At 36.0% G+C, this 1,153,433-nt stretch overlaps 2 protein-coding genes and 1 long non-coding RNA gene across 7 annotated transcripts; 1 reads left to right on the forward strand and 2 right to left on the reverse strand.

Moving 5' to 3' along the window:
* Window positions 1-2,771: 2,771 nt before the first annotated feature.
* Window positions 2,772-938,420, forward strand: LOC138714997 (uncharacterized). Its single transcript, XR_011336146.1, has 5 exons — window positions 2,772-3,895; window positions 255,897-255,921; window positions 504,766-504,912; window positions 824,320-824,382; window positions 938,371-938,420. It is a non-coding gene; the product is annotated as an uncharacterized lncRNA (long non-coding RNA).
* Window positions 59,451-98,061, reverse strand: LOC138714992 (uncharacterized). 5 transcript variants are annotated; one of them, XM_069847343.1, is made up of 4 exons: window positions 97,727-98,001; window positions 91,296-91,425; window positions 79,978-80,844; window positions 71,524-71,662 (listed from the first exon to the last, which is right to left on the reverse strand). In XM_069847343.1, the coding sequence occupies exons 2-3, from the start codon at window positions 91,421-91,423 to the stop codon at window positions 79,992-79,994; spliced, it is 981 nt and encodes a 326-aa protein (XP_069703444.1). In that variant the 5' UTR covers window positions 91,424-91,425; window positions 97,727-98,001; the 3' UTR covers window positions 71,524-71,662; window positions 79,978-79,991. The 5 variants fall into 5 exon arrangements, with proteins under 5 accessions (XP_069703446.1, XP_069703447.1, XP_069703444.1 ...); XM_069847345.1 differs by lacking the exons at window positions 71,524-71,662; window positions 79,978-80,844 and adding an exon at window positions 59,451-62,227 and having other exon boundaries at window positions 97,727-98,061; XM_069847346.1 differs by lacking the exon at window positions 79,978-80,844 and having other exon boundaries at window positions 69,931-71,662; window positions 97,727-98,012.
* On the reverse strand, window positions 105,108-131,132 carry LOC138715634 (uncharacterized). Its single transcript, XM_069848708.1, has 3 exons — window positions 131,083-131,132; window positions 119,497-119,626; window positions 105,108-106,070 (listed from the first exon to the last, which is right to left on the reverse strand). Exons 2-3 carry the CDS (start codon window positions 119,622-119,624, stop codon window positions 105,257-105,259), a joined length of 942 nt encoding a protein of 313 aa, XP_069704809.1. The 5' UTR covers window positions 119,625-119,626; window positions 131,083-131,132; the 3' UTR covers window positions 105,108-105,256.
* Window positions 938,421-1,153,433: the final 215,013 nt, after the last annotated feature.

Here is a 1,153,433-nt window from a genome sequence, read left to right on the forward strand (position 1 = left end):
TTTTAAGATTTACATATTCCGAATTTCCATTAAATTTTACGTATGAATGTGTAGAAATTTTACCCATTTCGTTTCTTTTAACTATGTACAGTATTTATTAAACTTGAGAGAAATAAGTATGTAGGCCTAAAGATTTTCACTCAAGAATGAAAACTGTTCATTTTTGATTAATGTTAAAGTATTTTGTTTAATTTCATGGCTTACTGTACATGATTGTAGATATGTGATGGAACAGATAAGTCATGTAACTGTAAGAAAGACAATAGACTGATTTTATGATGGAATGGGACATTGGCTGTGAATGATTCTCATTTTGAGCATCTGTTGTCAAGTTTGGTTAGTGATAGTGTTTTGTTTAGTTTTATGATTTTACACACTTATTTGGCTCAAGTTTGAAGACCATGATACAAATTAGTAAATAGTTAAAAGACACGAAATGTGTGAATTGGTAAAATTTCTAAGCATTCATACATAGAATTTAATGAAGATTCGGAATATTTAAATATTAAAATAGGGTGCAATTAAAAAAAAGTTTACTGTCACACACTGTATGTCTGAATAAGTTTTTTCGAACACTAGTATTGTATGGCATGGTTTATCTCAAACAGCTTTTACATAAAACTTTTTTTTTTGTAAAATTAAAATATAAGCTGTTATGAGTAATAATCCATATTTAATTAACACTTTGTATATGTTAGTGACTGTTTTCCATTTTATTTAATGGAGTCTGCTTGCTTTTCGGATGGGCTTGCAGGGAATGGTACTGGTCTCTTGACTTAGGTGAGTTATATTAAAGAAAGGTGTTTGTTATGCATTTCATGGTAAATAAATTAGGTAATTATATCCCTTGGTTGTAAAATCCTAAATTGATCAATTTTGGAGTGTGTTCCAGCTGAATAATAGTTTTTGTCTTAAATTTATTTATACCTTCATTCTGATTATGTGGCATTAGTGTGATTTGAGCACCAAAAAATTTGCAGTCAGGGATACATTATTTACTAGAAGGCATTAGAGCAAAGTTTTTGAGTCGGTCATTTAGATTATCATACTACAGTTTATTCGAAATGAATACCTGAGTTATTTCTTTCAGGGTAAAGACAGCAAGCAAGTAGGACTCACATCCCTACTGCTACTAATGTCGATTGTCTGTTTAGGTGGGAGTCTTAACATTCTGCTGCCCTCTGGGATTCCATGGCATGTAATATAATAAACAGGTAGCCACCTGTATGAAAGTTCGGAATAGAAAACCTCTACAATCATATCCTGGAATAAGATATTTTATATTCTTCCTACATGGTTAAACACCTTTGCATGAAAGAAAATATGTTAAGCTTTTCGAAATAACAGACAAGAAAATGTGTACATTTGTGAGTAACTGACATTTTTGTTTTAATTCCTTCATGGTTTTTGTTATAGAGAAGTTTCATTCAGTATTTTAATTTGTCTGCAATTAACAACACAGGGGACACACAATCGTGGCAAGGACAGCTAGAATTCATGTCTCTTAAGAACATAAAATGTCACAAGTCACAATCCCTTTCTCTATTTTGACAAGTTGTAAAAATAAGTTTTTGACTTATGTCTACACAGACCAAAATAAAACGATAATATAGACTCAATGATTTGGTGTTAATTTTTCCTTATGAACTCTTTCCAATTTTTCCATCTTTACCCACTCATTGCTCTATTACAGTATTCATTAAGAGTTCTGCTAGACACTGTTATAAAATAATCCATTGTGTAACATTTTTTAAGACCTACACATTTAAATAAAGGTTTCTTTATTTTGAAAGTATGAATTTCAAAGCTTTTCAAGGAAGATGTTAAACAATGGCTCAATTAGTAGATAACTGGAAGGTGATGAGTCCAGTTCTGGGCATAGAAAATAATTTTTTCTTCTATCATAACTTCCAGAATAGCTCTGGAGCCAAAAATAAGTAGAGCAATTCCTTTGTTTTTTAGTGCATTAGTCTATTTTATCTCATTACATGTATACTAGTTCATTCATGCTTGTCACTGTACAAACAGTCTTCCTTATTCATTATTATATATTGTTTTTGAATCTCAAGTTAAACTAACAAAGAAAGGTTTGGTGTGTTTTGTTATTAGAAACTATGATCCGTAAAATAATTGCATGCTGAGCATAATTAGTTTAAATACATAGCTGAGAGTGCTTGTCTCAATTATTGTATCCTCCCAAGCTCTTTGAGTACGTATTATACATATTCCTTGGCAGCAAGAGTTAACAGTACTGTAATATATTACCAGTAATAGTAGTTTCAGTATAATATAATCTAAATCGGTTGAATTTCTCATAAAATCGCTCGTCTTTTGTCTTTTATTTTATACTTTAAAACAATTATCCACATATATTTACCATTCAAGGCAACTGTTTGGTTAACTGGCAGGCTGTAGAGAAAGGTGCGTAGGCCTACATTAGAAGCAAGATTTGTTTTTGTAAGAACGTTTTCATAGATATGTGGAATTAGGGGCGTATTTTGCGGGCTACCAGTGGTAGCCCTAGGAAATTACAAAAGAAAAAGTTTATAATATAACATAATGTAATAATTTTGTATTATTAGTTTTACCATAGTAATTAAAATTAAAGTAATTGTTAGATATATTTTGTGTAATAATAGGGTCAGCGGTAGCCCAAACCCTTTAACCAGTATACGCCACTGTGTGGAATGTAGTTGGCAGTGAAGTAGAGAACGTCTTTTCATTGGGACTTGTGGTAGCCCTATTTTATTCTTTGTTATAATTTCTATTTATGTGAAAGTACAATAAACTATGTTAGAAAGGATTTATCATTGACAAATCTAGTTCTGTACATTAATTTAAATTTTTGGCATCCATATAGCTTATTGGTAGGCCTACTATTACTACGACAGCAACCACTTGATTTCTGAAACTGAACGTGTCCTCTGATTGTGCTGTGTTGTTCCAATCTTGCGCCGTTCTTACCACATGTTGCTTCATGGAGGAAAAAGGCAGACAGTTCTGTCATCGAAAGATGTTGACAGTGGTAATGAAAAGTTCAATGTGTTGATGACATCCGAATGAATGTGAGGAAAGAAAGGAAAGATTATTAATAAAGGTTACTGTCTTAATATATGAGTAATCGAAGTGGAAAATAAAAGAGGCATTTTTCTTAGAATATATTTGTTATTTTTCGTTATGTTTATCCAAAAATCTCACATTCCACCGAGTCTGTGAGGTTTTCAGAGGATTCGTTGTAAGTTACAGTCCTTTGTTGTATGAATTTCTCATACATTTCACCTATATCTTGGAAGAGAGTATTGGGTGTCTTGCGGATATTGATTGTAATAATCACTTTCACTTGATTTGTAAAATTCTCATAGCTCTCATCTTTGCTACGACAAAAGAAGATGAGTATTATATTGATTGCATTTAGTTATTGGATATTTGTGCGTGGATCTACTTGCAAAACTGTAAATGAGAATATATTACGCAACATACAGACGCGATTTTGCAAGAGTTCCTCTTTGATGTATTTAACACCACCATCGAGAAGAATCCAGAGAGTGTATGAATTATTATTTCAGAGATTCGACGAGAGATGTCACCACTCATTACGTCTGAAAATACTTTGAAATCGGACGTTCTTATTTGATTATATTTGCCGGCTGTTTTACTGTCACTTTATAAGCGCCTAATATAACTATATAAAAACTACTAACATTTCGATTTTTAGTATCTCTGCATTATTTTATGTTGTAATTCTAGTAAAATAACAGAGTTTGACGTACAGTTCGTACGTTCAACGCCATATTGGGTTGTGCCAGACCACTTGTTGTGTTGGTGGCAACGTGAGAAGTGAAATTGGGATTTGAAGAAGTGTTTGTGCCGTGAAAAATTCCTTCATGATGAACGGGTAAGGATTATATTTGTTGTAAAACGAATATATAAAGATATAATACTATAGGGTGGAGCAGCGGGAGTTTGCATGAAACGCCATGCAAGGTTGAATTTGACAGTTCTCAGCTGACAGTGATGATGATGCCTGTCCAACACTAATTTTGATGTTTATCTTTCCATAACATTTGCTTATGGACCACAGTAAAAATGAATATTAGTATGCGTACTGTATAATTACACAGATGACATCATATGGTATATGGATACTAACAAAGTAATTTATGTAGTTTGTTGAGGTTAAGTGTAAATGGCTAGCGGTGTGTGGTTCAAAGTTTGTAGTTCTTCAAAGTAGCTGCATTTTCAGAAGGGAAAAGAGGAATTTAAGATTAGCGGCTCATCCATAGAGTTACGAAATGCAGTCGTTGCAATTTCGTATGAAATGCTAATAATTGGCACGGATTTCTGTGTTCTGACATTGGACTTCCATTCGTGTCTCTGAAAATAATACGTACCGGTACGTAAGTTCTTAAGCTGTAGCATATGCCAACGTAACATAATTCCTTGTTTCAAATGTCGAACAGCGAAACGGGATACATGAGTTTTTTGATTAACTTTATCTAATTGACGTTAACAGGTAGGCTACTTGCCTACCGGAGGAAAAATTATATCAAACTTCTACATATTCGAATATAACTTATAAATGCATATGAAAATGTTGAAGACAGTGAAATTATTTGTCTTAGTAGTATTTTAGCAAGATAAAATAAATGTAGTTACGACAAAACACGTAGTTAATTGTAACCTTATCACTTATGAGTTATTGTTACAATATTATACATAGTGTTGACTTTACACAGTATATGAAAGCTATTCATGACTCACTTCGGCCTTTCAGGAGGAATGCTGTGTTCAAGATATAATATGTTACATGGCGGTTACTGAATAATGAATCCCATAACCACATTAGATAGGCTATTCATTATGTTTATATTATTTTATGAAGTCCTGTCAGTGGAGTACAAGTAAGTTTGCTTTTTTAAACATTCTAGATTTTTATTCTTCAATGAGAATTTTAGTAAAAGAAATATTAGATATAAAGATAAGATTTCCAATAAAACATTAAAAATCTGGCACTTGGTTAAAGTTTGTTCGATTAGTTTTGAAATCTATAATGGTCGGGCAGAAGTCCAGAACCAGTAGGCTAATTGCCACAGACTAATATATGAACACATGTACAAGTCACACAGAGAAAACTAATTCAGGAATACTCGAATGGAAACATAGTTCAGTTTTTCTCGTCTCCTTTTACTACATATTGATTCTGTAAGACAGATTTAACAAAATGTGATATTGTCAACTCTGGGTATGGGTGGATTTTAATACTATAAATTTGGTAAATGTTGTACAGCTCTCACATGGTGCTCTGTGCTGTCATTATATTGATCTGTAGATTCACAGTTGTATAAAAATTAAGAACAAGGTAGAGTATCCATCGGCCACCACTGAATGAATATTGAACACTTATCACTACCAATGTAGCGTTATAAACCAATTTTAAATACTTTTATCACAGCCACAACACATTTCAGTTCTTATTGTACTACATAATATATGGCCTTATCACTACATTAACACATTTAATATATCACAAAACATACACTGAACGAATTAAATATAATTATTATGAAAGTTGCCATATTTTCTTCTTGGAATTACGATCCACTTACACTAGATGGCTACCGACACAAAAGGCAGGGTCGGCAATAAATGCAAACGAAATGATACTAAACGTGAGGAATGTTACTACAGGTGTGTAGTATTATGTGACAGGTTAGGTTAGTTTAGATTAGATTAGGTGTGTATTAAGTGACAGGTTAAGTTAGGTTTGAATAGGCGTGTAGTATTATGAGAGAGGTTAGGTTAGGTGTGTAGTATTATTACTATGTTGGCGACACTGAAACCCACTGTTACATTAACGAAATATGGCCGTATTCTTCATTCACGCACGACGATTTCCGTACACAAGTAAGGTACATATTTAAGGCGGATTGGATAGGCATATAACTCTCCCAGTGATCACATCAATTTCTACTAATCAATACTATAAATCCAAGACATTTTCAAGGTTTTTTTTTTTTTTTAAGTTCTTATATGGCTGGGACATAAGTAACCTTCACCCGATGGAATTTCTCTGTGTGTATGTCTGTTTCCTTTTGTTAGTCATGTACCAGTACTAGTAGAAGTACAATGCTGACCACACAGCCAATGATTCTCAGCATTTTGTGAGTGGTAATATGAATTCATCATCATTACAGAAAAGTAGGAGCACACTGGGCAAATATTAAAGTCCCTGTATGCTTAAGAGTTGAGACATGTGAATCGAAACGCATGGCTTGCAGTATTTTACTTGACAGTCAAGAAAACATTGCCATAGGGATAATCAATTCTGATTGGTTGGACCAAAAAGCCATTACTTAGGCCTATAAGTATTATACCGGTACTAAATTTTCAGATAAATTAACAAATGGATTTTCCTTTGCTCAGGGCCACCCATAAGAAGAGACGGACACCACTTGAGTGGTGGATCTGGAAGCCAGGGTGTGCCTGGACCGATTTTTAAGCTTAGATATTTTTGAGGGAGAGTAAGACAAAATATTCACAAAACTTCTTTTTTACATGAAGAAAAAAGTTATATTAAGTCACATATTACTGAAACAGTAATTATGATGTTTTCAATAAGTTTTAAGAAAAATGCTACTAATAAAGGGTTAAGATTAAAATAGCCTTCTTTTCAAGAACTTCTATAAATATGATGTTTCAGTTAGGGCGCTACTGTACAATAATTAAATAGGATACATTATAATGATTTAGTTATATCTTCGTATAGCTAACTTTTTTTCAATTCATTCTTAGTTTTCTGCCCATTGATAGGTCTTTCACTGCAAATCCACCTTCTGCAGTCGTCCCTCTTTTCCACCTTTTAGTCTCCACATGTGATCCATTATAATATCGTAATGTTATCTGTCTTCTGATATCTTCTTCTGCCCCGAACTTTTCTCCTGTTCAGCATTCCTTCTAGTGCATCGTTGAGTAGGCAGTTTCTGTGTAGCCTGTCATTCATTCATAGTGTTCTACCCAAGGGCAAGTCTTTCATTAAATCCAGTATCCTCCAGTCTTTCCTATTTTCTTCCTTCCTCTTTGTCTCCGTATGTATGCTATCTATCATCTGATATCTTCTTCTGCCCCAAACTCTTCTCCCATTCACCATTGCTTCCAATGCATTCTTCAGAAGGTAGTTTCTTCTCAACCAGTGACCCAGCCAATTCCTTTTCCTCTTCCTGATTAGTTTCAGCATAATTCTTTCTTCGTTTACAGTTTTTCTTGTGAAGGGTAAATGCGATGGCTTCTCCCACTCTTTCTAGCACAGCTTCATTTCTAATTCTGTTCTTTGTTTGTTTCATATGCATTATTCTTTTTCCGATCCACGTTTGTCGTAATGACCATGTTTCTGCCACATACAATGCAACACTCCACAATAAACACTTCACTAGTCTTTCCTTAATTCTTTTTTCATAGGTCTGCAGGGAATGATCCCTTTTCTGTTAAAAGCTCCATTTGCCATTGTATCCTTGTATATTTAAATATTTTCTTTAAAATATATGCCTGCATTTGTTTTCAAAATATATCTTATTTTTTTTTTTACTCAGATTATTACTTAAATAATTATGTTTATAAAGTGAGGGGTTTTTATTTGTTTTCAATTTCAGTAAAAGCAAGGTTAACAAACATTGTAATAAAATTTTCATAGCTTATTGTCTTAGTACTGTATTTAAGGGGTTAGGTACAGTTTACAGCAGTAAAATTTTTGGAATATTCAACATTTTCCTCCATTACTATGTCTTGTACAATAATGAAAATTGGTATATCTAAAACACTATCCTTCCGCTATATGAAAAAAAAAAAAACATTTTTATGACTAAAAAAAATTATTTATATGTATCTTTTTCAAAATGCAAAATGGTCGCAGTTAACTGTGCAGTGGTGAAGCGTTTCCCTCATACCTCATAAACTTGTTAACTTTTTCATGTTCTCTCTCTCTTTTATTTTATAGCTGAAACTCATGTTTACAACATCATGCTCTTTCAACTATATTCCTTAATAAATAATATTTTTTTTTTATTTTGTGTTAGAAGAAAATACTGATATTTAACCGTTTTTTTAAATGAATTTATTTTTTATCAGACAATCTATCAAAGATAGAGAAGTGATCTTGCATCATATTGTAGATATGACATGCATAAATACACACAAAAAATTTCATCACAGAATGTTTGATAGTTTTTGAGTTATATGGGAAACACTTCACCACTGCACAGTGAACTGAATTTTGGGGGGGGGGGGAAATTGTAAACAATTTTTTTAAATCGTAACAATATTTTTTTCGTATAGCAGAAGGACTGTGTTTTACACATACTAATTTTACAAGATACAGTAATGGAGGAAAAAAATGTTGAATATTTCCAAAATTTTACTGCTATAAGCTGTACCTAACCCCTTAAATTATAGAAGGGGAGGGAGAGAGGGGAGGGCTCTAACAAATGTTTGTGAGGGAGATGGCCACAATTCCTATGGACAGTCCTGCTTTGTTGTTTATTGCAGAACAGAAAAAAATGCTTTCTTATGTTATTCTTCTGTTTTATAATACAAACACAGTAAAAGCCATTTATTAATTAGTTCTATGATTAGACTAAATATGGCATGGTTAGGTAAGAAATGACTTTTTATTCAAGAAGAATAGGTAAACTATATGTCTAAAGTCTAAATTCTCAGCGTCTAGGCTAGTATATAGGAACTCCATGAAACATCAATTAAAGTGAAAAGATAGAAGGCAGAAGAAAGAAAATTTAACTATTCCCCCTTTTTTTTATATACAAAAGGACCAAATGTAATCCAGCCTACACGGCCTTGATAAACATACAGTGCATAGCACAATTCATTGCTTAGAAACTAATGAAATATTTATTAGTTTTCAGAAGTCAGAACTTTCCTAGCAAAGCATCTTCAACACAGCATAATTTCCTTGGTCGGCTGGATTGTTTCGGGTTTCTATGTAGGCATACAAGACTGTTGCGAGATTTCACGAAGGAGAAAAGGAGCACATGTATCGACGTTGAACTTTTGACACCACAGTGAATCAGCAGCTCTGTAATTTTATTGACTTACTGTTGGTTACCTTCTCTACTTCCATATTGGGACATATTCCTATATCATTTATTAGTACAATGATTGATATATTTTATTTTTAAATCTGGGATGGCTTTGATATCGTACATCATGTTTGTTTTGTTTGTTTAGTCAACTGTTCGAAGACAGGTCTGAACCTCATAAGTGATACCAATAAGGAATGTCATGAGGCAACTAGGCTAGGAGATAATGTTTGAATTCAGTTTGATTTATCGTGTGTGAAACTGCAGTGTATAAACGATCACAATATTGCCACAGACTAATATATACAGTCACGAAGCTCAATACGTAGTAAATATGCATCCATAGATAGTTGCTCACCACTAGGATCGCTATTATCGCCTCATTACAGACAATGCGAAATAGTACCGGCATAGTCTATTGTACCTAGCACCCTCACAACTCAAGCTTCGTGACTGTATATACTAAACTGTGATATTACATTGATTAAATTGTACATGAATTAAAATGTAAAATGAAACGGTTACTCTCATAAAAAATGTTAGTTACACTATCGGTGACGGCTTTACGTATTATTATTACGGTTAGGAACTACTAATGGCGTACGGACAGGACAGGAGGACAGGTTAGGGTTAAACCACCCAGAACCAAAAAAACAAAGGAGGAAAAAAAAGAAGAAAGATATTAGGTTCAGTCATCTTCATCACGGGAAAATGATGCAAAACATGATTACTTAAATCTGACATTCGTGATATTCTGTTATATTTAGTTATTGTTCTATTTTTTTACAATTTAAGATTTTGTAGTTAAGTTCTTGTTCCGGGGAACGCCTAACTATTGTATTTAGTGACCCGGATGGTGCAGTCGGTAGAATGCTGGCCTTCTGTGCTCGAGGTTGCGGATTCGATCCTGGGCCAGGTCGATGGCATTTAAGTGTGCTTAAATGCGATAGGCTCATGATAGTAGATTTGCTGGCATGTAAAAGAACTCCTGCGTGACAAAATTCCGGCACACCGGCGACGCTGATATTATAACCTCGGCAGTTGCGAGCGTCGTTAAATATAACATAATTTAATTTAATTATTGTATTTGCAGCTGCGTTTTGTATCTGTTAAAGAAAGTTATTTGTTTTGTTCATAGATGACAGAGTAACATATTCCTTTGAAATAATAGGCCTAATAGGCAAGTTTAGAAATAAACCTAGAATTAGAGCCCATTTCAACACATTGTTAATGGTAAATTAAAATACCGCAATAGCCACCTTATCTCATTATCTCCTGGCTAGTTGTCTCATAAGTGGTGCCTTCTTGGTATCATTTGTGAGGTTCAGACCTGTCTTCGAACAGTTGACTAAACAAACAAAACAAAAAATTCAAGTTTGGTGGAAATTAATACACAGGGCTCCTACAAAAGACCTTTCCGGTTTCGAACACATGTAATTTACGTTCTTTGAATCTGAGGTACATGAAAATAGCAGCAATGGAAAGAGAAACTAAAAAAGTTTAGTTGTGGCAACATTATCTTCCTAGTTGGTAACGCTGCCTCATAACAGCGCATATAAACAAATTTGTTCATTGTATAGGCGAAATGGCAGCTATAGAGGACTGAAAAGCTTGATTTTTCATGTGAACCGGTCGTTATTAATGCGCAACGGCATTACTGAACAAAATTTGGTGCAGTTTCACCCAGTGGGCCTACAATCCTTAAATGGTACACTGATTTTAAGGTAAGCTTCTTCGCAAGCAGTTGCGATTTCATCCGTACCGACTACAGTTGCTGCAAGCCCTAAAACCAAAGGACAAAGTGCTACGAAGAAATTTCTGCATAAGTATGCAGACTTCAATTGAAAACGATGATGAATTTATACTTTCCGAAGTGTTTTCTGACGAAGCCACTTTTCATCTTTCTGGTAAAGTGAACAGACATAACTTTAAATCTGGGGGTCGGAAAATCCGAGTACCTACGTGGAACTTGACTATAGGCTTGATGTGTGCCGTGTTACCAAGGGAGGACAGATTGAACATTTTTAAGGCAAGGAACTAAATTTTTTGAGTTTCTCTTTTCATTGGTACGATTTTCATGCACCTCGGATTCATAGAACTTAAATTACATGTGTTCAAAACCGGAAAAGTCGTTTGTAGGAGCCCTGTACTTGCACAAATATCAAATGTGTTTTGTGTGAAAGCTTCGAGTTTGCAGTTTAAGAAGACATACTTTTCTTTTTCAGGTAAGTCGTTGGTGGCTACTGTTAACTGCATTTGCTGAGATTCGCCGCATAGACAGTACGTTTGTATTTTGCTAATACTTACTCATTGATTTTCTTGTCGGTTTTACTTATAAATATGATGTATGTTGAAGGGAAAAAGGAATGTTACTGGAAAGTTTTAAAATAAAATTCCACAGGAGGCACCGCGAGGCAAATCAAGTGACTTTCTTTCCACCAAAATGTGGACAGTTAGATCTCCTGTAGATTTTCAGAACATATACTGTATCAAATTTTATTCACTTGTTCCGTTGTTAGCAGTCATACTATCGCCAGTGTATATTTTGTGTATAATTATGACTAGAAGCAATCAACTAACCGAATGCCAGTAAATAAACTCTCAAAATTTTCATTCCAGCACATGCAATATTTATGTGATAAAACAGGTGATGTGGAGAAATTATTTAATGAAACCTCTGCCGCGTAATTTTGCCAATATTTGAACTCAGTATGCTCGTCGTGAAAAAGTCCTCAGTTAACGTTTGAGACGTGAACAAATTAATTTGCTATTTGAAAGTAACCTACTCAGCAATGCACGCAGAAGGTTGGGTGATGGGCAACTCATGTGGAGTATGCTTGAAATGTGATTAGCTGAAAATCAGCAATGTAAACATTGTGGGTGCTATTCATAGACTTTCGATAGTCCGCGCTACGAGGGTGCTAAACTAGCCCCGGCTATCGACTTGTTACTTGTACAGGATTCATATTAGATCATATCGCTAACACTGGTTTATGAATACGAAACACGTTAGTTCGCTGATCATCCACCGCGCTAAGAATGTCTGTGAATACGGCCCTGTAAGACTTACGGTACTAGGAGGATCACCTTTCTCCTCCCATCTGTACTTTCGTGTAAAAAGATTAAGCCTACACAATTACAAAAATTCTTAGTCGCCGTTTCGTATCGACAGACGAATTTAGGACCTTTTTTTCGGTCCCAATCGCCAAGCCAGCATTTTTCTTCGAGGCACTCGACCATGATAATACTTTTGTATTCGTACATTGAGAATTGATACCATTACGCTACGATTCTCAACATTTATGGCTACTTCTGAACATTCGTTTTCGCATTTCGTTTGATTTGGCACACATTAAATCACTTCTAGGAATTTATAATGCAGCCCTTACATGGTCAGTAATATTGACCAGTAATAATGGACAAATCTACTGTTCTCCAACCAGATGAACCGTGAAAGAAATGTGCTTACTATTGCGTCATCTATTGGAGCGAAGTAGATAGATAATATTACCGTTATAACGTCAGTTTAAAAAACATGCGCTCTCCTGCATATGTTATTTCCTGTATGGAGGGATTAAAAGACCAGGAGATTAATAGTGATCTAATTTTGTAACTAGGGTAGTATAAATATGTGTGTATCAATATTATCATTTGTGCTGTGAGAGCCAGCCAATAGAGATACGAGTACCCACGTGTGTGACCTTATGACATCAACATTCATTCACAGCATTACCCCGCTTCGTCTCATTCCTCAGTCTTTCTCGTGGTTGGAGTAGTATGTATTGTGGGTTCCTATCACCACGGCGCAGCATGGCGCGTCCTCAGATTGCGGATAGAGGAGACGGAGGATAGCTGCGAATATATTGAATAAACAGTCGCGGATTGCCGATAAGGAATGGTCCTCCAGCTTGGGGGTTGGGCGAAGGGCTAACAACCCATCACCGTAAAAAATAGCTTGTTACGAAACTCCAACATAAGCCTCGGAATGGACTGATTCTTTGGCGCGACCACATCAGAGAAATAAGATTATGAATAGAATCCTGCATTTGGTTACCGAAAGCCTTCAAGCAACCCGCAACAGTGTAGATATGTATGGAGTATACAGTAGCTTGGCGGCATCCAAAGCTACTTAGTTCCGGTTTGCTGCTCAGTAAACACAACTAAGCGGTTGGAAATGAGTGCTACAATAGAATAATTTGGTAGCGAGCACATTATTAGGAAAGAACGTGTATTTTATCAGAAAGAAGGAGACATTTTTTATTTGAAACACTTAAAATGTTCATAATCTTTGATTGTAAGGCACGCACTCATAATGTGTTTTATTTGAAGTTTGTGCTGAAATTTATATTTTTTCATATTTTGTTACAGTCCGCGTCACCGTTTTTGGCGTGTGAAATAAGTAATGGAAACGTTAAGTGCGAGTGTTTTACATTTGCCGCAGTCAGTCTGACAACTGTGTTCGGCAAATGGCTGATGTGACGTGTATAGGAAGTGGTATCATTCTCAGCTGCACTAGCAACATGCTCACAAACTGGGCATTATATATCTAGGACACAGGCCAAAAACGCTGGCGCCAGCTGTAATTCCAAACTTTAATTAGATCTAAAGTAACTAGATTCGTTTTACTTATTGTAAAAATCAGGGGTAGACATATTCCGAGCGCCAGGTAGCCATGGTGATTAAAAATTGTATGTGGTGCTTGAATTGTTTATTGAATTTAAGACTCCTATTTCTTTTATGTCACTAGTACTAATACATAATGTTAACAAATTCGGTTATAGGAAGAAATTCGAATGTGCTTTTTGAATTAACATCGTTACCTTTGTTACGCATCTCAAGATACTGTCCTACATAGCTTCAGAGCGTCTCTGAGAGTGTGTTTGCAATACATAGATATTTAATATTGTTTAATATATTTCAGTAAATCTATGTTTATCTTAGCTCGAATGGTTTCCTCATTGTGTGGACGAAATGTTATGGCTCCTGAAAGTAAAGAGGTTGGCTCCTGTTTTTTTTTTTTTTTAGTCCATTCCTAGTAAAAATTATCTTTATTGCCTATAAGCTTCCTTTAAATATATAATTATTTAGTTATGAAATTCAAGTGTTGTTCCTGTTGTTAACCGACTTAGACACATAGATACACGAATAACCAGCTGTAGATACACTGTACCGGTGCATGAGGGACAACTCCCTGGTTCACTGAAGCGTCACTCATTGACTTGCAACTACCTCTCCATACGAATCTATATGATCGATGTACACCTAACTTGCATTCAAAGTAACCAAATGCAGGACTCTAGTTATGATACGTTCTTTGATAAAAGTAAGCTCAACTTAACATTTTTTTATTACTTCTTGCCGGAGAATTATTTGTATGGTACTACAGGCTTAAATTACCGCCATTCACCGCCGATTCGGTTTCCTCCTGTGCGAGAGAGCGGTCGGATCTCCCCACTAAACACTCGCGCTCTGACCGTTTATAATGGCTGGAAGTCGTATATGCCGCGCCCTGTATAAGTAATTCTGTATATTATAATTAGGTTAAGGGATAGCATGTTTTTTTTTTTTCTGTACTAACTATTCCCTTTCATTTGTTTGTTGATACAAAAATCGCGAAGAAAATTGTATGGTTTAGCTCAAATCGTTGAATAGGTTTTGTAAATATATGAGTCGTATATTTTCAAAAGCAGCTACATCACAATTACAGTACATATTTTTTCAAGAAACACAAAAACATTAAAACCTTAATGTATGATTAATTTGAAAAAAGTGGAACTGTTGTAACGACATTTATTTATTTATTTATTTATTTATTTATTTTTACCTGGTAGAGATAAGGCCATCAGGCCTTCTCTTCCCCTCTACCAGAGGGTTAGAACTACAATATTAAGAATACAACTACAATTAATATTAAAATTTGAATTTAGGGACACAGTGCCCGGTTTATTCAATGATGTATCTGATTTTGAAACTGAAATAGTAATCTGTCTGGTTTTGAAAGTAACCCCCCAACTTCACTTGCTTAAAACAATGCGATGTAGATGGAATTGAAGTGGAATATTCTTACAGACTTCTGTGGACTTACATGGAATATGGACATAGTGAAACCAATGAAAACACAGTTTCATAAAAAGGTGATGTAGCTGCTTTTGAAAATACACGACCCCTATACAAAACCTATTCAATAGTTCAGGAAAAATCGCTATACACTTAAACAGAAGGCATGCAAAAAAAAATATTTTCTCGAATGCTTACAAGGCGTATTTTCGTAAAAATTTCTTAGTTTCGAAATGATTTTGCTGCGTCTGATTACTTTCGTGTAATAAGAAAGCAAAAAAAAAATTGTATTGTGCCAATACTTTTTGCACTTACTGTAACTTGTCTTTCTTCTAAACAGATAATTTACGAACGTACATCAGCTGTGCCTGCGTTCTGCATTCAAGCCGTTCCGAATTGAGGATAGTCATTGTGACTAAAACTGATATGAATTCTTATACTGAAATAAAACAATCTGTGACATTTAAAATCACCCTTTTTTTTAAACCGAGCTGTTTTATGGTCGTATTAGAAAAATGAAAAGAGAATACAGTATTGGAACTAGAAATTACCCTGTGTAATAATTGTTCCTGCACGAAAGTCCAATTTCATAATTGTCGATTCGTTGGGAACTCGATCAAAATTAAAAGGCGCATTTTCAGCGGAGTGCCACCTGAGGACGGGTTTAATTCGAACTGTTTACGATCTTCATTTGCATTAAATCATAGAGCATCTGATCTGCCTCTCGATCAATAACCAATTAAAATTTAAGTTGCACCCATTGCAACCACTCTCATCAACTTAAACAGTGCTAGGCCCTGTGCTTCTGCTTTCCATACCCTGCGTCACACTGGTCACGTGATCAGTTAACTGGTTTGATACTTTCGTACATAGGCCTAACTGTTGAAACATAATAATAATAATAATAATAATAATAATAATAATAATAATAATAATAATAATAATAATAATAAATTATTTATTATTCATATTTGTGTGCTGAACAACAGCCAGAGGCCAATTATAGTTCAGCACAATACACAAACAGAAGATACAAAGGTGCAAAAATAATTAAATAATATCTTAAATCAAGAAAACCATACATAAATAAAATTGAGAACAAGAATAGTAAATACTAATAATCAAAACAAATCTATACCTTAAAAGGATCTAAATTGTGCCCATGCAAATTCGCATATTTTATGCATCTACAGACTGGAGAAAGTGTTTTTGAATTTCTGTTATAAAATTTTTTTTGAAATCTTAAACCTTTTGTAGGAATACGAAGGCTGATATTGTTTATGATAGACTCACAATCAATATCACCCTTGATCACTTTGCAAAAAAATTGATAATCAAGATTTTGACGTCTAGAATAAAGGCTACAACAGTTAAAATATTTACAGGTAATCTCATAATTGAAGTCAGAGGAATTGAGTATAAATCGAAAAGCACATACCGTAAGGAAATAAATTTTCTTTGAATATTTTCCAATTTAACCGAATCAGTTGAAGTAATGGAAATTCCAGGCTACAGATGCATATTCAAGTTTAGATCGAACCAAAGTAAAGTATAGAATTAATAGAGACTCTGGAGTAGAAAAAGAATATCTTATAGATCTTATTAAACCAAGCATTCTTATTGAGTGATTTTATATATATATATATATATATATATATATTGAACATGATCATGATAATATAATTTAGAATCGAGTAATACACGAGATCTTTAATAGAATTTTTCCTAATAATACAGACGTAATTAAATTTTATGGAAGTAGTACGAAATGACAAAAGTTTTTGTTTCATTAATTTTCATTCCATTATCGTCAGACCAAAGTTCATTAGAGTTAATATCATTTTGAAGAGTTTGGCAATCGGCAGAACTATTTATTGAGCGAAATATTTTGAGATCGTCAGCAAATAACAAGTAGTTTGAACTTATTCTTTTACATATGTCATCTATAAATAATAAAATAATAGAGGGCCCAATAATAATAATAATAATAATAATAATAATAATAATAATAATAATAATAATACAGATACTGTCTCATAAGTAATGTCGGTTTGGAGCAGAATTTTACTTGGAGCTTATTGTGACAAGAAATCTCCATTAAGTAAAGGCCATTAGATTCTATGCTCGAACCACTTTTCAGCGAGATTTGTTATCCCGCAACGGTACGTTTCTGGTTTTTGATGCGAAGAATTCGGTGATGTCCATTTCAATGTCTTCAACATTTTGGGAAATTTTTCCACGCAGGAAGTGGCCCATGAATTTGGGGGTAATCTGAAGACGCGAGATGAGGGCTAATGCCGCGTGTGGTAGCAATTCCTCCTAATTCCATTGTTCGAGCGGAATGGGTTTATTTCCATTAGTCCCCCCCCCCCTTGTGGCTGCGCCACTGGATAAGGCAATATAAACAAGATACACTCATTGGAGTAAATTGTTCAGCTGCTGCTAAGCTAATCCTCCCAATGAGTTACATGTTGTAATTTTTTAATTGTTTAGCTGTACCTGCTAATCCTTCTCGTGTCCCTACCCATCGCGATGTCCGTGCAGTGGACGTATACACAACACTAGCGCCATTGCGATCAGAGACAAACGGAATGGGGTCTCGCAAACAAATGATGAATTACTTACATTAAATATTCTTTCGATTCACCTGTCATTTCCTTCGTAAAAATATTGGAAGTTCTGACTCTCTCTGTAAAAGATGTCTGGCATATATTATGTATGAGATTGTAGGCTGTGACAGACGGTCTTGCACTCGATAGATAGTTTGCGCATCACCGTACTCTATAATGTAACCCCGGATGAGGTAGTCTCGAGAATTCAGAATGGATGACGTTGCAGGCTATATTTTGCGGACCGTGTATGAGTATCCATCGCTGTCTACATTTTGCATTAATGCAGGGCTGCGCCGTCATGCTGAAACCACATTTGTTGTACGTCAAACGCCATGTCCTTTAACAATGATCCCATAAACACAAACAATATCGATCGCATCGTGCTTACGTTATTACGAAAAAAAAAATCCTGTCCATAGTCGCCTCCTCCGCCGTTAGGGGATCTTATCCCACAGGAAAATTAAAAATCCAATCATTTCTGTTATCAAGTATTTTTGATCTATCAATGAGCGTGATTAATTCTCACGTCCCTTGAGTTCACTCCACATTCCCTATTATGAAATATTTGGAGGGAATAATTTCGTGTGCATTACGTAGGTATGTAAAGTGGGGTTCATATAAGATTAGTTCCTATACAGCTAATATGGTTGTCCTTTTAATATTGCCAACATTTAGACTACCAAATATCACCAAAGAAGTTAAAATCACAATGCTATGTACTGGAGCAATAATACCATAATATTTGTTTATAATTGAGGACCGTTTTTGCAAAACTTGCTAACTGCAAAATTTGGAAAATTGAGATTTTGATGGATTCGTTGACATAAGGCAGGCCTCTACATGATGTTCAAAGCGTCTTAGTAAAATTGGGTTTGTTCTCTTCATTATAGTGTGTCAAAGTGTGATCGTTTTTTCAAAACTTGCTTTCTGCTATAAGTGAGAGATACAGCAAAACTTGCTTACTATAGTGTTTTGTCTCTCTGTAAAATTTAGTTTTTTCAGTTAGCAAGTTTTGCAAATACGGTCCTCAATTACTCTAATATTAAAATATGTTTTGTTTAGCAACATAAAATTAATTGGTTTGACTAAACAGTTTATGATTCATGAGACCTACCTACAAATATGTTTCACCGCATGAAATGGTTAGTACGGACTCCGTAAACAATATCAATTTAGAATGTAGGCTATACTGTTTGTTTAATATTACTGTATTATTTTAGAAAAGATTGGAGAATGTTGGGTTTGCAGTGAAAGATCTTTCCTTGGGCAGAAAACTATGAATAAGTGAAAGAAGGCTAAAATCTGCTCTGAATGATGCATTGTATTTTCATAAGGCTACAATTAATAGAAAATAAACAGTACTATAACGAATAAATTGACCTATCCACACACAGAATTGAAAGAATAGTAAAAAAATGTAAAAATAAGTATATGCTGTCATTTAAGAAAACTTTTTTGCACACCCTGTATGCACGAGGATAATAAATTTTCTAAATTATGTGCAAAATATTAAGCGATATAGGCATACATATAATGAATATAGTATTTAATACTTTTAAGAAACATTCACATTATAAAGTTGTTAGTAATATTCCATACTTATTGTTCACCTAGTAAGTATAATAAAGGAGTCTGCGAAAGAGTACAGCCTTATCTTATTCCTTGATTTATTTCGGCCATTTCATATTTACTGCCAGGAATTTAGTTTGTATTTTATTTGTATTTTGTATATCTGTGTAATAAGAAGCAAAGAAATTAATATATTAATTAATATTTCTCGCAGTATCGGTCGCTTTACTCTATCAAACGCTTTTTCATAATCTACAAAAACAAAGAAAGTAAGCAAATTAAATTCACGATGCGCTTCAACGAGTTGAGTTGTTTGTTGTGTACCTTTCGGAGCTTTGTATCTGCTCTGTCATCATGGAAGATGTGGAAAAGGGGAATTATTGAATCAGGTGGTAAGAGCTCTTCATCCTTTACAGGATTAGGAGATATGTTCTCTCTCTCTCCCCCCTGCTTTTCCTGATGATGTTATTGAAGATAGCTCAGAATCGTTGGATGTCTATTTCTGTTACATAGTACAAATAGTTTTGTAGATGTAGACAACATTTCGGAGCTTGGCAACTGCTATGTCTTCGTGGAAGACGGGGAAAAGGGAGATCTTTGGATCAGCTAGCAAGAGCTCTCCATATTTTTCAGAAGATAGGTTCTCCCTTCCCCTGCCTCCCTTTTTTTAATTTATTTAAAATGTATTACAAATATAACAACTAATACATCTTTTGGTCAGTTTTATCATGATTTGTAAACAAACTGTATCCTCTGTTAATTTATCAATATCTAAACCGACCACTTTTGTGAAAAATAAAAATCATATATACTTTTGAGACACATGTTTTGATAAAATTAGAGTGCAATGGTAAACAGAATACACTTTCTTAACATATTACAACTCCTCTTTGAGAGTGTATTCGTCATCTCATAAGTTACAATAATATCAATTTGTTGTCAGTATGTGAAAGTATACATATATTTATTATACACATTCACACATAGGCTTTTCACTCTTTCTAGATCAAAGTCTTTGAAGCAACCAAATTTAGCATATATGTTTACACTTCTCCAATATAGGCCTACCATAGATATGAACCAAGACCTGTATTCCTAGACATCACAAAACGAGTAAATGCTTGATCCTTTCCTTGTCTTGTCTGACGAGACCTTACTTATTCAATCATCCCAATATATACACTTACACTAAAAGGAACTAAAATAATAGGAACAACGTATGACACACTCATGCAATGCCCTTAAGACCGGCGTTCACATATGGGGACTGAGTCGTGTCCTCGTGGATGGATTAGCAGTACTCTCAATTTGATTTATATTTATTGACAAGCTGTTCGGTTTTCACATAGGAGACTGTGCTCGAACTGTACTATCTGGAATCACTTGACGAAGCGATTTCGATCCCGTAATCTCTGAAAATCCACAAACGATTAGGGAAAATACTGGAATTTTACTTGAAGCAAGTAAAGAGATAGGTTTGGAATTAAATCCCGAAAAGACGAAGTATATGATTATGTCTCGTCACGAGAATATTGTACGAAATGGAAATATAAAAATTGGAAATTTATCCTTTGAAGAGGTTGAAAAATTCAAATACCTGGGAGCAACAGTAACAAATATAGATGATACTCGGGAGGAAATTAAACACAGAATAAATATGGGAAATGCCTGTTATTATTCGGTTGAGAAGCTTTTATCATCCAGTCTGCTGTCAAAAAATCTGAAAGTTAGAATTTCTAAAACAGTTATATTACCGGTTGTTCTTTATGGTTGTGAAACTTGGACTCTCACTTTGAGAGAGGAACATAGGTTAAGGGTGTTTGAGAATAAGGTGCTTAGGAAATATTTGGGGCTAAGAGGGATGAAGTTACAGGAGAATGGAGAAAGTTACACAACACAGAACTGCACGCATTGTATTCTTCACCTGACATAATTAGGAACATTAAATCCAGACGTTTGAGATGGGTAGGGAATGATGGGCGAATCCAGAAATGCATATAGAGTGTTAGTTGGGAAGCTGGAGGGAAAAAGACCTTTGAGGAGGCCGAGACGTAGATGGGAAGATAATATTAAAATGGATTTGAGGGAAGTGGGATGTGATGATAGAGACTGGATTAATCTTGCTCAGGATAGGGACCAATGGCGGGCTTATGTGAGGGAGGCAATGAACCTCCTGGTTCCTTAAAAGCCAGTAAGTAACACAAGGTAGGACGCACAAGCTATGACGTTTTCCTCGACTGTACCCATAATTACAACTAGCCAAGAAGAAGAAGAAGAAGAAGAAGAAGAAGAAGAAGAAGAAGAAGAGACATATGAGAAAAAAATTTTCCACGTACAGTCTCCGTACTTGTCCCTCAAGTGAAGACCGGCGACACACGACACAGTCCTCGAATATTCTCCGTAGAGGCACCGCAACCTTTGTGAAAACCGACCTTTATTATGTTACCGATAATTTGGGTGTGTGTGCAGCTACGACGCGGTGCAAGCACCCAAATATATAGTACCACGTTGAACACCGTGTAAGTTTCAGATCGTAAGAATAAAATCAGATTGCACCTATGACATTCTGTACCGTGGTTGCGCCGGGACTGTATCCTGGAAAACTCGGAAAGCTAAATATGTCCGATAGCCGGCAATCCGCTACACAAAAGTGGGTAGGATTAACGAGTTGACAATATCAAGAAGTCCACAACGCGCGTTGTTGAACTCTGCATTGCTTGCAGTTGACTGCACCTTGTGGGGGCTCTCGTGCCGTCGAGAGTCTCGTTTCACAATTCTGTGTATTGCAAAAGCCATTCAAGTGCTGGACTTTGCCTTTTGTGAGCGGCTGAAACAGTTGGTGCGTGTGTCTGCGACCCCTGCTTGACAATATTTTCCAATTAACGCAATTTTTAAGCGCCATTTATTCAAGCCGCTGACTTCGTGTTAACTTACGCCTTATGAGCACAGCCTGGATATGTGTGATAAAGCAAGTATTGAAATGTGCACTACAAATATGAAACTACAATTAAAATTAATTGTAATGGTGCATAATAGTACTGTGCTGCAGCTCTAGCATTAGCCCTTTCAGCTGCAAATATAGCAATCTGGGTTCTGTTCTTTCTGTAGCTCTTGCTCTCATGGGGACTGAGCTTGTATAGCCTTGTGCTATGCAGACGCATGAGCAGAAAGTTCCGCTACTTATGGATGATGGGTAGAGATCACAGAATTAGTTTAGGAAAAAAAATCTTGATAACATTATATTTCGCTTTTTATTGCTAGTTAGTTGCAAAATTATTTAGAGGTTTTGATTTATCTAGAGAAAACCAAACTCGAATGGGATTTACAGTAGCGTGCAAATTAATCCGAACACGACATATTTTTACATTATCTGTCATTGTTGGCCTCACAGCTGCTCATACCGCTTTAATTGACATCTGTAGTACGAGAAATTCCATTGTTGAAGGTCTGTCATTATTTTTTTTATAATATGTGACATTTTGCCTGTCGTTTTGTACTTATAAGCATTTCAGTTGTGTTGAAGACTTAATACTGCAATCCTGTGTGCATTCTGTCGTCTTCACAAATGGATACAACTCCACGAAAACGGTCTAAAATTATAACATTAGCAGAGCATTCTTCTATGACACAGAGGTAAATTGCTGCAGAATGTCACATCGGTTTGGCTACTGTTAATTCGATCATAAAACGATACAGGGAGTCTGGATCCATCACACCCCAGGAAAAAGGAAACTGTGGCCGGAAAAGGAAGACTTCACCTGCAGATGATCGTTTAATTGTCAGGAAAAGTAAATTAAATCCTAGACTAACTGCTGTCGACTTAACCCGCGGGTTAATGGCTACCACTGGGGCGAATATTCACGTCACAACAATGAGTCGTAGGCTTTTGGAAGCTGGACGAAGGGCTCGTAAGCCTATTAAGAAGCAACTGCTAACCCCTGTTATGCGCAAAAAACGCTTAATGTGGGCAAAATTACATCAACACTGGACAGTGAATGATTGGAAGAATGTACTTTTTTCCGATGAGTCTCATTTCGAGGTCCACGGCCACCGTGTTTCTTACGTACGGAAAGGATCCGAAAAAGTAACAGCAGCTCATCTCCAACAAGCACTCAAATACCCCCCTAAAGTAATGTTTTGGGGTTGTTTTACACATGAAGGGCCTGGAGCATTAATACCTATCAAGGGAATGATGAATTCTGACAAATATATTCACTTATTGGAAATCAGAATCGTACCCCAGCTGCAAAAATCATTTCCGGATGGCAGAGGTGTGTTCCAACAAGACCTGGCACCATGCCATACGTCTCGAAAAAGTACAGAATTCTTCAACAAGAAGAATATTCAGGTACTCCCCTGGCCAGGCAACTCACCCGACATCAACCCCATTGAGAACTTGTGGTCAATTTGCAATAGAAGAATGCAAAAAATGGATTGTTCTACAAAGGAGAAGATGATTTCTGCCCTCATTGGTGTATGGTTTCGCGATGAAGAAATGAATAATATTTGTGGGAAATTAGTGGAATCCATGCCAAATCGTCTCAGTGCTGTTATTAGGAACAAGGGAGGCCACATAGATTACTGAGGTATGTCTTAGATCCTTTTTTTTTTATCCCGTTTGAGTGTTTTTGCATAAGTAATTACGTTCGGATTAATTTGCACGCTACTGTAATTGATTATTACACGGTTAGAAGAAAATTTACAGGGTGTAAGGGATATAAGTGCTATTATTTTAACTGATGATTATTCATGTCATAAAGAAGAAAAAATGTCTTTACAATTTTTTTTCTAATTGCAATATTTAACTAATTATTTAAGTTTACAATATTAGATGTTTTTCAACGTTGCTGGATGGGAAGGAGTGGGTATATAAGTACACAGTACAGCTCAAGCGGGTACAGACATACCCATGGATGGGCAACTCGTGCTCTCAAAGTGTCAACACAATATCAGTGCATGTAGAACGGACTCTCTACTAGCTGTACTGTCTGTGTGCGGTTCTTTCAAGACACAAGTTCGATCGCGCCTGCCGGAAGTGGCGGCTCGTTTTAAGTGAAAAACAATATAATTCCCAGAGCATTTCCCTTTAGTTACGAGTAAAAAGAAATTTTTTTTTTATTAAGAAGAGAGGTAAAGCTTGTATTCTATTACACTTTCTTACGCATGACATTTTATGTTACAAATAAACAGTGAAGGTTTTAGTAAAGAAATACTGTCTGCATCTGCTTTAGAACAGCTAAAGGTAAAAATGAGATATGAACAAGGTGCGTACGAGTTACAGAATTGCAAGACTTATAATCTACTAGCTAAGAACATTTATAGATAAATTTGAAATGTGGTAGTATCATGTAGAACATAGATAACTTCACTTGCTTTGACTATAAACTATCTTGAAGAGTGATAAGAAAATCTTCTTATCAAATATAAGTCCCTACTTCAAGACCTACAGCAGAATTGGAGAAACAGTGATAATTGACAAGGAATCGAAATTTTTCTGAAATCTTTTTAGCTTACGTCGATAGAAAATCCTGAAAATTTATAGTTTGAATTAATAAATCTACAGAACAGCACGCCACTCAGAGTCCAGCAAAATCAGGAATCGAACTGTTCGTAATGTTGCCTAAGTCAGAATTTTCAAATATTCTCTTTGCTTCCATATATATTATATGTGCTTGAGGCAGAGTTTAATACAAGAAAGAAGTGTAAAAGCTGTCAAAGTAAAGAAAGAGCTCAGAAATAAGCTTATTTCATCTGCCGTGACATGTAAAAAATACTTCCTTGAATTTGTTATTGTTTACGAATACAGACTATTACCTTTCTGAGAACAGAGGAATACTCTTTAATGTATAAACACTTGTAAATTCTCGGGTTCTATGTTTCAAATGAGACATATACTGTAATAAGAAATATTAACAAATAGTGTAATAATAAATAAGTGTTGCAGCTATATTTTTTGTATCTTGAAAAGGTTGTATTCAGTTTGTGTTTCCAGTACTAAACTAATTTACAAAGCTAGGAAATAATATAATTTTGTTATGTGTTTAGGTACAGTGTGTCTAAAATTACTGTAATTATTGTACCATGCGTCATTCTGAAATTCAAATCATGGAATAGATACTACGATCACCTGCATGAGCCGCCAGAGCGCACCGTGGCATTTGCAGCGAAACTACAAACAACTTGTAACTGCTGCGGCTGGTTCCGTCTGCCTTTCTCTCTTTCAAGGTTTTTTAGCACTTTGGGAGCACGAGTTGCCCAACCCTGGACATACCGGTACAGATGCTCTGTTCTAATGCAGGAGCGGACCATGATAATACTGTTGTTTACATAAAACGAGCAGCAAATACAAACTTTCAATCTCTTTAATAGAGCATTATGCTAAATTTACATTTTATTTAACAATATTGCTCCATGTTTATTGTAAGTCTAAAAATAAACAATAATGGTTTTCTGCACAAAATCACACGAACTTTTTTCTAATGCAAAATTTCAATCTCTCCCGCTTCCGTAAAGCAGTATAATTTTTAAACAAATTTCTGGTTATGTGATCTTTCGAAACGGAGTAAGAGACTCGTAGTTTCTAAAAATCGTTGAGAAACCGCTACAAAAGTTCGCCGATTAGGTAATCTTTGAGGAACATCCTTCTTGTCTCACTTGAATTATGACAACTTTCTCCATAAATGAATAACATATGATATTCCTAAACTGTAAATGACATTGTAAGTTGTTTATTGAATACCCTGTACTGAACGGTCATCGGCAGTATACCTATTGACAGGGAGCTGACTCGTACTTACGTCTGTGCAGAGTACTGCCTGCTGAACACGTTGCCACGTCTCTCACGCCAGAATATTAACGAATTTAAGCATGCAATTTTATTTAATTTCACGAAAACGTAATAGAACACACAAATATTTATTTAAACTAATATTAACTCTTTGCTAGATGTACCTACTGCTGTAATTGTTTTCGTAATTTTACTAAGCAGTATAACGGAAATAAAAAAAAAATATGAAGAGTCCACTGCAAGAATGATGGATGTAATTTGGAATACATTTTGCAGGAGAAGCAATTGAAAGTTTGAAATGCTTAGCGCTCAAAGCTTAACTGTGATTTTCCGATCATTACTGGACAATGACTATCAGTGTTAATGCCATATAACTCTCTATGTACATTCTATATTATGTCTTAAGCTATGCATTGACAGTCTTGGTTCGTTTTCGACAAGAAAGTGTCATCCATCATTCTTGCAGTGGATTCTTCATATATATATATATATATATATATATATATATATATATATATATATATATATATATATATTTCTGAGAAAACTATCAAGTTTTGACTCTATGTTGTATGGACATTTTTTGATCCCGTAGACCAGGGCTGGGCAGCAAGAGCGGATTCTACTCTCTCACGGGGAACCAAATGATTTCTCTTCATCCCCGCCGCACACCGCGTAGCGTTGATTCAGTGACGGATGAATATCAAGCATCCCCGTTTAGAGAATGGTTCCGCTCCCGATGCCCAGCCCTGCCGTAGACCGTCCCCGACGACTGTGAAAAGATCGGCACTTATATCCCTTATACTCTGCATAAAGATTGGAAGAAATAAAGTAGCTATTGTGATAAAATAAAATATTGACTTACTAAACTGTCTTGAAAATGTATTCTTGTACCATCTCATCATTATAAATATTCCGCTAGATGGGACTAGTGTGTTATAATCAGCTGTTCTCTTGTTGCCAGTTGTGCCAACTATACAATCCACATTGAACACTATGTACGATTACCAGTCACGAAGGCTTTGTTAATTCAGTTTCATTTGTATTAAAACAGTTGCATTCAGCTTCAATTATTTATCAATATATGTTAAACAATCTCTGATACATGGCTATCCATAATCTTATACAGCAGAAGCTATAACATAACCTAAATAATATAAACAAGGTAATTAAGGATGATGAAATAAACATGAATAATTTTAAAAGGTACAATTATTGAAAATGCAATGTGACAAACAAAGAAGCAAATGCTAGAGAGGTGATAAACACTAATGCTAGGGAGGTGACAAAAATTGTAGGATAAGCAGCCATGATTGGTTGAAACACGTCGTTCTGTGCCGTTTTATTGGTCAAAAGTAGTATGGCATAGTAAATATGTAATAGTCGCAATAATTCCGTCCAATTCTCGGACCCGTTTTCGAGATGAAAGTTGAAAATGTACAAGAATTGCTCGTTTAATTGTATTAGAGTACTACCGAACATAGAGGAGTAATGGTTATAATACTCACCTTGTATTCAGGAGTTCCTAGGTTCGATTCCATTGGCCGGGTTCCTGAATTGAGTTTTTTGTGGGTCCTGAAGTGTCTCCAGGCGAATGCTGGGGTAGTACCAATTTCGAAGAGTCACGTCCATACCATCTTCCGCGGTAGACCTGCCAATTATCCTAAAATATCGTCCGGGAAAATGTGCATTCTAGCGGATATGACAGAACTTCGAAGTGTGGAGAAATCTGTAAATAATAATAATAATAATAATAATAATAATAATAATAATAATAATAATAATATAATTAAGAGTTTCGGGTAATTCTGTTCTACAATTTGTCTGCTGGGGGGGTGCAATTTACATTTTACAGAGTTGTATGAAATATCAAATTATCTGTAAATTGAAGTGTTTTATACACGTGTTCACGAAAGATTAAAAAAATCCTTACCGAAATATTTATTTTGAAATAGTTTTAATTGGTTATTTGACGACGCTGTATCAATTACGAGATTTTGGTGTCGACGGAATTGGTAATAGTGAGATGAGGTATGGAATTATTTGGCATTCGCCATACAGTTGAAGAAAACCTCGGGGAAGAAATCAGCGGGATTCAATCCCACGCTCAAGCGCAGCCTCTGATCGGCAGACAAACGCTCTACCGCCTGAGCTGAACTTGCTGCTCTTTCCAGGTAAGTTTATAACTGGTTGTGTGCAGTTTGCATTGCATCTTTTCAGGTGATTATATTAGAACAAATCTCTTGCGTCTATGTATTACTCGTAGAAAGTCGAATAAGAAATATTGCTACACGACACAAAAACGGAAAAAGGCATGGTTTTAAAATTTACGAAAGTGTTGCTAAAGTAATAATGATTTTTATTTTTGCGTTAGCTATGTACCGTATACCACTTTCTTGATAACTTTTATTTGAAAGAAAAAACAAATTACAATAAAACTATGCATTCTTTTTGTGGAATAGGAAAATATCGATTATTTTTTTTTTTACCTCTATTGCAGTTTTCATTTTTGTGCAGAATCAAATGCACGTAAAATCTCGCCCACTTCATGGTATTGAAATGACATTCTACTGCATATTTTTCAGTGTTATGTGCGGCATGCAGTTTGCATATAAATAGTGCCCCTACTCTTATGAGATGTGTATACAGTGAAACCTCGGTAATACGCTCTTCAAGGCACCGCATAAAAAATAGCGTATTAAACGGGACCGCGTAGGCTATTAGCGAGAGTGGGTCATTTTTGGATTTTTTAAATTTTAACACAAAGGTATGAATCAGCATAAACATTTTTGTTGAAGAAATTTAAGAATTAAATACTGTAATTATGCAGGATGAAAGGTTATTTTATTTTCTTTCCTTTCAGAAAATGTCAGAACAAATACATTGTCTTATCAATTAAAGTACCCCTTTATTAAAAAAGTAAAACATTGTTTTCTGTCTTGCACTTGATCCAGTACTATGAATAAATTTCATTTTCCACGCGATTTAAATCGAAAGTGATATCAGTAATTTGACTACTAGAAACATTAATGACTCTACGAATCACAGACACCTCGGCAAGGGCTTCGTTGCGAGAAGGATTGGAATGTCTGCCGCTTCCACTTCCTCTTCGTCGAGTCTTCACTGACAATGTGATTTAAAACTGCCAGCAAGAAAGACAGGCTCTGAATACAGTAGTCTTGCAGGTACTCAAGGGTCGCATTCTGTTGTATTCACTAAACAAAGACTCCTACAAATCCTTGAATATGCGGGAGCTAGCCGTAAATATAGAAGTCCAGGAAAATTTTCTCAATATCCTTTTAAAGTACGATATTTTAGAATTTTCAGCAGATGAAAGAGTCTAATAAACGGGATGATGAGCGTATTAAGCGGTGGATTTTACATGGTTTTATGTAGAGATGTCAAGAGACCGGACGAAAAGAGCGTATAATCCGGGATAGCGTAACAAACGGGCGTGTATTATCGAGGTTTCACTGTATTTACATACAAATTCTACGTCATGTGCCTGAAGTAACTCTCATAATGACGAGATATTCTTGTAATATTCAAATTTTTGGAAACAGAAGAAAAAAATCGGTGTCGACGAAGATGATACATACGCCCTCAACGTTATTTTTTTTACGCGTTTTGCGATAATTCACTGGCATGATATGGTAGCAGTCTTAATAGTAATTGGACTACGCGCGAGCGTGGGTTGAAATCCCGCTTGGACCAATCTGTTTTTTTTTTCTCTCCAGTGGTTTGCTTCAGCAAACGTAAGATGAATTAAGGCGAATTCTCTGATTCATTTCGCCGAAATACCATCTCGCTATTACCAATTCATCGATGTCAGGTAACCTCGAAGTTGATACAGCGTCGTTAAATAATCGCTTGAAACAATGCAGTCCTTATCGGTTGCGAATGACATTAGTACAGTTTGTAATCTTTTAATGTCATTCGGAAGAGACATAGAAATGAAATAATTTTTGGTACTCATACAACTAACAAGAGAAACTTTCCGAAAATGAAGAACATTTACTTTTATAAATTATTTATGTAGTTTAAGTAGATGTAATGAAGTTAGTACACATTCGCATAAAATATCTCTTTGCATATTATGATTTCTAATTCCATGGAGTGGCCTCCTTTATTTTAAAAACTATGGTAATTATGATTGAATGCTTGATATGGACACATACCTGATGGTTAAAAGGTTCAGAACATCTATATGGAGATTGTCATAGTCGTAGCCAGGGGCGGATGTAAAGGGGGGAATTAAGGGGATATATCCCCTCCCGAAATTTTGAGAAAAATACGAAACAAGAAACAAAAATAATATTAATTTTAATTCGTGAATGTACATAGGAATTAGAGAGTTTTCCACGTAAATTCTCTTTGCTAAAATGTTAAATTCAAAGTACTACAGGAAGACAAACACAGCGTTCTTACTTCAAGACAGAGAGTCATGAAGAGTATTTTAGGCTTTTAATTTTCCTTCTCGTCTTAGGCTATTTCATTAGTCAGCTCAAGGACAGGTTTTTAAATCATAAGGGAATCCTAAAGTCCATACAAACTTTGCTGCCTAAAAACATAGTGCGAGCATCAGTTGAAGATTTAGAAACTGCTGTTGAGGCTATAGTAAATCAGTGGCCCAATGATGTTGATGCATCACCGGAGTCTTTCTTCAATGAATTGAAGATGTGGAGAAGGATTTCCTTGATCAGAAAAACCTTCACCTAATACCTATTGATTTTATATCATCTTTGAACAGGTGCAATTAAATTATTTTTTCCTGCACTCGCAAGGCGCTGAAACTTTTCTGCACATTGCCTGTAACTACAGCAACACCAGAACGGTCGTTCTCAACTTTGCGGTATTTGAAGACTTACTTGAGGAGCACGATGGGAGCAGACAGATTAATGGGACTGGCCTTGATGTATAGGGTAAACATTGGTAATTTCGTGGCAGTGGTTATTTCGTGATACTTTTTCTTTGCTCTTTTGTGAACTAACCAATGGTGTTACGAGATCCAAATTTGCGCCAAGGGATTGCATATGTTGTCCATTTTCTAGAAACATACAGCTAAGCTTTGTGTGACTATTGTAGTTGCTTCAGTGAGCTTTTATGTTTGAAGAGAGCAAGTTTGCGTCGACTTCTCAGGCATACAAATTTTGTGGATGTTTGTAATTACATTACAGGCTTATTACTAAAGGTAAGCATATGATATTTGGTACAAAGATTTATTGTATCTTCATGAAATTTTAGGAAATGTTTTTGGAATTTTAGATACATCTGTAGTCGCCATATAGGCTTAGCTTTACTGATAGAAATCTTAGCTGTTTGAGGCGAAATTTTGTTGAGCATTAAGTATTACAATTTTTAAAATAGTATAAAATGTATTACAATAGGAATTTTAGAAATCTGAAGACAAAATGTGATAACAAAAAAGAAAACGGAGACGCAATGGGTTCAGTGTAGCTTCTGTTTGATTTGTTATCGTGCTAAGTATCAATGATAAGTGCTAGATGACTTGCAAGAATTGTGACAGAAGATGGAACATGGCTCCACCATTTTGGACCGGAGACAGAGGCAGACAATGGAGTGGCATCATGCAAATTCACCAAAGAAATAGAAATTCAAAAGTACACCTTCGGCAGGAAACGTTATGGCTACTGTGTTTTTCGATTCAGAAGGACTCTTGCTTGCGGACATCACGCCACACGGAACCACCATTAATTCTGACGGGTATGTTGCAACTCTCAAGAAACTTCAAGTTCGACTGAGTCGTGTTCGACGACATCGGGTGAAGCAGGATGTTCTGCTATTGCACGACAACGCACAGCCATATGTCAGTCACAAGACCACAGACCAGATCAGAAAATTCGGATAGACAACACTGAAACACCCGCCTTACAGTCCTGAACTGGCACAGTCCTATTACCATCTCTTTGGTAAACTGAAGGATCCCTTCGCGGAACGAGGTTAGAAGATGACTCCCTTGTGCACGCTGTTCAAGAGTGGCTCAGACGTGTTGGTCCAGACTTTTACCGTGCTGGTCTACAGGGTCTCGTTCCTAGGTTACGTAGGGCAGTTGAAAGGGATGGGGATTATGTGGAAAAGTTACATTTTGTTCCTTAAGGATGCATCTACATTCTGTGAAAATAGCAAAGCTGTAGGATAAAAAAAATAATTTTTAAACAAACTTTATGCTTTACTTTTGGAGTTACGCTAGTAATATATGCTATAGTAAAGTCCGTAATAAAAGTGTTCACCCTTTCAGGGCAAAGAAGATCCCTTTTCAAGTTCAATTTTTACTTTGATTTCATTCTTATTATGTGTTGATATGTATTTCTATGTTTTCTTGCTATGAATATTAGACGTCCACACCTGTGGAGTACCGGTCAGAGCGTCTGGCCGCGAAACCAGGTGGCCCGGGTTCGATTCCCGGTCGGGGCAAGTTACCTGGTTGAGGTTTTTTCCGGGGGTTTCCCTCAACCCAAGATGAGCAAATGCTGGGTAACTTTCGGTGCTGAACCCCGGACTCATTTCACCGGCATTATCGCCTTCATCTCATTCAGACGCTAAATAACCTAAGCTGTTGATAAAGCGTCGTAAAATAACCTACTAATATATATATATATATATATATATATATATATATATATATATATACATATTAGACGGAATTACTATGTTTGAAGTCTTGTAACAATAAATGAGAATTTCATTTCACTTTAATGAATTTTTCCACAATTCTTCTACCTCTCACGAAATTATCAATGCAATATCACGAAATTACCAAGGTTATCACGAAATAACCAACCTTTCAGCTTAAGTTGTAAAAGTGGTTTTCGGCACATATTCAAGAACGTATCCAATGTTTTATGTCTCCAGATTTGTACAACAAGTTATCGTCTTTTAGATGAAAAAATCGGAATAAGGATATATTTACACATTTGCATTTTAAATTAGTTTTCATGAAATTATCACGAAATTACCAATGTTTACCCTACACATAAAAATGTAGAAATAAAAGCTCATGAAGTACTGGATGAAATGTCTAAGAAACCTCGTCGCCTTCTTCTGTAAATGTCATTCTGTCATTGTTTTTGTATTGCAGTCATTGTAAATGTTCAAATTAAAAAATTATGGTTTATTCAACAACGCTCGCAATTGCCGAGGTTATATCAGCGTCGCCGGTGTGCCGGAATTTTTTCCCTCAGGACTTCTTTTACATGCCAGTAAATCGACTGATATGAGGCCTGTCGCATTTAAACATCGAGCCATCGAGCTGGTTGGGGTAGAACCCGCAACTTCGAGCACAGAAGGCTGTACCGACTACGCTACTCAGGCCAACTTGTAAATGTTTGTGACTCAGAAACAAATTGTGAGTATATAAACTTATTTCTCATTACTCCATTTTTACTATCTCCTCAAATCCCTCCCCGAAAAAAATCCTGCGTCCGCCCCTGGTCGTAGCCTTGTTCAGGCAGATGTTTTGTGGAGATAATCCGGAATCTCATGCGTGCGTAGAGGCATCTTCCACAGCTGCTCGTAATTCTTCAGTTGTGCGGTACCGGTTATTAGTCCCACTGGGTGGTTACCAAGGTTACCAACAGGTGAACATAGATGCGGGATGACTACTCGAAATAAAGGGGTACACGGCCTCTTCTCGACCTCTCTATACGTAAGAATTAAGTTCTCTTACGAAATTACTTTTCCTTCGCTTTGAACTACATCATTTTATTTGTCAGTTTACTTAATACAAATATTACGCCGTTGATGTCAAATACAAGCTTGCTAATTTTATCTTACTCCTCGTAAAAATTGTCATGTGTATCTTTCCTGAAAGAATTGTGTTGTGGGTGATAACTGAAACTCGGAAGTTCTGACCTTCCATCCCGTACGCTTGGCCCACCAACTTATTACTAGACAGTGGATGCGGGATGACTTATCGTTGAATGTAGGTGCACATTTACTGTATGTTACATTTTTTTTTCATTCAGACCATTGGCTCGACAGGTTTTAAACGTAAACAGACGACGTCAACATGCTACTGTATCTCCGTACAGTCAGAAGGAAAAGAAAAATAACGTATTGTAGTTCTGTAGTACATACCTTGCAAGTTCAGTCCTCGTCATCATTGATGCAATTACCAGCGTTGCAGTAAACGACGATATATTCTCGTAAGTTGTCGAAGATGAACCGTCTTCGCTTATCGCTTAAACAGTTTTTGTATCGAGAGAATTTCTTAAGAAAACCTCTAAAATGGGAATCACTCAATTTCTTTAGAGGAATATTTGCACTGAGCATCATGTTGCAAGTGTCGTTTAGACCCGCACAACTAGATGATGATGATGATGGTTCCTCAAATTTCATTTCAATGCGTTTCCTGTGCGATGTACTGTTGCAATGTTTCTCTATAGCCTAAGTTGTTCTGGTTTTTATTTAAATTTTACATACATTACACATGATATTGTCTTCGTTAGTACATAAAATGTCACTCTTATACTTTTTAATTGTATTTCGTATCTCTACGCGAATTTAACGTTTTGCCATTATGAATGGATCAGCACAACATATTCAACGCGTACTAAATACTTGAGCAGGATAACACAACTGCACACATTGCGTTGCAATCTTACTACTCGTATGAACGGACCGGGGTTCCTTCGTTTTGTACGCTCCTGTAATCGCCAGGTACATAAAAGACGGACGACGCGGCACGTGCCATATATTCTGATACGAAACAACTTCACTTTTCCTTAAGTCATCCCGCATCCACTGTATACTTATTACCGATTGAAGATGAGGTCGCTGCTATCGCTACAAATAGGAAACATGCAACGAACTCAGTAGTTCGGATTCCTGCCGTCGGTATATTGAATTGTGCCGGATGTAACCATCTCATGCTTCGCGTTCACTTTACATTTAGTACATACCCAACCAAGACAAAGTCCAAGAGAGCTTAAGTACTATCACAAGAAGACCGAGGGACGAGTTAAAAGTTATGTCGAACACTAGATTCAGAAAAATTAAATGTAAATGTTTTGTTGGGGGAATCCGAATAGGTAGGCTATAAACTTCACGAAAAGAAATCAGAATATTAACTTGTTTACTGCTCTTGTTCGTAATATCTTATACATTGCTTATTTGACTCAGTATTGATATCAGTAAGGTGTTTAGGCAGAGACCACATTTTCAGTAGATCCGACTGTTATTTCGTGTCGGAAGAGCGTATTTGCTTTACTGAATTCGTGTCCCTATCTACGTGTATGGGACAGACGGTGGGAACTTCCGAGCTTTAGTGATGACTGATGATTAGGGCCAGGAAGTTCATTCCCTAAAAATCTACTAAATATGCATGCAAGTATGCCTTTAAAAACCTTAAAATATGCCAATAAATATGCACTAATGAAATTCTGTATTTCTTGACATCACTAATAAATAAGTAATAATAATAATAATAATAATAATAATAATAATAATAATAATACTTACTCACAAATAGCTTTTAAGGAACCCGTAGGTTCATTGCCGCCCTCACATAAGCCCGCCATCGATCCCTATCCTGTGCAACATTAATCCAGTCTCTATCATCATATCCCACCTCCCTCAAATCCATTTTAATATTATCCTCCCATCTACGTCTCGGCCTCCCCAAAGCTCTTTTTCCCTCCGGCCTCCCAACTAACACTCTATATGCATTTCTGGATTCGCCCATACGTGCTACATACCCTGCCCATCTCGAACGTCTGGATTTAATGTTTCTCATTATGTCAGGTGAATAATAATAATAATAATAATAATAATAGTAATAATAATAATAATAATAATAATAATAAATGTAATAACATTAATATTACATTTATTGTTGAGAGTGGCAAACTACTGTGCCTTAACATTCGCTAGGTGTGCCGAGAAACTTTCAATACCTTTCAATACCTTTCTGATAAAAATAATTATAATTTCACTTAATACCAATTTTCAGAAATCGAATATGATAAAAATCCAAACTATACACTTTTATACTACATAAAATCAGCTTTAATGAGCTTAAAACACGAATACAGTAGCTATATCGTCGTTGTTCCTGCAATAACTCCTATGTGACATATTTATCGATTTTCAGATTTTTGCTCTATTAAATAACTTAAATAGTGATACAGCAAATAATAAAATCTCCTATATGTAATTATATATCTTTGTTTCGAAAATGTAAGAATTTACGGTCTCCTGTGTAGGGCTGCCATAGGATGAATAAATGTTTTTCCTTCCTCCTGAAAGATTTTATATTTTGCACATAGGAGTTATTGCAGAAACAATGACAATATGCCACAATAGTACGAGTAGAGAAGACTCGTCTAATTTGACAATACTTTATATTTTGACACAGTTTGTAGTTACATATACTGAAATTAAATATTCCTCCATTATGGAATGTGTTTAAAAATTGAATCGCAATAAACCTCTGAAAGAAAATTTTACAAATCTAAATTACTTTACACATAACACACTAATAAATAACAAGTTACATGTTTCCAGACTTGGTACTTCATCAGGATAATTTGGCAATAGTACAGGAGTAATTTGGCAATACGATTAAAAAATAAATTTTTCAACAGTAATCTCACTAGAGGTTTTGATTTATCTAGAGAAAATCAAACCTCGAGTGGGATTTAATTGACTATTACACGATTAGAAGAAAGTATATAAAGATTAGAAGTAACGAAGTACTCCAATACAATAAAATATTAATTGACTTACGAAAATACAACTGTCTTCAAAATGTATTATTGTACCATCTCAACATTACAAATATTACGCTAATGATTAGTAGCAATGCCTTCTCGTCGAGAAGTTGTCGATCTATATCATGATGGCAGTGTTATTAGTCAAGAAGGCTTTGTTGATTCAGTTTCATTTTTATTAAAACAGTTGCATTCCACTTCAATTATCCGAATCCCAGTAATCAACGTCACTTGACAGATGATTTGCAATAAATCTTAATATTAAACAATCTCTGATACGTGACTATCCATAATATCATATAGCAGAAGCTATAACATAACCTAAATAATAGTTTTAATTAACGACAATGACATAAAAAAATAAACATGAATAATTTTAAGAGGAATAATTATTGCATGTACAATTTTCAAATTTGAATGTGGTTGGTGGTTCAATTAATGTTATATTGGACGTGTGCGTAATAGAAGTAGAACTCATTGATGTAGGCCTACATGGTGTATTCAATTGATTCAGCATTTCCGAATGGTGCTCTTCATTTATTTGAAAATAGGATTTCAGAAGATGCATAGGTATGATCAGTGATTTTTATTAATTCGTGTTCTTGAATGCCAATGCGAGTCATATTTGAAACTCCTGTGCATCGACTGGAGTGGTTTGTAATTTTCTATATATATATATATATATATATATATATATATATATATATATATATATATATATATATTTTTGACGTCCAGACCAGCGCAGTTTAAAATGTTGGCAAACAAAGAAACAAATGCTAGGGACGTGATAAAATTAAACAAATGCTAGGGACGCGATAAAATTAAACAAATGCTAGGGACGCGATAACATTGTGCGATAAGCAGCCATGATTGGTTTAAATAAGTCCTTTCGTACCGTTTTATTGGTCAAAAGTAGTATGACGTAGTAAAAGTGTAATAGTCAAAATAAAACAGTGGTACAAGGTTTATAATACTTAGTTTACTGGGACAAGAAATCACTAAATACCATGAACACAAAACAAAAGCAAGAAAAAAAAATTGAATGGATTTTTCCGACCACTCTTATTAATTATATTGAAGGGTTGTCTTCTAATTTCTGTTGCCGATAGCCCAAACCCAAGTTCTTGCATTTTGATTACATATGTCACCAGTTTTTGCTCTTCCTCAACGGTTAGAGCTAGGGGTCTTCCTTTCTTGGGAAAGACAACGTCGTCGGGTCCTGAGGATGCATACAGAAACCTCTTTAAGTTGTTAAAGGGCACATTGTACTTCTTAGAAGCCCTATAAGTCGACCATCTAACTTTCAAAACACTCCCAACCGCAGCCCGCATATCGATCATCTTTGGAATATTTTTCAGAATAATGTCCTCGTTCCCTTGATATATCTGCAACACACCAAAAAGATCCCTCATACGTCCCTACTCTTAAATTTTACCGCCGAGTACACATTCTTGTTCAAAGATAGCAGCAATATATCACTATAAAGGAAAATGGCTAATTCACACTACCCTGTAGAAGACATTTTTTGCTAAGAAGAACATAAAACGAGCTAAGGCCTGATGAGTTATTAACAGAAAATATTAATTATATAAATGGCTTACCTTATAATATGGAATCTTAGCTTTTGATATGTAATGCACAAACAAACGTAGGTAATGAACAACACTTTCTTTCCATCTTTGTATACACACGTCCACACAACCACCACGTCAACAGGAAGTATTCAACCCTTCTTTCTATTAGTAACAATATCTGCCACTATAATGCGCGGATTCGAATGAAACGAAAACTAAAATTACACTCAGATGTTGCACTCTACGATCGTGTCATTGAATTTCTTAAAACTCTGGAGGAAATTTGGCAATAGAAGAAATACAAGAATATTGCCAAATTTCCCATATTGCCAAATTTTCCGAGTTTCCCTTATAAATGTCATGAAATATTATACATTTTATTTAAAAAAACAAAATATGCAACATAAAATTTGTTTTGAAAAGCTTAAATGTTGATGTTCGTGAAGATTATTAATTAGCAATTAATTACAGCCAATGGAAAAATATATTCAAATGCAAGAAACTTCCTGGCCCTACTGATGATTACAAAGAAATGCGTGTAGCAGTTAAGGAGACTGGTTCCCATATTATTTGCAGATGACACAAGTATAGTAATTACAGCCAATAACTCCAACATATACCAATCTTCAACAGAGGAAATTCTCTTCAAAATATGTGACTGGTTCTCTGTCAGTAAATTAGTATTAAATTGTAACAAAACTAACATGATTCAATTTGAATCCTGTCCAAATTCAACGTCGCAAATTTCTAGCGCAATAATTAATAATAGATTCCTATTAGAAACAACAACCACCAAATTTCTTGGCTTAAAAATCGATAATGTGTTAAATTGGAAAAATCACAGCTTGTTTTGCTATTAGATCTATGCAAAAGATAGTAAATATCAGTACCTTAAAAACAATATACTTTGCATACTTCCACTCGGTAATGAGTTTTGGAATAATATTCTGGGGAAATTCCACAGATAGTAACAATATATTTCTATTACAAAAAAGAGTAATTAGAATAATAGTAGGTGCCAAATCTAGGGAATCGTGTAAGACTATTTTAAAAAAACTACAAATAATGCCCATGGCTTGTCAGTATATCTTTTCATTAATAATCTTCCTCGTATGTAATCGTGAAAACTTTGTAACTAATTCAACAGTTCATAGCATAAATACACGTCAAAAAATGACTTCCATACTCCATCGGCAAGTCTATCGTGCTATCAAAAAGGAGTGCGTTATATGACAGTAAAATTTTTTAATAGCCTCCCTATCGATATAAAAAATGAAACTCAAAACATAAAATTATTTAGGGCCAAATTAAAGAAGTACCTAATTTCTCACGCCTTCTATTCTGTAGGTGAATTCATGACATTCAATAACACTTCATGAAATTGATACTAAAACTTTGTGTTGTACTAGTAGACTATATTGTAAATCTCGTCTATATATATTCCAACTAGACTGTGACTATAAATTAAGATTTTATAATAGTATTAAGTTTTTTGACTTGTTCCATATTCTAGCTGTAAGCAATGCACGAATACCATGGAATGTTAATAAATACAATACAACACTTCTTCGATATTAGAGTTACTGAATGCTTGCATTTTGTGAAAATCGAACCGGTTTCTTGCACCAACGGATTATTTCCTCTGTTGCCTTCGAGGAAGTAAACATTATTGCAAAATCGTGAGACACATTGCAAGACGGGTCATGGTGTTACTGCTGCGTTTTCCATGCGAGTGACAAGAATGACCCCGTTAATATTTTGCACGTGGGAGGAGCCTGATGGCAGACTTACGACTTGTTTTCTGTATCAGGGATGCTGAATCTCTAAATCGATATTTTGTGGCATCAAATTACAGACGCGAAATGTGTGAATCGAGTTGTTATACGGGTCGCTTCGTCAAAGACCTGAGATAGCGTCGTTAAACAGAACTATCAATCAAACTGCAGCGCTGGACAGATCGGGGTGTATTTTAATGCATTCTGTATTGAAATATGTTTCTATTATCGGCTCTTTAGTTGAATAGTGAATTAATGGCGATGCTGCTGCTATCTGGTGGTGCGATCACGCATCAATCATTAGGGCCATTGAAACTCTGGGAATCGGTACAGTGGGAGCGGTAAATTGCCTTCAGTGCGGAGCGACGTTTGAATAATTAACCTTATTTTGCTATTCGATGCACGTTTTGAATCCGCAGGTGAATATGTTAGGCGTGCGCTTACTTGACCCAGACGAAATATTCCAGCAGCGAGCGGTGAGAAAAAGACTGAACCATCTGTCGCAAGAGTCCGGGGATGTGTCCTCGAAACCACCTGTCATATGAGCCGTTCAGAGCAAAAGTGGTGAAAGTCAAAATTGGGCATTGAGGTTTAAAGTAAAAATTCTGTAAAATTAGCGCAAAGTAGCAGTTAATATGTCCTTCGTGCTATCCACTGACTACTAATAGTTTAAATAAATTGAATATTAATTGCTACTTTGCGCTGTATTTTACAGAATGTTCACTTTAACCTTCATTACTCATTTTTGACTTACACCACTTTTGCTCTGAACGGCTCATATATTAATTACTTTTGTCTTTGTGTATAGTCGCAGTCGTCTTTAGTGGTCTAGTGGTTAGTATGCTTGCCATTAGATCGTAGTCTGAGGGTTCAATCTCCACAGAGAATAATTGATATTTTAAGATGACACGAAAAGGTGGTAGAAAGGATAGTAGAGTCGCGAGTTTCACACCGTAGATTTATAGTACATAAAACAGCGAATTCAATGTTGATACCGGCCGTTTTGGAGAGTTTCCAGCCTTGCTGACAGCTATGTATGTCTGCGGGTCATAATTTCTGTTCAGATTACAGGTGTGTTTGAGAACGTCTTCTGAAACCCCATAGGCCTCAGACAGACAAAGCAGGAAATGAAGTAAAACTCTGAGGGCGGACAAAGTAATTAAATAGACTGTCATATATGCTATGTTCAGTAACTCCTTCATAGCCGATGGTAAAGTTGAAAAATAAATCATGAAATTACATTTGGAGCAAGCTGTACGAAGCACACTTCATAACAAAAATTAAATAGTGAGCTATTCGAAGAAGCAAGTGCTTGTAAAACAGATGCAGGATCCTATCAGTTCACGATAGGAACTGTGCTAGGACCAGTGCGATTATCGCTGAGAAACCCTGGATATTCAACGCTTGTCGGTGTTTGCCATGTACTGAAAGAAAATTCCACTATAAAAATACGCCTTGATTACACCCTCTGACGTGGAAAGTATTTTTGTGCCTACCAGCATATTCTGTCTAACCAGCGGCAAACAATGACCCCGAAAAACATTGAAATGTATTTAAACACATTGTATCGAGCAGCAAAGTGCAACTAATCAATCAGTATCTGTATCATCGCACTGTAAACGGAGGCATAATAAATTTTACTTAATAAAATATTTAGTTTACCTATGTAATATTCTATTTATGAATTTACGTGGTATTTAACTACATATTTCACTGTATTAAGTAGTAACAAACTTCTTCCGAGAAGTCAAGGGAAAAATATCAGTGGCAAAGGAAGTTTTTTAATAGGAAAAGAGCATTTTCTGCGGACCTCTGGAAAAATAACTAAGGAAAAGATTGGTGAAGTACTTTGCGTGGAGTGTGACATTGTATGGGACAATAACTTGGACATTACGACCGGAAGCATTTCAAATATGGATATGGAGAAGAATGGTGAGTGTGAAATGTACAAACAAAATAAGAAATGTGGCTGTGCTAGAAAGAATGGGTGAAGAAAAAATAATGCTGAAACTGATCAGGAAGGGAAAAATAAATTGGTTGGTCACTGGCTGAGAAGAAACTGCCTACCGAAAGACGCAGTGGAAGGAATGGCGAACGAGAGAAAAGTTCGGGGCAGAAAAATGTATAGGCTAAGTTGATAGACAACATTAAGATATGTAGATCATATTCGGAGACAAAGAGGAAGGCGGAAAATAAGGAAGATTGGAGATTGTTGCGTTTGCAGTGAATGAATTAGGCATGCTACATATTTTTATACGCATATTTTACTTTATGTTAATACATAAAAATTCCAGCTGTTGTCATTATTTAGATTCTTATACAAGTAGAATTCGGCTTGTTTCTGCATGCTCATGTGGCGCTCTAAGAACGTACGAAACATTGCATTGTTAAACTTTTATATAATAGCATGGAAATTTTTACCTAAAATTTTTCTTGGAAAAAAAGAAACCGGAAATATCAGCCGTCTGTTGTTAACAAAAATGAACTGACATGAATCTCCGGCATATCATGTGAGATTTGGAACACGTTTTATTTCAGAGCGTCGATTTCTCACGATATTGTAATTCCAGAATTTAATTCGTGGTTATGTCCTCATTAATGGAGTGTAGTTCAGAACGAGCTTCGATAAAAAAAAATTGACCATTCTCTGCAGATTAATTCAAGAATACACTCTTTACTACCATTTCCTGTTTTCGATGGGCCTGCAATTGATGTAAAAGTGAACGGCTGGAAGCCACATAGCTTTTTTTTTTGTGAACCTGCTGCTTTTTATCCTGTCTGCAAAAGTTTTCGACCGTGTGCAATTATAAAGTTGTTTGTATCGAATTTGCGTGCAACGCACTTTTATATTTTGCAAACGATTACTATGTGAAAGTTTATATCAAATTTGGAAGCAATCGCTAGAGTGTTGTCTGTCAGTATCATTGAATGACATTAAAAAGTTGTTTGTAGTGCAGATAGGATGCAGCTCTACTTGCGGAGCGCCTGTGGTGATTCAAGAACTGATGCGGCTTTGCATCGTTGAAGTACGGGTATAAAAGAGCGTTGCTCTTGTGTTAGACGTGTGAGATATTCCTTTTGACGTAAAATATTCGTATTGCTAACTATATTATCAATACTCTATGACCCGGTTTCTTCAAGCTTTGTTAAAATGCACCTAACATAGCGTTAATTAACTGTAAGTTAAAAGTATGAATTGCTGTTAAAAGTATTGCGTTTCTTCAACTTTACATTTCACATTTTAACATTCTGTTTGTTAACTCTCTGTTAGGACAGAGATTCTAAAGTTTAACCATAACCTATAACCAAGCATAGGCTCACTTCTGTTTTCTGAACTCTGACAATTGCGATTCTCGCTTGTTTCCGTTGTTTGATTCAGAGAGGATAGAATTCTTTCTATTCTCTCAGATTTGATTTCTGCTTCTTTCCTCGTCTGTACCACATTAGCGTGGAGCGGCGTATTGGTATTGCTGTTATGAAATGGAAAACACTGGGACAAAAAGAAATCGTGGGACTAATTGCTCTTCGTTCGAAAGAAACCTTCAGCTGGAAATTATTTCGCAGTATAAACCAATTAATGAGAATAAACAAACAAACGGATCTATGTTGAAAGCGAAAAGTGAGGCTTGGCAGAAAATAGCCTATACCTTTATATGAACTTCTGTTCTGTCAAATCACAGAAATCATCCGCTGTGTTTATATATTTATGGATATCATTTTCTAAATAATCCAGTTATATAAGTTCAGCATTTAACGCATCAGCCATATGGATATTTCTATGCTAACAGAGAGTTAAATGATTTAACTGCATGAAATTGGGCAGTTAAATTAACATAGGTTTTAACAGCCTGTTAGTACTAACAGTAGTTGAAGAAATGCTTCAACTGTTAAGTTTACAGTTAAAATGGAATAACACACTGTTATGATTTAACAAAGGTTGAAGAAACCGGGCCTATATGTATACAGGATACAGGATGTAACGAAAAGGTATGTCAAAACTTTAGGAGACATTCCTTACGTGTAGAGCAGGGGTGCTCACGGGAGCGCCCTGAAGCCTCCCCCGGGGCGAGAGGGTGCAGACTGGGCAGGTATAAGTAGACCAGGCAACCAGTAGAACTCTTTGCTATGGAACTTGGCGGAGCCAGCGGTGCAAGGAGATGAGGATGTAGGATCGTCTTTCAAACAAAATAATCAATATAAATCAATTTATTGCATTTACATTGACAAAAGAAATTCTAAACAGAAACAGTGTTTTAGGAACAGACGTAAACTTAAAATGCCAGGCATTAATGTGTGTTTGTGCCATCAGACGAGTAATATCTGTAACAATCGATCTACTCGAATGCAGCCGAATCATAGAGTCAAATATTTATCGCTTAGCTGTGATCTGTGGCTGGTTTAACCCATTTTTAGAACAGAGAAAACTCCTCATATACTGTAAGTAGGGTAAAGTTGCCTAATTCCGTGACATATTTAATAAAGTCTATATTTATGCCAAACTTGTACTAAAAATTTTCAAATAACACCTAAATGACGTCATTTGGACCTTTAGCTACAGTTTTTACAACATTCAGTGTCAACAGTTTCACAAGTTTGATATATATATATGATTCTTCAATGTTATACAGTACCTCCTAAATCCGTGACAGGGATCAAAATTCCGTGATAGTGGTTTCCTAATTCTGTGATACTAAAATAATCATCATTAACTGCTCACAAAAGAAACGTGTATTTGGAAAAACACTTCAAAGTCATGGTATATTGTTTTAATATGGATTAAGCAGGAAAGTACACCATAGCAAAGGGCCTAAGTGACAAATTTCATAGAAAATACTTGTGTAACTACAGGAATACATATTTCGTATTAATATATTATAAAAAAATTAACTGAAAGTTAAATTCAATATAAAATTAAATTTGAATAAATTGAATTATAACAATTATTTCTCATTATTTATTTTCCTAACAACAGCAGGAATTAAGTTAAATATATGCCCTATTATTTTATTATAATTATAATAATTGATGTTTTCTATAACTTATTTCTATTATTATTTCCACGAACTATTTTCTTTCATAGACATTAATTTTCACAATTTAGTATTGGCATCACTGATCGAGTGAGCCAGGAAGGAGAAGTATGAAAGTAAATCTGAAAATGGGAAAGCTCCTGTAGCATTGTTATTGTCTCAATGTTTAAATAATCCTACACATTGATTCAGCTGACTATAATCTACAGTGATATATCATTTTTATAATGCTATATTAATTCTTACCTCAAGTAAGAAATGTTTCTTCAGGAGCCGTCACAAGAGAAAGAAAAACTTACTGGTCAACCACCTTTCACTGAACAAAAGCTTCTGCAGTCGACTGCTTCTATTCATAAGCGGGTAGTCAATAGAATTGAAAAGAAGACATCTCCTGGCATCTGTTAGGTATTTCAAAACTTAAAAGTCAGAGAATACAACTCCATGGCAGTCAATTGAAATTTTATCACGGGATTGGGAGTGTCACGGAATTAGGCACCTTTACCCTGCACCGTACCAAACATAGGCTACTCATTTTTGCTACATGCCTGTGCAAACGTGGAAAACGATCAGATGAGATATAATGATAGAATGTAGTTATCTCTTCAGTTATTTGAACTTCACCTCAAGAAAGCTGTCACATTTGAGATCTACAATTCCATTTTAAGCATGGAAGGAACTGTGGATATCAACGGAAAATAGAAACATGAATATTTGAAAATTCTACTGAAGGGATTCTATTTCACTGAATCGTTCCTCAAATGATTTAATGTTATTGAACAAATAAATAATCAGGAGATCTTTACCTTGCAGGGAAATATTTAGGTCATTTAAATGATTCGTCACATCTGTCAGGAAAGCGAAGTGTACAAACCAAGAAGGGTCGATCAGCTGGGGAAAAGCTCGAGCTAGCGCGCTGTTACGTCATCACAGCATAATACACCTTACCCCTGCCCTAGCTCCATTTATATGCACTGAGTGCAGGTTGCCCTATGTGAACACGACTGATGTAGAATTGTAGAGGATGAAAATATGTTAATATGTGCATGGATCCGGAAACGCTCTATTTCCTTGTTAGAGCTCTTTTTCCAATCTCTGCTTACACTGTGTGATGCGCAAGTATCAACTGCACGGTTATGTAACGTCGACGAAGTTTCTTAAAGCGAAATTGTATTTGGCGAAGGAGTTCTAGGAGATCCCATGACATTACCCGACATTCGCTCCTACAACTGAAAAAAAAGAAAAAAAAACGAATCCAAGTAATCATTATAATCGGGATTCGAACCCTTTTCCAAGCGCAACGCCAAAGCACGAAGCTTGTTTCCTAGCCCTTATTCTTACGTCTATGGTGTTATAAAGACTTATTTTTTTAAAGGCTGATCGTCTATGCCAGCGTTTCTCAAACTATGGTCCGCGGACCACCTGTGATCCTCGAGGTCTGTCCTTGTGGTCTTTCAAAAAAGATAGAAGAAAAAATAAAATTCAAACGAACATTATAGCTTAAAGTGTCAGAGTTTGGAAATGACATATGGCAATCGAATTTCACTTTTTCTCCCAGTACTGCATTTTATGAAATTTATTACCCTACCCATCTATCGACTTCCCACTCTACTCTCAGCAACAAAAGAGGGATTTAAAGCACTATATAGTGGTGTTTCTCGATATCTTTTCCCTGCACATCTGGCGCCGCACCTGTAACCCAGCCATTCATTACATTGGACCAAAGTACCGAACCTTAATTCAATTTTAAAATATAAATATAGGCCTGTTGGTATTAAAATATGCTACGAAAATGATAAATTTGCTTTTCGAAGGGAACAAGAGTAAGGTGGTCCGCGGAACTGTTCTGACTTTAAAAAGTGGTCCCCACTTCAAGAAAGTTTGAGAAACGCTGGTCTATGCTAACTTGGGTGTTTTGACACCCATTTTTTTGAATGCTAGTACAGTATTAGGCCTACAGATTGTCTCGTCATAAGTAATGTCGGTTTTGGTATGCTATAACAAGAAATTAATCTAATCTTCAAAGTAAAGGCCATTGGATTCTATCTTAAGCCACCTTTCAGTGAGGTTTGTTACCCCGCGACGGTACCAGTTTCTGGTTTTTGATGCGAAGAATTTGTTGGTACCCATTTCAACGGCTTTCAAGTTTTGGAAAGTTCTTCCACACAGGAAGTGGACTAAGGAGGGTAACAAATGGTAATCTGAAGGCGCAAGATCAGGGCTATATATCGGATGTGGTAGTAGTTTGATTCCTCCCAATTCCTGGATTTTTTCCTTGATTCGAGCGGTTTTGGGTTTCATATTGCATATTGTCTTTTTGCAAGAGCATTATATTTAGATTAACTCTTTCTGGGTAACTCTCTCTCAAAACTTCATAAACTCGTTCTAGCTGTTAAGAATAAAAAAGATCGCATGGACATGCTGAAACGAACTCCCAGTGAAGCAAGAACACCTTCAAAATTCCACGCGATACATAACATTACCGAATTTATATTCTTATATGAAGTCTCGCCACCCTCATTGAATAACCAATGACTATAAGTAGCCATACTGTAAATATTTATTAATTTGAGAAAAATTCGTTCCGGCACCGGAAATCGAATCCGGGACCTATCAGCGCACACAGCTGAAAGGTCCCGGGTTCGATTCCCGATTCAAATTAATAGATTACCGAATTTGTTTAACGATGACTTTGGCAGGCTGGCGAAGATCGAGCCACTCTTTTGAAGTGTCAGGGTTACGGTAATGTAATATACCCATTTTTCATCACATGTGATAATTCCCCCGATAAATCTGTCACCCATGGGATTAGCAATGAGCTGACGACAGATATCCACTCTGCGTTGAGCCTGTTCAGGTGTCAGTTCATTAGACACAGACCTAAAACTTCTGTATGATTTTCTAAGCGTTTTAATGTTATAGCGTGTTGTATTTTTTGAAGCACCGAGTTTTTCTGACAACCTACGAATACTTTATTGTGGATTTCCTTCTAAAACTCTTCGTGTATTCTCAATTCTGTACCTTAGAACTTCCAGGACATTATAAATCTTTAATGCCTTCTTCATTATTGAAATGCTGGACACCTTCATCACCATCTTGTTTCTAGTAGTGCTATAGAAGAACTTTTGAAGCTTCATCTCTATTTCATGTTCTTTGTATTAACAATTGGCGATTGCCAGACAGAGTGAGAAATGGAGCTGTGTTGGAAAGAATGGGTAAAGAAAGAATAATGCTGAAACTGATCAGGAAGAGGAAAAGTAATTGATTGGGCCACTGCCTGAGGAGAAACCGCCTACTGAAGGATGCACTGGAAGAAATGGTGAATGGAAGAAGAGTTCGGGATAGAAGAAGATATCAGATGATAGACACTTAAGATATATGAATCACATGCGGAGACTAAGATGAAGGCAGAAAATAGGAAAGATTGGAGAATGCTATGTTTGCAGTGAAAGACCTGCCCTTGGGCAGAAAACTATGAATGAAAACATGCTCACAATACGTATTAATGACTATAGCGTCCTGTTTTGCACTGCCAACTAAGGGTAATCATTAAAATCTTACAAAACACCAAACTTAAAAAAGCGACAGTACTTGAGAGACAGCCTAATAAAATGCCGAGCTCCCATTTCTCACTTTCTCTTTGTCATTATTCTGCTTTTAAAATGGGCAGTCCGGAAATAAAATTCATTCATACAATGTTTGTCATTGTACGTTTGTTATAGCACTACACAGTTTACACATTTCATTAAAATGGAACATTTTCACTGTCGTCTTGGAGCATTGGAATCCATACGTGAAACATACAATGATATTGCAAAATAATAACACTCGTCTGTTCAAGTCTTGTTTATTACTGGATTTAGCTTAATTGTTCTGCGCACGGGTGAGTGCTGGAATCCGCGTTTGAGCTGTTTTGTTTTGTCGAGTAAATTAGTAAATTAGAGCCGGTCGGTATGTCCTGTTATTATCTGGGATTTTAGGATTGGCTTTAAATCTGCAAGTCTACTTTTTCACAAAAGGAAATGCGATGCGGCGTTCGTTTGTCATGTCGTCATGGCAACGCTATATCCTGTCATTGGGAGTTGCATTAATTTCTGTCGGTTCTATTCATAATTTGTCCCGTCGTCATAAGATGTGATGCCTGGTTCAGCCACTGTTGCGTTGGTTTGCCGATAGTCGTGTTTTCATTTAATATTTTTCCTAACACGTTGAAACTTACGAAATGTGAGAAATGCAAAATAACGACCATACTGAAGAATGAAATTTGAGTTATTAAACAAATCTACATCTTCTAGTAAGAGGTCTCAGAATTCGAGTGTGTAGAAAAACTGTTAAAATAGATTCTGGTAATCTAGTGCTAAATATGTTTGGCATAACGTTGGACGTTTACAAGTTCAGATCCTTCCAAGAGTATACATTTTTAAATTCAATAAAAATGTACTTCTCATGACTTGTTTTGCAAGATAAATTTGATTTATTTATTTATTTTACATATATCCCCTGAGCAAAAACTTATAATTGGGGTAATAGGTCTGTTATTATGTATGAAATATGTGGCGGTAAAATGTAATATTGATACATGCAAATTTATGTTAGTGTTAATTTCGCTATTTTATAATTCACACTACTGAGGAACATGTAAAAAATTAAGAGCACCAAGCGTTCCCCTCAGAACGAACTTATAGAGGAGTTCGGAAAGGAATATGTTCTTATGAAAGGAAAAAAAAATACTGAATTTTGCATATTATTAACCCTTAAATAATTTAAGGGCAAAGCTTCATATCTCACACTAGTTTATTAAACCTTGTCGGACCGTAAAGAAAACAACTATCGCAATGTCCATATTTTGTATGTTGTACAGTATTATAGTATTGTGAAATTTTAATTTGTGCGAGATAGTGCGTATTTGCTTGGTTTCCGCACAAAACTAATCCGCGGTAAGTCTAAAATTCCACATTCAATATTCTCAACCTAACACACATAACAATTTCCCTCTTCTTACCGCTTAAGTGACATATTGATTTTACTGCTTTAGGCTTCTAACATATTATTTTTAGAGACGTTCAATATAGTAATAATTATAAATTGGAAACTTACCACTGCAATTTCACCTAAATTGCACTGTTAATTATTGTTTTTAAATATTTGCAAAAATTAAGTAAACTCTACAACTCCACTAAAGTTACTGCATTCGCGATGCAAGTAACATTAAGGAAGCCGTGAAAAAATCAACAAGATTCCAGATGCCGATGTTATTACTGTAACATGTTATATAAATAATATTGTTAAAATATTAAAATGAAAAATAAATCATTACATAACCTTGCCGTTTGTTTTAAGTTCACATTTATGGATTGGGGGGGGGGAAGACAGACGTATATCACGGCCTGCTGGAGTATACTAAACACAGAAAACATTTTAAAGCAACAATGTTGAAGATAGATATTTTTGTTTTGCAAATTTGCCGTCATTGAACAGAAACCAAGATGGAGATTTCATTGCAACTAATTAGAAATTCCTCTTTCAGGTATGTAATAAACGATCTTCGCACAAAATAATGTACGATACACGAGCGGTATGCTTTCTTTCAATTCTCGGAAATTAAAAAAGCTCAACTACGTTTCGCTTTTTCAAACTTTTCTTCGAACATGAAAACTTCAACATACCGCTCTTGTAACGCATATTACTATTTCCTACCAATTTTTTTCTATTCTTTTAAAAATTATAGCATATAGCCTATTAACCTGTTGTATCCTATAGGATACTTCGTCAATTTAAGGGTTAAAAAAGTATAAAGACAGAACTCGATTCTTTCAAAAGCAGTGCAGTAGCAAAAGTACATGGAAAATATTTAAGCGTTCCTTAAAAAGAAAAAAAAAATTGATACGTTGCGAATGTACCTTGTAATTCAGTGCATTGAATTGTGAGGAAATGCATTTTATGTAAGTAATATATATATTTTTTTCTCTTTTGCTTACAGACAAATTATTATTTTATATTGTTAAAACTTGTACAGTATATTGTAAATTGAAACATGTAATGTTAGGCAATTATTTTTTGTACTGGAACTGCACCTTATGTATTATATTTGTAAACGTGAACATTTATTTTGTGTCCTATTGTGACTGAATGTTTACATGTTGAAGCAAGGAGTAACTGCACTCTCACTCTCCCATTCCCCTCGATCTATGCAACACAGTGGTCAGTGCATTCGTAACTTCATGCGTTCTGTACCCTGCCCCGCAGTCTTCTGGTAACTCTCAGGAGCCCTTCGTGTAGCAGCATCGGAAACCCAGACTTCACTCCAGCCTCTTTTTACTGTTACAGATGATAGACAAAATTTGGATAAGATAGAGAGTGTCGGTGGAATGATAGAGGGAGTACCCCAAGAAAAACTCTGTGCAACGTCTACTTTGTCCACTACAAATTCCATCGGGGATCGAACCTAGACCGTCTGGATGGAAGACCAGTGCGCTAGGACTTAGAACCACAGTCGCGGCTTTGACCAATGCAATTGCTTCTATTAAACCTAGGGTTACCATGTGAAGAAATTCTATAGGAGGACATGGAATCTAAAATAAGAGGACATTGCTGAAAAATGGAGGAATTTTTAAAAATTGGTATGGACATAATTGAAGATAAAAACAATGGCTCACCTTAGTTCTCTCCCTAGTTGCTGGATCAGTATTACAGCTGTACCCCACTTATCGGTGGAGCCCACTCTGTGCACAAGAACCTGAAGGGACCAACTTGTATCTTATAACAAATAACTATGGAACTGTTCACAGGACATGTCCTTGAAATTATATTTTACCATGATGATACCTCTGACTGTCTCCGTTAGCAAGCGATTTCGTTCTTTTGTTCATTGAGCAGATATAGGGGAAAATACTTTCTCAACACTTCCATTGTGACTTGGGATAAATACAATTTAATAGAATTGACATATTTTTAAGAGTTCTGAGAAAGTTTCAGTGTTCGCAGAACTATTGGAATTTAAGAATTTGCACCATTGTTTATCTGAAGTTAAATCTTTGTCCAAATTAACTTGATTGGCATATTTTTGTACATTGCAGAATAAAATTGATAAAATAGCTTAGAATCATGAATAGTGACATTTTTAGAGTGTAAGATTCAATGTATATCAATAGGTTATCATATTTTATGTTTTTTTATGTGCTCCAGCTTCAACCATTGAAAGCAGTTAAATTCTTTCATAGGTTTTCACCATTTTTTTTTTTTAGATATTCTATGCATAATATCGCACATTATGCAATATTCATATTAATATTCTAGTTGAAATGCGAAATGCCAGACATTTCAAAATTTTTTTAAATGCCTGCCGGACGGGATAAAATTGTTAAAAAAGAGGACATGTCCTCCTTGTGCCGAATTAAACCTGACTCTAAATTTTATTCTACCATGAACTCCGCTTGTTACACTAATGTAAACTGCATTTCTCTGCTATCTGCTTCTACAGCTTTGCGAGACTGAACTTTTCAAGGGCTATAAGATGCTGGACTCAGAAAGTAGTACAAACCATTCCCAGCAAAGATTCTGAAGACTTGTAAAAGGTCGTTAAATTCTACAGTTTGAGAGGAACTGGGTTGAAATGTTACGTATGAAGAGGGTGGCACAAAATGTCAATATACATATCGACGCACGTAGAATATTATCTGTTATCCCAAATGGCGACTCTTGTAAGATTTAGAGCCCATTTAGATTGAATGAGATGTACTGGAGATAACAGGGAGATGAGTAAGAATGACTAAAGTATTCGGGGGAAACCTGCTCCAACCGCAAAACCCCGGGCCGCGTTAGTAGCTGTTGAAGTGGCTCAGCTTTGACTGGCGATGCGAGTCGTCTCCAATGAACTGTGACAAACAGCGCGCGGCCATTAGAATTGTGTGCATTTAGATGGAATCGAGGGTGCTGCACAATCAGTGGCTTTATTTTTAATTGGAGCGCATTGTGTGTTCGATTCCTGGCGATGGAAATGGAGACTTATTTTCATGTATTTCCATGTATTGTATACTTCTGTGCTCTATGAAAACGTAACACGAGTAATGCTTGACTACATGACCAGTATCGTGAACTGATTATGTGGTATATGGAAAAACGCACTGTTTAGCGAAAGATGGAAAGAGTCAATGGATCTAATTGTTGAAGAGTATCGATTATTATTATTATTATTATTATTATTATTATTATTATTATTATTATTATTATTTCAGGGACAGACAAAAGTCCAAAGTTTTCAGGAGGTAGCCCATTTTTTTCAAGAGCCAGCACATTTTACCCACATACAATGAGAAATTTGTTAAATCTTTTAAAATTTTGTTTTTATAACATTAAATATGCATCATTATTGTTCACGATCTCTAGAATATTCCATTGAAATGGGAGTGTAGAAATATTTCTTAATCTTATCCATCTAGTTTGAAAGACTCTTGTCTTATTGCCTGTGTTTTCTCAACGTTTAATTAAAATTAGGTTATGGAGTTTATTTTAAATTGTCCAACATTTTGTTTAACTTGAAAGCAGTGTTCATTTTCCGTTACCTAACACAAAAATTATCGCTTTTTTTCTTACGAGTTTAAATGCAATGTACAGCAGTGGCAAAAAAACCGGACCGACCCATGTAACTGATTTCAGAGTCACAGATGCAAATTTTGCTAGTCACAAAACACATCCATCGTGTATAATTAATTGTAACAATTAAATTTATTGTATTTATTCGATTTTTACCGTCTTTTGTTTCCTTCAGTGCCTCAAACTTACAGACAAAAGAGCTTTGAGAGTTTTATTTTCATCTGGCATCAGGATTACATTTCTACCTCTATTCTGCAAAGATAACTGCGTATTTTTACATTAAATAGCAGTACATACCTCTGGCTTTACTATCCATATTGAAATTACCACAGTTTGACACAATACACAGCACAGAATTCTTATCAGCTACAAGGGTCGGTCCGGTTTTTTTGCCACTACTGTACATGGCATGATGACGTTGACCTTCAACAACCCAGGTGGAGGGGTTTGTTCAGAGCAACACAACTTAATGTGTTACAACTCGCAGCTGGTTGAAGGGCTCAGCGTTGCAAGTTCTCATAATTAATGTATTTTAAAATCACGTTTTTTGGAAAACTATTCCAAATATAGCAAAATGGTATTTGACTTTTTTGTTGCTCTTTTCTCAAGGAAACACTCACCAGATTTACTGACATTACTTACGGTCCATTCTGTATATACAGGATGCAAGTAATATAGCTGCTCATATTTTAACATTATTCCTTTGATGGAGTACAACAAAAAATTATAATACCATATTAATCCAAAATGAATACTTTCCTTAGAAGAAAAAATTATTAATTATTAACACTGCTTTTCTCGATAAATACTATCCGCACGACTCTTTTTTTTTTTAACTCTTATCAGTAAGTATACAGGTGAGGAATGATTTATCCCTTTACTTACGGCTTTTAAGGAACCCGGAGGTTCATTGCCGCCCTCACATAAGCCCGCCATCGGTTCCTATCCTGTGCAAGATTAATCCAGTCCCTAACATCATATTCCACCTCCCTCAAATCCATTTTAATATTATCCTCCTATCTACGTCTCGGCCTCCCCAAAGGTTCTTTTCCCTCCGGCTTCCAATTAACACTCTATATGCATTTCTGGATTCGCCCATGATTTATCCTTTTACAGTTTTTAAATAAAATGGATTGTTTTATTGCAAATTAAATAAAAGATTAACACGAATCTTCGGCTTGGTTGGCACAATTGGTGTAGCGCTGGCCTTCTATGCCCGAGGTTGCGAGTTCGATCCCGAGCGAGGTCGATGGCATTTAAGTGTGCTTAAATGTGACAGGCTCATATCTGTAGATTTACTAGCATGTAAAAGAACTCCTGCGGGAGAAAATTCCGGCACACCGGCGACGCTGATAGAACCTCAGCAGTTGCGAGTGTCGTTAAGTAAAACGAAACATTTTTTTAAATATGAATCATTATTTTCTGCTATTAGAAAGTCTGGTAAGCCTACTGCAGTGCCTTAAAAGGAGTTTACTGCATGGTTTATAGCAACTCTAGATATTAATACGACAATTGAGTCACTGTCAACTACTCCTTAACTCCCCATTCCACCTTCCCCGACTGAGACGGTAATGTTTTGTTTCGATACGAGTAGATAGTAAAGTAACAATTGCTCAGTGGCGGGGGCTCATTATGGAAATTCAATCGCTCTACAATTTCCACAAGGAAAATGAACTAAAATAATTTTTACGTTCAGGAAGGATATGATATCGCCAGATATGTGACATATAGACTGAGTATATAACAAATTCAAACATATTAGGACATTTTATGCTTCTCGTATGAATAATATACAATAGTAATTATGAACATAATTATCGTTATGAAAGACGCGAATAACGAAGCTAGAAGAGCCGAAACATGAATGATGATACGCTTCCCTACGTAAATATTCAAAACATTGTAAGATAATTAGTTGTCGAATTTGGTACAGATTTTAACAAATATGAAACCCTAATGTGAGCGACGAGTTTAATAAAAAATGCTTAACCAAAGCCACAGTTTCTGGCGCGTGAAATAAGTGATGGAAACTTTGACAGCGAGTATCTTATCTTTCCCATAGTTGTGGGCGAAAAAGCTGACAACTGTGATTGGCAGATTGCTGACATCACATCTGTTTACGAGGTGGTACTACTCTTAGCCAAAGTAGCAACAGATGCCACTGATTGGATAGTGTTCCCAAGGACACACCTCAGAAACGCAAAGTGCGAGTGTCTTGCCTTTGACGCAGTCAGTAGGCAATAAGACTGAAAACTGTGATTGGCAGATTCCTGACGTGACGTGTATTTGGGCGGTACCGTTCTCAGCTGCACTGGCAACAAGTGCTCATTGACTGGCTTTTTACTTAAGGATACGCGCCAAAAACGCTGGCACTGGCGTAGCAGCTGACGAAATACGCCCTGTCTTTCTCGACATACAATGGCAAATAGAACAGAAGAAATGGAGTTTTATATTGAAAGTCAATCAGGAGTGAAAATAAAAATGTTCTCTGTGGTTTTTGTTTCTATTAGATGAAAGCATTGATGTCAATCATAATATTCATTAGGGGAGTTGATTCTAATTCTAACATCCATTAAGAATTGTTGAATCTTTTGATACTCGTTCAAGTCTAACAGATTTTCATCTAGTATGGCTTCTCAGACTTTCACTAAGTTATAAATAAACCAAGCAGACAAATAAACAAGCATAAAATGCTGTCAATTTTCATGTAAGCTTGAGTAAAATTGAATAATATTGTATTTATATAGGGCTGAACAAGAAAGTATTTTTAGTTTCAGTGGTCCCCGAGTTGCTAGCTTTAGTTTAAGTGAAAAATTATTTTGTTATTTCTTTTGTTTAGTTTTTATTCAAATGGGATAAAGAGCTCCCACTTAAAAATCTTATACACTGTTTATTTTGTAGTCACATTTTCTTCCAGGAAATATGGATAGAGTTGCGATTTATTAAAGGTATCAGCCATTGATGAAACTGCAAATAGGTTACAGTGATGTAACACGATTTTCTCGTAAAATGAGAGAAGAAAAGGGGAAACTTTTCTCGACTCGTTAGTCTCCAGGGCTGTTCAAGAGAGTGATCTATGCCAGAAATGCATAAAATAAAGGAAAGACAATTTAAGAGACGTGTGCCAAGTACCGTATAGTTATAGAAATAATTATTATATCAAGTGCCATTACATGATGATACTATTGTCGTAGATTTTACTAACTTTCACCTCTTGCTGGCTGTCTGATATTCACCACTGACGCAGAGTGCCTTACTGTGCGTTCGTTTGTAAGACGGTGTAAGCAGAGAGGAATATGGAAGGGGAGTTTCTCCGTTTCCCTGCACTACCTCTTTGCGTCCAGGGCTGGTATTAGTGACAAGTACCTGGGCACTACTTATACACCTTGCGACACTTGCGGAATATCGGGTCGTAGATCTCTCTTTTCGAACATATACTTTTCTTCAGTCTCTTCCAGTCAAGCAGCAGCGACAACGATGGAAGAGGTCTCGATGGAGGACCGTAAGCGAATTTCGAGCAGTCGTGTGGGTACCGAAATCCGTTGCAAATGAAGCAGTGAGGATTGCGGTACGTCTCCCAACCGCAGGTCTCCAAGGGGTGTACGCATGGCATAAGTGCTCTGTGTTAGGGTCCGTCCAGTCGTCAGCACAGTCGTTAACACCATTTACATCGCAAGTTCTAAGGAAATTGTATTTCATGCCTGGTGATATGTAGTCCAGCTTACAAGTCCTCGATAGTTCTGCGTTGATAATTAGCGTCCACTGCTTCGTGGCCATGTCGTACGACATGTGCCGCACGATGTCGTCGTCAGAGACGTTGACCGGTGGTTTGGGGCCGCAGTTAAACTGTGCGTTCCAGATCACGGCAGTTGTTTCGTCCGTGTCGCGGTGACAGGCGGCGCAGTGCCAGTTCCTGTACGTGATGTTGGTGGTGACGGGCGCGTCGAGCAGTGGGTCGCTGGGTTCGGCGTCGGGGTGCTCGCAGCGCTGTCGAGTGTCGTCGTCTGGCCAGTCTTCCGGACAGCTCGCCATGACATAGAAGCCATATTTTCAGGTGAACGGAAAGCCCTCCAGGCTCTGTTCCTCCGGCCGAAAATACAGGGAGCTTCGGCAGCAGTCTCTGTATTGTGTGCAGAGGGCATCGCATGCGCATATCCCTGGTTGGGGTTGTTCTGTCAAGCAATCTGGCCTGGGGAGAAAGTGAACACTTTGTTATAGTTCTTTAACAGTTTTATTCTTTGTCGCTCCACTATCCTTTTACTTTAACCTCTATATCATCGTTGATTTTATGAAACCTCCTATTTATTTATTATTTATTTATTTATTTAACCTGGTAGAGATAAGGCCATCAGGCTTTCTCTTCCCGTCTACCAGGGGATTACAACTACAATATTAAGAATACAATTACAATTATAATTAGAAATAATATTAAATTTACAAATACAATAAAAATCAAAGTACTAAAGGATTAACCGATTAATAAAAGCTAGACAGTTTATTGTAAAAGTTAAGAAGAGAGAAACATTTTTTCTATTAATTAAGTAAAAATTAAACCTACTCTACGCAGTAAGAAAATGCTTATTAAGCTTGCTTTTGAACGCTACTAAATTCCGACAGTCCCTGATGTCACTGGGTAGGGTATTCCACAAGCGCGAGAGCGAGATTGTGTATGATGATGACTACGATGATGCCTTATCTGTTAGTATGGCTAGTATGCGGCTATTTTGCGTGCGTGTGAAGAGATTATGGTATGACAGGTAACTGAAACGGGAGGCAAGGTAGGTAGGTGTAGAAGTGTGAAGGACTTTGAAAAGGAGAACAAGAGAATGAAAATTTCTACGTTCGTTAAGCCGTAGCCAGTTTAGAGTTTGGAAGGATGGGGTAATGTGGTCAGCGCGACGGACATCGCAGACGAAGCGAACACAAGAATTATGAACACGTAATTTTTGCGACTGGTTGACATTGAGGTCAGTCAGTAGAAAATCACAATAATCAAAGTGGGGCGTTACTAGTGTTTCCACTAGTATTTTCTTGAGTGATAGCGGAAGGAATTTTCGAATGCTATTTAAGGAATGTAGTATGGAAAGCACTTTTTTTGTAATATGGGTTACTTGGTTATTCCAGTTTAAATGCGTATCAAAGTAAACTCCAAGGTTTTTAACACAGGAAGCAAAAGGGATTATTGTGTCGTTTAACTTGACTGGAAGAGCAGGAGTATTGTTGCATAATAGACGTTGATGTCCCACTAGGATTGCTTGTGATTTTGTTGCATTGAGGGTCAAACCAAACTTTCTGGCCCATGCTGATATAGACTGAAGATCCTCGTTAAGATTTTGTATTGCGTCATTGAGTGAGTCAGGGGTTGTATGGATATATATTTGTAAATCGTCTGCGTGAAGGTGATGCTTACAGTGCTGTAGAGTCGAGGGGATGTCATTTACGTAAATAGTGAATAGTAGTGATGATTGAATAGATCCCTGTGGGATTCCAGAATCATCGATACGCCATGAGGAAGTTCGACTTCCAATGCAAACACACGGCTGACGTTCGCTGAGATAAGAGGAGAACCTAGAAACTGTGCTTCCTGATAGTTGGAGTGATCGTAATAATCCTGTCTGACAGTAGAGAGCATAATTTTTTCAGGAGGAAGAAAAGAATTAATTAAACATTAATAGGCCTACACTGATCCTCTATGATGTCATATTCACCAACGTTTTCTACCGAATTATCTAATTTTCTTCTATAGGCCTGTTGATATTTAATTACTTTTTCCTTTCTCCAGAAAAAATTATGATATGTACTGTCACATAGGTTTCGTAAAACCAACGATGATATATTTCTGTGCTAATTTTGTTTGAGAAGAAAATATTAAGAGTAGAACTTCATGTTTTTTTTATTTACTGCACATGTAGATTGATTATAAAAAAATAATACGGTATCTCAGTTCAGAGGGAAGTGGAATAGGGCGAGGAGTACGACAAGGATGCCCTCTGTCACCTTACCTGTTCAATATCTACCTGGAGGATTTAGTGAAAAACTGTTTTCAGGCCATGGGACGGTGATAGTAGGACGAAGAAGAATAAAGTGCATAAGATTTGCTAATGATATCACGTTGCTATTGGGACAGGAGATGATACTAAAGGTTATGCTACTGGAGCTTAATGACACCTGTGAACAGTATAGGATAAAGATAAATGAAAACAAGATGAAGACCAGGGTTATCGGAAGAAAAATAAAGATGAACTTGCGAATTCTAAAGGAGGCAGTAGAGCAAGTTGAGAGCTTCAAATATGACAGCTCATACATCGGGTATTGGCCTACTACAAGTAGTAACATGAGCTGCTGGCAGAAGGTGAGAAAAAGGGGAGCAATGGCAAAGAAGACTTTTAATAGAAAAAGGAGCATCATCTGCAGACCTTTGGAAAAAGAATCAAGGAAGAAACTAGTGAAGTGCTTCGTGTAGAGTGTGACACTGTACGGGATAGAAATATGGACATTACGACGGAATGAATAGAAACGACTAAAAACATTTGAAATGTGGATTATGGAGAAGAATGGAGCGTGTGATATTGACAGACAGAATAAGAAATGAAATTGTACTAGAAAAATGGGTGAAGAAATAATGATGAAATTGATGAGGAAGAGAAAAATAAATCAGCTGTGTCAATAGAATACTGAAGGATGCACTTGAAAGAATGGTGAACAAGAGAAAATTTCGGGGCGGAAGAAGATATCAGATGATACACAACATTAGATATATGGCTCATATGCAGAGACTAAGAGGAAGGCGGCAAATAGGGAACATTGGAGAAAGTTGGATTTGCAGTGAAATACATGGCGGTTGACAGAGAAATGTGAATGAATGAATGAATGAATAAATACCCTAAGAGTGTAAATAATTTTTGGAAGCTCACATGTTGAACATTTGAATGAATGAATGAATGAATGAATGAATGAATGAATGAATATGACTTTATTAACTAAAAAATGTGTCTTGACCCGATGGTAGTTATAGGAAAAATATCGATATAACGTAAAAACTAAAGAAATACACAGTAGGAATATAAACAAAACAAGTCAGCGACAGCAAATAGCAAGAGAATATACAATCTAAGATCTATAAAGAGATACATTATACTACTTACTATAGGTCTATATATTCTTGAGTATTGTCATTTGGGACATGCCCTGTTACATTCTCTAATCATTGAATATTAATCGTACTCATTAAGCCTTGGTTTTTCTGAAGCGACGTGCAAGGTGCGAGACCCGCCTTGTACAAATCCGGACTACACGAGAGATAGTGAGTGGTTTCTATAACTGTGAGATAATAAAGGAAAGATAATTTAAGAGACGTGGATCAAGTACCGGACAGTTATAGAAATAGTTATTATATCAAGTGCCATTACATGATTATACTATTGTCATAGATTTTACTAACTTTCAGCTCTTGCTGGCCGTCTGAAATTCATCACTGACGCAGAGTGCCTTACAGTGCGTTTATTTGTAACGCTGTGTAAGCAAAGAAGAACATGGTAGGGGGTTTCTCCGTTTCCCTACACTACCTCTTTGCGTCCAGGGCTGGTATTAGTGACTGGGCACTATGTATACATCTTGCGACACTTGTGGGATATCGGGTCGTAGATCTCTCTTTTCGAACATATACTTTTCTTCAGTCTCTTCCAGTCAAGCAGCAGCGACAACGATGGAAGAGGTTGCGGTGGATGAGCGTGAAATACTTTCGAGCAGTCATGTGGGTACCGAAATCCGTTGCAAATGAAACAGTGAGGATTGCGGTACGTGTCCCAACCGCAGGTCTCCAAGGCGGTGTACGCATGGCATAAGTGCTCTGTGTTAGGGTCCGTCCAGTTGTGAGCACAGTCGCTCACAACATTTACTTTGCAAGTTCTGAGGACATTGTATTTCGTGTCTGGTTGTATGTGGTGCAGCTTGCAAGTCCTCGATAGTTCTGCGTTGATATTTAGCGTCCACTGCTTCGTGGCCATGTCGTACGACATGTGCCGCACGATGTCGGCGTTAGAGACGGTGACAGGTGGTTTGGGGCCGCAGTTAAACTGTGCGTTCCAGATCACGGCAGTTGTTTCGTCCGTGTCGCGGTGACAGGCGGCGCAGTGCCAGTTCCTGTACGTGATGTTGGTGGTGACGGGCGCGTCGAGCAGTGGGTCGCTGGGTTCGGCGTCGGGGTGCTCGCAGCGACGTCGAGTGTCGTCGTCCGGCCAGTCTTCCGGACAGCTCGCCATTACATAGAAGCCATATTTGCAGGTGAACGGAAAGCCCTCCAGGCTCTGTTCCTCCGGACGAAAATACGGGGAGCTTCGGCAGCAATCTTTGTATTGTGTGCAGAGGGCATCGCATTCACATACCCATGGGTGCGGTTCTGTCAAGCAGTCTAGCCTGGGGAGGAAGTGAACACTTTGTTATAGTTTTTTAACAGTTTTGTTCTTTGTCGCTCCACTTCCCTTTTGCTTTAACCTCTATATCGTCGTTGATTTTATGAAATATCCTATGTGATAGTAGATAGCATAATTTTTAAGGAGGAAGAAAAGAATTAATTAAACATTAATAGGCCTACACTGATCCTCGATGATGTCATATTCACCAACGTTTTCTACCGAATTGTCTAATATTTTTCTGTAGGCCTATTGATATTTAATTACTGTTTCCTTTCCCCTGAAAAAATTATGATCTGTACTGTCACATAGGAGGTTTCGTAAAATCAACGATGGTATATTTCTGTGCTAATTATGTTTGAGAAGAAAATATTAAGAGTAAAAACTTCATACTCTTTTATTTACTACACATGTAGATTGATTATAAAAATTTAATACGGTACCTCATTTCAGAGGGAAGTGGAATAGGGAGAGGAGTACGACAAGAATGCCCTCTATCACCTTACGTGTTCAACATCTACTTCGAGGATTTAGTGAAAAACTGTTTTCAGTCCGTGGGAGGGGTGATAGTAGGACGAAGAAGAATAAAGTGCGTAAGATTTGCTGATATCACGTTGCTATTGGAAGAGGAGATGATACTAAAGGTTATGCAACTGGAGCTTAATGACACCTATGAGCAATATGGGATAAAGATAAATGAAAACAAGATGAAGACCAGGATTATCGGAAGAAAAATAAAGATGAACTTGCGAATTATAAATGAGGCAGTAGAGCAAGTTGACAGCTTCATATATCACAGCTCGTACATTGGGTATAGGCCTACTACAAGTAGTAGTAACATGAGCTGCTGGCAGAAGGTGAGAAAAAGGGGAGCAATGGCAAAGAAGACTTTTAATAAAAAAAAAGAAGCATCTGCAAACCTTTGGAAAAAGAATCAAGGAAGAGACTAGTCAAGTGTTTCGTGTGGAGCATGACACTGTATGGGGTAGAAACATGGACATTATGACGGAATGAATAGAAACGACTAAAAACATTTGAAATGTGGATTATGGAGAAGAATGTAGCGTGTGAAATTGACAGACAGAATAAGAAATGAAATTGTACTAGAAAAAATAGGTAAAGAAATAATAATGATGAAACTGATGAGGAAGAGAAAAATAAATCAGCTGTGTGAATGGAATACTGAAGGATGCACTTGAAAGAATGGTGAACAAGAGAAAATTTCGGGGCTGAAGAAGATCTCAGATGATACACAACATTAGATATATGGCTCACATGCGGAGACTAAGAGGAAGGCGGAAAATAGAGAACGTTGGAGAAAGTTGGTTTTGCAGTGAAATACATGCCGGTTGACAGAAAAATATGAATGAATGAATAAATGAATACCCTAAGTATCTAAATAATTTTTGGAAGCTCAAATGTTGAACATTTGCATGAATGAATGAGTGAGTGAATATGAATTTATTAACTAAAAAATGTGTCTTGACCCGATGTATTTGCAGGAAAAATATGATATAACATAAAAACTAAAGAAATACACAGTAGGAATATAAACAAAACAAGTCAACGACAGCAAATAGAAAGAGAATATACTATCTAAGACCTATAAAGAGATACATTATACTACTATAAGTCTATATATTCTTGAGTATTGTCATTTGGGACATGCCCTGTTACATTCTCTAATCATTGCATATTAATCGCACTCATTAAGCCTTGGTTTTTCTGAACCGACGCATGCGACGTGCGAGACCCGCCTTGTATAAATCCAGACTACACGAGAGATAGTGAGTGGTTTCTATAACTGCGAGATGCGAGGTCTGCGCACCTCGCAACTATAGAAACCACTCACTATCTCTCGTGTAGTCCGGATTTGTGCGAGACGGGCCTCGCACCTCACATGTCGCACGACATTTTTACTATAAATGTAACAAATAGCGAGCATATTATGCTACCGTCTATTAGCGAAGTCCTTAACTCTGCTTTTAAAAACGTTTGTAGTTATTAGTAAGTCTATAGGTACAGCATATTAATCCCTGATAGTACGGTTGAGAAAAAATTTTCCAATGTCCGTTCTCTGTTTTATTTGTCTCATTTTATACGAATGGTCTTTCCTTGAAGAGTAATTTGATGGCTGCATCGTACTTTTATTTCTCTCGAGACAGACTCACCTCTGTATGTTTTGAACATTGCGCATAATCGAACCCCTGTGCGTCTGTTCGTGAGAACTTACTATAATTTCAGATTACACTGGTCAACAGCCATTTTGCGCCAGATGTAAAACTAACAAATTCTTACTAATTCCGATCTCCTGAAATCAAAAATAACAATCAAAATGTTGCATCAGTTTGGGTTTTCGAGATGCACAATATAATTCATTTTATATGCATTCAATTAAAAAAACCACTGTATTTCGTGTGTATCTACTTTTTTTTTCCATTATGTGAAAACAATATTAGTATAAGTAGGCCACAATGTTAGAAGCACTTGTAGAAACGGAAATTATTTTATTGCCCTTTTACGAGTCTAGGCCTATTTGGAGGGCGGGAAACAGGTTCGCGGTATGACTTCGCTTGAGTTTACCTGATTTTACTTGAGATGTGCATTTCTTTCACTGTGAGCTTTAATGATATTACTGTAGTTTATATTTTGCAATAGACCCCCTTGTCAAAATGACTTCTAGAAGCGAAAATTGTTTTATTGCCCTTTTCGATTCCATTTGGAGGGGAAGAAACAGATTCGCTATATGAAATTGCTTCAGTTTACCAGGAGATTTCCGTGGTGTTAGTATTCTGTGTAAGACGTGTATTCCTTTAAAGTGTGTTTTAATGACTATTACACTCTTACTATGTCATACTACTTTTGACCAATAAAACGGTACGAAAGGACGTATTTCAACCAATCATGGCTGCTTATCGCACAATTTTATCGCGTCCCTAGCATTTGTTTAATTTCATCGCGTCCCTAGCATTTGTTTCTTCGTTTGCCAACATTTGAAACTGCGCTGGTCTGGACGTCAACAAGAAAAAAAAAAAATATATATATATATATATATATATATATATATATATATATATATATAATTACAAACCACTCCAGTCGATGCACAGCAGTTTCAAATATGACTCGCATTGGCATTCAAGAACAAGAATTAATAAAAATCACTGCTCATACCTATGCATCTTCTGAAATCCGATTTACAAATAAATGAAGAGCACCATTCGGAAATCCTAAATAAGTTGAATACACCATGTAGGCCTAAATCAACGAGTTCCACTTCTATTACGCACACGTCCAATATAACATCAATTGAGCCACCAACCACATTCAAATTTGAAAATTGTACATTCAATAATTATTCCTTTTAAAATTATCCATTCGGAAATTCTGAATAATTTGAATACACCATGTAGGCCTAAATCAACGAGTTCCACTTCTATTACGCACACGTCCAATATAACATCAATTGAACTACCAACCACATTCAAATTTGAAAGATGTACATTCAATAATTTTTCGTTTTAAAATTATTCATGTTTATTTTTATGTCATCGTCGTTAATTAAAACTTTTCTAACACTTGTGTATATTAGTTAGATTATGTTATAGCTTCTGCTATATGATATTATGGATAGTCACGTATCAGAGATTGTTTAATATTAAGATTTATTGAAAATCATCTGCCAAGTGACGTTGATTACTGGGATTCGGATAATTGAAGTGGAATGTTGCATTTTAATAAAAATGAAACTGAATCAACAAAGCCTTCTTGACTAGTAACATTGCCATCGTGTATAATAGATCGAGAACTTCTCAACGAGAAGGCATTGCTCACTACTGCCATCTAGCATGCATCTAGCGTAATATTTATAATGTTGAGATGGTACAATAATACATTTGAAGACAGTTGTATTTTCGTAAGTCAATTAATATTTTATTGTATTGGAGTACTTCGTTACTTCTAATCTTTATATACTTTCTTCTAATCGTGTAATGGTTAATTAAATCCCACTCCAGTTTTGATTTTCTCTAGATAAATCAAAACGTCTAGTGAGATTACTGTTGATAATATTCAAGTTACGAATGGTTTATATGTACGGATTTGAAAGTTGTAGCATTGCTTCTTGGAACGCAATTGGGCTACACAACATTTTGCTGCTTTCTGTGCGAATGAGACAGTCGCACTCGAGATAAGCATTATAAAATAAAACGACAATCACTAGAGCCAAGGAATAAAAATATTATACATCAACCCCTTATACCTCAAAGTAAAGTAATTTTACTCCCTCCACACATTAAGTTTTGGTTAATAAAGAATTTTGTTAAAGGGATTAATCGTAAGACTGAAGCATTTAAACATATCCAGGAAAAATTTCCTGCTGTTAGTGACTCGAAAATAAAAGAGGGAGTTTTCAATGTACCACAAATTAGAGAAATAATGAAGGACAATTACTTCTAATCTTTGTAGGAAGAAAAAGAGAAAGCCGTCTGGATTACATTTAAGGAGGTTGTATTAAATTTTCTGGGTAACTTTAGAAGTGAGAACTATGAAGAACCAGTGCAAAATTTACTGTTGACGTATGAAGCTATAGGTTTTAACATGTTTAAGTTATTATTTAATTATTTAAATGTACAGAATACAGAATATAATTACAACAATATAAATAGAAATAAAATATTACAATCAGTATAAAAAGAGAATATAATAATATTAACAAAATTTGAGGACCGAATGAGCAGCGCTCATGTTCGGTCGCAGTTCAGATATATTATTAATATAAGAGGAATATAGAAAATAAAATAAAATAGAAACTAAAATTAAAATTACAGCTACAGTGAAATTTTATAATAAAATATACAGTATTAATATAATAGGAATCTAGAAAATAAAATAAAATAGGAACTAAAATTAAAATTACAGCTACAATGAAATTATATACTAATATAATATTAAGATAGAGTAAAATAATATCGTACGTGAATAAAGTAGGATAATTTATGGAAAAAAAAATATTCCGAAATTATATAATACGAATATAATATAGGCTGACTAATTCATATACATAGGCTATAAATTTATTTAATCAAACTGAAAACATTAACACGTTCCTAATTTTCATGTTGTATGTTACTGGGTTACATGTTGAAAGTTCTAGGTATAATTTAGCTAAAGAATTATACAACTGAGAGCCAAAATTAATGCTATGCTTTAGACCAGCTGATGTGAATCATTTAGGCCTATGTTCTACTAATGTTGAATTATTTTTTCGTCATGTGTCATGATTATGTGCCTGTAATATAAAGTTATTACGATTTTTATGATAAAATGTTAACAGTATATTTATGTATTTGTTCAATATTAAATATATTAAGTTCAGAGTAAATTAATTTAGTTGGATAATCAAAACGTTTCTTCAAACAAATTTTAATTATTCGTTTTTGTAGTAAATTTAACGGACTAAGATTAACTTTTATACTTCCATCCCAAACAATAATGCCATATTGAATGATGGACTAAAAAATGACAAAATATACATTTCGTAGAAATCTAATGGGTAAGTAGCATCGGAGATTAACGAATTTATAGATTGTTTTACGAAGCTTCTTACAAAGATTTTCAAAGGGTTACAATTTTCGTGTTTTGTAGCTTGAACTTTGACGTCTCACGTCAAGAAATGTGAATATAATTTAGTTATGACTTCTTGGTGAAGAATGGTGAGGAAATGTGCCTTATAGGCCGCTGATTTGAAGGTCATACACGAGCTCCTTTTCAGCCTTCTCCAGTGCAGCAGCAGCGTGGAGGACTATCCGCCGATTATTACCGGTGCCAACCAGAGGTTAACACTTCCTTGGAGGCAGTGAATCCGTTGCAAATGAAGCAGTGGAGATTCTTATACGTTGTTGCACCGTGACACACACGGGCCGTGTACGCCTCGCACATACTCGTATTCGGAACTTGGACGTCCATCCATGTCTTGCTGCACTGGCTAACGACCCCCAGTTTGCAGCTTCTTAGCAACAAGTACACATCTGGTGGTGGTCGGAACTGTAGGTTGCTCACAGTTCTCGCTTCCTAAAATTCAAAGCCCCATCTCTTGGTTTTGCGATCGAAGGAGAACAGTTCAGCGGTGAACTCGTCGGACTTAGCGTGTCGGGAAAATTGTCACACTGGAATTCCGTATGTTGGAGGAATCGACGACGACATCGCGGTGGCAGGCCGCGCAGTACCAATTTCGGGGTAGGTTATGATGATACTTCTGCTGGTGATGGGGACGTCGAGGATTGGCACTATGTAGGTAAAATCCGGCCGTTCGCAGTCAGAGTATTCCGAATCTCACCGGACCAGTGGACAACAATGACGTCACGCTGCAGCGAAATAGGAACAAAACTGCTGAAAGGTTCGATGGCTATCATGTCGGCTGTACAAGTTGTTGTCTGTGCAACGCTAGCAGGATTTTGCGAAATTTTCCTACTGTCATGTCGTTCAAAGAAAAGGGAGCATGAACAATTTATTTCTGGAACCAGTAGTAATAACTGGTCCGTTGACATGTTGGCTCATAAGCCATTAACATATTGTTTTTACGTTGTGCTCATTACAAATAATTACAGCAGAAACAAAGCAGAACACACCGCCATGACACAACAGTGCACGATGTCATTCGTCTGCTAATTCCCGCCCTATACAAGAACCAATCAGATTCACTGATGGCGGCTGATGGAGACTGCCACCACCTCTGGAAGCTGATGGAACCGGTGCGACACCGGTGGAGCATCAGTGACGTCATCGTTGAAATTCGGAACACCGTGATGCCATCAGATTACACAGCGCTGAGATTCGGAATACGCTCAATGCTCGCTTACTTCGGTTCCCTGCCAGGTACCGCGGCAGTGCTGCACCTTGCGTAGAACATACCCGAAGTCGTGGGCGCAGGTGAAGGGAGATCCGGCAAGTGCCTGTTCCTCCGGCTTGAAGTGCGGAGAACTGCGACAGCAGTCTCGGTATCGTGGTCATAGAGCGTCGCATGCTCACACGTCCAGGTTCGACTCTCCTGCCACGCAGTCAGGTCTAGAACCAAGACCAGATATCAACAGATTTCATAGACTGTGTTCCTTTCGGCGTTGCCAGACATCTCGAGTTTGAGTTGGATCAGGACTTGGTCCGGACAATTAACGTGAAGATTAAATCGTCGTTAAAATACTCGTAAGCTAACAGTCTGGATAGAGTGAGACTTTCAAAACTCATGCGCCAATATGACGTGCATATAGGCCCTGCCAGTTACAGCAATGTGCTGTGCTTTGTCACTATAGTATTGACACATTATCATATCCAGCTTGAACTTTGTTCCGTTAACATAACTTGAATACTATTGTGGTAGGAGAGAAAGATGCAACTTCTGACGCTTCTACTGAAGCACATGGATTGTATAGAGTCAAGACGCTACGTTGCAATTAAACATCGTTCTTCTTTCCCCCACCCCGATGGTAATCACTAATCAGCTGAGGGCGGCCGGGGAGACGGGCTGACAGATATGCGCGGAAGGAAATTCAGGGAATATATCTATGTGACAACGCGATGTCCACTCACTGTGTGGCGGTAGAAAGGCGAGTGGCGTATCGAGTTCGCATTCGGTAAAAGATTCAGGGAGAGGATGGGAGTTCAAAAATATAATAATAATAATAATAATAATAATAATAATAATAATAATAATAATATTAATAATAATAATGTATTTATTATGGCGAAGTTAAGACCATCAGGCCTTCTCTTCCACTTTTCCAGAAACAAAAGAAGCTGATACAATTTTACACAGTAATATTTAAAGAACACTAATAAAAAATTTATATAAGTTAGTCATAGAAGCACAAGTTGAGTAAAATAATGCAAACATACTAAATAATAATTACAAAATAATATAAGGCTAGGTGTTACATTCAATTATTATGCAAGCGGTAAGTGAACCAATATTACAAATTACAAGAATAACAAATTCAAATGTAAATTATAACTGTACAATACTGAGCAAAATTACATACAGTATATACACTCATATACACAAAGGAGAATTAAACATGAATATTGGTCACGTGTTTAAACAATTTACTTTTAAATTGCAACATTGTTCGACAGTTCCTGAGGGAGCTGGGTAGGGAGTTTCAGAAACGAATTGCTAGTACTGTGAAAGAGGAAGAATAGTGAGCTGTTTTATGGCAAGGCATAGATAATAGAGGGTCATTTTAGAACGAGTACCCAGGCTGTGATAAGAGGACAAGAAATTAAAACGCACCGAGAGATAGGCGAAATAGTATTGATGATGCGATATAGGAAAATTAGTGAATGGATATATCTTCGGTTCTGTAATATACGTTGCAGAGGTGTCTAAAGTTGCTTCTTTCACTGCGAGAACAAGGAGGGATTATGTTGAATATGAGATTTTGAAAATAACTGATAATTCAGGATACATATTTCACGCGCAGGAGAGAAATAAATGCACTCTAGAATAAAAAAATTGATGTATTTTATTATTAAGACTAAGATGTTGAGTATTCTTTTGAAGAAAAATGAGTCAAGGTGTATGTATCTACGTACATATGTATGTTTACTGCTACATTGCATAGGGTAGTAAGTATCTGGGCATTACGTATACACCTTGCGACACTTGGAGGATATCGGGTCGTAGATTTCTTTTTTCGCACACATACTTTTCTTCAGTCTCTTCCAGTCAAGCAGCAGCGACAACGATGGAAGAGGTGGTGTATAAATAGAGAATTTCGAACAGTCCCGTGGAAACCGAAATCCGTTGCAAATGAAGCAGTGAGGATTGCGGTACGTGTCCCAACCGCAGGTCTCCAAGGCGGTGTACGCGTGGCATAGGTGCTCTGTGTTCTGGTCCGTCCAGTCGTCAGCACAGTCGCTCACTACATTTACATGGCAAGTTCTGAGGACATTGTATTTCGTGTATGGTTGTATGTGGACCAGCTTGCAAGTCATCGATAGTTCGTTGATGTTTAGAATCCACTCCTTCGTGGCCATGTCGTACGAGATGTGCCGCACGATGTCGTCGTCAGAGACGTTGACAGGTGGTTCGGGGCGGCAGTTAAACTCGGCGTTCCAGATCACTGCAGTTGTTTCGTCCGTGTCGCTGTGACAGGCGGCGCAGTGCCAGTTCCTGTACGTGATGTTGGTGGTGACGGGCGCGTCGAGCAGTGGATCACTGGGTTCGGTTTCGGGGTGCTCGCAGCGCCGTCGAGTGTCGTCGTCCGGCCAGTCTTTCGGACAGTTCGCTATGACGTAGAAGCCTTTGTTGCAGGTGAACGGAGAGGCCCCCAGGCGCTGTTCCTCCGGCCGAAAATACGGGGAGCTTCGGCAGCAATCTCCGTATTGTGTGCAGAGGGCATCGCATGCGCATACCCATGGTTGCGGTTCTGTCAAGCAATCTGGCCTGGGGAGAAAGTGAACACTTTATTATAGTTCTTTATGCTCGACCATGCCGAAATGTAGTAATTATACACCTGGTAGTAGCCCTTTAATGCACCTCATTAAAGTACACCTATTCATTATACTTCAGTTGTTCGGCCAATGAGAAATTACCATTGTACCATTATAAAACCGCAAGTATCGATTATTCTCGGATATGCAATCGAAAGACAATTAGCGAAACGTCACGGAGGCTGGAAATCCAATACTGTCGCAGAAGGTTATGTTCTGTTACTATAATAATTAGCGTTAATTGTAAATAATATTCAAATAAATTCAATTTGTCATCTAGTTTTTCAATTCTAAATCAATTTCCAGGTTATATCAATATTAATGTTCATGTTATTCTCTACATTATATCAAGGTCAATGACATTCGTCCCTCGGAAAAAAATCAATACTTTCACGTCTGCGCACATCTCACAATTTAGAATGCCAGTTCCGCTCTTCACTTAGATAACCTTAACATGAATACTTATGAATAATTTCAAGTTATAAATATGGTCGAGCATAAAAAGTCGTATGAAACTTGTCTATAATGGTAATTAAGACGCTTGTATTAAAATTATGAAACTCGCTTGCGCTCGTTTCGTAAACAAACGTACTCGCGTCTTAATTACTACCATTATAGGCTCGTTGCATAATGTACTTTTAACAGTTTTGTTCTTTGTCGCTCCACTATCCCTTTACCCTAATCTCTATATAAGGAGCATCGTTTCTAAACGCGGTAAGTCCACTCGCGATCGTAAATTACAGTCTATACCAGGCATGTCAATTGATGCCCACAGGAGCAAGCGGGCGCTTTAAAGCCCAGGAGAGTCTGAGCGCTTTACAGCGGAAAGGAGACAGACTAAAGAGGTGGTATATGCCGCTTTGTCGAGATATATTCAGGGATGGCCAGCACTGATTCAATAGATAAAGGGAAGAGAACTTATTAAAACTGTATCCATGTTAATTTTAGATTTGCCTGAGAAGTATAAGTGCATTATAAGAATGTAAGTTTTAATTTTAATGCTCATTTTTCACAAGTTTGATTTTTTTATTCAAAAGAAATATTTTCTCAACTTTTCATATAGAAAAGTGAAATTTTCAGGTATAGGCCTAATTATTTAGTAGCCTTACAGAATGTTTTCGTAAATCTAATATACCGTATATACGTATTACTGAAGATAGTGTATTTAAAATTTTGAAAATATTCGCATGGAAATTGTTTGTAAGGAAATTAATTAACAAAGCAACTACTGTTACACCATAAGCAAAAGATACGTGCCCATGCGTTGTAAAAATGTCAGCTCTATAGCTTCTGCAGATTTCGAGAAAATAATTTAATATTCTGATGATAGGAAGTTGGTCACAAATATCACCTTAAAAGCATAATGCGATAAGGGTTTTCTTATAGATATTAGTTACACTTAAAACAGATACAGTACCTAGATAACTTTGCTTTGTACTGTAATATTGTTTTGATTAGTTTATTGATTACTTTTGTAAGGCTAAAGATACCATCAATATATATTCCAACTTATCATGTCATACTCAATCTCTTTCTTTGGAATATCACTTTCTTTATGAATGATGTATTTCATCCACTTAATACAGTATAATATTATACTATTATGGGATTTAAGTGAATATTCCTTCTTAACTCTCTATTATGTTATTAAGATTTAAAACACAAGTGCAATATTAAGGAATCAGTGTTAGTACTTTTGCTTTACAGACAATTTAGATAATATTAAACAGAAAGAAGCCATATAAAAATAACGACATAAAATTTCACGTTTCGTTTGAAGTTTGAGCATCACTGTTTTCTTAATCCAACAGGTTGCTTATTCATATACACAACCCTTCCACTTTCCATACTTAGCGCTTGCTGCCGCGCACGACGTCAAGGTCAGAAAAATGCGCTTGCTTTGACATCACTGGTCTATACAAAACTAGAAAGGTATTGACAGTCCAGCTCCTTCAAGACATCACCATGGCAACCGTTCAAACTAGCCAATCAGAGTCTAATGTGGCAGATCGGCGTTGCCGATTGTTTCACAGGAAGTATTGGTGTTCTTTCGTGGCTATTGTTTTCGTAGTTATTCCGGCGACATGTGTGTTTATATTAGCAACTACGTTAGAAAAGATGCAAATTTCGCTACGAGGTGCGGAATTTTGGGCAACTATGTTTCCTCTCTGCAGATTAACGTAAAGAATTTGTTTAAATACAACAAAATGAATGGTCGATCGCAAGATGTTAATGGAGAGACCTGACAATATCTTTGTTATTCTTAATTTTTCTTCATGGTTCAATATAAGAAACTTTTACTTAAGTATGCATATACTTCGAAAAGTGAATAGTATTGCCTGCGTGAATTTTTAGAATGAATGTCCGTATTTTGAGTTACGTAATTTCATTTAGCAATATGACTGTGTAGTTATTAATTTATTATCTATCTCGTAGGATCGTCAGAAATAAAATCATTGTCACCTTTCGCCTTATTTAAGTGAAAAAATAAAATAGGCCTAATTGATCCTCGTCATTATTGATATTAATATCTGAAACGCCTGGCTCATATAAACTACACGCCCCACTATTTTCTGTACTGTTCGTCACATTATGATACTCAGATTTATGTAGGCATGACACTTTTCCACGAGACATTATTAGCTGATGTAAGGTAGTCCATGCAGCTAAAAACTCTTTCCTTTATAACTTCTAATTTATAGCATGAAATCTTGATTACGGTTTTTACTAAGCTTACATAATAATAATAATAATAATAATAATAATAATAATAATAATAATAATAATAATAATAATAATAATAATAATAATAAATATTTTTATCATTATTACTTCCATTATTGGTGGCCGGGTAGCTCAGTTCGTAGAACAGCTGGCTACGGACTGGAAGGTCCGGGGTTCAATCCCAGGTGGTGACAGGATTTTTTCTCGTTGCAAAACTTTCAGAACGGCCCCGAGGTTCACTCAGCCTCCTATAAAATTGAGTACCGGGTCTTTCCCGGGGGTAAAAGGCGGTCAAAGCGTGGTACCGACCACATCACCTCGTTCTAGTGCCGAGGTCATGGAAAGCATGGGGCTCTACCTCCATTCCCCCGAAGTGCCTTCATGGCATGTTACGGGGATAACTTTACTTTTTTTTACTTCTATTATTATTATTATTATTATTATTATTATTATTATTATTATTATTATTATTATTATTATTATTATTATTATTATACTTTCTAGTCATAGAGTTCGTATGATACAAATCTATGAGTTCGCGCCAGCTTCTCAGTTCCGACACGGCAGGTAGGCGGCTCTATCAGCCGCCCGCACAACTTTACAACGTCGCTTTCTATCCGCGTGTGTGAGAGATAACTGTCAACACCTTACTAGTTTTGTATAGACTGTAGTTTGAAACGAAATTCTTCTCTTGAGGGTGCGCTACATCATGCTACGGCTCTTATTTATCGCAAATCGTGTTTTTACCCCGTTTAAATCGAGCGTGAATTTAAGGTGTCGGTGCAAAATGTGAACAATCCAGCTCCCTGAACGGATCAAACCACAAAATGTCAATTTTCACGAGTACTGTTCTTTATGTAAATGTTAATACCAGCTGCATTTATAATTATAATTCATTGTTGAATCTGTATTTACAGCTGGACGAAGTGTGTTAAGAGTTTTTCTTCAATAAAGTTGTTGGAAGCTAGTAACTGCTCAGGTACCACAGCTTATAGGTTGCTGTTTTTAAAAACATGGAAGACGATGTGAAAGTTGGAGAATATTCAAGAGGCTCGAGGAAGAGACAGAAAAGCACAACGAAAAGAACAAGAGCATAAGAAGAAAGATAAATACTAATTTTAACTCTCTTAGGCTGATTATCTGGTTGATTTTCTTTCCGAGGTTTGGCCTAATGTAAGACAGAAGTCATATAATCCCATGGCCAGTCCTCTGAGTAATTCCTCCACATATCAAACTATTACCAAGTCCGGCGACTGAGAAAAAAATAATGAAAGCATAAATATAATGGCTAATGACTTTGAATGAGTGAATGGAAGAGGAAGAAAGGAAGAGTTACGATATGTAAGGTACACGATAATCGCGTCCTTGCAAGGGGTTCATGGGTCTCATCTTTATGTAGCTCCTAGCCTAAAGGCCAGTTGTCTCAATTGGGTCCCACTATCCTATTTGCGTACCGTACGTAATTGGTAGACTTGCTAGGATACGGAGGGTGTATAATTGCCAGAAAATGCTTAATAATGTTAAAGAATAATGCGAGAAGCCATTGACAGACCTCCCTCCCAAATTTGTGATATTCAGGATCCTTTGTCGATGATGTCAGATTGCACGAGCATAGTAAATATGTAACTTGTTGCAAGATTTCATTCGAAGGTAGGCCTGTCTAATGAAATATTCACTATTCGGATTTAGATCCAAAGTTGTTTTTCGTGTTATTTTAGGATCTCTTTTGACGTTCGTTTAAAGCAGCGGTGACCACACTAGGTATCGTGATTACATCGTGTAATCAAAGACATTCATACTGGTAAGGGGAGTTTCCTGTACATTGCTCTCTGTCTAGTTTACGTACTGAAGGTAAGCAGTGTCGGTATCATGTCGCTCTACAAACCTTCTGTCTCTACGAGCAGGAACAGAAGGTTTCGTATAGAGTGGGAAGATGAATTTATTCCATGTTTTGTCGGAGAAAGTGTAATATGTTGCTTTGCTCAACGGTTCAATTAGTAGTAGTATATAGAAGCGACATTACAGAACATTACTCTGAATACACAGGCATAATAGATATTATTATTATTATTATTATTATTATTATTATTATTATTATTATTATTATTATTATTATTATTATTATTATTTATCAGCAGTTGTTACCATAACTATTACATACGTACCTCAATATATAGGCCTACATCTTCCCTTGAATGATACGCCGTATCTCCCTTTTAATTTCTTTTTTAATCTTTTGGTGACTATTATCAGTTATTTAATAGTTATTGAATAATAATAATAATAATAATAATAATAATAATAATAATAAATATAAAGAAACTTGTTGAATATTACGTGCTAGTGTAGTAATGAAACGAGCTATTAAACTCCAAGAACTGAAATCAGCCTTAAATCATCGTCATGAAGAGAAAGATGACATAAATAAATGTAAGGAAGCCAGCTATCTAGTGGCGAACGAAATAGATCGTTCTCTTAAGCCTTCCAACGAAGGAGAGTTTTATAAAAGCGTAATGATCAAGGTGGTTGAAATAATTTGTCCAATGAAAATTAATTAATTTTGAAAAACTGCTCATTTCTCGACTAAATATCCAGAAGAGAATTCAGGAAATTTCTGAGTGTGTTCATTGAGGAATATTTAAAAAAGCAAGAAAATTTGTATATATATTTTAATTGGTTCTTGATGACAGTAATGCCATTACCGATACAGCAAAACTTGCGATTTTTATTCGCGGGGTTGATAAAGAACTCAATGTTAGTGCACGAACCATCACTGGTTGTAGTTTTCATGTCATGTACCTCTCCCCCGTCTCCTTACTTCATAGACTGTCTCTCGCGTGTAATCACTGCCGTTCGAGTTTTGGTCACCGCTGGTTTAAAGCATTAAAGTTCTTTATCGGAAGAAACTGACGTATTTTCTATGTGTTCAAGATGGAGAAACTAAATAATGTGGGAAGTTGTACGAAATTAAGAAGACTACATTGCACATTTTGTATCTGTAATTGTCCCGTACTGCATTGTAGGTTTTATCCATTAACTTAAAAGAATAAAATAATTTTTAATTCTCCTATGAAAATTGGCAGGGGATTCAAATAAATCCCAAAAATTCCGTGGAAAATCTAAAACTCTAATTGAAGTAATGAAAATATACGTGTGTACTTCGGCGGTTGGATTATGCATTGGACGGTCTGTCTGAGAGCGTTCGATTGACGGTGATTACACGCATTCTTATGAGGCTGCAGCATACTGCATCGCGTCTTGGGACATTTCGTCCGATGCAGTATGCCAGTAATGTCAGAGTTGTAAGCTCCAAAGCGGTTGTGGAGCTAGAGAGTGCAGTCGGAGCGTGAACTTATGTCTGTGGAAACACCGGAGCACGCAACGAGTCATATTGGAGCGCTCCGCTCCGTTTAGTCTCTGTCTGACAACGCTGCAGTATGCGGTGGGCCTTACTGTAACAGTGTAGTGTCTTTTTTCACTACTGGCGGGTTCTTGACTGTTCGTCATTCGCGCATATGTAAACAGTGGTGTAGACCAATTTACCGACAGAGTCCTTGCCCATGTTGCGCCGTGTGAGGATAGTCTACTCTACACCCCCTCGATGAAATGAAAAGATAGAGCTTTATTGGGATGCCACGGGGGGACTCGAAGCTTCCGAAGAAAATCCCTGTGATATCTACATCATGGCCTTGCCCAACACAAGTTAAAATCGTTGATACGCCATGCATCGAACACAGGTCCACAGTATTATGGGAAGCCAAACGTTCTAGCTACAGTACCACCATGGCGGCTACACTGTAGTATATTTTGTTTGATATTCATGTAGGTATATATAGGTGTTGTACATCTATCATATTTATTGTGGCCGTACGATCTTACCTAGATTTCTTAATTTCCAGTTAAAAGTTGAGCTACGCCAAGCATTTCACTACCGAGATTCTCCCCTCGTTTTAGAAGCGGATATACCTCCACCCTCTCGCCTGAGCGACGTGGTAAATAATAGTACATTATGCAACGAGCCTATAATGGTAGTAATTAAGACGCTAGTATGTTTATGAATTCAGCGCAAGCGAGTTTCATAATTTTCATACGAGCGTCTTAATTACCAGTATAGGCAAGTTTCATATGACTTTTTATGCTCGACCATATTTCTAACTTGAAATTATTCATAAGTATTCATGTTATTCTTATCTGACTGGGGAGCGGAACTGACCTTGTGCAATATCTCGTAAATTGTGAGATGTGCGCAGACGCGAAAGTATTGATTTTTTCCGAGGAACAAATGCCATTGACCTTGATATAATCTGGAGAGTAAAATGAACATTAATCTTGATATAACCTTGAAATTGATTTAGACATTGAAAAACGAGATGACAAATTGAATTTATTTGAATTTTATTTACAATTAACGCTAATTATTATAGTAACAGAACATAACCTTCTGCGTCAGTATTGGATTTCCAGCCTCCGTGACATTTCGCTAGTTGTCTTTCGATTGCATATCCGAGAATAATCGATACTTGCGCTTTCATATTGCTACAATGGTGTTTTCTGATTGGTGGAACACCTGAACTTTAATGAATAGGTGTACTTTAATGAGGTCCATTAAAGGGCTGCTACCAGGTGTATAATTACTACATTTCGGCATGGTCGAGCATAAAAGTATAATCCAACTTGCAACATTCATAATTAATTTCCCCCATATAACAATTTACTGTAATTTCCCTCTATTGGATATAACGCGGTCCCTTGAGGGAGCGTTATATCGAGGTTTCACTGTATTCATATATATCAGAGTTTTCCTGTCTATTTTGTCGCATCCATCCCTCCCTCCACAGGCTTCGGCATGTATTCTCCGTCACTCTAGTTTCCCATCTCTCCACCTCTTTCCACAGACAGCAGAAGGACGTCAACGGAGACCGGCGCATGACATAGGCGTACATAACTCATCTACTGTATATTTCCATGAAACCCTTGAGGTATATTAGAGAATGGAACGTGACGGACCGCGCGAAAAACCACAAGGCACGAAGGTCATCTTACACTTGTTTCCACGGTATCATGAGTGACGTTAGAGTAAAGCTTTCAGTTCATAAGTTACAGTTTTCGTCTATTGTACATTGAACATAGTTGTTTCACATCAAGAAATGTAAATTAATTTAATCATAACTCCTTGACGAAGATTTGTGAGAGAATGTGCTAATCTGAAGGTGGGATATACTTGGTTAAAATCCTAAGAATGGGGGTAACCCCCCTAGTGATAATAAAGTGGTGAATATTAGGAATTTTACTGTAGATATTTCATTTCCTATCAAAAAAGTTTGATTTACTAATCTGAGCCTATAGGTTTTTTAATTTTTCAAATAGGTTTGGTATTCTATGCTAGTAAAACAAACTGTACTCAGAAATTTCATTTAAAATAATTTAATGAGAAACTCATTAACAGAATTCTTAGTATTAAAGATCTATTTCTTGTTGATTGATGAATGACCTACTTGTTTAATCATAAATGCATTTGCTATTTGTTAATGTGATTATACACACATGAAGTTCTAGTATTACACGTAGACTTCACGACAGACGCGGTAGATGGGATCATAGACTTGCGATTTCGCACACGTGCTTCTTTTCAGCCTTCTCCAGTCCAGCAGTATCGTGAAAGACGGTAGCTCGGGCATGGCGGTGGACACAGGGTAGGACTCGTCCTCGTTCACAAAGTAACACTCCTCGGAAACACTGAATCCGTTGCAGATCAAGCAGTGACGATTTCTATACGTTGTTGCACCGTGACACACACGGGCCGTGTACGACTCGCACATATTTCGAACTTGGACGCCCATCCATGTCTTGCTGCACTGGCTAACGACCTCCAATTCGCAGCTTCTTAGCAAGGAGTACACATCCAGTGGTGGCCGGAACTGCAGGTTGCACACCGATCGCGCTCCCTCAAATTCCAGGCCCCAATCCTTGGTTTCGGGGTCGAAGGAGAACAGTTCAGCGGTGGACTTGCCGGACTCTAGCCTGTCGGGGACGTCGTCACACTGGAATTCCGCATTCCATATGACGGAGGAGTCGGCGAAGACATCACGGTGGCAGGCTGCGCAGTACCAATTTCGGTAGGTTATGTTGGTACTTCTGCTGGTGAGGGGGGCGTCGAGGATCGGCACTCTGTAGTTGAAGTCCGGCCGTTCGCAGCGCTCGCGTACTTCGGTGCCCTGCCAGGTACTGGGGCAGTGCTGCACTTCATACAGGACGTACCCGAACTCGTGGGCGCAGGTGAAGGGAGATCCGGCAAGTACCTGTTCCTCCGGCTTGAAGTGCGGTGAACTGCGACAGCAGTCTCGGTACCGTGCGCATTGAGCATCGCAAGCGCATATGTTCTGCTTGGACTCTCCTGCCACACAGTCTGGCCTAGAACCAAGACCAGAGATCAACGGATTTCATAAACTTTGTTCCGTTCGTTGTCGCCAGACATCTCTTTTCTGAATTTAATCAGTGATTACAGTAAACATGTAATCAGTGATTACAGTACAAATGAAGCAAAAGTCATCGTTGAATAAGCTTACAGTAGGCTATAGCTTGACAATATAGACTGAAGTTCCGAAAATGTATGCGTCAAGGTGACGTGTTCATAAGCCCCGCCAGTCACAGGAATGTTCCACGATTTGTCACTACAGTCTTGTCACATTTTCATATCTCTCTTGAACTTCGTCCCGTTAACATAACTTGATTAATATTGTGGTCGCAGAGAAAGAAGCAACTTCTGCGCTACGTCCATAATATGTAGACTATTTGTTTTGTATGTACGAGTACAGATCGATTATTTAGTCCTGACAGCTCGGCGACACGAAAGAGGGGAAGTAATAGAAGTAGTGGGGGGAGCTCCGGAGTAGAGATAGGGCGAGCGGTCGGTAAAGGAATGCAGTACAGCTTAAAGGGTGGTAGACAATAAACCGGGAACGGAACCGACAACGCGAACGAGAACGGAAATTATGTTAAAATAAATGTATTTAAATGTGAACGTTCACAATAGTTAATTGTGAATGCTCACATTTAAGTACATTTATTTTAACAATATTTCCGTTCTCGTTCTCGTTTGCATTCCAAGTTTATTGTGAACCAGCCTTAATTGTACTAGAAACATAGCTTTCTACCGCACGCATGACATCCGATCGCTCCTAAGGCAAGCGAGTGACTAACCCAAACATCCCTTGGCGTAACTAAATGGACACGCCTGACCCAGGCGCACATGGCCGACGATTGTCAGCACTAAATAATCGTACTGTATGTAAAAAAAAAACGCGACATTAGAACAAAACAGCATTTTCCCTTTCCTCCCTTTGGTAGCAGTCAGCTGGAGAACGGTCGGGTGGACGGGCAGGCAGATAAGCGCGGAATGAATGTCACTTTTGTGTTAAAGGCTGGTTCACAATAAACCGGGAACGCAAACGACGAGAACGAGAACGGAAATATTGTTAAAATAAATGTATTTAAATGTGAGCATTCACAATTAACTATTTTGAATCTTCACTTTTAAATACATTTATTTTAACATTATTTCCGTTCATGTTCTCGTTGTCGTTTCCGTTCCCGGTTTATTGTGAATCAGCCTTAAGGGTGAGATAATAATGAGATTCAGTATAGTATTGCAAAATTTATTTGTGTTCGCATTAAAAATAAAGGAAAGAATGACTGTATTCGTGGTGAAAATCCTCCTTTCTAAAAGTTGTAGTGAGAACAATAAAGTTTATAGTAATCTTTTAAATTAGATAATAGCATCACTCTTAACAGAATTGTGACATTCATTGCTTTTTCCCGTGTACGCTTCACATTATACGAGTATATATGACAACGTCGTGTCCACTTCGTGTGTGACGCCAGAAATGCGAGTAACGTATCTAATTCCCATTGGCCAATGGATTCGGGGAGCAGATGGGAGTTTAAAAATATTTACGTTACGGAGCTGTCAAAAGTTGGTTCTTTCCCTGTTGGCAGGGAGAGGTTATGTTCATTATCAACTTTTGAGTACAACTGACATTGAGAATACGTGTTTCGCTCGCAGGAGAGTAGTAAATACACTACTGAATCCAAAAATTGATTTATATACTTACAGGAAGATATTACTATGATGTACCGAAGTACATATGATATTTTAGTGCAGGAATTCTGCGTTACCATATGATGAAACACTGGTTGAACGGAGAAAAATTCTCTCCGGACCAGGATCCGAACTCGAATTTTCAGATCGGGTACTTAGTGTGTTGGACATTGTGGCACTGTCACATATTCTATGATACAGTACATGAGGGTAGGCCACCAAAGGGAAACTGAGAGGAATTCAATCGTCATCGGAACTGGTATGGCTTAGTGGATAAAGCGTCAGCACGTAGAGCTGAAAACCCGGGTTCAGGTCCCGGTGCTGGAGAGAATTTTTCTCCGTTCTACTCATCCTTCATCACAATAGGAAGATGTTGAGTAATGTTCTGAAGACGATTGATTCAAGGTATGCCTCATGTATTTAAATTGCCGCCAAACGTTGCAAAAGTTACGAAAATCCTTTTACTGTCTTGCTTTGTTAGAAATGTAGTAAGTAATTTAAAACTAGGTTTCATTGATGTAGTATAATTCGCGCCATATATGGTCCCTTGTAATCTTCGGCCCGCCCACGATATTCTTTGCTAGCTTATCGAAATATGCTTACTGCGTGGAAAGTCTATACTCGAATTGAAATAATAAAATACAATACATTCGAACATGTCTAATTCGAATGTTTCTAATTTGAAATCGCAAATAATTCGAACTTTTCTCGTGGTCTCTTGACATTCCTATGCAATGCAATGTTAAAAAATCGTCTGTAATTCAATTTTTTTTTCTTATTCGTAGTGGAACCCAAAGAAATTCAGTTTCAAAATTACGAAACATGAGTGAGCAACATAGCGCGAACAGATTGTCGCCCAATCTTCAAATGAAGAAGGGTCATGGCATCCCCAAAAACCATTGCCTACATTCGCCCAACCCATGGACCAAATCCAGAAATTAAGGTTCTGTGTTAGACAACAAAATGTGGGTGAAACTATTTATTAATCGGTCAATAAACTCTTGGAATTTTGCATGAATGAAAGATTGAATGCAAAAAAAAAAGTATAAATTTAAAGAAGCTTTTGAATGTTCTATCGTATAAAAACTTTAATAAATTTCTCTAATTGGAAGTCTTGGACTATTCGATTTTTTTAAATGCTCCCTTCAACTTCGAATTAACGAAATTTGACTGTGTGTACTTAGGCTGGCATCATACTGCATCGGACATTCTGTCTCGGGGAAGTCGGTTTTGTCTCGAACCGTTCGATGACTGTGATTACATGCATTGTTATGAGGCTGCAGCAAACTGCATCGCGTCGCGGTACATTCGTCCGATGCAGTACGCTGCAACCTCATAAGAATGCCTGTAATCACCAGACAGCCGATTTTCGGTTCCTATACTGAACGTTAGGTATACGTTAGTTGCATGGAGGTCATTGAACTCATTGCTACGCTTCCTCCAACGCTAAGGAACGTAACGTCTTGTTGCTGTGTAGGAATCGAAAACCCGCTGTCTGGTAATCACCGACACATCGAATTATCCGAGACAAAACCGTCCTGTCTGAAACAAAATGTCCGATGCAGTATGCTGCAGAGTAATGCACTGTAGCCCACAGCTCAGCACTGCTAGCCCGCACGCGTCAGTAGCCCAGCCCTATCCAAGACCAACACTGCTTGACGCGGCCATTTCCTAGCCCATCGCACTGCTCAGCACTGCACTGACATCAACCCATCAGTTAGTTGCATTGTACTGTTTTTCCGCTAGCGCGCATTGGTTGTGCTCTCGCTTGGCACAATCCGCACAACATACAAAATGAAATTATTTTCCACTGCCGTCGAACACAGTTTTAAAAGCTGTCCAAATGGTACTTTCTTAAATTTCCATCCGACTCTGTTGTTTTAAACTATCTAACAGCGATTTTGTCCTTCACTACTTTTTCTCTAGAGAGGCTGTATTTTAGAATGTGTGCTTCCACGGCCAGTGTCTGTGATGAAGGTTTTCCGGGCTGAGATGCCGTGGTCTATTATTCTATCAGTCTACCAGTCTTTGCGATGCACCATTATTTGGACTCATCTTGAAAAAACAGAAATCAAAAACTGAAACAAAAACGTTTAGAAGTACTTCAACTAGCTTATGGAAATCATTTAAATATATATAATACTTTGAAGCACAATTAAAATATTGTGCCAATTGTTCTTGTGTTCTACTGATTATTTAAAAATTTAATTTATGTTGTAAATATAAAACATAATAGTGATATTTGCCATGGATAGGAATTGCTGGAAAACTCGAGAAGAACTCTTACCTGGACCATTGGCTTGCCCAATGCAAGTTATAGATCGTTGGTACGCCGGGGATCGAACCTACGTCCAAAAGATATTAGTAATTCCAACGCTCTAGGCACTAAACCATCGTGCCAGCTGCACTGCAGTGCGATATTGATGAATATATATATATATATATTTCAGTGACTTTATATGGAAAACCTCGAGACATATTAGAGTATGGAGCATGAAGAATGGCGCGAAAAACCACGAGGCACGAAGTTCATCTTACCCTTCTGTTTCCATGGTATCAAGAGTGACATCAGAGTAACCCTTTCATTTCAAAACGTTATAATTTTCGTCTTTTGTAGCTGGGACATAGGTATTTCACGTCAAGAGATGTAAATATAATTTAGTTATGACTCCTTGGCAAAGAATGATGAGGAAATGGAAATGTACCTCTCAGGCCTCTGATTTGAAGATAGGAAATACGTCGATCTGACCATCTGAGCCTCCGGGTTTTTCAAATTTTGAAATAGGTTTGGTATTGCATGCTAGTAAAAACACTCCATTAGAGCTTTCATTCAGAATAATTTAATGAGAAACTCAAAGCAGAATATTCAGCACTACAAATCTCCTTCTTGTTGCGTAGGCCTATTGAATTACCTGAATGTTTCACCATAAATATGTTCCATATTTGTTCATCTTATTACATAAAATAAGTTCTTAAAATATAGCCTATAGATAGAGAGGCGAGACCTGTCATGTGAGCTACACGAGTTGGGAGAGAATGGGAGATGAGAAACAAGTTTGTTTCTGTTTGGTTAATATTACACGAATCTACAGGCATGGAAGTGCAATTCAGACTAAAATCTTATTTTCTCCTCCATACCCATTAGTGGTACAGCTACAGCACGTGATAAGGTCACAGGACAGGTCTTGCCTCCCCTACTATATTACATGTAAACTTTGCGACAGACGCGGTAGATGGGATCAAACACTTCTGATTTCGCACACGAGCTCCTTTTCAGCCTTTTCCAGTCCAACAGCAGCGTGAAGGACTGTCCGCCGACTATTAACGGCTTGCTGGTGGTGCTGGTGCCAACCACAGGGTAACACTCCTCGTCGAAGGCAGTGAATCCGTTGCATATGAAGCAGTGGCGATTCCTATACGTTGCTGCACCGTGACACACACGGGCCGTGTACGACTCGCACATATTCCGGACTTGGACGTCCATCCACTTCTCGTTGCATTGGCTAACGACCCCAAATTTGCAGCTTCTTAGCAACGAGTACACATCCCGTGGTGGTCGGAACTGCAGGTTACATACGAATCGCTCTCCCTTAAATTCCAGGCCCCATTTCTTAGTTTTGGGGTCGAAGGATAACAGTTCAGCAATCAAGTCGTCGGACTTTGCCGTGTTGAAGTTGTCACACTGGAATTCGGCATTCCATATGTTGAAGGAGTCGACAACGATATCGCGGTTACACGCTGCGCAGTACCAATTTCGGTAGGTTATGTTGGTACTTCTGCTGGTGAGAGGGGCGTCGAGGAGAGGCACTCCGTATGTGAAGTCTGGCCGTTCGCAGCGCTCGCGTACTTCGGCGTCCTGCCAGGTACTGGGGCAGTGCTGCACCTCGTATAGCACGTACCCGAACTCGTGGGCACAGGTGAAGGGAGATCCGGCAAGTACCTGTTCCTCCGGCTTGAAGTGCGGGGAACTGCGACAGCAGTCTCGGTATCGTGCGCATTGAGCATCGCAGGCGCACACGTCCTGGTTCGACTCTCCTGCCACACAGTCTGGCCTAGAACCAAGACCAGAGATCCGGATTAACGGATTTCATAAACTGTGTTTCGTTCGGCGTTGCCAGATCAGGACTTGGACAATTAACGTGAAGTAGAAGTCGTCGCTAAATACTCGTAAACTAACAGTTTGGATAGAGTGAGACTTTCAAAACGCATGCGCCAATATGATATGCTTATAGGCCCCGCTAGTCACAGAACTGTGGTGTGCTTTGGCACTACAGTATTGGCACATGGTCATATCCAGTTGAACTTCGTCCCGTTATCAGAACTAGATTACTATATGGTAGCCGAGAAAGATGAAACTTCTGATTTTTCTACTGAAGCACATGATATGTACAGAGCCAAAGCGCTACGTTACAGTTCCATATCATTCCCATTTCCCCTGATCATAATCATCTTGATGGCTGGCGGGTGGACGGGGAGGGAGATATGCGCGGAAAGAAAATTAGGGAATATATCTTTATGACATAATTTAACATAATTGAATAATATGATCCTAAAACGCGTTCAGTCCATTTTTGTAAAAGGACAAGTTAGTTTTTGTATCCATCGGTGTACGGACTGAGCGAGTTTTCAAGTGACATACATTATAACACAACCTTTCAAACAAGGATTGGCATTGATTTAGAAGAAAACATGCTCGGTAGCGTAGGCTACTTGGAATAGCGCTGGCCTTCTATGCTCGAGGTTGCGGGTTCGATCCCGGCCCAGGTCGATGGCATTTAAGTGTGTTTAAATGCGACGGGCTCATGTCAGTAGATTTACTGGCATGTAAAAGAAATCCTCCGGGACAAAATTCCGGCACACCGGCGCCGCTGATATAACCTCTGCAGTTGCGAACGTCTTTAAATAAAACATAATTTGAATTTGTATGAATCATAAACATGGCCAAATGGACAGAGCGAGTTTTGTGATTACACTCTTAAACTTGAATTTATCTTTAAAGATTGTTCCAAAACATTGAATAGTACGAGAGCAGCTATTACTGGTGATGCTCAACTGATTGTTTTTCCTAAAAAATGTCTTCGATATTATTGGTCGATATTCTTGACCGAATGAATGATAATTCTCCAAGCACTGAGATTGTTGCTTTTGACTAGACTGAATCGTATATCTTATTTTGTTCTGACCCTTTTTTTGTTATATGAGCTTCAGATTCTACCGAAGTCCAAATAACTACATCATGGGTATTGGTGCATGTAATAGTTCTTGTATCATTTAAAACTCAAAGGGAATGGGATATGCTTTATATAGATACCAAGTCATAAAGGAATCAAGGAAAATGAATCAGTGGATTGTTTAGCCAGAAAGCGTCTAAACTTACTCCTACGAATGTTGTTAAATTATCTATAAAAGACCGGATCCGCCATAAAGATGAGAATTAACAAGAACATTATTTCATTAAATACAGTGCTTCTAGACAAGAAATATCGTCGATCAATAAAATTAAGTTCAATGTGGCCTTATCTCCAAAATACTTCAATGAAATTAAATTACTAGTGTCTTCACTATGTGAATGTGGTGACACTGGTGATATGAATCGTGTCTCACTAGGGTGCACGCTACGTACGTAGCAGCGTGGAAATAAGTATTAAAAATTAAGAACTGTGACCCGTGGCATATGGCTTTTATTGTAACCAGTGAAGAACATACAATCTGTGAAGATCATAAAAATCACATACCGGTAGTTAATTTTATTGTAAAATGAAATTATTAAACTATTAACAGTGTTGTTGTCTAATGTAGACTAAGGATCAAATAGTACAAACAGAGATGTTAAAATTCAGACCAACACGGTTGGATAAGACGCTTGTAAATAAAAGGACAACAACAACCGTATAGTGCGCTGTTTCTGCTAAAGTCCATAATTGATTCCTATTTTTTTTAAGTTGAAAATGGGAGAATTATTAGTTATTACAATGAATGGTGACGTGAAAGGTATCGGCAAATGTTACAGACATTATTCAGAGACGTAATAAACAGGAATTGTATTTGTTTTCAACAAGACGTTGCTACGGCCCATACTGCCAAAGGTACATATCGCGGTTGTTTTCAAATCTCTGGACGGTCAATTTTTCGGTTCGGCGATATTAATTGGCCTGCTCGACCCCCAGACTTCACAACTGATGATTTTTTCCGTGGTATACCTTAAAGAAAGGGTGTTCAAACCAGACCACACTGTATGCAGCATCTGAAGAACAAGATGCAGATAGTGGTCCAAGAATCAACGAAACCTCAGGTTTATTGCAACTTGTCATGAACAATTTCCCGGTGAAATTGCAACAAAGGATAAGATACCGAGGAAATCATTTGAAATGTGTCATTTTGAAAATAATAATGGTGGTGGTGGTGGTTGTGGTGGTGGTGGTGGTGGTGGTACAATACATTTATTCCACACGTACACTGACACTTGAATTTCGAGACGATTTTTCGCTTTTGTTCTGATGACAGTCGTAGACGAGAAAATTATTTCTTATAAATACGAGGTTACAAATGCTGTCAAAAGTTTTAAGTTTCTTTTCGAGCTCGAGATATTCTTGCATTCTTTTCATTCAAAACCGGTCTACATTCTAGGAAAAAAGTATAGTTTCGACATTCCATTAGTATGCAATTCAATGAGTATATCCTTAATATTCTGAAAAGGATTCAATATCCTTCTGTTACTATCAAAATTATTTCGAGTTTCTTCCGAAAACTGTAAAAAAAAATCAGTAGCAAAAATATCCATGAGCTCTTTAATAAACTGGAATGAATCAGATTTCTTTTTGTAAGTGATCTCGACTATAAATCTAGTTTCTTTACAAATCCCTCGATTTTATCTCTGCCTTTTATGTTAATATCTTGGCCTTGCAAACTACTGTTCAAAGTGTTTAAGTATTGTATTGTATTATATTTATTAACATTCCATGGTATTCGTACATTGCTTCATAGCTAGAATATGGAACAAGTCAAAAACTTAATACTAGGCCTACTATAAAGTCTTAATTTATAGTCATAGTCTAGTTGATATAGGCTATATACAGAAGAGGTTCACAATATAGTCTACTAGTACAACACAAAGTTTTAGTATCAATTTCATGAAGCATTGTTGAATGTCATGAATTCACTTACAGAATAGAAGGCGTGATAAATTAGGCACTTCTTTAATTTGGCCCTAAATAATCTTATGTTTTGAGTTTCATTTTTTATATCCATAGGGAGGCTACTGCCATATAACGCACTTCTGTTTGATAGCACGATAGATTTGCCGATGGAGTATGAAAGTTCGAATATATCACCGAAGAAGGCCAGTCTTAGAAACAAAAGAGAATTGGAAAATAGGTCTACATATTCAGATTTCTCGTCTTGTATGTACCGGTACAGTAGAAGTTGTGTGGTACCCAATGGTTTTCAGTAAAATTAAAGTTTTCAATTTCACAGGGATTTGTATTTTTCTAATGGCGTTAAGTACCGGTACTGAAGTGGGGGGGGGGAAGTCGCAAACAAAATTCTCGCCCAAAAGTGGGTCGCGCCTTCGAATAGTTTGGAAACCACTGGCCTAAATCAGGGGTTCCCAAGAGGCGTGTTGCGAAATTTTGGAATTGGAAAATAAATTTTATTGCATACAGAAAGTCTCTTTACAACGCATTTTTTATTTGCAACGACGTCTTTGATACGGTACATTTTATATTGAGACAGACTTTACCAATGAAACGTGAACACCTGCAACATTGCTCAGTTCAGTTTTTCAACCATGAGGCCACGTATAGAGAAACTCTGTGCAACCCACCAAGCGCAGACTTCACAGTTTCTAAAACAATAATAAAAATCTTTTATCGGACATCCACCATAGATAGATTGGAATTTTTGACACATATCTTTGTTTTTTTCTAATTCCATTCAAGTTGCTGCTTGTTCTTTTAGAATTTTCGATTGGGTGTTAACATCAACCTATCTACAACACTGGATGTCCGACACTACATAGAAGTTATCAGTTCTTTTTTTTTTTTACGGAACGCGCTGGAACGACATCTTTTTGTTTCATTTTTCGTCATGGAACCGAAATATATGTTAATAACTATGTTTTAATATAATACTTCTTTGAATTTCGCTTGTATGTTGGAAGTCTTCGTTGGACGAAAAGGAGGTTAAAAACGACAAAATCCCCGTGCAGTGAACAGTAATCTCTTTTGATCCTAAAATTAGAGCAGAAATTTAATATTTTTCACACAGTTCAGGATTAATTTTGAAAATTTTACATCCCATTGTTATTATTATTATTATTATTATTATTATTATTATTATTATTATTATTATTATTATTATTATTATATCAAATAAGTGTGTCGCGATATCGCGGCGTTCAGTAAAGTGTGCCGTAAGTCAAAAAAGGTTGAGAACCACTGGCCTAAATGATTGAATTGAGTGAGTGACTTTTCAGTAGTTCCATTGGACTAAGTATACACGAGTTCGTCGTTGGTGGGGTAATTGTTGCGTTTGCCGTCGATCATCAGATCATTACAGCGGCAAGAGAAATTTTACAAAACTTTTTTTATTTCATAAATGATGAGTTGTGTTTCACTTTGAAGTTGTTGCAAATAAGTAGCTCAAAATTAAAATAAAATATTCTGGTCACTGTATAATGTTAAATGTGTCAAGTCTAAACTGTCTTACAAAAATGTTGCGTAAGTTGTAACCGGTTGCTGTAGAAACTATCGAACTTTGTACTCACTCTGACGGCCACAGCTCAGTGGTAGGAGCGAATACGCTCCCTTCTGTCACATTTTCTGAAGCCGCTGTGAATATTTCCATTAGCAGCAACGTTGTCGTAAGCCGTAATAAAGGTTTGCACCAGGCCATGACTGTAAAGTAATAAAATTATTGTATAATACATTTTGATCATACATTCAACTATCTCTAAGAATCTAAGAGTGCTATGCATAGACATTTCGCTAGCCCGCGCTATGAGCGTGCTAAACTAGCCCCGGCTATCGACTGATTACTTGTACAGGAATCATATCATATCATATCATATCATATCATATCATATCATATCATATCATATCATATATCATATCATATCATATATCATCTCATATCATATCATATATTATATCATATCATATCATATCATATATCATCATATCATATATCATATCATATCACATTACATCACATCATATCATATATCATATCATATATATCATATATCATATCATATCATATATCGTATCATATCATATATCATATCATATCATATATCATATCATATCATATCATCTCGTATCATATATCGTATCATATCATATATCATATCATATATCATATCATATCATATCATATCATATCATATCATATCATATCATATCATATCATATCATATCGCTAACACTGGTTTATGAATACGAAAAACGTTAGTTCGCTGATCATCCACCGGAAGCCCGCGCTAAGAATATTTATGAATATGGCCCTTATAGACTTAATAGTGTAACGGGAGGATGTAATGTTTTTTTTTTCTTGATGGACGTTAGTGTTCCATTCTATTCCACAAAATGAAGATCACCAGAGGTAAGGTTACCATGTCAAAATTTTCAAATGGAGGCATTATTTCAGAAAATTTTAGGATTTTAAATTTAAAAAGTAGGACAAATTATTTAATATTTTCAAAACACCTTATGATTGTGTAGACGTAGTTGAAATTGTGTTTGTTACAGGCATATAGAATGATACATGTCCACAGCATTCACTTTTGAGAGAAGAGATGCATTATGTTCTTGCAACAGATTTTTGGAATATTCTTTCTGAGTCTTATCTTTGAAGTGTTTTATATCCAACTGCCACAAAACAATAAAATATATCGCACTTTGCTTCACTCTCATTACGACCAACACTAAAACACGATTACTTTTGTCTCAGTTTATAAGAAAATTTACACTTTCTCTTTACAGTTTTACTTTCACCACTTTGTTTTGGAAATACTCATATTATCATCTTACTGTTACAATAGCAGATCTCTAAGACACTTGACTCAAATTCACATTAATTTCGCACTAATTTTCGGATAAAATTAATGAGAGTAACGACTGAGATGGAAGTTACCAATATAAATTAGGTTAACAGGTAAGTAAGGTGATACTGATGAGTGGTGTTCAACCCTTTATCGCCAAATTTTAACATTTATTTTAGTCTACATCACATCAGTATCACCAAATTGCAACATACAAGTTGTGACATTTTTGTTCTTCATAGTTGTCCTGTCTGTTACTACTAACATAAACTATATTTAGAGAAATATCTTTTGCTGTCAGCATTTGATATGGGTAACCAAGACGTTGAAGGGACTTTTCACAAAAAACGTGGCAAAGCTCACCTTTTCTCTTCAGTGCTACAATATCAAATTTGCTATTGTCATTATAATGGCTTAATTGTTCAACAATGATACAAAGTTTTTGTAAGAAAGAAGCAAATCAAAATTAGCATTTTTAAGTGGATTTATTTGGTTGAACACGGCCATTAAATTATTTAAATCGCCGATACTTGATTTAATAAGTGACCTAGAAGATTCAAACAGTAAGGATCTAAAACTTTAATTGTTATTATAACCTCAATGTTTTTAATCACCTGAAGTCCAATTTAGATAAAGTAATGCGGCAGCAAGCTTTCAAAATTCTTCCAGTTTATTTCATGGCATGACAATTGTGAATGTTTAGTTCAAGTTTTATTTGTAAAGTGTAGATTTTTATTTTGAATTTGAAACAATGTACATTTTTTCTAACCAAAATAAAAAATAAGAGAGATTTCTCACTTGTCGCTAGAAAACACAATATTCTCGAAAAAAGAAAAAAAAAGGCAAGATTCTAAAAATTTCACAAAAAAATCCGAAAAAATATCATACGCCACTTAAAAACTATGTTAGATACATATAAAACATATAACTTTCTCATTTATTGCTAATGACAAAAACTCTTGTCTCCAGATAGGCCTGTGGATCATATACTCTGTTTAAGAATAACCATCAACGATGTCGCCATCTACGACCACCCAATCTGCCCACCATGTGTGTTTCTCTTCACCATAATCCATACCCTCGAATGCTTCTTGGGGTGAGGAGGAAAAGGACGGCATTGGTGTAGAGTTTCTGGAGAATTACTAAATGTAGTTTGTCTGACAACATGAAATTCATTGCTTTGACTAAACAATTTACTATTCACAAGACCTAACCTAAAAAATGTATTTTCGTCACTTGCAATGATTAATACGTATTCCGAAAACAGAATACCACTTTGAAATGTATACCCTAACTAAAATACATAGGCTTACTCCTAAGTCGCAACAATGTTATTTCCTCTCTTGGACATTTCCATAAAAATCTGAACACTAAGAAATATATTTCTGTCCATTATCCATGAACGGATTATTTATGTTATTAGATTAAAGAATGTTCTCACCCAGAAAAATTCAAGCCTTAATTGAATTTGGAATATATACAGGTTACACATAATTTTAATAATATCAAAAACTTCTAGACTAGGACTACATAACTTACGTAATTTTTCAACCATTATACTAGGGGTTGCTGATGAAATCGTGTACATAAAATTACTGTATGTATTTGTCGAGTTCTGCAATAAATTAACAGGAGTGTGATAAAAACATCTAATTTGGCTCTTTATTACTGACCGCACAATTTTCTCACCCCTCAAGAGGGGTAGTTATTCATTTCAGAATATCATTAAAATTTGCACACGTTAGATACATGTAATTTGTAACAAGTGTATAAAATTTCAAGTTAATGTGACCAGTAGAAAAGGAGTTATTACTTTTGTCCGGGTTTTAAGCGATTCGGACCATTGTGCGCCGGTTGCTTAGTTTCGGCATTTTTAAATCTTCACTTGTGAGATACAATATGCTCACTGCGTGCTCTGTAGCTGCAGAATTTTTTCTGTTGCGTTGAATTTGGGGAGCACGTAACACATGTGATGTCCACCGTTGTGGTGTAATGGTCAGTACGTCTGACTATGAAACGAGCGGGCCCGGGTTCAAATTCTGGTTGGTTTTTTCCGAGGTTTTCCCTCAACTAATTGAAGCAGAATTGCTGGGTAATTTTCGGCGTTGGACCACAGACTCATTTCGCCATTATTAATTCACATAGCATTATCATCCATACAATAGCCCGGGTTAAGTTCACGATGCGGCGGGCTGTACTTGTACAAAAGCGTGACCGTTCGGCTACCCAATCACTCACAAGAATAGCAGTGGTAAGCACAATAAGCCTCAGGCTGCAGTGTAAGCCTTCGGGGCCCCTCCTTCATACGAGAGAAAAAAAAATGTGATCGGAGTCAAGGCTAATCCAACCATAAGGAAAAATTTCTGTATTACGTAAAAAGCAATCGGCAGTAGGTTCTCGAATATAGACTACGACTACACCATGAAGAAAGACCTTTCAAAGCAGAAAAGTGCAAAAATGCAACAAAAAGTAGAACATTTCCTAGAAATGACCACTAGATAATAAAAGAGCGAAAAATAAAAATAGGCTATATAAGGTTCGTGTTGAAGTGAAACAAGTTTATATTGCACCCTGCATTGTCTGTGATGTCTCAGAAAAAAGATGATATTTCTTCAACTTCCGAGCGCTTGTCATAAAGATCAGACCACATGTCATGATTTCGAAAATATTATTAGTTTTTGCGTATTAGGCACAAATTAAGCACAGATTCTGTATTTGACACAAAAGTGAGAGTTCGCGTCCGACTTGCAGCAAGGTATATTAAATTGTGTAAACATGTCAAATCATTTGTATTAAACACAATATACTTAACTTTATTTCAATCGGTAATTGTTTATGGAATTATAGGAAGGGGTAGCTTATTTAAATCCAATTTTAATCCACTTTATTTGTTACAGAAGAAAATCATTAATATGTCTTCATAAATCTATTGATTTTCCATCTCAAAAATTGTTTTTAGACTTTAATGTTCTTAACATAAGACAAATTTATTATATTATATTAATGAAATTGATACATAAAAATCGAAATAATTTTGAATTGTATTCTCATAGTTATGAAACAAAAGGTATGAATTCTTTAAGATTGTTTGAACCAAAATGAAACACTGCTACAGTATTTATCATAGTAGTAATTTAGGCCCAAGAATAAATAACAAATTTATATTTAAATATCCTAATCTTGTCAATTCTAATACTTCTAGTATTAAATTTAAAAAAGTTATGTATGGATTTTATAAAAATTGAAAAATTGTAAATTTAAATTTATATATTCTTATTGTGTAGCAGACATAAAAGAAATTGTATTATATACTTCTTAATTTCAATTCAGGAATCCGCCCCTGATCACGAGTTCTACTCTTTCAGGGGCGAGTTAAAGTTTTTCTGTATATATTATATTTTATATTACAAAATAAATAAATAAATAAATAAGTAAATAAAATAAATTTGACATCATAAACTGTTGTAACCGCACAATTTTGAGATTTTATCATGCTTTGCAGTATTTCATACATTTTAAAAATGTACTTAAAATTAGAAATTGCTAAAAAAAATTAAATTATTTAATTCCGCAGGTCTGTGATATTTTAAATTACAAGCTAAATCTGTTGTAAAACTGAGGAAAGAAATAGTGAGATGGGACCGTTTCACAATGCTAACAAATTACAAATTAAGAATTTACATATAACAAGTAAAAGATTGCAAGTGCTTAAACTATGTTTCACAATGTAATCTTATTAATTTGTGAACTTTACAAAATCAGCTATAGAAATTTACAAATTTAATAAGCATTATTTTCTGTGCTGGACCCCGGACTCATTTCACCGGCATTATCACCTTCATCTCATTCAGACGCTAAATAACCTAAGATGTTGATAAAGCATCGTAAAATAACCTACTAAAATAAAATAAGCATTATCGATTAAACAATATCGCCAAGGACATTTTACATAAATCGTGAAGGAGCAGAGCTAAAGTGGCTGTATTTTTACAACTATCGATAGAGATGTCTATATTTCGTCCTAAAATAGATTATTATAAGCTTCCTGAATCATATTTCACCAACAGAATATATAAAGTATTTAAAAGTATCTAGATTTTGTTATATTGGCAACAGTGGAGTTTCGTGTGATGTGATTGGTCGAGTGTAAACAGTGCGTTAATTGGCCTACGACTTAAATGACCAAAGTTAGCGCAAAATTTAGTCAAATAAGTAAATAACGGATTTGAAGTACAAATATGCAATTGATAGAATAGTTACCATGTCTATTCACAAATCAGTTTCATTATGTGTTGATCCATCAGTATTTATTAATGTTTCATCCATAATCTCACAAAAATTAGGGAACCCAGCAGGAGCATAAAAATCTTGTGCCCCAGTAAGTATATTTAGTGATCAATAACCTGCCTCGAATTTAACTCTGTTAACAACATCAACTACCCTGTGGGCATTTGTGCATACTGAAATCTTAGAAATTCTGTGCTTATCTGCTAACGTATGGAAGTGACAGCTAGTATGCAACCAATGAAAAGCAATACAGTTCTCGCTTTGAGGTTAGGGCACCAATTTTCCCTGTTGGATATGTCTCATATCTTGTAGGAGAGATTTCAGCGAAAAGGTGACACATTCGAAACCTTTCATTAAATTCATACAATGATACCAACGTGTTATTAATTCTTGGCCGGAAAATTTTGCGTATACGTTTTTTGATTAGGCCTAAATTCAGTATCTTCGTCTGAGTCACTAGAACTTCTTAATAACATCAAAACTGCTTTAGTTTTAATTCTTCGGATATCCAGTTACTCAGAAATAATTTAATAAATATATCTTTATTTTGTTTGTTCGCATTTGTTGCAGTATTAAACTTCACACATCTCAGAACTGCTGTAGAAAATTACACGTTTTGTAAAATTACTGCTTGATTGTGAAACAAAACACTTGTAAAGTGCGCAGAATTTCATTTATGGGGATTTGATTTCCTTTATAATGCTCAACATTATAAACAAAGATTGTGAAACACAAGTTTACAATTTCCAAACAAAGTTTACAATGGTTGTAAACATTGTGAAACGGGCCCCAGATTTAAAGAATTTACAGAAGAAAAACCTCGGAAGATCTATAACGAACACGACTACTGGAATGTGTAACTTTCTTACCTGTCCGTTGAGGAACACAGATGAACTGAAACTGGCTACGTAGCAACAACTGTAGTCGGTTGGCCGGTTGAAGAAGGTCACGGCACTGCGCGCGAAATCCAGTTCTCACTCGTGCCTGCGGGAATGAGCAACATTTCCTCCTCTTCGTTTTAGTTGAAGGTAAACGCTTTACTCAACAGATAATTACTTTATATAGCAGTTTTGGTATCCAGCAGCAGCATCAGTATTTACTCTAAATTTCGCACTTTCTGATTCTGATTCTTGTTTCCTTAGTAGCAGTTCCAGAGTTTCATAACAGATGGTGTGCATTGGCGGGGAATTCACTGAATTTCCCAACAAGCGCTGCACATGCGCATAAATACTGTTCTTGAGATAGAGTTGCAAATCTCGCGGAATAGTGTGCGTGCTAATTACTGTATGTTGGCCATCTGTTCATTTTTTGTTCTGCATGTTTATTCTTAGAGGAAGCGTTACAAATATGGAATATCATTTAGTTTTTTCGTTTTAGTACCTACATGTTTTCAATACTGAATGTAGGTACAATATCGTCCTGTTTATTGCTGAATGTCCCTGTGAATGGTAAACCGAACCAGGAAGTTCGTAAGATATTATGAAATGTTTGAAAAAATAATAATTTCCTCAAAATCACTAACATACTTCCTTCACAAAAATGGAGGTACAAATGTGGAATACTATTAACAAGTTACAGTATTAACAAAATTACAAAATCAAAATGGCCTCTACTAAGAAAAGCACAGAACATCATTCAGCATCTTCATTAGAAGGTGTTTTCCCAACCGTAATACTGAATCGAGATCGTCTCTCATGTTTTTTCTCCAACTTATTTTTGGCTTCTTGTATTGCCTTTTCATTCCACTGTTTTCTAAGTTTGTTGGATGGTGAGGTTTTCTCTCCTCCTACAGGTGTCAACACTAGTAACGAAACAAAAAACCAGGGGATAAAGATTGAATATTAATACTAGTATTTCATATTTGTGACACACTGATGTAAGTCATAATCTCAAAACATATCATAATTAAAAAAAAAAAAAACGAAATGAATTAAACATGCATTGCTTTAAACGTAGGCTACATTCTCGTTAAGAATATCATTAACATTTCTAACATTGAGGAATAACAATGTATATTCAAGAAAAGAACTTACCGTCAATATTTTCACTTTCCTCGAAAACGCAATAATGATAAACGTTTCAACAGTTCAGCTTCTAATTGCAAACTAAGCCATTCCCGCGAAAGAGAGTGTCAGTGTGTAGTAATTTGGAAGGCTTCCGCTAGAATACAATACTTCTCAAGTCGTATATCACACTATTTGATATTTGTACCCATATCATATTTTTTTTCTTCCCCGTGTCACAGGAAAGCATGTTCATTTCAATATTGTTTTCTCCTTGGAGTCCATTCTTCGTTTTTACTAAAGATTATTTTTTTATTGGTCCTTCAGAATATATCTGTTATAGTAACAATTAATATTAAAGAAGAAAAATTCGCTCCGGCGCCGGGGATCGAACCCGGGTCCTTGGTTCTCTCTCAGGCGCTCTTACCATTGAGCTACGCCGAAGTTCTATCCGGTGCTTGGTACGTAGAACCAAGGATCCGGGTTCGATCCCCGGCGCCGGAGTGAATTTTTCTCCTCTAATATTAATTGTTATCATAACAGATATATTTTATAGGACCAATAAAATAATAATCTTTAGTAAATTCTTCTAACAACAGTGCATATTTCTGTACAGATTACTGTGCATATTACAGTGGAATCCCGCCACCAAGTCATTCAACTAAGTGCGCTCCTCGTATAATGGCAGTTGACTTAATAAAATGTCGACATACATGCTCAACTTGGAGTCAGGCCACAAAGGGAAAAACACTGGAGGAGGGGAGTTCGATCCGGTGCTGTGGATAGGACTTCGGCGTAGCTCAATGGTGAGAGCGCTTGGCACGTAGAACCAAGGACCCGGGTTCGATCCTCGGCGCCGGAGCGAATTTTTCTCGTCTAATATCATTCTTCGTTTTGTTGAAATTACCTGTTCTAACGCCAACTAATTTCCATTTCTGATGTTTCCGTAATTTGTGTTGTTTTTGGCGGTGTCTGACTTCGTTTCTTTTCCTAAGTTAGAATGCTTTTGTAGAGTCTTATTTCAGGTTGTTTATTAAGATGTTTTTTTCTTCATATAATATCATTGAGCTATCCGGATTCTCCATTGAAGTTAATTGTTTAAAGACTTACTTCGTTTTTCAGGTCACCATAACTTGATACTGGAAACTCGTCTTCTTTTCGATTATTGTAGTGTCATTTTGTAACTTAGGTCAAAGTGCTGTGATAATACTCGCAAAGGAATAGAGTTCGTTATCGCTCAGATTTCTTAGTTTTCATTTCCACAGTGCTGATAAACATAAAAATATAATTATTTTTATTTGGTTATTTAACGATACTGTATTAACTACTCCCAGATAATGTCAAACGGACCGGCAGCACCCTTAGCAGTGGAATGGTATGGCCACACAATACGTGTCCCAGGGGCAATTAATCGCCTTCGACTGCAGCTCCGAGAAAGATACAGAACGAAGAGTCGCTCTCGCATGGAAAGCCTTCTAGACGCTCAAGTTTATTCTGCTTGATAGAAAGCTCAACAGAAAACTCAAATTCGAAGTCTAGAGTCGTGCTCGAACGTGCGTTTCAATATCTCCTAGGGTGATCATTTGTCTGGTTGAGTTTCTTTCCGAGGTTCAGCCAAATCTATGGCGGATGTCGGGTAGTACCATGGCTAATCCTCGGCCTCATCTCTCCAAATACTATCAGGCTATTACTAGTTTCACCGAAAGAAAACAATAATGAAAGAATAAATACATTGACTTTGAATGAGTGAATGGAAGATAGAGAAAGAAAGAATCATGAATTGAAAGGTACACAATAATAATCGCGACCTTGCAAGGATTCATGGGACTCATTTTAACTCTTATGTGAGCTCCTAGCTTGAATGCTACTTGTCTCAATTCGTTCGCACTGTCTTATTTGTGCATGTAAGTGGTAAACTTGCTAGGATAAGAAGGATGTCTAATTGCTAGAAAATGCTTTATAATGCTAAAGAATAATGCGAGAAGTCATTGACAGACCTACCTTCAAAATTTGTGAGTTTCAGGGTGATCCTTCTCCACGTTCCACGATGTTAGACTGCACGAACATAGTAAATATAGTTTGTTACAAAATTTCGTTCGAAGGTAGACTGGTCTAATGAAATAGTGACTGTCCGGATTTAGAGCGAGAAGTGATTTTCATGTTACTTTTAGGATCTCTTTTGACGTTCGTTTGAAACATCAATTTCTCCATCGTAAGAAATTGATGTATTTTTATACGTTAAAGATGGAGAAGCTAAATAACGTAGGAACTTGGCGAAATTAAGAAGACTACATTGAACATTTTATGTCCGTAACACTCCCGTACTGCATTGCGGGTGGTCTCAATAATAAAATTAAAGAAGTTTTCATTTTCCTATGAAATTTGACAGGATATTTAAATAAATCTCAAAATACGCGTGCGAAGTCTAAACCCAAATAGAAGTAAAAAATACAATATATGTGTTTACTTAGGCCGGCAGCATACTGCATCGGACATTGTGTCTGGGACAGGACGGTTTTGTCTCGGACCGTTCGATGTGACTGGATTACACGCATCCTTATAAGGCTACAGCATTCTGGATCGGATGAATGTTCCGGGACGAATGTCCGATGCAGTGTGCTGCAGCCTCATAAGATGCGTGTAATCACCTCACATCGAACGGTCTGAGATAAAACCGTCCTGTTCGAGACAGAATGTCCGATGGAGTATATTGTCGGCCTTACTTTAAAACTGTAGTTTTTTTTTTTTTTACTAATGGCGGGTACTTATTTTTCGTCATCCACCCATATGGAACCAGTTGTGTAGACTAATTTACCAAGAGAGTCGTCACCCAGGTTGCGCCATATGAGGCTGGTCTACGCTATACCCGCGATAAAATGAGATGATGAAGATTTGTTGGGATGCCACATGGTAACCGAAGCTTCCGGAGTATACTTCTGTGTTATCTGGTCCATGGGCTTCCCCAACACAAGTTACAAATCGTTGGTACACCGGGGATCGAAGCCAGGACCACAGGACCAGCGCTCTAGCCACTGGACCATCGTGGCGGTTACACTGTAGTGTATTTTGTTTGATATTCATATACGTATATACATAACCTACTTACCGTATATTTCCATAACTTTATGTGGAAAACTTCGAGGCACATTAGAGAATGGAGCGTGACGCACCGCGCGAAACACCACGGGGCGTGAAGTTCATCTTACACTTTTGTTTCCATGGTATCACGAGTGACGTGAAAGTAAAGCTTTCATTTCAAATCGTTACAATTTTCGTGATTTGTAGCTTGAACATAGATGTCTCACTTCAAGAAATGTGAATATAATTTAGTTATGACTCCTTGGTGAAGAATGGTGAGGAAATGTGCCTTACAGGCCGCTAATTTGAAGGTAGGAAATAACACTGATCTGACCGTCTGAGCGTTCAGGTATTTTAAGTTTTGAAATAAGGATGATATTGCATGGTAGTAAAAACACAATACTCAGAAATTTTATTCAAAACAATTGATTGAGAAACACAAAACAGCATATTCAGAACTACAGGTCTCTTTCTTATTGGGTGATGAATGACCTGTTTGTTTCACTATAATTGTGTTTGATATTAATTGTTAATGTAACTACACACACAAAGATCATAAAATATGCAGGGTATTATCTCGTGTTGCACGTAAACTTTGTAACAAACGCGATAGATGGGATCATACACTTCTGATCTCGTAGACGAGTTCCTTTATAGCAGTGATTGCCAAAAGCTGTGTCGCGACACATGCCCCTGTCTCCACTCAAGCTTAACCATGGCACCATACCCCCACTCTCTGTTTACAGCCATCACTTCGGTATAAGTAAAGACATTTATCAGCAGCGGACGTACGCATGTAATGTTACAAGTGTGTAGGATAATATGTTTCGATGTCTGTTCGAAAACAGATAGTAAGTAAAAACTTCATTTTAAGGTGCATGGGAGGATGGCAAAAATATGAGATACTTAATTTCTTGTAAAATTTTAAATGAAGTATAAAAGAACAATGCACGTTATCATTATTCTTCTTGTTACAAAGACTACCACGCCCTTACCTGTAACTTGAATATTTAATTAATAAACGAACAATAAAAAGTATCGGCTTCTATGTCTTAATCGGGGTAAAATACTTCGATATTTTTTTCGACGTATGTAGTGTAATTTGAATATTTCATTTATAAATAAACAATAAAAATGTATTAATTGGTGTAAAATACTTCGACGTTTTTTTCGACATATGTAGTGTAATTTTATTTTATTAATTACACAAAAATAATGAATAGGAGGATAAAAATTAACATGGAAAAAAGTGTGTATGGTTAATAAGTAGAAGAATATTATATTGCTTTTGTTTTTTGGACACCGTCCGTCTCTACACTGTTATTCACTGCATTACCTAAGGAGATACCTACTTCGCCCCTCCCCCTGCGATAGTGGTGTGCGGGTTGCATTTCTATTACATCACAATTTCGTGGTGTTTGGCAACCACTGCTTTATAGCCTTTTCCAGTGCAGCAGCAGCAGTGTGAAGGACTGTCCGCCAATTATTGCAGGGCTGCTGGTGATACCGATGCCAACCACGGGTTAACTTCTCCTCGGGGGAAGTGAATCCGTTGCAGATGGAACAGTGGAGATTCCTATACGTTGTTGCGCCGTGATACATACGCGCCGTGTACGACTCTCACATAGGCCTATTCTGGATTTGGACTTCCATCCACTTGTCCAATTGCAGCTTCTCAGCAAAGAGTACACATCCGCTCGTGGTCAGAACTGCAGGTTGCACAAGATTCTCGCTTCCTTAAATTCCAGGCCCCATTCCTTGGTTTTGAGTTCAACGGTGGACTCTGTGGACTTTAGCGTGTCGGGGAAGTTGTCACACTGGAATTCCGCATTCCATATGATGGAGTCGGCGAAGACATCGCGGTGGCAGGCTGCGGAATACCAATTTCGGTAGGTTATTTTGGTACTTCTGCTGGTGATGGGAGCTTCGAGGATTGGCATTATGTAGGTAAAATCCGACCGTTCGCAATGCTCGCGCACTTCGGTGCCCTGCCAGGTACTGGGGCAGTGCTGCACCTTGTATAGGACGTATCCGAACTCGTGGGAGCAGGTGAAGGGAGATCGCCTAGTACCTGTTCCTCCGGCTTGAATTGCGGGGAACTGCGACACCAGTCTCGGTATCATGCGTATAGAGCATCGCATGCTTACACGTCCAGGTTCGAATCTCCAACCACATAGTCTGGTCTAGAATCAAGACCAGATATCAACAGATTTCATAGACTGTGTTTCTCTCGGCGTTGCCAGACATCTCGAATTTGAGTTGGATCAATGTTGACTTGGTCCGAACAATAAACGCGAAGTAAAAGTGCTGAATACTCATAAGCTAACAGTGTGGCACGGCAAGATAGAGTGAGACTTTCAAAACGCATGCGCCAATATTACGTGCTTATAGGCCCCGCCAGTCAAAGCAATGTGCTACGCTTTGTCACTACAGTATTGACACGTTGTCATATCTCACTTGAACTTTGTCCCGTTAAAATAACTTGAATACTATTGTGGTAACGAAGAAAGATGCAACTTCTGACGCTTCTACTGAAGCACATGGAATGTATAGAGCCAAGACCCTACGTTGCAATTAACCATCGTTCTTCTTTCCCTCACCGCAATGATAATCACATCAGCTAAGGACGGGCAGACGAGAAGGCACATATGCGCGGAAGAAAAGTCAGACAATAGCCTATAAGTATGTGACAACTTGGTGTCCATTTAGTGCAGGGATACAGGACTGGGAAAGAGAGAGGTGGAAGCGTGGGGAAAGAATTTGTTCTCCGTCCGCAATTTCCCGGTCTTGAATTACGTATCTGTGACGTTCGCAAGCACACTGAATATATATTTTATCTCCCCCTGCAATATCCAATGACGTGTGGAGGTGAAAGGAAGGAATGAGTCACATGTTCCGGCTTGTGACTTGTGCCACAATTGGAGCACAGTTTTGCATCCCTGACTTAATGTGTGGCACCAGAAAGGCGAGTGATGTATGCAGTTCCCATTAGCTGAAACATTCGGGGAGAAGATGGAAGTTAAAAAAATATACGTTGCGGAGCTGTCAAAAGTTGCTTCTTTCTCTGCGGAAGCAAGGAGGGGTTATATTGAATGTGCGATTTTGATAATAACTGACAATTCGAGATGCATATTTCACGTGTAGGAGAGAAATAAAATGCACTCTAGAATCCAAAAATTGATGTATTTAATTATTAAGACGAATAATAATGTTAAGTATACTTGTGAAGAAGAATGAATCATGATGTATATCTCTACATACATACATACATACATACATACATACACTACATGGTATAGGGTAGCAAGTATCAGGCCACTATGTATACACCTTGCGACACTTGCAGTATATCGGGTCGTAGATTTCTCCTTTCGCACACGTAGTTTTCTCCAGTCTCTTCCAGTCAAGCAGCAGCGATAACGATGGAAGAACAGGCCGCCATGGTGGCAAAACAAATTTCGAGCAGTCCTGTGGGAACCGAAATCCGTTGCAAATGAAGCAGTGAGGATTGCGGTACACCTGCATATTGCATTTCTCCAAGGCGGTGTACGCATGGCATAGGTGCTCTGTGTTCAGGTCCGTCCAGTCGTCAGCACAGTCGCTCACAACATTTACTTCGCAAGATCTGAGGACATTGAATTTCGTGTCTGGTGGTATGTGGTGCAGCTTACAAGTCGATAGTTCTGCGTTGATATTTAGCGTCCACTCCTTCGTGGCCATGTCGTACGCGATGTGCCGCACGATGTCATCGTCAGAGACGGAGACCGTTGGTATGGGGTAGCAGGTAAAGTGGGCGATCCAGATCACGGCAGTTGTTTCGTCCGTGTCGCGGTGGCAGGCCGCGCAGTGCCAGTTCCTGTACGTGATGTTGGTGGTGACAGGCGCGTCGAGCAGTGGATCACTGGTTTCGGCGTCGGGGTGCTCGCAGTGCCGTCGAGTGTCGTCGTCTGGCCAGTCCGTCGGACACCTCGCCATGACGTGGAAGTCGTTTTTGCAGATGAACGGAGAGGCTCCCAGGCTCTGTTCCTCCCGCCGAAAATACGGGGAGCTTCGGCAACAGTCCCCATATTGTGTGCAGAGGGCATCGCATGCGCATACCCATGTGTCCGGAAACTCTGTCATGCAGTCTGGCCTGGGAAGGAAGTGAACACTTTGTTATAGTTCTTTAACAATAATTTTGTTCTTTCTCGCTCCACTATCCTTTTACCTTAACCTCTATATATTTCCGTCCTAATTATGTATGAGAAGAAAACATTAAGAGTGGAACATCATAGACAAACTTTTTGTCTAGATCTATACTACACACGTAGATTGACTATAAAAATGTATTACCTAAATTCAGAGGGAATTGTAGTAAGGAGAGCAGTAGGACAAGGACGCCCTTTATTACCTTTCTTGTTCAGCATTTACTTGGAGGTTTTAGTGAACTATTCCAAACCATGGGAAGGTTGATAGTAGGAGGAAGAAGAAAAACTGCATAGCACTTGCTGATACAGCGTTGTTAGCAGTAGAAGAGATGATACCGAGGGATATGCTGCTGGAACTTAATAACATCTGTGAGCAATTTGGGATGAAGATAAATGCAAATACGATGAATTCCGTGGTTATCAAAAGAAGAATAAATAAGATAACTCACGAATTCGAAATGAGGCAATTGAGCAAGTTAAGAGCTTCAATTACTTCGGGTGTATGTCTACTACAAGTAGTAACGTGAGCTAGTGCCAGGAAGTCAAAGGAGGATAGCAATGGTAATGGAAGCGTTCAATAGAAAAAAGACCATCTTGTCCAGACCCCTGGAAAAAGAATCAAGAAAGAGTCTAGTGAAGTGCTTTATGAAGACTGTGGCACTGTATCGGGCAGAAACATGGACATTACTGTTCTCCAACCAGGAGATCAACCGTGAAAGGAATGTGCTTACTATTGCGTCATCTATTGGAGCGAAGTAGATATATAATATTATCGTTATAACGTCAGTTTAAAAACCATTCGCTCTCCTGCATTTGTTATTTCCTGTATGGAGAGATTAAAAAACCAGGAGATTAACAGTGATCTAGTTTTGTAACTAGGGTAGTATAAACATGTGTGTATTAATGTTATTGTTTGTGCTGTGACAGCGAGCCAATAGAGATACGAGTACCCACGTGTGTGACCTTATGACATCTTATGACATCAACATTCATTCACAGGATTATCCCCTTCGTCTCATTAGGCAGAGACTTTCTCGTAGTTGGAGCACAGTACGACGAAGTGAAGAGAAACTACTATAGGTCGCGCCAGGGATTTTGGCAGATGGATTTTCATAATGTGAACTGGAGAGCGAGTTCCTCACCGCTGCAAGATCGGCTGTTATCTCTGTCGCAGTGGAATGGGTAGGACATAAGAGTAAACATGCACGCCCGAGTATTTGTGCACTCTGAACAGTCACCTCCAAAAACTAAACAAATATTACAGTAGTCTATATATGTCTTTGGTATTCCCAAGAAACTTGTTCGATTAATTAAAATGTGTCTCAATGAAACTTACAGCAGAGTCCGTATAGGCCAGTTTCTATCTGATGCTTTTCCAATTCACTGCGGGCTAAAGCAAGGAGATGCACTATCACCTTTACTTTTTAACTTCGCTCTAGAACAGCGGTTCCCAAACTTTTTCAGCCACGGAGCCCTTTTTGAAGCAAAAGTTCCTCGTGGAGCCCCAAGAAATGTTTATTTTTTAGTTTTATCTGTCTACGTTCTATGAAGCATATTTTACACGATACATAAACGGAAGTATGAAATATATATATATATATATATATATATATATATATATATATATTGATAAAGGAAACAGTTGTAAAAAAATACTGGATATAATTTATTTAAATCTACAAAATGATATTAACATGTAGTTAAGATATTTAAAAAATGTTACAATATTGCATGTACACCCAAAGGTAATGTGAAGAATGTGCCTGTTTCTTGCGACAGAGTTTGTCAATGTCCGGTGTCATAGAAGTCAGTTGAAGAAGTATATCGTCTTCTATGTCCAAACAAGTTCGATATTATGTTTTTGTAGCCGTGTACCTCGAAAAGGTCGTTTGACTGAGGTACACAGTAAGCTACCAAAGGGCAGTGAGAGAAATTTAGCTTTTGAACTTAATATGAAAAGACCTTCCCCTAACTTAGCCCAAAATGGTTTGCTTTTAAATGATGCCTGACAGTGGCTGTTCGAAACATGTCTATAAGGACCTCATATCTCAAGCAGTGAGGGCTGCTGGTTTTGACATCACTGGAAATGGATCTACAATCTACTTATATTTCTTTAGAATCGATTCCTGAGTGTCCCTTGGAAAGTATGAATTCATATTTTGAATCAAATTGTCAAAGTGGTCTTTCATTATTGCTATGAATGAGACATTCATTGTTATATTATTTTCTTCTATCAAGTTTGAAGTCAATGAGAAATGTAAGATCCTTATTGTCGACGCTTTCTATGTAGAACACTATCTTTTTCTTCAGTGCGACAATTTCGTCATCAGCATCGAATATAGTCTTCAATTTACCTTGTATGTATGTGCTGAATTCATTTATGAAAAATGTCTGCCAAGTAACATAATTTGTACAACCATTCTGATCATTCAAATAATCTGCTAGTAAACTGTTCCGGTAATTCAAAAGTGAAGAAACTTCCATTCGAAGTTCATGTAATCGGGACAACGCTTTACCGAGCGACAACCATCGCACTTCTGTGTGTAAATATTACTAACAATGACTTGTGTATACTACCCATATCTTCACACAGGATTTTAAATAGTCTGCACTGCGAAAGTCGTGCCTTAACAAAGTTGATAATTTTGATGGCGTTGTCTAGTACCTGCTCCCGTCTTAGCCCAAACTCATTACAGATGTACAAATTGTTTATAGATGACTAAATAATGTCAATTATAACTTATAGAAGTCTTGTTTATTGAGAATTCATGGAAAATCATATTTACAAACGGACTGTAGGGGTGTCACCTGTAGATGACATTGGGCAATAAATCTTATTGACACATTTAATGACTGCAATATCATAATTTATTCAGTGGAGAATATTTAAAATAGCATATATGTAATAATACTACTGGATGAGACTGAATCGCTGGCTGGATGTGTGTATGGATCTTTCCCATAGAGACCACAACATACTTGCAAGATATTTCGCCGGAATTCACAATAGGTCAAGTCTTTTTGTATTGCATCTCTTCTTGATACCAACCACGCATTATGACAGTCTGCATCGAGATCAAATGCAAAAAGTGGGTACCACCATTTCGTTCCATGAAAGCTCATTTTCAAAAAAATGAACATTTTCGTCAAATCTATCTACTCCTCCCATGTATTTGATGTACTATTCAATAACCGAAGGGCAATCCACTTGAATTTTCCTTCGTTTGCCTGCAATAACACTGACTCGATCTGCTTTCAAAAATGGAGTTACATTGTGGCAGTTTGAAGCAAGAGTGACAATATTATCATGCCATCGAACAACAGCATCATCCTGTGTCACAGCGGAAGATATTGCACCACGATTGCGCTTTTTCATGTGCTTAGCATCATTCTTCAACCACACACTTCCTCATGGGTTTTTCTCTAATGATTCCTGTTCCTCCATTTGTGTTCAGTAAGAACTGACAACAACTTGAGACTTGTGAAGAAATTGTCAAAGTAAAATCTAAGATGAAAAAGCTGCCGGTAATCTGCTTTCAAGTTCCAACACAACAGCAGCTACTAACCCATATTCTGCTTGGCCTGTTTAGCTCCTTGGTACGGTTCAAACCCAGCGATATAGCCAAGACGTGTAGCTGCTGACCATAGTTTATATCCAAAACGCAATGGCTTTCTATGAATATGCTGATTGGCACTATGTCTCTCATAATAGGGAACCATTGTTTCATGAATAGATTTGTGACTCGACCATAGCTTTTCAAACTGTTAGCCAAAATTATCATTTAGAATCTCGAAGTATCTTCGGACTTTACCAAATTCATCATTAGGAGGAAGATTGAAATTGCCCGAAAGATGTAAATATTTATGGATTTCTGTAAACCTACTTTTCCTCATGGTATTGAATACAAGTTCATTATGTACATCTGATTTTGTTTCGAAAAACATTGTTATGCTTTGGGGAGACATGTAGCCCGTCAGTAAGAGAATGACAATGTAAACTTTTTATGTCATTTTTGTCCAATTCAATAGAATGATTTCTTTGGAGGGCATACAATTTTGACATTTTACACATGACAGCGAGTATTTCGTCACTGAACAGGAGCTCGAAACATTAGACAGGAGTAAGTTTTGATTAATTATAATCTGTAAATGTTTCATCTACGTCGCCTCTTCCAGATTTACAAGTAAATATTTATTCTTCGTCAGACCACTCTTTATTACGAAAAGAAATATTAGAAGTATATTATTTTGTTTTTTTTCTCTGCTGAAGTCTGACTAATACTAGAAATAGATTGTCTTTCATCGCGAGAAATGTTAGAATAACACTGTGTTCTTTCGTACACCATAATTATTTCTTCCATGTATATTCATATCTGTATTCGGCAGTTTGTTTTTGTCTGTTGAAACTTGAATGTTCATTTCCTCAATATAAGTATTGGACATTGTTATCTCGTCAATTGTTGATGGTCTCGGGTTATTTCCTTCATCATTATCTATTAGTACGTCATTGGCAGAAGTAACGTTAACTTCAAATGTAGATCTGAATATTCTTCCTTGAAGATGGTTGATGTCACGGGTTGTTTCGTCACCACTTTCCTCATCGATAACTGGTCCATCAGCCGGTGGAAATATGGTAATATCACTTACAGGCGATGCTCCAACTGTATCTTCGTCCATCATCGCCAGTATTTCATACACAGTCAGACTATATAAGAATAATAAGTAACATAACTATACTAATATAATGAGATCGGACGTTTAATGTATCTGACCAATGTCACCTGGAGGTGACATGTCACTTTGTAGTCCCTATATACACTATATGCACCTTTTTTACTTGTTTCTGAAAATTGCATATGAAATATCAGTAGTTTAGTAATGTATATATGGAAACAAAAATAAAACTACTTAACTCTTAGTTCTATTTTCACAGGCCATTATGTCAAGTGCGCACAAAGTTGAGATTCTTCTGCATCCACGCTGATGTTTTCTTCTCTACTGCTGCAGATTTACGAGCTAGTCGCCAAAAATGGTTGCAATTCAGTTACCAGATGTCTATTAATGCATTGTCGACGGCGATTTATGTTTAAATATATTTATTGGTAATTTTGGACAGCTTGTTAGGGAGTGTCACCTGTAGGTGACATTGAGACAGCACGAGTTAAAGCTGGCATTTTTTCGTTGCGAGGACGTGTTGGTGTAGTACACAGTGACTACTTGTTCAGTTCTTAAAACTTTCTTGATCCTTGTAACAGCGCCAGCAACAGGACCTACCATGGCCTTTGCGCCAACTGTGCACACGTCAATGCAATTGTCCCCACAGTATCGAGTTTTCAATGAAGAAGAAACAATTTCAGTACCGCTTGTAGAGGAGGGCAATGGCTGCAGAACAAAATATTTCATAAAATAACCTGAAAATTCATACCGCACAAACATAATTAACATAGCTAATCCGGCAACGATCGTGGATTTGTTAAGTTGTAACGAAAATTTCGTTTAATTGATACGGGAAATCATGATATTTTTTACGTCTTTTCATAGATTCTGGATTCGATTATGCACAATTTTATTTGATAAGGGCACACTGGAAATCAAGTTTGCAATTTTCTCGTCCACCATGCACTTCACTACTTTCACTGATAGTGGTTTCATAAGAGTTTCAGCAAGGGTGAGGTTTACCAGCAAGAGCTTGGTCATGACTAATCAAGTACGACGTTTTCAGTGCTTTCTCGTTGTTTGTTTTTACACGAGGTAAAATTTTGTCTGAACTGCATGGAGTTCGTCACTTTTTCTTTCGAAGTAGTCTGCAGTTTTATTTGTGAAATTTTGAATTGAGAAATGCCGTCTAAGCTTGGCAGGGAACATAGAACTACTGGAAACAACTTTGTTACATATCACACGCTGTGGACGTTCATCAGCAAACTCAGTGAATCCCATGTCCAAATATAAATCACAATATTTTCGTTTGTTACTTTCAATACCTTTACATTAGGCATCGCAGACTCTGAGACAGGATCATGTTCAACATGTTCCAAACTCAATTCCCAGGAATTCGCACTATCTTCTTTGAAAGCTGTTGTTTTCTCCCTTTGACTGAGCACTGGTTGATGGCCAATGACTCTTAGGTCTTAGGAAGCCCATCTTACGCCACAGTTTCGGTTCAATGAAAGTATAGCTAACACATCTGCTATCAAATTAACACGCAGGTATACAGTATATATACTGTATATATATATTTTTTTGGTAACATAACAGTCAGTAGATTGTAGATTCCACATACCATGAATAACAAACGCTGCCTACACAGTATATAAAAAATAAAATAAATTTCGAGAATCATTGAGTACTTGGCAAGCAAGAAAGATCGAGATAGTTCCAGTGACGAGTAGATCTAATATTAATGCTTCCATGTAGCAAGAAGAACGCAAACTACTTTCTCAGAAAGTATTTTTCGCTTGATGGAAGGAGTTTCCGTTTTTCCCGCTAGAGACTAGATGGAATTAGCAATTTTTGTCATCTTCATAACTTCCGCGGACGGAGCCCCTGAGAATCATTCGCGGAGCCCTAAGGGCTCCGCGGAGCACACTTTGGGAACCGCTTCTCTAGAATATGCCATTAGGAAAGATGAGGATAACAGAGAGGGTTTGGAATTGAACGGGTTACATCGGCTTTTTGTCTATGCGGATGACGTGAATATGTTAGGAAAAACTCCACAAACGATTAGGGAAACACGGAAATTCTACTTGAAGCAAATAAAGCGATAGGTTTGGTAGTAGATCCCGAAAAGACAAAGTATATGATTATGTCTCGTGACCAGAATATTGTACGAAATGAAAATATAATCTGTTACACAGTATATATGGAAATATATATGTATATGGAAATATGTTAATCCTTAGTCAATAAATAAGACTGAGTTTTACGAAATACGAACATTAAGGGATGGAAAATGGGAGGCAGTAATGATCATAATAATTATACCGATTTATTTTTTTTAACCAGCAGACGTGCAGCCTTTAAATTTAAAACAAAGATTCACTCATAAAATTGTGCGTGTGAAGAAATTATTGCCCTTGTAATATCCATTACAATTCTATTTATTATACTCTTATATAAATCTAACTTCCGCAGCATGCAGTTTTACCCAATTAACCAAATTATATTTTGATTATTAAGAAGAAGAATCGTAATTTTATTAACTTGAATTGTTGCACCACCAGTAGACGATCCCTAGATTATTACTGGACAAATCTTGTATATTGATCTGGTAAGGGTAGGATTATATATATGCGCAATGCAATGCTTTTCCTTTTAATTAAGAATTAATTTAATTTAGAAAATGTAGGAGACGTATTGTAAAATCATTGCGAACGGAAGTCATTTACATTTATTAAAGGTATTCTTTGAGTAGGACTGTACCGTGGTGTGTTTCATAATAAGTATAATTGATATGAGCTGCTGTTATGAAAATATGAACGACTCAGAATGTTATCGCATCTCATTCTCGCAGCTTACACAAACAATATTGGCTCGCCTACTGGAAATATCATCGAGGTCATCTGCCAAAATCTGTGCCTCCGACTATAAAAGCATTGAAATGTGGATTATGGAGAAGAATGAAGGGTTTGAAATGGACAATTTTATTTTTTATTTTATTGGGTTATTTTACGACGCTGTATCAACATCTAGGTTGAAATGGACAATGAGAAATTAAATTGTGCTAGAAAGAATGGGCGAAGAACTGAAAATGATCAGGAAGAGAAAAAGAAATCAGCTGTGTCACTGGCATACTGAAGGATGCACATGGAATTGTGAACAGGAGAAAATTTTGCGACATGAGAAATCACATGATAGACAACATTAAGATACATGGCTCGTATGCGGGGAGTGGGAGGAAGGCGGAAAAGGAATAGCATTGCCGAATGCTGGGTTTGCAGTTAATGAATATTAATTTATTAACTGCAAATAGATATTCACCCGTGGTAGTTACAGGTAAAATAACGAGATAACAGAAAAACTAAATAAATACAGAGGGGAAATGTAAACTAAACAAGTCTGCGAAAGAAAACAGTAAGAGAATGTACAATCATAAGCCTATATAGACACGTTATACTACTATATTATGCATGTATACTTTTCATACTGTTATTATTTTGCAACATCCCTTTTACATCCTCTAATCACTGCATATTAATTGCACTTATTACTCGGTCACTGAAACTTACTGAACTGGCTCTGTGGCTTACTATAGCCTATTTTACTACAAAATATTGCTCACACACTATAACTCTCTGCACTTATATTTCTACTGTTCATTGCGTATTCAGTGTAATACACTTTAACTGTAAATCTAACTCATTGAGAAGGATGAATACGCCGGACTCTGTGAAGTTTTAACTGATGGGGCCGGTAGTGAAGGAAAAATAGATGTTCGGATTGTTACATTTCTTTTGCAACAGAAAGATTGTTTAATATCGGAATTAAGAGAAAAAGTGCAAATTTTAGTGGAAGGAGTGTCGTTTTTAACCAAACATTCTCAGCCAAATCATAGTGCATATTGTGTTACTGATACGTGTCTAGTAGTAAAGTTGTAGATATTTAATTTAAAGATAATAGTAGGTCAAGAAAGGTGAATGTATTAAATCTACACATTCCTAATGTAAGTAAGTCATAGAATACTAACAGTAAGTTTTCTAATCAGGTAAATGAGCAAAATATTTAAACAAAAAGTGAATCTTCAAGTGGTGCTCAAACGAATGGTGTTCCGTGGTCTCAAAGTTATTGGCAGGAAACAAAGACGCGTTACCGTTGTTGGTAACAGTAATAAGTTCGACACAGGAAATATAAAATTTAAAGGTGTGGCGAAAACAGTTGCTTTACATGTAAGTTTATACAGACTATCTCCAAACACGAAAGTGAATTTCCTGAAATAATGTGTGAAAAGTTAGAATCTAGATACCCTGATATTTATTCTTCCTTAAAAATAGAAATTTATCTACTGTAATGTTACAAGAGGTCTGAGATTTATCTGGGCAATCTCAGCTCTCGAGTGACATTTATTAGGACTATTTCATGAATAAAATAAAAATTAAATAATATATCCTAAAAATTCGCTCACAAAATGTTAATAATTGTATATTTATGAATGCTTAAGCTATTCAGATATTGTGAAGTTGAAATAGATGAATAACGATTACTGCAATAAAGAAATTGGATGTTATTCAATTGAGAAAAGCGAAATACAGATTTAACATGTTAATTACATGTACTGCACTTTTCTCTTGTTATTATAACATAAATGCATTTTCATTATCTGCTGCAATCACAATCTAATCTAAACATTTTATAATATAATTGCAAATAACCTGATTAATACATTAATTAAATGAATAATTGTTATGAAGGAATGTCATTTTCTTTAGATGCAATTGATATGGAATTAGAAGATGAAAATGTAGATGTGGAAGCAGGATTTTGGACTTTCTTAGCACAGTGGACCCATGCTCATCGATTTATGGGGAGCTGCAAAAATTATCGTGATGTATGACTGTGACTGGTTGGAATTCAAAATTTCATTACACTTCATTGGCCGAAAATCAAAATGACATCATATACGCGAAATAGTCAAAATGATCTTGAGGCAGCTATGAATCCATATGAGTGTGGTCAAAATGCATATGTTAGACGTTATTTATACCCTCGACAGAAAGCGATAGTAAATAAAACTTGATGACAAATGTTTCCGAAACGCTTTTCATATTAATGTCCAGTGTCTTCGAAATAAATTGAATGTTTTAGAATCTTATCTTAAAACTAATAAATATTCAGGTTTAACTTTTTGTGAACATTGATTACATTAGGTTGAGATTCAATTTTATAAAATTAATCGTTATTGTCCACTAAGTATTTTTCTCGTAAAGAACATGTAAAGAGTGGTACTTGTGTATTCTTGTCGAATGATTTAAATGATCACCCGTTAAATAAAATTAATGAACTTTCTGTAGAAATACAGCTAGAATTCGCTGCCATTAATTTGGAAAATGCTAACATAGTTGTTTCTGCATACAGATCGCCAATTGGAGATCTAAATTGGTTTATTGAGAAAATAGAAAGAGTTTCACACATTATTACTGCTAGTCCAAAAACAAGGACAGTTTTCTGTGCCGATTTTAATATCGATGTCGACATCACTAGTACAGCATTACATTTATTCTCTAAGCTGTTAAAACAATATGAGTCCACTATGTAAATAACATACCTACTCGTTTTGATTCATGCCTTGACAAAATTGTCACGAATTGTAATTGTAAAGAACGTACACATGGTGTTATTCACCCAGCTTTGGTACATTAGATCATAAAGCCATTTCGTTTGTTGTTAATGCAAATGTAGCTGTTATTGTTTCTGTTCCCACTAGAACATTGAGATTAATAACACAAGAAAATATTTCTTGTGCGGTTGATTTATTAAGTGATATTGATTGGTAATCAGTATTGAATTTGATTGGAATTTTAATTCAATGTTTGAAATTTTACTTAGTACATTTAATGAATGTTTTAAAGCAATAAATTTTAAGAAAACTAAAAATATTTATATAGGTAAGCCTTGGTTCACTCATGAGGTGAAACATCTACGTAATCATGTTTTAATTTGGAATAATATGAGTAAAGGCGTTGGTACTGAACAAAGTAAACTCCTATACAAGAATAAAAAGAAAGAATATAATTGTAGATTAAATGAAGCGAGAATATTACATAATGAATATCTAATTAATATGCCAGTTGATAAAAGCAAAAAGACCTGAGATAAAATAAAAGCTGAAGCTAGAAAGTGTAGTGATCTGATAGTGTCGAGTGTTGAAATTACTGTGGATGAATTTAATTATTATTTTATTGATTCTATAGAAATAATTCAAAATTATATACCTAGTTCTGTGTATCTCCACAACCTTTTTTAAATTAATTAAGGAAATGTTGTACTACTTTCAGATGGAAAAAAGTGACAAATGGAGAATTCTATAATATGATAATCAAATTAAATAATTCTGATAGTGAAGATTACTATGGTTCTTGAAATGTTATTGAAATATTTAACTGGTGTTATTTTAGAGCTTCTATTGATAGTGATTAATGAATATTTAAATCAGGGTAAATTTCATGATGCACTAACAATTTCTAAAATGAAACCTATGTACAAAAAGGGCGAAAGAGGAAACGAGATTTCCTTAATTGAATCCTATCTTACAAATAGACAGCAAGTCGTTGAATTTGAGGGGGACATAATATCTTCCCAATGTACAGTTAATGTTGGAGTTCCTGAAAGATCAATTTTGGGTCCGTTTCTTATGATTGCTGTCAGTGATTTATCAGCTGCAATTACAGAGAAAATCAATCCTTTTGCAGATAACACTGCGGTTTTGAAAGTGATTAATCATGATTTTGATATTAGTAACACTGAATTCTATGTAAAAGTGGTTTCTAGCTAATGGTTCAAGTCTAAATATTAATAAGACGTTAGACACTGTAATTTAGTCTTAGGAATGACATTGAATCTGAAAGGTCTATAAAGTTGCTAGGTTTTTAGATGGATGGAAAACTGACATGGAAATATCATAATCAGGAACTATGTAAAAAGTTTTCTAAGGTCATCTTTTTATTACGAATATTCAAACAGTTAATTCCTGCCTATGCTCTTTTAAATGCAGATTTTATCTTGTTTCATACACATTTGAATTATGGTGTTTTACTTAGGAGTAATAGTGCAGGTGCCCAAAGATGTTTTTAAGCTACAAGAAAAAAGCTGTGCGAATTTGAAAAGATGTGGTCGACGTGAACATTGCAAACCCATTTTTACAGAATTTAATGTATTAACAGTAGCATTACTTTATACAGAGTGTAAAGGGTATAAGTGCCATTATTTTAACTGGTGGTTGTTCATGTCAGAAGGAAGATAAACGTCCTCAATTTTTTTCTAATTGCAATATTTAATTATTAAAGTTTACAATATTAAGCGTTTGACAACGTTGCTGGATGGGGAGGAGAAAGTTTACAAGTACACAGACATGCCGGTACAAAACAGAGGCTCTGTTCTATTGCAGGGGTGGATAGAACTTTATGGTATATTTCCATTTTATTTAACAATATTGGCAATATTAGTCCATTTTTATTGTAGGCCTATGTCTAAAAAATAAACAGTAATGGTTTACTGCACAAAATCACACGAACTTTTATTTAAAGTTCAACATTTTAATCTCTTACTCTTCCATAAAGCAGTGCCATTTTTTAAAGAAGTTTCTGTTCTGATTTTTGAAACGAGGTAAGAGACTCCTAGTGTCTAATAATCGTTGAGAAACCGCTACAAAAGTTCGCCGATTAGGTAACCTTCTTTGCGGAAAACATTGAGGGAACATCCTTCTTGCCTCACTTGAATTACGACGACTTTCTCCATAAATTAATAACATATGACAATCCTAAACTGTGAATGGCATTGAAAGTTGTTTATCGAATACCTGGTACCGAATTATCATACTGTCAAAATTGTTTTGAGTTTCTTTCGGGAAAAAAAAAAAAAAAAAAAAAAAATAGGTAGCAAAAATTTCCATGAGTTCTTTAATAAACTGAAATGAATCAGATTTCTTTTTGTAAGTGATCTTGACCAGAAATCAAGTTTCTTTAGAACGCCCTCGATTTTACCTCTGTCTGTTATGTTAATATCTTGACCTTGCAAACTATTATTCAAAGTTTTTAAATGTTCGCAAAATTTATCAGCAAGGAAGGTCAGCCTTAGAAACAAAAGAAAATTGTAAAATAGGTAAAATAGCTTTGCATATTCCTATTTGTCTTCTTGTAGGTACTGGTAATTAGAAGTTAAGTGGTTCCCACTGGTTTTTGAGTAAAATTAAAGTTTTCGATTTCACATAGATTTATACGTTTCTAATGGGGTTAAGTACCGTACTGTAGTTGGGAGGGGGATCGCAAACAAAATTCTCGCCGAAAAGTGGGTCGCGCCTTCGAAAAGTTTGGAAACCACGTGATTAAATGATTGAACTTTTTGAGTGAGTGACTTTTCCATAGGTACATTGAACTAAGTAGGCTATACGAGTTTCGTCATTGGTGGAGTAATTGTTGCGTTTGCCGTCGATCATCAGATCATTACATTGACAATACAAATTTAGAAATTATTGTTTTTTTATTTCATAAATGATGAGGAATGGTGTTTCACTTTGAAGTTGTTACAAATAAATAGCTCAGAATTAAAATTAAATCTCCTGGTCACTGTGTAATGTTAAATGTGTCAAGTCTAAACTGTCTTACAAAAATGTTGCGTACGTTGTAACCGGTTGCTGTAGAAACTATCGAACTTTGTACTCACTCTGACGGCCACAGCTCAGTGGTAGGAGCGGATACGCTTTCTTCTGTCACATTTTCTGAAGCCGCTGTGAATATTTCCATTAGCAGCAACGTTGTCGTAAGCCGTAATAAAGGTTTGCACCAGGTCATGACTGTAAAGTAATAAGATTATTGTATAATATATTTTGATCATATATTCAAATTCCTCTGAGAATCTTAACTTACTAGTGTAGGGCAGGAAAGTAACACAAGAGAGCTTCATTCTATGATAATAATAATAATAATAATAATAATAATAATAATAATAATAATAATAATAATAATAATAATACCCCAAGTGCCTTCATGGCATGTTACGGGGATACCTTTACCTTACCCATAATAAATTTAAAGTGTACCGTATTATGATATTCGTTTCATTTTTCTGGATTTCAAGGTATGTCATACTAGAGTTTAATCAGCATAGATGTTATTTATGTACTAGAAACATTTTAACTGCATTTCAAAACTCACGATTAACTCGAAAACCTTTAAACAATGGAAACATTTTGAAAACAAATTTTAAAAATCAGAGTGATGATTTCTATGAGAATCCGCAGTTCTAACAGACTAAATTTGTCACTCTGTACACGAATGTCCGCCAGGTAAAATCCCGCATTTAACTCGCCGTAACTCGCAAACCAGTAAAGATTTTGATTAGCAGCCACTTTTAAAAGTAATTTCCAATTTTTTTCTAAACATTTCTCTCGCTTTGATCCCCATCTAACGCGAAAAATAAAAAAAAATTGTCGCTTAACAACTTTAGAGGGTATCAATGTCTATTTTGAATGGGTCACTTCGAAGTTAGTATTTTTTTTCTCACTTTCCAAAAAACATTTTGATTTCGAATTTTTTCTACGCTTTCTTTAGACATTTATCTATGAATCCTAAAAATTACAGCGCAATTGTTGATTGACACTCATAGCAGCTACTACATGATGTTTAATGGTGCGGCAAATCTATAATTTCGCTGTAAGAAAAATCCTGATGTAAACACAAGTACATGACTTATAGCTTCCTCGTGTGCTTGCTGCGAACGGCAACGAAAAACCCAAAATGGCGAGCGATTATATTCACTATTTATCGAGCCTTAGGAAGTGCGTAACGTCATCAGCAAGCTAATGATGAGAAGCACACGTTTAAATGTAACCGACCTACAACGTGAACCGACTGCCGAAATAAGAGCGATTCGACTATAATTGTCTTATTTTTTTACTTTGTCACTTATTCGTCCTTTGAACCCTCGTATGATCTTCAGTCGTTTATTAATATAACATTCAGAAAGAATTACAAAACCTTCCCTCTCCCCCCCCCCCCGAACATGCTTCCTCATTTCTAGATTTACATGTTTTTTTATTTTACATTTATTTATATTTTACATATAAGAGGGCCACTTACTAAGTCATGGCAACTATTTTTTTTCCGCGGTATCCTCTCAGTTGAAACTAAGAGGTGGAGAATTTTTCTCCGCTTCACCGATCCTTCATCGTTTCTTAGCTAGTTCCTTGAGCAGATCATTTCAATTCACAGAGACTTTCTCATGTACAGACATGGAAATAAAATTTGGAGTCTTCTTATTGTATAAAATTTGCTTACAACACATTGTGTATGTGCCGTAAATATATATATATCCAATTTCATTTGGGCCGCGGTGAGCTTGGTTCTCCATCCATGTGTAGAAACACGAATTTTTTTGTGTCAGGGCGTGTAATACACAATGCATAAAATGGTAACTGCCTAGAATAAAATGCGTCTTGTATAAGTACCTTGGTAAAACATGGACTTGTTGCAGGTCAAAGCATGATGTTACAGCATTGTCTATTTTCTCATTCAAAAACAAGTAGAACTGCTTGGTTCTTAATTTATGCAAACGATACTCAAGCACCAGGTTACGTCTTGGTTGTGTACCTTTTCCTGTGTTCAGTATTCCTGCCTTTAGCCTCGTACGTAAACCACAGGTATCTGTTGCAGGTGATCCAAAACCAATATTAAAGTGTGTGGTGAAAATTGTATAAAACATTACATACTTAACACAATGAGGTTTCTCAACGGTGCCACTATAACGTTTGTGCAATTGAGAAACATTGAACTCTGCAGGTAAATACAGTCTACAGGATTTTGTTCTGTTGTAATGAGACTCACGTGCTTTCAAATTGCCTATAAATTCCATAACCTTTTCCTTCTTATGAATACTCTTCAGTGATCGGTATCACCTCCTCTGTTTTTTATTACATTTTCAGCCTGCTCGCATTTTGCTTTAGTCAAATCCTTCTTTGTGAGATGGAAAAAACTTTGAGAAAAATTGTTTGACAAACATCTGCGTAATATTCCCTGGCAGGTATTTATAAAAAAAATTTGAGACCATATAGGTATATTTTTCCATTGTCAACTTATTGTTGCAAATATCAAAACATGTCTAATTAGTAAATATTAAAAGTGCAAAATTACCTGGTATTTAATTGTTAGTGTTTTCTTCACGTGCATTGTTTCTTTTTCTGTGTCTCTTTGGCGATTTGACAACAATCAAGTCGGAGGTTATCTTATCTTGAATTAAATTGTCTGGAATTTCATAAAACTGATTCCTTACTACTTGGATATATTCTCTTTTACCATCACAACATTCATATCCACTATTGAGTGGATGTTTGCAAGGCATTTCCAGACCCTGCATTTGAGGAAAATGGTTAGAATGCCTAAAAAAAATCACACAATCAATGTAAAGAAAAAAATGGCATTATTACCTATTCTGGAAATGGTTAGGTATCATTTCTGAAACCATAATGTACACCGTACTTTTCAAATAACTTTAAACTGTTATGAAAGCAATAACTATGTAAACATTATTATTACCTTATTCGTTTCAGTTTTTTTTATTTGTTTCCTTCTTCTTTCTTTTTCGACTATCCACATTGGCATCTTTAACCTGAACACCTTCCATTTTCAACAAACAATGCCAAATCCCGGCAGTATTCGCAGCTGATTATGTGCATTCATGTTAGCCAACATTACAAAAATATATTCTTTCCGTATCCTGTACTTGAAGCAAAGATGCTTCAAAAATAATGATTGAAAGTAATGCCTCTTCACTTAATGCAGGGCTGGGCACATTACGTGATTCTGAGAAATGAGCGCTGTTTACTTTGAAGAGCAATTCTCCCGAGCAGTGTGACGCTTGCATACTGTACGTCACTCACTGTCAGTGTAGTGGTTGACTCTGTAGTAGGATGGCGAACTTTGAAGATGCATCCGCCTGAGAAGCTGTATGTCAGACAGAAACCTAAATTATATTTTGAGATTGAACATGGCTAATTCATATGTTCCAAACATTGAACGGCTTCTGCAAATAAAACGATCTCATAAGTCTCGGAAAACAAACACATAGTTATTTTGGTTATTGAGATTCAAGAAGTTTTGTTTCAATAGAAAATATTTATTGATTTCAGATCGATAGAAGTAAGATTTTGTTGCTTACTTACTTATGGCTTTTAAGGAACCCGGAGGTTCATTGCCGCCCTCACATAAGCCCGCCATCGGTCCCCATCCTGAGCAAGATTAATCCAGTCTCTATCATCATACCCCACCTCCTCAAATCCATTTTAATATTATCCTCTCATCTACGTCTCGGCCTCCCCAAAGGTCTTATTTCCTCCGGCCTCCCAACTAACACTATATGCATTTCTGGATTCGCCTATACATGCTACATGCCCTGCCCATCTCAACGTCTGGATTTAATGTTCCTAATTATGTCAGAGTAAGATTTTGTTACAATAGTTTATTCATGCAAAAGAAAAGTGTAAGATAATGTTTATTAATAATTTTCTTCTTGTGTTTCTGATTGAAATTCTTTATTAGGCCCTACATATGTTTGTAATATTAATACCATTATGTAATTGTTAAAGCACTGTGCATGTATATTGTGTAAATAAGCCTATTGATTTGTCTGTGTGTGTGTGTGTGTGTGTGTGTGTGTGTGTGTGTGTGTGTGTGTGTGTGTGTGTGTAGAGCGAAGTTTATTTCATTAAATTAATAAGAGTGTTATAAAGTCTGCACTGTACAATAGATTGATGTAATATCCTTATAAACTATTATGTACTGACAGCCTAAATGAATAGAACAACCGTGGCTTTTGTTACATTAATGCAGGGAAGATAGTTGTAATGTGAGTCCGCCACTGCGTGAGCGTTCTGCTCTGGCTTGGAATTGAAGTTCCTTGCGGAGCGAGAGCAGCTCTGGCCGACTATACGGAGCCGCTCTCATGCCCGGCGCTGACTTAATGCATTCTGAATGAAACTGAGTTATTTATCAATAAACACACAGAGGACTTAAAGCACTTTGAATGAAGACCAACGTGCTTTGGACTGACTTCATTTTGAAATAAAATCTGCATTGGACTAACTGCAGTTTGAAACATAACCTTGTATTGGAAGCGCTGTATCAACGAAACTAACAGTTTTTTTTTTGTATAATATCTTAATAGCATTAATAGCTGCCATGAAGATTATGTGCTGCCATCTGTAATTAATTTTTCGAATTCGATGGACTTACAGCGTTTTGGAAGAAAGCTCTTCACATGTGAGACATAAATGGAAAGGTGAGAGTTCAGAAGTGGTGCGCGGGGGTCTTGGGGCATGCACACCATTCCATCCTGGGTAGTGCAATGGGCCCACCCGAGCGGCTTGCGTGCAAGGACAGTCCTAGTCCATCGCATCAAAATACTTACTAAAAATGACATGTCATCAACATCCGGGTCTTAATTATAAGCTACTAGTTACTTCCGTCAGCTAGCCAGCCAAAGAATGTGCGTGGCAAACAAGTTGTATGGAGCCGGCAAGCAGGTGTCCCTCACTTCCACAACTTCAGGGAGCGCGTAAAAGAGAAATGACATCATTTCTGCATCTGTTCCCAAAAGTGCATCGGTTTATATTGCTGTGGCAACTTACCAAGTTACCAAATTTCACCAACACCATTAATAATTTTTCTCTGTCGACGTATTCTAACCTGCGAATTAATCAGAGCTCCGCCTTGAAATTGTTGCACATTTTGTGGCCGGCTGAGTATAGGCTACACTACTACTACTATTACTACTACTACTACTACTACTACTACTACTACTGGTACTATTATTGCTGCTACTACTAATACTGCTGCTGCTACTACTACTACTACTACTACTACTATTACTACTATTAGATCTACTGGTACCGGTACTATTATTGCTGCTACTATTACTGCTACTGCTACTACTACTACTACTACTATTACTATCATCACTTTCCAGTACTACAACTACTGTCACCGATACTACTACTACTATTACTGGTACCGGTACTATTATTGCTAATACTACTAATACTGCTGCTGCTACTACTATTACTACTACTACTGGTACCGGTACTATTATTGCTGCTACTACTAATACTGCTGCTTCTACTACTATTACTACTACTACTACTGGTACCGGTACTATTATTGCTGCTACTACTACTATTACTATCATCACTTGCCGGTACTACCACTACTGTCACCGATACTACTACTACTACTACTACTACTACTACTACTACTACTACTACAACTACTACTGTCATTTTTAAGCTGCGCAGGTGCTTGAAGGCACTGCAACAACTATCAATCCTCTCGCGAAACATGTGCTGTAATTGAGGAGAAAAGTAGGTAAATTTAGATGTTTGTTGATATATAAGGGTATTAATTTATTTCACAGCTGTTGCTCGAAATTTTCTACGTCTTCATCTAGTCACAGTTGGTAGTCTCTTAAAAAACAGTGACATGAGATTGATGAAAATCCAAATGGTTGCTTCAAACTTCATACGAGGGGCGTCCATAAAGCAACTTTCCCTCTCGTCCCACAGCTATCAAACCATATGTTGCGCGAATCGACTACGTGTACGCGATAGAGTAATGTCCTGGCATGGCGCATGCGCTAGCGGAACTTCCCGAGTGCTCTCAGTAGCTTCGTTGCATTGGTTGAAGATGGACGTTCCTATTCCAGCTCCCGCCGCGTGTGAAGTGCGGTCAGTGATAAAGTTTTTGAATGCACAGGGCATAGCGCCGATTGAAATTGATCGCCAGCTGTGCCAGGCCTAGGGGCCTAACGTCATGAGCAAGCAGATGGTGCGTTACTCCAGAAGGTCGTCTTTGATGATGGTTGGCCTCCCACTGCGCTCCTCGTCATGCACATTTTGACGTCCTGCTGAAAATGATCTACAACAGCAACGCACCATATGCTTCCTCATAGACCTAATTACCTATGTCGGTAATAATATAATAATATTAATATAATAATAATAATAATAATAATAATAATCAGAAATATAAATATAGGTAGTGATGTACGAGTTTCATAGAAAGTAAAATTATCGCCATTTCGTCTATTGATTTGTATCGTATAAAACCTGAGAATTAATTAATTAATTTATTTATTTACTTATTTATTTATCTATTTATTTATTTATTTATGTCTATAACAGGGCAAAGCTCCAAATACAATAGACAGTACAGATATTTGTTTAAAACATAGAATTGCAGATAACATGAAAAAAGAGATAAAACAGATACAAATGCAAGCTACAAGTGTAAATACAAATTAAAAATGAAAAATGAATAAAAAAACAGACAAATAGATACTACCTAAATAAAAGAGACAGACGTATATATAAATGAAAAGTACAAATTAAAAATAAATGAAAAATAGGTAAGTATACATATCATAGCCAAAAATGTAAAATGTAGCTATATATGGAAAATTACAGAGTAACAAACAGGTAGCAATACTATTTAAAATCAACTGCCTTCTGTATATTAATAAGAAAATGTTTATATTTCATGTAGAAAAAGCTGAAATCTAGATCCCATATTTTGCATATTTCATTGAAATTTGAATGCATTTTTAACACCGGTGAATTTTTATGTGCTGAAGTGTTTGTTTTTTTTTTATAATATTACAATTGACGATTAAAAAAAAAACAAGAAAAGGTAATTGCTTACAAATGAAAATGTGGAATAAGGGTCATACAGAATGTATTTCGAATACAATAGAACAAGAAATATATAGCACAGACCAACGACGAATTTGCAGCACGGAATATTGTGTGTCATAAACTTATAAATAGGGCTCGGAAGTTGATGACCTAAAAATCACAGAAAAATGACTTGTAAAATGACCTTAAATTTCTGAAAATATGACATTAAAATTTTAACATATGATGAAGATTTTAATAATAATAATAATAATAATAATAATAATAATAATAATGATATATTATTATCATCATTATCATTATTGTCTCCGAAATCACACCAATACACATTTAAATATTATGGGGAAGTGAAATTTCCAGACATACTTTTTATTTAGCATTCCACTATCGCCATTTGTAAGATCTTGGGTTTCAGGGATCGTCAGTCGCTTTACTTTCGACACTTGTTGGATAGGCCTATAATATGATGACTGCGGACATTTCGGCTGCAAAATTTGTTCTGTTGCATTTATATTCATATCTGAGGCCTCGCCGTCCTCATTGAATAATCAAGACTATGTAGTCAACATGTAGATACCTATTATTGGAGAAAAATTCGTTCCGGCTCCGGGAATCGAACCCAGGTCCTCTCAGCTTTGCGCGCTGTTGTTCTATTGCGTTGAATTTAGGGAGCACGTAACACATGATCTGGAGTCAAGGCTAAGCCAACCACAAGAATAATTCCTTTATTACGCAATCGAATTGCGTAAGCAATCTACAGTAGGTTCTCAAATATAGACTACGACTGCACCAGAAAAAAAGTCCGTTCAAAAGCAGAAAAGGGCAGAAAAGAAACAAAAAGTAGAACATTTCCAGGAAATGATCACTAGATAATAAAAGAGCGGAAAATGCAAAATAAAAGTAGGCTATAAGGTTCGTGTTGAAGTGAAACAAGTTTATATTGCACCCTGCATTGTTTGTGATGTGTTATGTCTAGGGCAGAAAAAAAGTCGGTTATAAGCTAGATTGCCTCGTACTTACTCATACAGCTGTGTTTACAAAATGCTTGTGTGCACGCTCGACTAGTTACGGTAGTGGCTGTTTGTATGAATGAACTCAGAATTTATATTTGCAGCATTACTTGTGTTTCAAATTAATTAACTCGGAACAAACATTATATTTACAAAATATCATTAGTACCAATGAAGTCAAACACATTTTCCCTGTGTTCTGAATTCAATCGCTGTTCTTTTTTGGATTTTTGTTTCGGTATTCTGATACATCCTCACGTCACTTAAGCAGGTCTACTATTGAGAAGTGTCGAGTGTTCACTTCCTCTGCTCACAAACAGTAGAGACACCTTGTAACGAGACGCATTTTGTAAACAATAGGTGATATTAATAAAGATAAGGAAGATGAGTATGCTTCAAATATCACTCATTGGGTGGTATCATTAAAAACGAAGACCTTACTTTGCTCATCTTCCTCATGAGCAAAACGAGCTCTTTCTGTGAGGAAACTCTGAAATGCCGTATTAATAAAAACTATCGGAGCTTGCTCTTGCGTACCGGAGCTTACTCAGAGATTGCTTCACTTCGCTTGGAAGTTCGTATAGTTAGAGTCGTGGTCAGCCCAGCCACAGCAAGCGATACCGCAACGTGTATTTCGATTAAAAGAATTAGTCATTGAGCTAGGAAGACGTTGAGGAAAAGATTTATCTTCGTTTATGGATATCATTAAGAATTTTTCAGTTATATTTCAGAAGTCGATGTTACCGGAATGCCGTCAACGCCTATCAACAAATTCTCATTGCTTGAACGTGTGGATATGTACAATACGTACATAAAACGCAGAAGGTCGTGTGTGAAAACAAGTAAATTTCGAATGAAGTTTCCAAACAGACCTGTGCCTTCTGCCAAAACATTTAAAGAAACAGGCTCAGTGAACAACCGAAAATCAAACGGAAAACGTAGTGTTCTTACAGAAGAAAAATTAGATGAGATTGGTGAGAGATTGAGGGCCATTTTCAGCAACGACTGTGAGCATGGTCCAGATGAGCAAGTCGAAATTACTGAACATTTATTGTTAGTACTGCTATGTACAAATATTAGAAATGACGGAGAAATGATTACTCGCTCGCCGGAAATCACGCTAGCAATGGGCCATGAGTCACCCACCGTTTTCTCGCATCACGTTAAAATAATGTCTCTATAGATAAAATGGGAGGGAGAAAGGCGGTGAGTGTTGGTGGAATTAAAAGACAGAAACGGGAGTATCCCGAGAAAACTGTAACATCTAGCCGGGGTTGGAAACCAGTCCGTCTGGATGGGAGACCAGCGCGCAAGCGAGTGCTTGCAAAGATGTTTAACATTAAGTTACATCGCTCACGAGCAAATACACATAAATACTTCGTATTCTTAGAAAGTCCATACTAAAGGATTTGTTTCTTCTTCTCCTTGAGAGAGAAAATAGGATCGTATAGGACTCCAATTTTTTTAGCAAACGCTCTAGATCTGGCAATAGGGACTATCACCGTACTGGAATATACCTTAAAATTGTTGAATATTCTTGTTCAACAAACTGAAAAAAAAAAAAAAAAAACTTTTTGAAAAGAAAACTCGTTATAAACTTTTAGTAGTAGACATTCGACATCAAATTTCATCACTTTGCTTGCATTTTTGGCCAAGTTATGAATAACGTGACAATTATAATTCGCTTGAATTATGTTGTCATTTAAAGATTTGAAATTCTGGAAAACTGAGTGTTGATGTTTTCCGTAGTTGATCGCTGCACTGTCTGCATCAAAACTTGATATATTAGAAATTTTCAAATCATGTCCATCTAAAATAGATTTCCGTTTCTAAAAAATATCGTCAGCTCTTTCATTCGAATCATCATAAAAACTAAGTAATTTTTCTTTAACTCCACTAATCTCGGAAAAATATTTATACTGACTGAAAAGCACTTAAATTAATATTGCCTTTTATTGAAGCAACTGTCGAAACAGAGAGAAAAATGTCATATTTTAAGTCATTCTCTACTAGTTCTACGGAATTAGGAGCCGATACATTTTGAAGAAGCATCTCACATTTTGTACGTCCACAGTGAAATTTTGGACTTCGAATCTTTGAAAATGTCACTCGCTAACTTAATGCTACAATGAGTAGAAAGATGACTATGGTTAAGCATTATTGCATGATATGCAAACGACAATTCAGCAGCTGTAACTTCACTTTCAATAGGAGAATGTTTCACGCTAAAAAAATTTCAATCGATTTAGTTTTTTGTTTTCTCACCGCCCCAGTTCCCTCGTTTTTTTTTTTTATTGAAAATGAAGGACACGCTATACATTTTGACATGCCTTCGTCATCACATTTAGCTAACCAAATTTTAAACTGTTCATCTTGTAATCATTCATTACGAAATATACACATTCTTTTCACCTTTTTCTTCCGTTTATCATTTTGTCTGTCATAAGTCACAACTATCACTATCACTATAATCACTTCCACTGCTGTTTTCCTTTAATTTAGAGAACATTTTATTGAAACGAACTATGCTATATTGGCGACAATGGAGTTTCGTGTGATGTGATTGGTCGAGTGTATACAATGCGTTAATTGGCCTACGACTTAAATGACCAAAGTTAGCACAAAATTCAGTCAAATAAGTAAATAACGGATTTGATCGAAGTACAAGTGTGCCATTGGTAGAATAGTTACCATGTCTATCCACAAAATCAGCTTCATTATATGTTAATCCATCAGTATATATTAATGTTTCATCCATAATCTCACAAAAATCAGGGAAACCAGCAGGAGCTTAAAAATCTTGTGCCCAGTAAGTACATTTAGTGATCAATAACCTGCCTAGAATTTAACTCTGTTAACAACATCAACTACCCTGTGGGCATTTCTGCACACTGAAATCTTAGAAATTCTGTGCTCATCTACTAACCAATGGAAGTGACAGCTAGTATGCAACCAAAGAAAAACCTTCTTTTCCCCGTTGTTGGATGTGATGTCTCATACCTTGTAGGAGAGATTTTAGCGGAAAGGAGACACATTCGAAACCTTTCATTAAATTCATACAATGATACGAACGTGTTGTTAATAATTGTTGGCCGGAAAATTTTGCATATACGTTTTTTGATTAGGCCTAAATTCAGTATCTTCGTCTGAGTCACTAGAATTACTTAATAACATTAAAACAGTTGTAGTTTAATTCTTCATGGTATCCAGTTACTCAAAAAAAATTAATAAATATAACTTTATTTTGTTTGTTCTCAGTTGGTTGAAATATTAAACTTTACCCATCTCAGAGCTATTGCAGAAAATGTGTTAACTTTACAAGTAAAGTTTACATACTTGTAAAGTGCTCAAAATTTCTTTTGCGAAGATTTGATTTCCTTTACAAAGTTTAACATTACAAACAAAGATTGTGAAAAAGAAGTTTACAATTTACAAAGTTTACAATTATTGTAAACATTGAGAAACAGTCCCCAGATTTAAAACAATTTACAAGAAAACGTGGAAAGATCTATCGTTGGAGTTGGTAACGAACACGACTGCTGGAATATGTAACTTTCTTACCTGTCCGTTGAGGAACACGAACTGAAACTGGCTACGTAGCAACAAGTGCAGTCGGCTCGACAGTTGCAGAAGGTCACGGCACGCGAAATCAAATTGTCACTTGTGCCTGGGAGTGAGCGATATTCCCTCTACGTTGTAGTTGGAGGTAAATGCTTTACTCAGCAGAGAATTACCTTATAGTAGTTTTCGTATCCCAGTAACATTAATATTTACTCTTAATTTCGCACCTTCTGATTCTGACTCTTGATCTTGTTTCTTTAGTAGCAGTTGCAGAATTTCATGATATATGGTGTGCATAGGCGGGGAATTCACTGACAAGCAAACCTTGTGATGGGGGCAAATAAAAAAGTTATATTTTTCTTTCAACATGTTAATAATGTCAAAAGAAGTGCTTATACAAATTTTGGACACTCGACCACAATTACAAGAAGGGCAGTAAAAAAGTAAGTTCGCCAGGGGCTTTAACAGAAAGATTTTTTAATTTTATTGGGTTATCTTACTACGCTGTATCAACATCTAGGTTATTTAGCGTCTGAATGAAATGAAGGTGATAATGCCGGTGAAGTGAGTCCGGGGTCCAGCATCGAAAGTTACCCAGCATTTGCTCGTATTGGGTTGAGGGAAAACCCCGGAAAAAACCTCGATCAGGTAACTTGTCCCAACCGGGATTCGAACCCGGGCCACTTGGTTTCGCGGCCAGACGCGCTGACCGTTACTCCACAGGTGTGGACTTAACAGAAAGAAAACACAATTTCATTGGAAAAATTTATTGTAACTGACATCAACACATTCCCCATTGGAATTGAGACATTTGTCATATCATGGGACCGACAGAGAGGTGCAGACGGCTGTCAAACGCTGGTTCCGATCCTGGGCGGCAAACTTCTACGACACAAGAATACAAAAATTGATCCCATGGTATGACAGATGTCGTAATTCCAGTGGGGGATATGCTGACAAATAGCTCAACAATTTCTGTTCTGTTTCAATAAATCTTTCCATGCAATTGTGCTTTTTTTCTGTAAACAGCCCAAGGGAAAATCACTTTCTGGACGCCCTCGTAATTGCGTCGAGTGGCCAAAATGTGTATAAGCACTTCTTTTGATATTATTAACATAGTGGAAGAAAAAAAATAACTTTTTTTATCTACCCCTATCAGAATGTTTGCTTGTATGCGCTGCACATGCACATAAATTCTGTTCTTGAGATGAAGTTGCAAATGTCGTAGAATAGTGTGCGTGCTAATTATGGTGGCCATCATTGTTAATGAGTTTGATCTGTTAATCTTATGTTATACATGTTTATACTTAGAGGAAGTGTTACAAATATGGAATACCATATAGTTTTTTTCGTTTTGGAACCTACATATTTTCAATCCTGAATGTAGGTACAGTATCGTCCTGTTTATTGCTGAATGTCCCTGTGAATGGTACACCGAACCTCGAAGTTCGTAAGATGTTATGAAATGTTTGAAAAAATAATTTCCTGAAAATCTCTAACATATTTCCTTCATAAAAATGGAGTTACGAATATGGAATACTATTAACAAGTTACAGTATTAATAAAATTGCAAAATCAAAATGGCCTCTACTAAGAAAAGCACAGAACAATCATTCACCATCTTCATTAGAATGTGTTTTCCCAACCGTAATACTAAATCGAGATCGTCTCTCACGTCTTTTCTCGAACTTGTTTTTTGGCTTCTTGCATTGCCTTTTTGTTCCACTGTTTTCTACGTTTGTTGGAAGGTGAGGTTTTCCCTCCTCCTACAGGTGCCAACACAAGTAACGAAGCAGAAAACCAGGGTATAAAGATGAAATACTAATAATACTAGTATTCATGTTTTGTGACATACTGATGTTGTAATTCATAATCTCATGTCATAATTAAAAAACGAAATGAATTAAACATGGATTGCTTTAAAAGTAGATTATTTCTCGTTAAGAATATATATCATTAATATTTCTAACATTGAGGAATAACAGTGTATATTCAAGAAAAGAACTTACCGCCAAAATTGTTACTTTCCTCGAAAACGCAATAATGATAAACGTTTCAACAGTTCAGCTTCTAACTGCAAACTTACACAGTCCCGCGAGAGTGAGTAATAGTGTTTAATAATTTGGAAGGCTTTCGCTAGAATACAATACGTCTTAGGTCGTATATCATACTATTTGATATTTGTATCCCTATTTCATATTTGTAACACATCCTCTACCTATTATGAAAACTATATATCCACTGAAAATGCTTATATTAACACCTGTCATACCATTCTTACTCTGCTGATAATTTTCGGTGTAATGTCGTAAAAGGGTATCTTAAACTGTTGATCTTCTTTTTTTATCCGTATTCAATATTTACAAGTTAATGTTAGAACGATACTTAAGAGATATAGCCACTTTAATTTAAAATATTTCATCTATATTGAAAAAACATTTACTCAAAATCTTCTCTAATTTTTTTACTTCTACTTTCGCAAGATAAAAAGAATCTAGAAGAGAAAGTAGTGAGATGTTGCAAGAAATTGATTCCGGGATGCCGGAAACAAATTTCTGCATACCTGATGCCGGAAGAGTGGTTAGAGATGCCGTCTGTCTGCGTGTTTGTTTACAGTTTTCCCCCTAAACCATCGCAAGAATTTGGTTCATATTGAATATTTTTAAATCAATTTGCGCAAGAAACAAAACAACTTTCATTAAAAAATATTAATGCCATTTGAAATCAACATACAGGGTGGAAGTGAAATAGCCTGTTAGATTTTCAGAGCGAATAGCTCATGTTTTATGTAACAAAAAACTGTAATGTCATATTGGTGGAAAGTTAATAGCTTTTTTTTTTTTTTTTTTCAGAAAAAGAAAATGTTTTTTGTCAAATGTTTAACAACCTCTTATTCGGTAACTATTGCGAGTAGGATCGTGATTTTTGTCCATATTGATAGGAAAACTAATAAAGAATAATTTATCCCTCTAATGTATTTCGACAGTTTTCGTGTGAATTTAATTTTAAAAACCTCTAGCCACTGCACGTTGAGAGTTGGTTGCACCACAGCGCCATAGTACAGCTTATATAGGGACAGACATCGAGTACGTTGAGCTCTTACATCTGTATCACATAATTATTATTATTATTATTATTATTATTATTATTATTATTATTTATTCAAGTGAAAATACACACAATAAAATACAGTGGATCCCGAAAGAAAATTGCTCGTGTTTGGAAATCGGTTCAGTTAATGCAAACATTTACAAATACTGCAAAGATTTTGTCTTGGGAAAAAAAAATGTAGTAAAAAGAAGGTGCAGAACTGTCTAATTTATTATTATTATTATTATTATTATTATTATTATTATTATTATTATTATTATTATTATTCATACTGATGAACGTTATTGAATAAGTAATAACACTTCACTGTGTTAATATTATACATTTTGGTGGTAAATTACTTGATTGACTAGTTTCGATGTGTTTTACGTCATACCCTGAATCCTAGTGAGTTCCAGCGCTGTCTTCCGTTTTCTTGTTGTATTAAGGAGTGTTCGTGATTGTGTCGAAAGAGGTGTGTGCTTTGAAATTCAGTTGAGTGTTCAGACTGTGTTGTGGGTGTGTTTTTGTGTGTTTGTAAATTTCATTTTGTTCTAGAGTGTCAAGTTTCTGGCTTTTTGGCTGGATGTGTAGTATTTTCATGTCAGTGTCTATGTTGCTGTAGGTATGGTTGGAGCTTGTTATGTGTTCTGCGTAGATTGAATATTTTTGTGGTTTGGTTATGCTCATGATATGTTCCTTGTAAAGTGTTCGAAATGATCTTCCAGTCTGTCCAATGTAGAAGTCATTGCAACTATTGCATGATAGTTTGTTTACACTTGTTAAGTCGTATTTGTTTGTGTGTTTAAAATGTTTTTGTAGTGTGTTCTGTATTTTAGTTTCTTTATTGATGCTGCGATCTTGTACTAAGTGTTTTTGTTTTCGTTAGTGTGATGTATTTATTTTGTTCTTGTGTTGTCTTGTGTTTGTGTTTTTTCCTGTTTGCGTTTAGTCTTTCTTATGCTGTTGTCTATTATGTTGGGGGTGTATCCATTTTCCTGTGCTATGTATTTGATAGTGTGTATTTCTTCCTTTGGCTCATAGGAATGTTGATTAGTCTGTGTATCATAGGATCGAAATGCCGCGTGTTTCTGTTGTGTGTGGTGATTTGAGGTGTTGTGTGTTACCGTGGTAGTGGGTGTCCTGTATATTTTGAACTTATGTTTGTTGTCTGTTTTTGTTACCGGTATTGTGATGTCTAAGAAATTTATGGATTTGTTGTTTTCTATTTCTGGTGTGTAGATGTATAAGGTGATCCGTTTGGGAAGATAAAACGTGATAAAATGAGAACTGTTGTTATTAATTGTTAAATAATTTGTACATGCATTCTAGAAGAATGGGAGTTTTGTCCAAATTAGACCTCAACGTGCTCACCATTGCGAACACGACACAGTTCATATCTTGAGACTAAATTATTCTCATATGTGGTCTAACATCTCAGAGGTAACTTTCTCAAAAGCTGAGAAAATCTTTGCTCTGAGATCATGAATATCCTTGGGTCGCTGTGCATATACATCAATCATCACAAAACCACACAGAAAGAAATCGGGTGGTGTCAGGTCTGGGGAATTTGAAGGCCACATAATTGGCCCTCCTCGATCACACCAATTGTTACCAAATGTGTCGTCCAGATTACCACGGACGTCTGTTGCCCAATGAGGTGGTGCACCATTCTATTGGAACACGATACCTATGTTGTTTTCCTTTTGCAGTTGTGGTTCGAAAAAGTTTTTCAACATGTCCACGTATGGTCCTGATGGCCGACCCGGGTGGCGCAAACCGTAGAGGCACGCAATGACTCTACGGCTTCGTCCGAAGGGTTGTGGGTTCGAGTCCCGCCTCGGGGATGGGTGTTGTGTTTGTGTTAGTTTAGTAAACAGAAATAAAAAAACTGAAACCTGAAGAAACAGAAATCTTTCGGAACATGGCCTCTGGCCGGATATAGAAATAAAAAAAAAGACAGAACATAGCGCTTCTGTTAAAAAAAAAAAAAAAAAAAAAAAGATCGAACTGTTCACTATGCGAAAATAAACGGCCCTTACAGATTATAGCGACTTATCGCGCACCAAACATTAACTTTAGGACTAACCCGATCCAGTTCATATGAGACATGCGTATTTTAACGTCTCTAAATGACTGCATTATGGGTATTCACTCACCCACTGACATGGAAGCAAACCAAAAGATACATTTCGCTCGTTGTGCAGTCAACGACATTTTGTTTATTCAGTCGTTGCTGAGTAACTTATTTTGTTTCTTATGAGTCAGTAATGATGATACAAAATTCCCGTGCTTCAGTATCACATTGGAACTGAAATGAATTCTATAGCATCTGCATTATAAATTGTATAGCCGTTTTATTTTATTTCTCCCCAAACGGATCAGACTATTTTGTTTATGTGTTTGTGTAGGTTTTCAATCTATTTTTCTTTGCTTCCTTTGTATACTATTAGTATCCCAGCTACGTATATGTGCCAGTAAATGATGTCTGCGTGTTTATTGTTGTCTTTGTTATTACTCTACCGAGACCAGTGGAGTCCTGCAACCCGGAGCGCCACTTGTACTGCTCCTGCGTTCGTAATACGTCATCGCGATAGTTCAGATTACGCCCGCGGTTCCACTCGGCTCGGCCGAGTAATAGCTAGAAATAAACTTGTTCATTTTCGGACAACATGGCGCGCTTATTCGGTGTTTGGACTCATCCACTGACATGGAAGCAAACCAAAAGATACATTTCTCTCGTTGTACAGTCAACGGCAGTTTGTTTATTCTGTCCTTGCTGAGTAACTTCTTTTGTTTCTTATGGGGCAGTAATGATGATACAAAACTCCCGTGCTTCAGTATCATATTGGAACTGAAATGAATTCTACAGCACCCCCGTTATAAATTTTATAGTCATTTTATTTTATATCTCCCCAAACAAATCAGACTATTTTGTTTATGTGTTTGTGTAGGTTTTCAATTTTTTTTCTTTGTATTCTATTAGTATCCCAGCTACGTACGTATATGTGCCAGTAAATGATGTCTGCGTGTTTATTGTTGTCTTTGTTATTACTCGACCGAGGCCAGTGGAGTCCTGCAGCCTGGAGCGCCACTTGTACTGCTCCTGCGTCATCGCGATAGTTCACATTACGCCCGCGGCTCCACTCGCCTCGGTCGAGTAATACCTAGAAATAAACTTGTTCATTTTTTGACAACATGGCGCGCTTATTCGTCGTTTTGATTGAATTTAATAACACCATTTGCTTTTCAGGTACATATGTGGATTTATGTTGTGTACATTTTAATGTTTAAAAATTTACTAAGGTTTCAAAAGGTAACTTTTATTTCATTGATCGCATACATGTATACAAAGCTGAGATAGTACTGAAACGTGACTTATATCGCTGTTAAGTTTACTTTTTATAAAATTATAATTGAACCTTAGAGTCAGCTTTCTTATATACTATTTGTACAGCCTCTGTTAACTAAGTGTGGTTGCTAGGATACGGATCTCTGCTAATTTAAATTACAAATAGCATAAAGAAAACGCCGTTTAGCTAATTTGGAATGCATTATTAATTACAGTTTTGGTGTTTCTTGCGTCGCTTTTGCGTGGATAATTTCGCTTCACTTATATCTCTGGTCATTATCACAGGGAATTTATTCATAACTCCATGCTACGGGCTTTACTGTGACATATCCTCAAGGATTACCCGTGTCACACCAAACGTAATATAAGTTGTATTAAACGTGATATGTAATGTGAACCAAGTTCTGTGATAATACCAAAACGATGGTTTTTGACATCCTTCTGTTCAAATATTAATGATACCTCGACAGAATGTGGATCAGTATGGTAATTTAGTAGAGAGAGAATGTAAGGTTGTTCTTGTAGGTAGTCTCTTAGCCTGTGCACCTCTTACGAGCAGGAAGATCACGTTTCTTAAGGACTGACAGCAATAGTAGTTTTAATTTAGGATGCATTTTATTTTACAAAATTATATTGTCGTGTACTGTGTTTTGAAAGTTTTGTCCAGTGATAGTAAGACTTTTCGGAAAAAAATACTCTTTCTCCAAAAAATATTTCATTTTTGCTATAATTTTTGCCCAAACTACTGATATAAAAATATGAATATTATTTCGTGCTATTATGCAAATCTAGCTTTCAGGTAAAGCTCCCCGTGAAGGAGACTTTTCGTAGTATTACTGACAAAAATGATTTCCATTGCTAAATAGTTATTTCTGCAACAAGTTGCGAAATGATGGCGTTTTAAGCACAGGGGAGGTGAACAACACGGCGAGTGCTTAAAACGCTAGTTTCGCACGTGTTTCATACAAGATTTTTTTAGACAATCGCTCGAGAATCCCTAATGTATTTATATTTTAAAGAAAATAAAATTGTTGATTCGTTCTCTCGCAATGACGAACTTCTGTTATTAAAAGACGAAAGAGTTTACATTCGTATGGAAAGAGATAGATTTCACGGTCTTCTGATATGTAGTAGGCTATGGTGATTACTTTGCTGGTTTTTAGGAAGTTGTTTAAGGGTTTAGGTACAGCTTACAGCTGTACAATTTTGGAAATATTCAACATTTTTTCCTCCATTACTGTATCTTGTACAGTAATGAAAATTAGTATGTGTAAAATGCTGTCCTTCTGCTATATGAAAAAAATATTTTTACGATTAAAAAAAATAGTTTACATTTTGTTTTTCAAAATTGAGTTCACTGTACAGTGATGAAGCGTTTTCCACATAACTAAAAAACTATCCAACATTCTGTGATGAAATTTTTTGCATGTATTTATACATGTCATATCTACAATAAGGTGCAAAGATCACTTCTATACCTTTAGTAGATTGTCTGATAAAAATAGATTATTTTAAAAATTGGTCAAGTATCGGTATTTTCTTCTAACACAAAATAAAAAAAAATATTATTTATTAAGGAATGTAGTTGAAAGAGCATGATATTGTAAACATGAGTTTCAGCAATAAAATAAAAGAGAGAAAACATGAAAAAGTTATCAAGTTTATGAGTTATAAGGGAAACGCTTCATCACTGTACAGTGAATTTTGAATTTTGAAAAGAAAAAATAAACATTTTTTTTTAAATCGTAAAATATTTTTTTCATATAGCAGAAGGACAGTGTTTTACACATACCAATTTTCGTTATTGTACAAGATACTGTAATGGAGGAAAAAAATGTTGAATAGTTCCAATAATTTTACTGCTGTAAGCTGTACCTAACCCCTTAAGTGGAGTTCTGCTTGTCATGTAATTTTGGAATATACAATTATTACAACGAAAGTGATAAATATAATTAGGAAAATAAGTGATTCGGAGTGAATAATGTATCAAATCTCTAAATATTAAGTTATAATTTCCAATTTGCATAATTGTGTTCTAATATTGATAATAAATAAATAGTTGGAACTTATGTTTTCAGTATTTCTAATTAACATCGTTAAAAGTACTTTAGGCACGGAAATTTACTTTTAAGCATGCTAATTTATGGATGCGGAAATCAATTATTTTTCGATACTAAAATGAGAATCGAAAAGTCGTCATTATGAAACGACTGTCTAAAATAGTACATTATGCAACGAGCCTATAATGATAGTAATTAAGACGCAAGTATGTTTGTTTATGAAACGAGCGCAAGCTCGTTTCATAATTTTCATACGAGCGTCTTAATTACCATTATAGGCAAGTTTCATACGACTTTTTATGCTCGACCATATTTCTAACTTGAAATTATTCAGAAGTATTTATTTTATTTGTATCTGACAGAAGATCGGAAGTGACCTTGTTCATAGCTCGTGAATTGTGAGATGTGCGCGGACGCGAAAGTATTGATTTTTTCCGAGGAACAATAATGTCATTGACGTTGATATAATCTAGAGAATAATATGAACTAATTTTGATATAACCTGGAAATTGATTTAGAATTGAAAAACGAGATGACAAATTGAATTTATTTGAATATTATTTACATTTAACGCTAATTATTATAGTAATAGAACATAACCTTCTGCGACAGTATTGGATTTCCAACCTCCGTGACGTTTCCCTCGTTGTCTTTCGATTGCATATCCGAGAATAATCGAAAACCTGAATTTTAATGAATGGTGTACTTTAATGACATGCATTAAAGGACTGCTACCAGGTGTATAATTACTACATTTCGGCATGGTCGAGCATAAAGTATATTTCAATTGATTCAGAAAATGTCAAAAACTCAACTCACTAAACAGAAAATGCAGTACGTAATTTAATATCAGGAGGCTGCATTTACAGTCGCATACATAGACATTACAAATAGGCTAAACTAAATTTACTGACAATAAGCACATATCTTCATATACAGTATTGGATCTCTCTTTCGTCATCGTTAGCACTAGCTTAGCAAGAGTTGAAATGTTTGAAAAAATAATACATTTGTCAATTTTGTTATTAAAATTCTTCTTTCTACTTTTTCATACCATGGCTTGAGACATTTTACTAAGCAAACCACAAAAATCAATAATCTAAACTGCACACAGTACCACGAACTACGCAATAGAAACTAACTTACCTGCTAATTTGCCGGTTCTGCCTCTTCGACTTGAGGCTTGATCAAAAGGAACTGAAAGCCAATAAAATATTGTATCGTTTACATGCAATCGACCAATCAGGATGGATTTTTTTTAAATACAATGTTCATTTAAAACGAATTAGTGTTTATGATCCCAGAAATTTTCCCAAAAAAAAAATCAAGTTTTATGTTTAAAAAATCCCATTTCATTTTTCTTCGAAAAAGAAGTCGAAATATCCCAGAAAAAAGGTAAATTTTCCTCGACTTATAAATACTGGTTGGAGGCCTATCGATTTCTTCATCAAAAAGAGGTGCAGTCAGTTCTAGTCGGATGTAACGAAAAGATAACTAAGTTCCCAATGCTAGTCGTTTTGCGATCCCCTGACTAGTACGCGATTGTCTCGCTTGGTGGCACAGATGTGATGGATTTCTAATTGAAGCGAATCGCTTGCAACAGACATCAAACCCGTGAATTGATTAACCTTCTTTTCAGTGGTTGCACTAACAACGGGGATATTTGCATTCGAATAGCTGGTACCGCCATGTGAGCGTTACCTGTGATGTGCGGGTTGCTGACGTCACAGGCGATATTTTATTGTATGTTTGTTTAATGAAACTGGACGACTGGCCACAACAAAATATTCACGCATTAATTTCTGGATGATGAGCACTACCTAGGGGGAGCGAAATCGTTCAAGAAATGCACACCACGTTGAAAATTGATAATGTTTTGTATCATTTTCATAGCGCGAAGTGGAGGTCCGGCATTCGATGTATGTACCGCGCATCCTGCATGAAGTTCGTTGTGGTTCACCTTGGAACCTGCAAAGAAGGTCGCACGACCGCTTCCTTGAAGTCTTTTCCTGTTTGTACGCAGCGGATACATGATCACAGAGAGATAAGTTCCATAAAAAGGAGACGCGAATAGGAAATACGATATATTAGTCAAAATTATAGCCACAGGTGTACCTGAGGCGCTAGAGCGTTTCCCTACTGACTCGAAGCTACGAGGCGCATCCAGAAAGTAATTTTCCCTATTTAAAAAAAAGAACACACCCTTTCAGGAAAACATTTATTGGAAACAGGTACAGCAATGCTTCAGCTATTTTTCAACATAGCCACCATCAGAATTGAGACACTTGTCGTATCGTGGGATCAACTTTTGTATCCCTCTGGCGTAGAATTCTGCCGCCTGTGAATGGAACCAGCGTGTGACAGACGTCTTCAGCTGTTTGTCGTTGCCAAAACGCTCACCGGAGGACAGGAATTTCTTGAGGTGCAAGAAAACGTGAAAATCGCTGGGAACAAGATCAGGACTGTAGGGTGGGTGATGAAACAACTCCCAGCCAAATTCCGTCAAAACAACTGCTGTGCGCCGAGCCGTATGTCGACGAGCATTGTCATGGAGGAGCACAACACCTGCAGTAAGCATTCCACGCCTCTTGTTTTGAATGGCACGTCGCAATTTTCGCAGTGTTTCACAGTAACGGTGAGCGTTCACTGTTTCACCTCTTGTAAGGAAGTCAATGAGCAGAATGCCCTTTCTGTCTCAGAACACCGTGCACATCACTTTCCGTACCGACAGCGTCTGTTTGAATTTCGTCCTGACCGGAGATCCACTATGCCGCCAATGCATTGACTGCTGCTTGGTTTCCGGGGTGAAGTGCGAAATCCAAGTCTCATCGCCCGTGACGATCCTGTCGAGGAACTCGTCGCCGTCATCGTGATACCGTTGCAGAAATGTCAATGCTGCTCCTAAACGTTGCATTTTGTGTTCGGGTGTCAGGTTTTTCGGCACCCACCTGGCATACACTTTTTTGAACAGCAGGTGCTTAGTGACAATCTCATGCAACAAGGATCGCGATATCTGCTCAGCTCCGTAATCGGTTCTCCATGATGCACTGCCGCACCAGCTCAACACGATCATCATTGATGAGGGACGGTCGCCCACTGCGCTCTTCATCATGGACACTTTGACTACCTTCGGAAAACTGCCTACACCAGCGACGCACCATCTGCTTACTCATGATGTTCGGCTCATAGATCTGACAGACCTGCCGATGAATTTAAATTGGCGCAATGCTTTGTGCATTAAAGAACTATATCACCGACCGAACCTCACAGGCGGCGGGAGAAGGAATAAGAGCTTCCATTTCGGACCACTGCTGCCACGCTACTGGCACCAGGCGGGACCTGTCCGGCTGGCATATGATTGATACGTCATAGATCTGTTACGCATGCTCAATTGACATGGCTAATTACGTTTACTTTTAAGGGGAAAAAATCGGGAAACTTACTTTCTGGATGCGCCTCGTATGTTCGAATCCCGCCTGGGCTAATTGCGAGGGGCCTATTCCACAAACTTATGGTGTACATTACAAATTACTGATGAAAGATCTTGAAAAGGATGGAATTGTATCTTTCTATTCCACGAAAGAATTGAAGTGTGTTTTACATTACGAATGAATCGCTACTAGTGACGTCATATCAATAAACATACATCATAACATGAAGCAGATGATTATTTATCTTCGTATTTCATTCATCGAATTAGGTTATGTTTGTCTCTTTAATCGTAATGTATTTTAAGTTAGGTTACACAGCAAAGTCCCTTTCCGAGGCTTATTTGAAGGTTTCGTAACAAGCTGTTTTTTTACGGTGATGGGTTGTTAGCCCTTCGCCCAACCCCCAAGCTGGTGGACCACCCCTCATCGGCAGAATTAATACAAGAGGGTGGAAGCGCATTATCTAACGAAATTTATAAGCTTGTACTTGCTATTTGGGAAAAAGAAATTGTACCAGAACAATGGAAGGAGTCCATAATCGTACCTATCTTTGAGGGGACACTTAACTATATTTTGGAACTTTTTTCCTATTTGACTAATCTTTTTCAAATTTGGCGAAAATGTTTAATATACACATGGAAAGTAACATGCAAAATCTCAGCTCATTAGATCCAATACTTTTCAAAATAAAAAGTATTTCAATTTTTAATCAATCATTAATTGAAATATCACTTTTAATTATCATTTTTTATTTTTTGGCTTTGTGCATTTGACTGTGACTTCTCAATGAATAGGGGAAGAATTATGCGCATTGATTTAGTTCTGTCACGTAAATTAGTGTAGAAATTTAATTTTTCATTTCTATGACACTTTTTCTCCAATTTTTAAGTTGAGTGTCCCCTTAATAAGGGGAACAAGACTAACTGTAGTAACTTTCGAGTAATATCACTTTTGTTGACGTACAAAATTTTGTCCAATATTCTTTTGAGAAGATTAACCCCATATGTAGGGGAGAGTCGGGTAGTATCGGACATCGGGTGGTATCGGACAGTGCGTTTCTTTCATCTACCACCATATGTAGTACCTGAATGACATGGTTACGTTTCTCTATGCGACATCACAGAAACGTAACCATGTCAATCAGGTACTATCATCGTGTGGTAGATGAAAGAAACTCACTGTCCGATATTACCCGATGTCCGATACTACCCGATTCTCCCCTATATGAAATTATTGGGGATCATCAGTGTGGTTTTAGGCGTAATAGATCGACTATTGATCAGATATTTTTTATTCTACAGATAATGGAGAAAAAATGGGAGTATAAGGGTACAGTGCATCAGTTATTCATAGATTTCAAAAAGGCATATGACTAGGTTAAAAGAGAAGTTTTATATAATAATCTTATTGAATTTGGTATTCCCAAGAAACTAGTTAGATTAATTAAAATGTCTATCAGTGAAACGTACAGCAGAGTCCGTATAGGTCAGTTTCTGTCAGATGCATTTCCAATTCATTGGGGGCTAAAGCAGGGAGATGCACTATCACCTTTACTTTTTAACTTTGCTCTAGAATATGCCATTAGGAAAGTCCAGGATAACAGAGAGGGTTTGGAATTGAACGGGTTACATGAGCTTCTTGTCTATGCGGATGACGTGAATATGTTAGGAGAAAATCCACAAACGATTAGGGAAAATACGGGAATTTTAATTGAAGCAAGTAAAGAAATAGGTTTGGAAGTAAATCTCGAAAAGACAAAGTATATGATTATGTCTCGTGACGAGAATATTGTACAAAATGGAAATATAAAAATTGGAAATTTATCCTTTGAAGAGGTGGAAAAATTCAAATACCTGGGAGCAACAGTAACAAATGATACTCGGGAGGAAATTAAACATAAAATAAATATGGGAAATGGCTGTTATTATTCGGTAGAGAAGCTTTTATCATCCATACTTTTGTCAAAAATCTGAAAGTTAGAATTTATGAAACAGCTATATTACCAGTTGTTCTATATGGTTGTAAACTTGGACTCTCACTTTGAGAGAGAAACATAGGTTAAGGGGTTTGAGAATAAGGTTCTTAGGAAAATATTTGGGGCTAAGAGGGATGAAGTTACAGGAGAATGGAGAAAGTTACACAACACAGAACTGAACGCATTGTATTCTTCATCTGACATAATTAGAAACATTAAATCCAGACGTTTGAGATGGGTAGGGCATGTAGCACGTATGGGCGAATCCAGAAATGCATATAGAGTGTTAGTTGGGAGGCCTGAGGGAAAAAGATCTTTGGGGAGGCCGAGACGTAGACGGGAAGACAATATTAAAATGGATTTGAGGGAGGTGGGATATGATGATAGAGAATGGATTAATCTTGCTCAGGATATGGACCAATGGCGAGCTTATGTGAGGGCGGCAATGAACCTCCGGGTTCCTTAAAAGCCGGTAAGTAAGTAAGTAAGTAAGTAAGTAAGTTGTATCTTTAATCGTAATGTATTTTAAGTGGGTTATACAGCAAAGATTCGCAGATTCTACTGGGTGTTCATTTCAAAGTGTGTCATGACGTCACTGTTGTGAGTCAGCGATTTGAAGCGAGTTTCAGCTTTTATGTCAGAGAAGTTGCCTATTATTCAAGGCGTTCAACCTGAACTTGAGAAGTGTACGGTATAACTTGAACGTCGTAGCAACAGATGGTGGTCTGTACGGTCTTATGCTGCCATAACCTCTTTCGAACTGTGTTTTGCGCGGGAAAGTCGTACGCAAGGTATTTGTTATCATCGGTTTCGTAAGGCAACATTCCAGAACACAAATCAAATGCTCCGTGTCCATGTTGACCGTCCAAGTTAATATCAACAAATACGTAATTAATCGTCTTAACCCTCTCCCCATATCCCGACAGTAAGAAAAAAACTCACCTCAGTACGTGTTTTCAAACAGTTCACATTCTTGCCACTACCGGCGTTACCGTACGTATCGGTAAGTACTCTTCAGAATGAACGCCGTACTTGCTAGGCAACTTCTCTGGCACATAAGTAATACGCCTTTGCGGAATTGTAGGAAGGTTGAATTCTCAAGGCTCATCGGCTAGCCACATGACGGCATACAGCGAGCCATGACACACTTTGAACTGAACAAGCAGTATGAATGATTATATTTATATTTTGTCCCTTGTCCATTCATGCTCATTTGACGTGCTATAACAACATTAAATATAACAGAAACAAGTAGTTTTGCATACCTGAAGGGAATCGACCTCTTACAACACAGTTACAGCATAAAGAAAACGGCAGACTCACGGCACTTATTGGTAAGAATGCTGGATATGTTACCTGCCTCTTACCTCGCTCTGTAGCCGCCTCCGCTGATTAAGATCATGATTTGAGGATTACTGAGTTATACAGGAAATAGTACAGTATTTATTATATTTTAAATTTAATTTTGTTATTTTACGACGCTGTATCAACATCTCAGGTTATTTAGCGTCTGAATGAAATGGAGATGATAATGCCGGTGAAATGAGTCCGGAGTCCAGCACCAAAAGTTACCCAGCATTTGCTCGTATTGGGTTGAGGGAAAACCCCGGAAAAAACCTCAACCAGTATTTATTGTATGAACATATCTTAAAAGTATATGTTTTCAATTTCTACAACAAAAAAAATCTAAGAGCAATGTCTGTGACGAAATAGTACATTATGCAAAGAGCCTATAATGGTGGTAATTAAGACGCGAGTATGTTAATGAAACGAGCGCAAGCGAGTTTCATAATTTTCATACGAGCGTCTTAATTACCATTATAGGCAAGTTTCATACGACTTTTATGCTCGACCATATTTCTAACTTGAAATTATTCATAAATATTCATGTTATTCTTATCTGACTGGGGAGCGGAACTGACCTTGTGCAATGTCTCGTAAATTGTGAGATGTGCGCAGACGCGAAAGTATTGATTTTTTCCGAGAAACAAATGTAATTGACCTTGATATAATCTAGTAAAATAAAATTAATCTTGATATAACTTTGAAATTGATTTAGACATTCAAAAACGAGATGACAAATTGAATTCATTTGAATATTATTTACAATTAACGCTAATTATTATAGTAACAGAACATAACCTTCTGCGACAGTATTGGATTTCCAGCCTCCGTGACGTTTCGCTAGTTGTCTTTCGATTGCATATCCGAGAATAATCGATACTTGCGCTTTCATATTGCTACAATGGTGTTTTCTGATTGGTGGAACACCTGAACTTTAATGAATAGGTGTACTTTAATGAGGTTCATTAAAGGGCTGCTACCAGGTGTATAATTACTACATTTCGGCATGGTCGAGCATAAAATAATTTAAAAAGTTTATTTCATTTTTTGACATGTGATTTTTCTAGTTTTGTCATTCTAGATATGGATTTTGGACCACTAAGCAACACTTAAACTATGTCACTCCTAGAGATAGTTGCTTGGGCAAATGACGTGAAGCCAGGTATCCACCATTGGGTAAAAAAAGTTCTCTAGTCTGAGAGACTGATAAGGACAGAGTGGCGTAGTTCCTTAAAACTTATTTGAGTTGTTTAGTCAACTGTTCGAAGACAGGTCTGAACCTTACAAGTGTCACCAACAAGACACCACGTATGAGGCAACTAGGCCAGGAGATAATGGAGTATAATCTATAAATATAAACCCGTGTGTAGTTGTTGTGCAGATTATTTTAATGTTTTTCTTCTTGTTGCAGGTGAGTACATCAGCTGATTTAATCTCGACTTGGGAGTGGCCCCCAAGACAATGAACATTTGCTTGCCGCGTGAGCCTCAGCACTGTTGAGTCATTTCTTTTGTCATCGGTAAGTCCAGCCGGCGTAATTAAGGTTACCTCACCGATTTTATTATGTGTGACTATGTTCAGATGCGAGGTAGGTTTACTATGAAATGTAACCAACACTGTTAGAGTATCATTGTAAATTCTACTGACATTGAATCTATTCAAGGGAAATTCTCGTTGTGACTGAGGAAATGTAACGAACACAATTATTTGGAGTACAGGAAGAAAGGTGGTTATGTTGTCAACTGTGATTTTTCTTGTCATTGCAGTCCATTTGAACCTGTACTTCTCGTGAATAGGTAATTGATAATAATGAGCTGTAAAGCTGAAATGTGTTTTTTTTTTTTGAGGAAATTAAAGTAAAAGTTGCATTATATTTGTAATAATGGTAGGGGAGACGCTAATACACCGAAAATAGCTGTTTTTGAACTATGTTTGAGCCTACATCTTCGTCTTGGAAAGTCAATTATTTTAATGGTTATGATGTTCCATGATTATTCATGACTTCTGGGTCTGATCATCCGATCTGGTGATGGGGTTTAACCTCCGGCAGTTGCAGGACAAGAACCTTTTAACATTTCATTTTCCAAGATCCTTAATTTTCCTGGTGTCATTGCGTCATACATTCATAATCTCTGAATAGTTTCTGCAGTTTGCAGGATCGCTATATTTAGCATTCATGGTTGGAAGAGGTTTGCGTAATTCGAGTGTTAGGACTGTTTTCCTACTATTCCGGAGATGCTCTTGGGTGTGGGTTCGATTTCCGCTTGGTCTAATTACCTGATTTGGTTTTTTCGACGTTTTCTCAAACTGTAAGGATAAAGTCGAGTAATAACATGGCGAATATTCGGCCTCATTTTGCCAAATACCATCTCGTGATCACAAATTCCATCGACGCTAAATAACCGAGTACAGTACTTTATATAGGAGGAAGGTGGGATGTAATGGTAGGGACTGGATTAATCTTGCTCTAGATAGGGACTGATGGCGGTAATGAACCTCCGGTTTGTCTAAAATCCATAAGTAAGTTCTCTTCGCTCCTACATCCTAATCTCTTTTTTTTTTATTGCTTTCCGTATACTTATATCTAGTATACTCCCACACTTAAGCTACGGTTTGTTTACGGCAATCATCGCCGAACGCACATCGCCGACGATTATAAATGCTGGCGATGATCGTCAGGAAGTGGTTTCTTTATCAGCGTACATCGCTGTCAATTCTCATTTCTTTTGCTGCCATAATTCGATTCAATATTTCTACATGGCCTTTTCTAAATATCGATTATTGAACATGTATGCGGCGATATGCGACCTGAATTTGCTTCAGAAGCAACCTCCAGCGATCTACGTCGCGTCCAACGATCTACGTTGGCGATCAAAGTTGTAAAGAAACCGTGCGCATTCATTTTAACTGCTATACTAGGGGCAGAAGAAATAGGCGGGTATGGCGAACTCCTCATTCTCTAACCCGACTCTTATACAACTCAGAATCTGCTTGGTGTATGGTCCTGTCCCAAATAACTTAGCCTACTCCTCCATTCACACGTTTTGCATTATAGAAAAACTTAAAAGAATAAAATAATAACGTGATTTCTAGTAAGTACAAATACCTGATTTACTGAATATTGTTGTTTGTTTAGTCAACTATCCGAACACAGGTCTGAAACTCATAAATGACTGATGAGGTAACTAAGCCAGTAGATAATGGGTTATGGTGGCCAGTTTTCTTTCCCCCTCCATTGCATACATCGCTGACTAGTAACATATTACACTAATCAAGCTTTAGATGATATTATCATTTATAATATTTCGCAAGTTAGCCATTTCACAAATGTAATAATTATTATAATGTAGGCTAATGTAAACCTAATAGGAGAAATTAAATATTTAGCATTACACACAAATATTTTATTTTTATGTTCTTTTTTTCAGAATATTGTATTGAAATAGTAAAACTAAATAATTGTTATACAATTAGCCTATTAACTTTGTGAATCACGAGAAAATTAAGGTGCAAAAAATTATATAATATAATTTTACTGTGTGTAGAAAATGTACACGTTATTATAACATGAACGAGTTTTGTAATAAAAAAATACTTACTTATTAGAAGCATACTTAAGAATGACTTAGCTTAACAAAACAAATAACACAATAAATATGACTAAAATCGTTCTGCACAAATTCTTTGAATCGATCGTAGAGAAATACCACACTCCTTGGCAGTGACTGCATTGATGATAGGGCACTTTTAAAGTCCTCACAATCTTTAAGCTCTTTTAAGAAACAGTAAACGTGATTAATAACGCCTTTAGTATGACTTCTGGCATCAGGGTTTGACTGAGACATGATAGGATTACTTGGATGATTAGTATAAAATAAAAATAAATTATGAGTGATTAGTATTAAAAAATACTATTTATTATGATATAATATATTTGCGAACAAGCTATAACATAATAGTATCACAGATGAGCACTTGTCAACAACTAGCATTCGAACGCAGCGACAGGAAGGTCTCTTTGTTCAGGTCATAAACCGCTAGAGAAAGTGAGGAGTGAGTAGTTTCCGCACAAGACCAAAAACCCGCCTATTTCTTCTGCCTTCACTATAACAACTCCAGGCGACAATCGCCAGCGATGTGCGCCCGGCGATAATCGCCATAAACAAACCGCAGCTTTATGTAACCCCTGATGCTTCTCCCATTCGTCAACAATGATTCACATTTATTATTCAGTTCACTTAATTTCACTACTGATTTCTCTCTCTTTCACTTCTCATTTGTTTCGATATTCGTTCACTTTAATTCATTGTTTCTATGTCTATCATACTACGTTCTTTATACAGTAGAACCTCTATTATCCGTGGTAATGAAGGGGATGGACTGAACGGTTAAGCGAAAAAATCGGATAATCCGTACCGTAAATTTTTTTCGTAAATTAAGTGAATAATACTTGTATTTCTTAATTTCCTCCGTGTTCTTGTGTTTAACACGCTAGGTAGTGAATCAAAAGTTCATCATTCAAGTCTGGTTGTCTACGACGGGTTTTTAAGGGGGAAGGAAATTCCTTGTATTGGCTGTCAGGGGAAACACAAGAATAATACAGGTCTCATGTTGTAGATTTACATAATTTATACACTTCATTGTTGTTGTTTTATTAAATCGCGCACAGTTGTAACACCAATCTCGTACTCTGATGCGAGATGAGCCACTGTTTCTCTTTCCCCGAACCACTCAATTATTTCCGTTTTTTCGGTACTTAGCACAACACGTTTTCTTTTGATACTGGTGGAATATATTTTATATAGAAATTCTATAGTACAGCAACTCTAACAGCAGATCATACTGTGTAAGTGTCAAGGTTTGTAATAACATGCTCTAGAAAAAATACGTACTGGTACTACGAGTAATATAACGTATAGTAGTACTTCATACATATGAAGAAGACAGACTATATATGTGTCTGTAGCAAAAAAAAAAAAAAAAAACAAGAGAAAGATAGTCGGATAATCCAGCAATCGGTTAATAGGGTGACGGATAATCGGGGTTCTACTGTACTTTCTTTTGACATTTGACAATTTCTTCTCTGTCCTTATTCTTTCACTTTTGCCACCCTTCACTTTTTTGCGCTCACTTTTTAGCACTCTTCTTCCTCGCTAATCCACCGCTCTTACTACTGTATTCTATCATCCATCTCGCCACTCTCTTTTAATACCTTCTCAAAAGCCCTGTCTATTCTGTCCTCACAGTCTCTAATATTCTCATTACTTGAATGGTAATGAACTTAATTTAGTGGAATGATGTGTGTTTGTTGTCACTTAACTCGCTGTTATAGAAATGTTATGCTCTTGTTTAAAAACTCTTGAATAATTCCAGTAAAAAATAGTTAAAATTTGAAATGTGTGATCATACACAGTATGGAGTCCTGCGTTGTATTGTTCTATTGTTTCACCCACCCACGTTGAACTGGAAAAAAAAAGTACGATACAGAAGACAAAAGCGGGATGTCTCCGTCAGGTTCCTTAATATACACAGATACAGGAGTGCATTGCGGTGCACCATTTTTAATGGGTTTGTTTTATTACAATCGCTACTCGCTTATGGGATAACCCCAAATCCATTCCTCCGAAGTTGGTAATTAGCGCACATGCAGTCACAAAGGTTGGCAATGATAGTATTATCACGGATGATAGAATTTTAGAACTTGCTCTTTGTGAGCATAATGGGTTCTGTGAATTACATATATCTCATTTGTTTGCTTTGATTTCCTAAGAGCAGGAGCTTACAAAGGATTTTGCTGTTGGTCTCCGAAACATTTGCTGCGATTGTTGTGGCGGTTGTTGCTAGGATTCTCCCCTTTACTTGTTTCTATCCTCTTCTCGCAGGCGTCCCAATTCAAGAGGACCCAGTCACTACCGAACTTATATGTTGGTTAATTGAAATCAAACTAGCGGTCATCTGACCTTTTGTAAGTCTTTAGATGATGTTATAGGAAGTGTTCTTGTAAGGTATTAAAAGATGTTGCGACTATAGACGAATTGGTGAAATAATAGCTAATAGGAGAGAAAGCGAGACACTTCTAGATAATTTTTTTTACATTACCTTCGTCTACGATATCGACCGACTTGCGATAAAACTAAAATTAATTCCTTGACCTCAGATGTGACATTCCGGTGAGTGAAGTGCAGATTGTTTACCTGTGTATTTCCTGTGGTGGCATGGCAACATGCTTATGACGTGATGGAAAGACTTCTAAATGTCTCACATTATTAACGGAACATAATCCGAGGTAATAGTGGTATGACGTGGACAAATTATTAGACTAAATTAATTATATGTGCAACAAACCTGTATTTATCGGCAGAAATAATGAACAAAAATGTATTTTGCACAAAAATAATGAACAGAAAATTGAGTCTGGAGGTTACTAATATTTTTGGACATTTCCTTATTCTTTATTAACACGTTGATTTTTTCAGGGATGCTGGAAACCAAAGTTTGACACTTTCTTTGAATATCAGCATCATTTAGCCAGATATCAGAACAGTGCTTCAATGAGTCCATGTTTTGTTGTAAGCCTTTTTGTTCACTTTCTTCTTTAGTATAGATCACAGGTTTTCAATTTCATTCATGTCCGGTCTTCTTGCATTCCATGGGAGAACAGACGGTTCAATATCTTCTGCAGTATATAATTAAAACACCAGTCAGACAAAATATACTTAACCATTGGAAAAATATACCAGAAGATGTAAACAATCATATTTACAACAATAGACACTCTATGAATTATACTGATAGTTGATATGACGAATTATATTATATTTCGAAGAAAAACGTTTTAGTCTCATAATTTGTCCACGTCTATATTATTATTATTATTATTATTATTATTATTATTATTATTATTATTATTATTATTCTCCCCCCTTCTGGCTAGCAACCAGTCGAGAGGTTAAATCTATATGCTTTTAAATTTTGTATAATAGATTACACTAAATCCGACCACAAGCAGAAACATGGAGAAACTCAAGGCTGAACCAGAGGTGGAATACTTTTGGCGATATCAAGAAAACTGGAAAAATCACGTCAACAGAATGAGCAACAACAGATTTCCAAAGGCAATTTTAAATTGTCGACCGAGGAGAAAAAAGATCCATTGGCAGACCTCAATAGAGATGGACAGAAAACAAGACCGTAACAGGCCATTCGGCCTAATACTTGTCAGGATGATGATGATGATGATTATTATTATTATTATTATTATTATTACTATTACTATTATTATTATTATTATTATTATTATTATCATCCCGTGCCGTGGCGTCGTGGTCTAAGGCATCCTGCCTGGGACTCACGTTACGGAATGCGCGCTGGTTCCAGTCCTCATGGGAAAAGAAATTTTCTCTCGGTGCCCACCCAGCATCGTGATGCACTTGGGGAGCTACGATAAGTAGTGAAATCCGGTTACGCAAACCAGCTATAACGTGCTAACCACACAATACCTCCATTTTGGTTGGATGATCGTCCACCTCTGCTTCGGCATATGGCCGTGAGGCCAGCAGCCGGCTTGTCGGTCTTGGCCCTTCGTGGTCTGTAGCGCAACGGATTATATTATTATTATTATTATTATTATTATTATTATTATTATTATTATTATTATTATTATTTCTTCTTCTTGATGAAGTTTGCTTGTCCCATGTATCAAACTCGTAGTGTGTACCTTTTCTTCTGCGTGTCCACATACACGAAAGGAATTGCAATCGAATTGATATAGAGTGGTGAGTAGAGTCAGGCGGCGGTTGCAAAAACAGCCAAGTAGGGTGATACCAGACTTGTGCATACAGGTCCTATTCTTTCTTAAATATGAAAGGTAGGAGATGGTAGTGTCTTAACAACTCGCATGTACAATCCGTTAATAAATAAAAAATGAGAAGATAAAGCTGTATTGACATTTACACATTGAGGTTAAATACATTATTGTACGAGTATAACATTGTTACTTTCATATTATAACATGCAACAAAATAATCTAGATCTGGAAACAAGGTTTAAAAGAAAAGAATCAAAATTACGTTGACGTATAGAATAGAACAAAGAGAAGTGATACCAACTCAGTAGTTTTTCACATTCTTTGCATTCATTACTGTGAATAACAGTGCATAATTTCATTGTATGGAAAAAAACAGGTCTTCTGTCATCACGTAAGCTAACTTTGAATAGTGAAAAATCTTTCTTCTACGTTACATGTAGTGGTTTTAAGGTACAGGAAAAGAGAGATGTCACAACTATCTACCAACTATCTACTTCGTTGGAGTTTGGATCATTGTCGAAATCCAACAAAATGTCTCTAATATACTATTACACACAGTTGCACATAAAACATTTTTATGTATAACATTTTTAACTTTTCACTATCGTAACACTTAACGAACCAGTTAATAACCACTTTCGTAATTTTATGGTGTTGTTAAATTTTAAACTGACTCTTACATCCCCTACTTCGACAGCGTGACGTCATACAAATCCGTGACACAGCTACCTGAATCTCTGTAGTCGGCAACGGTCTTGGTTATTTGCGGCTTAGTCTTGAAGTCAAGTATTAGTTGCGGCCAACCTAATTAACAGTTTAGGTTAGGCAGTTAGCGTTACCTAGGAAACATCGCGGGGACGTTGGTTGAGCAGTCTTCCAAAACGTATGATTTTTATCGTGCTGTTGTTCTGTGTGCCCGCAAAAAACTTCAAGCTCAATTTTTTAACAAAATCGAACCGCCCTATTTCTTTTTCCTCAACCATTTGTCCATAATGTATATATCTTTTTCCATTTAATTTTTGTCTCTTTTAAACCCTTACTCTTGCATTTGGCCTACATGAATTTGAACATTCAATAATTATCGCAGTTGAAGGATCGATATATAGGGAGTTTCAGAAATACTTTGACAAACCTGGGGGGCATGTTCCCCACAACATCATCATCATCATCATCATCATCATCATCATCATCATCATCATCATCATCATCATCATCATCATCATCATCTTCCTAACAAGTATTAGGCCAAGTGGCCTGTTACGGTCTCAAACTAGAATTTTCAGTCCATCTCTTCTTTGGACGGCCTAGAGATCTTTTGCCATATGGATGATAATGAAGCAGTGCTTTTGGAATTCTGCATCGATTCATTCGTTCGAGATGACCCTTCCACTGAAGTTGATATTTGCTGATGAACTGCATAATGGGTTCTATTTGAAGTTCTTGCATTAGGTCCTCATTTTTTTATGATCCCAGCGAGTATATCCAGCTGTTGCTCTCATAAACCTCATCTCACTTGCTGTTATTCTACTGACATCTTTATTCTTCACAGTCCACGCTTCGCTACCATAGCTTAATACTGGCTGTGCTAAGGTTTTATACAAGCCTATTCTTGTGTGTCTTTGTACTAGTGAGGGTTTCATGATTTTATTAATGATCCCCATTGTTTTATTATATTTACATATTTTTTCAGCAATATCTACTTCATCATAAGGTGATAGTGTATAGCCAAGATAAGTGAAGATATTTACTCTTTCTATTATTTTATTATTCCAACAGATTTTGCTTGGTACAGGGAATTTCCCACAAAATGACATGATTTTCGATTTTTCAATATTAATTTCCATGTTATATTTTTCACTGACCTTATTTAAATTGTGTACTGAATATTGTAAATCATCTTCAGTTGATGCCATGAGAACTAAATCATCAGCGAAAAGTAAAGCATCAAGCTGCAAATTTCGATTAATTGGAATAAATCCATGTCGTGTCTGTCGCCAATCTTGAATGATTCTATTTATATATATAATAAACAGAAGTGGTGAAAGGCCACAGCCTTGTCGTACTCCACTATAAATGGGTCGCCACTGTGAAAGTTTATTGTTGCTTCGAATTGCTATGATGGTTGTTTTATATATATTGTAAATATTTTGTATAATCTGTTGAGGTACTTGATCATCTGCCAAAATCTGAAGTAATTTATTCCGATTGACTTTATCAAAAGCCTTTTTAAAGTCAATGAATGCCATATGCGTTTCTAAATTAAATTCTCTATGTTTCTCAACCAGTAATTTCAATGCGAAATATCCATCACAACAGGATCTTCCTCGACGAAAACCATTTTGTTCCTCACTGATAATATTGTCGTAATGCTTATTGAGTTTGTTTTTCAAAATATTTGCATAAATTTTATATCCTGCGTTCAATAAACTTATTCCTCTATAATTATCCGTAATTTTCAAATCTCCTCTCTTATGTATAGGAATTACAATAGATTTAGTCCAGCTTTCGGGAAATCCTTGTCCCTCCCAAATCAAATTGAAAAATCTAAAAAATCTTTGTAGAAATTTATGGCTAGCATATTTAAATAATTCACTATTTATTAAATCTTCTCCTGGAGATTTATTTTTTTTCAATTTAGCCAAGACTCTTTGTAGTTCATCCATAGAAATTGACCCCAATAAAGGATTAGTTGAAAATGGAAGCGTGAGAGATTGTGTTGATGTAGACCATAGTTGTTGAAAATACTGTAACCGATTGGTTCCTCACAACAAAACAAGAAAAAAAAGTTTTATAAACATATGTCCGAAAATCCTTAGTTTTTTTTTAGTTATTAATGAAAGAACATAATGAAACATTTGTTAGATATTGTCAACTTGGTAGCAAGTGTTACAACTTTAATCAATTCAGAAACTCATAATAATGATATTTACGTTCAACGCTTTTCGAGATACAATCCAACAACTTAAGTTTGTAGCCGATAATAATGTTCATTTTGTTAGATAATCGAATGATGTTATCGATACAAGTCTGTTGATGCACCCATTGTATTCTGGATGGCTATGTGTTGCCAAGGAGACTTGTTTGCTACAGTCATTTGTCATTTGTGTACATTCATGATTAATCTACTAGTTCTCACGTTTCACTTCTGTTGGAGTTTGTGTTGTGTTTAACTATGTCAGGATATCCATTTCGTGAACAGATATGATTTTTATGTACGGTCTCGCGAATGGTAACGGACGCGAAGCTTCACGCTTGTATCAGATGGCGTTTCCAAACCGAAAACAGCCAAGTCATCCAAAATTTGCTGTTGTTTTTGAATTTATTAAAGTTGCAACACTTGCTACCAAGCTGTCAATATCTAACAGATGTTTCATTGTATTCTTTCATTAATAACTAAAAAACTAAGGATTTTCGGACATATGTTTATATGAATTTTTTCCTTGTTTTGGTGTGAGGAACATGCATCCAAGGTTTGTCAGGGTATTTCTGAAATACCATGTATATAGACCTACAATATATCGAATTAGGCTAAACAGTTCCTTTTTTTTTTATTAAACTATGGTTATATATTATTAATAAGTAAGCATTAGATTATTACCGGTACTCGGAATTTTCCAGAACAGAGTGTTTTCCATTGCAGCAGGCATGTTCAGCGCGGGCACTTCTAGCCTTTAACGAGGTGCAACAGTGACGTAGAATATCTTTGAAACGTGTCCTGCATGCGATTCTGAGATTGTACGTCACTGTTGCACCTCGTTCAAAGGCTAGAATTACACACACTGAACATGCCTTCATTGGAGCATGAACGCTGAGAGCGAGTATATTTCGTAGAACAAAACGATCGTTTTTGATCGGCAAGACATTCCAAAAATTGCATTTAAGATTACTTTTAAGGTATTACTGAAATTTACTTTAACAAAATACTACCTGTATCAGCAAATAACGGTATACGCTAACAACAAAAACAAGTAAACATCTCGGACCGCAATTGATTTGTGTCTCTGAAAATGTTGGGTCGCAATTCAACTGTCTCTTTAGTTGTAAACAACTCGTACGGCCGCAAATCACCTACAGCCGTCGGCAACCGTTGCCGAACCCTAGTGATGAAAGATTTGTATTAGTTCCAATGGAAACACTATATTCACAAACTCAGTAGTCCCCCCCCCCCCTCTCTCTCTGCTACGTACATAATTTGAGTTGTATTAGGCTTTGGACAGAGATTACGGTAATGTCATATCCAACCGCACTAGTCAGATTTGTGAATGCTGCACTCAAAATGAGCAAACAGTAATAAAAAAAGCCGCTCGATTACCCTAATACACTGTGATATTTTTAGTAACAGTAGAGCGACATTCATAAATGTGTTTCAACAATCGCAGAATTGGCACCGTCCAGTTCATAGGACGGAATAATAGACTAATTTAACAAAATACGATCTGTGTAATTAGGTTAAAACACAATTCACTGTGTCCTTGTTTCCCAGGATACACTTTCCTGGACATAATTTTTGCGGCACGAATGTTTATACAGCCACCTAAAATATATTATAATATATACCTGCTCTTCCACTTTTTTTTTTAATTGATAAAGCCGGTGATATCTAGGCTACTTCTTCCACTAATGTTTATCTGAGAATTTAATTAGGTTGGATTTCAAAATGATAATAACAGCTTTAAATTCCTCGAGTGTATTTTCGTATGTATGCAGCTGTAGAAAAGAAATAAATTTGATTTCTATAACCCCCCCCCCCAAAAAAAAACTGCTGATGGAACACAACATTTAACTACTTATTTTGAAATATAGCTAATTTTACTTTAATACTTTGTCTTTATGTAATTCTCACAGAAAAAATGTTTATAATTGTCACCCTCATAAACTCATATTGACAATAATATTCACCATTGATATGATTTAGTGACTTGAGTATGTGTTATATTTAAAGCAGTTTTCTGGAACGTTCAAAACTGAGGCAGTATATTGAGATATTATGAGCGAAGGATCAATTAGAGATAAGAAGGGTTCAGAACCATAGTGGGCCAAGCGCCATTTACTAAAACTGTAGAAAACAAGGGTTAAAATGAAGTTATTACCATAAAATTCAATGGAAGCATATAGCAAGTAATATAAAGTATAAGTACACATTCAAACTAAATGATATGTCAATCTTCATTAAACTATGGTATTCACTTAACTTTAACCCTTGCTTTCTCAGTTTTTAATAAATGGCACTTGGCCCACTATGGTTCTGAACCCTTCAATGTCTTTAAAGTTGGGCTAAAGATACTAGGATGTTAAGTAGCTTCAAAACAACTTCCGACAGTTCCTTAAGGCCTATTGCCGTTCTGACTTCCTTTACCGACCACATTATCAAAACGAAAGGGGCTTTCCCTATGTGAATGTGAAGGCTCTAATTAAAACATAGAATACGACGCGAACGCACGGGAATCTCTATGATGTGAATGTTGCAGTTTGTAATCTTCCAATATAGAGTAAAGGTTCGTAAATTGTGATATGAGTAATATTGTGATAGGCTAGTTCTTTTGAGAATTTATTACAGTTGATGTAGGAAGATCGGTATTTTTGCGTCAACGTATTAAAGGAATGTTCGTGGACAAGTTTCTGCACAAAACCGGTCCTTCTCTCGCTCAGTAAAATTGTAATAAATTCTCAAAAACAACTATCACAATATTACTCGTATCACAATATTACCAAACTTTTCCCTAGATCTGCCTAGGCTAAGATCATAAAAATTCCGAAGAGAAAGTTTGTAAGCTTTTTCCTTTTCTGTCTTTCATAATAACAATAGCCATCACAAAAATTACATTTTCTTTTAATGAAAAACATTCTAGTTTTTTCGCGTACTTTACATTTTTACGTATTTTACACTTTTCACGTGTAATTTACGTGTCACGTAGAAAACAATTTTCACGCGTAATTGCACAACTCTGGCCGTACATTATTTTGTTAAGCATATGAGTAACACTTTCATGAGTAAATTAAAAGACGAGATAATTATGCTAAACTTATTACGAGGCAAAAAAAAATAGAGTTTATTCATGATTGGTATCTAAACTGGTTTTTATTTCACCATCCTGAGCAACCTAAACAATGGCTTTATTCACAGCAGTGAATTAAACGTTTTTAACTCACAGGAGTGAATTAACATTTTTTATGCTCGACCATGCCGAAATGTAGTAATTATACACCTAGTAGCAGTCCTTTAATGCATGTCATTAAAGTACACCTATACTCATTAAAGTACAGGTGTTCAGCCAATGACAACTCAGCTTACAGGTGTTCAACCAATGACAAGTCAGCTTTGTACCGTTATAAAACCGCAAATATCGATTATTCTGGGATATGCAATCGAAAGAGAATTAGCGAAAAGTCACGGAGACTGGAAATCCAATACTGTCGCAGAAGGTTATGTTCTGTTACTATAATAATTATTAGCGTTAATTGTAAATAATATTCAAATAAATTCAATTTGTCATCTCGTTTTTCAATGTCGAATCCAATAATCAAGGTTATATCAAGTTTAACGGGATTACATCAAGGTCAATGACATTATTGTTCCTTCGAAAAAAATCAATACTTTCACGTCTGCGCACATCTCACAATTCACGACCTAGAACAAGGTCACTTCCGATCTTGTCAGATACAAATAAAATGTATACATCTGAATAATTTCAAGTTAGAAATATGGTCGAGCATAAAAAGTCGTATGAAACTTGCCTATAATGGTAATTAAGACGCAAGTATGAATATTATGAAACTCGCTTGCGCTCGTTTCATAAATATCCATACTTGCGTCTTAATTACTATCATTATAGGCTCGTTGCATAATGTACTATTATATCACTCTCCATGACAACCGACATAATAGAATCCACGCGTTCATTCATTTATAACGTCTTCACAAACAACACATTACAAAGAAAAGGCCTTCAATTCGACGGATCAGGGCAATACTGTGGTAATAGCAGCGCCAATAGTGATAGTATTGTTCTGAATCGTCGAATTTAAAATTAAATTTAGATACCAGTAATGGATAAAATATTGTATAGCGCACGAGAGTAAACAGATTTTTATGCGTCCGTAGAAATTATCAATCTTTTATTAATAGTCTATATTTTATTCAACATAAGACTAAGATTCAATTTTCATGTACTTAATGTCATCAGTGTTATATCATTGTACTCGAAATCTCGTGCGATTTCTTCTTCTTTGCCGAAACTAAACATCTGATTTCTTATTTTCTACCACGTCTTTGTATTTGTAAGCAAGTTATTTAATGTAGGTCTGCACCGTCAACTGCTGTTCTTCCATTTCAGTGATGATTTTGAAAGTAACAGATTTGAAACGAAATGAAGTCAGCAATGAATGAATAACTTCCGAACTTTCCGCATGTGAGCTGGAAGCACTACGTCATTATATGATGACGTCGAACATAAAGTTCACTTGCTTTTTACCTACATTTGACTATGTCAAGGGAAGTATAAGTTTTGTCTCTGAATACGGATCCGGCACTATACTTTATATGACCAAACTTCTGACTTGAAGTCGAGACGAAGTGAAATTCTTGAATGCGGCCCTGAGTGTTCATAGGAAAACAGAAGATTGGATGTAGCTTTAATGCTAAAGTTCAGATTGTAAATCAAATAGCATAAATAACGCATAAGAAGTTGCTATGCTAATACTAGTTCTAGCAGATACTGCAACTCGTGCGACTGGATCCTGCTGACGTGGCCTGCCACGTGTAATCACTGTTAATTCTGTTAACGTGAGTGCGGCACCACAACAGGTGAGACGGTTCGCCGTGCTCCTGCAGGGAGGTGGATTTGCACGGAGTAACAGAAAAATATGTGGAATTCGTAGTCACCTGTTCTTACGTTCAGGCATTCATGAGGTTCAGGGTTCGATCAAACACTCGAACAGGCAAGTCAGACACCTGCGCGAACTTCAGAACTCTTGTAGTTTCTTGCTCAGTAGATCTCACCGAGATGTTACAGTGCAGTAGTTTCCCGTCGTCTCTAAGCTTTTGATAAAAATGATGATTGCGGGCCAGCGGTGGAATGAAATAATGTAAAATGGTAGGGTAGCTTCAGAAAACCTGTTCGATCAAAGTTACCTGGTGGAGGTATTTTCTGAGGTTTTCCTTAAAACCATTCGAAGGGGAATTGCTGGGTAATTTTCGGCGTTGGACCTCGGACTCATTTCGCCGTCATAGAGAGAGAGAGAGAGAGAGAGAGAGAAAGAGAGAGAGAAACTCATCCGGCCTTAACTAAGGATGACCACGAGGATCCGGAAATTAATAGCAAACAAATATAATTAATTAAATATGAATATTGTTATAAAAATAAAGTGTAATAATTAAGCACTATTGATTACCAATTATAAAATAAAATCTTAGAAGATGACTATAAAATTATACTGATAAATAAAAGATTTTATGTAAAATTAGCATATCCTTAATTAAGGCCTTCTGAGTGGTATAAATGAAATTGTATAATCTGCAGGGAATCTTTGAGAATTTGCGAGATGATTTTTTGAATTTCAAAAGATGATATTGATAATTGTTTTAAAAAATGATATGTAAATTTTGGTAAAGAACTCCGAGCACCAAAAAATAAACCTGTCACTGACCAATTGAAGAGAGGGATGTTATACTTGGCACTAAGGTAGAGAATACAAGGTTCATAAATGCCCTCTTTTCCTGATCAACCTGATGAGCTTGGTTTAGATCTCTCTCCATGCGTATAGTTGGATCTATGATAATAGTCTTTTGTTGTTGCCTGTTTATTGCTATTATATTCGCTCTTCTGTGGGAGTCGTCTTCAGAAATGCAGTGGACCTCTTCATGAACTTCCCAACTCTTGTTCCGAAGAAGACAGGCGATAGCTCCACGGACTCTATGATGCCTGTTGTTACGCAATAACTCTCCTTTCCGACAAAAGCCCAACACGTGGCCAAGAGTTTCTGTCTCGTTGCAGCCAGGTTGACGGCAACGGGTCGTGCTGAAAGCTCTGCCAGGAACGGAGCGCACTGCAGTAAGGTTGCAGGACATCTTGATTGCATTAATATATTCTGAAGACGACAAATTCTTTTTGGTGCTGACCCTCTTTCATCATTATCATCATCATCATCATCATCTCTGTTTCTTTCCTAGGTTTCGCGCTTGCTCCGATGTAGAGTCAGGTGCGGTCTACCGCCGGACTTGGACTCCCTGGTTTGTGGTCATCGTTGTTGTTGATAGTGCTACGCATCATGGGCTCTCCACTGGGGTCGTGGTAGCTCGTGGAACCGAGGTTGAGAGACCGCGGTGATGTCTACGCGGGATGGTAAAGGGGTCGTGTAGGCTACAGGGGACGGTTCCGGTAAATTGTGGTCCCTACCCCGTTTTTACCGTAAATTGCAGCCTCTAGAGGCTGGTTCACAATAAACCGGAAACGAGAATCGGAACGAAAACGAAAACGGTAAAATTGTTAAAATGTGTACATTTAAATGTGAGCATTCACAATTAACGAAAAGCTTGCCGGAGCCCGGGATCGGGAACGGGGAGTTGGCCAAGTTTCAACTTTGGCGTTCACGTTTCCGATCACAGCCCAGTAGATACATTCTATTGCCATATAAAAGCTATTTTGTCGTCGTATATTTTGTAGCAAAAAGACCGTGACATAACCTATGCATTATTTTGTTCTGTGCTGTGCATCATGGAGCAAGTTTTATTTGATGAGATTCTAATATTGAGTGTTGAGGAAAATCCTCACGTTTACGATAAGCGGCGCGCCTCGTATAAAGATGAGAAAATGAAGGAGAATACGTGGCTTTCAATAGCTGTATCTTTGAACACCGATCTAAGTGAATCATATTTTATTACTGTATTGGTTGTATTACACATTACATATTCATGCTTCAATTCAATAACTACTGTTGTGTTCATTTTTGTTCTATTACAAATGTTTCTTCTCTAATTATTTTACGTTATGGTAGACTTAAAATAGGTTGTGATAATAAAGATGCATGGGCATATTTATAGTACCGTACCAAGAGGGCTTAGAAATTAAGTCCTCTTGTACCGTACCTAATGACATCTTTCAGTTGAAATTTCAAAGTTGGTTAATCTGTGTTTATGTTGGCTGCCTTGCACCCATTAGAGAACGCCATTGGTCAATTATACACAAATAACATCAGAATGCGTAATATCGACTTTACATATCGTTATTGACATGCATATCGATATGCATAGTCGTCTGCGTTCTCGGTTTATTGTGAATCAAAAATGTTCATATTCACATCTTCTGCTTCTTGTTTTCATTCTGGTTCTCGTTTCCGGTTTATTGTGAACCAGCCTTAACCCGTTTTCCACCTGGAGAGTGGTACGTACAGTAGGGGCAAAAAAAACCGGACCGACCCTTGTAGCTGGTTTCATAGCCTTGTTCACTCCAGAGCACGATAGACTGATAACTAAGATTTTCGTGGTTCGAATCCTGCCTTGGAAGGAAACTTGTTTTTGTTCCTTATTCAAATTTATTCCCAATACTTTTCGATTGCAGCGATATTTTACTACCTAATTAACTTATTATTCCCAGAACATGAATTTTACCAGCTTATTTTCCAATAGCTTTCGAAATGGGCTACGTCAGCAGTCGAAACTACAACAATTTCAATAGATTACTCGCTATCTTGTGAATGTGGGCGTGGCATGCGCAGTGACTCATTTCGGGGACTTCGATTATTCCATCGGTCCGGTTATTTTTTTTTTTGCCACTACTGTACATTGCGGCCCACCACCTGAATTGTAATGTGTACATTGCAATCCACGCAGTGTGTGTGTATTTCTTAGCCCTGGCAACATTTTCCTTCCCATTTTTTAGACTTAGTATAGTCTGCGTATGCGTAACTATGGTTTATATTCTTCTCGTCGATATGTTAAAAAATGAAATCTTGTCAAGAAGTTAAAATATATGATTTTCATATCAGTAAATCATTAAATATTATTTTCCTTCAATTAAAGTAAACCATATCACTTTTGAACGGGTAGAAACCTATAGCATGCTGATTCAACGAGTTAAAACCTAGTGCCGTGTATGGGACCCGTGCCCATTCAGCATCATGATGAATTTGGGGAACTATGTTAGGAAGTGAAATCCTGGGTTATGTAGCTCTACAATTATTTACTTTCTTACAAAGGGGCTTGATGTGACAATTTATTGAATTTTCATAGGGTCAACTTCGCCTACCATCGATTTTTCTCAAGAAATCAAAACACAGTATCTAGGTCCCATAGAAGACCGTCTTGAGCATTGTACGTCGTTCCAATTATGAATTCTAGCCATTACCGGAGAAGTGCTGGAACCTACGTTGTCCTTTATGGTTGTTTTTAACATCACCTTTGTCTTCTACTTCATGAATATTTCTAATTGGAGCATTTGTTTTGTAATTATTTTCCTACATTCGAAACTTTTATGATCATTTTCTCGTCGTTATTCGCAACATACTGTACTCGTAATATATATATATATATATATATATATACACTTCTTTTAACTCTTATATAATTGAAAACTGTCACTAGTGGACAGTGCGCTTCTCCAGGCATATCCCGCCATGATATTATCTACGCAGAGTATTCTCACCAGTGTCCGAAAAGTAGATACAGAATGATCTTGAAAAGCATTGACGAAACGAGACTTACAATGATGCTCTTCATTTCCCTTGGTACAATACTCTTGGTTTCACAAGTAAAGAACCTTCGTTGCAGGGTTGGTTTCAGGAAGCCATAAATCTGACTGGCACGCTCCCTCAATTATTGAAACCGTGAACAAAGATACCGCCAGGAGACCGCCGAGAATGCTGTTTTTCTATTTTTTTAAAGAATATCCCTCCCATTGCATTACGGTAATAGCGCGTTGTGGTTGTCAACAGTACGCTAGTGAATTTGCAATAGGTTCGTTCCAACAAGCGATTCATGGATCAGTTCATGTACGGTTCCTGTACCATCTTATGCGCATGCGCTAGTTGAGCATCTGCTATGGGATTGAAACTGGACTGGACGCTGTTGGAACGCTTTCGCGGATCGTTATGTACTAAATCCAGAGATGCTATAACTGTGATCAACTTTGCTAAGAACGGGATGCTTAATTATTATCGTTTCGCAGCTAATTCTAATTGCAGAAAATAGAATTTCGATCATTTTCTATAAAAAGACGACAAAAAGTATGGAAGGCAAGAATTCCGCTAATTCAATGTCGTGTACTGGAGGACTCTCATCTAAAAATAGTTATTTTTTTTAATTATTAATGTACGTACGTTACTTATTATACTTTTAATCAAAGCTGCATGTTGAAATTGTAATTAACTATTCCAATACCCAAATAATTTCCATTCCCTTTCTTTTTGGAGAAAATTTAAATTAAATCTCTAGTTTTATTATTCGTCTGCACTGTCACTTTTCATCTTAACCTCAGTGATGTGAACAGTCGATCATGTCTTTCTTCAGTATGCAGGAGACGTTGGTGAGCTTAAGCGCATGCGCGTCTTGCGTACTTTTCCGTACATGCCTCAATCCACGGACTATTTCTGACCGTTCCGAACCCGTGTCAAAAGCTTGTTGGAACGCCCGACTGCAGTACATGTTTCCGGTTCAGGACTGGTTCGGATTGTATTGGAACGCTTTTTCTGTATTGCGCATGCTCACGATGGTTACGAACGGTTCCTGACTCTTGTTGGAACGAACCTAATGTTTAATTTCTTTTGGCCGTGGATAAACTATAATAATAGTGAAGTGCCTCCACAGCCACAACCAGGGCCTTCTTCTGAAATGACTCCGACTAAGCGTAAGAATTTTAATAAATCGCCAATAGGAAAAGGCACGAAGTTACGAAAACAAAGTGTAGACTACTTATAGTACAGAATGTTAAGAATCGATGATTTTACACATGATCTTGTGCGACGAACAGTGTACGAGTGCTGCAAGAGCGGAATGTCTGCCGAAAATAGATGACAGAATAGAAAAGTTCAATGAGATGGTACTTGAGTTATAAAACAAGCATGCACTTGTGAAAACCAGACGAATTTCCAGGCAGGCCGCTCCTTGGATGACTCAAATAATTAGAAACTTTATGATAGAACGAGATACTACATACAGAACCTTCAGACGAGACAAGTGTGACAAAAATCTGAACACCTACAAAACACTTAGAAACAGAACAACTCAGGCCATTCGAAATGCAAAGATTCGGTACGCATATAAAATCATCGATCCTTCTGCTAGTTCGTCTGAAATACACGCGTTCCTTATTAAAATACCATAAAAGTGATTACCACATTAAACGCTACATTTTTAACGGTGTTTCTTTCAACGTCCGAGTCCTTACTCATTACTAGGGGGCGGATGTTGATGAAAAGTCATCTTATTTTTCACATTAGGACGATGTCTATTAATATAGAAATCCTTTCTATGTTTATATCAACGTAAAAAAGTAATTTCTTATATTGCATTTTTGACGTTTTTGAACTAATAGGTCATTTTCATATTTTTTCGGCATTTTTTGGTCATTTTTAATACTTTAAAGAACTTTTAGATCATTTGGAATGCATTTTACTTTCTTCTTTACCGATAGATCTATTAAATCATTTTCTAACAAAATAGGTCAGTAGTAATTACCTACTGAATAGGTGAATAACAGTGAAGTTTGAGTTTTATAGTTTGGAACAGACTCTAAAGTCCATCCCTCATTCCACTGAAGGCTTCACTTCACACAACGGAAGTAATATAAAATGCTTGACAACAGCTTAGTTTAAGTGAGGACTTCGACCGCTACTGTTCTTATATCGGTATGAGGGTGTCTTTAGAATTTAAGTTTGGAAGGGAGGAAACTTTCACCATGTCCTCAACATGGTTCGGAAGGGATGTCTACTGTAGTAGACAGTATTTTTAACACAGAGATTGCAAGAATGCACGCTGCGCCCACAATTTGTTTTGTCGTTCACACTCCCTCATCTGGAAGCTCTGGTAATAAAAGTGAAGAGCGGAAGGAGGAGGAGACGGAGAATAAAGGCACTGACATGGACCACACCTGATTGAAACACATTGTAAACCTTCATTAAAGTCTATAGTTTTCCCTTAAAATCTTCATTATGTTGCATGTTCTTTTCCTTTATCTAAGCCAAATTCCAGGAAGTTGCCTCCTCTCTCCGAGATTTGGAGGGCAGTCATTGAAACAAGGTGACTAATTTTTAAGAAGTTATAGTGCGAGTACGGTGAATAGTATTTAAATGTCATTTTCTTTTAATTTCATGTCATTTTTCCATTAGTTTAAGGGCATTTTAATGATAATTTTAAGTAGATTTTTAGGTCATCAACATCCGCCCCCTACTCATTACCAACTTATAGTTCACCTCAACATAACTCTTTTAGCCTCATATATCACCTTACATACTATTTAAAAATAGTTTTTCCGCACTTGTAATCAGACGTAACACTATTAAGCTAACATTGCACACGAATAAAACTAATACAACCTGCTTCTGAAACAACTTAATATTTCGCCGCAAAGTGTTTCGAAGGATCCAAATTTGAGGTCTTCCAGGAAATGAACTGGAAACCATTCACGACAGCCCAGTGAAAAGCATTCTGGATTTCATTGAAAGAATAGAGTTTGCAAAAGCCTGCGGAAGCTGTGAACAACATAGTACGTAAGTCCGCATTGTTTTGGATAACTAAAATGATACTGCCATTTTATTCTATTTCAGAAAGACAAAATTCCCTCTCTTTCAGATATTTCAAGTTTCTAACGATAAACTAAATAATAATTATTCAATTTTAAAAAGTAAAAGACTGTTCATACACATCATTAGACACAACTTCATTCAGTTACATACGAGTACATGATGAAGAGTGCGTCTTATTGGTGTCGAGAAGTAGCAGTTCATCTTTCTTTTTGCGCTATCTCTAAGACGACGCGGTTGTTTCACTCTTGCCACGCAGACAAAAGAACTTCAGAAGAAAGATATGTTTGTCTTCTCTGCGGATCCCACGGCATGCGAGGGCATGAAAGAAAAGCGAGGAGGGGGTGGGAACCTGGCGATAACCTATTAAAATGGAAATTAGAAGCACGAGAGGGGGGCGCCAATTTCCCATCACCTGCAACACAGCGCGCGAGCGGAAACAATTTGCTGCTACCGGAAATGACCGCACGAATCGCTCGTCGCACACAAAACATTTGCTAGCGCCCCCACTCGAAGTCCGGTCTCCCCCATTCAACGCACAAACTTGGAACCTTTCCTTACGAAGTGCGTAAACTACAGTTAATTAGAGAAAACGTCTTCCTCCTCGACCTTTCCTTCCAGAGTGCGTAAACTGCAAATAACTAGCAAAAATATCTTCCATGGCTACCGAATTCAAACCCGACCTACTGTATATTGAGAGATTTTTAGAGTTAAATAAATCGGTAGGTTTCCTAGGAAATAAACTGAAGTCGGAGTTTCTTTATCGTAGGTTTACGACACATAATAGACTCTGCTTCAGAATGAGACTATTCCCGTGTATTTTTCCGAAAGAATGAAATCCTATTTTCAAGTCTCCGAAAACCAAATTGCGGAAGTCATTCTTCTGAAACCCATTAATTTTCAATAGCGGAACTATTAACTTTGTCATAATAAAAAAGCATACATAAGGCCTACATTATGAATACTACAATGTAGATTGAGTAACCTTGAACGTGCCATCTACAAAGAACTCGAAAATTTTCATAAAACATTTCAAGTTTCCTTTTTTCAATGAAAAATCCCAAACTTGACTGGGACTCAAACCCGGCCACCTGCGTGAAGGCCGGAGGTATGCCATGATAGTTCATCACTAGACATCGGAAGTTGAGGCAATAAAATGGTATTTTAGGCGCCAGAAAAGGCTCTAAAAACAATAAAAATAGGGCAATAGAAAGCATAATTCATAAAGTAAACATTTATAAGACCATAAGTAACTTAACAATTTGCACTGGGAAAGTAGTTTCTCTGTTCTATGGACTTGTTTCACTTGTATTTATGAATCCACAACTTCACGTCCATAATTTGAGTTACAATAAACAACAGGCAACTTTTCAAGATTAACGCACAAACTTCTGTCACGTTTATTGGACAAAATCAGTTTATATGCTGAAAAAGATCTCTCAACGTATACTGATGTGATTGGAGCACACTTAAACAGTGCCATCCTGGTTACATAATAATCGTTCCATTAGTAGTGAAAGTAGGAAATTCTGCTACCCACTGACGATATAAAGAAGCTTTGGATGTTTTCAATTTTGGCATTTTTCTCCTTACAACAGTACCCTATCAAAGACAATCCTAGACAGACTGCGAACTTCTTGTTCTCAACACAGTGCTGGAGTCAGAAGGACAAGGTCGATTCCGGAGTAAGCAAAACAACAATGCTGCATTGCAATATGTCTACTATAAGAATTACAATTTCCTTAGTTTCGAACGCAGAAATAAATGCAGTATTGTTGAGTGAGTAGTCATATAAAGAAAAAGGCAAAAATTACATATAAGAGCAAAAAAGGGCAAAAAAAATACATATTAAAGCAAAAAAAGGCATTAAAGGCAGAAAAGACAAAAAAAAAAAAAAAAAAAGAAGGCAACATCCAAACTTCATAAGAATGTTTTATTTCTCATGATTCGTGCACATTTACTAAAAGACTTTAAATATGAACATTCAAATAAAATAGGCATTTTCCTAAACATCCGATGTCTAATCATCACCTAACCCTCGCAACCTATCAGGTCTAAAGTTACGTATTATTTTTTAATTTAAATTTTGTCTTATTCTTTTTATATATGCCATACGATATGTTATACAGCATATATAATTTATTATAATTATATTACATTTATTTCTGTATTGTCGTTTTGTTTTTCTCTTAAATACTGGGTGTTCTTTTCAAAGTGTGTCATGACGTCACTGTTGTTGGGTCACCGATTTGAAGCGAGTTTCAGCTTATATGTTAGAGAAGTTGCCTATTATTTAAGGCGTTCTTCAATCTGAACTTGAGAACGTGTACGGTATGACTTGAACGTCGTAGCAACAGATGGCGGTCTGTACGGTCTGTGTGCTACCATAACCTCTTTCGAACTGTGTTTTGCGCCGGCAAGTCGTACGCAGGGTATTTGTTATCATCGGTTGCGTACGATAACATTCCACAACACAAATCAAATGCTCCGTGTCCATGTTGACCGTCGAAGTTAATGTCAACAAATACGTAAGTAATCGTCTTAACCCTCTCCCCATATCCCGACAGTACGCATTTCCAAACAGTTCACATTCCTGCCACTACTGGCGTTACCGTACGTATCGGCACGTACTCTTCAGAATGAACGCCGTACTTGCTAGCCAACTTCTCTGCCTCTTAGGTTATACACCTGAGCTGCGGAAGTGTAGGAAGATTGAATTCTCTAGGCTCATCAGCTAGCCACATGACGGCATACAGCGAGCCAAGACACATTTTGAACTGAACACCCAGTATAATCAGGTATCCCTTACGACTGAAATTGTATCCAGTACAGAACGTTATTGAAGCAGCGTTCGTTACAACACTGGATTTAAGTACCAGCTGCATATTGTAGCAACACCTGAAACTAGTGCAGAGTCATAACAGCATTTAAATTAAATAACTTCAGATGAACAAAAGAAATAAAATGAGAAGTAGCGCACGACCTAGCTGGTTTTTTTTTGTAACCCCAAGTCCAAATATTCGAAATTCAATTACAAATAAATATGTAAACAGAAAACAAATAATATAAAAACTAATTTAGAGAGTGTAATGGAAGCATATCTAGAATACTGAATGAATAGAACTACATTCTGCCAACTTACAAGCGTATATAAAAAGTATGGGATCAGAAAAGACCCCAGATAGATTGCGAGGTTTAACCTTCGAAGAAGTCTTTCATTGTCCAAGAATTTAAATATCGAAGAGACGGCTCATATAAGTGGAGACTGATTCTAATGTTGTACGCGTATAAAATATTATTGTTTTTTTTTTACTTTGTTATTTCAGTTTTTCTCCATTATGCAATGTTTGAAGAAAATTTTAGTAGACATGCAAAAAATTTATTGTATAGTTCTTTGTTGAGGTTTGAAACAATTTGCTTCACAGTCACGTGATTGTATTTCAGTTACTGTTGTTGCACATTGGATGCCTCGTGGCTTATTTTGAAACATTTGCGGACTATAATATGAAATCGTAAATATAAGTTGTTATGGTTACCCAGTATTGTCACTAATTTCAAAACATTTGCAGGCGATATCAAGTAAAAAGTCTAATTTTCAAACTTAATTTCCTTTTGAAGATACAGTGAAGAAAGATTACACATAATACCATCTGTCTTTTGTTTTAATAGTGGTTTAAAAACGTCAATTTACTTCATCATTTTATATAGGGAGCAGCAGCAGCGGTCTCACGAGCCAGCTTAGTTGCAATCCTCTTCTTCTTCTTCCTCCTCCTCTAATTTGAATTGCAAATTCACTTCGTCTTCGCTGTATGCTGATGTATTAATTTATTTCTCGCGCATGGAGAACGGAGGAAAAAAGGAAAATATCAAATCAATTTTGTCTATTAAATTAATGACGAAAACTTTATCCAGCGCCGTGGAATTAAAGAACGTTTTGTTCTCGACGTCAGTGATAGAAACTTTTATCGTACCCAGTTTCCACCGAGTGTCACGTGATTTAGTTACCAAGTGTGTACAGCTCTCTTCAACCAAATCTCAGCATTTGACGCAGCAAGGGAACTAACGACTGTTAAATCTCGGTAATTAAACAATGATTTAAAGAAAATAGTAGGAAAAATCAAAGGACTGTGAGAAAAATCTTTCCCATAAGTGCATTCTCATAGTTTATATTAGAGAAGTGTAGAATAGCACTTAGAACCGGTTTATATTCGACCAGATAGAGAACATTTGTCAAGATCGAGCATCCGACCGAAATTTCGAACTCAGGCTAATGTTTTGCAGGCTAGACAGAACACCGGGCACACTTCATAATACACGAACACTGACATTTTCTGAGTACATAAACGGAGTAATACTTACTTACTTACTTACAAATGGCTTTTAAGGAACCAGAAGGTTCATTGCCGCCCTCACATAAGCCCGCCACTGGTCCCTATCCTGAGCAAGATTAATCCAGTCTTTATCATCATATCCCACCTCCCTCAAATCCATTTTAATATTATCCTCCCATCTACGTCTTGGCCTCCCCAAAGGTCTTTTTCCCTCCGGTCTCCCAACTAACACTCTATATGCATTTCTGGATTCGCCCATACGTGCTACATGCTCTGCCCATCTCAATAAACGGAGTAATAATTGAAGGAAATTTATTTCGATTAAAACAGATGTGTTTGTTTGAAATAGGTGATAAGGACACTATAATACATTTGTCTTTTTATTATTTTAACTTGCCGTAATTTAATTTTATAACTAATTAATTATAATTGAAAAAATAGACATCGCGTAATGCGTAATGCTTAATATGAAGTCTGATATGCAAACAAATGCAAGAATAGAATAAATTACCATTACAGAACAGGAAAACAAGTACATACATTCCAGTGTAAGGTTTATAGCCTACTTTAAACCCAAAATGTGTGCTTCGAAAACAATCGATGTTATTTAACGCCATTTTATTACTTTAAGCATATGTATTATTTAATCAAGTAATAACCTTTTAGGAAGATAGAATGTTAACAAAAAGAAAAGTACTCTTAGGCTCCTAATTATTGCAGTTTCACGCTTCATGTTGTTGCTCTTGACGATATCCAACTGCAATACTTGGATGGCTCAATAAACGAAGACAAGTTTGAGAGAGGAAGTATAAATTAAAAGGTAAACAATAATAAGCTTATCTTTGCAAGGGATCTTATGACTCTGAATGGCTCAGTATGATCTGCCTTTTATGCCCCAAAACCGTCTACCCACAAAGCGTGGGAAACAACTCGAACATTCGTTAAACAGAATACTAAGGCAGTCCATAAGACATAAGAGCTTTGCATACTGTCTACAGCAGTGGTTGCCAAACACCACGAAATTGTGACGTAATAGAAATGCAACCCGAAACCACTATCGCAGGGAGAGGGGTGAAGTGGGTATCTCCTCAGGTAATGCAGTGAATAACAGCGCTGAGACGGACTGTGACCAAAAAACAAAAACAGTATAATATTCTTCTATTTATTAACTACACACACTTTTTTCCGTGTTAACTTTTATCCTCCTATTCATTATTTGTGTATTATTAATAAAATAAAATATATTTTCTTATTTACAATAAAAAGAACGTGTAGGCTACTTTACATCAGCAGATATTTGAAATTAAAAAAACCTGCCAGGCTGGCCAGGAAAAGTTGTAAATTACACTACATACTTCAACGTCGAAGTATTTTACCCCGATTAGGCCTAAGACATAGAAGTCGATACTTTTTATTGTTCGTTTATTATTGAAATATTCAATTTACAGGTAATGGCGTGGTGGACTTTATATCAAAAAGAATAATGACAACGTACATTGTTCTTTTATACTTCATTTAAAACTTTACAACAAATTAAGTATTTCATATTTTTTCCATCTGCACAAATAATACTCCTATGCTCCTTAAAATTAAGTTTTTCCATATTACCTGTTTTCTGTTTTGGAAAAAGCCTCGAAACATATTATCTACACACTTGTAACGTCCGCTGCTGATAAATGTCTTGTCTTAAAGCGAAGCGTAGGCTGTAAACAGAGGGTGGGGGTATGATGCCATGGTTACGCTAGAGTGGAGGCAGGGGCATGTGTCGCGACACAGCTTTTGGCGATCCCTGGTCTACAGCGTCAGGCATTCATTAGAAATATTATAATTTCTTTCTTTTTTTCCTAGTCCGTATTGCAGGACTCTCATGGGGCTCTATCTCCATGGCTCCCAAGTGCCTTCAAGGCATGTAAAGGGGATACCTTTACCTTTTTATATTATATCTTAGGTTTAGGTTTGAAGCCGCATAGCAAGCTTGTTTATTTGATAAACCAGTTGAATGTGGTGATCTGACCCCGTGAAGTGTGGAGCAAGTTAACACAAGTAATTGAGAAAGATTTCTTACTCGAGTAGGCCTAAACAAATTTGGATTAATGTAATATGTTTCGAAAGTGTATGCTGCGATATAAAGGATGGTCTACTGTTGCGTAATAATTTTGGATACTACCAGATGATCGTATGGTAACGACAAGAGATGGCAAGTTCTCTTAAAAATCTGCTCACAAATCTTACAGTATTTGAATGGTATGAATGGTGGGGTTTTGTGAGGTTGTTGTGAAGTATGCATTATGTGTAATTGATTGAAAGTGCTTTTATTTAATTCAGAAACTGAAAAAATTGCGGTCATGTTGTTTTATTGTCTGTCATTGTTGTTATACTAAAGTCATTGTTAATAGCTACCATTTTTTTGTTAAATCACTAACTCAAAAATATTGCGTTGGTGTCTTTTTATTTATTGCCATTGTTGTCATAATGAAGCCATTGTCAGCGGTGGAAGAGATATTTTAATACAATGTAATGCATTTTTAAGGGTTTATTAAAACATGTTTCTCAGGTGCAATGAATGAAATATAGCGTTGTTGTGATTTCACATTGTGGCATGGGAATCGGCTTGTCTTAGGATATGGGTTTCTGATGAAACCTTTATCTACTCTACTCCGCTCTACAAACAAAATTTGTAATGCGTATTCATTTACGCCCTGTATGTGTATTTGCTCGTGAGCGATGTATCTTAATGTAAAACATTATCTTTGCACTAACTCGCGTCTGTGGCTCAGGCACTGGCGCGCTGGTCTCCCATCCAGACAGACCGGGTTCCAACTCCGGTAGATGTTGGTGGAATTTGTGCAGGACAAAGCTGACTTTACACAGTTTTCTCGGGATACTCCCGTTTCTGTCTTTAATTACACTAACACTCACCGCCTTCCTCACTCCCATTCCATGTACAGAGACATTATTATGATGTGATGTGAGAAAACGGCGGGTGACTCATGGCCCATTGCTAGCGTGATTTTCGGCGAGCGCGTAACCATTTCTCCGGCACTTTTACTATATGTACATAACAGTACTAACAATAAATGTTCAGTAATTTGGACTTACCATGCTCACAGTCGTTGCTGAAAATGGCCCCCAATCTTTCACCAATCTCATCTAATGTTTCTTCTGTAAGAACACTACGTTTTCTGTTTGATTTTCGATTGCTCACTGAGCCTGTTTCTTTAAATATTTTAGAGTCTTCTAATTATTTCGGCAGAAGGCACAGGTCTGTTTGGAAACTTTATTCTTGTTTTCGCACATGACCTTCTGCGTTTTATATACGTATCGTACATATGCACACGTTCACGCAATTGAAATTTGTTGGTAGGCATTACCTAAATACACAATAATCACTAAACTTTATACACTAACTTTGTACACTTGTAGAATAAAGACTTTTGTAACACGACTTGTGACTACAGCGAATGTCGTATGGCGACTGAGCCGCACCTCTAACAGCCCGCGCATCGCAGACCGCGCAGGGAGCGAGCCGCCAGTAACCCGCCGTTTTCTCGCATCACGTCATAATAATGTCTCTGTATCTGCAATAATTAAAACATAGGTTGGAGGTCATAGGCTTTTTGATACTGATAGGAAGGACTGGGGCTCCGGCCCTGGAGCTTATCAGGCACTTGGGCGTGGAATCTGGATCTTTCAGATGCTGATATAGGATGACCAACCTGTTAGTGTTGGATTCACGAATACCAGCGAGGCCATCTGTCAGACTTGGACAGTCACCGCATATACAGGGTGTTCCGGGCTAGTGTTACAAACTTTCAGGGATGATGGGGAAGGGCACACGTATCAATTTGAGGTAAGGAACCCTGGTCCGGTAATGACTGAGTCAAAAGTTACAAGCAAAAATAGTTATGTGAAGATGAAATAATTGTATTCCTCTGTAAACCTTATTTATGTGCATTTATTTGTACATCTTACACATACTGTATTTATTGTATTGTTTACGTTGTCTACTTACAGTATTCCATTCAGTGCTCTGTCTGAGGGGTGGGGACAGGAAACTACACTAAAGCACTGCAGATGACGTAATGTGTAACGGACATGGTTCGGTCCTGATATGCACATCTGTAGATAGCAGTGTATGTGTACAAGTTGCAGTGTCCAGTCGATCAGTCCTAGTGAAATGGAGGAGTACACGAGAGCTGAATATTCAGACATGATTTTCGAATACGGATGAGCCAATGGGAACAGTAGACAAGCTCACAGATTGTATCCGGGCAAGTACCCACGTATGAGACCATCTTTCCACGGCTGTTCCAAAGGTTTTTTTTTTTTTTTGCTTATAACTTTCGACTCAGTCATTTCCGAACCAGGGTCTCCTTATCTCAAATTGATATATGTGCCCTTCCCCATCATCCCCAAAAATTTGTAACACTAGACCGGAAACACCCTGTATAGTGTGTATAACTGACTAATATAACTAATGTAGGGATAATGCTTTCGATCGTAGTTCGATTACCTTCTTGTTTTATTCTGTGATGTTTTTTTTTCAAATGTAAGACTTACATCAGGTAATCCTATGATTCATATTACGTAATAGCATCTTGCTATCCCCAGTTTCATCGACGTTCGATAATCGTGCAGTCTGTACAGCGACGTTAAACAGCCTTTTAAGAAGTATTAAACTACAAATTTTCGTTAAAATATGACTTTCTTTAATATTACATTAGCCCATACTAACGAAGATGATAAAGAATATGCTATACAAATGCGAGAAGGACCTCAAATGCCATGTGTACTAATTTGTGGTTTATTAGTGCAGTGGTTGACTAATTAGATACACGTTAACCAGAGCGGAACGCATTAATGTAATGTATACAATAATTATCTGTTTTTACAGCAAATTGTTAGTGGAAATTTTAACGAGGATGTGAGCTGAAAAACGTGGTAAAAATATTTTGGAAAAGTGAAACAGGTCCAAAAAATATGTGAACTCAGGGCCTGCACTCCTTGATTTACATTATTTATGACGGAATTGAATATGCAAATAGGCCTACAGTACACATCTAGTTTTTTATGTTATTGTCTCTTTGTTCCGATTTTTGTTTGAATTGTTAATTATTTCAGTGGAGCGGTGCAGCTGACTAGTTTCAATATGCTCTTTCAACGTGCAGCTGTCAAGTCGTTACCAGGATACGAAATAGAAATAAAAGAAAGCAGTGTAAAATAGGCGGCTGACAAATATGTACGAAGACCGAGATAAAGTTGGGGTAGAGAAACAGAACGTTTGCCTTCTTGATGACGTGGTGACAATAATAATGATTAATATTATTATTATTATTATTATTATTATTATTATTATTATTATTATTTATTATGTAAAATTAGTTTACTCTTGTTAGCTTTTCAATGGGCGTATCCTGTTACTATTTACACAGTTCTTACAATAAGTTTAGGGACATTCCTTCAAAGTAGTACATCAGCTCTTGTCTCTATCATTGTTTTCAGTAGTCATAACTAGAGAGCGGAATTTAGGCAAAAACCTATTTTTTCCTTGATACATACAGGCTTGAGATTTAATATTTACATTTTTCATAGAAATATAGGTATAAATAAAGGGGTTTTATAGTGCCCAAAAATGCGTATTTCGACGTTAGTGCCTATTTTTAACAGTTTTTTAATTTTTGAATCATTTTTCGTAACTGTTTACTGTTTTTCTTAACATCCTGTACCGTTCACATTTCAACTCCTTACTAGCAGTGAACAACACATTAGTGAAGTACCTCCGGGCCATCTCTTCTCATTCTTACAATCTTTAAATCCTAAAATTCCAACTTTCAGTCGGTCTGTATAGTGTAGTCGGTATAGCGCAGGCCTTCTGTGGTCGAGGTTGCGGCTTCGATCCCGGCCCAGGTGAATGGCATTTAAATGTGCTTAAATGCGACAGGCTCATGTCAGTAGATTACTGGCATGTAAAAGAACTCCTGCGGGACAAATTATTATTATTATTATTATTATTATTATTACTGTTATTTCTTCCTCTGTCTGTCAGCAATTTAACACAAACTCGCTGGCTTGTACTCGAATAAGCATTCTCTTGCATTCCAGACAGACAACAACCTCTTCTTTTTTTCTCACCATTTGTAAGTACAGCAGTGGGCGACACAATAGCCACAATAGGTGCTGATCATCTATGTGAAGCGAACTATAGAAATGTGATTGGCGAATGAAAAACACTCTTATATTAGTGACATTCTTTAACAAAAAAGTGTATTTTTTTATTTTATAGAGACAAAAAAGGAGTTTAAGAGCCTATTTTAGGCTCCTAAAATGCCACTTTTCAGGGCCTAAAATTCCGCTCTCTAGATTAAGTCTTCACGGAGTAACGATTTGAAAATGGAGTTTTTCAGTGAAAATTAGAAGTTTCTGTGCTTATCTGTAATTATTTATGGGCATTAATAACGTTTTCTCACTTAGCCTAAACCATTAGTTTCTTTTAAGACAAAATATTCATAACTTATATTTGATTGGTTAAATTTAAGTAATTGAAATATCTCGTACAAACTTATCTAGAAGCCGCCGGTGTAACCCAATCGGCTAAGACGTTTGCCTACCGATACGGAGTTGCACTCGGGTGCGGGTTCGATTCTCGCTTGGTCTGATTACCTGGTTAGGTTTTTTCCGAAGTTTCTCCCAACCGTAAGGAGAATGTCAGGTAATCTATGGCGAATCCTCGGACTCCTCCCAAATACCATCTCACTATCACCAATCACATCGACACTAAATAACCTAGTAGTTAATACAGCGTCGTTAAATAACAGTTTAAAAAAGCTCACCTAGGATATGGCTATTTAGTTCATTACATGAAAAACAGTAGAAAAATGTTGTGTCAGATTGAGAGTGGGTTGATTTTTTTCCGGTTTTAGGGAAAAACAAGAAAAGCAGGGGAAACAAAATCGCTCATAAAAATTAAAAATATCTCGCCTCGGGCACTATCTATGTTGTACTGCAGTACTCAGCTGAGCAGACTTAAGGTGCATCTACACGGGTCAACTTTTCTTTCAACTTTACGCATTCAAACGAGATTGATATTATACATGTACTAGTGGCTTGTGCAGAAAACACTGCAAACTAAGTTCATTAGAAGTTCAAATAAACATTTTTCAGATTTATTTTCAATGAAGAATACCAGACATTCTGAAAGTTATTTGTTTCCATAATAATGAAAGATACTCTCTCTCGAGCCAATACTGAAGAGAACCACGCATATAAATATCTACACCACACCGCCATTAAATATATGAAAAAGACCCAACCCCACTTGATTAATAATTATAAAAATATCTGATTTTTAATAATATTATTATCTTACGTAAGTTTTATAGCTTTCAGTAACATATACTATATAGCCTCCACTCAATAAAATATATAAATCAAAATCTATTTTAAGTTATTCTCTACATCTACTTATATAACCCCAAAATGTTTCACTTTCATATCATCATTATAGTATTAATATGTATAATTAATGAAAAATAATCACATCATGGCATTAACTACAATAATATTTAATTTCTAATGGTAATAATGTCATCAAACCACCTCAAGTTTTGTAGTTTTTAACATCCAAAACACAGCTGTACCTAGAAAATTACACCACAGAATCGAACCTGTAAATTATTTTTAGTAAGTTATGTTTTAATAACCAATTTAATTTGAGCTCTAAATATGTCAGCATTCTTGCAGATCATGGCCTTCGTGTAATATTGTTTACTGTAGTGTGTGTTTGTTTTATTCTGAAATGCAATTAGCTAGTTCTCAAAACTGACGACAGATAGATTTTGGAAAATAGAAAAATTATGTTGAAAAATTAACATTTCACTGAAAACTACTATTTTTCTGAAAAACTTTGAGTTCCAAGCTTCAAAATGAGAGGTCATTTATTAAAATCCGTTCAGCCGTTTTCCCGTAATTTCCATTACCAGTTCAAATTATATATATATATATATATATATATATATATATATATATATATATAAGTTATATATATTGTATTAATATTATAAATATATGTGTATGTATATGTATATACATACCCAGTGAAAATGGCTTTCACAACGGCGCACCATGTAGACACAAAATCTTCCTGCATCTTAATTGAACGCGCGTTTTAAACTTGATTCTTACAACATTCTTCCCAAATTACATGCGTACGCGCAAGCAAAATTTAACCGTGTAGATGCAGCAGCTCACGAGGAGCGATTTAAAAATTTGTAGGAATGATTTTGTCTCCCATGTTTTTCCCTCCTATTTCCTCCAACATTGAAAACAAATCAATCGACTCTCACTTTAGAACAACATTTTTCTAATGAGATTTCATTTACCTAGTTTTTTATTTGGTTTATTTTACGGCGCTTTATCATCTGTGCTGGTTATCTAGCGTCTGAGTGAAATGAAGGTGATAATGTCGGAGAAATGAGTCCAGGGTTCAGCGCCGAAAGTTACCCAGTATTTGCTCTTAATAGGTTAAGGGGAAAAACCCCGAAAAAAACCTCAACCAGGTAACTTGCCTCAACCAGGATTTAAACCCGGGTCAGCTTGTTTGACGGTCAGATATACCTAAATTTAAGCAATCAAAAGTTATGAATATTTTCTCTTAGAAAAGACTACGTAAGAAAAAGTTATACTAGTCCATAGATAATTAGCGAATAAACATAGATACTTCTAGTTTCCACTGAAAAACTCCATTTCCAAAGAACTATTGCATGGAGGCTTAGTGTTGTGGCATTAAAACAAGTATAAGGACAGGAACTGAAGTACTGCTTTGTAAAAGTGTTTCTAAATTTACTGTAACTGCTGTATTACCTTTTTATAAATAAATAAATGCATTGAAAACAACCATAGTCTTCTAGGAACTGGTAATTCTTGTATACGAAAATATTTATTATTCACAAACGAAATCAAGCTTGACGGAACGTGAACATGGACACTGACTAAAAATGTTTGGAGTTCAGGCAGAAAAAGTGTCTTTTACGAGCGATTCGGAATACAGATTACTGGACGTAAAAATAAACAAGTCAATATTGGCAGATTTTTAACTGGAATGAGAAAATTAAGCAATACAAACGTGAGCGGAAAGTCGTTTAATATTAACCTGTGGAAATCATTTGATCTGAAAACGAAATGGTCAGAGCAAAGGATATATTTACCGAAGAATTCGAATCCGCGTTGTACCGTATATTTTCACAATCCTTCATCACAGCTAATAATAGTGCTGGAGATAGTTGTGGTGATGGCGAAGTTGAAAGTGATTATGATGCCTGTACTGGTGATATAAGTCCCAGTGAGTAATAAAGCCCATCGAGAAATAAGGCCCAACTTTGAAATTCGCGGATCAAGGCTAAGAAGAAGAGTGATCACTCTATAGTCATGTTGGGGAACTAAAATAACATCTGCCTAATAATTTGCGCGCAGCTTATGTTGGTAGTATTGGAGTAACAAGAAGAAAACGCGCCGAAACATTGTTGAGGAGACAAAACTATAATATTGGAAGTAAAGTTAAATGTAATAATATATTTCAATGCTCAGAATATTGAAAATTTTATTACATGTTATGCTTGAGAGATATTTCATCGTTCCAGATACAGGTTCAAAATAATTTTTCCAAATCTCCATGCCACAGATATACCCTCAAACTCATACTAGGTCTGTGATCGTGCAATAAGGCCCAAGCAACAACAGGTAAATAAGGCCCGGGCCTTATTTCCCGACAACTATTAAAATTTACAAGACGATTAAATAAGTTAATTATATTGTTGAGAATGAACTTCCACTTCAGATTGCAAATGTTTTAATAATAATAATGATAATAATAATAGTAATAATAATAATAATAATAATAATAAATATCTAGGGATAAAATTAAAGTAGGCTATATAAATAATTTAAGTACAGATTACTACTTTGCTCGCAGACATTACATTTACTCTTATGTGTTTGTGAACTGCAACCACTTGATAAAACAGTCTATAGATCTTTCGAACACTATTGGGATGAAACATTGCTCAGATACTAGAATCTTCATCCTGAAAAGTGACTACATAAAGAGAGATTCTCAGCAATATTTACATCTGTCTGGAATAAATGCATGACCGTACAAAATGTCGCCAATGGTTTCCGAGCCACTGGCATCTATATTTTTGCGCCAGATGTTATACCAGAAACAGTGCTCCAAGTTTGGTCACTGAACGTCCACTGGAACAACAGGAGTCAGAAATACCAGCAGCAACTCATTCACAAATTACAACTGAATCATATTTATTTGGTATAGAAAATAAGGAATTTGGCTCCCAGCCTTCAATCACCTACAATAGAAGGTAGCCAGAGTGATGACAATCAGGGTGCCAGCACAAGTGGAGTACAAATAAAAAAATATTGGTAAGATAACAGGCCCATTCGCAACTATTCTGAGCACACCGAAGAAAGTAGCATGCGAGAAACAGGTAATCCGTAAAAAAAAGCATTAAATTATAAAGCAGTCACACTTAAAAAGGAATTCTTTGTGAAAGTAACCAAAGAGAGCGAAGAAGAAAGATATAAGATAGACAATAATAAAGGAATGGGAAATAAGAATCCAACCCCTAAAAGGAAAAACACTAAGAAGGAAAGTATTGAGAAAACGAAAATAATTAGCTTGAAAAAGACCAATATCTCCCAGTCGATACATGATGTTAATAAGGATTGGTACTGTTTTGTCTGTCAATCAGCTGAAGCATTGGATATGAGACAGTGAGCATCATGTTCATTGTGGGTCCATGAAGTTTGTGTGGGCCTCACTGCCTCTGATAAAGATGTCCTTGTATGCCCTAAATATTTGGAATAGTCAGATTTTTTCTGTGACACACTGTTTCAGATTTTCAGAAGTTTATTGTCACTATTGTTTACAAATACGATTGTTCAGGTATTCCAGTTCATGTAATTGTTGCTTCTATTCATTTCACATTATGTTATTGTGATATTAACTCTGTTTCCTAATTTGATGAGTTAATTGAAATGTATTCTTTTTGGGCTCTATTACCCTACGGCATGGGCCATATTAACAGACTACTCGGGAAATAAGGCCCAGTTGTAAAGCTTTGCAAAATTTGGAATAACAGGGAAACATTTTGATATATCAGTCTGTTATTTTTGTATTTTGTTACATAAATAAACATCTTTAGACATTACCTCATTAGTATATTTCTAAACCAACTTCAGTAGCGGCCATAATAAAAGATCCGTTAGGTGGGCCTTAATACCCACAGGGACCTTAGTTGTACTGTTTATTGTGATAGTGACGGCTATGATAGTTGTTATGATGGGGTGGTGAAGGTTTTGGGAGTAATGGTGATAGTTGCGATGGTGATTAGTCTGATTGTTTCGACGATAGTTGTGTGGTGGTGGTGATGAAAATGATAATTAATAGTTGTGATCATTCGTGGTCGTTCAGTGAAATATGTGTTACTGTTCATATCATGAAGATATTTCGATATAATAATAATAATAATAATAATAATAATAATAATAATAATAATAATAATAATAATTCCACACTTGTGGAGTAACGGTTAGCACGTCTGGTCCGGGTTCGATTCCCGGTCGGGGCAAGTTACCTGATTGACGTTTTTTCCGGGGTTTTCCCTCAAACCATTATGAACAAATGCTGGGTACCTATCGGTGTTGGACCCCGGACTCATTTCACCAGCATGATCACCTTCATCTCATTCAGACGCTAAATAACCTAAGATGTTGATAAAGCGTCGTAAAATAATCTACTAAAATAATAATAATAATAATAATAATAATAATAATAATAATAATAATAATAATAATAATAAGTCCACAATTGTGTAGTAACGGTTAGCGCGTCTCGTCCGGGTTCGATTCCCGGTCGGGGCAGGTTATCTGATTGAGGTTTTTTCCGGGGTTTTCCCTCAAACCATTATGAACAAATGCTGGGTAACTATCGGTGTTGGACCCCGGACTCATTTCACCTGCATTATCACCTTCATATGGAGAAGAAAGGAGCGTATGAAATGGACAGACAAAATAGAAATGAAGCTGTGCTAGAAAGAGTGGGCGAAGAAAGAGTAATGCTGAAACTGATCAGGAAGTGAAAACGAAATTGGCTGGACCACTGGCTAAGAAGAAACTGTCTACAGAAGGATGCACTGGAAGGAAAGATAACGGAAGGGAAGTTTGGGAGGATAGATGATAGACAACATTGAAGAACATGGATCATCTGTGGAGACTAAGAGGAAGGCGGTAAATAGGAAAGATTAGCTAACAAGCGAACATTCTGATGGGGTAGATAAAAAAGTTAACTTTTTTTCTTCCACCATGTTAATATGTCAAAATAAGTACTTATACAAATTTTGGCTACTCGATCGCAATTACGAGGCCGTCCATAAAGTGATTTTCTCTGGGGCCGTTTACGGAAAAAAAGCACAATTGCTTGGAAGGATTTAATGAAACAGATACAGAAATTGTTGCGCTATTTGCCAACACATCCTCTACTGAAATTGAGACATTTGTCATCCTATGGGATCAATTTTTGTATCCTTGTGTCGTAGAAGTCAGCCGCCTGGGATCGGAACCAGCGTTTGACAGCCGTCTGCACCTCTCTGTCGATCCCATGATATGACAGATATTTCAGTTCCGTGGGGAATATATTGAAAAATAGATCGGCAATTGTTATGTCTGTTCCAATAATTTTTCTAATGAAATTGTGTTTTATTTCTGTACACGGCCCCAGGAAAATTTATTTTTTACGTCCCTCGTAATTGCGGTCGAGTGGCCAATATTTGTATAAGCACTTATTTTGACATTATTAACATTGTGAAAGAAAAAAATTAACTTTTTTATCTACCGCCATCAAAATGTTTGCTTGTAAGTCCAATTCGGACAGCGCCTGGTAGCCTGGTAGCGTGTCTTCCCCGCTACGGCGGGCCAGAAATCGAATTTATTTGCTTGTTCATGTACTGGAAAGGAAAATATTACAGCGACTTCTAAAACCGATCAGAAACCAGAACAGGGAGTAATTTTCAATTATGTGAATTACTAAAACAGATATTTCTGGCACAAAATAAATTACAGCCTACTTGAACAAACCAACGTGCTGCACAGTCTGAGCAAATTAGAAGCAGCTGGCATTTGGTTGTGGTAGTTGTAATGTCTGTGTTTATGGTGATGAAGTTGCAATACCAGGAACTGGCTGCGAGGTTGTGAACGAATCGTTTCCTAGGAAACTACACAGGTACTCTGCGCCACTTCTCCCTTGAGCCGGTGGTGCTACTAAATTACTAAGTACACAATAATCGGCTTTATTAAGTTTGGCGAAGCCAATAACGAGGAGGGGCATTCATCTGCGGACATCAGATAAGAGCCTTAGAGAGCGACACCACAACTTAAACATGTGAGATCCAACTTTATAATTAAGTCTCACAGTCGATTTTCTTCTGCCGCTTTACCTGACGTCTGTTGTGTCCATCAATAAACCGCCCACAGGATTGACTGGCTGTATGTGACTTCCTGCACCTAAAGGTACCGAGTTAGATTCTCGTCGTCTTGTGTAAGTTTTACTGGACAGAACGTCTATGGACTGTCTTCATGGTCTCGTAATCAGCATGTTGGCTTCTAGACCTGAATATCCCGGATTCGATTCCCGGGCTCAACTCTCGGGGGAATTTTTATTGAAGAGAACTTCCTGGGTGTCTAGAGTCTGGAAATGTTTATGAATGTGAATGTAATTGCGAGTGTTTCGGATTATTTTATTAACCAGTCTTAAAAAAATACAAATTAATACAGTACAATGCTCTCATTTTATGAGGAAACTTCGCATCATTCCGCTGGGACCGCAGCGTGGGAAGCCAGTTCTACAAAACATCTCAGCAGTTGGTTGCTTCTGAGAATTGTACCGGTCGGTGTATGTGTGACTGTTGCTTGTGTATTAAGTATTCGATTGGAAAATGAAGTATACGGTTGAACAGCGAATTTATTTGGTGAAATGTTACGTGAGAAAAGATAACTATAGAAGATGCGTTCGAAGATTTGCTAGTAAATATCCTGATATTAACATTCCTACAAAATTTTGCTTTTCAAAGTTGATGAAAAAGTGACGTACAACAGGTTCAGTTTGTGATACAGTTGAGCGTCTCGTTTAGGCTCAGTGAAAACGTAAACAAAGTGCAGGTAACGTGTGTGGGGAGGACGAGCCGTACGATAAACACGAGGGATGCACAAGGTTTTAGTTACAACATTTATGGCGGAGCATTAATTGAAATTATATTTTCCAAAACCACACAGAACAAAAGAACACAAATTGCATAACGTTGTCATATACACATTTTAACAAAGAAGCAGTTGTAACTTTGAAATAATTCAATATAGCAGATCAAATTTGCTACTTATTGCTTTCAAGCAGCATTTTTTTTGCGCTTACGAATTTCATTCTCTGTATGACTAACATAATATCACCGTCTTCTGTGGCCGAATTAATAAAACTACAGTATATTGGTCTGAAGTGACAACACTATTTCCTAAACGTAATTATTCCTTCTCAAACTTTAATTTATCCAGGTACTGTATTATGTTAGTCATACAGAGAATGAAATTAATGACAGTAAAAATGTTATTTGAAAGCAACATCATATAGATAAGTAGGAAAATTTGATTTGTTATATTGAATTATTTCAACGTTACAATTGCTTTTTTATTTCGTTTTTTTCTTTGTTCGTAATTATATTTTAAATTTCTAGTTTCATAATATGGCTTCATTTCCTATTTGAGAGCTCTTCAAACTGTGTCACGTGATTTTTATACATTGTAATACAGAAAAAAAGAAATTGGAAAAAATTTAAAAATGCACCCTGTGGCTATACGGATGAACCCCGTTCTAATCCGAATCCTTCACCATTCTAAAGTACCATCCCATATAATTAAATGTGACCAAAAATATGTTGCGTGAGTTGAGAGAAATGTTTTTTTTAATGCTGTTTTCTCCACTATTTTACGCAGTTTCTTGAATACAAAAAACTCTTTGCACAACAGTTATTGTCAGATTAATCTGAAAATTCTCACAGAGGTCTGTTAAATATTGATCAATAAAATTTAATTAGCATTTATATGAAATATTAATATTAAGTTCCTTCGGGGCACATTCATATTGCGCTTAGATTAAAATATGCTGCAGTGGTAAAATCATGAAATTGAAAAGAATTATTGTGACCCTCTATTTAGACAGAGCTAAAAAGAGAGCTAATTAATTTTTATTATGACTATTTTCAAGCTTTTTACTAAATATGGACTAAACATTTTCAAAACTTTGTCGCAAGGAGCCTTTTTGGTGGCATCAATGTAAAATATAAAAAAAATATATATAATTAAAAACAGGGGTAGTCATAAAGTTTTAATTATCACCTCGAAAAAATGAAACTGCGACCATGAAACTTGGTGATGGTGTTAGTCCTTTTCTACATATTCACCCTTCAATGCGACACATTTTTCCCAACAATGGATGACTTGACGGAGGCCTTGGTTGTAGAAGTCTGCATTTTGGCTGTTCAGGAAACGTTCCACCTCAAAAATCACCTCATCGTCATTCTGGAAATGCCTGCCACGCAATGGTTTCTTCATCCGAGGAAAGAGGAAGAAGTCACTGGGTGCCATAGCAGGAGAATACGGGGGATGAGGCAAAATTTGATAGCCTAAAGAAGCAGCAGGTGTGACTGTGTCCTGTGCAGAATGAGCTGGGGCGTTGTCATGAAGCAAAAGGACCCCCTTGGACAGCTTCCTGCGTCGCTTCGTCTTGATAGCCTTCCGTAACCTCGTCAGGAGATTTCGGTAGTATGCTCCTGTGATGGTTTGCCCCTTCTGAGCATAATCTGTCAGCACCACACCTTGGATGTCCCAAAAAACATAGATGATATTTGAGGTGGAACGTTTCCTGAACAACCAAAATGCAGACTTCTACAACCAAGGCCTCCGTCAAGTCATCCATCGTTGGGAAAAATGCGTCGCGTTGAAGGGTGAATATGTAGAAAAGGACTAACACCATCACCAAGTTTCATGGTCGCAGCTTCATTTTTTCGAGGTGATAATTAAAACTTTATGACTACCCTCGTATTAGATCTAATGACACCAAATTTTTTACAGACGATAGTGTTGTAGGCATGTTTATGTAGCTTAAAATTAATAAAGTTTGGATGAAAGTTGTAGAAATTTAAAAAATCACGTAAGTGTCCCTTTAAGATCTACAGTTAGAAACCGGAAATAGTTTTAGAAGTAAGAATATAAAGCAGGTTTCTACAGAGTTTTTACTGCAGCTTACAAAAACAAATTCAGTAATATTAGTCTAAAATTTCTTTCGTAGACATTCCCGAATTGACCATCTACAACTTCGTTGAATTGCACGTGCGTTAGTAAGAGGGAATTTGGGGCGGGAGATAGTGTCTTTGTGAACTTCAAGCCTATTGGCTACTTGCCTCATTTCGATTTTCACCCTTCCGTTCGCCCTTATCACCTCATTTGGCTAGAAATAAACGGATTATTCCCCTTCCCTTCATCTTAGACTTAGCGTCAAGTAACTTTCATCTGTTCCTGCAACTGAAGTTTCTTGCTGACCATAATTTTTTTAGGATGGATGACATCAGAGTATACAAGTGGCTGTCTTCTGATGCGGTTCGTTTTGGGAAAGATACAGAAACGGTTGCCCCATTATGATAAATGCCTTGATATTGGTAGATATTATGTATAAATATAGTTTAGAGCAGCGTTTATCAAACTGTGGTCCGCGGACCACCTGTGGTCCTCGAAGTCTGTCCTTGTGGTCCTTCAAAAGAAGACAGAAGAAAAAATTAAATTCAAACAAATTGCGTATCACACTATAGCTTAAAATCTGAGAGTTTGAAAATGACACATGGCAATCGAATTTAACTTTTTTCCCAGTACTGACACTTCATGAAATTTATTATCCTACACGTCTACCGACTTTTCATTCGACTCTCAGCAACAAAAGAGGGATTTAAAGCACTATGAACGTGGTGTTTCTCGCCATCTTTTTCCTGCACATCTGGCGCCGTGCCTGTAACCCAGCCAGGGACCACTCGAATTCATAACAGAGAACCAATGTACCGAATCTTAATCACATTTTAATATATAAGTATACTGGTATTAAAATATGCTACAAAAATGATAAATTTGCTTTTTAAGGGAACAAGAGTAAGGTGGTCCGCGAAACTGTAATGACTTTAAAAAGTGGTCCCCACTTCAGAAAAGTTTGAGAAACGCTGGTTTAGAGTATGGCGCATCTGGAAGTTCTCTTGAGAACAAGCTCTCATACTTTCTAATAGCTATATGGAACTTAATTCCAGAATACGTTTCGCATATAAAGTAGTGTATGGAATGTGAGATTCGAACCCGATCCCTACGTGTCTGCGTGCATTTCATTCTTATTCTACTGTGCAGGCAGTCCACATTGATCTGGGTGCAAAGTTTGCACCAAACAGAGCGGAAACTAAATAAATGCAGAATTGTATTTATTTTTAATTACCCGGGCGGGTATTTGCATTGTAATATCCAATCGACCCGCCTTTATAGAGCAACTGGGGTGGGAACTGCCTGCTGCCCCTCTCTAATCTGCTCACTTACTCATCTACCCAGATCGGAGAAACACCTCACAGAAACAATTTGATTCCCACTAACCGAAGTTGGATGTGTTACGAAAAATGTTTTTAATTGGCATGTATTTTGTTATGTAGGCTATGTTCTCAAATTTTATTAACAGTGTTTGTATCTTGTTTACGTAATTCAGTTTAAAACGATAGGAAATTTTGTTCCAACTGCTTCATGGATGAGATACAGAATATCATCATCATCATCATCATCATCATCATCATCATCATCATCATCATCATCATAATCTGTAAAGGCACATTCACATTGGCGTAATTTTGTTATTGTCAATATCTTAAAAATGCAACATGTTGAAAACAAGAAATAGCATTTCGTCAATTTGCGATAAACGACAAAGAGCTGTTGAAAACATGTCAACAACATTGATATAACGAATTTTTACCGGCGCAACATTGTAATGTTTAAAAATTCTTTTTTTAATTTACATTATGAAGGGATAAATAACTACAATAGAGCATCGATTATCCGAAACAATTGGGTACGGGAGGTGTTCGGATAACTGATTTTTCGGATACCCGATCATTTACGAAAACAAATTGTACCATGTTATAGGAGCAGTATGAAACAAAGGAACACTGTTATTAAACACATACTGTACATATATGTTTTGTATCACACAAATAAAACAGAGAACTGACTAGCCTAGTTTGACAAGTTCAAAATGGCCATTAAAGTAGGCCTACAGTATAGGAAAAGAAGTCCATTTTTTTTTGCTTCAGAGCTGAGACTTTTTTTTTTGCAGCCAAATCTCGCAAACAACGCTAGCGGAACTTCTACATGGCGCGCGTGCAAATTTGAATTTGCCGACTGGAACGCTTTCGGTTAACCGATGTTTCGGTTGATCAGTATTCGGATAACCGATGCTCTATTGTACTCAAATCTGCTAATTTATCTGACAACATAATTTTATCATATTTTAAGTCCAGCATTTGTGGACTTGACCACGTTTCTAGTAGTAATTAATACTATAAAAATTGACACAGTATATTAAAACAAAGTTGTAACTTCTATAAATTATACACGATACAACATCCAACCTTGTACTGTAGTTAACATTGTTATGACCAGAGGTAAGAAGTTCGTACCGAAACTGTTAAGTTGTGTGAGCTTGGACTATATATCTACCGAATGAACTGCATTTGTTCTTATCACCTCCCTAACATTTGTTTGTTTTTATCACCTCCCTAGCATTTGTTTCTTTGTTTGCCAACATTGTACTTTCAATAATTCTACCTTTTAAAATGATTAATTTTTATTTCATATCCTTAATTAAAACTTACTGCACGCATTTATTCTTCACTGACATAATTAGAAACATTAAATCCAGACGTTTGAGATGGGCAGGGTATGTAGCACTTATGGGCGAATCCAGAAATGCATATAGAGTGTTAGTTGGGAGACCGGAGGAAAAAGACCTTTAGGGAGGCCGAGACGTAGATGGGAGGATAATATTTAAATGGATTTGAGGGAGGTGGGATATGATGATAGAGACTGGATTAATCTTGCACAGGATAGGGACCGATGGCGGGCTTATGTGAGGGGGGCAATGAACCTTCGGGTTCCTTAAAAGCCATTTGTAAGTAAGTAAGTAATTAAAACTTTTCTAATTTATCTTGTTTATATTATTTAGGTTATATTATAGCTTCTGTTTGAGATTATGGGTAGTCACGTATCAGAGATGGTTTATTATATATTGATAACTTAAGTGGAATGCAACTGTTTTAATAAAAGTGAAACTGAACCAACAAAGCCTTCTTGACTAGTAATCGTCCATAGAGTTCAATGAAGATTGTATAGTTGGGACAACTAGTCAATGTGGAGGACTATTTAAATTCAAAACGACTAGGGGTAACAGATACTTCCGGTGTAAAATGGTTGTTAAATTAAAATGTACTTAAAATAATTTTACATATTTTGATTGGCGATTTCCTTCTGACTACTATACATTTTTATCTTTTTGGTGAACATATCCATTGTATATTCACCTCCTATTTTATTTGTTTGATATAAAACTATTTAAAAGTTACTTTCTGTGCTCACTGCCATTAGCAGTTTGTCAGATACGGTAATACGAGTAATAATAGCGAAAAGGCAAGTTAAACGTGGAAAACTATATTTCAAAGGAAAGCCGTGTTTTGACGTTCATTGAACACGCTTCCACTATTTTCCCAGTTATATCTGTGTTCGTCAAACTTCGTGTTGGATAATACAGTTTGAAACGAATTAAATTCTGATGAACATGGCTCAGTTTGACGGTTGTTTTTAGTAAAGGCTAGCAGCATAAAATGATTTCAATGCTTTGTAAGTTCAGTATTTAAGAAAAAAAAAAAGACTAGTCATTTTTACATTTTTTTAGTACTTTTTTGTAAGCCTCGGAATGGGACTGATTCTTTGGCAAGACCACAGAAAAGCATAATTAGGAACATTAAATCCAGATGTTTGAGATGGGCAGGGCATGTAGCGCGTATGGGCGAATCCAGAAATGCATTTAGAATGTTAGTTGGGAGGCCGGAGGGAAAAAGACCTTTGGGGAGACCGAGACGTAGATGGGAGGATAATATTAAAATGGATTTGAGGGAGATGGGATATGATGCTGGAGACTGGATTGGCCTTGCACAGGATTGGGACCGATGGTGGGCTTAGGTGAGGGCGGCAATGAACCTTCGGGTTCCTTAAAAGTAAGTAAGTGGCGTCGCGTTCTAAGGCATCCTGCCTAGGACTCGCGTTAGGGAATGCGCGCTGGTTCGAGTACTCTTGGGGGAAGAAATGTTCCCATGAAATTTCGGCCTGTGTATGGGACCGGTGTCCACCCAACATCGTGATGCACTTGGGGAGCTACGATAGGTAGCGAAAATCCGGTTCAGCAAACCAGCTATAACGGCTGGGGGGATCATCGTGCTAACCACACGATACCTCCATTCTGGTTGGATGATCGTCCACCTCTGCTTCGGCATGTGAACGTGAGGCCAGCAGCGGGCTGGTCGGACTTGGCCCTTCAGGGCTGTAGCGCCATGGATTTACTTTTTTACTTTTTAAGTAAGTAAGTACTTATTTGTTTTGTTGAACTCAACTTTGTTTTATGAAGGTGCAGTACCGACTTCTATGCAGTATGAAAGCAATTAAATGATGGGGGTGAAAAGTTCTCGTCACAGTTACACATTTTCATAGATTAGTACGGTGTGCATATATTTTTTTATAAAGATATGTTGGTATGTTACTTCGCGCCTAACTCATTCGGCAAACTGTCGAACAAGAAAATGACAGGCTAAAAATAGAACATTACGCAACTGAGCAGTTCCCAAGTGATTCCGAAAGAAGCGTAAAAACTGCGGGAATGGTAAAGTGTTTCAGAAAGACAGCGCGCGTTTCATTTGTTTGCTCAACGAGACAGTTGAAGGCTGACGCGCGGACTGTCGATTTCTTCATCCGCCGCCGCGAGCGCTTGTGTAGTCCTTGTGGTTTCTCAGTTAACAAATGCAAATGGGATTATCGTACAAAACTTTGCGAAACTGTTTTCTTGTCGCTGTTGAAGAACCTACCGGCAAAAGTGGTTTAAAGTGAAAGACTTCAGTTTTCAATTAGTCAGTGCTTAGGAAATGAACCGCAACACGCGCATTTCGTTTTCGTTACATGAAGCATACAGAAAGCGACACTTTTTATGCATTTTACCGTGATATAGGCCTCTGTTTCCAATCTGTATATGATTTTTAACTTGTTACTTTGACACACAACTCTTCAACGCAAAATCAGAATGATAAAAAATAGCGAGTCAGTTGATTTCTGTGCTTTTCATAGATATTTGAGGGCCCGTCTACTAACTAGTCCAGTGATATCAAAGCAAGCGCATTTTTGTGACCTTGACGTCCTGCACGGGCATCAAGGGCTAGGTATGGAAGGAGAAACGATTATGTACGAATGTATGAATAAGCTGCCTGTTGGATTAAGAAAACAATGGTGTATAAAATTCGAAAGGAACGTGAATTTTATGTCGTTATTTTTATATGGCTTCTTCTGTTTGATATTACCTATATTGACTGTAAAACAAAAGTAGGCTACTAACACCAATTTATTAATATTGCAGTTATGTTTTAAACGTTAATATCATAATAAAGAGTTAAGAAGGAATATTCACATAAATTCCATAGTAGTACAACTACACTGTACTAAGTTCATCAAATACATCATTCATAAAGAAAGTGATATTCCAAAAAAGGAGACTGAGTATGACATGATAAGTAGGAATTGATATTGATGGTATCTTTAGCCAAAACAATATTATAGTACAAAACAAAGTTACCTAGGTGCTGTATATGTTTTAAGTGTAACTAATATTCCATAACAAAACTCTTATCACATGCTTTTAAGGTGATATTGGTGAGCAACTTCCTATCATCACAATATTTAATTATTTTCTCGAAACCTGCTGAAGATATAGAGTTGACATTTTTACAACACATGGGCACATATCTTTTGCTTATGATGAAACAGTAGTTGCTTTGTTAATTCATTTCCTTACAAACATTTTTCATGATAATATTTTCAAAATTTGTAATAAACTATCTTCAGAAATACGTATTTACGATATATTAGATTTACGAAAACAGTGTTTCAGTACCTTTAAGACTACTAAATAAATAGGCCTATATCTGAAAATTTCACTTTCCTATAAAGAAAGTTGAGCCAATATTCCTTTTGAATAAAAAAAAACAAACAAACTTGTGAAAAATAAGCACTAAAATTAATACTTACATTCTTATAATGCACTTATACTTCTCAGACAAATCTAACAATTGACATGGATATAGCTTTAATAAGTTCGCTTCCCTTTATCCATTGAATCAGTGCTGGCCATCCCTGTATACAGCTCGATCAAGCGGCATATACTACCTCTTTCGTCTGTCTCTTTCCTTTCCGCTCTAAAGCGCTCAGGCTTTTATGAGCTCTAAAGCACGCGCTAGCGCCTACGGGCATCAATTGACATGACTGAACTAGTCTGTTGGTTATTGTGGACACTTGCAAATTTTGTACTTAATTTATAAACGACCTCTGCTTCCACGAGCTATTCTTCAGACATTAGGTTGTCCATGGAGCAGGGACATCGTTGAGGAAGATTAATTGCTGATGAATTTTACATGGAGTCTTGTCATCTGTGCCAGAAATATACGAAGTGGGCGGTCGGCTTCACTTACCTTCCGAGGAAAGTCATGCCGAAATATTTTATCGCCACTCCGTATAAAATTCATTCGTATTGTAAGCCTGATGAAAAATTGAACATGTCTGGATCTGCGATCGAATTGAACTTCGGTTATTCCTAGGGTTAACATCCGTCCGGCAAAAGGAGGACATGTCCTCTTTTTTAATCATTTTACCCTGTCCGGCAGACATTTAAAAACAATTGAAATGTCCTGCATTTCACATTTCATTGAATATTGAATAATGTGCGATATTATGCATAGAATATCTAAACAAATGGTGAAAACCTATGAAAGAATTTAACTGCTTTCAATGGTTGAAGCTGGAGCGCATAAAAAACATAAAATATGATGGCCTATTGACATGCATTGAATTCTTACACTCGTAAAAACGTCACTATTCATGATTCTAAGCTATTTTATTAATTTTATTCTGCAATGTACAAAGATATGCCAATCAAGTTAATTTGGACAAGGATTTAAGTTTAGATAAACAATGGTGTAAATTCTTCAATTCCAATAGTTCTGCGAACACTGAAACTTTCTCATAACTCTTAAAAATATGTAATTTCTATGTATTTATCCAAGTCATAAAGGAAGTGCTGAGAGTGTATTTTCCCAAATATCTGCTCAATGGACAAAAGAACGAAATCGCATGCTAACAGAGAGTCAGAGGTATCATCATGGTAAAATATAATTTCAAGAACATGTTCTGTGAACAGTTCCATAGTTATTTATTACAAGATATGTTTGTCTCTTCAGGCTCTTGTGCACAAAGTGGGCTCTACCGATAAGTAGGGTACAGATATAATACTGATCCAGCAACTAGTGAGAGAACTAAGGTGAACCATTATTTTTATCTTTAATTTTGTTCATACCAATTTTTAAAAAGCCCTCCTTTTTCAGCAGTGTCCTCCTATTTTAAGATTCCATGTCCGCCTATAGAATTTCTTCTCATGGTAACCCTAGTTATTCCACATGAGAATGTCGTTGATTCTTGTGGAAGTAAAGCATCAATATTACTAGTATATCTAATATAAGTGCAACAAAATAGCTGTGATAATTTTATGGATGTAATATGTACAGTAAAGGAAATATAAGAAGCGGGACCCAGTAGTGTGCGACCGAAAATGTTGTGATGCTGCAGATGTTTTTTTTTTTTTTTTTTTTTCATTATTTGCAATTAATAAAATATTGCTTGACAGTACTTTCGTACTAAATATTAGTTAGGCCTTTGCAGAGTTGTTAGGAAATTATTTTTTTTTGTAGCGAATTGAAGAAATGGCTAAGAGCAACCCGTCGCGTCGTCGGAATATAGTACTTTTCTTTGCTATTAATTCTTTTTACGTTGTAGAATTAATAATTTCATGTTCGAGGCTGCTGTTATTTTATTCAATAGAGTGTTCGGCAAGTCCCGCATCATAGACTAAATCATAACATATGTTCAGTATGGCCCTCTCCGATTTTCAAACGTGACAGGAGGTGGAATTTCATATTATTTACAACGTTATATATGTTGGCGACGATTTCACGATACTTTTTCTCGATCCGCGTTATAGATGTTGCAGGTCACGAATCGTCACTTCGTATACTTTTCCTTAAGATAACCCCCAGAAAGCAAGTCAAGTGGATTTAAGTCAGGCGACCTGGGAGGCCACTGGGTCCTCGGCCTTTCCACCGATCGGGGAAGTTGTCGTCGAGCCGATTCCGCACAGGTGTGGCATAATGTGGTAGGGCACCATCCTTCATGAACCATTCTGGTCTTTCGCCTAGCACAGCCGTGGCAAAAATATGATCGTGCGCCGAGCCACTATGTAACCTGCAACGTGTATAGCACCTGTGTAGGGAGGCGGACACCCGAAAGGGAAGTGAAGCAACTGTCTGACTTATTAACGGATTTCATTTTCCTTATGTCAAGCACTTAAATATAATTTTATACAGTATAAGGTGACAAACTAATGTTTAGTACGTGTAACGAAGAAAGAAATGAACAAGAAAACATAGGACACATTATCACAACCTAAAATTAACTGTCTTCAGAATGTCTCTGCGACAGAGTTTCAGAATTAGGAATTATGTCACTTACTGCAAGTCGTAGTTGATCACTAAGATATTTGTCTGTCAGTCGTGATCTAAATTTGGTTTTTACTATTTTCATTGTTGAAAAAAATTTTTCACAAACGTAAGTTGTAGCGAACATGGTTTCAACAGAGCAAGCGAAAGAACGAAGCTTCGGATATTTATTTTTTGGTAAAGATTTGAAAAGTTCAAAATTTGTCAAGTCCTTACATCTAGCTTTCATTTAATATCACATTGTAAATTTGTGAGTTTGAATTGAAGATCTAACCGCATTATTTGTACATCTGCTTAAAAAGGATCGACGTACAGAGATAATAATAATAATAATAATAATAATAATAATAATAATAATAATAATACTTCACCTTTTAATGTTTAATGAGTGACATGTAGTATAATGCCGTTTTATGTTATACAACCGTTTCCTCGTAATACTTGTGAACAAATCATACATTTAATATTCTCATCATATTGGCAGCAAAAAATGCGTCCTCCCATCCTACTTGAAACTTTCGTTTTTGTAGAAGTACGTGGTTTCGAGAGAGACATTGCACGATACGCCACTCGCAGGTCAGAGACAAATACAAATGGAACGGAGTTTGACTCCAGTAAGTGAGAAGGTGGGGGTTGGGGAAGGTAGAAAGCAAGAGAAATAAACAGGTATCATTGCGAGCCATAATGTGCTCGTGAGTCACATTTTCGCCGCGGCTAGCCTAGCAGATCCAATTCGGGCATCACCTTATGCCACACTTATGCTGGATTGACTCTACAACTTCCCCGTTCTGTGTTTTGATCGCAGGGAGGAGTGGACTTCCAGGTCGCCTGACATAAATTCACTTTATCTTTATGGGGTTATCTTAAGGAAAAGATACAAGAAATAAAGATTCGTGACCTGAAACGTCTATAATTGCGGATCGAGGAAAAGTGTCGTGAAATTACCGCCGACTTGCAACACAGCGTTGTAAATAACAAGAAGTTTTGCCTCCAGGCATGTTTGGAAATCAGAGAGGTCATATTAAATATATTTTATGATTTAGGCTATGACATAGGACTTGTCGGACACTGCAGAACACATTGCAAATATGAATAGTGATGTCTTACAAGCATGTAGGTCAGGCGTCGTCAACCGATCGCACACTCGTGCTGGCTGGAGCTGCACAGTGCACAAGTCTACTCGGGAATCAGTTGCTGTGCACGAGAGGGGAGGGGATGATAGTTGAAACCGGCTCAGTGGCGGACTACAAGTACAGTCATTCAAGCGTTGTCCGTATCCCTTATACTCTTGTAGCCTATTGGTTATGCACCATTCCATGTGTTTCTATTTGAAATATACGTAATAAAATTTATCCTATAACTTAAAGAATTTCAAACATGCAATCATTAATTTATTCTGACAAATTTGTAAACAAACCGAGCACATTTAATATGCTGGAATCACCCGAATAATACACTGAGTTTAACAACCTATTTTGTTCCCAAAACTGGAAACAGTTTCTTCAATTTTATATTTAACGTAAATTATTCCTTCTTTCAACAACGGTAAACTAAATTATTACATGAAAATAAAGGCCACAAATATGTACAACTATTAAAAATTAATATACTGTATTCAATACGTATTCTCCACCAAACTACAGCTTATATAAGAGAATTGTTTTCCTGTACAGTATAACTAATAAACATTTTTCCTTTCTAGAAAACATAGTAAATGCCAAATGAGCTTACTAAACTTACTTTAAGATAAAGAATTGCAAAAATTAGTTACTTTTTTTACCGATAGAGTTAGGGAAAGAATGTGTAATGTTTCGTTGATTATTATTATACACATTAGTTATAAGTAATTTTTGGATGAGAGTGGTTCGTTTTCTCCCTTATATTTTTCATAATAATTTGAGTGATAGGACGAATAATATCATTGTAGGTTGAAATTCCTTCTGTTATTCAGAACTTTACCACAAATCAAATACGTGGGCACTCCCGACTTTTCAGCAAATAGAAATGACTCTTCCCATAATAACAAATTCAATGGCTTGGATGACCTATCGACATCGCTTCTTCTGACATTTCTGGTCCGCCACTGTGTACTACAGAGAACGAACTGTGTCCGTGGGCCTGCACAACATCGCTACACAGCAGGCGAAGCGTTGCACATAACTAACGCCACGGTCAGTTGAGGACGCCTGTGCAGTTAGTTTAAACATTCTTAGCTCGAAATGTGTATAAACATGAAAAGTATTACTAGCGAAGTTGATATCAACATTTCAACAATGTATAGTTACTAATATTTTGTTGCAGGTAGAAAAAACCATAACCGAAGCAATGATAATATTTCACCATGTCCTGTGCTGATCACCCACTCCCAAATTTTCCTGTCATATGGAATACCAGAATCGTGCCAGTTGGTTCTCGTCAACACAAGAAATATCACTGCATCAACTTCAGCCTTTCGATGGATTCGGGGAAGAATTTTTTTTTAGGTTCTGGTACTTCCTTCAGCATCGTAACTGGGGCAGACTATTTTGAAGGTGGATATGCATAAGGTGCCACGGCCATGTCATCACTGCTTATGGCTTACAGTAACAGGAATACACGAAACTATGTACTGAAACATATATAGTAATAAACTCAAATGTAAAAGGTCTGTAATTTATTTATGTTCTTATATAGTGATATGAAGCACGCACCGGTAGGTATGTATATAACTTACATATATTTTTTTTAATTTAATTTTTATTTATTTAATTTACGGCGGCCGGGTAGCTTAGTTGGTAGAGCAGCTGGCTACGGACTGGAAGGTCCGGGGTTCGATCCCAGGTGGTGACAGGATTTTTTCTCGTTGATAAACTTTCAGAACGGCCCCGAGGTTCACTCAGCCTCCTATAAATTTGAGTACCGGGTCTTTCCCGGGGGTAAAAGGCGGTCAGAGCGTGGTGCCGACCACACCACCTCATTCTAGTGCCGAGGTCAAGGAAAGCATGGGGCTCTACCTCTATGCCCCCCAAGTGCCTTCATGGCATGTTACGGGGATACCTTTTTTTATTTAATTTACACAGCATTTGAAAAGCAATATTGAAATACTACAATCAATATTGAAATTATATTATTATTAAAACACAAGAATAGTAAAAATTATTAAATAGGCTACTCGTATATTAAACAAAACTGAGCATATTATATATTAAAAGATAAAATTAAGTTAAGTGAATTCACACCCAATTAGCAACGCTTGTTTTCGGGAGTTCAATATTGCATTATAGATAGGCAGAAATAAAATAAACAATAAACTTAAGTAAAAAACAAAACAAAATGGTATAGATTACAAACAATAAACTATAAAATAAGTAAATACAGTTAAAATAATTATAACTAATAACCTATTCATAAGCAAATAAAATTAATATTTAGCAGTTAATTATCTACCGCGATATTAATTCTTCTAAATAATTTCTTTAATTTGAAGTCTAAATTTCACCGTATTTTATAATATTTTCTAAATCAGGGTGTTGAAAAATGAAATAAATTATATAGTTTTAAGCTATAGTTGAAGCCATGTTTCATGTCAGAAGCATTAAATTTTTCGACTCTGTGAAAGGAAATAGGCTAATACGTTCCTTCTCGCATTATAATTATTTTATTATTTTATTTTTTTGATGCGGTAGTTTTTAGTTAATATTTTCAATTTCCTTACATCGACTTGCTTTTCTGCTTCCCTCACTATGCTTGTAATTGGTTTCCTTACTTGTACAGTTACTGGTGTGTTATTAAACCGTGGCATTCTTTGCGTTCAGAATTAACCGCGTAAGCTACACGTCTCCCAAGGCGGTGTAATACTTCGTGTTTCATCAGCGACTTTATATACACAGTTCAGGACACTGCTGTTGTTGGAATTGAGTGTACTGATGATGCCAGCACGCTGTTTTGGTTCCTAGTTCTGATTTTGTTTCCGCGTAGTCGGATTATATCTCCTCTTTCACAGAGTAGGTGCTTCATATGATTCCAGATGTTAAGAGTACTAGCATAAGTAGAAACATAATACATGAGCCGGTCTGAAGCACTGTGACCACTGGAATCCTATTCCACCTGCCGCCCGGTGCATTGTGGTCGCACGACGTCTTAACCTTGTTAGTAGAGAGACTTGGCGGCATTTGACTTTGTGTTTCTTGCTATAACTGACTGTTTGTTCCACGACTCAGGGTTGAATAATCACATTAAAACAGTCTGGAGCAATTGCTGCAGACCTCTGGGAAAGAAATGCTAGAGTGGCATAAAGAAAACATACAGTTACTTACCTATGTGCTCTGAGCTTATTTTCGACGTCGAAGTTTTTTACTCATCCTCCTCCACTGAAGAGGTACCTCGCCTCTGGGATTCTTTACTTAACGACCTAAGCGCTTGCCGAACATTATCACAATTGAAAATTACATTGGAGAATGTTGTTTTATTCCATGGTATTTAAGTATTGCTAGATACGTTGATTCGTGTTTCTTCTCTAGATTTAAAATTGTAAGTTTCTTGTTTATATTCGTTAATATCTTGGCCTTGTTAACTCACTAGGATATACAGTAATATGATACTTAATATTAAGTTTATTTTCACTCTTTTAAAGTTTGTGTGGATGTAGCCAGTATGAATTTTCGTGTGGTTATACTCTAGGTTTTTATCCTTGAAAAATTCAAGTACCTTGGAGCAACAATAACACATATAAATGCCACTCGAGAGGAAATTAAACGCAGAGTAAATATGAGAAATGCCTGTTATTATTCGGTTGAGAAGCTTTTATCATCCAGTCTGCTCTCGAAAAAGCTAAAAGTTACAATTTGTAAGACAGTTATATTACCGGTTGTTCTGTATGGTTGTGAAACTTGTACTGTCACTTTGAGATAGGAACAGAAGTTAAGGGTGTTTGAGAATAAGGTGCTTAAGAAAATATTTGTGCTAAGAGGGATGAAGTTACAGGAGAATTGAGTAAGTTACACAATGCAGAACTGCGCACATTGTATTCTTCACCTAACATAAGTTACATTAAGTCCTCACTAGCGCACACTATCGAATGCACTAAGCCAAGGAATCTGAGTTATTCTTTCACCTTAGGTAATAAAATAATGACGAAACTATGATGTAGCTGTATAGCAGTTTCTGTAGTTATACGAGACGTATATAGTGATTATTAGTCAGGAATTTACACACGACTTACAGTACAAACGAGCTATTCACTGTGTAAGTATGAGACAGTTAAACGTCTGAATAAGAGTGTTTTTATTAGTAAGACTAGTAAAAAAATCTGTAGTGACTTTTGAATAACCCTATATACTTCCATGGAAATTTTGCCACTTAAACATTTCAATGTATTAATTTCGCAACAGGATAGCGTATCCTAGCAACGAGGCGGCATTAAGCTGCATCAAATCATAATTGAGATAACCTGTACTAGGATGAATCTCGCTTGATTGTTTCATCGAGACTAGTTTACAAGAATCAGCATGGAGCACAGCATATCCACTTCCTCGTCGGAAACCTATTACTTGACGCTGATTTCAATAACTAGATCTGTTGCTTTGCATGTGTGTGTTTGTGTATCTTAGAGCAGTTCCACGAATACTCATTCTGGACGTGTTAATCGTTGTATGCTGTCGATCATCTGAAAGTGACATATGACTTGCGTCATAGCGAATGGAGAAGAGAGTATCATCGAAAGAAGATAGAAGTGGCGGAGATGTGGCTTCTGCTGGAGGGCGCTATAAAATAAGGCGAAATACGGCAGATTCAGGAAAACACTAGAGAGAGAGAGAGAGAGAGAGAGAGAGAGAGAGAGAGAGAGAGAGAGAAAGAGAGAGAGAGATGTCCGCGGAACCAAAATGTATTTTCAAAAGGTATTTTATATAAGCTTTTTTTTTTAATAACAGCGTTCTCTGATTTTTATCATCTTACTGGATCATTTTGTTTATCTCAGACTTCCGAGACACAGAATTTAATAGGAATGAGTTCGCCTGCGAGCTTTCTTTGGCTTGCAAGTCTTATAGAATATTTTTTGTTTCTTTAATTTTGTTCTTCAGGATCCAACTTTAAAACTGTGTTCGCTGTTCAGGATAAGACTGAAACAACGATAAAGAAATAAATTAAACTTGTGGCCTCACTGAGTTCTCAATAGATTAATTTCCCACTCTCAGCGACTTTGTAGCAATACATAATGAACCCTCGTTTGAGATACGAGTGTCATTTCATAAGTCATGGCAACTATGTTATATCTTCCGAATAACCGAAAATGTGGTTAGTTTAGCCTATATAACGTTTGAAAACCTGTTGTACACTGTACGGGATGCCACTGCCAGATTGCCTCTGTGTGCATTGGTGGCTAGTTGACAGCACACGCAAAATTTAGTATGCTAGAGGCTGTATCCAAGATGAATGTAAGTTAAGTTGAACAGCGGTCATACGTGAAAATTGCAGTTCTTCGTGATAGAAATGCTACTCGCCTGATCTCAGTCCACGCGACTTTGACCTCATTCCGCAATTGAAGAAGCTGCTGCGTGGGAAGCGTTTGCAAACAGGGAGGACGTCTTAATAGCGCTTCGACAAGGAGTGGTAGGCCTACACATACACGAATCGCAAACAGCCGATGGTATTCAACGCCATCATCGTTGGCAAAGATGTGTGGAAGCCTTGGGGGATTATTGTGAAGGGTGTTAGCTGTGAGTAATGTGCTTTGTTTTCTTTCGTGCGTAATAAAACAGTTATATCTATTTACATATCTTTCAATTTCCCGGAACAAAACGAGATGCTAGGTAAGTGCGTGTTTTTTTTATTTTATTTTATTTTTTTTTTTACATTGGGGAATTTCATTGAAGTGAATTTATTTATGGCTAGCAGAGTAACTATCTCATGCCCCCATGTTTTGAAGTTGCTACCAGTGCACTTCATTAGAACCAGGTACCCAGCTTCGAAGCTGTTAGCCCCTGTGAACTTACAGTATATTTATTTTCCCCTATTATCATATTATAGGATTATCTAAGAAATTAGCAAGTTCTTTGTGATAGTAGAAGAGAAAGAGTGGGGGAAGGAAAGTGGTCCGTGGCCCATTTCTTTTAGGGCTCATCCCGACATTTGTCTTATTACTCAAGGGAAACCACGGAAAAACCTTGAGCAGGATGAAGTGTCGTGCTGACGACAAGCCAATTGCCTTCTGTAGGGACTGTATATGTTGAGGTGGAAGGTTTCGTTTAATCATGATTTATAATACAAGTACAATAAAAAACATAAAAAATTATATACAAGAAAATATGTAAAATGCATCTATGCAGCCAATAACGTGATGACCCTGAAACAGAGAAATAACATTATTAGTGCATTAATAGATTTATGTCTGTCTGTAGAGTCATGTGGTTGTTTAGTGTTCAAGTTGGTATTCGTCTTGTACGTTGTCGTTCCAAGCTAGAGGGTTGAGTACGCTCTTAGGTCTTTGTGCTTATCTAAAGCAGGGTTGCAGTTACCCAGGGAAGAAATTAGTGGGTTGTTGCTGCTTTACGACTTGGTGTACGTGCAGAAGGCTTGACTTGAAATTGTCCAAATTTCTAGATCTTTATGAATTAATCTAACAGGTGTTACTCTGGGCAGTCCTGTAATGAATCTTAAAAGTTTGTTTTGGAAAACCTGTAATTTTTTAAGAAATGTAATAGGTGCATGTCCCCAAGCAGGACAAGCATATAATATTACCGACCTAATTAATGCTTTGTACAAAATCAATGCTGTATGTATGTTTAAATGTCTGCTTTTATTTAATATTGGGTAGAGCTCCACCATTCTAGAGTTGGCAAGTCTGAGCTTTTGTAGTATATGTTCAGAAAAAGTGAGCCGTCTAGATAGTGTTACTCCGAGATGTTTAACTGAAGTTTTCCACTCGATATGTGATCCATTTATAGCTAATTTTGTGTGATTTATGCCCGGTCTATTGAATTTATTTCTCCTGCTAAATAAGATGGCTTGTGTTTTAGATATATTTAATTTAATTCAATGTCACGTAGGTGACCTTGTAGTCTGTTAATAGCAACAGTTGGCTTCCACGATGCCGTGAGAAATGCCGAATCGCCAGCGTATAGCGCTAAAATACTATTGTTGAAATTTTAAGTGCATGTTGAGGTGTGGATGGAGTTAAATGAAGAGTTCGCAGGAAAAACGATTGTCACAGTTTTCTTAAGGTTGATGTCATTATCTAATTCAATGGATCACTACGAAATTTAATGTTGTTCTTATGAAAAATGGTAAAAAGGAGAATTATCACCATGAATACAGTAATTCTTTCCTTTATTTTCTATAGAAACAGCACTACATCTTGCAGTTATAGACTCAATTAGATCACTATCTAATCCTTAACAGGAATGTGACATTCATCGTTTTTCCCGCGAACTCTTCAAATAGTATTAAGAGGGAATTGAAAAGTCTTCTTCCTTTAAGTGAATTCCAAGAAAACAGTTACAGTGACGGTGTTACATGATCGAATTTTCTAATGTTACAAACGAAACCAACGCAGGTGTTGTGAACAAGCTGTAGTCTGTGGACAAGATCAGTATTTAGGTTCGTGAATATAGAATCACAATAATCGAAATGGGGCATCATTAACGTTTGGATGAGATTCTTTTTGAGGCTAAGAGATAGGACGTTGGACAAGTGTTTGAGGGAAAGAATTTTAAAAGAAGTTTTCTTACATATGTAAGTTACATGATTTCGAGAAGTTAAATTCGATTCTAAACTTTTTACTGTTTTGCTGTATGTAGTTTATTCAGGTATTATATTTTATTTTCGTGTTCGTTATAATGTTAAGATTATTATAGCTTGCGATTTGTCTGGATTCAGCCTGAGTCCAAATTTTTTGCTGACATTGAGCTGAACATGCTAGTTATTCATTAATTCTGGTCACAGTGCCATTGATTGTGCAAATTCGGAAGTGGATGTAAAGTTTTAAGTCATCAGCTTAAGTGGTGTTGGAATATTTTAAGACCTTTGTCATTGTGTATGAGTAAAAAAATTCTGATTCTCGATTATGATGGTAATGATTTATGATAATGGATGATTGACCGGAGACTTTTTGAAAAGATAATATGTAATACTGGAGTAAATCTATTCAAAGAAAAAATGTCCTGATACCATCGTTGTCCAATTTTTCTCTTCGACTCTTTATAGAGGATTCCACGTTAAGAAAAAAGCATTGGTTTTATGGGCCTTGCCTAATACATTGTACAAGCTATGTGATAGGTAAGCGTTTCTATGGTAACTGGTCATTTGATGTAATAGCCCTATATGCTCAGTGCTTTTTTCTTAACGCGAAATCCTCTAAAGTAGACTTGAACGCGGTTCTGTGGCGGGGAAAACATACGGTATGCAGGCGCTCCTTCATTATGTGAATCTCTTCGGTGCAGTACTTTTCTCGCCGGTGATAGTGACTGATCTAAAAATGGTACAATGGTGACAGAGAAGTCAGCCCTCACATCATTTACACTCTCTGAGAACTGAACCAAAGTCTCTATGCTGCGTACATAGGAGATGGATGCTTTAACGCTTGATGATTTGCAAAGGCCGACGGTATCTGGTCGTGGCCCACCTCAGAGTGGTTGTGGGTGTTGGTTGGAGCCGGCCGTCGCATCTCGTGATAAGGAACTCTTTGACAAATCGACATGAATGTAAGAGCGGCATATCGTACTTTTCTTCCATTAACCCTTGTCGTAGCCGTCTAATACAGGATTCAGTACGCCTGTTTACATGAAGAATACATGTAGGTTCATTTTCTAGATTATTGTTATTGACATGCCTGAGAAAGTAATGGAGAGTGGGCAAGTAACAAGTACAGGTTAATGATCCGTGGAGTGTTTATTTTTCTACCATTTTTTATTTAGTCGTCAGTAATGATACGTTAGGCCTGTTTTTCACAGAGACCGTTATTACTATTTTTGTCATTGTTTGATTGTGTATTTCACTTCTCGTAGTGTGGAAGAGAAGCCTCACGGCCTTAACTCTACCAGAATAAATAAATAAATAAATAAATAAATAAATAAAGTCCACACCTGTGGAGTAACGGTCAGCGCGTCTGGCTGCGAAACCAGGTGGCCCGGGTTCGATTCCCGGTCGGGGCAAGTTACCTGGTTGAGGTTTTTTCCGAGGTTTTCCCTCAACCCTATATGAGCAAATGCTGGGTAACTTTCGGTGTTGGACCCCGGACTCATTTCACCGGCATTATCACCTTCATCTCATTCAGACGCTAAATAACCTTAGATGTTGATAAAGCGTCGTAAATAACCTACTAAAATAAAAATAAATAAATAATCTTAATTTCATTATGTAATGGCTCTTATCATTTTTCTCTTCAACTACTAGGGTATTTAGCGTCGACGGAATTCATGAGCATTCGCCATAAATTACCAGACATTCGCGTTATGGTTGGGGAAAATCCCATCCAGGCAATTAGCCGAAGCGAGAATCGAACCTACGCCCGAACACAGCTCAGGATCATTAGACAGATGCATCTACAGAGTGGGCGAAAAGTCCCACTACACCTGTTTATTTTTCCTGCAAAACAAATCTGTGCATGAAAAATGTGTCGGTGATACTCGTATGACATATGGCGAACATGTTTAGAGGCGTGATTACAGCGGGAGACATATGGCGGACCTGAAGTAAACCGTAAAACACTTAAATCCCCAGCCATTCTATAAGAGTACAAGATGACGAGGTGAATATGAGAGTTTTCAGTGTGGAGGCCAGACTTGTGGCATCCGTGTGAGTCCACGAGCGGCCACGGTACCAGAAAAACCTTGAGTAGCTACATGCAGGGTTTCAGAGCTGGTTTTGGTAATGCGTCGTCGAGCACAGATAACTTTTTGAAGTGGGAGAGAAAAGCTTTCAGGTCGAGATGTGTTAAAGACGCGAACCGAAATGGGAGACACTCCACTCGGCGAGAGACTGGTGCTTTCGTTGCCAAGTCACTGGATCGAACGCCGATGAAATCAATAAGAAAACTTGCCATCGAGTAGCAAGTGCCACGATCAACAATGCACGACCACATTAAGAAAAGCTTAAAAATAAAATCTTTTCTCCCTGTGACTGTGAACGAATTAGCAGACATGGATTTGGACAGGCACATGATTGAACACTGCATGATGTTACTCATGGTTTTTTTTTTTTTTCCGGTATGTGACCGCTCCTGGAGCCATACAGAAACCGCAAGTCTGACCTCCACACTGAATACTCTCGTATTCGCCTCGCCATATTACACTCTTACAATGACTGGGGATTTCCGTGTGTTACTGTTTCCCTCAGATCCGCCAGATGTCGTGCACTGTGATCACATCTCGAAATACATCCGCCAGATTTCATACGAGTATCACCGACTTATTTTCATGCACAGATATGTTTTGCAGGATAAATAAACTGGTGTAGTGGGACTATTCGCTCACTCTGTGGTGATTAATGGTAAGGGAAACGAGAGTACTTCAAGGGAATACTGTCTTTGTTCATAGATTCTACTTGGATCCACCTGAATTCGAACCCATGTTGCCAGCTTCGAAAGGCGAAGCTATAGCGTGCTGTAGCCTGGCTAACGGTGCGCCGACCGAAGCGAAGTTCAATTAACTATATTTTTAATGTGCTTGTTGACTACGTCATAGGTCTTTTGTTATACTCAATACTCTGACGATGGTGACGTGCTCTTCTAGCACAACCTTGGAATGAAGAGTTCAGGAAATTACATTTGGTTCGTCGCTGATATTACATATGATAAATGATTCACATTATGTTTCACATTAGACTTTTTTTTCTACTGTGCCCTTGTTTGCAGGAGAGCTGTTTATTATTGTGGAAATATGCTTCTGATTCGAAACAGCCAATTTATTTATTTATTTATTATTGCTAGTAATACAAATTAATAAATACAATGAAAGATAAACTAGCCCATTCCTGAATGAGTAAGACTCGTGCTCAGGAGGGGATTCCAATGCAGACAAAAATAAAATTAAAATTGAGAGTGAATACCGATTAAATAGTGTTTAATATGTTTAAACCCAAACTATAAATCCAATACAATTTTTTAATTTTTTTTTATTAATTTGGAGAGGATTCGTGGTTGAAATATTATTGGAATAAAATTTGTTTAATAATCTGGGTCCTTGACTCATGCTATGATAAAAAGCTGCATTGGTTTTACATTTTGGTTCACACAAACGCAGAGAATTCATATTTTTAGTTCTGTATTTATGTATATACCTTTCAAAGTTATTAAAATGTCTATGAAAATATTTTAATAAAATAAAATAATACATTTGTTTAATGTTGAAAGCTTTGAAATGTTTAAACAACAATTCAGTTGGGTAATCTTTCTGATGTTTTAAACAAACTTTTAATACTTTTTTCTGTAGTAAAATTAACGGATAAAGGTTGGATTTATTCGAGTAAGTTCCACCCCAACCCATAATACCATACATAAATATAGATTGAAATAATGCTAAATAAATTACACGTAAACAGTTAATTGACAAAATATTTCTTAGAATAACAAAGTAACATAATGTTTTACGTAATTTATTACAAATATAATGAATATGATTATTCCATTTTAAATTATTATCAATGATTATACCTAAGTATTTAACCTCATTAACTTCATTAATAACTGAACAATTGCAATTTATATCGGAACAATCAGAATTATGCATTTTAATTTGTAGTATAGATGAAATTGGTTTATTGCCTTTATTACCAGTATGTAGGTTTTTAAATACAGAGGTATATGTACTCGTAATTCATTCTAAAAAATTGATGTGAAATGTCTGATGCTATCTTTCGGCCGACTAACGTGTTATGCATTGCCTTTTTTTTTTTATCTCCGTTGTCAAGACAACGCTCTAAAATTATTTCGGATTTACAAATTAATTTATCTCAACCTTGGAGGAATCTAAGTTTGGCTGAATTTTAAATGCCAAAAAGTAATTCAAAACATTTTGTTGAGGATTCGCGTTCCACCAGTTCAGGAAATCCTCTAAATAAAGAATTGCGTGTAGTGGTAGTCTTGGCCTAGAGTTCAATGCTAATTCAGACCCCACACACATGACCCTGTGTTTGTACGCTGTGTGCAGATCGTTCATTTGTTTGCAGTAGCCTGCGGGTTCGATACCTGACTGGCACAAAGGGGATTTAAACTCTATCAGAAGGTTTAAGCCAGAAGGAGTGTGATGTTTTGATTGCACAACTGTATGGACTAACCAAGCATTTCTGGTTTTGTTTACAAGAAAATGGACGTATTTTTCATATTCCTGTTAAAGTTGTTCATACGGATTACATGGCCAGACGATCTCAATTCTCTTGGAGCACTGTTTTTAAGGCAGTTGTTACCATGGCGAAGGAAAGGGAACTGTGAGTCATTTTTAGTAGGTTATTTTACGACTCTTTATCAACATCTTAGGTTATTTAGCGTCTGAATGAGATGAAGGTGATAATGCCGGTGAAATGAGTCTGGGGTCCATCACCGAAAGTTATCCAGCATTTACTCATATTGGGTTGAGGGAAAACCCCAGAAAAAACCTCAACCAGGTAACTTGCCCCGACCGGGGCCACCTGGTTTCGCGGCCAGACGCGCTAAAACTGTGAGTCATTGTTGATGGTTTACCTATTAATTAATTGTCTAGGACAATCTCGTAAATTTTTAAGATGAAATGTTTATGCTTGAGTGTCACATGAATAAAATGTTTATGAAAGTTTCAACATCTAACGCCACTTTTTTAGCTGCGGTATTGAGATACGTCACACTATATTGACGTCTCTCGTTTAATAACGGATAACGGATTCAGTCTCTTGCATTGATGTGGTCTAGAGAGAGATATATATACCTCCTTACATTAATTATACAGAGTGGTCCGTTTGGATATGGATAAAATAAAAACACCGTGAAACATTTACTACTGAACTTCATTTGTTGAAACTTCGTGCATACAACACTGAAAGATGGGAGATTTCTCAGAGCTCAACATGACCCCCATTGCGCACCCTGCACAACTCATAACGGTGATGCATGTCCGTTGTAACATAAGAGGGGTGATTTGTTGAAAAGCTAGAGTAATTTTTACTCTCAGATCATCAGTGTTCTTGGGTTTCTGTGAAGAGACAATGTTTTTAACAAAACCCTACACGAAGAAGTCAGGAGAGGTTAGATCTTGGGGAGTTTGGGGGCCAAGCCAAGAGATAATTGCTTCTCGTACTAGGTTTCGCCTGCGACCTCCTGCATATATTTTTTAACACAGAACCTGTTTCTACAAATGTTCGATACTACAACATCATGGAATCGTGTTTAGGTACATTATGCACACCATACTCACGTCGAAATTCCCTTTGAACTCTTTTAACACTCTCAATTTAGCATACCAAAGAACACATTGTGCCCGCTGTTGATTTGTAGTAGCCATTTTAATCATCTACGATTTTCATTTCTCCTTCCAGATTATGCATTGTTGATTGTCATATATGGAAACTCCCATCTTTTAATCATAATATAACCGGCAAGAAATTTTTCCTACTATCATAATAGCCTTATAATAATAAATTAATATTATCCATACCCAAACGGATCAGACTGTATTTCTTATTTCTTTTGTCATGAACTCATATTAACGGCTCTCCAAAAACCAATTCAGATAAAACACAGTAGGCCTAATTATACTCGTATTGTAAATACTTGTACAAGTGTATGATGTATATTCGATTAAGCGAGTGCTGTAATTGAGAGACTCAATGGAAGAGGGCTCCATGTCATAAAATCTAAATTTTGTAGGAGGAGCATTTATTCCACTGAAGTTCTCTCTCTTCAAGTGAAGAGGAGGCATTTATAAATGCTTACCATGTCCGGTAGGCACAAGCCCACAAGACTGGAAGTTCATAAAAGAGGCCCTAGATGGAAAAATCTGTCGGATTCGAAGAAACTAAAAGAACAGGAATGTGGCAATAGGCCTCTCAATTCATCTTCTGTGTTAGCGAGAAGAGCTTGGTCGTATGGTTTTATTATTGTAGAGATGAATATTTCTATAAACTGTTAGTCTCTGATGATAATAATAATAATAATGATAATAATAATAATAATAATAATAATAATAATAATAATGTTTGATTAGTGTATTGTGTAACGAGACAGCGATGTATGCAATGGAGGTGAAAAGAAACTGGCCAGCCTACCGCCTTGTCTCCTGACTTAGTTGCTTCATGAGTGATGCCCTATTGGTTTCACTTGTGAGATTCAAACCTGTCTTCGGATAGTTGAGCGACAATAACAATAATAATAATAATAATAATAATAATAATAATAATAATAATAATATGTTTTTTCATTAATTATATGGAATGCAAGCTTTGCTCCGTGTTAATGTCTTAAAGGGTTAGGTACAGCTTAAAGCAGTAAAATTTTGGAAATAGCCAACATTTTTTTCCTTCGTTACTGTATCTTTTACAATAATGAAAATTAGTATGTGTAAAATACTGTCCTTCTGCTATATAAAAAAAATTACGATTAAAAAAATTATTTACATTTTTTTTTTTTTTTTTTCAAAATTCAGTTCACTGTGCAGTGATGAAGCGTTTCCCACATAACTCAAAAACTATCCAACATTCTGTGATGATTTTTTTGTGCCATTTATGCATGCTATATCTACAATATGATGCAAGATCACTTCTCTACCTTTGATAGATTGTGTGTTAAAAAATAAATTCATTTTAAGAAATGGTCAAATATCAGTATTTTCTTCTATCACAAAATAAAAAAAAAATATTATTTATTAAGGAATGTAGTTGAAAGAGCATGATATTGTAAACATGAGTTTCAGCAATAAAATAAAATAGAAAGAACATGAAAAAGTTAACAAGTTTATGAGTTATGAGATAAACGCTTCATCACTGCACAGTTAACTACCACCATTTTGAATTTTGAAAAAGAAAATATAAATAATTTTTTTAAATCGTAAAAATATTTTTTTCATATAGCAGAAGGACAGTGTTTTACACATACCAATTTTCATTATTGTACAAGATACAGTAATGGAGGAAAAAGTGTTGAACATTTCCAAAAATTTTACTGCCGTGAGCTGTACCTAACCCCTTAAGAAATGCGCATTCCCTTTTTTTTTCTTTTTGCCCACACTTCTTTCAAGAACCACCACTTCACCATCTGTACGTCTGGATTTGTTATAGCTGGCCACGCTGAATCCTCGGTCTCAACTCTACGAAATGCCCAAACTGCATTGAGCTAAATAACAAAGCGGTTGATACAGCAGTGTTGAATGTCCTATTATATTTGGCCACTGTAAGTAATTATTATCACAGTGGTCCTTGTCAGGTTCGTTTAACTAGGGGCGTTCGGATTTAAGTAATGAGCTGTAACTTGTTAACACCCTTTTGATTCCATATTCAGTGTTGTTAAAACATTTGTTTAATCAATGCGTTCGTTCATTTGAGCAGTTAAAATTTCAGCAGATCGTAAGCCATTACATGTAACATTAAAATATTATGTGCGTGATTTCCCAAACGGAAACCTATCAGCAGATGTTAAATGTATTTCTTTCGTTGTAGCTGGCAATGCCTCGATTGTTTCTCAAGCTCTAGCGCGCTGGTCTTCCAACAACGCGGACTAGGTCCGACCCCCGGCCAGGTGGTAATCGAATTTGTAATGGATAAAGCAGACGTTCTCAGGGTACTTCCCTTTATTCTGTCATTCCACCAACACTCTTCACCTTCCCTTAATTTCATCTGTTGTTTGTAACAGTTAAAAATAGTCTGGGCTTTGGGCTTATCAGGTACTCGACTGAGGATGGGTCCTGGCTCTGTTAGGGCTGAGGCAGGATGGTGCACCTGTCAGATCGAATTCGCGAATCCTACCTGGGCCACATGTCGGACTCTGACAATAATCGCATATACAGAGTGGAAGTAATATACCTGTGCAGATTTTAACAACTTATTCTTGGATAGAGTACAACAAAAATTCTAATACCATATTAGTCGCAAACGAATAATTTTCTCAGAAAAAAAATATAAATTTGCTCCTAAATTTTAACATCTGTTTTACTCGATAAGTACTATCCGTATGATTCTGATTTTACTCCTATCATTAACGAAAATGATAAGGAAAGATTTATCTCCTTGTGGTTTTTCAATAAAATAGACAGTTTTCTTCCAAATTAAATGTAAAGATTAGAACGTATCTTTGTTTCGTGTTGGGAAGTCTGGCAACTCTGCAGGAGTTACTAAGGAACGGAACTGAGCTGTTTAGACTGAGTGCGTGTGTACTTTCATACATGAATTGGCGACCCGTTGTTGCCAAACTACGCAAACTTTCAGCCTAATTTTCTAATAACCGTGCATTTAATTACAGAACCATAATAGGTTTATCCAAATCTGGTTTTCAGGTAAAGACTCCTTGTGAAGCAGGCTTGAATAATTTAAGCGAAAAATTGTTCCGGGGCCGGGTGTCGATCCCGGGACAGAGTTGTGTGCACGCAAAGTTGGGTATCTGGGGTCTTGTCAGCCCATTTGAGCTGTGCGGATATAAAGGGAAGAATTGTGACGGTGTCGTATATTCTGGAGTAGCTCAGTCAGTAGAGCATTTGTGCGGTAAGCGAAGGGTCCCGGGATCGATACCCTGCCCCGAAACAATTTTTCCCTTAAATTATTCATAATAGGTTTGATTTATTTATTTTAATGTGTTCTGTTGTTCTCTTCAATCTGCGCAGTTATATTACTTCCACCATATGTAGGACGCACAATGTTCGTTCAATGGAAGCCCAAATGTAATCCGTTCCGGGTTCGGCCCACGAAAAGACAAGTTAGTGTCTAAGAGACAATATTTTTTAGCTCTCAGAGAATTTTACTGTAGCCAGAGACACTGGAAAAAACACCAGACTAACAAAGATTAAAAAGTGAGGAAAAACAGGTGTTTCTACCAGAGTTTAACAGGATAAGAAAAGTAAATTTAATAAGGAACTTTGTAGAACCCTCAAAGATAGAGATATATCAAATCACACTACAGATTGAACCATTCATGCGCAAGGAGGTTCTGAAAAATACACCTCGCAGTTTACCTTACTAATCAGTCTTAAGGAAAAACATCGCACCATTGATCTCCTTCATGGTGTAGGTCAGATCTGACCAGTTCCAACTTTTAGAACTGATCTTCTTGGACTGCGTGTATCATTAAGCAAATGTCTTAATAGTCATTGAAAAATGTCGGATATTTTTAAACACTTATACCATTAAGGTAAATTTCAATTGAATATCCGATGAATTATTAATAAAAATGACAATAGAGTTATCCACTTCTCGCTCTCAATCAAAATTCCGAATTTCTTTCGATACAAAATAACAAAAATATGAACTTAAAACACTATCTGCCTTAATAACTTTACTTAAAATGTATTTTGGCATAAAGAAAATAACCTTTTCATGCCACTGTAGTAAAAATTAACGAAGTACCTTTATATTATTTTCAACAAATATTAGCAATAAATGTCTCCAGTTTTCACACTCAAAGAAAGTACTCAAATTATTTCAATAAAACATCTGTATATAAATATAAATACTCGTCATCATCATCATCATCATCAATAACAGTCTTGGATTAGACCTCCTGGCCTGTTCCGCTTCCAGAAGTAAGTCTTTCCATCTCTTTCTTGGTCTTCCGATGTCTCGTTTTCCATGAGGTCTATAGTCCTATTGTTGGGCATTCTTAATACATGTTCATACCAGTTGTTGTGGTAAGATTCTATAGTATCCGTAATGGCGGTGATATTCAATTCTCTTCGGAAGTCAGCGTTCCTTTTATGGTCGTAAAGAGTATATCCTGCAACAGGTCTTAGCAATCGCATTTCAGCAGCTTCTATTCTTCTAAGTTGCCCTTTCGTTAATGACCATGTCTCTGATCCATATAATAATGCCGGGACTGCCATAACTTTATAGAATTTCAAAACTGTTTCTGGTCAAACCTACTTCACGAATATGATCAAACCACTGTTTATTCTCTGGAGGAATGAACTTCTCAAGCTTCAAAATATCACCCAGTTTTTTCTGACTTACAGGCAATGACGAATCATACCGATTTCCATCTGAATCCAAATTAATTTCATCCACATGCAATTCTTTCTTCATAGCGACAAAAGTATCAGACACGAGCGTGTGTGTGTGTTACACTGAGAATGAGAACAGGATAATTCTGGTCTTTGTCCACTTCCCCTTCTCAACTAAAGTGTAAATCTAAAAAATGATAAAATTCAGAGCTATCTGCTTCTCTTTATATGAAGTATTTGACTACCATTTCTCACCCATAGATGGAGTAGGGAGCTGTAGTTGCGTTTCGCATTAAAATCTCAATGTCATAAAAAATTATCTTTATCCACTTATCATTCTCAGACCTTCAGTTAGACTTAGGAAGAAGTTTTAAATGTAAGGGTAATTCTCATTACAATTTTATTACAATTATATTATAAATACCTCTCATACGTGAAGTTAGAACGAGACAGAGAAGGTATAAGGACGTTATTTTGTTAATAAGCGTTGAAAATATGCACCTACATGATTTGTTAGCAAAGTTAACGAAAATACTTCTGGTGTGGACACTATTTATTTATTTATTTTTATTTATTTTATTTTATTTATTTATTTATTTTATTTTATTTATTTTACTATTTATTTTATTTATTTAATTAATTATTTACTTACTTATTTACTTATTTATTTCCACCATCAACAGAAGCAGGCTTCCAATTACAGGTGGCTTACAAGAATACATACACAAAATACTGTACATAATAAGAAAAAAAAACGAAACAAAACAAACAACACAAACGAAAGAAAGAAAATGCATAACGGTAATAGATGCTAGAATATAATATTGCAGTTAATATAGTGCCAAATGTCAATATAATGATGCAAAATTATTAAAAAAACTAAGAGTAAAAACATTATAATACACTTCTTCATAATTTAAATGTCTAAGGAAATACAATTCTTTTTAATATTGTATGACATTTTTCAACTGTTAAACTGAAATCCAATTGAGAATCACAGTTTAAAGACAGAGAGTTGTAAGTAACATAACAAACAAACAATGGAGAGTTCTTGAAGAAAACAGTTGTAGGAATGGGAATAACAAAAGCTTGCCTATGACTTAATTATGTTTTTTTTACCTTAAACTGAAGGAATTTAAGAAAATCACAGTTATTCAATATACCGTTATCAGTCTTATAGAGTAAAATTTGACTATTGCAAAATAAATATCTATATCATTACATTTTTGACGCTTTTATTATTAAGATTGGAAATCTTGTTGGTTCCAGTGAATTTATTGATAATGATACATCTAATAGTAATAATATTTAATCTTCATGAACTAGGTGAGGTTGGCAAAGACAAAGAGTGTTAAACAGTAGCATTTAAGGTGTGACATGTAAATGCCTCACAAGAAAATGGTTTACATAATTTACATTATAGCTTATAACGATTTGTAAATAATTAATATAATGAAAATTTGCAGTAAAGTAAGAAGATAAAATATTTTTTTTAATAAAATACTGATTAAATATGAAATAAGATAAAAAATTCAGTTGTAGTTTGAATTGAAGTACAAAAAGTTTCGCCGTTAGACTATATGTAGTTGCTATGATACGAAGTCGTGTTAATACTAAAACTGACACAAGCAGATTGCTGTTAAATTCAATTAAATTACGATTGAATTTATAATCAATATTGTTATGTGGAGTTAGTGCAATCTGTATTAATCTGTAGGTGGTTGGTAGGGTACAAAGTTCTGCTAATACTGAAACAGACATAAGGAATTGGCTGTTAATTTAATTTTAGTTGCATTTGAACAGAAGGTGCGATTTGTAGGAGGGTTGAGTGGGATCTTCCCCATCTGCTGAAAGCATCCCCTCTTTGCTTATACACTACTCATCTCAGCCAGAGATGATAATTTCATCCCCTCTGCATTCTCTTAGGAATAACTTTGTGATAACTGATATGCTTATTTTAAAGAGAATTGTTTATTGGAAGGGGCATGGAGCTTTCCAAGTAGGATTTTTATGTACCCGCGATGGAACGAGTGGCCGATTGTCCTGGTCGGTTAAGCCGCCTCCACATCCGCTACACCACGCGTTCCCCTCTAGACATATTCGTTACTTCAGGTGATGATGTGCAGACCTACATTAGTTGCCGTCTCTCAATCAGGAGTGAGATCTTGGGGAGATATGATGCTTCTGATGCAGATTTATGAGTCTTCTAGGATCCATCTCCACTGAAACCTAACAGTCTTTAGATAAACCGCGAGAAATACCCACCATCCATGACTGACGATCGATTCGTCGTCCCGCAAATACAAGTGGAGTCCTGTTTTTCGAGACGTATATTATGATGGAAGGGTAGTTGTAGGGGAGTTGATGGAATGATGAAGGGAGAGTCCCGAAAAAAAAACCCATTCACAATCTCAGCTTTGCCCACCACAAATAGGCCTACAACTCCGCCATCGTCAAGATCTGAACTCAGATCTGGGATCGTCATAAGCAAGCACTTTGTCAGCTGAGCTAACCTGCGGGGCTATAAACATGCGAGTATGTTATTACGTTGTATTCATCAGCCTATTATGTTGTTGTGAGACTTCCAATCTACACCTATAATACAGGGTCATTATATATTGCTGCCGTAGCACGGGATATGGTTGCCGGGCGACAGATCGAGCATCAGCCGGTAAAATGCTGCTTACAATGGCGGAAGCTGAAATGGATGAAGAAATCTATCTTATAGTAGATGTTGAAAAGTGTCGTATACAAGCGTGATATCGCGAGAATAATATGTTGTCGCTTGCTCTTCTAAACTCATCAACTGAAATTTGTATTTCATGTTTAATAATAGCCTGGAGTTCCTCTAATGTCTGCGGATTCGTGTCATTCTATGGACCGCCACGAACTGTGAAGTTTTTAAAATATACTTTTATGAAATATAAGCTTTGAATTATTTAATTTAATAAAAAATAGATGCTAGAAAAATGTTTTTAAGTGAATCTTGTGCCTGCAAGATATTTTTAATCATTATACCACTAGAAAGAACATTTCGCAAAAAATGAGAGAAATCGTGTCTAGTATTTAATAGCCACCGTTGTGGCATAGAGATAGCGAGCAGAACTCGTGCTGGAGTTTGGGTTCGAATCCCGCCTGAACTGATTAGCAAGTTCGATTTTCCCAAACTTCTGCTATCTGTATCTGAACGTTAGACAGTCCGACAGTGAATTCACCGACCCATCTCGTTTACGACGCTATACAGAGCGATTTAATAAAGGTATACAAAAATAAACAAAAATAAGGTTATGTTATACAGACCATTTTGAGATAGAGAACTTACACTCTGCAAAAGTTATACTGGGATATAAGCTTAAACGTATGTTTTCCATAATATCTACATTTATTATTAATTACATTTAGTTCCATTTACACTTATTTCATTCATGTACAGAAAGGTGGCCCTTATTTTTCAACATTCGAAATTCTTTGCTGCCAACCCCTAACCTTGGTTCAGTGTATGAAATAGAGCTCCTTGCAAAAATTTCACCTCCATCGAACTATTTTAATGCAACCCTCAAAGACCTTGAAATTTCAAATTTCTCTGAAAAATTAAAATTTCTTATTTAAAACTTGTATTTTAATTTTTTTATTTGCTAGATGACAAAATATTTAGCAAATGTATTCAGTCATTACACATTAAATACAATCGACTGTCCGTCCCAGGAATCTGTAGAGAGACGTGACGATATGGGGCGGAGTCTATCTGTGCCGGAGTATATTGCGGGTTGCATCAGCTCGAGGCCGCTAAGGGGTAAGATGCTCGTGGTAGAGTGTTCAGATAGAAATGATCCCCTTCCTGCAAGCAATTGGTAGCTTCGTTCAACCAATGCCTCCCCCCTGAGCGGTCATCGGTCCTAACCCTACCACATTACTACTTGCGCAGAGGTCTTATTTTGTCTTTCTACTCTACAGATTACTGGGACGGACCATAGGTCCCCTTGAATGAGATAAAATTTCGTGCTGAAGAGAGATTCCATACATAATATTGTTGAAGATAATATTAGTCTAAATATGAAGCAAAAATTGAAACCAAAGAAAAGCACAAAATTACATTAAATCACTTAATGAAACAAATTAAAACAATAAGAATAAAAATGTAACATAATGCAGATTTTAATCCTTCGTTAGACCAGTTTTGGTAGCATGTGGATGTTCCTTTCGATGTTCATTAACAGTCTGCAAAATGTATTGCATTTCTGTTTCATCCTTTGACAGAATGTTCTGGTATCCTTGAATAAGCTTCCCTCCTCTCCCAGCTACGTCGTTGACAACTAAAATACTTTACAATTTTTCCAGCTCATGTTGGAAGTTGACGTTATCTCTCCGTGTTGATGGGCAGTCTTTTAGAAAACTTGTATTTATTGAAGATCTTAAGAAAAGCTTCTTCGATTCAGAGGAAATAAAATCATAGAAGTGCTTTTCTTTTACGGAATTCAGGTCTCCACTACTAAGTATATGCATATTTTTACTTGATTTTCTGTATCACTGTCTTCTGTAGTCATGATTACATACATATATTTTCCATTTTTTTTCCTAATGTACACTGGAACTTTATCATCAAAAATGCAAATGATGCACTTTCTGGAATAAATATCATAAGTGGTTTCTAAGTGTTTGTACTGCAGCGCTACTAATTTCTGGAAATACTTCCTCATACTGTATTAATTTCAATAAACAGGTATAATCCAGATAAGGAGCTTTCACAGCCAGTGGTGCTAGGAACCAGGTTCATAAATAGAGTCCGATGAGAAAAATGCATATGTGACCCATTGCGCGAAAAGGGACCTAAAGTCGTAAAGGGAAATTTTACAGGAGAACAAAATAACGAATTTGCAGTGTAAAAATTGCATTTCTATGTTTTGACATCTTGCCCTACCTGTAGGCTTTTTTACATACTAAACTAGAACGTAGTTTTACACAGTGCTTCTTAAATACCTAAATCTTAGTTATAGTTGCTAAGGAAACAAATGAAAACTTTAATTTGCATTTTTCTCGAAAAGTACAGTAATGGCAAAAAAGCCGGACCGACCCTTATAGCTGATACAAAAGAATCCTATGCTGTGTATTGTGTCAAACTGTGGTAATTTCAATATGGGTAGTGAAGCCAGAGGTATGTACTGCTATTTAATGTAAAAATACGGAGTTATCTTTGCCGAATAGAGGTAGAAATGTAATATTGGTGCCAGATGAAAATAAAACTCAAAGTTTATTCGTCTGTAAGTTTGAGGCATTGAAGGAAACGAAAAACGGTAAGAATCGAACAAATGCAATAAATTTCTTTGTTACAATTAATTATACAAGATGGATGTGTTTTGTGACTAGCAAAATTTGAATCTGTAACTCTGAAATCAGCTACAAGGGTCGGTCCGGGTTTTTTTTGCCACTACTCTACATAATGTAATATCAATATTCAATAAGTAATATATTAAAAACTATAGCACCTAGAATCAAGAATTTTTTTAAATGCTCAATATTTCATCCTCTTTTTGAAACCAAAAAAAAAAAAAAAATTAAAAATCCGACTTTAGGCCCCATTTCCTGCAACTAGTCACATATTCTTCTGATTGAGTCTTTCTCTCTTTTTGTAAGTTTAAAATCATCTTGAAATAATTACATTTTTAATGCATAAATAGCCTTTGACATCCAGCGTTTAAAAATCTGAAATTTTATAGCCTTTGAAGGTCGTTTTAAAATGATGTGGTTGAGATTGAGAAATTTTACATGGAGTAATTTTTCGTAGGTTGTAACAAATTTTGGTGTCGGAGATTAAAAACAAATAACTTCAGAAAATAACATATAGCCTAACTAAGAGCAAGTCTAATGTACACTTATTTAGATTTTTAATTATCTTCATATCATCTACAAATGTGAGTTAATAACATACTGTACGTACAGTGGTATCACAAGAGTCTGTCGTTGACTCATATAATGTTTTATAATGTGACAATGTAAATACGATAATCAGAACCATCTTGTTGCTAGTTCAACAAACAAAACATTATGGATTGCCTACATGTGAATAATAAATATAGATAAGCTACTAAATTTTGGTGGCCTTGTCTTCGAGCAACTGTTGTGAGGTACAAATTGGTATGTTGTTAACTCAGACGTAAATGATATGAAAATAATTTAAATTTATAAACAAATATAAGTAGTAAATGCTGAAAATATGAAAACATTGTTTAACCTCGTATCTTCTTAATCTGACTTCAAAATGTTATGTAGAGCATCCCATATTTCATGTTTTTTGCGCGCTTTTACTGAATCACTCTATGTAATCGCATAGTTGATACAGCATTGTTAAATAACCGATTATAATATTTAATCCCTTTGTAACATTTTCCGCTTCATTTGCACTATCACAGTTACTGTTACCGCATTCAGTCATACCTTTTACAGACTGATCCGGATTATTGTTAGTGTTCGCGATAGAATTAGCAGCGAGATCATGTATTTTTAATGTCCCGATTCGAATCCAGTTTTCCATTATTTTAATAATACAGTTTCCAATGAACAGTGGGATGTAATTATATTTTTTTATTCTACATTTTACACTGGTAATATGTAATCATTAGTACAAATTGTGTGAAAAATTTCTAACATCTCGTTAGAACGTGCGGCATTTGTGAAGAAGCGTGAATATTTAGCACCAGGAATCAATTTCGAATCCAGTTACATAGTAGAAGAGCCATTGATCCAATTACTTCAAAAAAGTCAACATTGAACATTACATTATTAGTGAATCTGTCAATGTTATGCGTGATGAGCAACGTCAGTTTTACATACAACGCTGGAGGAAAACTAATTGCCACAAGAGTGTTGTAAAATGTCGGTGGAGGTTTGTTGACGTTCATATTAATCAGAACCGTGCTTTTTGTCATTAACGATAAAAGCGAAAAGCTGTTTTGAATGAGACAAGAAGTATCTGCACACTTTTATTATAAGCGAATTGTGGTCTTGTTTGAATTGGATTGAATTTGAATTTATTGCTAGCAAAAGTTACATACATTTATAGAGTATTTACAATTATAATACTATTGTAATGTATAAAGAATAATTTATAAATATTATTAAAATAAGTACAGAAGGAAAAGAAAAATCAAAATAAAAAAGGCAAGTACTTAATATTCTAGCGCTACCCGAATGAACAGAACTCATAGTCGGAGACAGTTCAGTAATATTAATATAATAACAATATTATAATAGCATTGTAACGAAAAAATATGATAGTGTACATTAATTAGAAAATATTGAACAAGATGAGCACAATTTAGGGAAGAATATACAAAAGACAGCTATGAAATAAATTATATAGGCCTATATTATTTAATATTTTATTATTGAGACTTGTTAATTCAGCGTTGTTTTTAACAAGAGTAGTAAATAGTTTGGCACCAAACTTTGAGTTGTGATTTAGACCAGCAGTAAAATGTTTGGGTCAGTGTTGCGAACTCAAGTGTCCGAAAAATCGCCAAACAGTAGTTCAAAAGTCGCTAGATTCCTTATTATCAACAGAGAAATTATTATTTTTATCGTTCGAGGGCGTCGAAGAAGTCGCTAAATCCAGACTTAATAGAGCTCTGTATTTCATTGAGAATGATCGACCAAAAGTCATGAAGTCATTATATACGCGCGATCGGTCTCTCGCTCCGTACTATACATAGCAGGCTGGTTACCGCGTGTCCTGACTTCGCAGAAAGCAAAACACCCAATGAAGCATCACAGCCGACCGGTTGCCCGGTCGCTCGAAGAGTTGATACTCTGAAAACTGTCTTCGATCAATGTGTTTACAGTATGCGCTACTGCCTGATGCCCTGCCATATGATTAGTGATCCTAGTAGGTATACAGGCTATCAGATTGAATACAAATTACAATAAAACATTTAAATCTATACTAATAATAAATCTGTAGCCAAATTTTTTCTGGTAATTTTCGATTTTCCAAAAATAATTGGTCCTAACATGTATAATTAACCATCCTGAAACCGAAAATCGCTTTTTTGACATTTTTGTTTGTATGTCTGTCTGTCTGTCTGTATGTTTGTTACCTTTTCACGCGATAATGGCTGAACGGATTTCGATGAAAATTGGAATATAAATTAAGTTCGATGTAACTTAGATTTTAGGCTATATGGCATTCAAAATACGTTATTTAAAAGGGGGGTTATAAGGGGACCTGAATTAAATAAATCGAAATATCTCGCTTATTATTGACTTTTGTGAAAAATGTTACATGACAAAAGTTTCTTTAAAACTGATTTCCGATAGGTTTTATTCTTTGAAAAATTTTCATAGGACTGATATTTAATGAGATAAATGAGTTTTAAAATTAAAATAACTGCCATCTAAGGTGGTGTATTGAAATAAAAAACAAATGACTTCGTTTATAAGGGGCTTTGGACACAACAATCGAAAGCTATGAAACATAGCCTACAGACAATGTTTCTGTGTTTGTATGAAGTAATATCGGAAGTTAAATTAACCGATTTGTATAATTAATTATTATTTCATCATTGGAAAGTGTAGTTTCTCTGGATGGACATATTGCTATAATGTTATTACAGTAACTTGTGAGTGAATTGAGGACAGGTAAGATTAAAATAGCTTCTTATGCACAGAAAACTTGATAGGTTATTCTGTATATTCATTTCCTGTATTTCTTAAAATAATGTTTATGAACATATTCATTTTTATCTCAGAGAATTAACGAACAACGAGAGTGTATTGATTTAGTATGCAGTAATAGTACGTTAGCTTAGCAATCCATTATTGTATAATTCAAATTTTAACTATGCTCAATTGAATCGTGTTAAAATACATAAAATATATATGCAATAAATGCAATGCAAAAAAATTGGGTAATGAGCCAAGCAGATTATGTTGCGCTGTTGTAAAAGCTGTTCCTCCTGAGATTCAAGAGCGCCCACAACAAATTAAAAACTTTCTAATTCGAGTACATCCGTTATCAACACACTTTACATAATATAATATAATATAATATAATATAATATAATATAATATAATATAATATAATATAATATAATATAAACATAATAATAAATCTGTAGCCAAAATTTTTCTGTTAATTTTCGCTTTTCCAAAAATAATTGGTAATAACAATTCAGAAACATGTTAAAGGAATTGTCATTGCACCAAATGAGTGGTCTCTGGATCAAAATGATCGCATTTTAATATTTTAAATACAATTTAAATTAAGTAATATATTAAACGATTTATTTTTCTATCAAACACGAATATTCCCTGGATCAAATGTCCTAATTTAATTATGTAATTACTTTATATTTATTTCTAACGGGTGCAGCGGAGCGCACGGGTACGGCTAGTAATATTAATAAATTAATAAATCAATAAAATAGAATAAAATTTGAACAAACTGTGTGGTCTATAGGCCTAAGGATATAAATATAAAGTATAAGCAGCACTAAAAAAAGATTAAAAAAATATATTATACGTCTCAGTTGGTAGAACAGCTGGCTACGGACTGGAAGCTCGGGGGTTCGATCCCAGGTGGTGACAGGATTTTTTCTCTTTGCCAAACTTTCAGAACGGCCCTGAGGTTCACTCAGGCTCCTATAAAATTGAGTACCGGGTCTTTGCCGGGGGTTAAAGGCGGTCAGAGCGTGGTGCCGACCACACCAACTCATTCTAGTGCCGAGGTCATGGAAAGCATGGGGCTCTACCTCCATGCCCCCCAAGTGCCTTCATGGCATGTTACGGGGATACCTTTACCTTTTACCTTTATACTCTTTCTCCTCTAGTTGAACGGAACAGTTAACTTATAATATTTTGTAACAGTGTTGTATTAGTAATGGCACAGGACAAAAGTAAATACATTAAAGAAACCAAGGAGGAAATTCTAGATAAAATTGAACAAAAATTATTAATTTTTAAACCAAATGGCGATATTTCCATTGATTCTTTTAATTCTGGAATAAATTCAGCACGGATTTTGCTTGCTGCGTCCTTGATATTTCGTGATATGGTCATGTGTATTTTTCGCCATCATTGTCATTGAACAGGGTTTTACCCTTCAGGTTTTCCTCTATTCGGGTTGGTAGGGATTTTGGCTCAGCCATTAAGAAACAAATGGAGGTTGTTATAAGAAGATATTCAAAGGTAATGGAAATGAAACAGTGCGGCCTCTTTCAGTAAGTGTGCCTTCTCAGCCTCGAAATACTGCAGTCGTAGATTTTTTAAAATTGAAAATGGCATTATTGGCCGAGTGTACCAATCTCGGTTAGAATGCGTGGTTAGATACCCATGTTTAACTAATAAAAATATAAACCGATGCGCCATCAACTTCGCTTGGTTACGGAACAGCGGTTAGTTGCCGCGTGTTTATTTCGCCATTAGCCTATTCTTCTTCGGAGCAATTCATCAGCAAGATAGTCCTACATGTAGTAGTCATAACTAGTAATGGAAATTTTCCTCTTAAAGAATTTTATTATCTTATTGATTTTGCTAAGTTTCATAATTATACTGATATATTCCCTCTGTTCTAAAATATGGTGTAGATTTGTTAACGTTCTCAGTAATATAATGTAACTTTAATACATCTTCTAGATACTTACTTCTTTAATAAATTAATATAAGAAAAACATAAATATTAGGTGCTTTTCTGTGTGATGTCAAATTAATAAAAGAAACAAACATTGTTTTGAGAGAGGCAAATTAACGTAAAAACTGCAATAAATTATAACCCTTTTTGTACGACTGTTGAGCCTTAGATGTTCTATTCAAAATTGACTGGGTTGGTGTTACATTTTCTGCAACAGGAACACCACAGCAGGTGCCCATTTGATTTCTGTTCGTAATGAACCACGGTATTTAAATATTATAGTCTGATGCACTACAGAGGATTAGAAACATTCGCAACTGCACTGTCTGATAGTCCTTTCACTATTGAACAGAATACCACACCGAATTTACCCCTTCTTAAGCATTTTTGGCCTATTCCTTTTTATTTTTTTTTTTCCAATTCATTTTGAATAATTTTTCAGAAAAGTCTATGATATACAATACAAATATTTATTTTCAGTCAATAACTTTACTTTCTATATGTGTAAGGTACAAGTCCTTATATTACATAATTTAATACTGTATTAACGTTTTCGTCGGTCATGCCGACATCATCAGATACAACTTTTTATGCTGCAGTATCATCTCTAAACAAGTACATGTGCCTCTACAATCAAAAATACAATATACATTGATAAACATAAAACATAGAAAAAACAACATGGTTTGGGACATCAGTATTTCTTTTCTTATGTAAATGTACTCTTATTGTCAATTAGTTAAAAACACAAACGTGTAATTACAATGCATATACATATATAATATTGCAGGTCTTCACTATATAAAAATAAAACTGAAAAATCCATGTAAAATACTATGTGAAGAGATACTTACAGTCGTTAATCTATACTATCTGATTTGCTTGTGTCCATATTCTTATTATCCAGTTACTACACGCCTTTTCTGTGTCCAAAAGATGTATGTACACCATAATGTATGAGTTAAGATTATACCTTGAAACCTTAATTCATCAAAGTTGACATTTACAACAGATGATATGTTTCTGTATTAGGTTGTCTTTTGATGTTAATTGGCGACATGAACTTGAACGTACACTATGACCGACGATAATCTTCAATCTAGGATAGAAGTGATAAAGTTAAGTAATTAAATTAAATAGGCTAGAATCGAAATTTATTGTCGAAATACGCGTTTGTTAAAGATAATAGATCATAACATTGTGACCGAAATCATATTAAGGAAATTTGAAAATTAAATGGGTATATTATTAGATCAATTTAAGTATATATATTCTTAGGTTAACGGCTTAACTTTAAATAAAGAGATATTAAAGGTTTTGTAGAATAAATTCAATTTCGTATGACGTGTTACGTGTATAGAAATTTACATTTATAGTACTGATAGAATTATAAAACTTCCAGAAAATTTTGTCCGTATTAATAAATTAATTTGTCGTTATTCTCATTCACCTTTCATCGTCAGTTTGGGTATAGTCTCGATGTTGATGTAGTGTAACAGATACATTTATCCGCAGAACAGGAGACTTGGGAAACTAGAAATGTTGATATGTTTATTTTTCCTGTGCTGGTTATTTTACGTGATACAAATATATCGCTCCGAACCTCTGACTTTACCTGTCTTACGTAGGAAGTCACGCTAAGCATTCATCTTCCTCGCCCAGAATTGAACCTGAGAAGCTGGGATCCAAAGGAGAACACTGTAACCACTGGACCACCTACTAGACTTGCGACAGGTTTTATGAGAGTTTCCGTTTTACTCATGGCTTTATTAAAACAGTAAAGAAAGACTGGAACACGATAAATGAAAATAAGCCAAAATAAACTGAATGTTATGAGTTAGTAGTTTCCTCTGAGCACAACTTGCATCTGAAAGCGCCTGATGTGTACGTATGCTAACTAAAACATCGTAACTTCCAAGCACACCAAGCTGGTAGTCCCGTGCGCTGTCCATTGCTGAATCAGAGCTCGAGGCATTCAACATACGATTTTATATCCTTGCACAACTTTATTTAAATCCGAAGAAGGTCTAGTTCGATGCTGTTTTGAAGCATATTCGTCTTTTACGCCGTTTTTGCATGGAACTGTATAGGTTAAGCACTTTGCGAGATTAAGCTTCAGAGCGAGTCAATGACGTCACTTCGAGTAGATGTGTGCACCTGTGCAAATCTGGAGATCGAAATTTCAATTTTTATATGCAGATCTGTTTCCCTCGCTTTATAAAGCTAAGAATTAAGCCTGAACACACAAAGTGTCGTTAGATGATGGATTGATCAGCTCATTAGCAATCAAGTGGACTCAGATATGACGAATTAAAAGTTTATGTGCTTCTTTTGATGTTAATTTAGAAAAGAATTTCACCCCAGTATTTTATTTTACAAAAAGTGTTCAAAGGAAGCTGTGTCTAATTAATCTGATGATGCTCGGCTTTGAAGTCGGGAAAGCGACGCAAGACAAAAATGCGTAACTCGCACATGATACGCGTTGCTCAGACTCACACGCTTCAGCAGTTGTGTGCAAACTGAGTAGTCTGTTGCTGTAGTCTTGGCTACGGATACGTTTCCATTCTTTAGAGACATGGGAACGTGATGATTGCATGGTCGAGTAGCATGAAGAACGAGTGGACAGGCGGTAGAAAGAAATAGAGGAACAAAGAGAAGAAAAGGAAGAAAAGTAATGTAAAAAAGAATACACTTTAGGAAAAGAATGATTGGAGAAAAGATCAGAAAAAGAAAGAAAGTGTAAAATAAATAAAAAGGAAGAGAAAAGAGGAAGAGGAGGACAAAAAAGAATATTAAAGAAAGAAAATAACGATGATGAAGGAGAACGAAAATGAAAGATAGATGAGAAGCTGAAAAGAGGAAGATAATGGATACTAGGATAATGACAAGAAAAAAAGAAAAAGAAGGAACAAGATACGAGAGCAAGGTACTTTCAAGTGTCAAGCTTTAATTTAATCAAAGTCTAAGTTCTAATTTGGTTTCATCATGCTAAAGCTTTACTTAAGGATATAGTGACAGAGAGGTCATTGTTAGTTCTAATACACGAGGGAAACCAAAATTGTACTGAAGTAAGAAATGAAGTCAAAATTTTAATACCGCGGTGTGAAGTGAAACGTGAAATGTGTGTCTCGAATTATTTTAACATTTAAGTTCATTGCAATCTCTTATTTTACGCCACGCTTGCTTTCAAGGATCAAATCTTAACTGTTTTTTTTTCAAGATACATTACTGCACATAATTAAATATTTTATTATAAACTACGCTTGCTTGCCAAGATCATTACTTAACCAGTTTTATTTTTCATGAGACATTACTGCACGTAATTAAATCTTTTATTATAAGCTACACTTGCTTGCCAAGACCATTACTTAACAGTTTTTTATCAAGATACATTACTGCACGTAATTAAATCTTTTATTATAAACTACGCTTGCTTGCCAAGATCATTACTTAACTAGTTTTTTTTATGAGACATTACTGGACGTAATTAAATCTTTTATTATAAGCTATGCTTGCTTGCCAAGATCATTACTTAACCAGTTTTTTTTTCATGAGATATTACTGCACGTAATTAAATCTTTTATTATAAGCTACACTTGCTTGCCAAGATCATTACTTAACATTTTCTTTCATGAGACATTAATGCACGTAATTAAATCTTTTATTATAAGCTACACTTGCTTGCCAAGATCATTATTTAAGCAATTTTTTTTTCAGGATACATTACTGCGCGTAATTAAATCTTTTATTATAAACTATGCTTGCTTGCCAAGATCATTACTTAACCAATTTTTTTTCATGAGACATTACTGCACGTAATTAAATCTTTTATTATAAGTTACACTTTCTTGCCAAGATCATTACTTAACTAGTATGTTTAAGAGACATTACTGCATGTAATTAAATCTCTTATTATGAACTACGCTTGCTTGCCAAGATCATTGCTTAACTATTTTTTTCAAGAGATATTACTGCACGTAACTAAATATTTTAATATAAACTACGCTTGCTTGCCAAGATCATTGCTTAACCGGTTTTTTTCAAGAGATATTACTGCACGTAATTAAAACTTGTATTATAAACTACGCGTGCTTACCAAGATCATTGCTAACTGTTTTTTTTTTCAAGAGATATTACTGCACGTAATTACATATTTTAATATAAACTACGCTTGCTTGCCAAGATCATTTCTTAACCAGTTTTTTTCAAGAGATATTACTGCACGTAATTAAAAGTTTTATTATAAACTACGCTTGCTTGCCAAGATCATTACTTAACAAGTTTTTTTCAAGACATTACTGCACGTAATTAAATCTTTATAAAGTACGCTTTGCTTTCCAACATTGGTGCTCAATCAGCTTTCTTTTTCATGAGACATTACTGCACGCAGTTAAATCTTTTATTATAAGCTACACTTACTTACTAAGATCAGTGCTTAACCAGTTTTTTTTTCAAGACATGTTATTGCACACAATGAAATATTTTAACATAAGTTACGCTTGCTTGCCAAGATCAGTGCTTAACCAGTTTTTTTTTCAAGATACATCACTGCACATAATTAAATCCTTTTTATTACAGACTATGCTTGCTTGCCAAGATCAGTGCTTAACCAATTTTTTTCCCCCAGAGACATTATTGCATGTAATTAAATATTTTAAATAATATAAGCTACAGTTGCTTGCCAAGATCAGTGCTTAACCATTTTTTTCCAAGAGACATTACTGCACGCAATTAAATCTTTTATTGTTAGCTACGCTTCCTTACCAAGATCAGTGCTTGACTATTTTTATTCAAGAACCATTACCGCACTGCGTTCCTTAAACGACTGTATTTATGTTTTTTTCGCTCTCCAGTACTTTATATTTAACTAATATAGTTGGTTCATGTAGTCTACAGTATAATTGATTCATGTAGTCTACACGTTAGCAGAAAGTTGTTGTACTTATCAAGTAGAATACTCTTTTCTATCGTAACTGTTTTTGTTTATAATGAAAGTTGAAGCTAACTATAGTAGGCCTAGGAGTATTCATATCTTGAAGGAATGGCAATGTCACATAGTTTTCATATGCGTTGCTGGGAAGTTCTCAATTGAATTCCGAAATGACCCGAAGTTAGTACTCTGACTGCACATTGATTAGTATGCATTGAAGTTGAACAAATATGTCCTACTGACACCTACCGATATATGTTCGAATACTTGTTTTTCGGCCACTTCTGTTAGTGGAGCTGTGGTTTAATTTCTTTTGAAAGGAAGCTGAAGAATAAGCTTCAGATTGCTCTATTTGGTTGAAAGTGTGTTATTTCTCTGACAATTTAGAAGTGACGGAAGAGAATAACGTAAATAAATTTGCTGTTCGTCATTTTGTTTAAGACTTCATTACCATTAGCAACGGTAGGCTTATAAATTAGCGAATTTCATGTTTCTGTAGGGCTATGTCAGTATTAATTTCTTGACGTGTTTTAATTCCTACTCACACAAAATTCACCACCTCGTAATCTTCTCGTCATTTCACTTCATTTAATTACAATCCCCATAAAGTGTAGCAGTTCTTGGCATTGCACGAACATAAAACTTTACAAAATTATAATGGAAAGCTTCGTCTTTGAAAAACGCTGCGTAACTCGTGGCTGTGGATATACGAAACAAGAGAATGTGCCGATGTTTCATTTTATGGTGGTCCTTAACTGCGTGTTGGGGGAAGGACAGAAAATAGGGGATGAAGTGAAACTAGTTGTTGCTGTGGAAACTGCTGGGAGAATTACACCACCTTAGCTCTCAGATCTAATGAAAAATGTAAACCTTTCAACACCTTTATGCATTGAACTTGAGTCTACGTTATTATAGTTTCATCTTCGACCGCCACCGTGGCTCAGTGCTAGCGCATTCGGCTTATAAACTAGAGGACCTGGGTTTAAATCCCGTTCGGCCCTAAATTTGTAACTTCGGTTTGACAAACCCGTGGTCCCTGCTCCCCTGTGACATCCTGACAATTCTCTATAATCATCGTTGTGTAATGTGGACCCACCGTCTGTGGTGCACTCTAGATAGTCTCTGACGAACTAAGTGGCCTACAGTTCTCGGCACAGACGACATCTATGAGTCTACTTACAGAGTCGGTAGGGAGGGTGAATAACGACAAATTAAGGGCCTGCCATTCGAAGAAAAAAATTTTCCTCAGCTTATAGTTTAGAAAAAACTATGTTTTAAACGGTATGGCATAGTTGCGTCCCGCGGTCAATTGGGAGGCCTAGGCATGGCATAATTGCGCCCCGAAGAAATCAAGTAGCAGATGGGACATGGCATAGTTGCGCCCCGAAGAAATCAGGTAGCAGATGGGACATGGCATAGTTGCGCCTCGATGAGCATAGTACACACGAAAGTGATTGTCATAAAATAGATAAATAACTTAAAAATATTACAGTGATAGCTGCATTGAAATCAGGTAGGCCTAGCGTATGATCAATTTTGCTATTTAAAATAACACTTTTTTATTGATCACACACAATAAATGAACTGCATTTTTTGTTTCTACATCGATGTCTTAACCATACGGTACAGGGTTTCGAAAATTGAAACTTAGAACCATTATCAATTATTAACTCTTCACCCTTTTCAGTAAACTTAATATTCATTTTAAATTAACCTCACTATACGCCACAGACGGTGTGAAAATCACTAATAAAATATCAAGACTGCTAAGGCCCATATTCCAACGGCTCACTCATTTGAATATGTCAGTTAATAAAGTACTGCCAACTTCATGGTGTTCATTTTAACGGTAGGCTATTGATAATCACTGCATAAACAGTAGAAAAACAGTTAATAAAGTACTGCCAACTTCATGGTGTTCATTTTAACGGTAGGCTATTGATAATCACTGCATAAACAGTAGAAAAACAGTTAATAAAGTACTGCCAACTTCATGGTGTTCATTTTAACGGTATCGATAATGAATATAAATCGAATAAGAAATCAATAAGGTTGGTTGATTACGAGGCTCGAGTTTCCGTAGTGTCTTTTCCTCTACCTATTTCATCGGGGCGCAACTATGCCATGACCTTTTCTCTACCTGAAGGGAACGGGGTACAACTATGCCATGCCTTTTTCTCTACCTGATGGGAACGGGACGCAACTATGTCCACAAAACAGGGACCCTTTTTTATCTGCTGCATTTTATCTGACCATGTGGCGCAACTATGCCCTGCCCGTTTTAAAATAAGTTTATAAAAAATATTTGTACTGTTGAATGGCTCTTTGTCCCGACCACTTCATTTTGAATCCACACTATCATATTTAAGGTGAGTCACAAAGTTAATACATATTTTAAATTCAAATTTAATTTGTATTTGAGCAAGAGTACTGTATTAATGTGAGTTAAGAGAAAAAGAAATAGACAAGAATATTAATACGAGAGCTGTGATACGTTGTCGCGGAGCTATGAGAATTCGAGTGTGCGCAAGAAGCGGTATAAGTAGCAACGATTTTGAAGTCAATATATTTCGTAAACGAGAAAAAGCTAAACGAATGACTATCACCACGTTTGTTAATGAACGAAAATGAGCTTAAGTATGAATTTTCTTTAAATTCAAGCACCATGACCTGGGACGGTTCCCTTGTGAGCTGCGAGTGCAACATAATCAAACTTCGGTACACTTTATTCCAGGGTTTAAGCTAAAAAATAAATAATTGTCGCAAAAATGCACAAATGAACAATTATGCTTGCGCAAATTGTGAAGTACTTGTGCAAATATTATAAATAATTGTGCAGAAAAATAAAATTAATAAAGTGTGCAGAAACAAAAAATTTATATAATTTGTTTCTTGAAGTTTTATTACTTTCAATCCATCTTATCATACTCCAGATATATTTATGTAAGTAAATCATTAGACGTAGGTATGTTTAGAATCAAAAACTGCTGAATTTACATCACATTAAAATACGTTATTTTATGGACACTCTGAACATTGAAATTCTTCAAGATTTATTGTTAGCGGAGTGCGAACTCTTTTACTGAAAGGCGGTTTCTAATTCCAGTGTTTACAAGATTCATGCAACTAAATCCTCGCTCACAATATTTACAGTATGCAATGGAATTATATAAATCAATTGGAAGAAATTGTTCATTTAAATTACATGAATTGCACCGATTCTTTGAAATCATTTCCTGAACATCTACTGCTCAATACCTTTTTGAACATTACCAATGTCATTAGCATTTCATTTAAATTCAGATTAGTTCAAACACATCTCTGATTTCATTTTCTCCATTACCATCTTCGTTTTTGAAGTCCATTGTGGTTGTCGCATTTTTGCACATTTGCATTCAAAGTTTATTGCATTTTTAGAAGTCGAGTAGGGAAATGCGTCTGTGGCTTAAACCCTGCTTTATTCTGGGCCATACTGTATTACAATTTAAAATAAATTTGCTAATTAAAAATTCGTGGTTAGTCCCAAGTGTGCAAATTGAGGAGGGAAATGTTTGGTTATTTGTGTGGGAGAGCTAACACTGTCAGAATTGAGATCCCATAGCGAAGCTGACACTGTCTTCGATAAGTTATTAGAGTACCTAACCGTGGTGGAGGTGGTGTATGGCGTGCGTTAAGATTGCAGGCTGCATCGGAACCCTTAAGAGGGGACTAAGTCCACTCGCTCTTACTGACCTGGAAAATTGGGGCACGTCCCGCGGTGGTCGAGAGTAGTCATGCGGAAACCTCACCTGAGAGGGTGACTCTCCGCTCAATAACCTGCTTCCCCCCCAAATGGAACCATTTGTACCGTCATTTGAATACATCGCGGCACTGAGTCAAATCAGTGGCTGAACAGACCAGCGTTGTTCATGTGCGAATATGCCCGAGCAGCGGCTAGTTGGTCAGCACGGTGCCGAAAATCCTGGTTTGTGTGCCGTTCTTCTTTTTTTGAACTCGTTCTATTGTACATTTAATACGCGTTTGAATTTCTTTGCACTTGAATAAAATAAACAGAAAGAACGAGATAAGTAATTAGACATCAAAGAGATTTTTTCCCCATCCAATTAAATTTAATGCCGGGACTTGTGACAATGGACCAGTCTACAGACGACAAGTAAGTCATTTGTCACGGTTGCTTAGTGATAGGATTTATTTCGACAAAACAAATTCACTTATAACGCTCATTTGTAGACACGTTGTCATGACTACGCTCCCGTGAGAACAAGCAAGTGGAAGATCGAGTCCCTTTATCCTTTTCATGAAACGATGTTTCAAATGCAGTCTATAGACGGATTCGGCATGATACAGGTGCCTCAACTGACAATTGCGAACAGGGTTTCGAACCCTCGACTGGAAGGTGATATCGATTAGTGATTCGTGTTAGCAGAAGTCGTAATGCCCTCAGCAGTCAAGGTGCATGGAAACCGCTGCCATCGAGTTCACATTCCAAAGTATGAACATGTAGATGGTTGGGTAAGCAGATGGGTGAGCATATTGATGGATGGTAATGGATGAGTAGTTGGATGATTGAGTGAGTGTATTGTTGGGTGTAGGAATGAATAGATGGTTGTATGGGTATATGGGTGAGTAGGTATGAGTGGGTGAATGAATGATTAGATTAGTGAGCAAATAGATGTGAGATGGGTGTATGGATGAGTACATAGGTATGTATATGGAAGGATGTTTGGGTGGTTGTATGAATGAGTAGATGGGTGAGTGGATGGATGATTGGGTGAGTGAATATGGAATGAATAGATGGAAGAGCATATACAGGGTGAAAAGTAATTAAACCGACAAACTCTGAGAGGTTATATGGGACACCAAAGCAAACACTTTTCTCTAATATGTTGTGCTGTGAGACACTACTTCGCTAGGACACCAGATCTTAATGTAACACAAACCATTGCCATGCTTTATTGCTTGAGTCTCTTATAAAACATTTACACACCAAGATCACTGCAAAATACTTACTGCTTTTAAGGAACCCGGAGGTTCATTGCCGCCCTCACATAAGCCCGCCATTGGTCCCTATACTGAGCAAGATTAATCCAGTCTCTATCATCATATCCCACCTCCCTCAAATCCATTTTAATATTATCTTCCCATTACATCTCGGCCTCTCCAAAGGTCTTTTTCCCCTCCGGCCTCCCAACTAACACTCTATACGCATTTCTGGATTCGCCCATACGTGCTACATGCCCTGCCCATCTCAAACGTCTGGATTTAATGTTCCTAATTATGTCAGGTAAAGAATACAATGCGTGCAGTTCTGTGTTGTGTAACTTTCTCCATTCTCCTGTAACTTCATGCCTCTTAGCCCGAAATACTTTCTGAAGCACCTTATTCTCAAATACCCTTCACCTATGTTCCTCTCTCAAAGTGAGAGTCCAAGTTTCACAACCATAAAGAACAACCGGTAATATAACTGTTTTATAAATTGTAACTTTCAGATTTTTCGACAGCATACTACATGACAAAAGCTTCTCAACCGAATAATAACACGCATTTCCCATATTTATTCTGTGTTTAATTTCCTCTCGAGTACCATTTATATTTGTTACTGTCGCTTCCGGGTATTTGAATTTTTCCACCTCTTCGAATGATAAATTTCCAAATTTTATATTTCCATTTCGTACAATATTCTTGTCACGAGACATAATCATATGCTTTGTCTTTGTCTTCTAAATCTATCTCTTTACTCGCTTGAAGTGAAATTCCCGTATTTTCTCTAATTGTTTGTAGATTTTCTCCTAACATATTCACGCCATTCGAATAGACAAGCAGCAGATGTAACCCGTTCAATTCCAAACCCTCTCTGTTATCCTGGACTTCCCTAATGGCATACTCTAAAGCAAAGTTAAAAAGTAAAGGTGATAGTGCATCTCCTTGCTTTAGCCCACAGTGAATTGGAAACGCATCTGACAGAAACTGATCTATACGGACTCTGCTGTACGTTTCACTGAGACACGTTTTAATTAATCGAACTAGTTTCTTGGGAATACCAAATTCAATAAGAATATCATATAAAACTTCTCTCTTAACCGAGTCATATCCCTTTTTGGAAATCTATGAATAACTGATGCACTGTACCCTTACACTCCCATTTTTTCTCCATTATCTGTGGAATACAAAATATCTGATCAATAGTTAATCTATTACGCCTAAAACCACACTAATGATCCCCAATAATTTCATCTAAATATGGAGTTAATCTTCTTAAACGAATATTGGACCAAATTTTGTATACGACGTCAACAAAAGTAATATTCCTCGAAAGTTACTACAGTTAGTCTTGTCTCTCTTCTTAAAGAGAGGTACATGTTCAAAAACATTTACACACCAAAATCACTGCAAAAGATGTTTAAAAATACCTCCATTGACCTGTACACAAAGGTTACATCGGCTGGACATGGATTGTTTAACGCGGTAAATTACTTCAGAATTATCAAGATCAACAGAAACTGCCCTATTCAACGAACTTTAAATCGGCAAATACAGCCAACATATGTTCAACGTGATCATAATTTTTAAAGTGATTTTACAAAGTGTTCACATTTCAATGACTACGCTAATAGTGGTTACAATCCTTCAACAGTTTTAATTTTTTATATATTTTAGATTATATCACATGACTTGCAGTGATTTAAATCGGCAAACACAGCCAACACATGTTCAAAGTGATTTAAACTTTTAAAGTGTTAATACAAAGTGTTCACACTTCAATAACTACGCTAATAGTGGTTACAATTCTTAAACAGTTTTATTTTATATTTTAGATGATATCATATGACTCGCAGCGATTTAACCTAACATAGCATGTATATCATAGATCAACCTAAGTTAAGTCCAAGCAATCACATTAATATGACCCGAAAATTACCTCATTAAGTTCCATCTAATAGTCAAGGTTTTCATCATATCACTCTAACAGTTCACATCTGAAGATGATACACATGTATCGAAAACGTTAATGAAAATTTATATATTTTATGATAAGCAAAGGCGGTTTTGTATACATATAATTATAGTCAAACATTAATAGCTTATCGGCAAACTTCAACATGAAATTCAGAATTATCGTTTATTTCCCCTGCTGCAGCAAATATCCGCACCACCAGACCGGTTTAATAAAGCACTGCACTTGGTCAAGACGTACAACAAAATGTGAATTTGCAGAGTCGTCATGAACTGAAGAACGCATACGCCTTCTGCCGGTTTAATAAAACCTCCGAGGAAAATATGGCATTAGAGAAAACCGTTTGTTTTGGTGTCCCATACAACCTTCCGGAGTTTGTCGCTTTAATTACTTTTCATTCTATAGATAGTTGGATGGGCGAATGTATAGATGATTTGTTGGGTGAGCTTATAGAGCAATCATGTCAACTAATGCCCATAGGCGCAAGCGCGTGCTTTAGAGAGCCTGAGCGCTTTGCAGCGGAAAGGAAAGAGACAGACGAAAGAGGTAGTATATGCCGCTTGATCGAGCTGTATGCAGGGATGGCCAACACTGATTTAATGGATAAAGGGAATAGAACTTATTAAAACTGTATCCATGTTAATTTTTAGATTTGTCTGAGAAGTATAAGTGCATTATAAGAATGTAGCTTTTTTATTCAAAAGGAATATTTTTTCAACTTTTTTTTATAGAAAAGTGAAGTTTTCAGATATGTTTATTTAGTAGCCTTACAGGTACTGAAACAATGTTTTCGTAAATCTAATATATCGTAAGTACCTACGTATTACTGAAGATAGTGTATTAGAAGTTTGAAAATATTCTCATGGAAAATGTTTATAAGGAAATGATTTAACAAAGCAACTACTGTTACATCATAAACAAAAGATATGTGCCCATGTGTTGTAAAAACGTAAGTTCTATAGCTTCAGAAGATTTTGAAAAAAGAATTTAATATTCTGATGATAGGAAGTTGCGCACCAATATCACATTAAAGCATAGTGCGATAAGAGTTTTGTTATGGAATATTAGTTACAGTTAAAACATATACCTAGGTAACTTTGCTTTTATTGTTTAGATTGATTTATTGATTACTTTTATAAGGCTAAAGATACCATCAATATCAGTTCCAACTTACCATGTCATACTCAATCTCTTTCTTTGGGATACCACTTTCTTTATGAATGATGTGTTTCATTCACTTAGAACAAGTTGTACTACTCTGGAATTTGTGTGAATATTCTTCTTAACTCTTTATTATGTTAGCAACGTTTAAAACACAAGTGCAATATTAAGAAATTGGTGTTAGTACTTTTGTTTTACAGACAGTATAGATAATATCAAATAGAAGGAAGCCATATAAAAATAACGAAATAAAATTTCACGTTCCGTTTTAAGCTTGTGCACCACTGTTTTCTTAATTCAACAGGCTGATTAATCATATACATAATCTTTCCTCGTTCCATACCTAGCGCTTGATGCCCGCGCACGACGTCAAGGTCAAAAAAATGCGCTTGCTTTGACATCACTGTTATAGAGGATTGGATGGGTGAGTATTTGGATGGTTGGATAGGTCTATGGATGAGTAGATGGATGAGCATATAGTATAAGTGGTTGGATGGTTGGCTGAGTGTATGGAAGGGTGGGTGAGTAGATGGGTAAGCATATAGAAGCGTGGATGGATAGTGGATGATTGAATGGGCGTATGGATGGGTAGATGTTTGAGAATATGGGGATGGATAGGTGGATTAGTTTATGGATGTTTGTGTGGATAGATGAATGAGCGGGCGGTAGGTGGGTACATATTAACAGTAAGAAATTTCATAAAGTAGCAATCTCACTTAACATGAAAATTCATTAGAAGACAAATGAGCTTGAGACCCGACTGCTCGGCAGTCCCTCGAGCCTTCACCTCTTCAAAGCGTCACATGTTACGTCACAGCGTATGCATTAAACAGGGACCTGCTCAGTGCTCCCTAGTTTGCAATTATAATTCAACAAATCTGCGTCTCTTATAATTCGTGTCTTGCCTATTTCCTGGTGTTCGTGCGCGCACTTTTATCCTCTCCTTGGGTCACGCTTCGATTACCGATAGTAGACTAGACTCCGAGGTAGCGCCTCTATTCCAAGACGGAGCATTCGGAGGCCCTATCAGGAGGCTCCACAACTGAATGTCCCTTTTGCGACTGTGAAGTGCGAATTTGTTGGGAATTTTAGACAAGCCTTTTTCATTGAATTGACACCCCTTTTTAAAAGTCCCAGTTGGCGTTTTTACGCTGTCCGGAGCTCATCTCTGCAAGGCTTGCTCTGTCTCCTGTCTTTTGTTTCTCTTACTATTTTAGTTCGATTCTTCCGTCCGATATCCTTTTGCCTCTTTTTTCGTTTGTTTCCTTCCTTCTTTCCTTTCTCTTTTTATTGTTTTTTTTTTTTTTTTTTTATTCAGTTAAAATTTTCAGTTCCATCTCATTTTCTTTCCTGTCTCTTTTTTCTGCTATTTCTTTCTTTCTGCTCTTCGTTTTGTCAGTATTTTTTCTTTTTGCACTTCTCTGTCATTCTCTCTCTTTCTCTGCACTTCTTTTTCTATAATTTATTTCTTTGTACTGGTCTTTTCCCATCATATTTTTTTCTGCTTTTCTCTCTGTGTTATTTCTTTCTGCTCTTCGTTTTTTGTCATTTCCTTTTTTGCTCTAATCTGTTATTTATTTCTTTCTCTTTTTTCCGTTATTTCTTTCCATCTTCTCTCCGTTTCCTGTCATTTCTTTCTTTCTGCTCTTCGTTTTCTGCAATTTCATTTTTCTGCTCTAATCTTTCTGTTATTTCTTTCTTTCTGCTCTTCTTTTTTTCGTCATTCCTTTTTTCTGCTTTTCTCTTTTTGTCATTTCTTTCTTTCTGCTCTTCGTTTACTGCCATTTTCTTCTTTTTGCTCTTCTCTTTCTGTTATTTCTTTCGTTCTGCTCTTCGTTTCCTGTCATTTACTTCTTTTTACTCTTCTCTTTCTGTCATTTCTTTCTTTCTGGTCTTCGTTTTCTGTCATTTCCTTCTTTTTGCGCTTCTCTTTTTGTTATTTCTTTCTTTCTGCTCTTCGTTGTCCCTAATTTATTTTTTATTTTTGTTATTATGATGATGATGATTATTATTATTATTATTATTATTATTATTATTATTATTATTATTATTATTATTATTATTTATGTCTCTGCTTTTCTCTTTCTGTTATTTATTTCTTTCTGCTCTTCGTTTTCCTTAATTTATTTTTTATTTTTGTTTTCGCTATTTATGTCTCAGCTTTTCTCTTTCTGTTATTTCTTTCTTTCTGATCTTCTTTTCCTGCCATTACTTTCTTTCTGCTCCTCTTTGTAATTTTTTCTGTTGCTCTTTTTGTCATTTCTTTCTACCCTTCTCTTGCCTTTTCTTTCCTTCCGTCATTTCCTCCTACCCTTTGTTGTGTTTCATTGCCTGTGTACTGTCATTGTTTCCCTACAATGTCAGTTGCCCCTAGCAACCCTCTGATCCCAGATGCAATTATAACAGCGCAGCACCTGTATTGTGCTGCCATCTATTATTGAAATAGCCAGACGAGCTCTGTGTGCTTGACCGTTCATATTGTACAATAGACATTTGTTAATTGATTGTTTTGTTTTGTTGTCGTGTTGCCTGGGCACAGTGCTAGACCACTATCCCTCGTTGCTAGGCCGCAGTTGAATAGCTCATATATTACTTCTAGCCATTCATTGGTCTTTTGATGACTTCTCTTACGTCACTTAATCCAACTCCATCGTAGGACTCACGCTTCGGGAATATTATCGTATTCTGCTTGATCACATGCGTGACTCATTACTGGGATAGATACATTTCTTAATATAGTAGAACTTGGTTATAGCGACCTCGTTTTGTGCGACACCTCGCCTATGACGTCAAAGTTTTTCTACCTTGCTTAATACAACAAACGTATATGCTTCTACCTCGCATATAACGTAATTTTCAACCTCAGTTTGGAATACGATTTTCTAAGAACCAAAGTATTTTAAGATATATTTTGTTGAAATCTGGTAACCTGGCAAATTCTTTACTGTCCCCTTCTGTCATAGACACCTTAAATGCAGGCAGATTCCTCACCCCATTGTAACCCGCCCGAATTCATGTGGTATTAACGGTAGCTGCTTGCGATTAATTTCGATAGGAAGTTTTCACTAAAAGGGTGCATTTTAACGCAGTATGGCCACTAAAAGAAGAGTTTTAACTTGGAAGAAAAAGTTAAATTGATTCATCAAATTGAGAATGGAATTTAAAAAGTTTACATGTGTCGTGAGTTTGGCCAAGTTAATTTCACAGTTCAAACGATTTGGAAGAGCAAGGATAAAATTGTTGCTGAATTTGAACAGAATGGATCGAAGCTAGAGGAGGGAGCAGTGAAATTGTAACTGAAATTATGAACATACTCATAGAACGTAATTTAGAAGGTGTGTATTGGGCAAGTAGGAGACAACAGAGTAAAATGCCTGATTACTTGGCTCCTAAGTAAAGAAGTTCAGTGAGTACGGAACAAACTGTTTTACTATAGAATACTGTATTTATAATTGTACCTGTATTTTATTATGTTCATGGTAGGCTTAAAAGTGGATACATAAATCTAAAATAACTTAATTAAGTTTGTTATTTTTCATTTCCCACCTCACTTGACTGATAATACTAATCTCGGTTGCTACGACACTCGTTTATAACAACATAATTTTTAAGGTCCCTTGGATGTCGTTATAACGAAGTTCTACTGTATATAGCATGTTGTGAGTGGTGTGACTGCGATTGAAGAGTAAAGTTGGCAATCGCTTTATAAATGCACAATTTTATTATTGTTTGAATGCAGTTACGAAGGCCTGCTTTGCGTGTTCCACCTCTCCGTTGTGTCGCATGTGACCTGCTTTACGTCAGTCGTGACGTCACGAGGTAGACTGCGCTGCTATCAATTGATTATTTCCACTGCTAATGCTACTGGGCGGCGCTGGAACGAACTTGTCTTGCAATGAGATATGGTGTGAGGAACTGTATGTAAGACATTTTCTCCTTTATCGGAAACTTCCATTTTTTAACGAAATAATTTGTGGGATGTCTGACTAACAAGAAAACGTTCTGATGGGGGCAGATAAAAAAGTTAAATTTTTTTCTTCTACCATGTTAACAATGTGAAAAGAAGTGCTTATACAAATTTTGGCCACTCGACCGCAATTACGAGGGCCTTTAAAAATAAGTTCGCCAGGGCCGTTAACAGGAAAAAAAAACACAATTTCATTGGACAAATTTATTGGAACAGACGCGGCAATTGTTGAGCGATTTTTCAACATATTTTTCATCGGAATTGAGAAATTTCTCATATAATGGGATCGACAGAGAAGTGCAGACGCAGTCAAACGCTGGTTCCGATCAGAGGCGGCTGACTTCTACACACAAAAATTGATGCCATGGTATGACAAATGTCTCAGTTCCAATGGGGGATATGTTGACAAATAGCGCAACAATTTCTGTATCTGTTTCAATAAATATTTCCATGCAATTGTGCTTCTTTTTATAAACGGCCCCAGGGAAAATCATTTTCTGGACGGCCTCGTATTAGCGGTCGAGTAGCCAAAATTTGTATAATCACTTCTTTTGACATTATTAACATCGTGGAAGAAAAAAAAATAACTTTTTTATCTGGCTCCATCAGAACGTTTGCTTGTAAGATGAGTGTGTGATACGCTTGCTATATGACCCAAACTTTTGTCTATAAAATGACCATTTTTATAGCTTATAGTTTGTCTTGTAAATCTATAGATATATACCTTCAACACTGCAAAACAGGACCCCCGCGGTAGATTTAGACCAGTGGTCGTCAGCACTCGCTGAAATAGGTAAAGGATATTCGGTGCAACATCATATGCCCCATCGTGCAGCAGGCAGAGAGGGAGAGAGCATACCCGCCAGCACTCTTATCCGCGGGTAAAAGACGCTAGCCCAAGGCTGCAGTGTACTGATGATCCCTGGTTTAGACTTTTCTTTTTGCATCACAACGCTGCATCTCAGTAGTTTTGGTCGAATTATTAGTGTTTACATTGTACACAATCGTAGAACATGCTGGCAAACGGTTCATTTAAAACCTGTCAAGGGCACATTTCAGATTGAATTTAGTGTACTACGTGCACTAGTTTCCTGCATTACATGCGCTATGTTCGGTTGAAGTTTGTCGAGTATGGTGATGTTTGATATTCGCCGATGTTCGCTCTGTAGAAGAAGGCCTGCCGTGTTTGTTCCATCTTGTTATAAAATATTCGCTTTCCTCCACTCCCACCTCTTCATGTTTTAACCACTTAAGGATTTTAACATATCTTGCGATTAGTTTTTCATATAAAATAAGACGCAGTTTGCAATGCCTTGGTTGCCACCTTCATGTTCGAACATTGCAGGACACAAACGTGTACCTTCAAAGTGTTGTATCCAGAAATTGGTAAGAAAGAGGCAATGGGAAGTCTTGTTATACAGCATTGAGGAAGCCGGAAACGGCCTGAAGATAATACAGGATATAAAGGTGGGATTACTGGGGTCATCATTAAGATCACTGCGAAGACTTCTCCACGTAATGCATTTCAATGAGCTTCAAAAAAAAAAAAAAAAAAGATCGGATTACACGCCTTCCATGTGTCATGTGTTCCAGAAATGCATAAAAAAATGTGCGGTTTTGTGTATGGTTGAAGATTTTCTTGTTCAGAATTCTGGGATTTTAGTCAGTTTGTAGATGAAGCATAGTTTCATCTGAATGGCTATGTATAGCGAACTCTTAAAACGCTCGTATATGAGTACAAGAAAATCCTCATGCTTTAAATAAGCCATTCAGTAGCAATTAATATGTCCTTCTTGCTATCCACTGACTACTAATAGTTTAAATAAACTGAATATTAATTGCTACTTTGCGCTGTATTCTACAGAATGTTTACTTTAACCCTCATGACCCATTTTTGACTTACACCACTTCTGCTCTGAACGGCTCAAATACAAGACCTTCGCATTCTCAGAAAATCGGAATGAGGTATGAAGTGGTTCGTAGCCAAGTTATAGCCCGTATTACCACGGAAGTATCCCTGGAAACATTCAATGAGTTTGTCACTCAGTCATTTTTTTTATTATCCAATTTAATAAACCGTATTTCACCCTGAGATATATGGCATCAAAATACATTTTATAACCAATAAACAATAGTAAAATTATAATATAAAATTGTGGTCACAGTTACAATTCACATGAATTATGTAGAAGAATGCACCTTAATGAAAGAATGGATCCTGTTAAAGATTAATCAGTTAACTGATGAACTAACATATGTCTATGTGCAAAAAGACTGTGCAACATGTCATACTTCAAATGTTAGCATGAGAGATATTGAAAGTTAAAAAAAAAAAAAAATGTTTGTCCACCAAGATCTCCCTATCTAACGCCACCGGACTTCTTTCTTTGGGGCTTATAAAGGGAAATGTGTGCAGAAATAAACCCTGAACAGTCGAAGACCTGAAAGAAGGTATGGACCTACATGAAGAAATTGAAGTCATTACAGACACCACTTGTTTAGATGTTTAGAAATTTGGAGAGATATTGATATATGTTACTCTTTTAGACATAATATTGATATATGTTACTCTTTTAGGCCTGATGATACCACACACGGCGAAAGCGCTAGTCTCATTATAATTGTGACTGTGACCTAATGTTTTTTATTTGTATAATTCATTAGGCTAATAAACTAAGTCAGTTATTGAAGAATTTTATCAATTATTTTATATTATTTTACATATCAAATATTGTAAAAAAATATATATAAAATAATTTTTGTTGCACTCTATCCATGGAATAAGTTGTTAAAATCTGCAGTTACATAATTTCCACTTTGTATTATGATTGAACTGGTAAGGAAATCGATTTTAATGAGGCGTAATTAATTTATTATTGTTAAAGTTGTTGTGTTCAGCGAGCTTGGCATCAGTGGTTCGTATCCCGATGCAAACGAACAAGGTACAAGCCGGCTGTCACGTGACCTCATAAATCTGCGGTCAAGTGTTTACCCAGGCCGCGTTCGCCCGACTTGTTTTTCCTACTGGAGAACTGGAATTCAGAATTGTCTGTGTAAATATTTTCCCAACGCTCGACGGGAAGCACCAGGCAGCGCTCTGATTGTTGGGCCATTCCCTCACCCGAGCTCACCTTAATCTTGACGCCCGACAACTGGTGCAAAACCGTCGTAAGGAAATAAGGAGTGATTTTACTCTCGTTCATAAAAAGTTCCGTTTCTTTTTTCGTTCTCTTTTAGTCTGTATCGGAATTAAAGCTGATTATGAAATTCACCGCCATGAAACTTAGTTCTCGCAACTTTCTTATGTTGACTGATGTGAGTTTAGAATCAAGTCATTTATCACAGCAGTGCAATAGCGGACCATATGCAGGCCTAGTTATAATGAGAGAAATAAAATATACAGGACATATCAAAAGTACGGTAATACTTTCAATATTTTATTACATAAAAACTACAAATGATAGCACTTTCAAACACACGTCAGTTTAAAGTCAAAGATCTCAAAGTTCTGTTTACACCTTACAGAGATTCAATGTGTGAACCACGAGTGACTCGGCAGATGTCCAAACGATAATCAAACTCTTCCCATACCCTTTTCAACATATCCTCTGTGACCGTGGCGGCAGCTTCTCGAATTCTAGTTTTTAGTTCCTCTAAATCACGTGGCAAAGGCGGTGCAAACACAGGGTCCTTTAGCTACCACCATAGAAAAAAGTCACATGCAGTCATATCGGGTAATCTTGGTGGCCATGTCATGAAACATCTGTCTCTTACTCCAGCACGTCTTATTCAACGATCAGACATCTCCGTGTTCAGGTAAGCACGAACTGCATTGTGGAAATGTGGCGGAGACCCATCTTGCTGAAAGATGAAATCGTCATCGAGATCTTGTCTAAGCTGAGGCACCAACCATTGCTCCAACATGTCCAGATATGAATGTCCAGTCACAGTAGCCTCAATGAAGAAGAAAGGTCCGTACAGTTTTCGTTGTGACAACGCGCAGAAAACATTCACCTTTGGTGAATCACGCTCATGTTCAATGATTCTGTGAGGTTTCTGTGTACCCCAAACACGACAGTTGTGCTTGTTAATTTTCCAAGTCACTCGTGTTTCACACATTGAATCTCTGGAAGGTGTAAACAGAACTTTGAGAGTTTGACTTTAAACTGACGTGTGTTTGAAAGTGCTATCATTTGTAGTTTTTGTGTAATAAAATATTGAAAGTGTTATCGGACTTTTGATATGCCTGTACAATAAAATTGCATCACGAAGAAGGATACATGTGACTGAAATGAAATTAATACCACAGATTAGGTACGTAATAATACACAAATGATTAGAATTACAGAACTGTACCTGATCTGTGACCGTGAGATTTCGTATGGTGTGAAGCCTCCATGCGCTGTAATCAGAGCCTCTAAGCGTCGTGGCATGGAATCAAAGAGGGCTTCGATATGTTCCTGGGGAATCTCCCTCCACGCAGTTTGTACAGTATGTGAGTCCACAAAGCGTCAAGAGTGGGTGCTGGAGGACCATGACGAACAAATTGCCGACCAACCATATCCCAGACATGTTCGATGGGCGACATGTCTGGCGAACGTGCAGGCCAGGGAAGCAGTGATACCCGTCGTTCTTAGAAGAAGACTTGCGCAATCCTCACCACATGTGGCCGGGAATTGTCCTGCTGAAATATGGCATGTGGAGTTAACTGAAGGAGGGACAGTGCCTCGGTGTCTAAAACCTCCCTAATGTAGTGGCTGGTGTTCAGATTGCCCTGAATACGTAGGATATCGCATATTGCATCCAATGGCACCTCAAACCATCACACTAGGCGTTTGTCCATTATGCCGCTCAACAATGCAGGCTCTCAGATTGCGTTCACCACGGTAGCGTCTAACACGTATGTGGCCATCATTGTAGGACAAGTTGAAGCGGGACTCGTCCGAAAACATTACATTTTCCCACTCAGCACGTCAGTGACGGCGTTCACGTGTCCATTGCAGTCTAAGGCGATGGTGGTTTCTGGACAATGGAAGCCAACGCAACGACATGCGAGCCACTAGTCCAGCCCTCAAAAGACGGCGACGAACCGTTGACGCAGACAGGTCCACATCCGTTGCAGTACTCCAACGTCGACTCAACACTGTGGATGAAGCTGTACGGTCCGTCACGGCCATGCGGACAAGATGGCGCCCCCCCCCGCGTGCTGTGGTCCAGTGCCCGCTCGTCTCCACTGGTTCCACACACGCATCACTGTCATAGCAGCATGCCCTAAACGAGCCGAAATGTCACGGTAAGACAAACCTGCTTCCCTGAGATCAACCATTCTGCCCCGTTCGAATTCACTTGCTGATATTGCGCCCTTCCACGTCGACAAGGCATACCTGCACTAGCTTTAACGTTTCCACTTTTTTGGAAGTTCTGCACTGATTGAGCAAGGCATAACACTGACCTTGCTGGTGACGCAAGAGCGTCACTGGTGGGCCTATGTGTACGCTATCTCTCTGGAAACGTAATCAATTTATTGGTGGTACACTGTTCTACACATCTCCCGAGTCTGGAGTCGTTCGGGCCATTGTTTCTGGGTGTTGCACTTTTCACAAACAGTGGTGTATAATTTGTCTATACCTGCATAGTTCGGACCGAATTAGTACCACAATATAGTATATACAGTCACGAAGCTCAATACGTAGTAAATATGCATTCATAGGTAGTTGCTAACCACTAGGATCGCTACTATCACCTCATTACAGACGATGCGAAATAGTACCTGCACAGTCTATTGTTCCTAGTACCCTCATAAATTCAAGCTTCGTGACTGTATATACTAGACTGTGTTAATACTGTATATTTCAGATGTGTATCTTATGGGACCGAGCTAGTATCTAGGCCTACCCCTCAAATTATTTATGCCTCGCATCTGTCAGACAGAATTAGTCAGACAAGAATTTTATAAATTCTGATTCATATGTGCTTTCGAACTAGTGATGGTTTTATAACTGAATTTGTAGTGCTTAAGGATTTTATAAATTTAATGATTTATATGGGGATGCCGAGGTTATATGTAAATTATAACGAATATCCTAGGTAGCTAATAGTACATTATGCAACGAGCCTATAATGTTAGTAATTAAGACGCAAATATGTTTGTTTATAAAACGAGCGCAAGCGAGTTTCATAATTTCCATACGAGCGTCTTAATTACCATTATAGGCAAGTTTCATACGACTTTTTATGCTCGACCATATTTCTAACTTGAAATTATTTCTAAGTTTTCATGTTATGGTTATGTTAAGTGACGAACGGAACTGACCTGAATTGTGAGATGTGCGCAGACGCGAAAGTATTGATTTTTTCCGAGGCACGAATATCATTGACCTTGATATAACCTAGAGAACATTAGTCTTGATATAACCTGGAAATTGATTTAGAATTGAAAAACGAGATGACAAATTGAATTTATTTGAATATTATTTACAATTAACGCTAATTATTACAGTAACAGAACATAACCTTCTGTGACAGTATTGGATTTCCAGCCTCCGTGACATTTCCCTAGTTGTCTTTCGATTGCATATCCGAGAATAATCGAAAACCTGAACTTTAATGAATAGGTGTACTTTAATGACATGCATTTAAGGACTGCTACCAGGTGTATAATTACTACATTTCGGCATGCTCCAGTATAAAGTTATTAATCTTATCTTATAATTTGTTATTATCATTATAATTATTGCCTTGAAATTGGATTTAACTGGATCAAAAGCAGAATGGAAATTTAGGAAAGTAAAGTTCAGTTGAGATTGTTATTTTATATAAACAACGATTGTCGGATTTCTCCTGTATCCTTCCTTTTTGGAGAACGATTCATTTTTGTAGCTTATTTTTGTTTCTTTCGATGTTTTGTATTGCAGTATTGACACATCATGACGTGTATTTTGCCACTCTCTTTGTTCCTCGCGACACAGGAAATGTTAATTCTTTGAACTTCGCCTTTGATCGCACATTTTGATTAACATTGCCTTTAGTTTGTCGCTTTTTGTTGCGAATAGTTTTCCCGCATTCTCTTGCACTGGGAATTTTAAACTGATAATTACTGGTTACCGAGTGAGAACGTAAAGAAATCGGGATAAGTTGTGATGGGGAATACAATTGCTAGCACATGGGTGAATAATGGGATACGAAACTTACTGACGTTCCCGTTATGTAACACCCAGACTGAATTTAAAATGTACTTATACAATAAATATCACAAGGATAGATCACCGTTTTTCTGCCGTTTTAATGTTCTTTTGGAGTTCACTGTACTTTGCTGTTCACGTAACGTTGTAGCTATAGAAAGTGCAGGATTCATGACAGCTTCAACAGTTCAGCAGTATACAGAACCCGACCTCTCATACTGTATACCTACAGTTTGTAAACATCAAGCTAGGCTAGTCCCCAGCCTGAGATTTTAAGACTTGAGACGCTAATGTAGAAACTGATCTTACTGCCACCTGTTTTTTTTTAAGGATAGAAAGATTAACATTTGTCACATGACACAATATTTAATCTTTCTCTTACCTAATGATCAGGCTTCGAGACTTCAGACCCAATAGAGCAGTTCAGTGGGAAATCCGCGTACTGAGCATAGTGATAAAGCGTACAGTGGGTGGGGGTACTGTAGAATGAATGCCAACAAATAAGCAAAGACTGTTGCGAAATTAAGAAACTAGCACACACTCTTCCTCTACCTCCAGAGCCCATTGTTACTGGATGGAGTACATTGCTTAATGCAGCTGTTTATTATGCCAGATACTGCCGTACAATTGTGCAGATAATCAAGACATTGAGTGACGACTGTTATGCTATCAGAATAATCAAAGCTCTAGATTTGAAGGTTCTGACGAATAATTTGGTTTTCATACAAACCCATTTTCAAACTGTGTCTGAAACTATTACACGGTTAGAAAAGTCAGAGCGAGAGACACCAAGTACACCGGTTACTGATCGTGTAAAACAGAAGTGGAAATCAATTTTATGTAAAAATAATGGATATGGAACATTGTGTAATATAAACAGCAAATTAGTGGACATAGAGTCACCCGAGAATAAAGGACTGTCTCCTAGAGACTGCAATGATGTTAGGTTTTTTTTCATATTGCTCCTATCACGTCATGAGACTTAGAGCGCAGCTTTTCACAGTACAAACTTTGTTTAGCAGATAACCGAAAAAGATTTACGTTTGAGACACTGAGAATGTATCTTGTAGTACATTGCGATTCGATATTGTAACTGCACTTCCTAAAGACGACCAATAGAATAAATCAAGAAATTAAAATTGCTACATGTTTATTTCCACCATTAACACTGTGTATAATTAAACGCAAATGCTTATAAAAGACAGGAGAATAAATGCTTTTTACATTCTTTTGACATTGTCATTGTGTAACGTATATTTACTTTCAGAATGTAGGCCTACATATGTGTCTGTTTCCCCATACTACCGTACTCTATTTTAAACAATAACGTTGTTACCTGAACACATCTCTACTTTTCGCTACCTGCAGCGAGTCAACATCCTATAGTACATCCACAGTAAACTTATTGTATCGGGTCCCAAGTCTCGAAGCCTGCTAATGATGTAGCTGGTTGGGCCATTGCGCGTAGTTTTCGAAATACACCAGAGTTGCTAACTCGTTGTTAAATACTTCCTCTCACTTATACCACAGTCTAGTATGTACAGTCACGAAGCTCAATACGTAGTAAATATGCATCCATAGATAGTTGCTTACCACTAGGATCGTTACTATCACCTCATTACAGACAATGCGAAATAGTACCTGCACAGTCTGTTGTTCCTAGTACCCTCATAAACTCAAGCTTCGTGACTGTATATACTAGACTGTGCTTATACTGTAACAGTTTTCTGAGGAATTTGCATCGGTGCCATGTGTTTTATATATAATATTACTTAGACCAGTGGTTCTCAAACTTTCAAATACCGCGGCCTGGTAAATTCTTTTTCTATAAGACGAGGGTCCGGTCCCAACAAATTTACTCGTAAATACCTGTACAATTTTCTTAAAGCCCTAAGATTTATTGAACTACTGTATGTATTAATAATTAAGTATGATTCTTAAGACTTTAAGAGTATTAGTACGCTATGAAAACGGTGTGACTCGTTGACAATAATTCAATTAATATTATCAATCACTGGATCAACGAAAATTTGTACCAGGTTCTAGTTCCTCAAGCCAATATCATTGAGTAAAATACGGTAATTTTCATTGACATATTATTCATATCTGACCATCAAAGACATAAAATTTATAACATTGATCTTTGTATTATTAAACTTATTTTAATTATGTTTCTTTGAAAAAGAAAAGGTAATGGGAAGAATGACTATGCACTGTAACTTACCACAGAATTGTCAAAATATCGGCGAATGTTTTATATGCAGTGTATTTAATTATATGTATAAAATGTATGAATCTCCCAATTCTAACACTGAAAGATACCTAGTGGAAAAACAAAGGAGAAATCTGATTGCTATTTCATGTTAATTTGAGTATTTATTTTTCATTCTTATACAGGATTTCGAATTACTCATAGATTTAAAAGCACTTTCCAGTCCTTTGATGATAATTTGAAAAGCTAAAGAGTTTCTTCGTAGGAAAGAGCTGTCTCTTTGTGTTCAACAAAAGGTTTCAGAATCCAAATGTTTTGTTGCAGTTGACTTGCAGGCAATTTTTAGGTCGGTCATAAACTGCGATATTCCCTTTCCCGAATGTTGATTTATAAGTCTGAAAAATTCCCGATTAATAATAATAATAATAATAATAATAATAATAATAATAATAATAATAATAATATAATAATAATAATATATTGAAATTTTGGCTCCACGAAAATTGTGAACATGAAATCCTTCTTAAAATGATCTCAGAGTAGATTCTTCTGTTTCCCAACGATTCATCAGTTATCATTATAATTATTCAGAAACTTCTAAAAACTAGCAAACAAATATATTTTTTAATATCGCAGAACCAAATACACTAGTAAGTCTAGAACGTTATTGTACAACATGGTAATCGAAGCCAAGATTTGACCCAAGCAACGAATTCTCCTGTCAAGGTTCGTGAATTTGAGGGACGATAGCGCTCCCTCACGCAGCAATTTACTCATGATTAGGTGGACTGTAATCGCAAGAAAGTGTTGTATCTCCCTACAGTCCAAACTTGGCCATATATACTACAGTTTGTACTGCTTCCGCACGTGTAATGTTAGTTAATGGGTTTATGTACGGAGCTGTTCTTCCTTAGTGGTATTGCTAATCTGGTCGATTGTTGGGGTAAGTGCGTCAGTAATCTTAGAGATTATGTAGAGAAGTATTTATTTTGATCTTTAATTATTAAACGTACTATAAAATACGATCCCCCCCCCCAAATAACTCGTAATTAACGTTAACTGATGAAAGCTACTTCATAGCACGCACTGTAAACCCCTCACACGGGTAGAGATAAGTAGCCCCCTCCACTTCGTACCTTCAAGATTTCGTGCCTGCCATACTATCTGCATGACATCGTAGTCTAGCATGAGGTGGGTCAGACTTCTGAGTGTGAGCTTCCAACAAATTCTTGGGTGTGAAATATTGTCGCGGTTTGATGCCGAAGTTTGGGATTTTTATACTTACTGTTACTTGGCACGGACTTGTTCCCACGACAGCAAAGAAACTAAGATAACACATCATTAACGTTTGACCATTTGAAGCTCATAACTCGCCCAGATCTCTGTCGCCCGCTTCCTTTTCTCAACCCTGTTACGTGTTGCACAACCCTTGTCACCATCGTTATTGTTACTACTATTTGCTTCCATCTGACATCTTCTACGTCCCTACCTGTTTGGTTCTCTCTTTCAATTGTTTTTGTACCGTTATTTTGTGAATGGTTTTTTTTGTCTATACTCTCTTTTCTAACTCGAATTCTTTTTCTGTCTCATTTTCAGGGAAATCCAGTTGTGCGGTACAAAGGTAGGTGCTGCAACTCTCTTTTGTTTCTGCTCCACCCTTTACATGCATGCACGGTGCATTGTGAGGGTAATTTAATGTCTCAGTACTTAGAAACTGTTGTCTGTTGTTTATTGTACTGTTCGCAATATTGATACGTGTTCCTCCTTTTGTCATTGTTGCCTTCATTGCAGAATATCAGGCGCCATGAAAACAAAACAAATTCGGGCAAGTTCACAGAAACACTTTCATCCCTGGTGACAGGTTTAAGAGGAGACGTATGTCCAAATGCACTGTTGTATTTAACTGGTCGCAAACTCCACAGTTATTGAACTAACGAACTGAAATTTAGTGTGGTTATTTAGAGTGAATTTATGTATTTTGGGTCTTAATTACAGTAACGTAACGTTACAGGAAGTTCAATTATAAACGGACCTAACATAACCTGATATTACAGAAGATAATAGACATTTTCTCATGACCTTTTAGGGTTATGGATATAAACTTTTGTACACATTTTGTCTTTGTTATATGTGAAAGATTAGTATAGACAGAATGTTAGAATATTATTTATTTTTTTAATGTCAAATGTTAAACATTTTATAAAATATTACTACTTCACCTAACTAAAATACTTCAAATTAACACATACAGTAGAGCCTCTATTATCCGTGGTAATCAAGGTGGTGGGCTGAACGGTTAATCGAAAAAATCGGATAATCCGTACCATAAAAGATTTTTGTAAATTTAGTAATTAATACTTACACTTTCATATTTTCCTCCATGATCTTGTATGTAACATTCTAGGTAGAGGATCAGAAGTTCACTCATTTAAGCCATGTTGTCAACGAGTTTTTAAGCGGGAAGGAAATTCATTGTAATGGCTGTATGTGGAAAGATAGGAGTAGTGGAGGTCTCATGTTGACTTATACTTTATACACTTATCCTTAATTTATATTAAATTGCACACAGTTGTAACTCTCGTATTCTGATGCGAGATGAATCATAGTTTGTCTTTCCCCAAACAATTTAATTATATGCGCATTTTTCGATACTTAGCACAACACAATTTCTTTTCATACCCGTGAAAAATAATTCATATATAAGTTATAGGATCTATGAAGTACAACTCGAACAACAGACATACTTTGTAAGAGTAAATGCTTGTAATAACACTCTCTAGAAAAAAAGTTCTAATATATTGTGAAATACCTACTTCATATATTTTTGTATCAAAAGAGAGAGAGAGAGAAAAGAAAAGAAAGGAGGAGGCAAGAGAAAGCCAGTCGGATAATCCATCAATCGGTTAATAGAATGACGGATAATCGGGGTTCTACTGTAAAAACTATCTGTGAATCGGGAAATTTGTGTTATTCAATAACAGATGTTCCAGATTTTATACTTCATTTCAAGTACTTTTTGAGAAAATGCTTCGTAATTGTATAAAATTGTAACTTTCGGAAAACGAAACGTAAAGTTTAGGTTTATAAAGAAAGGCGATGTGGCACCATTGGATTTAATAATTATTTTGGGGCACTTAGTGATAGAATTTAGAAGTACATTTTTAATATCATTTTAAACATAAACAAATAAAACACAAATAAAATTATAAAATCGAATTTTTGAACATGTGAAAGTGACCCCAGTTAGAAATATAAATATTAGAAATGAACTACAGCAGGCACCAGTGGTAGAACAAATTGAAAGGAAACAACTGAATTGGTTTGGACATCTGGTTAGAATGGGAGATGAGAGGAAAGTGAAAGAAGTATTCGAATCAAGAATAGAAGGTAAAAGGAGGAGGGGTAGACCAAGAATAGAATGGGAACAATACGTTAATGATATGGTGAGGAGAAGAGGGAAGGAAATCCGGAAAATAAGAAGATTGGCATTGGACCGGGAGAGATATAAGAAATGGGTGGAGGACCCGACGCTGCAAGGCATAAGGGATAGATGAAGAAGAAGAAGAAGAAGAAAGTGACCCCCTTAATAACTTTGTTTTGTGTAATATGTTTTTCTTTTTTTCAAATTAGTTACGAAATCATTCTATACTGTAAATTGTATAATGATGCTCTTCTAGGAATCGGGCCGTTATAAGCTTCTGTTTTAATCTGTGTTCACTTTAGGTTTTGGCTTGAGTTCAGAACATCTATTGTATAATTTTACAGAATTTCCATCTGCCTTATGTAGAAACCTGGAGGGCAGAGGGATTCCGCAGTCCGTTTCCGTGGCGACGTAACACGAATAATTTTCATTGATAAGCACACACGGAAAACTTTCTTTTATTCTCCTGTAACCGTGGTAACTCAATATTCATTCCCATTCATGGTAAACCGCATGTACCGCTTATTCAATTGTTTTTCTCATTGTCACTCGTCCTCCTTTTCAAAGCAATTTAACCTCATGTTTTTATATGAAATGCGTGTTACCATAGCACTTCAACACGCGCTGTATATCAGCCGCCAGGCAAAGTGGTTTAGTTCTTCGACTTTCCCGGACTCTTATGATTTTAACTTTTAAAAATCGAATCGGGTGTGCTCCATCGCTATGGTAATACGTTTAATCGAGGGAAGATTGATGCTTGTGCTTAAAAATTCGAATGAACGGTAGCGTCGTGTTTTTCCCTGCATTCCCACGCGAAGTAGCACGTATGTTGACAGAGCGTCGACAAACAACCTCCTCGAAGGTTTCAGTGTGGACCCTATCGATTATCGATAAGCAGTACCTGAACCTCCCAGCCTGTGGAACGTGAACCACTTCCTCACATGTTTTCGTTTTCCGTATCGGGTTCGATGTTGGACTTGGCTCCAGTTGTCAAGGCGGAACATCATCTCTGTTTTTACTGACATGTGCGTGATGTATTTTCTTTCAAACGTTATACTGGGTGTTCATTTCACAGTGTGTCATGACGTCACTGTTGTGAGTCAGCGATTTGAAGCGAGTTTCAGCTTTTATGTCAGAGAAGTTGCCTATTAATCAAGGCGTTCAATCTGAACTTGAGAACGGTATAACTTGAACGTCGTAGCAACAGATGGCGGTCTGTACGGTCTGTGTGCTATCATAACCTCTTTCGAACTGTATTTTGCGCGGGCAAATCGTACGCATGGTATTTGTTATCATTGGTAACGGCAACATTCCACAACACAAATCAAATGCTCCGTGTCCATGTTGACCGTCGAAGTTAATGTCAACAAATACCTAAGTAATCGTCTTAACCCTCTCCCCTTAAAGAAAGAAACTCACCTCAGTACGTGTTTCCAAACAGTTCACATTTCTGCCACTACCGGCAATACCGTACGTATCGGTAAGTACTCTTCAGAATGAACGCCGTACTTGCCAGGCAACTTCTCTGGCACATACGTAATACGCCTCTGCGGAAGTGTAGGAAGATTGAATTCTCTGATCTCATCGGCTAGCCACATGACGGCATACAGCGAGCCATGACACACTTTGAACTGAACACGCAGTAGTATTATGTCATATTACTGCCGCCCACATACCGATAATCTCGCATCCAATGAGATATCTCGTTATTATTCAAAACCGTAATAAGCAACGACAAAAGTTTTAAAATTTGTAAAGTATAGGCGTTTTCAAAAGGAAGATGCAACTTTAATTGCTCGTATTTTCTACGTAATAAATAATTTTGGCATTGGCTTATTACACAAGAACTGTATTTTTTTGTATCACCATAGCAACGAGTTTGTTTCTGATTGCTCTGGTGACTGTGTTATCAGTAGACACTTCGTATAATTTGGCCTGCAAGATCGCCAGATATTAACCCAGAAGATTATTTATTATGGGGCTGTCTCAATGAAAGCGTGTTCGTGAGCAAACTACAACAATTGATGAGTTGAAGGACCCCGTCGCACACACTGTGGCTGACATTCCAGAACATGAACGCGGACCTCCTGTATACAGCATTGAAGAGACGCTGTTGCTTGTACAAGAACAACTTATACGATGATGGCCGATGATGCAAAAAAGCTCATTTTTTGTGTAATATGTCAGTGCCAGAATTTTAAATATTGTATATAAAATATGAGCAAGTAAAGTTACCTCTTACTTTTGAAAAATCCCGTATTTCAGTTGCTAGTGTAATTTACCGTTGCGAACCTTGAAAAATATTCATGCTGCGGATGATTTTTAGGCCTGTAAAAGCACAAAAGATTCTGTCATATAGTAACAAAATTATACATAAAAATAACATAATAGTCCTTCGCTTTAGTCCAAGTAGTACCTGGGTTCGAGTCCATATGTGTTCTTTGTTTTGTATTTGTGTTATGCTTTGCATGGTGCTAACCACATGAACAGGAAGTCCTGCTGCTTGTGAATGTGTAGTCTTGGTTCAAAAACTTACAACAGAACATGGACAGAGGTGGTCGAAAAACTCAAACCTTGAAGCCCTGAATTAAAAAGATACCGCTTACAAAATAAATTAGGAGAATTTTTATGTTAACGCATGGAAAAAATCATTATACATTTCTTAATACTCAAACAGATGATACACAGAAAGTTGCAACCATACTTTAACGTGTTAAAATGAAAATTTTAATGTGTCAGACATAACTTTTAGGTGCGTAGCTTTCTCTTTAATCGCTATTAAACACTGTGTGAAAAAGGTATTTTTAAAATTGCTTTTTTGAGTACTTACGTCTCAAAAACAAATTTTGAGGAAGCTGAAATTTTGTGTAAAACTTTCAGAATTAAATTTGTTAAAAATAGACTATTGAAAAGTTTCAAATATTTTTGCAGAAAGCATAAATTTTTAATTTACTCTAGTTTTGATAATTGAATAAACAACTTCCGAACATAACTAATGACAGTGACATTGTATTAGTCTAATTTGAATATTATCTTATTAAGGACTAAGGAATCAAGTTCTTAAAATTCATTTCTGAGGTATGTGCACTCGTATATTTTCTCACAAAGTATTCTGAATGATTCAGAAAGTTTTTGTGAAATGTTCGGTGCTGAAAGATATGGACATTTTGAACAGAAAATATAAATAACTTTTTTTCAAATATGGTATCGTTTCAGAGATACAATACTTCGAAATGTAATTTGAAACACAGTGATATTATGATGTGATTTCTATTACATGGGGACGTTATTATTAAATTAGGATTGTAATAACATCAGAACAGTATTAAAATGTCATTAAATACTTTGCTATCGTTAGTTAGAAAATATTCGTTCGTATCAGTAGTATTGTATTAATATTTATCGTACTGCTGAGCCTTATCTTTGTTTACAAAATCTTTTCAAAGTGTCCTACATTTCATAGCATCACTCGGTACTAATAACATTAATAAGTAATAAATAACAAGCCACCGGCATAGCTCAGGCGGTGACGCGTTTGTCTGATGATCCGCTGTTGCTCTCGGGCGTGGGTTCGATTCCCGCTTGGGCTAATTAAATCGTTGGGCATTTTCCGAGGTTTTCGCAACCATAAGGCAAATGTCAGGTAATCTGTCGAGAATCCTCTGCCTCATCTCTCCAAATATCATCTCGTTACCACTAATTTGTTATTGTTTCATTGTGTATTTCACTTCTGGTAGTGTGGAAGAGAAGACCTCATGGCCTTAACTCTACCAGAATAAATAAATAAATAAATAAATAAATAAACAAGCAAATAAATAAACAAGCAAATAAATAAATAAATTCCATAAATGCTAAATAACCCAATAGTTGATACAGCATCGTTGAATAGCAAAGCAAAAAAATAATAAAACTTAATAACAAAACTATGTAGGCTACATAAAAGTTGTCTCGCGCCTTAAAATATTCCTACATGATTCATTATTACGCTGTAAAGTTTACATCAATTAAGGCTACAGATTTCTGTTTGTCTGTAGTTTGAATATTAGTAAATGATGCACAAGTTACCTTAAAGGAAGACTGATCCAGATAAAGAACCTAAGTGATGAGAATGGTGGTAGATTACCGACTTCTGAAGGCAGTCTGGAATTAAGGAGAAACTGTAAAAAGGAAGGCGTGTGAGAAGATAAGATTGGGATACGCTAGTTACGAGTGCACAGAAAGGATTGGCATGCTAATATTGCTGTTATATTAGAGATAATAATCACTATTGTTGCTCTTTCGACGAAAGCTCCAACGTCTGTGTGTGTTGCGATATGTACAAGAAAGTCATATGAAATTCAATGAAAATTTTACATCATTGCCCCAAAAAATTGCAAAAGTTCTCATTTTAAAGTACATCGTTGCATGGTTATTCTTTATGTGAAATTGCCAACATTCCATTTTTTGTATTGTTTTCATGCCATAAATTGGTGAATATGACTGGATATAAAAGATTGTTACTTAGGTTTATTTGAAAATTTGTATCCAGCGTACCATTTGGATTTGCACTTCACTGGCTGCGAACCTCATGCGTATATTTCTGCATGTAGCAAAGCTGTTTAGCTGTGAATCTAATCGAGAGATCTGTCGTGGAGAAAGAGGAAGTTGTGTACATGTTTACTGAGATATTTTCCACGCAATAGGGTCAAGGTGAAGGAGAGACCATCCGATACTCTTTTCTTACAACGTTCTCAAAACGACGATTTTATAATTTTTACTTCCGTAAATGAGAATATCATAGCCACAAGTGCGGGAAGTTCGGACAGTTCAAGTGAAGTTTAGGATGTGCAAAAAACGTTGTCAGAACATTTTTTTGTCTTTCGTTTCTCTGCCAGTATTCCACAATTATTCCTTTGATTGCCACATATAAAAGAAGCATGTGGACAAATTCGCTTTGCCACTGCATTGTACCCATTGATCATAGACACAGCATGAGGAGAAGTTGTGTTTTGGTCGAGTAACCCATAGAACATGTCAGAACAGCAGGCCAGGTGATAATATGTAGTCATTTCTCTGTCGCGTTTTGCACCGATAATATGAAAGGATTACGGTGGAACGTTGGCGAGAATCCCTGAAGATTGCTATAACACCGTCTTTGTCTGCCACAGTTTCCAGCTAGTCTCGCAGGGGATTGCAAGAAATATTAGCTAACCGACGCGGATCATTCCTTTGACATCTTTCACGATGAGGATCTTGTAACGTACTGTAATTATAGTATATTATATATGTATTATATACAGAGCGTCTCGTTATTATGTACCTTAAACATATGCATCATGTTACACACATGTAAACAAAAAATGTCATATGAATAAAATTGCTTAAACGGCTTAGTTACAGAGTTTCTCACAAGGAGATAAGACGAGAATTCTAGTGGGAAACGCACTAACATGAGTCTTATATTGGGGAAACACGATTCAGTTCATGTTCTGCTGCCTCTATGTACGCTCACATTATCCCAAACATTTGGTCATGAAATTTCCAGGACCATGGATTGAGAAGAATGGACCTATTCCATGGCCGACAAGATCACCCGATTTCACATCTTGTGATTTTTGGTTATTTGGTCATCTAAAGAATTTGGTGTATGCTGGAAGACATTCCACCCGAGACCACTTGTGGTAATCAATTGCGGAAGTGTGTATTCGTTACTTCTGTCTCTCTTCTTCCAAAATCAAAGTGTTAATGACAGAGACGGACACGCCCATGCTGTGATTTTAATGGTGGACATTTTGAAAACCTGTCAGGATACAATAAACTCCGGCAATAAACATTAACATGGCTAGGAACGACAGATTTCATTGATAGCTTCTCTCTCTTTCTATTTCTCTTTCTTTCTCTCATATATCTCTGTAACTTAAGCTGTATGGGCAATTAGTTCATATGACATTTTTGTTTTCAAATGTATAACACAATGCACATGCTTAAGATACACAATAAAGGTGCACTATGTATTTTCGGAATAAATAATACTTTTGTATATATCGAAATTCATCTGATTTCGAGTAGAAAATCATTATGTGCTACCAACAGCAAAGGAAATGGATGTAGAGATGCACGCGTACTGTTGAAAGTCTTTGACACGGAATGGCGTTGTAGCATTTTATGACTTAAAACTTATAATCCGCCGCCGTAGCGTAGTGCATTGCGTGCGCGCTTCCCATCCAAACGTTTGATTCCCGACATGGGCATTTGAAGAATTTTTTTTCGTCCACGAGACTGGGTGTTTGTCCCTTGTCATGTGGTGTCCTGGTGTTGCCTCAGCTATGACCTGTACCATGGTGACACACAAAAGAGCCCCGTTTAATGTTAGTCCAAAGATATACCCTTCCCCATACCATATTCGCTTATAATTTGGTCTCAAAGGAAAAGGCAAAGAAGACGAAGAAAGAAAACAAAATAAATGTTTCAATTATTACAACTCTTTCTTTCGTGACCAACGAATTATAAAAGTTTTAACTACCTGGAAATTCAGTTTGAATGGGAATAGTTACCTCTCTGTTTATTTATGAGCTCTTCATAGCTGCGGAGATTATGGAAAATCAGATGATCGCCGGATAGTTTTAAGTATTTATGATTATGGTCATATTGTAGGTAATTTAAACGCTGAATACACGGAAGACTTATTTTGCCCCAGTTTTAGACTTTTTTGTCCTTTTTTTTTTACTAGAATATTTTCGGTCTCACGAAACTTTGTCCTGCAAAGTTATTTCTGCACTGAATCGAATGTTGACGCGCAGAAACATCTGCCTTTTAAGCAGAAAACATGACAAGATGAGCATCTGGTTGATAATTTTGCCTTCTCCAGTTATTTTGCTAGCCGTAAATCCGCGACACGGACACTCTAAATATTCATTCCTTACAGAGAAAGCCATGCTAAACATTTTTATCGCCTCTCGGAGATTCATTACCCACGTCTGTGTTTGAACTCGCGTCTTCAAGTTCAGTGATAAACATAGTAATGATTAAACCAGCAGTGGTGACATAGTTCGATAATGGTTGCGGGTGTGGTAAGATGAAACTACTACGACAGTGCTTCACAACTGGCAATCGAACCTAGATCTCTTCTCATGAATTGCATGTGTTGCATGTTGCTTGGCTTTGCATGTATAGTAGTTCATGAATGTTTGTTCAGTTTCAGTAGTGCTCGTAATTTTGCTTTCTGTGTTCGAAGAGTAGGATTGCAGTTAAGAAAGCTACTTCTAATTGGCTTCACGTTCGAATGCATTGCCAACCACCCCATAATTACGGTATGTTTATCTGGGTAATCACAGAGTTGTGTTATGCACACGTCTTTCTTGTGAAAAGTGGATAGAATACAGAGGAAATAGTTCAGTTTTTATGCCTCGAGGTTTTACGTTAATAAATTATTGTTTTGATACCGTGAAGTAGTAATATTCGACGACAATTATTATGAAGTGCTGACCTCGCGTCGGGGAAATCCCTCATTCCTTCTCTAGCTTACACATAACCTTGCTGGAGTATGAAAAATTGTCTGTGGTTAATAAGAAAATCATTGAAGCCAATAAATTTCGAGTAAATATGAACTTCATATAACCCCACTAAGAGTATAAAAATTACCCATGGGTAAATAATAAGAAAACATTTGACGCCAATTTCAAGCAAGTTACCACTTTATTAGGTGGATAATGTGTAAGTACGGACTTGAATATATAAGATTACTAAGGCTAGAAAAAATTGTCTGTCGGTAAATAATTATAGCCTATTTCAAGCAAGTAGGCCCTACTATTTTATTAGGTGGAATAGCCTATATGTAAATACGGACTTAAACATAAGCTTAGTAAGGGTAGCAAAAATTGTCTGTCGGTAGGCCTAAATAAGAAGAAAATATTTGAAGCCTATTTCCAGCAAATTACCATTTTAGTAGGCGGAGAATTTATAAGTATGGACTTGCTAGTCTATTTCGTGTAAATTGGCATTATTAGATCGAGAATAAGTATCTATAGACTTACACCTAAGCTTATAAAGGGTATGAAAAATTGTCTATAGGCCTAATTCTTAAATAAATGAAGCACATTTCGAGCAAATTACCATTTTATTAGGTGGAAAAAATGCAAGTATGGACTACATACAGCCACCGGCGTGGCTCAGTCGGTTAAGGCGCTTGCCTGCCGTTCTGAAGTTGCGCTCGGGCGCGGGTTCGATCCCCGCTTTGGCTGATTACCTGGTTGGGTTTTTTCTGAGGTTTTCTCCAACCGTAAGGCGAATCCTCGGCCTCATCTCGCCAAATACCATCTCGTTATCACCAATCTCATCGACGCTAAATAACCTCGTAGTTGATACAGCGTCGTTAAATAACCAACTAAAAAAATGGACTTCACATAAGCTTACAAAGAGTATGAAAAATTGTCTATCGGTAAATAATAAGAAAATAATTGAAGCATATTTCGAGCAAATTACCAATTTGTTACGTCGAGAATATGTATTTATGAACTTATACATGAAGTTACTATGGACATTAAAAATTGTGTATCGGTAGATTAATAAGAAGATCTTTAAAGCCTATTTCGAATAAATTACCTTATTGATAGGTCGCGTATTTTTAAGTATGGACTTAAACATAACTTCGCTAAAAGTGAATAAGAGTCATTTTCGTGAAAATGATGTTTTAACTGGAATAACAATTTATGTACCTAGCCAAGCACAAATAAGAATCAAACTCTAGACTCGTACCTTTATCGTTCTATTAAGTGATTGTAGATGGAAGGACGTGAATGTGGCAATAGATTAAACGTATATTATGACTCAATATCGTATGAATAATGAAAATGGCAGATCCTTAGTTACTTCAAGTCTTTAATTATTGTCTACATATAAATCTTAAGAAAATATTGGAGCTGACTTCGAGGAAATTGCCATTTTGTTGTAGTCAGTGTCATTGGCTCGAGTTTCGTTGTACACTGGTCGACTATGCGTTCAAAACCCGACCTATAGCCAGATAGTCAAACAGATCATTGGAAATTTCGAAACAGTTTTGCAGCTTCACAGTACTTGTTCCCTGAAATAATTGGTGCCTAATGAAGGGTGAACATCAGTTCAGAGCTTGCACAGGTTCTGTCGGCCGTGGAGGGATTGAAACTCAGGCTCTGCTGTACCTGTGGGTTGTAACTCTCTCTGCTAACAATTACGCTACGCCGACCACTTTACCAGGTAACGCGTTAACATATGCTAATGCAGGTAAGATAACTGTTTAACCATGCGACACAAATCCTCCCTCAGTTGTGCGCCTGCAGGATTACAACTAGACTACACGGCATACATCGGAGCCGGAGAAATTGCGGCACAATCACGGGGGAGTTACTTTCAGTCGTATGACTAACTGAATTTGTGATCATTTCTCTTCTCGTCTACATAACCTGACCCGAACATCAGAGCGTTGCTTTGTTAAGATGAAGACCTGGATTCAAATCCCGTCAGCTTCAAGTGCTATTTATGGTGGAACAAGTCGGTGTAGGATAGGTTAATTTTTTTTTCGTTTCCCTGTCGTCGTTCTACCTTTGCTTCGTTCAAGGTCAACCGTAAAATGAAATTGATAATTATAATAATGCCGTTATAATAAAGTCGTTCTACCACTGCAGTATGCTCATGGATTAGATGAGTATCGGTAATCAAGAGAAATACGTTTTAGAATCCACTCACTCACTCACTCACTCACTCGTACGTCACTTAACCATGTTACTCATTGACGTCAGTTATTCGATTATTAACTTATCTTCCGAGAGTTAATAGTTGAATCTCAGAGCTTTGATACCCACAATTTTCTCTGAGTACTTTGGTTTGTTCCTTCATTCTCATTACACATTTCTTTGGTGATCAATAATCATTTTACAGTCTTTTCTGCTCTATCGTGTGAAGGAGTCCCTGATTTAAAACGTTGGAATTATATCCAGAGACATTTGTTTCCGTCTCAGTCCTTGTGAGCTCTGATTATTAAATAATTGTCTAACCAAAAGATTGTTTACAATTTGTGCAGCGAACATTTGCAAGTTCTCTCTGGTCTTTAATACCGAAAATTTCTATCATTTTGCCACCACCAGAAATAAACCCCAACAAATAATTTTGGATTTATCCTGTGATACGACACAGACGTCAAAATGAACGATTTAGCTGTATATTATAAATAAATCCACATATATTATGTGATACGTGATATGAATTAACACTATAGGTCTATGGAAATGATATTGATTTCAACACATTCTGCGGATGAAGGACAAACGCTTACCGAAAAGTAGATATACAGTATAACCCCGATTATCAGCCACCCTATTAACCGATCAGTGGATTATCCGACTGTCTTTCTCTCTCTTTTCTTACTTTGCTGCGGAAGAAAGTATGTAGTGCTATACTATATATTAGTACCTATTCTTTTCTGGAGTCTTATTATAAGCCTTTATCCTTATATTACTACTGCCAGCAATAGGAACAGTTACCGGTAGGCCTACTTCAAGGCGTTTTTCTCAAATTGTAAAATAGTCACTACCTGCTTTCAAAGAAATGGTTCCAAGAACGTTCGCAAAATTTAGAGCAAACCCGTGCAGCGTTCAGTCCTTGTTCTACTGTTCGAGTGCCCGTACTTCATAATTTCTATACACAATATGTGCCTGGGTGTTAAAAGTGTTTTACTAATCGAAATAAAAATACAAGTAATTGATCGGTTTGGGAAAAGAGAAACCGCTGCTCAACTCGCATTAGAATACGAGATTGTCGTTACAAATGTGCGCGATTTAATTAAAGACAAGGATAAAGTGTATGAAGTCTGTAAATCTGCAACAGGAAACCTCTACTATTCTTATCCTTCCGCAAAGAATCAACGGAAGAAATTTACTTGACCCTTATAAACTCATTCTTGACAACCGGGCTTAAGTTAGTGAACTTCTGATTCACAATATAGACCACGGAGGAAATTATGAAACTGTCTTTACACTTATTTTATGACAATATTTTAGAGTACGGATTATCCGATTTTTTCGATTAACCGTCCAGTCAACCCCCTTGATTACCACGGATAATAGAGGTTCTACTGTAGGTACTATGTAGACTATGAAAAGAAAGGGCGCAGGAAGGCTGGACTATTGTAATAAGATGCCATTTCTCCACTTGTGTAGGAGTCGGATGGTGGTGATTGTGGTGGGATGAAGAGAGAACACTACACGAGAAATCATGAACTTGCCTTTGTATGCCGCCAATTCTATTTGTAGTTGCTATGATTTTGTAGGCCCATTGTAGCATAGCAGTGGACCAGCCACTCTAACTCGCAATATTTCATTGTCCCGTTACAGTTTCTGTTGGATTTAATATTATATACCATATATTTACATACTAGAGCTATTTATGTCGTTTTGTATAGCAGTACATTAAACTTCTGACTTAGTTGCTAGGATACCGCCGTGAAAGGAGCGACTCATTACTTCTTCTTTTGTTTAACTGGTCATTATTCTTTTGTAAACATCCCTCACTGGACGGGACGCGAAGCTAAGCTCCAAGACATTTAGTAAGGTCGCTTACGTCACACCACGATATAGTTCTACTTGTTGAAGCGGAATTTTTAATAAAGTGCGGCAAGCTCCTTGTGCATACTGATGGACTCTGAGACCTGGGAGGGAGATGGCTCTGATTATGCGAGCAAGGGGCCTGTTTGATCTTCTGCATTTATTTTAAACTACGTACAGTATATACTGGCTTGCTACTCTGCGTCTGCATGGGGCCTGTTTTAATTTGGAGGCATTTGTTTTAAACTAAATACACCAGATTTCTACTGCCGGGTTGCATGGAGCCTGTTTTAATTTGAATGCGCTTGTTTTAAGCTGTACATCCCGGATTTCTGCTTTTAGTCAGCATGGACTCTGTTTTAATTTGAATGCACTTTTAAATTGTATACACTGGATATCTGCTCAGGCAGCATGGAGTGTGTTTTAATTTGAATGTACTTTGTTTTAAACTGTACATACCAGATTTCCATGGCTCTGGAGGACTGAAACGTTTTCAATGAGTACATATTATAACTTTTATTCAACAATAACGCGACTTTTATTTCTATCTTTAATCACACACCCGTGAACAATGGGTATTCCACTCAACACTGCAACACAGTAGTCGTTATTGCACTTCACACAACGATAATGACTATTCACGTGGATTATTGAGAAGAACAACAATATACTCCTAATCTCAACTAATGTTCAGAAAACACTATGTACAAAACAGAACTGTCAGTTCTCAGTTCACAGTTCGTTCGCCTTGACTAGTTCTTCTAGCTCACTCAAGTTCACGGTACGTCGAACCCCAATCCTACCAGATACAGTTTACTGCACTTCGAACCGAAGACTTTTAGATACAGTTCACTGCACTTCGAACCCAAGACTTCCGGATACGCCGCACTTGCCTAGACGCTGCCACAGTTGCTGTCCTCACGTCGAACCCCGGTCTCGAAGGCTGGCTTACTTGCTCGCTCGCTGCTGATTCACAAACTTCGAAGGCTGCTTGCGCTTTTTTATTTATTAGATCACACGTTCTCGAATGTACTACGTCGCGTAGCTTCTACGAAACGTCGAGAGGATTGCGCTTCTAGAGATTTCCGTGCTTTCTCCGCTCAGTCGCAGTCGCTTTTCTTCCCCTTCCCCTTTCACTTCGCACCGCGGCTAGCGCCTCGTACTTTTCCCTCTCCTCTCCTCTCCTCTCCTCTCCTCTCCTCTCCTCTCCTCTCCTCTCCTCTCCTCTCCTCTCCTCTCCTCTCCTCTCCTCTCCTCTCCTCTCCTCTCCTCTCCTCTCCTCTCCTCTCCTCTCCTCGCACCGCGCCCCAGTGCCATCGAAGCTCTAGCCTCGCCTTCCTGCGCCCTCCCTCTCCATCGGACGCGCGCGTAGACTCCCGAGGCAACGAGAATCTTCCAGCACGGTTGCCACAATATTATAACATAAATGGACAAGGTTTCGTTAAGTTTGTTTTATTAACACCGACTTGTAGACTTCATTAAGCCTATATTGGAAAGTTCTTAAAACGTTACATCTTTAAGATTGAAATGGAGTCATGATAACTAGAGTCCAGATTTTTATGTAATTACATATTTTTTCCTTCGTATGTATCTGTTTGAAAACACAAAATGATGGTTAATTAGGCTGCTAAGAGCATTATGTTTAATTTTAATACAACATATTTTTACATGTTTCGTACAGTAACCTATTCTATATATTTCTAAGATAATTGCATATTTTTACATAAAATTAACATCCATGCCAAATGTGTTTAAAGTAAATGCCTTGTAAAGAAGATTATCAATATTTCAACGTCAACTGAAAGAAAATTATAAAAAAAGTACTTATACAGTTTTAAACTAAAAGTTTTTAGTATACAATTAGATGCATATTTCAGCATTCAGGAAAGGACAGACCTCAGGCATAACCTGGTAATTATCTGCTAACCCTGCTACCTTACACTTTTTTTCTCATCTCTGGAAAAGCAAAGTTATTGGCAAATCTCGCCTAATAACGACCCGATGTCACTCTGCCGTCTAAAGTCAGCTCAACTTTTATCTTTGTCTTTTGTTACCTGGTGTTTACAAAGGATGAGAAATGGGTGAGTGCTTAGGTTATATTCTGCAACTGAAGTAGATATGTTTTGTTATACTGGACAGTGGCTTTACCTTTCAGTCCAATATTCATTTGACTGTTTTGCAATATGCCTTACAGAATAAAATTGCATGTGAAATGGTGTATAATCCAGAGGTCTCCAAAAAGCCGATCGTCATTCGTGCTCCCGATGCTGCCCGCCGAACATGGTGTGCTGTAAGGCTAGATAAGGGGGGGGGTGACTCGTACCTCAATAGACGGGAGCGGCAATGGGGGATTGCGGCAACGGTCTGCTTATGTTTACAATTAATAACACCAAAATAATAAGTATCATACGTTGTATATTATTTTGATATACTAAGCTTTCTTTGTAAATAAACAACATTTACGTTACCAAGCTCTCCAGATTAGAAGTGATTTTATGATGGTTACATTCGAAAGAAAAACTGTTCACAGATGTGGAACCAAACAAAGCTGAAATTCTCAAAGCAAAGGACCTTAAACACGGGTATTTACATACCTCAGTATTCCTAAATATATCAACACAAACAAAATCTTTACACTTGACTTTGATCAGTATGTCACTTTGAATTGTTGCAACTTCAAATTGTAGTTCAGGTCTTACGTCTGCAATGTTCATTGTAAACGTATTCGCGAACAAGGAAAAATCTTTTCAAATGTTTCCGAACATTTCTTTGAACTCTGTTTTGAGAATATCCACGATTTGGTAATATGCGTCTACTTTTGATTGGGGAATATTCGTGAGCGAATGCAAACATGGAAAATGGAATAATTCATTTTGCATAAGCTGCACTTTCCAAACATCTAGTATTGCCACAAGAGATGTAACATGATTGTACATGTCGACTATATTCTGATTGTGTCCTTGCAGATTACAATTCATATTGTTGAAATGTTCCGAAATATCAACAAGAAATGCTGGACGGAGTTACGCAATAATAGACCAATCGATAATTTGAAGAAAAAAAAAAGAGAGATATTTGCACATATCTGTTGATGGCAGGCTAATTTAACTCGGAAAAAAAATTAAGAATGCGATATCTGAATTTTACTGCTATTTATAAGCAAAAATTCGTTTGTTGCATAAAATTCATTTATCTATTTTGCTTTGAAATATTAATTCAACTGCTGGTCTCTTATTAAAAATCGGTTAGCCTTTTTTAGAATTATTTGTGCTATTTTTTTGTAATAGTATGAATGTTATAAAACTTCTTGCATAAAATGTTTTATAATAATAAACAGACTTGTTTCAATGACCAATATCTCGAAACAGGTTTTTGGCACTTGGTCTCTTATTGCGTAACTCCGTTCAGTTCATCTTCCAGCTCCTGAATGTTCTTCCCCTGTAAATTAAAGGGAACGGGTAGTTTCAATGAACAATGTAGATATACTAAAACACAAAGCATATGCATGAAAAAAAACTTACCTGACTTTTCATAAACTAAGATATTGCAAGACGTCAGTCGCAAAAACGCCGAAGCATTTTCCCGCAACTAAGACACCTAATTTCCGTGTTGTAAGGTAGATCTTCATATTCCTCTCTTAGGCCTAATTGTTCCAACGAAATATGCAATGTTTTAGGGAGAAACAGTTAATTGTGTTGACCGTACGTACGACCACATCCATCACCTGTTTCATATTTACAACTTACTCCATAGTGCTTCCTGGTGAATTAAACAAAGCAAATATGTTACATTTACAGGCACTTCCTGATCATTCAACCATTTGTTTATCCTGCCCACCAATCCTGACCGTTTACCAGTCATGGCTGGAGTCTCGTCTGTTGCTATTGACACAAGCCGTTGCAAATTAAACCTCTTCTGTTCTATGGTGCCTTTCAGTACCTGGAAAAGATCTTCTCTAGTTGTATTATCCTCCAGAGGAATTACATCTAGAAAATATTCAGACACAGTAAAATGTTCATTAACTCCTCGGATGAAAATGGATAGGTGAGCTTTGTCATTTCTATCTGTGCTTTCGCCCAATGCAAGTGAGTAAGTTATAAACTGATTAATTGTGGTTTCGACTTCAGATTCAGTTGCATTTGCAATATTTCAAATCCTTCTCTGGACAGATAGTTTAATTTTCTTAAACTTGCGACTTTGTTCTGGACATAGTATTTTAGTAACGTCCTGTATGCACTATTTTACAAATGCTCCTTCTGTAAAGGGCTTCATTGATTTTCCAATATTCCAAGCTAGAACATAGCTAGCAAGAAGTTTTTTTTTTTGTTTTGTTTTGTTTAAGGCCGAGGATATGTGTGTGATTTGTGTTTGTATTTTCTTGTTTTAAATTTATCAAAATATTTGTACGCATTAAAGTTCACAAACGATTAGGGAAAACACGGGAATTTTACTTGAAGCAAGTAAAGCGATAGGTTTGGAAATAAATCCCGAAAAGACAAAGTATATGATTATGTGTCATGACCAGAATATTGTACGAAATGGAAATATAAAAATTGGAGATTTATCCTTTGATTTATCTTGGAGCAACAGTAACAAATATAAAAGACACTCGGTAGAGAATTAAACGCAGAATAAATTTGGGAAATGCCTGTTATTATTCGGTTGAGAAGCTTTTGTCATCTAGTCTGCTGTCAAAAAATCTGAAAGTTGGAATTTATAAAACAGTTATATTACCGGTTGTTCTCTATGGTTGTGAAACTTGGACTCTCACTTTGAGAGAGGAACAGAGATTAAAGATATTTGAAAATAAAGCTCTTAGGAAAATATTTGGGGCTAAGAGAGATGAAGTTACAGGAGAATGGAGAAAGTTACACAACTCAGAACTGCACTCATTGTTTTCTTCACTTGACATAATTAGGAACATTAAATCCAGACGTTTGAGATGGGCAGGGCATGTAGCATGTATGGGCGAATCCAGAAATGCGTATAGAATGTTAGTCGGGAGATCGGAGGAAAAAAGACCTTTGGGAGGCCGAGACGTAGATGGGAGGATAACATTAAAGTGGATTTGAGGGAGGTGGGATATGATGATAGAGAGTGGATTAATCTTGCATAGGATAGGGATCGGTGGCGGGCTTATGTGAGGGCGGCAATGAACTTGAGAGTTCCTTAAAAGCCATTTGTAAGTAAGTAAGTAAGTAAGTATTTGTACGCATTTCACCTAAAATTAAACGAAAAACTATAAGTATGTCATGCGGAACTGAGTGTAAACATGTTGTAATATACTGATTATTATTTACTAACAGTTTATAGACTGTAACTTCGTCTGTATTTCCGAAAGCATCGAAAAGTTGGAAACTATCGGCTTTAACTTATAAAATATTTTATATAGTATAATACTAAAAATCTTATATTCTATCACAGATAATAATAATAATGAAGTACTTGATAAAATTTTTTGTCAAAGAACTTCGGTAGTATGATACCCGACTAACATGTAATGAGTAAAAATATATTACCATATGTCAACTACCATATTTAACACAGCAAGTAGAATCTGGGAGGTTGTTGAACTGTAGCAGTTAGTACAATAGCCTAAATAAAATCTGACTTACTGAACTATCGTATTCTGTACAACAAATGGGATCTGGCCTTAACTGAACTGTCATTTTCAGTGTAACGATTAGAATCTCATAGTTGTTGAACTGTTATTTTTAGCGTCATTAATGGAATTTGACACTTGTTGAACTGTTGTTTTTGTTGCAACAAATATAACCTGGCACTTGTTGAACTGTTGTTTTGTTGCAACAAATATAACCTTGCACTTGTTGAACTTTTGTTTTTGTTGCAACAAATATAACCTGGCACTTGTTGAACTGTTGTTTTGTTGCAACAAGTATAACCTGGCACTTGTTGAACTGTTATTTTTGTTGCAACAAATATAACCTGACATTGGCTGAACTGTTATTTTTGTTGCAACAAATATAACCTTTCACTTGATGAACTATTATTTTTATTGCAACAAACTACGTGGCACTTGTTGAACTGTCATATTTGGTACTACATACAGAATCTGGCACTTGTTGAACTGTTATTTTTATTGTAACAAACTACGTGGCACTTGTTGAACTGTCATATTTGGTACTACATACAGAATCTGACACTTGTTGAACTGTTATTTTTATTGCAACAAACTGCGTGGCACTTGTTGAACTGTCATATTTGGTACTACATACAGAATCTGGCACTTGTTGAACTGTTATTTTTATTGCAACAAACTACGTGGCACTTGTTGAACTGTCATATTTGGTACTACATACAGAATCTGGCACTTGTTGAACTGTCATATTTAGTACAACAAATAGAACCTGGTACTTGTTGAACTCTCTGGGTGCTCGGGCTTCTCCATCGATCCCGCGCAACAGGTGAACGGTACCCCTACGAGTCCTGTAAGCTCACTGCGCAGTCTCGTCTTATACCGGGTGTCTAGCAAATTATAAGTCTCTTTATGAAGCTATACCGGGTGTTCGTGTTTTCCATTCCCCAATCTCCAGAATTTGAACTGTGTTAGAAGTGGTCTTGTGGTTATGATACTTCACATTCTGAGTACGACTGTTTGGAACCGCGAGTTCAATTTAGATACTAATTTTTCGTTTGCGTTACGTTCAACTCGCGGTAGACTCTGTTAGATGGCATGGCAGTGAAGTATGTTTTCTCCCAATATATTGACTTACTTTCTTGCTTTCATTCGTTCTACTTCTGTTATCGCCACACCATAGCCTATTTCGGTGGTGTTTGAGTAAAGGATGGTAAGTCATAAAAATCAGATTAGAGATAAATGGAAATTAAACTTCAAAACTTTATTGCAAAGAATTTTATACGCAAATAAAACACGTCAAATCCTAGTATTCTTTTGTTTTTTGCACATACTTCAATTTGTGTATTCACCTGGCGAATAAAAATTTAATTTGCACAAAAAATGGCAAGCCCCTTTACCCGAACGCCATCGATTTGATCCTTCGATCCACAATATCCTCTGTTATTTGATAGTTCAACAAACCAACCATACAATAATACACAAATTTCCGCCGCTCGTTAGCCGGTTAGCCAGTTAGCCGGGTCTCTGTGATTAGCGGGAGGGTAAAACAATATAACAAACTAACCATATAACAATATACAAATTTACGTCGCTCGTTAGCCGGTTAACCAGTTATCCGGATCTCGGTGATTAGCTGGAGGATAAAACAATATAACAAACCAACCATACAACAATACACAAATTTACGCAGCTCGTTAGCCGGTTAGCCAGTTAACCGGGTCTCGGTGATTAGCTGGAGGATAAAACAATATAACAAACCAACCATACAACAATACACAAATTTACGCCGCTCGTTAGCCGATTAGCCAGTTAACCGGGTCTCGGTGATTAGCTGGAGGATAAAACAATATAACAAACCAAGCATACAACAATACACAAATTTACGCAGCTCGTTAGCCGGTTAGCCTGTTAGCCGGGTCTCGGTGATTAGCTGGAGGATAAAACAATATAACAAACCAAGCATACAACAATACACAAATTTACGCAGCTCGTTAGCCGGTTAGCCAGTTAGCTGGGTCTCGGTGATTAGCTGGAGGATAAAACAATATAACAAACCAAGCATACAACAATACACAAATTTACGCAGCTCGTTAGCCGGTTAGCCAGTTAGCCGGGTTTCGGTGATTAGCTGGAGGATAAAACAATATAACAAACCAACCATACAACAATACACAAATTTACGCAGCTCGTTAGCCGGTTAGCCAGTTAGCCGGGTTTCGGTGATTAGCTGGAGGATAAAACAATATAACAAAGCAACCATACAACAATACACAAATTTACACAGCTCGTTAGCCGGTTAGCCAGTTAACCGGATCTCGGTGATTAGCTGGAGGATAAAACAATATAACAAACCAACCATACAGCAATACACAAATTTACGCCGCTCGTTAGCCGGTTAGCCAGTTAGCGGGATCTCGGTGATTAGCTGGAGGATAAAACAATATAACAACCAAGCATACAACAATACACAAATTTACGCAGCTCGTTAGCCGGTTAGCCAGTTAGCCGGGTCTCGATGATTAGCTGGAGGATAAAACAATATAACAAACCAACCATACAATGATACACAAATTTACGCCGCTCGTTAGCCGGTTAGCCAGTTAGCCGGATCTCGGTGATTAGCTGGAGGATAAAACAATATAACAAACCAAGCATACAACAATACACAAATTTACGCCGCTCGTTAGCCGGTTAGCCAGTTAGCCGGGTCTCGGTGATTAGCTGGAGGATAAAACAATATAACAAAGCAACCATACAACAATACACAAATTTACGCAGCTCGTTAGCCGGTTAGCCAGTTAACCGGATCTCGGTGATTAGCTGGAGGATAAAACAATATAACAAACCAACCATACAACAATACACAAATTTACGCAGCTCGTTAGCCGGTTAGCAAGTTAGCCGGGTCTCGGTGAATAGCTGGAGGGTAAAACAATAAAACAAACCGACTATACAACAATACACAAACAAATCATTACTTACCAAATTATCAAATGAGGTGTAAAAACTTCCTGTCTTCATTCTCCACACATTTTTGGCATCTCTTTAGGTATCACCAATTCCATCAAAGCTAAATACCCTAGTAGTTGATACAACGTCATTAAATAACGGACTAAAACTATTAGCGAAAAGGTCATTTCGTTGCCGTAAATTGAGATTGAAAACCTGGTTAGCCCAGTTAGCCCAGCGAAATTGTCGATGTTTTGAAAGATCCTCTCAGAATACTCCCGTTTCCCCTCTCACAGTTTATCCGCAACTAATTATTATTTATTAGTATTCTTTAAATATTAGTAAAATTGTATCAGCTTCTTTTGTTTCTGGCTAAGTGGAAGAGAGGGCCTGATGGCCTTAACTTCGCCAGAATAAATAAATAAATAAATAAATAATAATAATAACAATTATTATTATTATTATTATCTTTATCATTTGTAAAGAAAGGATATGCTGCTGAACACCCTTTAGCCTTTACATAAGACATTTCCTACAGCGAACCTTCTATGCACCAATGACCATGGGAATTCCTTGAATTAGTGCCTACGCCTAAGGTTTTATACATTTTTTTTTTGTAGAGGAAGTGTTACGATTAATACGAAATAGGAGTACAAATATGAAATAGTGTGATAAACGATCTGAGACGTATTGTATTCTAGCGAAAGCCTTCCAAATTACTACACACTGATACTCTCTTTCGTCGGAATGTGTTAGTTTGCAGTTAGAAGCTGAACTGTTGAGAAATTTATCATTATTGCATTTTCGAGGAAAGTGAAAATTTTGGCCGTAAGTTCTTTTCTTGAATATACAATGCTGTTTCTCAAAGTTAGAAATATGATTTATTTATTCTTAAAAAGAAGCAGACTAATCTACGTTTATAGCAAGGTATGTACAGTTGATTTCTTTTTTAAATTATGATATGTTTTGAGGTTATGACTTACATCAGTGTGTCACAAGATAAAATACTAGTATTATTAGAATTCCCTTTTTATACCCTGGTTTTCTGTTTCGTTACTAATGTTGGCACTTGTAGGAGGAGGGAAAACCTCACCTTTGAACAAACTTAGAAAACAGTGAAATGAAAAGGCAATTCAAGAAGCCATAAAACAAGTTCGAAAAAAACGTGAGAGCCAATTCATCTAGATTCGGTATTACGGTTGGGAAAACATCTTCTAGTGAAGATGCTGGATGCTTGTTATGTGCTTTTCGTAGTAGCAGCCATTTTATCTTTGTAGGCTAATTTTGTTAATCTTGTAACTTGTTAATATTATTCCATATTTGTACCTAGAAACTATGTTAGATTTTGAGGAAATTATTTTTTTTTTTACTTTTTGTAATATCTTACGAACTTGTAAGTCCGATGCACCATTCACAGGGACATTCAGCAATAAACAGGACGATGCTTTAGTTAGGTATTCAAAACATATAGGCTCCAAAACGAAAAAAATAAAATGGTATTCCGTATTTGTAACACTTCCTCTATAATTAGATTATTATAGTCATGCTAGGTCTGAATAGAAATACCGCTGGTTGAAACTGAACAGAGGACAATGGACTTCTTTAAGCAATAAGATCATCAACGTGGCTTCCTTGGTAATGAAAGTACGCTTAGAGATCTAATGTCGTAAATTTGCGGAACATTAAAAGACCCTGATCTAGGTAAAATTAACAGCTGACTTGCTCTACCGAGCTACTTGGGTGCTTTGTGCCGCTTTTGAGAATAATTGTAATTGTGTTTAACGTTGTTTTAAAAGTGTTACGAAGTACATCCCTAGATCAGTAGGGACCGGATTTTTATGTAATATCAAGGTGTGAAATATGTACATATTTATGTAAGAAAAATAAGCTGAATATGTACCAAAATATGTAAAATCATGAAAATATTTAATACCAATATCTGGCAGGTATAGGAAAGGTAAGACTCTCCCGTTGTGATTTCATAGAGCACCCGACTTTTTTACCGCACACTTGACACATTACTATTTTTCCATCTGTAATGAAAGTTTGAAATTAAATCACAGCTGAGGTGCTGAGGCGAATGTCACACCGAACCTGGCGACCCTTTGTTTTGTGTGAAGAGAATTATGGGGGACATACCTACTAATCCGTTAACACTTAGGACACGAGTTAGTGTAAAGTGGATGTATGTCTGAATTATGAATTACATAAATAATGTGTATATTTGAGGTATTTATAGGGAATAGATTTGTGTCCATCCTGTAGATACTATAAAAACCCCTACCCATGCGGCTCATGTCAGACTTGACACAGGTTTTCCATGGAAGGATTAGGAAGAGGGTGAGTAAGGTTGCAAATTGCATGGGAACAGCTTGTTAAGATGTGTGCAGAACAATTTTAGTTCGAGACAAATCATGTCGTCCTCGTCCCACTCCACCGCATGAAGACAACGCTACTCTCAGTGATTTTTACAATACAAGGTTGTTGTATGAGAAAGGTTACCTTTTCTTAATTCATATTCACAGTGGGCGGTATGGTGTGAGTGCCTCTATTACTTTTTGAAACTAAGAACGTTATGTTTCGTCCCGAAATATATCTTTTCTTGGGTAGGTAAAAAGGCTTTTTAAATCTATGTATTTAAAATTGTAAACTTTTCCAGCAGAAGTTTATTTTTTTTTCTTTTTAGAGAAGTAAAAGTGAATAAATCCCCTAAATATGTAAATTTATATAATACCAAGCCATAATATGTAATGTAGGGTAATTAAATATGTAAAAATATGTAGTATCAAATTTTAATATATTGATGGTAATTACAAGATTCGCAAAGATTTGTTATTTATATACGGTTAGGTTGAAAGGAATATAATATGTAATTACATAAAAATCCGGTCCCTATAGATAAGGCTCTGAAGTTTAAAAATATGTATTTTATAGTCATTTTTTACCATTTATATCCGGAAGTTATTTTGAATATTTGTGACTTTATTTTATTATCAATTCTTTCGAATATTTTATTGATGTTAGTAGTTAAATGCGCGGGACATTTTATATCGAGCGATTTTATAACTGGTTATTAACTTGATCTATGAAGATCATCACTGTAATTAAATTAGATGTAAATTGTTACATGATAAAGTGGACGAGATGGGTAACTTTTGTAATGCTAATTGAACAAAATATCTCAATGCAGTGATTGTTCCTTTACAATTCTGTAAACCGAAATCATTTTTGAAACGAACAATGTCTGTGTGGCAGAGGTTGCATTGTGGGTGAGCCGTTTGTGGAACACACTGTTGGTTGTTGCTTCTTAGTGGACTGCGGGATCTTGCGTCTGTTTGCGCAGCACTCGAGAGCGCGGGTTCAATCATGACGTCATGTGACCTCTAACACAAACAGCTTTAATTACAAGTGCGGACTTCGAATCCAGATGTAGCCATTTCCGAAGTTTTCATTCCGTTAGTGCTTGTCTGCTTAAGGCATCCGCACTCTTTCTTCTGATGAGAGTTGTAATGAATTTATAAATTGAGAAAATTTACAAATTTCAATGAAAGTGCATGGTTATACTGTTTAACAGTGATGAGATCTGACAATAAGTTGCGCAGTAATTGTCTTATCTTTTATGCTGATATCTTCACACTCCCCATTTAGATTTGTGGAATTTATGGGACATTAGGACTGAATTTTAAAAAATGGTCAAAAAATCATATTCAGTTTTTTTTAATCAAAAATGTTCCTTGGGCACTTAGAAAGTTCATAGTAAGAGGTTTTTTTGCCTCAACGTCTTCTTTGAGCACTTGGAGCGATTCTTATACAGACCTGATCCATACATCAATATTGCATAGCCTTTCACAAATTTACCTTTTCCTCGAAAGTACATTTTTATATGTTCAAAATTATCCCTACGCATGCGGTTTCCATCAAATTCAATGAAAATATTCATATGTATCCATGCATACATTACCTGAGATCTAATGTAGAGGAACCGAGTATCTTGGAAATTAAAAGGTAAAAAAAGTATGTAGGTAAATAAAAAATATGAATAAATGTCTGATTAAAAAATTTATATAGTTCAGGAGACGAGACCTGGCATGTGAGTTTCGCGAGAAGGGAAAGGTTAGGTTATCAGAAAAAGAGTAGGAGAGACTGTTGTACCTTTTAAACACTTTTCAAATTTTATTTTTTTTTTAATCTTGGGAAATGACATTTTAAAATGAAAAATTGCTTGAAATAATTATTGAAGATTCCTTTACAACTAGATCTATTAAGGATGGAAAAAATAAATTGAAGGGATATGTAATGTGTTCAGAGATACAACAGGTTCATGTACCTTGGAACATATTCTTTTGTAAGTTGAAACACATGGAATATATGTGGGAATATAGCTATAAAAAGTGACACTCACATTTAATTTGCAATCATAAACCAGAGCAGGCTTCTCTGATTTAGATTTTATTTCCTGGAGGAGCAATAACTACTTCAACAACTTTCTTCAAGGCATCCGGATAAATTGGGGGCCTCTTAACTTCAGACTTACTCCGTGACGTGATCTTAAAATAATAATAAAAAAACCGATAGTGTCGTGTTGTCGTTTATCCTGGAATATTTTCCATAGTACAAAATGTTGTGTGTTCAAAGGTACAAGAGGGTGCACGTTTAAACAAATATGGCTCCCAAAACTAGAAATTCGAATTAATCATGGAAATTAAAATATGTTATTACCACCAGATGATAGGGGACACACTGTACTTGATTGACAGTAACAAATACAATTTGATTTTGTGTTATAAAACATATATCAATGAACGAAATGTTTACTTTTGATACTAAAAAAATATTTTGTCCACAGAACTCACACTTGCAATAAATCAAACTGACACTACGACCAGGGCTATTTAGCGGCTTTCTCCAAAATCTATTTCAGTTTGAGTCCTCTAGGTAGCAGCAAATATTAAAAAAACAAAAAATGTTCAAAGGTACACTATGCTAAAGGTACAACAGTCTGCCCTATTATATATACATATATATATACATATATATATACAGTGTATATATATCCTATAATATAATTTACTCGATATTAATATTAATAATAATCCACGATACTGTTGTTAGCAAAGAGAAAAACAGGCGAATCATCGAGACTGAAAAATATATCGGCACGATCTGCGTAGTGTTACCTATGATGGAATCGGTAGTCTCAGTGGCCGTGCAAACCAGTATGGCGTGTGATGCTAAGGTGTAATAGTCACGTGATTACGTTCAAGTTTTCAAACTTCATTATCTCGCGGTAATAATGCATGTGAAGTGGTTATTTTCACGAACTATTTACATAGGAGGGTAGACAGTTCTACTTCTAGTCAGTCACCGTCGTAGCTCAGTCGGATAAGTCATTTGCCTGCGGAATCGGAGTTGCGCTCAGGCGCGGGTTTGATCATCGCATGAGCTGATTACTTTGTTGGGTTTTTTCCGAGGTTTCCCCCAACAGTATGGCGAATGTCAGGTATGGCGAATCCTCGGCCTCATCTCGCCAAATACCGTCTCGCTATCACCAATTCCATCGACGTTAAATAAGCTAGTAGTTGATACAGCGTCGTTAAATAACTAATAAAAAATGCTAGTCGTTTGGGGGACGGATCAAGAAGTAATTAAGAGCTTTCACTGTACTGTTTCGTTATTTTTTTTAATTAATTTTAGGAAAGATAATCATATTTTATTACTTCTGTGCGTTCTTGTTAGCCGAAGTGGTAATGGTTTGAAGATTACTATGTCCAATCCCATCTCCTGCTCTGAGGTAATCAGAGGAAACGAAGGATTGCTATTTGGTGTAGTTAATTAGTCTGTAAAGTTAACAAAATAATAGTCATTTTAAACCTTCGGCCAAACACAAGTAATGGAAATATCCTCGTCTCTTCGTTTACCTGGAAAATCACTTAGTTTCAGATTGTGATTAATCATGTGTTATTTCTGTATTTGTTATAGTCCTACATAAGCTTATACCGAGTGTTTCAGAAATACTTTGACAAGCCTTGGGGGCATGTTCCTCACACCAAAACAAGAAAAAAAGTTCATATAAACATATGTCCGAAAATCATTAGTTTTTAGTTATTAATGAAAGAACATAATGAAACATCTGTTAGATATTGTCAGCTTGATAGCAAGTGTTCCAACTTTACATGACCTGGGACGGTTCCCTTATTAGTCTGGAGATATACTGACTTCAAGACTCAGCATGAAAGAACCAAACATGGCGGACGCTCACTCTGATATCTGCGCATGTGTGTGTCTTTGAAGTAGCTATTGTTAAAGTCTGTGTGATGTATCTTGTCTCACTGTGAAAAGAGAGAGAAAGGATATATGTCTTACTTCGTCTGTATTGTTATAGCGATGGGGGAGTGGAGCGATGCCGTCCATCCATCCAGTGGCGGAAGCGACTAGTTAATACATTCTGTAGCACAAAATAAAATAACAAAATATCTCTCTTCGTACTGTGTAGTTCCGTCACTGAGCTTGTCTTTCAAGAAACTGAGTTCCGGCAGCCTGTACAATAACAAGGTTTTGAAAGGAATACTGAAAATTTACAACCCTCCTATAATCTCCACCCTCGTTTGAAGGGACTTGGTTTTATTGCTACTGAGACAGGATAAAACTTACCAGGTATAGGTGGTTCAATTCTTCTGTTATAGAAGCCACTTTTCACATTTTGTCTATCGGTTATACTTTTTGAGATATTAACTAAAGTTATATTTTTTGCTCCCCCCCCCCCGAACTTTTCCTAGAGGGGACCGATTTTAAAGACGTATCCACATACGTAAAAAGAAAAAGTAAATTTGGGTGTGGGCACAGAAAATAAATTGTTGCAGTGTTTTCGGAGTTTGATAGCAGACGAGCCCTAAAAATTAGAAAAGAAAAAAAAAGAAAAAGCAGTGGGATCTTACGGAGAACCTCTCTTGAAGGAAGTAACCGCAGAACTCCCTGAAGTTGACATCGACATCTTTTATGGTTGTACGACACCATGGAAATATGATTAAAATGAACTGTTCACAACGAAGGAAATTATTAAAAACTCAGCTCCGACCGTCTTCCTGCAGTGAAGGCAATCGTGTTAGAGTGGAATTTCCTTACTACTTAACAACACATTAAAACGGGGAGGGGGTGTGTTGGCGGGGTCTATTCTAGTTTTAATGTCCACACACCCTCGTACGCCTTTTAGCTGGCGAATAGGTCTTGACGTGTGTAACACCCCTTTGTGCGCACCAAGTACAAAGAGCATTCTACAACACAGAGGCGTAAAAACCTACAGGGTGACTTTAAACTTCAGTTTACACAAGGGTAGTTTTGGTCTGATAATTTAAATGCACTTTGTTGTCCTATCGTCTTTGCCAGACGCTTTCGCAAAAGTAATTCTGCAGAAAACTCCAATTAACAGGATACTTCAGTGCGTTAAGAATTAGCTCATTAGATCTGCCAACTTAAGAGCTCAACTCGGTTCACAATAAAGTTTTATATGCTTCACTTTCACTTTGAGTAAATATTTTAGATGCTGTAGAGTGTACTATTCAAATATCACGAAATTAATTAGTGGTAAAAATCGATTTTCATGTTTCATTTACATGGTTGGTTGGATATAAATGCGTCCTCCTTGGACTGCGTTACTTTGAGAGCATCGCGTTCCATTTCTGAGGCGTGGGCATCTCTTAAGTCGGAATTCATTACTATCGTTTATAGCTTAGATCAGTGGTTCCCAATTTTTTTTGACTGACGACACACTTTATTGAACGCCTGCGATATTGCGACACACTTATTTAATAATAATAATAATAATAATAATAATAATAATAATAATAATAATAATAATAGTAATAATAGTAGCAGTAGTAGTAGTAGTAGTAGTAGTAGTAGTAGTAGTAGTAGTAGTAGTAGTAATAATATAATAATAACCACTACTTTTCTTCTAGAAAAAAAGGTGGTCGAACTCTGTGTAGAATATTTTATAACGGACGAGGAGATGTCAAAATTTTCAAAATTAATCCTGAACTGTGTGAAAATTATTAAACTCCTGCTCTAATTTTAGGATCAAAAGGGATTACTGTTCACTGCACGGGGATTTTGTCGTTTTTAACCTCCTTTTCGTCCAACTAAGATTTCCAAGATCTAAGATGAATGCAAAGAAGAATTGTATTAAAAACATAGTTATTCACACATATATCGGTTTCATGATGGAAAATGCAACAGAAAGGTGGTGTTCCAGCGCGTTCCGCCAGGAAACGAGCATTGATAACAACTTCTTTGTAGTGTCGGACATCCAGTGTTGTAGATAGGTTGATGTTAACACGCAATCGAAAATTCTAAAACAAGCAGCAACTTGAGTAGTATTAGAAAAAAAACAAAGGTATATGTCAAAAATCCAGCCTATCTATGCTGAATGTCCGATAAAAGATTTTTATTATCGTTTTTGAAAACTCGCCTGTTTAAAATAATGTGAAGTCTGCGCTTGGTGGGTTGCATAGAGTTTCTCTATACGTGGCCTTATGGTTGAAAAACTGAACTGAGTATTGTTGCAAGTATTCACGTTTCTTTGGTAAAATCTGTCTCAAAATAAAATGTACCATATGAAAGACTTCATTGCAAATAAAAAAATACGTTGTAAAGAGACTTACTGGATGAAATAAAACTTATTTTTCAATTCAAAAATTTCACGACGCATTAGTGTGTCGCGACACATCGGTAGGGAACCTCTGGCCTAGATTGTCGAGTTGCAGACATGAATTTTGGCTAACGAACACTCTTTGCTCTAACTTTCAAAATTTCTTTTGCTGACAATTATGTATAAGTTTCATACATCTGGCGGTAATAATTTCATGTCTGAATATGCTAGAATTTTATATATGATCCTAACCAAATTCCTGTTGGGTGAAAGTACTCTTATGCTGAGAATAGTTATTTATTGTAGAAATTAGTACCTAATAGTTATTTATGGTAGATTTATTAGTGAATCAAGATATATTTAATCCACGACCGAGGCGTAGCCGAGCGTGTTAATTTCTTACAGGGCATATAAAATCCTTGATTGCATCTCTAAAAGGCTGCAAAATACCAACAAAACCAACCTTATTAGGACCTTTACGAATATGAATGTTATATCCAAAGACCTTACGTTCTAATAAGGTCAAAAAGGCAACCCCAACTATAAACAAAAATAACTAATAAAATAAAAATAATAAACCAAAAGCCTGTGCTATACAATATTTTTTCCAACACCGACAAAGAAAGCGAAGAGTTTTTCTAATATTAGTTAAAATGAAAATATTGCTACTTTATGCACTAGTGATTAAAGTAAAATTTATCAATTCTTATTGTTAAAGCGTTACTTTAGTAAAATTTTATTCATCTTTATTATTAGAGCGTTGCTTTAGTAGGTAACGATTCAGTTATTAATTTATTGTTCTGTTCACTAATGATTAAAATAAAATTTTGTTCATCCTTACTGTTAAAGCATTGCTTTAGTAATGAGATTTCAGTTATTAAAGTATTCTTCTGTTCATTAATGATTGAAGTAAAATGTTATCCATCCTTATTTGTTAAAGCCTTGTTTTAGTAAAATTTTATTCATCTTTATTATTAAAACGTTGCTTTAGTAGATAACGATTCAGTTATTAATTTATTGTTGTGTTCACTAATGATTAAAATAAAATTTTGCTCATTCTTACTATTAAAGCGTTGCTTTAGTAACGATATTTCGGTTATTAAATATTTGTTCTGTTCACTGATGATTAAAGTAAAATTTTAACAATACTTGTTGTTAAGCTTTAGTAACAATAATTCAGTTATTAAATATTTGTTCTGTTCACTGATGATTAAAGTAAAATTTTATCAATACTTATTGTTAAAGCGTTGCTTTAGTAACAATAATTCAGTTATTAAATATTTGTTCTGTTCACTGATGATTAAAGTAAAATTTTATCAATACTTGTTGTTTAAGCGTTGCTTTAGTAACAATAATTCAGTTATTAAATATTTGTCCTGTTCACTGATGATTAAAGTAAAATTTTATCCATACTTATTATTAAAGCGTTGCGTTATGACGAGATTTCAATTTTTAAATTACAACTATGTAAGTGTTAGAAAATAGTACATTGCGATACAAGGATGGTAATGGCATTATAACAGAACCGAATAAAAAAGTTAGAAAACGCGAGATAAATCCGAGTCTTCTCTGTTTCCGAGATTCTGTTACACACTTAACACATGTGTATTCTATACTATTTTTTGCACAATAGTACTTTTAGAATTGCAAATACTGTATAATTTTTTATATAGCCTATTTTTAATTGAAGATAGAGTAAATTTATTTTTCAAGGACTTGACCTACAGTGAAACAATAGGCAATTTCAGAATTAAGAAACCCCAAGAATTGAGTTTCTTGATGCTCAGGGATTTTAGTCAATGTAACTACTCGTATTATACATTCAAGGGAGTATTATTTGCTAAAAAGATTGATAAAAGTTGGTGCTCTAATACATCGGACACAGCATAGCAATTAACATGATTGAGAGCAATGATGTGACATCCGTGATCACAGACGATCTCGATCTGCTCAGAAACTATGAAACTTCTATGGTAACCACTAGATCACAGACGATGAACTCGATTTGCTTAGAAACTATGAAACTTCCATGGTAACCACTAGATCACAGACTATGATTTCCATCTTCTTAGAAACCATAAAACTTCTATGACAACTACTAGATCACAGACCATGATCTCGATCTGCTTAGAAACCATGGAACAACTAGATCACAGACGATGAACTCGATCTGCTTAGAAACTATGAAACTTCCATGGTAACCACTAGATCACAGACTATGATTTCCATCTTCTTAGAAACCATAAAACTTCTATGACAACTACTAGATCACAGATCATGATCTCGATCTGCTTAAAAACCATGGATCGACTAGATGACAGACGATGACCTCGATCTGCCATGGGTAACCACTAGATCACAGACGATGATCTCGACCTGTTTAGAAACCATGAAACTGCCATGGGTAACCACTAGATCACAGACGATGATCTCGATCTGCTTAGAAACTTTCAAACTGCCATGGGTAACCACTAGATCACAGACGATGATCTCGATCTGCTTAGAAACTATGAAACTTCCATGGTAACCATTAGATCGCAGACGATGATCTCGATCTGTTTAGAAACCATGAAACTTCTATAATAACTACTAGATCACAGACGATGACCTCGATCTGCTTATAAACCATAAAACTTCTATGATAACTACTAGATCACAGACCATGATCTCTATCTGCTTATAAACCATAGAACATCCATGGTAAAGACTAGATGACAGACGATGACCTGGATCTGCTTAGAAACTATGAAACTTCCATGGTAACCACTAGATCACAGACGATGATCTCGATCTGCTTAGAAACTATGAAACTTCCATGGTAACCACTAGATCGCAGACGATGATCTCGATCTGTTTGGAAACCATGAAACTTCCATTGTAACCACTAGATCACAGACGATGATCTCGATCTGTTTAGAAACCATAAAACTTCTATGGTAACCACCAGATCACAGACGATGATCTCAATCTGCTTAGAAACTATGAAACTTCCATGGTAACCACTAGATCACAGACGATGGTCTCGATGTTTAGAAACCATAAAACTTCTATGGTAACTACTAGATCACACATCATGATCTCGATCTGCTTAGAAACCATAGAACATCTATTGTAAAGACTAGATGACAGACGATGACCTCGATCTGCTTAGAAACTATGAAACTGCCACGGTAACCACTAGATCGCAGACGATGATCTCGATCTGTTTAGAAACCATGAAACTTCCATGGTAACCACTAGATCACAGACGATGATCTCGATCTGTTCAGAAAGCATGAAACTTCAATGGTAACTACTAGATCACAGACGATGACCTCGACTGCTTACAAACCATAAAACTTCTATGATAACTACTAGATTACAGACCATGATCTCTATCTGCTTATAAACCATGGAACATCCATGGTAAAGACTAGATGACAGACGATGACCTCGATCTGCTTAGAAACTATGAAACTTCCATGGTAACCACTAGATCACAGACGATGATCTCGATCTGTTTAGAAACCATGAAACTTCCATGATAACCATAGATCACAGACGATGATCTCGATCTGTTTTGAAACCATGGAACTTCCATGGTAACCATAAATCACAGACGATGATCTCTATCTGTTTTGAAACCATAGAACTTCCATGGTAACCACCAGATCACAGACGATGATCTCGATCTATTTGAAAATCATGTAACTTCCATAGTAACCACTAGATCACAGACAATGATCTCGATCTGTTTAGAAACCATGGAATTTCCATGGTAACCACCTGTTCACAGACGATGATCTCGAGCTGTTTAGAAACCATGGAATTTCCGTAGTAACCACCAGTTCACAGACGATAATCTCGATCTGTTTGGAAATCATGGAACTTCCACAGTAACCACCAGATCAGAGACGATGATCTCGATCTGGTTAGAAACCATGGAACCACCATAGTAACCACCAGATCACAATGATCTCAATCTGTTTGAAAACCATGGAACTTCCATAGTAACCACCACATCGTAGACGATAATCTCGATCTGTTTGAAAACCATAGAACTTCCATAGTAAACACCAGATCACAGACGATGATCTCGATCTGTTTGAAAACCATGGAACTTCCATAGTAACCACCAGATCACAAACGATTATCTCAATCTGTTTAGAAACCATGGAACTTCCATAGTAACCACCAGATCACACACGATAATCTCGATCTCTTTAGAACCATGAAACGTCCATGGTACCACTAGACTATAGACGATCACGTCGATCTGTTTCGAACCCATAAACTTCCATGGTAACTACTAGATCACAGACGCATAAACCTATAGATAACTACTGAACTGCAGACGATGGCTTCTATCTGTTTCGAACCCATGAACCTTCCAAATAACCACTGGACACATGCGATGACTTCGATCTATTTGGAACCCATAAAACTTCCATGGGAACCTCTAGATCTCGAAGACGATCGACCTTTGCTCTCAGAATCCCCGATGTAGTGTAAAAGCGTCGTTGAATAAACAACTAAGTTTATAAGTCATCCATGTCAACGTTTTCCTAAGAGGTCCGACACTCGCTTCGGAGGAAAAGCAGATTGCCATGGTTGCGCCATCTTGTTCTAAGCTTGTCAGAAATTAATGCCCACTCTAAATTGTGCAGCCCCCTGCTCGCTCCATTGCCCGCGCGCAATTCCCCAGGACGTAATAAAAACTAATGATATTATGCTGTAAGGTATAGGGAATCGATGCTGTACCGCCACCTTCATAAGTGTTGCTTGTAATGAACACACTTCCTGACTCTGTGTTCTGTTTTTTCTGTTATTTTCATATTTGTTATGTATTGTAAAGGAAAAATAATTGATGTTAATTACGGCGACGAGCAAATTTATTAAGGTGTATGTACACCCACAAAACGCAAAAAATGATGAAAAATTAGAAGTTTCAAAATATAACTATTTTAATAGAGAATTTTCTCCCCTTTAATTTGATATAAGATTTTTCGATTTATGCCTTATGGTTTTTCAGATAAATCCCATTTTCCAAAATTCTGCGTCATCAGCCACGGTCACTTAGGCTACTTTTGGAGTGATCTTCGTAGCAGTCAATCCCCTCGTCCAGCATTGCTTGTAAAATAAACTTCTTTCTAGTCCTGAAATAGATGCATAGATATCTGGGCATGATCATTAGATTGAAAAAAACTTTTCTACATAATGAAGTAATTTATAATCTTTTACTGTTAGTCATGAAACTGTAAATTTGTGTGTCAATGATGATGTAAGTCATTTTAATAAGAGTCCAAAAGTAGAAATTACAGTTCTGAGGAGGATGGGCATAAACCCTGGGACAAACACCATCGCATCAATGGAAATAGGGACAAAAATGCCTAAAAAAAAAACATTCAACACCTGAAGTTAAAACAAGGCGGGGATATTTGAGAGGCAGAAAGAAGCTGAAACTGGACCGACATGAAGCTGCTTAAGGGGTGACATATGATGATGGAGTCTTCTAGGCTCTGAAAATTTGTGGCTCATTTCCTGTAAATAGTAATTTTAGAATATTTAATTCTTTCAAACATGATATCTCAGTCAAATAAGGTGATACCAAGAAGATATTGGTGTCATTTTGAAGCTTGAAATGTCCCCCAGTGCCTGACAATGAGTAAAATAACATTAATATAATTAATAATTATCTATGGATTTTTTACATGATTTATGCAACATAAAATATTATTGTAAGTTACATAGATAGATAGCTACTTTATTGCTTGGACATAAATACATTATGCATTAGCAACGCCAGTATAAATAAAATCATACAAAATTATTTGCCAAGTTAAAATATTCATTAATGCTATACAAACTGTGATCACATAATTTTCTTTCAATTAATGATTTGAATGAATCGTAATTTAAATTTTTAGTTGAGTTAGGTAAGCTATTATAAAACTTCAGAGACATATAATAAAAACTGTTTTGTGTAGTCTTGTATCTGCATAAATTAAGTCTTATATCGTTACAACTTCTCGTATCGTGTTCGTGAAAATGCAAGTTCAAAGAAAAATTATCAATATTCACTTTGGTATATAACAAACACTGCAATACATATAGCGATGGAAGAGTGAGAATTTTACAGGATTGAAATAACGGTTTACAATGTTCTTTTGGTCCAACACCACAAATAATTCTCACTGCTTTCTTCTATAAGTTAAATAATAAAACACACTATATATATGGTAATATTTAATTAATGTAAGTAAAAATAAAAAATAACTCTATGTCAGGCACTAAAGAATAGTTTTAGCTATAAAACAGTGAAAAAACTGTGGTTCTATCTTAAAAACTGCATGAGCTATCATGTTTCAAGTTGCATGTCAAAATTATAAACAAAATAATTTTTAAAAACAATTTAGACATAATTTCAAGGGAGCTGTACACTTCATTCCCTTTCTGGTACCACTCTCAAATAAAATTTACAGAGCAAAATTATACAAAACAAAATTTTTTGTATGTAAAGGTGTGCATACCTTAAGTCGTCACATGAGTAATGTCAGTTTTTTTAAGTTTGGTGTTTTGTAAGATTTAATGATAGTCTTTAGTTAGACAATGCAATTTACGGGACGCTATAGTTCTTTTGCGTATTGTGAGCATGTTGCAATCGTCAGTTGTTAATACAAAGAATATAAAATGCAGGTGATAAAGTTTGAGATTGGAGTCGTAAACCACTGCTGGAAATAAGATTATAAAGCTGCTGATGCTTGTCGAAAACTATTTAAAGTCGAGGGTGGAGGTATCCTTAGTGAGCGTGTAGTACAACAATGGTTTCCAGCGTTTCAATAATGGAGTAGGAGACGTATAAGATTTACAATGTCCTGGAGTCCACACCTGTGGAGTAACGGTCAGCGCGTCTGGCTGCGAAACCAGGTGGCCCGGGTTCGAATCCCGGTCGGGGCAAGTTACCTGGTTGAGGTTTTTTCCGGGGTTTTCCCTCAACCCAATCCGAGCAAATGCTGGGTAACTTTCGGTGCTGGACCCCGGACTCATTTCACCGGCATTATCACCTTCATTTCATTCAGACGCTAAATAACCTAGATGTTGATACGGCGTCGTAAAATAACCCAATAAAATAAAAAAAACAGTGTCCTGGAACATCTAAAGACCGCAGTCCGGTAAATTCTTTTTCTAAAAGACAATTTACTCGTAAATACTTTTCGAATTTTTTTTTTAAAGTTCATACATTTAACTAACAGAAATATTAATAATTGAATATAGCGTAATCTTGAGACTTAAAGAGTATTAGTTCACTACGAAAACGCTGTGAAATAATGACAGTTTAATTCATTATCAGTTACTGGATTAATGAAATTTTGTACCGTGTTTGCAACATCATCAATCAATTTATGCTATTTTTCATAGACATATTTTCCCTTTTTGACCACCAAAAACTTGACAGAAGAAAAAATTGGTGATTGATCATTGTATTATTAAATTGATTTTATCCATAACTGGTATCTAAACTGGTCGTCCTTTGCAATCTAAACAATTACTTTATTCACAGTACTGAATTAAACGTTTTTAATTATTCACTGTTGTAAATTAAAAACTTTTTCTATGACAATCAACACATTAGCAACCATTTCTTTTAATGGTCCCTTCAACTTCGAATTAACGAAGTTTGACTATGATAATAATAATACTTACTTACTTACTGGCTTTTAAGGAACCCAGAGGTTCATTGCCGCCCTCACATAAGCCCGCCATTGGTCCCTATCCTGAGCAAGATTAATCCATTCTCTATCATCATATCCCACCTCCCTCAAATCCATTTTAATATTATCTTCCCATCTACGTCTCGGCCTCCCTAAAGGTATTTTTCCCTCCGGCCTCCCAAATAACACTCCGTATAGACTACATTTCTGGATTCGCCCATACGTGCTACATGCCCTGCTCATCTCAAACGTCTGGATTTAATGTTCCTAATTATGTCAGGTGAAGAATACAATGCGTGCAGTTCTGTGTTGTGTAACTTTCTCCATTCTCCTGTAACTTCATCCCTCTTAGGCCCAAATATTTTCCTAAGCACCTTATTCTCAAAGTGAGAGTCGAAGTTTCACAAACATACAGAACAACCGGTAATATAACTGTTTTATAAATTCTAACTTTCAGATTTTTTGACATCAGACTGGATGATAAAAGCTTCTCAAGCGAATAATAACAGGCATTTCCCTTATTTATTCTGTGTTAATTTCCTCCCGAGTATCATTTATATTTGTTACTGTTGCTCCAAGATATTTGAACTTCTCCACCTCTTCAAAAGATAAATTTCCAATTTTTATATTTCCATTTCGTACAATATTCCCGTCACGAGACATAATCATATACTTTGTCTTTTCGGGATTTACTTCCAAACCTATCTCTTTACTTGCTTCCAGTAAAATTCCCGTGTTTTCTCTAATCGTTTGTAGATTTTATGATGATGATAATGATAATAATAATAATAATAATAATAATAATAATAATAATAATAATAATAATAATAATAAAGAACAAAGCGCTCTGTGCTATGGCGGTCACTTTTGTGAAGAGGTAAGACGTGACAGCCCCGTAATTGTCTTTGTGCGCGTCGACAGGTAACAAAGTTGTAAAAGTTAAAGGGCGGGTTTGGGTACTGCGACTGGAAGAGAAATTCATCGGAAAATTCTGTAGCTAATGCGGGGATCTCTTTTTGCCGTTTATTACTTTTTTAGCGACAAAGGCTGTCAGCCCGAGTTAACTTGAAACTTGAGTATTGGCGCTGACATTTGCGGACCGGGCTCCTCAACGGTAGAGGCGAGCGGACGCGAACTTCATCGCACTAGCAAGCTACGACCGCACGTACAAAAACTGGAGCTCGATATTGTACATGCAACGTAATTTACGTTCATGAAGATGACTATGCCTTGCTATTATTACTCCAAAATTGCAAATTACCGCCATTTTATTTTCTTTTCTTCTCTGTGGTCGAATCTTTAGTCGTTGATTGCATGTATGGAACTGAATTCGGAAGAATGAAAAATGATGATGATGATGATGATGATGATGATGATGATGATGATGATTAGTGCTGACGAACGATCAAAATAGTTAATCGATTAACGATTTGAATTTAATTGATTAATCGATAGATTAATCCAGCTTCGATCGATTTGAAAAAAAATTTAATATACTATAATACACAGTTATTGTTAAATTTAATTTGTGTTCGGTGATAAGCATAAGTATTAAATGTTGTACATCTGTATATACTATACTCTAACGTTATATTTCAAAACAATACTACTCGTATTTTAGTTTTACTAACATTTTATGATGTAGGCTTATAATTTATTGTGTCAACTTCTCCGGAGATTTTTGCGACAAACAAATTTAAAAAGTGTGAAAACTCATCTAATTAATATTGCTTCATCCATGATTTTAAATATGCGAGTGCATTCACATGCTCCGAATTAAGTGCCGCTCTACGTTTAGTAACAAAATCAAAATTAATATCAAGTACAACTGATTAGTTTTGATCGACTCGATTATTCGATATTTTTGATCGATTAATCTTACAGCAGAAATTGATGGATTAATCGATCAGATTATGGGACTGACATCCCTAGTGCTATTTGTGCCGGTTGTAAAGGTGGGAGCCTTAACCTCCTGCCACCATCTTGGTCGATTTGCTCTGTAGTAGGGTTGAATTTATCTTTTTCCATATAGTGGTGCATTATTGTAGGCTATGAATTTGGCATTCATCCATATTAAAAATAAATGACATCATGAATTTACATTACTCAAATTTATTCGGACACTACTGTTTTGCCTAGTTTCCGTATTTGTATTTGGCCGGGTAGATCTCCGGCAAAGCAACTGCTTACGACTGGCAGATTCTGGTTTCAATTCCAAATGGTGACGAAATTTTTTTCTCTTTGTAAAAACGTTCAGGACGACCTCGGTATCCACTCAATCTCATGGGTCTTTTCCTGGGATAAAAGGCGGTCGGAATGTGAAAGCATGGACCTCTGGTTTCATGGGGTCTACGGGGGATGGGATGTCTTCAGCTTAACTTTTTACCTGTACTGACATTCTCCATTAATGATTATAATAATTGTTTTGCAAGGAATGTGGTGTAGACAATTCGTGTTCTTGCTTCTAAATCCCTATTTTAATTTATCTTCTAATAACAGTCACATTTCAAGATGCCTTTAGTATTTTGACACTCTAGAACTTTTCTTTGCCTAAAATTAACTTATATTACCACCAGCATAAAGACAATGAACGACCTTCACTAAGAACTACGATCCAACTGTCTCACCAGGGATTCTGTGGGACGGAGTTTATTGAACTGCTAAAGCTTCGGTATTTCACGCCGGAAAACAGTCTTGGAATTCCGGCGACTACAAGCAGAATTTTTCACCATCCTCTGTAAAATTAATACTGTGCGAAGTCGTGCTGTGACTGATGTTTCATGGGCCTGATGATCGACGGGGGACGCAAAATATTAACTATCCACGAGAGATTTAGTGAGCGTGTAGATCAGTTCTTTCATACACACGATCGCGGGGGTTGGACCTTGTCATATGTTTCAGAGCGATACCAAGCTCTTAAGCGCCTAACGAATAATGTTCGAAATCATGAGGTTCTTTGTTACCCTGCAGGGAAGTGCCAGTAGTTCCTAATAATTGATGTTTGCGTTGTTAGTGTACCGTATTTTTTTAGTTAACAATCAAAGGATGGGGAAGTGTAGCTGTGAATGAACTTTATGCCGAACTTTACGTATTTATTTATAATTTTTTATTATTTTTACATTATTTTAGTTAGAGCGTTTGTTCAAAATGGATTAAATAAAACAGCAAGTAAAAAATTGGAGTAATAGTCAAATTTACGTGGTTATAGCTAAATGATGACCTGTGGTTTGTGCAAATGATAATATATAATCAGGGATAAACAAAACTTGAAAATTATCAGGAGCCAATTATCAAGGATAGACAAAACTTGCAAATTCTCAGGAGGCAACCCCTGTGTTTTAGGAGTCAATACATTTTACCTATACATGCACTTAGAAAACCATTTGAGCCAAGTTAAGGGGAGAGGATGTTATTTTTTGGTGGAAAATGAGTAAATTTTCAAAAAAAAAAAAAAATTCTTTAAAATACTCTGTGATAGGTGTGGAATGCATAGCATAACATTTTGTGGGTATTTGTGCCCTTATCGGATGTTGAGTCGCCATTTTTAAACTTCCTGCGTTATGGATTTTTAAATCACTTGCCCACTTTTATTGTTGTTTCCGGTAAATTAAATTTTCAAAATTTTTTTTTCTTTAAAATTCCCTTTGATATCTGTGGAATGCATTGCATAACATTTTGTGGGTATTTGTGCCCTTATCGGATGTCGAGACGTCATTTTAAACTTCCTGTGCTATGGATTTTTAAATCACACGCCCGCTTTTATCGGGTTTTCAGTAACTTCATATTTTTATGCTACATTGCCAGACAAAAATGGATATAATTTCTGAACTATTAAAGATACATACATGAAATTTAGAACACACATTCTTTAGACTATTAGGAAACTTTTCTCTGTAACAGAATTTTGTTGATTGATTTCATTTTAAAAATACGTCCGTTTGTTTGCAAGACAAGAAATCAGAAAATTGTTATTACATTTTAATTGTTTATTTTACAAACGTAGTGACTAATATCAAAATTCTGTTACAGAAGTTTGTGGAACATGCTTTTGCAAATACATTGTAAAAACTGTTTGAATCTATCTTTAAAAAGGTTTAGATATATCGGTTTTAGTACAATCCTGCATTGGGTATATTTTTTTCAAATTTGGGCCCCCAAATAATTTTTTTTTCAAAATATATTTTTTATTTGGTTGAGTTGCCACAGCTATGAGCTCTCTACATACGAAAAATTAATATTTTACACCAAATAGGAAAAAAGTTAAAAAAAATGCCATCCTCTCCTCTTAATATACATTTACTGAAATATATTAAACAATATTAAATACCTATCTATGCAATGCAAACACACATTCTCAGAGACGCTCTGTTCTCTTCACTGAAGCTATGTAGTGACAATTTATCTTGAGACACGCAGGAAATATATAAATATTATCCTAAAAACACACTTGACTCGAAATTCTCCTAACGACCACTTTTGCTAACATTTATTAATCGCAGCGACGTAAAAAATTGAAGTCTTAAAAAATTTTGAACTCTGTAAAAAATGCAGGCGCCACATAAAACTTTTTAGGCGACCTGGCGCCGCCCTGGATTTGTCTACCTCTGCCTATAGTTAATAAACGCTGTAATTGACTTTAAAATATGTATTTCACTAAAATATAATGGCATACGCATACGCATTTAGTTCAACTGTTCAGATTCTGAGTTTTGATACGTTAATAATGAAATATTAGTATTAATGCTACCGTGCCTACAAACTCTAGCAAGCAAACATTCTGATGGGGGCAGATAAAAAAGTTCAATTTTTTTCTTCCACCATGTTAATAATGTCAAAACAAGTGCTTATACAAATTTTAGCTACTCCACCACAATTACGAGGCCGTCCAGAAAGTTATTTTCCCAGGACCGTTTACAAAAAAATGCACGATTTCATGGAAAATTTCATTGAAACAGATTCAGCAATTATGGCGCCATTTTTCAACATATTCCCTATTGGAACTGAGAAATTTGTCATTCCGTGGGATCAATATTTGTAACCTTGTGTCGTGTTGTGCACTTCTATGTTGATCTCATGGTATGACAAATTTCTCAATTCTTTGGGGAATATGTTGAAAAACTAGCACAACAATTGCTGTATCTGTTTCAACAAATGTTTCCGTGAAATTGTGCTTTTTTTTTAAACGGCCCGAGAGAATATCACTGTCTGGACGGCCTCGTAATTGCGGTGGAGTGGCCAAAATTTGTACAGGGACATCATGTTATTTTTACTAACATTTTTAATATTAACCTGTCTATACCTTTAGAGAACCGGAAACACCGCTTGCTCCCCCCTCCAAGACTGGAGTTCGATGATACTGGCATAAAACACAAATCACTCTACTAGGTATAGGATGGAAGAAAAGTAGTTCATCCATTTACGTAAACTAGGAAATATCGCGATTTTGAGTTTGATAATTTTCATTAGGTTTTTCTTTAATCAAGTACAGTACTGTATTAAGAATAAGTGTTTTTACTCACGAAGTGAGTTATCCATGCGAACGTATTCATTATGCAGTGTATACTGTCTACAGCACATTAGCGTACAATATAGAGAAAGAAGTTAAATTGAAAAATAATCATAATATGAATATTTAAACACAATTTTGAAAATGGTGGCCGTTCATTTCGATACAGGCTTCAGTTCTTTTGTGCATATTATCGCACTGTAGACTATTGCACCTAATTCCAATTGCCAGTTTCGTCCTTCGTACTAGTAACTCATGTTGAAATAATTCTGTACCTACTCTACGTACTGTGAATTCAATCTTCACTTCTGCCCGACCCGAAAATATAAAATTACTCAGACATGCTATCTACTGTCCGTCCAAGTGGTTATGCCGCAGGATTGTAGAAAGGGAGGAAATCACGTGACAGTTAATTACTTAACGAGGCCCTTTTATTTAAGTTAAATTAAACAGCTTATAATATTACGTAAACGTCCAATTCCTAAGAGAAATTAATGTTTTCAAAAAAGAGCTAAGACAGCCCAGCTTTTACAGAGGGGCGAGCAGAAGCAGGTGGGGGGAAATCGGGATGCGACGTAGGCAAACGGACAGTACCTGTGCGAAAATATGATTCAATATTGAAAGCTCTTTCGTCACTGGAAAACGCGAACATATTTCTGGAACGTACTATACTCAGTAACTCAGTACTGCTTACTATCTGCGGTCTTGGTTCTGTGTGGAGTTGGAACTTCCTTAGTAGAAGGGGTGGGAGTGAAGTACATTCAAAAACTCAGATACAATAAAAATTGAAGTAAACATAAAATGATGTCCCTGTATAAGCACTTCTTTTGATATTATTAACAAGGTGGAAAAAAAAATTAACTTTTTTATCTGCCCTCATAAAAATGTTTGCTTGTAAACCTCTCATAATATAGACTTTCGAAATTTCTGTATTGAACATTTTGTCGCTTTAATCAATATTTAGAAATGGTGCCTTGTGCCGCTTCCGTACTTAATGTGTGGGGATTTCTTTTAAAACTAAAATTAGATATTCAAAATTGTAGGCGGCTCCTTGATCACGTGATCGTCATGACACGAGACCACCATTAAAGGCAAATAAGACAGACATACGCTCATTCCCTGTAGAAAAGAGATAAATTCAATTTCTCTGCCTGGAATCGAACAGTCGCTTCATTAAAAACTTCGAATACTTAGATAAATATACTGTAGTTAATTATTACTTGTAATTTCTACGCGGACTTTATCACAGATGTAGCTATATTGTGTTCAAGAAAAACTCAAAAACTCTACTTCAGTTGAAAACTGGTATCGCATTTCTTTTTTTATTTCCGTGTTTTTATCTGCATGGTTGTGTGACTGCTAGTGTGTTCATTGTTTCGTATTCGAATTGATTTTGATCGCTATCGCTTGTGTACGCAGGCAGTGCTGCCATCTGGCTCGCTATCAGAGGGTGACATCGCGGAAACAAAAGCTATTGGCTTATCGCTGTTTTCGCAAACTTTCCGTCTCTTTTCGAACAAAGGGCAGCAGCCATGTTCAGGGGATGAAGTGGCTTGCTTTATTAATTCCACCCTTCATTAAATGTTACAAGACAACAAACCCTGTGCCAGTTCATTCTTCCTTTATTTTCTGCTAATTACGACATCATGATGGTTTTAAGTATAAGGATTATTTATGCGACTATTAGATAATAACGCAGCAAGAATGAGAATGGCAGAGGAGATCAAAGTATTCCGATCGTATCACCGACCACCTGTATGCCACCAGTTGATGTTCGCCTCAACTGCCTTCTAGGTAAATTCCAGATAGTATCACCAATCCGTTTGTCGTCGATGATATAATGGTTAGTGTCAGCAGCCAGAGCCCGCCAGGGTGCTGTTTTCCGAGGCCAAGTGTGCCAAGGCACTTCTATGATTTTCATACTTACTTACTTACTTACAAATGACTTCTAAGGAACCCGCAAGTTCATTGCCACCCTCACATAAGCCCGCCATCGGTCCCTGTCCTGTGCAAGATTAATCCAGTCTCGTATCATCATATCCCACATCCCTCAAATCCATTTTAATATTATCCTCCCATCCACGTCTCGACCTCCCCAAAGGTATTTTTCCCTCTGGCCTCCCAACTAACACTCTATATGCATTTCTATGGGATTCGCCCATACGTGCTACATGCCCTACCTATCTCAAACGTCTGGATATAATGTTCCTAATTATGTCATGTGAAGAATACAGTGCGTGCAATTCTGCGTTGTGTAACTTTCTCCATTCTCCTGTAACTTCATCCCTCTTAACCCCAAATTTTTGCTAAGAACCTTATTCTCAAATATCCTTAATCTTTGTTCCTGTTTCAAATTGAGAGTCCAAGTTTCACAACCATACAGAACAACCGGTAATAAATATTCTAAGTTTCAAATTTTTTGACAGCATACTAGATGACAAAAGCTTCTCAACCGAATAATAATAGGCATTTCCTATATTTATCCTGCGTTTCATTTTCTCCCGAGTGTCATTTATATTTGTTACTGTTGCTCCAAGATATTTTAATTTTCCAACCTCTTCGAAGGATAAATCTCCAATTTTTATGTTTCCATTTCGTACAATATTGTAGTCACAAGACATAATCATATACTTTGTCTTTTCGGGATTTACTTCCAAACCTATCGCTTTACTTGCTTCAAGTAAAATTTCCGTGTTTTCCCTAATCGTGTGTGAATTTTCTCGTAACATATTCACGGCATCTGCATAGACAAGAAGCTGACGTAACCCGTTCAATTTCAAACCCTGTCTGTTATCCTGAACTTTCCTAATGGTATATTCTAGAGCGAAGTTAAAAAGTAAAGGTGATAGTGCATCTCCTTGCTTTAGCCCACAGTGAATTGGAAAAGCATCAGATAGAAATTGGCCTATACGGGTTCATACTATCGTCAAATTTTGCATTTATATGGAGTCATATTTCATTCCTATTTAAACATTTTCATAATGAGGTATACTCTGCAGACCTAACATTCTCTATATCTAGATTCGAACCCATGTATTTTCGTCTGACATTCCGTAAATATTCCCGCAGAAATGGTGGTGGTAGTAATGATCATGATGATGTTGATGACGATGACGACGACGAAGACGAAGACAACTACTACCGAAATCCAAGAGTCATGGCACTGGTTATTATGCTGGTCCTAAAGTCAGATGTCATAGGTTCAAATATGGCGGAGAACGATTAATGTTTAAGGGTATATGTACGTGAACGACCACAAATGTTATCAGAAAATGCAGGCTCTAAATTTCTACAATTAGAACTTAAATATCTGATAAAAGTATAAAAAGGTTACTAATAATATTTTTTAGAAATCACTTTTTACTTTAAATTAAATTTTACAAAATTTGAAAATTTTCACACATTATTTCATAACTCCACAATCATTAGAGATAGAATTCTGAAATTTTGTACACTGGTTTAACATGCATTTATACTAAAGGTAGACTACAATAATGCCCATTTCTTTGAAAATAGAAAAATTAGGTCTACTTTTCAGAAATAAGTGTTTATTACATTCAGGAAAAATATTTAAGATGTCAGAAAGACCATAACAATGTTAAGGTTACCAAATGACGTAACTGCAGAATTCTTTTGTTTTTTTCATACTCTGATAAAACTGGTTTGAAAAATATTATTAGTAACCTTTTTATACTTTTATCAGATATATAAGTTCTGATAAGTCTTGTAGTGGTACCTTCTAATTTTTGTCCAATTGTGAGTTCATTTTCTTATAACATTTTAGACATTTTAGATCCTGCATTTTCTGATAATATTTGTGGTCGTTCACGTACATAAATCTTAAGAGATGATGTAAACCCTTAACATGATTTCTTTCGGACTTTATATCGTTGATTTAAGGCACTTAAAAAACACTGACTTAGGAAAAATTACATCTAACTGATCTTCACCATGTCAAGGTATATTGTTTTGCGAACAGAGATGTCTTTGTGAACCAAATTTACAATTGAGGTTTCACATACACAGTAGTTGAAGAAAAGCAATCCGTGAGAGAACAGGCCTCTGACCAGGCTTTTAACATCTTCGGTGATCGGTTCCTGTTGCTATCCTGTCGTGCTTCGTCCCTCCCCCCCTCACGTGATAGATATTAGGCTACTTCCATTTTCGGTTTCCCCTTCAAAATTGTGTAGTGTTCCTTCATGTGGAACGACAAAAATCCGAATGAGACAAGTGACCAAGAGGCTTGGAGCTCACATAGACATTTCGATCAGCTCCAATTTTTTTTGCAGGGACGCATTTTCGCTTAGGTAGGCTTACATTTTAAGTGTTTCTTTTCCCATTAATTAATTAGTTCATTCATTCCACGCTGTCCTGCTCGTTCCATTCTCAATTTATTGGATAGGGTTTATCAAAGCGGAGTGAGATAAGTGACCAAGAGGCTTGGAGCTCGATTAATTAATCTTCACAGTCCCTAATTCCCTTGGAAATACGTGCAGTTGTGCACCTTTAAATTGTTTCTTATCCCATTTCATCTTCATCCAAATTCTGCCACCTTTTCGAGATGTTTTGCGAATACATTCTTTTCTTCATTTGTGAATATTGTTGGCCGACCTGATTTTGCATCAAGATTGCCTTTGACTTTATTTTTATGGTGCTACGTGAAATACCATAATATGCAGCTGCTGCCCTCTGTGTTTTCACACCATTCCCAATCTCATCTAAACTGTGGTTTAGTTTCTCCTCTGAATTATTTGCATATGGGCTAGTTCCTGCCACATCTATATGTGTTCAGTCTTTTTTAAATGTAATCAATACGACAAATAACGTATTACATTTCAAACTTGATTTACTTTGCCAATCATATTTACCAACTTTCTTCGTACATGCCACATTTTTACTGCTTAAAATGCCGTTTCACTGTATTAAAATTTCCACAATTTTCACACTTCCAAACAGTTAATTCATTAAAAAGTAGTGATGCTGCCTACAAGTAAGTTCTGAAAATACTTGGTTACACTATTTTACTGGCTGAAGCTGTAATTTACACACTATAGTTGGAACTACTAAGTTATACCACATTTTGTGGGAAATGCAAACATTGAAATATATATTTTCTATTGGGCCAAAGTTACCCTTAATGGGCCAATGTTACCCCCGTTGACGGTACTCTTTTAATATTTATCGGGTGAGTGTGCCTTTCTCCTTTATTAAACTCTCAACATATAATATGGCTGATCATACATTATTTCTTCACTTCCCTTTGAGAACGTTGCTAATTTTTTTTACAGTTAAAGTAGACCCTAGATGTGTTTCTTTCATTATTATGATTAATGTTCCTTTTATTTATATTATTTAAGGAATTAAATTTTACGAAACACAACTTCTAGTCCATATCCAACGTTCCATAATAGCAAGGTTTTTCTGAAAACAATACTTAAAACCATCAATACTTTACAGAATGTCATCACATCCTAACAAACAATCAGAAGTGAGCTTACAACTGAATTATACAATTAAGAAATTTAGTACAGACATGAAACTATGTTCGATGTATCAAAAAAATAAATCTATAGAATCTATTCAACACACACGGCAGTCAACTCCGGAAATAGTGAACCTCTGCGGACTTGCATGTATCGTTCACTATATCCGAAGTGTCTCTTCCCTAACCTTAAATGATAGAAGTGAATGAAATTGTGAACAAGAAAATAAAATATTTCATTTTTGTGGAATGGATTGCAGTGTATACTGTTACTCACAGTTGATTTACTTGAACTATGCTGTCGACCCACGTCCGCTTGCGAAAGACCACGTTCATTGTCACTTATAATATTCGCCTTATCTTCCAAAGAAAACACTTTACGCTTCGACATTTTTATACAGTACATTCACTGTTGGAACACTAGATTAGGTAGAACTGACAAACGCTGTTATGGTGTGACTGCATACTCAGCCTTGGAATTTTCCAGGCCACTTAATGGAAACTGGGAGAGAGTTGATGGAGTTTAAAAGCCATCGAAATCTTACCTTCATTTATGCTCTGGACGTAATGTCCATCCCCTTTTAATAAAAGAAGGCAATTTCATTTTCCGTTGTTTCGATGCTGTCAGTCATAATGGAAATGTTTCTGAGAACAAAAGGCAACCCTTTGACAGTGAAGGATTAGAAATAACAGTAGAGTAGAGTGCCTGAGAACAGAATGTCAACCCTTCGAGGGTGGAGTGAGGCAAAGTCGTCACGCGTTGCCTGGATTTACAGTACAGCTCATTGTCTAGGAATCACTAATCCTATCTTTGTGCTTTGACTAAAGAAGTAAGAAACTTAGAATGTTGTTCTCAACACATTCTTTCAATTTTATACAAGAAGGTCTGACTTCAAATAAGAATTTGTCAGGATACAAGGTTCACTATAACCGAAGCGAGGGTTCACTATAAACGGAAATATTAATGTACTTGTTAATGTATGCGAGTAGGGACCAACGATTTATTATATTTTCGCTGTAAGAAAAATCCTGATATAAACAATAGCATGTGACTGAAGTGAGGCTTCATTGGCCGCTGTTTGGCGCCATAGATTTTCAGTACATGCTCCCGCCTACTTTTGTACATTCTGTTTCATGTTAAACATTTCCCGTTACTTGTCAAGTAGGCCTAACCTCACTACTATGCATTCATTTGCTTAGGAAACATTTACTTTATAATTACTGCGATTAAAACTCACATAACTTATTATATACATTTAAGAGTATTCGTTTTTCTCCGCTTTTCAGAGGGTTTCCACTCTTATGTTTAATAACCACACACACCGAGGATGCAGAAGCCTTCACATGCTTGCATGAACAACTACGAGCTCAAGTGACGCCAGCTTGTTACTACGTCGGTATTACTGTTGGTATTCATCCGCGTTCATAGTACATAACAAAATATAAAAGTAGCTTTTCTTTTACATATCGTTTTACGTATGAGTGAAGTTATATGTTTCATTGTATTTAACAACTAGAATTCAATTTTTTATTTTCAAATAATACAAGATTATGGTTTCCAAATACGGACTATATTTTCCTGCGTCGTGTGTGTGTTTCGACTGTGAGCCAATCACGGGTATGAAAGCCACGTGCTTGTGTTTACATTACGATTTTTCTTACAGCGAAAACAGTATAGGTTCACTATAACCGAATGTTTACTATAACCGAGTTCACTATATCCAGAGTTGACTGTACTTCACAAATTTCAGAGTTGTTTACGACATTCTGGTCACCATTTCGGACTACTAGAGTTGCGAACCACTTCGGGAACCTCGTAAAAATGGGTTCTAATAGACATTCAAAGGACTCGTCGTTTGGAAGATCTTAAAAGATCACGGTTATAGATTACTTAGCTCAGGATCATTAAGCTACTAATATGTATTACTGTTTAATTGATTTTAGTTTGCTGGTGGTGAATTTTGTTCCTTATTGTTACAATCCAAAGAATTTAATACCAATCGCTTATTTGTGTAAATCGTTAAAAAATTATTCATGGAGTGAATGTAATCAATTTCGACTCCCTCCCCCCCCCCCCTGCACCTTTAGTGTAACTGGTTGAGAACAAATGTCTTTCAGCACTGAAAATATGACGTGTCTATTGCACGCACTAACTAGGACGACTAATGTTTTATGCCAAAAACGGGACATGACCAAAATTTTTTTAGCTAATAACGGGGCAGATTTCACCTGTCATTTGCCTGTTTCCCCTTCTGAAATGCGCTCATAAAACGTAGAATGCATGTGCTGTTTTAAATATGATAACGGTGTATCAAGTGACACGTCCCTACTACGCTTGTGGGTCACCCTCTTCTATCCTCACGAACGCGTTGTAAAATGAACACACAATTTAATCTCCATTTTGTACAAACGCTCTAACTAAAACAGTGTAAATAATAATGAAAAATTATAAAGAAATACGTAAAGCTCGGCATAAAGTCCATTCACAGCTCTCCTCCTTCATCTCTTGATTTTTAATTAAAAAAAGTACGCTGTGTTAAGAATGCAAACATAATTTCTCAGGAATTCCTATTATTTTGAGAAAAGTAATATCCAGCAATTGTTCATAAAATTCTCATCTTTGTGAGGGGTTCACTTCATTCATTCATAGTGTTCTGTCCAAGGGCAGGACTTTCACTGCAAACTCAGCTTTCTCCAATCTTTCCTATGTTCTGCCTTCCTTTTTATCTCCGCATATGATCCATATCTTAATGTCGTCTATGATCTGTCATCTTTTCTGCCCTGAACTGTTCTCCCGTTCAAAATTCCTTCCAGTGTATGTTTTAGTAGGGAGTTTCATCTTACAAGCAAACATTCTCATGGAGGCAGATAAAAAATTTATTTTTTTTTCTTCCACCAATGTTAATAATGTCAAAACAAGTGCATATAGAAATGTTGGCCACTTGAGCGCAATTACGAGGGCCATCCAGAAAATAGGTTTTACTGGGACTGTTTACAGAAAGAAAATACAATTTCATTGAAAAATTTAGTGGAACAGATACAGTAATTGTTGAGCTATTTTTCAACATATTCCTCACCGAAATTGACACATTTGTTATACTGTCATTTGTCATATTTGTCACAATGTTATTTACTAGTCACGGTAACAATAACGACAGTAACAACATTCTTCAAATGTTTCTCGTACAAGGCCCTCTACATGAATCGATCAGCTACAAAAGCAAATGTACAATATATAGCCGGCCATAAAATTTTTACATTTAGACAATACTCAATGTTACATTTTTTATCAAAGCGGATAAAACTTTGTATACATGTAGTAACTTCATATTACAATACTCGACTGGTTATCAAACGAGGCCTTGACATTTTTTCAGTCTCCCGTTGTAAAATGAAACATTACGACATTAGTATCGTAAATAACTATTAAAGAGAAAGAGATGGGTATATAAAATAAGTGAGTGTATTGTTCACCAATTATTTTACCTTTCAATATCTGAAAATAATATAAACATGGTACGCCTTATGTCTTTTATTATTTATTTATTTATTTATTTATTTATTTATTTATTTATTTATTTTTTGCATTTTCCTTTTAGGCCTAAATTGATATTTGTGAACATCAGGTACATTTATATTTCATAAATAGATAGAAATTTCGTCTTATTTTGTGTAGGGCAAGTATAATTTTCTATGAACGTGATAAGCAATAACAACCTTCGTATCCATATGAATAAGTTGGACGTATAATTATGAATCAGTTGCCCTGTAGCCTATAAATTCAACGAGGTCTCAATCATAATTTCAATTGGGCTGGAGTGGTAATTAAAATATATACAATTGATATACTGCGAAAACAGCAGTTTCATTTTCTGCTCGTTTCGAAACATAATAAAATATTTATTTTATCAATTCGTTTGAAAACAAACGTAACATTGACAACATCTATTTAGGACGCATAATGATCAATAAAAACATATGGTATTAAAGTACCACTATGAGCCACTACATGTCTCAAACACCACAGCGTACGTTGTATTGCTTTGTTTCGCTCCCCTCCATACCGTTTCCCAAACCGCAATCAAAAGTGAAGTCTCCTATCCCGCTCACATGGAGCGATGAAGTAACTTGGATTCAGAAGATTCGTTGTAGAATAACGAGTGAGGACTGAGAAAGCGATCGATTGAACTTTTGATTCACAAAGGAATCGATTCATATCTTTTACTGATTCATGATTTGTTCTTTCAGTTCAAGAATTCATTCATTATGAACTGTTCGTTCACAGTCCTCCCGTCTCTAGCTTCCAGTTTACGAAACAACTTTACTAAGAAAAATGTTAGTTTTTATCGTATGACTATACTTCTTTTCATAATGTCTGGCTGGCGACGTAAATATTGCTGGCAGAAAGAGAGAAGGATAATTATTGCTATTGATCCAACGGCAGAGCTCTCATTCCACGCTTACAGCTCATGCATTTTGTCAAGACATTCGCGATGTACGGGAACAACGTTTCTGTGTAGGGGGTAGGAGTAGAAGGGAAGGTCGGGCGTGTGTCTACCGAGTTCAAGGCAAACACTAACCCATTCCCCTATAATTCATAAGTAGATTCATCCGATTTATGCGCAGCTCTGTAGGAAGAGTGGGGGAGAGTCTTGACAAAATGCATGAGCTGTATCTTGAAGTTGGGCGGTCTGAAGCGTTCTACCCCCGCCAACTTCAAGACAAACTTGGAATGAGACCTCTGTCATTGGTTGAATAGCAATTACTCTTCTCTCTTCTTCTGCCGGCAATATTTACTTAGTCTGTCAGATATTATGGAACGAAATTTGGGAAAGCTACAATGATTTTTCCAATGTCAGGTCAACGAAGATTATTCTCCAGAAAAACCCACCGAAACTTAGCTGTGTTGGCTACAATATTCCAGTTCCCTTGAGGGAATATGGAAAATCAGTTTTATTTTCACTAGCGACAGAAGGTTTAAACTCGCTTTTAAAAATATTAATATAGGCTATGAGGCGTTCAGAGCTAAAGTGGATCAAATCACAAATTTTCATAGTAAATCGAGTTTAATTCATTTTCTGATTATCTGAAGTTGGATCTTTTCCGAGCAGTAATGGATCAAGTCTTAATTCCAAGCATTCGCCGGTAGGTGACACCAGTCACTTTTGGCACAGATTGTTTGTTCACAATGGTCTGAGCCATAGTGGATCAAGTCATCAAAGCGTTGCATCAATTAACATCGCAATTGTTTGTATTTCATAAATCTAGAATTTGAGAGTGGAACAATAAAATTATTGCTAGTGAAATTAAGTAATCCACTAGAGCAAGTTAACTTTAAGTCCTATTACCTGAAAACTACGTCTCATGGACTTGATCCACTTTAGCTCTGAACGCCTCATGTCTTACTGAATTGCTGAAAAAATGAGAAAACTTTCAATTCCTAAATTGACTTCATTCTTTTCTGATATTTAATTTACGTTTTCTGAAATTGAGTTGAAATTTTACGATAGTAAGTTTATTTTTTTTAATATGAATTAATATTTTCCGTAATTGAGATTAGCTTTTCCGAAATTAGGTTGCAAAAAATATAACGATGTTGCCACAGAATTCGCGTGTGCGGTTGTGTTGCTATACCAAATGTTTATTTCGCTGGTAAAATATCTCCATCCACGGCTGCCACAGGATTATCGTAATTGATTTTGTCCCATCTTGAATTTTGCTCGATGCGAGGTCTCGTAGGAAAGCAGTAATAAAAGAAGCTCGAATTCTACTATTGTTGGGTTTTGAATGAATAGCCCGAGCGTTCTGGAACATGCGATAGCATTTGTTACGTCAGACAGTCGCTCTTCCTCCAGCTTTTCATTTCCAATAGTAAGACTTCTTCTTACTTCAAGGCAAATAAATGTAATTGCCTTCGTGTATCGATGGGGCAGAACACCGTGATGGGAAGTTGGCTGTGATGCACTTACATTTCCAGGGAGGTGAAAATTCAGGCGCGCTTGCCACGATTATTTATTATAATGTGAAAATTCTGAGCTCATCACGAGATGACAGACAATGAAGTCGTTAAGAATTCCATAGTTTTTCTCCATAGTAATAACATTAAGAAGATTGTTTAATGTTGCAGTAGCAGTCGCAATTTCGTACAGAAGATGTGTTGGATAGCTCATGAGTTCGAATCGCACCAATGTTTGTTTTTATGCGTGTGTTGTCCTGCGTCATGCCACACTAGCGCGCGAGAGGAAATATATCCGTGTATTTTTAATCGATTATTTATCGAATATGTGTCAACTAGCGAAGATGGAATTGATGATAACGAGATGGATTCGAGAGAATTCGCTCTAGAATTACCTCACAATTGCCATGGAACGACCTGACACTCGCCTTACAATTCGGGAAACTTGGGAAAATTCCAATGAGGCAGTCAGACCAAGTTAGGTTTGAACGCACGCCCGAACGCAGCTTCATAGTAGCAGTCCTGCTCGCTACCAATAGATAATGACGGTGACCAATATTTAGGTGTTTAAAACAATATTTTCAATTTTTTTCTCAATAAAATACTTATTTTATTGTAATTACTGCACCTGCTTAGCAAGGGAGTGAGAATTCCTGTTACAGAGTGTACAGTGGGATGGATTATTACTTGTTGCAGAGTACACAGCTATACTATTATTATTATTATTATTATTATTATTATTATTATTATTATTATTATTCGTATTAGTATTATTATCCCTACTATTGCTATTGTTATACTACTATAAAACAGACTACTACTGTTACTACAAACTACTACTACTACTACTACTACTACTACTACTACTACTACTACTACTACTACTACTACTACTACTACTACTACACTATTGTTATTACTACAATATTGCTACTAATACTGCACAACTACTATTACAATACTAGCTCTAGTACACTACTACTATTACTACACTATTGCAACTATTACTGAACTACTATTACAATACTAGCCCTACTACAGTACTACTGTTATTACTACACTATTTCTACTATTACAATACTAGCCCTAGTACAACACTACTACTATTACTACACTATTGCAACTATTACTGCACTACTATTACAATACTAGCCCTACTACAGTATTTTATGTAATTTTTAAGTTATTTTCTTTTGTGTTGTTTTGTAATCTAATTTTGTATTTCATGTATATTATTGAAACCTGGTTGAGTGGAAGAGAAGGCCTCATGGCCTTAACTCTGCCAGGCAAAATAAACCTACTACTACTACTACTACAGTACTACTGTTATTACTACACTATTGCTACTGCTGCTGTACAACTACTATAACAATGCTAGCTATACTACAAGACTACTATTATTACTACACTATTGCTTCTACTGCTGCACAACTGCTATTATAATACTAGCCCTACTACAACATTACTATTACTATTGCATTGCTGCTACTACTGAACATCTACTACTTCTACAATACTACTACAATACCACTGTTACTACTACTACAAAACTGTTATTACTACTACACTTTTGCTACTACTACTACTACTACTACAACTACTACTACTACTACAATACTAGCCGTACCACAACACTACAGTTACTAGTACACTGCTGCTATTACACTACAGAATTACTATTACTACTACTTTGATTCAACTACTACTATTACAATACTAGCCGTACCACAACACTACAGTTACTAGTACACTACTGCTATAACACTACAGAATTACTATTACTACTACTTTGATTCAAGTACTACTACTACAATACTAGCCGTACCACAACACTACAGTTACTAGTACACTACTGCTATAACACTACAGAATTACTATTACTACTACTTTGATTCAACTACTACTACTACTACTACTACTACTACTACTACAATACTAGCCGTACCACAACACTACAGTTACTAGTACACTACTGCTATTACACTACAGAATTACTATTACTACTACTTTGATTCAAGTACTACTACTACAATACTAGCCGTACCACAACACTACAGTTACTAGTACACTGCTGCTATTACACTACAGAATTACTATTACTACTACTTTTATTCAAGTACTACTACTACTACAATACTAGCCGTACCACAACACTACAGTTGCTAGTACACTGCTGCTATTACACTACAGAATTACTATTACTACTACTTTGATTCAAGTACTACTACTACAATACTAGCCGTACCACAATACTACAGTTACTAGTACACTGCTGCTATTACACTACAGAATTACTATTACTACTACTTTGATTCAACTACTACTACTACTACTACTACTACTACTACTACTACTACACAACACTGCTATTACTATTACTACTAGCTACTAATATTGCACTACTATCACTATTACACTGCTACTGCTACTGAACTCGTACTACATTACTACAATACTACTATTATTACTTCTGAACAACAACTACTACTACTATTAAAACTACTACTATACTGCTACAATACTAATACAACTACTACACTACTGTTTTTACTTCTGAACAAGACCTACTACTAAAACTTTACTACTACTATACTGCTACAATACTAATACAACTACTACATTGATAATACTACTACTGCGCAACTACAATACTAAAACACTACTGTACTATACTAGTACAAGTGCTACAACACCATTATTATTACTACTGCTGCTAATATTACTAGTGTTGATGTACTACTACAACACAACTATTACTGCTACAGCATGTCTACTACACTGCTACTATAACAATACTACACTACTGCAATACTATTACTATAACTATTACAGCACTAATAGTGCTTTAATGTTTGCAAACTCGTCGTTCCTGAGTTTACAATGCTGTTCGACCAAGTCTCCCTTTATACGCTGTTTTTTTTTTCAGTAATTATTAATCTGAAGAATGTTTAAACCAATTTGCACATTGTTACTGTATCTTACAAGGAAAATCTTAATGGAGTCATATCGCAAACTTCTATCATACTATGTACATGTAGATCTCTACAGCAGATAAACAAATATAACATTTTCTGTCCATACTAAGTTTGCAGAATTGAAAGATAATTAAAGAAATTAAATCCTTCAATACATAGTTTTCATTCAGCTGATGCAGCGCATTGAGTGCACTATCTTTGCATCTCACGTGATTAGGGTAGGAATTCACGGACAATGGGAACTAAGTTACTGTCATTACCCTTTCGAAATAAGCGCCGTTGTTTCTTGCTGCAGCATTTCAGTATGTTCACATCCCTACAATTAGTGTGGACAACTTTTTTCTTTTATTTTTCGTGGATGTCTAACTTTGTAATGTGTGCAGTTTGAGGGGACGTTTCGACATTAACTCATTATCAGTTCATTTTCTAATCCAGGTCTGACCAGATATTTCTTTTATGGATTCTTAAAACGTTTACTTAATTTTTCTTGCTTCTAATAGTGTGGTAACATAGACAATCCGTTTCTTGCAGTGTTTAAGGGGACACTCAACTTAAAAATTGGAGAAAAAGTGTCATAGAGATGAAAAATTAAATTTATACACTAATTTACGTGACAGAACTAAATCAATACGCAGAATTCTTCCCCTATTCATTGAGAAGTCACATTCAAATGCACAAAGCCAAAAAATAAAAAATGATAATTAAAAGTGATGTTTCAATTAATGATTGATTAAAAATTGAAATATTTTTTATTTTGAAAAGTATTGGATCTAATGAGCCGAGATTTTGCATGTTACTTTCCATGTGTATATTAAACTTTTTCTCCAAATTTGAAAAAGATTGGTCAAATAGGAAAAAATTTCCAAAATATAGTTGAGTGTCCCCTTAATGTTAGACAGTATATTAAGTCTCCGATATAAATTATCTTGTGTAGTTCTTTTTTTCCCCATTCCACTTTATAAACTGTGGGATTCGCAGTTTGAAATATATCTCTTGGGATAATAAACTGCGTAGGACTTACAAAGCACAGGAAGTAATAATTGCATTAATGCTATTGCTATTTTATCTCATTGCGGTTTGTGGCCTTGGACTTGTGTAAGCATACGTCTTCATTTCATATACTTGTTTGTTTGAAACCTTTTCAATGCTTTTTTTGAGAAAACATCCAAACTGGAGATTATCTGTGAGGATTTCGTTCACTTACGTAAGAAGTTTTGTGAAAAGAACAGTTTCAGCTATATTCTCGGAAATGCTACTTAGTTAAATACGCAAATCGCTGACAGCAACAGTACTTCGCAGTTCATAAAATTTATTTTATCGGATGTCTTAGATAATACCAAAATCAGCTGTTGTGCGCAGTTTGCCTCGCTCACATTGATGGTCCGCTATTTTTAATTTTCACGACGTCAATAAGTCGTTACATTTTCAGTGGAAGCAACAGGCGAAGTGTTTTCTGCGCGGTAGGGCCGTACGAACTGTTGTGATAAAGTTTGCCTTGCTTTGGGTGATCGTCTTTTTTATTTTCAAGTGTAAGAGCGCGGATGTTGAAATTTATGGACGCTATATTTAAGCCACTGTTTTACGAAGTCCATGTAGCCCAACGTTTAAAAATTAAATGCATAATGCGCATACATCACTTACTGCCTTGTTAAAAATTTGTTGCGGCCGAACCGGGCCGAGTGAAGTGCACGATGGACGCATCTGCAAACTGGGGCCGGCGCCGCGCCCTCATAAATTCGTGAAGCCGTACGGTGCCTCCCAACGCGATTCTCGAAATCACTTTAAAGGTTCAGTTCTCATAGCTCGTTACAGGCAACATGATTTCAAGATGCTTTTGATTTCGTTTTTCTCCTCTCCTCTCCTCTCCTCTCCTCTCCTCTCCTCTCCTCTCCTCTCCTCTCCTCTCCTCTCCTCTCCTCTCCTCTCCTCTCCTCTCCTCTCCGCTATTCTCTCTTTCCTGTCTTGTTTCTCTCTTTTATATCTTCTTCTCTTCTAATTTTCTCTTAATTCACTTTTTTCTCCGTTTTCTATCTTTTGTCTCTCCTCTTTATTTTTTCTCTTTTACTTTTTCTTTATTATCTATTTTTTCCTTTTCTCTCTCAGTTTCTTTTTTGCTCTTTTACTTTTTCTTTATGATCTATTTTCTCCTTTTCTCTCTTAGTTTCCTTTTCTCTCTTTTTTGTCTTTCTCTTTCTTTCTCTTTGCTTTGTTTTTGCCTAATTTTTCATTTTTTCTCTTTTCTTTTTGTTTTTTATTTTTCTCTACTCTGTTTTTCCTTTTTTCTCTTTATTTCGTTTCCTTCCTCTTTTTTTCTTTTATCTCTCTTTCTTATTTTTTTTTCTCTTTTTTCCCTTTTTCCGTTTTGGCTTTCCTTTGTTTTTTTCTATTTTGCCATCTTTTATCTCTCTCTCTCTCTTGCTTTTTTCTTTCTTCCTTTTATTTTTTCTTTCTTTTTTCTGTTGTCTCTTTTTATTTTTTCCCGTTTCCCCCTTTTCTCTCATTATTCCCTTTTATTTCTTTTCTCTCTTTTATTCTCTTCTTTTTTCTTTATATCCCTGTCATTCTCTTCTCTCCTTTCGTCTGTGTTCTCTCTCCTTCTTCCTGTCGTCTCTGGTTTTTCTAAGTTCTTTGTCCTTTCCCTTTTTCCTTTTCGTTCCTCCTTTTTCCAGATTTGTATTTTATTCTCTTTATTGTTTTTCTTCCATTTTGTTTATAGGCCTATCTCTGTCTTCTTTTTTTACTTGGTTATTTAACGACGCTGTATCAACTACTACAGTGACAAACCACGCGTATTTTTCTGACCTTGACGTAGTGCGCGGGCATCAAGCGCTAGGAATGGAAGAAGGAAGGGATGTATATATGTTGGATTAAGAAAACAGTGGTGGACAAACTTCAAACGGAACGTGAAATTTTTTGTCGTTATTTTTATATGGCTTCTTTCTCTTTGATATTATCTATATTGTCTGTAAAACAAAAGTACTAACACCAATTTCTTAATACTGCAGTTGTGTTTTAAACGTTAATAACATAATAAAGAGTTAAGAAGAATATTCACACAAATTCCATAGTAGTACAACTATACTGTACTAAGTGAATGAAACACATCATTCATAAAGAAAGTGATATTCCGAAAAAAGAGAGAGAGAGAGAGAGAGAGAGAGAGAGAGAGAGAGAGAGAGGGAGGGAGATTGAGTATGACGTATTAAGTTGGCTTTGATATTGGTGATATCTTTAGCCTTCTAAAAGTAATCATTGAACTAATCAAAACATTATTACAGTACAAAGCAAAGTTATCTAGGTACTGTGTATGTTTTAAGTGTAATTAATATTCCATAACAAAACTATTATCGCATTATGCTTTTAAGGTGATATTGGTGAGAAATTTCCTATCATCAGAATATTAAGTTATTTTCTCGAAACCTACTGAAGCTATAGAGCTGACATTTTTACAACACATAGGCCCATATCTTTTGCTTATAATGTAACAGTAGTTGCTTTGTTAATTAATTTCCTTACAAACATTTTCCATAAGATTATTTTCAAAATTTGTAATACATTATCTTCAGTAATACGTATTTACGGTATATTAGATTTACGAAAACCTGTAAGGCTACTAAATAAATAGGCATAAATAGGCCTATATCTGAAAATTTCACTTTTCTATAAGATAAAGTTGAGAAAATATTCCTTTAGAATAAAAAAAACAAACTTGTGAAAAATGAGCATTAAAATTAAGTTAAATTAAATTAAATTAAATTAAAAGTTGTGTAATCAATATGTATAATCAAGACAATACAAGTAATTTAATACACAAATATAGGTCGGATAAAAGTTGTGTAATCAAGATGTAGTAAAATTAAATCTTGCATTCTTATAATGCACTTATACTTCTCAGACAAATAAAAAAATTAACATGGGTACAGTTTTAATAAGTTCTCTTCCCTATATCTATTGAATCAGTGCTGGCCATCCCTGTATATAGCTCGACCAAGCGGCATATACTACCTCTTTCGTCTGTTTCTTTCATTTCGCTGCAAAACGCTCAGGCTCTCCCGAGCTCTAAATCCCGCGCTTGCGCCTATGGGCATCAATTGACATGACTGAACTACTGGGTTATTTAGCGTCAATGGAATTGGTGATAGCTAAGTGGTATTTGTCGAGTGAGACCGACGATTCGCCATATATTACCTGAGATTCGCCTTACGGTTGGGGAAAACCTCGGAAAAATTCCTACCAGGTAATCGATCCAAGCGGGAATCGAACCTACGTACGAGCGCAACTCCGGATGAACAGACAAACGCGCTACCGCCTGAGCTACGCCGGTGGCTGGCTCCATTTTCTAATCCCTGTAAATAATCTTTTGTGCGAGATCGTGCGTATTTGCTTGTTTTCCGCACAGAACCAATACGCGGTAAGTGTGAAATACCACATTCAGTATTCCCAACGTAACACACATAACAATTTCCCTCTTCTTACCGCTTAAGCGCGACATTCATTTTACTGCTTTAGGCTTTTAACATATTATTTTTAGAGACGTTTAACATAGTAATAATTATAAATTGGAAACTTACCACTGCAATTTCACCTAAATTGCAATGTTAACTATTATTTTTAAATATTTGCAAAAATTAAGTAAAGTCTACTACTCCACGAAACGTATTGCATTCCTGATACAAGTAACATTAAGGAAGCCGTGAAAAAAATCAACAAGATTCCAGGTGCCGATGTTACTACTGCAATATGTTATATAAATAATATTGTTAAAATATTAAAATGAAAAATAAATCATTACATAACCTTACCGTTTGTTTTAAGTTCGCATCAATAGTCTGGGGGGGAAAAAAGACAGACGTATATCACGGCCTGCTGGAGTATAGTAAACACAGAAAACATTTTATAGCAACAATGTTGAAGAAAGATATTTTGGTTTGCGAAGTTGCCGTCATTAAACAGAAGCAAACATGGAGATTTCATTGCAACTAATTAGAAATTCGTCTTTCAGGTATGTAATAAACGATCTTCGCACAAAATAATGTACGATACACGAGCGGTATGTTTGTTTTCATGTTCTCGGAAATTAAAAAAGCTCAACTACGTTTCGCTTTTTCAATCTTTTCCTCGAACATGAAAACGTCAACATACCGCTCTTGTAACGTATATTACTATTATGTTAGTTTAATACAGATTACTTTAATACGATCGTGGCACAGAGTTAGAAGTTCATTCTGTGGAGAACCAAGTTGTGATGCTTAACATGGAAACTTTATGACAAACAAAAATGGAATTCGTGGAAATGTCCGACATCTGTAGCCTGCTACCCATGAGTAAGTGTCGTTTGGGAAGTAGCCTCACGCTCAGGTTTCAACATTCAACTATTAGGCGATCTTGGAAAAATCGCCTGGCGAACAGGAACCAGCCTTTACTGTTCGCTTATCTCGGGCTTGTACAGCGCTCAGTTTTAACGAGTTTAAACGTTGAAATATCTCTGTACATGGCAGTAAAAATTCTCCCCCCCCCTCGCTACACCGGATTGTCCACGCTAATAAATCCCTATCTGCTCTGGAAACGCCACAAAGACTTCATATGGCTGCTCCATTCCATCGGATGAAACTTTTTTTTTTGCATATATCGTATACCTTTTCATGAAAATGTCTGAGCGTTGTGTATTACCGCATACATAAAACAAGGTAGGTATAAGAAAACCGGCTCTTGGTAACTTGGAAACAGATGAAGAAACACACGAAGCGCGTCGTAGATTTTTTTTTAAGAGTTCAATAAATTCTAATTGTGGCGCTTATAGAAGAAACTAAAAAATTGCAATTGTGCGCCGCCCTCTATGAAAACACAGGTACGTGTCGCTTTTAATTCCGAGGTCTTGCGGAATTGCTCTCTGATCAATGGCTGGAAACAAAAGCGACACGATATGAAAACATTTGCAAGACGTATATTCATTAGTAGAGCTGCAGTTGAAATGGAACAGAACTCAAAGTGTGTTTATCGATGGGACAAAAAGAACACCAGAGACGGGAACAAAACAGGCTCAAGAGTCTTTGACTTCTTACTTCATCATTATATTAAATACAAAGAGAAAGTTATTGAAATTGCAATATATATATATGAAAATATGCATTTTCATCACCCTATTATACCGAACAAAGCGATTTTTGCCATGCTGTCTGCCCGTTTCTCCTTCCATTCGTGTCTCCGTGCAATGTCAATTGAATTAAAAGAATCATATTTAATAATTATGAGTCAGTTCATTCGGTTACGAAGCACATTAAATAGAACAATAATAATAATATAATGAATCTTTATTTGACAGAACATTGTGTTACTTAAAATCGTCTCAAATGGACTCTTTGAAATTTGTTTCCGAAGAAATGATATTAGAAATTTGTTTCGAATCGAAATCTCCATCCCACAGTTAATTTTAGTACTTGTACATTCCAAGGAAAACTCCCAGTCTGAAGTAAGATTGTTTTAGAAAACAAATGTTTAGAGCAAGTCAAGTATACATGTGTTGCGATATTTCCTACTATTACACTGATGATATTAACATTAAATTACATATATTTAAAAATTTTTTGTGGTACGATTTGAAAGGATTTAAAACAGGAAACAAGAGATACAGCTAACATTTTATAAAACATTAGCACTTTCAGTTTTACTGAATGGTTCTGAGTCATGGGAAATAAAACGAAGATCATTTCATTCATAGTGTTCTTCCCAAGAGCAGGTCTTTCACTGCAAACCCAGCATTCTCCAGTATATTCTATTTTCTGCCTTCCTCTTTGTCTCCTCATATGATCCATATATCTTAATGTCTTTTATCATCTGATATAGTCTTCTGCCCCGAACTCTTCTCCCGTTCACCATTCCTTCCAGTGCATCCTTCAGAAGGCAGTTTCTTCTTAACCAGTGACCCAGTCAATTCCTTTTCCTCTTTCTAATCAGTTTCAATATCATTCTTTCTACAGCTACCTTTTTTATTCTGTCTCTCCACCTCACACGCTCCATTCTTCTCCATATTCACATTTCAAATGCTTCTAGTCGCTTCTCTTCACTTCGTCGTAATGTCCATGTTTCTGCGCATCTCAAATACAATATTCGGAAATGAAATTTCTCTCAGAAGAGTAAAGGGATGCATAAGATTAGGAATGACTGAATACGAACAGAAGTAAGTACATTTTCCATAGAAAAAAAATGCAAGATTCCGAAACTCGTTGAGCCGAAATTCTGGCAAGAATGGAAAACGAAGGAATTTCAGAACAGGCCTTCTTTTACAAGCCGGAAAAAGGGATGTTGGTTGTTCGAGACAGAGATAGAAAACTGAAGTCGGAACAGGAAAAATGTCTTAATCCGTGAAGTGAAGATGATGATGCTGATCATGATGAAGACGACGATGATAAAATACATGGAAAATTAACGTTGTCCTCTCCGTTCAGGAAATAGAGCAATAAGTGTTATTAGTCTAACAAGTCAACCATTTTCAATGTCTCGTGCAAGAACACTGAGCCATTAGCGAATAGACAAGAAGATTCTGCAGGGTTCGTGATTTTTGGCCAATGTTTCTGAACGACGTATCTACTGCATCATAGGAACCAAGAAAAGTAGAACCTATTAGTTCGATCATTTACCAAGAACTGTTTACCAGTTGTAGTAAAGGATTCAACATATTTGACATTCCTTATATTGGAACCGATTCGTTGCTTAGAAACACTGAATATTTCTGCTGCTATGACATGATATACACTCTCCTACAAATTGATAGAAGAATCAGCAATGTTTGACAAGTTAGTTTCTTTTACTTGCTTGCTTTTGGGCGATTCGAGGGATGTGGTATGTTACTGAATTTTATCAGCATTAAACAGAGTGTTGTGTGTTGGTCTGTCATATTATGTTAGGAGTTTAATTTTGTATGAAAATTCGGGTCAGTGGATATTTTGCTCTAGGTTAATTCATACTAATTCATCGGATCCATAATTGGTTCATGAGATGTAAAATTTAATTTATTCTCAAATGCTATGTGCAGTAAAACCTGCCTAAACCGGAAGAGCTTGGGACCGAAAATAATTTCTGTTTTATGCAGGTTTCCGTTTTATGCAACGTTGACTGTTTTTTTAATAATCTATGCTCTTATTTCAGTCCACACATTCAAAATTTAAATTGTAAGAACATTCAATGAAAATAAATAGGTAATTACAATATACAACACATTACAATATGGAAACAGCTATTTATTAAAAAGTCGAAGTTACTCCAGTGCTAATGCTATAAAACTTTATATAGGCCTAGTATTATTTTTTCCAAAAGTCCTCCATTGTTTTTTGCTTCATAACTTTTCTGGATACTAATTTAAATTACACAATTTATTGCTGAAAGACATAGTAGTAATTCTGAATTAGTTACGGTTAATACAAATTCCTCCAATTGCAAGATAGATTTTGATAACGACGATATGTGGTACAACAGTGATTTGAGAAATCGAAGTATTGACAGAAAAACTGTCCCTTGGGGTCTATTCATAGACATTTCGCTAGCCCGGGCTACGAGCGTGCTAAACAGGATTCATATCATATCATATATCGCTGACACTGGTTTATGAATACGAAAAACGTTAGTTCGCTGATCATCCACCGAAAGCCCGCGCTAAGAATGTCTATGAATACGGGCCTTGGAGTCTGCCGAGAATAACAATGCGGGTTACATATCGACACGGGGAATGCAAGCAGTAGCCTTTCTCTTAGCACAAAATGGCTACCTATGAGTGGAGAGACTTTTATCTCTCAGTAAGCTGCGATTGATCTCCTTCAAACATATCAGACTCGGTTTCCACCAGGTGGCGAGCACGTCTTCTTCATACAGCTCTATTTTTTCTTGTAAATTTTGTTCCACAATTTCTCATCTGTCTTTTTTTTTTTTTTTTTTGACCTCATCGACTCTTGTCTAGACTGGGTATAACACTAGTTGGCAACAATGTTTTGGTTGTGTGTTAGGTCGCCCATGCCTTAAACTTTGGACGTGGAGTAGAATGCAGCGCAAACCTCTGTGACAGGTTTTGAACTTAAAATGTTGAGACACACAAGGTAGACGAGGGAGTCCCACATCAATAGGATCCAACTCACGTCCGGCGCTCAGTATGCCTACTGTATATCAACACTATTAATTTGGATTATGTGGGGAAAGAAGGAAAAGATAATTTCAAATTTGGAAACATGAATATCCGCAGCTGACTTTAATTCGATTTGCTTTGTTTTGAATTCACAGATTACTTTATTACGGTTTTCTTCGTTGCAAATTCACAAGTGACTTTATTACGATTTTATTTGTTGCGAATTCACAGATGACATTACGATTCTCATGTTGCGAATACACAGGTGACTTTATTACGACTTTCTTTGCTGCAAATTCACAGGTGACTTTATTGCGACTTTTATTTTTTTGCTGCGAATTCACTCGTGACTTTATTACGACTTTCTTTGCTCCGAATTCACAGGTGACTTCATTACGACTTTTTTTTTTGCTGTGAATTCACCCGTGACTTTATTACGATTTTCTTTGCTGCGAATTCATATCTGACTTTATTAACATTTTCTTTGTTGCTACATCATGGATGGCTTTATTGCTGTTTTCTTTGTTTCCAATTCACAGGTAACATTATAACGATTTTCATTGCTGCTAATTCACGGGTAACTTTATTACGGTGTTCTATGTTGCGAATTTACAGCTAACTTTATTACGATGTTCTTTGTTGCGAATTCACAGGTAACTTTATTACATTTTTTTGTTAGGAATTTACAGCTAACTTTTTTATGGTGTTCTTTGTTGGGAATTCGCAGGTGACTATTATGATTTTCGTTGTTGCGAATTCACAGGTGACTTTATTGCTATTTTATTTGCTGCGAATTTGAAGGTGACGCTATTACTGTTTTCTCTGTTGCGAATTCACATGTGGCTTGATTACGATTTTTGTTGCAAATTCACAGATGACTTTATTACGATTCCCATTCTTGCGAATTCACATGTGACTTGATTACGATTCTTTGTTGCGAATTCATATGTGATTTTATTACGATTTCCTTTGTTGCGAATTCATATGTGATTTTATTACGATTCTTTGTTGTGAATTCATATGTGATTTTATTACGATTTTCTTTGTTGCGAATTCACATGTGACTTGATTACGATTCTTTGTTGCGAATTCATATGTGATTTTATTACGATTTCCCTTGTTGCGAATTCATATGTGATTTTATTACGATTCTTTGTTGTGAATTCATATGTGATTTTATTACGATTTCCTTTGTTGCGAATTCATATGTGATTTTATTACGATTCTTTGTTGCGAATTCATATGTGATTTTATTACGATATCCTTTGTTGCGAATTCTCAGGTTACTTTATTACGGTTTTCTTTGCTGAAAATTTCACAGATGACTTTATTACGACTTTCTTTGTTGCGAATTCGCATGTGAATTGATTACAGTTTCTTTGTTGCGAATTCACATAGGCCTATAACTTTATTACGATTTTCATTGTTGCGAATTTACAGGTGACTTTATTACGATTTCCATTCTTGCGAATTCACATGTGACTTGATTACGATTCTTTGTTGCGAATTCATATGTGATTTTATTACGATTTCCTTTGTTGCTAATTCTCAGGTTACTTTATTACGACTTTCTTTGTTGCGAATTCGCATGCGAAGTGATTACAGCTTCTTTGTTGCGAATTCACATATAACTTTATTACGATTTTCATTGTTGCGAATTTACAGGTGACATTATTACGATTTTTATTGTTGCGAATTTACAGGTGGCTTCATTACGACTTTTTGTTGCGAATTCGCATGTGATTTTTTTGCGATTTCTTTGTTGCAAATTCACAGGTCACTTTATTACGGTTTTCTTTGCTGTGAATTCACATGTGATTATTACGGTTTTCTTTGTTGTAAATTCACAGGTGACTTCATTACGGTATTGTTTGTTGCTAATTCACATGTGACTTTATTACTGGTTTCTTTGTTGCGAATTCACAGGTAAATTTACTGGGAATTTCTTTGTTGTGAATTCATAGGTGACTTTATTTCAGGTTTCTTTGTTGCGAATTCACAGGTAACTTTATTATGATGTTATGTTGTTGTGAATCTGCAGGCGAGTTTATTAAGGTTTTCCTTGTTGCGAATTCTCAGGTGACTTTATCGCGATTTCCTTTGTTGTTATCGCACTCTATGTCTTCGAAATCAGCAATGGATCTACATATAATGTAGAAAGTTGTGAATTTTTGAACGGGATTATTGACAGTTGGTTGAATGAATGTTCTTAGCATTGTTGATTCATAGACTTCTTCAACTCAGAGTAATGTAATTTTCCCTCACAGTATTGTAAATGGTAGCATTTGTAATTATAAATTCGTCGGACCGTGTTCGATTCCCTGTGGAGAAGTGGAAATTGTGTGTATGTTCACCATAGCGGTACTTGTGAATTTCTAGTGCTATTACAAAATTTTATCAACAGAATAAAAGCTGAATTGATTTAAAGATAAGTTCTTGAAGGTAGATGGTCACGAATGCTTGGGCTACTGAAATATCATGATACTCATAAACAAGGTTTTTTCACAGACATAGCCGAAATCGTTACTCTCATTTTTGTGGGTTGATTGACTCTCCGTTATATTTGCAATTCTTTCTTTTCAACATGTTATTACGCTAGGTCATCTGGCATATTCATCTCCAGAAGTTGTTGAAGAGTAGATGTCAGGCTTGGTCTTTTGAGCATTTATTGTAATGTTCTCTAGCTGGTATGCAAATGAAATTTTTTTTATTTGATTATGGACCTTTGTATCTGTTCCTTCAACACAACTAGCCCACACCTATGGAGTAACGGTTAGTGCTTCTAGCCGCGAAACCAGGTGGCTCGGGTTCGAATCCCGGTCGGGGCAAGTTACCTGGTTGAGGTTTTTCCGCGGTTTTCCCTCAACCCAATATGAGCAAATGCTGGGTAAGTATCGGTGCTGGACCACGGACTCATTTCACCGGCATTATCACCTTCATCTCATTCAGACGCTAAATAACCTAAGATGATGTTGTTACAGCGTCGTAAAATAACTACTAAAAAAAATTCAACACAACTCTCCAATCAGTGATAATGCGAGCGAAATTTCTCATTTTCGGTAAAATTTGTGATATTATACAGACAGAAAGATATAACTTACAGTATGTTTACAATTTTCCTAAAATTTGGGGAAATTTTTTTAATTTTGAAGGACGCAAGGAATTGTAGGATTAAGGAAATATTATCTTTGACAAAATAAACCAGTTACCACTCAGGGTGACATGTCCATGTGTCAAATGTTACGTTTGTCTGATCGATTATTAGTCCGTAATTTATGTTTTTCCACGGCAGGTCAACTGACTATACTTCTTGAAACAGACGTGACACTTGTTTCTTTATAACCATACTCTTTCAAAGTACATCTTCACTTAAATATAAACTTTCAGAGTCTTGCGTTGTTTTCATTTAAGCGATCATGCCAAAAATTGTATTCAAGCAGTTTTATTGACATACTATTTCAGTCTTGTCACCAATTATCTTGAACTAGACGAAGTTTTCTTCGAATCGGCTGGAGTTTGCTTGGAAGATAATGTATTTTTTATAACACTATGTTAACTACCATGAAACTAAGTATGATTTTACACTTTCCCAGTGATCAGTATGGGCAGCCGCATATCTAGGTCTTGACCACACACTAATTTTCTACACTGGTCTGCTAACCAGACGGTGGCGAAAACCCAACCTAGCTAGCCAATGGCCACTTCTCTCTCACCACTACATATATTCATCTCACATTACATTTCAGCTTTCGGTAACGGATACAGGAGATATGTTTCCCTCTTTCCTCGTCTTCCCTGATGACGAAGCCTATCTACAGCGTCATTAATGAAGTATGATCCATGCTTTAGGAATCAGTTTTATAGGTAATGTTGAGCTAAAAATGTCATATGAACATAGATCCGATGATCAATATTTAAGGAACCACAGGTGTTCGAGTACTAAGAAAGTAGAAGCGATTGTCAGTATAATAGAGGAAATCAATTAAAACACACAGAAAGGTTATTAAAAGAGCTTTATTAAACAGAAAATAAGCCTACCTCAGTTAGAAAGCAGATTTTAAAATCTTCATTTTTCGATGTCATCATATTTGGCCTCAAGGATGTGAATCGCGCGCGTAGTTTGGCACGACTGATGAACAGCAGCGTTCACAATTCGGGCAATTGGAGTAGACACAGCATATTACCTGCAATTAGTTCAAGACTTCCGCTCTCCCGCACTGACGGGGTAATCTCCGGGATTTAGAGGTGATCGCATAACTTTCTTTGTTTAATGTTATGTTTTATCCCTATATTATTATTATTATTATTATTATTATTATTATTATTATTATTATTATTATTATTATTATTATTATTATTATTATCATCATTATTATTATTATTATTATTAATGAACAGGTTAACTGCTGTGAAGTAAGGGTTAGCATGCCTGACCGTGAACTGAGCGGGCCCGGGTTCAAATCCTGGATGTAACAAGTTACCTGGTTGAAGTTATTTCCGGGGTTTTCCCTCAACCCATTAAGAGCAAATGCCGGATAACTTTCGGCGCTGGACCCTGGACTCATTTCGCCGGCATTATCACCTTCATATCATCAGACGCTAGATAACCACAGCATTTGAGTTGATAAAGCGTCGTAAAATACTTACTTACTTATTGGCTTTTAAGGAACCCGGAGGTTCATTGCCGCCCTCACATAAGCCCTCCATTGATCCCTATCCTGAGCAAGATAAATCCAGTCTCTACCATCATATCCCACCTCCCTCAAATCCATTTTAATATTATCTTCCCATCTACGTCTCGGCCTCCCCAAAGGTCTTTTTCCCGCCGGCCTCCCAACTAACACTCTATATGCATTTCTGGATTCGCCCATACGTGCTACATGCCCTGCCCATCTCAAGCGTCTGGATTTAATGTTCCTAATTATGTCAGGTGCGTGCAGCTCTGCGTTGTGTAACTTTCTCCATTCTCCTGTAACTTCATCCCTCTTAGCCCCAAATATTTTCCTAAGCACCTTATTCTCAAACACCCTTAATCTCTGTTCCTCTCTCAAAGTGAGAGTCCAAGCTTCACAACCATATAGAACAACCGGTAATATAACTGTTTTATAAATTCTAACTTTCAGATTTTTTGACAGCAGACTAGATGACAAAAGCTTCTCAACCGAATAATAACAGGTATTTCCCATATTTATTCTGCGTTTAATTTCCTCCCGAGTGTCATTTATATTTGTTACTGTTGCTCCAAGATATTTGAATTTTTCCACCTCTTCGAAGGATAAACCTCCAATTTTTATACATTTCCATTTCGTACAATATTCTGGTCACGAGACATAATCATATACTTAGTCTTTTCGGGATTTACTTCCAACCATATCGCTTTACTTGCTTCAAGTAGAATTTCCGTGTTTTCCTTAATCGTTTGTGGATTTTCGCCTAACATATTCACGTCATCCGCATAGACAAGGAGCTGATGTAACCCGTTCAATTCGAAACCCTCTCTGTTATCCTGAACTTTCCTAATGGCATATACTAGGTCATAAAATAACACACTAAAAATATTAATCAATATCAGTAAATACATCCTCCTAACGCTGTAGAACTTTACAAAATTTGAGTGTTTTCAGGCTTTTTCTTTTATCAGTTTCGCTAGCGTTTGTAGTAAATTTGGGTTTTCCCGATAAATTTCAAATTTGCGATTGGTTGCGAGTTCAAAAGCATTTGGAAAGGTCATATATGGTTTTTTACCCCCAAATTTTGGATTGTAAGTTTTATATATATAGGCCTGAGCTACGATGGTAGCCTTTCGGAACAGTTAGCTTTTCGTCCGAAATCTCCCACAACAGAGAATGGCGTGTACGTAGGTTCAGTATCATGATTCATTATTCTTTTCTGCTTAGTTTCGGGACCAATTTCACCGAAATACTCGGAGAAAACTGTCCCTTAACCAGTCTGTAGTCTGTCCACAGGAAATAGCTACTGCGGCGAAGTTCGAAAGAGGACATGCGTGTCGATCTTCACTGCAAGGAGTGGAGTTGGCGAACTTAATTGCAAGACATTGAAGGATGAGAAAAAGAGAAATTTCTTGTCGTCACTCACTGAACCAGCTGAGCTAGTTTTGAGGCACTTAAGCTGCGACATGACAGCCGCAGATTGACGTATTCATGAGTGCATAATGCGACCGGCTTTGTGCATTGTGCAATCAGCGGGCCGAGTACAGAGCCGTGTAGCCGTCACAGACAATTCACCTCGTTAGACCAGCCCAGCTCTGAATAGTCCACTTTCCTTGGAAATGCTGATCGCAAACAACGCACTCGTGTAGTTACAACAACAGTTTTCTGTTTCGGGTGGCTGCCATCTTGCTATGTTTCATTTGTTGTAAGAATTAGTTAAAATTCTGGGTTGGTGTTAAAGTAGTTTAATGGCAAATTTCAGGTGTCTGTATAATTTCAAGTGGTTTGCCTGTATAGCTCTCTTGTTCGTGGTCCGCCCTCGATCTCTTCTTCTCCTCAGCATATATCATGACTTTTCTAGATCATGTGACCAGACATCCCATTTTGTTGGAGAGTGCAAAAAAAAAATAAAAATAATAAAAAGGGAATCTGATTTTTAGACGGAAGCCACATTAAAAATAGCTATTTACGTAACTAGGGAAGAAAGTGTACTTTTGTGTACGAGTGAGACGTTTACGGACGAGGCGTTAACCGAGTCCGGAATTTCGAAAGTCACACTCGTACTAGTTACGTACAATATTTTTTGGCACAAATAGGGCCTACATGGAAATTCTATATGAATTAATTAACTTATTAATTAATCACAGACTATTGAGATTTTTGTACGCTAGTCACGGCCTTCTAATACTACATTGTCTTTATAATTGAAGGGTTCAGAGCCATAGTGAGCCAAGCACCATTTATTAAAAATGGAGAAAACAAGAGTTAAAGTTAAGTGAATATCTTGGTTTATTGAAGATTGACGTATCATTTAGTTTTAATGTACTTGCTTTATATAATTTGCTATATGTTTCATTAAATTATGGTAATTACTTAATTTTTAAACTTTGTTTTCTTAGTTTTTAATATACGCCGCTTGGCCCATTATGGTTCTGAACCCTTCAATTATAACTATATTATATTACTGTGACAACTTTGCGGTATTCACACGGAAAAATGAACCTAACAATATTTTTTCCGTACGCGCACAGCAAAGGAGAACTTTCTAACCAATAATGTGTTATGAAAAACAGCAGTTTCCATGTAGGTACGCCAAAAAATTCTTTGTCCTGTATTGTAATACTTTATATGCGTTTCAACACAACGATAATTTGAATGCTATGTTGCATGTTAACCAACTGTTAAGACGGAAGGTTATCGGTGGTCAAGATATTTTCTTCTTTCAACAATTATTGTCATTCACAACATTGTTAAAACTGTGGAATTTGGCTTATCTCTACCTGTAATCAATGGTTCTGTAAAATAATTTTACCCACTTCATGTAATGTAGACTTCAAAAATGTTGTGAACATTCATTACACAGCTAGTTAGGTAATTATACTTCTATTACGCAACTAGTTAGGTAATAATACTGCTATTACCTAACTGGTTGTGTAATGTGAACCACACGTTAAATAAAATGAAATTGATTTTATTTATTATAAATATTAACAACTATATGTTCAGAATTTGTTATATTAATTCCTGCAGTTGACGATGTTACAGAAGACTGAATAGTCGAAATATTGCTACTTTTCCCCATTACGTATATTAGTAGCTATTTTACGACTAAACTAAACTAATCTAAACTAATAAAACAAAAATAAACGAATCGCCACTAGCAGGAAGAAACTAATAATAATACAATCGCCTCTCCACAAAAGACATGTTCAAAACTAATAAAAAATATACAATTATTTTTATTTAAAAAAAATAATTTTTTATTAAATTGGATAAAACGATGTACGATATACTTATCGACTGGTTATCAAACAAGGTCGCGACAACTTCCCAGTTTCGTATTGTAATATAAAACGTTACGATACTAATGTTGTGAAAAACTATAACATAAGTTAACAAATTATTGGCATTGTAGAAAACAATAATAATTGAAGTTTGACACATTGAGGCATTGTAATTACGAAAGTCAATTTTAAATACATTGACTTCTTCATTTTCTTCAAGGAGAATAGGAAACTTCTTACAGAAATTAATTTTTAAAAATTCTTTGAATGGTCCGACATATTGCTGGAAATTTACTGAGTTCATGTTTGTTATTCTTGCTAAATTTCGTTATTTAAATATGTATTTTTAGATTTTTATAGAAGTGGTTGCGCTACGGAGCCGTCAACTACGAGCTGCTGGTGTGCGAATGTAGAAATAATGGAATTTGTTCTTGTATAACATAATCTGAACATTTCGTTGAAATAAACACAAATTTTATGAATTCTTAAACGTGTTCTGTAAAAAGGTAAAGGTATCCCCTTCACATGCCATGAAGGCATTTGGGGGGCATGGAGGTAGAGCCCCATGCTTTCCATGACCTCGGCACTAGAATGAGGTGATGTGGTCGGCACCACGCTCTGACCGCCGGTACTCAATTTTATAGGAGGCTGAGTGAACCTCGAGGCCGTTCTGAAAGTTTGGCAACGAGAAAAATTCCGTCACCACTCGGAATCGAACCCCTGCCTTCCAGTCCTTAGCCAGCTGCTCCACCAACTGAGCTACCCGGCCGCCAAACGTGTTCTGTAGAATTTTTTTAATTAATATTAGTTTGACCTCTTACAACTTCATAACATCGAAAACAGTGTTCATTTCCAGTTAATGTTTCCAGAGATAAACTCATGTTTTTCAATTTCTTAACATCGAAAACAATTTTCCTTTCGATTTAATATTTTCATAGATAAACTCAGTTTTTAAAACATCAGAGCATAATTATATAAAAAAACGAAGGTCGAACAAGTTACCGAGATGGCAAGAATATCTGATTGTCTACATGATATCACGTGGCAAAATAATTGTGTAATTTTAGAAAACATAGTAAAAATTTACAAAATTTTACCACGGCCACGCTGACGTATGCCATTGGAACTAGGGCAGACACCATTAGAAAACCATTATTAAGAACTTCGAAAATGAGAGGATTGAGAGTAATAGTTGTGAAAATAAAATTAAACAACGTAACAAGAAGATGGGTGTAGTATTCCCTTGCATTCGCCGATGTGTAGCCCCTACCTCTAAGCATTGGATGTCCTTAGGGAAAGCTGTGACACCGATTAGATGGCACCACTAAAAACATAAAACTTCACAAAATCCCAAATAATGATGTACTGGAGAGATATTCGTAATGAGTAAACGTAAGAAAAGGGGACTGGAATAACAACATTAATTCTTGAATAGTGGCTCGCACCTGGTTTAAGGCAGCCTTTTCTTTTATGAAAGTAGAATGAATGCAAATACGATTAGGCTACAAGGTTTCTAACAGGGCATTATCGCCTATAAGCGATGAGCATTACTGATGTTGCCATGAGTAGAAAATGAGAAAAAAACTTCATGTTGTGCTTCAACCCCCAGGGAGATGAAGTCAGGTATAAATACCTTGGGAACTGCTCTTTGACTCCTGAGGATTTAAAAGGATTAAACCAGACACCACATGCAGGTTTATAATGGCCTCGGGGTTGCCTGCTTAACTCATAAGAGTGGGGCGCATTATGGGGAAAGTTAATGGACCTACGTGCTAATTAACCATTTAGATCGCCCTGGAGAAGAAACAGAAGAAAAGGGATCGTAATCCGAGAAGTTTGTTTAAAAGGATGGATGGAGAACTGCTTATGTATGGTCGATGGACACACCTGAATATGAGACTTGGCTGCTTGATTAATTAATACAACAGAAACGACTGTAAAGAAAGTTAACATTTCTTATTTTATCTGAATGATGGCTATTGAGATTGCCTGATTACCATTGATTGCATGTGAACACCATTGAAATTTTCCTGTATTAATATTGTGAGTCTTAATAATAATAATAATAATAATAATAATAATAATAATAATAATAATAATTCTTTATTTTTACTGGCAGAGTTAAGGCCATAGGGGCTTCTCTTACACTCTACCAGGTCACAAAGTATACAAGCAGTTAAAATTTAACAGAAAGTTAAAGAACAGAATACTAACATATTACAAAAAAAAATAATAATAACATAATAAAATCGACACTAAACAACATGAAAATAATACCATAATAGAAAAAAAGAAAGTAAAATACATTGGAATATAGTAGAAGCAACTCATTTAGTACAAATGGTTAATATGGAAAACGTAAGGAAGAATATAACAAAATGGAATGTAATAAAATAATAGTAAAAAAGAAAAGAAATACGAAAATTAAATAAAATTCACAATAAAAAGGCTATGATAATAAATTCATTGGCTGATAAAGAGAACAAAAAGGGGAAAGGAAGGAAAGAAATATATAGCCTATATTTTTACAAACTATCGCAGAGAAAAGGACTTATAACTGAAAGGAATCTGAATGGAAAAAGTGCGATTTTAATTTATTTTTGAAACTATACAATGTCCGACAGTCTCTGACATGTTGTGGTAGAGAGTTCCAGAGATGAGCTGCAGAGACGGTGAAACATGAAGAGTAGAAGGATGTTCTGTGTTTAGGAATGGAGAGTGTGATATGGTGTTGTGAGCGAGTATTTATTTCGTGATATGAGGACAGATGTTGAAAACGAAAAGCTAAGTAGCTAGGGTTAGAGGTATGAAGAATATTGAAGAGTAAAGTGAGAGTCTTATGTTTAGAGATGCGAATTCAATGCAAATGCGTATTTTCATAGAAACATAGAACATAGCTCAAACTTAGCACTTATCCATTTCATTACTTTTCGGTTCCAAAAATGTGTACTTTTTCCGTGAATATTTGCATGTTTTGGCCTTTTTGGGGATAAAAACATGCATAATGCATATTTAAGCAATTTTTAGCTTAATCATGCTTATACTATACATTATCGTCCACCTCTGCTTCGGCATGTGGGCGTGAGACCAGCAGCCGGCTGGTCGGTCTAGGCCCTTCACGGGCTGTAGCGCCACTGATTATTATTATAATATACATTATATTCAGTTTAAATTCATGTTTTAACGGTTTTGAGTGGACTCATCAGTTTCTTGATTTTTATGTCCCATATTTTAGTTTCAGGAATCAGGATTGACGAAGGAAAAGAAAAAGAAAAACTAAATATCAGAAAAATGAAATAAAATGTTAAGATTTGCACAGAAATATGTTAGAGGACCTTTCCCTGGACGGAAGTTCACTTTTACAACACTTTACCAACAATCTTCTACAGACTGCGTGTCATAAATGATTACGTTGGATGTTTTGAGAATAGTAGAAAAGAAAAATGCAGGGTTCAAGGAAACTGCCGACAAATAATTTAGGTCAAAAGCACCCTTTTTCAGGGAGATTGTAAATACTCTCTCCCTTTTCCAGTAACAGTAGGAATTTAGATTCTTCTAAAATTGGAATCATTCTCTAAACTGTCTTTGCAGTGTGTGAACCTTGTAAGTGGTTAATGTGTTTGTTTATTCTGTTTGCGTGTGTTAATGTGGTTCTAATATGTCTCCAATTAAAGGTTCCAAAAGTGTACTCTTTTCACAGTGGATTGAAGGAAAGAATTTTATTAGATCATTTAGGGATGTCGTATTCCGAATATTTTCTACAGCAGTTGTACTTTGTAAAACATTATAAAACTTATTTAAAATAAACTGGACAGGGTCATAAACGCGAACCCGGACTACGGATTCTTTTGTTCAGTGAATTAGGTTATTTGTGGCGAAAACTTGAATGAAGAATTTGACCTGACACTGTCGCAAATATGTTCATTTAAGTTTGCACCCATAACTTCATGCGATGTAGAGAGGTCATTCTCTGCCTACACTGACAAGCACAGGAACCTCGCAGAAACCAATTTAAAAATGTTGTTAGTCGTTAAGTTTTCAAAAAAAGAATCAAGTGAAATAAGAAATTTGGAACAAAAATGAAAGTGCATATTTTAATGTATTTTTCGCTTGATCGTGCATGTTTCATAGTTTGATAGTGCATGAATGCGTGCATATTTTGGGATTTTCTAATGCATTAAATTCTCGTCTCTACGTATGGTCTTTTATATGTAGGCTACACATTTACTTCTGCCATGATATTCCTTCTTTAAGTCAACTGCAAACGTGATCTAGGAAGACTGATGGAAATAATGATGTATGTGTACGGACGGGGAAGAGGAAGTACTGCACGTGATTTTATTACGATTTTCGTTGTTGCGAATTCACAGGTGACTTCATTGCGATTTTATTTGCTGCGAATTCGAAGGTGACACTATTACTGTTTTCTCTGTTGCGAATTCACATGTGGCTTGATTACGACTTTTTGTTGCAAATTCACAGGTCACTTTATTACGATTTTTTTGTTTCAAATTCATAGGTGACTTTACGATTTCCATTCTTGCGAATTCACACGTGACTTGATTACGATTTCTTTGTTACGAATTCATGTGCGATTTTATTATGATTTTCTTTGTTGCGAATTCACAGGTCACTTTATTACGATCTTCTTTGCTGAGAATTTCACAGATGACTTTATTACGACTTTCTTTCTTGCGAACTCGCATATGAATTGATTACAGTTTCTTTGTTGCGAATTCACATATGTCTTTATTACGATTTTCATTTTTGCGAATTGACAGATGACTTTATTACGATTTTCATTGTTGCGAGTTTACAAGTGACTTTATTACGACTTTTTTGTTGCGAATTCGCATGTGCCTTGTGTAAAAAAAAAAGAACCGATCCAATTATCACGAATTCCGAATTAGTGAAGTCAGAATTAATGGTTTCACTATATTTTAGAAATAAATATTTAACAAGGAAAAAAAGCTAGATTTTAGTCAGACAGTTATATAAAATATGCTATATTTCAGGCTGTAAGCATGTCTTGAATTCCTATGTCCAAATGTCACTCTAAATATTCTATATTTAGCCATAAATTGGCTAAGTTGGCACCATTGCTGCTTTCACACCTTGATGTGGCACTTAACTGAATACAGTAGAGCATCGATTATCCGAAACAATTGGGGATGGGAGGGTGTACGGATAACCGATCAATTACGAAAACAAATTGTACCTGTGTCATAGGAGCAGTATGAAACAAAGAAACACTAATATTAAACGTAAAACTGTACATACAGTGTATATTTTGTATCACACGTCTTACTAATAACGCAGAGAACTGACTAGCCTAGTTTGACAAGTTCAAAATGGTCATTAAAGTAGTCTATAGTTTAGTAAAAGAAGTCCAGCTTTTTTGCTTCAGAGCTGAGACTCGTTTCTTTGCCGCTAAATCTCGCAAATAGCGCTAGCAAAACTTCTCCATGGCGGACGCCCAAAGTTGAATTTGCCGACTGGAACGCTTTCGGTTAACCGATGTTTCGGTTGATCGGTATTCGGATAATCGATGCTCTACTGTAGTCTGATGCGAAAGGATGCAGAACATAAAATGATTTTTGTTTTGCACGCAAGCTCACATCCGTCATCTTTTATTTTATTAAATATGGTGTCAAAATACAAACCAATGGCACAGTCTATAAAACATTTGCTTACCATTGCGTTATCTATTGGAGCGAAGTAGATAGATAATATTACCGTTATAACGTCAGTTTAAAAAACATGCGCATCGACGATTTTATTGCCTTACTTAATTCTTCATTCGGAATGCCAATAACTGGAGAGTGAGGAATTGTATAACGACCAGCATCGGATGCCGTTGACATTTTAAAATATTCAAAGAGGGGGTGTGGTGGAATGGGTTGGGTGGAGCATTGCTGTGCGCGTCTCAGCGCGCTTTGTTGCCCAGATTGTGTTTCCTTACACCGAACAAAATATAATGGCAGCCAGGTATTGTGTTCGAAATTCAAACACACTGAGCGATACGGTACAGACGCTTATGCGGGGTGTGGGTGGGATCGTGATGGCGTGCGGAATTCTAAGGGGTTCGTTTTCTTTATTTGTCTATCACGACTCAGTTTCTCCGAAACTCCAGCCTTACTATTCTCTCTTGATACTGTGTCAACATGACACCGACTACCGCAGAGGACTGTAACGGCAGATCCGTATTAGAACCCACAATCTTATTTCTGTTCTCCAGAGCGACCTAAAAAGGTCTTAGACCTGTTAATTTTGCCTGTTATATGCTCTATCTCTTTTAAAGAAATACTAATTGTTTTGCTTGGTTATTTAACGTCGTTGTATCAGTACTTGTAGCCTATAGTACTCGCCAAACTTAGACGACCCCAGCTCAGAGAAAAGGAGTCAAAGAAGTCACGTCAACATGCTCTCGATGTTTATGTTATGCACTTGGCCGCGTCCGATAACAGAATTGCTTTATAACAGCGTTGCCAAACATACACGGCCTCAGCCCGAGTAGAGAGGTCAGCTTATCTTGCCGCAAGAGACAACTACTAACTTCTCTGTTAAAAAAAAAAAAAAAACATCGTACTTGCCTCAGCCCACAATGTGACAGCGCTGCATAACTAACAGGCATGCACGGTATGATTTTGTTATGTTTTATCCTAGATCATGTATGTACCAGATATGTCGGGGTTATAGGCTTTGAGGTTAACAACTTTTCTCAGGTTTACTACGCTGCCATCTAGTTGTTACATAAGGAGTCACGTCATAATACCCATTTGAATTGCATTAGCGACTGCGCTGCCATCTCGTGTTCGGTTACGGCGGACGGGTGGCGATCCTGGCGGTTGTTCTCTTCAAAGTGCTGCCGATTTTAACGTAGCTAGGAGTTATCTGTTACATATATGATCTAGGGTTTTATGTAAGGCACGAGTCAGCAGAGTTCGTCTACTGTTCTCCAACCAGGAGATTAACCGTGAAAGGAATGTGCTTACTATTGCGTTATCTATTGGAGCGAAGTAGATAGATAATATTACCGTTATACCGTCGGTTTGAAAAGTATGCGCTCTCCTGCATATGTTGTTTCCTGTATGAAGGGATTAAAAGACCAGGGGCCATATTCATAGACATTCTTAGCGCGGGCTTCTGGTGGATGATCAGTGAACTAACGTTTTTCGTATTCATAAACTAGTGTTAGCGATATGATATGATATGAATTCTGTACAAGTAATCACTCGATAGCCGGGGTTAGTTTAGCACGCTCGTAACGCGGGCTAGCGAAATGTCCATCAATAGCACCCCAGGAGATTAACCGTGATCTAATTTTGTAACTAGGGTAGTATAAGTATTTGTGTATCAGTGTTATCTTTTGTGCTTTGAGAGTTAACCAATGGAGATGCGTGTACCCACGTGTGTGACCTCAAGACATCTTGAGACATCAACATTCATTCACAGCATCACCCCGCTGCGTCTCATTCCCTTGAGACTTTCTCCTGGTTGGAGTACAGTAAGTTTGGCGATAATTGTACTGGGTTATTTAGTGTCGATGGAATTGGTGATACCGAGATGGTATTTGGCGAGATTGGCCGAGGATTCGCCATAGGTTACCTGACATTTGCCTTACGGTTGGGAAAACTTCGGAAAAAAAACCCAACCAGGTAATCAGCCCAAACGGGAATCGAAAGCGTACTCAAGTGCAACTCCGGATTAGCAGGCTAACGTGCTACCGCCTCAAATGCACATGTGACGATAATTATATCATCATAACCATCGTCATTGTACTTCATAGATTGCAATGGCGAAGGTTGGGTTTGAAAGTTGAAGAGACCGTGTCATGATTAGGGCCGTGACATCGGTATATTTGTATTAGTTTGAGGTCTATTGAATGTGAACACACGACGCCGGACAGAATGTAGTCGACGTATTTCAAGTACAGACAGCGGAAGCGAATTTCACACGCCTAAGCAAGCACGTTCCGTGTTTTGTATACGATTATTGCATATTATAAAATCAAGACAATATAATCATTGTATAATAAAGGGTAATATCGGAGAGGTCTAAAATGCTGGTGAGGTCGAGAATAATTGTTGGAAATCATTCTTAAATTGCCACAAATGTGGTGAAACATAAGTCTGAAAAGATGTTTTATTATAATTTTTTTTAATATTTAAAATTTTGCATGACAGTTTTAGAAAGCCGAAAACGTATATGGCGTACAATTTTTCTTTCCCTATATTTAACTGTTACATTAATAAAATTTATTTATCACATCTATTCCGTACCTTACTTTTTTGCATGTTGTTTGCCTGGTTTAGGTTGCTGCTACAATAAACAACAACATTCATTTTCAAAGTTTCAAATGAAAAATAGTATAGCCTTGTATGCGGAAAAACTGCCTTCAACATCGGCTGAAACCAAGGGCACATAAGTAAAATATTTCACATCATACATTTCTACTTCAAATTCATAACAATCACACTTATCATCTGACAAAACTCTTGCAATTTTGCATAATGAATTGAAACCACCGTTTTTTTTTTTGTATTACTGTGTTCATTTTCGCACACTCGTTTTTGCTTATATCATCTTGCAGATCATTCACTTTTGAGATGATATTATTTACTATCGAAATTTACTCCACCAATTTCACACCAGTCTTTTCGAGAGATTCGATTGTAGAGAGGATAAATTCAAAATTAGATGAAATATATTCACACTGCTTTTTAATGTTTGGGTCTCCAAGAAGAGTTTGGGCATTACTTATGGAAACTGCATCGTTTCCGTCAAACATCTGTATGACTCCTTCTGCCCTTTGTACAATGATTGTATTGCCTTGATTTTATAATAAGCAATAATCGTATAAAAATACGAAAAGTGCACACTTAGCTTTAAGTTTGCATATTTCGAACCTCTTAAGAACATAAAACCACCATCGTCTTAGGCGGGTTTTGAAACTATGCCCATGGCTTTCAGACAGCACTGAAAATGTTCCTTAATCGTTGGATGCACCACGGCGTATAAGAAGACCAAATCAAACTGCGTTACGGTCAGCATCTAGAAATAACTGTGAACCGCAAGAAATAGTTCGCAGCGCCCTGATTAAAACTTAAAACCGTACCAACGTGGCCTACATGGTACCTCTGCAGCGAGGCCGGTCTGCGAGCATTCTTTCACCCTGACTTCAAAGGCCCTCTCGGCCTTTCATCCCTTAAATTAAGCACCACGAGCAGTTTGTAACCCTCTCGACTCTCCGGAGGTCAAGTGGCGCCTGGCAGTCAGCGGATATGCAACCCATAGTGAAATAATACGTTCGCTCGTCACAGAATATTGAGACTGGGTTGCTAGGATACGAAATCAGTTTTACAGTCTACTGAAACTGACGTAAAGAAATCGCTGCACTGTTAGGTTAATTTTATTTGCAGTTCAAGCTTATAGTCAATCTTGTTATATTGCGTTAGCACATTCTGTGTCAACGAAGTGTATGCCAAGGTATGAAATCGGGCTAATACTAAAATAATTGTTGTTCTTGACGGGTACCTGCGACGTTGGTGGTTAGTGATAGGACTGGAAGCGGTCAATTTCGTGAATGAGAGTCCTGAAATTGATTTATAGTCCGTCTCTCAGATTGTTTAGCACCCGCTGAAAACATTTATTTAGCAGTTCAGCGATTATTCATTATTGTACAATTAGTAGCATAACTAGTAAGTGGTAAATTTTCATTACTAGTGTTTGGATAGCAGAAACTTCATTTTACTTAACTTATGTCACAGTGGTGGCTGCGTTGTGTATGTATATCTTGTCAATCTTAGTTTCGGAAAATGTTCAATTATATCTAGAAAAATGTATACATTTCGTAAGTAAGTAATTTCAGTCCCGGAAATAGTAATATAAATTCCGGAAGACGTAAATTTAATTTCAGAAAAAGAAAACTCAATTTCGAAAAAGGTAAGTTAGCCCGAGAAAGATTAATATTATTTAATTTTTTTTACTTTATTTTTAATAGTATTGTATTAAATTCGATGAAGTTGAAGTTAATAGAATTATGACGATCGCAACAATTCTTGTTGCCATGTAAACGAATGTTGTAGATTGAATGACTGTGTCGCTAATAATAATGATAATAATGATTATGATGGTAATTATAATAATGGTAAATAATAGTAATAATAATAATAATGGTAATGATAATGATGATAATAGTAACGATAATGATGTTAATGATAATGGTGGTAACAAGCAATATTGATGATTATAATGATGGTAAGTAAATTATTTTAAATAATAATGGTAATGATAATAATGTTGTTAATGATGATAATAAGAAGATCAATAGTAATGATAATGATGATAATAAAGAAATATTATTATTAGTACTACTAGTATGTTATTATTATTATTATTATTATTATTATTATTATTATTATTATTATTATTATTATTATCCGTTGGAGTTTCCATCTCTGCTAATGATGTAACATGCCTCTGTCAGGTCGCTTACACGCACTGCACAGGTATGGGCAGAATGTTGAACTTGTTCACCGGCTGTGTAACACGGTCCGAGACTTTTTCTTCCCAAGCTGCTGCATTGTTGTGGGCTAGCTACGCATTTGCTATTGTTTCCATGTCCCGACATGCGTTGTGGTTCGTGTTGATGCATTTTTATATTTGCCACTAACAAGGGGAGGTTGCGAATGAGAGACGCGATATTTTAATGAAGTTGTGGTAGAATTTGAAGACTAGACTCAACACGCGTACACCATGGGTCAGCCAATAATAAAAAAAAAGAGAATGATATTAAAATCTTACCGTCGATTGCCTGGTTTGTCAGTCGCATCTCATATACCATAGCCCTTATAACACCTGAATTGATAATGACAGGTTTGTAAGACTGAGCTAGATTGAAACTTCCGTTCCCCTACTTGCTTTCATTTCATTATATTACATTGATACTCTTAAATATCTTCGTCTACTTTCTGTGGAAAACAAACCGATATTTGACACTTTTCAATTTCAAAAAGTGTTGTGTTATAAAATTGTACATATAACACGCTCTTTGTAACGTCAATTAAAAAATTAAAAACACAGTAAACTAACAAGTTATTTAACCATCGGTGTAGCTCAGGAGGTAGTGCATTTGCCTGCTGTTGCGCTCTAGCGTGGGTTCGATTTCCGCTTGTGCTGCTTAGGTAGGCTACTTAGTTGGGTTTTTTTTTTCCTAGTGTTTCTCCAAATGTAAGACAAATGTAGGCCTAAGGTAATCCATGGCGAATCCTCGGCTTCATCTCACGAAGCATCATTTTGCTATCATAGATTTTTAATAGACCGAGCGGGCTAGCGGCGTGGTAGAGGGCTGGCCTTGCATTCGGGAAGTCCGGGGTTCGATCCCAGGGGCCGGCAATCCTAACTGAGGTTTTTCATGGTTTCCTCAGTTATTTCCAAGCAAATGCCGGGATTGTACCTCTTGAAAGTCCGGCCATGGACGGCGATCCTTCCCTTAATCCTTTCATATGTGTGAGTGAATGCTGTGTAATGTCTTAAATGTTTGTGTTGTATCGGAGGTGGCCCTGGCACTGAGCTGATTCCTCTCCCGGGGAGGCCCTCCATGTCCTTGTGTGGTCAAAAAAGTACGTATGTGATCCATAGATTAATTCCTCTCCCGACAGGTCGCGGCCCTGTAAGGCCCGGGTGGCGTGGGTCGTGTAATTAGAACCTAAAAGGGAGAGGTTAAACTAAGGGAAAGAAGAAGAAGAAGATTTTTAATAGGTATATTTTACTACGCTTTATCAACTGCGATGGTTATCTAGCGTCTGAATGAAATGAAGGTGATTATGCCATCAAAATGAGTCCAGAGTCCAGCATCGAAAGTTACCAAGCTTTTCCTCTTAATCGGGGGGAAAACCCCGGAGAAAACCTAACCAAGTAACTTGTCTCAATCAGGATTTGAACTCGGATCCTCTCGTTTCACGACCATACATGTTAACCCTTACTCCACATTGGTGGACGCTATCACCAATTCTATCGACGGCTAAATTACCTAGTAGCTGATACAGCGTCGATAAATAATCGATTGAAAAACATGTCGACTCTTACGCTTTTTGTCTTTTACATTTATAAATTATCTGACAACATTACTGTCTGTGCACCTCTATGCACTGTAGGATGACTAGGAACTTTGATACATACAGAATTCTCCACAGATTTTCTTTGCATTTGTCGGGTAGGGTTACTGATGAGTATTTAAAAAAATAAAATAAACACTCGCTGTAGTGTACAGTAGTATACCGGAGAATTTTCATTCCAATCACACGTTCACCACAAAAGTAATTCTTGCTCGTCCTGACTGCCAAACAGTAGCAAACTTAACTCCCTTCCATAGGAATTGGGTGAGTCTTCTTGTCCCGAGTTTGTCATTTGTTATTTATTGCTGTTTCAGGCGTTGGTGTTACCTAGATTACATAGCGTAAGGAACGTAAGAATAATTCTTAGCACAGTTGCAAGAACAGGTGTCGCTCAGTGGTAAGGAAATAAAACAGTCGCATTATACAGTCTGATCCGTATGGGTAAGGATAATATTAATTTATTATTATCAAGCTATTATGATAGTAGGAAAAATTTCTTTCTGGTTATATCATGATTAAAAGATGGGAGTTTCCTTATATGACAATCAACAATGCATAATCTGAGAGGACAAATGAAAATCGTAGATGATTAAAATGGCTACTGAAAATCAACAGCGGACACAATGTGTTCTTTGGTATGCTAAATTTGAGAGTGTTAAAAGAGTTCAAAGGGAATTTCGACGTGAGTATGGTGTGCGTAATATACCTAAATACCGAGTACAAAGTGTTGTGGTATGGAACATTTGTAGAAACAGGTTCTATGTAAAAAAAAAAAAACAGGAGTTTGCAGTACAAGAAGCAGCTATCTCTTGGCTTGATCCCCAAACTCCCCAGATCTAACCCCTCCTGAGTTCTTCGTGTGGGGTTTTGTTAAAGACATTGTCTATTCACAGAAATGCAGGAACATTGATGATCTGAGAGTAAAAATTACTGAGCTTTTCAACAAATCACTCCTCTTATGTTACAACGGACATGGGCTGAATTGCATCACCGTTATGAGTTTTGCAGGGTGCGCAGTAGGGGTCGTGTTGAGCTCTGAGAAATCTCCCATCTTTCAGTGTTGTATGCACAAAGTTTCGATAAATAAAGTTCAGGAATATGTGTTTTACGGTGTTTTCATTTTATCCATACACAAACGGATTAGCCTGTATTTTTGTATTTATATAACCTTTCAAACTTGTAAAAGTCTGTCCTGTCTGTGAAGGGTGCTTTAATTAGCTATATTTCAACGTTACTAGTAGCTTAAATAAAAATGTCTCGAATTTTGACAAATCTTTAGCTGAACTGTCTCTTTAATACCTGTAATTTATATGATATTGTGGTTGATATATAAAATTATTATTCACGTATTTAAATATGCCTATATAAAATTTTGCAGTATAATTAATAGGGAACGGATTCCTATGTAATTGAATATTTTTTTGCACGTGATGAAACACAGCTAACAAAGTTAAAAATTCTGACTGTAAAATTCCAAACGTAAAACCCGAATTTTATTTTACATAAAAACATATTTTCACAAAAAAAATGTAAATACATATTTCCTGGAAATATACGGTATTATAAATACACAATTCATTCCCAATGTGAAGTTTCAAGCGTAAAAACCGAATTTCATGTCACATAATAACGCATATTGTCAGAAAAAATTATGTAAATACATAGGCGTATTTTCAGAAAATCTGTTATAAATACACAAAAATCTTGTAGCTTTCACTTCCATTAGTTTTTTAGAAGAATGATTTAAATATTTTAAAACTAAATCCCATATAGGCTACAGGTTAGAAAATTAGTTGTACGTTATCTTCTTAAGAGTTTCTACACGCTGTGTTGGTGTATACCTGATCAGTTTTTGTTTGTCCAATATCTTTGGCTGTACTTCTGTAATAATAATGCCACAAGTTCTGGGAAGTGGGAACTGCTAGGCAGTATATACAAATGTAATTAGAGGGTAAATGAAAATGAAGAAGAACGGGAAGTCTTGCAATTTACAATTTCTAGAAATGTTTATTGTTGCTGAAACTGGCTTCATTCGGCTTCGTTTGAAATACACAAGGACCTGTCGCCCATTCCCATCAAAGTGACGCAATACATCCTGTGGTGATTCCCCGTCGTGGTCACAAGGTGTGTAGTGTGTGAATTGCGTGACGGAAGAGCGTAACTTTTCTACTAGTAAACCTTTAAGGGTGTATGTACCGGGTACGTGAATATTTTTGAAAAAATCTTTTTTTGTTCTTTTGTATTAAAATTATTAAGGGTGTTTGAGAATAAGGTTCTTAGGAAAATATTTGGGACTAAGAGGGATGAAGTTACAGGAGAATGAAGAAAGTTACACAACGCAGAACTGCATGCATTGCATTCTTCACCTGACATAATTAGGAACATTAAATCCAGACGTTTGAGATGGGCAGGGCATGTAGCACGTATGGGCGAATCCAGAAATGCATATAGAGTGTTAGTTGGGAGACTTGAGGGAAAAAACCTTTAGGAAGGCCGAGACGTAGATGGGAGGATAATATTAAAATGGATTTGAGGGAGGTGGGATATGATGATAGAGACTGGATTAATCATGCTCAGGATAGGGACCGATGGCGGGCTTATGTGAGGGCGGCAATGAACCTCCGGGTTCCTTAAAAGCCATTTGTAAGTAAGTAAGTAAGTATGTGTTAAAAAATTACGCACAGTTTTCTGAATCGAGTGATGTATAGTTTATTTATTTATTTGTGGACATGTTCTAACACTATACAGGTCAGCTAACAAGCAAACATTTTATTTATTTATTTATTTATTTATTTATTTATTTATTTATTTATTTATGTATTTATTTATTTATTAGTTACTTACTTAGTTATTTATTTATTCATTCATTTATTTATTTATTTAAATGGATATGTTCTAACACAATACAGGTCAGCTAACAAGCAAACATTCTGATGAGGGCAGATAAAAAGGTTAAAGTTTTTTATTTCACCATTTTAATAATGTCAAAAGTAGTGCTTATACAAATTTTGGCCACTCGACCGCCGGCGTCACTATAAAGGCTGGTTCACAATAAACCGGAAACGGAAACTACAGCGAGAATGGAAATATTGTTAAAATAAATGTATTCAAGTGTGATCATTCACAATTAACTATTGTAAATGCTCACATTTAAATGCATTTAACATTATTTTCGTTCTCGTCGTTGTCGTTTCCCTTCCCGTTCCCGGTTTATTGTGAACCAGCCTTAATAAGCGTTTCTCTGACATTATCAGTAGCTGGAAACTTTACGATAAGATGTTTATCTATTAGCCTCTTACAATACCGAAAATCAAATCGAGTTTGAGATCTCGTCTTCAGCTGTATTTAGATAAATTTAAAAATATCTTTGGACAAATTTCAGAATGTTTCGGGAGAAGCAATGGATATAAAACAAACGTATACAGCTGCTCAAGTATTGGAGAGTGCGCCTGTAGGTGAAATTGACATTCCTCTCTTTAAATATGCACGTCTGACGTCCTGTGATGTGTAAGATCGTTTTTACAGTACCTATAGGCCTAAGTCTTTGTTCAGAGATAATCGGTAGCGGCATGCATTTGTGATGGAGAATATGAAGATAACTTTTGTTTGTTCAATGCAATTGTGGGACAACTACTATTAACTGATTCTCAAGTGTGACTGGTGAGTACATTTTTTTTTCAAACAAAGTAGACTGTTTTTGCCATATTTAAACTTTTTTTTTCTTTATATTACATATTTTCGTATTTTAGCATATAAAAACAAATACATTCAAATTTTTAGTACATAAAAATCCGCTCCCTACTAATTACATATTGTTGTTCAACGTAAACTGAAACCACGCAAAAACTTATAGCCTGTGTAAAATACGAGTAACTTAAAAGCAAATGTATAAGCAAGAATTAATGATTATAAGTAAAATTGTGCGAGAACGATTTTGAACATGCTGCTAGAATATATAGAATATTTACGGATAAATTGAAGTTTTCGGTTCGGAAATCAATTCCGAATATAAGAATTAAAAGGCAATAATCTCCAACAATATCCTCAGAGACTTAAGTACCATAAAAATTTAACTCTGAACATTATATTGCATACGGGACTATGATTTCTGTGCGAAACTTTGAAGTGTTAGTTAATAGGGTGGAACATATGTTCATATGTTTGGACACCCTTGGCAGTTATTGCAAAGCGTTTTGTTTTGAAGCGGGGTAGGGGGAAACAGATTGTATAAATGAGCTTTTCATTAGGAATATCTAATTATAACCCCGCCCCACTCCCCCGCTTTAATTTATTATTGCTCATGATGGACGTGCAGCACCCACATCCATACCCATCCTCCTACATGTGTGCCTCGCATCTTGCTAATGAAATGATTCTGCAGCACTGAAAAGAAGAATTATACGAAACAAGTTGGATCTTAAATCCCAGCCATTAAAGGTCAGCAAGGATTTGGATGTGTATATTTTAAAATCTCTCAGCAAAATTGCTTTTCTACTCCCTTTTCTGTTCATTATACCAATATCCAATGCGATGTGCTGGTAAAAACTGTTGATATGATCACTATTATACTTCTTTCTCATTGTTCATTCAGAAGTGAATAAAAATGTTGATAGGATCTTTCGCCTCTTCCATGTATGACCGTTGTATCTTGATTCACTACTATATATTTATAACAATTTCCTCTAGAATTGGTTTTTAATACTTATCTAGTTACTCTACTTTGATTCTTTACTATGTATGTTAGTAAAACTGTCCTAATTATCGTTATGTTCCCTTGTTTGGTCACACTCTTATGATTCATTGCGATGTATGTTAGTAAAAACTTCCCTAGGACGGTTTTTATGTTCTCTTGTCGGGTCACATTCCTATGATTTATTACAATGTATGTTGGTAAAAACTTTCCTTAGGATCGTTTTTATACCCGCTTGTCTAGTCACAGTACTATGATTCATCATATGTGTCTGTAAAAAGTGTCCTTAGGATAATTTTTACATCTTAATGTCTAGTCGCAATCCTATAATGTTCTCGTGTCTAGTCACAGTATTATGATTCATTGTCATGTGTTAGTAAAAACCGTGCTTAAGATCGTACCTATATATATTCTTGTCTAGTGACAGTCCTATAATTCATTACGCTATATGTTAGTAAAAACTGTACTTAGGATTGTTTTTATATCCTCATGTGTAGTGACAGTACTTTGATTCATTGCAATGTATGTTAGTAAAAGTGGCTTCAGAATTGTATTTATATAATGTCTGTTGTCTAATAACAGTAGTTATATTCATTGTAATGTATTTTAGTAAAATCTGTTCTTAGGATTATTTTACATCCTCGTGTCTAATAATAATCCTATGATTAATTGCGATATGTTAGGAGAAACTGTCCTTAGGATCGTTTTATACCCTCATGTCTAGTGACAGTCCTATGATTCTTTACGCTATATGCTAGTAAAAACTGTCCTTAGGATTGTTTTTATATCATCATGTGTAGTGACAGTACTTTGATTCATTGCGATGTATGTTCGTAAAAGGGGCTTTATGATTGAATTTATATAATGTCTATTGTATAATAACAGTAGTTATATTCATTATGTATCTTAGTAAAATCTGTCCTTAGGATTATGTTACATCCTCGTGTCTAGTAATAATCCTGTGATTAATTACGGTATGTTAGTAGAAACGTCCTTAGGATCGTTTTATACCCTCGTCTAGTCACAGTACTATGATTCATGTCATATATATTAGTAAAAACCATGCTTAGAATCGTACATATATGTTTTTGTCTAGTCACAGCATGATTCATTGCGCCGTATGTTAATAAAAACTGTCTTTAGGATTGTTTTTTATATCCTCATGTGTAGTCACAGTACTATGATTCATTCCGATGTATCGTGCTTAGAATCGTACCTATATATTTTTGTCTAGTCACAGTCATGATTCATTGCGCTATATGTTAGTAAAAACTGTTCTTAAGATTGGTTTTTTATCCTCATGTGTAGTCACAGTATTATGATTCATTCCGATGTATATTAGTAAAACGTGTCTTTATATCATATCTATAGCCTAATCACAGTAATTTTATTTATTGTTATGTAGGCCTATTTTAGTAAAATCTGTCCTTAGGATCGTTTATATCGTCATGTCTAATCATAATTCTCTGATTAATTGCGATATATTATGTTAATAAGAATTGTCCTGAGGATCATTTTTATGTTCCCCTGTGTCACCACACTCATTGTGACTTATGCTAGTGAAAACTGTTCCAAGGGTCGTTTTAATGTCCGCCCCCCCTTCTGGTCACAGCACTATAAGTCATTGCGATATTTGGTATTAAAAACTGTTCCTAGGATAATTTTATGTTATCCCAAGGATCGTTTCTCCGTTCTCATGTCTGGTCACATCACTATGAGTCATTGTTATGTATGTTAATAAAGAGATCGTAGAATAGTATTTTTCGTAGTGTGATTACAGTAATGATTAGGCAGCGGATTTTTATGTGCTAAAAATTTAAATATATATATTTTTATGTGCTAAAAAGTACGAAAATATTTGCCAAAAATAAATTTTTTTTTTTTTTTAATATGACAAAAATACCTTACTTAGCTTGGAAAAAAAATGTTACTACGTACGCATCAACTACACTTTAGTGCTAGTAGTTGGCCGAGAATTGCAGTGAACAACAACGGTCATCTCCAAATTCTCCATCACAAATGCATGCCGATTATCTCTGAACAACGACTTCTACTGTGAAAACGATCTTTCCACATCATAGGACATCAGACGTGCATATAAAAGAGGAATGTCACAAACACAAACACCTACAGGCACACTCTCCAATACTTGAGCTTCTTTACACATTTTTTTTATATCCACTGTTTTTCCCAAACACATTCTGGAATTTGTCCCTTAGTAAATTGTGCTTCTGAACCTGGTAGCGAGTCTATTTAATTTCCATGGCACGTACCTCCCTGTTTCAGACTACAGGTTTTTGGATGTTTCGAGATTTTTTATGGTATCACACAAAAAGCTTAGCTTTTCTAATAGGAAAGCCAAATCGTTTTTTAGATAACCATCTTTCAGTATATCTTGAAGGGTATCGATTAACGAAGCCCATAACAGGGAATCACAACAAGATATATTGCCTTACTTGATAGACATGAGCGAGAGGCGAGAGATTTGTTTAAATTACATGATGTTCATACCCGAGCGCTTATCTGTTGTGTTTGACAAACAAAGCGTGGAATGAAATCGTCTTCAGCAACAATAAACATTACTAATTATGTGTTGCAAGATGTCTCCTCCTTGTCCATGTTAATTTATTCTCTGATAATAACACTGATATGCTGCCTAGCAATTCTCCGAACTTGAGGCCATACTATTACAAAAATGGATCACGGATAGACTACACAGCGCTTAGAAAGACGAAGCAACCAAGAATCCTTAAATAAGATAACGTACTTCCGAGTGATATAATTGATTTAGTTTTAAAATATTTAACATTTCTTGTAAAAATATTATTTAAGTAAAAAACTCCAAGATTTATGTGTTTGTAATAGAATTCCTGAAAATATGTATTTACATATTTTTTTTTTGTGAAAATATGTGTTTTTATGTGAAATAAAATTCAGGTTTTGAACTTGAAGCTTCATGTTCGGAATTTTTAACTTTGTTAATTGTGTTTTATCACACGCAAAAAGAATATTTAATGACATAGGAAACCGCTCCTTAGTAATGATTCATTGAGACTTACGTTAGTAAAGGCTGTCGGTGGGATGGTGTTTATGCTCCCTTCTTTGACAATGTACGTTGCTGTTCCAAAATACCATAAATTGTTCTTACCAGCATTTAGGGTCCGTGATAAACCCTGAGATAATATCAGAAAAAAATTGCCTACGGTTTTTGCTATAATAGAATAAAGTCAACTCTGGTGGCCATCACTTTCGTCTATTCTCGCATTGTGGAAGATAATGTTATCTGTCGTGTAATGTAATGAATTTAGGTGGCTGTCTTTTAATGTAGTTTCTGGATTGCATAAAATCGGGCTATTTAAGAAATAGGCGTAATATTAAAATTACTTGATAAAAGAGAAGCTGTTGCGTAACCATGGGAACCAGCGTCGCTCAGCTTAACTGCACCGTCAACAAATCGTACGAAAGCGACGAACCAAGGCAGTAGCGACGTTGAATTATTGAATAAGCGGCAATGTGACCAACTTTCCAGAAGCACAAATTAACACAAACGTGACATTGTGTTATAGAAAGTCTGTTGCCACGAGAAGTGTGGGACGGAAAGGAAGGAAGAAGTTGTCCAATAGAAATACTAGAGCGAAATATCTTGAAAATAATTGGAGGAATATTAATGCCTATTTCGTAATCATATCTTGCCATCTTTTTCTAGGAATTCCCTCGTGTGTATTTCCCTTCATTTTATATAAAACTGCTGCCTTTGGTAGTCTGTCAGGACACACTTTATATAAATACATGGCTCATTTGCCTAAATATTCTTACATTTATTCTATAAATGCTTTATTTTTCCTCGTATTTCTGCTTTGTAAGAAATAAAATGAATTTATTTCAGTTTTTAAATATCGGCCAAGGATTGTAAAACGCTGCTCTTCAGTGTCTATCTTGTCGCAACTATCATAGCTGCTTCAGATTTCTGCAAGTTTAGTTCCTTCACTGCAATCCAGAATGCTTTTCACTGAGTTTGCTTGGATAGTTTCTAGTTTAGTTCCTGGAAGATCTAGAATTTGCTTTCTTCTGCGACCTAATGCTTCAGTCAAGCATAACGCTGAATGGCTTCTCCGTCAAACCACAGTTTCCACTCGTACACACGAGTTCATTATATAGGACCGAACTCAATAATGCGTAGATATTTCCTTTAATGGCAGTGTTATGTAAGCAACCCCACAAGCATTCTACTAAGTATTATTTGAATTTTTCACTGTGTTCAGCAGCGTGCAAGTTTTTTTGGGGGTGTTCCACCGTGCCATACAATTATATTACCGGTTCTTCTGTATGGTTGTGAAACTTGGACTTTCACTTCGAGAGAGAAACAGAGGTTAAGGGTGTTTGAGAATAAGATGCTTAGGAAAATATTTGGGGCTAAGAGGGTTGAAGTTGCAGGAGAATGGAGAAAGTTACATAACGCAGAACTGCATGCATTTTATTCTTCGCCTGACATAATTTGGAACATTACATCCAGACATTTGAGATGGGCAGGGCATGTAGCACGCATGGGCGAATCCAGAAATGCATATAGAGTGTTAGTTGGGAGACCGGAGGGAATAATACCTTTGGGGAGGCCGAGACATAATTGGGAGGATAATATTAAAATGGACTTGAGGGAGGTGGGATATGATGGAGACTGGATTAATCTTGCTCAGGATAGGGACCGATGGCGGACTTATGTGAGGGTGGCAATGAATCTCCGGGCTCCTTAAAAGCCATAAGTAAGCCGTGCTATAGATTTGAAAACATCCAACATTTCGGGGCAACATATCGGCTGCGTCTGTCAGGTAGGGAAATAGGCAACCAATCTGTTGGATCCGTTACGAAGAGTTGCTCTCCAGGAATGGATGCCTTTTAATCTATAACGTGGTGGAAGTACCCGAGAACCTCGCACCATACATTCTACTCTTAAGTCTAGACCTGCTGAGTTTGAGAAGTTCAGAAGCTATTTCTCTCGAAGACGATGGTATAATATTTTTAAGAGAAAGCCTGTCCTGCAGTATTTCTTAAGACCATTTATTTTTCGTTTTCTGTATCCGGTTGCAGTCGGTCTTCTGAGCGGTTTTATGAGTTGTGTCACACACAGACTATTCCGTAGAATATGTCTTCGTTTTATTTCCTGTCCACTCTTGTACAGCCCTTTACGTTTCGCGGAAATGTAATTTCATCTGACTGGATTTCTAAGATTTCTCGCCCAAATCTTGCTATTACCCGTTAATCAGAGTACGGCGTAATGTCTTAAAACTACATTTTTGTTGCTCTTCTTACCTAATTCAGATTTTATTTTAGCCTTTCTGCATTAAACTTCCTATAATCAACGTGAATAAATGTTCAGACAGGTAACACATTGTAAAAGGAAGAGTCTAGGAAATAGAACACCCTACTAAGTATGCGAAGTTCTTCGCATTTTTCATCGCTACACTGAAACGAATAGGTATCGTACAGTCAATTGGAATAGACAGTATAAACGATACATTCTTTCAAAGAAGTTACGAAGCCGATGTGTCTCTTGTGTCGCTTTTGCGCTGCGTCACACCTTTGATCATTGTGACGCAATAATTCATGGCGGTGATAATGAAGTTAGAATATGATCTCGTCAAGTAGGCCGCCCCGCCGTCCAATTTCATTTAGCTGAGACCGGCCCGGGGGAAATCACTCGCGCACAGTTTTGTGTATCACGGTAATGCTCTTCTTCTGTTCTGTTTCACATGGCCTGTTCCGGTCTCTTCAGAGAACAGCTACGTCACGTAGTATTTCGGTGGGGCTGCCTCCTCAGGGCTGACCATCTTGTACTCTTAAACTATACAAAATAATATTGAAATATTTTGCTTAAAATTACAGTTTAGATAGGTTCTTATGTTCTGTTTTATCCAAATTTTCACCTGTTACATCATTATTAAGTCCCGCTCCGTGGCGTCGCGGTCTAAGGCATCCCGCCTAGGACTCACGGAGTCCTCATGGGGGAAGAAATTTTCTCATAAAATTTCGGCCAGTGTATGGGACCGGTGACCACCCAGCATCGTGATGCACTTGGGAAGCTACGATAGGCAGCGAAATCCGGTTACGTAAACGAGCTATAACGGCTGGGGGGTTCATCGTGCTAACCACACGATACCTCCATTCTGGTTGGATGATCGTACACCTCTGCTTCGGTATGTGGCCGTGAGGCCAGCAGCCGGCTGGTCGGTCTTGGCCCCTCGTGGGCTGTAGCGCCACGGATTATTTATTTACATCATTATTAAGGTAATATAATTCCGTTTTATTTATGCGCTTGCATATTGTTTATTACATATTTTTTATTGCAGTCATCAGTGTTCTAACGATCTTAGGCAAGCAGTTTTAGATATGAAGTCAACCTCCTGGGTTCGAATCCCACACATAAAATAAGGTATATAGGAGAATTCCACCGTGCCCATCTAGTATAGATAAAAAAAACAACAAAACAAAATATCGACTTTTTTTGTACGGAGGAGGAACCCAAAGGCTTACATTGCAGCCTGAGGCTTATTGTGCTTGCCACTCCTATTCTTGTGAATGATTGGGTAGCCGAACGGCCGCACTCTTGTACAAGTACAGCACGCCGCACCGTGAACTTAACCCGGGCGTTTGTATGGATGATGATGATGATGATGATGATGATGATGATGAGATGTGAGTTAATGATGAGGAAATGAGTCCGAGGTCCAACGCCGAAAATTACCCAGCAATTCTGCTTCAAATGGTTGAGGAAAAACTCCGGAAAAGCTCCAACCAGGTAATTTGCTCCAATCAGGATTTGAATCCGGGCCCGCTCACGTCATAGTCAGACGTGCTGACCATTACTCCACAGCGGTGGACAAATATCGACTAGTTTGGACGGAAAAATAATACAGTAAAACCTGTTAAGTTGACCGTCTTTGTAACTTGACCACCTGTCTTACTTGACCACATTTCTATGGAACTGGCAAATTTTCATTTCTTTATTTATAGAATGTACTCTGTAAATTGACAATCTGTCCGACTTGAATTGTGACCACAGTTTGGTAATACGTTATGCATTTTCACCTTGTAACTTGACCACTGTAACAGTAGTTTTTTTTTAAATTTTGAGTAGCGTTGTACAGAAATTCCTTATAAAAATGTACGAAGATGAACTTCTAAGCATCTTCAAAACTTTCACCGACCCCCTTGTGCTTAGAAATATTAGTAGTCAGTACTTGCAAGTTATTGTAAGTGAACATCCGTCCCTTCCTCCTGTAAAAGAACATGAAAGTTAATTGTGATGGGTTATAGGCTAACTTGAAGCCCATGAAGAAGTGCCCTCAACCCCGGAAGAAGAACTGGAAAAAAATATAGAGTGCAAATGAGAAAGGAAAACGCAGTGATGATAGTGAAATCCCTGGAATATAAGAATAAATAGAGGATCCGGTTCTAACACACAGGGAAGCCCTAAATTGTGGAGATCAATTTGACGAAGTTATGTAATACTAGAACAATCGAAAATTTAAAAAAAAATTGAGATATTTGCAGAAATTTATTGTTGAATTGATTATTTAACTCAGAAAAACTCAGGAATGCGATATCTGCACTCTGCTGACGTTTATAAACGAAATTATTTTATTGCATAAAATTCATTTATTTATTTTGCTTTGCAATATGAAATCAACTCCTAGTCTGTTATTAAAAATCGGTTAGCCTTTTTTATTGTATGTTTTGTAATAGTATGAGTGTTACAATACTTCTTGTGTAAAACGTTTAATAAATAACCAGATTTTCTTCAGTGGTCAATATTTCGAAAACAGGTTTTTGTTGGTTGGTCTCTTATTGCGTAATTAAATATTACAATACCAGTAATTCAAATGTTTTAAAATTAAAACACAAAAGGATAATTTTGTAAGAAAAATTACTCGTAGATGTTTTATCAAAGCTCTGTAAACTTAATGGTAATTATCGTTGTAGAATTCTCATTTGCCACACTTTTCTGTTTTCTATGTTGCAGAAATTACTTAATATCTCACTTAGTTAGTAGTAATTTTCCTCTTATATCTATGTTAAACAAACGTCTCTTAATACAGTGTGCGGAATATATAACTATAACTCGCATTATAACCGTAGCTTGCGTGTTCGGTGAAGAGATCCGACAGTTCTCTCGCAGAGAAAAAACGAATTGGCAATGAATGGCGGTCATTTAGATCTGTAGTCTCGTACAAGTACTGATGAGCCGGTAAGAGGTATACCTAATAAGAAAACGTTATGTTGATCTTATCGTTTTATCAAAACATGTATTGAAAGTGATGTCCAACTTTATGGATTTGAAGAATCGCATTATAGTTCTATTTTCAGATACACCACCACGTAGAAACCGCCAGTAGCATAAAACTTAATATAAAAGAAAATCACGTTTACTTCATATTCATGTAGGCCAACATCAATTTCAAGCAGATATTAAATATATTATATCCAAAGTTACTGTAAATACAATGAGTGGAGTCATATCATCTTATAAACATAAATGTAACTTGTAATTAACCTAAAATATCGTAGGCTATCTTACCTCAGAGGAACAAAAAATTGTAATAAAACTGCATTTCGTTGTAGGTTATTATTTACCATTCTTGTTAAATTGTGCGTTGATTTCTTCGAAAGTAGAAATTTTCGCTTCAAATCATCGTTGCTGTATAGTTCTAAGGAATTATTCCTGTTTCTCAACACCAATAGGGGATTTAATGATCTTAGGAAATAAGATAATCATCCAGCTGATCCACTACGTCCATCTTGTACACATGAATCAGCGGTTTTAAATCTACCCCAGCTGTGGTCTCTGCTTGAGGCCATAGTTTCGAGCCTGTTCTGTCTACCATTCTACTTTGAGAACTGAAATAATACGGCAGGATATAAAGCGGTCGGAGCGTGATTCTGGTCTCTCGACTTAATTTCATGTCATGTGCAACCCAATAGTTTCTTTTCGTTGACTGTTTCTATCAAAATGGTCGGTATTGGATTCTCGGCTGATCCTGTGAGATGCTGATGTGGTCGTTTGAGGGACTTGGGTCGTTTATCCGCCGAGCCATTTTTTCCGTCTGAATAAGACGCCGCATTACTTATTAAGCAGCAGGCAGATATCTGGGGCGTAATCTTTCTTTATTATTAACAGTAATCTAGATCCCACAGAACCTCGTGAAATATGCAGCACCCTTCGCACTGTTTGCCACGCAACAGTGGTACAAGGGACAACCAGCCATTCATATATATAGTGTGTTAAAAATTTCTGGAGAAATTGTAAGATGTCCTAAAATTGCTGGCATTGGAAACTATTCGTAGTAAATTTCCTGACTAAGAAGACATCGTATTTTCACTGATGTGCCCGTACTGTCCGACCAAAATGGAGCAGGTGTTGGTGCTACATGCCCACCTTTCCCGTTTTATTAATCATTGAGTTGTGGAGCTGCAAATTTTGTTGGAGAAGTAGCCATCTATTCGACACTTAAAATCTGTTGTACCGGATCTCTTATTTTCGACAAATTTGTTGTACTAGATCTGTTATGTTCTACAAATTTGTTGTACTGGATCTCTTATTTTCGACATATCTGTTGTACTGGAGCTCTTATTTTCGACAAATCTGTTGTACTGGATCTCTTATTTTCGACAAGTCTGTTGTACTGAATCGCTTGTTTTCGACAAGTTTGTTGTACTGGATCTCTTATTTTCGACAAATCTGTTGTACTGGATCTCTTGTTTTCGACAAATCTGTTGTACTCGAGCTCTTGTTTTCGATAAGTTTGTTGTACTGGATCTCTTATTTTTTACAAATCTGTGTACTGGATCTCTTGTTTTCGACAAATCTGTTGTACTAGATCTCTTATTTTCGACAAATCTGTTGTACTGGATCTCTTATTTTCGACAAATCTGTTGTACTGGAGCTCTTATTTTCAACAAATCTGTTGTACTGGGTATCTTATTTTCAACAAGTCTGTTGTACTGAATCTCTTATTTTCGACAGATCTCTTTTACTGGATCTCTTATTTTTGACAGATCTGTTGTAATGAATCTCTTATTTTTTAGAAGTCTATTGTACTGAATCTCTTATTTTCGAGAAGTCTGTTGTACTGGATCTCTTATTTTCGACAAATCTGTTGTACTGGATCTCTTATTTTCGACAGATCTGTTGTACTGGATCTCTTATTTTCGACAGATCTCTTTTACTGGATCTCTTATTTTTGACAGATCTGTTGTAATGAATCTCTTATTTTTGAGAAGTCTGTTGTACTGAATCTCTTATTTTCGAGAAGTCTGTTTTACTGGATCTCTTATTTTCGACAGATCTGTTGTACTGGATCTCTTATTTTCGACAAGTCTGTTGTATTGAATCTCTTATTTCCGACACATCTGTTGTACTGGATCTCTTGTTTTCGACACATCTGTTGTACTGGATCTCTTATTTTCGACAAGTCTGTTGTACTGAATCTCTTATTTTCGACACATCTGTTGTACTGGATCTCTTATTTTCGACAAGTCTGTTGTACTGAATCTCTTATTTTCGACACATCTGTTGTACTGGATCTCTTATTTTCGGCAAACTATTATAAGCGATTCTAAAGCAGCTATTACTGCTATAACAACCAATTTGTCAGCTAAAAGTAAAAAAAAAAGAAATTATAATAATTATTGGTTGTTGGAAACTTATACGACATCTGATAAAGCTTAACAAATGAATAGTTTTTCATTGGGTAATGGGGTAGTGTGGATCATCTTGTAATGAAGATTCTGGCCCTCTTGCTAAGAAGAGAATTTGATCTAATATGTTACAAAAGCCCTATCAGCTTTATCATTCCCAACAATGAAAATATTAATCAACTCAAAGTGTCAAGGTATAATGTCAAAGTCCAACAAAATATAATTGGCGAGTTTCCAGGGAAAAGTGCAGTGCAGTTGCATCCTTTCGATTGCTCATAGAGAGCTCACACAGCATGACTGTTTGTCAAAACACTTGAACAAATTGGAATTATTTTTTCACCACTTTGCCCATTGTGCAGTCTTCAGGAAGAAATGGATCGGTCATCTTCAGTTATGCCCAACCCTTTCCTCTAAATCCACTTTGTGTGAGAAATATTTGTGAGCAAGAGAGTTAATGATTTTATTGCCAAGAACTCAGAATTATGAATAAATGAATGAATATACTTATTTGTCATTAAGCAATATCTTCTTGGGGAGGCTGCACTTCACTATTAGTATAAAGTGCCGTCTCCCCGTTTTACAACGCGTCTCGTACAAGTCATTAGGTCATTAATTTGTTTTAATTTATTATTACGATTCTCCCACTCTGTATTTCTTGTGCGTCACCATTTCTTTCACTAACCTTAGGCCTACTTCTCTCCTATTACTACATCAGAATATTATACTTAGGCCTATAACTCTGTACCCCCTTCCTCTATGGTACGTTTCTCCTCACTTCACATCTCTGGCTAGTTGCATTTTTAGACCTTACTGCTAACGTTTTCACATTTCCACTTTATTTTAGGTCTTAATTTTCTTTTCTCTCTATTTATTTCCCCTCCACACCATTTCCTTAAGTCATACTGATTTTTCCCCTCTTCCTTCATCACTGTTTCCTGCTCTATCTCCTACCTTCATCACTCTACTTTTCGACAACCTCGATTTGGTTCTTAGTTCGTTCACTCTCTTAGAAATAGTCCCCAGCTGCTGTCCACTATGGGTGGGCGGGTGGGTGAGTGGATGGATGGATGGATGGGTTGATGGATGAAGATAGAGAGATGGATATATATGCATAGAGAGATATAGAGATATAGATATAGATTCGGCATTAGTTAATCGAAATAGAATTAAGGGGCTCACAACCAGAGTGAACCAAGTCCACCAGTGATCAATTTGTGGATTAATACAATCTCGGATGAAGAAAACTTAGATTTATTCATTGCCATAACAAACAAAGTCCATAACTCATTTGTTACTCCACAGAGGGCAGCATTTCCTATGGAATGTGAAGGTTGCTAAGCGTGAGCCAGGAATTTTAAGACTCAGTATCTCAGAACTATTCCAGATGGACTTGGTCCACTCCGGTTGTGAACCAATAAATTGTCTTACAACAGGACAATGCAAGACCCCATACCGCTCAAACAATCATGAAAGAAAATCTAAGAATTGAGAGGAGTAGAACTGCTATCACACCCGTCATATAGCCCTGATCTTGCGTCTTCTGTTTCGATCCGTGGCTCATTTCCTGCGTAGAAGAAATTTCCAAAACTTGAAAACCATTGAAATGTATATCACCGAATTCTTTGGATCAGAAACCAGAAACTGGTACCATCGCGGGATAACAAACCTTGCTGAAAGGTGGCTCAAGCTTACAGCTTTATTTTGAAGATTATATTAATTTCTTGTTACAAACACTCCAACAAAAACTTTGCACCAAAACCTACATTGCTTATGAGATAGTAGTTAGTACTGTATTTGTATAACGCGGGTAAGAACTTAACAGTTTTTTCCTTTGAGTACTGTGTGCTGTAAATCATTGATACGAGACAAATAGTTTGGTTTCTTCCGGTGAAAGCCATACTTAGGTTTTTTCAATCATTCTTTAAATCCCATCGACCTTGACCTCGTTTGAACCCGACAACGTCGGATCCTGTGACGTAGAATAATGTTCTTGTGGACAGGCAGACTGCGAATTTTATTCAGACCTCGAAGATTTCGTTTCGTCATAATAATAGAAGAATGGGCTTTGTATCATTGTAGCACTAAGAGCAAACGTTCATAAGTCAAGATGACTCGAGACTTCGAGCAAGAAGCACGTAAGTGACTCCCCGAGTTGGGATTTGAAATTGATTCTCAGGTGAGTGGTACTGCATCTTCCCGCTAGAGGTCTCTGCGTGGCTGTGAAGCCGATAAAGTGGCTCTCCAAGTCAAGCTGCGGCCCAATCCTCATGAAGACCGACCAACAGAAACGCGTGCTCATCTTTTGTACGGTAGAGGTAAAGTGAGAAAGAATGATGGCACTGTACTGCCTCAGCGCGATTCAAGTGAAAAAATAACTCACATAGTAAAAGATATATTGTTGTTGTTATTATTATTATTATTATTATTATTATTATTATGATTATTATTATTATTATTATTATTATTATTATTATTATTACTCATAATACTACTGTATTTCCACTTATTCGATCATATTTTGCCCACTGTCATGTTAGGCTTATAATTCTTCAAAACAATGAAATTATTACATTAAAAACTTTATACGTACATACAATCATTCATTCATAGTTTTCTACTCAAGGAAGGTCCTTAATTGCAAACCCAGCATTCTGGAATCTTGCCTCTTTTCCGCACTCGTCTTAGTCACCGCATACAATCCATATATTTTAATGTTGTCTGTCATCTGATATCTTCTTCTGGCCCGAACTATTCTCCCGTTTACCATTCCTTCCAATGCATCCTTCATTAGATAGTTTCTTCTCAGCTAGTGACCCAGCCAATTTCTTTTTTTTTCCTGGTGAGTTTCAGCTTTATTTTTTCTTTACCTACGCTTTCTAGTACAGCTTCATTTCTTATTCTGTCTGTCCATTTCAATGCGTCTAGTCTTTTGTCTTCACTTGTGAAGTCCATGGGTTCTGCCTCAAAGGGAGTAATTCACGAATTTCTTCCCCGGTTTATGGAGGTGATTACTGAGGTTATTTCGAACAAAAAAAATATAAACAAATTAATGGGCTCACATTCATAATTATGAAGTTACGGTAATTTGAAAACGGCAGAAAAAAAACTTTTTTTTCAGGATTTCACTAACAAAAATGCAACAGATTATTAAAATATAAACAATTGATTGTTTATGTATGTCTCTTTCATTTCAAGTGGATTTAAATAATATTTTCGGAAGTTCATCGCTGAATCCCAAGGCAGTGGTCCGCACGGGTGTGAACCGCACGTGTAGCATTTCACAGCTTCACACGTTTGTTCCTTATTATCGCCGTCGCAGCCAGAATGCGTTGAAGCAACTCTTCGCGTGTTTGTACCTTAACCTGATACACGATGTCTTCCATCCACCCTCAGATGCAGTAATTTAAGGATGTTAAATCTGGGGATCAGGGAGGCCAGGTGATAGGGCCCGCGCAATCAACCCATCGCTGTGGGAATTCCTGATCCATTTGAGCTATTACTGCGGAGTAGAAGTGAGCCGGCGCTCCATCATGCTAGAAGTACATTTGGCGTCTTCTTGCCAGAGGAACATCTTCAAGTAGCTGCGGTAACTGTTCTTGTAAAAAGTTAAGGTACATCTCACCAGTTAAGTGCCCAGGAGAAATGAACTGCCCTAGCAGCTGGTCATCCAGAATACCACACCACACATTGAGACTGAATTAGATTAGATTCTAACATGGCGTAGGGATTACTGTCTCCCCAGACATGCAAGTTATGCTTATTGTCGATTCCGTCCCTCTTAAACTGTACCTCATCAGTCGTCACTGAACATTTGAGGCGGTACCGCTGCCGATTCTCATTTAACCAGTTACAGAACTGCAAACTTGTAAGGCATCGTGATGTAACTTACACAAGAGATAACAGCTTTATAAATAGAGGCTATCATCAACGTGTATGTAGTTATGGCAACAAACATGCCTAGCGCTCCATTCATTATGACGCGTTTCGAAAATATGTTGTAACTCCGTAATTATGAAAGTGATCCCATTATAATTTATTTACATTTTTGTTCCAAATAACCTCAGGAATCACCTCCATCATTCGGCGGAGAACTTCGTGAATCACCCTGTATAATGCCACACTCTACAAAAACCACTTCACTAGTTTGTTTCTTACTGTACTTCTTTTTCAAGATCATGTTCCTTTTTCTATTAGAAGCTTTCCTGCTATTAACTTCCTGACAGAGCTCATGTTTACTATTTGAGACAGGGAGATAAAAAAACCCACTAACTACAATTTTTTACAAAATTGAGTTATGGGCTGGATGATGCTTTTTCGTGTGCCCCGCATGCGTGGAAGGCAAGAATACACTAATTTCGACATTCATCTGCATTCTGGGGGCTGTTTTAAAACACGTGGAAGTCAAAACGCCACTTACTCCATGGAATAAGAGTTTTTTGCATTCCAAGCTTAATTTCCCGGTAGGTGGCAACACTATCGCTCAACCTGCTGAGTAAGTTATACGGTATTCAGAATCTCACAAAAATCTATGAAATCCATGTAAGTAAGACTATGAAAGCACACTATGGAGTCGATTTAACTTCCAGAAACCCAATACAGATGCATCATTCCCCAGTCAACTAAAGTACAATTCAGCATTATCATTGAAAAAATAAAGTGAAAGGACTTGCAAAATTTTATGGTTTATTCCTGAGGAAAGTAGGATGTAGGTTATCAAACTCCGTTTTTGGACAGAAATAATCTAGATGCACAGGGAGAACATAAGAGTGAGAGAAAAAACAGAATATGTAACATGAATCAGACTGTGTTAACATTTTAATATTGTTTGTGGTTTTATTTGTGTATTTTAGTGTGCTTTATGGTAATTTGTGATTTTCTGTCTCATATATTTCAAATTTTAAAAAATGTAGCAATGTTAATCTTCATAATAAACTTCCATTTTCTCGTATATTGCAATGTTTCATAAGGGAATTATGATATATTTATCTTTTTTCTTCATATGGCTTATTTTTATTCACTTTTTTTAATTCATACAAAGTGGAAGTCAGAAAACCCCTAATTCCAGCAGTGTTTATTTCAAATTGTAGCGTAATGTAATGTAAATATTTAGATTTTGAAGTATTTAATTGATAAAGAATGTAATTTTACAGAATATTAATAGGTAAATGTATAAAATTTAAAGTTAGTAAGATAAGTGTTAAGTCTTTCCTCTCTCCTGTAAAATTTGGTTTCTTGCAATTAGGGAGATTTTTATTTCCCTGTCTCATTTGTAGTACACCATAAGTCACACATTAATATACCTTACTAACTACAACTTATGTTACTAGCTTGCAGCAGAAACTACATTATTCCAACTGCCATCCCCTCTAACGAGTCCTTGGACTTAAGCCTGCTTTGGCTCATTGTGGACCCTGCGATGATTGTCCAACTCCGACAAGTGGCCTGGATAGTATTTGTGAATGCTATGCCTACAGATCGGTCATCGTATCATTAACTCTGACAAAGCCAGGTCCTATCGTCGGACTACTAACCTGATAAGCTCCAGGGCACCTATCCCCAACGTCTTCCTGTATCAGCATCGGAAACCCGTACTCCCCTCCCCCCAAAACTTCACCGCAGCCTATTTTAAACTATTGCAGATTATAGATGAAAGGAGGGGCAGGTGAAGAATGTTTCTGGAATGATGAGGGAACGGGAGTAGGCCTATCCCCAGAAAAACGCTCTGCAACGTGTATGCTTTAACCACCAGAAATTTCATCACGACGATCTGGCCGGGATTCGAACCCGTGCTGCGTGGACGGGAGACCATCACGATACCGCTTGAACCACGGAGGCGACAGATGATATGGTTTAATGCATGATTATAAAAAAAAAGACGTAAGCGATTGTGATGCGAAGGGCATTTAGTACGGGTGGGAGGAAACAGTAATACTTGTAGAATTATGTAGAATTGGAGAGTGATATTGGGTGGAAGTCGACTGTGAGATGAACTCTTGCTTGTTGACATTTTCACTCAACTTCGAGTCCAATATTCCAGTTGCTCCATCAAGTTTTGGAACAATGTAAAGCGTTTGTGTAGGAGGAGGCAGATTTCTTGTTAAAATTCCGATTTACTGCGTCGGTGTACTTACTCGGCATGCAGCAAGTTGCTGTGGAAACGTTTTACAAACAAAGACATATTTCTAACAAGAGTTCCGATTGTAATTTATCAGTGGCTCTGAGATTTTTAAACTTAATTAAAGTAGGAATCACTATAAAAAGTGACACAGAGTAAGGTAGATTCATCGCAAAGAAATTCGAATGTAACATACCAGCGAAGGTAAAAATCTTAAACGTAGGCTACTGTCTTCTTTCGAAATTTAAAACGAATTATGGCGGATTAGTTTCAGTAATTCGAATTGTGAGGAATTAACTGTGGGCCTAACGTCATGAGCGTTGCTTCACAAAGTCGTATGTGATGATGGTTGACCTCCCACTGCGCTCCTCGTCATGCGCATTGTCTAGAGCAGCAACGCACCATCTGCTTGCCCATAGACCTAGCACAGCTGACGATCAATTTCAATCGGCGCTATGCCCTGTGCATTCAAAAACTATCACTGACCGCACTTCACGCGGCGGGAGCTGGAATAGGAACGTCCATCATCAACCAATGCAACGAAGCTACTGAGAGCACTCGGGAAGTTCCGCTGGCGCATGCGCCATGCCAGGACATTACTCTATCACGTACACGCAGTCGCTTCGCGCAACATATGGTTTGCTAGCTGTGGGACGAGTGGGAAAGTTACTTTATGGATGCGCCTCGTACATGGTAAATTTCCATCAACTGTTACTCCTTTTGGTGTACTCAGAAAATGTCAGTGTTCTGTCTAGCCTGCAAAAGATCAGGGACAACCGGTTCAAATTCGACGGATAATCTCTGACCGGTCGAATGAAAACCGGTTGAAAGCCCTATTCTGCAACTCTCTAATAGAATTTATGAGAATTGAGATGTGTTTTTTAAAGCGATAGTATAAAATTGGAACAAATAAGAATGGTTCTGCTGCTGAAAGTTTCTCTTTACATGTTTGGCTGTGGAAAGCTGATAGTTTCCTTGGTGCAGCAGTCCATTTAGCTTGTTAATATGACATTTCATGATGACCGCGCCATGCGAAGAATGCCGCGTGCATTGTGATTTGTAACAAGTGTCCCGCGACCGCACAGCCTACCTGTTTAATTGATCTGCACTTGGGTTAACCGCACGAACTGCATAATTCACGCTGCCCCTTTTAAATATGAAATTGTTGCATCTCTCATCTAGTTCATCACTCCAACGACACAGGGTGTTGGAGAAAGATTTCAACAGATATACATGTGCCAACGAATGCTATACTGCACACGCTTATGCAGGGACATCATTTTATTTTTACTAACATTTTTAATATTAACCTGGCTATACCTTTGGATTACTGATTAAGACCCGTAAACACAGTTTGCTACCTCCTTCCACGACTGGAGTTCGATGGTACTGGCGTAAAATACAAACAAATTACTTTACTAGGTATAGGAGGGAAGAAAAGTAGTTCATCCATTTGCGTAAAGTAGGAAATATCGCGATTTTTAGTTTGATAATTTTCATTAGTTTTGTTTAATCAAAGTACAGTACAGTGTTAACAATAAGTGTTTTTACTCACGAACTGAGTTATCCATGCGAACGTATTCATTATGCAGCGTATATTATACTGTCTACAGCACATTAGCATACAATATAGAGAATGAAGTTAAATTGAAAAATAATCATAATATGGATGTTTAAACACATTTTTGAAAATGGTGGCCTTTCATTTCGATACAGGCTTCAGTTCTTTTGTGCATATTATCGCACTATAGACTATTGCATCTAATTCCAACTACCAGTTCCATCCTCCGTACTACTAACTCATGTTGAAATAATTCTGTATCTACTCTATAAAAGAGTACCTTACGTACTGAAAATTAAATATTCACTTCTGTCCGATCCAAAAAGATAAAATTACTCAGACTTGCTACCTACTGTCCGTCCAAGTGGTTATGTCGCAGGATCGTAGAAAGGGGGGGATCACGTGATAGTTAATTAGCCTACTTAACGAGGCCCTTTTATTTAAGTTATTTTAAACAGTTGCATAATATTATCCAATTAATTCCTAACAGAAATTAATGTTTTCAGAAAAGAGCTAAGAAAACCCAGCCACTAGTCTTTACAGTGGAGCGAGCAGAAGCAGATGGGGGAAATCGGGATGCGACGTAGGCAAATGGACGACAGTACCTGTGCGAAAATATGATTCAATATTGGAAGTTTTCGTCACTGGAAAACGCGAACATATTTCTGAAACGTACTATACTCACACAAAATATCTGGGGCTAAGCGGGATGAAGTTACAGGAGAATGGAGAAAGTTACACAACACAGAACCGCACGCATTGTATTCTTCACCTGACATAATTAGGAACATTAAATCCAGACGTTTGAGATGGGGAGGGCATGTAGCACGTATGGGCGAATCCAGAAATGCATATAGTGTGTTAGTTGGGAGACCGGAGGGAAAAAGACCTTTAGGGAGGCCGAGACGTAGATAGGAGGATAATATTAAAATGGATTTGAGGGAGGTGGGGTATGATGATAGAGACTGGATTAATCTTGCACAGGATAGGGACCGCTGGCGGGCTTATGTGAGGGCAGCAATGAACCTTCGGGTTCCTTAAAAGCCATTTGTAAGTAAGTAAGTACTATACTCACTAACTCAGTACTGCGGCCTTGGTTCTGTGTGGAGGATAGTTGGAACTTCGTTAGTAAAAGGGGTGGGAGTGAAGTACATTAAAAACTTAGGTACAATAAAAGTTGAAGTAAAACTAAAATGATGTCCCTGTAGAAGGCAGAAACAGGCGGAGCTTGTCCAGGGCGACTGGCGTATGACAGGAGTGCGACGTTGTGCAGTTATGGGAAGTGCGGCATGCACGTGAAACGTAGTGTGCTGCATTTTTCCCAAGAAACTAGTTTGATTAATTAAAATGTCTCAGTGAAACTTACAGCAGAGTCCATATAGGCCAGTTTCTATCTGATGCTTTTCCAATTCATTGCGGGCTAAAGCAAGCAGATGCACTATCACCTTAGTTTTTAACTTCGCTCTAGAATAATTATGTCATTAAGAAAGTTCAGGATAACAGGCAGGGTTTAGAATTGAACGGGTTATATTAAGTACGAAAAGTTTTATTCATTTAGCTTTTATACTAGCTGAGATAAAAAAAATGAATTTCACTAAAGTTCTGCACGCACCTCCTCTTTTAAAGGCGGTTGGTTTCTAAGCAGTGCGAAAGTTGTGAAAATATAACTACATTTTTTTGTCATCCGTCATAGCTTAGGTTCTAATACAGTACTTACAAAATACATTATTATTTTTTTACTTAGCTATATCCTCTTTCTATTCTTTAAATATGTACTAGAAGTTCTGGTAGGTTGGTTTTCGTCTTGCAAAGAAAAAATAGTTTTTCTTTTATATTTACAGTACATAGACATGAATTAGTATAATCTCCTCTTTCTTACATTTAAAATTTCAAAAAACGAAGTAATAGAAAGCACTGCTGTCAGAAATAGGATTTCTTTAAATTTGTTAGGCCTTGAAAGTTAGAATTCCAACAGAGAAACTTGTTTTCTGGGGAAGCCATTCTTCATAACATAAAACTATACTGAAATAGATCCAATGTTGTGGTCTTGGGACGTACTTGAATCTTTTAGAAATAAAAAAAAAAATATTTTTATCATATAATGAAATGTATGCCAGAATAATGTTGATATATATAAATTTAATCTAACAGAGTAGCATTATTATACAACTGTAAGAAAGCCTGAAAATTTCACAAGTTTAGCTCAAATAAATTTTCAGCATAAAGTAACTATTTAGAGTATTTAATTACTTTAGGAAAATCCGCTATATTTATACTGATACGTAGTCTGGGAATTCAGAATTTAGAATTCTCAACATAACGTAGAAATAGAACTAAGAATTATTAAATATTAATAAATTATTTCTTATAACCTGACTCTCTGTGTTCCGTCTCATTTTAAGTTTATTCTACGTCATTATTTTTTTCCCCTTAAAATTATTATATTTTATGTGTATCATTATCGAATAAATTGACTCGTAGATACTGAATATGAATGCAGTTATTGCATTTGCTTAGGAAATCGCTATTCACAAACAGGTACACAAACGGCATGACCAAACAACTTTTCTGTATAAGGTATGCTGAAGGCTTTACATTCGAGGTCTGGGGACGTGCCAACCACAAGTTACAGGAGTCCCACAATGTGCGGACTTAGTTCGCTTTGCGGAATGTAGAGACACAAAGAAGAAAACATTTGCGTTGTTATCTGCGGTGCAGGTCGCCCGTACATTATAACCCGCTGGCAGTTGTTTTCGTCGTTTTTCTCGGCGGGCATCGGCGGCAGCGCGCGTTCGCAGTTGATTTTTGAAATTCGTTTTGACATCATTTCCCCCCTCTCTACATCCGAATGAATTATTGGCGTTTATCCATCAAAGGGCAGTCAGAATGTGAGGGGAAAACAAATGAAATCAAATTTTTAGAACCTAGTAATTAGGTTTGGATCGGTTTTCAATTTCGCAGAAGCGAATGCGTGGCAATTTGTACACTGCAATTATCAAGGAACGAACGAGGGTGTCGGTTTCAAAGCATGGAGTTCTTTACGGCGCACGGATTTCATTTATTATATTATGAAGCAATGGTAGAATAAATGTTTGGAGAGGCCCTGTCACACAGAGTTCTCCGGAATTCGAACCCATGACTACGGCGCTCTCAGGAGATGATGATTTTGGGGCCTGTAGACGTCCATTCATCTACCTAAATCGCTGCATAGGTGAAGTGAACAAAGAAATGTACAGGTTGGATGTGAAATAACCTTGCAGATTGAAAGGAACGATAGGGTACACGTAAATGAATAGAAAACCTATATTACGTTTTGTGATTAAATGCACGGTTAATTAGAAAATTAAGTTTGAAATTTCAGCAGTCTGGCAACATCGCCGCTAACACACTTTACTCGTGATGGAGATGTAAGAGGTCAACGAACTCTTTGTGTCTCGGTAGTGGAGCTGCTCTCTGCCAAGACGTTGCCACTTGCTCGCATTGCGCAATGGCTTGAATTTGGAGGTTTTAAAAATTAAATTTACACGAAAACCGTGAACGTTACGGAAATACGCCAGAGGAATAAATTATTCTTTATTAGATTTCCTATCGGTATGGACAAAAATCACGATCTTACTCGCAATTTAGTAACTGAATAAAAGAATATTAAACATTTGGGAGGAGACATTTTTTTTCTGAAAAAAAAAAACTATGAGATTTCCACCAATATAATAATAATAATAATAATAATAATAATAATAATAATAATAATAATAATAATAATAATAATAATAATAATCATAATAATGATAATAATAATAATAATAATAATAATGGCTTTATTTAACCTGGCAGAGTTAAGGCTGCATAGCCTTCTCATACACTGAACGAAGATTGCCGGCCCGGATGGCTCAAGCGGTAGGAGCATGGCATGTCTCTATCGCTTGGTCCGAAGGTTTGTGGGTTCGAGTCCCGTATCGTGCATGGATGTTGTGTTTGTATTAGTGTAAGTAAAACAAAAGGAAACAAATTAAAACGAAAACAGAAAACAGAGATAACTTTTGTAAACGGCCTCTGGCCGGTCTAAAAAATAAAAAAAAAAAGATTAAAACTTGCTTACATAGTTGAATATTCAACTGAATCGGATTTAAGAAATTACATACAGATACTATTTACATAATGAGACCAGAAGAGGTGGTCACATAAAAATTCACCTCAAAAATAAAAATAAACACAGTGGAATATATATTATAGTTTTTGTTACATACAACATGAGCTAGTCGCTCTGGAAATTTGCAAGTCTATTTCACGTCCACCCTGAATAATAGATCCACTTATACTTTGAAATGGGTTCTATTTAACGATAACAGTTAAACGTTAAATATTCTAGGATCGGTATTCTTAGTCGAGTTATATCGCACTTGTATCTAAATCGAACTTTAATCTCGTCTTCATTGCAAATTTCGGCCTCCACAAAAAGTCATCATTATTGATGATTCTGCAATTTTACTTCACGAAGTCCGACTTTATGAAATTGATTTTTTTTTTTTTTTTTGCAATTTATATTTATGGAATTGCTACCAAGATATTTAAGTTTATCCAAAATATGAATCACGATTTTAAAGTATTGCCTGAGGAAGTTACAGATATGCAGGGAATTTGAACCCAAAAGCATTACTTCTTGAGAAACGTCACGGATCCCTTAGAATGTTATAATGTTCTTGAATTCGAAAGGGGATTTCATTTTCACAAGAGTAAGGTTTTAGAATCAATACTTCCGAAAGTGGAACGAACTTTTGCTAAACCGAACCATCGAGGTTTGCCAGTTTTTCTAGCAACCGTCTTGTTTGCCTCAGATTTTATGCCACTGAAAGCTTTCAGGCAACTTCCATGTTATTAAAATATAGCAATAACTGTAATATATCATATATTCAGTATACCGCTGAGTTAGATTCTTTTAATATATGTGAAATTTGAGTATTGAAAAGATTGAATTTCCTGATCCAGTCAGTTTAAGTTAAAATATTAAGTATTAATAAAATAAATGAAAGACGAAGCTTTCTTACTGTTATAATAAAAGTACATTAATTGTTAAGCTGTAAAGAGTTGTGCAAACATCGGCCTACTTTTTATATTACTTATAGATCGTTATTAGTGGTTTTTGCTCACTTTTTAGCAGAAGTGAAATGCTTGCATTTCTTCTTTTCTTTATTTCTATAATATTTCAATTGTGCAGAGGCTATGCTCACATATTTAGAGACAAAAGAAAAACGACTGACTGATTCATGTTGTTACAGTGACCTTACAATTTTTTCATACTATGAAGTTCGAGAAAATACCTAATATACAATTTAATTTGTGCTAATTACGTAATGTTGTCTCTAAATATAGTTTTTTTTTTTTCAAAATTGATAAATAATATTTTGACATGAAACGTAGCCTATATGTTTGAGATACAAATGGAAAAAACTGTAACGTTCTGAAATGAAGGTTTACTCTGGCATCACTCTCGGTACCATGAAAACAGAAGTATAAGATGAACTTCGTGCCTCGTGGTTTTCCACGCGGTCTGTATTGTCCCATTTTCTATTTAATGTGTCTCGAGGAAGAGCCTTACATGGAACAGTGTGAACGAAGTGAGGCTAGTGGTCTTTAGGCTAGGAACGCACATAATTGTTAAGATCAGTTCCAAGAGACCTTGTATGGGCGTTATCTCGTGTACTTTTTAGCTTATAATTCCTACTTTCTTCCTTATTGATTCCATAATGATAATAATAATAATAATAATAATAATAATAAGGGAACTGTGCCTATTATCGCACATGCGCCTAATATCGCACCCCATGGTTTATGAGCTCAGAACAGGCATAAGACCCTGAATGGAGTAGTAGCTTATTCAGTTCAATTAAAGGAAGCGTTAGCGCCCGCAGATGGATTGCTACGGGCTTCAATACACACTACACGCCTTGAGTTAGGAATAGTCAATGTGAAAGTATTTGTAGTGTGCGGTGTTCGGGACGAGTATACATCCAACGGTAAGGAGCAAAACTTTTATACACTGTTAGTTTGATTTAGTTAGTCGTGTAATATTTTTAATCAGCTATGGAAATATTATAAACTTTTTATTTTTATTGGAACAAGCTATTATGTTTTGTGTATGTTATTTGCCCAATATCGCACACTTGCTGTTTTCCTATTATCGCACAGTGCGATATTAGGATGATGAGGTGCGATATTAGGACGATGTTACTGCAAACTAATATAATCCTACAATGAATCTGGTAATTCGAAGGTTCTTAAAAAATTGCCATTGCAGATGAATCCAAAATGTCGTAAGCTGTGGAAAGAGGAGGTTATGAAGGCTGCAATCATATCAGTTAGGAACAAAGTCATGGGATTGCAACGTGCTTCCAATACTTTCAATGTTCCCAAGTATACTTTAAAAGATAAAGTCAGTAACAAAGAGGGTGTATATAAATTAGTGAGCACGAAACTTGGTATAAAACCTGTACTTCCATTTGAACTGGAAGATGCTTTGGTTTCATATTGCTTAGAAATTGAGTAGCGATTTTATGGTTTATCTGCAAAGGACTTACAAACTATGGCTTTTCAGTTAGCATTTATGAAAGGTCTGAACCACCCATTTTCGAAGAACGATGAAGCCGCAGGACGGAAATGGCTGCACAGTTTCTTGAGAAGACACCAGGAATTGAGTCTCCGGAAACCACAAAGCACGCCTATGGCAAGGATCAGAGGCTTCAATCAGGAGAACGTAATTAATTTTTTTGACATTTGGGAACCATTGATGAACACTGTCAACCATTCACCAAACAGACTGTACAATTGTGACGAGACAGACTTGACAGTGATTCAACACAAAGGCAACAAACTAGTTAGTCTGAAAGGTAAGAGGCAGGTTGGATCTGTATCTTCAGCTGGAGTGACACAAATGAGTGCAGCTGGCCATTTCCTGCCCCTGTTTTTGGTTTTTCCTAGGGTCAACATGAAAGCCGAACTTTTGGATGGAGCACCAAATGGTAGCTTAGCGGTCTGTCACAAATCTGGCTGGATTCAGAATGAAAGTTTTGTTCAATGGTGTCATCACATTCTCAGCAATGCGAAGCCTACGAAAGATGACCTAGTAATTCTAGTGTTGGATGGGCATTATTCCCACACTAGAAATGTTGAACTCCTCGAACTAGCACGTGTTAATGGTGTTCATATTGTGTGCTTACCTCCACATTGCACGCATAAGATGCAACTCTTGGGTGTGGCATTCATGCTACCTTTCAAAACTTACTATGCTCAAGCAATTGAACAGTGGCTCAAACAAAATGCAGGCAGAGTAGTGACTCACTACCAGGTTGGTGTGCTATTGGGAGAAGCTTTCAATAAAGGAGTAACTGTTGCTGTAGCTACAAATGGCTTCAGAAAAACCGGTCTGTATCCTTGCAACCGCCATATCTTCAGCGACTTTGAATTTCAAGAAGTTTCTCCTAATACCCATGAAGCAAGTGATAATTCATCTGAAGCTTTACCAAATAGATTAGATGATGCCAACACTTCCCAACCTCGGCCAGGCTCTAGCAGTATCAACGGGCCAAAAACTCCACAAAATTAGTCGAGTGGCAAACTCTATCTTTTGTTACACCTGCTGACATTTCACCAATTCCTAAAATAACTTACAACAAAAAAGTCCAACTGATAGAGGACGTAAAAGTGGTTCTGCTGCTCTACTAAAAACTTCACAATATAAAAACGAATTGGCTGATGATTAAGAGGAAATTACTCACAAATAAGGAGACATATGAACGAAAAGGCGTTCAAAAGAAGCAGACTGATAAAGTACCTACTCAGAGGAAGAGACAGAAAAAACAAAGTCAGATATCTCCAGATTCAGAAGACGAAGAGTTGGATGAGCCAGTATACATCTCCATTGATAATGGAGATAGCGAAAATGATGCAGAATGTCTATATTGCAACGGTAAGTTTTATTTTGACAAGAGGGGAGAAAAATGGACCATATGCACTAAATGTGGAATTTGGTGCCATGAAGAGTGTTCTGGGGATGATGACTACAAAAGTTTCATTGTGTTATTGTTTGGAAAGTTAGATTTATTTCTCTAAATATCTGGATTATGTTTAATTAACAAAGATTCTATAGCTTGCAAATCAAGCTTTCAGGTATAACTCCCTGTAAATTTATTTGAATAATTTCGAGGGAAAAATTGTTCCGGGGCCCGGTATCGAACCCGGGATCTTTGGTACGTTAAACCAAAGGTCCCGGGTTCGATACCCGACCCCGCAACAATTTTTCCCTCGAAATTATTCATTCTATACTTTGATAGCTGAATATGTAGTTATTTACTGTCAAACACATTGTATCAGAAAAACTTACAATTTCCGTGTTGTATTCGTATGTTATTAAAAAAACATGTTTTGTGCTTAAATACAACAGATATATAATAAATATGTAATAAAATTTGTTTCTATACAATAAACTTAACATTTGTCCTATGTATTTTTCACAAAATGAGGGGTGCGATATTAGGAGCACTATTTCTCCTTACACCGTTTTTGCAATTTTTCTTTTGTACTTGAAAAACAAATGTAAAATAAAAGTAATTTTTAAATTTGACCTCACTGATATAAGTATAATAAACCCGTATTAAGAATCCGTATTTATTTCAAATTTATGTAATATATTAATACTTGAAAAACTACTTTTTCAAAATGGGTGCGATATTAGGCACACTTCCCTTAATAATAACCATAACAAAATATAATTACAGTTTCATAATTAAATTATTCATGATGCATTAAATTGTTCGTGGCGTCATACCTGTGATTGTACACTCGCATTGTTGTTCGTGTTGTGAGTATCACCCTGTAGCCGGATCAGTGACATGTGTTAATTAAATTAATCAGTTCAGATTGCCTTCATTACCTCCCCACCCATCCCTCCGTGGCAGTCGTGTATGACATCAGACATGAAACGTAATATAATGTACTGGCTTCGTTATTATTTCCAACAACAACAACATTATTATTATTATTATTATTATTATTATTATTATTATTATCATCATCATCATCATCTTTATTTTTAAAGTTTAAGTTGTCATTAAGTTTCGAGTTGAAAAAAGTGAACCAAACTTCATGGTTACGGTTGAAAAATTTGGATTCCATCCCAGTGTCTTTCCTAGATCATATTACGAGCAGCCCTTGAATGTTTTCTTTTGTACAAGGTACAGTGTTGGTCATGAAATGGTGACACCTTTCATTTCTTTATTACATGACTTTGGAACATCTGAAATCATGAACAATCTATAAAAACTCTTCAGTAAACAACAATGGCAAATAAAGGCCGTTTGAATGTTGAACAACGAGATAAAATGGTTTTTCTGTACTTGTGCTGGGCTGAAAAGTGTTACTTTAGCTTAGAGGCGTTTTAAAGCTCTGGGTGAACACTATTCAGAAACACCAATAGGTTACTTTATAATACATATAAATCCGCGCTCAAATCCCGATGATTGTCCAATTCCGGCTGGTGCCTAGGTGACATTCGTGAATACGACGCTGATAGGTGGACTATCCTATCTCAGCCCTGACAGAATCAGATTCTACCCTCAGACGCATCCCTGGAAAGTCCAAGAGCCCGGAGCCCCAAACGGTTCCTATATCAGCATCGAAAACCGTCACTACTTCGCCCCAACTTATTTTTAATTGTTGCAGATGAGAGGTGAAATAATGGGGAGGTGGAGGATGTTGGTGGAATGATAGAAGGAAATGAGAGGAACCCCGAGTAAAAACCCTCTGCAACGTCGTCTTTGTCTATCACAAAATTCCATCACGACCTGGCTGGGGATCGAACTGGGCAGCCTGAATGTGAGACAATCGCACTAGCGCTTGAACCATAGACGCAGTGATTGAATCCTGAACTTTTGAGTCCCTAACTAGTTACTCTACCTATTGAATTGTAAGTTCCTCTCTAATTATTTGAACGGGGATTTATATGCGCCGTAAAGTAGTATTGCTACTTCGTATATGTTTAACGTCTGATATCAGATAATTTCTGGATACTAATAAGACGTGATATGGGATGCATTGAATATTATCTTAAATCACAGAAACCTTTTAAGACAAAACAAATTTGAGACAATATTTTTAATTCGTAATACCGATAAATAAAGCCTTTGTTGGAATTCGTCTCCGGTGAAAAAGTATAACGTGTTTCGTTATTAGTACTGACTATTGATGTGGGATTACTTTCACACATTAAAAATAGTCACGAAGACGACATATAGTTTCTTATTACAGGTTTAACGCTTTTCGCTACAATTTAGTTTCTTTATAATGTTGTTAATGATATTACCTTCATACCGGCTGGTACGAAATTAGACTTAAATTTTTGATAAGGAATAAAAATTTCAACAAATATTTTTACTTACTTTGTTACCATTAATAAATCTGTGAAATACTTTAAAACACTCTGTTAATCGATTTCCTACATAGTAGTCAACTTGGGTAGGCCTACCATTCAAGTCGATGGAAGCTCGAAGATTTAGTTTGATGTTTCGCATGCTTTATACAGAATTCGACGGGAATTGAATTAAACTCCTCAGTAATAACTTAACTCAAATGAGCCTAGTTTTGAATGGTATGCTCATATACTTGATTATTTAAGTATCCCCAAAGAAAGAAGTCAGGTGATGTTAGATCGGGGGATATTGCGGGCAATTCAATAAGACCCCGAAGTCCTATCTACAGTTTCGGAAACCATCCATTCAGCCATCCCCTTACTGTCGGTAGGTAATGCGACGGAACTCCGTCTTGCTGCCACCACAAGTCTTCAATATCATTAAATATTAGAATACTGCACAACCGGTTGGAAAAAATGGAAATTATAATGTATTGCTACTGAAAGCCTGGCGCTATAGGCAATATGGAGAACTCTACTGCCTTACGGACTGCCGCAGTGTTTGGTGTAACGAATGTTTGATTTGTTTCGTTATTTTTGTGGATGGACGGCTCTGGTGTATAAAAAGCAGATCAAATTGAGCCATCCAGGTATTATAGTTGGGTACATTTTTGTTAAAAATAACATTCTTTGTTTAAAATAACAGCCGATCTTCTTAGAAATGATTTATTAATGTAATGACAATGTATCTGCTTATTTCATTTTCATTTTTTTCATTTCATTATATTCCATAGATCTTACATTAGCAATGAAGCTTTAAGATGTGGAACAAGTCAAAATTTTACAAGATTACAATTACAATTAGAGGAGAGTCGGGTAGTATCGGACATCGGGTAATATCGGACATTGCGTTTCTTTTATCTACCACCATATGGTAGTGCCTGAATGACATGGTTACGTTTCTCTATGCGACATCACAGAAACGTAACCATGTCAATCAGGTACTATCATCGTGTGGTAGATGAAAGAAACTCACTGTCCGATATTACCCGACGTCCGATACTACCCGACTCTCCCCTACAATTTTTACAATATTTTACAATTTTTACAATTTTTCAATTTTCTACAATTTTTTTACAATATTTTGGCTAGATGTAGTGAGATGAGGTGAGGCCCGAGGATTCGCCAAAAAATTACCTGGCATTTGCCCTTTGGTTGGGGAAAACCTCGGAAAAAGCCCAACCAAGTAATCAGAACAAAGGGGGTGAAACGAAGTGAGGCCAAGGACTCGCCGATAGACCATCCGGCATCAGTCCCACGGCTGGAAAAACCTCGGAAGTAACCAATCAATCAGACCAAACTAGGGAGTAGTTAAAAATGGAAAGTTAATTTATGTACGAGTATATGAATAACAATTTTTTTAGGTGTACATTTTGAGTTTAACATATAATCGTTACAATGGAATGTATGTTATTTGCTCTTTTATTTTGTAATTACTTGTAATTATATTTTATTTGTTTACATATATTTTACATTATATTCTTATTTCCTTTGCTATTACCGTTGTCCATTTGTTCATTAATGCAATTGTTATGAAGTTAATACAAGTTGAAAATAATAAAAAAACACACTTATTAAAGTGTCCAATCCGTTATAGACTTATTTCAAGCAAACACTATTTTATAAATACCCAAAGTATATTTCCTTCAATTGCTACTCCGTTTTCTACTCCCAACATGTCAGTTTTCGTGTATGATTAATTGCGCCTTGTGTTTTGTATAGCCTGCAAAACATTAAGGGTAACCGCTTGAACGTCAAACATTTGGTCGGGTGCTTGACCTTGACGGATGTTCTCTGACCGGTCTAATATAAACCGGTTCTAATCCCTATTCTGCAGCTCTGTATTAAATATTTGTCCCTTATTTAGTGGTCATTCTTAAGAAAATATAACTAATTTGCCGCCATTTCTTGTTCTTTTTATATTTGTCTTACTATTTAACCCTCTTCTGTATATCGACTTACAATCCAGTGGGGTGTAGAGTCTGGCCTAGCACTAGATTCTTTCACTTTGCGGGCTTCTCTGATCTTGACGTCAGCACGATACAAGACTGCCGCGGATACGGCACAGGAAAAATACAACGCAAGTGACAAACACTTAGTCCTGTGGATTGGAGGTAAATCTCCTCCCACGTCGGAAATCAAACCACAGACCGCTTGACTGGGCAGCGCACGCGCTATTCATTAAACCATAGCAGCGGACGCCATTCCTCGTCCACGTCAAATTTTCGAGGCAGCACCAGAGGCCCATATCACTGGCCAAACTGCGCGTGGAATTGTCCCACATCCGCCCATAATCCATACCATACACGGAGAAAACTTACTTTGCAACCACCTTGTATCCTTCTATATTGTACATTGCACATTATACCAATTCCATCCAGTTGTTTATTGCACCCATTCAACATAGTAACACAATCCTGATCTTCTTTGTTATGGCCCGCAGTTGACGTCAGCGGACATATTGCCCTCGCTTCCCCATATTTGTTCCTCTGTGCTTGTTCATTTGACGCTGCAGTCAGCTGTCCTGTTTAATGAACAGCAAGAAGAGAGTGGAAAGAGGACCGGTCGTGGTCCTCATTGACTTTCTCTCAACGATAAAAGAGGGTCAAGAAGAAGACACAGCATAGGTGTGTTCGTAATGATTTACATATAGAAAAACTCTTAAAATAATTTTAATTATTATTGTTATTCTTAGGGACCGTACTTTGTCCTAGGAAGCTGCAAAGTTACGTATTACTGAAGTTTTTACTGTAGCGGATGATGTGTGTGCATCTAGCAAACGAAATACTTCTGTCTGCTCACGCGACTCCAGTTTGGTCAAGTTGGGCATAACAAAACATAAATCACTTTAACAATTACATTAGTACTCGTATTTATAATTTATACTATTTATAAAGTGTACACTAGAGTATGCTACTTTTACTGTCTATACTATGATAAAGAATGATAGACCCACCTTGATAAAACATTATTTACATTATTATATACAATGTTGTGTATTGTAATGCAAGATATTTTATTTCATAATACTGTAGTTTACTTATATTGTAAAAAGTGTATAATAGTGCGTAAAGGGGCTTCAGAATTGACTACTTTCAAAAGCCGATTGTCAAAAAGATTGATTTTTGTCTCTAGAATATGATCTTTCTTCAAATATAACTTTTGTAGAATAATATGATAATTATTTTTAATATATCAATTATCCTTCTTTGAAATTTTTTTTTCTTATGTCTTATTCACTTTTATCTGAAACCTGTTTATATAATTTTTCATTTTAAATTTTATTGTGAGCTATTCTGTGTCGCAGGGCAAACCCAAAATATTGGGTCAGACTACTAAATAAATAAATAACACTAAATTGTAATTGTTTATCTCTTGGAATTATAGGTCTAGCAAGCAGGGATTGCCGACGGCAGAAATGCGAACGAAACATGTGTAACTTGAATGATATTCAAGAGTACAGTCGGAAGAGAAACGATATCGATAGAATCAGTCTTGCGTTGCGATAGTTACATTACTATTTTAGTTTCAGTTCCACTGCATGTGAATACGTGTCTTGTTCCAAGTGCGTTTATTTTATTATATGTAGTGATGGAGCCTTCCCCTCGCAGAGTATTATTATTTTACAGTACTTGTAAACATACTCGTATGTTGCGCGTTTAATTCGCTTCGGATTTTTCTCTTGCTACGCTCATTTCCACAGGCGATGTCCTCATCTATTCATTTCTTGGAAGAGGCCGTACTTCCTTCGGCCCGTACCTATCGCTCCCTCGGCGTGCCTGATAGAGCCAGGTTTCATCCGCACACGTGTAGCCTGATACGCCCCTATTTTAGCATTAGATACTCATACTAACCCCCAGACTTCATCACAGGCTATTTTACTATTGAAGATGATAGATGAAATGGGGGGAAGATGGAGAGTGTTGGCGGAAAGATAGAAACGGAAGTATTCCGAGAAGAACTCTCTGCGATGTCTGTTCGCCACATATTCCATCACGACCTGACCGGGAATCTAACCCAGACCGCCTGTATTGTTGATGAATAAGTACTCATATATCGGATGATATTAATTTTAGGACGCATGTTTATGTTCACTTATTATTATTATTATTATTATTATTATTATTATTATTATTATTATTATTATTATTATTATTCCGAGGCTTATTGTAGGGATTCGTAATAAGCTGTTTTTTACGGTAATGGGTCGTTAGCCCTTCGCCCAACCCCCAAGCTGGAGGACCACCCATTATCGGCTGTCCACGACTGCTTATTCAATATATTCACAGTTACCCTCCATATCTGGAGGCCGTCTCCTCTATCCGCAACCTGAGGACGCGCCATGCCGTGGTGATAGGGACCCACACAGAGGAACATAGGTTAAGGGTGTTTGAGAATAAGGTTCTTAGGAAAATATTTGGGGCTAAGCGGGATGAAGTTACAGGAGAATGGAGAAAGTTACACAACACAGAGCTGCACGCATTGTTTTCTTCACCTGAGATAATTAGGAACATTAAATCCAGACGTTTGAGATGGGCAGGGCATGTAGCACGTATGGGCGAATCCAGAAATGCATATAGAGTGTTAGTTGGGAGACCGGAGGGAAAAAGACCTTTGGGGAGGCCAAGACGTAGATGGGAAGATAATATTAAAATGGATTTGAGGGAGGTGGGATATGATAATAGAGACTGGATTAATCTTGCTCAATATATGGACCAATGGCGGGCTTATGTGAGGGCGGCAATGAACCTTCGGGTTCCTTAGAAGCCATTTGTAAGTAAGTATTATTATTATTATTATTATTATTATTATTATTATTATTATTATTATTATTATTATTATTGAAGTTGTTATAGAAAATATGTAGGAGCTGCGACTTAGCCCGCTATTGCGTTGTGAAGAGCGGTCCTATAACTGTTAGCACCTCGTGAAACATTCACGGGCGCCGTAATTAGTCGTAGCCAAGCCAAGCGTTAAGCGCGCGGGACTGAATAATGCACGAGGCGGTACAAGCAGCGCACCAAGACGAGGGTCCGATTGTTATTAAAATCAACTTAACAGCGATTTTCTTATGTCAATTTTACTGGTAGCACGAGTTCCTGTCTTAGCAATCACATGCAATTGATACAGATATAGTGAGGATCACGTAAGAGCAGATCCTGAAAGGCTAATTTGGCCGTCTCTTCAGTGTTGCCAACTAATACCAGATACCACCAAAGAGGGTAAAATAACAGTGCCATATATATAATAATAATAATAATAATAATAATAATAATAATAGTAGTAGTAGTAGTAGTAGTAGTAGTAGTAGTAGTAGTAATAATAATAATAATAATAATAATAATAATAATAATAATAATAATAATTAGTGCTGTTGATCGGTCAAAATATTTAATCGAATAACTATTTGCATTTAATCGATTAATCGAATTTTGATCGAGTTGACAAAATGTTTTAATATACTGTAATACACAATTATTGTTAAATTTAACTTTTGTTGAGTAATAAGCATAAGTATTACATGTTGTATATCTGTATATATTGTATCTTTATATTACAAAACAACTATTTTAATTACTTGCTAATATATTCTTTATGAGGCTTATAATTTATTGTGTCAATTTCTCTGGGAAGTTTTGAGACAAACATAAATAACAAACATTATGAAGACTCTCCTAATTAATATTGCTTCGTCCATGATTTTAAACATGTGAGTGCGTTCACATGCTCCGAATTAAGCGCCGCTCTACGTTTAGTAACAATGTTTCCTTCATTACTAAACACGAAAAAACTTTTTTTTCTGTCATGCAATTCCTCACGATCGTTCAATTTAAATCCAAACGTTTCACCGAGTTTACCTCTTCCACTTGCACACAGTGTAGACATGGCTATTTTATAAGAGATGAGGGGGACGAATCCCAGAAAAGTATGTATTTCATATGCTAGGAAGATGAGCTGACAACAAGATCGAAGTTTTCTTGGAAAACCATAAAACTTAATAAGGGTTTCGCATTGTATTTCAACTTTCAATAGAGGTAGACTAGGTCACTCTCCTCATATCTCCATCTCTTTCTGAAGTATTTGTGCAAAGATTTTTCCTACATTACCTGCTTTGCATTTAGAGAATAACAGTACTATTGTGCTTTTAAGTAAGCAATTTCCGAGAGAAAAATATTGTCGGAATTTTTAGTGTAAGTTTGTATTAACAAAATAATAATTAATATCAACTACAACCGATTAATTTTAATCGACTCGATTATTCGATTAAATATTTTTGATGGATTAATCTTACAACAGAAATTGGTCGATTAATCGATTAAATCCCACAACACTAATAATAATAATAATAATAATAATAATAATAATAATAATAATAATGTCTTGCTTATTTACTTATTTACCACATCTCGCCTTTGTGTTGGGAGGTGTTTTCTAAATGGTTCAATAATTTGTGAAAGAGTAGGCCTATATTTTCCTCCAGAACCTTTCGCACATTATGTTGGTAATTAGTAGATTAATATGATCTAATATTAAAATCTATTTTGGCTGTCAACATGAAATTCATTGCTTTGACTAAAGTTTGCGATTCACGAGACCTAACCTAAAAATGTATTTTGTTTGATCACGTGAAATGATTAGTACAAACTCCGAAAACCGAATGCCACTTTGAAATGTATACTTAAGAATACATACTCCTAATAATTTTGCTATTCTAAATTATAATTGCTGCCTCCGTGCGTATAATTCCTTCTTCATTATCGTCTTTCTTCAGTTCATTATACATATGAACTATAGATTTCTGAAGGGTACTCTGAATGGCACATGCTTTATTTTTTAGAAGAGTCACTGCCATGCTATTTCCTCTCTTTGACTTTATTGTAATAAAAATCTAAACACGAAAGAAATTAATTAAAATGTGAAATGGCATTTCTGTCAATCACCTAAGTGCATGTATTACACAGTATGTTACATTTATTTACATTTATCCAACTATAATCTTGAATTGTAACCACAACGCAACACAGTACAAATTTTATTTAATAACTGTTATGTATTAATATTAATAATTATATCAATGAATTATTAGTATGTTCAAATTTCACTTGCGTCTAGCCTTCAGTAATCCGCTCAGAAATCTAGAAAAAATTTAATTTTGTAAAATTTCACTATTGTCAACGACTGTCACTGCTGTCAACATAACAGTTAGAAAATCACTACCAGATGTACTCGTATTATTTCCTGAGTACCGAAATTCGAAGCGAAGTTGACAAAAGAAAATTCAACCTTCAAACTAGAAAATCACCATAATTCACTAGCATATGTAGTGATGAGGGAAAAATAGGTTTCACGCTTAGGGTATTAAGTAAGTTGATACGGACTATAGTACTACCGCCACCTGGCAGCTGAATCTTAAGATTCCGGTGCAATTTACCTATCTAACAATTTCCTGTCTCAGATTTGGAGCGATTATTTTACTTGTTACACCAGTTTTGGAATGATTCTATTTCTTGGCAACTACATAAGTTAAGATAGATGATTTTAGCGCTACATAGGAAGCCTATATTTAAAATCAAATACATTTAACGCCACTTTTCCTATGTCATTTTTATTATTAGAATGTTTTCATTCCTTGGTTAACTAAATAAAATAGATAAGATCGCCACAAACAAAAAAAAAAAATCTGAATCAATTGAAAATAAATTTAACAACAATATTCGTGTGTCACTTTTCGTATAAACCCGATGTTGTATTCTAGCAAACGCACATAACTGAAGGTGACCATACACACAAATACTTATCTGTACAGACTTACTTTTGGTAAGAAAGAAAGATTATGTTTTATTTAACGGCGCTCGCAACTGCCGATGTTATATCAGCGCCGCCGATATGCCGGTATTTTCTCCTGCAGGAGTTCTTTTATATGCTAGTAAATCTGCTAACATGAACCTGTCGCATTTAAGCACACTTAAATGCCGTCCACCTGGGTCGGGATCGAACCTGCAACCTCGGGCACAGAAGGCCAGAGCTAGACCGAATTCGCCACCCAGGGCGACCCTCTTGTAGGTATATTTGAATTGCATGATTGTCCGCTCAGACTTATCTTATAGACCAGGGATACAAAACTGGCGAGAGAGGGGTGAAAAGCATGTGGAAAGCGTTGGTTCCCCGTCCACAGTCCACCGGCGTTGAATGACGTATCTATGGCCCGTACGCAATCACAGAAGACAGACATTGAATACAAATCCCATCCCCTACCAAGTCAGTGACGCTGGGTTGGAATGAAGGGGTGAGTGACGTATCCGATGAGTGACGTAGCGCCACAATTGTCGCCCAGTTCTCCAAGCCTGTTCTAGACTTACATTTCACCAAGAAATCGTGAGAGGTCGTTGAAATCGGTTATTTCCCGTGCAGACATGTGATCACATGAGAAATACTATTCCTTCATGGTTCTACGTTGATTTGTTCACCATTTCTTAGCGCCATTCTTAAATAGCATATCCGTAGTTTTGTTTTTATAATTTAAAATCATTATAGAAACTGCTTAAACATGCTCGCAGTATCGTTTATTTCTATGTTTACTTCTCCTGCCGCATAATTTGGAGAACTACAGTCGGAAAATTTCAAGTAGCCTCTGAACTCTAGAGACTTACCTCCGGACCGAAAATCTTAATACTTTTCGCCCATACACGTATATACGTAGGGATTTGTCTATGGATTTAGGTTTGTACAGATATCTTCAAATAAGTTTTTGCGTGTGTGGGGCAATTAAGATAGATTTTAAAGGCAGAGTTGTCGCTATTATAGACCATAGAGCAGCGGTGAACAAAACTCGAGTTGCAGTGATTACATGCGACAGACAGCCTATGAATTAACGAGACGGAGGAAAGGTACTTGGCATGAAAACTACAACCAGTGGTGGTTCCTGTACGAACATCTTGATCAGTCCCGCGGATAAAAATCTCAAGCTTTGCTGTATCAGTAATGTCACTGCTGTCATCAAGAGCCAGTGAATAATATACGACTTTCTTCCTTTTTTTTTTAACCTTCCTCTTGAATATAATCAGGAATTTTCTAAATTCTTCTCTCGATATTTGGTCGAGAAATTCGTAGTTTTTCAAAATTAAAAACTTCCTATGGACAAGTTATTTAAGCTATTTCAATCATTGCTCTTTTGAGAAATTCTGATCTATTAAAAGGCTTTAGAGCACGAGATATTTCAAATCCCATTAGATAGCTGACTTCCTTACATCTATTTATCTCGTATTTCTCTTCGTGACTATGATTTAAAACATGTCATTTCCTGGCGTTTAACAGTTCGTTGCCACATAATATTGAATCATTTCTTCTACAATATTATTATTAAATGAATAACTATAAATAGTTACCCTCATTTAAAGATTAAGAAGATTAAAACTGAGATAAAACCTAATAATTTTATCCTTCTAGGGAGAAGATCTAAAAATATCAATATTCATGTACGTACGGGCGAATTATAGAAACACATACTTAGTGGTCAGTAATGATGATAATAATAATAATAATAATAATAATAATAATAATAATAATAATAATACATTATTGAGCGTGGCAATGTATGTCTCTATATACTCCTAATTGAAACGTTGAGCAAAGTAAACATATTACATTTTGTCCGACAGAACAACAAAAAAGTTCTCCTTCTCATTCTTTACGAAACCACCTCTTACTGCTTGTACAGACGGAGTTTGTAGAGCGACACGATACCGCCACTGCTTGCCTTCATTACGTGAATGAAAAACACAGCAATGTACAGGAAACTCCTCGTACCTCTTTCATTGTCTGTGATTACACGATGTAATCATGACACTCGCTTTGGTCACCACTGCCATAGAGGCTTACAGCTAATGGGAGGTTGACACTTCGATCTTTTCTAGGCAGGTGGCATTAGTAACAGTAGGGATGCCAATCCTCCGTGCTTGCCATCTTTATCCGTAAGGAAATACCTTTGGTACTCATTTCTGTTAGTGCCGAAAGGACCATAGTGCTGCCGAAAGGATTGGATCAATCGATAAATTCAATTTCATCAGGGATCGAACCTGTAACCTTCCGGCTTCTTAGCGCAGTGCCTTAACCGCATATCAAGGTAGATCATATCACCATCACATAAAAAGGGCTGAATCTTAAGATTTAATTGTAATTAAAATTGATTTAGCAGCTATTTTCTTATGGTATTTTTAGTCTTAACACGAATTTGCATCTAATAACCACATGAAAATGTGAAACTATAGTTTCGCCGAGTTACACAGTATGCTATACGTGGTGTCCCTTGGACTGGAAGAGTTGAAACGTGCGTTCACTCGTATTTCAGCGTACAAAACTGGGCTTCTGTTACTTTTTTTTTTCTGTCTCTGTGCCGGAATTTCCAGATACGCGGAGTTTAAGCCCCTTTCGGATTATGGTATTACCATTTTGTTCGAAAATGGATAATTTTATGAGGCCATTGTGCCTGTGTCCTCCCAGATGACGGCAAAATAGCCGCAGAATTGACGCTTTTATCTACTTTACTGAAAAGCGTTAAAAATGAGTAAACTGTCAAACAAAAGCATGTTGATTCTTTGTTGTTCAGTTTTTTATTTGTTTGCTTTTTTATCCGTTGACACTTTTTTCCGTGGCTCATTTGAGTTTCCTTTCACCTGAACAATATCCTGCTGTGATCCATGACGTCAAAACAAAACACTGCCGAGCAGGATTAATAGGAGTTGCATGTCAACAGTTGAGAGCGTAGTACGACGCCTTATCAACTGCAGTAGTCAGATTTGGTGATTTTGATTTATTTAGTAGAAGTGAAATTCCCATTTTTATTTATATACTTTTTCTAGAGAGCTTGTCCTTCATTCATTGGCGCAGTATTTATTGTAGGCTATGAATTTATTTCTACTTTAGTATTTCCTTATTTCTTTCGTGCTCACAAGGCGTCCTACAACCTCAACCTCAAACGGGACGTTTTCCCCTATATATGACGAGGTGACTCATGCGTTTCGCGTGCGAATCGTATTCGGGAGATCCGTGGTTCGATTCCCAGAGCGACCAACTTGACTGTGGTTTTTCCGTGGTTTTCCACAGGTACTTAGCCAAATGCCGGGTTGGAATTTTCATTGCCACAGTTCATTTTCTTCCTCCCCCCGTGTAGGAGAAGAATTTAGATTTCATATCATTAATCTTTTTCATGTCATTCCATAGACATATTCAGGTCAAGACGCATGTCTTCGTCCCTTACGGGGGAGGGGGAATCCTCTCCGGAACCGTTGCTGGGTTCCCAGTCTTCCGTAATATCTCTGCGAGGATTCATTCTTTAAGAGCACTTCCAAAGCCGCTTCGACACCTTGGAAGGGTCGTTGGAATGGATCCTGTGCTGCTTGGCCATCTTGTCGGTATGAACTTGAGGGGCCCCCATTGAGTAAACGGGTGAGGGGTGACTTGCAGCCGGTGGGCTGGTACACTTCATCCTTATTTATCTCGTAAATTCAGGGTGCACAATAAGTATGTTTCCAAACTAAGAAAGCGGTTAATTTTGCCTGAGGTCCTCTTAGTCAGAGAGACCGTTTCTTGAAGTGTTGTAAATCTTTGGCTTTTACTTTTATTTCCAAGGAAATCAGGTTACGAATTTTTTACCGTCAATAAAAATTTACCGTCTTCGCCAGGATTTGAACATTCGAACTTCGAATCCATTGACAAGCACTGTACAGTAACCATTATGTTACAGACAATATGTATTACGAAGCCAGAACTGTTGTACGTCGCTTTCGATTTTGAGTCGATTCTCTCTTGTTACGTGAAGCGGGTTGCTACGATACGGATTCTGCGAAGGGGACTGCTTTAATTAATTAGTCTTTTCTTTTGTTACGTTATCTACTTAAGTATTAAATGTAACTCGTTGCTAGGATACGGGGACAGCAAGTAATATCGAAGGCGGCAGTTTTCTCGCGATAGTGGTGAGATATTTTGTGTAAATTAGCGTTGAACTTATCTGTGGAGGGTTGGCATCAATAAACTTTACACGAACTTCGGGCAGCTCGCATAAAAACCAGAGAGCTTTGATGAGATCTACAGAGACTGATAAGAACTTGCCAAAAAGTTGGTTCTGAGTCCGTCTAAGATGTACGGATATGGGGGAGCCTTCACACTTCTCTCATCGGTGTGAAGCTTTGAAGATTCGTTATAAGTTATTATAAAATGTAAAAATGGAAACATGTTGCTAAATTGAAATAGAAATGTGGCATGTAACTCAAGAATTTTGGTTTATTAAAATTACAAGGAAGCTGATATAGTTTGCAGCCAAAAAGTGAATAATATTCGTTTTTGTACTTTATTATAAGTAGAGACAGTCAAAATTCTTGAATAAAAGGGGCTAAAATTCTTGATTAAAAAGGATAAAAATTCGTGAGTGAAAACGAAAATTTCTTGAGTAAACCTGAAATTTTCACTCTCTTTTATTAAATTATTATGTTGCTTAAGATAATTGACAATTATAATAATTATGTATTCAAAGTTTTGCGTTGACAACAATTCTAAGATCATCATCATCATCATCATCATCCTTCACGAATTAGGTCTCTGTAGACCTGTTTCGGCCCCATCTACCAGTCTTCTAAAAGGTCTTCCTGGTCGACGATGTCCTCTAGGTTTATACTGCATCATAATTTTTGGGATTCTTGAATTTTCCATTCTTCTTACATGATCTAGCCAATTTAATTTGTATCTGTTGATTTTTTCGTCTACTGATTCTACTTCTAATTGTACTAAAATTTCTTCATTCCTTTTTCGGTCTAAAAGAGTATATCCTGCTGTCCTGAAAAATTTCATTTCCGTTGCTTTGATTCTGTTCATGTCTTTTTTCTTTAATGTCCAAATCTCGCTTCCGTATAAAAGGGAGGGTAATGCTAGTGTATTATATATTTTTATTCTTGTAGATTTTTGTACTAATTTAGCTTTTAATGTATTGTTTATTATCCCTAGAATTTGTGTAAATTTGGTAATTTTCTTGTTCACATCTTTTTCATTTTGATAAGATATTTCACAACCCAGATAATTGAAATTTTGTACTTGTTCGAGGCATTGGTTATTGTGTATTATCTTACTTCTGACTGGGTCTTGTCCTAAAAATGTCATTACTTTTGATTTTTGTGCTGAAATTTCCATCCCAAATTCTAAGATACCTAACATTATTTAACATTCAAAGTTGTACGCAGACAAGAGTTCTAAGTTTGCCATTGTAAGGTTTCTTCTTCTATTTGTTACCACACACGAGAACTGTGAAAAAAAAATGTTCACAGTCAACATTAAAAACTGGAACCCATATAGCTTGAAGTGCTCCGTCCAGAAAATCACTGTGACCTTCACGTAACGACAGCAAACCTTCTCACACTGAAAGTCCAGGACTATTCTTAACTATGTCCTTCAGTTCACTGTATGCATGTACTGCTACATCAGGTGATAGATTCTTTAAGGTTGGCACCTGATCTAAGAGAGGTTTCAAACTGCTTTCAGTTGCATCAATCCTTAACAAATTCTGTTGGTGAAACAGTTCTGATACCGGTTGAAGGAGTTTACTACACAAGAATCGACATATATCGATCGACGATCAATAGTCTTATACCTCTTCGATAGCGTCTGTCACTTATCAAACAGTTTACGAACCATTTCAACTCAAACCATCTAGCGCCAGCATTCCAAACCTTGTGCATTTTTCAAACAGAACTTGTAAAATTTCCAAATTTAGATCATGTATTTTAATTGCTGAAAAATAGCGTCTTTTCGCGAATAACGACAGAAAATATGCTAAATTCGCAAGTCATAGTACTTTTGCGATTTTTCGCGAGTGTTTCGCGTGTTGAAACGTGTAATTATATGATATTTTTTATGTGAACCATGTTTTAAACTATGTGTATTTGGTTTTTAGGTTTTTCGCGATTTCGCGAGTCACGAATTTTGACTGTCTCTAATTATAATAGTCTGTTAGTCAATACGGCGGTAGCTGTCGTCTGCGATACATCGAACTTTTCTGTTGATTTTCGAGTTCGTCATTTTTTTTCTTCTGGTTATTATATGCTTGTTTAAGTTGTGTTAACTCTCGCTAGTGGTTTTATATTTTATTTTATCCGTCTTAGTATTTATTTTATTATTGTAAATATTTTTGTTTTATTATTATTATTATTATTATTATTATTATTATTATTATTATTATTATTATTAATTTATATTACTATCTTTGTATCATCTCCGTCACAGATATTCTATTATTATTATTATTATTATTATTATTATTATTATTATTATTATTATTATTATTATTTCTATCATCAACTGTATTATTGATCTCTTTAAAATTTATGTAGACTACTGGACTGTACCCGAGCACGAGCATATGCTCATTTCGGGTTTATATTCATATGTATCATTTCAAATGGAAATTGTGAATAAATTTGAATTCGAATTTGAATTTGAATAAGGAACAAAATTAAAAATTTAATTTGTTCTTCCAGTGTACCTTACTTTTGGAACCGCCCTCCTTGTAATATGCTTTGACTGCCTGGAATGGAATCAATCTCCACTGAATTCGTAGTCGAATAGAATTGCTTTCAGTCACAGGAATTAAATGGGTGGTTTCTATTTACACAGCCATAATCCCCTATCGGCAGAGCAGGTGTTCTTGGGTTCAGACTCCGAGAGCGGCTGTTTGATTCGAGGGCGCTTCATTCACCTGTACGAAACGAATCCATTTCACGTGAGGACCTTGATGTGAGCGTGTAACTAATGGGCCGTTAAAGAAAATCCTTATTCCCTCGGCAGCTGTTTTATAAGGATCAGCAAGAAATATTAACCCCATGAAAATTCAGTTTTGCGTCCGTTTTGCTTTCTCCAGTAAATGTGCTGCGTAACATAAAGGGCGGCCACTGGATAGGCTACCCGCTATGAAAACAGCCCCAGCACATACAAAAACCTCCGGTTATGAATAATTTAGACACAAAGTAGGGGTGGGTTTTAAGTTCCTAATTATTAATTAATAAATACCCGGTCTCCACCCCGCCGCCCCGTTCCCTCCCTTCCCTCAATTCCCATTGTACTTTAATGCATTAACCTCTGCCGAGTACAGTCGGGGTGCGCAACAATATCTCACTCCCGCATCCTACTTTCTTTTACCCCCTCTTTAATGATTCACAAATCGAAGTTGTCCGCAATAATAAAACGCCTTCTTTGGCAGGGCTAAATTCGATTTTCCATTATCGTGACATTCTGTTGTAAACACGCAAGACATCAGCTGATGCCAGAGTTGCCAAACCGAAGTAATACAGGGTGATTCATAAGGAAAGGGCCTTACGTTAAGGGGTGATAATATGTATGTGTATGTATGTATTTATTAACACTACAATTGGCAGTGATATATAATATACAATAATTACAATTACATGAAATAAAATAAAATAAACGTAAATCTATAAATAGTAGATGCAATAAACCTAGGACTATAAATAAAAACTATTCTATAATAACACCTACGATAAGCAAAAATAATCTAACTTATAAGTACTCCCATTTCGCCCAACTATTACCAATTTAAGTAATTTACATATCACCTTAATTACATACCATCTTAATTACATATCATCTTAATTCATATCACCGTAATTTATTTACATATCAACTAAATTACATATCATCTTAATTACATATCAACTTAATTAATTATATATCAACTCAATTAATTACATGACACAACTTATGGGCGATTCTAAGAGAAAAACATTATACAGAGTGTTCATTAAGTATGGACTATTACTCATAACTTCTTAAATTTTAATTTTACAAAAAAAAAAAATGTTTTATACAAAAGCTGTTGGAGGTAAACCATACAATATGATACTAGTTTTCGAAAAAAAAATAGTTATTCAGGCACCTGTGTGAGAGTACAGTAAACTTAATTTTTAATGGCACCTCTGGTTGAGTGGAAGAGAAGGTCTCACTGCCTTAACTCTGCCAGAAAAAATAAAGCATTATTATTATTATTATTATTATTATTATTATTATTATTATTATTATTATTATTATTATTATTTTAAGATTTACATATTCCGAATGTCCATTATATTTTACGTGTGAATGCGTAGAAATGTTTACCCATTCTCCTGTTTTGTGTCTTCTAAGTATTTATTAAACTTGTTTCATGGACTTCAAACTTGAGAGAAATATGTATATAAAATCATGTTGAATAGGCCGTAAAACTAAACACTACCACTAACCATACCTTACAACATATGCTCAAAATGAGAATAATTCACAGCCAAACAATGTTTCAGTCTATCATGAAAACAGTCCATTGTCTTTCTCATAGTTACATGACTTATCTGTACTATCTCATATCTACAAATAACAGGCATGCGTCTCCTTTTTTCCTCCGCATAATAATTGTTCACATTGATGCAGACGCACCAAAACAACATTAGGTTGTACTATTGCCTTTGTCTTGTTAGCCACTTGTATGTGTGCATTTGTTACCACAATAATTGGAGGATGTTCCTTCGGCAACACGGGCTGGTATGTACTTTCAACAAGATGGGGCCCTGCACGTTCCCGCCGGCCAGTGATTCAGTGATTCTTAAAACACATATAATAATAGGTATAATAACTTACTAGTCACTGTTTATAAAGCACATCTTTCTCTTGGCCTACTGGCAGTAGGGGAGTAGTGGGTACAGTGAGACACAAAATATTAAGACATATGTATGCAAGTGATAATTCAAGTATTTTTAAAATCAAGTGCAATAGAAACATGGAGTAGAATAAACAAAAATGTTAATAGATAAAGTACAAAATATACAATACGTGTTTGTAAAAAAAATGCAAATGTCTCACTGTTCCCATTCAGGAGGGTACAGTGAGACACCACAGTGTCTATTAACGGACATTGAAATAATGTACATTTATTTCAGAAGAAAGAAAAACTTGCTGTCTCTTTATCTTGAGATGTTCTGTAGGCTTATTTAGAATCATTTTGATGTCTGACTTCGAAACCATTGAAACATCTGGAACATTTGGAAAAGTGAATTTTTCATGACATTTGAGATTTTTGCGAAAAAATGAAATGAATTTTGGTGACAACAAAGCTTATAATTATAAGAATTTAATGTAATTCTTTATTATTTTTTAACATTTTCTTAAATTTTGTGAATAATTTTTTTATTTATGAAACCATTAAAATGTAATGTACCCACTTTTTTAAGCTACAGTTCCTAAATTGGTTACTAGTATATTCATTTTTAATGTTACTTACTGGTAAATGCAATATAATTACAGTTTGTTTTTGCATATCATTGGTACATGGGAACAGTGAGACGTCTCAGTGTACCCTTCAATGGCATGTCTCACTGTTCCCTTTACGCATAGTTCATTTAAAAATGACGCCATCACTTCAAAATTAAAACTAGAAAGACGAAACTTTGCCAAACACAATCTCAAATACCATAGTATTAGATAACAAAACATTCATATTTATATCTCATTTGTATATCCAATATAACCTTCATTAAACATAAGCCAAAATTTTACTTCTAGAGTGAAAAATTACGAATTATTTTTTCATCACTCACCTTTATAACTAGAATCAAATCGAGTAGGAAAATACTGTTACTTTACTCATACAACATACAACTCCACTGTTACCAATATCTTAACATCAACATTTACTATCTAATAAAAAATGCCTCACTGTTCTCCCCTACAGTAGAACCCCGATTATCCGTCACTCTATTAACCGATTGCCGGATTATCCGACTGTCTTTCTCTCGTTTTTTTTTCTACAGAAAAATATGAAGTACTACTGTATGTTATATTAGTACGTACTTTTACTGGGAATGTTATTACAAGCCTTTACACTTGCACAGTTTAGTCTACTGTTCAAGTTGCCGCACTGTACAACTTCTATATAAAATGTATTCCATAAGTATCAAAAGAAAATGTGTTGTGCTAAGTATCGAAAAAAGTGCAAATAAGTGGTTTGGGGAAAGAGAAACTGTGGCTCATCTCGCATCAGAATACAAAAATGATGTTACAACTGTGCACGATTTAAAAATCAAGGATAAAGTGTATAGAGTATGTAAATCTACGACATGACACCTCTACTATTCCTATCTTTCCGCTGACAGCCATTGCAAAAAGTTTCTTTGCCCCTTAAAAACACTTCATTGATAACCGAACTTAAACTAGTGAACTTCTGATTCACTGCCAAGCGTGTTAAACACAAGACACGGAGGAAGTTACGAATCACTTAATTTACGAAATTGTTTTACACTACGCATTATCCCATTTTTTTATTAACCGTTCAGTCTACTCCCTTCATTACCACGGATAATAAAGGTTCTACAGACGTGGACAAATTATTAGTCTAAATTAATTATATGTGCAACAAAGCTGTATTTATGGGTAGAAATTATGAACAAAAATGTATTTTGCACAGAAATAATGAACAGAAAATTGAGCCTGGAGGTTACTAATATTTTGTGAACATTCCCTTATTCTTTATTAACACGTTGATTTTGTCAGGGATGCTGAAAACCAAAGTTTGACACTTTCTTTGAATATCAGCATCATTTAGCCAGATATCAGACAGTGCTTAAATGAGTCCATGTTTTGTCGTAAGCCTCTTTTTGTTCACTTTCTTCTTCAGTATAGATCACAGTTTTCAATTTCGTTCATGTCCGGTCTTCTTGCAGGCCATGGTAGAATATCTTCTGCAGTATATAATTAAAACACCAGTAGTACCAACACAGCCAGACAAAATATACTTAACCATTGGAAAAATATACCAGAAAATGTAAACAATCATATTTACAACAATAGAGACACTGTGAATTATACTGATAGTTGATTTGACGAATTATATTATGTTTCCAAGAAAAATGTTTTAGTTTAATAATTTGTGCACATCTGTACTGTATCACTAACAATCGTCGGGCCACGAACCATGACGTAAGAGTTAATTCTCCCGAACAACATTCGCTGTATTAATCTCATAGAATTCCTTTTCTTAGAAAAAAGTGTGGAATAGCAGTTTTCCATTGCTTTCTGCACAAGTAATAAAGGTTTATTTATTCTGGAAAAAAGATGCAATAATGACAGTTGAATTGGTAGTACCTATCTTTGGAAATTTCGCCGTCTTTTCCACCAAAATTGTCACTCTAACTGGACTATCCATAGAGGAAAGCCTACGGAAGAATGTTTGTAGAGAAATTATGGAGTAATAGAAGTACTCTAAGAAGCTCTGGCCTTTTAAAGTCTTTGTCCACTAAAAAATTCTAATTGAACTTACCGGAATTTGAACTCCTTTCTGCAAAGTTGAAAACCAATGCTAGTATGATTAATATTGTAAACATTATGAAATTATGGCAGATAAGCCGCAAATACGCCAAGAGACTCTGCTTTGTCCACCAATTGCTGTCTCTCGGATTCCTTCTCTGATCTCCACTACAGAAAGTCGCCCTAACATTTGAATAACGGTGTGCAGAAAATAACGTGAACAGACGGAAATAATGTCAAAACAGGAAATCTAAATCCGTAGTCATGACAACAACTGGCACCTGTTGTCCTTAAGCCCATGCTTGGCGTGGGATCCTATTGCAGATGTCTGGAGTGGTTGTGTTTTTCAGTTTTGCGGATGTCTCAGTAAATGCTACAGCGGATGTGAATCCGCCATTTCTTAGTTATTCTTAATCCGTTGTGCGACAGCGCATTGAGATCTAAGATCTACCGGCCAACTGCTACCCTCACGTCTACATTCCTCACTAGAGGTGAACGATCATCCAATCACTATGGAGGTAGCGTCATTAACACTATAATTAGCTTTTGAAACCGGATTTTGTTACTTGCTGTAACTCAAATTCATCACGATGCTGGGTGGTCGTCAGTCCCTGCACCGGCCAAAGTTTTATGAGAAAAGTTCTTCCCTCAGGAACCACTGCTCATTCTGTCACTCTAGTCTAAGACAAGCCGCTTTAGATCACACGGCTACGGTGCAATAATGATGATAACATTAGTTTCGTCTAAAAAGTAATTTCGGGTTTTTAAGTTTGTTGTTTTGTAAGATTTTAACGATTTTCTTTAGTTGTACAATGCAATTTACAGGACGCTGTGGTTATTATTGCGTATTATGAGCATGTGGCAGTCAATTGTTAATACAAAGGTATGCAGGTTATGAAGTTTGAGATTAGAGTCCTTCTAAAGAACTACTGGAAATAGGATTATAAATCTGCTGCTACGGCTGGAAAAATATGTGAAGTCGAGGGTGAAGATGTCGTTAGTGAGCGTGTATCACAACGATGGTTCCAGCATTTTAACAATGTAAATGGAAGCATTAACCCATTACTGCATAAAGTTATTAATGACTTGAAAAATGCGTTTCTGAGTTTAAGTTTGCTAGTTGGTGACTTAAGAATGCTTTCTTACCATTTTTATCTTTATTTACTTTCTGGGATAAAAATTAAAGACCGTCCCATAAATAGGACGCTATGCATAGTGGTCAGTGATATAGTAGCTGAATAGATTAACCCCTCTTTTAGTTCAAATAGTATTTATGTATGTATTATGTAGCAAATACATATACACATATTAGAATCAGTGGTTCAACTCCCCTCCTCACACAAGCCTGCGCATTGCACAACACTATTTTGTGTGGTAAGGGTAGAAACATTTAGGGTGGGGTCCAATTTGACACTTGCTGCAGATGAACTTTGCTTTCCCTGTACAATTAGCACACCTTCGCTGAGTTTCATTTTCAACTGGCCAGTGGTGTTGACCATCAAATCTTATGTCTCCTGATGGAATGGGAACAATTTTTCCTCAGTGGGAACTCACCCCATGTCTTTTCAGTACTGTAAAAGCCAGGAGACGGCAAAAGTTGAGGAGCGGTTCTGAAGAGTTTTGAGGCTTCATTTTTCTGTACAGAAACAAAGCATTTACTACGGCAACATCAAGAAAATAAGCGAAGATGGACCACCACTCTGTTGTTGCCGCTGTTGCTAACATCGGTACTGCCAACACTGGTGCTGCTGTTTCTGTGCTAGCGCTGGTACTGCTGTTGCTGCTAGTGATGGTGCTGCTATTGCTGCTGCTAGCGCTGGTGTTGATGGTGGTGATTGTAAAAAAAAAATAGCTCTACAGCCCATGAAGGGCCAAGACCGACCAGCCTGCTGCTGGTCTCACGTCCACATGCCGAAACAGAGGTGAACTATCCTCCAACCAGAATGGAGGTATCGTGTGGTTAGCACGATGATTCCCCCCTAGCCGTTATAGCTCGTTTCCGAAACCGGATTTTCGCTACCTATCGTAGCTCCACAAATGCATGATGATGCTGGGTGGGCACCGGTCCCATACACTGGCCGAAATTTCATGAGAAAATTTCTTCCCCCATGAGGACTCGAACCAGCGCGCATTCCGTAACGCGAGTCCGAGGCAGGATGCCTTAGACCACGATGCCACGGCGCGGTACGTTGGTGGTTATAGTAGTAATAATAGTACTTGTAGTTGTAGTAGTATGATGGCCTTCTACCTGGAATTACCTTCCCTGTCTTGGAAATGTTCATATATTAGCTTCCTTATTTTCGGACGGCAATAAATTGTGCGAGAAACCTCAGCTCCATTTTTTGTCTAATGTACTTTCAAAATCATTTGTTGCAGCTTTTATGTTAGAAGACTCTGGCATGCTTTCATCAACAATGTCATCTTCATTATCATCATTACATATATATTTTTTTTTTTTTTTGTAATTCCGCTTTACTAAGTAGCATTTTACCGCCAAGATTATTCAAATAAGCCTCATGCTCGTCGTCCGATTTATCACTGTATTTATTTGTATACTGGAAATCTTCTGGAGGGGTCCATATATTAGACTCTCATTATTATTATTATTTTGATTTTCCATTAACCCCAGAATTTCACTCACGGTTAGACTGGAAATAAACCAATGTAATGGAAACCATATACTGTGCATATTATAGAATACTACAGGAGTGCACACTGCATGACGTCCTATTTTTAGGACGGCACTGTATTTCACCGTGTACCTAGCAACATATAAGAAAATTTTATTGTTGTTATATACCACATGAAAACTGAAGTATTCAACTCATTATGTGAAAATAAAAATCAGATTTCTGTATCACCATTACAGAGTAACTAAGAATGAACTTACACGCTGTGCGTCACAAAATATTGTTATCCTGCCATCTTGTAAAAAATTAGCTGGTGTGAACAAATGTTCGCGCGGAATTCAAATACTGCAACACCATAATACAATGTAATAATTTACCTTCTAAACAATGCCTCCAACTGTACTAAACAAGAAAAAGTTCCATAGAAATCAGTATTTTACGCACGTCCCATTTTTAGGACGCTATGCAGTAATGGGTTAATGATTTTCAACGCCCTGAAGGACCTAAGGCATGGGATATTGAGAATACACGCAGGTTCTCAGAAGAGAATCTACCAAAAAAAAAAATAAATACTCGTAGGCTGTGAGAAAAACTTGGTGATTCAAAAGATACAATATATCATTACAAAAAAAGCTTAAAAAATCATACAGAAGTCGTAGATATGTAACTCATTAATTGACACATCAACAGGCTCAACACAGAATGGATATCTGTCGTCAACTCATCGCTATTCCATAGAACATAGATGATAGATTTATGAGAAGAATTATCAGATGTGATGCAAAATGGTTAAGTTTATACTGTTGCAATCCTGACACCGCAAACAGTGGCTCGATCCTCGTCAGCTTGCCGAAGTTGGCTTTAAGCAAAGTGGGTTCGGCTCCAAAGTAATATTCATGTGTCTGGTGAAATTTTGAAGGTGTGATTCACTAGGAGTTTGTTCCAAACGGAGGTACATTCAATGCGGATCTTTATTCTATAACGAGTTCATGATGTTTTGAGAAACAGATGTCCTGCTTTATTTAATCGAAATAGAATTATCATTCTCTTGCAACAAAACAATGCGACTTCTCATACCACTCGAAAAAATACAGAAATTCGGACGAATCCAAATGCTACCACAGTGCCACATTCAACACAGCCCCGATCTTGCACCTTCAGATTACCATCTGTTTCGATCCACTTTATGCGTGGAAGAATTTGTAAAAACTTGTTAGTCGTTGAAATGGATATCACCAAATTCTTCGCGTCAAAAGTCAGTATTTGGCACAATCATGGTATAAGGAACCTCACTCAAAGGTGGCTCAAAACCATAGAATCTAATGGTCTTTACTTTGAAGATTACATTATTCGTCATATCAATAATATTTTTAATTATTAGTTCTAATTTAATTAGAATTTTGTTCGGACGACTCAAACTAAAATTTTACTCCAAAACCTGCATTACTTATGAGACAGTATCTGTAATAATAATAATAATAATAATAATAATAATAATAATAATAATAATAATAATAATAATAATAATAATAATAATAATAATAATAAAATAATAATAAATGGTAATCATAAAATTGTACTGTAATAATAGTAGCAGGTTAATGGTTGGTAACACTGTGTTACGAATAATATTGTGATAGTTCTTTTTGAGAATTTATTACAATTTTACTGAGCGAGAGAAGGACCGATTTTGTGTAGCAACTTGTCCACGAACATTCCCTTAATACGTTGACGCAAAAAACCGATCATCCTCTCGCTCAGTAAAACTGTAATAAACTCTCAAAAAGAACTATCACGATATTCTCGTATCACAGTGTCACCAACCTTTACTCTATATTTATAATAATAATAGTAATAGCACAGTCTACCCGTAGTATATACAGTCACGAAGCTTGAATTGTGAAGGTGGTAGGAACAATAGACTGTGCCGGTACTATTTCGCATTGTCTGTAATGAGGCGATATTAGCGATCTTAGTTGTTAGCAACTATCTACGGATGCATATTTACTACGTATTGAGCTTCGTGATTGTATATACTGGACTGTGGTAATAATATAATAACATTAATTTTAGATAGTGATAGGCTAATAATAATAATAATAATAATAATAATAATAATAATAATAATAATAATAATAATAATAATAATAATAATAATAATAACAATTGGAGTAACAGTAATAATAATAATAATAATAATAATAATAATAATAATAATTAATGGTAATCACAAAATTGTAGTGTAATGATAGTAGTAGGGTAAAGGTTGAAAATACTGTAATACGAGTAATATAGTGATAGTTCTTTTTGAGAAAATATTATAATTTTATTGAGCGAGAGAAAAACCGGTTTTGTGCAGCAACACGAACATTCCCTAAATACGTTGACGCAAAGAAACCGATCTTCCTCTCCCTCAGTAAAATTGTAATAAATTCTCGAAAAGAACTATCACAATATTACTCGTATCACAGTATTTTCAACCTTTACTCTATATAATATAGTCCACCTGTGGAGTAACGGTTAGCGCGTCTGGCCGCGAAACCAGGTGGCCCGGGTTCGATTCCCGGTCGGGGAAAGTTACCTGGTTGAGGTTTTTTCCGGGGTTTTCCCTCAATCCAATATGAGCAAATGCTGGGTAACTTTCGTTGTTGGACCCCGGACTCATTTCACCGGCATTATCATCTTCATCTCATTCAGACGCTAAATAAGCTAAACTGTTGATAAAGCGTCGTAAAATAACCCACTAAAATATAAAAATCTATATAATAATAGTAATAATATTAATTGTAGATAGTGATAGGCAATACTAATAATAGTAATAATAATAATAATAATAATAATAATAATAATAATAATAATAATAATAATAGGGTATGGCTTGACATTACACCAAAGCCACTTGTTTCAGTGGATTAATTGTGCAGTTTGGTGTGATTAGCACGTCCACAGTGATGGCACATTAAACGATAGTAATGCGCTCGTTGTAATCCGTAGTGTATACAGTTTGAAATCATGCCTATTGATTGATGTTGTTATTTCTGTTAATCAGGACTTGGTGTCTAAGGTGGATGTAAAACATTCGCTATTTATATTTCAGCGGCGGGTAAACTGATTCTTTCGTCATTGGCCGACATCCCCCTCCGTAATGAATCCCACTTTTCCATCACAAACATTGTCCGTGGTGACGTTATAATCATCATCATCATCATCACATCATTACTATCATCATCATCACCATCATCATCACATCATTACTATCATTATCTTCACATCATTACTATCATCATCATCATCCTTAGTAGTAGGCCTAGCAGTTTTGATGGTTGTGAGGATGTGGTGGAAACTGTACGACAAACAGGAGTAACATAGGAGGCCATGTTTCTTCCACCTATAAGACGTAGGGGAGACTGTTGTACTCTCAACATAATGTACCTTTGAACATTTTTTGCTTTTTAATTTTTGCTGATACCTAGAGGACTCAAACTGAAGTAGATTATAGAGAAAGCCGCTAAGTAGCTCTGATCGTAGTTTCAGTTTGATTTACTGCAAAGTGTGAGTTCCGTGGACAAAATAAGTTTTATTAGTACCAAAAGTAAACATTTCGTTCATTGATATATGTTTTCTAACACAAAATCAGATTGTATTTGTTAATATCTTTCAAGTACGGTGTGTTCCCTATCATCTGGTGAGTAATAACATATTTCAATTCCCATGATTTAATCGAATCTTTAGTTTTGGGAGCCATGTTTGTTTAAAAGTGCACCATTTTTGTACCTTTGAATACAAAACATCTTGTACCATGGAACATGTTCCAAGGTACACGATACTGTCGGTTTTTGTTTTTTTTTTTTATTATTTCAAGATCATGTCACGAAGTAAGCCTGGAGTTAAAGAGGCCCCAATTGATTCGGATGTCTTGAAGAAAGCTGTTGAAGCAGTTATTGCTCCTCCAGGAAATAAAATCTCAATGAGAGAAGCCTGCTCTGGTTTATGATGGCAAATACATTTTAAATACGATTGTCAGTTCTTACAGCTATATTCCCACCTATATTTCATGTGTTCCAACTTAAAAGAGGGTATGTTCCAAGGTACATGAACCTGTTGTACCTTTGAACACAGTACATATCCCTTCATTTTATTTTTTACATCCTTAATAGATCTGTAAAACAGGAAAATACATACAGGAAATTGTAAAGGAATCTTCAATAATTATTTAAAGAATTTTTTCATTAAAAAATTTAATTTCCCAAAATTAAAAAAAAAATAAAATAAAATGTGAAAAGAGTTTAAAGGTACAACAATTTCCTCTATATTTGTGCTTTAAAGATTTGATCAGTTTTGTATTGGACTACAAAGTCGCATTTAATACATTATTTTAACACTTACTCTACATGGAGACTTGTTACAAGATACACATATTGTAAAAAAGTAAAAAAGTGACGAAGGATTTGAGAAAATTCTTATGATTGGATGGATTTAACATCTATGCAGGAATTACTCCATAGGATAATGGGATTAGGATAAACAAATAAAATTTACCAATGAACGCAAGAAATGAGCTGCGAATAACAGTCAATCCTCCGTTAGAAATAATAATAATTATTATTATTATTATTATTATTATTATTATTATTATTATTATTATTATTATTCTACTCTGGTCTTCCTGATTTTCAGATTTATGAGTGGTTTTCGTGATGATCGTCTACCATTTAAATCACCAGCTACTAGACGACGTTTCACAGTAGAGACATGTAGGTTCAGTCCATGGTGCTACTCTAGATCATCACTAATTTATCGAGCCGATTTTCGTGGATCAGCAACCTACTGCTTACAAATGATTCAGTCCTCCCTCAGTGTTGTTTTTCGAGAACGAAAGACATTGACTTATTGTCTACTGACCCTTCTTGTTTTTGCCGTCGGCTCCACACACTTATGAGTTGTTGTGGTATACTAAAATATTTAGCGACGCTAGACTGCAATTTTCCCATCTTCAAAGCGTTTGAAACAGCTTGTCTCACATCCACAGAGTATTCCATTTGTTTTGACATGCTTCCAATGGTTTGTACAAATACACTAGCACTGTCTTAATACCTAAACACCAATATTTAATATATACCCTGCCACCAAATCGAACTACAAAATACTTATGAGTAGGCTCCGTATTCTAGCTACTTATAAACTGGAATGAAGTTGCCTGATTCGAAGTATATGTGACGTCACAGCGCAGGTACAGGTACGTTCGTATGCAAAATAGTTACGCATCTTCTGCCCTCTTCCTCTAAAAAGTCAAAACCGGGACACAGTCATAGCGAGTAGTCTTATCGATCACTGCTCTTACTTGTATTATTTAAATAACTACATCTTTGTGCCTGATAAGGTTCATTGTGAAGGTAAAATGCCTTGGGTAAGACGCTCAATCGTGTAATATTGCTGGTTATAGTTGAGGATTTTTGAACTAATATTTTCACTGTCAATATAGACAACATTACATATACATTGTGTAAAATAAACGTAAAAGTTACAAAAACAGTGCACTGAAAGACACTGCAATACCAAAAGACATATACAGTGTGTTGAACGTGATCCGAAAGAACCAGTACCATGAAAATCTGAAAATTATGCAGTTTAGCATGGATTTGTGTAGCCTACCATGATGTTCAGTGCCAACATTACAATTAAGAAAATTAAATAATCTACATTTTAGGGAATTTCTAGAAAAGTAAATAGAAAATTAGTGACTTTTCAGTGATGAGCGATATATGCAACATCCTAATGAAACACGAAAAAATATCAGACAATAGGAATATCTAGTACTACATCAATAACGTCATGTTCAATTGAAAGAATTTCTTGCACCATAAAATAATTTCAAGTGACATTCGCATATGTTCAAGTTTCGTAACTTACGAATGCACGTTATTATTCACTGCAAAGATCACAACGAAATGAACATTACAGCTCAAGCATGTGTATACTAGTATAGCTTTAGAATGTCGGGAATTGACTGTACTCCACAGATACGTGATGGCGTTGTTTGTTTACATCCTTATCCGTTGCATTACCTGTGTTCGGCGTACTATATACCCAATGTGTCTTTAACTTCAGTCTTTAGATAGTTGGAATACGGAGCCTACTTATGAGCTAATGGAATATACATTTATATTGTTACTAGTGGCTTGTGCAGCAAATGCTGCTGCAAACTAAGTTCGTTAGACGTTCAAATAAAAATTTTTCAGATTTATTTTCAATGAAGAATACTTGTCTTTTTGATAGTTATTTGCTTCCATAATAATGAAACATACTCCCTCTGAATGGATTTTTTTAGGCCAAATACTTTTTCTTGAACCTATCCAACTTCAGTTTTTGAGTTTCAACGCGAAAACGCAAGTATCAAAGTCAGGACGATAGCAGTAGCTATTTCAGGTCATTGTGGATTGTAGGCAAAAGTTAAAAAAAATGTCAGGTTTGCTAAGCTTTCGAACAATAGCATTTTCGTATAGCTGCTGCATGTAGAACTTGAAATGTAGAGCGTAAAATCATTTTATCCTACTGAGAGATCTTGCTGAAATGATCTGGAGACTACAAAATTTTCTAGGCCTCTTATTTTATCAGTAAGTAATAGCTTTTTATCTTTCCTTAGGAACTGTAATTTTTGCGCTCTCTCGAGTAATACTGAAGACAATGACACATATCAATATCTACACTACACCGCCATTAAGTATATGAAAAAGACCCAACCCTACTGGGTTAATAAGTATAAAAATATTTGATTTTTAATAACAATATTATTATCTTAAGTTTTGTAGTTATATATAGCAGTCACTCAGTAAATTATATATATATATATATATATATATATATATATATATATGCTATGAACTTGCCCGTTTCCTAGATACGTAACCACAGCAACGTGACGCTACTCATAGAATGACAGCTGTGTGCTGTGCGTTGTTGTAACTGCATGCAAACAATACTAAAACATAAAACCTTAACTACAAAATACTTTTAAGCGCTACTGTAGGTATTATAACTTCCATAGTTCCACTGGAGATGAAAGTAGAGGCTACAGAGAAGGACGAAATTACCTACATTTACCGAAACACTATGCCTAACTCTACATTAACCTTTTAAGAACTGACTCTAATAAAACTTATGACTAGATACCATAAGTCCATATATGGTAGGGTACTGAAAAAAGCTTTAATATCCGTGCAAAACTTAATCTGAAAATACCAACATTCTGAAGCGATAAAAGCTACACTAGTTCATGACACTTTAAAACAAAACTTTTGTATGCTCACTAAACCTGCTGAATTCATCCACCTCGTCCAGAGTATTGGGAAAACCTGCCTGCGCATATTCCACAAACAAATGTTTTAGTGTGGACTGTACAGGCGGAAAGCCGCCGGGAGGTGAAATTGGCCCTCAAATGCCGCCTTTGGGGACTATAATTTTCACTTGGAGTCCCCGGAATATCAACCCGGGTTAGCGGCGTAGAAAGCCGATGCACTGGTCTTCCAGCCAACTGTGTGTCCAGAACTGAACTATTGAAACCTTAAAATTGGATGACCGTAGTTTGGATTATTAAAACTGAAATCATCTCGTATGTAGGCCTAACTGGGAATCTCTTGATTATATGATTATACCACAAATGAAGTTGTACAAGACGTGTTGAAATTCTAGAGGGACGCAAAGCTTGTATTATATGAATTTTCCCATCTCCGTTGAGAAGTTTTGTAGGCCTACTAGAAATGAATTACTCTATTACGGTAGAATCCTGAGAAAACATGGCTTTTCCCATCACAAATACAACTCTGACATCGAATTCGAACTGGAGTCTGCAGTCATCTGTCAAGTGAACTACCGAGGAGGATATTTCGTCACTTAAATCAATTTTAAGAACACATTATTCCAGTTATTCATACTACTCGATATTTTATTTTAGTAGGTTATACTTGTAATTTGTAAAAAAAGGACTGAAGTATTATTTCGTAATTCCTTGTATGTGATTTTCCACAGGAAAAGGGACTTGCAGGGTAAAGAACATCGAAATAAAGTTTTTGACATATTCTCAAAATGGATTCCATTCTAAATCTATAGGCCTGGTGCTTTACCGAAAAATTCTGTGTGAAACCAACAAAGATTTATTGAACTTTGAATAAACAGTTACATAGTCACGTGTTTTGAATAAACAGAGGTTAAACTTTACTATTTGTCAACTTCGTTACCTCCAACCAATTGTATTCGAAATGAAATTAAAAAAAAAACTGGCGTCATTCAGAATTTAATGCTGAAATCTGCTACAAAGGTTAAATTTATTCAGAACAAGTCCTTAGAAACCTATATAGGGATATCTAAACACACTGCTTTCGGGAAAAAATAATACAATGAAAAGTAGAGAGGAATGTCACAAAACAGTCTTATTTTAATTGCTTAATTATAGATCCGACTGAGAGGTAGAACTTAAACTGAGGGGATTCGATCCGGCATCGGAACTGGAATCCGGTGTGGCTTAATGGATAAACGTCAGCACGTAAAGCTGAAAACCCGGGTTCGAGTTCCTGTGCCGGAGAGAATTTTTCTCCGCTCCACCCATCCTTCATCATAAAATAACGCAGAAATATCATAATTATGTACTTCGGTACATCATAATAATATGATATGCGTAAGTAATCACTTAGTGATTCAAGACGGCGCTCATCCTGTCGGATCCCGGCCACTTAGTCACTCGTAATGAGTGCACCTCTGTACATAGTGCGTTGGACATTGCGCCACTGTCACATATTCTGTGACACAGTACATGAGGGTAGGCCACCAAAGGGAAAACTGAGAGGTAGAATTTAAACTGAGGGCATTCGATTTTGCATCGGAACTGGAATCCGGTGTGGCTTACTGGATAAAGCGTCAGCACGTAGAGGTGAAAACCAGGGTTCGAGTCCCGGTGCCGGAGAGAATTTTTCTCTGTTCTATCCAAACTTCATCAAATATTAATAAGTTAAGAAAAAGATATAACCTTGATATCACTCACAAAAGGTTGCTGATTGTATCATAGAAGATAAGATCCCTTTTTCAAATAATACACAGCTGCCATAAAAACCTTTCTCCTACCGTATGTTGGTCAATTTTTGAACTACTAAATACCTCCACTTGTTCAGAAAGTACGATTGCTGTCAAAACTAGAAAATGTGAAAAATTGCACCCTCCTGGCGACAGTTGGTCGTCCTGTAAAATTTACTCCGGAAAACTGTCACTTTTCCTTTCAAACATCACATGTGGTGGTGGTGATTGCTCGGAGTGGATTATGTGATTATTAATTCTGCGCTGAAACCTAAAGCACTGTACGATAAAACATGCACATAGTCTGTGGCGAACAGTGAATTCTGTAGAAAGTTGCTGTTCTCCGCGTACATTATAGACTCAAAGCAAGCAGAAAAAGTTCTATTAACATCTCAAGAATTATTAATAGGTTCTCAAGCTAGCGAGCAACAGGTTGTCCCAAGTTGTGTGCTTGAGCTATTGTTATGGTATCATCAAGGATTCTTTATTTTAATGCGTATGGTCAGATGTGGAACGCCTAGACTCTGCATAAAGTTTACAGAACGAACACACGGACTGAAGAGAGAAAATAAGTCCCAAATTCTTTAGAAATAGGTAAACATTAATAAAAAGTGCATTGATGAGAAAGACCACATGAACGACGTAAGTGCTTTATGTGAGAGATACACCTTTCGTAGTTTAGTCTTACTATAGCATCGGCTTGGAAGGCGTTCTGGAGTTTAAAATTCATACTGCTAGACAAAGCAATCAGCCGCAAACTAAGGTTTGAGACTCAAGAGACATGTATCCTACCAGTAATCCTATACGGGTGTCAGACATGGGCTCTGTCTACGAAGCAATATGTAGCGATCCAAACTTGCCTGAGAAAGATGCAAAGGAAAATATAAGGAGTCATTCTAAAAGACAAGCTGTCTAGCGACAGTCTACAAAAATTGGCCTACACATCCGATGCAGCAGAACGTGCCATGATGACGAAGTAGAAGTGAGGGGGCCACGTGACGAGAATGGAGCACTCAAGATGGACGCAGGCGACCACCATGTGGGACCCATACATCGGAAGAAGGAAGCAGGGAAGACCACGACTCAGATGGGCGGATATGTTTGTGAAGACGACGGGCAAACAGTGGTCAAGAAAAGCAAGGGACAGATCTCAGTGAAAAGAACTAGGATTAATACGAACTTGAAATAGTTAGGAGTGTTACAGTGTATAGTGTTAATAGTTACAATGACGACTAGTACTAGATAGTATACATTAATTTTAAAGATATACAGACCGACAAAGTGAAATCTCGTCTGTAATGGCTCACCAAGCGAGTGATAACGAGCCACCCCTTTTATAGAAGGCCTTTGCCCTTCACGGGACAAAATGGCTAAATTCATTCATTCATTCATTCATTCATTCAAATTTAAATTTATTTTCCTCAAAAGCTATAGTCCTTTGGAAATACAAATTGACATACTTAATATACACTGTCTGTATATCACTAACGAGGAGAGGTCACGCTCTGTATATCACCAAATGAAATAAGATTGTGTGAGATGAAAGTACAAGACGTACTGCTGAAAGTCATATCTGGTATGGGTGGCCAATGATCTCTCGTTTTGAAAATATTGGCTATTGTTTGTGACATACTTCCGTTATGTGCCTAATAGGGAAACATTAGACTGTGTAACAGCGTAGCTCATATGGTTGGATGCTGAGTTATATTTTCATTCATGTTGCAATATTTCTGTTTTTGTTTGTATGTGATAAATTACCTCCTACTAAGCGCATTGGTCTCTATGCACATACAAATATTAAATTGCAAAAGTGCAAATAATAATAATAATAATAATAATAATAATAACAATAATAATAATATCAAGCTTTAAAAATGAGAAGGCATTAGAATTCGAACTCCGGTTATCTGGATGACAACTCAGCATCCAACCATGTGAGCTACGCCGTTACACAGTCTAATGCACAGTCTAGGCACATAACGGAAATATGTCACAAACAATAACCAATATTTCCAAAACGAGGGGTCATTGGCCAGCCATACCAGGTATGACTTTAATCAGTACGTCTTGTACTCTCATCTCACACAATCTTATTTAATTCGGTGATATACAGAGTGTGTCCTTTCCTTGTAAGCAATTTAATGTTTTTTTAATCTAACAATTATTTTTTATGAAAAATTTTGGAGTATTTTATTCAACCGGGTAGCGTTTACATGATAAATTACTCTATTTTGATTTTAATCGCATTATTGTTTTGAGAATTTTTAATAAGCATGTAGGCTACAACATACAGTAAAATCTCAAATGTATCATTTCAAAAAGGAGTATTTATTTTTCATTTTTTTCAAATCCCGTACTAAATTTTTCATGAAGAATTTGATCAGAATTATTTTAAAAAGAAAAGTATACATTCTTCATTAAAGGTTTTATATTATGTTGTTACCTCTTCACTTGGAAGAACTATAGATGCTTGCGAAGATTCATTAAAATACGAGTATCTATAGTACGTCTTGAGTTATCATGTGAACGCTATCCGGCTGAACAAAATACTCTACAAACGTTCATAATTAAAAATAAAATTGTTACCTCTGCGCTCACTCTAACTTTGCATTGTTTATTTCAATGATAGACTTCGGATATGTTATCCTAATATTTCCTTTTTCCATACTTTCAGGACAGCACTGGAAACTGTTTTGTAGACTGTTGTGCTGTGAACTCCGATGCCGTTCCTATCCCAACCTGATATCCTGGATTACTCCAAGAACAAAGCAAGATTTCCAGCTTTCATTTTAAGATTATCGCTCTGGTTTCATCAGACTGTCCAAAAAAAATATTCAACTTGCCACTCAGCATGTTCCTCTATAAACCTAAATAATTCTTGATAATCACCTTAAAAGTCATAACTTTATCTTTATAATTATTCTTGGAAATTCTTATTTGCACAAAAGCAGCCATTTTTAACAAATACACTATTGTGAAAATGAAAGTCTAGCGAGATTAGGAACAAATTTGAAAATGTTCAAGCAGTTACTAGAAGGATTAAGCAGTTTAAATAAATGCTATAAAATCTTAAGTCACGTATTGAAATTTAGTTCGTCTTTACTTTAAATCACCTGCAGATGACACAGTTTTACTTTTTGGTGGAAAAACCTGGTATGATGCATATAATAATTCAAATAATGGACTTCAGTTGATAAAAAAAAATGGTTTGATGTAAATTATCTTTCTATCAACGAAAAATAATACCACAATTATGCCATCCTCATTATCTGAAAAATGTAACAAACCTCCTACATCTATTGTAAATATTAAATTACATAACTCTAATTGTTGTCTTATATAGTGTAAATGTCCAATTATTAAGGGGTCTTCTGAAGTTAAGTATTTAGGCATAATTTTTGACAGTCATTTAAAATGGAACCAACACATTAATTACCTTCGTAATAAATTACGTAAAACAATATATCATTTTGTTTTATTGAGGAATTATAGGATGGGGTAGCGTATTTAAAACCAACTCTATTTATTACAGAAGAAAATAGTTAAAATATTTCTTCATAAACCTATTAATTTTCCATCTCAAAAATTGTTTTTGGACTTTAATGTTCTTAAAATAAGACAAATTTATTACATTGTATTAATAAAATTCATATATAAAAATCGAAATAATTTTGTATTGTATTCTCATAGTTATGAAACAAAAGGTATGAATTCTTTAAGATTGTTTGAACCCAAATGTAACACTGCTACAGTATTTAATCATAGTAGTAATTTAGGCTTAGGAATATATAACAAATTTATATTTAAATATCCTTATCTTGTCAATTGTAATAGTTCTAGTATTAAATTTAAAAAGTTATGTATGGATTTTATAAAAATTGGAAAATTGTAAATTTAAATTTATATATTCTTATTGCGTAATAGACATAAGACAAATATTGTATTATATACTTTTTAATTTCACTTCTGGAATCCGCTCCTGAGCACGAGTTCTACTCTTTCAGGGAGGAGCTGAAATTTTTTTTGTTTGTATTATATTTTATGTTACAATTATTAGCAAACTAAATAAATAAATTTGTTTTAACAAAGGTTTTACATTTAAATATTACTTACAAATTGCTTTTAAGGAATGCGCAGGTTCATTGCCGCCCCCACATAAGCCCGCCATCGGTCCCTATCTGTGCAAGATTAATCCAGTCTCTGTCATACAATCCCACCTCCCTGAAATCCATTTTAATATCATCCTTCCATATACGTCTCGGCCTCCCCAAAGTTTTAAATTTAAGTATATTCACTGAAAGAGAAAAATTTGCTTGAAAATGTCTCATAATAGCAATTACTAAGTTTTATTCTGCGCCCATGCAACGACACTTTTATTACCCATCTCTTCAATTGTCCCACAAGAAAATAGACATCGTTGCCAGGCAACCACTAGTGCAAGCGATGCGGGTTTTTAATATTTGAGGTCGTGTTCCGGAGTTTGCAGAGTGCGTCTATCGGGTCTGTGCTGCATGCTGAGGCAGCAGTTTCGTAATGCACGCCGGTTGTTTAGGGGTTATGGATGGACAGTGCTTTACATACTTAATATCTGATGCCGGCCTGGTTAAGCAACTAATATAATGACATCATTGTTATAGGAGGCCTTGCATTAGGTAAATTCAGGCGCCCGTTAGTTAATTACTTTTGGAGTTACGTAACCAGACTATTGTGGCACTAGGTTTTGTGTTAATAAATAAAGACACTGCAGAAAGCAATTGTTTGTTCTACCGCCGGCCATCTTGCCTGTGCGAAACCAGGGTTGCCACATGTGCCCACTTCTAGAGAACTAACTCTCTGCTCTTTTGGTTATCGATTGAGGTTGCCAGATTTCTCTCTTTTTGTGGGATATACCGAAATTTAGAGAATTTATGTTATTTCCCTTTTCTCTCTAAAAATTAAAAGAAAAAAAATTTGTAAAAGTTAAAATTTCGGGAGTTTTAATTTCGTACGTTTGGTAACATAATGTGACTAATCGATTAAAGATTCTAAGTCCGTTCTTTGCATTGAGCTCTATGGTACGAGTAATTGAAGGGCACCCTCTAAAAACGAGGTAACTTCATTTTTACAAAGTTGTGGAAAACTACAAAAAAACATTCTAAAAAATTCAAATTTTGACTGAACTTCTTTCCTTTTTCAGAATATGACTTAGGTAACATAGAAGTTTCATTTTACCATTCAATCATTTAATATAATCAGCAATTTAGAGGGTTAAAATATAAACGAATAAGGATACAATCAGCCACTTTTTGCATGAACACATATTACTGTGTCAATATCATATATATATATATATATATATATATATATATATATATATATATAAACTACAACACAAAAGACAGCAGATATAATGTCATTAATTTCAAGGGATTATTTTCTAAGATTATTCAAACAAAAAAGTTTAATACAATTTTACTCATTTTTGCTTTCTTTTCGAGATAAAAATGGTTTTATATGAAACATTTCATAGCGTGTTTTGAGAAAGCCATTGATTTAATTCCCAATATGTTCGGTCATTATAAGAACAGTGTATTATAATAATAAATTATTGAAAGAATTTTAGTTTTGCCCTTTAAATAGGTAGAAATCCGATCCGAACAAATATAACATTGTAAAATTCCTTTGCAGAACGAAAAGTTACATTTGTTCGGGTCAAATTTCTGTACGAATACATTTAGGTAGGAGTTAGATATGGGACAAATAACACTGTTAGATTTTGTTAAGGCAGTTGGACAGAAAGGTGTGCTTAGGCCTAAATCATAAATATAAATTATTATAAATAATATTCTGTATCTAGCTGACTAGATATATGTGCTTTAAGTTTAGATAAAGTGTGATACTTGTATACATTTGATAATGTTCAGTTGTTCCACGGATTTGTGGTGCACTGGCGTTGAAAGATACCTGATCCTTAATAATCGATAGTGATCGATAATTTGCTCGTGTAAGTGTGGCTTCTTTAGTTATCATTTTTGTGAATAAATGGCGAAGATAAATGTCAATGCCGCCAATAGTACATAGGTAAATATACCCGCATTATAAAATTTAAAATTTCCCCCATTCTAATGATTGTAAAAAAACACTATAAAATCCCGTCGCTCTTATTTCCTGCAGCCAATCACATTGCAGGTCGGCTACATTTAAACGTGTGCATCTTGTGATTCGCTGTTATGCACTTCCTCAAGGTCAATAAATACGTAATAATATCGCCCGCCATTTTGGTTCTTTCATTGGTATTCGCAGAAAGCAAAAATGGCGAACGATACTACCTACTGTTCTCCAACCAGGAGATAAACCGTGAAAGGAATGTGCTTACTATTGCGTCATCTATTGGAGCGAAGTAAATAGATAATATTAGAGTTATAACGTCAATTTAAAAATCATGCGCTCTCCTGCATATGTTATTTCCTGTATGAAGGGATTAAAAGACTAGGAGATTAACAGTGATCTAATTTTGTAACTAGGGTAGTATAAAATATGTATATCAGTGTTATGGTTTGTGCTTTGAGAGATAGCCAATAGAGATACGAGTACCCACGTGTGTGACCTTATGATACCAACATTCATTCACAGCATCAGCCCGCTTCGTTTCATTCCCTGGAGACTTTCTCGTGGTTGGAGTACAGTATCTAGACTTTACAGAACCTTCACTTCCTAAGGAGTAAGCAAAGAGGAGTCTCGCCGGAAATAACAGCGACGCGACTATACATTTAGTGGGACACCGCTGATATTGTCAATTATGAAAAAAAATGCATACTTAATCTAAATCAACATTTTCCCAAATACTTTTTTACCCATCTTAATAATAGGGTCACCCGTTGAGAAGTAGCGGAGCTATTCCAAAGTTTATCAATTTTTTATATCTTTGGTTCTGACTTTTCCCATAGTTGGAAAGTTCGCATACACGATCAGAAAATTGTAGTTCAGGTATCTTTCAACGTCAGTGTACATCGATATTGAATTGGGCTGTGTGATGAGTCTGGTAACTCCATTCTTATTAGCGATAGAGAAAAGTATGAACAACGCTTAGGAATACATCGAGAAATATCCCACTCAACTCTTCTGGCTGACCGTAATACCAGCGAATAGGGATTATAAAGAATGGACACTTCGCTTCGGTACCTTTGATGTAGCCGGACTGATTTCAATGACCTTCAAGCCAGCTAAAGCGTGAGATTCTGCTTTCTCCCTAAAAAGAGTTGGCGCTGACATCACACCAGCTAGCAGTCGACACAGCGGAAATATAACACATATAATTAATACATCTAGGTACATTATGTACTCAAATAAAATAAATTGGATCCATAAAATAATAAATCCGTCATTAACTGCAATGTCTAGACTCTAGAGTTCCTTTATATTGAAAGTTGAGACGTTGACCCCAACAACAATTAAAATATGTAATGATATGATAGCGCTGAAAATGGAAAAACAAAACTCTTACGAGAAGTAAAACCATATACCTATATTATATTATATATAAATATTAAACGAATTCGATACTTAATTTTACAATGTATTATATTATTTTATAATATAATTTATTATATCTGAAATATAAAATAGTATTATTACAACTAGTTTGTCACTGAGAAATAAGGAAAAGCTGTTAACTTGAATTTATTTGAAGCAAAGCGTTACTGGATTAAGCAAAAAGGTAGGCGGTGTTTGGATCCTGTGTCTCAACTCTATTCTCAATTATTATCTTCGCGTATGCTCGATTACACTAACCTCTAGCGCTTGAAAGTGGAACTAAACGCTGGCGCACAGAGAAACAAAACACAGGAAAATTCGCTGAGTGTCCATTCTCTATAATCCCTATTCGCTGGTAATACAGTCTTACACTCAAACTTCATATGTACTTGGGAGTATTTTGCTGACGTAATGGACTTAAACTGGTGTAATTAGTTTTTCGCTGTATTTATTTTAAGCCTCTGCTTCAGTTTTCTGTTATTTTGTTGTTTGTAGTGTTGTGTGGCAAACCTTATTAAGGTGTTTTTTATTTCTGCACACTGTCGTACACCGTGGTTTCTCTTATAAGATAGGCGTTCTTCACATCTGTCTGACAGGTTAAGGGTGTTACACATAATTGCTCCAAATATTTGGATAATTTCAGTTTTACGTTTCTCATGTGCCTCTAGTCTCCATGGCATTCGATGGTTGTTACGTTATTCATTTTTTTTTGTCAGGGTATAATGCTAACTCTTTTATCAGCCGCTTGGGCGTTACCGTGGCGATGTCCCCGTGGAATAAAATAACGGACGGCTTGTATACCGTGCATTTTGGAAAACAAACTTTTTGGCAGCCCGGGGGAACCCCCAGACCTCTCTCTTTCTCTCTCCCTGTCTCTCTCTGCTACCCCGTCTCTCTCTCTAGGGTTGTGGATTAAAAAATAATCAATTTTGAATGCCATGTCTGTTCAGCGTTTTTGCGGCCGGACTATACCTACATTATATCTGATAAAATATTTACAACCTTCGATACATTTGTATTTTCACACGCTTGAATGGTTCTAAATACATCCATGAAATTTAAATTATTTAAATGTGTTTTATTTTCTGCGTTTCGATTTACACTTGAATTCTCTCCTGTAATGGCGCGCTGTTTCCTGCGGCTATGGGACACACACTCCAAAAAGTTTCTACTTGTTAATTGTCAGAATTCATTTTGCTGCCCATCACCTTCGTGTTTTTCTTACTCTCTGTCATCGTGGACTTCATTTCCATGTTTTTGTTGTCATGTTTTGCTGATCGTGAAAAAACCACCCACTGGAGAGTGAATTTACATTTTGAGCGCGAGTTCATACAGACATACCGGGTGTTTTGAAGTCTGTCGAGAAGAATACTTACAGGAGAAGAAACATTGATATCTAAAGGGTATTTCCGGGCTGGTGATACAAACTTTCAGGAATGATGCGAAGGGCACATGTATCAATTTGAGATCATTAACTCTGGTCCGGAAATGACTGAGTCGAAACTTATAAGCAAAAATAGTTGTAAGGAATTGTAATTTCGCACCACGTGCCCTCCTTCCCTTAACTTTTGGAACAGTCGTGGAAAATGGTAAGGGCCGGATGTCTCCTACGTGGGTACTAGGCCCGATACAATCTGTGACCTTGTCTACTGTTCCCATTGGCTCATCCGTATTCGAAAATCAGGTCTGCATATTCCGCTCTCGTGTACTCCTCCATTTCACTAGGACTGATCGACTGGACACTGCAACTTGTACACATACACTGCTGTCTACACACGTGCATATCAGGACCGACCATGTCCGTTACACATTACGCTATCTGCATTGCTTTATTGTAGTTTCCTGTCCCCACCCCTCAGACAGCACACTGAATGGAATACTGTAAGTAGACAACGTAAACAACGTCAGATGAACACAGTATGTGTAAGATGTACAGATAAATACATATAAATAAGGTGTACAGAGGAATAAAATTATTTCATTTCCACAGAACTATTTTTGCTTGTAACTTTCGACTCTGTCATTTCCGGACCAAGGTTCCTTATCTCAAATTGATATATGTGCTCTTCCCCATCAACCCTGAAAGTTTGTAACACTAGTCCGGAAACAACCTGTATAAAGGAAACCTAAATCGATTTTTTCAAACAGACGAATGGGATGCCAAAAGTTTGACACTTATTTTTCCTGATTTTACATTCCTATGTACATTCTCATTGCATCAGTAAACTTATGATTTACAAACATCAGCTCGTAGTTTTATTATACTACAGCATGGAACCTATTGCGTATTTTAAGTAATTCCTACAGTTACTGTGTAAAATGTTTTCATAGCAACTGTGGTGCGCTGCAAAGTGGCTGGAGTCATTTTTGTTACATTCTTTCATCCAAATACGTCACAAATCTGGCGCACTCTGTATAAAATAATCATGGGCGAACTTGTGTGAATAATGCTTTATCAGTTGCAAGATACTGTGCAATTTTAACATGGAATGACGAGCCTTCTGTTTAGGTCGACGAACTTGTCGAAGTCATGAGTTTCGTAGATGTCCGCTTTAATTTCGTTCATGATTCCAATAAAATATCCAATTTATTTTACTGCTATTTCATAATAGTACATTCTGCAACGAGCCTATAATGAAGGTAATTAAGAAGTGAGTATGGATATTTATGAAACGAGCGCAAGCGAGTTTCATAATTTTCATACGAGCTTCTTAATTAACATTATAGGCGAGTTTCATACGATTTTTTATGCTCGACCATATTTCTAACTTGATATTATTAATTTTAATTGTATCTGACCTTCAGCAATGTTCCGTATGTTGTGAGATGTGCGCAGACGCGAAAGTAATGATTTTTTCCGAGGAACAGATATCCACATTGACCTTGCTAGGCCATAAGAACCTACAGAGATAACATTGAAATTAAATTAGACATTGAAAAACGAGATGACAAATTGAATTTATTTGAATATTATTTACAATTAACGCTAATTATTATAGTAACAGAACATAACCTTCTGCGACAGTATTGGATTTCCAGCCTCCTTGACTTTTCGCTAATTCTCTTTCGATTGCATATCCGAGAATAATCGATACTTGCGGTTTTATAACGGTAGAAAGCTGACCTGTCATTGGCTGAACAGTTGTAACCTGAGTCGTCATTGGCTGAAAGACCTGACCTTTAATGAGTAGGTGTACTTTAATTACATGCATTAAAGGTCTGCTACCAGGTGTATAATTACTACGTTTCAGCATGGTCGAGCATAAAAATCCTTACTTTATACATACTAGTTTACAGAAAGTGGTTAATTTAATAATAATAACAATAATAATAATAATAATAATAATAATAATACTTACTTACTAATGGCTTTTAAGGAACCCGGAGTTTCATTGCCGCCCTCACATAAGCCCGCCATAGGTTCCTATCCTGAGCAAGATTAATCCAGTCCATACCATCATATCCCACCTTCCTCAAATCCATTTTAATATTATCCTCCCATCTACGTCTCGGCCTCCCCAAAGGTCTTATTCCCTCCGGCCTTCCAATTAACACTCTATATGAATTTCTGGATTCGCCCGTATGTGCTACATGTCCTGCCCATCTCAAACGTCTGGATTTAATGTTCCTAATTATGTCTGGTGAAGAATACAATGCGTGCAGTTCTGTGTTGTGTAACTTTCTCCATTCTCCTGTAACTTCATCCCTCTTAGCCCCAGATATTTTCCTAAGCAACTTATTCTCAAACACCCTTAACCTATGTTCCTCTCTCAAAGTGAGAGTCCAAGTTTCACAACCATAAAGAACAACCGAATAATAACAGGCATTTCCCATATTTATTCTGTGTTTAATTTCCTCCCGAGTATCATTTATATTTGTTACTGTTGCTCCCAGGTATTTGAATTTTTCCACCTCTTGAAAGGATAAATTTCCAATTTTTATATTTCCATTTCGTACAATATTCTCGTCACGAGACATAATAATATACTTTGTCTTTTCGGGATTTACTTCCAAACCTATCCCTTTACTTGCTTCAAGTAAAATTCCCGTGTTTTCCCTAATCGTTTGTGGATTGTCTCCTAACATATTCACGTCATCCGCATAGATAAGCAGCTGATGTAACCCCTTCAATTCCAAACCCTCTCTGTTAACCTGGACTTTCCTAATGGCATACTCTAGAGCAAAGTTAAAAAGTAAAGGTGATAGTGCATCTCCTTGCTTTAGCCTACAGTGAACTGGAAACGCATCTGACAGAAACTGACGTATACGGACTCTGCTGTACGTTTCACTGAGACACATTTTAATTAATCGAACTAGTTTCTTGGGAATACCAAATTCAATAAGAATATAATATAAAACTTCTCTCTTAACCGAGTCACATGCCTTTTTGAAATCTATGAATAACTGATGCATGTAACCTTATACTCCCATTTTTAATAATAATAATGGATTGTGATATAATTATGAATTATGAGAATAGAATAGTGTTATATTAATCTGTAGGCTTGTTGTGTTTGATGCATCAAGGAATCGTCGCGGTGTGTGGCTTTAATTGTATCTTTCTCAACAATAACGTTGCCGCAGACCGCGTAGTAACGTCACGAATTACACGGACTCCGAAACTGCGGTTTGTTGAGCGATGTGTACTTGTTATTTAAATTAAATTGCGTAAGGCCCGATCTTATAAGCAGACCTCAATCTTGCCTCCGCAGCTGCAATTAAAAGCAAGGAAGTAGATTCCAGTGTGGCGTTTTCGCTTCCCACATCTGTACCTTGAATACCAAACTGAATTTTTAATGTAAACTACACTCCTTGTTATTTCAGCTCTGTATGTGCATTTATGTATTTATTTAATCATTTAAAAACCGAATTAAATTTAAAATCAAGTTTGAAAAATAATTTAACGTACACTCGTGTTAAAACGCAATACGCGCCAGAGTGCCAGTGAGCATGTTTTGAGGCGAAGCTCAGCGGAATGGTTTAGGGGAGAAGTGGGTACAGTAAGACAGGGAGAACAGTGAGACATTTTTTATTAGATGCTAAATTTTGATATTGAGATGTTGGTAACAGTGGAGTTGTATGAAGTAAAATTTTGGCTTGTGTTTAATGAAGGTTATATTGGATATACAAATGAGATATAAATATGAATCTCTTGTTACCTAATACTATGGTATTTGAGATTATGTTTGGCAAAGTTTCGTCTTTCTTGTTTTAATTTTGAAGTGATGGCGTCATTTTTAAATGAACTATGCGTAAAGGGAACAGTGAGACATGCCATTGAAGGGTACACTGAGACGTCTCACTGTTCCCATGTACCAATGATTTGAAAAACAAACTGTAATTATATTACTTTTACCAGTAACTAACATTAAAACTGAACATACTAGTAACTAATGTAGGGACTCCAGCTTAAAATAATGGATACATTACGTTTTAATGGTTTCATAAATAAAACATTCACAAAACTTAATAAAATGTTAAAAAATAATAAAGAATTACATTAAATTCTTATAATTATAACCTTCATTGTCACCAAAAATTCATTTCATTTTTTCACAAAAGTTTTAAATGTCATGGAAAATTCACTTTTCCAAATGTTCCAGATGTTTCAATGGTTTCGAAGTCAGACATCAAAAGATCTAAATAAGCCTACAGAACATGCCAACATAAAGAGACAGCAAGCTTTCCTTTCTTTTTGAAATAAATGTAAACCATTTCAATGTCCGTTAATAGACACTGTGGTGTCTCACTGTACCCTCCTGAATGGGAACAGTGAGACATTTGCATTTTTTTTGACAAACACGTATTGTATATTATGTCCTTTATCTATTAACACTTTTGTTTATGTATTATTATACTCCATGTTTTAATGTCTATTTCTATTGCACTTGATTTAAAAAATACTTGAATTATCACTTGCATAGATATGTCTTAATATTTTGTATCTCACTGTACCCACTACTCCCCTACTTAGAGTCGTCGATGATCTCGTGGTTGCTCTGCTGGTTACTAGAGCCGAAGTTCGTGGCTTCATATCTGGCAGAAGGCGATGATTTTCTGAGATTGTATAAAAGATTCTTCGCTGTATCAAGGATAAAAAGGCGCATAAAATACTAGGGCATTGGAAAAGTAATGGCAGCATAGCTACTGTTCCTTACTAAATCTATTTAGGTTACTTTTGGCATTACATACTTCAAATATAGACCCTTGCCATGTCAACAGTTGGAAATCCTTGGAAGACGACGGACTCCATCTGCTGCATCATTTCTGGATCTGTTTTTCACTTAATCGATCTAAAGCTGTTCGGATGTCAACTCTTGACTGAAAGCAAATGCCTCGCTTCCACCCACCTTGCAATAATTCGGTATGATAAGAATTCTCTCCCACAAGCTTCTTATAATGCCATAAAGCACAGGGTTGCATTTTTTCCTCTCGAAAATTTATTTTTATGAAGCATCTTTGATCATAACTACTGAATATTTTTAGTCCGGTAATACTTAATATAAATAAAAAACGGTCACTATATTCACAAAATATGCTTATTTAGAGACTTTAAATATTCACAACTTCATACGTACCACTGACAGAATGAATAAATGTGTTTTTTTCTTCCTACTGAAAAATTTTATATTTTGCACATAGGAGTTTTTTTATTATTATCCAATTTAATAAACCCTATTTCACCCTGAGGTATATTAGGGTTATAGTTGGCATCGAAATACATATTTTATAACCAATAAACAATAGTAAAGTCGTGATATAAAATAGTGGTCACAGTTAAAATTCACATGGATTATGTATAAGAATGAACCTTAATGAAAGAATGGATCCTGTTAAAGGTTAATGAGATGTTTGAGGAATAATCAATGCAAAAGGTATAACCGTTTCAGAGTAAATACACGACCTAAAAAGATAATCGATAGTAGATTAATATAAAAAAATTTGACTTTCACTTTCAAATTAATACTTAATTCATGAACAGTGGAACAGTTAAGAGTAATAAAGGGATATTACAAGCAATGATTTACGGTTACAAGTTACATACGTGATTCAGGAACAATTACAGTAATTAAAATAATAAGACAAGTAATGACTTACAACTAACGAATAACGAAATTCTTGAAGGGCAATATAATGTAGGGGCAATACAAAAGATTTAAAAACAAATGTAAACAGTAAAGGAATAGTAGAAAATTGACTTAAAATTACAAGTTAAACACATTCTTTTTAAAGCAATAGGTAACAACAAAGAGATACTAATAACAATACACTGGCTGTAGTTACAGATTAAACATATTATTTTAAAAACAAACACGCAAAGAATCAAGAGCTATTTTCAGGCATTATATACATGGACCATGACCTTAATTCACATCTTCTTGACGTTATTTCGTATATTATTTTGGCTTTCAATCTATTTCAATTTGTTACTTTTCACTGTGACAACAAAATATGTTTCATAAAGCCTCAAGGCATTTCTCTATATTTGTTGTATCTTGGTACTCTTTGTCAATGGCAACCTGTAATGGTTATAGGAAGAAATATATATAAATAAAAATAAAATAGCTATTAAACACATTATTTTAGAAGCAATAAATAATTTTAAAAAATTAAAACCAATAGTATAATTGAGGACTTCACCCGAGTAACGGCGTATACGCTTATACGCCCGTTTTCCGACGATCAAGGGATTAGATAGCTGAATGCCTATAGTACACTATAGTAAATTTTCGTAAGTCTAGCTTCAATACTTAACACAGGACACAATGTTACGCATTTACATTGAACAAGTGAACGCGCCTACTACAGCAGCAGTCACATGCTGTGCAAGCCATACTGTAGTAGGCTAGTATTCGATGTTTAGGCCTGCTTCAGGTTGTCGGTTGCAGCAGTGAATCATGACCGAAAATATGGGAAAAAAGAAGCTTGTGAAGAAAACTAAATGGAAAAACTGAAGAAAGGAAAATGAATGGAAACAGTGGCAAGTCATACACAACTTGTACAGGCAAGGAAATGAAAAAGAAGTTATTTACACCTGTAAGAAGATGATGTATGAAAATGTGTACACATGAAATTTCAAAGGACGATCAACTCTCTATTTTAAACGCTTTGGGACATGGGTTCGAAATTAGAACAATATCATTTTATTACTTCTTGCCTTGAAAGAGTGAATCTAAAAGGTGAGAAGCAAGAATAGGGATAATTTGTGGAAATATAGTGTTTTCTATAATGGGGGTTAAAAATTTGATGTTATCAATACTTTCTATTGAGTCTAATGCAAATTTCAGAGAAACGATTAATAGTTCAGAATAAACTGGTTTTAGGTGACATCCTCAATAATAAAAAGAGGTACAAATTTAAATCGTCCTCATACAATCATTATGCAAAAGTATAAACAAGTGCAATACAGTACATCAGGAGTATTTTCAGCTTGAGTCTCATACTCTGCATCATTTGTTTCCTTCAACATTTGGAAGGCGGGAATTGAAGTGTCGCAGCTGAAACTTTCGACTCCAACACAAATGAACCCAGTGCCTTTGAAGCCCTCCAAGGCGAAGGACTTAAGAGACCTCTTACAGTTTTCAGATGAAGATGGCCGAAGTTGGCTGAACTCAATGCTGAATAAAGCCAGGACACCATCACACAATGGTGAAGATGACTAGCAACAATAGTGATGATGCATAAAGAAGAAAAAGACATAAGAACAAGAAAACCCTAAACTGAAATTGTAATGTTATTTTGTAGGCCTATTTGTGTAATTACTAAATAATTTTATTTAATATGTTATGGTAAATGTATATTTTATTTTGTTGAATTTAATTTGTTTTACTTTTTTTTTCAGACAAAATTATTAATAAAGTACGAGATATTCCCATATATAATTAATTTTCATGTGAAGTTAGACACCTAGAATATCAGGATAACTAAAAACAGTACTAAAACATATTGTCGCCGGAAAAACAGCGTATACAGAGTTCCATATTATATTTATTTCCTAATAGCAGAACATACTACTTGTTGTTATGTTTCAATAATTTTGTTTCAAATATCCTCGAAACTATTTAACAGTGATGAAAAACTTTTTCGACGCAACTATGATGAACCTAACAACTTACAAACATTGAAATTAATTTATATCAGAACTACATTTTGCTGTATACGGCCTTATTCGGGTGATGTCCTCAATTTTAGTATGCGAAATTGAAGACTTACAGTTTCATAATAGTTGATTAGAACTAATACGATTTTTTTTTTCCCGGAATAATTTAACATTTTACAGTTTCACGAATATTCTATTCAAGAAGTTACACATAGGAGTTATTGCAGGAACAGCGACGATATGTTGAGATGTATCACTGCAGGACGTCTCGCTATAATACACAGGTTTTTTATTAAATAAAAACTGTCCGATAGACACAATAAACCAGCGTGAAGTGTCTCTCTGGCAGAGTAACGGACAGCAGACCATAGAGAATCCTACTTGAGGAACTTGTACTTTGGTGTTTGGTATTTCAGAGACACTAATAATAATAATAATAATAATAATAATAATAATAATAATAATAATCCAATTACACGCAGGTCTTGTTTTCAACGTAACCCATCTTTCTCTTTTGCCATCAACAGTTGAACATCTTATTTCAGGAATATTATTTTAAAACCATATTCCAAACAACCTTTAAAGCTGAATGTGTAGGTAGTTCAGGTGATGTGCAGGTTACATGACCGGGGAGGCAGGTGTTGTAGTCACCCAACCGTATTATTGACTCTGTAAATGCAAGCTATTAGTTGCTAAGCAACTATCGCATCTCTCTTAAATCTGTGTGCTCATCGCGCTGCCCGATGCTAAAACAGTCGAGTCCCATTGCCATGGTGACTGCCTTTTCGCACATGTTTCAGTACCATATTTGTTGACTTTTCGCTGTTTAACCTTCTCTTTGCTACGTGTTGATAGAATTTTGTTCAAATATGAATGGAATTACACTATGAGAAGTGGAAATGCTGCAGAGTTGAGAGGAATTTAGTTTTTGTCATCGCATACTGTTAAGTTATGAATGTATTTTGAGTGTAAGTTTGCAAGTTGTCCTCTATGATGTAGCAGCCATCGCTGATTCTAATGCGGTCAAAGAAGGTACAGTTTAAAGGGAGTGTTAAAAATCTATAACATTGTTTCGTTTGGAAGGTCAGTAACCAGAGGTCTGCATCGGAAGTTTTCGCTCGAGCGCCAAGTAGTTCATAGCATAATCCGATAGGTAGCGCACATGCATGATGGGTAAAATTGTCGCGAGCGATAAATCCTCCAACGGTATAAGCCGAGTGTTAGACATTCTTTCTTGTTACAGTGATGAACTGTGTAGTAACATCATAAATGTTTATCATTTCAAAACTTTGCAGTGTTTAACTAACCTCTCCATAGTACAACTACAAAACTTGGTTTAAAATGTAATATAAATGTTGTAGGTAAATACTTTTTTTTTTTTTCATACAGGAGTGATTTTGTTTTTACCACATCTGATAGATGTTATTGAATGTAAATATAATTATTATAAACGGAGAACACAATCACGATAATGCAAGAACCGTATCAAGTTGTCTAGTAAGAATAATAATCTCGAATAATTATTAGTGTATCAATCTTTGCGTCTGTAACAGTTGTGCAGTATGATTATTCGTTTTATTATATTTTCTGTGACGTTATCTTTGTACTAATTTTGTTATTAATCTACTGCTATATCAATAATATTTTGTAAAACGTTTCTACATTGTCGCAGTATATAGGCGGAACACTATGCATAGACCTATCATATTATATATGTGGTAAATCAAATATTGAATAATTATTAATTAGCAATAATAACTGTATATCGAAATTTTTCATATCACTTTATTTATAACTTCATGTTAATGTTTTGGTACGTTCCATTAGACTGTTCTATTAAACGTTTATCATAAACGCAGAAAATAATGCCTTATTTCTACCGTGTGAGCAAAACATATGTGTATCTTATCTGTCGTCTTCCATACAAGGTAAGACATGTCGGTGAGATGACCTTGTACTGTGCTTCTATTTATTACGAGCGTATCACGACCGATCTTATCTCATTCGAGGGTGCGACACTCGACCGAGTTCAAGCGAGCGACTTAATTCCAATGCAGCACTCTGTCAGTAACACAAGAGACCTTATGCCAGATTTGTCACATGTGAGAAGCCTGTATTAACAAGCCATTGTATCTCTAGACCAATCCTTGGATGATTCTTGCGTTACAGTGGCCTCTGACGGACAACGTTGAAAAGAAATGAAGGAAATGGGATTTTTATTTCATGTATTTATTTTTTTGGTGAGGGACGGGCCCGAAGGTTTACATCATAGCCTGAGGCTTATTGTGCTTACCACTCCTATTCTGTGAATGATGTTTGTCGCCGAACAACCGCGCTCTTATATGAATACAGCGTGAACTTAACCCAGGTTATGGTAACGATGAGAGTGGCATTTGAATAAATGATAGTGAAATGAGTCCGAGGTTCAACGTCGAAAGTTACCAGCAGTTATGCTTCTATTCGTTGAGAAGAATCCTCGATAAAAACCCTCAATCAGGTAACTTGTCACAACCAGGATTTGAACTCCGGTCAGCTCGTTTTATAGTCAGATATGCTAACCGTTACTTCACAGCGGTGGGCTGAAGAAAATGAGATGCAGTGGATCCTCTAAGCTGGAGCTTTTAAAGCATATAAATTAGCTACCTCCACTATAAAAATACCTCAGATTGAGATTCTGGCTTAGATATACGTAGGGCCTACATCTATTATCAGGCAGTAGCTCTTCATCTCAATTGACGGTATGTGTCAGAGGAAGAACAATTGTTTGCATAAATCTGAAGTCTGACTAGTGTAATATGTTACTAGTCAGCGATGTATGCAATGAAGGGGAAAAGGAACTGACGACCCTACCCATTATCTCATGACTTAGTTACCTCATGAGTGGTGCCTTGTTTGTATCACTTGTTAGGTTCAGACCTGTCTCCGGAAAGTTGACTAAACAACAACTATAAAAATGTATATCTGAGATAACTTTACAAGCCAGATGTTATATTATTACGGAGTTCAATTTTGTTTGGGGCATTCGATGCTCTTCTGTTGTCTTTTGTTGTGTAAAATGAACACAAAGTTGCATTGACTCCCATCAGGTGTTCGTTTATTGTTTTAATACGTCCCAAAATTTGGATCTGAAAACCCGTGCTGATTAAACACTCATACAAACACAGATTTTAATGTAAAGGCCACACTTGATGACTATCACTAAGACAAGGATTCTTCAATCGCTTGTATAGTTTGTGGTGGATGAAGATGCTGTTATTAGCTTTCCCAAACAGCTACAGTTTTTAGTCCATTATTCGTAACTCTGTCATCGAGTCTGAATTGTTTATCACGTACTTTAAATGACTTGTTAAATTATGTGTAATGTAGGATATACAAAATTCATTTCTTTTCTATGAATATGTGTCAATAATGTATAAGAAGTAGCATTGCCATCTTATGTCACCCGACTGATGTTAGTATTGAACAGTTTTTCAACACTGGCGCATTCCGTTATAAGATGCAGAACTCGCCGCTACTACATACTAACGCCCTATTCTTCAGTCTTTTCTTAACAGACTTGCGAGATGCGAGACCACTACCTATCCGGAATTCGAACTCACGAACTTGTGTGTTTTCCTCTTTTAATTTATTTGAGAAGTTTGTGTCGATATCCATGTGCGCACATCATTTTGGCTTCCACATAAATGAACCACTTTGCTGGGCCAAAGCAGACATTAAGGGAGGATCGGGTAATGTTGGTACTGCCGTGCAGATTGGGGTGTAAATAATAAATTGCATGCATACACCTTGCATTACATACTCCAATGTTTTACAAGAAGCCTTGAGGGTTTGCCAACCCAGGACTCCATTTTACAGCAGAAAGAGTGGGGGATGGGGGAGCTTGAATTCGGAAGAGAGCTTGTTGCTATGGCAACACGTTAGTGAAAACATGTGGGAAATGTTGAGTATCTCTATGGCGTCAGATGATTGAAAGATAGTGAGATTTTCATTTGACGATCGTAATAACATAACATGTCGTTGTTTAGTACGTCAACATAGCTGACACTATGCACTTCATTGCTAAGTTACTGTGAAAACACGAGTAGGCTATATATAAAAGTAAGATGGAAGATTCATTTTTAAATTCTAGGTGATATACTGTACGTCACTGAGAAAACTTTTAAGAATCGAGTATAATTAACCCCTTTCCGCATACTGGGACAGATAAGGCACATACCGGTTTTATATTCATTTAACTTATAATATAAGCATATATTTCAAAACTACATACTGGGACAGATATGGCACACTGTCAATAAATGGATTTGACCATATGTGATATCAGTTGAGAAAGAGAGAACTACTTAAGTTATTTGAATATTAAACCAGTGTGTGCAAAACTGTTCTCTGCAGTAAGGGGTTAAGATGATTTAAAGTTCTTTTTTTATGATCGCATAGAAGTACAAAGATCGATTTGTTGAGAACGACATGTCTAGGGGTTTTCAAAAGTAAGAGAAATCTTTAATTGCTCATATTTTCTACACAATCTTAAAACTTCTGACACTGCTGCACCACCATAACAACGAGTTTGTTTGTTTCTGATTGTTCTGATGGTCGTTTTATCAGAAGGCACATTCCTGTAACTTGGCCTGCAAGATCGCCAAATATTAAACCAGCAGATTATTGGTTGTGAGACTATTTTAAGGTAAAAGTGTTCCTGAGCAATCCTACGACAAATGATGAGTTGAAGGACTCCATCGCACACATTGTAACAGAAACTCCAGAACACGAATTCAGAACTGCTGTATTTAGCACTGAAGAGAGGCTGTTATTTGTACAAGAAGAAAATGGTGGACAATTACACCATTTGTGATGAAGTTGTGGCAATGAGTGGTGGTGCAAACCATCTCATTTCTTATGTAATCTGCCAGTGCCAGAATTTTTAAGATTGTATAGAAAATAAAGAAAATATGAGCAATTAAATTTACTTTTTCCTTTTAAAAAATCCCCCTTGTAACTGTTGAAGATACTTTAAAAATAAGTTATATTTAAACTTGCTTTGGAAACGAAGAACGCTGTATTTTGTTTTGGGGGAAGTGATACTTGATGTAATCTGCATTCCAGTTTGTTTCTTCTGAGAGTTTCGTAAGTCCCTTTTGTAATTATTTATTTAAATCTCCTCACCGTGGCTTTCCACAGGAGTCCGAGACGTTCAGTTGTCCCAAATATGAGATGGTCACAAACTGTACGTCTGAGCTCGCCCCAGGAGGCTATAGTTCCCCTCGTAAGTTGCAATGTGGAAGGGTCGTTCCTCTGGGACTGACGTGGTCACCTCGAGTTGAAGACCCTGGGCATCATTTAATGTTTGTCGTTTGCTACACCATGACAACTCGTTATTCACAACGATAGCTATTACAGTATTTCCATTACCAGTTGAAGAATTTAAAAGGTTCGCCGTTATTCGAATGGTCAGAGCAACGACTTCCAACCTTGACTCCGAAGAACTAACTTCAAATCCTGGCGAGTAACAGGGGAAGATGTACTGGACAAACGCACTTAGATCAGTAGTAACAATAACAGGAATAAGTAAGTGATTTAACTAATATACAGTAAGTATTGATGTACGCTTCATCAGGTCACTATAGGCACCGTGCAAGCTCCTCTGGTGGCGACTGTTGTTACCAACTGCGGGACAGCAGCGATAGAGTTGTGCTTGAAGCATATGAATATACTTAACATCTCAGTTAAATGATTAGAAATATGGATGATCCTAAAAAGCGGAAAGGTAATGCAAATTGCTGTGTTCTTGAGTGTAGTACTGCTTTAACCGATATTGTTTGTATTCATTCCCAAAACAGAAAACTGAAGCGCAACGACGCTAATTGTGGATCCATGCAGTCCGCAGACGAAAATAAATAAGGCTACACTGCTTGTATTCATAGTATTATTATATACTAGGCCTAATATACAAAATAGAATGTATATAGTATTATGTTTATAAATAACCATTAAGTTAACAACGACAACAATTTATAATTTAAACTTCAAAAAGTACATAATTACTGAGTTCTTTACATATATATTATGTATAATATTAGCAACAATAAATAATAATATACTTATTTTTAAATGTATTCATATCGATATTTGATTCTTGATTTCAAGTTCTGATGGTTCACCTTGGAAACCAACACCCGCAGCAAGAATTTGCGGTATTCATTTTATAGGGAACGAGATCAGAACACCCCCAAAAATAGCATACCGTTCCCAGTATTTTTATAAAAGATTACAAGAAAAAGACTGCCTCATCTCAACCAGCTCCGGAAAGGTACGAAAGAGACGCATAAAGAAGAAGAAAACATGAAAATTTAAGTTTTATGGAAGGCGAATGCTCAACAAGTGTTATTTCGAAACATGAAGTAGCCATACAGGCAGAAGTAAATGAAACCATTCTTGGTGATTTTTCTTTCACAATTGAATTGTGTGAATTGTCTATTCAAGTGTCTATTCCATTACATGTCGAACTGAAGTCACATAAGAAATGTTATGACAAGCGTTCAGAAACAAATGATATGTTTAATGAAATGCAAGGTTTCCGAAATTATTCTACAATAAAATATGAGACAGAACTATCAGACGTAATGGGAGTGACATTTGTGGTTTCGAATATATTGTTAAAATTGCTGCCAATTGAAACATAATCATACCCGTAGAATCATGATAAGAAATATTTCCAATTCTATCATTTAACCCAAAAATAGCTACCATAGATAGTCGAAACGCCCCAAGATGTAGACCATACATATTATTTTTGCCATTTTTATTAGTGAATTTCACATCGAAAGCTTTCGAAAAATTCTGTCCAAGAGTAAGATTAGTAAAGAAAATTGTCTACTCATATTTTCCAATTAAAATGAAAACTATTGTCGTATTCTGCTATGAGGATGATGTTCGGTGTTAATCGTACAATTATAATTATAATGTATTTTTACCGCCACTTTAATGTTGTTGACATCCACAATGGTTACTGTAATTTTGGGTTTTGGCCTAGCAGAGAAAGTACTCAGGAAACAATGCCTGCAATATTGAAAAATGTAGAGTGACAATGAATTGTTCAGAAGTGGAACAGCCACCCAATGTAGATCAGATGGTGGCCTTCAAATCTAAATGCTACCGAGGCAGATCGAGTGACACATTTATAAAAACTGATTGCGGATTATTGACTTTATTAGAAGGTGGTGATGAAGTCAGGTTTTCCCGGAATAATAACAAACCTCTCCGATAAAGGGATCATTGTGTTACTCCATCGTATCTGCACCATGGTAAATTAAGAGATGAAGAAGTCGAAACTACTTACAGCGTTGCCAGTGTTCGAATTCATGTTGAAAGGTGCATTCAGCGAATTAAAATATACAGTATAATATTTTACACAAACTATCAATTGAACTGCTTCCGCATGTTGATCTTGTTGTTTATTCAACTGTCCAAAGAGAAGTCTGAACCTTACAAGTGATACCAACAAGGCACCACTTATGAGGCAACTAGGCCAGAATATCATGGTGTAGGGTGGCCAGTTCCTTTTCCCTTCCATTGCATAATATCGCCGACTAGCTATGAATTACACTAGTCAGACTTCATATGCATACAAACAATATTGTTCTTCCTCTGACACATATCGTAAGTGAGATGTACAGCCTGATAACAGATGTACATATCAGCCAGAACCTCAATCAGAGGTAGTATGTTGATGATATTGTTCATATGTGTTGTGTTTTAGAGAATTTGCAGTCGCCCATTATTCAGGAAGTGTAAATAAGACTACTTTTAGAATTAAATCACATTAAAATACGTAATTTATAGAGACATTATACACACAAATATTACACACGTCATGACATCAAATATAAGTATATCAATGTTTTCGTAATATGACTGTTCACCCTCATTCAATGGTCTGAAATCTGATTTAAATGCCAAACAACTTCACTGATAGTTCGGGAACTTTGTAGTTACATTTTTACACTCCTCTAGCAGACTGAACTTTCCACTGAGTCTATAAAATAATTAAAGACTGGAGATTGCTGGGTTTGCAGTGAAGACCTGCCCTTGGGCAGAAGACTATGAATCAATGAACCCATTCTTACTAATATCATATTACAACTTTTTATCGGCAGAAAGCCGCATGTAATTTCTATATCACACATGACTAGCGAATGACTGCGAGCCTGTAGTTAATTAGTAATTGAGACACTGCGCGGCGCCACCAGTACGATTTTGAGACCCATGCACGGTGCCTATAGTGTAGTATAGGAGATGCTTTCAGGCGTAGGTTCAATTCTCACTTGGATGATTACCTGCTTGGATTTTTTTCCCAATGTTTTCTCCAACTGTATGGCGAATTTGGAGTAATATATGGCTTCATCTCGCTATCACCAGTCGATGCTAAATAACCTAGTTGATACAGCGTCATTAAAACCAATTTTAAAAGCAGTGACTTCTCAGAAAATTTCCTGTAAACTTTTTTGTTGTTCCAAACGACCTAGCTTCACAATAGTAACCTATATAAATAAGCACTGTTTTAATTGCTTCGTACTCTCGACATCATCCACTGACCATCTAAACCTGAGCAAATTATCTGTCTCACCACAGTGAGCAAAATCATTGTTTTGACTTGAAGCTCACGTGACTTATCAAGGCGCAGATTTTTTATACTACGATAGAGATGGCTAATATATTTATTTCCGAAGTTTCAAAATGTATTCGATATGTTTCGGGGACGGTGTTTTATTAAATAAATATATTTGGCATACTTCGCGGATGGTGTAGTAGTAGCTAGTTACCGAAATGTAGGCGTCTATGGTATGTTTCACGGGCGGTCTTTATTGCCTAAATATATGCGGCATTTTTCGTGGACGGTGTTTCTTTACCGAATTTCATTCGTCATATTTCGAGCGCGGTATTTTATTACATCAATGCATGTGACATATTTCACGGGTGGTGTGTTAGTACCGAAATTTATGCCACACTTTTCACGGACTATGTTTCATTACCAAAATGTATGCGGCAGCTACTTTTTACGGGCCGTGTTTCATTACCGAAATGTTTGCGGCATGTTTCACGGACTGTTTAATTAAAAAATGTATGCGGCACTTTTCACGGACTATGTTTCATTACCAAAATACATGCGTCACTTTTCACGAGCTGTGTTTCATTACCAAAGTGTATGCGACACTTTTCGGGGACTATGTTTCATTATCAAAATGTATGCTCCACTTTTCAGGGCTGTGTTTCATTACCTAAATGCATACGGCACTTTTCACGGGCTATGTTTCATTATCGAAATGTATATGGCATTTTTCTCGGGCTGTTTCATTATCAAAATGTATGCTCCACTTTTCAGGGCTATGTTTCATTACCAAAATATATGCGTCACTTTTCACGAGCTGTGTTTCATTACCAAAGTGCATGCGGCACTTTTCACGGACTATGTTTCATTACCAAAATATATGCGTCACTTTTCACGAGCTGTGTTTCATTACCAAAGTGTATGCGACACTTTTCGGGGACTATGTTTCATTATCAAAATATATGCTCCACTTTTCAGGGCTATGTTTCATTACCTAAATGCATACGGCACCTTTCACGGGCTATGTTTCATTATCGAAATGTATATGGCATTTTTCTCGGGCTGTTTCATTATGAAAATGTATGCGCCACTTTTCATGAGCTCTTTCATTATCGAAATGCATGTGGCATGTTTCTGGTGCTGTTTCATTAACAAGTATGCGGCACTTTTCACGGGCGGTGTTTTATTACCGAAATGTATGCGGCACTTTGACGGACTGTTGTTTCATTATCAAAATATATGCGGCATGTTTCACTGACTGTGTTTCATTAACAAAATGAGTGTGACACTTTTCACGGGTGGTGTTTTATTACAAAAGCGTGTACAGGATGTTTCACGGGCAGTGTTTCATTACCGGAATGGATGCTGTACTTTTCATGGTCCATATTTCATTACCAAAATATATAAATATATGCGGCATTTTTACGGGTGATATTTTATTACCAAAATGTTTGCGACATGTTTCAGGGGCAGTGTTTCATTACCAAAAAGCATGCGGCACTTTTAATGGGCTGTGCTTTATTACCAAAATATGTATATGACATACTCTTACAAATGTATTTTATTTTTTAACCGAAATGTATGCGAAATGTATCAAACTACTATATATGGTGATATTTCGTGGACGAAGTTTTATTACCGAAATATATGCGGCATACAGTGAATCAATTTAATATTGGGCCAATGTCGCACTACCACTTCGTAGGTCTTTATTTGACATTTGAAGCAAACATATACAAGAAATTCAAGCTCAGGACATTATTCCAATTTAGACAACACAAACTCACTTTGTAAAAAACACGAATTGTAACTTGAAGAAATAAAACGACTCTCTGAAAAAATAACCTAATATATATGCACACAATTTAATATTGGGCCAGAGAAATTAAACGTTTCCTCTACTGTACAAAAATCTAATCCCTAGTATTTAGTTTGGTTCCCTTTTTGTCTAATGACGGCCCTCAACCGTTGCGGCATATTCTCCATTATTTTCTTGGTATAATTTGAGTCAATAAGTGCCCATTCTTCCTGCAGTCTCTTTTTCAGCTAACATTTTGACTTTATTGCTGTTTATCGCAGTCCCCTTTTCAGCTCTTGCCAACAATTTTCGATTGGGTTTAAGTCTGAACTTTGGAAAGTTGTGTCTATTACTTTCGGACAGTTATATAGCAATCACATTCTGTTCTTCCCAGCTTTATGTTTTGGGTCGTTGTTCTGGTAGAACTTAAAAGTGTCTCTAATACTCAACTTTTCAGCACTGTTATGAAGATTGCTCTTCAGATAGTCATTTTGATTCATTTTAACCTCGATGAAGGCCATCTCCCCTACCCCAGCTGAAGATATGCACCCCAGACCATCATATGTTTAACTGTAGGCTGCAAGTTCTTAGTTTTTAGTTCGTCATATAATCTGCGCCATACAGTTATCCTATTATCAGAACCAAAAACATTTACCTTACTTTCATCCGCAAAAAGCACATCTTTCCACCAGTTTTTATCCTTATTAACATATTCTTTTGCGAATTGAACAATCTTTCTTCTATTCACTTCACTTATGTATGGTTTTTTTCTGGCAGCTCTGCCATTGTACCGTGCTTTCCTAATTATACAATGCACTGTCTCTGGATTTACTTTCTTATTAAACTTGTCCAACAATTCGGAAACAAGTTTTGGTGCACTTATTCTTGGATTAGTTTTAACAATTCTTAGTACGAACCGTTTTTCACGAACAGTTAATTTCTTTGGTTGACTTGTTTGTGGTACTTTCTATTCTATCTACCTTTTGGTATAATCTTATAATATTTCCAATATTACTCATGGGCAAATTTATCATATTTCCTATTTGTCTTTGACTTTTACTTCTTGCACCATGGTATATAATCATTTGTCGCTGTTCAAACGTAATGTTGGGTCCTCTTCGCCCCATATCACTCTTGTTAACTTCTGTATGTCCACACAGCACAGGTACCGCACCTGACTGCACCTGAGACTGAACTGAATACCTTGATTGGACAATAACTCTGAATGGCCCAATATTAAATTGACGTACTGTTACGGTGTTTCGGGGAATTAATGCAAATAATGCTTCCTTGTGATCGAAATATTTTTACCATGTCAGAGTGACTATAGTACAATAACGCAGTTTTCTTACTTTTAATTGTACAACATATTTATATCCATGTATTTTACAATACATTTATTTTAATGCAAAATGTGATTCTGCACATACAGTAAGGATAACATTGGGTCAATATTAAATTGATTCACTGTATTTCGCTGGCTGAATGACGGTCAACTTGCGGGTTCCTGTGCAGTTTAGAAATGCTACTGTATTAGGTCTAAATAATATTTGTAACTTTAATTTTCTTAGCACCAGTAATATTCGAGGTAAAAGTAAACGCTCTTGGAGCGCTCATCGTACAAGAGAAACACGTCCCTTTCTATTCAATAACCGAAATAACTTCCGTTCTTTCCCAACATGAACACACAGTTGAACGTAACAAGAGATGTTTCGCTGTTCCTTGTCACAATACTTAGCGCTTCTGTCTGTTAGAATAGCATTGCGGTTTCTTCAGTACAATGTGGAAGCTCCGGGCGCTAAAACTTCCCCCACTTTCGCTCTTCGCTGTAAGCACCCCAACTGAAAATTTACCCCATAAACGGACTTATCGCGCTCCTGGTGCGCATGTGCTCTCCACTTTTTATGGCGGGAGAAGTCGATTGAGGGAAGAAATGATTGAGTTAATGCAGCGCAACCGGGTTTGAGTCCGGTGCCAAACTCGTGTTTATGTCCCGTGACAGAGAACGTAAAGCGCACTTAGAAACGAGCGCAGTTGGGCTCAATGCGAGCTGAGGAACTTACAAGACCACTGGGGCTTGTCTTAAATGCTGTGAGGGTACTCTTAATATAATAGAGTTTTATTTAAGAGTTGTCCGAAATGTTATAACTGATACTGCCTTTGCCTGGAGCGAAATTCTGATTTGTGGTGAATAATATGGATGTTGGCGGATATTCTTAGGACAGCGGTTCCCAACCTATGGTCCACGGATCCTGGAGTGTTCCAGCAGAACTGAGGTGTATTTTCAGACAGTATTTTAACTAAGCTTGACTTTATTACGTTCTCTGATATTCATCAGCTTGCTGGGATGTTTTTTGTTTATCTCAGACCTTTGAGACACAGAGTTCATTATCCATTCCTCGTCATCGTTCCTCTTTGTATTCATCTTCTTTCACTTTGTCAGTTTGTCGCGTATGGAACTTCTTACCTCATCATGTCAGGGATTGCCGAATAGTTAATCAATTTAAATTAAGAATTACATACTTTTACATGGAATTGATTTGTGAATGTTAGCCGATTTTTGTAGGCTATTCTGTATGTTTGTATAAATTGCCATTTAGGCCTATTATAAAGTGGAATTAGGATATAAATTGTAATCACTTAATTATGTATCATGTTTAGTCAATATTTCATTAGACAGTATGTAGGCCTAAGCTTCTTAATGTGCATGATAATGATTTTATATTTAAGTACTACTGTTGATATTACTACTTTTTATTGCTTCAATGTATATATCACTTCTGATAGTGTGGAAAAGAAGGCCTCATGACCTTAACTCTATCAGAATAAATAATAAGTTAATAATAATAATAATAATAATAATATTAACTTATTTATTATTATTATTAACTTATTTATTATTATTATTATTATTATTATTATTATTATTATTATTATTATTATTATTATTATTATTATTATTATTATTATAACAGGTATTAGTGTTCGCCTGAGATACTTCTCTTGGTTTCCAAGTCCTGCATACCTATCCAATATTTTAATTTTTTTTTAATTCTAATCTTCATGATCCAACTTCAGTTGAAGAAACGTTAAAGAAATATAACTTGTGATCTCGTTGAGTTATCACTCGAGAATTTCATTCACTTCTGACTCTCACGGATAATCTAGCAACACATGATGAACTTTCGTCCGATATCTTTGAAAGTGTAAATAACATCCTCATTGATTGTCATAAATTATCTTGGGAATCCCTTCTACTCTTTACACGACCCAAGGGAGTCACAATCCACAGTTTGGGAACCACTGCTTTAGGCTTATGGCATCTTTTAAGTCTCAAGTTTACCTCATTTCATTACTAAGTTTACTTTCTTCAAGAAAGTGAAGAGATCCATTCTGCTATGGAAAAAGTAATTGTGTGAATTATCTCTTGGCTATGCTAAATTGTTTTATTCAAATTAGATGTAAAAGTAAAATTATGACAATATGAAAAAATGGCAGTAAAAAAAAGGGGCCTAGATATCATTTTTGCTGGGGGGGGGGGGGGTCAGCCATAAAAAGTTACGCCACTGATGATTTATAAGGAAGCATTCTCACTTTATGTGAAGCCTATCTTAGTATTTCTGCAGATAAATTTCAGGAAAGCCACTCGAACTTAAGAAAAAATTTTCAAATTTAAGATTTTCACAAAATAAAACATAAAACATTTTATAAACATACATTTATTTTGAATTTATAAATATAAACGTAAACAACGTTGTACGTAGAAATAAAAAAAAATGTTTCAATAGTTATAAAGTAAAAAATTATCAATGTGAAAAATGTGTCACCTTTTTAGAAATCGCCTTATCAAATCTGGACTCTATTTTCTATACACACAATGGTAGGTATCATTTTCAAGTTGAAGGAAATTTCTCGCTTTTGTTCTGATGGTAACCGCAGTCGAGAAGCTTATTTTGTATAAATACAAAGTTTCAAATGTTATAAAAAAATATTCGCAAGCACGACGTATTCTTTTGATACAGATCTGGTTTGTGCTTTTTTTTTTTTCGAAAAAAATAAATATAGTTTCAACAATCCATGTGTAGGCACATATTTCAATAGTTTTCCCTTTATATTGGTTTTTCAGTCAGTTGAACGCGACCGTCTTCAAAAAAAGTTCAGTATCCATCTGTGACTGTCGTAAAATATGTTTTGAGTTGCTTCCGGAAAATACTTAAAAAAAAAACTAGGCCTATTCGAAATCGCTCTTCGGGTGGTATCCTCTGGTTTTGAGTAAAATTATAGTTATTTGCACTTTTACAGGGATTTGTATTTTCCGAATTGAGTCAAGAATGGGGGATCGCAAACAGAAGTCTCGCCGAAAATGGAGGTCGCTCCTTCAAAAAGTTTGGGAACCAGTAGGCTAAAGCAATGAATACACAAGCAACAAAATAATGCTGAAATATTCAGAAAAGTTGTTTCTCTTCTACAACTACTTTAAGTAGGAAATCACATACACTAACTGTGCTGTACTAAACTTTCCTCATTTAATTTTTTTTTTTTTTTTTTTTTCACTGAAATGTTTATGCAATCCATTATATCATTTGTGAATGTTCAAGTCTTTCATATTTCCAGAAATATTTGATCCAACTTTATATATTTTGTGCATCTAAATTTTAATGGCCTTGAATGTGTTTCCTTCATACTAATACGAAACTGTACTGAATATTTTAATGCAGTTTCTCTAGTTAATACATGTAAGAGTCTGTATCCCAGTGTTGCGTTAATGTCTGTACCTGCGTGTTCCTTGTATTTACGCACGTGTCTTCGTTGTATATCACTGCGGCTCTTGTGCAAATATCGTTGAAGACGCGCTACGTGTTGCGTCCAGCTGAATTTTCACAGGATCCGTTCCCAGCCAGAGTGGCTGTGGCGTGCCGATAACAAGGCTGATTTGCATTGTTGAGCAGTTGACCGCCCATCCTTGTTCCCTGTAGATTGTATCTTGTACAGATCGTTTGTCTTAAGTGGCGCAGACATTTAAAAGCAAATCCTACTTCATCACCATGTATTTTACGGATTGTGCACAGCCACTTGTTGCGTAAAATGAAGAGGACTGTACTATTTTTATATCAATCCTCATTTTGTTATTAATTCATTCCTTCTTAATATTCTATACAGGGTGAACCACTGAACGTTGCAGTCTTTGCTATTTTTTAACGTGTTATATACAGTATATGTTTAGTCAACAGTAGAGTTGGGCAACACGATTCTTTTTCAGAAGTCGATTCCAACGATTCAATCATACATTACGAATTGATTCTAACGATTCGTTCACGATTCTTCTCAGTCTGCGATTCCAACTATTCTTTTGAATCGTCAACGAGTTCACGATTCTTCTCAGTCTGCGATTCCAACTATTCTTTTGAATCGTCAACGAGTTCACGATTCTTCTCAGTCTGCGATTCCAACTATTCTTTTGAATCGTCAACGAGTTCACGATTCTTCTCAGTCTGCGATTCCAACTATTCTTTTGAATCGTCAACGAGTTCACGATTCTTCTAAGTCTGCGATTCCAACTATTCTTTTGAATCGTCAACGAACGACTCGCAGGACACTTTCCTTTGCAAACCACGCGTAGAACAAAAACGTTCTACATCTCTCGCATAGATGGCATAAGAGGCGAGACATTGGATTGTCTCTTTCTCATTGGCTGGAACCATTCAGCATGACCTCCATTAGTCTACAAAATTACCCAAGATAATGTTTCTAAATTATAATATATCAACGGAACCTTATTATGAAGTACATTTTTTGCATTACATCTCTATTTAACTATGCAAATTTCATGTTTCTGTTCATTATTTTTCACACTTAACAAATGCAGTATTTTGATTTCACTCTCGCTCGGGAGCATTCGGCACGGTTCGGAAATGTCCGTTGACAGGTTACATCAAACAGTTAAATAGAATCGTGGGTTACGATACCGTGTCAATTCGTTACTATTCTTTTGGACGACGATTCGTTACGATTCTTTTGAACGACGATTCGTTGATACCACGAAACGATTCTTACGATTCTTTATTATTAGTTGTTCGAATGAACTATTCGTTCACGAATCGACCCAACTCTAGTCAACAGTCCGAAGACTGATTGGAAACCTCATAAGTGACACTAATAAGGCTTCACTTGTAAGGAAACTAAGCCAGGAGATAATGGGATAGTGTGGCCAGCTCCTTTTATATAGTGCCTAAATGCAGGGTGGAAGTGATATAGCTGTGTAAACTGAAAAGGGCAGTAATATAGATTAAGATAAATAGAAACCTATTAACTTACGTAATTAAGTGAATGTTTAGTTAGAAAATTAGGTTGAAAATCTGCATTATTTGGCAACAGCGCATCGCTGGCTCACCTACAAATACACGCACGAACTCAGGGTGAATAGCAGCATTCCGTCCCTTTGTGACTGCAGTAGAGTTGCGAGACTTATGGCCGGTTTCACCAAGCTTCTTTAAATCAGCACAAACGACTTGTCAGCAAATGGATCGTTTAATTTTAACGGAATCTTTAAAAGTTGACTGTTTCACCAAGCCTCGTATCTTTAAAATTAACAGGCGTTTACTAACGAGGGGATTTTGTACTTGTATCTTGCATGTTTTGTTTTTCATACGACCATGGCTTCGAAATCGCGAATTTCATTGGTTGCATATGATCATGGCTGACTTTGTTTGGCATGAGGAAACAATCATAGGCAAACGGGTAAGAGGCAGTAATTTTAAGAACATATTCCTAAATACAGTATGTTGTCATACCGCAATTAAAAAAAAAAGACAGCTGCTTCCAAATGTAAATAATAGGAATGTAGAGCAGTTAAATTGTAGCTTCTAAAGGAAATCTGAGAAAATTTAGCGGACTACAAGGTCGACAGCTTAAAAATTGATACCACAATTAATTCTATACAAAGCATTCTAAGCAGTTATATAGGCCTAAATTTAGGATGGGAAATCGCCTCTTCCATAAATTGCATACTACTTTTCCACTGTATTTCATGCAGATTTATTAGTACCCTGTAACAATTTTGCCATGCTTGTGTGGCAGGATTCAGGAGAGGTGTCATTAAATTGGATTTTAAGGGGTATCCATTATTTCCTAAAAGAAAATCTCTTTGCACCCTTTTCATTTAAAAGGCATCCTCCTTTGGAATGTTGTGCTATCCGTGTAGACCGTAACATTATCTTAAACCGAGAAGAATCTGTTGGAGAGGCGTTAAGTGGGTGATTCCTATCTGTCGTATTCTAACCTATTACAATTTCAATAAACTAGCGCTGAGGTAGTTCTGCTGGTTTCAGAAGTGAAAATCGTTGAACTTATAAGGGATTTTTTGTGGTAATGCAGTTGATCGTATATGCAAGGCATAACAAAAACCTAAACTAATCAAATGTAACCTGTCACAGATTCGTATGTGCAAGCTGTATAAGCAGAGTACGAAGGAAACTACCTCAGCGCTAGTTTAGCCACAATTTTTCTATGCGGAGCTTTACATAGGCCTATGCAATTGTTTGAATATTGAATGAAAAACAGGATCTTCTATTGCAGAATCTTTTGGCTATATTACTCCCAGAATATACGATTGGAACATGTACACAATCTATGTTGTCTATGACAACATAAAATTTAGCTATAAGCTTATTAGGCCTATAGAAATAATGACTATTGTAATGTTGATAGTACGTCTGATAATTTATTAACATATCTAGACAATACAGCTTTTGATACCCCGTTCATATCATCAATTCCTATTTCAAAACTTCCCGCAACGTTATTTTAAAACGAGAAGAATGTGTTGAAGAGGCGTTAAGTGGGTGATTTCTATCTGTCGTATTCTAACCTATACAGTATACCGGTATTCAGTTTCTTCTAGAATCATTCTTACTACTTATTTCCTTAATGTGTAGCTTTCGTGGAATTCTTTATCACTTAAATCTTCAAAATGATTATTCCGAGTGTTATTACAACATATAAGTTCGTCGTTATGTTGAAGTTCTAAATAAAGAACTTCATCATCGAATAATTACGTCCGCCATGTTGTTGACTTCTTAACGCATCGTTACTGTTTTAACGCGACGAATAGGTCCTAATAAATTAACGATGAATTTAAAGATGCGTTAGCAATAATTATCCTTGGTGAAACACAAAAACTGACTAACGTGTCATTAAATTATTTAACGAGACGTTATAATGATAACGAAGGTTGGTGAAACCGGCCATTAGTAATGGTAGGAAATAACGATAATGATACGCGTTAATCTTTGTATTTACTACTTTGCAAGAAAACCGCCCATTTTGTTGAAAAAACTGCAAACGGGTAAATCATCGTTTTTCAGTTTTTCTAATAATAAGAGTAAAAATCAGAATCGCTCGGATAGGACTTACCGAGTAGAACAGTGTTAACATTTAGGGAAAAATTATTTTTTTCTGAGAAAAATACAGGAACAGGGTTCTTTTTTGTGTTATCATCATCATCATCATCATCATCATCATCATCATCCTCATCATCGTCCTTGCAGTATTTAGTGGCCTGTTACGGTCTCCGTTCATCTTTTCAAGAGGCGTCCCAAAGATCGTCTTCCATCTGGTATATAGCGGAGAATTTGTCTTGGGAGTCTGGAACGGTCCATCCTATTGACATGGTTAAGCCATTTTTGTCTATAGTGATTGAGATGTTCATAAATAGGTGTAATTTTAAATTCTTTTGTAATTAGTTCATTCCTTTTGTGGTCAAGCAAGCTGTAGCCGGCAATCCTTCTTAGAAATTTCATTTCCGCAGTTGTTAGGCGTTGAGCGTCTGAGTTTCGGACAGTCCAGGCTAGAACTTTATATGCTTTTAACCTGTTTTTTTGGGGGGGGGTTTTCGTGGTTGTGAAAACCTGGTTGATGGTTCTTAAGGCTCCATTAAAATGTTGAATATTTTCAGATATATCAGTAACAGGTAAATATGTCAAATTATAACCTAAATATTAAATGAGTTTACCTGTTCTAACGTATGGGTTACAATGAAAATTTTACTCCCCTGGCTGTTTACCTTGGAGCGCCATAATTTTTGTTTTGTTTGGGGAAATTTTCATATTGAAATTTGGTGCTATTATATTCAGATGATATATTGAGTATTGCAGCTCGTCTTCATTTGTAGCAAAAAGAACCTGATGGTCTGCATATAATAATGTATCTAGAGTACAATTTCGGGATAGTACAATTTCTTTTTTGTGTTGAAAATTTGTTTTCTTGCTGTTTATCGTTATTTTTCCTGTAACTGCCACTTGGTGAAAACACATTTATAGTTAATATTAATTCATTCACTTACTACCACTACTAAACCCATCACACTCACCACTACTATTACTACTACTACTGCTAATGTATTCTCGCCTGCTTTGTGTAGGACATATATTGCGCGCGTATACTTAATCATTGTCATTATCATCATCATTAATCACTTCATTGCATAGGCTCCAAGTATGGCCTCTTCCGTCTCTAAGGGCCATATTCATAGACATTCTTAGCGTGGACTTCCGGTGGATGATCAGCGAATTAACGTTTTTCGTATTCATAAACCAGTGTTAGCGATATGATATGATATGATATGATATGATATGATATGATATGATATGATATGATATGATATGATATGATATGATATGATATGATATGATATGATATGATATGATATGATATGATATGATATGATATGATATGATATGATATGATATGATATGATATGATATGATATGATATGATATGATATGATATGATATGATATGATATGATATGATATGATATGATATGATATGATATGATATATGATATGATATGATATGATATGATATGATATGATATGATATGATATGATATGATATGATATGATATATGATATGATATATGATATGATATATGATATGATATATGATATGATATATGATATGATATGATATGATATATGATATGATATATGATATGATATATGATATGATATATGATATGATATGATATGATATGATATGATATGATATGATATGATATGATATGATATGATATGATATGATATGATATGGTATGGTATGGTATGGTATGGTATGGTATGGTATGGTATGGTATGGTATGGTATGGTATGGTATGGTATGGTATGGTATGGTATGGTATGGTATGGTATGGTATGGTATGGTATGGTATGGTATGGTATGGTATGGTATGGTATGGTATGGTATGGTATGGTATGGTATGGTATGGTATGGTATGGTATGGTATGGTATGGTATGGTATGGTATGGTATGGTATGGTATGGTATGGTATGGTATGGTATGGTATGGTATGGTATGGTATGGTATGGTATGGTATGGTATGGTATGGTATGGTATGGTATGGTATGGTATGGTATGGTATGGTATGGTATGGTATGGTATGGTATGGTATGGTATGGTATGGTATGGTATGGTATGGTATGGTATGGTATGGTATGGTATGGTATGGTATGGTATGGTATGGTATGGTATGGTATGGTATGGTATGGTATGGTATGGTATGGTATGGTATGGTATGGTATGGTATGGTATGGTATGGTATGGTATGGTATGGTATGATATGATATGATATGATATGATATGATATGATATGATATGATATGATATGATATGATATGATATGATATGATATGATATGATATGATATGATATGATATGATATGATATGATATGATATGATATGATATGATATGATATGATATGATATGATATGATATGATATGATATGATATGATATGATATGATATGATATGATATGATATGATATGATATGATATGATATGATATGATATGATATGATATGATATGATATGATATGATATGATATGATATGATATGATATGATATGATATGATATGATATGATATGATATGATATGATATGATATGATATGATATGATATGATATGATATGATATGATATGATATGATATGATATGATATGATATGATATGATATGATATGATATGATATGATATGATATGATATGATATGATATGATATGATATGATATGATATGATATGATATGATATGATATGATATGATATGATATGATATGATATGATATGATATGATATGATATGATATGATATGATATGATATGATATGATATGATATGATATGATATGATATGATATGATATGATATGATATGATATGATATGATATGATATGATATGATATGATATGATATGATATGATATGATATGATATGATATGATATGATATGATATGATATGATATGATATGATATGATATGATATGATATGATATGATATGATATGATATGATATGATATGATATGATATGATATGATATGATATGATATGATATGATATGATATGATATGATATGATATGATATGATATGATATGATATGATATGATATGATATGATATGATATGATATGATATGATATGATATGATATGATATGATATGATATGATATGATATGATATGATATGATATGATATGATATGATATGATATGATATGATATGATATGATATGATATGATATGATATGATATGATATGATATGATATGATATGATATGATATGATATGATATGATATGATATGATATGATATGATATGATATGATATGATATGATATGATATGATATGATATGATATGATATGATATGATATGATATGATATGATATGATATGATATGATATGATATGATATGATATGATATGATATGATATGATATGATATGATATGATATGATATGATATGATATGATATGATATGATATGATATGATATGATATGATATGATATGATATGATATGATATGATATGATATGATATGATATGATATGATATGATATGATATGATATGATATGATATGATATGATATGATATGATATGATATGATATGATATGATATGATATGATATGATATGATATGATATGATATGATATGATATGATATGATATGATATGATATGATATGATATGATATGATATGATATGATATGATATGATATGATATGATATGATATGATATGATATGATATGATATGATATGATATGATATGATATGATATGATATGATATGATATGATATGATATGATATGATATGATATGATATGATATGATATGATATGATATGATATGATATGATATGATATGATATGATATGATATGATATGATATGATATGATATGATATGATATGATATGATATGATATGATATGATATGATATGATATGATATGATATGATATGATATGATATGATATGATATGATATGATATGATATGATATGATATGATATGATATGATATGATATGATATGATATGATATGATATGATATGATATGATATGATATGATATGATATGATATGATATGATATGATATGATATGATATGATATGATATGATATGATATGATATGATATGATATGATATGATATGATATGATATGATATGATATGATATGATATGATATGATATGATATGATATGATATGATATGATATGATATGATATGATATGATATGATATGATATGATATGATATGATATGATATGATATGATATGATATGATATGATATGATATGATATGATATGATATGATATGATATGATATGATATGATATGATATGATATGATATGATATGATATGATATGATATGATATGATATGATATGATATGATATGATATGATATGATATGATATGATATGATATGATATGATATGATATGATATGATATGATATGATATGATATGATATGATATGATATGATATGATATGATATGATATGATATGATATGATATGATATGATATGATATGATATGATATGATATGATATGATATGATATGATATGATATGATATGATATGATATGATATGATATGATATGATATGATATGATATGATATGATATGATATGATATGATATGATATGATATGATATGATATGATATGATATGATATGATATGATATGATATGATATGATATGATATGATATGATATGATATGATATGATATGATATGATATGATATGATATGATATGATATGATATGATATGATATGATATGATATGATATGATATGATATGATATGATATGATATGATATGATATGATATGATATGATATGATATGATATGATATGATATGATATGATATGATATGATATGATATGATATGATATGATATGATATGATATGATATGATATGATATGATATGATATGATATGATATGATATGATATGATATGATATGATATGATATGATATGATATGATATGATATGATATGATATGATATGATATGATATGATATGATATGATATGATATGATATGATATGATATGATATGATATGATATGATATGATATGATATGATATGATATGATATGATATGATATGATATGATATGATATGATATGATATGATATGATATGATATGATATGATATGATATGATATGGTATGATATGACTCCTGTACAAGTAATCAGTCGATAGCCGGTGCTAGTTTAGCACGCTCGTACCGCGGACTAGAGAAATGTCTATGCATAGCACCGATTCTTATGAAGTAAATTGATCTTTCCAGTGCTTCGTTTGTCGTCCAATAAATATTCTACCTTTAGGACTATAATTATTATTGTATATCTTTGAGGTATTTTGTTGGGACTCATTGTAATTAACTGATTTAGCCAGTTTATTTTTTAATTATATTTTCCACTTTTAGTTTTTATTTTTGCTGCCTCTGATTTGTTTGTTTTATTAAGCTGTTTAGAGACCTTACTTGAGAACTGCATAGCAACGTAAGAAGTGTCATTATTGTACGAAATTTTAAGATTGCTTCTGTCCTCAACTTCTTCAATAGACTTTGTTACATAGTTCCTAGTAACTGATGTTATCTATGCAATTTATTGTTCAGTTCATTGATTCTTCTATAAGTACTTTTCTGTGTAACTTTCTTTTCTATTTCCTCTTTGCTCTGTACGGAACCAAGACGTAATTTCCGTAATATGGTCTGTGTATCTCGTAGGTAATTGAGTGTACGATATACTAAACTATTAATTCATTTCGCTTGTATTCATTTTTTTTCCTTGAAGTTGGTAGCAGTGACATAACGAAGAGTTCTCTAGGGAAATGGAAGAGTATCCCTGTCGTGACAAAAGTAAACAAAAATTCTTTCTGCTAATGATAATGGATTAACGCCATCATGTCGGACCTTGACTTAATTCCACATTTGGACTTTTTCAAGAAACGACACGTTTGTAAATGGCTCATGAGGGGAATCTTGTGACATGGGGTCAGGAAGACTTGGAGCGTTAACGAGACTTTACCGGAGTACAGCTCCAACAAGTGACATTCGTAACTTAGCAGAGAAAAAAGAAGAAAGATGAAGTTCATTATAATGCATGACATCGCGATGTGTAAACTGGAACTGTAAATAGTTGGGGTAATGTAGTGAGGGGAAGAAGGGCGAAGGAAATGGCGGGAGAACGAATTCAGAAATTGAATATGGAATAAAAGGTGATAATGAAAGGAGAACTGAAAGAGAAGAAAATAGGAAATTAAAGAAACGAAAGAAGTACAAATAAATGAGGAATTGAATTTAGGCAGAGAATAAGTGGAACGTAAAAATAATTGAGGAAACGTGAAATTAATGAAATGGAATAGGAAATCATAAATAAAGCTGATAAAGTTGAAAGAAGTAAGTCAACAGAGAAAATGTGATTGCTTGACTGCATCTTTATTTTTTGGGTTGTTAGCAGAGTACTGCATTGGAGTTAAATCGCTCGCTTGAACTCGGTCGAGTGTCGCACCCTCGAGTGAGATACGATCGGTCGTGATACGCTCGTAATAAATAGAAGCACAATACAAGATCATCTCACCGACATGTCTTATCTTGTATGGAAGGCGACAGATAAGATACACATATGTTTTGCTCACACGGTAAAAATAAGGCTTTATTTTCTGCGTTTATGACAAACGTTTAATGGAACAGTCAATGGAACATGAAGTTATGAATAAAATAGTATGAAAAACTTCGATATACAGTTATTATTGCTAATTAATAATTATTCAATATTTGATTTACCACATATATAATATGATAGGTCCATACATAATGTTCCGCCTATATACTGCAACAATGTAGAAACGTTTTACAAAATATTATTGATATAGCAATAGCCTAGATTAATACGTAACAATATTAGTATATTAGTACAGAGATATCGTCACAGAAAATATAATGAAACGAATAATCATGCTGCACAACTGTTACAGACCCAAAGATTGATACACTAATTATTAGAGATTATTATTATTATTATTATTATTATTATTATTATTATTATTATTATTATTATTATTATTATTATTACTAGAAAACTTGATACAATTCTTGCATTATCGTGATTGTGTTCTCCGTTTATAATAATTACATTTACATCTAATAACATATATCAGATGTGGCAAAAACAAAATCACTCCTGTGTGGAAAAAAAAATTACCTACTTATATTACATTTTAAAGAAAGTTTTCTAGTTGTACTATGGAGAGGTTAGTTAAACACTGCAAAGTTTTGAAATAATAGACATCTATGATGTTACTACACAGTTCATCACTGTAACAAGAACGAATGTCTAACGCTCGGCTTATACCGTTCGAGGATTTATCGCTCGTGACAATTTTACCCATCATGCATGTGCGCTACCTATCGGATTATGCTATGAACTACTTGGCGCTCGAGCGAAAACGTACGATGCAGACCTCTGGTTGTTAGTATATTAATTTTATGTGATTTATAATTTTAATGAGATGATTATGAGGATCAATAGTTATTTATGGTACTTGTGAGGTAAGTGTATCTTTATTGCGCGAGTGGACAGATTTAAGCGTCAGCCAAGTGCTTAAATTACACGAGCGCAATGAAGATCACGCTCACAAGTACCATACGTAATTTTATCCACAACAAAAAATGTTGTTTTATAAAATAAAATATGTTGAAAATAAGTCCTCATATAATCTGATATCATGGCAAGGATTTTAGAATCGATACGTGTAGGCCTACTAGGTAGGTGATGATGTGAAATGAAATGGTTAGCCTAAAAATGTTCCGTTAAGGGCAAAGGCCTCCTCCTATAGAGGAGAGCTCTATTTGTCTCACGCGGTGAGCTACTCCGCGTCAGAGATGTTTACATGTTTGAAATTATTCATTTGGTTCACATTTTGCATTGTTTTGATATTGTTTGCTTGTTTCTGTCGCACTGGTTTTAGTCGCTGTTCACTTGTCTTCTTAGGTTTTTCCAGTCTTCCCTATGTCTTGCTCTGCTTGACCAATGGCTTCCTACACATTCACTGAAGAGGTCGGTCCATCTTCTTCTTGGTCTTCCGCGTGATCTCTTCCCATTGCTGGGATCCCATAGTGTGACTTTCTGCGTCCATCTTCCATCTCTAAGTCTTGCAACATGGCCTCCCCGCTTCCATTTGGTGTTGGTGGCTTGCAGTGCTGGATCTTTAATTGCTGACATCTTTTCTAGCACTTCGTTTGGAACTCTGTCCCTCAGTGATAAGCCTAGTATCCTTCTCAGCATCTTTCTTTGGCATATTTGGAGACTGTTACGAAGTTTGGCAGTAGGAGGCCATTAATAGTGAAGAGTGGTATCTAAGGCGTTGGATAACAAATTATAATTAATTATATAATTTTAATATATATATATATATATATATTTTAATTTTAAACGTGTATTTTTATCTTTTTGAAGTTTCAGGGATTATTTAGAAGCGTTCACGGGACTAATGTGATTAAAATAATTTCACATTTTATTTCTGTAAACTTAAAAGGAATATTAAAACGTAATTAATCATCGTGTCTATTTAGCTCAGTTGACTCAGTTAGCTCAGACGAAAAATACGGAACTATAGAAAATTAGGAAATTATAGAAAGAAGGAAGAGAGAGAGAGAGAGAGAGAGAGAGAGAGACGAAGGAAAATAAAAAAAATGACGTGAAGTACAAGTACATCAGTTGTTATAATATCCAGGGTGTATAAAATTACTTCATGAGCAGGGATCGGACATGCCTCCACTGGCTGACGGACTGCCTTATTACCCAGTCAGGCGCAGGACAAACCACGCGAGGGCTTGTCACATGTCGATATTAACACACTAAAGAGTTCTCTTCTGTTGCGGTCGGTGGGTCTGTCTCGTTAGAATCCGCTACAAAAGCGAGGCGAGGAAGATGCTGACGACTAAAAGAGCTGCTGAATAAACCAGAGACTCTGCACACCTTTCGGCCTGGCCCTCCGGAACGGGGGTTATGGAGGAGGACTGTATCAAATGTAACCTGACACGCGAGTAAAGGCCAACAAATTAATAAAATGAGTGTAATACTGTTTTTCTTTTTATCAACAGTAATCTATTTATTTATTTAAATTTAAATATACAGAATAAAGAATATAATTACAAACAAACAAGAGAAATACAAATAAAATAATACGATCAATATAAAAAATGAGATACAGTAGTATTAACAAAATCTCGCTAGAGGCTTTGATTTTATCGATAAATCTCCGAGTGGAACACGAGCAGATTTATCTAGAGAAAATCAAAACTCAAGTGGGATTTAATTGACTATTACACGATTAGAAGAAAGTATATAAAGATTAGAAGTAACGAAGTATTCCAATACAATAAAATATTAATTGACTTACGAAAATACAACTGTCTTCAAATGTATTATTGTACCATCTCAACATTACAAATATTACGCTAGATGGCAGTAGTGTGTTATGATTAGCTGTTATCTTGCTATCAGTTGTGCCAACTATGGAATCTTCATTGAACTCTGTAGACGATTACTAGCAATGCCTTCTCGATCTAGATCACGATGGCAATGTTACTAGTCAAGAAGGCTTTGTTGATTCAGTTTCATTTTTATTAAAACAATTGCATTCCACTTCAATTATCCGAATCCCAGTAATCAACGTCACTTCACAGATGATTTTCAATATATCTTAATATTAAACAATCTCTGATACGTGACTATCCATAATATTATATAGCAGAAGCTATGACATAACCTAAATAATATATTCAAGTGTTAGAAAAGTTTTAATTAATGACGATGACATAAAAAATAAACATTAATAATTTTAAAAGGAATAATTATTGAATGTACAATTTTCAAATTTGAATGTTTTAGTGGTTGGTGGTTCAGTTGATGTTATATTGGACGTGTGCGTAAAAGAAGTGGAACTCGTTGATGTAGGCCTACATGGTATATTCCTCAAGTTATTGAGGATTTCCGAATGCTGCTCTTCATTTATTTGTAAATAGGATTTCAGGGAAGATGCATAGATATGAGCAGGACGCGATAAAATTGTGCGATAAGCAGCCATGATTGGTTGAAATACGTCTTTTCGTACCGTTTTATTGGTCAAAAGTAATATGACGTAGTAAAAGTGTAATAGTCATTAATATTTTTATTTTTTATTATACGAAGAACAAGGATATTCTTCACATTATTGTAACCTGTATCCTGTGTACAAACATATTTTTATATTAAACATGAACAAATGTTGTTCATATTGAGTACCGATATCTATGAACAATTTGCCACCGATAATTGTGAATAATACCATTATTCCATACTGTGAAAATCCTGGGAATTTATATGGACTGCCACCTGGCATGGAATGAAAAAGTAAATCACACTTCGAAAAAAATATTTTAGGAACTCATATAAAATTGTAACTCTAGAAACACATAGTCTATTGCAGCAATATACGTACCTTCTTTATGATTATTATGCTATATACAGCAGAGTGATTCACGAGGCTTTAACTTTACCGTCCCTTACGGAGCTTATTTCCGAAGACATTCTGAGCTAAAAATGTCATATAAATATGGGTGTTATTCTCAATATTTACAGAGTTGCGTTTCGTTATTGGAACGCATTGTTGTGAACGCGTGATCTTGGTCAGCGTGCAGTCAGCAGCCAGCGCGAGCGCTACGGAAATCAAAGATAGCCGTATGCAGTTACGTAGAGCGACGAGTGTCATTCACAAGTGTGCGGCCAAGTGTACTCAAGCGGACGGCGACATTTTTTAAAATGTGTTGTAAACTCTCCAAGACTGTAAATTAGGATGCAAAATTGAACTGCAAATAATTAAGTCGGTGAAAGTGGTGTGATTTGTAATAATTGTTGTGATAAGTGCGTAAGAATAATGTAATTTTCTAGTTAAAAATAGAAAAAGATGTCTGTACGAAGCAACTAAGGAGTTCACAGCACATTTTTAACTTCATAATACTCGTCTATTAAAGAAGTGATACTTCTGAATGGTTCATTCTCTATTTGTATTAGTCTTTTACCTTCATACTAAAAAAAACGTATTTTACAAACAACTTTAAATTAGTGTAACTCTGAAAATATTGATAATAGGAACTATGTTTATATAACATTTTTTGCTCAAAATGTCTTCAGAAATAAGCTCCGTAAAGGACGGTAAATCTTGGTGAATCACCCTGTATAACGTTATTTGGTTGTACTTGAAGTTTATCTGAATTCATATTATAGGAGATTCCAGTATAGAGAAAATGCGTTCTCATCTCTTCTACAGAGCTGCACTACGACATTACTGTGGCCCGCTGAGTGACGCGTGCATAGGTCTTTACCATGTAAACATTAGCTATAGTACATCACAAGACTAACTTTAAGCAATATCTTTTTCTAAGTCTACTTAAAATCCATCAAATACTCATTGTCACTTAAGTCGTAAGCTCGCAAACCTACGATTTTAATTTCTCTCTATGAACTAAGTTTTGAAACTTCCGCTTGTTGTACTGATCTTGACGGAACTTTTCTTGGACATTGTTCAAAACAGGCTCCAGTTTCGTCCTATTTATGTTTAGAGAGACGATAATTTTGCTTGCTGCATTTAATGTCCAAGAACGACCTTGTTCAGTTTAGTCCCGTCTTTGATGTCAAAGTGGTTGAAGACGATGAAACAGTACAGTTATGACATTTTCTACGAAACAGTTTTTCTAAAATATCTTCTTTACGCTCGTTTTTAAGTGCATACTCCACAGAACGGTTCGACACAATGGGCACCTGAAGAAAACAAATTTCAGTACAGTGACAAAGATTAATTTATGAGTCCAATTGTCTGAACTGGTAAAGGGACGTACTACGAATTGGCAGAGTCTAGATTCAAGTTTAAGTGTATATAAGTTGGATTTTTTATCAATAGTAATCTCACTAGAGGTTATGATTTATCTAGAGGAAATTAAAACTCGAGTGGGATTTAATTGACTATTACACGATGAGAAGAAAGTATATAAAGATTAGAAGAAATAAAGTACTCTAATACAATAAAATATTAATTGACTTAGTGAAATTCTATTTCAGTAATGTTAGTTTCACCAAAACGTTTGAACGGAGCCGCCATTTTCAGTTGACTGCCTATCCTGAAAACAAATGACGATCGCAAAGCATGTTTTATAGTACCGTAAAGAATTTGTAGTTTGAAATGTTTGCAAACAAAGAAACAAATGGTAGGAAGATGATAAAAACAGGAGAAAGTATATAAAGATTAGAATAAATACAGTACTCTAATACAATAAAATAGATGTTAATTGACTTACAAAAATTATATTTCACTAATGTTACCTTCACAAAATATTTGAACGGAGCCGCCATTTTCAGTCCACTATCTATGCGGGAAACAAACGACGATCGCAAAACATGTTTTATAGTACCGTAGAGAATTTGCAGTTTGAAATGTTGGCAAGCAAAGAAACAAATGCTAGGGTAGTGATAAAAACAAACAAATGCTAGGGAAGCGATAAAATAGTGCGATATGCATCCATGATTGGTTGAAATACGTCCATTCGTACCGTTTTATTGGTCAAAAGTAGTATGACGTAGTAAAAGTGTAATAGTCGCCATAATTTCTATAACGTCTCTAACAGAAGCGACAGGAAAGAAAGGCCAGAAAAATAAAGTCAGTGAGATCGGTAAACAAAGGAGAAGACTGGACTCGACTAGGAGGGGACGCGAAGAAGATGGGAGCTAGCCTTCAACTAGCGGTGTGTTTTGATAAGAGGTAATCAAAGACAGAAGAATTATAGTATAAGAAACTGGTGTTAAAGAAGGAAAGCATAAAGAGAAAGACAAAAAAAAACACTGACGCAGGAGACAAGGGCACAAACTGCAATAGTGAGGAAGAATAAGTAGAGGGTGAGGATTGGCGATTAAAGTGAGAAAAAGAATAGTGAAATAGAGTCGTAATATTAAGTGTAAAGCGAAAATATGGTAGTAGATATATGGAAAGTGACAGCATAAGGAAAATCAAAAGTAGTGCAGAGAAAATATAGTGAAAGTATACAGAAGGTAAGCAGTGCATGAACAAAGGTAAAGTAGAACATGAATGACATACGGACTTATTGAAAGTGATGTGGGTGATTGGATAGGGAATGGAGAAGATGGTGTTCTGGTGGGGATGATTTAGATAAAAATAGGTTAGTTTGAATGTATAAATAGGACAGAGAAGAGTGGATGAATTGTTTCGTAGTTTATGGGCATAATGGTATGAATCATAGAAGAAACACACGTCTATGATGAGATATATAGTAAGGGAAACTCGGCTAATTCCGCAATACGGGTAATTCCGCAGTAGTGCATATATTATTTTACTGCAGCTTTACAATAGCGTGAATGTAAGTTTTGAGAGGCTGTCAACAGGAGGCATGTCCTCTGCAGTGCTATAGAAAAAAATCAAGGATATTGGTCGACACCTCTGTCGGCAATACAGTGAAACATCGAAAGTTGGCTGTTTTTCGTGTTTTGCTACACAGCTGTGAAGAAAGTGAGCATTGTTACATATAAATTATTCCTTTTATGTTACTTTCATAATGTATTTCGTAATTGTTTACGACTGCGGAATTAGCCAAGTCCTATTGCGGATGTATCCGCATTGTTGCGAAATTACCCGAGTTCTTTTTCAACTGTAATGTATGTACAACTAAATGTATTTGTATATTAATAGGTCTCTTTATCTCATTTGGTAATGAAAGGTTTCGTCCATGTCTACATACCTTGATAATATTTTTCAATAAACATTTTGATAAACATATGATAGATTTACTTCTTAATATTGCGGAATTAGCCGAGTCTCCCCTATATATTGTAATTAGAAGGCGTGGAAATTTGGTGGCGAGCCATAGCCAGGAAGCATGATGCAGAAATAAGTAAGTATATGAAGTATATGACTATAACGTCTCTGGATTCATACGGTATATTCTTTTATGGAATTGTGTACCCGTCTTTCCCGGGGTTAGAGACGATGAAAATGTGATCTTTACAACATCACCGACTTCTATAGTGCCGCGATGAAAATATAGTAAAGCTTATTCAGTGCGGAATAGCAAGGCACCGAGTTTATTTTTCAAATTGGACAAGTTTCCGCATTACACAAAATTGCAAAAATCTTAAGATGTTTTATTAAGAGTATACTATTTAAGGTTATTACGTGAATACCTGTTTAGGGATGAAATTTACCGTATAGTTTGGGCCAATAACTTTTCTACACGAATTGTAAAGTTTTATTCCCCCTCTCTCTTTCTCTCTCTCTCTCTCTCTCTCTCGTTTTGTCCATTTAATAGTGAGGCATTAGCACAATGAGACTCAGTATTTCCAGTACGCGTAGTAAAAGAGCTATTTGTTGTTTATTTACCTGGTTTACGATTATCTGAGGAAACCCATTAAAGTCATGGCCAGCTGTGTTATCCGAAAGTATTTCATTGACAATTTCCCTAACTGCCTTCCGATACAGTAAAGAGGTACAAATAGGCTATACGATATATTTTTTTTTTTGCGACATGAAGTTACTTATCAGAAGAATGACTCACTATTAGACATTAGGCCTACTTCTCAGACCAAGGATACAATCATTATACAGTCCTACACATAAAAATTATAATATGCACAATTATTAGAAGAATCTTTTTATTGATCCTATTAGTAGAATTATGTCATGAATGAAATCCGAAGATGAAGTGCATTAATTTTTTTCCCCCTCATTATATAAGTAGGCCTAGATTTTGTTAAAGCTCTGAAATATTGTTTCCCACAATACACAAAATAAGACGAAAACGGCTATTCTTTTAGATCATTTCATACGTAATGTTTTTTTTTTTTTTTTTTTAAGTTTGGTGTTTTGTAAAATTTTAATGATTTTATTTAGTTGGACAATGCAATTTACAGGACGCCATGGTTATTTACAGGACGCTATGGTTACTTACAGGACGGTATAGTTACTTGCAGGACGGTATAGTTATTTACAGGACGGTATAATAATAATAATAATAATAATAATAATAATAATAATGTTTTATTTTCTCTGGCAGAGTTAAGGCCATAAGGCCTTCTCTTCCACTCAACCAGCCTTAATCAATACAATACATAAATTTAAATTACAAATATTTTCACTACACTTAAAAGGTTCTCCAGTTATTTACAGGACGTTATGGTTATTTACAGGACGCTATGGTTATTTACAGGACGGTATAGTTATTTATTTACAGGACGTTATGGTTATTTTCAGGACGTTATGGTTATTTACGGACACTATGGTTATTTACAAAACGTTATGGTTATTTACAGGACGCTATAGTTATTTACAGGACGTTATGGTTATTTACGGACACTATGGTTATTTACAAAACGTTATGGTTATTTACAGGACGCTATGGTTATTTTCAGGACGTTATGGTTATTTACGGACACTATGGTTATTTACAAAACGTTATGGTTATGGGAAATGCGTGTTATTATTCGGTTGAGAAGCTCTTATCTTCCAGTCTGCTGTCCAAAAATCTGAAAGTTAGAATTTATAAAACAGTTATATTACCGGTTCTTCTATATGGCTGTGAAACTTGGACTCTCACTCTGAGAGAGGAACATAGGTTAAGGGTGTTTGAGAATAAGGTGCTTAGGAAAATATTTGGGGCTAAGCGGGATGAAGTTACAGGAGAATGGAGAAAGTTACACAACACAGAACTGCACGCATTGTATTCTTCACCTGACATAATTAGGAACTTGAAATCCAGACGTTTGAGATGGGCAGGGCATGTAGCACGTATGGGCGAATCCAGAAATGCATATAGAGTGTTAGTTGGGAGACCGGAGGGAAAAAGACCTTTAGGGAGGCCGAGACGTAGATGGGAGGATAATATTAAAATGGATTTGAGGGAGGTGGGGTATGATGATAGAGACTGGCTTAATCTTGCACAGGATAGGGACCGATGGCGGGCTTATGTGAGGGCGGCAATGAACCTTCGGGTTCCTTAAAAGCCATTTGTAAGTAAGTATGGTTATTTACAGGACGCTATGGTTATTTACAGGACGCTATGGTTATTGTTGCGTGTCTTGAGCACGTGGCAGTCATCAATTGTTAATACAAAGAATATAAACTGCAGGCGATAAAGTTTGAGAATGAAGTCCTTCTGAAGCAATTTTCTTCCTATGTTCGCAACATCTGGAAATGAGATCTGTTAACAAATTTGTCCCTGACTGGTCGACGAACTAACCTTTTTGTGATATTAATGAGTTCTTTAATGTTGCGTAGTGTGTTTGATACGATTTCACCGTCTTTTATGCTCTCTGTTTGTTTATTATATATTTCTATTATATATATCGTACTGACTTTGTCAATTGCACATATTTGTGGTCACTGGCTGTAATGATATTCAATTCAATATATTAAAATGCACAAAACTCACGCACTGTTTCCCTCCCGGAAGAATCCTTCATAGTTGTTATCGCATAAAAATTCGTAACGGACTGCGAACTGAATCCTCTGTTGACAATTTTGATTTATTACTAGTAGGTAGGCAATGCGACATGCGCAGTTCACGTGCATTGCTGCATAAAGTGAGATCTTTGAAAACCAACTTTAATACGAATTTTTAAGTGAGTAATAAATTAAAATTAAATTCAATTCAATTATGGTTTATTTAACGACGCTCACAACTGCCGAGGTTATATAGGCGTCGCCGGTGTGCCGGAATTTTGTCCCACACGAATTCTTTTACATGCCAGTAAATCTACTGACATGAGCCTGTGACATTTAAGCACACTTAAATGCCATCGACCTGGGCCGGGAACCTCGAGCACAGAAGGCCAGCGCTATACCGACTGCGCTACTCAGGTCGACGGTAGATAATAATGTTAATATACTTTCATAAATTTGTGATACATCCAGTACCATTTTCCTAGATATTTAAATGCTTATACCTCCATAACTCCCGTAGGCCTGGGTGGTGCAGTCGGTAAAGTGCTGCCCTTCTGTGCCCGAGGTTCAGGGTTCGATCCCGGCCAAAGTCGATGGCATTTAAATGTGCTTATATGCGACAGACTGATGTCAGTAGATCTACTGGCATGTAGAAGAACTCCTGCTGGTCAAAATTCCTGTACACCGGCGATTCCACACCTATGGAGTAACGGTTAGCGTGTCTGGCCGCGAAACCAGATGTCCAGGGTTAGAATTCCTGTCGGGACAAGTTACCTGGTTGAGGTTTTTTTCCCGGGGTTTTCCCTCAACCCAATTTTAGCAAATGCTGGGTAACTTTCACCTTCACCTCATTCAGACGGTAAATAACCTGAGATGTTGATATAGCGTCGTAAAATAACCTACTTAAATAAAAAAGTACACTGGCGACCCTGATATAACCTCGACAGTTGCGAGCGTCGTTAAATAAAACATAATTTAATTTAATAAATTGATAACTTTCTCGTTCCTGTTCAATATTTATGAGGGTGTCACTTCATCATTTAACCCATAGTTTCGGAGTGGGAACATAAGTAGCGTAGGTTTCGATACCTACAAGGAATTTAGTTACACTTATTTTCCAACAGGAGTAAGGGGACAAGTAGTTAGCTCGTTGACTCAAACGCAACTTAGTATGCAACTAGGGTATTACCAGGACGCGAGAGAGGAGAAATTTAGTCCAGAAGTTCTACTTTAGGCTTGGTGGTCTTCAACGTGCCGGAAAACTCCGACACGGGACACACGTCTTAAAGTCCTTCCCGAAGGACTTACGCTCCAGATTTTTGCGTTCTGAAATCCATTCAGGTTTGAACCCACAAGCCTTGGGTTTAGAGGAGAGTGCTTCCGTAGACCACTGGGGGCGATATATTGTAACTTAGTCAATTCTGAAATTATTACATATTTTATATAAACTTTTTTCATCACAATGATATCCTGCATCATTTTCTAGAGCAGGCCTGCACAAGGTTTGCGCTCTCCGAGCCGGCTCACAGCTCATGAGCGGAATGCAGATATTAGCTGCGCGTCGTACTGATCTCGTACAAAATATACACAAAAGGAAGTACTATTACGAGTGTTTATGAAATGAATTCACATTCAGTGTTTGCAAAACTATCTTGGACTATTATTAATTAATAAAGAAATATTTATTTTACAGAAATAATAGAAATTCTATAGTTACTTATATGTACAATATCATTTTATTATATTTTTATTTATCACTACATCAAAGCGAGGTTTTATGCTGTTGGCAGCTGAAAGGAACAGTAACCTACTGATCGTAATGAAACATCACTTACAGATGTTCGATGTCTGCCTTTATTAAAGTTGATTATAGAAAACAGTTGCTCACAAATGTAAATGTTGAGCCAAACATAGCAATCATTTTCACAGCCGGCTTGTGTAGTCGTGGATATTATTGCTAATGTTTAGTCTTGTAAAACTCAACCAGGCTAGTAGTATTATTCAAACGATCTTTAGCCCTTAGATCACATTGAAGATCAATAAGTTCGAGCTGTAAATCGTTAAATGTTATGTTCCGTCTTTTAGATTCCTCCATACTGTACTGTAGTAGTAGGTAAGCAATGTGAAACAGTTACTGAGAATAGGCCTACACACTGCACTCCACTAGATAGCTGAGTGGTCGTTTCCCTCTACCTACAGCAAGTCTATGTCATTCTGACATATCTTCCTCTCCGTTTCGGCGAGCGGTAAACACAGCTCTCCCGCTCCGAGCACGCGCTCGTTGAGCGCTGTTTGTGCAGGTATGTTCTAGAGTATTGCACGATTTTCGTGAATCACCCTGTATAAGTAACAAGCTTTCTGTACTATTGTCTGCGCTGTGGTACTTTTCTACGACAGCTGTCGTCATTGGTGACGCCCCAAGTTTCATTGTAATATCCATGCCCTTCTAAGCACATGACGATAATGGAGCAATGGTGGAATGAGAATCAAAGGAAAGACCAAAGCCTACATCTGACATATTGGCTCCAGGGATGATCGAGTGGAGTGGAAAATATTACTGGAAAGTAGACAGATTTTATGCTTTGAAGTAACTCCCGTGGCAATATATTTCTGAGAAAAAAAAAGTAGTTCTGCGTTTACGACCGGCCGAATAAAATTCTGTTCGCAGAGAGAACTCTGTTAAAACGAGACGGAGTTGGAGAGTTGGTCCGCAGCGACACGAACCGAGATATAGTTCTGCAGACAGTTCAAAGAGAAGTCTTCAGTTGACAGAAAGTTGCGGGAAAACACAGTAAATTAATCGTTGTGTTGGCATATGTCTACTGAAAAAAACAGTTAATTCAAATGAGAAATGGTTTCTAGAATACTCTTTCGTGGTTTTCCCACTGTGATTCTAGTGGTAATACGAATATATTATGTTCTAGAACAAGCAGAAGCAACTCGAATATTTTACATAAGAGCACTATAAAGCCGATTAGTAAAATAGACAAGGTGATGTGGAATTCGAAGTGTTGTAATTGGACGGTGGCTATAGTGTATTTGCAGCTTAATTAGATAACTGATTGATTATAGGACACATCTACCGATAATAGATCATTCACTCAGCCACCGGCGTGGCTCAGTCTGTTAAGGCGCTTACCTGCCGGTCTGAGGTAACTTTTGGGCGCGGATTCGATCCCCTGGTTGGGTTTTTTCCGAGGTTTTCCCCAACTGTAATGTGAATGCAAGGTAATCTATGGCGAATCCTCGGCCTCATCTCGCCAAATACAATCTCACTATCACCAATCTCATCGACGCTAAATAACCTAGTAGTTGATACAGCGTCGTTAAATAACCAACTAAAACAATAGGTCATTCAGACGATTTCAGTAACTTATATCCTTTCAGGATGTAAGTATGATAATTGTCGAAAAGTACCACAAAATTAGAGCATTTAAGCAGAAGCTATACATGTCGAGACGCCAACTTACCAACAGTAATACATCCTATTTTCCAAAATTAACAACTATGCTTGAGTCTTCTTTCCAAAGAGTTGAAGAATATATAATTATATAGAATGTCCCATTTATCTTGACCACCCAAAATAGCTTTGTACGCAGGCACCAAATGGAAAATTGTTTCATACAAAAGGTGTACAATTGAAAGGGTAATACTAATGGGAAGACAACCTTGTAGCGTTATTTATTGAGATACAAGTACTAACATTGTTTTTTAAATGACACTATTTATTTGTTATTCAGTATTTCAATTAAACTCTCCAAGACTTGTTAAAAAATGTATCACAGTGGGTCGTTCTAATAAAGAGAACGTTATTTGATGCCTTGAAGTACTGTGTAGTACGTACAAAGGAAATGGTTTGACTACTAAGTTTGTGTAAAAAAAATACGTTGTACATTGCAAATATCCAGGGTAACCCATTCTACGTAGCTTTGGTTTACAGTAAACAAATGAAACCATATGTAGCACAGACCACTCAGTTATCAGTGTTGAGCGGAATAAAACCAAAGCTACGTGTAATGGGTTACGCGACCCTGAGTACCTGAAATATACAGAGTGGCCAAAAAAACCGGACCGACCCTTGTAGCTGATTTCAGAGCCTTGTTCACTCCAGAGCACGATAGACTGGTAACTAAGACTTTCGTGATTCGAATCCTGCCTGGGAAGGAAACTTTTTTTTGTTCCTTATTCAAATTTATTCCCAATACTTTTCGATTGCTAGTAAAATTCATGTTCTGATAATAATAAGTTAATTAAGTAGTAAAATATCGCTGTAATCGAAAAGTATTGGAAATAAATTTGAATAAGGAACAAAAGAAGTTTCCTTCCCAGGCAGGATTCGAACCACGAAAGTCTTAGTTACCAGTCTATCGTGCTCTGGAGTGAACAAGGCTCTGAAATCAGCTACAAGGGTCGGTCGGTTTTTTTTTTTTTTTTGCCACCACTGTAATACGTATTATTTACACTAACTTAGTGAAACCACTGTGCGTTCTACGCATAGGAGCAATGCCGTCAAAGCATTAAATAACGTTCCGTTTATTAATGTTCTCTTTGTTAGAATGATCCACTATGATACATTTTTGAAAAGATCTTAACAAGTTTAATTGAAATATTGAATAATAAATACATAGTGTTATTTAAAAAAAAAACAGTGTTGGTGCTCGTATCTCATTAATAAATAACGCTACAAGGTTGTCTCCTCATCAACATGATTTCCTCCTTTCAGTTGTACAGCTTTTTGTATGAAATAATTTTTCATTTGGTGCTTGCGTACAAAATTATTTTGGATGGTCAAGATAAATACAGGTTTAATCGTAAGTAATGTCATTAATTTCCATGGGTTATTCTTTGAGACATTTCAGACAAAAAGTGTAATATAATTTTGCTCGTTTTTACTTCCTTCTGGAGAAGAAAAAATAATTTTATATAAAACATTTCATATCGTATTTTGGGAAAGCTGCGGAATTAATTCCCAATATGCTGGGTTAATTTAAGAGAGCAGTGTAAATTTTAAATTATGGTTTATTTAACGACGCTCGCAACTGCAAAAATATAACAAACCTCCTACATCTATATTAAGTATTAAATTACATAATTCTGATTGTTGTCTTATACAGTATAAATATCCGATAAGAGTCCTCTGAAGTTAAGTATCTAGGCATAATTTTCGATAATCATTTTAAATGGAACCAACACATTAATTACCTTTGTAATAAATTACGTAAAATAGTATATTATTTTGTTTTATTGAGGAATTACTTGTCAATAAGTTTATTACGCACAATATATTTAACTTTATTTCAATCGGTAATTATGTATGGAATTATAGGATGGGGTAGCTCATTTAAATCCTATTTTAATCCACTTTATTTATTACAGAAGAAAATAATTAAAATAAGTCTTCATAAATCTATTGATTTTCCATCTCAAAATTTGTTTTTAGACTTTAATGTACTTAACGTAAGACAAATTTATTATATTGTATTAATAAAATTCATACATAAAAATCGAAATAATTTAGAATTGTATTCTCATAGTTATGAAAAAAGGTATGAATTCTTTAAGATTGTTTGAACCAAAATGCAACACTGTTACAGTATTTAATCATAGTAGTAATTTAGGCCCAAGAATATATAACAAATTTATATTTAAATATCCTAATCTTGTCAATTCTAATAGTTCTAGTATTAAATTTAAAAAGTTAGGTATGGGTTTTATAAAAATTGAAAAATTGTAAATTTAAATTTATATACTATAATTGCATAGTAGACATAAGACAAATTGTATTGTATAATTATTAATTTCAATTCAGGAATCCGCCCCTGAGCACGAGTTCTCCTCTTTCAGGAGCGAGCTGAAGTTTTTTCTATATATAATATATGTTATGTTATAATTATTAGCAAAATAATAAATAAATATCGGCGTCGCCGGTGTGCCGGAATTATGTCCTGTAGGAGTTCTTTTACATGCCAATAAATCTGCTGACATTAGCCTGTCGCATTTAAGCACACTTAAATACTATCGACCTGGACCGGGATCGAATCCGCAACCTCGAGCACAGAAGACTATACCGACTACGCTCTCCAGGCCGACAGAGCAGTGTATTATGATAATAAAAGATTGAAAGAATTTTAGTTTTGTCCTTTAAATGTGCAGAAATTTGATCTGAACAAATGTAACTTTTCGTTCTTAAAAGGACTTTTAAAACGTTTTGTCTATTTATTCTCATTTAAAGGACCATTATTTGAGTAACACTTTTGATATTTTATATGCATCTTTCCATGGTAAAGTGGCTCATATCTGGTAAATATGAATAAAATCCATCCAGTAGGTTAGGGAAAATACAGGGACATCATTTTATTTTTACTTCAATTTTTATTGTACCTGAGTTTTTGAATGTACTTCACTCCCACCCCTTTTACTAATAAAGTTCCAGCTGTCCTCCACACAGAACCAAGGCCGCATATAGTAAAAAGCACTGAGTTAGTGAGTATAGTACGTTCCAGAAATATGTTCGCGTTTTCCAATGACGAAAGAGCTTTCAATAGTGAATCATATTTTCACACAGGTACTGTCCGTTTGCCTACGTCGCATCCCGATTTCCCACACCTGCTTCTGTTCGCCCCTCTGTAAAAGTTGGGTTGTCTTAGCTCTTTTCTGAAAACATTAATTTCTGTTAGGAATTGACGTTTACGTAATATTACACAACTGTTTAAAATAAGTTAAATAAAAGGGCTCGTTAAGTAATTAACTGTCACGTGATTTCCACCCCTTTCTATGGCATAACCACTTGGACGAATAGTAGATAGTTTGTCTGAGTAATTTTATCTGTGCGGGTCGGGCAGAAGTGAAGATTGAATTTACAGTACGTAAGGTACTCTTTTATAGAGTAGGTACAGAATTATTTCAACATGAATTACTAGTACGAAGGACGAAACTGGCAATTGGAATTAGATGCAGTAGTCTATAGTGCGGTAATATGCACAAAAGAACTGAAGCCTGTATCGAAATGAACGGCCACCATTTTCAAAAATGTGTTTAAATATTCATATTATGATTATTTTTCAGTTTAACTTCTTTCTCTATATTGTACGCTAATGTGCTGTAGACAGTATAATATACACCGCATAATGAATACATCCGAATGGGTAACTAAGTTCGTGAGTAAAAATATTTATTCTTAATACAGTACTGTATTTAGATTAAACAAAAACCCAATGAAAATTATCGAATTCAAAATCACGATATTTCGTAGTTTACGTAAATGGATGAACTACTTTTCTTCCCTCCTATACCTAGTAGAGTGATTTGTTTGTGTTTTACGCCAGTATCATCGAACTACAATCGTGGAAGGGGATAGCAAACTGTGTTTCCGGTTCTCTAAAGGTATAGCCAGGTTAATATTACAAATGTTAGTAAAAATAAAATGATGTCCCTGTATTTCTTTAATGAGACAGAACATTACAGCAAAGAACATTCTTGTCGTAGGTGAGATCCGAACTCACGACCATAGCTGTCTGTCACACAAGGTTTTATGTTGCTCGCCTTTGTTCTGTGCACTCATGAGTGGATAAAATTGTGCTGTATATAGGCTGTACTAGTTGTTTGAAAAATGTTTCTCACGTTCTTCGTAATTACCTGAGAGGCCGAAAACCGAAAAAAAGATCGTAATAATCATAAATCATAATTTGGATGATAGTAGTGGGAGTGAGGAGATTAACTCCGTACGTAGATGAAATTATTGGGGATCATCAGTGCGGTTTTCGGCGTAATAGATCGACTATTGATCAGATTTTTTGTATTCGGCAGATAATGGAGAAAAAATGGGAGTATAAGGGTACAGTACATCAGTTATTCATAGATTTCAAAAAGGCATATGACTCGGTTAAGAGGGAAGTATTATATGATATTCTTATTGAATTTGGTATTCCCAAGAAACTAGTTCGATTAATTAAAATGTGTCTCAGTGAAACATACAGCAGAGTCCGTATAGGTCAGTTCCTATCTGATCCTTTTCCAATTCACTGCGGGCTAAAGCAGGGAGATGCACTATCACCTTTACTTTTTAACTTCGCTTTAGAATATGCCATTAGGAAAGTTCAGGATAACAGGCAGGGTTTGGAATTGAACGGGCTACATCAGCTTCTTGTCTATGCAGATGACGTGAATATGTTAGGAGAAAATACACAAACGGTTAGGGAAAACACGGAAATTTTACTTGAAGCAAGTAAAGCGATCGGTTTGGAAGTAAATCCCGAAAAGACAAAGTATATGATTATGTCTCGTGACGGGAATATTGTACGAAATGGAAATATAAATATTGGAGATTTATCCTTCGAAGAGGTGGAAAAATTCAAATATCTTGGAGCAACAGTAACAAATGTAAATGACACTCGGGAGGAAATTAAACGCAGAATAAATATGGGAAATGCGTGTTATTATTCGGTTGAGAAGCTCTTGTCATCCAGTCTGCTGTCCAAAAATCTGAAAGTTAGAATTTATAAAACAGTTATATTACCGGTTCTTCTATATGGCTGTGAAACTTGGACTCTCACTCTGAGAGAGGAACATAGGTTAAGGGTGTTTGAGAATAAGGTGCTTAGGAAAATATTTGGGGCTAAGCGGGATGAAGTTACAGGAGAATGGAGAAAGTTACACAACACAGAACTGCACGCATTGTATTCTTCACCTGACATAATTAGGAACTTGAAATCCAGACGTTTGAGATGGGCAGGGCATGTAGCACGTATGGGCGAATCCAGAAATGCATATAGAGTGTTAGTTGGGAGACCGGAGGGAAAAAGACCTTTAGGAAGGCCGAGACGTAGATGGGAGGATAATATTAAAATGGATTTGAGGGAGGTGGGGTATGATGATAGAGACTGGCTTAATCTTGCACAGGATAGGGACCGATGGCGGGCTTATGTGAGGGCGGCAATGAACCTTCGGGTTCCTTAAAAGCCATTTGTAAGTTGTAAGTAAGTAGTGGGAGTGATGATTATGATGATAATTCAGGAATCATACTGCAATATACACTGATCAGATTCTTAACACGTATATTCAACAATTGAGCTACGTTTGTAGTAAAACTTTCCGACTTGCTTCAAAGCGAAAACAATTTCGAAGAAACAAAAGGAAGCAGATTAAAAAAGAGAAGGTTGGGTTTCATAACTGTAGCCCCTGGCGACTGCGGACTGTTTCATTTCTATAGCTACGGTTTTTCCTTATGTGTGTACCTTGGTTTGATTGAATTTTAATATTTCCTGAAGTACGTGCGGTTGAGTGTGTGCGCATGAATTATACATTGTCAACAGGGGCAGATGAAAGCTGTCGGTGGAGGCAAGGCAACACTGAAGTGATATATGGAATAATGAAGATTGCCGACTAATGAAAAGAGAGAGGGCAAAGAAATAGAAATATTCATCGTGCTGAAACGGATCCGCTAGATTAAAATTGCTTCCCTACCTGAAAGTCAGATTTTCAATTTTGGTCATTTCAAGTCCCTGCATTGAGCTTTTTTTTTTTGTAGGTAAAAAAATGGATTGAAATTAATTTCCACCCCGTCCCTAAATACTACAGCTTACTGCTGTGTTCTCTTCTTAACTTGGTCGGCAATAACGGACGAATTATTTTGGAACAAGACGGACTCAAGGCCCACAGAGCAACATAGTGGAAGTCATCTGCAATTTATTGTGGTTTCAATTATGGAGCTCATTTATTTCATTGTCGCATCCTTCTTTCTCTCGCTGTGCACGCACCCTGCAAGTTTTCTGGGTGTGTCCCTAGAATACATGCAAATATATTGATTCAGTCACGTGACAGACATTAAGTGCGACTCGATGCTAGGAGGTTCCTAGTTCCATTCCATTTTAATCACCGGTTGTGGTCCAGTCAGGGCTCAACCATCAGACTAATCTACATGAAAGGGATCAGAGATCGATTCCAGACGCTGTCTCTGAGATTATTATTGGAACAAAACGATTGTGAGATAAATCTTCTCCAAGCACTTTGGTATTCCTTGGCATTCCACCATTGTTCCTATACCTTCACATAAAGTGACGCAAAATGGTGTTCACACTTAGACGCTTTTAAATAAAACACACGAATGATTGGCTGTTTGGATGAGTGAGCGAGTGTATAGATTAGCGAATGAGTGCATGATTGGGTTGACTGGATAGATGAATTTGAATATTATGGGTGGTTGAATGGATATGTCGATGAATGGATGGATGAGCGACGAATGAATTGTTAGGTAAATGTGTGGTTGAGCTACTGGATTGTTGGGTGAATGTATGAATTTATGGATGAACGAATGGATAGATACGTGAATATATGGATAGATGAATGTATGAAAGAGCGAATGGATTGATAGGTGAATTCTTAGATGCGAATGGATTGATAGTGAATGTGTATATGAGCGAATGGATTGATAGGTGAATGTATATATGAGCGAATGGATTGATATTTGAATGTATGGGTGAGCGCGAACGGATGGATAGATGAATGTATGAAAGAGCGAATGGATTGATAGGTGAATGTATATATGAGCGATTGCATTAAAAAGTGAATTAGAGCTGGGGACGGAGCGAGTAGAACTGTTGAGTAACTCGGTTCTATCGGTTTATGTGCTTGGCAGCGGAGCACCGAAGTTACTCGGTTAACCGTAGCCGTTACCGGTCAGTTCAAACGTTCAAACAGAGTTCACGTGTTTTACTTAATTCTAGGAGACAACAAGGTACTGTTGTATTTAAATATTTTCTGCTGCAGGACAAATTATTTCCTTATCCCCAAGGCGGGCTGAAAGGCCTCTAGTATTGAAGAGGAGTTCATCCTATTATATGACCTGACAATCTGAACAAATTACTGTACATAATAATAATAATAATAATAATAATAATAATAATAATAATAATAATAATAATAATGGTAAAAAAGGTATCCCCGTAACATGCCATGAAGACACTTGCGGGCATGGAGGTAGAGCCCCATGCTTTCCATGACCTCGGCACTAGAATGAGGTGGTGTGGTCGGCACCACGCTCTGACCGCCTTTTACCCCCGGGAAAGACCCGGTACTCAATTTTATAGGAGGCTGAGTGAACCTCGGGGCCGTTCTGAAAGTTTGTCACCACCTGGGATCGAACCCTGACCTTCCAGTCCGTAGCCAGCTGCTCTACCAACTGAGCTACCTAGCCACCTCATTATTATTATTATTATTATTATTATTATTATTATTATTATTATTATTATTATTATTGTAGCAACTCACATTTCTACTATAATATTATTATTATTATTATTATTATTATTATTATTATTATCATATTAGAATGTTTGAGTATTATTAAAATATGTTAAAAAAGGAAGTGCATTATATTTTTCTTCTATTTATGTTTATTGGATTTGTGTTACCTCATCAGTCATTATTTTATTTGTATGTATTTCTACGAATTATGTTACTTATTTACTTTAATTTATCAATAATATTATTTATCACCAAAGGGAACATGGTTGCATTGAAGGCTAGTAATGTTATAAAATAAATAGACATTATGTTCTTCAGTTTAAGATTCCACGTTTTATTGATTATTTTATCCACTTTCCGTATTAGTAAATAATTCTGTGTGTTATTTTTAAGTGTTCTAGGCAGCTCTTCATGGAGCCCGTTTATCTCTATCTTCTTTTTTACTTAGCTGCAGCGTTTAACGTTCACCTCACATGTTAATTTATTAGCTGTTAGTATTATAAATTATTTTATCAATTTTATTTCGTCTGTCATATATAATAACACTAAAAGTTAAATAGGCCTTTCATATAAAATAACTCCGCAAATAGTTGTAATCACGCAAATGAAATTTTCAACCGCCATTTTGCAATGAAGAGAAACACTTTTTTCTTGTCAATTGGCAAAGCGAAAGCGCTTTACTACAACGCTTTTAAAACACGCTTGGTTTCACTTTCAAAGTACGTTCTAAAATCGACTCAATCTATCTAAATTTTAAATCTGCCGCCACAAATTTGTACTCGGTACTGTAATCGGTTCAACCGAGTAATGACGTCACAGTAACTGCTCCGAACCGAACCGCTTCGTCCCCAGCCCTAAAGTGAATGTACAGTATATTAGGCCTATGTAAGCGAATGGATTGATAGGTAAATATATATAGGGGTGAATGGATTGATAGGTGAATGTATGAGTAAACGAATAGATGGGTTAGGTGAATGTAGTTTTATGATTGAACATGGGTGAATTAGTTGATTGTATAAATTAGCGAATGGATAGATTAAGTGAATGTATGACTGGGCGAATGGCTTGTTTAGGTGAACGTATGGATCAGCGAATTGACAGAAAAGTAAGTGGAATATTTGGCTGAGCGAATGGGTGAGTAAGTGAATGGATGAATGTGCGAGTGCATGGACAGATAGGTGAATGTATGGATGATTAAATGGATGGACGGACTGAATAGATGGGGGAATATATGAATGGATGAATAGAGGGTGGGTGAGTGGATGAACAATTGGATGAACTGGGAGGGAAATGGATCTTCTTACTGCTGATTATAGGGATCCCCTTGGGTTTTTGTGCGGTAGCACTTCACTGGGACAAACTGTGTTTTCAACGTGCAGGGCATACGATGCGGGCAGTAATATTGCGTTGCTCTCTACATTGGTGATACGGATAATAGTGAATTATGGGGGAACGATGATTTTGTTGTAACTCAAGGCAACCAGCCCTGTGTGCCACAGGTTTCACCTGCAATTGGGAAGCGAGCTGGCTATTCGGCTAATAGTAAAGATAAATGAATGTTACATCGCACAGTAGCGGTCTGGACTTGAGGGAGTTATTATATTTGTTTAGCAAGCGTTGGGATAGGTACAAAGAACCTATGTTCACTTTTAATTAACTCTGTAACCAGTGGAGCGCGACTCGCATCTAATCAGTCCAGCGAGATTTTCCCCCGTCCTGGGCAATTACATCATGACACGGTTCATTCACATCCATTCATCATGTCTGGCTGCTGGCTGGCCATTTCAATTACGGCGTTTAAGCCAAATAATTGAGTGGCCGGCAGAGGAATGAACCGACGACCCGCCGCGCTGAATGGCCTGAATGAAGTACATCATTTAATAATTCAGGCCTCGATCCCGGCACTGCCGCTCGCGAGGACGGTCCGGAACGGGGCTGAAACCGCGGTCAATAGTTAACATTTGCACAATGGACATTCTAATTAAATTTGCCTGATCAAAAATTGTTTGCGCTGCGATTTATTTGCTCATGTGTAACAGTCCGTTGCGAACAGCACCGGTATATGTGCACAATTTGTCATTTTCGGGGCAGGTGTAATGCGTAGGCCTACAAGGAACGGAGAGCATACATGGGCGTTTATTTATTACGTCGACTGTCCATGTTAGACACCCGATTCAAATCCTTGCTCATTCCTAATTATTAACGATGTTCTGGTGCATTTTTATCAGGATACTTTTACCTGTGTTAATAGTATTAGTAAGTAGTAAATAGTAGACCTAGTACGAGTACATAGTAAATAGTAGTAGTAAGGGGGAAATATAAATTCGTCCGAAACTGACAAACATATCGCATTTCGAAGGTGTGACATCTTAATCGAACATTTAAACTCGTCCGCCTAGCGTTTATTTCTTTACATTGGTAACATGTAAACTCGTCCGCCTAGCGTTTATTTCTTTACATTGGTAACATGTAAACTCGCCCACCAAGCGTTTATTATCAATGGGAACATAGGAGCTATTTCGGAAATTACAGTCATTTAGATGAAAATGAAACAATAGTTCTTATTTAATTTTCTAACGCATGTGAATCTTTTCATGCAAGAATTTTAATACTGCTCATCCAAATATTTACGATTTTATCAACGTTTTAAAGAATTTCAGACAGAAACGTACAACAAGCTACAAAGTATAAATACACAGAGAATAATTAAACGAGCTACCAGGAATAAGCAACTGTGTATATGTAACGTCCTAGAAAATTATAAAGCAGGGAATTTGTAGGCCTACATGGTAGATTTTATTAAAATTACTTCTTATCATTTTAATCCAAGATAAGTTTGTCCAGTCGGCCTGGGTGGCGAAGAAGGTTAAGACACCTGGCCTTTGTGCCCAAGGTTTTTTTTTTTTAATATTCGTCCATGGTAGATTTCATTAAAAGTACTTCTTTTTATGATAAAATTTTTAACCATGCCACTTGGCAGTCCAAGCCTGGATAAAATGGGAAGGAAAATGTTCTCTTTAGCATTCGGACGAGTTTGCATTCCCATGATGCTGACATTGAGTATGCGGACGAGTTTACACTTCCATGATACCGATATTTAGTAGGAATGCGGACGAGTCTACATGTCAGATTAGGCCTATAGGTAATTATTTTCAACGGACGAATTTACAGTTTCCCATAGTAAGTAGTTGTAGTATTTTATTTAACAATAATTTGAACTGCAGAGGTTACTGCGCTCCGAAATTCTATTAATAGCCAACAAATATTCGCCTGGAACCCTCTGTCAGGGACTGGGTTCTTTTACTGCGATGAATCTACAACACAGGTCTTCCAGTTTTATCTCATCCCGGAGGAAGGCATTTTAAGAATTTTATCGCCCTTTAAAATCCATCGCCCTCGACCGGGTTTCTATACGTAAACCTCGCATCAGTGGCTCTCACAGTAACCAATAGACCACCGCGGATGAAGCCTGTGTTATCTACAGCGGTGTTTCTCAACATATATTTTTATGGCGAGGTTCCCTTTTTCTCACTTTACTTTTGTGTGGCTCCTGGCCCAAGATATAGAGTAGAACAGTTATTCTCAACCGGAGGACCGCGGTCCTTTGGGGAGCCAAAAGCAGTAAGGGATGAAATTTATGAAATTTCCTCTTTCTGCATTTTTGGGCTATAAACTTACTTTTTTCTATACAGAAACCTCTTATAATTAGTATTAATGTCACAAATATCCATTATTATTAATTTAATACTTTTTTTTAATTATTACGTATTTTTTTTGTAATTTTTTACGTTTTCAAACAGTATCTTACTTACTTACTTACTTACTTATTGGCTTTTAAGGAACCCGGTTCATTGCCGCCCTCACATAAGCCCGCCATTGATCCCTATCCTGAGCAAGATTAATCCAGTCTCTACCATCATATCCACCTCCCTCAAATCCATTTTAATATTATCTTCCCATCTACGTCTCGGCCTCCCCAAAGGTCTTTTTCCCTCCGGCCTCCCAACTAACACTCTATATGCATTTCTGGATTCGCCCATACGTGCTACATGCCCTGCCCATCTCAAGCGTCTGGATTTAATGTTCCTAATTATGTCAGGTGAAGAATACAATGCGTGCAGCTCCGCGTTGTGTAACTTTCTCCATTGTCCTGTAACTTCATCCCTCTTAGCCCCAAATATTTTCCTAAGAACCTTAGTCTCAAACACCCTTAATCTCCGTTCCTTTCTCAAAGTGAGAGTCCAAGCGTCACAACCATAAAGAACAACCGATAATATAACTGTTTTATAAATTCTAACTTTCAGATTTTTTGACAGCAGACTAGATGACAAAAGCTTCTCAACCGAATAATAACAGGCATTTCCCATATTTGTTCTGCGTTTAATTTCCTCCCGAGTGTCATTTATATTTGTTACTGTTGCTCCAAGATATTTGAATTTTTCCACCTCTTCGAAGGATAAATCTCCAATTTTTATATTTCCATTTCGTACAATATTCTGGTCATGAGACATAATCATATACTTAGTCTTTTCGGGATTTACTTCCAACCCTATCGCTTTACTTGCTTCAAGGAGAATTTCCGTGTTTTCCCTAATCGTTTGTGGATTTTCTCCTAACATATTCACGTCATCCGCATAGACAAGAAGCTGATGTAACCCGTTCAATTCCAAACCCTCTGTGTTATCCTGAACTTTCCTAATGGCATATTCTAGAGCAAAGTTAAAAAGTAGAGGTGACAATGCATCTCCGTGCTTCAGCCCGCAGTGAATTGGAAAAGCATCAGATAGAAACTGGCCTATACGGACTCTGCTGTAAGTTTCACTAAGACACATTTTAATTAATCGAACTAGTTTTTTGGGAATAACAAATTCAATTAGAATATCATATAAAATTTCAAACAGTATCTACTCCCACAAAATATATCACAGGCCTGAAACGAAAATTATACAGAATCTTTGACATGCATATTATACTGGGTAATTTAACAGCAGAGTCATAATTTGAATTTTGAATGTACACGTGTAAGTGACCACAAAGTCAGTTAAAAAAAATTCTTTCATGTCCGGATAATATAGTCTATTTTTTACTTTTTAAAATATTTGCTTTATCCTAAAAAGACTCTGTAGTTTTGTTAACAATACTTTCAGAACTTGCAGTAAAACTTTCAACTTCTTACCATCAAATTTGTTGCGAGTCTATGGTATAGTATTTGAATCTGAGTAAATGCAGCAAAACTATTTCGAGGGAGTGAAACAGGTTCGCGGTATAAATTCACTTGAGTTTACCTGATTTTACTTGAGATGTGCATTTCTTTCACGGTGAGCTTTAATTACATTACTGTAGTTTATATTTTGCAATATATCACCATGTCAAAACCACTTCTAGAAGCGGAAATTGTTTTATTGCCCTTTTCGGTTCCATTTGGAGGGGAAGAAACATGTTCGCCGTATGACAACGCTTCAGTTTACCAGGATATTTCTGTGGTGTTAGTATTCTGTATAATACGTGTATTTCTTTAAAGTGTGCTTTAATGATAATATTCAAAGTACGAATGGTTTATATGTGCGGATTTGAAGGTTGTAGCATTGAATTTTGGAATGCAATTAGGCTACACAAAATTTTGCTGCTTTCTGTACGAATTGGACAGTCGCGCTCGAGATATTTTATTTTTATTTTATTTTATTGAGTTATTTTACGACGCTGTATCAACATCTAGGTTATTTAGCGTCTGAATGAAATGAAGGTGATAATGCCGGTGAAATGAGTCCGGGGTCCAGCACCGAACGTTACCCAGCATTTGCTCGTATTGGGTTGAGGGAAAACCCCGGAAAAAACCTCAACCAGTTAACTTGCCCCGACCGGGATTCGAACCCGGGCCACCTGATTTCGCGGCCAGACGCGCTGACCGTTACTCCACTGGTGTGGACTCGCGCTCGAGATAAGCATTATAAAATAAAACGACATTCACTAGAGCCAAGGAAGAAAAATATTATACATCAACCCCTTGTACCTCAAAGCGAAGTAATTTTACCCCTTTTACACAATAAGTTAGGGTTAATGAAGAATTTTGTTAAAGGGATAAATTATAAAACTGAAGCATTTAAAAATATCCAGGAAAAATTTCCTGCTATTAATAATCCATGGCGCTACACCCTGTGAAGAGCCCAGACCGACCAGCCGGCTGCTGGCCTCACGTCCACATGCCAAAACACAGGTGGACAATCATCCAACTAGAATGGAGGTATCGTGTGGTTAGCACGATGATCCCCCCAGTCGTTATATCTGGCTTTCGCAACCGTCTTTCGCTACCTATCGTAGCTCCCCAAGTGCATCACGATGCTAGGTGGGCACCGGTCCCATACACTGGCCGAAATTTCATGAGAAAATTTCTTCCCCCATGAGGACTCGGACCAGCGCGCATTCCTTAACATTTCCTGCTATTAGTGATTCAAAAATAAAAGAGGGAGTTCTCAATGGACCACAAATTAGAGAAATAATGGACAATCACTTCGAATCTTTGCTGGAAGGAAGAGAGACAGCCGTCTGGATTGCATTCAAGGAGGTTGAATTAATTTTCTGGATAATTGTAGAAGTGAGAATTATGAAGAACTAGTGAAAAATTTGCTGTTGGCGTATTAAACTAGGGGTTGTAAAATTTCCCTGAAAATTCACTTCCTTCACTCACATCTTGACTTTTTTTTCCCGAGAATTGTGCGATTTCAATGATGAGCATGATGAGCGCTTCCATCAAGAAATTTCAACTATGGAAAAAAGATACCAAGGACAATGGCGTACCAATATGCTAGCAGACTATTGTTGGACTTTAGCTCGTGATGTACCTGATGCCCAGTGTAAAAGAAAATGCAGAAAAAGAAAGCTGTAATCTTCTGAACAGTGAATATTTAGCCTTATTGTCATTATATAAAACTATGTTTTGAATAGATATAAATTCCAAAATTTCTCAAAAACCGTAACCAACAACTGTTTTTATTGTCATATTCGTATTCAGGAGGCTCAAATTATATAGAAAACATATAGCACATGCCTAGCGCAAAAAAAAAATGTTAACATTTGTTACGCAGTGTTATTATTATAAATTATTATTCACCTGGTGCTTTCATCTCATTTGCAATTTTTCACATATTTTCAGAAACCACATTATTCTCGTGATATTGTTTCAAAGATTGTACAGAATGTATCTTTCCTGTACTAAATCAACTAATTTATCCGCATCGAGCTCCATTATGAATAATGTGCACTACACAACAATAGTATTTTTTGTAGATAATGAAAGCGTGCAATCATAGCCACTACTAACGCATGCGCAGTACACTGCAGCTATCAGTCTCCTCGCGACGAACTTCTAGCAGTCATTCGAAGTTGTCTCTCTGTGTCTCCTTGTGTCTGCTCGCGACCGTCGCGCGCGTCTGATTCTGTGTGCACCACATCATAAGAAATCAATGGGAGACAAGTACCACGAGACAAAATGTCGCGCCGTGTCGCGTCGCGTCTGATTCTGTGTGCACCCGGCCTAAAAGTGTAGAAAATGACTTTATAATATCGATTTTTCGTCACGAGAACCTATTTATAACGAATTATTATTTATTATTAAAAACTGCCTCCCAATGGAGGTGGACTCTTATGCCTCAATATACTGACATATGATTTACAAATATATATATATATATATATATATATATATATATATATATATATATATATATATTCAGAGTAGAAGAAGAAGAATAATAAGAAGAAGAAGAAATTAATATATACTGTATACTAAAATCTAATTAAAATATAGGCCTACCTTAAGAGTGTAAATGATTATTTAAAATTTGTGATGATTTTTTTCAAAACTGGACAAAAATTATTCCAAATATCTGGTCCTCTCGTACTAAGATATACAATTCCACTAATCTAAAAATGTATTTGCAGCTATGTACTTGTAGGGGTTTCATTGTCAAAACAAAATCAATGGTTTAATGAACTTGTAAACATTTATATGGTTAAGTACTCTTTGCCCTTCTAGCAGCTCACGAATGTGAGAAGATTTCTAAATTTCTATTCGGTCCCAGATAAAAAATAGAGAGGTGTTACAAAAAAAAGTAAAGAATGCTAATGAACTTAGTATCATTTCGAATATAGGTGATGCTTCAGGACAGCAATTGATCCTTTCATTGCAGCTAAGGTTACAATCGGAATAATAGATGTAGGTATTCCAAGCCTCTTAAACACATCTTTCTTAAAGAGAGTAGCGGTACCTCTTGCTCCAACCAGAAGTCCGATTACTTCAAGCTCTTTTAGCCGGTACTTTTGGAGGTAATAGGTAACATAATGACCTGGGACCGAACTAGTATTGTTTACTTCTTGGCTCCGGATCGAATTAGTATATATTTTCGACCATGGGACCGAACTAGTAAACTCCGGTTCTTCTCTAAGCTCCATTGTTACCGACTTCCGAATTTCGGAAGGACAAGTCAGACCAAGTTGTTTGCAGGATGACTGAAGTTCAGCTTCTAGATATCGCCCAGTGTTCACATAGGGATTGTCAGAAATCAATAAATTAATTACAACGTTACAGTTCTGAAGAAATGCTTCTCAGAACGCTCTTACAAGGCCCAAGAACGTCGAGTTCCCTTTTCATGGAAACCTCTTCCCCTCTCTTCCCCTAAATAAATAGTCATTTATTGGAGCAGCTACTTGTAGATACCATGCTGCACGAGTCCTGTCATTCGTGGTTGAGAAAGCCGAACTGCGACAGATTAGAACGGTGTTTTAATTAATAAAAAACAGTGTCAGGTAGAGGAAGGTTGTAGAGTCAGCAAAAATCTAAAGTACAGCAAAACAAATGCATAAATTTGAGATCCCTGATATGACGACGCAACAACCTATTGTTTGATTGGCTTTGTTCATACGCACACGAGCGTTAATTTGTTGGGTCTGAAACAAAAACACTTGAGCGTCGAGATTGCAGCCTCGAGCGAAACAAATGACATTCGCATCTGTAATTCTATTCTGAAGAGCCGAGTTATGAGGACTCGGCTCGGATGAGACTGGGTGTCGTGTAAAGTGATTTGATGAAATCTGCGGGAAGAATTAAACTCTTAAAGCCGTTAAAGCTGGGGCTATCGTGTAACTTTTTCTCCCCATATTTATTGTATATTTTTAATACACTTTTCTCTGCGAAACTTAATTAATTTTACAAAAGTGTTTGATACGTAGGATGATGTACCGCCTTTCTTATGATTTAAATTTAAACTACGTTTTTGTTAATTCTGTATAAGGTGTAAATTGTCGTATAATTGTTATCATCCATATATGAACTAATAAAATTGTAATTTGGCTGTCTTCTAACACTCTGATTTCTGCTGTTTACGATATAAATATTAGGATAAAGGTTGATAATATTGTGATATGAGTAATATTGTGATAGTTCTTTTTGAGAATTTATTACAATTTTATTGAGCGAGAGAAAGATCGTTTTTCTTTTTTTTTTGCGTCAACGTATTAAGGGAATGTTCGTGGACAAGTTGCTGCACAAAACCGGTCCTTCTCTCGCTCAGTAAAATTGTAATAAATTTTCAAAAAAAAAAAACTATCACAATATTACTCGTATCACAATATTACCAACCTTTACCCTGTATGGGTCCACACCTGTGGAGTAACGGTCAGCGCGTCTGGCCGCGAAACCAGGTGGCCCGGGTTCGATTCCCGGTCGGGGAAAGTTACCTGGTTGAGATTTTTTCCGGGGTTTTCCCTCAACCTAATATGAGCAAATTGCTGGGTAACTTTCGGTGCTGGACCCCGGATTCATTTCACCGGCATTATCACCTTCATCTCATTCAGACGCTAAATAACCGAAGATGTTGATAAAGCGTCGTAAAATAACCTCCTAAAAATACCCTGTATGATTTATATCTAGGTCTGATTTTCTTCTGTCACCTAATTACCTTATGACTCTTCTGTCTTGAATGGAATTCTTTTGTCTTTTCTATCTAGTCTGTAATAGATTTAATTGTGTGATTTTCTTCTGTCACCTGGTTACGTCTTATCATGAACCGACTCGGTTCCTTCCATTGGTTGAAAATTAAAACACCGAACCAGCAGTAAAGCCATGAATAGAGCAGCAGCAGCTGTAGTACACTGCTCCGTCGATTTAGTAGAATGCGTTTCAGTCTGAAGAAAGCAGAAAACAGTACAACGTGGTCTGTTGTGACGAGACTCCAAGTCGCTACATATCTCTAAGGCATCATGTAACAAAACATCCACGCTTACTTATTTTTGACCAATTTTTAGTTCTTGTATGTATAAATATCACTGCTAAATTCGAGATACTTTTGAGACCAAAATTAAAAAAAATAGGCTCCAGTATTTCACTAAAACCCAAAGCCTCAGCCAGTTTTCAAGTAAATTCAAAATTTCTATAACATTTGAACCCTAAGAGCACGTTCTTTAAAATGTTTGTAGCACAATTTTTATATTGGCTTCCATTTTTTAATAAACATTTACATTTTAAGAATGAATTTTGGAGGTACTTATATAGAAATATCAGGTCTATTCTTCAAAAGCAACAAAATAATACATTTATAGTATAGAGAAAAGTTTCCTAATAGCCTAGAGAATATGTGTACCAAATATCATGCACGTAACATTAATAATTCCGAAGATATAGGCCTACAATTTTCTATATCGAATAAAAGGAAATATTAAATTGCCGGTAAATTTCAGTCAAAGTTTAGTGTCATTTAAAATGACGTGTGCACCTGAGCTTTATAGATGGCTTCACGGCAGCTGACGAGACCATAAATGCGCATTAAATTTTACGTACCTAATGTACATTTCACATATCGAAGGGCATTTTAAAGGGGGAAAAATTGAAAATGCACTGGTCTTTCGCCATATTTAACCATCCTCTCTCATTAATAGAATACTAGGATGCATTCTGGGACAAGATGAATATGTGGAGATACCAAGAATACTAGAATGCATTCCGGGACAAGATGAATATGTGGAGATATCAAGAATACTAGAATGCATTCCGGGACAAGATGAATATGTGGATTTACCAAGAATACTAGAATGCATTCCGGGACAAGATGAATATGTGGAGTTACTAAGAATACTTGAATGCATTCCGGGACAAGATGAATATGTGGAGATACCAAGAATACTTGGATACATTCCGGGACAAGATGAATATGTGGAGATACCAAGAATGCTAGAGTGCATCCCGGGACAAGATGAATATGTGGAGATACCAAGAATACTAGAATGCATTCCGGGACAAGATGAATATGTGGAGATACCAAGAATACTAGAATGCATTCCGGGACAAGATGAATATGTGGATTTACCAAGAATACTAGAATGCATTCCGGGACAAGATGAATATGTGGAGTTACTAAGAATACTTGAATGCATTCCGGGACAAGATGAATATGTGGAGATACCAAGAATACTTGGATACATTCCGGGACAAGATGAATATGTGGAGATACCAAGAATATTAGAATTCATCCCGGGATAAGATGAATATGTGGAGATACCAAGAATACTAGAATGCATTCTGGGATAAGATGAATATGTGGAGATACCAAGAATATTTGGATGCATTCCGGAACAAGATGAATATGTAGAGATACCAAGAATACTAGAATGCATTCCGGGACAAGATGGATATGTGGAGATACCAAGAATACTAGAATGCATTCCGGGACAAGATGAATATGTGGATTTACCAAGAATACTAGAATGCATTCCGGGACAAGATGAATATGTGGAGTTACTAAGAATACTTGAATGCATTCCGGGACAAGATGAATATGTGGAGTTACTAAGAATACTTGAATTCATTCCGGGACAAGATGAATATGTGGAGATACCAAGAATACTTGGATACATTCCGGGACAAGATGAATATGTGGAGATACCAAGAATATTAGAATTCATCCCGGGATAAGATGAATATGTAGAAATACCAAGAATACTAGGATGCATTCTGGGACAAGATGAATATGTGGAGATACCAAGAATGCTAGAGTGCATTCCTGGACAAGATGAATATGTGGAGATACCAAGAATATTAGAATTCATCCCGGGATAAGATGAATATGTGGAAATACCAAGAATACTAGGATGCATTCTGGGACAAGATGAATATGTGGAGATACCAAGAATACTTGGATGCATTCCGGGACAAGATGAATATGTGGAGATACCAAGAATACTAGAATGCATTCTGGGATAAGATGAATAAGTGGAGATACCAAGAATACTGGGATGCATTCCGGAACAAGATGAATATGTGGAGATACCAAGAATACTTGGATGCATTCCGGGACAAGATGAATGTGTGGAGATACCAAGAATACTTGGATGCATTCCGGGACAAGATGAATATGTGGAGATACCAAGAATACTAGAATGCATTCTGGGATAAGATGAATATGTGGAGATACCAAGAATACTTGGATGCATTCCGGAACAAGATGAATATGTGGAGATACCAAGAATACTTGGATGCATTCCGGGACAAGATGAATGTGTGGAGATACCAAGAATACTAGAATGCATTCCGGGACAAGATGAATATGTGGACATACGAAAAATACTTGGATGCATTCCGGGACAAGATGAATATGTGGAGCTAAGTTGAGCATAATGATTGTATTACTCTCCGTAACTGAGACCTGTCTTGGAGAGGGGCTCAGATAATAAATGCAGTACTGAAAAGTTTTAGGATATGTATGTATGTATGTATGTATGTATATATGTATGTATGTATGTGTATATATATATATATATATATATGAAAGTTAGTGGGAAGTCAGATTTCAGCATAGACACCGTGGAAAAATTAAATATACATTTTCTTTTTATAAAATCCTTTCTACAGCTGATACACTACTAAGATTGTTGAATATCCGGGTTTCGAGCAGGCAACCTCACTCGTACCTAGGCTAGCTCCTTCACGTGTTGCCCGTCGACGATTAGGTAATGTTATGGGATGAAAATGAAATGGAAATCAAGTGGAATTAAGTTGTTGTCTAACATGGGAAAACTGGAGAACCTCTAGGAAAATTTTAACTACAAGCTTGTCCTCCAAATATGTCACTACGAATTTTTCAATGAAAATTTCCAGGCCTGACCGAGACTCGAACCCGGACCACCTGCGAAGTTCTGACCGCAGAAAAAAAAGAGACCAACAGGAGAAAATGCCGAATTTGTGTTAGTAGCTGACGAACGTTGGATATATTATTGAACTGACATTGAAATTCGAAGAGTACTGTGTTGGATCCCATTATCGGTACCTTATAATAGACCACGGCCAGTCGTCGCATTGCGCAGCGGGTAGACCCATGCGCGAATGTATAATTAGCTTACAACAGAAATTTATTACGTCACAACATAAATGAACCCCGTTTCATTGTTTTCATAACGTAAAATCACTGGAAAATTAATAATCCCGCTTCATGTTGACAAACACGGCAGTGTTTACACAGGTATGAACATAACTCTAAAAAGTGAACGGCGTTTTGTTCTCTCTCTTGTTTCAAAATTTTGACACCAGAATGCATCACAGCATTGCAGCGATGCAGCATTCACTTGTCAGGTCAAAATGACGTGCCCAGCAACCGGCTCGTTTGTCAGGGGAATTTATTCTCTTTACGCGCAACTTCGAACACCGTGAAAAATTAGAGAAACAAAGGTAAAATTCATATCATAAATAATAAACAGATGAAAAATGAGAATTTCCTTTTACATTAAATTTCAGTCATCTTAAATGAACGTACAAAATAAATGACAGTGAGGTGAAATATGAGATAGCGAATTGAGGTTATCTGCTGCTCCACTGTCTGTTTCGTGGCCACATATAATACTATCCGCGAAACGTTTCTTGATCCTTCGGCTCCGTAGTGTTCAATCGATAAGGTTCGAATATCTTCGTCGACAAGAAGTGGCAACCACTAAACACTAAAATTGAATCTCATACGCATTCGCCGACACATCTGATGGTATAATTGCAAAGCCTTGAATATTGTGGTTATTGATTGTTGTTTAATACATACTTACTTGCGGCTTTTAAGGAGACCGGAGGTTTATTGCCGCCCTCACATAAGCCCGCTATCGATCCCTATTCTGAGCAAGATTAATCCCGTCTGTACCATCATATCCCACCTCCCTCAAATCCATTTTAATATTATTCTCCCATATACGTCTCGGCCTCCCCGAAGGTCTTATTCCCTCCGGCCTTCCCATTAACACTCTATATGCATTTCTGGATTTCCCCATACGTGCTACATGCCCTGCCCATCTCAAACGTCTGGATTTAATGTTCCTAATTATGTCAGGTGAAGAATAAAGTGCATGCAGTTCTGCGTTGTGTAACTTTCTCCATTCTCCTGTAACTTCATCCCTCTTAGCCCCAAATATTTTCTTACGCATCTTATTCTCAAACACTCTTAACCTATGTTCCCCTCTCAAAGTGGGAGTCCAAGTTTCACAACCATGCAGAAGAGCCGGTAATGTAATTGTTTTTTAAATTCTAATTTTCAGCTTTTTTGAGAGCAGACTGGATGATAACAGTTTCTCAACCGAATAATAACAGACATTTCCCATATTTATTCTGCGTTTAATTTCCTCCCGAGTGTCATTTATATCTGTTACTGTTGCTCCAAGATATTTGAATTTTTTTACCTCTTCGAAGAATAAATTTCCAATTATTATATTTCCATTTCGTACAATATTCTGGTCACGAGATATAATCATACGCTTTGTCTTTCGGGATTTACTTCTAAACCTATCTGTTTTCTTGCTTCAAATAAAATTCCCATGTTTTCTCTGATAATTTGTGGATTTTCTCCTAACATAATCACGTCATCCGCATAAATAAGGAGCTGATGTAACTCGTTCTATTCCAAACCCTCTCTGTTATCCTGGACTTTCCTAATGGCATATTCTTGAGCAAAGTTAAAAGTAAAGGTAATAGTACTTTTCCATCTCCTTGCTTTAGCCCGCAGTGAATTGGAAAAGCGTCTGACGGACTCTGCTGTACGTTTCACTGAGACACATTTTAATTAATCGAACTAGTTTCTTGGGAATATAAAATTTAATAAGAATATTATATATAGCTTCTCTCTTAACAGAATCGTATGCCTTTTTGAAATCTAAGAATAACTGATGTACTGTACCCTTATACTCCCATTTTTTTTCTTCAATCACCATTTTCTGTGCGGATCTTCTGAAAGAGAACTAAAGAAGAGACTAGAGAAGAGTTTTGTGTGGAGTGTGGCATTGAATATTGGCAGAAACATGTACATTATGACGAAGTGAAGGGAAACGACTAAAGCATTTGAAATGTGAATCTGGAGAAGAATAGAACGTGTGAAATGGATAGCCAGAATAAGAAATGGAGCTGTATTGGAAAGAGTGGGTGAAGAAAGAATGATGCCGAAACTGATCAGGAAGATAAAAATAAATTGGTTCGGTCACTGGGTATAAAGGAACTGCCTACTGAAGGATGCAGTGGAAGGAATCGTGAACGGGAGAAATATTCGGCACAAAAGAAGATATCGTATGATAGACAACATTGAGATGTATTATCGCGTGCGGAGACTATGAGGAAGGCGGAAAATGGGAAGATTGGAGAATCCTGAATTTGCGGTGTAGGACCTGCCCTTGGGCAGAAAACTATGAATGAATGAACAGCCTACAATATTCAACCCCGGATACATTGCAGCATCTTGATTTTCTGTGCCAGTCACAATATTTTCATCTGATTTCTTTCTTCATCCGTTAGGTACCTCTGCAGTCTCTCAAGACGTCGTACAGATACTCGTACATCTGCAATATAATTCGAGGCTAATTCCAGGAATATCTATCCGCAGAATAGAGTATTTTATGCAAAAGAACACAACTATAGAGTATTCGGACCTTAAATTGCAGTAGAGCAAAGAATGGAAACTATTCGTCTCTTTCCTTCTCATGAATTTCACCGTAAGCGCTATCCTGTTCTAATCTAACGAGCTTGCCACATTTCCGTAAAATATATAGTAATTGATTAAAACAAATGAATATAGAGTTACATAGAGAATTTGAAGCTGCATCTGTTGGCGTTAATGAAAAATGTCTTTCGAAGTAATTAAGAGTTAAAATGTCAATATAATGAAAATTTACTCCAAATGCAAAATCTTCGCTACACGAAACATATCTCGTCGTAACTCCTATATTAAAGCCGTTAGAAAATTTTCCTTTTTACTGTTGATGAAGAAACATTCACTTGAATGATAAAAAAAAAATGCAAAATATCTCTTGCTTTTTAGTCATAGTCAGAAATTGTTACACGAAAACACGAAAAAGTCAGCCAGCGGAAAACTTTTTTCGGCGTTGTCTATACATGGGGTCAAAGCGGAAGAAATGTCCTTCGAAGATGGAAGTTATTTTTAAAACAAACCCCACGTCTGTAGCTCATTTAGTTCCAGATTTATGATTTAGAAAAGGATGGATATCTGTTCTGTTTCATTTTGATAACTCTTACAGCTATCGTACAACATACATTCGAATTTTCCCTCATTGAGAACACGGAATCATATACATTTTAATCTTGAAACGGTCACGTACATTGACGATCATAATTATTTTTATAGTGTAATATAGTATACAATTATATACAAGAAAGGATAGTAATTTTATGTGTGCGTGTGTTAGTACTTGTGCGTAGAGTTTCTTAAAGTAAAACTTGTGGAAGATAAAATAAGATATAGGCCTATATGATATCAGAGTGTAAAATGGATTCTCAAATTAAGAAGAAACGTTTCATAGATAACCTTATGTATTTGTGGCTTTTCGCTTAAGCAACTCTTGCGCGCATTCTTCTGCAGTTGACGTAGCAACAACGCACTCCATAAGCGCTGTACCGCAATTTAAGGTCCGAATACTCTATAGCCGATAATATTTTCCCTTGAGTTGTCTGATTCAAGAGAAGCATACTTTTAAATGCTGTGATTCTCTGGTATGAAAACGCTGTTTTATTTCTCATCCTAGGAAAACAGTTTATTACTGCATAAAGATTTCATCCTCCTATAATCCATGGCCTTCAGCCGGTTTTGAACCCGCAAACTTTAGATCCAGTAACAATTCTGGTGACGATTAAACCACCGAGGAAGACGCTTCATTCCGTTCTCTCACTGCTTCTTGGAAAATAGGTCCGAGTTTGATTCCTAACTTGTGCTTTATAGGCGACTGTGGAGGGAGGTTTTCTCGAGCATCCACTTGTAATCGACTTAAAGTTGTTTAGTTACTTCCTATAATTGCGTATTTATTTATTCCACGCTCTCTCCCTTTACCTCTATATCCGAGAGTTTCCCATCTTGCCGCTAGGAGCGCTGTGTCTTGCCTGATAGATGGAGCGATCCATCAATTTCACACGAATAAACAAGACGAAAAGCTCCACTCCCTCCATAAAGAGGGAGGGGTTGGCAGCCCCGAGGCGCATTCAGATGAGGGCGCAGACCATGCATGAACGACGTTAAACTCCGGTCCAGGCATGATCGGCGATATCCGGGCTCACTCATCGACGTAGAGATCTCTCTATCTCACTCTCTCTCGTTTTATTTTTTAACTGTTACCTGTTCGTAGCACTATTCGTGCACTTACCTCAGGATACATGTTTCTCCTATAATAATCCATACTTTATTTTTACCACCTCATTATTACCGCCCGGTTAGGAAACGGTTAGCCATTACAGTATCGTTGTTGCCACATACGATGTGAATCGGTAATTTCATTAAGACTCACAGAAAATAAAAATTATACAGTATGTTCCTATTTACAAACTTTGAGGACTAGTGCGGTGGATCGTAACGAGCAAGGGACGAAGATGCGAAACATGTAGGGATGGATTGAGGGATTTATGTTTATAAAACACTTAATATGCCACTCTTTGCAGATCACATGATATTAATTCAAGATAATGAGAATAAACTACAAATAAAGACGTATAAATTACAAAAATTTTACTATTTCAACAGAAAAATGAATGATTATGGCTTTTAGAGGGAAAGGCACAATAAGATCAAAGATAGTTTTAAACAGTAAAATAGTAGAGCAGGTTCGAAATAATTATCTGGGTTATAATGTAACAGACTGCCTCCGTGGTCTGTTGGTCAGCATGCTGGCTTCCAGATCAGGAGATCCCGGGTTCAATTCCCGGGCTCGGATCTCGGTGAATTTTTCTTGAAGAAGAGGAATTCCCTACGTGTCTGGAAATTTGTATGAATGTGAGTATGCTTGTGAGTGTGCCGGGTTAATATTAATTAACCAATCATCAAAATATAAAATACATCAGGACTGTCGCTGGGCAGTAACCTGAACACACGTTTCAGCGTCACATTGTTGACAAGTAACTCTATCTGTTAGCACAACCATAACGCATCTAATAGATACTATAGAGTTACCAACAATGAAAAAAAAAAACATAATGTAACATATGAAAATATCAACGAACAAATAAGGAATAAACTAAACTTACACATTTACGAAGTAATAGCAAATACATTAAGAAGAAAACAAACTAATTTAAAATTATTTTAAAACAATGGTTGCTCCGGTTTTATTATATGGTTATGAAACATGGACTATGAGGGAGACAAATTGTAATCAAATGGGGCCTACAAGCAGCAGAAATAAATAGACCTACCTTCGAAAAGTAAAGGATGTACTAGATTAGGCCAAATTGAAAATCAATAAATACGAAAAGATAATCTGTTGTTAAATGAAAAAAATTACTATATGTAGAGAAAAGTTTAAAAATCACCTCTTGAGAATGAATAATAGACGCATACCACTACAAACATATTATATATTTCAACCTTCTGATTATAGACACGTAGGAAGACCTGCAAGATGACGGCACGAAAAATGAGGCCGGAACAGGAGAGCTCTCCTAATTCTCTGGTAAATTTCATGTTCATAAGTTAATTAAGTAGTAAAATATCGCTGCAATCGAAAAGTGTACGGAATAAATTTGAATAAGGAATAAAAAAGTTTCCTTCCCAGGTAGGATTCGAACCACGAAAGTCTTAGTTACCAGTCTATCGTGCTCTGAAGTGAACAAGGCTCTGAAATCAGCTACAAGGGTCGGTCCGGATTTTTTTTTGTCACTACTATACAAAGTATTTTAAGACAATATACGTAATGCCATTTTATATCAAAATTCTTTTGCTATGGATAATAAAATAATATTTTTGCTGTTTGATTGAATAATAACGCCTAATCTGCTGCAACCTGCACAGTGAATGAGTGTAAGAAGTTGCCGCCTTACACGGCAAATGACATTTCCTCAAACGCAGCACCTTAATGAAAGCGACAAGCAAAATCTGTTCTTGAAATTTCGTGCCAATTCGCATTTAAATTTAGAACTTAATTTTGTTTTCTCATCATAAGGAGTCTGAAATGAAAAAAAAGTCATACCTTTACTTCAAATCTCAAACATCCTTATAATCCCAACAATGCTCACAATAACACTCACGAACAGCGTAAGCGTTTTACGCAGTTATAGGGATTCGATGATTCCCTTTCACTTTTTGACGTCAGTTCGGGTATACGACTACGATTCGAGCATGACCTTGAGTTGACGCCGCGCATGCGCGAGACGCGGGTGGGGGCCTGCGGCGACTGGTGGCCATTTTGGGCGATGGACGAAAATTTCCGGGCAGTATATATCGCGATTTCGATGTGCTAGCGCTGTGATTTTGGTGCCAAACAAAAGAGCACATCGAGATCTATTTAAGCTAGACGTATTCACGTAAAACCCTCGATCTTGTTTCCGACAGAGCTACACCCCGATCTTTTTATTTCTACTTCGCTCTTTAGAATTTTATTATTACCGTATAAGTGACTAGTACGTGAAACTTTATTTTCCGTAGCTATTCTTTCGTGCGATATACAGAAAGTTCAACTCTAGCTATGAATAAAAGTGTACACACAAATTAAGTTCCAGAAAACAGTGACTCTTTTATCGATACTCTGTATAACAATGAAACCAGGGTTCTAAAAAGACAACACAAACGACGTCTCCATGATGAGATTTTAAGAACAGTTGCCAGGTACATTCTACAAGATAAAAAGAGGAATGACGACAAACTTGAATATACAGTGTCTATTAGAGACGGTTTGAAATAGACAAAAGAACTACTATCGAACATATTTACTAGATACAAAACCATATAATACGAAGACTAGCGTGTATCTAATTGAACAGGCAGAAAAGAGTTTGACTTGTTCTAGAAAGAGACTGAGAGATCAAATAAAGACGTAACGTTGCAAGTCTCTCTAACGTGATGTTGGCAAACGTAATTACAACTATAATAGCTATTTTCAAACCAGCTATAGATTATTCTGCATTGTTTGTGAAGGAGACAAAGACGACTAAAAACTTGTGCATCAGATTACACTAGAAGGCATGCTCTTGTATAGTTTACGAATCTCTAGCAGTTTGAAGTGAAACTTGTGAACTGACTTTGGAACGCGTCCGCGTCTCACTGCTGCTGCAATAAGCTGTTGTCGGAATTGAATTAATTCGGAAATGACTGTCTTTGCTCTGGTACGCGGTCCCTGGGGGCGGACAGAAAGGTCTCTGCTTTTTGAGTTAAATTGAGTCACGCCGACTCTACAATCAACATTTTAAAACAGAGTTCTCTGAAGATGGACTTTCCATTTGCGCTCTGAATTTCGGCATGTAGACAAGAGCTGCAAAGCATCCTGCATGACGATTTCCTTGACAGTGTTACAACGGCTCAAGTCCGTGCAGGCACAATTTCGAGCTGTTGCTTATTTATTTTTCCTCTTGTAATTGAGAGTACTACAACGAAAGGATGACAATATACGTAGAAGACCACGGTTGTGATATTTTTACAGTGGTCAAGAATGCTTGAAATTACAGCATGATACGCTATCTGCGACCTTTGCGAATAAAACATCTAATCGATAATTGAATAAGTGCGGGTCTTCTTACTTTATACCCTAAGAGTGAAAACTAACCATTTTCCCCTGTTAGTACATAGGGTAAAAGTTGGTAATATTGTGATACGAGTAATATTGTCATAGTTCTCCTGAGAATTTATTACAATTTCACTGAGCGAGAGGAAAATCGGTTTTTTGCGTCAACGTATTAAGGGGAGAGGATGTTATTTTTTTTATTTTTTCCTATTTGGTGTAAAATATTAATTTTTTATGCAGAGAGCTCATAGCTGTAGCAACTCAACCAAAAATAAATATTAAAAAAAAATTATTTGGGGGCCCAGATTTGAAAAAAAAAAAAACATACCCAATGCAGGATTTTACTAAAACCGATATATCTAAACCATTTTTAAATGTAGATTCATCCAGTTTTTTTGCAATGTACTTGCAAAAACATGCTCTACAAACTGTCTGTAACACAATGTTGATATAAATCCCTGCGTTTGTAAAATAAACAATTAAAATTTAATAACAATTTTCTTAATTCCTTTCTTGCAAAGAAACGTACGTAGTTTTGAAATGAAATCAATTAACAAAATTTTGTTACAGAGAAAAGTAATAGTCTAAAGAATGTGTGTTCTAAAATTCATGCATGTATCTTTAGTAGTTCAGAAATTATATCCATTTTTGTCTGGCAATGTAGCAAAAAAAAATGAAGTTACTGGAAACCGATAAAAGAGGGCGTGTGATTTAAAAATCCATAGCGCAGGAAGTTTAAAAATGGCGTCTCAACATCCGATAAGGCCACAAATGCCCACGAAATGTTATGCAATGCATTCCACACATATCAAAGAGTAATTATTTTAAACAAAAATTTTTTTTTTTGAAAATTCAATTTACCGGAAACAACAATAAAAGGGGGCGAGTGATTTAAAAATCCATAACGCAGGAAGTTCAAAAATGGCGTCTCAACATCTGATAAGGGTACAAATACCCACAAAATATTATGCTTTGCATTCCACACATATCACAGAGTATTTTAAAGATTTTTTTTTAAATCTACTCATTTTTCACCAAAAAATACCATCCTCTCCCTTTAAGGGAATGTTCTTGGACAAGTTTCTGCAAAAAATCGGCCCTTCTCTCGCTCAGTAAAGTTGTAATTAATTCTCAAAAAGAACTATCACAATTTTACTCGTATCAGAATATTACCAACTTTTACCCTATGCTAGTGGGTTATAGTGAATTTCTAAATTGTCAGGTTGAATTTTCTTTTTCCAACTTTGTTTCGAATTTCAGTGCAGACAAATACAATTGGCAGTTACTTTCTAGCTGTTATGTTGACAATAATTTGTCTTTGAAAACGCTGCCAGTGTCCATGAAACTAAAGTTACTAGCTAGAGTCATTTAAATTTTTAACGAAATTAATAGACTATTATTAATATTAATAATATCAGTATTAATAAATAATGCAGTATGTCTAATAATTCATAAACAATACACATTTGAAAGTGGTATTCGGTTTTCGGAGTTCGTACTAATCATTTCATGTGCTCAAGCAAAATATATTTTTAGGTTAAGTCTCATGGAACGTAAACTGTTCACTCAAACCATTGTATTAATAATAGTTTATTGCAAAACAACCTCCTGAAATTACAGGCTGCCAAAATGCCAAGGTATAACATTATACAATATTAATAGTAATAAATTATTAACAATTTAAAAATTAATATAAAATCATAGTTTAGGAAATGAGTTACAATAAAAGTAATAATAAATTGCAATTTAAATAAAATTCAGTCTTCCCCTAAACACTGTTATACAGGTTATTTTTAATATGTGCAACGACCCTCTTAAATACGATAACAGTTTTCTTAATTTTAGTAACAGGTAGTTCGAGACGCTTCCATACTTCCACAAAATGGCGCGCTACAGTGCCGCGTGCGCCCACCATCAATCCAAACATCTCTATCTTAGTCAGTCTGTATATTCATTCTTATAATATGATAATGTTGGCACATAAATATTCTTTTTTTTCGGTGTTTACTTCCTCAGGCTGACCTTTATGGTTTCAAATCGAACACTAAGGTCGAGGATATAACTTTCAGAACATTTTTCTTTAAAAGCTATTATATCAATTCTACGGAAGTTACCGTTAAAAGCGAGGCCGTGAACTTCTTCATAAACAGTAATTTTTTTTTAAGTTCTTCTTAAATAAAGGAACGAACCCAATGCGATGGTGACGAGTGTTTCTTAGCAGCTCGCCGTGCGGATAGAACCCAAGAATATGGCCAAAACAAAGTGTATTTTAATATCAAATCAATCAATCAATCACGAATTGATTGATTGATATTTTTTTCACTACATAGCATTGTGAATTTACTTGCTTTGGTGATATCTAATAACAGTTGCCAACATTCATATAGCCATATTAGCTTCTTAGGAAATAATCATACGTGAACCTCACTAAAGTTTTAGGAAAATTTTTTTACAAGTATTTCGGTTTTTACTTCCTGTATATTATTCATCTGTTATAGCATGTTATCTGAGTATAACTAAAGAATCACTCTAAATAGATGGATTGTTGAGAGAATCCAATATGTATAAAGATGGAAGGAACATTTCAGCATGATGCTGTTTGTTAAAGAATATAAGGCCTCCATTACTGACTTCTTTCATGTTTTGACGGTCATTGTCAGTCTTTATATTTGGTTATACTTTACATAATCAAGTAAACGTTACATGAACACTGTATAAATAAGTATTAAAATAAAAATAAAATATAATATACATATGAAGAGGTAAGATATGGTTAAAGTAGTGTTAAAACTTCGTATGTCTAATTCCATTAAAATTACATAAAGATTGTGTTAACCAGTATTGCAATATGGCATTGAATATATTTACGGGCCTTTTTCAACATGAGACTTAAAATAAATCACTTTTCTCAATAGTTACTTTACAGATAGACCTGCAGTTTTTTTTATAGTTGATACGGTGCAGAAAATTAAACAGTGATAAGTTCATATGGAAAATGCCTGCTATTATTCGGTTGAGAAGCTTTTATCATCTAGTCTGCTTTCAAAAAATCTGAAAGTTAGGATTTATAAAACAGTTGTATTACCGGTTGTTCTGTATGGTTGTGAAACTTTGACTCTCAATTTGAGAGAGGAACAGAGGTTAAGGGTGCTCGAGAATAAGGTGGTTAGGAAAATATTTGTTGCTAAACGGGATGAAGTTACAGGAGAATGAAGAAAGTTACACAACGTAGAACTGCACGCATTGTATTCTTCACCAAACATAATTAGGAACATTAAATCCTGACGTTTGAGATGGACAGGGCATGAAGCACGTACGGGTGAATCCAGAAATGGGTATAGTGTGTTAGTTGGAATACTTGAGGGGAAGAAGACCTGAGACGTAGATGGGAGGCTAATATCAAAATGGGTTTGAGGGAGGTGGGATATGATGCTAGGAACTGGATTAATGTTAATTAGAATAGGGACCGATGATGGGCTTATGTGAGGGCAAAAATGAACCTCCGGGTTCCTTGAAGGTCATTTGTAAGTAATATGAAGATGCTAATATTGTCACTGATATTAAAATCAGAAGATTGGATTGGGTTGACCACATAGTGAAGATGGATAGTAATTCAGTAATTACCAAAAATTATATTAGATGCAAAACCAAGTGGGGAAAGGATAGTTGGAAGATCTAAGTTACGGTGGTTGGAAGATTTCCAGGATGATTTTGCTGAAGTGGGGATAAAGGGATGGAGACAGAAGTCACTGGAAAAGAATGATCATCTGTTTTTAAAGGTGATCGAGGCTAAACTCAAAGGGCCGTAGTACCATAGATGACGATGGTGATAGTGATGCTAATCTATCATCCTATCATTTGAGTAATAAATTGCACCTTTCAGCCCCACGTGCTGGAAAGGAATTCGACTCAGCCAGGTTGGCATAATTCCAAAAAAAGTCTTGATCGTATCTACTTGCCACCAGCCAATCTCTGCCAGCAATTGGATGAGTGATTTCTTATGGTATAGTAACTTAGAGTTCAATTCCAGGAATAACCGAAAATGTAATGTAGCAATACGATGCAATTATGATACGTAATACAGTATACAAGTTGTGGTCCGGGGATCCCGCGTTCCCTCGAACTGCTGCATTTTTATAGCGAACAAATATAATTACTGGCAGGCAAAACAATTGCCAAGTGGGGCTTGTAAATCTGTATTTACTTTTATTGTTATTTGCTCGTAATTTAATTTGTTGCTTTTGTTTGTTTTCTCCCGCAAAATGGTTGGGTAAAGGGTTGAACATTAGCACTGCAAGCGGGGGCATTCTTTGTTTGACTACATTTTACCGCATTCATTGGCCACATACATCGCTGTAGTGGTGAAGACGCCAACACCACGAATCTGGCTAATTACACAAGTTATTGCCTAGTATCCTCTGATTGAGGTTCTGGCTGATATGTAGGGTAAAGGTTGGTAATATTGTGATAGTTCTTTTTGAGAATTTATTACAATTTTACTGAGCGAAAGGAAGATCGATTTTTTGGGTCAACGTATTAAGAGATTGTTCGTGGACAAGTTTTACACAAAATCGATCCTTCTCTCGCTCAGTAAAATTGTAAAAAGTTCACAAAAACAACTATCACAATATTACTCGTATCCTTCACCTTACATCTATTATCAGACAGTACATCTCACTCGACGATATGTCTCAGTGGAAGAACACTTGTCTGTATGCATCTGAAGTCTGACTAGTGTAATATGTAGTTATTTGGTGATGTATGCAATGGAGGGAGAAAGGAACTGGCCACCCTACCCCATTATCTCCTGGCCTAGTTGCCTTATAAGTGGTGCCTTCTTGGTATCACTTATGAGGTTCAGACCTGTCTTCGGACAGTTGACTAAACAACAACAATAACATTGGCTAGTGTGATAACCAGGGACGGGTATTTATGGACGCGAAAATGACGACATAATAGATATACTCTTTACGAATTAAGTGATTCTGATTAATAATATGCAGATAAAACAATCACGACAAATCGCGAAATAGAGTTCTAATAGCGAAATGTGAACACATTCGCAAATTATTACTATTGCGTCATTTTATAGCGAATTTCATATTGAGTTTTTTTTTCGTATTTTTTTTTCACTTGAATTTGTTACATATCCAAGTAGGCTACGTTACATGGTATTCCAGGTGTTCTGATTACATTAGTGAACTCAAAAGACTGAGAAGTCAACATTTCACTAATAATTTGAAAGTGTTAATTTGAGGGCTGCAAGTTGTTTTCGTTTTTTTAATGAATGTGTATTAAACGCAGTCTCAATCCAACAAATATTGTCTATTGGCCATACCGCACCTTTACCAGAATCCAACTAACCTTTAATGTTAATTATTTGGAAAGTAATATTCATACTGAGTTAATACTCCAGTGCCAAAATAACTGTATTTTCCAAAATTTCCATTAATCCCCGCCAAGAGTAGAAATCAACCAATCAATCTTCAATAATCTCCGCCGACCCCAATATAAAAAAAAAACAAATGATAAAATTAATCTCCATACATGCTTGTCCCTGGTGTTGATGGTTATGATGATAATTGTAAAGGAAGGATTTGGGCAAGTACGGTGAACTAGTTGAAATAAAAATAATGTGGCAGTGTGATATAGTCACAGTTGTTCCCATAAATTATTTGCAGTTGGTGTTATCCCAAAATTGTACAAAAAAAAGTTCTTAATACCTGCAATTCCATAGTCAACTTTCCGATCATCTAGTGCTGAAAAAGAAATGAAATAGCATGATCTTGCTGATAAACCAATTACTTAGGAATACCATCTAATCATCCCTGCGGTATGTGAGTGGTTATACCTCCAGCCTATAACGCAGGCTGCTCGAGTTCGAGTCCCGGTCAAGTCAGGGATTTTTCATTGAAAAATCCATAGTGACACTTGTGGCGGACAAGGTCGCAGTTGGGGTTTTTCTCGGGGTTCTACCCATCTTAGACATCTACATCATTCCGTCACCTTTTCGTTATCATTCCGTATATTCCCCGATCGCCGTCGGCTGGCGACGCACTTACGGGGCTGGCCTGTGGACGAAGGGAGAGTTGCCTGCTCGAAACCTGGGTACGCAGCGACCTTACTGTAGTCAGCCGGTGTGGTTTGGGAATGCGTCTAGCTTAAGGGTTAGCGTAATAGATCGTAATAGGTCGCAGTGCTGGGCCATAGTGCCCTCTCCCGTAAATTCCATTCCAGTTTCATTCTATTCCATAGAGTACCAAGTATAAACAACAATTAAATGCTGATGATGGTGTGTAATAGTAATAATAATAATAATAATAATAATAATAATAATAATAATTTACTTACTTTCTGGCTTTTAAGGAACCCGGAGGTTCATTGCCGCCCTCACATAAGCCCGCCATTGGTCCCTATCCTGAGCAAGATTAATCAATTCTCTATCATATCCCACCTCCCTCAAATCCATTTTAATATTATCTTCCCATCTACGTCTCGGCCTCCCTGAAGGTCCTTTTCCCTCCGGCCTTCCAACTAACACTCTATATGCATTTCTGGATTCGCCCATACGTGCTACATGCCCTGCCGATCTCAAACGTCTGGATTTAATGTTCCTAATTACGTCAGGTGAAGAATACAATGCTTGCAGTTCTGTGTTCTGTAACTTTCTCCATTCTCCTGTAACTTCATCCCTCCTAGCCCCAAATATTTTCCTAAGCATCTTATTCTCAAACACCCTTAACCTATGTTCCTCTCTGAAAGTGAGAGTCCAAGTTTCACAACCATATAGAACAACCGGTAATATAACTGTTTTATAAATTCTAACTTTCAGATTTTTTGACAACAGACTGGATGATAAAAGCTTCTCAACCGAATAATAACAGGCATTTCCCATATTTATTCTGTGTTTAATTTCCTCCCGAGTATCATTTATATTTGTTACTGTTGCTCCAAGATATTTGAACTTCCCCACCTCTTCAAAAGATAAATTTCCAATTTTTATATTTCCATTTCGTACAATATTCCCGTCACGAGTCATAATCATATACTTAGTCTTTTCGGGATTTACTTCCAAACCTATCCCTTTACTTGCTTCCAGTAAAATTCCCCTGTTTTCCCTAATCGTTTGTGGATTTTCTCCTAATATATTCACGTCATCCGCATAGACAAGCAACTGATATAACCCGTTCAATTCCAAACCCTCTCTGTTATCCTGGACTTTCCTAATGGCATACTCTAGACTCTAGAGCAAAGTTAAAAAGTAAAGGTGATAGTGCATCTCCTTACTTTAGCCCACAGTGAATTGGAAACGCATCTGACAGAAACTGACCTATACGAACTCTGCTGTACGTTTCACTGAGACACATTTTAATTAATCGAACTAGTTTCTTGGGAATACCAAATTCAATAAGAATATCGTATAAAACTTCTCTCTTAACCGAGTAATAATAATAATAGTAATAATAATAATAATAATAATAATAATAATAATAATAATAATAATAATGGCAGGAATAGTAAGAATGAGAAGAAAGAACGAGAATGAAGAAACTCGCAGAGTTGTTATATGGACCTACGTCACGCGTCTTCTCGTCTGTTGTGAGACAACAGTACTCCGGCAATTCTGTAGTCTACTTGAAGCGCACTTTTCCTTCAGTATAGCTTTTATGTGAATTGTATTAAGAATTACAGTCACTAATGTACTGATTGTTAAAGTAAATTTGTGATTTCAATTATTTCTGTGTATTAACTTAAAATACAGTAGCCTATGCTGCAAAACAAACCCAAGTACAGTACGATTATTTAGTCCTGACACTCGCCGGCAATGCGCGCCTTGGTCAGGCGACTCCATTTAGTTACGCCAAGGAGAGTTTGGGTTAGTCACTCGCTTGCCTTCGGAGCGATCGGTTGTCTTGCGTGCGGTATGTTTCTTGTACAGTTAAGGGGAGAGGATGTTATTTTTTTCAACTTTTTCCTATTTGGTGTAAAATATTATTTTTTTGTATGTAGACAGCTCATAGCTGTAGCAACTCAACCAAATATAAATAGGCTATTTTGAAAAAAAGAAATTATTTGGGGCCCAAATTTGAAAAAAAATATATATCCAATGCAGGATTGTACTAAAACCGACATATCTAAACCGTTTTTAAAGATAGATTCAAACAGTTTTTTGCAATGTATTTACAAAGGCATGTTGTACAAACTGTCTGTAACAGAATTTTGATATTAGTCCCTACGTTTGTAAAATAAACAATTTAATTTAATAACAATTTTCTGATTTCCTTCCTTGCAAACAAACGGACGTATTTTTAAAAGTGAAATCAATTAACAAAATTCTGTTACAGAGAAACGTTTCCTAATAGTCTAAAGAATGTGTGTTCTAAATTTCATGCATGTGTCTTTAATAGTTCAGAAATTATATCCATTTTTGTCTGGCAATGTAGCAAAAAAAAATGAAGTTACTGGAAACCGATAAAAGAGGGCGTGTGATTTAAAAATCCATAGCGCAGGAAGTTTAAAAATGACGTCTCAACATCCGATAAGGGCACAAATACTCACAAAATGTTATGCAATGCATTCCACACATAACAAAGAGTATTTTAAAGATTTTTTTTTGAAAATTTAATTTACCGGAAACAACATAAAAAGTGGGCAAGTGATTTAAAAATCCATAACGCAGGAAGTTTAAAAACGGCGACTCAACATCCGATAAGGGCACAAATACCCACAAAATGTTATGCTATGCATTCCACACGTATCACAGAGTATTTTAAAGAAAATTTTGTTGTTTTGAAAATCTACTCATTTTTCACCAAAAAATACCATCCTCTCTCCTTGAGCTGTACTGCATTCCTTTACCGACCGCTCGCCCTTATCTCTACTCCGGAGCTCTCTCCACTACTCTTATTACTTCCCCTCTTTCGCGTCGCCGAGCTGTCAGGACTAAATAATCGGTCTGTACTGTATTTATTTTATATGATAATTTGACATAGGCCTATTGTACATATATTCAGCGTTGAGGTTAGTGCTGTAATTATGATTCTCACAACAGAGGATAAGGTGTTTATCGTCGAGCATTATTTCCGGCCAGGAGCCGCCACTGTTGGTTAGCATACATCTGTTTCGGTCTTACTGGCCAAACGGTCTGTTTCCTTTTGGCTTACATGTTCTTTTATTTTTGTCGCTATAATACAGTATTTTCCGCGATTCTGTCTGTGGGATTTCCAGTTAGCTCTGTGCTTCGTTAATCCGTTTACCGACCTCATCTCTGTCGCTTGTTTTCTGGAGATGACCTTCCTAGTCAGGCTTCACGTCTCACTGCCATATAGCAACACAGATATTTTATGACCGAACAAAATCTGAGCTCTGTCTCATGTTTAGTCTTCGCTTTTAAAGACCTCCTAACTGTACAGCACGTAATTTTCAACTTTCATGTAATTTAGTTCGTATCTTGATCCGTATCACGTGATAACGTCGCTTCCCGTGTACTGAAAATGTGGCAGTTATTTTGTGTTATGAATTAATTACAGTTTTTTTACTCCTACGGAAAATTTTCATTGTATGCTACTGTTTTTGTTTTAGTTGTTGATATGTTTTTATTCTATTATTCGTTGTGTGTAAAATATTAACTGACTGGAACATAACAGTATTGTTATATTGTTCCTATCGAGTCATTCAGCAGCGTTGCCAACCCTAGGGATTTATTCCCAGTTCTAGGGAATTTGAGTGCCATCTGGGGATATAGGGATATTTTATCCCAAATTCATTGTTTCTAAGGATTTCTTGATTTTTCCTTAAAACTAAATCTTTTTTTTTTCATGTTCTACCTATTTTAATTTTTATATTTAAAATTTGAGTTACATATTTTCTTATATTTATATTTCCTAACAAGAACAAAAAGGTGACTTTCTATTTGTATCATATCCCTCATTGCTATTAGACAAGAAGAATTGTCTCCAGAGATTATGTGTCGGTTGTACTTGATATTAATTATAATTTTGTTAATACAAACTCAGAGTAAAAATTCCGACAATATTCGTGTCTCAGAAATTGTTTGCTTCAAACACGATAATTCCGTTATTTTGTAACTGCAATGCAGGTAGCATAGGGCAATTGTTTGCACAAACACTTCTACCCCTACAGAAAGTTGAAACACAATGCGAAACCCTTATTGAGTTTGTCAGCTCGTCTTCCTAGCATATGAAATACATACTTTTTCTGGAATTCGCCCCCCTCATCCCTTCGCCATGGCTATATTGTGTGCAAGCAAGAGAGTAACTATCTTTCTCTTTCTAAAATTTTGTAACCCTATTACAATAGTGGTCAACCTGCTGTTCTGTTGCAGTTTCTTTACTGAGTTTCTAGATGAAGCTCGTGTGTTTAGGTTTCTGTGGTCTGTGAAAAAAGTTAAAACTCCATTATGTCAGAGGCCTATGAGAATTTGAGAAGTAAACTCGGTGAAACATTTGGATTTAAATTGAACTATCATGGAGAAGTGCTTGACAGAAAAAAATTCGTGTATAGTGATGCAGGAAACATTGTTACTAAACGTAAAGCAGCTCTTAATTCGGAGCATGTGAATGCATTCACATGTTTAAAATCATGAATGAAGCAGTATTAACCAGGTGAGTCTTCATACTTTTTTTTTATTTGTCTTTGTCTCAAAAATCCCCGGAGAACTGAAACACTAAATTATAAGCCTACATACTAAACATGTTAGTAAATAACTAAAATAGTATTATTTGGAATACAAGGATACAATATATACATATGTAGCCTACTAAACTTATATTTTATACTTATGCTTATCACCAGACACAAATTAAATTTAACAATAATTGTGTGTTACGGTATATTAAAACTTTTTTCAAATCGATCAAAACTCGATTAATCGATTAAATACTTTGATCGATCGACAGCATTACTTAATATGCAGATTGTCATAGAAAATAATATCTTATAGTAGCTATAATGGAAGTAAATTGTGTCGTTTACTTTGATTCGAAATGTCTTGTGCTACATGTAGTGAGTGTATCATAATCAACAAGTAGTTGGGGATGGCGCCGAGTGCCTCGGCCATATCGATCCTTGCCCCCCTACCCCCTTCCCTTCCCTTCCAAGGAATACGTTTGCAAAAACTCAACCACCAGTCGCAGGGTGGCGGCGGGGTGTGTGTTGCTGGGGTTACATTGTGATTTGCTGATAATTCTATCGATGAAAGTCTGTCCCACAAGTCGGGACGTCTACTTCAGATCCTCTCGGGGTCCGTTTGGTTGGATTCTGATCTCACACATCCAAGGGAGGGCACGGCGTTATAGCCCCCACTTTCTCTCACTTCCTCATTTCATTTTCTCGTTAGCACAGAAAATAGTGTAATGCTGCGAAAATTTGGCTTCGAGATTTTCACGGGAAAATACGTTAACAAATTTTCTCATGATGAATAAGTGATTTTTGGCATTCTGTTTGTCTTGGGCAGCGATTTTTCCTGAACTGTTGGACGGACTTATTTCATATTCGTATTTACGAGTCACTTTTTTCGTCACTGTATATATATATATATATATATATATATATATATATATATATATAGGGTTTTCCCTCAACCCAATATGAGCAAATGCTGGGTAACTTTCGGTGCTGGATCCCGGACTCACTTCACCGCCATTATCACCTTGATATCATTCAGACGCTAAATAACCTAGATGTTGATATAGCGTCGTAAAATAACCCAATAAAATAAAAGAATATATATATAACTAGTCTGATATACTGTAGGGGAGAGTCAGGTAGTATCGGACAGTGCGTTTCTTTCATCTACCACCATATGGTAGCACCTGAATGACAAGGTTACGTTTCTCTATGCGACATCACAGAAACGTAATCATGTCAATCAGGTACTATCATCGTGTGGTAGATGAAAGAAACTCACTGTCCGATATTAGCCGATGTCCGATATTACCCTACCTTCCCCTATATAATTTAATGCTACCTAGTTAAATAAATAAATAAATATATGTATACATACATACAGGGTGTTTCCGAGGTGGTGTTACAGAACTTTCAGGGATGATGGCGAAGGGCACATGTATCAATTTGAGATAAGGAACCTTGGTCCGGAAATGACCGAGTCGAAAGTTACAAACAAAAATAGTCGTGTGGAAATGACATAATTTTATTCCTCTGTACACCTTATTTATGTGTATTTATCTGTACATCTTACACATACTGTATTCATCTGACGTTGTTTACGTTGTCTATTTACAGTATTCCATTCAGTGCGCTGTCTGAGGGGTGGGGACAGGAAACTACACTAAAGCAATGCAGATAGCGTAATGTGTAACGGACATGGTCGGTCCTGATATGCACGTCTGTAGACAGCAGTGTATGTGTACAAGTTGCAGTGTCCAGTCGATCAGTCCTAGTGAAATGGAGGAGAACACGAGAGCGGAATAAGCAGATCTAATTATCGAATACGGATGAGCCAACAGTAGACAAGCTCACAGATTGTATCGGGCCTAGTACCCATGTAGGAGACATCCGACCCATACCATCTTTCCACGACTGTTCCAATGGTTAAGGGAAGGAGGGCATGTGGTGCCAAATTACAATTCCCTACAACTATTTTTGCTTATAACTTTCGACTCAGTCATTTCCGGACCATGGTTCCTTATCTCAAATTGATACATGTGCCCTTCGCCATCATCTCTGAAAGTTTGTAACTCCACCTCGGAAACACTCTGTATATACACACATTTATACATACATACATATATATATATAACTAGTCTCTTTGATATACTGTATACAATTTATTTATACCTGCATAGTTGGGACCGAATTAATATTGTACCTTTCTGAACCCCGCATCAAATTAGTACTGTATATTTCAGGTGTGTATCTGATGGGACCGAACTAGTATGTACCCGTTTTAGAGTACAGTCTTTCCGAGGGAACTGAAGATTCCAGTGAACAGAGAGACTTCCTGGCCAAATTACTTGATTGTGGGTGAATGTTGTACTGTATGATAAAAGAAACTGGTGAGTGGAAACAAAATATTGAATTTATTTAGTTACATATGAGAATTAATGAGTACAAGTCTGAAATTTGCGTATAGTTAAGTAGGGATGTAATGCAAAATATGCACTTGATAATAAGAATCCATTACCAGTTCAAACTATACAGAGTGGAACATAAGGCAGTACATTAATAATTGCAGGATGTGATTCCTTAAAATATAACGAACAAAAAAGTCTAATGCCATTTTGCTCGTTTTTGCGAGGTTTCTGAACAAATAATACATTTATGCCGACATTTCAATCGCGAATTTTACGAATACTGTTTAAAATACGGTTTAATTTCTTGTATAACAAAGAAGAGAACGTTTGTTATGTTCACGTTGCAGGAGCATTTTAATTAGAAAATTCACAGGTAACGAATTAATCGACTGAAGAAACATTGGAAATATTGATTGTCGAGTCACGTACAGAAGGTCTAAAAAGCTGGCATCGCTGTCGAGACGGCAGACGGTTTGCGTAGTACTCGCAACTGATCAGCTGTTGTGATGTTTACTTTGCATTAGTGTGCAGTTGGACGTACAGCGTATTTTAAACAGTATTCGTAAAATTCGCGATCTAAATGTCGGCATAAAAGTATTATTGCTTCAAAACCCTCACAAAAACGAGCAAAATGATGTTAAACTTTTTTGGTCGTTATATTTTAAGGAATCACATCCTACAATTAATGTACTACCTTATATCCCACCTTGTATATTATATCTTTCATATCTAAAAGCTCATCAATTGAATATAAAGAATTTAAAACTAGCCATTTATGAATTCTTGATTTAAAAGCAACAATATTTAATAATTTCAAATTATCAGGAAGTCTATTGTATAATTTTGGCCCAAGATATAAGTGACTATCTATACAACATAACTATGATGTTTGCAGTACAATACAAATTCACATACTGATAAAATATCTTTTGCGGTTACCAGAACTAAAGATGATGTAAATGTTCTCATATTCACAGAATTTTTATATCTCTCTAAGAAATTCCCCATAACAAGCTTAGTTTCCCTTCGAATGTTTTCTCTTAGTTCGTGTAGGGCTAGGGTATACAAGTTCTTGATGTAGTACGCTTTATCTTTCGTGTTGTGCCGAGGATAAAAATCGTGAAGTCGAGGGGCCATAAATTTCTACTGATTGCTCGGTCACCGAAAACGTCCCTTATGTCGCTCAAAATTTTATTGGCTATTGTAGAAGTGACAGAATTCTGTTAAAACAATGCATAAGACCGTATTTCAGTTAATTCAGAGGGAAACTGTTGAAGCATTCAGTTCTGTAAGACCATTTACAGTGTTATAATAGATCGGTCCTATTATTCTTTCACCTCGAATAGCAAATCGAACGCCGATTTTAGAATCACTAACAGAAATTTTGTAGAGCATATCTGTATCTCGTAATTCCCGTGTATGTTATTTTGCGAATTTATCTTTTCGTGAAGGTAAACCTAAGTTTTTTCCCGAAATAAAAAGCGGTGTAAGTTAATTTCTCCATCGTGAATCTGTTTCAGGATCCAGTTAGGCCCTATTAAAATGTAATATTGCGACAGGGTCAGTATAAGCGGTTCAACTAGGTAGTTACCTTGTAGAGTTACAACTTTAAGTGTTTTGTGGCTATAAATGCAGAAGTTGAGGATATCTCGACCTGTTGAGCAAGCTTGCGTGTTGATTTTCTAAGTTTAACAATTCTGCTTCCAAATAATCCTAACTTCTCTTCCGTCGTTTCTTATGTATTTCTCTTGGAATTTAAACTGTCAGTAACTCTGAAGTTAGTTACAAGTCTCTGTATCCTACTAGGATTTGAAATTTTCACACTAGGACACTTCACAGAGAAGAGTATTAGCACTTCACGCGCGGAATTTATACGAAAGTGTGAATTGGACATAAATACTTTGTGCTCAAGACAATACTTACATACATCTATCTAATTGAAAGTGATAAACGTCAAGACTAATGAAATGCATACCAACTCACAGTCCTTGCTGTTCATATCCTGATAACAGCTGCATACTGCAACCCACAGTCACATAGACGCTTTGTCAACAGTTAAGTGTGTGAGTCATTCCCTGCACTGAACTCGCTACGAAGCGCGGTTGCAGAGAATATGTAACACATTGTATTTCACCGGTATTTGCAGATCGTCATAGCTCGACTTGTAACCGCATATCAGTTTCACTTTTTGTGCGGGCTGAGTGAACATTTGAAAGCAATGCTTTTTTGGAAGACCCTTTTTGACTAGTATAGTGTGTCCTAAGAATACAAATACGCTAATTTGTTAAAAAAATATATATTAACTATCTGTATAGCAATAGTGGAGTAGTTTAATAAAACAAACACGACTACAGTAGTGTAATATGTATCTAGTCCGCGTTGTATGTAATGGAGGGGAAAAGAAACTGGCCACCCTATCCCATTGTCTCCTGGCCTTGTTGCCTCATAAGTGACGCTTTCTTGGTAACACTATTAAGGTTCAGACCTGTCTTCGGACAGTTGGCTAAACAACAACATATTAAGCAGAAATATCTGGAGTCTATATTCATATACAGTAGAACCTCGTTAATCCGTACCCCGAGAAGCCGGATTTCGCTTAATACGGACAGACAAAAAAAGGACGAGTTTGGAAAAATTAAAGAACCTTGTTTTTAAGACTTCCTTTTATACATTATAAATATAAAATTACAATAATTATTACAATATTACACCTATAGTATTAAAAATTGTATTGCATTGTATGTGTTAAATTCTTGTATAGCTCGCGCAAGGAACGATTACCGAAAAGCAATGATGACGTTGCTGTCTGTTTTGACGTGTGTATGTATGCACGCCGAGGAGGGAGAGATGCGGGCCGATGGAAGTACTGTCTCTTCCAAGAAGATGAACAAATGAGGACATCGCTGTGGAAATAAAGAACGTAGCAAGAGAAAAATTCGAAACTAATTAAACGCGCAACATATGTTTACGAATGAAATAATAATACCGTGCGATACAAGACCCGCATTCACATGCAGTGGAACAAATTAAAGTCGTAATGTAACTATCACAACGCAAGACGATTCTATCGATGTCATTTCTCTTCCGACTGTACTCTTGAATATCATTCAAGCTATCTCGTGACCTTTCCTGTCGCCCGCTCTTCCTTATCGCATTGTTTGTTTCGCAATCCTTCCGTCGGTAATCCGTACTTGCGAGACCTATAACAAAGACAGCAGAGCAGGTTTAGCGTGACTAAGAGTGGGGGCATGGAAAGGTAATAAAATTGTCAACGAAGGAGAGCGCCTTTGTCCACTGTGCAGAGAAAAGGATCCCTATAAACAAATTTTATTACAGTGTGTCGAATTGGAACATGTACGGAAAAAATATCTAACACCCTCGATGCTAAGTCAGAATAGGAGTTCACTTGCATGTCTTGACCTCATGGGGAATAGAGAATACGAACAACAGATGGATTGTTCCTCTTCAAGGCGAGACAGATTAGAACTTCAGCTATTGAAGTTTGTGACACGAACTGAGGAAGGGTTAATGGTATCTACTCAATTTTACACTTTTATGTGTTTTAGATTAGGATATGTTATATAATGTGTTGATGCTGGGTACCTTTCGGTGTTGGACCCCAGACTCATGTCACCTGCATTATCACTTTTATTTCATTCAGACGCTAAATAACCGAGATGTTGATACAGCGTCGTAAAATAACCCAATAAAATAAAAAAAATATATAATGTGTTTTGTTGTACCATTTTCATTTTAATATGTGTATTCTTTTAGAGAGTAGTTGGATATAATCATAGGTGAGGGGGATGAAACTTATAAAGTAGGACTTGTTTTAGGTGCAAAGCACGTACGGTCAGAAGACCCGTGCATTGTATTTTAGAGGAAATTATGATAATATAAAATCTGTATGTATAATAGCCTATTACTCAATAAATTCATCTATCTATCTACTTTACATTCTACTGTACTGTAAAGTGTATTAGGCCTGTGCCCTTTAAATACACCGAGTCATATACCTTTTTGAAATCTATGCCCCTGGTAGAGGGGCAGAGAAGGCCTGACGGCCTTATCTCTACCAGGTTAAATAAATAAATCTAATCTAATCTAATCTAATCTAATAAACGTGTTTTGTTATTATAATCGGAGTTTTAATGCAATTTCTACCGTTTTATGTTACTTACAAATGACTTTCAAGGAACCCGGAGGTACATTGCCGCCCTCACATAAGCCCGCCATCGGTCCCTATCCTGAGCAAGATTAATTCGGTCTCTACCATCATATCTCACCTCCCTCAAATCCATACTGTTCTTTTAGGTTATTTCAGTTAATCCGGACTTTCGTTAAACCGGTCATCTTATCCCCAAATTCAGTATTTCTCAGAATCTTTAAACCTCTCCTTAGGAAAATATACTTACTTACTTACAAATGGCTTTTAAGGAACCCGAAGGTTCATTGCCGCCCTCACATAAGCCCGCCATCAGTCCCTATCCTGTGCAAGATTAATCCAGTCTCTATCATCACACCCCACCTCCCTCAAATCCATTTTAATATTATCCTCCCATCTACGTCTCGGCCTCCCTAAAGGTCTTTTTCCCTCCGGTCTCCCAACTAACACTCTATATGCATTTCTGGATTCGCCCATACGTGCTACATGCCCTGCCCATCTCAAACGTCTGGATTTTAAGTTCCTAATTATGTTAGGTGAAGAATACAATGCGTGCAGTTCTGTGTTGTGTAACTTTCTCCATTCTCCTGTAACTTCATCCCGCTTAGCCCCAGATATTTTCTTAACCACCTTATTCTCAAACACCCTTAACCTATGTTCCTCTCTCAGAGTGAGAGTCCAAGTTTCACAACCATACAGAAGAACCGGTAATATAACTGTTTTATAAATTCTAACTTTCAGATTTTTGGACAGCAGACTGGATGATAAGAGCTTCTCAACCGAATAATAACACGCATTTCCCATATTTATTCTGCGTTTAATTTCCTCCCGAGTGTCATTTATATTTGTTACTGTTGCTCCAAGATATTTGAATTTTTCCGCCTCTTCGAAGGATAAATCTCCAATTTTTATATTTCCATTTCGTACAATATTCTGGTCACGAGACATAATCATATACTTTGTCTTTTCGGGATTTACTTCCAAACCGATCGCTCTACTTGCTTCAAGTAAAATTTCCGTGTTTTCCCTAATCGTTTGTGTATTTTCTCCTAACATATTCACGTCATCTGCATAGACAAGAAGCTGATGTAACCCGTTCAATTCCAAACCCTGCCTGTTATCCTGAACTTTCCTAATGGCATATTCTAGAGCGAAGTTAAAAAGTAAAGGTGATAGTGCATCTCCCTGCTTTGGCCCGCAGTGAATTGGAAAAGCATCAGATAGAAACTGACCTATACGGACTCTGCTGTATGTTTCACTGAGACACATTTTAATTAATCGAACTAGTTTCTTGGGAATACCTAATTCAATAAGAATATCATATAATACTTCCCTCTTAACCGAGTCATATGCCTTTTTGAAATCTATGAATAACTGATGTACTGTACCCTTATACTCCTATTTTTTCTCCATTATCTGTCGAATACAAAAAATCTGATCAATAGTCGATCTATTACGCCGAAAACCGCACTGATGATTCCCAATAATTTCATCTACGTACGGAGTTAATCTTCCCAAAAGAATATTGGACAAAATTTTGTACGACGTCAACAAAAGTGATATTCCTCGAAAGTTACCACAGTTGGTTTTGTCCCCCTTTTTAAAAATAGGTACAATTATGGACTCCTTCCATTGTTCTGGTACAATTTCCTTTTCCCAAATAGCAAGTACAAGTTTATAAATTTCGCTATATAATGCACTTCCACCCTCTTGTATTAATTCTGCTGGAATTTGATCGATACCTGGAGACTTGTACTTTTTCAGATTTTCTATCGCAATTTCGACTTCTGAAAGCGTGGGTTCGGGTATAAATGGCTCAGCAGTTTGCATTTCAATTTCGTCCGATCATTTCTATTTGGCCTATGTACATTTAGTAGTTGCACAAAATAGTTTTTCCATCTGTTTAGGATTGATGGAGAGTCTGCAAGCAAGTCACCATTCTCATCCTTGATCACGTTTACCCTTGCCTGATATCCGTTCTTAAATTCCTTTATACCCTTATATAAATCTCTAATGTTTTTATTCTTACTATTTGTTTCTACCTCATTCAGTTTTTCCTTCAAGTAACCTCTCTTTTTATTCCTAAGTGTACGACTTGTTTCCCGTCTTTCATTGAAATAATTATCTCTCTTCTCCTCAACTGGATCCTGTAAGAATTTCAATTTTGCCTGTTTCCTTCTTTCTACTACGATGCAACAATCTTCATCAAACCACGGTTTCTTTTTCTTACTTTCATAATAACCTATGCTCTGCTCAGCTGCAATTTTGATACTATCTCTGATATTTTCCCACACGCTATTAACATCTAATTCTTTCTCAACTTCGTCGGAACTTTCTAAAGTGGCAATCCTATTCGAAATTTCGACCTGATAATTTTGCTTAGCTTCCTCGTCCTTTAATTTCAAAATATTGAATTTAGTAATATTAACTTGTTGCTCTACTTGCTTGGCTACTGATAATCTATCTCTTAATTCTCCAATCACCAAATAATGGTCAGAATTACAGTCTGCACCTCTGAAAGTTCGAATATCTATTATACTAGTATGTCTCCGTGTATCTATCAAGATGTGATCAATTTGGTTGTGTGTCAATCCATCTGGAGAAGTCCAAGTATATTTATGTATATCCTTATGGGGGAATGTTGTACTTTTGACAATTAAATCTTTCGATGTGGCAAAGTTGACTAATCTAACTCCATTGTCACTACTAATTGCGTGTAGGCTCTCTTTTCCAATAGTTGGTCTAAAAATATCCTCCCGTCCTACTTTAGCGTTGAAATCCCCCAATGAAATTTTCATGTAATATCTAGGGAACTGATGAAAAGTATGTTCTAATTCCTCATAGAAGCTATCCTTTATATGGTCGTCTTTCTCTTCTGTAGGGGCGTGAGCATTTATAACTATGATGTCGCACCATCTACCCTTAAGTACTAAATATGATAACCTGTCACTGATGGGTTGTTAGCCCTTCGCCCAACCCCCAAGCTGGAGGATCACCCCTTATCGGCTGTTCACGACTGCTTATTCAATATATTCGCAGCTACCCTCCATATCTGGAGGCCGTCTCCTCTATCCGCAACCTGAGGACGCGCCATGCCGTGGTGATAGGGACCCACCATACATGGGTGGAAAATATATAATTATCATTTGCAATGTCATAAAGAAAGCTAAATTTTGCATCGAAAGTTGCGAAACATACGAGAGTGAGAGAGTTTTGTGTTTGTGCTCATTTTCCTGACATTCGGTTTGTTTTTGTCTGTTAACGAAATTTCCAGTTATGTGGAAAGGGACACTACTGTTATTGTATAGGTGAGTGCATAAGTTATTGCAAGTACTGTACTGTGTGCCAGCTGTGGAACTAGAGAAGTATCGTAACACTGTTCCCAAAAGACCCACAGTGTAGCTACCCTTAATTGCGAATCGTGTATAGTCTGTCCATGCCAGATTTGAACTAGCGAAATCGGATCCACTAGGATCGGACGAACCTGAGTCATGCCTGACGGGAGATGCTACAACATTGCAGACAGAGCATGTGATGCTGTGTTTACGACGCAAGAGTAGGGGACTGCTGTATTTTCGACCACTTCTCAAATATCCTGAAAATTATATAAAATAGTTTTTTCTCCTCTAGTTTCGCTTGAAGATAGGCTTAAGTTCCGTAGTACTGTATTTACAAATTCTCATTATTTAATACATCCTATAACGGTTTAAAATAACTGGTTTTATTATAATAACGTATCTATCTTTTAATAATCGTTATAAATAAGGGAGAAACTAATGGTGGATTTCTCAGGAGATGCGTAATTTGAACTTTATTCATTGCTAATGACTATTACACTTTTACTACGTCACACTACTTTTGACCAATAAAACGGTACAAAAGGACGTCTTTCAACCAATCATGGCTGCTTATCGCACAATTTTATCGCGTCCCTAGCATTTGTTTAGTTTTATCACTACCCTAGCATTTGTTTCTTTGTTTGCCATCATTTCAAACTGCACTGGTCTGGACGTCAAAAAAAAAAAATTACAAACCACTCCAGTCGATGCACAGCACTTTCAAATATGACTCACATTGGCATTCAAGAACAAGAATTAATAAAGATCACTCGTCATCACTCGTCTTCCCTGAAACCCTATTTACAAATAAATGAAGAGCACCATTCGGAAATCCTGAGTAAGTTCAGGGATACACCATGTACATCACCGAGTTCACTTCTTGTACGCACACGTCCAATATAACATCAACTGAACCACCAACCACTAAAACATTCAAATTTGAAAATTGTACCTACTTTCAATAATTGTTTCTTTTAAAGTTATTCATGTTTATTTTTTATTTCATCATCGTTAATTAAAATGGTTCTTGTTTATTTCATCATCCCTAATTAAAACTTTTCTAACACTCGTTTATATTATTTAGGTTATGTTATAGCTTCTGCTATATGATATTATGAATAGTCACGTATCAGAGATTGTTTAATACTAAGATTTATTGAAAATCATCTGTCAAGTGACGTTGATTACTGGGATCGGGATAAATGACGTGGAATGCAACTGTTTTAATAAGAATGAAACTGAATCAACAAAGCCTTCTTGACCAGTAACCGTCCACAGAGTTCAATGAAGATTCCATAGTTGGCACAACTGATAAGAAAACAGCTATTCATAACACACTACTGCCATCTACTAGAGTAATATTTATAATGTTGAGATGGTACAAATTTGAAGACAGTTTTGTATTTTCGTAAGTCAATTAATATTTTATTGTATTGGAGTACTTCGTTACTTCTAATCTTTATATACTTTCTTCTAATCGTGTAATAGTCAATTAAATCCCACTCGAGTTTTGATTTTCTCTAGCTGAATCAAAACCTCTAGTGTGATTACTGTTGATAACTTACAATACAGTCTTTATTTTGCACTGAAGTATCTATTGATACAAATTTCCGTCTAATAAGAAACTTATCTTTATGTTGTAAAGTTCATTTAACGAACGTTGTCGCCTGACACCGGCCGTAAAACCATTTGGATTTCTAAAAATGTACACAATTTTTTTTTTCTAAAAATGTACACTTTGTTTTTGTAAATTCATGGTATTCGCATAACAAAATAATTATGAAATAATTGTAGCCTACATATAATATTTGTATGGTAAACGGTATGTTTTTGTAAATTCATGGTATTTGCATAACAAAATAATTATGAAATAATTGTAGCCTACATATAATATTTGTACGGTAAATGGGGCAGAAGAGGAAGATATCAAATGATATACAGCATTGCAATACATGGATCATATGCGGAGACTAACAGGCAAACATTTTCATTGGTGCAGATAAAGAAGTTAATTTTTTTTCTTCCACCATGTTAATGATGTCAAAACAAGTGCTTACCCAAATTCTGGTCACTCGATCGCAATTACGACAGCAGTAAAAGTTTCCCTGTGGCCGTTTACAGAAAGAAAACACAATTGAATGGAAAGATTTATTGGAACAGATACAGTATTTTTTTAGCTATTTTTCAACATATTCCCCACCGGAATTGAAACGTTTGTCATACCGTGGGATCAACTTTTATATCCCTGTGTCGTAGAAGTCTGCCGCTGAGATCGGAACCAATGTGTGACAGCCGTCTGCACCTCTCTGTCGATCGCATTGTATGAAAAGTCTCAATTCCGGTGGGGAATGTGTTGAAAAATACCTCAACAATTGCTATGTCTGTTCCAATAAATCTTTCCAATGAAATTGTGTTTTCTTTCTGTAAACGGTCCCAGGAAAAACTTATTTTTACGGCCGTCTTAATTGCGCTCGTGTGATCAACATTTTTATAAGCACTTGTTTTGACATTATTAACATGGTGGAAAAAAATAACTTCTTTATCTGCCACCATGAGAGTGTTTGCTTGTAAGAGGAAAGCGGAAAATAGGAAAGATTGGAGAATGCTGGGTTTGCAGTGAAAGACCTGCTCTTGAGCAGAACATTATGATTGAATGAATGTCTGTGTATAATTATTAACATGTAATGAAACCATTTGGACTTGGCTGTAAACTTCTAAATCACATAATTGAAATTTACGTTGTGTAAATACAAATTTTCCCGAATTCACTAACGCTACGAGTTCAGGGACTCTAAAGTGTAATTTGGAGATTTCACGTGCACTGAGGAATCCCGAAATATTAATAGGAAGTGTGGCTTGGGTTTGTAGTGTGTTTTTTGGAAAACATCTCTATTCTTTCATAATATCTGGAAAGTCCCATTCATTTGTTATAGAAATACAATCAACGGAGTAGAAATAACAATGCAAAATATGAAAATAAAGTACCTTTCTGTGTATAATAATCAGCTCCCCAATCTTTATTTAGTTACTAGGTCCTTATTAGAAGCTTTGGATTTTTTTTTTTCATATCTTTGAAATCAAGTGTACAATCTCAAGTAAAAGAATATTAACGCTTTATTTAACGTTATGTTTTATGTTTCTTAGAAATGCAAATTTATTTGAGAATTTTTTTTTCTATTTCTCTCACCAAGGTAATATCTGTTGATAGAACCAGAACATTTTGATAACTATGATATTGTTTTGTTTTCTCTTTTGTGACATTTAAACATCTTTAATGTTTTTTATTTCAAATATATTTATTATTCAAAGTTACGAAATCTTTCCACGCCGACCAAATGCTATTTCGAGAATGATGAGCAAGACTCGAGACGTACGAGAGTTACGAGGCGAGACTCGAAAGTCAATTGCAACGAACACAGCGAGCGAGAGCGGCAGTTAGATTTGTTCGTCTCTAGTTTCAAGGCATATGTGTGTCTTTCGTGTGAAGTTGTAGCAATACAGCCCACATCGCAGCAATGGAACTGATTGCCGCCACGTGAAACGCGCCTGCATTGTCACTTTGTATCATTCTATGTGGATTACCAATTTATGCAGCGATCTTCGCATTCCGTGCGGTAGGGCGGTGTCATTGTTTCCCTCAATAACTCAACCCTTACTAAAATGCGGTTACTTCGCAGTCCCGGGGGCGGCGCGCGCATTAAAAATGTATGCAGCCTCATTTTTCGATCGTAAGCTCTCCGTCCCAGCGCTCCTTCTTTTGACCACGCCGTCTCCTTCTTTTAATCCTCCATGTTTTCCCTCTCCGTTTCATCCATTATGAACAGAGGTATTAAGTTAACGTGGTGCGCTCCATGCAGCAGTGATATATGACCAGGTATTTTTTAACCCCCAACCCCTAAAATGTTTGTCCTACATCATACGGTATTAGCTTCGGCTATAAATAAAGCAGGCCGATTTCCTTGTGCTTTATGTACTCTTACGTCAAGACGCACGTTAAGCCGGCGTCCCCAGGGAAGCGGAGAGGTAGATGCTAGGCAGGTCGATTGATGGATTGATTGAATGATTTTGTACAGGGATTATTTATTTATTTATAGAGTCGTTTGACATATAACCATGATGGATGGGTGGACGGATGGATGGATGGATGGAAGGATGGGTGTGTGTGTGTGTGTGCTGATGGATGGTTAGGTGGATGGATGCTACATGGATGCAAGGTAATGGATGAATATGTAGATTGATGTGTGGTTGAATGGTTATATGAGAAAATTTGGTTTAAATATGATTGACTTGATTGATCGATGCTGTAGAGCAGTGTTTCTCAAGCTGGTGTCTGCGGTCGAGGACCGCGAAGCGGTTCTAGTGGGACCGAGAAGGAGTCAGTTCAAGTGTTGGGCTGTTTGCGATTGTTGTTCTAGTGGGACCGAGAAGGAGTCAGTTCAAGTGTTGGGCTGTTTGCGATTGTTGTTCTAGTGGGACCGAGAAGGAGTCAGTTCAAGTGTTGGGCTGTTTGCGATTGTTGTTGTAGTGGGACCGAGAAGGAGTCAGTTCAAGTGTTGGGCTGTTTGCGATTGTTGTTCTAGTGGGACCGAGAAGGAGTCAGTTGAAGTGTTGGACTGTTTGCGATTGTTGTTCTAGTGGGACCGAGAAGGAGTCAGTTGAAGTGTTGGACTGTTTGCGATTGTTGTTTTAGTGGAACCGTGAAGGAGTTAGTTGAAGTGTTGGGCTGTTTGCGATTGTTGCCAAGTCTGCTTTTTTTTTCTTGTTGAGATTTTTTTCTAGGTAATGCTGGTTATACATAGGATGTTTTATTATCTTAATAAGCCTATTTGACCTAGTTTTTTAAGGGATGAAGGTGACTAATCCCAGAAATTATGTATTTCATATGTTAGGAAGATGAGCTGTCAACAAGGTGGAACTTTTTCTTGGAATACCATGAAACTTAGTAAGGGTTTCGCATTTGGTACTGAACTTTCAATAGAGGTAGACTAGGTCACTGTCCTCATATCTCCATCTCTTTCTCAAGTGTTTGTGCAAAGATTTTCCCTGCGCTACCTGGTTTACAATTAGAAAATAACAGTACTATTGTGCTTTTAACTAAGCAATTTCCGGGAGAGGAATATTGTCGGAATTTTTAGTATGAGTTTGTATTAACAAAATAATAATTAATATCAACTACAACCGATTAATTATTTTAATCGACTCGATTAATCGATTAAATATTTTTGATCGAATAATCTTACAACAGTAATTGATCGATTACTCGATTAGATTAATCGATTAAATCCCACAACTCTAGTTATAATATATTTATCTACTTTCGTTGCAAAAGTAGGTCATTATTTGACACTTTTGTACTGCAAAAGTTTATTATCTATACTATTAATAAATCTGTAACCGAAATTTTTCTGGTAATTTTCGATTTTCAAGAATAATTGGTGTTAACGTGTATAATTAAGGATCCTGAGACCAGAAATCGAGTTTTTGACATTTTTGTTTGTCGTCTGTCTGGATGTTTTTTTACCTTCTCGAACGATAATGGCTGAACCGATTTATATGAAAATTGGAATATAAATTAAGTTCGTTCATTCAAGATATTATGTTAAAGTAGGCCTATAACCTAGATATTTAAACGAGTTAGCTTATTCCAATATTGATTTGTTCATACAAATTTTTCTTCGGATGGGTAATTTTCCTTGAAAGACCATAAATGTTGCTTTTGTTGTTTTTTTTTTTTTTTAGATTTCCTTGTTTAAAATCTTGTGCAATAATATTCAGACGCTGAACTGAGTACTGCAATTCATCTTCTATGTTAGCGAAAATAACTTGGCCATCTGCATGCAAGAGTGCATCTATAGTACTATTACAATAGAAAGGTTCAGAACCATAGTGGGCCAAGCGCCATTTACTAAAACCGTAGAAAACAAGGGTTAAAATGTATGTATGTATGTATGTATGTATGTATGTATGTATGTATTTATTTATTTATTCACATTGAAAATGGGTATATACCCGATAGCAGTGGTAACTAATTACACTCAATAATGACAATTAATAATAAACACAATTAATAATAAATTAATAATACTAACAACAACAATAATAATAATAATAATAATAATCAATAATAATAATAACAATAATAATCAATAATAATAATAACAGAGAGCATCCTAAATTAAATGAAGAACGACCACTTAAAATAACATTTAAAGTAAATCTAATTTGTATCTTAACCCTAAGTTTGAACTAAAACCCACGAGTATGATATGTTCACACCTGCACAAGTACCTTTCAGCACTACACTCATTTCGCTGATAACTCACTTACTGCACTGGAACTACGACACATGTCACTGATTCTATCCTGATTTCACTAACACTTCAAAAACATTTCACTGTTCAAATACTTTGCACTGCCACTATGAACTATAAAGCTTCACTGACAGAAACACACTTCACTTACACAACACACTTCACACTTCATTAACACAACACTCTTCTTCACTGATATAACACTTCAATAATAAAATATGAATTACATCCTTTAAATAGTGTGTGTAATATACTACCGTCTATTAGTAAAGTCCTTAAGCCTATTTTTAAATACATTTTTGGTTATTGGTAAAGCCTTTAGTAAGTCTGCAGATAAAGCTTTCCAGTCCCTGATAGTACGATTGAGAAAAGAAAACTTGCCAATGAAGTTATTACCATAATTCAAAGGAAACATATAGCAAGTAATATAAAATATACACATTAAAACTAAATGGTATGTCAATCTTCATTAAACTATGGTATTCACTTAACTTTAACCCTTGCTTTCTCCGTTTTTAATAAATGGCGCTTGGCCCACTATGGCTCTCAACCCTTCAATTGAGATGAATGTTTCCATGAACTGTTAGTCTCCAGCATCTAATGTTGGCATTCATATAAATGTAAAATTAGAGATGTGATAAAGGTCAGCCCTGTCGCATTCCTCAATTTATTGGTTTCCAATCAGAAAATTTTGCTTATTATTATTATTATTATTATTATTATTATTATTATTATTATTAGTATTATTATTATTATTATTATTATTATTATTATTATTATTATTATTATTATTATTATTAGGGCTAGGATTTTGATGACCTATAAATCATGAAAAAAGTCCTAAAAACAATGCATTTATGACCTAAAAATCTATCAAAAATGCCCTTAAAATGCCCTAAAAATTGATCTTACATAATTGGCTTAGTAGGAAAAGAGGTTTTGTACTACCTAATATTTAGACTAGTAATTAAATTAAATTCTAGTACTAGCATTTAAGTTTATTTAATTTATTTAATTTTACACAATTTTTTCTAAGTAGTACACTTTACTTAATTATTTTACCTGATGTAGTTTCCATGTAGTCCACCACAAGGCCACTCTTATCCGGAACTAGCAGGTATAGAGGAGTCTATATTGAAGGGGTGGTTGGACTGATCCATTACGTGGGGTGTACTACGTTAAAATGGCAATATTTGTGTAGAAAACGATTAAAATATTACACAAAATAATGGGTATTAATGGCCAAAATATGTAGAGAAAATATCAAAGGAAATAGAATTTATTTTACATTAATAATGGGGATTTATGGCCAAAATTAAATGAAAATGTCTCAAAAATGACCGAATAAAACAAAAAATGCTCTTATGACCTGAAAAAGGCAAAAAATGCAAAAAAAAATGCCCTAACAAATGTGTCTTAAAACACTCAGTTTATCATCTAACATACAAATACTAAAGCAGCTATGTTTCTGGCTTAATAGAAAAAAAGATGCAATTTCATCAAAATCCTAGCCCTAATTATTATTATTATTATTATTATTATTATTATTATTATTATTATTGTCATTATTTGTAAACTGTTGTTGCTGCTAGTACAGAGCTGTTTCCTATTGATGCGGTGCTATGTTGTTTCCGTCGTTGTGGAGATTGGACTCGCATACTGCGTTAGATTGCAAGGGCTAAGCCACCCTGAAATGCAAATCCAAGAGCTTGTATCCGGCACGAACAAACCAAGACGAGGGTAGAACAGCCCTGTAATCCCACAATGAACTGGGGGTGGAACGTGAGTGGTCTCAGAGTCCGGTTTATGTTGTATAGAGCCATACCTTGCAGTCCATAGTCGGCGAGAAAGTACAGTGACGGTACTCAGAGAAAATCTTCTCTACAGCCACTCTATCAGTAACCAATTTCAAAACAATCTTTTTTGGGTTGGAGGGAATAGAACTCCGGAGTTTTTCGTGAGAAGCATTGATTTTTATGATGGGGGGGGGGAAGTTATACGTGTAAAAATTAAATTCTACACGACACGTAAAATGCGCGTTAAAATTCGTAATTCATGTAATAAATTCTAAACTTGTTCTAATACATTAAATAAAGTGTTGAATTTTTACTTGATATTCCAGGCTACCAGCATGCATTACTAGCTGTTAATTCATTTGAGCTCGTCTTATTAAGGCTGTGTCTCAAAGCTGCATTTTCAGCTAAAGTGAACTAGATTGGTGACTAAATAGGCGGATGTGACGTCAGAAGTTATGATCCAAAGCTGCATAGTGCATAGCAATCAAGTCCGTAGTAGCTAGTAAACGAAAATGCTTGCTTGATTGTTGACTTGTTCACTAAACAAACATGGATACCTCATCAGAAATTGGGGTTATGAAATCTGAAAATGCTTTGGAAGTGAATAATGTAAATATAATGTAGGAGAACACGTTAACTTTGAACACTGACATTGTTAGTACCTTCTGTACAATGTTTTAAACATTACTGTAATATATTAAGCCCTTATGTTTTCCCATAACTCGTAATGAAACTGCATTAGGACACTGCCTTCTTAATTCAGTTCTGCACCGTGATGTCATGGTTTTTAGAAAAATATTCTATGAAGAAGGCCATATTTCAAGCATACGTGTCCATAGCTCCCCAGTGTGTAGTTTACAAGTCACCTAGTTGCTAGTCACTAGTGTGTAGTATGGACTTGAGCTTTGAGACACGGCCTAAGTCTTCATTTTTTCTATCCTTTGAAGCGATAAGCTGTCACCACACAGTCTTTCTACATGTTGCTTTAGCTACAGTAGCAGAGGCAAAACCTGTTCTGTGTGCTAATCAATTGCCGTGGCTATATCGCCAATGGGTACGGAGGGGAAAGATAAGTTTTAGTCTGAGATGAACTACCGTGTCGGTATATTCCTATGTTACAATATGCGACAAAACAAACGACACTGAAATGTTATTTAATTGCGTTAATACAGTACGTGTTAAAAATAATGTACCATCACATGCCACAAATTGTTCATAACGTTTCTGAAGTTTATTGAACATGTTTAGGAACAAAGGTTGCTGTAAGGACACAAGAAATGACGTTATCTTCTCGCGTAATTTGGGAATATTTGTAGGCGTGGCTTCTGCGCGATGAATAAATAAAATTTGCGTTTATGGCATGGCCAGAAGTTCAACCCTGTACAAAATCAAAACAAATCACATAAGGAAAATAGTAGCATAGAATGAAACACGATTCATATAATTAGCCTATGTTAATAATGCTAATTCAGTAATGCTTTGTTCGAAATCTTCCCATTTAATCTCCATACACTAGCTGGTAGACGCAGAATATTGTGCTTGGAACCTCAAGAGTTTCCAAACCTTCTCACAACTATCTTACAAGTATTCATTTTGTATCGTAACAATATCATCATCAATAACAGTCTTAGGATTAGGCCTCCTGGCCTGTTCCGCTTCCAGAAGAAAGTTGGTCTTTCCTTCCGATGTCTCGTTTTCCATGAGGTCTATAGTCCAATAGTCTCTTGGGTAACCTATTGTTGGGCATTCTTAATACATGTTCATACCAGTTGTTGCGGTAAGATTCTATAGTATCCGTAATGGCGGTGATATTCAATTCTGTTCGGAAGTCAGCGTTCCTTTTATGGTCGTAAAGAGTATATCCTGCAAGACGTCTTAGCAATCTCATTTCAGCAGCTTCTATTTTTCGAAGTTGCCCTTTCGTTAATGACCATGTCTTTGATCCATATAATAATGCTGGAACTGCCATAACTTTATAGAATTTCAAAATTGTTTCTGGTCGAACTTTCTTTAATAGAGTTGATTTGATTGTTCTTAACAGTTGCTGAAATTTGGCTAGTTTAATATCTAAGTCCCTGGAGTTTATATAAGAAAGACTCCAGCCAAGATAGTTGAATCTGTTGACTTGTTCTATACCAGGCCTGCACAAACAGCACTCAACGAGCGCGCGCGCTCGTTCGGAGCGGGAGAGCGGTGTTTACCGCTCGCCGAAACGGAGAGGAAGATACGTCAGAATGACATAGACTTGTATTGGGTAGAGGAGAGGGAAACGACCACTCAGCTATCCGCGCTTCAGTAAAGCGCTTCATGCCTTTGCTGCAGCAAAATGAGGGTCGAAAAAAAAACGTAAGTAGGTCAACTGACTGCAAAATGGTGGACAATTAATATTGGCTTTTATTACTGCAGTAATAAATTTAACCTTAAAAGAACCGAACATGTTAAATAGTTTCGACTTCCATGATGATGACATGGAATTATTATTACTAGACGATTTTAACAATAATAAACCGTAGCAAAAGACCAAAACTCGCATTCCGCCATGATGGATCGTGCAGCAAAGTCGTAAAGCGATGTTTTGATTTGCTGCTACAGCGCTCCTCCAGCGACGGTGAAGCAAATGTAATAAAAGAACAGTCTTGCTGCAGCGCTTTACGTCTTGCTTAAAAAAAAAACGCACGGTATCTAGTGGAGTGCAGTGTGTAGGCCTATTCTCAGTAACTGTTTCACGTTGCTTACCTACTGCTACAGTATAGTATGGAGGAATCTAAAATACGGAACATAACATTTAACATTTAACGATTTACAGTTCGAACTTATTGATTTTCAATGTGACCTAAGGGCTAAAGATCGTTTGAATAATACTACTAGTCTGGTTGAGTTTACAAGACTAAACATTAACAATAATATCCACGACTACACAGGCTGTGAAAATGATTGCTATGTTTGGCTCAACATTTATATTTGTGAGCAACTGTTTTCTACAGGGTGTTTCAAAAATACGGGGCATAATTTAAGGTATGTATTTCCCACATGTAGACAATCAAAATAGTTCATTACAACATGTGTCCGGAAATGCTTCATTTCCGAGTTATGGCCTTCACAACATTGAAATTCACCGGAACGTTTTTCTTTCCGCAGGTCGCTGTCATTACAGAAGATGTTCAAAATGTCCACCTCCTGCTTGAATACAGACCTCACATCGATGTCTCATTGACCTGCGAACACGATCCCAAACTCCAGGAGTATTGCGTATGTTCTCAGAACATGCCACAATTCGATTCCGAAGGGATTCCAAATCAGGCACCGGTGATTTTAAATGGCCCCACAAGTAGAAATCGAGAGGGTTCAGATCAGGTGAGCGTGGAGGCCAAGCTGATAGAAGGAGTCATGTTCACAGCCTCCAGAATCTCCTCCTGTACTTCTGGAGTTGTAGATCTTGGTCATCCCCTTCCCAAACCAGGAGAGTTAAATTTTCCATACTCGCACAGACGGTAATGGAGACGTACAAATGTCTTCCGATCTGGACATTGTCGCTGTGGGTACCTCTCCTGGTACACACGACGAGCCAGCGCAGCATTGCCGTCCGCCTTACCGTACATGAAGTGTATCTCTGCCAGTTCTTGATTTGAATACATGTCGCACAGTGTAACGCTACACAACACTGAATGTAACTTTCGCCTCGGAATGAACTGTCAGAGTGCCCTCTTAATGGCAACGACCTGCGGAAAGAAAAACGTTCCGGTGAATTTCAATGTTGTGAAGGCCATAACTCGGAAATAAAGCATTTCCGGACACATGTTGTAATGAACTATTTTGATTGTCTACATGTGGGAAATAAATACCTGAAATTATGCCCCGTATTTTTGAAACACCCTGTATAATCAACTTTAATAAAGGCAGACATCGAACATCTGTAACTGATGTTTCATTATGATCAGTAGGCTACTCTTCCTTTCAGCTGCCAACAGCATAAAACCTCGTTTTCATGTACTGATAAATAAAAATATTACAAAATGATATTGTACATTTAAGTAGCTATAGAATTTCTATTAGGCCTACTTCTGTAAAATAAATATTTCTTTATTAATTAATAATAGTCCAAGATAGTCTCGCAACACTGAACGGGAATGCATTTCATAAGCACTCGTAATAGTACTTCCTTTTGTGTATATTTTGTACGAGATCACCCCTTCTTCCAGTCCACCCTTATACATAGCGCAGCTAATATCTGCATTCCGCTCATGGCCTGCTCTATACAATTATTATTGATTGCAATTTTCGATCTTATATGGTTCTTTCCTTGGAAGGCCATGGTTCTGATTTTATTTATAGAGATTTCCAAATTATAATTTTTTGCTCTCTTGTATAGTGTGTGTATTGCTCTTTGTAAATTGTCTTCAGAATCGTAACAATATGTTGGGTTAAATCGCCTTTAAATATGCAATGGAGCATGTTCGTGCGTACTTAACGTTAACCCCAAAATACACGGTGCAACTCAAATGATTTTATCTAATAATTATATTCTTACATTCCAATACGGATTATAGCAACGGAACTGCCTTCTCCAGTGTATTTCCATAGCAATTTGTAATTATTATTCATATCGTTTTTGAGTACTCCATTTCCACTTGTTTTATAGCGCACCCTTACCTATGAGGGGTTCATCCCCACATAATCTCCCTCCTGTATTTGTTGATATGTGTTTCCCACCCCCACCACGTTGCATGGTCCACTGACCTGCTTCCTGTATAAACTTCAAAACTCGAGGTTGGTTTAAATGCAGAGTTCCACAGCGTTTACTCGGTCTGCCAACATTCCTCTATCCTTTTGGTTTCTAATTGTATGTTTGCCCAATGGGAATCATTCTGTCTCCGTACCCTATAGGCTATAGTTTCTCATATCATTGTTATCTGTGTTCTGTCCTAGTATTATTCTGAATGACGAAGAAGGCAATCTGTAAATTATGCGGAAGAGTGTGTGAAATGGACAGGGGAAACAAGAAATGATGCTGTGCTAGAAAGAGAAAGTATAATACTGAGACCGACCGGGAAGACAAAAAACTGGAACTGGGGTAACCATATTATAGACGCATACTCTAGATCAGGCCTGCACAAGGTTTGCGCTCTCCGAGCCGGCTCACAGCTCATGAGCGGAATGCAGATATTAGCTGCGCTCTGTATAAGAGTGGACTGAGAGAAGGGGTGATCTCGTACAAAATATACACAAAAGGAAGTGCTATTACGAGTGTTTATGAAATGAATTCCCGTTCAGTGTTTGCAGAACTATCTTGGACTATTATATTAATTAATAAAGAAATATTTATTTTACAGAAATAATAGAAATTCTCTAGCTACTTAAATGTACAATATCATTTTGTTATATTTTTATTTATCAGTATATCAACACGAGGTTTTATGCTGTTGGCAGCTGAAAGGAACAGTAGCCTACTAATCGTAGTAATGAAACATCAGTTACAGATGTTCGATGTTTGCCTTTATCAAAGTTGATTATAGAAAACAGTTGCTCACAAATAGGCTATAAATGTTGAGCCAAACATAGCAATCATTTTCATAGCCAGCCTGTGTAGTCATGAATATTATTGCTAATGTTTAGTCTTGTAAAACTCTACCAGGCTAGTAGTATTATTCAAACGATCTTTAGCCCTTAGATCACATTGAAGATCAATAAGTTCGAGCTGTAAATTGTTAAATGTTACGTTCCGTCTTTTAGATTCCTCCATACTGTACTGTAGCAGTAGGTAAGCAACGTGAAACAGTTACTGAGAATAGGCCTACACACTGCACTCCACTAGATAACTGAGTGGTCGTTTCCCTCTCCTCTACCTATAACAAGTCTATGTCATTCTGACGTATCTTCCTCTCCGTTTCGGCTCTCCCGCTCTGAAGGAGCGCGCGCGCTCTTTGAGCGCTGTTTGTGCAGGCCTGCTCTAGATTACTTCTAACTAGAGTTTTAGAGTATCAATAGTATTTATATTTTTAAATCCTTTTGTATTTCTGATATGCGTCCATTTCAACGTGATTTAAGTTCATTTTAAAACATAAGTAAATTTAACCAACATAGGGACTTTTTTACTGGTTGTGGGAATTTTTTAGATGTCTGTGGGGATTTTCGTCTGAAAAAAACTGGCGAAACTGCTTTTACCACATCCTGTGCCAGTTGTAGCTCCATGAAGTGTTCTCAGTTAATTTCATTGCAAAAGACCTTGTAATATTGAATTTTAATTGTTGTATGCCACATTTTAAATTTGTTCTGACGACCGAAATTGACTGTATTAACGATTTATTATGGAACTAGCCGTACCCATTCTCTTCGCTGCACTTGTTGCAAACAAATATAATTTTTTTCCTGAGAATGGCAGAGTAACTTATGGTACGAAAGGGATTAAGCATTTCTTAATAACAACTTATAATCAGCTTTCATTAGAATATAAAGTTTTACCAAATTCCCAGTGTTTTAATAAATGTTTAAGAAAAAACGTTTTCGGCAAGATTATTTATTTTATTTCTCGATTGGTTTATTTATTTGATCCTTTCAAACTTTTTCTTCTTTCTTCCTAAAACTTCAATGATACCTTACCGTTCTTTTTTTTTTCTTTAATTCTTGTCACATTTTGTTTTCACGGACTGTAGCTTTATGATTTGTTATATTATGTTGTACAACATATTATGTATCTGTCTTTGTATAGCTCCTGAATATGCGTTTTACTCGTTCGGACTTCGGACATATTCAATAAATAAAAAAAAGTGTTAAATGAAGATCTTCATTAAATAATGGCAGAGTCGTTTGTTTTCATTTTATATCAGCCTGATTGATGCGGCACGGATATAAAGCACATTGCTATTATAAAAAACTCCCATATCTCTGGATATGGAGAAGAATGGAGCATTTGAAGTGGACTGACAGAATAAGAAATGAAGTTATGTTGGAAAGAGAGAGTGGAGAAAGAATTATGCTGAAACTGATCAGAAAGAGAAAAAGGAATTGGTTGGATCACTGGCTGAAAAGAAACTGCCTACTGAAGGATGCACTGGAAGGAATGATAAACGGGAGAAGAGTTCGGGGCAGAAGAAGATATCAGATGATAGACGATATTCAGATTTTTTGATTATATGCCGAGACTAAGAGGAAGGCAGAAAATAGGAAAGATTGGAGAAAGCTGGGTTTGCCGTGATAGACCTGCTGAAGGCCCATGGGCAGAACACTTATGTATGTATGTATGTATGTATGTATGTATGTATGTATGTATGTATGTATGTATGTATGTATGTATGTATGCATGTATGTATGTATGTACGTATGTAGTCTACACTTGTTGAGTAACGGTTAGCGCGTCTGGCCGCTAAACCAGCTGGCCCGGGTTCGATTCCCAATCGGTGCAAGTTATCTGGTTGAGGTTTTTTTCCGACGTTTTCCCTCAACCTAATATGAGCAAATTCTGGGTAACTTTCGGTGCTGGACCCCGGACTCATTTCACCGGCATTATCACCTCCATCTCATTCAGACGCTAAATAATCTAAGATGTTGATAAAGCGTCGTATAATAACCTACCAAAATGTATGTATGTATGTATGTATGTATGTATGTATGTATGTATGTATGTATGTATGTATGTATGTATGTATGTATGTATGTATGTCGTTAAATATCGGTCCTATAAAAATTTCGCTTAGAATGAAACTTGTCGGAAACATTTTTAAAGCAACTTTTGTTATGTGATATTATACTAAAAATAAATAATAAGCTAGATATTTCTATTTATTTGCTTCAGTCCCCCTTATAACTCTCATTTTAAAGAAAGTATTTTGAATGCCATATAGCCTAAAATCTAAGTGGGACCTAGCTTATTTTGCATACCAATTTTCGTAGAAATCGGTTCATCCATTACCGCGTGAAAAAGTAAAATAGGCCTACATACAAAGAAAAAAAAAATACGATTTTCGGTCTCAGAACAGTTCATTATACATGCTAACACCAATTATTTTTGTAAAAGCGAAAATGACGAGAAAAATTTATATTACAGTTTTATTATTAGGATGGATTAGTTGAGTTCACACCTGTGGAGTAACGGTTAGCGCGTCTGACCGCGGGTTCGAATCCCGGTCGGGACAAGTTACCTGGTTGAGGTTTTTTCGGGGTTTTCCCTCAACCCAATTTGAGCAAATGCTGGATAACTTTCGGTGCTGGACCCCGGACTCATTTCACCGGCATTATCACCTTCACCTCATTCAGGCGCTAAATAATCTGAGATGTTGATACAGAGTCGTAAAATAACCTACATAAATAAAAAAACACATTAGTTGGAATACTATAGAATGATAATATTAATCATTTAATATTTTAAAGATATAATTTGCTTGACTTGAAACCTCACTTTCTGACTATCCTTATACCTAACTGAATATCCTACATACGACCCAAGTTGATGAACTACCACCGTCACAAAGAACTTAACAACATCGTGTGTTACTTTCCGTACTCTGATTATTGTGCATCTTTCATGGCGAAACCTGAGCAAACAGGCCCAGTAAATCGTCTTACGACAGTTGAAGGAAGCTTTCATTAGCCGGCGCCATCAGATAATCCGCATGACTTTTCCGATGTGTCATTTATTCACGAACCTGCTGCCGTGGGGAAATGAAATGCCGGCCACCTGGTTCTCCGTGAAATGGAATACGTCAGAAACCCATCAAAGTCGTTTTTAAACGCACCTTAAAACCTTCCATTAAGGCAAGAGTTGCTTCACCGTAAAATGATAAAATAAAACATATAAAATGGCCGGCGTTATGAATTTTTAACGGGAAGTGGAAGCTGCGCATGCGCTTAATCTTGTAGTAATGCAGACAACTGCGAATCGAGGCCGATTATTGCTGACGCTACTCTCAGTTTCACTTCTAATGAATATAATGCTCGTGTCATAGCAATGCTAAAACCTCCCTGTAAGGAAATCGACTGTCGTTAGAAAATGGAGTATGTCACATGATTATCGACACAAACGGAGAATTTTTTTAAATTCATATAAATTTATAAACATAATTTTGTGCCACCAGCGTAGCTCAGGCGGTAGCGCGTTTAACTAGTGATCGATTCCCGTTTAGGCTGAATACCTGCTTGAATTTTTCCGAGGTTTTCCCGAATTGTAAGGCGAATATCAGATAATCCCTGGCGAATCCTCGGCTCGGCATACGCTGAGCTCAGCGTTGCCAACCATACCATAAATTATCGCATTATCCGATATTTTTAACACTCATGCGATATATGATAGTACTTATAATACTCAGTTATTTTTTGAATTTAATTATACAACTTTAAAATCTAGACGATTAATAAATAGCCAAATTTTTCTCTGAGACTGTTAACGGTATGTTGAATAACTGTGATTTTCTTAAATTCCTTCAGTTCAATGTATAAAGAACAGAATTACGTCATAGGCAACCTTCTGTTATTCAAATTTCTAGAACTGTTTTCTTCAAGAACTCTCCATTGTTTGTTATGTGTAATACTTACAACTCTCTGTCTTCAAACTGTGATTCTCAATTAGAGATTGTTTATCAGTTAAAAAAATTTCATACAATATTAATAAGAATATTTGTATTTCCTTAGATATTTAAATTATGAATAAGTGTCTTATAATGTTTTTTATTCTAATTTTGAAATAATTTTGCATTATTATATTGGCATTTGGCACTATATTACCTGCAATATTATATTCTAGCATATTATGTATCTTTCTTTTGTTTGTGTTGTTTGTTTTGTTTTTCTTGTTATTTTTTTTATGTATCAATGTAAGCCACCTATAATAATTGGAAGCTTGCTTCTTTTGATGGAGGATTTAAAATAAAATAAATAATGCGATTATTTTTATTAACCCTGCATTAGTCGCGCACTCAGAGTTACGTATTTAGTCGCACTCGGAATTTCGTTCCGCAGAATAACAATCAGGCAAAACTGCCTTAATAATTAAAGTAACGTGATTATTTTTTTTATTATTCGGTGAAATATTGATGTTAATAAGTTTATTTCCTTTATTACGTTTATTAAAAGTATTAATAAATTCTAAACAAGTAATATTTTAGTAAAATATTCAGTTTTAATAAATCAGTAATAACTAGAGAGGGAATCACCTATATTTTATTTGAAACCAGTTGAGAGCTGTCAGCGTTGCCAACCTTCAAATATAAAATTATGGAATTGTGGTCTAAAAATTATCAAAATTTTCACATAATCATCACAAGGATACAATATTAATGGCAATGTCATACTTTTAAAACTTTATGACGATTAACATGTATTCATATTTCGGAAGATATTAATTTTAGGATTCATGTTTATGACACTTTGTTTTCAGCTTTTAATAATACTACCGCCTACCAAAGTACTGAATGCTTATTTTAATACCGTACATATTATTATTATTATTATTATTATTATTATTATTATTATTATTATTATTATTATTATACTTTTTAAAGGGGGTTGTGAAGTATTAATTTAATTTTCCTTATGTTTTGGGCAGTCGCGCCGCTGAAAGTTTGAGAAGTACATTAGACGAGACATTTTTGCTTTACTCCACATATTCTTTTTCTGAGGCGTTACGTCATCGTTATGGCCTTTATTGAACCAACATTAGACTCACATTTCAAATGTCCCTAACCTTATTGTCAGGAGGATGCAAGTTCACCGCAGAGACATCACAGGACAAATAGACCAAGAGACAAACACTTAAGTCTAATCCGCTCATGCCGGGAATTGAACCAAGGACCGCTTGATTACGAACCGCACTCGCTTTACACTTTGTCGTAACATGTTCCGCGCATTATAAAACGAAAGGAACATACTTTAAAAATTTCTCCCGATATTTCCCTTTCGATATGGGACGCTGGATACTTTGTATTCATCTATATGTTCTTTGTACATCATGGCAGAAACGAATGCGTAAGTCGTTGCGAATTTGTTTCCTGATCCATGAATTAAAAACCCAGGAAGCGGTCCCCATGGAAACAATGAATTTCTTGTTTCCGATTCGGTGTATGAAACGCGCTACGTGGCATTACCATGGCTACAGCGAGTTTTATTGAATTAACATCGTCTCTTAAACAATAACCGCTTTGAGTTATTTTTTAGTAAATGATAGGATTACGTTTTTATTGCATTATACTGGAACAAAAACCGTTGTTATGGCGGGAGGTGGGGTGCGCTTTGTTATGCAGTGTTCCAGTGCTTTATTAACTGAAACAAACGAAACTCTGCACTGCGTCTCTAGACTCGCACACACTCGAGGAGGACGGAGGCGATGCAGTGACATGACGGCCTCCCACTGAAAGGGACCGGGGTTCGACTGTGTATACAGAGTGATTTGCGGAAGTTTTTTTAGTCGATGATTTGACGACGTTGTATCCAGCTACTAAGTTATACAGCGTCGATGAAATTGGTGACAGCGAAATGGTATTTGGGAAGATGAACCGAGGATTCGCCTTAGATTACCTGACATTAGCGTTACGGTTTGGGAAAACTTCGGGAAACCCCCAACCAGAAAAACAGTCCAAGACCTCGCCCGTGGCGAGTGGTTTGAGAATAAGAAGTTACATTTGTTCGAATGAAATTTCCGCACATTTGAAGGACAAAACTAAAATTCTTTCACTCATTTGTTATCATAATACAATGCTTTCTTAAGTTGATTAACCATATTGGGAATTAATTCAGTAGCTTTCTGAAAATAATATAAATGATACTCGGGAGGAACTTAAACACAGAATAAATATGGGAAGTGCCTGTTATTATTCGGTTGAGAAGCTTTTATCATCCAGTCTGTTGTCAAAAAATCTGAAAGTTAGAATTTATAAAACAGTTATATTACCGGTTGTTCTTTATGGTTGTGAAACTTGGACTCTCACTTTGAGAGAGGAACATAGGTTAAGGGTGTTTGAGAAAAAGGTGCTTAGGAAAATATTTGAGTCTAAGAGGGATGAAGTTACAGGAGAATGGAGAAAGTTACACAACACAGAACTGCACGCATTGTATTCTTCACCTGACATAATTAGGAACATTAAATCCAGACATTTGAAATGGACAGGGCATGTAGCACGTATGGGCAAATCCAGAAATGCATATAGAGTGTTAGTTGGGTGGCCGGAGGGAAAAAGACCTTTGGGGAGGCCGAGACGTAGATGGGAAAATAATATTAAAATGGATTTGAAGGAGGTGGGATGTGATGATAGACTGGATTAATCTTGCACAGGATAGGGACCGATGGCGGGCTTATGTGAACCTCCGGGTTCCTTAAAAGCCAGTAAGTAAGTAAGCTTTCTGAAAATACGCTATAAAATCTTTTATAGAATTTTTTTTCTCGGAAAGGCAGCAGAAACGAACAAAATTGTATTAAACTTTTTTGTTTGAAATATCTCAAAGAATAACCCCTTGAAATTAATAACAATACTTATTGTTCAATCTGTCTATCTACTGAAACGAATACTTTGCATGTAGAGACTCTAGCTGACTGGCTATTACTTTCTCACCCAGTACGTTCCCCCCCCCCCCACTTGAAATTCTATGCTTCTCGGCCGGGATTGAACCGCTATTTAGGTTCAAGGATAAATACGATAACCGCAAGAAACGGTACCCACAAAAAATACATGTCTTCCAGAATTAATTTTATTTTGAAAAGTAACCTCTCAGTTCATTGACAAACGACTGCATATTAGGCAACTAAGCAGTTCTTAGGCCTAATAACTACGTTGAACTATACTCCGTTCAGTATTAGAATAGGTCTCAATGTCAACAAAACAAATTGTAATCAATCCGCCTAAAAATTTCCATCATTGCGATTGTAGATCTACTACTACCTTCTTCGTTTTCACCACTTTGGTAGTAACTTACAAATACCTTTTAGAGAACCCGGAGTTTCATTGCCACCCTCACGTAAGCCCGTCATCGGTCCCTATCCTGAGCAAGATTAATCCAGCCTTTGCCATCATATCTCACCTCCCTCAAATCCATTTGCATATTATCCATCCATCTACGTCTTGCCTCCCCACAGGTCTTTTTCCCTCCGGCCCCAACTAGCACTCTATAATTATGCATTTCTGGATTCGCCCATACGTGCTACATGCCCTGCCCATCTCAAACGTCTGGATTTAATGTTCTTAATTATGTCAGGTGCAGAATACAGTGTGTGCAGTTCTACGTTTTGTAACTTTATCCCTTTTAGCCCGATATATATTTTCCTAAGAACCTTATTCTCAAACGCCCTTAATCTCTGTTCCTCTCTCAAAGTGAGAGTCGAAGTTTCACAACCATACAGAACAACCGGTAGTATAATTGTTTTATAAATTCTATCTTTCAGAATTTTTGACAGCAGATTAGATGATAAAAGCTACTCAGCCGAATAATAACAGGCATTTACCATATTTATTCTGCGTTTAATTTCCTCCAGTGTCATTTATATTTATTACTGTTGCTCCGAAATATTTTAATTTTTCCACCTTTTCAGAGGATAAATTCCAATTTTTATATTTTCATTTTGTACTATGTTCTGGTCACGAAAGATAATCATATACTTAGTCTTTTCAGGATTTACTTCCAAACATATCTCTTTACTTGCTTCAAGTAAAATTTCCGTATTTTCCCTAATCGTTTGTGCATTTTCTCCTACCACATTCACGTCATCCGAATAAACAAGCAGCTGATGTAACCCGTTCAAATCCAGGCCATCTCTGTTATCCTGGACTTTCCTAGTTAATCTAAATAAATCTGATACTACTATGCTATATTAACATGCTCCGGGGATATTTTCTTAGTTCTGGTGCCTATATCTTGTTTTTTTTTTTTCTATTTTTGAACGCACCCCTTTTTCCGCGTCTCCGATTGGAGCTTGGGACTATCGTTGAGGCAGGTCGTTCGCTTCGAATCGAGCGACGTACACCAACGATAGTCCCAAGCTCCAATCGGAGACGCGGAAAAAGGGGTGCGTTCAAAAATAGAAAATAGAAAACAAGATATAGCACCATAACAAAGAAAATATCCCCGCAGCATGTTAATATAGCACACTGCTCTTTAACCATTCGTCCAACAAATATTTAATTTTTTACTCATTTTTTTAAAATAAATCCGACATAACGTCTTCTATATTCTGAAGTACAGTACATAGTTATGTTTTAACTACGTTTTGCCTTGAAACCCAGCACAGTGACAGGCTTTGCTAGTTTAGGGTCGCATCATCAATGTCCCCCCGGAAATAAACTGACGCCAAAGACATCTGTAATTTTCTTGGCGATATAGGAATAATATTTTTCAATAATTACCTATTGATTTCTCTATCAGTGACAATGGTAGTGAATTTTGGAGATATGGTACAATAGTGGAAGGAGAAACAGAGGAATCTCGAAAAAGTGACTTCACATACGTCATAGCAAATTTCCTCGTATAAAAGCGAGTACACTTAGGCCGGTTTTACCCTGATACCTTTTAAGCTGGAACAATATTATTGTTTGGTTCTTGTATGATGTTACAAGAGGAAGACAATATTAATAGTGCATTTTTTATTTGGCGATATTGTATTGAGAAAGAAATAATGCAAGACGGAAGATAGAATAGAAATAAATGAATAAAATATAAAAGTATTAAAAAGGAAGCTGCCGGAAACAAAGTAAAAGAAAGAGAAGGTTGAAAAGGAATTAAGGAATAAAAGCAAGTGAGTTTCCTTGGTTACGTGAGGGGCAAATTCTGGGGGTGGGGTGGCAGACTGCAAGAGTCAATTAATTGGCAGTCTATGGTTCATTTCTTAATCAGACCCGCGGCTTATTAAAAAGAAGACAGAGACACACAAACTGATAGAGAACTTTTAATTAAAACAATTTAGGAAAATGAAATAAAAAGGACTGAAGTGTGCAACGTTAAATTATTCACAGGCATGAGGTTCTCTTTGCTTCCTTGTATTATTATTATTTTCCATGCCAACGTAGATTCTTACCGACGTATTCACTTGTTGACTCGTTTCCAAAGCAACTCTTCATCGCATTACTTTCCTTCCTTTCTATGTAACCGCACGCATTAAAGTGACTTTGTAATATTATAAAATTTCGTTCGTGATATAGGACTGAAATGTGCGTTCTGTATAATAACTTATAGCATTTAAGGTACGTAGAGACTAACAGTGATATTTCTCACTGATGATTCCGAGAAGAAATTGATCATTTTTAACATAGGATACGTCTCATATTTGTCAGGGCGTTCTGTAAAAAAAAAAAATATATATATATATATATATATATATATATATATATATATATATATATATATTTTAACGTGAGATTCTGAAATATGGCATTTCTTCCGAAAACATGTCGTGAACAAATTTAGGTACCGATTTATAACGTAATATTCTGAAATATGGTATTTCTTCCTGAACATACCGTGAACAAATTTATCGATTCTTAACGTAAGATTCTGAAATATGGCATTTCTTCCGAAAAAATGTCGTGAACAAATTTAGGTACCGATTTATAACGTAATATTCTGAAATATGGTATTTCTTCCTGAACATACCGTGAACAAATCTATCGATTCTTAACGTAAGATTCTGAAATATGGCATTTCTTCCGAAAAAATGTCGTGAACAAATTTAGGTACCGATTTATAACGTAATATTCTGAAATATGGTATTTCTTCCTGAACATACCGTGAACAAATTTATCGATTCTTAACGAAAGATTCTGAAATATGGCATTTCTTCCTGAAAATTCCGTGAATATATTTACCGGTTTATAGTGAAAAATTCTTAAATATGGTATTTCTTCCTGAAGATACCGTGAACAAATTTACCGAATGTTAACATAAAGTTCTGAAATATGGTATTTCTTCCTGAAGATACCGTGAACAAATTTATGGATTGTTAACGTAAGATTCTGAAATATGACATTTCTTCCTGAAGATACCGTGAACAAATTTACCGAATGTTAACGTAAGGTTCTGAAACATGGCATTTCTTTCTGAAAATTCCGTGAACAAATCTACCGATTTATAGTGTAGATTATGAAGTACGGAATTTATATCTGAATATAACATGAGCAAATTTACTCATTGTTAACGTAAGATTCTGAAATATGGCATTTCTTCCTGAAGATACCGTGAACAAATTTACCGAATGTTAACGTAAGGTTCTGAAACATGGCATTCCTTTCTGAAAATTCCGTGAACAAATCTACCGATTTATAGTGTAGATTATGAAGTACGGAATTTTTATCTGAATATAACATGAGCAAATTTACTCATTGTTAACGTAAGATTCTGAAATATGGCATTTCTTCCTGAAAATTCCGTGAATATATTTACCGGTTTATAGTGCAAAATTCTTAAATATGGTATTTCTTCCTGAAGATACCGTGAACAAATTTACCGAATATTAACATTAAGTTCTGAAATATGGTATTTCTTCCTGAAGATACCGTGAACAAATTTATGGATTGTTAACGTAAGATTCTGAAATATGACATTTCTTCCTGAAGATACCGTGAACAAATTTACCGAATGTTAACGTAAGGTTCTGAAACATGGCATTTCTTTCTGAAAATTCCGTGAACAAATCTACCGATTTATAGTGTAGATTATGAAGTACGGAATTTATATCTGAATATAACATGAGCAGATTTACTCATTGTTAACGTAAGATTCTGAAATATGGCATTTCTTCCTGAAGATACCGTGAACAAATTTACCGAATGTTAACGTAAGGTTCTGAAACATGGCATTTCTTTCTGAAAATTCCGTGAACAAATCTACCGATTTATAGTGTAGATTATGAAGTACGGAATTTTTATCTGAATATAACATGAGCAAATTTACTCATTGTTAACGTAAGATTCTGAAATATGGCATTTCTTCCTGAAGATACCGTGAACAAATTTATGGATTGTTAACGTAAGATTCTGAAATATGGCACTTCTTCTTGTAGATACCGTGTACAAACTTATCGATTGTAACGTAAGATTATGAAATATGGCATTTCTTTCTGAAAATTCCTTGAATAAATTTACCGGTTTATAGTGTGAGATTCTGAAATATGGTATTTCTTCCTGAAGTTACGGTGAACAAATTTATGGATTGTTAACGTAAGATTCTGAAATATGGCATATCTTCCTGGAGGTACCGTGAACAAATTTACCGATTTATAGTGTAGATTATGAAATATGACATTTCTACCTGAATATTACATGAGCAAATTCACTCATTGTTAACGGAAGATTCTGAAATATGGAATTCCTTCCTGAAGATACCGTGAACAAATTTATGAATTGTTAACGTAAGATTCTGAAATATGGCATTTCTTCTTGTAGATACCGTGAACAAATTTATCGATTGTAACGTAAGATTATGAAATATGGCATTTATTTCTGAAAATTCCGTCAACAAATTTACCGATTTATAGGTTAGATTATGAAGTACCGAATTTCTACCTGAATATAACATGAGCAAATTTACTCATTGTTAACGTAAGATTCTGAAATATGGCATTTCTTCCTGAAGATACCGTGAACAAATTTATGGATTGTTAACGTAAGATTCTGAAATACGACACACCTTCTTGTAGATACTGTGCACAAATTTATCGATTGTAACGTAAGATTATAAAATATGGCATTTCTTTCTGAAAATTTCATGAACAGATTTACCGATTTATAGTGTAAGATTCTGAAATATGGCATTTCTTCTTGAAAATTCCGTGAACAAATTTACCGAATGTTAACGTAAGGTTATGAAATATGGCATTTCTTCCTGAAAATTCCGTGAACAAATTTATGAATTTTTTACGTAAAATTCTGAAATATGGCATTTCTTCCTGAAAATTTCATGAACATATTTACCGACTGTTAAAGTAAGGTTCTGAAATATAGCATTTCTTCCTGAAGATTCCGTGAATGAATTTACCGATTTTTTTTTTTTACAAAGATCTTGAAATAAGACGTTTTTCTCTGAGGATCTCGTATACAAATTGACAATTTTAATGTAAGGTTTGGAAATAAATATGACATTTGTTTCTGATCATTTCGTGAATAGATTGACCATTTTTAGACGTAACGTTTTGAAATTGAGCATTCCTTGAACAAACTGGCAACTATCAAGCATAAGGTTTCGAAATAACTCTGATATAACTCCTTGTCATTCCGTGAACAAAGTAACCGTTTTTAGACTTAAGGTTTGTAAGTAAATCTGGTATAATGCTTGACCAATCTTTTGACAGATTTACCATTTTTCGACGAAAGTTTTTTAATAAAATACTATATAACTCCTTAAACATTCCTTTAACAAATTGACCGTTTTAGACTAAGATTTATAAATAAAAGTGATATAACTTCTTGAGCGTTCAATAAATTGGCCATTTTATGCGAAATATTTCTAAAAAAAAGTCTGATGAAACTCTTTAAGTATTCCGCGAAAAAAAAAAAATTGTGATTTTTAAACGTAAGGTTAGAGATAAAACTGACATAACTACTTGAGTGTTTCGGCAACAAGTTTTTAAATTTTAGTCTAAGTTTTCTAAATAAATCTGATACTACTCTTTAAGCATTCCTTAAAAAAAATATGTTTTTATACTAAACTTTTTTAATAAATCTGACATAACTCCCTTAACATTATGCGAATAAATTTACAATCTTTAGACATAAGTTTCGGAATAAAATAGGCATAACTCCTTCAGTATTTCTTCAGCAAATTTTCCATTTTTAGACAAAGTTTTCTAAATAAATTTGATATAATTCCCTAAGAATTCTTTCAGCAAACTTCCGATTTTCAGGCTAAATTTTCGAAATAAAAATGACATAACTCATTGAGCTTTGCTTTATTAAATTTTTCATTTTTAGTTTAAGTATTCTAAATAAATGTGATATAACTCCTTAAGCATTCCTTTAACAGATTTTCCATTTTTAGACTAAATTTTCTAAATGAAACAAGTTTACGCAACTCTTTGAGTAGTTCTTCAACAAATTTTCCATTTTTAGACCAAGTTTTCTAATGTAATCTTCATCTTACGATGTTGGTGACGTATAAACGTCCGTTGATGTGACATCAACGGACGTTTATACGTCACCAACATCGTAAGATGAAGATTACATTTGTAAAGTTTCTTTCAACCCATAAGCAGTGCTGACTAGATCAGACGCTATGGACAGTACTCTATAACAGAGTCGCCAGTATGAAACGATAATTCCTAGCCTTTGGCGTGAGACGATCTCGATAGCTCAGTGGTAGAGCTCCTGACCGGAGTACAGGAAGTCGCAGGTTCGAATCCCGCTCGAGGTTATGAAATTTTTCTTTCATACTATGGCATACCAGTATTTAAATTCAACAAGTATTATAATTAAAAAATCTGACACTATCTAGACCAGCGATGTCAGACAGGGATTAAACGGAGCGGAGCGCTCCACTAGACTGGTTTCGTGCTCCGGTGTTTCCACAGACATAAGCAGGTTCAAGCTCCGATCTAGCTCCACAACCGGTATTGGAGCTTACAACCTCTGACACTACTGATCTAGACTAAGGTTTTTAAATAAATCTTATATAAATATAACTAATTCCATGAGCATTCCGTGAACAAAACTGTCATTTTTACATGTGTTAGAAAAAAAATTGCAAAGAGTAAACAGTACGCACATTATCGCACATAATTTTTCGAGAAAAAAAATGATGTTTCATAGGCCTACAGAGAATTTTGTGAAAATCTTCCATATTTTCAAACTTAAATGGTTTTGTGAAAAATTTTACATTTCCGCTCGAGAATTCCGTGAAGAATTTGAACAATTTTGGATGTACAGTGACATTTTTACCTAATTGTTTCATGAATAATCTGACTATTTTTAACGTAAGGTTTCGAGGAATTGTAATATAGGATTTCATGAGCATTTTTTTAACATTTCTTTGATAAAATATGGTATTTAATAATAATAATAGTTTTATTTTTCCTGGCAGAGTTAAGGCCATCAGGCCTTTTCTTCCACTCAACCAGGATCAAATCACATACAGAAAAAATACATACCGGTATACAAATATGAACTTAAAAATAATAATAAACATTATTAAGTAGAAAAGAGAGATTGAATACATATACACAATCAGTATTAACTTTGAAATAACAATAATAAAAAAATATATATGTAATAAAAAAAGAGACTGAATACATAATCACAAACAGAAAAATACATTCTAGTATACAAGTATATTAAGTTAAAAGAAAAAAAAAGAATTAACACATATGAATATAATCTCACAACTAAAGGAATAGTACAATTAGTATGATCAGCACAGCACGTGTTACATTGAGACAATGACAATTACCTAGATATTAGTGTTAATGGAAAAATAAAGTAATGACTGTGTAAAATAATAATAATAATAATAATAATAATAATAGTAATAATAATAATAAATAAAAATTATACCTAAAAACTAGTTCTGTGCATTTAAAATATTTCTAAACAACCTAATTTTAAACAACTGGGGACTAAGACTACCCCTGATTTCCAGCGGCAGCGAATTCCATGAGCGGGCCATGGCTATTGAGAAAGAACTTGAGTACAGAGATGTCTGATGACGTGGTATTGATAGCAATAGATTGTGCTGTGAACGTGTATTACGATTATGATGTGAAGCTAGGAGAGTAAACCGAGAGGCAAGGTAGTTGGGTGTGGAATCATGTATAATTCGATATAGCAGGCAAAGAGAATGTACTAATCGTCGATCTTGCAAGCGGAGCCAGGAGAGTCGTAGAAAATATCTGAGGATTTTCTTAATACAATGAAAACTTTCAGTGGGGAATACTTGACGCGGTTGAAAATCAAGCCACCTTAGAATGGAGGAACCTGAGCGGTAAGGAATTTTTATCTATTGAAACGAGCGTAATGTAGTCTAAAAATATATGACAAAGAATTCATACGAGTTGGCCAAATTATCAGATCTGCAGAATAAAGAAAATTAAAGCAAGTGTTTTTGTAATCTTCGAAAACAAGGAGAGTTACAGGAAAATTAAATATATATATATTATTATTATTATTATTATTATTATTATTATTAGGTCCAGGGTTCGATCCCAGGTGGTGACAGGATTTTTTCTCGTTGCCAAACTTTCAGAACGGCCCCGAGGTTCACTCAGCCTCCTATAAAATTGAGTACCGGGTCTTTCCCGGGGGTAAAAGGCGGTCAGAGCGTGGTGCCGACCACACCACCTCATTCTAGTGCCGAGGTCATGGAAAGCATGGGGCTCTACCTCCATGCCCCCCAAGTGCCTTCATGGCATGTTACGGGGATACCTTTACCCTTTTCTTTATTATTATTATTATTATTATTATTATTATTATTATTATTATTATTATTATTATTATTATTATTTATATTGCTTGTATTTTCATCTCATTGCCATTTTCTATCATTCATTCTCATCATCATTTGTTGTTTTGTTTCGTTTTGTACCTGTGCTAAACTGTAATTGGCCTTGTGCTGTTGTTTCGCACATTAATATTCTAAATAAATAAATAAATAAATAAAATAAATTATTATTATTATTATTATTACTATTATTATTATTATTATGAGGATGGATGGATGGATCAATTATTATTATTATTATTATTATTATTATTATTATTATTATTATTATTATTATTATTATTATTATTATTATTATGAGGATGGATGGATCAATCGATGGAACTATATTTAATATTAATTTTTATCATCATAATTATCCATAAGGAAGGACACTACACGTTTCAGGACTGTGTATCGAAATCCGTCATTTACGTAGCGGAACTTCATGGTCATGTTGTCAGCAATGCGCCAGAGAACCACTTAACACTGTGCAGGATAAATATAAAACCAGAGACACGCCCAGTCCCAAAGGAAAAGAGATGTATTTTCTCTCCCCTGCTGGGAATCGAACACAAGTCTGCTGTATTTATAGTTCTAGCAACGCAACCGATTGAACCACAGCGCGGACTTCGGTGAAAGTCTTGCGGAAATGATTGGGTTGCGCGTAATTTACAGCGAAGATAGTTCCATGAAATCTGTTCGATTGTTTGAACGTCGTCATTGAGCCTCCCACGCGTTTTCAATTTGTGCATGCCTGTTACGTCACGCATCGACAGGAGCGAAGGAGTTCTGAGGATGTTACTGGCTTTTGTGACGACGGTGCCGAACCGTCTTTCGTTCTCGCACCTTGCTATGTCAGCCATTTATCTGGCTCCACCCTGCAAGGTTATTAAATCTATAGTCTCCTTTCTTCCCCATTTCCTTGTAATAAAAAAAGCCCTGGCGCCGTCCATTAACAGCAGTTAAGAGTGTGCTGTAACAACGACTCAAGCAGCAAGTCACTTCATTCACATTCGGTTTGGTGCAGAATTTTTATTTTGATTTCTGTGTGATTAATTTCCTGTCAGATATATATGTCTAAACTTATTGTAAGTAGCTTACACCTATTAAGATAATTAATTTTTTATTCATTTCAATTTTCCAAGTGCCTGTCATTTGTTAGCCTACTTGCCCATTTCTAAAGAAGTACGAGTATATTATCATTTTCCTGACTTCAATCCATCCCCTACGTTTTAAATTGTATTAATGGTTTACAAAATCTAAGTCTGATGGTTTCTCCCTACATTCTTCGGTTTTCCTCACATTTTCAAATTGTACACAGTCGATACAGTAGAACCTCGATACAATTATTGTCTGGGAACTAGGAAAATTGTATCGTTGTATTATTGTACTAGCCGTACCCTTGCACTCCGCTGCACCCGTTAGAAATAAATATAAAGTAATTCGTGTTTGATAGAAGGATAAATCGTTTATTATGTCACTTAATTTAAATTGTATTAAAAAAATTAAAATGCGATCATTTTGATCCAGAGACCACTCACTTGGTCATAAAAATTATTTTAGGAAATACAGGAAACGAATGTACAGAATAGCCTATCAAGTTTTTTGTGCATAAGAAGCTATTTTAATCTTACCTGTCCTCGATTCACTCAGAAGTTACTGTAATAACATTATAGCATTATGTCCATCTAGAGAAACCACACTTTCCAATGATGAATTAATGATTAATTATAAAAATGGGATAATTTAGCTTCCGATATTACTTCATGCAAACACAGAAACTTTCTCTGTAGACAATGTTTCATAGCTTTCGATTGTTGTTGTCCATGGCCCCTTACAGACGAAGTCATTTGTTTTTTATTTCATTACACCGCCTTAGATGGCGTTGTTATTGTAATTTTGAAACTCATTTATCTCATTAAATATCAGTCCTACCAAAACTTTTGCATAGAATAAAACTTATCGGAAATTATTTTAAAGAAACTTTTGTTATGTAATATTTTTCATGAAAATTAATAATAAGGGGGATATTTCGATTTATTTAATTCAAGCCTCCTTATAACCCCCCTTTTAAATAAAATATTTTGAATGCCGTATAGCCTAAATTCTAAGTTACAACGAACTTAATTTATATTCCAATTTTCATATAAATCGGTTCAACCATTATCGCGTGAAAAGGTAACAAACATCCAGACAGACAGACATACAAACAAAAATTTCAAAAAAGGGATTTTCAATTTCAGGGCGGTTAATTATAAATGTTAGGATCAATTACTTTTGGAAAATCGAAAATTACCAGAAAAATTTTGGCTACAGATTTATTATTAGCAGGGAACGGATTTATATGGACTAAAAATATATGAAATATGTAAATATATATGTAGTTATTTTTACCAAAATATGGAATTAAATATGGATTTTTACCAAAATATGGAATTAAATATGGACTTAAAATTATAAAAAAAATGACTATGTACGTTAAATATTGGTACATTTTAATCAAACTAAACAAAAAATATAATGGACGTACCTTATCTTCCAATGTAGTTTCAACAAAACACAATTTTTATTGTCTGTTACCATAACAATAGGTTACAAACATTTCTTTCAAGTGCTGAAAAGTGAATCTTCTTCTATTGTCTCTGAGGATAGATTTATACTGACTAAAAGAGCGTTCGACGTCACAAGAAGTAACTGGTACATAATTCAATTTCACAATGTCTGCTTGGGATAAGTCCAAGTTAATCTTCACTGTTGATTCACCACTCATCACAGCAACAACCTTTTGTAGTTCTTCATATCCAGGGTTTTTTGAAAGTACAGTGTCCACCTTAGCTCTTACTGCATCTGCAACTTTACCTCTACCACGATTCAGTTGTTCCACAGTACTATTTATAATTTCAAAACTTTCAGATAGTGAAAGGTGCCTATTTTGGAGACTTTTGAGCGTTTTTATGATGCATGAAAATGTATGCTGAATGTGAGCTAAGTCATTCTTCACACTTATGTCACAGGTAACTGTTTTCGCAGTATCAATTGAGACTGCATCTTCAGAGTCCAATGCAAGGAGAACATTGTTAATAGAGTCTATATGTTCGGCATAATATTCAACTGCTTCTAGCCATGTACCCCATCTAGTTAAAATTGGCTTTGGTGGCAATGGAATTTCAGGGTACATTTCTTTCAACACGTTAACTCTACTGGGAGCTTTGAGAAATACTTTTTTCACTGATGAAATCAACAAATCTACTTTAGGGAAATTGTCTCTGACCACTTCTGCCACACGATGAAATGCATGCGCCACACAAGTAAAATGAGTCAATTTAGGATATACAACAGATAATACTTGTCCAGCTTTGACCATATAAGGGGCAGCATCGCTAATAAAGAATAACACATTATCGTACATAATACCCTTTGGCCACAGGATACCCATAGCTTCGTTGAACAGTTTAACTATAGTTTTGTTATTGCACTTTTCTAGAACATCACAATGTAAAAGAATTCGTTCAGAATATTGTTCACTTAACAAACCGATAACTACATTACCAACAAGTCTACCTTCTTTGTCGGGAGTCTCATCAATGGAAACCCAAATTGAACTATCTTTAATTTCATCTCTTATCTTCTGCATTGTCTCATCGTAGATGGATGGAGCATACGTCTTCCTAAGTGTTGACTCATCCGGGATTGTATGTTGAGTATATTTTTCAAGGAATTCCCTGAAGACCTTATTCTTTAGTTTGTAGAGAGGAATATCAGCAGAGATGAGAGAACGGCACAGGTCGATGTTAAACTCAGATCTTACATTCGATGTTGTTGGTTGTGTTAAAAACAATTGTCTCTGCTTGGAATTTAGTTGTTTGTTGGCCTGATGTTTACTAGTTGTAATGTGTTGTTGCACCAGGAACTTTTGTGTAGATGATACTGCACACTGACACAAATTACAAAATAATATTTTATTGTCAGTTGATAAACCATCTTCTTTAAATTCTGAAATGTAACTTGTTAGTTTTGATTTTAAATTGACTGAATGACGTACTTTTGGCATATTTACCGTCTTTATAGTATGATTTACAAAACTGAACCTATGTGTACTCTGACTGGCATTTAACTGTTGAGCTGCACAACTGAAGTCTGTTAAAAATTTTAAATTAAATTAATACAGTTTTGTAACTTACTTTCCCATTGTTGATAGGACTGCTAATTTTCAAATAACTCTGATGTTAAAGGGATTACTGAACATGTGTTTAAATCTCTATTGTTGAAATGTATTTTTAAAAGTTAATGGAATTTTGTTTTGTTTTATTGTTAAACCTAATATAATATGGACTGTTTTATATGAAATATGGAAAATATATGGAAATTAACGAAAATATGTACTAAACTCTAAAATATGGAAAAATATGGAAAATAAAAGTAGGATTTTTCAACCCTACACATTGTGAAACATAAAGATAATGCAAAATATAAATTATATTAGCTTTATAAGTAAATATGTATTTACATATAAATCCTTTCCCTGATTATTAGTATAGATTGAAGGGTTACGAAATTTTACCCATATACAGGATGAACCGTAACGTTATTAATTTCAGGGGTTTATTCTATGAGATATTTCAAATAAAACGTTTTGCTCGTTTTAATAATAATAATAATAATAATAATAATAATAATAATACTTACAAATGGCTTTTAAGGAACCCGCAGTTTCATTGCCGCCCTCACATAAGCCCGCCATCGGTCCCTATCCTGTGCAAGATTAATCCAATCTTTATCATCATATCCCACCTCCCTCAAATCCATTTTAATATTATCCATCTACGTCTCGGCCTCCCCAAAGGTCTTTTTCCCTCCGGCCTCCCAACTAACACTCTATATGCTTTTCTGGATTCGCCCATCATAACGTCTGGATTTAACGCTCCTAATTATGTCAGATGAAGAATACAATGCGTGCAGTTCTGCGTTGTGTAACTTTCTCCATTCTCCTGTGACTTCATCCCTCTTAGCCTCAAATATTTTCCTAAAAACCTTATTCTCAAACACCCTTAATCTCTATTCCTGTCTCAAGGTGAGAGTCCAAATTTCACAACTATACAGAACAACCGGTAATATAACTGTTTTATAAATCCTAACTTTCAGATTTTTTGACAGCAGACTAGATGACAAAAGCTTCTTAATAATAATAATAATAATAATAATAATAATAATAATAATAATAATAATAATAATAATGGTTTATTTAACCTGGCAGAGTTAAGGCCATACGGCTTTCTCTAACACTCGCTTCCTTATCGAGATAAAAATTGTTTTATATGAAACATTTTATAACATGTTTTGGGAAAGCAATTGACTTAATTTCCAATATGCTCAGCCAGTTCAAGAGAGCAGTGTATTATGATAATAAATTATTTAAATCATTTTAGTTTTGTCCTTTAAATATTCAGAAATTGAGCCGAACAAATGTAACTTTTCGTTCTGAAAAGTAATTTTAAAATGTATTGTGCTCCGTATTGAACTCAAGCTGTCTCAAAAATCTTATATTTAATAAAATTTTGATATAAAAGGGAACGTAGGCCTAATCATTAAAACATCCATACTCGTCAGAATATAGGCTAAATATTAGGAACTGGTCGCCATGACAGTTTTAAGTCATTTCCAGCAATCTAGTTCGCTGAAATAAACTTGTCCACATTTGAAACAAACTGTGCATGGAGATGTCCTATTATGAAAGTAAGAACATATTTTAACGTTCACAAAACCATGTAAATGTCAGTTTCTGAAATAAAGGACTACTGATTTAGAAAGAGCCTGAAAAATAGGGGCTGATCTTTAACTAAATTTCGATAAAAATGGCGTAGGCACATGTCCATCTTCGATACTAGGCTCCTCATATACAGGGTGTTTAAAAAATACGGGGCATAATTTCAGGTATGTATTTCCCACATGTAGACAATCAAAATAGTTCATTACAACATGTGTCCGGAAATGCTTTATTTCCGAGTTATGGCCTTCACAACATTGAAATTCACCGGAACGTTTTTCTTTCCGCAGGTCGTTGCCGTCAAAGGAGACATTAAGAGAGCACTCTGACAGTTCATTCCGAGGTGAAGGTTACATTCAGTACTTGGATCGAAGGTTTCCTGATCGATGGATAGGTAGAGGTGGCCCAATTGCTTGGCCTCCACGCTCACCTGATCTGAACCCTCTCGATTTCTACTTGTGGGGCCATTTAAAATCATTGGGTTATTCGTCTCCGGTGCCTGATTTGGAATCCCTTCGGAATCGAATTGTGGCTTGTTCTGAGGACATACGCAATACTCCTGGAGTTTGGGGTCGTGTTCGCAGGTCAATGAGACATCGATGTGAGGTCTGTATTCAAGCAGGAGGTGGAAATTTTGAACATCTTCTGTAATGACAACGTTCTGCGGAAAGAAAAACGTTCCGGTGAATTTCAATGTTGTGAAGGCCATAACTCGGAAATGAAGCATTTCCGGACACATGTTGTAATGAACTATTTTGATTGTCTACATGTGGGAAATGCATACCTGAAAATATGCCCCGTATTTTTAAACACCCTGTATAGATAGTGTATGGGTAAAGGGAGTTAAGTTATAAATATGAGTTTTGGAATAAATGAAAATTTAACATCGGAAACTTATTGCAAATAATTTTGTACACAAATAAAATACAGCCTCAGCAAATACCAAAATATTGTTAAATGTCGTTGCACTAAAACAATATAATAATCAATTGATATCTGTGATAAAACACTTCCATGGGTCTAAAAATGCAATAATTCTCTCGGAAAGGATCACGTGAATTAGCGTGGCGCGGGAGAGAGAGTAAAATATCAACGCATCACTTCGAAGGAGAAATGAAAAATGATGACACCCCTCCCGGTAGAATTTCATACCATCCGATACTCAGCAAAACATTCAAAGTTGTAATCAGAAACATACAGACACTAAGTGGCTTATTCCGAATGTGGAAGACAGAGATAAATGTCTCCTAAGACTGTACGAACTACCCGTCGGAAAACGGAATATACATATTAAAACTGGTCTTTTTCTCTGACTTCATACCAGAAAACAGGGCATTGGTACAATAACTGCCCTATTGCTGTAAATGAATTTTCAAAGTTGACAAAACATCTGCAGGAAAAGATGGTTTGGACAGAAAAAATAACAAACCACCAGCTATTCAACTCGTTCTATTGCTTCCACTTGAATCTTGCTGGCGAAATGCTTGAACAGGAATATGAATAAAAATAGAGGCATAACAACTCATCCTGAAAGTATATTTACAGATTAATGAACGCCACAACCTAATAATTGGGAATGAATTAAGGTGTAATCAATCAGTGTAATATCAGTTTTCTCGGAGTAAAATATAAAAAATTGAATTGTTTTGATTATGCAATGAATACTATTAATAACATGCTCAAATCAACTGTTGTCCAAAAACACACAAGAATCGAAGCCTGTAAAACATTGGCGATACTTTTCTCATGCCTGGATATGAAGCTTGGACCATACGTAAATAATGTGTCGAACACTCAAACACTGTCAATTAAACGAAGAAAAAAAAAAAAAAAAAAAACTTGAGAAGAATTGCGATCTGTACAAAATTAGACAAGAAAAAATGTAGATGTTTTGAAAGAATTAAAAATTGGTCCTATTTTAGAGAAAATTAAAAAGTATAGACAGAAATGGAATACCATTCGGAATACCACCTAGAAGAATACCACGACAAATAATAAACTACTGTCTTTTAGGAAAAATATTTTTGGGGCGATTGAGTGAGACCGTAACAGTCAATAGGCCTAATACATGATAGGAAGAAGAAGAAGAAGAAGAAGAAGAACAAAAAGAAGAAAAGTAGAAGAAGAATGTATATCAAATATAACTTGTACGATATGTGAGTTTAATTTGACATTTCACAAAATTCGTCTGTTTCATTTTAGTAATTTTCTTCAGTAATATTTATGTACTAATTTCATGGTGTTCGTATATAAATTACATTGCATTTATAATAATAATTTTATTGTTCATTCCTTCGTTTCTGCCAATTAGCTCTAGTTAGTTGGAAGATTTATTACTATGTAGATATATCTAGTCACATTTGCAAATAATACTTCCATTCTTTCTTTAGGAATATAGTAGGCCATGTCAGCCAATGAAATATAGTACTGGGCTGGCAAATTAAATATTATATTTAATAATAATAATAATAATAATAATAATAATAATAATAATAAGCGTTATTGCATATTATTTCTATTAATTATTATTCATTACTCTAGTTCTACACCTCTGATTGAGGTTCTCTGTGATATATACATCTATTATCAGGCAGTACATCTCACTTGACGATGTGTCAGATTGTATGCATACATCTGAAGCCAGAATAGTGTAATATATAGCAAGTCGGCGCGGTGTTTCCGAATTGGCTCCCAGATTAAAATACGTCATCCGAATTGGCTCCCAAATATTTTCGGATGTTACCTGTAAAGATAAGCAATTCGCGTCCGATTAGGCTCCCACAAGATGATGATTTTTGTGATGATGTGTTAGAGACTTATATATCTCCGTCCTCGAGTTTCCCACCTAAAATTTGGGCCGAATTTTCGGATTCTGTTTGCTAACTGCTGTGAGTCTTTCCATTCAGAGTTGAAGTCACAGTTCTATTCCGCACATCGGAATATTTTTAATGTTATTGATGTTTTAATTAGTATTCAAAATACTACACATATCAAACTGAACAACAAGAAGAAATATAGAAGTAAATCACAACTTGAGAAAGAAAACGTTTTTATAACTATTAGGGAAGAATACAAACGACGTGATATTACATGAATGCAGCTTTTAAAAAAAAAGGTGAGCTATACGTTTTTACCAAAAATGAAACAAACGAAGCTATTGGTTTAAGTGCTGATTTGCTGCAACAACATTTTTAACTGGACTTACGTAATGTAGGCAGTCCTAAGTCTGTTAAACTGGGAAGGAAAATGCTGATGCATTGTAGTCCCTTTGGAGCCAATTCGGATGTAACCGGGAGCCAATTCGGATTTTAGAATTTTATGCGCTAGGAGCCAATCCGGAAAAGGGAGCCAATTCGGATGCACCCAGTCGGCGATGTATGCAATGGAGGGGAAAAGGAACTTGCCATTCAACCCCATTATCTCTTGGCTTAGTTGCCTCACGAGTGGTGCCATGTTGGTATCACTTGTGAGGTTCAGCCGTGTCTTCGGACAGTTGACTAAACAACTCTAGTCCTAATAAATATTACTCTTGGTTTTTATTTTCCAAGATAAATATCGGTAACGTAAGTATTATTCGTATTTCGTCTCAGATTACAATTTCGGAGTTATTTTATATCCAGTAGTCACATATTTTACTATCTTTAGTTGAACATTATCATGTAACATTTTGTCATTTTCTTTCGTACGTCACATCTATAGGCCTATATCGCTTGTTTGTTTCCACTACTTAACCCGGTCACGCTGCATTACCTCGTTCTTTATTCACAACATTTTTAGTCCTCTACGACGGGAGCCTGGTAATAGCTTGATGAACTCTTCTCCACGTGTGTATTTCGTTTCCGTTGTTTGAACTAACACTGCGTATGTTGAGCAAGTCATGCGATGGTGTCATTTGCAATAAAAGTGCGCAGGAAGTCCATTAACACAGGGTTGCCCAGTTTTATGTCCATCATCACAAATTACTTCACATGGGCGTCCACTTCCCCGCCAATCATTATCGTTAGTATTTAGGGGTGTCCACTTACACGCCTATCATTGCATTTTAACGCACAAGGGTCTGTTCGTTTCCACGTCAGTCACTACAAAATACTACACTAATGTGATATGATTTTCGTCATCCAATACATATAATATAGCACACAGGGATATTGGATATTCATTACAAATTATTGCACAAGAAGGTTCGAATTCACGTTATTTATTATATACAAAATTACTGCATAACAATGTTCCACTTCATGTCATTCATTACAAATTGCTGCACAAGAATGTTCGAATTCACGTCACTCGTTACAAATTATTTTATCTATAAGAATTCTTGAATTCGCGTTGCTCATTATAAATAAAATTACTGCTCAAGGATATTGTAATTCAAGTCAGTCGGTACAAATTATTGCATAAGAATGTTCGAATTCTCGTCACTCACTATAAATTACTGTATCTATAAGAATGTTCGAATTTGCGTTCCTCATTACAAATAATATGACTGCTCAAAAATGTTCTAATTCACGTCAGTCGGTACAAATTACGGCACGAGAATGTCCGAATTCACATCTGTCGGTACACATTACTGCTCAAGAATATTCGAATAGCCTACAGGTTAGTCGGTAAAAATTTTTGCACAAAAATGTCCGAATTCACGTCAGTCGGTACAAATTACTGCATAAAGATGTTCCAATTCAAGTCAGTCGGTACAAATTACTACACGAGTATGTTCGAATTCATGCTAATCGGGTCAGATTACTGCACAAGAATGCTCCAATTCACGTCAGTGGGTACAAATTACTGCACAAGAATGCTCCAATTCACGTCAGTGGGTACAAATTACTGCACAACAATGTTCGAATTCACATCTGTCGGTACACATTACTGCACAAGAACATTCGAATTCACGTCAGTGGATACAAATTACTGCACAAGAATGTTCGAATTCACATCTGTCGGTACACATTACTGCTCAAGAATATTCGAATAGCCTACAGGTTAGTCGGTAAAAATTTTTGCACAAAAATGTCCGAATTCACGTCAGTCGGTACAAATTACTGCATAAAGATGTTCCAATTCAAGTCAGTCGGTACAAATTACTACACAAGTATGTTCGAATTCACGCTAATCGGTTCATATTACTGCACAAGAATGCTCCAATTCACGTCAGTGGGTACAAATTACTTCACAAGAACATTCGAATTCACGTCAGTGGATACAAATTACTGCACAAGTATGTTCGAATTCACGCCAGTCGATTCAAATTACTGTACAAGAATGTTCGAATTCACGTTAATCGGTACAAATTACTACACAAAAATGTTCGAATTCACTTCAGTCGGTTCAAATTACGCACAAGAATATTCGAATTCACGTTAGTCAGTACAAATTGTTACACAAGAATGTTCGTATCCATTTCAATTATTACAAATTACTGTACGAGAATGTTTGGATTTGTCTGCCATTATAAATTCGTGAATGTTCGAATTCGCCCAATGATTAAAAATTACTGTACAAGAATTCGGATTCATGTCAATTATTAAAAATTACTACACAAGAATATTCGAATTCGTATCGTTCATTAAAAATTACTGCACAATGATGGCCGGATGTATTTCAGTCATTGCATATTGCTGCATGGGTGTGTTCGCATTTACGTCAGTGATAAGAGGTAAGACGAACGTCAGATAATGTATGGCGAATCCTCGGCTTCATCTCGCTATCACCAATCCCATCGACACTAAATAACCGAGTAATTCATACAGCGTCGTTAAATAACTAACTAAAAAAACTACACAAGAGTATTCGTACTTACGTCAGTCATTGCAAATTGCTGCAATAATATAAAATTGTTGAAATAAGAATAGAATAACAGCACATGCCTTAGATCCAATCTATGGACGTCAAACTTTATTTCTGTGGAATGTATTGGTGAACATCACTCCCCAGATTGCTCTGTCCAGGAGGGGCGCTCATCTGCTGTTTACACCTGCAGATTCTCCATCCTGAGGCACAAAGCAGGCGCGGGATAACTTCCGGACGCCATTGTGCTTTGTGCGCGCCTCTGAAACTTCACCCGTTATTACGTCATCATGAGAAGAAAAGTTGGTCCTCAGCTTATTAAAAACTTGTTCTTGTTTTCTTTCTGGCTTGTACCTCACGCAATAATAGCGGGGTGCGGTAGGAACAACAAAGGCCCGGTAACCTATTGAATCCGCTAGCAACGCTGATTCACAGGCTGGCTGCTTCCACTTTAATTTAAGTAGGACACAAGAGAATCGGATTTTTCCTAATTATAATGCCTCAATAATGTTGCACGTTGTTACAGAAATATTGTACGGTCTTGTGCAAAGAATGCCAATCAAAGAATTCTCAAAGTCTATTATGGATTCCATGTCCCTATAGAATGAAATTTTCCCTCATGGGGGAAGAAATTTTCTCATGAAATTTCGGCCAGTGTACGGTACCGATAACCCACCCAGCATCGTGATGCACTTGGGAAGCTACGATAGATAGCGAAATTCGCTTGCGAAAGCCAGCTATAACAGCTGGGAGATTATCGTGCTAACCACAGGTTACCTCCATTTTGGTTGGATGATCGTCCACCTCTGCTTCGGCATGTGAATGTGAGGCCAACAGCCGGCTGGTCGATTTGGGCACTTCAAGGGCTGTGACGCCACGGATTGACTAGTTTCGTTGTTGTTTGCATCATCATCTGAATCCTAGTTTCTCTTATACTTCGTATGATAATTTAACGACGCTTTATCAACTGAACTGTTACACAGACCTGCAAAATTAAGGATCATCAAACTTTTCTAAAAATATATGCTACATTTATAGTGTCTTGGGGTGCTGAATCCAAAACTGAGCTCAGTTTTTTGTGTCACCATTTCCCGCAACGTGCATTGTCACTTATAGCAATGTGAATGGAGCTTTATTGAATTTAATATGGAAAAGTGATGAAGTGAAACATGTCCTGTGGCAAATATTGAAGGTGTATTTTACAAAAATGATTAGATTGTTATTATTAACAAGTCACATTTGGTCAAATGTTTTATACCGCCTTTTTCTCTTCATGGTGGAGTTTCGCTTGTTGTCTTTCTTCTTGTGTGAGGTTCAAGAAATGTTCTTTGTGGCCAGTGTTCTTGTTCCCGATAACTGCTTTTTGCTCTGCTGTCCCATTCACGGAGGAAATATGAAAACTTTGTTTACCCAACCTGCTGACCAAGAAACATGCACAACTCTCTCAGATGTCCACAGATCATCCAGTTATGATCTTTATACAGGGACATCATTTCATTTTTACTAACATTTTTAATATTAACCTGGCTATACCTTTGGATTAATGATTGAGACCCGGAAACACCGTTTGTTACCTCCTTCCACGACTGAAATTCGATGATACTGGCGTAAAAGACAAACAAATCACTTTACTAGGTATAGGAGGGAAGAAAAGTAATTCATCCATTTACGTAAAGTAGGAAATATCGCGATTTTGAGTGTGATAATTTTAATTAGGTTTTGTTTAATCAAAATACAGTACAGTATTAACAATGAGTGTTTTTACTCACGAACTGAGTTATCCATGCGAACGTATTCATGATGCAGTGTATATTATACTGTCTACAGCACATTAGCGTACGCTATAGAGAATGAAGTTAAATTGAAAAATAATCATAATATGGATATTTAAACACATTTTTTTAAAAATGGTGGCCGTTCATTTCGATACAGGCTTCAGTTCTTTTGTGCCTATTATCGCACTATAGACTATTGCATCTAATTCCAATTACAAGTATCGTCCTTCATACTTAGTAACTCATGTTGAAATAATTCTGTACCTACTCTATAAAAGAGTACCTTACCTACTGTAAATTCAGTCTTCACTTCTGCCCGACCCGCACAGATAAAATTACTCAGACATGCTATCTACTGTCCGTCCAAGTGGTTATGTCGCAGGATCGTAGAAAGGGGGTCAATCACGTGATAGTTAATTACTTAACGAGGCCCTTTATTTAAGTTATTTTAAACAGTTGCATAATATTACGTAGACGTCCAATTAATTCCTAACAGAAATTAATGTTTTCAGAAAAGAGCTAAGAAAGCCCAGCCACTAGTCTTTACAGTGGAGCGAGCAGAAGCAGGTGGGGGAAATCGGGATGCGATGTAGGCAAACGGACGACAGTACCTGTGCGAAAATATGATTCAATATTGGAAGTTTTCGTCACTGGAAAACGTGAACATATTTCTGAAACGTATTATAATCACTAACTCAGTACTGCGGCCTTGGTTCTGTGTGGAGGACAGTTGGAACTTCATTAGTAGAAGGGGTGGGAGTGAAGTACATTCAAAAACTCAGGTACAATAAAAGTTGAAGTAAAAATAAAATGATGTCCCTGTATTTTATCTTTGTAAGATTTCCTTAAGGCTTACCGAATGACCAACTGATAACGAAGCATACTTGTTGCCATTGTGCAAAAGCACTGATCACTGCCTTCAGACTTCTTTTGGAGTAATGGATAAAAGTCTCCATTCATCCACTTCGTACTGAACATTTAACTTTTGTATCAGACCAGGAATATCACTGCAGTATACTAAGGCACCCTTTTATGAAAAGCAGGGTGTATATTCCTCTTCTCTACTCCTGTACCAATGAAGAAATGTTACTGGTGTCAGCAGATTAATTTCTTTTAATCTGGAGTGTAAAAGGTCGCCTTTTTCCTTGGGTAATCTTAAATCTCTTATTAAATCATTGAGTTCAAATCGGTAAACTCTTCAGGACTTTCATTTTCTACATCACACAGCCTTCTAGATTATGTTTCTGAGCCTCTCAACAGCTTAGTACAAAATTTTACATTAGAGCACTGGGTTATGGATGCAACAAAATCACTAGTATATTATAATAATATAAAACATATAATATAGTTTTGTGCAAAAATGCTGCCTGATGTGCCATTTTTTTACGTTTTTTCTTGCTTCAGCACATAAAAATACATCTTGGACTCTCACTTTGAGAGAGGAACATAGATTAAGAGTGTTTGAGAATAAGGTTCTTAGGAAAATATTTGGGGCTAAGAGGGTTGAAGTTACAGGAGAATGGAGGAAGTTACACAACGCAGAAATCCACGCTTTGTAATCTTCACCTGACATAATTAGGAACATTAAATCCAGACGTTTGAGATGGGCAGGGCATGTAGCACGAATGGGCTAATCCAGAAATGCATATAGAATGTTAGTCGGGAGACCGTGACGTAGATGGGAAAATAATATTAAAATATATTTGAGGAAGGTGGGATGTGATGATAGAGACTGGATTAATCTTGCACAGGATAGGGACCGATGGCGGGCTTATGTGAGGCAATGAACCTGCGGGTTCCTTTAGCCATAGAGTAAAGGAGAGCTAAAATTTTTAGAGTTTTTTTTCATCGCAGGCCTGTGTTATCCAGCGTCAGTAGAATTAGGGATATCGAGACGGTATTTTGACGAGATGAGACAGAGGGTTCGCTTTGGGATTGTCTGACATTCATGTTACAGTTGAGGAAAAACCGTAACCGGGCTTCAAACACATGCCCGAATACAGATTGGGATAACGAGCCCAGCTCCTTGCCCTTGAGCTTACACCGGTAGTACTTTGTACTTTGAGAAAGCGAAAAGACAAAGGATACTCGAGATGAGTGCAAGAAACACTAATGGGTACCTATACGAGTTGAGAGCTGTCAGAATGCGATGTACTCCACTAGCCAGAAAACGGCAACAGCAGTTTTGAAACCAGATGATAGCAGTAACATTTGCTACGAAATAAAGAGCAGCGCAGGAAGTGGCTGGAGTCCATTCATGCATTTCCATACTCATCCATCACGCTTCGAGTACCGGCTTCGACAAACCGAGGAGTATGGCTCCATGAATAATTCTGCGCCTCACTTTTTGAATTTCTTGGTTTCCAACGATCATGCGTATTTCAATAATCGCACTCCCGGGGTCTTTGCGAGGAGAGAGCAACAGCGGCACAAAACGCCAACATGTAGTCTACCTATCTCCATAAGTGAAGTGTCGTGTAATGCCACTGAGTCATTCAGGAGATACTGTACTAGGAGGAGACGACGCTCAAACCTGCTTTCATCACCAGCAGATACCAGTACGAGATTGTGCAAATTCCGGATCCGTTTACGATATTACAAGTACGACTCATTTATAATAGTTTTGTTATTATTATTATTAGTATTATTTTTGTTATTATTGTTATTATTATTATTATTATTATTGTTATCAGTATTGTTATTGTTATTATTAGTATTGTTATTATTCTTATTATTTTTATTATTATTGTTACTGATATTATTGTTACTATTATTTTTATTATTATTGTTATTATTAATATTATTATTATTTTGTTATTATTAGTATTATTATTATTGTTAATGTTATTATTCTTACTATTATTATTATTATTATTATTATTATTGTTATTAGTGTTATTATTTTAATATTATTATTGTTATTATTAGTATTATTATTGTTATTATTAGTATTATTATTATTCTTATTTTTATTATTATTATTATTGTGAGTATTAGTATTTTATTGTTATTATTATTATTGTTGTTATTGTTGTTGTTATTATTATTGTTACTATTATTATTATTATTATTGTTACTATTATTATTATTATTATTATTATTATTATTATTGTTAGTATTATTGTTATCATTATTGTTATTAGTATTATTATTGTTATTATTATTATTGTTATCAGTATTGTTATTGTTATTATTAGTATTGTTATTATTCTTCTTATTATTTTTATTATTATCGTTACTGATATTATTGTTACTATTATTTTTATTATTATTGTTATTATTAATATTATTATTATTGTTATTATTAGTATTATTATTATTGTTAATGTTATTATTCTTAGTATTATTATTATTATTGTTATTAGTGTTATTATTATTTTAATATTATTATTGTTATTATTAGTATTATTATTGTTATTATTGTTATTATTAGTATTATTATTATTCTTATTATTATTGTTAGTATTAGTATTTTATTGTTATTATTATTATTGTTATTGTTGTTATTATTATTGTTACTATTATTATTATTATTGTTACTATTATTATTATTGTTATTATTATTATTGTTAGTATTATTGTTATCATTATTGTTATTAGTATTATTATTGTTATTATTATTGTTATTGTTGTTGTTTGGCTCTGTATTTCATTGTGATTATTTTAATGAATTATATTTTCTTATTCTTCAAAATTGGGGCCGTAATCTTATCAGTAATAATCACCAAAATGAAATTATATTTACACAATTAACCCCGCCTCAGTGAGGTTTAGTCACTCTAACCTCCTGCGTACCGTATGTAGCAGTATCTCTTATTTAGAGATAAATTGTAACTTTCTTCAACGTCTTTCCAATAAAATTATACGTTGTATGAAATACTAGGTTTTGTCTTCTTCTTGTGCTATTAAGGCTCAGGCCTATTGACATGTCCCATTTTCTGTATAGAGAGATTCTCCCCAGCGAGTTATTGGTGTTCCAAGTTCACTCTATCGTTAAGGTTGATACTTTAACATCTGTCTGAACTACCTATCGTCTTGCATTCTGTTATGGTGATACCAGTATCTTCTGTAGTCGTTTATTTTAATGATCAAATTATATACTAGGACATTCGATAAATAATGACAACAATGTTGTAAATCAGTGCTCCTAGCGGTGACCATTGAAATCTTGTATTACGTAATAAGCAGCAATTGTTTCATAAATTTGCAATATTGAAAGTCTGGAAGTAGCGATATTTTGTGAATACAGTGGCTGTTTCTGAGTTGTAGTAAACAATACAGCCCAAGGTACGAACAAAGGTGCTTCATAAAAATCCAAGTTGCAAGAGAAAAACATGCAACTCAGTACTTTAGGGCATTACAAGAAGCCTGTGGGAGAAGTCCTACCATACTGAACTATTGCAAGTTGGGTGGAAGCGAGACATTCGCTTTCAATCAAGAGTTGACATCCGAAGAGCTTTAGATTGATTAGTGAGAGAGATATCCAGAAATGCTGCTGCAGATGGAGTCCGTCGTCTTCAAAGAATTTGGCAGCATATTGTTGACATAGCAGGAGACTATATTTGAAGTACCTATGCAATGTCGAAAGTAACCTAAATCAATTTAGTGTGAAACAGTAACTATGTTGCCATTACTTTTCGAATGCCCTAGTATTTGTAACTGGTCTCTTATTATAGTGTTTCTGATCTGATCAGTAAATAAAATATGCCTCGAGCTTCCAAATATTACTCAGTATGAAGTATTCAACAAGTTCTGAAGTATAATTCAAACGGATATAATGAATACTTAAATACTTTGTATGTTTCGAATAGTCAATTCAAATTCAAATTCAAATTTATTCACAATTTACAATTGAATAAATCCTAAAATACGTCTGAAGTAGCTAACGAATAGCTATGGCTATGACTCATACAGCAAATGAAAACTAAAACATGGTTCATGTATTACGATGCACCGAAGTATAAATGATATTTCCATGTAGAAATTCTGCGTCATCATATGATGAACTGAGAAAAATTCTCTCCTGCACCGGGACGCAGAATTTCTTCATGGAAATATTTCGATACATCGTAATATATGATATGCGAAAAATAATCGCTCATTGATTTAAAACGGCGCTCATTCCGTCGGATCCCGGCCACTTAGTCACTCGTAATGAGTGCACCTCTGCACATTAATGTGTTTGACATTGTGCCATTGTCACACATCTGTGACGCAGTGCATGAGAGTCGGCCACTAGAGGGAACCTAAGATGTGGAACTTAAACTGAGAGGATTCATCCTTCATCATATGGTTCATGTAGTCAGTGAATCCTAAAATATAGTTGTTGCTATCAATAAACACTGAAATATGGCTCATTAGTGGTGATGTTGATAGTGGTGGTGATCGTGGTGGTGGTGGTGGTGGTGGTGGTAAATCTAGTAATTTTTTATTTGCCAGTCCGTCGCAATTATCTTGTGAAGAGTACTTTATCAGGAATAGGACCCCAATGCGAAGGATTTTATCTCCTCTTACAATTCATCGCTCTCGAGGTTTGAATCGCCATCCTTTAATTCAGCGACTAGTTGTAGCAACCACTAGGTTCGCGCGAGCGACACAAAAGCTGTGGTCATGGAAATATGTACCCTAAGTAAACAACAATTTGTCCTAGTAAGCTTATTTTAATCCTATAATAAATTCTACACGACTACGGGATCTACTTTGTCTATTTTAAAAATTACATACCGTATCTGAAGGTAAAATGCGGCCGGAGGATAGTGCTGATATCACGTATTTGTAACATCGGGTTAGACTTTATCGGAAAACACAACTGCAAGTTTTATGTTTGAATATATCTCTCGGGATGGGATGTTGAATTGCAAGGTATCTCTTACTTATACATCCGTTGCCATTTGCGTTGCATATATCTCGAAATTGATTTTTTTTCTTCATTCAATTTTACTCTGGAATTTTTCCAATTTAACTTGTCGACAATTGATTGTTGCTGAATTCAGATTGTAGTCTAGTTCGTTACTAATCGTTTGACACAACTGCGAACGTTCTATCGCTTCCCATTCTCGACTACCGCGCGACCCGCCAATTCGTGACTCAACTTTCCCCCTTCCGCGTATCACTAGATGACGTCACCCGGTCCAACTCAAGGTCACGTTAGATACATACGTCGATCTCAGTTTTGTTCATTGGAATATGTCCTGTAGTTCAGAAATTATCATAGGCACGACAGAACTCACCTGAAAATGTGCGACCAACTTCTGGTACAATGTTTTCGTTATGATAAATTGATATATTTGGCTTGAAGGGGATTTTTACCTTTATCATTAAATTATTTATTATTTTTCTTAGGTATTAGGATTTATTTATTTTTGTTATTGGTTTAACGGTCTTACTAATAAAAACTCTATATACAGACGTTTAACTGTCTTATAATTATACAATGAGTAGCTCGTTTATAAGTCGTGTGTAAATTCCTTACTAATAATCACTACATACGTCGTGTATAACAGTATAACTGTTAGACAGCTACGTCATAGTTTCGTCATTACTTTGTTACGAAAGGTAATAGAATATCTGAGGTTCTCTACTGCATCCGGTAGAGAGCTCTAGTGTGGCGTGTTAAATATCGATAGTACAACTGGCTGTAATGGATTACCACACTACATTTTGGTCAAAGAGTACAAGCTACAGCAATATTATTCTAATAATTCTATGATCTTGTGTTTGTTCTTCTTTGGTTACTAGGCAACCATCGTCATAAAATGACAGTCGATACGAACAGCTGTTACAGGGGCGGCCATTTTTTCCCTATATACAACGCTTAAACAAGGGGTTTCGTGTATATAACTACTGCAAAGCAATTCCCATTGTATAGTTACAGCCTGTTTATACGTCCATAGCTTATTCACGGTTTATTAGTAACGTTTTCTGTCTCAGCTCTGCATAAGTCTCGTATAAAAACTATACACGGTTTATTAGTAAGACTGTAAGTGTATTAATTTAAGTAAAGTTAATAGAAGATTTTAACTTCTTTCCGAACAAAAACATGGGAGTTGTGCCTTCGAGTGTCTTATGCACTTAAATATTGTTTCCAAGGAAGCCTTTATCTTTTTATAACTTTACATATTTTCGCGGAATGTAGCTCCTCGAGCTTGACAAGCGACCCTCCCACCAATCCATCACTCTAATGTGGCACGCTGTTATTTACTTTTAATTTAGCGTATACCGTAAATTATATTTTTATGAATAATAGATCTATTACGCGTGGGCATTGTTTTGTTTGTCAGAGCATCTTAACAGCTCATAACATTAAGTAAATTATTTCATAAGAATGTGTGAGCACAGAACACTTCACAATTTGATAGAAGAGAAAATTAAAATCACAGTGCAGTTACATTTGCATAATCGCTTTCGAAAGAGTTTACATTCATTGTGGCAGAATTTGTATCTTGATTATTGCTACACTTTTGTATTTCTGAGTCTAAGAGGAAGGCAGAAAATAGGAAAGACTGAAGAATGGGTTTGCAGTGAAAAACCTGCCCTTGGCAGAACACTATGAATGAATATTACAAATAAAATACAATTTTTATGACCTGAAAATACAAAAAGGAAATCTGTAAAGTGATCTGAAAAGTCGTTAAAATTATCTGAAATTTACAAGAAGTGGCCATAGAATTTCTTCATTTCAGAATAAGATATACAGGCATGATTGTACAGACTCAGACACAAAATTTGGGTCAACTGAATTTTCCAGGCTCCAGTTATAACATACTGCGCATGCTCAGTAAGCGCTGGAACTTTTTTTATGTACTTATTGATTATATGTTTTAGGCTAAGAGTTATGTTGATAGTCATTTCTTGATAAACAAGAAGTCATTGTATTCAAACCATAAAGCAATCTGTGATAGAATATCGTTGGTAAGAACAGGTAATTCATTCAGAGCAGAGCTAGGACATAGGAAATTAGTGTCATCAGCATACATAATTCTTATAGCTTTAGTGAATTCAAGAAGGTAATTTATTGCTATTAAGAATAGTAGTGAACCAATTATTGAGCCTTGTGGAACACCATGATGTGTACTGGTGAGATTTGACCAATTTTCACCTATTGCAACTAATTGCCTTCTGCTATGATTATAGGTTATAAAAATATTTAGTACATTCCCTCGAATACCATAAAATTCTAATTTAGATAAAATTAAATTTTGATCAACACAATCGAACGCTTTAGTGAGATCACAGAATATAGCATTAACTTGTGATCCATTTTCAAAATTTCTTAAAATTTCTGTTATTAAAAGCTCAGTTGCGTCATTTGTTGATTTCATTTTCCTAAAACCAAATTGGTTATATTAAAGAGATTCGAATTTTCAAAGTAATCATAAATTTGATTGAAAATTACATATTCAAATACCTTAGATAGTACTTGAATGATAGAAATTAGTCTGTAACTACTTAGGCTTGAACTATTGCCTTTTTAACATTTGGAACTCTCTAGATTCAAAGCTATTTGCAGAAGTCTCGCAGTGCGCGCCTCGCAGAAGTCCGGCTGGACGAATTGAAGGGTTCAGAGCCATAGTGGGCCATTTATTAAAAACGAAGAAAGCAAGGGTTAAAGTTAAGTGAATACCATAGTTTAATGAAGATTGGCATATCATTTAGTTTTAATGTGTATACTACTTGCTATATGTTTCCATTGAATTGTGGTAAAAACTTCATTTCAACCCTTGTTTTCTACGGTTTTAGTAAATGATTCTGAACCCTTCAATTGGATCTCTATATAGCCTATATACCTCTTTGCGCACCTCGGAGCTATAGAAACCACACACTATCTCTCGTGTAGTCCGGATTTGTGCGAGGCGGGTCTCGCACCTCGCATGTGTCGGTTGAAAAAAAACCAGGGCTTAAGACTTCCACGTGCTGTCGCCCACGTAACCTGCGCGAGATGGCAAGGCTACGGTTCAACTAATAGGCTACTAAAAGATTCCTGTCCGTATTTTTGCACTAATGTTTCTATGACACTTCCAGTATTTGGTTTTCATTGTTGAAATTCAACATTACTTGATGCAGTAACAAGGTTAATCAGACATGCAACATTGAAAAGACGGCCATATTAGCTTTTCAGGAACTAATCTTTCGTGAACCTCACTATAACGTCAGTAGTGACCGTTTTACAAGAAGCAGTTACTTGCTGCCCATGGACTTCGCATCATAGAAGTTCGTTACTGCCCTTTAAACATACGTTATGACATGAAATGACGGAAAGGCAAAATGGAATAGAGAATGTTGATGGAATTAAACGGGTAATATTAAGGGAACTGATTAGTTCCTAGGAAAATCCTCATCCCCCGATCTTATCGACCACAGGTATCACTCCTGCCAACGCACAGTATACAATTTTCCCAATGTAGGTGGACAAAAATCAAATTTCGACTTGTTTAGTTAGACATAGACGAATATCAATTCATGTTCCTTAACATTTGCAGAATTTTGTGAGAAATAGCTTTTACTGTTTTATCAGCAGCAAGCTATATTTAGAAGGGTATGAACAACGAGTTCTCTCTAACACATCTCGCTCTGGTTCAGTCGTAAACTCAGAGGCCTATTATGTGGGTGAAAAAGAGACAATTGTTATTGTGTTGTGAGACATGTAGTCTGTTAAGAAAGGTACATTCTTACTAATGTAAATTCAATTTCAATTTTGCAAAGTGTTTTTCTTCTTACATTACGGTTTAAATATTACAATTGAAAAAAAAACCATTTTTTTAAAGTTCTTCAAATATGTATTTAGTATAATCGGTCACGTCCGGTTATAACAATTCTTTCACCATTTAATACAACATCAATTAGAGGGTGAATCCTTGTTATAAAGTTTGCGCATTCTTGTGCATTTTTCAGTAATTAATTTTTTTTCAGTGGTGGGCCATACGGTAACGCGGCGGCAACTGTTTCAAGTTTGGCTTAACAACAGAAAAGAATGACGAAATAAGGAAGTTTTTAATTACTGTGTGAGTGTTGAGTCCTCCAAATTATTCACATGACATGACTCTGAGTGCGTTTGCACAAGAAAAACTACCATTTTATAGCGGGTGCATTTAGGCAAAATTAATAACTTATCTCCTATCTAACAGAATTTTATGAAACTTTATACAAAATTTAGAGGTAGCAATTATTTTTTGTCTACGAAGTCTGATTATGTTTCTATAAGAGGAACTGCCTTTTTATAGTGGTGAATTTAGATAAAATTAATAACTTTTCTAGCCTATATAATATATTTTATGAAACTTTGTACAACAAAGGTAGCATACAGATGTGATCAGAGTTTGTACACAAAAAATATATGCTACTTGTAACTCGTGTACAAAGTTTCATAAAAATCTGTTAAGTAGGAGAGAAGTTAATTTAGTGTAAATGCACCCCTATAAAGGGGTAGTTCGTCTTATGGAACCGTAAATATAATTTGTACACAAAGAAATATATGCTATCTGCAACTTCCGTACAATGTTTCGTAAAAATGTGTTAGATAGGAGAAAAGTTATTAATTTTGTCTAAACTCACGTCTTACTCAAACGTAATCAGACTTTGAACACAAAAAAATATGTGTTAGCTGTAAGATCTGTACAAAATTTCATGAGAATCCGTTGAAATCCAGAGAAGTTATTAATTTTGTCCAACTAGATTTGCGTTTTTGCACACTGTGCAACCCCGGGAATCGAGTTCACGGAATATAAGTTCAGCTTCCGCAAGGGATAAAAAAATTATACACCGGTAAAGAAAGAAAATCGTATCTTCAACCCAGCTTGTGAGTTGGTTCCTTTGTGCAGAATGTTGTCATCTGTACTTTAGCAAAGTAAATACTGATACATTTTTATCTAAGCTGGGTCAACTCCACTCTCTCAGTTGTTAGTACATTTTTCAGCGTACAAATCATACGTTAACAAGCGATTCTCTTAACCCCTTTATAACTTGTACACGTGGCTTCAAAATCAGTCCAGAGACAATATTTTTGCAAGTGCTCCAGAGTCGGCTAATGTCCTCCTGATAGAGCAAATTGGCATTTGAATGTCGGAGACTCGCGGTTTGTGTTTTTAGGCCCCGTTTTGTTTGTACTGTTAATATTTATCCACCCCGTCTTATGTTTGCGCAGGGCATTAGCAGTGACACCGGATGTGTCTGCTACGTCATCAATTAGACTTATCACCTTGTAACGCGCTACCTTAATCAACCGCGATGACAGTTGTAAAGCATGCAAGAAGGATCCAAGTAACATAACAGCGATTTCCTTATGTCAGATTTAGTAGACCTACTAACAAAATTACGAATCTTGGGAACCTCATGTTTTGATACTGTTATAGTAGGATTTATGTAACATTACTTCCTAAAAAGCTAATATGGCAGTCTTTTCGATGTTGCCAACTGTTACCAAATATCACCAAAACAGATAAAATCACATTCTTTTAGTTGGTTATTTAACGACGCTGTATCACCTACAAGGTTATTTAGCGTCGATGAGATTGGTGATAGCGAGATGGTATTTGGCGAGATGAGACCGAGGATTCGTCATAGATTACCTGGCATTTACTTTACTGTTGGGAAAAACCTCGGAAAAACCCCAACCAGGTAATCACCCCAAGCGGGGATCGAACCCGCGCTTGAGCGCAACTTAAAATCACATCGTAATGTAGCCTACTTTAATAATAATAATAATAATAATAATAATAATAATACACTAAAATAGTAAATATACTGCACTTTTTATGCTATACCAGAGCCTTTTTTATTACCCATCAATATTTTCATTGTCATAATAGATATCTAGGATCTGTACCTATACTGAGTTGAAGTAATGTAACTCCGTAGATTTTACCAACTTATTCCTTGGATTAGTACAAAAAATTCTAGTACCGTATTATTCTCAAATGAGTACTTTTCTCAGAAAACATAATTTCTCCCTAAATGCTTACACTGTTTTACTCGATAAATACTATCCGTACTATTCTGTCTTTATTTATTTATTTATTTACTTATTTATTTATTATTTATTTATTTATTTATTTATTTAACTCGCTGGCTAGTGAGTACAAATTAAATTTATAAAACAAAAATGTTTCTAACCACTACCGTAAGAGCCAGGCTTGTGTACGGTGTGGTCTTAGCCAATAATATAACATAAAATTTGCAAGGACAGTTTACTAAATACAGTAACTTAATTCAAACCAATAAATACAACACAAGAGCAAGAATAAAGAGAAAAAGAGAGAAAAATACACATTTAATATAAATTGGCAATCCGACAGAAGCCGGTGATATTCAATAAAAAAAAAACATGAATATAGTCGACAGAAATAAAAGGTAAAAGAAAATACATTTGTTAATATTATATATCATGGATAATTTTACAAATTTCTTTTTTAAAAGCTTAAATTTTAAAATATTTCAAATTTGGAAAATGGTTTGTAATTTTATTATAAAGTCTTGGGCCGAAACTAGCCACAATGTTTAAGAGCTGCACTTGTATGACATTTAGGCTAAATTAATGGGAAAGTAGACTTTTGTCTTCGAGTACGATATTCATGTCGATTAGATTTATGTCTTTTACTCTGTAATTACAGACACTGATATCACTTTGGAGTTTTAAAATAAAATTAATGATTTTCTTAAAAAATTTAATAAGAAAATTAGAAGGTATAATTATTTCCTGCCGTTAGGAAGACTGGCAACCCTACTGCGGTGACAAAGGAAGAGAATGCTACTTTTCAGACCGAGTTCGTGAGTGTATTCGTAGGTGAGCCAAACTATGTAGACTTTCAACCTAATTTTCTAATTAACCATTCACTTAATTACAGAAAGTAGAACAAGTTTTTAAAAATGTGTTTAATGTATTCTATTGCCTCTTTCAATCTGCACAATTACATCGCTTTCACTCTAGATACTGTATCAACTGAAAAACATCAATTTTTTCATAGATATATAAAAAACTTTAAAATGAATGCCATTAAACATTTAACTACACATTTAAAATGCAAATTAAACTAAGTATAAAGGCATTTTGCATGTAGGATAACTTTAATGGAAAACAGGTAAATACTTACCGAGTCAGGAAATACACGTAAAACTATTGCAATATTTTACCTGCTTCCCACATTCCTACAATGCGTCCATATGCCACCTCAAACGTTTATAACTATCTGAATGTTATTGTGATTACTTACTTATTTACAAATGGCTTTTAGAGAACCCGAAGTTTTTTTATTGCTGCCCTTACATAAGCCCGCCATCAGTCCCCATCCTGAACATGATTAATCCACTAAAGGGAAACTAAGAGGTGGAACTTAAACTCAGAGGATTCAATCCGGCATCAAAACTGGAATCCGGTGTGGCTTAGTGGATAAAGCGTCAGCACGTAGAGCTGAAAACCCGGGTTCGAGTTCCTGTGCTGGAGAGAATTTTTCTCCGCTCCATCCATCTTTCACCATAATATTAATCCAATCCATCCCATCATATCCCACTTCCCTCAAAATCATTTTAATATTATCCTCCCATCTACGTCTCGGCCTCTCCAAAGTTCTTTCAACTAACAGTGTGTACGAATTTCTGGATTCATCCATACGTGCTACTTGCCCTGTCCATCTCAAACGTCTGGATTTAATGTTCCTAATTATGTTAGGTGAAGAATACAATGCGTGCAGTTCTGCGTTGTGTAACTTTCTCCATTCTCCTGTAACTTCATCCCCTTAGCCCAAATATTTTCCTAAGCACCTTATTCTCGAACAGTCTTAATCTCTGTTTCTCTCTCAAATTGAGTGTCCAAGTTTCACAACCATACAGAAAAAACGGTAATAAAACTGTTGTTATTGTGATTACACAGCAATAATAGACTTTATAATGCCTTCTGTATATCGGAGCGTCTTTTCTTCCCCAACCGAAGCCCTCATAAGACAATGATAATTATTCATTTCGATACCGATTTCGACCAGAAATACTGATGAACGCTTCTGTACTAATATTATGTGAAAAGACTGGCTGTAAGGTTAACAAATATTTTCTTATGACCTAGTATTAAGAAACTTTTATATTCCAGAAACCGTATATAGACCCTAGCTAACGTCGATTGTATTAACACTATGTAGGCCTATAACAAGACGAGGGTGCGAATTAACGGAGGATGGGAGGATTTCCCCCTGTTGAAAACTTATCCCCCTCTCATAAACTCATATTAACATTCCTGCCAGTGATAACTTCTATCCCGTTCACACCTGTGGAGTAACGGTTAGCGCGTCTAGCCACGAAACCAGGTGGCCCGGGTTTGATTCCCTGTCGGGGCAAGGTACCTGGTTGAGGTTTTTTCCGGGGTTTTCTCTCAACCCAATAAGAGTAAATGCTGGGTAACTTTCAGTGTTGGACCCCGGACTCATTTCACCGGCATTATCACCTTCATGTCATTCAGATGCTAAATAACTTAAGATGTTGATAAAGCGCCGTAAAATAACCTACTAAAATAAATATAAAATAAACTTCAATCACCTCTCACAAAATATAATTGTTTTAATAGAATATACTTTATAATGTATAAAGTAAGCAAATAAAATAATATTGATGTATTATCATCACCGGTAAGCTGACAACAATCAATAACTTAGGAATTACTCATCTTATCTTAAGTCTGCTCATGGATATAAATTATTATGATCAAGATGCAGTCAAGCAACTCAGTGCGACCAAGCGTTGAGCCGTATCGAATGAGGATAATAATAATTTTATGTGTGGTATTCCCTATCTATGATTCCATCGCCTCATCAGAAATCTTAATTCGCACCCTGAACAAGACCGACTCTGTTGTTGAAATCGTAAATAAAGTGAAATGAACAGCGATCTTCGTACATCGGCTTTAATATGATAACGAGTTAGAAATGCGCACTTTTACTTTGACTTAGAAGTGCCGTAGTCGCTGTATTAATATTTGAGATTCTGATCCTTATTAATGTTATTCCGCACATTAAGGCGTGTGTACTGCGAGATGCATAAGTAGTGCGGGTTCCCGATACGAGAGATATGAATTTCAAGTCGGGCTTTGAGGGAATCGCATTGATTATTAATGCGGAGTTTCTATGCGGCCAGCTCCTTCAAATAAACCGCTCACCTGGCGTCCACGGAACACGCGAATCGACGCTGGACCGCGCTGCACTACATATGTATGAGCGCGAGTGACGTAAGCACGTGCAGGGGGCTTTGCATTGTTTGCAGTCCTCGGGTCAGCGGCTATAATAATAATTGTAACCTCGCTTTTAAATTACGCAGACATTTGGATAATGATATCGCAATAATGCAATAGTGGTGGAAAGGGAAAGTCAGGTAATTTGTGGTCGTGAGGAGGGATTTTGTTTTCTTCTTTCATTTTCGCTTTATTATCATTATTGGCCTTTAATATCTTTTGGACCAATGATATGCATCTGTTGATTTGTGGACTCTTCTTCATGGAAGAGAAATCGAGTTGGACTTTGTGCCGAATCCTTGTATGATTATTATGAGTATTATTATTATTATTATTATTATTATTATTATTATTATTATTATTATTTATCACCTTTACTTTTTAACTTAGCTCTAGAGTATGCCATTAAGAAAGTCCAGGATAATAGAGAGGGTTTGGAATTGAACGGGTTACATCAGCTTCTTGTCTATGCGGATGACGTGAATATGTTAGGAAAAAATCCAAAAACGATTAGGGAAAACACGGAAATTTTACTTGAAGCAAGTAAAGAAATAGGTTTGCAAGTAAATCCCGAAAAGACATAGTATATGATTATATCTCGTGACGAAAATATTGTACGAAATGGAAATATGAAAATTGGAAATTTATCCTTTGAAGAGATGGAAAAATTCAAATACCTGGGCGCAACAGTAACAAATATAAATGATACTCGGGAGGAAATTAAACACAGAATAAATGTGGGAAATGCCTGTTATTATTCGGTTGAGAAGCTTTTATCATCCAGTCTGTTGTCAAAAAATCTTAAAGTTAGAATTTATAAAACAGTTATATTACCGGTTTTTCTTCATGGTTGTGAAACTTGGACTCTCACTTTGAGAAAGGAACATAGGTTAAGGGTGTTTGAGCATAAGGTGCTTCGGAAAATATTTGGGGTTAAGAGGGATGAAGTTACAGGAGAATGGAGAAAGTTACACAACACAGAACTGCACGCATTGTATTTTTCACCTGACATAATTAGGAACATTAAATCCAGACGTTTGAGATGGGCAGGGCATGTAGCACGTATGGGGAATCCAGAAATGCATATAGAGTATTAGTTGGGAGGCCGGAGGGAAAAAGACCTTTAGGGAGGCCGAGACGTAGATGGGAAGATAGTATTAAAATAGATTTGAGGGAGGTGGGATATGGTGATAGAGAATGGACTAATCTTGCTCAGGATAGGGACCAATGGCGGGCTTATGTGAGGGCGGCAATGAACCTCCGGGTTCCTTAAAAGCCAGTAAGTAAGTATTATTATTATTATTGCTATTATTATTATTATTATTAGTATTATTATTATTAAGAACTGTGATGTAATGGTTCCCATTCCCGCCTTTCACTCGGCAGTGGAGTTCGATTCCAAGGACCGAATATCATCCAGACGAATGCTTAGATTGTAGGCTTAGACTAAGAATTTCAAGAGCCACGATCCAACTCTTTCCCAATTCTCATTACGTCTTCATCATTACTTTTTATCTATCATTCTATCATCTACCCATAGTAGGCCTTCTACCTGTTCGACACAGTAGCGCACTCGGCAAAACCACAGTATAATATATACAGTCACGAAGCTTGAGTTGTGAGGGTACTAGGAAGAATAGACTGTGCCGGTACTATTTCGCATTGTCTGTGATGAGGCGATAGTAGCGATCGTAGTGGTTAGCAACTATCTCTGGATGCATATTCCCTACGTATTGAGCTTCGTGAATGTATACAGGCTGGAAGATAAGTTAGTACATTAATTGACAGGAGCGATAGAACTCATTATTTAGTGTAAGTTTTGTCAAATAAAAAAAAAATTATAGGACTTACGGATAGTGAGATAATTACAAGTGTTTCGAAAGCGCTGACGGCAATTGCAAGATGTCGCAACGCCGCACCCCACACCCCAAGCGGTCAGCGACTTGAAGGGTGTGGGATAAGTTCAACTACCTTTCACCGTGTATCTTGCATCAGGTGAGGAGGGGACGGCTAGTGCCGAGAAGCATAGACCTCTTAGTTCATCAAAGACTATCCAGAGTGCACCACAGTTAGTGGTTCGGCGTTACACTCTTAACCTTAAATTGGCAAAGCTCATTTCTCACACTAGTTTATTAAACCTTGTCGGACCGTAAAGAAAACAACTATCGGAATGTCCATATTTTATATGTTGTACAATATTATAGTATTGTGAAATTTTAATTTTCCTACCAATTTGTTTCTATTGTTCTATTAAAATTATAGCATATAGCCTATTAACCTGTTGTATCCTATAGGATACATTGCCAATTTAAGGGTTAATGAATGATGGAAAATTGTTGGTATGTCACAGGGGAATCGGAGTTCCCGGAGAAAACCTCTATGTTGCCTGAACCAGGGGTTGCCCAACACAAGTGATACATTAAGGGTAGAGCGTGACTTGAACCCGGCCTCCTGGGTTATAAGCCCAGAACTTTAACATTTAACATTGAGCCACTGTGGCGATTTATTATTATTATTATTATTATTATTATTATTATTATTATTATTATTATTATTATTATGCATATCTGTAGACTTTGCAGATTGTGGAATTTGAAGCCCGATGAGTCTGACGACGCAGAAGTTCCTGCAGAGAACTTTTCACTTCACAATTCCTTGCCAATGTATTCGCTCCATTATGTTCTTTTATTTTTCCTTTTTTATTATTTTTCTGCCTCTTCTTTCTTCATTCATATTTATTTCCTTAACTTCTTACCTTCCCTTACTTTTGTATCCTTAATTCTTTTCATTCCGCCGCGCAGTTTCTTCTCTCTTCTTTCTTTATGCCGCACTTCTTTGTCTTGTTGTTACTTCGTTCTCTCCCTTAACAGACGGTCTAGTTTATAAAATTCGATTGCTTTGCTGGCCGCCATCTTTCAAAAAGTAATTTAAAATTATTCCTCTGATAGAGTTTTTGTCGGCCCCGTCCTCCGTTGCCCCACCGCTGCCCGCTTCAAGACCGCGCGGAATTAAATTAATTAACCGCTCCTGCAGCAGTGGTGTATTCCCGTTCCCTGCGAGGACGGATTAAACATTCGGGGAGCCGAGTGTCCCTTTGACGAGATTTCTTCAGCACTGACCTCGAATCGGAGCACATTACTGCAGTGACAAGCCGGTTCATGCTTTGAATTGAGTTACGCATCCAGCGTTCTTGCACTGTTTTTCGTCTCTCAAGCGTTTTTTTAATGCAACATGCTTTTTATTTCATTTTTTTGTCTTGTGAATCTTTTCAGAGCGCACAAGACTCATCGTTAGTTAATGTCTAAAAGTCAGCATTTTACACTAAGGACTCTGGTTCAAATCCCAGGCGTATCCAAGTGAAATTTGTGTTGGACAAGGACTGTGTTTGCTAAGACCTCTTGCAGGATATAAGTTACTCTTTACCACCATAAAAGAAACGCTGACATCCGAACAGAACTGAATATCACCGCCATTACGGATACTATAGAATCTTACAGCAACAACTGGTATGAACATGTATTAAGAATGCCCAACAATAGGTTACCCAAGAGACTATTGGACTATACACCTCATGGAAAACGAGACATCGGAAGGAAAGATCAACTTTCTTCTGGAAGCGGAACAGGTCAGGAGGCCTAATCCAAGACTGTTATTGATGATGATGACAAGGACTATGCCGTGGCGAGAGAGACTCGTTTTCTAGGTTATTCCGTAATTTCTCTGTAATTAAAATCGTCCTTATCATTGTTGGAGTAATAATTCTAAACTGGCATCAGCGTGTTATGGAGATACGTGCGGGACCTGTTCTCTGAGACTGCTTTGGTTCGTGCGTTCGAATTACGCTTGGGTTGGTCACCTGACTAGGGTTTTCCAGAAGTTTTCTATAGCTGCACTGCAAGGATTAGGTAATCTCGTAGTCATGACTGTAGTCCGGATAGTTAGGTATTTACAATACAGACCCTTCAAATAGACGTTCATCCGTGAGTGCGCTGCTACTCTGGCGGCTGGAAGCACGCCGTTTACAGGCAGAGTTCGATATTCAAAGCCCCTGAAGTCAAGTGCATAGATTGTCCATTCAAATTATAAGTACAATACCCACCTACCTTTCTCATAAAAGATTTTAGAAATGATGTCCTTGTCCCGCCATACATCTCTCACACCTTTTAAAAGAATTTGCATTAACACGCATTATTTTTCCTTCTGAAATTGCTGCAATTTCCCTTCTTATACAGGGTGAGTCATAAGTAGGGGAGAGTCGGGTAGTATCGGACATCGAGTAGTATCGGACATCGAGTAGTATCGGACAGTGCGTTTCTTTCATCTACCACCATATGGTAGTACCTGAACGACATGGTTACGTTTCTCTATGCGACATCACAGAAACGTAACGATGTCAATCAGGTACTATCAACGTGTGGTAGATGAAAGAAACTCACTGTCCGATATTACCCGATGCCCGATACTACCCGACTCTCCCCTATGTTTGGAAAACGCATAAGCGTGCTCCTGAATAAAAAATAAGAACAATTCCTCATATGAAAATTTGATAGAAAATGCTTATTTATTGGAGAAATCCTCATACTTTGTGTTTGTCCTTTTTTGCTGTGTCACAAATACATGTTTGAAAACTTGTCATTTAACGTTTACTAAAGGTGCTCAGTGTGTCCCCCTCCATTGTTTACATATGCCTGAGCACAACGTACACACCACTGGCGAGTTCGCTCAAACACCATGTTGTCATCACGGACCAATTGGCATGTATTTTCAACACGTTGCAATAGCTCCTCTGCATCAGTCACTGGTGTTGCATAGACGACAGCCTTCAAGTGACCCCAAAGGTAAAAATCTAATGGTGGGGTCGGGTGACCTGGGTGGCCAAGGCATTGGAGCACCGCGTCCAATAAAAAAAATGTACTCCTCTCTTGTCACTGTGTTGTTAGTAAACAAACACTGGTAAAAATCAAAACAAAAACAACTCAATAATATGATCAGATACTTCATCATCATCATCATCCTTCACGAATTAGGCCTCTGTAGACCTGTTTCGGCCCCATCTAGCAGTCTTCTTAACGGTCTTCCTGGTCGACGATGTCCTCTAGGTTTATATTGCATCATAATTTTTGGGATTCTTGAATTTTCCATTCTTCTTACATGATCTAGCCAATTGAATTTGTATCTGGTGATTTTTTCTTCTACTGACTCTACTTCTAATTGTTCTAAAATTTCTTCATTCCTTTTTCGATCTAAAAGAGTATATCCTGCTGTTCTCCTGAAAAATTTCATTTCCGTTGCTTTGATTCTGTTCATGTCTTTTTTCTTTAATGTCCAAATCTCGCTTCCGTATAGAAGGGTGGGTAATGCTAGTGTATTATATATTTTTATTCTTGTAGATTTTTGTACTAATTTAGCTTTTAATGTATTGTTTATTATTCCTAGAATTTGTGTAAATTTGGTAATTTTCTTGTTCACATCTTTTTCATTTTGATAAGATATTTCACAACCCAGATAATTGAAATTTTGCACTTGTTCGAGGCATTGGTTATTGTGTATTATCTTACTTCTCACTGGGTCTTGTCCTAAAAATGCCATTACTTTTGATTTTTGTGCTGAAATTTCCATCCCAAAATCTTTTAATATTTCATTTAATGTATACAATCCTCTTTGTAAATTATCCTCTGAATTGGATCAGATACTTATGAAAACAAAAGTCACTATTACTCCAATAAATAAGGATTTTCCGTCAAATTTTTATATAAGGAATTGTTCTTATTTTTCATCCAGGAGTACGCTCACGCGTTTTCCAAACTTACTTATGACTCACCCTGTATTGGCTTTCAGTTCTTCCAAAGTATGCGGGTTATTCCGATACTCCATTTTTAAGTTCCCCCATAAATAGAAATTGCATAGGTAAGATCCAAGAATCGTGCTGACCATATTCCCTTATTGATGATACTATCTTCAAATATATCCTCAATTAATGTTAGCGAGAAATCAGCTATATGCACTGCAGCGGAGTCCTGTTCAAAAATGTCTGTGTGTCAGATAATTCTTTTATGAACGTTGCGATTATGTTATCGCTGTACTTTCACGGTAGCTATTTAAAAAAATATGGCCCTATAATTCTGTACGCATTCACTGTGCACCATACACCAACTTCTTGCTCATGCAGTAGCATTTCGTATACAAGATCGGGTTTTTCTGCACTTCACTGTCTGTTGTTTGGTGTCTCTACATGATCATGTAAATAAAAACCATGCCGGTGGCAGAATATAGGCTGCCTATGCGATCTCTTTAGTTCCAGAGTTCACTTACAGACAAGTTGCACGTGGTATCTGGTGTTTTGATTGAGTAACTAGATGGGTCGGGATAAATTTTTGGCATGTTTCATAATCTACGTAAAGATTAATTTTTGGTCCTACATAATATATCTGTTATTATAACAGTGATTATTATAGGAGAAAAATTCGCTTCGGCGCCGGGGATCGAACTCGGATCCTTGGTTCTACGTACCAAGTGCTCTAACCACTGAGCCACGCCGAAGTTCAATGCACAGCACCAGATCGAATCCCTCTCCGCTAGTCTTTTTCCCTTTGTGGCCTGACTCCAAGTTCGACATATATGTTGACATATATTAAGTTAACTGCCATTGTACAAGGAGCGCACTCAACTGAGTGACTTGGTGGCCGGGATTTCATAGTATGTGCACTGTTGGGCGAAGAATCTACGTAAAGATTAATTTTTGGTCCTACCGATTATATCTGTTATGGTAACAGGATCAGTGGCAGTTCACTTAATATATCATAATTGGTATTACTATAAGGAAAATTGAGAATTTAGTTAAATAATAACATTATCTTGTCAAGATATAATTATTCACTAGAATATTTTTCAATTCCACAAATAATGCCTTTAAGATGATTAATATTATTTATATTCTTCTCTATTATATTTATATTATTTAACTCTATAAATTATTTTTAATATATTCCAATTAAATTATTAACAGAAAAAAAGTAATTAATATAAAATTATAAAATGAAAGTGGTGATGAGTATAACCAAGGACTCGGTTCGATCCCCGGCGCCGGAGCGAATTTTTCTTCTCTAATAATCATAATAATCAATGTTTCATATAAATCTGGCTTTCAGTAGAAGCTCCCTGTGAAGCAGGCTTGAATAATTTCAAGGGAAAAATTGTCCCGGGGCCGGGTATCGATCCCGGGACTCTTCGCTTAGCGCACGAATACTCTACCGACTGAGCTACCCGAGGAACTATGCCGGAACAATTAGTCAATTGTTTCATAATGTTTACAATTTCACTGTTATTTTATATGTATCTTATTTATTATTTTTATTAATTTTAACTGGAAAATGTAACAAGTTCACCTGTTAACACATACTGTAGTTAGCATTGAATTTCCACCTCCATACTTTCCATAAAAATGTTTCATCCCAAAAGCGCTACAAAGTAATAAATTACATTAAAAGAGTCACAAAATGCTAAATTTGATTTTTTGAAATGCTAAATTTTTTATTTTAAGTTGCTGAATTCTATCAACTCTACGTAAATGAAAGATGTTCATTGTGACGTCATACCTTGTGATATATATATATATATATATATATATATATTTTTTTTTTCATTTGAAACTATTCTTGCATTAGCAATAAATATGAATAACGAAGTCCACGCGCGCATTTAACATCGTACACTTCCGTCGAATTCCCACAGTTATTACTTTACGGGTAAATTTGGAGCGTGTGTCTTCGTGTCCCTTTGTAATTTTCCTAATTACAGAATTCACCACTCAGTCTGGCCGCATCTTTTCTAATTAGGAAATTGTGACCGAATTGTTCCTGAGGGACTTGCGTTGCTATTCCTTTGTTCTCCCTTGGTTCGCGATTTTTATCAACTAAATTAACTGTGCATTTATTTTTAACCCATGAAAATCGCTGTTGGTTGCATAGCAACATTGCTCGCAAACAATTTGAGTGTTTCATTTCTCACTTCCAGCCGGCCTTGGCACAGGGCCATGGCTGCACATTTTACGAGTTGACAAATTTGTGACGGACAACGTGCCAAAGGGCAACGTTGTGCTTGGACAAAAAAATAATAATAATAATATGAAATTGTCGGGATTTCCTCAGCAACAACTTGTGTTGGGTGTCATTGCCATGTAACTTTTGGCAGCTGCACTGTGTTGACAAAACAATTAGTCATTCCAATGCCTTCACAACTCACTATAAATCTTTCCGCTTTTCACCTTCAGTTGCTCATAAGAATGCGGTTGCTATGATATGAAGTCGTGCTAATGTTAACGCACTATTTTTCATATCACGGAAGACCGAACGTGCATTCATTTAGCGTTCTGTCGAGTCAAGTTTGAGAAAGAAGAAGAAGAAAACATGGACATTGCCGTTTTGTTAATTTTATTTAATTCTTAGAACAGTCTATATGATGTTAGGACTATTTATGTCAGCTGTAGAGGTTTTTCTGGGTTACCCAACATTTCTAATAATAAAACGGATAGGGTCAATCCTGATATAATGATAATAAATAAAATTGATCTTATAAATTAGTCTTAAGTATATATGAAAAAGGCGAATGGCCTGAAGATTTCACGGAGACAGTGTTTCTGTCAATACCGAAGAAAAATAATGCCAAGAAATACGAGTATAATGATGAAAGATGAGTGGAACGGAGAAAAATTCTTTCCGGCACCGGGATTTGAACCCGAGTTTTCAGCTCTACGTGCTGACGCTCTATCCACTATCCGGTGCCGGAGAGAATTTCTCTCCATTCCACTCATCCTTCATCATATGATGACGCAGAATTTCTGCACGGAAATATCATATGTACTTCGGTACATCATAATAATATGTGATATGCGAAAAATAATCACTTAGTGATTTAAGACGTCGCTTTTTCTGTCAGATGCCGGCCACTTAGTCACTCATAACGAGTGCACCTCTGCACATGTGTGGACATTGTGCCACTGTCATACATCTATGACGCAGCGCATGAGGGTAGGCCACTAGAGGGAACCCAAGAGGTGGAACTTAAACTGAGAAGATTCAATCCGACATCGGGACGGGAATCCGGTGTGGCTTAGTGGATAGAGCGTCAGCACGTAGAGCTGAAAACCCGGATTCAAATGCCGGTGCCGGAGAGAATTTTTCTCCGTTCCACTCATCCTTCATCATATGATGACGCAGAATTTCTGCACGGAAACATCATATGTACTTCGGTACATCATAATAATATACGAGTATGAGTTCAGGACTGTCAGCCTGATGTTGCACTCGGTAAAGATTCTCCCACATCGACGTTGATATTCTAAAATGAAAGAATTGGAAGAAGAGCATTTTGACATCAGAAAGGGAAAAGGTACGAGAGGCGCATTTCGACTAGTGTTGTTTAGTCAACTGTCCGAAGACAGGTCTGAACCTCACAAGTGATACCAACAAGACACCACTTATGAGGCAACTAAGCCTGGAGATAATGGGATAGAGTTGCCAGTTACTTTCCACCTCCATTGCGTACATCGCCGATTAGCTACATATTACACTAATCAGACTTCAGATGCATATAAACAATTTATTGTTCTTCCTCTGACACATGTCGTCAAATGAGATGTACTGCCTCATTAGATATTAAAAATCAACCGCCTTTAATCAAGAAGTAATAAGTTTTTTACGTAATTTATTTAAAAATTCGGGAGAAATACGTTTAAACAACGTATGTAATAAAACTCTCATTTTAATGAGAAGCTTGCAGCTGCGTTTGATAAGTTGTTTCCGTTATTTTCGCTCGCTCTCAGTGATACTAATCATTATGCTGGTGGTTTACGAACCACCGCCGCAAATAATTCGCAGATCAGAGATTCCCCACCCCTTTCACAAAGCACCTTGCGTGTGTCTACGCCTTGCAAGCAGCCAGTAGCCAACTTCTCCAGACTTCCAGAGTTCCGTCGTTTGTCTTGTGAATGTTGCTCGTGACACATCTGCGGCTCTACCCAGCTTAATGGCCGCCTGTCGAGCCCCGCGCGGTCCTTGCTTCTTCCAACTCGCTTTATCTCTCTCTTTCTCTCTCTCTCTTTCTTTCTACTACTATATCTTCTTCAAGAATAGTTTTTTTTTTTATATTCCTACCGGTGTTATGCCTCATATCGTCATAAACAACACCACCACCACCACCACCACCACCATTACTGCAACCCAACACAACCACCACCAACACCACCCCCACCAACACTACCCCATCACTATCATCATCGTCCTCGTCACCGTGTACCTCCAGAGATTGAGGCTATACTCTTACTGCGATTTTACTTTAATCGAGCGGTGACCAAAACTCGAGCTGTAGTAATTACATGCGACAGACAGCCTATGAATTAAGGAGACGGAGGAAAGGTAGTTGGCATGAAAACTACAACCAGTGGTGGTTCCTGTACTAACATCTTGATCAATCCCGCGGATAAAAACCTCAAGCTTTGCTGTATCAGTAATGTCACTGCTGTCATCAAGAGTCAGTGAATAATATACGATTTTTCTTGCTTCGTTTTTTAATCTTCCTCTTGAATATAATCAGGAATTTTCTAAATTCTTCTCTCGATACTTTGTCGAGAAATTCGTAGTTTTTCAAAATTAAAAACTTCTTATGGACAAGTTATTTAAGCTATTTTAATCATTCCTATTTTGAGAAATTCTGTTCTATAAAAGGCTTTTAGAGTACGAGATATTTCAAACCCCATTAGGTAGCTGACTTCCTTACATTTATTTATCTCATCTTTCTCTTCCTGGCTATGATTTAAGACGTGTCAATTCCTGGCGTTTAACAGTTCGTTGGCACATAATATTGAATCAGTTTTTCTACATTATTATTATTAAATGAATACCTAATAAATAGTTACCCTCATCTAGAGATTAAGAATATTAAAATTGAGATAAAACCTAATAATTTTATCCTCCTAGGGAGAGGATCTAAAAATATCAATATCCATGCTCGTACAGAAGAATTATAGAAACACATACTTAGTTGTCAGTAATTGTAATAATAATAATAATAATAATAATAATAATAATAATACATTATTGACCGTGGAAATTAATGTTTCTATATACTCCTAATTGAACCGTTGAGGAAAGTAAACATATTACATTTTGTCCGACAGTACAACAAAAAAGTTCTCCTTCTCATTCTTTACGAAACCACTTCTTACTGCTTGTAGAGACAGAGTTTGTAGAGCAACATGATACCGATACTTCTTGCCTTCACACAGCAATGTACAGGAAACTCCTCGTAACCGTTTGAATGTCTGTGATTACACGATGTAATCACGACACCCGCTTTGGTCACCGCTGCTCTAATCCCTAGATACCAATACTGTGTCTCAACTGTAGTGTGCATATTAATTGGGACAAGCTTGTTCTTTTACAAAGATAACTTTCCCTAAGATCCACATACGGGATGGATCAAAGTAGGTACAGAATAACCTTGATTTTTCTCGAGGTACTCCACTTTCCTTCTGTCATTCCAGCAACAAACACTCATTTCGTTTGCAATAGCTACAAATAGTCTGAAATGAGTCTTCGGAGTAGTACAGGTTCCCGATGCTGATATGGGATTTCAGAGCTTGGAACTTCGGGCCATGGGGCATATCAGGTACTCGTTTGAAGATGAATCAGAGCTGAATGAGGATGGTGCACCTGTCAACGTCGTATTCACTAATGGTACCCACGCCCCTGTTATATTTGGACAATCATCGCATGTACCAGGCATGTCAATTGATGCCCACACGAGCAAGCGCGCGCTTTAGAGCCCAGGAGAGCCTGAGCGCTTTACAGCGGAAAGGAAAGAGACAGACGAAAGAGGTGGTATATGCCTCTTGGTCGAGCTATATTCAGGGATGGCCAGCACTGATTCAATAGATAAAGGGAAGAGAACTTATTAAAACTGTATCCATGTTAATTTTTAGATTTGCCTCAGAGGTATAAGTGCATTATAAGAATGTAAGTTTTAATTTTAATGCTCATTTTTCACAAGTTTGATTTTTTTATTGAAAAGAAATATTTTCTCAACTTTTCGTATAGAAAAATGAAATTTTCAGGTATAGGCCTATTTATTTAGTAGCCTTACAGAATGTTTTCGTAAATCTAATATACCGTATATAGCTTACGTATTACTGAAGATAGTGTATTGAAATTTTTTAAAATATTCGCATGAAAATTGTTTGTAAGGAAATGAACTAACAAAGCAACTACTGTTACATCATAAGCAAAAGATACGTGCCCATGTGTTGTAAAAATGTCAGCTCTATAGCTTCAGCAGATTTCGAGAAAATAATTTAATATTCTGATGATAGGAAGTTGCTCACACATATCACCTTAAAAGCATAATGCGATAAGAGTTTTATTATGTAATATTAGTTACACTTAAAACGTATACAGTACCTAGGTAACTTTGCCTTGTACTGTAATATTGTTTTGATTAGTTTATTGATTACTTTTGTAAGGCTAAAGATACTATCAATATAAATTCCAACTTATCATGTCATACTCAATCTCTTTCTTTGGAATATCACTTTCTTTATGAATAATGTGTTTCATCCACTTAATACAGTATAATATTATACTACTGTGGAATTTAAGTGAATATTCCTTCTCAACTCTCTATTATGTTATTAAGATTTAAAATACAAGTGCAATATTAAGAAATCAGTGTTAGTACTTTTGTTTTACAGACAATATAGATAATATTAAACAGAAAGAAGCCATATAAAAATAACGACATAAAATTTCACGTTCCGTTTGAAGTTTGTGCGCCACTGTTTTCTTAATCCAACATGTTGCTTATTCATATACACAACCCTTCCTCTTTCCATACTTAGCGCTTGCTGCCCGCGCACGACATCAAGGTCAGAAAGATCGCTTGCATTGACATCACTGGCATATACAGTTGCAATCAATATATTTCCGAACTGCACGTGTATTTATTATACCGTTAAACATACATGCGCTTGTCACTGAAGATCATTGTTTCCATGTCTGTTGAGTCAGTCTATCGAACAGCATCAGAATGTCTTCAAGAACTGAGAGCTCCTACACGTGAATTTTTTCAATCATACCAAGGACCAATTGCGATTTTTTCAGGAACCTCTCCATATAATTGTGGGCCATTCACGTTTGTTAAGCACTATTAACATACCAAATTTGTTTCCCATTAAAATATACGGCACCGAAATTCGTTCTTTGAATCAGTAAAGAACCTAGGTATTTATATGAATAAACGTTTAAATTGGAACATTCAAGTTGCAGAAACCTGCAAAAAAATCGTTTTCACTAATCCACTCGTTTAGGTGATTGAAGAATTTTCTACCCTTTTCCATGAAAAAAATGTTAGTGCAAACACTCGTGATGCTCCACTTCGATCACTGTGATATTCTGTTCACTGACCTAAGCGTTACTTTGGCGCAGAGACTGCAACGTGTTCATAATAATGTGCGTCCGTTTCGTCTGCAATATTCGCCGGGCTGATCATCCCTCGAAATGTTGTCCTGGCTCTGTTTAGAAGATCGTAGGAAAATCCACTGTCTTTCCCTCTTCTTCCACATATTGGTTTCGTTTTCAAAATTTATCCACCTACCATAATCTAGACTAGACACACGTTCACAACACTCCACAATATTATCCATTCCCTCCCACCGAACATCCTCATACTCATCTTCTTTCACTCTGGCTGTTCCTCGACTTTGGAATTCCCTACCGAGTAACGTCGGGGACTATCAGATATCAAACCAATTTCAGAATAGACTAAGGAAATATTTCGACTGACAATAAGTAACCTGACAGTTGAAATTGCGTCGTTAAAAACCGACTGAAGAAATTATAAATAATTGGTTCTCACTTAGCCTAAACCTATTTCTCCAATAATGAAGAAGTTTCTCAAAGACATTGCGTGCAGAATGCGACAGCTTGATTGCGTATCAATAATTCATATTTATTGTGTACTATTACTTCAGACAATTATAGTTATTTTCCTGAAGTTCTGAACGATAGCGTGCCTTCCACAATCTTATCAAACGGCAATTCTTAAATCAATAAGTAAGAATGGTGGTAGATCAATTGAAGACCGGCACACTAAGTGGCAGTTTCATCGTTGTGTGTTCACGAAACTAATTCTCTGTAAAAATTAATTCTTAAAAACGCCGGAGGTATGGATTAGAAAGCAGTGGAAGAGAATGATTAAATATACGTAGATTTGAGAATATATAATAAAAATAATAGACATAATTAAAGAAAGGAATACAAAATATATAATATAAAAGTGAGAAATGGAAGGGGGACAGTCTAGATATGAGAGGGAATAAAAGAGAGTAGATACGGAAGAATACGTAGCAATTCAGTTAAAACAGAATAAAAGAAAGTATTAGGGGAGAGTCGGGTAGTATCGGACATCGGGTAGTATCGGACATCGGGTAGTATCGGACAGTGCGTTTCTTTCATCTACCACCATATGGTAGTACCTGAATGGCATGGTTACATTTCTCTATGCGACATCACAGAAACGTGACCATGTCAATCAGGTACTATCATCGTGTGGTACATGAAAGAAACTCACTGTACAATATTACCCGATGTCCGATACTACCCGACTCTCCCCTAAGGAAATACTTGAAAAATGAATATTTGAACATAAAAGGGTGGCACATCTGGCGCCAGCGTTTTTGGCGTGTGTCCTAGACATATAGTACCCAGTTTGTGTGCATGTTGCTAGTGCAGCTGAGATTGGTACCACTTCCTATAGACGTCACATCAGCCATTTGCCAAACACAGTTGTCAGACTGACTGCGGCAAATGTAAAACACTCTCACTTAACGTTCCCATTATTTATTTCACACGCCAAAAACGGTGACGCGGACTGTAAATATTAAAGTAGTCCCGCGCCGTGGCGTCGTGGTCTGAGGCATCCTGCCTAAGACTCGCGTTACGGAAAGCACGCTGGTTCGAGTCTTCATGGGGAAAGAAATTCTCTCATGAAATTTCAGCCAGTATATGGGACCGTTGTCCACCCATTATCGTGATGCACTTGGGGAGCTATGATAGGTAGCGAAATCCGATTACGAAAGCCAGCTATAACGGCTGGTGGGGGATCGTCGTACTAACCACACGAAAATTTACCTCCATTCTGTTTAGATGGTCGTGCACCTCTGCTTCGGCATGTGGATGTGAGGTCAGCCGGCTGGTCGGTCATGGTCCTTCATGGGCTGTCGTGCCTCGGATATATAAGCCTATATTAAAGTGATGATCGATCGAAAAGCAGAAATGTAAAGGTTCGCTGACTTGTAAAGCTGGCTGGCTGACTAATATCAAATCTTCAAATATATAATTTGAACTGGTAATGGAAATTACGGGAAAACGGCTGAACGGATTTTAATAAATGGCCCCTCATTTTGAAGCTTGGAACCCTAAGTTTTTCGGAAAAATAATAGTTTTCAGAGAAATGTCAATTTTCCTACATAATTTTCCTATTTTACAAAATCCATCTGTCATCAGTTTTGAGAACTAGCTAATTGCATTCAGGAGAAGCGAAGCGAGCATCAAGTCGGCCGTGTTGCATTTCAGAATAAAACAAAACACACACTACAGTAAACAATATTACACGAAGGCCATGATCTGCTAGAATGCTGACATATTTAGAGCTCAAATTAAATTGGTTATTTAAAACTTAACTTACTAAAAATAATTTACAGGTTCGATTCTGTGGTGTGTAATTTTCTGGGTACAGCTGTGTATTGGATTTTAAAAACTACAAAACTTGAGGTGGTTTGATGACATTATTACTATTAGAAATGAAATATTATTGTAGTTAATGCCATGATGTGACTACTTTAATTAATTATACATATTAATGCTATATTGATTATATGAAAGTGAAAAGTTTTGGGGTTATATAAGTAGATGTAGAGAATAACTTAAATTAGATTTTGATTTCTATATTTTACCGAGTGGTGGCTATAATATATATTATAGTATATATAGTATATGTTACTGAAGCTATAAAACTTACGTAAGATAATAATATTATTAAAAATCAAATATTTTTATAGTTATTAATCAAGTGGGGTTGGATATTTTTCATATATTCAATGGCGGTGTGGTGTAGATATTTATATGCGTGGTTCTCTTTAGTATTGGCTCGAGAGAGAATATCTTTCATTATTATGGGAGCAAATAACTTTCAGAATGTCTGGTATTCTTCATTGAAAATAAATCTGAAAAATGTTTATTTGAACGTCTAATGAACTTAGTTTGCAGCATTTGCTGCACAAGCCACTAGTATATATATATATATATATATATATATATATATATATATAATTTGAACTGGTAATGGAAATTACGGAAAAAAAGGCTTAACGGATTTTAATGAATGACTCGTCATTTTGAAGCTTGGCATCCCAGAATTTTCAAAAAATGGTAACTTTCAGTGAAGCGTTAGTTTTCCTACATAATTTTCCTATTTTCCAGTTATTGCATTTCAGAATAAAATAAAACACACACTACAATAAACAATAGGCTATTACAAGAAGGCCGTGACCTGCAAGATTACTGACATAATTATTTAGAATTCAAATTCAATTGGTTATTCAAAACTTCAAGACTTAGGCCTACTAAAATAATGTACAGGTCTGATTCCGCATTGTGTAATTTTCTGAGTACAGCTGTATATTGGATATTAAAATCTACAAAACTTGAGTGGTTTGATGACATTATTACCATTAGAAATGAAATATTATTATAGTTAATTCCATGGTGTGACTATTTTTCATTAATTATACGGTACATATTAATGCTATAATGATGATATGAAAGTGAAACTACAAAACTTACGTAAGATAATGATATTGGTATTAAAAATCAAATATTTTTATAGTTATTAATCAAGTGGGATTGGGTCTTTTTTTATATACTTAATGGCGGTACGGTATAGATACTTATATGCGTCATTCTCTTTACTATTGACTCGAGAGAGCGCAAAAATTAATGTTCCTAAGGAAAGACCAAAAGATATTACTTGTTGATAAAATAAGAGGTGTACAAAATTTTGTAGTCTCCCGATCATTTCAGCAAGATCTCTTAGCAGGATAAAATGAGTTTACCCTCTACATTCCATCTCTACATGCAGCAGCTATACCAAGATGCTATGTCTATTGTTCGAAAGCATAGCAAACCTGACATTTTTTAACTTTCACCTACAATCGTTTCAGATGGGCAGGGCATGTAGCACGTATGGGCGAATCCAGAAATGCATATAGAGTGTTAGTTGGGAGACCGGAGGGAAAAAGACCTTTAGGGAGGCCGAGACGTAGATGGGAGGATAATATTAAAATGGATTTGAGAGAGGTGGGGTATGATGATAGAAACTGGATTAATCTTGCACAGGATAGGGACCGCTGGCGGGCTTATGTGAGGGCGGCAATGAACCTTCGGGTTCCTTAAAAGCCATTTGTAAGTAAGTAATCCACAATGACCTGACATAACTATTGCTTTACTCTCACATGAAAAACCCACTAATCGTCCTGACATTGTTACTTGCGTTTTGCGTTGAAACTCAAAAACAGAAGGTGGATAAGTTCAAGAAAAAGTATTTGGTATAAAAAACATTCAGAGGGAGCATGTTTCATTATTATGGAAGCAAACAACTTTCAAAATGTCTGATATTCTTCATTGAAAATAAATCTGAAAAAAATTTATTTGAACGTCTAATGAACTTAGTTTGCAGCATTTGCTGCACAAGCCACTAGTATCAATATAAAATGAATTTGAATAATCTAATAAAATTATCTGGTATTCTCACAAGGAACATTTTAATGCTCATTTGACGGCACTATATCAACTGCGCGGTTACCTGCAACCTTACGTCTAACTAGTGAGTGAGTTCCAAGCCAATGAAACTTTAAACTTATCCCATTCCTGGTCCCGGATATAATGTAACGGCAGTTGTCAGCCGAGTCAGCATGTAACACTTCACTAGGTTTATTTTAAATTTGTAGCTGCGTCTTGTGTCGCTGTTGCTCGAAGGGATTAAGTGCTGCAACGTCCGGTGGTCGCTGCTTCCGTCCACCTGTCCGTCCGTTCAGCCGGACGGGCTCCAGAGATTTTGGCTGCTGAATTTTTCATGCCTTCAATGTGAACGTGTATGCGGTTACAGTAAACGAAAAGATGGCGGCGGATTTAGCGGGTGCCATCACTCATGACAACAATGCACCAAGCCCAGTTAGCCACATCCTGCCGCCGCTAAGCTCTATTGTCAGTGACGAGAACATAGGGTCGTTGGGCAGCAGAAAGAAAGCCGGCAGGGAGCACGCGAAGACGAAGATGCGCAAACACGGTCGGAGGTTCCAATTCCATTTGTGTTATCAATCTGATGATGACGATGGCGGGCGTGGTGATGAATCACATCACAGGAGTCACACCATGTGTCTGCTGACAGATCTTAAGACCTCAATATCGCTTTGACAGTCCTTCACTGGGGATCAACCGGTAGCGTTTCCGGATACAAATTCCAGCTACCTGTGTACAATTCTAGACATAGGCTACATCTAGAGAATTACAGATATTGTCTCATAAGTAATGTCGGTTTTGGAAAAAAAATTAGTGTGATAACTAGGCAGCGCATTTTCGTTCCCAAACGTACAGAGGATCGACTCGATTGTGACATGGACAAAGAAATTCCATCTTAATATCAATCCTGGAAAGACACAAGCAATCATATTAGGACACAAACGGCAAACCGACGTTGTAAAGCACCTCGACATTTCCCCCATTAAAGTAAGTACAATGCATATCCCTTTCAGTTGTTCGGTAAAAAATCTTGGCATTCACATGGATAATAATCTCAACTGGGACATGCAAATCACAGAAACCTGCAGAAAAGTATATTCTATTATTCATGTGCTAAAAAGGATAAATGTTCATCTTCCCTCTTGCTTAAAAAAGTCCCTTGTGCAGACCCTTGTATTTCCCCATTTTGACTATGCTGACATTTTACTGACTGACCTTTCCAGCGACAACAAAATGAAACTTCAACGTGCTCATAATTTGTGTGTACGTTTTGTAAGCAATGTTCGTAAATATGATCATATTACCCCATCCCTGGAAGCAATAGGTTGGCTTAAACTAGATAAGAAAAGAAATTTACATTCACTTCTCTTTCTCTTCGAAATCTTGAACTCTTCTATTCCTTCGTACCTGTCATCTCGCTTCACTTACCTTTCTTCCCACCACAATCTGAACACACGCTCTCGCCATGAAACAATACTAACAATACCATCCCATCGCACCTCCTCATACTCATCCTCTTTCACAATAGCCCTGCCAAGACTCTGGAATTCGTTACCTGCTAGCATCAGGGACTGTCGAAATAAAATTCAATTCAAACGCAAACTTACTAGGCACTTGGTCAGTAATTGAGACTCGTTCAGACATGGTTTCTTGTAAATAGTTCTTTTAATCTACCACAAAATATCTCAATATCCGGTAATTTCATCACTATAGAATTTTGTTATTGTAGGTTTAATTTGTAATTTTGTAAATACAAAAATATTCTTTGTTCTTAACTTCTATGATAAAATGTCTAGCTTTCATTAATCAGGTATTCTTGTCGTACTTTAATTTTTATTGTAATTGTAATTGTAATTGTAAATTTAATATTAATTGTAATCTTATTGTTCATGTTATAGTTGTAATCCCCTGGTAGAGGGGCAGAGAAGGCCTGACGGCCTTATCTCTACCAGGTTAAATAAATAAATCTAATCTAATCTAATCTAGTTTCGTCTGGTAGCTACATCTGTTACGTCACGTGGATACGTAAGCGAGGGGCCATGTAATGTATTATAAATATGCCCCTGTAGCGTCATATGACGTAGAAACAAAATTCTCTTAGTTTCAACAAATTTTATTTGATGTTCGTAAAAGATTTGCATTTCATAACCTCAGAATATATGTTTTCGTTCACTGCAACGAGATAGGTTTTTATAAACGAATTGTTTGTAAATATTGTGTAAAATATAAATATTGATGATTTGTATATTGATTTTTGTTATTATTTTGTTCCTGCAACGTCATGTGACGTAGGAAGAACATTTTCTTAGCTTCAACAAAGTTTTACTGGCAGTTATAACAGTCTAGAAGATATTAATTTCATAATCTCAGAATGTTTTTGTTCACTGTAACGGAGTTCATTTCGTTAAATGAATTATTTGAATGTACCTATTATATATAGAGTATTTACAGTTAATGTGCTATAATAGTAGGCCTATGCAATATATATTATAGAACATAATAGTAAACATGATACACATTAACTGTAAATAACACAATTGAATATACAAAATATCAATATTTATATTTTACACAATATATACAAATAATTCGTTTATCAAAACCTATCTCGTTGCATTGAACGAAAACGTATATTTTGAGGTTATGAAATGCAAATCTTCTACGAACATCATATAACATTTGTTTAAACTAAGAGAATGTCCTTTCTACGTCATATGATGTTACAGGGGCATATTTATAATACATTACATCATTATTATTTAATGGCCCCATGCGTACCTGCTTGCAATTCGATCTTGCTTATGCATCCACGTGACGTAACAGATGCAGCTACCAGACGAAACTACTCGATCCTCTGTACGTTTGCGAACGAAAATGCGCTGCCTACTGATAAGTAAGCTTGTAATGTTGGGGATAGATAGGGTGCGTTACGGTGGTTTCAAGTTTACTATCCATTCACCAGTCAGTACTTTAGCATGTATAAACAGTGTACCTGCTGAATACTCCGTTCGCCAGTCACCACTGAAGCATGCGTGAACAGTGTATGTACTTGCAGAATAACATTGCCGAAGTTCCAACATTACCTCACATTTGCGGTTATGGTTATGGATAACCTCGGAAAAAACTCATCCAAGTAATCAGTCCAAGTAGAATGGAATCCACGCTCGATCGCAACTCCGGATCGGGCAAACGCGTTACCGTCTGAGCTACGCCGGTGAACTAGTGAAATTGTGTTATGCAACATATATTTGAAATGGAGATCCAGTTTCGAATGTGTTATAGCTCAGACAGAAAAACATTTTATTTATTTATTTATTTATTTATTTATTTATTTATTTATTTATTTATTTATTTATTTATTTATTTATTTATTTATTTATTTATTTATTTAACCTGGTAGAGATAAGGCCATCAGGCCTTCTCTTCCCCTCTACCAGGGGAAGAGTTACGATACAATATTAAACGTAATGTTCCAGAATTACTGTAGCTAGTCAGTTCCTTGTTGCAATGATCAAACCTTAAATTTCTAACTGGAAACATGCAATTGGTTGGCACCTGACAGATAAGAATTATGACAGTATAAGTATGCTTACAATAAATTCTAAAGATCTGCATATGTAAAGAATGAAGAGGTGGATTATAGAGTAATGGGTATTGTCTGTGATACGGGATCCGAGATTCTGACTGTATGGAAACACTTCAATGTGCGAGAGAGTAGATGCTCAGATATATTCCACTGCAGACGAAATGCTAGATTATCTTTATTTCCTGACATACCATATTTGTTTAAAAAATCTACAAATGATTTTGTAGTACATAATTGTACCTGTTGAAAAATGTGAAGAATTATCCACTACTCCAACACAGTTATTATTACGCAGTGGAAATAAAATATGTTATGGCATCGAGATTCAGCTAAGATGTACTTGAAAATCTGTAATTAGAATAGACCTACATAGTGTATACCTAACTGCTGTTCATGCTATTATGGCTCTAAAATGTTTATCACTGTCTCTGTTAGTGATCATTCTAGCAGCGCTAATTATAGTCGTGAGTGATGAGTGTGAACACGATTTGTCACTTTTTTCTTCTGAAAGAAGGAATGTAAAGCACATGGATGCTCTACAGTTGATTTTTTTCCTGCTGCTGTATGCATAAGTGTAAACCAAGGGACTGAAATTGCTATCAAAATATATATTTATTATTTTGAGCATCTGAGAATGATTGTGAGTTAATTTTTTTTATTTTTTTTACAAAGATTTTATTGCAAGCAAGAATTACATACAATAGCAAATAGTTTACAATTCTATTGTAGTACTTCTATATGAATATTCTTCAAAATTCGAAATTGATTACCAATCTCGTAGTCAAATAGGCTACATATTACAATTTATTGTATAAATACAATGTAACTGGGTCACACCCGAAAAAGCAAGATGCTTGAGGTCGGGTGTGACCAAGAATGAAAACTGGATAGAGAAAAAAAAATAAATAAAAAATAATAGGCTAATAATAATAATAATAATAATAATAATAATAATAATAATAATAATCACAACTGTGATTAAACTGTTAAATGTAATTACACATAACGTTTAAAAATGATAAAAAAACAAAAACAAAAGGTACCATAGCCTACAGTATACATAAACATACAAAGTTAAGAATACAACATTGTTAAAGTGACAGAAAAAATAAATGAAGGATAAGAATTTAAATGATTATAATTTTAAAAACAGTTCAAGCACTTGTTTTTTGAATAATGTATTGTTTAATAATTTTAGTTTAGGACTCCTCTTTATAAAATCATTATATAATCTTGGACCGTAATTAGAACTGTGCCTTAGACCTGCTTCAGTCTTACATTTTGGTTCAATGAGGGGGAGCGAAATATTATATCTTCTTGTGTTGTGGCCATGATCGGATGATATAAATTTAGTTTGATATTTATGGTAGTGATTCAAAATATTATACTTATAAATTTGCTTAATATTTAAAACATTAAATTCTTTATATATGAGATGAGTTGGATGTTCAAGTTTTCTTCTTAAAAACATTTTAATAATTCTTTTATGTAGTAATATTAATGGGCGAATGGTACTCTGTGATAATCCACCGCATCCTATAATTCCATACTGTATTATAGACTGAAGTAGGACTAAAAATATTGTTCTCAATAGTTTTACTGGCATAAAGCGACGCAGTTGAACAAATTTTTATAGAGTTTTACGTAATTTAAGACATAAGTAGTTAATATGAAAATTCAATTTTAAGTTTTGATCGATGAAGATACCTAAATATTTCACGTGGGTTGATGGGTGTAGTTTAGAATAATTGAAATTATTATAGATATTTGTAAAGTTATTACTATGAATTTTTAAATTATAGTCATTTTCCACTGTAGGGAGGCCTGTTTTATTTAAAGAAAAGGGAATGAAAGTTGTTTTATCTATGTTGAGTGCTAGCAGATTAAAATCTAACCATTTTTAATTGAATTTAAGCCAATATTAGCCTTTTTAAAAACATGTTCCCAGCAGCATCCAATAAATATGACAATGGTATCGTCTGCAAAGGACTAAATATTATCTTTAGTAATGTTAGCATCTAAGAATAACAAATCATTTATATAAATGCTGAACAACACAGGACCCAATACGGTTCCCTGAGGGAAATGGAACAGATATTATTCTAGATCACTTAGCATACAAATTATTGGGTTGTACAGTATAAAAAATTTAAATAAAAAAAATTATCTGTTCATTTTGGGCACTTATTATGAAGGCACTGGAAGCAGAAGGAACATTATGCAATATTTTTAACAGAAGGAACTTACCTTTCCAACTATAGTTGTCCAGAATGTTTCTTGTAATGTTTATCAAGTCTGTATGAAGCATCTCAAAAAATCACTGCCTTTGAATTCTACTAGAACACTTGATAAAAAAATATTTTTAAAATCTGAAAATTCTGTATTTAAAACTGGTGTCAACAGTTTATTAAATAAATTTGTGTAATTGTGCGTTCATATTCACTCCCGGAAAGAGAAAGAATTGATGAATAAAATAATCATTTTCTTCAAGGAGTGTATTTTGTATGTCTCTGAGTCATTTCTGAGTAGGTTGATGTTGTGCTTTTTCTGTCATACTAAGAGATATTTATAGGTCTGTGTAGTTAGAAGTGGAATAGAGAGAGGAGTTTGACAAAGATGCCCTTTATTACTTACCCTGTTCAACATCTACTTGGACGATTTAGTGAAGAACTGTTTTCAGAACGTGGAAGGGATTGATAGTAGGAGGAAGAAGAATAAAGTCCATAAGATTTGCTGATCATATGGCATTATTAGGAGAAGAGAAGATACTGAGGGACATATTATTGGAGCTAAATGACAGCTGTGAGCAGTATGGGATGAAGGTAAATGCAAACAATATGAAGAAAAATAAAGAAGATAAACGTTAGAATTCGAAATCGGGCAGTAGAACATGTGGACTAGCGTCGTGCATTACACGCGCCATGTTCGGTTCAAGTTTGTCGAGTATGGCGAAGTTCGATATTCGCCGATGTTCGCTCTGCAGGTGGAGGTCTGTCGTGTTTGTTCCACTCTTTTATAGAAATATTCGCTCGCCTTCATTCATGTTCCAATCGCTTAAGAATTTTAGCATATATCTTGCGTTTAGTTTTCCTTATGAAATAAAACGAAATTTTAAATGTCTTGGTTGTCTCTCTCATGTTCAAACATTACAGGACAGTAATGTGGACAGCTTCAAATACTTGGGGCGTGCTCTAAGCAGTAACATAAGCTTCTGCCAAAAGAGATAGCAATGGCAAAGGAAGTTTTTAATAGAAAAAGGAGCATCCTCTACGTACCTCCGGAAAATAACTAACAAGCAAACATTCTGATGGGGGCAGAAAAAAAAATTATTTTTTTTTTCGTCCACCATGTTAATAATATCAAAAGAAGTGCTTATACAAATTTTGGCCACTCGACCGCAATTACGAGGGTCGTAAATAAATAAGTTCGCCAGGGGCCACTAACAGAAAGAAAACAGAATTTCATTGGAAAAATTTATTGGAACTGATACAGCAATTGTTGAGCTATTTTTCAACATATTCCCCACCGGAACTGAGACATCTGTCATATCATGGGCTCGACAGAAAAGTGCAGACGGCTGTCAAACGCTGGTTCCGATCCCGGGTGTCTGACTTCTACACAAGGATACAAAAATTGATCCCATGGTATGACAAATGTCTCAATTCCAGTGGGGAATATGTTGGCAAATAGCGCAACAGTTGCTGTATCTGTTTCAATAAATCTTTCCTGCAATTTTGCTTTTTTCTGTAAACGGCCCCAGGGAAAATCACTTTATGGAAGGCCTCGTAATTGCTATCGAGTGGCCAAAATTTGTATAAACACTTATTTTGACATTATTAACATGGTGGAAAAAAAAATTTAACTTTTTTTATCTGACCCCACCAGAATGTTTGCTTGTAAGAAAGAGACTAGCGAAGTGCTCTGTGTGTAGTGTGGCATTATATGTGGCAAAGAAATGAATATTACAACGAAGTGAAGAGAAACCACGAGAATGATTTGAAATGTGCATATGGAGAAAAATAGAGCATGTGGAATGAAGGAATGGAATAGAAAATGAAGCTGTGCTGGAAAGTGTGTGTGAAGAAAGAATAATGTTGAAAGTGATCGAGAAGAAAAAAAGAAATTGTCTTTTAAGGATGCATTGAAAGGAATAGTGAACTGGAGAAAAGTTCAAGGCAGAAGATTTCAGATATAGACAACGTTAAAATATATGAATTGTATGCGGAGACCAAAAGGAAGGCGGAAAACAGGGAAAATTGGAGAATGCTCGGTTTGCAAATTGGGCAGAAAATTATGAATGAATGAATGAATGAATGAATAGTTAGCCTTGGACGTATTGCATGTAAAATACATTTACAAAATCTACTCGTAATCACAGAAATCAAAATTTTCTCGGTGAAGACAGTACGTTCAAATTTCAAATAACACTCTCTAGTGACTTTCATTTCATGAACAATGCCAGCTTCTTTAAAAGCAAACGATGCTGTCAACATACTTACTTGCTTACAAATGGCTTTTAAGGAACCCGAAGGTTCATTGCCGCCCTCACATAAGCCCGCCATCGGTCCCTATCCTGTGCAAGATTAATTCAGTCTCTATCATCACACCCCACCTCCCTCAAATCCATTTTAATATTATCCTCCCACCTACGTCTCGGCCTCCCTAAAGGTCTTTTTCCCTCCGGTCTCCCAACTAACACTCTATATGCATTTCTGGATTCGCCCATACGTGCTACATGCCCTGCCCATCTCAAACGTCTGGATTTTAAGTTCCTAATTATGTTAGGTGAAGAATACAATGCGTGCAGTTCTGTGTTGTGTAACTTTCTCCATTCTCCTGTAACTTCATCCCGCTAGCCCCAAATATTTTCCTAAGCACCTTATTCTCAAACACCCTTAACCTATGTTCCTCTCTCAGAGTGTAAGTCCAAGTTTCACAACCATACAGAAGAACCGGTAATATAACATAATAGTTAAATGTAACTGCCAGTTATAATATTTGTTACTATCGAAATTTAAAACAAAGTTGATAAGAGAAAATTCAACCGACAACTAGAAAATCAGTATATTCCCCTAGCAAATGTAGAGATAGGTGGGAAAGGCTTAGGTTTCGCTGTTAGCGTATAAAATAGGAAGACCAGGACTATAGTTGAATCCTGTTCACTGATGTCAGTAGTTCTGTCCCGCCTTGTGTTACGTAACAGGAGATAAATCTCGTTCGTTAGTTCGTAGCCCCGTAGCCACATATGCTGCCATTGTACCATAAGGTTGGTTCTTGTTTAGGCCTACAGTCTCTTAAAACATTAAGGGCCATATTCATAAACATTCTTAGCGCTGGCTACCGGTGGATGATCAGCGAACTAACGTTTTTCGTATTCATAAACCAGTGTTAGCGATATGATATATAATATGAATCCTGTACAAGTAATCAGTCGATAGCCTGGGCTAGTTTAGCACGCTTGTAGCGCGGGCTAGCGAAATGTCTATTAATAGCACCCTAAGACATAAAAACAGTCTGGCGCAGATTACCTAAAGTAAGTTGTCTCGTTTTCATGTTTGCAACAACATCTCTATCCGCTGATCGACTCTTATGCCGCGGTTTTTTTCAGGTACAGCAGTTCTTGGTCGCCATGGAAACGCATTGTACACTCGAGTGTTTGTTTCGTCCCACTTGAGATAATGATGCTTTCCAAGTAATCCCTGCTTTACTTAACATTTTCCTCAAAGTCTCCATGCCAACGCCGCCGCCGCTACTCTCTGCCCGTGTCCATAGCTTACTGTGCGTTATAATTATTTTATAATTCTTCATTCGCTGAAATAGTAGAATTTCCGGTTACGGACCGGGGTTCGTTCCTGTCACTGAATGAAGAACTTCACTATCTTCCAGCGGGCATAGGTTAGTGTGTCTTGTTATTTGTAATTTCTTATTACAATTGTTCCTTCCTACATTAGCACGTAGTTCCTCTACAAACAAACGCAGAACAAGCTACTAGACTTGATTCCTACTGCAAACATAACTTGAGAGAATGTACCGTACATGAATGATTATATTTCACGTAAGATAGGCCTATATCTAAATACCGGCATAATACGTAGAAAATATTGTCAAAATAAGAAGTTTATTTTGAAAAAGTTAAAAAAACATTAAATAAAAATTTCAATGCGTAAATATCTTCGTTGCTAAACTATTTGGAGCAGCTTCATGCCAGTATTTAAGCGTTTAGAGTCATAATCTTGTCTTTATTATATAATGTAGTTAAAATAATATACTCTACCGTTTTTCCGTCTATATGACTTATCGGAATTAAAACTTTAATATTAAAACAAATTATATTATATTTTCTTTTATTAAAATTAACATTTGCGTAAATGTTTTCGCCTTATGGCATCATCAGACGTTTTACGCGAATGTTAACTCTAATCAAAACAAACATTATAATGTACAGTATTAATTTGTTTTAATACTAAAGCTTTAATCACGATATCTCGTATACGGTATAACAAATCCCAACATGAATTGTAAGTTATATTTAACATGGTACCAAATAAAATACGATAAATCTGCGTAATTGAAGTTTTTCGGCATCATCAAATCCTTACCTGAATGCAAGAACTAGACAACTTAATTTTTACACTTCAGAGAACAAAAATAAATAAAGATTACATGGGCTGGAGTCAACACTGATTACAATATAAGTAACGTTTCTATATTTTCCGACAAAATATTACACCTTCTGTCAGTTAATATTGATTTGTCTGTATGGAGTCAAGAACCATATAGGCCTATAACGATGTGTGATAGAAACACTAGAATTCGTTTTGCATGGATTAGGTTGGGAGTGTGGAAATTGAGAGGTTTTAGAGCAGGCCTGCACAAGGTTTGCACTCTCCGAGCCGGCTCACAGCTCATGAGCGGAATGCAGGTATTAGCTGCGCTCTGTATAAGGGTGGACTGGAAGAAGGGGTGATCTCGTACAAAATATACACAAAAGGAAGTACTTTTACGAGTGCTTATGAAATGAATTCCCGTTCAGTGTTTGCAAAACTATCTTGGACTATTATTAATTAATAAAGAAATGTTTATTTTACAGAAGTAATAGAAATTCTGTAGCTACTTAAATGTACGATATTATTTTGTTATATTTTTATTTATCAGTACATCAAAACGAGGTTTTATGCTGTTGGCAGCTGAAAGAAACAGTAGCCTACTGACCGTAATGAAACATCAGTTACAGATGTTCGATGTCTGCCTTTATTAAAGTTGATTATAGAAAACAGTTGCTCACAAATGTAAATGTTGAGCCAAACATAGCAATCATTTTCACAGCCAGCCTGTGTAGTCGTAGATATTATTGTTAATGTTTAGTCTTGTAAAACTCAACCAGGCTAGTAATATTATTCAAACGATCTTTAGCTCTTAGGTCACATTGAAGATCAATAAGTTCGAGCTGTAAATCGTTAAATGTTAAATGTTATGTTCCGTCTTTTAGATTCCTCCATACTACACTGTAGCAGTAGGTAAGCAACGTGAAACAGTTACTGAGAATAAGCCTACACACTGCACTCCACTAGATAGCTGAGTGGTCGTTTCCCTCTCCTCTACCTATAGCAAGTCTATGTCATTCTGACGTATCTTCCTCTCCGTTTCGGCGAGCGGTAAACACCGCTCTACCGCTCCGAGTGAACAGATAATAAAATTCAACATTGCTGTCATTTAGCGTTGTAGCGCACTGCAGTCAAATAAATAAATAAAAAAAATATATAATGTTTTGTACGATGAAAAACCCATTAAGTTACAGAAATAGGAGAAATTAAGTAGGCAACATAATTGATGGTTGAAACCCGATCAAAATATTAATTTACACGTGTGTAAAAGTAGACAACATGGCAGTACTGAAAAGACTTTGACTGGATTCGAAAGAATGAGCAAAGATCAAACAGAAAAACCTTTATTTATTTGTTTATTTATTCGTTTGTTCATTTATTTATTTTTTTATCTATTTATTTGTCTGTTTGTTTTTTTGTTTATTTATTTGTTTTTGCATTTATTTGTTTGTTTGTTTGTTTATTTATTTGTTTGTTCATTTATTTATTTATTTTCCACTTATTTATTTGTCTATTTGTCTGCCTATTTATTAATTTGTTCATTTATTTATTTGTTCATTTATTTATTTGGTATTTATTTATTTGTTTATTTATTTAATTGTTTGTTCATTTATTTATTTGTTTGATTATTTATTTATATATTTATCTATTTGTTTATTTATTTATTTATCTATTTGTTTGTTTATTTCTTTTATATATTCATTTATTCATTCATATTTTAATCATTTATTTATCTGTCCACTTATTTATCTATTTATTTGTTCGTTTATTTATTTGTTTATTTATTTATTTGTTTATTCATTTATTTCTTTATCTATCTATTTCTCTACCTATTTATTTATTTATTTATTTATTTATTTATTTGTTTGTTCATTTATTTATTTGTTCATTTATTTATTTGTTTATTTATTTATTTATTTATCTATCTATCTATCTATTTCTCTACCTATTTATTTATTTGTTTATTTATTTATTGGTTTGTTCATTTATTTATTTGTGCATTTATTTATTTGTTTGTTTATTTATTTATTTATCTATTTATTTACCTATTTATTTCCCTGTTTGTTTGTTTGTTTATTTATTTATTTATTTGTTTGTTCTTTTATTTATTTGTTTTATTTATTTATTTGTTTTTTCATTTATTCATTTATCTATTTGTCTGTCTGTTTATTTATTTTATTTATTCATTCATTCATTCATTCATTCATATGCTGGTAACAGTTCAATAAGTCTAAGGGGAAATTAGGAGATTTCACCTGCTTTTGGGAGTCCCGGAATATTGGTGCAGTGGGTAGCTTATGTTTTTCTACTGTTTCCTGGAAAAATCTGTATTGCGTTCTTATAATATCCTAAAATCCCAGTCCATTGGTAGTCCAAGCTATAGAAACGGGGGAGTTAACGGGGGAGGAGGAATCTTGCAAAATATAATAAAACATATTAGGCTTTTATGAAATATGACAAGTTTACTAAAACAGTATGAAGTATAAAATATTATGGCGTTAATTGCATTCTACGCGAATTGTAAAAATCCTTGTTCCCAGACCGCTAGCAAGAACGGTTTAGATTACGAAAGTCCATATTTTCCTATCACTAGATCTATCCAACGTTCCTTACAGAAGTCGCTTGTCACTCTATCACTGCATGCAGGGAATTCCGCCTGCCTGACGTCTTCACCTCAAGTGCCGAACTAATGGAGTTAAGAAAGGTGGTAGTTGAACATATCTGGAGGCACTGGAAACCAAACGTTCACCATTTCATTTCATTTCTACACTAGAAAGCGGCGTTGTATAATAAAAATCTGTTCTTTAAACAATTGAAGCCAGGCATAACACTTCATTAGTTTTCGTAATGGCCGCATAGTAATTGTTTATCTGCTCCTATAATTGCAACATTTGTGTTGCGAGAACAGGGAGGGATATTTGTGAACCTAAGGCTTGCTGCACTGGTTTATGCTGTGGCAGGAAACCTCGTGACCACGGAACGGATATACTATATTATCCACTACTCTGCGTTCGGGCCCCCGATTCAACCCCATCCTTATCTGTAATTAAATTACATACTTTACATTTTTTAATACTTCAGATTAATGCTAAATTCGTCCTGTTGGAATTGCTTATATATCGAGGATTTTCATGCTGCTGTGGGCCTGTTAGAATAGCATTAAACGGATATGTAATCAACATAGCAACATCGGTAGTCTTTGGATTGATAATTTTGAAGTCCGTTAACCCTCGTAACTTAGCAGCTTTCGAATTTCATACTACTTATCTGGGGGTTCTTTTTGACCCTATGAATTTTTTTTTATAATAGGATGTTTTCACCTTGTCACTTTTACTTTTTAACTTCGCTCTAGAGTCTAGAGTATGCCATTAGTAAAGTCCAGAGTAACAGAGAGGGTTTGGAATTGAACGGGTTACGTCAGCTGCTTGTCTATGCGGATGACGTGAATATGTTAGGAGACAATCCACAAACGATTAGAGAAAAGACGGGAATTTTACTGGAAGCAAGTAAAGAGATAGGTTTGGAAGTAAATCCCGAAAAGACAAAGTATATGATTATGTCTCGTGACGAGAATATTGTACGAAATGGAAATATAAAAATTGGAGATTTATTCTTTGAAGAGGTAGAAAAATTCAAATATCTTCGAGCAACAGTAACAAATATAAATGACACTCGGGGGGAAATTAAACGCAGAATGAATATGGGAAATGCCTATTATTAGTCGGTTCAGAAGCTTTTGTCATCCAGTCTGCTGTCAAAAAATCTGAAAGTTATAAAATAGTTATATTACCGGTTGTTCTATATGGTTGTGAAACTTGGACTCTCACTTTCAGAGAGGAACAGAGGTTAAAGGTGTTTGAGAATAAGGCGCTTAGGAAAATATTTGGGGCTAAGTGGGATGAAGTTACAGGAGAATGGAGAAAGTTACACAACGCAGAACTGTATGCATTGTATTCCTCACCTGACATAATTAGGAACATTAAATCCAGACGTTTGAGATAGGCAGGGCATGTAGCAAGTATGGGCGAATCCAGAAATGCATATAGAGTGTTAGTGGGGAGGCCGAGACATAGATGGGAGGATAATATTAAAATGGATTTGAGGAAGTTGGGATATGATTATAGAGAATGGATTAATCTTGCTCAGGATAGGGACCGATGGCGAGCTTATGTGAGGACGGCATTGAACCTCCGGGTTCCTTAAAAGCCATTTGTAAGTAAGTTAGGATATTTTATAACTTAATGCATTTTTATATAGAGTGCAAGCAAATTGAAAATTACAACCTATTATTATTCACTATGTTTAAGCAATGAATTAATTAATTTAATTAGTTTAATGGCAGACTATTTATTCTGTATATGTGTTTTTATTTTTCCAATTATCAAATAGAACACATTCACTTACCTTGAAATATAACACAAAAAGGCATTTGTTATTACATCAAGTGTTAATTATTATGTTTAAACAATTAATTAATTCATTTAGTCTCATCGCTTGCAGTAGAAAGAACAAGAAACTAATTTTACAAATACAAATAATTGCTCTTGAACCTACAACATTTTACCCATAGCCTACATGGCAGTTTATGCTGTATTTGTTTCATTTGTTCACTTTCCAAAATACATGTTCACTATGTTTACAACAAAACACTATCGCTTCAAAATAATTCTAACTTGAGAATAAAGACGTGTTCTATAGCAGGGAGCAACCACGAACCCAAATAATAAACATGATAAAATAATTAATATGTAGTTATGAAATAATAATTATTTTACTTGTAAAGGAAACTAAAATAACCAAGGATAATTGGCTCTATCTCGGTTACTGGTCGCCTGAAATCCGCCACTGATTAACACAAACTTACTCCGCATTTGTTTATAGGGCGGTGTAAGGGAAAAGGACATGGGTGAGAGTTTCTCCGTCTCTTTCACTTCCCCTCTTATGCCTAGGACTGATCTACAGAGATCTTTATAACCTTTAAACTGTTCTTAAACAATATAGGCTAACATGAAAATTTAAAAAAAAAATAAAATTAAAACATTAACTCTGTCCGGAAAGAATTTCAAGAATGAGAATAGTTATAAACAATAATATATATTATTTTAATGTACCGAAGTACATATGATATTTCCATGCACATATTCTGCGTCATCATACGATGAATTTTTCTCCGTTCCATTACTCTTTCATCGTATGATGACGCAGAATATCTGCATGGAAATATCATATGTACTTCGGTACATTAAAATAATATATATGATATGCGTAAAATCACTTCGTGATTTAAGACGGCGCTTATTCCGTCGGATCCCGGCCAACTAGTCACTCATATCGAGTGCACCTCAGCACATGTATGGACTTCGGTCCTGCGTTCATAGACATCTATGACGTAGTGCAGAGGGCGGCCACTAGAGGGAGCCCAAGAGTTGGAGCTTAATCTGAGACGGTTCTAACCGGCGTCGGAGTTGTATCCGGTGTGGCTTAGTGGATAAAGCATCAGCACGTAGAGCTGAAAACCCGGGATCAAATCCCGGCGCCGGAGAGAATTTTTCTCCGTTCCATTACTCTTTCATCGTATATAAACAATAAAGTAATTGAATAGATAATGGAACTTGTACATGTGGATAGTTATATTTCAGATTTCACTTACCAAAAAGATATATAGAAAAAAATATTAAAATGTAACAAATGAAATTGGTATTTTGAAAATAAATTTTGGTAAAAAAAATGAAGAAAGGCATCCAAATTAAATTTCAAAACCTTTACTGTAGTGAAAGTTGGACTCTTCGCCAATAGGATGAATCAAGAGTAAACAGCTCACTAATGAGATTCCTGCGGTCCCTAAGTGGTGTAACGTTAAGAGATAAAATGAAAAGCGAAAATCTGCGCAATCAATGGAGAGTTGAAGAAATGACATGATAGTCAAAATGATCAAATGAAATGGAACCAGATGTTATAAGAATACCAGAGGAACTGTTAACTTTGTATGTACTACATTGTTAAACACAAGGACGAAGGGAGGAAGATCCTACCGCAGATGGCAGGACCAATTTATGTAGAATGGGTAAATCACACAAAATTGCAAAAGAGAAGAAGAAGAAGAAGCTGATGATGATGATGATGATGATGATATTACCACAATTGCAATAGCAGTAGCCCCCTATCTTCCCGAATCGTCTCAGTATTCTTTTAAAGTTTTTAGGGCCGTATCCATAGACAATCTTAGCTCTGGCTTCCGGCGGATGATCAACGAACTAACGTTTTTCGTATTCATAAACCAGTGTTAGCGATATGATATGATATGAATCCCGTACAAGTAACCATTCGATAGCAGGGGCTAGTTTAGCACGCTCGTAGCGCGGGCTAGCGAAATGTCTATGCATAGCACCCGTAGTGTTGAAATTTGAACTGATCTTCCTCGGCGTTCTTCGTTTCCAGCATTCGCTAACCGTTTTTTTAGTATAAATTTCCTTCATTTCCTCATTTATTAATTATTTTTGTTTTATTTAATTTTTACTTGTTTATTTGTATTTGTTTTATTTTTGTTTGTTTACTTTTTACTTATCTATTTAGTCAATATTTATTATTATTATTATTATTATTATTATTATTATTATTATTGTTGTTGTTGTTGTTGTTGTTGTTGTATGTTGTAGATGGATGTAAATACATAAGTTAGAATATATTATAACTTAATGTATTCTAGGAAGTAAATTTAATTTGTATTAACGTTGTATTAGGTTCACTTTTTATAATGAATTAACAACTCGTAAATATCCATTCCCATAAGATCGATATTTTACTGTCCATAAGTTCCTTGACTTTCATGCTCTACCTAAACATGATTCTTGCCGATTGCAGGGGACTTCTCTGGGTGTTTAGAGTTTGGACATTTGTATGAATGCGAATATGATTGGGAGTGTGTCTGGTTATTATTTGACCAGTCTTCAAAATATAAAATACAATATATCAGGGCTGTTGTTGGGCAGAAACCTGAACACAAGTTTCAACGTCATATTGTTGACATGCAGTGCCATCAGTTAGCACAACCAGAAAGCAGTAATAGATGCTAGAGAGTTGACAGTGAATTAAAAAAAAAACAAAAACAAATAAAAACAAAGTTCAGAGGGGGAGAAAAGGATCGTAGGTATAAAAACTGGAGAAATTAAATTTCTAAGTGCAAGCAAAAATAGGTGGAAAGTTTTAACTGGTGTGACCTGCAAACAATCAGCATATGTCACACACACCAAGACTGTCTGGCCGCACTTTACAAAAGTATAGTAAACCGTGCTAATGCTAGAGCTGTGTCGACGTCTGTGCTGATACATTCCGTCATTGTGGAAGCATCCTGTTTTTCTCTCAAGGGATATAGAGAATAAACTCCGGGTTTCCTATTGATTTATGCTTAGTTCCGCGGAACTGGTTCCTGGATTCGTTAGTCAGTTTACTTTGAAAAACAAGTGAGTGATTGTCAGCCGGCCATGGAAATGAATATGCATCCCGCAAGACAGGACGTGTCTGCAGTGAGCGAGATGTGTACATCAGTTCGTAGCCTACGTATGTAACGGCGGATATGGACCAGATAAAAAAAAATCGGCATTTAGTCAGTAGAGAGTTGCGGATTCTTTTGCGGTCTGAACAAATTCTTCGTGTCAATTTTTGTATTTATATTTCTTTACTTCAGCTTTTTACTTGAATTTCGCTATAAAAATTCGTTTAATTTCGGTGTTATTTCGCATAAAAAACCTAAATTCGGTGTCATTTCACATTTTAAAAAAATATTACTTTTTGACTCTCGTTCTCTAAAATACATTACTGTATATTTTTACCAGTACTAGAGATCTGTATCACCAAAAGAACCTAAAATTCTTTGTACATTTTACTTTCAAATTTCTGTTAGTTTTCCATCCTGTGTGAATAATGCTCCGCTAAACATTGAGGTTATTTCTACTTTATCTTTATAAATAAAGCCACTAAAGTCACTCGAAATTTGGTTTGAATATTAGGCTATGTTCAAAATTCTGTGCCGAAATAAAGTTTAAATATAAAATTAAATTTTTTTTGCATAAATATCATTCTTTTGGCATTTTAAGTTAAACTTTCGTAAAGAAAAACGAGACTTCCCTCGAAAAATATCAATTTCAAGTAAATTCTTGTGAAATCACAAATTTCGATGTCAATGTAGAGCATCCACCGGCCACTGAACGAATATTGCACACTTTTAATCACTGCCAATGTGGCGCTATAAACCAATTTTCAATATTTTTATCACAATCACAACACATTTAAAATCTTACTGTACCATATATAGAGAACTATTACTAGGCTACATTAACTTACTTACCTACTTACTGGCTTTTAATGAACCCGGAGGTTCATTGCCGCCCTCACATAAGCCCGCCATTGGTCCTTATTCTGAGCAAGATTAATCCATTCTCTATCATCATATCCCACCTCCCTCAAATCCATTTTAATATTATCTTCCCATCTACGTCTCGGCCTCCCTAAAGGTCTTTTTCCCTCCGGCCTCCCAACTAACACTTTATATGCAGTTCTGGATTCGCCCATACGTGCTACATGCACTGCCCATCTCAAATGTCTGGATTTAATGTTCCTAATTATGTCAGATGAAGAATGCAATGCGTGCAGTTCTGTGTTGTGTAACTTTCTCCATTCTCCTGTAACTTCATCCCTCTTAGCCCCAAATATTTTCCTAAGCACCTTATTCTCAAACATCCTTAACCTATGTTCCTCTCTCAAAGTGAGAGTCCAAGTTTCACAACCAGAAAGAACAACCGGTAATATAACTGTTTTATAAATTCTAACTTTCAGATTTTTCGACAGCAGACTGGATGATAAAAGCTTCTTAACCGAATAATAACACGCATTTCCCATATTTATTCTGTGTTTAATTTCCTCCCGAGTATCATTTATATTTGTTACTGTTGCTCCAAGATATTTGAACTTCTCCACCTCTTCAAAAGATAAATTTCCAATTTTTATATTTTCATGTCGTACAATATTCTCGTCACGAGACATAATCATATACTTTGTCTTTTCGGGATTTACTTCCAAACCTATAACTTTACTAGCTTCCAGTAAAATTCCCGTGTTTTCCCTAATCGTTTGTGGATTTTCTCCTAACATATTCACGTCATCCATTACTACCTTAACACATTTAGTATATCACGAAACATGTAAAATGTAATTATTATGAAAGTCGCCATTGCTTCTTCTTCACATTAGTAGTATTATTACGATCCACTTCCACTAGATGGAAACCGACACGATTGGCAGAGCCGGCAATACATGAAAACGAAATGATACTAAGTGAGAGGAATGTTACTACAGGTATGTAGTATTATGTGATAGGATAGGTTAGGTTTGATTAGGTGTGTAGTATTATGAGAAAGGTTAGGTAAGGTTTGATTAGGTGTGTATATTATTACTATGTTGGCAACACTGAAACCAACTGTTACGTTAAAGAAATATGGCGGTATTCTTCGTTCACGCACGACGATTTTCGTGTATAAGTAAGGTACGTATTTAGGGCGGACTGGACGGGCTTACAGCTCTCCCAGTGATCACATCAATTATCTACTACTTAATTCTTTAAATCTAAGGCATTTTATCGAGTTCCTTTAGTGGCCGGGACATAAGTAACATTCACCAATTTCGCGTGTAGATTCCCAAAATTTCATGTTATTTCGCGAGCTTAAACTTACAATAGTTTTGCCTGAAAGGGCTTGAAACATAAAATGTTTACTTTTATCAGTTGAAAAACCTGTACTTCACGAATCCATGGTTTGTGAAAAAAATATATCGCTACTTACAGCACGAACTGAAAAAGAGGGAAAATCGTGATGCAGAGATAAAATCGATTTCGATATAATCCCCGGTTTGTGTTCATTCATCCAGGCAAGGTAAACGGGTTCATTAAATGCATTTATTTACAAGAATAACTCTTGATTTGTTTCATATCAGAATTTGCTATCCAACTAAACAATGTAATATAACTTAACCTAACACGCTGTGATAGGTAGTCAAGATATATTTCTGCGTAGTAGACGCTGCATCTCTCTGGCGCAGCAAATCAACTGGCTGTCACTTGAAACGGCAATAGCGCGCTAGGTTTGGCACGTACTGTAATTAAGGTTGAGATGCTCCATAGTAAACCATGAGGATCTCATGTAGCGGTTACCCTCGACGTTAGCAGTATTTATGTATTTAATAAAGATACTAAGTATACTTTTAGTGGGTCAAGAGGATAAATTTCTGTAGGGTAGGAAGCCACATTGATTCTGTTGTGCACTTCTAATTGGACCAAAAATAATGCGATTACATTTTTATAGACTTGTTTATTTATTTATTTATTTATTTATTTATTTATTTATTTATTTATTTATTTATTTCTGTTAATATTAAATGTTGTTCCTTCTTTCTGCATTTTTACAAGCTCTATACGAAAAAAGCAATAATAATAATAATAATAATAATAATAATAATAATAATAATAATAATAATAATAATAATAACAATAATAATAATCATCATCATCATAATCTTCTGTCCTTAGGACGATAATTCTGAAGTTCACGGGTGTAGGGATCGATCCAATCTTTGGACATGCTGTTTCCAATTGTTCCTGTATAATAATAATAATAATAATAATAATAATAATAATAATAATAATAATAATGATATTTGGTATTTGATATTTATTGATATTTATGTGCTGGACAACAGCCATTAGCCAGTAAAAGTCCAGCACAGTGATACAATTAATACAATAAAATGAACAACTTTGGTACAAATTAAATAATTGAGATAACAACAGAATGAAGAACATGGATTACAATGATTGATTTACAAGAATTAATACTATAACATTTTTTGGAAAGGCGTTGATTTTTAGAAAAGTATTACCAATTCGTGTATAAGGATTATACAAATAATATTAGCAAAGACATTGCCATATTATAATACTTCTATACATTGAATGGATCAAAATCGCCTACATGTAAGTTAGCATTTTAATACATCTGGAGACCGGCGAGGAAGATTTATAATTTCTAATATAGAAGATAATAATATAATAATAATAATAATAATAATATTTCGGAATATGTATGATAAGACTTTCTTGTGTTAAATTCTAACGTACCTTGCTTACATGTTTCGACCTTTTATGGGTCATCCTCGAGGATGACCCATAAAAGGTCGAAACATGTAAACAAGGTACGTTAGAATTTAACACAAGAAAGTCTTATCATACATATTCCGAAGTGATACAGTGTTAAAAGTTGTGTAATCAAGATTATAATAATAATACTTTATTGCCAGAACAAAGATACATATTGATTTTTTATATAAGAACTCTCTAGCTCCCCCAGAAAGAGTAAGTTACATACTCGTGCTCAGGAGCATTCCACATTACTTAATGTTAAGACATTTTATTGAATAACAGAGTAAAAAATAATAAAAGAAAAGAAGAAGAAGAAAAAACACATATCACAATAATTGAACTTTAAATTTTCTATGTTAACAGCAATTTTTAATAGATTTTTAAAATAAGGAGCATTAGCAAATTGTATGTTTAGGAATTTATCTATTATCATGTTATAAAGCCTTGGACCGAAGTTGCTACTGTGATTATATGCTACAGTTGTAGTACATTTAGGAACTGTCAAGTATATCTTGTCTGATCTTTTGGTTTTATATTTATATAAATATAATTAAATATGTTTCGGTTTTTATGTACGAAATTCAGTAATACATTGTTATAAATTTGATGGAAGTCAAATACTTTAAATTCTGAATACAGAAGCTCTAAGGATAATCAAGAGGAAAGGATGATCAAGAGGAATCAATATATTCTGTAACAGATCTAATTAGTAACACTTCCAATATATCAGTATTTCTTCTCTTATCTAATACTATTTGAGCTGCTGTACGACGTAAAAATTTCATTTCGCTACTCACATTTCCGGACCTATAGCAATTACATATTGTCCAGACTTCCCTGCCATAGATTAAAATAGGCCTAGCTACTGTCTTATATGCCCTGACTGTTGTGTGTTTTTGGTCTAGTGAATATTTAAGAACCTGATTAATGATACTGATGGCGCTGTTATAAGTTAGGATTTTTGTTGGGATCTCAGCTTCATTTCTGTAGGATATGTTGTATCCCAGAAATCTAAATTAAGATACATGTTCTATAGTTTTGTTATAGACAAATATTTTACTTGTAATGAAATATTTGCCTTGGAAAGTTATTACTTTTGTTTTGTTAGTAGAAATGTTCATGTTATATTTGCTAGCCAGCAGTTCAAATTGATAAGTCGAATGTTATCATTTATTTATCTATTTATTTATTTAAGATAGCAGAGTTAAGGCCGTAAGGCATTCTCTTCTACTCAGTTCAGCATAAAAATATACATACATATGAATAAAGTTAACAAGTTACGAAAATTGAAATCTATGAATATTACATATAAGCTTACAGGTGTTGCGAAACTATCTGTACAAATTTTAATGGGAAGTATGGATAACTAAAGGCTGGTTCACAATAAACCGGGAACGGAAATAGTTACTTGTGAATGCTCACATTTAAATACGTTTATTTTAACATTATTTCCGTTCTGTGCACTAGCACTAACACATTCATATGAAAATTATTTTTTTATTTGTGGAAAAGGACAGTTTTGCAAATCATCTGCTCAATTGTTTGCGGGAATCATGGTACCCTATATCTGAAGTGGACAGTAAGAGGGAATTTTCTGCGTACACGAAAATACTCACGGACTATCGCAGAAATCGATTTGCGGACAATGTATAAACCATGTTTAGTTTATATTTTGGTGATGTTAATAGAAGCTGTTCCACCGTAGTTAAACCATGGCCTAGTCATCTCGCGCAGGTTACGTGGGCTGAAGCACGTGGAAGTCTTACGGAGTAGATGCATATTCGTCCACAACGCATCCAAGTCATGCTTCAACCACCGTGGAACGGCTTCTGTGTGATATGTATAGGAAAGAAGAAAGCAACCAAAAGTTTTACATTAAACATAGCATAATACATTTTACTTTCAATAGTAAGTTCTACAAACAAAATTATGGTTTATCTATGGGTTCCACCCCCCCCCCTTTCGGGCATCAAGGCAGACATTTTCCTAAACAACTTAGAAAATATTTTGTTGAACAAAATAAACATATCAGTAAATAGATAAGATATGTAGATGACACTTCGATCATATACCATGATACTACTTCAGATATTCTTTTAAAGAATATCAACAATATCAATTCCAAAATCTCTTTCACGAAAGAAGATGAAAATGATAACAAATTAAATTTGGTAGGCATCATAGTGGAAATATTTAATAAGTCTTCTCATTTCAAAATTTTTAGAAAACCACATTTAATTCCCTTGCATTCGAAGAACCCATTTCAACATAAAATAGCATTGTAAACATTCCCATGAAAAAACAGGATTACAATCATGAATTAGGAATTATTTACACAGTTTCTTCCGAAAATGGATACAAAAAACAATAGATAATTTAATAAAACGTACAAAACAAAAGAAATTCTTTACACTATCTCAAACAAAAGAAAGAAAACATTTTTTTTTACATTCACGTATTGCAACAGCTTAACTTACATAATTACAAATACGTTTACGAAATTTAAATACAATATAGCGTACACAGCAGGTAATACATTGTGAAATAGAGTATACAGTATTTTGGACCAGAACTTTAATAAATTCAACACTTCCGGCGTTTATAAATTAAAATGTCAATTTCCTCATTGCGAAGCCACATGTACACTATAGGTCAAACTGGTAGAACATTTGTTACGAGATATCGTCGTCGTTCCTGCAGTAACTCCTATGTGACATATTGATCGATTTTCTGATTTTTGCTCTATTAAATAACTTAAATATAATAATAATAATAATAATTATTATTATTATTATTATTATTGTTATTATTATTATTATTATTATTATTATTATTATTATTATTTATTTTAGCTGGCAGAGTTAAGGCCGTAAGGCCTTCTCTTCCACTCAACCAGCAAAAAGTGTATATACATATGCGTGAACTTACAAAGAATTCAACAATTTGATTAAATGAGTTACATGTATACAAGAGTTATTTACGAATTAAACAACAAAATACTATGAACTATTAATTAAACACTGAAATAAACTGTGTAGCAGAATTAAACTAAAATACATAGAATGTTAATATATGTCAAATGATATTAGATAATAGAAAGATATTATTATGAGACAATTTTGAAAATACAGCACAATCAGGATGATGTCTAAAGAAAAAAGTAACAGTGTAGTCAGTGATAGTTAAAATCAGTATGATTGGAGTGAAATGCTAATAAGGTTATCTTTTAAGCTGTTCTTAAAGGTGTTTGTTGTCTTGCAGCCCCTAATACTTTGTGACAAGGAATTCCATTGACGCGAGGTGGATATTGTAAAAGATGAGGAATAACAAGATTTTCTATGAAGAGGTATATTTAGCGTGCCACAGATAAGTGATCTGGTATTTACGTCGTGGTTAGAGTATAGATAAGAGAAACGAGACGAAAGGTAATTTGGTGTAGTGATACAGCAAATAATAAAATCTCCTATATGTAATTATATTTCTTCCTTTCGAAAATGTAAGAATTTACAATCCCTTATGTACCGCTGCCATAGGATGAATAAATGTGTTTTTTCCTCCTACTGAAAAATTGTATGCTTTGCACATAGGAGTTATTTCAGGAACAACGACGATATAAAGAACATAGACAGGATTCAATCAGCGTTCAATGAACACATTCATAACTACATTTCTTTACGAATATAGAATCAGATATGGCTATCCTGCATGTACAAAGTAAAGGTCAAACTTTAAACATTCTAGAAGCCATAGAGATTTATAAATACAAAATTAAAAATAAAAATAATTTAAATGATAAAGCTCCAATTTTAAACACATTATTAAACTTCAATTTCAAAATTGTAATTTTTTTTAGTAACATTAGAGATTATTCTTCTTACAGATGACCACTGAAGACAGACAGCAAGTCCAAAAACATGTACTGTTTAAACATGATTTTCAATGTGTGTTCTAATACTGTAATAATTATATTGTCTTTGTATGTGAAATTTTTCAATCAATTGAATGAAAACACTGTCGAATTAAGAATAGATTTTAACATGTCTGTTACAAGCATGTCCAACGTTATAATACATTTAATTGACGATTTATTTCACGAAATATCCACGGAAATAATAACAGAAACACTGAAATGACATTTTATTTCACCAAAAAATACGGTCCCTAAATATAACGTACACCAATCGCGTTTTTCCGCTCTTAGCCAATAGAATTTCGAGTATTTTGTTTTGGATCACTCTATGCTTTCCCTGACAGTATAATCTCCCCATTATACATCATCCCTCAGGATTCTCAGTTTGAATCAATCTATATCTATAGCATAATCACAAACCCTGGTCCCTCGCCCATGCGTCAGTATTTTCCGATTATGTCAGTGCTGAATGCAGCAGCAAAGAGAAACTTTATAAAGAAGCGAAGATTCTTGTTTCAAGTTCAGAAGTCAGCATTACGCCTGCGCGTTAGGCAAGACAGGGTTGTGATATTATATTGTTTCCGGCTGGCGGTTGTGTAAACATCGCCTGGGTTTACAAGGCGACGCCTTTGAGGTTTAACTGCCGATGATCCAGCCAGCGCTTAAAATAAAACAGCAACGCAGTGCTGTGTTGAATGTGAGTTTATACAAGTGCCATCTCGTGTAGGATTTTTCAATCGCTTGTTTATCTTTCTCTCCCTTTTTTATTCCTACATGTCCACTTTCCTTCGTCTCCGTCTGTTGGTTCTATTCCTTCCATTTTTTACTCCTTGTCTGCCTTTCTTCCTGTCTGCTCTTTAAATGTTTAAATTCATTAATATTTACGTCATACTGATACTCACTTTGTTCTTTAGCTTTTATTTACTCTTCGTAATGTCTTCCAATTCTTTATTGCTATTTTCTTTCTTATTTATTTGCTCATATATTATTTTTCTTTGTTTTGTTGCGCACTTTCATTTTTGTCTATGTCTAGCCATATGAGTCTACCTTCTTCTATCTTTTTTTTTCTCGCTCCTTTCTGTTTCATTAATCTTCCTGTCTGGATTAATTTCTTCCTTTACCTCTTTATTCGTTCCTACCTTTGTTTTTTGTTTCTTCGTTTCTTTCTTTATTCTATGTTTAGGCATTTATAACAGTTAAAATAGGCAGGCAAAAAGGCAATAAAACGTAAAAAAAAAGGCACAATAATCTTTGAAAAAGGCATTATAAATTTAAAAAAGGCAATACATTTAAATTATATCAACATAACACACATATTTACTCCGTCGTAGGAGACGCATGTTGACTTATAAACAGAGACCGGAAGTTTAGATATTATGAATCATTAAAATAGGCAGGCAAAAAGGCATTATAAATAGCTAAAATAGGCAGGCAAAAAGGCATTATAAATAGCTAAAATACGCAATAAAAAGCAATTACAAAAACCTTCCACTAGACCCACAACGTTGCACTTTCCACAAAGGGATTTCGGCAGCAAGAAAAGCTTTACATAAATCGAATGCAAATTGAGATTTTCGACTCGATGTTGAAATTACTGTTGGAAGCAAAGAAATCTTCTTCCCAGTAGCCTTGGAAATTGCATTTTTGTGTTTGGTTGTACTGATATGTTGCGATATGAAATATTTATCTAGCTACGACAACGTCACAATGAAAACTGAAAGAAAAATAACGTTAGACCTGCACTCATTGTTGTCTTGTCTAATAAACACAAGCGATAATTAAAACGCTTACTGTTATACATTTTTGCACGGCAGCACTCATTGTTGCAAAGAGAATATGAACTGACATACATTCGGTAAAGTCACTTTCATTGAAAGGTACACGATGATAATCGCGTCCTAGCAATGATTCTTGGAACTCCTGGATGGCTCAATATTATCTGCCATGATCCAGAGCCGTCCAACCGAATGAGACTCGTACATTCGTTAAACCGAACATTGGACTACTCCGCGAGACGGAATAGCTTCGCATACAGTCTATAGTGCCAGGCGTTCAGTATCAATCTGTCTTTACTATTTTTCGTAACCGGTAATGGAGGACGCTAATACAGTATACAAATGGCTGAAAGTTGTACACATTATTTTACATTTAATCAAGACTGTTATAATTGTAGTGTTATGGCATGAGCTAATATGTACATTTTTCTTATTTTACAGAGAGCAGTTTTAAAATTTATTCATTCAGGAAAATCAGATATCCATTAAAATAAATATTTTAAATTATAGTCCAGGCACTCTAATTTCCGGCAGCCAATCACGTTGCAGGTCGGCTACATTTAAACGTGTGCGTCTTGTGATTCGCTGATGAAGATGTTAAGCATTTCCTAAGGCTGGATAAATACTTAATATATAATCGCCCGCCATTTTGGCTCTTTCGTTGGTGTTCGCAGAAAGCACACGAAGACGTTATTTGCCGCTCAATTATTTGCTGAATTACAGTGCATTTGATTTATTATCATAGGAACTGCGACATGATAATGTTTAACGGTGTGGCAAATAGATCCCTCGTCTGGTAGCTCGGCAACGAAAAAACAAAAATGGCTAACGATACTACCACAGTCTACTATATACAGTCGCGAAGCTTGAGGTGATTTTTTGCAAATTTCCAAGCGGTTAGCAACTAGAAACAATAGACTGTCCACGGTCGACTTTGGACTGTGTCGTATTTCCATCGAGTGCTAGCTCGTTGCGTATTTCACATTGATGCTCGTGAAATGTTCGTTATTGGTTGTAATGGAAATGTTAATGGCTAAAATACAATAATTGGAATAATAATATTTTACTAGAGACGTAGAAAAATTAAGTTTGTTTTAATTAAATTTATTGATCACGTTTTATTTTCAATTCTGGTGGGATTATTATTGCTTAGGCCTACTTTTTTTTTCAAAGGTTATGTTTTTAATTATAGCTGTTAATTTTGTTGTTATTTTTATTTGTTACTTTACTAGAGACGTAGAAAAAGTCTGTTACAATAAAATTTATTGATCACGTGTTATTTCCAACTCTGGTGTGATTATTATTGCTTAACCTCATCCCACTTTGTTAACTACGTAGCCTACACTACAAGTACCGGTACACGTAAGTTACTCCATTAATTCATATTTCCATTATTATTGTTGTAAAGGGAAATGCAAATTAATATTTATTGGTTTCATAGTTAATTATCGCTATAATCTTGAATGAGTGAAGCGATTATAGTAAATTTCAGTTCGTTTTGCAAAAACAAAAATAATATTAACCTATTTCTTGCAGGTATCTTCGAGTTTATGGTGGAATTTAATATACTTTATTAAAATAATAAAATTAACTTTATGCATTTAATATTTCAATACGGGAAGGAAGGTGTTAATTTTTCCAAAAGAACACAACGAAAGTGTAACATATTTTGTCGTCTACTAGGAGAGAGATCTGCGATGATGGGGCGATAGTAGCGATTCTAGTGGTGGGCAACTACCCATGTTTGCATTTTTACTACATATTGAGCTTCGCGACTGTATATAGTAGACTGTGATAGTACCTACCTAGACTTTATAGAGCTTTGACCTCCTAAGACGTAAGCAAAGAGGAGGAGTCACGCCGGGAATAACAGCGTCGCGACTATAGTATTAGTGTTAGGTGCTAATGGAAGTAAACATACAATGTTTTCCCATAGCGTTAAAACCAACATTTCTAACATCTACACAACATATTTTTTGCCAGAATTGTACAGAACATCGAAGAATTAAACTTATTTTAGTTCCTATTATTTCCGTATAATTTCTGTAAGCAAAAGTCTCTTTGCTTCCTTGTTTGTTTGTCCATATCGTAAAATCTGTGTGTATCCAATGCCTTGTTAACTGGCAGATGATACCGAATACAATGCAAAATTTAACCATCTCATTTCGTCAGAATACGGAAACAAATCTTGGAGTTAAGGTCAGTTTCCTAATTCGTGGCATAGTTTCATCACAACGGCCTGTGAATTCCTACCTCCCTATAGCTCGGTCAACGGGCTGTTTCTCATCATTCTACGCAGTAGAGCTTCGCAGCAGGTTGTTCCCGAATACTTCGGTCTGCCCTGCCTGTTGATCTTTCTATCCTTTGAATGGACGTTTTACGTTGCTTGCAGTTAAACGAAGTCTTGAGTATATTACATATTGTGCAGTTGGCTGCCATGCCGCCTTGTGGCCTTGGCTACTTGACGTCACTGGATAAACATATTACACTAGACGACTTCGGTTTGTTCCCGAGAGATGGCTCTGCCGACTTCTGGAACCTTACCGTGCTGTGGTATCTCTTTGTCTTCGTGGGTTAATGACATGGCCGGCCTTGGTTCTCTGTCTCGTGGAGACCAGAGGACTGGCCGAAAAACTACCAGCACGCCTTCCGCACGTCTTTTGTTCTGTGGACGGCAAGAATTTGGTTTTCAGCACGAACAAAGTTTAGCTTATGTAAGTCGAACTTGATTGTACACATCATCACCATCTCCTTCCCCCCATGCTCCTCCTCCGTCATCATCATTATCGCCATCTTTTTCTTCCCTTTTTCTTCTCTTTTCTCCTTATTTGCTTTTATCCTCTTCTATTTCCTTAATCTTCGTTTTCTGGTTTCTTATTCTTCGTTCCTTTCTCTCCTTCGCCCTTTCCCTGAAGCATAGGACAACAAAATCCTTTTCGGCTCCAATTTTTCCGCCAGTTTTTCTCCTTCCATTTGATAAAGCCACCCATGTGGGGTAAGGGGGAAGAGCGACCACTCGAGGAGGAGGGTCCAGGCCCAGCCCGATTTTTATATATTTTTTTGAGGAGAGGTAGACAATTTTTTTTTACGTGGAAGAAGAATTCTATTAAAGCGCATATTGTTCTGTATGGTTGTGAAACTTGGACTCTCACTTTGAGAGAGAAACAGAGATTAAGGGTGTTTGAGAATAAGGTGCTTAGGAAAATATTTGGGGCTAAGAGGGATGAAGTTACAGCAGACTGGAGAAAGTTACACAACACAGAACTGCACGCATTGTATTCTTCACCTGACATAATTAGGAACATTAAATCCAGATGTTTGAGATGGGCAGGGCATGTAGCACGTATGGGCGAATCCAGAAATGCATATAGAGTGTTAGTTGGGAGGCCGGAGGGAAAGAGACCTTTAGGGAGGCCGAGACGTAGATGGGAAGATAATATTAAAATGGATTTGAGGGAGGTGGGATATGATGATAGAGAATGGATTAATCTTGCTCAGGACCAATGGCGGGCTTATGTAAGGGCGGCAATGAACCTCCGGGTTCCTTAAAAGCCAGTAGTAGTAGTAGTAGTAGTAGTAGTAGTAGTAGTAGTAGTAGTAGTAGTAGTAGTAGTAGTAGTAGTAGTAGTAGTAGTAGCTATTCAAATAGTAATTATATTTTCAAAAGTTTAAGTTGTTCTCTTCAATTTCGAGTGCAGTTGAGTGTTTAAAGAAACCACAGAACTGCAGGCGAGAAAGTTGTACAAACTATAGTGTTGCATCTGGTGAACGTTGGTTCAGTAAACTGAATTTGATCAAGAACTTGCGAACACATTTACTTACTTACTTACAAATGGCTTTTAAGGAACCCGAAGGTTCATTGCCGCCCTCACATAAGCCCGCCAGCGGTCCCTATCCTGTGCAAGATTAATCCAGTCTCTATCATCATACCCCACCTCCCTCAAATCCATTTTAATATTATCCTCCCATCTACGTCTCGGCCTCCCTAAAGGTCTTTTTCCCTCCGGTCTCCCAACTAACACTCTATATGCATTTCTGGATTCGCCCATACGTGCTACATGCCCTGCCCATCTCAAACGTCTCGATTTAATGTTCCTAATTATGTCAGGTGAAGAATACAATGCGTGCAGTTCTGTGTTGTGTAACTTTCTCCATTCTCCTGTAACTTCATCCCGCTTAGCCCCAAATATTTTCCTTAGCACCTTATTCTCAAACACCCTGAACCTATGTTCCTCTCTCAGAGTGAGAGTCCAAGTTTCACAACCATACAGAAGAACCGGTAATATAACTGTTTTATAAATTCTAACTTTCAGATTTTTGGACAGCAGACTGGATGATAAGAGCTTCTCAACCGAATAATAACACGCATTTCCCATATTTATTCTGCGTTTAATTTCCTCCCGAGTGTCATTTACATTTGTTACTGTTGCTCCAAGATATTTGAATTTTTCCACCTCTTCGAAGGATAAATCTCCAATATTTATATTTCCATTTCGTACAATATTCCCGTCACGAGACATAATCATATACTTTGTCTGTCAAGAAAAACTCAACAGTCCATTAAGTGTGAACTGCCTTCATAGGTCGCTTTTAGAAAGGTCATAGAACAGTATTTGTATCTCCTAGAGAGAGACGACTCAAAATTCGACATTTTTCGCCATTTCAAACATTAGAATTAAATTCTGACTTAAGTAACCTATTTCTCAAGAGCTTCTATTTGTTGTTTCAGACAGGATACCACTGTACAACACTTAGGCTGTGTCAGACTGACTTAGTTTTATCTGCATGAAGTATGTCTGCACTTATTTTTAAAATTTCGTGGGTTTTTTTTTTCCACTGATTGTAAGATTTACTATTAAACATGTTTATAAACTGAAGGGGGTTTTATTTCTCTTGCCCAAGTAATACTTCAGTTTCAGTAACATACAAAGTTGTCAGATACTGCAATGAAATTTCCTTAGCTTGTTGTCTTTGTATTGTAAGCCTGTATAAATTATAGAATTTCAACATTAATTAAAATATTGGAAAGAGGAAAGGGCCCTGACAAATGTTTATAGGGGTTCCCACAGTTCCTATGGACGGCTTTGGTTTCATTTGTAGTTAATAACCTGCTTCGGATGATGTTTAATATCCAGTCTTTGTATGATATTCGTTCACTGGCTTCAGGCAGCTCTGTACGTTTTAATTTCATTTTGACTTGTTTCTTAAATCCCAATATTGATCTCAAAATTCTCTTTTCGATTGTTTGTAATGTACTTGGTGTTATCATGTCACAGAAGAGACGAACTGATAACTTTTGTACAAATTCGTGGTCGGTACTCTAAATGAGCCTATATTCTCCACCAACATTTAATTTTCTTCTAAATGTCATAAAGTCATACAAACACATTTTATCGACAAGATTGGATCTAATTTATAAATACTCTTTTAGTAAAATTAAAAACTTGTAAGTTAAGGTCAATTAAAGGCGCCTGTTCCTGTGCTCAGAATTTCGAAATCCCATGGAATCGCTCTGCTGGGAGAGATAAGGCGGTGCAGTAGTTCCTCCCGCTTAGTTAACCAGCAACAGGATTGTGTCTGGTGCCACCGTTTCTGGCGTGTGAAACAAATAATGGGAACGTTGAGAGCCACAAAATGTTTGTCTATAAAATATTTAATCTATACTCTGACCGATATATTGTTGCTTTATCAGGAACTGGAGAATGTGAGAGCGTCTTAAACAATATCATTGCTGGATACAAATTCTGAACCTTGTTGGAAATATAGGTGTACAGGGGCAGTAGTATTATAGGCTATCTAAAAGCTGTTAAAAATGATAATTATACATTTTAGTGAAAATTTCACGGTATCGACTACGTTATACACTTTCATCACTACCTTACATTATGTTGTAGCCAATTTATTTTTGCATTTATATTATACTCCTGAGATAATTAATTATGTTTCTTTCTTTGAATTCCAGGTAGGTGTGCCATGTGCTTGCAGTAGTCAATTACAAGATGTAAGGTAAAGTGGTTCACAATTAGTAAGAATTAGTAGCTATATTTTCAGTGCATGTTATCTTTGTCGCCGGATGATCTCACATATTCCACAGGAATATTATAAGGAGTACGCTTATGGAACAGCATTTCTGAAATTTTCACATTTTAATCACAAACTTCAAACTTGGTGCTTTTAAAAAACTATTTACACTGTTTTAGAAGAGCTACAAACGTACAAATTGACTCACTGCAAGAAATAGACCTACGTAAGGCGTATGTTTTAATATATACCTGTATCAAACTTTAAAATATCGGTATGTTTTTAAGTCTAGTGTCAGTACTCCTTTCCCAGAAATTTCAAATTTTTAGAAGAGTTAACGGTCGACAGAGGCATAGATATAATACGACTATTGTAATGTAAAATTGCTCACATGGGTTTTATGAAGTACGTGGGAAGATTGATGGAAGGGACGCCCCTCAGATTAGTCATAATAGCTGGACAGGTGATGGTTGCTAAGAACATCCTGTTGAGTTCTATCTTCATGGCACGCTTTTCAATTTTCCAGACGGAGGATGCTTTGAATAGTGACTGCATACTACAGGGTCTTTAATATATATGGCTGCCGTAGCACGAGATCTGGCTCCCGGGAGACAGGTCGAGCATTAGCCGCTAAAATGCTGCATACAGCAACGGAAGCACAAATGGATTATGAAACCTGCCTTACAGTATACGTTGAAAGTGTTGTTCTTCCGCTCGTATACAAGCTTGATATCGCGTCTTTAGGTCAATACAGAATGTAGAAGGATATAGTACCGTGACTTGCATACAGAAGTCCCAGGAGGATGGAGCGGCTTTCGTAGCGGACCCTGTTGGAACTGGGTATGTGTAGCTGAATCGATAGATGGCATCAAACAGTGAATTACTATACTTCCAGGAATTCGGTCGTAAGGACTTAAACAATCATCCCTATCAAAGGACGTAAGCATAATAAGTCTCAGACTGCGGTACAATCCTACGGGCCATCCTCCTTAAAAAAATGGAATTGGTGCTAGGGAAATTGCGTTTTTGATGAGATAAGTCCAAGATCCGTTATGAGATAACGTGACATTCGCTTTACAGTTGAGGCAAACCTATTAAAAATTCCAATCAGGTAATTGGTCTAAGCGGAAATGGTACCCACGCGAATCTTACGAATCCCATTCGTGTACGTTTTCCTCCTTCTCCTCCTCCTTCTTCTTCTCCTCCTTCTTCTTCTCCTCCTTCTTCTTCTCCTCCTTCTTCTTCTTTTTCTTTTTCTTCTTCTTCTTCTTCTTGCACTGAAAACTAGTTAAATACTTGAACTTCGTAACGGCAGATATGGGAACTTTATATTTGCTGCAAGTGACTCAAATGCGATTTTAAAGAGATCAATTTTTTTTTCTGACATTATAATAAAGGCTACAGAGAAAAAACGAACACAGTCACAATTTTCTTAATGGTGATGTCATCTTCTAATTCAGTATATTAGGCCTACTGCAAAATTTATTTCTGCTCCTAATGAAAAAGTAGGAAAGGATGATTGTATCCGTGGTGATAATTCTCCTTCACCAGCTTTGATAAGAAAAACACATAAATTTTGCAGTAATGTACTGAATTAAATGATGTCGTCACCCTTATGAGAATTGTCACTCTGTTCGTTTTTTCTCTGTACTCTTCTTACCAGAAATTTAATCGAAAAATGTTCCATTTTCCATAACAAATTTACTATCTCAGAGTGAAAGCAACGGTCTAGGGAACAATTTTTCTGGGTTTTGTTTTTAGATATATAATCGATTAAACGATACAGACAGCCGCACAATCAAAAATGGAACCTGGAACAGGTGAAGCAGCCCCAAATCTTGAGGAAACTTCTGTTATGTTTTTCTGCTTGATGTGGAAATTGAGTAGAACTCTCCTGAAGTTTTGCTGACGTGTTGCTGAGGCAGGACAATGAATGGGTGCGAGGAGAGGTTTGAACCCGTGATTATCATTATAAATGTATTTATTGTTTTGTTTGTGCGGTATCGTTTGGAAACCACTGTAGCTTGATTTATTTGATTTTCCTCTGTGCTGGAAGTTTTCAAATTTATGAACTTCAATTTGGCAGCTGAATATGGTTAATATTAAATTCCCCGAACCCTGAAACATTGCTCACCGAGGCAGCAGTTTTTATGTATGTAAATGAATGTTTTGTAAGCCACCTGTATTCTATAACAATTAATATACGCTCAAATATATGAATGTATTCGCTACCTATTCCATTTGCATACCACGCTGTGTTAAATCTTTAACACATTAATATACGACCATGTATGTAAAAACAAAAAAACAGAAAACTTTTTTTATTTACCCCTAGTGGTCAAATATTAAACTAATTTTGAGTGACAGGATACCATGCACGCTTAAAAATGAAAAGAGTTGTCGTAGCCTCTCATGCCATTGTTAGTTGAGCACACACCGTTGACCTCTGAATGTCTAACACCGACATGTGGATGGATTATAGTAAGCTAAAAATCTTGCATACACATACATGTAGTACAGTGAAACCTCTCATTTACGGACATCGAAAGGACCTAACAACCTGACCAGACCTGGAAGGTGTCCTTTATTTTCGGGGACGTTGCACAATCTATCTGTAACTTTATAATATGTACCCTCACTTTTAAAATAAAATTTGTTGTATTCGAAATGGAGTAAATGTTTTGTAACTTTGATCTTTATAAGAGCAGAAGAAAAGATAATATATGGTGTCTACAAATGAAGCGGTTTCATAATTTTTAATGGCCGTATTATTAGAGATATGGTGGTCGCTTTTGGTTTTGTGAATAAGTATCCCCCAAAGTTTTATTTTAATTACTTGGCAAGCACATGTTTTCGCCTCTAGCCGCGGGAGCGCTACAGTTGTAAGCTGGTGACAAACAGTGAGAAAACATAAATATGCTATCTATCCTCTCACTGTAAGTCCACAATACTGTCCAAATGCTGACATAATGGACTTGGATACTGCTACTATGATATAGGCCTGACTGAGATTTTAGTGAGTATGTAAGGAGTGGTCTAGTCAGATGAACAGTGTCTAAACACTGAAGTCAGTGACGATGGTGAAATCGTAGTCATCAGCGCTAATGTAGCTCATAGGGAATTTCAAACTATTTAGTTTAGGTCGGTCAGGGCCATCAAATGTACTCGTAACGGATACCATTGGAGTTAAGTAGTGTAATACTGGCGACGGAGAAAGTAGACCACATTCTCACAGAGAGTATTGTTTCCATAGCAACAGCACATAGCCTACCATCTTCTTATATGTACAGGATCTTTCAATAAATAACTGAACATTCAAAAATTGATTAATGTTTACGATTTTTGGCTGTGTTGTTCATCTCTGCTACTAATAACCTTACCCGGTACTGTACACTCGATTTGGTTACGCGTTTGAAGTCTCCACTTTTCTATGTAGACGTGAATGAATCTATCGCTATGAAATTTAAAACTTAGATTTAGTGTAAAAAAGAACACAACTTACGATAAATTGCAATGGATCACAGTTCTCAATATGTCTGCCGCTCCGAAGAATGCACAAATTCTACCGATAGATGATCTCCTCGTGCACTCTCGAGAGAATTTCAGGAGTAACCATCTGTATCGTGTGCACTATCCTTTCCATCAATTCTGGGATGGTGCAAGGTTTATCTGCAAACACAGGATACTTCTTGGCAAGCACATGTTTTCGCCTCCAGCCGCGGGAGCGCTACAGTTGTAAGATGGTGACAAACAGTGAGAAAACATAAATATGCTATCCATCCTCTTAACTTGATTTAAGCCAATCTGTCACAACTGTTCGGTGACACTTTAGAACGAAGTTCCATAAGGTCCACTCAACACCAACTCCGTTTGGCAATGGTATAAATAGATTAAATCTAGGTGTGCTTCTGTAAAATTGAATCAATGAGTCGTCCCACTGTGCCTGAAGAAACAGTTTCGTGTTCGTGACTTCTTAAGTGGATTGTGGAACTGAAAAAGGTTATTACAATTTCTGTGTACAGATCCTGAAGAAACGCCAATTTCAATAATAAACAACATATGCGAAAGGCATAAGTATCATATATTGAAAAGGATTTGGTTTGAATAAAAACTCCGAAGACTATAAACTGTGCATTGGACCAAAATCATCAGTTATAGGTGCAATATACAGAGTGTTTCCGAGGTGGTGTTACAGACTTTCAGGGATGATGGCGAAAGGCACGTGTATCAATTTGAGATGAGGAACCATAGTCCGGAAATGACTGAGTCGAAAGTTATAAGCAAAAATAGTTGTGTGGAAATGGAATTGTAATTTGGCACCACGTGCCATCCTTCCTTTAACCTTTGGAATAGTCGTGGAAAGATGGTATGGGCCGAATGTCTCCTACGTGGGTACTTGCCCCGATACAATCTGTGAGCTTGTCTACTGTTCCCATTGGCTCATCCGTATTCGAAAATCAGATCTGCTTATTCCGCTCTCGTGTACTCCTCCATTTCACTAGGACTGATCGACTGGACGCTGCAACTTGTACACATACACTGCTGTCTACAGACGTGCATATCAGGGCCGACCATGTCCGTTACACATTACGCTATCTGCATTGCTTTAGTGTAGTTTCCTGTCCCCATCCCTCAGACAGCGCACTGAATGGAATACTGTAAGTAGACAACGTAAACAACGTCAGATGAATACAGTATGTGTAAGATGTAGAGATAAATACAGATAAATAAGGTGTACAGAGGAATAAAATTGTTTTATTTCCACAGAACTATTTTTGCTTGTTACTTTCGACTCTGTCATTTCCGGACCAGGGTCCCTTATCTCAAATTGATACATGAACCCTTCGCCATCATCCCTGAAAGTTTGTAACACCACCTCGGAAACACAATGTATAAAGAGATATTTTCATTTTTAAAATGACCCTGTAGAAAAACAAATGTGGACATTCCCCATATTTGGCCCATGTGGATACATATAGAATCGATTGGAGAAAATTATGTGCTTCAGATAGGTGACTATAAAATATCAACTGAAATTATGAAATACAAGTCCAAAAAAAAGTTGTCATTAGGAAACCTAATAAGGGTCTAGCGATTCTACCAGGCCAATAAGACTTAAGTCTCAGGAAGAAGAAAGAGCTTAAGAAGTAATATAACAATGTTTTCCATAAGTTAAAAGGAGTAGAAAAATTTACAAAAGAAAACAAAACTTCACTATTTTTCATGATTCCATCTCATTTCTGATATTCTTATAAAATAATTATCCTGCCTAATACTAAAATTTAATTTTCGCAACGTCATTAACTTCATTTTACGTTCTGTTGGAAGTCCTTGATATGTATTAACAGGTGTTTAACGATCAGTATAATATAAAAATGAAAATTATCTTCTTCTGTAAAATTCGTACCAAATTTAAACGAAATTAGTTTTTATCAAGTTATTACTCGACATGCAAGTGTTGTCATGGCGACAGGAATATTGCAAGACCGATTCAAAGATCTTGGTCGGGAAGACAGAGCACTCTGAAGTTTCCGCATCGGTACTCTATATTATTGAAACTCTTAGAGCGCGTATAAAATACGTCCACCCCGCGCGCTGAAATATTGATAACTCACGTCTTGCGAGAACGTGCTGCACCGCGCAACATCTTTCTCTCCGGGATGAAACATGTCCACGTCGGGATGACCGGTTTCCATGGCAACCAGTGTGGACATGAGAAAACGTGCCTGCCGACCCTGAAGTTGAAAACATGCGGGTCATTACTACTCGTACTACTACTACTGCTGCTGCTGCTACTACTATTTACTAAGACTACTGGTGCTACTTTATTAGATTGCTATTACTAATGTTACTACTGCCGATGTTATTACCTTTTTGTTATCAATGCTGCAACAGCTACTATTCCTTTTATCAATACTAACTTTAAGCCTACTACTAATACTGTCAATACTACGGTTGTCACTATTGTTATTGTTACTACAGCCACTACTACAATTATTGTTATTACAGCCACTACTACCATTATTGATATTACAGTCACTACTACCATTATTGATATTACAGCCACTACTACCATTATTGTTATTACAGCCACTACTACCATTATTGTTATTACAGCCACTACTACCATTATTGATATTACAGCCACTACTACCATTGTTGTTATTATAGCCACTACTACCATTGTTGTTATTACAGCCACTACTACCATTGTTTTTACTAGAGTCATTACTTTCATTGTTATTATTATAGCCACTACTACCATTGTTGTGAATATAGCCACTACTACCATTCTTGTTATTACAGCCACTACCACCATTGTTGTTATTACAGCCACTACTACCATTGTTTTTACTAGAGTCATTACTTTCATTGTTATTATTATAGCCATTACTACCATTATTATCATTACAGTCATTACTGCCATTGTTATTATAGCCACTACTACCATTTTTGTTATAACAGCCACTATTACCGTTATTGTTATTGCAGCCATTACTACCATTATTGTTACTACAGTCATTACTACCACTATTGTTATTACAGCGACTACTACCATTATTGTTGTTATAGCCACTACTACCATTATTGTTGTTACAGCCACTATTACCATTATTGTCAGTACAGCCACTACTACCATTCCTAGTCTTATTGCTACTGATGCCGCTAACACTTACTATTACTACTGATATTACTACTATTATTCCTACTGCTGCCCCAGCTTGTTATTTCTGTTTCTCTCATTGCTATTAATACTGTTACTACACGTATTATTGCGCTTACTCGTATTTTCGAAAATCACTCATTGTACAGGAATTGGGTTAGGTACGCAATTGACACAGAGTCGGTAAATAACCTTAGAGTTTGTTTGGTTGTGCCGCAGAGAGGACGGACTAATTTTTCATTTACATAAAATGCCACCTAGGCTATCTCCCTCCCCCGCAGAAACTTGAACGATTCAAAAGAATATTATGTTTAGTACTGCTTCTTAATACTGGGACTTATTTAGGGAGGAGAGTCAGTAATTGCGATGGACGTGTTTCCCGTAATTAGAGTACGCGTTATCCCACCCTGATTATTTTTAGGATCTCTGGCCAAGATTAATGGCGTCATCAAAGCGTATCCGCCACTGTAAATCCAGTCGTGGGCCCCTCGCGCTCGCCTCGGCACATAAAGGTCCTCTAGATGGCGTTGGAGCGCTAAAATATCGTGAATGACATTTACTGTTGCCTTGCCAACACACACACACATACCGAATCAATGCTCGATTCACACTTGTTTTTCAAACATCTGCTGCTAGGCAGTCCGCCCGCCCGCCCGCGCCTGCTCAGCGAATTCAAATATAGAATCCAGTAAACAATGTTGAAGTCTCGAACACAGAGATTCTGTGCGAATAAGACTTTGGAGATTAAGCTGAAGTACCACACACCACGCCTGCATCCTACTTTCCTGCAGCTTGTTTAATAAGCGCCACTGTTGTTGTACCCGGTGTTGTAATGGTTACGATGGTTCCCAAGTGTTAAGACTGGTTCACAATAAACCGGGAACGAGAACCAGAATGAAAACGAGAAGTAGAGGACGTGAATATGAAAATTGTTAATTCACAATAAACCGAGAACGTAAACGACTATGCATATCGATATGCATGTCAATAACGATATGTAAAGTCGATATTACGCATTCTGATGTTATTTGTGTATAATTGACCAACGGCGTTCTCTCATGAGTACAAGGCAGCCAACATAAACACAGGTTAACCAACTTCGAAATTTCAACTGAAACATTTCATTAGATACGGTACTATAAATATGCTCATGCATCTTTATTATCACAACCTATTTTAAGTCTACCATAACGTAAAATAATTAGAGAAGAAACATTTGTAATAGAACAAAAATGAACACAACAGTAGTTATTGAATTGAAGCATGAATATGTAGTGTGTAATACAACCAATACAGTAATAAAATATGATTCACTTATGATTGGTGTTCAAAGATGCAGCTATTGAAAGCTTATCGTAAACGTGAGGATTTTCCTCAACACTCAATATTAGAATCTCATCAAATAAAACTTGCTCCATAATGCACAGCACACAGAACAAAATAATGCATAGGTTATGTCACAGTCTTCTTGCTACAAAATATATGACGACAAAATAGCTTTTAGATGGCAATAGAATGAATCTAGTGGGCTGTGATCGGAAACGTGAACGCCAAAGTTGAAACTTGGCCAACTCTCCGTTCCCGATCCCGGGCTCCGGCAAGCTTTCGTTAATTGTGAATGCTCACATTTAAATGTACACATTTTAACAATTTTACCGTTTTCGTTCCGATTCTCGTTTCCGGTTCATTGTGAACCAGCCTTTACAGATTCAAACCCTAAGGAATTAAAGGTGGAAAATATTCCATCAGCGTCTGCGGCATACATAGGCTGAGAAATTGAAGCAGCTGGATCAGGACTGTATTCAAAATTTTTGCCGCCCCTGAACGTTAAAAAAATGCTGCCCCCTCAAAATAAATAACGGTCTAAGAAAATTTAATCGAAACGAAGACAGAGAATTGAATAAACATAATTTAAATGAAAGTAGTAAAAAAAGGAAGAAATGATACACAGGAAATAAAATTTACATTCTTCATTTTCTTACACCTTCTTATGAACGCTACGATGAGCGAAACAGTCGTCTGCTGGCATATCCAATGAGAATCAAGCATTGTATTGCTATAATAGCAATATTCATAATAGGTATTTCCTTCCATGTACTGTACGGTGTGCCTCGGAGATCATTTCAAGTCTAATCTCAATTGCGATACACATATTAAATATAGCCTACATGTAAGAAGGCATTCTCTATTCTTCATTCACTAAAAAGATTGTATCATTATTCATCTAAATTAAAACAGACGCTTGTACAGACACTCGTTCCACCTCACTTTGATTATTGATTATTATTATTATTTTGTTCAGTAATCTCAGGACTGATTTCTCCCAGAAAGTACAGCGTGTTCATAACACGTGCGTCCTCTTCATTTGTAATGTTCGATATTATGGTCATATCTCAGCTTCTCTCGAGAAGTTATTATGGCTTAGATTAATGAGAGAAGAAATTTGCACTCGAAAAATTTTCACATACATTTGTTCCCTGTATTAAGATCAGGGATTTCACATAAGTATAAAATCAGGAGTGAAAAATCTCTTTTGAAGGGGTGTCCTTAAAGTTTTGGTAGAAGCTGTACGTTATCATACATACAGTAATAAATTATTCAGCATTGAAAAATGTGAAAAACACAATAAATACAGAAATATTACTATTAATTGAAGGGGTGAGAATGATATAGTCATAAGCCACACAGACAAAATTTTACAGGAGAGCGTTTTAAAGATTTAGAGTCCAATGCTATTAAGTGCGGTATCACAATTTCCTCGGCGTATACTTACATAATTTTTTGAGTAGTTTTTACAATATTTTACTAATAACTTCCTCATACGTGTAAGAAATGAACTCGCACAAGAAACCTCATTCGTACCCTTTCAATTACTTTTATTACATTCTTCAGAGGCACGTCTAGCTTTAGCAAAATATTTTTCATCAAACAATAAAATTGTTCATGGCACTTTCCCTCATAGTTTAATTTACAACATACAATGAAAGAGAGAATCCTATGTATCTTCATTGGAGAACGAAATTGTGTTTTATTTTGTCTTCTCTATAAAAGTTCAAATTGAAAATTGAAATAATCCGAATGATACGAAATAGAGACTGGCATAACACTTGTGAAAAAAAAAAGCTGACAAACGGGTACTACGCGCTGACAAGCAGGCAGATCTTATACAACGCTGATGTCAGCTTTAAAGGCTGATATCTGTGCAGCCCAGCACTGAACATCAGAAATGTAGGAAACATAAATATATACATATTACGAAGTGTAAGAGAGCATACCAAAGAAAAATCGGGAATTGTCTTAATAAATGCTGAAATGTCCTCTGTTAGCACACACACATGCATGAGCCCGCCTTCGCATTGACTCCCAAATGCGCTGATGTATCGCAGAATTTCTTTGTTCCGCAGACTTCCACATTATAGTCACGTACATTCCCTACATCTTGCACTGAAGTCGATTTTAAATGCCTCCACAAATAAAGGTCTAGTGGAATCAGAACAGGTTTGCGTAGAGACTACGGGATTGATCCATTTCTACCTATCCAACAGTCACGGCACATTCGATTGAGAAACAGATGGAACTAACACTGAAATGAGCAGGAGCTCCATCGTGCATGAAGTGCTTGGCGTTTCGTCATATTGGTAATAGGCCATTTTTTAACAAAACAGCCAAGTTCTCTATTTGTTCGTCGGAGTTGTAGGAAAAGAGCTCTAGCAAGGACATGAAGTGTTTTCGGATTTATGTTTGTATAAGTTTGTATAACATACGAGTATTTTGATCCTCTAGATATGAGGAATGTTTTTCCTAAGTTTTCATGTATGATTTAGTTACACTCTGTATAGCGGCCATATTAAATATCGATGTGACATCCGGTGCGTATAGTGTAGGTGTAATAATAATAATAATAATAATAATAATATTTACTTTTTGCTAATAATTGTAACATAAAATATAATATATGCAGAAAAACTTCAGCTCGCCCCTGAAAGAGTAGATCTCATGCACAGGGGCGGATTCATGAATTGAAATTAATAATTATACAATACAATTTGTCTTATGACTACTATGCAATTATAGTATATAAATTTAAATTTACAATTTTTCAGTTTTTATAAAATCCATACATAACTTTTTAAATTTAATACTAGAACTATTAGAATTGACAAGATTAGGATATTTAAATATAAATTTGTTATATATTCTTGGGTCTAAATTACTACTATGATTAAATACTGTAACAGTGTTGCATTTTAGTTCAAACAATCTTAAAGAATTCATACCTTTTGTTTCATAACTATGAGAATACAATTCAAAATTATTTCGATTTTTATGTATGAATTTTATTAATACAATATAATAAATTTGTCTTACGTTAAGTACATTAAAGTCTAAAAACAAATTTTGAGATGGAAAATCAATAGGTTTATGAAGACATAGGCTATTTTAATTATTTTCTTCTGTAATAAATAAAGTGGATTAAAATTGGATTTAAATGAGCTACCCCATCCTATAATTCCATACATGATTACCGATTGAAATAAAGTTAAATATGTTGTGCGTAATAAACTTATTGACAAGTAATTCCTCAAGAAAACAAAATAATATACTATTTTACGTAATTTATTACAAAGGTAATTAATGTGTTGGTTCCATTTTAAATGATTATCGAACATTATACTTAAATACTAAACTTCAGAGGACTCTTTAATAATCGGACATTTACACTGTATAAGACAACAATTAGAATTATGTAATTTAATACTTAATATAGATGTAGGAGTATATAGTGTAGGTGTAATAATAATAATAATAATAATAATAATAATAATAATAATAATAATAATAATAGGCCTAATAATAATTCTCTCTTTCTTTTTTCCTTTCTTTCTTTCTTTCTTTCTTTCTTTCTTTCTTTCTTTCTTTCCCATAGTTTAACCTCTCCCTTTTAGGTTCTTTTACACGACCCACGCCACCCGGGCCTTACAGGACCGCGACCTGTCGGGAGAGGAATTAATCTATTGGATCACATACATACTTTTTGACCACACAAGGACATGGAGGGCCTCCCCGGATGAGGGATCAGCTCAATGCCAGGGCCACCTCCAATACAACTCAAACATTTAAGACATTACACAGCATTCATTCACACATATGAAAGGATTAAGGGAAGGATCGCCGTCCATGGCCGGACTTTCAAGAGGTACAATCCCGGCATTTCCTGGAAATAACTGAGGAAACCATGAAAAACCTGTTAAGGATTTCCGGCCCCTGGGATCGAACCCCGGACCTCTCGAATTCAAGGCCAGACCTCTACCACGCCGCTAGCCCGCTCGGTATAATAATAATAATAATAATAATAATCTTTATTAGACATTAAACAATACAATAATAATAATATTCTTTGTCATTATTGACTTACATCAAACAGTCATTAAGCATTAAGAAACTTATGCTATAAAAGCTATTTTCAGTTAGAGAAATTCTAACAGAATAAATTACTAAAATTAATAGCTTGTTTTAAGTGTTTTGGTAATTTGTTGTAAAATTTAACACCTAAAAAAACAAAACTATCAAGTGTGTTATTTAATCTGCAAACAGGAATTGCCAAGTTAATTCTAGTTCTTGTATTATAATTGTCTATATCTTCAGTTCTTTGGTACATCAAATTATTCAAATGTACATATATATATATATATATATATATATATATATATATATGTGTATATATATATATATATATATATAAACTAGGAAGAGTTAATATGGATAACACCGTTCTGCATTTCAGAACTTATTTTCTGTTGTTTTCAATCTGATAGGCGATTCTAAACGGATTTTTTGTGCTGAATTTGAAAATAATCTCCATTTTTCCCCATTACGTCAGGTTTTCAGACAATTCATGAATAACTAGAAATGAAATTATAGCTTTGTGAAACGTCATAACAATTATTTTCAACAAGAATTTTGTGAGAAAAACTAGGCCACAATTTGCTATTTGTCACTAATTAATCATTAATTAATAATTATAAGCACTTTCATAACCTTACCTCAATATTGCACTTCAAATTTTGTCCTCTTTAACCTCCTTGCATGTTTTTGCAGAAGAGTCCCTTTTTAACATCCAGCAATAATCCGCAATGTTTCCATTATGAAGCAAAACACGTTTAAGACTTTTCTGAGAAGAATCTATGAAGAACCTCCACTCTTTGGAATTATAGTTTATGTTATATAATTTTAAGACGTCAAGGATGTCTTAGAAATACACTAAATTTTCTTCTTCAGCAAAAAAAAAAAAAAAAAAAAAAAGGGGGGGGACAAGTTCCTTCTGACGATAATAATAATAATATTAATAATAATAATAATGATTTATTTTAGCTGGCAGAGTTAAGGCCGTAAGGCCTTCTCTTCCACTCAACCAGCAATGTACAATGAAAAATATGTACCTTCAGCTAATACTTTCTTTTCTTTTAACCTAGAACCTAATAGTTCTGCTGATTCTTTAGGCAAATTTAAATGCCTCACTAAATCATTAAGCTCACTTTGATTAAAACATCTATCATCACCAGTATTGTCTGGTTCATAAGTATGATCCACTGGAGATTCAGTTTCAGTGCTTTTGGATCCAGATGGCAATGTATCTGATTCAGGGGGTAGCAGAACGGGAATATCGGGACAATGAGGTATGGGCCGAATGGCAGAGGGAATGTTAGGATATAGAATATCTTTCTTGTTTTTAGCAGTATATTCAGCTACCTTAACTGTACAAAAATAACAATTGTCTCCATGATTTGTAGGTTCCCTCCAAATCATAGGGATACCAAAGGATAATGACTTCCTTTTGCCATTTTTCCAACTCCTAAACTCTTCAACACAACTACGACATACTTTGTGCGGGCATTAGAATTTGTCCTGGTCTCCTAACTTAATGCCAAAATATTGAAAGTAAGTATTCTTTACAAAAGCTGTTATATTCTGTCTCTGTTTCACTGACGTATATGACCCACATATATAATAAAACAAATTTGGATCATTTACACAACCACGTTTCAACACTTTTATGAAACAATGCTATTATGTTGTACTCTCGCATAAAAATGAGAACTCACACACTTCACTTTTACACGACAACCAACAACACAAAACTGAACCTCTAAATTTAAAACAAATTTTAAAAGGGGATAGGTTTATTACCTCAGGAAGGAAATCTGTAGCCTCATAAGCTGGATTGCACTTCCATAAATAAATATATATGTATACGGGGACCCTCTGTCATTTCTCTATGCATTGTTAGTTTTAATAGCAATCTCTAAGAGTAAATATTTCCTTCATAATTTTTTATGACCTGAGACACTAAACATTTCAACTTCCTGTTTTTAGATAACGTTGGGTGCAGACAGATAAAAATGTCCAAGAATAAACAACGGATGTCTTAACCTCGGTTCATTTTAAGGAGAAGGGTACAATTTTGTACATCCCCTAAGGGCGGATACATTCAGTAGATTTTAATAAATATCAAATACAAACTTAATTAAATATATTATAATATATATTAAGTAATAAAGTTTAAATTATAAGCTGTCGTGCCTTTTTAACAAACAACAAGCACACTGTAATATTACTATATTACGAAAAATATTGAAAACATAAAATTTTGAATTGTAAAAAATTCTGACGTGGTACGCGAAAACGGATTTTATTTTTGCAATCAGTGTGAAATTGTGAATCAGAATCGCTCATTTATTTCAAAACAGCAAAATCCATGCAGAACGGTATAATTGTTTAAATAAGGGTTTACAAAACTCCCATGGAGAACATCAAGAATAATGCGAATAGCCCTTTTTTTTTGTAGAATAAAAATATCTTCAGCACCACTACTGTTTCCCCATAACATAATCCCATAATTTTTAATACTGTGAAAAATGCATAATTTGCACTTAGTACAGTTTTCATTGTGGTACAATGTTTAAGTTTTCTTAACATAAACATGACCTTACTTAACTTTTTAGAAATTTCATTAGTATATTTAACCCAATTCAACTTACTGTCAATATGAAAACCCGGTAATCAGTAAGTACTGATTAACCCTATCGAGAACTTGTGGCTTAACATAGGCATGAGACTCTTAATGGTCAAAATTGAAGATTTGTGCGAGAACATTTTTATATTGGCGCCAACATTACTACAAAAGAATACAGGAACCAAAAAAGGTCAGAAATGTTCAATACCTCTATTGGAATAGAGATTACTGAAATATTCTCATGTATAAAAGTCCTGTAGTTATAGAGTAACTGTGATCCTTTGGCTGTATATAATGGAATTTTACAATGATTGAGCCGTGTTGTTGAAAGTAAATGAGTCCAACGTTTCAGAGTTTTATTGGTTCCATTTCACCATCTCCTAGCCTACTCGATTGTGTTCGTTAAAGTAAATTTCTTAACTTCGTAAAATAAAGCAAGTTGCAAAGACTGCTGTCCGCTCTATCCTTTGCTATGCAAAGCGATTTTATTACCATTCCTACCCGTTGCTAGGATACAGAAGCTGACCCGATTGTATTCAGCTGTAATTGCATTCAAGTAACAGTGCCAAGTGGACGCATGTTGGCAGTCTTGTTTTTTTTTTTCTAATCCTTCTCATATTCTGAAAGAACTAGTTTCAACGTTAGAGAATGTGTTGTGACGTTGAGTTTGGTTTTCGGAGTATCATGAGCAACGCAAGTTCCACACACAATTTAAACACCTATAAAATATTTCTTAAAGTTTCTCACCTAAACAAGTACCGGCAAAGATACTAACGTCATTCCCAATATCCCAGACTTCACTATTTACGTTCTCGGTGACCAACTGATTGTCATGTTTGTCGTCAGATCCCGAGTCCATGTGATAAAGCTAGTTGGATATTTTAATGTGACCACTTGCGAAGCAGGATCCTGCGTTTAATTTTTTACCCTTGAAAGGAAAACTTTTTTCTCTGTGAGAGAAAACAAGTCTTACCGAATTCCATGATCATTCTAATTAGCTTAACTACGGCTGTAGTAAAACAAAAACCATTAATCATTGTCGCCTTTAGGTGAGCGTGGAGGCCAGGCAAGTCCACCTCTACCGATCCACTGACCAGGGCACCTTCAACAGCGTCCAATCAACATGTATCACTGACCAGACAACTACCAGACTGTGTTAAACAGTGTCTTGTGTTGCAGGAAACCATCTGTCGGAGATAAGGACATTCTGGTTATACTCCTTTTTTATATATACAGAATGAAACTTCAAGCTGAAATTTCAAACTGTCTGACCACCTCTACTTCGAGGCGAGGCTACTACATAAGATGTTTTAGAACTGAGTTGACAAACACTAAATCAAATCAAGGAATATATTATGAACTAGGTACACTAAAAAGTATTCATCTGAAAATATATTATAGGTCTTCCTAATTCTCTCATTTTTCTCATTCTTCTTAAAAATTCCTTGTGACTGGCAACAATGTCGCCACGTTCCATGAAATATTTCTTATGGTCTCATTTCTGATATACTGGAATCCGATAGCTTTTATTACTTTCACAAAGAGGAACGTGAAATTTTAATTTGTAGTGTTTTGTATTTTGCGAGCTTCCGACAAAATATCGTCTAAACTGAGTATAAAGCTTTCTTTATATATGGAAAAGTATTGTCCCTTTCTCGTTGAGTCTATCCAATGTTATAGCAGGAGAGTCACGAATACGTTTTGAAAGGGTTTTAATCTATTTCCCTCCCCCCATTCATTTTCTTTCATGTAACTATATACCGCAATTTTAGACACACCCGTCGCTTTGTGTTCCCTCCAAAACATGACTAACGGAAATTGTCTTCCATTCTTTGCATTAGGTATCATAAATTCGCTCTGGAAATACATATAAACATGGCACTCGACTTCCTTGATATCAGAGTGTATATACTGCCCTCTACCACCTATTAAATACGAGTAAAAAGTAATTACCAAGCACATCCAACACCAACACACCGATCAAAATATCTTTCATCTTCAATGAAAAGTAATTGTAAATGACGTGTTTTAAAACTGAACTTACACTAGGTTACAAGCAGGTCTAGATTGAAGTACGATAACAAAGAACGTTAACGTGTTGTAGGAGCATTGTCAAACAGTATACGGTAGTAAGTAGCACACCCCCATCTCTTGTTACTGATTGGCAAGGTCCGCCCTAACTTTTAAACTAAACGGCGGAAAGTTTCATTTTGTAAGAAGACAGAGTATAGCATGTGTTGTGAAAGCCTATAAGTCGGAAACCAAGCATTTTCGGATCTGTGTACATATAAAATATTTGTATTCTTTAACTTACTCCTGAAGTTATGGCTTTTATTTTTGGGTCACCTGTGCAATCGTAACGTCAGGTCAATGAATTTCGCCTGATAGGTGACTACTTTACAGAATTCAACTTCGCCAGAAAGGCCTTAATCGAGGATGTGTGAAGGTGTGCGTATATGTCCAGAAGAAGCGGAAGAATTATTTCTGCACTCACACTATAATTGTTACATACATAACTTGGGATAGGGTGATCAGACATCCACTTTTCTCCGGACATGTCCTCCTTTTAGACCTTTGTCCGGAGTACGGGCGGACTTTTAAAAAGTCAGAAATGTCCTCCTTCTCGTAACTTGTATGTCTGATATTTTGAAATTACCTGATTAGACGCCTTTTTCAAGTAATTTTTCCGTAGGTGGCAGCAGCATCAACAGATTATACTCTTTGCCAACGATCATAACTCTCTTTACATACAAAGTAATATTAAATTCACATTTTGTGCGTTATTTTTTATTTATTTTGATAATTATGAATTATAGTTCCTTTCGCTTTCATATGTTGTTAACTTTAAAATCATTTTATAGAATTAAGTTTTATCATAGGTCTACTTCAATAAAATAGATATTGACATAATTTTAAGTATAATATAGGCCTAAGCCTAAATCTAAATAGGGTAGATATTTTCTGTCCTCTTTAATAATTATACTTCCTTTGACTTTTCCTATGTAGCTAACTGTAAAAGCATTATTATTAAGTTTTATCATAATTATTTTTATAATATTAACATACTTTTAAGCATGGTATAAGCCTAAATATTTTGTAAGAAAATAGATCTGTGGCCTGGAGGAAAAAGGTCTTAAGTCAATTTTTTGTGAAAATGAGATTTTTATAATATAAAAAGGAATAAAGTATTAAAATAAATATTCTTTAGTCCTTTATTCGATTCAAAAAGTACTTAGACATTTGGTAACGCTCTATAAATCCAGTCAGGAGTCTTATTTAACTTTAACCGTTTTACCAGATTGTAGAGAATTGTTTCCGCTTTCAGAATATATAAAATTCTCATTTTCACAAAAAAATTGACTTAAGTCCTTTTTCCTTCCGGCCACAGAGATATTGACGGAATTTATAGTATAATATAGGTCTAAGGCTAAATCTAAGTACATATTTTCTGTCCTCTTTTTTTTTTCTTCGAACAATGTCCTCCTTTTTGAAGCGTTGTGTCCTCTTTTCTATCGATGTGATTCTGGTCACCCTAACTTGGGAGGATGTTGGTGAAAGTAAAATATCTAGAGCCATGAAGTTACAGATCCCTCACCATTACCATTGCCGAGTAAAAGCGAACCTCGCCAACTGAGCGAGCTCTGACTGATATCGTAATTATGTTAGCATGTCTCATCAACAGAGCGTCTCCGACTGATACCCTAACTATGCTAGCGTGTCTCGTCAACAGAGCGTCTCCAACTGATGCCGATGCACGGTTGTATAATCTTTTCCGAGATAAGTAGTAACGTAACTGGCCACTTCCATCCGGCATCGCTGAAGCTCACGCACTACTCTCTGGCCATTTTTATACCACATGAGTTGCCTATGCTGCAATAAAGGTTGTTTGTGTTACTAAAAATTACTACATGTGTATGAAGCACAATTACAGAATAAATCCTCCTAGTAGAACAAAAGGGATTCAGAAAATGGATTATATATTGATTGTATATTTTATATGTATCAAATAATTGAAAAATAATGTAAAATAGCAACTGACTATGTTAAGGCATTTGATGTGATCAACCGTCAATATCTATTCAATTTATTACAACAAAGAGGAGTTTCAAAACATTTAATAAAAGCCATTCAAAGCCCATACGTGAATACAACGATTACCGTTAAACAAAAGCCGGTATTAGTACAGATTACACATATATATCACAAGGTGTCAGACAAGGGTGTCCTTTATCACACTCTTTTTTAACCTATGCGGGATGAAGCTGACATGGGCGACTATATTCGGGATACATATTCCATGACATAAAGCAAAAAAGGAACAGTTGTAAACGTGGGCCCTAAAATTCTTAGATTTTCTATTACTGCTACTGACAGAAGCTTATGTGAACAGTGGCATTTTTAAGAATTTTTGTGAAGTTTTTTTCTGTGAGTAAGGGTTTGGAATTGAACGGGTTACATCAGCTGCTTGTCTATGCGGATGACGTGAATATTATAGGAGAACATCTACAAACGATTAGAGAAAATACGGGAATTTTACTTGAAGCAAGTAAAGAGATAGGTTTGGAAGTAAATCCCGAAAAGACAAAGTATATGATTATGTCTCGTGACGAGAATATTGTACGAAATGGAAATATAAAAATTGGAAATTTATCCTTTGAAGAGGTTGAAAAATTCAAATACCTGGGAGCAACAGTAACAAATATAAATTATACTCGGTAAGAAATTAAACACAGAATAAATATGAGAAATGCCTGTTGTTATGCGGTTGAGAAGCTTTTATCATCCAGCCTGCTGTCAAAAAATCTGAAAGTTAGAATTTATAAAACACTTCTATTACCGGTTTTTCTTTATGGTTGTGAAACTTGGACTCTCACTTTGAGAGAGGAACATAGGTTAAGGGTGTTTGAGAATAAAGTGCTTAAAAATATTTGGGGCTAAGAGGGATGAAGTTACAGGAGAATGGAGAAAGTTACACAACACAGAACTGCACGCATTGTATTCTTCACCTGACATAATTAGGAACATTAAATCCAGACGTTTGAGTTGGACAGGGCATGTAGCACTTATGGGTGAATCCAGAAATGCATATAGAGTGTTATAAAATAATGTTATAAATTTCAATCAAAGACACAACTATCTGCAAATGTTTATTTGCTACATGAATATAAGGTACATGAACGTTTTCGCCTTGTGGGGCATCATCAGATATATTCAAATTATGTGATCACAGAACACATACGATCACTCAACTTCAGTCTACTTCAAACCATCAACATTCCCACATACCGAGACATATACGTACATTTCTTCCATATACACACATCTTAATTAAACACAGTAATTCAACAACGATATGCATTATAAAAGATAGATTATTTAGATCTAAAGGAACAAGGATAACCACTATTTGCATCGAAACTAGACAACATTTAGATTACAATCAAGCAAAGTACTCTATATGAATGATAATTTATACGCTCATCACAATCAACCTACAACATCGATTACTGCAAACTTCGGTATGATACACAGTTCTCCAAGACGTGTCATTTTATAAACATTGAATAACTATAACCCAAGATTTTATCCATTTATTCATTTTAACATGATCATAATTTGCATAACATTATTTGATAAAATGTATTATAATGTAACATGAGTTATATGTACACACAATTCCAATTTTAATCATTATTTGCATTTACACTACATTGAAATTCATCATTTTATCTTATTTCTTGTTACAATTAGTATACATATAACTCATGAAATTTTATCACCATGCATTACACACTGTTCGTATTTGCTTTTATAAATCTAATTTAATCTAAGTTCAGATCACATAATTTTAATATATCTGATGATGCCCCACAAGGCGAAAACGTTTATATACCTTACATTCATGTAGCAAATAAACATTTGCAGATAGTTGTGTCTTTGATTGAAATTTATAACATTATTTTATGACATTACTAGACACATCTGAAATATAAAATGAATTGCAAATATAGAGTGTTAGTTGGGAGGCCGGAGGGAAAAAGACCTTTGGGAAAGCCGAGACGTAGATGGGGAGATAATATTAAAATGGATCTGAGGGAGGTGGGATATGATGATAGGGACTGGATTAATCTTGCTCAGGATAGGGACCGATGGTGGGCTTATGTGAGGGCGGCAATAAACCTCTGGGTTCCTTAAAAGCCAGTAAAAATAATATTAATGACGACATTTAGCAGGAACTAGCATCTTAGAATTAGTTTATATAAAAATTGTTTAGTTTTTTTTTCGTCTCTATGTGTAGCAATTAATCACATTGACAATAATAAAAAATCTAAGCATTTTTGAACCAATATTTTATTGTAATATGTTGCTTTTTTACTGGAAACAGTATTATGATGCGAAAAGGACGATTTCGAGTTTTTCGCTCGACTACTGTACCCGTTCTTCTGCATGCCGTACCTTACATCGAAAAATTTGTTTTGGATATAAGTCCTTCCCGTCTCTGTGTGTGCAGCGATTTCTTCTAAACTATCGGACGAATAATACTCGTCTACTAATAATGATCCAGATACATTGTGAATGAGTTAATGAAAAACAGGTTATCTGTGAAAATTGTGAAAATTACTACATTATGAGATATTTTCGTCTATATGGTGGCAGAACTATTGAATTTATTGGTCTTCTTTTTGGATCAAGAGGGACAGTTTCTGTCATTGTTCCCCAATTTTTCAAAGCCTTTTGTCTTTTTTAGTTTAGATGAAGAACTTAACTTCTATTTGTAAAAACATATTCATGAATTCCATAAAAAATCGTAAATTTTCATATAATCAATTCACTACTATTTAATTCTTAAATAATAACATGGCTTTCTAAAAATAACTTTAATATATTCTTTAATGAAAATTATTATTATTATTATTATTATTATTATTATTATTATTATTATTATTATGGTTCTTCTGTATGGTTGTGAAACTTGGACTCTCACTCTGAGAGAGGAACATAGGTTAAGGGTGTTTGAGAATACGGTGCTTAGGAAAATATTTGGGGCTAAGCAGGATGAAGTTACAGGAGAATGGAGAAAGTTACACAACGCAGAGCTGCACGCATTGTATTCTTCACCTAACATAATTAGGAACTTAAAATCCAGACGTTTTAGATGGGCAGGGCATGTAGCACGTATGGGCGAATCCAGAAATGCATATAGAGTGTTAGTTGGGAGACCGGAGGGAAAAATACCTTTAGGGAGGCCGAGACGTAGATGGGAGGATAATATTAAAATGGATTTGAGAGAGGTGGGGTATGATGATAGAGACTGGATTAATCTTGCACAGGATAGGGACCGATGGCGGGCTTATGTGAGGGCGGCAATGAATCTTTGGGTTCCTTAAAAGCCATTTGTAAGTAAGTAATTATTATTATTATTATTATTATTATTATTATTATTATTATTATTATTATTATTATTAAGTATGAATTGTTTACTACGCTGTGCATGTGTTTCATCTTTAAAATGGAGCAGTTTCACTTACTGTTAATAAGTTGGTTTCTTCTTCTAATTATTATTATTAAGTCCATGTCTGTATTCGTATTTGTGTACCGCTTAGGCTATATAAATGTCCTATTTATACAGAGCTGTTTGATATTGCAAACGAACTTTGAAAGTCCTGTTAAAGAAGGCGCTTTCAACCGAATTGCCCATAGCGTGATCTTTCTGAAAGATTTGACAACGCTGATTTCTTCTGTCTGTTGGCTGTCACCTCTGGCTATCCCATTTCTAACTTTACCTCCTCACTCTGGAGATTTGACTAGTTTTTAATGAAGACACATCTGCTGACGGACCTAAAGCATATTGGCATGCTAATGTACTTCAATACAGTACATGTTGAGAATTAAATTAACAGTGTTTATCTCTGTTTAAATTTTTAGTGAAGTTACTCAAGTTTAAAGAGCCATTTTGCACAGCACCTGAACTTTGTTGAGCATGGTAAAACGGAACGGGTACGCTTGTTTTGTATGAAGTGTTCTGAATTCACAGTTTGTGTTAAGTGCTAGTAATATTATGCCACCTCTCTGGTAGATCAGTGTTCGAGAGCAAATTTATCATTCTGCGAACTAGGTTCGATCTCCGGCATTGATAGTCGTAGAAATGATACTTGAGGTGGATAGTGTCATTTCATCAACACTCTCCCTTTTACCTTACCATTCCCACCGTTTTTTATATCACAAATTTTGCTGCATGCCTACATATGTAATTTTGGATGGAAATGGTCAGTATTTGAAGCTCTTTATCACCAGCACAGCTCAGGGGTAAGGAGCTAGTCTCCTGATACAAGACTACGCTGTGAGTTCGAATTCCACTTGGGCTTATTAAGTGGTTGTTTTTTTGTCAGGTAAATTTCCATCACTTCCTCATTCAGATTTGAAGCCAGACTCGCTTTAAGAGGGAATATACGGAGAAAAACCCTCCGCGATGTCTGCTTTGTCCACTACAGATTCTACTATCACCAGGTCGGAGATTGAAACCATATCGCCTGTAGCCATGTGGGAAACCAGCGCACTAGGGCTACAATGTTCTGTTCTTATGGTACAAATTAAACCCAGTACTGTAGTATTGTCCACCAAAACTCTTCATGTTCCCCTTTATTTCATCTATCATCTGCAGTAGTTAAAAATAAACTAGAGCAGCGTTTCTCAAAGTGTGTTGCCCGGAACTCCGAGGTTCCGTAAGCAACTCTTAGGTGTTCCGTCAATTCCTGATGTTGAAATTATTTACCAAGGTTTTTTTTTACAAGGTGTTACTCCTTCCCCTCCTCCTTATCCATCCGGGCTTGGGACCAGCAATGGCGGAGTTATTTACTTTTTACTCTCTACTGTAAAATAATATTATAATTATAGCCGGCCGTGAATTTGAGAGCTTCCCTGCTTTGAAAGATTTCATTGAGGAGAACTAAGAAACTCTCCGAGATCTTGATGAAATCCATGAAGAATTTGTAAAGCATTTGGAGGATATGCGCCATACTGTAGAGCAGTATTTTCCAGAACAGGAGAGTGAAAATAATTCTCAAAACTTGTGGGTCAAAAAGCCATTTGACATCAAAGAAAAACCTTCTTCCCTCGCTTCTGAAGGATACGAAGCATTACTGGACTTGACGTCTGATTCATCCCTGCAACCTCGGTTTAAAAATCTCCCTGTGATGGATGTTTGGCACAGCCTGAGAAGAGAGTTGGTGAGAAGAAGGAAAAGAAGTAGATGAGAAAAGGAAGAGAAGTAGGTGAGAAAAAAGAAGAGAAGTAGATGAGAAGAAGGAAAAGAAGTAGATGAGGAAAAGGAAGAGAAGTAGGTAAGGAAATGGAAGAGAAGTAGGTGAAAAGAAGGAAAAGAAGTAGATGAGAAAAGGAAGAGAAGTAGGTGGGAAGAAGGAAGAGAAGTAGATGAGAAGAAGGAAAAGAAGTAGATGGGAAAATGAAGAGAAGTAGGTGAGAAAAAGGAAGAGAAGCAGATGAGAAGAAGGAAAAGAAGTAGATGAGAAGAAGGAAGAGAAGTAGATGATCAGAAGGAAAAGAAGTGGATGAGAAAAGGAAGAGAAGTAGGTGAGAAAAAGGAAGAGAAGTAGATGAGCAGAAGGAAAAGAAGTAGATGAGGAAAAATAAGAGAAGTAGGTGAGAAAAAGGAAGAGAAGTAGATGAGCAGAAGGAAAAGAAGTAGATGAGGAAAAAGAAGAGAAGTAGGTGAGAAAAAGGAAGAGAAGTAGATGAGCAGAAGGAAAAGAAGTAGATGAGGAAAAAGAAGAGAAGTAGGTGAGAAAAAGGAAGAGAAGTAGATGAGAAGAAGGAAAAGAAGTAGATGAGGAAGAGGAAGAGAAGTAGGTAAGGAAATAGAAGAGAAGTAGGTGAAAAGGAAAAGAAGTAGATGAGAAAAGGAAGAGAAGTAGATGATCAGAAGGAAAAGAAGTGGATGAGAAAAGGAAGAGAAGTAGGTAAGAAAAAGGAAGAGAAGTAGATGAGCAGAAGGAAAAGAAGTAGATGAGGAAAAATAAGAGAAGTAGGTGAGAAAAAGGAAGAGAAGTAGGTGAGAAAAAGGAAGAGAAGTAGATGAGCAGAAGGAAAAGAAGTAGATGAGGAAAAAGAAGAGAAGTAGGTGAGAAAAAGGAAGAGAAGTAGATGAGAAGAAGGAAAAGAAGTAGATGAGGAAAAGGAAGAGAAGTAGGTAAGGAAATGGAAGAGAAGTAGGTGAAAAGAAGGAAAAGAAGTAGATGAGAAAAGGAAGAGAAGTAGGTGGGAAGAAGGAAGAGAAGTAGATGAGAAGAAGGAAAAGAAGTAGATGGGAAAAGGAAGAGAAGTAGGTGAGAAAAAAGAAGAGAAGTAGATGAGAAGAAGGAAAAGTAGTAGATGAGGAAGAGGAAGAGAAGTAGGTAAGGAAATAGAAGAGAAGTAGGTGAAAAGGAAAAGAAGTAGATGAGAAAAGGAAGAGAAGTAGGTGGGAAGAAGGAAGAGAAGTAGATGAGAAGAAGGAAAAGAAGTAGATGGGAAAAGGAAGAGAAGTAGGTGAGAAAAAGGAAGTAGATGAGAAGAAGGAAAAGAAGTAGATGAGAAGAAGGAAGAGAAGTAGATGATCAGAAGGAAAAGAAGTGGATGAGAAAAGGAAGAGAAGTAGGTGAGAAAAAGGAAGAGAAGTAGATGAGCAGAAGGAAAAGAAGTAGATGAGGAAAAGTAAGAGAAGTAGGTGAGAAAAAGGAAGAGAAGTAGATGAGAAGAAGGAAGAGAAGTAGATGAGGAAAAAGAAGAGAAGTAGGTGAGAAAAAGGAAGAGAAGTAGATGAGAAAAAGGAAGAGAAGTAGATGAGCAGAAGGAAAAGAAGTAGATGAGGAAAAAGAAAAGAAGTAGGTGAGAAAAAGGAAGAGAAGTAGATGAGAGGAAGGAAGAGAAGTAGATGAGAAGGAAAAGAAGTAGATGAGAAGGAAAAGAAGTAGATGAGAAAAGGAAAAGAAGTAGATGAGAAAAGGAAAAGAAGTAGATGAGAAAAGGAAGAGAAGTAGGTGAGAAAAGGAAGGGAAGTAGATGAGAAGAAGGAAAAGAAGTAGGTGAGGAAGTGGAAGGGAAGTAGTTGAGAAGAAGGAAAATAAGTAGATGAGAAAAGGAAGAGAAGTAGGTGAGAAAAAGGAAAAGTAGGTGAGAAAAGGAAGAGAAGTAGGTGAGGAAATGGAAGGGAAGTAGATGAGAAGAAGGAAAAGAAGTAGATGAGAAAAGGAAGAGAAGTAGGTGAGAAAAAGGAAGAGAAGTAGGTGAGAAAAAGGAAAAGAAGTAGATGAGAAAAGGAAGAGAAGTAGGTGAGGAAATGGAAGGGAAGTGGATGAGAAGAAGGAAAAGTAGATGAGGAAAAGGAAGAGAAGTAGGTGAGAAAAAGGAAGAGAAGTAGATGAGAAGAAGGAAAAGAAGTAGATGAGGAAAAGGAATAGAAGTAGATGAGGAAAAGGAAGAGAAGTAGGTGAGGAAATGGAAGGGAAGTAAGTCAGAAAAGTAAAAAACAAAACTAAAAGGAAGAGAAGATGAGAAGTGAAAGTGGAAATTGGAGAGGAAAAGGATAGAAAAGTGGAGGACTGGAAGATGAAAACTAAAGAGAAGTAGGTGAGGAAATGGAAGGGAAGTAGGTCAGAAAAGTAAAGAACAAAACTAAAAGGAAGGGAAGATGAGAAGTGAAAGTGGAAATTGGAGAGGAAAAGGATAGAAAAGTGGAGGACTGGAAGATGAAAACTAAAGAGAAGTAGGTGAGGAAATGGAAGGGAAGTAGGTCAGAAAAGTAAAGAACAAAACTAAAAGGAAGGGAAGATGAGAAGTGAAAGTGGAAATTGGAGAGGAAAAGGATAGAAAAGTGGAGGACTGGAAGATGAAAACTAATAGCTGCTTTTGTCTATATGTCAGACTTTACATCCTATTTGTATTGTTTTTATTAGTCCACGCGTACTTTGGAAGATAGCGCCTCGTCACTAAAGAGACCTAGTTTGATCTCGTGCAGATGGTGGAGGAAGCGGTTGTGTGGTGAATTTCTCTTGCTATTCCTCCACTTTAGTTACAGCGACGTAACCATTACCACCACCACCACTACCACCACCATTAGAGTCTTACGGACTCATTTGTCTGTAGAGTCAATAAATAAATGTGCTTAGTGATCACAGCTTGTGATTCCCCTCCGAGTTTGTTCAGGCAGGGATAGTACCTGGGATTCAGGTGCAAAAAATGAATTGCATGTTGTCTCCTTGTACACTTGATTCGGTATTGAATATATCCTGTATAAAGAACTAATCAAGTTCATCTCCATAGAGATATATACAAAAAAAAAAAAAAAAAGAAACGAAACGCGCGCGCATTCGAAGAGCTGGTGTCTTGTGCGCGCCCCCCCCTTTCCCTTGTTCACAGCAAATCCACGAAAACCACCGGCGAATTTTGTTAATTAATTGGATGAGAGGAGCAGGGGCAAGGAGGGGGCGGGGGCTAAATTGGGTTCGGAGGGGGGGCTAATTAAATAAGCAACGAACAACGAATGAAAGGCTCCGTCATAGCTTAACCTATATGCAGCCCGCTCGGCTATACAATATTATATCCTTTGCTTTATGCGTGGTGCTGCGAGCAACAGCGTCCCAAGTCCAGAAACTATACTGTAGCTAATCTACGTTGTTACGAATGATAGCAGTAATAATAGCGAGCGTGATAAATGTTATAGTTATGAACCGGGAACTGCGAGGATACATGCAAAGCATATGAATATTGAAATAGAGACGTTATAATTTGAATTTATTGATATAACTAATTAGGTTACTTACAAATATTTGAAATTTATAGATTGCACCGAAAAAAGCAAATGCTCGTGCACTGGGCAGTTCTAGTTACGAAATATTAGAAGTTAAGTGATGTAATTAAAATTATTCTAAAGAAACTGGAGAAAAAAAACATTAGTTAAAAAAAAAAGAGAAGAAAAGAATCTATACAAAAAAAGTTGAAATAATGGACAGTTTTGTCCACACCTGTGGAGTAACGGTTAGCACGTCTAGGTGGCCTGGTGGCCTGGGTTCGATTCCCGTTCGGGGCAAGTTACCTGGTTGAGGTTTTTTCCGGGGTTTTCCCTCAACCCAATATGAGCAAATGCTGGGTAAATTTCGGTGTTGGACCCCGGACTCATTTCACCGGCATTATCACCTTCATCTCATTCATACGCTAAATAACCTAAGATGTTGATAAAGCGTCGTAAAATAACCTACTAAAATAAAAATGGACAGTTTTAGTTTAAAGAAATATAATATTTAATTTGTTTTACTAAACATGTTATTATTAAGGTTAGTAAATTTTGGATTTATTTTAATAAACTGGTTGTATAATGTTCTTCTAAAACATAAAGAATGAATTTTCACAGACTTTGGTTCAAGTAAAAGAGGTAACATATTTCGCCTAATGTTAGGATGTTTTGTATGTCGTCGATTTTTGTTGGGAAAGGTTCAACAGAATTAAATTGTGAATTTGTTCAATATAATTATTGTGAATACAAACTTCTGAAAAGAAAAAGAAAATAAATGTGTTCGGTAACCAACAGGTTTTGACAAACAAATTTTAATTCTTTTTTAAAGCAAAGATAGTGAAATAAAGTGTAATAAAGTGTAATTTAGCACTTATTTTGCAACCAATTATACCATATTTAAGTATTGACTTAAATATTGCTAAATGTTCCTAAAATACGAATGGGTTAACAATTTCGGATCACAAATTTATTAATAGTTCCTACGGAACTTGTTACATAAATTAAGGTATGTGTTTATCCCATCTTTTGTATTGATCAATGATAATACCTAAATATTTAATTTGCGAAGTTTTCTCTAAACGTGGACAATTACAATTTGTAATACATGAACAATAAGAGTAATGTATCTTAATTTTGAGATTGAACTTTGAATTTCGTTTCTGAATATCACTTAGTGAAAAAGAAATTTACTTCAATTTCGTGACATTTAAAAATATTGTAAAAGTTTCACAGAAAAGAAATTTTCGGCGCAACAGTATCAGAAAGAAAAAAAACCTACACTGATTATGGAATCTTAAGAATTTAGTACTCTGGCTAAATTTAAAAAAAAATTGGAATTGGCAATTAAAATGGAAAGTGTATGAATCAAGATAAAGAAATTTATTGTAATTCCAGACCTGTAGGTACGAACTTAATATTGCACATCAGGATAACATGAATATTCAGCATAAGGAGATTCTGTCTTACGAAAATTGAAAGAAATTGTTGCATTTATTTGTTTTTCTGACCATGAAAATGCGATATTCGTCTTATGGCTTAAAGCATAACGCGTGCGCTCCCAACCAAGCGGACTGTAGTTTGATTCCGGGTATGGGCGGAAATTTATCTCCATTCCGCATAACTGGTTATCTCATCCTTTGTACTTACCTATGAAGTCTTCGCGATGACCTTGCGTCATGTTGACCACAAGGCCAGTCTGTGAGACAGTATAGTTTTGGTCGAAAGGTACCTTCCCCAAACAACGCATTGGATTGTATGTCTATAGAAGGAAGATTTTAAATAAGATAGGAAGAAGTAAATATAATAGGAATTGTTGGAACTTGTGTTTATAGTCACAGTGTACATTGGAGGAATGGAATTATAAATTACGGCTTTTAGCATGCGCCATTCTAGCAACACTAAGCCTATGTTTGTAATTATGTATACAGGGTGATTCAGGAAGAATGGTAAATATTTTAGGGGATGATAGTATGGACTCTTCTGAGTAAAAAATTACATGTAAACATGTGTTCGAATTTTAATAGTTGTGGAGGTACAACTGTTTGAATTTTACGCGTAAACAAAGTAAACACAAGGGACGAATGGGTCGCTGGCATTATGAATAGTACTGCCCTCATAAATAACGACAAGACAACTTCACAAGACCAACAGTTACTATTGTCAACAGAGTAGAAAAATGAATAATTTCAAGGGAAAAATTATTCTGGGGTCGGACATCGAACCCGGGACCTTTGGCTGAGCGCGCCAACGCTCTACCGACTGAACTACACAGGAACTCTACTATACTCCGGCTCAATAATTTCCATTATAACCACATACCTCAAGTGGGTAGACAAGACGTCACAGACCCAACATTGAGTGCATACTTTCTGTGTGACAAGTCTGTGGTTTTCTGTTAACGAACAGTAACGTGTATTATACAAAGCCGCCTTTCAGGTATGACCAGCGTGTTGAAAATGATCCCACAGAAACAGCTAATAAATCGGGTATTGTAATTTGTAATATATATACTCAGTCTTGCTAACTGATTGATGATGTTATGTCGTGCGATCAGAACTTGGCATGTAAGAAGACTGTAAAATATAAAATGAAAGGGCCATACAGCTGTCGTGAGGTGAATCGAATGTGGGTTGTGAGAACAGGGGTTGTGCCAATTATAATGGGATTGGCACAAAACCTGTCAGGACAGGCAAGGGTTTGGACAATGCAAGGCTTTGTATTTTTTATAACTTCTGATAACCTTCGGATAGTGGCGGAGAAGAAAACCACACACTTTCGATGTGCTCCTAAGGAAAGTGAATGTAGCTTGTGTATCTTACCTGACAATGCATTTATGGCAGAGGAAATAGAGTAACGATATTAATAGTGAGTACTCTGAACACTCATTTCTTCAGAAAATTGTTATATCGGACGCGTTCTACATTTTTGGACAAATCTTTTAATTTACAGTGAATAAAGTTTTGAAATTTTGATTATGTTAACTGCACTTAACGAAGGCTCGTATATACCCACATAATGCACGTCTAAATGTAATGTAAATAACAAATAATAATAATAATAATAATAATAATAATAATAATAATATTGTCCACCGCTGTGTAGTAACGGTTAGTATGCCTGATCGTGAAACGAGCGAGCCTGGGTGGTTCAAATACAGGTTGGGGCAAGTTACCTGGTTGAGGTTTTTACCGGGGTTTTGCCTCAACCCATTAAGGGGTTAGGTACAGCTTACAGCAGTAAAATTTTGGAAATATTCAACATTATTTTTCCCTCCATTATTATATCTTATACAATAATGAAGGACAGATTGAAGTATTTGGACTATTGTTCGGAGCAAGGGGAAGAATTCCAAAATTCTCAGTTGAATGTTTTATTTTTTTTGGAATTCCTTTAAAAATTTTGAAAATTATTGCTATAGACGTAATGAAATGTTCTGTTCAGATTTTACGTAATCACATGTACACCTAAATTTCTTTATATTCTATCTGATTTCTAATAGTTATTGAGTAAAAGTACTTTCCCAAGGGTAGCTTCCATTTGAAAATAATAATCATAAATACTGATAACACAATTGTTTATTTTTATTTTTATTTGTTTAGTATGCTGTGTCTTTTGGCAACCCTTACTGGAGGGCAGCTACCCTTGTGGGATTTATGTATGTAAAACACTGTCCTTCTGCTATATGAAAAAAAAATATTTTTACGATTTAAAAAAAAAATTATATATATATATATTTTTTTTTTTTTCAAAATTCAGTTCACTGTGCAGTGATGAAGCGTTTCCCACATAACTAAAAAAACTATCCAACATTCTGTGATGAAATTTTTTGTGTGTATTTATGCATGTCATATCTACAATATGATGCAAGATCACTTCTCTATCTTTGATAGATTGTCTGATAAAAAAATAAATTCATTTAAAAATGATCTTCTAACACAAAATAAAAAAATATTATTTATTAAGGAATGTAGTTGAATGAGCATGATATTGTAAACATGAGCTTTAGCAATAAAATAAAACAGAGAGAACATGGAAAAGTTAAGAAGTTTATGAGTTATGAGGGAAACGCTTCATCACTGCACAGTGAACTACCACCATTATGAATTTTGAAAAAAATATTTATAAATAATTTTTTTTAAATCGTAAAAATATTTTTTTTTCATATAGCAGAAGGACAGTGTTTTACACATACCAATTTTCATTACGTAGAAGATAAAGTAATGGAGGAAAAAAATGTTGAATATTTCCAAAAATTTTGCTGCTGTAAGCTGTACCTAACCCCTTAAGAGCAAACGGTGGGTAACTTTCGGCTTTGGACGCTGGACTCATTTCTCTAGCATTACCACCTTCATCCCAGTCACTAGATAACTATAGCAGTTGATAAAGCGTCGTAAAATAACCATTAAATAATAATAATAATAATAATAATAATAATAATAATAATAATAATAATAATAATAATAATAATAATAATAATTGAGACCTAGTACTTCTTTAATTCAATACAGAAAGCTCGCGAGTTTGATTTAAGACAAAGGTACCTGTCCATTATTATCTCAAAAATGACATTGCGTCTACTAAACACATGGTTAGAAAGGTTGAATTTCATATTTTGATAAGTTGTGCTCACGGCCTTCTTCGATACGAGAAAGAATATAAATTTTATAAAAATCATAATCTTTTTGCATAACAAAAATTCTAAATCTACAGTATTTTGTCGGACATCAGAACATCCATATTTAAAGTTAGAATACGCGTAATGAAGAAGATTAAATATAGGCATAAAGGGTTTTTCAAAAGTAAGATGTAAATTTAATTCCTCATATGTTCTTGATTTTCTACGCAATGTGAAACATTTTGGCACTGGTATGTTACACAACAGCTATGAGTTCGTGTTCTGGAATACCTGCCACAGTGTGTGCGATGGAGTCTTTCAACTCATCAATTGTCTTAGGTTTGCTCAAGAACTCTCTGTCCTTCATATAGCCCCACAACAAATAATCTGCTGGATTAATATCTGGCTATTTTGAAGGCCATGTTACAGGATAGCTCTACTGATAAATGACTACAAGAACAATCGAAACAAAATCGTTGTCGTGTCGTTGTAAAAAATCATGTTTCTTGTGTAATAAGGCATTGCTAGAATTTTTAAGATTTTTGAGCAAATAAAGTCACTTCTAATTTTTAGGAACCTCATTATGTTATTATTATTATTATTATTATTATTATTATTATTATTATTATTGTTGTTGTTGTTGTTGTTGTTGTAACTGTTATATTTATTCTAATCCTAACTTGTTATTGGGTAGTCGCTGTTGATTAGAACATTAATAGATAATGAATAAATAAGTAAATAAATGCTGGTAATTTATTATTATTATTATTATTATTATTATTATTATTATTATTATTATTATTCAAGATTGATACGTTGATCTGTGGTGAGCCGTACGCCACTGTTGCGGTCACTGCGAACGGATTGATAACCCATTGTAAGAGCTGGCCAAGAATGGCGCGCGCGCAGAAAGGGATTTTGTGCTATTCAGCTTTTTCTCCTAATTAAATTATAAAGTAATTTAGAGAGGGAGAGCGGGCTTCGATCTCCTGCCGAACAATGAAGCCACCTGAACAACGGCTTCTGAAACATATTCAGTTGGTAAAGCGTCATTACGTGACAGAATCGAAGTGACCGACCGCACCTAGTTTTCGTATCGGTTCAATATTGCATCTTAAAATGCGTGTAATTGCGGCCAGCTGTTTATTTAGTGAGTATGATCCGTCACATGTTGCTTAGAGCCAAGTTCTAGGCCGAGGGCTCGATCTCAGAGAGTCCCTGTCACTTAGGCTTCTACGTGTCATCGTTGCAGGACCTACAGTTTGGAAAGGAATGCAATACATTAATCCACACGAGTTACAGATAAGTTCATTTGGAGTGAATTTAGACAAATGTTTTTTTTTTTCGTTTGTTTATACACGCCTTAAGATCTAAATCATATCGCGTGTTTTTAGTTGGTTATTTAACGACGCTGTATCAACTAGGCGATCAGCGTGTCTGGCCGCGAAACCATGTGGCCTGGGTTCGAATCCCGGTCGGGGCAAGTTACCTGGTTGAGGTTTTTTTCGGGGTTTTCCCTCAACCCAATACGAGCAAATGCTGGGTAACTTTCAGTGCTGGACCCTGGATTCATTTCACCGGCATTATCACCTTCATTTCATTCAGACGCTAAATAACCTAGATGTTGACACAGCGTCGCAAAATAACCCAATAAAATAAAAAAAATTCAACTAGGTTACCGTAAAACGGAGCTACTTGGTCACCTTTTTTGGGCGTTTTTGCAAAATCTTTCGGGAACTATTGTATATATATATCCATCTCAAATAAAATTGGATGTACCGACGATATCAATAAAGTCACCTGACGCGTGCAAGAGCACAGCATATTTATTACTTACTTACTTACTTACTTACTTACTTACTTACTTACTTACTTACTTACTTACTTACTTACTTACTTACTTACTGGCTTTTAAGGAACCCGGAGGTTCATTGCCGCCCTCACATAAGCCCGCCATTGGTCCCTATCCTGAGCAAGATTAATCCAGTCTCTATCATCATATCCCACCTCCCTCAAATCCATTTTAATATTGTCTTCCCATCTACGTCTCGGCCTCCCCAAAGGTATTTTCCCCTCTGGCCTCCCAACTAACACTCTATATGCATTTCTGGATTCGTCCATACGTGCTACATGCCCTGCCCATCTCAAATGTCTGGATTTAATGTTTCTAATTATGTCAGGTGAAGAATACAATGCAATACAATATTTTATAAAAAATAAAACAATAAGAATTGAGGTGGCCAAGTAGCTCCGGTGTTGGGGCTACTTGGTCACTTTGAAAAAAGAAAATTGTGATAGCAGCGGTTCTAAAGCGTTTTAAAACCATGTTCCCCCTGACTATGTTTAAAGAGATTAAAAACGAGCTCCCTATGCAATGTCATCACTAGGGGGCGAATGTTAATGACCTAAAAATCTACTTAAAATGATCATTAAAATGCCCTCAAACTAATAGAAAAATTACTCGTACATGAAATTAAAAGAAAATGACATTTAAATATTATTCACCTTACTCGCACCACAACTTCTTAAAAATTAGTCACCTTGTTTCAATTACTGTCGTGCAAATTTCGGAGAGAGAAGGCAATTTCCTGGAATTTGGTTAAGATAAAGGAAAATAATGTGCAACAAAATGAAAGTTTTTAGGGGAAAACTATAGATTTTAATGAGGGTTTACAATGTGTTTCAATCAGGGGTGGTCCATGTCAGTGCCTTCATTCTCCGTCTCCTCCTCCTTCCGCGCTTCACTTTTGTTACCAGATCTTCCAGATGAGGGAGTGTGTATGAAAAAACAAACTGTGGGCGCAGCGTGCATCCTTGCAATCTTTGTGTTAATATACTATCTACTACAGTAGACATCCCTTCCGAACCATGTTGAGGAGACAATGTCCTGTCCAGGACACGGTGAAAGTTTTCCCCTTCCAAACATAAATTCTAAAGACACTCTCGTACCGATAAAATAACAGTAGCGGTCAAAGCCCTCACTTAAACTAAGCTGTTGTCAAACGTTTTATATTACTTCCGTTGTGTGAAGTGAAGTCTTCAGTGGAATGAGGGATGGACTTTAGAGTCTGTTCCAAACTATAAAACTGAAACTTCACTGTTATTCACTTATTCATTAGGAAAATTACTACTGATATATTGCTTATAAAATGATTTAACAGACCTATCTGTAAAAAAGAAAGTAAAATGCATTCCAAATGATCTAAAAGTTCTTCATAGTATTAAAAATGACCAAAAAATATATAAATTACCTATTAGTTCAAAAACGTCAAAAAATGCACTATAAGAAATTACTTTCTTACGTTGATATTAACATAGAAAAGATTTCTATATTAATAGACATCTTCCTTTTTTTTGTTTTTAGTAGGTTATTTTACGACGCTTTATCAACAGCTTAGGTTATTTAGCGTCTGAATGAGATGAAGGTGATAATGCCGGTGAAATGAGTCCGGGGTCCAGCACCAATAATTACCCAGCATTTGCTCATATTGGGTGAGGGAAAACCCCGGAAAAACCTCAACCAGGTAACTTGCCCCGACCGGGAGTCGAACCCGGGCCACCTGGTTTCGCGGCCAGACGCGCTGACCGTTACTCCACAGGTGTGGACGGCATCTTCCTAATGTGAAAAATAATAAAATGACTTTTAATTAACATCCGCCCTCTAGTCATCTCGATCAACGACCGAGACGTTTTTATATTTGATGCCAGACTTACTGACAGCTTGTTTCTTTGGTTGAAAGCCATGATGAAGTCTTCTCCGGGAATGTTGGTTTTGAAGATCTTCACTTGTTTTCCCTGTTTCTCCAGGTATTTGGCTATAACGATCCTCACGTCCAACCTATTTAGAGGAAATCCCCAATTGGCGACCACATCAAGAGTGTGTTCAATGGTGGCCTTTTCTTCCGGAGTTAGCACTCTTGGATGGCCAACACTGCCCATATTCTTACCAAGACCCTTCCAAGTAAGCGTCGTACGAGGCACTTAGTAGGTTTTTGCTGCCAGTTTTTATTGACATACCAGCTTCAACAGCCTCCAGAGCTTTTTGAAGATCCTATTCTTTAAAATTCTTGTAGGCTTTGGAGCCTGGGGTCCTTTTGTACGTACGCACTATTTTTTATTCAAGCTGTACCTGTGGTAAATGAAATTAACCTAAAAAACAAAACAGAAAAACGAAAACAATAACCTAAAAGAAATATGTCCCCAAATGCTATAAATTTCTCCTTTTAAAACAAATATTTCAGCGCTAAGGAGGACTGGAGATCTATCAACTGAAGTTCCTCATGAGCAGTCATATTATTCTCTTGAATAATCTTGATTTTTCTGATTAAGTCCACATTGAAGTGAAAGGGGTTAGGGGAGAGTCAGGTAGTATCAGACATCGGATAGTATCGGACAGTGCGTTTTTTTCATCTACCACCATATGGTAGTACCTGAATGACATGGTTACGTTTATCTATGCGACATCACATAAACGTAACCGTGTCAATCAGGTACTATCATCGTGTGGTAGATGAAAGAAACTCACTGTCCGATATTACCCGATGTCCGATACTACCCGACTCTCCCCTATATACCATTAAATACGAGAAGATCTATTAGGTTGCTAAAATAGTATAATGGATGAATAAGAACACTATTTGTTCTGGCTGTACAATAAAGTTTGAATTGGAAAAAGGACTCAGGAGCGTTCGTGCTCGCGAGCACCTTTTTACTCGTATGACGAGAGCACCAAATGTCATTAAAAGAGCACCAGGTTGAGAACGCCTGAATTAAAGTCTGGCTGGGCGGAAAAGAAGGCTGTTAGTCTTAGGTCTGCCAGATTAAATAAATATATAAATTATTATTATTATTATTATTATTATTATTATTATTATTATTATTATTATACGTTCTCTCCCTGTCTGCATATTTTACATTGTCTGACTGTTACTCTTTTAATTTAAACACGCGTAAGGCTCCCTTTGCTTGTAGTGCGCACAACACCATTATTTTAGGTTATAAACATGTGTGTGCTCCTGTAAATGGCTGATGGTTGTGTAATAACAATGAATGCAACCCGCAGTGTTCTGTATTGCAGCAGTCCTCGGTTCGTTTCCCTCGCTAATCCTCTGTTATTACTTGTTCAACACGCCCACCCGGCAGGCAATGTGCTGATTGCTGGATTAGCCTGCAAACCTGCAGGCTAATTGTTAATAGATGATCTGGTCGACGAGTGCCCCACCGTGAGGGTCAGTCGCGGTTGAACGGCTGGTGATACAAGACAAATATTCCTACTGCCCGTAGTGCGGTGAAATTCTTCCTTTGAAGTTCTTGTGTGTCTGGGACGGAAACTAGATCATGTTTCACTAATTATAAGTACATCTTTAGTAACGAAAACAAGCTCTCTGCTCTGTTGTAGTCTGCTTTGTAATGGAGACAAAGGTCGTGTTTAAGTAATTTTCGATTGTTTGAACAAATTTCAATAATCGAGGAGCGATTGTGGCTAACGGTAGAAATAGTCGATTCTATTCATTTCAGCAATAGTAATGAATTATAAATCAGAGACTGTGTATCAGAATAGCTATACTTGCTGCTGCTCTACATTCTTCTGCTACTCCAGCATAAAACATGGTTTATAGTTAGATATCCTCCCACACTATATACGCGCTTGACATCCACATGAAAGTTAGAGTTGGAATAACTTTGCAGATAAACACGTGGCACACATATATAATTATAATACAGGGCGTTTCCGAGGTGATGTTACAAACTTTCAGAGATGATAGCGAAGGGCACATATCGACCCTCCCAAGTACTAACATTGTAACTCAATTTTTTATAGTTTTGAGTTATCCTATTTAATATGGTCTTTTGTTTTCTTTTCTTCCAGTACTATCATTGTAACTCTAAACCTCCCCAATTGTATGTTAAATCTTATTGTTACTCTACATATCTGTATACACTAATTTACACGATCATTTTAAAACTTCATTTTCATCTCCTGAAAAATGTAAGAAAGTGAGTTACAATGTTAGTACTTGTGAGGGTCGATATATCAACTTGAGATAAGGAACCATGGTCCGGAAATGACTGAGTCGAAAGTTATAAGCAAAAATAGTTGTGTGGAAATGGAATTATAATTTGGCACCACGTGCCCTCCTTCCCTTAACTTTTGGAACAGTCGTGGAAAAATGGTATGGACAGGATGTCTCCTACGTGGATACTTGTACCGATACAATCTGTGAACTCGTCTACTGTTCCAATTGGCTCATCCGTATTCGAAAATCAGGTCTGCTTATTTCGCTCTCGTGTACTCCTCCATTTCACTAGGACTGATCGACTGGACACTGCAACTTGTACACATACACTGCTGTCTACAGACGTGCATATCAGGACCGACCATGTCCGTTACACATTACGCTATTTGCATTGCTTTAATGTAGATTCCTGTCCCCACCCCTCAGACAGCGTACTGAATGGAATACTGTAAGTAGATAACGTAAAAAGTCAGATGAATACAGTATGTGTAAAATGTACAGATAAATGCACATAAATAAGGTGTACAGAGGAATAAAATTGTTTCATTTCCACACAACTATTTTTGCTTGTAACTTTCGACTCTGTCATTTCCGGACCAGGGTTCCTTATCTCAAATTGATACATGTGCCCTTCGCCATCATCCCTGAAAGTTTGTAACATCACCTCGGAAACACCCTGTATAAGAAACACTGAAGAAACATTTCAAGAAAATTGTCCGTTACGTATGTCTCAACAGTTCTGACTGTATCTGGCTGACGACTCTTGGGAAGCGTATCGTTGCTCCAATATCTGGAAACATAAATAAGCGAGTTTAAGAAAAGTCGAGGATTAGTGACAGGCAATGCTGTAGTTGGTGCGCCGTACCGTCTAAAATAAAAAGTCGCTGTTACCGTACCGGAAAAAATTATAGACTCGTAAAAATATGAATTATGTTTCAATAGTTTTTAATGTAGCCTACTTTGAAATGGAGGATGTTATCTATTTGAAAAACATTTTGAGTTTGATATCTGGCATAAAAGTAGCGGCTAGTAACTCATATCCTTTGCTTAAAAGTTTGTCCATTCGTTATTTTATCGAAAACCACGCTCTGGCATTTCAGGAGTAGTTGTGATTTATAAATTTCAAGCTTGCACAACGCCGTGGTATTTCTATAAGTAATCAAAACTAACTTTATGACATGGAGCCTCAAAAAATCTGCTACACTGTTTCGCTAATTTCAAAACTTGCATAGTGCCGTCCCGTAACACTAATTTTGTGATGTGGCGTCTCAATTCTGCTGCACTGGTTCGCTAATTTCAAAACTCGCTCAGACGTAATGCTAGCAGTTTGCTAGAAGAGGGAAATATTGTTACTTTTCATGCGTTCATGAATCTTGAGTCCAGTTACATGTTATAGATTTTATTCAAATTTAACTAAAGAATGTGAATGAACAATAGACTATCTGTACTAAGAAAATGAATACTCTTCCAGTAAAAGAGTTCCTAGGCTTTTGTTCCTAAAAACTCTATGTTGGGCCACCAGTGTCAGCATTTAATTTCTTGTCTTATATGCAATTGTGTCTGCGATATAGGAGGAGGTCTGCAGAGGCGGATGTATGACGAAGAAGTAACTTTGGAAAAGAAGTGCAGTACGAGTCCCTACAGTGTAGTGTGATCAAGGACATTTCAACAGTACCCCCTAAAATTTGTTTCCACTACAGCACTGGTGACAGGTTAGGTTTGGTTTGGTTTGGTATTCCTTGCATGTACATTTTTTGGTAGACATTTTACCGTCGACCATAGGAAAAAAAAAGGAAAATTTACCCTAAATCATAAAGAAAGAAGGTACCTAGTGCTTTCATAAGCGTATTAGTGTTACCACTGCCTTACATCATCAGTGTGTGTGCATATGTCGGAGAAAATCATCGGTTGGTTATATATGAGAGGAAGGGTTGGGTGGGCTAATGGCTTTCGCAGCGATACATTCTTCTTCTGCTACTCCAGCATAAAACATAATGATTGATAGTTCGATATCCTCCCACACTACATTCGCGATCGATGTCCAAATCAAAGTTAGAGTTAGAATAACTTTACAGATAAACACGTGACACACATATAATTATATGAGGAGCCTAGCATCAGAGACGGACAAGAGCCATTTTTATTATTTGTCAGTAGAGACATATTTATGTTAACTTCTAGAAAGAAGGATTTGATTAAATCATCAGCCCTCCAGTGAGGATGACCACAAGGATTCTGAATACAGAGCAGTTATGCTTCTTAAGTCGATTAGTTAAAAAACTATTAAATTTTGGATTTAGGATTCGCTTGATGCCAAAATGTCATATTGACAAAATTATCTTTCTAAAAAATATAAATGATATTGGATGATATGTAAGGAGTACCTAAGAATTTGTAATAGGATATTTTGTATTTGAAAGACTTGGAATTTTTATTTCACTAATACTTGGTAGGTAGACTGTGGAAGGGAATCTCTCGCTCCAAATAACATACTTTTGACGACCCACTGGTTAGCAGGTATGTTATATTTAGAAGAGAGGAAAGGTGGGCATGGTTCATATATAAGATGTGAAAATATTTTGTGTGTCACATTGATAACTTTATTAACAAACTAATTCAGGTCTCCACTTAAAAATATTAGTTTAAAACAATTTAAAACATACCTAAAAGTGACATTGGCATTGTTCACTTTTGAAAGTACGATTGACTATTTTACATTTTTGAAACAAACAAACAAAGGTGCAAGTGTTCATTGAAACACACAATTCGGAATCAAGGTAATGATGAGAAAATCCTATGGAAGTTATAATTTTATTCTAAAAGTAATATTTAACATAGAAAAATTAAATTTAAAACGTTATTTCTATTCAATTCTTATAATAATATCACTTTCACTTTTTAGTTCTTATTTTACTGCAATTCATTTAAAGGGTATTCAAAACAACTACATTCATTATGAGTGTCTACATTTTTATCAGAACTCTGGATTACAGTTCTATACTACTAAGGAAAGGTGTTTTCCTTCCATCCACTTCTGACGTGTTTACTTAGTAACGTCTGAAAATCCGCAAGTTCCAGTGGTTTCATTTTGACTTCTATTTTAATTGGTGAAGTATTCATTTTCAATAGTTTTCATTAGCACGTTTCCATTGTTCAGGATTAAATTGACGTTTTCTAGTCAGTTCAGGCGTACTGTCCAACGTATTATGCTCCATGTTGAACTCAGGGTGCCCCAAAATCCTTATATTTCAATAAAATTTCGAAATAAAAGGGAATGTAACCAGTAAAACATACAAATTCGTTAGAATGTAAACATTAACTGGTCGCCATGACAGTTTTAAGTCATTTCCAGCATTCTGATTGGTTGAAATGTTCATGTCCGAATTTGAAACAAACTATGTAGGGAGGTGTCCGATTATGAAAGTAACAACATACTTTTAAAGCATGTAAATGACATTTTATTAAATAAACTGACCACAAATTTGGAAAAGAGCGCGAAAAATACTATAAGAATCGATCCTTAACTAAATCTCGATAAAAATGGCGTATGTCCGTCTTTGATACCAGTTTTCTCATATACTATATATAGCCTATATAAGAAACACTGAAGAAACATTTCAAGAATATTGTCCTTTACGTATGTCTCAACAGTTCTAACTGTATCTAGCAGAAGACTCTCGGAAAACGTATCGCTGCTCCAATATCTGGAAATATAAATAAGCGAGTGTGTCTGAGGTCGAGGATCAGTGATAGGTTAAGTTAGGTTTGTTCAGGCTTTTGGTATTTTTTGCTTGTACACTTTTTGGTAGACATTTTACCGTCGACCATAAGAAAAAACAGGAAAATTTACCCTAAATCATAAAGAAAGAAGGTACCTAGTGCTTTCATAAGCGTATTAGTGTTACCATTGCCTTACATCATCAGTGTGTGTGCATATGTCGGAGAAAATCATCGGTTGGTTATATATGAGAGGAAGGGTTGGGTGAGCTAATAGCTTTCGCAGTGATGCGTCACATCTTTAGAGTGGTGTGTTACAATTTTAAGGTTATTTTCAATTGCTTTAGTAGAGCCTTTTATGTTTTTTCTGCCTTGTGTTATATGAAAGGTTTTCGAAGTTTCACCACAGAATGTAACCGTCAAGTTCTATGGATCTTGTTAGTTTCATATTCGTTCAGTAATTACTGTTGCTGTATTTAGTCCGTAATGTGTAATTCAGTGGTTCCCAAACTGTGCATCACGACGCCTGCCAGTCTTGGTTTTGGACGTCGTATCTATAGGGAAAAATTAAAACTAAAAATGTGTAGTGAAACATAGCATACAAATTTCCAATATCTGTATATATTTATTTTATAATATTTTTCTCCAGTAACAGATGAGTAGATGTGGGTTACAAACCCGTTTACCTCTGTTAGGTAGTTCCTAAAGTTACTGTAAAAATGTGTAACCCAAAATAATAAAGACTGTTACCATTGTGAAAGACATCCATGCGTTTGCTGTTGTTTGTACAAAGAGTCACATATTACGTCCATTGTGTTTGTTCTTCCATAACAGTTTCATGTACGAATACGTTTCATGTTTAAATGTTAGTGAAAATGTGAAACTTAAATCATAAAATACAGGGCGAGCTGTTTAGCTATTACGAAGAAATTGTACATATTACAACTGTGGGTATCCCTATCTCATCATTTTCTTCTTATCCATTCAGTTCTATAATTTTATTATATTTTTGTATTTTTACATTTAAAATAAAACAAGCTAGTAATGAAAATGACTATTGTCTTAAAAAACACCAAATGATAGTAGTCGTAGTTTTATTTTGCCTGGCAGAGTTAAGGCCATAAGACCTTCTCTTCCACTCAACCAGGTTTCAATAATATTACATGAAATACAAAATTATATGATAGATTACAAAGAACATAAGATATGATACCTTAGAAATTACATAAAATATAGTAGAAAATTACAAATAGTCACGATCAGTTAAATAATATAAGGAGAATAAAAAATAAAGTAGAAAATTACATATAAACAAAGTCAGTTACATAACATAAGGGGGAAATATATAGACATACACACACACACACACACACTCACTCATAATTTATAAGACATAAACTGCTCGAGATAAATTCGAAGATTAATTCACTTGAGATAGTATGTTAATATACTAATAGCAGAACACGTGGTGTATGGACTTTTTTTTTATTTTTTATACAGAGGTATCGGACGGAAAATGTGGCATATGAAGGGCGGTGCGATTTTAAAACGTTTGGGAACCCTTGGTGTAAGTTTTTTTGTTTGGGAACCCTTGGTGTAATTTTTTTTTAATTCTGCTACATTGTAGGTCAATCTTTGAGCATTCCATGTTGCCAATTTTAAATTTTGATTAAATAGTGTACCATTTAGTTGCGTGGCCGTTATTTGTTTATTAAGCTGGGAGTTTCTTTGGAGCATAATGTTGAATTTAATTTCCTCTGGCAGTGTTAGTAATTAGGCGCACGGAAAGCTAAGTGGTGATATTATCACTTTTATGCATCTTGAGTGATACGTAGGTATAATTTAATGTTTCTTTTCCATAACTTCAGTGCTGTTTTAGAAAGGGTTCGTTCATACACAAATTACGTCTTCACTATAATGAAAGTAGAGGTGATATGGAAAGAATAGCATATCTCTATAATCTATGTTGCTTTTATTGATTATGTCAAAGCGTTCAATATAGTAAATAAAAACGCTCTATGTTATATTTTAGTAACCAACCAAGTCAGACAAGGATGACCCTGTCCTATATTTTATTTAATACAGGGACATCATTTTATTTTTACTTCAATTTTTATTGTACCTGAGTTTTGGAATGTACTTCACTCCCACCCCTTCTACTAGTAAACTTCCAACCGTTCACGACACAGAGCCGAGGCCGCGTAAGCAGTACTGAGTTACTGAGTATAGTACGTTTCAGAAATATGTTCGCGTTTTCCAGTGACGAAAGAGCTCTCAATACTGAATCATATTTTCGTACGGGTACTGTCGTCCGTTTCCCTATGTCGCATCCCGGTTTCCTCCACCTGTTTCTGTTCGCCCCTCTGTTAAGTCTAGTAGCAGGGCTATCTTAGCTCTTTTCTGAAAACATTAATTTCTGTTAGGAATTGGACGTCTACGTAATATTATACAACTGTTTAAAATAACTTAAATGAAAGGGCCTCCTTAAGTAATTAACTGTCACGTGATTCCCCCCCCCCTTTCTACAAACCTGCGACAAAACTACTTGAACGGACAGTAGATAGCATTTCTGAGTGATTTTATCTTTTCGGATCGGGCAGAAGTGAAGATTGAATTTACAGTACGTAAGGTACTCTTTTATAGAGTAGGTACAGAATTATTTCAACATGAGTTACTCGTACGAAGGACGAAACTGGTAATTGGAATTAGGTACAATAGTCTATAGTGCGATAATATGCACAAAAGAACTGAAGCCTGTATCGAAATGAACGGCCACCATTTTCTAAAATGTGTTTAAATATCCATATTATGATTATTTTTCAATTTAACTTCATTCTCTATATTGTACGCTAATTTGCTGTAACAGTACAATATACAGTACACTGTAAAATTAATACTTCCGAATGGATAGCTGAATTCGTGTGTAAAAACACTAAGTGTTAATACAGTACTGTATTTTGATTAAACAAAAACCTAATGAAAATTATCAAACTCAAAATTGCGATATTTCCTAGTTTACATAAATGGATGAACTACTTTTCTTCCCTCCTATACCTAATAAAGTGATTTGTATTTTACGCCAGTATCATCGAACTCCGTCGTGGAAAGGGTAGCAAACGGTGTTTCCTGTTTCAATCGTTAATAGAAAGGTATAGCCAGGTTAATATTAAAAATGTTAGTAAAAATAAAATGATGTCCCTGTATTTACACTGACAATACACAGGTGGCAAAAAAATTCACTTCTTTATATAACAAACATTCAATTAAATACAATCGTCTTTGCCGATGATCAGATGGTCCTTGCAACAACACAGGATGAATTAAGTATGTTCGTATGAACTTAATTATAATATGAGTATTTAGAAAAAAGGTTTAGTATTTAAAGGAAAAAACCTAATACAAATAAAAGTTATAATAGAAAATAAAACTTTACAGCAGGTGAGAGACTATCTACCTTGAATACTAAATAAAGTGGAGGAGAGTTAAAATTTACACATGAACTTAAGGCCTAATTAAATTCTAACTTCTTTGTGGCCTTATGAATGAACATGAAAAATGGAAATAGTTTTAAATATTACAGGTTATTAGCAGTTCCTTCTTTATTTTGCGGGGCTGTATGTTGGCCTATAACATTAATTTAATTTATTATTAAATCGTAAGCAGAGTAGGCTTATGTAACTGCTATAGACATCGTCATCGTCAAACATAAAAATATACAATACACATATAATAAAATTGAATCCAGAATGCTAACTGATGAAGCTAAAAAATTGAGAAAATTAAAAAGACAAATAGCCTACAATATTAACTTTAAACATCTTAAATTATAAAAAGGGTTATTAACTAACCAATTATATAAAACATTTGTAAATGTAAATATATATCTACACTTTGGGTCTTAAGAAGAAATATGTTGAACATATTTACAATTATTATGGAGTCATACCATTTTTCAATTTTAGCCAGTCTGGTTTTATTTGAACATAAAAAATAATTGAATCTTGTGGAATAATAATGCACATTCCCACGTAGACAATAGTCATTTAAATTCTTTAATGACTATTAATTTATTTATTTATTTATTTATTTCAAATATACAGAATAAAGAAATATAATTACAAAACAAACAAAGAGAAATACAAATAAAATAATACAAGCAATATAAAAAGAAGATACAGTAGTATTAACAAAATTTGAGACCGAATGAGCAGCGCTCGTGCTCGGTCGCAGTTCAGATATAATATTAAAATAAAAAATAATAATATAAATAAATAAGTAAAATAAAATACTAACTAAAATATAATTACAGCGGTAATGGAATTATATAATATAATATTAACACTATAGAAGAATAATATCGCACGTGAAAAGTAGGACTAATATATATTTCAAAATTATAGAATACAAATATAATATAGGCTGATTAATTCATACACATAGGCTATAAATTTATTTAATCAAATTGAGGATATTAACACGTTTCTAATTTTCTTGTTATATGTTAGTGGGTTACATGTTAGAAGTTCTGGGTGTAATTTAGTTAAAGCGTTGTACAACCGAGGGCCAAAATTTATGCTATGCTTTAGACCAGCAGATGTGAGACATTTAGGTTCTACTAATGTTGAATTAATATTTCGTCTTGTGTCATAATTGTGTGTCTGTAATACAAACTTATTACGATTTTTATGATAAAATTTTAACAGCGTATACTTATAAATTTGTTCAATATTAAATATATTAAATTCAGAATAAATTAATTTAGTTGGATAATCGAAACGTTTCTTCAAACAAATTTTAATTATTCGTTTTTGTAGTAAATTTAACGGACTAAGATTAATTTTTGTACTTCCACCCCAAACAATTATACCATATTGAATGATAGACTGAATAATGGCCAAATAAACATTTCGTAGAACTCTAATAGGTAAGTAGCATCGAAGATTAACGAATAATTGACATAGAATTTCCATGTAGTTGTGACAAAAATATTGTACGTAACTAGTACAAAAGTGTCTTTCGCGCACTCGTTTCGAAATTCCGAACTCATCTTAAACGTCTCACTCGTACACAAAAGTGTCAACTTCTGCCTTAGTTACGTAAATAACTATTTCTTGAACGAACAAAGGTCTACAATGTGCATTATAACCAGAATCACTTAAGCTACGAAGAGCCTTCTTTTGTAAGACTAGCATTATCAATATCGGCACCATTATCGCAGATGAGAATTCCGTAGCACAATAAACTACTAAAAAAATATGAATTTTTTAGATAATCTTTAGTTAACATATTTTTAAGTTGTCAATAAATAAATTTCCCTCGATAAGCGAATACATATGAAATCAATATGTTCATCCCAAGTCAAAAAGAAAATAGAGGCCGCTGAAATGAAATTTTAAGACATATTACAGGATGTAATAGAATAGACAGATAGCTAAACCAGTCAATAAGAGAGAACTGAATAAGCTATTGAACCTATTCTCGTAACAGTCAAGAAGTATCAACGAAAAATTGGTATTCACACCTATATAGAATGGACGGCAATAAAGTCTCAGACATACAGGGAATTATTTTCCTTGTAGCAGGAAGGACAGAGACCGACATACATGGAGATGGAGACGGCAGTTTCACATGGAGCCGTAAAGACTGATCCACAATAAACCGGGAATGAGAACCAGAACGAAAATGGGAAGTGAAGAATTTCAACGTGAAGATTTTTGATTCACAATAAACCGAGAACGGAAACGGGTATGCATATCGATATGTATGTCAAGAACGATATGTAAAGTCGATATTACTCATTCTTATGTTATTTGTGTATAGTTGACCAATGACATTCTCTCAAGAGTACAAGCCAAACAACATAAACACAGGTTAACCAACGTCGAAATTTAAGACACGGAATATTTAAGAATTTAATTCACGTGGTAGTCTGGTCACATATACACGTAGTATAGGCCTATATGGAAAGTAATTCTACTGAATTTCTACATTAGTAACAAGTCTGTGGCCGCGAGGAAAAAGGTCTTAAGTAAAAATTTTATATTTTTCAGGAGAGCAGTAGAAAGATTGAAATTGATGTCAATTATAGAGTTTTTTTAATTAAGAGGTTTTTCCTGGATATTATTTGTTTATATTTCTTCTAAAATAGGTAATGTTGCTCATTTAACAATTTTCTTGATTATTTCCAAAAATAGCCGTAATTAAGCCCTTTTAAGACTAGAGCCCAAACTGAGTAGAAGGGACTATTTAAACATAAGACCTTTTTTCATGTCAGAATAAATGAGAAATGTAAATTATTAGGAATGGGTCATAAACAATTACAAGACTGTTTACCCTGGTGCTTAAAGTTTTAAAAGAAAAGGCATCAGTATGTGATAGAATAGCTAAAATACAAGTTAGACCTTTTAATAGGGAAGCGTGGAAAGTAAACATGTGATGGTTTGTAAGGAATAAAGTATTAAAATATTCTTAAGTCCTTTATTCTGTGTGTGCTCGATTCAAAAAGCACTTAGGACATTTGGTAACGCTCTATAAATCCAGTCAGGAGTCTTATTTGACTTTAACCGTTTTACCAGATTGTAGAGAATTGTTTCCGCTTTCAGAATATATAAAAATCTCATTTTCACAAAAAATTGACTTAAGACCTTTTTCCTCCCGGCCACAGATGGACAAAATATTATGTCACGGCCTCCTTTCTTAAAATATACGACGACCAAATAGCTTTTCGATGACAACAGAATGAATCTAGTAGGCTGTGATCGGAAACGAGAACGGCAAAGTTAAAACTTGGCGAGCTCTCCGTTTCCATTCCTGGTCTCCGGCAAGTTTCTCGTTAATTGTGAATGCTCACATTTAAATGCATTTATTTTAAAAATTCCGTTCTCATTCTCATTTCCGTTTCCAGTTTATTGTGAACCAGCCTTAACAGGTCGAAGGCCTAACTCCTTGAAGCTTATGATTATCATGATGATGATGATGATGAAGATGATGATGATGACAATCTGTTTGTTATAATTTATAATACATGTTTTCGAAGAGTTACAAGACTGAAACATGTAACAACCGGAGAGGAAGAGTATTACTACTTAAATTAATTACATAGTATGTAATCAAACTCCGCAATGTTGTAAAAGTTACAAGTATCAATATTGACTTCATCGTCAGCAACATACGAGCCTATTGGACATTTGGTATTAGCAAAAACTGATCTAATTTGAACCCTTGATCATAATGTTAAAATCGCTATTTCAAAAGGATGTTTAAAATTTATTGTATATAAACCGTGCGAAAATTACGTATTACGCTACTTATTATGTAAATACCTATTTATATATATATATATATATATATATATATATATATATATATATATCATTTCTCATAAATTGACTTGCAGATACTAAATGTGAACATAGGAGAAATGGCTGTACACAGAAAGACAGACTATGTGCCCAGAATGACTTTTTCGGTATGAAGGTTACCGGGAACTTGTAATTCCTCAGATATGCCGAACCCTATCTTTTTCTTCTGCGGTACCACAATACGTGCTCTTTATACTTGCTACAATGAGAAAGTAAAATCTAGTCCTTGGGGAAAACGTTAATTAAATGAATCTGGTTTGCATTGCATATGATTTCCTGCTTAAAGTCTTTTCTAAATCTCGTGATGTTTGGTTTGCATGAAAGGAAGAATAGCAAGAACATTTCAGTTCTTTTCTGTACTAATATTATAAGACGACTGCAGATTTGTAAGGCTTTTCATCTTTCCTACATTGTATGTGGTTTTTCCTTCCCTTATTGCGTGCATCACTACCGGTCTTCAGCATCACTTCATTATATCGCAGAAAAAAAGTTTTCATTTGTTCCCTAGTGTAATTATCTAATCTTTATTGTAATGAAGCACTCTGCTTTAATAATTACCTAATTTGTATTGTGATAAAACACCCTGCTTTAAAAATTACCTAATTTTTATTGTAATAAAACATCCTGCTTTAGTATTTATCTAAGCTTTGTTGTAATAAAACACCCTGCTTTAATAATTATCTAATCTTTTTGTAATAAAACATCCCGTTTGTATTAATTATATAATCTTTATTATAGTAGAACACGTTCCTTTAATAATTACCTAATTTTTATTGTAACAAAACACCCTGCTTTAATAATTACCTAATTTTTATTGTAATAAAACACCCTGCTTTAATAACTATTTAATATTTATTGTAATGAAACACCCTGCTTTAATAATTACCTAATTTTTATTGTAATAAAACACCCTGCTTTAATAACTATTTAATATTTATTGTAATAAAACACCCTGCTTTAATAACTATTTAATATTTATTGTAATGAAACACCCTGCTTTAATAATTATCTAATCTTTATTGTTATAAAATACCTTTCTTTAATAATTATCTAATCTTTATTGTAATAAAACACCCTGTTTTAGTAATTATCTAATCTTTATTGTAATAAAACACCCTGCTTTAATAATTACGTAATTTTTATTGTAATAAAAGACCTGCTTTCATAATTACCTAATTTTTATTGTAATAAAACATCCTGCTTTAGTATTTATCTAAGCTTTGTTGTAATAAAACACCCTGCTTTAATAATTATCTAATCTTTTTGTAATAAAACATCCCGTTTGTATTAATTATATAATCTTTATTATAGTAGAACACGTTCCTTTAATAATTACCTAATTTTTATTGTAACAAAACACCCTGCTTTAATAATTACCTAATTTTTATTGTAATAAAACACCCTGCTTTAATAACTATTTAATATTTATTGTAATGAAACACCCTGCTTTAATAATTACCTAATTTTTATTGTAATAAAACACCCTGCTTTAATAACTATTTAATATTTATTGTAATAAAACACCCTGCTTTAATAACTATTTAATATTTATTGTAATGAAACACCCTGCTTTAATAATTATCTAATCTTTATTGTTATAAAATACCTTTCTTTAATAATTATCTAATCTTTATTGTAATAAAACACCCTGTTTTAGTAATTATCTAATCTTTATTGTAATAAAACACCCTGCTTTAATAATTACGTAATTTTTATTGTAATAAAAGACCTGCTTTCATAATTACCTAATTTTTATTGTAATAAAACATCCTGCTTTAGTATTTATCTAAGCTTTGTTGTAATAAAACACCCTGCTTTAATAATTATCTAATCTTTTTCTAATAAAACATTCCGTTTTTATTAATTATCTAATCTTTATTATAGTAGAACACGTTCCTTTAATAATTACCTAATTTTTATTGTAACAATACACCCTGCTTTAATAATTACCTAATTTTTATTGTAATAAAACACCCTGCTTTAATAACTATTTAATATTTATTGTAATGAAACACCCTGCTTTAATAACTATTTAATATTTATTGTAATGAAACACCCTGCTTTAATAACTATTTAATATTTATTGTAAAGAAACCCCTGCTTTAATAAGTATTTAATATTTATTGTAATGAAACACCCTGCTTTAATAACTATTTAATATTTATTGTAATGAAACCCCTGCTTTAATAATTATCTACTCTTTATTGTTATAAAATACCTTTCTTTAATAATTATCTAATCTTTATTGTAATAAAACACCCTGTTTAGTAATTATCTAATCTTTATTGTAATAAAACACCCTGCTTCAATAATTACGTAATTTTTATTGTAATAAAAGACCCTGCTTTAATAATTACCTAATTTTTATTGTAATAAAACATCCTGGTTTAGTATTTATCTAATATTTATTGTAATAAAACATCCTGCTTTAATAATTATCTAAACGTTTTGTAATAAAATATCCCGCTTTTATTAATTATCTAATCTTTATTATAATAGAACACGTTCCTTTAATAATTACCTAATATTTGTTGTAATAAAACATCCTGCTTTAATAATTATCTAAACGTTTTGTAATAAAATATCCCGCTTTTATTAATTATCTAATCTTTATTATAATAGAACACGTTCCTTTAATAATTACCTAATATTTGTTGTAATAAAACATCCTGCTTTAATAATTATCTAAACTTTTTGTAATAAAATATCCCGCTTTTATTAATTATCTAATCTTTATTATAATAGAACACGTTCCTTTAATAATTACCTAATATTTGTTGTAATAAAACATCCTGCTTTAATAATTATCTAAACTTTTTGTAATAAAATATCCCGCTTTTATTAATTATCTAATCTTTATTATAATAGAACACGTTCCTTTAATAATTACCTAATATTTGTTGTAATAAAACATCCTGCTTTAATAATTATCTAAACTTTTTGTAATAAAATATCCCGCTTTTATTAATCATCTAATCTTTATTATAATAGAACACGTTCCTTTAATAATTACCTAATTTTTGTTGTAATAAAACACCCTGCTTTAATAATTACCTAATTTTTATTGTAATAAAACATCCTGTTTTAGTATTTATCTAATCTTTACTTCAATAAAACACCATGCTTTAATAATTATCTAATCTTTTTGTAATAAAACATCCCGTTTTTATTAATGATCTAATCTTTATTATAATAGAACGCGTTCTTTTAATAATTACCTAATTTTTATTGTAATAAAACACCCTGCTTTAATAATCACCTAATTTTTATTGTAATAAAACACCCTGCTTTTATAATTATCTAATCTTCATTATTATAAAACACCTTTCTTTAATAATTATCTAATCTTTATTGTAATAAAACACCCCGTTTGAATAAGTATCTCATCTTTATTGTAATAAAACTTTCTGCTTTAATAATTATCTAATTTTTATTGTAATAAAACACCCTGTTTTAATAATTATCTCATCTTTATTGTAATAAAATACCCTGTTTTAATAATTATCTCATCTTTATTGTAACAAAACACCTTTCTTTAGTAATTGTCTAATCTTTATTGTAATAAAACACCCTGTTTTAATAATTACCTAATATTTATTGTAAAAAAACACCTTTCTTTAATAATTGTCTAATCTTTATTGTAATAAAACACCCTGTTTTAATAATTATCTAATCTTTATTGTAACAAAACCCCCTGCTTTAATAATTACCTAATTTTTATTGTAATAAAACACCCTGATTTAATGATTACCTAACTTTTATTGTAATAAAAGATCCTACTTTAATAATTATCGATTGCTTATTGTAAAAACAACCTGCTTTAATAATTATTGACTGATAAGTGACGGGAAAATATTAAGCTTTAAGAATTTCAAATTGCTTAGGAAGTAGGAAATATGTTTCACTAATCTTACGTTCTAATTAACAGAAGTAAATACCACGTTTCAGTATTATCGACTTCTTACTAATAGAAACACAGACCATGTTTTAGTAATTCTTGGTTGTTTAGTAGCAGAAATAAAAACTGTATTTTAATAATTTGCGTTTACTTAGTAACACAGAGACCATGTTTTAGTAATATTGTAGGCTTTTTTGTAACCGAAGCAAGTGGGCCAATCATGTCTGAATGATTTTCAAATTTTAAAAGCTGAATTGATGGAAAAATTTCATAATTTTTGTTTGCTTAACCTCAGAAACAAAATGATACATCACGAAATGTTTGTTTCTTGACAAAAATGAAGTTCTGGGTTGCTTAGTAACGACAACAAAGGCCACACAGCTCACGAGCGGCAGCTGGTGCCCGCACCTGGATTCGGGCAGGGCCCCGTGAGAGCGGCGCACATGTTAACATGACGGGCGCGCTGCAGCCATTATACACAGATCACGGGGTTAATTTCAATTTGTCCGCAGGTTAAAGGGATGGGTGAGGGGGGAGGGGGGAGGTGCTGTGCGATTGTTTGGGTTTGTTTTCCACTCAATTAATAATCAAACCCAACCAACCAGCCCGGTCGTACGTACGCATGTCCAACCCGGGGTCGCCGCGCTTGTTCGTCACCCTGCCCACATCAGCCAGCGTACTGCCTCGATTGCTGACATCTTAGGGCTTAATCGGTGGAGACAAAGCGTTCTCCAGAACATCCCGCATTGTACTAGGTATGTCAACGGCAACAACCCTTTGAATTTCAAGTCATTTCTTAGACTTTCTTCGTAGGAATTTATTTGATTCTTATTGTATAAGATTTGACGCTATAGTTTCCTACTTTTTTCCGCATTGGTGATAAAAATTATTGTGGATTATGGAGATATGATAGAATAATGCTGGGGAGATGGGAATATTCCAAGAAAATCCTAAGAAAATTATTAAAAAATAATATTGATTCCGCTGAAATACTTAAACTGATTAAATGTCTTACTCTTGCAGTGAGATCTAAAAGAAATTTACTGTTTAATATCTCAAGATCGAGAAACATATTTCATGTGAACTCACCATTAATTTTAAAATGTTAAGCAATTTCAATTCACTATGTGGGGAAACTTATTCATTTTCCGGTACAGAAAAGTTATTCAGAAGCGAAATTTACAGACAAATTATCTGTGCCATTCATGTCGTAGCTATTTTTTTCTGTTATAACCCCATTTCTTTCCTATTTTGAAGCTACAATTTATTAAATTTCTGATGTTTTTATCAATACTTATTAATTTATTATGTCACACCTTTCTTTTACGTTTAAATTTCTGTGACGAGTAACTCTATTCTTAATCAGTAGTAGCTATATTCTTATTACAGCTTGATTCAGGGATTTTGACCCCTGCAAAAAGTAAGTAGAAAGTCTAATAATACCGTGCGATACAAGACACGTATTCACATGCAATGGAACAAACTAAAGTCGTAATGTAACTATCACAACGCAAGACTGATTCTATCGATGTCATTTCTCTTCCGACTGTACTCTTTAATATCATTCAAGTTATCTCGTGACCTTTCCTGTCGCCCGCTCTTCCTTATCGCAGTGTTTCATTCGCATTCCTTCCGTCGGTATTCCGTGCTTGCGAGACCTACACGAGCATTGATATTATTTTCATTCTCCCTCTTCACTCTTCCCCTCCTATGCATATTTGTGATTAAATTTCTTTCTTATGACACAACACACAGCTCGCTCACTAGCCAAATAACCAAGGACAGGGCCATTAACGTTGAATCGAGCTGTACTTATAACTATAGGTAGGAAATTCGAACAGTAGATTTCAGTTGAGTACAGAGAAAAGTATAGATGTCACCCGCGCCTCGCCCTGCTCGCGCTGTCTATAGTCGATACGCAGTTCACATAAACAACGCATAGTATCATTCTGTGGAGCTGTGTACAGGTGGATAATTTGAAGAATATTGTTGATTTATATTAGGTTTTGAACAAAGTGATAGTGATAGATTTATTGATATTAGTTCACAAAAGTACAAAACTTAATAATTTAACAAAAAGATCTATATACAAAAGTAGTTATACATAATAAATATACAATTTCCTAAACTAACAAAGGTTTTGAACAAAGTGAAATATTCTGTTATTATTGTATTATTTACGTAATGTTAATATTATGCATGATTCTGAAAAGTAAACTAATCTATTATTAAATAATTTTGCAAACAGGAGTGTGTAATACGTTTATTTTTTCCGGGATTATTCTTCGTTAAAATGTTGACGTCTCGTGATGCTATGCATTCGGTTGCGTTACAGTCCAAGTTAACCATCGGAATTACGATACGAACTTCCTAGCTGTCATTACAATAGAAATGAAAAATTTTCTTGAAAACAGTTATGGGCTTAATATTATGTGCCACTAGAATTGGAATACATCAGTCCCCTAACTGCCCATTGTGCAACTCAAACCAAGAAATGGATTCGGAACACCTCAAAATCTGTGCTTCAGTGGCTGACCATGATAATATCTTTGAAAAATATTGGAGTGCAAGAGGTCAAATCACTTTATGATCAAACGCCTGGCATTAGAAAACAACAAAAACATATTATGTGCCACATACGAGATACACTTAGATTCACAAAGTAGTTGTTCATCTGATGATAGTAAGAAATACTGTATCATATTTCAGATTTGCTCCAGTAACGTCTCGTGACGAACGAATATTTTCGAAGTACAAATATTGTTTTTTTTTTTTTTTCTGAGCATAAAAGGAGTATTTCTTTTGATAAAATGAATATGTTAATTGTTATTTGTTATAATGAGGCTAGAATCATAATTTATACTTTGTATGTTATTCTTATATATATATATATATATATATATATATATATATATATATATATATATATATACATAGGTAAATTATTTTAGATTGGGAGTTACGAAGTTTATAACTACAAATTATTATTTTTTAATATTATTCGTTTATTATTTTCTTGTTCTGAGAGTGTGGACAATTGGAGCACAAGTTTGGTTACCACCATGTACATGTTTGACGTTCCGATTCATTGTCATTGAGAGCTGCGCTACTAGTTTTCACTCGAGAAAGTTATAATCCAAGCTCACCCAACTTAACAGTTTCGGTACCAACTGCCTAGTTCTACTTACAACTGCCACTTATGTGAATCATCAATAATTACAAATTAAATTGTTAATTTTATATTTATGTGAAGATGCTTTGATTGGTATACTCCATTTTATTTCAAGGAGTGCAGTTCGGTGGCTCCTTTGAACACCCACTTACAGATTTATGACTTCCTACACAAACAACTCTGACAATTCCATCCTATCCCCTCGTCCCAACATTGCACAGTTGCCACAATCCTGGTGACCCTCGAAATGAGACAGTGAGACTGACGGGATTCTTGGAATTCGGAAAAGCTGCGACAACTCTGCCTCCACGTGGATTTGACGGGAACCTGTTAATTCTTCTGACAGAGGGTTGTTATTGGTTACTGACAGGAGAAGAGAAGATTTCCGTCACAGTAAGGAAGACATTTATTTATGACAACCAATTAGTAGGGGGCAGTAGAAGGTCTGTCGGCAAAGTCCTTTCTGTGAAACTGCACTCCATGAAATAAAATACAGTATATCTAGCTCGTGTACTTTTTATGCCATAATAAATAATATAGGTACTGAAGAACCGTCCTTTTGTTGAACTCGTCGGGATTTTAAGCCGAGTCCCCGGGGTTGAAGCCTGCTCTATGGAGCATATTTGAACTGGAGTAGCATGTCCCATCGTTAGGGAGCTCTACCTACTTTCATCTTTTCTCAGTACTAATGTGCCAACACGCTTCAATGTTCTCATTTTTGTTTTAGGTTTTCAGATCCATTTTTGCGTCTACAAGTTCCTTTGTATCTAATTGCAGATACCTACGCTGTGTGTTTTACAATCGTTACCCAAGAACTAGATAATTATAATTTTCATCAACTTGTGTTCTCTAATTTTTCACTCTTTCGCTTTTGTTATCAAAGGATTCGCGCATGTGATGTTTCTTTTGTCAGAGTATGTTTCTGTACTTATGCCCCATTCGACAGGTTAATGACGCCCTCTGCCTGTTTCTTCTTTTCAACGCGATCTGCACTGCAGTACGTCTGTCTCTTTGATTGAACATGCCGGTTTCTCTAATGAGATGTTGTCGTGTTTTAACTTACATATTTCACATCTATCGCCGCAGGGAAGCGTGCAGACTTCGCGTTCCGGGATTCCCTCCCCCATGCCGGTTACCTAAAGTTGTCGCCTTGATCTCTCCATGCAGACGTCAGGATATTACCATAAAACAGGTCACAACCCCGCTTTCCTAATCGCGCTTTCATCTCTCAATTCCTGGAGGGAAAGCAGCTGATAGGCCTGCGTCATCGTGACCAGCTACATTCCTCGAGTTCCCAGGTGAATAAGTGCGGGAGCTTTACTTGCTATTTTTAAAGCATCATCAAGGTCTCCATAAGAATTTTTCATTTTCCTACTTAAGGCTGGTTCACAATAAACCGGTAACGGAAACGACAACGAGAACGGAAATATTGTTGAATAAATATATTTAAATGTGAGCATTCACAATTAACTGTTGTAAATACTCACATTTAAATACATTTATTTTAACACTATTTCCGTTCTCGTTCTCGTTGTCGTTTCCTTTCCCTGTTTATTGTGAACCAGCCTTTACCCATTCTACGTAACATAAAAGGCTCTATTTAGCTCAGAACGTAGACATGTTTATCTACTAATCCGGATTTATTCTTGAGCGTAGGTTCGATACTAGAGTTGCGCACAACTGCACAGTGTGCAAAAACGCGTTCTGATTCACTGTGCGTTTGTTAAGGTTAGATAAAAATGTGTCCAATGTATTTTTAAACTGATATTCCAAATCATGTGTATAATATTATAGACCTCAAACACTCTCATAGTGATTAAAAAACTTCCTTAGTCAATGGTTCTTTTCTGCTGTTAAGCCAAACATGGAACAGTTACCGTATGCCCCACCACTGAAAAAAATTAATTACTGATAAATGCGCAAGAACGCGCAAACTTTAAAATAAGGATTCAACACTCTAAATGATGCTGTATTAAATGGTAAAAGAATTGTTATAACCGGACGTGACCGGCTATACTAAAATTCACATTATATTTGGAGAACTTTAAAAACGTAAGTTTTTCAATTGTAATATTTAAACCCTACTGTAAGAAGGAAAATACTTTATAAAATTGTAATTGCAGTTAAATTAGTAAGAACGTACCTATATGAACAAAACTCCATGTTTCAGAACGCAATAAATCACTAACAGTTGGCTCTTTTTCACCCACATAGTAAGCCTCTCTCTCTACGACTGAACCGGAGCGAGAAGTGTTAGAAAGAACTCAAAGTTTATATCCTTCTAAATATAGTTTTCCGTTGATAAATCAGTAAAAACTATTACTGACAACATTCTTCAGATATTAAAGGACACGAATTCATATTCACCTATGCATAACTAAACAAGCCGAAATTTGATTTTTGTCCGCCTAGATCGGGAAAATTGCACACTATGAACCGGTTGGGAAAAATGGAAATGATACTGTATATTGATATCTCTGATTGAGGTTCTGGCTGATATGTGCATCTACTCATATTATCAGGCAGTACATCTCGCTTGACGATATGTGTCAGAGGAAGAACAATATTAGTTTGTATACATCTGAAGTCTCATTAGTGTAACAGTCTGCGATGTATGTATTCAAAGGGGAAAGGAACTGGCCACCCTACCATATTATCTCCTGGCTTAGTTGCCTCATGCATGATGTCTTATTGATGTCACTTAAGAGGTTTAAACCTGTCTTCGGACAGTTGACGGAACAATAATTATTGTCGGACCATCTGATCTGTGCCCCTTCAGCGCTGTCGTAGTTCTTGGAAAAGTTAACGCCTGTACTCACTCCATTCCACCCGCTTTCCTCCCACCACGTTAAACAGCAGGCCACGAATCTTGCCGAATAGGGATGTTGCCAAATTTCCGTCAAACGGTGTCATAAATAACTGGTCCTCTATGTTACAATATCATTTCTTTCAATCAAAATACATCTTGCATTTCTACATTTTTTAAACCTAAATCCCATGGCTCGAATCACTTTCCGTATTTTTTGTCCAACCTTGGAAATTATTGCTTCTCTCGCAACCTTCAGCAATTTCTTCAATCTTGGAACTTCTTTCATCAACAAGAATTAGGTTCCCTTGTACTGTTCTTCCTTGGTGATTCTAGCTTTTCATCTCCTGCACTGACTCTCTCTCTCTCTTTCTTAATTTTCTTTATTAGGATCTCTCACCTGCCTATATAAATTACATAAAAATGTTCTATTATTACTATTAGGTAAGTAATTAATTTTAATACGTAATTAATTGAAATGAAATAAGCCTCATCTGTGATCGCAGCTGCTCTTTTCGTTGCCTGATTTATAGGAAACAGATATTGACCTGTTTGTTTCTCTTCATCGCAAAATGCTGTTACGTACTTGCTTATTAATATTTCTTTCGCCACTCCGTGCTACAGTATTCTTGTTGAGTTGACAACACTGGCCTGCAAGAAGGCTCAAAATTTTGAATAGTGGGGGAGGGAAAGGGAGAGAGATAGGATAGAGAGAGAGATAGGAATGCAGGGAGAGAAATGAATTACCGAGGCTGAGAACGAATTAGGGTTCAGTTCGCACATCTTACGGGGGCACAGATCCGATGGTCCGACAATACTGTAGCTTATATTGCTATTCAACGCCTGGTGCTGTAGGCAGTATGCAAAGCTCTTCCATCTTGCGGACTGCCTTACTGTTCGATTTAACGAATGTTCGATTTGTTTCGCTCTCTTTGCGGGTGGACTGCTCTTGAGGTATAAAAGGCAGAGCACATTGAGTCATCCAGGTATTACAGTTGGGTATCGTCAACAGCAACAACATGCAGCGTGAAACTATATCCGTCAGGAGCATGAAAGTAGTTTTTTGTAAAAAATAACTCTTTCTTCTTAAATATAATATGTTAATGAAATAATAATGCATCTGTGGGGTAAGTGTTTTCCGGGTTAAGTGACTGTAGTGTACTGGTTATGTTACGTCCAGACGTTTCGTCTACAGCTGCAGTAGACATCGTTAGTGGCGAGGCTCTCTTGTACGTAGTGATTTCCTCAGTATGCCAGGCACGAATGGATGGAACATCGCCAGTAGACCACGATCTTTTAATCCGAAAAACACTCACCATTGACGTCGGTCGTGAAAGCCTACATTTCTGGTCGAATTCCTAGTCTGGGACTATTTTTTTCAGTGTGTCATAATCAGTACAGCGAGCTGCATTTATAAGTCGGTTCTATACCACAAGGTTTACAAGGATTACCCCTTTTTGGTCACTGGGGTGCAAGCGTGACCTATACTTGGTACATATTATTTTATATGAAGGACTGTATCATTCACACATCTAATCCGGCATCTTAAAGTGCTGATTGATATTGACAGCATATTCTCCATAATATTACTTCAAATTGTGATAAAATTCAATGGAAGAATATGTTCTACATTCAGGAACTGTATCATGCAACGATGCATCAAATGTAAGTTGATATAGGTACTCAATTTTCATTATCTGCAACGGCTATGCCATTTTGTAGAGAAGAGTGAATGTTTCTGCCCATAGAGAAACTTCAATGTCCCAATCATATCTCCATCATAAAAAAGTAGGCACTATCTCTTTGGAGACGACGTTTGATTATTCTCATAGTGTGTGGAGTTGAGATGACCAGAAACGGCATCGTTTGATGAATGTCTGTCTGTGATTTCAAAACTGCAGGAAAACACGCGATTTCACACAAACCCACGCATGGTGATCTACTTGCATTACATTTTTTTTTTTCGTAAAAAAATATAATAATGTGAAAGGTCGGAGTTGCGACTTGACGAAAGAGACAAGTACGGCAGGTAAGACACCAGGGCACATGAAGGGCAGAGAGGTAGACTTTTCATACTTACCTGACTGGCCACCACCACCACGTTCCGGTCTGAGTGTTCTTGCCTCGCTGTGTATCGATTGAAACACTTGTTGTGTCTTGGAACAGGTGGAGGGGGTCTCTAATCACAGATCTGAACTGCGTCACGGACTCAGGATTAACAATTGCTCCTCGCAGGCGGAGTTGAATGCAATCCTCGCCGCGCCTGCGTCATGAGTACAGGAAGTGTGTCAACTGTTGCTTGCAGCGCGTAATAATAATAATAATAATAATAATAATAATAATAATAATAATAATAATAATAATAAACTGAATGGTTGGGTCACTGACTGAGAAGAAATTGCCTACTGAAGGATTCACTGGAAGAAATCGTGAAGTGAGCGGGAGAAGAGTTGGGAGCAGAAGGCGATATCATATGATGGACGACGTTAAGATGTATGGATCATATGCGGAGACAAAGAGGAAGGCAGAAAATAGGAAATATTGGAGAATGCTGGTTTGTAGTGAAAGACCTGCCCTTTGGCAGAAAGCTATGAATGAATTAATAATAATAATAATAATAATAATAATAATAATAATAATAATAATAATAATACTGTTCTCCAACCAGGAGATTGACCGTGAAAGGAATGTGCTTACTATTGCGTCATCTATTGGAGCGAAGTAGATAGATAATATTACCGTTATAACGTCAGTTTAAAAAACATTCGCTCCCCTGCATATGTTATTTTCTGTATGGAGGGATTAAAAGACCAGGAGATCAACCGTGATATGATTTTGTAACTAGGGTAGTGTAAGTGTGTGTGTATCAGTGTTATCGTTTGTGCTTTGAGAGTTAGCCAGTGGAGATGCGTGTACCCACGTGTGTGACATTATGACAACATTCATTCACAGCATTACCCCGCTGCGTCTCATTCCCCTGAGACTTTCTCCTGGTTGGAGTACAGTAATAATAATAATAATAATAATAATTAATAATAATAATAATAATAATAATAATAAAATGATTGGTTGGGTCACTGACTGAGAAGAAATTCCCTACTGAAGGATGCAGTGGAAGAAATGGTGAAGTGAACGGGAGAAGAGTTGGGGACGGAAGACGATATCATATGATAGACGACATTAAGATAGCATGGATCATATGTGGATACAAAGGGGAAGGCAGAAAATAGAAAAAGTTGAAGTATGCTGGATTTGTAGAGAAAGACCTGGCCTTTGGCAGAAAGCTATGAATGAATTAATTATGATAATAATAATAATAATAATAATAATAATAATAAATCGTATCATCATTATCATCATCATCAAAATTCGTACACGGCTTTGGCTCGTCTGTGGCTCAAGTACTAGCGCGATGGTCTTCCAACCAGGCAACCTGGGGTCGATCCTCGGTCAGTTCATGATGGAATTTGTGATGAACAAAGTACAAGTTTGCAAAGGGTTTTTTCTCGGGATATTACCGTTTCATTCTATTATTTTACCAATAATTTCCACCGCCCCTCATTTCATCTATCACCTGCAGTAGTTAACAATAGGCTGGGGTCAAGTCTTGGGGGATTACGGGTTTCCGATGGTGATATAGGAAGGGCTTGGGGCTCCGGCCCCTGGGGCTTATCAGATGGGTGCATACTAGTTCGGTCCCATCAGATACGCACCTGAAATATACAGTACTAATCCTGTCCGGGGTTCAGAAATGTACAGTACTAATTCGGTCCGAACTGTGCAGGTAAAGACAAATTTATGCTTGCAGGTCATAATGTCCATCGTAGAATGTCCATTACATTAATGTCTAGTCGATATTAGATCCAAAGACAAAAATATCCACAATAAAAGTATGTCCAGTTTTCTTATACCAAAATGTCCACACAATAATGTCCATCAATGTCCATCTTTTGAACCAGCTCGATATTAAGATAAAATTATTAGAAAATTAAATTATTTTAATAGCAGTTGCGACACAGATTTATTAATGAAAATGGTTACTAGATGTGTGCAAGTAAGTGAGGAGTTACAGAATTTACACGATTTGATAACGTTAGGAAAATTACATCATTTCTACTCAAGAGAAACCGTAATGTTTAAATTTAGGTGGTATGATATTGCTCTGAGGTAAAAGTTCACATTCCTCTGGTCCTTATATTGTTGATAAGATCGTACTATTTGTAGCACCCTTAGTTGATTTGTTTCGTATTTCTTGTTTATTGGGCGTCCGACATTCACGCGACCAGCCTGTATTTGCAGTATCTCATGTTCTGTTTAATTTTGTTCTTGCCTCACGTGGTCGAGAAATCACCAAATACTAACATGGTGGGCAGATACTATCCTCTAGAACCTCGGATGAAACCCTTCAACTACGTGTTCTTCGTCCAGTGGTGGCCATGGAAAGTTTATTCATAAACATTCCATTTCTCTGGTGGAAATCTAGGTGCAACAGCTCTTCGTCTCCCTTGCGCACGTCTACCCCTTACATAAACATGTTTCATGTAATCCGCAAGCTCGAGAAGATCATCGATATCCTCATACAGGATGTCAGATGTGGCTTGTATGTCTGGAAGAGGAATGAAGGACATGACTAATAGTTCCTGCATTTGCTGTCTGCATGTTATTTTGTCTACTGTTGCAGCAGTTTACTTGGTCATTCTTGGTTACAGCATCACATTGGAATTGCATTACTACGTGGATATTTTGACCATGTGGACATTTTGGTATGGACTACTTGCCTTGTGGACGTTTCCGGCGGTGGACTTTTTGGGTTGGACGAAATACTGGGTGTTCATTTCAAAGTGTGTCATGACGTCACTGTTGGTAAGTCAGCGATTTGAAGCGAGTTTCAGCTTTAATGTCAGAGAAGTTGCCTATTAATCAAGGAGTTCAATCTGAACTTGAGAACGTGTACAGTATAACTTGAACGTCGTAGCAACAGAAGGCGGTCTGTACGGTCTGTGTGCTACCATACTCTCTTTCGAACTGTGTTTTGCGCGGGCAAGTCGTACGCAGGGTATTTGTTATCATCTGCTGCGTACGGCAACATTCCACAATACAAATCAAATGCTCCGTGTCCATGTTGACCGTCGAAGTTAATGTCAACAAATACGTAAGTAATCGTCTTAACCCTCTCCCCATATCCCGACAGTAAGGAAAAAACTCACCTCAGTACGTGTTTCCAAACAGTTCACATTCCTGCCACTACCGGTGTTACGGTACGTATCGGTAAGTACTCTTCTGAATGAACGCTGTACTTGCCAGGCAACTTCTCTGGCACATAGGTAATACGTCTCTGCGGAAATGTAGGAAGATTGAATTCTCTAGGCTCATCGGCTAGCCACATGGCGACATACAGCGAGCCATGACACACTTTGAACTGAACACGCAGTAGTGCAGGACAATATGGTGTGGACATTTTTTTTTGCATTGGACATTCTACGATGGACATTATGTCTGCTTCTCTCACTCAACCAGGAGTAAATAGGTGTATGAACACAACTTGCGTGGCAAATGAAATGCTTTGTGATACCAGCAGTCGTTGTGACTTAAGCACTTGTAACGCAGGGTCTGTAGAAAATATCTGAAATCAATATAAGGAAAACATTCAAGAAATTCCATGTCGCCCGGACACTTCACCATAATAAATAGAGCTAATCCTGTCTGAAACATGAAGCCTGGGCGGCGTGGCACACCTCTTACTGAAGAAATAAATTGTCTACTGCAAAAACGACACATGCTACAAAATTAAACTTCTGAGAAAAAAACTCAAACTGACCGTACTTATACATTGAGTTAACAACATGTGTAATGAAATACGTCACCGTCTACCAATCGATTTCGGTTCGGATTACCGCACATTTCGGATTAGTGTGGCTCTACCATAGTATATATTTCTGGATTCCAAATATAATAATAATAATGATAATAATAATAATAATAATAATAATAATAATAATAATAATAATAATAATAATTTTTATTAATAGGGTTACAATGTAAACTAGGCCTACATCTTCCTGTATCCAAAGTGTTTAAATAATAATAATAATAATAATAATAATAATAATAATAATAATAATAATAATAATATATTCTGTTATATCTACTGTCGGTGACTCAGGAGAAGACGAGAGCGGACTGAGGAGGAAGGGATGTGAACAGATAACGAAAGACAACACGTGCAATATTTGTACTGCAGTAGGCGGAAACATTAGGTCTCCTTCTGTTCAACTTAGCTTTAATTTCCATACGCATTGTTACTCATGTTTCCTGCACGAGTAATAACCTGGCTACTGGGATGCTTATCTGAGCGATGTTTATAATAATCAACAGCGATAGTCAAGAAGGCCACATTCTTTCCGCTCGTCTTCTCCTGAGTAACTGACAGTAGGTACATTACTTTGTAAAATAATGTTGATGTTGTTAATAGTGATATGGGCCCATAATCAGAAACAGTAAACTTATTAAATTTATCTCTCTTTTTGTACATTGGTTTTACTATTGAGTATTTGAGTCTTGCTTGGAATATACCATATCGCATTGAGCCGCCTAGAATGAAACTGCACTTTCTCAGAATTATGAAATATGGAATTAAGGTATGTTTGAGTGCAGAATTTTGCAGGGAATTTGATAAACTGCTCGTTTGGAGTTAAACTGGAATTTATCTGCCTTAACTCTAGTAGTGCAATCACCGTGTGGAGCCAGAGTGCACTATTTTTTCGTCTTTTCTGACAAATGAGATTTTTTGATGAAGTGCAGCTTGATTCTAGGCGACTCAATTACACAAATAGCTTGTAAAGATGGAGAGGCTTTCCTAACTTGAATTGGTTTCTTTTGTTTGTTCTTACTATATGTCTTACCCAGGTTAGCCTTTGAACTTTGATATTTGCAACTAATGTTCACTTCGCTATAGACACTGTAATCTTTCTCATTTGTTAATCTACTCCATTCTAAACTGATAGTCGATGTACAATAGATAGGCCTAATATGGATTTAAGTCCATAGGATCGCGGTCGACCTCTGTTGATCCCACAAGGCGATATTCACAGGGAATTTTTTGTAAGGTGCTCGAGTTCTTTCCTAACATTTATGTCTACCTGAATCTAACCTGACCTCTGCGGTGACTGAGTGGTCAGACCTCCGGCCTATCGCACAGGCGGCCCGGGTTCGAGTTCCGATGAAGTCTAGGATATTTAATTGAAAGGTTGCAGTAGGGGTTTTTATCGGGGTTCTCCCGTTTTCCCCATATTAGGCATCTACATCATTCCGTCACCATTTCTCTATTTCGTCATCATTTCATAGCTTTCCCCGATCACCGGCGACGATGCACGGAGGGGGCTGGCCTAGGGACGAGGGGGGGTTGCCTGCTCGAAATCTGGGCACACAGCGAACCGGTGTGAGTTTGGGAATACGTCTAGCTTGAAGGCTAGCGCAATAGATCGTAACAGGTCGCGGTGGTGGGTTATAGTGCCCCCTCCTGTAAATTCCATTTCATTCCGAATCTAACTTACGCTTAAAGAAAACAGCCGGAAACAATTCCCAACTAAGGAAAAATTGAACCCGAAACCTCCTGATTATGAGCCTCTGCCATTGCTGTGACTGTTTTCGATACTCATTTGTTAGATTTAGTTTTGAAATCAAGTTTTTCTACATTTGTTGTACAGCTGCTAGCAATACCTTGTAACTTAATTGCGTTTTAAGGCCCATTCACAATGACAATTAAACATAACCGTAACATAAACACAGAAGTTTGCGCCCAGGCTACCAAATGGGATCATTCACAATGATTCACATAAGCATTGACATAAACATTACCGTAAGACGTTAACATGAAAGTATGCAAACACCAAACTTTCATGCTTATGCTTACGTGATTTGCAAACAGTACACAATCGTGGAGCGCTGAAGTATACGACAGAATATGAGGAAATGGCGTCGTTGTTATGTTTCCATGGTTACGGTTATGTTTATGTTCCCATCGTGAATGATGGTATGACTTCTTGATTTTACCGTAACGTTTATGTTCTTAAGTTAACGCTTACGTTATGTTTAATTTTCATTGTGAATGAGCCTTTAGTCTTCCAACTGTTGAGACGTTACCTCGTGTATATGCTACTGTTAAAACCTGAAATCCTTCAAAACCAGTTTCAACTAGTAAAAACTGGTTTTAAAAATGTAGATAGGTAGAAAGCGAGTTTTTGCAAGATCTAGAATCAATGACAGATTAGTTTTGGTTTGTTTAGGTTTTTGGTTTGTTTAGGCTTTTACCAAACTAAAGCCTAAACAAACCAAACCTACTCTTACTTACCATATATTGTTATTTTGAAATAATCAATCTTTATAACTCACCAAATATACAAAAAATAAGTTACATGTCACTGTTTTTATATATTTACTTTTTAGTTTACATTTGCAGACTTTTCACCCTCCCAAGGGGCATCATCAGGCATGAAATAATATACAAATATCTAAAATCAAATGTGTGGAAAGATGTACAAAAATGTGTATTGTGTTAGTACGGGAATAATCTTTGTGCATGAGACTGTCATATTGTGGTTATACACATGAATATTAAAAGCAATAAGTATTATACAGCGTGACATGAGTCGTAATATCATAAATTACCTGAAAAAGATACAAATACATTTTATGTAGGCCTACACATTGGTTTTATCTACTTCGTAAAAGCACAAGGCTTTTGAACATAGTTTTGCACAAGCACGTATTTTATTCACAAGTGTTTTATATTTCCTTGCAATGTGTACATAAGATGTATTTGTATCTTTTTCGGGTAATTTATAATATTATGACTCATGTCACGCTGTGTAATACTTATTGCTTTTAATATTCATGTGTATAACCACAACATGACAGTCTCACCCACACAGATTATTATCGTACTAACACAATACACATTTTTGTACATCTTTCCACACATTTGATTTTAGATATTTGTATATTATTTCATGCCTGATGATGCCTCTTTGGAGGGTGAAAACGTTTGCAAATGTAAATTAAAAAGTAAATATATAAAAAACAGTGACATGTAACTTGTATTTTGTGCATTTTGTTGAGTTATAAAGATTGATTATTTCAAAATAACGATATAAGTAAGAGTAGTAATTGGGTTAGCGGATCATTAAAATCAAAGTGAATTGTAAAACCAAACCTAACCTGTCATTGATTCTATATCTTACGAAAACTCGCTTTCTGTCTATATACATTTGATTAAAGTAGTTTTTACTAGTTGAAACTGGTTTTCATGGATTTCGAGTTTTAACGGTAACATACGTATTCTAAATAGCACGTCGAATAGCACATCTAACAAAATCACCTAATTCCTACTTCTTTTTTCAAGGCTTTCACAAACTGTAAGACGAATGTCAGGTAATGCCGTGGCGAACCTCCGGGACTTATCTCGACAGATTATCATCTCGCTGTCACCAATTCCAGTCACACTAGAAAGTCGTGCAGTTTATGTAGCGTCGTTAAGTAAACGATAAAAACTTTGCTTCTGACAAGGAATAACTATGAATTTTAGGGGAATTTCTGCCTCTGTCTGTATCCCTCCTATCCTCTCTCTCTCTCTCTCTCTCTCTCTCTCTCTCTCTCTCTCTCTCTCTCTCTCTACATGGGCTGGCGTGACTTCGAATGGTGGCTTTTGACATTTATGTACCTGGTCATGATAAATGAGGGCGCACCCAAGAAAATATAAAACACCCCCCTCCATGTCGTTTTACAACGCTCTGACATGCAGATTGTATCGTGATGACGTCACGAGGCAAGGGTTGGTGGGTTGCATACACTCGATTTTCATTGCACGGACACATTCTTGGTAATAATAATACTCAACAACTCCACAGTCAGCCTCTGGGAATCGAACCCGGCGTAGTTTCGTTGGTGTGGCTTCACCGCGCATGCTTGCTGGTTCTTTTAATGCACGGGAAATTAAAAAAGTGACGAACGTCATCGCGTCGCAGTCATAATTCCGAAGTTGTTAATTTAAATGCCAGCATCCATTAAAACTCTTCCTCAGTTCGCAACCCGCGGAAATGAATGCAGACAATAAATTACCTGTCGATTATTATTCGAATGTAATTCGTGTTTGTGTACGCTCGTGTTCGTATCTGAGTTGACGTTGTTTTGCTCTGGTGATGTATTTGCTGCTATTCAAGTTCACAAGTACAGAGATACGTGAGGAATTCGTGAACTTGAATCATATACAGGAAGATATTCCTTCGACAGTGGCGGATTGCTTCAGAAACATATGAATCACAAGAAGTGTTTCAAAAATGTTGGATCCTAAGCATAATATGAACTCATTAGCTGCATGCATTATAAATGTCTTACGACAGCAAACTTTAATCATCGGGTCTAAGACTGACAAAGATGTTTTCCTCAACTAAGAAAATAAGACCCCTTTCACATGCCACTACGAAGAGATCTTAAGTCGTAGTTCTGATAAAATAAAGCTTTTAAATAATAATACTAAACTGCCCCCCATTGAGGGTAGCCCTTACGAACTCAGTATATCCTCAAAAAAAAAAAAATTATACATATGTGAACATAGATATTACATTTTAAAGAAGGGAAACAGAGAAAAGGGCGTGAAAAATTACAATTGCTATTAATGTGGCACCATGTGATTAATTAGGATTTGGCAGGATTTTTTAACACAATTATCACAATGTCATCCCTCAGAGATGTTGGTAGAGCAAACTGCCGTCGAAATTCTTCGAAAAAAGCTGGTATAGTCCCTCGAGCACCTATGAGCAAGCCGAATACCTCAACGTGAATTAAGGCATATTTCTGCTTGAAATAGTTGACTGTAGGCTCATAGATCGACTTCTTCTCAAGGTGGACCTCGGCTGACTGATGACATTCTACTTCAAAACGTATCGTGGGGTCCACAATGATGCCCTGTTTAGTGTCAGCATTGTACGCTAAAACATCTACTCGTCTCGTTGACCCATTTTCAGCTAAACAGGAGATTTATTCTTCTACTATCCAGCCCTAATTTCTTAATGCGGCAGCAATTTTGGATCTTACAAGATGATGTCTAGAGTTCCTCAAGAGCAATCCCTGTTCACAGAATCCCAAGACGTGTGCTAAAGTTTCAATCTCCGGGCAGCCATGTCTGCACCGGGTACCGTCGAGAGATCTGCCGGGAACGGAACGAACAGCTACTAAATTTGCTCTCATCCATTCAATAGTCGAAAGTACTACTGCTGCTGATACTATTACTAAGTACTTCTACTACGATCACCACCATCACCACTTTTCAGCATTGCCACAGCGAGAAAAACATTGATTTAAATGGAGGCATTTACACCATAAGCGTAACCGAGCTATGATGATGGTCTGTGGCCAGTCCTCTCCATCAACAGCCTAGTAGATCTTCAAGAATCAGCTGACTAATAATTAAATATGTTCATACATACTAAGAAAATAAAACCCCTTTCACATGCCACCACGAAGATGCCTTATGCCATAAACCTGGTAAAATAAAGTTTTTACGTCCACACCTGTGGAGTAACGGTCAGTGCGTCTGGCCTCGAAACCAGGTGGCCCGGGTTCGAATCACGGTCGGGGCAAGTTACCTGGTTGAGGTTTTTTCCGGGATGAGACTGTCTCTCCCGCTCCTTTTCGTGCGTTTACATCTGCTTATTCGTATGTCTGTTTTCACATGGATTTTATTCTCTCTGTGAGGCCGGTAGGGAAACATCCCTGTGCACCGCGACCTGAGGTCTATTGTGCGCCCCTGGGATTATCTAATTATTTACTGTATGTTATTATTTTTCTCCTGTTTTTAGATTATTCTTGTCTTTGCCGGAGCAATCACTATATTATTAACCGATCGAAATCTAAATACGCCCTTTTTTGATCCAGCAAGAGTAGGTTATCCAATTTTATATCAACACTTATTCTGATTTTTTGGTCACCCAGAAGCATATATTTTAATTCTGCCAGGATTCGAAATAATTTCACATATTATTTGCCATGATGTTTCAACTTAGGCACTGATGTTTCAACTTCCGTTCATTTAAAAATGTTTGTTGGGTTCTTTTTTCTGTGGATCCATATATTACCGTGTCTAATGCTAGGTTGTAGAAATGAATTATTATGAATACTTGTTGATACTCTCCTTGATGACTGACTTCTCTTGGTGATGAATAAGAAATGAACCATGTCAGGACAACAAACACTTGTCAGCTGAGCTTTCGTTTCCAACGAAGCGCAGGAGGAAATGGTTTTCTTAACCAAATGCAGCGGAATACATCCAATAGACGACATAATAAATATGGGCTTCAGTGGCAAAGTTAGCTCAACCAATGTACAGCTATTTACAGATGGCTCCAAAACGGAGGAACACGTCGGAGCAGGAGTGGTAGCAGTTCAAAAATCATTAGAAATATACACAGGAACTCAAAGATTAGGAAACGAATGCACGGTTTTCCAAGCAGAACTCATCGGAATCAAAATGGCAATTGATTGGATAATATCCCAACGTAAGGATGAAACATCGTATGGCATCCACGTCGTCTCGCAAGCTGCACTTCATGCAATAGCTAACAAAAGAACGACACAGCCCATTGCAGTGTATATCAGAAAAAAAACGATTGAACTTAAGAAAACTACGGAAATTTCACTGATCTGGATCAAAGGTCACTCTGGAATTAAGGGCAAAGAAAGAGCCGACTATCTGGCCAAAATTGCAGCCAGATATAGCAACATCATAGAATATAACTCCATCCCACTACCCCTTTCTAAACAACTAATCCAAAACTACTATATAAACATCTGGAATGCTACATACACACACAGAGGTAGCACTACATACCAAACAGTATATTCCGTCCATCACACACAGACTCTCAATATCCCTGAGGCCAAACTATATCCTCACCCAATTCCTGACAAACCACGGATGCTTCAAATCATATCTGCACAGAATTAAGAAATCACCATCTCCACTATGCAGCTGCCCCGAGAAAACACCTCAGACAGCAATACATTTACTGACGGAATGCTCACACTTTTCAACAGACCGGCCTTCAATACTGTCGAAGCAAAATCTGCACCAGATGATGACACACATAAACACAGTAAGAGTGACAAGTTTCATCAACATAATCTACTGTTCTCTTCAAGAATGGCATACGAAATATAAGTGTATAATAGTGTAATAGTGTAAATGTACTGTGTATAACAGTGTAAATATCCTGTGATATGCCCATGGCAAAACACAAGTTGTATACTCAATACAAACAAATTTAAAAAAAAAGGTGTGTTCGAAATTTCGAGATTTATTTTAAACCATTTTATCTGTATACCTGAGATTTTATCATGTTTTGCTGCATTTCTCGCATATTAATGTTTGTAAGTTAGAAATAGCTAAAAACGGAAATATTTATTTTCTGCATGGCAAAAAAAAAAACTGTATGTGACACGAAAAAATGGTAAGCAGATTTGCATTCAGGACACCAAAATTAGGTTTAGTGACCTGTTCAACCCTATGCCGCGAAACAAAAATTTAATTTCGCAGGACTGTGTAATGGCTCTTGTCTCTCTTTGATACTAGGCATCTCATTTGTACAGGGACATCATTTTATTTTTACTAACATTTCTGATATTAACCTGGCTATATCTTTGGATCAACGGTTGCTACCCCCTTCCACGACTGGAGTTCGATGGCGTAATATACAAACAAATCACTTTACTAGGTATAGGAGGGAAGAAAAATAGTTCATCCATTTACGTAAACTAGGAAATATCACGCTTTTGAGTTTGATAATTTTCATTAGGTTTTTGTTTAATCATAATACAGTACAGTATTAACAATGAGTGTTTTTACTCACGAACTGAGCTGTCCATACGGACGTATTCATTATGCAGTGTATATTATACTGTCTATAGCACATTAGCGTACACTATAGAGAATGAAGTTAAATTGAAAAATAATCATAATATGGATATTTAAACACATTTTTTAAAATGGTGGCGGTTCATTTCGATACAGGCTTCAGTTCTAATGTGTGTAATTCCAATTACCAGTTTCGTCCTTCGTATTAGTAACTCATGTTGAAATAATTCTGTACCTACTCTGTAAAAGAGTACCTTACGTACTGTAAATTCAATCTTCACTTCTGCTCGATCCGAAAAGATAAAATTACTCAGACATGCTATCTACTGTCCGTCCAAGTGGTTATGTCGCAGGATCGTAGAAAGGAGGGAAATCACGTGACAGTTAATGACTTAACGAGGCCCTTTTATTTAAGTTATTTTAAACAGTTGTATGGGTATAATATTACGTACATGTCCAATTCCTAACAGAAATTAATGTTCTCAGAAAAGAACTAAGACAGCCCAGCCACTAGCCTTTACAGAGAGGCGAATAGAAGCAGGTAGGGAAAACCGGAATGCGACGTAGGCAAATGGACCACAGTACCTGTGCGAAAATGATGCAATATTGAAAGCTCTTTCGTCATTTGGAACGTACTGTGACGGTAAGGCTACTATGACTGTATATGCGGTCTTGGATATGAGTGGAGGACGGTTGAACTTCATTAGTAGAAGGGGTGGGAGTGAAGTACATTCAAAAAGTCAGGTACAATAAAAGTTGAAGTAAAAATAAAATGATGTCCCTGTACTTTCGAGAAACAAGGCCATGGAGATGGCGACATTAGATTTTCCATAACTTCATACTGTAAGCCTATCTAGCTTCGATGATAGTGTGTGATTATTGGTATTTTTCACAGCGATTTGTCTTGGGAAGTGGCGAAATTTGGTAGGGGAAACGGGAAACATGTCCATTGCCAGTCATTTTCGCTACAAATCCCTCCCGACTATAACAATAATAACGAAGTTGTAGATAAGCGCGCCGTGCTCTGTTATTCGCTCTGCCATATGATCCGCCTCAATTTGCAAGCTCGACCGGTACTAATTGCATCATGGTTCTTTAATTGCGGTAATGGCCGCCGCAGCGCTGCTGCTCTGCTCCTTGTTTGCATCAATTGACGTCATGTGTGCAGTAACTTGATAGCGATCCGTGACGTCAACAAAAAGACGCAATAATGCAGGTATTATATCAGAACTGATAATTTGAAACTGACATTTCTCTGGCTTCTGCTTGTTGTCATGGCATGCTGTTTACAAACAACTGCTCTTTACTTATTTTCTTTTAGGTGACTGGTCAGATATGAAGCCTGTACAAGGGGAGAGCGTTTTAAATCTTATTGTGAAAGGTGTATCCTTATAGAACTTCCTTTGCTGCTTTGTGGGTCGAGTGTGCTAGCTGTTTTCCGATGGGAATGATGGGAAGAAACTGGTTTTAAGTGTTGCCAGCCTGACAATATAAAGAGATATTATGATAGATAGATAGATAGATAGATAGATAGATAGATAGATAGATAGATAGATAGATAGATAGATAGATAGATAGATAGATAGATAGATAGATAGATAGATAGATAGATAGATAGATAGATAGATAGATAGATAGATAGATAGATAGATAGATAGATAGATAGATAGATAGATAGATAGATAGATAGATAGATAGATAGATAGATAGATAGATAGATAGATAGATAGATAGATAGATAGATAGATAGATAGATAGATAGATAGATAGATAGATAGATAGATAGATAGATAGATAGATAGATAGATAGATAGATAGATAGATAGATAGATAGATAGATAGATAGATAGATAGATAGATAGATAGATAGATAGATAGATAGATAGATAGATAGATAGATAGATAGATAGATAGATAGATAGATAGATAGATAGATAGATAGATAGATAGATAGATAGATAGATAGATAGATAGATAGATAGATAGATAGATAGATAGATAGATAGATACATAGATAGATAGATAGATAGATAGATAGATAGATAGATAGATAGATAGATAGATAGATAGATAGATAGATAGATAGATAGATAGATAGATAGATAGATAGATAGATAGATAGATAGATAGATGGATGGATGGATGGATGGATGGATGGATGGATGGATGGATTTATTGATATTAGTTCACAAAAGTACAAAACTTAATAATTTAACAAAAAGATCTATATACAAATGTAGTTATACATAATAAATATACAATTTCCTAAATTAATTAATTTATCGCAAATCTCAATAATTTATTGGTTCAAACTTGCACTTACGTAAACAGATATTATGAATACCCATTACTCACACAATTTGTCAGACATTGATAATCATATTATTGTACTATAAAACCATCTTTTTGTGTAGCCGAGTTAGAATTTCAATCGAACGCAAAGTAGCCATATTAACTACGTTTGTTAATTTGGTTCAATAATTGGACGTTGGCAGTCATGTTACATTTGAATCTAATAAACACAGGTTGTTGTGAAAATATCGGCTAATAAAGGAAATGTATTGTCAAAGGTTATTTTTCAGTTTAATGATTAACCCTTATATCAGGCATTTTCAACCTGGTGCTCGCGAGCACCATACTGCTCTTTTAATGACATTTGGTGCTCTCGTCATGCGAGTAAAAAAGTGCTCGCGAGCACAAATGATTCTGAAGTCCTTTCTTCAATTGAGACTTTGTTGTACCAAAAAAATGTTAATAATAGTTCCGTTTTTAACTTATCCCTGATATACGAGTCGGAACAAATAGTTTTCCTATCCATCCATTGTAATATCTTACATACCTGACAGGGCTTCTCCCATTTCATTGTCTATTTCCCTTTCAATTCAATATTGACTAGAGTAATCAAGGATATTCAAGAGAATACTAATGGCTGCACATGAGAAACTACAACTGATAGGTCTCCAGTTCTTCTCAGCTGTGAAATATTTATTTCAAAAGGAAAAATCATAGTCTTTGGAGGGCAGAAGATATAAAAAGGCTCCAAATACTGCGGAGTGTTCCTCCCAAATGTCTGGCTATGTACGAGAGAACCTACTAGAGATGAACAACGAGCGAGAATGCAAGACTAGTAACGCCCGCAAAACCGAAAACTCGCACGACATTGCATGTCGTTGACTGCTTGTACGCAAACGTTCAAAACTTCGGGAGTGATCTCGAACGTCAAGCAACCTTGAATCGTCACAGACTGAACTTTTATCTGTTTTGGCAACTGTTATATATGTATAAACAATCAAGTAGCCTATTTGAAACATCATTTCTACCTTTCAATGTAGTAATCCGTTCCCCAATCCTTATTTAATTACTAGGGCCTTATTAAAAGACTAGGAATATTTTTTCGTATGTTTAAGATCAAGTATACAATCTCAAGCAAAAAAAAAAAAAAAAAAAAAACGCTTTATTTAACGTTATGTTTTATGTTTCTTAGAAATTCAAATATATTTTAAGAATTTTTTTACTTATGTAACCATAGGCAATATCTTATACTAGAACCAGAACATTTTTATAACTGTGATTTTGTTTTCTTTTGTCTTTTTGTATCAGTTAAACATCTCTTTATTTCAATTATGTGTGTTATTCAAAGTTACGAAATCTTTCCACGTCGACCAAATACTATTTCGAGAATGACGAGCGAGACTCGAAGCGCACAAGAGTTACGAGACGAGACTCGAAAGACAAGTGCAACGAACACAGCGAGCGAGAGCGGCAGTTAGTTTTGTTCATCTCTAGAACCTACCTATGCGGGGAGAGGAGGGGGGATTCACACTTATGAAATACCTCAAGAACAAAGCAAGACCACGATTAGCTAATTCACACCTGCAGGACTATTTACGTGTAGTTACAAGCGACTACTCCTTGGACATCACGGAAATTCTGAGTAACATTCTGGTTCAAGGATATCATTATTCCGGTAGGTGTTTCAAAAATGTACTTATTTATTTATATTTATTTATTTATTTTTATTTATTTATGTACATAGGCTATATATATTTATTCATATATTAAACTTATTCCATTTCATTGTGATCGTTCATTTAATATTATATGTGGGCAAAAGGTTGAGAACTCCTACTGTATATCGTCGGTTTACAAGCAAACCACATTGTCAAAAATTTTGACTTTATGTGTTTTGCTTGTAAACCGACGATATTTACATGCATAAGGTAAACCAAAAACCATAAATATATATATATATATATATATATATATATATATATATATATGGTATGCATATTACGATTAAAAATTTCATTCAAAAGAATTAACTCTTACGCTCTCCTTTTTGAAGTAATTTGAAATAATAATAATAATAATAATAATAATAATAATGGTGGTATAATGGATATCTATAATACTGATCGGGCTCTGTGACATGAGATGAAGATCCAATTTTTGCCACCATTGGCTGCAGCATTCGCTTATAAATTTCAATAACCTCTCGAAAGTACGCATTGAGTTGGAGGTTCTTATATATTGTTTATCTATGGCCCATACGATGTACCAGAGAATATGTCTTGATGACTGTGAAGGCGGAGATGGTCCTCATTGAGAGGTAAATGTGTAAAATCGCTCAAATAATGGCAGAGTAAATAGGAATAGGCTTCGTGATAACATTGCAGCACAGAGTTTCACCACCACCACCATTACCCCCATAGCCTTACTTTTAAACCTATCCTTGTGTCATAAAATTTGGACAATTAATATTACATATTCATTCCTCGCTAAGTTCCTAGAAAATCCCTGTTATTATGGAGAACAGAAATGCGGATCCTTTGACCTTTCGGGGAGAAGGGAGTTCGGTTTCTGCGGGACTCTGTTCATCGAGCTTTGCTTAGATCATCATAAATTAACATTAATTAATGTAGGTTATTTTTTTTTCGTAAAGGGAAGCACACTTTTTAGATAGGAAGCCATGTCCCTGAATACAGCCCGCCATTTTTCATCAGCTTCTCTTCGCGGTATTTACTGCTCTTTACTTCCTTTCTTTCGTTTTGTTTCTCATCCTTTCTTTTCTTTTTCTCTGTTTTATATGTTCCTGTGATCCTCAACCTTTTCCCTTTCTTACTGCCTTTCGTTATTTTTTCTTCTCTATGTCGTTCTGTTTTCCTTCCATTTTCTTATTCTCTTATTGCTTTCTATAACTTAAGTTCTCTTCTATATCTCCTCCTTTCTTTTCTATCTGCGTTCGTTCTAATATGTTTTCCACACCTTTTGCGATGTAACTTCATTCTTATTCTACAGAAAACATGGGCATCGTGCCTCACTGACCTTCACAGAGCTTATCGCTCTGAGTGACATCATCTTCACAGTCCCTGTTCCTCCCTCACGTAGCTCCTAGGTGGGCAGGTTCTCTATCAGTTTCATAAACAATATCAGTGGTGGCATAATGGCATTATCATAGCAGTGTGTAGCGGAATATGGGGCAGGACGGGGAAGGGGGGCAGGATGGGGTATAGCCTTTATCTTCCCAACAAGTAGTGCAATCTACAGAATTTTTCTTAGAACTTCGTCAACTCATGTAAATATATCATCACACAACAGTTACTGCCATTCCTTGCATCTGTTGTATGTTATTCGGTTGCTGCATCATATTGTATCATTCATTTGCAACTTTAAAGTGTTCTCTTGTCACACGTAAGTAGAAATGAGATTTATTTAGATAATCTATTTTAATGTCACATTATAGAGTGCTTACCTGGCTTTTAATTCCGAAACTTTCTTAAATCTCGTGCGTTATTTTTCCTGCCAACACCTCATAACTTAGAAATTGTGACTGTGGGGCAAAACGGGGTGGGGCATAACAGGGCAGTACCCCGTCCTGCCCCACGTCATATTTAATTAAATTTCACCTCCTGTAATGGGTTGTTCGTTCTGTTGTTTGTCAGAAGAAGGTTGGATTAGATGCGTATCGTGTCTAAAATGGGCTCACAATTGTTGCGCAGGAGTAGACAGTGAAGACAAGGATGCCACGCACATTTGTGTATTTTGCGAATTACTTTTTCTCAAGTAAACTTGTAAAATGTTGTAGTATTCACACTTTCAGTATATAATTTTTGTCACTTTTGCCATTTAATTATTACATAAAATAGATACCCCATTTTGCCCCATACGTGGGGTAGAACGGGACAAAACACACATGTCGAAAAACTAATTTATTTTAAGGTTATAATGACCGGATTTTACTCGAAGTGCATATTTTTTTACTTGTTTACAGTGTAATAAAAGTATAAATGTCATAAAACCCATACATTTACATTATTTGATACCAAATAAAAGCATTCAAACATTAACTACCCCGTCCTGCCCTATGTTCCCCTACGCGTTAGAAAACGATTATTTCATGAGAAGAGTTTTTTTGCTGTTTAGAAGGGGAGAACATACGATGTATGTTATGCTCGAAAATCCTATTAGGCATTAATAAATTTAATATACAACGACATTACTCCTTATGTCATAAAGAACATGCTGAATTAGAAGGTAAGACAAATTAAATGTTATTTTTAGTGCTATTCCCAAGAAAATTTATGATTTTAACGTTTGCATAGTATACTAAATACGACGTTATACCTTAAACACGCTGCATTAAAAGGTAGCCTACGAGGAATTAAATGTTGTTTATACGTATTATTTCCAAAAGAAATGTATAAAAAATATCAAATGTGCGTAGAAAACGAAATATGATTTTCTGAAATTATTTTAGGTCGAGAACGTGCAAATCTATTAAGTAATCTTGAGAAACGCCAGAATATTCAAGAAAATAAACGTAGAAACGTGACGGAATATTATTGGCTAGTTACGCAATTTCTCGCCTGTGATTTAAAGCGAATAAAAGTTTTCGGGTCTCTCACGTTAACCAAGCGCTTTCCTAATAATTCTCCACTGACCGCCTTAGCGATTACGATAAGGTGACGCAGGTCACAGCAGTTTATATTTCCCATCCTACTCTGCAGTCTCATCTGCTAGTAAACAAACTATTTCAAATCGAGTGCCTCACGTAACCGAAAATTGTGCCCATGTGTGTTCTACAGTTTTTCAAAATGACAGTAGCAATGCACGTGTGGGTGTGGCTCGACCTGAAACAACACAGGCCACTAGCTGGACAGTAGAGAGTTCCACTCTAATGAATCATAGAGGAGGGCTGAATCCCCATGCCTCTCGAATGCCTGCCGTTCGGGACACGATCCCGGTACCGCCTTTGTGTTGGAGAGGGTCGAACACGCAATACCCTTAATTGAGGCAATATCGCTACGTGACAATGACCAGACAGTCGGGCCGGCAGGCTGCAGATCAAGGATGTTCAGCACGGCAGCGAGTCCTGGGACAATGCTCAGGTTTTATTTCAGACGTGTGGCGGCGCTTTATTCAGCCGGTCCAGTTGTCAGCTTTGATGCTCACCCACGCAGAATTACATACTTCGTTGTAATGGCAGGGAATTCCTGTGCAAGAAATAGAATCGGATGCCTCTGAGGCCGTAGCCAGTTCGTTTGACGGTGGTGATAATAATGATGATGGTGATGCTAATGATGATGCACCGGAATGTTAACACCCTGCTGGGTTGCTTGTTGCGTCCAGCTGATAGCTAGTTTGGGAGCGTCCTGTACTTGTTTGCGTTGTATCTGTTACACGATTTTGTGGAGATAGGCCCTTGTTACGCGGTACACTTAATGGTGGAGTAGAGGGGCGCGCAGTAATGGCGAGGGAATACAATACGTTTCGATTCCCTAAACCCAAATGACAGGTTGGACCACCAAAACGGAAACAATTGAATACATGATGATCACCATGCAGCCGCAGAGTGGTGAGTGCAATAGTGGCATAGAGGGCGAACGAAATGCTGACTGCTGTGCTATAGATTCATTTCATGTTGTGTTCCATCGCCCTCACACCATTATCGCTACTAGAACCATTATTATCACCGTCAGCATCATTATCACCGTAAACATTACTATCATCAGCATTATTTTCATTTTTGTAAACGTCATTATACATTACTATCATCATTTTCATTTTAGTAAACGTCATTATCATCACCGTCAACATCATTATCACTGTAAACATTACTATCATCATCATTTACATTCGTAAACATCATTATATATTATTATCATCAACATCATTTTCATTTTCGCAAACTTCATTATCATCACCGTCAACATCATTATCATCGTAAACATTACTATCATCAACATCATTTTCATTTTTGTAAACGTCATTATACATTACTAACATCAGCATCATTTTCATTTTCGTAAACGTCATTATCATCACCGTCAACATTATTATCACTGTAAACATTACTATCATCAGCACCATTTTCATTTTTGTAAACGTTATTATACATTACTATCATCATTTTCATTTTCGTAAACTCATTATCATCACCGTAACATTACTATCATCAACATCATTTACATTCATTTTCCTTTTCGTGAACGTCATTATCATCACCATCAACATCATTATCACCGTAAACATTACTATCATCAACATAATTTTCATTTTCGTAAACGTCATATATTACCATCATCAACATTATTTTAATTTTCGTGAACGTCAGTATCATCACCGTCAACATCATTATCATCATTAACATTACTATCATCAACATCATTTTCATTTTCGTAAACGTCATTTCATCACCGTGAACATCATTATCACCGTAAACATTAGCTACTACCGTCAACATCATTTTCCTTTTCGTAAACGTCATTATCATTACTGTCAACATCATTATCACCATCAACATTACTATCATCAACATCATTTTCATTTTCGTAAACGTCATTTCATCACCATGAACATCATTATCACCCTAAACATTAGCTACTACCGTCAACATCATTTTCCTTTTCCTAAACGTCATTATCATTACTGTCAACATCATTATCATTATTAACATTACTATCATCAACATCATTTTCATTTTCGTAAACGTCATTTCATCACCATGAACATCATTATCACCGTAAACATTAGCTACTACCGTCAACATCATTTTCCTTTTCGTAAACGTCATTATCATTACTGTCAACATCATTATCATCATCAACATTACTATCATCAACATCATTTTCATTTTCGTAAATGTCATTATCATCACCGTGAACATCATTATCATCGTAAACATTAGCTACTATCATCGACATCATTTTCCTTTTTGCAAACGTCATTATCATCACCATCAACATCATTATCACCGTAAACATTACTATTATCAACATAATTTTCATTTGCGTAAACGTCATATATTACCATCATCAACATTATTTTAATTTTTGTGAACGTCAGTATCACCGTCAACATCATTATCGTCATTAACACTACTATCATCAACATCATTTTCGTAAACGTCATTTCATCACCGTCAATATCATTATCACCATAAACATTAGCTACTATCATCAACATCATTTTTCTTTTCGTAAATGTCATTATCATCACCGTCAACATCATTATCACCGTAAACATTAGCTACTCTCATCATTTTCCTTTTCGTAAACGTCATTATCATCACCATCAACATCATTATCACCGTAAATATTACTATCATCAACATAATTTTCATTTTCGTCAACGTCATATATTGCCATCATCAACATTATTGTAATTTTTGTGAACGTCAGTATCATCACCGTCAACGTCATTATCATCATTAACATTACTATCATCATCATTTTCATTTTTGTAAACGTCATTATACATTACTAACATCAACATCATTTTCATTTTTGTAAACGTCATTATATATTACTAGGCCTACCAATATCATTTTCATTTTTGTAAACGTCATTATCATCACCGTCAACATCATTATCACCGTAAACATTACTATCATCATCATTTTCATTTTTGTAAACTTCATTATCATCACCATAAACATTACTATCATCATTTTCATTTTCGTAAACGTCATTATACATTACTATCATCAACATCATTTACATTCGTAAACGTCATTATATATTACTATCATCAACATCATTTTCATTTTCGTAAACGTCGTCATCATCACCGTCAGCATCATTATCATAGTAAACATTACTATCATCAACATCATTTTCACTTTCGTAAACAACATTATCATCACTGTCAACATCATTATTACCATTAATTTCATTACCGTCATCATTATCATCATCATTGCCAATATTATTTTCACCGTCAACATTATTATCACTAAGTCATCATTCTGATCAACGTCATTACTCTGTCATTTACGTCAACATCATTATCATCACCGTCAACATTAGTATCACCGTCCATATGATTATCATCGTCAACACCACCTCCAACATCATCACTAGACTTCGAAGTTGAGACACACAAACTGTGAAGTTGCGTGCACACAGAATAAAGCAGTGTTTCAGGGCAGCTGGCGAGGTAGTCCTCTCCCATCATCATACCGTATCAGTTGGAGATTTTGCAATATAGGCGGAGCAAATAAATAGCCTAAATAAACTTTCGCCTCATTGACAAACATAAATATTATGTGGGCCAGAATACAATATAATCGTCTCTCAGGTGTAGAAACTTAATATTTTCTTAGACCTATAAAGAGTAGTATAGAGCATTACTGTTTAACACTTTGCGTCCCGCTGTTATACATAGACAGCCTTTATGTTTTACAGGGCAATATTATCGGTTATTTGTCAATTATGTTGGTATTTTATGTAACATTAGCCTTAATTTACATAACTTAGACAATTTTAAATAATTTAAAACAAGTTTAAATTGTTTATATTTTCACTTTTTTCTTCTTAAAAAGGAGCAACTGAAAACCCGTCAGCTTCCATGCGTACCATTACACCGATTGCTTCACATGGGCCCTCCCCATCCTTCACCACAGTGCAGTGGCCGGGACGAGAACCTGCGATCTTAGGTAGGCCTACGATATGCCGGCCGGACTTATCTTGTGCAGATATACGAATTCCTGGTTAAAAGTTAGAAATTTGCATGCGATAGTGGTATAATCTTCCGAACGCAAAGTGTTAAAAAGGTAATTTTAACAATTTATTATTATTATTATTATTATTATTATTATTATTATTATTATTATTATTATTATTATTGTTGTTGTTATTTGAACATACAAAATTTGTATTTAAAATAAACGACATAAATAAAGTAGGCCTAATTGTAAAGAATAAATGATAGAAATAAACTTGTCTTAAAACAATAACATTACTATAAAAAACACAACACTTAGGCGTACATAAACATTTAGAAATCAATATTATATTCTATTTTCTATAAATCTAACTCCTTTATGAGTGAAATTCGTGTTCGGAGTGAAAGTTAAGTATATAGTACTCAGCTTATTAAATTATTACGATGAAAGGAAGGTAATATTATATTTAAAATGAAACTAACTCAAATTTTGTATTTACTAAGACTTCAGTATCAATAAGAAGTTAAAGTTTTGTAGGTTAACTTCATAATAAAAAGGAGTAAACTGAGAATCAAGTGAACTGCAACAAAGTAATTATCACCAAATCATAATAGCCTATAATTATTTAAAATATATCACTTAATGTATTAATACTAATTTGAATTACTATTCTAAATATCTCTTTAATTTTTAATTTGATTTCTTACATGTTATATTTTCATAATAATTTATGTGTATTTCATAAGCATGTTATAAATTTTTCGTCAATAATTAAGGCCGTATTTTTTTTCCAGCAGTTGTGATGCATTTTGCCTCTTATTGTAAGATTTGTTTTATTTTATCCTTATTTAATTTAATTTAGTTTTATTTCATTGTATTGAGTGGAATATAACTAAACAAGACATAATGTAATAGTAAGTTGTGAATCTGAAAATGTCAAATATCCAAATAGTCTTATGATCCTGACAAGATGAGGGTCCCACACCCAGGCCTTGGAAATGTTAAGACGATACGTTAGTGAAATTTCTAAAATCCACAATTTCTTAGCTAGAGTGTTGAAATTTTTACTGAATATGCATATGGATATCATAATCACGCATTGTAAATTTCAATCTTTTCTCATGAACATTAGAAAATAAACTTATTTATTTTATTTTCTTAGTGAAAATCCTATTTTTATATTATTTTTAATCCAATTTTTTCATAAAGGTAACACTGCATATTGTGCAATGGAGCATTAGTAATGCCCTACTCTAATTTGTTCATTTGTAAAAAAAAAATATATATATATAATTTCTTCAATGTTCAAACATTAATAAAGAAAATAATACTGCTTTACGTATAATTCTCTATCAATAAAACTGTGCTGAATGCAGCCAAATGCTCCATTTCACAACAAAGATATTAATGAATACGTATGTCATGTTTTATCACTCTAACTGGGTAACTTTCGTTGCTGGACCCCGGACTCATTTCACCGGCATTATCACCTTCATCTCATTCAGATGCTAAATAACCTAAGATGTTGATAAACCGTCGTAAAATAACCTACTAAAATAAAATAAAAAATTATCACTCTAGCTTTGAGCACTGAGAAATAAAATGAATACTTGTCGTTTAAGGGGAGGCAGAGGTGAATATTTCAAAATCCACAAAATTTATCCGATTTGTTTGAAATTGATCATGGATACTAAGTATGTTATTAGTAATGGACGTACAAAGTTTCAACTTTCTAAGTACAATTGCTCTGTAAATATTAATAATTTTATAAAACGTTATGTCGTTTGATATAAAATGCTCCATGCACCATATTGTATGAAATGTTCAATATTTCTTTTTATTTATATGTTCAGAGAAGGTATATAAATAAAGATAAGTATTAGTTTATTATGGGAATAATATAGTAATACAGTTATCTTGGTTTTAATTTCATACTTTTAAGGGCACAAAATCAAAAACTAACATCGGAATATCAAAATAAAGATAATAAAAATGGAAAAAACCAAATTTTCATTTTTTCTTCAGTTTTGTTCGAAAATTTCACCTCTGCCTCCACTTAAAACGTAGAAAATTTATTTTTAAGATTATTAAATTTAAAATTTCGATTACACATAACTCGTACATGATTCCCGGTCATTTTCTCCAATTTCTACTAAATTCATCTGTAGATATAATATACTCATATTATGCCATACAATCTTCACGAAAATACTCCTTATGAAAGCGTACGTTTTTAGCGCGAAAAAAATGATAACATTAGTCAAAATTCGACTATTTTCAGTAGCGCATCGCCTTAAGAAATGTCTTAAAATCAGTTTCCGCGTATTTCATTCTTGACGAATTTTCGGTTCTGTCTTGCCGCACAAGGAATAGTACCTATGCGTTACAAGAGCCGTATGTTGACGTTTTCATGTTCGAGGAAAAGATTGAAAAAGCGAAACGTAGTTGAGCTTTTTTAATTTCCGAGAACATGAAAACAAACATACCGCTCGTGTATCGTACATTATTTTGTGCGAAGATCGTTTATTACATACCTCAAAGAGGAATTTCTAATTAGTTGCAATGAAATCTCCATCTTGGTTTCTGTTTAATGACGGCAACTTTGGAATACCAAAATATCTATCTTCAACATTGTTGCTATAAAATGTTTTCTGTGTTTACTATACTCCAGCAGGCCGTGATATGCGTCTGTCTTCCTCCCCCCCCCCCTAGTCTATAAATGCGAACTTAAACGGTAAGGTTATGTAATGATTTATTTTTCATTTTAATATTTTAACAATATTATTTATATAACATATTGCAGTAGTAACATCGGCATCTGGAATCTTGTTGATTTTTTCACGGCTTCCTTAATGTTACTTGCATCAGGAATGCAATAACTTTTGTGGAGTAGTAGACTTTACTTAATTTTTGCAAATATTTAAAAACAATAATTAACATTGCAATTTAGGTGAAATTGCAGTGGTAAGTTTCCATTTTATAATTATTACTATGTTAAACGTCTCTAAATATAATATGTTAAAAGCCTAAAGCAGTAAAATGAATGTCACGCTTAAGCGGTAAGAAGAGGGAAATTGTTATGTGTGTTACGTTGGGAATACTGAATGTGGTATTTCACACTTACCGCGTATTGGTTTTGTGCGGAAAGCAAGCAAATACGCACGATCTCGCACAAAATCATATTTGTGCCCGACAATATATTACAGTGCTGGCTGACAAGAACAACTACTTTCCCATGGGATGGCACTGGAGAATTGGTGATGATAAAAAATGAAATATGAAGAAATCTATCCAAACTTCGTCTTGTTCACCGTAAATTTCACTTCTGCTGTCCAAAATTTGAACTTAGGTCTTCGACATGAAAGTCCGACTCCGTAACATTTCGTCAAACCGTGTGTTTTATTAATTACAGCGAAGTCCTTCCTGTCTTGTTAGCACAATCTGTGTCGACGGAGTGTAGTTGCTAGGATACGAAGTCGTGCTGACATAAAATCGTTTTCAAGTTGAGCAAGATACATGTTGAAGTGGGTAATTGATGAGGTTCGACATCTGCATTGATATGTCGCGTCCTGGGAGTCGGTTTTGAAATCCACTCGATTCGATTTGTCGACTCTCGTGTCCCGCCTGCTATTACTTCCACCCGCATTACAAATTCCGATAATGCCGGAGATCGTCGATTGTCACTCGAAGCGCACCAAGTTGCTAGGCGACACGTGTCAGCGAGTCAAAGATCGGGTTTACGGAGCTTTTTTGTGCCGCTCGTCTTCGCATTTTGCTTATTTGCTTCCCGTGCGAATATCCTCGTTGTAGACCGGGGTTCAAGTGAAACTTGTCAGGGTTAAGGATGGTTAACTCGGAATACATCAATTTTCCGTTGTATTTTCACTAAATCACTATCATCTACTTCTCCAGTTGCAGAAGGCTGCGAAAACTAATATACTGTATCATATACCCTGTCATCAACTGTTGAAATTCTTGTACTTCATCGAAATACGAATTTCAGAAATGAGCCGGAGAGTTTATGGACATGGAACTAAGTTCATGAGTCTGGACGGTTCCCAGTGAAATTGGCGAAAGAAATATTTTGAATCTGTTTCGTTTATCAAACGAATGAATGAACTAATGAGTGAATGAACGAATAAACGAACGAATGGATGAATGAACGAACGAATAAATGAATGATTGAACGAATGAACGAACGAATGGATGAATGATTGAACGAAGGAATGAACGAACGAATGGATGAATGAACGAACGAATAAATGAATGGTTGAACGAAGGAATGAATGAATGAACGAACGAATAAATGAATGATTGAACGAATGAACAAACGAATGGATGAATGAAAGAACGAATAAATGAATAATTGAACGAACGAATGGATGAATGAACGAACCAATGAATTATTGAACGGACGAAAGAACGAACTAATAGATGAATGAACGAATGGATGCATGAACGAACAAATAAATGGATGATTGAACGAATGGATGAATGAACGAACAAATAAATGAATTAACAAACGATTGGATGGATGAACGAACGAATGGATAAATGAACGAAGAAATGGATGAATGTACGAAAGAATGGATGGATGAACGAACGAATAAATGAATTATTGAACGAATGGATGAACGAACGAATGGGTTAATGAACGAACAAATAAATGAATGATTGAATGAATGAATGAACGGAAGAATGAACGAACGAATAGGTGAATGAACGAATAAATGAATGATTGAATGAATGAACGTACGAATGAACGAAAGAATGAATGAATGGACGAATGGATGAATGAACGAACAAATAAATGAATGAACAAACGAATGGATGGATGAACAAACGAATGGATGGATGAACAAACGAATGGATGGATGAACGAACGAATGGACGAACGAACGAATAGATGAATGAATGAATGAATAAATGAATGAACGAATGGATGAATGAACGAACGAATGGATAAATGAACAAACGAATGGATGAATGAACGAACAACTAAATGAATTATTGAACGAACAAATGATCGAACGAGTGGATGAATGAACGAACGAATAAGTGAATTATTGAACGAATGAATGAACGAACGAACGAACGAACGAGTGGATGAATGAATGATGTTGCCTGTCTTCTTTGGATATCTGTGTCTACAGTTTGAGGGAAGGTTCCGACATGAGCTGATTAACGATTTTGTTGTAAAGGGGAAAAAAGTAAAGAAGGATAAACACAAAGAAATAAAGGAGGAAGAAAGTACATCGAAGGAAAGATAGACTGAAGAATATCGAAAGAAAGAGAGAAAGATAGGAGATGAGTGACGAAGAATAATGAAAGATAGGATAAAGTTAAGGAAGGATCTAGTTAATGTAGAAAGAACGAAAAAAATGAAGGAGTGTAGAGAAAAACTATAGCCTACATTTAGAACGGAAGGAGAAATAAATATTGGAGTAATAAAATGGGAAGGAAAGAATAACGAAAAGAGTAAGCGAGAAGGAATAAATGAAAAGAAATAGGAATAGAAAAGCCAGAAAAGATGGAAAAGGAAATCATATGTCAGTGAAAAGGGAGGAAAGAAAGAAAGAAATAAACATGCTATAATTATATAAAAGGAAAAAACGTTTGGAAGAAAATAGAAGAGAAAAACGATAGAAACAAATAAATTAAAAAATAATGTAAGTGAATAAAAAGGAGGAAGAACGCGATGGAGATGGGAGATGTGGTGCATTCAGAGTGAGTTGCTCTGCCAGCAAAGGGAATAGAAAAATAGGACACGTGATGAAGGTTTATCAGAGTATTTCAGTTCTGTCGTTCTCATTTCAGACGGACGGATTGTTGACTGAAAATTGCTTCTGTGTCATTGAACTGTGGACAAGCATACTCGTCAAAATTGTGTTTACGCGGCATCTCTTTTATTTATATAGCTGAGCTCGATGTATGAGCATTCCGTGTTCCTTCATAGTTCACTTGGCCCTCAGCTTGCTTGTAGTGTACTTTTAATGGCGCGTGATTTGTTTTCGGTTGACGTCTCCTTGACGACTGTTGCGAAGGCAACGACCTCTCGTGTAAACAAACACCTTGCACTGCGCACGTGGCCAGAGCAAATAGTTGTGTCAGCACGTTCATTAGCAAGTAACTTTATATTTACGATTGATCTGAAGTTGGAAGTCAGGATCTTAGCAACGACTGTTTGGGTTTGGTTGTGAGTAACAAGGCCAGACGAAGGGGATGAACTGGGAGACCACGAGGGAACGAAGCTTTCGCATTTGACTGAAACGTGCGCTGCGTGTTGCATTGAAGCCTGGCAGAAGCTTGGAGATTCTTGAGCCGTATCTATCACGTTCCGTCTGAAACGTCAAAACTCATAATGAAACAAATCTGATGAGCATGCATTTTTCTATCACGGTTTAGAGTTAAGTAGTGAGTGAGTGATTCACTGAGTAAGACAACTGAGTGAGTGAGTGAGTGAGTGAGTGAGTGAGTGAGTGAGTGTGAATGAGTCAGTAATAGAATGTGCTTCAGTTAGTCACTCAGTGAGTGAAGATATTTTATTGAGTCACTCATTGTGTGAAGGTTTTTATTGAGTCATTGAGTTAGTAAAAGTATTTTATTGAGTCAGTGAGTGTATGAAGGTATTCTATTGAGTTAGTGAGTGAGTGAAGGTGTTTGATTGATTCAGAGAAAGTATGGAGATATTCTATTGAGTCAGTGAGTTACTGAAGATATTTTATTGAATCAGTGAGTTTTGATTGAGTTATTGACTGTGTGAAGGTATTTTATTGAGTTATTGATTGAGTGAAGGTATATTGTTGAGTCATTGAGTGAGTGAAGATATTTTATTGAGTCAGTGAATGAAGATATTTTATCGAGTCAGTGAATGATTGAAGATATTTTATGGAATCAGTGACTGAGTGAATAAAGGTATTTTATTGTGTCATTGAGTGAGGAAGATATTTTATTGAGTCATTAATTGAATCAATGAGTGAAGGTATTTTACTGAGTCGGTGACTGAATGAAAGTATTTTATTGAGTCAGTGAATGATGAGTAAATGTATGTTATTAAGTCAATAATTGAATACGTGTGTTTGAGGTGCAATATACCTAGCATGCCAGTAAGTGAATTAGAGTGAGCTAATGTGTGACTAAATCAGCTACTCTTTGTGTGACTTAGTGAGTGGTGACCTGTGGAAGCTAGTGAGCGAGTGAATGACTCATTGAGTGTTCCAAGTGAATGTCTTAAGTGATCCAGTGAGTGTGTTTGTAAAATTATGAGTGGCTAAATGAGTCATTGAGTGAGAGATCCAGTATCTCAGTTACTGAGTGACGCCTGGATGAGTGTGATACATTTCTTGAAGCAGTGAATGACTCAGTGAGTGAATTAGTAAGTACTGAGTGAATGTTCTAAGTGTGGCAGTGAGTGCTTATGGGTGTTTGAGTTAGTGAGAGGGTGAGTTACTGAATGTGTGTATCAGTGATGAGTGAGTGAGTGAGTGAGTGAGTGAGTGGATAAGTTAACCAGTGAATGAGATACTGAGTGATTGGCTTAGTGTGTGAAAACTGGTTAAATCTGAGAAAGTTAGTGAACGAGTTAATGACTTGGTGAGTAAATCAGTGATTCAGTCACTGACTTATTCAGAGTACGATTAGAGGATGAGAGGGCTCGAATGATTCGATAAATTAACAATTTAACGAGTTACTTGTAACATGTTACATATCAACACGCAATTTTGTAACATTCTTTTCGTATTTATATCCCTTTCGACAAAGTCGTCTTAAGGATCTACCCCAACAATGAATTTATAATTGTTGAAGAATTGCTATCAGGACAGCAAAAGAATACGAAATCTGACAATAGAAATTCTTTATTACATATCTAGTGAATCATAATAAATTGACTTCGGGATTTTGGTCAGCACTAACAATATAATGCAATGCATGTTGTTTGAAAGGGAAACTTTTAAGTATTCTTACGTCATACTTTGATACAACAATGTGTCACGTTGTATACAGAAGCTGTGAAGGCTTACTTCGTTTTGGAACTTGTAAGGACCATCTCATCACGGTGCAGCGGCATTTTCGTGCTAGATTTTACAAGAATGCACTTACAGACAAAACAATACGCCAGTGATACCAAAAATTCGAGAACATAGGATGTCTGTGCACGCCTAAACTCCCTAGGTGACCAGGTCCAAGTGATGAAAAAGGAAACAGTCGATCGAGTGAGAGAAGCCTTTGAGTATAGCCAGATGAAATCAACCACTGAACGTGCATATAACGACGATTGATCACTTCTCGCCTGACCTTCTCGTTCACCGGACTTCACTCCTTTATTTTTTTTCCTCTCGGGATTTGTTAAAGACACTATATGGTCTATGTGCCGCCCTGGCCTCGAGACATAAAGAATTTCAAAAGTGCATTATCGCAGCTATCGCAGGTGAGGGCATGACAATGCTGCAACGTGTATGGACTGATTAAATTACAGAATAAACATCTGCCTATTATGAGAAACGCCCATATTGATCATTTGTAAGGTATGTTAAACAATCCTGAACCTTTCTGTTTACGTTGTCATTCACTATTTTACCCTATCCTTAATCCTGATATCACGAAATTCCGGAGTTAACTATGACTTAACATGTATTTTCTTGTTAGGTTATTTATATTTTCTGGTAGTTATTTCGCTTTTATGTTCTCATAGAGTGTCCGCTATTATGAATAGGCGTGCTCCACCCCATCAAGCGGTCCGAAGTTCGATTTCCGGCGTGAGAATTGGAAATAATACACTCGTATCTTCCGTCCACGGATCTGGGTGTCTTGTGACTGCTTTGTGATGTCTCTGCAGTCATGCTAATTCCCTGACCAGGGAGGTCCGCATTTGTGAAATGTGCCATAGTATCGTGCAGTGAGTGTGGTGTATAATTGTCTTTGCTAAAATATACGTGCGCATGTGTGGATATATGCTGTAAATGTGATTTATGTGCAGTCTTAGACACAAAAAATGATCGATCTCCTGTAGCGTGAACTTGTCTGAGTCCATCTTCGGACAGCGCCTGGTTCACATGAGGAAAAATCGCTCGTATTTTATAATCATTAAGACAGATAATTTTTATGCTGTCCGTATTTCACCTCTTTTGTGTATCTTTGTTCCAAATTATTTATAACACTTGATTTGTAACAGACAGGAAAAAAAAAAAACAAAATGGAAAAAGGCCATCGGCGTGGCTCAGTCGGTTAAGGCGCTTGCCTGCCGATCTGAAGTTGCGCTCGGGCGCGGGTTCGATCCCCGCTTGGGCTGATTAGCTGATTACCTGGTTGGGTTCTTTCTGAGGTTTTCCCCAACCTTAAGGTAAATGCCAGGTAATCTATGGCGAATCCTCGGCCTCACCTCGCCAAATACCATCTCGCTACCACCAATCTCATCGACGCTAAATAATCTCGTAGTTGTTACAGCGTCGTTAAATAACCAGCTAAAAAAATGGAAAAACAGAGATCAGTCTTGAACAGAGCCTCTCGTTTGCTACGCAGCCACGTTTATTCCTATACCACTGGTTCGAGGCATTGGCCTGTTTTGTCTCAGAATTGTTCATGACATCTTATTTAAAATTGTGCTCCCATTAATGTAGGATGCTCTGTTTATTTGGAATGCTCTTTTAATTTAGATTTTTCATATCTGATTATTATTATTATTATTATTATTATTATTATTATTATTATTATTTTAGGAGTAATTAGCTATCACTGCCACCGGGTGTGTTTTCCCATTTTCAGTGTGAATAAATACATACATACATACATACATACATACATACATACATACATACATACATACATACATACATACATACATACATACATACATACATACATACATACAGTGCACGCCTGTGGAGTAACGGTTACCCGCTTCTGGCCGCGAAGCAGGTGGCACGGGTTCGATTCCCGGTCGGGGCAGGTTAGGCCTACCTGGTTGAGATTTTTCCGGGTTTTCCCTCAACCCGATATGAACAAATGCTGGGTAACTTTCGGTGCTGGACTCCGGATTCATTTCACCAGCATTATCACCTTCATTTCATTCAGATGCTAAATAACCTGAGATGTTGATACTGCGTCGCAAAATAATGTACTTAAAAATACATAGAGTCCACACCTGTGGAGTAACGGCTAGCGCGTCTGGCCGCGAAACCAGGTGACCCGGATTCGAATCTCGGTCGCGGCAAGTTACCTGGTTGAGGTTTTCCCTCAACCCATTATGAAGAAATGCTGGATAACTATCGGTGCTGGACCCCGGACTCATTTCACCGGCATTATCACCTTCACTTCATTCAGACGCTAAATAACCTGAGATGTTGATACAGCGTCGTAAAATAACCTACTAAATAAATAATTCATACATACATGCATACATACATACACCTACATACATACATACATACATACATACATACATACATACATACATACATACATACATACATACATACATACATACATACATACATACATACATACATAGTTTACGATATAATGAATCCCATTCCCCTACCCGCAATGGTGTGTGTGAATGGAATGGAATTTTCGGGAGGGAAGCACTCCGACCGTTTACGAGCTATTGCACTAACCCTCAAGCTAGGCGCATTCCCAAACCCACACCAGCTGACTACACTAAGGTTCGCTGCGTACCCAGGTTTCGAGCAGGCAACTCCTCTCGTCCTTAGGCCAGCCCCCTCCGTGCGTCGCCAGTCAGCGTTCGGGGAATGCTATGAAATGGTGACGAAATGGAAAAATGTTGACGGAATGATGTAGATGCCTAATATGGGAAAGTGGGTGAACCTCGAGAAAAATTCCAACTGTGACCTTGTCCTCCACACTGTGTCAATGAAAAAGCCCAGGCCTGACAGAGACTCGAACCCGTACCGCCTGCGCAACAGGCTGGAGGTCTGGCCACTCAGCCACCTCAGGGGATGGTATGCATATAGGCCTAAGTCAAAAGAGGCGGTTAAGGGTATATGTACGTGAACGACCACAAATATTATCAGAAAATGCAGGCTCTAAATTTATAAAATTTTATAAGAAAACGAACTCACAATTGGACAAAAATTACAAGATACCACAACAAGACTTATTAGAACTGAAATATCTGATAAGAGTATAAAAAAGGTTACTAATAATACTTTTCAAACCAGTTTTACCAAACTATGAAAAAAAAAATCTGCAAATTGGTAACCATAACATTGTTATGTTCTCTCTGACATGTTTAATATTTTTCCTGCATGTAATATACACTTATTTCTGAAAAGTAGACTACTTTCAGACATGTACAGTTGTTTATTTTAATACATTAATTTTTTATTTGTCCTATATAAAATATATTAAAATTTACATAATGTTTTGTAACCAAATTTTTCTGTTTTCAAAGAAATGGGCATTATTTTAGTCTACCTTTTGCATAAATGCATGTTAAATCAGTATACAACATTTCATAATTCTATCTCTAATGGTTGTGAATTTATGAAATAGGCCTAATATGTGTGAAAATTGTCAAATTATGGAAAATTTAATTTAAACTAAAAAGTGAATTCTAAAAAATATTATTAGTAAACTTTTTTGTACTTTTATCAGATATTTAAGTTCTAATAAGCCTTGTTGTAATACCTTGTAATTTTTGTCCAATTGTGAGTTCATTTTCTTATAAAATTTTAGAAATTTAGAGCCTGCATTTTCTGATAATATTTGTGGTCGTTCACGTACATATACTCTTAAGCAAAGAAAGGAAGAAAGAGTTTTTCAACGAACTCGCCACGAAGAAGAAATATTTAATACACTTATTAATGTCCGTAGTCCTTGTCGCCTGTAGCTTCGAATGCGAGCTCCGTCGGACACCTTGAACTGTTATTCTTTTCACCTGGACACGTATTTAAAAAGGTGGTGGCGGCGGCGGCGGCGGGTGGGCGGTATCTGCATGACAATGTGCCGATGGAGCGTGTGTGTCTGTCTTGCGGTACGAGGTACAGTAGCAGCGAATTAGCATACATAAATAAACGCGGTCCGTCAATGGCTCGCGCAGGCACCTGGGGCGCACACCCCTCCTACAATAACAGCGCCGAGTGTTTGCACTGCGTCGTCATGGCATCGCTGCCAGGCCCTCACAACAAATGCACCTTTCCAAATCCCATCCTGAAAGAGAACAGAAACAACCCCTTTCGCCCTCCAACCCTTTTGTTGTGCCCGTGTTCATATTTATCTTGCGAGGTCGATACCGGCGGAATAGGTTATAAACAGAGTCAATAAACACAGAGGGCAGCATTGTACACCAAATATACATATTAACGTGACTATTCATGCACGTTCGGCTTCCAATCTACATCTACCCACTGATTAATACTCAACAGTTGAATCGATGTTGTGTACTTAGCAACTTTTACTCACAGGACCACTGTCGTCGTTCTTTTTTATAGTCCTAGTGTGTTATGCAGTGCATGTCCTGCTCCGTTCTAGTCACAACTGGTCTATCTTGCGTTACTTTCAGTAACAAATCTTCCGTTAATTGCTCCTTTCTGTTTCTGTAGAATTTCGTAACGCAATCACATCACTTTGTGTTTATTGCATTACAAATTTTACCAGTAAGTACTACTGTCTTATTTATTGGATGATTCTTCAGCGACATATTGTAAGGTTATCAGATTTTTTCACAATTTCCGGGAACAGATGACAATGAAATCTATTTATAACATTTATGTTAGTTTGCCATTCACTTGTATTGTTTTTACTCACTCTACAGAATTAAAACTACTGAATCTACTGGTATTTTCAGAAAAGTTAATTTTTTTAAGCATGTCATCTCTGGGTACATAGTCCAAATAGAAATGATCGGGACGAAATTGAAATACAAACTGCTGAGCCATTTATACCCGAACCCACACTTCCTGAAGTCGAAATTGCGATAGAAACTCCGAAAAATTATGTCTCCAGGTATCGATCAAATTCCAGCAGAATTAATACAAGAGGGTGGAAGCGCAATATCTAACGAAATTTATAAGCTTGTGCTTGCTATTTGGGAAAAGGAAATTGTACCAGAACAATGGAAGGAGTCTATAATCGTACCTATCTTTAAGAAGGGGTTCAAGACTAACTGTAGTAACTTTCGAGGAATATCACTTTTGTTGACGTCGTACAAAATTTTGTCCAATATTCTTCTGAGAAGATTGACTCCATATGTAGATGAAATTATTGGGGATCATCAGTGTGGTTTTAGGCGTAATAGATCAACTATTGACCAGATATTTTGTATTCGATAGATATTGGAGAAAAAATGGGAGTATAAGGGTACAGTAAAAGGTAAAAGTAAAGGTATCCCCGTAAAGGCCATGAAGGCACTTGGGGGGGCATGGAGGTAGAGCCCCATGCTTTCCATGACCTTTTACCCCCGGGAAAGACCCGGTACTCAATTTTATAGGAGGCTGAGTGAACCTCGGGGCCGTCCTGAAAGTTTGGCAACGAGAAAAAATCCTGTCACCACCTGGGATCGAACCCCGGACCTTCCAGTCCGTAGCCAGCTGCTCTACCAACTGAGCTACCCGGCCGCCATATGGGTACAGTACATCAGTTATTCATAGATTTCCAAAAGGCATATGACTCGGTTAAGAGAGAAGTTTTATATGATATTCTTATTGAATTTGGTATTCCCAAGAAACTAGTTCGATTAATTAAAATGTGTCTCAGTTAAACGTACAGCAGAGTTCGTATAGGTCAGTTTCTGTCAGATGCGTTTCCAATTCACTGTGGGCCAAAGCAAGTAGATGCACTATCACCTTTACTTTTTAACTTTGCTCTAGAGTATGCAATTAGGAAAGTCCAGGATAACAGAGAGGGTTTGGAATTGAACGGATTACATCAGCTTCTTGTCTATGCGGATGACCTGAATATGTTAGGAGAAAATCCACAAACGATTAGGGAAAACACGGGAATTTTATTGGAAGCAAGTAAAGAGATAGGTTTGGAAGTAAATCCCGAAAAGACAAAGTATATTATTGTGTCTCGTGACGAGAATATTGTACGAAATGGAAATATAAAAATTGGAAATTTATCTTTTGAAGAGGTGGAGAAGTTCAAATATCTTGGAGCAACAGTAACAAATATAAATGATACTCGGGAGGAAATTAAACGCAGAATAAATATGGGAAATGCCTGTTATTATTCGGTTGAAAAGCTTTTATCATCCAGTCTGTTGTCAAAAACTCTGAAAGTTAGAATTTATAAAACAGTTATATTACCGGTTGTTCTGTATGGTTGTGAAACTTGGACTCTCACTCTGAGAGAGGAACATAAGTTAAGGGTGTTTGAGAATAAGGTGCTTAGGAAAATATTTGGGGCTAAAAGGGATGACGTTACAGGAGAATGCAGAAAGTTACACAACACAGAACTGCACATATTATATTCTTCACCTAACATAATTAGGAACATTAAATCCAGACGTATGAGATTGGCAGGGCATGTAGCACGTATGGGCGACTCCAGAAATGCATATAGAGTGTTAGTTGGGAGACCGGAGGGAAAAAGACCTTTAGAGAAACCGAGACGTAGATGGGAGGATAATATTAAAATGGATTTGAGGGAGGTGGGATATGATGATAGAGAATGGATTAATCTTGCTCAGGATAGGGACCAATGGCGGGCTTATGTGAGGGCGGCAATGAACCTCCGGGTTCCTTAAAAGCCAGTAAGTAAGTATGTCGTCTCCGGATCTCAGTTTTGCAGCACATTTTGACAGGTCATGTTGAAGTTGTTTAAGATACCAACCTTGGATCGAACAGTTTCTAAATTCATTCTGGAGTTTTGGAATGTCCACATCATGTTCACTGAAGAAAAAATCTCTCCAGAGAAGCATTACTTCGAGGAAGACACAGAGTAAGTTCAATCAACTTCTGGAGTTGTGCACAGGAAATTATTTTCTCAGAAAAAAAATAAAAAGTCACTCCGTTTTGAGCAAGCAGCAGAATTTTCTTCTTTCCACTTTTCTATTTTGTCTGAAGTTACTATATATATTACTTCAAGCAAGATATTTCATCAAATAAATTGTTTCATCCAGGTCAAGTTCATCTACATTTCAAAAAATGGACTGTCTCTTCAAAATTTTCTCTTCCTGGAAGAAATCTCAGCCAAATATTTCCAGAGATATCTTATCTTGTGAATCAATACCGAGGGCATTGGGATATTCAACAATACTTTCATAAAATTGTAATAAATGCAGAAAATCCGGGGATATCTGGGGACAGATTATTAAGTTCTGGGATATTTCAGGATGAATTTTGTTCCGGGCGAGAATCATATTTCAGGAACTGTCCACGGGGAACTTGACGTGTGGTAACCTTAACATATTGTTACAATTCATTATGAAATTACGGCACTGTACAGTGTGTAACAAAAATACTGGGATAAACTTTGGGAGCGAGTTTCCTATATCAAAACAAGAAAAAAGTTAACATATGTCCGGAAATGCCTGGTTATGAGTTATTATTGAAATATGACATTCATTGAGTAATTAACTCTCGCAGACAGTGGATTGATTTTATCGATACACGTTTATCTACTGATGTATATTGTACCCTAGATGGCCATACATTGCCAAGGAAACTTGTTTACAATCGTCATTAGTCTGTTTCATACATTTGACTTGTAGTGCAGTTGAGTTACTACCGAATCATGTCAGAATATCCATTTCGTGAGTAGACAAATATTACTTTTATGTACGATCGCGCTAATGGTAATGGTTGCAGGGCTACGCAGCTGTACCAGATGGCGTTCCCAGACTGAAGGCAACCGAATCGTAAAATTAGCTCTTTTCAGCAGCATCGTTCGAGATGCACTCGCTAATACCTACCATGACAGATGAATAGGTAAGGGAGGACTAGTCCCATGACCTGCACGCTCATCCGACCTTACTCCTTCAGGCGTTACTTTTGAGAACATTTAAAAGCCCTTGTTTATGCAACCAACATTCCAAATTAAGATACACTTCTTCAACGTGTTACAGGAGCCTGCAAAACCATTCGACACTGTCCTGGAATTTTCAAAAGGGTGGGGCAGTCCATAATCCGACGTGTCTGTGTGTTCGTTGAAGCGGGCGGAGGACAATTTGTGCATTTACTGCGTGGACTGAGAGTTTAAAACATTGTTAATGTGTCATTGTAGGGTAAATGCATTCCATCAGTTTGAATTATAATGTCACTATTATTTTGTCTTTGTCGTTGAATAACTCATAATCCAGCCATTTCCGGACATATGTTTATGTGACATTTCTTTCTTGTTTTGATGTGGAAAAATCGATCCCGAACTTTGTCCCAGTCAGAGAAATGCAGAACAGCGCTTAGAACAGATTTATATTCGACCGATTGCAGAACAACCGACGAGCTTGAGCATCCAACCGAATATCCGACCTTCAGCGGTTGCATCTGATGTCTTGCTGGCTAGACAGAACCAAGATATGTAGGGCAGAATACCAAGCGCATTTCACCATACAGGAACTTTGATGACATTTTCTAACGACACAAATGGTGTAATAATTGAAGGAAAAATACTTTTCCTAATTAAAAAAAGTGTTAGCTTGAAATAGGATTATAATTGATTGCACACTTTATCTTCATAACTAATATATAGTATAAATCAACTAATGGACACCGATAACAACAATGGAAATAAGCGTAATGCATAGATGAAATCTGACATAAGTCTGAAATATGCGAAAGAAATGAAGATGATTGTGAAAGAGAGATAGTGTAATATTATGATGGCGAATTGATTCCGAGGTCTAACAATATTTTATCCAGCAATTCTATTTCATTTCGTTGAGGGCGAAACTTCGGAAAAAACTCAACCACGTAACTTGTCTCAACACGAAGGCGGCTTACTTTACATCATAATTAGTCATTAAGATATTGTTCCTTCTATATATTTATATATGAATAACGTTTTATTTTTCACGTAACTTGTCTGAACACGAAGGCGGCTTACTTTACATCATAATTAGTCATTAAGATATTGTTCCTTCTATATATTTATTTATGACTAACATTTTATTTTTCACGTAACTTGTCTCGACACGAAGGCGGCTTACTTTACATCATAATTAGTCATTAAGATATTGTTCTTTCTATATATTTATTTATGAATAACATTTTATTTTTCACGTAACTTGTCTCAACACGAAGGCGGCTTACTTTACATCATAATTAGTCATTAAGATATTGTTCCTTCTATATATTTATTTATGAATAACATTTTATTTTTCACGTAACTTGTCTCAACACGAAGGCGGCTTACTTTACATCATAATTAGTCTTTAAGATATTGTTCCTTCTATATATTTATTTATGAATAACATTTTATTTTTCACGTAACTTGTCTCAACACGAAGGCGGCTTACTTTACATCATAATTAGTCATTAAGATATTGTTCCTTCTATATATTTATATATGAATAACGTTTTATTTTTCACGTAACTTGTCTGAACACGAAGGCGGCTTACTTTACATCATAATTAGTCATTAAGATATTGTTCCTTCTATATATTTATTTATGACTAACATTTTATTTTTCACGTAACTTGTCTCGACACGAAGGCGGCTTACTTTACATCATAATTAGTCATTAAGATATTGTTCTTTCTATATATTTATTTATGAATAACATTTTATTTTTCACGTAACTTGTCTCAACACGATGGCGGCTTACTTTACATCATAATTAGTCATTAAGATATTGTTCCTTCTATATATTTATTTATGAATAACATTTTATTTTTCACGTAACTTGTCTCAACACGAAGGCGGCTTACTTTACATCATAATTAGTCTTTAAGATATTGTTCCTTCTATATATTTATTTATGAATAACATTTTATTTTTCATGTAACTTGTCTCAACACGAAGGCGGCTTATTTTACATCATAATTAGTCATTAAGATATTGTTCCTTCTATATATTTATATATGAATAATATTTTATTTTTCACGTAACTTGTCTCAACACGAAGGCGGCTTACTTTACATCATAATTAGTCATTAAGATATTGTTCCTTCTATATATTTATTTATGAATAACATTTTATTTTTCACATAACTTGTCTCAACACGAAGGCGGCTTACTTTACATCATAATTAGTCATTAAGATATTGTTCCTTCTATATATTTATTTATGAATAACATTTTATTTTTCACGTAACTTGTCTCAACACGAAGGCGGCTTACTTTACATCATAATTAGTCATTAAGATATTGTTCCTTCTATATATTTATTTATGAATAACATTTTATTTTTCACGTAACTTGTCTGAACACGCAGGCGACTTACTTTACATCATAATTAGTCATTAAGATATTGTTCCTTCTATATATTTATATATGAATAACATTTTATTTTTCACGTAACTTGTCTCAACACGAAGACGGCTTACTTTACATCATAATTAGTCATTAAGATATTGTTCCTTCTATATATTTATTTATGAATAACATTTTATTTTTCACGTAACTTGTCTCAACACGAAGGCGGCTTACTGTACATCACAATTAGTCATTAAGATATTTTTTCATTCTATATCATTTATTTACGAATAACATTTTATTTTTCACGTAACTTGTCTCAACACGAAGGCAGCTTACTTTACATCACAATTAGTCATTAAGATATTGTTTCATTCTATATAATTTATTTATAAATAACGTTTTATTTTTCCTTTCATATTTCAGTACAATTACCGTTCTTCTTTTGAGTAATTCTTCTGTAATAGTAACGTCTCTCGCCATTCTTATCATTTGTCCATTTCTTATGATGTGTTTCAGTAAAAAGGTCGACAAATATACTTCTCTTGTTTTATATGTTGGTATATTTCTTTCTATCTGCATAGCAACTGTGGACCTTTTAAATGTTGCGCTTTTTATCCGCTCGCATTGCGGGCTGTAACAGAAGCCTGATCACGATAAATGCGCGTCAGTTTGCCGGCAGCAATTTGCTCTGTTCGAGGAGCTCTTAACAAGGGTTTCGAAATTCAATCCTCTCGACACAAGTGCCCGTTCAAGATTGCATGTAACCAAATATCTCAACAATTTCATCTGAATTAATTAAAGTTGAATTACGCAAAGAAAATTGATAGTTATTAAAGCTCATGATGCAAATATACACGTGTAAAATTTAACCGAGGGTAATTAATAGGCAGAAGTACAGGTGCAGGGATCACGCAAGAAGGGCGTAGGTCAAGAGCTTTGTGTCAGCTCGGTTTGGCACGTGGGTGTTGCGCGCAGTAGGCTGTATGAAGAACAAAATCCTCTTTTTTATTCACTTTCGTGCGATACAACGATTAAGGTACACGTACCAAATAACGCCACCTTAACACTTCAGTCACTTTTGCTCTGGAAATAAGTTACGTATAAACACGAAAATTATGAAATAGAAACTGTAATCTTATCTTTACAAAATAGCACAATTAAAATGGATATATTATATACCGAACAACAATTAGAACTCAAATAGGAAAACTTTGTAAACTGGCGTTATTAGGAACAGGTTGTCCAATTAACGCCACCTATTTTCTAGTAACCTATACACTTATAATAAATTGTTAATGAATTATTTTTCCCAAGCAACACAAATTGAACTAAGGATTAAATTTGAGTTTCTGTTAATAAAAGATACAAAATCACTCAATACTAACGAAAGATTCTTGGTCTGAAACTGAAACACCAGATGGATTAGGAAAATATGTTTTCCAGTGACTCTTTACTTTAAAAAAAAAAAAAAAGAGACAATGTGACACAGTAGAAAGTTATTAAACATAAAGCATTTGCTTTAGTTTAATATGAATGTTTTCCAATAAGTAAAACAAAACAAAAATTAAGTTATGTAAAATAAAAAAAAAAATAAGAGTTCGATAAGCACTGCACATCACTTTCATATCGCTGCACATTCTGAATATTTGTAAGTTGAAAGCTTAGTGAATTTCGTGATGTTTTCACACTGATGCTGTACTGTCAGCCTTAGTACTTACATAACCTAAAATTTTTGTCTGTAGACCTTTAACGCCACGTGGCGTTAAAGAGCTACTGAGTACTTGATAACATGACATGCCTGTTTCTCAAACATTTTCAAATTTTATAGATAGCAAATACTTTCTATACATAAAAGAATGTTTAAGGAACTCGAAAATATATAGTTAAATATAGTTATTATTTACTCAACACGCAAAATAAAATATTGCCTTTTGCCTTGATATAAGAACAGCCATTCACTATCCACATACAACAGGAAAATGATGGAATATAATGTCACTCGTAATTGTCAGCAGACAGCTAGTAACTCATTTCATCACTAGATTGCAAGCGGATGCAGGCTATAGTAGTGCACTACCGAAAACTTGTGTCGTTAACAAATGTTAATAGGGTGGCGTTAAAGGTATACAAGGCGTTATTTGGCTCAGGGACCTTAGTTGTGATATACCTGAACTGGAAGTCAGCTATACGCACTCATTTCTTAATTTGTTTACGAATTTACTCCGGGGCCGTTGCTATGATATGTCAACCTTATTTCGCATAGACTTCCGAAGTTCCGAGTAGGATTTACTGCCTTCCTTGCTTTAGAGGTCACCCGTAGAGACTTCTTTCGTGGGTGTCCGCCACCTTGCCATCAAGAATTTCTTAGTCTTCTTATTCTCCTTCCGTCTTATCGGATAGAGAGATGGCCTGTTATGGCTTCGAAAGTCTTTTGAATGATCTTGAAGGGTTTCTTTTCTTTATTTGGCGTCAATACGTCTCTAAAATCAGACTGATATATGGGCTGCCAGGGCGAAAACGACGACGTAACGTTTGCAGGGTGATCCATTTCGACACCATAACTTCGTCGAACTTGGAGGGGTCCCGCGGCGACTAGCTGCCATTTTGGGCGTGTGCAGACAGGAGGGCTCTATCTCGAGACTCGTATCTGCTAGCCCCCTGATTTCGGTGCCAAACGGTAGCTCTCGTCTAGATCTGTCGATACTTTCATAAAACTCACGACTATGTCCCCGACAGAAAAACGCCGATTTTTTTCTGATTATTAGTAATTGCACAACGTATGAAGAAAGTACCGGTAATGTGTATCTGCAAGAATTATTTTGAGATTTCCAAGGAAAAATATGTTTTTACAATACATGATATTGAAAAATTTTCCAACTAGGGTAAAATAATTATAAATAAAAATGGTAATACGCTGTTAATTCTTGCGTCTCTTACTGTCCGCTGCAAGATAATTTCATTAACTTTAAGTCTGACGCAACAGTCTGTCAGAAATAGTTATTATGTTTTATTTTTCTTCAATTGAATTGGTTGTTAAAATTGATCCGAATCATCCTCCGGTGGCGGGTGAATAGGATTGGTATTGCGGGTGAATCGGATTGAAAGAAAAAGCAGCGGAAACTTATTATTCATGCTATAAGATACAAAATTAGAAGCTCAGTAATAGCAAAATCACATTTCTTAGTTTCTCTGTTTTCAAACACATTTTCCACAGATAAACGTCTTTCTCCCCTTAGCTCCCACACACACCTCGTGGTACCATTCACCCTTTCGTTGGCACTGGATCCATTCTCCTTTCTTCACAGACTTGGGATCAGAATATTTCAACATACAAAATTGGCAAATGTCATCACTCCCTTCATTGTCTATTTCTACAACCACATCCTCATCCTCCTCATCATAATCACCATCATCATCATCATCGTCGTCATCATCACAGTCGTTAATCTCAATCATGTCCTCACTTTCTCTTTGCACATTTTTTTCTGTTCATTCTGCATCCTTTCTTAATATTTATCTTCTCGTTTTTTTAATTTTTGCTTTTTCTTCATTTGTGCTATGTTCTCTGGTGAAGTGAGAAGACAAGCAATTTGTCGGGGTCTTCCTCGTGCTGAAGTCTACCCATCCGGAATTTAAAAAAAAAAACAATATTGCCATTTCTATATAAAATAAGCAATTCAAACTACCCGCCATTCGCTCATCCGTTTCGTCCGCACATGCACAGAAATACATATTTGCAAATTGGCAGCTCTGGCAGCGAATAAATGAGAACATCGGGTGAGGTTATAGAATCAAGACAGACTGTTCTTTCCTACTACATAACTTGTTGCGTAAGTTTTAATAATGTGTTCAAAAAATTGTTTAATCCAGAGCTAAAAAATAACAAAATGGCAAATTCAGAGCATCTACGTACCTCAAACTTATAAAAAGTAGTCTATTTATCACCAGCAGGTCGTACACACGCCAACTTCTTATGGTCATCGAACTCAAATACTAGCATTCTTTGACTTCAGAGGATAGTATCAGCAAGAACTCACTACCGCAGTCTAGGACCAGCAATTTATATTAACTGATCCGATTCGTCCTCCAATCCGATTCACCCGCGTTTACCCTATATGTTATTTATCTATGCCCTGCGATTTCTCCTAAATTAATGGACCATCGCAGCTGAGTTTACAGATATATGTACGGACTACTTTCTACAGTTGACTTTATCCTAAGCATTACGGAAATACAGCAAAACTAAGACAAAATATGGAGAGCATAGTTGAAAATGAGTTTTCTGTAGCTATCTTAGTATTTTTCACGTCAAATGAAAAAATCCGGTCTCCTCCTACCAACATTTCCTTTTTAACGTCACAATGAGATGGGAGGAAATTCTTTTTGTTACGTTATCCTTGCAGATTTTGGTCTTGCGTTCATAGAATATAGAAAACAATTTACATGTTCAACTTTTTAAGAATGGAGAAAATACGTTTTGAAACTACATTCCTTATATTTTTTTTTTTTGCAAAATATAACTACAGTTAAAACTTGAGACAAATGTTTTTCATCTTACAAATGTATAACTTATATGTAGGCCCTATATATTTATGTATGTATGTATGTATATGTATATGTATATCTATGTGTGTATGTATTGATGTATGTATGTAAAATTAAATTAAATTATGATTTATTTAACGACGCTCGCAACTGCAGAGTTTATATCAGTTTCGCCGGTGTGCCGGAATTTTGTCCCGCAGGAGTTTTTTACATGCCAGTAAATCTACTGACATAAGCCTGTCGCATTTGAACACAATTAATTGCCATCAACCTGGATGGGATCGAACTCGCAACCTTGAGCATAGAAGGCCAGCGCTATACCAGTTATGCTACCCAGGCCGACTGTATGTATCTATGTATGTATGTATGTATTTATGTATGTATGTAATGTATGCAATGTATGCACGCATGTACGTACTGTATATACGCATGTATGTATGAAATTGAATCGGCGATTTCAGAAACAGCACATGTCACTATGTGTGGCGTGTTGACTGCTGTTTCTGCAATCCCCGATTCAATTAAAGAGAAAGGAAAATATATCTTTTTATATGAAAATATTTACTTTTATATCATGTCATGACTATGCTTCAGAATCTAATTCTTTCTCGTCACATGTATTTCAAAGTCAGGAAGTTCTGCTGTAGTCGTTTGTCTAAGAAGCTTGTTGTAAACGTAGCTCGTCCTCCGAATATCCATAGTACGATTTTGCTCGGAATGTAAGAACTGCACAGGTATAAATTCGCTTTCATAATAAGTCTACTGTTCAACTTTTCCAAAGAGGAAATGTGAGAATTTTATTACGTGCCTATTACTTTTTAAAATCTGTATAAGTATTAAAATACCTATTTTCGTAAATAGAGAAATAATAACGGTAGCATTTACAACTAGAATGATCATATGAAATATGATCATCTGTACTAAAGATTAATGGGCGTTTATTTAAAAAAAATCAAAATGGCGATGGAACAGAAATAGGCTCGAAGAATTTGTTTCTTAAATTAAGCAAACTGGTAAATGAAACGGAATAGACAGTACGAGTATGTCTCCAAAGCCTATTTCGTCGAAGCTATGAAATATAATTTACACAATTCTTAGATTATGTCAAAATATTTCCCTCAAAATAATCGAATATAGATATCTTTGTGAGTTACTTCGCAATATTAACGGAAATATAGCCGATAAGGGGCTATTCATACAGCAGAAAGGAATCCGTGTATGTCTGTAAAAGAGTTATACAGGTATGCAAATAATTTCCACTCGATATTCGAAACTCCTTCAGACCAAAGATATTTAGAGGAATTGTTTAATAAAATAAAATAAAATGAACACTGACATTTATTGCAATAGAGCAAGATAAAAATATTTTATTTTTATCAACAGTAATCACTAGAGGTTTTGATTTATCTAGAGAAAAACAAAACTCGAATGAAATTTAATTGACTATTACACGGTTAGAATAAAGTATATAAAGATTAAAAGAAAATGCAATAAAATTTTAATTGACTTACTGAAATTCTATTTCACTAATGTTAGCTTCACCAAAACGTTTGAACGGAGCCGCCATTTTTAGTTGACTGTCTAAGCTGTAAACAAATGACGATCGCAAAGCATGTTTTATAGTATCGTAAATAATTTGTAGTTTTAAATGTTGGCAAACAAAGAAACAAATGCTGAGGTAGTGATAAAAACAAACAAATGCTAGTGAAGTGATAAAATTAAACAAATACTAGGGAAATGATAAAATTGTGCGATAGGGACGTCCTTTCGTACCATTTTATTGGTCAAAAGTAGTATGACATAGTAAAAGTGTAATAGTCTAAAAAAACTTTACTCCTCTGGAAGTCTGATTTTTGTTCTGGCCTCAAATAATTTGGAACCCAGACAGTTACCTAAGAGCACGGTCTTTTAAGAGGATTATCGAAAGTTGTTGTTAGGCCTATGTTTATAGTATACCTCGCCGGTTCAATTTCCATAATACAGTCTTGTTCGAAAAGGATGAACGTGAAGGCAGTAATACCCTTTCATAAAAGGCCTACTGCTGTGTATTTGCCAAATAGGAAACATGAGATCTCAGTACAAAGCATTAATACCTTTTCTGTTCCTACTAATTTCAAATATCGATTTTAGTAAATGGTAGAATAATAGCTTAGGCGTTTCCAATTTACGAAGAGTTGTTTTGTGTGAATTCCTGCAAAAATCAGTTATTTCTGCTTTAAACGACAATGTACATATAGACCCTACATTTAATTATAATTTGCTCGAATTGCAAGCGTATACAACTTGTTAAAGGATATGCTACTGGAGCTAAATGACAGCTGTGTGCAGTATGGGATGAAGATAAATGCAAACAAGACGAAGAGTGTGGTCATAAGAAAAGTATAGAAGACAAAATTGCTAATTCTAAATGAGGCAGTAGAGCAAGTGGACAGCTTCAAATACTTGGGATGTACTATATAGCAGTAACATGAGCTGCTGCCAGAAAGTCAAAAGGCAATGGCAAAGGATGCTTTTAATGGAAAAAGGAGCATCTTCTGCGGACCTCTGGAAATAGAACTAAGGAAGAGACTAGTGAAGTAAGTGCTTTGAATGGAGTGTTGCATTGTTTGGGCCAGAAACATGGACATTACGACGAAGTGAAGAGAAGCTAATAAATAGAAGCATTTGAAATGTGGATATGGAAAAGAATGGAACGTGTGAAGTGGACAGACAGAATAAGAAATGAAGCTGTGTTGGAAAGAATGGGTACCTATTAAAGAGCACTTTGCCTGGAGTTTGGTGATTAATGATAGACGGATTATCGGCTGTAATTAAAACAGTTTCGCAGAGGAATGTGATTTCGAAATAAAAATTCTTGTTCTTCACGTTGAGCTTGTGCAAAGAAACCGATAACTCCATCACAAAATCGTTGGGAAAAATCCGTTATCTTGAGTACAAAGAACATTGTTTAATTATACGTCATGGAGTTACCTTATTAGTGAAGTAGGCTTATTATTGTGCAATTCTTTATTTTGTTGGAATGGCGTCGATCATTATGGGAAAAATCCGCGCCTGCAGATTATATGTTAGTTCATCCGCTGTACAACAGTGTCGGAGAAGTTGCCGCTGAAGCACGGCGGATTTGCAATACAGAATATCATTCAACGATCTTAGTTTAACGGCGATTTCACACTTCAATAGGCCATTTATAGTACTAGTAACCTCAGGAATTCGAATAAAAAATATGCTTATAAACAACTTATGTTTTGTGACTGTCAGGTTCTATTACAAGACAGCGAAAATAAATTGAAAACGAGCTTAGGATTCAAGGAAATGCCAATGATTGCGTGAAACATCAATACCCTAATTAAAGTGTTAAGACACAAATATATTTACTTCCCTTAAGGCGATACTCCACTAAAAATGACAACTTTTTTCCTAACAATAATAAAAATAATACTGCTTTACATATAATTCTTTAGCAATAAAACTACGCTGAATATGGCCAAACAAATGCTCCATTTCACAACAGATGTTAATGCGCATAAGTATGCCAAGTTTTATCACTCTAGGGTAGCTTTAACCACTGAGAAATAAAATGAATATTTGTTGTTGAAAATATAGAAAATTTATTTTTGAAGATAATTAAATTTAAAGTTTTGATTACATATAACTTGTGCATTAACACAACTTCTACAAATTATATAAAAGTATACTTATAGTTTAGATAAAATTTTCATGAAATCGTACATTTTTTAGCGCGAAAATAAAAAAAATATATATAAAATTTGTCAAAATTCGACTATTTTCAGTACGTAGCGCTTCGCCTTAAAGGAATAATAGAACATTCTTAAAGGGGGAAAGCGAAAGATGGACATAACATAATAGTTACCTTATGTGGGGAATGATATCGAAGGCACTACAGAACAGCAGCTGGGCTGTGTAGCCAGTATTCCCGTGATCATTGTGTTGAAAACCTCGGGGCACATTAAGTGGAGAATGGAATGAGACGGAGAGCGAAGAAGAGCAGTGGGTATAATGGGTATATTCAGTATAATAATAATAATATAATAATAATAATAATAATAATAATAATAATAATATAAAACTTAATAAAAATTTAGTAACCTAAAAAAATTGCTTAATAAAGGGTAAAAGTTTTATTGTATCAGTACAATTATAAAACATATCAAAATCAATAAGCTAAAAAAATATTGGTTAAGAAGGGGAATGATTTCAGGAGAATTTACAATGTTATATATGAGTTCAATTATAAAACTTAGCAAAAGTCATAAGCTAAATAAATTCCTTAAATAAGTAAAATAAATAAATAAGTAAATAAGCCCACTACATCCCATTAGGGCAAGGGACTTCTGCACAAGCAGGGTGAGCTCTCCTTCTACTCGCCTGGGGAGCTATTTCTGACGAGTCCATTATACTGGAAAAAAAAGTTATTACCCTCATGCTTAACGATTATTCATTTACTGTCTCTAATGTTGTCCATTTTCAGTCACTAGAGGTTATGCATTGATAATAGTTAGATGTTTGATGTCAGTCCACTTTCCGTCACTTAGGATCTGTCCATCTTCTTCTGAGCATCTGCCATGTTGTCCTGCATGTCGCCGTTCTTGTCCACTGTCTACCAGCTTCCCTCCTGAAGAAGTCGCTCCATCGGATCCTCGGTCTTCCCGTTGTCCTCTTTCCCGTCCTTGGATCCCACATGGTTGTCACATACGTGTTCAGACTGTTCTCGTGGCCTCCCCACTTCCACTTAAGTCGCTGAGCTGCCATCACGACGTCTTGTAGGCCTGTCATCTTCCTTATTGTTGTGGCTGGCACATTATCTCTGAGAGATAATAAATTTCTTAGTGAGGGAAAATTTTAAGGAGAATTTATATTTGTATCGGTACCATATATATGAGAGATAGAAATATCAGTAAGCTAAAAAATTACTTAAAAATGGAAAAATTTTCAGGAAAATTTATGATCATATTAGTACAATAATTGCAACTTAGCAAAACCAATAAGCAAAGGAAACTGCTTAATAACAAAATGTTCACAGATCTTGAAAACCTGAACTTTACCTGAAATTAACAATTTTTGCTTGGGAAACCTGTAAAAGCATGGGGTTGAAGAAGTGGAATTATTTGAAATTCTTCCGTGATTTAATTCTCCTGGCTGATGTTGAAACTGGAGCAAGTACCTTGTGAGAACGAGTAAAAAAGTGAAAAAAAAAGTTTTGGACTCTATGAAAGCCAAGAAAAGAAGAAAAACTGATGTTTCATTTTTATTTGTTTAGTTATTTATTTTTATTGTTGTTTGTTTATTTATTTATTCATTTATGTATTTGTTTATTCATTAATTAATTTAATATGCTTAGTTACTTGTTTACTTACTTGTTTGTTTGTTTTGTGGAGAACTAGTGGCTATACCGCCAGTATCTTATTTTCTATTTTAACTTATTATACGTATTGTATTTCAGTTGAAATAAATATAGCGAAGGGGAGGATGGAAGTGAGGTGGATAGTAAAATTTCATTCAACTTTTTTTTGCATTTGGTTTACTTTACATAATTCTTAATTTAATTAAAAAGTATTGCCGCATATTTTATGCAAAATAACCTAAAAATATGATAACCTGGAAACTCTGGTAAAAGTCTAAAAATATACATATCAATATCTAAGAGACGCACTGATTAAGAGAAAATGTTTCAGCAAGAATTATGACTAAGACTAAATTCGTGTTAATCTTCAGGAAGGTGGTATTCATTTAAATACCGTCGTATTAGAGTTTTCATTAAAGCACTATACATGATATGAATATAATGATATGTGATTCAATGTGAAAAACAGAAGGAAAAATAGAAGTAATTGTGGAGATCCTTGCCCGCCGTTGCCTGTTACGAAAAACAACTGAAAGACAGAAATGTGTGTGAAATCGATACGCAGGTTCGCCAGAGCATCGGGTTTCATTGATGGACCGATATTCACAGGGAAACAAACAAGAATCGCAATTACGTCATAACAGGCAGATTCATCGTTATAATGAAGAGTATATCCATGGTATAGGGTGCCTGCCAGTCAGATTCATGGGTTAGCTTCTTCCTTGTCCTTGTTTGTTTCGCAGAACTCGTTTACGGCAAGCTCAGCCTACTAGACTGTGCTGCAAGTGTGGCGTGGTCCGTGATGGCAGAAATAGGGTTTTCCTAGATATATCTCCCTAAAGAATGAGATTTAGGTTTTCTTCACATTGAGAATCCTTTATCTCATCATTCATAAGACTTAGGAGTGTAACAAAGAACGGAACTTCTGAAGAATGTTTCATTCCAAGAGCCAGAAGAAAGGATTGCAATTATGTCGCCACGCTTCTGACACCAATTATGTTCTCCGACAGCTTCATTCGGTTGGTTTATAGAATATTTGGCTACTGCGTTCAACTTCCAACAATGACTGTACTCAAATTCATCAGGATTTTTCTGATACCACCATTATAATATCTTATAATGAAAAAAGACTGATTGTAGTTAGTTTGTACATATATTGTAGACCTAACATTTTACTTGCGTAACTAATTTCAATCATTATGCTTAATTTAGCTGATATCACTTGTTTTACTTATGCTAGTTTTAATCAGTATATATGCTTCAGGAAATCTGTTTGGTTTCTTAATTCAGATTCAAGATTACATTAATTACAAACAAAACTATACTTGATTTATTGAATTTACAAATATGATAGATTATCCCAATTCTCTCCGCAGTGCATATGAAGGGAAGGTACATGTCACTGTTGATAGTGATTCGTCCGTCGGAAGGGGACGTTAAGCCTGGCGGCCCCCTTGGTGTTATTCGGCCGGAGTAGACTACGTGCCGACACCGGGTTTCCCCTTCTCCTTTCCTCACCTTCATCATCATCCTCACCCATTCCGTACACTACACTTACACGAACACTTAACATACACTCACCCTAGTACACGACATAACTCCTCACAGATACACATCATCTATAACGTGGTCCGCCGAAGTGGCATGCAAATTGAAAATGAGTCACAGTCCTGCCATCTATCCGCAGTATGCGGAACCCGAATCACGCAAAGTGAAGTGGGCAGGCATTAGACACACACACACACTTAATTACATCAAATACATTGATACCTCTTCTTACGGACATCCCCAAGATACGGATACTCTTCATATACGGACAGATTTTTATGTCCTAACTGAAATAATATAGAAATAATGATGAATTTAACTCTCGTTTACGGACACTCTCAGACACGGACACGGACAGCTGTTTCACAGTCCTAAAGCTTGCTTTACCTCCTGACTACGGACAGAACTTGGATTTCAAGACATAATGTGTTACAAAAATGGAAAATTTTGTTTTGAGAACTGTACAGGAATTCTTTAGCATGAAATAAGAAATATGGGTCTCTGTAGGCTATCACTAGCCCGGTCGGCTACCCCTTGTTAGCTGGAAGCGGGTGAATAAACAAAATCATAAAATTTAACCTGTCTGATAGGTCGAAGGTTTCCGCGATCGTGAAATTGTATTCGACACATGATACGGTTAGTAGGATTATTCTCTTCACTTCTATCACTTGTTCTGTTTCTAGAGACATGGCACCTGAACATAAAGGTTAAGTTGAAAACTATAAATTACGGTACTGCATAACTGCAGACCTAGAATAAAATTGCCTTTCACAGTACTGTATTTTCCTTTTTCGGTCTTATCTACTGTAGTTCAAAGTTGCAAAGAATTTACTGTAGTACAGTAGACTGTATTTAGAATTAAACTACAGTAATACATTTCATTTAAAGCGTGAAGGGATACATAATGCATATTATAAATTTACTGTTAGATTGGGAAGCCTCCCTCCTAATTAAGGACACCTGCCAGATGCGGACAGATTGTTACGTCCCTTCGTTGTCCGTAAATGAGAGGTTTCACTGTAGATACCTTCATTCTTTGTGTCCCCCAACTGATGCCATAATTTATTTCGAATTTTCTTGAAATATCTTCTGCAGTTCATGTCTTGTCTTAGATAATGAAAAACCTAATAACCACAAATGTATTAAGAAAAAGCACAACGTCGTCATAATTAACACGGAAGAAAAGTTATAATATCGGATTTTCTTTAACAACAATACGTTATAAGTGAATATAGTGGAATTCCGGCCAGGAAAATAGTTCTGTTAACATTCCGTCATCGATAGCCAATTAAAATTAAACACGACCATACGTAGGCAATCACACTTCGATGTAGCGTGAATGAATAGGCTACACTTATTGAAGAATATGGTGTGTAGCCACGTGCGAGTACAGACATGTCGATGACTGTTGCCTAGACGCATAGCTAGATCTGCGAATTCTCTTCCTGGCTAGACAATAGATTCCTGTACAAATTATTAGCTTCGTTCTCGAGGCTTTTATAATGCGTTACAATATTTCTACAGTATTCACAGATGATAGACCAATAGAGAAAGTGCTACAGGGTAGTTACATCCTAGGTCGCAACACAATGTTAATTAGTCTAGAGCTTATTCAAAGATATGTCTCATAGCCCTTAATTGGCATAGTTGTTCTTACCCCTCTCTTCCCGCACATAGGGGCAGAATCCGCTCCATGTTCTTAGAACTTAGACCTGCACTGTAAAGTAGCCGTAACTATAGAAACAGGAAATATTACAATCTGAAAAATATTGTTAGACATGGTAGTTGTCATGGAAGCTTCTTTGGGCTCCGTGATTGTGTCCAGTAATGTAACAAGTACAGTATAACCCCTATTATCCGTGGTAATGAAGGGGGTGGGCTGAACGGTTAATCGAAAAAATCGGATAATCCATACCATAGAAGACTTTCATAAATTAAGTGTTGCATAATTCAGTTTGCTAAATTTCTCTGTGGTTATGTGTTTTAACACATTAGGTGCTGGATCAGAACTTTTAAGTATAATAGCTCTGTTGGAAAGAGTGGGTGAAGAAAGAATAATACTGAAACTGATCACGAAGACAAAAAAGGAATTGGCTGGGTCACTGGCTGAGAAGAAACTGCCTACTGAAGGATTCACTGGAAGGAATGGTGAACGGGAGAAGATTTCGTGGCAGAAGAAGATGTCAAATAATAGAAGGCATTAAATATGGATCATATGCGGAGACTAAGAGGAAGGAAGAAAATAGGAAAGACTGGAGAATGCTGGGTTTGCAGCGACAGAACACTATGAATGAATGAATTAATTACGGGTTTCTAAGAGTCAAGGAAACTTCTTATGATGGATTTCTGTGGAAAGATAGGGAAAGTATATGTCTCATGTTATAGATTGAAGTAATTGATACACTTTATCCTTGTTTTTTATTAAATCTCGCACAGTTGTAACTCCAATCTCGTATTTCGATGTGAGATGAACCACAGTTCCAATTTTCCAAAACCACTCAATTATATGCACTTCTCTTCGATACTTAGCACAACATGTATTCATTTTGCACTTCTGAAAGACGTTTTGCAGAGAAATTAAACAGGTCACTCGAACAGTAGATCATAATGTGTGAGGGCAAAGACTTTTAAAATCACTCTCTATAAAAAAAGTACGTACTAATGTATTGTACAAAATTCAATATTTTTTCTGCAACAAAAAAGGAGAGAATGACAGACGGATAATCCAACAATCGGTTAATAGGGTGACGGATAATCGGGGTTCTACTGTACGTGGATTGTTGCCGTGGTGTCAGTTTTCTTGATATAGCTCTGTCTTGCATGAGCATGCCCAAGTTTGCGTGTTGCTTCCATAAGAAATTAATTTGGTACACTGTATGCGAAGAGAAAAGGTGGAAGGAAGCGGGTTAGAAAGTTGTGTGTAAGGAAAAGAAAATTAAGGTAAAGATGTGAAAATGCGACATAACGGATGAGAGTTTAAAACTTGGTAATATTAAATGCTTGTTGAAACTAACCATAAAATATTGTGCAGCCCGAGTAATTTGTTAATGGACGGCGTAATAAGTGTGATTGCCTGTTGGACTGTGCCGTCCCCATGGCAACGGCGGCGCTTTGTTGCAAGGCGCGCTTTCATGTTTCTTGAAAGAAATGCCAACATGCCCTATCGCCATTACCAACTTGCGAAGGGAGTTAACCGAAAAGGAATAAATGAAACGAGATGCGGAGATGTTTTCAGCATCCCGCCAGTCTTGCGATGAACCTGTCAAATATGCAGGTCAGAGTTTTCTTTTCGCATGGACGTAAAAGTAAAAATCTTGGCAATAACAGGAGTAAACGCTATGAGAGAAATAGTATTAGATCCAACGTACAGTATGATGGTCGAGATGTATCTATTGAACACACTACAATTTGGATATAACTAGTATGTTATTCAATGAAATTGTCTTCGTATCAAGACATAATCAAGTTACCACAATGGTACATTTACAGCTAGGCGTAAAACATAACTTCGTTACCAACCCCCAGTCATATAAATATAACCCGGAATAATTGCTAGAAAGAAGCTTTGTTGAATTGGGATCTTGTCATACCAAACGATAAGACAATTAAATATAGCAAAATTTTGCGTTACGCTGCAATATTAGATGCTTGAATTTCTTTAAAGACAAATTTTTAAAAAATCACATATTTATAAATAAAAAACTTAACTATTGCAGTAAAAATCATACGGAAATTTCAATTTATGAGTGAAAAGAGTGTTTTCCCGCATTTTATTTTAAGTTCTTAACAGTTAAATTAGTTCAGTGAAGAGAAGGTATGCAGTCCGTAAACTGTGAGACAAAATACAGAGTGTTTCCGAGGTGGTGTTACAAACTTTCAGGGATGATGGCGAAGGGCACATGTATCAATTTGAAATAAGGAACCATGGTCCGCAAATGACGTGAGTTGAAAGTTCTAAGCAAAAATAGTTGTGTGGAAATGGAATTGTAATTTGGTACCACATGCCCTCCTTCCCTTAACCTTTGGAACAGTCGTGGAAAGATGGTATTGGCTGTATGTCTCCTGCGTGGGTACTTGGCCCCGATACAATCTGTGAGCTTGCCTACTGTTCCCATTGGCTCATCCGTATTCGAAAATCAGGTCTGCTTATTCCGCTCTCGTGTACTCCTCCATTTCACTAGGGCTGATCGACTGGACACTGCAATTTATACACATACACTGCTGTGTACAGACGTGCATATCAGGACCGACCATGTCCGTTACACATTACGCTATCTGCATTGCTTTAGTGTAGTTTCCTGTCCCCATCCCTCAGACAGCGCACTGAATGGAATACTGTAAGTAGACAACATAAACAACGTCAGATGAATACAGTATGTGTAAGATGTACAGATAAATACACATATATAAGGTGTACAGAGGAATAAAATTATTTCATTTCCATAGAACTATTTTTGCTTGTAACTTTCGACTCGGTCATTTCCGGATCAGGGTTCCTTATCTCAAATTGATACATGTTCCCTTCGCCATCATCCCTGAAAGTTTGTAACATCACCTCGGAGACACTCTGTATATTAATTCCAATAGAATAAGGAAGGATGAGCGTAGAGGAAATAAGTTATAATACTTAAAAGTGAGGGAGCCAAGGTATGTATTTCGGTAGACGTACCAATACTTTGGGTTATAAATTCCTCAGAAAAAGAGAGTGTAGAGAAAGGTAATACAAAAATTTAAGTGAAACATAATGCCGCAATAACTAGAAACAAGTGGCTGAAAAAGTATCTGAAGTCAATATCAAGGAAAAAATCTTCAATTTTACTGAAAAAAAAAACATACGGAAATAATAAGGAACTTTCTACAGTGAGGAAATTCAAGCCTAAATGTTACGATGTACACTGGTTCAAGAAGGAAAATTCCAGGACAAATGATCGTGCGATCGCTATCAACTATCTTAAGACAGATCTGACCCTCACAAGTGATACCAAAAATGGACCACTTATGAGGCAACTAGGCCAGGAGATAATGGAGTAGGGTGGCCAGTTCCTTTCCCCCTCCATTGCATACATCGACAATTAGCTACATGTTACACTAATCAGATTTCAGATGTGTATAAACAATTGTTCTTCCTCTGACACATATCATCAAGTGAGATGTACTGCCTGATAATATAGGTACATATCAGCCAGAACCTCAATCAGAAGATATTATAATGATTATTATGACAGTAATATAATAGAAACGTTTATATTCACGGCTATTCACAAGTTAGTTCAGTCATTAAAGCTTTATAACCTCTTGAGTCCTGAGAGTATAGTGTATTATACTTCATGATTATGATATAAATGTATTTCGAGAGACCCGAAGTATAGTGTTATATACCTGAATTTATGCCCTACTGTAACCTGCAGAATTTTTTCAACATTTTTCCTAACGTCAGTGACTTTTTTTTAGTGTAGAATTATTATTGAACTATAAAAGCAAAACAACAAATGTCTCAGGACTCAGGAGGCTAAAATTGTAATATTTGAGGGACGGAAGAAATAACTCCATCATGTTAAGTAAACGTTGGGGTTTAATTTACAATTACGAAATATTGTGAATATGTCTACCGTTCTCTCTTTTAACAATAAAATTATCTTCCTTTCGTCGACATTATGCACAGCATTATAATTTCTTTTGAAATTGTGTCCTTCAGTTGCTGCTGCTCGGTGTCCTATGAAAACTCAAAAATCGACCGGATTGAAGTCTGGCGATCGTGGAGGTTATTGGAAAGTGCCTGCTGATGACACGGTCGCCAAAGATCTCTATAATTAATAGTTTTGCAGGAATGTAAATATGGGGCGATCGACCATCTTGTTTGAAGATTGTGATTTTCAGCTTGTGATTTCTCAGCCTGGGGATAAATTTTGCAGCAGATTGCAGTAGTTTGCTTAACAGTGTCTCTTAGTCTATTCCATTGTTACCTCCTTAAAATTTTGATCAGTAATGAATGATAATTATGAAGCCAACCCATGCGACACAGTGATTTTGAATTAAAACCTGAAGGTCATTTTCAGACCAAATTCTTCAATTGCTTGTATAAATTTCACTATTGAGTAGGAAGTATGCTTGGTCTGTCGTATAGAAATAAACTGAACTGTTCCTTAGAATTCTTCAAACTGTGCTGCAGTTTATTTGAAGATGCTTGGCCACTAGATTATCACTATTAACTCCATAATAATTGTTTGTACTTCATTACTTGTTTGATATACCTCAGCAGCAGCAACATAAATGATTAACTTTAGTCCTCCAGATTTCTTCTAATCAGCAACAGAACCACTTTCCTCAAACATGCTGATCATATTCCCAAAATCTTCAATGGAACATGGACCTTCTTTTAAATCATTACATTTTCGAAAATGTCTTAAACCTTAAGAATACTACTACTACTACGTTGGCATCACAGCCCAAAGTCGAGCCTTAGCCTCCTCAATTTTCTTCCTCCACCTGTCCCTGTCCTGTGCTAATCTCCTCCAGGCAGTTGTTCCGAGATAGTCCTGAGAATCGATCGTTACCGCATCTATCCATCTATTTTTGGGTCTTCCAATTGGTCTTTTACCATGTATTTTCCCTTCTAAGATCTTCTTTGGTATTCTGTTCCCTTCCATCCGATAGACATGTCCGGCCCATTCAAGCCTCCTTAATTTGATGAAAGTAACAACATCAAAACTTTTATATAATTTATATAGCTCGTTATTATAACGTATTCTCCACTGCATATTTTCTTGCACTGGTCCAAAAATTCTTCTGAGTATTTTGCGTTCAAATATACCTAGTTTAGCTTCTGTCTCCTTAGATAATGTCCAAGTTTCGTGTGCATAACAGAGAATACTTCTAATAATTGTTTTGTATATTTTAAGTTTTGTTTCCTTGTGTACACAGTTAGATTTCAATATTGCGCTTAATGCAAAATAGGCCTTATTGGCTGCAGTGATTCGACTCTGTACTTCAATTAATTCGTTATTGTTACTTGTCATTACTGTTCCAAGATATTTAAACTTCTCAGTTTCTTCGAACATGTTTATCGTCAGATTGGGAGGGTTGTAGATATTATGTTTATTTCTTATTTGTGTCATCCGTTTGGTTTTACTTGCATTAATCTGCAACCCGATTTTAGCGGCTCCTTGTTCCAGGTCTTTATACACTTCTTCTATTGCTGTCAACGACCGTCCCATAACATCCAAGCCATCTGCGTATCCTACTATTTGAACACTTTTGTAAAATAAAGTGCTGTTAGTATCTATACCTGTCTGGGTGATAACACAATGTAAAGCAAGATTGAAGAGCATTGGTGCTAGAGCATCCCCTTGTTTCACCCCATTATCAATATTAAATTGTTCTGTTGAACCACCATATATCTTCACTTGAGCCTTGGTTTCTGCCATGGTCATCTTGACGAATCTGATTATCTTTGGATGTATCCCTTGATGAATCATAATTTTGTATAATTCTTGTCTATTAATGCTGTCATAAGCTGTTCTGAAATCTACAAACAAATGGTATAAGTTGAGATTATACTCCCAGAACTTTTCTGTCATGCCTTTAACAGTGTAAATTTGATCTTCCTGCACGGAAGCCGGCTTGGTACACGCCTATGATATTCTCGTAGTATTTCTCCAATCTTTTCCGGAGAATGTAAGTGAATATTTTGTACATTGTACATAGGAGAGTACCTTAAGAATAGCCCTACTGCTTTCATAACGTCATTGGACTAACTGTATCCTAACATTTAATGGTGTACCTCTGCTTTAAATTTGAAAATTCTTGTAGTTGTGCTACAAAATAATACACTGTGTTTTAATCAACAAAATGGTAACTGTGTAAACAGAGAGATGAACAAACTTATGTAAAATAAACCCCAAAGTTTACCCAACGCAGTGATGTTTTCGTTTTTTAGCTCAAATATTACAATAAAATTGTTATAGCGCTTTAGAATTTCAACTGACTTTTAAATAACATTATATTTCGCCGTTTGAACCATAGAACGTAGCTTAGCGGTTAACAATCTCGACTTGTGATATAATACTGCGCTCGGGCGTTGAGACGTTTGGTTCGAATCCCGCTTGAGGTCATTGTCTGGTTGGATTTTTTTCCTATAGTTAACAAAACTATATGAATCTTTGGCCTCATCTCGCCAAATTCCATCTCTACAATTCAATCTACGCTAGGTAACCTAGGAGTTCTAAGGGATTCATTAAATAATCAAGTAAAATCGCCATTGTTTAATAATAACTCTCTTCCAGAGTCCAGTCCTTTGGACGAACTTTTTCTCCTGTAAAATTTATTATCTCTATGTAAATGTTTATATTTAGTTTTTATATATGTGTAATTGTAACAGTTAAAATATTGTTAATCAAATTTTTTTTTTTTCATAAGTGTATATTATTTTTGGGAGTGTTTAACGCATTATTAATTTGGTTATAACTTTTATATTACATTTATAAAGGTAAACACGCATTGTATTAAAATTAATAATTCTACATGCCAGTTTTTTAGAAATGAGTCTTTATTACATGCAGTAAAAAATTAAAGATGTCAGAGAAACTCTAACAATGTTACGGTTATCAAATTATGTAACTGCAGAAATTATTTTTTCATACTCTGATAAAACTGGCTTTAAAAATTATTATTTGTAATTTTTTATACTTTTATCAGCTGTTTAAGTTCTAATAAGTTTTGTTATGGTACATTGTAATTTTTATCTACTTGTGTGTTCATTTCGTTGTAAAATTTCAGAAATTTAATTAAATAAATTTATAGCCTAAATAATAATAATAATAATAATAATAATAATAATAGTAATAATAATAGTTATTAGTTATTTATTATTATTATTATTATTATTATTATTATTATTATTATTATTATTATTATTATTATTATTATAAATTTAGCTTCCCTTATGAAAAAGTTGCCAGATTTGACAAAGCGTATTACATATAATTTGGAAACACATCTAAAAGGTAAAATGATATACATTTGAAACGGTTAGGGAATCGAATATGCAAAATATCAGAAAAATTTACACCTAAGTAGCGCTTGTGCTCATTTATAGTTAAGAAAGGAGGGGGGGGGGAATACCATCATATAGGTTAGAATGATTTGAATGCCATATATCGCGATGAAAGTAATAGTACGGATTGACTGGCATTGATATCTAAACCAATCAACAGCCATCGGTTAAGATAACTTGAAATTTCCATTATCACTCCCATACAAATGATTTCTCTATATCTGAACCGATCCTTTGAGGGCACTATTATTTGGAATGTGCCGAAATGCAGGTTCGATACTTCCTTGCATAGAATTAAATACCTTAGGAGTCTCTCGATCTGACCACGACCTCCGAGTCAGTCTGTAATTACACGAAACCAGACCGTTAATTAAACGCACCAAGACAGTCGTTAGTCAATTGTTTGACTCCTGTACAAATGAATGATGGATGGAAGATGTGAATGTCTCTCTCCGCATTACGTGATGACGTCAGAGCACAGTCATTTGTTACCTTATGATTCTCGCTGCAGCTCGGCACTAATTGCCCTATTCACTGTTTGTCTGAAAGGGTTTAGGTCTTCAAAATGCTGATACAAATACAGAAGACAGAATTGTTGATTAAATTTCGATTGAAATATACATGCACGCGGAGATAAGGCATTATTATCAATGCTAATACCATTTACTGTGGAACTGTAGAGCAAGGAATGGCAAATTTATTGTACTTACTTCGACTTAAGATAGGCTAATTTATAAGCATACATAAACAAAACGCCAGACACTTATACCTCTAATTTCCTTTCATGTGAATGTAGTATGAAATGTATGAAGGCAGATTTATTGCATAAATTTCTGTTTAAAACTTACAACACAGATAGCGTGATGAGTAGCATTACTGATTCTAATTGATATGAACATATAAAATATGGTAAGTTCCTTGAAGACATTTCTGGTGCAGTTTATAAACATAGGTATTAGATAAATGCTAGTAGCAATGTTACAAGATTTGTGAGAAAGAAGAGAAGGTAGTTTTTTTTTTTAAATTTGGATTGAAACACTTAGACATAATATATTACAAACGAGTACATATTTGGCTTTCTACGAAATATAAAACAAAGGAAGAGAGAATTTTTTTTATTTAGAAAATTGAATCGAAATATAAATTTAAGTACAGATAGATGAAGTGCTGCATATCATTTGCTGTGAAAATATTCAACAACCGAAGTCAAACACCAATAACAATTCATTTGTCTAGAAATATAAAACAAATAATAATAATAATAATAATAATAATAATAATAATAATAATGTATTTAACCTGGCAGAGTTAAGGCCATACGGCCTTCTCTAACACTCAACCAGGAGTAAAACTGCGTTACAAAAAAACACTAAAAAATTTACAAAGTACACCCTACAATTTTACACACAAAACTGAATAGGATAATAATAATAAAATGTAAACAACGAGTAAGTAGAAATCAGACATAATATATAGGCCTAACATACAGAAAGAAAGAAAAAAGCATAATAAAATGTGAACAGCAGGTCAAAATAAATGAGACATGCAAAGTATAAAAAATGAGACAATTATTGATAATAATAATAATAATAATAATAATAATAATAATAATAATAATAGTAATAAAATAGTGCAGTATAAAGCATACAATGAATACAATACTTTTAAGTACACACAGTAAGGAAAATTATGATTATATATAGCTCAACTTATCGCATTATAGATATACCATTATCGGAAAATATGAAAACAAAAATATAAAATAAGTTAAATATCACTAGAACATAAAAAAATGTGAATACGTGGAAACATGCAATACAACACTTGTCATAATAGTAAGTTAGTTTGGCAACTCGTCATAAGATAATTTTCTAACTTGGATTTGAAAGATTTCAATGTTCGGCAGCCCTTGACTTCAGGCGGCAGAGAGTTCCAGTGACAAGAGGTAGCAACAGTGAAAGATGAGGAATACAGAGATGATGTGTGAAGGCAGATTTGTTGAATGTGAATAAAATTGTAACTTATATAGACATAATGCAATTTATTATTGTACGTAATCTAGTTACTATGAAAATTTGAAGTAAACGAAGACTCTTTTCTTTGAGAAATTTCGTTCGACATATATACCATATAATTTTCAATGTCAATATTAATTCCAGTTGCTATAAAAATATTAAACAATACAATTCGGACTTGTTGCAGAAATTGATATTGGTGCTTGTAGACATTGTTGAAATGTTAAATGTCAATAATAATTCCAGTTATTTTGAAACCAAGTGAAGTTAGGCTCGTTACAGAAATTTCTATTTCATTTACAGCGATAGGTAAGATAAACATCAATACTAATTCCAAACGCTCCGGAAGTATAAAACAACAGGAAGAAGATAATATGTTGACCACACCGTACACGAGCCTGTCTCTTACGGTAGTGGCTAGAAACATTTTTGTTTTATAAATTTAATTTGTACTCATACTCATAAATATTATGTTAATACATATAAAGGCGTTAAAAATGGATGGTAGTCACAGTTACTATGAAGTATAAAAAATCGTAGAGTCGGTTTATTAACGTAATTACGGTTGAAATGTGTAATTATAGATACAGCGTTAAATTTCAATACTATTATGAATCCTTAAGGAAATATAAGAAAAATGTTAATAACTCCATTAAAATATACGTATGTATAATTTTAGACAACCTATTACACTTCAGCATTTACACCAGTTATTTTAGAATAAAGGAGACGTTTGTTCTATACATACAGGATTTCAAACATAAATTCTATGCTAGTTGCTATGGAAACACTTGACAAAACGAGAATCTTCAGGCGATAATTCTTATACAAATATCAGGCTAGGACAATCCTTTCGAAATGCAGTGTTTCGAAGGATAATGTTTGTTTGTTAGTGAAACAGATTTTTGGGGCAGTCTGTGGACTGTGAGAAATCGAGCCCTGCAGACGGGTGCGGTGCCTTGCGGAGATCGCTAACCGCCGCAGCAACAATGCCACAGTGCCGCCTGCCACTCCTCTTCCCGCACTACATTTGTAAACAAATGCAACGCAGCAAACAACTGATTCCCTCGCAGCACATTAATGTAGACTACCTGCTTCACACCGATGTAGGCACAATTGCCTGTTCCGTATGTATGTATGTATGTATGTATGTGTATGTACGTACGTACTGTATATGTATGTATGTATTAATGTATGTATGTATGTATGTAATGTATGTATGTATGTATGTATAGTTCGACAACTTCAAGTGGAACCCCGTAAAACACGCCATCTTCTGGAATCTCTCTCTTTCTTTCTTCTCTCTCCCTCGCTCCTCGTCATTCAGTCACCAATCACCACGTAAATATCTGAGAGGGTGTGTGTGGGCATCGCGACCAATAGAAGAACCACTCTCCAGTATTACCACAATAACGGATTCTTCATTTTTGCCTCGACAACTAGTCAACCTTTTAATGCTTTTGTTAGCAGGTTTGACAAACTGTGAGTGGACCTGCAAGTGCATAGTGCTCTGTCCCTTCCCCCCGTGCTTTCTCACTTGCTCCTCCCCAAGACAGCCAGCGCTCACGTAGTAACGCCGTCAGGGTTTCAGTTCGATTTGTCAATATGTATGTATGTATGTATGCATGTATGTGTGTATGTATGTATGTATGTATGTATGTATGTGTATTGTCCATTGCAGATCACTTAATCCTGCTGGTTTTTTTCTCTAGGAAAAATATTTGCGTGAGATGCTCCATGGTTAAGGGACATATCATCTATTTTGATTCGTAGGCCTATGTTACATAACGTGTTATATCACGATAATTAGTAAAGAAAATTTTCACCTATATATCGTAGGAAATTGTAACCATAAAATACATGAAAATTTAATATTGGAGATAACGATTAAGAAAAGAAGAATAACTAAAAGATCTTAGACCATATTGTTCGTCAAAATGTCATTCTGGTTATTCTTCTGGAGTTTTTGAGTATTTAAAATGTCCTCAGGATGAAGTACCAATCCTTGTATAGAACAAGTCAACACATTCAACTATCTTGGCTGCAATCTTTCTTATATAAACTCCAGGGACGTAGATATTAAAGTAGCCAAATTTCAGCAACTATTAAAAACAATCAAATCAGCTCTATTAAAGAAAGTTCGACCAGAAAGAATTTTGAAATTCTGTAAAGTTATGGCAATCCCAGCATTATTATATGGATCAGAGACATGGTCATTAACAAAAGGACAACTTCGAAGAATGGAAGCTGCTGAAATGCGATTGCTAAGACCTCTTGCAGGATATACTCTTTACGACCATAAAAGGAACGCTGACATCCGAACAGAATTGAATATCACCGCCATTACGGATACTATAGAATCTTACCGCAACAACTGGTATGAACATGTATTAAGAATGGCCAACAATAGGTTACCCAAGAGACTATTGGACTATAGACCTCATGGAAAACGAGACATCGGAAGACCAAGGAAGAGATGGAAAGACCAACTTTTTTCTGGAAGCGGAACAGGCCAGGAGGCCTAATCCAAGACTTATTGATGATGACTATATTGTTGATGTAGGTCTATAAAACATTGCAGTAAAAGAATCATGCAGATATTTAATTAATTGTATATTTTATTATGTAAATTCTTTGCGGTTGTAAAAAAATTATGCAAATTTGATATTATTTTACGAGTAATTATTAGCTATTTTAATATTCTGAAAGTTTTGTTCATTTAGCTTTTATAGTAGCTGAGATATAAAAAAATGAACTTCACTAAATTTTTGCTACCCAGTGGTGTACCTCCCTCCTTAAATATAAATTTAGTTGTAGGCCTGCGTTTCTCTCACTTTTGCGTCTTTTCTTCAAGCCCCCATAACAAGTATAAACTTAAATGAAGTTTTACTGTATCTCACAGTTCTTAAAAAATGACATCGCACGAGAACTATGTTTAAGACTCTATATCGTATCGCACTCCTCGTACGAATCGCGAGCAACGGATATTTTAAGTGCAGTGCGTTCACTGCAACGGCTCCATCTCATCGCCTCATCGGATTCCCCTATCAGTTGTTTAAAACATGACGTCGTACGATATTGACATGTTGAAAATAAAGGAGTTGAGGTTAGATCTGTTAAGTATATGATTGTTAGCGAATAAGAATTTGTAATTGCTTCATGCGTCTTAATTGAAGAGGAAGAAACAAAATAAGTATTGATTACATAATATATATATATGTAAGAAACGACTTGATTGCTGTAATAGGAACGCCTCAAATTATATAATTCTTCGCAATTTTCTATACAAGCGAAATAAGTTTTCCGTCTGTCATTTTGGCGCGACACTGAACATGGCACAACATAACAGTAACAGTTGAGCAATTAAAATTGATTTATTAAAGAAGGCCATGATCGCACGCATCGGAAAAGTTGCTCATCCGAGAAACGTGGACGGATTTGCCGAGAGGCGATGCGTATACGATAAGATGTAGTGAACGCGGTTACATAACAATTACGCAAAGATAGTCTTTTTCCGATGCGTGCGATTCGTTCGATGAGTGCGATACGATGTAGTGAACGCTTACCTTTTCAGGCACATGCTGTAGAATTTGTGTCGACTGATTTTTCCGGCAGCCTGTTTCCCCGTCGACTTCATTTTAGCGATGCTTAAGATTCACCAGTTCGCAATCCAGTTCGTAGCTCCTTACCAATGAATCCATCCCTTACCGAGTCTCCTCCCTTTAAGTTGCACAGCCTCACAACCACCCTGTCCCTCACACACCACTTAATGCTGTTCTTCTTCTGCTTCTCGTTGTAAGAGGTGCCGCAACACTGTGGAAAAGTTTTCCACGGAAACACAAAAAAGTAAGAGTGGGGAAAGGGGGGTGAAGCTGGCAAAGTTTGAAGGTTGGCACTAAACCACGAGGTTGCTTTTGTTGTCAGAAGGTTTCTGAGGCAGAAAATTATTTTCTTGATGGGGATAAGAGCAAAGATGAGTGGGGTATGATGGGGTTGTAAGAAATTAACCACTTGATGAAGGGGTTAAGCAAAACCTAAAAGAAAAGCGCTTCCAGGATTCTGCGGTAGAGTTTTATGGGAGTTGAGGGGGTGGTGGGAAAGGGGATGGAGCGGAAGAATTTCCTTGCGGTGGTGGTGGTGGTAGTTGGTTCCAGGGGCTGCTGGTACTGCAGCAAGTTGCAATTGCACCCTCTCACACTTGCTGGGCTACGCATTGATCTTTGTTAACACACTTTGTAGTTTCTGTAGCAATTGTTATAAACATCCTGTTGTTAACCCTGTTTGAGCACAACGAATGTTTTCCTCACATTTTTTTTTTTTATATTACAGTATTACTTATGGTGTCATATTTTCGAATTTAAAAATCACAGTAATTCTGTTAGTGCGACCATTTTTATGTTACAGTTAAAGCCGAAATCCGTCGAAACGAGTTCAAATAATAAAAACTAGTGTAAACAAATGTTGATGGATATAAAATGAGTTTTTGTAAGGTCTAGAATCAGTGACAGGTTAGATTTGGTTTGTTTAGGCTTTTGGTAAGGCTTACATAGGCTATATGCTTTTTGCTCATGCTTTTGTTTGTTTAAACTAGAACAATTTCAAGGGAAGCATTGTTCCAGGCCGGGTATCGAACCCGGGACCTTTGGCTGAGCGAAAAGTCCCGAGTTCGATACCTGGCCCTGCAACAATGTTTCCCTTGAAATTATTCAAGTCAGCTTTAAAGGAAGCTATATCTGTGGCGAGACTACACCAGGCAAGATAGACCCATGCAGTCTCGATGTGGGACCCCTACGTCGGAAAGAGACGACAGGGAAGACCACGGCTCAGATGGTCTGACATGTTTACCAAAGAGGGGGGGAAACAATGGTCGAGGACAGCAAAGAACAGAGTTTTGTGGAAACTAGGGAAGCTCATTGTAATTAGATAACGTAATCAGTGTTAAGATATTGTAAATAGTAAAGTCAGTATTAGTGAAAGTGTAAGATAAGTTTTTTAAATAGTAAAGTCAGTGTCGAGAAAGTGTCAGTTAAATAGTGTAAATAGTAATCAGTGTTTGTCAAAGTGCCAGTGTCAGTATAATGTGTGTAGTGCAAGAAAAAAAATTAACAAAGAACAGTGCTGAGACTAGTTAAAGTTGAACAGGGTTATTAACAATGTCACAAAAGTAGTATACACGACAAGCTCGCCTGGATTGGCTCACCAAGCCAGTACACTTGAGCCATCCCTGTCGAGGGGCTTCTAACGCCATCACAGGAGGCCTGTGCCCAACGTGGGACATCATGGCTAACATTCATTCATTCATACCTGAAAAAGCCAGATTTGTTTAAACTAGTTTTTAGTAGTTCTAACTGGTTTTTGTCGGATTTCGGGTTTTAACGGTAAATTATACACAGTGAGTTTCTGAATGACTGTAGAATTTTTTCTGCATACAAATGTCTTTCCCTTAATTGTCCTTCACTCTGTACTTTCATATGTATAGTCAAAACAATATATGATGACGTACCATACATGGCACTTGAGTGCAAACAACCTTAATCCTAAAACTTTAATGTTACTAAATAAATGTCCATAGCTTAGAAAAATAATGTGATGGAAACAATAACTTCACGCAGAACTCGCTGTATAAATAAATAATGCTTTATATTATTATGTTTTATTATAATCGCGATATGAAATATACACACAATATGATATCTGAATAAAATTGGTGAATTTAATTTAGAGCAGTGGCGGCTCGTGATAAAAGTTTATATGTGTTCACAATTTTGTGTTCCAAAATCGAAGAGAATTTGAAATCGTAAGTTTAGCCTAATATAAAATGTCATGATTCCAATGTTTCACTATCGAAAAAACCGTATATAAATTCAAAAGAACATATAATAATAATAATAATAATAATAATAATAATAATAATAATAATAATAATAATAATAATAAAACCCAGTCTTTTTATTTCCAATTTTCCTGGTACCGGTAAGCCAATTTACCCAGTTCTTTACTGTTCCAAATTACTTGAACAGAGTTCATTGTTTACGTTTATTAAAAATGAATAGGCCTGCATACCACAATGCCGTTATTTACAAAAGCGTGTGTTCAGTAATATATTTTGATTCACAACACACTGATACACTATAGTCTATACCACTACTGTAATCCTATTTGCATATATTGATTACTATAAATACATGCCAATAAATATTATACACTACCATACAGATACTTAAATTCATACCACCATTACATTCAGTCAGCACGTGTTTGAAAGCCAAACTATGCTATTATGCTAACGCTCATGTATAGTAATTCACAAACTACACTCTCGTAGCAGCACTGTACACACATCCACGTAAAGTAAACGTTCCAACAATGACATGCTGACACCTACAGGCTAGAATACAAACTATTAAATTTCTTCCTCGAGATATAGCACGTGAACGATAGCATCGATACACCTGACATCTGTAGGATAGATTCACTGTTCACTTAACGCTTTATGCTCTTGACGGGTCATAAGCGGCCAGCGAAAGACAATTTTCTCCGCGTATGCGTGAAATTCCTGTAACCTTCTTGGAAAGAGCACGGCTTGTACGTGAACGGATGTTGCCAAGTTTACATAAGAAGTTTATGCAAGGTGCGGGAAGTTTAAAATACTCGATTCTGATATTATACATTCCCACTACGTCAATACGGTATTAAATGATAAAACTAGTCGTGCATTAATGGAAACAAGGTGTTCATGTGCGCTTGTGCTCTTATTGACGCACCGCCACTGATTTAGAGTAACTTGCCTCGGTAGATTTATATCTCAAATATTGTCAGTCGAACACTTAAAATGACTATCTTGATACATATCTGTAACATTCGTGTATTCGAGGAAGTGTTGCCAGTAGTGATGGAAATCTAACAGCTAGATAAAATCCCTGAATTTAAGGAGGTGATCAAATAATGGGGAAAAAGTGTTGGAGTTGCAACGTAGCACCCCAGGTTACAGGTCACCAGAAAATGAAACCATCTTGAAATGTCATAAACTCCTAAAGCACCTAGGACATCAAAACAAGTCAATAAGTTTCCAGTGGATACCTTCACATGTTTGACATTTTGACAATGAAATGGCAAATCAACATGCAAAAAAGGCACTAAAACCCAAACAATTATCCATTCCAAATCAAACCGCTACAGGAAGATTGAAGAAATCAAGGAAGCATTTCAAGTGGAAAACACGCAAGAAAATATTACAGCTGCCAGAGGGAAGTCACGGGAAGAAATTGATGAACTATCAACGGAAGTAAAATATAAAGGTCGGAAGGAAGCTGTAATGAAATTTAGGTTGATGTCAGGACATGACTGTCTTCCTCACCGCCTACGCAGGATAGGCATATACAAGGGCTATTCATAAAGTAAGTTCCGTTTATTTTTTACAAACCCGTGAATGACGTTACAAAATTGGGTTACAATACGTTGGAAAGTATACACTCTAGTTTATTTTTTCACATAGTTTCCAGTCACATTGAGACACTTGTCTTAGCGTTGACGAGCTTTAAAATTCCGAAATCGTAGAATTCGGCCGCCTGCGACTGAAGCCAACCTACGACGCTGGTTTTCAACTCTTCGTCATCGTCAAAGCGCTTCGAGCCAAGCCACGTCTTCATGTCCATGAAGAGATGGTAATCGCTAGGCGCCAAATCTGAGCTATAGGGAGGATGATCGAATACTTCCCAGTTAAACTCTTGCAGTTTGGTCACAGTACGACGCGCTGTATGCGGCCGGGCGTTGTCATGCCGGAAAATCACCCCAGAGCTCAACATGCCACGACGTTTGTTTTGAATGGCCCTTTTCAAGTTTGTTAGTGTGTTACAGTAACGCTTCGGTAATCACTTTGTACAGAAGAGTACGACTAATCTGTGGGAAATCCTCACTAAGCTCCGACATGGTGAACCTACGGTTTGCTCTAACCCTTTCGTCAACCAAACGAATCAGATCTTCATTCACGATACTCCGTCGATCACTTCTCTCTTCATCATGGACATTGGTTCGCCCATTTTCGAACATACGGCACCATTGTTTTACACCACCTTCACTCATTATGTCTGGCCCATAAACTTCACAAAGTTAGCGACGGATTTCACTAGCTTTACAGTTTTTGGCCACAAGAAATCTTATTACAGAACATACCTCACACCTGGCGGGACTTGCACAACCTTGACTCTACCGCTGCTCGACGCGTACTGCTTCAAGGTACACTTCACCGCAAGAGCGGCGCCACTGTCTTTGTTGTTACGCACGCTATATGAAAACGGAAGTTACTTTATGAATAGCCCTAGTACCAATCCAACAGATGTGTTTTGTGCAACAACCCTGATCAAATCATGGAAAAATAACACCTTGTGTTGTGCCCAACCTTAAACCCAACTGCACAACAGATTGAGGACCTTGTTACTTTGCACTGGGAAGCTAGAGAGAAAATTACTTGATGGTGAATTCTCGCCATTGGAAAATAAATCTTCTTCTTCTTCTTCTCTTCTCTCTAGGCTTCCAGCCTGTTAATCCTGAGTATCTCTCCATCTGCTTAATGGTCTTCCTGGGGATCTTCTTCCGGATGGGTAGTTATCCCAGGCGATTCTCGCAATTCTATCCTCTTCCATTCGAGATACATGCTCATTCCATTGTTGTCTTCTTATTTGCGTCCATTCTCTGATTGGTTGTATTTTGCATTGTTCTCTAATCTGATCATTCTCTATATGGTCCCTTCTTGTGATTCCTACAATTTTCCTTAAGGTTTTCATTTCTGTTGTATCCCACATCTGTTTCGTTTTTGCTGTTTCAGGTCTTATTTCAACTGCATAAGTGAGAATAGGGCGCACCACTTTCTTGTAGATTCGAGCCTTAGGTTCAATGTGGAGATATTTATTTCTCCATATGGTGTCGTTCAAATATCCCGATACTCTATTTGCTTTAGTGATTTGGTTTAAAATTTCGGTTTGTAAAAGGCCTGAGCTTGGTAACTGGAAGCCAAGATATTGAAAGCACATCACTTGTTCAATTATTTGTTTTTCCAATTCTAATTTACGTCGTATTGGGTTCTTACTTATGACCATAGATTTTGTCTTTAATGTAGATATTTTAAACCCATAATTTTGGCAGCTGGTATTGAACTGATGTAACATTCTTTGCAGATCATCTTCACATTCTGTTACCAATATTACATCATCGGCATAACATACCATTTTTATTTCTTTAACTTTATGTATGATATTCTCTATCTAAAATTCTATCCCACCTCATCAGAAATCTTAATTCGGACCCTGGTCATAATAATAGTAATAATAATAATAATAATAATAATAATAATAATAATAATAATAATAATAATAATAACAATAACAACAAATGTCATCCTGTGCAATGTACGCTCATACCTCATGATACGCCATGTATGAAGGTACAAAGTGGTTACAGGTTCTGCACGTGTTTCTGGAGGAGGACGTGACGTTGTATAGGCCTACCGTACATTATTTTAAATTATTGCGTTTGTTTATTTAGAAATTCAGTGACAGAAGCTGTGTTGAGGCACCATAATTCAGTCCAGCTGCGCACGTAACAGTGTCGCCCTTCATTTGTCTCCGGAAGAGTGATGCTCTTCTTTTCTCTCCGGTGAAATAAATCGCATTGTTGCAGCTTAATAGTCGCTTCGTATATTTCATTATTCAGACATTAATTTCCCCTGCAGGAATGTTTTTATTACTGTCCCGCACCGGTTGGCAGCCCTGTTAATGCTGAATTATTGACATATTAATTATTTCTCCCGCGCTCTCCTGTGAATGCGATGGCCGCGTCCGCGGACTTCTTGGCCGCTTGTTTGATGACGCCATGTCGGCAGAACTTGTGCTGCCTTCATATCTGCCTGTGGCTGAGTGGCAATTCTTCGCGCGTCATGTTCACCATTACCAGAATCGACCACCACAATTATTATCGTTGTTTTCATCATACTATCATAATCGCTTTCACTACCATACAATTATTACCATCACCATCCTGGATATCTACATGACCACTCTACATTAGGTATATCATCACTAGGGCACTAAATATGCATGCAAGTATGCCTTTAAAAACCTTAAAATATGCCAGTGAATAGGCACTAATAAAATGCTATATTTCTTGATATATCGTAAATAAGTAATACTTACTTACTTACTTACTTACAAATGGCTTTTAAGGAACCCGAAGGTTCATTGCCGCCCTCACATAAGCCCGCCATGGGTCCCTATCCTGTGCAAGATTAATCCAGTCTCTATCATCATATCACACCTCCCTCAAATCCATTTTAATATTATCCTCCCATCTACGTCTCGGCCTCCCTAAAGGTCTTTTTCCCTCCGGTCTCCCAACTAACACTCTATATGCATTTCTGGATTCGCCCATACGTGCTACATGCCCTGCCCATCTCAAACGTCTGGATTTTAAGTTCCTAATTACTGTATGTTAGGTGAAGAATACAATGCGTGCAGTTCTGTGTTGTGCAACTTTCTCCATTCTCCTGTAACTTCATCCCGCTTAGCCCCAAATATTTTCCTAAGCACCTTATTCTCAAACACCCTTAACCTATGTTCCTCTCTCAGAGTGAGAGTCCAAGTTTCACAACCATACAGAAGAACCGGTAATATAACTGTTTTATAAATTCTAACTTTCAGATTTTTGGACAGCAGACTGGATGATAAAGAGCTTCTCAACCGAATAATAACACGCATTTCCCAAATTTATTCTGCGTTTAATTTCCTCCCGAGTGTCATTTATATGTGTTACTGTTGCTCCAAGATATTTGAATTTTTCCACCTCTTCGAAGGATAAATCTCCAATTTTTATATTTCCATTTCGTACAATATCCTGGTCACGAGACACAATCATATACTTCGTCTTTTCGGGATTTACTTCCAAACCGATCGCTTTACTTGCTTCAAGTAAAATTTCCGTGTTTTCCCTAATCGTTTGTGTATTTTCTCCTAACATATTCACGTAATCTGCATAGACAAGAAGGTGATGTAACCCGTTCAATTCCAAACCCTGCCTGTTATCCTGAACTTTCCTAATGGCATATTCTAGAGCGAAGTTAAAAAGTAAAGGTGATAGTGCATCTCCCTGCTTTAGCCCGCAGTGAATTGGAAAAGCATCAGATAGAAACTGACCTATACGGACTCTGCTGTATGTTTCACTGAGACACATTTTAATTAATCGAACTAGTTTCTTGGGAATACCAAATTCAATAAGAATATCATATAATACTTCCCTCTTAACCGAGTCATATGCCTTTTTGAAATCTATGAATAACTGATGTACTGTACCCTTATACTCCCATTTTTCTCCATTATCTGTCGAATACAAAAAATCTGATCAATAGTCGATCTATTACGCCGAAAACTGCACTGATGATCCCCAATAATTTCATCTACGTACGGAGTTAATCTTCTCAAAATTTTGTACGACGTCAACAAAAGTGATATTTCTCGAAAGTTACTACAGTTGGTTTTGTCCCCCTTTTTAAAAATAGGTACAATTATGGACTCCTTCCATTGTTCTGGTACAATTTCCTTTTCCCAAATAGCAAGTACAAGTTTATAAATTTCGCTATATAATGCACTTCCACCCTCTTGTATTAATTCTGCTGGAATTTGATCGATACCTGGAGACTTTTACGTTTTCAGATTTTCTATCGCAATTCCGACTTGTTAAAGCGTGGGTTCGGGTATAAATGGCTCAGCAGTTTGTGTTTCAATTTCGTCCCGATCATTTCTATTTGGCCTATGTATATTTAGTAGTTGCGCAAAATAGTTTTTCCATCTGTTTAGGATTGATGGAGAGTCTGCAAGCAAGTCACCATTCTCATCCTTGATCACGTTTACCCTTGGCTGATATCCGTTCTTAAATTCCTTTATACCCTTATATAAATGTCGAATGTTTTTATTCTTACTATTTGTTCATAAATAACTAATAATAATAATAATAAATGACAGGGGCGAAAGCTAGTCACGAAAGTTAGGCTTGCTCTTTTATTCATAGGGGAAGATGGGAGTATACAATGATTCATAATTAATAAAAATAATCAGACCCACATAAATAATTTATTTTATAATTATGAAATCATTATGAGTCTTGGATCATATTCGCTTATCAGATGTAGAAGTTCGATATAATATAACAAACATGACCAACAAAACAGTTTATTTAGTTTTTTCGACCCTGCCAACCAATGCATATTGTTGTATTGAGCTGCACTGAACGAGCGCACATATTCTCTATAATGTATGTCTTCTCTTGAATACTCTTTCGGGAAATTGGATTTAATAATAAGGTTTCAATAACACACAATTCCGAACTCGTTGCAATACTTCAAATTAATGTTTAAGAATTAATAATACATGCAGCAGCTAACACATGCATTCCGTTCATACAATTACATTGCACTCGCAAATCACAGCACATTCCCGCTGTCAATATTCCTCTGTGTAACGTTAAATAGTCATTGGTGTAGCTCTCGGACCAGAGCTTCAAACAACACATAACTGAAGCATGTGCGCCTAGGACGGACTAAGGAGGAAGGCACTTGCGTGCGCATCATATTCTCGCTATTTCTACGTCTTTCCTGTAGCTCCGAGAATCGAGCAAGCGTTGCGATACTTGCGTGTACAGCTTGCGGATGGTGTTACGCCTATACAGTATTCCAAAAATCGAAATCAATTTTAATGTACGTAATCCCATTCTGAGAAATACACATTCTACGAAAATATTGGGCTTGCGCAGCAAGCATAGCATGCCCTGAGAAATCGCCCCTGCTAAATGTAATAATATTATAGATCAAACTACTGTAGATGAGATTAAACTTATAATTGAAGGGCTTCCTGCAAAAACGAGGTAGCTCCATTTTTATAAAGTTGTGAAAAACAACAACAAAAATTATAAAAAATTGAAACTTTAACTCACAAGCAAACATTCTGATGAGGCTAGATAAAAAAGTTATTTTTTTTCTTCCACCATGTTAATAATGTCAAAACAAGTGCTTATACAAATTTTGGCCACGCGACCGCAATTACGAGGCCCTCCAGAAAGTGATTTTGCCTGGGGCCGTTTACAGAAAAAAAAGACAACTGCATGGAAAGATTTATTGAAATAGATGCAGCAATTGTTGCGCTATTTGTCAACATATCCCCCACTGGAATTGAGATATTTGTCATACCATGGAGTCAATTTTTGTATCTTTGTGTCGAAGAAGTCAGCAACCTGGGATCGGAACCAGCGTTTGACAGCCGTCTGCACCTCTCTGTTGATCGCATAATATGACAAATGTCTCAATTCCGTTGGAGAATATGTTAAAAAAATATCTCAACAATTGCTGGGTCCGTTCCAATAAATTTTTCCAATGAAATTTTGTTTTCTTTCTGTTAACGGTCCCTGGCGAACTTATTTTCTTTACGGCCCTCGTAACTGCGGTCGAGTGGCTAAAATTTATATAAGTATTTCTTTTGACATTATTAACATGGTGGAAGAATAATTTTTTTTTCTGCCTCCATCTGAATGTTTGCTTGTGAGCTTCTTTCCTTTTTCAGCGTATGTCCTGGGAACCTAAAAGTTTCATTTTATTGCTCACTTATTTATAATCAGCAATTTAGGGGGTGAAATATAAACAAATAATGGAGCTACTCCATTTTTGCAGTAAAATTGGATATAATTAGCCACATTTTGTACTGATTGCACTGAACACACATTTACTGTGCGAATGTCATGTATTACACAGTTCATTTGCACAGTAAATGTGTGTCCAGTGGAAAATGTTTATGGGAACAGATACAGCATTTGTCGAGCTATTTTTCAAGATATTCTCCACCGGAATTGAGACATTGTCATACCAATAAATCTTTCCCTGAAATTGTGTTTGTTTTATTTTTACGGTCTCAGAGAAACTTAATTTCTGGACGGCCCTCGTAATTGCGCTCGAGTGGCCAAAATTTGTATAAGCACTTGTTTTGACATTATTAATATGGTGGAAGAAAAAAAATAACTTTTTTATATGCCCTCATGAGAATATTTGCTTATAAGACTAAAAACATCAGTATCATATTCCGTAATACCGCCATCGGAATCATCAGCATCATCGTTATAGCGACCGATACAATCAATAACGTCTTTATCAGCTTACATTCAACATTATACTGTCATTATAATCAGTAATTACAGCGAACACTAACATTACGAGTACACCACCAGCATCATCATCGTCATTGTCACCACTACCACTACTAACATCATCATTACCATTATCAACTTGTCACTATCACAGTCATCACCGCTGTCTAGCAGACTATCAACACCAAATTCATCTCACTGTCAGCTTAGTGAGCTAGAAATTCCCATTATTATTTGGAAATTCCTTTGAGTTTCCGATGAACAAAGTTGTGGAATACTTTTTCCTTCTTTTTTTTTTTTAGTGCTTTGCTTTCTTCTCCTTTTCTTGTTATTCCACCGTAACATATTACATACGTCCTGTGTCGTTAGCACGATACAAAATAAATAATTGTTTGAAACAACAAATCCGATAGAGTGAGTTACTCGAAGCGGATCGATTTCTTTGCTTCTTATGCCACCACCATGCTACAAGCCTCGCCCATCTCTATCGCACCAAGTGAGTTAACACTACTGATCAGAACATTTGTAGAACATACGGGCTATTTAATCTCAAATCGACCGATATATAGAGAAAATTGACCTTGCAATTTTTAAATACATTGAAACTTTTTCTGTCCGTAGACAACTGTGATACAATGCTTTGTGCAAAGTTTGAGGCATCAGAACTTCATAGTGTTTAAATTAAAAATATTTAAATTTATCGTATTTTCATAAAATTCGCAACTTTAAACTGTTGTGGCTCCGAAACCCTTTCACTCAATGATCAAAATCATGGTTTATTTTGATGCTGAAAAGTTAAAGTTTATATTGACATGTAAACAATTTTTCTTACATTTTTATGGAAATGGAGAAATTTAGATTTTTCTTCATTAAGACGCCTTTGCCCACGAAAAAATATTTTTAAAATATATGGTTAGATTCCGCATTGAAAATACAAATAAACACATATTTTTTACTGGTGCACCATTGATAAGAAAGTATTGAAAATATCAAATAAAGAAAATAAATAGTACGCGCGTGAACTAACCAGCTGAATGTGAGGCGGGAGCTAGCCGAGGCAAGCAAGACCAGGAGACATAAACACGTGATGTTTCGTCTAGTAGCGCACAGCTGGGCTAGCTTTATCACAGATTTTCATAAACACAGGAGTAAAACGACGCACAACGCTCGCGTATCTTCATCTCTCGGCCAGTGCGTGCGGTACTGCGCCGTTCAAGTCCAGGCGTGTGAAAATAATTTATTTAATACCCTCGAAACTTATTGCCGAGCCACTAAGAAAACAATGCCGAATCCCTCTTAATAATGCAAGGTTTTTTTCTCAATATTTTTTTACATTTTTACAAATGGGCAAAAAGCCTAAAAGTAAGTAAAATCAGATTATCTCTCTCTCTGTAAGCAATAAAAAAAAGTATTACTTCTTAGCTTAACCTACCAAATGTCAGCTTCAAAATAAGCTCCCATTCAGTGTTCTGCAGTGAATGGTTCCAGAGTTCTGAACGCTGAAAAAGGCTTGTTTTTATAAAATACGCTAAATTTGTCGCTCAACAATACGAAAACCGTTTGACTTTCGATAGTATATTTTTGCAAATTCACTCTCCTCAGCACCTTGTATAAATAGGGAAAAAATTAGGGTATAAAAATTGCGAGGTTTTTTTACTGATCGATTTCATAAGGAATAGCCCATACGTAGGAAAATAGGAGGAAACAGATTGTGGGTTGAAAATTCTAAGCCCCAGATAGTACTGAACATGAATTAATACCATTTCTTGTGAGTGAACATTTTCCTCTGCTGAACATGAATCTATTGTTGCATTTGTCTCCGTCTCGATTGAATATGAATGTTTTTGCGAGCATGCATTTGTTGAGAACGGATGGATATCCTTCTCTACTGAACGTAATTTCATTGCTTTTTTGTTTTTGCGAGTGATAATTCGTCGTAAGTCTCCAAAAAAGAGAACGGTTTGCTCTGAAGCCATTACCTTTTCACACGCTACATGCGAGTTTGTGCTCCAAGTCTCACGAATCTCCATGAAAACGAAGGTGACATTCCATAATTATCAACTCGTTAAAAAAGAGGAAACAAATGAAACAAGTTTTCAATGCTTAATTTCAAATTACTCTCAAAGACAGCAAGGCGTGGTGCTAAGCTGTGTAAACCCTCCCGCGCTCTATATGCGAATAAAATTTCGTCGCACGCAATGATACTGCCTTTCATCCCCAAACTCTAATGATACCCTGTGTAACATTTTTTTGTTTACATTCTAATATCGCCATGGAAACGGAGGTGACACTTCATAATTACCAACTAAAAACAAATGAAAGCAACTTTAGAAATTGTGAGAGCTTATGGGGATGTGCAAGGCCGCGTGCATTCATCGCTGTGACGTATTAATTTGCAGTTGGGCCTCATTATGCATGACTTGACGGGTCAGTCCGCACCTGCAGCCGTGTAGGAAAGCTTAGTATACATAATTTAGAGCATTAATTATAGGCCCTAATCCCAGCTGATTATTGCTGATAATGGAGCGATACGTCATGAATCATGAAGCTGTGTCTATGTCGCGTGACGGCCGGAATTAATGCACGTACAGTTTTGTTGCAAGCAACTGCAGCACATTGGGAATTGAAGACATTTGTAAACTGAATTGTTTATAGCCCTTTGTATACACTTCTCTGCTTCTAGCTTTATGTTAATGACGAAAGTGGTGCTTGATATGACTCAATTCTTTATTTTGCTTTAAGAGTGCGTAAGATGTGGGCTACGTATTTTATACGATGAAAGAGTAGGCCTAATGGAACGGAGAAAAATTCTCTCCGGCGCCGGGATTTGAACCCGGGTTTTCAGCTCTACGTGCTGATGCTTTATCCACTAAGTCACACCGGATACCCACCCCGGCGTCGGACAGAATTGTCTCAGATTAAGTTCCAACTCTTGGTTTCCCTCTAGTGGTCGCCCTCTACACTACGTCATAGATGTCTATGAACGTAGGACTGAAGTCCACACATGTGCTGAGGTGCACTCGTTATGAGTAACTAGTTGGCCGGGATCCGACGGGATAAGCGCCGTCTTAAGTCACGAAGTGATTTACGCATATCCAAGAGTTGGAACTTAATCTGAGACAATTCTGTCCGACGCCGGGGTGGGTATCCGGTGTGGCTTAGTGGATAAAGCATCAGCACGTAGAGCTGAAAACCCGGGTTCAAATCCCGGCGCCGGAGAGAATTTTTTCCATTCCATTACTCTTTCATCGTATGATGACGCAGAATATCTGCATGGAAATATCGTATGTACTTCGGTACATTAAAATAATATATACGTATTTTATGTTTACCGAAAGTGAAGCTTCTGCTATTTCCCTTATTTTACATATGAATTCAGTCTTTATCTGCAAGTGTAGCAGTATTAACTCTAAAAATTTCGAGAGAAACCTCCTTTATTTATTGGTCATGCAACTTACGATTTAGTGCCGCCCAACTCTAGCCCCCATTCTACTTTCTATCGGGAGTGAAGCTCATGCTACAGGGAGATCATTATACTGCGGGACTCCAGTCTGCGGCTCGCGCGGCATTCCCCGGTAGCTTATCAGCAGGCTTCGGTCCTGGGTACAGAAACGCATGAAGTTCAGAACGCACGAACGATAGTGTTGTGGTGTTGGTCGAGTGGACTGGGAGATGGAGCGCGCCGTTACTTCGTATGTGTGTATGTATGTGTATGTATTTATTCACACTGCAAATGGGTATATACCCGGTGGCAGTGGTAACTAATTACACTCAATAATGACAATTAATAATAAACACAACTAATAAAAAATAATTAATAATAATAATAATAATAATAATAATAATAATAATAATAATGAACATCCTAAATTAAATGAAGCATGATCACTTATAGTCCCAACGCTGTTATTTCCGGCGTGACTCCGCCTCTTTGTTTACGTCTTAGAAAGTGAAGGCTCTATAAAGTCTAGGTAGGTAGTATCGTTAGCCATTTTTGTTCTTACGTTGCCGAGCTACCATACGAGGAATCTATTTGCCACACCGTTAAAGATTATCATGTCGTAGCTCCTATGATAATAAATCAAACGCAATGTAATTCAGCAAATAATTGAGCGGCAAATAACGTCTTCGTGTGCTTTCTGCGAACTCCAACGAAAAAGCTAGAATGGCGGGCGATTATATTAAGTATTTATCGAGCCTTAAGAAATGAATCAGCGAATCACAAGACGCATACGTTTAAATGTAGCCGACCTGCAACGCGGTTGTCTGCCGGAAATTAGAGCGACGGGACTATAAAATAACATTTAAAGTACATATAATTTGTATCTTAATCCTAAGTTCGAACTAAGACCCACGAGTGTGACAGGTTCATATCTGCACAAGTACCTTTCTGCACTATACTTATTTCGCTGTCAACTCACTCACTGCATTGATTCTATCCTGATTTCACTAACACTTCTAACCATTTCACTGTTCAAATACTTTGCACAGCCACTTCACTGACACAAACACACTTCACTTACACAATAGACATCACTGACACAACACACTTCCTCACTGATAGAACACTTCAAATAAGATATCAATTACACCCTTTAAATAGTGTGTATAATATACTACCGTCTATTAGTGTCTCAACATGTAAACAATCCGTCATTGTACGGCACAAAATATATTTCACCCTGTACAGATGCAGTATATACAGTACATTCCGAGTGTATACCTTATTTTATTTCAAGGAGTGCAGTTCGGTGTTCAAAGGAGCCACCGAACTGCACTCCTTGAAATAAAATAAGGTATACACAATAAATGTCTACTATTAAAGTATTAACGTGAGTTGTAACCTTCAATCAGGTGTCCCTACGCCGAAGCCTGTTACACGTACCGCAGCCAAGCAGCAATACACACAACGGTAATGCACATTATCCTAGATCATATATATACCCCAGATAGGTCGGCCTTATAGGCTTTGACGTTAACAACTTTTGTCAGGTTTACTACGCTGCCATCTAGTTGTTACATAAGGAGTCACGTCATAATTCCCATTTGAATTGCATTAGCGACTGTACTGCCATCTCGTGTTCGTTTACGGCGGACGGGTGGCTATCCTGGCGGTTGCTCTCTTCAAAGTGCAAACGAATTTAACGTAGCGATGACCTATCTGTTACATATGTGATCTGGGACATTACGGACCAACCTGTGCTGTTGCATTACCCTTCCACACGGGTCATGACGTCATTTATACTCCGTGTACTCTAAACCTTATACTGGTTACTCTGTGTCCCTAGACCGAAGCCTGCTTATCAGCGTCTGCCTTGCCTTTCATACGCGCTCCGTTCCACAGCGTAATAACCTCTCGTTATTTTCATTACTTTCATACATGAGAATTCCTTCTTTACTGCAAGTAGTAGCCTATTGCAAGTTGTCAATGAGAGCGACAGTTCCTTTGCTAACCGGGTTCACATTCTAGTACCGCCCAGTGCTATAGTGCGTTTCACGAATAGACAGAGTTGCCTCTCCGGGTTTTTAAACCAATAGCAGGTCAGTTTTGCAGGAGGGCGAGAGCACTACCGAATGTTTCAAACGAAACTTCATAATCATGGTAGAACACTTATGTATGATTATATTTATGAACCTCAATTTCTTTATCACCAGATTAAGAATAGACTTTTTTGTACAAAACACACCTTAGGCAATTTTAGGATCTAAAATAATATAACCTCTAATTCATCTCTCTATTCACATCAAAAGTAGGTTGATAATTTGTTATAAAGTTTATAAACCTGAAATATATAATTTGTAAAATTGTAGTCAAGTTTTAATTAAATTTGTAGCACCATAGCCAGGAACCTGTTATTTTCTACCTCAAGGCACATGCCCATTGTGTGGAAGGAGAGAAGATGACATTCACATTGTTCTTGAGTGTCAAAATACTGAAGATATACGTAAGAAATTTATAAAAGAAAAATTCCTCCAAATAAATAAATAAATAGCTATAAAAAAGCTCATGAACATTAATAACATAAAATTGCAAAAGCAATTAGGTTTATATCTTTTTTTGGTTAAAAAAATTAGAATGGATAGAATAAAGGAAATAGATGTGAACGAAAGTAATTAAGAAATATATAAATAAATAGTGAAACAATTGTAGTGTATGTGTATGTGTATATATGGTTCTTTCTTTTTCTTGTTATAGATGTAAAATTATGCATGGAAGAAAGTAACAAGTGTAGATGTATGGAGAAATACGAGGAAAGTCAACATCCCTTAATAATAAACAAATACACGGAAAATAAAATACCGGAGAAGATTGCAAAATTAAAAAATAGAAGGAAGGAAGCATTAAGGGAAAGTACAGTTACTGAGCTGACTAATAAATTCAAGTTTGGAAGGTACGCTTTGTCTAGACTCACAGATAATAACATATTTGACTTAGTTAGAAATTATTTGGCTATCTTTTTTATTTCTAAATTTAATAGTTTTGAAGGTACGTCAAAAGAATATTATGAAATAAAATTAAGGAATGAAGGCTTACCTACTTCACTTAGAAATTCGCATGAGTATCTTCGTGAAACGCAAAAATTTGTAATTCTGTAACTTTTTTCTCCAGTAATTTGTAATTGTTACTTAGTCATACAAGTCCCCGATGCCTTTTGTTTTGCTTTATTAGTACTCAACACTCACATCCAACAAACCCAATCAGACAGTCACCGGCAGATATAAAATACAAGATTAGTAAACTGTATATATTTTACATCTATCGAGAGTGAAACTCATGCTATTTTCATTATTTTAGGCGGAAGAATTTCTCTATTACGTTCACCTGTGGTATTACCACATGCCAAAGAGAACGACAGCTTCTTTGTAAATCAGTATCACATTCTAGCATCGCCGAGAGCTAGCCTGCATTGTAAATTGTACAGTAGTGGCAAAAAAAACCGGACCGACCCTTGGAGCTGATTTCAGAGCCTTGTTCACTCCAGAGCACGATAGACTGGTAACTAAGACTTTCGTGGTTCGAATCCTGCCTGGGAAGGAAACTTTTTTTTTCTTATTCAAATTTATTCCCAATACTTTTCGATTGCAGCGATATTTTATTACTTAATTAACATATTATTCCGAGAACATGAATTTACCAGCTTACGCTATAGTTTTGTTTTACTCCTAATAGCCAATTTGAACATCGGCAATCTCATGAAAGAATATAACTATATAATTTTTAAGTGTAAACTATGTAGGCCTCTGTTTCTTCAAGACTTAAATTATTGTTTAAATAATCGAATAAGTTTTCATGAAGAACCTCTACAACCTGAATGTAATTAATTCTTGGTGTTCTTGACTTCATTTTATCAGGAATTGAACCAGTTTCCTCAACTTTTAAATTAAGAAAGCATTGTACCAGTGCAATGTCTCAAATATATTTTTGTTCTAAATCTTTTACAACCTGATGATTCTATCACATTCATAAAACATTGCATAAAATCAATCCTTGTTTAAATATTTATAAACACTATCTAAAACTTGCAAAATATGTTTAATAAATAAGTCGAATGGGTGAAAAATTCTGTTTATTGATCGTTGCATCATAACAATCGAAGCATTTTTGTTTAAACATGGAATAACTAACTCTCGTTCTTCACACATTACATAGCAGCATAATTAACCTTTATTGCTCAATTTACAGTATTTACATATTATATTAATTTCAGTCATGTTAGTTACTTTATAACAACCCTATATAATAAAATTACAGTGAAGGCGGAAAAGATGCTTCGTATTTGAGTGTTCGGCGCACATCTCCGTCCATAAATTTCAGGCAACGAATCGCCTCAGGCGATAACCATAAGGAATAAAACTGTCGTAAAATTTTAATATTGCAATCTCAGAACCGGAAATGGAACCTGTAACTAATTGCCCTTCGAATTATGAACTTATCCTGCTGGAGTTGATATTGTTATTGATTTCTATCTTTCATTTTTTATTCGTATGGACACCAGGAAATCGAGTAATGTCCCTTTTTATAAATAAGTTATTTCTTGACTGGTTTAATATTCCTTTTAGTGTTTCATTTTCGTTTCCTTTTTGACCTTCTTTACTCTCCAATTTCGATTAATAGTTCTTAATATGTAATAAGAATAGACGCACTGTTTGTAAGAGAGACTTCTTAAAATTATTCTTAGCTAGAAAGAGAAATTAAAAGTACATCATGAATCAGGTTTTAAGAACTGCTTTATACGTTATTTACTGTACAAAATTTACTGCTTATTTTTGTGTATGTAGTTTTCGAGCGAGACATTCTTGGTGGTTCTTTTTTTTATCAGAGTGAGATTTGTCAAAGGACTTACAGAGAATTTCCTCTTAAAAAAAGTCATATATAATGAAAATAATTGAAAGTAAGCTACGGTATATGTGTCGTCAGAGTGCAGTTTTTAATTATGTCCGAAGTCTGTGATTATAATGTGTAATCTAATGAATTAATGCCATGTACGTGAGTACCTGTGCATGCCTGGGTAGACACGGGCAAATTTTCCCTCTTAAACACTCCTGTGTATGTTAGTTACGTTCGAGCACACCCTGAAATGGAAATATAACTCATTTTAGACACTGGGAAAGAATGTTTTGAAAATCCTGTGGTTCGGACATGTGAAAAATTTAGTAGTGGGACGCAGGATGACGACTGAATTTTATCTGAAAGGTCCCATACACGCAAAGACTTATCACAGACTTATCTCTGTAAAATTATCTCAGGGAGGTATGTCATACGTACTCAGACTTATATTTCACCAAGAAGTCATAAGAGGTCGTTGAAATAAATTAATTATTTCCCATGGAGTAATGGGATCACTTGGAAAATATTATTCCTTTATAGTTCTGCGTTCATTTGTTCGCCATAATTCAGCGCCATTCTTAAATAGAATCTCTGTAGTTTTGTTGTTATAACTTAGGCCCGTAACACACTTGAAGAGTTTTCGCTAGCGAGAAATGTGTTGCGAGAAAGAGGCGAAGAGCCTTCCTCCACACACTTCGTGAGTTCTCGTTATCACAGATCACACCTCGCTATAATCATCTATGCACTGCCTTCATGCAGAAAGCATTTTTCTGATTATAGTAATCACTCGTTGGGGGAAATATTATAGGTTATGTATTTATGTATATTGTCGTACTTAAATCTATAACCTGTAAGTATATTGTCGTACTTTACCAATTATGTAGGAACGCTATGTTAAATCTGAGTATTCAGATGATGAGGAAATGGAGTTACACGAACATATTTTGTTAGTGGAAACAAAAGTAAGCCTAAAATTAAAGCCAGAAATATCTGAAAATCACATTGTATCTTATGAAAAAAGGGCGAGTTTTGGACACTGGTTTCGATTTGAATGATGATACGTTTAGGCATTATTTCAGGTTGAATGGACCACAGTTTTTTGCCATTCATGATATGATAGAGGATTCTTTGCTATGCATATGGTCTAATTAAAATGATGTAAACTGTTAAGACATATAGATACATTATTTCAAATATTAATACTATTAAATCTCATCAAAATAAAATATAGCCCGATTTATTTTCAGTTAATCTGATATCTGTCTCCAGATTTCGTCTTTAAGTTTCGTGTTTTTATAGTTTTAATCCCGTGTATCATATAAATAGGCCTACGGGTGATATCGTACAAGTTCGATAAGTTTCTGACTGCAATTATCAGCCATCTTTCCTCATTTTCAAATAAAAACAATACAATTTATCGCCACCTATGATATCTTTTTCTACATTCAATCGTCATAAAGAGTATAAATGTCAAACATCTTTGATAAATGTGTCAAGAAAATTCGCTGAGCTACCGATTCCAGCGAGAAACTCGCACGAGGTTTTTGCTTCGAGCGAGAATCTCTTCCAATGTGTGGACGTCCATTTGAATCCATGTTATCAATTTTTTTATTTTCTCGCAACACATGTCTCGCTGGCGAAAACTCTGCAAGTGTATTACGGGCCTTACAAATGAATGACATACAAGGAGATGTGCTAAATGGAGTACTTAGAACGAAGCATTGATAAAATCTGGACCACTTGCTCAGAGTATCACTTGTTTGGAGGGCGCTACAGTCGGAAAAATTGAAGAAGCGCAGAACTTTGGAGACTTACCCCTAGACCGAAAATCTTAATAACATACTTTTCAACCATACATAAGGGTATTTACCTGTGAATTTAGGTTTGTACAGACTTACCTTCACATGGATAGCAGGCAGTTACACAAAGAGAGGACTGATTACTTTTATACTATTTCATTTGGAAGTTAATTCTGTAAAACGAAGTGTAGAGAAGCCAAATTATATAATTGTGGAAGGTTTATGAATTATTGACAGAGAAATTTACAGTATTCTGCCTCGATATTGTGAATTTTCTTTCTTCACTTAATTCACTCTCGAATGTTTCAAATTTAACTTGTCGACTTCTGATTGTTGCTCAATTTAGGTCGTAACTTAGTTTGTTAGGAATCGTTTGACATCACTGCGAACGTTATATCGCTTCGCATTCTCCAGTTACATTGCGTTGGCAGCCGCGCAACTCGCCAATTCGTGTCTGAAATCACCTCTCCCGCGTATCGCTAATGACGTCACCTGCTTCAACTCAAGGTCACATTGGATACATTGATTGTTCGTCTATCGGTCACCTTCATGTCATTGAAATATATCGTATAGTTTATAAATTATAGTCGCAACCAAACTGGTCTGAAAATATGGCGCTCTAGTACTGGACCGAACTTATAGACATATTCATGTCAAAAGTCTCTAAATGTTTTCTGAATGAACCCAACTGCAAGAAATTTGGCATTATTTGTGTAGAGAGTAAATAAATTGTAAGGTTTAAGTACGATTAGATACCTGTAATTGGTTTTCAGAAATTAAAATAACTGTAGGCCTACTAGTCTGCATTGTAATCATATCGATTGTAATTTTTCTATTTATGAAAATCGCCATTTTAAGTTAAATACGTTAAAGACACAAGGCGTTTCAATAAAACGGACGTTTGCGTTTGCTGCGCCAAATTTTTCCTCGTGATGTTGTCAGCACCTATTGACTGTCATCTGTTTAACAGAATTACACAATTTGCAGAAAATTGGTCGGTGAAATGGAATGCAACGTGCAGTTCCTGTTAAAATATTTGATAAAAATGGTGATTGTGTGGTCGCTGTCAGAAGAGAATATCGGCGTAATTTTCATCTTGAAAGTTATGATGCCTTTTCATCTCAGCATGCAGTCTGGTTGTTGTTGTTGTTGTTTAGTCAACTGTCCAAAGGCAGGTCTGAACCTCATAAGTGATACCAAGAAGGCACCACTTATAAGACAACTAGGCCAGGAGATAATGGGGTAGGGTGGCCAGTTCCTTTCCCCCTTCATTGCATACATCGCCGACTATACTTGTTTTTTGAAAGATGGGACATGACAGGAGCGTTGCGATCGGAAAAACAACTGAATTTCACATAGCGTGGTAGGCCTGTTGCTATGGTAACAACGATTGAGTTGCCAAACAATTCCCATGTGGCGAGTGCTTAATAGCTGTCTTGGCGAATTTATTGTGCACACAATGTTAGCATTGGTACGTTTCGTTTTTTATTCTCTGTCGATTTTTGTATTGTTTTCTTACCTTCGCGTCAATTGTCAGTGAATGTTTTAACGTCAGCCATCTTAACGACAATTGCTAGCTTCCATCACCTGGCAGTGTGGTAGTTCATATTGGCAACATGGCATTGTAGTTCCAAGCTCGGCCGCTTAACTGCCATGTCCCATCTTAAAAAAAAAAACAAGTATAGATACATTTTACACTAGTCAGACTTCAGATGCATACAAACAATTGTTGCTCCTCTGACACATATCGTCAAGTGGGGTATAAAATGTTGTGTAATCAAGATGCATAAAATTTTTAAGTTACGGTAAGTGTTTTGAAAAGAAAGAAAAGACTGCAGATAGGCCTCGGGAATTTCCAACACGAAAAACAAGAGACAGAATGAGAAATATTGTTACACAAAGTCCAAAATCTTCTGTGAGACGAATTTGGTCAATAGTAGAAACCTGAAGAATGGGTACATTTAGGCCTAATCTTACGTGACGGTTTAAATTTCAACAGTACAAAGTACAATAGGCCTCCCTACAGATTGTCCAGAAGTCAAATCAGAGTGAGTTTGAACAAAGTATTTCAGTGATGAAATTTTAGGAAGATCAAGCTTTATTACATTCATTTTGGTTCTCTGATGAGGATCGCTTCAACTTAGCTGTTTTGTTAAACAAAACTGTCATTCCTGATTCGGGAAAAATCCCCGTCAACTGCATCCACTGTCGTTACACAGCCAAAAAGTCATATATGGTGTACGGTATCTTCAATCGGAATACTCGATCCTTAATTTTTCGAGGAGGAGCAATACCAGCAACCATGATAATATTTACCAGGTATGCCAACATGATAGACACAATCCTCGCACCAGAACTTGCAAGATTCCTTTTACAGAAATGTTTTGGACGGGGCTTCGTCTCATACAGCGAAAATTTCCATAAAAGCAGTATGCCAAATTTCCGACAACCGCGGCATTCCCAGGAATATGAGATTGCTCGGCCCCACAGTCACCTGACTTAACTGTTGGGCATTAGTTTCTGTGTGGGGTACCTGAAAAGCAACATATGTGCATTTCAGCCACACACCATTGAGATCATAAACAATATTCATATGGAAATAACACCATTCGTATTGAGATGTTGAAACGTGTCATAGTTGATCTCCGTCCCGTCACAGACTGTCTGAATGGGATAGTGTGAACGTGGTTAAGTTGGTCGCCTTTAGCACGTAATTTTCAGAACATGACCCTGGCTGATATTGTCTTTACAAATAATGGCAATGTGTAAGGTTGGAATAAAATTCTTGTTTTGTATAATTTTTTTGTCAACAGTAATCTCACTAGAGGTTTTGATTTATCTAGAGAAAATCAAAACTCGAGTGAGATTTAATTGACTATTACACGATTAGAAGAAAGTATATAAAGATTAGAAATAACGAAGTACTCCAATACAATAAAATATTAATACTTACGATAAGACAACTGTCTTCAACATTACGCTAGATGGCAGTAGTGTTTTATGATTAACTGTTTTCTTCTTATCAGTTCTGCCAACTGTGGAATCTTCATTGAATTCTGTGGACGGTTACTAGTCAAGAAGGCTTTGTTGATTCAGTTTCATTTTTATTAAAACATTTGCATTCCACTTCAATCATCCGGATCCCAGTAATCAACGTCACTTCACAGATGATTTTCAATAAATCTTAGTATTAAACAATCTCTGATACGTGACTATCCATAATATCATATAGCAGAAGCTATAACAAACATAAACTAAATAATATAAACAAGTATTGGAAAAGTTTTAATTAGGGATGATGAAATAAGCAAGAAACGTTTTAATTAACGATGATGAAATAAAAAATAAACATGAATAATTTTAAAAGAGACAATTATTGAAAGTACAATTTTCAAATTTGAATGTTTTAGTGGTTGGTGGTTCAGTTGATGTTATATTGGACGTGTGTGTAAAAGAAGTGAACTCGTTGATGTACATGGTGTATCCCTCAACTTATTCAGGATTTCCGAATGGTGTCTTCATTTATTTGTGAATATGGTTTCAGGGAAGATCCATAGCTATGACCAGTGATCTGTATTAATTCTTGTTCTTGAATGCCAATGCGAGTCATATTTGAAAGTGCTGTGCATCGACTGGAGTGGTTTGTAATTTTCTGTTTTTTGACGTCCAGACCAGTGCAGTTTGAAATGTTGGCAAACAAAGAAACAAATGCTAGGGTAGTGATAAAAATAAACAAATGCTAGGGACGCGATAAAATTGTGCGATAAGCAGCCATGACTGGTTGAATGACGTCCTTTCGTATCGTTTTATTGGTCAAAAGTAGTATGACGTAGTAAAAGTGTAATAGTCTCATTAAAACATATATTTAGGTGCATTTAAAACACCCATTTTATTGAACACCTTTTACTTTTATACTTGTAGGCTATATTAATAGTTTTCTTAAACTTTGAACAAATTTCTCCCTTTTCTTTCTAAACCTTTAAAAATGTTGCTTTAAAGTTATCTCACGCGTAATTGAGTTCTTTCAATGTAACAATAATCCTCTTAAAAAGCGACTGTCTGTCCTGTTACTTCCATGGCCATCGCTTAGATTTTCGAACTTAAAAGATGTTCTCAACGAAATGTAGAAATAAATCCTTATGTGCCCAATAATTAATTTTTCTCGTAGCAAAAGATTTTGCCATCGATACTAAATCGCCAGAACCATTTATCATTTCGCTGTACATAATTTTAAAAAAAATTACACAATTATAAAATCTTTAGATGATTTTCCAAGTTGAGTGCTGTGAACAAAATGAATTGCCATCCGATTAAAATGTGTGGGCTATTCCATCTCAAATCGACCGAAATACAGAGAAAATTGATCTTGCAATTTTTAAATACAATTAAACTTTTTCTGTCCGTTGACAACTGTGATACAATGCTTTGTGCAAAGTTTGAGGCATCAGAACTTCATAGTGTTTAAATTAAAAATATTTAAATTTATCGTATTTTCATAAAATTAGCAACTTTAGGCTGTTATGGCTCCGAAACCCTTTCACCCAATGATCAAAATCGTGGTTTATTTTGATGCTGAGAAATTAAAGTTTATATCGACATGCAAACAGTTTTTCTTACTTTTTATGGAAAGGAGAAATTTAGATTTTTCTTCATTAAGACGCCTTTGGCCATGAAAAAATATGTTTAAAATATATGGTTAGATTTCGCATTGAAAGTACAAATGAACACATATTTTTTACTGGTGCACCGTTGATAAGAAAATATTGAAAATATCAAATGAAGAAAATAAATAGTACGCGCGTGAAGTAACCAGCTGACTGTGAGGCGGGATTTAGCCCAGACAAGCAAGGCCAGGAGACAAACACGTGATGTTTCGTCTAGTAGCGCATAGCTGGGCTAGCTTTATCACAAGTTTTCATACACAGCAGTAAAATGACTCCCAACGCTCGCTTATCTTCAGCTCTCGGCCAGTGTGTGCGGTACTGCGCCGTTCAAGTCCAGGCGTGTGAAAATAATTTACAGTATTTAATACCCTCGAAACTTATTGCCGAGCCACTAAGCAAACAATGCCGAATCCCTCAATTTTTTTTCACATTTTTACAAATTGGCAAAAAGCCTCAAAGTAACTAAAATCAGATTATCTGTCTCTCTGTATGCAATAAAAATAAGGACTACTTCTTATCATAACCTAGCAAATGTCAGCTTCAAAATGAGCTCCCGTTCAATGTTCTGCAGTAAATGGTTCCAGAGTTCAGAACGCTGAAAGAGGCTTGTTTTTATAAAATACGCTAAGTTTGTCGTTCAATAGTACGAAAACAGTTTGACTTTCGATAGTATATTTTTGAAAATGCACTGTCCTCAGCACCTTGTATAAATAGGGAAAAAATTAGAGTATTAAAAAATGCGAGGTTTTTTACTGATCGATTTCATATGGAATAGCCCTGTGACTTCGAAAGCACGATCTCCCATTGTAAGTAGAAATCGAATCGACAACCATGTTTCGCACGCACCGTCAGTCAAAACTGCGTCTTCATCGTTGCATACACTATCATGGCTAGAAGAAAGACCGTAACTCAAGCAGACTGTTGCTCTATTCACAATCGCTGACGGCATAAGGCAATAATGTAGCAATGGTGAAATAATAGCGGCACGCCAAGCCGCTTTGTGTAGGGGTCGCGTCACCCGGCTGCGGTGAGAATTCTTTTCTATTTTCTGTCTGCGACCCTCGGGGGTAGTTTTGTCTCGCCTCCGTCTCTCCCTCATGATTTATGTGACGTCCCCAGCCTGTCCTTAATCACTCACCTCTGCTTGTTTAATGACGCCCTAGTTTGTAAGATTAAGTCTAGCTTCCTCTGTAAGATTTCTCCGAGACTTGATCATTTGAAGGTAAACTTGAAATACGATTCAATCAAAATACGGAGTGGGAGTGATATAACTGTACAGATTAAACGGAACAATAGATTACATTACATTAAAACCTGGAACGGGAGAAAGTTTACGTACATCTCTAGTAAACAGGAGGCAAATTACGTACGATACATCTCTAGTGAACAGGAGTCCACACCTGACCGTGAAAAAGGTGGCCCGGGTTCGATTCTAGGTCGGGGGAAGTTACCTGGTTGAGGTTTTTCCGGGGTTTTCCCTCAACCCAATATAAGTAAATGCTGGGTAACTTTCGGTGCCGGACCCCGGACTCATTTCACCGGCATTATTATCATCTCATTCAGACGCTAAATAACCTAAGATGTTGATAAAGCGTCGTAAAATAACCTACTAAAAAAAGTAAACCGTTTACATACATATCTAGTAAACAGGAGGAAATTTACGTACAACAATCAAGTAAACAGGAGGAAATTTACGTACATCTCTAGTATAGAATAGAATATCTATTTATTTACTTATTTATTTATTCTGGCGAAGTTAAGGCCATCAGGCCTTCTCTTCCACTTAGCCAGAAACAAAAGAACCTGATACAATTTTACAGACTGATATTCAAAGAACACTAATAAAAATTTATATAGTTATACAAGCACAAGTCGAGTAAAATAATGTGAACGTAATAATAATAATAATAATAATAATAATAATAATAATAATAATAATAATAATAATAATAATAATAATCCGTGGCGCTACACCCGTGAAGGGCCTAGACCGACCAGCCGGCTGCTGCCCTCACGCCCACATGCCGAAGCAGACGTGGACGATCATCCAACCAGAATGGAGGCATCGTGTGGTTAGCACGATGATCCCACAAGCGGTTATAGCTGATATTTGCAACCGGATTTCGCTACCTATCGTAGCTCCCCAAGTGCATCACGATGCTGGGTGGGCACCGGTCCCATACACTGGCCGAAATTTCATGAGAAAATTTCTTCCCCCATGAGGAATCGAACCAGCGCGCATTCCGTAACGCGAGTCCTAGGCGTGATGCCTTAGACCTCGACGCCACGGCGCGGGACAAAATAATACGAACGTACTAAATAATAATTACAAAATAATATAAGGCTAGAATACAGCTAGTATACAGCAGGCAATTTACAAAAAAGTAAAGAGCACCTTGGAGGCGGAGGTGTGAATTTCCCTAGTTGGTTATTTAACGACGCTGTATAAGCTGCGCGGTTGTCTAGTGCCAATGGAATTTGTGATAGCGAAACGAATCCGAGTATTTGCCTGCGACTACCTACCTTATCATTTGAAAAGACCTCGGGAAAGACCCAACTTCTAACTAGCGCAAGCAGCATTAATACCCACACTCGAGTGCAATTTTCGAACAGTTTCGGTTGCTACACCATGCCAGTGGTGTTCTATTACTCTGGAATAAGAATGCAATAGAACGTTATATAGGAGGTAAGGAGATTGGGCACCCCCGTTCTTCAGATTGTTGACTGTAGATTCGGAAACTCGGCGACGCGGGTTCGAATCTCTGTGTGAGCACAGCTGTGCGCTCCCACGGAACTTGGGAAGAAGTTGCATGTGTTTCCATGGCCTGGGAGGTCACTGCAAACAAGAAACTACTCGAGTTGCCATGGTTACCACAGAGAAGCTCGCTACAAATAATTCTGAATTTCGAAACGCAGTAACGCAGTGAACTTCCGAAGCAGGAAGTAAGTCTTCACCCTCTTACGTTCTCTTATTTTTATAGTTGGTTATTTAACGACGCTGTATCAACTGCTAGATTATTTAACGTCGATGGGATTGGTAACAGCGAGATGAGGCCGAGATTCGCCATAGATCACCTGACATTCGTCTTACGGTTGGGGAAAACCTTGGAAAGAACCCAATCAGGAATCAGCTCAAGCGTGAATCGAACCCACGCCCGATCGCAACACCGGATCAGCAGGTAAGCATCTCAGCCGGCTAAGCTACGCCGGTGTCTCCTCTTATATTACTTCCTTTTGTAGAGTGATTGATCTATTTGTTTATTTATATTCAGAGAGTGTATGGGGGGGGGGGGTATGTACAGAGTTTCGGATATCACGAAGTGTGACGAGTGGAGTTGCCTGCTCGAAACCTGGATACTCAGCGAACCCTTGTATAGTCAGCCGGTGTGGTTTTGGAATGCGTCTAGCTCGAGGATTTGCGCAATAGATCTTCTAACTTCGCAGTGCTGGATCGTAATGCCTCCCTCCCCCGAAATTCAATTTAAATTCAAGAGCGGTTCTTCGTATCTACAATATCTACAGCAGCGGTGACCAAAGCGGATGTCGTGATTACATCGTGTAATCACAGACATTCAAACGGGTACGAGGAGTTTCCTGTGCATTGCTGTGTTTTTCATTCACGTACTGAAGGCAAGCAGTGGCGGTATCTTGTCGCTCTACAAACTCTGTATCTACAAGCAGTAAGAGGTGGTTTCGTGAAGAATGAGAAGGAGAACATTTTTATTGTTCTGTCGGACAAAATGTAATATATTTACTTTGTTCAACGATTCAATTAGGATCATATAGAAACATTAATTGCCACGCTGAATAATGTATTATTATTATTATTATTATTATTATTATTACTGTAAGTATGTGTTTCTATAATTCTTCTGTATGTGCACGAATATTGATATTTTTAGATCTTCTCCCTAGAAGGATAAAATTATTAGGTTTTATCTCAATGTTAATCTTCTTAATCTTTAGATGAGAGTAACTATTTATTAGTTATTCATTTAATAATAATATTGTAGAAAAACTGATTCAATATTATGTTGCAACGGACTGTTAAACGCCAGGAATTGACATGTCTTAAATCATAGCCAGGAAGAGAAACAAGACATAAATAAATGTAAGGAAGTCAGCTATCTAATAAGGTTTGAATTATCTCGTGCCCTAAAGACTTTTAATAGAACAGAATTTCTCAAAAGAGTAATGATTAAAATAGCTTAAATAACTTGTCCATAAGAAGTTTTTGATTTTGAAAAAACTATGAATTTCTCGAGCAAGTATCGAGAGAAGAATTTAGAAAATTCCTGATTATTTTCAAAAGGGAGGTTAAAAAAAGAAGTAAGAAAAATCTTATATTATTCACTGGCTCTTGATGACAGCAGTGACAGTACTGATACAGCAAAGCTTGAGAGTTTTATCCGCGGAATTGATCAAGATGTTAGTACAGGAACCACCTCTGGTTGTAGTTTTCATGTCAACTACCTTTCCTCCGTCTCCTTACTTCATAGGCTGTCTGTCGCATGTAATCACTGAAGCTCGAGCTTTGGCCACCGCTGATCTACAGTCATTTCACTTCATTAACAAAACATTACTGTGGTGATTTCTAGCTCTTAATCTATTTCGATTTCTTGCGCTTCATTTGATTTGTATCAGGATGCTACTTCTTAAATCATTTATTTGATTTCAGAAGGAAAATTTTTATGGCTTCATTGTTTTATGTCACAGTGCTCTTAGGTCGTCGTTTGTTTTGCTGATGTTCAGTTCTTAATTTCTTTTCTTTTATATCACAATACTACTCTCAGTTCTTCACATGCCTCGTTTCACACCACTGCTTCTTAATTTTTGGTTTCGTTTCTTGTATAGTGTTGATTATTCGTTCATTTGTTTTATGTCGCAATGCCTATGTTGCTTCTTAGTATTTTTGTGCCACACTGCTAAGTCTTCGCCCTTTATTTATTTCTTGTCATACCGCTGATTCTTTTATCGCACTGATTAGTTATTAGTGTCACACTGCTAATTATAGGCCTATTATTGGTTTTACATTTGTTTCACGTCTCACAGCTGCTTCTTAAGCCGGCGTTGCAACAGTCTGCACTGCCATTGGTGCAACAATGATCGGAGAATTGCTTACACAGTGTGTGAAATATCGATTGTTTGGTTGATTGCCCATAATTACAGTTATTGTAGTGTGGGCAGCCGTTGTGTTGTTATGGTCAATGTGCGGTTTTTAAACCTCCCCTTATTCAAGTTAGAGAGTGGCACAAGCGCTGCTGTGGCAACAGTAGCCGAGGCTCTTATTTGCTATGTTGCAGAGAGGTGCCAAATTAATAAAATAGTCTTGCCAGCATGCGTGGTGTAAGATTTTTCTTTTCTTTTCCATATTATGATCACATTAATAAAAAAAATGTTTTATTGAGTCATTGTTGCCACTGTTACCAACCATGGGAATTTTCCCATTTTGTGGGAAATTTTTAAATCATCATCATCATCATCAGCCATACAGGTTATAGTCCCAGAAAGACTGTTACGCTCCACAAAAGTTTTCAGCCCATCTCTTCATTGGACGTCCAGTTGATCTCCTGCCTCTAGGTTGGTAATGCAGGATTGCACGAGGGATTCTAGTCCTAGACATACGCCTCACATGCTGACGCCAGTTATCTTGATAGTGACATATATCTGTTAGTATAGAGTTCATTAATTTAAGTTCTTTTAAGAGTATATGTATGTGAACGACCACAAATATTATCAGAAAAGGCAGACTATAAATTTCTAAAGTTTTATAAGAAAATAAACTCCCAATTTGACAAAAATTACAAAGTATCACAACAAGACTTATTAGAACTTCAATATCTGATAAAAGTATAAAAAAAGGCTACTAATAATATTTTTTAAACCAGTTTTATCAAAGTATGAAAAAAAATTCTGTAGTTACATCATTTGGTAACCATAACATTGTTATGGTCTCTCTGACATCTTTCATATTTTTCCTGCATGCAATACACACTTATTTTGTGTGTAAAATTGTAGTGTACTTTGTAAATTTGTAGTGTTTTTGTAACGTACTTTTTACTCCTGGTTGAGTGTTAGAGAAGGCCGTATGGCCTTAACTCTGCCACGTTAAATAAATCATTATTATTATTATTATTATTATTATTATTATTATTATTATTATTATTATTGTTATTATTATTATTATTATTATTATTATTTCTGAAAACTAGACTACTCTCAGACATGTAGAGTTGTTTATTTTAATACAATTAACTTTTTATTTGTTCTATATAAAATATATTAAAATTTACATAATATTTTGTGACCTAATTTTTATATTTTCAAAGAAATGGGCATTATTGTAGTCTACCTTTTGCATAAACGCATGTTAAAATCAGTGTACAAAATCTCAGAATTCTATCTCTAGTTGTTGTGGAGTTGTGAAATAATATATGTAAAATTTTAAAATTTTGGAAAATTTAATTTAAAGTAAAAAGTGAATTCTAAAAAATATTACTAATAACCTTTTTTATACTTTTGTCAGATAATTTTAATTCTAATAAGTACATATACCTTTAAGATGTCTTCATTTCTTTTATGGTCCCACTTAGTATAGCCAGTTATTCGACGCATGACTCTAATTTCACTATAGGTATCCGACAAGGAAAACTCAGTGCGCAGAAACCAGCGGTCGTGACTGTTTCGCGCAGATGACGTATGCTCCCGTTCCCAGCATGCTCTCACGCCTTCTGCAGAGGGGTAAGAGGGTTATAGCATGCGCGCCGCAAGAAGTCCGAGCTGATTTTTGCTTGTAGGATACTTACAGCAGTGATTCTACTTGCGTCACATTTCCTTACAGTCCATGCTTCACTTCCATAGCGCAGGACTGGTCGTGCTAAGACTTTATACAGACGAGGGCGGGTATGTCGCTGAACTAGAGATGGTTTCATGATTCTATTTATGATCCCCATTGATTTATTATACTGTAAAATTTTGTCATGAATGTCTAAATCTGTTACGAAAAATATAATTTGTAGCCAAAATTTTAAATTTATTTTTACTCTTTCCAAAATACTTCCATTAATATAAATCTTGCTAGGAACGGGCTCTTTGCCACAAAAAGCTATAATTTTAGTTTTGTTTGTAGAAATTGCCGTAGAGTATTTGTCTACTATGAGTTTCAAATTGTATATGGACCTTTGTAAATCGTCCTCTGAACAGGCTAGCAAAGCTAAATCATTTGCAAATAACAATACGTCCAAATTTAAATAGCGGTTTATTGGTATGTGACCATGTCTTGTTTTCTTTAATTCACGTATCAAGGCATTCATATATATGTTAAATAGAAGAAGGGACAGTGGACATCATTGTCGGACACCAGAAGAAACCATCTTCCAGGCTGACAATTTATCTGCAATTTTAATTGAGATTGAAGTATCTTTATATACAAGGGAGAGTTAAAAGTAACCTTAATAATTGTTTTATTAATTGAATATGTACAATAAGACTACACACACTTCATCACTTTTCAACATAGTCCCAACTACGTTCATTGCAAGTGTTCCTGTTGTACTTTTTTGAAAAGTGATAAAGTGTTTGTAGTCTTATTGTACATATTCAATTAATAAAACAATTATTAAGGTTACTTTTTGACTCTCCCTCGTATATTATAAATACTCTGAACAATTTGTTGTGGGATGTAATCTTCTACTCATATATTAAATAAGATGTTACGATTTACATGATCAAAAGTTTTTTTGAAATCCAGAAATGTAACGTGTTTCTATATTGAATTCTCGATTTTCCTCAATCAAAAGTTTCATTGTGAAGTAGCCATCACAACATGATCTGCCTTTCCTAAATCCGTTTTGCTCTTCGTCCAAAATGTTCTCATAATAATGATATAATTTTTTTCTATTTTTTATTTTTTTTTTAATTTGAAAATAACACATAAGAGTATTACGTTTCTTAAAGGTAAATATTTAAGTTGTAAGCACTGCGATCTTGTAGAATGATTCTATTGCATTTTGAAGTATGTTGCCTCTTCCTATCATAATAACAACTCTAAATTCAACTATACTCAATTTGCCCCATGGATGGGGAAATTTGGTTATAATGTGTAATACCGAAGTAAAACATGCTTTGAAGTCCTTATAAAATAAAATTATCGCAACCATAAGTTAGTGTATGTATCCTAGAACATAATGCAGAGGTCAGGTAGGCATTTAAAAATTTTAACCAGCCCTAACAAGATAAAAAACTTCAGCCAATACTTAAGTTCTTGATAAGGCTTATTTTGTAAACTTAAAATATCCCTCATTACAATTAGGGACAAAAAAACACTTCGGATATATTTGTCTTTCACCAATCCATAATTTGTTTATGTGGTACGATCTGAAACGAAAACTAGATTATTACAGTTAACCTATGTATATTATACCCAATTACCCCACGTTTTTAAATTGTATTGTACTAACAAGCTATTAATGATATATTACTACTTTTATTAAAAACATGTTCTAAACATACATACATTTGAATACTGTATCTCAGCTCGTTTTCCAACAACATTACTTTGAATGTGACGAGTCATTTCATAGATTGGCAAACAATAAGTTTCTTTTTTACGAGTAAGTATCAGAGTTATCAATACAAATTTTAACACTTCATGATAAGCAATTGTGAAATAGACAATATATATTAAATTGACATGTGTTTGAAGGTTAGGTAAAGCTTTATTCAATAAATTGTAACTTGTACACAACTTACCTGACCCTTCCTATGTTATGTTATGAAGATGATAATTTTTCATTAAATTTTTTTTGCATTTCATTGCAAATCAGTTCGTTATCGTATTAACAGTGGTATTTCTGTGTATATTTTGTTTGCTGAAACGTGCGAGAATGTATGCCTAGGTATGATCTTCAGGACATCATTTGCTTTAAATTTGTTAGGTTTGATAATAACATTTAACAACTTTCATATTATTTATTTGCATGTTAACTATTTCAGTTTAGAATTTTCCCCACTGGCATCCCGGATAGATTAACAAATTTCCTCACTATTATTCTGTATTTATTACAGTTCTTCTTCTTTATGGGTTGTATCCACAGGTCATTGTTTTAGATTTTTTGGAATGTTAGCTGAAATAAAAAAAAATCCAAAAGTGAACGGACCCCTATTGTTACGTGAAAGCGTAATAGGCCTATTCCCTCTCTCGCAGCTGTGTCGTGTTTCGTTTTAAAGTCCTCCTCTACCCATTATTCAAAACATTCTGGCCAGAAAATCGGTGGCATCATGTGGCTAACGAACACAAAATAATTGCTTTAGTTTGCGAACAACTGGGGAGTCTGCCCATCACGGAGCCGTTTGCAAACAATCGTCGCATTCGCAGAGAAATGGACACCACATCGACGGGGATTATGAATGACGTTAATACAGTCGTGATGGGAATGGGAAGAACCTGCGTATTGCCGCTTTATGCTTCACAGAATATGCCGCAGTTATCTGGTGTCGAATACTGGTCCCTTTCGTTGAGAAACCATGCTTTACAATTACCATAATTAACAATAATTTCACGATGTGATATATTTATTATCTTTTCATTGTTTAGCAGTGTTTCTCGGCCTAGCTTTTGATCTCCCGTCTTGTATTTCGCGTCAAGCGTAATTTAAAATTTAAACGATAAGCTAAAAACTGTCACAAGTCCATACTTACTTACAAATGGCTTTTAAGGAACCCGAAGGTTCATTGCCGCCCTCACATAAGCCCGCCATCGTTCCCTATCCTGTGCAAGATTAATCCATTCTCTATCATCATATCCCACCTCCCTCAAATCCATTTTAATATTATCCTCCCATCTACGTCTCGGCCTCCCTAAAGGTCTTTTTCCCTCCGGTCTCCCAACTAACACTCTATATGCATTTCTGGATTCGCCCATACGTGCTACATGCCCTGCCCATCTCAAACATCTGGATTTAATGTTCCTAATTATGTCAGGTGAAGAATACAATGCGTGCAGTTCTGCGTTGTGTAACTTTCTCCATTCTCCTGTAACTTCATCCCGCTTAGCCCAAAATATTTTCCTCAGCACCTTATTCTCAAACACCCTTAACCTATGTTCCTCTCTCAGAGTGAGAGTCCAAGTTTCACAACCATACAGAAGAACCAGTAATATAACTGTTTTATAAATTCTAACTTTCAGATTTTTTGACAGCAGACTAGATGATAAAAGCTAAGAAATAAAATTGTCAGGAGATGGATAAAACTATTCATATTTTTACTTTTTAAAACAAAATTAATTGTTTAACCCTTAACACGAAAAACTCTCATGACCGCCGTCAATGATAAGATCGATTTTTGAGACCGCTATTGTTTAAACATAGATTTTGTTGATATTTTGTATGAAAATATATTTTATTAATATGTTCAACGTATTTTGTAGATGTAACAATGGATACGTTTATAATATGATTTTAGAGAAATTAATTGATTCATTAAATTTACAAAATTAGAATGATGAACGTAGAATATAGAAAACATATTGTACTACTATCACTTTCCTCTATAATTTATCCTTTGAAGAGGTGGAAAAATTCAAATACCTGGGAGCAACAGTAACAAATATAAATGATACTCGAGAGGAAATTAAACACAGAATAAATATGGGAAATGCCTGTTATTGTTCGGTTCAGAATCTTTTATCATCCAGTCTGCTGTCAAAAAATCTGGAAGTTGGAATTTATAAAACAGTTATATTACCGGTTGTTCTTTATGGTTGTGAAACTTGGACTCTAACTTTGAGAGACGAACATAGGTTAAGGGTGTTTGAGAATAAGGTGCTTAGAAAAATATTTGGGGCTAAGAGGGGTGAAGTTACAGGAGAATGGAGAAAGTTACATAACACAGAACTACACGCATTGTATTCTTCACCTGGCATAATTAGGAACATTAAATCCAGACGTTTGAGATGGGCAGGGCATGTAGTACTTATGGGCGAATCCAGAAATGCATATAGAGTGTTAGTTGGGAGGCCGAAGGGAAAAAGACCTTTGGGAATGCCGAGACGTAGATGGGAAGATAATATTAAAATGGATTTGAGAGAAGTAGGATATGATGGTAGAGACTGGATTAATCTTGCTCACGATAGGGACCAATGGCGGGCTTATGTGAGGGCGGTAATGAACCTCCGGGTTCCTTAAAAGCCAGTAAGTAAGTATCACTTTCCTCTATATTACCTTAACATTTGATTATTATTTGTCTGAATTTATTATATACGAGTACATATCAGACAAACACGCTTGTCATAAAAAGTATTATCAGATATCATTTAATCTTTCAGCAACAGGATTTGTAAATTTTTTAAGAGCGCTCCAAACAAATTGATTTCGCGCATTTGGCACATTTATATACAGGTTTTCTTTTCTCCATTCGGTATATCCTCGCTATTTATTACAAAATCTGGATCATTGTCAGAATCATCTACATATGGATCATCATATTCCTAATTTTCTTCGTTCACGCATTGGTTGATTCTGAATTGATGGTTACGTGAGAGATGGAAACTTATTCTCCACAGTGTGCACGTAAGCTTGCCACATCTATGGGAAAGATAATTTTCCATAAACTTGTTATTTTATAAAAATATAAAACTTTAACAATAGAATATAGTACGGTCTCAGAGACCGACAGACTAAAGATGCCAAAAGTCGCAGACTTCAACAGAAACGCAGATAAAAATGAACAGAACATTAAATTACATCCAGCCACTACATAGAAAATTCCAACAACGATTAAATGACACATAGCTGAGCCAAACGCCGTATATTAAACAATGTAGGAAATAAAAAAAAAACAATATTCCCTAGCGGTCTCAAAGACCGATCTTTCGAGTTAAGGGTTGTATCATGTCTTAGAATGATATCCTGTTAAGTTGCTGAATAGATTTCTGAGCCCATTTGTGTAATGATGCTTAGTTAAACGACATTTGAAGTTTGTGGACTTCGACTAAGTTACATTTGAAATCACCAGCTTTTTCAACAATGAAAACACATTCAATTTTGCATTAACTTGTTTATAACAGGTACAAAATTACACGGAAACATTAAAATACGTACTAATAGGCCTACGCATGGTCATCCTCAATAACATTATCACTAATACAAGTGTCAGTATCTAAAAGGAGTCCACACCTGTGGAGTAATGGCTATCGCGTCTGGCCGCGAAACCAGGTGGCCCGGGATCGATTCCCGGTCGGGACAGGTTACCTGGTTGAGGTTTTTCCGGGATTTTCCCTCAAACCAATATGAGCAAATGCTGGGTAACTTTCGATGCTGGACGCCGGACTCATTTCATCGGCATTATCACCATCTCATTCAGACGTTAAATAACCTAATATGTTGATAAAGCGTCGTAAAATAACATAATAAAAATAATAATAATAATAATAATAATAATAATAATAATAATAATAATAATAATAATAATAATAATAATAATCTACAAGGATTTTCACATCATCCAATTTCATTTCATTTACAATAATCTGACCATTTAAGCTTTCCTGGAAGGAGTGTCGGATTTTGCATGAAGTACTGTAGCATAACATCACTCATAGAAATGCCAACTTAAACATCATTAGTATCTTCTTACTAAACCGGAATTGTATGAACTTACCTTATTTTGGCGACACTGGTTTTAAAAATGTTTTTAATTCGTTCAAATCAGTGACTAAATATAGTGAATAAGTTTGTTTTTAACTGAGTCCATCCTTCCTCCATACATTTTCATGGATTCAACTTTTCACTTCTTAGATGACTGTAAAATGTTGGCCAGAATGTAGGAAAGAATGTTCTTGAACTGGGAACATATATTGTTCCAGCTCTTGGGCCTACCTGCAACAAATAAATATTACATCAGGGTATTTCAATAGTCACCTAAGTCCTGGACGTGGAATTATACTGGATACTATAACGCTCTTAAAATATGTGTTGAACGCGTGAACTTTGACATTTATTACCATTAATGGATGAACCAAGCTTTAACAATTGTATTTCAGTGACAGCTTTTCGTCGAAATGGTGACTAGGGGACTGTTTAAACTCGCCGTTTCAGTGGACTCTTGAATGCAGAAAAACGACAACACCACAAGTAAACCTGCCTGAAACCGTCGTTTTTCACTCCGAATTGCACTGGGCCGTAGATTCTATTTGGAGAAAAGAATATAATGAATATTTTTCCATTTTCTGGTCATTCATAAATAAAACAGTGTAATCCCTTTGGTGCTGTAATCCTGTACCTCCATTTAGTGTCTCTCTAGGGATCTAACCCACGTTCTCCTATCCCTGGCCAGTCGCTATACCAGGAAGCAAACTTTATTCTCCTTTTCTATGTTTTGAGCTGTCGATAATGCATGCGAATTTTTTGGTTGGAACCTCTTCTTTCTGTTTTCTTTATTTTTGTTACAATAATAAGTGAATAAGGACGATTCGAAGCATATATACTTGTAGTGTTATAATTTTCCTTACATTTCATTAATGATTTTGAATTACGTTTCATATAAAAATACGACCATAATGGAGTATTTGTAACAAAAATCTAGTCATATCTCAATGTTTGTCAAAAACAAAAAAAGTTATTTTCTTCTTAAAGCTCGCTAACTAGTAGGTCATACGACAGCCATATTATAAGCATTACCTTCCACCCACAACCACATCCAGAATGAATCTAATATGTGCTTATCTCACACGTGTTAGTTCTCAGAGTGCTTTATTGCTCCATAACATTTTTCTTGACATATTCATGTTCCTACTTAATTTTGATAGAATATCTGTTGTGGAAATGAAAAAAGAACGTATGTAGTACACTAGATAATATTTTTTTATTAATTTATAGTTAGTACAAATAATTGTTTTTAGCACCGTTATTTATGCATTAAAGTATATCAATTCCCTACTGTATTTCATCCATAAATAAGTATTTTTGTTTAAGTGTCGGGTCTTATCGGGTAACAAACTTCCTAAAATTTAGGGTTTCCTTAACCATTAAAAAAGAAAAACCTTCCGCATTTACATACCATTTTTCAATATGGGTTTTCGAAATGAATGTGTGTGAAGGTGCGTTTTTTAAATCCAATGCAACAAAAATGTCAAAATAAAATAGTTAGCAAAGCTCTGTTGTTCCTCTTCGATTACTATGTAATATGAATGACGACATAAAAGTTACTCGTACATAACAACATTCAGTACCCTTACCTGCAAAATAGCCTATTGCAGCTCTATCTGAATACGTTTTCTTCACGAAACGATGTCATAACAAGAGAAGAAATGTTATGTTAATCATCTGAGAGTAAAAATTACTGAAGCTTTCCAACAAATCACCCTTCTTATGTTACAACGGACATGGGCTGAATTGCATCACCATTATGAGTTGTGTAGGGTGCGCAATGGGGGTCATGTTGAGCTCTGAGGAATCTCCCATCTTTCAGTGTTGTATGCACAAAGTTTCAACAAATAAAGTTCAGTAATAAATGTTTTACGGTCCTTTTATTTCATCCAGACCCAAACGGATCACCCTGTATATTAAACTCACGTTTATGCATACTATAGTCGATTGTAAGGTTTGCAATGCTAAAAAAGTATCTCTTTCACTATGATGTGTTTCATTTGTGAGGAAAGATAAAAGAATTCCTATAATTTGATTACTAGCCCAAGACCTGAGCGACAGAAAAAAAGCAAACCATTTTCCAGGGAAACGTTAGAACTTTTACCCCCAGAGGCTATGATTCCGGCAACTGACGAAGTCATGACTGTTAAAGTCGAGGAAGAAAATAAAGACGCATGGACTTGCAAGATTAAGAATCATACAGAATCATACGGATAATAATCAGTTTTCCTACTTGAAATATTAATTTTCTTGTCTGTTTATTCAGAGTTATATTAAGAGGTACTTTATATCTTTAACTAATGCATTTTAATTCGATAAATCCAATATAATAATGTTGGTCTACTTTTGAGGCCAAATACTCTACTGTGCGACAGAGAACCAAGGGCTGGGCAGAGCATCCAGTGTTTCATTGAACGAACCATAGAGCTCATATCGTGAAGTAGTAATAGTAGTATAGTAGTAGTAGGCCTAATCTTGGTGGTGACGGCGGCAGCGGCGGGGGAGTGGGCAGGGGCAGAAGCAGTCGTAGTCGTAGTAGGAGCAGAAGCAGTAGTAATAGGAGAAGCAGGAGTAGTAGGATGAACAGGAATAGGAGTAGAAGTAGGAATAGCAGTAGCAGCAGGAGCACGAGTAGTTGTAGGAGGAGCAGGAACAGTCGTAGTAGTAGGAGCAGGAGTAGTAGGAGAAGTAGTAGAAGTAGGAGTAGGAATAGTAGAAGTAGGAGGATCAGGAGTAGTAGAAGGATTGGGAATGGGAGTAGAGTTGAAGTATAGAAGTAGAGGAATAGGAGTGGTAGGACCAAGAAGAGTAATAGGAGTAGTAGGAGGATCAGGAGTAGTAGAAGTAGGAGTGGGAATAGTAGGAGTAGGAGGATCAGGAGTAGTAAGAGGATTGGGAGTAGGAGTAGAAGTAGAAGTATAGAAGTAGAGGAGTAGGAGTGGTAGGTGCAGGAGGAGGAGTAGGAGTAGTAGGTAGATCAGGAGTAGGAGAAGTAGTAGAAGTAGGAGTAGAAATAATATAAGTAGGAGGGTTAGGAGTAGTAGAAGGATTGGGAGTGGGAGTAGAAGTAGAAGTATAGAAGTAGAGGAATAGGAGTGGTAGGAGCAAGAGGAGTAGTAGGAGGATCAGGAGTAGTATAAGTAGGAGTGGGAATAGTAGGAGTAGGAGGATCAGGAGTAGTAAGAGGATTGGGAGTAGGAGTAGAAGAAGTATAGAAGTAGAGGAGCAGGAGGAGGAGTAGGAGTATAGGAGTAGGAGTAGTAGGTAGATCAGGAGTAGGAGAAGTAGTAGAAGTAGGAGTAGAAATAATATAAATAGGAGGCTTAGGAGTAGTAGAAGGATTGGGAGTGGAAGTAGAAGTAGAAGTATAGTAGAGGAGTAGGAGTGGTAGGAGCAGGAGGAGGAGTAGGAGTAGTAGGAGGATCAGGAGTAGGAGAAGTAGTAAAATAGGAGTAGAAATGGAAGAAGTAAGAGGATCAGGAGTAGTAGGAGGATTGGGAGTGAGAGTAGAAATAGAAATATAGAAGTAGAGGAGTAGGAGTGGTAGCAGCAGGAGAAGGAGTAGGAGTAATAGGAAGATCAGGAGTAGGAGAAGTAGTAAAATAGGAGTAGAAATAGAAGAAATAGGAGGATCAGGAGTAGTAGGAGGATTGGAAGTGGGAGTAAAAGTAAAATATAGAAGTAGAGGAGTAGGAGTGGTAGGAGCAGGAGGAGGAGTAGGAGTAGGGGTAGTAGGAGGATCAGGAGTAGAAGTAGTAAAATAGGAGTAGAAATAGAAGAAGTAGGAGGATCAGAGGTAGTAGGAGGATTGGGAGTGGGAGTAGAAGTAGAAGTATAGAAGTAGAGGAGTAGGAGTGGTAGGAGCAGAAGTAGTAGGAGGATCAGGAGTAGGAGAAGTAGTTGGAGTAGAAATAGTGAAGTAGGAGGATCAGGAGTAGTAGGAGGATTGGGAGTGGGAGTAGGACTAGAAGTATAGAAGTAGAGGAGTAGGAGTGGTGGGAATAGGAGTAGTACCAGGAGGAGGAGTAGGAGTAGTAGTAGCGGCAGCTGGAGAAGCAGGAGTATTCGTAGTAGGAGGAGCAGTAAAAGTAGGAGGATCAGGAGTAGGAGCAGTTGGAGTAGGGGAAGTAGGAATAGAATGAATAGGGATAGTAGGAGGAGGATCAGCAGCAGTATAGTAGATGGTGGTGATGATGAAAGAAGACGTATTCTCAACGAAGGAGACCACCAAAATATAAATTATCAGCAAATAATTGTGCTATTTATTTTTTCCTGCGAACCACAAAGGAGGTGTGTTTCTTTCTGATGTCCAGCGTTACTGTACATAATTCCAGTAGACTATTAACTTCCTCGCCTGCATGGTGACAGTGGAAATTCATTGACCCATACCATCATTTCCTTAAAACTTGCGGTTATGTCTTCGATACACTTACCTCTTTTTCCGAGGTTTTTCCCTACTGCAAGGCAGTGTCAGGTAATCTCATGGCGAATTCTCGGTCTCATTTAACTAAGACACCATCTCGCTATCACCATTTTCACCTACGATAGATAACGTTACAGTTGGTACAACGTCTCTAAACCGGATTAAGAAAACTGTTGGGCAGGATTCCTCAGAGTATCTACATCTACTATAGTTCCATAATGATCTTTTCATTTGCTCTGAATAGTTCCTGTAGTGAGTAGTGGCTGAATTTGCGCAGGCTGCTGTGGCATTACAAGCAGGTATGTGTACTTTGTAGTGTCGCTGCCGCTCTGCCTTTGACAACTCGAAATTCGTTTAAAAAGTCTGCACTGCCATTAAAACTGCTCTCAAAGGATAATGTGATCATACAAACTTTTGAAGCCATTCTTTGTACTTCTCCGTGTTTTATTTTTTGTAGCTTGCATAGTCCCTTCCGGTGGTCTGCATCTCACCTGTTGAGTACTCTTCAGGCGTCTTGGGTTCAAGTCCCTCTCAGATTTAAACACCTCCGTCTAGATGCACTTTGTTTGAAGGTTCGTACTTTACCGTACTTTGATAATATGCAGGAAAAATCAGTGCTGTGAAGACAATACATACAGTGTCGGTCGAAAGTTTATGAACCCCAGTTCATTTCATTAATTTTCGATAATGAATTTATTACCTAAATTATATATACACAGTGGAAGTGAAATAGCCTTGCAGATTTCCAGAGCGAATAGCTCATGTTGTATGGAACTAAAAACTATAATATCATATTGGTGGAAAGTTCATATTTTTTCAGAAAAAAGTGTTTTCTCCTTAATATTTAATAATCTCTTATTCGGTAACTATTGGGAGTAGGATCGTGATTTTTTTTCCATATCGATAGGAGAGCTAATAAAGAATAATTTATCCCTCTGGCGTATTTCAGTAGCGTGCACGATTTTCGTGTAAATTTAATTTTAAAAACCCCTAAATTCAAACCATTGCATGAAGCGAGCGTGTGTCAACGTCTTGGCAGAAAGCAGATTACGTACCGAGACTCACCGAGTTCGTTGACTTCCTACGTCTGTATCACGAGTAGAGCGTATTAGCGACGATGTTGCCGGACTGCTGAACCTTCAAACTTAATTTTCTAATTAACCGTGCATTTAATCACAAAGTGTAATATAGGTTTTCTTTTCATTTACGTGTACCCTATCGTTCCTCTCAATCTGCAAGATATTTCACTTCCACATACATACATACATACATACATACATACATACATACATACATACATACATATATAATTGTTGAGGGAGGATACATACATACATACATACATACATACATACATACATACATACATACATACATACATACATACATACATACATACATACATACATACATACATACATACATACATACATATTATATAATTGTTGAGGGAGGATTTGTTCTTTTGGTAGTACAATATGGAAACGAGAAATTAAAAGCGATGCCAAAATTTATTTTTGTATTTTTCATCATCATCATCATCATCATCATCATCATCATCATCATCATCATCATCATTAACTATGAAGGGCTAGGTTCGTTACCTGTTTTCTTTAATTATCATGTTGAAGTTGGTCTTTCCGTCTCTTTTCCTGGCTTCCTATGTTACGTTTTGCAGTTTTTGGTAATAAAATGCTTATTTAGGAGTCCTGGTGTTAGATATTCTATTTAGATGATTTACCTACTGTATTTGCTTTTGATAGTCTTTTATGGCTAACACAGTGTGTTCCACTTTTTTCTCTAATAATTTTATTTCGCTCCTTATCTAATCTCATATTCCCCGTAAGATGTCGCAAAGGCTTCATCTGTGATGCTTCAAGTCTTTATATAAGAGAGAGCAGGTATAATTTGTCGCTATACTTCCGGTTCATAGATTATGAGAAAGCATATGATAATGTCAATAAAAATTTATTATGGAAAATTTTAGAAAATAAAATCCTAGATTTACTCTTACAGTCAATAATATAAAGTCTCTGCTCAAACACAAAAATTTATTGAGCTTAATGATAATTCATTATCTGAATCAATTCCTATTAACAAAGGTGTATGACAGGGTTGTGAACTTCCTCGTATGCCATTTAATATCAAATTCTATGTTAATCAAATTTTATAAGAATTCAAAACGAAGCTAATGGAATTCAGTTGGATTACAATCAGTAGCGTAGGATACTAGTATATACTGATGACCATTTTTTTTTTACTGATGGCTGTTACGTGACTGTTCGTTATTCATCCATATGAAGCAAATTGTGTAGACCATTTACCGTGAGAGTCATTGCTCAGATTGCCGGGCGGCCGCTTCTTCCTGGAACGTATGATAATAATAGCTCTGTAACTACTGTCTTATGTTTTTAAACTTTTATTGACAAGAATTATAGAGGTTGAATCATTAATTACGCATCAAAATAATACGACAGAAAGTGGCTCAAATGGTAAAACAACTCATGCATTCGGGAGGTCCCCGATTAAAATCCCGATTTCGGCCACTACGATGGGTGTTTTTAGTAGATTCCTCGATCACAAATAACTAGATAAATCTCCTTTTCCCTATTTTAAATTCAACCCGGTCAGCGGTGTAGCGAAGAATGAGGAATTAAATAGAAAACAAATTAATTTTCATTCTGAAAAAACTGGCGTTATTTTTTATTTTAATAAAGTAAAGCTTTGAAACAAAGACTAAACCATATTTTTTTCTGTTGTGTATAGACTGAAATAAATGTCATACATCTTGCTTCCCAGCATTGGACATCCTCTGCTGCATTGCCAGCCAAGCCAGTACATCTAAGCAAATGATTTCTGTCCATAATTTCTAGTTGTGTACACAGCACGCAGTTCGGTTCACTATTGATGCCAGTTCGATGAACTTGTTTGTCCAGGCAGTCATGTACAATGTCTAGCAGGAAAGTTGATACTACGGGTACAGTTCTCCTCTGCCAGTCCGAATGTTAAGGATTTCACGTCTCTGTGATTTGGTTTCGTGGACATTTTACTCTACACAAAAACAAAGCGGCTAACTAAATTGGGCTGGACGTGTAATGAACGAACCAATTAACCAGTAAAAATTGACGGCTGATTTAAGAAAATCCCAATGATTGTGTAAAACTTCTATACTCGAATTAAGGTAATAAAAAAAAATATGTACTCTCTTGAACAGGATAATCTACAGGGCTATTCAAAAAGAAGGAGCAGATTTCAAATATTTATTTCTTGCAAACTACAAAAGATAGAAACATAATTCCAACGTTCCTGGACAGACGAAAGTTTAAATTTTGAACAGTCCTGGTACAAGTTCCAATCACGACCGCATTGGCGCTGTTGCTTGACATGCGCGGCCACATTGGCGCTGTTGATTGTGCTAAAATGGCGACACATCTGGTTATCTGAATCTTCTCTAAGTTGAGGATATAACCAGTTTTGAAGCATGTCTAGATAGGGTATTCCTGTCACAGTTTTCTCCATGAAGAAGAAAGATTCATAAACTTTGTTTACAGATATGACACAGAAGACGTTAATCTTCGGTGAATCTCTTTCATGTTCAATAACTGACATAGGATTTTCACTTGCCCAAATTCTAACGTTATGGCGATTAACTTCACCGGAAAGGTGAAAAGTGGATTCAGTGTTGTGTTGAATAGCCCTGTATTTTATTTCACGTTCTTATATGTATATGTATATATTGTATATATGTATATGTATATGTATATATATATATACATATATATATACACACACACTCAGAACAAGAGTGGGATATCTTGCAAAAATCATATTTTAAATAATGAGGATAAAATTGCTATTGAACATCGAGTGCAATGTGTAAACAAACTTTTGATTTAATATGAAGCTGTCCACACCTGTGGAGTAACGGTCAGCGTGTCTGGCCACGAAACCAGGTGGCCCGGGTTCGAATCCCGGTCGGGGCAAGTTACCTGGTTGAGGTTTTTTCCGGTGTTTTCTCTCAACCCAATACGAGCAAATGCTGGGTAACTTCGGTGCTGGACCCGGACTCATCTCACCGGCATTATCACCTTCATATCATTCAGACGCTAAATAACCTAGATGTTGATACAGCGTCGTAAAATAACCCAATAAAATAAAAAATATGAAGCTAAAACAACAAGAAATTGACAAGCACCACTGATCTACAAAATGAAGCTAACTTAAAACTTAGTTTATCTCGAAACCACAGTTTGTCAAGATAACCCACTGTGTATGAAATAGAAAACACACACACACACACACACACACACACACACACACACACATATATATATATATATATATATATATATATATATATATATATATATATATATAATATACAGTATTTTGATCTTTGTGTTTCCTAGCATCCTTCTATTCTTCATAATTCTCTCCTTCGTAATCACGCTCTTAAATTTTGATAATATTGTCCTAACTTGTTCTGGATTTTGTATTTGTTTCTTTCCTACTCTAAATGCTTCCTATACTTGTCCATCGCTCACATCCATACCAAAACACTCCCAATACATCCTAAAATATCTTCTCATATGTGTCAATTTTCTGTTCTCTCTCTTTCTCTTCTATTCCGAAAAATAAGTTTTTTTTCTCCTATTCGAAGTGATCCCATTTGCTTTTTAGAATTTTGTTTTCTAGTTGAATTTTTTCCATCTCCTTCCTTAGCTCTGCAATGTTCTCGTCCATTGCCATTAGGTCTTGTTTCACTGTACTGTGCTCCATTTCACTATTACGCACAGTTATTCACCGGTTTAACACAGGTCAACGCCTCCGCTACACTTTACTAACCCCTGACGTGCACAAAGCGAACCAACTTTTCCTGCAACTTGCTTAAGATATATTTCAGATATAGGAGTTTCATATTTTTTATCGCTTAAAAATCCAGTAAAGTAAAATTTAACGATGGAATTTAACTCTTTTATTCGTTACATAGGTTTTTTTTTTTTTAAGAAATCGGTTTGATAATAATTGATGTATTTTTATAAGAATTGGATTAGTCGTTGAACCGATAAGATAGGCATTATGTTTTCACAGGTAAAATGTGGAAAGTAGTAACATTTAAAGCGCCTCAAAAACACAGCTGCTCATGTTAGAAATGCAGCAGAGGAAAATAAGAGAAAATGTTTAAATAATATTTACGTGAATTATAATATACAACTTTTTTTGTTTAGTTAACTGACCGAAGACATGTCCGAACCTCACAAGTGATACCAACAAGGCACCATTCATAAGGCAACTAGGCTAGGACATTATGGGGTAGGGTGACCAGTTCCTTTCCCCCTTCGTTGCATACATCGCCGACTAGCTGCATATTACACTAATTAGAATTCAGGATGTATACAAATAATAATTCGCGGGTGCTCCTGTAAAGCGGGTTAAGTCAAATTGCAAGGTATGTAAACTTCTCTCCTTTGGTACTGAAAAAAACCCCTTTGTCACAAAATATGGAGCACTGTAGATGGAAGAATTACTTAACCCCTTTAACACAAGAGAAAAGTACAGTAATTGTGGATAGTTCAAATCTGTACTTATTCCAGTTTAGCCAAATCAACTTAACCCCCTTTACACGAGCACCCGCGAATTGTTCTCCTCTGACACATATCGTCAAGTAAGACCAGGGTGCGAATTAAGATTCCTGATGAAGGGAGGATAGAATCCTAGATAGAGAATACCATACATAAAATTATTATTATTATATTGCAATGTTAAAGTTTCTAATATATTTGATTTTTTTAATCCCTTTATGTTTATTAGGTAATTCTTGATGAATAATTCAGTCATTAATATAGCTTGATATTGACACTTTGTAGATGTTGTATGATTATTCTTATATATTTCTATTTCATTCGATACGGCTCAACGCTTGGTCGCACTGAGTTGCTTGTCTTGCATCTTGATCATAATAATTATATCCATGAGCAGGCTTAAGATAAGATGTGTAATTCCTAAGTTATTGATTGTTGTCAGCTTGCCGGTGATGATAATACATCAATATTATTTTCTTTGCATACTTTATACTTTATCAAGTACATATATACTCGTATTAAAACAATTATATTTTGTGAGGGGGGTAGAAGTTATCCCTGGCAGAGATGTTAATATGAATTTATGAGAGGGGGATAACTTTCCAACAGGGAGGGAAATCCCCCCATCCCCCCCGTTAATCGCACCCAGAGTAAGATGTACTGCCTGATAATAGATATACATATCAGCTAGAATCTGAATCAGAGGTAATATACATCTTGTTAATATTAATTCTCATTTTAGAGCCTATTTTGGATGTTTTAGTGCTTTTTGACTGCCTATTTTGACGTTCTGAGTGCCTACATCCCCGAACTCTTAATTCACACGTCACTTCTTCTTCTTTCTTCTTCTTTCTTCTTCTTCTTCTTCTTCTTCTTCTTCGTGGCTACAATATTTTGTCTCGGCGTATGTAATTTTTAACTTATCATAACTAACAGCGACTGAGTCTTAGCGTTACAACTAGACAATGTTGCTTTAGCACGAATAGTTCGTGTTGTTCTCGACTGCTAAAAAGCCGCGACCCCAATGAGTAAGTCGCATGAAAAGGGTATCGTTGCGATGGAAATTCTACTATATGTCGACTCAGATCGAAAGCGCCCGAAATTTACTTCAGGTATGAGAGATTCTCTATATAGAGACACGTATAATTATATATCGTCGTTATTCCTGCATTAACTCCTATGTGCAAAATATAAAATTTTTCATTAATAAGAAAAAACACATTTATTCATCCTATGGCAGCCGTGCATAGGAGACTGTGAATTCTTACATTTTCGAAACAAAGAAATATAATTACATATAGGAGACTTTATTATTTGCTGCATCACTATTTAAGTTATTTAACGGAGCAAAAGTATGAAAATCGATAAATATGTCACATAGGAGTTATTGCAGGAACAACGACGATATTACTGTTTCGATGCATTTTACAAGAGCAGTTAACCCGGACATCATAGCAGCAGAATGCCTCTCTCTTCTGTTTATTGGAAACAAGACAAGTGACTAACAACACGCTGGCGTCTTAGTAATAGAGTGTCCTTTCCATTCCTCTTTCCATTACGGATTAGGCTCGAGCCTGCTCTAGTCCTTTCCATTTAGTAATGTAAAAACAAGCGACAAAAGACGGGCGCAGTTGTCGTGGAAACCAAGTGTCCGTGCTGTTTCATTTTATCCTCGTCTTCAAATGTTTCCGTGCACTTGTTTGCAGAGAAGTACAAAGTAGTTCTTTTTAAATACCTCACGCTCCAGAGGACATTTCATCGGGGAAGTTTTAGGATTTCATTTCTAGTTTTCTTGAATTGTTGCAATGAAGATTTTAATCAGTGCAGGGTTGAAGGAGTACATAATCATAAACAACGTAAGAAGAGATGTTTGTACAGTGAGATTATTGGTTTCCGAGCGCAGAGACTGTGTACATAGCCTGTATATATGTATGTAAACACCGTCTGCTTTTACGTGTAAAAGCTTCTTTTAAAAAACGAGGTGCGTGCAAAAACATTTCAAGGGCACATCTCCCACAACATTCATTTTAAATGTAAGGCCTATACAGAGACAGTGCCGTTGCCATTGGAGCGGAAGTACAAAAATGTAACAAGATCGTTATTGTGTCTTACCGTAAAAGTCAGGCGTCAAGACAACTCAAAGGAACCCCAGCGGTTACTTGATATGTGAAACGTTTGGTTGTTCGAAATACGATATGGTGTAGTTGTTTGCAGCAGCTTTATGCGCCGCTGATGTTTTGTAATAATAATAATAATAATAATAATAATAATAATAATAATAATAATAATAATAATAATAATACTTACTGGCTTTTAAGGAACCCGGAGGTTCATTGCCGCCCTCACATAAGCCCGCCATTGGTCCCTATCCTGAGCAAGATTAATCCAGTCTCTATCATCATATCCCACCTCCCTCAAATCCATATTAATATTATTATGTTCCCATCTACGTCCCGACCTCCCTAAAGGTCTTTTTCTCCCCGGCCTCCCAACTAACACTCTATATGCATTTCTGGATTCGCCCATACGTTCTACATGCCCTGCCCATCTCAAACGTCTGGATTTAATGTTCCTAATTATGTCAGGTGAAGAATACAATGCGTGCAGTTCTGCGTTGTGTAACTTTCTCCATTCTCTTGTAACTTCATCCCTCTTAGCCCCAAATATTTTTCTAAGCACCTTATTCTCAAACACCCTTAATCTCTGTTCCTCTCTCAAAGTGAGAGTCCAAGTTTCACAACCATAAAGAACAGCCGGTAATATAACTGTTTTATAATTTCTAACTTTCAGATTTTTTGACAACAGACTAGATGACAAAAGCTTCTCAACCGAATAATAACAGGTATTTTCCATATTTATTCTGTGTTTAATTTCCTCCTGAGTATCATTTATATTTGTTACTGTTGCTTCCCCAGATATTTGAACTTCTCCACCTCTTCAAAAGATAAATTTCCAATTTTTATATTTCCATTTCGTACAATATTCTCGTCACGAGACATAATCATATACTTTGTCATTTCGGGATTTACTTCCAAACCTAACTCTTTACTTGCTTTCAGTAAAATTCCCGTGTTTTCCCTAATCGTTTGTGGATTTTTTCCTAACATATTCACATCATCCGCATAGACAAGCAGCTGATGTAACCCGTTCAATTCCAAACCCTCTCTGTTATCCTGGACTTTCCTAATGGCATAAATAATAATAATAATAATAATAATAATAATAATAATAGCTAAGATTTATTTAAAATCATCCGTCCTCAACTGAGGTTGACCACTGGGATCCGGAATTAACAAACATGAAAATGAAACGAGTAAAATAAAATTATTCGATTTATACATTAAAATAAAAATGTATGTGCTAACATATAAATGAAGAGTCCACTGCACGAATGATGGATGTCACTTTCTTGTCGAAAATGAACCGAGACTGTCAATGCATAGCTTAAGACATATAGAATATAGATAGAGAGTTATATGGCATTAACACTGATAGTCATTGTCCAGTAATGATCGGAAAATCACACTTAAGCTTTGAGCGCTAAGCATTTCAAACTTTCAATTGCTTCTCCTGAAAAATGTATTCCAAATGACATCCATCATTCTTCCAGTGGACTCTTCAAATGATAGTGTAGAATTTGAAGAGAGACCTTCAGAATTTCCATCACAATCTTCTGAACCTCATAAAAGGGAATTTTAAAGGATTTAAGGATATTACATGTAAATTTTGGTAAACAACCCCTCGCTGCAAATAGAAGCCTGTAACATCCCAGTTGTAAAGCGAAATGCCATATTTTTCACTGAGGTATGAAAGACAAGGTACATATTTAGCTCGCTTGTCATCATTTATCTGCAGTGCCTGATCGTGTCTCGTTCAAAGCAAATCGCAGGGTGAAAGACCATCGCTTTCTGAGTTTTTCTATTGATGGCAATTATATCCACCCTTCTATGAGAATCATCTTCAGACACAAAACGAATCTCCTCATGTACTTCCCATCCCCTGTTTCTTAGCAGGTTGGAAATTGCTGTACGGCACGATGGTGTCTGTTGTTACGCAGTAGCTCTCCCTTCTTACAGAACCCCAGTACGTGGTCAAGTGTTACAGTCTCGCTGCAGCCGGGATGGCGACAACGGGTAGTACTGAAGGTTCTGCCAGGACATATCTCAATGCGGTGACGTTGCAAGACATCTTGATGGCATTGATGTATTCCGAGGACGAAAGACACTTTTTAGAGGAGTTCCAGGAGTTGGGTTTGGGGCATTCTTCATAATAATAATAATAATAATAATAATAATAATAATAATAATAATAATAGTAATAATAATAATTAATAAAGTTTCGAAAACGTCTACTTGGTACTTGCAGGTTTTAAATTGGGTTAGAAATGGCCGGTAAATTATTTTGTCTGAAACCCTTTTTCAGGGACAGGATTTCTTTACGTGCTTGTTCTGCAACAAGCCTGGACGTTAATACCGCAATTGAGGTATCGCAGACTACCCCTTAATTCCCCACTCCAAATTCCTCGGCAGAGACAGTTGTGCATCGAATCGATGCGAGTAGACCTGAAGGCAAGCACTGCTCAGTGACGGATTGCATAAGGCATGTATCATAGCTTCCGGCTCCGCTGGTCGCCTAAAATCCACCACTGATGCACAATGCTTTACTTTGTGTTAGATTCTAAAGCGGTGAAGCAGAAGAACATAGGCGGGGGTATCTCCTTTCTTTTTTTTTTCTTCCCCTTTGTGTCCAGAGCTGCTCTACAACATGGTACAGTCTATTTTACTTCCCTTATCGTCCTTAAAACTCCATTGTCGTCTACTGAATTTGAACCCTGGAACTTCGGATGAAATTAGAAGTATAGTAACTATTAGAGCAGTCCACCACTGTGAAGTAACGGTTACCATGTCTGAACGTGAAACGAGCGGGGCCGGCTTCAAATCCTGGTTGGGTTTTTCCCGAGATTTTCCCTCAATTAATTGAACAGAATTTGGAAACTGTAAATTTGATCGAGTAATTAATTTTAGTTATTTGGGCTCTATAGTTAGCCTAGATAATGATATCTTCCTGTCCACACCTGTGGAGTAACGGTTAGCGAGTCTGGCCGCGAAACCAGGTGGCCCGGGTTCGATTCCCGGTCGGGGCAAGTTACCTGGTTGAGGTATTTTCCGGGGTTTTCCCTCAATCTAATATGAGCAAATGCTGGGTAACTTTCGGTGCTGGACCCCGGACTCATTTCACCGGCACTATCATCTTCATCTCATTCAGACACTAAATAACCTAAGCTGTTGATAAAGCGTCGTAAAATAACCCATTCTACGATATTTTCCTCGCTAATAGATGCTACTATTGTCTCGTGAGACATATTAGATCTAAAATATTAACCCCCCAAAGTAATATTAGGATATATAAAACCTTGATAAGACCAGTCCTCACTTATGCCTCAGAAGCCTGGACATTGACAAAAAACGGTATAAATAGATTAAACATTTTTGAACGGAAGGTTTTAAGATCGATGTTTGGGCCAGTCAATGTAGATAATGAATGGAGAGCCCGGTATAATTATGAATTATATGAACTATTCGGTGAAACCAATGTAACATCATTTATAAAAATGGGACGCCTGAGATGGGCTGGTCACGTTATGAGATTAGAGGACTTGAGATCAGTCATCAGAGTCCTCCGATATGAACCAGGGGGAAGTAGACGAAAAGGAACACCAAAGGTAAGATGGGAGGATGGCATCAGGGAGGTTGCTAGAACTATTGCTCTAAAAACTGGATGAGGAAGACCAAAGGTCAGATGGGAGAATGGCATCAAGGAGGTTGCTAGAACTATTGCGCTAAAAACTGGATGAGGAAGACCAAAGGTCAGATGGGAGAATGGCATCAAGGAGGTTGCTAGAACTATTGCGCTAAAAACTGGATGAGGACGACCAAAGGTCAGATGGGAGAATGGCATCAAGGAGGTTGCTAGAACTATTGCGCTAAAAACTGGATGAGGAAGACCAAAGGTCAGATGGGAGAATGGCATCAAGGAGGTTGCTAGAACTATTGCGCTAAAAACTGGATGAGGAAGACCAAAGGTCAGATGGGAGAATGGCATCAAGGAGGTTGCTAGGACTATTGCGCTAAAAACTGGATGAGGAAGACCAAAGGTCAGATGGGAGAATGGCATCAAGGAGGTTGCTAGAACTATTGCGCTAAAAACTGGATGAGGACGACCAAAGGTCAGATGGGAGAATGGCATCAAGGAGGTTGCTAGAACTATTGCGCTAAAAACTGGATGAGGAAGACCAAAGGTCAGATGGGAGAATGTCATCAAGGAGGTTGCTAGAACTATTGCGCTAAAAACTGGATGAGGAAGACCAAAGGACAGATGGGAGAATGGCATCAAGGAGGTTGCTAGAACTATTGCGCTAAAAACTGGATGAGGAAGACCAAAGGTCAGATGGGAGAATGGCATCAAGGAGGTTGCTAGAACTATTGCGCTAAAAACTGGATGAGGACGACCAAAGGTCAGATGGGAGAATGGTATCAAGGAGGTTGCTAGAACTATTACGCTAAAAATGGATGAGGAAGACCACAGGTCAGATGGGAGAATGGCATCAAGGAGGTTGCTAGAACTATTGCGCTAAAAACTGGATGAGTGTTGCTAGAAGTAGGTATGAATGGCGGAAACTCCTATGGACAGCCAGGACCCATGATGGGTTGTCGAGCTAAGGATGATGAATTGAACAGAATTGCTGGGTAACTTTCGGCGTTTGACCTCGGACTCATTTCGCCATCATTAAATCAAATGTAATTGTCATCATTAATTCAAATGCCATTGTCATAATTACCATAGGCTAACCCGGGTTAACTTCACGGTGCAACGTGCTGTATTCGTACAAGAGCGCGGCCGTTCCGCTACAAAATCATTCACAGAATAGGAGTGGTAAGCACAATAAGCCTCAGGCTGCAGTGCAAGCCTTCGGGTCCCTCCTTCTAAAATTAAAAGTATTAGACTACAGACTAAAGTATGCCTATATAATATGCAATTCTTGTTATGCGATGTTAGGCCTATATAGCAATATGAAGCAGGAATGAAAAATGAAGGAACCTAAGTGCTTGAAGTAACCCTATCCTCACAGTCCCTTAATTCACCATGAGTCTCACAACACCCGTCTTAAATCGAACTCTGTCGTGAGTCCTTGCAGTGTCAGTTTCAAATATGTGAACCTGTAAATGACCTCCCTTCCCATTATTCCTCTCCTTCTTGAATTCAGATTTTGCATATCATTTGTAGTGTTCCACGTGTGTTGAAAGCTGAAGAGCTGTGAATTATATTGTTTTTACATTAAACTCCCATCATTTGCTGCTAATTAGTTTGTAATTATTTTTCATCGAAACCCGCCGCTCCCCTTTTGTTATCTGTAAACCATCAGTGGCCAATTAGCTCATAAAAAAATTCTCTCCCTCATAATACGATCGTTTCTTTGTGCATCATCATCATCACCATCATCTGTGTGTTGTTTCTTGTATGCAAATTCTGTAATTCCGTTAGCAATATTTTCCGAGAAGATAACGCATTTACGCACATCATTGTTTTAATAGGTAGGTAATTGTCTGAGTTTATTGTAAAGGCAGAAATATCCCGGCAACATTAAATCTGTAATGTTGGGCACAACGCGTATGTTGACTATTACCTCCAAGTGAGTTAGCAACAATAACTCGATACGCCATTTTCGCTGTTAACCCAGATATACCGAAAAATTTTCACTGAATGACAAATTTTATATGCAGTTGCAAGAATAATATGACATAACTCCGCAATGAATTGACTAACTATCATGAAACAAGTTCTGGGTGTATTATCGTAGTGTATATTATCATAATAAATACGCAAAATACAAAATAAATTAGTATAGTAATGCATGTACAAAATTAATAAAAAAGGATCCACACTGCTGTGCTTCTATCTGCCCAGTCAACTTCCAGGCGTACCGTACCACCGTTTATTTTACCTGGGCCCTCCCCGTCCAAACTCTCAGGCAGTAGTGCACAGCAGCGGGCCTCATTAGCATCTACGGACAACGAGCCTCCGCCGTGGGACGAGATGTTATCCCGGTGTAGAGACTAGCTTAGCTCGGACCGATTTTCAAGTGGCTGATTCGTGTATATATATATATATATATATATATATATATATATATATATATATATATATATATTTATTTATTTATTTATTTATTTATTTACACACACTAGTCTAGGCACCAAATACTACATACGGGAAATAAACATCCCGCGTAGGTACCAAATTCATGTACAGAAATAATGGAGAAATAAAGGTACTTCTAAAATTTAAGTGAAACGAAAGTGTCCTATGTACAGGGTGATTCACGAGGATTTACCGCCACTTTTTTGGAGGTTATTTTACGATACTGTATCAACGTCTCAGGTTATTTAGCGTCTGAAATGAAATGAAGGTGAACATGTCGGTGAAATGAATCTGGGGTCCATCACCGAAAGTTACCCGGCATTTGCTCGTATTGGGTTGAGGAAAAACCCCGGAAAAACCTCAACCAGATAACTTGCTCCGACTGGGATTCGAAACCAGGCCACCAGATGTGGGCTTTACCGCTACTTACGGAGCTTATTTCCGAAGACATTCTGAGCAAAAAAGTCATATAAACATGTGTCCTAATCTCAATATTTTCAGAGTTACACTAATTTGAAATTGTTAGTAAAATACCTTTTTTTATTTAGTTTTAAGGGTAAAAGCATATTAAAAATAAAGAATAAACTATTCAGAAGTATCATTTCTGTAATTGACTGGTGTTCTAAAATGTGTTTTAATTGCTTTGTACAAATTTTATTTTTCAGTTTTTAATTAAAAATTACATTATTCTTACGCACTTAAGAAACAATCATTTACAAATCATACAACTTTAGGAACTTGATTCTTTAAAGTTTAATTATGCATCCTAATGTATAGTCTTCAAGAATTTACAAGAGTGGCGTGATTTGTAACAATTGTTGTGATACAGCTGGCGCCAGCGTTTTTGGCATGTGTCCTAGATATATAGTGCCCAGTTTGTGAGCATGTTGCTAGTGCAGTTGAGAATGGTACCACTTCCTAAACACGTCACATGATCCATTTGCCAAACACAGTTGTCAGACCGACTGCGGCAAACGTAAAACACTCACACTTAACGTTCCCATTACTTATTTTTCGCGCCAAAAACGGTGACGTGGACTGTAAATGCGTAAGAAAAATGTAATTTTGTAGTTAAAAAAAATCTGTACGAAGCAACTATGAATTTGACAACACATTTTTAGCTTCAGAATACTAGCTAATTAAAGAAGTGATACTCTTGAATAGTTCATTCTTTATCTGTAATATTCTTTTACCCTTAAAACTAAAGAATAACGGTATTTTACAAACAACTGCAAATTAATGTAACTCTGAAAATATAGAGATTAGGATACATGTTTATATGACATTTTTTGCTCATAATGTCTTCGGGAATAAGCTCCGTAAGTGGCGATAAATCCTCGTAAATCACCCTGTATAGGACGGTGGGCTAATCTGGGTTAATTTTCCCCTCTTAGCCCGAGGCTCAAGTTCGTGTATTCAGGGATATTTCATTCTGTAAACTATTATTCACGATTGATCTTTGTATTGTCTTTTTGGCCTGTGTCCTGGGGTCATATCCCGTTGTTTTTTATTGTGAAATGTTTCTGCTTTCTTATTTCCTTTATTTCAGCCATGTTTGTAGTGACGCTTTTGTAACAAAAAGATGCTTCTGTGTGTTTTATGTATTATATTATCTGCTTTGTGAATACAAATAGAAATATTTGCTTCCCCGTCGTTTTTCGTTGACGTGCGTACAGACCTTTTTGTTGACTATTCCTATGTTTAATTAGAAGCGCCATTTCGAGTAGTGAGGCTTGTTGTATAAATGGAAATAGTAGACTGCCGGCAGTAACCGAAGTATTCGGAGAAAGCCCGAGTGACAGATGCCTTCCCTACAACAAGTATGACGGGATCTGGAGGTGATAGATGGCTGAAAGTCGTCACCTATCCGACTGAGCCACTCTCGCTGCGGCGTGACGGCTTTGTGTCGATAATGCCCGTCGCAAACCAGCTTGCGGCAGCGAAAATTATGCACCGCGGCGTATAAATCACGGGTTGTTTGTGTCAGCCGCACAACGGCACAACTTCCGCAATTAGCAGCCACAAACACTGACCCTGCGAAAATATCCGAAATTAATGCATTTTGTACTAATTACTCTGCTCTGAATGGGCTGTAAGAACCTCCAGCCAACCGTGTAAAGGATATTAAACGAGAGAAGTCGTAATTATTGTTAAAAATCTGATTCTAATATATCACTTGAAACAACAGTTAAAAGGGAGTTTGCTGTGGGAATATGCGGCCAAGGTATGATTTTTTTATTCCATTACATCGTTATGTTGTAGATAAAGCTTTATTTAAACATTTAATTCCACACGAAGGGAAAATGTAGCCTACATCGATCACTATAACTTTTATATCTGTTTATATATTTGGCATAGTAAATAATGGATTTAATTTAATAGTCATTCTAAAGACAACTATAAAATGTATTTATTTATTTATTTATTTATTTATTTATTTATTTATTTATGCATTTATGCATTCACTTATTTATGCATTTATTTGTTCATTTATTTATTTATTTATTTAATTATTTATTTATTTGTTTATTTATTTATTTATTCACTTATTTATGTATTTACTTACATATTTACTCACTTATTTACTTATTTATTCATTCATTCATTCATTCATTCAACATTCATTTGGAATTTTCCATGCTTACGGATGTCATACTCGGACAAAGATTTCAGTGTAATAATCATCAGTAAATGTAAATGATAATAAAAATTTTAGTGTTGTAATTTTTTATTTCATAAAAGTTTAACAAAAAGCGTCTTTTTCTAAAATTATATTCCTGTTCTCAAATAATTAAAGAACAATATTAGCTTCAAAATCTTCTTACGGGTCTAACAGAAATGTTCCCATACGTTTCACACTACTAAATATCATTGGATATTTCTGTACCAAGCAACTATGGAATTCACAACACATCTTTAGCTTCAGAATACTAGCTAATTAAAGAAAAGATACTCCTGAATAGTTCATTCTTTATCTGTAATATTCTTTTACCCTTAAAACTAAAGAATAATGGTGTTTTACAAACAACTTCAAATTAGTATAACTGAAAATAATGAGATTAAGACGCATGTTTATATGACAATTTTTTTCTCAGAATGTCACCAGAAATAAGCTCCGTAAGTGACCGCAAATCCTCGTAATCACCCTGTATATATATTTACAAGTTAAAAGGTTTTATTTTGTGAATAATGATCTACAATGTCCATCGTAAGGAGAGGATGTAAGTATTCGTATAGCCTTCTTTTTTAGTCTTGTCTGCATGGATAACTTATACAGAAAAAATACACCGTTTCCCATTAATATAAGCTCCAATTTTCTGGGCAGTATAACTGTAAATATACCATTAAATATAGACCTGCCATATGAATGTCACGAAACAAGTTAAAACCACTATAATAGTGCTTATCCTGACAACATATTATTGGATATATCGAGAAGATGTTCAGTCAAGAAGCACATTGAGTCGCTGATTGCAAGAATATCCTAAGTCACAAAATACGCATTTCATGAAAACATGAAAAAACATTATGTCGGATTAATGGATGAACTTAACTGATTATAGAATTCCTTATTCCGATAATATCCCAGAGGTTCAGATTCAAAATTTAATTACAAATTTGTTAAAAAATATTGTAAAACATAGATTTAGGTTGTTTTAGCAATCATTTCAAAGTAATTGTTATTTGGTGTTACATTGACTTCAGACATTACAAACCTTAAACAAGCATTAATTAAACCATTGGAAACAAATTGGTGAACATTTGAAGAGTACAGGGGACAAACAAACGAAGTTACAATTCTCGTAAGAGTGATGTTATCTTCTAATTCAGTACACTACTCCAAAATGTATTGCTGTTCCTAATGAAAAAGTAGGAAAGGGTGACTGTATCCATGGTGATAATTCTCTTTTACCAGTTTTGATAAGAAAAACACATAAAGATTACCATTGGTAAGAGACAAGCTGTGCACGATCCATAACAGTAATTCGGAATCTTTGATTTTGTATGCGGTTCCTTTTCACATCAAACTGATCTGAGAAGCATTTTTGAGCATTTGTAGAGCGGAACTAGTCAGAAAAAAAAAGGTTCGTAAGTTTTATTTCTTCATACGATACGACAGTATATAAATAAATAAATTAAGCTTACCTTATGAAAAGGTTGCCAGATTTGACAAAGCGTATTGCATATAATTTGGAAACACACCTAAAAGGTAACGGTTAGGGAATCGAATATACAAAACGTAAGAAAAATTTACACCTAAGTAGCGTTTGTGCTCATTTACAGTTAAGAAAGGGATAGTAGTGTCATCAGATATGTTAGAATGATCTGAATGACATATACCACGAGAAAAATAATAGTACGGATTTATTGGCATTGATATCTAAACCAATCAATAGCCATCGGTTAAGATAACTTGAAATTTCCATTATCACTTCCATATGAGTGATTTCTCAATATCTGAACCGATCCTCTGAGAGCACTAATGGCCGTAACAGTTAAATATAAATGAAACTTGTTACTTATGGTTCGTAGGGTATATATTTTCAAATTACGATACTAGCTTATTATAATATCCAGAAACCTCTCTAGTTATGTCCCTTCATAATGAGATATTCTTCAAATTGGATGATAAGAAAACTGGTAGATTTACTTCGTTTAAGAGGTCCCTTGATTTATTAATAAAATGGTCGCTTTGGTACATCTTTTAATGGAACGCGAGCTCGAGTTCAATTCTCGGATGATGGAATTGTATCTGTCATGGACAAAGTCAAGGTTTCAGCGGTTTTTCTCGTGGTTCTCCAGTGTTACCCTCGTTATTCTGCCTACACTTTCCAAAATTCCTCTTTTATTATCATCTCCATCTCGAAAAATAGGGCACCACTTGTGTTTGGGTGAAGCCGAATCGATGTTTCTTACTTAAATGTTGATGGACCCTAGACGACTCTTACATCTTCATAACAGGCACTGGAGCCTTATAGACCTTTCCTTTCCTCACGGGGACATGTCGATTCATGTAGATCTGTGAGGTACGCACACCACCAGAGGTATTATATACGGATTTGATCGCTGGAGAGGAATGCTTTGAAATCTCATTTTAAATTGTTTGTCGTCGAATTCAATGAACGGATTTCCTCACTCGTGGAAAACACGAGGAACACGGGAAATTTAATTCACCATGTGATATATCAGAATAATCGGAAACCTTATATTAAAATGGTGTGTAACATCATTTTACCACATTAACAAAAGTGTGTCTAAATACAATGAAGTGAGGTTATGAAAAGAAAAGTGAACTAGTCTAGAACCGTAACACTAATTCCTATTTATGTCACATTTCAGTTGGTACTCGATCGATAGGATTTAACTCTAGTCCTGGGAATTTAAAACATAAAACCCTAGAATCCTAGACTGTATTTTAAAAACTATTTTTCTGAATTATGTTGCTGGAAAGACGCAGTTTAAACTGCTTTGTTTGACAGTGATCCTTCCATTAAAAGAATCAAGTTAATGAGAGTGATTCTTTATCCCAATTTTCTTTCAAATCAAGCATGGAAATTTGTTACTTGCATCAGTGCTTTCCGGATGAACTGACCTGTAGAAATTATTAACAATATTCTTCTCGTAATAAAAGGAAAGTCTTTATGTGCGAACAGAAAGACACACGTTGAGAGATAGATAAATTTGTAGACGGACTGGATGAATAGATAGATTATGGATGAATGGTTACGTAAGGAGGTAACTAGACATATAGGCCTATATGTGACTCGGTAGCTGTGTGGGTCTGTGGTTGGTTGTGTTATTTGGTAGATACACAGATAAATCGGCTTTTCAAAAACTACGATGTTGAATACGTGTAATCTTGTAAAAAAAAATGTACGAATAGATATTTTGAATGTCACATTTTTTTCTGATCGTCATATTGTGACAAATTAAGTTAAAATTGCTTGCCTTAATATCGTGACTCCCTGTTATGGAAATGTCATATTAAGTGCTGTGTAAATCTACTATACGAGCACGTTTACATTTTTGCTTACGTTTTCTCTTGAATGTTAAAATTTCTCATGAATTTATGGGTTTATGCTACTGTAAATAACTTGTCATGCAGAAAATTAAAAACGTGTTTACAATTTTAATGTAATCTTCATATTTCGCAGAGACTCGAACACACGTGGATCTTATTATAAATCTAACGGAATAATAAATAGAATGTCCTTAATATATCTGTACGAGTAAATGCCAAGGATTAGACTCTTGTAAGAACAGCGCTATGTAGCAGGCTGCCAGAGTACTTGGAAATATGTTTGGGTTAGAACCTGACTGATATGTGGTAACTTGCTTCTTTGTGGGCCACGGAAATAGAAATAAAGTTATTAAATTCTGAAAATTATATGAAACTGTGTTACGAAAAATTTCGACATATTAATCACCTAGGAATAACATTTAGCAGCGATCTCGGCTGGGGGGAACACGTTACAGACACAGCGGGAAAGGCATGGAGGGCGTTACACTTTGTGATGAGGGTACTAAGGAAAGGCTCTGATAAATCCAAAGAGATTGCATATAAATCACTAGTTCGTCCAGTAATGGAATATGGTGCTAAATGTTGGGATCCTTACAGATTAGAACATATTAAGACACTGGAAAAGATTCAAAAACGGGCTCTCAGGTGTTGTCGGAAAAATTCACCATTAAAATGGGACACACTCACGGACCGGAGAACGCGAATTCGATTATGCGCAATGTTCAAAACATACAGAGGTGAGCCTGCCTGGAGCGAAATAAAAAATAGGTTGCAGCCGCCAAATTACTCTTCAAGGAACGACCACTCATATAAATTGAGGGAAAGAAGACAGAGGACAGACACTGGAAAGTTTTCTTCTCTCAGTCGTACTTCCAAGGACTGGAATGATTTACCTGCAGACTTAATAAAGGCTTTACCAATAACCAAAAATGTATTTAAAATAGGCTTAAGGACTTTACTAATAGACGGTAGTATATTATACACACTAGTTAAAGGGTGTAATTGATATCTTGTTATTTGAAGTGTTCTATCAGTGAGGAAGTGTGTTGTGTCAGTGAAGTGTGTAGTGTCAAGTGAAGTCTATTGTGTAAATGAAGTGTGTTGGTGTCAGTGAAGTGGCTGTGCAAAGTATTCGAACAGTGAAATTGTTAGAAGTGTTAGTGAAATCAGGTAGAATCAGTGCAGTGAGTGAGTTGAAGCGAAATAAGTGTAGTGCCGAAAGGTCCCTGTGCAGGTATGAACTTGTCAGACTCGTGGGTCTTAGTTCGAGCTTAAGGTTAAGATGCAAATTAGATTTACTTTAAATGTTATTTTAAGTGACCGTGCTTCATTTTAATTTTAGGATGCTCCTTGTAATTATTATTATTATTATTATTATTATTATTATTATTATTATCATTTTATTATTATTATTATTAATTATTGTTTTTTATTAGTTGTGTTTATTATTAATTGTCATTATTGAGTGTAATTAGTTACCACTGCCACCGGGTATATACCCATTTGCAGTGTGAATAAATACATACATACCTTTCAGGAAGTTACGCCATACATATCTCTTTACTATCAGGTTAAACAATAATCCTGACGTGATGAATAGGCCCACATGCTTGTTTCATTATTTAAAATTGTTATATATTGCTAGATATGGGCCTACTTTGTCGAGTTAGGCAGGTCACTCTTGTGGTGAGTTTGGTAAATACTACTTCATATAATGGTGAAAATTTTAAATTTGAATAAAACATTGTTGAAAAATTGACCTTGAGTAGTGGATCATTCCATGCAAAAAAAAAGTATGTTTTTGAACCAACAAAAAAAAAATAACAAATTATACAATTATGATTTTAGTATCATTATAACAAAATGACGATAAACATTTTCATTTTATCAAAAGAAATACTCCTTTTATGTTCAGAAAATATATATATATATATATATATATATATATATATATATATATATATTTGTACTCTGACAATAATCATTCTATGTTACAAGACATTACTGGAGCAAATCTGAAATATGATACAGTATTTATTTCTATCATTAGGTGAACGACTGCTTTGTGAATCTAATAGTGTATCTCGTATGTGACACATAATATTAAACTCACAATTGTTTTCAAGAAAATTTTTCATTTCTGTTGTAATGCCAGCTAGGAAGTTCGTATCGTAATTCCGATGTTCCGAATGCATAGCAACATGAAATGTCAACATTTAATTAAGAATAATCCGGGAAAAAATAAACGTGGTACACATTCCTGTTTGCATAATTATTTAATAACAGATTAGTTTACTTTTTTTGGAATCATGCATAATATTAACATTACGTAAATAATACAATAGTAACAGAATAGTTCACTTTGTTCAAAACCTAAACTGTTAATATAAATTAACAATATTCTTCAAACTATTCACGACTGTACACAGTTCCACAGAATGATAGTGTGCGTTGTTTATGTGAACTGCGTATCGTCTGTAGCGAGCAAGAACAGGACGAGGCGCGAGTGACATCTATATTCCTCGCTGTACTCAACTGAAATCTGCTGTTTTGGATAAGAACTTCCTACATGTCTGTTTGTTTGTTCGTTCGTTCATTTATTTAACAGGCAAAGCCCAATTACAATGTTCAAGACTGACAAACTAATTTATAAAACATAAACAAGGAAAAGAAAAGGAAACATACACTTATTAAAAATTGAAACAAAATAGAAAAAAGAGAAAGAAAAAAAAGAGAAAATTGAAATTGAAATAAGGTGTGAAAGTAGTTTCAAATTAACTAATAACAATATTCTGTAAAATATGATAACAAATAATTCTGTATCTAGAGAAATTAATATTGAAAATATCAACATTCGGATGAGGATGTAATTTATTGTATAACTGTAACATATGGAAAACCGGGGAATTTTTGTGGGATTCAGTATTTGCCCTTGGTATGTAAAATAAATTTCGTATTAAGCTTAGGTGCAGATAATGTTATATAATAAAATAAATCAACACAGTCCAACTTATTGTTAATAATCTTATAAAGAAAGGTTAAAGATTGACAATTTCGTCTACCCTGCCAGCGAAATGAGTCGAAGGCCCAGTGCCGAAAGTTACCCAGCGTTTGCTCTTAATGGTTTGAGGGAAAACCCCGCAAAAAAAAAAAAAAAAAATGAACCAGGTAACTTGTCCCAACCAGGATTTGAACCCAAGCCCGCTTGTTTCACGGCCAGGTATGCTAACCGTTACTCCGCAGCTGTGGACAACTCATTATATTAGTGCCACTTTGATCAAAGACAATGAAGTGATGAACAGTGTATAGGCCTACTAGTAAAAGTAAGGTAAATTAAATGCCCGTATACACACCATAGAGAAGTTCAGGTGGCAGGAAAGTAGAGCTGTCGTGTTATCTATATCTCGACATTAGCGTGTAATGTTGTCATTATAAAGTTCCTGTCGCCTTTTAGCCTAGAAATAATCCGGTACTAAATTTTGTAGAAGGCTGAGTGGACTTAGAAGTTATCCTAGCTCTTATAACGAGATGAAAAATCCCAACTCTAGCCGAGTCTGAATCTGGGCTCTTACAGTCCGCTGTCTATCATACTACACAGAGCCAACTCAACTCCATTAGTAAAAGCTGCTGTGAAATTATAAAGGAAAAACCATTACAAATATAATTATTTAATGTTGAATTTTTAGTAACACATTCACACAATGAAATTGTGCTCTTTTTTTGTCTGTATTTTGATAAATCAACGCTTTAAATACTGTTTGTTCTATTTAACAATTAAAAATTTAATAGTCGCATTTATTATTTATATTTTAATGGCTTTATACAGAGCTTCTACTGCAGCGTTTCTCACACTAGGGTCCGCTGACACGAACGATCTGTGAGAAAATGGTTGAAGAGTTACATTTTGTAAGATATCACTTAGCAAATACCACTAATTCTTTTACTAATACGTTGCATGCCTTTATTGATTTTGAGTAGTAATATTATAACAGCTCCATAGTTTATAGTAATACGCAATTTAAAAGAAAAGTAAAAAAAAAAAATGGTTCTTACTTTCGTGTCCACACCTGTGGAGTAACGGTCAGCGCGTCTGGCCGCGAAACCCGATACGAGCAAATGCTGGGTAACTTTCGGTGTTGGACCCCAGACTCATTTCACCGGCATTATCACCTTCATTTCATTCAGACGCTAAATAACGTAGATGTTGATAAAGCGTCGTAAAATAACCCAATAAAAATAAATAAAAATTCTTACTTTCGTTAAACTGGAGACACCCTAATGCAACGGAAACTTTAATAAAGTAGCTCAACTCAAAGCATCTTTGTTAATGTACGCAAGGAATGCTCTAAGGCAGGCCTGCACAAGATTTGCGCTCTCCGAGCCGGCTCACAGCTCATGAGCGGAATGCAGATATTAGCTGCGCTCTGTGTAAGGGTGGACTGGAAGAAGGGGTGATCTCGTACAAAATGTACACAAATGGAAGTAGCCTACTATTACGAGTGTTTGTGAAATGAATTCCCGTTCAGTGTTTGCAGAACTATCTTGGACTATTATTAATTAATAAAGAAATATTTATTTTACAGAAATAATAGAAATTCTATAGCTACTTAAATGTACAATATCATTTTGTTATATTTTTATTTATCAGTACATAAAAACGAGGTTTTATGCTGTTGGCAGCTGAAAGGAACAGTAACCTACTGATCGTAATGAAACATCAGTTACAGATGTTCGATATCTGTCTTTATTAAAGTTGATTATAGAAAACAGTTGCTCACAAATATAAATGTTGAGCCAAACATAGCAATCATTTTCACACCAGCCTGTGTAGTCCTGGATATTATTGCTAATGTTTAGTCTTGTAAAACTCAACCAGGCTAGTAGTAATATTCAAACGATCTTTAGCCCTTAGGTCACATTGAAGATCAATAAGTTCGAGCTGTAAATCGTTAAATGTTAGTTAGTTCCGTCTTTTAGATTCCTCCATACTATACTGTAGCAGAAGGTAAGCAACGTGAAACAGTTACTGAGAATAGGCCTACACACTGCACTCCACTAGATAACTGAGTGGTCGTTTCCCTCTCCTCTACCTATAGCTAGTCTATGTAATTCTGACGTATCTTCCTCTCCGTTTCGGCGAGCGGTAAACACAGTTCTCCCGCTCCGAAGGAGCGCGCGCGCTCGTTGAGCGCTCTTTGTGCAGGTATGCTTTAACGAGACATAGTGTAGGAGGTCGGCCTCAGTGGTCTAAATGTAAGGGTTGCGGGTTCAAACCCTGCTGGGGTCAACGGATTTTATAGAACGCAAAACTCTGGAGCGCATATCCTCCTGGAGGGACTTTAAACCATGTGTCCCGCCGGAGTTTTCCGGCACGTTAAAGACCTCAAGCCTAAATTAGACCCTCTGGACTAATTTTTTTCTTTTGATACGTGAGAAATTAAAAATGTTTATTGTGTATTCGTTTGGCCCATGGGTTTCATTTAATTCATTATTGAGTTGATGTGTCACATAACATGAACAGGTACGTACATTCAAAACATGTGCACATATTTCTATCGATAATCCCTCAGGTGCGTTTAGAAATATGCAACAGTAGGGCGTACTTTTCCAAACTTCGCAGCAGCGCTATTAAAGGGGAAAACGAGTAACAATTTAGCTATTCTCAATTAAAAAAATTACAGTTTGGTTTTTTTTGTCATCAGTGAATCAACAGTCTATAGGGTAAAGGTTGGTAATATTCTGATACGAATAATATTGTGATAGTTCTTTTTGAGAATTTATTACAATTTTACTGAGCGAGAGAAAGACCGCTTTTCTGCAGGAACTTATTCACGAACATTCCCTTAATACGTTGACGCAAAAAACCTACCTTCCTCTCGCTCAGTAAAATTGTAATTAATTCTAAAAAAGAACTATCACAATATTACTCATATCATAGTATTACCAATCTTTACCCTAAGTTATATGTTTAGCAAGTTTCAGTGCTCTGCGGTGCTTGGAAGCATAAAAAAATACATCATACTTAAATGGCTGCACTCTTGAACTTGAATGGCATGTAAAGTTTACAAGCTGTTTTCTCAGACCTTTTTTTTCAGCACATTTCGATTTGTTCAAAGCGTAAATACTCTCACAATTTTGATGCTAGGAACATGTCATTTATATACCATGATTAACAACACAGCAACATTTTTATAAACTAAATACACACCGATTATTTAGTCCTGACAGCTCAGCGACGCGAAAGATGGGAAGTAATAGGAGTAGTGGGAGAGCTCCGGAGTAGAGATAAGGGCGAGCGGTCGGTAAAGGAATGTAGTAAGCTTAGCTGTACTGGACACACAACGCTGTACCCCATGCGTGACATCCGATCGCTCTGATTGCAGGTGACAGACTAACCTGAACATCCCTTGGCGTAATTTAATGGACTGGCCTGACTCAGGCGCACATTGTCGGCGACTGTCAGGACTAAATAATTTTACTGCATGTGTATGTCCGTAATGTATATACTTATGTAAGTACGTATGCATATAAGTGGTGGTGGTGGTGGTTTTATTTTGCCTGGCAGAGTTAAGGCCAAGAATATATAAACATGAACTTGGAATACATATAGTATAAGTGTAAATCATTGAAGTGATGTGTTATAATAGAATGATATTTAAAAATCTGACTTCAGGGCCATAAGGGCAATTTCTTTGCAGATTGTTCTTGATAAATTAAATTGTTCGCAAAGATTTAAGAAATATTTTGTTATAGAACAACTGTTTTTGGTTCTCAGCCAGGTGAGTTGGATAGTTGCTTCCAAGCTTCCGATGATTAGCTCTGCCATCTTCTTCAGGGATTGAAGTGCCGTGGGACCATGCCTTCCCGGTATATTTTGTTATAGTTCTCTGCTTTTCAATTAATAGGCCCACAATTTCATTTGTCTTCAGATGATAACAGTTTTTAAAGAAGTCAGATGTAGGTTCATAAATCTGCTTCTTCTCGTTGTCTACTTCCAAAGTCTGATCATTGCAGGTCTCAAATCGTATGGTGGGATCCAAAATGTATCCTGTTTTTTATTATTCCAGTCGATAGGAATTATGTCAACTCGTCTATGACTCCCATTATTCATAAACCTGAATGTTGCTGTTGTTGATCTTGATGGCAGATGCTGTTTTACTGTGCCTGTTGGGGAGATGTAACATTAGAGGAGTGGAGTAACAGCATGCCTGACCGTGAAAAGAGCGGGCCTGGGTTCAAATCCTGGTTGAGATTGTTTCCGGGGTTTTATCTCAACCCAATAAGAGCATATGCTGGGTAACTTTCGGCTTTGGACCCTGGACTCATTTCGCTGGAATTATCTGCAGTAATGTCACGAGAGGTCTCAGATTTCCCGATAAATCTCAGACCTCGAGTGACATTTATTAGGATTATTTCGTGGATAAAATAAAAATGTAAATAATATATTCCTAAAATTCGATGACCAAATGTTAATAATTGTATATTTACGAATACTTAACCTATTCAGACATTGTGAAGTTGAAATAGATGAATATCGATTATTGCAATAAAGAAATTCGATGTTGTTATTCAGTAAGGCCAATTGTTTTATTTCATTCACAAAATACAAATTTTATAGGCTACAATTATAGGTTAAGTTACCTGTGGGAGCAGGACCAATGTCAGCTGTACCTTATTTCGACCGTTATTCGTGGTACAGGAAAGCATTTTTTATAGCTCGACAAACGCATTCTCGCTGTAGTGTGTAACGGAACTAAATCATCATCTACACAGTTCAATATTCCAATCGCGTATGCGTGCAATCTGGGAAGAATATTGACAGAATCAAGTTTAAAAGGTACGTTCAATTAAGATCATGAAGATTTTGTGTCTACATGGAGCGCAGTTTTGAACATCGTCTCTTCACTGCTTAAATATATTAATTAATATTAAATATCAATATTGCATTCATTGCTTTAAAGTTGAAAGAAAAGTTTAACCATGTAGTTGCATCTTAATGTATTCATGATCATCAATTTACGGGGAAACCGTTGGCGACAACGACTAAACAAAAGAACGACCATGCGATAAATTGATAGCGATAAATCTAGCTGCAAAAATTATCGCGATGTCCGACTGTGATTGGTTGGAATTCAAAATTTCATTACACTTCATTGGTCGAAAATGGAATGAAGCCATATAAACTAAATAGTCACCTTCATCTCTTCTAGACACTGTATAACCACATCAATTGAAAAAGCGTCGTAAAATAACCAGTTTAAAAAAACATGGAATGCAGTTTGAGTGGAAATTTCGATATTAAATCATTAACAGATCCCTTGTGTGATTGATTGTTATGATTGTTATATTCTTCTTCAAATAAGAAGATTAAATGCACCCCACATCATCTGTATACCAAGTGACTCCGCAGTGAAACAGATGGAATCATTTTTGCAACGTGAATGAAGATGTTGCTTCGACTTGTGCCGGTGTTGCCTCCGCGCGCTCTCCCAGATTCAATTTCCCCAAATCTCCCGGCACTCTCTCGCATCTCGGCTTAATCCCGTGTCATGCAGCAGTTTTACTTGTCGAACCCTCGCTAGATGCCGAGTCACTTCAGCTCTAGCTTTCCTTCAGTAGTGCCAAATATCCGTCAGGAAACCAAATTTCAGAAGTCAGAGTTGCTTACCAACCCTTGCAAAATAACATGATAACATAACCTTTTATCGCTTCCGATACATTCTGCGATATTAGTACGGTATTGATAAGGACCACAGATTACAAATGTCCCGGAGAAGAGTATCAGAAAAGGTAAAAGCACAGTCTAGTATATAAGTCACGAAGCTCAATACGTAGTAAATATGCATCCATAGATAGTTGCTAATCACTAGGATCGCTAATATCGCCTCATTACAGACAATGCGAAATAGTACCGGCACAGTCTATTGTTTCTAGCACCCTAACAACTCAAGCTTCGTGACTGTATATACTAGACTGTGGTAAATGTAAGACCCGTTTCTTGTAGTAAGGTGCATAGGCGCGCTGACTTCTTTGAAATATTGAGGGGGGGGGGGGGCAGGACTCTGCACTAAGTCCGAGAAAACTTTAATAGCCATTTCTAAAAAATTTCCTTACATATTACACAAAATAACATCATCTCATTTTTCATGTAATACCCATGGAAATTGCTTAACTCAAGACGGTTAAGAACTACGGCCTAACTGCACTAGACTTTCCCTTTCATTGCCTTGTTCACCCTTCATTTATCGTTGCAGCGATGATGAATATGACCTATTAGTTTTTATGCCCGACCATGCCGAAATGTAGTAATTATACACCTGGTAGCAGTCCTTTAATGCATGTCATTAAAGTACACCGACTCATTAAAGTACAGGTGTTCAGCCAAGGACAACTCAGCTTACAGGTGTTCAGCCAATGACAAGTCAGCTTTGTACCGTTATAAAACCGCAAGTATCGATTATTCTCGGATATGCAATCGAAAGAGAATTAGCGAAACGTCACGGAGGCTGGAAATCCAATACTGTCGCAGAAGGTTATGTTCTGTTACTATAATAATTAGCATTAATTGTAAATAATATTCAAATACATTCAATTTGTCATCTCGTTTTTCAATGTCGAATTCAATAATCAAGGTTATATCAAGTTTAACTGGATTACATCAAGGTCAATGACATTATTGTTCCTCGGAAAAAATCAATACTTTCGCGTCTGCGCACATCTCACAATTCACGACCTAGAACAAGGTCACTTCCGATCTTGTCAGATACAAATGAAATGTATACATCTGAATAATTTCAAGTTAGAAATATGGTCGAGCATAAAAAGTCGTATGAAACTTTCCTATAATGGTAATTAAGACGCTCGTATGAATATTATGAAACTCGCTTGCGCTCGTTTCATAAATATCCATACTTGCGTCTTAATTACTATCATTATAGGCTCGTTGCATAATGTACTATATTGCCACTACTATAATCCAATTTATCATTATGTTCCCGTTCATAACAGCTTTTTGGACGGTTTAATTAATTAAGAATTTATCAATTATCAATAGTTAATCGCAATCACTGATCACTTACCTAGCACACGCTCGCGACGATGATCATTACAATAACCGATTACTGAAACTGATTGTTAAGAGTTACTTTTAAATTTCGTAACAAATTTAATTGTTTATGAAATAAATTGATCATTAATAATGTGCTAACTGATATTAGACAAAGATATAGTCATACACTAAACCAGTGGTCGTCAGCACTCGCTGAAATTGGTAAAGGGTAAGCGGAGCAACGTGATTTGCCCCGTAGTGGAGCAGGAAGAGGTAGAGAGCATACCTGCTAGCAGCCACGAATGCACACTGGTGCTGTAAAGTGTAAGAGACCTGCGTGTAAGAGACGCTAGCCCGAGAGTGCACTGAGTTGACGACCGCTGCACTGAACCCTCGGCAAGCTGGGCGGGGTTCATTTTTACTCTGTACCACATTTTTCTTTAGATCTTGACAACGATTGAAGAAATATGGCTGGTTTCTTTTATAGCTGAATATTTAGATTTTCTGTTCGATAGTAAAATATAATTACAATTATACAAATATAAATAAATGTAAATACAAAATTACATAACATTCCGATGATTGGGTTTATATATATATATATATATATATATATATATATATATACACACACACACACACACACATATTTATTCAAAAATATATCTCCAACTTTGTCTAAAGGGGTATTTAAAAATAAAATGGTTTAACAGGATTTAGTTAAAAAATAAAATACACAATTTTGTACAAAGTCGTTCCACGGATGGCGAGTTATTATAATTTGTGTGAACAGACAGACACACAGACAAACATGCTGTCATTAGTACGTAGTTTTATGCAGTTTATTATTGCACACCCGCCTAAAATGAAATTAAAACAATTCAAAGAAAATAACGTGGGGTTTACAGCGTGTGAATTTCATGTCAGCTTGCGGAGGGTTAACTTAACTGTTAATTCCGTATTATTATTATTATTATTATTATTATTATTATTATTATTATTATTAATATTAAGTTACACAACGCAGAGCTGCTCGCATTATATCCTTCACCTGACATAATTAGGAACATTAAATCCAGACGTTTGAGTGTTAGTTGGGAGGCCGGAGGGGAAAAGACCTTTGGGGAGGCCGAGACATAGGTGGGAAGATAATATTAAAATGGATTTGAGGGAGGTGGGATATGATGATAGAGAATGGATTAATTTTGCTCAGGATAGGGACCAATGGCGGCCTTATGTAGGGCGGCAATGAACCTCCGGGTTCCTTAAAAGCCAGTAAGTAAGTATTATTATTATTATTATTATTATTATTATTATTATTATTATTATTATTATTATTATTATTATTTACGCTTGGTTGTACTTATAATCGCTACTGTTTTCGATCACAATAGTTAGTAGGTACATTTGAACTGAGCTGGAAAAAATGTAGATCGTAGACGAAGAAGTGTAGTCACTATTGTGTCATGTGTGGAGATTCACCGATCTCAAATGCAGGAGGAAAAAAGAGGGGGGCTTTGTGAGTTGGGTCACTAACATGGTCATTGTGAGATCTGATCGCTTCTATGGATTTGAAACAACAGTTTTTAGCTTTTGTCCTAGTTCATCTTTCAAACATTAATTACTTTTTTTGACATAAGGAATCTCTCATCTAATTATCTGGACGGGTGAGACCCCTGTATTAATTTTATTGGGGAGAGCGTTGTCCCTGATTTCATAGGTTGAGGGGGCAGAATGTGGGATTGAAAATCGAAAACCGTTCTTTACAGCATTTACAGAAAGATTTAGATACGTATATTTTGTACGTGTAGGCCTGATTGCAAAAATGGAGGTTGTAAGACATCCTACAAAAATGTTTAAATATAATCCTTAACCTTACACGATGAAAGAGTAATGGAACGGAGAAAAACTCTCTCCGGCACCTGGATTTGAACCCGGGTTTTCAGCTCTAGGTGCTGATGCTTCATCCACTAAGCCACACCGGATACCCATCCCGGTGTCGGACAGAATCGTAAAATAATTAGTGGTTTTCCGTAGCGAGATAAAATGCTGGTGGACAGAAAAATTGTCTTTAATTTTCAATTGGAGGTGGTGGTTGTGGTGCTTATTATTATTATTATTATTATTATTATTATTATTATTATTATTATTATTATTATTATTATTAAATTACCGGTAATAAATAGGGCATACGTAGGCCTGTATTGCAAAATGTTTATTTCTTATGCATTACAATTGCCATTTATGTATTATTCACCATTTTCCATATTTCTCTTCTGAACTTTTGTTCTGATTTGATGTAGCGTCTGATTCCTTTGTTGCAGGTAAGCGAGGTAGCATGACGTCATCACAAGAAGTGTGTTGCTGACGGCACGGGCCCTTTCTTTGTGAGTGCTTCGTCCCTAGGGCGAAATAATCTCTAGATGCATGACAGTCTGTCTGTGTGTTTTAAACTGATTTTCAAAGTAAGCATAACTTTGAAACAAGGCAGAGGATTGTAGACTTAAAACATTCTGTTGCAATATTGTGCTTCCTTTGTGGCCTTTGTTTCTGATCAATGATTGACATTCGGAAGAAGTCTTCTTTTAAGCGTTTCCGTTGCATCCATATTTTTTAAAAAAGATCGTCGTTTCGAAAATACTTTATGCCACATCTTATTGTGCATTACTTAATGGCTTAGGCATTGGAGCCAATTCCAGGGATTCCTGATGTTAAATGCTCCGTAGAACGATATTGTACATTAAATATTTCGAAAAAACATGTAGGCCTAATAATATTGTATTTTTTCGTATTTTCGTAATACCAAATAGGTACCATAGTTTCTTTGCTAAGTCTGGCGCAGTTGTGGATACTCTTTAAGTCGCAAGTATACTTCAACATTACGTTTTATTTTGTATTTGTCCGTCAAGAAGTCCAGAGCTGAAAATTATACGAGTTATACAGGGTGCGTCAGAAAGAACGGATGGATTTCAAACTATCAATACGCAGCGAGGGGAGGGATAAAGTGAGGGGGACCACGACTGTTGGTTCAGCGAGAGAATGCAGTTTCAGTTGAGAACATGGTGTTGGTCTGGTGTACAACGTGCTTTCATCGCAGAGACATTTTTGAAAAATGAAGAGTCTGTGATCGTCACTCAGGACTCATTTCGACATCGGACGTCACGCTAGGATTCCAACTCGGGCGGCTTCATTTCGTACCACAGGTTCAACATTAAAGAAGAAATCACCTGGACGAACACGGAGCGCGTGTACTCCTGCAAATGTGGAGACAGACAGTAGGTTGTCCTGCCACCTCAACCATCAGCCCGCAAACATGCTATTGCACTGAGATTGTCGAGGTTCGATAAGATCTCGCGCCCTGCGAGTTCTTTCTTTGGGACCACTTGAAGGCGTAAGTAACCACATACACTGGACGAACTGAAGACGGCGATTCGTGAAGAAATTGCGGCAATCCCACCAACTATGACTGTGCAAGTTACAGCGAACTTCAGAAAACGCCTCGATGCCTGTATCGAAAGCCAAGGACATCATATGGATGATGTTGTATACCGTAAATAAACTGCATGTATTGGTGAATCTGTTGATAACAATAAATTTTTGATTTGATGAATCCTTACAATTTTCTTGCCCTGTGAAATCCATCCGTTCTTTCTGACGCACCCTTTATTATCATACAAGTATGCTGATGCATTAAAAGTTGTATTTCAATTCGGGAAACATCGGGATATATACTGTCCGTTACTCAGGAGAAGACGAGCGGAAAGAATGTGACCTTCTTGACTATCGCTGCTGATTATTATAAACATCGCTCAGATAAGCATCCCAGTAGACAGGTTATTACTCGTACAGGAAACATGAGTAACAATGCGTATGGAAATTAAAGCTAAGTTGAACAGAAGGAGACCTAATGTTTCCGCTTACTGCAGTACAAATATTGCACATGTTGTCTTACGTTATCTGTTCACATCCCTTCCTCCTCAGTCCGCTCTCGTCTTCTCCTGAGTCACCGACAGTAGGTGATGCATGCAACCAAGATTGCAACAGAGACATTGTAGGCAAAATGATTTTTGAGCTCAAATCCGAAAATTTCCTTACTGACTGAAGATTCTTCAATTTTATTTTTTCCATTGCAGAAAAGATAATATTCTCTTAATTTTAATGCCAATCAATTAAGGGATTTTATACTATTAAAGATTTATGACGAAAATTCATCATGATGTATTGCTAGAAGGTCGCTGAGGGTGGGAAGAATCGAAGTTTTGATCTCAACGATGCCACAAGTTTAATTTATTTATCGCTGTTTCAGACTTATCGTGAACGGTGCTCATAGTTAAAGGAGAACCCTGAAGTTTATAATTAACGAAACAACTAAAAGTATCAGATAGGTAGACAAGACTTGCACGCAAAAAGAAGTTCCTTCAGCGAATTCATTCCTGTTAAACTCTTTGTGTCAGAAGTCTGAGATAAGCAGAAATATTCCAGGAAGCTGATAAAAATTACAGAACATGATAAACTTATACTCATTTTCTGGAATCTGTGGAGTATAGGAACCGAAACAAGTCTTTTGCGCAAGTGGAGAGTGGAGGGGGCCAGTCCAATGGCCGCTATGGGGAAAGCATTGATTGAAGACAAGCGTCTAAAATGCCACTCCTATCTATCAATTTCTATCACGCGTTTCTTACCCCTTAGCGGCAGTGAGCCGATGCAGCCCGCAATACACTCCCGCAAAGATAGGTTCCGCCCATTCGCTTATCATAGGCTCCACAGAATCCAGAAACGGATTGTAGTTAAAATAAATTTGGTAACACACCTTGGTTACACGGACCTCGAGAGGTCCACGGATCACAAGTTGGGAACCGCATTAGATTAAGTAAATAAATACTAACTCTAATAACAGAGAACTTCCTTTACAGAATAGACAAATCTTCCAATATCATTATTCGGAAGAAGAAAAAAACTATAACTTGAAAGGCAGAAATCAGAAGAATGTAAATTCATGGAAAAACCAGTGAATAAAATTTGGCATCAGGATTGCATTAGGTTACTTCACAAATGCAAATCAAAACAGAAGTAGAGGTTAGCTGTTTCTGATTTCATTTTTATGCGCAGCGAATGTCAGAGGTCGTGCCTGACTCGTCCCGCCGAGGATTCATTTTCAACACAGTGTTGCATACGTCGCTTTTCTGTAAAACTGTAAGACAATCAATTGTTTCCCATCCGTTTACGAAAATAAATGAAAGCCTTTTGAAGGCCTCGCTATGACGATGTAGTCGTCAACTGTTTTGCCTGAACTTCATGTCTGCTTTGTGTTTTGAAACTTTTCCCCTTTCGAAACTCTAAACGAAAGCAGTTCGATTTAAAATTATAGTACCTACTTTACTTTAGTTATTGTGTATTTAAAATGTTTGAAAGACATCAACATCTCTGTTAAATTTGACGTGCCTCAGTTCCAGCACAGTTGGTATCTTGACGTGAGTAGAGCGACAGACATGAATAAATTGCAATAGTGCCGTGTTACAAATTAATGCATATATTATTACGCACACTGATTGTAAGTGGAACGTCTGGCAAACTGATCTCACTGTAAAATATGTGCGCTCTCTGAATATGTAGTAGGTACATCGAGACCTGGCATGGAACTGTACGATAGGGGAAAGAATGAGGTATCAGAAAGAGAATTTGTTTCATGATGGTTAATATTATACGAATCTATCGACATGGAAGTTCATTTCAGACTAAAATCTATCTTTCCCCTCCATACCCATTGGTGATATAGCCACGGGACATGATCATAGGACAGGTCTCATCTTCTCTACTGTATTTGTAAGAAACGTCCGGAGTCTAAGCACTGTTTCTAAGCACTGTGTGGTGTATCCGTGAGCCATTTTTGTAATAGTATCGCCTCAAGTTCTGAGGACTGCTAGGCAGCATATCAGTGTTATTATTAGGGAATAAATTAACATGGACAAGGAGGAGAGATCTTGCAACACATAATTAGGAATGTTTGTTGTTGCTGAAGATGATTTCATTCCACGCTTTGTTTGTGAAACACAACAGATAAGAGCTCGGGTATGAACATTTTATTTAATTTAAACAAATCTCTCGCCTCTCGCTCATGTCCATCAAGTAAGGCAATACGTCTTGTTATGATTCCCTGTTATCGGGCTTCATCAATCGATATCCTTCAAGATATACTGAAAGATGGTTGTTTAAAAAACGATTTGGCTTTCCTATTAGCAAATCTAAGCTTTTTGTGTGACACTATAAAAACTCGAAACATCCAAAAACCTGTTGTCTGAAACAGGGAGATGCGTGCCGTGAAAATTAAACTAGACTCGCTACCAGGTTCACAAGTACAATTAGGCCTACTAAGGGACAAATTCCAGAATGTGTTTGGGAAAAACAGTGGATATAAAAAAGTGTGTAAAGTTGCTCAAGTATTGGAGGGTGTGCCTGTAGGTGAAATTGACGGTGTGTGTGTTTGTGACATTCCTGTCTTTAAATATGCACGTCTGACGTCCTGTGATGTGGAAAGATCTTTTTCACAGTATAAGTCGTTATTCAGAGATAATCGGCATGCATTTGTGATGGAGAATTTGGAGATGACCTTTGTTGTTCACTGCAATTCTCGGCCAACTACTAGCACTCAAGTGTGGTTGGTGAATACCAAGTAACATTTTTTTTTCCAAGCTAAGTAAGGCATTTTTGTCATATTTTTTTTAAAAAATATATATATTTTTTATTTTTAGCAAATATTTTCGTACTTTTTAGCACATAAAAATAAATATATTAAAATTTTTATTACATAAAAATCCGCTCCCTAGTGATGACTGATGACTGTCGATGAGTAGTACTTGATATCCTCAAGTTTATAACACGACAAGCGGCATCTCTTGAGTTTTAGGACATGTATGCCTAGTGCCAAAGTTCGATTCTAGTACAACGAGCCACATATCTTGGTATAAGCCGATCTGTAAGGCTTTAGCGCGGTTAACCCGTCAGATCTCACTGCTCCTCTCCTACGGTAACATTCGCGTTGCCATGGAAACGTCTTTTTTACTTTACAAGGCGAAACACACGAGCTTGCCGCCCATTTCTTTTGCATGCTTGCATTTTTCATCTCGAAATGCATTGTTTGCTTTGCTTTTTCCGTTTGTCTGCCTGACATAGCTACTGCTTATCTGTTCAAATGAGAAGAGCTTGCGTAATAGGTGAGCAGATCTTTATTTAATGCTCCTCTTAAATATGGATGACTAGTGGGGAAATTTTCTTCCCTTAGAACTTCTTCTTTTTCTTCTCTTGTGCAACAGACTGATTCAGACCAAGATCATCTTTAGGCCTACTATTCCTTCCAAACTATCCTATTGTCTGTTGCTCTATTCCAGGATCTAATTCCAATCACTTGGAGATCCTGTCGTACGCTGGCCAGCCATCTCAGTGGAGGTCTGCCTCGTTTTATTGTCCCAATAACTTCATAGAAGCTTACTTTCTTACATAGTCTGCTATGCTCCATTCGATCTGTAGGTGCCCCAGCCATCTTATTCTAGTGGCTTTACTTGGTTTTATTAAGTCTGGATCTTTGTGTAGGTTATATAGCTTTTGGTTATAACTGACTCCTCATACTCCTGAATCTTGTATAGGGCCGAATATGATACGTTTCCGGCTCTATCTCAGAAGCGGATGGACCGAATTATTTTTTTTTTCGGTATCATGCAATGAAAAACAATAATACGTTTACAGGGGTTAAAAATTAATACAAGCCATTTATAACAAATGACAATAGAAACAGAATCATAGCAATAATTCACTGCATACTGATAAACACCCAAGCCACCGGCGTGGCTCAGTCGGTTAAGGCGCTTGCCTGCCGGTCTGAAGTTGCGCTTGGCGCGGGTTCGATTCCCGCTTGGGCTGTTTACTTGGTTGGTTTTTTTCCGAGGTTTTCCACAACCGTAAGATGAATGCCAGGTAATCTATGGCGAATCCTCGGCCTCGTCTCGCCAAATACCATTTCGCTATCACCAATTTCAAAGACACTAAATAACCTCGTAGTTGATACAGCGTCGTTAAATAACCAACTAAAAAAAACACTCAAAGATCTTACGCAATATAACCTAAGATGTTAAAGCGTGTATGAATAAACTTAACAAAAAGAAAAATGCGCCAGACCAAAGAAACCGGGTAACGCCGATTCCCTCCAAAACATCAGGTTCTGATTCCTTCCCCAGAAAGGACACAGTCCTTTTCCCTCCCAATTTTTCGTTATTCATATTTAGTGTAATCTAATTCCCTCCATAGTACAGTACCTATATTTCTTAACCAGTCACACAATTTTCCGTCACACTTTATACAGACTTCTGACTGTCAAATAACCAAATAATACAGGAAATAGCCTTGGTGTGTTTAAAAGTTATGTACAGGGACATCATTTTATTTTTACTTCTATTTTTATTGTACCTGAGTTTTTGGATGTACTTCACTCCCACCCCTTCTACTAATGAAGTTCAACCGTTCTCCATACAGATCCAAGACCGCATATACAGTCATAGTAACCTTACAGTTATAGTAAACAGTACGTTCCAAAAATATGTTCGCATTTTCCAGTAACGAAAGAGCTTTCAATATTGAATCATTTTCGCACAAATACTGCCGTCCATTTGCCTACATCGCATCGCGGTTTCCCCCACCTGCTTCTATTCGCTTCTCTGTAAAGGCTAGTAGCTGGGCTGTCTTAGCTCTTTTCCGAGAACATTTCTGTTAGGAATTGGACGTCTACGTAATATTGTACCCATACAATAAATAAAATAACTTAAATAAAAGGGCCTCGTTAAGTAATTAACTGTCACGTGATTTCCTCCCTTTCTACGACCCTGCAACATAACCACTTGGACGGACAGTAGATAGCATGTCTGAGTAATTTTATCTTTTCGGATAGGGCAGAAGTGAAGATTGAATTTACAGTACGTAAGGTACTCTTTTATAGAGTAGGTACAGAATTATTTCAACATGAGTTACTGGTACGAAGGACGAAAATGGTAATTGGAATTAGGTACAATAGTCTATAGTGCGATAATATGCACAAAAGAACTGAAGCCTGTATCGAAATCAACGGCCACCATTTTCAAAAATGTGTTTAAATATCCGTATTATGATTATTTTTCAATTTAACTTCATTCTCTATATTGTACGCTAATGTGCTGTAACAGTACAATATACACTGCATAATTAATACGTCCTAATGGATAGTTCACTTCGTGAGTAAAAACACTAAGTGTTAATACAGTACTGTATTCTGATTAAACAAAAACCTAATGAAAATTATCAAACTCAAAATTGCGATATTTCCTACTTTACATAAATGGATGAACAACTTTTCTTCCCTCCTATACCTAGTAAAGTGATTTGTATTTTACGCCAGTATCATCGAACTCCAGTCTTGGAAGGGGGAGCAAGCGGTGTTTCCTGTTCTAGACCTTTAATCAAAAGATATAGCCAGGTTAGTATTAAAAATGTTAGTAAAAATAAAATGATGTCCCTATATTTGTGTTTAAAAGTTATGTATTTGTATACAAGGATTTTTCCCCCTGCCAGTTATGCCAATTAATTAAAATATTTTAAGTTTGTATAAAAGTTATTAAAACAGTTGTTTGTTTGTTCTACATGAAAACATTGGAAAGGTTCTTGTAAGACATGGAATTGCAATAGTCTGAATCATTGATCTTTCCATTATCTTATTCTTCAATTTTATTCCTTAAAATAAATAACTGGTTTATGTGTGGAAGTCTCTCTAGTCGAAGCCAGGTTGATAACGATGGAATTTACTTTTTTTGTGTCTGCCTGTACTTAATGTAAAATATTAAAAAATATAAAAATGTTGGGTGTGTGAGGAATAAAAGCAACTGTTAAATTTGGTTCGAACAGAGTTTTCTTCAGCCCATAGAAATCGATTTGTTTCTTAATTACCCATTTATATTTTCAGTCAACGTCATATTATGAAATTACAGATCCGTAATGGAAAGAAAGATGTTTTATAGGACGGAATCCGTATGTTTAAACGTAGCAGCTCCTTTTTAGTGAAATTATTGTTTCGGAGGGAAACAGGAATAAAAATTTACCGCGGGAGGGAATTGAGAGTCACCCAAACAAAAAATAGATTTGTTTTCTAGTACACACAGTAGACTAATAGCACAGTATCTTCATAATATCTGCAGTTTCCACAAACCTTTTTTGATAATTTATTGACAACTTACGGAACATCTGCTCAGTTGGAAAAAGAGACATAAATATTCCTCCCATTACAATAATTCATACAGAAAAAAATCAAATCGACATAAACCAGTGTAAGTTGTCAATAAATTATCAAAAAAGGTTTGTGAAAACTGACTTATGTCACTTTTCCCAAGCACTGCAGATATAGTCTAATATCAATTGAACTTTTATTCATTAAATACATTTTTGGCTCTACCACAGAAGCGGATGAACCGATTTATTTTTATTATTATTATTATTATTATTATTATTATTATTATTATTATTATAACAACTCCAATGACATTTGGTTTCGGATTGGGAAATAATCCACTCCTTGAGAAGAAGAAGAAGAAGAAGAAGAAGAAGAAGAAGAAGAAGAAGTAGAAAAGATAATAACTGTGGTTGTAAATTCTGGAGTGATGGTACAAATGAAGACAGAGAAAGAGAGAGTACTTTTGCATAAACCTGCCTCAACAGCATCATTATTTATCATTCCGGGATTTGAACCCTGAGCTCCAGTGAGAGAAGCGGCGTTTGTTGTCATGCAACTAACAGTACATCTAAATTTACCCTCTGGTAACGAAGGCACCTGTGGTAGATAGGCCTATCCTTATGTTTTTGTGCATCGTGGAACTTTGTTACTGAGTCTGAGTCTGTTGCTAGGATACGAAGCACGTGCCAGAGGCTGGGGTTTGATCAGCTCCATTTTCTGGAACTGTTATCAGTTAATGATGTCATTCATAATGATAGCACATTTATTTTGTCGTGTGTACATAATCGGGAGTGATGTTCTTGTTCCTGGGGAGCAATTTCCAGGCTGTGTCAGGGAGGAAGAACCCAAGCCGCATTTGGCCCGGCATCTACAGATGGGTCGCCCTGTCATTTCCATATACAATATTTTTCCCCTCGTACAGATTTTTTCCTCAATGGAGAGTGACGTCATCGCATTACACGAGACATTTCCAAGGAAACTTGGCTGAGCCAAAGATCTCCGCCAGCGAGCTGCGCTATTGTGTTGCCTGCAGCGGGTGTCAGGAGCAGCGGTCGTATAATTAGCTGCGTCAGGTGTAACTGATGCACCTCCTGTCATCAGGTGCTTCGTGAGGTTCAAGAGAACGCGCCTCGTGAATGCATTCCCAAGAACCGAAAATATTTTCTGTACGAAATTTACCCAAAACCGGTTCACAGAAACGCATACAGTGCAGTCATACTAGGTGGACTAGTGGTTACTATGGTAGCTATTCAAAACGGGTATGTTCCGATATATTTCTTACCCGGTACCTGTTTCAGAGAGTGCTGACGACCACTGGTCTAGACCATTCAGCCACCGCACGGATAAACTAGCAACAGTACAACCATTTACCAAACACATGTTATCGCTGAGTCTTGTTTGAGCGAACGTCGTTTATTTATATTTTACTGCACACAAACATCAAGCCGCACTCTAATTTTTTCTTCCCGAGAATCAGTGTCTTCTTTCTTTTTGTTTTTGTTTGTTTGTTTGTTTGTTTTCATTTTTTATGTCTGGGCACCCTAGCCATACCCTAATGTTTTCTTCCCGAGAATCAGTGTCCCCTTTTTTCATTTTTGATGTCTAGTCACCCTAGCCGTACCCTAATTTTTTTCTTCCCGACAATCTGTGTCCTTTTTTTTTTTTTTTCGTTTTTGATGTCTGGTCACCCTAGCCGTACCCTAATTTTTTCTTCCTGAAAATCAGTGTCCATATTTTTTCGTTTTTGATGTCTGGCCACCCTAGCCGCACCCTAATTTTTTTTCTTCCCGACAATCTGAGTCCTTTTTTTTCGTTTTTGATGTCTGGTCACCCTAGCCGTACCCTAATTTTTTCTTCCTGAAAATCAGTGTCCTTATTTTTTCGTTTTTGATGTCTGGCCACCCTAGCCGCACCCTAATTTTTTTTTCTTACCGAGATTGTGTCTTTTTTTCGTTTTTGATGTCTGGTCAACCTGGTCGCACCCTAATTTTTTTCTTACCTGGCATCAGTGTCTCTTTTTTTTCGTTTTGATGTCTGGTCATCCTAGCCGCACCCTATTTTTTTCTTCCCGACAATCGGTGTCCTTTTTTTTTCGTTTTTGATGTCTGGTCACTCTAGCCGCACCCTATTTTTTTTTCTTCCCGAGAATGAGTGTCCTCTTTTTTCATTTTTGATGTCTAGTCACCCTAGCCGCACACTAATTTTTTCCTACCTAGAATCTGTATTTTTTTTTCTTTTTTCGTTTTTGATGTCTGGTCATCCTAACCGCACCCTAATTTTTTTCTTCCTCTGAATCAATGTCCTCCTTTTTTCATTTTTGATGTCTGGTCACCCTAACCGCACCCTAATTTTGAGAAAGACACCTTGGACACAAGAAATCATATCCAAATAGTATCCTACACCGCAATCGGATTACTGATACATATGGCAACATTGCAAATTCTTTTGCTGCCTCTTATCGGCCCGGTCCTGAAATACCACGCTGACCCAACAACCTGTACCGATAATTATTACAGTGCTATGTTTTGTAGAGACATATCAATATTTAGTGCCTGGGTAAATACTAAATAGGCTACTCTTGCCGACCGTTGATAAGAAATATTGCCCAGAATTGAACAACCTGTCTAGCTATATTCATGAAAATGAAGGAAAAATCTCTTAATTTGATCGGATGTATAAGTGCACTTGTGAATGCGATTTGGTGCTTCTATTTACAGTATTTTGTCTATTATTATTATTATTATTATAATGGCCTTGAAGGATCCTAGCTTATACGAATAGAACGAATGGAAGTCTTTGAGATGTGGTTTTACCATCATGTGTTGCGTATAAGTATCTTGGATAGACCGAGTTACTGACCATGAGGGAAACTTTAATGTATGGGTCATGTTACGTGTAAAAGCAAATTATGAACTCCTACAATCAATTCTACAAGACAAGATTATGGGCAAATATAGCATTGGTAGACGCCTTGCATCACGATTGTGTCATTTAGATTATTTGTTTTGCGATCATGTACAGAAATCCTCCGGGGTTGTACAGTATTTAAATAGTATATAATATTATTGTGATGCAAGTGTGATAGGTGAGTTATTATTAGATGCAGAACCGAGGAAAAGATTGAAAAAAAGGCGACGTCGAATTTGTTCTATGTCCGAGATTTTGTTAAGAGGGGAACACACAACTTTGGCACGCCTACTGAAAAATTTGTGAAATTCAGTTCAGTAAAAAATCACATACAATCTTTGAAGTATCTTGAATAGAAATATTTGTTAATTTAATTAATTATTTTAAATTCAAGCGTTTTTTTATCTCACTTGATCAAAATATTTAAAAAAATAATAAATTTTAAGCCAGTAGTTCGAGGTAGGTTTGTTCACAAGTTATTCTATATTATTGTGATGTACCGAATTACGTATGATATTTCCCTGCAGGAATTCTGAATTACCATGTGATGAAGGATGGGTGGAGCGGAGAAAAATTCTCGCCGGCACCGAGACTCGAACCCTGGTTTTCAGCTCTACGTGCTGACGCTATATCCACTAAGCCACACCGGATTTCAGTTCCGATGCCGGATTGAATCTCCTCAGTTTAAGCTCCACCTCTTAGTTTCCCTTTAGTGGCCAACCCTCATGTACTGTGTCACAGGTGTGTGACAGTGGCGTCCACACCTGTGGAGTAACGGTCAGCGCGTCTGGCTGCGAAACCAGGTGGCCCGGGTTCGAATCCCGGTCGGGGCAAGTTACCTGGTTGAGGTTTTTTCCGCGGTTTTCCCTCAACCCAATATGAGCAAATGCTGGGTAACTTTCGGTGCTTGATCCCGGACTCATTTCACCGGCATTGTCACCTTCATATCATTCAGACGCTAAATAACCTAGATGTTGATACAGCGTCGTAAAATAACCCAATAAAATAAAAAAGTGACAGTGGCACAATGTCCTACACACTATGTGCAGAGGTGCACTCATTACGAGTGGCTAAGTGGCCGGGATCCGACGGAATGAGCGCTGTCTTAAATCACTAAGTGATTATTTACGCATATAATATTATAGTGATGTACCGAAGTACACATGATATTTCCGTGCAGGAATTCTGCATTACCATATGATGAAGAATGGGTGGAGCGGAGAAAAATTCTCTCCTACACTGAGACTCGAACCCGGGTTTTCAGCTCTACGTGCTGACGCTTCTAAGCCACACCGGATTCTAGTTCCGATGCCGGATTGAATCCTCTCAGTTTAAGTTCCACCTCTTAGTTTCTCTTTAGTGGCCAACCCTCATGCACTGTGCCACAGATGTGTGACAGTGGCACAATGTCCAACACACTATGTGGATAAAGCGTCAACACGTAGAGCTGAAAACCCGGGTTCCAGTCCCGGTGCCGGAGAGAATTTTCTCCGCTCCACCATCCTTCATCATATCAGTTATTCTGCAATATTAAATGACATTAAACTCAATTTCAGTGTGCGGAAACAAGGAAATCTCTCGGCTCCAATTCGGTCTACCATTGTCTGTGAAGGAGTTTGGTAGCTAGTATCTTGCCTAGTGGTATAAAAGTTATGTAATTCAGAGGTCAGAGGAGGCAAACGATGCTTTTCGAAAGATGGGACATGACAGTTAAGTGGCCGTGCTTTAAACTATAGCGCTACGTTGCCAAATTGGACGACCACGCGATCAGCTGATGCTAGCTACCAGCTGAAGCTAGATGGCTGACGTTAGAACATTCATTGACAATTGATGCGAAGGTATAAAACAATACCAAAATCGACAGAGTATGAAACACGAAACCTATTAATAGCCGACATTGCGTGCATAACAAAACGACAAAAGAGCAATTGAGATCTTACCACGTGGGAAGTGTAACATTGGCAACTCAGTCGTTGTTACATAGCAACAGCTCTACCACGCTATGTGATGTCCAGTTGTTTTTCCGATCACTGCGCTAATGTCATGGTCACGCCCCATCTTTAGAAAAAACAGGTATAATAAAAACTCTTATAAAGACGTTTAACTGCCTTATACTTATACAGTGAATAACTCGTTTATAAGTCATGTATATATTCCTAATAATCAGTTTATATATCGTATATAATAATAACTCTTATAGCATTACTTCGTAGTTTCGTCATTATCTTATTACGAAAGGTAACAGAATAACTGAGATTCTTTATTGTATCCGATAGTGTGCGCTAGTGTGCCACGCTAAGTATCGATAGTACAATTATTGGACCTGGTCGATTATCACGCTATATTTTGTTCAAAGGGTACAGCTACTGCAATATTATTCTAATTATTCTGTTCTCTTCGATTTGTTATTCATGCTGCAGGCAGAAATTATTGAACTGAACAAAGGAGCTAGAGCAAGTTAATATTTAGAAATTGTCCCTCTTGTGGCCTCACGGTAGTAAGAAATAAAGTGTACGACCACTAGTTGCTGATGATGCTGCTTATATAAGTTAACAAGTACCTAACCAAGCAAATACAGAAACCATGTCCAAAGTTGTTCTTAACTTCTCTAGCACATGGTCTCCAGGGAGTTGCAGAAGAAATACGAGCATGTTTCAGTGATGTCGACAGTTTTATTTATAATGTTGAAACGATGTATTTTAAGGCTCGTACCAAGACCAAGACTTGAAGAAAATGACACTCGACATTTCATTACTGCCACCCGAAATTCGAATTCTAACTCAGAGGAGTAGTCTGCGTTGTTGGAAAGTGTTTTGTATCATACCAGACACAATCAGAATGTACTTGTCGATGGATATAGTTTGCATTAAATGTTCCACAATGCTTAATTTAAACACAAATTTGAATATAACTTTAAAAAATATCAATCATAATGTTCAGAATCTTCAAAATTAGAAATGTCTGAAGCTCTTAAATTGGTAGAAGAAATAACGCAGTCAATAAATCAGGTACCAGAAGGACCAGTTACTAAAGGAGTCTCTTACGTATTATGTTGAGAAGTATTCTAAAAATCAGTAGTAGATATGCAGGAATTTAATCGAAGGATATTGAAAATACTCATTTCCATATTTTCTGCGTGTGTCTGCCACATCATATAATGATGGAGTAAGGTTTTCACAATATAAATGCTAAATTTAAATTAATTACATGCACTTCACTTTTCATACACCCATAATGTACAGTTTTGTTCACTGTAACGAGAAACCTTTACCGAGTAACGTCTGTTTATCTACGTACAGTAATTTCACTAGAGGTTTTGATTTATCTAGAGAAAATGAAAACTCGAATAGGATTTAATTGACTATTACACGATTAGAAGAAAGTGTATCAAGATTAGAAGAAAATATAGAGTACTGTGATCCAATAAAATATTAATTGGCTTACTAAGATACTAAAGTGTTTTGAAAATGTATTATTGTACCATCTCATCATTACAAATATTCCGCTAGATGGCAGTAGTATGTTATGATGAGCTGTTCTCTTGCTACCAGTTGTGTCAACTATACAATCTTCATTGAACTCTACGGACGATTACTAGTCAAGAAGGCTTTGTTGATTCAGTTTTATTTTTATTAAAACAGTTGCATTCCACTTCACCATCAGTACGAGTATATAGGCCTATTAAATAATCTCTGATACGTGACTAACCATAATCTCATACAGCAGAAGCTATAACATAAACTAAATGGTAGAAAAGTTTTAATTAAGGATGATGAAATAAACATGAATCATTTTAAAAGGTACAATTATTGAAAGTACAATGTTGGCAAACAAAGAAACAAATACTAGGGAGGTGATAAAAAACAAATGCTAGTGATAAGCAGCCATGATTGGTTGAAACACGTCGTTTCGTACCGTTTTATTTGTCAAAAGTAGTATGACGTAGTAAAAGTGTAATAGTCAATATAAATTACTTGTATTGTAAATTAATTCATTCATTCATTCATTCATTGTTTTCTATTGAAAGGCAGGTCCTTCACTGCAAAACCAACATTCTCCAATCTCCATTCTTTTTTCGCCCTCCTCTTGAATCTCCACACATATCTTAATATCTGTCATCTGATTATCTTCTTCTGCCCAGACCTTTTTCCGTTCGCCATTCCTTCCAGTTTATTCTTCAGTTGGCAATTTCTTCTTCTGGATTAGTTCATTATAAATTATATTGTAAAAACTTATTATACTTCAGTTTTATTGTATTGCAACTTATCGGAAAAAAGATGGGTATTAAATTTTAAAAAGTTATACCCATGTTTACATACATTTTCAGCATTAGCATTGCGCAGTTTCTACTCTTTAAGTAGCGTCTGAGCCGGAAGCAACTGTTTGTTGAGCCGACTGTACCTACAAGCATCGCAACACAGTGCTTGTTGCACCTTCAATAATTCTTTCAGTTGGCTACAGTCCATGTTCACTTAACTCCGCGGTTACGGGACTAAAAAAGAAGCTTCTTAATAAGCAACAATTTAACTAGACACAATCTACTTTGAAGTAGACGTGTTGTGTACTGATGTAATATAATGAAGGATATGGAAGAAGGAAATGTTTGTAATTAATTGGTCTACAGGTCTATCTGGCGAGATCATGTATAACATTAATGCTTCAGCAACCTAATAAGAAGGCTGCTGTCTGAATGCCAATAAAACGTAAAGAATTTCCTTTACATTGACTATTACACTTTTATTACATCGTACTACTGTTGACCAATAAAACGGTATGAACGACGTGTTTCAACCAATCCTACAATTTTTATCACCTCCCTAGCATTTGGTTTTCATCATCTCCCTAGCATTTGTTTGTTTCTATTTCCTCCATAGCATTTGTTTGTTTGTTTGCCAACATTTAAAATGATTCATGTTTATTATATCATCCTTAATTAAAACTGTTCTATCAATTATCTTATTTATATTATTCAGGTTATCTTATAGCTTCTACTGTATGATATTATGGAATAGTCACGTATCAAAGATTGTTTAATATAATATTGATAACTGAAGTGGAATGCAACTGTTTTCATAAAAATGAAACTGAATCAACAAAGCCTTTTTGACTACTAATCGTCCGTAGGGTTCAATGAAGACTATATAGTTGGCACAACTGGTAACAAGAGAACAGCTGATTATAACACATACTGCCTTCTAGCGGAATATTTGTGATGATGAGATGGTACAATAATAGATTTTCAAGACAGTTTAGTACATATTTTAGTAAGTCAATATATTATTGTATTAGAGTACTTTATTTCTTATAATCTTCATATACTTTCTTCTAATCGTGTAATTTTCAATTAAATCCCACTAGACTTAGATTTTCTTTAAATAAATCAAAACCTCTAGTGAGATTACTGTATTGTTGAGTTTCGTATAAATTATTAGGAATTATTATGGACTCGAAACTGATTTAGAAACCACATATTGATATGATTTGTAGTAGATTAGCTAGAGTAACACATTTGTTAAGACACTTAACACAATTTACTCGTATTGTTGAGTTTCATATAAAATTATTAGAAATTATTATGGACTCGAAACTGATTTAGAAACCACATATTGATATGATTTGTAGTAGATTAGCTAGAGTAACACATTTGTTAAGACACTTAACACAATTTACTCGTATTGTTGAGTTTCATATAAAATTGTTAGGAATTATTATGGACTCGAAACTGCTTTAGAAACCACATATTGATATGATTTGTAGTAGATTAGCTAGAGTACCACATTTGTTAAGACACTTAACACAATTTACTCGTATTGTTGAGTTTCATATAAAATTATTAGGAATTATTATGGACTCGAAACTGGTTTAGTAACCACATATTGATATGATTAGTAGTAGATTAGCTAGAGTACCACATTTGTTAAGACACTTAACACAATTTACTCGTATTGTTGAGTTTCATATAAAATTATTAGGAATTATTATGGACTCGAAACTGCTTTAGAAACCACATATTGATATGATTTGTAGTAGATTAGCTAGAGTACCACATTTGTTAAGACACTTAACACAATTTACTCGTATTGTTGAGTTTCATATAAAATTGTTAGGAATTATTATGGACTCGAAACTGCTTTAGAAACCACATATTGATATGATTAGTAGTAGATTAGCTAGAGTAACACATTTGTTAAGACACTTAACACAATTTACTCGTATTGTTGAGTTTCATATAAAATTGTTAGGAATTATTATGGACTCGAAACTGCTTTAGAAACCACATATTGATATGATTAGTAGTAGATTAGCTAGAGTAACACATTTGTTAAGACACTTAACACAATTTACTCGTATTGTTGAGTTTCATATAAAATTGTTAGGAGCCACCGGCGTGGCTCAGTCGGTTAAGGCGCTTGCCTGCCGGTCTGAAGTTGCGCTCGGGCGCGGGTTCGATTCCCGCTTGGGCTGACTACCTGATTGGGTTTTTTTCCGAGATTTTCCCCAACTGTAAGGTGAATGCCAGGTAATCTATGGCGAATCCTCGGCCTCACCTCGCCAAATACCATCTCGCTATCACCAATCTCATCGACGCGAAATAACTTAGCAGTTGATACAGCGTCGTTAAATAACCAACTAAAAAAAAATTGTTAGGAATTATTATGGACTCGAAACTGCTTTAGAAACCACATGTTGATATGATTAGTAGTAGATTAGCTAGAGTAACACAATTGTTAAGACACTTAACACAATTTATAGTACTCAAACATTACATTAAATAGTTTATGCTTATTTTGTAGTCTTTAATAGCATTTTAACTTATGGTGTTATATTCTGGGATAATGGTAACTGCAGAAAATGTCTTAAATTACAAAAGAAAGCAATTCGTATATTGGCTGACACTGCATACGGTGCTCATTGCAAGTGCGATTATTTTGAAAAATCATATATCGAAAACTAGGCTTTTCCGGATATTATTATTATTATTATTATTATTATTATTATTATTATTACTACTACTACTACTACTACTACTACTATTATTATTATTATTATTTTTATTATTATTATTTTTATTATTATTATTATTATTATTATTATTATTATTATTATTATTATTATTATTATAGTTTTATTTTTCCTGGCAGAGTTAGGGCCATCAGGCCTTCTCTTACACTCAACCAGGATCAAAGCATATACAGGAAAATACGTACTGGCATTTAAGTATTAACTTAAAAATAATAAAAATAAATAAATTTATTGGGAGCTTTCTCATTTCAAATGGAACAAAAAGGGGAGAACTTGTTGTGAAAAATCCATTATCACTTGGTCAGCCTTCCTTGGTGAGAGGAATATCGAATTAAGAATAGTCCAACACGCATTGTCACACGTTCATGAAAATTCAGGCTCTCCGCAACATCGGGAAGTTCGCTTGCCGCTCTGAAATTTCAGACAGCCCGAATCTGCAGCACACTGTCGGACAACTTTCGCTCTCACTTATTTAACGTCTGTAAGTGTAATCTTCGCAGCACGGAACCGCCCGTCGTTGCCTTCTGCAGTAATTATAGAGTAAGAAACAATGAGAGCGCGGCACACAGTAAACGTCAAGTTGTTACTGCCTAGTATCATTATAAATGAATGAAATTAAATTCTTATCGCGACAGCCCATGGGCGACTAAGATCGCTCAGGCGGCTGCTGGTCTCACGACATATACCTTAACAGAGGTGAACGATCATCCAACTAGTATGGAGATAACGTGTGGTTATCATGACGATTCTCTAAGCCTTTATAGCTGGCTTACGAAACCGGATTTCGCTATTCACAATTGCTCACCTCGATGTTGCTGAGTGGGCACCGGTCCCATACACTGGCCATATCGTCGACGTATAATGTGCTCAACTTCGTGTTGTAGTTTATTGTAATTCTTTTACTATACATTTAATTATATTCAGAAACTATTTTGTTTATAATTATATATAGGGGAGAGTCGGGTAGTATCGGACAGTGCGTTTCTTTCATCTATCACCATATGGTAGTACTAGAATGACATGGTTACGTTTCTCTATGCGACATCACAGGAACGTAACCATGTCAATCAGGTACTATCATCGTGTGGTAGATGAAAGAAACTCACTGTCCGATATTACCCGATGTCCGATACTACCTGACTCTCCCCTATATATATACATGAGGCCTCGCCAATGTCATTGAATAATCAAGACTACTTTCTATAAGTAGTCAACATGTAGATACCTATTATTGGAGAAAAATTCATTCCGGCACCGAGAATCCGTGCAATTCCAAAGCTTCTGTTTTCTTGGAGTTTCCTAATGGCATATTCTAGTGCAAAGTTAAAAAGTAAAGGTGATAGTGCATCTCCTTGCTTTAACACGCAGTAAATTAGATAAACGTCAGACAGAAACTGCCTGTACGGACTCTATTATCATAATACACTTCTCTCTTAAATTGACTGAGAATATTGGGAATTAAATCGATGCTTTCACAAAACACGCTATCAAATGTTTAATATAAAACAATTTTCATCTCGAAAAAGAAGTAAAAGCTAGCGAAATTGTAACTAACTTTTTTGTTTGAAATATCTCAAAGAATAACCCCCTGAAATGAATTACATTATTTATTGTTCACCCTGTGTAGTTAACATAGATTGTGATACGAGTATGTTACTTATCAATACGGACTTTCAGGTTCAGTTGCAGTTAAAATGAACTTAACTCCGATATCCTTTTGTCAGTTTGGATCATATGCGTCGCTTTTCGACGTGAGTGCCGTCCCTTGTCTGTGTGTGAAGGGGTGGAGCGCAGTTAATTGAAGGCTGTCAGAGTAGCTCGTCATCGACCATTAGTCCTATCTTGCGATGTATGGGGAACGAGCCTGCATTTTGCTCCAGTTTCCCGTGTTCGAGTGTGCAGGAACAGATCGTGATGTATTTTCTCCACGATGTCCTTGCCACTTGCGTTATGCTTAGGGGAGAGTCGGGTAGTAGCGGACATCGGGTAATATCGGACAGTGAGTTTCTTTCATCTACCACACGATGATAGTACCTGATTGACATGGTTACGTTTCTGTGATGTCGCAAAGAGAAGCGTAACCATGTCATTCAGGTACTGCCATATGGTGGTAGATGAAAGAAACGCACTGTCCGATACTATCTGATGTCCGATACTACCCGACTCTCCCCTATCTTGGTCCCAGCTGCTATTTTACGTTTTGTACCTCACAGTTCCAAAATTTTAAGTTTGATAGAACTGTAGCATAAAACTTCTCTCTTAAGAGAAGACTCCACTGAAAATCATGAAAATTTTTCCCAATTTTTTTTAGCTATTTCACTTATTCAGAATTTATATTTTCATACCCCAAATGGATTCAGCTCAATTCTGATTACAAATACTCCTATGTTTACACCTTTTAAATTAAGGCTGGAAGGGGGCGTGGCATTTAAAGAGCTGTCAAAATTGTTTTTCATCGAAGAATTCTTTTCTAAAATTTCTGATTACAAATCTAGTCACTTTTTGTTGACTCCCTGAAGTTACTAGATGAATGTAGCGGAGGAGAATATTAATTTACATAAATATTCATTTTATTTTCAAATCCATTTTTCTGTGTTCATTTTTGTTGATTCAACACCAACTTTCTTATGCCAAATATTAATCAATCTGGATGAAATTTTACTGCATGTTTCTATGCATTTATTTTGTGAGAAATTTTGCTAGTTTATTTTATTAATATTTTTCTTAAGAAAAATATTAATAAAATAAACTAGCAGCATTAAGAAAAATATTAATGAAATAAACTAGCAGCATTTCTCACAAACTAAATGCATAGAAACATGCAGCTACCTCATAAACACTTGCAGTAAAATTTCATCCAGATTGATTAATATTTGGCATAAGAAAGTTGGTGTTGAATCAACAAAAATGAACACAGAAAAATGGATTTGAAAATAAAATGAATATTTATGTAAATTAATATTCTCCTCCACAGTAACTTCAGGGAGCCAACAAAAAGTTACTACATTTGTAATCAGAAATTTTAAAAAAGAATTCTTCGATGAAAAACAATTTTGACAGCTCTTTAAATTCCACGCCCCCTTCCAGCCTTAATTTAAAAAGTGTAAACATACGAGTATTTGTAATCAGAATTGAGCTGAATCCATTTGGGGTATGAAAATATAAATTCTGAATAAGTGAAATAGCTAAAAAAAATTTGGAAAAATTTTCATGATTGTCAGTGGAGTCTTCCTTTAAGCGAGTCATATGCCTTTTTGAAATATGAGAATAACTTATGTACTGTGCCCTTATACTCCCATTTTTCCTCCAATATCTATTAGGAGAAATGTATTAGGAAAAAATTGCACAAACGATTAGGGAAAAACGGGAATTTTACTTGAAGCAGGTAAGGAGATAGGTTTGGAAGTAAACCCTAAAAAAAAAGCAAAGTATATGATTATGTCTCGTGACCAAAACACTTATGTATCAGCAGCCATTGAAGAAGGTACCGATTAATTAATTAATAATTACGTATTCATGAGCAGTATGGGATGAAGATATATGCAAATAAGACGAAGATCATGGTCACAGGGGAAAAAAATGAAGACGGTAAACTTGCGAATTCTAGATAAGGCAGTAGAGCAAGTGGACAGCTTCCCATACTTGGGGTGTACTATAAGCAGTAACATGAGCTGCTGCCAGAAGTCAAGAGGAGGATAGCAATGACCAAGGAAGCTTTTAATAGAAAAAGAAGCATCTTCTGCGGACCTCTGGAAAAAGAACTAAGGAAGAGACTAGTGAAGTGCTTTGTATGGAGTGTGGCATTGTATGGGGCAGAAACATGGTCATTACGACGAAGTGAAGAGAAGCGACTAGAAGCATTTGAAATGTGAAATGAAATAGGAAAGATTGGAGAAAGCTTGGTTTGCAGTGATAGACCTGCCCTTGGGAAGAACACTGAAAGAATGAAAATTTAAGACATAACAAAAATGAAGTAAAATAATAATAATAATAATAATAATAATAATAATAATAATAATAATAATAATAATAAAGATCATCCCAAATTAAATGAAGCATGATCACTTAAAATAACATTTAAAGTAAATCTAATTTGTATCTTAACTCTATTTTCGAACTAAAACCCACGAGTATGACATGTTCATACCTACACAAGAGCCTTTCAGCAATACACTTATTTCGCTGACAACTCACTCACTGCACTGGAATTGCGACACATTTCACTGATACTATCTTTATTTCACTAACACTTCAAAAACATTTCGCTGTTCAAATACTTTGCACTACCACTATAAAGTATAAAACTTCACTGACACAAACACACTTCACTTACACAACACACTTCACACTTCACTGATACAGAACACTTCTTCCCTGATATAACACTTCAAATAACAAAACATTAATAATTACACCTTTAATTAGTGTGTATAATATACTACCGTCTAATAGTAAAGTCCTTAAGCCTATTTATTTTATTTTAAGCCTATTTTTAATGGCACTAATTTTATATGTATCTTAAATTTCTTTAAAAGATATAAAACTGAAAGTTGTTATTAAATTAATATAGTTAAAAAAAATGAAAATCGTCCTTGAACGTGTATGTAAGCCCTTAAAAAGTCCATGTTCCTTGTGGCTGGCTGTGTCGTGCACTGTTGCCATGCCGCCATTGTTGTCTTCCATGGAGGTGAATTTTATTGTCCCTTTAAGTATTCAGTTTTAGGTCGATTTGCACATTAATGTCTGCCTCACGGATGCCACAGCTTTGTTCAGTGTTTGATGGTGCGGAGTTTGTAGCGCGGGGGCCGTGCCATGTTATTTGCGGGCTCTGTTTTCAACCCCAATTTACTGTGTCACACTCACTGACAGGCGGGCGGAGTGTCGAGGTTTTAATTAAATACATCGCAAAGTGTGGAATATCATCCACAGTTAATAGCCGACCTGGCGACGTCGCACGTGTCGCTCCAGTGCTGGAAGCTACTTCTTGAGTTAGACGATGTTGCTTATTAGGGATACTGCGTGATATTATACTGTAAGAAATACAGAGATAAGACTGAAAGAAGGGTTTAGTGTAGTAGCAAATACTATAACGTAAAAGGTGCAAAATGCGTAGAGGAGAGAGAACTTAAACGAAAGAAACTGAAAGTCAAAGATGAAGCAAGAATCATTACAAAATAGAAAGTAAAGGAAAGAAATAAAGAATGTAGAGTCGAAGTAAGAGATATACGGAAAAAAGAGAGAAAGCAATGTGCAGAGATAGAACAATTATTGACAGAATGAGAGCAAAAGAGAAAGAAGAATGAATGAGGGAGAAATGTAATTAAATGAGTGAATGAAAAGGATTCAGAAAATATAAAGTACGAAATAGTAAGAAAGAGATAAAGAAAGGAATCGAAAAAGCATGTGGTAAATAAAGGAAGAAAAGGAAAAAAGAATATAGAAAATAGAGGAAGAATTTAAATTAGGAAGTTGCAAAGGGAATACAAAAACAAAAAGGATGAAGTAGAAAAGAGATTAAGAAACGAACTGGAATGTGGCAGAGAGAATATAAGGAAAAAAAGATAAAACAGAAAAGAAATTTAAAAAATGCAACTGGAATATAGTATAGAGAATACAGGGTGTTTCCGGGCTAGTCTTACAAACTTTCAGGGATGACGGGGAAGGGCACATGTATCAATTTGAAATAAGGAACCCTGGTCCGGAAATGAGTGAGTCGAAAGTTATAAGCAAAAATAGTTGTGTGGAAATGAAATAATTTTATTCCTCTGTACACCTTATTTATGTGTATTTATCTGTACATCTTAGATGTACTGTATTTGTTTATTAATTGCGATTTCATGAATATTAAATTTTGGAAGATGAAATTATATTTATTATTTGGAATTATTATAGGATAGCTTGTTGTTTACGTTGTCTACTTACAGTATTCCATTCAGTGCGCTGTCTGAGGGGTGGGGACAGGAAACTACACTAAGCAATGCAAATGGCGTAATGTGTAACGGACATGGTCGGTGCTGATATGCATGTCTGTAGACAGCAGTGTATGTGTACAGGTTGCAGTGTCCAGTCGATCAGTCCTAGTGAAATGGGGGAACACGAGAGCGGAATATGCAGACCTGATTTTCGAATACGGATGAGCCAATGGGAACAGTAGACAAGCCCACAGTTTGTATCGGGGCAAGTACCCACGTAGGAGACATCCGACCCATACCATCTTTCCACGACTGTTCCAAATGTTAAGGGAAGGAGGGCACGTGGTGCCAAATTACAATTCCATTTCCACACAACTATTTTTGCTTATAACTTTCGACTCAATCATTTCCGGACCAGGGTTCCTCATCTCAAATTGATACATGTGCCCTTCCTCATTATCCATGAAAGTTTGTAACACTATCCCGGAAACACCCTGTATAAAGTAAGAAATCATACGACTTAAAAAAAAGATGAAGAATTGAAACTCAAATATAGCTAACATAATATTATAAGAAGAAAAAGATAAGAGAGAAGAGAGATTAAGAAATGAAACTAGAATGTAACAAAGAGAATATAAGAAGAAAAAGATGAAATAGAAAAGGGATTAAGAAATGAAAGTGGCATGTAACAAGGATAAAATAGAAATAAAATTAAGAAATTAAGCTTATAGCAAAAACAATATAAGAAGAAAATGTAAAATAAAAAATAGATTAAGAAATAAAACTGGAATGTAGCGAGAATAATATAAGGAGAGATTAGAAAATAGATTAAAAAATGAAACTGGAATGTAGAGAGGATAATATAAGGAGAGATTAGAAAATAGATTAAAAAATGAAACTGGAATGTAGGAATGAGAATATAAGAATAAAATGATAAAATAGAAAATAGATTAAGAAATTAAATTGGAATGTAGCGAACAGAATAAAAGGAGAAAAAAGTGAAATAAATGAAACTGAAATGTAGCGAGCAGAATATAAAAACACACTTCTCAAAAAAAAAAAAAAAAAGAGATAAGATTTGAATCTGGAACATAGCAAAGAGAATATAAAAAAGATAAAGTAGAAAAGAGATTAAGAAGGAAAGAGAATATAAAAGGAAAAAATAACATAGCAAAGAGATTAAGAAACAGACCTGAAATTAGCAAGAAGAAAAAGAAGAAGAAGGAGAAAAATATAAAAGAGATTTGGAAATTCAACTATAAAGTGATAAAGGGAATATATAAAGGAAGTGAGAAAATATTAACGAAAGGAAGAAATTGAAAGCAGAAAATGACGGAGAGAAAATTAAAAAAAAAAATAATACAATAAAAAAGAGGTGGAAAAACGAAAGTAGAAAATGAGACAGAGAAGATGACAGGAAATCAGAAAATAGAAAAAAGGAAGATAAAAAATTAGAAATCGGGAAAGAGAACATAAAAAGAAAATTGAAAATAGAAAAGAGGGGAACAAACTATAGAGTGAGAGTGAAAGAGAAAGCGAGAAAACGGAAAGGAAAAGAGAGGAAACGAGATTGAAAGTAGTGAAGTAGTGAAATATTGCAAGAAAAAAAATGAAGAAGAAAAAAATAAAGGAAAAAAGTGCGCTGTATCAGTTGACCTTTCTTTCGACTCCTTTCATTATTTTATGTTTCTTTGAGCAGCTTCACGAACAAGCTAAAATACCGGAAATGAGGAGCATTGGGATTTATCTCGACGCCAAACAAACGAGTGAGAGTAGACTGTTGTAAATTTCTAAGCTATACTACAGTTGACAAGAATGTTTTCCTAATAAATGACGGTGTTTTGCTATAAAACTGCAATAAAGCGAAGGTGGCTATGGAAACATATGAAGTCTAGAAGTCCGTTCAACAGGATTACATTTTACAACAAAAAAAAAAAAGAAAGAAAGAAAGAAAGAAAAGTAGCAGTCCATTGAAGCTGGAGCTGTAACCATGGCTACGCAACGATGAGAGCAAAGACGCGTGGTGCCGTTTTCATTTTCATGAACACCTGGCGCGACTGTGGTGCACCGCGGCGTCCACGCTCTGCTGACAATGGAAACTATGTTCATACAGCGTTCCCTGCGTATTGGTTCATTAATACCGAATCAGAAATGTCACATAGACATACAGTACATACCTTCATAATGAAGATTTTTTTTTCTTTTTCATGAAATTTTCGTCATGTTAAAATGTTATGTTTTATTTAACGACGCTCGCAACTGCAGAGGTTATATCAGCGTCGCCGGATGTGCCGGAATTTTATCCCGCAGGAGTTCTTTTACATGCCAGTGAATATACTGACATGAGCCTGTCGCATTTAAGCACACTTAAATGCCATCGACCTGGCCCGCATGTTTTATTTAACGACGCTCGCAACTGCAGAGGTTATATCAGCGTCGCCGGATGTGCCGGAATTTTATCCCGCAGGAGTTCTTTTACATGCCAGTGAATCTACTGACATGAGCCTGTCGCATTTAAGCACACTTAAATGCCATCGACCTGGCCCGCATGTTTTATTTAACGACGCTCGCAACTGCAGAGGTTATATCAGCGTCGCCGGATGTGCCGGAATTTTATCCCGCAGGAGTTCTTTTACATGCCAGTGAATCTACTGACATGAGCCTGTCTCATTTAAGCACACTTAAATGCCATCGACCTGGCCCGCATGTTTTATTTAACGACGCTCGCAACTGCAGAGGTTATATCAGCGTCGCCAGATGTGCCGGAATTTTATCCCGCAGGAGTTCTTTTACATGCCAGTGAATCTACTGACATGAGCCTGTCGCATTTAAGCACACTTAAATGCCATCGACCTGGCCCGCATGTTTTATTTAACGACGCTCGCAACTGCAGAGGTTATATCAGCGTCGCCGGATGTGCCGGAATTTTATCCCGCAGGAGTTCTTTTACATGCCAGTGAATCTACTGACATGAGCCTGTCGCATTTAAGCACACTTAAATGCCATCGACCTGGCCCGCATGTTTTATTTAACGACGCTCGCAACTGCAGAGGTTATATCAGCGTCGCCGGATGTGCCGGAATTTTATCCCGCAGGAGTTCTTTTACATGCCAGTGAATCTACTGACATGAGCCTGTCTCATTTAAGCACACTTAAATGCCATCGACCTGGCCCGCATGTTTTATTTAACGACGCTCGCAACTGCAGAGGTTATATCAGCGTCGCCGGATGTGCCGGAATTTTGTCCCGCAGGAGTTCTTTTACATGCCAGTGAATCTACTGACATGAGCCTGTCGCATTTAAGCACACTTAAATGCCATCGACCTGGCTCGCATGTTTTATTTAACGACGCTCGCAACTGCAGAGGCTATATCAGCGTTGCCGGATGTGCCGGAATTTTATCCCGCAGGAGTTCTTTTACATGCCAGTGAATCTACTGATATGAGCCCGTCGCATTTAAGCACACTTAAATGCCATCGACATGGCCCGGAATCGAACCCGCATCTTGGGCATAGAAGGCCAGCGCTATACCAACTCGCCAACCAGGTCGACTTCGTAATTTATGTCCAGTATAATGTTATGCTGTTCTGTGCATGTCTTTGGATGGTTCGTTAGCCAAACGATTGCAGGCCAGAATTTCCACGGGGGGTATCAAATCCTGGTGAGGTGAACTGGAAATCGTGGTGAGAGAGATAGTGTTGGGACAAGTCTACGGGGCAGTCACGTTTACCACATCATTCAATGATTTATTAATGATTTAACAGTGTCGACTTTCTATGTAAGAAATTGGGATTCGGATCTTAAGATTAAGGAGAGATATCAATGAAAATGGTCAAAATTCGATGTTTGAATTATATTTTTACAATATTCTCTTTCGTTTAAAGGTTATTCGTTCATTGTATTCAACCCAATGGCAGGTCTTTCACTGCAAACCCAGCACTGTCCAATCTTCCCTATTTTCTGTCTTCCTCTTTGTCTCCGCGTATGATCCAGATATGAGGGGCTCACAACCAGAGTGGACCAAGTCCATCAGTAATCAGTTTGTGGATTAATACAATCTCGGATGAAGAAAACTTAGATTTATTCATTGCCATAACCAAGTCCATAACTCATTTGTTACTCCACAGAGGGCAGCATTTCCTATGCGTGAACCAGGAACTTTAAGACTCAATATCTCAGAACTATTCCAGATGGACTTGGTCCACTCTGGTTGTGAACCCCTCATATCTTAATGTCATCTGTCATCTGATATCTTCTTCTGCTCCAACCTCTTCTCCCGTTCACCATTCCTTCCAGTGCATCCTTCAGTAGACAGTTTATTCTCAGCCAGTGACCCAAACAAATCCTTTTCCTCTTCCTTATCAGTTTTAGCATCATTCTTTCTTCACCCACTCTTTCCAACATAGCTTCATTTCTTATTCTGTCTGTTCACTTCATACGTTCCATTCTTCTCCATATCCACATTTCAAATGCTTCCAGTCGCTTCTCTTCATTTCGTCGTATTGTCCATGTTTCTGCACCATACAATTCCATACTCCATACAAAGCACTTCACTGGTCTAATAGTTATTTTTCCAGAAGTTAACAGAAGATGCTCCTTTTTCTATTAAAAGCTTCCTTGGCCATCGCTATCCTCCTTTTGACTTCTTGGCAGCAGCTCATGTTACTGCTGATAGTACCCTAAACCCCAAATATGGGAAGCTGTCCACTTGCTCTACTGCCTCATTTAGAATTCGCAAGTTTACCTTCTTTACTTTTTTTCCTGTGACCATGGTCCTCGTCTTGTTTGCATTTATCTTCATCCCATACTGCTCACAGCTGTCATTTGGCCCCAGTAGCATATCCCTTAGTATCATCTCCTCTTCTGTTAACAACGCTATATCATCAGCAAATCTCAACCACTTTATTCTTCATTCTCCTACTATCACTCCTCCCACATTCTGAAAACAGTTCTTCACTAAATCCTCCAAGTAGATGTTGAACAGGTAGGTGATAAAGGGCATCCTTGACGTACTCCTCTTCCTGACTTTGACTCGTTTCATATAAAGATTATTGAATAGCCTTCTCTCTTTCCAATCCACACCAATTTTCATTAGGACACCTATCAGTGTTTAAAGGTTAGGCTACCAAAATTTTATTTCGAAATTCCGCCAGAAAGGGCCCAGAAATAATTATTAAACGTCATGGTGGCACGCCACTTTTCTTTATAATTTTAAAATTTACCTTTCATTTTCGGAAAGTTATAATAATAATAATAATAATAATAATAATAATAATAATAATAATAATAATAATAATAATAATAATAATAATGCATTCGTAACTCAGAAGCTGTTGGATTTTCAAATTTTTCACACTTTCTTAACTTAGTATAGCGTTTATTTCAAAATCAGGCGAATCTTCATAGGTGATATATTTTTCAATTAGGATAACATTTATTAGACAAAAATAAGTTTTGGAAAAATTATTAAAAAAAAATCATATAAGCTAACTCAAGTAGCATAGAAAAAATCCTACGTTTACCTGACTATAGATGAAGTAATAATGTATGAAATTTCATTTTAATTTCTCTTTCCAATCCACACCAGTTTTCTTTAGGATCCTCATTAGTGTTTAAAGCAAATACCTTACTATAATAATACCGGACAGCTAGCAGTTCTGCGTGCGAACGACGCTGGTGCTGCTACCTATTCGGCCGGTGTGGTGATACTCGCGAAACAAACTGTAATCAACTGCAATGTACGTTGTTGCTGGGCTAGTTAATAGTTTTATTAATTAGTGCTGTATTAAAATGTCAGGGTGTATATATGTGCTGTTTATAATTGCTACAATTACAGCATTACAAATTGCTCCAAATCGTACTTTCGATTTCCGGGAGATCATAAAACGTGAGTCAACAAAATTCTTTATTAGGCCTAATGCGTTTCTCTCTGTTAGTAGAACAATAAAAATTAGCTTTTTTATTTAGGACTAATAAATGAATAGAAGTTAAAATGTAATGGAAGTTTTAAGGTTTTATCAAATTGTTTTATTGTTATCCACATACCTTTACTAATTATTACAAGCATCAGATTACTACCAATTTTATGATTGCAGTTGTCAGCAATGCGTATATAAAGCAATATTTCCCATAATATGCAGTTTTGATATAAAATAATGTTACATTAAATACTATCCAACATTTCTCAAGTGTTTCATATATTATTCCACTCACGTTTTAAACAATAGTCCGATTCCCGCTTCGTTAATATTTGTATTTGTGGACGTAATTCCACTCCTCCCCGCTAGATGTCAGGTCCGCGATATTTCGCACTCACGTAAATGCTGCTAGTATACAGCTGTCCATTATTATTATAGTAACGTATTTGTTTAAAGTTTAGGTTATCACAATTTTATTTCGAAATTCCGTTAGGAAGAGCCCTGAAATAATGATTAAATGTCATGGTGCCGCCCATGCCGGTCTTCTTTATACAGTAATTTTAAACTTTAGGCTTCAGTTTGGGAAAGTTGTATTAAAGAAATAAATAAAATAATGCTCTCGTAACTCAGAATCTTTTTGTGAAAATGGCGCGGCCAACATGGTAGAATCCTTTAAGCCATTCTTACCGAAACTTTCCTTCGGTTTTAATTAAAATTGTCATACATGCTTCACATGTTGTTATGTACATCATATCCAAATTTTATAACGCTATGGCACAAACTAAGGGAATCATGAAATTTTTAGTAATGTATTGCACTTTAATTCACATCACCCCTTAAATATTAAATATGCTGGAACAGATGTCCTCGGAATATTCTATTTCCCCTGCCTGCATTCAATTGTTTCTACATAATAGGATAAATTACTTTTATTGAGACTGAATAATTAGTATAAACTGTAAACAATAATTAACCTAAAATTGAAGGGTTCAGAACCATAGTGGGCCAAGCGCCATTTACTAAAACCGTAGAAAACAAGGGTTAAAATGAAGTTATTACCATAATTTAATGGAAACATATAGCAAGTAATATAAAGTATACACATTCAAACTAGATGATTAAACTATGGTATTCACTTAACTTTAACCCTTGTTTTTTCAGTTTTTAATAAATGGCGGTTGGCCCACTATGACTCTGAACCCTTCAATTGATCCCAGGGAATATCCGAGTTTAATATTTCGTGTTTAATATTTTAAAATTTTGTTCTCTATTTGATAACTAAGATGTAAACTAACCTAGGATCTCTTCTTTAATACTAGAACTTTAATTTGTCAGTATATTGTGATCTAAATGAAAACGGAATATTTTTCATTTTTGTGTGAACACTGAGCAATGTCATTTATATGTCTTTTAATGACTAAAAAATAAAATGCAAGAGGAAATGTCATTCGCAGCATAATAAGAAATAAACTGTTACGAAACACGTAAACATATAATAAAGAAATAAGTTATGTGTCACCTTGAAGAGGGCGCCGTTCTTATCAGCTAGTGTGTAAACTTGCACGGATGGTGGGAATTTGATTTCTACCGCCTCTACTCTTCTAATGAATGTCATAAAACCTACAACAATAAGCCGTTAAGATTTTATGTCCTTATGTTCCACGTACGGAGAGTTCGAACGGAAATGATTCTGCACTGCTACCAACCACTCTTTTGTACAGTCAATTCCTTAGGCAGCGTTTCTCAAACTATGGTCCGCGGACCATATGTGGTCCTCGAGGTCTGCCCTTGTGGTCCTTCAAAAAAGACAGAAGAAAAAATAAAATTCGAACAAATTGCGTACCACACTATAGCTGAAAATTTCAGAGTTTATAAATGACACATGGAAATCGCCTTTCACTTTTTCTCCCAGTACTGACATTTTATTAAATTTATTTACCCTACCTGTCTATCGACTTCCCACTCTACTCTCAGCGACAAAAGAGGAATTTAAAGCACTATGAACGTGTTGTTTCTCGCCATCTTTTCCCTGCACATCTGGCGCCTGTAACCCAGCTAGGGATCATCCGAATTCATAACAGGATCAAAGTATCGAACCTTTTCATTTATTTATGACTTTCTTAGTACTCGTAGTTTTGCCGACACCCAGTCTGCACATTGAAATGATCACGTACTGTACGTCGTACATCAATAATAGAGCATGCAAAATTGCATCTTTACTTGTTGAAAATCGGGCATGTTTCTGCATTAATTTTTTTATTTCTGTTTTTCCAGATGACGATATAAAAATTTTCCTCTATTAATATTAACTTAATTATTTAATATTAATATAAAATTAATTGAATTAAATTAATTTTAATTAATTACTTCTACATTAAAATATTAGTACAGTACTGGTATTAAAATATGCTACATAAATGCTACAAAAGATGTCAGCACTGCAAGACACCAACACCAAATGGAAGTGGGGAGGCCATGTTGCACGACTTAGAGACGAAGATGGACGCAGACAGTCACACTATGGGATCCCCGCATTGGCAAGAGATCACGCGGAAGACCAAGAAGAAGATGGGCCGACCTCTTCAGTGAACGTGTAGGAAGCCATTGGTCAAGCAGAGCAAGACATAGGGAAGACTGGAAAAACCTAAGAAGACAAGTGAACAGCGACTAAAACCAGTGCGACAGAAACAAGCGAACAATATCCAACAGTGCAAAATGTGAACCAAGTGAACAATTCCAAGGTTGTAAACATCTCTGACGCGGAGTAGCTCACCGCGTGAGACAAATAGAGCTCTCCCTCTATAGGAGGAGGCCTTTGCCCTTAACGGGACATTTTTAGGCTAATCATTTCATTTCATTTCACATAAATGCTAAATTGGCTTTCGAAGGGAACAAGAGTAAGGTGGTCCGCGGAACTATTCTGACTTAAAAAAGTGGTCCCCGCTTCAGAAAAGTTTGAGAAACGCTGCCTTAGAGGAAATGGATGAAAATAATGCAACCCGATGGCTAAATATGGAACCCGACGTTACCATAGGAGGTATATCTCAGCTCCCAAATGGTCACTGGATGTAACTGATTTTTGTTTGCACCAGCGAATCCCTCCAACCGCTCATTTCCGACGGGTTCTGCGAAATGTTTCCATAATAATTTACGTTGCGTGGAAAGGGTGTAGGCTGTACATTTAGCTGGTAATCATCTTATGTTCTACAGAGTGGGTCGTGAAAATATGACACATTTATTTTGAAGTTTTTAGAAATAAAATATTACTCAAATTTTCCAATTTACGTTATATTAAGACAACCTTGAACTTTGCAAAATGTTATGAGAAATATGTTCACCATTCTTTCCAGTGCATCCTTCAGTAGGCAGTTTCTTCTCAGCCAATGATCCAACCAGTTGTATTCTCCGTTGGTTTTTGTTTTTTAAATCCAAACTCGTCTCCAATTTTTATATTGTTGAATACCAAATAATTATATAGTCTATAATATACCGTGTTTCAAAATGAATATCGGGGTTTTAAGGCTTTGTATTTATTACATTTAACGTACAATTATAAATAATACATGAAATGAAAGAGCAACTCAAACAGTTTTGTATGCGCATGCACTGTTTCCTCTGTCTGCCGTTAGAAAGCGCATTGAACGAGTGAGAGAGACTTTCACGTGTAGCCCCAAGAAATCTGTTCGGAAGGCTAGTCATGAATTAGCAATTCCAGCAACGTCTGTGTGGAGAATTTTAAGGAGACGTATATGGAAGTACGCGATTGGTTAAACGACGTTGTATCCGACCACTGGATTAGCCGAAAGGGGCTGAATGACAGAGTTTGTTTCGCATGGCCTCCACGTTCACCAGATCTTACGCCATGCGATTTTTTCTTTGGGGATTCATAAAGGATCGTGTGTATGTACCTCCGCTACCAGCTGGCTTACCACACTTAAGACAGAGGATTGAATCAGTTGTTGCAACAATTACTCCATACACACTGATCAAGGTTAGGGAAGAACTCGCTTATCGACTCGATGTGTGCCGTGTGACGAATGGTGTTCACATTGGCACTTGTAGCAAAACTGTTTTAGTTGCTCTTTCATTTGGTGTATTATTTATAATTGTAATAAATACTACAAAGCTTTAAAACCCCGATATTCATTTTGAAACACCCGGTACATTACTTTTTCTAACACTTTTTAAAATATTAATAGTGATCTTGGGTCTTTAATGAGTAATATTAAATTAATTTCATTTTTGTACATTGATTTTTTCTTTTGAATATTTGACATTTTCTGGGAAAATAGCATCTTGCATTAACAAATTAAAGAAGTAGCTTAAAGTAGCTTTAATTTTGCTCTAGAGTATGCCATTAGGAAAGACCAGGATAACAGAGAGGGTTTGGAATTGAACGGGTTACATCAGCTGCTTGTCTATGCGGATGACGTGAATATGTTAGGAGAAAATCCACAAACGATTAGGGAAAACACGGGAATTTTACTGGAAGCAAGTAAAGAGATAGATTTGGAAGTAAATCCCGAAAAGACTAAGTATATGATTATGTCTCGGGACGAGAATATTGTACGAAATGGAAATATAAAAATTGGAAATTTATCTTTTGAAGAGGTGGAGAAGTTCAAATATCTTGGAGCAACAGTAACAAATATAAATGATACTCGGGAGGAAATTAAAAACAGAATAAATATAGGAAATGCCTGTTATTATTCGGTTGAGAAGCTTTTGTCATCCAGTCTGCTTTCAAAAAATCCGAAAGTTAGAATTTATAAAACAGTTATATTACCGGTTGTTCTTTATGGTTGTGAAACTTGGACTCTCAGTTTGAGAGAGGAACAGAGATTAAGGGTGTTTGAGAATAAGGTGCTTAGGAAAATATTTGGAGCTAAAAGGGATAAATTTACAGAAGAATGGAGAAAGTTACACAACACAGAACTGCACTCATTGTACTCTTCACCTGACATAATTAGGAACATTAAATCCAGACGTTTGAGATGGGCAGGGCATGTAGCACGTATGGGCGAATCCAGAAATTCATATAGAGTGTTAGTTGGGAGGCCGGAGGGAAAAAGACCTTTAGGGAGGCCGAGACGTAGATGGGAAGATAATATTAAAATGGATTTGAGGGAGTGGGATATGATGATAGAGAATGGATTAATTTTGCTCAGGATAGGGACCAATGGCGGGCTTATGTGAGGGCGGCAATGAACCTCCGGGTTCCTTAAAAGCCAGTAAGTAAGTAAGTAATCTTAACGGAGGAGAAATTATTTCAGAACATCAGCATACGGTCATATTTTGCAATGGAAGTAATAACATCATGATATTTGGTGTTTCCAAAATGAACGCTTTCCGACCGTTTCATTGCTGCTTTGCGCCAGAAAGCAGCCGGGTATACAGTGCTGCTTCTAATAAATTGTAATATTTTAAATGGCGACTATGCAGAGCGAATTGACTTGTGGTTGTCGTGTTTCATCGCGGCTCACGCTCCATAAATAATCAGCTGCTTCCACCTGGCTCCTCAATTTATCAAAACTATGGCCCATGAAATAGAGTTCCACTTACACAGTTAAGAAACGAGGAACAAATTAGGCAAGAGCCATTACTTGGTGTTAAAACGGTACAAGTCCTGTGAATGCCATTAATAACACACGGGAAGGGAGCGCGTGGTGGCAGCAGCGAATTCAAGATTCACTTTAATGTCGCAGCTTATATCGCTCTGGATTATGGATAACGTGTAAAATGTCTGCTGCCTTGTTCCCGTTCTTAAAAATTGATTTTAACACTTCGAAGAAACAAGCTTCTCTCTCCCTCATTTTTAACTGTGTGTGTAACACATAGAAAACAAGATGAGAACCGACCTGTTTTCATTACACACGTTTTTAGTTCATTACGTGATGCTCTTTTTTAATTCAATATGCTACTTCATGTTTCATACTTCTTTTTATGAGAATACCGTGTCTATGCCTCAAGGCTAGCGCACCGGTATTTCATTAAGGGATGCCAGATTTCCTGATTTTCGTTGGATTACCTGAAATTTAGAGATTTTATGTTGTAATTTCCCGCTTCCCGATTTAAGAGATGAATTTTCTTCTTTTCCCTCTTCAAGTCGAAAAACTTTATAAAACATAATTTCAGCCTTTTCAATATAATATATATAGGGTTATTCAAAAGTGAATTACATTTTTAAATATGTAATAATAATAATAATAATAATAATAATAATAATAATAATAATAATAATCCGAGGCGCTACGACCAGTGGAAGGACTCAGACCGACCAGCCGGTTGCTGGTCTCACGCCCACATGCCGAAGCAGAGGTGGACGATCATCCAACCAGAATTTAGGTATCGTGTGGGTAGCACGATGATACCCCCAGCCGTTATAGATGGCTTTCGCAACCGGATTTCGCTACCTATCGTAGCTCCCCAAGTGCATCACGGTGCTGGGTGGGCACCGGTCCCAGACACTGGGCGAAATTTCATGAGAAAATTTCTTCTCCCATGAGGATTCGAACCAGCGCGTATTCCGTAACGCGGGTCCTAGGCAGGATGCCTTAGACCAAGACGCCACGGCGCGGGACATTATATATAACAATTTTAAAATTAAAGAATACACAAAATGATAACACATTAGTATATATGGAACAACGGGATTTGTTCATTCATCACACTCATTTGTTTTGGTTAACATGGTAACAGGTTTTGTTTATAATTGGTCTAAAGTAAATTTACTTCTTATTGAATTTTTAAATCAATATCATTCACTGTGTTTTAAAATGGCTTTGACTTTACAAAATCGAATTAGACTAGTCTTGTTTAGTGTTATGAATGTAAAAGAAGTTTAACAAACGGCATACGAAAATTCAGAACGAGACGTAATTTACCTAACACCTGGCCAGCGCGTTCCCCTGATATCAATCCAGCAGATTTTTGGCTTTGAGGTTACTTAAAAGACAGAGTTTTTTCTAACTATTCCTACGACTTCCGACGAACTAAAATATGCAATTTCGCAATAGATTGAAGATATTCCACCAGCTCTATTAGTAAATGATGTTCAAAACATAGAAGAAAGATTGTTGCTTGTTGAAGAACAAAATGGTGGACTTATTCAGCATTTAAACTGAATCCTATAAACCGCATATCTTTATGAGTATAAGTGTGTTCTTATTTTGTGTATATCTTAATTCTTAAATATGTCATGGCGACGTCAAAATGTAACTCGCTTTTGAATAACCTTATATTATTGCTGTTGTTTAGTTGGAATCCCAGTGGTAGAAGTGAAATTTGTGTTGGACAAATACGATGCTTGGTGGTAGGGTTTCTTCTACCGGCATTTTACCATTGTTCCATTAATGGGTTAGGTACAGCTTACAGCAGTAAAATTTTGGAAATATTCAACATTTTCCCCCTCCATTACTGTATCTTGTACAATAATGAAAATTAGTATGTATAAAAACTGGCCTTCTGCTATATGGAAAAAAAAAATTACAATTAAAAAAAATTATTTACATTTTTTTTTTTTTTTTTTTCAAAATTCAGTTCACTATGCAGTGATTAAGCGTTTCCCACATAACTAAAAAACTATCCAACATTCTGTGATAACATTTTTTGATATGCTTGTCATATCTACAATATGATGCAAGATCACTTCTCTACCGTTGATAGATTCTCTTATAAAATAAATTCATTTTAAGAAATGGTCAAATATCAGTATTTTCTTCTAACACAAAATAAAAAAATATATATATTTATTAAGGAATGTAGTTGAAAGAGCATTATATTGCAAACATGAGTTTCAGCAATAAAATAAAAGAGGGAGAACATGAAAAAAGTTAACAAGTTTATGAGTTATGAGGGAAATGCTTCATCACTGCACAGTGATCTGCCAACATTTTGAATTTTGAAAAAAAAAAATAAATGAATAATATTTTTTAAATCGTAAAAATATATTTTTTTTCATATAGCAGAAGGACAGTATTTTTCACATACCAATTTTCATTATTGCACAAGATACAGTAATGGAGGAAAAAAATGTTGAATATTTCCAAACATTTTACTGCTGTAAGCTGTACCTAACCCCATAACCATAATGTGCTACTATATAGGCTAGATTGCCATCCATGTGCACCTAGGGTAATGTTACAGCGACAAAAAGCTCTAGTTAAGTCGCATCAATCGTAGAGGAGATGCTTGTCTGAATGACGCAAAATCAAGTACATATCTTTCATTGGAAGAAAGAAATCTCATACCATTTAACGTAAGACAACATAAAGTAAATTAATAACCTGAATTTAAACAGACTGTAATAATAGGGTAAGAATTTTACTGAGAATCAAACACTGACGACAATGCTGACTGGGCAGAGACTTGAATAACAAATATTCTTAGAACGAGTCTAACAAATGACGCGTCATTTGCTGAAATTTCCGTTGAGAAGTAGATGGGTTGTTTTCCCGGTCATCATTTTTCAACTCTTCCAGCGCACTTGAATTATTTTTATACACTTTATCTTTAAAATTCCCCACACATAAAAGTGGCTGAGTGTTGGGTCGGGGGATCGTGGATGCCATACTCTCCTATTAATAATTCTATCTTGGAACACTGTATGAAGCTCGTTCTTACTTAAGTAGGTGCCAAAAGTACTTGGAACATTAAGGCAGAAAGTTTCAGAATCTCCCTTCTTAATTTGAGTGATTATATGACGGTCCAATGCCTTATATTTAATAAACATCATACGTTAATAGTTGATGGTTCATATAATCACCGTAAGTGCGCTGTTTCCGTAACCAGCGTGTGGGAGCGCGCCTCTTCATAACGAAAGATGCCACGTTCCTTCTTACATACAGGAACATCATTTTGTTTTTACTAATATTTCCAATATTAACCTGACTATACGATTGAGAACCGGAAACACTGTTTGCTACCCCTTCTACAACCGAAGTTTGACGACACTAGTGTAAAATACAATACAGATAAATTTACTAGGTATATGAGAGAAGAAAAGTAGTGCATTCATTTACGTAAACTAGGAAATGTTACGATTTTAAGTTTGATAATTTTCATCAAGTTTTTATTTAATCAAAATACAGTACAGTATTAACAGTAAGTGCTTTTACTCACTAACTGAACTATCCAATCGGACGTATTTATTATGCACTGTATTTAGGCTCAGTTATAAGAAATTTAGAAATCTTCTCACTATTCGTGAGCTGCCACAAGGGACAAAGAGTACTTAACCATATAAATGTTTACAAGCTCATTGAACCATTAATTTTGTTTTGACAATGAAACTCCTACAAGTACATAGCTGCAAATACATTTTGTGATTGGTGGAAATATACCTAGTTTTAGAGAGGCAAGTGTTACAAAAAAGTAAAGAATGCTAATGAACTTGGTTTCATTTCGAATATAGGTGATGCTTCAGGAGAGCAATTGATCCTTTCAATGCAGCTAAAGTTACAATCGGAATAATAGATGTAGGTATTCCAAGCCTCTTAAACACATCTCTCATGAAAAGAGTACATCTTGCTCCATCCAGAAGTCCGATTACTTCAAGCTCTTCTAGCTGGTACTTTTGGAGGTAATATGGAATGGTAGGATTGTAGATATTATTTTTTTCCTTATCCACTTCTGCTGGCTGTTCCTCATTCGTTTCGAAACGCACAGTGGGATCAATTATGAATCCAGATCTTGTAGATTCCTTGAAAGCTATTATATCTATGCGCTGTGTACTGCCAGTGACGGAGAGACCATGTACTTCTTCAAAGGTGTTGTAATCGGCATCTTTAAGGGCAGTGGCTATAATTGATCGTACTTGGTGGTGTCTAGCATACAATATTTACAGTGCATTTAAATTTTAGAAATATTCAAAATATGGATATTTAAACAAATTATTGAAAATAGTGGTCGTTCATTTCGATATAAGCTTCAGTTCTTTTGTGCATGTTATCAAAAACGTTTTCAAACATATCTTCTGAAATTGAATGTAATTATTTAATTCTTCCATTGTTGTAGGATGTTAAGCAAATACAACTGTTTCACAGTAACCCCAAAGAAATAATGCAAAGCACACAAATCAGGCGACGGGGAAGCCATAATCCTACTCATGTTGAAATCGTATACCTACTCTGTAACAGTGTATTGTCAATTCAATCTTCTCTTCTGCCCGATCCGCATAGATAAATTTACTCAGATATGCTATCTACTGTTCGTCCATGTGGTTATGTAGGAGGATCTTAGAAAGGGGAGAAATCACGTGATAATTACTTACTTTACGAGGCCCTTTTATTTAAATTATTTTAAATAGTTGTATGATATTATGTAGAAGTTCAACTCCTAACAGCAAATGTTTTCAGAAAAGAGTTAAGACAGCCCAGCCACTAGCCTTTACAGAGGGGCCAGCAGAAACGGGTGAGGGAAACCGGGATGCAACGTAACTAAACGGTCGCACAGTACCTGTGCGAAAATATGATTCAGTAGTGAATGAATGTTCTTTATTCACTGAAAAATGCGATCATATTTCTGGAACATACTATACTCACTCACTCTGTACTGCTTACAATGACCGTAAGACGTCTTTGACTGCATATGCAGCTTTGTTGCGTGTGGAAGTTTGCTACTAGAAAGAGTGGGAGTGAAGTACATTAAAAAAACTAGGGTACAATAAAAATTGAAGTAAAAATAAAATGATGTCCCTGTATAATTTGCTCATCAGTACGTACAAGTTACTTACTACTTTCTCCAGACGTCTATAAAATTTTAGGTACCGGTACTCTATCGAAATAAAGTGCGTAAATTACTATTTTGTATATTAAACACGAAGGATAATTGACTGGCAAGAGCAGGATATTAAAATTTTACTTGCTCACCAGAGAAAAGATTTATATCATGTAGGATAGGTTTATACTAACACGATCTGCTGGCTACAATTTCTTGCTATTGCTACTGGTTGTTGTGTAGTCAACTGTCTGAAGACGGGTCTGAACTTCACAAGTGATACCAAGAAGGCGCCACTTATGAGGCAACTAGGCCAGGAGATAATGGGTAGGATGGCCAGTTCCTTTCTCCCTACATCGCCGGCTAGCTACATATTACACTAGTGAGACTGCAGATGCATACAAACAATTGTTCTTCCTCTGACATAACGTCAAGTGAGATATATTGCCTGATAATAGATATACGACCACTCATATAAATTGAGGGAAAGAAGACAGAGGACGGACACTGGAAAGTTTTCTTTTCTCAATCGTACTTCATTTAATTTAGGATGCTTCCTGTTATTATTATTATTATTATTATTATTATTATTATTATTATTATTATTGTTGTTGTTGTTGTTATTATTATTAGTGTTATTATTAATTTATTATAAGTTGTGTTTATTAATTGTTATTATTGAGTGTAATTAGTTACCACTGCCACCGGGTATATATCCATTTGCAGTGTGAATAAATACATACACATACATACATATCAGCCAGAACCTCAATCAGAGGATGTTTGCTACAGTATGGCCTTCTATATCACGATGGCATTGGTTGGAAGCTTCGTATTTAAAATATTGTCAAAAAACGTCATACCCAGACGCAGCTGAGTCGATTCATGAGAGTTCCACTAAACTTGTGTTTATACCTACTGCATGTTCAATTCAAAATGTGTCATGGCTCGCTGTATGTCGTCATGTGGTTAGCCGATGAGCCTAGAGAATTCAATCTTCCTACATTTCCTCAGAGGCATATTACCTATGTGCCAGAGAAGTTGCCTGGCAAGTACGGCGTTCATTCAGAAGAGTACTTATCGATACGTACCGTAACGCCGGTAGTGGCAGGAATGTGAACTGTTTTAAAACATGTACTGAGGCGAGTTTTTTTCTTACTTGCGGGATATAGGGAGAGGGTTAAGACGATTACTTATGTACAGTATTTGTTGACATTAACTTCGACGGTCAACATGGACACGGAGCATTTGATTTGTATTGTGGAATGTTGCCGTACGCAACCGATGATAACAAATACCCTGGGTACGACTTGCCCGCGCAAAACACAGTTCGAAAGACCGCCATCTGTTGCTACGAAGTTCAAGTTATACCCTACACATTCTCAAGTTCAGATTGAACGCCTTGAATAATAGGCAACTCGGCTAGCACGTCTGGCCGCGAAACCAGGTGGCCCGGGTTCGATTCCCGGTCGGGGCAAGTTACCTGGTTGAGGTTTTTTCCGGGGTTTTCCCTCAACCCAAAAATGAGCAAATGCTGGGTAACTTTAGGTGTTGGACCCCGGACTCATTTCACCGGCATTATCACCTTCATGTCATTCAGACGCTAAATAACCTGAGATGTTGATAAAGCGTCGCAAAATAACCTAATGAAATAAATAAAAGAAAAAAATAATAGGCAACTTCTCTGACATAAAAGCTGAAACTCGCTTCAAATCGCTGACCCACAACAGTGACGTCATGACACACTTTGAAATGAACACCCAGTATATGCACCGCTATGTCACAGGGTTAGACACCCGACAGATCGTGTGAGGTAAGTGATGCAGAGTGTGACTCCGATAACTTTGCAATTCGCGAACGGTTCTCACTTCTCCATGGCCCCTTTACATAATTGGCTGTGAATCGTTATTTTATAGCTGAGAAGTGTCCTTAAACGAAATAATTACCACAGATGAGATTGGGATGGAGGACTTGGCTTCTTGTTGCACCGAGTGTTGTTGTGTTGTGCGGAAATTAGGTCGAACTTAATATTTAAGTGCGAGCTGCTTCCACAATGTTACAACTTTAGAGTGTACTTAAAATTTTATCGACGTTACAGAAATAAAGGGGAACGGCCTTGAAGCAGTGGCGTGCGCACTTACTACAGCTTCACCGACACAATCGTATGTTCGTATGTTTTCCAGTCCAAATTATTATGAACAATTTTAATCGCAATTGGTTCTGACGAATTTCAGCATGCTGTTCTAAAGTGACACTAGCCTTATGAAGTTTAAAAAAATAACACAAGATACGGTTTGAACAATGCAATTTATTGGCATATTATTATTTTTATGACATATTTAAAGTAATTCCCTTGGTGTCTTATGGGTTGTAATCTTATCCGGAAATCGTTTATGACACGTTGCAGTAAACCTGGGATTTCGTTGATTTCTTGGTCTTCAGCTTGTATTCTTGTCTTCAGTCCGGTTGTTCTGTATGGTTGTGAAACTTGGACTCTCACTTTGACAGAGCAACAGAGATTAAAGGTGTTTGAGAATAAGGTTCTTAGGAAAATATTTGGGGCTAAAATAGATGAAGTTACAGGAGAATGGAGAAAGTTACACAACGCAGAACTGCAAACATTGTATTCTTCACCTGACATAATTAGGAATATTAAATCCAGACGTTTGAGATGGGCAGGGCATGAGTGTAAAGGCTGGTTCACAATAAACCGGAAACGAGAATCGGAACGAAAACGAAAACGGTAAAATTGTTAAAATGTGTACATTTAAATGTGAGCATTCACAATTAACGAAAAGCTTACCGGAGCCCGAGATCGGGAACGGAGAGTTGGCCAAGTTTCAACTTTGGCGTTCACGTTTCCGATCACAGCGCACTAGATTCATTGTATTGTCATCTAAAAGCTATTTTGTCGTCGTATATTTTGTAGCAAGAAGACCGTGACATAACCTATGCATTATTTTGTTCTGTGCTGTGCATCATGGAGCAAGTTTTATTTGATGAGATTCTAATATTGAAATCCTCACATTTACGATAAGCGGCGTGCCTCGTATAAAGATGAGAAAATGGAGAATACGTGGCTTTCAATAGCTGCATCTTTGAACACCGATCGGAAGCGAATCATATTTTATTACTGTATTGGTTGTATTACACACTACATATTCATGCTTCAATTCAATAACTACTGTTGTGTTCATTTTTGTTCTATTACAAATGTTTTTTCTCTAATTATTTTAAGTTATGGTAGACTTAAAATAGGTTTGATAATAAAGATGCATGGGCATATTTATAGTACCGTTGAAATTTTGAAGTTGGTTAACCTGTGTTTATGTTGGCTGCCTTGTACTCATGAGAGAACGCCATTGGTCAATTATACACACATAACATCAGAATGCGTAATATCGACTTTACATATAGTTATTGACATGCATATCGATATGCATAGTCGTCTACGTTCTCGGTTTATTGTGAATCAAAAATTTTCATATACACGTTCTCTGCTTCTCGTTTTCACTCTGGTCCTCGTTCCCGGTTTATTGTGAACCAGCCTTAAGTTGGGAGGCCGGAGGGAAAAAGACCTTTGGGGAGGCCAAGACGTAGATGGGAGGATAATATTAAAATGAATTTGAGGGAGGTGGGATATGATGGTAGAGACTGGTTTAGGGGAGAGTCGGGTAGTATCGGACATCAGGTAATATCGGACAGTGAGTTTCTTTCGTAAGTAAGTAAGTAAGGTATCTCTACAGGAAAAAAAAAAATCAGCGCTTTACTTACCACACAGTAACTTTTTTTTTATCGAGAACGGAACCTGTTTCTCACCACCAATTTTAAAATTATTTAAAAACAACGTTTCGATTGTTGTGTAAAGTCTCGAAAGCGCCATCGAACCTTACACAAATGACTGCTTCAATAAAAACGTTTCAGCTAGAAAAATGCGTCCCTGTCTTGTATATCTAGCCATGACTAAAAATACATATTTCACGGTATAAAATGCAACAATTGATAATGAAAACCCACGTATTATGTCCAGAGCAGGGCTTAAAGCAGACCTAAGTTACTGATATTCTTACAGAGCTGCGAAATTAAGTAGGACTATAAGGATTTCACTAATTTATTGTGAGACGCTTCACCGATCCTTCATCATATTGTAACGCAGAACTCCTGCATTGATATATCATATGTACTTCGATATATCACTATAATATGATATATGTATATAATCACTTAGTGATTTAAGACAGCGCTCATTCCGTCGGATCCCGGCCACTTGGTCACTCGTAATGAGTGCACCTCTGCACATAGTGTGTTGGACATTGTGCCACTGTCACACATCTGTGACACAGTGCATGAGAGTTGGCCACTAAGGGGAACTAAGAGGTGGAGCTTAAACTGACAGGATTCAATCCGGTGTCGACCTTGTTGGCAAGTTGGTATAGCGCTGGCCTTCTATGCCCAAGGTTGCGGGTTCGATCCCGGGCCAGGTCGATGGCATTTAAGTGTGCTTAAATGTGACAGGCTCATGTCGGTAGATTTACTGGCATGTAAAAGAACTCCTGCGGGACAAAATCCTGGCACATCCGGCGACGCTGATATAACCTCTGCAGTTGCGAGCGTCGTTAAATAAAACATGCGGGCCAGGTCGATGGCATTTAAGTGTGCTTAAATGTGACAGGCTCATGTCGGTAGATTTACTGGCATGTAAAAGAACTCCTGCGGGACAAAATCCCGGCACATCCGGCGACGCTGATATAACCTCTGCAGTTGCGAGCGTCGTTAAATAAAACATAACATTTAACATTTCAATCCAGCATCGGAATTGGAATCCGGTGTGGCTTAGTGGATAGTGCGTCAGCACGTAGAGCTGGAAACCCGGGTTCGAATCCCGGTGCCGAGAAAATTGTTCTCCGCTCCACCGATCCTTCACCATATGATAATGCAGAATTCCTGCACGGAAATATCATATGTACTTCGGTACATCGCAATTCACAGATTTTCCTATATATAGAAGACTTGAATTGAGGTTAAAAGAGCTTTAGAGATCACAGTCGTCACTTAATTATAACTTTGCTGTGTTGCTTTAAAATTAGTATTTTTTTTTTTTTTTTTTTGGTAGAGAGTTATATTGGTTTATTTAAAAATGCCTTATGTTTAGTTTTAAGGTGCCTTCTTAACTTCGTAGCCTTTATACTATCTGCTGCTAAACTAGTTAAATATATTTCACATGTTGAGGACGTTTTCAACACTGAAAAATGTGTTGGTGAAACGCAGTAATAAAAGTAACTCTCATCATACCATACCTCTGTGTTTTTACACTTCGTATTGCGGCAGCACATTTCTCGCTACTGGTTGAAGGCTCGTTTTCACTTTGCGTTTAGCACCAACTAGAAAGCGATAGTTGATCAAAGTTAAATTATTCAATAACACATGTAGTACAGGTTTTCATTAGCAAGGCAGGAGAAAATAACTAATTGTAGCAGAAAGCACTTAGACGTATTGAAAACACACAAAAACCAAACATAATTAAAATAGCCATTAGCAGACAGCACATTGCTCAGTTTCCCGCCTAGCTCCTAACAGCTGAGCAGTCTTTGCGAGAGAGTAACTGTGTTCCAACATAGCTATTTTATAGTTAAATCTAAATAATTATGAAGCTGGAGTTTGATATGGTTGCCCTTTATCAATCGCTCTTTTCAATTTATTGTAACTATTTATTCTGCTTTAAACCACCACATCTGTCAACAATGTGACTTTTATTCCTTAAAATTCACCCTACAACAATGGGCACTCCACTCAACACAGCAACACAGTAGTCGTTATTGCACTCCATACGACGACAATGACAATACACGTGTATTATTGAAAAGAACAACAATGTACTCCTAATTTCAACTAATATTCACAAAGCACTAAGTGCAGAACAAAACTCTCAGTTCTCAGTTCGCAGTTCGCTTGCTTTGGCTAGTTCTTCTAGTTCACTGTTCAAGTTCACTGCACATCGAAGTCAGGTCTTCCGGACGCATTGCCCTCGCCACAGTTACGGACTCACCCAAGTTCACTGCACGTCGAACTCACGTCCTCCTGATGCGTTGCACTCGCCTGGATGCTGCCACAGTTACGGACTCACCCTAGTTCACTGCACATCGAACTCACGTCCTCCTGATGCGTTGCACTCGCCTGGATACTGCTACAGTTACGGACTCACTCAAGTTCACTGCACATCGAACTCACGTCCTCCTGATGCGTTGCACTCGCCTGGATACTGCCACAGTTACGGACTCACTCAAGTTCACTGCACATCGAACTCACGTCTTCCTGATGCGTTGCACTCGCCTGGATACTGCCACAGTTACGGACTCACTCAAGTTCACTGCACTGCGAACTCAGGTTCCCCCTTGCTCGCTGCTGACTGAAGACTAACTCGCGACTAACTTTCGTCAGCAACTCACGGTGTTATTTATTTACCACGAACATCTAGAATGTTCTGCGTCGCGAAGTTTCTGGACCTCCACATCAATCGGTCTCCAGATGCTTCCTTACTTCCGCCCAGTCACAGTCGCTTTTTCTTCCCTCACTTCGCGCGGCCAGCGTCTGGGGTTCGTGTTTCCATTTCCCCGCGCTTTCCCTTTCGCTAGATGCGTGCGCAACTCCCTGACGCTACCAGAATATTCGAGACGGATGCCACATTATATATAGATGAAAATAGAGTTTGAAAAATTATATTGCAAGAAAGAACCAATATAGCAGGAGCAATAATAATTAAAATATTGATTTATGTAGACGATCAAATTTTGTTAGCCACAAACGGAGATGACGTGGAAATAATTAATGCTGTATTGTCTCCAAATCGTTGTGAAATAATTTAAAATAGAAATATCTAGCTCAGATACAAAAATGATGTGCTTCAAAGACATATACCTAGTTAGATCCAAAATTACTCTGCCTAACGTGATTATACGGGGTGAATCTAAATTCTACCGACGAACTGTGTTGACTGATAGAAGACTTAATTTTTATGTATCTTGAGAATAGTAAATCACATGCCAGAAACCCTTTGTTTCTTAGCAATGGGGCACGAAAATGTCCAGGGGAGAATCCGATAATAAAATTAGGCCTACTTTCTGTAGGACGTACGCGCTCACACTGTACCTCAACTCAGGTCATAACGCACAATACTCTGCTCACAAATCGCCTATCCAACTTGCAGTGGCTTGGAATACTTCGACGATGCTTCTCGCGATAGATGGATTGGGCTAGGTGGCCCAGTATCTTGGCCTGCTGGGTCACCTGATCTAAACCTTAATTTTTTTTTATATGGGGTTACATGAAGTCTGAACTTTATCCTTCTCCAGTTACTTCAGCCGAAGATTTTGTGGTACGGTCCTTGCTGCAGCCCGTGAGTTAAGAAAAATGTTTGATATGTTTGCGATGGACAAGCAGTGAGTGATTATTAGGTGCAGAGACTGTATCGAATCAGAAGGATCTCACTTTGAAAAAATCCGCAATAATTTGTTTTTGTTAGGTGATTGTGCAATTACATTTGAGAATAAGGTGCTTAGGAAAAAATTGGGGGCTAAGAGGGATGAAGGTACAGAAGAATGGAGAAAGTTACACAACGCAGAATTGCATGCATTGTATTCTTCACCTGACATAATTATCAGGAACTTTAAATCCAGAAATGCTTATAGTGTGTTAGTTGGGAGGCCGGAGGGGGAAAGACCTTTGTGGAAGCCGAGACGTAGGTGGGAGGATATTAAAACGGATTTGAGGGAAGTAGGATATGATGGTAGGGACTGGATTAATCTTGCTCAGTCTGCTAAGGCGCTTGTCTGTCGATCAAGAGTTGCGCTCGGGCGCGGGTTCGATTCCCGCTTGGGCTGAGAATCTAGTTGGGTTTCTCCGAGATTTTCCCAACCGGAAGACAAATGTCAGGTAATCTATGATGAATCCTCGGCCTCCTCTCGCTAAATATCATTTCAGTATCACAAATTCCATCGGCGCTAAATAACCTCGTATTTGATACAGCGTCGTTAAGTAACCAAGTAAAAAAAAAAATCTTGCTTAGGATAGGGACCGATGGCGGGCTTATGTGACGGCGGCAATGAACCTCCGGGTTTCTTAAAAGTCATTTGTAAATAAGTATTTAACAAGAATAAGATATAGAAAAACTCAATGAAGTAATAAATATAAACAGGAAAAACTGACGGCAATATAGCTGACAGAGTGACTGAAATCAGAATCCCCAAACTAACCTTAAAATGTCAACCCAAAGGCAGAAGAAATCAGAGTAGCCAAACAAGAAATGGTACGAACGATATGGAGCCGGAACGAATTAATTAGTCGTGTTAAAAATGAATTAAAGTCCTCATTGGGGGGAGGGGATCAAGATGAATGAGACATTCTGTATATGCAAGAGCAATTTCTTAATGCCGTAGTTAGTACAGTATGTGGAATGGATGTTTTTTCTTTCCTCATTTATTTTGATGGTTATAACACTCATAGTCACTGTCGTCAGAACTTAAAGATGAAAAAGCAGGCGAGTTGCTTGCGCGAGAATTCGGTTCATCACTCGAACATGCAGATGCTAAATGTGGGGATTGCAACAGTTCCAAGAAGAGAAACAGTCTAAGACCCAGTGCGATAGCTTCCTTATTTCTTCATTAGGACACTTTTTCATGAACTATTGTATAACTATATATTGTTTGTTGTTATTTAGTCAACTGTCCGAAGACAAATCTGAACCTCACAAGTGATAACAATAAGGCATCACTTATGAGGCAACTAAGCAGGAGATATGGGGTAGGTGGCCAATTTCTTTCCCCTTCCATTGCATACATCGCTGACTAGTAACATATTACACTAATCAGACTTCAGATGCATACAAACAATTGTCAAGTGAGATGTACTGTCTGATAATAGATGTACATATCAGCCAGAATCTCAATCAGGGGAATAACTGTATACAGGGTGATTCACGAGGATTTACCATCCTTTGCAGAGCTTATTTCCGAAGACATTCTGAGCAAAAAAGTCACATAAACATGGGTCCTATTCTCAATATTTACAGAGTTACGTTTCGTTATTGGAACGCATTGCTGTGAACGCGTGATCTTGGTCAGCGTGCAGTCAGCAGCCAGCGCGAGCTCTACGGAAATCAAAGATGCTGTTGAGCGACGAGTGCCGTTCACAAGCGTGCGGCCAAGTGTAGGCCCTACTCAAGCGGACGACGACATTTTTTTTTAATATGTTGTAAACTCTCCAAGACTGTAAATTAGGATGCAAATTTGAACTGTAAATAATTAAGTCGGTGGAAGTGGTGTGATTTATAATAATTGTTGTGATAAGTGCGTAAGAATAATGTAATTTCTAGTTAAAAATAGAAAAAGATGTCTGTACGAAGCAACTAAGGCGTTCACAATACATTTTTAGCTTCATAATACTTATATTATTTTATATTATTATATTATTTATTACTTTATATTATTATTTATATTATTCATTATTTTTATTATTTATGTATTATTATTTTATTTTATATTATTTATATTAGTTATTATTTTTTGTTATTTATTTATATATTATTATTTTATTTTATATTATTTATATTAGTTATTATTTTTTGTTATTTATTTATATATTATTATTTTATTTTATATTATTATTTTTCATTTATTATTTTATTTTATATTATTCTCCTTTCCACTACTCTTTCTTCGTTCATAATACTTGCCAATTAAAGAAATGATACTTCTGAATGGTTCATTCTCTATTTGTATTATTCTTTTACCTTCAAACTAAAGAAAAAACGTATTTTACAAACAACTTTAAATTAGTGTAACTCTGAAAATATTGAGATTAGGAACTATGTTTATATGACATTTTTTGCTCAAAATGTCTTCAGAAATAAGCTCCGTAAAGGACGGTAAATCCTCGTGAGTCACCCTATATGTATTATTATTATTATTATTATTATTATTATTATTATTAATTTTGCTGTGTGAGTTAGTTCTTTCGGAAGAATTAAAAAATATAGGCCTACTGGAAATTAATAATTTCACTAAAAGGTGTTCAGACATAGATGGACTGCAAGATTGTGCGCTTACGAGTGTATCGAATTGAGATAACAGGGCCAAGAACTAAATAGTAGATAACATTTTGAAAAGGCGAATAATTTTTTTTGGAAAAGTATATAGAACATTTTTCCGTCTCAATCACCTCAGCATGATAAATAACTTCTGCGAGGGAAAGCTTAATTAACTGAGTCACAAATTACACGAATGAAGTATGACTTACAGATTTTCTTCAGACTAAGAATCCATTGTTGACTAAATCGATACATATATCCTTGTGGACTTTCTTTCCTTTTCTTTTTTCCACAAAACTGATACCATAATGTCAAGGTGATCGAAAGAAGCTGAAGGCGATTCTCGATGAGTATCTGTCACGACAACTGGAAGGGAAGACATCGCTTCCTTCATAATTGGAAGCTTGGAACGCCAGGGGATAAGATTTAATTTGGGAGATAGCTATCTTGTCTAAATTTTAAGACTTCGTAAAATGGGGAAAGCAAGCACCTGAAATGACACGCATGAAACAGAGTTTCTGATCCATTGTTTGCTGTTGTTTTTATTACGGACGTAGCAGTCTTGTGGCCCTTTGGTTTTGTTACCAAACACTTTATTGTGCGTGTTCTCTCCTTGGTGGGAAGGGTTGAGATAAGAGAATTTCAACTGGTGGATTTGTAGCCCCTAATTATACTATATAAGGGACCACGCTTTTTCCTAACGTTTACCAAGATCTGCAAACCAATAGTCAGGTAAGATGCGTCCTTCATTTGTTGTTTACAATTCTTAGGTACGTAAGTTGCGTCCAACAAACGGTGTATCTATTGTAACACGCTAACTAATCTCAATTGGTACTTTGCGGTGACTGAGTTGTCAGACCTTCATCCTGCCACACAGACCGTCCGGGTTTGAGTCCCGGTATGACACTTGTGGCGGGCAAGGTTGCAGTTCAGGTTTTTCTCGAGGTTTTCCTATGTCCCCATATTAGGCATCTACATCATTCCCTCAACATTTCTTCAATTTCTCATCATTCAAGATGCAACAATGTCTACATTTGCTGATACTGCCATTTTGGCTGTTGGAAAAACTAATGAAGAAGCAATTGATAAGCTTCAAAAAGCAGTTAATCAAGTTAGTGTTTGGACCAAAAACTGGCGTATTAAAGTGGAAGGCTCTTGTTAAAAAGAAAAAAAGAAGAACTTGCTATTAAGTACAAAAAAATATATTGGTTGCTGGGAAGATATTCCCAACTGAATATACATAATACACTGCTATTATATAAGCAGTTATTAAAACCAATTTGGATGCATGGGTTGCAAATTTGGGGTTGTCCCAAGAAATCTAATATTAAAATTATACAGAACTTTCAAAATAAAGTACTACGAGGAATTGTTAATGCGCCATGGTACATTAGGAATGACAACATCCATAGAGACTTGAAAATGGATACGGTCAGTGAAGAAATAAGAGATGTGGCAGTGAAGCATGAAAAGAGATTTCATAGCCATCAAAACCCAACTGTACTTCAGATTCTAGACAACAACAACGTAGTAAGAAGACTCAACAGGATAAAACCTGAAGACTTCTTGCATGAATTATGCAAATTTTTAGCAGAATTATTCATTGGAATAATTTTTGCCTAACAGTGACTGTTATATTGAAGCTACTAGATAAGTATTTTACTTAGTTGTAGTATTATGTCACTTAGCATTTTAACTAAAAAAAATCATAGCCTTCCTTGAATTCCTGCTGGCGACGTACAGAGGGAGCTGGCCTAAGTAGGAGTGAGGTTGCCTGCTTGAGACCTGGGTATGTAGTGAACCTTAGTGTAGTCAGCTGATGTGGGTTTGGAATGTGCCTAGCTGGTGATTAACGCAATAGATCTTAAAAGGTCGCAGTGCTGGGTTGTAATACCCCTTCTCAAATTCAAATAAAAAAAATCACTCTTTTCTTCCGATTACATTTTTCAGAAGTTATTGAAGACAAAACGGCTCTGAAGCGAAGTTGATTTATCATTAATTTAATTTAATTTAATTTAATTTAGCTAGGTAGCTAGTGAGTACAAATTAAATTTAGGCCTATAAAACAAAAATATTTCTAGCCACTACCGTAAGAGCCAGGCTCGTGGTCTTAGACAATAATATAACATAAAATTTACAAGGACAGTTTACTAAATACAGTAACTTAATTCAAACTAATAAATAACACACAAGAGCAAAAAAAGGAGAAAAGAAGAAAGAGAAAAAAAGAGAGAATACATATTTAATATAAATTGACAATCAGACAGAAGCCAGTGATATTCAATAAAAACATGAATATAGTCGACAGAAATAAAAGGTAAAAAAATACATTTGTTAATATTATATATCATGAATAATTTTATAAATTTCTTTTTTGAAAGCTTCAGTTTTAAAATATTTTAAATTTGGAAAATGGACAGCTGGACGCGTTAAATTTCTAAGTCTTGTTCTTACAACTCAAATGTTTAAGCACTGGCGCCATTTCAGGGGATTCCCATCATTGCTTAGCTCGTGGAATGTTCGTTGAGAATTATATGGATTTGCCTAGGGAAGGTAGTGTAGTAAAATACAAGGGGTTAGCATTGCTTTCTAAAGGTGAATGGTGAAATTGAGATAAGGGAAGCGAGAACGCCCCCATAAAAATATTAAAGTCTGTGTGATGTATCTTGTCTCACTGTGAAAAGAGAGAGAAAGGAGATATGTCTTACTTCGTCTGTATTGTTATGGCGATGGGGGAGTGGAGCGATGCCGTCCATCCATCCAGTGGCGGAAGGGACCAGTCGATACATTCTGTAGCGCAAAATAAAATTAAAAAATATCTCTCTTTGTACTGTGTAGTTCCGTCACTGAGCTTGTCTTTCAAGAAATTGAGTTCCGGTAGCCTGTACAATAACAAGGTTTTGAAAGGAATACTGAAAATTTACAACCCTCCTATAATCTCCACCCTCATTTGAAGGGACTTGGTTTTATTGCTACTGAGACAAGATAAACCTTACCAGGTATAGCACTGCACAGTAGGCCAAACAACGGATATTTTCTTCTGCTCCGTCTCCGTAGGCATAAGTAATGTCTTTAATTAATTGGTCCTTTTGTGTTTAGTGAATTAACTTCATGTGGTTACAAAGCATAATAGTTTCCATTATTAATCCATTGAACATAGTAAATAAGATCAGAAGACCAGACATGTCTCGAGCGTTACGCTGCAGCTGCCGTGCCGGTCCGAGCAGACCTAAGAGGTGTGGCTATAAGCACTAGGGAACTCTCGGTTCAGGACGTGAGACACGGGCAGTACATTTTTACTAAAGTGGCCACGTTCAATTAGTAGGCTAGCGGTGTCAAAGAGGACGGAAGCTTTGTAGTTTCAATAATGTTAATTATGTCGCGCTGTCCATTGTCGACAAGTCTTTTGAAGGCCGCTCCAATACTCCATGTTATATTAATATTTAGCAGCAACAAACAAGACGTGACGACGTCGCATTTTCATTTTATTATCGGTGCATGCAATAAAGACCTACAAATCTTAAAAGGAATGCCGCTGCCTAATAATTAAACGAGGCTACTATACGCATGAAGCTGCATATTCACTTCTCTTCACTACTCTGCCAATTTGCATCAGCACATCGATCTGACATTTGCAAATGCAAACTTCATGTTAATCCTGTTACACAATCACATGCAATGGTGCTTATGCTATTTTTAGGATTGATCGTTTACTTTCAACAATTTTTATTCTTGTATATACAATTTTTACTGTTTTATGGTAATATTATATTTACGTGTGACTCTATATGTGTCATCATAATCTATCATGCTTCCGAGTCTATTTGAAGGGTACACGGGAATAACGATCAAGGTCCACTTTAGAAAGTTTCGAGAACAACTAATTTTGTGCGAGATCGTGCGTATTTGCTTGTTTTCCGCACAGAACCAACACGCGGTAAGTGTGAAATACCACATTCAGTATTCCCAACGTAACACAGATAACAATTTCCCTCTTCTTACCGCTTAAGCGCGACATTCATTTTACTGCTTTAGGCTTTTAACATATTATTTTTAGAGACGTTCAATATAGTAATAATTATAAATTGGAAACTTACCACTGCAATTTCACCTAAATTGTAATGTTAATTATTGTTTTTAAATATTTGCAAAAATTAAGTAAAGTCTACTACTCCACGAAACTTATTGCATTCCTGATACAAGTAACATTAAGGAAGCCATTGAAAAAATCAACAAGATTCCAGATGCGGATGTTATTACTGCAATATGTTATATAAATAATATTGTTAAAATATTAAAATGAAAAATAAATCATTACATAACCTTACCGTTTGTTTTAAGTTCGCATTTATAGACTAGGGGGAAAAAAAGACAGACGTATATCACGGCCTGCTGGAGTATAGTAAACACAGAAAACATTTTATAGCAACAATGTTGAAGAAAGATATTTTGGTTTTCCGAAGTTGCCGTCATTACACAGAAACCAAGATGGAGATTTCATTGCAACTAATTAGAAATTCGTCTTTCATGTATGTAATAAACGATCTTCGCACAAAATAATGTACGATACACGAGCGGTATGTTTGTTATCATTTTCTCGGAAATTAAAAAAGCTCAACTACGTTTCGCTTTTTCAATCTTTTCCTCGACCATGAAAACGTCAACATACCGCTCTTGTAACGCATATTACTATTAAATTTTAAGCACTTAATACTTAGTTATGTGTGTATTTAATAGAAATTGACGTAGTGGAATATAAAGAACGATGATTTCTTATTAATTATACAATGACATTTTGTTCTAAATTTGGATGGTAGCAATGGAAAATGCAATATAAACAATGTGTAAACTTCCAAAGTAAAAATGATCACGTTCCAAATAGGAAACTCTGAGATACATGGAACACAGCGTGCATTATAGTGAAACACCACATCTAACTCAAACATTTAATTTGTTTTCGGCCGTTTTATGTATAATTTCAAAATATAGAGTATTTAAAAAGTCAGTTCAAACATTAAACCGCTATAAATATTATAGAGATAGGGAAAAAACAAAAACATCACAGTGTTGGACAAACAACTGGGATTTACAAAACATTGGGAAGATGTCCGCCATTCTCTTGTTCAACGTACAGCATTCTGTCTGTGACACCATGCACAGCATTTTGCAGATAATATCTTGAAATATTGGCAATTTCTTGCGAGATGGCATCTTTCAGTTGCAGTAGGGTTGTTGGATGTGTTAGGAAAACTCGTTCTTTAAAGTAACCCCACAACCAAAAGTCGGCTGGATTGAAATCTGGAGATCGCGGAGGCCACATTGTTGTAAAGTGCCTACTGATGACTTTGGTAAGGAAACGAATCTCGAATACGCGTCTTAACTCCATTAATTTTAGTAAGTTATTTTACAACGCTTTATCAACATCTTAGGTTATTTAGCGTCTGAATGAGTTGGTGATAATGCCGGTGAAATGAGTTTATGAAATTTTCATAAAACCCATGCTTTCACTGAGTGTTTATAATACTTTCTTCATAAGATTGAAGATCTTATGATGGTTCTTTGAACCGAAAACGTTCATCAACGTGTTAAAATAACACATTTATGTTATTTCTATAATAATTGGATATGTTTGACGGCCTTATTAATAAAACTTTGTTAATTCATTCAGCTTATCGGACCCAACATGGTTTTTAAATTTATCAAAAGTATATACCTTTGGTCAGACTTTCCACGTAGAATTTAAAAAATATTTTGCTTAAGCACAACACAATGACCCTTCCCTTGCATCACCCCAACTCACAACTGGGTGCGGACCGCCCGAGTGGTTATCAGTCAACAACTGCCGCTACGTATTTACTGTTGTTAATCTTTCCGAATCCCTTTCTGCGTTGCGGATTTCTGAAGTGCAGACATCTGGTTAATGTTTACAGAGTAAACACAGTAACTTCAGTGACTTCGAAAAATATAATTTTTTCCAGCTATAATTTTTTCTGGCCCTCTGTGCACCGTCTTTATTCAGTTAGACTCGCCGGAAATTGAACTCGAGTCTTCAACATGAAAAGCCGTCGCTCTGGACGTTCGTCCAGCGGTTCGCCGTATTAATTTTTCATAACAACGGAAAATAATAAAATGGTAACCACTCCGCACGACATGCATGCTTGATAACTATTGTACATAGGCTAATGGGATTATAGATCACACGCGACGTTTTGAACTCGGAACTCACTCCTTGCTGTTAACTTGTTTAAAATACATTAAGGACCGTTTACATGCTCATTGAAATTGAGCAGACTGGTTTGAGCGAGTAAGTTTGTGCAAATAAACTGCACGTGTAAACATGCAATTTCGACATGCACAAACTCGAAAGTCTTACTTGAACACATTCAGATCGGACGAGCTGAGGTTTGTGGCACGGCCGCGGAAACTGTTCAGAAAGTTCCGGACTTCGATTCCGGCTCATCTAGATGTTTAATGGCACTAATAATGCTAAACTTATTTTAATAGTATCACCGTACTGTTTGTTCACTGATGTTTTAGCCAGTGGGAAAGGGTAGTACAGTATCTGTCCAGATTTGAGCCAGCGGCACACAACGGATAGAAAAACGCAAGCGAGGTTGCAATATTTTCCTTTAAGAAGAAGCTAACGAATTGAAACTAAGTTTTATAGTGAGATTAATTGAACTGTAAACTAGTGTTGTGGGATTTAATCGATTAACCGATCAATTTCTGTTGTAAGATTAATCTATCAAAAATATCTAATCGAATAATCGAGTCGATTAAAATTAATCGGTTTTATTTGATATTAATTATTATTTTGTTAATACAAACTCATACTAAAATTCCGATAATATTTCTCTCTCCAAAATTGCTTACATAAAAGCACAATAGTAGCCTACTGTTATTTTCTAACGGTAAACCAGGTAGCGTAGGGAAAATCTTTGCACAAACACTTCAGAAAGAGATGGAGATATGAAGACAGTGACCTCAGCGAATAGGGATTATAAAGAATGGACACTGAGCGAATTTTCCTGTGTTTCGTTTCTCTGTGCGCCAGCGTGTAGTTCCACTTTCAAGCGCTAGAGGTTAGTGTAATCGAGCATACGCTAAGATAATAATTGAGAATAAAGTTGAGACACAGGATCCAAATATCGCCTACCTTAGTGCATAATTCAGTAACGCTTTGCTTCAGATAAATTCAAGGTAACAGCTTTTCCTTATTTCTGAGTGACAAACTAGTTGTAATAATACTATTTTATATTTCAGATATAATAAATTATATTATAAAATAATATAATACATTATAAAATTAAGTATCGAATTCGTTTAATATTTGCATGCAATAAAATATAGGTATATGGTTTTACTTCTCATAAGAGTTTTGTTTTTCCATTTTAAGCGCTGTCAAATCATTACATATTTTAATTGTTGTTGGGATCAACGTCTCAACTCTCATTATAAAGGAGTCTAGACATTACAGTTAATGACGGATTTATTATTTTATGGATTCAATTTATTTTATTTGAGTACATAATGTACCTAGATGTATTAATTATATGTGTTATATTTCCGCTGTGTCGACTGCTAGCTGGTGTGATGTCAGCGCCAACTCTAGGGAGAAAGCAGAATCTCACGCTTTAGCTGGCTTGAAGGTCATTGAAATCAATCCGGCTACATCAAAGGTACCGACGCGAAGTGTCCATTCTTTATAATCCCTATTCGCTGTTGACCTAGTCTACCTCTATTGAAAGTTGAAACACAATGCGAAACCCTTATTAAGTTGCACAAATCATATGCACAAAGCAACCTTCATTCATTCATTCATACATTTATCCATTCATTCATTCAATTAATTTATTTATCTTATTTTATTTATTTATTTTATTTATCTATTTATTTATTTATTTATTTATTTATCCATGCTATCGTCGACAGAATTTGCGACGTCTGCCACTGATAGAACCGCCTTCTAAAGCGAAATAATATTGTCCTGGCAGTTAAAAGCAAGCACCAGAGTTCGCGTGCTCGGCAACGACACAGGTAACACTTTCACATCAGGCGCTCCCGATAATAGTCTTTGTTACCGACAAACTATAGGTTGTCTCATAGGCCAAGAGTTGGTACCACTGATCCACCTGTTGCGCTTCCTCGTGCTGAAGTAAAATATGTCTAGTATATGTATTTGACGTTGCTATAGAAACCAGCTCGGCGCGCAGAGATTGCATTTCCTGACGATCGCACAAATAACCAACAGACTCGAGAAGAGGCGGACTCCAAGCTGACACTCGTACTGGCGGAAGGAAATTCCTGTAAGTTCAGTTTAATTGCATTTTATCATTTTAGAACCATAGACGTTATTACAAAGTTATTGTATAAGGTTGCTAGGATACGAAATCGTGTTAATACTAGCAGTGGGATCTTCTATATAATAAGTAGACATCGGAAGTTAAGGCACTAAAAAATTGTATTTTAGGCTCCTGAAAGGGCTCTAAAAACAACAAAAATAGGGCAATAACAGTCATTGAAATTATATTGAATCACCCATAATTCATAAAGTAAACATCCATAAAACCATAAGTAGCTTAAAGTACACTGGAAAAGTAGTTTCTCTGTTCTATAGACTTGTTTCACTTGTACTTATGAATCCACAACTTCACGTCCATAATTTGAGTTACAATAAGCAAGCAACTTTTCAAGATTAACGCACAAACTTCTGTCACGTTCATTGGACAAAATCAGTGTAACGATGGCTAATGTAACAAGAATGAGACGTCGGTAGAACCGCGAAGTCTACCAGCAAGCACCGTCTGTATCCACCACAAATTGTAGTTGGACTCACCGGGATTTGAAACCGGGTTATCAGCGTGGAAATCCAACGTTTCATGTATTCGACTAATAACTGATGTTTGTTGTTGTTTAGTCAACTGTACAAAGACAGGTTTGAACCTCTTAAGTAACACTAATACGGCGTCACTCATGAGGCAACTAAGCCAGGAATTAATGGGGTAAGTCAGTGCTGGAGTCAGGTACAGTGCTGGGTAAGGACAAGGTCGATTCCGGAGCGAAACAACAACACTGCATTGCAACAGAGTGACCCATATCTTTGGCTACTATAAGAACTGCAATTTCCTTAGTTTCGAACGCAGAAATTAATGCAGTGTTGTTGAGTGCGTAGTCATATAAAGGAAAAGGCAAAAAAGATACATATAAAAGCAAGAAAAGGGCAAAAAAGTACATATTAAAGTAAAAAAAAAAGGTCCACACCTGTGGAGTAACGACTAGCGCGTCTGGTAACGAAACCAGGTAGCCAAGGTTCGTTTCCCGGTTGGGGCAAGTTGTCTGGTTTTTTCCGGGGTTTTCCCTAAACCCAATATGAGCATATGCTGCTGGGTAACTTTCGGTGCTGAACCCCGGACTCATTTCACCGGCATTATCACCTTCATCTCATTCAGACGCTAAATAACCTAAGATGTTGATAAAGCATCGTAAAATAACCTATTAAAAAGTAAAAAAGACGTAAATGGCAAAAAAAAAGACAAAAAAAAAGGCAAGATCAAACTTCATCAGAATGCTTCATTTCTCATGATTCGTGCACATTTACTAAAAGCCTTGGTGAAGTTTTAGTTTGGTATTGCCAGTATAGGAATTAAAAACAAACACTGGAAATACCTTAGTTTTGTAGTGTGGACTAGTAGAAACTCGATTGGATCACTGGGAGAGCTGTGGTACCACCCAACCCGCCCTAAATGGGTTCCTTACTTATATAGGAAAATCGTCGTACTTGAAGGAAGAAGGCGGCCATATTTCGTCGTTGTGACGTTATTTGAGGTGGGGTGGGAGAATGATTGCAGTATCGCCAACTGTGGTAACCATTCATATTATCTTACACACCTAACAAAACCTAACCTAACATAACCTAACCTAACCTAACGTGCTACACACCTATTGTAACATTCCTAACGTTTAGCACACCTGTTGTAACATTCCTCACAGTTTCATTTCGTTTGCCAATATTGGCATCCCTGCTACACCTGTACCATATCGTCTGCTGGAATTCTGAGTCATCTAGTGGAAGTGAAGTGAAACTGCGACTCTGTTAATTACGTTTCCGAAGTTGTTTCTGTGTTACCTGCAAAAATTATTGTGTCATTGTAGTGATAATTGGATTTATATTGTACAATAAAAAAAAAATGCTGGGCAACTTTCGGTGCTGGACCCCGGACTCATTTCACCGGCATTATCACCTTCATCTCATTCAGACGCTAAATAACCTTAGATGTTGATAAAGCGTCGTAAAATAACCAACTAATAAAAAAAACAATAAAAATTGAAATGTGTCGTGACTGAGATAAAAGTGTTCTAAATTGATTTCCAGCGCCACAATCCCAGTGATAAATGTGTGAATATTCGTTAAGGAGTCCGTTGGAAGTGGCCGTAGGAAACTAAAACTTGACCAAAGCCTTTAAATATGAACATCCAAATAAAATAGATGTTTTCCTAAACATCCGATGTCTAATCATAAGGTAGAACACCCCATTAAAAGTTTGCACAGGGACAGATTGCAAAAGAAATAAAAAAAATGCAAGAGACTGCTACAGATCGTAACTAGACATAACACACGTACATAAGGTTACTGCCAATCTTAACTGTAACACAAACTGATACGATAATCTGTTGTAACGCACACACAAAAAAAAAAAATACAAATTGCTGCTGTCTTATTTAACTACAAGACAAAAAATACGTCTGAAATATAGCGAAAAATGTTTCATTCTGTTAGTACTGCTACATTATTTCTGTAATTCCTAGCAAAATCACATTTTAACGCTACTGTAGAAGCAGTTAGGTAATTTATAAGAAGTTACAATTAAACCCCTGCAGTGGCTAAGTGATCAGATCTTTGGCCATTCACGTAGGCCAGGTTTGTGCGCGTCGAGGTATTAGGGGAGTTAAATAGGGAGAGGGGAATAGAGATACAAGTCGACTGGACTGGACAAGCAAGTTACGTACCTCAGCAAGAAACGAACTACGAATTAGAACCTTTCATCGTGTATGTCTTTTCTGTTGGACTCAATAACGTCTTTCGACATATTTCATTTTTCAAAAAGGAACGCACTTAAGAATAATATGTTTAAGGAACGAAGTATTTCATAAATGTGATGCATTCATTAAGATCTAAAATAATGTCATTGATTTTTAATTACCTATATAAACGAGAAATTAATAAACAAGTACAATAAAACATTGCAAACAAACTGAAATGACGAAATAAAAGGAAGTAGTGTCTTACCCTTTGTTAGCTGCATTGCTAATACAAGCTATAATAACTTTTTTTAAATATAACGCTTAATTGTTCAATGTAAATCAAGTAATAGCAATAATAATATTTTCTAGTAGTCTTATTTATTTATTTTTATTGTCATCAACCTGTATAATAGCCATGGTGTTCGACCATATTTATGTAACTTTGTTATATTTTCCTACAATTAATATGAAATCCCAACAGTCTCTTTTATTAATAACTCCACTAATATTGATATTAATTTAACTACAAATAGTCCATCTCTCCTTACTGATGTTAAATATCCACCATCGTATTTCACCTCCCGGATCATACTGCACTTCCGTTCCTTCCTGCATTCTATTCTTACTTACAAATGGCTTTTAAGTAACCCTGAGGTTCATTGCCACCCTCACATAAGCCCGCTATCAGTCCCAATCCTGGACAAGATCAATCCAGTCCCTATCATCATACCCCACCTCCCTCAAATCTATTTTACTATTATCCTCCCATCTACGCCTTGGCCTCCCTAATATATATATATATATATATATATATATATATATTATACTGGCAGAGTTAAGGCCATAGGGCCTTCTCTTACACTCTACCAGGTCACAAAGTGCACAAGCAGTGAAATTTAACAAAACAAAAAATGAAAGAAGACAATAGTACATAACATAATATTATTACAGAAAATAATAACATACCAAAAGTTGACACTATACAAAATGAAAATAATACCATAGGCTAACAGAAAAAAAAGTAAAATGCAGATCTAACGAGTGGAATATACCATAAGCAACTCAGTTAGTGGAAATAGTTAACAGGGAAAACGTAACGAAGGATACAACAAATGGAATGTAGTAAAATAATGAAAAAAAAATTTAAATAAAAGTCACAATAAAAAGGCTATGATAATAAATTCATCTGGTGATCAAGAGAGTTCAGTGTTGGTGAATAAAAAAAGAGGAAGAAAAGATGTATATAGGCCTATATATTACAAAACTGTCGCAGAGAAAAGGGCTTATAATTGAAGGGAATCTGAATTGAAAAAGTGCAATATCTTGTATTATATAATAGAGTGGAAGTGATATAACAGTGCAAATTGAAAGTCTCAGTAAGATACATTAAAATAAATGAAAAACCTATTATGCGCTTTGTATTTACGTGCAAGGTTAATTAGAAAATTAAGCAGAGTCTGCGTAGTTTGGCATCGCCAGCCCGCCTACGAATACACACACGAACTCGGTCTGAATAGCAGCATTCCGTCCGCTATTGTCAGCAGTGGAGTTGTCAGACTTTCTAATGGCAGGAAATAACGTTAGTGTTTATTTTTATATATAACTTGCAAGAAAACTGCCCATTTTATTTAACAACTTCAAAGGGAAAAATCACTCCGTGTCAATTTCTCTAATATTAAGAGCAAAAATTCAAATCAAAATCGTACGGATAGTACTTATGGAGTAAAACAGTGTTAACATTTAAGAAAAATTATTCGTTTGGGAATAATATGGTATTTGAATTTTTGTTGTATTCTATGCAAGGAATAAGCTGTTATATTACTTCCACTGTGTATAGAAGAAGATCGGAGACTATATTTGATCTGCAGACTAGTTGATGACGAGTGAAGGAAAGGAAAGGATCACGGGAAACGGTGTCAGACACGTGTGTTGTAAGAGCGTGACAAAAGGCCACTCACTTGCAGGCTTCAGGCTATTTGTGCAAGCTGTTTTCGTGCCTTACAGTTTGTCTTGGCAGTTGCTTTTTATGTAAGCTTTTGTTTACAACATCTACCCATGTTCGTCTTATCAATGAAATTTTCGATTTGAAAGCCTCCCATGTAAGTCTGACGAAACTTAATTTAATTACAATTGAATCATATAGGCTACAGCAGGGCTGGGCATCGGGAGCGGATCCAGACTCTAAACGGGGATGCTTAATATTCATCCGTCACTGAATCAACGCTGCGCGCTGTTCGGCGGGGAAGAAAGGGGATGAAGAGAAATTATATGGCTCCCCGTGAGAGAGTAGAATCCGCTCTTGCTGCCCAGCCCTGATATACAGTCTTCTTATACGACGTTAGTGCAGTCTATATTAATTACTAGTGGCTTGTGCTGCAAACTAAGTTCATTAGATGTTCAAATTAAAAATTTTCAAATTTATTTCCAATGAAAATACCAGACGTGTTGGAAGTTATTTGCTTCCATAATAATGAAACATACCCCTCTGAATGGTTTTGTTTATGCTAAATATTTTTATTGAACCTATACATCTTCAGTTCTTGAGTTTCAATGCGAAAACGCAAGTAACAATGCCAGGAAGATCAGTCGGTTTTTCATGTGGGAGTGAAGCAGTGGCTATTTCAGGTTATTGCGGATTGTAGTTGAGAGTTAAGAAAATATCAGGTTTATCATGCTTTCCAACAATAGACATAGCATCTTGGTATAGCTGCTGCATGTTTCTTAAAGTAGGCTATTTTGAAATGTAGAGGTAGAATCGTTTTATCCTGCTAAGAGATCTTGCTGAAGTGATCGGGATACTACAACATTTTGTAGGCCTCTTATTTCAAAAGTAAGTAATACCTTATGGTCTTTCCTTAGGCATTAAATTTTTGCGCTTCCTCCAGACAATACTGAAGAGAATCACACACTTAAATATCTACATCACTTACTTGCAAATGCCTTTTAAGGAACTCGCAGGTTCACTGCTGCCCTCACATAAGCCCATCATCGGTCCCTATCCTGAGCAAGATTAATCCAGTCTCTATCATCATATCCCACCTCCCTCAAATCCATTTTTATATTATCTTCCCATCTACGTCTCGGCCTCCCTGAAGATCTTTTCTTTTCAGGTTTTCCATCTAACAATCTATATGCATTTCTAGGTTAACCCATATGTGCTACATGCGCTGCCATCTCAAACGTACGGATTTAATGTTCCTAATTATGTTAGGTGAAGAATACAATGCGTGGTCCACACCTGTGGAGTAACGGTCAGCGCGTCTGGCCGCGAAACCAGGTGGCCCGGGTTCGAATCCCGGTCGGGGCAAGTTCCTAGTTGAGGTTTATTCCGGGGTTTTCCCTCAACCCAATACGAGCAAATGCTGGGTAACTTTCGGTGCTGGACCCCGGACTCATTTCACCGGCATTGTCACCTTCATTTCATTCAGACGCTAAATAACCTAGATGTTGATACAGCGTCGTAAAATAACCCAATAAAATTAAAAAAAAATACAATACGTGTAGTTCTGCGTTTTGTAACTTTATCCATTCTCCTATAAATTTATCCCTCTTAGCCCGAAATATTTTCCTAAGCATCTTATTTTCTAACACCCTTAATCACTCTTCCTGTCTCAAAAGTGAGAGTCCAAGTTTCACAACCATAAAGAACAACCGGTAGCATAATGTTTTATAAATTCTAACTTTCAGCTTTAAATATCTACACTACACCGCCATTAAATACATGGAAAAGACCCATACCACTTGATTAACAACTATAAAAATATTTCATTTCCAATAACAACTAGTGGCTTGTGCAGCAAATGCTGCTGCAAACTAAGTTCGTTAGACGTTCAAATAAAAATTTTTCACATTTATTTTCAATGAAGAATACTTGTCTTTTTGATAGTTATTTACTTCCATAATAATGAAACATACTCCCTCTGAATGAATTTTTTTAGGCCAAATACTTTTTCTTGAACCTATCCAACTTTAGTTTTTGAATTTCAACGCGAAAACGCAAGTATCAATGTCAGGACGATAGCAGTAGTAGTGTCAGTATTTCAGGTCATTGTGGATTGTAGACAAAAGTTAAAAAAAATGTCAGGTTTGCTAAGCTTTCGAACAATAGCATTTTCGTATAGCTGCTGCATGTAGAACTTGAAATGTAGAGCGTAAAATCATTTTATCCTACTAAGAGATCTTGCTGAAATGATCTGGAAACTACAAAATTTTCTAGACCTCTTATTTTATCAGTAAGTAATACCTTTTTATCTTTCCTTAGGAGCTGTAATTTTTGCGCTCTCTCGAGCCAATACTGAAGACAATGACACATATCAATATCTACACTACACCGCCATTAAGTATATGAAAAAGACCCAACCCCACTGGGTTAATAAGTATAAAAATATTTGATTTTTAATAACAATATTATTATCTTAAGTTTTGTAGTTATATATAGCAGTCACTCTGTAAATTATAGAAATGAAGATTAAAATTAAGATATTCTCTACATTTACTTACATAACCTCAAAACTTTTCACTTTCATATCATCACTATAGCATCAATATTATGTACAATTAATGAAAAATAGACGCATCATGATATTAACTATAATAATATTTAATTTCTAATGGTAATAATGTCATCAAACCACCCCAAGTTTCGTAGATTTGAATATCCAATACACAGCTGTACTCAGAAAATTATACACTGCGAAATCAGTTTTTAATAACAAATTCAATTGAGCTCTAAATATGTCGGCAATCCCGCAGGTCATGGCCTTCGTGTAATAGCCTATTGTTTATTGTAGTGTGTGTTTTGTTCTGAAATTCAATCAAGTCGGCCGTGATTGAATAAAATTAGTTCCCAAAACTGACAACAGATGGATTTTGGAAAATAGGAAAATTATGTAGGAAAATTGACATTTCACTGAAAACTACTACTTTTCCGAAAAACTTTGGGTTCCAAGCTTCAAAATGAGGGGCCATTTATTAAAATCCGTTCAGCCGTTTTCCCGTAATTTCCATTACCAGTTCAAATTATATATATATATATATATATATATATATATATATATTATCTTACATAAGTTTTGTAATATATATATATATATATATATTATCTTACATAAGTTTTGTATAGACTGTTATATAGCCGTCACTCAGTAAATAGGCCTATTATAGAAATGAAGATCTAACTTCAGATATTCTCTACGCCTACTTATATAACCCCAAAAGGTTTCACCTTCATATCGTCAATAAAGCATTAATCTGTATAATTCGTGACAAATACATCATAGCATTCACTATAATATTTCCTTTTTAACGGTAATAATGTCATCAAACATTCTTAAGTTTTGTAGTTTTTAATATCCAACACACAGACAGCTGTACTCAGAAAATTACACACTAGAGAATCTGACCTGTAAATTCTTTTTAGTAAGTCTTGAAGTTTTTAATAACCAATATTACAGAAACGTTCTGAAAAAGTTACACAAATGAAGATCGACATATTAGTATTATGATTTTAGAGAATCTGAGCCATCTGAAGTCTACATATGTCACTAATCCTGAACGTCGTAGCCTTCGTGTGATATTGTAGTATGGTTATGTTTTATTTTATTCTGAAAAGCCATTATTTCTCAAAAGTGACGACAGATAGATTTTGGAAAATAGGAAAATGATGTAGGAAAATTGACATTTCATTGAAAACTACTATTTTTCTGAAAAACTTTGGGTTCCAAGCTTCATTCATTAAAACCCGTTCAGCCGTTTTCCCATAATTTCCATTACCAGTTCAGATTATATATATATATATATATATATATATATATATATATATATATATATATATATATTTCTGGCTGCTAGGATACCATACGATGTTAATATTAAAGCTCACATAGTAAGAAAATCACTGTTAGATTTTCACTGTATTGGAATGTGTGATTGGCCTTGTTGCATGGCATTATAGTTGGTTGCTAGGCTACCAAATCATATTGATAGTGATATAAGCTCATTTAATTACAATAATTGACGCTTTGAATCAGTCTTTGATATATAGCATTAGAACAATGTATGTTAATTGTATGTGGTTGCTAGGATACTAAAGCGTGCTAATACCAAAGCCGACATAGGGTAACGGCTATTATGTTTAAATTACAATGCGAATCTTACGTACTATACGTCGTTACACAGTGTGTGTTAGCTACGAAATCGTGCTAATACTAAAACAGACACAAGGAAATCGCTGTAAGTTGGTTTTATGTAGCAGGCAGGCTCTTCGCCGACTGTACTGGCAGAGTTGTGCTCTGCGGGGGCCCATACGCGTGAGTTAGAGTCCATGCGTCAGCTCCCTCCGCGGGCCAGTCATAAATTTGAGCGGCTTCGCCCCTAACTAAGTTCGGGTCTGGCAAATGAGAGTGGCTAAATGCATGAACAGCCCCAGTTTGGGTAGTCGACTCCATCCTGGGATGGCGTACAGGTTTCTGATTTGCATACCTATAGTAAATATTCTTTCTGAATAAAAAGCGTCTTTCAATAAATGATTTTGCGATGCTACTCGCATGATAACAAGCGGCGTTATATAAGTAGGTCTTTCGAACCTCGGCGTCACTCGTACAGCTTGATTTTTCGTTTTATTACAAGAAACATACAATATACTGAATGAACACAAAATCTTTCTCTGATTATAAAGACTTATTAGCAGAGACCGGAACTTTGGCAGAATGCCTTTTTAAATGTGTTAAATCTATCTTCATTTTTGAAAGGAAATCTGTACGAATTATACCTTTGTGGTTGAAATGTCAGAGTTTTATGTTGCCCTTTTTTGCCTTTTTTAAATATAAATGCTTAATTTACAAAATAAATGCTTTTTTCCCCTTTTGATTACTTATCTATTATTAATTAATTTATTATTAAAAATTGCCTACAGGTATTATCGCCGCGCTCTCATGGTCAACATGTCAGCATCATACAATAACGTGCGGTGTGCTTTTAAAACATAATTTTGCCGACCGATTGTTGCTCTGTAGGTTTCACTCTAAGCGTCACATTGTCACGTCTACTTCCTCGATAAGAATAAGCACTAGTTTGTTATATTGTTAAGTGACTATTATTATTATTATTATTATTATTATTATTATTATTATTATTTCGTATACGAGTACTTTGACATTCTTAACTCTTCATAATAACTCTTTAATAATAATTTTTAATCACATACCTTAATGTTCGTCCTCAGCACAAGACATTGCAACCTCGGTTTTAGTCCACATGGATTAGACAAGTAGGTGTCATTTAATAATGGAAGCAGCTTATTGGTTGCAATATTGAAATTGAGGCGAATGATTGGAGCGGCGACATAAGAAATTTAAAACAATAATGCAATTAAATTTCAAAGACCTGTCGAATGTTATGCACGAGGCCGCTCAAAGACCTGCCGAATGTTAACCATGAGAGCGCGGCGATAATATATTTTAATTTATTTCTATAACCGCTACAATGAAAGTGGACTTCACCGAATGTATATTATTGTCTTTCAGTCAGTTCATATTCTCTTTGCAACAATGAGTGCTGCCTTGCTGAAATGTATAACAGCAAGCGTTTTAATTATCGTTTGTGTTTATTTGACAAGGCAACAATGAGTGCAGGTCTAACGTTATTTTTAACGGTTATTTTTCTTTCAGTTTTCATTGCGACGTTGTTGTAGCTAGCTAAATATTTCATATCGCAACATATTATCAGTACACCAAACACAAAAATGCACTTTCCAAGGCTACTGGGAAGAAGATTGCTTTGCTTCCAACAGTAATTGCAACATAGAGTCGAAAAATCTCAATTTGCATTCGACTTAAGTAAAGCTTTTCTTGCTGCCGAAATCCCTTTGTGGAAAGTGCAAGGTTGTGGGTCTAGTACAAGGTTTTTGTAATTGCCTTTTATTGCGTATTTTAGCTATTTATAATGTATTTTTGCCTACCTATTTTAGCTATTTATGATGCCTTTTTGCCTACCTATTTTAATGATTCATAATGCCTAAACTTCCGGTCTCTGCTTATTAGTGAAAAACTACGCTAGAAACAGGAATGTGGCTTTCAGAAAATAGTACCTCAACTTACAAAGTTTTCATGCATACATTTCAACATGTAGGCCTACTCTGTTTGTTGCTCGGAGAACGTCTAATTGATATCCGATTTCATGCTATGTTTTCGCCAACATCTCGCTTTTCCGACCCTCAAATCCGGACATTGTGTCTATTGACTTTCCGGAGGTGTGAAAGATTGCCTCGTTAGGAAAACAAACTTGCTTAGAATAGTCATTGTGTTGTTCAATTCGTTCCAGAAGGTCCTCAACCAATGCAACATTTCTGGGACGGTCGTCTGGTAACAAAGCTTGCACGATTTGCACTTAGTACACGCGGAATTGTAGCCATTTGTGCAAAAATTTTAACCGCAGTACTCTGAGGTACGCCGAATTCATTTGAGGCACGATGCATAGATTTTTTCTGACAGCGTTCAAAAGCTGCGTGCACAGCATCAACTGTCTCACCTGTTACTCCAAGTCTACCACTTCTCTGGTTTCCAGCATTGCCAGTCTTTTCAAACTTTTCATATAAGGTGGATCAAAAGTCGCTTTCCCCAGTATTCATTCTTAGCTTTCATACTAGTACACATATACAGATGTCATAACTTAATAAACGAATAGTTGGTGTACTAAGTGGTAGATTGGCCTCATGTTCATGCGTCACTTGTTTTTCCGATGTCGTGTCTTGAAAATAGTCCTCGTTTTGCCGAAATGCAGTTAATATGGCAACAGGATGGAGCACCACCTCATTTTGGAGTAGAAGTGAGGGACTTCTTGAACCAGCAATTCCATGAATGAATTGGCTGTCGTGGCCACAGTATAGGGAACATACAGTAAAGACACCTAAGCCATTTCGTGGGAACAAATTCAGAGTGCGCATGTCACGAAACCGGGTGTATTATCTGGAACCTCCACCAGATGGATCTCCGTCTACGACAGAGCTGGCATAATTTAATATTAACTGAAAACATTCATTACCCATCTTTTAACAATTTTAAAGACATGAGGCAAAGGAATGGCAATATAACCATAATAATAATTACTTCCGTATGCAATCGTTATGAAAATATTCACTAATTGACGCTAACGTTCAAGTCACTGTTTGAGGCTTATGTTTGTAAAATTGATCCAAGTACAACATAATACATCATGGCGTCCGTTGCGGTGAAGTGCGAACATAAACGTCAACAATGGATATAAGTATTTTGACTTCCTAGCGACATAATATTAATGATAGATAATATACATACAAGATTATTCGTATTACTGACCAATAAAATAAATAAATATTTTACTAATATTTTGATAGTGGTTTGATACTAGCGACATAGTTAGATTCATTGAGAACTATACCTTACTGAGCTTGAATTTAGTACCAACAACATCAAAGGTGCCGACAAGAGTTGTCCCTACTGATTCTTCTTATACTGTGGTCGTGGCACAATAGAACGGCCACCCAGATCATGCGACCTGACGCCATGTGATTTTTCGCTGTGGGGTATCCTCAAAAATTATATTTTTTTTTCTCAGAAACAGCAGGATCTGCATTAGTTACGACAGATGATCAAACAGTCATTTGTGAAAATCTATGAAAATCGTGAGTTATGTTCTGCCATCTGTAAATCATTGTCTAAACGTTGTGAATTGTGTATCGAGAAACAGGGCCTCCATTTTGAACAAAATCTGTAAAGGAATGTGTAGTCAAATGTAAATTGAATGTAATTAAATGTTAGAAGTGTTTGGGGAAAGCGACTTTTGACCCGTATACCACTCCCTGATGGTCTTCACATACGTTGGATTTCGTCTATACTCCCTCCGGAATTGCCGCTGAACTGTAAGGGTCACCTCGTTTCGTGATGCCGCAAAACGCGCTGCATTTTTTCCTACATAGATTCTGACCTGTGCTACATGTAAGGAAGAGAACTTAATGAATCGGACAATATAATGCATTAACTTTCATTTTTTTATCTAAAATAATTTTAAAGTTATAATTTTCATATCTGGGAAAGACGTTGTGTGATACAGCAAGTAGTTAGCCTTGGATCTTCGTTATAGACAAAAGCGAAAGCGGTTCCCATGGAAAAGACTACGTTGTGTGAAAAATAGTTAGTCTAGTGATAGAAAGTTCATCTGATTCTATATTTGGAATGTTTAAAGAATGTACGTAAAAAAATATAGGATTTTGATAAAATTCACCATTAGTCGGTTATGAAATACTTATTTTTAAAGGGTCGTCCAGCAAGAAAATGTATTCCATATGGTAAATAATTGAGGGATCGCTGTTTTTATACGCCACCATAAAAATTGGATTGCGGAATTTGAGAGGAAGAACGCAGATTAAAGCTGAATACATGTTGTAAGACCTGGTTTTCTGTGACCACTCCAGAAAATACCAGTGCCGTGTATGATACGATTTTGAAGAATCGACGAATTGGACTCAAACGTTTATGAGAGACTTTGACAATTTCCTATGAACGTGTCTTTCACACCGTAAATCATGATTTGGATATGAGAAAATTATCTGGATACGTACTCCTGCTTTTTAGCTCTGTATATTCCTCAGTACATTTGTATGGTAATTCAGCTGCAGTAATGTAAGAAAAGCTAGCAATTGCATGAAGTATTTTTTTTATTATTTTACTTTTACTAAAAGTAAGGAATTTGTAGAGAGTATTGCAAGGACGTGCTATATCTATACTAATAATAAATCTGTAGCCGAAATTTTTCTGGTAATTTTCGATTTTCCAAAAATAATTGGTCCTAACATATATAATTAACCACCCTGAAACCGAAAATCGCTTTTTTGAAATTTTTGTTTGTATGTCTGTCTGTATGTTTGTTACCTTTTCACGCGATAATGGCTGAACCGATTTCGATGAAAATTGGAATATAAATTAAGTTCGTTGTAACTTAGATTTTAGGCTATATGGTATTCAAAATACATTATTTAAAATGGGGGTTATAAGGGGGTCTGAATTAAATAAATCGAAATATCTCGCTTATTATTAATTTTCATGAAAAATATTACATAACAAACATTTCTTTAAAAATCATTTCCGATAAGTTTTATTCTTTGAAAAATTTTGATAGGACTGATATTTAATGAGATAAATGAGTTTCAAAATTAAAATAACTGCCATCTAAGGCGGTGTAATGAAATAAACAAATGACTTCGTCTATAAGGGGGCCTTGGTCAACAACAATCGAAAGCTATGAATCATAGCCTACAGAGAATGTTTCTGTGTTTGTATGAAGTAATATCGGAAGCTAAATTAACCGATTTGTGTAATTAATTATTATTTCACCATTTGAAAGTGTAGTTTCTCTATATGGACATAATGCTATAATGTTATTACAGTAACTTCGGAGTGAATTGAGGACAGGTAAGATTAAAATAGCTTCTTATGCACAAATAACTTGATAGGCTATTCTGTGTATTCGTTTCCTGTATTTCTTAAAATAATGTTTATCTCAGAGAATTAACGAACAACGAGAGTGTATTGATTTAGTATGCAGTAATAAAATGTTAGCTTAGCATTACATTATTTTATAATTCAAATTTTAACTACGCTCAATTGAATCGTGTTAAAATACATAAAATACATATGCATTAAATGCAATGCAAAAAAAATTGGGTAATGAGCCAAGCAGATTACGTTGCGCTGTTGTAAAATAAAATTTGTTCCTCCTGAGATTCAAGAGCCCCCATAACACATTAAAAACTTACTTATCGGTGTGCATCCGTTATCAACACATTTTTATATAATATAATATAATATAATATAATTTAATTTAATTTAATTTAAGTTATTTAAGTTATTTGAAGGGTTCAGAACCATATTGGCCCAAGCGCCATTTACTGAATACGTAGAAAACAAGGGTAAAAATTAAGTTATTATCATAATTCAATGGAAACATATAGCAAGTAAAATAAAGTATACACATTAAAACTAAATGATATGTCAGTCTTCATTAAAGTATGGATGCATGTAATAAAAATTAAGAAACATGTTAAAGGAATTGTCATTGCACCAAATGAGTGGTCTCTGGACAAAAATGATCGCATTTTAATTATTTAAATACAATTTAAATTAAGTAACATATTAAACGATTTATCCTTCTATCAAACACGAATGTTCCCTGGATCAAACGTCCTATTTTAATTATGTAATTACTTTATATTTATTTCTAACGGGTGCAGCGGAGCGCACGGGTACGGCTAGTACGGCTAGTACGAGAATAAGAATATGGATGTTCAAATTTTTAGTCACGCTGTGGCAATTTTGCAGTGCCTTCAAGGAGTTACACCCTGTGCTTGCTTAAATATTCAAACTCGTGTAGCTTTGTTTACGTTTTCGTGACACTGTCATCGAATGTGACTATACTATATACTAAAACTTGAGAAAAGGGCCGATGTTGTACCTTCACAGGATGAATATGATTTGATTCTTGTTAAAATTTTATTGCGCTCTGACCGCACTGCGTCCAGTAATATTTAATTAAACTACACTAAAAATACAAATCTGGCAACATAGAGAACAATGACATAATTATCGCGGGAATTACTACGGTTGGGCGTTTTGTAGACACAGAACGTATAGGAGGCGTGTTTGTTGACTTTACAGTTCATATTTTGAAACAAATAATTATTGTTACAGTTGAATGTAGCACTGTTTCCCACAAAATGAATGTCATAAATAACAAACATGATGGTTGCATGCAACTTTCGAAATCATAATGCGTAATCTGACAAGTTTACGTAGTGAATTGTTAGTGGTGACTTACATTTGCATTTGTAGTTCATTTTGTAAAGTTATCAGATCTAATGGTATAAGAGTTTTTCATTTTACAGATATTTACGACCAACTTCAGGTAAATTTATTCAGCGAAAATCAAACCTCCGACTGCTGTTTATTGATTATTTCGGGAATAGTCTAATAAATCTATACTAATAATAAATCTGTAGCCGAAATTTTTCTGGTAATTTTAGATTTTCCAAAAATAATTGGTCCTAACATATTTAATTAACCACCCTGAAACCGAAAATCGCTTTTTTGAAATTTTTCTTTGTATGTCTGTCTGTATGTTTGTTACCTTTTCACGCGATAATGGCTGAACCGATTTATAAGAAAATTGGAATGTAAATTAAGTTCGTTGTAACTTAGATTTTAGGCTATATGACATTCAAAATACTTTATATAAAAGGGGGGTTATAAGGAGGCCTGAATTAAATAAATCGAAATATCTCGCTTATTATTAATTTTCATGAAAAATATTACATAACAAAAGTTTCTTTAACAATAATTTCCGATAAGTTTTATTCCATGCAAAAATTTTATAGGACTGATATTTAATGAGATAAATGAGTTTCAAAATTACAATAACAACGCAATCTAAGGCCGTGTAATGAAATAAAAAACAAATGACTTCGTCTATAAGGGGCCTTGGACAACAATCGAAAGCTATGAAACATACGGTACCGTACAGAGAATGTTTCTGTGTTTGTATGAAGTAATATCGGAAGCTAAATTAACCGATTTGTATAATTAATTATTAATTTACCATTGGAAAGTGTAGTTTCTCTAGATGGACATAATGCTATAACTTCTGAGTGAATCGAGGACAGGTAAGATTAAAATAGGTTCTTATGCACAGAAAACTTGATAGGCATTCGTTTCAGTATTTCCTAAAATAATTTTTATGACCAAATGAGTGGTTTCTGGATCAAAATGATCGCATATTAATTTTTTAATACAATTTAAATTAAGTAACATATTAAACGATTTATCCTTCTATCAAACACGAATGTTCCCTGGATCAAACGTCCTGTTTTAATTATGTAATTACTTTATATTTATTTCTAACAGGTGCAGCGGAGCGCACGGGTACGGCTAGTAATTAATAAAAGAAAATGGCGATCACTCTTAATTGCCTCTGTTTGAGGTTCTGGCTGATATGTATATATATTGTCAGTAGGTAAGGTAAAGGTAAAGGTATCCCCGTAACATGCCATGAAGGCACTTGGGGGGCATGGAGGTAGAGTCCCATGCTTTCCATGACCTCGGCACTAGAATGAGGTGGTGTGGTCGGCACCACGCTCTGACCGCCTTTTACCCCCGGGAAAGACCCGGTACTCAATTTTATAGGAGGCTGAGTGAACCTCGGGGCCGTTCTGAAAGTTTGGCAACGACAAAAAATCCTGTCACCACCTGGGATCGAACCCCGGACCTTCCAGTAGAGCTGAAGAAAAGTATTGGTATCAGGGTAATGACTAATTTCTATATACATTGTTTACAAAATGCGTCCCGTTGTCGGGGTCTCTACTGTCCGTAAGGAATAGAGAGAGTGAACAGTCGACACTCTTCAATAGTTTCAGAATGCCGAAACAATAATCCAACAAAGAACAGATAATAAGGGACTGAATTCAGAACATAGGAAAAATGTGTTTGACTTAATTGATAAGAATGATATTTTTTTGTAAATGTAATGTTTGTTCCGAGTTAGTTAATTTGAAACACAAGTAATGCTATAAATGTACATTTTGAGTTCATTAATACGCAGCGGACAATACATGCAGCCGCTACCGTAACTAATCGGACGTGCACACAAGCATTTTGTAAACAGAGCTCTATGTACGTACTATCATAAGCATATTACCCCTTAGTGGCCTCGAGCTGATGCTGCCCGCAATACACTCCGGTACAGATAGACTCCGCTCCCACAGGCGCCAAGTCACTCCACAAATTCCTGGGACGGATCATAGTCAAATCTATAGTGAGGGTCACATAAGAACAGTTCCTAAACAGCAAATATTTCCGTCTTGTCAGTGTTGCCAACTGTTACCAGATATCACACGTACTAAATGACTTATTTACTTACCGTAATTTCTTTTGGAAGGTTATTCTAAATAATTCAATAATTCGTAATATATTTTCGTAGGCAAACTGTATGGCAAAGGGATCAACATGTCAAGTATTTTGTCTGTCAATACGAAATTCATTGGTTTGATTAAACAATTGACTCACGAGACCTAACCTAAAAATGTATTTTGTTTGACCACATGAAATTATTAGTGCTAACTCGGAAAACTTACCTGACTATAGTCTTGAATTATAAGCACAACCCAACACATAAAATAACTATTATGTATTAATATTAATACTTATATTAATTAATTATTAGTATGTTCAAATTTCACTAGCTTCTAGTAACCGGCTCAGAAATCTAGTACAATTTCAATTTCATGGAACTCCAGTACCGACAAATATTGTCGATATTTGTCTCAGCTGCCAACATACCAGTTACAAAATCACTACCATTTGTAGTATTTGTCAGTATCGAAATTCGAAAAGAAGTTGGCAAAAGAAAATTCAACCTGCAAACTAGAAAATCACCATAATCCACTAGCATATGTAGTAATGGGGGAAAAAATGGTTAGGTTTCACCCCTAGGGCATGAAGTAAGCTGACCCGCACCATATCTGCCTGATGATGGAACCTGCATGTAGTTCTAAAACGTTGGAAATGTCAAGTTCCAGGACACGGTGGAATACCCAGAAGTGTATTTATGAACATCCAACGAATCTAATGGAAATTATTAATCAATGCAGGCATTACATAGAGACAACCGGAGAGGATCTGTTGAATAGACCTAGTTCCATTGCGTGGTCTTGAACAATTGAAAAAGAAATTTAACCCTGGACTGCATACCCTTTTTTGACAACTTTAGTTGTATACCTGTTGGGGTTACTAGTCAGCCCAAATATTCCTTTGGATCTATTGTGTACAATGGCTTTTATTTTGTATTATATTCTTTATGGATATGTTATGCAAGGATTTTTGGATTATTAAAAACAAATTTGAAGTTGAAAAGACAAATTAACTTTATAAAATTACAAAATTACAGAGTTTCTGAACTTAATGACTGTAATGGAAATGTCAGTGCTTGAGAATTGCTGATAATTTATCAATTATAAAATCATGTAATTATTTTTATATATTTTTTTTATTATCCAATTTAATAAACCCTATTTCACCCCGAGGTATATTAGGATTATAGTTGGCATCAAAATACATATTTTATAAACAATAAACAATAGTAAAATGATAACATAAAATAGTGGTCACAGTTACAATTCACATGAATTATGTAGAAGCATGCACATTAGTGAAAGAATGGCTCCTGTTAAAGATTAATGAGATGTTTGAGGAATAATCAATATAAAAAGTATACAAGAATTTCTAACCGTTTCAGAGTAAATCACGATCTTAAAAAATAATCTGAAACATATAGATTTCTGCTAACATAATTATTTTTCACACATGAATTTTAAAAATGTGTAACAAATACTTGAGATATGTAATAATATATTACAATTTGCTTGCAAATGAAGAATCCACTGCAAGAATGATAGATGTCACTTTCTTGTCGAAAATGAATGAAGACTGTCAATGCATAGCTTAAGACATATAGAATCTACATAGAGAGTTATATGGCATTAACACTGATAGTCATTGTCCAGTAATGATCGGAAAATCGCAGTTAAGCTTTGAGCGCTAAGCATTTCAAACTTTAAATTGCTTCTCCTGAAAAATGTATTCCAAATGACATTCATCATTCTTGCAGTGGACTCTTCAAATTGAATACACTGTTTTTAGAAGAGACATGTTTCTAACAATGTTGCATAATCTAGAAATAATCTTAGTATTATTTTGAGGCTTGTAGGATAAGAACATCCTCATTTTACACGCCTGTGTCCTGAGCATGTCAGTTTGTTGCACTTCACACAAAATATATTTGTTTTCCTGTCTTTGGCGCGAAGACATAAAGCAAATCTAGCTTGTTTCATTTGTTTCAATCCATGCCCCGATACGTACACCAGAATTTATATCATCACCGTCCATACCTGTGGAGTAACGGTCAGCGCGTCTGGCTGCGAAACCAGGTGGCCAGGTGGCAAGTTACTTGGTTGAGGTTTTTTTCCGGGGTTTTCCCTCAACCCAATATGAGCAAATGCTGGGTAACTTTCGGTGCTGGACCCCGGACTCATTTCACCGGCATTATCACCTTCATCTCATTCAGACGCTAAATCACCTAAGTTGTTGATAAAGCGTCGTAAAATAACCTACTAAAATAATATATATATATATATATATATATATATATATATATATCATCACCTCTTACAGCCATCACTAACACAATGACAAGAAACGGCTATAAAAACTTACAAACGTGCCAGTATACCTGGGATTACTAACCACCCCACGAAGCTAATGATACGTGTGTACTGCTTTGAAACTCTCAGCCTACTGAGTAGTGGAAACTACTCTAAGTCGTGAGATTCCTGTGATTTGAGAGCTTTTGAAAGCCATCCAAAGATATTGCAACAAAATATAAGTTTTCGTGGGGTGACACGTCACCCCGATATGCCTTGTAGGTTAAATTGAAAAAAAAAATAAATTTGACAGCGGGATGGGTTTGCTAGACACAAATAAGAAGTGGAATGTGAAATAATTCTGTTTTGACCTCTAAGGGCCGGTATTATAAACGCCGTTTAAACCTTACATTCAGTTTAAACTAAAGTTTTTCATTCTGCTTCGTATTTTAAACCTTAACTACCATTTAATCTTGAGTTAACTTGAGTTTAACTTGATCGGCAGTTCTCTGCAGTTTAAACTGCAGTTCAAGGCTCAACAGTGCAAGATGGCGGTTCCCGCAATACACATGGATATTGCAGATGTTTTCCAAGAACTTATGAGTGACGATATGTGAGTGATCAATATTACTGAACGACCACGGCGGACAATAATTTTTCGAAATAGAGTGTACCACTTTGAAATGTACATAAATGAACATAAGTTTTAGAACAGATTGAGGTTCTCGAAGCAGACAGTCCTAACCTTCAGAATTAGGCTTATAATCCTAACCTTGTTTCGAAAAATTGAAACTCGGATACAATATACAACAGAAAAACGAGAAAGTGTAAAAATATGTGTTTTAGGGTTTGAATATAAAGATTATTTGAAAAGATAAATGATTTCTTTTTTATTTTTGAAAACATTCTGTTGAATCTCTGCATCAGTTACTAGTTGCGCCGCGCTATTTTTCCTGTGGTAGTAGCATACTGAAAAGGATGGAAGATTTCGGAGGTGTCCGTAAATCTACTATAAACCTATTGCGCATTGTACTGTGTGTGGCAGACAGTCACCTGGTGAGATTTACTATGGGGCCTGATTTATAAACTAATAATATTACCTAATTTTACTATACTCTTAAAAATAATTTTATTGTTTGACTGAATTCTGTTTCATAAATATTCTAGACAAATAAAATACGCACACTAATATTATTACTTCATTACTCAGTTGATTCTGTATGGAGTTGCGTCGCGGATGGTTATGCAAGGTTTAGTTTGGTTGCATTGTGTTTGGGAGTTCAACGTTGGTAGCCAGCGTTAAGAAACTATTTGAGGTTAGGTCTGACAAGCATACTGAAGTACGTGGTATTGGTCCTCTTTCGGTTTTTTTTTATGATACTCTCTCCGATATCGAAGAACAAAGATGGTTCTTAATGAAGATCTCCACGAGGACGGCTATTTTAAACCAATAATATAATTAAACAGTTGCGATGTTCTTCTTTTCTTTCTTAGCAGTAATACCAATTGTATTCCGCTATGGTTTAACTTAACCGAGACTCTGTAATACGGCACGTTGAGTTAAACTCATGGTTAGGTTTAACATAATCTTTAGATTAACTGTATTTATAAAACCGGGCCTAAAACTTCATCCGCAGAAAACTCCAGACATCAACACTACCTGACCCCATTTCAGGTATGGAAGTCCTTAGGGGACATGGCTTGCGGTTCGAGTTTGATTTGATCAACAAATGTTTCCATTCAGAAGTTCTCTTTGGAATCCTGGAATACGCTCTCGAATTTTTTTAGCGCACCGTACGAATCAACCTTAATAAATGACATTGTATCAGTTACTACTGAGTTTCAAGGATACGATGCACCAATTACTCCTCAGTTACCCGGTGTCGAGCCGTGGACTTCAATTTTAAGTCGATATACTCGGAAGTAACCGGCATTGTATGGCTGGGTTCAATTTCCTGATCTTGTCGTAAGCACAAATTGCTTTTCAACTTGAAGCGTCGAATTTTTTAAGCCAACACAGATATCGTCACCCTGCCGCCATGTTGTTTTTGTTTCCTTGCCAGAGGAGTGGAGTATCTTCGTTTCTAATCTACTTGAAATTGGTTTCATTCATTGCGGCACAATGCGGAGGTGACGTCACCGCCGAGGTTATTCCCCGTTTAGAATATACAAGTTGCCAACTTTGCAAACCTTCATTTCCTCACGATGCTTGTTTAATCACGGGACAAAACATTCGAGAGCAGGCTTCGATCCCAGATTTGGGAAATGGAAAGTAAATATCGCTTCTTGATCCACGATCTGCGCGGCAGCAGTGGCGGCTCTCGTTGCAGTTTGTTGTGTGTTACCCGAATGAATGAATTTTTGGTATGGGGGCTACGGTATGATGAATGCTGTTTTGTGAGATCTGCTCTTAACAAAACAATGAACAAAAGCATCTCCGAAGCATGAATATCAGCTAAATTCAACAGAGCGTATAAAAATCTAATAATAGCTTCATCTTGAATAGCTGGGTCGTAATGTCCCTCTACCGAAATTCAATTCAATACAGTGATAGAGATTTTGATCTTACGATTAATTTGAAAGAAAAACAAAAAAATAGTGGATTCATTATAATTTTTGCATCAACTGTAAATACTTTTATTAAATGATTAGATAAAGTGGAAACTGAAATAAAAAGTGATTTATATCAATGCTTATGTGTGTATAACAAAATAGTACGATTTTACTTAAATTAGTTTTCATAAGATAATATTTTTTAATCCGTAATAGACCATTAATTGAGGAATTATTTGCACCACTTGAAAACTGTAATGAGAGAGCTAATGGAGACTAACTTTACGAAAATATTATGTGATTAAAAAATCTTGTCAACTGTGGTGGAAAAACAGAGTGTTACGTCCCTGAAAAACATTTGTACATATTTAATACTCCTGGAAATGATAAAGAATGCATGGCAAATATTGAAAGAATTCTTTGTTTTGCATTAAGCATCCACGTTTCAAACTCTCGTACTGGAAGAATTTCCCTTATCATAAAAGAAGCCTAGACTGAAGTTAGGAATAAACTGTAAGTAGATTCAGCTAAGGGTGAAGGACAAGTACTAAATAATTTTGGAAATAAAAATGGCCGTGAAATATTAGATTTATTTCAAAATAATAAAAATTCATTCAAATGTGGTTGTAGTAGGAAAAAGTACATTAGTGACAGTATTGTTTGGCGCTTTCTGAACCTTCTCTTGAAACAGTAAAAATTTTTGTAAAGAAATGTTACATGGGATATTCATTGCATTGCGTAGATCTGTTATTTAATTTTGTAGTATGTGTATAAGAAAAACAATTTATCATTTCTTTTTTTTCCCCGAGAATCAATGTTTTCTTTTTTTCGTTTTTGATGTCTGGTCATCCTAGCCGCACTCTAATTTTTTCTTCCCGAGAATCAGTGTCTTCTTTCTTTTTGTTTTTGTTTGTTTGTTTTTTTTTTTCATTTTTTATATCTGGGCACCCTAGCCGTACCCTAATGTTTTTTTCCCGAGAATCAGTGTCCCCTTTTTTCATTTTTGATGTCTAGTCACCCTAGCCGCACTCTAATTTTTTTCTTCCCGACAATCTGTGTCCTTTTTTTTTTCGTTTTTGATGTCTGGTCACCCTAGCCGTACCCTAATTTTTTCTTCCTGAAAATCAGTGTCCTTATTTTTTCGTTTTTGATGTCTGGCCACCCTAGCCGCACCCTAATTTTTTTTCTTACCGAGATTGTGTCTTTTTTTTTCGTTTTTGATGTCTGGTCACCCTGGCCGCACCCTAATTTTTTTCTTACCTGGCATCAGTGTCTCTTTTTTTTTCGTTTTTGATGTCTGGTCATCCTAGCCGCACCCTAATTTTTTCTTCCCGACAATCAGTGTCCTTTTTTTCGTTTTTGATGTCTGGTCACCCTAGCCGCACCCTAATTTTTTTCTTACCTGGCATCAGTGTCTCTTTTTTTTCGTTTTTGATGTCTGGTCATCCTAGCCGCACCCTAATTTTTTCTTCCCGACAATCGGTGTCCTTTTTTTCTCGTTTTTGATGTCTGGTCACTCTAGCCGCACCCTAATTTTTTTCTTCCCGAGAATGAGTGTCCTCTTTTTTCATTTTTGATGTCTGGTCACCCTAGCCGCACCCTAATTTTTTCCTACCGAGAATCTGTGTGTTTTTTTTTTTTTTTTTTTTTTTTTTTTTTTTTTTTTTTTTTTTGATGTCTGGTCATCCTAACCGCACCCTAATTTTTTTCTTCCTCTGAATCAATGTCCTCCTTTTTTCATTTTTGATGTCTGGTCACCCTAACCGCACCCTAATTTTGAGAAAGACACCTTGGACACAAGAAATCATATCCAAATAGTATCCTACGCCGCAATCGGATTACTGATACATATGGCAACATTGCAAATTCTTTTGCTGCCTCTTATCGGCCCGGTCCTGAAATACCACGCTGACCCAACAACCTGTACCGATAATTATTACAGTGCTATGTTTTGTAGAGACATAAATACTAAATAGGCTACTCTTGCCGACCGTTGATAAGAAATATTGCCCAGAATTGAACAACCTGTCTAGCTATATTCATGAAAATGAAGGAAAAATCTCTTAATTTGATCGAATGTATAAGTGCACTTGTGAATGCGATTTGGTGCTTCTATTTACAGTATTTTGTCTATTATTATTATTATTATTATTATTATTATTATTATTATTATTATTATTATTATTATTATTATAATGGCCTTGAAGGATCCTAGCTTATACGAATAGAACGAATGGAAGTCTTTGAGATGTGGTTTTACCATCATGTGTTGCGTATAAGTATCTTGGATAGACCGAGTTACTGACCATGAGAGAAACTTTAATGTATGGGTCATGTTACGTGTAAAAGCAAATTATAAACTCCTACAATCAATTCTACAAGACAAGATTATGGGCAAATATAGCATTGGTAGACGCCTTGCATCACGATTGTGTCATTTAGATTATTTGTTTTGCGATCATGTACAGAAATCCTCCGGGGTTGTACAGTATTTAAATAGTATATAATATTATTGTGATGCAAGTGTGATAGGTGAGTTATTATTAGATGCAGAACCGAGGAAAAGATTGAAAAAAAGGCGACGTCGAATTTGTTCTATGTCCGAGATTTTGTTAAGAGGGGAACACACAACTTTGGCACGCCTACTGAAAAATTTGTGAAATTCAGTTCAGTAAAAAATCACATACAATCTTTGAAGTATCTTGAATAGAAATATTTGTTAATTTAATTAATTATTTTAAATTCAAGCGTTTTTTTATCTCACTTGATCAAAATATTTAAAAAAAATAATAAATTTTAAGCCAGTAGTTCGAGGTAGGTTTGTTCACAAGTATAAAATACAGTTGCACCCAAAATTTCGCTGTATTATCACAGTCTAGTATATACAGTCACGAAGCTTGAGTTGTGAGGGTGCTAGGAACAATAGACCGTGCCGGTACTATTTCGCATTGTCTGTAATGAGGCGATATTAGCGATCCTAGTGGTTAGCAACTATGTATGGATGCATATTTACTAGTATTGAGTTTCGTGACTGTATATACTAGACTGTGGTATTATCTTAAAAACTTTTTTATTTATCAAGATAATCATTATAATAAACCCAAGTTATGGTTGCCATTTCGTATTGATAATTACCCGTAACCCAATAGTTTCACTAAATCTGAAAATAGTATACAATTGTAGACAGAAATAGTTTGTATTGAGCATACTAGATTTCAAGGTTGTAGAATTATTCATTGCTTACAAAAATATTGAATTCCTTCCAATCTTCCAGTACCCAGAGCTGTAATTGAAATTATGCAACTGCAGAGGTTATATCAGCGTCGCCGGTGTGCCGGAATTTTGTCCCGCAGAGTTCTTTTACATGCTAGTAAATCTACTGACATGACTCTGTCGCATTTAAAAACATTTAAATGCCAACAACACAGAACTGCACGCATTGTATTCTTCACCTGGCATAATTAGGAACATTAAATCCAGACGTTTGAGAAGGGCAGGGCATGTAGCAGGTATGGGCGAATCCAGAAATGCATATAGAGTGTTAGTTGGAAGGCCGGAGGAAAAAAGACCTTTGAGGAGGCCGAGACGTAAATGGGAAGATAATATTAAAATGGATTTGAGGGAGGTGGGATGTGATGATAGAGACTGGATTAATCTTGCTTAGGATAGGGACCAATGGCGGGCTTATCTGAGGGCGGCAATGAACCTCCGGGTTCCTTAAAAGCCAGTAAGTAAATAAATGCCATCGACCTAGGCCAGGCTCGAACCCGCAACCTCGAGCATAGGCCAGCGCTATACCAACTACTCTACCGAGGCCGACCTCAGATCTGTATGTCTCTCCCTAATGCACTTAACACATATGTACTGCATAGCATTTGGTGTTGTCACACAACATCTCAGGCTTTCCGGCATTCCTGTTCACTGTTGTCATTCAGTGCCGGCTTAGCACTTGCTACGTGACATCATACTTGGCCAGCTTTTTCAAGTGAAAAAGAATTTTACTGTCAGGATTTTCCATGTATGAAGATTCTTCTCTCTTCCTTTAGGAAGCTCGGTTTATATATTCTTCTTTGTTTAGCTTTCTGTTCTTCACGTGTACTCTGATTCCATTTATCCACGAGTTGACAGGTCTCCCGCGCTTCCTTTTCCCTGTGGATTCCACTGTGCTTGAAAATTCTACCGTGCTGCATCCGCATCACGTGGCTATTCCACCTACTCCTTGTTGTTCCATTTCTTCATCTCATACAACCGAATCTCGTTCAATATACAATGCATTATCACAAACATAATGGACAATTAAGCGGTTAGGTACAGCTTACAGCAGTAAAATTTTGGAAATATTCAACATTTTTTCCTCCATTACTGTGTCTCGTACAATAATGAAAATTAGCATGTGTAAAACAGTCCTTCGGCTATACTGGATGTCCATTTCAAAGTGTGTCATGACGTCACTGTTGTGAGTCAGCGATTTGAAGCGAGTTTCATCTATTTAATGTCAGAGAAGTTGCCTATTTATCAAGGCGTTCAATCTGAACTTGAAAACGTGTACGTTATAACTTGAACGTCGTAGCAACAGATGGCGGTCTGTAAAGTTTGTGTGCTACCATAACCTCTATCGAACTGTGTTTTGCGCGGGCAAGTCGTACGCAGGGTATTTGTTATCATCGGTTGCGTACGGCAACATTCCACAACACAAATCAAATGCTCCGTGTCCATGTTGACCGTCGAAGTTAATGTCAACAAATACGCAAGTAATCGTCTTAATCCTCTCCCCATATCCCGACAGTAAGAAAAAACTCACCTCAGTACGTGTTTCCAAACAGTTCACATTCCTGGCACTATTGGTGTTACGGTACGTATCGGTAAGTACTCTTCAGAATGAACGCCGTACTTGCTAGGCAACTTCTCTGGCACATAAGTAATACTCCTCTGTGGAAGTGTAGGAAGATTGAATTCTCTAGGCTCAACGACTAGCCACATGACGGCATACAGCGAGCCATGACACACTTTGAACTGAACACGCAGTATGAAAAAAATATTTTTACGATTAAAAAAATATATATATTATTTATAAAGGGTGTGCCAAGGAGTCTGTTTTTTTTTTAAATGGCACCATGTACTTATTTCCCCATTTTTGGATTCTTCAGGTCTCAGCACGTACAAAATCATTTTTTTTTACCATTTATAAACTATTCTTTTTTTATTATTTCTTTTGATGACAATATATGTGTACTGAATAAAGGGAAATTTGAATGCTTCAGTACACCAATTTGAGGAGGCTTTGGTTTAAACAATTACAGACAAAAGCTAATAGAAACAAGTGAATAAAGCTAATAAAACAATTGAATAGAAATATTAATATTATTTAAATTTATAATTTAAAAAAGACACATTGTAGGATAAGCATAATTGAAATTTAACTACAATAGTAATGAAATACATGGATTTTAAAGCAAGAAACCCATTGAAACCAAAATTTGCATTGTTGTGTTGTATCATATGTTGATTTCAGTTTACAAAAGGTGCTCCATTTACTACAAAACAATGCATAAATCTGTATTTGAAATTGCTTAATGTTTAACCATTGTTATTCAATTGGTTTATTAGCTTTATTCACTTGTTTCTATTAGCTTTTGTCTGCAATTGTTTAATCCAAAGCCTCCTCAAATTGGTGTACTGAAGCATTAAAATTTCCCTTTATTCAGTAAGTATACATTGTTATCAAAAGAGGTAATTTTTACAAAACAGTAGTTTATAAATGGAAAAAAATATGATTCTGTACGTGCTGAGACCTGAAGAATCAAAAAATGAGGATATAAGTACATGGTGCGATTTAAAAAACAGACTCATTGGCACACTCTTTATAAATGAAAAGTATAGTATTTGAAAACATGTTCACAATATTCCTCCATTGATATCCTATTACTTTTGTATAAATAGTTTCGTCATAAAATTAGAAATAAGAACGTTACAAGCATTGTTCCACACTTTTTACTCACCCCCGTATACTGCAGCCAGGGAGCACGCGGAAGAATTAAAGCTCGTTCGCATGCTGTTTCTTATGCTTCCCTGGACTATGTCATGTAGCTTAGAAATTATAGGCGCGACAAAACTGGCCTGAAAATGTGTCGGTCGACTTTTTGGGATGGCAGAACTGGATCGAACTTATAGATGTAGGGGTGTTCACGTCAAAGAAATATTACAATGTTGGGCCTTGCGCCATAACACTCAAGAACAAAATAGTTTTTTCTCTCTCTATGGCCAAATTCGTGCAATCAGGGACATCAAATTGTTTCGTTTACAGATCTGCATATATCGCCTTGTCTTGTTGCAAGACATCTACAAGGATCACTCCATTTCTGTATCACCCATTGCATCACGTGAAATTTCTCTAATTGAGGACCGTTTTTGCAAAACTTGCTACCTGAAAAATTTGCAAAATTGAGATTTTGATGGATTCGTTAACATAAGGCAGGCCTCTACATGATGTTCAAAGCGTCTTAGTAAAATTGGGTTATTTCTCTTCATTGTAGTGTGTCAAAGTGTGATCGTTTTTTCAAAACTTGCTTTCTGCTATAAGTGAGACATACAGCAAAACTTGCTTACTATAGTGTTTCGTCTCTCCTTAAAATTTAGTTTTTTTCAGTTAGCAAGTTTTGCAAAAACGGTCCTCAATTGCTGATGATTTACAATGGGCGAATGTACTCTCCACTCAGGAACTCTTGTTGAAAAAAATATCGATATCACCCTCCACTTTTATTCACTGCTATTCAGCTTATTCCGAATCTCACCGGTCCGGTGGCATCAATGACGTCACGTTGCAGCGAAATAAGGAACAAAACTGCTGGAAGGATCGATGGCTGTCATGGCGACTGTACAAGTTGTTGTTTGTTGCGAAATTTTCGTACTCCCATCTCGTTCAAAGAAAAGATAGCATAAACAATTTATTTCTTGAACCAGTAGTAATAACTGGTCCGTTGACATGTTCGCTCATAAGCCATTAACATATTGTTTTTACGTTGTGCTCATTACAAACAATACAGCAGAACTAAAGCAGAACACACCGCCATGACACAACAGTGCACGATGTTATTCGTCTGCTAATTCCCGCCCTATATAAGAACCAATCAGATTCACTGATGACGGCTGATGGAGACTGCCACCATCTCTGCAAGTTGATGGCACCGGTGCGACACCGGTGGAGCATCAATGACGTCATCGGTGGAATTCGGAACACCGTGATGCCATCGGATTGCTCATCGGTGAGATTCGGAATTCGCTCATAGCTAAGACATCTGGTGGAGGGAAAATCAACTTAAAGGGTACAAGCGAAAAGTCTGAAATTCACATGATCAAGTCAAAATTAGTTTGATAAGTTTATGTACAAGTTCGAAAATAGATGACCCTTTACCCAGCCAGTCAGACGCGGTAATATATCGCATTAGTTCAGGGTCATGACTCCGGAAATGCAATACTTCGCAATAATTGCGTGTTTCATTATTAATGTGCTCCGGTGATTGGTTTTGCTTACGAATTAATAGTGATTGCAAGATTGATGACACAGGGGTTATTTGTTCTCTTTACAGTGGTATCGTCAATCTATGTCATTTGCTCACTGAGCACAGCAAGAAATAGATCCTAATATGGTCCTAATTGCACTGCTGCATCCTTTTGGGTTGAAATAACAAGAAACATAGCTGTTACAATTAAACACAATAAATATCTCGATCTTCTGGATAGATATAATTTTGTCGTTTTCGCCGTAGAATCTATGGGCCCATGGTGTTCCGAGGCGAAGTTGTTAACTTCTGATATCGACAAGTATTTATCAGCACTTAACGGTGACTCTCGCTCTACGGCTTTCCTCCGCCAAAGAATTAGTATTGCCATTCAACGAGGGAACGCTATAAGTGTTATGGGGACTTTTCCAGAATCTAAATCGTTGGAAGAAATATTTTATTTCGTGTAGAGCTGTAGACAGTTTTGCGCATCCTTTAGTTTTTGTTGCTAATTTCTAGTTTGTCCCTTACTCAATTGTTTAATTTAATTTCAAAATTGAATTAAAGTTTCTTTGTATATTCGCATAATGTAAACAAAGTAATAAAAAGTAAATAATTTTGGATATGGATGTATATTGTATGATTCAATATTGTTGCTATTTTGTGCTAGTTGTATTGTACTGAAGTCATTATACATGCACAAAATATTTGAATATAATATGCCTATTTACTTTTATTACTGTGTATTTTAAAATGCACATATAGACCTATGTATGCTGACGTATTTTATTTGAGTTGTAATTTCTTATAACAAATTAATTGTTTGTATGCGTCTTATATAATATCATATCATACATGTATAATATAATATATCATATAAAAAACATAGTTATTTCTTTTAAAATATCACAAACGAACATATTATTGAAGTCTGCCTGGGGCTGATATCCTGGCGAATCCAAGCGGAATTTGCGATGAGTAGGGCCCGGATATATATGCTCTGAAAATACCTAAAATATGCATGCAAATATACACTAAAATTTTGAAAATATGCACTAAAAACAAAACAATATGCATAACCAAAGGAATTATTTTATTTCAATTCAATGATATACATGTTTCATACCTTTGATTAAGACAATATTTTTGAAGAAATGATCGTATATGTGAATTATTTAATTTATGCAGCGGAATGTTGCTGCATACAAAAGCTTTACAAAGGTCAGCGGAAAATGTACTAACTTCAGACCGTGATTTCGCCTGAGTTAAAAGTACCTGTTGCGTGTTCTTACCCTTTTGTTTTGACCTGAGATGTGCAGTTGTTTTCCAATGCTGTTCTAGTTGAAACTTTGTCTCGCATTTCATAGTCTTCTCTTGACTATACACTAATCGCCGTCACTTGAATACTCACTATTGCATGAAATCAACTGTTTAATTAAAAGGAATTTAGTGTACTTCTCTTTAGGCATTTTTAGTTTAATCTGACATAACACCTCAAACTATTACCGTATTTGCTCGCGTAATTTGCGCAGTTCTTAATTAACTTTGGCCACTGAAAAATTGGGGTGCGTAAAATATGCGAATTTTTCAAATAAGAGGTCCTGTTCTGAGTTTATCTCAATTAGTATATGTATGGGTAAGTATTTACGGTAGGGCTAATTTTCTATACCGGTAACTTGACTCTACCAAGGACAAGCATTGTTAAAGTAGCGGGACTTTGGGGTTTCTTTCTGAAGCAGGTACTTCAGTTGCTGATGAATGACCTACGATGGACTGTAGGGAAGGAAAATCCCTACTATAGGCCTACTGAAAAAAATATGTACGTAAAATGTGTGCGCAAAATACACGGAGCAAAAATAAAGTTCAAAATAATCCCTTAAAAATTAGGGTGCGCAAAATACGCGGGGGCGCAAATTACGCGAGCAAATACGGTAGATGAAAAACAAGTCAACAGATGAACACCTGCGGTCCTGTCGACACAAACTTTGAGAGGCTACTGCATTGAGAAAGAAATGTAAGAAATTCCTTTTGTGAAAAATGTCTGCAACGTCCATCTACCTGCATGTGAAGTATGGTCCCGTTACCATTTCACTTGGAATAGGAAGGCTGTTGTGATGCCAAGGGATGTCCAACATACTTCATTACTAGATTTACAGTTCGTCCAGAAATGTCAGCTAATTGATCATACACAAACTAAATAAATGCCGAAACATGCACTAACCCTCAAAATATGCATTTGCATATGCGCATATGCATTTTCGAAAAATCCGGGCCCTAGTGATGAGGAAGACAATGTAACGACCCGTTCACACGGCGCCGGAATTTCTCGAGATGGACATTTATTCGAAGCGATTTGTTCCGGACAGTGAAGTACACACGGTTTGATGCTTTCCCGTGCAGGACCTAAATTTTTATTACGCACGGTTCGATTTTTTCATGTAATGTAACTTAAATTTAATTATGTACGGGAAAAAATCGAATCGTGTGTACACCGCTGTCCGCACGAAATGGATTCGAATAAATTCTCGTTCGAAAAATTCCCGCACCGTGTAAACAGGCCCTTACTGTCATCCTCTGAGGAGTTTAGTGCTGAGAGGAATGCGGTTCCGACTAGTCTAGCGCGGTACTGGAGTGGGAGGGAACAGTGACAGCGGCAGTCTGGAAAGAAACAATCAGACTGAAAACATTCGCCGAATTTGCGAGAGTTTCTAACGTATTGTTGGCGAGATAGAGATACAACCATTCGTACTTACGTGTTCAGAGAAAGAAAGTATTGTAGAAAATTTTATTTATTTATTTATTTATTTATTTATTTATTTATTTATTTATTTATTTATTTATTTATTTATTTATTTATTTATTTATTTATTTATTTATGTATTTATTTATTCTATTATTTATTTATTCTGGTGAAGTTAAGACCATCACACTACCAGTAATACAAATACAATAAAATAAATAAAAAGAAAAATCATAATAAAACTACAATAATATAAATGAAAAGAAGAATAATACTATAAAATTTAGTGATTAGAAGAATTGAATTAAATTTGTAAAGTAATCAATTTAAATATAGCCTACTGTACTGCTGAACTCACTTGGGAAGTAAAACTACTTGATTTGTATTTTAAGATATCACCAACAAATGATTTTCGCATGACATTATAGGAATCTGTTTTTCACGAAACCAATCACACATATTCTAAAATTCCAGTAGAATAAGACCAAAAACTTTTCCACAGCATGTTTCCTTAAAAATGACTTGTAACGGTGAAATATTTAATATGCGTAATTCATATAATATTAACATAGCTAACATCAGGGAGATGTATGAGCAAAAATTGCAAAAATATATTAAATATATTAATAACAAAACCACATAGGCCTAGGTAAACAATATGTAAATGAAATATTCACACACTACTACAAACTGAAGACTGCATATGTTTGGACGATTAATACTTCCCACTCGGCTCAGTTCGGCTTGGCTGTAGGAACAAAAGAATCTACCTGCAACCCCCTCGCATCGATGGCAAGAATACCTCAGGTCCCAGCGCTAAACTCGTCGGAGGAAGACAGTAGTCGTATATGAGGCGGACTAAGCCAAGGACTTGAAGGTTTGTATGCCGTTTCTCTACATCATTCCACCTTCACTCCCCATTTCAGTATTCATCATCATTAGGGCCAGCCACTTTCGAAACGTCTTGTTGCTTTTCTCCTGATATAGTCGTCCTCGGTGGCGCGAGTGGTTAAGACCCATTCACAATGAAAATTAAACATAACCGTAACATAAACACAGAAGTTTGCGCCCAGGCTACCAAATGGGATCATTCACAATGATTCACATAAGCATTGACATAAACATTACCGTAAGACGTTAACATGAAAGTTTGCAAACTCTAAACTTTCATGTTTATGCTTACGTGATTTGCAAACAGTACACAATCGTGGAGCGTTGAAGTATACGACAGAATATGAGGAAATGGCGTCGTTGTTATGTTTCCATGGTTATCAAGTATCTTTGCGGTTATGTTTATGTTCCCATCGTGAATGCTCTTGATTTTACCGTAACGTTTACATTTTTAAGTTAACGGTTACGTTATGTTTAATTTTCATTGTGAATAAGCCTTTAGAATCCTTGTCACTGTATTCGAGGTTCAATAAAAAAGTTTGTCGCTTATGTTTTCTTATTTTGAACGGATCGCTTCGAAGTTAGTTTTTTTTTCACTTATCAAAAAAGATATTGATTTCAAGTTTTTTAGTTTTTTTTTTTTCCACTTCCCAAAAAAGATATTGATTTCAAGTTTTTTCTATGCTTTCCTAGACATTTATCTACGAATCCTAAAAATTACAGCGTGATTGATTGACTATCATAAAATCTACGACGTGATAATGTTTAACGCGGTGAAGATCTCCCTCTGCTTGCTAGATACAATAATGACGTTCCGTTACGACAACCAACCAATCAGAGCGCTAGTTTCAGGTAGCTGCATCCTGAAAATGAAATCATTTTGATTCCCGCTGAACGGCGAGATGCGTGGCGAGGTGAACGGCTTCAGCATGTTTTTACGCTTAGTAAATAGTGGCATAGTTTACCTGTGATTGAGATTATGGTTGATATGATATATTTCGTCACAGCACTTCTTTACATGTAATAGTGTAGGCTACCTCACATTTCTGTATCCGGTGCCACCATTAACATATTACAGTAACACATTATTTGCAGTACACGTCTACACAAATACTCCCAGTTACACTATGTACCTTTTTTATTACTTGTTCAATCTCCCTCCCCTTAAGTATTTCTCCTACATTTCATTTGCTATTTTCTTTTTGTTCATTAATCCTAATATATCCAATATTATATACGTCTTTCAACCCCCCTTTTTCCTCTAACTAGTATTCACTAAAAATCTCAATTTCACTTTTTCTTTATAAATTATCATATTGAATTATTTGTCCTATTTGTTCTTTGACCTTTTCTCCTATCTTTCTCTTATATTCATTTACTGTTTCAACGTTCAAAAGTTAGTACTAATTTTATGCTGTCACTTGTTCACTTCTCTTAACCCTTTTCACTATTTTCACTCATTATGTTTGCGCTCACTTTCACTTTCTCACCATTCCACTTAAACCTAATCCTTTCTCACTATTCTCACTTCTTATAAATATTTATATTTATCTCTATACATCAGCTTATACAATTTTCCTCTCCCCTATACTCCTCGATCATTTACAATTTCACTATAGTTGCACTTTTTGATCACATCCCCACATTTTTTTAAACGTATCAAATACTTCTGCTATATCCTCAGCTGTCGCAGGTTCTGACCTTTCTTTACTATTCGTCTCTGTCTTATTTCTATCTCTGTCTTTCTTTCTATTTATTTCTTCTTCTATTTCTCTTTTATTCCCCCCCCCCCACGCTTTCACTTTCACATCCTAGATTTCCACTTACACTTGCACCCTTAATATTTTCACTACTTTCTTCCTGACTCTTGTTTTCTCTTTTTATCCTTATGGCTGATATGTATAGCTAATTCTATTATCAGGCAGTACATCTCACTTGACGATATGTGTCAGAGGAAGAATAATTGTTTGTATGGGTATACATCTGAAGTCTGTTTAGTGTAACTTAATATGTAGCTAGTCACGATGCATGTAGTAGAGGGGAAAAAGAACTGGCCAACCTACCCCATTATCTTCTAGCTTACTCGCCTCATTAGTGATGCCTTATTGGTGTCACTTATGAGGTTCAAACCTCTCTTCGGACAGTTGACTAAACAACAACAACAGTGGCATAGTATGACGTCACATCTCGCCTCTCGCGTTGTTCAGACTCGTTCTCCTGGTTGGCACAGTATTCACTTCTAACTGTAATCTCCTCTTTAGGTCTAGAGTCTAATATAAAGTACTATAGTTAGTTACAATATAATATAAAAGTTACTTTAAAATAAATTGAAGGGATTTTTGGAAAAACAACCATAGTCTAAAAACATAAATTTTCAGGAGAAACAATTTTTAACTTAAATCGCCTCATAGACACATGCTGAAGTATTTTTCTGAGATGGCTTTGCCGCGTACATAAGAAGTCCAGTAGCAGCCCGATTATCCATCATCCTATTAACCGATTGTTGGATTATCCGTCTTTATTGTGCAGGAAACGTATTGAGTATTGAACAATACATTAGTAACTTACGTATTTTTTTATAGAGAGTGATATTACAAATCTTTGCTCTTACATATTATGATCTACTGTTCGAGTGACATCCATAATGTCTTCCTGAAGTGCCAAAAGAACACACATTGTGCTAAGTATCGAAGAGAAGTGCGTATAATTGAGTGGTTTTGGAAAAGAGAAACTGTTGTTCATCTCACATAGGAATACGAGATTGCAGTTAAACTGTGCGAGATTTCATAAAAAAAGAAACAAGGATAAAGTGTATTTAATAACTTAAATCTATAACATGAGACCTATACTTTTCCTATCTTTCCAAGGAAATCCATCATAGAAGTTTCCTTGACCCTTAGAAACCCGTCATTGACATTCATTCATTCATAGTGTTGTCACTGCAAACCCAGCATTCGCCAATCTTTCCTGTTTTCTGCCTTTCTCTTAGTCTCCGCATATGAGCCATATATCAGAATGTCTTCAATTATTTAATATCTTCTTCTGCCCTGAAATCTTTTTCCGTTCAACAGTGATTCCTTCAGTAGCTAGTTTCTTCTCAGTCAGTGACCAATTCAATTCCTTTTTCTCTTCCTGATCAGTTTCAGTATTACTCTTTCTTCACCCACTCCTTCCAACAGAGCTATTAGGCCTATACTTAAAACTTCTGATCCACTACCTAATGTGTTAAAACAAATGATCACGGAGAAAATTACGAAACTGTATTATGCAAAACTTAATTTATGAAAGTCTTCTATGGTATTGATTATCCGATTTTTTCGATTAACCGTTCAGACCATCATCTTCATTACCACGGATAATAGAGGTTCTACTGTATTGGCAATCTACTAAAGTTCAAAATTGTATGGATAAATGTTTCAAGTTGTTATGAATGGGATATTTGTAAATTCTACCATCGTCCTGGACAATTGCTGTTTTCACCCAAAAAAAAAAGAAAAAAAAAAAGGCATTGGAGAACTATGTTTGTTTTATGAAAACCACTGAAAATGTCTACTCCTATAACATAGTACTAATGGTGTTTTTTTCACTAACAACTAAGTCAATAGATGGCCGCTATAATACGCTCCACCACATGCTTAATATCTCAAATTTGCATTTTTTGGACTATGGTTCTTTTAAAAAAAAACTTTCAATTATTTTCGTAGTAATGTAATATCGTATCCAACGTTTTGGAACTTCTGTCTGGTTTTATTCCCAGGGAATGATCCCCATCACATTTTTAGAGATATTCTAATTAGCTATTTATTTGTCCACATAGGCTACTCATTTATCTATTTACTAATTTAACATTTCCCGTATGGCACCGTTTAAATACCCGCATCACTGTGTACCGGATGATTTAATGTGTTAGGAAAAAATCATTAACTTTGCTACTTCACAAGTTACACATTTCAAAATGTAACCCTTACATTCGTAAATACATGTTTGCTCGCTATGCAGAGCTCATAGGCCACAATGTTTGCTATCGATAGCTCGCCGGCAACCTTTGAGCTTTGTGTACTTTGGCTCTGCAACACTTCATCATCATCATCATCATCATCATCATCATCATCATCATCTGTCACGGTTAATCTAATAAATTATCTGTTCCTACTCCAAATTATAGTTGTTGTCTCCATCTTCTAACAGTTTGTCCTCGACTTCGTAGTCCTCCGGGTTCAACCCTGTAGAGGCAATCTGCGTAGCTCGGCGGTAGCGCTTTTGCTTGCTGACCCCAAGTTGCGCTTGGTCGTGGGTTCGATTCCGGCTTAGGCTGTTTACCTGGTTAGGTTTTCCGAGGTTTTCCTCAACCGTAAGACGAATGTCAGATAATCTGTGGCGAATCCTCGGCCTCATCTCGCCAAATACAATCTCGATTTCACCAATTCCATCGACGGTAAAGGGTTTTTCTGCTTCACCTTGTTGAAACTGCATTTGTTTGCCTCGTTTTAACCGTGACAACGCTTTTTAGTTCTTTTAAGCATTCTGGTTATTGTATTGTGTTTGTGTTTAGTGAAAGATTTTAGATAAGGGCGGAAATAGCCATAGTAGCTGACGCGCCCTTTTGAAACCCCACTAACTAACTAACTCGACTGTAAATATCCTAGTAGTTGATACAGCGCCATCAAATAACCAGGTAAAAAAACACTGGGATATTCTGTCCTCATCCATTCTATAACTGTGTTCCTAGCAGTCTCTTCTATATTCTTACTTTTTTTTTTTGTTAATAGGGCCATATTTACGCTTGAGCCGTACATGGGCCATTGCCAGGGGCGGCAAATTTTTGGGAATAGCATTTTATGTACTGTACTCGAGCTGTGAAAATTTGATAAATTTAATATGCGCTCGCATATTGCAAGCATTTTACATTAACTGGTATACAGGGTGTCCCGCAGCGGAATGTCGATAGCTTACCTACGTGTTCCTGGGATAATTTTGAGTGAAAAAGTTCTAATCAACATCAGTTCGAATTGCAACGGTATCTACAGAAAACACAATTCTAAATTAATAATTTTACTTGTGATTTACTTACAACAGTATGCAACCTCGTCGTAAGGGTGTAGTTCAGTTAATTCTAAACAGACATAACTTTGGTTTATACTCATTTCTCATGCAAAGTGTCCCGGCTCTGCAACCAAATGATGTTCCTCTTCTTATCAGACAAGACATGTGGCTGCAGCAGGATGGTGCAGCTCCACGCTTTGGCAGGTGTGTGACTGCATTTTTATATCGACAGTTTCCACATCGTTGGATTGGCTAAGGAGGTCCATCGGCTTGGCCACCAAGATCACCACATCTGTCTCCATTAGATCACTTCCTTTAAGGACACATGATATCAGTTGTGTATGCTGCTCGGTAGAACTTCTCGGGAAAATAATGGACTGTGTTGAAGACTTGAGAAATGATGGCGTTGTTGTAATGATAGCGATAACTATGGTGGTCATTTCGAACCTCAAATGTGACAATTCAGAATGTGTATTCCACAAAACAAAATTGTGAGTGAGTCACAAGTAATACAAATATTAATTTAGAATTGTGTTTTCTGTAGGTACCGTTGCAATTCGGACCCATGTTTATTAGAACTTTTTCACTCAAAATAATCCCAGCAACGCGTAGGTAAGCTATGGACATCTCGCTGCGGAACACTGTGTATATCCAAATAGTAGGCATTGTGTCTTACCGAGTGGTTATGTCGCAGGGTCGGCGAAACGGGGGAAGTCACGGGTCCCTTTCCTTTACATTGTTTTAAACAGTTGTGTAATATTACGTATACAGTACTCCCAATTCCGAACAGCAAATATTTTCAGGAAAAAGCCTAACAACCCAGCCACTAGCTTTTACAGAGAGGCCAGCGCGATCTACTGTATATTCACACATGAAGGAATCCCACCTTGCTTTATATACTTTCCTATGTCCTAATAATAATAATAATCCGTGGCCCTACAGCCCGTGAAGGGCCTAGACCGACCAGCCGGCTGCTGGACTCACGCCCACATGTCGAAGCAGAAGTGGACGATCATTCAATCAGAATGGAGGTATCGTGTAATTAGCACGATGATCCCCCCAACCGTTATAGCTGGCATTCGCAACCGGATTTCGCTACCCATCGTAGCTCCCGAAGTACGTCACGATGCTGGGTGGGTACGTCCCATACACTGGCCGAAATTTCATGAGAAAATTTCTTCCCCCATGAGGACTCGAACCACCTACGTCCTAATACTCCGATCAAATCTGCCATTTCTTCACTTTTAAACTTTAATCTTCAGACATGAGTCACCTACTGAGGTCGCATAAAAATTATAAGAGTAACAACTCTGCGAAAATTGAATATTCGTTTCGTTATACATATGAAATTTTAAGTAACTACTTCAACAAGAGTAGGTAACTATCCTCTTGTTGAGAATTTGCTCTTGTCAGAGCAAAGAATAATTTCTTATTATCAATAAGCACTCGAGTAACTACTCAAGGATTTCGATTAAAGAGTAGTTACTCATCTTTATATATAACGTTGGTGTTCGTGCAAAATGTCGTATGTTAAAATTACCAATGTTTCAGGAAAGGAATAAAACTTAATATTTTTTGTTAGTTTCAGATCAATTACTTTGAAACTGAAAATATTATCATAAAAATACATCTTGTGATATTTTGCAATTAAATGTGAGCACCAAAATAATGCATGTCTAGAGGGAAAAAAATTGTTTTAATTTTTTGACAAAGGCATATGACATTTTGCACGAACACCAACGATAATTCTCAATGTGTCTCTCGTGTGAGTAATGTTAAATATTTGAGTCCAGTTATTCACTTAGCTTTTTTTTCATAATATAAAATATAGTATAGTATTCAATACTTTTTACTATCAATCCTACTGTAGAAACATTATTATGTATTCAAATTACCTTAACTAGGCCCAACTACTACTAATAATACCAGTGGATAAAAAATAATCAGCCATTGAGCTTATCTTTTATTAATATTAATAAAAGTCATTAATATTAATAAAGGTTAAGTTCAATAAATGATTAGCCTACCTTTTATCCATTGATATGGTATGTACTTGAATTTTCGGAAAACATGTCTTTGAAATTACTAATAATAAATTCAAAATAAGTAACACATGATGTGTCAAAATAGGGTACCGATACTTTCATTTTATGTTATTTTCCCAGTAGCGCACTTCTCAATATCGGGCAGTTTTTCTAAATTCCCGGGAGGAGTTCGTTATTGAGACGTCTGTGTATTTATTTAGACTGCTTACGTTGCAGCTTCGAACTTGGCCTGGCCTTATCCAGTTTGTTTCCAAGGCGCCATGGTGTCAATTAATTTGAAGTATCATATGTTTTCTATGCAAGGCATTCATCCACAAGCATGTGCTGTGTTAGTCTAGGATCATAAATTGCTGGAGTTTGTTATTTGTTATGAAAGGCAACATTGCACGCGACTTGAAAACAGGCCCTGGAAAATACCAAGAATTCAAGACATACAATACTGTATACCACAAGGCACTGCATATCAATGTAGGAAGTAATGACCTCTGTTTTTTACGCAGTTAAGTTTTTCTCCTATCTAAACCATTGAAAGGATTTTGCTCTTTGTTTAGTATCTACGAGTTAATTCATCTGGAAATTATGTCCATGAAATAATATAATTGCGTGTAGATTTCTTATTGGCTATTTTCTCAGTATACTAATGATTTTTTAGTAATGAATAGAAAGGTATATGCTGATGAATTTAGAAATCATTTTGTTACACGCACACGCACACGCACAAGAAGCAGGAGGCAAGTGGCCAACAACGTGCGAAGCACTGGCCTCCAACTACCTCCAAATATTTTCGACCTTCGTTCACGGTATAGATTTCACAATTCTGTGAAACATCAAACTTGACAGTGAAATTGCAAAACTTGTAAATAGGATAGTGAAAGTGAAGTCTTGATAATTTTTAATTATAATTTAGTGTGTTTCTACTCTTATGTGGGGTTTGGTAATTTGTAAATATATTTTAAGATGATTATATTCTAATTGTATGTGTAATTTGTAAAACTGATACTATGGAGCTATGTCCATGTCCTTAATGTCTTTTGATCTATCTATGTAACTTACTGGTATATTATCTTTATCCTTTTGTGAGTTTATTGCTTATTGAATTGAAATCTGTAACTAGGAAAATGTACGAGTGATATATACTTAAATTATTGCTCCTGATGTAATTTAAAATTGTAACTAGGGAAACATAGGTTCTTATAATCCTGAATTAATAATGCTAATGTAATTTGTAAGTTTGTGAGCAGGAAGGTGTAAGAATTCAGAATTTGGAATGGTATTTAACTATAATTTTATTCTCATCGTATATCTTATCACACAGATATTTATTGATTACGCATCTGGTAAATTTGCAATCTTAAAAATGTAATTATCTAGAAATGTCAAAACATGTAATATTACCTATGTAATGGGGCATGTTGAAATATTACTGTTTTAAAAAAAAAAACACACATAATTTTTATTTCTTTTGTTAAGTAAAGTTGAATTGGTTAAATAAAGTTCAGTACATTTCAAATGCAGTGATTTGTTTCGTATAATGTCACGTGTTGGGCTTTTGTCGGAAAGGAGAGTTATTGCGTAACAGCAGGCATCATAGAGTCCATGGAACTATCGCCTGTCTTCTTCGGAACAAGGGTTGGGAAGTTCATGAAGAGGTCCACTGCATTTCTGAAGACGACTCTCTCAGAAGAGCGAATATAATAGCAATAAACAGGCAACAACAAAAGACTATTATCATAGATCCAACTATACGCATGGAGAGAGATCTAAACCAAGCTCATCAGGTTGATCAGGAAAAGAGGGCCATTTATGAACCTTGTATTCCCTATCTTAGTGCCAAGTATAACATCCCTCTCTTCAATTGGTCAGTGTCAGGTTTATTTTTTGGTGCTCGGAGTTCTTCACCAAAATTTACATATAATTTTTTAAAACAATTATCAATACCATCTTTTGAAATTCAAAAAATCATCTCGCAAATTCTTAAAGATTCCCTGCAGATTAAACAATTTCATTTATACCACTCAGAAGATCTTAATTAAGAATATGCTAATTTTAAATAAAATCTTTTATTTATAAGTATAATTTTAAAGTCATCTTATAAGATTTTATTTTATAATTGATATAATCAATTGTGCTTAATTATTACATTTTATTTTTATAACAATATTCATATTTAATTAATTATATTTATTTGCTATTAATTTCCGGATCCTCGTGGTCATCCTTAATTAAGGCCGGACGATTTATTTCTCTCAATTAACACTGCCTTTGCGTATGAATTTTACATGCATTGTAGCATACATAGGAGGCAGTGGTTTTCATTACAACTCTAGTGCTGTTATTTGTAATATTTCAACATACTTATGTAGGTTGGCAATTCTGAATTCAGTAAAATCAACTTTCAATCGTGTCAACCGTTTGCTGTAACTATAGAAAAACACACCATCATGAAAAAAAAATGTATTTCAGCATTATTTTATAATTTTTAATCGTGAGAATATTTTGTTTAGGCATTGCCTCAATTGCCTCCAAGTAGCTTCACCACTGATTATTGTTTTCTACGAAGTATAATGAATTATAGTCGTACACATTAATTTAAAGACATTCGTGTTATTTATTTTGTCCTTTTACTGCGCGATCGGGCGAAAAGTGTTTGTTATTTGACTGTCTATGTCAGGCATGTCAATTGATGCCCATAGGCGCTAGCGCGAGCTTTAGAGCCCAGGAGAGCCTGAGCGCTTTACAGCGGAAAGAAAAGAGACAGCCGAAAGAAGTAATATATGCCACTTGGTCGAGCTATATTCAGGGATGGCCAGCACTGATTCAATGGATAAAGGGAAGAGAACTTATTAAAACTGTATCCATGTTAATTTTTAGATTTATCTGAGAAGTATAAGTGCATTATAAGAATGTAAGTTTTAATTTTAATGTTAATTTTTCACAAGTTTGATTTTTTATTCAAAAGAAATATTTTCTCAACTTTTTTTAATAGAAAAGTGAAATTTTCAGATATAGGCCTATTTATTTAGTAGACTTACAGAATGTTTTCGTAAATCTAATATACCGTAAATACGTATTACTGAAGATAGTGTACTGAACATTTTGAAAATATTCGCATGGAAATTGTTTGTAAGGAAATGAATTAACAAAGCAACTACTGTTACATCATAAGCAAAAGATACATGCCCATGTGTTGTAATAATGTCAGCTCAATAGCTTCAGCATATTTCGAGAAAATAATTTAATATTCTGATGATAGGAATTTGCTCACCAATATCACCTTAAAAGCATAAAGCGATAAGAGTTTTATTATGGAATATTAGTTACACTTAAAACATATACAGCACCTAGGTAACTTTGCTTTGTACTGTAATATTATTTTGATTAGTTTAATGATTCCTTTTATAAGGCTAAAGGTACCATCAATATCAATTCCAACTTATGTTATATTCAGTCTCTTTTTTTTTTGGGGGGGGGTAATCACTTTTTTATGAATGATGTGTTTCATCCATTTAGTACAGTATAGTTGTACTACTATGGAATTTATGTGAATATTCCTTCTTAACTTCCTAGTATGTTATTAAGATTTAAAACACAAGTGCAATATTAAGAAATTGGTATTAGTAATTTTGTTTTACAGACAATATAGATAATATCAAACAGAAAGAAGCCATATACAAATAACGACATAAAATTTGACGTTGCGTTTGAAGTTTGTGCACCACTTTTTTCTTAATCCATCAGGCTGCTTATTCATATACACCAATCCTTCCTCTTTCCGTACTTAGCGCTTGATGCCCGCACACGACGTCAAGGTCAGAAAAATGCGCTTGCTTTGACATCACTGGTCTATGTATTCATTTATTTATACTCATTATTATTGTACTCACTTGTCCAACTACAATTCCAATTGTGGAAAATATTCAGCGCCACTTCGGAGAGACGAGTAAGGTGTTGGCGAAGATAAATAAAATGAATGCAATCGCGTCCGCTGTGGCCTATTTCAAGCCAGGCGGCACGCTGTCTCGCGGTCACTGTCGTCTAGTAGTTTCGATTGCGCCTCCAGATTTACGGAGCTGTAAATCTTTGCTTGGAGGATTCTCACCCCCTATCCACACCCTTCACGGTCTTAGAGGGGTGAGCCGTCGAGCATGAAACGGAATTATGCAAACAAGGTGCCCCGCTAATTCTATCACCTCGCGAAACAAAAGAGTAACACCAACAATTAAAATTTAAATTTCATAACGCTCTCTCAGCCGTTGCCATGGGTGACAGAATAAAAGAATGCGCACAAATCATGTGTAAGCCCAAGGGAGACGTAGGACGCGCTTTCTTTTATTTTGGTGTTATTTTTCTCGCTTTTATTCAATTTTTTTCATACTAAATTTTACTCATTTAAACGGGTCGAATACCAGCTTGTGCCGTTCCAAAAATTACAAGTCAGACATTAAGCGAAAAATGGACTTGACTTGGTTGTAATTCTGTTTGTAGCTTTTGCGATTTCATTCTCGAATATCCAGATCTCAGCGCTAGGGCTTATGTAAAAAAGAATTATGCATGAAGTAATCCCCTGTTTCTACCATTCATAGGTAAGGTTATATGTTATTGAGAAAATTTCAAATGCTGACAGGGGAAACGGGAGTACTCCGAAAAAACCTTGCGCCATCGTTGTCTTTGTCGACACTTACAGACCTATTACTGTTCTCCAACAAGGAGATGAACCGTGAAAGGAATCTGCTTACTATTGCGTCATTTATTGGAGCGAAGTAGATTGATAATATTACCGTTACAACGTCTGTTTAAAAACCATGCGCTCTCCTGCATATGTTATTTCCTGTATGGAGGGATTAAAAGACCAGGAGATTAACAGTGATCTAATTTTGTAACTAGGGTAGTATAAATATGTGTGTATCAATGTTATTGTTTGTGCTTTGAGAGATAGCCAATGGAGATGCGTCTACCTACGTGTGTGACCTTATGACATCTTATGACATCAACATTAATTCATAGCATCACCCCGCTCCGTCTCATTCCCCTGGGACTTTCTCGTGGTTGGAGTACAGTATTTAGTCCTGACAGCTCAGCGACGCGAAAGAGGGGAAGTAATAGGAGTAGTGGGGAGAGCTCCGGAGTAGAGGTAATGGCGAGCGGTCGGTAAAGGAATGCAGTAAAGCTTAGCTATACTGGAAACACAACGCTATACCGCATGCGTGACATCCGATCGCTCTGATTGCAGGTGACAGACTAACCTGAACATCCCTTGGCGTAACTTAATGGACTCGCCTGACTCAGGCGCACATTGCCGGCGACTGTCAGGACTAAATAATTGTACTGTATATAATGAGCAAGACAACAGGGAAATTAAGAGAAAGAAAAATTGGCGTAGCTTGGAATATGCATATCAGTTCTAAGCATTCTGGCATTTTGTCCCCTAAAAAGGATGTAACTTATTGCAACACATAAAGGTTGAATGAATTCTGTCCCTAAGCAACAAACCCACGATAGAATTTTTTCAGTCACAGAGCAGGGCTGTGTTTTGATCGTCTATAACAAACACCAACGCCGTCGTACAGTCACCTGGACTGTAACCCGAGACTTTTATGACTTCTGTCGCTTTATGAGTTAGATTCGACATGGCGAAATTCGCAGAGTCGTGTTTCTTTCCACCAAGGCCAAGACCCTTAACGGTTCAAGAGGTGAACGTTTGAACTTGAGAAATAAAGCTACATTGTAAGTTTAAATGGGGGATAAGTAGGCCTACAGGAGATCACTTGCAAAATAGATTATGCTCCGACATTAATTTTCTCCAAATTCTAAACCTATACCTTAGAAATTTTGCTTTCAGCCTACTCAAATTTGACTGCCTCGAGCATCGTGAGCGGGATAGAATAACTTACAGCACACTAGAAGTTTTGTATATTATTTCGTACCTACTACTGCGTAAATTTGTATCTATCTATCTATCTATCTATCTATCTATCTATCTATCTATCTATCTATCTATCTATCTATCTATCTATCTATCTGTCTGTCTGTCTGTCTGTCTGTCTGTCTGTCTGTCTGTCTGTCTGTCTGTCTAAATCTAAATCTAAATCTAAATCTAAATCTAAATCTTAATCTAATCTTATCTATCTATCGATCCATCCATCCATCCATCCATCCATCCATCCATCCATCCATCCATCCATCCATCCATCCATCTATCCATCTATCTATCTATCTATCTATCTATCTATCTATCTATCTATCTATCTATCTATCTATCTATCTATCTATCTATCTATCTATCTATCTATCTATCTATCTATCTATCTATCTATCTATCTATCTATCTATCTATCTATCTATCTATCTATCTATCTATCTATCTATGTATCTATCTATCTATCTATCTATCTATCTATCTATCTATCTATCTATCTATCTATCTATCTATCTATCTATCTATCTATCTATCTATCTATCTATCTATCTATCTATCTATCTATCTATCTATCTATCTATCTATCTATCTATCTATCCATCTATTTATTCGTTTTTTCATTTGTTTATTGTCACAGTAAATTAACCCTGGATGAAGAGGTCATTTATATTACCTAAATGTTGAGATCAGTAGTATGTTAATAAGTACAGTAGGGCTACAGTTACTTCCGTTGCAAACAGAACTCGTCGTACTAAGAAACCATTCGCTCTCAACTCTTGTAGAACTGTACTGTTTATTCCATCTATTCCAACAACATGTTACGCCATACAATCTCTTAGAACTTCTCCCCTGACGACATACTCGTATAAAAGTTCCAGCTTACTGTTCATTTGTCAAACTTTTATTTTGCAACTGTTGTTTGGAACCTGGCATTTCACGTGAGTCGAAGCAGATGAAACCGCTCTAATATATATTACCGTCTCTACCAAGAGAATCAACTCATAAAAAAAATGCAGTCATGTAAGTGTGTGTTCAGAATATAGTTTTTTTTGTGTGGTTCATATCAAATGTAGGCATAATAAATCCACTTTGAGGTACGATTTTTCTTCTTTGGATTGCTGCTATTCGGACAGTAATTTATGAGTATAATTAGTCATTAAAAGATATAAAAAACTTACTTTAATTGAAATACCAATATCAGCACACAGGTACCTACATTACCCCATACTGTAGTTTGTTTAAGCTTCTATATGTTCATTAAAGCAAATTTAAACAAAAACTCAAGCAACCGAAAGCATGAAATATGTCTCATCATCGTAATTGAACCAACAGTCCAGTAGAATTTCTTGTCTTCCATTGAATTTTGATCCAGTCATGTCTGTTACAAGCCACAGTCATCCCACTACGATTTTCCACGCCTTAACATAATCATCTATGTCACCTACTTATTTCCCGTTAACCATTTCTGTGGCTCTGGTAATATACTTATTGCTTGTATGGGTCAAGAACTTTGACTAATAAATATTTCATTGTCCCTGTTATTTGAACCTCTTTGTATTTAATAACTTTCCCCAAGTCAATGTTGAAGATGAAGCAAGCCAAAACATTGCCTCGCGTCTCATTTGTATTTTACACCGAATTTCTATAACAGATTTCATATTCTAATTAACAAGTCCTTAATCTGCACATTATCTGCTATAATAATGGGTCAGTAAATTACTGAGAAATCGCAAAATGGCAACTCGGTTCTCTACTAGTAGACTTCAGTAACGTAGACAGCTTTCCGTCAGTGATATGCGCATTATCTGTGAATCGACAAACCACAAACTATTAAAATAAAACCATACAAATGTGCGACACTATTAAAATAAAACCATGGAAATATGCGATGCTATTAAAATGAAACCTTGGAAATATGCGATATCATTAAAATATAACCATGGAAATGTGCGATAAAATTAAAATAAAACCATGGAAATGTGCGATACAATTAAAATAAAACCATGGAAATATGCGATACTATTAAAATGAAACCATGGAAATATGCGATATCATTAAAATATAACCATGGAAATGTGCGATAAAATTAAAATAAAACCATGGAAATGTGCGATACTGTTAAAATAAAACCATGGAAATATGCGATACTATTAAAATAAAACCATGGAAATATGCGATGCTATTAAAATAAAACCATGGAAATGTGCGATGCTATTAAAATAAAACCATGGAAATGTGCGATACTATTAAATTGAAACCATGGAAATGTGCAATACTATTAAAATAAAACCATGGAAATATGCGACAAAATTAAAATAAAACCTTGGAAATGTGCGACACTATTAAAATAAAACCATGGAACTGTGCGACACTATTAAAGTAAAACTATGGAATGTGCGACACTATTAAAATAAACCATGGAAATGTGATACACTATTAAAATAAAACCATGGAAATGTGTGATACTATTAAAATAAAACCATGGAAATGTGCGATGCTATTAAAATAAAACCATGGAAATGTGCGATACTATTAAAATAAAACCATGGGAATGTGCGATAAAATTAAAATAAAACCATGGAAATGTGCGACACTATTAAAATAAAACCATGGAAATGTGCGACACTATTATTAAAATAAAGCCGTGGAAATGTGCGACACCATTAAAATAAAACCATGGAAATGTGCGACAGTATTAAAATAAAACCATGGAAATGTGCGACACTATTAAAATAAAACCTTGGAAATATGCGATAAAATTAAAATAAAACCATGGAAATGTGCGACACTATTAAAATAAAACCATGGAAATGTGCGACACTATTAAAATAAAACCATGTAAATGTGCGACACTATTGAAATAAAACCATGGAAATGTGGGATAAAATTAAAATAAAACCATGGAAATGTGCGACACTATTAGGATAAAACCATGGGAATGTGCGATAAAATTAAAATAAAACCATGGAACTGTGCGACACTATTAAAGTAAAACCATGGAAATGTGCGACACTATTAAAATAAAACCATGGAAATGTTGGATAAAATTAAAATAAAACCATGGAAATGTGCGACACTATTAAAATAAAACCATGGAAATGTGCGATACTATTAAAATAAAACCGTGGAAATGTGCGACACTATTAAAATAAAAGCATGGAAATGTGCGATACTATTAAAATAAAACCATGGAACTGTGCGACACTGTTAAAGTAAAACCATGGAAATGTGCGACACTATTAAAATAAAACCATGGAAATGTTGGATAAAATTAAAATAAAACCATGGAAATGTGCGACACTATTAAAATAAAACCATGGAAATGTGCCATACTATTAAAATAAAACCATGGAAATGTGCGACACTATTAAAATAAAACCATGGAAATGTGCGATACTATTAAAATAAAACCATGGAAATGTTGGATAAAATTAAAATAAAACTATGGAAATGTGCGACACTATTAAAATAAAACCATGGGAATGTGCGACAGTATTAAAATAAAACAATGGGAATGTGCGATATCTTAAAATAAAAGAATGAAAATGTTTTTCGATACAATTAAAGTAATAACCTTGGAAATGTGCGGTCTGTTTGAAATAAAAGCATGGTAATGTTACTGAGTTCACACTATGTCCTAGCCTTGCCAAGTCTGTATAAAATGCAAGATAAAAATGAGAGAGAAATTATTGTGGTTTCCACACCCCAATATTCTCCACCACAGCTGTGTTTTCAGCCCCAAACATCCAGTCTCAATCGTCCCAAATGTATGCGTTTTATGTTATTCGTCTCAAACGTCCTACGCCCAATGTTAATCGCCATCTTGCATGGGGTGAACCGGGACAGTTCTAGTTTCTAGGCTCTGTAGGGTGTAAATTTTGTCGTAATAATAATTAACAGTTACTGCAAATTACCTTCTAGTCAGAGGTTCTATTATCATCTTATGGAATTGAGAAATTGCTTGCAATTTCCTTTTCGGAATCGAAAAATAAGTTAATAAAGAATCTTCATTTGTAACGTTTGGCATTCGAGTTGCAGACTTATAGTTGAACATGTATTTTTTTGACACTCAGATGTATGCTTCAAATAAGCAATACTTGATACTGAGCCGGGTCTCGAATTCAAGACTCTTTACTAGAGCTGTCGATTGTTTGATCGATTAACCGGATGCGTTTAATCGATGAATTAATCGAATTTTAATCGATTTTGAAGAGTGTAAGTTTGAACACACGATGTCAAATTGTCAAAGATTATTTCGATGGTGTTTGGGTAAAGGGGGGTTGTCATTTTTTGTGCAAGTGAAGTTTGCTTCCCAGGAAAATACGTAAGTGAAATTTTACAAGTTGGTGTGCAAAAACAAAAGAATATTACCATTTGATGTGTTTTATTTGTGTGGAAAATTATTTGCAATATGAGTCCGAAGTTTAATTTTCATTTAACTCGAAACTCATTTTTATAACTTATCTCCCATTAACGAAATGCTATGGATTTACTTATCAAGATTAAAATAATTGGTTCCTGCCAATATCTTATTACATGCATATTGTAGATTTTCAATACTTGTCTGAATTATGGAATTTTATCTTGGGTAAATAGTGTCACTGCAAAAGATATTTTTATTTTTGAGAAAAAATCTGTGCTCGTGCTTAAGGATTGTGACCCAAAAGAACATTGTAAGCCCTTATTCAATAAATTTGGAATTCTAACTCTGTCTTCATTGTATGTTTTTGCTAATATGTTCATATGTGAACATTTGCATGAATATGATTCTGGTAATACGATACATTCTCATGAGTCATGAGACTAGAAATGACCATAACATGACTGTTCCTAAATATAGATTAGCCAAGATTTGTAATAGCCTTTTTGTTGTGGGTATGAAACTTTTTAATAAAATTCCACTTAGTATTAGAAATATTGGTAGGCCTACTTTAGTTTTAACATTCTTTCTGCCATATCAGACTGCTAAATGACAAAGAATAATATACAAATTTAAATTTCTTGATACAATAGTCGTAGCAGTAACAAAGGTTCAGTTTGCTAATACATGATAATATCAGAAAAATTATGATAATAGGACTATATAATTTTGTCTTAAGTTCATAGTGTATTAATAGTTTTCATATTTCAATAAAATCTTTCAAAGTAAGAAGGGCTACTCCTAAATAAATTTGCTTTGGAATGAGGAAATTTTTACTGAAATTTAAAAACTGTTAAGAGTTTTTAAAACCAAATTAGAAGATATGCTTTTTAGCAAAAACTTTTACGCAGTACAAGAATATATTGAATGTAATTTTAACTAATTTTTATGTAGGCCTAAATAGTTTTAACTTTGACGAAGTCTATTGTAATTTTATATTGTTTAATGGCCATTAAATAAACTAAACTAAACATCTAACATCATTTTATAATAATTCTATCTGCTATAAAGGGGAACACACGTTTTTACAAGTGTTCTTAATTTTATTGATGTATAGACTATCGCAAGTAATTATTAAGAAGCACTTGACTTTGATCATGTGCACAAAAAGTTCTGTTTAAATTCGAAGGTTTTTTTAAAAGAACCATAGTCCAAAAAAAATGCAAATTTGACATATTAAGCACATGGTGAGTGTATTGTAGCGGCCATCTACTGAATTAGTTGTTAGTGAAAATTAACCCCTTACTGCATAGGACAGTTTTCACACGCACTGGTTTAATATTCAAATAACTTAAGTCGTTCTCTCTTTCTCAACTGATGTCACATATGGTCAAAGCCAGTTATTGACAGTGTGCCAATCTGTCCCAGTATGCAGCAGTGGCGTAGCGTCAATGTAAGCTAAAAAGCTCAGCTTCCCCAGTTAATAATAATTTCATAATAAACCTGCAGTTTATGAACAAAATTATTTATTAATTTTAACAGAATTTATATTTATGCGTTAAATATTGTGATGCGGCAGCTCAAGATGATTCGTGATGCAGCAGTAAACAAGAAACCTGCACACACCAGCTTCCAAGCATACTGGTTTCTTTCACTCATTCTTCTGTGTAACCCACCCCGCAGATTTTCCATCCCTTTCTAACTAAACTACCCTGGTCGCAAGGCTCGCAAGAAGCTAGCTTTTACATTGAAAATAATTTAGTTTCCGAGTTATCCCTTTCGTGAGTTGTGTTCAGTTGAAGTGTTAGTGTGCATTGTGATGATAATGAGTGAAATAACAGTTCGTGACACCAATTTACTTGAATTTTTTAGGACAATTCTTTTATGAAGACTGACTTACGAACAAAAATGTGATTTAGAAAACAAATGACCGACTCCCTTGCTGTCAATGAAGGACACAACCAAAACATAGACGCATACTTACGTAATGATACTGATACTGTATCTATTGACCGTTAATATTGTGATTTCTCTAAATATGGCAGGGAGTGAGCTAATGTTATAATATACGTGTCTATTTGTTAGAGATATGTGTAAACCGTGGATCATATTTTACTACGTACCATTTGAGGTCATGCCTTATTGGACTGCTGACTTGACTATTATTTATTTTAACCCGTAAGTGGTGAGGTATTTTTCTAGTCACGTAACTGGTGAGGTGGGGATTGCACTTACCCCAACTTAGAAACTTGTATCGTAGCACTCAGATAATAATCAAACTGAATTTTTAATTTATATAATCAAGTACTTTTATTTGTTTTAACTAGATTTTCTTCAAAATTAAGGAGGCAGGCAGCATAATAAGCAATGAAATAGATATAATCTCCCCACATCCGCCTGGCTGGAGTACTCACAGCCACTACCTCACCAATTACGGGTTAAGACTATATTTTTGTAATACGTTTTCTCATATGTACATGAAAGACAACTTGAGTTAGCTTCCCCTGCTCAAAATTTCATGCTACGCCACTGGTATGCAGTTTGAAATATTATATGCTTATATTATAAGGTATATTAATATAAAACGGTATGAGCCATATCTGTCCCAGTATGCGGAAAGGGGTTAACACCATAGTCCTATATAATAATAATAATAATAATAATAATAATAATAATAATAATAATAATAATAATAATAATAATAATAAAAATAATAATAATAATAATAATAATATAATAATAATAATAATAATATAATCCGTGACCTCACAGCCGGCTGCTGGTCTCACGTTCACATGCCGAAGCAGAGGTGAACGATCATCCAACCAGAATGAAGATATCGTATGATTAGCACGATGATCCCCCCCAGCTGGCTTTTGCACCCAGTCCTATGTTATAGGAGTGGGAATTTTCAGTGGTTTTCTTAAAACAACCATAGTCCAAAGACTTTTTTGTGAAAATAGCCATTGTCCAGGACGATGGTAGCATTTACAAATATCCCATTCATATCATCTTAAAACATTTATCCATACAATTTTAAACTGTAGTAGATTGACAGTACTGCTTCTTACGTACGCGGCAAAATCCACCTCAGAGTAAATACTTCATTACGTGAATTGTTATATTAGTTATGGAGTCATCTTTAGATGCAGAAGTAACCCATGGAAGAAACGTAAGTAATGAAAGGAGAAGAAACAGGATATAATAAAGAAAAAGAAGATTAAAGGAGAGGCACACTTAAGGCACAACAAAGTATTTTTTTTTTTCTTAAAACAACCGTTCTCCACACTTATCTTCATTTACACATGTGTTTATATGGAGCAATTTAAGTTATCAATGTATTTCAGTTTTCTCAAGTTTCTACAACATCTTAAGAAACGGCATGATGAATTTCATACTTTATGTATCAACAACATCCATGCCATATAGGTTTTTGTTTCTCCTAAAATTTATGTTTTTGGACAATGGTTATTTAAAAAAAAAACCCTTCATTTATTTAGAATCATATGTTTTTGCTCCAGTGAAACACGTGAATACATTCCTATGGTTATTTTGACTAAGGACAACATGTCCGCAAATAAAATACAATATACGGCATGTCCTTTCCATAGTACGGAACGTGAAAGTAGATGGTCGCCTAAGGCGCGTTTTCAAAGGAAATTAATGGGAGAGGATGGTATTTTTTTGGTGAAAAATGAGTAAATTAAAAAAAAAAATCTTTAAAATACTCTGTGATATGTGTGGACTGAATAGCATAACATTTTGTGGGTATTTGTGCTCTTATCGGATGTTATTTGGTTGAGTTGCCACAGCTATGAGCTCTCTACATACAAAAACTTAATATTTTACACCAAATAGGAAAAAAGTTAAAAAAAATAGCATCCTCTCCCCTTAAGAAGGAATTTGTGCCTCGTTGTGGTTTTAACTTTCTGAAACAAAAAAGACAAAAACATAAGAATTAATGACCCGCTGTCTTTGTGCTATAGACTTCAGAAGGAAGTTGATCATTTTAATCAGTTCGATTAATTGATTAAAACACATTTGATCGGTTAATCAGATTTTAAAATTAATCTGTTAATCGATTTGATTACTCGATTAAATCGTCAGCGCTACTATTTACCACGATCGCGCTTCACCTGTCTGTGCGAAGCTTGCTTGTCAGACACTGAATTGTTCAATAACATCCCTTTACAGACATTAGCATTGCAACTCCTCCCCCCTGCCTTACTAATTAAAAAATAAAATCTGCTGTTGCTATTGAGTAATCGTAAGTTATTTGCCTTGCAGGTAAGCAAGGTGTTCCCTCTGCTGTCATACCGCTCGCACGAATAGGTGAGTACCTTGCAGTTGTTCCAGGTCTCACGTCTTCTAATGACTAATAGCAATTATTGTCTTGTGTTAGTTTTAGTTTTATCACGATTTTAATCTTGAAATCATACAATTGGCAAAGAATGTGCTAACGAGAAATATGTGTACAGCACGATTTCGTGTCTTTGAAACTATATACAGAATGTTTAAAAAATACGGGGCATAATTTCAGATATGTATTTCCCACATGTAAACAATCAAAATAGTTCATTACAACATGTGTCCGGAAATGCTTTATTTCCGAGTTATGGCCTTCACAACATTGAAATTCACCGGAACGTTTTTCTTTCCGCAGGTCGTGGCCGTCAAAGGAGACATTAAGAGGGCACTCTGACAGTTCATTCCGAAGCGAAGGTTACATTCAGTGTTGTGTAGGCGTTAGACTGTGCGACATGTATTCAAATCAAACAGACTTACGGGGCAGGCGTACACAAACTTCCTGGAAAACACCATACCTCATGTTTTAGAAGACACTCCACTGATCAATCGTCAACACATTCACTTCTTGCATGATGGCGCTCCTGCACACTTCAGTCGTATGGCTCGCTGGTACTTGGATCGAAGGGATCCTGATCGATGGATAGGTAGAGGTGGCCCAATTGCTTGGCCTCCACGCTCACCTGATCTGAACCCTCTCGATTTCTACTTGTGGGGCCTTTTAAAATCATTGGTTTATTCGTCTCCGGTGCCTGATTTGGAATCTCTTCGGAATCGAATTGTGGCATGTTCTGAGGACATACGCAATACTCCTGGAGTTTGGGATCGTGTTCGCAGGTCAATGAGACATCGATGTGAGGTCTGTATTCAAGCAGGAGGTGGACATTTTGAACATCTTCTGTAATGACAACGACCTGCGGAAAGAAAAACATTCCGGTGAATTTCAATGTTGTGAAGGCCATAACTCGGAAATGAAGCATTTCCGGACACATGTTGTATTGAACTATTTTGATTGTCTACATGTGGGAAATACATACCTGAAATTATGCCCCGTATTTTTGAAACACCCTGTATAGGCTGTTTCATAACTAGACTTCGGATTTTAGGTAAAAACCTATTTTATTCCTTAAAAGATAAGTTCATATAAATCTATGCCTAAAATTTGTATTTTAATAGCACCTAAAAATGCCTATTTTGACGAGAAAGCCTAAGAATGTTTTATCTCTAATAGGTCAAAACACCTATTCTTATTTCGAAAATTTGTATTTTAAATTTCAAATGTGTTCCTCGTTCTGTTGGAAATAAAGTACGGGATAAACTGGAGCAAATTCTGTAGAATTCTGTAGGATTGAAGGACCTTGCATACTACTTAAGATATCCTAGCAGGAAAGAACACGGATTTACAATGTAACATTCCTAACTAGTGCGCGCCTGTTACTTTAGTGGATGTGGAGCGTTCATTTTCAGCATACAAATATTTGTGTTGAGTGACGGACGGCATTGCCTTTTAGTTAAAAATTTAGAAGAAGTATTAGTAATTTATTGTGAAGCTAATTATGGGCATTAACGGACAAGGCTTGGTAAAAATTGATTATATTTGACTTGTTTGTGTACTGAATTTATCTCTAAAACTTATTTTTCACATTTAATTGTTTAGTTTATGTATAACTAGTATGTTATTTGTTATTCTTGTACTTTTTGTATTGTTTTTAGTTTATTAAAAATGTCTAACAATGAATACAATGCCAGGCCGTCTGTTACTCTCTCATCACAAAATATGCAACAAATTAATTATCCTGATTTGATTACAGATTTTCTAAAATAAACCTGGGAATCGGTCTATAATTGTAATGATGCCATTGCCTGTTTTCAAATTTTCTACAATTTAATCATAAAGTATACAGATAAACATACTATTATAAACAGTAATCAGAAAATTTCTAATAAATCCAAGAAAATAAAACCCTGAATCACGGCCGGCATTATTAATTCTATTCGTACAAGAGACAAACTTGCTTTAAAAGTTAAAAAGAATCCAAATAACGTACAACTAAAAAATTACTACAGAGCATATAGAAATATGTTAACTCTTACCATTCGAAAAACGAAAATTAAATATTATGAATCCAAATTTGATAGATACAAAAATGAACCTAAAAAATTCTGGCAAGTTATAAATGAAGCTACAGATGTAAATGTACAAAATAAACAGCCAATCAAGGAGTTAAAAAACGATAAGGGTGAAATATTAAATTGCAGAAAAGAGATTGGAAACGAATTTAATAATTATTTTTCAGAGGTAGGACACAAAGTTACTTCTAACATTAATAAGTCAAATTTTAACTCTTCTCTACAAAATGAGACACAAGATGAACATTTAGCTTCCTCCATGTTTCTTTTCCCTGTAACTGAAGATGAAATTATTATTTTGGTTAAGAAGTTAAAAAATAATGTTGCTCCTGGTATAGATGGAATTAAGAATAATACTTTCAAAATTATTATCAAATATATATTAAAACCCATGGTTCATATTTTTAACTTATGTTTTCCCAGATGTTTTGAAATGTGCCATAGTAATTCCAATATACAAATCTAGAGATAAAAATAATTTAAATAACTATAGACCTATATCTTTACTTCCAACATTTTCCAAATTGCTTGAAAAATGTTTAAAGAATAGATTAATAAATTATTTAGAAAAACATAAAATCGTCTCTAAAAATCAGTTTGGTTTCCGCAATAATATTTCTACTGATGATGCTCTTATTAATGTTACTGGAAAAATTATCAATGAGCTAGATATCGGAAACAAATGTTTGGGTATTTTCTTGGATCTACGGAAAGCTTTTGACACTATCAATCATAATTTACTTTTGGACAAACTACATACTATTGGAGTTAGAGGTATAGTTTTAAAATTATTCCAATCATATTTTAGTAACAGAAGGCAAATGACCAAAATTGAAGATCAATTTAGTGAATACAAATATATTGATATAGGTGTACCGCAAGGAACAATTTTGGGACCTATTTTATTTCTAATATATGTTAATGATCTGCTAAATATAAATTTAGACAAATTTAATGGATCTATATATTCATATGCGGATGATACAGTAGTTATTTTCAGTGGTTTTTCTTGGTAGGAAGCATATAGAAATGCTAATATAGGTGCTAACATTGTTAAAAAATGGCTTAATTCCAACTTCCTTTCTTTAAATTTATCTAAATCAACTTTAGTTCCTTTTTCGTTAACAGCTGCCAGTGTTCAAAGTTTAAAATTTAGCGATAAATATAGACTAATAATACACAGTGAAAATGGTTTAGACTCCAAAAGTTGTAAATGTCCACCTTTGAAAGAAGCCACGTATGTCAAATATTTGGGTATCATTATTGATCAAAATTTAAAATGGCCTCATCACATTACTTATCTTTGTAAGAGGCTTGGTAAAACAATTTATAAATTCGTTAATCTTCGATGCTACTTACCTAGTAGAGTTCTACGAAATGTTTATTTGGCCATTATTCAGTCTATCATTCAATATGGTATAATTGTTTGGGGTGGAAGTACAAAAATTAATCTTAGTCCGTTAAATTTACTACAAAAACGAATAATTAAAATGTGTTTAAAGAAACATTTCGATTATCCAACTAAATTAATTTATTCTGAATTTAATGTATTTAATATTCAATAAATTTATAAGTATACGCTGTTAAAATTTTATCATAAAAATCGTAATAAGTTTGTATTACAGACACACAATTATGACACAAGACGAAATATTAATTCAACATTAGTAGAACCTAAATGTCTCACATCTGCTGGTCTGAAGCATAGCATAAATTTTGGCCCTCGGTTGTACAATGCTTTAACTAAATTACACCCAGAACTTCTAACATGTAACCCACTAACATATAACAAGAAAATTAGAAACGTGTTAATATCTTCAATTTGATTAAATAAATTTATAGCATATGTGTATGAATTAATCAACCTATATTATATTTGTATTCTATAATTTTGAAATATATATTAGTCCTACTTTTCACGTGCGATATTATTCTTCTCTAGTGTTAATATTATATTATATAATTCCATTGCCGCTGTAATTATATTTTAGTTCCTATTTATTTTACTTATTTATTATTATTATTATTATTATTATTATTATTATTTATTTATTTATTTATTTTAATATTATATCTGAACTGCGACCGAGCACGAGCGCTGCTCATTCGGTCTCAAATGTTGTTAATACTACTGTATCTTCTTTTTATATTGCTTGTATTATTTTATTTCTATTTCTCTTGTTTGTTTTGTAATTATATTCTTTATTCTGTATATTTAAATTTAAATAAAATAAATAAATAAAAAATGTTTGTGGTAGTGGTGGTAACGGTGTATAAGCATTTAAAATTATTAAATTCCAGAAGAGAATTCCTGATGATTTAGAACATGTTTTTAAAGAAAACATTTTTTTGTTAGAGCCTATTATCAATTCTTTAGAGACTATTTCTTAACACTTTTCAGCCTATTTTAGACACCTAAAATTACATTTTAACGACCTAAAAATCCATACTCTAACACGCATTATTTGAAAAAATGACTTCTCATGTTAAGTGGTACGTACAGTTTAACTCCTTCAAAAATCGATTTTTCAAAATAATCTTAAAAATATGCACCAACTATTGAAGTTTAGTTTGGGAAATAATTATTTCATTATCGGTATTAGTTTTAAAGCTATGAATTTTAATGCTAGACGCTGCACATGTTACCACATTTTATAATATACAGAACGGAAGTGAAATAATCCTGCATATTGAAAAGAACGATAGGGTACATGTAGAGCAGCGTTGTCAGACAGAGACTAAACGGAGCGGAGCGCTCCACTAGACTCGTTGCGTGCTCCGGTGTTTCCACAGACATAAGCAAGTTCACGCTCCGACTCTAGCTCCACAACCGGTTTTGGAGCTTACAACTCCGACACTACTGATGTAGAGAAATAGAAAACTTATATCACGTTTTAGTCCACACCTGTGGAGTAACGGTCAGCGCGTCTGGCCGCGAAACCAGGTGGCCCGGGTTCGGATCCCGGTCGGGGCAAGTTACCTGGTTTTTTCCGGGGTTTTTCCTCAACCCAATACGAGCAAATGCTGGGTAACTTTCGGTGCTGGACCCCGGACTCATTTCACCGGCATTATCACCTTCATTTCAATCAGACGCTAAATAACCTAGATGTTGATACAGCGTCGTAAAATAACCCAATAAAATAAAAATATATATATCACGTTTTGTGATTAAATGCACGGTTAATTAGAAAATTGAGTTAGAAGTTTCAGCAGTCTGGCAACATCGCCGCCCTTTCTTGTGGTAATGCAGATGTAAGAGGTCAACGAACTCAGCTCTGTCTGTCTTAGTGGACTACTCTCATCTCTTTTTCTGGCTACAATGTAGCAAGCTCGTCGCATCGGTCAGTGAATTCAAATAAGTGGTTTTTAAATTAAATTTACACGAAAGCCGTCCATGTTATTGAAATACGCCTGAGTGATAAATTATTTTTTATTAGATTTTCTATCGATATAGCCGAAAATCACGACCCTGTTCTCATTCAAACATTTGGGAAAAACATTTTTTCTGAGATAAGTATGGACTTCATACCAATATGGCTTTTCAGTTTTTTGTTACATACAACATGAACCCTCGCTCTGAAAATCTACAGAGTTATTTCACTCCACTCTGTATCTTTAACGCTCTTTTCCCGCTAACTACATTTTGCAGTCCGTTTCCACCATAATTCTGAAACTACTAAACAGAAATATATGGCAATTCTTGTGCATGTTTACATATACAGCACTCATTATTCTGGGAGGTTGTAGCATTCATAAAAAAAAAACAAACAAACAAAACAAAAAAAAATCTAATAAACATAGTATCTTCCGAGATATGAAAACGTACTTGTTCCACAACATCATAGGAGATGCTGTGTTGAAATAAGTCTGGGTTCCTTGCGTATCTGTTGAATAAATTGATGTATGAAACCTTTTCTTATCATTATTTTGTCGCTTAATACGTAATATAGGGTTATTTTTCACGTAAAAATTGATTCCCAATTTATACGAAATTATTGCGATTATCTTACAACTAATTAGCGATAAAACGTGAAATATATTTTTATAACGATTTTTTTCGAAATTAATATGAAATTCTGTGGTCTCTAGCCCATGACGTGAGTTACTCGTCGCAGTTGATAAAGCATCGTAAAATAACCAATTAAAAAAGTTTCTCGACGACTGCAGCACAAAGCAAGTAAACAAACGAACAGTGAAGACATAGTAGTTCAACGGGGCGCGACCCACGCCGCTTTCTATTGTACACAGTAAAGGGACTCTAGAAGCCTAGAAACATTTAACCTGAAACCATTTGCCCTTCTCCCTTTGGACACTAAGTTTCGCTCCCTGATCATAAACATTGGATTCATAACATGATTTAGTTTTATTTGTGGTTGTAACTGAAGACGTAACCTTTGTTCAATTTCTTCTACCACTGTACAGATTTTGTTAACTTGAATCTCATCTGAAGTCGGTTTGTTATCGAGTTCAATGAACGGATTTCCTCACGTGTGGAAAACACGAGCTGGACGGCAAAATTCAATATCATCAGATAATATCAGAGTAGTCAGAAACCTGAAAATAAATAATACATATTAATTTGAAATTTAACTTAACCTAGAAAAATAATACTAAATGTGTGTATAACATCATTTCGCCATAGTCGTAAATTAAAAATTAACGTAAGTCTGTCTAAATAATATGAAAATTAGCTTTACTCACCATTTCACTTATACAGGGACATCACTTTATTTTTACCAACATTTTTAACATTAACTTGGCTATACTCGGAAACACTGTTGCCCCCTTCCATTACAGAAGTTTGATGTTGCTACTGCAATATGTAAACAAATCATTTTACTAGCTATAGGAGGAGAGAAAAGTAGTGTATCCATTTATGTTGTAGCGAAATACGATATTACGATTTTCAATTTGATCATCACTTTTATGCAATTTATCAAAATACAGTGGAGTAGTAACATTTTTTTTTCAAAAACTCAACTTTTCAGGCGGCTATGTTCGTTAGGTAATGTCTACTTTATTTAGCATATTAATTATTGATGTTAACATGCAATATAGAGAGTGCATTTAAATTGAGGGCTCATAAGTAAAGGGCTGTAAGTGCACTTTAGTTACTTTTGAGAAAATGGGGTTTAAATATTTAAGCTTTCGTAAAATCGGTGAAATTTGTATTTAAATTTTAATGTGTGGTGAGATTAAAATATCCCTTTGCCACTAAAATTTTAGATACTTTAGCTTACACTGGATGCACTTAACTCATGTTATTACAAATGTCACTAGCATTCCTTTGCTTCTAGCCACCTCAATTCAAAATAAGCTAATCTGAATTTTTAAACAAGTTGCTGAAAATGGTTGCCGTTCATTACAATGCAGGCTTCAATTCTTTATGCATATTATTAAAAACATTTTGAAGCATATTCTCTGAAATTGAATTTATCGTTTCTTGAATATAATTTTTTAGTACGATATTATTAATATAGGTTCTTTCTTCTATAGAAAACGCAACCATATTTCTGAAACACACTATGCACTGCAGTGTTTACTTCACTGCTTGAAGACTTTGAATGCAACAGCGGCCATAAGTTTGTGTGTCTGACGGGAGCAAGGACATTAGTGAAGGGGTGAGAGTGAAGTACATTCAGAAATTCAGGTACAATAAAAATGCAAGTAAAAATAAAATGATGTCCCTGTAGAAAGAAACTTTTCGCTTCTTTTCTTTCGAAATACTTTCTGTAAATTTCAGTAAATATGATTAACTTGAGAAGATTCGTCAGTTGTATTTAAGACGATTCTAGAAAAATTTGTCACGTTTCTATTGGGCACATCTACTATTGGTCATACCGAATTCGTCATATACATATTAGTTATATATGGAATATTTGTCACTCTGTTCAATTTGTCACCAAGTGTTTTTGGTCACGTACGGAATATTTGTCATATTTTAATCTATAATATTAGGCCATGAATTTGATTTATTAATGACAATCTGATCATGTACAAGTAAGATTCTCTTCCTGAATTAGGTGAAAACAGTTTGCATGATAGTTAAATTAACATGTTTTCTGAGAGATACCTATACCTATACCACGAAGATAAGTAAAAATATTCCCTTGTGTTATATTCTTAATAATTCTTTACAATTCTAGCTATTCGGGAATCCAACTGAGTATACTTCCTCTTTTGGGTAGGTGAGAGAGTCCAGCCTCTAATTTTTCAATGTCTCTGTCTACTTCTGCTACTTGATGTTGCAGTTGTTTCAAGAGATGATACAAAGATAGATGAGCCCTTCCTATCAGCGTATTCAGTTTCGTGTGTCAACCTTCACGTGTGTTAACAGTATGTGGCACATTTTCTACTATACGCTGATGATAATTCCATATATTCGGCGGATTTCGTGGTTGCTGCCTACCTCTTGCTCGTCTTCTTCCTCTTATATAAATGTCTTCCACGTAATCAAATCATTCTGTATTGTAAATCGAAGTCTGGCATGTGTTTGTGGCCATTACTTTACGTGTGATAAATCCTGAATGCGTTACAAATTATACCCATTACGAATCCTTAATGTGTGACGAATTATACCTGTTACGAATCCTTAATGTGTGACAAATTGTGTCAGCTAACTAACCCTTAATTTGTATCGAAAAATCTGTGACGAGTTTTCCGGACATTATTTAAGACGAAATAATCTAACGTTAATATTTTAATTTGATGTCCTAATCTGAGGTTAATTATTTATGCAACTGACCCGTAGATTGTTAACACAAAAATGCGCCGTGTGGTAGATTGGAAGCAAAACTTTAATTTAAGAGCCACTTACTTCTGTTAAGTAATATCACTTTTTCATACCTTAGGATCACTCGTAAGTAATGCAGAACATTTAAATATAGCTAAATATGTCATATGTTAACTAGTCCTTAATTTGCGACGAAAAATCTGTGACGAGTTTTCCGGACATCATTTAAGACGAAATAATCTAACGTTAATATTTTAATTTGATGTCTTAATCTGAGATTAATTATTTATACAACTGACCCGTAGATTGTTAACACAAAAATGCGCCGTATGGTAGATTGGAAGTAAAACTTTAATTTAAGAGCCACTTTCTTCTGTTAAGTAATATCACTTTTTCATATCTTAGGATCACTCGTAAGTAATACAGAACATTTAAATATATCTAAATATGTCATAATAAGAGTGGTTCTAAAACTCTTTCGCGATAAAAATGAATTTAAAAGGGATTTTCTTTTAAGTATGTTATGAAATATAACAATAAATTGTGTGTTGTAAGGACCAGATACGGGTAATGTAGATTAGTTAAGTTATCTAACGAGGTGGCTCTAATTCCCAGTTATAAAAATTAATTTAACAGTGTTCCCCGTATGTCAGTTTTAGTAATATCACGATTTTCATCCTAGCAACGACATACAGCTAACATAGATTGTGTTAACGCCCCGTAACAACACTGGCTGTAAGGCTCAGTTGTAACTAATAATGCATAATTTTGGCTTCCCTAGTGAACATGGAATATGATTTTGAGTTTTCTGTTTTTTTCCCCTTTGTGTTGTGCCCTCCCCTTCAATGGGTACGGTAATTCTACACGGCACGGTTGTCAATTGCCCGCTAAAATGTCCGCTGTTAGTCGTTAAAAGGCGGGTGGGGTTGCAATTGAACTGTATTGAAAAAATGGCAGTGTTGCCTCTGTGTTGTTTTGTATAAACAATATTGGCTTGAATGTATTTGCAGATCCGTCATCAGGCCGTGTTTAATATGTGCTCCGCCGCTAAGGTCGATGCATAACCCGCGACCGATGACAAAATGAACCTTATCGTCGGTATAATACAGTCGCTTGCTTCTTCTTTTTTTGGAGGGGATTTAGAAATATGATTAAATTGGCTACTGGATACATGGTGCTGTTCCTTCACGTATGAAGCAAAGCGAGACTGGAGTTTCGTATTTTTGTAGACACAAACGCGGCGGAATGGCGAGGCAGAGAAATGATAACACTGGATTCTGCAAAGCTTTGTACTGACTGTGAGACTTACAGCAAGGTTGGCAAACCGTGGCTCGAAGTGCCTGGTGTGAACACGGGTGTTGTTAAGACAAATGGTGCCATGTGATAGTAAGCCACATTACGTATGATTTCTCATTATTCGTTTAAGTACAGTCACCATCACTTATGAAGCTGTTACGTTGCTTTCCTTTTTACTCGAGTATCGCGGGTTCAGATCCGCTTGAGGGAAATGAACTTTTAAAAGAAAATAGTAGTTGCGGTTTTCACCGTATTAGGTATTAAAGCCGTCAGACCCACATAGTATATTAACTGTATGCAAAATCCTATTTTATAATGAATATTTATTTATTTATGTATTTATTTATTTACTTACTTATTTATTTATTTTTATTTTGCTAATAATTGTAACATAAAATACAATATTATACTTACTTACGTACGTACTTACTTACTTACTTACTTACTTACTTACTGACTGGCTTTTAAGGAACACGGAGGTTCATTGCCGCCCTCACATAAGCCCGCCATTGGTCCCTGTCCTGAGCAAGATTAATCCAGTCTCTATCATCATATCCCAGCTGTGAATATATTGAATAAGCGGTCGCGGACAGCCGATGAGGGGTTGGGTGAAGGGCTAACAACCCATAACCGTAAAAAACAGCTTGTTACGAAACCTTCAATATAATATATACAGAAAAACTTAGGTCGCCCCTGAAAGAGTAGAACTCGTGCTCAGGGGCGGATTCGTGAATTGAAATTAAGAAGTATACAATACAATTTATCTTATGTCTACTATACAATTAGAATATATAAATTTAAATTTACAATTTTTCAATTTTTATAAAAGCCATACATAACTTTTTAAATTTAATACTGGAACTATTAGAATTGACAAGATTAGGATATTTAAATATAAATTTGTTATATATTCTTGGGCCTAAATTACTACTATGATTAAATACTGTAGCAGTGTTGCATTTTGGTTCAAACAATCTTAAAGAATTCATACCTTTTGTTTCATAACTATGAGAATACAATTCAAAATTATTTCGATTTTTATGTATGAATTTTATTAATACAGTATAATAAATATGTCTTATGTTAAGAACATTAAAGTATAAAAACAATATGAAGATAGGCTTACTATTACTCCGTTATTAACAGATTTATATATATATATATATATATATATATATATATATATATTTATATAATAATACAGAACATAACAAGATGTCACCATGATTGCAAGGCAGCGACTGTTGAGACCTCTGGTTGAAAAGAGGGAGTAAATATCGATTCAAAATCTCATTTACTGTAACCCAGGGATGTCTAAGCGCCTGCACTGCGTGCTCATACTACAAGCAATACAAATCCCACAAGGTTCACTTTTCAGCAAGACTGTTTCGTTTATAGCCTATGACGTCATCCCAGTTTCGGCCAATGAAGTGTAATGAAATGTTGAATTCCAACCAATCATAGTCATACATCGCGATAATTTCTGCAACTCGATTTATCACTATCAATTTATCGCATGTTCGTTCATTTGTTTAGTCAGTGTCGCCAACTATTTCCACGTAAATCGATGAGCATGTATCCATTGTACTAAATAAAGTGCGAAATCCTACTTCCACATCTACATCTTCATCTTCTAATTACATGTCCTTTGTATCTAAAGAAAATGATACTGCTTCATAACAATTGTTCATTTAATTTATGTATTAATCAGGTTATTTGTAATTATACTGTAAAATGTTTAAATGAAATTGTAATTTCAGCAGATAATGAAAACGTATTTCTGTTATAATAACAAGAGAAGAGCGCAGTACATGTAGGGTAATTATCATTTTAAAGCCGTATTTCGCTTTTCTCAATTGACATTACTGAATAACATTCAATTTCTTTATTGCTGTAATCGTTATTCATCTATTTCGACTTCACAATGTCTGAATAGGTTAAGTATTCATAAATATACAATTATTAACATTTTTGAACGAATTTTAGGGATATATTATTTACATTTTTTATTTTATTCACGAAATAGTCCTAATAATAATGTCACTCGAGGTCTGAGATTTCGCAAATAAATTATCGGCAAATCTCAGACCTCTTGTGACATTATAGATAAAGTATAGTCATCGCTCTTTAAAAATGTGCGGATTCTTGAGAGCACGCAGTGCAGGCGCTTTGACATCCCTGCCGTAGCCTTGTGTGTGACGATCCCCACCGATGCATGTTGTTCAGGTTGCAAAAATTGAACAATATACTGCATTCAAAACGTCTATAGTTGCGCTCGGGCGTGGGTTCGATTTCCGCTTGAGCTGATTACCGGGTTGGGTTTTTACCAAGGCTTTCCCCAACCGTAAGACGAATGTCAGGTAATGTATGGCGAATCCTTTGCCTCATCTCTGCTAATACCATCACGCTATCACCAATCTTATCGACCTGAGGAGACATAGTACGTTCTCGGGTTTGAAAAGGCGCTCCAGAGGGACTTCATCGGACTTTGTGCCTACATAGATGAATCCGTTACCTATTTCAGAGATTGCTGACGACCATTGCCTTAAGTCAATGCTCTGCTAACGGAGCTACAAAGGCATCTAGAAATCTAGAAAATGTGTCTGTTAACACACTAATGACATTGAATTTTTACTGCCAAATTTTCTATAAAAAATTTCCCTTCCCAAAACGCTACAAAATCCTAAATTGTAACATTAAACGTGCTGTAAAATGCTAAATTTGATTTTTAAAGTGCAAATTTTTTTAATTTTGAGTTGCTAAAATCTACCACCTCTACCTATTGTACATCTGACGCAGGAAACACAACTAGTTACGGTATACTTGTTACAGCATCAGTGTATGCAAATAATAAATTAAAAGAAAATGGAAACACATAGACCGATTTGACATTTAGATTGCAGTTACATGTAACAGCATCAGTGTACATAAATAATAAATTTGAAGAACGGATTACTAACAGACCGATTTAGCATCTGGATGAATTACCAGTAAAACAATTATAAACTCTACCAGTCAAGTTTGGGCAAAATCTTTTATTCGGTAATATGTAGTTTATAACATTCGATTAACTTTGTAGCCTTTCCTAATCCTAAGCGTGCATGATTTATCCTGCACAAAGCTGAAACGTGTGATTATGTAAATTACACTCACTATGAACTTAAGTAAGTTTTTTTCTGTAACTGATATTCTCAGCTACTGTCATTATTTCAAGTGGTTATTTAATAACGCTGTACAGTAAAGAATTCATACTTTTATTCATTGCTTTCCACCAACTTAGGACTACTTCTGGAATAGAATGTGTTTGTATAGAGCCTAAAAACCTATTGTTATTGGTACCGGAACATAATTATGATCTCACTTGCAAAATGCACTTCATACATCAGATTATTTCAAAATAATGTTTTTATATTATGATAACAGTAGATAATACTAGTGGCCTATAGCGGCAAATGCTGCTTGTTCATTTTCTACAAATAATAATAATAATAATAATAATAATAATAATAATAATAATAATACTTACTGGCTTTTAAGGAACCCGGAGATTCATTGCCGCCCTCACATAAGCCCGCCATTGGTCCCTATCCTGAGCAAGATTAATCCATTCTATATCATCATATCCCACCTCCCTCAAATCCATTTTAATATTATCCTCCCACCTACGTCTCGGTCTCCCTAAAGGTCTTTTTCCCTCCGGCCTCCCAACTAACACTCTATATGCATTTCTGGATTCGCCCATACGTGCTACTTGCCCTGCCCATCTCAAACGTCTGGATTTAATGTTCCTAATTATGTCGGGTGAAGAATACAATGCGTGCAGTTCTGTGTTCTGTAACTTTCTCCATTCTCCTGTAACTTCATCCCTCTTAGCCCCAAATATTTTCCTAAGCACCTTATTCTCAAACACCCTTAACCTATGTTCCTCTCTCAAAGTGAGAGTCCAAGTTTCACAACCATAAAGAACAACCGGTAATATAACTGTTCTATAAATTCTAACTTTCAAATTTTTTGACAGCAGACTGGATGATAAAAGTTTCTCAACCGAATAATAACATGCATTTCCCATATTTATTCTGTGTTTAATTTCCTCCCGAGTATCATTTATATTTGTTACTGTTGCTCCCAGATATTTGAACATCTCCACCTCTTCAAAAGATACATTTCCAATTTTTATATTTCCATTTCGTACAATATTCTCGTCACGAGACATAATCATATACTTTGTCTTTTCGGGATTTACTTCCAAACCTATCTCTTTACTTGCTTCCAGTAAAATCCCCGTGTTTTCCCTAATTGTTTGTGGATTTTCTCCTAACATATTCACGTCATCCGCATAGACAAGCAGCTGATGTAACCCGTTCAATTCGAAACCCTCTCTGTTATCCTGGACTTTCCTAATGGCATACTCTAGAGCAAAGTTAAAAAGTAAAGGTGATAGTGCATCTCCTTGCTTTAGCCCACAGTGAATTGGAAACGCATAATAATAATAATAATAATAATAATAATAATAATAATAATAATAATAATAATAATAATAATAAGCATCATCAAATACATCATGGTTTAGGCCCTTAGGCCTGTTCTATTTCCAGAAAATCAGAACTGTTCTTTCCATCTTTTTCTGGGCCTGCCAAGGTCCCTTCTACCAAATGGTTGATACAGGAACATCTGTAGAGGGGTGCGGTTTATGTCCATTCTCATCAGTTGTTGGTACCACTGCTGTCTAGAATAGTCTATGAAGTCAAGAAGACTTTGTATTTGTAACTCTTCACGAATGTCACTGTTTCTCTTCTGATCTTTCAATCTGTAACCAGCAAGGAGTCTAAATAATCTCATCTCCGCCGCCTCTATTCTTCTTCGTTGTTGTTTGGTCAGTACCCAATTTTCGGCTCCTTATGTTAACAATGGTATTGCCATTGTCTTATAAAATTTCAATATTGTTTCCTTCCGGACTCTTTTCATTAGAGTTCGTTTCATTGTTTCCAGGAGCTGTAGAAATCTGGAGAGTTTAGTTTCTTGATCGCTTGGTTGGTCATATGTAGGGGAGCGTCGGGTAGTATCGGACATCGAGTAATATCGGAGAGTGAGTTTCTTTCATCTACCACTATATGGTAGTACCTGAATGACATGGTTACGTTTCTCTATGCGACATCACAGAAACGTAACCATGTCAATCAGGTAATATCATCGTGTGGTAGACGAAAGAAACTCACTGTCCGATATTATCCGATGTCCGATACTACCCGACTCTCCCCTAACATTACACCCTAGGTAATTAAAATTTGAAACCCGTTCTAAATTGATATCATTGATTGAAATTTTGGTTCGTTTGGGTTGAGATCCATGAATCCGAAAATTTTTGTTTTCTTTGTAGATAACTTCAAATTGTAATCGGAAGCTATTTTATACATACTGAATACTGCTTTTTGTAGATTGTGCTCATTATCTGAGAGGATCAATAAATCATCAGCAAAAGGCATAAAATTTAGAGGTGTTTTTCCGATAAAATTAACATTCAGTTGTGCTTCCCATTTTGTCACAACTTCGTCGATATAAAAATTAAACAGTGTAGGTGACATGGGGCACCCTTGTCTTACACCTCTAGTTATTTCCTTTGAATTCTTACTGATTCCGAAAATTGTTTTAATTTTTATTATGGTATTCATATACATACTTTGAATAGTTCTCATTAAATGTGTTAGTATGCCGCTTTCTTTCATTATTTTCCAAAGTTTCACTCGGCTCATAGTATCGAAGGCCTTTTCAAAATCAATGAAGGCCATAGCAGTCGGGATATTATTAATAATAATAATAATAATAATAATAATAATAATAATAATAATAATAATAATAACAATAATAATAATAATAATAATAATCTACCCTGAATACATTGCTACATCAACCTGTAGCTTCTGCGAATCTTTCTTAAGAAGCAGATGTGTTGTACAGTGGAAAATATACCGGCTAATTCTAATTAATATAAATATTCGAGTATAAACATCATTTTCATTATCGTATTCCTCATGATTTTGATTTTTACATCCGTTGATGCTTCCACTCACAAAGAGCCAACCATGCATGATATTACGTTTTCATAATATGGTCTTGGAGACGATTCTGTATCTGCAATACAGGCCTATACGCGCCTGAGGAAAGGACGCTAAACCATTGTGACAGCATGAATTAAAATGCTCATCATCGCACACTCTTCTAAAATGAAATGCTTGACATAGTTAGATGGATGGATTTATTCATTCTATAATATTCTTACAGTTGCTTTATAGCATAGAATAAAGAACATGTCCAATTCTTACGTTTAACATATAGAAATGGAAATATGAAAAAAAAAAAAAAGAAAAAAAAAAAAAATATATATATATATAATACCTTAATAAAAAAGCGTATTATACAATGCAATATGTTTACCATTTAATAATATTAAACTATTCACACAGTACTGTGAATTGTCAACAATTCATCTGCAGAATAGAAAGTGTGAGATATTAGGTAATTTTTAGTTGTACTAGCTTAATTAATGCAGGGTTATGGTTATGATTATTAATTTCTTCAGGAAGACTATTGAAAATTTTTATTACCGTGTAACATACTTCCCTCTGATAGCATGATAAATTTGATGATGGCTTATGAAAATCATTCTTTCTGCGTATGTATGGCTGGTTTAGTTGGAAAATGTTCTTTATTACATAAGAGAAAATTTATTAAAGAGTATATGTACTAATTTGTTAAGGTCAGAATCTCTAATTTTTTAAAAATTGAATTATGTTAGTTTTATTAATGTTTAATGCTAGTACAATGACTACATGTATGATTTATTGAACCTACACCATAATACTTGCACTGTCTTCATTTAAAATGTCCTCTCTTTATACACTGTTTCTATAAGTCCTACCACGTTTTCTTGATCGCTCATGGACACAAGGATCACTTTGCGACGCAATATAACAGTCAAAGTATTACCAAGTTACAATACGTCACATCGTTATTATAGACCAGCATTTACGTTGGGATAAACAAATTGATTTCATGTGTAAAAATATAAGAAAGACAATTTATAAATTCATAATACTTCGAAATTTTATCACTAAGGAGGCATTGAGAATAATATTTTTAGCTTTGGTACAATCATTAATACAATATGGAATAATAAATTGGGGTGGAGTAGCATCATCTGTACTTAATCATTAATTTTATTACACAGAAGAATAATAAAAATTTGTTTGACCAAAAATATGGATTACTCAACAAATTTAATTTATACAGATTTTATTGTATTAACTATTGAAGAAATTTATAAATATAGTTTACTAACTTACTACCACAGAAATCGAATAAAACATAAATCCAATCAACATGAATATCGTAGGCTACTAGAAGGCAAAAATCTACTTTCCCATTAATTGAGCCTAAATGTCATACAAGTACAGCTCTTAAACATGGTGCTAGTTTTAGGCCCAAGACTTTATAATAAAATTACAAACCACTTTCCAAATTTGAAATATTTTAAAATTGAAGCTTTTAAAAAAGAAATTTGTAAAATTATCCATGATATATAACATACCTGCACAAACAACGCTCAACGAGCCCGCGCGCTCCTTCGGAGCGGGAGAGCCGTGTTTACCGCTCGCCGAAACGGAGAGGAAGATACGTCAGAATGACATAGACTTGCTATAGGTAGAGGAGAGGGAAACAACCACTCAGTTATCTAGTGGAGTGCAGTGTGTAGGCCTATTCTCAGTAACTGTTTCACGTTGCTTACCTACTACTACAGTACAGTATGGAGGAATCTAAAAGACGGAACATAACATTTAACATTTAACAATTTACAGCTCGAACTTATTGATCTTCAATGTGACCCAAGAACTAAAGATCGTTTGAATAATACTACTAGCCTGGTTGAGTTTTACAAGATTAAACATTAGCAATAATATCCACGACTACACAGGCTGGCTGTGAAAATGATTGCTATGTTTGGCTCAACATTTATATCTGTGAGCAACTGTTTTCTATAATCAACTTTAATAAGGGCAGACATCGAACATCTGTAACTGATGTTTCATTACGATCAGAAGGCTACTGTTCCTTTCAGCTGCCAACAGCATAAAACCTCGTTTTGATGTACTGATAAATAAAAATATAACAAAATGATATTGTACATTTAAGTAGCTATAGATTTTCTATTATTTCTGTAAAATAAATATTTCTTTATTAATTAATAACAGTCCAAGATAGTTTTGTAAACACTGAACGGGAATATATTTCATAAACACTCGTAATAGTACTTCCATTTGTGTATATTTTGTACGAGATCACCCCTTCTTCCATCCACCCTTATACAGAGCGCAGCTAATATCTGCATTCCGCTCATGAGCTGTGAGCCGGCTCGGAGAGCGCACACTTTGTGCAGGCCAGATATATAATATTAACAAATGTATTTTTTTACCTTTTATTTCTGTCGACTATATTTATGTTTTTATTGAATATCACTGGCTTCTGTCGGATTGTCAATTTATGTTAAATGTGTATTTTTCTCTCTTTTTCTCTTTCTTCTTTATTCTTGCTCTTGTGTTGTATTTATTGATTTGAATTAAGTTAGTTACTGTATTTAGTAAACTATCCTTGTAAATTTTATGTTATATTATTGGCTAAGACCACAGCCGTAAACGAGCCTGGCTCTTACTGTAGTGGCTAGAAACGTTTTTGTTTTATAAATTTAATTTGTACTCACTAGCTAGCTAGTTAAATAAATAAATATTTCGAGTGTAATCCTCAATCCAATCTCATAGGTAAATCATGGTCGGCAACAGTTTTTTTTCCAAACGGGCCGCAGTCCAGGACTGACGTCCATTCGTAAAGAAACATCATTTTTAGACCTACAGTTCATGCATACTGTAAGTATCAAGTGGACTGGAGCTACTTTGTTGTAAAATGATGCGCCGATTCCTAAACTGCTAATTTCAACGGAAAACTCGTTTTTCCAAAAAATGGACTGAAGACCTTTTAGAAAGGAGCTTTTCAATTGTTAAAATATTAAATTTAAAATATACCTTATTTTTTATACTTTGACCGATTTTTACTGTTACAACCAGTATCGACGTAGCTCAGAGGTAAGGAGCTAAATTTCTGATCCGAATCTGCGATCCGGCATGAGTTCGAGTCCCGCTTGGGCTAATTTCCAGGTTTGAGTTTTTGTGAGGTTTTCCCCAACTGTAAGGAGAATTTTAGGTAATATATGTGGAATCCGCGGTCTCATCTCGTCAAAATACTTTCGCGTTTATCACCAACTTTACCGTTGCTACATAATCTGGCGGTTGATAAGCGTTGTTAACAGTTGTGTTCTCTTCCCGGTTCATGTACAGTACACTTCTTTCAGCCCACACTGATATCGGTAAGAAGGATTGCCTGTTTACACGCATTACAGTCTTAACTTTCGTAAGTCATGCTCTTAATAACCACCGGCTTGATTTATTCTAATGTGTAAAATGTTAAATTAGTTTTGACGTCTTACACACGAGCAAACCGCTTATCTTGAGGCGAGAAGTTAATCTATAGGAATTTGCAGGTATCTCCCTGCGGGTTGCCGTGGAAATACCAGTGACAAAACAACAGCAACTTTCTGTACGTAACGGAAAAGTTGAGCGTTGACAGATTTCCATGACAACCATGGGATTGTTTGAAAACAGTGGCGTTCGGAATGACGCCCATCAAGTCTACCCCGTGACGGCGCCTCGTTTGCTGTCAGGCGTCTTGCTACAGTGTGAAACCTGACATAATTAAAATTGTTTGCGAAATTCCTGAGTGCGGAGATACAGGACGTTTCACGAATTAGCTGACACTGCTTTCTCTAACGTCCGTAGGCTGTCCGAATTCCATTGTGAAGGCAGAGCAGCTGTTTTTTTCCTAGCATTGCAATTGACTTCATTTCGGGCATTCTAACTTTTCTCCGATTCTGATTCATAACACTGATGTGCAACCATTTTGCTACAGAGAAATTGTTTATATTTTTCAGTTCCCCACTATGGATAATTACAAAGTCCACATGTAATTACATTTCATCACGTCCAATTTCCTAAAAATATATATATATTTTTTTTTTTTTGGAAATTCATGGAAATGTCTAAATACTAAAATTAGTAGATATTCGTAGATAAATAATAATAATAATAATAATAATAATAATTATTATTATTATTATTATTATTATTGTTATTATTATTATTATTATTATTATTATTATTATTGCGTTAAAGCGGTAACTTAGACATAATGAAAGCACTAAAATGTTATTAAACAGCATAAATTAAAAATTATGAACCAAGTATCCCTAAATTTTATTTTTCTTGTTCAGTATTGCTAGGAAACTTGAAACAAAAATTAACGTAATTTCTACATTTATTCGTATGTCATTCCTTGAAACTGGTAAGTGTAAACCTTAAATGTGTGTTTATTTTGTAAAGAGAAAATCTAAATGGTGCAATAAAATTACTTATAAGCTTATATCAAGTAATTATTACTACTGTAAGTATTAATAATTATTAATACAAATTATTTTCACTAGTAATCTAAAGAGTGAGAATTAATTTTATACTCTTGAATGTTATATTATGGCGTTAAAATATGTTTTTAAAAATAATATACCTCATTTGACGTTTTTGAAATTCTTGTTTAAATTTTGAATTTTTTCGTTTTTATTTCCAACAATTACAGAAAAACCTGGTGCGATAGAGAAAATATGAATACAGGCTCGGAATCAACAACCTTTAATGCCTAAAAGCAGTCATATAAGTTACATTATCGTATTAAATTTATTTTCTTTTAAAATCATGAACTTTGTCAATTTTGACGTTCTTTCATTTTTCTTTTCACAATTACAGAAAAACCTGACGTGATACAGAAAATATGAATACAGATTAGGATTCACGACACTTCAGTTAACTAGAATTTTTTTCTATTGTAGCAGAAAATTTTTTTGAAATGCATAACAGTATAATCATGACCTAGGGTTGGGATATATTAGGACATCTCAAGTAATGTCGGTCTTTTGAGTTTGTTGTTTTGTAAGATGTCAGTGATTTCATTTAGTTGCAATTAAATATACAAGACGCTACGGTTGTATTATGGACATGTGACACTCGTCAATTGTTAATGCAAACAATACAAAATGGAGGTATTAAAGTTCGAGATTAGAATTCTTCTGAATCACTACTGGAAACGAGGTTATAAAGCTGCTGTCGCGGTTTAAAAAATATGTGAAGTCGAGGGTGAAAGTGTCGTTAGTGAGCGTGTAACACAGCAATGGTTCCAGCGTTTCAATGATGGAGAAAAATACACTAAAGATTTACAACGTTCTGAAAGAACTAAGGTATGGAATATTGAGAATACATGCAGAGTTTTGAAAGAAAATCCACAAAAGTACACTTAGGTTGTCAGAAGAACTTGGTGTTTCAAAACATGCAATACATCGCCACATTAAGATGCTTAGAAAATCGTGAAGAAGTTGTAAACGTATACCTCATGAATTTCTACCTGAACAAACTGAACACAGAGTAGATATCTGTCGTCAGCTGATCGCTAATCCCATGGATGATAGATTTAACAGCAGAATTGTCACATGTGATGAAAAATGGGTATGTTACCGCAACCCTGACACCTCGATCGCCGCCAGCCTGCCAAAGCCATTGTTAAACAAAATCAGTTGGATGCCAAAATAATGTTGTGTGTCTGATGGCAGTGTTGCCAATTTAACGACTTTGTCGCTAAACCTGGTGAATCTTAACTGTTTTTCGGTGACAACTTCTTTCAACTTTTCTATTGCTTAAATAGGGATTTAACGACAATTCAGCACCCCCTAGCGACAAAAATAAAACGTTCTCTATTCATACCATAAATATCATGGTACCAGTGACGTCGCCAGGATCAGAGCAAGGGGGGTGCGGATGGGGTGCGAGCTGTAAAAATGTGTTACATAAAATACCCTAAATGCTCTTTCATGCACTTGCGCTCACACTGTACATCTGTTTATTATTATTATTATTATTATTATTATTATTATTATTATTATTATTATTATTATTATTATTGTTGTTGTTGTTGTTGTTCATCACATCCATAACGATACACTAAGGGACGTATTTTTTTCACATCCAAGAAATTGTTTGTTTGTTTTTGTTCTTCAAAATAACTTATGTCCAGTATTTTTTTAATAAATTGCCCTTTGGGGTGCGGAAAGGGGTACTCCGATTTCTTATGGGGTGCTTGCGCACCCTTTCGCACCCCCCTAGCGACGTCCCTGGGTACTCGATATTTGCCTTACGGCATGAACAAGGACGATTGAATCGTTAAAACTACGCTAAAAATTTAGTTCATATTTGAGCATGGTTATAAGTTTGAGATCTTTTATCCCGTCCACACAATTCTCAGTACATGGGTCAAATTTAGGTATACTTTCGAGAATTTCACGGAAATACACGTCTTTCTTCTTTTTTACCCATCAGACTGCGGAGATTGTTTGGCATGCTGTCTATCTGTGTACAGTGGTTTAATAAACTATTGAAGGAATTTTGTTGATATTGAGTGTCTGCGAGTCGGTTCTTCCGGGAAAAACATGCGTGAGGTAGTAGAACATTTTTACTAAAAATAACTTGTCTTCGTTAAGAAGAGTAAAGAAATAACGCAATATTGCGATTGGTGCAATTGAACGATTTTCTTATCGACGTTTTTGCTTACATAGTAAAAAATGGCATTTATCCGTAAGTGTTTGTAACAGAGTTATTAATATTATCTAGAGAAGAAGTATGCCTGCCGTAGTAACCTTTTTGAAGCAAAACTTAAAAGGTCTTAAAGAGATTTACGTTAGGCTAATTATTAAAAAAGTTAACCTAAGTTGACCTGAAAAAATAAAAGTCTCCAGGTATCGATCAAATTCAAGCAGAATTAATACAAGAGGGTAGAAGCACATTATCTAACGAAATTTATAAGTTTCTACTTGCTATCTGGGAAAAGGAAATTGTACCAGAACAATGGAAGGAGTCCATAATCCTACCTATCTTTAAGAAGGGACGCAAGACTAGCTGTAGTAACTTTCGAGGAATGTCACTTTTCTTGACGTCGTACAAAATTTTGTCCAATATTCTTTTGAGAAGATTAACTCCATATGTAGATGAAATTATTGGCGATCATCAGTGTGGTTTTAGGCGTACTATTGATCAGATATTTTGTATTCGACAGATAATGGAGAAAAAATGAAAATATAAGGGTACAGTGCATCAGTTATTCATAGATTTCAAAAAGGCATATGATTTGGTCAAGAGAGAAGTTTTATATGATATTCTTATTGAATTTGGTATTCCCAAGAAACTAGTTCGATTAATTAAAACGTGTCTCAGTGAAACGTACAGCAGAGTCCTTATAGGTCAGTTTCCGTCAGATGCGTTTCCAATTCACTGCGGGCTGAAGCAAGGAGATGCACTATCACCTTTACTTTTTAACTTTGCTCTAGAGTATGCTATTAGGAAAGTTCAGGATGACAGAGGGGGTTTGGAATTGAACGGGTTACATCAGCTTCTTGTCTATGCGGATGACGTGAATATGTTAGGAGAAAATCCACAAACTATTAGGAAAAATACGGAATTTTACTTCAAGCAAATAAAGAGATAGGTTTGGAAGTAAATTCCGAAAAGACAAAGTATATGTCTCGTGACGAGAATATTGTACGAAATTGAAATATAAAAATTGGAAATTTATCCTTTGAAGAGGTGGAAAAATTCAAATACCTGGGAGCAACAGTAACAAATATAAATGATACTCGGGATTAAATTAAACACAGAATAAATATGGGAAATGCTTGTTATTCGGTTGAGAAGCTTTTATCATCCAGTCTCCTGTCAAAAAATCTGAAAGTTAGAATTTATAAAACAGTTATATTACCGGTTGTTCTGTATGGTTGTGAAACTTGACCTCTCACTTTGAGAGAGGAACATAGGTTAAGGGTGTTTGAGAATAAGGTGCTTAGGAAAATATTTGGGGCTAAGAGGGATGAAGTTACAGGAGAATGGAGAAAGTTACACAACACAGAACTGCACGCATTGTATTCTTCACCTGACATAATTGGGAACATTAAATCCAGACGTTTGAGATGGGCTGGGTATGTAGCACGTATGGGCGAATCCAGAAATGTATATAGAGTGTTAGTTGGGAGGCCGGAGGGAAAAAGAACTTTGGAGAGGCCGAGACGTAGATGGAAAGATAATATTAAAATGGATTTGAGGGAGGTTGAATATGATGGTAGAGACTGGATTAATCTTGCTCAGGATAGGGACCAATGACGGACTTATGTGAAGGCGGCAATGAACCTCCAGGTTCCTTAAAAGCCAGGAAGTAAATAAGTAACCTAACTATAGCCGTTATTGAAATAGAAGGAGAAATGGAAAGTTCTAGTGTGCTGAGTTTACCCAAGACAGTGCATTTATTTTGTTTGGCCTCGCAACTACAGTATAATATGCAATACGGAGACACAACAGACAACTAGAAGGAAACCTTGGAGCATATTCTTAAGTTTCGAACACGTTTGCCTCTTTCTAGAAACCCAAGACGATGGTGGCGTCGAAGAAACGGGCACTTGTCAATTACATTTATGGTACAGCTGTAAGCATTCGTTCTTCTTTTGTTGCGACTCGTTGCTAGGATATCACGCGCCCTTCGGCTATCTACTCAAGATTTTTATTCTAATTGGCTTCATTGTTTGCTAAAGAATCGAACCCTGGTTCTGTTGCCTCGGGGCGCGCGCATTCTAATTGCAAGCACCGTCGTGGCGCTTCGATCGCCATTGTGGAGCGAAATTAGGAGGTGGGGGTAGTCACCCCTTTCTCAGTGTTTGCTGCAGGAAACTTGGGGATGTGGGAAAAATGGCATCTGTCACCGCAGATGGAACCACCACTAATTACAGCCCCGAGATAACTCGCCGCGGTTCGTGCCAGTCCTTCACTGCCGACTGATTTTTATTAAATTTGGTTTTAAGTGTTTGTTGTAGGAATTAAGTCAGCAAGTTGCGAAAGTGCTAAATATTGTCAGGAAGGCGTACGGAATTCAGAGAAGAACAAATTTTCAAATTTCAAATTTATTCACAATTTACATTTGAAATGAATACATATGAATAGTTACCCGAAATGAGCATATGCTCGTGCACGGGTACAGTCCAGTAGTCTACATAAATTTTACAGAGATCAATAACTACACCAGAATAAGTAAATAAATAAATAATAATGTTGATGTAGAAATAATAGTAACATCAATAATAATAATAATAATAATAATAATAATAATAATAGAATAACCGTGACTAAGATGATACAAAGATAGTAATACAAATTAATAATAATAATAATAATAATAATAATAATAATAATAATAATGGAATAACCGTGACTAAGATGATACAAAGATAGTAATACAAATTAGTAATAATAATAATAATAATAATAATAATAATAATAATAATAATATTAGTAATAAAACAAAAATATTTACAATAATAAAAATAAACACTAAGACGGATAAAATAAAATGTAAAACCACTTAGCGAGAGTTAACACAACTTAAATAAGCATATAATAACCAGGAAAAAAATGAACTCGAAAATCAACATAAAAGTTCGTTGTATCGCAGACGACAGCAACCGCCGTATTGACATGTGTTATGCGTTATTGGTAGTAGAGGGGAGCCGAAGGTCTACGTAACTGCCGTTCTCTTCGAATCTTCTCATATAATCATGGGAAGTTAATGCTGAAAAACAATGTGTACGAGTCAAACTGTTCATTATTACCAGGATAAATACAAATAATACTGAAATATATTAATCAAGTTTTAGTTATAGATCTACCCTTTTGTGCAAGAGGTAACATATTAAAATATTTTAAGAATGGCGGGGAAAATATAAATTTCATGAACTCTCTAGTGACAGAGATAGTGACAAGTAGAATCAAGTGTATCTGTGGCGATGCTAAGAAATCATATATTGGAAATATACACTGTTATTAATTAGGAAAATGATCTATTTAATTTATTACAATGTTTTATCTTATAGGTTACATGCAGCAGGTAAATAAATAAATATTAGTAACACTTAAAATAATAATAAAATTTATCAAATATCATATAAACATTTTCACTTTATTTTTAAACTTAAGAATGTGTAGATTGCTTAGGTCTGGATTATTTTTCACTACTGAATTGTATAGTCTTGGTCCATAATTCCTATTGTGCCTGTTAGCAGATCATAGCTAACTGATTAGTACGGCTCGGATTTTAGGTACTAAAAACGGGAAAAATATTTATTTTTTATATGCTAAAAATGGGGTAAATATGTGACAAAAAATTAAAAATATTTAATTATGTTCCAATTATTTTATGTGAATATAAACGACAGATACAGTATTGGAAAAAAAATGCATACGTATCATTCCTCATGAAATTCCCTCCAACCCATTTTAGAAATGAAGTCTTCCCAGAATAGGCAATTCTCCCATACCAGGCAACGCTGCTTCTACCGTAATAATAAACAATGACAGTGACAATAACAAGAACGGAGAAGTCAGAGGGTGAACTGCAAGAGGTACGCGATTGTCGCTACCTGGCGAAGATCCATAAGGCCGCTTGAACAGCTATTTTGACTTCAAGCCCTGGGGCCACTTGTCACACTCCAAAGTTTGTGAAGATACTTCAGGAGTTTTGAAGGGGTAAGAAAGGTTGCAAAGAGGGTGCAACCCACTACAAGTTACAAGTCCAAGGAAGCACATCTATCGCTAACAAGTAATCACGCAAGCTACGCTACAAGTCAGCAGCAAAGTCTCTTAGGCTACTGTTTTCGGGAATCGAACTCAGTACTCACTGTATCGTCATGTAGAAATCGGAAGTCAAAACCTGACGCGTCTGAGTCTTGCAGCGAAAGTAATAGGATTACCGTCATTTCCCATAACTATGATCTTGCATCATAACTATGGTCCACGATACAACTATTCAAAGAACATTGCAGAAGTAACAGACCGTTCGTAGATGCAGTAGCTGCAGTGACTTGACTTAGAACTACACTACAGCAAAAATATAGATAAACGAGGTACTACATTAAGGAGTGAATTTGAATGGACCATAGTTGTGTTCCAGGACCATAGTTATGGGAAATGACGGTACTATTTCCTGATGAAGATGTATGGATGGAGAACACAGTACTATTTTTAAGTCATGAGTTGTACGTTCTGAAATAATTCCTGGTATAGCTGACATAAAATTTTGGCCACTTTCTCTCTTTCCCTCTCCTTGCGCCTTTCAGACACCAATGCTCGTAACCAGGGCCAAGATTCACATGCGAATGCTTTCATAATACAGAGACCAACAGAATATATCAACAATAAAATTGTTACCATAGTAACCATAACATACCACAATGCTTCCGTATAATAGTATATTGCCTGGTAAGTGCGTTATAACGGAGTCGAGGAAAAGTTAGAGAAGACATGTATTCCATACTATTTTTTGACCGATCTTAATAAAAAATAATTCTTTCAATTGTTATTATTCGTATTTGTCGATAGGTCTTATTCACTTGTTATTCCGCGGCGATTGTGAAAATGTTGTAATAAATTATAGAAAGTTTAGTCTTATCTTCAAAGAAGTAGGTAGATGACACATTAACTATACATCAATATAAATAAATAGCATATAGAAAATGTTTGTAGGTGACACATTAATTATACACCAGTGTAAATAAATTGCGTACCAGTATATATGCGTACATGTTTATTTGCGAATTACATATTTCACATAAAAATTTACAGTCACTTCGGGCCATATTCATAGACATTCTTAGTGCAGGCTTCCGGTGGATGATCATCGAACTAACGCTTTTCATATTCATAAACCAGTGTTAGCGATATGATATTACATGAATCCTGTACAAGTAATCAGTGGATAGCCGGGGCTAGTTTAGCACTCTCGTAGCGCGGGCTAGCGAAATGTCTATGCATAGCACCCTACAAGTCTAAGGCAACGCCAGGCTTTATACCATTATTCTGGCCTTGGAGTGCATCATTTTCATGACAAGAAGACTGCACTTTCTTCTGCTATGTTTTTTATTTTCTTCAACATACAATGGACACTGCAGCAAACCAAATACGTTAAAAGCAAAAGACATTTGTGTCTTGATACTCTTTCAATAAAGTGAAGCATATGAAAAAAAGGGCCGTTACAAGTACGAAGTTCGATATGCAATTAAATTAAATTAAATTGAATAAAAATGTTACTATATTTATTTTATTAATACTATTTATTGAATATTCTGATATTGAATGTCTGATCTAATATTAGTCTTAGCAAAAGTCATTCGTGGTTTCGTATTTTCAGATAATTTTCCTCGCTCTTCGCTTCTCTCCGCGCTTGTGAAATTATCGGTAGATGAAACTCACTCGTGGTATTAGGCCTACTTATGAAAACTTCGAAATGAGGTTCACAGCATCGCAAAACTCAATCATTATTGTTTCTAAAATTATAAAATATGAAAATAAGGGAAATGGTTCACGAAGCAAATAATAATTGAATATCGCGAAGTGAGTGCCAGTCGCAGTCTTCACGATCATTTTTAGCCGCTGCGTGGCGCTGTGGTCGACCTCGCTCGCTCCGAGTTCTTATGGCTGAGTGCGAACAGAATCGCTCTTGCAGGAAGCGCTTTGCGATTGTTCACAATGGAGCGCGATGGATCTTTTTCCGCGGTGATAAGCTATTGTCAAAGAGCGGCAAAGATAATGGATGTTAGTTTATTTTAATCAGCCCGGTCGACGTCATAGGGCAAGAGACTTTTAATCACCGCTAGAGTGCAGCAGCTGCTCCTTTGTATGATACAGGGCAGTTGGGAGTTTCAAAACTGTGAGAGTCTCTCATATAGATTCATTCGCAGGATGACATGAGGTTAAGCCATGCCCTCCGGTGTCAAGTAATTCGGTGTCTCTCGAACTTTGTCGCTGAAGCTGTTATTTTAGTGGCATAACATCTCGGCACTAAAATTTGTTGGGATATGGATTGGTTCGACTCTAACTTCGGATACTCATGTTTATTTTATCATGAAAAAAATGGCTAAGGATTTGTACATAATATATAGGTTCAGTGGAATTGTTATTATATTTTGTTAAACATTATTATTTTAATAATAATAATAATAATAATAATAATAATAATAATAATAGTTTATTGTCATTTATTAATGCTTGTTATTCCAGCTTTTCTGAATATTCCTCATTTCCTTTCTAATGTAATAAAGTCTTTATCTGACTGTTCCTATGAAAAACTTATCGCTGTTGTGTTTAAATATACGGGCTATTCCATATGAAATCGATCAGTAAAAAAACCTCGCATATTTTTGTACTCTAATTTTTTTCCCTATTTATACAAGGCGCTGAGGAGAGTGCATTTTCAAAAATATACTATCGAAAGTCAAACGGTTTTCTTATTATTGAGCGACAGATTTAGCTTATTTTATAAAAACAAGCCTCTTTCAGCGCTCAGAACTCTGGAACCATTTACTGCAGAACATTGAACGAGAACTCATTTTGAAGCTGACATTTGGTAGATTATGTTAAGAAGTAATACTTATTTTTATTGTATACAGAGAGACAGATAATCTGATTTTACTTACTTTTAGGCTTTTTGCCAATTTGTAAAAATGTAAAAAAAATATTGAGAAAAAACCTTTCATTATTAAGAGAGATTCGGCATTGTTTGGTTTGTGGTACGGCAATAAGTTTCGAGGGTATTAAATAGATTATTTTCACACCCCTAGACTTGAACGGCGCAATACCGCACGCACTGCCGAGAGCTGAAGATAAGCGAGCGTTGGGCATCATTTTACTCCTGTGTTTATGAAAACCTGTGATAAAGCTAGCCCAGCTATGCGCTACTACACGACACATAACGTGTTTATGCCTCCTGGCCATGCTTACCTCGGCTAACTCTCGCCTCACAGTCTGCTGGTTAGTTCACGCGCGTACTATTTATTTTCTTTATTTGATATTTTCAATACTTTCTTATCAACGTGCCATCAGTAAAAAAATATGTGTTTATTTGTACTTTCAATGCGGAATCTAACTATATATTTTTAAAATATTTTTTTTCCTTGGCAAAGGCGTCTTAATGAGGAAAAATCTAAATTTCTCTATTTCCATAAAAAGTAAGAAAATCTGTTTATATGTCAATATAAACTTTAATTTTTCTGCATCAAAATAAACCATGATTTTGATCATTGGGTGAAAGGGTTTCGGAGCTACAACAGTTTAAAGTTGCAAATTTTATGAAAATACGATAAATTTAAATATTTTTAATTTAAACACTATGAAGTTCTGATGCCTCAAACTTTGCACAAAGCATTGTATCACAGTTCTCTACGTACAAAAAAGAGATTTATTGTATTTAGAAATTGTAAGGTCAATTTTCTCTATATTTCGGTCGATTTGAGATGGAATAGCTCATACAATATCAAGTCTTGTTAGTAAAGGGTGTAAATTTCACCGCGCAAACTCAGAAACGCAATGAGAACAGGTTATGCATTAGTCGTTTCCTTCTCATTACGAATGTTGGAATTTTCAGTTTATTTTGTCTTGTGAGTGAGCTAGGTTAGGCTTGAAATTTTGCTTTAACATGTCGTTTAATTGTAAACATTTAGTTCTCTTGTTCTGAGAATGTTTCAGCTTTAAATAATAAAACGCATCTCAGATAATTGAACACATTTAGGCCTACCTGTTTTTGCGTTTATTTTCCATTAGAATCTTGGTTTTCCAGCGGTTATTGTTTCGGAAAGACTCTTGTTTCATATTTCTGTTGAAGAAATGGTCATTCTATATAACATAACGCAGTGTATAAAATATGATTTATATAATATCATATATTACATTTATTTTATTTTGTGATGTTACTTGAGCTGGGCTGCCCCAACTTCATTCTTGTTTCTGTGCTGCTTCCGTCATTAGCGTGCGCCGCTCGTTTTTCCTTCCATTAATTAAGTATCGACTAATTACGCCGAGTTCGTTTCCGCTTGAGAAACCCGAGCCACGTGACCACACAGAGATTAAAACATTGAAAGAGACAATCTTATATACTTACAACTACATTAAAGTCCAGGTTTAATAGATAGTGTTATCATTAGACCGCGAAACTTCATGCAATTTGCATGTTTTTATTGATTTGGCATATTGAAAAGCGAAAGTGGATCTTTATCAATTACGGTTTTTACGTTCGTATGAAGCCAACTTTATTTTGCATAAATGCATATTTCGAAGTTTTTGCCTTTTAAATGCATATGAATTAATTGATGGATGAATGATTGAATGAATGAATGAATGAATGAATGAATGAATGAATGAATGAATGAATGAATGAATGAATGATTATATTTATTGAACAATACCTTTCTGGTGACGCGACACTTCACAATTAGTATACAATGCCGTCTCGCCGTTTTGCAACGCCTTTTGTACAAGTCATTAGGTCATTAATTGTTTTAATTTGTTATTAACAGGGAAAGGATTTATATGTAAATACATATTTACTTATAAAGCTAATATAATTTATATTTTGCATTATCTTTATGTTTCACAATGTGTAGGGTTGAAAAATCCTACTTTTATTTTCCATATTTTTCCATATTTTAGAGTTTAGTACATATTTTCGTTAATTTCCATATATTTTCCATATTTCATATAAAACAGTCCATATTATATTAGGTTTAACAATAAAACAAAACAAAATTCCATTAACTTTTAAAAATACATTTCAACAATAGAGATTTAAACACATGTTCAGTAATCCCTTTAACATCAGAGTTATTTGAAAATTAGCAGTCCTATCAACAATGGGAAAGTAAGTTACAAAACTGTATTAATTTAATTTAAAATTTTTAACAGACTTCAGTTGTGCAGCTCAACAGTTAAATGCCAGTCAGAGTACACATAGGTTCAGTTTTGTAAATCATACTATAAAGACGGTAAATATGCCAAAAGTACGTCATTCAGTCAATTTAAAATCAAAACTAACAAGTTACATTTCAGAATTTAAAGAAGATGGTTTATCAACTGACAATAAAATATTATTTTGTAATTTGTGTCAGTGTGCAGTATCATCTACACAAAAGTTCCTGGTGCAACAACACATTACAACTAGTAAACATCAGGCCAACAAACAACTAAATTCCAAGCAGAGACAATTGTTTTTAACACAACCAACAACATCGAATGTAAGATCTGAGTTTAACATCGACCTGTGCCGTTCTCTCATCTCTGCTGATATTCCTCTCTACAAACTAAAGAATAAGGTCTTCAGGGAATTCCTTGAAAAATATACTCAACATACAATCCCGGATGAGTCAACACTTAGGAAGACGTATGCTCCATCCATCTACGATGAGACAATACAGAAGATAAGAGATGAAATTAAAGATAGTTCAATTTGGGTTTCCATTGATGAGACTCCCGACAAAGAAGGTAGACTTGTTGGTAATGTAGTTATCGGTTTGTTAAGTGAACAATATTCTGAACGAATTCTTTTACATTGTGATGTTCTAGAAAAGTGCAATAACAAAACTATAGTTAAACTGTTCAACGAAGCTATGGGTATCCTGTGGCCAAAGGGTATTATGTACGATAATGTGTTATTCTTTATTAGCGATGCTGCCCCTTATATGGTCAAAGCTGGACAAGCATTATCTGTTGTATATCCTAAATTGACTCATTTTACTTGTGTGGCGCATGCATTTCATCGTGTGGCAGAAGTGGTCAGAGACAATTTCCCTAAAGTAGATTTGTTGATTTCATCAGTGAAAAAAGTATTTCTCAAAGCTCCCAGTAGAGTTAACATGTTGAAAGAAATGTACCCTGAAATTCCATTGCCACCAAAGCCAATTTTAACTAGATGGGGTACATGGCTAGAAGCAGTTGAATATTATGCCGAACATATAGACTCTATTAACAATGTCTTCCTTGCATTGGACTCTGAAGATGCAGTCTCAATTGATACTGCGAAAACAGTTACCTGTGACATAAGTGTGAAGAATGACTTAGCTCACATTCAGCATACATTTTCATGCATCATAAAAACGCTCAAAAGTCTCCAAAATAGGCACCTTTCACTATCTGAAAGTTTTGAAATTATAAATAGTACTGTGGAACAACTGAATCGTGGTAGAGGTAAAGTTGCAGATGCAGTAAGAGCTAAGGTGGACACTGTACTTTCAAAAAACCCTGGATATGAAGAACTACAAAAGGTTGTTGCTGTGATGAGTGGTGAATCAACAGTGAAGATTAACTTGGACTTATCCCCAGCAGACATTGTGAAATTGAATTATGTACCAGTTACTTCTTGTGACGTCGAACGCTCTTTTAGTCAGTATAAATCTATCCTCAGAGACAATAGAAGAAGATTCACTTTTCAGCACTTGAAAGAAATGTTTGTAACCTATTGTTATGGTAACAGACAATAAAAATTGTGTTTTGTTGAAACTACATTGGAAGATAAGGTACGTCCATTATATTTTTTGTTTAGTTTGATTAAAATGTACCAATATTTAACGTACATAGTCATTTTTTTATAATTTTAAGTCCATATTTAATTCCATATTTTGGTAAAAATCCATATTTAATTCCATATTTTGGTAAAAATAACTACATATATATTTACATATTTCATATATTTTTAGTCCATATAAATCCGTTCCCTGGTTATTAAATTCTACAACTCTGTCATTTCTTGTCCGTCATCATTTCTTCCACTAATCTTACCCCTCTCCCATTACTACATCAAAATATTATACTTATAACTCTGTACTCCCCTTCTCTATGACACATTTCCCCTCACTTCACATCTCTGTCTAGTTTCACTTATAGACCTCACTGCTAACTTTTTCACATTTCTAATTTATTTTAAATCTTAATTTTCTTTTGCCGATTTATTTCCCTCCTCACCATTTCCTTGAGTTATACTGATTTTTCCCCTTTTCCTTCATCATTGTTTCCTGCTCTATCTCCTACCTTCATCACTCTACTTTTCAACAGCGTCGCTTTGGTTCTTAGTTCCTTCACTCTCTTCGGAATGGTCCCCCAGCTGCTGTCCACTATTTTCCTTCGATTGAACCGAGGTCACGTTCTGCTGCGTCACCTGAATTCCAATTCGCGTCACTCCTACTTCTTCACATGACGTCACTGCCTGCTTCCTTGGTACTTTTGCTGAACTCATCACTTCCACACATGCCTCAATGTTCTCGTGTACACTGACCATACTCGTGTCACTAACCTCGTCTTCAGACACGATACTCTTGACTTTTTTCCTTAAAAAGATTCCTATTTCCCTTTCTTGTGAGCCTACAACCAGACCCTTTAAGCTTACTAGGCACTATTCTACACTAAAAACCAAATTGTTTATCTCAATTTTGTCCTTGATATTTATTATTTTTTTTATTTCCGTGGCGCTATAGCCCATGAAGGGCCTAGACTGACCAGCCGGTTGCTGGTCTCACGTCCACATGCCGAAGAAGAGGCGGACGATCATCCAACCTTAATGGAGGTATCGTGTGGTTAGCACGGATTTCGGTACCTATCGTAGCTCCCCAAGTGCCTCACGATGCTGGGTAGGCACCGGTCCCATACACTGGTCGAAATTTCATGAAAAAATTTCTTCCCCCATGAGGACTCGAACCAACGCGCATTCCGTAACGCGAGTCCTAGGCAGGATTCCTTAGACCACGACGCCACGGCGCGGGTTTTGTCCTTGATAAGTCTCGCGAAATATCCATTCTTTCGTGCTGATTTAAATGCTTGTATATTTTTCATGTTGCATATTTAAATGCATATATTAACATATTTCCTTGTTTTGCCCGATTTATTATCTAATTTTTACAAATTTCTCTCGGAAAAAAATAAGAATAATTTTCAAAAAATATAAAAATTATCTAAAAAAATAAAACCAATAATAAATTATTTAATTACTGTTGAGGACATGAAATTGCTGCGACGACAATATGGATACTTGTCCCTAGTGTATAAGTTCGGTCGTCTTCCTCTTTAACATGAGGCTAGTATGCTCTTACCGTTCCTGCGCTTGCGCGTAAGGTGACGCAACAGTGATCTTGCAAGTACTTACTTACAAATGGCTTTTAAGGAACCCGGAGGTTCATTGCTGCCCTCATCGGTCCCTATCCTGTGCAAGATTAATCCACTCCCTATCATCATATCCCACCTCCCTTAAATCCATTTTAATATTATCCTCCTATCTACGTCTCGGCCTCCCAAAGGTCTTTTTCCCTCCGGTCTCCCAACTAACACTCTATATGCATTTCTGGATTCGTCCATACGTGCTACATGCCCTGCCCATCTAAAGCGTTTGGATTTAATGTTCTTAATTATGTCAGGTGAAGAATACAATGCGTGCAGTTCTGCGTTGTGTAACTTTCTCTATTGTCCTGTAACTTCATCCCTCTTAGCCCCAAATATTTTCCTAAGAACCTTATCCTCAAACACCCTTAATCTCTGTTCCTCTCTGAAAGTGAGAGTCCAAGTTTCACAACCATACAGAACAACCGGTAATGTAACAGTTTTATAAATTCTAACTTTCAGATTTTTTGATAGCAGACTAGATGACAAAAGCTTCTCAACCGAATAATAACAGGCATTTCCCATATTCATTCTGCGTTTAATTTCCTCCCGAGTATCATTTATATTGGTTACTGTTGCTGCAAGATATTTGAATTTTTCCACCTCTTCGAAGGATAAATCTCCAATTTTTATATTTCCATTTCGTACAATATTCTGGTCACGAGACATTATCATATACTTTTTCTTTTCGGGATTTACTTCCAAACCTATCGCTTTACTTGCTTCAAGTAAAATTTCCGTGTTTTCCCTTATCGTTTGTGGATTCTCTCCTAACATATTCATGTCATCCGCATAGACAAGAAGCTGATGTGACCCGTTCAATTCCAAACCCTGTCTGTTATCCCGAACTTTCCTAATGGCATATTCTAGAACAAAGTTAAAAAGTAAAGGTGATAGTGCATGTGACAAAAACTCTTTGGGAAAGTTTTTGGCGATTGCGCTTTACGGTACAAAATTATAATGTATCAATTCTCGCATTATATACTGTTATTTGTGTATACCTTTAGCCTGGACATACTGTATATCTCTGGAACTAAGCGATGTAGACAATTATTTCATAAGACAATTTTTGCTTTCAAATGTATAAGACGGTGCACACATTTAAGGTACACAAAAAAGGGACACTCTCTGTAGCGTCGGTAAATTTGGTGATGCGATGGTATTTGGCTATTTAAGTTCAAGAACTCGCCGTGTAATTGTTTGATATTCGGCTTGCAAAGGAAAAAGCCTAACCAGGCAACCACTCTAAAGGGGATTCGAACTGACGTCCGAGCACAGATTCGATTATAAATTCAATCCTCTACGGTTTGAGCGGTGGGAATTGAGTTATTATTTTTTTCTTTCATATTTAAACGTATGAATGTAGTAAACACAAAGGGCTTATAATGAAAGACACAGCATCTACGCTGATATTCATTTATACATGCCAAATTAATCTTCGTTTTTTAACCCCTATATTTCCTACTCTGCTCATTCAAGTAGTCCACTTATATGCGAATTGGAAGCATTGCATGTAGCATCGGTACCAAAAATAAAGAAATATGTGTTTTATGTATTTCAAATCAGCAAACTATATAGAACAGAAGCGAAAATGTACGTCAAATGCATTCAGAATCATACCTATAATGAAAATTTTGAACGCAACAGACTGTACGGTAGGCCCCCAGCAGAATTGTGGAATTCGCTTAAGCCTATATGATACAACAGACGAAACTGAATAAATTGACTCTAATGTGTAGCATGAATCAAAACAAAAAGTATTCTCAGAAGCAGCTGTCAAGTAAATTAAAAACCACTTTCTACAATTGGATATTCTTAAGTCCCTGAGTGATTTTTTTTTAACAAGCTGGGATGATAATTCTACAATCTTTTCAGGTCAAGAAACACTCACGTTTAAGCAATCTGACAGCGTAGACAGCTCTTGGTAATTTCTTACCTTCAAGTAAGCAGCCATGTTTGAAATCAGTAAGATTGTGACTGGGTGTTACTGAGGTACATAGCAGAGACGTTTTATTTGCATTTCTTCTGTTTCTAGATACGCAAGTAGGCCTATGTAAGAAATAGATTTATGTAATTTATATAATATCATTTTATGTAAAGACATTCGTTGTAAATGTAACTATTTTCTTGTTGAAAATGTTATTTCATGAGTAATGAAAATTATTGCCAAGAAGTTTATTTTCATTTTATAATTTAATTGCTATATTACTATAGGACTACAATATAATTTTTGGCATTTGTAACAAAGACAACAAAGAAGTATTTCTTAGGATTTATTTGACAGCAACACACAAAAACATTACTAATAAATGAATATCATAATTTCGTGGAAAATTAGTTTAAGGTTAAGTATCACACACCAAAGGGAGCAGAATATCATAGACTATAATGTACTGCAAAAAAGGATGATAGTCTGATATCAAGAAAGTTTTGAAGAATTTATGTAAAACACAAAAGGGGGGAATGCCACAGCAAAACAGTATACCTATAAGAATGTGGAAATTTATATCATGTGACATTCCCCCTTTTTGCACTAGACTCTTAAAATATTGTAGTAAAGAGCCATCAGATCACGTATGCCTGAGTTAACCTAACAACTTCCCAAGTGACAGTTTAACTCTTAAATTGGCAAAACTTCATTTCTCACACAATGACCGGTAATGTTCCTCCTGTACGCGCTGTTCCAGGCAGAACTCAAGACAATAACCACTATAGGCGATGCCACAGTGAGATTGAAACTTTGGCTCATGTCTTGGGTTCATGCCCATTTGGCGAAACTCTTCGTAACAGCAGACATCACAAGATCAGGTCTGTAATCGCAACATGCCTTAAGTCCATGGCTACACTACCTATGAAGAAGTCCATGGAATAGCGGATACCGGAAGTCATCGGCTTATTGATATTATAACATTTAAACCTGGAGAGACAAAAGGTTATATTCTGGATCCGACCATCAGATTCGAGACGCATCAGAATCAACCCGAGGAGGTTAATCTAAAGAAAAGGATAATTTATGAACCAACTACCCCTTATTACAAAATATCGTATAAACTCAGGGATATAGAAGTCATCGGATTAATGATGGGCGCTAAAGGGACCATAACAATACAATTAGTGTCATTCTGTCACAAATTTGGAGTCCCAACAACAACAATTAAGGAAATTTCTATGATAACTTTGAAGGGTTCTCTGCAGATTTTACAGCGACACTTGTATTTCAATTCAAATTGAATTTTCTCATTGTATTTTTATCTGTATTTTTTTATTTTACTGCAAATTTTCATTATGTGAAATATTATCTACTGTAAATTTCAGTTTATTGTAAACAAATTTCTTGTAAGACATTTTTAATGTCATCTTAAATGTTACTGTTTAACATTCTTTGTCTTTGGCAACCTCACCAAGTTGAAGATTGAATAAATAAAAATAAATAAACTTTGTCGGACTGTAAAGAAAACAACTATCGGAATTTCCATATTTTATATGTTGTACAATATTAATTAATATTGCGAAATTTTAATTTTCCTACCAATTTTTTCTGTTGTTCTATTAAAATTACAGCATATAGCCTATTAACCTGTTGTATCCTATAGGATACATTGTCAATTTAAGGGTTAAAGTCAATAACCGTTGAATTCGTAAAAACTAAAACTTTTGATAACCTAGAGTGTCCACCAAAAATAAATCTTTAGTGCCTTTGACGAAATAATAAGTAGTCGCCTGCATGTTTTCCATATTATTCCTAATTGATAAACAGTTGACAGTAGGCTAAAGGGTCTTTCTCTCTCTCTCTCTCTCTCTTAATCAAAATCTGGTCTTTTCTACATGGCTACATGGCCAGTTATTGACTTTGTCAAATATGTCAAGAAGATAGGAGCATAGACGGGTCACAAAGGCCAGCAGCGTACTGCATCGGACATTCTGTCTCAGACCGTTCGATGTGACTGTGATCACGGGCATTCTTATGAGGCTGTAGTTCGGGACGAATGTCCGCTGCAGTATGTTGCATTCTCGTAACAATGATTGTAATCGCCGTCACTTCGAACGGTCGGAGACAAAACCGTCATGTCCGAGACAGAATGTCCGATGCAATGAGCTGCCGATCTAAGAGAAGTTACTGAAGAACCCTGGTACAACTTCAGACAACCTGAAGCTACATCAGAATGTATCGCGACATGTACCGTACAAACATTTGGAAGAAGCGCGAGACTAGATATCAGATTCCGAAGGAATACTTCTGTCGCCACATTTCAAACACATCCTTCTGCAGTAAATAAACAAAGAATGTGAAACAACCGAACTCTTTCTTGTATATTGCACATTGTAAGTCATTAGACCTACTTCTCTGAAAAACTACACCGAAATCCTCGTTTCTGGGATCATGTTACAAAATGATTCCGAAATAATGCGACAAACTCCTAGATATTGAGGACAGAATAGGATTACGCTGCATCTGTGTGAGAGGTATGAAAACCGAATATTCTGATATTATGCAGTTTAGGAATCATTTATATAGATAGGGTGGAACTGATATAACTGTCAGATTTTAACTCCTTATTCCTTGGATAGAGTACAACTAAAAATTCTATAGCATATTCATCCTAAATAATTTTATTTTGTTGGTTATTTAACGAGGTTATTTAGCGTCGATGATATTGGTGATAGCGAGATGTTATTTAGCGAGATGAGGCCGAGGATTCACCATAGATTACCTGGCATTCACCTTACGGTTGAGGAAAACCTCGAAAAAAACCCAATCAGGTAATCAGCCCAAGCGGGGATCGAACCCGCGCCCGAGCGCAACTTCAGACTGGCAGGCAAGCGTCTTAACCGACTGAGCCACGCCGGTGGCTCCCAAATAATTACTTTTTTCAGAAAAATAATTTTCATCTAAATGTTAACACTGTTTTACTCGTTAAGTATACTATCCATACGATTTTGATTTTTACCCTTATTATTAGACAAACTGATTGTTGTTGTTTAGCTAACTATCTGAACACAGGTCGGAACCTCATAAATGACACCAACGAGGCATCACTCTTCAGTCAGGTAAGCCAGCAGATAGTGGAAAGGGTCGCCAGTTCCTTTCCTCCTTCATTGCATACATCGCTGTCTAGTAAGAAATTTCACTATCAGAATGAAGGAGAAAAATTCATAAAGAATAATTTATCCATCCCTTTCTAGTTTTTAAATAAAACGAACTGTTTTCTTGCGAATTAAATGAAGAGATTAACATGTGTCGTTATTTCCTGCCAATAGCAAATCTGGCAACCCTACAGGAGTGACAAGGGACGGAATGCTGATATTCAGACCTGAGTTTTTGTGTATTCGTAAATGTGCCGGTGATGCGCTGTTGCCAGACTACACAATGCATAATAGTTTTTTTTATTTATTTAATGTTTTCTACGCCCCCTTCAATCTGCACAATTATATCATTTCCATTCTGTATAGTCAAACGAGCTCTTCTAGAAAAATCGAAACACAAGTAACTATCGAAGTCACTTGATACCTCTGCCTTCGAGTTGAAGTAATTATTATTAATAACTAATGTTAACATAGTAGAGAAGTTATAAAGTTAACAGTAATTATTAATAGTCAATATTTCATATGTATTTTTAATACCAAGAGTGTCTCTCTGGCTTGTGGTAGAAATGGTTGTATGGTATATGAGCGAGTAGACTGTGAGTCTTACGGGAGCAATTTTGCGATAGGCCTGTATCTCTATTCCACAGCTGGCACACAGTACAGTATTTGCAAGAAGTTCTGCATTCACACATACTATAACAGTTGCGTCCATTTTTCGTTGTACTGTTACAAGTCAACAGGAAATATGTGAGGTGAAAGGTCATCACTAGAGCCCGGATTTTATGTAATACTAGCTAAAAAAACACCCGACGTTGCCCGGGTTGTCCTTTTTGCTCTATTTTTAATTAAACTTATTGTTAGGCTTTTCAGAATTCTCAGAAATTCAACTATAGAAACCAATATGACTTGACAAATTATATTTCACAAATTCAGAACATATTAATTATATTATTTTGTGATTTATATACAGATAATACAGATATAGTGTATAGGCTCATTCACAATGAAAATTAAATATAACGTAAGCGTTAACTTAAGAATATAAACGTTACGGTAAAATCAAGAAATCATATCATCATTCACGATGGGAACATAAACAAAACAGCAAACATACTTGGTAACCATGGAAACATAACAACGACGCCATTTCCTCATATTCTGTCGTATACTTCAGCGCTCCACGATTGTGTTCTGTTTGCAAATCACGTAAGCATAAGCATGAAAGTTTGGAGTTTGCAAACTTTCATGTTAACGTCTTACGGTAATATGTGAATCATTGTGAATGATCCCATTTGGTAGCCTGGGCGTAAACTTCTGTGTTTATGTTAAGGTTATGTTTAATTTTCATTGTGAATGGGTCTTATCTGTCCCGCGCCGTGGCGTCGTGGCCTAAGGCATCCTGCCTAGGTCTCGCGTTACGGAATGCGCGCTGGTTCGAGTTCTCATGGAGGAAGAAATTTTCTCATGAAATTTCGGCCAGTGTATGGGACCGGTGCCCACTCAGCATCGTGATGCACTTGGACAGCTACGATAGGTAGCGAAATCCGGTTGCGAAAGCCAGCTATAACGGTTGCGGGGATCATCGTGCTAACCACACGATACCTCCATTCTGTTTGGATGATCGTCCACCTCTTCGGCATGTGGACGTGAGGCCAGCAGCCGACTGGCCGGTCTGGGCCCGTTAAAGGCTGAGGCACCACGGATTCATTCCTTCATAGTGTTCTGCCCATGGCCAGGTATTTCACTGCAAACTCAGCATTCTCCAGTCTATTAGTCTATTATTAATACTAGTATTGTATCTAACACTATAGCGATTACTTGTGAATGTATCAACCTAGAAGTGTAGATTATTGTGATGTACCGAAGTACATACGATATTTCCGTGCAGCAATTCTGCGTTATCATATGTAGGCCTACTTCGGTACATCACAGTAATAATATATGATATGCGTATATAATCACTTAGGGTACTATTCATAAAGATTTCGCTAGCCCGCGCTACGAGAGTGCTAAACTAGCCCCGGCTATCGACTGATTACTTGTATGGGATTCATATCATACCATATCGCTAACACTGGTTTATGAATACGAAAAACGTTAGTTCGCTGATCATCCACCGGAAGCCCGCGCTAAGAATGTCTATGAATACGGCCCTTAATGATTTAAGATGGCCCTCATTCCGTCGGATCCCGACCACTTAGTCACTCGTAATGAGTGCACATAGTGTGTTGGACATTGTGTCACTGTCACACATCTGTGACACAGTGCGTGAGGGTTGGCCACTAAAGGGAAACTAAAGAAGGTGGAGCTTAATCTGAGAGGATTCAATCTAGCATCGGAATTGGAATCCAGTGTGGCTTAGTAGATAGAGCGTCAGCACGTAGAGCTAAAAACCCGGGTTCGAATCCCGGTGCCGGAGAGAATTTTTCTCCGTTCCACCGATCTATCATCGTAGAAGTGTAGAGTCTTTACTTCTGTTTCTCTATAGTATAGTGGCAGTCTACGATCACATACATGGCATGCCAAACATTTTTGAGAGAGAACGAGAATCCATGAGGCGAGTTCTGCTGTAGGAGCTAAATGTAAGAGGTCAAAACTTTGAACTGCTTTTGAAATGACAAAATGTGTCGAACATGTCGAGTCCAACAGTATTTCATTACTAATGTATTAATGTTGTTGGTTTTCTGTTTTCGGTTTAACCACAGCTGCTTGTTCATTATTAATGATAAAAGTGATTTGCTATGTATGCATTCAGGTACCTGTTAAATTATTACTTTTAACATTTTGCTGAATAAGAATGACTAATTCGACTCGTCATCCAGTCACTGTACAGGGTGTCTGACTCAAGCCGTTCATAAATTGTTTTAGGCATCACGCACAACACAACTAGGGGTGGAGACGCAATATTTTTAGTCGTTGAAATTCTCTAACTCGCTTGTATTTTAGTTTAATTAAGATTGAGAACAGCTAAAATAATAAATAGACATAAATTCGGTGGACTAATTAATAAATTAGTTCTTACGATGCGTCTGAGTAAATAAACAAACATTTTTAATACGCGGATCTCTCTATGGTAGTTCACGGCTCATAGCTAGAATGATGTGATGGTATGAATGTTTCGACTGCTTGAGAGGGTTCGATACTCGGTCCTTCCTTTCGTACTTTTTAATTTCAAACTTCGTTTCCAGGTGGAAATACGTAATCCATAGCAATTCCATATTAACCAGAATGTTCCAATGTTTGAATCTCTGAAGCTCGTAACAGCAAAAGTGAACGATAGCGAGAGGAGAATTAAATAACTTTTGTGCGAGATCGTGCGTATTTGCTTGCTTTCCGCACAAAACCAATACGCGGTAAGTGTGAAATACCACATTCAGTATTCCCAACCTAACACACATAACAATTTCCCTATTCTTACCGCTTTAGCGTCATATTCATTTTACTGCTTCAGGCTTTTAACATATTATTTTTAAAGACGTTCAATATAGTAATAATTATAAATTGGAAACTTACCACTGCTATTTCACCTAAATTGCACTGTTAATTATTGTTTTTAAATATTTGCAAAAATTAAGTAAACTCTACAAAACCACAAAAGTTACTGCATTTGTAATGCAAGTAACATTAAGGAAGCCGTGAAAAAATCAACAAGATTCCAGACTCATCATAGACTGGGGGAAAAAAAAAGACAGACGTATATCACGGCCTGCTGCAGTATAGTAAACACAGAAAACATTTTATAGGAACAATGTTGAAGATAGATATATTTGTTTTCCAAAGTTGCCGTCATTGAACAGAAACCGAGATGGAGATTTCATTGCAACTAATTAGAAATTCCTCTTTCAGGTATGTAATAAACGATCTTCGCACAAAATAATGTACGATACACGAGCGGTATGTTTTCTTTCAATTCTCGGAAATTAAAAAAGCTCAACTACGTTTCGCTTTTTCAATCTTTTCCTCGAACATGAAAACGTCAACATACCGCTCTTGTAACGCATATTACTAATAAGTAGAGCCCGAATTCTTGTGTAATTACATATTGCATTCCTTTACTTGTAAACTACTGAAAATGACAAATGTGAGCGATTTGTGGTTGTGATATGGTTTTGGTTGAGTTTCATTTTACATATTTTTACATAACTTATTCTTAGTAATATTACATATTTTCCATATTATGTAAAGAATATAACATTTTTATACATATCTAGGCAATTATTGAGTTTTTATTTTTTTATTAAATTTTTATTTTTCAGAGTAAATTATTGAATTTTTTTCATATATACTTGGACTTATATCTTAACGTCCCTGTCCCATTACTTCGATTGAAGGGTCGCCTTTTGTTTTGACTATAGTACACGATGATAGTAAAGAGGGAGGGCTTGGAAACTGACGTCGTTATGTTTTGTTCACAACTATAGAAAATACTTGAATTTCTAAAGCTGGCTTAAGAGAATAGTTTTTTTAATATTAAAAAAAAAACAAACATAAAACTAGGGCTTCCAACTCTCTGTCTGTAAAACATAGTAGTTCGGAGTGCCTCAACTCTATACATTTGCCCTAATGCTTTCTCAGAATCTGGAATGTTCAGGTGCGCCGGTCATTTAACTATGTTACAAATTGAAAGTAGGCTATTAATAATGATATGAGAATTGCGCACAAATGTGCAATTACGAGAAGGGTGTCACTGTTCACTAGCGTAAAGTAGGCTATTAGCGAGGGGTTTGGGTCGGGTGTCAGGCAAATCAAAATATCATTGGGCCTATGTGTGTTACAGAAAAATATTTCTCTAGGAAATCTTAAGGTACAAAAAAAAAAAGCATAGATTGCGGCAGAGACAAGTTGTATTTAAAAGCTATGCAATGGGGTGGAAATGACAAGTCACTTTCCAGGCTATATCCTCCCACTTCAACTGACCAGTTAAATTGTGACGACATTTCTGTGAATTTAATGCATTAATAAATAGTGATTTTAAATTACATATTTTATTAATACTACATATTTAATTATATATTTCCCCGATATTTACTACATTTTTATGTACATATTTCGCATTTTCATATTACATAAAAATCCGGGGCCTACTTATAAAATCTTCCAGCGAGCAAGCTACGTTGGCAACATCCATCTCCGTGCGAGTTGTTATCGATCTCATATGTCTTATGTTAGATTATGGTCTGTCACAGTCTGAATCCATTTTTTTTTCTTGGTCTACCCAGGTTTTGACATTCTCGTTGTAGTGTGACTAGGCGTGACATATTCAAAATATGTTGAAATTAATTAAAAAATTATGCAAAACAATATTATCGTGTAGGACTGTTTGCAAAAAAACTACAAATAATGCCCATGGCTTGTCGGTATATTTTTTTCATTAATAATCTTCCTCCTATGTAATCGTGAAAACTTTGTAACTAATTCAACAGTTCATAGTATAAATACGCGTCAAATAAATTACTTCCATACTCCATCGGCAAGTCTATAGTGCTATCAAAAAAAGAGTGCGTTATATGGCAGTAAAAATTTGTAATAGCCTCCCTATCGATATAAAAATAAAACTCAAAACATAAGATTATTTAGTGCCAAATTAAAGAAGTACCTAATTTCTCACGCCTTTTATTCTGTATGTGAATTCATAACATTCAACAACGCTTCATGAAATTGATACTAAAACTTTGTGTTGTACTAGAGTCGGCGGCAATTCGGAAGGCGTTAGTCTGCTAGCATTTGCGTCGAGAGAGACAGAGAGAGCAAGACAGAGTACAACAGTCCCACATCGTACTTCACGAGCACGTGCAATACAAATAGCGCAGGAGAAAATTTAAATTATCAAAAGACAATAATGATCTTACCCTTTAATTACAGTAAGCATGACACGAACAAAAACTCTTTCCTTCACTAACAATATTCTTTGCACGTTTCTCAATCCCACACCACATGCTTCTGTAGTCGTTTCTTGTACTTGGCAACGTTGCAGACAGCACCAAGTTGGCCGGCAGCGTTCTGCTCGTCAACGTTTTTAAAGTAATTATATACCATAAACACTATTTTTCGCGCCTGCCTGTGCAATACTTGTCTTTTTTTCAGTGTCTTCTTCCATTTATTTATCTTACATACACAGTAAATGTTAGTTTTACTTATTCAATGTATTGAAACACTCACTCGTGAACAAACGAACTCGGGAAGTACTTGTTACAGACTGATTCCGATTGGTTCTATTGTACAAGCTTGTCACGTCGCATACCAGAATCGCTACGGCGCATGTAGCAGCCGACCGCCTTCCGAACTGCCGTCTAGTCTAGCAGACTATATTGTAAAACTCTTCTGTATATATTTCAACTAGACTGTGACTATAAATTAAGATTTTATAGTAGTATTAAGTTTTTTTTTGACTTGTTTCATATTCTAGCTGTGTATGAATAGCATGGAATTTTAATAAATACAATACAATACAATACAATCCGACACCATATTACGCCTAAGTACAATAACGAACTTTAGTTCGTCAATAAATTATGGACAATAAAATTGCTCATGTACATGAGGCATTGTCGTGTATTATTTTAAGATAAAATAAGGATAATCGTGAAATAAGAATTCATATAGGTTCCGATTAAAACATGAAAAGTAAGGAACTCTTTTTTTTCCCCCCCTTCCGCCTGAGTACTTCGGTCACTATTTCCATCAAGGGAGGTTACTTTTTGGATAGACTATAGGAGTTTGTCGCATTGTATCAAAATCGATATGTGGGTAGTAAAGACTGTTTTCTGAAGACCAAATTTTGTTTCTGGGTCTGTACTAAACTACCGAAATATAAGGAGTATGCTTACTCAAGTTGTGCCCCCTGAAACGAGCTTATTGATTTTAGTGAAAATCTCGTTAAGATTGAACCAGTGCTTCGGAACGCCTACCAGATGACTATCGGTTCACGTCCCTTTTCACCGTTTCTGAGAACTCTGAATTAATAACGCAGGGTGGTTCCAACCCCTGCAGCGATTAAACATTCCTGACCATCTCGCTTATTTTTACGACAATCGGAATTAATTTCCAGCTGTTTACTTTGAACACTGGCTTTTGTTCCAGCAAGCACTTTCCATTGTTAGCAGCTATGCGGCTATAAATGTTTTCCATTGTTCGACTGTTTTTAAGAAAAATACCCAATAGATCTCGTGGAAGCTCTCGAGTATCGTGACGTCATGAGTACGAAACTACGAATCGAGCATCTTGTGAATAACCGCTTATCATGACAAGAACGTGTGTTTCCTTCAGTGTTCTGTTATTTCAACATAAGCACCGTTTTTTCAGTATAATGCTCATATTCATTGTGTACACATCGATTTGTATAATATATTGTTCTCGGTTTACTTCTGTGGAAATTGACGTAGCATGAAATCCAGGAGACTGTAAAGTAGGAGTTGGGGTCGGAAACCACGTTGAGAGGAATTTTATTGGAGGCGGTTAAGTACATCGATCACGCCTTCGATATACTGGTACCAACTTCCAAGATTAGTAATATGCGTTACAAGAGCGGTATGTTGAAGTTTTCATGTTCGAGGAAAAGTTTGAAAAAGCGAAATGTAGTTGAATCTGTTTCTCATTAGTTGCAATGAAATCTCCATCTTGGTTTCTTTTCAATGACGGCAATTTTGGAAAACAAAAATATATATCTTCAACATTGTTGCTTTAAAATGTTTTCTGTGTTTACTATACTCCAGCAGGCCGTGATATACGTCTGTCTTCCCCCCCCCCCCCAATCTATAAATGCGAACTTAAAACAAACGGCTTCCTTAATGTTACATGCATCACGAAATGCAGTAACTTTAGTGGAGTTGTAGAGTTTACTTAATTTTTGCAAATATTTAAAAACAATAATTATCAGTGCAATTCAGGTGAAATTGCAGTGGTAATTTTCCAATTTATAATTATTACTATATTGATCGTCTCTAAAAATATGTTAAAAGCCTAAAGCAGTAAAATCAATATGTCACTTAAGCGGTAAGAAGAGGGAAATTGTTATGTGTGTTAGGTTGGGAATACTGAATATGGAATTTTAGACTTTCCGCGGACTGGTTTTGTGCGAAAACCAAGCAAATACGCACGATCTCGCACAAAATATATTTTTAAAACTTTCCTTCCGTATGAGCCACCGACGGCCCATGGTTATAGAGACTGGGTGATATAGACCTCCTAGTATATATCTGCAGATAAGTGACTTCTCTGTTATCTTGATCGTGGGCGTCAAAGCATTAAAGAGAATTACAATCTTCTGCTATCTCTCCTCCCACTCAACGCAAACTGTGACGTTGCACAGAGACACAGTTATAATAAAAGAACTGTATGGTGAACCACCCGCTTTAAAAATAATTATAATTGATAATAATAATTATTATTTATTTATTATTAATTAATTTATTTATTTATTTATTTATATTTGTGTGCTGAACAACAACCAGAGGCCAATTATAGTTCAGCACAATACACAAACAGAAGATACAAAGGTGCAAAAATAAATAAATAATATCTTAAATCAAGAAAAACATACATAAATAAAATTGAGGACAAGAACAGTAAATACTAATAATCAAAACGAAACTATACTTTAGAAGGATATAAATTGTTACCGTGCAAATTGGCATATTTTATGCATCTTGAGACTGGAGAAAGTGATTTTGAATTTCTGTTATAAACTTTTTTTTTTTTTTTTTTGAAATCTTAAACCCTTTGTAGGAATACGAAGGCTGATATTGTTTATGATAGACTCACAATCAATATCACCCTTGATCACTTTGCAAAAAAATTGATAATCAAGATTTTGACGTCTAGAATAAAGGTTACAACAGTTAAAATATTTACATGTGATCTCATAATTGAAGTCAGAGGAATTGGGTATAAATCGAAATATAATAATAATAATAATAATAATAATAATAATAATAATAATAATAATAGTTAATGTGGCTTTGCCTTCGCAACTTTATGAACCGATTTCTGTTGTAATAACCATTACAATTACACTTAAATATTTATTTATTTATTTATTTATTTATTTATTTATTTATTTATTTATTTATTTATTTATTTATTTATTCTGGTGTAGTTAAGGTCATCAGGCCTTCTCTTCCACAACACCAGGAATACAAATACAATAATAGAAATAAACAAAAAAAATACACTATAATATACAAAGTAAAGCTACACAAGAAATAAAGAGAGAGAAAAAAACACTATGAACAAAGTAAAGCCACACAAAAATATACACAGGTTGCAGTCACACAAACTTTAAATGAGTGATTAAGTATCATAATTAATTCTATCCTAACTAATTAACTAACATAAACAAGAAACTTGCAATTTTAATCTAGATTAAAAAAGAAAAATAAAAAAGACACAAATCAATACTTCTAGCAATACCTAAAAAACATTAACTAAGACAAAATTTTCCAATTTAATTTTGAATTGTGATAAAGTCCGGCAGTCCCTGACGTCATTAAGTAACGAATTCCAGAGGCGAGGTATTTCTACAGTATAGGAAGATGAGTATAAAGACGTTCTATGATGAGGGATAGAAAGAAGTGCTTGATGTCGGTTTCGACGAGTTGTAAGAAATATGTCCTAAGTAAAACCAGTAAATTAGGCCAAATGCCCGTTTTAACTGGGCATAGTAACTATGGCGAAGAATGGAACGTGTGAAATAGACAGAATAAGAAACGCAGCTGTGTTGGAAAGAGTAGGTGAAGAAAGAATGATGCTAAAACTGATCAAGAAGATAAAAAGGAATTGACTGGTCACTGGCTGAGAAGAAGCTGCCTCTGAAGAATGCACTGGAAGAAATGGACTACCATTTACTATTATAGGCCTATACTGTGCCTACTTAGAATCATAACATTTTTTGTTAGATAAAACAAGAAGATAAATGGAACAGAATAATGTGCTGTCTATGTAGTGAAAAGAAAAGAAGAGAAAAATATGTGTTAGAGAAATCCTTACTATCCTAAGAATTTTTCCTCTAACCGAAAATCTCTCCAAACAAACGTTTTAGGGCTTAAAGAGATCTACATGAATTACCTTGAAAAATCAGCGTGGTTCCAGCCTTTAGGAAAATAGAGCAAGAAGATTATGCATGTTGATTTACTAGCAGCACCTCATGCCAGTTAGCATTCAAAGTTTGGATGCTGGGATGAGGTTTTTGTTGATATTGGAAGCACTCTACATTGCTTTAGTTTGTTTTCTGTTCCTGGAGTTTGGAATAGAACAGGTAGAGAACACCGACATTCAGATTTTTTGTGCTTAATAATAATAATAATAATAATAATAATAATAATAATAATAATTTATTTATTTATTCTGGTGAAGTTAAGGCCATCAGGCTTTCTCTTCGACTTAGCCAGAAACGAAAGAAGCTGACACAATTTTATCAATATTTAAAGAACACTAATAAAAAAATGTATACAGTCATAACAAGCGCAAGTTGAGTAAATTAATGTAAACATACTAAATAATAATTACAAAATAATATAAGGCTCGAAGTTACATTCAGTTAATATGCAAGCGGTAAGTGAACCATTATTACAAATTACAAGAATAACAAATTCAAAGTAAATTATAACTATACAACACTGAGGAAAATTACATATATGTACACACACACATACACACAAAGGAGAATTAAACATGAATACTGGTCACGTGTTTAAACAATTTACTTTTAAATTACAATATCGTTCGACAGTTTCTGAGGGAGCTGGGTAGGGAGTTCCAGAAACGAATTGCTGATACTGTGAAAGAAGAAGAATAGTGAGCTGTTTTATGGCAAGGCATAGATAATAGAGGGTCATTTTAGAACGAGTACTCTGGCTGTGATAAGAGGACAAGAAATTAAAACGCACCGAGAGATAGGCGAAGTAGTATTGATGATGCGATATAGGAAAATTAGTGAATGGATATATCTTCTGTCCTGTAATCTTACCCATTAGAGCATTTCAAGGGAAGGTGTAATGTGGTTCGTATTTGCGGATGTTGCAAATGAAACGTATGCAGGCATTGTGAACGCGCTGCAATCTTTGGGCTAAGTTAGAATTGAAATTTGTTTGTAGAATGTCGCAGTAGTCAAAATGTGGCAGCACCAATGTTTGTATGAGAATTCTTTTTTATTGAAAGGGTAGAAAATTTTTCAGGCGATTTAATGAATGAAATGGAGAAGACGGTGTTGCATGTGTGTGTGACTTGGACATTCCACTTGAGGCTCTCGTCCATGTACACACCTAGGTACTGTCATCCTCTGAGGAGTTTAGTGCTGAGAGGAATGCGGTTCCGACTAGTCTAGCGCGGTACTGGAGTGGGAGGGGACAGTGACAGCGGCAGTCTGGAAGGAAGTACAGTCATACTGAAAACATTCGCCCAATTTACGAGAGCAGTATACCTATTAGTTTTCCAACGTATTTTTGGCGAGATAGAGGTACAACCGTTCGTACTTAAGTGTTTAGAGAAGGAAAGTATTGTAGAAAATGTTATTTATTTGTTATTTATTTATTTATTATTTATTTATTACTTATTTGTTATTTATTTTGGTGAAGTTAAGGCCATCACACCACCAGAAATAGAAATACAATAAAATAAATAAAAAGAAAAATCATAATACAACTACAATAATATAAATGAAAAGAAGAATCATACTATAAAATTTAGTGATTAGTAGAATTGAATTAAATTTGTAAAGTAATCAATTTAAATATACTGTACTGCTGAACTCACTTGAGAAGTATAACTACTTGATTTTGTATTTTAAGATATCACCAACAAATGATTTTCGCATGACATTATAGGAATCTGTTTTTCACGATACCAGTCACAAATATTCTAAAATTCCAGTAGAATAAAACCAAAAATTTTCCACAGCATGTTTCCTTAAAATGACTTGTAACGGTGAAATATTTAATGAGTAATTCATATAATATTAACATAGCTAACATCAGGCAGAAGACTGAAGACTGCATATTTTTGGACGATTAATACTTGCCACTCCGCTCGGCTCAGCTTGGCTCAAGAGGCCTATATATATGAGAGGGGTTCAAAAGCCGGATTAAGTGTAATCTGTCAAGAAGTTTCTCTCAACTACCAGAGGAGCGCCACAAGCAAGCAAAAAATTGCGGGAATTTCAAAAGACTTCTCTTCACCTCCCCTCTGCAGTAGTATTATATTATTATTTACAATTTCAAGACTTCCGCCGATAACTATTAGAAATTCTCTGCACCTCGACGTGAGTTATTTACAAGTTCTCTCTGTTATATTACTATTTATATCAATGTTTGAAATGTAACCATCCCTACTAAAATTATTATTTTTTTGTTGGAATAAAGATCTTGAACCAACATCAACAACATTTTCAGAACGTGATATGCCAGGAAGTGAAGGTAGGAAAAGGGCTGTGAAATATGAAATGAATTAGTCATGACCAACCAAATCTGTTGTGGTTAGAATGCATTAAAATTTATTTAGGTAACAATATTTTTTTGTCATAAACATACAAGATATTTTGTTATAATTAACTTCCACTGTTTTATTGCAATGCAGAAAAGATTTCATGATCCTAGGTTCACTATTAGTACAATGTAATTAATATAATATAATATAATTATCACGGGGAAATGTACAAAAAAATCATATGTATACTTAAGTCTGCTGGAAATCAGAGATTATTTCATGAAAAAAATTTAATGTCAGTTTATTTCATTTTCTTAATGTCTAGATTTATTATTGTGTTATGAAGAAAATAATTTCAAATCATCCTCAGTAGAAATCGGAGTCTGCAATGCTGTACTCTTATTGTCTTGTACAAATAAATATTGATGTTTCAAATAAGCGGTTACAATGTGTTAAGTCTTGTGATAACATTGAAGGCACATAAATTTTTTTTAAGATTAACACTTAATAGCATTATGCCAGTTTGTTCGTAATTTTCTACATTAAATTCGAGACTGTGTATGGGAACATTGGAGAGCAAAAGAGTTGATGGGTTTATTGAAAAAACTTAGCATTAGTTAACATTAAATTTTATATGTTATTGAATACTTTTAATAAGCTGCACTGATTAAAGATTCATCCCAACCTACATCTAGCATCTACAACTGAATTTACTTCTTTTATGGTATGATTTGTCGTTTACCTTTGAAATATTCTACCTGCTAGTGTAACCGTCCTTGTGTTTAAATTATAAGAAATGTTAACTAGGATATAAAATATATTTCAAAAGTTTTGTTTAATGTGTCGAGAAGATGGCTCCTGTGTTTGACACACAACCTTGGCCACAATCAATATCACATAATAGCAACTGTATATGAGCATAGACTTAATAATCAAAAAGCTTACATCTTGCTTGGGGTAAGTCCTCTTGGCTTGGCTGTAGCAACAAAAGAATCTACCTGCAACTGCAACCCCCCCCCCCGCACCGATGGCAAGAATACCTCAGGTCCCAGCGTGATACTTGTCGGAGGAGGACAGTATTTAACGGAGGGACTGAATGGGATTATGGTTTCGTTCAATTTTATAGAATTTATAATAGCGGATTTTGAAAGACGTAAGAGTCGTTGTTGCCCGATTAGAATTGACTGCGACTTACTTGGATTTAAAGTTAAGTCGAATTTTGTAGACCATGCTGATTATTATTTGACAAACTTTTATTAGATAATATATGAGTAAGTAATTTTAATTGCGAGAATGGATGAGTAATGTAACAAGGTGTTTGATAGACGAGAGCCGTCTCAGTTGCGGACATGTTCCGCACCCTCCTGATATGATCATCTAATAATGAGAAAGCCTCCATTAGTGGCATGTTTTTAAATTACCAGTTTTTTGTAATAGACGTGCGGCCATCGTCCGATTGCAGGGGTTGCTATACTGACCCGAGTTACACACTGCCACCCCACCCCACTCCACCACCATAATTTCCGTCTCCTTGCAGACCATCCATCAAGCGACGTGGCAACACCGCGCAGGTAACAGAGGCCATTGATTTCTGCGAGTCGAAAGGAATTCGTTCCCTCGTAAGTGCACCCTGCGTTATTTGTCACCCGCTGCAGATGCGAGAGCACTGCGGCTGGGCCTACTGAAACGGTGTTGCTTCAGTTCTAGAACTTGTGCTCAAACCGCACATCTGTAACTGAAGTTGTCGCTTATTTCAACAGTTACCCATTATGGTTTTCAAATTTTATACATGTGCATATAATAATAATAATAATAATAATAATAATAATAATAATAATAATAATAATAATAATAATAATAATGATGATTTATTTAACCTGGCAGAGTTAAGGCCATACGGCCTTCCCTAACACTCAACCAGGAGTAAAACTCCGTTACAAAAAACACTACAAATTTACAAAGTACACTACGATTTTACACACAAAACTGAATAAGATAATAATAATAATAATAATAATAATAATAATAATAATAATAATAATAATAATAATAATAAAATGTAAACAACAAGTAACTAGAAATCAGACATAATATACTCCTGGGTTCAAAAAGTTCCCGGAATTTTACTACCATTTTTCGTATTAATATATAACAAGGGATATTATACATTTGTTTTGTTGGTAACATTCATGATGTCATTTCCTTAAAGTTTGTCGATAATGGCGATTGTTGGTTTTGAGTTGTAGGCAATTGTTTATCATAGTGTTTTGTTTGTTCGTCGCATTTTGTAATGATGTCCACAGAGCAACGTACAAACATCAAGTTCTGTGTTTTGTTACACAAAACTCCTGCAGAGACATTAAGATTGTTGGAAGAAGCATATGACGAAGCAGCAATGAAAAAAACTCAAGTGTATGCCTGGCATAAACGCTTTTCTGGTGGCCGCGATAGCATCAAAGATGACGTAAGCAGCGGCCCACCAACAACTGCAACAAATGAAGCAATCTCTCAGTGTGTGCGTAATGTTGTGAGGGACGACCGACGTAAAACCATAAAAGAGATAGCAGAAGAGGTCGGAATATCAGTCGGAAGTGTACACAATGTTCTTCACATGCATCTCAACATGCATTACGTGTCTCAGAAGTTAGTTCCGAAAATGTTGTCGGCAGAACAGAAAGAAACAAGAATGACTCTTGCTGGGGACATGATCAGTATGGCTGATGAAGATGGTGACTTCTTAAACAAAATTATTGCTGGTGATGAAACTTGGTGCTACTTGTACGACCCAGTCCCTAAACGACAGTCATCTGAGTGGAAATCGAAAACATCTCCTCGGAAGCAAAAATTTCCTAGGGACACTTCCAAAGGCAAAGTTATGTTGGAAGTTTTCTTCGACTCTCAGGGTTTCATCCACCATGAGTTCATTCCAGAAGGTCGTACTGTAACGAAAGAATTGTAAGTAAAAATCCTCCGTCGCCTCCGGGACGCAGTGAGAAGGAAACGTCCAGAAAAGTGGGTAGAAAACAACTGGTTCCTTATGCATGACAATGCACCTGCTCATCGCGCAATTATTGTAAAGAATTTTCTTGCCAGGCACAACATAACTGCTTTGGATCACCCACCATACTCTCCTGATCTCTCACCACCTGATTACTTTCTGTTTCCCCGTCTGAAAAGTCATCTGAAAGGACGGAGATTCAATGCTGAAGAGGTTATCGCAAACGCGACGAGAGCACTAAGACGGGTTTCACAAAATGGCTTCCAGGAACTCTACACGCGTTGGCAGAAGTGTGTTGTTGCGGAAGGCAACTATTTTGAAGGGAATGCTGTAGAATAGTGTTTAAGGTACGTTGTTTCTATGATACTAGCAAATTCCGGGAACTTTTTGAACCTAGTATGTATAACATACAGAAAGAAAGGAAAAAGCATAATAAAATGTGAACAGCAGGTCAAAATAAATGAGACATACAGAGTATAAAAAGAAATAAGACAATTATTGATAATAATAATTGTAATAATAATAATAATAATAATGATGATGATAAAAAATAAGAATAATAATAATAGTAATAATAATAATAATAATAATAATAATAATAATAATAATAATAATAATAGTAGTAATAAAATAGTGCAGTACAAAGCATACAATGAATACAATATTTTTAGGTACACACAGTAAGGAAAATTATGATTATATATAGCTCAACTTATCACATTATAGATATACCATTATCGGAAAATATGAAAACAAAAATATAAAACAAGTTAAATATCACTAGAACATAAAAAAATGTCAATACGTGGAAACATGCAATACAACACTTGTCATAATAGTAAGTTAGTTTGGCAACTTGTCGTAAGATAAGTTTCTAACTTGGATTTGAAAGATTTCAATGTACGGCAGCCCTTGACTTCAGGCGGCAGAGAGTTCCAATGACGAGAGGTAGCAACAATGAAAGATGAGGATTACAGAGATGATGTGTGAAGTGGAATTTCTAGCGTGTTACCGCGTCATGATCGAGTATTAATATTATGATAGCGAGAGAGAGTATGAAAACGAGCGAATAAATAATAGGGGGATGAAGTGTGCATAATTCGATATAAGAGAGAAAGTGAGTGCAGATTTCTCGTCTCATGTAACCTAAGCCATGATAACTTCTCGAAAGAAGGTGAGATATGATCATAGTATCGAATATCACAAATGAAGCGGACGCACGGGTTATGAACACACTGTAGTTTCTGAGCGGAATCAATCCTGAGATCACTGAACAAAACGTCGCAATAATCGAAGTGAGGTAGAATGAGTGTCTGTACCAGTGTCTGTTTTAATTTAGATGGATAATGATACAATCTTTTTAGTGAATAGAGAATAGAGAATGCCTTCTTAATTGTAATATGCGTATCCCAATTGAGATTAGATTCGAAATGCACTCCGAGATTTTTTACGGTAGAGCTAAACGGGATGATTGTTTTATTCAGTTTCATAGGTGGAATATGACATTTTTTGCTTAGAATGTCTTCGGAAATAAGCTGCATAAGGGATTGTAAATCCTCGTGAATCACTCTGTGTAGTACACCAAAAAAAAAAAAAAAAGAAGGCGATTATTATAATACAATGTAAACAAGAATATATACAACATATACAAAGAAATAAAGAAAGAAGCATAATAAAATGTAAACGTAGGCATCACCAGTGCTTTTTTTTTTTATGGCGGAACGAGGTTCCGGTACTTTTTTGTTATGGGATATTTTTCATCACGAAACCGAGAAATGTTCGAATTTCGCGCCTCCAATATATTGTGAGGCTTCTCCCATCTCAACTTTATTGTCTCTCCAGTGAGATGAACCTTGCTAGGTAACACCATGAGGAACCTCCTTCTTATTGTAATAATAATTCTAATTTGATCAGAACAATGTAACTTTTCTCTTCTGCAAAGTAATTTCAAAATGTTAAATTTGTTTACATTTGTTCTGATTAAATTTTTGCATATTTAAAGGACAAAACTAAAATTATTCTTTCAATAATTTATTATCATAATACACCGCTCTCTTAAGGCTCGTCTCCACTATTAAACATTTAACTACAACATATTAAATATAACATGTTTAATTTAACGTGTATATGGACATTTCAAGTCTCAATTGACTTAACATGTTGACTGAGTATGTTGAAGTTAACACTTTTAACATGTTGGTGTGTTTTCCAGCAGAAATGGAAAACATGTCAAGTCAATTCATTTGCTCGTGCAGCGTCGATACAGTTCGGCAAATTTCGTACAGTTTCCATAGCAACAACTAACTTCCGATTTTGTGGCCCGTATCTTGATCATTTTTATACTATCGTTGGTGCTTGGTGTTGGCTATAAGTTGTTCGAAGTAATGGAGTGGACAAAAGAAAATACATTAGAATAAAATTAATGCACTGATGGAAAGGCCTTGTTTGTGGGATGTGTCTGCAAAGGGATACAGAGACAAAACAAAGAAGGCCGACTGTTTTAGAGAACTGGAATTATTATTTAACTGTTCTCGAGAATATAATAGAGAGTTTTCGCACTCTCGTCGTAAGCTAAACGTTAATGCTATGTTGACGTCAGTAATGGTCGTATTTGGTAATGTATGTTAACGTTCGTAAAACTTCGGAAAGAATAATTATACAATATTACCCGCTACTATAATATCTATCATGTCGTAGGTCCTATGATAATCAATAGCGCTGTAATTTTTTTAATTGACATGAAATGTCTGCTCTTATATTGTGACTTTCTTTAATGTACGAGGGCTATTCATAAAGTAACTTCCGTTTATTTTTTACAAATCTGTGAATGACGTTACATTATTGGGTTACAATACGTTGGAAAGTATACACTCTACTTTTTTTTACCACATAGTTTCCAGTCACATTGAGACACTTGTCTTAGCGTTTGACGAGCTTTGAAATTCCGCAATCGTAGAATTCGCCCGCCTACGACTGAAGCCAACCTACGGCGCTGGCTTTCAACTCTTCGTCATCGTCAAAGCGCTTCGAGCCAAGCCACGTCTTCATGTGCATGAAGAGATGGTAGTCGCTAGGCGCCAAATCTGGATGATAGGGAGGATGATCCAATACTTCCCAGTTGAACACTTGCAGTTTGGTCGCAGTACGACGCGCTAAATGCGGCCGGGGGTTATCGTGCAGGAAAATCACCCCAGAGCTCAACATGCCACGAGTTTGTTTTGAATGGCCCTTTTCAGGTTTGTTAGTGTGTTACAGTAACGCTCAACGTTAATTGTGACATTCCTCTCCAAGAACACTCCACTAGCAAAATTCCTTTTCTGTCCCAGAAGACTGTTGCCATGAGTTTCTTCGTGGAAAGTGTTTGACGACACTTCGTGTTTTTTTTTTTTCGGAGTGTGAGTATGGCCCCACTGCATTGATTGAAGCTTTGTTTCTGCATTCACATACCGCACTCAAGTCTCATCTCCTGTCACAATCTGATCGAGAAAAGCATCACCTTCTCTTTCGTAACGCTCAAGAAAGGACAATGCTGCTCCCATCCGCTGAGCCTTTTGTTGCTCAGAAAGTACCGGTAGCCCAAATCTTCGGTAATCACTTTGTACAGAAGAGAACGACTAATCTGTGGAAATCTCACTAAGCTCCGACATGGTGAACCTGCGGTTTGCTCTAACCTTTCGTCAACCAAACGAATCAGATCTGCATGACGATACTCGGTCGACCACTTCTCTCTCCATAATGGACATTGGTTCGCCAATTTTTGAACATACCGCACCATTGTCTTACATCACCTTCACTCATTTCGTCTGGCCCATAAACTTCACAAAGTTGGCGATGGATTTCATTAGCTTTACAGTTTTTGGCCACAAGAAATCTTATTACAGGACGTACCTCGCACCTGGCGGGACTTGCGATTGCAGCACACATTTTGACAGCACGTGGCTCAGAGAGATGCAAAGACACGACCTTGACTCTACCGCTGCTCGACGCGTACTGCTTCAAGGTACACTCCACCGCGCAAGAGCGGCGCCACTGTCTCTGTTGTTACGCACGCTATATGAAACCGGAAGTTTCTTTATGAATAACCCTCGTAACAGTAAGTATTTTTGCAGCACTATATTAAAATCGTGTTCTGACATTCTCAGCAAGTTTTTGAATCCAAATCGATCTTCAATTTTAAGCTCGTTTAGAATGTCTTCTGCATAGTGTCTTTTAATAAGATATTGCCGCACCCACATTCTCATTTTCTTCCTTTTCAAGGTCTTGTAACAAGCAATAGAGGCAATTACAAAAGCCAAATCATCATCTGAGTCCATTGTCTAAGGTTTCAAGGTCTACATTAAAATCTCAGACTGTTTATGGTGGACTACGCAAAGAAAGTCCAGTTTAACATGTTTGACAGTCTGGACAAAGTGTTAAATGAAATTAGCATTAACATGTTCAATCAACATGTTGGGATGTTAACAGTAAACAATTTAACATTTAACATGTTGGTAAATGTTTAATAGTGGAGACGAGCTTTTAAACTGACTGAGCATATTGGAAATTCAATCAATGTCTTTCACAAAACACGATATGAAATGTTTCAATAAAATAATTTTTATCTCGAAAACGAAACATAAACAAGCAAAATTGTATTAAAACTTTTTGTTTGAAATATCTCAAAGAATACCCCCTGAAATTAATGACGTCACTTATGGTTCACTCTGTGTAATATTTTATATTGTCATTTCATACAATTCTCGTAACAACTTTTATTATACGTTCTAAACATTGTTATATCGTCCACTGTTATCACTTTGTTTTTATTAATCAATTACGGTATTGTAAAATTTTATTTCAATCTTGTTATCTCTGTTTTATCATTTTGCTTTGTATGACATGCTTTGTCTTAAATGGCAGCTTAAAATTGAGAAATTTTTAAAAAGAAAATAATATAATTATACTCGTACAATAGGGCTAGTTCCAAAAAATAAAAATATATTATTGAATAAGTGAGACAAAGCGAAATGTTGCTTTGTTACAAGAAATATTGACTGAAAAGCCGCGTCCCTTTCGAGTCATTGTAATACTAGAAATTAGTATCCTAGCAACGAGTTTTCTGTAATGCCACAACGAAACAGAAACTCGAATTTTTTTTATTGACATGTGTGATACACGTGTCATTATATATATGTTTCCTGGTAGTTTTTTTGTACCTGCTCTATTGATTTATTCCTTGTTACAACATATACCCAGCGTAGTGGGATTTCAAACCACGTGTAGTGCTCTTGCACAACTGCAGAACTATACCTTAATAATTATATCCGTTTGAAGTGTCTTATTCTCCCTTCTCAGAGTCTAGATATCTTGACTCTTGCCTCGCAAATCCAACTTTTTCTGGGTGTACTTATTTCTCACTTTGTCTGTTGGCCGTTACTGAGGTAATAATTAAAGGTATCCTAGTCCTTGTAGCCTTCGCAAGTTATCTCTTCAGTCATGTTTGTATTTATTCCTTTTTGCTTTCTAATTAGAGGAAGTAATTTAATGCAAGAAAGTTTTATTTCGAGGTTTCCGCAGAAATGCACATCCCTGGTACCGAAGAAGTGGTTCTGGCCATGCCAGTTGCCTGTCCGTCTGTGTGTTGCGATTTACCCTGACCCAGTGGTTCCCAAACTTTTTGAAGGTGCGACCCACGTTTGGGCAAGACATTTGTCTTGTATCGGTAGTTAACCTCTGCAAATCCCTGTAAAATGAAAAACAACGGCAATTTTACTCAAAACCACCCACCTTTTAATGTACGGGCACCTTTAAGGAGAAAAAACGGAATATGCAAACCTATCTTCCAATTCTCTTGGCTTTCCAAGATATATGGTAAAGGTTGATAATATTGTGATATGAGTAATATTGTGATAGTTCTTTTTGAGAATTTATTACAAATTTACTGAGCGAGAGGAAGATCGGTTTTTTGCGTCAACGTATTAAGGGAATGTTCGTAGACAAGTTGCTGTACAAAACCGGTCCTTCTCTCGCTCAGTAAAATTGTAATAAAATCTCAAAAAGAACTATCACAATATTACTCGTTTCACAATTTACCAACCTTTACCCTATAGAGTGGAAGTGAAATAACCTTGCAGATTTTCAGAGCGATTAGCTCATGTTGTATGTAACAAAAATTATTGTTTATTGATTGAAAATTCATAATTTTTCTAAGAAAAAAGTTTTTTCCCCAAATGTTTAACACCCTCTTATTCGGTAACTATTGCGAGTAGAATTGTGATTTTTGTCTATATCGATAGGAAATCTAATAAAGAATCAATCATCCCTCTTGCGTATTTCAATACCGTGGACGGTTTTCGTGTAAATTTAATTTAAAAACCATTAATTTCAAGTCACTGCACTATGCGAGCAGATTGCGACGTCGTAGCCAGAGAGTAGCTCACATAGCGAGACAGAGTTCGTTGACGTTCTACATCTGTATTACGAGAAGAGTGTGTTAGCGGCATTGTTGCCAGACTGCTCAAATTTCCAACTTAACAATAAGTAACTAAAATTATGTGTAACTAAGTATATCACTCATAATTATTAACTTTTTAAATTTTCTTTGTGTAATGATTCAAGATAATTTTCTTATGTCCAAGCAAAAATTGATGCCATGAAATCCCGATAAATAAGTTGCCTTAGTAGCCTCTATAGCCTGACTGTACCGCCTGCATTCGTAAACAGAACAAGTGGGCGCGCTCATCTCCCAGACCCTAACTCGCCTAGGACGGGTAATATGTGGAAGCTTATGGGTTGTGACAGTATAAACAGAGCCAGGCTATGGAAAATATTACAGGATTATAATATACCACGAAATTTAATTAACATTATAAAATCTTAAAGCCTAAGATCAGGAGGCAAAACAAAAGGGAATTTGAACTAGTGTAGAAGTAAATAAAAGCTTTCGACAAGGCTGTGGTCTTTCTCCTCTATTGTTTGATATATACACAAATAAAATGTCACAAGAACGGCAGAAAACACAGCCAAAGAATAAAATAAAATAATTTTTAACATGTGTGCCGTACACAATTTTTGGACAGCATTTCGTCCGTGGTGGTATAGAGGCATTTTCCCAATTTCTCCACTACTGTATTCCCCCTCATTGCAATAGTGAAACTTTATCTCTTTAAAAGCAGGCTGTGCTATGACTCAGTGGCAGAGCATTCGGCTGGAGAGCGAGAAGTTTCCGGTTGAAACCTGGGTGCTCCCTATTTTTCTTATATATTACATTGAATTCTTTATTGTTTCATATAGTTAACAATAAATAGTTGTTCAAAGAATTTATTTAATTTGTTTAACGTTTCGTAACAAAAACAGTATTTTTTTAAGTGTGTGTCTAATGCCTACCCACTTCACTTTACGTGATTCGGATTCAATTTTGTGACTGTGAACCATTTTTAAATTGCATACCACTTCGGCGGGCCACGTTATGCATGATGTGTATCTGTGAAGAGTTATTCCTTGTAGTAGGGTGAGTGTATGTGTAAGTTTTCGTGTAAGTGTAGTGTAGGGAATGAGTGAAGATGATAAAGGTGAGGAAGGAAGAAGGGGAAACCCGGTGCCGGCACGTAGCCTACTCCTGTCGTATAGCACCAAGAAGGCCACCAGGCTTAACGTCTCCGTCCGACGGACGAATCACTATCAACAGTGACATATGCCTTCCCTTCATATGCACTGCGGAGAGATTTGGGATTTAAGCCAGGCATATTGATGCACAATTTAGTGATTAGAAGTTGTGCACCGTCATCTCCTAGTCCCAAGGTAGAAATTTTACAATAAAATTTCAAACCTGGAGAGTTTCTGTGGGCATAATGTACTTCTCCATATGGAGAATACGATGACACTGCTAGTGAATTTTGATAATTTCTGAGTTACACCAAGCAGCCCACATGGTCCATTAATTACAAATAACAAAGATATCACAATTCGTTAGGAAGTGTACACAGAACTCAAGATGGAAGATTGTCAAAAGTAGTGTGTCGATAAAGTCCAGATGTGAAAGAGGACCAAATATGAAATGAAGAGATGGAATATGAAGATTTCTAAGTCGAAATAGACGATGTATCGTAAGATCGTAAGTGAAGTGCCGAAGGAGAAAATGCTTCCCTGTCTTGTTTTTCAAGTGAAGTGACCTATGAAATTCATTCTCTGAATTTTCTGAAACAATGAAGTCAGAAATAATTTTCTGTTGTAGAGCCGTATGCTTTTGAATCATGCATATTTAGCAATCGGCGATCGTACACAAAGAATGCGGGCAGGTAGACATGCCTGTAGCAGAGGCCAGCGGTTTGACCCCGCAGTGATAATGATAATGTAGTTACAATTGCGGCTTTTAGCTGCGTTCTCTGCCATTGTTCTGCCCTCTTTCTTCACAGATCGGTTGAGCCATTGTTCAGAGCGCGTAACAGCCATGTTGCTGCCACTGCGCTGTTGTTTTTATTTACGAAATGAAAAGCGAGGTTTTTTACAACCAAGCGGTCATTCATTGGGACTAACTCTGCTGTATGTTTGACATTGTTTCAGGGTAATTGTGTTTTAATATATATAAAGAACTGTACGAATATCATTATTATCATAATCATTACTGCCCAGTTAGTCTTTTGTGTTGTTGGGTCGGGTCGCCGGCCCCGGGTTGTACACGGTTGAACTTTCGGCCTCTCGCATCATAATGGACTATTTAATTAGCTACATTTTTGCGAGTTATTTATAATAGATGGCGGCCTGATTACATTCAACGTTTTAAACTGAAAGAAGTTCCACAATCCGGCAACTGAAGCTATTGTTCCCGCGTTGTGTTGTCATTGTCCGCGCATCAGCTAGCGAGCTCTGTGCTTTCGTTTACTCATTTGTTTTACATACAAACCAGCGAACGTGCGTGACCTGACTATGTATCAGGATTCTACCTTCAGCTCTGTTCGATTCCTCTTATTGTGTAGGACTGCACGCGGCAGGAATCCTGTCGTAAGTGGTCGTCACAACGCCCGAAACAAGACATGGACAGCAAACGTTCATGTTGTACCTATGTTCAGATGAAACACGACCGTGCTTCGATGCTGTGTGCATGAATACGTGTGTGGTTCATCCATATAACAGAGGAAAGGGCCATACGTTAATATGGGCGATTCTAGAGGAAAAATATTGAGTGAACCATATCTTTTTCTCAATGGTTTTGAAGCTCCTGCTGTAGCCTGAGTGACCATGCAAGTGATCCGGGTTCGAGTCCTGGTTAGGCTGGAATTTTTCATGAAAAAATGAAAAATCATAATGATCCTTGTGGCGTGTAAGGTCGCAGTTGAAGTTTTTCTCGGGATTCTCCCGTTTCCCCATATCTACGGCCCAGTTCAAAAGGTAAGCAACTCAAATTTTGAAGTTCTGAAAAACCTGAATTTTAAAGCTTCATGCTGCTGTGAAAAATCCAATTAACGCAATCTAATCCGAAACTCACAGTATATATAAAACATCATTAATAGAGTTTGGAGTAATTTCAACGATCCTTTCACTTTTCACAGCAACATAATCCTTTAAAATGCGGGTTTCTCAAAGCTTTAAATTTTTAGTTGTTTTCCTTTTGAACTGGCGACGCACGGAGGGGGATGGTCTAGGGCCGATTCGGGTTGCTTGCTTGAAATCTTAGTAAACAGCAAACCTTAGTGTAGTCAGCCGGTGTGAGTTTGGGAATGCGCCTAGCTTGAGGGCTAGCACAATAGAACTGGAAAGCTCGCAGTGCTGCGTCGTATGTCCCCTGTCGAAATTCAATTGAGTTCAACAGTTTTGGACAATGTCATTCGAAACCACGAGAAACGGGAACAGTGCAGGTGATAGTAAAAAGAGGAAGTTACCTGTACTGTGCGTTTAATTGTCAATTTATCTTTACATAACATGTTCAAAAATGTCATCGTCAACCTTGTTGCTTTTTACAGCTGGTGTAGCCAGAGACCGAGTTGCTAATTTGAGCTGACTCGGACATTCTTTAAGTGATTATAGCATTTAACACCGGAAAGCAATTTGCTCCCTTGTTTTCACTTTGCGTTTGTAGACTTCGCTCTTTAGTCAACTCCACAAACAATAATCTAATGATATAAGGTCGGGTGACCGCGGTGGCCAAGAAATGACACCATGCCGGTATACTCTGCATGTGTAAAGACTCGTGGCATTATAATCTCACTACACAGAATGTACTCGTACTTAGTAAACTGCTAGAGTCTTACTGACATAGACACGAAATCGGCAAGCCAGAATGGTAGGACTCATTCTTCCACCCATCCATGCGCACAACCTAGTGTCGCTTCGGTTGTGCCTATATCAACGTGTGCAATTATTCACTCCTATTATTCTCTGAAACACTGATAATAAGACATATGATTATATAACGTTTTTCGTTTAGAATCGCCCATACTATTACACCTACATGGCCCTTTCCTCCTGAATCACCCTGTATAGGCTTACATTTATAAGTACACATTTACACACCAGAATTCATATATGCATACTGTACAGTGTACAGATAGGCCTACACTTACACATACATACATACATACATACATACATACATACATACATACATACATACATACATACATACATACATTACATACAATAGTCGTACACGGTGGTCTAGTGGTTAGCATGCATGGAAGGAAGTGAAGCTGCTGTGAGTTCCGTGTTCTATAGTTATTACTACTACAGAATGTTCACAGAAACCTCCGTGATTATAAACGGGTATATCATCTCTGTCGGTAGTCGCATGTGCATGAAAATGATGACATCACAAAAAGCAACTTAAACATTGTACGGTGCATACCTCACAAACACTCGATGTGCACCCCTCGAGTCACACAGCAGACGTAGGCGATATTCCCATTCACACCACACGTGCTCCTACAAATCTCAGTGGCACAGGAGATAAGATGTTGCAGATCTTGCTGAATCTGAAACGGTACAGGATAGGAAAAAAGATACCATCTATGTACCTTTTGTAACCTCATAAGAAGAAGTTACAGACATTCAAGTCGGGAGACCTCGGTGGACACTTGCAGAAGACGTCTTGATCTCCAGCGTGCCCAATCCACTTTCCTGCCAGTTGTTTGTTAAGATGGTTATGAACGTTTGCTACAATATAATACAAAGGTAATAAAGACTGGTAAACCCGAATTAACTAAATCCATATTAGCCATTTCTCTACGCTTCTGGTTCCATCTGTTGTTTTTGTCGGCAATTAGACATGCCACAATATTCAAATCAGCAATTCTTTGAGTCGTCCTTTCTTATGACACTAATATAAAGTTTGTGTTTTACACCGTTACAAACTTATACTCGTTTGTGATCACGGAAGGTTTCTGTCGACATACTGTACTATACAGTTCTATCTGTGACACCAGTAGCTTCTGACAGTCTCGAGTATGCTTCAGTTTGTTCTTTTATGTATGTATGTATGTATGTATGTATGTATGTATGTATGTATGTATGTATGTATGTATGTATGTATGTATGTATGTATGTATGTATGTATGTATGTATGTATGTATGTATGTATATGTGTTTGTATGTATGTATGTATGTATGTGTGAATGCTGTGACGCAATTTCGTTTATTATGTAAAACTGATTTTAAAAATAAGTGCGAACATTATAACAATTTTTTTTTATTTTTCTGTGCCACAAACAAAAGAACAAAATGCCAGGAAATTTGTTTCTCTTCAATGTTTTCATAGTTGTAACTATGTATAATTTTTCATTCCGTTGTGTAGGCCTATATGTATAACTCCTGAAATTACATGTAAACGAACTTATAGCAGCACTTTCTCAAACGACTTGATATTTCCGGTTGTAATTTCGTATTATTTGGATGACATTATACAGAAAGGAACAAACCAGACAGTTTTAAAGCGAAGCTGACATATAATTTTATTGTGTTCCTCTGCACTCATTCTATACTTTGAAACCACTTTTCTTTGAGAAATTGAATTAATTTTATAATGGTGTTTGATATCAAAACTGGTAAGAATTTTGTTATTCTCTTATTGATGTTTATTTCCTTTGTTCTCAGTTCCAGGTTCTCTTGTGCTGATTCCTTTGTGCATAATCATGGTCTTTGACAGTAAATAATGTTCCAGACAATTTTATTCTTATTTAACATTTTGCCCTTGACAGAGCTTGGCCTTTTGCTCTTTCAGGTAATTGAAACTTTACACTTTAAACAGATAATTAGCTTGGAATCAGCACAATTGTGATCCTCCACCTAAGAAAATATAGGATGCCACTTGGATAGTGAACAAACATCAGTGTTGCAATAGTATCCAAACCCACAATCGTGATTTCCATACCGCTAAAACCGCGCTTTCTGGTCGTAGCGCTGATCGTGTTATTTCAATATTATACGCAGCGAAATATTTAGGATATGTACACTCAACTTCACCAGTTTTATCTTGTCATTGAATGAAATACTCGTATGAAATGAAAGGATTGTGACGAGAAATTAATAATCACTTTCCTCCGTCTGACTGTCTTGTATACATCTAGTTCTCCTGAACTTTTAGTAGAATTTCTTCTTGTTTATTATCAAAAAGTCAATTCGACGGTATTGGCGCACATAAAATACAATAATTTTAGTAAAGAATTACTGGTTGTTTATTTGAAATTAAAACCACACTACAGGAAGTTAGTTCAAACGAGGCGATTTTTTTTTCGCATCTCATAAAAATTATCTATTGAATGGAATTATTTTATATAAATTTATTTGCACTTTACATAACAATAACTCTTGAGTATTGCCCTTTTCGGTCAGATGACTATACAGACCTTAAGAAAGAATTCCTCTTTCTTAAAGGATCACCAGGCACTATTTGTAAATCCTTTTGTTCTTAATGATTAATTTTCCACAGAAGCTATGAAGAGTTACAAGAATCAGTTCGAGTGATAGTGTTGTAGATTTGTAATAACAGAGAATAATTTAATTTGAATTCCATAAACCATTGTTATCTTTTGACACATTCGTTTTTAATCGGTTATTTAACAACATTTTGTCAACTGCTTAGTTATCTAGAGTCGGTGGAATTGGTTATATCGAGATGAGACCAAACTTACCTAGCATTCACCTTAGAATCGGCGAAAAATCCCCGGAAATAAACCAAGCAGGTAAACATCTCAACTGAGATTCATATCTACTGTATGTCCAATCTTAGACTTAGGCTAAGAGTCCAATTCTTTTTCTCCGAGTTATATCGGTGCTTTATCACTAAACTTACAATATCGATTTTCGAAAAGAGAAAAATAATATTACAAACGATTACAACATAGGAATAATCATTTGATCTGAATTCTTGCAAAGCAAAATTAATCATGGCTAAGTTTTCTTAAGCCATATAAACAATACATTAACGGTCTTATTAATAAAAACTCTTATACAGACGTTTAACTCTACTTACACAATAGCAGCTCGTTTATAAGTCGTATGTAAATTATTCCTTACTAATAATCACTACATACGTCGTGTGTAACAGCATAACTGTTACACAGCTATGTCATAGTTTCGTCAGTACTTCGCTACGAAAGTAATAGAGTATCTTAGGTTCTCTATTGCATCCGGTAGAGCGCTCTAGTGTGCCGTGTTAAGTATCGATAGTACAACGGGCTCTAATTGATTACCACACTATATTTTGGTCAAAGAGTACAAGCTACAGCAATATTATTCTAATTATTCTGTGTTCTTTGGTTTGTTCTTCTGTGGTTACAAGGCAACCATCATCATAAAATGACAATCGATACGAACAGCTGTTAGAGGGGCGGCCATTTTTTCTCTATATACAACGCTTAAACAAGGGGTTTCGTGTATATAACTACTAGAAAGAATTCTCATGTAACTTATAGTTACAGACTGTTTACACATCCATCGCTTATGGATGGTTTATTAGTAACGTTTTCTGTCCCAACTCTGCACAAGTATCGTATAGAAATTATACACGGTTTATTAGTAAGACCGTAAATAAAATATCTTGCATAATGGAGCAATCTAGAAACGAAAGTTTTCTTTTTTGTTATTTTAATGCACAGTAAATTTAAATTATTTAATTCATGTATTTGTCTTAGATAAAAGTGCAAGTAAATTAATTACAAACAGTAATATAATTTACAATATAATAAAAGATCTGAATTTTTTGCAGAATGCTTAAAGCTTATATTCATTATTTCAGTGTCGCTTTTGACATTAGAGCTTACCAACGTGAAAAACGGAAATGGACAGCCATTTTAAATATTTAATTTGTTGTAAGCAATAAGGCATTAACAACGCATTTATTCAGTATTGCTTTCTATGCTTACCGATATCAAAGGCAGGAATGGATGTTGAGCTTCTGTAATGTTACTGCAACTGTGGTAACAACTACTTCTTCGCTAATATTTGTTTATGCTTACCAACATAAAAACCAGGAATGGTCAGGTTGTTTCGATTCTCTTATTAGGTTGGCTCATATGTAATGTCGGTTTTTTTAAGTTTGTTGTTTTGTAAAATTTTAATGGTTTCCTTTAGTTGTGCAATACAATTTACAGTATGTTATAGTTAGTATTGCGTCTCGTGAACATGTGATATTCGTCAGTTAATAGAAACAATATGAAGTGGATGGAATGTAAGTCAAGGGTAAAGGTGTCGTTAGTGAGCGTGTAGCACATCGATAGTTCCAATGTTGCAATACTGGAGAAGGAGACATTGAATATCTACACCGTCCTGGAAGATCTAATGAATATTGAGAATGCAGTCAGAGTTTTGGAAGGAAAAGAAAAGTACTCGTGGTTGTCGGAAGAATTTGGTGCTTAAAAAAATGCAATAGATCCCCACATTAAGACGTTTAGAAAATCATATAGTAGTTGCATATCTCTTCCACATTGGCACCTGAAGAGGCTTAACGCAGATGGATATCTGTCGTCAGCTTATCGCTGATCCCAAGAATGATAGATTTATCAGGAGATTTGCCACATGGGATGAAAAATGGGTATATTATCGCAACTCTTACACCCCAAAACAGTCGCTCGATCACCGTCACCCTGCCAAAGTCGTAAAAGAAAATCGGTTCAACCACAATGTGCCTGTTGAAAATTTTAAGGTGTGATTCACTGGGTGTTTTTTCCAAATGGACGTACAGTCGATAAAGATCATTATTCTCAACAGTTAGGACGAGCTCATAAAGTTTTGAGAGAGAGGTTTACCCTGCATTAGTTAATATAAATAGAATTCTTTTGCAACAGAACAATGGGAGACCCCATACAACCATGGAATAAATCCAGAAATTATGGGGAATCAAACTGCTACCACACCCGACATATAGTTCTGATCTTGTACCTTCAGATTACCATCTATTTTGATTCATGACGCACTTCCTGTGTGGAAGAAATTTCCAAAACTTGGAAGCCGTTGACATGGATGTCACTGAATTGTTCCATTAAAACCAGAAACTGGTACCGCCGCGGGATAACAAACCTCGCTGTAAAGTGGCTGAAGGACATATACGAATTGAGCACAATATACCTGAACAACTCTTATTTCATATTAGAGTAGAGCACAAACAATTTGACATATTTCCCTTTCCATTTTCTACAGACTTGGGACTGACAACATTGATTTTGTTGGTATGCTTGAAAGTGTTGGTTAAAATCATGTAAGTGTTTTAATTAGACACATTTGCAGTGAAAGGCTGTTCGTATTACATAATATAGGCCTAATCGCGAAATTACTTCTGTCATGTTTTAATGATGCATCTGTCAACAATCTAGTTTTTTTTACGTTTCGTTGAGCGATTTTCTTTTTGGCGTTTGCAGCTTCTCATGTTAATATAAGTCTCTGTTTGCACTCCTTTTAGAACATCAAAAAATGCATACAGTATATGTTTGGATGTGACCTAGTAAAATTCTTATTGAATACAATGAAATGCCCCGGAAGCATTTGTAATCCTTCGAGATTATGTTGACTCGGATGTCCACATTTGCGGACGGAATAGTGCAGAATCACTTATGTACGTGTCTACTAAATAATCGCTGAATCTACTGACTTCGGTAGACCGGCAAGACATGAAATCATCTACAAACGAAGCGTCAACTTCCGTTGGATCAAGATAGGTAAGTCCAAAAATTGAACGCAGCCAAATACCACACTCGGATTGTTTGTCCTTATAGAATTTCGATTGTCCTAGTTCTTTAAGTTGTCGAAACCAAACTTGACAAAGAAAAAATCTACACCCATTAATAGGTGCCAATGGCCATACATCTGCCTCAGATTATGAATTCTTCGTTCAAAGTCAACGACTATAACCTTTTTGGATTAACTCTAGGCCTGTGGAATGGGAGAATGTAGACACTTTATGCCAGTGATGTCAAAGCAAGCGCATTTTCTGACCTTGACGTCGTGGGCGGGCATCAAACGCTAGGTATGGAAGGAGAAATAAGCAGCCTGTTGGATTAAGAAAACAGTGGTACACAGACTTAAAACGGAATGTTAAATTTTATGTCGTTATCTTTATATGGCTTCTTTCTGTCTGGTATTATCTATATTGTCTGTAAAACAAAAGTACTAACAGTTGTGTTTTAAACATTAATAACATAATAAAGAGTTAAGAAGGAATATTTACATACATTCCATAGCAGTACAACTATATTGTACTAGTGGATGAAACACATCATTCATAAAGAAACTAATATCCCAAAAAATAGAGATTGAGTATGACATGATAAGTTGGAATTGATATTGATGGTAAAGCCTTAGAAAAGTAATCAATGAACTAATCAAAACAGTATTATAGTACAAAGCAAAGTTACCTAGGTACTGTATATGTTTTAATTGTACTTAACTAATATTCCATAACAAAACACTTATCGCATTATGTTTTTAAGGTGATATTGGTGCGCAACGTCCTATCATCTAAACCTGCTAAAGCTATAGAGCTGACACTTTTACAACACATGGGCACATATCTTTTGTTTATGATGTAACGGTAGTTGCTTTGTTAATTCATTTCCTTACAAACATTTCACATGCAAATATTTTCAAATAATACATATTTACGGTATATTAGATTTGCGAAAACATTGTTTCAGTACCTGTAAATAGGCCTATATCTGAAATAAAATAACAAATTTGTGAAAAAATGAGCATTAAAATTAAACCTTACATTCTTATAATGCACTTATACTCCTCAGACAAATCTAAAAATTAACATGGATAGAGTTTTAATAAGTTCTCTTCCCTTTATCTATTGAATCAGTGCTGGCCATCCCTGTATATAGCTCGACCAAGCGGCATATACTACCTCTTTCGTCTGTCTCTTTCCTTTCTGTAAAGCGCTCAGGCTCTCCTGAGCTCTAAAGCGCGCGCTTGCGTCTATGGACACAAATTGACATGACTGCTCTATGCTCTTCTCGTAGAATCGTTTCTACTGTTGTTTGTGCTCAACTAGAAGGACAAATAGTGATTTTTATCATTGTGCTCAACACGTATCTGCCCGGCTGAAGACCACAGAAGACCGAATCTGATAGAAGCTTAGATTAATTTCTTGTCACAATACGCTCCAACTAAAATTGTGCTCCAGAACCATAATTACTTACGAGACCGTTATCTGTATTATTATAAATATGGTATCGGGTGTTAGCATTAACTGTCACAAGAATTACTTTTTCATTTGGCGACATGAAAAGTAGAAACTTTAGTAGTGTATTACTTCATTTTCAATAGGACTGTGCGTTTTCACATGAGAAATTGAGAATGATCGTTTCAGTTTCACCAATATTCTACTCTAGCCTTCATAACGCAGTATTTGTTTTGTTTCAGTGGTTTTTATGTATTGTACGTGAGAAAGAACGTGCAGTTCCTATTATTTATAACTAGAGTTGTTCAGAAAACACATCATGGATTGCTGATTGGAGAACAGTGAGAGACCTAATCGGGTGTACAAACCGTGCGAACAACGCAAGGTGGTCGCTGTAGTGATTGAGTCTAAATTAACTTTTGTTTTCAACAACGTCGTGGAATTAGTGACATCTGTCGGGAGTTGATGACATTTTACCTGTGGGAAAAACGGAGGTTGCTATGGAGACCAGGAGACAAAAGAACGAGGTGGCCCTACGCACGCACGTGTAAACAGTAATGTAATTTCCAAAGGCACCGGGCTCGGTTCCCAGGCGAGTGAATCCTCACTGCGTGTATACAAAATCCATAACTTTTAAGAAATGTGAAACATCAGTTTTATAGATAGAGAAATCAGTCACTTCAAAAGAGTAAAAATCACACATTAGAGCTGTCTTGCGACAGTTAATGCTAACACGGTCTACCATCTATCGGATTATTCTGCCCATTTTTATGTTCTGCTTTTCCCTGCTTATCCTAATTAAGGACCATCAAGTGTTTATTTCTTTCGTAGATTATACTGTAACATCTAGTATATTGTCTGGATCTTCATACTTCATACTCTGAGGGTGAAACCTAACCATTTTCCCCGTATTACTACATAATACGCCAATGTACGAGTATTAGAGTGATTTTTCAAGTTGTCAGATGGAATTTTCTTTTGCCGGCTTTGTGTCGAATTTCGGTACTAGCAAATACTACAACTGGCAGTTGAGAAAGCTGAAACTAAAGTTACTATGGTCTGTCCCAGGCATCTGTGGCGTAACTTCGCGCATATGGGGGCGGAGTCTATTTGTGCCGGAGTGTATTGCGGGCAGCATCAGCTCGAGTCCGCTAAGGGGTAAGATGCTCGTGTTAGAAGGTAGATTAGAGTTCAGATAGAAATTATCCCCTCCTGCAAGCGATTGCTCGCTTCGTTCAAGCAATGCCTCCCCCCAGAGCAGTCATTGGCCCTACCCCTCCCACATACCACTTGCGCAATGGTCTTCTTTCGTCTTTCTACTCCACAGATTCCTGGGACGGATCATAAGTGAGTGTTATTGGATCATAAGTGAGTGTTATTTGAAATTTGAACGTAATTAACAGTTCTTAATACTAATAATACAGTATTAATAAATAAACACTACATACTGTACGCGTCTGAAGTCTGATTAGTGTACGTGTAACTAATCGGCGATGTATGCACTGGAGGGGGAAAGGAACTGGTCACCTTACTGCATTATCCTGTCTTTGCACAGTTGACTAAAAACAACAACAGTATATATTTTAAAGTTATATTCGATTTTCGGAGTTCGTACTAATTATTTCAAGTTTTCAAACAAAATAAAATACATTTTAGCTTAGGTCTCATGAATCGTAAACTGTTTAGATAAGGCAATGAATTTTATGTTTTCAGACAAAATACTTTATAATATTAGATCTTCTATATGTACATTAATAATAATAATAATAATAATAATAATAATAATAATAGTAATAATAATAATACTATCATTATTATTATTATTATTATTATTATTATTATTATTATTATTATTATTATTATTATTGTTATTGTTCCTTCCGTACATAGCACTGTGATTTTATCTGCTTTGTGGTATTTGATAACAGTTGGCAACACTGAAGAGACCGCCATATTTGCATTTTAGGAACTAATGTTACTGAACCCCTTTACTCTAGCATCTTTTTGTGTTGCATGCAGTGCTGTAGTTGGAAACAAATTTTAGTGGGTACTGTTGAAATCTCCTTGATCAGACTAGACTCTATATGGACTGTTCTGCACTTCTTTTCCAAAGTTACTTCTTCGTCATGTAGTCGCCTCTGCAGACCTCCTTCCAGATCGCAGCCACAATTGCATATAAGGCAAGAATTTAAACGCTGGCATAGGTGGCCCAACACTTTTTAGGAACGAAAGCCTAAGAACTCTTTTACTGGAAGAGCATTCCTTTTCTTAGTGCAGATATCGTTCATTACAGTAATGATCATTCACGTTCTTTTGTTGGAATTGAAATAGAATCTATAACATGTAACTGGACTCAAGATTCATGAACGCACGAAAAGTAACAATATTTCCCTCCTCTAGCAAACTGCTAGCATTACGTCTGAGCGAATTTTCAAATTAGCGAACCAGTGCAACAGAATTCCTGAGTGTTATGCGAAGGCATCTATGCATGTTTTGAAATTAGCGAATCAGTGTAGCGGATTTCTTGAGGCGCAATACCATTAAGTTAGTGTTAATTACTTGTACCGGTATAAATAAGACGGCGGTATGCAAGCTTGAAACTAACAAATCATAACTACTCCTGAAGTGCCGGACCATGGTTTTCGATAAAAACAATGAATGGACAAGCGTTCAAGCAAAGGATATGAAATGCCAGCCTCAATTTTTATGCCAGATATCAAAATCAAAATGTTTTTCAAGAAGCGAACATCCTGCATTTAAAAGCCTATTAAGGATTATTTAAACATAAATAATATATTTTCAAATCTAGTCTGTATATATTTTCCAGTACGGTAACAGCGAGTTTTTATTTTAGACGGTACAGCATACCGGTCCATACCGGTCCAATTACAGCACAAGTTTCATGTTATTACTTGAAGGAATTTCCAGCTTTACAGTGAGCATCAACCAATCGAAAATTAACAAAGTTAGTTTAAAGTTAACGATGATCTTTTAAATGTTATCACTATAATTGTAAATCATGTGTTCACAGTTCTAGCTATTTTGTGAAAATAAAAATTATTATTTTAGAAAAAGCTTCAATTATATTTGTCCAGTTACATTTCTTAAGGCAGATTAATGAAACGATTTTTAGAATAGTCTTTATTGAACATAATGCGTACAACTTTCGGCCGTTTTGTTATTTCTTCTGAAGGCCTGGCTTGAGACCTCGCAAAGTATGGGCGATTGTGGATTATTAGTGGGCTGATGATAATAAAAATGGCGGGGGAAACTGGAGGACCCTGAGAAAAACCCCTCCCACCCACTTCATCCACCACAAATTTTTATGGCCCAGACTAGGATAGAACCCGGGTCACCACTGTGGAAGGCGGAGAGGCTAAGTATACGGCCACGGGAGAAGGCACATAGCCTCTTTACAATTTTTTTTACAATCGCATTACGTAAAGATAATGTACCTGATCGTCAAGCAAAAGACGGTATATTTCATTTGACATGAACCACACGTAAATATAGGAATCCCTTAGATAGCACAGATGCCTCAGTCTTCACGTTTGGAACCATGAGAGACGAAGATATTTAGTGTATGTACGGAATATTGTCTGGGGAGTAGTGTGAGAGCCAGCAGTACAAACTCTCTTAGTCTCTCTTGTCTCCTCTCTTCTCATTTTGAGATGTGACACATCTAGTTTTGGTATCAGTCCCATTACTGGCAACAGAGCAATCCTCGATTACCAGTTCCTCTCTCTTTGCCTCTGTAGTGCACATCGATTTAATGGAGCATCAAACCACGGGATTCCCCAGAGCTAGCAGAGACATCTCTGTGTTCGGTGTTATATCCAGATCTGCGGAGTTGATATACAAAGCTTCCAATCCAATTCCACTATGACTCTTTCTTGAAAGTTCGAAATGTATGAATAATTCTAACCGATCATTTAACAAGGCTGTACCATCTGCGCGTTTATCCATCGTGAGTGAAATGTTGATGGAGAGTGCTGGCAAGATGACTCCGAGGATTTACAATTGGATTTCCCATTTTCGCCTTACAGATGGGGGAAACCTCCAAAAAACACAACCAACCGGGATTCGAAACCAAACCCATGCACAGTGTCGGAACACTAAGCTCGTTCGCTCTCTCTCTTGGTGGTCGAATACGAAATGCAGTGGTAAATCTGATTCAGTGGTAAATGGTAAATTCTATTATTATCACAGCAGATGATAGGAGTTCAGCAACTTAAAATTACACATGTAGCATTTTATAGCACTTTTTATGTTACGATTTAGCATTTTGCAATGTAATAATTAATATTTGAGGAGAAAAATTCGCTCCGGCGCCGGGGATCGAACCCGGGTCTTTGGTTCTACGTACCAAGCGCTCTGACCACTGAGCTACGCCGAATTCAATCCGCAGTACCGGATCGAACCTTCCTCCTTCAGTGTTTCCCTTTGTGGCCTGACTCCAAGTTAGGCATGTATGTTTACGTATATGTCTAGTGTCAACTGCCATTATTATTTTGCAATGTGTTAACACGAGCATTTTCTATATTTTATAGATAAATTTCTTGGAAGTAATAGGTAAAGAAAAATATAAAATTACAGTGAAATTATGAAGATTTTAGAAACATGCCAGAAGATATGGACCTGATAATCCAGATATGCATTTAAAATCGGTATTCAAGACAACAGTTCGTTTTATTTCATTCAAAGTCATTCAATAAAGTTACTTGCTTACTTACAAATAGCTTTTAGAGAACCCGGAGGTTCATTGCCCGTCATCGGTCCCTGTTCTGAGCAAGATTAATCCAGTCCCTACCATCATATCCCAACTGCCTCAAATCCATTTTAATATTAATCCTCTCATCTACGTCTCCGTCTTCCCAAAGATCTTTTTCCCTCAGGTCTTCCAACTAACATTGTATATGCATTTCTGGATTCACCCATACGTGCTACATATCAAACGTCTGGATTTAATGTTCTTAATTATGTTCTGTGAAGAATACAATGCATGCAGTTCTGTGTTGTGTAACTTTTTCCATTCTCCTGTAACTTCCTCTCTCTTAGCTCCAAATATTTTCCTAAACACCTTATTCTCTAACATCTTTAACGTCTGTTCCTCTCTCAAAGTGAGAGTCCAAGTTTCACAACCATACAGAACAATCGGAAATATAACTGTTTTGTAAATTCTAACTGTTAGCTATTTTGAAAGCAGATTGGATGACAAGAGCTTCTTAACCGAATAATAACAGGCATTTCCCATATTTATTCTGCGTGTAAGTTCTTCTCGAGTGTAATTTATATTTGTCACTGTTGCTCCAAGGTATTTTTGAATTTTTCCACCTTTTCAAACGATAAATTTCTAATTTTTATATTTCCATTTCGTACTATGTTCCATGTATTTTACTTTCTTTTTTTTCTATTATGGTATTATTTTCATGTTGTTTAGTGTCGATTTTATTATGCTATTATTATTATTATTATTATTATTATTATTATTATTATTATTATTATTATTATTATTATTATTCTGCTCTTTAACTTTTTGTTAAATTTTAACTGCTTGTTCTGTATACTTCGTGACCTGGTAGATTGTAAGAGAAGGCCCTATTGCCTTAACTCTGCCAGTATAAATAAAGAATTATTATTATTATTATTATTATTATTATTATTATTATTATTATTATTATTATTATTATTATATTCAGATCACGAGACATAATCATATACAGTACTTTGTTTTTTTGGGATTTCCAAACATATCTCCATACTTGCTTCAAGTAAAATTTCCGCGTTTTCCCTAATAGTTCGTGGATTTCCTCCTAACATATTCACGACATACGCATAAATGTCTAGAATTTATATATTTTTTTTTTTGGTTGGCTATCTTATTTTGTTCTTTTGTTTTGGAGGAAGCCACTGTTTCTTGTTTAATTCTGGGGAGGAGGGATTATATATTCGTCATAGGTTCTCGAGTTTTATGTTGTCACACAAAACATGAATACGGTAATGTTTTTTTCATACATTTACAATAATTATATCACTTAATATAAATGATGTAGGGTACAGGTTTGTAATTTTGTGATATGGGTAATATTGTAATGGTTCTTTTTGGGAATTTATTACAATTTTACTGAGCTAGAGGAAGGTCAGTTTTTTGCGTTAACGTATTAAGGGAATGTTCTTGGACAAGTTTATGCACAAAACCATCCTTCTCTCGCTCAGTAAAATTGTAATAAATTTCCAAAAAGAACTATCACAATATTACTCGTATCACAATTTTACCAGCCTTTACCCTATATGCAGATATCATGGTATATGATTAAAACGTATACATAATGTCATAACCGTCACATATATTTAGAAAGTATTATTCAATACATAGAGCGAGAGCATCATATTTATAAGTGAGCCCTTATACGTTGTTACCTGATGTATCAGGAAAAAATTAGGTGATATTATTTATCCCAAAACTTCACATAAATCTTGTCTTAAAGATATTTTGTGAGAACTTCATGCCATGAAATGATCACAACCGTCACAAAAAAAAAGTATTTTTTGTAGAATCTACAGTAGACTACCTATTACAATGTCTTTTAGAGATTTTGAAGTACTTCTACAGGGACATCATTTTATTTGTACTTCAATTTTTATTGTACCTGAGTTTTTGAATGTACTTCACTCCCACCCCCTCTACTAGTAAACTTCCAACCGTCCACCACACAGAACCAAGGCCACGTATGCAGTACTGAGTTAGTGAGTATAGTACGTTCCAGAAATATGTTCCGCGTTTTCCAGTGACGAAAGAGCTTTCAATATTGAATCATATTTTCGCACAGATACTGTCGTCCATTTGCCTACATCGCATCCCGGTTTCCCCCACCTGCTTCTGTTCGCCCCTCTGTAAAGTCTAGTAGCTGGGCAGTCTTAGCTCTTTAAATTTCTGTTAGGAATTGGACGTCTACGTAATATTATACAACTGTTTAAAATAACTTAAATAAAAGGGCCCTTTCCATCACCATGCGACAAAACCACTTGGACGGACAGTAGATAGCATTTCTGAGTAATTTTATCTTTTCGGATCGGGCAGAATAGAAGATTAAATTAACAGTACGTAAGGTACTCTTTTATAGAGTAGGTAGGCCTATAGAATTATTTCAACATGAGTTACTCGTACGAAGGACGAAAATGGTAATTGACATTATGTACAATAGTCTATAGTGCGATAATACGCACAAAAGAACTGAAGCCTGTATCGAAATGAACGGCCACCGTTTTCAAAAATGTGTTTAAATATCCATATTATGATTATTTTTCAATTTAACGCTAATGTGCTGTAAAAGTACAATATACACTGCATAATTAATACGTCCGAATGGATAGCTCAATTCGAGAGTAAAAACAAAAAGTGTTAATGCAGTACTGTATTTTGATTAAAAAAAAACGTAATGAAAATTATCAGACTCAAAATTGTGATATTTCCTAGTTTACATAAATGGATGAACTATTTTTCTTCCCTCCTATACCTAGTAAAGTGATTTGTATTTTACTCCAGTATCATCGACCTCCAGTCTTGGAAGTGGGAGCAAGCGGTGTTTCCGGTTATAGACCTTTAATCCAAAGATATAGCCAGGTTAATATTAAATATGTTAGTAAAAATAAAATGGTGGCCCTGTATAAACACTGTAGAAATAATTTTTTTTACAAATTTGAACATTTAATTTTATTCTTAAAATATTTTCTTTCTTTAATTATTATAGTAGTCTAAAAATGTCACTTCACTTCTACTTTACTTCTTCTTTAATCCCTTTCCTATGTGGTTCTATAGTCCTGACCAGTACCGTACAGGCAAGCAAGCATAATCCATTAGTCTATAATGCACAGTTTAGACTGCCTCGTACAGTTTCGTTCAGCAGTCGGCATTTAATGCCTCCAGTGTACTGCATTGTGGCGTAATGGACGTTGAGTAGCCTCGCTGATACCTGCCTGGCGTCGATGCCGCATCAACCAGGAGGAGAGCAACCAGGAACGAATGGAGGGATACCCATTAATGAATGTGTTTACGCCAGCATAACGGCCAATAAAAAACTAATATACATCCTCAGGGGATCGCCATCCATTAGCCGCCGTGCACAAGCCGATTGCGATGTATTAGTGACGGCCAGCGAGCGCGCCCGCGCGGGTATGAACCCGGCTACACCAGCTAGGGAGTTTCGATTACAATTGAGCCTCACGTCCATTCTTATTATGACATCAGCACAACCTACATTAAAGCTGCGTGTGGTTTTCGGGATAATATATGGTGTCGGTGTTAAAACTTACTTAAGAATGTCGCCATTGAGTTAAAACCAGTAGTGTCCGTTAAAAACCGGCGGAAAATTCATGACATTCAGCGTTATAGCTATTTTATGAAATAAGGAAAAAATCGTATTCTCACATTACAGCTGAAAAGGCCAATATCATTTCTTTCATAAATTGAGTTCATTCTTCTGAGATTTTCGACTGCCCTCTTTTGGTCTTCCCGACGAAAAGTCTCGTTATCTCGTTGCCGTCGTTTTCGTTCACCTATTGTCGAACTTACGCTTCCGCTGTAATTTATTTTAGGTGGCGCACCTGGCACAATGATTGACTCAGTATGTTAAGCACATTTCCAACACCGATATGTTCTTATACCTCGTGTAAGTTTCTTGAAGGTTGAAATTACACTTCAGTAAACAGAAAAGAGGCTATAAAGGACAAAAACATGAAAATTCGAGAAGATAATAGACACATAAACAAACTGGACGGCACTCTTGAAACAAATCACTGAAACAAAGATTCCAGGAGATTATGTAACGATTCATAAATGTAACACCAAAAATATATCTGCAGTGCTCGGGAAAAGTGACACAAGTCAGTTTTCTACAAACCTTTTTTGATAATTTATTGACAACTTACACTGGTTTATGTCGATTTGATTTTTTTCTGTATGAATTATTGTAATGGGAGAAATACTTATGTATTTTTTTTCCAAGCGAGCAGATGTTCCGTAAGTTGTCAATAAATTATCAAAAAAGGTTTGTGGGAACTGACTTGTGTCACTTTTCCCGAGCACTGCAGATATATTCATTGATGATGTATCAGTTAATGTACGACAATTTTATTACAAACAAATTAGCACGATCAGTGCCGGATTTAGGCCTAGGCAACCTAAGCAGTTGCCTAGGGCGGCATTTTCCTTCTTGTTCTCTTCTCTTTTTTTAACTTTACAGTGAAATTTGTTTTTAAAACACTTGTTGGTAAATCTTTTCTGTAGTTTGTTCTTGAACACCTTGTGAAAGCCGAATATTGTTTTGTTATCGCATTGTCGGTAGCGGCGAAAGTAAAATGATAGTGTGCAGTTGCATAATTATATTGCAATGCTGGTATGTTATTACGGTACAGTATATACAGTCACGAAGCTTGAGTTGTTGAGGATACTAGAAACAATAGACTGTGCAGGTACTATTTCGTATTGTCTGTGATGAGGCGATAGTAGCGATCCTAGTGGTTAGCAACTATCTATGGATGCATATTTACTACGTATTGAGCTTCGTGACTGGTTTATTAGACTTGGTATTATACTGTGAAACTGCTTAAATTTAACTGCTCCCATAAACAAGAATGCATTGTTGAAAATTAAGTTGGATGTGTGTTTATTATTTATCGCTATGAATAGTAAGCACAATTCTCAGTTACATTTCGAGTATACAGGATGAATCAAAAGTTTGGAACCATATAAATATCTTCCATATGCTTGATTTTAGATTACTACAGATGTTACCAGTATTTGTAAGACCAAGTACTCTATCAGTGACACATTCGATTCTAGCCCTTAGCTATCTCAAAAACCGCCATTTTGGTCGCAACTTTCAAATTTTAAACGGAAAGGGGGTCATGTAGGCACTCAAAATCATGTGAAATGTTCTGAAAAAAAAATGGTGCAATCTGTTTCGAGATATCTCTATTCGTTTTCAAGTTATTTAAAGATAACTGTCGTAATGACACAAACATTAGCTACTGCATCTACAGATATTTTGTAACATGGTACAGTACTAAGGAGGCTTTGGAAAAGGTATTTTTATGTTATTTGCTAATTAACTAATTGAAACATTCGAAAGCAAACATAAACAAGTCTCCAAAGAATAAATGCATGAAAATCGTAGAACATATTAACTAGAACTTTTTAACTACACGTAACTCTTGAAACAAATCACTGAAACGAAGATTTCAGAAGATTATTTTACTATTCATAACTGTAACACCAAAAAAATATATATAGCTTCAGTGATGATGTATCAGTTAATGTACGACAACTACAACAAATGAACACAATATGTGTAATGCGAGGAATATTTGAAAGCCAAGTTCCATCTCTATACACTATACAGTATTACTCATATGAGTACATTATTGTTAACGTCATACAGTAGCTGGCATTCCTATTTTTCGGTAACGCAACGAAATGAAATGAATTGCAATGTCCCCCCCCCCCATTCGATGGTGATGTCCGTGTCTCACAGTGGGTTGAGAAATAAACGAATAATTTTCCCGAAATAGTTCCTCATAATTAAGGTTCGGATAAAGTAGCTGTCTCAGAATAAGCTGTACAGCTGCATAGGATAGGGCTTCAGACTAAGTAAACACTACCCTCTTCCACTAGCTAAAACTCTACCTGCTGGGAAGAGCGCTCTCCACTCCTAGCTAAAACATCAGTGAATGGACGGTACAGTCGATAGAAACTGAATGTACGTCGTCACTCCCTTGGTCACTACTGTCGGCTGAGGGACACGCGACAACTAGTTAATGTTTGTAAACAAAATACACGGACCAAGGATGCCTATCCTGATACAACTACTTTATCCGAACCTTACTCGTAATAGAAAGTTTTTAGTGTACAGAATCTTTCTTTGTAGCACACCATTTTCCAAGAACTTGTTGAGACAGACGGACAGACACACACTTGTGTGTGTATATATATATATATATATATATATATATATATATATATATATATATATATGACTGACAAGGGATTCTCGCATTCCGAGTACTTTACTGATGTAATGTACGGAGTAAGTCAAAAGTCAGAAAGCGTAGTGTTATTCACTTCAGCTTGTATTGTCTATGCTGAATATGGTGTCCCTCTTCAGCAAGCACATGTTCAGACTACGCTTCCAGTTCTTCAGGACACAGACACCGAGGATTGTGGGAGGCGGTACTTACGCGGCACGTTCCATTATCCTCCCTTGCAAATAGTAGATCACGAATCTTGGTGGAATAAACCATTACCTTCAGTTGACTCCACAGGTATTAATCCATTGGTGTGAGGTCAGGAGACATCGCGGACCGCTCAACGGGACCTCGCCAACCTATCCACCTCCCCGGAAATAGTCATCCAGCCACTGACGTATGATTAATCCATAATGTGGCCGGGCATCCTACTGGAATATTGTAGGGAACTCGCCGTCCTCATTCAGAACTGATGGCAAGAGACACTTCTCTAAGAGAGTCTCGTATTCCTCTGCGGTCGGATACCTTCGATTAATAAATGGGCCAGTGGTCTGCCTGAGCGAGATCGATCATGTACACTGCTAGTATCCTTAAAGCGTTGGAATGACTTGACGACTGCACTATGTGTGATTGGGTGTCTATCGGAGTGTCGACTGTTGAATTCTGTAGTAACATCTCTTTCACTGTGAGTGCCAGGCAGCACTATCACTCCAACACGTTGTCTTTGGTCAGCGTCATCTCAGCATCTGAAACCCGCATTAGGCTTCTGACTTTTGACTCAGTCTGTAAATTGACACAACACTACTTGCTTCGCGTGGGGCTGATTTTACAGTGCATTCACAGCTTAGTCTGCGTTGTGTAGAATGTGGTTTATGATTATTTCGTGTCGCTAATTTCCAGATGAAACTAATTTTTAATCCAGATCCATTTTGAATCGAGCGTGTAGAGTTTTCGTGCGACTGTATAATACAAAATATGTGTTGTGCAAATACTGGCTATTTGAGCAGCAATTTATTCCGTTTAGCGCTCAGGATAAGAGGTGTGATTATATTAGTGTTAGAGCCGTTATAAAATTGAGCAATTTTGCTAAACCAGCGATTTTCAACCTTTTTAAACATGTGGCACTCTAAAGGTGTAATTTAAAATCCCGCGGCATATTTAGGTAATCTAAACCAGTGTTTCCCAACCAGGGGAGAATTTTGAGGGTTTTAGGAGGGTATGTGTTTATTAAAATGTTGGCTTGTGCCGTGTTCGTTGAATGTTGACTCTTGTGAACTCGTTTTTTACTACACTTTTCAATTTAATTTTTTCCAATTTTTGGTACGACAACCTTTACTATTTTCATTTTCTCGCGGCACGCCAACGGATTATTCGCAGCACACCGGTTGAAAATGGTTGAACTAAACAAATGCTTAATAAGAGAGAATTTTCAGAAAAAAATTATATTTATATGAGTACAGTTATAAAGCCCAATAAGCTACAAAAGTTTCTTAATAACGGAAAAATTTCAGAAATAATTACAGTAGAATCCCGACTATCCGTCATCCTATTAACCGATTGGCGGATTATCCGACTGTCTTTTACTCGCTCATTTTTTTTCCTACAGAAACATATGAAGTAGATACTATTGTACGTCATATTAGTATATGTATTTTTTCTGCAGAGTGTTATTACAAGTATTTATACTTACATAGTTTTGGTCTACTGTTCGAGTTGCCGTACTGTACAACTTCTATATAAAATCTATTCCATGAGTGTCAAAATAAAGCGTGTTGTGCTAAGTAGTGAACAAAATGCAAATAATTAAGTTGTTTGGGGATAGAGAAATTGTGGATTATTTCGCATCACAATACGAGACTGATTTAATAAAAATGAAGGATAAAGTGTATACAGTATGTAAATCTACAACATGAGACCTTTACTGTTCCTATCTTTCCGCTGACAGTCATTAAAAGAAGTTTTCTTATCTCTTAAAACACGTCGTTGACAACCGAACTTAAATTAATGAACTTCTGATTCACTACCAAGCTTATTAAACACAAGACCACGGAGAAAGTGGCGAAAGTTCAGTGTTATTCACTTAATTTGCAAAAATATTTTATGGTACGGATTATCGGATTTTTTCGATTAACCGTTCAGTCAATCCCCTTCATTACCACGGATAATAAGAGTTCTATTGTATATTTATTTATGTCAGTGCAATTTACAAACATAGCAAAATCAATCACCTGAGAAAAATTGTTTAGTAAGAGAAAATTTTCAAAACAATTTGTAATATTAGTAGAATATAAAACTCAGCAACATCAATAAGGCAAAACAGAGTTTAGAAAAAAATTCTTAATAATGAGAAAAGCAATATGTCAGAGGAATAATAATAATAATAATAATAATAATAATAATATAATAATAATAATAATAATAATAATAATAATAATGTTTTGTTCCAAAACCTACTATTTTTATCAAAAACCGATTTTAACCCAGTAACATAAACATTTTTCTTACATTCTGAATCCAATGCTAAAGTTACTTTTTGCCAATTCTGATATTTTTCACTGAAAAATGATATTTAAAAGTATCATTGTGACATTTAAAGTATGATTTGTTTTCAAAAAACTTGTATATTTTTTTTTTTCAGTCTAAAACTTATTAATATTATCTTATGTTTTAATTTGAAAATTGCCTGTAAACTATGAAGTAGCTTATTGTAATACATTTAGTATAGAGAATGGTATAAAATATCTGTAAGATAGAAGAAACAGGTATTTTAAAAATTGATTCATATACCGTATTTCAAAGCCAGCAATTTTTCTCTTTCCTGTAAAAATAACTGAAAGTGAATAGTAGGTTTAGGAAACAAACCATATTTTTGTTTGTATACATTTGAAGTCCGATTACAATGATTAATCTAATATGTTACTAAGTCAGCGATGTTTTCAATGGAGGGGGGGAATGAAACTGACCACCCTAGTCCATTATCTTCTGGCTTAGTTGCCTCATAAGTGATGCCTATTAGTGTCACTTATGAGGCTCAAACCTGTCTTCGGACAGTTGACTAAACAAAAAAATAAAATAATAATAATAATAATAATAATAATAATAATAATAATAATAAATGTTCAGGAAAATTTATAATTACATCGTTAGAGTTATAAAAGTTAATAAAAGTGAGGTAAAAAGGAATTGCCTGATAAAGGGATTAGTTTCATCAGTAATAATGAAGTCAATCTTCTAAGTAAGAGCGATCTCGAATCATGATTCTGCTACTCTGTCTGGCCTTTACATTACTTGTTGCAAGAAACAATTTTTTTTACTACTTATCTTATTAATTTTCTCTAGGCTATTTCTGTAGCTGTTAGGTTTACATTATTTCTAAAAAGTAATTTTTGGATGTACCGTCTACATTTTCAATTGGGGGCATATTTCTGTAAACAACAACATTGAATTTTAACTTTTTTTTCTTGCTCGAAATAAGAGCGACACTAATTCGTGTGTCCTGAATCCAATTTATAAAATCTAGAATATTCCATTACTAATTATTTTCTGGAGAAATCAGATTACATTTGTCTAAAATAATACTTTTTTCTTTATTTTACTTCCGCAAAGAACATTTCGAGATACTAAGCATTTTAATTGTAGAAGATGTGCAGAACACAAAACATGATGTAGAAATTCAGTCACCAAAATGAATTGTTGTTGCATGCATATAATTATAGAAAGAAACTTGTATCTAATTAGTTTACAGATTGCTCAGCTGGCAATCTTCACACAATTGCCGAGTCGCTAATGATGCCAGCCATAAAAGACGCGGCTGAAGTTGTGTTTGGTGGGAAGAGCTCGAAAGAAATCGAAACGATTCCGCTTTACAACTACACCTTTGCATGCAGAGTCGTGGAAATGTCCCAGTGGGTAAAAGATGGGATGATCCAGAAGAGGCGGTGCGAGTGAATTTTTCTTGTTGCAACTGGACGATTGCGCGGATGTACAAGTTTCGTATTAACTGCTTGTTTTCTTTCTTACGTTGTCGGAGCTATGCAGTGCTGTATACCAATTATTCCGAGATACGTAGATTATTGGATAGAAGAGAAAATATGGTTTCAAGGAATTTATATTCCCCAATTTTATTCCTTTATTTGTTTATTACATTATTATTATTATTATTATTATTATTATTATTATTATTATTATTATTATTATTATTATTATTTCATTCATGCATATATACGAGCACTAAAGAGAACTGGAGATAGACTACAATTTTGTTTGACTCCTTGGTTAGTGTAAATCTGATCTCTAGTTGTTCGATTTCCAATTTTTATGGCAAATTTTGTATTCTTATAAGATTTTAATAGCTTCCATTGAGTGTCTCGGGATTCCCTTTACTTTTAAAATTTTTCAGAATTTTATTATGTCTACTTTACAAAATGCTTACCGAGCAAGTTGGCTCATGAGTATCACATGAGACTCGCATTCGGGAGGTCCATGGTTAGATTCCTAGAGCGACCAACCTGACCGTGGTTTTTCCGTGGTTTTCCACAGTTACTTAGGCAAATGCCGGGTTGGAATTTTCATTGTCACCGTCCATTTTCCCTTCCCCTCCAGTGTAGAAAAAAAAAATAGATTTTTATGTAATATCATTCATCTTTCTCATGTCATTCAATAACCATATTCAGGTCAAGACGGATGTCTTCATCCGCTTACGGGAGGAGGGGGGACGTCCTCTCTACAACCGTTCCTGAGTTCCCAGCCTTCCGTAATATCCCTGCCAGGATTCATTCCTTAAGAGCACTTCCAAGGGCGATTCGAACACCTTGGAAGGGCCGTTGGAATGGATCCTGTGCTGCTTGGCCACCTTGGCGGTGTGAACTTAGAGCTAGGAATGGTAGGAGGCCCCCATTGGATGAGCAGATGAGGAGTCACATGCAGCCGGTGGGCTGGTATACCCTCATCCTCATTCATCCGATACACTTCGGGGTGCACAATAGTCCTCAGTATGGCCGACGTGTAAAGGTCGCCCTACCCGCCCGAAGCCACTGTAACCTTAGCCTACAAAATACTTTAACTAGTCAATAAATGCTGCGTATGTTTCATTGTTAAATTCTCTTATTTTATTTATTAATTCCTTTAACGAATGTATATATAGGCCTATTGTCATATTAGCGTCGTGCATTACAGGCGCAATGTTCGGTTCAAATTTGTAGAGTATGGCGAAGTTCGATATTCGCCGATGTTCGCTCTGCAGAAGCAGGCCTGTCGTGTTTGTTCGGCCTTGTTATAAAAATATCCGCTGTCCTCCACTTCCACTCCTTCATGTTTTAACATGATTAGTTTTCATGTGAAGTGAGATGATTTTTTAATATTTTGGTTGCTTCTTTTATGTTCTAACATTGCAAGACATGACATGTCCATACATGATCGTCCTGGTCTTACTCCGCTTTGTTTGTCTGTTAAAATAGCTTCTGGTATTTGTTATACCTAACTTTTAAATTTTTTTTAGCATATTTTGTATCCCGTAGTTAAAGTGTAGTTTTTGAGTTCCCTTTCTTAGCTGTTGACCATTCGAATCAGTTTTATTATGTGTCGTTAAATAGAAGCTCTTTTATTCTAACTAGTGTGGTTGCCAGGATACTGAATCTTTTTGACGTCACTGTTTTCAAAAGAGTGTATTACCACAATCTAGTACATAGTCACGAAGCTCAATACGTAGAGAATATGCAGTCAATGACAGTTGAACTTTAGTTGCCAGCCACTAGGATCGCTACTATCGCACAGTCTATTGTTCCTAGTATTCTCAGTTGCTAACCGCTTGGAGCATTGTATGGCGAGAAATGCAAAAAATCACCTCAAGCTTCGTGACTGCATGTACTAGACTGTGCTATTACCACTAACCCTAGAGTTCGTGAGATGTCCGTCCTCTCAGACTTTCCGAATATTTTTCATCTACACCCGCCCATATCTGAAAGTGAATATTGGTACAAGCTATTGCGAGATCGACTGCTGTGTTTATAGTACCAAACAACATGAAATTTTAAGTTAATATAGTTTATAAGTGGGTATAAAATATTTTCGAAGATAATAATTATTGCAAGAAGACTAATGGAATACGTTCTGTGTAAAGAAGAACATGGCTTTCGCCAAGGAAGATCTTGTACTGACTGCGTTTTATAGTAAATCAACTGATAGAAAAACACAGAGAACACAACATTCCAACATACTGTGCTTTTATAGATTATGGAAAAGCGTTTGTGAAAGTAGATCGTCGAAAACTATGGGATATTTTAATAAGTTAAGGAATTACGCAACATCTAGGCTATTAAGAGCCTTTGTATAAACACAAAAATCAAAGTGAACGTGGACAGCGAAGAAACTAGGGAAATATATTAAAGTATAAGACAAGGATGTCCTTTATCACCACTTTTATTTAATTTATATATTGACAAAGCCAACAAAGAATGACAGCAATTGCTAATATGTAATAATTATGTAAATGGAAAATTTTAAATACGGTCCTATTTGCTGACGACCGTGGTCTTCACTGATTCAGAGTATAATTTACAAAAGACTGTTTATCTACTACTCCAAGTTTCAGAAAATTATAATTTTAAAATCTCGACTGAAAAAACTGAAGTATTTGGATTTAAAGGAAGTGATCCTCTAAGAACCAAAATTATTTTAGATAATAAAAAATAGAACAGGTTAATATGTTCAACTTACCTTGGCTGCACTATCTCTTATAGCGAGGCAAATGACAATGAAAATAAATTACATAAATTCCAACAACTAATAGGTACAATAAGGAAAACTTTAATAAGGAATGTAAGACAAAAATTTTATAAAACCCTGGCCATTCCAATACTGCAATATGGTTCAGAAACCTTGACTCTTAAATCTCAACGCTACAAAAATAGACGCTGCAGAATTGAAATTATTTCGACCTCTGGTAGGATATAATCTACCAGATCTTAAACACAGTGAAGACGTAAGGAAAGAACTAAATATCCAAAATACAACTGAAACAATCAGAGATTACAGAGAAAGATGGCAAGAGTATTTACTGCGTATGGAAGAACACAGACTACCTATGCGATTGTACAATTACAGAGCAAAAGGAAAAAGAAGAATTGGAAGGCCAAGGAAACATAAGTAAGATTCTACGGAGTAACAAGGGTGTAATTTTTGTTTTATTTGAAGTGTTGTGTCGGTGAAGCGTGTTGTGTCAGTGAAGTTATGGTTTACATTGGCAGCGAATAGTTACGATCAGTGAAAAATTTATAGTATTAGTGAAATGTCTTCCAAAGTATCAGTGAAATGTGTCATTGTGTCATTACACTGAGTGAAGTGAAAGTAGTGAAAGAGTGTCAGTGTCAAAATAATATACATGTGCATGTTATACTTATATAGCCTATACATTTGTAGTAGAGATGAACCACGATCGAGAAAGCAAGACTAACGGCGCCCGCAAAGCCGAAAACCCGCACGACAATGTTGTATACGTCGCGTCGTTGACGTAAAGACTGCTTGTGAGTGTTTCGAGACGTAGAGATTGATCACTCCCGAAGTCCCGAACGTCAAGCAGCCTTGAATCACCACATTTGTTATACCTGACTAAACTTTTATCCACTTTGGTAGCTGTTATATATAAACAATCAAGTAGCCTATTTGAAACATAACCTCTACCTTTCAGTGTATAATAATCCGTTCCCCAGTCTTTATTTAATTACTAGGCCCTTATTAAATGGCTAGGAATTTTCTTTTTATATGTTTGAGATCAAGTGTGCAATCTCAATTTAAAATATATTAACGTTATGTTTTATGTTTCATAGAAATGTAAATTTATTTGAGAATTGTTTTTGTTTTCTATTTATATAACCATAGGTAATGTCATATAATAGAACCAGAACATTTTGATAACTAAGATACTGTTCTGTTTTGTATTTTTGTCTCATTTAAACATTTATAATATTAATTAATTTCAATTATGTATGTTATTCAAAGTTACGAAATCTTTCCACGCCGACCAAATGCTATTTCGAGAATGATGAGCGAGACTCGAAGAGCACGAGAATGACGAGACGAGACTCGAAAGACAAATGCAACGAATACAGCGAGCGAGAGCGGCAAATAGTTTTGTTCATCTCTAATATGTAGGTTGTAATGGGAAATTAGGTTTACTTATTAATTAGGTTATACTAACTATTACTATTAATTGTAATAATTATTGCATGTAATTATGTTACCACTGCTACCGGATGTTTGCTCATTTGCAGTGTAAATAAATACATACATAAGAAATACTGTAGTGAGTGTGGTCAGAGCGCTGGTCAGAGGGCGCAGAGTTATCTTTTGTGCTGTTCCACAGGCTGGGAACTGCTGTTAATTTCCCTGGAGAAGGAATTTTTTTTAATGCCGAGATTAAAATTTCTTAAAGATCTGCGAAACTCCGCCGCATGGCTTGAGTCCACAGTTTGTTACATATTGCTCACTCTTTTAGTCGAGGATTCCTACCAAAGGAAGCAGGATTCGATTCCCGCACCTCTTGCTAGATCTGTGGATGAAGTTTCGTTGAAGAATTTCTCCTATAATTCTGATTATGGCATTGCTTCATCATTATCGCCGCACATACTATGATTAGTCGTTAAAGTTCAGAAGGTGCTTAGAATTTAGTAATCAACGCATTCCCTAATACTTTTGAATGCCTAATAGGTCATTTTTATCTGTACATTAACCAGTGGCTGTGCGTCAATAAGAGCAGAAGAGCACGTGAACACCTTGTTTTCATTAATGCACGTCTAGTTTCAGTATTTAAAACCGTATTGACTTAGTGGGGATGTATGATATCAGATTCGAGTGTTTTAAACTTCCCGCATATTGCATAAACTTCTTATGTAAACTTGGCAACATGCGTTCACGTACAAGCCGTGCTAATTTCGAGGATGTTACAGGAATTACACGCATGCGCGGAAGAAAATTGTTTTTCTCTGGACGCTTATGACTCGTCAAGAGCACAAAGCGTTAAGTGAACAGTGAATCTATCCTACAGATGTCAGGTGCATCGATGCCTATCGTTCACGTGCTCTATCTCGAGGAGGAAATTTAACAGTCTGTATTTTAGCCTGTAGGTCATTTCTCACTGTCGGAGCGTTTACTTTGTGTGGGCGTGTGTACAGTGCTGCTAAGAGAGTAGTTTGTGAATTACTATATTTTAGTGTTAGCAATAATAGCATAGTTTGGTAAATATTTATCCACGGTTTGACTTTCAAACACGTGGTGGCTGAATGTGATAGTGGTATGAATTTAAGTATCTGTATGGCAGTGTATAATATTTAAGAATAATATTTACTGGGCTATATTTATAGTAATCAATCAATGCGATTGGGATTACAGTACTGGTATAGGCTATAGTGCATCAGCGTGTTGTGAACCAAAATATATCACTGAACACACGCTTTTGTAAATAACGGCACTATGGTATGTATTAATTTTTAACAAATGTAAAAAATGAACTCTGTTCAAGCAATTTTGAACAGTAAAGAACTAGATAAACTAACTTACCAGGAAAAATTGGAAATAAAAAGACTGGGTTTCATTATTATTATTATTATTATTATTATTATTATTATTATTATTATTATTATTAGAGCTATTATTATTATTATTAGACCTATTATTATTATTATTATTATTATTATTATTATTATTATTATATGTTTTGAATTTATATACGGTTTTTTTTCAATAGCGAAACATTGGAATCATGACATTTCATATTAGGCTAAACGTAGGCTACTATTTCAAATTCTTTTCGATTTTGGAATACAAAATTGTGAACACACGTAATATTTTATCACGAGCCGCCACTGACATTAACCCTTTACTTATTTATATACTCATATGTTTAATTCATTCTGTTTCACTCCTCCTTTAGCCTCTGTTTCTTTCTATCTTCGATTTCATTTTCATTCCTACATATGTTTCTTAACGTATTTCTTCTTGTGTTTATTAATGATTTATCAAATGAAAATAAAATCAAGTAATTAAATATATTAAAAATTTTAACATTTAAATATTTAATGGGAGTTGGGCGGGGGCGGCAAATTTTAGCACTGCCTAGAGGCGGCACTATACCTAAATCCGGCACAGCGTGGTTTCTGTCTGTGTAATTATGGTAAGGGAATAAACACTTTTTCGAATATATATGTCCAAAAATTTTATATTAAATGATGAATATATAAATAATAATAATAATAATAATAATAATAATAATAATAATAATAATAATAATAATAATAATAAAGAAACTCACTTGGCTTTTATCGATTACGAAAAAGCTTTCCACCGTGTTGACAGAAATAAGCTCTTTCAAAATTTGGCAGATGATTCAGTTCCAAACGCAATTATAAGAACAATTTACGAATTATATAACCACAATATTATCAAAATTACTATTGGATCAGAACATACTGAATGGAGACCGATAAACTGTGGTCAAGGATGCTCCCTCTCACCACTTTTATTCAATATATACTGTACATCAACTCCATCATCAGACATTGGCGACTAACAATTCATGGGAACATCCCGAAATTGTACTCTAGATACATTATTATATGCAGACGATCAGGTTCTTTTTGCTACAAATGAAGACGAGCTGCAATACTCAATATATCACCTGAATATAATACAGTAGCACAAAATTTCAATATGAAAATTTCCCCAAACAAAACCAAAATTATGGCGTTCCAAGGTAAACAGCCAGTTAGGAGTAAAATTTGCATTGGAACTCATACGTTAGAACAGGTAAACTCATTTAAATATTTAGGTTACAATTTCACATATTTACCTGTTATTGATATATCTGAAAATATTCAACATTTTAATGGAGCCTTAAGAACCATCAACCAGGTTTTCACAACCACGAAAACACAAAAACATACCAGATTTTAATATATAAAGTTCTAGCAAGACCTGTCCTCATGTATGGTAGTGAGGCCTGGACTGTCCGAAACTCAGACGCTCAACGCCTAACAACTGCGGAAATGAGATTTCTAAGGAGGACTGCCGGCTGCAGCTTGCTTGACCACAAAAGGAATGAACTAATTACAAAAGAATTGAAAATTACACCTATTTATGAACATCTCAATCACTATAGACAAAAATAGAATGGACCGTTCCAGACTCCCAAGACAAATCCTCCGCTATATACCACATGGAAGACGATCTTTGGAACGCCCCCTGAAAAGATGGATGGAGACCGTAACAGGCCACTAGGCCTAATACCTGCAAGGACGATGTTGATGATATATAAAAATTCATGGTAATACTAGGCGTCATCTCATTGGTCATTAATTCCGTCGTTGTCGTCATCAACAGCACCGTGTCCACGAAAATAACAGAGCTTTCCAGTTCGTGAAAACGTTCATTTCGAGCCCTGTCGCACTCAATAACCGCCTCTGTTGGAAGTGTCGTTAAACAAAGCTATCCTGTCAGTTATTAGACGCTTTGCAGCTCTCGTTTTCAGGGCAGCTTCTCAAATGAACAGTGCGGATTACTGGACGTACAATTTCATTGAATCCCGCAAGCTGTGTGAGTGCGCCAGGCTGTGCTACAGTTGTTTCTGTATTTTCTATTTTTTTTTCAGTTCCATCCCTCCCGCCCCTTTGTTAATGTCTCCACCACATCGATCCTTCGGTTGCATACCTCTCTACCGCTATTTTTAACCCCGTGCAAGTTTCTTAGAATGAGGTTTTAACCGATCGGTAATTGTGTTACATGGTTACTAGTATACGGAAGAATAGCGCAGGTCTGTGTAAAATAAACTGAGCGCGACGTGTGTGGCTAGCCGAGTGTAGTTCCAAGCAAAGGGGCCGTTAAGAATGATATAACGACAATGGGACAAGACGGAATGAGAAAGAGGAAATAAATTCAAGCACCGTACTTGCAGATTTGTCAAAGAGTGGTTTTATCAAACATGCTTAGTCATATTGAATAAGTAGGCCTATTCTGATGGAATTATTCTCTTGATCTAAGTTTGCGTATTATTATTATTATTATTATTATTATTATTATTATTAATATTAGGAAAGTTTAGAATAACGCGTTACGTCAGCTTCTTGTCTGTGCGGATGAAGTGAATATGTTAGGAGAAAATCCACAAACGATTAGGGAAAACACGGAAATTTTACTTGAAGCAAGTAAAGAGATAGGTTTGGAAGTAAATCCCGAAAAGACTAAGTATATGGTTATCTCTCGTGACCAGAATATAGTACAAAATGAAAATATAAAAATTGGAGATTTATCCTTCGAAGAGGTGGAAAAATTCAAATATCTTGGAGCAACAGTAACAAATATAAATGACACTCGGGAGGAAATTAAAAGAAGAATAAATATCGGAAATGCCTGTTATTATTCGGTTGAGAAGCTTTTGTCATCTAGTCTGCTGTCAAAATATCTGAAAGTTAGAATTTATAAAACAGTTATATTACCGGTTGTTCTGTATGGTTGTGAGACTTGGACTCTCACTTTGAGAGAGGAACAGAGATTAAGGGTGTTTGAGAGTAAGGTTATTAGGAAAATATTTGGGGCTAAAAGGGATGAAGTTACAGGAGAATGGAGAAAGTTACACAGCGCAGAACTGCACGCATTCATTGTATTCTTCACCTGACATAATTAGGAACATTAAATCCAGACGTTTGAGATGGACAGGGCATGTAGCACGTATGGGCGAATCCAGAAATGCATATAGAGTGTTAGTTGGGAGACCAGAGGGGAAAAAGATCTTTGGAGAGGCCGAGATGTAGATGGGAGGATAACATTAAAATGGATTTGAGGAAGTTCGGATATGATGCTAGAGACTGGATTAATCTTGCACAGGATAGGGGGCTTATGTGAGAGCGGCAGTGAACCTGCGGGTTCCTTAAAAGGCATTTGTAAGTAAGTATTATTATTATTATTATTATTATTATTATTATTATTATTATTACCAGTGTTAGGAAGTTCGTATCAAAACTTTGTTTTCAGGTTCAGTGCAGCAGGCATATAAATTTATTGCACAGCATACTATACTCTGCAAGTCTAGTTTTTCAGGTAAAGCTCCCTGTGAAGCAGACTTGAATAATTTCAAGGGAAAAATTGTTCCGTGGCCGGGTATCGATCCTGGGACTTCTCGTTGAACGTACCAGCGTTCTACCAACTGAGTTACCAAGGAACTCCACCCGATACCGTCTCAATTTTTTCCTGGGTAGCTCAGTCGGTAGAGCGCTGGTACGTTCAACCAGAGGTCCCGGGATCGATACCCGGTCCCGGAACAATTTTTCCCTTGAAATTATTCATACTATACTCTGTTCATATAAACAACACACAGTATTTCCGCAACTATGCGTGGATGACTTGAGTCATTACATTACAATAATATGTACAGTAGAGAAACAGTTTAATTACGTACTAACATTCGCAGTGGAGTTGTGCAGTTTAATGTGCGGTTTTCAACATGACAGAAGTTAATCCTCCAATCATAAGATGTTGAATGCAATACTTTAAGAATATGCTGGTAATCATAGTAACAAATAGAGAAACACTTTATTGGAAATGATATAATGTGGAAATTTAATCTTTAAAACGAATAGTAGTTCAGGAACACTGTGTTATGAACAGATATGTGAAATATCTCTCTTAACAAGAGAAATACAGCAATGGAGAGAAACCGTCTTCTCCAAAACTTGAGTCAAGTGTACATAATTATTTTCGATTGTGTATAATGTTTAGTATATTGCAATGTCCCTTCAACCAATTGGGTTGCCTGTAACAATCATTCTGCTGCAGTCAAGAAATGTGGACATGACTGAAACCCTGAGATATGTGGAAGAATAATATTGTTGCTTAAATATGTCTAGTACATCCTTCATCATCATTTCTAGCTCTTCCGCCCGATGTGGGCCCTGGCTTTCCTCTCTATTTACTGCCAGAATTTTCCAATTCTTTATCCCCAGGGTTTCACAGTCACTTTCAATTCCTTCCTCCCATCTTAGCTTTAGCCTTCCTCTTCTTCTCGTTCCATCCGGCTATGCCATTAAAGGCTGGTTTACAATAAACCGGGAACGGAAACGACAACGAGAATGAGAACGGAAAACTTTAAAATAAATATATTTAAATGTGAGCATTCACAGTTAACAAGAAGCTTGCCGAAGCTCGGGAACGGGAACGGGAACGTGAACGTGAGAGTTGGCCAAGTTTTAACTTTGCCTTTCTCGTTTCCGATCACAGACTACTAGATTCATTCTGTCATCAAAAAGCTATTTATTTAGTCGTATATTTTATAGTAATGAGGCCTTGACATAATATTTGGTTCATTCATTGCTTGTAAGTAACCCAGAAATTGAGTAGAATCACTTTCCAAATATGTTACGTGTGTATGTGATCAGACTACCACGTGAATTGAATTCTTAAATATTCCGTGTCTTAAATTTCGAAGTTGGTTAACCTGTATTTATGTTGGTTGGCTTGTACTCTTGAGGGAATGCCATTGGTCATGTATACACAAATAAAATCAGAATGCGTAATATCGACTTCACATATAGTTATTGACGACATACATATCGATATGCATACCTGTTTCCGTCCTCGGTTTATTGTGAATAAAAAATCATCACCTTCACCTTCTTCGCTTCCCGTTTTCGTTCTGGTTCTCGATCCCGGTTTATTGTGGACCAGCCTTAACAGCCTCTTTGTTAGGCGATCCTCCTCCATTCTCACCAAATGGCCGGTCTAAGTTTTCTAATACATCCCTGTTCCGCCATTTTCACTTTTGTCTAGTTTTATCTACTTTCACTGCAAATTTTACTATCTGAAATATTGAGTAATTTACTCGCAGTGTAATTTAATGTAATAGGCTATTCTGCAAATAGCCAAATGGATTGTAAAATATATTGTTGATTGTAGTAGATAACTTCGTTGTATAATTATAAAGTCCACACACTGTACCTGTGTAATGGAAATAAATTATATGGTAGAGCAGCTGGTTAAGGACTGGGAGGCCCGAGGTTAGATCCCAGGTGGTGACGGGATTTCCTCATGACCGAACTTCCAGAACGGACCCGAGGTTCACATAGCCTATCAAATTGAGTACCGAGAGCCTTTCCCGACGACACCAGCGTTGCCAACTCTAGTTTGCAGAAATATACTAAACACTTAAAAAACCCACTAAATATAGCATAAAACCCACTAGAATTTTAAATGTATATTACGTACTTAAAATATAGTAACAATATGCTATAAATAATTATTAAACACTTACCAAATCACAAAAAAGAATAGAGCCTACATAATCATTATCTTCTTCGTCTTCTTCTTTTTCTTCTTCTTCTTCTTCTTCTTCTTCTTCTTCTTCTTCTTCTTCTTCTTCTCCTCCAATTTCAGCCGTAGTTGTGGAAGTTGAAGCACCTGCAGTTTCTGGTTTGTATGCTTCTATTGTTCCGATTCGTTTAACAATGTGTTCAAGCAAGTCGAAATCATGGCAACATTTACCAGTCTTTAGTGTCAAAATTGACCGTGAACCTTTGTTCCCATTCTATTTTTAGGAGGTTATTTTAAGACGCTTTATCAACAGCTTAGGTTATTTAGCGTCTGAATAAGATGAAGGTGATAATGCCGGTGAAATGAGTCCGAGGTCCAGCACCGCAAGTTATACCTTATTTTATTTCAAGGAGTGCAGTTCGGTGGCTCCTTTGAACACCCGCTTACAGATTTATGACTTCCTACACAAACACCTCTGACAATTTCATCCTGTCCCCTTGTCCCAAGATTGCACAGTTGCCACAATCTTGGTGACCATCGAAGTCGGACTGACGGGATTCTTGGAATTCGGAAAAGATGCGACAACTTTGCCTCCACGTGGATTTGAGGGGAGCCTGTCAATTCTTCTGAACGAAGGTTGTGATTGGTTAATAAGAAGAGAAGACAAGATTTCCGTCACAGTAAGGAAGACATTTATTTATGACAACCAATTAGTAGGGGGTAGTAGAAGGTCTGTCGGCAAAGTCCTTTCTATGAAACTATACTCCATGAAATAAAATAAGGTATACCCAGCATTTGTTCATATAGGGTTGAGGGAAAACCCCGGAAAAACCTCAACCAGGTAACTTTCCCCGACCGAGAATCGAACCCGGGCCACCTGGTTTCGCGGCCAGACGTGCTAACCGTTACTCCACAGGTGTGGACTTCTATTTCTAATTTTGGTTTTAATTATATTCTTCTGGCTAAATAGCTTCTCTGCTTCTGCATTTCACCAGGAAAGACAGAGCATAGAAAATGCGAAGTCGCCTAATTCTTCCAATGGGTTCATATCTGAAGCATCTTTATACTAAAAAAACTTCACACCCAAAACCACTGTTAAAACATGTGGTGTCTTCATGTGTTAAATATGATTCGGGACTTCAACTTCATAACAAACGAGAGAAATGCTAACACAGGACAAATTCGAATGTAGTTGTTTAAAGAAAAAACAAATTTCCACTGACCTGAGCGCGAAAAACTAATTTTCCCACTGCCCACCGTTCAGTAATTTTTCCCCACCGATAGAGAAATAACAAACTAAATTTAGTGGGAAAACCACCATGTTGGCAACACTGGACGACACCCTCTCATTCTAGTGTTGAGGTCAAAGAATGCAAGGAGCTCTACCTCCTTGTCCCGATGTGCCTCATGACATGGGAGTACCTTACTGCTGCTACTACTACTACTACTACTACTATTATTATTAATAATAATAATAATAATAATAATAATAATAATTAATAATAATAATAATCCGACTCGTACTTCTTTCCTAAGACTTATCAATACTTGTAACTATGTGGGAGTTCCGGAACGTCCGTTAGACGTTAGAGCCTTACATCAAACCGTGTTATGCCTGCATGAACAACTACTGTGTCTGGGGTCAAAGATCTGTGAAGTCGTTCACTTGTTCCTACTGCTTTGCAAACAGTGGAAGGTGCTGACTGTATGATTCATTCCAGTAGCTATCGTGTTGGGTTTAGTAAACTCAGGAAAGGTGCATGTAAATACAGCGATTTTTTTTTTTTTTGTTTTTATTAAATTCCACCACAACGAACCAAACAAAATAAACAGTCTCATCACGATTTTTTGGTAAAGGAGGCCGATTCTGTCGTCGTTGCTTATGAATATTTCTTCGCACATGTCTAACCTCACAGAGATGATGTTCAAATTCCCTGCATTTTTCGTGATTGAAGCATGCACTATTTTAGGTCATTCTGTAGCATCTTCTACCGCCTTCTATTTTTCTGTTCATTTTATGTTACGTTCATGTGATTATGTTTCTCGAAATAAAGTTGCCATCTTCCGCAGCTTTATATATAGGCTATATTAACTTTATTTTTGTTTGAAATATCTCAAAGAATAACTCCCTGAAATTAATAACATTACTTACAGTTCATTCTATATATCTACAGTAGTGGCAAAAAAAAAAAAAAAAAGCGGTCCGACTCTTGTAGCTGATTTCAGAGCCTTGTTCACCCCAGAGGACGATAGACTGGTAACTAAGACTTTCGTGGTTCGAATCCTGCCTGGGAAGGATTTTTTTTTTTGTTCCTTATTCAAATTTATTCCCAATACTTTTCGATTGCAGCGATATTTTACTACTTAATTAACTTATTATTCACAGAACATGAATTTTACTAGCAATCGAAAAGTACTGGGAATAAATGTGAATAAGGAACAAAAAAAAAAGTTTCCTCACTGGCAGAATTCGAACCACGAAAGTCTTAGTTACCAGTCTATCGTGCTCTGGAGTGAACAAGGCTCTGAAATCAGCTACAAGGGTCGATCCGGTTTTTTTGCCAGTACTGTACATAATGTAGTATGTGTATATGCTTATAAATGAACAATTAAATACACATAAAGAGAATCAACTTACTAAAAATAATATTTTGAGCATTCAGTTTTGTCAGGAGTCTAGAAAACGCCTTTTCTCGGAGGTAATATTTTTGACAATGTATTTTGCTTGTAAGCAAGCGATTTTTCGGATCAAATTTCTGCACATTTAAGGGAGAAAATAAATTCTTTCAATCCTTTATTATCATAATACACCGTTCTCTTAAATTGACTGAGCATATTGGAAATTAAATCAGTGGCTTTCCCAAAACACGCTATGAAATGTTTAATGTAAAACAGTTTTTATCTCGGAAAGGGAGTAAAAACGAGTAAACTTATATTCAACTATCTGAACTATATTGAAATATCTCAAAGAATAACCCCTGAACTCAATCACGTTACTTACAGTTCATTCTGCATGTATATAAATTAGAGCCACCAGCGTGGCTCAGTCGGTTAAGGCGCCTCCCTGCCGGTCTGAAGTTGCGTTCGGGCGCGGATTCGATCCCCGCTTGGGCTGATTACCTGGTTGGGTTTTTTTCCGAGGTTTTCCCCAACCGTAATGTGAATGCAAGGTAATCTATGGCGAATCCTCGGTCTCATCTCGCCAAATATCATCTCGCTATCACCAATCTCATCGACGCTAAATAACCTAGTAGTTGATACAGCGTCGTTAAATAACAAACTAAAATAAAAATATATATAAATTAGCGTTGCACGACTTCACTGTACTGCACTTTTCAAATCTTTCGCCGTTCTTTGACATGTACTTTTTCCCTGTAAATGCAGCCGTCCAGCACTATTAGGGACAGTCAGGAGATCACCGTGAGAATTTCGATACTATATAAAATAAATGAATTTAAGAAAGAAAAGTCTATGATTCTATCGTTACTTATTTCTTTACGGTTCTGAGTTCAGAAACGTAATTCAGGAACGTGTGCAGAATGCTGTGTTAAAATCAATAATATGCTAATAATCATTTCATTTTCCATTTTTACTATTTGAAAGTAGGACATTGCACAAATTATTCACAATGTTCTCGAAATTGCCACAGTCGATTTAGCATTGTTGATTATTGCGGTGCCGGTTTAGATGGTTATGAAATCGTGATAATGAATAAAACAGGTTGTCATTGCATGTATGCTTATTTCTTAATGGTTTCGGGTTTAGACGGCCATGAAGTCGTGATGTTATAACCTTTCCAGCTTGAAGTTATTTGTCTAATGTAAATTTATGCTGTTGTAGAAAAAAAACATTGTATGCTACACATTCGTTAAGTTATCCTTTTGATCCTCGTGTATTTGTGAAACCAACTTGCCTCGTTTCATACACGTACCAAAAAAAAATAACTTTACAAACTTGTATCATAAATAATTATTAATATTGATTAATCATCTGCGGTTGCGAGCGTCGTTAAATAAACCATATTTTTTTTATCAATCATAAATGAATAAACAGTACGTATTATTGTTTCAGTACATAGCATTGTGGTTTGAAGGCTTTGGTGGAAGAAGGTCATATCCCACTCTTCCATAATTTTTTTTGTAAAATATAACAGACACCATCTAGCGTGTACGTTCAATAGTTTATAGTTGTTGGATATGCTTAATGTTGTTAGTTTTGTTACTGAAGAAGAGGAGCATAATTCACTGCTTTACTTTTTTCTGAAAGAAGAGTCTATCTCAAAAGTTTAAAACGTGGGATAGGCCCTTCTCCCTTCATTTTACTTGCATTGGTGATCTGTACAGGTGGTAAAATTGAAAGAACGGCTATGTTAGCTTCTTAGGAAATTTGAATTTTGAATTCATTTTTGTATTTGTTCCAGTAAGTCCTGTAATGATAATACAAACATGTGAAGTTCTGATGTTTCACTCTTTGACTTATTTATAGCAAAATATGTCCACAAAGTTATTTTTGCTAATACATCTTAGTTAACGTTTTCGCCCCTTATTGTAGGTATCATCAGACTAATGTAAGGATACCGTCGCGAGGGGTGACTTTGTGCCATGAGGGTGACTTTGTGCCATTCGCGAAAAACGTATGGAAGTATTCTTTAAGACCGTGACAAGGTTTTAAAGTCTACTTCGTTACGTTTAGTAGACTTTAAAACCTTGTGACGGTTTTAAAGACTACTTCCATACGTTTTTTTATTAAATGCGCGAATGGCACAAAGTCACCCTCATGGCACAAAGTCACCCCGCTCGACGGTATCTATATAAATAGTAACAAATCCAATAGTAACAAATCCATATTACATATTGCAAAAGTTGAAAATTTTAGAAAAATTAAAAAAAACTACCTTCAGATTAAAACCAATAAAAATTAGAAATAATTAACAAGAATTACATACCGTATACAAAAATTTATTGAAAATATGCATATTTAATATACTGAAATTGTCTATGAGATGGAAGATTGTACTATATACATGCTTTTCTGTCTTCACTATGTTCGTTACGTGTGGATTGTTGAGTATGTACAGGGACATCATTTTATTTTTCCTTCAATTTTTATTGTACCTGAGTTTTTGAATGTACTTCACTCCCACCCCTTCTACTAATGAAGTTTCAACTGTTTTCCAGACACAATCAAGGCCGCTTATAGTAAACAGCACTGAGTTACTGAGTATAGTACGTTCCAGAAATATGTTCGCGTTTTCCAGTGACGAAAGAACTTTTAATATTGAATCATATTTTCGCACAGGTACTGTCCGTTTGCCTACGTCGCATCCCGATTTCCCCCACCTGCTTCTGCACGGCCCTCTGTAAAAGCAGGGCTGTCTTAGCTCTTTTCTGAAAACATTAATTTCTGTTAGGAATTGGACGTTTACGTAATATTATACAACTGCTTAAAATAACTTAAAGAGAAGGGCCTCGTTAAGTAATTAACTGTCACGTGATTTCCCTCCTTTCTACGATCCTGCGGAATAACCACTTGGACGGACAGTAGATAGCATGTCTGAGTAATTTTATCTATGCGGGTCGGGCAGAAGTGAAGATTGAATTTACATTACATAAGGTACTCTTTTATAGAGTAGGTACAGAATTATTTCAACATGAGTTACTAGTACGAAGGACGAAACTGGTAATTGGAATTAGATGCAATAGTCTATAGTGCGATAATATGCACAAAAGAACTGAAGCCTGTAGGCTATCGAAATGAATGGCTACCATCTTCAAAAATGTGCTTAAATATCCATATTATGATTATTTTTCAATTGAACTTCATTATTCTCTATATTGTACGCTAATGTGCTGTAGACAGTATAATATATACTGCACAATGAATACGTTCGCATGGATAGCTCAGTTCGTGAGTAAAAACACTTATTCTTAATACAGTACTGCATTTTGATTAAATAAAAATTCTAATGAAAATTATCGAACTCAAAATCGCGATATTTCCTAGTTTACGTAAATGGATGAACTACTTTTCTTCCCTCCTATACCTAGTAAAGTGGTTTGTTTGTGTTTTACGCCAGTATCATCGAACTCCAGTTGTGGAAGGGGGTAGCGAACGGGTTTTCCGGTTCTCTAAAGGTATAGCCAGGTTAATATTAAAAATGTTAGTAAAAATAAAATGATGTCCCTATACTTTACGCAATGACTATCTGAATGTAGAACGACCTGTTAGTAATCACTGGTTTATCTGTTATTTAGTGGTGTGGAAAAGAATTAAAAAATGCATACTTTTTACAAAATGTACAAAACTCTGCAAACAATTCTGTGATTACATATTTAGATTTCTCTGTCATTGGTTTTCTAAATATTAATCACATAATTTTTTGCAGACATTTTGTACATTTTGTAAAAAGTATGCATATTTAATTCTTTTGTGCGAGATCGTGCGTATTTCCTTGTTTTCCGCACAGAACCAATACGCGGTAAGTGTGAAATACCACATTCAGTATTCCCAACGTAACACACATAACAAATTTCCCTCTTCTTACCGCTTAAGCGCGACATTCATTTTACTGCTTTAGGCTTTTAACATATTATTTTTAGAGACTTTAACATAGTAATAATTATAAATTGGAAACTTGCCACTGCAATTTCACCTAAATTGCAATGTTAATTATTGTTTTTAAATATTTGCAAAAATTAAGTAAAGTCTACTACTCCACGAAACTTAATGCATTCCTGATACAAGTAACATTAAGGAAGCCGTGAAAAAATCAACAAGATTCCAGATGCTGATGTTATTACTGCAATATGTTATATAAATAATATTGTTAAAATATTAAAATGAAAAATAAATCATTACATAACCTTACCGTTTGTTTTAAGTTCGCATTTATAGACTAGGGGAAAAAAAAAAGACAGACGTATATCACGGCCTGCTAGAGTATAGTAAACACAGAAAACATTTTATAACAACAATGTTGAAGAAAGATATTTTAGTTTTCCGAAGTTGCCGTCATTAAACAGAAACCAACATGGAGATTTCATTGCAACTAATTAGAAATTCGTCTTTCAGGTATGTAATAAACGATCTTCGCACAAAATAATGTACAATACACGAGCGGTATGTTTGTTTTCATGTTCTTGAAAATTAAAAAAGCTCAACTACGTTTCGCTTTTTCAATCCTTTCCTCGACCATGAAAACTTCAACATACCGCTCTTGTAACGTATATTACTATTGCACATCATTAAATAACAAGAGAAACAAATGATTACTTAAGGTCGTTCTACATTCAGATAGTCACTGCGTGAAGTACATACTCAACAATCCACACATAACAAACGTAGTGAAGATAGAGAAGCATGTATACAGTAAAATCTTCCATCTCATAGACAATTTCAGTATGTTAGTATTAAATATGCATATTTTCATTAAATTTTATATATGTAATTCTTGTTAATTATTTTCAATTTTAATTTTTTTTTATTCTGAAGGTCGTTTTTTTAATTTAAAAATTTTTTAAATTTTTGTAATATGTATTATGGATTTGTTAGTATATATACTAACATTAGTCTCATGATGCTCACAATAAGGGGCAAAAACGTTGACTAAGATGTATTAGCAAAAATAACTTTGTGGACATATTTTGCTATAAATAAGTCAAAGACTGAAACATCAAAACTTCACATGTTTGTAATATCATTCTTAGGAAATACTCTTACACGAGTCTCACTATACTTTTGTTTTACTCTTTTATTCTTCGTGTCATCAGAAAGTAAAATTCATACCTCAGTAAACATTTTGTCTCGCTAGCGAAAACTTCCCCACCCCTTACCAGCGCATATATAGAGAATTGCACCAAAGAAGGTGCAGTATATAATGATGACTGATTAATGGTGGAATGAACCTCGAAAGGAAACAAGAATCGCAGCTCTCTCCGTGCATCAGAAATGGAACGCAGAGCGGCGCGGACCTTCTGTGTTTATGGCTCGGCGGCCAAGTTCTGCAGAAATTACATAATTTCCTGTTAACATCTCAGATCTGGCAGCGATCCCCGTAGCGATGTATCGCCAGGGCGGGACGTTATGGCCGCGAACGCAGTATATTGATAGATGAAATCATTCCTCAGTCTGTCTGCAAACCCACCAGCCATCCCCTGTTCTGTTTCCGCAGCAACGTACGAGCGTATTAGACCCGATATTTGAAACCTCATTTCTACCTGTAATATTACAATCGGAATTTTTAGTAATGAATGTTATTTTATACTCGTAAAGCAGTTCATGCTTGAAGCTTCATCCGGAAATGATATATCCCAGCCGAAATTTTATCTACAAATCTTTATTTTCATATTTTTTTTTTCATAGCTGGTTCTTATTTATTCTCATTTAACACGGTTTATTTAATTACACATAAAGGATTTTGTATTATTTATCAACAGTAATTTCACTAGAGATTTTTATTTATCTAGAGAAAATCAAAACTCGAGTGGTATTTAATTGACTATTACACGATTAGAAGAAAGTATATAAAGATTAGAAGAAATAAAGTACTCTAATACAATAAAATTGACTTGCTGAAACTCTATTTCACTAATGTTAGCTTCACCAGAACGTTTGAACGGAGCCGCCATTTTCAGTTGACACTGTATGCTGTGAACAAATGACGATTGCAAAGCATGTTTTATAGCACCGTTAAGAATTTGCAGTTGGAATGTAGGCAAACAAAGAAACAAACGCTAGGAAGGTGATAAAAACAGGAGAAAGTATAAAGATTAGAAGAAATAAAGTACTCTAATACAATAAAATGGATATTAATTGACTTACTAAAATTCTATTTTACTAATGTTTTTTTTATTTTATTTTAGTAGGTTATTGTACGTCAACAGCTTAGGTTATTTAGCGTCTGAATGAGATGAAGGTGATAATGCCGGTGAAATGAGTCCGGAGTCCAGCACCGAAAGTTATCCAGCATTTTCTCATATTGGGTTGAGGGAAAACCCCGGAAAAAACCTTAACCAGGTAACTTGTCCCCACCGGGAATCGAACCCGGACCACCTGGTTTCGCGGACAAACTCGCTAACCGTTACTCCACAGGTGTGGACTTCACTAATGTTACCTTCACCAAATGTTTGAACGGAGCCGCCTGTTTCAGTCTACTATCTATGCGGGAAACAAATTACGGTCGCAAAGCATATTTTATAATACCGTAAAAAATTTGCAGTTTGAAATGTTGGCAAACAAAGAAACAAATGCTAGGGTAGTGATAAAAACAAACAAATGCTAGGGAAGCGATAAAATTAAACAAATGCTAGGGAAGCGATAAAATTGTGCGATAAGCAGCCATGAGTGATTGAAAGACGTCCTTTCGCACCGTTTTATTGGTCAAAAGTAGTATGATGTAGTAAAAATGTAATGGAATAAATTACCATTTATTTTCATTTTTATAGGCCTATACTTATATAGGTATATCTCGGAAAGAAATTAAACGCAGAATAAATATGAGAAATGCCTCTTATTATTCGGTTGAGAAGCTTCTGTCATCCAGTCTGCTCTCAAGAGAACTGAAAGTTGGAATTTATAAAACAGTTATATTGTCGGTTGTTCTGTATGGTTGTAAAACTTGTACTCTCACTTTGAGAGAGGAACAGAAGTTAAGAGTGTTTGAGAATAAGTTGCTTAGGAAAATATTTGGGGTTAAGGGGGATGGAGTTACAGAAGAATGGAAAAAGTTATACAACGCAGAACTGCACGAATTGTTTTCTTCACCTGACATAATTCGGAACATTAAATCCAGACATTTAAGATGGGCAGGGCATGAAGCACGTATGGGCGAATCTAGAAATGCATATAGAGTGTTAGTTGGGAGGCCGGAGGGAAAAAGACCTTTGGGGAAGCCGAGACGTAGATGGATAATATTAAATGGACTTGAGAGAGGTGGTATAAGATGGTAGAGACTGGATTAATCTTGCTCAGGATAGGAATCGAGGAGAGGCAATTAACTTCAGGGTTCCTTAAAAGCCATAAGTAAGTATAAAAAATGGGAAAACGTGACTTTCCGGGCAAACAATGTATTAAAAATTATGGTTGGTACATTTCTTTTTGTTCAGCAGTAAAATCACAATAAAATAAATAAAATGGACCTAAATGTATTACTTACTTACAAATGGCTTTTAAGGGACCCATAGGTTCATTACCGCCCTCACATAAGCCTGCCATTGTTCTCTATCCTGTACAAGATTAATCCACTCTCTATCATCATATCCTACCTCCTTCAAATCCATTTCAATATTATCCTCCCATATACGTCTCGGCCTCCCCAAAGATCTTTTTCCCTCCGGTTTCCCAACTAACACTCTATATGCATTTCTAGATTCGCCCATACGTGCTTCATGCCCTGCCCATCTTAAATGTCTGGATTTAATGTTCCGAATTATGTCAGGTGAAGAAAACAATTCGTGCAGTTCTGCGTTGTATAACTTTTTCCATTCTTCTGTAACTCATCCCCCTTAACCCCAAATATTTTCCCAAAAACCTTATTCTCAAACACACTTAATCTCTGTTCCTCTCTCAAAGTGAGAGTCCAAGTTTCACAACCATACAGAACAACCGGTAATATAACTGTTTTATAAATTCTAACTTTCAGATTTTTTGACAGTAGACTAGATGACGAAAGCTTCTCAACCGAATAACAACAGGCATTTCCCATGTTTATTCTGCGTTTAATTTCCTCCCGAGTGTCATTTATACATTTATGTTTGAAGAGTCCACTGCAAGAATGATGGATGTCACTTGGAATACATTTTGCAGGAGAAGCAATTGAAAGTTTGAAATGCTTAGCGCTCAAAGCTTAAGTGTGATTTTCCGATCATTACTGGACAATGACTATCAGTGTTAATGCCATATAACTCTCTATGTACATTCTATATGTCTTAAGCTATGCATTGACAGTCTTGGTTCATTTTCGACAAGAAAGTGACATCCATCATTCTTGCAGTGGACTCTTCATTTGTTACTGTTGCTCCAAGATATTTGAACTTTTCAACCTCTTCGAAGGATAAATCTCCAATTTTTTTTTCTTCCATTTCGTACAATATTCTGGTCACGAGACATAATCATATACTTTGTCTTTTCTAAATGTGTTAAAAATGTAAAAATTAAAAATGTTATTATTTTAAAATTATGACGTGGTAGAAAAAAAACGGACTTCAGATCTGTAATCAGCACACTCAAATTAGGGTTGGTACCCTTGTTTTTATTGAGTAGCAAAATCACTGTAGACCAGTGTATAATTTTTAAAGTCTAGAAATCCGAAGTCCAGTTATTATAGTTAACATGCGAATTGCTGTAGAGTTCAGAAGTAACCAGTAGCAACGGAATCGTGCGGGGTGACCGCCGTGCCGGGCAGGTTGCAGTGCTCGCTAAATGCATAAACAAAACTAATTGCCTCGGGAATAAAATTTAAACTGTTTATTTTGGCACGTGGCAGCGGCAGACGTCTCTGTGTTTTCCTAACAAGCTTCTCGCATAACGCGAGGTTTAAAATATTTTAAGATGAACGCAGAGAGAAATCGACAGCACGAGTCCCTCGTGCACGGTTACGAATAGCCAGTGTAAAACGTCGGATTTCCACGCTGGAGACACAAAGTCGAAACCCGGTTAGTGGAATTTATAGCGGGCAAAGACGATTTTGGGGCTAGTTATCGCAGCGTACTCCACTTACCTCTGTCATTACATCATTCCTCCCTAATTGTTAATGACGAGTATTTATAGCAGCCGGAAAGTACTTCAGTGGGGCACAAAGACAGGTCTAGTGGCACGTTTGTTTCTCCTGTCGCCATTGTAGCATCTCTCCATAATTCGTAATTACCCTTGTCATGGTTCAGCATGATTCACGATCATCTGTCTCACTGGCAGAGTTCAATTAGTCACCCCACCCCACAACAGTATTATCACTCCCGATCGTTCTAGAAAGTGTATATTATAATCAATTGATTTGTCACCGAAATTGAGACACTCATCTCACATTAATTTTCTCTGATTTTCCTCAAGCATTAAGGACACATTGTACTGAAATTACTGACTTCCATGTCTTTAAAGCTAAATTCACAAAACTTTTATCACTGGTGTATCTGGTTATTAACAACACATGTACAAAATTTCATCCCTCTAAAAATGTAAAAATTAAAAATGTCATCAGTAATGCTCACAAATTTGACCACATTACACCCTCGTTCAAATCTTTATCCTGGCTGCAACTTAGTAACCGTAGAACACTTCATTCGCTCTCTCTTCTGTTTGGAGTTCTCCACACTTCTACTCCAAATTATCTTCGTTCCCGGTTTAACTACTTATCCTCCAATCACAATCTAAACACCAGGTCACAGGAGAGCCAAATCCTAGCAATTCCTGCCCATAGAACATCCCACTATTCATCCTCTTTTACTGTCTCAGTCCCCATGAATGAAATTCTCTACCTCAGAAGATAAGGGGCTGCCAGACAATAACCTCTTTAAAGAAAAGGCTAAACGATTTCTTACGGGCGCAGTCAAATTGAAGTTATAATTGTGATCGAGTTTAATAATTTAATTTAATTTAGGTATGACTATCATTACTATTATTATTATTATTACATAATTATTTTATTGGTGTTGTGAAGATGAAAACAATTGTCATTGTATTATATTAATTATGTATTATATCGTCTTGTATTGTAGTATTGTATTGCTTTGAATTGTATTGTATTGTATTGTATTAATTATGTTATATTCATAGCAGTGCAGTTATTTTCTATCATACTGGTTGAGTGGAAGAGAAGGCCGAATGGTCTTAACTCTGGCAGTTAAAATAAACCATTATTATTATTATTATTATTATTATTATTATTATTATTATTATTTATAAGTTGTTTGGATTTTATTAATATCTTGATTAAATATTCAATCGCTTTATAGTATAAGAAGTCCCTTGCGCCACAATTTATATTATTTTAACTGATGTTAACTTATATGATTCTTTATATGCATTGGAAGAAACATTACTGTTGGGTTTTTCTGTACAATGAACCGGTAAATTACTAGGAAGTTTTTATGATAATTATTTTTTTATTCTTTTATAATAAACAATTCTAGTAATTTACTTATTAATAATAAAATAATGATTCAGTTTGTCATCATAGCGTAGTTCCATTCCGTTTTAGTATATCCCCGTATTCTTCTATCATAGACAGATAGGGAAATATGGTATGTTTTTCAATGTATCGTGACGGAGCTTATTACTGTATGTCTAATGGTCTAATAAAATTGAATTAAATTTAATATCGTACATTTTGCACATACATGGGACAGGCTAGGTTCTAAATAAAATTACATTGGGACTTACCCTCTGCTAAGCCAGGGACATAGATTATTTTGAATATAATTTTTAAAGATACTGGCACTTATAACCTTTTTATATGCTGTCTTCAATTATAAAAATTATTACAGTCGAATTCGGTTAATTCGAAGTAGAAAGGACCATTTTAAAAATCGAATTATTCAAGATTTCGAATTAGACAAGTTCCAATTGTTTTCTTACCTTCTACACTAGGGGCATTTTGATTGAAATACACTAACGTTTTTCGAGAGAAAGGGTCCAAACCAAACAACTAAATTTATGAAGCCCCCATGGCAATCGTACCCGAAACCTTTTTATTAAAAATTAATCTTTGATTCATGCAAAATTCGGTTTATTAAGAGACTGGAAAATAGTTTCACACAATTTTCGTAATTTGTAACTGAATTTCGTTAGATTTCACTTCGAATTATTTAAAAAAGCTATTTACAGCCAATTTTTTCAACTTCACTTTATATGGTAATGTTAAGGGACCGCACGAATAATTCAAATTATTCCCAATTTCGAATTAAAGACGTTCTAATTAAACAAGTTCGACTGTAAAGGTTTTTACTGTACTGCAGTTAAATGACTGACATGTCGTTTATTAGAAACTCATAAACATTTTTGCTCTAAGGAAATTATTTGTTGAATTAGTAATGAAGAAATTGTTAAAAATATACCATGATTCCCCTTCTCCCCTATATGCCTAACCATTCTGCCCCTACAGTGCCATGACCCTTCCTGCTAAATCACTATAATGTTCTGTTTGTAATTGTTAATCAACTAGCCTGTCTAGTTGATGAAGCATCGTTGGATGGATGAGACTTGACAAGGGGACGGTTTCATTGGGGATGTAATTAAACGACACAAACATAAACGAGATTCGAACCCCCTGGCCGCAGGAACCAAGACCGCAGCAACCGGCACAGTTTTAATTGACCACAGAAAATGGACTGGGTCTCGCAGTGGCGGATTCTGGTCCTCGCAGCTCACCACTCTAACCGTATTTATTTTTTTTTATCCAGCGTTTCATTTACGGATTTTAAACTGGGTCTACACAATGACAGGAAGCCGAGTTGACTCTGCATTGGGAGACATCGACTGGAAGCGGAATTTTTTCATCTCACCGCTCACAAGAAGGAGACACGATTTTAGAGTCACCGATTTTGAGGCTGCTGTTTCGAATGGAAATTGATGATGTAAAGCTAAGTATGAGCTGTATCAAAGCCAAACTACAGATGAGCTGCCGCCTCTTTACTTCCCGTCACTGGCCGCTAGCTTCTGAAGCTCAGAGCTGAGGCACCAAACTGGTAATGGAAAGTTCCAAGTTCGAGACACGTTTATTCCATTCCTTTTTCCTATATGTAATTCCTTTAGTGCGTGTTATTTCACGTTAAAAATTATCGTACGTGATATCACAAGCGTCCTGATGTTGTCGATAATGTGCGCAGAGCTGTGTTGTTATAGTGCGACTGCTTTCGAGATAGCTTTATCATAAAAAGGAAAATATAAATGAAATCATAATTATCGTAAATATCGGTGACTGGAGTTTGGATTTAAACATAGAAAGGTAAAAAGGCACTAAATGTCATGAAAAAATGCACTATATGCTTTTATGTTATCATATGATGAAGGATAGGTGGAGCGGAGAAAAATTATCTCTGACACCGGGACTCGAACCCGGGTTTTCAGCTCTACGTGCTGACGCTTTATCCACTAAGCCACACCGGATTCCAGTCCCGATGCCGGATTGAATCCTCTCAGTTTAAGTTCCACCTCTTAGTTTCCCTTTAGTGGCCAACCCTCATGCACTGTGTCACAGACGTGTGACAGTGGCACAATGTCCAACACACTATGTGCAGAGGTGCACTCATTACGAGTGACTAAGTGACCGGGATCCGACGGAATAAGCGCCGTCTTAAATCACTAAGTGATTATTTACGCATATCATGTTATTCCAGAATTCCTGCACGGAAATATCATACGTACTTCGGTACATCACACTTTGGGAACCACTGCTGACTAGCATAGGTATATAATAATAGGGGGGGGGGAAGGTTAGGTATCACCCTCAGTGTATTATTTATTGTATGTATTTATTCACACTACAATGGGTATATACCCGGTGGCAGTGGTAACTAATTACACTCAATAATGACAACAATAAACTTATTAATTAAAAATACAATTAATAATAATACTAATAATTAATACTAACAATAATTTATAATAATAATAATAACAGGGAATATCCTAAATTAAATTAAGCACGATCACTTAAAATAATATTTAAAATAAATCTAATTTGTATCTTAAACCTAAGTTCGAACTAAAACCCACGACTATGATGTGTTCATATCTGCACAAGTACCTTTCAACATTACACTCATTTCGCTGTCAACTCACTCACTGGACTGGAACTACGACACATTTCGCTGATTCTATCCTGATTTCACTAACACTTCAAAAACATTTCACTGTTCAAATACTTTGCACTGCCACTATAAACTATAAAGCTTCACTGACAGGAACACGTTTCACTTACACAACATAATTCTTCACTGATAAAACACTTCAATAACAAAATATCATATACACCCTTTAAATACTGTGTATAATTACCGTCTATTAGTTAAGTCCTTAAGCCTATTTTTAAATACATTTTTGGTTGTTGGTAAAGCCTTTAGTAAGTCTGCAGGTAAAGCATTCCAGTCCCTGATAGTACGATTGAGAAAAGAAAACTTTCCAGTGTCCGTCCTCTGTCTTCTTTCCCTCAATTTATATGAGTGGTCGTTCCTTGAAGAGTAATTTGGCGGCTGCAACCTATTTTTTATTTCTCTCCAGGCAGGCTCACCTCTGTATGTTTTGAACAGTGCGCATAATCGAATTCGCGTTCTCCTGTCCGTGAGTGTGTCCCATTTTAATGGTGAATTTTTCCGACAACATTTGAGACCCCGTTTTTGAATCTTTTCCAGTGTCTTAATATGTTCTAATCTGTAAGGATCCCAACATGCAGCACCATATTCCATTACTGGATGTACTAGTGATTTATATGCAATCTCTTTGGATTTATCAGAGCCTTTTCTTAGTACCCTCATCACATTAAGTAAGCTGATCCGAGCTATGCCCTGTTATTATTGCCTGTGCATGGTCCTAACAATGAATTCGCTTTCTGATCCAGATATATTATAGGCTATTTCAATTATACGCTCATCCATTTCCAACTTTCTTTCTTTTTGCATTTATAAGAGACGAACTACTGTAGTCCAGTGTAGAGCGCTTGGCTGTAAGCTGAAGTGGCATGAGTTTGATCCCGCAAGAAGTATTTATTGCAGTTCCGCGTCAGGAGTGCTCCTGACTAACGTTCTTTTACCGCCGCGATAAAAAGAAAATAGGTAAAACTGTAACTCCTTTGTACGCTATATTTACGAACTCGTGTGATTCCTGCACTTGGCGCGACGCGACCGACGTTAGTCTGAAGCGTGGCAGCTGTCACAGGCCTGCGGCGAGCGATCCGTGCTCTCCTTCATGCTGCATTGCCTCCACCACTGAGCTGAGGAATAGGGGTGGGGTCGTGGGGAACAAATAATTGAACAGTTCAGAAAAGAACAGGTGGTCATAATACTCTGTTCTCAAATAATACCTGTTTCAACAACATAAAAAGTGACTTGCGAAGTCAGGTAATACTAGTGACAGACTACAGTCACCACTAATCGCGATTATCGACCTATCGTGGTTGTAGTGTGTCATCGTCCCGATCGCGATCAGGAGTTTAATCCTGTTTCCAGTACTAGATAATCGCGCTGAGGCACGGCCCAGTGGACGAAAGTAACATTTTAGTAATCTTTGGTTTCGATCTTTATATATTTAGGAAGCTGGCGCTGTGGAATTTTTATGTATGTATGTATTTATTAACACTACAATTGAGTATACACCCGGTGGCAGTGATACATAATATACCATAATTACAATTACATGAAATAAAATAAATAAACGTAAATGAAATAAAATAAAATAAACGTAAATCTTTAAATAGTAAATGCAATAAACCTAGGACTATAAATAAGAACTATTCTATAATAACGCCTACGATAAGCAAAAGTAAATCTAACTTATAAGTACTCCTATTTCACCCAACTATTACCAATTTAAATAATTACATATAACCTTAATTAATTACATACCAACTTAATTATATATCATCTTAATTAATTACATATCAACTAAATTACATATCATCTTAATTAATTACATATCAACTTAATTAATTATATATCAGCCCAATTAGTTAATGACACAACTTAAATAATTACACTGCACCTCCAATTACATTTTCAGTCTAATCTTCTCAACCTTTCCTTAAATGTATTGATTTTAAGAGCACCACCCTGAAAGATTGCTGCAGGTAAGCTGTTCCAGTCTACTATTGTGCGGTTAACAAAGAAAATTTTGCCACGTACGTTCTTTGTTTTCTACATTTAAACTTCCTAATATGATCAGCCCTTCCTAAGTATGTTGGTGTTGCTAATCTAGCATTGATATCGGTCGATGCTTTGTGTCCCATTTGTACCTTAAACAATGCGGTGAGTCTGGTTTTTCGTCGCCTTGATTTGAGAAGTTCCCACCCTAAATCTTTCACTATCTCCTCACCATGTCCCTTCCCCATTTTGACATATTTTGCTGCCTTGCGTTGGACCTTTTCTATTGAATCGATTTGGTTTTGTCTGTACGGATCCCAACCTACTGCTCCATATTCCATAATTGGGCGAACAAGGGTTTTGTACGCTAATTCTTTTGACTTTCGGTTAGATTTCTTCAGAATACGCATAGAGAAATGTAGTGCTTTCCAGGCTTTCCTTGTGGTATTAGTGACTTGTTCTTCCCAACCCAGTTTGTTACTTAAATATATACGTAGGTATTTACAAGTGTTCACTTGTGGCACCGATGTACCATTCAGCTGATATCCGAGACAAATTGTTACCCCTTCATTGTATTATATGGAAAAGAGAAGAAAATGAAGTGAATGGCTAGAAAATGACATTTGGCTACTATTAAAATTTAATGCAGATGTGAGCAAAGTGAAATGAAATATATTAACAAATGGCTGACGAATTATTCATATATGGAGGGCAACAGAAGGCTGCTGGAAGATGTTTCATTTCAATAAATCTTGGATCTGTAACTGATTTCTTTTGCAGATTTTAAATTTCAGTCACCATTATGATGATATCTTGAGGTTAGGGTTCATTTTAAACATATGTTTTATTACAAAATAATATAAATCGTAGGCCTAATGATATAAATTATATAGGGTATAAAATCTCTTTCCAAAATAATATAAATGATATAAATTGTAACAGTTTACATTATAAAATGTGTAAAAATTTTAACAAATAAATCCCCATATCAAGCTGCAAGAAACAACAATTAAGCAAAAGGAAAAGCAATGAAGAAACATCGAAAGAAAAGTATGAACTTAAGATGTTGTCCGGAAATAAAACAAACATAATACGTGGTACAGTCATTAAGTTCTAATACTGAGCGCATAGTGGCGTTGTGGTGCACTATAGCGCATAGGTGGCGCCATGGTATGATACCTTGTCAGTTAGTCTCTCGACCCAACAAGAGACAGTTGAGTGCATGCACTGTAAGCAGAACTACGGTCTTTGTTGTGACGGTGATTTAAATGCGCACGTCGAAACCCGAGATGTCACAGTTTGAGCAACGGGCAAACATCAAGTTCTGCCAGAAATTAGGCAAAACTGCTGCCGAAACGTTTCAAATGATGCAGCAAGTTTACGGTGAGGACGCAGTGAGTCGCAGTGTTGTGTTTAGGTGGCACCGACGTTTTTTGCAAGGAAGAGACTGTTTGGAAGATGATGTGCGTACTGGTCGGCCACAAACAATTCGAACTGAACGCAAGATCCAAGAAGTTGCAACGTTGGTGCTTGCTAACCGCTCCCAATCGGTAGACGATATCGCAGCAACAGTAGGGGTCAGCCATGGTACTTGCTACAAAATTCTGTCTGATGACCTGAACATGTCTCGTGTTACCCAGCACAGTGTGCCACGAATCCTGTCGCAAGACCAACGTGATGATCGCATGACGATTTGTGATGACCTCATCAGTAGTGCTGACGATGATCCGACGTTTCTCAACCGGATAATAACTGGAGACGAAACTTGGTGTTTCCTTTACGATCCGCAACTGAAACGACAATCCGCCACCTGGAAAACGCCATTATCACCACGACAGAAAAAAACCGCGACAAGACAGGTCAAAAGGCAAGGTGATGCTTGAACTGTTTTTTGATTCAAATGGAATTGTTCGCATGGAATTCATCCCAGAAGGTGCAACTGTGAACAAAACCCGCTACAAAAAGATCCTTGGCCGTTTACGAGATTCAATTCGCCGTAAGCGACCTGAGCTATGGCGTACAAAGAATTGGCTGTTGCTACATGATAACGCCCCTGCACATCGCTCTGTCCTTGTCCAAGAGGAACTTGCAAGACAACAGGTGACAGTTCTTCCACACCCTCCGTACTCACCTGATCTCGCACCATGCGATTTTTTCTCTTTCCTCGCAAGAAAGCAACCCTACGTGGGCGTAGATTTCATTCTTCCGAAGAGGTCATGACTGCCACAAGAGAAGCCATACGGGACCTTCTTGCCTACATCTTTCAACGGTGCTTTCAGCAGCTATACCAACGTTGGCAAACGTGCATAACGGCCAACGGAGACTATTTTGAGGGAGGATGTGGTTCTGTTCAAATGTACGCCGTGTTATGCGGCATCTTGTGATACATCCAGATTCTTGTGGGAGCCTACCCTCCAGGCGTCAAGTCTTAGAACTTAATGACTGTACCACGTATAACTATGTACATAGAGGAAAAAATGCATATAGAGTGTTAGTTGGGAGGCCGGAGGGAAAAAGACCTTTGGGGAGGCCGAGACGTAGATGGGAAGATAATATTAAAGTGGATTTAAGGGAGGTGGGATATGATGGTAGAGACTGAATTAATCTTGCTCAGGATAGGGACCAATGGCGGGCTTATGCGAGGGCGGCAATGAACCTCCGGGTTCCTTAAAAGCCAGTAAGTAAGTACATAGAGAAAATTATTTCCTCTGTAGTAATTCAGCTGTTGACCAGACGGGACCAAGTGTGACTTAGTGTGTCAACACATTTTCGGTAGGCTAATCGCAATCGGAAATAATCGCGATAATGATAATCGCGATTAGCGACTGTAACCTGTCACTAGTATAAGCTATTAACTTGAAGACACTTGCTATTTAACAGTAGGTCTAACGTTTCGGTCAGACTGTTTGCTCTCTTTGTCTTTGATTCTGGTTAGAGTAGTCATATAAAATGAAGTCTCTCTTGCAATGTACAGGGTGATTCACGAGGATTTACCGCCACTTACGGAGCTTATTTCCGAAGACATTCTGAGCAAAAAATGTCATATAAACACGTGTCCTAATCTCAATATTTTCATAGCTACACTAATTTGAAATTGTTTGTAAAATACCGTTATTCTTTATTTTTAAGTATACAAAAATACAACAGATAAAGATTTAACTATTCAAGAGTATCATTTCTTCAATTAGCCAGTATTTTGAAGCTAAAAATGTGTTGTGAATTCCATAGTTGCTTCGTACAGAATATGTTTTCGATTTTTAACTACAAAATTACATTTTTCTTATGATTTACAAATCACACCACTCTTGTAAATTCTTCAAGACTGTAAATTATGATGCGTAATTAAACTATAAAGAATCAAGTACCTAAAGTCGTGTGATTTATGATAATTTTTGTGATAAGTGCGTAAGAATAATGTCATTTTTAGTTAAAAATTGAAAAACAAAATCTGTACAAAGCAATTAACAACACATTTTTAGCTTCAGAACACTAGCCAAATAAAGAAATGATACTTTTAATGGTTAAATCTCTATTTGTAATATTATTTTACCCTTAAAACTAAAAAAAAAAAATATTTTACTAATAACTTCAAATTAGTGTAACTCTGAAAATAATGAGGTTAGGACACATGTTTATAAGACTTTTTTTTTCAGAATGTCTTCGGAAATAAGCTCCGTAAGTGACGGTAAATCCTCGGATCACCCTGTATAATATATACCACATGCCACTTTCATTTAATTTCACTTCGAATTTTCTTCTTCTATTTCTCTCTCATGGTTTAAGGATTTTTGGCCTGTTTCTACATAAGAGAATTCATCAGTCCATCTGGGTAGGCAACTTCCAACATCTCTTTTTCCCCTAGGTCTATAAATAATAGTGTTACCAACTTTTCTGTACTGGAAAACAGAAAACAAATAATATTTGTAGGAAGTGGGAGATGTGGTTCAGTACTTGCAGTGCCGGATTAACGTTAGTAGCAAATGTAGTATATGTTATGGGTCCTCCGTTTTCGAGGGTCTTAATAGGAAATAAATTAAATAAACAAATTGGAAATTTGAAAATACTTGTAAGTAAATCCAAATCTTACTGAAGGAAAAAGGAAGTAAACAGAGGGAATAATTACTTTGCACTTAGAATTTGCCAGTTTAAAAGAAAGAGCAACTTTAAATAGCTTTAAAATCTTGAATAACGAAAAAAATAACCGAAGTACAATATTTTGAAAAAAAGCCGGACAAATCGCGCCTGGACGAACTATTCAACCGGATACCGAACAACAGAGAGTAAAACCTCTGAGAGAGTCCTGCTCTTGCATAAGTTAAAATGGGCGCTGCCGTAATTTTATAAACTTTTAACTGTGTAATTATCAGTGTTTTGTTTTTTAGCATTCTACGTACAGGGACCTACAGGCTACCTGAAAGCCAGATTTGTATAATATACGTTACTGTTCGTTAACAGAAAGCCACAAATTTAAGTCACACAGAAAGTGTGCACTCAATGTTGGGTCTCTGACGTCTTGTCAACCCACTTGAGGTATGTGAATAAAAAGGAAATAATTAAGCGGGGGTCTGGTAGAGTTCCTTGGTAGCTCAGTCAGTAGAGCGTTGGTGTGCTCAACCAAAGATCCCGGGTTTGATGCCCAGTCCGGAACAATTTTTTCCTTGAAATTATTCAAGTCAGTTTTACATAAATTATTCAAGTCAGTTTTACAGTGAGGTATACCTGAAATCCAGATTTATATAATACGCGTAACTGTTCGGATGATCTACGTAGTAGTTGATACAGCTTGATTAAATAACTGACTAAAAACAATATTTCTACGGTCTTACTAATAAAACTCTATATACAGACGTTTAACTGTCTTATACTTACACAATAGTAGCTCGTTTATAAGTCGTGTGTAAATTCCTTACTAATAATCACTACATACGTCGTGTATAACAGTTACACAGCTACGTCATTTTTTTTGTCATTACTTCATTACGAAAGATAATAGAATATCTGAGGTTCTCTATTGCATCCGGTAGAGCGCTCTAGTGTACCGTGTTAAGTGTCGATAGTACAACTGGCTCCGATCGATTACCACACTATATTTTGGTCAAAGAGTACAAGCTACAGCAATATTACCACAGTCTAGTATATATAATCCCGTAGCTTGAGTTGTGAGGGTGCTAGGAACAATAGACTGTGCCGGTACTATTTCCCATTGTCTGTAATAAGGTGATATTAGCGATCCTAGTAGTTAGCAACTATCTTTGGATGCATATTTACTACGTATTGAGCTTCGTGACTGTATATACTAGACTGTGATATTACTCTAATTATTCTATGCTCTTTGATTTGTTCTTCTGTGGTTAAAAGGCAACCATCATCATAAAATGACAGTCGATACGAACAGCTGTTAGAAGGGCGGCCATTTTTTCTCTATATACAACGCTTAAACAAGGGGTTTCGTGTATATAACTACTGCAAACCAATTCCCATTGTAGGGAATTATACATCCATCGCTTATGCATGGTTTATTAGTAAAGTTTCCTGTCTCAGCTCTGCATAAGTCTCGTATAAAAAGTATACAGGTTTATTAGTAAGACCGCAAGTAAATAGTCTACAGTAAACTGTAGACGGCGATATCATTCACAGCATGTTATAATATATAAAATGTTTGCGTGAAACGTTTGATAAGAAGGTGTGTGGATGTCTGATGTTCGCAACGCTCATTCTTTGCCTGGGAAAGCGACTAGCATTGCCCACGGCTTTACGATATCTAGAATGAAACGCAGTCGAGAAATGGATTTGATGAAAAGAAAACTTTGTAAGAGAAGTTAATCAAAAACAGTGAGATAACACAGCTATAGGCTAAAGAAGGAATGATGCGATGATAATGACAGGCGGAACAAAATTATTCGTAGAATGTTCCTCCCCCGTGCCCAACCGTTTTATCCATCATAAATTTCAGTATGTATAAAAAACTTAACTCTGGGGTTGCGTAGGAAGTGGATCGTTCTTTCTAATGTAAGTAAAGGTGTTCGGATATAAATTGAAGTTGTCTTTTATATAATTTGGTTGCCTTGGAAACCTTGAAAAGAGCGCTTGAGAGCAGAGCATTGGTGGATCAATTTGAAAGAAGCTTTATATACTGAAGTATATTTCAGTAGAATTGTCATATTGACTCACGACACATACTTGGGAGGACTCATAAGCCAGCTTGTTTGGTAATGAAAAGAGACGTAGGCCAACAGTTTTGATTACTGGAAACGTCTTCGTGTTCCTCCTTCTCCTTACCATTTTCATTGCCGTTATCATCATTAGGGGGCGGATTTTAGCATATTAGCTTGTTTTATTCCATAATCGCAAGCCATGTTATTCTTACTTACTTATTACTCACTTACTTACTTACAAATGGCTTTTAAGGAACCCGCAGGATCATTGCCACCCTCACATAAGCCCACCATCGATCCCTATCCTGTGCAAAATTAATCCAGTCTCTATTATCATATCTACCTCCCTCAAATCTATTTTAATATTATCCTCCCATCTACGTCTCAGCCTCCCCAAAGGTCTTTTTCCTTCCGGTCTCCCAACTAACACTCTTTATGCATTTCTGGATTCCCCCATACGTACCACATGCCCTGCCCATCTCAAACGTCTGGATTTAATTTTCTTAATTATCTCAGGAGAAGAATACAATGCGTGCAGTTCTCAAACACCCTTAATTTCTGTTCCTTTCTCAAAGTGAGAGTCCGAGTTTCACAACCATACAGAACAATCGGTAATGTAACTGTTTTATAAATTCTAACTTTCAGATTTTTCGACAGTAGACTAGATGGCAAAACCGAATAATAACAGGCATTTCCCATATTTATTCTGCGTTTAATTTCCTCCCGAGTGTCATTTATATTTGTTACTGTTACTCCAAGATAATTGAATTTTTACCTCTTCGAAAGATAAATCTCCAATTTTTATGTTTCCATTTCGGACAATATTCTGGTCACGAGACATAATCATATACTTTTTCTTTTCGAGATTTACTTCCAAACCTATGGCTTTACTTGCTTCAAGTAAAATTTCCGTGTTTTCCCTAATCGTTTGTGGGTTTTCTCCTAATATATCCATCATGTTATGCTGCCTTTATGTAAATGCAGTTCAAGTCATTTGCAAGCAGAGGTCAAGAATTTATAGTGCATGTATAGAGTGGAAATGAAATAGCCTTGCAGATCGAAAGGAACGGTAGGGTACACTGAAATGAGTAGAAAAGCTGTATTACGTTTTATGATTAAATGGACGGTTAATTAGAAAATTAAGTTTGAAGTCTCAGCAGTCCGACAACATCGCCGCTAACACACTCTTCTCGTGATACAGATGTAAGAGGTCAACGAACTCGGTATGTCTCGCTAGATGAGCTGTTCTCTGGCGCTGTGTTGCAACCAAATCGCATCGTGCAGTGGCTTTAAATTAGTGTATTTTTTTAATTAAATTTGCACGGAAACCGTCCACACTATTGAAATACGCCAGAGGGATAAATTATTTTTTATTAGTTTTCTTATCGATATGGACAAAAATCACGATCCGACTCGCAGTAGTTACCGAATGAGAGGATGTTAAACATTTGAGAAAATTTTTTTCTGAAAGAAAAAAAAAGACTAAGTTATGAACTTTCCACCAATATGATATTATAGTTTTTTTGTTACATACAACATGAGCTATTCGCTATGAAAACCTGCATCGCTATTCACTTCCACCCTGTATATGCATATTTAAGGTGTTAATGCATATTTTAGGGTTTAGTGCATATAAAAGCATATTTTGTTCTTTTTTTCGGCAATCTGGTGCTTAAACCAAAATTAAGATTACGGAAAATCGAAAAAATGGAATACAGAAGATACGCAGGCATTGAAACACATTACAGTACTTATATTCTATGTATTTCAATCTGACAACATGCAGACGGTGCAATGTTGTCGGCGAATCATTGTGGACAAATCCGCTACAATCAACAAAGCACTCCATAATTAAATGCATTGCTCACTGTGCAAATGTAGAATATTAGGGCGTTATGATGGATGGAAGTTGAGATTAAAAGAACAGTCAAGTAAAACAACAAGCCGTCTTATCGTCTACTTCGCACGTGCATAAGATTTTGACAGTTGTCACGAGAAAGCTGCAATATGATCGGCGCGGAAGTTACAAGATTTAGTGTTGATGGACTTCTTTACGCTCGTTAAACTCGAATTTCACCACTGTGAACAATAACATAGGAACTATATTCAATTTTCTGTTTTCTACTTGGCGACATGAAAAAATAGAATATTTCATTTTATTATGGCGAAAGCTAGGCACATTTTCACTCACACCGGCTGACTATACTAAGGTTCGCTGCGTATAAAGGTTCCTAACCCCATTTCTGTGTCACCAGCCGCTGTTCGGAGAATGCTATGAAATGATGACTGAATGAGAGATGTTGACGGAAAGATGTATAATCTTTTCGCTATAAGAAAAATCCTAATGTAAACAATAGCACGTGACTGAAGTGAGGCTCCATTGACCGCAGCTTGGCACCATAGATTCTCCCGCCCACTGTTATACATTCTGTTTCATGTTAAACATTTCCTGTTACTCATCAAGTAGACATAACCTCACTTACTTACTTACTGGAGTTTAAGGAACCCTGAGGTTCATTGCCGCCCTGAAATACGCCCGCCATCGGTCCCTATCCTGAGCAAGATTAATCCATTCTCTATCATCATATCCCACCTCCCTTAAATCCATTTTAATATTATCTTCCCATCTACGTCTCGGCCTCCCCAAAGGTCTTTTTCCCTCCGGCTTCCCAACTAACACTCTATATGCATTTCTGGATTCGCCCATACGTGCTACATGCCCTGCCCATCTCAAACGTCTGCAAATATTTTCCTGAGAATCTTATTCTCAAACAACCTTAACCTATGTTCCTCTCTCAAAGTGAGAGTCCAAGTTTCACAACCGTAAAGAACAACCGGTAATATAACTGTTTTATAAATTCTAACTTTCAGATTTTTTGACAGCAGACTGGATAATAAAAGCTTCTCAACGGAATAATAACAGGCATTTCCAATATTTATTGTGTTTAATTTTCTCCCGAGTATCATTTATATTTGTTACTGTTCCTCCAAGATATTTGAAGTTATCCACCTCTTCGAAAGATAAATTTCCACTTTTTATATTTCCATTTCGTACAATATTCTCGTCACGAGACATAATCATATACTTTGTCTTTTCAGGATTTACTTCCAAACCTATCTCTTTACTTGCTTCCAGTAAAATCCCTGTGTTTCCCTAATCGTTTGTGGATTTTCTCCTAACATATTCACGTCATCCGCATAGACAAGAAGCTGATGTAACCCATTCAATTCCAAACCCTCTCTGTTATCCTGGACTTTCCTAATAGCATACTGTAGAGCAAAGTTAAAAAGTGAAGGTGATAGTGCATCTCCTTGCTTTAGCCCACAGTGAATTGGAAATGCATCTGACAGAAACTGACCTATACGAACTCTGCTGTACGTTTCACTGAGACACATTTTAATTACTCGAACTAGTTTCTTGGGACTACCAAATTCAATAAGAATATCATATAAAACTTCTCTCTTAACCGAGTCATATGCCTTTTTGAAATCTATTAATAAGTGATGCCTAACCTCACTACTATGCATTACTTTGCTTAGGAAACTTTTACTTTATAATATTTGCAATTAAATTATTTTAAACTTACGTGTAAGGTCAATCGCTGCCAGACAAAGGAGGTATTCCTTTCAGGATGCAGAAGCCATACTTCAGTACCACGTGCTTACGTGAACAACTACAAGCTTGTTACAAGAACAGACCGCCTCGGTATTACTCTTGGTATTCATCCGCGTTCATAGTGAATAACAAAATATAAAAGTAACTTTTCTTTTACATAGCGTTTTACATATGAATGAAGTTATGCGTTTCATCGTATTTAACAACTAGAATTCAATTTTTTATTTTCAAGTAATACAAGATTATGGTTTTCAAATACGGAACTATATTTTCCTGCGTCGTGTGAGCATTTCGACTGGCAGCCAATCACGGGTATGACAGCAACGTGCTTGTGTGTACATTAGGATTTTTCTTACAGCAAAAACAGTATAGGTGCCTAATATGGAGAAACGGGAGAGCCCCAAGAGAAACCCGTATTGTGATTTTGTCCGCCACAAGTGTACCTATCTGTGGGTTTTTCATGAAATCACATACATCACTGTAAATCGAAGCAAGACAACTTTCGTGACAGGCTGAAGATCAAATTTGAGATTAAGTATTTACTTCAAAATTTCCATCACTTTCTTGTGATTTGGTCAACGTAAGAATTACACAATAGTCAAAAGATGCAATCTTGTCTCGCCTCTTCCTTAATATCTCTAAATGTGCTGCCATTATAAATAGCTTTACCTGGTCTAAATTGAAGAAATCGACTTGTTACTTTACACGATTAAGGCCCTCTGATTTCATTTGGGAGGGAGCTGGTCTTAATGAGCTTGGCATTTGGAGTTATTTGTGTCAGTCTGTCCGTAACACAATTTACGCCTCCAAGGTGACGGAGTGCGACCTCTTCAGCCCTGGAATTGTTTTCCGGCTGCTGCATCAGCGAAGAGGCGCCGCATTTTACTTTCAAATCGCCCCCAAGATGTCCCACTTAGCATTTCTAATGCCATAAGCGTCCGGGTCCGGGACGCAAGTCAAAATCCCAGCGTCTGTAAAAAGGCTTCTGTGCCGGTGCGAAGTACTGCTGACCCGATCGTGTGCACTGCTCCATAACTTCTTTCTTTCTCATTAAAGGGAAAGCATTGTGGTGCTGCAGGGATCGATATTGTCATGAAAATATACGCTTCATTTTCAGCTTTCCTGCTACCAGAAAAGTGATATTTGAAATATTGTTTGCTTTCCTCAGACTATTTGAAACACGAATAAGTTCGCCTGAGGGACTTCTCTTGGTTTCCAAGTCTTCTATAGCCTAAGCCTACTATCCGATATTTTTTTAGTTTTATTATTTTTTTTAAATGCATTAAAATACAATACAACTGTAGTATATCTCCTTCAATTTCACTGTAACAAAAATTTGACCAAATTCCCCCCCCCCCCCAGGGTCCTACTTTGTGTTCACCGTTCAGAATTTGACTGATGCAGTGATAAATAAATTCAACTTGCGATTGAATTATCAATCGAGAGTTAGACTCATTTCTCCTCTCTCAGTAACTTTCTAGCAACACACAATGATAAACTTTGATATATTTGAAAGTATTAATAAAATCTTCATTGATTGACATTAAAATTGTCCACATCTGTGGAGTAACGGTTAGCGCGTCTGGCCACGAAATCAGTTGGCCCAGGTTCGATTCCCGGTAGGGGCAAGTTACCTGGTCGAGGTTTTTTCCGGGGTTTTCCGTAAACCCAATATGAATAAATGCTGGGTAACTTTGGGTGCTGGATCCCAGACTCATTTCACCGGCATTATCATCTTCATCGCATTCAGACGCTAAATAACCTAAGATGTTGGTAAAGCGTCGTAATATAACCTACTAAAAAATACATTAAAATTAAGTGAATATTATCCTTTCTGTCCCGCGCCATGGCGTCATAGTCTAAGGCATCCTACCTAGGACTCGCGTTAAGGAATGCGCGCTGGTTCGAGTCCTCATACAGGAAGAAATTTTCTCATGAAATTTCGGCCAGTGTATGGGACTGGTTCCCACCCAGCATCGTGATTCATTTGGGGAGCTGCGATAGGTAGCGAAATCCGGTTGCGAAAGTCAGCTATAACGGCTGGGGGAATCACATACACACCACACGATACCTCCATTTTGGTTGGATGGCCGTCCACCTCTGCTTCGGCATGTGAACGTGAGGCCAGCAGCCGGCTGGTCGATCTGGGCTCTTCAAGGGCTATGGCGCCACGGATTATTTATTATTAGGCCTATATTATCCTTTCTATAAAGGAGAAAGGAATTTTATGAAAACTATTTTCTTGGTGACAATAATAGTTTATCTGTCAAAAAAAAAGAGAAAAGAGGGACTGTTAGAATTACTGGATTTATTTCTGATTCTAGCTTAACAATCCTGTTTCTTAGAACGTTGCTGTTGATTGCATGCACCAGCCATATATCCCGATGTTTCCTTTATATCAGTAGAACACTTAATACCATTTGCGTCAGCATTATTATGTGAGAGTACAATTTCTGCTCTGGTATTCTTGAAGACCAAAATGCGCTCCTACATAATCAGTGCATTGATACGTTTATATTTTTCATCAAGAAGTATATACAACGCCAGTACTTATCATTGAAAATAATTTGAACCACAAAACACAGCAAAAAAAACTCTTCTTTTAACAAAGGAAATCGGATGGTGTATTCACTCACAAACTCAAAGCTATAGATCTCACAACTCTTCAGGTAGTTAAGTTTCCAAAACATTTGCTCACGTCACTGAAAGAGCGCATTGAAAAAAAATCTATGTTATAGTAGGGTAAAGGTGCCTAATTCAGTGATACTCCTAATCCCGTGATACAATTTCAATTGACTGCCATGAGTTGTGATCTCCGACTTTTAAGTTTTTGAAATACCTAACAGATGCCAGGAGATGTCTTCTTTTCAATTCTATTGACTACCCGCCTTTTGAATAAAAGCAGACGACTGCACAAGCTTTTGTTCAGTCAAAGGTGGTTGACCAGTAAGTTTTTCTTTCTCTTGTGACCGCTCCTGAAGAAACATTTTATATTTGAGGTAAGAATTAATATAGCATTATAGAAATTATATAGTACTGTAGATTATAGTCAGCTGAATCAATGTGTATGATTATTTAAACATTATGAGACAATAACAATGCTACAGGAGCTTTCCCATTTTCGGATTTATTTTCATATTTCTCCTTCCTGGCTCACTCGACCATGATGCCAACGCTAAATTGTGAAAATTAATGTATATGAAAGAAAATAGTTGTGGAAATAATAATAGAAATAAGTTATGAAAAACATCAATTATAATTATGATAAAATAATATAGCATATATTTAACTTAATTACTGCTGTTTTAGGAATATAAGTAATGAGAAAGAATTGTGTTATAATTCAATTAATTCAAATTTAATTTCGTATTGAATTTAACTTTCAGTTTATTTTGTTTATAATATATTAATATCATTAATATGTAATATGTATTCCTATAGTTACACAATTATTTTCTATGAAATTTGTCACATAGGCCCTTTTTCTATGTTGTAATTTCTTACCTAATCCATATTAAAACAATATGCCATGACTTTAATGTGTTTTTCCAAATACACTTTTGTTTTCTGAGCATTTAATGAGGATTATTTTAGTATCACGGAATTAGGATATCACTCACGGAATTAGGAAACTACTATCACGGAATTTGTATCCCTGTCACGGATTTAGGAGCCACTGTATAACAATGGAAAATCATATATTATATACCAAACTTGTGAAACTGTTGACACTGAATGTTGTAAAAACTGTAACTAAAGGTCCAAATAACGTCATTTAGGTATTATTTGAACATTTTTATTACAATTTTGGTATAAATATAGACTTATTAAATACGTCACGGAATTAGGCAACCTTACCCTACATCTTCTGCCATTTATACTACACCATCAGAATTAGACTACATTTGTCGCTGGTATAATTTCGTTATAAATTTAAATAAAAATATCACGAAATTAGCCTTTTTATACGCCGACAATAATTTTATGGTGGACGTTTGGGCCGTAAGACGCGATCGAACTTTATTTAAGCAGTATTAAGAAGGAAAAATGCTCCATACGGTCTGAATATACAGCAAGTTTATATCATTTTCATGACAGAAAAAAATTGTACATTATTCCTGAAAGATAACGCTTTTAAAAATCATGAGATACGAGGTTATTATAACATGCAGGATATTTTTCCGTGCTGGTTTTACCGCGGAAGTATAATGCGATTAGCGGCTCTGGCTGATGCGGGTGTACAGTCAGAGGCGAGAGCGGCGGGATCCGCCACTGGCGTGAGCATCGACCCGAGTCGAGTTTCTTAATTCACGCTACAACCCCTCGCGAGGGGCGCTAATCTAATCGCCGGGGTAAACAGTTTTCCAGTCGCAGTACTTCCCCAGCAATATTTATATTTGCAACATATCTTACTTGATTAATCAACAATGCTATATCAACTGCGTGAATTACGAACCGACTTTGAGTCTCGTGGGAGAAAAAGTAGGGGAAGAAAACTGCCATGATTGTTGTCCACACATGGTTGTAGTAAGAGGGACGTTCTTATAAACTTTGTACTTATATTACGGCCATATTTTTACAGAATATAAGGGACTTTATGTTTTTACTAGACCTCGGATTTTTAGGCAGTTAAAAATGAACTTCTAGGCACCTAAAATAGGCTCTAAAAATTGTCAATTAGGCACAAAAAATACACTTTTAGGCACTAAAATTACAAATTTACGCATCTAAAATACAATTTAAGGCAACTCAAAATAGGATTTTTCACACCTAAAAATATGTGTATATACTGAAATTGCAATAACTGTATTAGGCATTGCGATGTATTTATTATTGTTACAAGAACATAAAAATTACTTTGGTTAGTATATGGTTTTATTAAAATCTAAAATTATGTTTCATTATTGAACCTAAACACCAGAAAACAATAGCTATAATTTTATTACTCTGTAATGTTCGTTATTGATATTAGAAGTTGAATTATTGAAATGCACGTTACCGGTATTTTAAATTAAGTTTACATCATCTGCTACTGGTATTATCGCCGCGGCCTCATGCTTAACATGTCGGCATCATACAATAACGTGCGGTGTGCTTTTAAAACATAATTTTACCTCCCGATTGTTGCTCTGTAGGTTTCACTCCAAGCGTCACGTTGTCACGTCTACTTCCTCGATAAGAATAAGCACTAGTTTGTTATATTGTTAAATGGCTATTATTATTATTATTATTATTATTATTATTATTATTTCATATACGAGTACGTTCACATTCTTAACTCTTAATAATAACTCTTGAATAATAATTTTTAGTCACATACCTTAATGTTCGTCCTCAGTACAAGACATTGCAACCTCGGTTTTAGTCCACGTGGATTAGACAAGTAGGTGTAATTTAATAATATAAGCAGCTTATTGGTTGCAATATTGAAATTGTGGCGAGTGATTGGAGCGGCGACATAAGAAATTGAAAACAATAATGCAATTAAATGTCAAAGACCTGTCGAATGTTAAGCATGAGAGCGCGGCGATAATAGTAAGAATGACATTCTTATGAACTTTGTAGTTATATTACGGCCGTATTTTTACAGAGTGTAAAGGCACTGTGTGTCTTTACTAGACCTCGGAGTTTTAGGCCGTTAAAAATGAACTTTCAGGCACCTAAAATAGGCATGTAAGGCATGTAGGCGAGTAAGTGCATGTAATTATTAACGAAAAGAGTGCCCTCTTGTGATCTACAACGGGAAATACAGAGGGATGTTGAAAGTCAAGAAACTTTTCAAATCGCTGAAATAGAAAATAAGCTGCGTGGAAGTGAGCTCCGCCTACTCATTGTTCTTTGAAGAGTGTCCGCCCACTAACGCCATCAACTACAGATCTACTAAACTGTATTTACTAACAAGCCTTACAAATAAATTCATCTGTGAATTCATTAGCATGAAGCTGTAACTTTAAGGTACGTGAAAGCTACGGCCATGGGTTCAATCGCAGATATTGTCACCGTGACGTTCTGTTTTGTATTACGTGTACATCCATGTTTTCTTGACTCCACGTCACAGGGATTCCATGATCGTAATGTATTCTGTTGTGGTCGGAAAGAAAGATGTAACTTTCAGCGTATTCCGAATCTCACCGATCCGGTGGCATCAATGACGTCACGTTGCAGCGAAATAAGGAACAAAACTGCTGGAAGTATCGTTGGCTGTCATGGCGACTGTACAAGTTGTTGTCTGTGCTACACTAGCAAATTTTTTCGAAATTTTCGTACTGCCATCTCGTTCAAAGAAAAGAGAGCATAAACAATTTATTTCTTGAACCGATAGTAATAACTGGTCCGTTGACATGTTCGCTCATAAGCCATTAACATATTGTTTTTAAGTTGTGTTCATTACAAACAATACAGCAGAACTAAAGCAGAACACACCGTCATGACACAACAGTGCACGATGTTATTCGTCTGCTAATTCCCGCCCTATACAAGAACCAATCAGATTCACTGATGGCGGCTGATGGAGACTGCCACCACTTCTGCAAGTTGGCGACACCGGTGGAGCATCAATGACGTCATCGGTGGAATTCGGAACACCACCATGATGCCATCGGATTGCTCACCGGTGAGATTCGGAATACGCTCTTTGACGTCTCCAGTAAAGCACATGGAATGCACTGAGCCAAAGCGCTACGTTGCAACTAAACAGTATTTCCCTTTCTCTCACCCCGATGGCAGTCAGCTGAAGGGCAGCCAGGTCGACGGTCAGGTAGATAAGCGTGGAAGGAAAGCTATGAAATATAATATCTGTGTGGCAACGTCGTGTCCACTTTGTGTGTGACGCCAGAAAAGTAAGTGACGTATCCAGTTCCCATTAGCAGAGAGATTCGAAGAGCGGAAAGGAGCTCAAACGTATACGTTAGAAAGCTTTTAATAGAAAAAGAAGCATCGTCTGCGGACCGCTGGAAAATGAACTAAGGAAGAGACTAGTGAAGTGATTTGTGTGGAGTGTAGCATTGTAGGGGCAGAAACATGGACATTGCGACGAAGTGAAGAGAAGCGACTAGAAGCACTTGAACTGTGGATATGCGGAAGAATAGAGCGTGTGAAATACAAAGACAATAAGAAACGAAGCTGTGTTGGAAAAAGTGGGTGAAGAAAGAATAATGCTGAAACTGGTCAGGAAGAGAAAAAATAATTGACTAAGTCACTGGATGAGAAGAAACTGCCTACTGAAGGATGAACTGGAAAAAATTGTGAACGGGAGAAGACTTCGGGGCAGAAGAAGATGTAAAATACTCTCTCCGTTCTAAAATATGGTATAGTAACAAATAAAACGAGTGTGATTATTGCGCATGCGCGCACTAAATGTTTCGCTGTGTGGTATTCTGTTCAGCAGTGAAGCGACTATCAAGACAGTGCAGTTGTGAATGTTTCTAATCTTCTGTAGTGCTTCAAACTGTAATATTTAAGTAGTTCATTATGAACAGAAATCAAATGGCCACCTGCTGTGGTGTTCCTGTTGCAGAAAATGTAACACCAACCCAGTCAATTTTGAATAGAATATCTAAGGCACAACAGTCGTATAAAAACGGGTTGTAATTTATTGCAGTTTTTATGTTAATTTGTCTCTCTCAAAACAATGTTTTTTTTTTATTAATTTAACATCACACAAAATGAAATGCACTTTATTTATTAGTTTTTCTTATGTTAATATATGAAAGAAATAAGTATCTAGAAAATGTATTGAACTTAAATTATATTACTGAGAACTTTAACAAATGTATACCATATTTTGAAACGAAATGACATCTTTCTATATCATATTTTGAAACAGAAGGAGTAATAGACGACATTAAGATATATGGATCATAGAGGACGGCAGAAAATAGGAAAGACTGGAGAATGCTGGGTTTGCAGTGAAAGACCTGCCTTTCAGCAGAACACTATGAATGAATGAATTATTATTATTATTATTATTATTATTATTATTATTATTATTATTATTATTGTTGTTGTTGTTGTTGTTGTAGCATAACGCATCAGTGCTTTACGAATTACATGTTAGTATCTGCTACTCCTGCGTAGAACGGTGTCTGAAGCAAAATTTCAGAACTTTCCCGTTTTACTTTGGTCGCGCAAGTGTCAATCAGGCGGGCCAAACAACTGGTCGTACACCACGTCCATGTCTGAATAGGCTATACCTATTTTGTAAGACTATTTAGACGGATACAATTGAATGTCCACATTCAGATTGGAGCTGATGTCACTACAAGCATATTGACACACATATGCCGCAGTATTATTGTTTTTGCGCGTATTATGTGGAAGTAGGAGTAGAATGATAACAGAGACTTGTATTCCTTCCGTCAGTAAGCAATGCTTGGCCGACCGACCTATAGATGTACAGTACAGTACTTCTGAAAATGGATAACTGTCTAACCATTCAAAATCGGCGCCATATCTTTATGAATATTTTCACTGAAAATTATGTCAGACGTAAGATTGTAAGTGCTAGTCGATTTCGAGAATCACAGTTATAGGATACACAGAGTGAGCAAATTAAAACCGGCTTGCTATACTACTAAGATTTCAAATCATCCGTCCTCAAGTGAGGTTGACCACTGGGATCCGGAATTAACAAAATATAAAATGAAACGAGCAAAATACTGAATCGATTTGTACATTAAAACAAAAATTTACGTGATAACATATACAGTAGATGATAGTGTAAAATTTGAAGAGGCCTTCAGAATTTCCATTACAATCTTCTGAACCTCATAAAAGGGAATTTTAAAGGATTTAAGGATATTACATATAAATTTTGGTAAATAACCCCTCGCTCCAAATAGTAAGCCTGCAACATCCCAGTTGTAAAGCGAAATGCCATATTTTTCACTGAAGTATGGAAGACAAGGTACATATTTAGCTCGCTTGTCATCATTTATCTGCAGTGCTTGATTCGTGTCTCGTTCAAAGCAAATCGTAGGGTCTAAGACCATCGCTTTCTGGGTTCTTCTATTGATGGCAATTATATCCACTCTTCTATGAGAATCATCTTCAGACACACAATGAATGTCCTCATGTACTTCCCATCCTCTGTTTCTTAGCAGGTTGGCAATTGCTGTACGGGCACAATGGTGTCTGTTGTTACGCAGTAGCTCTCCCTTCTTACAGAACCCCAGTACGTGGTCAAGTGTTTCAGTCTCGCTGCAGGCGGCATGGCGACAACGGGTAGTACTGAAGGTTCTGCCAGGGACAGATCTCACTGCGGTGACGTTGCAAGACATCTTGATGGCATTGATGTATTCCGAGGATGAAAGACACTTTTTAGAGGAGATCCAGGAGTTGGCTTTGGGACATTCTTCAAATGTACAAACACCTTTGCCTTTATGTGGGAGCTGGCACCATGACTGGAATGATTGTTTTCTGAGAACTTCTCTGAGATGTTTTCCTTTAGTTTGATGAGTGACGCTGTTTGGAGCAATCTTCAGGCGTGTGTAAAAGAAAAGGTATTGAAGTACTGCAACATTAACAATGTTCATCTGCCAGCTGACAGTAGAAACAATCGATAGCAGCGATACAACTTTTGACTGTCAACCGATAATACAAATAACCGATAGTAGCGCAGTTCAGATTAGCTGGGTTAGGCTATTTGTTATCACGTTATGCATGCGTGTGCCGTAGCTCATAGTAAGAACATTGTGATGGGAGTTAGTTTCCTACCTAGCTGCAAATGAAAGCGTAGGAGTGAGGGAAGCTTTCCAGTCCACTTTCTTCTTTCCCTCATGCTCAGGTTGATTTCGCGAGATAATGATTTGCCCGTACTCAGCAAAGCTAGCTGAAACTCGCTCTGTACGCATCCATATTAATTTCTTCTTCGGCAGATAATTATGTGCTGTCCACATCTGTGGAGTAACGGCTAGCAAGTCTGGCCGTGAAACCAGGTGGCCCGGGTTCGATTCCCGATCGGGGCAAGTTACCTGGTTGAGGTTTTTTCTGGGGTTTTCCCTCAACCCAATATGAGCAAATGCTGGGTAACTTTCGGTGTTGGACCCCGGACTCATTTCACCGACATTATCACCTTCATCTCATTCAGACGCTAAATAACCTAAGCTGTTGATAAAGCGTCGTAAAATAACTTACTAATTATGTGCTTGAATCACAAATGCCACCTGTTTGAGCACAGCACGCATATAATAAAAATCATCTTCTTCTTCTTCTTTTTCTTCTTCATGGATTAAGTCTCATGGCTTGTTCTCAAGAGATTTTTAAAGTGTCATTGTTAAGTTTATTTTTTTATGGTCATTGAAAATTTCTCTTTTCAGATGGTCCGTAATTTTTATTACTTTTGGTATGCGGTATGTAACATTGAAAAATTAATTTTCAGAACGGAAAGTTACATTTGTTCGGATCAAATTTTTGCACATATGAAGGTAAAACTAAAATTCTTTCAATCATTTATTATCGTAATACGCAGATCTCTCAAATTGGATGTGCATATTGTGAATTCAATCAATGGCTTTTCCAAAACACATAATGAAATGTTTTATATAAAACAATTTTTATCTCGAAAAGGAGGCAAAAACGACAAAAATTGTATGAAACTTTATTGTTTGAAATATCTCAAAGAATACTTACTTACTAACAAATGGCTTTTAAGGAACCCGCAGGTTCATTGCCGCCCTCACATAAGCCCGCCATCGGTCCCTATCCTGTGCAAGATTAATCCAGTCTCTATTATCATATCCCACCTCCCTCAAATCTTATTTTAATATTATCCTCCCATCAACGTCTCGGCCTCCCCAAAGGTCTTTTTCCCTCCGGCCTCCCAACTAATACTCTATATGCATTTCTGGATTCGCCCATACGTACTACATGCCCTGCCCATCTCAAACGTTTGGATTTAATGTTCCTAATTATGTCAGGTGAAGAATACAATGCATGCAGTTCTGCGTTGTGTAACTTTCTCCATTCTCCTGTAATTTCATCCCTTTAACCCCAAATACTTTCCTAAGAACCTTATTCTCAAACACTCTTAATCTCTATTCCTCTTTCAAAGTGAGAGTCCAAGTTTCACAACCATACGGAACAACCGGTAATATAAGAGTTTTATAAATTCTAACGTTCAGATTTTTTGACAGCAGACTAGATGACAAAATCTTCTCAACCGAATAATAACGCATTTCCCATATTTATTCTGTGTTTAATTTCCTCCCGAGTGTCATTTATATTTGTTACTGTTGCTCCAAGATATTTGAATTTTTCCATCTCTTCGAAAGGTAAATCTCCAATTTTTGTATTTCCATTTCGTAGAATATTCTGATCACGAGACATAATCATATAGTTCGTTTTTCGAAGTTTACTTCCAAACCTATCGCTTTACTTGCTTTAATGACATAACTTACGGTTCACTCTGTATATTTTTTTCACTGTTCTTAAAGTAGAGCGGGTCTTATATGCAAGGAGGTGTGATAATGGAGTAAATGCAGTAAATCTATCTTCTTATAGTATTTATTATTCATTGCGGTCTTATTATCTCATCATCGGTATAATTTGTTAGTGTTGACTAGGACGACGCCCGTTTAATAGAAATGTGTCATCATTAGTCTAATGTATTAACTTCAAACTGCAGGCTACTATTTACGTTGTTCGCCGTGTTCTGCCTCGGACTGTACCGCTGAGATGGATGGTCGCGGGCTGATGGAGCAATTAGCAGGTGACGTATGGCCCGCGAGACTTGGCTCGCGGCCACGGCCCCAGCCAACAGCCATCATACTCTAATTGTTGTGCGCATTCCTGACCTCCCCTACGAGCGAGTCCAGACGTGTGTGTAGTAAGCGAATTCACAACCATATGGATGGGCGGGGGGGACTAGCTCAAGCCAAATGGCGCGAAACAATCCGTGACGAATATGGAGCAAACTTGAAATGACAGAGATATCAAAAGAAAATCGAATTAGGGATAATTTATCTCTGACTGGTGACTTCGGACCCACAAAAAATTTGAGATTATAGCTCTATGACAGTGGCACTCACTAGAAATTAAATGAGAGCCAAAAATGAGAAATTGTGATTTGCAGAGAGCCTTAAAATGTATTTCACAGTATTCAAGCTTAACAAAATACGCGAATTTTTTTATTATTGTATTTGTAACGACTTACTTACAAATTCATTCATTCATTCATTCATTCATTCATTCATTCACTCCAATCATTCATTCATTCATTTTACTCCATAGATCTTACATGAGCAATGAAGCTTTAAGGCGTGGAACAAGTCAAAATTTTACAATATTACAATTACAATTTTTACAAATTTTTACAGTTTTACAATTAAGTAATTTTCTAAAATTTTTACAATTTTGTGCAATTTTTTACAATATTTTGGCGAGATGTAGTGAGATGAGGTGAGGTCCGAGGATTCGCCAAAAGATTACCCGGCATTTGCCTTTTGGTTGGGGAAAACCTCGGAAAAACCCAACCAGGTAATCAAATCAAAGGGGGGGAGTAATCAAATCAAAGGGGTTGATGCCGAGGACTCGCCATAGACCATCCGGCTTCAGTCCCAGGGCTGGGGAAAACCTCGGAAGAAACCATTCAATGAGACCAAAGGGGGATCCAACCCAAGCCTGAACGCAGCTTCGGATCAGCAGCCCAGCGAGTCTGCCGACTGAGCTACATCGATGGATCTACTAAAAATATACAATACATATCCAATCAGATTATTAAATTTACAAATAACTTTTAAGGAACCCGCAAATTCATTGCCGTCCTCACATAAGCCCGCCATCGGTCCCTATCCTGTGCAAGATTAACCTACTCTCTATCATCATATCCCACCTCCCTCAAATACATTTTAATATCTTCCCATCTACGTCTCGGTCTCCCCAAAGGTCTTTTTCCCTCCGGCCTCCCAACTGACACTATATACATTTCTGGATTCGCCCATATATATTGTCTTGTATTTGTAGTATTGTATTGCTTTGAATTGTATTGTATTGTATTGTATTAATTATGTTATATTCATAGCATTGTAGTAATTTTTATCATACTGGTTGAGTGGAAGAAAAGGCCGAATGGCCTTAACTCTGCCAGTTAAAATAAACCATTATTATTATTATTATTATTATTATTATTATTATTATTATTATTATTAATATTAAAATAAACCATTATTATTATTATTATTATTATTATTATTATTATTATTATTATTATTATTATTATAATGCTACATGCCTTGCCCATCTCAACCGTCAGGATTTAATGTTCCTAATGATGTCAGGTGAAGAATACAATGAGTACAGTTCTGCGTTGTGTAACTTTCTCCATTCTCCTGTAACTTCATCCCTCTTAGCCCCAAATATTTTCCTAAGAACCTTATTCTCAAATACCCTTAATCTCTGTTCCTCTCTCAAAGTGAGAGTCCAAGTTTCACAACCATAAAGAACAACGACTGTAACAGCTATTATTATTATTATTATTATTATTATTATTATTATTATTATTATCATACAATAGGCTACAATACAGTTTATTCATAGTTCACAAATATAGTACATACACTGAATAATTAAATCAATCTGTACACAATTAGTAATTTCACACAATAAATATACAATTTCATAACGCCATTTCTATAATTTAAATATTTAATTTATGTTGTCTTATCCTGTACGTACGTATAGTTTTAGTGCAAGATTCAACCACTCTAGTTTATTGTAAACCTTAATATTAATTTCATTGATAAAAGACTCCCTTTGTCGAACAAACAAGGAAGTTAATAAAATTAGACCTGTATTACTCTTTGCTATAAACGTGCCGTATGCATGAAATCTAGAGCTCAAGATGATAAATTATGATTTACATGGCAAGCATAGTTACCAGATCGAGTTTTAAAGCATTCCCCCCCCCTCTTAAAAGCATGTTTTTTCATATTAGTCAAGGACATACTGAATGAAGAAAACTTGTCTAAAAGGGACTAATTAACCATCAATTTTATTTTAATTATAAACCAACATTATAAGTGAAATAGTCGTACAAAATTGCGTACGACAGAGTGCGGTCGTACCTCGTACAATTTGTCAAAATAGTCGTATGCGTACGACTACAGTCGTACGTATGGCAACCCTGCACAAGTCTGTCCTCCACACTGAAAACTCTCATAATCGCCTCGCCATCTTGCTCTCTTGGAATGGCTGGGAATTTCGTGTCTTATGGTTTCCTTCAGGTCCAGCAGATGTCTCCCGTCACGATCATACCTCGAAATACGTCCTCCAATGTCATATGAATATTATCGACACAGTTTTCAGGAAAAATAAATATTGGTAGTGGGACATTTCGTCCACTCTGTATAGCGTTTATCCGAAGTGTGAAAGGCCGGAAATAAAATACCATTTTTCTCTAGCTTCGTGTGCGACTAATTAGGCTTATTCTGGAATTATTGTCAGTTATTATAATGCAATCAACTCACTGCTTGAACTTGCACTTGATACGCGGCTTCATAGAAAAGATGTCTCCTCTTCGTCCTGTGTAGACTACCCTATGTGTATATACATGTATGTATTGTAATGTATGTAATAATGCACTTTCTATACATAGAATATGTCTGTACCGGTAATGTAATGTAATAACGTGTACGTACGTGCGCTGGCGTGGTTTTATCACCGTACTGTTTCTGCTCAGCTCTGCTTTAATTGAGCTCTCCCCTGTCCCTATAAATGTCCAGTCCAGTTGCATCTCCGTTTCCTGTTTTCTAATTTCATTGGCTTCATTTGTGCTGGCTCCATATTTGTAATTATATCAGGGCAACTAACACAAAATAAAATAAAAATGTAATCAGTTTATGTTTACCTTTGTAGCGTTTGACAATTTCAATTCATGTAATTCAAATTTCATAAAATACATCGATTTGCTGTGTGCTCTCTTGGTAGATCTCCGCGCTCATGTTTTGTTCTCTTTCTGTTTCAGGTAAGTGGAACCAGGCCACGCTGCACGGCGTCTCGTGAGTCCGTCATTTTTGACGTGTTTACTTTACAATAATACAGTAGGTCTTGTTAGCTGGTTCATTGAGTCCCTTTCTGGCTGTGAACATCACACGCCCACCGTGGGCCACAAGCTCAGATTAAATTTATGGCGACACAAATATTCACATTAATTGTCACTTGTATTGTAAATAAAAAACATGACTGACATCAAACAGTTGACAGCAAAGTCATGCGTTATTATCTCCTATTTAATTTAATTAAATTTATTAAGTCGTAAGCATAGTAGACATAGTCAAATATACAAATAGAGTATACAGTACATAGGTATATAATAAAATTAAGTCCAGGATGGTAACTGATAAACAGAGACCGGAAGTTTAGGCATTATGAATCATGAAAATAGGCAGGCAAAAAGGCATGATAAATAGCTAAAATAGGCATACAAAAAGACATTATAAATAGCTAAAATACGCAATAAAAGGTAATTACAAAAAACTTGTACTAGACCCACAACCTTGCACTTTCCACAAAGGGATTTCGGCAGCAAGAAAAGCTTTACATAAGTCGAATGCAAATTGAGATTTTCGACTCGATGTTGCAATTACTGTTGGAAGCAAAGAAATCTTCTTCCCAGTAGCCTTGGAAAGTGCATTTTTGTGTTCGGTTGTACTGATATGTTGCGATATGAAATATTTAGCTACATTTTTGCACGGCAGCACTCATTGTTGCAAAGAGAATATGAATTGACTGAACGACAATAATTTACATTCGGCAGAGTCACTTTCATTGTAGCGGTTGTAGAAATAAATTAAAATATACCTGTAGGCAATTTTTAATAATAAATTAATAAATAATAATAGATAAATTATGAAATAAAGGCAAAAAAGCATTTATTTTGTAAATTAGGCATTTATATTTAAAAAGGCAGAAAAGGACAACATAAAACTGTGACATTTCAATCACAAAGGTATAATTCGTACAGATTTACTTTCAAAATGAAGATGGATTTAACACATGTAAAAAGGCATTCTTCCAAAGTTCCGGTCTCTGCTGATAAAGTTAAAAAAAGAAAAGAAGAAGAATCCGGGTGGCTGTATAGGAGAGAGCCGCAAGTTGTATGCGTGGATACGTCTCTCGAGTTGGGTTATTGAATGTAAGATATCCGGGTATCCGTTGCTTATACACCCGCTCACATTTACGTTGCATATTTCTCGACATTGTGAATTTTGACTCTTCACTCAACTTCACTCGCGCATTTTTCCAATTTAATTGTTGACTACTGATTGCTGTGCTCAATTGAGATTGTAGTCTGGCTCGTTACGAATCGTTTGACACCACTGTGAACGTTATATCGCTTCGTATTCTTGAGTTACAGTGCCTCGGCTGCCTCTCGACCAGTCAATTCGTGCCTTAAATTCCTCCCTCCCGCGTATCGCTAGATGATGACACCCGTTTCAACTCGAGGTCACGTTGGATACATTGATCCTTCGTACGTCGATTGCCGTTTATTTCATTGGTCTATGTCTTGTAGTTTCGAAATGATAGGCACGATAGGACTTGTCTGAAAACGTGTCGGTCGACTTTCTGGAATGGCACCGTAGTACCACAGTCTACTGTAATCGTTACTCCTCAACAGTGGAGTGATCGCCTTTATTGTGACAATAATTTGTGTATCATTTCATTTAGTATTCTGCCCAATGGCAGGTCTTTCACTGCAAACCCAGCATCCTCCAGTCTTTTCTATTTTCTGCCTTCCTCTTTGTCTCCTCATATGATCCATATACAGTATCTTAATGTCGTATATCATCTGCTTTCTTCTTCTGCCCCAAACTCTTCTCCCGTTCACCATTCTTTCCAATGCAGTTTCATCTCACGCAGTGACTCAGCCAATTCCTTTTCCTCTTTCTGATCAGTAAACGAGTTAACCAGAATTTAAAAATTTTGCTATGCCATCTTTGACTAAGCTGAAAGCTGTAACATTTCAAAGTCTAGTGTTAGGAAATTGTTTTGCCACGGCAATATGTGAAGTTAATGTAGTGCGCATTCGATACATTGTAAAATGATCAATTGTGTCCTTATGATATACAGCCATTTATTTATAATGTAAGACTGTGAAGATTATAATACATAAAGGAAGATTCAGTGATAGTAATAGTGATCTATTTTCCATTATACAGGTACAGTGTATGGACATTAAAATAGCAATATTTAGGTAACATAATCATTAATAAGATCCTTACATTAACAGTGGTTTTACAATAAACAGTTACATGAAATATCAGAATAGTCCCTCTGTCCTAAAATATGGCATAGAAAGATACAATTAATTCTGTTCCAAAATATGGTATACATTTGTTAAAGTTCTCAGTAATATCCCACTTTGAAGAGAACAACCGCCACCCGTGCGCCGTAAACGAACAAGAGATGGCAGTACAGTCGCTAATGCAATTCAAATGAGCGTTATGACGTGACTCCTTATGTAACAACTAGATGGCAGCATAGTAAACCTCACAAAAATTCTTACCGTCAAAACCTGTAACACCGAGCAATCTGGGTATATATGATTTAGGGTAATATAATGTAACTTTAATACATATTCTAGATAATATTTATTTGATAAATTAACATAAAAATCATAAAAAATTAGGTCCATTTCATTCTGTGTGATGTCAAATTAATAAAACAAAAAGAAAAAAAGAACATTGTTTTGAGAGATGCCAATTAACATAAAAAATGGATAAATTACAACCCGATTTTGTACGACTTTTGAGCCTTAGATGTTCTATTCAAAGTCGACTGGGTTTGTGTTACATTTTTTGCAACAGGAACGCCACAGCAGGTGTCCATATGATTTGTGTTTATATACAGGGTGTTTAAAAAATACGGGGCATAATTTCAGGTATGTATTTCCCAAATGTAGACAATTAAAATAGTTCATTACAACATGTGTCCGGAAATGCTTCATTTCCGAGTTATGGTCTTCACAACATTGAAATTCACCGGAACGTTTTTCTTTCCGCAGGTCGTTGTCATTACAGAAGATGTTCAAAATGTCCACCTCCTACTTGAATACAGACCTCACATCGATGTCTCATTGACCTGCGAACACGATCCCAAACTCCAGGAGTATTGCGTATGTCCTCAGAACATGCCACAATTTGATTCCGAAGGGATTCCAAATCAGGCACCGGAGACGAATAAACCAATGATTTTAAATGGCCTTACAAGTAGAAATCGAGAGGGTTCAGATCAGGTGAGCGTGGAGGCCAAGCAATTGGGCCACCTCTACCTATCCATCGATCAGGAAACCTTCGATCCAAGTACCGGCGAGCCGTACGACTGAAGCGTGCAGGAGCGCCATCATGCAAGAAGTGAATGTGTTGACGATTGATCAGTGGAGTGTCTTCTAAAACATGAGGTATGGTGTTTTCCAGGAAGTTTGTGTACGCCTGCCACGTAAGTCTGTTTACAAGTACATGGGGTCCAACTGATCGATCACCAATGTTACCGGCCCACATGTTGAGGGAGAACCGCACCTGGTGATGAGATGGAACAGTTGCACGTGGGTTTTCATACGCCCATACATACTGATTGTGGAAATTTGTTATGCCATCTCGTGTGAACTGTGCTTCATCTGTAAATAATACTAAGGCAGGAGAGTTCGAATTTACACCGCACTGCTGCAAGAACCACTGACAGAACCTAACTCGTGCAGGATAATCTGCTGGTGACAGGGCCTGTACACGTTGCAAATGATAAGGATACAATTAATACTCTTTCAACAGTCTCCAGACAGTCGTATGAGGAACACTGACTTGCAACGCTATCCTTCGTGTGCTGATAGAAGGAGTCATGTTCACAGCCTCCAGAATCTCCTACTGTACTTCTGGAGTTGTAGATCATGGTCGTCCCCTTCCCAAACCAGGAGAGTTAAATTTTCCATATTCGCACAGACGGTAATGAAGACGTACAATGTCTTCCGATCTGGACATTGTCGCTGTGGGTACCTCTCCTGGTACAAACGACGAGCCAGCGCAGCATTGCCGTCCGCCTTACCGTACATGAAGTGTATCTCTGCCAGCTCTTGATTTGAATACATGTCGCACAGTCTAACGCCTACACAACACTGAATGTAACCTTCGCCTCGGAATGAACTGTCAGAGTGCCCTCTTAATGTCTCCTTTGACGGCAACGACCTGCGGAAAGAAAAACGTTCCGGTGAATTTCAATGTTGTGAAGGCCATAACTCGGAAATAAAGCTTTTCCGGACACATGTTGTAATGAACTATTTTGATTGTCTACATGTGGGAAATACATACCTGAAATTATGCCCCGTATTTTTAAACACCCTGTATATTATAGTTTGATGCACTACAGAAGATTAGAAACATTCACAATTGCACTGTCTGATAGTCACTTCACCACTGAACAGAATACCACACTGCGAAACATTTCTTGCGCGCATGCGCAATAATCAAACTGGTTTTGTTTGTTAAACCATATTTTGGAACGGAGGGAGTATATACAAGTGTACAAGGCTTGTTTTCTTAACTAACTTATGTGAAGGAAACAATTGAATAAAAACATTTAAAAATTGCAATTTAGTTGCAATATAATAATTAACTTAAGGAGGGATTGTACATATTGTTAATGAGGTCTGGGGTTTAGTACTAAACATTACATTAGGAATTATTAATAATAATAATAATCATCATCATCATCATCATCATCATCTTCATTGTAGGCTGTCTCACGGCCTGTTCCGACTCAGAGAATCTCTCCATCTGGTTGCCGGACGTCCTACGTCACGATAACCTTTTGTTATAGAATTATGGTCCATTCTTTGTATATGATTATACCAATTAATTTTATTTGCATATATTTTCTCTTTTAAATCATATATTCCTAATGTTTGTCTTATTTCATTGTTGCTCACTTGGTCACGTAAGGTAAGGCCTGCTACTCTTCTTAGAAATTTCATTTCACTTGTTTCAACTTTCCTAACATCAGATCTATTTAGAGCCCAGTTCTCAGATCCATACATCAACATTGGAACAGCCATAGTCTAATAAAATTTTAGCTGTGTATCAACTCTTGTCTTATTCTTCAATGTTCTACTTATAGTGCCACACATGTATTGAAATTTATATAGTTTTTGTATTACATCATTATCTTTATTGTTTCACACTTCACAACCTAAATAGTTAAAATGAGAAACTTGCTCTATTGCTGCATTATTGATTATTATTTTCGATCTGATTGGTTGCTTACCTATAAAGGCCATTACTTTTGTCTTAGTATTTGAAATAAGTAGATTATAAGTAGCCATAGTATTATATAGTTGTAAGGTAGCTCTTTGTAGCTGATCTTCTGTTCCAGCGAATATAACCTGGTCATCTGCAAATAGTATCGTATCTAATTTTAAATTTGCCAATCTGAAATTCTCATTTAATTTTTCTTTCCATTCGCCAACGGCTGCGTCAATATAATAATAATAATAATAATAATAATAATAATAATAATAATAATAATAATAATAATAAAAGTAGTGCGTACACATACGACTTTATGCAACCATCTCTCGACATGACAACCATGTGAGATTACAGCTGATTACACAGCGCCACACGCCGAATGCAGTTTGCTTTTAGGTAAATACACACATTAACCTATGCATGTCTGTTTCATACTATATAATTATTAATTGTTTAATTGCCTACAGTAGTTGCAGTTAACTAGTTTTGGCCATGTGACTGGAGGGGGAGGGCAGTCCATATGTTGGAAGAGGAGTTGCCTATACGATTGTTCAGAGTTCCGAGAAGCCCGTGTCACGCCACTGACCATAGTATTATTATTGGTGAAAGCGTGATTTGAACCTGGCAGTTCCTAGTTAACTTCATCCGGACTCATTAGCACTCGAGGTTTTTTCTAGCATAATACAGCTTCTATTGAAATAGAAATTATTTTATGGTGTTTGTTGCGCTTATAAAAATATGGACCGCTCCCAAGAACTGTTTGTTTTGTCGGTTGTTGTGTCATCGACTCTCACAAATCCGATTTTCTTTACAATTCGTTATATATTTTTTAACTTTATTCGTTTTGTGACGGCGGTGTGGAAAAAGGACTGCAGCCTTCTTTTTTTTATATATGACAAAGGAACATCATTACCATGAATGCGTAGCTAAGCAACGGGGCATACGCTCAATTGTTTCGAGGAAAATAAAATCCCAATAATGCCAACGCATCTCATTTCTCTATCTTTTGCCAGGGGTGTGCATCAATTTAGAATAGACCCTCAGTTCACTAATTGGATGCATGACGAACCATTAAATTTTGCGTTTTATAATCTTTCATATTCAGGATGTCGATATGGTACTAGACGTGCTAGTTTCTATGAAGAGTATCTTTTCAAATCTTGTTATGTCCAAGAAATATTTTTATAGGAATGACGAAGAACTGACATACTCGTAAACAGGACAAGTTTTAAAAAAATGATGTTACAATTCTTCAGGTATAATGTGGCCTATAGTAACTTGCAAAAATGAAATATTTTCTTATTTATGTTTCACGAAATTAAAGGGAATGTTTTGGACATAATACATTTTGATCAATACATGATAGATAAATGCGTTACCAGAAACCTACAATAATACTTACTTACTTACTTACTTACTTACTTACTTACTGGCTTTTAAGGAACCCGGAGGTTCATTGCCGCCCTCACATAAGCCCGCCATTGGTCCCTATCCTGAGCAAGATTAATCCAATCTCTACCATCATATCCCACCTTCCTCAAATCCATTTTATTATTATCTTCCCATCTACGTCTCGGTATCCCCAAAGGTCTTTTTCCCTCCGCCCTCCCAACTAACACTCTATATGCATTTCTGGATTCACCTATACGTGCTATATGCCCTGCCCATCTCAAACATCTGGATTTAATGTTCCTAATTATGTCGGGTGAAGAATACAATGCGTGCAGTTCTGCGTTGTGCAACTTTCCCCATTCTCCTGTAACTTCATCCCTCTTAGCCGCAAATATTTTCCTAAGAACCTTATTCTCAAACACCCTTAATCTCTGTTCCTCTCTCAAAGTGAGAGTCCAAGTTTCACAACTATACAGAACAACTGGTAATATAACTGTTTTATAAATTCTAACTTTCAGATTTTTTGACAGCAGACTAAATGACAAAAGCTTCTCAACCGAATAATAACACGCATTTCCCATATTTATTCTGCGTTTAATTTCCTCCCGAGTGTCATTTATATTTGTTACTGTTGCTCCAAGATATTTTCATTTTTCCACCTCTTCGAAAGATAAATCTCCAATTTTTATAGTTCCATTTCGTACAATATTCTGGTCACGAGACATAATTATATACTTAGTCTTTTCGGGATTTACTTCCAACCCTATCGCTTTACTTGCTTCAAGTAGAATTTCCGCGTTTTCCCTAATCGTTTGTGGATTTTCTCCTAACATATTCACGTCATCCGACCTACAATAATAGAAAGACATAAAATAACGCATCATTATTATCATCATTAAATAGTAATATTGCGTATTAATACCAATTACAATTTTAAAATCTTGTTATACAGGGTGTTCATACAATATTTTATGCTTTCAGAAGCCTAGGATAATGGAAATCTCAATCTTCTTCAGATTCTACTCTACTCTCTCTTTTCCTCTAGCCAGTCACAAGCTACCATATCACGTTCATTCTTCTGTAAGTACAGTTTTTTAATTAAGATATCAGCTTAGAAATTTAATCTCTTATGTTCCTTCAATCATCCACAAACGTTTGATTAATAGATCATTCACATCAGTCTCCTTTGCGTCACTCTGCTGTTTGGTGCAATTAGCGATGGTTCAGGAGCAAGACGCATTGCTTTCCCTTTCTAAGAGCGGTTATGAATTTCTTTGGTGGGTCATCACCAGGCTTCGGTCCTGGGCACAGGAACGCATGAAGTTCAGAACGCACGGGCGATAGTGTTCTGTTAGTCGAGTGGAGTGGGAGATGAAGAGCGCCGTTACTTTGTGTCTGAACATATAAACAGCCCGTCACAGTACGGCACAAAATATATTTCACCCTGTACAGATGCAGTACATACAATACATTCCTAGTGTAGACAATAAAATGTCTACCATTAAAGTATTTAGAGCAGCTGGCTACGGACTGGAAGGTCCAGGGTTCGATCCCAGGTGGTAACAGGATTTTTTCTCGTTGCCAAACTTTCAGAACGGCCTCGAGGTTCACTCAGCCTCCTATAAAATTGAGTACCGGGTCTTTCCCGGGGGTAAAAGGCGGTCAGAGCGTGGTGCCGACCACACCACCTCATTCTAGTGCCGAGGTCATGGAAAGCATGGGGCTCTACCTCCATGCCCCCAAGTGCCTTCATGGCATGATACGGGGATACCTTTACCTTTTTTACCATTAAAGTATTAACGTGAGTTGTTACCTTCAATCAGGTGTCCCTACGCCGAAGCCTGTTACACGTACCGCAGCCAAGCAGCAATACACACAACGGTAATGCACATTACGGACCCACCTGTGCTGTTGCAGTCGGGTGACTGCATACGGGTCATGACGTCGTTTATACTCCGTGTACTCTAAACTTCATACGTGTTACTTTGTGTCCCTAGGCCGAAGCCTGATCATCACAGTGATAGGTGGGCTCTATTTTTATTCTATTAAGGTTTCTTTTTTTTATCGACTTTTGTATATAATTCGTTTTATATCACTGAAATCTTCAATCTTCTTAGAATATTCTCTCAGTGTTTTGTATGTAGTTCCTCACATTCCATTCTTCACAGAAAATATGAACACAACTCATAGATTTATAAATATTATAATAATCTATAGGTGTCAACATCTGAGAGCTTTTTCAAAGGAGTTTTTCCATCTTATTAAAATGAATCGTGGACATAATAATATTTGATCCAGACACTTTACAGGACCGAATTTGATTTGAAACAACAGCCACTTTTGAACAGTCGTTTTTACGCATTAGAAATACGATTTGAAACGATCTGACTTCACAGCTAATAAGACAGAATAAGGAGCTATACGAAAATGTATTAAACTCATTTCCGTCCGCCGATGTACAGTAGTGGCAAGAAAACCGGACCGATCCTTGTAGCTGATTTCAAAGCCTTGTTCACTCCAGAGCACGATAGAATGGTAACTAAGACTTTCGTGGTTCGAATCCTGCCTGGGAAGGAAACTTTTTTTTATTCCTTATTCAAATTTATTCGCAATACTTTTTGATTGCTGGTAAAATTTATGTTCTGGAAATAATAAGTTAATTAAGTAGTAAAATATCGCTGCAATCGAAAAGTATTGGGAATAAATTTTAATAAGGAACAAAAAAAAAAAAGTTTCCTTCCCTGGCAGGATTCGAACCACGAAAGTCTTAGTTACCAGTCTATCGTGCTCTGGAGTGAACAAGGCTCTAAAATAAGTTACAACGGTCGGTCCGGTTTATTTTTGCCACTCCTGTACACTTAATACGGTTTGAAACGATGCTCCTTATATACGAGAGATCTGCGGTCGTATTCTACGCTTACCTCAATAGGTAAAACGTTGATTGACATTTTATAAAACATGACACGATATTAGTTTTCAGTTTTTCACAGAGGAAACTATAAGTACAGTATTAAGGATGAAATGAGACGGTAGATTAGAGGATTCTAATTTCAGTGTTGACGCATACATGAAGGAAGAACAGAACAGTTTTATTCACTTGAATCTCTCATACAAAATGTCAACTGCGATCGATAAATTGGCAACATCTTCTCGAAGACTGTGCAGCGAGTTACATTCTTCATTTTTGAATACACACTTTTAACACTTAAATAATCACTGATGAACTTTTAAGTTATTTAGATTAAATAAGTAACAATTTCACTGTGTTAATATATAAATTATGGTATTATTTTGCCTGATTAATCATCTTCTGCGATATTTTCTGGTTTCCTGTTATATTGGGGTGTGTTCATGATTGTTTCGAAATGGGTGTGTTCTGAAATTCAGTGGAGTGCTGAGGATGTGTTTTGGGTGTGTTCATAAATTTGATATTGTTGTATACTCTGGAGTATCGAGTTTCTGCTTTTTGTTGAATATGTAGTAATAACTCTATACTCTAGAACAGTACGGAACAGGTTCATAGAAAACAAATTCTGAAGTATGCTTTCATCTTTAAACGCCTTTATGTAAATAAACATTTATGCCGAATATAAAAACACAATCACATACAAAGTAATGTTGATATTATTATTATTATTATTATTATTATTATTATTATTATTATTATTATTATTATTATACGTCAACATAGTACAGTATTTAACAAAATAAGTTGACGGAAATTTTTACGTGTTCAATTCCTGAAGTTTGATGCCATCTTCCAAAATAACTAATGTTGTCCTAAAAACTGTTTTCAAACTTTCTTTATTGTAACCAAATCTTGATTGCCATACTGAAAAAGAAAATGTCCAGTAAAAATATTCAGTATTTGTGTAGCGTGACTTTGTTTTTAATAAATCCCTGTGTAAAAATAATTATAAATAAATCAACAGAAATGCATTAATAAAATAGGGATTATGATGACATACCGTATTATCAGATAATTTATTGTCAAAATAAATACTCTGGAGCGTGCTATTATTATTTCTGTGGAAGTGTTAAAATTTATTTTAAGTATGAAATAAACCAATTAGATTAATAAGAGAAGTCAAAAAGCCGTTTTTGTTAATTCGTTTTAGAAAATCCAATAAACATGTTTTGTATAATATAACGTAGCACTAGCCACTAAGAAAACAGAGACATTATTTTATATAAAACTTAATACTTACAGAATTGTGTTTTCAATTTCAAACTTCTTCTGAAAACATTTTAGGGTTTAAAATTATCTGCATTAATAACTTTTGAAAATTAATGTAACTCTTGCCGTTATGTAATTTTAGCAAGATAAGAAGACTAAACTTTTTTTGGAAAAACTTTTACGTGAAGTCTCTATTGTACTCTCAGAGATTGTTTCTTACTACAAATATTGTAAAATTCATTCAGAACGTAAGAATCAATGTGGAAAGCTCTTTCTTAAAGAATTAGCCGTAACTTGTTCTAAAAGACCTTTTGTTACGCAAGATAACATTATGTTCACAGGAAAATCTAGTTTTAAAACCTCTCATTCAGTTATTATCTGTGTGTGTGCGTGCACGCCAATATTTTCGTTACATTCTGTATAGCCTAACCCACAATTTAATCTGTCGATAGAATAAATAAGGAATTAACCTCAGATATTATGTCGTTTTATCACAGTGAAATTCCCTTTTGTATTAGGATTGTTTGGACAGAAAGCTAATGCTTTTTTTCTTCACCACTTGATTTTTCTCTTATCTACTCACCTATAAATTTTAGGCAGACTGTACCCGTCAAGCGGGAATTTCCCATTAGCTGGCAACAATGCCTGCCGTCAACATTTTCATCGTATCTTGATCTTCCTGCGTTGCCAGTCATTGTAGACATGTTGGTGAGCTCTACGCATGCGCGCACATTAAAAGAAGACGCAACCGCTTTGTTTAGTAAATAAAGTCGACCCCGCGTCCGTCGACGGATATAGAATTTTAGTGATTCAATGTATGCGCATCTACTTGAGTGTGGGTGTTCATATCCCGACGGACACAAACGATGTTCGAAGTTTGCCTGCGAGCACTGTGCCACCTCCCAGAATCCGGTCTACATTTACCATTTCAGTGGTGTTAATAGTATTATGTTTAATCTAAAAAAAAAAATAGAAAAGTGTGAGTTACTTAAATTGCTAATTTGTAATCATTGTATGGTAGGTGGCGGCGGATTAAGAACTGGACTGCATCTAATCCGCCATGACCATGCGGGGCAGGGCATGGTTGCGACCCACGGTCAGGTAAGATGCAGCAGATAAAAAAGGGTCCCTGTTTTGTGGGCATAGTTACGCCCCGTTCCTATCAGGCAGGAAAAAGGGGCATGGCATAGTTGCGCGCCGATGAAATTAGTATTAGTAGTAGTATTTATTTATTAACCTGGTAGAGATAAGGCCGTCAGGCCTTCTCTGCCCCTCTACCAGGAGATTCCAACTATAATATGAACAATAAAATTACAATTAGTATTAAATTTATAATTACAATTACAAATAACATTACATTGTGAAATGTAGAGAATAAGACACTACGGAAATTCGAGCCTCGTAATCAACCAACCTTGTTGATTTTTTATTCGATTTAATATTCATTATCGATACCGTTAAAATGAAGTTGGCAGTACTTTATTAACAGTTTTTCTACTGTTTATGCAGTGATTATCGATAGCCTACACACCATGAAGTTGGCAGTACTTTATTAACTGACATATTCAAATGAGTGAGTCGTTGGAATATGGGGCCTTAGCAATCTTGACATTTTATTAGTGATTTTCACACCGTCTGTGGCGTATAGTGAGGTTAATTTAAAATGAATATTAAATTTAGTGAAAAGGGTAAAGAGTTAATAATTCACATTGGTTCTAAGTTTCGATTTGCGAAATTCTGTACCGTGGGGTTACAAACAAAAAAATGCAGTTCATTTATTGTGTGTGATCGATAAAAAAAAAGTGTTATTTTAAATAGCAAAATTGATCATATGCTACCTGATTTCAGTGCAGCTACCACTATAATATTTTTAAGTAGGCCTAATTTATTTATTTTATGATATCACTTCCGTGTGTACTATGCCCAAATGGGCGCAACTATGTCATGTCCATTCTGCTACCTGACTTCTTCGGAGTGCAACTATGCCATTCCATTCTACTACCTGACTTCTTCGGGGCGCAACTATGCCATGTCCATTCTGCTACCTGACTTCTTCGGAGTGCAACTATGCCTTGTCCATTCTCCTACCTGACTTTTTCGGGGCGCAACTATGCCATGTCCATTCTGCTACCTGACTTCTTCGGGGCGCAATTATGCCATGTCCATTCTGCTACCTGACTTCTTCGGAGTGCAACTATGCCATGTCCATTCTGCTACCTGACTTTTTCGGGGCGCAACTATGCCATGTCCATTCTGCTACCTGACTTCTTCGGGGCGCAATTATGCCATGTCCATTCTGCTACCTGACTTCTTCGGAGTGCAACTATGCCATGTCCATTCTGCTACCTGACTTCTTCGGGGCGCAATTATGCCATGTCCATTCTGCTACCTGACTTTTTCGGGGCGAAACTATGCCATGTCCATTCTGCTACCTGACTTCTTCGGAGTGCAACTATGCCATGTCCATTCTGCTACGTGACTTCTTCGGGGCGCAACTATGCCATGTCCATTCTGCTACCTGACTTCTTCGGGGCGCAACTATGCCATGTCCATTTTGCTACCTGACTTCTTCGGAGTGCAACTATGCCATGTCCATTCTGCTACCTGACTTCTTCGGGGCGCAATTATGCCATGTCCATTCTGCTACGTGACTTCTTCGGGGCGCAACTATGCCATGTCCATTCTGCTACCTGACTTTTTCGGGGCGCAACTATGCCATTTCCATTCTGCTACCTGACTTCTTCGGGGCGCAACTATGCCATGTCCATTCTGCTACCTGACTTTTTCGGGGCGCAACTATGCCATGTCCATTCTGCTACCTGACTTCTTCGGGGCGCAATTATGCCATGTCCATTCTGCTACGTGACTTCTTCGGGGCGCAACTATGCCATGTCCATTCTGCTACCTGACTTTTTCGGGGCGCAACTATGCCATGTCCATTCTGCTACCTGACTTCTTCGGGGCGCAATTATGCCATGTCCATTCTGCTACGTGACTTCTTCGGGGCGCAACTATGCCATGTCCATTCTGCTACCTGACTTTTTCGGGGCGCAACTATGCCATGTCCATTCTGCTACCTGACTTTTTCGGGGCGCAACTATGCCATGTCCATTTTGCTACCTGACTTTTTCGGGGCGCAACTATGCCATGTCCATTCTGCTACCTGACTTCTTCGGGGCGCAATTATGCCATGTCCATTCTGCTACGTGACTTCTTCGGGGCGCAAATATGCCATGTCCATTCTGCTACGTGACTTCTTCGGGGCGCAACTATGCCATGTCCATTCTGCTACCTGACTTTTTCGGGGCGCAACTATGCCATGTCCATTCTGCTACCGGACTTCTTCGGGGCGCAATTATGCCATGTCCATTCTGCTACGTGACTTCTTCGGGGCGCAAATATGCCATGTCCATTCTGCTACGTGACTTCTTCGGGGCGCAACTATGCCATGTCCATTCTGCTACCGGACTTCTTCGGGGCGCAACTATGCCATGTCCATTCTGCTACCTGACTTCTTCGGGGCGCACATATGCCATGTCCATCCTGCTACCTGACTTTTTCGGGGCGCAACTATGCCATGCTTAGGCCTCCGAATTGACCGCGGGGCGCAACTATGCCATACCGACCGTGCGTACAGAATGTTGAAATAAATAAATAATAAATTTGTATACGAATCCTGGCCCCACTAATAGTAAAACTTGGTTCATAGTATATGTGTAACTGAGCAAAAAAGTCAGTTAAAACACAGTAGTGTGGGCGTGAGTTTTTGTTCTGTTTTACCTGACCGTCTTAACTAATCAAGTGAAACATCAGGTAACTCGTTAAGTGCAGACCGTGCTTAACGAATTGCAATTCAGCGACATTGGCAGAAATCGGAGAGCTATCGAGATAGAATGGACTGCAGCTCTGGAACCAGAAATAGGGAGAAAGATGAGGGAAATGTAATTTTGGTTGGTGCTTTTAAGGGGAAGCAGAGGTGAATATTTCAAAATCCACAAAATTTATCCGATTTGTTTGAAATTGATCATGGATACTAAGTATGTTATTATTAATAATTTTATAAAACTTTATATCGTTTGATATAAAATGCTCCATGCACCATATTGTAAGAAATTTTCAATATTTCTTTTTATTTATCTGTTCAGAGAAGGTATATAACTAATGATAAGTATTAGTTTATTATGGGAATAATATAGTAATACAGTTATCTTGGTTTTAATTTCATACTTTTAAGGGCACAAAATCAAAAACTAACATCGGAATATCAAAATAAAGATAATAAAAATGGAAAAAACCTAATTTTCATTTTTTCTTCAGTTTTGTTCGAAAATTTCACCTCTGCCTCCCGTTAAAACACAAAATGGTTGATCGGATGCCAGAACTTTTAGATAGATCCATAGTCGTTTCTTCGACTTTGCTATGAAGGCAATTTCTGATTCTGTTTCTGAAGAAATTCATTAAACACGTTAATGTTGCTACATGTAAGACTGATTACTAACATATTTCAAATGTGTCGCCAGTAAATTAGTCGTGGAACTCTTAAATTAGAGCCGTGGAATCGATACACAAATCCCTCGACCTCGACCCCAACTCACATTAAAAAACTCATTACACATCAAAGCGGTAAACCTATTGTAATGGTAAATTTGTATCATGAAACACTTCATTATCATCCCGTGAATCAGCAGACTACATGTTAGACATAGTCTGTAATTAAGCATAACTGTAATGGTTATTGTACACTACTGTGCATGACTCACTACTCCTTTTAACATTTGCTAATGTGATGGTTATTTTTAGGCTTTCTTTGTGCAAAATTTAGGTCTACTTAAATTTCTTAAGGAGATTAGGTAATCAAGGGGTTGCTCCAAGTGCTTATAACTTAGAATAATTTAAACATTTGTTAATAGGTATTGCTAAAGTAAGTTTTTTTTTTCGCAATTTAAAGCAATTTAAGAATCATTTAGTGCACATAATAAGCAAATCTTTTAGATAGGTTTATTTATGAAAAAAAAAAAAAAATATATATATATATATATTTTTTTTTTTTTCCGGAACTGCAGTAGGCAATGATATTTTTGCACTCTGTAGGTGCACTTTTCTCAGCAACTGACATTCCTTACTGAAACTTTTACTATACATTTTTAAGGATGAATTATTATACAATTTCCAGCTAAAATCATAATGAATGTACAAGGATTAGTAGGCCCTATTAATAGTATTATTTTACGAGTATTATTTTGTGAATCTGTTGTTGAGTTTGAGCAGAATTACTGCGTAATGGTTGTGGTTATGGTTCGTTTCAGGTAACCATGTGTTGAAACAAATAAATGAATGTATGAATGAATGAATGAATGAATGTATGTATGTATGAATGAATGAATGAGTGAGTGAGTAAATCAATAAGTAAATAAAAAGTAAATAAGTAAATAATTAAGTAAGTAAATAAATAAATAAGTAAATAATTAAATAAATAAGTAAATTAGTAAATAAATAAATGAATAGTAAATAAATAAGTAAATTGAATAAATACATAAATATGTAAGTAAATAAGTAAATTAATTAATTAATTTACTTCTTGCAGTCAGAATCGGGCGTAACCTTTCACACACTGGATATTATAGCTGAACATTGTCTGAAATGTCGTTTACTACAAAATATACAAATTTTACAAGCATATATGAAACTATATGAGAAAAACGCACCTACATATATGTAACCAACAACAAAAATCATAATGCAACCCAGATAAAATATTTTCTAAAAAATGAAAATAATATTACTTGCTGTTTACATTAAATTAATCATAAATTACTTTATATCGTGGCAAATTTCATTTATTTATATTTAGTAGTACTATAAATACAAAGGTTTAATAATATTTTAATTTATAATGACTCCAAACAGCCCTCTGGCTACTATGTGTCCTTAAGTGAAATGGTGTGATCGAAGTGAGACAGATGTTCTTTAGGCTAGGAGCTTACATAAATGTTGAGATAAGTCTCAAAAACCCTTCCAAGGACGCGAATTGATGTACTTTTAGATTACTTTCCTTCCATTCTATCTGTTTTATGTATTTATTCATGCATTCATTCATTCATTCATTCATTCATTCATTCATTCATTCATTCCTTCATGTATTCATTCGTTAATTCATAATTACATTGATTCTGAAATTACCAGAAGAAAAAATGTAAAGTGTTATTCCCCCACCATGTGGTTCATAGCATAATTTCATTCTAAGTTTACTAGTTCGGTCCCATGGTCAAAAATATATACTAGTTCGGTCCGGAGCCAAGAAGTAAAGAATACTAGTTCGGTCCCGGGTCAGTAAGTTAACAGTACTAATTCGGTCCTGGATCGAAAATAGAGCAGTACTGGTTGGAAATCATGATTTTCCTTCCCATTCTATGCAGGCTTAGGACTGTCATAAGGCAGGGACGGGTAAATTCGTGACTTGAGAGAGCAAACTACAAAATTTCCTACCCCTTCCTTAAGGCATTGTTGATTATCATGTACATTGCACAGTATAAAGCTTAGTGAAAACTTCTTAAACGTCAGAGTAGTCAATGATACTAGGAGTTGTGTTTTTGGGAACAATTTGTAGGACAGTGTTTTTATATATTGGAGTCTGTTTACTGATTTAGATACTTCTGCCATTTTGTTTCTAATATAGGCTGTTGTTTTTTTTATCAATTTCTCTGATCTTCTTTTTGCTGCTGGACTTCTAATTTGTATGTAAGTGTCAATTTGAATTCGTTTTAGAACGTCTGTTAATTGAAAGATGATTCACAACTGTTTGTCGTTCTTTCTGCCGTAGCTACGAATTCAAAGAATGTTTACCAGTGACTGAAATGACAGGTACGACCGCGCCTAGTTATGAAAACAAGTTCGAATAAGTATCACTACCAACATCAAAACACTCCAGTATCGATATCATACCAACATAAAAAAGTAGGATTCGATACGACAGCTAGTTCGGACCGAATTAGTACTGTACCTTTCTGAACCCCGGACCGAATTAATACTGTATATTTCAGGTGTGTATCTGATGGGACCGAATTAGTATGCATCCATTTCATTATCTGTAAACCCGAAGCTCCTGGCACCTCACAAGATAATGATAGTGTTAAAATAGAAACTATACAAGATCTTCTTCTCCATTATCCATACGACGTTGTAAGCGAAATAGTCTTAACACCCTGTATAATGCATACATGTTTCCCATAGACATAATACATTGTGAGACAGTCTAGAGGTGACCCAAGCTGTGAACACTTTTCGCTTAATGAATATCCTTGCGCAGAAACGAGTAGCTGCAAACAGAGAATGAGAGGACAAGTTGAAGGCGAGCTTCATAATTATGTAATAACGTAGAGGGATTACAGGGATGGAATTCTTAACTGCAGCTTACAGTAAAGTTTAAAGCAAAGTGCACATAGTGGCGCCTTAGATAGCAAGGGAGCAGACTTGCATTACTTTTTGTGTTTCGGCATTGGAATGAGGTGATGTAATTAGTATCACGCTCCGGCTGTTTCTACCAACATTAAATATACGCTATTTAATTTTACAAATAATGAGTTGACTCTTTTGAGTAATGGTGACATTAAAAGTGCCGCTACAACCTGGATGTGAACTCGGACTCTTATAGCTCGTCATCTGCCATTGACAGTGTCAACTCAGCTCCTCTGTAACAGGGCGTCACTCTACAAATTTAATGCTCCTTATATTGCTCCATTTTCAGTAGAAACTTAACCACTGACGTAACACAGAAGTAAGAAACTGATTTCGTCGTCCTACGTTTGGACGTAGGCTGGAATTCAACGTCGCTTGATTACCTGGTTTGGTTTCTTCCGAGGTTTTGTCGGTTTTTTCCAACTGTAAGGCGAATGCCATCTAATGTCATAGCCAGGACCGGATGTTTATGGAGATCGCGAAAATCACGACATAATAGATATACAATAGATTTTTTACTAATCTTTACGAATTAAGTGATTCTGATTAATAATATGCGGATAAAACAATCGCGGCAAATCGCGAAATAGAGTTCTAATAGCGAAATATGAACACATTCGCGAATTATTACTATTGCGTCGTTTTATAGAGAATTTCATACTCTGAGTTTTTTTTTTCGGATTTTTTTTTCACTTGAATTGGTTATATATGCAAGTAGGCTACATTACATGGTATTCCAGGTGTTCTGATTACATTAGTGAACTCAAAAGACGGAGAATTCAATATTTCACTAATAATCTCAAAATGTTAATTTGAGGACTGCAAGTTTTTTTTCGTTTTTAATGAATGTGTGTTAAATACAGTCTCAATCCAACAAATATTGTCTATTGGCCATACCGCATCTTTACCAGAATCCAACGAACGTTAATGTTAATTATTTGAAAAGTAATATTCATACTGAGTTAATACTCCAATTCCAAAATAATTCTATTTTCCAAAATTTCCATTATTCTCCGCCAAGAGTACAAATCAATCTCCAACAATCTTCGCCGACACCAATATTAAAAAACACTAATGATAAAATTTTGCAGTGCCTGGGAAAAGTGGCATAAGTCTGTTTACAAAAAAGTTTTTTGATAATTTATTGACAACTTATGAAACATCTACTCGCTTGGAAGAAGAGACATAAATATTTCTCCCATTAAAATAATTCATTCAGAAAAAAATCAAATTGACATAAACCAGTGTAAGTTGTCAACAAATTATCAAAAAATGTTTGTGGAAACTGACTTATGTCACTTTTCCCAGGCACTGCATAATTAATCTCCATAAATACCTGCCTCTTGTCATAGCGAATCCCCGATCTAATCTCGCCAAAATCCCACCTTGCTGTCACTAATTCCACTGATGCTGAATAGCGTCGCAGTTGATACAGCGTCGTTAGATAACCGAGTAATGAATTCTACAGCAACTGCGTTAGACGTCACTGACCGAGTCAATGTACGCCACTGCTTCGCCGCGTTGTCTGGTTCATTCGGTCTGATGGGGGAAGGAACTTCTTGATACTTACTTTAACGATAAATAAACTCAAGTACAGTCTAAGCAGAAATATACAACTAGAAGGCTTGGGACTGACAACTGATCTCTGGTAATTTACAGTTCATGATGTTTGTGTCAAATAAGTCGTTTACAATATATGTACAGGGTGCGTCAGAAAGAACGGATGGATTTCACATGGCAAGAAAATTATAAAGATTCATCAAATCAAAAATTTATTGTTATCAACATATTCACCAATTCATGCAGTTTATTTATGGAAAACAACATTATCCATATGATGTCCTTGGCTTTCAATACAGGCATCGAGGCGTTTTCTGATGTTCGCCATCACTTTCACAGTCATAGCTGGTGCAATTGCCACGAATCGCTGTTTTCAGTTCGTCCAGTGTATGTGATCGATGTTTACAAACTTACGCCTTCAAATGGTCCCAAAGAAAGAAGTCGCAGGGCGCGAGATCATACCGTAGCCTCGGACAATCTCAGTGCAATAGAATTTCGTCCAGGTGATTTCTTCTTTAATGTTGAACCTGTGATACGAAATGAAGCCACCCACCGCAAAATTGTATTCCGAGTTGGAATCCTAGCGTGACATCCGATGTCGAAATGAGTCCTGAGTGGCGATCACAGACTCTTCATTTTTCAAAAATGTCTCTACGATGAAAGCACGTTGTACACCAGACCAACACCATATTCTCAACTGAAACTGCATTCTATGGCTGACCCAACAGTCGTGGTCCCCCTCACTATATCTCTCTCCTCGTTGCGTATCGATAGTTTGAAATCCATCCGTTCTTTCTGACGCACCCTTTATATAAAGAGTGTTCATTTTCAGTCACATGACTTATCGTTTTTCAGTTTACGTTAACACGCGTTAATACATGCTAAGTATTGAAATAATACCACAGTCTACTATATACAGTCGCGAAGCTCAATATGTAGTAAAAATGCAAACATGGGAAGTTGCCCACCACTAGGGTCGCTACTATCGCCTCATCATCGCAGATCTCTCTCCTAGCAGACGACAAAATATGTTACACTTTCGTTGTCGTGTTCTTTTGGAAAAATTAACACCTTCCTTCCATTATTGAAATATTAAATGCATAAAGTTAATTTATTATTTTAATGAAGTATATTAAATTCCACCATAAACTCGAAGATAACTGCAAGAAATAAGTTAATATAATTTTTGTTGTGCAAAACGAACTGAAATTTACTATAATAGCTTCACTCATTCAAGATTATAGCGATAATTAACTATGAAACCAATAAATATTAATTTGCATTTCCCTTTACAACAATAATAATGGAAATATGAATTAATGGAGTAACTTACGTGTACCGGTACTTGTAGTGTAGGCTTACGTAGTTAACAAAGTGGGATAAGGTTAAGCAATAATAATCACACCAGAATTGGAAATAAAACGTGATCAATAAATTTTATTGTAACAGACTTTTTCTACATCTCTAGTAAAGCAACAAATAAAAATAACAACAAAATTAACAGCTATAATTAAAAACATATCCTTTGGCAAAAAAAGTAGGCCTAAGCAATAATAATCCCACCAGAATTGAAAATAAAACGTGATCAATAAATTTCATTAAAGCAAACTTAATTTTTCTACGTCTTTAGTAAAATAACGTATAAAATGATAACAAAATTAATAGCTACAATTAAAAATATATCATATGAAAAAAAAAGTAGACCTAACCTTTATTTCTCTGGAAATTTAGCAGCCTAAGTGACAGAACTTTAACCGGTATCTAATGTCCTTTCGGTTAGACTGAAACATTTCATTGTGAAATTTAAGATATAATGTATTCTAACAGTCACAAAGAACTTCAAAATTAACAGTTTTGTTTCTGCACAGCATTCTTGTGGAAACCCAGGAACCTTTCTGAATCTTTCGGAAATCGGAAAAAGGATAACTCTGGCCTCTTTCTCTTACTGTTGCTACAATTTATAGCACTACAAACGTCTCCTCCTTGTCCCATATTATTATTCCAATTATTATATTTTAGCCATTAACATTTTCATTACAACCAATAACGAACATTTCACAAGCATCAATGTGAAATACGCAACGAGCTAGCACGCGATAGAAATACGATACAGTCCAAAGTCGACCATGGACAGTCTATTGTTTCTAGTTGGTAACCGCTTGGAGCGCTTAACCACGAGATTTGCAAAAAAACACCTCAAGCTTCGCGACTGTATATAGTAGACTGTGATAATACCTTGTATAAACGTTTTCACCTTGTTAGGGCATGTTCAGATACAGTTACATGCAATATCTATATTTCCTAAGTTCTATATTATGATTACAATCTTTTCGTGTTACATTGTGGTTATATACAATAGTCTTCTCAGATGTGTTAAAATGTATAATGTTATTTACATCGCTCTCATGAATTTTATTTACAAATTATGTTTTCTATGGTGCAATAGTGTTATAAACTTGTTCCTTTATAAACTATAGATAGGGCCTGCATGAATTATCACGTTACATTCATTAACTTCTGTTCAAATGCTGTGTTTATCTTTATTTTGCTAAAAGTCGTAAATTTGATGAAGGATAGGCCTAAACATTTTCTATTCATGTGACGAGTATCGCCACGATTTCTTGATTTTTATGTCCTATGAAAGTTGTTATTGAATAGTACACTATATATATCACAGATAAATATATAAATTATCTCATTATTATTATTATTATTATTATTATTATTATTACTATTATAATTACCATTATTATTATTATTATTATTATTATTATTATTGTTATTATTATTATCATTATTATTATAACTATTTCTTACCAGTGTTTATTATTGTCACACTAACATTAGTTATCCAATTTTCATCATTTACTTTCATGTTGTTTTATGATCTAGATATTAATGTAATAACTATGTAAGCAAATGTATTTAATTAGAATTAGAGTCTGGCTGGGCGGAAGAGAAGGCCTACTGGCCTTAGCTCTGCCAGATTAAATAAATAAATTATTAAATTATTATTATTAATTAATTAATTATATAGGTTACGTTGTGACAAGATTTTTTCTCGTTGCCAAACTTTCAGAACGGCCCCGAGGTTCACTCAGCCTCCTATAAAATTGAGTACCGGGTCTTTCCCGTCAGAGCGTAGTGCCGACCACACCACCTCATTCTAGTGCCGAGGTCATGGAAAGCATGGGGCTCTACCTCCATGCCCCCAAGTGCCTTCATGGCATGTTACGGGGATAACTTTACCTATATAGGTTACGTTATGCAATTTTTGTATTGATAGGCTATTATATGAATTTAATTAAGTTGCATGTAGATTGGATCGACGTCTTCTTTATTCATGTGGTAATTTGAAGTAGATCAAAATACTTTCTCTTTTTGGTGTTGTGTTTTATAGACATTTCTTTCACTTGTTGATGAGTGTTGTAACGTTTTCTTGTTAAGTTAAGAGGTGAAAGTTTGCCAAGGTATGGTATTCTTGATCAAATATTGTGTAAGTTGTTCTATCACGTCTAAATTCTGTTACGAACTAACTATTATTTGGTGTGTGTGTTGCTCACTACCACTCCAAATGACGTAACTTCACCTTGCTACAGGCATGAGAACGCCATAGTTGCATATAAAATTAGCATGCTGCGCGGCATCTCTCAGTAATATCTCGGTACTGAGTGTAGCTACAGACCTGTGCTGTCACTCGTTTGATTTATAATCTCGAGGGTGTTTCAAAACTAAGAGGTCATATAAATTGTTCATATTTTCTTTATTTCCTACACAATCTAAAAGTTCTGGCAATGGATTATTACACAAAAAAAAAATAGGATTTTTTGCATCACCATGACAACGAGTGTGTTTCTGATTGGTTTGATTGTCGTATTATCAGCAGAACACTTTCCTTTAAACTTGGCCTGCAAGATCGCCAGTTATTAACCCAACAGATTATTGGTTGTGGGAATGTCTGAAGAAAAGTGTGTTCTTGAGCAAATCTACGACATTATTGATGAGTTGAAGGACTTCATCGTACACACTGTGGCAGATATTCCAGAACATGAACTCATAGCTGTTGTATACAGCATTTTGAAGAAAAGCTGTTTTTTGTATAAGAACAAAATGGTGGACACGTACAACATCTACGATGAAAGTTTTGGCACAAGATGGTGTTGCAGAAAAGAACATAATTTCTTCTATAATAAGCTAGTGTCAGAATTTTTAAAATTGTGTAGAAAATATGAGCAGTTAAAGTTACATCTTGGTTTTGAATACTCCTATATTTTGAATGAATCACAGTGACACATTTTTGTGAGCTAGGGCTAATATCGGAATGTCTCTTCATATGAGGAGGAAATATATTGCATGGCCTTAATTAATTTCTTCTCTAATCATAGACGCAATAGGCCTACTGTCCATTTGTAAACCGAAACGAAAATAAAACATACAAACTAACTTAACTGCGGTTTCCTCCAGGAAACTGGGCAATGTATTCTACGTGCCTGAGAATCCTTGATACAGAGCAGACATTTTCTTTTTCCAGAAGAGATGATAATGTACTGGTAGCTTCCATTTCTGCACCGGGAATGGTGATAGACGATTGTTAATTATGGACAAATGATAAGAAAATATCTCATAAATGAGAGTATCTCGAGGTCTTATAATTATCAATTTTTGCCACAAAGTGCCTTAACACATAAACGAAGTTACATCACTTTATATTTACACAATTCTGTGAGGGAAATGATCGAAGTTCTGCAATGTGACCTTAAGATCCATTGTATTTACTGAATCCCTTGGGAAGGAAGGCTGTTGTGACAGAATTTCTGTGAGTGGATATGCAGACTCGGATATGGCACAGAGATAAGACCACACAGTTCCCTAGATTGAAAACCGACTTCGACTGAGGAATCGAGACTTGCTCCATAGCCGTCAGCAGCGAATACAGTGAGAGAATTGTATCTCTGTGATCATTTTCATCTGATATCACTGTGTCTGTACGCCATTCTCTACCATAAATTTCTTCATAAGATGATATGATCTAGCGCAACGGATGTTGCCATCAGCAGCTGAATCACTTCTATTCAGAATGAGGATGGTAAACATGCCTCATCCCCAACCACTGTCCAATCAAGAAACACACATTCATTTTCTCTGTTAGAGTACCCACCCTTCACCACATTATGCCTTCAAGTTCAATGCGGTTATATTTCATTAGAGTCACCTCATAGCCAATTGGCTAATCTTCTAAATTGGGACAACTCATCCTGCCTGTGATTTTCTGTGTCCCGTTATTGTGTACTTTAAACATGTGCATCGTGTTATACATCTGTAAACTGACAAAACTTGTCATATAAATAGTTATCTATAAACAGTGGATGCGGGATGACTTATCGTTGAATGTAGGTGCATATTTACTATAGCCTATGTTACATTTTTTTCATTCAGACCATTGGCTCAACAGGTTTTAAACGTAAACAGACGATGTCAACATGCTACTGTATCTCCGTACAGTCAGAAGGAAAAGAAATATAACGCACTGTAGTACATACCTTGCAAGTTCAGTCCTCGTCATCATTGATGCAATTACCAGCGTTGCAGTAAAGGACGATATATTCTCGTAAGTTGTCGAAGCTGAATCGTCTTCGCCTATCGCTTAAACAGTTTTTGCATCGAGAGAATTTCTGAAGAAAACCTCTAAAATGGGGATCACTCAATTTCTTTAGAGGAATATTTGTACTGAGCATCATGTTGCACGTGTCGTTAGACCCGCACAACTAGATGATGATGATGATGATGATGATGATGTAGATGGTTCCTCAGATTTCATTTCAACGCATTTCCTGTGCGATGTACTGTTGCAATGTTTCTCTATAGTCTGAGTTGTTCTGGTTTTTATTTCAATTTTGCATGCATTACACACGATATTGTCTTCGTTAATACATAAAATGTCACTCTCATACTTCCTAATTGCATTTCGTATCTCTGAGCGAATTTAACGTTTTGCCATTATGAATGGATCAGCACAACACTAATAATAATAATAATAATAATAATAATAATAATAATAATAATAATAATGATTTATTTAACCTGGCAGAGTTAAGACCATACGGCCTTCTCTAACACTCAACCAGGAGTAAAACTGCGTTACAAAAAAAACTACAAGTTTACAAAGTACACTACAATTTTACACACCAAACTGAATAAAATAATAATAATAATGTAATGTAAACAACAAGTAAGTAGAAATCAGACATAATATATAACATACAGAAAAAAGGAAAAGGCATAATAAAATGTGAACAGCAGGTCAAAATAAATTAGGCAAACAAAGTATAAAAAATAAGACAATTATTGATAATAATAAAAATAATAATAATAATAATAATAATAGTAATAATAATAATTTTTATTATTATATTATATTATATTATATTATATTATATTATATTATATTATATTATATTATATTATATTACATTATATTATTACTGTTCAACGCGTACTAAATACTTGAGCAGGATAACACAACTGCACATATTGCGTTATGAACGGACCAGGGTTCCTTCGTTTTGTACGCTGCTGCACTCGCCAGGTACACAAAAGACGGACGGCGCGGCACGTGCCATATACTCTGATACGAAACAATTTCACTTTTCCTTAAGTTATCTAAACGGCTTAGTTACAGAGTCCCTAACAATATCTGTAAAATGTTGTGTTTCAGAATGTTAGTTACAGTTTCACTGAACATTATGCTATTGCCTGTTAATGTGCTATCAAAAGATGCAAACAGGATATGTTTAGTATTAGAATAAATCTTCGTGTGCATTCAGGCAGTCGTCCAAGCGCTTGTCTAATTATTCTTACTGTTTGCTGCACCACTTTCTCACGACGTCTACGAAATTCTCGTCCAAAACGTATCTAGACTTGCATCAAAGGGTGAAACACAAAGTCGCATAACCACGTACTCGATCTGTACAACGAGTGTTGTTAAGTTACCCAGCGCATTCGCTGTAAGGTCTCCTGTACGTCCTTTATGAAATGGATACACAATACACGACTCTGAAAGTACCTAAGGAATGCTATTGGCTTTCTCGTTTTCTTTTTATAGCTATGAATGACTTTCGGTGTAGAGAAACTAAATCGCCTATCTTCGATCCACTCTGCCGGCTTTTCCACGATAGTTGTCATTGTACATCTTAACCCCCCCCCCCCCGATTATTTCACTAATCACTGACGATATGAGTCTCATATCAGGCCGTTTACTTTTATGACAGTCACATATTATTTATGTATTTATTTATTTATTTATTTATTTATTATTTTGCTAATAATTGTAACATAAAATGCAATATATACAGAAAAACTTTAGCTCGCCCCTGAAAGAGTAGAACTCGTGCTCAGGGGCGGATTCCTGAATTGAAATTAATAATTATACAATACAATTTGTCTTATGTCTACTATACAATTGTAGTATATAAATTTAAATTTACAATTTTTCAATTTTTATAAAATCCATACATAACTTTTTAAATTTAATATTAGAACTATTAGAATTGACAAGATTAGGAAATTTAAATATAAATTTGTTATATGTTCTTTGGCCTAAATTACTACTATGATATATTGAAAATATCGGAACTGACTATTCAAAAGTTTTAAATTTTATACGGAATGATTAATCTACAAGTTTCCTTTGTTATGTGTAAATCCATATCTGCTCTTCTTTTAATTGAAGACAAAATGGCGGCTGATTGCATTATATTACGTGTACACGAAGCTAACCGCGATCCTAGTGGCATGAGACTGAACTATACTGACGTCACTACTGAAGAGAGTACTGCCTTAACGACTACAATTTGCTGGCAAGGATTTAACTCTACCTGTTAATAATATCGAAACATTTTCCATGTAGAAGAAAATAAAAGAATCATGTTTCAGTACGGAGGTCCCACACCTGGCTTGTTTGTGTATCTCAGCATTAAAAAAAAAGTTGAAAGTCGGTTCTCGATACTGAGACGAAATTACTGAAGCGGAAAAGTTTTGAGTTTGCATCCGTCGGGAGCGGATTAAATTTCCAAGTTGAGGGGGGGGGAGAGGAGACGCTGCGATGACAAAATACACTTAGTAATTGTAAACACGAGCCACTTCAAGCAGAGTAAACATTTCAGAACACACCTGAGACGGAACGGTTCCGTGAACACCACATCGTTCTCATTCCCTTGAAATGTGATTTAAAAGTTCTTCAAATTTATACGAAGCAGTCAAATTCGCCCTTGTTTTCTTAAAACTCTGACATTAAACCATCCTAGACAGCCACAGAATGAGATGTGTGTTATTTCCATACAACTCGTACCTATACAGAATATTTCTATGCCTTGCTTATTTTGATTGTCCTGTTCTCATCGTATCAGCATATAGCAGAACGCTTGTTTACCTGTACTTTGTAGGGAGTTTGGAAGTAAGTTTTTCCAGTGCTGGTGAAACATAAATCTTCAGATGGAAGGGAGGGGGATAGATATATTAAATTCATTTGGAACGTCGACTTCTCTATATAGGGGGCACGAAATGGTAGGTAATCGAAACAGAGAATGTTGAAGTGTTCGAAGAAATAAATCGTTAAGAAAGAGTGATCTGTGAAGTAAACAAAAGTAAAATACCAAAAAATATCTAAAATTAAATATGCATAAAAATTACAGGGGATTGCCTGATACGTCTGTACTCAAATTGAATTAAGAAAAGCCCATAAATTTAATAGGCCTATAGTACATAGTTTTGTTGATACTGTACTGTATTGTATTTTAGTTGATATGTATATACATATAACCAGAGCCACTGTTTCTGGCGCGTGAAATAAGTAATGGGAACGTTGAGAGCGAGTATCTTATCTTTGCCACAGTATGTGGATGAGAAAGCTGACAACTGTGATTGGCAGATTGCTGACGTCACATCTGTTTAGGAGGTGGTACCACTCTCAGCCGAAGTGGCAACAGATGCCACTGACTGGACAGTGTACTCAAGGACACACCCCAAAAACGCAAAGTGTGCAATAAGACTGACAACTGTGACGTGTTGGGTGTTACCGTTCTCACCTGCACTGGCAACAAGTGCTCACTGACTAGCTCTTTACTCAAGGACGCGGGCCAAAAACGCTGGCACTGACTGTAACTCATATACTCAGTATTTCCATGGCTATTGTGTGAAACACGAATGAATTAATAATCAGGCATAAACATTATTTTTAGGCTTTTATAGTAGTGTTTAGTTCATTTAGGCATATTAGGCATCCTGTGTACATGAAACGTAAGGTATCTGAATAACATACATATGTATAGGACGTTTCAAACAAAATAGGTACGGAACTAGAAATTCGTTCTCTTCTTGTAAGTAATTTCATTTTTTTTTTTTTTTTTTTTTCAGTTTTCTCTTGTTCAATGCTTTATTTTCCATAAAAATGTAATATCTGATCTTTGTATTCTGCACAGATTTCTTTAGGTAAGACTCATTTCACTACCATACACAAAATGAACAAAATTTCACTATACCACTACGCAGCTGTTCTTTTGGCGGCTGCACCAACACACACAAAGAACGTACAACCGATTGGGCCCTTTGTTCGCTCTCGGACTGGTAAGTGAAATTTCTTTCACTTTGTAGTAATGTTGGTCTGGTCAATACAACGTAATATTTTCATGTCTGGTTTTGTGTTATAATTTCTAACACGGTGCCTGTTGCAATGAATTTATAGAGGTCGATGAAAAAATATTCGATGGATCACAGTCGCAAAAAAACGAACACGTCACAATTCCGCCATTGTGTTTATACGAAGAGAGAAAGACTAGATCAGCCGTGACAAAAATGTGACTCGCGAGCACATTGTGGCTCGCAATGATAGCTGTGCATTTCTCTTGCTTTCTACCTCCCCAACCCCCACCCTCTCACTCATTGGAGTCAAACTCCGTTCCATTTGTATTTGTCTCTGACCTGCGAATGGCATATCGTCGCAATGTCTCTCTCGAAACCATGTACGTCTACAAAAACGAAAGTTTCAAGTAGGATGGAAGGACGCAATTTTTTGCTGCCAATATGATGAGAATATTAAATGTATGATTTGTTCACAAATATTATGAGGAAACGGTTGTATAACATAAAACGGCATTATACTACATGTCAATCATGAAACATTAAAAGGTTAAGTGTTGTTGTTATTATTATTATCATCATCATCATAATCATCATCATCATCATCGTCATCTCTGTACGTCGATCCTTTTTTCAGCAGATGTACGAATAATGCGGTTAGATCTTCAATTTAAACTCACAGATTTACAATGTGATGTTAAATGAAAGCTAGATGTAAGGACTTTACAAATGTTGAACTTTAAAATCTTTGCCAAAAAATAAATATCCGAAGCTTCGTTCTTTCGCTTGCTCTGTTGAAGCCATGTTCGCTACAACTTACGTTTGTGAAAAATTATTTTCAGCAATGGAAATAGTAAAAACAAAATTTAGATCACGACTGACAGACAAATATCTTCGTGATCAACTACGACTGGCAGTAAGTGACATAATTCCTGATTTTGAAACTCTGTCGCAGAGACATTCTGAAGGCAATTTATTTAGGTTGTATGTTTTCTTATTCATTTCTTTCTTCCTTACACGTACTAAACATTAGTATGTAACATTACACTGTATAAAATTATATTTAATGTAAGGAAAATGAAAATCTGTTAGTAAGTCAGACAGTTGCTTCACTTCCTCTTCGGGTGTCCGCCTCCCTTCATAGGTGCTATGCACGTTGCAGGTTACACAGTGGCTCGGCGCACGATCACATTTTCGCCACGGCTGGACTAGATGATGGCCAGGAGCGCCGAAAATTAATAATGAGACAGTGACAGTTCATTTTTTTCCGACGCTTCATCAACTCCTATGGTTATCTAGCGCCTGAATGAGATGTTGATAATGCCAGCGAAATTAGTGCAGGGTCCAGTGCCGAAAGTTACCCAGCATTAGCTCGTAATGTGTTGAGTAAGGAAAAATCTCAGAAAAAAACTCAACGAAGTAACTTGACCCAACTAGGATTTAAACCTGGGCGCGTTCATATCACGGTCAAGCATGCTAACCGTTACTTTAGAGCGGTGGACTACAAAGTTGATTGATATTAATTTATTTTGAATATTAGTTTCTAAACTGGGTAAATGAAAAAAAAAAACAGGGATAATTGTAATGCAGAAGGGTAAATGAGCAGAAAGGGCGCAGAGATAACAAGAAGAAAGACTCCTTTATAAATCGAGACTCTAGTCGAGCTCTGCATGCTTCTGCTGTCGACACTCTGACTGGGAAAACCTCCGCTTTCAAAATTCGACCTGGACGCTACACATATAAGGTGTACAAACTTCAGGGGTGACTAGAGAACAACGAAACAAGACAAAAAGTCCTAAAAAACATAGGTCCGGAAACAAACCGTATCCGAGATATGCCATCACCGTGGCCACGACACCTCGTACATTTACAATCTCATTTCTACCTGGCAGACTTAATGGACGTGCGTTACTTCCATTTTATCCAAAATGAGCTGTACTACTTTTTCGATGATTTACCTCTTTGTGAAAGGCAGCTGCTATGTTATATGCATGACGAAGCACCGTCTCACTTTCATATGAACGTTCAAGAGTTCTCACACACAAACTTCCACAACAGATGTATCTGCCATGGCGTACCAACAATATGGCCTCCCAAGTCTCCCGACTTCCATCCTCTGAATTTTTTGTTCTGGGATATTTGAAATTTTTTTGTGTATTCCAGCCCTGTTGATAATGTTAATGGCCTTCGGGAATGCATTGTCAATAGTTGTCAGCACATTAGAGACACGCCAGGGATATTCTAACGTGTACGATTGTGATGAGGAAATCTGCTGATGCCTGCATTATCCTGAACAGGCATCATAATGAGCACGTTATAACACTCTCTTTCTCCCGTGCATATCGGATGTTATGTTACCCCAGAGCACCTGCACAGTGGGACTCACCTCACCGGCCCTGGCTGGAGAACATCACAGGGGAAGCCGGGAGTTGGGATGTAGTGCAACTGATAAGAGGTGTTGACAGACTAAAGATTTGACCTTTCAGCTACTGCAGGAATTAATACATGTACAGCTCGATTCAACGTTATTGGCCCCTGTCCTTGGTTGTTTGGCTAGTGAGCGAACTGTGTGTTGCGTCATGAGAAAGAAATTTAATCACAAATGTGCATATGAGGGAAAGAGAGAAGAGGAAGAATGAAAATAATAGGCCTATCTATGCTCGTAGCTGAGGGACACTCATGTCAAGAAAATATGTCATCATGACATTGTTTAATCAACAGAAGTGGTGGTTATAACGGGACGTGTGGAAGAATATTGTGTTTTTAAGGCGGAGTGTACCGCGACACGATAAGAAAATGTTAGGTGTTATGACTGCGCGGCCTGACCTGTGTGACCCAGCCCGCTAGTAGTGATGAGTAACTCGCTTTTAGGGCCCTTACACACGAGCGACTTTTTGCCGCCAAGGTCGACTGCAAAAAGCAGTCGGTCTGCCGCCGACATGAGCGGTTTTTCGACGGCAAAAGCCGTCGACATGGGCGACTCTGCAGTCGACACGGGCGGTGTGTGTCGTCGGTTCCGGCGGCAGTCGAACTGCAAAAGGTGTGTCATTTTTCACTCGTTATATAATAATGCACGTCGAGGAAGAACTAATTGTATTATTTCTTCTCCGTCCTAGAAAAAGACGTGTTAAATGTAGAAAATATTGGAAAAATCGGATTGTCTTTCAATAAGCGCAGTATGGCCAATTTCACTGCCTTTTTCACGAGCTTCGTGGCTATGAAGATAATTTTCTTCACTACTTCAGAATATCAGGGCTATCATTCGATCATAGGTTGTATATTTGTTTTGTATACAAACTCCGATTACGTTTGCATAAAGGAAACTGCCCCTTATAGGTGCTGAATTTATAGAAAAATTAACACCTACTCGTATTATTAACTTTCCTCCAATTTAACAGATTTTCATGAAATTTTGTACAGTAGTTACAGGTAGTATATTTGTTTTGTATAGCAACTCTTGTTACGTTTGAGAGAAAGTGGTGCCTTTAGAGGAAATTAATAACTTTTCTCCTATCTAACAGATTTTCATTAAAATTTGCACAGTAATTATAGGCAGTATATTTGTTTTGTATACAAACTCTCCTTACACTTGTGTAAAAGAAACTGTCCCATTGTAGGGGTGAATTTAGATAAAATTAATACCTTTTCTCATACGAAACAGATTTTCATCAAAATTATACGGTAGTTAAGGGTAACATATTTGTTTTGTGTACAAGCTCCAATTATATTTGTGCAAAGGAAACTATCCCATTATAGAGCTGAATTTAGACAAATTTAATAAGTTTCCTTCTATCTATCAGATTATGATCAAACTTTGTACAGCAGTTAGAGGTAAAATATTTATTTTGCAACAAGAGGCAAAGCTTTCTCAGGAGTTAGTGGAATAGGCTTTTTGCAGTCGACCTTGGCGGCAAAAAGTCGCTCGTGTGTAAGGGCCCTTAGTCTATGTATGTACTTATTTTTTGCAGGAGCCAAAATCCCTGACTCAAACTGTATAGTGATTCGTTAATATTTTTATGAAGCTTGTACTGTATAGTTCGCGCAAGAAACGATTACCGAAAGGCAATGGTGGCGTTGCTGTCTGTTTTGACGTGTGTATGTAGGCACGCCGAGGGAGAAGAGATGCGATCCGATGGAAGTACTGTCTCTTCCAAGAAGATGAACAAATGAGGACATCGCTGTGGAAATAAAGAACGTAGCAAGAGAAAAATTCGAAGCTAATTAAACGCGCAACATATGTTTACGAATGAAATAATAATACCGTGTGATACAAGACACGCATTCACATGCAATGGAACAAACTAAAGTCGTGTTGTATTCTATCACAACGCAAGGCTGATTCTATCGATGTCATTTCTCTTCTGACTATATTTAAGTTATCTCGTGACCTTTCCTCTCGCCCGCTCCTCCTTATCGCAGTGTTTGATTCGCATTCCTTCCGTCGGTAATCCGTACTTGCGAGACCTATAAACGTTATCAGTTCGAAAGCTGGCGAATAGGGTCGTGGTTTCAAGTAGCTTTGGAGTAACAGTTGATGCGTTCGTTTTGCTTTCTACACAGTGTCGGTGAGGTGAGTCCTGTATAATACTGATATGATAAAATCGCCTAGATTTCGAAAATGGCTGGTTTCCGGACCTATGTTCTTTAGAATTTTTTTCCTTGTTTCATTGTTCTCTACTCACCCCTGAAGTTTGTACCAATAATTATGATGGTAGTGATGGATTTATTGATATTAGTTCACAAAAGTACAAAACTTAATGATTTAACAAAAAGATCTATATACAAAAGTAGTTATACATAATAAATATACAATTTCCTAAACTAATTAATTTATCGCAAATCTCAATAATTTATTGTTTCAAACTTGCACTTACGTCTGGTTTTAGTGCATGTTTAAACCAATCGTAATAACCATTAAGACTTTAAACCTTATTTATCTGCTCCTTTTCACAATTTACTACCATACCATAAATATTTTTAATACTTTTTTTAATTTTAACTCTACAATAAACAAGTGTAAATCAATATTTCCTGTTGCTCTATTTATCCAGTATTTATGTTTAATTTTTAGGTCTTGTTTTGCATAATAACTTATTATTTCAAATACTATAATTATGGAACACTATGTATATTAAAATGTTACGATTACTCTCATTCCCAGACATGTTTAAGATTTTTTTTCTCTCGTGATAAAGAAACGTTTGGCAAATACTTACCAAATCGTGAGCATTGAAAGATAATTCGTCCAGGTCTCCGTAACGCTCAATATCGGCCTGACAGACAGACATGTTGGTATTAGGAATGTTGAAAGCAAGCACTTCCGTCATATTCTTGACATCCGTTTTTTGTAGCTACACGTACTTGAGACTGGCATCGCAGCAGCTTGTTATGCCAGGTGTCCGCTGCTGGGGAGAAACACAATCGGACGACAAATATTATTTATTCAGTGGTGGACTCTCGTGGCGTCACAGAGTTTTAAGCTCGCCTCTAATTAAACATGTCCCAGAGGAACTGCAGCGCGGAGACTGGAAAAATACGCCATGAATGAGTCACAGCCCTGCATCCTAAATCGTCTGTTAGTATTGTTTGCCCTCAGTCTTACGGAATGGACGTATCAGTTACAGACTTTAGTAATGTTCCATTTTCATGAAAAAGAAATTTCCTCAAAATGTAAAAGATATTGGGCCATATTCATTGACATTCTTAGCACGGGCTCCCGGTGGATGACCAGCGAACTAACGTTTTTCGTATTCATAAACCAGTGTTAGCGATATGATATGATATGATATGATATGATATGATATGATATGATATGATATGATATGATATGATATGAATTCTGTACAAGTAATCAGTCGATAGCCGGGGCTAGTTTAGCACGCTCGTAGCGCGGGCTAGCGAAATGTCTATGCGTAGCACCCTAAATTTTTAAGTACAGACGTGGACAAATTATTAACAAAATTGCTGATTTTAAATGATAATTTTGTTTGCAAAATTTGACTTTTCAATTTAGAGTACAGTTAACAATTTTACATATTTCTATCATTACAGTAGATAAAAATATGTAAAAATTTCAACTGTAGTCTAAATTGAAGAGTCAAATTTTGTAAGAATGTATAATTAAAATCTTCAGTTTTACTAATAATTTGTAAATATGCAAAAATGTCAACTCCAGTCTAAATTGAAGAGTCGTATTTTGTAAAAATATGTAATGAAAATCTTCAGTTTTGCTAATAATTTGTAAATATCCAAAATGTCAACTGTAGTCCAAATTGACGAGTCAAATTTTGTAACTATATATAACAAAAAACTTTAGTTTTGCTAATAATATGTAAATATGCAAAAACAGCAGTTGTAGTCCAATATGAAGAATCATATTTTGTAAAAGTATATAATAAAAATCTTCAATTTTGCTAATAATTTGTCCACGTCTGTAATGCGGATCTTTGAAGAACTGAACTAATGCATTTTAAATCCTGTAGTTTTACTGCATAAATTATTAAGCTTGGAATACTGCCAATAGTTGAAATTATTACGGGGTTTCATTGTTTATTCCGTTGACTTTCAACATCTGTTTAGTTTCTTCGCTGAATTCCGCATATTTTCTGCTTTTTATAGCTTGTGTTGACTTGATGTTGATGCTTTAAAGGCATATTCACTTCAATTAGAAATAACTTTTCTTTCATTTCTTTGTATAACAGTATGTAGGCTACCATTCATTTGTTTTCATAACCATATGAAAATTAAATTCATTGTCAGTATATTATTTTGTTTGCTCTTTGTAAAATATTTTGTTTATTCACTTTCTGTACCAATAACAAGTTCTTAATACCTTTCTTTTTTTATTTCGTACAACCTCTCTGTATTGTTCACTTTTTCAATCTTATGCGGAGTGCTTTATTCTCTTGTTATTACATTAGGCCCACTGTTATTACTTCACCAGTATGAAGGGGAGTTTTATTTCCAAGAACTTACAATATGGTTTATTAAATTTTTGGATGTAGTTTCTCAGTTCAAGTACATACTTGTAAAAACACATTTACAAATTACATAACTAATAACATTGCATTTCTGATTGGGACAAGTTACCTGGTTGAGGTTTTTTCCGGGGTTTTCCCTCAACCCATTAAGATATCCATTTTCACTAGAACGTCGCGAATGATCCGCCGGTGTGCCGCGAGAAAATGAAAATAGTAAAGGTTATCGTACCAAAATTGGAAAAGTAAAATTGAGAAGCGTAGTAAAAAGAAGTGATCCAAAAGAGTCAACTTTCAGCAAACACTACAAAAGTGAACATTAAGTAAACAGTGTAGATTTTTTTATTGGGTTATTTTACGACGCTGTATCAACATCTAGGAACAGTGTAGATGTGCGATCGGCAGAGAAGAGAATGGCTGACACATAGCCAGGGATACCAGGTCATTAATTTTAGAATATCGTACGAATCTTTAAAAAATATCATAGTTTACTTGTGTTTATGAAAAAAAATCGTACATTAAATACTTTGACAAAGCATGTAATAATATTGTATTTTTTCATATTTCCTAAATAAAAAATTAAGAAAACATGCATAATACCATAATTATCACACTAATATTGCATTGTAATAATTTTCTATCATAAAATTTTACATTTCCATCATAAACTTCAAATAAAATTTAAAAAAGAGAGTTCTATTTGTGAATAATACGTTACATGTTGTTCCTCTTCTCAACTTTTTTTTTTGCCCCATGCACCCTTTCACCATTCATCATACTCTCATTCCCCTCTATGTTGACTAAACGTACAGGTCATGCATTATGTCCAGACACTCCCCCACTCTTCCTACAGAGCTGCGCACGAGATCGGATGAGTTTACTTACGAATTATAGGGGAATGGGTTACTCTTTGCCTTGAACTCAGTAGACACACGCCCGACCTTCCCTTCTACTCCTACCCCCTCCACAGAAACGTACTGCACATCGTGAGTGTCTTGACAAAATGCATGAGCTGCAATCCATATAAAATTGAAAATATTTTATTTTATATATTAATGCTTATACATTTATCCCATTTGTGTGTATTTTATATTCCTCATTTCCTCCTAAAAGCCTCGGAATTCTCCCTTAGTTGGGAACCACAGCTTTAGATTATGACTATGCCGCGAGATTTTAAAATTACCTACACCTTTATTGTTCCGTATGTTAAAAAGATCGAAAAACGCTGCATTAAGAGCAAATGCTTGGAGAGATTCGGCGCTGGATCCTAGACTCATTTCGTTGGTATTATCACTTTCATCCTTTCAGACTCTAGATAACCATTACAGTTGATACAGCGTCGTAAAATAACCAAGTAAAAAACAACATTGTATTTCACATCAAACTTTTTTAGTGGTATGATATTCGTTTTGGCATTCCATATGCGTTACACACAAGTGGTCAATCCTTATATATATTTCAAGACATTCTCACTTTCTTTTCTTGATTACATATTTTATTATTACTATATTATTATTATTATTATTATTATTATTATTATTGTTATTATTGCGTCCATCTGTTAAATTCGCGTGCTTCCACTGGTCGGAATGTTTTCATCGATCTGAGCCTTAGTCGAAATCAGTTTATTGACATACAACAAATCTGGAGTCGCGTTTGGATCAAAATGATGGACGTGTTAATCTGAGACATGCCGTACAGACTCGTTAAAGGTGAAGGTGTATCATAATGTGTCATGAAAGGTTTGTTGCTTTTAATGAAGGAATTATCGTCATGATCAACATCTGCCATATATTAAAGAAAGTGTTCCTTCACGAGTTCATTCTTCCTTGTCAAAAGTCCTCTTGTAGAAGGCTGCGTTTTTCTTTCATTTGGTTTGTAATGTTGAATTTTATTTCGGCAGTTTGCGTGCCACACATTAATAGTTGGTTTCTAATGATGAACACTTCGCAACTAACAAAGTCACCTTTTGATGTCATCGCCTGAAACTCTCCTTGAAATATCGTACACTGGAAGACACTGAACGAAAGAAGTGCAAAATAGTAATTGGCCATAAGAAAATTTGGATCTCACAGGTAGTTGACCGGTTCTCCGCCATTCTTCAGTTTCCCTCATCACTTAGGCCTACAGAGCAAATACAAATTATCTTCGACCATCTATATCATATTGAATTTATATTGACAGGATGGAGAATTCTTCACAAGCATTCACTAAGCACAACATACTGTTTATAGTAAACACTGACGTATTTGTAGCATGACTTAATGATGCTAAGCGTTTCAATAATGGACGAGATATTAAAGATTTATGCCGTCCTGGAAGACTAGGATATGGAATATTGAGAATGCACACAAAGCCTTGGAAGAAAATCCACAAAAAAATATATCCGTAGGTTGTCAGAAGAACTTGGTGTAGCAGTATATGAAGAAAAGAAGACCATCTATGACCCTACAATTCAATACTTTAAGGATTATTATATACAAGGACAGATTGAAGTATTTGGATTATTGTTCGGAGCAAGGACAACAATTCCAAAATTCTCAATTGAATGTTTTAAGTATTTTGGAATTCCTTTAAAAATGTTGAATATTATTGGTATAGACGTAATGAAATATTCTGTTCAGATTTTACGTAATCACCTGTACACCTAAATTTCCTTATATTCTATCTGATTACTAATAATTATTGAATAAAAGTACTTTCCCAAGGGTAGCTTCCATTTGAAAATAATAATCATAACACAAATGTTTATTTTTATTTTTATTTGTTTAGTATGCTGTGTCTTTTGGCAACCCTTACTGAAGGGCAGCTAACCTTGTGGGATTTATATATATATATATATATATATATATATATATATATATATATATAGGTCGCCACATTAAGACGCTTAGAAAATTATACAGAAGTTGTAGATATGTAGCTCATGAATTGACACCTGAACAGGTTCAACGCAGAGTGGATATCTGTTGTCAGCTTATCGCTGATTCCATGGATGATAGATTTATCAGACGAATTGTCGCATGTGGTGAAAAATGAGCATATTATGCAATCCTAATACCTCAAAACAGTGACTCGATCCCCGTCAGTCTGCCAAAGTCGACATTAAACAAAATCACTTCGGCCCCAAAGTAAGTGATGCGTCTGGTGGAAGTTTATTCCAAACGGACGTGCAGTCGATACGGATTTATGTTCTCAACAGGTAGAACGCATTCATGAAGTTTTGAGAAAGAGGTACCCTGCCTAATGACTTCTACTTTGAAGATTATATTATTTTCTTGTCACAATACAATCCAACTAAAATTTTGCTCCAAAACAGACATATAGTAGACTTCGAAGTTCTGGTCCCGATGGAGGAGATATGCCTACAGGTTAACTGATAGCGGAGTTTGGACGGAGGTTGGATAACACGCTAAGCTTGTTACTTTTTCCGGTCTGGTTGGAAGTTCTGTACGTACTAGAACTGAAGGTGGGACAGTTGGGACTGCGTGAAGTCATTGTGATGTCAAAAACTAAATTAAATTGGAACAAATTTTTTAATATACATTATTAAATTCCTTCCACAAAAAAAAACCCTTGAAGTAGAAATATTTTTAAATAGCAAAAATGCCTCATAATTTGGCAGGCAAAAAAAATTATGGACTAAAATTTATAATGATATGATTTTGAAGTACCGGTATCTATATTAAAAAAATATACTATATAAATCCATTAAATAAGTTACCTTGTTAAGGCGCTTGCCTGCCGGTCTGAAGTTGCGCTCGGGCGCGGGTTCGATCCCCGCTTGGGCTGATTACCTGGTTGGGTTTTTTCCGAGGTTTTCCCCAACCGTGAGGTGAATGCCAGGTAATCTATGGCGAATCCTCGGCCTCATCTCGCCAAATACCATCTCGCTATCGCCAATCTCATCGACGCTAAATAACCTCATAGTTGATATAGCATCGTTAAATAACAAACTAAAAAAGTTACCTTGTTAATCTGTGATACCGGTACTTCATTTTAATTTATTTGATTCTCAGTTTACTCTACTTCGTTATCAAGTTAACCTACAAAACTTTTATTTTTACTTATTACTAATATTATATTCTTACTAAATAGAATACGTCAGTTATTTCGAATTTATCTGAGTACTTCATCCCCAAAACCTAAAATGTGTCGCTTCGGGCGGTCTCATTCACGCTTGGTAGCGTGCTGGTTTGGTATTGGCTCCTTGAGGACGATGTCCTGAGGTTTTCCTTGGACTGCAGATAAGGGGCTTAAAATAGGCCACGACGGGTTGTTTCTCTTCTTCGTTATGTGCAGTGCTTCTCTGCACTCGATTGCGCCGTCCAGAATTAGAATTCCGAAAACTGCAGCACACGGGCTTTTTATAGCAGCGCTGTTTGGAGAAGTGCGTCCCGAACCTTCGGCTCCTCCTCACCCACCGTGAATGAAAATGAAACACATTGCGGGCGGGAAGTTTCACTTCTGTAGGACTGCTATCTTGAAATTACGGGCTACATTTGCCTACGTTTGATGCTGCCTCATTGTCATCTCAGGGATTGGTTTTATTATATTCATGGAATATCCTAATAGTTTTTATTAAAAAATAATTAATCTTCAGTTAAATTTAGAAAAACGGTATCTATGGCAATAAATTCGAAATCTATCCAAGCGCCATGTTTATTATTTGTTATTTATTGCATGAGATGAAGTGATAATAAATTGAAGAAGCCAGTACGTCTCCAGATCCCTGATATGTTTCGTAGAAATGTATTATCATTAGAGACCGGATTTTCATGTAATATCAAGGTGTGAAATATGTACATATTTATGTAAGAAAAATAAGCTGAATATGTACCAAAATATGTAAAATCATGAAAATATTTAATATCAATATCTGACAGGTATAGGATAGATAAGATTCTCCAGTTGTGATTTCATAGAGCACCCGACTTTTTTACCGCACACTTGACACATTACTATTTTTCCATCTGTAGTGAAAGCTTCGTCCATTGCAGTATTGCAAGAAGGTGGGTAAGGTTGCAAATTGCATGGGAACGGCTTTTAAGACGTGTGCAGAACAATTATAGTTCGAGACAAATCATGTCGCCCTCGTCCCACTCCACCGCATGAAGGCAACGCTTCTTTCTGACTGATTTTTACAATACAAGGTAGTTGTATGAGAAAGATTGTCTTTTGTTCACTCATTTACAGTGGGCGGTATGGGATGAGTGCCTCTATTACTTTCTGGAACTAAGGACGTTATGTTTCGTCCCGAAATATATCCTTTCTTGGGTAGGTAAAAAGGCTTTTTAAATCTGTGTATTTCAAATTGTAAATTTCCTCAGCAGAAGTTTTTTTTTCCCCCTTTTAGAGAAGTAAAAATGATTAAAACCCCTAAATATGTAGATTTATGTAATACCAAGCCATAATATGTAATGTGGAGTAAATGTGTAAAAATATGTGGTATCAAATTTTAATATATTAATGGTAATTACAAGATTCGCAAAGATTTGTTATTTATTTATGGTTAGGTTGTAAGGAATATAATATGTAATTACATAAAAATCCGGTCCCTAATTATCATAGACAGAATTATTTCCACCGTTGGTTGCTATTATTACAAACCCACACAGCCTCTAGACTAAGGCCGGCAGCATACTGCATAGAATGAAATGACTTGTAGATACTGAATATGAATAAAATTCGTCCAGTACTTCAGAAAAAAATGTACATGTATTCAAACAGACAGGTAGTAGACATGCCAAACCTCGCCAGATTTCGTATTCGAGTTTGCAGCCTCAAAATCTAACACTGTTGTTATTCTTTTAACTATGGTACATCATAAGTAGTGACAGGCAAAATATGAAATTTCACGTTTTGTAAACAGAGACTTTATATGAACACTCTATATAATTATGCTTGTGTTTCACCGTAATCTTAACACACGATAGGCCAAAGTAAATAGCATTCATATAAACATTGGAAAATCAATAATAAAACGCTGAATGGAGTTTATATATTAAAAACACTAATTCACACACACACACACACACACACACACACATATATATATATATATATATATATATATATATATATATATATATATATATATATATATAGGTTTTTTAAAAAGTAAAGCAACATTGCAATTAAAATTAAATGAGTGGATATGGGAAAAGAAGCTCAGACGTCAAACATTGTGCTTAGAAAGGAATATTTTTATACAAACACAATATTTTTACGACTGTTGGTGTGCATGTTATGATACCACTCAGAACATTTCTGAACGACATCCTAGTTTCTTATTATCATTTGAAAGAGAATTTTTTTTGTATATCTAAAGTGACATCAAAAGTGTGACATATTGATTTTACTGCTTTAGGCTCTTAACATATTATTTTTAGAGACGTTCAATATAGTAATAATTATAAATTGGAAACTTACCACTGCAATTTCACCTAAATTGCACTGTTAATTATTGTTTTTAAATATTTGCAAAAATTAAGTAAACTCTACAACTCCACTAAAGTTACTGCATTCGTGATGCAAGTAACATTAAGGAAGCCGTGAAAAAATCTACAAGATTCCAGACTCATCATAGACTGGGGGGGGGGGGGAACAGACGTATATCACGGCCTGCTGGAGTATAGTAAACACAGAAAACATTTTAAAGCAACAATGTTGAAGATAGATATTTTTGTTTTGCAAATTTGCCGTCATTGAACAGAAACCAAGATGGAGATATCATTGCAACTAATTAGAAATTCCTCTTTCAGGTATGTAACAAACGATCTTCGCACAAAATAATGTACGATACACGAGCGGTATGTTTTCTTTCAATTCTCGGAAATTAAAAAAGCTCAACTACGTTTCGCTTTTTCAAACTTTTCCTCGAACATGAAAACTTCAACATACCGCTCTTGTAACGCATATTACTATTTCCTTGCATTTTTAACTATGTCCTGATTTTTCCTGTGCAATGTGAAATATTACCATGGCAACTAAAACTTACGATTAAGCAAAGCCTGCATGGTATAGTAAAAAAACAGGATACAATAAAAATGTAAGGAAAAAGTTTTTGATGTCACTGTATGATTAGTCCTTAAGTTATGAAAACCGTTTTATTGATGAAATCAACATAAAACATGATGTTCCTAAAATAAATGGAGAGGAATTGATATACGTATTCTACTCCCAGTTGACTAAGAAATAAGTGGCCGATTTGGTTTATTTTCGTTAAAACATATACATACCTTAATCATCAGGATCTCAATTCGCTCATTTTCAATATTAAGAACATCTTGTTTTATGTTGATTTCATAATAAAACTATCAAAATGTATGAACAATTAAATTATTAATATAGTAACCATAACCGTAGTGCTTCTGTACAAAACAAATGAAGTATTGTATAGGTATCACTACCTGCTGGATCGCATCCTATGACTGTTTACACTGCCTGCTCAATCAACTCTTATGCGCGAGTAGCCATAGGATGCGATCCAGCAGGCAGTGATAGCTATACAACAAAATATGCTTTTTCAGATGATATTAAACAAATTGTAGGGTGTCATTTAAAAATATTGTCGGTGACGTCATAACTCTCACACAACAACAAAAGCAAAAAAAAAAAAAAAAAAAAAAAAAACATAAAATATTCCTTTTTAAATACGAGTACGAAGTTTACGTCTCTGAGCTTTTTGTCCAAAATTCCCTCATTCAATTTTAATTTGAATTAAGATACTTTTGTAAAACTCTGTATATGCACGTGAATCCACTCTCACAAATAAAGTATGCAGAGAAACCATCTTCAAATTTTATGAAATGATTGACATATCAATTTTGCTTACAGTTGAGAAATTCTAGTATTGAGGCAGAAAAGTGGCCTCGATTGACATTCATCTGGAGAATGAAGGCTGTTTATGGAGATGAATGTGTAGACATCAGTACTGTGCGACGTTGGTCTGTTCGTGCTTGTAATGAACCTGTTGCAACTCTCAACTCGTGTGACAAAAGATGGTGCGTGTGGAGGCGATAATCGCAGAACTGGGATTCCGAAAACTTTGTACACGATGGGACTTGGTTTTACTGTCTTTGATCATCCTCCATACAGTCCCGATCTGAGCCCATCAGATTTTCATCTGTTCCCAAAACTTAAAGAACATCTGAGAAAACCGTGTCTTGATTCTGACGATGCACTGCAGACAGAATTGTGGCTGTGTATGTCTTCAAAGTGAAATATTCTGCAGCGACGGTATCAAGAAACTGCTCTCCCGTTGGGAGACATGTTTTGATCGCCAGGGCGACTATGTGGAGAAATAATTATATGGATATCAACAGTAAAGAATGTAGAAGTTATCACTTACTGTTTTACTCAAATAGCTATAGACATTTTCAAACAAAAATTTAGGAAGCAAGACTTTTCAAAACAGCCTCGCACATTTATAAGTTGGCTCCAACGTATTTCATTTGGTTATGTCTCGTAAAATATGAAATAGTTATAATAGTAAAATTGGTATAAGCGGATCGCTATCGCTATCGTATTATTTGTTCTGTTAATTAGAATATTGACTTTCACAACAGTCTTCGCCTGTAAATATAGTTGCATTCAGTTCCTCCAATGCTTGCTGAAACGAAAGCTTTCTCCTACATGTGTTATAAGTTATAACTATAAGCGAACGGATTGAACCTGGGTTCAGTACATTTACATATTCCGTAATACCAAACGTTCAAAAGTAATGTGTTCCATAACCTTGGTAGCTTGGAGTGGATGCGTTTCCATATCTCTCCAGCAAGCCCCTACCCCGGAAGACATAAATTGAATGCAGCGGGAAAGCCGCTCCACGTGGTTAATGTATCCACACATCACCACCCGGGCCACGAGCGGTTAAGGGATGAAGTTATTGTGATTTTATTCTCCTCTTGTACGACATCCGTTATATCTTGTTAAAGCACCTGGACCGGTGTATGTAGCACTGTTATCTCACCGGATTCTGTATTTTAATTCGAAATTAAATTACAGTAGCTACAAATCCAGCGGACCCCGGTTCGATTTCCGACAGAAAAATGAGATGTATCTCCCTACTATAGGGATAAGATACAGTATGTCTTGTGCACGACTCTTTAGGATGCTGACCACGGGACTAGGGTTCCCCTGCTTGTGAATGTTTGGTGTTGATTCAGGTAAAGTAAATGGCGGTGGAATGGGAAAAGGGCGCAATCTTTTATTATTATTATTATTATTATTATTATTATTATTATTATTATTATTATTATTATTATTATTATTATTATTGTTATTATTATTATTGTTGTTATTATTATTATTGTTATTATTATTATTATTATTATTATTATTATTATTATTATTATTATTATTTACCTAACTTACTTACAAATGGCTTTTGAGGAACCCGCAGGTTCATTGCCGCCCTCACATAAGCCCGCCATTGGTCCCTATCCTGTGCATAATTAATCCAGTCTATCATCATATCCCACCTCCCTCAAATCCATTTTAATATTATCCTCCCATCTACGTATCGGCCTTCCCAAACGTCTTTTTCCCTCCGGTCTCCCAACTAACATTCTATATACATTACTGGATTCGCCCATACGTGCTACATGCCCTGCCCATCTGAAACGTATGGCTTTGATGTTCCTAATTATGTCAGGTGAAGAATACAATGCGTTGTGTAACTTTCCCTCTTAACTCCAAATATTTTCCTAGGAACCTTATTCTCAAACACCCTTAATCTCTGAATAATTTCAAGAAAAAATTGTTCCGGGGCCGGGTATCGAGCCCGGGACCCTTCGCTTAGCGCGCGAACGCTCTTCCGACGGAGCTACCCCAGGAACTATACACGACACCGTCACAATTTTTCCTTTGTATCCACACGACTCAAATGAGCTGACAAGACGCCAGAACTCAACTATGAGTGCACACAAATACTTGTGTGACTTAAATTGTGGCTTTCTGTGTATAGTTCCTGGGGTAGCTCAGTCGGAAGAGCGTTCGTGCGCTAAGCGAAGGGTCCCGGGATCGATACCCGGCCCCGGAACAATTTTTCCTTGAAATTATTCAAACCTACAGCTACTACCTGAAAGCCAGATTTGTACCCTTAATCTCTGTTCCTCTCTCAAAATGAGAGTCCAAGTTTCACAACCATACAGAACAACCGGTAATATAACTGTTTTATAAGTTCTAACTTTCAAATTTTTTGACAGCAGGATAAATGACAAAAGCTTCTCAACCGAATAATAAGCATTTCCCATATTTATTCCGCGTTTAATTTCCTCCCGAGTGTCATTTATATTTGTTACTGTTGCTCCAAGATATTTGAATTTTTCCACCTCTTCGAAGGATAAATCTCCAGTTTTTATGTTTCCATTTCGTACAATATTCTGGTCACTAGACATAATCATATACTTTGTCTTTTCAGGATTTACTTCCAAACCTATCGTTTTACTTGCTTCAAGTAAAATTCCCGTATCTTCCCTAATCGTTTGTAGATTTCTCCCAACATTATTATTATTATTATTATTATTATTATTATTATTATTACTATTATTTATGACATCCGAATTATGGGGTTGTTGAAGGTTGTGCCCCATTCTAGTAACCGTTAGTTTATAAATCAAATGCATTCGGAGTAAAATAGAGGGAAGAGACCGAGTGACTATAAGAGAGAAGAGGCCGAGTGACTTAAGGAAGTTACCAGTCACCGTTGTCTTCAAATAATAATAATAATAATAATAATAATAATAATAATAATAATAATAATAATAATAATAATAATAATAATAATCTGTATCACATTTTAAAGATTCTCAGCAATCTGCAGCACCTCTGTGTGGTCCATATTCCTCTTCTTGGCTGTTCCTATTTTTTTTATCCAACGGATTACAGTTGTAGCTTAGCTTTGCTCTTCTTTGATCTCACATCCTGTAAATATGCTGATGCCAGTTCTTTTGTGTATCTGATATCTGTATTAAACCTATTTCCCCTTCCTGTTGCTGAGTGCTAGAACGCAGTCTCTTTATTTCGCCGTGTCCTGTTTAATCCCCAATGTTGATTGGAACATATAGACTACTTGTGATAGTATCGTAAAAATTAGTGTGTTTCGGGAAGTCTCCGTATCCCTCAACTACACTATACAACTTATTTTATAATAATCTTAATTTTTCTTTACTTTACACTAATTTCATACCTTTCCACTTGGCAAACAATGAACAAAGTGGTGTACGAGCTAGGATGTTAACTGAAGGAGACCAGCCAGATGTGATGCTTTCTGATTGAAACACTCAATGTCAGGGATCTGTTAACAGCGTTGAAAACACGTACGGCGTGATCAGGTTCTTCCTCTGGGCAGTGCTAATCTGGTGACCGTTACCTTAGATTTGAAGCTCTAGTATTTCATCCGTTCCTCCCTACTGTGACGACGGTGATGATATGCATGGTATATTGTACGATCACAGTGCCTAAAGACTTTCGTCTGCTTTTTCCGTAATAAAAATAAATAAAAATAGGCTTGTACTTTGCACCTTTCTATTAGACCTATAATTATCTATTTTATGCTTACATTGTACTAGCTACTTTTCTTCCGAATTTGATAATCGCTTTTTTTTTCTCTTAACCCAAGCTGCACTGCTTTTTTTTTACTTTCTCTATGAGGCCGGGAGGGGAACATCCCTGTGCATCGCGACCTGAGGTCTATTGTGCGCCCCTGGGATGAGTTGCGAGCCCACCGACCGCACCCATGCCGAACCGACCTAACCCCCAACACCCTAACTACCAGTCCCACCATCCTTCTAAGTCCATGTACCATTTCCCCCAACAGCCTCTCCACGTTCCCCCCTCAAACGGTCTGAAGTGTAGGCCACCCCTCCCGTCGGAAGGGGAGTGGGTTCCGCTGCCGGTCACCAACTGCCAACTTGCCACATATCCATTGAGGCTGGCCGACAGCGCTGGGTGCTTCGGAGGGTTGCCGCAGGCGCGATCTGAAAACCTGGAAGACAACCTGAATGATAAGGAATGACGATGACAGGGGGGGGAGGGAAGGAAGTGGCGAGAATGAGTGAGGTTCCATACGCCTGATATAGTTATCTGATATTCATCCATAGGAGTGAGGGAAAAACCCCGAAAAACCTCACCCAGGCAACTCGTCCCAAGCGGGGAATCGAACCCCGGTTAATTTGTTTTTCTTGCCTTAATTTTTAAAGATTTTGCATATTGTTTCGCATTGGTAATTAAGACATGTGATATGCTTTCCGTACCTCTCATGCTCTCTTAAACCGTTAGCTTCACACTAAATTGTACCTAATATGTAGAATCTGGCAGTGATGATGACAGATTACAAAAACAACCAAGTTGAGTAATATTAGACTTGTACGTACTGTACTCTGTCGGAAGGAAGGAGAAGCGGTGGAGGAGAAAATACCGCAACTACCTGCAGGTACAATGCATTAAAAAAGCAATAACGGAGAGATTAAACTGAATTTATATTTATACACTAAGATTATATGCAATATTGCACGACTTTTTTTACAACATGCAACATAATAATGCAGACTTGGAAACAAAGTTTGAAAGCGAACAAAAAGAACAAAAATTACATTGACACACACAATAAAATACAGTATAAAGGAGTGACATCAAGTCCACAGGCGGAGAGAGAACCGTTTTCTTGGGGTGGGGGGCAAAGCAAAACCATAGAATCCCCATGTAACGGGATTATGGGGGATATCATTTACCTCGTCCTCTCGTTATAGTTTCACCGTGGTACGGTATAGTATATTGGAATATGATCATTTAATAAAGGTATTTTCGTGGGGGGCATGTTTCTTACAATGTTACGTCCGTATCCGCAATATTTCGGAGCGAATTGTGTAGGTCTTGAACTGTAGGTCTACTACAAATTATAATAGGGCATAATTTAAAACAGTTCCTCTCTTTTTCTTTCTCGTACAGAAAAACATTGGTCTATACATTAATAAAACTACGTAACGTGCTAACAGAACCTTTTTTTATTTTAAGGTTTCCTGAAGATACGTATATGAAATTTAAACTCTAATAATTATTTTATTTAATCTCGTCTTTAAGTTTACAAATGAAACCGGGCTCACTTTTCGTTTTTCTGCATTGTTGTGCAGTATGTTACTCATATTTCTCCAAGTGGCTGCCTGAACACCTGCAGAGTTCTAACACATCAGTACAGGCTGTTACGAAAAAAAATATTACAGCGCTTCCATTCTACAAATGAGGTATAGAAATTCTTATAAATTCAGAAATTTAAAATAAATATTATAGTCCAGACACATGATCTGAAGACATTAATTCGTCAATTTAAGCACAGAAACTTAATCATAAACAAAAGCAAAAACTATCTTTTGAATTCAGTATTTTCTAACGTTAATAAAAAATATAGATCAGACAAGTATGGGGGGGGGGGCAGTATATTGTTGTAATGTAGGTACAAAAGAAAAACGTCTCCTGTTATCACTTGAACTTTACATCCTGGAAAGCTTATTTCGACGTCACATGAAATGACTGGTACATATCGGAAAAAAGGAGCATCACAACAATAAACAAATAACATAACCTCCAACTCAATTATAATTTCGAAAGACTATTGAAATTTACAAGCGAATGTTGAAACCAAAATGGTGGCAACACGCTTCATGTTACGCATCCAGATCGGTATTGCAGGTATCCATTATACCAAAAATATTCTTAGTAGTATTTTTTAATACTACTCCCCAAAAGTGCGCGCAATGATTTATCGATTTAAATAAAATATTTAACTACTAGCCGTACCCGTGCGCTCCGCTGCACCCGTTAGAAATAAATATAAAGTAATTACATAATTAAAATAGGACATTTCACCCAGGGAACATTCGTGTTTGATATAAGGATAAATCTTTTATTATGTTACTTAATTTAAATTGTATTTGCATAATTAAAATGCGATCATTTTGATCCAGAGACCACTCATTTGGTCATAAAAAATATTTTAGGAAATACAGGAACCGAATGTACAGAATAGCCTATCAAGTTTTCTGTGCATAAGAAGCTATTTTTAATCTTACCTGTCCTCGATTCACTCAGAAATTACTGTAATAATATTATAGCATTATGTCATCTAGAGAAACTACACTTTCCAATGGTGAATTAATAATTAATTATACAAATCGGTTAATTTAGCTTCCGATATTACTTCATATAAACACAGAAACATTACCTTTAGGCTATCTTTCATAGCTTTCGATTGTTGCTGTCCAAGGCCCCTTATAGAAGAAGTCATTTTATTTTTAATTCATTACACGGCCTTAGACGGCAGTTATTTTAATTTTAAAACTCATTTATCTCATTAAATATCAGTCCTATCTAAGGTTTTCAAGGAATAAAACTTATCGGAAATTATTTTTAAAGAAACTTTTGTTATGTTACATTTTTCACAGAAATCAATAATACGCGAGATATTTCGATTTATTTAATTCAGGCCCCCTTATAACCCCCCTTTTAAATAATGTATTTTGAATGCCATATAGCCTAAAATCTAAGTTACAACGAACTTAATTTATATTCCGATTTTCATCGAAATCCGTTCAGCCATTATCGCGTGAAAAGGTAACAAACATACAGACAGACAGACAGACATACAAACAAAAAGTTCAAAAAAGCGATTTTCGGTTTCAGGGTGATTAGTTATATATGTTAGGACCAATTATTTTTGGAAAATCGAAAATTACCAGAAAAATTTCGGCTACAGATTTATTATTAGTATAGATAATATGAATACACATATGGTTTTTGGTTTAATATATGCATATGATTAGCTGGGTCACTGGTTGAGAAGAAACCGCCTACTGAAGGATGCACTGAAAGGAATGGTGAACGGGAGAAGAGTTCGTATATGGATCATATGCGGAGACTAAGAGCAAGGCAGAAAATAGGAAAGACTGGAGAATGCTGGGTTTGCAGTGAAAGAGTTACCCTTGGGCAGAACACTATGAATGAATATGCATATGAATACAATGGTTGAACATTAAACTCAAAACTAATGACAACACATTCCGTCTGCTACCCGATCTGTTTACAGCAACGGCCTGTGTTTAATACTTTTATTATATTCAAAGGTAACGGATTGCCACCATCTAAAATCTAAATCGCTGACTAACTGAACAAATGTGGCTGATACGGATACGTTTGTATCCGACTGAAGTTATAAATCGGATCTACAAAAATACGATTTTATAGTTCAATAATAATAATATCAATGGTATGAATTCTGTAAATAAGGTATTCATAATACCTGTTTTAAACTGTCAGATTAGCAATATTTATAAACATTTTTTTCCCCATCATTCCCATCGGAACACAACTAGCACACTCCGACCACAAAGTGGCAAACTAAGGAACTTCTGTGAGGATACCCCTTGCATCATGATTTACACCTCCCTGATTACAACTATCTATTCTATTGGATTTCGGACAATTTATTGCCACAACCGAACATAATGTCTCTGATATTGCACATAATTGCGTAGTCAACATTTTAATCTAGAATATTCTGAATTTGTTTCTCACTCTCTTAACAGTTAACGAACCAATAATTATTATTAATCTCTTTCATAATGTTATGATGCTCTAATATCTTGAAGTGACTCTTACGTTCACTATTTTAAGTGTATGATGTCATACAACTCCGTGTAACAGTTACCTGGAAAGATGACTCATTCTTTCTACATGATATGTCCATTGATTCTGTATATTTCAATTTCTTCTAACTAAAGTATCGTATTCTTGTAATCCATATCTAATAATAAATTTCTTACGTGATTTGCTCGTGTCAAGTCCAAGAAATTGCATTTAGTCTTCTAACCGTTTGTGACTTGTAATTAAAGATGTTATTACTATTTTATTAAATAACATCTTGAACTAAATGGGGGTCATTTCCATTTAACATTATTATTATTATTATTATTATTATTATTATTATTAGTATTATTATTATTATTATTATTATTATTATTATCATTATCATTATGTGATAGGACGTCATATATATTGTTTCGACTTGTGTGCACACTTCCGGATAAATTTTCTTATGAGTAAAAAATATAATTTTTGACCCCTGAGATCCTGGTTCTAAAACCTGGTGAGTCTAATATTTATTATAATGGTGGACGAAACTTCGGTGAGGTTCGTTTCTTTGTATTTTTCCGTTTCTCATCATTGTTTTGTTATTCCTCCTTGCATTGTTTTACAAGTTAAACGATTTCAATTCTGGCGGAGGTTGGTGGATTTTTAGGCGGAAAAATTTCTCACTGCAGCTTCCATGGAAATTTATTTTATTGGGTTATTTTACGACGCTATATCAACATCTAGGTTATTTAGCGTCTGAATGATAGGAAGGTGATAATGCCGGTGAAATGAGTCCGGGGTCTAGCACCGTAAGTTACCCAGCATTTGCTCGTATTGGGTTGAGGGAAAACCCCGGAAGAAACCTCAACCAGGTAACTTGCCCCGACCGGGATTCGAACCCGGGCCACCAGACGCGCTGACCGTTACTCCAAAGGTGTGGACTCCATGTAAATGGGAAGTAAAACTATTGACCACAAAACATCTAAAGTAGATTTATTACGTGCACAGTAAGCCTATTCTTTATTTATAGATAAATACGACTAAAGCCAGCACGATAAAGGTTAAGGATAAAGACTTCTAGTTAAAAAGAGTAGTATCGTATCGATGAAGATGATCAATCGCCTAGAGTCATCTAAGTGTAAAGAAATCCGTTAACGTACATGGACATACCAATTAAATTGAAACCAGTCAAGGAATGCAAGTGACTTCGTTATAGAATACTCTTCATTGGAAAATAAGCATAATTTCAGACGTTCTTATTGGTATAGCGATTAACGTGTTGTCATCGGACCGAAGTTCGAAGATTCAAACCTAGTAAAGACAATAAACTCTTTAAGGAATTACCTATATACAATTTTCTGGTATGGTGTCGTGCGGAAGGGAAGTAAATATAGAGATCCAAGGCCTTAGGTTTATGGCACAAAGAAGAAATCTTAATGCAGGTAAAATCAGCAATCAGCTGTTTCTCGTTTCTTCATATTCACTGCTTTGCGTACAGATGTCTCTGCGGACTAAACAAATTAAGACTCCATAGTCTCTCTCACTCTCTTTGTATTTGTCTCACTTTTCTCTGCAAGATATCTCGTGCGACCGCAGAGTTTCTGACTGACAGAACAGGAAGCAGTAGAAAAGTGGAATGCATCAACCTTCAAGAGCTCTAGTGTTTAACGGATATGAAAGAAGATCATCATTATAAATTGCAAATATCCATTCCATGACATGAAATTGATGGGAGAAATTGCACTGCTATGTGATGTGTGTACGAATCTGAGAATTAATGTTTCATACTACTACCATCACGATACGTATTTCCAGTAAATAAGAAATAAAATAAGATTACTCGAAGTACATATTTTCAAATTACATATTTTACGCATTAACTGTAAGGAAATACTCCTGTAAGTAAAGTTTTGCCAAACGATCTGTCCACAAACAATAATTTTTAGATCCCATTCTCTTCTTGCGCAAGTATACAATATCTTTCTAAACATTTGTGTATGCTAATTAAAATATTTAGTTTACAAAGGTGATTAACAACGAAATAAAACATATTGAAACATTTGATAACCTAGGTTAATATAAATTCATATGAATGTAAAAAAAAAAACCTTAGTAGACCTCATAGTTATAAGTTAAAACTAATATTGTTAATCACTTTTGTAAACTAAGTATTTAAATTAACATACTGTACACAAATGTTTAGAAATTGTATAGTTTATTGCTTGAAGATGCCAATAGACGAAAACGTTCGCAAAAGAAATTCAGATGAAAAACAAATTATTATATGTTGTAATATTTGTATTTATCAATTAGATAAGTCATTAGACGGAAGTACATAAATTAAATTAATTGAATTTCAATTTCAGTAAATACTAATTAAAATATATAAAAATTAGACTACAGCGACGGTCACTTAAAAAGTCGGCTTTATTCAGAATGTTTCTAGGCATGCACATTGGAGCCAATCTCTTTCAGGCAATTAAGTAGCACTGGCGTAACTACATGGATTTTATTTGCTAGTAAAGATATTATATGACAGTTTTTAGGCTTTTCCGCAAAGAATGCCACATTTCTTACGTCGACTTTGAGTAAGGTATATAAACATGGAATAATATTTGCGCAAGAAGAAAACAGGATGACGTGAAACTTGGTTGCTGACAAATCATCTGCAAGACTATGCTTAAAGAAATGTTCGTTTCAGTAAAGGCTGGTCCTCAAACCGGAAACGAGAACGAGAACGGAACAGTTGTTAAAATAAATGTATTTAAATGTGAGCTTTCACAATTAACGAGAAGCTTGCTGGAGTCCGGGAACGGGAACGTGACAATTGGCCAAGTTTTTAATTTACCGTTCTCGTTTCCGATCACAGCCTACTAGATTCATTCTGTTGTCATCAAAAAACTATTTGGTCGTCGTATATTTTGTAGCAAGGAGGCCGTGACATAATAGGCCTATATTCTTCATTCATTGCTTGTAACTAACTCAGAAATTCAGTAGAATTACTTTCAGTATACGCTACGTGTAGGCCTATATGTGACGAGACTACCATGTGAATTGAATTCTTAAATATTCCGTGCCTTAAATTTCGAAGTTGGTTAACCTGTGTATTCGTTGGCTGGCTTGTGTTCGTGCAAAAATGCCATTGATCAAGTATACACAACATCAGAATGCGTAATATCGACTTTACACATCGTTATTGACATACATATCGATATGCATAGTCCTTTCCGTTCTCTTTTTATTGTGAACTAGCCGTACCCGTGCGCTCCGCTGCACCCGTTAGAAATAAATATAAAGTAATTACATAATTAAAATAGGACATTTGATCCAGGGAATATTCGTGTTTGTTAGAAGGATAAATCGTTTAATATGTTACTTAATTTAAATTGTATTTAAATAATTAAAATCTGGTCATTTTGGTCCAGAGAGCACTCATTTGGTGCAATGACAATTCCTTCAACATGTTTCTTATTTGTTATTACATGCAACCATAGTTTAATGAAGATTGACATGTCATTCAGTTTCAATGTGTAAACTTTATATTACTTGCTATATGTTTCCATTGAATTATGGTAATAACTTAATTTTAACCATTGTTTTCTACATCTTCAGTAAATGGCGCTTGGCCCACTATGGTTCTGAACCCTTCAAATAACTTAAATAGTGATACAGCATATATAGTGATATATAATTATATTTCTTTCTTTCGAAAATGTAAGAATTCACGATCTCCTATGCACCATTGCCATGGAATGAATATGTGTGTTTTTTCTTCCTACTCAAAAATTTTATGTTTTGCACATAGGAGTTACTGCAGGAACAACAACGCTATAATCTGAGGCGGCGGTGAAAATGTATTGTATTGTATTATTATTTTAAAAATCTTATATATCCTTAAATATCAGTCCTATCAAAATTTTGCATAGAATAAAACTTATCGGAAATCAATTTTAAAGAAACTTTTGTTATGTAACATATTTCACAAAAATCAGTAATAAGCTAGATATTTCGATTTATTTAATTCAGGCCCCCTTATAACCCCCCCCCCTTTTAAACAACGTATTTTGAATGTCATATAGCCTACAACGAACTTAATTTATATTCCAATTTTCATCGAAATCCGTTCAGCCATTATTGCGTGAAAAGGTAACAAACATCCAGACAGACAGACAGACAGACATACAAACAGAATTGTCAAAAAAGCGATTTTCGGATTCAGGATGGTTAATTATACATGTTAACATCAATTATTTTAGGAAAATCGAAAATTACCAGAAAGATTTTGGCTACAGATTTATTATTAGTATAGATAAAAAATCTTCACGTTCACGTTCTTCGCAGACAGACAGACAGACATACAAACAGAATTGTCAAAAAAGCGATTTTCGGATTCAGGATGGTTAATTATACATGTTAACATCAATTATTTTAGGAAAATCGAAAATTACCAGAAAGATTTTGGCTACAGATTTATTATTAGTATAGATAAAAAATCTTCACGTTCACGTTCTTCGCTTCCCGTTCTCGTTCTCGTTCTAGTTCTCATTCCCGGTTTATTGTGGACCAGCCTTTAATTGTATAATTAGGCGTAACTGTGTAATTCCTTATCTCTATTACTGTGTTGCTAATTAAAAGTAGTAGTCTATACTCAGAGTGGAAGGGAACGTATTACATTCATTTTCGAATACGATTCCTAGAAATATGACGAACAAAAAAGGATAACATTTTGTTTCTTTGCGGACGGTATTCGCAGAAAAAGGACATTTTATATTAACGTTTTCATTGCGGATTCCATGAAATTGTTTAAAAATACGAAAAGTTTTTTTTTTTAAGTTATAATTCAGAGCAAGCTGTTTATGACTGAGTTTCAATAGTAATTTAATCATAACAGGTAGAGAAATAATCGCATAAAAATAAATTGAAAATTCCACTCGTCAATTATAACGTAGGTGTGGAAAGCCAGAAACATTGCAGCCAGGGTATCTCAGGTAGAATTAATGTAAGTTAATAAAGTAAAGGCGTAGCTAGGCCGATTGCTGTTTGCACTCTGCAGCGTTGCTCAAAAACTCTAAATTCTTAATAGATTATTCGTCAAATCAAAAACATTATTTGGCAAAATTTGCTCGTAATGACCTGATACAGGCCAATAAGTCGTATGAACAAATTTATAATTTAATTCCGCCTTTTTTAAAAATGATTTATTTTATGACACTTTATCAACTGCGATGATTATCTAGCGTCTGAGTGAAATGAAGGTAATAATGCCAGAGAAATGAATCCAGGGCCCAGCACCGAATAATACCCAGCATTTGCTCTTAATGGCTTGAGAGAAAACCCCGGAGAAAACCTCATTTAGGTAACTTTTCCCAACCAGAATTCGAACTCGGGCCCGCTCTTTTCACGGTCAGGCATTGTAATCCTTGCTCCTCAACAGTGGACTGTTCTGCTTTATGGTGGCAATAATGTGTGTATCATTTCATTTAGTATTCTGCCCAAGGGCAGGTCTTTCACTGGAAACCCAGCTTTCCTATTTTCTGCCTTCCTCTTTGTTTCCTCATATGATCCATATATCTTAATGTGTCTATCATCTGATATCTTCTTCTACCCCGAACTCTTCTCCCGTTCACCATTCCTTCCAGTTCATCCTTTAATAGGCAGTTTCTTCTCAGCCAGTGACTCAACCAGTTCCCGTTCCTCTACCTGGTCAGTTTCAGCATCATTCTTTCTTCACGCACTCTTTCCAACATAGTGTGACAGCCAAGTCGAGGCTCGATCACGCGTCCCGCAGAGGACGGGGCTCACGAGAAAACGAGCGACGCAGCCACCTTCTTCGCTGCGGCCGCATGGGTCTGGAGGGGATAGACATAAGAGGGGGCACGAGGTGGAGACGCGGTCGCGACGAAGGGAGAGGAGAGAGAGCGACCGCGGCAGAGAGGAGAGAAATCCAGAGAACTCTGGATAGGCGTTATCTTCTCGACATCCGAAGATTGTTCGCGAGATCGTAGCTTCTCGAAACTATGGTTTGGTTATAAAATAGAGACACAAGTGAACTTGAGCAGCAATGTTGTTATAGCCAGTGGACAGCAAGCCAGCCAGTCTTGTGTAGCAGTGAAGCCAGCTTTGAGACCGAAGTTCGACTTGAGTTGTGTCCGTAACTGTAGAGCCGGAAGTCCTGAGTTTGAGTGCAATGGACCGCAGTTGGGGAACCTGAGTTCGAAGTTCAGCGGATTGTCTCTGAAGGTCTGTGGTTCGAGATACTGTGAACTTGAGTGACTGCGCTAGAAGAACTAGCCAAGGGAAACGAACTGTGAACTGAGAACTGAAGTTCTGATTTGTAAATAGTGCTTTGTGAACATTAGTTAAGATTAACAGTTCATTGTTGTTCTCAATAGTCCAAGTAAATTGTCATTGTCGTTTGTGGAGTGCAATAACGAATACCGTATTACTGTGTGGAGTGCAAATCCCATTGTTGATGGGAGCATTTAAATTAAATTATAGATAGTGCATTATTGTTGAAATAATAAAACTACATTGTTGTTTTGTAAACAAAGTTACAATAGCTTCATTTCTTATTCTATCTGTCCACTTCACACATTCCATTCTTCTCCATATCCACATTTCAAATGCTTCTATTCTCTTCTCTTCACTTCGTCGTAATGTACATGTTTCTGCTCCATACAATGCCACACTCCATACAAAGCACTTCACTAGTCTTTTCCATAGTTCTTTCTCTAGATGTTCGCATAAGATGCTCCTTTTTCTATTGAAAGCTTCTTTGGCCATTGCTTTTCTCCTTTTGACTTCCAGGCAGCAGCTCATGTTACTGCTCATAGTACATCCCAAGTATTTGAAGGTGTCCACTTGCTCTACTGCCTCATTTAGAATTGACAAGTTTATCTTCTTTATTTTTCTTCCCATGACCATGCTCTTCGTCTTATTTGCATTTATCTCCATCCCATACTGCTCACAGCTGTCATTTAGGTCTAGTAGCATTTCGTCGTTGTTCCTGCAATAACTCCTAGGTGACATATTTGTCGATTTTCATATTTTTGCTCTATTAAGTAACTTAAATAGTGATACAGCAAATAATAAAATCTCCTATATGTAATTATATTTCTTTCTTTCGAAAATGTAAGAATTCGTAATCTCCTATGTACCACTGCCATACAATGAATAAATGTGTTTTTTTCTTCCTACTGAAAAACTTTATATTTCGCACATAGGAGTTATTGCAGGAACAAAGACGATATCCTTTAGTATCATTTCCACTTATGCTAACAACGCCCTAAATTTGTGTATAAAACTGAATAATGTTCATCTCATATAGGTGTACAGTTTAGGTTTTAAAATAAAGTAGGTCCACACCTGTGGAGTAACGGTTAGCACGTCTAGCCGCGAAGCCAGGTGGCCCGGGTTCGATTCCCGGTCGGGGCAAGTTATCTGGTTGAGGTTTTTTCCGGGGTTTTCCCTCAACCCAATATGAGCAAATGCTAGGTAACTTTCGGTGTTGGACCCCGGACTCATTTCACCGGCATTATCACCTCCATCTCATTCAGACGCTGAATAACCTAAGATGTTGATAAAGCGTCGTAAAATAACCTACTAAAATAAATAAAATAAAGTAGATGCGGTTAAGTTTGCATTCGACGGGGAAATACGAATGATGCAGAATTTGTCACGACTGAAATTACAATGATATAATGTTATATCTTTATATGTTGGTTCTGAAAATAGACATACATGTGACATCAAATTTAAAATTCACTCGGCCTGGGTGGCGCAGTCAGTAGAGTGTCTTTCTGTGCCCGAGGTTGCGGGTTCGATCCCGGCCGAGGTCGATAGAATTATATGTGCTTAAATATGACAGGCTAATGCCAATAGATTTACTAGCATGTAAAAGAACTCCTGCGGGACAAAATTCCTTCACACTGGCGATGCTGATATAGCCTACTCTCGGCAGTTGCGAGCGTCGTTAAGTAAAACACAATTTAATTTTTAAAATCCACCTGATGCATTGATTGCTACAAGGCCGCGGTTACCTAAGGTCGCAGGCATTCAGCATGCGAAGGCCAGCGATATCGTCAGCTCTTGGGAAGATACACAGGGACGAACAGTCACTCCGGAGTTGAATAGATATTATCAGAACAGGTATGACGTGTGAAACTGCGAATGAATTGTACTTGTTGCGAGTACCTTCCTGTTCAAAATGATATACAGTTTTCTTCCAAGTGTATCATACTCGAAATGTATAATGATTACAGAGTTTAGTGTACAGGTAATAGACTTACCTCTTCTGAATCCATGTTAAATTTTAGATTGATTTGAGAAGTATAAGTGCATTATAAGAATGTTAAGTTTTAATTTTAATGCTCATTTTTCACAAGTTTGATTTTTTTATTCAAAAGAAATATTTTCTAAACTTTTTTTTATAGAAAAGTGAAATTTTCAGATGTAGGCCTATTTATTTAGTAGCCTTACAGAATGTTTTCGTAAATACAATATACTATAAATACGTATCACTGAAGATAGTATATTGAAAATTTTGCAAATATTCGCATGGAAATTATTAGTAAGGAAATGAATTAACAAAGCAACTACTGTTACATCATAAGCAAAAGATACGTGCCCATGTGTTACTAAAAATGTCAGCTCTATAGCTTCAGCACATTTCGAGAAAATAATTTAATATTCTGATTATAGGAAGTTGCTCACCAATATCACCTTAAAAGCATAATGCGATAAGAGTTTTGTTACGGAATATTAGTTACACTTAAAACATATATAGCACCTAGGTAACTTTGCTTTGTACTGTAATATTGTTTTGATTGGTTTATTGATTACTTTTATAAGTCGAAAGGTACCGTCGATATCAATTGCAACTTATCATGTCATACTCAATCTCTTTTTTTGAGATATCACTTTCTTTATGAATGATGTGTTGGATCTATTTAGTACATTATAGTTGTACTACTATGGAATTTATCTGAATATTCCTTCTTAACCCTTTATTATATTATTAACACTTAAAACACAACTGCAATATTAAGAAATTGGTGTTATTACTTTTGTTTTACAGACAATATAGATAATATCAAACAGAAAGAAGCCATATAAAAATAACGACATAAAATTTCACGTTCCCTTTAAAGTTTGTGCATCACTGTTTTCTTAATCCAGCAGGCTGCTTATTCATATACACAACCCTTCCTCTTTCCATACTTAGCCCTTGATGCCCGCGCACGACGTCAAGGTCAGAAAAATGCGCTTGCTTTGACATTACTGCAGTAGAGCATCGATTATCCGAAACAACTGGGGACGGGGGTGTTCGGATAATTGATTTTTCGGATAACCGATCATTTACGAAAACAAATTGTACCGATGTCATAGGAGCAGTATGAAACAAAGAAACACTGATATTAAACACAAAACTGTACATACAGTATATATTTTGTATCACACATCTTACAAATAACAGAGAGAACTGACTAGCTTAGTTTGACAAGTTCAAAATGGTCATTAAAGTAGGCCTACAGTTTAGAAAAAGAAGTCCATTTTTTTTCAGAGCTGAGACTTTTTTTTTTTTGCAGCTAAATCTCGCAAAAGCGCTAGCGAAACTTCTACATGGCGCGCGCGCAAATTTGAATTTGCCGACAGGAACGCTTTCGGTTAACCGATGTTTCGGTTGATCGATATTCGGATAATCGATACTCAACTGTAGACCACTTAATTGTTAGATATAACACGCGAATTAAGCAACATGTTCAGGTAGAGCATGAAATTCAAGGAATATTATGGACAATAAAAAGTCGATTATACGGGAATAGATATTCAAGTGTTGTTAATTCATTATAAAAATTAATCTGACACAACATTAATATAAATTAATTTTTTCCTTGGAATATATCTATTTATAAAATACAATAATAAGTAAATAAATAAATATTACCTTAAACTGTCAAGCAATATCCTTAATATTTACTCCGTTTTCAAGTCACTGAATAATATTTACTTTGTCAGAAATACTCAGACGTGAACGTGTTTGTGATATGATTCCTTACCGGCATGCGGAGGCTTGGATTCTCGTACTGTTTTTCTGCTTTCTTTAGACTCAAACGCATTCTACTAAATAGGCGGAGTAGTGTATACGCATTTTTCTACAAAGAAAACAGATGACTGAAAGACAACCAATACAAGATGAAATATTGAAAAAACGCTGAGAACTGACTGCAGAGAAAAAAGATGTTCTAAAGAATTACCATTTCATGCAACTAAATTAGACTGTGAATTCGTTCTCATAAATATCTAAGCTTAATTTAAAATTATGTGAAAAGCATGAAGAAGAGTGACCCTGGGGTTTTATGTCTGCAAAAAGAAATTCTACATATAAGTAAAGTAAAATAAAATAGAGATTTTAGGGTCACAAATCATAGAAATTACAAGAAACAATGTTCCTTCCAGTTGAGTATGATTAGCTGCTTGACCTCGCTGCAATTTTTTAGGCAATCAAGTAACTGTTAGGAATTTATGGAGATTTTTTAGGAAATCAAGTAACTGTTAGGAATTTATGGAAAGATTCATTTGGACATATAACAGAATGTATTGTGACGTATTATTTAATACTCACTTCCTGCATGATATTTGAAAAATTTACTCCACAAAATGTTGGTGCTATCAGTTACGAACACGGGTAGCGTTTTCAGTAGCTTATTTCACATCGACAAGCACTTTGCCGACACTGTAGGCTCATTGTACTGTCAACATTTTTTTTATCTGGGTAAGTAATGGTGGAAAATTTTTCCCTAGAACCCACTATTTCAGCAATAGATTTCTTTTACGTATCGCAAATCTGCAACACTGGATTTACAGACTGAGGAATCTTGCTAAGAGTTTTTTGTCTTTAGAAATACATCGCGCGAACCTCCATCTGATGTCAAGCATGATGACCCTGAATTAGCCCAGCCGCTGGATTGAGGCAAGTACGATTTTTTTAACGGAGGAGTTAGTAGTTATCTCTTAAGGCAAGATAAGCTGACCTCTCTACTCGGGCTGAGGCTGTCTATGTTTGGAAACACTGTTATAAAGCAATTCAGTTATCGGACGCGGCCAACTGCCTAACATAAACATCGAGAGCATGTTGATGTGACTTCTTTGACTTCTTTCCTCGTCGTCTAAGTTTGACGAGTACAATATCTTGATTCAAGAATTTTGGCCCCTGCAAAAAGTAAGTAGATAGACTAAGAGCGAGTTACTCATCACTACTGGCGGACTTGGTCGCACAGGTCAGACCACACAGTCATAACACCTAACATTTAGTTCTTATCATGTCGCGATACACTCCGCCTTAAAAACACAATATTCTTCCACACGTACCGTTATACTAACCACTGCGTCTGTTGACTAAACAATTTCATTTACTAAACATTATTATTATTATTATTATTATTATTATTATTATTATTATTATCATTTATTTTTTTTTGGTCCTACAGAATATATCTGTTATGGTAACAATTAATATTACAGGAGAAAAATTCACTCCGGCGCCGGGGATCGAACCAAGGACCCGGGTTTGATCCCCGGCGTCGGAGCGAATTTTTCTTCTCTAATATTAATTGTTAAACAATGTCATGATGACTTACATTTTCTTGACATGAGTGTCTCTCAGCTGCGAGCATTGATATTATTTTCATTCTTCCTCTTCCCTCTTCCCCTCCTATGCACCCTTGTGATTAAATTTAGTTCTTAAGACGTAACGCACAGCTCGCTCACTAGCCAAACAAGCAAGGACAGGGGTCAGTAACGTTGAATCGAGCTGTACCCGCTATTAGTTAAGAAAAAACATTCTGCATACTTAATGTAAGTTCAAGTGAGCTTTGCTGCATTTTTTTAATTCAATGTTATACGTGAAACTCTCTGTTCTGGTAGACGAGGAAATTCCTATAAACATTTACAACAGAAGCTCAACCTCAGAAGTGCTTATGGAAATTTTAATGTTAGTTGAGTACCTGCCTGTATATAATACATAGGTTATTTATGTATCGTGACATTTATTTTACCCTGTGTTTTATGAAAAATGAATTCGAAATTATATCCGAAAATAGAAGCTAAAATCACGCACGACACGCAAAGTAGCAGTTTTTTTGTTTTTCAGCTAAACGTTACACATTAGTATAATCACACTATGTCGTTCTCGCCTGCCTGATTGTTATCCAGCTCGTCATTAGATCCCATCACTGCTAATTTAAACCTGTCTGAAAACTAGTTTCGAAAGGTAATGAAAATTTCAACTTGGCTTTCGTCGAGAGGCACATAAGTAATGTAGATTTTGGAGGAAAAATTTTAGTTGGAATATGTTGTGACAAAAAATTAATCTAATCCTCAAATTAAAGGTAATTGCATTCTATGGTCTTGAACACCGTTTCAGCGAGGTTTGTTATCTCGCGACGATACCAGTTTCTGGTTTTTGATGCAAAGAATTCGGTGATAGCCCATTTCAACGGATCTCGAGTTTTAGAAATTTCTTCCACGCAGGAAGTGGGCAATGGATCGAAGCAGATGGTAGACTAATCTGAAGACGCAAGATCAGGGATATAATGTCGGGTGTGGTAGCAATTCGATGTTTGACGTAGCACATTTCCATCTCAGTGATAGTCACTTTAAAGGATGTTCTTTTCAAGAATAAAATACAGACTTTTATTCCAATCACATGGTCACTATAAACAAAATGCTTGCTCATGTTAACTGCCAGACTTAAGTAGAAAACTTGAATTTCTTAGATTTGGATTGCTTCACTCCATTTGTCTTGTTTTTCCTGTGTGTTATCTTTCTTCGGACTTTATATCTTAGCAACGTACACGACACGAGGTGCGTAAGGAAAATTCAGCCGTAACTAGGGCTCGGAAGTTGATGACCTAAAAATCACAGAAAAATGACCTACTGTTCTCCAACCAGGAGATCAATCGTGAAAGAAATGTACTTACTATTGCGTCATCTATTGGAGCGAAGTAGATATATAATATTATCGTTATAACGTCAGTTTAAAAACCATTCGCTCTCCTGCATTTGTTATTTCCTGTATGGAGAGATTAAAAGACCAGGAGATTAACAGTGATATAATTTTGTAACTAGGGTAGTATAAACATGTGTGTATCAATGTTATTGTTTGTGCTGTGACAGCGAGCCAATAGAGATATGAGTACCCACGTGTGTGACCTAATGACATCTTATGACATCAACATTCATTCTCAGCATTACTCCCCTTCGTCTCATCCGGCAGAGACTTTCTCGTGGTTGGAGCACAGTATAAAATGACCTTAAATTTTCTGAAAATATGACATTCAAATTTTAAAAAAGTGATAAAGATTTTAACAAAATAATAATAATAATAATAATAATAATAATAATAGCAATAATAATAACTAATAATAATACAAAATAATAATAACGAATAATAATACAAATAATAATAGTAGACCTTCGTCTTCTGTTCCATCAAGAAGATCGAATCGCATCGTCATTTTGTTGTAACTTGACCCTGATAAATTTCACATAATCACTCCATCAACGGGCGGTTAAGCTTTACCGCGATAAACTACCACGTTTAACTTTGACCATGATTGATGCACCGGATACTGAGGTGCACTCGGCCATTAGTGATAATAAATAGCAAGCGTTATCCGTGTCTGTCGACACTTGCCACGTCAGTGTACTAGCTTACCGAAGTGATAGGATTTTAAATTAATTGGGACCAATCAGAATTAATGTTTTACGTGTGCCGAGCATGTGATTATAAAACATACGTGAATGTTATAAACAGCCAAGCCTCGCTCTTTCTTTTATTTACGTTTCCATAGCAACCCTATCCTGCTGCAAACTTAATTTCTTGCCTTTTCCAGTATTACCGTGACGTGCTTTTTACTTTTCTCCCTTTCAGCGTAAGTTTGTTTCTCCAAAAAGGATATCGCACGAGCTGCCTGTGCTATGTATGATACATTCTTTGCGTTGTTGTATATGAGGTTTTAAAATACATTATTTGTGCATTTCCTTTATTGTCTTATTTATGTTAGTGTCGTGAAATTCAATCACGGTAATATAAGAAACTTAAAACACAAAAATATGGCGCAAAAAAGGCAAAGAAATTTTACAGTTTATATGATACTCGTATACATTGTGTCCCAGAAACGCCGTCCATTTCTTCAGTTTATATTGTAATATACTCGCATGGCTCTCTTGTCATGATGGATGCATTTTAAAAGAGTATCAGGAATTATGAAAATTGTATTCATATAAGATTTATTTTCTTTCAATTATCAAAAGTTGTTAAACCGGCAATGTTTGCCCATCTCTGGTGGCGTAATTTGGGTTGCCTATTCGAATAATGTGAACGACGTCTCTGGAACAGGCTGTATATACTACAGTTGTCAGAGAGAATTTATATACAAATATTATTTTGCTTTGACTATTACACTTTTATTACGTCATACTGCTTTTGATCAATAAGATGGCACCAAAGGACGTCTTTCAACCAATCATGGCTGCTTATCACACAATTTTGTCGCTTCCCTAACATTTATTTAATTTTATCGCTTCCCTAGCATTTGTTTGTTTTTATCACTACCCTAGCATTTGTTTCTTTGTTTGCCAACATTTCAAACTGCAAATTCTTTACGGTACTATAAAACATGCTTTGCAATCGTAATTTGTTTCCCGCATAGATAATAGACTGAAACTGGCAGCTCCGTTCACACATTTTGGTGAAGGTAACATTAGTGAAATAGAATTTTAGTACTTCAATTAATATCTATTTTATTGTATTAAGAGTACTTTATTTCTTCTAATCTTTATATACTTTCTTCTGTTTTTATCACCTCCCCATAATTTGTTTCTTTATTTGCCAACATTTCAAACTGAAAATTCTTTACTGCACTATAAAACATGCTTTGCGATCGTCATTTGTTTATAGCATACACCAGCCGTGGCGAAAATGTCATCGTACGCCGAGCCACTGTGTAACCTGCAACGTGCATGGCACCTATGGAGGAAGGCGGACACCCGAAGGGGAAGTGAAGCAACTATCTTACTTATTAACGGATTTTCATTTTCCTTATGTCAAGCACTTAAATACAATTTTATACAGTACAAGGCTACAAATTAATGTTTAGTACGTGTAACGAAGAAAGAAATGAACAATGAAACATAGGACACATTATCACAACCTAAAATTAACTGTCTTCAGAATGTCTCTGCGACAGAGTTTCAAAATCAGGAATTATGTCACTTACTGCCAGTTGTAGTTGATCACGAAGATATTTTGTCTGTCAGTCGTGATCTAAATTTGGTTTTTACTATTTTCATTGTTGAAAATAATTTTTCACAATCGTAAATTGTAGCGAACATAGCTTCAAAAGAGAAAGCGAAAGAACGAAGCTTTGGATATTTATTTTTTGGCAAAGATTTGAAAAGTTCAACATTTGTCAAGTCCTTACATCTAGCTTTCATTTAACATCACATTGTAAATCTGTGAGTTTATATTGAAGATCTAACCGCATTATTCGTACATCTGCTCAAAAAGGATCGACGTACAGAGATGATAATAATAATAATAATAATAATAATAATAACAATAATAATAATAACAACACTTAACCTTTTAATGTTTCATGAGTGACATGTAATATAATGCTATACAATCGTTTTCCTAGTAATACTTGTGAACAAATCATACATTTAATTTTCTCATCATATTGGCAGCAAAAAAATGCGTCCTCCCATCCTACTTGAAACTTTCGTTTTTGTAGATGTTCATGTATTCGAGAGAGACATTGCGATGATATGCCACTCGCGGATCAGAAACAAATAGAAATGGAACGGAGTTTGACTCAGTGAGTGAGAGGGTGGGGGTTGTGGGAGGTAGAAATGCATAGCTATCATCGCGAGCCACAATGTGCTTGTGAGTCGCATTTTCGCCACGGCTGGCATACACAGTCAACTGAAAATGGCGGCTCCGTTCAAACGTTTTGGTGAAGCTAACATCAGTGAAATAGAATTTCATTAAGTCAGTTATTATTTTATTGTGTTAGAGTACTTTATTTCTTCTAATCTTTATATACTTTCTTCTAATCATGTAATAGTCAATTAAATCATACTCGAGATTTGATTTTCTTTAGATAAATCAAAACCTTTAATAAGATTACTTTTGAATAAATTACTAACACATTTTCAAGTCTTGTACTTTCGAATTTGCGACTTTTGTAAGACAGAATTGGTTTGTAAACGGAGAATAATACGATTCAACGTCTATTGAGGTACTGCGGCATACGAGTAATATGATGCAGTTAATAAAATATTCTCCTGGAATCCAGCGTGATAGAAACTCGGAAGACGTAAGTACAAAGAAGTTACTATGTGAACTGGTTCAGCGTTTGTTACTGACGCATCATTGTACCCGGAGAGCTCTTCTACTGAATTCTGCTGTAGGCTGGCCTCGTGCGTTCTAAATTTCGGCAATATAACGCATTGTGATGCATTCGGATGAAATCGCCATTCTGCAAGTAGATTTTTGGGCATACCAAATGTGGATGATCAGCGAACTAACGTTTTTCGTATTCATAAACCAGTGTTAGCGATACGATATGATATGAATCCCGTACAAGTAACCAGTCGATAGCTGGGGCTAGTTTAGCACGCTAGCGCGGGCTAGCGAAATGTCTATGAATAGCACCCTAAGAGTCTAGAAATAGCAGTAGTAAGCTACTGTATGTATTAAAAGTGCAAAATGACTTTAGTCCTGCAGTTTATAATGAACAAAGTTACACATATTCAAACTAAATAGTATTTTAAATGGATTAAAATTATAAGAACTCTTCATATTCCATACAGAACAGAACTTTACTTATGTATGGTAGTACAGTACACGAAATAAAAAAAAACCTAAACGTATGCAACTTTCTTTGAATAAACAATTTCAGACTGTCCTGAAACGTTATCCGGATATTTGGAGTTCGTATAATTGGAATTCTTCTGTATTCGCTCCAGAGTGTGAAGAAAAGGCAGGGGAGAGGCAGGCGGTGTGGCAGGATTAAAGTTTTTATGTCAAAGATGCTGATACCGTAGCTCGAAATCAATTTTTGTAGCATCACAGTATTTTCTTCCATTTTCCGTACATCTTGTGTTAACTAGTCAACTTTTGAAATATGAAATAGGCCTACAACTCTCTTTACAAAAATACATGGTCTTAGTCTCTTTTTATTGCAGACGTACTATATATAAGACAACAGGTGGTGTGTGTAGCACTGCCATCTGTGGTCCTACACGCAATGGAAGTGTGTCGCTTGTTTTTCTCCTTCTGTTCCTTCCGGTGAACGTGTGGTTGTTGTGACACGCTTATTTATGTCTTTTTAAGGAGGCAACCCATTGAACTGCAGTCGGCGAGAATCAGGATGGCAGAGCTCGGATGAAAAATATTGAATAACTTTGGGCAGCAGAAATTAACTATCTCGGATAGATCTCCGAATTTACAGGATTTACAGTAGAGGTGGGCGTTCCTGTGCATTTGCACCGCGTGCCTTCACTCGTGTACATTTCGTGTCCACTGTTCTGAAGATTGCCTAAACTGTAGGCGCTCTTGAATTCCTCTTCTCGCCAAAGTCATGATCGACAAACATCGATTGCGTCACTTAAGCGAACTGAAACAACGATATATGTTCGCCTTTTTATTTAGTTTGCAAGAAAACCGTGCATTTTATTGAAAAACTGCAAAGGAATAAATCATTCCTTATCAGATTCTATAATAACTAGAGGCTTGTGCAGCAAATGCTGCAAACTAAGTTCATTAGACGTTCAAATAAACATTTTTCAGATTTATTTTCAATCAAGAATGCCAGACATTCGGAAAGTTATTTTCTTCCATAATAATGAAAGATACTCTCTCTCTCGAGCCTGTACTGAAGAGAACCACGCATATAAATATCTACACCACACCGCCATGAAAAAGACCCAACCCCACTTGATTAGTAATTATAAAAATATTTTATTTTTAATAATATTATTATTTTACGTAAGTTTTATAGCTTTCAGTAACATATACCATATATACTATAATTATAGCCGCCACTCAGTAAAATATAGAAATCAAAATCTAATTTAAGTTATTCTCTACATCTACTTATATAACCCCAAAAGTTTCACTTTCATATCATAATATAGCATTAATATGTATAATTAATAAAAAAATAGTCACATCATGGCATTAACTACAATAATATTTAATTTCTACTGGTAATAATGTCATCAAACCACCTCAAGTTTTGTAGTTTTTAATATCCAATACACAGCTGTACCCAGAAAATTACACACCACAGAATCGAACTTGTAAATTATTTTTAGTAAGTTAAGTTTTTAATAACCAATTTAATTTGAGCTCTAAATATGTCAGCATTCTTGCAGATCATGGCCTTCGTGTAATATTGTTTACTGTAGTATGTGTTTTGTTTTATTCTGAAATGCAACACGGCCGACTTGATGCTCGCTTCGCTTCTGCTTTACAAAAAAGCGAAGGGAATATCAAGTCGGCCGTGAATGCTATTAGCTAGTTCTCAAAACTGACGACAGATGGATTTTGGAAAATAGGAAAATTATGTTTAAAAATTGACATTTCACTGAAAACTACTATTTTTCCGAAAAACTTTGGGTTCCAAGCCTCAAAATGGGGAGTCATTTATTAAAATCCGTCCAGCCGTTTTCCCGCCATGTTATGCGTAAGAAAGTGTAATGGAACATAATTCAATTCAATTTATTTGGCTATTAGACATAGAGTTTTAGGCTTCGTCAGAATACATTGAAAAACATATAAATACATTTAAAAAATCACTAATAAAAGGAATCAGTAAAATTTAAATAATACAATGAAAACCTGAAATAATTTGAAACTTTTAAATTAAAGAAAATTAAGTAAATTGCAATTAAACTTATTTATTAAAATACAATTTCATAGAAATTTGTGTTGAAAAACTCAGCAACAGACTAAAAAGGATTATTTAATAACCAATTGTAAAATCTAGTTTTGAAGCTATTGATTGGTATTTTATAATATTCACTGGGGAGCTTATTATATAATTTCATCCCCATAATTAAAACGTTTGTGTTGCTCTTGTGTAATCTACAATATGGAAAATTAATTTGTTCACTATTTCTAATTTCATGATCATGTACATTGGCCACCAATGAGTAATTGTCGATATTTTGTCGAGTGTAAAGTACTAGATCATATATATATATATACACACACAAATGTATGATTGTTAAAATCCGTGATTGTCTGAAAAGTTGCAGACAATGTTCCAGATAGTTTGATTGACATAAATTTCTAATGGCTTTCTTTTGTAAAATCAAGACGCTTCTAATTTTGGTTCCATTTCCCTAGAAAATTAGGGCATATCGGATTATCGACTGAAAGAAAGAAAAGTAGGCACATCGTAAATAATTTTGAGAAACGCAAGTCGTTAATTTCTTTAACAAATATAAAACTCTTGATAGCTTTGTGCATATGTATTCGATGTGCTTATCCCATGTTAAGCTGCAGTCTATAAAAAGTCCTAGAAATGTTGTGTAGTTGAGTCTGTTGTCCTTATTTATTAGATAATTTAGGCTGAAAGTTATGTTGATAGTTTTTTTTCTTGATTAAGCAAGAAACCATTAGATTCAAACCATAAAGCCATCTGTGATAGTGTGTCATTGTTGAGAGCATGTAATTGATTTAGAGCAGAGGAAGTTTTACCTCCTTTCGTAATAAAAAAAATGTTTTCTCTTTCGACTCATCACTAAAGGAAAATGATCTGGGGATTATATTGTTTTTCACTTAAAACGAGCCGCCACATACTGCAGACGCGAGCGAACTTGTGTCTTGCAACAACCGCATACAGGCACTATAGCTAGTACAGAGTCCGTTCTACCTGCAGTGAGGTTGTGTTGACACTTTGAGAGCACGAGTTGCCCACCCATGCACATTACCCTATCCTTCCAAACTTTAAACTGATTCGGCTTCACGAACGTAGAAATGTTCATTCCTTTGTTCTCCTTTTCCAAGTCCTTCACACCTCTACACCTACCTACCTTGCCTCCCACTTCAGTTACCTATCATCTTATCACAATCTCTACGCAAAATAGCCGCATATTAGCCATGAAACATGAAAGCATTCATCATTCACTATCTCGCTATCACGCTTGTAGAGTATCCTATCGAGTGAAATCAGTAACTGTCGGAATTTAACAGTATTCAAGAACTAACTTAGTAAACAGTTTTTTTTTCTTAGTAGAGTACAATGTAATAAAGTAAATATTTTAAGTTTATTGTAAAAGTTTCGAAATTGGTACTGTTGTTTTTTTCTTTTGAAATTTATACAATCAGTTACTTTAATCCTTTAATCACTAAATATACTAGACAATGAATATACGGGCTATTCCATATGAAATCGATCAGTAAAAAACCTCGCATTTTTTTATACTCTAATTTTTCCCTATTTATACAAGGTGCTGAGGAGAGTGCATTTGCAAAAATATACTATCGAAAGTCAAACGGTTTTCGTATTGTTGAGCGACAAATTTAGCGTATTTTAGAAAAACAAGCCTCTTTCAGCGCTCAGAACTCTGGAACCATTTACTGCAGAACATTGAACGAGAACTCA

This window comes from Periplaneta americana, chromosome 15, assembly GCF_040183065.1.
Source record: "Periplaneta americana isolate PAMFEO1 chromosome 15, P.americana_PAMFEO1_priV1, whole genome shotgun sequence".
Classification (NCBI taxonomy): Eukaryota; Metazoa; Arthropoda; class Insecta; order Blattodea; family Blattidae; genus Periplaneta; species Periplaneta americana.

What these genes read in the sequence shown, in the direction of transcription:
- LOC138715634 (XM_069848708.1), bottom strand. Translation starts at nt 119,624, where the DNA reads ATGACCTGGTGCAAACCTTTATTACGGCTTACGACAACGTTGCTGCTA. An exon ending in ACTGAGCTGTGGCCGTCAGA is followed by an intron (nt 106,071 to 119,496) that starts GTGAGTACAAAG and finishes CTTCCTTCCCAG; the next exon opens with GCCAGACTGCATGACAGAGT.
- LOC138714992 (XM_069847343.1), bottom strand. Translation starts at nt 91,423, where the DNA reads ATGGCCTGGTGCAAACCTTTATTACGGCTTACGACAACGTTGCTGCTA. An exon ending in ACTGAGCTGTGGCCGTCAGA is followed by an intron (nt 80,845 to 91,295) that starts GTGAGTACAAAG and finishes TCTTGGTTCTAG; the next exon opens with GCCAGACTGTGTGGCAGGAG.